Consider the following 1050906-nt stretch of genomic DNA (forward strand, 5'->3'; position numbering starts at 1 on the left):
TGGCTATTCCCCAAAGTCACATTTTGAGATACGTTTTTTCAACAAGAAAATTTTCAATAATGTATCTTTTGATCTGTGTTATCCATAAGCAAAAACCAGTATATTTTCAATCGATGCTGTGGTATTGCTTATGAATCTCTTTATACTGTCTTCTTGCTAAGTAACTACCGTTTTCATTTTATACAGAAATAAATTTTATACAGTTTTTGACTTTATGTAAAATGATTCAGAATTTTACATAGAGTACACTAACTACATTTGGGATTTTTTCAAAATGCTGCCCTTTTCCTTATGGGGGTTATATGGTTGTAAACTAAAACTATTGGCGTATATCGACTATCGAGACATACGCCTCATACTTAACCTCAATATGAAAGTGGACACGTTAGTAGATTATATCGAATACATTGTGCAATGTTCACCCTTATTTGAATGCAGGTATACTTTAACTTCTCACATATGTATTTTATATAGATACCTATAATATTATGTATGTGGCAATATTTAAGCATACATCTGCAGCCGAGTTAGCAAAATATGACAACGATGGTGTACTTGACAGTAGTTTATTGTTTTTGTTGAAACAATTGTAAATTGAAAAACAGTGGTAAACAATAAACAATTAATCAATAGTAGGATAAACAATAAGTCCACATATACCCGAGTTTTTCTATAGGTGCCTAGTTGAAAATTACCCAATTTCTCATAATTTCATATTATAATATGTGCCTCTCTAGTATCTTTTATGTAATATCTTCTACTTAGTGTTTTGTTGTAGTGATAAAAATGCGAAACAATGGTGTTTTTTTACAGCCATATTTTATTCGAATATAGTTTTTCTTCATTTCTCGAATTACGTTTATGAAGAGATTTCCCTTTGTTGTGAAGTTTGAGTAAAAATAATAACTGTGCTGAACCAACCTGTATTTTGGAGAGTTAAGAATGGCGGGGGTGCGCAGGTAAGGTAGCCACAGGTAGAGCATCCAAACGTTACGATGGCAAGTTCCAAGCTCGGTGGGATTGTTTTGCACAGGGTCGAACTGAGTAAGAATTTATTAATTATATTTATAATACCAACTAGAATAGAATCTGGATTATCAAAAAAATATCTTCTTTTTTATGTAATGTTGCCACAGCTTTGATTCCAATATGTCAATTCTAATCCATCATTCTGTTTCCTTCTCTGGTTATCAACCGTCAAAATTTGTATGCTTTCGTATACAGATACACCAGCATGCCAGTCAAGTCGTGGTATTCCGGCACTTTGTATTACTTCAGGTCCACGATCATCTGTATCATCTGTTCTTGATAATTCATGCACATCAGGTGGTCGGTCCATGAATATATCTGATGAGATAAGGCTCGTCAAAGGTATTGGCAATATAACCATTTATTATAGAACTCATGTTTATAACAGCGATGCCAGATATCTACTGTAGGTACTCGAGGTCAAAGGTTAATTTTCAATCAAATTAAAGTCATCAACTATCTAGGGAATGGAAGGCGAACCTATGGCACGTGTGCCACCAGTGGCATGCGAGATGATTTCGCATGACACGCGAATGTTTTATGTTGAAGAGAAAAATGGATATAATTTAAAATTTCTACAAAAAAGTTTTACAAATAAGTACCTTAATATAAGTATATTATATAACATTAAAAATGAGTATTTTCTTCGGTTTTGAATAATATTTTTACCAATAATATTATTTATCAATCGATGTGCAAACAGAAACGACAAAATTCATGTATAAAAAATAACAGGCAGATACTTTTCAAGAATAGCCATTATCATTAGGTAATTTAAATTGTATAGATCGGTCCTTAAGTTTTATGCGCCACACATAATAATATTATAGCACTGACCTTATCAGGCGGCGGAGGAAGTCGCGTCGCGGAGAGGATGCCTTATCTGATCCGAGCAATTTTGGCGTCAATTTGTGCGTAAAGAACCAAACTAAGTAGGTATTATAGAATATATAGAATTCAATTACTTATAATTTTTTTTATAGAATTCTTATAACTGTTTTTTTCTTGCTCGAATACTCGTAAAACTGCTCGGCACATCAGACAGTCGAAAAATAATATTTGGAAAATTTTGGCACGCGTACGTAAAAAGGTTCGCCAACCCTGATCTAGGGAATCTATTTATTATACTTCCAGCAACAACAGCAGCAGACGTAGATGACGCAATCAATTCGATTACAGGTTTCAAAGGGGGTCTTGAAACAGATCAGACCAGTCGTAAATATATTAAATTATACCAAACACCTAAAAATTATTATATTACAAACGAAATTTTGCAAAGAATAAAAAAAATCACTGCAATATAAAACCAAGGGAGTATTCTAAATAAATTGTTTAGAAATACTTAGCCCTCTAATTTCGAAAAAGAAATACAATGTAGGCAAAATTTTATAAATTATAAAAATAGTTCGCGTATGGTTTTCATTTTATTTTTTATCGTGTGTGGTCTTAAAGTCAATTGATGTATAGACCCTCCATGATTCTAAACAGCCCACTGCATCACAGTGAGTCAAAATGGTAAAATATATGTTTATTTTTGTCGAATATACAACTTAATGAAGAAAAATAAAATATAAAATAGAATACTATACATCCGATATAAATTACATTCGACAGAATTATTTTAAAACGACTTGGCAAGGCTATGTGTACAATTACAGCCACACTAGCCTTATTGACAGAATGGCTGTCTCCGAAACCGTGGGTTACGTCTTCAATACCTCACACAGATGAATGATTCAATGTGTGTTTGATTCGGTGTAAAAACATTATAGGTTGGACGAATGACTAATAAACATTTATCGTAAAAATATGCTTTCAAAGTATTGCGAATATACTTATATACGTATTTACTTTTAACTTAAAAAAGTATTCTATGTTCTTAACCAATAGATATGATATAATTAAATTGGATCTAGATCGCAGATGTTTGTGATTTTCGCTCCTCACCATTATTGTTTATCTTCCACCCTCATGAAAACGATGGAGTTGATGACGAATAACTAAAATTCCTAAACAGCGTTAAAAGATTCTCAAGTTAAAACTCCTATATTATAAGTTTAACAGGCAAGTAGCAACATATTATGCATTTAAAAATATATAATGAGAAATTAGGTGTAAGTGCGGCCCTTAGTGAGTGGTTTATAAAATATAAAAGCAACAGGTAAAATTACATGCCCTCTCCCCTAAACCGTCAAGTCTTTCAATTCGTTTTACAGTTGACCATTATTTTTTTTATGAATCCATTAAAATGCACTGTTTTTAAAAATGTGGGCCATAAAGTTATATGCCAGGTATCAGTTGCAACTGTGTCAAGTTAACAATTTTCAAATATTCATATAAAATAATTATAATCTGAATTTTAGTGCTTATTAATAATTGTTATCAATTAATATTATCATATTAATAACGATTAGTCGAAAAGAATATAAATGTGAAATATAAAAGATAAATTAAGTCTTTTTGAAGTTATACTTCTTTAAGGGCGTTTGGAAAATCAGATCGGAGTGTATTTTTGGCGTGTGACATGTAACACATAATTTATTTTTTCACACAAAAATAAACGCACTCGATTGGATTCGAGCCACCGATTGTTCGGTTATCAGCCGAACGCACTACCATTACGCCACAGTATGATACTCCGATCGTGACGATTATACCGTATAATATTATAGTTTGGAATTGTTCCGTTGCCTAGGCAGCGAATTTATTATTGTCGGCCATTTGAAATTTCTTACGTAAACAAACTACTAAACGTCATAGTGGCAGTTGTTACTTTAAAAATAAAAACGACGATAAATAATTATATAATTTAGTAATATAAGTTAAAGTCTGTAGAAATAAACCAACGGCGTTCCAATAAGCGGTCCTTTTTCTTGAGTGTGTAATTTAACAAGATAATTAAGAGCTAGTCGAAGAATCTAGGTTATCACAAGTTTTGTTTTTGTTATGCCAAAGAAGTATAACTTCTAACGCGGGTACTTAAGTACACACACCGATTTTTTTTTTAATATTTGTTTTATTCAACGAATAATTCACAAGATTTAAGAATGTACCATTCTAATTATTGAACATACATAATTTTTGAAAAACACTATGCTACGAGGTGACATAGGACTAATGACGACAAATTTTAACTATTGGCCTTTTAATACCTGCTCATCAGCGTTCTTCCAGCGTCTGTTGGATAATGCGCGGACGGGGCGTAAACCCAAGAGATGCAGGTTCGATTACTGCCGGGTGTCTTACTTTTTCAAAAAGATTTTTTCAATTGGTTTTAATATATTTTCTCAGAAGTGTTTTTAAAAAATTATGTAGGTATGTTCAATAAATTAAGTCAATTAAAAAAGGATTAAAAAAATTGGTAAATAATATTATTTGGTTATAGGTACAAATTATTATTAATTTAGCATTGAGATTTTGATAGTATGAGGGTTTCTAAACCATTCGTTAAACATGTTGAGTCAGGGCTTTGTGACATCCAATTTTTAGACACATAAACTTGACACAGCCGCATTATGTCGGAATAAAAGCCATATAAAATATAAATTAAAATCTTTACTTGAATACAAATTTCATCTGCGAATAGTAGATAGTGGTTATGATTCAGAATTTGTTATTTTGCCATTTTTGATGTTTGGCGAAATCAAGTTATAATTAAATAAGTTTATTCGTTTTTTGAAAAATATGTTTACATAAAATTATTTAATCTTCATATTATAATTGTCATCTGTTATCCAGATATCCATTTTAATGATATAACCGGTATATTTTCACGCTATACCTACGTGAAATATAATAAAATTAAAAAAAAACGTAGGTATATCTACGATAATATAATTTTAGTCCAAACAAAAATTAATTTAAGTATAATATCTGTGTGATATTTTTTTTTATATTTTAGTGTGTTAATGTTTTACTTTTAATCTGTCTTTTTAGAGAAGATTTAGTTTTTTTTCTTATAAGTTAATAATTTACAGTTCTGTTTATATAACTAAGTACTTACTTAATATTTATATATATTGCGATGACGTAAGGTCGTTGAAAAATCGGGAAAAATCTATGTTAAAGTCACCACTTTATGTAAAAAATAAAACACTCTTGAAATTCAACGCTTGTTAAACAATTTAAATTAATCTTAAAATAGGGTAAAGATACTTAAAAAAGCTGTGTTTTAAAACAAAAAGATACTGAATAGAAAAATGCTAAAATACTTGGACAGCAGTAATACTTTGGAAGATATTTATTTATATTTAAAAGTGACAGGTCTATTTTAATATTGTTGAATTTGTATGTATTGTATGTTGAATTTGTATATTATTACAATATAATAAATGCAAATTATTATATCGAAATAAGGCTGTGTTTCTTCACCTTTCATGGACTAAGTTTCACCACGATAAGGATTGTAGGGCGTCCATACATCAATCATTCAATGTGGTGAGAATCACTTTATTATTTTATAACAGCCACTCCTTTAAGTATGATAAGAATATATTACATCAATAATGTAAAGGTTTATCATTAAGGGGCGCTTTACGATGTAAAATTTGACTGGTTGTTATATTTTAAATAATGTAATAGATATGTGTAATAAAGAAAAATAACACACAATTTAAATGTTGTAAATAATAATTGGTTGTTGAGATCAGTTGAGTTTTCTTAATATTATAGGCTTACCATACGTCCCGGTTTCACACATTGGTCCCGGCCCGTTTGGCATTTTCTCCCGGCTGTTGTTCCGCGTGTGAATGATTGTCAATAATAAATTGTCGTGATTGACCGTAGTAGCGTAATATGTGATGAAACGACGGGGAAGAGTGCGGTGCGCGAGCATCCACCGTCTACGGTACGGGCGCTATTGAACTTTATGAGAAAATTAAAAAATATATAAAATGCTGAAAAAAGTTCATTGCAGTGAGTAGTACGACTGGTACAATAAATAATGCACATACTGGCACGACCATCAAGATGCTGAACACGTCATCTGGGACTGCCCGTTGATGGGATCCGACCGAGCGGAGTTGTTTGCAGGGTCCGTCCACACACGGGGCTGATTGGCCACGCCGACTTGATATCCGCCAAGGCCAACTTTGAGGCGTTTGAAAAATTTTCTGCGTCATATGGAGGACGGAATAATTCCGATCCCTCCTTAGATTCATCACTTTCAACTCCTGATTCCTCTGTTTCGGTAGATTTTAAGGTGCATGGTTGCTAGATCAGTCCCGTGCAGCATCGCTTCGGGACAAGGAAGTGTGGCACTAAAATATTTTTATTCTGACACGTTTAACGTTTATAGCGTCATGGAAGGCAGTCATGCACAAACCGCGGCTGTATATACATGGCGGGTGCAGATGGGGCAACTCAAATCATCGGTACAATAAATAAATAAAATAATTTAAATTTCTGCTGCAGCAGACCTTATGCATTCTTCTTTTGGCCATACTTTTAATAATAAAATAATTTTTGGTTGTTAAATTAGTTTATTTTCCCTATCTCCCGTTAATGTCCTCGTTTAGAGTTTCATAATTATAGTAAGTCTAAATATTAAGGACCGGACAAGCAGCACAAAGACCGGACCACATACAGGTTGAGTTCAGAGTAGAGCACCTAAAACCTGGTTAAACAGAAATCCGGTAACTGGGTAAACACGTGTCTTTAACAGAAGCAAAAACCGGACAATTTTACTCGGTTAACCGGTCGAATTTTTAGTAAATACTTTGCTAGAGTCAAAAAGCTGACGCATTGAATCAGACAAGTTATGGATTGTGAGAAGTTGTTTTTTAAGTGTATCTTGGCATATTTTACCACGTTTTCCTTAGCTTGTATTCTTCTTTGTCAGGTGGTTGTTTATCCAGTACAAATCTTGCAATCGATTTTTAACAAACTTCCCGACTAGCTAGACATTTATAATATATCAGAACACAATGCCAATGCATTTTTTAACACTTTTAGCCATCTTTAGGTAGAATTGAATTTATTTTCAGCTAATTCTGTTTTTTATGAAAAGTTATTTCGGAAGAAATCCGTAATCCAATCCACTATTATTGGTTGCTAAGGGGGTGGTCCTAGCAACTAAATTATTAATATATACGTGCGTTACTATGGAAATCAAAATGACATTTCAGTATTCTATATTTGTTTGTTTGTTGCAAAATAGCAAGAAAATGATTTGTTTGTCCTAAATTATTAATACATAGAATTGTCAAGTATATGATTCAACAGAAAATTTAAAAACGTGGTATATAGATCTTTTTATCTTGTAATTATTTATATTTATATATGCGTAAACATTGTATATGTGTTATTAATTATAAAACAATAAAATTAAAAGAAAAGCTTTATATTACAATATTATCATATTGTAAATTATCTGCCACGCGTTCGCATACTAATTTGATATTTACTTTTGTAGGAAAATTCCTTGAGTGGCGCAACAGAGAACAATCGCCCATTCAGATGTTTATCAGTGCGTTAAATTTACATAAAAGGGGGCTAATTTAATTTACAAGACTATTATAAGTCGCGTTAATTTATTATTTACAAAATTCGTGGGGGTTTCCGAATGCGCGTCACACTCGGGTGGTTATTGCACAGGTGTAGACGCGAGCAATTTTACGGTTGGTGAGTTTTGGCAGATTTTTTTGTACAAATAAGTTATTGCCTTAATTGATAACTAGCTAGTTTGTTAAATGGTTCATTGTTAATTTTGTTAAGTGGTTCGTGTATTATTACATTTCACCATTATTAATTGAATGACAGGACAACTTGCTTTACCATCATCAGTTAATTTTTTGCCAAGGTAAATTACAAACAATAAAGATTAACTTATTGTTCATAATATGTACCGTTAACTACATAGTATTACAGTATTTTTTAATCAAAGGCTGGTTACCTTTTATGTATGGTGGATGCAATATAATATCTAGTTGAAAACTGCGTAGGCCATAATAGATATTTTTACTGAAAAAATTGATTAAAAGCCTAAAAATCTTCTTACATCTACCCAGGTCGTGCCAGAATCTCGTAGATTCGCCGTATAAACTATGAATATCGTCACCGTTTTAGCAAAACCATCTATGTGCACTTTCTCAAATTGTGCAGGAGAAGGATAAAACTGAATAAAAAAATAATGTTACATTTAAACATTAAAATTATGAAGAATGCTTTATTATAATCAGAAAATGGTCTAAGATTATTATTTTGTTTACAAAAATCTTTTATTTTTAATACAAAAATAATAAAAATACAGTTTGTGATGTCACATAAGTTGTTTTGACCGTTTTGTAAATACACATAGTTTAATTTATTCATCAAAATGTGAATAATAATAAACTCATGAAAAACTGTTACATAAATAATAGTTGAAATATACATTACATAGTGCGTTAGTGATAAATTGCAATATCATTTTATTAATTATTAATGCAATATTGAGATGATATTATATTTATAAGTTCGTTTACTTTCTATTAGCTAGTTTAAATATTAGGTTATCGTAGAAATAGTGGTGATCTTTCTCTATTACACTTTTTAATTCCTGAAGATGTATGTATTTCGACTGCGATATTGGCAATGATTCATTATATATATTACAAAGGCAGTCAAACGGTTGCACTGATAAAGTTGAGTTTGTAAAAGATTGTTCCATCTGGAAGATACTGTAACATTTTAATATCATATACAACAGGATCTCCGATTCGTTTTCCTGGTCTGATTGAACTTAATCCAGATTTAATCTTATCCATAATTCTTAAAAATTTAAAATCAATGACATTAATTTTATAAGGTTGTTTTGGTCTTGCTAGCCGCATACGTGCTATATAATCAGATGGTGAATATATTGGAGGCTTAAAATACTTTTCTTAGGTGGCATGTGCACTATCGGCCTCTATCATGGTGTGGCCTTTTTCCAGAAAAAACTGTTGAATCTCGATATTTTTTCTCTCTAAAGATATAACTTAGAGCAGTAGCGAATAATTTATTTCGGTTTTGATATCCACACCCATCCGATATTAGAATTATTTCATTGTATTGTCCTGCTTTCGATGAGATGAGACAAATTCATTAGAAGATACATTATGAAGAATGTATATGGTGAAATTGTATAGTTGCAGCATTTGTTTATAATACATTTGTGCCTGTGTTTTGGACATAGCAGCACACTTTGGAGATCCATTGTGATTACTAACCGTCCAGTAATACTTCTGGTACTCTCCTTCATTTCATTTTTGGTCTTCTAGCATCTTTTTTTTTTTTTAATAATGTGGCTATTGTATTTCATTTCTGAAACATTCTTCATTTTATAACTACAGCAGATGGCAGTGATGGCACACTGATCTTTACGTGGTTGGTGGATACTGATTTTTTGGTGGTAAATATACTGGAGTATATTCTGCTGCTTCATGACCATTTTCCAGAGACCATTTTTTATATTCATCATGCATTTGTATTTTGGATCGGAAACACGATTCCACATACACCCTGGAGGTATTTTCTCTGCAATAATGGCTGGGAACTTTGGAATTAGATCCAACCATAATGTAACATTTTTCCACAAATCTCTCCGTTTTGATTTTTGGTTGCACTACCAATTATTTATCTTCAGTCAGATTTTTATTACCTGTCATTGTTGCTTTCAATTGGCCACTGTCATCGAGACGTTTGTAGTTGTTTATCCAACTTTTAAATTAATTCTCGCCTATACCCTATTGACCATGTAGGCATCTTCCAGAAATTATTGAATATTTCCTGTCTCTCTTTTTGAGAAAGCACCTTTCAAACCGTCGTGTAAGATCATAATGCATAGCATATAACATATAAACAAACAATGTGTAGCCAAACTGTAAAAAAACATTACACTCTCGATATCAAAATACCATCTATATGTTACTATAATATACACATAGTTGTTTTTGTGAACCGTGGTTTTTGAACCTTACACATAGCTGTTTTTTATTTTTTGAAATAACTTCGGAGCGAGTTTACCCAACACATAGATCATTTTACTGGCCTATAGAGAAAAAAATAAGGAATGACTTGGTATTTAAAAGTCATTTTTGATAAAAGTGACACATATATGGTTTTGCTAAAACGGTGACGATATATGGATAATATTTAGCGGTTTGCTTAAGAGCGTACTTCAGTGAAACGGAAAATAATTTTCAACAGTAGGTGCGACGAAATTTTTTACTAGTCGCCAATCGGAGACCGACAGCGACAGTCAAGGTGTCTGCACGTCGATTTGTTTATGACGTCGAATGAAAATATTATTAAATCGTGTAAAGATGACTAAAAAACTTTACGTATGTACATAAAAAAGAAAACATGTCAATGAATATACTATTATTATTAGTAATATAACAATAAACATGGACGCATGTTGGATTTTTATGAAAAATTATATTTCGTTCGGCACGCGTCATTTGCACAATCCGCGGATCGCCTAGCCACGATCTTTTTAGACCATGCCTCAGCTGAAGTATAGCCTTAAAGAACAGACAAACTAAGTTGAAATTCACTTGAGGCATCCGCAACACATAGGACCAACGTCGTCCCTTCACTATCTGTATGATGAGAAGCTGCTAGGACCGCACTTTTAACTCCTCGTTATTTCTAAAGTCATATCAACGTACACTTAGTATCTGCCACAAAAATCTGTTCTCTTCGTAAGGTATCATGTCCGCAAAGCATTGCCGTTAAAATGCAAGCGTCGAATAGGCGGAAAATTCATGCAACCATTAAGTAAAATTACGCCGTATTGTGTGTGAGTTTTCACTATAAACAAAACAAATTAATAAGAAAATTTTACTTTTTATTAGAATTTAAGGGAAATCTGCCATTATTTATATTAAATGAGTTTTTATTACCTAGCTTGGTATCTTTATATTGTCAATTTGAGTTGGAAACACTTATAATAGTTCAGTCATTACTGATTGCATAGGCCCGTATTTTACAATGTTTAAATTTACGTATTATAAATACATTAAAAACTATTTTATTCACTTGTCACAACTGAGTCGAATATTTGTCGTGGTCCTGCGCCTGAACTAATCACCTGGTGTTACACTAATCACCAAAATATTAACATCCTAATATAAATTATATGAAATTTATTCTAATTTATTTTACCACATAGCCAATCTTATCATAAAGTAAACCAGAAAAGAGTTATAATCAGAAAACTGTTTTAAAGTATTTATATCAATATAATCGTAATAGTATAATAAAATTAATAATATTTTAATTGGTAGCAACAAATTTAATGCACATAAATAATACTACAATAAATTAATGCCACCAAGTATAATATTTATAATACCTACTTGAACATACATAATTTTGAAAACACTCCTGAGAAAATATATTATAACCTTAGACTATTTAGACTATAGATACATCTAGACGCCACCCATTGCATTGTTAAATGGAGACCATATAGACCATTTCGCTAGTGCTCGCACTAGACGCTCAGAATTAAAATATAATTTTCTATTTCTTTTACGTTATATAGTATTTTTAAGTGGTCAAAATGCAACCATTAGGTAAAGATATTCATAATTTAAGTTATTTTAAAGAAACACTAGGTCACTGATATTAAAATATATAATAATATACAAATAAATTATCACGAACATGTATCAACTTACCTATGAAACGTAATACCATCTTCTTGTTTATCAGTATGGTTGCCACATTTTAATACAACACACAGAACCATCTTTTCTACTTAATTAACTAAAAATATTTACCACTGACTTTAGTTTAAGACAAAAATATCAATTTTAGCAACACGCGCTCGCGGGTTATCGTCGCATAGTTAAGCAATAAACTAAGATTTGGCGGCGACACCACAGAAAATCATCTCACACATCTGTAAACCTCTTATCTTACTATAGCGCGTGTTGCAGAGATTATAAGGGTGCCGAATACTTTCTCACTTGCACTTATGTATCATTTTTATTCAGGCCTTGATTTAGACTATAGATACATCATGATTATAACCAATAGAAAAAATATTTTTTATAAAAAGTAAGAGGAAGTAAGTAAAAAGGATCTAACCTGCATCAAACACACGCACATAGACCGCTATGCTAAAGGAGTCATACTTAATTGCGACAAATTTAAGCTAATGGCTTTTAATATTGATCACTGAAGCGCTTTCCAAATTGAGCTACTATTGGCGATCGGCTTTTGTATTTTGAATCAAAGTAGGTATTACTTTAATTAGTTACTAACCGACGTCACGGATTACTCCAAGATTTTTTGTTGTAACTTACTTGAACTTGATAAAAATTTTTAATTACTTAATTTTTTTTTATTCAACGAATAACTCAAAATATTTAAGACCATACATAAGTGAAACGGCAAATAATTTTCAACAGGAGGTGGGACGAAATTTTTCATTCGTCACCAATCGGAGACCGATAGCCGAGGTGTAAGCACGTCAATTTGTTTTGTGATGGCGTCGGAGGAATATATTCTTAAATCGTGTAAAGATGACTAAAAAACGTTACCCATTCACTTAAAAAAGAAAACATGTCAATGAATATACTATTATTATTACTAATATAACAATAACATAACATTAAATGGACGCGTGTTGAATTTTATGACAAATTATATTTCGTTCGGCTCGCGTCATTTGCACAATCTGCGCATCGCCTAGTCACGATCTTTTTAGACTATGCCTCAACTGAAGTATAGCCTTAAGAATGTAACATTCTAATTATTGTTCAAAAAATAAATTAAAATAATTACAAAAATATACCTAATGTTGAAAATTATAAGCCTATCACAAAATAAATAATTATTTTTGAAAAAGGGCATTTAATGAAATCCGGCTCACGTATTCTACATAGTACTTTACATTAATATATCAATGAAATTAATCTCATGACCTAAAACCGGTCAATTAACGCTCCTGGCTAACTTCAGTGTTTACCGTTTATATTATTTTTCTTGTCGTAATAAAATGTAATCATGGTTCTCCAACTGCGTTAAAATGTTAAAATATTTTCATAAATAAAGCAAATATGTAGAGATCGTACATTATATTCCTGGATCATCAGGTATGCTCGGAGTTTTGCAATCTCCGAAAATTATTTGTCGGCGGGCAGTCGAGGCGCGAAGATAAATTAAAATGCATATTGAATATTTTCAAATAATTAATCCATTTATATACTGGACCACCCCAAAAAATAATACAAAGTATCTTAATTACTACGTATAGAAGATGTATAATACAGAATTTAAAGTATCTTTAAATACGCATTTCTGGAAGTACCTACCGTCATATATTATATAAATATGGACCATATAATATGGTAGGTAAAAGAGATTTTAATATTGGCAAGGTTACCAAAAAGACAATCAAACTAACCGGATATTTTTAAATATATAATTAACAAAATTCGTTTTTTTCCACTCTATTATCTATAGGTAGCATTTGAGGTTTAGTCAATATATTATATTATGTCCAATTATAAAATTGATTGTTTTAATATGCTTCAATAAATCAGACATAATATGCTGAGATTATAATGTGTCTACATATTAATATTATTGTGGAGTTATAGCTATAGTTGAAAGGGCCTTAGGATAATATTTATCGGGGAGCCAAAAAACACAACAATCGTTATTATAATTACCTACTTTTGCTTAGGTAGATGGATACAAAACTGAAAACTATTATAGTTTGGTTTATCGTAACTTTTATTACAACTTGTAGCTCTGTAACTAAAATGTTGCTCGAAACTTCCTTAATATATTTTTTGTTTCGCCCACAAATTATATCTATTTGACCGTAGGATTGCCGGATAAACCTATTTCTTTCGGTGACATATCGTCACCTTATTATTAAGACCTCGTAAGTCCGATATTATAAAAAAATGAAGTTTGGTCGACAAAATTTAAACAAAAAACAGATTAAATCACATCAAAACCTCGGTTCGCTAGACTAGTATGCTGTCGTGTAGAGAAAATTTTTAAAAACTTGTAAGTTTGGTTGTTTTAAACATGGAATTAAAACCTCGTATTTCACAACCAGTATTAGTAGATTCATCGATTAGAGAGGTGTTTAAAACATTGTTTTTAATACGTTTTTTCCTTCCCTAAACATTCTTCTCAAACAGACGTTTACAGACAGAAACGAGGTTTTAAGAGTAAGGTGACGATATTTATTTTGTTGCTGTTGATTTCAATAAGAGTACCTAATACTTACTCACTTTTGTCGAACTTGGCGGGGAGACAAGTTCCTCTGCCGTGAAAATTTTCGTGAAAATTTAAATATAATCTTCAGAATCCAAGGCCCCTATCGATTCGTAGGGCCTGTGCTATAGCCCCTTTAGCCCTGTGGTAAATCCGGTTCTGGGACTAGGTATATATTATATTTTTGCAAAACTAAAAACAAAAGAAAAATATAAACTGACATGAAAAAAATCTACGTAGGTAGTAAGACTTTTTATACCATAAACTAATTCAAATGTATAAAAAAACACTACACATGCTGCATTCAATTTGCTTAAATGAATACAGAAAACAAAATGGTTTATGCTAACTTGCAAGAAAAGTAGAATAAACTCAGCATCTTGGGAGGAAACGTTGGAATTTCATTATGAAAATTGCTCTCGTTGGCAGCGAATTCCTTGAGTTCATTGGTAAATATAAAATGTAAACAAATGTATGATTTTTTATAAGTACATATCCGTTTCCGGTTACGTTGATTTGCGTATTTTTTCAATCAATTATCATATATAATGAAATGCAGATATACCTACAAGACATAACAAAAAACATGCGATAATAAATTGATTTCTTTTTTCGTATATTGTTTTAAAGCATTTATTCTGTAGGTATTACATTAACCATTCAATCCGTTCCTTTTACAAATAAAAATAAATATTAAGTACTTCCATTTTCGTGTCCATCACTGTTGAGGATCGTGACTTCTTTCAAACGTAGTATTTATGTCTCTCCAGCGATCCCTGTATTCCGCTCCCGCATAGCTGCTAGATAATTTATTTTCCAAAAATATTAAATATTAATTAAATATTAAAAGTTTTTTGTTATAAACCTTATATACTTATCTGCCTAGCAGTGCAAGGTTTGCATACCCCATTCATTGTGTCATTGCTTTGTTCTTATAAAATGTGTTATATTATTGATAATCACTTAATTAGTTAAACTAGTAATATACAATATCCACAGACATGAAGGTGATGGAAGGCAAATCCTGAAATATTTAATCTTAACCCTATGGAATGGTACAAATATCTCATTAATCAGAATTTATGTTATACTATCAAGATCGTTAAAAAACTTTGTAACAAAACAACACAAAATCTTACTATTGTTTGTAGAAATAAGTGTGTACGACATGTCAAGTTTCTTATTAAACTAACAATAATAATTCCCGATGGTAACGCAATTTTTTATTTTTCCACGAGATGAAGCGGCAGTCTCGAGAATTTTGCGAATCGGTCCATTTCGAGCCATGCATGTACGTATCTGTCGTTATACGTGAGTTATGTTATATGCCCTTTTTATTAGTTGAAGAGATTTTGTTATGCTGTAGACAGAGTTTAATTAACACATTATACTCAATTTGTGAGAAATTTGCGTCTTTTTAAGATGTTAATACAATTTATTAATTTTATATCATTTCGTGTTTGTCGAGTTGCCGATAAACAAACAGCCTCCAACAAATCTATTCAATAAACTGATACCCTGAGTTGCAATGCAATTAATGAGATGTTTCGCATACTCCGAGTAGGGCATGATTAATTACAACGAAGAAAGCCAATAATCATATTTGACATGTAAGGAAAAATTAATACTTAATATTTTTTCATGAAACCTTTTCATAAACTTATATGTATACAATTTTAGTTTACGCTCAACTGAAAACAAATAATCACTTACGATATATTTTAAAGTTATCCGGCATTCTATTATCATGGAGAAATGAATTTAAGTTTGCATAAAAATAATGTGTTCATAAATCCAAGTTGATAAAGATACGGCATGCAGATGCAAGAGCTCGTTTCAATAGTTAACGTTCACAAAACGCTTCACGACTACTAGTTCACTTTGATAGCAACAGAATCGTTCACGGTGTGATATAATTTTTATTTAATTCAGTCATTAAAGAGTCAGTATCGGTCAAGATGATAATAAAATAATTTCATTATTATTCCGCGCATTTCCATCTTTTGCAAACCGCTCTGATGGTTTCGGTAATTTTAATTTGTTTAATCATCGTAACCCCAACTTGTTCTAAGGAAAAATGATTTTCAGTCATCACACAATATACTGAATATGTGCAGTTTTCATTATTTTTTTTGTAAACATTGTCATAATTTATTGATGGCATAAATCTTTACTAGTTGGAACCGTACTCTGCCGTATATGTATGACAATATCGCATATTATATTTTGCGATTAACTAAAAATAAATAAATTGCATTTACAGCAAGTTCTAACTTGGGGTAATGGCATGCAATGTATATATATATATATATATATATACGGAGCCTAAATGTATTAACGTGAAACTGGTAAAACGTTAATGGACTAATGCTTTCAGTTTCCGCATGCCATTTCGCATTTCAGATTCATTTGTACTAAAAGTTAATCCTATTATTCTCTGCTTAATATTAAAATTTATAACTTCTTTTAAATTGACTAAATCAGTCAATTCCATACATTATTAAAGATGATGTTATGTGAAACTTATTATTTAAAACTAGTAGATAAAAAAATCACAAACATTTAATAAGTACATAGTACATCATATTATATGTAAGTAGGTACATAATAACGATAAGTCAAAACAGGCCAATGCTAATATAATATAGCCGTCGTTTCTTAATAAACCAACGGTCAGTATTGCTACTAATTCAACCCCACTAAAAACGTTGAGGAACCATCATCAAGTGTTTAATATAAAAAAAATCATAGACCAGCTTTAAAGTCGAAACTGTTTACATATATATAACCATGTGACATCTACACCTGCCTCGGTAGTTTCTGTTCACATTATTACGACGTATCTTGCATTCAAATATTGTCATTCTATATTTTGTTTATGTGATATGTCGTGCTTTACAATTTTTTTTTTTTTTTTTTTTTACATACGGTGAACATTACAAATTAGAAATTTAAGACGTTCACAACATGACATAAAGAAATAGTACTAAACATTGTAAATAAGAAATAAATTTATGCAGTATCACAAAAAGTATAGTAAAGGTACAAAAATTATAAAAATATTAATTATAAATCATCGAAGCACACCGAATGAGCTGTGGACTATTTTAAGAATTTATAAAACAACGTCCATCTATCTTATCCTCACGTACGTGGAATATATCAACATCCGAAGCGATTTGGTTGAACAGAGTTATTTCCCTCCCAATTGGCATGTCAGGTCTGTTCTGCTCCTTGGGAGTTTGGGGCTTGTTGTATTAAATCCACCATGTCGATATATTATTATCTATTTTATTTATTGTTACAACATAATATACACATTGCGTAAGTAACATGTTTGACGTAGGTAAGTAATAACAAGTAAACGATTTCATTAAACTGAGAAGTGCTACGGTGAACTGTAGCACTCAAAACTTGTTATAATGTTTTGCTATTCACGACGTACGAAAGCCACACTATAAAAGCATCGAGCCTATGGTTTAATTAATGTAACTCCCGCAAATAATCCACCATTTCATTTAACAGGGCCCATCTTGTATTCAAGTCTAATCATCCCTTTCTTAGATTACACGTTTTAGTTGTGGATTTATAGTGCTTTTTACTATTATTTATTTCAATTAGTTGAAGACTGTTATTTTATTAACCGCACAGCACAGACCGATAGTTTTAAAGATACTAGTATATTCTTTAACGATTCACTTACTTTATGTAATCTGTCAGTCTCGCGGCATGTCAGCCCTGTAACACGTAGATCACTCTTGTAGTATCACCGTGGGGCAAGGAGTGTTGAACGGATTCATAATAAAGAGGCGGGCTGTTACTTTCCCTGTTACATTCTGGTACATTGTGTTGTAGCGGCATGATTTCGAAAACAGACTCACAGATGGCGCTGCCCATTGACTGGACGTCGCAAGCGCTATGTATGTGGATTAAGATTGAACCCTATTTTAATTCCGTAATTTTTACTCAGGATCCTACAGCTGATCATACAAGTCCTTTATTTTGAAACTAAGCACTTTACACTATCGAAATTCATTTCTAGTGTTAAGTGTGGTTATCTAGTTGTCAAATGTGATACTTACCTGAACTGAACTAATTTTTTGGCAAGTTAATTTGGTTATTTGGTCGAGCTAGTCATCTTATCGTGTTAATTTTTTTAGTGTACCGTTTAAATTATTCTCTGTTATTGTTGATTAATCTCTGTGACCTCTGAAGAAATACTAAAACCGGGTGTAATTCTATTTTATAAATAAACTATCATAGTGTTTAATTATCATCATCATTATACGCAGACTGGTCAGAGTAACCGTTTTACAATTTGGTACTCCAAGGCTTTGACATCAACATCAAGGCAGCCGAATGATGGGCTATCTCTTTCCAACCATTGGCTGTTGCTGAACTTAACTGAATTATTATCGCTCATACGGTGCGTTAAGATGACTTGGTTAAGATGGAGTCCTACGATCGGTGTACTTGACTATTATTTGTTACTTGCGGCTAGTTGACACGAGTAAACCTTTAAAAATATTGACGAGAAAAAGAACGGCGAATAATTTTATGACTTGAGCACGAATGTTAATAAATATTAACGAATGCATAATTATTTGTTAATTTTTCAAGTACATAAGAGATTTAGGTAAAGATTGAATTGAATAACCCAATTGGATCATCTTAGATACACTGAAAATGAAAAGGAGGGTTAGAATATCTAAACTAATATGGTTGAACTATGTAGAAAGAGAATCAGCCAGTGTTTTGGAGGCGGTCAAAATCCACAGTGGGTACCGATAACAATAGTGTGCATGACCTAACGCTAACCAGTGCAGTCACATAATATTCGATGCTTTCTGGCATTGTCAGTCAGTAGTGGATAGTATTCACAAGAGAACTCAGAAATAATGGGAACTGAAATACCTAACGGGTAAGGAGAAGCAGGCAACCGATCTCGAGTAAGGAGTAATCCGGGATAAACTTAGAAAACGCCATACGTCGAATACTGACAACTGCTATCGGTTTATGCATTGACGCTCATATAATATTGGTATTTTACACACACTATTGCACGTGCATAATGCGTGTTTCATTTTCGTGGGACACTCACACATTCATAACCCTGCATCAAAATGTACTGTAATGAATACTGCCTATCGGAATTCTATTTATTATCTGTTCTGTGGTAGCTCTGTATTTTTCTTCAATATTATAATTATTGTGCCCAAAGCTGTCTTTCAAACAATGTTGGTTAAAATTCATGGGTGATTCATAGGCATTCTCAATTTTTTAATATTTCAAAATGGCCGACGACATTAATGATTTTTTTTACTAAGGTATAATTTTATTGAAATCACCAATCGCTGTTCTCACATTTTCATATTCACAAAAACTTTACAACACAATGCTTACGGGCCCTTTTAATTAATTTTGTAATTAACGTGTTAATTTGCATTTGAAAAGTAATTAGCAAAAACACAATTTTGTGCGGCCCGTAAGCTATGGGTTAAGTAAGTATATTGAATTCATGATGTTAATTATTTTCATGACTTTTTTATATTCATGAAGCTCTAAATTTTGTATGTCTGATTTTTTATGAGAAACGTAATAAAAAAGTTTTGGATCACACTCCTGAAAAAAATGGGTTGGGTTAGGTTAGGTTTTCACTACACCACTGATTGAATTGTTGGGAAACTTTCCAAAAAAAAAAAAAAATAGGGCCGAATGAATAGCAATTTTCACTATAAATGATGACATTTTATGATGTCACGATCTTCATATGGCTTTAAAGGGTGATGAAAATGTGATCAGTTTGAAGTTAGTGCTTTTGTGTCTTTTTCTTGTCATGTCAAATATTCAACGAATGCGGTTCAGTTGTGTAAGGTTCGGTTACGTGTTGCGAGGCAGTGGGCGACGTGCGGGGGCGGAGGCTGCAGTAGGAGAACCGCTGTGGCCCATCTGCCCGCCGACCCTGGCGCGGGTCGACGACCGACCTAAAAATTATACGCAAAGCCGCACCATTTTTGTATGAAATCTTCTCTTTTGAATCCTCTATTGATTGATTACTTAGGATGCTGGACATCAATTCGCATATCGTAAAGAAAGGGGTCAAGAACAAACAAAAATAAAAACATATTTTTTTCTATTGCGACTAAAAAGTAAAATAATAACTTTAAAACCAATTGAAAAATTTCGCATATAATCAAAATGTACAGTTTATTATGATGGTAGAATAAACTAACTGCTAAATAAAGAAAACAATACATCCGTACATCGTATATTATTATATACCTAAGTCATCTAAGCCCATCCCTCTGAAGGGGGATCCTATATGCCAACAGAGAACCTAGCGGAAAAATACGAAGCTTGCCATTTGAGTTTTTATGATAATTTACAATTTCAACTGTATTAATTAATAAATATGTATCTGAAAACATTAAAAGGATTTTTTTTTAATTAAAAGATAAACTTACAATATTGTAAAAATATAATAAAATGTGAATTCGTTGCAGGGTCATCTTCTTATTACATTATATTTTATGGTCATATTTATTATTAAAATTTAGTTTATTCAGTTTTCATTTTTTAACGTTAAGATTTTTGACTAATTCATCGTTTTAATATTTTTTATATTTATTTTAAAAAACATCGATTTTTATAAAAATATAAATGTGTATAATTTGAAATCCTTTTTATTTACAGTATTGAATAATAAATATATAAATATAATTACGTTCCTCTTTTATCTTACACTTAACTGGATCTACGTTATTGTCATACTTTAGTGTTTTTTGTTATTGATATACATTGAACAAAGGGAGATTCACCCCACACCTATTGCATGCCGGATGAGTGCTTTACCAAATACTTCAAAAATAATTGAACAAATAGTTCATTTCCCTACTTATATGCGGTGTAAATGCGAACTCTGCCGTTCTTGGTAGGATTGACCCGTGTGTCCCTGAGAACTATCATATTATAAATTTGGAATATCGGTTATTTGTGTTTCCAAAATAAAAACTAACCTGCCATCGGTCAGTTAGGCCAATTAGGCGGAAAATAACTGTGTTCAACCAAATCGGTTCGGTTGTTATATTCCACCTACGTGAGAATGAGTATAGGTGAACGTTGTTTTATAAATTCTTAAAATAGGGCTTTTTCACAGAACAGATAATAAATATAATTCCGATAGGCTATATTCAATACGCTACATTTTGATGCAGAGTTTTGAATGTGTGACTGTCCTACGAAAATGAAGCACGCATTATGAACGTGCAATAGTATGTGTAATACACCAATATTAAATCAGCGTCAATGTATAAACCGAGAGCAGTTGCTAGTATTCGACGTATGCCGTATTCTTGACACGTGTTTAAGTTTAACCCGGTTCTTCCTTACTCGAGGTCGGTTACCTGGTACTCATTACCCGTCAGCTATTTCAGTTCCCATTATTTCTGAGTTCCCTGGCTCTTTCACACATACTTCCATATTTTTTGTATTTACTGTATTTCTAATATTGCTTATATTTCTTTGTTTTTAATTAAGTACCTACTGTTTTAATACATTTTTTTTATTTTTCGTGTCATGTTGTGAACGTCTTGAATTTGTAATTTTTATATTCCAAACTGTTTGATTTATTATTCCCACTGTCTCGTTTCCTATCTCTGGCCACACATGAAACACAAAGGAAAATAGTGCCAGCGAAAATCACTTTACATCCCATTTGAATCGGCCTCAATGAATTCCCGACACGCTATGCATGCGGGGAATTACGTTCATGAGTTATCTCTTTCCGAAGGAGCGATGATAAAAAATATGTGAATTATTCAAAGATATTCAAAAACACGTCGTAAAAAATCTGCGCAGTAGTTTGGACAAGTATTTTTATATCAATTAGGAAATTATTTAATGCTTTGAAATTTTTGGTACATACTTCTAGTTTTATTTGTATGACTTCAAGAAATGCTTTTCATATTCGGCCCTTTTAGTCCAATACATAAGGCACTGGCTTCTTATTCGGTGGTTTTGGGTTCGACCCCCTGTGAGGTCGCAATAGCTATCTTGATTGTTTCTATTGCACTACTATTGGGTCTCTGTTGTAGTGTTTAAAATAAAATAAAAGACACAGTAAGTTACTGAAATTAAATTACTATCTTAATATTATTATCTTATTATGAATAAGTAAGTTGTTAGCTATTTTGCCCAACCCTTTGGGTCAATGTTCTGGATTAAACTTACATTCAAAGAGCAATATGTATTATCTATTCCAGACAAGAGATCGCAGCTAAAACCTACGGCAAGAAACTGGCACTCGTTCACGATCAGTTTAATATGATTAATATTATAACTCATCAACGTCAGCTTGGATCAATCTGCTACTGGTTAAAGACCTTCTACTTCTTCTTTGGCCATATCCGCCATTAATTGGGGCATATGGACACCACCCGGCGCCTCCAAGAATCCCTGTCGCTCGCCAGTCTTCTTGCTTCGTTCCAGGTCAAACCAGCATCCTGTAGCTCCGCCGTATACACTCTGTAGATAGTATTTAAAATCTATTAGTATTTAATAAATAAATAATAATCCGGTCGGCTTGAAAAACAGACAAGCCAGGTTGAGGTTCTCTTCTGGCATCCGCAGCACGTGGCCGAGCCAGGTCCTACATCGCCTCTTCACTTTCAGCGTGATGAGAGGCTGCTTGGTGCTCTCCTCGTTGCTCCTAAAGTCATACCACCCCACCGCACACCCAGTATTCGTCGCAAACATCTGTTTTCGAAGCTCAGTATACATTTGCTCTGAGCCTTCGTAAGTTGTCATGATTCGCTACCGTAAAGCAGCACCGTCAGAATGCAAGCATCGAATGGGCGGCATTTGGTTTTGACCGAGTACAATCGTCCATACAAAGTCCCATACATTCCGCATCGAGTTGAATGTTGCTCCAGCCATTCTCATTCGGATGGCGAGCTCTTTCTGCAAAATGTCTTCTCCCGTGATGTGTACCCCCAGGTACTTGAAGCTGTCTACGCTCTCGATGTTTTGTCCGTCGCTAATCAGAGGGAAATCTGGATCAGGACATGAGCTATTACACAAGACGTTGGTTTTCTTCGCGTTGATTTTCAAACCAACGCGAGAGGAGTTGTTATGCAACCTGTTGATTGTCTCTTGAATGCCCTCGATTGAGTTGTCGAATAGGACAGCGTCATCGGCGTATTCCAGGTCGCATAGCTTCACGGTGGGGGTAAAAGGTATGCCTCGGTCGGGTGGTATTGACTTCCGTAGTATGAAGTCAAAGAGAATGATGAAGAGAAACGGTGCAAGGACACAACCCTGTCTGACTCCGGTCGTGACCCCGAACCATTCCGTGACAGTGTTAAAGACCACCCGAAGCTGATTTCATTCTTCTCGACAATATTTGCATTGCCACGTACTTTCGCACTACCTCGTTAATTCAGCGTCGTCGTTTTGTACATCGTGGTACCTACCACTGAATGAATATCTTTGTCCTGCTGCCCAATTTCCATAAGGTTTTAGCAAACTTTATAAAGATCGTATACTTTTGTTTTCTTATTATTTAAATTATTTATTATTTCATTTTCTGTCTTTATGAAAGTTACCTATATTAATATTTACGGATCTTTTTCTTACCGAGGTTTATTATTTCCGATGGATATGTGATTACTGCGAGCATACACTAGTTAAATACTTTTTTACACAACATCACTAGTTAGCCACGGTGGAAAGTAACTTTTGAATACATTATTCAAGAGAAAAAAACACTCCAGTCTGGATTGGATCAGCGAAAAGAATAATGAAACACACCTCAATCTAGGGGCGCCGCAGAGAATAGTGTGAAAAAAATATCACCCTTAGTTAGAAATAGTCTACTAATAAAAAAAATCGTCATCATCACCAAGCCGATAAATAAGTTACAATCGTAAATTACCAATCGTTAACGTCGCGTACTTCGTTAATTAAAAAAATTATATTTAAACTGTCATCATGTGTTAGGTGTAACAAGTATTGTTTCATAAAATCAAATACACCAAAATCAACTAAGTATACTACTATTGATTAATATATATAATATATCATATGGACAATATGCTTGTAGGCAGCATATTTGGAATATTGAGTTAACACTATAACTACTTAACATACCTACATAGGATAGGCTGTACATTCAATGTATTAAATTTATTAATTTTGCTCAAAATTGAATTTGAATTACATATATTATTTGAAATTTTCTTTCCAGGAGTGACAAGAAATACCATCAAAGTGATAAAAGATAATGTTATTTAAATTAAATACATAATATTATATAATATATAAACAGTAATGCACCATTTATCTCATTTTTCGTGATACATATGGTATGGAATTATGTGAAACCGTCGCAGTTTTGGACGCCTAATTCTTTAGAAAATATAGGTACTCGCGGCATTTGACGTTGGCATCATAAAGCAATCGGCTGATCGCGATGGGGTACAATATAAAATTATATATTTTATCGACAATTATTCAAGCGATAAACTGACGACTGAAATTTTTATAGTATGGTGTAATTTGAGCATAAATGCTTCTTGAGTATACATTGTTACGTTGATGAATACGTTTTGTAAGTAGAGTGTGTAGTAGACCAGGTATGTCAATTGCGATCAACCGGTCGATCGCATCATAGGCCCCATAGGAAATCAGTTGTGAAAATTTGAAAAAATGTGTAGATATATATTTCTATTATATTATATTATTCAAAATATCCATAAAGAAACCCGCGTAACCTCGTCTTATCACTTGATTCATATTGCATCAGTTACACCCTGCCGCAGGAGTGAAATAAAAAGAAGATGTATATCTCTATGCTTTAAACTGCGGTGTAATTTTCCCTTAGTGTCGTAGGTTTTTTGCACAGTAGGATAATAGTTTGACAATGAATACTCAAAAAAAAGGCCAAAACTAATAATTTTTACGACGAATAGAAATTCTTCATGATGGTGAAAAACATGTGTTTTGTGTAATTGTCTTCAGCCAAGTATTTATAATACGTTTATTCAAGTTAAAGAATGATAACGAAATGCGATAGATCCCTCCCAGTTTTGATCATGTATAGTAAGTACAACAAAGTTTACTTGATTTTGGGCATGCTGGAAGTAGATTTTAGTAGGTAGGTAGCAGTGGCGAATGGTGGAGGTAGGCTGTTAAGATATGACATAAATATTGCACATTAAACTTTGTCAGTCATACATATCTGTTTTTATTGAACTAAGACTACAATTTACAGATGGAGTTGGTTAATTTAAAAAAAATCAATAAAACCCTGCCCAAACCAAACCATAATAATTTTGGTATGCTTTGGGCGATCCGACAAAATTGTGCACACTTTTTCATTCATACTTATTTGTTTTCGTTAAATTAATAATACATATTACACAATATGTTGTTGGTTGTTAGTCAGTTTTTTTAAATTCATCAAACCCTACTTAAACCAAGCCATAATATGTAAAAATGTTATTCTATCTATAAGATATCAAAAATTATCTATGATTTAATGTCATAATAAATTATAGATATTTTATTTATAGACGAGTATTTTTTTTTTATTATTTTATCTGTTACGGCTTGCTTTTTGCAGGGTATAATTGAAGTTTTAAAAACTAACCAACACCATCTGTGAACAAATACGTCTAGTTGACAAAGTTTAGTATGCACTATTTATATGGTATCTTGGCAGCCTACCTCCACCCTTCGCCACTGGTAGGTAGTGACTAAAATGTCATGTCTCTACTCATAAGTTTCGTATACCTACTGAAAAATAATAGATACTGATATAAGTTGGAAAATTCCTTTTAAGGAGGACCGAACTATTTTGTTTTACGATCGAAGTTTTTTTTTGTAGACAATTTATTAAAGTCAACGAGTGGTCGCTTTGGTAGATGGTAGCTTCAGACGGATACGCACACAATGAAACCGGTTCAGCAACTCGGCCTCAGTGTGCCTGTTTCGGTCACTACCGAAATAAACTTACTCGAATCGAAGCCTTTCGGCGAATGAGAATGCTGATTTTTTTCTCAACTGGTTAAATGCTATTGGCTAGAAACATATAAACCTTGCGAAAGATAAAATTTCAACTCAATATGCAGAATATTAATGTATTAGGTACTGACATTACTTAAAGCTTTGAAAGCTTCAATATTTGAAGAAAAGCGCTGTATATATTTAATAAAAATAATAAACGAATGAAACAAATGAAAATACACGAATTTGAGATTCAGCCGTTGCTATCATACTATCTAAGATATAAGTATTATATTTAAATTTAAATTTATACAATAATGAAATATTGTAGAAAATAATTCTCATTTTACAATGGATATGATTAAATATTCATCAGAATCACTACCGCCTTGCGTTATAAAAGAATTTTCCAAGCTTTTTGCAAAGCGCTTTCATCATCCCTGCCCGAATTTAATAATTAAAATCTGATGTGGGTAGACGAATGATTTCCGATTAACAATTTTTCTCAGCCGGAATATAGTTGTATTTTGAATTAGCATTAAATAGAGTAGTTTGCGTACCTAAGTCATAATATCTTATGTCAAATAGGTAGTAGGTAATATCCAAAATTTTACATGGTGTGGTTGGTTTCACGTTTCAATCGTAAGATCGATGGCTACCGTGGAACACGAAATACTCAATGTTGTTTGTTGTCCCAGTTTATTTGAATAACAATGACTTGATTATAAATTCAAGAAAACCAACTCTCGTGCATATGAAGTGAACTTAGCCCATAAGAACCTAAAAGAATGGCTAAGGCCAGCAAATCGTTTCTCTCCCGGAATCAGTTAGAGTACAAAATATAGTATGGCATTACCAGACTGAGAACCATGGTTAGGCGTACTTGAAGCAATCTGGTGAAATGGTGGATCTCTGATGATAGGGTTCGGAAAACGATTAGTAAAATAGTGTTGTTTTTGCTGGAGTGACAACAATGGAAATACAGACCCGACACGAAGAAGATGATGGATTAAAAATGTGAAAAGGAAATGAATATTATTTAAAGGTATCTACGAATGAAAAAGAGCCAAGCATTTTAGACGTTAATATGTAGGCGATTGCCGAATTAAATTTCGCGCGTCGAATAAGAAAAAGCGGCCAGTGCGACCGAAAGGGGGCTAAGAGTAAGCGAGAAGATTCGCGACTCTGGATTTATTTTATCTCCACGTAGGCGGACCGGACTCTATCTCTGAAACTTGTGGCCAGGCGTGAATTCAGGGAAAACAGTTTATTTATGACCATTTTATTAGATTAGTCGGAATTGGTTTGTCATTGTTTTCTAAGAACTACTAAGGTGTACTTATTGCACCCACTTTCTAGGTTTCTTAGAATGTGATTGTACGGATGCATGCAAAATATTTGATAAGCCTATTGTATAAATTAATGAATCAATACGATGTTGGGCTGAGACCACCAAGATGTGGCGTGGCTATAGAGACGTATTATCAAAATTTTGGACTTGCGGTAAATATTGTTAATAATATGCTCAAACGAATAATAAAGGAACAAAAAGTTTTGTGTAGTATCAACACAGTATCAAATTAAAAAAACTGCAATACTCAGCCACATTATATTAGAATGACAAAAGAAGAGTATTTTTCTGATAATTATCCTACGTATATAAATTATACGTAGAAGATGAAGACACCGAAATTTTGCTGACAAAAATCTCTGTGACTGTTACGAGAGTAGGTCCAATGAACTATTCCGGGTAGAGACGATAATAATATGAAGATCACTTTGATAGTAGCCGTTATCTATACGATATCGAATGGCATAAGAACACAAGAAGTTAATATATCAATATTACGCCACAGTGAATCAGTGGACAGAGCGCCAGATTATAAATCAATAGGTCGTGGGTCAAACCCCGCTGCTGTATTCACATGATGTTTTTCTTGTCTTTCTTCTGATTTTTGATTCGAAGGCATATTGAGCATAAAGACCAGACTAGGTGAATTGGTTTTAGGTATTGGTACTGACTCAAGAATTTCAGAGATTGGTTTGAGCTCAGTCCTTAATTAGTGTTTAAAACAGTAACAGGCAGGGAAAGGAAATTAAAAATCTTTGCCAATCACATAATGTAAGTACTTACATCGGTACTTAATAATGGTTTTGAACAAAGTTATTTTTGTATATTCTACTTTATTTGAATCATTTACATTGACAGCTATTCCGGGCTATGAACCCATCTTGGGAACAGTTGACTATAACCGATGTTAAAAACTCGGATACCCTCTTGCCACTCTCAGGCTGATATGGTAAAGCGAGATGGTATATTATAATATGTCAATATCTGTTCCTCATAATTTTATTTTAATGTGTTAGATATCTCAATGTTTTATTTAATTGTCTTTTTTTGGTCTACATATTTTAAACTTGTAATTTGTAATAGATATAACTTTATAAACATATGTATTTTTAAATCACATAAAAAATACAATAGAACATAGGTAATATATAATTTATTATTTATGTACTTATCTATAATTTGATAAAATGTGATAAGTACATTTTGTTAAGAGTATGGTTCCATGAGAGTTTAAATATAAACCTTATTTCAAAATCTTCAAAACTACACGCACTTAAAAACCAACTAATGGATAATTAGGTTGAACACCACTAGTATGCACCCAATTGATTTATAGTTGATATAGTTACTAGAGTGAATTTTTACATAATATGTCACAATCACAATATGTACATACTATATTGTCTTGATAATGTTATAACAACAGAAATTGCTATATACCTACCTAATAAAAAAAACAACATTTTTAGAATTTAAAACATTGATATTACACTATTGTAAAGACATAATTATTATAGGTCAGTTCTGTACCTAGGAGAATAATAAACACCTTACCTACCTACCGATACCTAAGTCCCAATTTTTTAAATCACAAATAATTAAACGGAGAAGCAGATAAATACAATTCAAAATACCTATCAGGTTTTACAACTATGGTCTTTAGTTGTTTAGTTACCATATAATTGATAATTATTACTGTGAACATTTGGATCAATTATTATTGTGTCCATAAATTCATTAGTTCACTAAATGCGCATCTGCGTTCATCAGTTGTAGTTTTTTCTTTTTCCTCGTCTCCATTCGCCCCAGGCTTCTCATCCCATACATGCACACCGCACACCGCACACTGCGCACCAACAAACCAGATACCTACCATTATTTTTATTATTAGGTAGGTAGGTAGATGGATAGGTAGATAGGTATATTGTAATCATTCGTGTCTGGCCAAAGCGATGTTGCCTTCGTGGAACTTTATTGGAGGAATCTTCGAGAGACGCCTCGATCGATGTTAACACATTCTCTTATGTCTTTAACACTGGCAATAAATCTCGTAAGCTTAGACTTAATTTAAAACGAAAATAAATACATAATTTAAAAAAACTGTATAAATGAGGACTACGTAATTAAGAAATTTAAAGGTTTTAAGCTAAGATAATCTTTGCACATTGAATCAATGCGTCGGTAGGTATATATATTATGTATTATATTACAGATATTCAGATATTTATATTAAAATACGAGTAAGTTAATTTTTAAATACTTAAGACATTAGGTAGGTAAGTTAGCAATATATAATATATAGTAAATAAACTATTTCTTTTATTCAACGAATAAGACACGATTTCAGAATGTAATATTCTATATTGGTACTGAATATACCTACATAATTTGAAAACATCCCATGCATAGGTATACTTACACACTAAAAACCAATTTGTACAAAAATGCGACACCCGACGAGACTTGAACCTGTATCTGCTGGATTAGCCCCAGTATGCTTTTCCAAATAATAGCCAATATTATAACGTAATTCGATAAGCATTTCATGTAACAATGAAAATCGTCGTATTTCAATAAGATGCCCGTAGCCTCAAGATTCAATATATACCTAGGTAGTAAAGTGTATACCAGTGGCGAAGACTCCATACTTGGCGATTATTTAAAGTCTACCTTCTTAATAAAAATATTTTTTAATTGCATATTGACATATTTATATACTTAATCACTTCATTATTTTATGTTCTATAAAAATAATTTATTTTGTCAACGAGGGATGTCGTATATGTAGGAATGTATTACAGTATTACACAGTTTACAAAACAATCTGCGAATGTATTAAAAAATATACCACAGCGCGCCATCTATCTTGACATAAATAAGTTTCCGATTATGTGTGAAATAATTCTGAATTTTTTTCGTATGGACTTTACGTCTCGTAACCTCAGCAAGTCTGCTGATTTGTATGAAATAAGGTAAGCTCCTATCGCAGAGCCTAAAACATTCGCGCATTATATTGTTGTCACGACTGCGCACTTTGTCCAAAATCATTAATAATTAGATAATTTAAAAAATTATTTCAACGGCGTTTAATTGAATATTAATAAATAAGTAAGTATAGATTGTTTTTAAAAATAAAAATAATTTTTATCTAACGATTTTTGATGGGTATAAATGTTTTGAAAAATACGTAATTTAAACACATCGCTCATTTTTATGTCGTCGATGAGTTTTTGAAGTTTCATTAAATTAGTGTGTCGTTGTCATTTATTGGTGTGTACCTACCTATTCATTAGTAGTAAATATCGTACTATATTCTCGTAAGTATACCTGACAAGTGTGCTCTTTTTATCAGATCTCCACAGCCTACCTCTTTCCAACAGTCATCCTTCGCCACTGGTGTATACTTAAATTAAAACAAAAACGAGCTGGGTACGTCTAATATACAATAGAATACCACTAGGTACTCCACCGTGAAGAGTTTTATTATTTTTGTACAGTTTGATAGTATGACAAAATAGATAAGTACTTATTGAAAAAATTATAGGCATACAAGCCCACTAAGAAGGTGCTTGCTAAGTGAGTCTCAGTGCCAGCTTTAGGTAGGTACGCGGGGGCTTAAAGCACTGCTAGGTTTGAAACCTCCTGTGAAAATATTCCCTGTGAAATAAAGGCTAGCTGTTAAAAATACCTTGATTATAATTGTATTGCAGCAAGTTCTGGAAAATACATATTTTTTAATGATTTTTGTATTTTTTTTGTCTTTTAAGTACTCTTACAGTTAAAAAAATCATTGTATTATTAAATTATATTTGAATATTTTTATGGTAATATGGAAATGTGCATATTAGATACTAATGTCGAATTAAATTATTTATTAATTGACAAAATCACGAAATTTCAATACCTACTTACTAAAAAAATATTACAAAACATACAAAAAAATAAAAGAAACGATTAGAATTTATTTCTCTTGAAAAAAAAACCAATTAGTACATACATAGATATTTAATAAATAATTCCGATGAAAGCTTACAATAAGGTTTTAACATACCCGTGCGTTGAAGTCTCCGGTCAACAAAACATTGAAGCTTTTCGTTATGATTCTAGTACAACTAAAAGGTACCTAACGTACTACATTTATTATCACGTTCAGGAAACGTATTTCAATTTTCCTCTGATTGGTTTAATATTAAATAACAAAAACGTGTATGTATAGGAGTAGCGGCGAAGGGTGGATGTAGGCTGTCAAGATCCGCCGTAAATATTGCACAGTAAACTTTCTCAGTCGTACGTATTTGTTTTCATTGAAATAAGACTACAATAATTTACTGATAGTGTTGGTTAGTTTTTAAAAGGACCTCAATTAAAGCCTGCAAAAACCAAGCCATAATAGATAATAGTAAAAAAATACACGCCTATCTTTTAAATATCTAAAATGATGCAATTAAATCATACACAACTTTGGATATTTTATAGATATTTTTCATCTATTGTAGTCTGATTTAGGCAGGGCTTAATGAATTTAAAAAAATGAGTAACATGTATTCTTAATCCAACGAAAACAAATAAGTCTGAATGAAATAGTGTGCACAATTTTGTCGTATTGCCCAAAGTACATATACTAAAACTATTATGGTTTAGTTAAGGTAGAGTTTAATTGATTTTTAAAAACTCACCAACACCATATGTACCTAAATTGTAGTCTTAGTTCAATAAAAACAAATACGTATGACTGACAAAGTTTAATGTGCACTATTTATGGCGGGTCTTAACAGCCTACCTCCACCCTTTGCTACTGATATATATAGATACTTACTATAATAATTCAAGTTTGTACCTATTATTTATTTTATTGTGTGATGAACTAAGATACCGTAGGTAGGTACTATTTAATAGAGAATGCTTATTTCTGTACCTACATATTAATGGAATATTAATATGAGAATGAGAAATTATTTTGTGTCATTATTGAATAATAATGAATGTACGAAAAAGCTACTCTGCTGAATTTGAAGTGTTAATATCGAGAAATCTTTATAGCGGGCGAGCGTTGTAACGGTCAAAATTGTGGTCCGTAAATATTCTTCACCTGTGGCGCGCGTCCTTTCAGACAATAATGGTTCTCGGTACTCCAAAAAAAGAATTATTGTCTATCGAACAATTTAACCCTGTTTACAATGACAAGGGAAAATTTACCTACACTTAATTGTTACTGCAGTAACAACAATTAAGATAAAGTCATACAAAATCGAGTACCCAGGTAGTTATAGATGTTACATTCAGACTTCAAAAAGGTATATGGATAAAGTTACATTACGGACCTACAAACTTATCTGTAGAATGGCAAAAATGGAATTACGAGCTACCATAGGACGCCATTTTGAAAATTTTATTCGAATGTCAGATTTTGTCCAGTTACGAGTCTTGGGATTAGAAAGTAACTTCTTTAAACTCAGTCAGAGCTCACTTTGAGCGTAGCAACCTTAGTTCTGGGTATCTTCTCCTAGACCTAGGGCATTCCCGGCCTAAAACTGAACTAGATGCTTCAGATCGCCAATGTAGGGCCACGTGATACGCTCGATTAAGACCGAGTGTATTGCGTGGCGGGTTTTGGTTTAGAGGGATTAACTTCAATGGGTAGTTTTCGACAGTGGCTCCCCCATCCCATTCTTCAGACAAGTTTGTAGGTCTGTACGATAGTTTCAAATGAAAAAAAAAATCTGGAATATTATCCTAAGTGACCACGTGACGTGTATAGTTTGTAAATAATGAAGAATTTGGGATAGGTAGTTTGGGAGCTAACCTTGAGTAATATATTACATACTTTATAAGACATATAGTGTATATAATTAAAATGTTTCCTCTTTTATCATCTTAGAAATATTATATATTTTTGAAATGTTGCAAATTATCCCAAATGACAAGTCAATTGCAAACTTTAATGGAATGCTGACCGAATATATTTTACGGCACCTATAATGTTTTTAAAAATGACATAAAATCAGTTAATGCACGTGTTGGTAAAGAATGATTTGAAAAACTGATATAACTAGGGACATATTATGTAGGTATCAAAAATGGCTTTATTCTCAATTTTAAAATGACAACGTCACAATCATACTACTATTTTATGGTAGATATTAATCAATTAATGTAATTCAAAATCTGATTAAAATAAGTGGATACACCCAGAACAAATAAAAATTAGCAGAATTTCAGAGAAATAAAATACGTAAAATCTTTGGAATTACACTAGAAAATGAGACTTACAGAATAAATATGAACCGTGAGCTGAACAATCACAGAACAGATTATTTCTGAGTTCCCTGTGGACAATCCATCTGAATAAAAAATAATTTCTAAGTCATAAACACTGTGGTGGCAAGGGATATTAAAATAATACCAAATGATAGGATACAAAAGATCCTGCTTGGTACCCAAGTGGAAGAGATCTAAAGCTAGACCACGAAAGAGTTAAAGAGAACTAGAACGGGATGAAAAGGTAAGATAAGCCAAGAGATATGTGACTGTCGAGGAAACTGGTGATGGAGCGTCCCGAAATGTAGATCTGAAAAATAAGAAGACATAAATTAGGTAGGTACATAAAAGACGTATTTTTTATGTAATATTAGACTAATAAAGTAAATAAGAAATTCACTAAACGTCACACATTAAAAATGCTGTTGGGTTTTTAGTTCTTAATGTGAAGAGTAACGTTTTTGGTGGAAAAACCTGAAATTTAGGATAAATAATCAATTAAAAGTAAAGTACTTTAAAAGTATATATTTTTAATGATTTCATGTTATATTTTTCGGATTAAAAAAATTAAATGGATTATTAATTAAATACGATGTAATAATAATAATCCGATTACCAAAAAACGCACAGTTTAAAAATAGTCTTTTTTCTAAATTGTACATAAGTTTATTTTTAATTTAAAAAAAATGAAATAAAAAATGTATTGTATGTTTTTAGTTTCTATTATTGTTATTAATTTATTTTTACTTTTGATGATGGTAAATATTGTAGATTCTAGTATCGAAAGTCATAAGAATGATATTTTAAACTCGTGATTTGTATGTAGGTACTAAGTTTTTATCCAGACCACTTACAACCAGTACAGATATGATGGGTCGCTGATCCCCAAAAGACACAATCTTACTACCCACAAAATAGTGTATTGAATAGGTTACAAAAACCCGAATAAAATGTAACAGAGAACTTTGCGACGAAAATTATTATTTTCATAAATTGTAAAAAAAGAAACATTGTAACTTTATTAATAATATGTAGTTGTGGTGGTGTAGATATGACAAATGCAAAATAGTCTTGACAGTGACTTTGTGTCTACGCCAATAATATAATGAGCGGGTGAACGATCGGTGTTTGGTAATTTTCCATCTACATTATTTCTAGTTCGTCCACGTTGATTTGTATGAGTAGCAATTGTGGTATGTATTTCAAATAAATGATACAACACATACTAATAAACTACTTATATTGCATTTGTGTACATGTATATGTACCCGTTAAGATGATAACACTATTATATTGATAACAATGAATTGGTTGTATTATTTCTAAAAATATAATGCAAAAATTCTGCTATAAGCCGGAACATATGGAACTTGGATCTTCATAACCTAGCGAGTGGGTATTGCAATAGTTTTTCAACAACGATTTTGTTTTCAGCCTTTTTATTAACAACAACCATCAACAAATGGAATCAAATATCTAAATATATTTTTTAAACTTTAGCCAGGTTTGAATCCTGAGTCTGACAAGTACACCAATTGCTTTTTAATTTGTGTAGAATTAAAGTATGTACCTAATAGGTTGCGCAAGTGGCTGCCATCCATTTCTCGTAAAAATAAAATCTGTTAATACGAACTTCCACTCTGTGGAGGCACATATGATTTTTTAGGGTCGGACATGGTCGAATATAATATATAGGTACAAATAATATATTCTTTTTAACACTACAAAAGTACATGATCCCCAATGATAGTGGCGTAGTGGAACAGTAGTGTTGAAATAGAAGTGAAACAATCAAAAACACCCAGCCATTGAACAAAATGCATACATATATTGTGACGTCACCGGGATCGAACCCGGAACCGACTGATGACACCAGAAAGCATTTTAAACACTAGATTACGAGAGATGGCGTAATAAATTGACAGATAATAATGCAAACACTCTTTTCTATTGCATATAAGTTAAGTTACTCTTGGTTGAGACGTTAAATAATTGTATATCTGTATTTTTTTATTGTTATTAATTTAATGCAGTGTAACGTAATTTTGCAATATTTAGATGTTTTTAAGGAAGCGACCAGATGCAATGAACGAATAAGCCCGAAGCTTCAAACCGACGAAATCGCGATTTATTTTATTCTCAGAATTAATTTCGCACCTACGCTCTGTAACGGCGCTAAGATAAGTTGAGGTACTAACCGACAATTTATATTAAAATATAATAACTCCACCGCCTGAAGGTGTTAACGTCTTTTATAATATACACAAAAAATATACTACATTATTATCGTTGACTCAATATTATACCTAGGTAACTTGATTTATGCTGTTTTGAGAATATGTATTATTAATCTAACATAATCCAAAGTATCTACGTCATAACGACGTTATTGGACAATTTTAATATGACGTATTATGTTTTCATTTGAACACTTGTTTCATCACTATCCAGGTGTACAAATGTCTCTGTAGGTACTGGAATTGCTTGGTATCAACGAACTTATCTCGGCTAATTGCAAGAGACGCATTCGTCATGTCTTCAGTCTCGTCATAAGAAAGTGATTTCTGGTGGCGTCTAAGGGAGTAGGTGGGTTATAAAGCCATATACCTTCCATATGGATCTACACCATAAAGAAAAGGACTGAATCAACAATAACTTAAGCAATAAGATGAAAGGATATTGTTGACAACGCTTGTAATTTCAATGATCACCATCCTCAGTTTTGACTTTTGAGGCAATGGAAAAGGAAATGAAAAAAATTCATTACAAATAACGTTTACTAATAAGTACTAATTCGAACGATTCCTTTGTAACTTTGATTATCTTATTTGAATTTAAAATCAATGATTTATCTACATTATTTAACAATGCAGCTACCGCAAAGTAAATAAAGAAAGCGCACGGCAACGACTAGCATCCCATTTCATAGACATAAAAAGATTCAGAGGTCTATACAAAAAAAAACAGAATCGATCCTTTCTCGTCAAGCCGAATAAACCCGAACGATTTGTCACTCTTTACAACAATCATGTACCTACGCAGTGATACCATTAATAATTCCTTGATTACATAATACAATTTATAGATAACTCATAACTGCAACGGACACCGTTCATATAAATAAAAGCTAAGTAAATATTTCTATAACCGTCATACATTAACGTACTTTTTCAACGAGCTTTGAGATAAGTACCATCTAGTTGTTGATAATTTAATCGCAAACATGACATAATTGAATATTGATATGATATATGAGTGCATGGAAACTTATTTAATTCAGTAGTAGGTATACAGTGCATTACGTTTAAAATTCGAATTCCCAACAATTTCAAAGTTATCTAGTCAAAGTGTTTAGGCGACGTATGCTTGTATACGTGTATACATGTTAAAATATTAAATAACAAATTTCTGAAAATATACGGTTCTACGCTATAGTATACCAAGCGCATTTCCGCATATCAAATTTCTCTATTGGACTAAATATTAGGTTTTCATATATTTTAAAGCCATATGATAAATAAGAATATTTTTTGACGCAAGAACACAACTGTAGATAATGTTAAAAATTAGTATTATTATTTTATTAAATATTTCAACACACGATAATAGATAATACAATATATCGGTTTTTTCGTTTAGTTAGAAAAACATTGTGACTGAATGATTGATAACTTTATTGTTATAGCTACATTTGATACTACAACGAAATTTTATAAATTATGATCTCTGATTGGGTATGTAACTCTAATTTATAGGGAACTGGAATATTTTTGTAATAATATTTAGGAACATGGGTCAATCAGAAATGAGAGATTTCTCAGGAAATAAAAACTAGAGTTGAGATCGTAAGGAATGTTTTTCTCAAAATGAGATACCTCCTTAGCAATCGAGACCATAAGCTAGGTCTGAGACTGCATAAGGTACGTTGTTAGGTTCTCTGAATTCTTTTCGTTATGGAAGTATGGACGCTACACCAAGATAATATGTCAAGGAGAGTTGAAGCTTCTGAGATATGGCTGTATAGACGCATCTTAAAAATTCCTTAGACTGACCGGGTGACAAATATGAACGTGAGTTCTGGGTAGTTTCAAACCAGGAAACTACAGTACTTTGGCCACATTATGAGAGGACAAAAATACACCATTCCCAACATGTCACCCAGGGAAAGATCAACGGTAAGTGTATGTTGGTACGAGTGGAGCTCCATTGAACTGTTCCGGATAGCAGATGATAAAGCTAAGATCACCTTGATGGTGGTCGACCTCCGCTAGCTCCACTGAACTATTACGGGTAGCAGATGATAAAGCTGACACTACTCTGATGGTGGTCGAATTTTGCTAGGGGATGCCACGATAAGGAATAATAATAAAGAGCGAATGAATACTCAGAAAATCGCATGCTTACAACAAACTTTTGTTTGGGACAAATCTTCAAAATAATAAGAATTGGATCATAATAACAACGTACTTCCACTCAATTATTTTATATTTCTCTTGAAAATACCTCAGATATATAGCCACTAGAAAAAAATCATACGTATTTGAAAAAAAATACGAAACTCGACTCGGATTTGAACCCGTATAATCATTGGTGTCGCGCCAATGTGTGCATTAACCAATTATGGTACAAGCCTCCTATCCAATGATGACAATTTAAACTAGTAGGTCATACATGAAATGCTTATCAAATTGCGTTATTATTGACTATCGGTTTTTGTGTATTAAATCAAGAAATATTAATCAGCTTAATTACAAACCGACGCTTGGCTCTCGCTAAATATTTGAGTTATAACGTCTACTTGAGCTTGCTAACAATTTTTTATGTAATATGTTCCAGTGACGAATGGTGGAGGTAGGCTGGTAAGATCCGACATAAATAGTGCACATTCATCTTTCTCAGTCATGCGTATTTGTTTTTATTGATCTAAGACAACAATTTACAGATGGTGTTGGCTAATTTTTAAATATCAATTAAACCCTGCCTAAACCAAACCATAATAGTTTTGGTATATTTTGCGCGATACGGCAAAATTGTGGTCACTTTTTCATTCATACTTATTTGTTTTCGTTGGATTAAAAATTCATATAACACATATTGGTTGTTCATTTTTTTAAATTTATTCCCTGCTTAAACCAAACTAGAATAGATTAAAAATATTATTCTCTATAAAATATCTTAATTGCATAATTTTAGTTATTTACCAAAATTTTTATGGTTTGGTAAGGCAGGGTTTAACATTTATTTTTAAAAACTAACCAACACCACCGTATGTATATTGTAGTATTAGTTCAATAAAAACAAATACGTATGACTAACAAAGTTTAATGTGCATTGCTGATCTTAACAGCCTACATCTGCCCCTCACCACTGATTTGTTCAATATATGGAATGTTGCATTCTCAAAATTTTGTGAATTATTCATTGAATAAAAGAAATGGTTTATTGTATTTCTCTACTGTATTTCCCGTTTCAGATTTCGGAATTTTATTGAATGCCATACTTTGATTTGAGAATAATTAAACAAGATTAAAAATAAATAAATGTAATCTGTACTATTATTGAAACAGGTAAGTGGATTAAAATTTAATGCCTTCACAGGTGGCCGAAACTTCCAATGGCACTGCATCTCATCGTATTAAAAATAACTTTGACGTCTCCTGGACTTCGATAGATATCTAGACACTGCATAGACTTTGTTACGATCAGATTGTGGGGCAGGGGGGGAGGGCGATATTTTTTTTTCTTTCGGTCGTTATTAAACGTGCTGAGATGAGGTCAGTGTGAGTCGAGTCTTGTTTTAAATCCACTGGCTTCGACTTAACTCATACCGGTTCTTATTTACATTCCCGCCCGGCGTATGTATAACGAATCTTGAGATACATGGCCCAGGTGAATAATACGCTCTCACGAAATTGCGGGACACTTTAAAAGACGTTATAGAATTGGGAATTAACCGGTTGGAAATTACTTTTTTCATTAGTCCTCTCACATAGGATCAATGTTTCATGATAATTAATTGTTGATACAGAGTTTATTTGGTAAAATAATTTCGGTTTTTTGAATTGCGGAGGACGAGAAATAAATTTATATTGCCTGAATACTGAGGAAGTGATCACTGCAATTATTATAGGCGTTGCCAATTCTTCCATCTGCTGCGATCATGTGCTGATCGTGTTGCTTCAGTGATTGCTAATTCGGTCGTTTTCTTGACGATGTGGCTCTATCTGAAAAGGCGACCTCCTTCCTTCGACACCACCATGGGTCAGTTTTCTTTCCAGACTTCCAGGCATTTCTTGCAGGTGGCCGAGAGACGTTCTTTGATGCCAAGCAGACATTTAGGCGTCACTTTTAATTTAAGACATATATTTAATATGTAAGTAATTTTAGCCTTTAAGGCTCAATATACTGTTATGATCATCTTGATGTGAGTATCAATTTTTTCTCTTACAAACTTTCGTAATAATATTGGTGGCGCTTTCAGCAGTGGACTGTAATCTGAGGGTGATGGTTAGCGGATTACGGATTTAGGTAGAGGAGGAGGGAGTTCAACATAATGCCAGACACTGACCTTTTATGCTGAGGGCTGGGGCGCGCTGGAGCTAGCTCGGTGTTCACGCACCCACGCACTGGCACAAATGGACGGTTGGGAATGTCACTCTTACGGTTTCACTTGTTTTGGTGTTGTGGTTTTGGGATGAATGATGATGACAAGTTCAGGATGGGTGATAGACGCGACAGTCGCTCAAACCGTATTAGATTTAGCTCAACGAAGGTCAAACATATGCGTTTTGAGTCACTCTGTGGTTAACGATAGCTAAGCTATAACATGCCCGCACGCGACCGCTATCTTGATGTCACTCGAGATAACTAAATGCTGTTCGAAATCACGGTCGTCACGTGACCCGTAACTGCTGGTCGCCTTGGTCTTGCGACAATAATAAATAAGGGTGTGCAGTAGGTGGGGAAATAAGGAATGACGGCCACAATACTTGGCCCAACCAAAAATCTTTATTATTTAATTGTAAACGATAAAAAGAAGTTAGTGGACTGTATGAGTGTGTGTTGTGTAATTGCATTCAAATGAGGGAAGGGTGTTGGGGGTGTGGATTAACGGAAAGAAGATAGACTGTCACTGCCCGTGAAGATGAATAATATATATTTATGGCACGTTTGTTTAAGGTCGCACCAGCTGCTTTGACTTTGACTAAAACTTTGATGTAAATGACGTTAAAACAGTTAAAACTGGTCGTGATTATTAAATTATACTTACCAAAATCTTGCCAAAAGTATAAGAAAATCCCAGCAACTAATATAAAAAACGCTTAAATAACATAGCCAGTCAAACAGTCTACATACCTATAGATATATTTATATTATTTATCACAAGGAAAGGTGGGGGGGTGATAGGACTTTAGGCTAAGAGCCCGGGCTCAGGCTGCGGCGCTATTTCAGTTCAGAGTTATTTCCATTTAAAAATATATGGTTGCGCGATGTAATTTTTGGTTGTTTTGTGTTGCTACCCGACAACTCCATGTTACGATGTGTTAAAAAATGGCTTAAAATACACTGAATTTTATTTGACCTCGAACACCATTTGAAAAACGCCACATTAGAGTGTCAGACTGCCTTTAACCTTAGCGATAGGTAGAGGGGGGGCGCCAAAGATCCTGACCTGGGGACCAGCTTCAGGATGTGGGGACCATGGTATGTACACATTATACACTAATAGTTTATGGTATATTTGCCCCAATGGAGTGTTTTCTTAAGATTCTAGCATGCTAGCATCATAACTGGATATTTAACATAGATAGCTAACTAACTAACATATACAGATGACACATTTTAAGTAATTAATTCGTTATTAAAATCTCGACATGAAAATTTTATCGCCTCTTTCAAAAGCCGCTACGATTAACTGAAATTTATAAAATCAATGTGTCTATCAAATCCCGCTGTAACACTACTGAAACATTCAAAAACCTTTTTAGTTCAAAAAGTTTTTATTGATTTTCTCAACATAATGAAAAAGTGTTAAAGCGTGTTTTGAAACTCAGCGACACTCATAATATTTCACCGCAGTACTACGCTAGTAGTTTTCATACATAATATAATCTAAGCATAATAGTTTACCTTATTATAATTTCAATGCTTATGAAGTCAAACAATCATTATTTTACTATTGCATCTCCGCCACTGGTTGTCAGTTACACAATTAATAATAATATATAGACAGTTATAATAATTAATAAAATTGGTAAGTTAAACAAGAAAAAAACATGTTCACGGGGATTTGCTAACAACTGGGTGAGTAGGTAGGTATTCCATTTAGTAAGAGTTTTGAGCATTAAATTGGCGAATTACTCTCATGTATGATTAAATATAATAGCCACCCACCACACCGTTCGATCTATTTTGCCGAAATTGCCATGAAATTGAAGATTCGATAGTCATCCAAGAAAAGACACTGCGCCATGTTTTTTTCTCGTAAGTTCGGTCACCCCACGCAGTATAGCGCTGGCTTCGTAGGTAAGTATATCATTTTGTTTTTTTTTTTTTATTATTATTATTATTTCGTTATTGTGTTGTATGTCCGCCGTTCGCTGTTGCCCGCCGAGAGATATTCGGACGCGATCCGCCATTGGTCCATTCTCCCGCCTAGCCGCCATTTGCGAATCTCGTATTCCCGCCAAAACGCTGAGAGATACAAAATATCTCATTGGCGTGCCGAGGAAAACACAATGAAAAATATTCTGATGTGTGTGAGTTAATCAAATGTTTCCCCTTTTATTTATTTTTCAATGTATTATCACTCACTGTTGATGATCGTTACTCCTTTAAGTCTTTAGTCATCTAGTCATCTTTAAGTCATCTAGTCAACTTTTCTCTCTAGCTCTCTAATCCATCCTACCATCCCCATTGGTGGCTACGTGGTATGTGACATATCCTAGCGAACGGACGTAGACTAAAGTACGTAAGTAGTAAGTAGATGTAGTCAAAATTTTATACTTAAATTCTCTGTGAGAAGTAGCTTTCTGGTTAGTTTTGAGAGTGACATATCGTTGTTGACTTGAGCGCTCCCAAATGTTAAATGAATTTGTACCTATAAATGGTGACATGTAAAGATGATTCATGCCTTTCAGATCCAGTGACTGCAATCATATAAGATAGGATAAGTATATACTTAGAACATTAGTCCAATGCGACATTTCTTTTACCACGGGAAAAAACTCGACTACAAATCGCAGTCCTCAGTTCCCAATGAATACGACAAAATATTCATGAGAATCACGTCCGCCTTGCGCTACTAAGAATTTTCCAGGGTTTTTGCAAGGCGGTATCATAGGCCCTGGCCGAATTCAAATTAGCAATACCCGATGCGGGTAGAAGAACAGTTTTCAATAAGGCATATTCTCTCAGCCGGCACAATTTTCATTTGACTAGCATCAAGTAGAGTAGTTTGCGTGCCAAAGTCCTTAAGAAACCTCGATAGTAAATGCGAGGTATCCATAAAGGCATCTAGAAAAAAAAAAAAGTGTGCAATGTGGCAGTAGTGTTTTTAGTAGACAAGCATAGCACCTATCTCAGCACTAGCGAAGCACCGTGTACCTGAAGGGCCGAATACCTTTCTCAATACCTCAATACCATTCTCAATTTCTCAATACCTTTAGTATTGAGAGTCCGGAAGCATTATTCAATAAATTAAACCATCGTATAGGAGGCCTGCTTCTTCAGCGTCGTTTCTCAGTGGACATCTGTCTCATTTTTGCTGTCCAACAGATCCATGGCATGCGTCTCTAATACCATATCAATCTTCTCATATACTATAATATATTAATTTGATCACTTACTTACTTACTTACTTTATACTACTACATTTCAGCTTTGGAGCATAGGTAAGTATAATACCCTCCCGTCATTTTCTCTGCATGTCACTACATCCAGCTATGTATAGCATTGCAGCATTGACTCAAAGAAAGGTAGTAGTGATGTACCACAATAGCGCGTAATATGATGGTTTACTTAATCAGGTATACCATGAAGTTGTACATAGTGCTGAGCAATTTAGAATATCTGGCATTCAGATCTGGTTTCGTCGCCAAAAAAGCCTTCAATGTGTTTGCGTTTACTTTTCAAGAGAAAAATCACCTATCCTGTCTTTATTCCTTAAATCTCTACCTAAATATTGTATATTTTAATTAACTTTATTTGTTTTTATAATATTTTTCTTAACATTTTGTCAAACCATTCACTGCCTTTTCTTTCTTTGCTTTGTCGATTTGGTGACATAAAAAAATAGTATTTGCTAAAAGTAGTTTTACACCCATCTTCGTCAGCTCCTACAGTCGAATGATGCCGATTTTCAATAATTAGGTAAGTATTAAGTTTACATATTAATTAAATATATCACTTTTTTAAACTTTTTAATTTATCAACAGATGTGTCTTTATGATTTTCACTCATCTTTCTCTTTACTCCTCATAAAAGCAATTGAACAAAAATAGGAGCCAATCTTCGAAATCTTAGATGCTTCTATAAAAAGAGGCCCACAATTAACATCTTCCGGTTCAATTAACAAAACCTATTTAACAAAATTCTCCAATGTAACAGAAAAATCGTATATTTTAAAATGGTTTTTGTCATGTAGGTAGGCTTCGCTATCCGATCATTAGGAACACGATTAGCGCGGGCGTAATAAGTATTGAGAATCTAACATACTTTACTCGAAGCAGCTAATATTTTTATGGGAAGAATCGAACATTTATAAGTATGTACACAATTTTATAGACCAGTGAATTTGTACGATACATTTATATACAATCTAGGATTAAGTGGATGCAAGAATATTTACATTTAAGCTATATTTATATTAAACCTATATTGCAAAATTAGATTATATTATATGTATCTAATATTATTCCACATTTAAAATAAATTACTAGGGTTAGAGGCGCCACTGTTTATTTTGTAGTTGTTGTTTTTTTTTATATACACGCGCATCGCAACAACTTTTATCTCCCCTCTTCCACCCCCATTCTCTTTCCCTTCCAACCAGGTCCTCTGAAGAGGTCTTCGGGTCTCGTATACAACACAGAGTTCACCAATAAAAAAAACTGAACTAAGAAATTATAAATATGATACATATCTAACTATATTATATGTAATGACGATGGGTTTATAAGAGGAAACAGCAGTTTATACAACGAATAATTTACAAGGTTTGAGAGTTTACACATAATTTGACAACATCTCAGATATATAATATCTACTACAAAAAAATAAAATAAAAAAGACGTTCTACGGAACTCGAACCCGCATCCAATGGAATCCATTGGATGCGGGTTCGAGTGTCTTATTAATTAATTCAGATGCATTCAATCAAATATGTAGCTTTTTAACCACATATGTAGGTACTAATAATTACATATAAGTAGGTACAACAATTACAAAATAATGTATTGGAGCAAATCGACAATGTTGCATAAATAATAAGAAAACCCGTATGTTTTTTTCCTTATCAAAATCGCTGAAGCTTGTTCCAGTTTGACCTAAGTCCTATTTATCTATAGGTACCACAACTTTTGTAACTTAACTAATTACTCAATTTAGTAGATTAGAAGTACTTTTTTGTTCAATTTCATAATGTTTTTATTCTCCATCATTAAAATAGGAGGTTTTCCTCAACATTTTTGATTAAATCAGTTGCAACGAGCCAGTGTATTGATTTAATAGTAATAAATTTATAGAAAATGTATCTATTTTCAGTTGGTCTCGATAGTAAAACGTGATAAGTCTAAATATAGACGAATTTTAATAAAAATATAAAAAATATATCGCAATAAATATAAATAACTAAATATTATGTAAATAATTTGGGTAATAATTTATTTCTGATATTTCCATAAAATGTCATGATCGAAATTCTTAATTAATTAAAATAACATAATAATTATGTTATATTTAATTATCGAAAAAAATAGTTGATAAAATTCTAAAATGTGTACACTACATATTACCTATAATTAACAGTATATTATCATATAGTAAATAATTTAAATGTGCAAGATTTTTGTTGATTTAAATACTATATGTAGGGAACTCAGAAATAATGGGAACTGAAATACATAACGGGTAAGGCGATAGCAGGTAACCGACTCGAGTAAGGAAGAATCCGTGTTAAACTTACACACGTGTCAAGAATACGTTTTACGCCGAATACTGAAAAGTGCTCTCGGTTTATGCATTTACTCTCATTTAATGTTGGTGTATTACACACACTATTGCACGTGCATAATGCGTGCTTCATTTTCGTAGGACACTCACACATTCAAAAGCCTGCATCAACATGCGGCGTATTGAATATAGCCTATCGGTATTCTATTTATTATCTGTTCTGTGATATTATGTATACGGTATTAGGTATGATTATATAGTTGGTACCTACTCCGTGATTTCGATTACTAGGTGCAGCCAAAATTAGATTATTAAGATGTAGGTACATATTCCGAATCAATGATTTAACGATAGATAGTTTCAAATTAATCGTGCCTACTAGAAGGAGGTAAACGACAGTTATACGTCAAACGGAACCTAATAATAATAAAAAGCACACACTTGACATAAGCTCTTGTTTTTTTCGAATTCATTTTAGAATTTTGGTTTTCGAAATACGCTATTGTGAATATATTTCTTAATTTTTCCACTACACGGTGACTGTGCTTGATTTTTCATGCATTTAGAAAGAAATTATCTATCACCATACATAGACTATCTAGTTTACTTGCGATATGATTAATTAGAATGTGGGTACCTTATTTATGACACTATTGCAGTAGATATATATTATACAATATATACATTATAAACACTTATTTTTTTACATGTCAAGATAATTAAAAAAAAAGAAGCTTAGTTACAAGTCTTCGCCACTGGTTACAGACATAACTAAAATCAACTGGTAGCTACCTAATATAAATTGTTGATTATAATAATTTTCATAAATCGAATCATACATACGTAATGATTTTTATAATTACGAGCATTGATATAAGTACTTATAAAGTCATCCATATATGACAATACATGATTATTTCACATTATATTCGTTAAAATAATAGTCGAAATTAATAGATTTCATTATTATGGTTATAGAAAAAAAATATTTAAATGTTGTTGGTTTTGCGACGTCAACTCTACAATCCCTGTCGTTATAAATTATTCCATTATATTAGACCTCCTTGGATCTAACATCATACATGGACGACCCCAATACCTGCATCAATATTTACGAGTAGTTCACAAAATCTTAGCCATTTTTTATACTGTAAAGAATTTATTTTACCACGTTTTTATTAGCTCGTATTCTTGTTTGTCCAAGATTTGCATTGGACGATTGAAGATTTTTAACAAACTTCCCGATTAGCTAGACATTTGAAAATTTTAGAATATACCAGAACACGATGACAATGCATTCTTTTAATACTTTTAGCCATCTTTAAGCAGAATTGAATTCATTTTCAGTTAATTCTGTTTTGTATGGAAAGTTATTTCGGAAAAAAATCGTAAACACTATTATTGGTTGCTAAGGGGGTCCTAGAAACGAAATTATTAATATATACGTGCGTTACTATGGAAATCAATATGAAATGTGAAAACTATTCTATACTTATTCAGTATTTCTATCAAGTACAAAAAAAAAAGTATTTATTAATACATAGATAGTCAAGTTTATATGATTCAACAGAAAATTTAAAAACGTGGTAAGTATATAAAAAGTTCTTTTTATCTTGTAATTATTATGTTATGAAATTCACCATCGAAACAAAACATAGATTTTTTAACCATAAACATAAAGACAGAAAATGTTTTAGTCACGTTAATTCTTGGGTTAAAATGGTCTTCGAAATGAGTTATGAACAGTTTTCATATCACCACATTGGTACATATTTATGCGTGTAACAAATTCGAACATGTACCTAACTGATTTTTATGAAACTTTATAAGCATTTTGTTGCTAATATTGGAACATATAATAATTATATGTATATACCATGAATTTATGGCGATAATATGTTGTTATTATTTTCATAGCAATGTATATAATAATTTAAATATTTTGGCATGTAACAAATTTAATACAGAAATATATTTTTTCATTCTTTCTTTATCTTTCGACCATGCCCGATTCTAATAGGATCATATATAAGCTTTTGCAGAGTGGAGGATTGTATTAACATTTTTTTTATGAGAAATGGATGTTTAACCACTTGCTCAACCTATTAGATCCATAGTCTGACTCCAAATACAGATTGAAAAACAATATGTGTATTTGCCAGACCAAGGAATCGAACCTGGGACCCACGCAGTGACGTCCCATGGGGGTAGGCAAATCGAGGAGAACCATTAGGTATAATATACAGAAATAGCTACATAAACTTAATAATAACGAAAATATCTTTCCATTAAAAAAATAATCTCACTGGTTGGAAAAAAATGTAATAATTAACATTAAAGGTTTAACAGGACTGTATTTTTTTGTCGAGTTCGCAATGTCTAGTTTACTTCCGTTGCCCTTCGACGTCCATGGTGATACACAATACTGTATGAAAATGGGGGCGACACTTTGGCGCTGCCCAGGGGTGGCACTTTGTCTAGGGACGTCACTGGACCCACGACATTATAAGCCGACAATTAAGTCACTCGGCCATCGTGGGCGGTAATGTTTCATAGAATATATTTCTATAGAAATGGATTAATTATTGAGAACAATGCTTAATAGGTATACACTATACAGAATGTTGAAAATAGTTAATCATGTAGAATTGAAATCATATAAGTATTTAGTTTTGAAGTGTTGATTTATTCAACTTGGTTACCGCTGTAATTTCGTTCAATATTCGATATTCGCTCAATTATCAACATCTTAATTATTCATTAGGTGCCTGCCCTTGTATGGTATGTTTTGTTGAAAGTTATTTAATCCAATATTAATATGGTGGACACATTGACAACGGCAGTATATAATTTAGGTTCAAAGTCGGACTGCAATAAAAAGAATATAAATGAATTATAACATTAGAGAATAGATAATAATATAGGATGTCCAATTTATAAATGTAAAGGTACGAAGTAACATTCATGTCTAAACACTTTATGTACTGTTATTAACATCATTATCAAATCTGTCATCATTACGTGAATGAGGCTGTTAAGTGAAAAGAAAATAAAAACTCTCTGTAATAACATATGAGTAGGTATATATTCAAGCACTGCGTTGCAATGAGCGCTGTTAAGAAATATTCTATGTTTTTTTTTTGTACTACTGATTAAATATTATTGTCAAATGTCTCTTATTTTAACTCATTTAATGCTAACACCGCGACTGGCGCGTTTGGAGCAGTTGGCCATTAGATATAATTAACGTGTTATTTAAATGTGGTAATTAAAAGGTCAGGAGTAATAGTGTTAATGTTGACCTAATTACCTGACGACTCAGCACACATCGCTGGTGAATGCAGTTCGCGAAGAGGTCTTGCTATCCGAATGCGAGTGACTGAGGAAACATTCGATTTAATGCGGAATGTCTGGGATTACCAGTTGTAATAAGTCAGAACTTAACTCTGCCTATGCTGCATAATACCAGATCATGTTGGCATTATATTATAGCTTCGTTGTCGTATCCAGAAGTTTTATACAAGAAAGTTACAAAATTATGCCAGCATGATCTTATAATATCCAACAAGTCGAGTGACAGGCATTCTGGTATGTGCCGCAAAGTGTCCATATTATACTATACTTACAATAAGCATACATTGACAAAGAAAAAAATACAGTTTCATACACCTAACATGCAAGCATATTTTCTATGTTGAAGAACTCATTATTGTGTTACGAACTCTTATACCTATTAACAATCGTTTAACAATAGTTGTTAAGAGCATACATCAGTGAAACGGCAAATAATTTTCAACAATAGGTGAAACGAAATTTCCCACTCGTTGCCAATTGGAGAGAGGTAGTCGAGATGTGAGTACGGCAATTTGTTTTTTGATGGCGTCGGAGGAATATACCTATTCTTAAATCGTGTAAAGATGACCAAAAAACGTCACGCATGTACTCTAAAAAGAAAACATGCCAATGAATATATTTATATTATTACTAATATAACAATAAACATAACATTAAATGAACGCATGTTGAATTTTTATGACAAATTATGTTTTGTTCTGCACGCGTCGTTTTCACAAACTGCGCGTCGCGTCGTCACGAACTTTTTAGACCATGCCTCAGCTGAAGTATAGCCTTAAACTAAAAATGTTTCAAAATAGTTGCAAAGCAACCATACCTCTGACGGTCCCACCCGAAGAAGATAGACTATCCGCATGGCAGGCGAACTTAACCTCTGAGGGTCTCGAAGATTGGTTAAAGCCAGCAGTGCATCTCCCACCCGGAGTCAGTCTCGAGTACCGTACATGTAAAGCCCTAAATCATGGTAGGGCGCACCCGAGACAACATGGTGAAGTGGGAGTTCTCCGATGACCAAACCTGCGAGCGCGGTGAAATGCAAAGCATGGAGCACCTATTTTCATGCAAGGCTTGCCTAGTAAGCTGCAATTTCGACGAGATCCTACAAGCTAAGAAAAATGGTGTTGCCTTCGCCAACTTCTGGAGAAACATATTGTAGCTATTGAAGACCCGATATGACGAAGAAGAAGAACAATAGTTATTCAAGGTAAGTTAATTTAATATTTTCTTGTTTGAAAACTGATTAATAAAATATTTTTTTTCTTAGCAATATATGTATGTAGCGACCATCTATAAAATATTATTCTCATGAAACACTTCGTTCATTATAATGCTTTCTCAGGTGTTTTAAATTTTTGTTTAAGTAAAAACTTTGTAGCCATTATTTCTAGATCTGCATTCCATTCTAGTTATGTGTACCTTCCGACTGTTTTTCACTCTTATTGAATAAGCAAACTTTCAAAAAAGCTTCACATTTTACTCTGTATAATTTTCAGTCCACATTTACATAAAAGTACTCTTGGACAACGAGTATAGAAAAAATAATTCTATAATATGTTAACCATTGGAATAAATAGATGCTTAAATACTACATAACATAAGTATATATTATATACAATTTAACGGACATAAAGTTTTTTACGCATTGTCGAGTCTAAAGTATAATAAACTTTACTAACTTGTATTCTATTTATGGTTTCGTGAAATGGAAGCCACTATTAAAATTAATGATATTATCACGACTTGAAGTTTAAGAAAAAAATATTAACATTCTGAACATCACAATATTGTAGTTTTATTATAAACTGGCAATTTATTTTTAAGTACCTACTTCTCTACGCTACTTTGCGAGGTGTATTGCAACACTAATTATACGCAGTCCCAAAAAACCTGTCGCCTTGGGCGCGGGTTTAAATCCCGTATCTGGAAAAAATCACACATTGTTTTTCAGCCTAATATTTCTCAGTCACCATGCCTTGCAGTTCATAATCATAGAACAGATTCATAAATATAATTCCGATAGGATATACACAATGACATTAATATGGACGAAGCATCTGGAAAAAAAAAATTTTTGTCGGGTCTGCCGAATGGCATAATCTGTTCTAACGCCATTACAATAAAGGTCATATTGCTATAAATTCCCGATGCTTTTTAACGGTCTGCCGAATATACCGATGGTTCGGTTCGAACGGGTTCGCTCAAATGAACATTGACACTAGAAACACTGTTCTAACGCTATTACAATAAAGGTGATATTGCTATAATTTCCCGATGTGTGATATCGCATAATGGAAATTGCGTGACGTCTACTGATACATGTGCGAATGTCGCTATGCTCGAATTTACTTGCTAGCTACTGTATTGAGTGAGTTGTCCATTAATAATGTCATTGGATATACTCCTACGTTTTGAATTTGTGAGTTTCCTACAAAATGAACCACACATAGGCGTGCAATAGTGTGTGTTACAATCTTCAAATACACCAATATTGAATGAGCGTCAGTGCATAAGCCGAGAGCAGTTGTCACAAGCGTATTCTTAACATATGTTTAAGATTATCCCATATTCTTCCACATTCGAGATCGGTTGCCTGTTACTCCACACCCGTTAGGTGTTTCAGTTTCCATTATTTCTGAATTTCCCGGTTCTTAATAAATATGACCATCGCGTGTGCTGGTCCATATACTTACATTAGAAACGAAAACAGATATATAATTATTTTTTACCTAATAAAATGTAGGTAGGAAGTAGGATGTTAAGATCCGACATAAATAGTGCACATTACACTTTGTTAGTCATACGCACTTGTTTTTATTGAACTAAGACTACAATTTACCGATGGTATTGGTTAGTTCTTGAAAACCAATTAAACCCTGCCTAACCAATGACATTAATATGGACGAAGCATCTGGAAAAAAAATGACACTCATTTTTTGTCGGGTCTGCCGAATGGCATAATCTGTTCTAACGCCATTACAATAAAGGTGATATTGCTATTAATTCCCGATGCGTGATATCGCGTAAGGAAATTGCGTGACGTTTACATGTACATGTGCGATGTCGCTATGCGCGAATTTACTTGATAGCTACTGTAGTGGGTGCGTTGTCCATTAATAATGTCATTGTGCCTAACCAAACCATAATAGTTTTGGTATATTTTAGGCGATAGGACAAAATTTTGCACACTTTTTCATCAATACTTACTTGTTTTCGTTGGATTAAGAATACCTACATATTAATACACAATCATGTTGTTGGTTCATTTTTTTTTTTAAATTCATTCAAAAATTTTAAAAACTAACCAACACCATCTGTAAATTGTAGTCTTATTTCAACGAAAACAAATTTGTATGAGCGACAAAGTTTAGCGTGCACCATTTATGGCGGATCTTAACACCCTACCTCCACCCTTCGCCACTGATGTCTACTTATTTTACCATCTTAAACTGACAAACGCAACAAAAATCTTAAAAAATATTACGTACATAATATTATCGTCTGCCGAAGATTAATGCAATTCTACGAAACTTATTTTCAAACAGCGATGGTTTTAGGTACTAACAAGTTTGGAGGCCCTCTTGTGATTTATTTAAACTAAGATACTATGCTAAATTGAAAATCGACACTGCTTTCAAAAGTTGTAGTGGTAGTATTCATTCCTTAATTTTCTGCCCCCAAGCAAGGCATAACCTACCTGCCTTCACGGCATGTCACTACAGTCAATCAGTTTCAAAGTCTTCTCTTACTCTTGGGGATGCATACATACTAACTTGGGAATCCATTCTCGCGGTCAATAAATAGTCTACGTGCGAATTTAATTGTATATCTATATGGGGATAAACAACTCAATCCGAGTCAGAATATTGATCGGCGATATTAAATACATTACCGCAATTACAAATTCTCCAATAATATCCATTTCCCGTAGTAAAATCTCAGTAAATAGCTTAATGTAGTCATAATTTCCGCGATATACATTTTTTCACTTAGTCAGCTATATCCGATGACGCAAACTCCATAATATAGTAGCTGACTCAGTTATAATAATTATTTCCTAAATATTCTTTTCAGGATTAATCATGATTCATTAGACATCTCACTCGAATATAAGTTCCTGCTCTGTTAGTATCTCATTCGGTTACATGTAAGTTGTACGTATGCAGTTCATCGTCGGGCATTTATTCGTGCGCCACAGTACGTGAAACATGAGTTCGTATAACATTTTATCAAATGACGAGTTCTTCGTTGAACATTTCACCGCGGAATACATTTATACGTATCTTACAAAATGCGGCGATAGTTTGCAAATAGTACTGTTCCAATTAGATTAACCCTAACCTAACCTAACCTAGTAAAGAGATCTCCACATGTTGTAGCATACGTACAAATGTATTCCACGGTGAAATATTCAACGAAGAACTCGTCATTTGATTAAATGTTAAACGAATTCATGTTTCACGTACTGCGGCACACGAATAATTGTCCTGCGGTGAACGGTTTACGTAAAAATTTCCGGATACGATCTCAGTCTCTGTATCGTCTCGCAAAACATCTCATTCTACCGAGATTCGGACCTCGGTACAGTATCATAAGTATTGTAACATATCTACTGTAACATACTCTTGTACCGACTGTTTACGCTGCAAATAAAACTCGCTCATCCATCCATCGGAGCAACCACCAAATCTCGACTTCTTTATACACAACAACATGACCCCCACATCTATGTTAACTAAATGTTAATGATATAAAAACGCGTAGGTATTATATTAAATAATTAGAAGGTAAATTGTATCTCGTTTTAGTAACTTAACTACGAGTATCTTAAATACGTTAATAATTATTGGGTATTGTCTTTGTAAGAGTGTGGTATCGTTGTTACTGTGTTGGTTTTGTAAAATTTATGATATTTTAATAGTGATTATCAATATTCATTATCTTTGTCAGCTGTATAGGTCGTATATTTTAATTCGAACAGGCTCGGCCCTTTCTCCCATAAATCAGGTGACAGCGTTGTCGGTACTTTGTGATAGTGATACAGTTACGAAGAATTGACTTACAATAATTATTACTCTGTTTGACTAGTTGAAATTTAAATACAATGTCTGCATGCAATCCATAACTTATTTGGGACGGTGGGCTCGCTCGGCGACCGCGTGGGCAAGTTACAGTTAGCCATTTGTAGGTTGCATGTACACTGTCATGTGAACGGAGGGTTACCAATGATTTCCCATATCGTAATTAATAAAATATTTAAATAACTACTTTTTTTTATTCAACGAATAATTTACAAGATTTAAGAATGCAACATTCTAATTAAATTTAGAAAATTATAAAATTATTAGCATGTTCAATTATTTAGTTACAACAAAAAATTTTGGAGTGATCAGTGACGTCGGTTAGTAATTAAAGTAATACCTACATTGATTTTAAATAAAAGAGCCGATCGCCAATAGTAGCTCAATTTTGAAAGCGCTTCAGTGAGTATTAAAAGCCATTAGTTAAAATTAATGACTATTTACCATAGTGGGTCTATGTGCATGGGCGCGATACCCGAGAGACATAGAATCGACTCCCGCAGGGTATCGGATAATTATAAATATTTTCTCAGAAGTGTTTTAAAAATTATATACCTAGTTCAATAAAATATGTATTCACTTATTTATAAAAAAAACCTCCCCAGTTCTTCGCCATAATATCCAGCACATTATCTAATAGGTACATCTTTATAATTTTTTTTAAATTGAGAGACCATTAAGAGGTCTGTGAGGTATAATAATGTGTCAATTATAAAAAACAACACAATATCGTTGACAAATTCTCCTTCTTCCACGGCGCTACATCCCGGGGTGGGATTTGGCCTCCTCCACAACCGCTCTCCACTCACTCCGATCTCTCGACACACTTCTCCAGTTACCGGGTCTGCCTATACGAAGCCAGTCCACTTCTACGGCGTCAGCCCATCTCCTTCTTGGACGGCCTCTGGGTCTCTTCCATTGGGGTAGCCACTTCGTCATGATCCTTGGCGCTCTAACTTCAGGCATTCTCTCCACATGTCCCGCCCATCGTAGTCTTTGGGACTTACAGTATCTAAAGATTGTTTGCTGTTCTATCAGCTCTTCGAACTCGTAGTTCATTTTTATTCTTCCCATTTTACAACGTTCGTTTCGTATCGTTGACAAATTAGAGTTCTTAATTTAAACATATTTACATATTTAGAAAAAAAAATCATAACACAGCTTGCTAGAAATATTTTGTATATACTAGTATGTAGTTGGTAATATTTTATAGTTCGAGTTTAACAATTTTTCTAATTAAGCTATTTTTATTTAATAAATAATACACGGTATTTAAAAAAATGCAGCATTTTTATTGAAAATGCATAATTTGGAACACCTTAGCGCATCTATTCTATACACAAGGCTGCTATCGGCGGTAGTTTATCATCTTTATATATTGAGGCGATTAAATGTTAGTATGTATCTATAGTCTATGGTGATGCTACTTCATAACTTTGCACTCAGACTCTAGGATGAAAAAATGATGTAATATATTCTAAATATATTTTTTTTTACATAAATATATTATTTATTTATTTTATTATTATGACATAGGTAAATTAATACAAGTGAATATTATTTGATCTAACTTTATGCGAGGTAATCAGGCAAAGAGGCGTATCAGTGTAGAAAAAGTGCAAAAAAGTGCAAAGTTATAAAACGTATACCTACTCTACAATAAGTTAACTGTCTGAACTGTCAAAAAGTGTTATGTTTTAATAGCACCTCTCTTGACTGTGTTAACTTTTAAAGCGAGGTAGAATGTTTTGACAATTTAGACGGCTAACTTATTGTAACAATTATAATATCTCGATACATAAATATGATAAACTACCCTTGATAGCCGCCAATAGCAGCCTTGTGTATAGAATAGATTCGCAAAACCTTTTAAATATTTTTTTTAATGTACCGAATCGGCTATAACAAAATTCGGTCGGTGTGGTTTACCGGTTATTAAAATTCAGTTACGGCGTCAGAAATTTTATATTTTTTCTAATACCTATGTAATATATTTTTGTACATGTTAATAAACTGATATTCGTGGGGTTACTGTCAAAAGATGATAAGTCTCGAAATCATGTTATGGAGTAATTGCAATTTGATGTTTGACATGACTTCTAAAATCAAGCATAATTCTAATTTATTTGTGCTAAATGTGCATGGTCTATAATATATCGGATGACCTTTTATATTGATTTTTTTCTAGCATACATACTTACTTATATATAGAAACATAATTTGTACGTTGTTAACTCTAAATACCTAAATTATCGACTTACCAACTTTTGGCAGCAACCCCATAATTTTATATTCAATGAATATTATACAATATCGAAGAAAGTAGTACTTATTATTTATTGAAAAAATTTAAAACATCCCAGAAATTTACCAATTTGATACAAAAAAATAGAAAAGTATTCACTCAGTGCGCGCGAGCCCAAACTTATTGCAATTTGTAAATCATAATATGCCACGATATAACTTTAAATGGTTTCTTTTTTTCAATTGATTTATTTCTCAAGAATTGTGTGTATGTAGGCACCTATCTAAGTAGTAATTTTCATATATCGTTAGTATATCTGTATGTTTTTCTCACGTATGTAGATGTAATTAAATTTACTTTGGTGGTGTAGGTATTATATTTTTAATTTTGGTAGCCCTGCCTTGAATCATTGTGAGCAATCAAAAAATACCCGTCGCACAAGTCAGTCTATATACGGCACAAAATAATTTCTTCTTGAGAATTGCCATCACGTTCGCAGCAGAGTGTCATAAAAGAGGTTTGTACAATGAATGGATTAATTGATATTGTGCGATTTTTGCTATAGTGTAGATTTAAAAATAAATATATACTATATTATATTATTATATACATGTACAAATATATAAAAGGAAGAGAGTTGAAAATACAGCCTAATACGAATATTACCAAGTTATTGGTTATCGATCGGGCTAGCCTTCTACCCGCAGCAAGTACACCCAGAAGTCTAGAAACAGCGGACGAGTTGGTATATCTGGGATCGAACATTAGTGGAGAAGGTGTATATGAAGCATAAATAAAAAGGAGTACACCGATTATGAAAAATACGATGACGCCACTATATGGAAGAATCGAGGAATTTAAATTGTCACTAAAATGATACTTTGGAAAACATTAGTGTTCTCCATATTTTTGTACTGTATCGGATGGACTCTGAGAGCAAAGGTACGGAAGTCAATTGAAGTCTATAGTCTTCGAATGTTACGTATTTCTTGGGCAGATCATAGTACGTACTAGTCAATCATCCAGCGACTCCAGATAATGAAATAGCTAAAATATAATTTATATTACAAGTTATACGGACGATGGCATTTTGCGTTTCAAAAACCAAAATGTATTATATTTAGTCCGTGATTTTTTTTAAACATGTTTAGTTTCCGCTAATTTAACTTGACACCCCATCAATAGTGAGTAATATTTTTCTGGATGAGAGAGTTTAAAAATCTAAGTGGTAAAATTTTCCAGAAGCGGAATTAAAACCCACGGCTTAGAAACGGATGCTCAACCACAGTCACGCAACACTAATTAAGATTATTTAAATATTATGCCCTTACATAAACCTGCTCATTTTTCTTATTATAGATAATAATATCTTCCTAAAATAAATAATAATACTCTCGTAACGTTACAATAAAACGATAAAATGGTGAGAGCTTCAACTGGCAGGCAGGTAATGTGATTACAGGTGATTATTTCAATTTACCTGCCTACATGTTTACACATATCAACGAAGGGAAATTAACTTTCTTTTTTATTGTGGAAACATTTATGGCTTAAATCGTAGGTATTACGCATTATATAACTTTATGACTAATAATCAAATGATATAAACATTTTGCTGGCTTGCCTACATTTTATTAATATAAGTCGTAATTATCCATCACGAATGGGATATTATTTTAATTCTTATTATGTAATTAAGTATAGGTGAATTTATATTGGCATATCTTCACTGTGTGCGTGCTACCTGTGCTCCTGTATGGCTGTGAGACATGGCATCTTACTGAGCTTTGAGAATCGATGTCTCCGCCGAATCTTAGGGGTACATTGGTACGACCGCGTTACAAATACCCGAGTTCGTGAGCAGACACAACAGCCTTCGGTGATTGAAGTTATCACGAAGAGACGATTTACGCGGCTGGGACACGTATTCCGGATGCTGCCAAAGAGTGCGGGACTTCGTACCCTTGTGGCACAGCCTCAAGGGTTCCGTCGCCGTGGCCGGCCCTCCCTCACCCTGCAGCGGTGCTACAAAAGTGACCTACGTGCTGCAGGTCTGACATGGCGGGAGGCGCAGGAGTTGGCGATGGACCGAGGGAAGTGGCGCCAACTTGTGCTTGCCCTATGCCCCAATGTTGGGACGTGATAGGGTGGAAGAAGAAGAATATATTCACTCCGTTTCTAATTTATTGTGAGGGATAATAGGTCTTTTGGCAAAAAAGATAAATAGTTCTTTATTTTAATTCAAAGATAAACTAACAATTGTATAAAAACTGTAATAAAATGTATGTTTGTTGAAGGGTTTTATCTTTTTACTATGTATATACCTGTATAGATTCTTAAGGTCTATCTATAGTAAATTTGGCCTTGCCCATTCGTTTCATTTTTGTAGGATTTTAGAGTACCTATACGTTTTATAACTTTGCACTTTTTATTACACTGATATGCCTGTTTCCCTAATTACCTCGATACAATTAGATCAAATGATATTCACTTGTATCGATATATGTAGTAATAAGAAAATAAATAGATAATCAATGTATTTTTTTAGTATATATTACATCATTTTCTTCCTAGAGCTGGAGTGCAAAGTTATGAAGTATATACTATACGAATGTAATAAATATAATATATCATAGGCTTTTCTCAAAGTTGTGTATTATAACGATAATAATAAATAACCTTACATTTTAAAATTTTCTATAGTAAGTCTTGCATATAAAACTAACTATTTAATAATGTATTTATTAGATGTTTGCAACTAATAATATAATACTGACGCTTCTTTAGAAGAATGTAAGCATTAGAGAAAATGTCAAATATTAAATTAATCATCAATTTTTGTAGGGTTTCATACCCACTACAAATTTGAAGTCTTTTTAAAAAAATGTTTTATTTGGATTCCTTATGAAAGACAAAGCAATGCTAACCTTGATTTATTTTAAAATTGGATACACACATAATACGATATGTAAATCATTGAGGCTGATTAATATTTCCAATTTAATGTGCGTACAATCTCAGGTGAGATCGGTTCTATCTGGCTGTTACCTGACACCTGCCATTCATCAACCCTCCGATAACCACGTGAGGCTCGTAAATCCTTTTAACCCTTCCGACCCCTTCCGTCTCGCTGCGAGAACCAATCGCCCACGCTGACCGCTGCCTGATGAAGGCATTAAGGTTTCTCAATCAAAAAATATAATTAATAATAGTCCATACAATCAATGTAAATTGTATTCGTTAATTAGTGGCGAATAATGCATATTGGACAGGGGCAAACGATGAGTTTTTAAAGGATAGTGTGGAAAATAGTTAATAAATTCAATGAATGTATGAAATACGAATTTACATTATGAAAATTTGATGAACTCACGAACAATAATTCATTTTAAATCATTTAATAAACTTGCATTGAATTCAAAGTTAATTCGTTGGAAAATATTTTTTTTTGATTAAGTACATATTTATCGTAAATTTATTAATTGTCACTGTAAAAAACCCGCTTATTAAGAACGTACTTTTACGGTTTAGCTTTGATAGTTAATTATTTGCTAGATTGTGTCATTGATTTTGTTTCAGTCACGCTCCACGGAGCAGGCAGGTCATGCGTTGCTTGGGGGCGGCACATTTTATAGGGCGGAAAATAAAGTAAAGCCATGAAGCACGAGATGCGGTCGCTTTATTAGAAAGTCCTGACATCTTTGTTTAAAAAATAATGATAATTAAAAAAATATCCTATTTTTTGTATTGTAATATGTAATTTTTTTACAAGGGGTCCTCCAAATATGTCAGTGCATCAAACCTCTACGTACCTCAAAATACTGTGTTTTGAAATTTAGGTTTCGAAGAAATTCTCTAATATTCGAATTACGAATTCGAAATTCTCTAATACTCGAACATACGAATTCTGCGTAGGTAAAATTTAAAACTAAAAATTAAAGGGGTTGGCATTCTAAGCCTGCCTAAGGGCGGCACTTTGTCATGGAACGTCATTGATTCGTATACACAATTTAAATCCAATTTACTACCAACCGATAAGGTCATACATTATTTGACAGTAAGAATTTTCTCCATTTGTGACATCTATACTATACCTATTTTAGATATTGGTAGTTCCTCCTTTATTAGTGGTGCTTCGTTATCGCTAATATGTAAATATTTATTACGCTGATCAAGTTTTTTTAGTATGTACGCATTTCAGGAATAAAGACAGACCACTTTTCACTTCATGTCGGTTGTTTTCTATGTAGAAATAACACAGGCATCAATGTCGATTAAAAAAGTAGCCTTTTTATACAATTCAGTATATTATTTTTAATAAATTTCTACAAACCTGTCAAAAATCATATTGCTGACGCTTTTTGGCGTTTTAATTTTAAACAATTCGATAGAAATATTCATAACTAGATACATATAGGTACTTACATATATGCTTACGATCAGCACAATACTCGCCGGTGTCCATCTGACACCACCGCAGAGATCCGAGGACGTTCCTTACAGGAAGACTGTAAGTGACATTGTGTACAAGACCGCATTTGCGGCATGGCAGGCGAGGTGGACCGCCTCCCCCAAGGGGCGGCACACTTACCGTTTTTTTCCAGACGTATTCTGCAGGCACCAAACTAGAAGACTCCAACCTTCGCACTGGATTAGCCAGTTCCTCACCGGCCATGGCAACTTCGCCGCCAGACTCCACGAGTTTGGCTTGATAATAGATGGGCCGGGTTGTACCTGCGGGCATGACCACCAAGATGTTGAACACATCCTCTGGGATTGCCCGCTTATGGAATTCGAACGAGCGGAGCTGTTTGCCAGGGTCCGTCCTCACACGGGCCCAATTGGTCATGGAGATCTGGTAGCAACCGAGGCCAACTTTGCGGCATTTGAGAAATTTGCAGCGTCGTATGGGGAGCGGGATAGTCCCGACTCTTCTGTAGACTCATCCATTTCAATTCGTGACACTCAGTATGCGGGTACACAAAGCGCTTAACGTCAGCGGACAGCAGAGCCAGTCCAAAAACAAACATTTTCTTTCTTAACTTTCTTCTTTCAGCACTACGGTGCATGGTTGCAGCATCAGTCCCGTGCGGCTCCGTCTCGGGACGGAATGAGCACTTAAAATCACTTCTTTCAGACACGTTTAAAGCGTCATAGAAAGCGGCCGTGCATATCCACGGTTGTGCATATATGACGGGTGGTGGTGGGCACTTTAACGGTTTTATCTTATTTATTATTTACTATTAATATTATATTAACTAAACTTAACTTCACTGTATATTTTATAAAGTATGCAGCTACCTAACCTTTCTTCTATTTATATTGAAATCATTATAATATGTTTTCATTTTTCATTTCAAATAGCTGACATTTTAATAGGCTGACACAATTTAAAAAAAAAAATCATCTAACTGACAGATAGAAATAATTTAAGATTATCAAAACGAATAAGAAATTGAAATAAAATTATTTTTTATTTAATGTCTACCATAAATTTGGTCAAAATTAATTAAAATAATTACAAGATAAAAAGAACTTTTTATAGGTATACAACGTTTTTAAATTTTCTGTTGAATCATATAAACTTGACTTGACTAGCTGAAACGATCAAAAAATTTGTACTTGATAGAAATACTGAATAAACATAGAATACTGAAATGTCATTTTGACATTTCATATTGATTTCCATAGTAACGCACGTATATATTAATAATTTAGTTGCTAGGACCGCAGACCCCTAGCAACCAATAATAGTGTTTTACTTTTTACGGATTTCTTCCGAAATAACTTTTCATACAAAACAGAATTAACTGAAAATGAATTTAATTTTACTTAAATATGGCAAAAAGTATTAAAATAATGCATTGGCATCGTGTTCTGATATATTATAAAAGTTTCAAATGTCTAGCTAGTTGGGAAGTTTGTTAAAAATCGATTTCAAGATTTGTACTGGATAAACAAGAATACGACCTAATAAAACGCTGTAAAATACTTTCATAGATCTCTGCTTTTCAATTGAATATAGGTATCTTAGTGTTATAAAATTATCAATATATTATCAAGTGATACGTCCTGTATCTACAATAAAGTTTAAATTTACTTTTTTTTGCGATCATAGAATAACTCTTATATGGGTAGGTAATACATAATTACGTGTAAAAAGATTTTTTCCAGACAAACGTCAAAATAATCGTTTCGTCACGATCCATCGCAAATTGTCGTCACGTAATTAATTTATTCTCATATACAATTTCATAATAAGTACCTATAAACATAATATAATGAACAAAAAGAACAAATTTAATAGATTCGTGTAAAAATTATATGAAAACAAGTTTTCATAAAATTAAACAATCGTTATCGCATCTTTATGTAGTACCTACTCAACAAGTATTTTTTTGTAATTTACATTTAAGAATTTTATATTTTTTATAGATTCTAAGTACTTTCCGGCAACAAGATCTCGTCGATAACCGGAAGTTGCTGTAGTCGCATATGAAAGATTTCTCAGTGACGTACCTGTCATGGCAGCAACACGTGTTTAAATAATGTATCAGCTCTCTTTTTAGATGCAACTCCTATTCTTCTTCGCAATAGGCCAAAAGTTTACTAATAATAATTTTAATATTACTCCTGATTGTTTTATACATATTTTTATTATAAAAAGCATCAAATTACGTAAATTGATAGATCTGTACACCGAAATTATAAATTTAGGGGCGTTCCTCATTTGAAACGGAAGTACGATTAACTGCATAGGAGGGGCTTGTTAGTTCACATCTTTAACACGTAGACAAGAAGTTCTTGTTCAACATTAAGTGCATAAGTTTTGTATGATTTATTATGGATTAAAATAAATTCAGTAAAAACGTATTGAGACTCGAAACACAATTTGAGCATCGCAGCCTTAAAACACGTAACAAAGGCAAAAGCCAACATTCTCGCCGCCCGAACAAGTCAGCATCACTGACGCCACACCCAAAAAGCCTTAAACCTCACCTCGGATACAAGCAAAAGCATACTTTCGGTTATATAATAACACATTTTATTTTCCTGTATCAGTGGGCGAGAGTTAGGGCGTCGAAGTCGTTGGCCCGAGAGCCTGTCTCGGGACCGCATTCCAAAGCAAGAATCGACCGCCGCCCCTTTAACTCTGAGATTCACCTCCGCTACGATACATCCACATTCTAGATGAGCCATCGCCAACTGTTGGAAACAGTGCCTAGGTAAGTATAAACAAGCAGTAATAATTATCGTTAATTTGAGATAAACCTAATAGTCTAGAAAAGCTATTCATGTTGACGTGAAACAAATTCATAAGGCCAATTTGCACCCCAATTTATGCTGTAGACAAAAAACGTTGTCAAATAAAAATGTAAAAGCTTCCTACTACTTTGAACGAGGATTGGTTGTTATCCATTCATTTCAACACATATTTAAAGAAAAAAAATTGAAAAACCTCAGAAACATACTTATAATCAGAAAAAAAAATTAGACCGGTTAGGACTCGAACTCATACCGTTTACTTTCTGGATGAGTGCGGTCACATATTAGCCTTGAATTTGAAGAAGGTACATACCTTAGTTAAAACGTCATTATAAGAATTATTAATTTGCGTGCATCATTGACGTATCGATTACTTAAGGGCACTGGCACGTTTGTTTAAACAGGTATATTTCTAAGGTTTTTAAAAAGTATGCTTTTCTATAATAAATATTCAAATGTTTTTAAACCTCGTTGTTACTCAGTATTTAATATAAACAATATATTATATTTAAAAAGTGAGAATATGGAGATTGAATTGCAGAATTAGGTTAGGTTAGGTTAAGTTAGGATTTATTATTCACACAGTTAGAGCACTATTATATGGATTCGGGTATACTTACTTAAAAAGAACAAAATGTGGACTTTCAGGTGGCTTATATGTAGGGACTCCAATCCCGGGATCCCGAGCTATTTTCGATACCTATGAATCCCGGGATTGATAAACATAATCCCGAAAGTTTCGGGATTGATTTTTTTATCAATTTTAATGGAAAATAAAATAAAAACAAAAATATAACAGAAAAAATACCTTTAATAACAAATAACTACATTAGAAATAAACTGGGTTTGAATGAAGTTTGATTTATACCCATGTGTAAGTTGCCGATTCATTTTATGTTATCACATAAATTAATAAAAAAGATAAAGATTTGAAAAAAACAGTGCTTTGCACTATGAACAAAGTAATTCCACCATGATCTCATACTAATTAGATTTATGAAGCGGAAAGGCCAAAGTACACCATGATTTGCTTTACTATTTTAAATCTCGCTAACCCATTCATTAAGTTTTTACTTTCAGAAACAGCAATCTCATATTAAATTCACATTATTATTTATATTACAATATTATTTACTCCATTAAACTTATATATTTCCAAGATTGAACGTATACAATATTAACAATAAATGTCTTAAATAGTATAAATTATAATAGATTTATTTTTGACCGATTTTATCAATGTTATTTGTAAATATAAAAATTTTATATTAACAATGGAAAAAATGCCAATTCCGGGATTGTCAAATTGTAATCCCGAAATCCCGGGATCAGAATTTTGGCTCGGGATTGGATTCCCTACTTATATGTGATGTATAAATAATATGAGTAGTCTGATCTCAGAGAAATAATTCTAAAGAGATTGGGGATTGTCCGGTTATATGAAGCCGTTTTTTGCGTATAGGAAAACCTTAATTTTATTATTATCAACTTACTTATGAAACGTTATAGGTGTCACCATTTCTATCATAAATGAGAAAAAAATAATCATGGTATATTTTTACAGGATTAGTAGTGTATTTTTGACTTAAGTTACCTTCCCAATTTAATAATATTCTATAACAGATACGTACCTATTATGTTAATGTTTTAATTAGTAGAATGTCCGGACATCTTCCTAAGTATGATATGTCCAATCATTTCGCATGTGAAAATGGAATGTATCCGTGAGAAAGATTATGTCTCACGGGTGGAATACATCTAATCACCCTAGCTAGATGGTCCTTTTAAATAAATTGAAAGGGAAAATCGGGTGACCTTAATAACTAAGATATTTGAGGGGTTTATAAAGAGATCTTTGTTTATTGACGTTATGTCAGAAGCAGCACACAGACACGAATGAAATTGTTTCCTAGGGGGAGACATGAGCCACAATGGGTTATGCAGTATTGCTAATTAATGGCAGATTATTTTAGAACCATAGATAATAAAATAATGACTTGAACATATAATTTGATATTATTATTATGAATGAACATGTTATTGTTTCTATAATTTAAATGGAAAATATCCGTTAATGAAAATTCTTGCGTTTTCATATCTTTCATCTATTAAAAAATGTACACTTATACTTGTGATTGTGATCGAGAGTTCTTTAGAAATAATGAAAAAATTCATCCAATCATCTTATGATAATCTCGAGAATTCGAGAAATTCTTACGAGGAATTTATAGAAAAAGTGTGAAATTCGAAAGCTGCGTTATTAATAAAAAGGATAAAAATGATCTTGAGTTAAATTTAAATGAGAATTCTCAAGATCCCGAACAATTAATAAAAATCTCGAACTTTCGAGAACCACATATTATTGAATTTGAGAATCGAAAATAGTTAAGAAATTACGAGCTCTATATAATGATATTTATAATGGACTAACTAACATCCATTTCTCGTAAAGAAATTCTGTTAAGAAACCTTTTCGTGAAGATTATAGAGTTAATAAAAGAATGGTGTTTTTCATCTTCTATTAACTATTTCTTGAATCGATTTTTTTATTGGACTGTAAGAAATTTTATGTGATGTTATGTCATTGAGTATTCCTTATTTGGAGATATATTAGGTTTACAATTATTATAAAAATCGGACCGGAAAAAATGTTTACAGTCACTATTCTAGACAATTCTATTGGCAGCATCCTTTAAAACTGATACGAAAAGTCGTTACGAGGGGCAAATGCGCCAACACTGACAACGTCTTTGTATCAATGGTTATTAATTTAAAATCAATATTATTAGTATTATTATTTTCGTGATAATAAGATTAAAAATTGTATTTCAACACTCATTAATGAAAAAGTATATAGGTGGATACTCTATGTCTATAATAATATGATTTTGTGATTTCCTACCATGCCACTATTATGTATTACATATCGCGCTCTTGGTGAATAGCTAAACTAAATAATCTTGGACGCAAATTACTTAGAATATCAACATCAACCCTCATTCGCTCATTGCCTTATTATAATAGCGAACAGAAAATACTAAAATTTAAAAAAAAAATTTTAATATCATAACAGATCGTGAGACACAATGATCAACTATCATGTGGTAATAGTTGAAGTGTAGTGTAGTAGTATCTACCTAGATGTAAAACAATCACAAAAACATCCAGGCTTTGAAGAAGCCAATGCGTTACGCATTAGACTACGAGGATTCGTGTCTGGAATTGTGTACGTTTTACATTTCGGCGTATCTCAGTTCACTGTGAGCTGTCGTAATGAAATGTGATGGTCGTGCAGTGTTGAGATATAATTCATGTCTAAATAAAATACTTTAAAAAACACCGGAATACAAGGGAAATACAGATAAAAATAGGTAGGTAGGCCAATTTGAAATATAGTCATAACGTGTAATATATAAATATAAAAATTTGAATGATTCAAAATTAGGTAGGTTGGTAAGTAGGTGCTCGTAAGTATCAAGTCGTACCTATCAAATATCTGATAATAATGACGCTACTAATAAGTATATTTAGCGTTAGATACCAATCAACCTAATGAAACTGAAACAAATTCTCCACAAACATCGCGTAATTTTTTGATCTCAATGATATACGGTCATCTCTTTCCGGTACGACAGCTCACGGTGAACTGTGCTATGGAAAAATCTAATACGTACAATTTACACGTAGCCACGAAGACCACTATTTCATATATTATATTATACAATATTCTATGAATTTCAATAGCGGTGCTTAAGTATTAAGTAAGTTTATTAAATACGTTTTTAAATTTTGTGTATATTCAGTAATGCATAAAATATTTTGAATTCACATTTAAATGGGTATCTACTTTTTTACACACTTATGTTATAAATAGAAATATGTATATTATCAATTCATTATAATTTTAAATGAAATAAATAGAATTAAATAAACAAAAATATGATATAGTATTAGGCCTCATATATATATTTATATTACATTCAAAGATTTACTAGTCTAAATATAATATTATCATTAAGATTAAATTGAATAAAAAAACAAGTTAAAAATATAACCGTTAAAAATACAAACAAAAACAACCAGCTTTGGCCTGGCACACAGGTAAGTAGCTTTTAACTAATCGACAAGAAACAAAAAAGCACTCTAATCTTGGCAAGTAACTAATTTAACGGGTCAAGTAATTAAAGCACAGGCACCTAACAAAGTATTTAACTGAACGGCTCGAAAGAAAATTTGCCAAATTCATTTGGCTATGACCTACGAATAATAATTAAAGGTAGGTAGGTAATCATATATACACATACACATAATTAGAAGCAAATAAAATTTTAAAGAAAATATAATACATTCGTTCGAGCTAGTTATAGATTAGCGTGTCCAGAAATTTGTACACATGCAGTTCGCCATATCACACTTCACCGTGAAATGTTGTATCGGAAATATAATTATGGTCGTGTATTAAAGACCGTCCAACCTCTTTGGGTCGTAAAGTACTGAGATAAAATTCATGTCTAAATAAAACACGGTTCTTGTCGGAAATAGCCGATATACTGAATTATTTGTTAGGTTAGGTTAGATTAGGTTAGGTGTTCATTCTTGAATTCGTGAATTTCGCCAAAATCAGTTATGAAATTGAATTAATGCTCATATTAATGTTAATTAAGATTAGGTAAGGTTAGGTTAGGTTAGGTTTTCATTCTTGAATTCATGAATTTTGCCAAAATCGGCTATAAAAATTGACCCGGTTCCCACCTGGCTTCCTGTAAACCGACTTCTACCTAAAACACTTACAAAATACGTAAGAAAACTACCGACATACAAGGGAAAGACAATAGAAAGTAGGTATGTGTATAATTAAATTAAAAATACAGAACAACGCGTAATTTTTTCATCTCAGTGCTAACTCGAAATCTCGAAAGCTCACGGCGCCTTGTGCTACGGTGAAATGTAATACGTACAATTTAGATGTGACTATACATTAGGGGAGTTGTTGAAAATGTTAAATCGGTCGTTATCAACAAAATCATTATTTTAATTCAATTTTAACAGCGTGGTATATTATATTAATACGAAAGTGAGAATGAGAATGAGAGGGGTGGATCCGCAAAGACATGAGACGCTATTTTATGGATGACTTGAATTGTGTATTTTTCAAACGTGAAAAAAAATATGGTAAGGGATAGAAATATATTTTTGCCGGATTAAAGAATTGGTTCACTAATGAGCATAGCATGTGAAAAATATATAGACATCTGAATCTGCCTGGGTCTGCAAATACAAATTTTCACTTTATACCTATTAAACATTGAACTCCACCACATTGAAATGATAGTGATTATTGTAGAATGCACAGGTATACCTATTATATAGTTAAAAATGAACGTTACCTACACTGAAATGAGAGTGACTATTGAAGATGTCTTTGACCTAAGAATATTCAGCTTGTTGTATTACAAGTGCAATCCACTTATATCAACGGATAAAGATTTTTTATCTGATCATTCTATACTCGCACGATAGGCGATTCTTATGTGTGTTGGTTATGGTTTGCTACAATGCTAGCAAACAATACCACTTCAAAACGAAATCACCTTTGTCGTATCCATGGTGCCAATGTAGAATGATTTAACCATATCTCTATTGGCATAAGAAATGTGTGATACTAATATAATATAAACATTAGTTTAAATAATGTTTTGAAAGACTTAAAAAAAAATCATAGTTTTTTATACGAACTTTCTTCGATTATGATTATACACAAAATACTTCCAGATTTTGTAGTTAGAACTTACCGTTGGTAGCCCTCGTAGTCCAGTGGGTAAAATACTAGGCTTTCATCTGGGGGCTCGGGATTCAATTTCCCATGAGATCACGATATATTTATGTGATTTTCTCAAAGCCAGGTTATTTGATCGTTTTATTTATATTACTTACATAACTGTTTCGCTACACTACTAACTGTCACCGCCTGCTGTAGTGTTAATAAATAATACATTAATATGTACTTACCTATATAATATAATTTATTTATTTAGTTGAAAGTACTGCGATACAAAGAAGTGTACAATGGTTTGGCATGCATGGATAAGTAGCTCTAGCTGACACTGATAGTGGCAAAGTCCATTTTATATTAATTTTTCACAATTATTAATTATTTTCAAGTGGGAAAAATATGACAAAAACTTTCTGAGAACTAGTGGAATTTCTGTCATACACAGATAAATGGCTGAGAGATCCTAAAAAATGCTGAAATAATTTTGTGGATTCCGGGGTCTTTATTTTTTTTAATGAATTAGTTTGATTTCTTTTAATGTGTTGCTTTGTGATTTTTTTTAAATTTGCGTTTCCTTCACACAGCATTTAGGGTGACCAGTGTCAGCAGTCCCTTGAGAATCGGTTTCATGTGCGATATACCGCAATTGGGTATTGTTTTACAAATATAGCAATATTCACTTTACATTTATTTATACTTAATAGATATTTTCTGACGAATCGACCGTGACACCTGATTCATAAGAAAACACCACTGACCAATGTTCAGACTTAAATTTAAATAAGTTTGGGAATCATATTGATTTATAATGTATGGAAATCTAACATTCATTTTAATCAAACACGGTCACTCAATACCAATAGTATTACGAATGTATTTGAATTAGTATACTTATCATAATAATTAATTCCACATGGAATGAATTTGATGTTTTATTAATAGTAGTCTTAAATTAAGAATTGTGGAATGTAAAAAATAATGCCTGCGTAGGTATATACTCAGTTGTCTACAGACTAAGCTAAATATGTGCACATATTTTTAGTTTAATTACTTTTACGAGGTTCTAAATTTCGTGATGTATAAATTCACTGTAACATGGTCGCAAGTGAGTCGAGATTTGGAAAAATGTCACGGATATTGGTGATTGAGCAGCAGATAGCAGTTACGGATAGTCACTGGTTCAAGTCTGACCGGTTATGTTAATTATTTATCGGTACCCACTGATTCCGGCTCCGGTTAATTACGTATCGCCATATTTGGTTTCCGAAAATTGGACATCTATTCGACGAATCTTTATTTTTTACGCGTATCAAAGATGGATACAAAAAATTAGAATACGTTTAATTTTTACGTCCAAAGTACGAAGTATGTATCGACGTGATAATTATTAAAAATATTTTGATCACCTTCGAGGGTGGGTGCAGTGCTACAGTAACAAGTATTAGCGTCATTTCACGACAGAATTACGAAACTTGCAATTGCATACATTTTGATTGAGAATGTGATTTAATTAATCAATACGTCATGTTATAAAATTTAATTATGGCCTAATTAAAAAAATTAATATAATTAAAAAGATTTTGTAAAATAATTAATATATTTACATAAATTTCTTAGAATTAAAACAAAACAGTTCGTTGAGGTTGTTGTTACTTATGTTTTTCATTGAAATAAAGGTCGGTATATTCTTTCATAGGAATAGAAAGTATTTAGGAATAATTATTCATTGTTTTAGTGTATTATAACAATATTAAAAAAACGGAGGTTTCTTCATAAAATAAAAATGTACTTAACTTGAAATCTTTTTTATTTAAGTATATCTGATCGAGCTTCATTATTGTCGCAACATTTAAATTAAATAAAGCAATTTTATCAAAAATGACATAGTCCAGGGCTCGAAATGAACCGGAACGCACCGCAGCGCCGTTCCTATCATAAAATCCCGAAAATTATCGCTCCGTCTCGTGGAAATATTAATTTGACAGTCTGAGCTAGATTTGCCTTGTAATAAAGATCTGACACACCTTTTAAAAATAAAATACCCGTACAATTAGATATGTAATTACTAATTATGTTAATATTTTCGTAAAATTCGATCCGGTTTGTAAAATATTACATTTCTAGCACTGATACAGTCACGGCATTAGCACCGGTGTACTGAATTTCAAGTCTATGAATACATGGGAAATGGCTTAATAAAAACAAAGCCGTTGCTAGTTTAGCGGATGTATAATAATATATTATAATATAATATAATGGAGAGGTGTATGTTGGGCATCACGCGAAAGGACCGTAAGAGAAACGAATGGGTTAGGAAGCAGACAGGAGTACGCGATGTAATAGACGTTGCCAAACAGTTGAAATGGAGATGGGCGGGGCACATTGCTCGCCAAAAGGACGGCCGCTGGACAAATGCCGTCATCCAGTGGTACCCAAGGGGCACAAAACGGCCACAGGGTCGTCCTAAAAGCCGCTGGATTGACGAACTGGTAAAGTTCGGCGGAAATACGTGGCAGCGAACGACACAGGATCGAGAGAGTTGGTAGAAGCTTGGGGAGGCCTTCATCCAGCAGTGGATTGACCCCGGCTGATGATGATGATGAATATAATATAATATCTTTACCCACGAGCCAGCCAAAAAGAACACTTTCTGGGAAAACGCAATTTAAGATTTTTATACTTTCAGCGTTTTAAGAATTATGGAGTTTCTGCTGTGGTTGTACCAACTTAAAGTGTAAATTGGACCTGGTGATGTATCTATAGTCTAAGGACCTGGCTGATATGATAATATAGGTAGGTAGGTACAACATCTATTATATCTCTTAACTCATTTTACGTAAAACTTAATTTATCCACCTTGGCTCTGCAGTAAAGATATTAATTATTATGAAGCGCAAGCGAAGATATACGATTTAAAAATATCCGTAGGAACGGTTCCAACGGTTTTCAACGGAATTATTTTTTTATCATAACTAAAAAATGTTCTCACACTTGGATGGAGAGAAAAATTTTGGCGAAAAAAAGCTTCCGACCTCAATTTTGGGCATAATGATTTTTTTAAAAGTAGGTATTAAAGAAAAGAAAAGTTTAAAGTCATTGTTTAAATTTTGCAAAAGACTATCGAGTACTTATTTGTTTTGATTCCCTAAATCAGTGTTTCCCAAACTTTCGACATCTGTGTCCTCCTTCTATAATTTTCTTAACACTGAGTAGTATCCCTCATTATAAAAAAAATTGCATACTTTTATAGGTACTTTATTAATAATCAAAATATATTTATTTTTTCCTTTTTTAGTACATAAGCAAAATAATCATCATCATCAGCCGGGGTCAATCCACTGCTGAATGAAGGCCTCCCTAAGCTTTATCCAACTCTCTCGGTCCTGTGTCGTTCGCTGCCACGTATTTCCGCCGAACTTTACCAGTTCGTCAATCCAGCGGCTTTTAGGGCGACCCTGTGGCCGTTTCGTACCCCTTGGGTACCATTGGATGACGGCATTTGTCCAGCAGCCGTCCTTTCGGCGAGCAATGTGCCCCGCCTATCTCCATTTCAGCTGTTTGGCAACGTCTATTACATCGCGTACTCTTGTCTGCTTCCTAACCCATTCGTTTCTCTTACGATCCTTTCGCGTGATGCCCAACATGCACCTCTTCATGCCTCGCTGTGTGACGCTTAGCCTTTGGACATCTCTCGTGTTGAGGGTCCACGTCTCGCAAAGCAAAATAATAATAAACGAAAAATAAAATTCATTCATAATGAAAAATGAATAAAAAATGTTATATTATAAACTAGCTGACCCGACGAACTTCGTACCGCCTCAGAATCAATAATCTTGTGTTAACTTATTAGCTGAATTAAATTCAGTTTTTTATTAAGTTAAAATGAATACTCAAAATGAATAAGTTCAATAAATGTGCAAAAACCAAATCAAAATGATAAGTATTTTAATTACATTGAACTGTACACACTGTATACTCACGATGACCGCGTGGATTAAGCGCCAGTGTATAGTGTCGAGGGTCCCAGGTTCGAATCCTGGGTCTGGCAAGTTCACATATTGTTTTTCAATTTGTGCATGAGTCAGAATATTGTCCTAGTGTGCTAGGACTAAGTGGCTGACATCCATTTCTCGTAAAAATAAAGTCTGTAAATACAAACCTCCACTCTGTGGAGGCCCATATGATCCTATTAGGATCGGACATGGTCAAAAGAAAAAAAAAGAATGAAATTCACGTGGCAGCAAGGCATTTGCTTTATTGAAGCGAATCGAAATAATTCGCGTAGCATTGTTGCACTACTTTCTGTTAAACTATTTGCTGGATGGGTTGCACTCGGGTAGATTCCCTTCATTGAAGTACCTTGTGATATACGACATTTTTTGTTTTGTTGTCAGGTGCGAAAACGAACAAAGCAGATGGTTTGCCTACGTATGAACATGCTACGTACAATTTTGACCGTGAGAGAAATATTCATTTTATAGATTCAGGTCATAAACACTCAAGGATTGGCCTTGTAAGTTGTTGATCGTCATGCCGAATGCAAGACGAATTGGAAATTGAATTCTTTTAATGGCATATCGGTTGGGATCATCGAAATTCTCGGAATGAGAACTTCCTTACCTTTGAACATTCCTTTGATTATCGTCGCGTGAATCAAATTGCCCATGAGTTTTCTCACCACCAAATGCGTTCCGTTACATAGTTTTGGTTGATTCAGATTTCAAAGCATGATGACTACCGAGCCAACCTTCAGTTGTTAATTGTGCGGTGGCAAGCCAGGCAGATCCAATGAGTTTAAAAATTCAGTTGGATAGTTGGTTGCTTCGTCTTCGTTTGTTACACAGTCGATAGATTTTAAGGAATGCAGTGGACCAACGGTTTCATTTTGAATTGTGAAGTTTAAGTGATCCACATCTTTGTTCTTTGCCGCAAGACTGCTCGTTCACTCAACCAAATGTAATTTTTGTGGTTAGCAATGATGTTCGGTAACACTTTGTTGATGAGTTCGTCCTTAGTTGAGACGAAATTGCAAAAATTCAGCGGAAATGAAATCAATCCGTTCGATTCATCAACAGGAACACGGCCGTTACCGATAGTCAGCAATTACTTGGAGAAATCTTCGGCAGATGGATTGTTTAGCAATACAACTTGCATGTTTGTCGTCAGCTAAAGTTTCTTCACATAGCACCACAGAGTCGATGATTTGAGGCAAGCATTTATTTCATCGGCAGCGGTCGATCTTGGAATGACTGGTAGTGTTTGGCGGAAATCGCCAGATAGTAGAATCACTGTGCCTCCAAAACTTCTTGAGTCATTGCGCAGATCTTTCATAGTTCGATTGAGTGCTTTCAATGCGCATTTGTGCGCCATTGTGCATTCATCCCAGGTGATGATTTTACTTGCTAACAAAACTTTGGCCATTACTGAGTGTTTCGCAATATTGCATGTCGATTTTTCAGTCGTTGGCAGGTTTAAGGGCAATTTCAACTTTGAATCAGGCGTTCGGCATCCTTCTAGCAACGTGGCCGCTATCCCAGAAGAAGCAACTGCTACAGCATTTTCGGATCTCGCACGCCAAAATCAATGACATGAGGAATGTCTTCCCAGTTCCACCGGGCGCGTCGAAGAAAAATAAGCCACCATTTCCATCATTAATTGCCTTCATTAATGTATCATACACTTCTTTCTGTTGGGGGTTCAACAGTGGTACATTCGTTCAAACTGATTGGTTCAATGCATCCAGCGCTCGAAATGGAAAAGTTTACGAACCGGAGCGCTCGACAGTTTTCTGAAGAACAATACATAGTTATCATAGTTAGAAGACATAGTGTTTTTTGTGTTAAATTTTATGTGTATTTCATAAAAATAAGTGTGTTAGATTTTCTATTATGTGACCTATCTAGCTCAGACGGTCAAATTATTTTTTCCACGAGACGGAGCGATAATTTTACCGATTTCACGAACAGGAACGGCGCTCCGGTGCGCTCCGGTCCATTTCGAGCCCTGAATGCATCTCGATCATATTCACGTTCACGTTCCAATTTTCGATTGAAAGCGTCGTTCATTCCACGATGTGGCGATGGCATTCCTAACTTGACTAACAAACTGCCGCACATGAGGTAACACATATTATATTCGATCAAAAGCAAAGCCTGGTTATGTATCTCCTCATTCACCTTGAGATCGGAATTCCCTGAACTGACACGAATTCGATGTAAAATGTCTTCTGACATGTCATCCTTGTACTTGTTTCACAGTTCAGGTGGATTCGATGGGAAACATGTCCAAATAATGATAGCAAATAATGTGCGTATCTGATTTGGAGATGTAGAAACAATTGCTTCAGCGATTGTCATATCCCAATGAGTAACGTTTTCAAGCAAATTGAGCTGTTGACATGAAGCACGAAATGTTGGGCACACTACACCATTGACAGTTAGACATTTCGGGATTTCGACTATCTTTCTTTTGTTTGTTTGTTTCTTGTTTATTGTTTCTGTCATGTATCAGAGATGGCGTTGTATATGGATTTAATTTTTTGTGATTTTCTTTTATTTTTGAATGCGCGAGGTTTTCGAATGCGCGAGGCGTGTTCAAAATGTCAAAATGTATGAGAAAATGAATTTTCTTCATAATTTATTTTTTCCGTGATTTATCCAATATTTAATAGTTATTCTGCTATTCCGGGCGGAGACAAATCCAAAAAAACAAAGATTATAAAAATCTGTCCAGCCGTTCTTGAGTTATAAATGATGTAACTAACCCGACTTTGTTTTATATATATAGATTACATTCATTATAATCAATGGAAGGATGAAATTGTTTATGTTAAGTCGACAGATCATCATGATTTGGTTCCCTGGTTGTTAATTTTAATCTGAGATGCGGTTCCACATACAAAAGCTTCTTCCTTTCCTTCCTTTAAATGCTGAAAAAGTAACTTCACATTTATATGAAGTTGGAAAAGGCAAGATGTATTTCAGGACTTTCTCTGTTTAAACTGGATACACATGTTGCATTTGCAACCAGAATGATGTTAAAGTACACTCCTTATATTTATTTTTCAAGAATCCGTCTGAAGCAAGGCCTGAACAAAAACGATGCATGAGTGCGAGTGACAAAGTATTCGACACCCTTACAATCTCTGCGACACGCGCTAGAGTAAGATAAAAGATCTACATATCTGTGAGCTAGTTTCCAAAAGTATCGCCATCAAATCGGGGCGAAACGCTTCACATAGCATCGATAACTTGCGAGCTCGAGTTGCTAAAATTGATATTTTTTGTGTTAAACATAAAGTCAATGGTAAATATTTTTAGTTAATTAAGTAGAAAAGATGGTTCTGTGTGTTGTCTTAAAATGTGGTAGCCGTACTGATAAGCAAGAAGATGGTATTACGTTTCATAGGTAAGTTGATACATGTTCGTGATAATTTATTTGTATTTTATTATATATTTTAATATCAGTGACCTAGTGTTTCTTTAAAATAACTTAAATTATGGATATCTTTACCTAATGGTTGCATTTTGACCGCTTAAAAATTCTATATATCGTAAAAAATAGAAAATTATAATTTAATTCTGAGCGTCTAGTGCGAGCACTTTGGGCGAGCACTAGCGAAATGGTCTATCGTCTCGAACATTTGTAGACGAATGCGTTCGCTCGTCCACAAACCAAACGCAAGGCACGCGGCTTCATTTAGCAATGCAACGGGTAGCGTCTAGATGTATCTATAGTCTAAGGTCTGAAGCTAATTCCAACAATTGCTCTTCTGCCGCATGCGATAAACCTTTTAGGTTGTATTAATGTTGAACGGATATTTTATTCATTCAATATTTTTGTTCTAATCAGGAACATAGTTTTTCACTTGTAAATTCTCTAAATGCTGTGTTATACATTTTAGAGTATTAGCATCAATTATTTTACCAGCCGATCTTGTTATAAACTCACGAAAAGAGGGAAATGAGTTATTTACTAACTCCCGCTGCAGTGCGTCCCCCATCAAACTCTTCCCGTACCCCAGGGGGTACGCGTACCACACTTTTGGAAACACTACCCAAAATAAATGGTAACTGAATAATAAGTTATTTATTGGTAATAAAAATGACAAGCTATACTTTAACCAGTTTAAGCATACAACTAATTTAATTATTAGCAGTGTAAAACATTAAAACCTTTCCATATCACGGTCAAACGCGATTTGAGATGTATTTCTGGACATAAAATAATTATATTGGCGGAACCCGAGACTAGACCTTACTGTTATTAACTTTTATTATACCGCACCACAAATTCCCCTCATAGGAGTTATTTCTTGGAAATTTAATAAACGATGTGGGGAAAATATTTTCTTTCGTTGGATTTTATGAACGCTTAAATAATCCGTCATTTTTTATAGTCATAGATTTGCAGGAAATAGTCATCGAAAATCGTTGTTTATATAGGCTTGCCAAGTCTGGAGCATAGATTAAATAAAAACACGATAAATTCTAGCATGCCCTGCGCAATTGGTACGGTCAGTGATGTCCCGTGGAGGTAGGCAGATTGAGCGTCGCTTGGGAGCGGTAGTTACTCGAGGGCGGCAAGGCATTTGCTTTATTGAAGCGAATCGAAATAATTCGCGTAGCATTGTTGCACTACTTTCTGTTAAACTATTTGCTGGATGGGTTGCACTCGGGTAGATTCCCTTCATTGAAGTACCTTGTGATATACGACATTTTTTGTCCCGTGGAGGTAGGCAGATTGAGCGTCGCTTGGGAGCGGTAGTTACTCGAGGGCGGCAAACCGACGAGAATCATTAGGTATATTTAGAAATAGGTACATAAACTTAGTAATAACGGAAATATCGTTTCATTAAAAAAATCTGCTCACTGGTTGGAAACAAAATGTATTAATTAACATACAAGGCTTAACAAGACTGTATTTTATGTCGGGTTCACGATGTCTAGCTTACTTCCGTTGTACTTGGACGTCACGTCTTTGATGACCATCAATTACACGTGCAGATTTGCGAATTATAGGTAGGTACCTTCATACTATATACTAACGTAATTTAAAATTTATCCGAATATTTTTGCCACTCGTGAGTATTGGAAGTTGTCAGGTATATTTTTAAATGTATTTGAAACCGTGGACTCGCAATATTGTCTACTGAAGCAGAAATGGCATTGAAATTAGATTTAGTGGTATATATTTTGTTAGTATTGTATCCATACAACACATTTATTAGATATTTTAGTCATGAAAGGATGATAAAAAATACTGTATAAAACTGGGGCGGCATTTTGGCGCTGCCTAAGGGCGGCATTTTGTCTAGGGACGTCACTGGGTACAGTCGTAGAAAGGTCCGTGCCTTTAGATAAAAATAAACTGTAGCACAGAGGGTTCAGCATTGTCGATTCTCTTCCCTTATTTCTGAATAGAAACACTCAGTGGCGAAGGTAGGTTGTTAAGATCCGACATAAATAGTGCACACGAAACTTTGTCAGTCAAACGTATTTGTTTTCATTGAACTAAAACTACAATGTGTAGATAGTATGTCTTCGTTTTTGAAATTTAATTAAAACCTACCTAATCCAAGCCAGAGTAGATAATAGTCAAAAAATATTCGTTTATCTGTAGAATATCTAAAATTATGCCTTTACATCCATTCATACTTTATGATATTTTGTAGATAGGAGAATATTTAAAAAAAAAAAAAACTAACCAACACAAATCTGCATAATGCATTCTTAATTTTTTGAAATCAAATAAGAATGTCTGAAAAAGTGTGCACTATTTTTATGGGATAACCCATAGCAAACCTAAACTATTATTGTTTGGACTAACTAGTACCATCTGTAAATAATCGTATTCTTGGTTCAATGAAAACAAATGAGTATGACTGTCAGAGTTTAGTCTGCACTATTTATGTCGGATCTTAACAGCCTACCTCCCCCCCTCGTCACTGGAAACACTTCATCTGTTTATTTACCATTGGGCTGCCAAATTATTTTATACTTACCCGCTGCTGCGTCAGTTTTGGATTAGTGAATACAGAATTCTCCCCTGAATCCGCGGTCACGGTTTCAAATATAACTGTAGATTGGTGGTAGATACTATTCAAAATGTACGACGCATGTTATTCGAACAAATCACAATTCTACAAAATCTTAAATTATTAATATGCTGATGCACGATACACTCGCATGCTTCAATTGCGATAATAAATTTTAATTGCTCTTCCCTTAAAGTCAGATATAAATTTACTTCCTAATAGTCAAACACCGATTGACACGTACCTACGAGAAAAGCTAAGTAAACTGACGGATATGATTCTGAAGGGAAAATCTTCAATTGATTTTCAATATTCAATTGCACAATTCAATTAATTTCATACGCCGTTTACTTACAGTACAAACAACAATATTTTTACAAATTATCTATTTTGCTAGGACTGTCACATCATATTGGGACTTTCACAGAATCCTTTTCTCATATTCAACAAATAAGTATCAAATTTTAAATCCCAAAATGCGCACGAGTGTTCTGCTCAATTCTAATTTCTAAAAAACTATTTTGAAGTCGATGACAGATGAATAAAACAAACGAAAAAGCGTTCTGTCATTATTGAAAAAAATAATTAATAAGTACAATAGGTGAATATTCTGTGTTGTCATGGTTACTTAGAGTAATTACAAGATAAAAAAGAACTTTTTATATACCACGTTTTTAAATTTTCTGTTGAATCACATAAACTTGACAATTCTATGTATTAATAAATACTTTTTTTTTGTACTTGATAGAAATACTGAATAAATATTATAGAATACTGAAATGTCATTTTGACATTTTTTCATATTGATTTATATAGTAACGCACGTATATATTAATAATTTATTTACTAGGACCCACTTAGCAACCAACAATAGTGAGTAGTAAATATTACTTTTAACGATTTTTTTCCGAAACATACAAAACAGAATTAACTGAAAATGAATTAAATTCTGCTTAAATGCATTGTCGTCGTGTTCTGATATATTCTAAAAGTTTCAAATGTCTAGCTAGTCGGGAAGCTAGTTAAAAATCTTGGACAAACAAGAAAAAAATGTTCTGCACAAGAAAAAATCTGTACCGGACAAACAAGAATACGAGTTAATAAAAACGTGGTAAAAAATGGGGAACAATATACAAAATCATGAAAAAGATTTATTGAAATGTATTAAAAGACAATTTGGATGACTTCATTAATTATTAATTTTTAAAAAATAAATCTTTTACGTACACTTTTTATATGCATTTTCCTTGACAGTGGTCTTTTTCTGTTATTTTACACTAGACATCATGTTCCTAAATTATAGATACTAGCATACAGTTATCTACTAATAACTAACAAGAATTTTAGTACATCCTTGGATGATCTTTCCATCTCGTTTATAATAGTAGTGTGTAGGCATTTCTTAACATACTTATTTTGCGATTATTTATGTAATTGATAATAACAATTTTTGATTATTTTCAGGTATTTCGTGGCCCCCAAAATCTTAGTGGATGCTGTACGCCTCCAACACACCCATCTTGCGTGAGCCAATAATTATATTCGACACTTTTATTATTAAAAAAAAATAACTTAACAATTATTTAGCTCGCGAGTTTTAAATTCTATATCCATGTTATGGCTGTTGATAATATTTTATGTTCATAATATTACGTTCTGTTAGGAAAGTATGAATTCAATCATACGTAACAAAAGTTCGGTTTTACGATCATTTTATGAATATTCTCCGGAATGGTATTAGGAATAAGATAATTGCACACTGAGATGCATCGATATTTTATGTATGTATAATCACAGTTATTTGCCCACCACACATTCAAAAATAAATTATTTTAAAAGTTTTTCCAAGAAAATTGAAAACAATGGAAGGATTGTAGTATTTCATTATCTTTCAAATTATTTGTTTTCCCATAAGACTTTAAAATACCAACTTGACAGGTAGGTAAAACAATCAATGACAACATTTTACCTACCCGAGTTATGGATGATGTACTTAATTGTATAAAAAAATAAAATTCATTAAGCCCTCCCTAACCAAACCATAATTGATAAAAATATTCTTTTATCTTTAAAACATATAAAATGGTGTATGGTATAATGGCATAATTTTAGATATTTTATAGATAAATGAATATTTTTTGACTATTATCTACTACGGCTTGGATTAGGCAGGGTTTAATTGAATTATAAAAACTAATAAACACTATCTACACAGTGTAGTCTTAGTTCAATACAAACACATATGTTTAACTGACAAAGTTTAGTATGCAGTATTTATGTTGGATCTTAACAGCCTACCTCCACCCTTCGCCACTGTAATATATCATAATATAGGTACTTGGCGCTAATGACTATTATGATCATATACAATCCTGTAGGGCTCCCTTCGTTCCAAACTATAAAATCAAAAATATGGATCATTGAGAGCGAATAGTGCATATTATTAATTTTATCGTACTTATAATAATATGTATACTTATTATTATAATAATGTACATCTCTATATATATAAAAATCTCGTGTCACGATGTTTGTGGTCGAACTCCTCCGAAATGGCTCGACCGATTTTAATGATTTTTTTAATGTATATTTGTTAGGTATGAGAATAGGTCAACAAGTATATTTCATACCGCTAGGTGATTAGGGTATCTCTATCCAGAAAAATTTTCTTTTATTTTTTTTGACAATTTTTTTTTTGTATTTTTTTTATTATTGGGCATAAAAAAATACTTATAACCCCAAATTTTCATCCTCCTACCCCCCCTCCCATTTTTTAATCGCGATTTTATTATTTTTGTATGAACAAATTTAACCGTCGTCCGTATTTCAAACAGAACGAAATGTTGTTGTATGAAATATATTGTTGAATGACAGATGGCGCTACGTCCGAGAAGAATTCAAGAAAAGCGTCGCGTCATTTTGACATTTCATTCGGCATATAACAACGCAGTGCGTGCAAAATTTTGTACGATTTATTTTAATTTATCTATTTTTATGTGCGTGTATTACAGTGCACAATGCCAGTAAGACGCAAGGGGGGCCATTTGGGCCATCGAACGAATAAAGCAACAAACATGCGAAATAGTAGAGCAGAAAGAACAGACGAACAAATCCAACAAGATAACAAAAACGTGCGTGTAAGCATGTCGCAATTGCGTGCATCTCAATCACAAGAGGCACGAGCTGAACGAAATCAACAACGACAATTGGAACGGAGCCAAGCGCGCCGGTTCGTAGTTAACACACGCAGAGCAAATGACCGACAACGCCAACAAGTACATCGAACATTTACATCCGCTTCGTTCCTTCGTCTCGCATTCGAGTACGAGCCAGATATTGAATATTCCGCTCATCCGAAAGTGCTGATTGGTGCTATGGACAAAGAATGTCTCCATTGTCATGCGCTCAAATTCAAACATGAGTCAGCCGGGATTTGTTGCGCATCAGGAAAAGTGCAACTACCAGAAATTGAGATACCACCTGAACCATTGAACGGCTTGCTCATCGGCACGGTTCCAGATTCAAACCTGTTCCTGAAGTCCATTCGCACATTTAATTCATGCTTCCAAATGACTTCGTCCGGAGCAACAGAAATAGTTTACAATACTGCGGCAAATGGTCAACAATTCCATTCTACGTTCAAAATCAAAGGCCAAGTATACCACAAAGTAGGCTCATTGCTGCCAATGCCAAACGAACCACATACATTTTTACAATTCTACTTCATGGGCGCGTCGGTGAGGACATCAATCATGTGGATGCACGTTGCGGCTACAATAGCCTCAATTCGCCTAATGCCAGGCGCATCGTCGGCGAACTGGACGCCCTGTTGAATGAGCACAATGAATTATTGAAATTCTTCAAAGCACACATGCACGAATTGCAAAGCGGCAATCACGATATTGTCATCAATCCTGATAAAACACCAGCTGGAGAGCACGTACGTCGATTCAATGCGACTGTTGTTGACGACATTGCTGGAATCATGGTTGGCGACCGCACATCGACGCGAGAAATCGTGATTCGAAGAAGAAACAATAATCTGGAGTTCATCGCTGACACACACCGTTCATACCACGCGCTCCAATATCCGCTAATTTTCTGGAAGGGACAAGACGGATATTGCATAAACAGTAAAAGACGAGATCCTGTCACAGGTAATTCATTCATTATGGACATCATTACTCATTTTGAATTGAGAAAATGAATGGTTGATGTTTTTTGTTTTTATCGGCGGTCATCGTCTACAGCGCTCTATTCCTCTTTCTGTCATAGATCCCATCCCCACACACTTACGATACATTCGTTATTTTTTATTTAACAACCAAAATATTCACTAGAAATAATTTATATGGCAGAACAACGTTTGCCGGGTCAGCTAGTAATATATAATAAACGAATTGCACGGCATGAGTCATATTGATTTGTAGAATTCTGTAAAATGAGAAAAATGCACTCGATGACGCTTGATAACTATAAGTATTATTTAATGACATATATAAGAGTATATGTCATTAAATAATAGATAGATAGATAGGTACAGGTGCATCCCACAATTTTTAAAGGTGAATGCTTCGCCATGTAGTGGAAAAATACGAAGCTTGTAACTTGAGATGAATTATTAATAATTTACTTTTAAATGGGCTTAATTTATGAGTAACTAGAATGGAAATATAACAATAAAATTTTAAGACTTTCGTCAAAGATGAACCCACAATTTAAAAACACGTTATAAAATGTGAATTCGTTAAAGCATCTCATCTTATTATTGGTACCTATATATTATTTTGGTGACATGTAAATTGTAAGTAAAACATTTCACCGTGGCACAGTTCGCCGTGAGATTTCTTATCGGAAATAGATAACCGTGTACTACGGTCTCCAATTCAATAGATTCAATATGAACATTAATTCAATTTTCATAGCTGATTTTGGCGAAACTCATGAATTCAATATTGAAAACCTTACCTAATCTAACCTAACCAGTAGCAGCTCGACGACTTTCCAGGTGGTGTGGGTTAGCCATTAGTTATTAAATATACATACATACATACTTTTTCATATTATACAATGTGAACCAAGCTAGTAGCTACATATATAATAATATGATTATCTAAGTCGTTACTTAATTACATCTAAAAAGGTTGCTTAAAAATAAATACTTAATTAACAACAATACTTATTATAGACTTACCATCATCAGTTTTGAACAACGACATACAGCGAACGTTTTTACTCACCTAGGGGTTATTTGATTCGTTCCTCCGTATGTCTATACTAACGCTAATGCATTCACATCCTTTGTAGAACGAGATTTGTATCGCGGCGATGGGATGGGACTGAGTGAATAAATATCTCTATAAAATTGCGACGGTTTAGATGGATAAAATAAATTAAATAGTTCATTTAATCGTGTAATTAAGTAGGTATATTATGATACAGTGTGAAACATGGACCCTAAGTAAAAGAGAGATCCAGAAACTTAGAGTAGCACAACGTGGTATGGAGAGGTGCATGCTGGGCATAACGCGAAAGGACAAAAAGAGGAATGAGTGGATAAGGAAGCAGACAAGGGTTTGCGATGTAATAGAGTTTATTAAAAGCCTTAAATGGAGATGGGCTGGATACATAGCTCGAAGAAGAGACAATCGTTGGACAAATCTAGTCATCCAGTGGTATCCAAGAAGTACAAAACGTCCACAAGGTAGACCTAGAGGCCACTGGATCGATGAAATGATAAAGTTCTGCGGAAGTACGTGGCAACGCAATGCACAGGACCGAGAGAAGTGGAAGCAACTTGAAGAGGCCTTCATCCAGCAGTGGATAGATTCAGGCTGATGATGATGATGATGATTATGATAATGATAAAAATATCGGGCATGTACTTTTTACATGATAACGATGTGGGGATGGTCCCTACGAACCCGTAAGGTAGAGCCGCCCCTGAACCTAACAAATAATCCAGTATATCGGCTACTTTCAAAATTTGTTTGCTGTTGGCTTCCTGTGTAAAGTGTATACCGACAAGAATCGTATTTTATTTAGACATGAATTTTATGTCAGTACTACACGACCTGAAGACGTTGGACGGTCTGTAATATACAGCCATATATTTCCGATACAACATTTCACGGTGAAGTGTGATTCGGCGAACTGCATACGTACAAGTTTCCGGACACGATATTATTTTATGGCTCTGTTTATCTATTGCATTTTAGTTTATTAAGTTATCTCCAATGCAGCAACACTATTGTTGAATGATTCATAGTTGTATGTACCTAATGTTTTTTATATTCAGTTTAAAAAAAGATCAATTTTAGAAAAAATAAAAATGTGTGTAACTAGAAATCATTTTTTATTTATATTATGACTATACCGAAGATTATACTTATATTTATATAATTAAATTGTCAAAGGGGGTGGTTTTGCACAATCCTACGAATCAGAGGCGATTTTCTTAGAAGAAAATCATGCAACCGATTTGTCAAAAATTGGCAATTCGTCAAACGCGCCTCCCAACAGTTCAAACCAGTTATGTATTAAATTATAACAAAATCTATAAAATACGCGCAGGTATTCCTCACAAATTGATGATTTTATTTTTGTAATAATATCGCTTTAGATTTCACAGAACAAACCATCATTCAACAATGTTAAAATTAGTGACTTTCCGTGAGGATAGGAAGATTATATCTACGTAGCAAATTAAGGCAAAGGTTGTGAATATTAGTAGATTTCGTGGATGTAAAATTTGTGTTCTTTTTAATCGTAGCTGGCCTCAAAATCAGTTAGTGTGTCGGGCTTCTACAAACGTCGCTCAACTCGCCAATGCCTTCGATCCATCGATGTATTTAAGAGAAGTAGGTAAGTATGTTTAATATAAAATATTGATTGAGGATTGAAAGTCTTACATTTACACCTGAGTATTTACCAGTGGCGAAGGGTGACTTTTGGAAAGATGTAGGCTGTGGAAATCTGATAAAAAGAACACACTTGTCAGGTATACTTACGAGAAATAAGAAGATAATACGATATTACTAGTAATGAATAGAATAACACACTAATGACAACGACACACTACTTTGATGAAACTTCAAAAACTCACTGACGACATAAAATAATTAAGCAATCAGTATAATCAATACACATCAAAAATCATTAGATAAAATCGCTTTTTATTTTTAAAAAGAGTATATTATATTTATTAATATTCGATTAGACACCATAGAAATATTTTTTTTAAATTACTTAACTAATTATTAATTATTTAGTTTTAGGCTCTGCGATCGGAGCTTACCTTAGTTTATACAATTCGATAGACTGGGCGAGGCTACGAGAAGTAAAGTCCATATGAAAAAAATTGAGAATTATTTGAAACATAATCTGACCTTTATTTACGTCAAGACAGATGGCGCGCTGTGGTATATTTTTTAAAACCTTTGCAGATTGTTTTGTAATTATCTGTGTAATACATTCCTACACATACGGCATCTTTCGTTGGCAAAATAAATTATTTTATAGAATATATAATCAAGCGATTATATAAATAAGTCAATATGCAATTAAAAAATATTTTTCCTTAGAAGGTAGGTTTCAAATAATCGCCTAGTATGGAGTCTTCGCCACTGGTACTTACCTAACTAATAGTGTTGATGTTTTCATCCAGAAGTGGTTCGAAGAAGATTTATAATTTATTATTGATGGTAATAAAAATGGTCGAATAATAGGCCTTTGATTTTGTATTGGAGGCTGATAAAAAGGAACAAAACATCAGTGGTGCATTAAAAGATTGAAAATCGTGACTTGCAAATATTTTATGTTAGTAATGACCTCCCGTGGCCTCTATCGATGGAAAAGCAGGATATTTTAAAAATAGAATAAATTTAATTAGACTTCTAAATTGTGAGATATTTATGAAAGCTTTTTAAAAATACTGTCTCTCTTATCGGTGAACTGTCTCCAAAAATCCCTGCTGTTAGGATTTTCGTGGTAACGTCCCGTGGGAAACAGACTCGTAATGCATATTTTTGACCATTTTGACGAAATTGACGATGCTAACAATTGTTCAACCATTCCCTAGACGAGATATAATTAAATATCTAGTTACGTTATGTAATGTAAACAATGTTTATGACCAAAAAAATGGTAGAGGCGACATTATAGTCTGCCAGAGTGAGGCATTGTTACTATGAACGCAACTGCCAGTACACCACAGGGCATAGGTTAATCCAGCGGTCGGCAACCCAAATGCATCAGCGTGCCACAAAACAGGTAATTCAAAGTACTGGACACTCAGCGTGCCACTGAAATAACACTAGTAAATCTATTGTAAGACAATTTTATTTTACTATAATAATACACGCTACATATAAACATCATATAAATTACAATATTTAAACATTAGTGACTACCTTGAGGTTCAATATTGAAAGCTAACACCTTAATATTTGGTTCATAGTTTGAATTTTTTAATTTTATGCACATTTCAGAATTATTTTCTTCAGTTAAACGATTTCGATACGGGTTTATAATATATTTAATAATATGAGGTGTCCCACCAAAAATCCTTTCGCGTGCCACCTAGTGGCACCCTTGGAATCGGTTGCCGGGCGCTGGGTTAATCCACTAGTTTTCAAAGTGTGCGCAGCAGGATTTTTGAAAAAGACAATTTTAGGAAATCTTATTTAAATGAATTCACAATCATATAAGTATGCTAGCATATTAGCAGACCTAGCCGGCTCGCACATCAAAACTCGTCCGTCTACAATGAGTCGAATAAGTCGATGTCGTCGTTATTCACAAAACATTCGCTGAAAAAACGAGCTCCGCACATTGGTAGAATACGACTTTTTGAAAAAAACATCTAGTACTGCTAGCAACAAATCGAATGCGTCTCGGGCTGCTAGTCGAAGCCGCCATAACGCATACGCACATCTACGAATTGGTCATTCCTATACCGGGTCGCCGGTCGCCGCATCCCAATATATCCAAGTTTCGAGAGGTTACGGGCGACTGTCGCTAGGTCCCTATGTGCGCGGTCTTTATATGCAATATCGGAGCGACGTTCCTAGAAGGTTTGATTTATGGCTGTGCGGCAGACGAGGCGAGTCGAAATCGAATGACTGCACTGCCTTCCCATTGTCCAGAATCAACAAACTGTCAACTGAGGAAAGACCGATATTTTCTACGTGAGCATATTTAATTGATTCAAAACCTATGTAACGGGGAACACAATAATAATGGGAAGTGCGTTACATTCTAGGTATGGTTGCAAGAATGTAAATTAACGTAACTGTGACAATTCATTAAACAAATTTTGTCAATTTCGTAGTGGTTGAGTTTTAGATGGATGCCTATAAAGGATGAATATAATTATATACTGCGTGTTAAAGGTCAATTAATCCTCGTTCTATTTGTCATAAATTAGCTCTATAAAACCGGGTTTTCGATGATAAGTTCTTAGCAGTGATAAAACCAGATACCTACCTATCGCTCAAAATTAACATGCAATGAGAAATGAAGCTAGTTGTATCTAGTTTGGTTCCAACATTTTAGAAACTGTCTTGTGAATAGACTTATGCCAGCAGCGTTGCCAATTTAGCGTTGCCAGATGTAACATTTTTCGATAGGCATCTAGCTTGCAAAAAACGCATCTGGCTTGTGGCGTTTTTACTAGCAATTTTTGATGCCTCCAACAGCTTTAAATGTGATGAAAATACAGTAGATATTTAGTTTATTTATTGTCATGCGAATCAAATTTCTGACTACTTATCAGTTACCTACTTAATCCAGGTAAGTAGTGAGAGGAGGGGGTTTACGTAGGGTGTTGATTTATACTTTTCACTTATTAAAAACACTGATTCAGGGACATTAAGTTACGTAAGTATATTTCGTTTGACAAGTAACAATTAATTATTAACAACATTTTTTTGTAAACGCACGTTTTGGCGCGAAAAAGGTAGCGAATCGTATTTAGAGGCGACGTAAGAGGCTCAAGGGTAGGTAACCGACGACTGTACCTGCCCTCGACCCTTCGTCTGCACAGAAACAGATAACGGTAACTTTCTTTTTCTTTGTTTAGCTGTGTGTGCATCCTGGTCTAGCTTTGACTCATTTACAGTTTAGGCATTATGATAATATAATAAATATTATTTGGTATCAGTAGGTACCTATTTAAGTAGCGTGAGAAATAAAATAACATAACACGTTGAAACAATAGGAGCATTCATGACGTTATAGTGAAATAGTATCACATAATTTAATGTGTGCTTAGGTATGTGACCAGTTATGTATCAGTTTGACAATTTTTGGAATAACATGAAATGAAACTTGAACGCCGTTGACACAATATGGGCATTTTTGTGTCAATTTTAAATTTCTGTTAAAATAGGTACCTATGTGGTTTTTACATGTAGAGAGTTTTTCGATTTTTGCACTTTTTGCACTTTTTTCGATACGCGAAGGGAAAAAAGGTATTGACTTCGTTCTTGGTAGAATAAGCAAATTTACTTTTACAATTTTATTGTCATAAAATCTAGCGTTTTTTCCTGCCAAATAGCTTGTTTTCGTTCCCCGTCTGGCATTTTTTGTCAACGATAGTTGGCAACACTGTCCCAGAGGCACTGTCTAATTCGGTGGCACCTACTATTTATTATAAAATAAATAGGTGCCATATATTGCAACTAACAATGTACCTCGTAAAAATATCAATATACACCCGATCCTCTTTTTGCACGGAGGATACGTTCCAAAGACTACCATGCAAAACAAAACCGTGTAGAAAAAGATAAGGTGCCCATACAAAAATGGTAGATAGGTTCCATTACTAAAATCAACTCAAAATACGGAAATATATCATATATCGTAAAATAAAATAAATCGAATTTATTTATTATTTATACATTAAAATATGTATAAGTACATAAAAATACTTAGGTACATAGTTTTCAATTTAATTAAATTTAGCATCGGGAAATATATTCATCCAGTCTCGTTACTTGACAATAACCATGCCCGTTTACTGCTGTTTTGAAAAATCACTCTCATCGCTGGAAATATTTAATGACGCTGACCCCGAAGCACGCGGTGCGTCTCTAATATCGGACACGAAGTGACTGACTAGTGGCACCATGTATGTACGTATGTATGCCTGGGCGGCATCCGGTGACAACACATATATGCACCAGTTGCGTTCGATCCATTGCAACGAGATTTTTTGATTAATATGTACATACATACGTATTTTTATTCTTTTTAGTTTTTTTAAACCGTGCTAAAGCAAAAAAAATCAGTGTAAATAGAAGATACTAAAAAATAATCGGTACTTTTTTTAAACCGTGTTATTTCGAAACCGTGCAAAAAGAGGATCGGGTGTACCTCTTTCCTGGAATCAAATCCTGTAATTAAAAATAATAACTATTAAAGATGACTCACAATAGTTAGCATATTTTGTATACCTAACTACGAATCTGTTTGATTGGTTATGTTATAAGTCTCTTTGATGTTAGTTAGTTAGTACCTATAGTTAGTTAGTATTGGTAATTTGTGTAATATTTAAGGTGATACATATGGTCTCGCTGACATTCGGAGAGAGAACATCGAGCTGGAAACACGTCAATTTGTTTCGTGATAGCGACGGGCGTATTAATTCTTAAATCGTGTAAAGATGACTAAAAACGTTACCCATTTACTTTAAAAAGAAAACATGTAAATGAATATAGATCTATTATTATTGTTACTGATAGAACAATAAACAGAACATTAAATGGACACACATTGGATTTATATGACAAATTATATTTCGTTTGACATGCGTCATTTGCACCCGCGGCCCGCAATCCGCGCATCGCCTAGCCACGATCTTTTTAGACCGTGCCTCAACTGAGGTATAGCCTTAATGAGAATTATGCATCTTTTTTTTTGTCTTGGTATAATTGAATACGCCCACGATGGCCGAGCGGCTCAAGCGTCGGCTTAGAATGTTTTGGGTCACCTGTTTCGAGGCCCGATTTTTAAAATTCTAACGAATTCATCGAGTTATAGGTATGTGTCAAAAAAATCGCCTCCGTTTCGCCCATCGATTTGTCAACTTTAGAATTTTCAAGGGCGTCGTGAAAAAAATCTTTATAGGTACATAGGTAGGAAAGGCGTCGTGAAACAAAAACGTTTGAGAACCACGGAGGTAATGTAAAAGTTATGAAAGCTGAAACAATATCGGATATTCATGGTTTTACCTATTTTTAACATCATCAGCGTGGAAATTCGAGTGAATGGAAGAGTCCTGAATTTCTCCAACAACTCTCTCCATGCGTCATGCATATGGCAGTCGTCTAGAACTCCACCTAGTCAGCGATTTCCACGCTTTCGAAATTAAAATCTCGTTTACCGAGAATTCGGCAATAAAGATTATCGGCAAGTCAGTTGAATACAGAATGCATTGAAATATCTTGCAAAAGTGACGTCAGTTGGACTTCCAGTCAGTCGCTCAATGAGTGGGCAAGACTGAAAAAAACACACGATTTGACCTTCGACGATCCACGTTTCGCGAATGCGGAATACGAACCAATAACCTTTACATAGGAATGTAATCAGTGGACCAATCGACTCGCTCGTTTCAGGAATAAAATGCAGTCGCTATTAAAAATTATATTTTTTCATCTCGACATTCGAGGCGATAAGAATCAAAGCCGCTTAACCGAGATTTACGATTTTTTCGCGAAATTAATGTAGTTGTAGGTATTAATTTTCTTTAGAAAACCTAATAGAATGTCAAAATTATGTTGATAAGTATTTCAAAACCGCTTTAAATGCATATATTATTACAGTTTCGAAATCACTACAAATCAAAATATGTTTTTGATCATTTTGCGAAATGTTGTTTTATAACATGTCGACGCTGTGATACCTAATTCTGACAAGGTAAACATACTGGTTCATTGACAATAATTTATTCGAGAATCTTCTTTATTGAGATACCTACCTGCTACCAGTTCATCACTCATCACTCAAGAATCAGGTCTCACCTAACTCTGACAACGCAAACATTGACCATCCAAACTACCCGTTCCGCACCACACTCGTTCTAAATCGAGCGTATCAAGGGGCCCTACGTTTGAGTGTGAAGCATCAGAAGTTTTTTTACACCTGAGAATGTCTCAGGAGCAGATGCCCAAGACTGAAATCGCCACGCTCTCAAGTGAGCTTTGACTGAGTTTAATTAAAGACGTAATTTTATAAAAAGTGCCATGGGAGAGAAAGGCACGGAGAGAAATAAATGAATTTAATGATATATAAGATACACAGCTAAAACAATACGGACAAACAAAATTATGTGAAGACATCATCTTCAAGTCCGTAATAAGACGCCGCATTTTTTTTTAATGCAATATAATTGGCATTCGTGGCGGTCAGGTTGAACGGCCCGATGGGCCCAACAGCTGGTTGGACCGACTTAAGCATCTCTTTCCTCTCGGAGCACATTTACGGACAGTCCCAGAGGATGTGGTGTGGATTGTAACTCTGACAGGCAGGTGTCCACGCACGGGTCCTCGGTACCTTAGAAATGGAAAAGGTCACAACATATTATTTAGGTGAATGAAATAATGTTTACTCACAGCTGTGAAAAGAAATGTTTGCTTGAACAGCACGGCGCAGACGGCGCAGACGACACAAATGGTTAAATAATCAAGACCGGTCCTCACGAGTCGCAGCGACTCATAATATGTGAGCATACCAGAAATGCATTTAGGTAGCTGCAGGACAATAATTAACTAACTACAGTCGAACTTGGTTATTACGAGGAAGATGGGACCAACTGAATTTGCTCATTATAAGCAATACCTACTCGTTTTATCGTTATATAACATTTTTCGCGCCACATTCTATTTAAGCATAGAACATAAAAAAATCTGAAAACCATCGTAAAAATCCCCCAAACAAGCATGGCATTCAGAAACTACAAAAGAAGTTGCTTATTGTAATGAAGGAATGAAAGTCTTGTCGCTCAAAGGTTGGCGAAATTCAATTGTGGTCACGATCCTCAGCCATGAGTGTACGACCAAGAAGAGAAATTGTAATGAACGCTGGTAGGTACCTACTGACTTCACAAAGCTTTGATTTTTAACATGCAATTTCAACCATATGCGTGGATACTTTTTCAATATTGTCGGCGAAAACATCAATTAGGTACTTAGACACTTAACCAGAGTGTCATAAACGTAATTCGATCCCGGTGGCATCGATCTAGTTAACTGCCCGGTCGGATTTTATTGCTTAGGGTCGAAAATGTTGTATTTAAACGATCGACACATAAACAGTTTTAAGAAAAATTTTGAGGATATTTTTGATCGGTGCACTCAAGAAGTAGCTCGTTATAAAAAGTGAATAAATGTATGGAGAAAATCATAAACTAAAATAATATGTCAACGAATGTTTCATCAGTACATCCGATATCTCGCTATTTCCGTAATCATAATAACCGAGTTCGACTGTAATTATTAGTATTCACTGTTTGAATCGCAGTGTCTGGACTTTGGGAATGTGTCTGAGGTGGAAGCGTCGAGATGCGGTAGGGTAAGTAGGCTGCCGTCGCATTCACACATTGTAATACAAATTTAATAATAATAATATAATAATACACTTACTCCTCTCCGTAAAAAATCAATAATACTTACATTGTTGTTGATTTAATAAAACGCATTTTTTTTTAGTACTTATTCTACTTTAATAAATAAATTTGAGGCGGACGAATTCGGTACAAATTTATTTATTAAAGTGGAACAAGTACTACAAAAAAATAATTTTGCGTTTTATTAAATCAAACAACAATACAATGCAGTTCCACTATGAATTGATAGTTAACAAAATAAAAGATAAAAAAATACTTACATTGTTCCATTATTTTCTGCTGAGATGCAAATTTTTACATAAAAATGTATGTACCAACGTACATTGTAGTGGAGGAAATCACTTGATTTATTCCTAAAAATATTAAAAAGTATTTCTCGAATCCCGAGAAAACAAAAATCTCACAAAGACCTATATGTGGTTTTGATTCTTACTGGCTTCAAATTTTATGTTCCTTGTTAATATTGGTACCCAACCGAAAAATCGATATTAATCATCATTAGAATACATTTTATACAGAACGCATTAGTACCTACCTATAGCATTTTTATGTAGTGCTTACAATATAAAATGAAAATGACTACCAAATTAATATTCACGAATAGGATCATCTATAACTTACGACGCGATGCACGATTGAATAAAATGTTAAAAGTATATAAGTATTCTAATTGCAGAACAATGCAATTATTTATCACAAATGCATATACTTACGATTTTTTATTTTGACGATTTTAAAATTCACTATTCTTTCGTTTGATAATATGTCATACTACTGCATCGCTGTTTTCCAATTATTGATTATGGAAACGGAATCTTTTATAGTTTTGAAGTTTGACGAAACGGTATTACCTTGATTGGTTGTACTCAGTGGCGGGTGCAGGATTGTGGAAGCTCGAGACACCGACTGATTTTGAGGCTCCCACGTTAAAAAAATAAATACAAACCGTAAATTCTGGGCGTTCATAAACATAATACAATGGCTCCTTTATTCGAATACGAAGGACTCCTTATTATATACGAGCGCGACACCGGTGTCCCGTCTGAAACGCGGGTAAGTCTTCTGATGAATCGATTGCGTCATCTGCGTGAAAGAAAATCACCGCTGTCTGTACCCAAGTGTGATATTAAGTACCTCTATTTTTATCTAGTGATGATCATTCTTTTGATAAGTGTACATACCTACTCACATATATTTTTAGCATAATCATCCAAACCGATTAATTTACAAAACAATAAAATCGTATTCATTCTCCGACGTATTATTATTTAAAATTGAAATCCTTGCTGTGCCATGGTTTGCTCATCATTGATGTAGGTACCTAGATATGTTTTTTTTAAATGTATTATTGTCATTAATTATTGATTTTCTAATGTGATCGTCCAGTGACGACGGATATTTTAGTTAGAAATGTACACGGTGATTTCATTGGATATTTTAATGTATTGAATTATTAGGCAGGTACCTATATTATTTTATCACATTATTATTCTCGAGTTATTTACACAAATTGTAATAACGACATCTATTGGATATTTCTAAAACATCTTATGTGTATCAAAACAGTTTACTGCATTCACGATACGGTGTTATTTATATTTACGACCAATTTAAACGTTTATCAAATATATAAAAAAATATTACGCAACTAAAATCATTGTCTCAATTATTAATGTCCATGAATTTTATAATAATCGGAAAGTTTATATTAAATTTGTTAATTTTGGTTTTAAAAAATGTACAAAAGCTTCACCAATTTTCCAATAGATGTCAGTAAAAATGGGATGTCACTGAAAACTACAAAAAAAATGCAAAAAATCGATGCATAATATGCATATTATGCAGCATGAGACACGATAAAAGGATTTCAAGCTATATTTATACACATTTTATAAAAATTAGTAGTTTTTAAAATAGGTAGGTAAGTAAGTACTTATAAAAAACATATCAAATATAAATTTATACTTCAATTTTTTTCAATACATTTAGAGAACACCTAATAAACTACATTTCAATAATGAACATGACAATAAATTAATAAAATGAAATAACAAAAGAATTCACATGTTATTACGTTTTCGTAAATTGAAAGTTGATCTTTCATTTAGATTTTAGATTAAGTAATTTAATAATAAGTATCCAGTGTCTGCCAAACTGTTTACCACGACACACTAGTGAGCCGCGAGAAGTTCCAGGTGTGCCGCAAAAGAAGTCTGTGAATCTGCCAGTTTTGTCAGATGGTAGAAATCATCTCTGCATCGTTTTCTAAATATTGTATCATTTGATTATCAACTATTGTATGAGTGGGTCATCAATTAATTCTTTCGTAATGTGCGATGCTACACGGAAAAATTGAATATAGGTACCTACTACTGAAAAACGATCCTGTGTACCGACCTTCTGAGCCAGAGTTGTCAGCATTTTGGATTTCGGTCTGGAGTCAATGTTCTCGATTAGCTACTACAGTCATTAAATTAATCTTTATCATCGTATCTTTGCGGCTTGGTTTCGCAGGGTTTAAATTGAATTTAAAAAACAAACCAACAGCATATTCTGTAAATTATAGTCTTATTTCAATGAAAACAAATACGTATGACTGATAAAGTTTAGTGTGCATTATTAATTATCTATCCAAATCAAATTTGTCAAGACAGCTGGAAATATCGATTTGTAATAGCATTTTAAAACTCATATTTTTATTAAATAATCTGAAAGAAATCTGAAAGTAAGAATACTCCGACAAGTGAACACGACAGACGCGTCAGTATGAGCACTCTATAGAACAATGACAGGTCATCCATAGACAACGGGAGGGGCGGAAAAGGTAGGACCAGTCGAGAATGTTTCGGCTTTCTACTTGAGTCCGCAATGCCCATCTCCATCTCCAGTGTGCCGCCAGGTAAAATAGTTGGACAGGCAGTGAATTTAGAACGACGGGTTATTTTGCTGTGTCTAGGTACGTAGATACTATTTAAAAAAATCTTCTAGATTCTCTAAATTTATCAGTCAACGGTAATTATTAAAACCGATGCTACATTTATGATCTGAAAAAGAAGTGGAACAATACATGTGCATACATACACAATTTAAAATAAAAGCATATTTGTCAGATTAAATAATTTATTACTATTAATATTAAACACATAAAGTTAATATACCTACTGCATATTATTATGTACCTATTAAAATGAATAATTTAAACTGACTATGTTATTAAAACACGCCCTATAAGATTGTATGAATTCAGTTAATAAAAACCGTAAAACTGTGTATATCGTCTGTGTTAGGGGTTTTCTCTTGCCGTCGCTTACTAAACACAGTATACTGATAGTACAATAATTCTAAAATAAACACAGTAACACTAAAAAACACTCCGATCCCTAAGAAATAAAATATGTAAATGATTTTTTCGAATTTTTCTGGGTGGAAATTAGTATGGACGGGAGAGGTGACAATATGTGACAGTATGCTCTGCTCTTTCCATAGTTCCATAATTCCAGATGCTTTCAAACGATCGATTATAGTATTTGCGCGGCTCGTAAAAGTTGAACCTTTTCTGAAAACAAATTATGATATTTCGTTAGTTAAAACTTTTGATGGATTGCTATTGTAATAAAATTTACCTAATAATAACAGACGTGATTAGAGTTGGGTATTTCCCGAGAAAATCTCAATCTCGAGATTCGGATGTTTCCCGAAATAATGAAATTTTGAATTCTCGAGATTCGGAATTTGCTGAAAAGAATTCTCGAGAACTCTCGAGATATCGAGAAACTCCAAATTCGAAAAAAAAGACAAAGAAGTAGGAAAACAAAAATACTTAAAAACATTACTTATTAAAATAGAATTTCACAATAATCGCGTACGCTTTTGAGACACAAAATTTTCTGATCAGTCTTTGAATGTTTTGTGTTTTCTGTCCACTTTTTTAATACACTGTGTGGAACACTCGAACTCAAATTTTGTTAATTTATTTCAATTAAAAAAAAAAAGTTTTTTTCAAATAATAGTAAAATAATAGTATAATAATTTGAAAATAAAGAAATCCCAAATTTCGAGAAATGATTCTCGAGATCCCGGATTTACCGTCATGTTAAAAATTTCAATTCTCGAGATTCGGGATGGAAAATCTCGAAAATTTCGAAAAAGAGATGACCGTAGGTATAGTATACGGTCTCCAATTTTATTGGATTCAATATGAATATTAATTCAATTTACATAACTGATTTTGGCAAAATTCATGAATTCAAGAATGAAAACCTAACCAAACCTAACCTAACAAATAATCCAGTATACCTATCGGCTATTCTCCAAATTTGCTTGCTGCTGGTTTCCTGTAAAGTGTAAACCGACAAGAACCGTGTTTTATTCAGACAAGACTTTTATATCGGTACTATACGGCCCAAAGAGGTTGGACGGTCTTTAATATACGGCCATATATTTCCGATACAAAATTTCACGGTGAAGTTTGATACGGCGAACTGCATACGTGCAAGTTTCCGGACACGATTTTATTTCGGTTATATAAATATTATAATTTAATTAAATTATTGAATGAAGTACGTGACGTACAAGTTTTCGGACACGAGTTAATAGTGCTTCTATACTAATTATTGATTATACTAAATATAGTTTTATATTTACACAATAAATAGATCATATTATTTATTGGTACTACAACACATCTGACAGATACTAAGAAAAGAAATAAAATACAACTTACTGGAAAATCAGTACTATAGGATAGTTCAAAAAACAATTGTTAATGACATACAACTTGTCGTTGAGATATTTTCTGCTATAGTACAACAGCGTTGCATAATTCCTGCAGTAGGCCATTTTCGCCCCTGACGACATAGCCATTATGTATTTCTCAGGAGGAACTTTTACTTCAATCTTTTTCAAGATTTTTTTGTATACTGGGTCACTGTAACTTATACTGCGAATGATATGTATAATATCACGTGTCGTGGCTAAATTTAACCCAGAATTTAATATATCATCGAGTGATTCCAAATTGGGGAGCTCATCTGGCACAACTAAAAGTCCAGCTAAAAATCCGCTGTAAACAGAAGCGATTATTTGAGAATACATCAACCAAAATAGGAAGAGAATATTGAAGGAAAGCAATTTTGGTGATGCAATATAAGCGTTTGGAACTGGTTTTTGAACCAACATAGTTATCGTCACAAGTATTCCAACAATTGCTGTTGTAAATACATCATTGGTGTTATCTATGTTAAATATTTTATTCTGCGCTGTGTACATTAGTACAAATACGATTACGGTAATGAATATACAATTCCAACTGTATATTTTAAAGCCTTTTGTGAGATAGCCTGTAAGCGCATTGAAGGTAGACCGTGACGCCGCTTTACTAGGTACCACCCAACCCAAGCAATCATTCCCAAAACTTTTACTGGTATCCAAGAATTTTAAACGAGGAGGACTTGGCCAGATTACTCCGAAAGCTATTTCACTCGTTCCATGGAGTACTTCTCCCACCATTCCTGAAACAGTTCCGTTCTCGTCGATACCTCCCCAAACAAAATTTTGATGCTCGATTATGTGCATTTTAAAGTTCATATCTTCAGATAGTGCGTGCACTAATCTATATTCATACCCTCGATTGTTTATATCAACGTTCGGCCCCAACATCACGTTAGGGGGTATATGCATAGTTGAAATATTCACTGGACAACCGCGCATATTAACACGGTGTTTTTCTGAAAAAATAATTCCTTTATCTTCACGGTCCCAAATATACGATTTTAATTTAGTAAATCTTGTGCAATTTTCAAGTATATCCTGCGAGGCACTGACTATATTGATAACATTATCATTGTTAACAATCGCTATTGTATGAAATATACCGGAATGTCTACATTTCTCAGCAACACTGCGCAAGCAGTTTTCAGTCGTATTTTTATAAAACGCCAAAACTAAATATATGTGTTTGAAAGAAATTAAATTAATAAACTTATTTAGATATACATTATCACATTCTGTGAATACAACGATGCCGCAATCTTTCGCGTGCTTATATCTATATAAATATTGCAAACTGTTAATGAATTCTCGTTCTGAAAATATAGTCACAGCATTTTCAGCGTCTTTTGCCAATGTTTCTACGTATCGATTGGCGATTCTTTTCCCATCGGTACAAATGTAAAGATCTTTTTTATATTTCAAATCAGATTCGTAAACACTTATAACACTATCCAAAAAATTGTCACTACTGTATGGGAATTTATTTATCAATTTAAAACAATTCCCATTATAAAAGACGCCCATTAAAATGAGCAAGGATAAGACGGGAGCTTTCATTTTAATCAAATGAAAGTTCTACACGTATCTATGTAAAAATCTAAATGTTCTGCTCCCGATAGTCAGTTTTTTTTAAAAATGTTATAGGTATCCTGATTTGATTCAGAATGAATACCCAATCATGGAAATTGCTTCCAATTTAATCAGTGTCAGAGTTCGGCGTTAGCTGTCAATCTTATTTATTTTACGAAGTGTCAGATTCGAATAATAGAGGATACAAAAACGTAACAAGGACCTACATACGAATAAATATGGGAAGCAGATGAATTTGTATGTCTTGTTTATTTAATATACCTAATACATGTTACGATTCCACATTTTATAGACTTTTATTATCAAATCTATTAAGTAGATAGGTACTTAGGAAATTACGAATCTAAAATTAAAATATTTTCGTAAGAAGGTAGGGTAGATACTTAATTATTAAGCCACTATTTGACGAGTAGGTATTTTATAAATAGGTATATTATTATTTGAAACCTAATTTACTAAAAGCCTGACACTTCTTACTACTAGTACCTAACTAGTATATTATTTCTTGAGTAGGTAGGTATACAATTATATATGCGTTTATTGAATTCGTGTAGCTATGTAATATTTTTTATTATTGTATTATTGTGTATACACGGATACCAATATATTATCAGCGCTCGAAATGGAAAATTTCACGAGTCCGAGTGCTTGATAATTTTACGAAAATATCAACAGAGTTATCTAATTTTATATGTATTTTATAAAAAAAGTGTTTTAGATTTTTTTGTATGGCATATCTAACTCAGACGGTCAAATTATTTTTTCCGCGATATGGAGCAATACTTTTGGGGATTTTATGAACCGGAACGGCGCTCCGGTGCGTTCCGGTCCATTTCGAGCCCTGTTATTATATCTGTTCTGTGATTTCAATCAACAGAAATCATAACTTTAGTATGGCACAAGGTTCAAAACCACATGCGGTCAACGCTAACATACATAGTGATTGGAAATTATGTCAAATTTTATTCTATGCTTACTTTTTGTGCCTTTTATGCAAATATGGAGGTGGTTATTTAGCTATTACAAAATGGGATAGCGATTCCAAAAAGGTTGAGACCCGCTGATTTACACCCATTAAATAATTAGTAATGACAATTTAATTGTGTATAAAATAATACAACACAATAATATGAAAAAATTATGATTGAAAATTATTATTTTTGTTGCGTCTAGAAATGGAATACCTACAATATTATTCAAAAGAATCGATTTTATTTTAAAATAAGAAGCGCGATATGTGGTCACGATTACGACATTTTTCTTATCTAACGTAAAATTCATATTATTATTAACAACGCAAACTTGATATAATTTTTGCAAATTCGTCATCATCATCATCGGCCTTCGTGGCGCAATGGCAGCGCGTTCGGCTGTTAACCGAAAGGTTGGTGGTTCGAGCCCACCCGGGGGCGATATTTTTTATAGCTAACAAATTAAAAATATTCTATAACTGTATCAAAACAAAATATGTATATATTATTATACATTGTTGCAATACACTACAATAAAATTTTATTACTCTTTTACGTCACAAAATGCTTTCTCTTACATTATTTTTTATAAAATTGCAACTAGGTACCTACCAATTTTGTAATTAACTTTACGTGTTTATTTTATAGATTTTTGTTTAACTTAGCTTCTTTATTATAATATAGGTACATACTACAGGTCTTTTTTAAAAGGACACAGTAATTATATAGGATCAATTTTGTTAGTTGACCATTATAGGCTAGCGTTTTATGGGAAAGAATCCATTGGAAAGAATCCATTTTTCAGTTAGATATTTTATGGAATGTTGCAGAGAACAGACATGTCGCGTCGATCGCGGGATGAATTTTAGTAGATCGCGCACCATAATGTGAAAAAACGTGCACTTTCAGTTGTAATTGTAATGTAGGTATTCATATTATAATTTCATTGTATTTTTAAGGGGAAGCATAATTAAATCATTCATCTTTTTATTTTCTTAATCACGTGATAGTCGTTTTCAAATTAACCGTGCGGAAGCCCGCGTGACCTTGTCATATCACTTGATTCGTATTGCATCACTCACGGCCTGCCGCAAGAGTGACAGAAAAATGTGATCCCTTTACGTAGTAGTTTTTTTGCACAGTATGATAATACTCGTAGTTTGACGACGAGTGGAGTGAGTTCCCTAAAGAAGACCAATACTTATCAATTTTATTACGAATGGCAAATTGAATATTTCTTTGTGATTGAAGTGTGTTAAATAGTTCTCAGCAAAATATAATAATATGTAGACGATGTATCTATAGTCTAAGATGTAGACGTTTTTCGTTCATGCTGAAGAATGGCAATGCGACTGCTTAATCCGCAAACCGGCTAACAAATTGTTCAGGAAGGAGAAAAAACTTAATAATTATTTCCTTAATGGGGGACATGCTCAGCGTACGTCAAAATGGAACTTTTGTTCTATTTTCAAAGCATGATCCTGGACATTCCTTAAACGTTGTGGAACACGCACACGCACGAACAAACACGCACGTTAACACCATTTTACTCCCTAGTTCAATTATAGTTTGTCAATTTATGGCTACGGCCGTATGTTGTAGCTTAACTACTGGGGAATGCCAAAAGTAATGGCGTATTTAAAAAAAAACGCTACATTATTCTTAGGTCAATAATTATTATAAAGCAATCATTATTCGTAGGATATTTATCACACTTGAATGGTAAAAGACATAGCTTATAATCAGTATCTTTAGAATTATCTTCATCTGTTAATCATCCTATTTTTTGAATAATAAAATGCCTAATTCTTGTCAAATTTGGGATCACAGAGATTATCAATATAATTTTTTATCGTAAATATTTCACTATAATAATGTCGACATAAATTATACTGATGGTTTTATAAATGCGTTTAAAAATAATAAATGTAAAAAATCTTAACACCACTGCACATTTATGTACTGAAATATGACTATATTCTTAAACATTAGAGCGAGAGGTTTAAAAGAATACTATTTTATGTAATAAAAATACTTTATGAAGTCATCAAATGTTTAAAATAAATATAAAGGATAATAAGGCTTCAAAATTATATAAATATATTATCTACAACGTTTAAGGAATGTCCAGGATCATGCTTTGAAAATAGAAAAAAATCTCCATTTTGACCCACGCTGAGCACGTCCGCCCTTAATAACCTAACTAATTCCAAAAATACACTTAGGAATTATTTTTTTTTACAGTTAAGCTGCACTATGAATTAATACACTATTTTAGTTTCCCTTTTATTTATAAAGACAATTTATATAAAGAGTTTTTCCATTTATGATATTGGAAATTTGGCACCGGCTATTTTGTGTGAAGAATGATAACGCATTTATTTATAGGTTTAGGAATTTGAAATTTTGTGTGAGCATAGAAAACGTCATGCTTTATAACAAAATACCATCACATCTCATTTTTGTTCAACGGTGCAGTTGGCTGGTTTGCGAATGGCATAATGTGGTAGATCACTTATAGTCTTGATACTGTAGAGTAGATCACAGCTTACTTGAAGTTGGATATGCCTGCTGTAGATTTATCAATGCCCATAACTATTATTTATATTTGTAGTATAATATATTATATGTACTTATTATGGTCAATAAATAAATTGTCTCTTAAAGCTCGTTTCATTGTAAAAAAACTGTTATCAGCTAATATGGTATATAACAATATAACATAAATGTATAGTGTGGCTACAAAAGTAATAATTCGTGAGTAGAGGAAGGACACATTCTTCTGAAATTACGACCACGACTTATCCTTGGAACAGTGTTTGCGCCATTTGAAAGTAATGATACCAACACCTAAATGAGTCGCCTTCAAAAAAATCTGACACCATTCTACCTTTCACAATATTAGTTAAAGGTAAACATAAAAAATCCAATTATTTGAAATTTATTATCTTGCAATAATACAAAATACATATTATTTATTGATTAAAAATATTTAATAACACTAAAATTTAACAATAATACATTTAGGTATGTTTTTACTAGGTACATAATTCTGAAAAATATAATATAATACACAAACTTACATAAAACGTATTATTTTTATTTATTAATATTATTACAAATGCCATTTTCACGTTATTGAAATAATAATTGTTTTATGATTTAACAATTTTATTATCTAAAATTCTGACTATTTTAAAAATAAGTTAAATATACCAATAATAATTTAATAATAATACACAAATTAAAGGGGGAAAAGGACGAGTTGTATCGATGCCGCTGAATTAGTGAATTTTACACAGAAATTAAGTAGTTTCCATACAAAGTTTTCCAAAACTAAATTTTATTTTGTCTGTCCTGAAAAGTAGTAATTTTAGACTTATCTCCTTTTTTCTTTCGTTATTATTATTTATCTATTATCTATCTATATATTTTTCCTCTGTAGTTTTCATTTTAAAATTTAGGTGTATTAAAGTAGTTACCATTCAGATGATTTTTTTTAATAAATATTGTTGTTCATTATTTTTTATACACAATATTATAATAGGTATCTAGTTAAAAATTGGTACGTAAATAATTTCTTGATACAAATAATAATGTATAGTGATGAAAGACGCATACAGCATGTAAGTGTATTTATAATATTAGGTAGTATTATGTTGAGAAAATACTATGGCATACCTACATTTTTACAACCGTCATAACTATATTACCTCTGTCGGTAAAACGTTTTGGTTTCTTTTATACATAGTGACATAGACGTAGGCAATGACATTATTAATGGACAACGCACTCAGTACAGTAGCTAGCAAGTAAATTCGCGCATAGCGACATTCGCACATGTATAGGTAGACATCACGTGACAAAATTTCGCAATTTCCATTATGCGATATCACGCATCGTGAATTTATAGCAATATCACCTTTGTTGTAATGGCGTTAGAACAGTGTTTCTAGTGTCAATGTTCATTTGAGCGAAAGATAGATATTGATATTAAAATATGAATTATGCCATTCGGCAGACCCGACAAAAATGTGAGTGTCATTTTTTTCCAGATGCTTCGTCCATATTAATGTCATTGGACGTAGGTGTGTATAATGTCTTATTTATATTTCCGTAAAGAAAATAATAATAATATGTAAGATAATAATTATTTCATTGTTGCAATTTTTTTTTCACCCCGCAAAGATACAGAAAAGTTTCGTTTGCGCGTTTGGTGACGTAGAGGCCCGACGCAATGACACAATGACACTTTGTGGCTCCCTACGATAAAAAACGAACAAGCAAATTTAAGTTTTACCTAAATAAACCCATGCGTTCAAACGGGTTTTTATTTATTTTCTATAAATTATATAAGTAATCGTTAATCAAAATATTTAATATACTACGAGTGAACGATTACCAACGATGCAAACTTTTTTATTATTAAAACAAAAATGATTTTGTTATGAACATTATATAATTTTAGAAAAACACTAACTGAGAGAGTATATCACAACCAATAGAAAAAACTTTTTTTGAAAAAAGTAAGCCAACCGGTCGGGAATCGAACCGGCATCTCCAACGGGTAAACGCCCCAAACTCGTCGCATTCAACCATTATGCTACGGAAGACATACTAATGACGACAATATTTAAGCTATTGGCTATTAAATACCTACCACTCAGCGCTCTTCGAAATCATGTTACTCTAAAATAGCTACCTACTTTGATTTAATAAGCAAAAATCGATTGCCGAAGTAACATGATTTCGAAGAGCGCTGGAGATGCCGGGTTCGATTCCCGACCGGTTGGCTTACTTTTTTCAAAAAAAGTTTTTTCTATTGGTTGTGATATACTCTCTCAGTTAGTGTTTTTCTAAAATTATATAATGTTCCATAATCAGAATGATATATTCTTAAATCTTGTGAATTATTCGTTTGAATAAAAGAAATAGTTAATTAAAAATGATTTTGTTATGTTTAATTAATAATTTAATGTTTGTTCGAAGCCCCCTATTAAATTTTGTGACAACTCAATTGAGTCTTATTGCGTTACGGAAACGCCCCACTGCCTACAGTTACAAACAATGCTATCAAATTAAATGTAGTTGACAGTTCTCTCGAAAATAATCACAACACCACGCGTCATTACTTTTGATGAAAGAGTTTATAAAATCACGCAAACATGGCCACACTTGCTTGCGGGATTTGAATATTATATTTTCATAAAATACCACGTATATTAGTGGCGAAGGGTGGAGGCAGGCTGTTGAGATCCGACATAAATAGTGCACACTAAACTTTTTCAGTCAAACGTATTTGTTTTATTGAACTAAGACTGCGATGTGTAGATAGCGTTTGTTAGTTTTGAAAATTCAATTAAACCTGCCTAATCCAAGGCAGAGTTTAGTTAAAAAATACTCGTTTATCGATAAAGTATCTGAAATAATACTGTCATACCATACTTAACTTACTTACTATAACTAACTATAACTAACTACTAACTTACCATAATTTTAGATATTTTATAGATATAAGCATATTTTTATCGTTTACGGTTTGTTTAGGCAGGGCTTAATGGATTTTAAGAAAACTAACCAAAATCATCTGTAAAATGAATTCTTAATTCAACGAAAACAAATAAGTATGACTGAAAAAGTGTGCAGTGTTTTTGTCGGATCACCCATAGCATACCTAAACTAGTATGGTTGGTTTTAGGCAGGATTTAATTGAATTTAAAAACTAACCAGCACCATTTGCATGTTGTATTCTTAGTTCAACGAAAACAAATAATCAGTACTACTGTCGAAGTCTAGTGTGCACTATTTATGTAAATTCTTAACAGCCTACCTCCACCCTTCGCCACTGAGTATATATTATATAATTTTTATACAATGTTTATTTGTTTGCGGGCAATTATTGTGCGTCGATCTGTATTATGATTCAGTTTATCACGTATTCTCACGTTACGCCTGTTGTAAATTAATATCTCACAAATAAGCACGAGGGTACTCAACAGTGTTCCCATACCGAAAAAATAGAAAATATACACAAATTTTGCAAATTTTTCCGGATGAAATGCAGAAGTCGTCGGTCGAATCCTTGATTCCAATGCGAATGAGTAAGGATTCCAATATTCCAGGATACCGGATTCTCTTAATCGGCTGACGATTACGTTTGTTCTGTGGGTGAAGAATGATCCTTTGCTAAAAAAAATTAAGCATATTATTTAAACTAATTATATAAGAAAATCAATGACACTTTTTTGGGCTAAGAATTAGGATTCTATTATTTAAGGTTGAACACACCAAAATTGGTAATTTAATAGTGACATCTATTGCTTTATATTTTTGGAATATTATTTTAAATGACATGTGGACATAACTGAAGAATAACTGATTGTTACAATATTTATTAATTATTATTTACAATGCATATATTATTATAATGCCCTGCTTATAAATAAATATATATTCTGTACATTCATTTTATCTTATGAAAAATTGTGAATGGTATTGTTTATTATAATACTATGTCAAATGGTGCATGTAAAAAAATTAAATCTTATTCGAGGATATGGATTTTTTATAGAAGACGTAATAATACAAGTTTAACTATTAGCCCTGTCGCACACACAAACTTGTCTGAACTGCAACACGTCAAATTTGTAGTCATTCACAAATCACATGTAACTTAATGTACTGCCACACATAGCGTCGCGTCGGTGTGAAATTTTTGGCAAATAAAAAATCTGCATGTCGCATGTAACAAATTCACATCGACATTTCGACGTGCTGTAGTTAGCTGTGCGACCCGGCTAAGAAATGCATTCGAATAATAAAAAAAAATATTGTATAAACTCAATAGACTCCATGTCGCCGGTGGGACAAGGATGGTTTATTGGTTAAGTGATTGCACTTTGAGGTTTCATGCTTCAGGTAGGCACTCTTTGTACATACTGAAACACGTTAAGTAGAATTTTTAGTTACCTAGTGACATCTAGATAGTTAGAGTCTGTATTCTATAAACTGGCGTACACGTCACACGGAAAGCATTGCGCCATCGCCTTCAACCGTTGCAAGTTTTCAATGGGAGGGAACGAGATAGATGCTAAAGCGGGGGGGAAACCGGCACGCCAGCTTATAGAAAACAGACTCTAGTGACATTGGATACATAAATTTTTGTTTTATAATATAGTTCTCGTATACTCAAATATGATTATAATATTTACATGAATTTTATAATTTGTGTTTGTCTATTTGATATTTAGAAATCTGGTGAAAATCACATGTTGTTTTTGAAGTTATACTTCTTTTGGGACGAGTTCCGTTACTAACTCTGGTTGCTTATACAGATATGGCCTCTATTAAATTTATATTAAAGTAACCAGTTATTGTCCTTACATACTCCTGACTAAATTTTATAGTCATAAGGTAATTCATAGAGCCATTTTAATGTCATTGTACATTGCATAACCATAGAACACACACTGCGATAAAAGTAATACAATTTTATTGTTATTACTCGTATACAAAGTTCGTTGCACTACACGTAATGTCATAATAAAACTTAGTCAATAAAATGTTCATACAAGTTTCGGGAATACATTGAAATACTTAGAAGCAGTGACGGGTTTGGGATCTTGAAGGTCCGAAGCACTGATACTAGGCACTATTTTGAAGCTCCCCACGATAAACAAAAATAAAAAAATCATTAATTCCAACTAGAAAACTTTAATGGTTCGTTGGGACCATCCCCACATCGTTATCATGTCAAAAATACACGTGCGATATTTTTACCATTGTCATCATAATATACTTACCTACTTAATTAAATGATTAAAATAAACAATTTAATTTATTTTATCCATCTAAACCCGTCGTAATTTTATAGAGATATTTATTATCATTGTACAAATAAATAAAGCAATGATTGTAAATTATGTAATAACATAAAGATGATTACGCGGTATTGAAATAATTAATTAAAATTAAATACGCCCTATTTCCAAATTAAGAAAGCTATGGCGGATATTTTTCTATGACCGGGGTCACTAATGCATTAGTGTTAGTATACGCATACTGGGTAGCGGATCAAATAACCCCAGGGTTGTCGTTGTTCGAAACTGATAATGGTAAATCATAATAATAATTATTATTAATTAAGTTAATATTTTTAAGCACGCTTTTTAAATAATTACGACTGAGATAATTATATTATTTGTACTGAAAAATTACCCATTTCCTCATTAATAAAATAATATAGTATAATAAGTAGCTTGGTACATAATGTATGATATGAGAAAGTAGGTAGGTATGTATATTTAATAATTAATGGCCAAACCCCACCACCTAGAAAGTCACCGTATCGCCACTGATTGAATGATTGTATAATTTTTTTTTTTTTTAATAACCATATCCTTGCTTTTTTGAACAAGGTGTTTGATTGTATGATTAGTTTGAACATGATATCTTTTTTATTCAGTTGTATCCTAACTTCAGATTCATCAATCGTATGTACCTTGGGATTGCAATACCGGTAATTCAAACTCGGTATTTAGTTATTTATCGATACCGAAATAACGGTTTCAAAAATCCAAAATACCAGTATTTTCGGTATTAAGAAAGCATACACGTTTATGTTTTTCGCAAATGAATTTAATGGATTATGAATAATTAACATATTTCAAAAATGAAAATATTCGTCGCAAACATTTCCAATTATTCTATAACTATTGATGCAACGTTGATAGTATATCCAAAAAACGTTGAATTTGGGAGAGATTTTCCTATACCCGGATTTATTGAGAAAATTAGCAGTTCTAAAGTATTATGATCTATACATTTTTATAAAGGTCAACATAATAAATGTTGCTATAAAATAGTGTTTCAAAGAGATTTTAATAGTTATATTTATTGATAGGTACTTTTTTTCCTATAATATGTTTTGACGAATACCGGTATTAAAAAAGAAAAACCGAAATACCGGTATTGATATATTCATTCAGTATTGCAATCCCTATATGTAGCTACCCATTGTTTTATGGCGGGCAGTATGGATAAAGAGAAAAAATAACGTATTTTGCTACTTACCGCAATGCTAGAACTATCGGATAATTCAAAAAACAATCCTTGATAATATGAACTTTCTCTTGATTAGCTCTTTTGCTATTTTTGATGTACACAAGGGTTCCATAGTTTCTACAATAAGCCATGTTATGTCCATTTATAATACGTGCCACATATTTAGAAGCAGGCGTTTTCACTTGAATTTTCTTTTTTACTTCTCCATAAATCGGTTCATCATCACTGAAATCATGTATTATTGCAAATAATTCACTCGTTGTACATATAGGCAGTCCTGACTCCAACAATTCTGATAAAGAATCCAAATCAGGATAGATATCTGGAACAACTAAGAGCCCAGACAAAAATCCATTATATACAGCAGAAATAATCTGAGAGTACAGAAGCCAGAACGAAAATAATATTTTAAATGAACACAGCCTTGGAGTTATGTACATTTTCGGAATAGGTTTCTGAACAAATAATGAAGTTGTTATCAGTACTCCAACAACGCTTGATGTGCATATGTTTTGATTGTTTTTCTTTTTAAAGAATGATGTGTGAAAAATTAAGAAAATTATTGATAATATCACTGTTATTAATATCCAACACCAACATTCTGGTGTAAATCCTTTCATTAGATAACCAGTTAACGTAGTGAAAGTTGATCGTTTTGCAGCATGTTTGGGAACTATACACCCCAGACAATCTATTCCAAATGTCAAGCTCAGATCTAAGAATCGTTTTCTATCAATCGTCGGCCAAATCACACCGAACGCTATATCACTGATTCCAGAGTAAACCTCCCCTAGAATTCCATAAGGGGTATTATTGATGTCTAATCCTCCCCACGTTTGAGTCGGTTGTTCAAGAACATTCAAAGTAAAGTTCATATCTTTTGAAAGAGTACGAACTAGCAACGTTTCATATCCTTTATATTCAATATTCGTATGTTGTTTACTCACGATTACATTAGGAGGAATGTTTAAAGTTGACACATTTACTATACACCCACGCATATTAGGATGATGTTTTTCAGAAAATCCAAATAATTCTGCTTTTCCTCGATTCCAAATGTTATTCTTTAATTTTATTATTCGTTTACAATCACTGAGTGTAGTATAAGAGCTTTCAATAATGCTGATATTATTTTCATTATTAACGATAGCCGATGTATGTGACAGACCAGAGTTTTTGCAATTTTCAATTATTCTCTTCAAGCATTCCTTAGTCGCTCCTTTATAAAAAGCAAGAACTACGTATATATGATTAAAATAAACCAATTCGAGGAATTTATCAATATACGTATTATCGCATTCTGATAAGACAATGAGACCATAATCTTGTCCGCTTTCATTTCTTGAAAATGATGCGAAATGATCAATGAAATAACTCTGGGAGAATATTGTTACTACATTTGTGGATCGTCTAGTAATTGGTCCTAAGAATTGATCCACGACAACGCGTCCATCTGTAGCGATTATCAAATCTCTCTTTTTACAAAGAACCGAATCATAAACTTCAAAAACGCATTTTATAAAATCATGATCGTCAAACTGATATGGAATCATATTTACAGCTATAATGGAATGTGCATAAAATATTCGTGAAAGTATTGATAAATATAACACGCGTTTCATGATAAGCGTATAGTTAATTGTTTATAAAACGAATGATTTTTTTAGTTCATAGCAAGAGCTTTTATACTCAAATTCACTTATAATACAGTAAAAATACCATAGCTATTTTTCCATCTATTTGGCTACTTCTTTAATATATTAAAAAAAATGCCTATCAATAAATATACCGTTAAGTGATTAAATAATTACTTAATGCTGTACAGTAGAAAATTGGAAGAAAACTTATGAAATTTAATATCAAATCAACAATATTATGGGTTATTTGAGAGAAATTGTTTGCCGATTAAACTAACTATGTATCAGTAGTGAAGGGTAGGGGTAAGCTGTCTGCCATAAATAGTGCACATTAAACTTTGTTAGTCATACGTATTTGTTTTTATTGAACTAAGACTACAATTTACTGATGTTGTTGGTTAGTTTTTAAAAATCAATTAAGCCCTGCCTAAACCAAACCATAATAGTTTTGGTATACTTTGGGCGATACGATAAAATTTTGCACACCTTTTCATTCATACTTATTAGTTTTCGTTGGATTAAGTATAGGTACATATTACAGATATTGATGGTTAATTTTTTTAAATTTATTAAGCCCTGCCTAAACCAAACTATGATAGATAAAAAATATTATTCTATCTCCAAAATATCCAGATATTTCATAGATAGACGATTTTTTGACTATTATTTATTTTGGCTTGGTTTGCAAGGGTTTAATTGATTTTTTAAAAACTAACGAACACCGTCTGTAAATTGTAGTCTTATTTCAATGAAAACAAATACGTATGGCTAACAAAGTTTAATGAGCACTATTAATGGATGATCTTAATAGCCTACCTCCACCCTTCGCCACTGGTATGTATGTACATATTTAGGAAATCTCCAGTCACGAATAACGCCACCGACTGCACAATGCCTACCAGACGACGCCAACTAGATGATACCAGCTTAACGCTTGGACAACAACTGTATGGCGGGACAACTGGACGACGGACATCTGGTCGCCTCACAAGAGAATGAAATGGACGAAGGAATGTTACGATTTGAACCAGCAAGTAGAATGTGACTCTAATATTATAATATAAACCTCCTACTACTACTAAAGTAAGGTTTATGTGTGTTGCAAAGACTCATGTTGGTGGTTTGTTTTCACATTTCTTATTAAAAATTATTGCCTTTTTTCCTTCAACCAGTTGTGCTAGCATCTTGTGTATGTTGGATTCGTAAGGACTAAGATAAGCTTGAATTACTATGACTGCAGAAACGGTTAAAATCGTATCTGCTGCCCAGAAAAATGAATTAATCTAGAAAATATTCATTCGACCAGTTTTTTTACACGGTTTAGGGTGGTGGATAGTACAAAAATCAAGTGAGAATACGATATATACTCGTAGTATAAAAATGGGAGCATCTATACTACATAGTTATCGATTGTACGACTTTACTGGGTAGGACACGTGCACCGCAGGTATGGCGGTGATCTGTGAAAGCGTTTGTTTTGCGAAGAGATTTGAAATTATGGTGGTCTAATCTAATGGTGTCCGTGATGATGCAGAGGACCATCAAAATTAGAATTTGTTACTTAAGGCGACTCAAATCTGGTCTGGAGCTAAAGATAAAGATTGAAAATATGAGTAGAGCCATAGAAGATATTTAGCTAAGAGTTGATTGAATTCGACTGATTATAGAATAGGTAAATATTGATAAATTAATTGCTTATGTACGTTTCTGACCAATCAATATCTGTTTTTTTAATATCACTGCAATATGACATACATATTCAAATATAATTGTCTCGGTGTCTTACTTAAAAATTCTCATTTCCTAAACATTATCCGTTTAATAAAAGCTATTAGTATAATCGATAAACAGACGGCGCCATCTGATAGCATGCAAAATAGCAATTATTACTATAACATATTCAAGTAAAACTAGTGCAAACGAAAAACTCCAATAAAGACAATCATATTTCGTTCTTTTGTATTGATAACATTTAGTTTTACATATTATATTAATCTAAGTATAGTAATCGCTTGAATATTATCTTCATTATTTCCGACCATGTCCGATCCTAATAGGATGATATGGGCTTCCACAGAGTAGAGGTTTGTATTAACTGATTTTGTTTTTTACGAGAAATGGATGTCAGCCACTTGCTCAACCTATTAGGTCCATACCCTGACTTACACACAAATTGAAAAACAATATGTGCACTTGCCAGACCCAGGATTCGAACCTGAGACCCACGGCGTGATAGTACAATGCTTAAGCCGCGCGGCCACCGTGGGTGAGGGTTCATTAGTGACCTTTTATTTAAATGTAAAGTATTCAACTATTGCGTGCTACCAATTCTTACGTATGCATGTGAAAAATGGAATCTTAGTGTAATAGAAATCAAAAAATACGAGTAACGCAACGTGGTATAGAAAGGTGCATGTTGGGCATAACGCAGAAAGACCAAGAAATAAACCAATATATGGACAAGGGAGTCAAAAGTATGCTATGTGATAGAGGTTACCAAGGCGATGAAGTGGCAATAGGTTGGACAGTGTTTGGTGGATATACGTGGCAACAAAGCATTTTGGATCGAGAAGAGTAGAAGAAGCTAGCGGGTCGATCCACTTCTGGTCCTTCTGGATGAAGGCATCCAGAAGTGGATCGATCTCGGTTGATGATGATGAGATATTAGAGATGCACGTTTAGGGCGAGATAAAGTTTTTTATAGGTACTGTGATATTTCTCCTGTAATATTTCAAAAAGGAAAAAAAAAGTTTTATAATTAAAAGTTGTTAATATTTTTACAAAGCCCGCAACAATAGTTCAATTCCAAACATTTGGTTTTCATTACAAACAACATTTTTTTCAAAAAAATCAGTTCTCGAGAATATATTTTTCAATTTCCATGACAGCATGTTTACAGGCCTGCTGTAAGGAACACAGCCACCCTCGTGCAAATTACCAAAGTCCCCCCCACATATCTCGAAAAAAAAACATACGTTTTAAAAATGCGATGAAAAACAGCACATTTTTTCATTTTTTTTTTAACGAAAGATGCACTTGATGCATTTTTTTAAATATACATAGTTTTATGGTAATATTTGTTCATATTATGTATAAAACTCTCGTTTAAAATGGAGCGAGAAGCTGTGGAGCGAGAAACTATTATTAGTTTATATTACAAAAATAACATTTCCATGATGGACCTATTGCCTCGAACAACTGGCTGACAACCCATTTCTCGTAAAAAATATTGTTAATACAAACTCCACTCATTGGAACCGATATGATCCTTTTAGGATCGAATATGGTGATGTATAATATAGGCATGTATGTGCATAAAAACATTTTTTTTTATTCAAACATGAACTTAAAACTATTATAAATGGGCGTTAGTTGAATGAATTCATCTTTGTTTGTCATGTAATACCTAGTATATTTTTTAAATATAAATAATTTCATTCGAGCGCTGTAGGAAGACTTTTTAATTATTCATCGTTTGATTGATTTTTTAAAAATTGAAATAAAATTCATTTTTTCTAGAAAATATAAATATGCACAACTTGAAATCCTTTTATTTATATCGATTTGAGTTTTAGTATTGAGACCGTACTTCATCCCTGATATTGTTCATCCTTTGATGTGTGTCCCATCCAGTGGAGTCTTTGAATGTTTATAAATTTCACGTCTCGATACCTATAATAGTATGAAACTTGTAAATTAACAAAATATCGGGAACGGGTTTGTCCGCGTAGTTCATTTTCAATGGAAGATTGAACACTGAATCTTGTATTTTCATTAAAATGGAGATTGAGAAATTTGATTATTTAAGTGAGCGGATGATGGGACGATGAGGAGACGAGTGAAGAACTGAAGTATGACTATTGAGAGCGATTTGACTTATTGACAAGTGTAGTTTACATAAGTACAATGATAAAAGATAACAGCGAGGTAGATATTGTAGTCCGAGGCACGATGATACAGAGTGACTGTTTTTTACCAAGATAAAATGCGGAGTGAGATCTTCAATCAATCGTGATGACATATTTATTGAAATCCTCACGATTAAATAATGCTTCCACTGAGTATCCCATAACTGGTTAGAAATGTATTTTAACATAATATTAATAATATATTGATGTAAAAGTTCTTATTTGAAATTGGTGATTAGATTCGTGTGAAATGCATGTGATAGACAATATCATTTTTCGCCGTCAGGGTTTCTCACTAAGTAACAATTAACCGATATGCTGACGGCTTGTGAAAAATGTATATAAAAATAATTAAATAATACAAATTTGACAAAACTCATATATCACAGATTTGTGCAGACATAGCTTGTTCTCACAGAACTCGTTGATTGCCACATATTTATTATTATCTCGTGAAAGTAGAAGTTTCCAAATCTCTATAATATAATAATAAATATATTTATCCGATGACGTAATTAATTGATAGCTATTTAATTTATTATACATAATACCATTCCATTAGGAATTCATTGCTTTTCGTTAGAATGTTATTTTATAGCAAAATAGTACTTTATGAATGGATCATATTTATAAAAGTACGTATAATATTATAATTATTCACAAAATTTGTTTTATAGTTGATTTTTTATTGTAATACCATTATTAAATTTATCTGACATGTTGCAGCCGAATTGCTATCGACTTAAAACTAATTTTAAAGAATATAAAATTGTATATTTATATTATGCATCTGTAAAATTGAATTTATAATAATATTATTATTATTTATCAGAATCCAATTTATAAAAAAACAGAGCTTTCTTTATACACTAGATACTATATCCGTCAATATTTCAATTACAAATCACGTACATAGTATGTGAGTCAGTAAACCAAAGCATCCAATGAAAACAATCCAAAGCTCGTGGATACAAACCGAGCTTCGAGAATAAACAAACAACGCTGCATCGAACAGACAGACGCCCAAATAACGACCACGTAAAATACGTTGCAATAATCCTCACTTGTGCAATCCCGGGAGAGCTTTTGTGGTAAGGCAGAGAGGGGAGGGGGCGGAGGCTTCGACGCTGGCAGGCTTTCGGCGAGTCAGTCCGCCAGCCGGCCGCCTCTCGCGCTCACGTCGACGTCTTTCGCGCCGCGACGCCGGATACGCAAACCTAACGCGACGCCCGGGAAACCCCTTCCACAGTGCGACACGGTTTGAAGCCACAGGTGAGTCTTGTTTTTATTCTTTTTTCTTTACTTAATGTTGGTAGGCCGTTAAAAGTTTTGCCATTATGTACTACTGCAGTATAACTTTGAAATTACCTTATAAATATAAATGTAACAGTCAACACTGTGTTTAATAATCCAATATTATACTTATTTTAAGTAATATATATATTATATATACATACGTCGTATACTTTAAGTTTCAAGTAATGTTGCCTATAGGTTATATGAAATAAATATACAAAAATATAATTTATGATTGAATAGATAACAGTGTTCTTAGTGTCCTAGAAGAAAAAAAATAGGTACCATTTAATCAATAGTTACGAGCATTACGTTTACCTCCGAATAAGTTAAATAATGCTTACTATATTAATAGTATATTTTAACCAATAATTATTGAAATACTAAGAATCAAATGAGTACAATTAATAAATATTTAAAAGAGCGAGTTTAGAATAGTTTAAATATCACCACATATATACTTATATAATATGCGTAAAACATATGATACAAACATGTTATATAAAAAGTTATTAGCATTTTATTCATACCATTGGATTATATCCAATGGACGTGGTGCATAAAATATTTTTTTTCATAGTAACGTAAGTATATAATTAGAATGTTTTGGCTTTACTTGACCTCCTTCAAATATTAAAAAATAATAAGTATAAAGAAATATAAATATTTTTCTTGGAATAGTAATACTGAATCGTTTCTGATTTTTGAAATAAATTATGTAGAATTTAAAGTCGCATTGTTACTTGTATTCATTCAATCCTTTATTAACACCCTCGTTAACCATATATGACAGTTAGTTTTTATCTGTTATTCGACCAGTGTCGACTTAATATAATAGATACTATGACTTTGTAGTATTATTGATAAATTTCGTAATTGAAAGGTTGTCACACGTAAAATTAACTATAATGCTAGTAAAAATATAGTGTAAACAATAATTCCTTTTGAGCTTTAGTATGCAATCAAAACAATAATAGATTGAATAAAACAAAATGATATAACTGGCTAGCGATCGCCCGCGACAACGTCTGCGTAAAACACGAAAATAAAAAGTAGAGAGATAGGTATACAGAATGAAGAAATAGATTGATTCGATTCGAATTTTTGAGAAAAAACAGATTTATGCAAGCGCTTCTATACCCATACATCACCTCACGTCACCAATCTAACGCTGCTATTCGACAACTTTACCAAGTCGTGATGAACTATTGCTAGTGCGTTTTTCCGAGAAGTTTTATCATAACTTCAAAATCGTTCGTGGTATCAAAATGAAACAATAGTTAAATTTTACTAACAATTTCAATATTTCTTTAACATTGGTTTAGTAGTATTTTTATAATGTTTTGTTATAATGGAACAAACGGACAGAAAATAATTTTAAAATACTAATCAAAACGCTGATCAAAAGGCAAACATTTCGAAATCATGGATACAAGCTTCAATTTATTTTATTATTAGTAATTGTAATCGATTCAAACGACAGAGTTTGCAATATTAAAAGTATGCCATGAAAATAATGATTCATATTGCTTTCTATACAATGCTTACAATACAATGAAAAACAAATGTGTGTATATTTAATTGTTTATTTTCGTTATATACGAGCGTATATAACTCAAAGAATATATTTTTTTGGAGCATTAGATTAAAAGTTCAATAGAATCTTTTCTATTTTTGTATAGCAATTATCGTTATCATACGGTGTATCCGACATTATCTGATGTAGATATATCATAAACGTAATATATAGTCGCCATACATACCATTATCGATCGGTATATAAACCATTCTTGTCCAAATAACAATTTCGAAGTCCAATCCAGATGGAGCATATAATATAGTGTTTTTTTTTTAATTAATAAAATGCTAGTCATTATTTGCCTAACCGAGAAAGAGAATGCGATATACGAATCCATGTTTTACACCTTAAAAATATGTTGATAATCAAATAAATTTGCTTGATGATTGTCTCGCAGTATGGTTTAACAATCATAAACACACATTGGAAATTGGCATAGAGAAAAAAAAACACTCTTTCCAATGAATAGGATTTTAACTCACAAACAACGTATTCCGAGCAATGTGTTTTACCACATAAGCGTTTGATGCTCTCACTAATAACATTAAAATTTTGTAATAATATTCAATTCAGATGTTTCTTTAATATATACCTAACCTACCTATTTATTTATTATATTTCTTTGTTTATAGATGGGTAGTGCTCATAAAATGGGTTGCATTGCAATTGATATAATACGAGAATGACACTAAACAATGATTATAGTAGGTACAATAATAATAAAATATAACAATTTGATAAAATAAAATAAATAACACAATAAATGACATGAACACATTGAACATTATCATCAGGCTGTAAGATCCGACATAAATAGTGCACACTAAGCTTTGTCAGCTAAACGTATTCATTTTCATTAAAATAATACTACAATGTGTAGATAGTGTTTGTTAGTTTTCAATTTAAGTCTGTTTAAATTCAATTAAACCTTGCCTAATCCAAGCTATAGTATTTATTTACAAGCACATTTATTTATCTATATCTAAAATTATGCCTTTAAGCCATACATATATAATTTTAGATATTCTATAGATAGAGAGAAGAATATTTTTTAACATTTAAGGTTTGGTTAGGCAGAGTTTCATGAATTTAAAAAAATTAACAACACCATCTGTAAAAATATACATTCTTAATTCAAAGAAAGCGAACAAGTATGACTGAAAAAGTTTGCACATTTTTTGTCGGCTCACCCATAGCATACCAGACTCAGTGGCGAAGGGTGGAGGTAGGCTGTTAAAATCCGACAAAAATAGTACAAATATTTTTTTTTAGTCATACGTATTTGTTTTTATTGAAATTTTAGTATTTTGTAAATTGTAGTCTTAGTTCAATGAAAATAAATACGTATGACTGACAAAGCTTAATGGGCACTGTTCATGGCGGATCTTGACATAATATCTCCACCCTTCTCCATTGGCATACCTATACTATTATGGTTTGGATTAGGCATGGTTTATTTGAATTTTAAGAACTAATCAGCACCGTCTGCAAATGTTATTCTTAGTCCAATGAAAACAAATAAAAGTATGACCGATAGAGTTTGGTGTGCACTATTTATGTATGATCTTAACAACCCACCTCCACCTCTCGTCACTGGTAATCTATTTGTATCGAAAGTCAGCCACTATCAGGGGGATCTCCGCTCTATTATCTGATACCCGGAACAGTTTAGTGGAGCTGAACTCGTACTAATCATGGAGGTTCTTAAGTTATTAAGACACAATATGCAGGGTCGTCCTTTTATATATTTACCGTCAGTGACGTCCCTAGATAAAATGCCGCCCCATTTTTTATATAGTATTTTTTATCATTTTTTCATGACTCCAATATCGAAAAATGTGTACATATTTTCCCCCATTTTTTGACGTCAGTAATACATGTTATTTTTGCGATACAAAGATTTTGGCATACTTAAATCGATTTCTGGTCACCAAGAACGTCGAAGGGCAACGGTAGTAAACTAGACATCGCGAACCCGACAAAAATGTAGTCCTGTTAAACCTTGTATGTTAATTAATATTTTTATTTCCAACCAATGAGCTGATTGTTTTTAATGGAAAGATATTTTCGTTATTACTAAGTTTAGGTAGCTATTTATATAGCTATACGAAATGATTCTCCTCAATTTGCCGCCCTTCCAGTAACTGCCGCACCCAAGCGACGCTCAATCTGCCTACCCCCACGGGACGTCACTGTTTACCGTTGATCTTTTCTTGAATAACGAGATGGGTAATTATACTTTTGTATTGTGTGGCTGAGGTAGGTACCGTTTTTTGGTTTGAATACAACGCATAACTTATCGGTAGTTTCCCGTTTCTTTGAGGGTACGAATATTTGTCACCGTCAGTCAAGGATTTATAAGTATAAAAAAAGATAAAAAAACTAATTAAGTATTCAACACAAAAAGTTAATTTACTGTAATAACTGAATGCACGAGCGGATGTATTGAATATGTAAATATATGAACTGTGAAAAAGAGAATAAATCCTTTGTAATACTATTGAAGAGTGCATTACAAATCAATGGGTCACAATTTTTCGTAGCCGAGAAAATGAATCATGTTAAAAATCTACAGTTAGTCAAATATTGAATATTTCACAGTATATAATAATAAAATCAATAGGTTAGTTGTTTGTCGCCTTGATTTTAGTCTTTTTTTTAAACCACGTCCGACTTAAAGACGATCATATGGGGTTCTACAATGTGAAGGTTGATAGTGTAAAAACGGACATTTTTTGTTGTTTATTTAGAAAAAAGAGTATTATGGCATTACAGAGATTTGCCAATGCGCCATAATACATAATACATACATTCTACATAATAATAAAGTCGACGAGAAATAATTGTGTTTTTATGTATATATTTAAGTAAAATGATAAAAATAATTACAAATTTAACCTCAGTAATATTCACGAATATTGTATATTTAAAAAAAATCAACCTTTATGATGCCATCAAAAGGTTAATTGCACGAAAAACAACATCATGTTAGTCACATGCTCAATCTATTACGTTTATACTAATACCCAGGATTTGATTCCGGTATCCACTACATAAAAAGCCTACGCGGTTACCACTCGGCCACCGTGTCTATAGTCACTGTTAAATGAATGTTATATTGACTGGTTCTTGTAAAATTATACTGAAAGACGGAATCGTAGCTATGCCAAGTTTGAGAAACGCTGAAATAGGCAATAAAAAAATGTACGTTTTCATGTGGTTACATGTCTGCCATTTCAATTTGGTACACGAAAAAAGTAGACTATATACCCGGTACGTCAATCAACCGACATAACATGCAGTAATATTATGATGTCTGCCAAAACGTGACATGTGACGATAAAAATGACATTTGACACATTATTATTCTGTCGTTATCTCTACGACGGAGATACTTTCATCAGACATTGAGTAGCTATCACTTTTATTTTATTCACATTCTGCACCTGTTGGTTTATTAGTTGACGTAATGATTATCATTAGCTATACGATAGTATACCTACATATTATATCATTTATGCTCAAGAGGATTCCACAAGTCCTGCCAGGGATTCCGCGAGATTTTTCGAAACCTTTCGAAAAAAGTACCACTTTAGCTTTAAGAGCATCAGTGAAACGGAAAATAATTTTCAACTATAAGTGCGACGAAATTTTGGATTCGCTGGCAATCGGAGAGCGAAAGTCGAGCTGTGAACACGTCAAATTGTTTAGTGATGGCGACGGGGGTATTAATTCTTAAATCGTGTAAAGATGACTAAAAAACGTTACCCATTTACTTGAAAACGAGAACATGTCAACGAATATATTATTATTATTACTAATAGAACATTAAATGGACGCATGTTGAATTTTTATGACAAATTATGTTTTGTTCTGCAAGCGTCGTTTGCACAATCTTCGCGTCGCGTGGTCACGATCGTTTTAGACCGTGCCTCAGCTGAGGTATAACCTTAACGAAATATTATTTTAACAATTGATTATTTTGACGACTTAGCTTAATTAGTTAGTTAGTTAGAAATAAAAACCCTACCAATTCTAAAGGAATTGAGTTTTGTACTATTCCATTATGACTCAGATGGAATAGTAAAAAGTTTAAATCCATTAGAATTTAAATACAAATTCCATCAAGTACATTCGGTCAATAGTATTAATATTAAAAACCTAATAACTCAGTTATAATAAACGCCACCGCCCACTATGCACTGTTCTTATTATATCTGTCAAATGTAATTAAAAACTATTTTTAAATGGTTTTGTTTTAGCTAACGAAACCGTATTGGGAATGCTATGTATATATAGCTTTGGGGGTAGTTAAGTCACGTGTTGTACAACACAATCTAAGGAGATGGATAATTATATAAGTAAACTGCGTTCTACCTATAGCCTTTTGGGTTTGCTTATTTTAATTTTAGATTTATTTAATTTCATAAAAATTTCATTTTCCAACTGTTTTAACCAAAAATAATTATTTATGGATAAATATAATTAATTATAATACCGTTATTTTTCGTAATTATAAATATTCTATAAATGCACTGGTTTTAATAAACTGGCTAGCTAATTATTATGACGAATTAAAAAATATATATTTTCTTCTTACATTTGCATATTTTTTTCGGATTCACAGGAAATTAACAAATGTTATCCCAATTTTTATTATAAAAGAAATACGCTTCGTTGAATACACTCAATTATTCAGAAAAAAATCAAACTTTCCTTCCGGTGCTTTACAAAAAAAATACCGAAAAATGTTCGAATTGAGTTTCATTATAATATCTATATTCTGGGGCTTTGTTGTAAGCTGGTTTCTAAACTTTGCGGTCATTCTGTTTGGTTATAGGGCATTAAAAGTTTTATTTAAAAGCTCCGGCGCGCTTTGTGATTGTAAATATCACCGAAAGTGACTGAATATTTAGCAATGAACCGCCACGATACTTAAACAACGAAGGAAGGAAGAATTAATGTAATTTTTCATTCAAATTTATACGACACTTGCCACTTGTTGATAATGACTATGGAGATACAACATTGCGAATCTTGTTTTTGTTGATATTTTCAAATAAAATATAATTTAATAATTCACAAACACTATGAAAGTAAATATAAAAGATTTATTGTAGCACTTTATAATAGGGACATACGGAAAATTATTAATGTAAAAATGCCACAGCATTCTATTAAGAACATTTTTGGTTGCGTTTATAGCAGTACACTGTAATTTTAGGATGCCAGACACTGACCTTTATGTTGAGAGGGCTAGCGCGCGAGCCGGTTCGGTGTTCACGTACTAACGCACTGGTAAACGGACGGTACACTTTTGATGGATGATATATGAGGTTGATGAATGATGATGATAAGTTCAGGATGTATGATATAGACGCGACGTTCACTCAAACCGTAACAGACTTAGTGCAACGAAGGTTGAACAGATACGTTTTGTATAAGTCACGCTGTAGTTAGCGACGGTAAAGCTACAACAAGCTTGCACACGTCCGCTTTTTGGATGTCACTCGAGTTAACTCAATATTATTCAATCACGGTCGGCTGATTACCCGTAATTGCTGGTTACCTGGTCTTGTGACAATAATACATAAAAATGTGAGGTAAATGAGGAAATAAGGAATGACGTCAACCACAATTGGCCCAACCAATTGTTTTAGTCAAAAAGATTTACGGATCCATTTTTACTTCTAGGACCCCCCGTTCTAGAATCACATAATATGCATTGATTAGCATCTTAAATCGGGACACGCTTAGAGAATAGAGGAACCCTTCGAAGACGACTAGTATTTATTTGATTATATATGTGATACCTATATAGGTTTATAGTGCATACAAAGAATTGTCATTAAATTGAAAATTAAGTTATATTGTATTATTTATAACAGTGATGCACAAACCGTGCCCCAAAATAACAAGTACTTCATCATTGATATTATGTAACTATTAAATTAAAAATAATAAAATGTAGTTATGTCTCGTCTAGTATATTATAATTATTTTTCAACACTTTTACCCACTGCGGCTTGTCAAAAGTTAGAAATTGGAAAAAATTGACCCTTCTTTTGAATATTTCGTGCACCACTTATTTATAACAATAATTTCATAAGGCTTACATTATTTTATAATTGTAAAATAAAATAAATGTAGAAGTTCTTTTTTTTAATATGCAATTTTTGAAAATTGTATTTGTGAAATAATAAATTATACTTTTTAAATTAAACTATATTTTCGTTAAAAAGTGTAACACCCAACATGTAAGATTGTAGCAATCTATATTATAGTGTAAGTGTAAAATAAAGTACCTAGAGTCAGTGGTGGTTTCCCATGAAGCAGATTTTGCGATTGCTTCGTCAGAAAGCACGAAAATCTTAAAAATATGCATATTGTTCTCTGTAAAAAATCAACAGGAATGTATTATAAAACATTAAATTTCTGACAAAATTATTATTGAGCCATTTTTAACACCTATGGTTTAAAATGGTGGTTTGTAGCGTAGGCAACATTTTAAAAAGGGGGCCTCCAAACTTGTCATTGCCAACCTCATTAGTTTTAAATTAGTCTGTTATTGGGAAGGTATTATTGGACGGATAATTATTATGTACCTATTGTTATATTATTTCTATCGCTTTGAATTTTGTTTGATAAATATTGTTTAAAAAAAAAAATGTATTCAGTCGAAAATGTCCCACTGAAGCGGACGAAACCGGTCCTAATATATTAATTAAAAGTGGAATAAGTACTATAAAAAAAAAATTGCGTTTTATTAAATAAAAACAACAATACAATGCAGTTCCACCATGAAAATAAAGGAAACTTCTGAGAAAATAAATAAGAAAAAATCTTTTTGAAAAAAGTAAGACACCCCGCAGGAATCAAACCTGCATCTCTCGGGTATCGCGCCAACGCACATAGACCACTATACTAAAGGAGTCCTACTTAAATGCAACAAAAGATTTTTTATTATAACTTACTTGAACTTGCTAATAATTTTTAATCAACTATTTTTTTTATTCAACGAATAATTCACAAGATTTAAGGGGGGACATGCTCGTCGAAGGTCAAAATTGAGTTTTTATTGTATTTTCAAACCATGATCCTGGACACTCCTTAAACGTTGTAGATAATCTATTTATATAATTTTGAAGCCTTATTATCCTTTATAGTTATTTTAAACATTTGATGACTGCATAAAGTATTTTTGTTACATAAAATAGTATTCTTTTAAATCAATCATTTTGTCATTTCCTAGTGGTTAAGCTACAACATACGGCCGTAGCCATAAATTGACAAACTATAATTAAAATAGGGAGTAAAATTATGTTAACGCGCGTGTTTGAACATGTACCTAACCGAATTTTTTTTTTATTTTTTTTAACGGTACATGTTCAAACACGCGCGTTAATATCATTTTACTCCCTACTTCAATTATAGTTTGTCAATTTATGGCTACGGCCGTATGTTGTAGCGTAACCACTGGGGAATGACAAAAGAAATGGCGTATTTCAAAAAAACACTACCTTATTTTTAGGTCAATAATTATTATAAAGCAATCAATATTCATAAAATGTTTATCACATTTGAATAGTCAAAGACATAGCTTATAATAAATATCTTTAGAATCATCTTCAAATGCGTTAATCTTGCCGATTTTTTGAATAATAAAATGCCTAATTCTTGTCAAATTTGGGATCACAGAGATTATCAATATAATTTTTTATCGTGAATATTTTACAAAAAATATCTCGTAATAAATTATACTAATAGTTTTATAAATGCGTTTAAAAATTAATAAATGTAAAAAAACTTAACACCACTGCACAGTTATGTACCGAAATATGACTATATTCTAAAACATTAGAGCGAGAGGTTTAAAAGAATACTATTTTATGTAACAAAAATACTTTATGCAGTCATCAAATGTTTAAAATAACTATAAAGGATAATAAGGCTTCAAAATTATATAAATAGATTATCTACAACGCTTAAGGAGTGTCCAGGATCATGGTTTGAAAATACAATAAAAACTCAATTTTGACCTTCGACGAGCATGTCCCCCCTTAAGAAATATACTTATATTTCCTCAGAAGTGTTTTCAAAATTATGTAGGTATGTTCAATAGTTATTAGAATGTTACATTCTTAAATCTTGTGAATTATTCATTGAATAAAAAAATAGTTAATTAATAATCCATTTAAGATTATCGACCACATTATATTACAACTTGTTAGTTTGATACTCACAGCTACGGTAGCTGACAAAGTAACTATAATCAATACTGAACCTATGGTGAGATATCTTCTTTCATTGTTTCATGATGCTGTACAGGTATACAGCGTCACTTGAGAAAGATCAGGACCCCGAACGTTGGCCTCAGACCCCAGCGAAAAACCCTCATTACGAGAGTGGCTGAAACATGTGACAGGGACGATAATTATTTTCTGACACAAGTAACTGGATACAAGAGTGAGATTTTCTTTTTCTATGAAGCCTGATTGTAAACTGTTACTTTAGCTCTAGAAAATGTCGTATACTAATAATTTGTCTTAATATTTCTGTACTGAACGTGTTTCAAGTACGATTTCCCGAAAAATTATATACCAATGTATATTGGGTCTAGGACGATTTGGCACCGCGAACTGGCCTCCGGCGATTGGCCTCCGGTAATTGGCCGCCGGTACAATCGGACGCCGGCCCAATTCCATAATATTAAAACGAAACCATAATATCGTCCTTGTTCTGGCAGAACACACTAACTGGAGAATACTAGTTTTGAGTAATTTGACTTTGAAGTTGTTAAAATGTTTGAAATGGTCTATCATGTGAGTTTATTAGGTAATCGTAGAAGGATGAATTTAAAATAAAGACTGTTTATTTATTAAGAAGGTTTCCAGACGGTAAAGTTTGAAATAAGGAACATTTTGGTATAACTAACTCAATATGTCATTTTTTCGAATTAGTGTCTTCTATTGAAAAAAAATATCTATTATAGTGGCGTGACTTCGAAAAGATACACATAGATGGCGCTGTTCATTGACTGGACAATATAGACGGATTAGGATTTAATTCTATGTTGACTCCTTAATTATTGATATCTCTCACAGATTTCTCACAGTCTTATAGCCAGTCAGTTTAGTCTGATTAGCTCTGACCCTTTTGATCATACAAGTCCTTTATTTTGAGACTAACTACCTTACACTATCGAGATTTGTTTCTAGTAAGAAGTGTGGTATCTAGTTGTCAAATGTGATACCTACCTGAACTGAACTAATCCTTTTGCAAATTCATTTGGTTATTTGGTCGAGCGAGTCATCTTTTCTTGTTAATCTGTTTTCGTGTACCGTTTAAAATATTCTCTGTTATTGTTGATTAATCTCTGTGAACTCTGAATAAATACTAAAACCAGAAGTGTTTCTATTTTATAACTAAAACATACTATAACTGGCGACCAACGTGGGCCCAAAGTGTTTCTATGTTATAAATAAATAAAAACCATCCTATACTATCTTTTTATATTACACTATAGATTCAAACACACAATTTTTGTTTTTATGCATACTTGATAATACTTATAAAAGTCTATAGATGCTAATATTACCCCTACTCATATGGAAAATATCCATATATATATATATATATATATAATGAGCGAAAATTATGTTTAATCACTTAAACAAACTCGGAAATTTGACGAATATTAATAACGGATAACCGAAAATATCTAAAGAAACTAAAAAAAATATATACTTAAGATATTTTATTAGTTTGATACTCACGCTATAAAAATTCCATTTCCAACCTTTTCCAATTACTTATATCAAATTATAAGTGAAATCATTTTCTAATCAGTTGATACTTTTTTGTCTGGGGCCGAGTCTGGAAATGACACAAGGATAAAAAATAAAATTAAGAAGATAAAATGGAAGATACGTGAGGATATTTACTGAGTTAGTATACTATCTTGTATGTAGGTTGTATATATTTTCAAATATTGGAAAAGCCACTCTCTACTAAGTACCCTGAAGATGTTAACAAAAGCTCCTAAATAGGATTATATCAAACATTCAACATTCGTACGTAAACCATTCTTAAATATTGTGTAAGCTTAGTCTGATGTGTGGTATTTCGGTAATATATATTATATTTTAGTAGGTAACATCAAACTAAAATTATATAAATTCTTTGTCTAGACTGTATGTTTTATTATTCATAATAACATTGTTAAATTATTACACGGCCTATGCAATGATCATGAATAAAAGAAAACTATACTTAGGTATACGGTACTGAAATTCTAAATCTGCTAACTCAATTAATTTAATTATACTTAAATTTATGTTTTATTAACATTTAGTTAAGTGTATACTATTCAATTCTGTATTGTTACTTTAAGTTTTCATTTGATAACGTCGGGGTCACCAGTTTGCTAGTAAGAGGGAGGATATTGAGTTAAAGTTAAACATATATTTATGTTTGTTACACTTAATTTTATTTATTCTCTTATACCATTTATATATAATCAAAGGAATTTATGACTCGATTAACTATGTTGAGGCAATACACAACAAGTTGAGGTAACTGTGACTGCGAGAATTTGATAAAACGAAAATAGTGAAATTTCGTAATGGAACAGTGCGCGCGCCGAGTTTCTTTGTGCTGACGTGTTATTTTAGTATTAATGTCAGTATATAAATGATTTCGTCCCGACTTGCCACAATGTCAAAAATTAACTAACCAAATATAATCTGAAACTAAGCTTATAACATTGAAAGCGTGAAAGTACTTTTATACTGTGTATATATTATATATTTAAAAGTTAAATATTGTCAATCTTTTGTGGACCGAATCCATTTAGATCCTGAAGTTATACGTACATACTAAATGAGACATATTTTGTTCATCTGAGCCTGGAAAGTAGAATTTAATCCCGCGGACCTACAGATTTGGAATGTATCAATCTAACCATTGTTATATGATGGATAGTTATATTTTAGATTAAATTGAATATAATAATAATATATTAGATAGTTTATGAGATGGGTTTGTATAACTACGTAGAAATAACTGTAAACTAAATGTTTTTAAATTGTCTCCATAATATAACATAATAATGAAAGCGATGATACGAGAATTTATCCACGATGACATAATTAAAATATAACACCGATCAGGGACAGTTTTCTCTATTTAAACGGGTATTTTAAACATAGAAAGCTACAATATACAAACTAATAATTATAGCGCCTAGTTTCAAAAGCCTCTAAAACGGTTTTTAAAAGTTTTTAGTTCGTTATGTATTTAGATGGATATTTTTGTTACCTATATGATGGCCAAAGATTGAACATCATTGATTTGTACACTTATTATATTATATATATTGATATTATCGAGAAACTAACTTTTTCTCAGTGATGGTTGATGCAAAAAAATATGATTGTTGTTGTTTTAAATCCGCCCATTGCAAAAGTCGACAGATTAAATTTTTCTGCATTTGATATGTCAACAAAAAAAATATATATTTACATTAGTTTTATTCGGGAAATCTTCTTTTATTAATTAATTCATTTAAATGAATCATATTTATAAAAATATATGTAGGTATGGCTCTCGAAGTTTTTTATACTGTTGTGCCACTCATATTTGGCTCCTTTGGTCCAAAAGTTTGCCGACCCCTGATCTAGGTTATGATTGAGAAAATGCTGAAAATCGCTTCTGACACTTTGTTTTGTTTTGACAGCAAAAAATACATATTATTAAAGTGTGGCACACTTGTAATACTGATTGGTATGATTGCTATAATATACTCGTAGTATAGCATATTTAAAAAAGTAATTCGAAGATCAGTAATCTATTACTACTATTTAGGACTTATCTCCCTTTTCTTTTCAATTAATATTAAATGGTGGTTGGGAAAGATTATTAATTTTCACATTGTCTTGTCTTATCTCCCCCTTTCTTGATATAATATAATATTATGTAGGTATCTTGTAGTATAACTATGCCGTAGATGGATTTATTTGCGGTTATACAAATATATAAAGGGAGAGTTTTATGATATTTGATTTTATACAGTTCGTTTGTATGTAATAAGTTTGAGGAAATAGAAAGTCTAGTAAACATGTCAAAATACAAATAGTCTTTTAATCAACTGGTCGTAAATGCTTCGGCTTATCTACAGTCTGACTCAACAATCCGTGTATTTGTTTATTTTTATAAAGCTTCATATAAAAATCTGAAATATAAATACATATATTTATTTACTCTGCTCACGATTTTCCTTCAGTTACCGTAGTCATTTCCGAAAAAACTAAAGACTTTATCGGGCTGATTTTCTTCGTCCAGTGCATTTTTCTTCTTTGCCATCCGATATTAAATGTATGCTACCAATCATGAGCAGTTTTCACTCCTTTCTACTCTAAGTCACATGGACAAATAAATATGTAGTTTTTAAAGGATGAATATGTTCAGTCACAAATCAGTTCAGGAGATCTTGAGTAGACGCCTTCAATATTTCATACACTAAAACATCTAGGTATATTAATATTATCTTTTGCATAGAACCGTAAAGAAAAGTTTTACTGTATATAAGAAGTATAGAGAATTTGAAATTCTGACGAAAATAATTAAACTTGTAGAGATGACAATGACACCAGTACAATGCCGGGTAAAGCTTTAAGCGGAAATATCCGAGCCATTTGTATCATTGAATGGCCTAAGGCAAGGTGACGCTCTGGAATGCCTTCTTTTCAATATTGCACTAGAAAAGGCGATACGGGATGCAAAGATTGATGCCCGTGGCAGCGGCACGATATTTACTAAGCCTGTGCAGCTGCTGGCGTATGCCGATGATATCGACATCATTGCCATATCAGAATTGGCGCTGAAAAAGGCATTCACAGCACTAGAAGCCTCTGCCAAAAGAATGGGTTTACAAATAAACGAGGCAAAAACTAAATACATGCCTGTCTATGTCACACCACGAGAAGTCTCACCAAAGTTAGATATTGGTACATACAAATTTGATACGGTTGACAGTTTCGTATACCTTGGATCTCTTGTAACTCGACATAATGATATTACAGAAGAAATCACCAAGAGAATCATGTCTGCGAATAAATGCTACTTTGGTCTGTTAAGACATTTTAAGTCCCGCTTACTATCTCGTCGAACTAAAAGCACTCTTTACAAAACACTTGTAAAGCCAGTGCTCACCTACGCATCGGAAACCTGGACATTAACTCTGCGAAATGAACGAGCCCTGAACATCTTTGAAAGAAAAATTCTCCGCCGTATATATGGACCGATCAGGGATGGCACCAATTGGAGGAGAAAATATAATGCTGAGCTCTACGGACTGTACGAAGATTGCAGCGCAGTTCAATCAATTAAGACTGGGAGACTGCAATGGCTAGGTCATGTGCACCGTATGAATGACAATGGACCGGCAAAGAGAGTGATGTTCAGCAATCCAATAAGACGTAGAAGAAGAGGGAGGCCAAAGATTCGCTGGTTAGATGGAGCTGCCAGTGACTGCCGTATTCTGGGGGTACCAAATTGGAAAGCGGCCACACTGGATAGGGACAGGTGGAGGGAGCTGTTGGAGGAGGCCAGGACCCACACCGGGTTGTCGCGCCCCTGATGATGATGATGATATAAGATGCACATTTTTTTATCGATAAAGTATTTATTAACCATCATTTCAACTCTAGCAGTGAAAACGTAATTGGTAGAGTATAGAGTACTAAATCTTAGTAGAGTAGACTAAGATTGCACAGTAGGATCATAAATCTGCTACTCGCCTTCTCCCTCTACCGATTACCTATTACCCAGTATTGCCAAATTAATTGTCCAAAACTCAATATATATATATATATTTAATTATTTTCAAATGTATCAGTATCTCGAAAGCTACTGCACTTAGCACTGCACATTAGCTATCAGAGAATCTCTCGAGTGGACACTGAAAAGATTAAAGTTTCATAGATACAACTATGTTAACATATTCTCAGATAGCCAATCTAGTCTGGAAGCTCTCCAAAACCCATCATCCACACACCCACTAGTAAGTGACATTTTAACACTATCAACACAGCTTTGAATGATAGGAAAAACCATAGATTCTTCTGGATAAGAAGTCACACAAGGATAACCGGAAACGAGGAAGCTGATAAATACGCTAAACAAGCCACAACAGATAAAAGACCTTCAACCTACACACAATTCCCTCTAAGTTACGCAAAACAAAAACTAAACGAAGACACAATAGAGCTATGGAACCACAGATACACAACATCCTCCGCAGATTCAATAACGCAGAAATTTATTCCAAACATAAACTCTGCCATCACTCTTGCCAGGAACATAAAAATATCACACGAACTCACACAGATACTAACAGGCCACGAAGCGGTGCGAGCTTATCTAAAAAGATTTAAATTGAGGGATGATGACTGTTGTCCATGTGACGGCAACACATCTCAAACTGTGTGGCATGTTATCAACGACTGCCCTATACTAGAAAGAGAGCGATGGGCTCTCAGGACTCAATGTAGACAGCATAATCATGAAATTGACCTTCAAAAGCCTCATGAAGTACTAAGCAATAAAACAACACAAGAACACTACACAAAATATTTAATTCTGGCCATAAAGAAAATTTTAGATATAAATGGAGAAACCTAATTAGCCCCACATCAATGCAACTAACCCACCCAACCACCTTGTACGAAAAAACAAGGGCATTGTTATTAATATAAAAAAAAATTATCAGTAGTTTGACAAAACAGTATGAAAATATTTGCTTTTAAAGCGTGCATATTATTATAATCTTATACTTAATCAATATCTTTACACTGTTAGAAATATCAAACAATTAGTGTTTAAATTGTTTAAAACGTTGTTTTTTTATTTCTAATAACATGTTTTTAATAGTTAAAAATTATTAATAATACTAGGTATATTTTTTATAAAAACCATCTAATAAGTGACCTTTGATGCAATATGTATATCAGTAGTATTTCCCTTTTCTCATGGCCAAAATATTAGTAGATCTACATTTCAATAGACATGACAACAGTACAGTATGGCATTGATGAATTGCGGGATAATTGGTTCAGAGAAAGAGAAATTCAACATTCGATGACCCGACTCCTCCATACAATTTTCAATGTAGAGTAGATAATTTGTATAGTAAGCTAATAATTAAACAAACAAAAATAATAAACGAAAAAACTATCATTCCGATCTGGCTTCTTATTTTTGCATGTTGCGTCGTTGTCGATGCTGGATCTCACTTCGATAAATAATTTAAATCCACTATAACGTTCAACCAGCTTGGAGTCGCATGGAGGTCAAGGCTGTATTCTGTGAGGACCAAATGTCGTTTGTTTAACGCGTGCGTGCTCCTGTATGGCTGTGAGACATGGTATCTTACTAAGCTTCAAGAGTCTCGGCTTTTGAGCTTTGAGACTCGATGTCTCCGCCGAATCTTAGGGTTTACATTGGTACGACCGCGTTACAAACACCCGAGTTCGTGAGCAGACACAACAGCCTTCGGTGATTGAAGTTATCACGAAGAGACGATTTACGTGGCTGGGGCACGTATTCCGGATGCCGCCAAAGAGTGCGGCACTTCGTACCCTTGTGGCACAGCCTCAAGGGTTCCGTCGCCGTGGCCGACCCTCCCTCACCCTGCAGCGGTGCTACAAAAGCGACCTACGTGCTGCAGGTCTGACATGGCGGGAGGTGCAGGAGTTGGCGATGGACAGAGGGAAGTGGTGCCAATTTGTGCTTGCCCTATGCCCCAATGTTGGGACGTGACAGGGTGGAAGAAGAAGAAGAAGATAACATTATACAAACGTAGAACTTAACTTGCATAAGTTTTTATAATCAGATGAAAATAGTCTTGATCATTATCAAAATATGATTCGGCACGTATTATAATATTGTGTTAAGTGTTGTATTAAAAATTGATAGTTAATTCAGTATAATTCCAACTATTTTGATCACAATATGACAATGCTTACTAAAGACAGACCAAAAACAACTGATGTACCAAATTATTTGTTTCAGTTATGGTTTGAACAATCATAGTATAAAAATAATTCTTGTAAATTTAAGTTTATGCTAATGCATGGAAATAATTCACAACTTTCAAGCCGTCCTGTACGATATTAACACAGTGCACGTGTGCCACTGTTTTGTATGTGACGTAGATAGTCATGACGACATGTTTCGTACATGTACAAAATGACGACAGGATATTATAGAATTTTGCGAACACGGACTACGGAGATGCTGTTTATTCAGTTAATATTTTTTAAATCTAGATGTGATGGAAAAGGGAGACATATGTAGGTAACATAAAGAGTTGAATATGCCAAATTAATCATAATACATAATACGTGAAAAATAAAAGTACGAGTCAAATCAATGTCGTTAGATTAATAAATTTTACACAGTGAAATAGAAATTCACTCAGAAAGTTATTGATATATTCTCCTGGATCTTTTGAGTTACCTTTCTTTTCCCCTTTCTTACAGAAATAACATGGTCGCTATGGTAACCGTGATAGTATGGTCTATAATATATAATATAAATGTAATATAAATATTATATTACAAAAATATAATATAAACGGAGGTTATAATATCTTGTTAGCTAGTCGCACAATCAATCAGGGTTTTTTCTCAAGATCAAACACACATTGAAAAATAGCATGTTCTTTTTTAAGAAGCGGACAAACATGGCTTTAGATATGGGAAATCTTCCAATAATCTACTATGGGCCATGGGAGATTTTCTACGTAGTGTTTCGATTATTAATAAAAAACGCATCTAAAATATTTTTGCGTATTAAAAGTGAATTATAGTTTATTTCAATAAACATATTATGTTTCAGTATTTATTTAAAAAAATATAATTAACGACTAGGACCGGTATCGTCCACTTAAAACATTTTTACTAAATATATTTGTAAAGCTCCCCGCCAACTAGGACGACTGGTGGATGAACTTTTTATAGAATTTTTTTTTTCAAAAAAGATTTTATCTATTGGTCATATATTTCTCAGAAGTGTGTTCAAATTATGTACATATGTTCAATAAAATGAATGTTACATTCTTAAATCTTGTGAATTATTCGTTTGAATTAAAAAAAAATAATTACATTATTAGCAAGTTCAAGAAAGTTAGAACAAAAAATCTTGGAGTGAGGAGTGAAATCCTTGGCGTCGGTTAGTAAATAAGGTAATTTAATACATACTTTTATTGAAAATAGAAAAGTCGATTACCAATAATAACGCAATTTAAAAAGCGCTTCAGAGAGTATTGTAAGAACCATTAGTAAAAATTCGCCGCAATTAAATAAAATTCCTATAGCATAGTGTTCAATGCACGTGGGTCTGAATCGAATTCGAATCCTGCTGTGTGTCGATATTTCTCAAGATTGTTTTCAAATTATGTATGTCTCTTTGATAAATTAAATTTTAGCTTCTTATCATCATTCTTGCCTTTACAACATTTGTAGGGTGTTTGTTCTCAAAAAAAAAATCCTACCCCTAAAAATCTAGCGTCGTCGCTTTCCAATGCCAATAGGGGTTAATTTACAAATTAACCCCTAGCTATCGAGTGATACTCGAAAATTCCTATTTTTTTTCTCAAGACTGGTTTAAGTGTGAGGCTGAGTTTTTATTATAAATTAAATTAAATGCTTTATCATATAAGCACGCTAATAAATACTCGTATCAGATTGTGTAGATTGTACATATGAATATTTTTGACATGCTCGCTAATGAGATGACTTGTTGAAGGGAAAATCATACAAGGTTTGAGAGGAAAGTTTCGTGAACATGTTGTGGTAATATGTTGGCTTATTAGGGCACAGTACTCTATTATGGTATACATTACTTTCTGTGTTCTCAACTATATAGATTGTTACAGTGACAAAAAACATCCCATAATAATATATTAAATTTTGAAATAATTCTGATAAAATTATATCATATTTAGTAGAAACTGATGCAATGAGTGAGGAAAACGACGCTATGTGACAAATACACCCACGATGGCCGCGCAGCTTAAGCGTTGGCATATAACTTCGTGGGTCCCAGGTCCGAATCCTGGGTCTAGCAAGTACCTACACATGTTTTTTTTCAATTTGTGTATGCGTCTGAGTATGGACCTAATAAGTTGAGCAATTGGCTGACATCCATTTCTCGTAAAAACAAAAATCTCTTAATACAAACCTCCACTCCGTGGAGGCCCATATGATGTTACTAGGAGCAGACATGGTCAGATAAACATAACACACAAAACACTTCTGAGAAATATATTATATCCAATAGAAAAAATCTTTTTGAAAAAATTAGACACCCGATTCGCGCCCATGTCCTCTGACCACTAAACTATATGTGTCCTATCTAATTGCGACAAAGATAGCTTATAATACTCTCTAAATACTTTCTAAATTGTGTAACTTATTGGCAATCGGATTTTGTATTCATCACTCCAAATTTTCGTTAATAAGTTAAATAACGTACCTATATAATTATGTTATTTAAATTCGCATTTGATAATAATATATAATTTTGATAATAATATATAATCATAGCAGTCATGAAATTCATTCATGAGACGTATAAAAGTAATCAAAGGTGATTTATGATCATATTATCATCAGCCCCGAAATTAGTATTTATAATCAGGACAGGATTGTCTATAGAAAATCACATGTTATAATGTTATAATCACTATCATACATAATTTGATACATTTATTATATTTATTTGACATTTATTAAGAGTTAATGAATATAAATTTAAGGTACAAAAAATATTATTATAAAATTTAAATATTCTGGAAAACATCAAAAAGTTTTTGTGAATATTTAAATTTAACAAAGTCATCAAATTAATTTATTATTTAATCGTAATTGTAAAAATATCAGAAAAGTAAGCAAAATAATCGTATATATATTCCACTTTCTAATCAGATGTTAGATGGTTAGCGGCTCTCGTAATCTATTCTGTAAGGCTCTGGCCTTTCATTTTTTTCATTTTCATTTCATTTTCATTAGTAATGCCAATTGGGAGGGCATTAACCATGTTTAATGAAATCGCTTCGGATATTGATATATTCCACTTACGTGAGGGTGAATTTAGGTGGACGTTGTTTTTTAAATTCTTAAAATAGGGTCTGCTTAACTCATCCGGTGTATTTCCTTGTACCTATATACTTAATATTTTTTGTATTTACACATTTATACTGTAGAATAACTTAATACTGATCTATCTCTTGTGTTATGTACATAAAACTGTTTTAATAATATTTCTTTGTTTCTAAATGTCATGTTGTGAACGTCTTAAACTTATAATTTGTAATGTCCACAATATGTAAAATAAATAAATTGAAATTGAAATTGAAAATTGAATCCAGGTCTCCGGGTTGGATTACCGATGAGTTCACAATATATTAATGTGATTTTCTCAAAAGCTGGGTGTTTGTGATTGTTTTACTTTTACTACTAAACTACTTTCATTGGGTCTTGTGGCCTGTTGTAGTGCTAAAAATATATCTTAGTATGGCCACAAGAGCCTGCTCCATTCTGCTTGGTTTTTTGCTCTGCTTATGTTATGGTACACTAAACGTGTGATTCTTTTGGGTACCTTGCTATCCATAAGTTCATTAGTTGAAAAAGTAACCTTGCATGAAAAATCCTGACAACATAATTATATTATAGCGGTTTATTGCTCGGGATTTTTTTTTTATAATGATGCCTCCAAACATATCAGCGCCACAGACCTCCACGTATCTAAAACTATCACTGTTTGAGAGTTAGTTTCGTGGAAATAATGTAATTATCAGTATATGATGCGTATGTCAGTTGATTTTTTGTGTATTCGTCTGTTCAAGAATTCTAACTCTGCTTAAGAGGGGCACTTTGCCTAGGGATGTCGCTAGGTCGATAAGCAGATGAAATGGTAATGGGTTGGAACGTTGCTCGGCGAGTGAAAAACCGCTGGATAAATACTGTCATAAGTGGTACCCAGAATGCACTAAACGACAAATAGGATGCCCTAAAAGTCGCTGGATAGACACACTCACAAAGTTCTGTGGATGTACTTGGCAGCAAACGACGATGCACCGAGAAGAGGGAAGGCCTTCATTCAGCAATATATTGATGACAAAATATGTTGTAGCAAATTGTTTAAAATTGTGTTGCCGAGTCGCAAAACTCGGTCTAGACATTTTTAAAATATCCTTTTCTAGAAATTATATGATATTTCCTTGCAGATTTTATCGAGAAAATAAAATCATATATATTGACGTAGTTGGTATGAGGTAGTTGGTACGTTTTTCGTGATTATTTATTTATTAAAAAAAATAAGAGCGGATTTTACGGATTGTTCTGCCTTGTATTTCAAACACATTCAAAATTCTTTGTAAAATCACAACATAATATCTAAAGTGAGTAAAATATTTACTTTTTAAAAAAAATTTATTATGTTAAAATGTTATATATAATACCTCGTATGTTTCTGTATGGGTGTTTTATACATCTTTTTTAAATGCCCTCATAGGCGTTTAAATGTAAATAAATGTGTAGTCTACCGATATAATAATTAATGTAACACATAATACTTTTTTTTAAAAATAAGCGCCCGTCACTATTATCCCAAATCCTAAATGCGCCCGCTACCGCAAAAAGGTTAAAAACACCTGCAATACACAATAAATTTTACAAAATTAAAGTAATTATTGGTGTAATCGAAAATTTTTAATTTGTAATTTGATTTTTACTTGTAACCTAATAATATTTTAAGTATTAATTGGTTGGGTTTATTTACGTTTTTAATGTTATTATGTCTAGCGGAAACAACTAATTTATAAAATTTAAAGGAGTTTCCGTTCCGCAAATCAACCCATTTAGCCTCTCATTTAGAGGAAATTTCATCAAGTTATCTGAAACAGCAATTTATCAGAGGAAGATCACGTTTCGGATAATTATAGAAAGTTGCAGGTGAAGTCTGAAATTATCGGGTAATTAGTGGGGTTCGCAAGTTTTCCCTTTGCCTAGAAATTATTTGCAATTCGTGATTCAATTTCAGTTTTCATTGAATCTGTCTGTATTCTGGAGAGAGAACACATTTTCTGAGTTAACTTGTCGCTGGGAAGTTAAGTTGTCGAGAAATCTACTAAAAGTACTTAGCTCATTTTGACAAGCAAAAATTACCGCCTTAAATTAAGTTTGTGATATTTCAGGGTAATACATATTATTAGGTGCGCAAAGTGATTAAAATCAAAGCGTTGAAGCGGATCTCGGAGCAGGAGCATGGAGCAGTGGAGAAATGGTGTTTTATCTGGAGCAGGAGCGGAGCCGGTGCACCGAAAATTTGTAGTGCTCCACTGCTCCAGATGTTTTTTTTATTATTCAATTTTTGTCCTAAAATACAATGAAAATATTATATTTGACACTTTGCAACACTGGAATTATTTGAAATACGTCAACACTGACGAGTGCTAAATAACCTCACTTTTTTGACAGAAGAGGCAGATAATGAAAGACGATTTGCTGGCGCTTTTTTAAAATATAATTAATAGGTAATGAAAACGACAAATAATAAACCTTATTTACTTTTTTAATATTTATATACATATAATACATATTAAATTTTTTTACTCGGAGCAAAGCAGACCCTGAAGCGGAGCTGGAGCAAGTATTAGGTCCCGGAGCAACTCAAAAAAGGGTCCTCTCCAACCCTCTAATTAAAATACTAAAAATAAAATATGTATGCTATACATAAATAGGCGTGGTGGCGCTTTTAGCAGTGGACTGTAATTTGAAAGTGATGGTGGATGGTGGATTACGAATCAAGGGGGGGGGGGGAGGGTTACACAGGATGCCAGAAACTGACCTTTATGTTAAGAGGGCTGGGGCGCGCTGAGGCCGATTCGGTGTTCGCGCACTGGCAAACGGACGATACACTTTGATGGATTATAATGTGAGGTTAATGAATGATGATTATAGGTTGTATGATTGACGGACGTGACGTTCACTCAAACCGTAACAGACTTAGTGCAACGAAGGTCGAACAGCTATGTTTTGAGTCATTCGGTAGTTAAGGCGGTGCGGCAACACGCACCCGTTCGTTGTCTTGAGCTAACTGAATGTTATTCAATCATGGTCGCCTGATGACCCGTAGTTACTCGGTCGCCCAGGTCTGGAGACAATAATACATAGGGATTCGAGAGTAGGTGGGAAGAAAGGATGTGGGCTAGCATTTGGTCCAACCAGGTGTTAACTTGTGTTTTAGAGACTTACTTAATCACTTTGTCCCGCTCCATTTTCACGTCTCTGAACATGTTAAACCTGCAGTGTGTAGATCGTTATTGTAGCAACACTGTCCTGTGAGACACGGTCGTCCACGATGTCATTTTTACCAGGCATGTGAAGCGCTTCTTAGTGATCACATTAGCCATAAAAGACCGACACGTCTGTTTAGGAAGTCGACTGTTGGTGATACGGTCGTACCAGTGTATCCTTAAAATTATAGAGAAACATCTTATTTTTTGAAAATAGAGTTTTCTTGGGAGGGTCATACTCATAATACGTCAATGAAGTTTTCAAATTGATGATGGTTTTGATTGATGATGGTCTATGATGGTTTCAACGATAGTTACTACTATACTACTGTTTCAGTACTTCTATAACTTTACTGTATCTCTATGTATTTGTGATAAAACTAACACAAAAGAAAAAATGAAACTCGTTGAGATAGTTATGTGTTGATCAGGTACCACTCAGTCATACAGTGAGGTAGGTATTTAGGGATTTGACTATCAAATGAAAAAATCAATACCGGTATTTGTTATAAATTATTTCACGGAACCGTATTTATATTCTTCTATTCTAGAAACTGAGCTCGATTTGTATTGTATGCTTAGTTTTTGTCAAATTCTGTCCAAAACTAAGAGCTTTTTTTTAGCTCTTCTGGCAAAACAAAGAGTCAATAGCTTTTGTCGGCTGATGGTTTATATCAATTTTATTAATCTGCTTTCTTAATAGAGAAAATATCGGTAAATTTTTTAAAACCGGTATTTCGGTGTCGATGAATACCGGGATCCCGGTTTTGGAAAAGCGGTATTATAATCCCTAGTACTAGTGCTTTAGCTTTAGATAAATCGTATAAATTGATTCGTTTGATAGTATATTATGTAAATATTAACATTTTATACGTGAAATTGATGAAATAATATAGTATTATAATCTGTCGCCACTATGACTCGGTTTTACGAGGGAATTTTTAATTTTTAAATAAGTTTGCATCATTCATAATGGCTTGTCCATTATGGTGCAGAATATAACTGGTAATTACTACTTACAGTGTGCGCCGATCTAACACCAGCATAACGATTGTAAAGGAGAAAATAATGTATCATAATACAGTATCTATATGTACTGTATTATGTTTAGATTGATAAAAACATTTCCTACGAGATTTGAATGTTATGATTTTTGATAAACACATTAACATTGATAAAATAACTAGTTAACTATTTTTTTATTCAACGAATTCACAACATTTAAGAATGTAGCATTCTAATTATTGAACATACATAATTTACATTAAACATTAAAAAATAGCTAATTAAAATTTATTAGCAAGTTCAAGTAAGTTGAGATCCGAAGAGAGTGATCCGTGACATCGGTTAGTAATTAAAGTAATGCCTACTTTGATTTAATATACAATATCCGATCGCCAATAGTAGCTCAATTTGGAAAGCGCTTCAGTGAGTATTAAAAGCCTAAAAAAAAGTTAAAATTTGTCGCAATTAAGTATGACTTCTTTAGCATAGTGGTCTGTGTGCGTGGGCGCGATACCCGAGAGATGCAGCTTCGATCCTGCGGGCTGTCTTACTTTTTTAAGATTTTTTCTATTAGTTATAATATATTTTCTCAGAATTGTTGTTGTTCAAAATACCTAGTATTTTTTTTACAAAACGGTGATTACGGATTACGATATAATTGAATTTTCTTCTTATATATGTTACGCCGAATGTGCTAAATTGAATATTACATGAAATGGGCAAAATTTTGCCTAAATCATGAAAAATGCAAGCCCGTTGCCTTATTCATGAATTAGACAAAATATCTGGAGAGTGCGTGAAATCGGCAGTAATTTTTCTGCCTACTTCATGTCTTGGACAAATTAGATAGTAGCGCTACGGTGGTATTTTTTGCAACTAAACTAAATGTATCAAATGCTCATGGATTGGTCAAAATGTACATTTATATTATCTATGGTCAAAATAGATGATCGCGCTCCGTGGTGTTTTTTGCAACTAAACAAATGTGTCAAAGTCATTGATTATAATATAAAAATATACCAATCAATAACTAAAATGACGTTCATATCCATTTACTATGCGCAAAAAAATTCTAGAACTATAATATGATAACGGAAGAATTTTATTGAAAAGTATTTTCGCGATTTGATTCGTGCTTGGGTATCAATTGTGCAATGGTCGATTGAATGTTTGTGATAGTTTGTTGACACTTGATAGCTAACCTCAAAATGGACATTCAGTTGAATAATTTAATTCAGAATTACAAAACCTAACCTAATCTAACCTAATAATAATAATATTATATTATGTCCAATTATAACTAATAAAACCATCCGTATTAAATTTACTTTTTCTTCTGTCATGTTGACAGTTCAAGAATTCCATACCGTGGCGAATTCATGTACTCAGCAAAAAAATTACCAAGGCAACAGGCTTGACTATTACATGAATTAGCCAAAATTTTGCCCATTTCATGTAATAGTCAATTTCGCACATTCGGTGTAACATATACAAATTTGTAATCGGCTGCGTAGCTGAACATGAGTGTATTCATCATAGTCATACAAGAAAATATTATGTTTATAGTTTATTTTATACATACTGTAACCTTCTCTGTTTACTTTCTAAGCAGGAAGCCATGAGCTTTGATTCCAATTTGTGGTTACAGGTGATAACGTGTGAATTTAATAATTTTAACATTTATTTCAATGCTTTAGGTTGCTTATGATCTATCCTCAGAAGGTGAAATGTCAATAGAGTTGCGGTGAATGTATTAAATTATTTTACAGCTTCAAAAAACCGACACATGGACTGACAACCCTGCCAATCGTTTATTTACATTAGACATTTAAACATAATTATTATGATTACAACCATTTTTTTTTGTTTTATCGTGTTATTGGTATTTACGGAGCTCAATGAATTTCTTAGATTTTTTTTTTATTTTTTTATCGAGCTATGGAGTTTTTACCTAAGGCTTATTTAACTGTAGGTACATTAAATTTATATAATATTAGTACATTTATATAAGATTATTGATTATAAAAAAATAAAACATAATATTGAGTGTGTACATAATATTACGGACATGTTAGCTTCGACGATGTTGTATTATCACATTTCTCTTACATTCTCTCAGAAACATTTAAATACACAAAAACGCTTTGATGTTTGGTTGAGCTATACACATCTCAAGATTAAGTGGAAATTGATAGTTTTGACTTTTTATATCATAAAACGGACATTGCCAAACAACGTATTTTATATCTTTATTATTGTACTTTTATTATTTAAACCTATAAAATGAAAAATTTAAAAAAAAATAAAAAAAACCCTTATTATAAGAATTATTTAGTTATTACTAATAATTTATTATTAATCAGAAAACAAACTTTTAATTCTTCAATGCCAATGATTTATTCTCCTTTGAATAATTCATCTATTGACATATATATATGACACGAGTAATTATGATATTATTATGAAAGTATATTAACATAATATTATTATGTTATACAATACATCTAGGGACGCCATATCGAAGAAGGAAAGTATGTAGTTAGTGAATAAGTATTGATTATTAAAATTCGTATTTTCCCCAAAAACATTATAAACGGTTACATTTGTAAACTTAATAAAGTGTGCAGTTTATGAATATTATCTTAATTATTCACGTAGAACGTTTGTGTATTTTACAGAAAGCTCCAAAAATAATAAACACACTATGAACTATAATCCAGTACGTTCTCACTTAGAATAGTGGAGAGTTTTTGTTTATACTACCGCCAGAGATCGATCGAAATAATTGGCAACCGTCTACCAACTTTTCTACATATATCGTCTCTACAGAATGTGACAGCTTTTGAAAAATTCAAGTCACGCGTGGATGTTATATATACGTACACGTAGGTGTATGCACGTATATACCTTTGGTATGTAAACAACCCAAAGTCAGGCTCTCTGTACGAAATGATTTGTCTTTTATATTGTAGATATGAAAGGATGTCATTTATCAAAGCTCAAGATACTGTATGTGCTGTAGGTATGGCATGACAATAGTAAAAATAATTTATCATTTTTTTATATTAGGTTTTTATAGCTAACTATTAATGTTATTTCGAATATATTTTACACGTTAAGAGTTTACTTTTTAAATGGTGTATTTAACTGATTAATTATTGTTTTAATTGATGTGTCGTTTACGTCATATACGTCCATTACGATGGTTTTGAAATTAAGTTTTTATTATTTTCTCTTCTTCTTTATCCATATTCGCTATTTAGGTGGAGCATATAGGCACCACTTGGTACCTTCGAGAGTCCTGGCCACTCGTCTGTCTTTATGAGTCTCATTGTATCAAATCAGCATTCCGCAGATTGGTTATGGACACCTGTGAATGGTATTTTAAGGTTTTTAAGGCAATTTACGTGTAATTGACCTGTGAAGCTTAACATTTTATAGTTTGGAGGAACCTTTGAAATAACTCAGACAACATCAATCTTGCGACCCGCTGTCATATTGACTGTATCATAATTTTCGATTAAGTGGTTTGCAAACGTTGATTTAAAAAAAATAATATATAGAGATATGATATATCTATTTATTCACTAACCCTAATATTGAAAAAGTGTGATGTTTGGTGTCATTGAATCTAGGAGATTGTGAGGACGTGCGCTTTCCAGCTGTAGTGACTGAATTAACAATGACTGAAGCAACATGATCCACACAGGACCACTCTTGATTAGTGTCTATCAAACTATGTGTCGTGGTACACTAGCGCACCGCAGGAAGTTCCAATTGTGCAAAAGATGGCCTGTGAAACTTTTCGTATTTTCAGAAGTGTAAAAGATAATAAAAATACCTTTTTTATGTATTATCTTTACGCAAAATTTCAAGATATGACGGTAGTCAGTACACATCAAAACATTAATAGTGGAGGAAAATTTAAAAGACTTGAAAAACGATCCCGTGCATGAAGCCTCATTTTTTTGATTTATGTTATCAGCATTTTGGATTTCGTTTTGGATTCAATATAAAAGTTTTTTGCGTGGATAATTGTTTGTTAATTAGGTTTATCAGCTTTCTCTCAGTTTCTTAGCTCAGTTTCGGAAATTGAAACAATTATAGATGGTAGAAGGAAGTTACGTATTTGTTTATTTAATTTAGAGCCGCGTTTTAACATAATTCTTTCTCAAAATCAATTGCATTTTTTTCATTACTACAATTATTATCTATATTGCCTATATGTCGATAGAACAATATTATCTATTTTATTTTGTTACAGAATATATTATTATGATTTAATTTTTTTATTCGTTTTAATTATATTATTCCTTAGTGTGCCATCAGGTAAAAAAAATTGGCAGACACTGCTAAATAGAATGAGATTGTTGGCATCGCTCGTAATTTTAGTGATAATGCAAAGGATTTGAATAATATTGAAAGAACGTTTGGTTATTCTAATATATACCCGGTCACAGTCGTTGCATGCTGCTTCATAAATACCAAAAATATTTTATTATATTTACTTAATCATATTTTGATAATTTTTATATTTTCAACAATAAGGATTTTTGGTACAAGTCGGTTATCCTGGATACAGCGGCAAACACATTTTGAAAATAGCCGATATACTGGACTATTTGATACGATAACCTAACCTAACCTAACCTAACTTAACTTAACCTAACCTAAACTAACCCAAACTAACAAATAATCCAGTATATCGGCCATTTTCAAAATGTGTTTGCCGCTGTATCCAGGATAAACGTATAGAACCAGATTTTTTATTAGTATTTTGAAATACATATTTATAATAATGTATTTTATAAAATTTATATTATATTTTTTTTGAAATATGCGATTAAAATTGAAAATAACAACAACTAAAATTTTACATGGAAATTTGTTGTTCAGGTATTTTTCCAACATATTTTTCAAGTTAGCGGTATTTCCACACATATATGTAAAGTAACCAAATATTATACGAACCAAAAGAAATTGAATAAAAAAAAACACGAATGATGAGTAAACTTTAACATGATACGAGCAATTTTTATGCGAAATTGAAAAGATAAAAGCATTTTTGTGTTATGGAATAGGCAGTAGGCAAAAAATAACCCGGCCGCGGGGTAAAGTCCAGACAGACATGCATTTTTCTTTTTATTACATTTTTCTTTTTGAAAAAATCAGGTAGAATGAGGTAAACATATTGAATAATGTAGCATTTTTTTTTTAAAAATACACCTTGATGGGCCGAGGTTGAGTAAAATCATCCAAATGAAAGAAATTTGCGACCAAAATTAGCAGCAATTTAACAGTAAATATTATCAAGTGATACGTGTTAACATGATATGTGAGAAATGTTCGATTTTGAAGTAAATATAAAATGAAAAAATAATAATATAAAAATTTTAAATATGTGTAGAACATAAGAAACAAATAAAATGATTATCACTATTACATCAATTATTTGATTATTACAAAAATGCACATAATTATTATGATAATTTATTGTCAGTAAAAAAAGACAAGATTTTCAGCCAAGTGACACGTATGGATGAACAATCACCAACTAAGCTTCACACGCGTAGTATAGAAGTATCTGTAGTGCCAGAGAAGAATGCTTTAATCCTAATTACTTGCTAAAATTAACACATTTTGTGAGTTATTTATTTTGAAAAAATCATTCTTCTGATGTTGCAATTGATTTGTTTTCATGTGTTGTTTAATCAGTTAATGAATATATTAGTATTAACATTTATTTGTTTATTATCTGTAACAACTTTATTGTATTATTAGAAAATATGGTATAATTTTCGTTCAGTTGACAATGTCAATTTAAATAAATTAAACCTGTCTTGATCTTTGTTAAATTATGTAAATTAAGTTATAGGATAATATTTTACTTTGTTTTGTTTTACATTTATATATATTATATTGTATTTCCACCATGAATTATTGGTTAATAACATTATAGTTGATACTTACGAGTACATGTGCATCATATATATACAAATCGACTCGGATATTGATATATTACACTTGCGTGAGAGTGAGTTAAGTAAGCGTTATTTTATAAATTCTTAATATATATATATATCATTCGGTGTACTTCTATGTATTTTTTAACGATTCTTCTATTTATCCTTGTAATTATTTTAGTTTTACATATAAAATATTATTAATGCTAATATCATATTTTTCCTCCTCTTTTCAGCGTTTTGAATTAAACATTTGTAAATTTGACTATAATGATTTGATTTTTTTATAAATACATTTTTAATCATATAAAAAATAACGATTGAAAAATCATATAAAATTATATTAATATTACAATTTTATCATTTTACTGGAATATAAGTAACCATGTGGAAAACTTCCAGGGCCGAGCGGTTTACGCGTCAGCTTATAATGTCGCGGATCTCAGGTTCGATTTTTGGGTCTGACAAATACACATATTGTTTTTCAATTTGTATTTGAATGAGAGTATGGACTTAATAGGTTGAGCAAGTGGCTAATATCAATTTCAGAAATGGTAAAAAAAATGTGGAAGGCTTAGTTTATGAGTAGCAACAATAGTGATTGATTTATTAGTTCAATATATGTTTTATTACACGACATCACATTATTCTATAAAAAATACTAAAAACGAAAGTTCTTATAAAGTTTTACTATCAATATATACATAGTCTCAAGAGCATACACTCGATATCTGAATATTAAAGTTTGTGTTTTCGGGAAAGCGATCGAATTTCAAAGTTCCACTGACATGCACTTACGGAAGCTTTCGAGTGGCGGCTTAACTTTTTAAAATGAGTCACATACAAATTTTGAATGGAAGCTTCAACGTGCAAAAAGCTTCAATTGAAAATGATTCGGATGGCGTATTTAGCGACGAATAAAAGTTTCGGTCCATTAAGTCAACATTGGAAATCATTGTTCAATATTTGCTTTGTGTTATTCATTTTATAAATAAAGAATATAAAATTCGTCGCTTAAACCGAACCTAATAAATAATAAAAACCTTTTACTGTTTACTGCTTTCAATTCGCTGCTGAAGGCTTTGTGTTGTTGCAAATTTAGCAGTCTAGGGAGTGCGTATTGCTGCTATGTATATTAGTGACAGAATACAAAGCATGGAGTTTTATATAAATTACTGATAATTTCAATAGTGTTTTAATTAAACAATACGACGTATTTTTTAATTTAAAGTTAAACTTACGTTTTTTAAAAGTCTCTTTTAAAAGTTACTAATCGGTATCAGGTTCAGGATCACTCCAAATTTTTGTTATAACGTAGTTTGCATTTGCTAATAATTTAATCATGTATTTTTTATTTAACAAATGATTCACAAGATTTAAGTACTTAAAATTATTTTCCCAAATATATACCCACTAGAAAATATCTTTTTGAAAAAAATACGACACCTAGCGGATTCGAACGTGCGCCCTCCCAGGATCCGCTCCCATGTGGTCTGACTAATGCTGACAGTGATCAGTGCTTAGAAAGCGCTTCAGAGAGTATCCCGGGGGGCGCAAATTCTCAGTGTGCTCTCAAGTGTTTTCAAATTAGGTATGTTCAATAAAATAATGTTAGATCATTAAAATTTGTGAATTATTCGTTGAATAAAAAAAAACTTTATTAAAGCATTATAATTTGACAGTAACAGTTTTTATGAATATAATTAATACATTTTATTGTTTTCATAAAAATATTAATTTTGTAGGAGTAATGCAGTAAATTATTATTCGTTAGATGAATTATTTCTTTTCAATAAATTAAGTGTTTACGAGTACCATGATAATTATTTATAAATTGTGTTCACAAAAAAAGAAAACAGTAGTTTTTATATGTGATGAATACCAAATGAAAAACATAATACATTATAACTAAAAATCAATTGTCTATATTATAACCTAATTAAGGGGGGACATGCTCGTCGAAGGTCAAAATTGAGTTTTTATTGTATTTTCAAACCATGATCCTGGACACTCCTTAAACGTTGTAGATAATCTATTTATATAATTTTGAAGCCTTATTATCCTTTATAGTTATTTTAAACATTTGATGACTGCATGAAGTATTTTTGTTACATAAAATAGTATTCTTTTAAACCTCTCGCTCTAATGTTTTAGAATATAGTCATATTTCGGTACATAACTGTGCAGTGGTGTTAAGATTTTTTACATTTATTAATTTTTAAACGCATTTATAAAACCATTAGTATAATTTATTACGAGATAATTTTTGTAAAATATTCACGATAAAAAATTATTTTGATAATCTCTGTGATCCCAAATTTGACAAGAATTAGGCATTTTATTATTCAAAAAATCGGCAAGATTAACACATTTGAAGATGATTCTAAAGATAATTATTATAAGCTATGTCTTTGGCCATTCAAGTGTGATAAAAATCTTTTGAATAATGATTGCTTTATAATAATTATTGACCTAAGAATAAGGTAGTGTTTTTTTGAAATACGCCATTTTTTTGTCATTCCCTAGTGGTTAAGCTACAACATACGGCCGTAGCCATAAAATGACAAACTATAATTGAAGTAGAGAGTAAAATTATGTTAACGCGCGTGTTTGAACATGTACCTAACCGAATTTATTTTTTATTTTTTTTAAACGGTACATGTTCAAACACGCGCGTCAATATTATTTTACTCCCTACTTCAATTATAGTTTGTCAATTTATGGCTACGGCCGTATGTTGTAGCTTAACTACTGGGGAATGACAAAAGAAATGGCGTATTTCAAAAAAACACTACCTTATTCTTAGGTCAATTATTATTATAAAGCAATCATTATTCATAAGATGTTTATCACACTTGAATGTTCAAAGACATAGCTTATAATAAATATCTTTAGAATTATCATCAAATGTGTTAATCTTGCCGATTTTTTGAATAATAAAATGCCTAATTCTTGTCAAATTTGCGATCACAGAGATTATCAATATAATTTTTTATCGTGAATATTTTACAAAAATTATCTCGTAATAAATTATGCTAATGGTTTTATAAATGCGTTTAAAAATTAATAAACGTAAAAAATCTTAACACCACTGCACAGTTATGTACCAAAATATGACTATATTCTAAAACATTAGAGCGAGAGGTTTAAAAGAATACTATTTTATGTAACAAAAATACTTCATGCAGTCATCAAATGTTTAAAATAACTATAAAGGATAATACGGCTTCAAAATTATATAAATAGATCATCTACAACGTTTAAGGAGTGTCCAGGATCATGGTTTGAAAATACAATAAAAACTCAATTTTGACCTTCGACGAGCATGTCCCCCCAAAATCATTTAAGTGGTATCATTATGTATCTATCTTTTGTATCTTGTTACGAAACACATTGGAATGTTAGTATCCACGAAGTTATGAAACATCTTTCTGAAATTATGTAATGTGTTTTCAAGGTTTCTTTCACAACTTCCGTATTAGTAACGTTGTCACTCGTCATTGTGATTGTGCTAAATCCAAATCGAAAGACAAATTAAATAACCAATATTCTGTTTTACTAAAGCTTATATTTATTTATATTTTCTTTAAAATAATACTACTAAATATAAAAATTTTAAACTATAAACAAACTAGTTGCGTAATTATATCCTTTTTTTAGTGCTAACACCGCGACTGGCACGTTTGGAGTAATTGGCCATTCGATATAATTAGCGTGCTATATAAATGTGCTAATTAAAAGGTCAGCAGTGATTCTGTTCATACCTACTAATTTATATAAATATTTCAAACGTATTTTTTAAACTAATTTATTTAACATTGTTTATAATTGCTAATGATCAACTGACGATTTATTAGTGTATTATTATTGATAAGGTAGAGGGTTTTTTTACAAACACTTCAACATTCATAATTTGTCTGTTATATTTTTTTATTGGATCCTTGACTTAATAGGTAGGTGATAAAGTTTTTATCTACTTTATTGTATTGTTTTTTATGTAAGTTAGAGTTAATAGTGTTCGTTGTCAGTGTGTGTTTGCCTTTTGACGAGTGTACACAGTGCCTGAAGACGCCGAAAGGCAAAACCCGGATCGCAAAAAACGATTCAAATGGAATTTAAATTCAAATCCCATCAAGTACCTTCGGTCGGTAGTATTAATAGTAGGTACTTACACATTATGTAAGGGTTAACAAGTTTTTATTAACTAAGTTTTGTAATCGTAAATAAAATTCCATAAATTAATTAAATTATTATATAAATTCATAATTATATTATTAGTAGTGACGTCCACGGTAGCCGCGCGGCTTAAGCGCTGGACTATAACGCCGTGGGTCCCAGGTTCGAATCCTGGGGCAGGCAACTTACATATTGCTTCTCAAATTTGTGTGTGTCAGGGTATGGACCTAATAGGTTGAGCAAGTGGTTGACATCCATTTCTCATAAAAAACAAAATCTGTAAATACAAACCTCTACTCTGTGGAGACCCATATGATCCTATTAGGATCGGACATGGTCAAAGAAAAAAGAAGGTTTTATTTAGATAATGTATCGTCACTGAATAACATATATCATCAATGCAATAAACATGAAATTGAATAAGTTTGGTATAATTCCATTTTTAAATTGTTTAATAACAACTAAACTGAACAATATTCCATATATTTTTTGGTAAACGACGTTATAAGTCTCATATTCTTTTAAAACTTTGTAAAATCTAATTAATTCTGTATAAAATTTGATGTTACATGATAAATAAATTATTACTGGCTGGAGTTAATAATATTTCACGTAAGTATATTAGATTGTTGCGTGGGGGAAACATTTTTTGCTAACCGAGGTCCGAGCAAACCCGTGTCAAATATTAAAGTAGTTTTGCAGCTGACATCGAAGTTTTATCGTTATGATTAAAATAGCCCCGTTTTCAATTTAGAAATGGCAATAAATAATGTATAATCGGTAATATATTTATCATAGTATACATGATAACACAGTGGTTTTCTTAATTATAGTACAAATTATAATGTTACTTTATTATCAATAGTAACATCATTATTAACATACAACCGTTAACAAAAACGGTTTATCTTTGTAAATTTAATAACTTTAACAATAATAACCTCAAAGGCGTATGGGAATAAACAACACAAACGTGTTAACATTTTGATCGGCGATATTAAATTAGCTAACAGCAATTACGAATTCCTTAATATTCATTTCCCGTAGTGTCCAATTATTGCAGACTCAGTAATTATAAATTCCGTAATATATATTTTTCCATGTAGTCAGCCATATCAAATTATCGCAAACTCGATATTAAATAGCTAACTTAATTATAATAGTTATTTCTTAAATATTCTGTCCAATATATTATTTTGATTGTGAGTACGTCGATAAATAGCGGAGCACAATTGATTGGGAATTACATTCGATTATAACTTCCCGGTAAAGACACATCGCACCGTATTGTCATTATATTTAACATATTGTATAATTGTATTTTCAATGCGTTTGTATGTTTATAATATTATGTTCTCTTTTTATATTTTCATTTTTATCCCTTTTATTACTTTTTTTTTTCTTCTTTATAATAATGTTTCATGTCATGTCGTGAACGTCTTAAACTTATAATTTTTAATTTCCACAATATGTAATAAATAAATTGAAATAAATTTAATTATACCTATTGTACCCTTGTATTTATGTAAACAGTAAATAAACTCCTCCATCATCACGAATAACTACTACCGTTTTTCACCTGGAACACCTATTCATCGCCGAAGTGGACTCCCACAGGTGAAAGACACTTTACGTGGCATTTTCAGAATACTACACGAGATTAATAAAACACTGTTTTTGTATCGTGGTGCACCTCTCTTGTTTCGTCCAGCTTAGTTACACAAAGAAACGAAGCACTGCATTGTAAACATTGATGAAGGTACAGAAGGTAACATTGTTTTATAGGAATTATACAATCCTTTTCTCATCCGATTCGTTGCATCTGCAAAAGTAAAATTGTATGGTAGAGAGAAGTAGCATGTTAATACGTATTGTAAATCTAACATACAACTAATTTATGTATATATTTCAGTTAGATTGTGTTATTGTTATATTATGTGAATGTATAAAGTGAAAAAAATATATAATTTAGAAAAACCTCAGATACATACATAGAAAACAAATTAGACTGAGTGGGACTTGAACTCACACTATCAAATTATATAATATTTTCTATAATAAAGAATCTAATATTGTTAATTAAACACTAAATAAAAACATTGTAATTAATTGAAATATTTACATTGTTTCATGTGGTTAAATAATTAAAAAATGGTTTTATAACAAAAAATGGTTACATGTATGTAAAACATTTCACCATGGCACAGTTCGCCGTGAGCTTTCTTATCGGAAAGAGATGACCCTATACGGTCTCCAATTTTATTAGATTCAATATGAACATTAATTAAATCTTCATAACTATTTTGGCAAATTTCATGAATTCAAAAATGAAAACATAACCTAACCTAACCTAAAAAATAATCCAGTATATCGGCTATTTTCAAAATTTGTTTGCTGCTGGCTTCCTGTAAAGTGTAAACTGACATGAACCGTGTTTTATTTAGACATAAATTTTATATCAGTACTATACGACCCATTGAGGTTGGACGGTCTTTAATACATGGCCATATATTTTTGATACAACATTTCTCGGTGAAGTGTGATACGGCGAACTGCATACATATTTACTCAAAAGTATCATAATTTTACGTAAATTTTTATTTCATTCTTATAACATTAATAAATACCTTGATGATGACAATATACTCATATTAATTTTTTACATACAGTTTATTCATTGATTTTCATTGGAACTGTATTTTAACATTCATTAATATTTTTTGCTAAAATTGCTATAGAGCATTTATTTATTGAATCCACATGTATACAACATAATATCTCTTTCCTGTGGAATCGAATTGGAGGAAAGATTGGTCGCCACTAAGTCTGCTGGATTGCGTTACGTATATTCTCATTTGCGCATTTATATAAATCAGTTCTTTGCAACTAACGGTTTTCGGACAGTTCGGGCTAAATAAGATGAAAAAAGATACTATATTATACAGTAAGGTCAACTTTACTTGATTATTTTTTTAGAAGAAAGCTTTTCCCGCACGGTCTCAAAAGAAGTGTGATTCGTGAACTCTATTAGCGAACACGACGAAATTCACTAATATCAATATAGTTCACTTATGTTGGGGTGATTTTTTATGGACTCTATTTTATAAATAAATACGGCTCATCCAATAAACATATATTGTATTATAATACTGTATTTTTTTTTATAAATATGTCACTGGGAAATGTTAATAGAAATGGCGTATTTCAAAAAAATATAACCTTATTCTTAGGTCAATAATTATTATAAAACAAACATTATTCGTAGAATGTTTATCACATTTGAATGGTCAAAGACATAGCTTATAATCAATATCTTTAAAAGTATCTTTAAATGTGTAAATCTTGCCAATTTTTTGAATAATAAAATGCCTAATTCTTGTCAAATTTGGGATCACAGAGATTATCAATATACTTTTTTATTGTAAATATTTCACTATAATAATGTCAACATAAATTTTACTAATAGTTTTATAAATGCTTTTAAAAATTAATAAATATGAAAAATCTTAACACCACATCACATGGACGTACTGAAATATTACTATATTCTAAAACATTAGAGCGAGAGGTTTAAAATAATACTATTTTATGTAATAAAAATACTTTATGCAGTCATCAAATGTTTAAAATAAATATAAAAGATAATAAGGCTTCAAAATGATGACAATAGATTATCTACAACGTTTAACGCTTTCGCTGCTGAATAGATAATGATATTTTAATTGCCCCCTTTAAAACGCACGTTAATTACATCGATCGGCCGCCTGGTGTGTGCGTCTTCCGCGTCCAAAGTATTAAGGAATGTCCAGGATCATGCTTTGAAAATAGCATAAAAGCTCCATTTTGACGTACGCTGAGCATGTCCCCCTTTAATAATATTATATTATGATCTTTTTAAATTCTAATTAAACGATGCACACACAAAAACTATGGATTTACGAATTTCTATATTGAATACTTCCGGTTGAAATAACTGGATGCTAATAATGAATGCATATACACTATATGTAATACACCCACGGTGGACTATAACGCCGTGGGTCCCAGGTTCGAATCCTGGGTCTGGCAAGTACACGTCATATTGTTTTTAAATTTGTGTGTGAGTCAGGGTATAGGCCTAATATGTTGAGCAAGAACAAAATCTGTTAATACAAACCTCTACTCTGTGGAGGCCCATATGATCCTTTTAAGGATCGGACATGGTCGAAAAAAATGAATGCGATACTAACACGGTAAGGTTAGGTTATTATTGTTTTTCATCTCATACATTTGTATTATTCTGTAGGTTCGATTTCGCATCTGACCAACGATCACGTTTTTTGATCAACGTAAGTTTGATCCAAAGCTTGGCCCGATGGATGGGAGAATGGCTAACAACTTTTCCCTGTTAAAAATCTGTTAATATTAGGTCCATTCCGTGAGAAACCATAATGATGTTTTGGTTAGGAGAGATAAAGACACCTAATTAAATATATATGTATATATTTTTAATTACGATTTAAATTTTAATTAAAGTTTAGATCAATTTCCACCAAACACCATAAGTTGATGTTCTGATACAAGTTTTTGTGTTTAAAATGAATTAACTGTGAATAATTTTACACTAATTTAATAAATAATATCACAATTTGTAATATATCAATTAGAAAAATGATTTATGTACATATTTATATACCTATATATAGTGTTCAACCAATGTGTGCTATCAGTGCTAACGTATGCTTGCAAAACATGGACTCTCAATACACGAGAGATCTAAAAATTGAGAGTTGCGCAACGTGGCATGGAAAGGTGCATGTTGGGCATTACACGTAAGGACCGCAGAAGAAACCAATGGATAAGAAAGCAAACAAGACTGAGAGATGTGATAGAGGTCACCAAATGGATGAAATGGCGGTGGGCCGGACATATCGCACGGCAAACGGACGGCCTCTGGACGAATGCAGTCATTCAGTGGTACCCGAGGGGCACTAAGCGGTCACAAGGGCGCCCCAAAACCGCTGGATTGACGAACTTGTCAGGTTTGGTGGACGTACGTGGCAGAGAAAAACAAGGAATCGAGAAGAGTGGAGGGAGCTGGGGGAGGCCTTCATCCAGCAGTGGATTGACCCCGGATGAAAATATACCTATATGATGTGTATTTCAAAAAGAATTTTAGATGATACATTTTGTGTATTCAAAATAAATATATTTCCATTGCCCATCAACATATTATACATGAAACCGAGCTTAGTACCATGTCAGTTGTAGTGATTCTAATTTTACACGAAACTCCATTCGGCGCTCTTATTTAAAATATGATATTTATTTCTCCACTGTTAATTCAATAATTCACCTGCTTCCGTTAAACGCACATTAAATCTCAAAAATTTTGTTTAATTGACACTAATCGAAATTTAATTTTCAAATATTCAAATTATTAATATTCTCTTTTTCTGTTCTTTCTTGGATTACTAATATGTATAAATTTCAATAATTCTTAACATACATTATAAATATTAAAAAATGTTACTTATATAATAATATGTTAATTATTGAATATTTATTATTATTTTTCTTCTGTAATTACCATTTTAAGTTCTTCTTACTCTCTACCTTGTTAGGTTTTACTATAATTATTATAATAATTTATATAATATTGAAACTTTGATGATTGCAATATCTTATCTCTAATGTATTTATAGAAATACTTATAATTATTAATGTAACTGTTTGTTTTCCATAACAAACAAAAAATAAATAATTGTTTGCACTTAAGAATATTAACGATGTTGATTAAATCATGCCATGATTTAAAAATAATGTGTATTATTATTTAATTATTATTGTTTTTGTTATGGTATATTTTATCCTTATTTCTATTTGTCCACTTCAATAAAAGATAAATTCATTTTCTTATTGAAAAGAAAATTTCTTATTAAAAAGGAAGAGTCAATAGGCAAAAGCGAACAATGGTTGGAATATATCCTGTTCCTTTGCTGTTGTAGGCTTCATTCTTCGAAGACAACTATTTTCGTATAGTCTGTCAGTGACCGTGATTATTTATTAAACGAAATAATAATATGATTATTATTTTCACAGATACAACTTTGTTACGTGATAGCTAATAGTAGTAAATTGTAGTAAATTGATTTTCTTATACATTGAAAATTATTGTAGTTCTATCGTGTGTGACTCGTGCTCGCGTGACATGATGGTAATATGTTTTTAGCATTATCTATTCTTAAATATTCTTCCTTAAATGACAAGTTCCAGTACTTAATCTATACAGTGGGTTTTAAAGCATCCCCATGGTCGTTTAGTTTCCCTTAAGTATCGCAGTATGACTGAAGTTGCTCAGTGGTTATTCACTCGCCAAGTGACATATCAGGTATCGTACCATTTTATTATGTTAGGGACCTCTATCAAATCACGTACCAGTGGCGAAGGGTGAAGATAAGCTGTTAAGATTTAAAAATTCTAATTATTGAACATACATAATTCTGAAAACACTCGTTAGAAAATATAGCGAATAGAAAAAATCTTTGAAAAAAGTAAGACACCCGGCAGGAATCGAAGCTGTGTCTCTTTTGTATCGTTTGCTGTGCATTACCACTATGCTACAATTGCCAGGCTTAATTGCAATACATTTTAACTATTTGCCTTTTTAATAACTGCTCATAACTGCTCTCCAAATTGAGTTACAGTAGGCGATCGGTTTTCGAACCGAATCGAATAGTTAATTAAAATTATTAGCAAGTTCAAGTAAGTTATAACAGAAAATATTGGAGTGATCCGTGACGTCGGTTAGTAATTAAAGTAATATATACATTTTTATATGCCATATTTTTTCATGAGTGTTTTCAGAATTATGTATGTTCAAAAAAATACAAATAATATTTAAAAATAAAAATGCTCCGCAATTGGTAGAACAAAAAGTCTTTGCGTGAAATATATATAAAAAAACACATATATTATTCAAAGCCGTTGAAGTATTCCGTAGTTTGAAGCTAGGAACACTAATCTCACTTGAGGCCTTTTGTCAGTGGGGAACAAAAGGCGAACAGAAATGTGAACAACATGTTAAAATTTCTTTTCCAACCAAAAGAAAATATATTTTCTTCAAGAAAGCTTTTCTCGTGGCAGATTTTTGTGTGAATAACAACGACCTACATTCAAAGCTCACTGTCAATGTTGTTGCACATTACATTATTGATAACATCGATGGCATCCTGGTTTCTATTCGATTTTCGCAGTGTTAATTGAATTCAAATATATAATATCAAGAACTTATTAATTGCTTATTTGAGGCATTATAGTATAATACATATACCACTATTTAATTATTTCAATGTATTGCTATCTAAGAATTTGTTTATTATTATTTTTTAGCAATAAGAAATCAAACGACTTATAATAATTATAATAATGGATGCTGTCAGTAAAATGTTTATTATTATATTACCTATATAGATATATCACAGGCAGTGGTGTAGTGCCAAATAAAAGTCTGGGCGTGCTGATTAACGGGATCCAGCGCGCGCCAGCCCTCTCAACAAAAAGGTCAGTGTCTGGCATCATGGCACCCCCCCACCAACCAGCATCACCCTCAAATTACAGTCCACTGCTAAAAGCGCCACCAACTTTATTTTATTATTATTCGTACGTGGTAATAACGTATTTTAACAAACTAAAATAACTGTTTGAAATCATAAAATTATAACTTGTGAGGCCAACGTGCATGTATTTTGATAGTGCTCTCATAAAACCGTAGCATGTGGAGTGAGCGTTTACAAAACTTGCCACATGGCCAGGTTACTCTCAATAACGCGGCTTAATAATCCGATGATTTTTATATTGCCACACCGAAGTGAGACTTTATAAAATTTCGTTTGATTTCGTTCAGCGTATAAATATTTTTGCGACTGTTGTTTCAAGTTGAATTCATGTTAAATCCCCTTATACACTATGAGTAGGTAAATATGTCAGTAATTCCCAAGCTTTTAGGCATCTTGACCACTCGACCTTTCATGCCACATATTATTTTTAACACATAAAATAATTATGAAATTAAATATTAAATTTAATATTTATAGAAGTACACGTATATTAAGATATAGACATTTTTGGTGATGCATTATGTATTTTGCTTTTAAAATTTTATTTTTTTCCTTGATTTATTGTTGTTTTTTATTTTATTTCTTTCGCTGTAAAATAATTTTTTGCTTTGTTTTTTTCTTTATTCTTTACTAAGTTAATTTACCTGTACCTTTTACAATGTTTTTCTTAGCTCGTATTCTTATTTTTCCGGTGGTTCTTTGTCCGGTACAAATCTTGCAATCGATTTTTAACTAACTTCCCGACTAGCTAGCCACTTGAAACTTTCAGAATATATCAGAACACGATGCTAATGCATTTTTAAATACTTTTAGCCATATTTAAGTAGAATTAAATTCATTTTCAGTTAATTCTGGTTTGTATGAAAAGTTATTTCGACACCATTATTGGTTACTGGCGTCCTAGCAACTAAATTATTAATATATACGTGTATTAATATGGACATCAATATGACATGTCAAAATGTCATTTTAGTATTATTTCTATCAAATACATTTTTTTTATCGTTTAAGCTAGTCAAGTCAAGTTTATATGATTCAACAGAAAATTTAAAAACGTTGTATATAAAAGTTCTTTTTATCTTGTAATTATTATTCTAAATGTCATGTTGTGAACGTCTTGAATTAATAATTTGTTATGTGCTCAATGTGTCTTTTTTAATAAAAAAATATATGTAATATAATATTAATTGTACCTATATTATTGAACATACATACTTTGAAAACATCTCATGTATATGAGATATCTACATTGATTTAATATACAAAAACTGATAGCCAACATTATTAACGCAATTTTATAAGCAAATAATGTAAGAGCTACTAGTTAAATTCGTCGTAATTAAGTATGGTGCCCGTAGCTTAATTGTAAAAGCATATTGGTGCGAATTCAGTGGTTACAGGTTCAAGTCCAAGGCGTTATTATCGTTAATTATCGGCGTTCTTGTATTTATGAATAATGAATTTATTATAACTTTTTACTTAATATGTAGGTATGTTTCTAAGGTTTTTCAAAATTGTGTTTTTTCTAGAATAACTATTAATTAATTTTATCATAAGTAGGTATGGTGTATGTGGCTAAATTGATGAAGCACATTGTCCGCAATCCGTTGAATGCTGGTTTGAGTCCTGCCAGGCACCTATACGTTCTTCAAGATTTTTCTAATAGACGTGTTTCTGAATAATGTATGTATCAATCCTAGATCATAACTAGATCAGTAGGGTCTGTTATCATTTATTAATTGCGACAATGTCTCTTATGGACTGAATTAGTAGAAATAAGAATGTCAATCCGTAAAAACTCTCTCACTCATCGAGTCACTACTATCGTCACGAGTCCGTCACTCGACGCAATCAACCGACGTTCCATTCGAGTCTAGTCTCTCAGGTCATTAATATAATCAATCTCTCGATCACACCTCATCAACTCCAAATGTATGTTCAGTCTAATTGCTTATCTAACCTTTGGCGAACCCTTTGGGAGTCACGCCCCGCTTACTAGGAATCACTGCACTATGTTGATACGGATATTGTATTAGGAATTTTTATTATAAACTAAGAAAAATTCAGATAAATCACGATATTATTAAGGTTAAAGAGAATCAAAAATACTTTGTTATTTAAAAAAAATGTTTTGTTCGGAAAACATATTATCTTCCAAGAAAGATTATATTATTTAAACTTGGAAAACAATTGAAATTTACTACATGTTTTGTCGTAAGATATCATTAGCATACATAAGATTATCTAATATATAAAAATCAATATTTGTTTGTTTGTTCGTATTTTATGCGCGGCCATACCGCTCATCCGATTGCGATAAAACTTTGTGAACTTATTGCTTGCACTTGCGCGAAGAGTATAGGCTATATCTTATATATATAAATGAATGTCTGTCTGTCTGTCTGTCTGCCTGTTAGTCCCGTATGCGTTCCTATACCATTCATCCGATTGCAATGAAATTTTGACTAGTTGTTGTGCTCACGCCTGCAAAGGATTCTGAATTGATACAACCATTTTCTTCTATTCTATCTTCTTCTGTATGCGTTCTTATACCATTCATCCGATTGCAATGAAATTTTGACCAGTTGTGCGCAAGCCCGCGAACGTTTCTGAATTAGTACAACCATCTTCTTCTATTTGTATGCGTTCCTATACCATTCATCCGATTGCAATGAAACTTTGGTGAGTTGTCGTGCTTATGCCCACAAAGATTTCTGAATTATAAAATCATCTTCTTCTTCTATTCGTATGTGTTCCTATATCATTCATCCGATTGCGATGAAACTTTTGTCAGTTGCTGTGCGCACACCTGTGAAGGTTTCTAAATTTTAAGTTTAGTCTAAGTTTCTAAGTTTTTTGTTTGTTTGTTCCATCCAATTTTGATTTTTTTTACTACATATTAATAACATTAATAACGTTTGCATATTTTGGATTCGATTTTATTTAGTGTTTTTTTGTTTGACCTTTACTCCTATTAGAATTATTTTCATATTGCCATATTGTATTACACAGGTATTTTAATATTAAAAAAATAAGTACCTCTTTTATTTATTTGTATTTTAATTATTTTTTAAATATCTGAGATAAATATAACCACAAAGCGACCCTGTGCGAAGCCGGGTACTTCAGCTAGTATGCTATAAAATTTAATATTATTTTAGCATTATTGGAGGTCTTATTAAAATGTAATTATTAGTTTTATAACAATCATGCCAAGATAGCGATGTAAAGTTTTTCGCAAAATATGTTATCTTAATATATTTTCAAGAATTTCCCTATTTGAGGTATTCAAATGAACAGGAACCGATGTTGAAACAAATCGAAAGTTGCAAACAATATTAAGATTGTTTCAATAATAAAATTATGATTTTACGAAATTTTCACTATCTCGAGTAGGTAGGTATATATGGTTGGTAACCTTCATATTTCGAAATTTTTAGATAATCGCAAAAAACCATCTGCACATAGAATGTTTTCTTTTTACAAACATATTAGTAAACAATTAGAAACGGCGAATAGCCAATATAAAATGTCTGTAACGTCATTCATTGAAAAATTAATAAAAAATATGGTACTGTTCGGTTAAAGCGGATACAGCGGAAAACGCATTTTGAAAATAGCCGATAAACTGGATTATTTGTTAGTTTGGGTTAGTTTAGGTTAGGTTAGGTTAGGTTAGGTTGGGTTAGGTTAGGTTAGGTTAGGTTAGGTTAGGTTAGGTTTGGTTAGGTTAACCTAACAAATAATCCAGTTTATCGGCTATTTTCAAAATGCGTTTTCCGCTGTATCCACTTTAACCGAACAGTACCAAAAATATTATATTACTTTTTTCAAAAAGATTTTTTTTCTATTGATTATAATATATTCTCATCTCAGAAGTATTTTCAAAATTATATATGTTAAATAATTATAATGTTACATTCTTTAATCTTTTGAATTATTCGTTAAATAAAAGAAATAGTTAATTAAAAATTATTAGCAAGTGCAAATAAGTTAGAAATAAAAAAATCTTGGAGTGATCCATGGCGTCGGTTAGTAGTTAAAGTAATACATACTTTGATTTAATTACAAAAGCCGATCGCCAAATAGCAGCTCAATTTGGGAAGCCCTTAAGTGAGTATTAAAAGGCCAATAGTTAAAATTATTGTAATTTGAGTATGATTCCTTTAGCATAGTGGAATATGTGCTTGGGCGCGATACCTGAGAGTTGCAGGTTCGATTCCTGCGGTGTGTCTTACTTTTTTCAAAAAGATTTCTCCTATAATATATATTCTCAGAAGTGTTTTCAAAATTATGTACTTATGTTTAAAGATAGCCGAAAAATATAAAAAATGGCAATTGATGAATATTAACGACTTTGCAATCAGTTTCCGGCTTTAAAACCAAAAAAGTAAAAATGGTGGTTACTGACTTTGAAACGAATATTCTCATAATCATGATTTAAATAAATCAAATAAATAAATACTTACTTAATAGAAAGTCGATATCAAAATAAATTATTTTTTAGCAAGTATGAGTGCATCTTCATCGAGCCATTTCGGGTAGCAAACGACAAAGTGCAGTTCACTCTGATGAAGAAGAAAAAGAAGCATATTTACTAATTCTATCACTGTCTGTAATATATTTTACACTCCTCTTTAATATGATACTTGAAATAATGCTAAGTCGTTTGTTTGATGTGTAGGTAATTTATTCATTAAACAGATTTTATCTTACAATGAATACTTACTCGTACTTAGTCAAATGCTTGATCATAGCTTTATTTATATTTCACTTACAGCTTAGCGTCTAAGTATACGACCTACAAGTTCAGAGGAATAAGTTTAGTATAACCTCTCCTTAATCCGGTTCAGAGAGAGAGAGCGGCTTATGAATCTGTATAGGTAGGTGGTACATTTTCAATGCAGTTGCCGGGAAAGCCCCGTGAGGCACACCCGCACTACATCCAGCGACGTAATGTGTCTGAAGTGAGCGGTAAACGCACCGACTGGAAATGGGTATGAGACGAGTCGCCCCAAGCTCAGAGCGTGGGATCCCCCTTTAATATCAAAGTCTCTTTGTTACTGATGCTGTGTTTTCCTTTTACATATTTATATTTCAAACTATGATTAAAATTCGAATGCAACTGTGTATAAGTAGATGCATACTCGTGCGAAAAACGTTTTACTATTTTTTATTTATTTTTCATTCAATAAAGTGATAAAACTAAAACTGTGAGAAATGATGCCATCTAGGAATAAAATTAGTGTTGTTAAAATATTATTACTATTATAATAACTGTGAAGGAAGCGAACCGACAGCTTAAAAGGTAATTCAATTCAATTCAATTCATTTATTTTTTTAACATATTGTGGACATTACAAATTATAAGTTTAAGACGTTCACAACATGACACTTAGAAACAAAGATATATAAATATAACAGTATTACATAAAAAAAGAGATATATCAGTAGATGAATTAGATAGGTACAAGAAAGTACACCGGATGAGTTAAGCAGACCTTATTTTAAGATTTTATAAAACAACATCCACCTAAACTCATTCTCACGTAGGTGGAATATATCAACACCCGAAGCAATTTCGTTGAACATAGAGCTCGCCGCACAGGACAGCGATGGATGTGGGTTCAAATCGTCTATTTAATAGGTGAGTTTTAAATCATGTATTTTTTATAGATTTTTTTTCAGTGAAAACAAAATATTGGGAAATGGGTTGCCTTCTGGGTGAGGCTGTAACAAAGTGTAATTCTTGAGTGTGGAGAAATATGCGATAAACTTAAACACTGTATCATAATATGCATTGAAGTTTGTATCGTAAACATAATTAAATATTTGAGGACACTCGGCGTGCTTTGTATTTATTTCGTTTTATGACATGAACATCATAAAGTAATAAATCGTATCTAGCTTTCAAACCGTCGTCCTTGGCGATTGTCTTTCACATGTTCATCATATTAATTAGTTCTTAAGTAATTTTTAATTTAATTTATTAATGAAACAAACAATTACATATTGATTACAAAAATTTAAAATATAATAATGAAAAGTTATTTCAACCAGCAAAGTTAAATTACATAAGAAAATTACATGAGAAAAATGAGGAAGAATAATGAATAATTAAATTATATACAAAAAAGTAACAAAAAAATATATATATAAGTATATATATCTATTTATACAAAATTTTTGAGATAGCGCGTTTAATTGACGTGCTTACGAAATCGCTTTTGTACCGCTTCGAGATACTTCGCAATAATCAGAGTAATAATATAAAGAGAGTTTGTATAATTGTTCAGCTATATGAAGGCGTTTTTCTTGCGTATAACGCACAGTAGAACCTTAATTTTATTATTATTAACTTAACTATGAAACGTTATACCATCATGTTACTTCTCAGTACGGCTACCAAATTGAAACCATAGTTTCTACTAAACTGACTAAAAATAAATATTTTTTCTTTCTTTCACCCTGTCACGACCCAGCGTTGGGGCATAGGGTAAGCACAAGTTCGCGCCACTTCCCTCGATCCATCGCCAACTTTTGCGCCTCCCGACATTCCAGACCTGCAGTGCGTAGATCGCATTTGTAGCACCGCTGCAGGGTGATGAAGGGCCGACCACGACGTCGGAACCCTTGAGGCTGTGCCACAAGAGTACGAAGTGTCGCACTCTATGGCGGCATCCGGAAAAATAATTACCACTAACTTTATATTTAACACAAAAGCAATAAATTTCAGCAATACGTGCTCGCAGTATTTGAATGAATGGAGTCATTCAATCTAATATTTACCGGCGACGTGTACAACAATATTTAATTCAGCCGCAGAAATTATATCTTACGCTAACTCATATTGCGGAGAATATAAACTTGCCGAATGCTTTCTCACTCGCACTTATGGTTCGTTTTTGTTCAATCCTTGAAAGTTATATGAATTTAATGCCTATGGTAGAGTAGTGGCGAAGACGAGAATTACGGGTTTGAATCACTTATCTGACAGTTACTGTCTCTCTTACTCGATAATTATTATCATTTTCTTGTAAGAATGAATGTTCTTATCCCCAAATATTGTAATTGATAAAGATCTTTAGTTTTCATTTATTTGATTAATTTCAGACGATGCCGTATTGAAATAAATAATTATACTGTATGGAATAATATTAGTGTTATAAGTATGAATAATAGTTCAATAAAATCAAAATCAAATGTATTATATATTTCAGCCAAATAATCGAAAACCCACAATAACGCAACGATATTTAGTTTTTGAGAATTTAATAAGCTATATAACTAATCGTATCAAAAGTATTTAATGTATGTTTAAAATAATAATATTATAATACATACTTGGTAATAAACCACAAAAATCTGGTATGGAAAGTAAATACTTTAATCTTTATTGTGTATCTCATAGGTTGTTAAAAATTTCTTTTTACCACAATTTGAATAATATCTTCTTTGATCATCAAAGCGTTTGATTTTATAGAATAAATATTGTAAGTACAATATAAAGTTCTTAAAAGATTTTTTTTAAATATCACATAGTATAAGACCGCCTGTTAGTGGAAAGGAAACGATATGTAGCCGTAAAGAACAATACACACATGAACAATATAGTTGGTTATACCTATATAAAAAATATTACCATTGATGGTATGCGGTAAGTATTTACATACTACGACATAAGAAATTTATCTCATTTAAATATATACTTAATATAAAGACTTAGACTTAATATAAATTGTGAATGTTTTAAATGAACATGTAACGGTGGCCGCGCGGCATAAGCGTTGGACTATCATGCAATGGGTTCGAATCCTGGGTCTGGCAAGTACAAATATTGTTTTTCAATATGTGTGTGGGTCAGGGTATGGACCTAATAGGTTGAGCAAGTGGCTGACATCCATTTCTCGTAAAAACAAAATCTGTTAATACAAACCTCTACTCTGTGGAGGCCCATATGATCCTATTAGGATCGGACATGGTCGAAGAGTAACATAAACTCGAAATCAAGTCGTAGGTAGCTTTGAAAAAAGTAAAGTACCTAAGCCCACATAGGTGCGGGACTTTGTCATTATCATTATTATTTTAAAGCTTACTGTTATGATTTATCTAATTCTATTTCGACCACTGCAACTTTTATGGTACCATCTTTGAAAGTCGACTATATAGAATATCTGATCAATATTTTCTTTTTAAAATTATCAATGGTTTTGTTGACTCGCCAAACCTACTCGAAAGGATGGGTTTCCATTGTCCATCAAGATTTACGCGAAACCAAACTTTGTGCCATGTCAGTCGTAGCGATTCTAATTATGCACAAAACTCTTTTATTCGGCGCTCTTGTTTAAATTATAATATGTATTTCTCCAACGTTGATCCTTTTAATAATTCACCTGTTTCATTTAAACGCGCTATCTCCAAAATTTTGTATAAATAGATATATACACTTAGGTATAGGTATATATATTTTAAATGTTACTTTTTTGTATATAGTTTAATTATTCATTACACTTCCTCATTTTTCTCATGTAACTTTCTGATGTAATTTCTTTATATTTATGTTATTCTTACTCTATATACATTGAAACTTTGCTGGTTGCAATAACTTTTCATTATTATATTTTATTTTTTTGTAATCAATATATAACTGTTTGTTTCCTTAATAAATAAAATTTAAAAAAATACAATAAAATTTCGTAAAGTAAGAAATTGAGGATATTTTTTTTACATTGGACGGTGCTAATAGTTTTCTTACGTCATTATAAACACGAAGATTACAGTTGAATGATCTTATTTAAAGGATTTTTATCATTTGCTCTGTAATCTGATTGAAATGGTTGGTTGCTACTCTTTCTCTAAACTAAACGTATAAGGGCAATGTTCTGGATTCAAACACACTTTAAAAATGAGATGTGAATTTGCCAAACGTAGAATTCGAACATTTTATCAGTGGTTTTAGTAATGGATGTTAATTACTGGTGCTTTTGGAAGGATTTTCAGTTTTGAAATCATGGAGTCGCTTTTTGCCTCACGGTTTCTTATTTAGATTTGAATATATTAATCAATTTGCATTATTTGTGTCACCAATTGCATATTGTTTTTCAAATCAAATCAAATTAATTTATTTTACATATAATGAACATAACAAATTATAAATTCAAAGCATTCACGACATGACATAAAATAAGTGTTCCTAATAATTAAAAAAAAAATACAGAGAAACATGAGTTAATAATACAATAAGTAATAAAATAAGAAATAAAATAAAATAACAAAAATAAGAGTTGATGGAAGCACACAGAGTGAACCTTGATAGACCATATCTTAAAAACTTATAAAACAACGTTCACCTTAATTAACTCTCACGTAAGTGGAATATATCAATATCCGTAGCGATTTCATTAAACATAGTTATTGCCCTCCCAATTGGCATTACTGATGGCAGGTTAGTTCTGCACCTTGGGAGAACAAACAACGGATGCCCTCGATTCCTAATGTAATTATTATTGACACACAAGCCAACACCACCAAGAATGGCAGAGTTCACATTTACGCCATGTATAAGTCTAAAAAAATATGTAGCTAAATAAAGATCCCTTCTAAATTTTTAAGCTACAGTATGTAAGCATACCTAAGAGAAAATCAGTCGGATAGAGCCACGGATAATATCCATACAGCCGAAAGTAAAGGAGTCTCAAAAATTTCTTTTGGACTCTCTTCACCATATGGCCGTACTTCAACTGATGCGGGGCCCAAACGATAGACCCACTCTCAAATCTGCTTCTAACTAAGGAGTTATAGAGAATTTTTAGTACCGTAACATCCGAAAAGACTCGGGAAATACTCAAGACATAGCCCAACATCTTTAGTGCATTTTTACAAATGGTACCTATATGACCACTAAACGTCAGTTTACTGTCAAACGTAATTCCAAGATCATTCCAAGATCAAGTCATCACCGAACAACAAAAACATAGCATTTTTAATTACCAATGCTGTCATTTATAAAAATCGTGAACAGCAATGGTCCCAAGTTTGAGCCCTGATGTTAATGTAGGTTGTTGTTGTTAATATAGGTACATACTTAAATCATTTCTAAGTCAAAGTAAACTCACCTACATACCCATTTAGATTCTGGTCTATTATAAATAAAGTAAATATGTAGGTAAACTCAGCTTAAAATAATTCAAAGTTGAATGTCGAATTATAATAGCATGTTATTTCTTAAAATTTAATTTATTATTATTCCACTAAAGTTTAATAATATGATGATACAATATAATCATTGTAAGTAGATATCTACCGTGTTTAATAGGGATATATTTACTGACAATTAAGGTAAATTATTTGTATGTGATCTATATAAATCTGTGATAGCCTTAGCCTCATCTAAGATACAATCCTAATTATAATCAATGAGCTTATAAAATTTAGTTCAGCTATTTATTCAATCATTTGGACCAATAGGAATAGAGTACAGTAGACTCCCAATTATCTGGGCTAATGGCGGGGAGAGGCGGCACGGATAAACGAAAACACGGATAATCCGAAGTATGGTTTTTTTATTTTTTGAATACTACATATTATTATACATTTCTAAAGCAGACAATGATTTTAACATGTTTAATACTCATTCTTTATTAAAAAAATCTGTTATTTTGGTTTGTTTGCAGGAATATTTTGATGATTTTCTAATATCATTTCAATTTTTCCAAATAACTATTATATCGTTTCACCTATTCGAATTCCTATTGGTCGATATATTCCAATAAAGTGATAAATAGATTCTCGTTAAATTAGGTGGTAAAAAATTTGCAATCATAAGGCCGTCGTCTGATTTCAATATGCTTTCATTTGGATGAGAAGGAGCATTATATAACAACAGCATTGCTTTCTGTGGCAAACCCTTACTTTTCAAATAACCTCTCACTTCTGGAACCAATCTTCAAAAATCCTTATATCCAGGCTTACCATAATTATGAAGCTCTAGAGCTCAAGAGCTTCAATTTCAATTGGCAGACCATCCATAGCAGCTTGAAGTGTATTGTACACAATATGTGCTCTACATCCAATGCCGACGATATCAACACCAATTACTTGTTTGAGTCGGCAGTAAACGTTATTTTGGCATCTTCTATGTACGCCTCCAAAATTTGTGTTACAAAATTGTCAAAACAAAATTCTTATCAATCTCATGACGACGCACTGTTCAAATTATGTTTTCAGTCAACATTTCCGACGTCTCGCCGTGAACAAACTCCAAATCCAGCAGTTTTACGTGCATACATTCCAATGTTAAAAGTATATACTTAACAACAGCAGACGCTAGTTTTACTCCTTTTCTATTTGAAGTGTTGTTAGTAACACTTACAAAATGCATATTCTGTCTATGGCCAATCATAATAATGCATTATGGCCAATCATTCATACGCGCAATAACAGCCGGGACAAAATTCGTAATCGGCGGACGCCGGGACCAATGTGTGAAACTGGGACGTATGGTAAGCCCACTTATATCAATCCATGCTCTTTTCTGATTGTATTAATATAATATAATAAGACGATTTCTTATTTCTGTTCCTTTATTTGTTTTTTCACTTTTCCAATCACGAAAAGTTTCAGTTTGTGTGCACCAGATGCGTTGCCGCTACACATGACAATACATGCGCGGATACTGGGAAGTTTACTGTAATAGTATGCTATGAAAGAATAATAAAGATTATAAAGAGATAATAAAGAATCATTAATATAATTGAGTTCCATCACATAGACGAAAATTTTATTAATAACTTTTTGTCAGTAGTATCTATACCTACATAGGTAAGTACCCTAAATAAACCATGGAATACAAAGTTGCTAGCAAAAAAGCAGACAACAATTTCTTAAGTAAATATTAAGTAATTAAGAAAAGTACATATTATTTTGTTTACATGTATGACTATTAGTCTAGAATACTGTTAGCATATTTAAATATTAAAAAAATGTACCCGCTTCTAAAAAAACTAAGTGAAATGTAAGCGAGGCGTTAATTAATTGTACGGAGCATCGTTACTAAATTATTTCATTCCACTGCGCACAAAAATATTTCTTTTTGACATTTATATCAATTAACTACATCGAAATATTTTGTAATTTACGTAAGAAAAATGTCATTTAAATGCCATGCTCGAAATATTTTCGTAATACGAGCAAGTTAAGAAAAAATGAGAAAGTTAATTGACGTATTAATTTGATGTCCTTCATTTTCAAAGTCTATTAGAAATAGCGTATCATAGGAAAATCCTAATTTAATTTTGAAGTTTTAATGGTGTTTGTTGATTAGCAGAATATACGCTTTTAAAGCTGTAAATCATAGGTTTGAATCGCGCATAAGGAAAATTTAAATGATGACTTTACTATGTGTGTTTGGTTCCAAACAAAAAAGCATTTTCTTAACACAATTTAAAGCAACGCAAATATCATAGTTATTAGTCATAATTCGCATCGTACATAGATAAATCGATAGCTTAATAGATAAGAAATATTACCGGAACAGTGAAATGTGTGAGTTCGACTTAGTGTTGCCATCCGTCACGGATTGGAAATGTTCATCCAGAAAAAGAAATCCCTCTACAGTTTTCCGGTTGAACTAAAACTGGAGAACTAGAGACTATTGTACGACAACATCTTCTTGGCTACGCTTCTAGGCGCTGCTGTCTACTAAATGGGAGGAACTTGTTAGTTTATAATCGAATTCCGGGTAAAAATGGGCGGAGCATGTTAGTTCACAGTTTTCACACGTAGCCAAAAAGATGTTGTCGTACAATACTAAAAAATATAATATACAGGTACAAAAACTTTTAAATCGCAACAATTTTTTCAAAATATGCGGGTCGGAACGATATGTTACGTCTAGAAAAAGTGTGATTATTTTTGTTAGTAAGATATCTGCAAATAAAATAAAGTAAAGTGTGAATTAAATAATTTGAAAACAATTCGGAATAAGTTATAAAATATTCCTCTAGAATTTGATTCTGGGTAGATTTTTTTTAAATAAAAGTTCTTAAGACAGAAATTTATTTGTAGTACTAGATATTATGTACCTACATATTATAATTACCACAAAGTTCTTTAGCGGTTGATGATGTAGAGGAGGGAGAAGATCGTGGTTGCTTGTAGGTGTCGAGGAGAGTATATTGATCGATACAAGAATATAATAACTACAATAATTCTTTGATAAAGATGACAACGTGAGATTATAATCGCGGGTAATGATTTACTCGTGAGATCGATGTGATCAAGAGATTGATTATATTAATGAACTGAGAGGCTGGACTTGAGTGGAATGACGGTTGACTATATGTCGAGTGAAGGACTCGTGAGAATAGTAGTGCGTCTCGTATTCGTGCGTCGAGGATTCATGCATTGTTCTTCCAATTTATACAAATGCAGTACATATAATATTACAAGAGATGGTGTCGCAATTAACAAATCATAACAGACTCTACTGATCTAGTTATGATTGAGGATATGCTGACTTCATTATCGCTCTATTGTCTTGTTCTGACAACAAAACATACATATTAAAGTGTGTCACTCATTTAATGCTGAGTGGGATAATTGCTACAGTTCTATATACAATAGTTTCATTATTACGGAATAGTTTCATTATTACGATGGTAATAAATAAACGGAGCTGTTTATTGTTAAAAGAAAACGAAAATAAATGTTAACATTTTCACCTCTTTAATTTCGGTAAAAACTTCACTTAAAGAAAAGTTAACCGGTTAGAAATTTGCATAAAATCGTTTAAGTTAAAATAACTCAAGAGGTCTAAAGTTCTTTAAAGTTTCGAGGTATGTAAACATATTACACCGGCGAGTGACTCGCTATGCAAACGCTACTTGAATGGCAAGTAAACATAATATTATTTCGAAAGAAATTGAGAACGGTTGCGTAAAGATAAAAATGTAAGTGCTTTGGCGCAGCGAGAAAAGCTAAGCGGAACATTCCACGTGTATATAGAAAATTTTATAATACATTAAATTATTATATCTTTGAAGCCATGTAATAAATATGGACTTAAAATTGAGAAGGTATTCTCAGAACCCTGACATTAAGATATTGAAGTGGATATATATAATACAGGGGAAAAGGTTATAAGTTGTAACTCAATTACTTTTATGTTAATTTATCTTATATTTAGAACATCACATAAAAATGCTCAAAATAAGTAAAAACTAGGGAATGCAATACCGAATGAATATTTATCAATACCGGTATTTCGGTATTTTTTATTGAATACCGGTACTAATACCGGTATTCGTAAAAACACACTAGAAAAAAACGTACCTATAAATAAATATTAACTAACTAATATTCTATATAAAAACTACTAAAATCTCTTTCAAATACTATTTTATAGCTACCTAAAGTACCTACCTACATTTATTATGTTGACCTTTATAAATATGTACATAATTCTTTAGAACTGCTACGGGTAGAGGAAAATCTCTTTCAACTTCAACGTTTGTTCAGTTGGATGTACTATCAACGTTGGATCAATAGTTATTGAAAAATTGGAAATGTTTGTGACGAATATTTTCGTTTTCGAAATATGTTAATTCATCGTGACAATTATATAATTAGTATATTTGACGGGTTTTGTTTTAATTTAATTTAAATTTTATTGGTTTAAGTCAATATATTTACATTTTGGCAGCATAAAGCTTACACACTAAAATATTTAATATACAATATGTATGTACCTAGTAGTAAGTAATGAAGAAATAACATTAAATAAATTCATTTGTGAAAAACATAAACGTGTATGCTCTCTTAATACAGAAAATACCGGTATTTTGGATTTTTGAAACCGGTATTTCGGTATTGATAAATAATTGAATACCGGTTTTGAAATACCGGTATTGCAATCCCTAGTACAAACATTTAATGGAGTCTTGTATGACGTATTTTTTTCAATTATTTATCTTACTTTTAACATTTTTTGAATGAGAAATGGATGTTAGCCACCTGCTCATTACGTCCATGCTCTTGATCCAAAGACACATTGAAAAACTAGATGTGAATTTTGCTAAATCCAGAATTAGAACTCGATACCTTAACATACCAAGCGGATACATTACCACTCGGCCATCGCAGGTAATGATATTTAGCCGTCTTATAAAATATTTAATTCTAGATGTATGGTCTACACTCTACTTAAATACTTAATTATTTCCGTATAAGTTTACGAACTTTAAAATAATTTGACCCAGCGAATAAGCATAGAAAGCAAAGGAGATAATGTAGTTGTTATTTAAGGTACTCTTGAGGTATCCAGTGAACTGGAGGAGGTATTTTATATATTTGGGGAAACCTAGTATAAAAATAGTTTTATATATTTTATTTTATTAGTTTATATTATATCATCATCAGCCTGAATATATCCACTGTTGGATGAAGGCCTCTCCAAGATGATTCCACTTCTATCGGTCTCGTGCGTTGCGTTGCCACGTACTTCCGCAGAACTTAACCATTTCATCGATCTAGCGGCCTCTAGGTCTACCTTGCAAATGTTTTGTACCTGTTGGGTACCACTGGATGACTAGATTTATCCAGCGATTGTCCTTTCTTCTAATTATGTGCCGAGCTCATTTATATTTAAGGTTTTTAGTGAAATCTATTACATCGCAAACCCTTGTCTGTTTTATTATCCAATCATTCCGCTTTTTGTCCTTTCGCGTTATGCCCAGCATGCACCCCTCCATGCCACGTTGTGCTGCTCTAAGTTTCTGGATCTCTCTTTTACATTTAGTGTCCATGTTTCACACGCATAATTACGGGAAGCACATAATTGAATACTTTGCGCTTTAGGCACAGTGGGAGGTCATTTTTGAAAACATTATTCAGGTGATCAAAAGCATTCCAGGCCAGTCTTTTTACTTACTCTACGAATAATTTCATCAAATATACATCCATCTATAGACACTGTCTTGTTGTCCCATATAGATATAGTTTTTCACCTATTCAAGCTGAGTGCCATTATATTATATAAGGTACTTATATTATTTAATTTTATATCTTTTGACACTTATTTTGTATTATTATTTTATTATTATGATTTTTTTCTGTATATATGTTATTAATTCTCTATATACCTAATTATTAATGTAATAAAATATACCTATAATTATTTGTTTACAATAATAATATACTTCCAGCGTTAATTGAAATTAGAGTGATATTATAGTGCATATGAGAGAGACTAATTTATGTCCAAAAAGAACACTTTCGGGAAAACGTAATTTAAGATATTTCATGCCCTTATTATTATTATTATTATTATTGTATCTAACACTTTATTATATAAGGAATATTGGATTTCCGTTGTAAATATACTATGAGTGTGAATTGGGCTTTACATATTTGATTATTTACCAACAAAATATGTTTTAAATTAATTTTCGAACATATTCGACTTAGGTAACCTGACTGAAAATTTTTGGTGGGAAGTAATTTTATTGCACCACTGTGAATAAGTCCATCAAGAAGCTTATGATGATTGTACTGTACTGAAATATTTGCCATAATAATCATAATTAGGTAAATTAGAGTAAGTTAGTAAAAAAACAAATAGTTTCAGTTTGGACAACTGTATAAGTCACCGAATTTTTTCAATATCAACAAATCAACTATTTTTTTTATTTAACGAATAATTCACAAGATTTAAGAATTTAAAATTGTTTCTATTGGTTATATATTTCTCAGAAGTGTTTTATAATTATGTACTTATGTTCAATAAAAAGAATGTTACATTCTTAAGTCTTGTGAATTATTCGTTGAATAAAAAAATATTAGCAAGTTCAAATAAGTTTCAACAAAAAATCTTGGAGTGATCCGTGTCGTCGGCCAATAATTAAAGTATAAAATACAAAAGCCAATCGCCAATAATAGCTCAATTTGGAAAGTGCTTCAGAGAGTATTAAGAGCCATTTTTTGTTAAAATTTGTCGCAATTAAGTATGATGCCTTTGGCATAGTGCTCTATATGCATGGGCGCGAAACCCGAGAAATGCAGGTTCGATTTCGTTTAAAAAGATTTTTTCTATTTTTTCAGAAGTGTTTTCAAAATGATGTATGTTCAATAATCAAAAATTTATTTACGTAATATATTACTCATTTGAATTGTTAAAATATTGTCTTCGAGTTTATAATTGGCCGAGGTCTATAGCGTGCCATTGTCACCTTTCCAAAACATTCAGACTTTCCAAATTTTCCAGTCCATGATGAGAAACGTGCGAATATAAAAGTCGAAGTTACAATCTGCAAACCAAATTAGTTACTTTTCATGCCAATACTACGAATTGTCTGTCAAATTATGATAATTGTGAATTTTCCAAGAGTGTCTTTCTATAAAATTGCTAAGTATTATCTTAGCTACTTGCATTTTTTACAACGTAATCCAAAAAGAAAGCACGCTATAAAAAAGATTATCCACCCGTAAACTAAATTAATACGAAAAAGCATATTAAGAATTTTTTCTGCGTTGTTTTTTACAGCTCACTCAACAAGAAATTTAATTATCGTCATTATTTTGTTACATAATGAGTAAAATGCTTTTGTCCAACCTATATATATGCTTTCCGGGTCACTTATTTGCAGGTTTGTACAATATTAACACTCCGCAAAAATCGATCTTTAATGCTATACACCTGAGCGAAAACTTTTTTATTAAGAAAGTTTTAATGTAAACGATTAGTAGATAATTGCTTTTTCTATAAGCTATTGCAATATAAAAAATGAGGTGGATACAAAATTTTCCCGTTATACAGAATAGTACAGGTGACATAATATAAGAGGCGACATTTTCATATCAACACACACCTATTTTTATACTTAGACTTAAACAATTCAAACATATATAGAAAGTGTGAGCATTATATTTCTATAATTTTCTTATATTCCATTGATTTCCGTATATAAAATATTGTTACTATTTCCATTGCCACGTGTAAATTGTAAAATTGTACCAAAAACAGTTTTCCGTATAGAATTGATTGACATTCTGGAAATCATTAAGAATTATATATAAATATAAAATATATACCTACAATAATAATGTATTTACTCTTTCAGTGCTCAAAACACGCCTGGCGTGTGGCCATTAGATACATATTATTATACGTTCACTGCTGACCAGTTAATTACCACATTTAATTATCATGCTAATTGCTACACGCCAGGCGTGTCTTTAGCACTGACCGAGTTGTGGTAATTATCTGGTCAGCAGTGAATGTATTAAGTTATTTAACTATTTTCTTCTGTCTTTCCCTCGTATTTCGGTGGGTAATATATATTTATGTCTTTTATTTGGACATGAGTTTGATCTCAAAGCTATACGGCCGTCTGTTTTCGATGTAAAAACTCACCGAGAACTGTGATACGGTGAACTGCATAATATGTATGCACACTGTAGAATGTACAATCGCATATTTAAATATAAAGTTGATTTGGTGGTCACCGATGCACGGTATTCCTTTAATAATATTCTACCTAGGTGGCTCTCGTGGTACAGTGCGTAAGGCGCGGGCCTTCCACCCGAGAGTTCTTGGTTCGATTCCCGCTGAAGACACAATATTTATGTGTTTTTCTCCAAAGCCTGGATGTTTGTGATTGTTTAAAATTACTAACACTCACCTTGTATGCAAAGCAAGGCTATGGTTATTAATACAAAAAAAAAATATTCCTCTACTTAATTGTTATTAAATGTCTTGGTATTCAAAATTAAAGAAAAAACACAAGTAATAATGAATTGTTCATAATGTTGGAACAATATAAAAATACAAGAATAACAAGTGGTTTGTTAGTAATTGAAATAAAATATTGTAAAGATTTTTTAAAGAAATTTTTCGTATTTGTTGCTTGTAAAATGTGCTTTATTAAAACATTTTCAATTTTCTCAGAATATTTTTTTATATCCGTATTATCTCTCTTTAGTAAAACGTTCATTTTCTTATCACGTAATTTTCATATCCATTTTCATCGTGTGGGTACAACATTTGAAAGTGTTCCCCATGTTGGTAATTTTATTTTGTGTAATCCGCTTTATGTTTGATTATGATAAAAGGCCCGGAGCAACGCTCTCATCAGACCAGACCTTTGATACGCTGGGGCGATGAGATATTTTTCAACATATCTAATATGTTTTCTTTTGAGAAACACTGTTTATGACACAGTGAAATTATTAAAATAAATCATTAGGCATTAACATTTATTTTAAATATTACTACCACAGAAAGTATTCAGTATTTAAAATTGTAGTTCTATTATCAGCTTTTGATTGTTATATTCTTATTCTTTATGTAAAAACCGACATCAGAAAGCATTTAGATTTTTCATTTGAGTACCAGTTCTATTTATTTTTTTATTTAGAAATATTTAACTAAATAAGAGCATTCCTGTCAAATAACAAAAATATTTTGAAGTAAATACCGATATCATAGAGAATACCAACATATTGGAAACGTATTCTATTAATACTATCGACCAAAGGTACTTGATGGAACTTGAATTTAAATTCTAATGGATTTAAGTTTTGTACTATTCCATTTGAGTCTTTTTTTGCGACCCGGGTTTCGCCTTTCAGCATCTTCAGGCACTATGTGCACTCACCAAGAAGTAAATACACACTGACAACGAATATAATTAATTTTAACTTATATAATAAATAAATACAATCAAGTAGGTACAAACTATATCACCTACTTATTAAGTCAAAAAAATATGAATAGTTGAAGTGTTTGTAAAAAATCCTATACTGATTGTATTTAAAATTATATTCGTTGTCTGTGTGTATTTATTTTTTGGTGAGTGAACATAGTGCCTGAAGATGCCGAAAGGCGAAACCCGAGTCGCAAAAACGACTCAAATGGAATCATACAAAACTTAAATCCATTAGAATGGAAACGTATTCCTTTATTATAAGATTATTTAAAAGCCTTTAAATCCATTAAAATGTAATCTAAATTATTTTAAACGCCTACATTAAACGAGATAGGTATTATACATATAGTATTATCAAATAAGACATATATATTTTAGATATATATTTAAATAAGTAGTTGATTGTATCACAATCTATATGGCATGTTACACCATCTGGTTGGAACCACATATCACACAAACAAAATAAAATATATGTTAGCTTTTTATAAATGTAGAGTGTATCTCATTTAGATTAATTTATACATAACTGCATCTAAAGAGAGCATTGAAAATTTAATATTTATTTTCCTATGTGAAGTTGACATTTTAAGTCTTACCCAAACGCGACAAAATATGTATAACAGGTATTTAACAAGAAAATGATTAGAATTATTCTCAATTTTATTGTATGTATTGTCTAAAATGAGTCAATAAGATACGACTAACTGATGTAGTTAAAAAATGACTAGTAGCAAAATTATTCTATATCAGAATCACAAATTATTACACACACAATGGTCAAGTTTCCATTATTAAGTTAAAGGGAAACCTTATTCCGATCTACAATCCAATGATTTCACACAACTGGTTATATTTATAGATAGCTCCTTACGTACCTAGGTATCGAAAAACCTTTCAATATTTGATGTTTCCAGTAACTTACGGAGGAAGAGTAAATACTTATCAAAATACCTCAAAGATAAACAAAGCTTTTCTTTACAACGAGGATAAAGGTTTTCAGTTATCATTAAAAATATTGGCTTCATAATAAATATTACGTTTGACTTTCAAAGTATTTTATTGTGAAAGATGTTCTTCAAAAGTGTACTGTTTTTATTGGAAAGTTATTGTTTGGACGTATGAAATTTGTTTAATAAAATACATTATAATATTATAAAAATGTCTCAGATGAAAAAAAAAATTGTTCAAAATTTTTTTTTTCGTAGATTTCTTATAGAACCATTTTTGTGTTTAACAAAATATAAAAACATTCTCTGGGAAGTATTTTGATCCTTTGTTATTTCTTCCTAAACAGAGTTATAATTCAAAACAATCCTTTTGATAACAAGCAACCTTCGCAAACTTTTAAATACTTACCTACTGAATAAAATAGTATACTTAATCATTCGAAGGATTTTATATAATTATATACATAAAGCACAATATTGTGCTATAATATTAGTTGTTCTACATGATTTATTAAAGATCACGGCCGGTTTACTCTGCTTTTAATTAAATTAAATTGCCAACTGATATTTTGTTTAAGCAGACGGAACCGTTACTGATCATTTATTTTCTATCAATAGAATAGATCAAGGTTTTTGTATTTTTTTAGTTGTCAAATTTAAAAAGTATTCACGTACTCTTGTCACTTTTAATAATAACGTATTAGACATTAGAGGAGGAAATATTAATATAAAATTGACGTCACAGTATTGTTAATTGAAACACCTTTAACACATTAATCGTCATCAAGCTGAATATATACACTGCTATATGGAGACCTCTCTAGACTGTTTCCACTTCTGTTGATCATGTGCGTTGCATTTTTTACGTATTTCTTCAGAATCGACTATTATGTTGATCTAGCGGCCTGTAGGTTTTTGAACATTTTCTACCACTTTCATACCACTGTATGATTACTTATATTTATCTAGAGATTATCAATTCTTTGACCCATGTGTGCAGTATATTTCAATTTGACGATTTTAACAAATTCTATTAACATCGTTTAGTCTCGTTTATTTACCTTTAATGTTATGCCCAGCATGCATCTCTTCATAATACGCTGTGCCTGTTATTTCTTACCATGGATCTATGTTTAGCGAGCATTTATATTTATGGAAGGACCTACACATTGGTTGAAAACTTTAAATTTAGGCACAATGGATGGACACTATTGAGGATATTAATCAGGCGACATAAGCATACATCCGTCAGCCTACATACACTTGCTGTCCCGGATAGATGTAGTTAGTTTTTCACCTATTCAACCTGAGGTGTTTAAAATATTAATACTGGTTTATTTATATTTAAAAAAGGAAAAAGAAATCATTATATATATAATATGATTTTGAATATTTTGTTTAGTGTTCTTAATGATGTAGTATGAAATATTAATATCCAATTTCATTAATTTTAATTTAATTGTTATTGACAAAGTATTATTGGATGGATAATTCTATGTATTGGTAGATTGTCTTTGTCGTCTTTTGAATTTGTTTTAATAGATGCTGTTTTGTAAAGATTATTCAGTTGAAAATGCATCTCTGACGCGGACGAAACCGGTCCAGATATATTTATTAAAAGTGGAAAAAGTACTAAAACATTGCGTTTTATTAAATTAAATAAATAATACAATGTATTTGCACCATGGATTGACAGTTAACACAATAAAAGGAGAAAATAGATTATGTATATGATTATCAAATTATACAAAATCCTAAGAAGAATTTCTCACAAATTAAGTAACTACTTATAAAATATTACACAAAGCATCACAACATATTTGCTATTATTATAAAAGAAGCCTATTATAACCACTGAAACAGTTACGCACACAATAGCACAATAAACTAATAATTATTTGTCATTACTATCATTTTTAATAATAATTATTTTAAGTTACAGAATGTGATTCTAGGAAAAAGGTACACTAAAATTATTGGTAATTGGAATTTTTGGTTATTATTTTATTTTTTGTTAGGCAAAATTAACCAGTGAAGAGGTCGTCTGCGTTCTTAAATCCGCCACTGGCTGTAAATTATTTTATGTACATTGCAGATTAATTTATTTTATACCAGATTCTACTCTATTCTCGCTTAAATTTGACAAAGACCACAAGTATTTCGACACCATTTTAAATTCACTAAATTAGTAAATTCCATAAATTATGAAATATGAAAATATAGACAAAATAAATTTGAAGAGTTTTAGGTGTTGTTTTCGTATTTACATTACATATACTATTTCGAACACGAAATATGTTCATAAAGAACATTCCAGGTTCACAATATTATAATTATATCATATCTACATAATACCTTTGGAACGTACCTAACTAATACCTTACTTTTCACTCTCTTGAATCTCGTCGGTCTCTTTTATTCCTGAAACACTTTTGCCTGTTATCGAGAGGAATGGTTTCCAATCCTGGTGTCATAATGAATTTGATTTTACATGCGCCTGTCAATTACCTACGTGGTCGCAGCCATGATTCATTCTGGATCGGAACCGTTTCCTCGTGTCAAGCCTATCAGGCACCATTAGGGAGGGGTGTAAGATTAGTAAATGCGCTCCCTAAAGACATAGACATTTTCAATGATGTACTTTGAATTTTGTTTTTGAAACTATATTTTAAACCAAATTATATATTTTTTTTCTACATTCTCTTCTTCTCTCTTGTGAGGGTAATGTTTGAATTATAATGTAAATCTCATGTCGTGTACATCTTGAATTTAGATTTGTTATGTCCGCAATGTTTTGTATTCTTAAATAAATAAATAAATAATACAATTCACAAAAAATATGTACTTATACATATTATGTATAAAATGTATGTTTATAAGGTGTTGCTGGATTTAATATTTTATGAATACAATGGAAAAGTCCTGTGACACCCCCGTATGGTCCCCATTTGGAGATGTCTTTGTGTATCTTGAGAGGCTCGAATCGGTATCGAAGCCAACAAATAATAACGGCTGATTGCGAAAATAATTAAATAATGTTTAATATCTGTCTAATAAATATCTGACCGGCAACATTGTCAAAAAAAAATACGTATGGCAACGCCGCATTTTGTGCACAGCTCGCAAGTGTGACGGTTTTTTTTTGGCGGAGAGAAGCTTCCTTGACAGCACGCAGAAAACACTGTTCGCGCGCGCTACGCATATTTCGTCATCCAAAAAAAAATAAATTATATAAAATGTAGTAATCTAGTATATATTATCATCAAATAAACTCGTCGTTTCCGAAACAATTCCGGTGTGTTAATTATCCACCTTCACATCCCAAATGCAGACGATAAACCAGATACTAAAAATAAAAGTGACAGTTTGTTTTCACATTCAAAATGGATGGAAGTGATAGTACCTACTCACAGAATCAGAATCAAGAATTATATAAAAAAGAGTACGATTTAAAATGGAGGTTACCAATTTTGTAACTGCATAATAACCTCAATTGAAGTTTCAAGGAATGGTGTCCTTCACTTGGTTGGATGTATGCGATCTGCAACTGGAACTCTAAGTCTTTGGAGGTCTATTTTAGATAGTCTGTCTACGTTTATATGTTTTAGATCGGGAATATTATTTGCTATACATATTAATATAACCATTAGTGATCAAATACCACATCAAGTTTAACCATACAAATTTATTTTTGTTTATGTTCCAAATCTTAACACCATAAATCTAGAGAAGATTAGAGTTTTGACCAGGCTAATTTTGGTCCATTTCAAAATTACACTATTTTTCAATATTTTGTTGAAGCTATTCGTTACTGTATTTACGATGTAATACGTACATTATAACATGATGACAAACAGACGATAATTTTAAATGTGTTTAAATACGTCATTATTTTTAATTAATATCAATTCAATAACACAAAAATATCTATAACTGTCTGAGGCTTATATAAACTTTAAATATCAAAATTACATCATAAATATAATTTATTTCTTATGATGTTGGTTCATAAAATAAAATGGTTCAGTAAATAAAATAAAAATCCATGCCTCGTTTGAACGAAAACGCGAAAAGCATAACCGCAATGGATTTCATTAGATGATGGAAGTTTTGACACATTTACGGTTAGTGCCTACAATGACAGATATCATGGATCGTAAACGAATAAGATTAATGTTATTGCAATAATTTTGTAATCTAAAATATAAACCTACCAATTAGACAGCGTGTCTTTCATCCATCTGTCTCCAGCGGTTAGAATTCGTTGCAGAGGTCCTCCATTCTCAAGAAAGGACATCGTAAAGGTTACTGTTAGGTATGTTGAGGTATAAAAAAATAATAGGTTTTTCTGACAGCGAACGATGATTTCATGTAGGAAATGGAAATGTATGATTTGGAATGCCACTGTGGTGGATACACGCGTGGCATCTCATCTGAAAAAATCAGTTTCATCGTCAGGTTCAGCAGCTCCTTTATCTGAGTCTAATAAAGCCCAAAAATGCGACTGTCTGTCACCAAATTATAGCTTCTGTGGGTTTCAAGACATTTGGACTCTGGGGACTTTTTGCTTTGAAGACGGTGGCCAAGATTGGTCGTCACTTGTCTGATAAAACAGGTGAGTGTTATTCAAATGAGTACCTGAGGCAGCGAATAAGTATAGACATCCAAAGAAGTAATGCTGCCGCTTTTTTAGGTACTCTTGAGGTATCCAGGGGACCGGATGAGATATTTTATATATACAATCGCTTCTAGTCCACGTGTTAAAACTGTAAACTAACAATCCCTTCCAGTGCAGCTAATCGGACTTCCGTTTACAAAAGAGGAACGTCCCCAAATTTATCATTTCATTTTACGCTCCCGTAGTGTACGGATCTATCAATTGACGTAATTTGAAGTTTTTTATAATAAAAATATATCAAAAACGATCAGGAGTGATGTTAGAATTATTATTAGTAAACTTTTGGTTTATTGCGAATAAGAAAAAGAGTCGCATCTAAAGAGAGAGCCGATACATTATTTAAACACGGCTCTAGCACGCGTTGCCGCCATGACAGGTAGGTACCTACGTCACTGAGAAGTTTTCTATATGCGACTACAGCGTCTTCCTGTTATCGCCGATTTCTTGGGAAACCTAGGATATCAAAAGTTTTATAATTATCGTTAAATTTAACACGTTTTCTTACTTATTTTTGTTTTACTGTTCTATTATTAATACTCAATGTAATAATAACTGTTTATTTGCAATGAAATAATAACAAATCTTAACAGTGAATGAATACAATTAATTCCTAAATTAATTGTGAAAATTATATTTCATTTGTCAAATCGTTTGACTGTCGCTGTCAAAAAAAAAGTTTCCAACGTCACTCGTCGCCTGAGCTGATTAAGATCCATTTTGCAATGAAACACGACAAAAGTTATATCAAGAAATTCTTCGTCCTTGTTCTTCGCTCGGCTACAATACGTCAAGATGGCACTGATGAATAATAATTAAATTTTACGATGCTAGTATTGAGCACCGTAATTAACACGCGGTGAATGCCATTGTTGGGAAAGACGCTCGTCTCGTATATTACGATGTGCGCGGTGAAAAGTAGCGAGACTATAGAATTTTCTTTGTTCAGTATTACAGAAATATTACAGAAAATATATTATAAGATGTACTCGTATATTTTTTAATAGGTATATAAATAAATATAATATGAGTATATGAGTATATGAGTATCAAAGTGGGGCATACACCATTTACGAAAATGTACAGGAGATCCGCGAACATTGGTGTAAACTGTAAACACTGTAAACGGTCTGTTTCCCTAAAAAAAATATCTTTAAATTTAAAAATCTATCTGAAAACGATGGTTTTTGATAATTTTTGAAGATTTTTTGAAAAGAACATCATTTGCACTAGCATAATCAATGAAGGCGTTTGTTCGACTCTGATACCAAGCTACTCATATATATATATATATATATATTATTATTGTGTATATAAACAACAACAGCGCGTGTTTTTGGTATAATTTAGTTACTTTTTTACCATATTTTTTTTCGTTTATGTCCGATCCTAATAAGATTATAATATGGGCCTCCACGGACTGGAGGTTTGTATTAACATATTTTTTGTTTTTACGAGAAATGTATGTCTGCGACTTGCTCAACCTATTAGGTCCATACTCTGACCCATACACAAATTGAAAAACAATATGTGTACTTGCCAGACCCAGGATTCGAACCTAGGACCCACGACGCTATAGGCCGATGCTTATGCCGCGCGGCTATTATAAAATTTAAAAAAAATAGGCCACACTAAGACGGTCTATATTTAACCAAATGAATCGAAATAAAGTGCTCAACTTTATAGCGCCTGTACTTGATTTACTTGCACCAATAGTGTGTATTTTAAACTATCGCGACAACAACTTTTTGCACGTAAAAGTGCTGACTATCTCACCGATCTCATTCTTTAAGAGTAAGCGAGACGCGATGTTATCATTTTATGGTACTATTTGACAGGTCGTGAAAATCGGTTAACCTCAAAATGAGTCTCTGCGCGCTGTAGTTTGTTTATTTACCGGCAGGTTTGCTACTATCGTTCTACTGCGCAGGCGCAGATATTGTACGTTCCAATTGCGTGAAAATTCAGAAGCTTACGAACTTTTTGATTCATGGATGCAATCGTGCTATTTGCACGATAATACGTGTTTATACGTGGATTTTTTTGTTATGGCCGCGATAATACGTACTGTCAGCAGTCCATGCACGTGTAAACGGGGTATTACGTATTGATCACATTTCTGCTTGTAAGCGTCTGCATAATCATAATATGTAAGTACAACTACGTACCTAGTTATATCGTCCTGTATGCATTACGCTGAATTTAAATATGATGTTAGGTTCTTACAAAAGTATACTATATAAAATTATTACCCAAGGGCGGCAGGTTATATGAAAGTATGGTGAAGCAGGCAGGTATGGTGAGACAGGCTGGTAACCAAGTTGCGGCAAAATTTCCACGTTAAAATTATATTATATGGGTACGTTATAATGACCAAAGTAAATCCTCCGTGTTGACTTGCATTTTTTTTTATCGCGTTGCTATTTTCTCGTAAGTTGTCGGCTACTGTTGGCTTGCTTCATTCAGTTGTATGAGAAAGCCGATTCCATGCCCCTCGTTTTATTTAATACCTCTATGATTATTACTCTAAAATAGCGAAACTGTGACATTGAGAACATTGCAATTATTGAAGGGGCCTCCCTAAATCATTCTATTGGGTTTAGGATATATATGCAGGAGGACTCGTACGGCCAAGAAAAAATAGCAGAATTGGCAAGCAGGTGAGTGATTAATTATTGATGCGACGAGGGGTAAAGCTAGTACACACGTAACTAGCGCTAAGGCCTAGTTGTACAGTCATGATAAAGTTATAAAATAATACATTATGCCTAGTATATATTCCCATTGATTAAAGAAGATCTATGCAGCTGTTTTATAAGATAAGAACACGACAGTTGTCTTCATTTTTCCAGATCAGAGTGAAGGCTGCTCCCAATCCTACTATAATTCGTTGTGTCTTATTAGTAGACGAATAATATTAAATAAAAAAACCATCAACAATTTTTTACATATAAAATCCAATTGATGTTAATTTAGAAAGAAACTAAAAAGTTTATAAAATAGCTGGCACTCTTTGGCACATTTATGCTAAATACCTATGACTTTCTTCTTCGATGGCGCTACATTTTGAATTAAGTCATGGTCTCTTTTTACTACGTTCGTTAATTAGATCTTTTTATAGCGATATTGAAGGCGGCCATGCACAAATTGCCGCAGCATATACCTACATGACGAGTTGAGATGGGTAACTCAAATCATTTGTCTTTTTCCAGTCGATATATATTATTTTGATACAATATAATAATTCTAATAAAAAAGTAATACGTTTAATATAACTTTAAGATAAATAATTATTCTATCGTGAGTATTTATACTTTTTTGTCCGATGCGGCGTATTTGCCGTAGAAGATATGGCTTATTGTTAAAACGAAATTTAATTTCACTGGCCTTTGTGTGTTTGCATACTATCGCGAGTTGTATTAGACATATTATTATGTATACTGTATAGGTATGTCTCATTTTGATTTAATGTGAAAATTATTTGAACTGAATTTTACAGTCAACTCTGACGTTCGTAATATATTCTTCGGCTATTCAACGATACATTTTATTTTATTGTGATTTTATTATTTTGTAAAGAATTTATACACGTGCTATGCAACATGAGGCGTCAAATTAAAACCGAAATTAAAATTTCATGCGTCAAGGTTTTATTTGGTAATTCCTTTTTGCAATATTAACATCAACATTTATATCCTGCTCACGATCCTAAGGCATGGAATCCTGACAAAGAATAAGTAATATTTTATTTACCCAAACAAATTGTATTGGTACCGGAAGAAAAATATTGATACTATTAACTAATAAATATTATGGACCCAACTACTAGTATCAAATATTGTATAGGTGATATTCGATTTAAATTTTCAGTTACTTTTTAATTGCATACATAACTTGTCTACTATTATATTGATTGATATTTAAAAAAATATAACACTGATATTTTACGTACACGTAAAAAACACGATAAAACTGCGTTCAAAAGAAATCTGACAAGAAATGGAAGGTATGCATTAAGTTATCATTTTGCTTATGAATTATTACCGGGGAAAATATGGGTATTCGGTTTCCTACAAAATAATATGTTTTATTTCCCTACTGCTTCCGTAACCGGTAGACTTATAAGTATTAACCGAAAAAATATTAGGAAACAACGCATTTCCATTCAGGTATAATATGTCACTATCGACAGAAATATATTTTCGCGATAATATTGTTATTACTGAAAGTTTATGAAGTTGCATGAAAAGCGTATGAAGTTTGTGACATGTTTGGTGTCTGATTAATCGGGTTTCACGTTTTGTCTAATTTAGTGTTCTTATTTCGTTTAAAGAATATATTATTTGACTGAATCTAGTTACTCCCAAACTTTTCTTGCGGTGGAACACTCTGCAAATCCTGAAATTTCAACGGAACACTTTGTTTAATTTATAGAGTAGACATATTTATACACATATATTATATTATAATATTTAGGTACATGGGTCAATGAGAAATGGGACCAGACCAAACTAGAATTGAGATTGCAAGGAGCGCCTTTCTCAAAATGAGACGCCTCCTTAGCAATCGAGATCTTAACTTAGGTCTGAGACTGCATATAGTACGTTGTTATATTCTCTCAATTCTTTTCTATGGTATGGAAGTATGGACGCTAAACCAAGAGATGTCACGGAGACTTAAAGCTTTCGAGATGCGCCTATACAGGCGCATCCTCAAAATTCCTTGGACTGACCGGGTGACAAATGTTGAAGTTCTCAATCGAATGGGGAAAGACCGAGAAGTTCTACGTAGTATCAAAACCAGGAAACTACAGTGCCTCGGCCACATTATGAGAGGACAAAAATACAGCATTCCCCAACTTGTCATTCAAGGAAAGATCAATGGGAAGCGTAGCAGAGGACGGTGCCGCATTTCGTGGCTTAAAAACCTCCGTGATTGGTACGAGTGCAGGTCCACTGAACTGTTCCGGGTAGCAGATGACAAAAATAAGATCGCCTTGATGGTGGCCCACCTCCGCTAGGGGATGGCACAAGAAAAAGAAGAATATTTATACACAATCAATAAAAAAATAAAATAATAAACATAACATATAGCAATATGAGTGAATAAAGTTCTTAATGGTTTCGGTGATTTTGGGTCCTTGAATTACAAATTTTCTTGATTTCAGGCACAATATTATAAAGTTGAATTATTTTATATGGTATGGCGTCGAGTCTGTTCCTGGACTTCGTTGCAACATAATAAGAAAATCGTGCTTCGCATAAATATATCGTAGTAAATGAACGTAGAACAATAATAACTTAATTTGACACACTGGGGTACTATTCTAATAACATATTTATATGTGGTTTGAGAAATCCTGGATATATTTTTTTTCCCGACCGTGTCCGATCCTAATAGGATCATTAAGGCCTCCACAGAGTAGAGGTTTTGTTTGTTTTTTACGAGAAATGGATGTCAGCCACTTGCTTAACCTATTAGGTCCATACCCTGACTCACACACAAATTGAAAAACAATATGTGTACTTGCCAGACCCAAAATTTGAACCTGAGACCCATAGCGTGATAGTCCAACGCTTAAGCTGCGCGGCCACCGTGGGTGTATATATACGTCATTATAAAAAAGCCATGGTCACATAGCGTCGTTTTCAGCGGATATATAAATATAAATAAAAACTGCGATAAAATAGCAATCTTCAAAAAGTTTCATGTAAAAGGCGGATGTGAAGCAGAAATATGAAGGCGACCGTAGATTATGGAATGAACGGATAATTTCAATTTCCATTAAAATAATGCTTGTGCAAACATTAGTACCTATTTCCCATATTTTTGTACGGTGTCGAGTCATGGACCCTGAGGGATGCCTTCAAAATATGGTGTTGCAACGCTGTTGGTGCCGGATGCTTTGTATTTCCTAAACAGAGTATAGGACAAAACAGTCACCAGATAATGGAACGGTTTTGGGTAGCCTTCTGAGAACATGAGGCCGAGCAAAAGTGTTGCCGTGCTGGAGCGACGAAGTGAAGGAGTTTACTGGGAGCAGCCTTCACGAGTCTTGGTCGCTCAGAAGATAACTGAATTTCGGGGTGGTCATGATCCTCAGCAATGAGGGAACGACCAAGAAGAGATGACTAGGTAACAATAACTTATCGTAAATAATATTAGTCTTAATATTAGGCGGTATGCAGTCAATTAGTTGGCACAGTTCACATTGAGGTTCAGTTAAGTCAAAACGGAAAGTGGTCTCTGCACATTTGTTGCGTGTAAGATGGTATTAATCAGAGTAATTAGGAAAAATAAAATCCCATTGTATCAAACTGTAAGTGATTCAAATAAATAGGTATAATAATCTATTTACGACAATGTTGTAGGCACTAATATAATTTTTTTCACAGCTCCTTTTTAAAAAACATATATTTTTATTTTTTTAGCATCATCTCTCAGGGGCGGTAATTGTCACATCCGGCTTCAGGAAATAAATTTCCAGCGCTGAATTTGAATTCCCACTTCTACTACGGTGCATTACTCAGATATAAATGAGAGTGATACATTTTGAATATGGCTAGTCTTGCAATATTGTATTTCTTTTATTCATATTAGGGTTACCTCCTAAAAAACCGATTGAATTGTGATCACGATACATAAAATAATTAAATATATTATGTGAAGTAAATCAAGTCTAAAGCTTATGATGGAGGCTTAGCCTACCAGGGATCTAGCGGCAGAATATGAAGCATGGAATTTAATAATAATTTGTGTGTTTTAGTTAATCAATATGAATCTAAAAATATTAAAACGTACAAAAAAACCGTTATAAAAATGTGCATGGTTGGGCCAATTATCGCAGCCTTACTACAATATACACGTCTAACCTACCTAACATCATTATAATTTTCAGACCTACTATTCTTCAACTGCGTTAATGTAAACACCTATAACCTCTAAAGCATTAAAGCGTCTTTACGTACACTAATTTTAACCTTCAATTGTCGCGCACAGGGTGACTCAATAAACAGTTAACGCGCAAGAGTGGTAGTGCTAGTGAGTGAAAACCTGACCACGGTGACAGCCTCATCATAATTAAAGGTCAGTGCCTGGCATCTTTGGTATACCCCCCACTTAGCACCCTAATCATTTCATCATATTACAGTCCACTGAAAAGCACCGCCGGTGCATAATATTAATTTACAGTTGTATTTATCATTGAAATGTAAGATAATAAGATCTCTAAAAGGCCTTGTATTAATTATTTTGTAAAAAAAAAACTAGGTAGCCAATACATCAACGTGCGCTAACAAAAGCGTTACCTACCAAAGTAATGATTGATATAAATATACATGAATGTACGGTAACATTAGTTGATATTATTAAAAATATAAAATATATGCAGAGAGTAAAGTTGTGTACTATTCCACTGGACTTGCGTTTATTATCCTAGGTTTCGACTGTCGTCTGTGGATGTACTGTATAATATTATTAATAAATTAACTAATTAGATGATCATAAATAAAACATTGTGTATAATGAAAATGCGGTGACGTCTCGTAAGGCTAGATAGACTACGCCCTGCTTATAGACGACAGGTTAAAGAATATAAGTGAATAAATAATGAACAACCTTTCTCTCCCTAATTTTGAGTAAATGTTGCCACTTTTCCGATTTTAGAAGATCTCGTAATACATTATTATTTCTTATTATTTTTAATATGTGTTATCGCCTATTATCGTGGCATTAATTTCATTCCATATTTCCACCCTAACTAAAACACTCATTGTTGTCATTCAGGCATTTTAATCAATTAATGAGTGACTGTTCAACCGTGTTACAACAGTAGTTACCTATACGCCACTAGAGCGTCACGACTTGCACTAGATCATGGGTGGCCAACCCGCGGCCCGCGGACCGCATGCGGCCCACTGTGTGTCAACTTGTGGCCCGTGGAGCAGTGAAAAAATAAAAATAATATCAAATGCTGCCGCTAGTTGTGCTAATTTCGCAAATTGAGATTCGATATTGGCTCATGATTTTAAAAAGCACCGTGTGCTTTTTGCTTCATTTGCAACGCCATTCTCCGTAGACGTGAATTTGTCACGGGGAAATTTACAAATGGAATATTGTGAAATATGTTGCGATGAACAGTTAAAGGAGAAATTCCATCAGGTTGGTTTGAAAGAGTTTTACAAAACATATTTGGGCAAGGAGAAAAATCCTGCAGTTTATAAACATGCTCTAATGATGACTTCGCTATTTGGAAATACTTACACGTGTGAACAGCTTTTAAGTCGGATGAAGCATATCAAATCACGAGTGAGAACATGAATCACTGATGTGCATTTGGAAAACTGTTTACCTGTAGGAACAACCTCACTCGATATCGATATTAATGCACTTAGTTCTGCCACACAAAATCAAACTTCTCACTAAAATTTATTATTTTTATATTATTTTGTTAATTTTTTATTATTTAAAAAAAGTCTAATCTAATAAATATGTTTGATTCTCATTTTTGTTTTATTTTATTAATATATACGCCTACTTAATATATATTTCTTTTTTTGTTTTGTATAATAAAAAAAATCAGTTGTGCGGCCCGGTAGGAAATCTCATTTTTAGAATCTGGCCCGGCTGCTGAAAAGGTTGGCCACCCATGCACTAGATTGACCGCCATAGTGTCATAAAAGCAATAATTCAATAATTACGAGTTACGGTTCGACCAATACTACGTCAACCACCTTATTCATAAACAATCATAAACTCATTACTCACCCATAACCCGTAACCGTGAGAGTGATTATACTAGTTGTGTGAGTGCGTGAACACGGAACCAGCTCCAGCGATCTCAAAATCAAAAGTTAGTGCCTGGACTAAATCCCTGTATAACTGCCCTCCCCCAGCATCCAAAACCCCCCTTACTACAGTCCATTAAAATCGTCACTAATATGTATTCCGTTCTGTCGCACATATTATAAAGCTAAACATATCCCACTGGTTAATTCTGTAAATACCACTTTATTTTAAATTAGTAATGATATCTTTCCTCTTATTTGTCTAAATATAATATATTATATACTTTTATTATGATGCATTTAATATTATATTATTTGTAAACGATAACGCAATTAAATATACGCTTTTCCTTTACTAGTGACTTTATTACGAAAAAAATAAATAACTCATAATTTGATAATTATTCATAATAAAAATAAAATTAAAAAAAATGTCATTTGATAATATAAAGAATTATAATACAATAGTGTATGTAATATTTTGTAATATTTAATAAAAATATTTGACAATGGAAGAGATTTGAATTGAAATAATTTATTCACGCACAGGAGTGTAATAAATTTAATATATATTTTTTGCCAAAACACACAACAAATGAAAATAAAAAGAATATGAAAAAAAACGTTCATTTTACGTTGGTCTTATTTTGTCTGATGGCGGGCATAAATTTACACGAAAGTTTCTTTCGAATAATGACAGATAAAAATGCTGAATTTACAAAAAAAAAAACTACAACATGTTTCCAAGAAAAAAACTGTGACGACATTTGGTAGCTCTACGCTTCTTTTTTTAGTCTGAAATTCTAATAATACCTGTCTAATAATGTTTTACAAAATATATTAATTATTGTCGACTGAGGTAGGTATCATCACCACGATCATCAGCCTGTATCAATACCAGTGGCGAAGGGTGACTTTTGGAAAGAGGTAGGCTGTGGAGATCTGATAAAAAGAGCACACTTGTCAGGTATACTTACGAGAATAGTACGATATTTACTACTAATGAATAGGTACACACTTATAAATGACAACGACACACTAATTCAATGAAACTTCAAAAACTCATTGACGCCATAAAAATGAGCAATGTGTTTAAATTATGTATTTTTCAAAACATGTATACCCATCAAAAATCATTAAATAAAATTTATTTTTATTTTTAAAAACAATTTATACTTATTTATTAATATTCGATTAAACGCCGTTGAAATTATTTATATAATTATCTAATTATTAATGAATTTGGACAAAGTGCGCAGTCGTGACAACAAAATATTGCGCGAATGTTTTAGGCTCTGCGATAGGAGCTTACCTTATTTCATACAAATCAGCAGACTTGCTGAGGTTACGAGACGTAAAGTCCATACGAAAAAAATTCAGAATTATTTCACATGTAATCGGAAATTTATTTACGTCGAGATAGATGGCGCGCTGTGGTATATTTTTTAATACATTTGCAGATTGTTTTGTAAACTGTGTAATACTGTAATACATTCCTACATATACGACATCTCTCGTTGGCAAAATAAATTATTTTAATATAACATAAAATAACGAAGTGATTAAGTATATAAATATGTCAATATGCAATTAAAAAATATTTTTCTTAAGAAGGTAGGCTTTAAATAATTGCCTAGTATGGAGTTTTCGTCACTGATCAATACACTGATTCATAAAGACCTCTCCAAGCTGATTTTATTTTTCTCGCTCGTAGTGTGAGTTGCGTTGCCATGTAACTCCGTAAGTCTTAGCTATAGGCTTCAACCATTCGGGAGTTTTATACCATTTGGCTGCAACGACAGTCTCGTCTTCGAGAGCTGTATCATGCCCATTTGAATAAAAAAATGTAAGCCAACCCTATTACAAAGTATTCTGTTGTTTATAGATTTATGTATGTATTCCGTTTTTTGTCTTTTCGTGTTATGTCTAGCATGTACCTTTCCATTACACGCAGTGCTACTACAAGTTTCTAGATCTCTCTTACATCGAGCCTCCATGTTGTTTGACATGCGTATATGATCACAAGATGTACACATTGATTGACCACTTTGCATTTTGAGCACAATGGGAGATCACTTTTGAAGACATTATTCAGGCGGTCAAAAGCACTCCAGTCTTTTTAAGCTATGCGAACAATTTTATCAAATATACATCATTCTATGGACATTTATTATTCCAGCTATATGTAGTTCTTAACCTATTAGATCTGAGTGCCAATAAATTTATGACCAAAAATATGATGTATGATTATATGAAAAATTATAATAATGTATAATAATTTTAAATACAAATGTATTAAAATCAAATTTAAATTACGGTAAAGACTAGTCAATATCATTTTTTAAATCGTAAAATAAATTATCATTTTTTTAAACTTAACTGACACTAAAATAGTAGAAGATATTGCTGAAGTCACTAACGATAATGCAAGTGATTACTAAATTCATCCCAAAAGAAAATAATATGGGAAAGCGAAAAAAGCGAACTATTTTATACTAAAACTTTAAAAAGACCTTTGTGTTATGACAATAATGTGCCATTTTATTATATTTATTTTACACATCCAATTTTATTGTTTGTTTTATTATTTCTTAATAAATAATAATTTAATTTTTAGGATAACAATAATGTTGGTATTTGAATAAATTTATTTTAAATTCATTAAATATACCATGATGGGGGGACATGCTCGTCGAAGGTCAAAATTGAGTTTTTATTGTATTTTCAAACCATGATCCTGGACACTCCTTAAACGTTGTAGATAATCTATTTATATAATTTTGAAGCCTTATTATCTTTTATAGTTATTTTAAATATTTGATGACTGCATAAAGTATTTTTGTTACATACAATAGTATTCTTTAAAACCTCTCGCTCTAATGTTTTAGAATAAAGTCATATTTCGGTAGATAACTGTGCAGTGGTGTTAAGATTTTTTACATTTATTAATTTTTAAACGCATTTATAAAACTATTAGTATAATTTATGACGACAAAAGAAATGGCGTATTTCAAAAAAACACTACCTTATTCTTAGGTCAATAATTAATATAAAGCAATCATTATTCATAAGATATTTATCACACTTGAATGGTCAAAAACATAGCTTATAATAAGTATCTTTAGAATCATCTTCAAATATGTTAATCTTGCCGATTTTTTGAATAATAAAATGCCTAATTCTTGTCAAATTTGGGATCACAGAGATTATCAATATAATTTTTTATCGTGAATATTTTACAAAAATTATCTCGTAATAAATTATACTAATGGTTTTATAAATGCGTTTAAAAATTAATAAATGTAAAAAATCTTAACACCACTGCACAGTTATGTACCGAAATATGACTATATTCTAAAACATTAGAGCGAGAGGTTTAAAAGAATACTATTTTATGTAACAAAAATACTTTATGCAGTCATCAATTGTTTAAAATAACTATAAAGGATAATAAGGCTTCAAAATTATATAAATAGATTATCTACAACGTTTAAGGAGTGTCCAGGATCATGGTTTGAAAATACAATAAAAACTCAATTTTGACCTTCGACGAGCATGTCCCCCCTTAAATGATGATAGGATTGCTTATGAAAATCATATTTTGAATTGATTATCTCGGACTCATTTCAGTTTCAAAAGCGGGCGGGTTAACACATTAGTATCGAACACGACCATATTTAAAATGATTTTCTGACGAAACTGAGCATCTTTAGTTGAAGTTTATTAAAAAATGTAATACTTAAATAAAAAAATGTCATGAAAAAGAAGTCGAAAAAATTTTCATCCCTCCAGAATAGAAAAAAATGAACTGACTTTGCAGTATTTGATAATATACGACTCATAATATATATTTTTTAAAAAAGTGAACAATTGCATCTTGTATATTTTTAACTTGATATATTTTATTATACTAACCATGTCCGACCCTAAGAAAGTCATAATATAGGCCTCCATAGAATAAAGATTTGTAATAACAAATTTTTGGTTTTACGAGAAATTGATGTTAGCTATTTGCTCAACCTATTAGGTCTATACTCTGACTGAAAATTGAAAAACGACATGTGTATTTACCAGACCTAGGATTTAGGTTACGCTCTTTTCACACTATGCGGTTTATGCACGGGTTTTTTTCCGTCACAAGCTCAGTTTGTGGTTGCGCGTTGTCGATTTAAAACCGTCTAATGTGAAAGCGTGCATTAGGTCACGTACACCACTGAGTCATCAGTGGCCGTCCAGGCGCCGTGAATACGGTGGAAATGGACGGCTGTTATGCGGCGCCGATTCGGTTTTTTACTGTTACCGTGTAATGTGAAAAGGGCCATACTCTTTTTCACGCCACTAAAAGAATGTCGCCGTTCGATTTTTTGCCGTACGGTCAAAACTGTATAATGTGAAAGGGGCGTCATCCGCTCTGCCATCGTAAGCGTTGATATAGTTTTGGAATATTACTACGCAGGTAATATCAAAAAAGATTCATGTTATCTCAATGTAATTAAGTATACCTACCACAATTTATTAAATTTTCTTTTAAAATAAAATTTACTTTGTATCAACACCTCAGGCAATAAAATTACTTATAGTTATTTATAGATCATAGAAAACCTCTCTTCATTAAAGAGATGTTTATTTTATATTATATAAAAAAGATTTATAAACACAGACGATGAGATTTTTTTGTTCTATTCATATATGGCTTTAATATATTATGAAATTTAAACTTACAAAATGTTAATGAAATATATAAAATATAATATTGTTTTTTTTCGGTTAGCTTTGGATATTGAGGCCAAAAACGCTGGTTTTGCCTTATTTTAGGAGGGTGCCAAAATATAGGTACTTATCACCATTTATTTATACATTAACTAAGTACAAGAAAGCATAATATCCAAAACCAACTTAGTAATCCAGCTATTAGCAAGAAGCATGTTTACACACTGTTAAATTTACTCTTCGCAAGGGAAGGACTAGGACAAAATGGATTAAAATTGTTTATTAATTTTTTATAATCACTTTAATAATAATATTTTAAAATTTAAACAATATGTATTTTAATTTAAAATGAAGCATAATGTATACTGTAAAATTTCATACTTCATGTTAAACTATGTTAAAGAAATACTGGTTGTGTAAATAAATTGAGCTTCTGTGTTGCACTAGTAGTGATGAAATTTTTTCTCAATCACTACTACCTACATCCCTACACTCATTCATTATTAGGCGTAAAGAATATTGGGTACCCCCAATGTGAGTATCCCAGAAGAAATCTCCCAAGATCTTGGTAGGCGTGGATCAGAGTGTATGTGATCCTATTATGATTAATCCTCTCCGCATCTTTTAGCGTAATAGTCCAAAGCATCTTTTAAATGTACACATAGATTGATCCTTGCGATTTTGAGTTGCGTTGCGTCTTGTTGTCATGATATGCAAAAAGATTTAAACATCTATTAATAAAGCCTCCCTTGTTTGGAGGCCTATATGAATTAGAAATGGATAAAATGTAACACATACAAAGTGATTTTAAAATAACATTAAATTAGTCATAAATGATCACGAAGTAAATTATGCATAATTATATTGGATATAATATTTATATTATTTATGTCAAGTAAAAATAAAACTTCATTAATAAAAATTCGCAGTACAGGAAACAAAAGGATTTTTTGGTAGATGATATTTTTTTCCATTATACACTGCGTATTAATAATTGCAAAACGTCCTTTTTTCGTTGTTTGCTTATTGTCAGAAGAATGTTTTTGTTGAGGATGACTTAATCAAAATACGACGCGAAATAAATTTGTACCAAAGCATAATAATTAAATATTCCGAGAGAAATATAAACAAAAAATACGCAATTAATCTCAAGCGCCTGAATGTAATGATATGCATAAAAAACAATGTTGTCTTTGGGACATTAGGTACTGCTTTAAATTGAAGCATTAAAAACGTATAATATAAAACCTTTACGTACTTGAGTTAGCGTTGTATTATTTTTTAATGAAAATTGTTGTTAGCTCCAAAAACTTAACGAGTATGTGGCGGTTTAATTTAGGGCACACGAAGGCCCTAAGTATTCAACAATATTCATGAACAACATCAACAATTCGTATATTTATTAATGTATTATTTGTATAGACACAATTTATTTGGACGCAACGTATGGGAAAAATCACAATTTTTCAAATATTTTAGCCTAACTAAACTAAGTTAAACATACATAATTTTGAAAAACACTTCTAAGAAAATATATTATAACCAATAGATTTTTTTTTTGAAAAAAGTAAGACACCCCGGCAGGGAATCGAACCCTGCATCTCCTGGGTTTACGCCGCGCCCCGTCCGTGCATTACCTATATGCTACAAGGTGACACACTAATTGAGACAAACTTTAACTATTGGCCTTTTTAATACCTGCTCATCAGTGCTCTTCCAAATCAAGCTACTTTGGCAATCGGTTTTTGTTTATTAAATCAAAGTAGATACCTATTACTTAAATTACTAACCGACGTCGTGGATTTCTCCAATAATTTTTATTATGTAACTTACTTGAACTTGCTAATAATTTATAATTAACTATTTCTTTTATTCAACGAATAATTCATAGTTAATTCTAAGTCCAGAAACTACTTACTGCATTGACAGAACCGACGTTTGATGGTGCTGTAGGTGTAGCAAATTAAAAGTAATTGGCGACACTTTTCAGTGGACTGTAATATAACGGAATGATACGGATGATGGGGGGAGGGAGTAATATCAAGGACGCCAGGCACCGATATTTAATGATGATGAGGCTGAGTCCGTGGTCTGGTTGTCATTCACTCGTAATACCACTCTCGCGCTTTACTGTTGATTGAGTCACCCTGTGGGCTGGTATTGACGGTCAAAACCAGTGCACGTAAATAACGTATTATTTTTTTACATACTATAGGTGTTTACAATCACATGGGTTAAGACTTACCAGGTGTAATGGTGTCAGGTGGGTTAGACATTTATATTGTATTGGGGCCGCCATCCTAATTGGCCCAGCTAGTATTGTAGTAAGTATTTTACTAAATTATAATTTAGTGTGTGTAAACATAATTTCATTTAAAGTAAGACCGTATTTTTGTGAATAACTCAGTCAGAATAAAATTGATTTCAGTTACTACGACAATTATATCCGTAGATATAGGATTGGATAGTTAACTTGCATAATATTTTCAAGGTAATATTGAATTTTCTAATTTCAAGACGGCGATATAAAATAGTGTCTATTTTCATTATTCATTACGTAAAAGACAAGTTAAAAAAATCGGTGTATGTACTTATGTATGCTCGTTAGAAGTTATACGTCTTTAGCGTAACAAAACAAAATAAGCCGTTACCTGAGTCTATTAATATTACCGTGGATTAGGTTGATGAAAACCTACGCGATTCATCTGTGTCTCATATAGCACATGATAATTGTAATTTAATTATTGTATTGGACCAAATTATTATTATTTATTGATATATAATTTTACTCATAAATAATACTTACATAAATATAGCCTCAAATCTTGATACACAATCTTTACAATGAAAAATGAATATACACTCCAATATAAATAAAGTTTTATGAATATAAATTAATAGTGTAGAATGTTAATCTCCAGAAATTTGTCTATAAACATATATATTTATTATGACATAATATTGGTAATGTTTACAACACGTGCTCTTTACTTGGTTGTATTGAACGACTAACTAAATGACACCATGCGCATGCGCATGTACCCTTAAGACCGAAATGAATATAATCATAAAAATTATGAGTTACATCGGCGCGACAAATACACACTGATCTGTTTTCCCAAACGCGCCAAAAGAAGTATAACTTCAAAAACGAATCTTATGTATTAGTATCTTATTCTCGGTAGGTACTTCCTACGTGTGATCATTTTTAAATATAGTCATCTCTTGGGTGATCAAGATTCTCCACTCCTCATATCTTTCAGACTGTAATATCACAAAACTATCAAAATAATTATAATCTCATGTGATACTTGTGGAAAAATCTGAAAATTATGAATATGGAAATATGGAGTTTGTTAAACTGTGTATAAGTACATTAAAATATTCGAAAGATTTTTTTCTTATGACGATACCTTAAAATAAACGTTTAAAGAGCACTATTGGTTCTCTCAAGTTTTAAGTGCAAAGTTGACTAAAGGAAGACCGATATACGTAGGTAGTAAACCAAGGGCAAATACACTTCACTAAAACCCATTTTGTTTGAGAATCTAAGATAGATAGGTTTACTTATAAATTCTATCCAATGCACAAGGACGAAGAATCGACGTGAACGGATCCTTGAAGAGACTTTTTAATGAATCGATTTTTTAAAAATATATTATAGGTATATATTATTAAATTTAAAATCTGTAGATAACTGTATCAGTGAGATTATAGAAAATGACTGACACATTTCTAAACAAATCTCAGAGCCGTTAAATCCAATATTTTGAAAATTTAAGTAAGTAATTCAATAAAACAGATAGGTACCTACTTATAATCTGGAAAAATAAACAGGAAATGTGCTATGATATTTTTAGCATTAAAATAATCAAATTATTACCTCTTCTTTTTAGATAAGTACAAAATTTTGTATCTGATCCATTAAGTAGTATTCGCATTTTTATAAATTTCTTCATCTTATTTTGTTTATATCTGTATAGTGTATTTATAATGAATTTGAATCCTAAACAATTTTATAAATAATAATTATACCATTTTATATTTATGGATCGATTTAAATTTTAAATTTTAAAGAATAACTAATTATAATAAAAGTGTAAATACGGAGGTTTCTATCGATGAGAAAAATAGTATAAGCACGTAAATTATTATATTTTATATTATATTGTTTGTAAAATATATAGTAGGTACTCATTTAAAAGCGTCGGTTTCATCAGCTCAGAAACACAGCATCGCAGTAAGAACGCAGTCTTACTTGATTCCAAATGCATCAATTAGAATCTTCAGTTAGATAACAAAATTCAATTTCCAATCCAAGTCCATAGACGTCATTGCTCAGTGATCTATGTAAGAATAATATTGATAAGTTGGCCGTGTCTTTCAAATCTGACGAGACCTGCTCTAATCAGTATTTCATTATTTAAGTATTAAAAAAAATATTATCATTTTATTTATTACAAACTACATAAATTAATATATAGTGTGATTTATGTAAATTAAATTATCTATTTCAACACCCCTTATAAGGTCGGAATTGCAATTTGCGAACTGCTATTTCAATACATTTTAATGACACCACAACGTTTTAAATGGTGGAATTGTATTTTTTTTTTTGTTTTTTTTCGATTTCATCATTTTATTATCTTTAAAATTATTTAACGCATTCGCTGCTGAGTAGATAATGAGTACCTTTAAAATGCACGTTAATTACATCGATCGGCCGCCTGGTCATTACGCGCATGTGCGTCTTCAGCGTCCAAAGTATTAATAAAGGCAATCAAAGTCAAAGTCAAAATATATAAAAACTGCAACTACGACCTTTTACGTATGAGGTGTCGATTTATTTATGCCACAAAAAATCAATTATTTTCAAAGTAGAGCTTTTTATTTTTCTTTGTATCTTTTTCATTATTTTCTTCTTCTTTATGATCATTAAGTGCGTAGTGATTTAAGTCTTGGATGGTTTTTCTTAATCTCTCCTGTAACGAATCCATCCGATCTTGCTTATTTTAGGGTGGCTATGCGGCCGTTAAGTACTTCTTGAGTACTTACACGTACAATTTGTTCATAATTTATACTCAGAGTGATATTGATTTTTCGGAAAATTCTCGAAAATCTATCACGCTATGTGGTAATGTATCCTTGTCTATATAATATCGTCACTGTTCTGGCAGAAGACACTAATTCGAAAGAATGACATATTGAGTTAGTTATACCAAAATGTTCCTTATTTCAAACTTTACCGCCTGGAAAGCTTCTTAATAAATAAACAGTCTTTATTTTGAAGTTATCCTTTTTACGATTACTTAGTAAACTCACATGATAGACCATTTCAAACATTTTAACAACTTCAAAGTCAAATTACTTAAAACTAGTATTCTCCAGTTAGTGTGTTCTGCCAGAACAGAGACGAATTATTAGGTGCTTGCTTTAATAATATTTTTGCATTATGTCCATCACACATAATAATTCCGTCCCGTGACATGATATTTATTCCAATTCAAACATATTTTTTATATATAGTGAACTTTATACATTAAATGTTCTAGACCATGGGCCCCACAAAGGGGGGGCTGGCAGGGCTCTAGCCTGGGGGCCCGGGCTCAGGAAGGGCCCGGCGTGGCGAGTCGACCAGATAAGTTATATAAACACACATCACAAATTCTCTCTAATAGTAAAAAAAAGTCGCCTGCGGCACTATTGTTAGTGTTTAAAATTATGTGATTATACGATTTAATTTTTAATTGTATGTGGATATTCGACAACTCCAAAATTCAAATGGACATATTAAAATATACAGAAAAACACTAAATATACACATTAATTTTATCGCGTACACCATTCGGTACACCTACTGTAGAGCATCACACTGCCTTTATCTTTAGCGATAGGTATGGAGGCCTGCCAAAGATCATAGCCTGGTGGCCCGCTTCAGGATGTGGGGGTCATGTTCTAGACTATCAGATAAATTTAGTAATTTGTTATACGAGTATGTAGTTAATAACGACATTGTTTATTTCAAAACGTAGACAGAAAATTGTATTCAAAGCAGATTTGCATTGCTCCTTCATTTAAAATTATAAAATATGGTTGACAATATTAGATATTTGTTATTTTTTTTCTACGATCAGTATTGAGTCGGTACTTAGTTTAATTCGTAAAGTAACTCATCCAAAATGCTGATGTTTCTAATATTGATTTAAAATCTGTATGTTAAATGAATTTCAAATTTATTTATTTGCATACAGTGAAAATTACAAATTAAAGACATTCGCAGTATGGCGTGAAAAAACAAAGCAGTTAGTTAAAACACTATTAAAAAATAAAGAGATAACAGTATTAGAAAACAGTATAAAGTGTAAAAACAAAAAATATAATGTAAGTATATGGACGTACGCCGAATGATCTAAGTATACACATAATACAGGTACAGTCGCTAGGTGTTGTAATACAAACGTTAGGTATTATTTTCTTTGTTATAGTAGATATTACCACGTTTTTCTTATTCTATTATTATATACTAGTATTCTTGTTTGTCCGGTGGTTGTTTATCCAGTACAAATCTTGTAATCGATTTTTAACTAACTTCCCGACTAGCTAGACATTTGAAACTTTTAGAATATATCAGAACACAATGCTAATGCATTCTTTTAATACTTTTAGCCATCTTTAAGTAGAATTGAATTCATTTTCAGTTGATTCTGTTTTGTATGAAAAGTTATTTCGGAAGAAATCCGTAATCCAATCCACTATTATTGATTGCTAAGGGGGTGGTCCTAGCAACTGAATTATTAATATATACGTGCGTTACTATGAAAATCAAAATGACACTTCAGTATTCTATATTTATTTTGTTTGTTGGTTTGTTGCAAAATAGCAAAAAAATGATTTGTTCACAATCGCCTTATTTGTCCTAAATTATTAATACATAGAATTGTCAAGTTTATATGATTCAACAGAAAATTTAAAAACGTGGTATATAAAAAGTTCTTTTTATCTTGTAATTATTTTCTTTAACTTGCTTACTATCTCAAATTTATAATAAAAGATACAATGGGCCCGAAAACTGTGGAAAAATATTCCCTCTTAGATGGAAGATTATTTTCGCTGAATTTCATGGAATGACTCTAATGAAATGTAAACAAAGCTATATGTAATGAGAATGAAAAAAATTAACACCCGAAAAAATGTCATTTCATTTCCTTTATACAATGATATGTAGCAGAAATACTTCTTAATGTTGAAAATTGCCTCTACCTACGGTGACCATTCTCCCTTTACTTTTAGAGGCAAGTACTTATGTTATTTTGGCACTGTGTCATTTATATTTATTTTATTTTGAAAATATACCTTTTTTTCGATATTGACAAATAACATCTGCCACATTCGATTGGGTAGAAGAGATAAAAAGAACTAGAAATAAAACTGGAGTAAAACAAGTTTATAAAACCTCAAAATAGCTTAGATGGAGAAAAAGCGAGATAAACTATTAAAAAAAGTCTCAAGTTTGATTCTGGATTAAAGGGAAGAAAACTTAACTGGAAGGAAAAAAATGGGAAGAAAACCTTTCGAGTTTAATTCTAAGTAGAAATGTGTGTATTGGAAGAAAAGCCGCTTAGATGGAAAACAAATTATCGGGAGGATAAGTTTGAAAAAAAGGTTTTGACTTTCGACCTACACTATATTAAAAAAAGTGGTCACCGTATATACATGTAGCTCAAAACAATTCTAAATTCTGTCGTTCAATATAAAATCGAATAGATGACACACCATTTATATCTAATTGTAAAAAAAACATTTTGAATATAAAAATAATGATTTTTCCTTAAATTACAAGGAAAACAAATCAGAACGAAATATTCAAATCATATATGGCTATGCTATGAAAATTAAAAAAATATATATACTTATCTGTTATAATATATTACAATAGTGTTTCACAGATAAATAGATTTGTGTTTATGTCAAAACTGCTTATAATACATATTTTATATATTTGCTACGTGTATTCTTTTATATAATACGTGTGCGGCCCCACGTTCCAGTATCAGGTTCCCTGACCGCCTTCAGCTCCTCGACAATGGTTGCGACCACCGTCTCGAGTACCCGCCCCGACCCACAATCGCCAAACCCCACTCTTCACCCTCTGACCACTGACCCATCTACCTCTGCCAGAGCCGCTACCCTGACCTCGCTACATGCGTATGACGCCAGCACGCACTAATGCTATATTAATTATGTTCTATTAAATCAAAATTATATTTACAATAATTACATTCAATTCGACAGATTAACACAATCACTGCTGAACTTTTAATTACCACATAGTGACCAAGGACTCCAAACGCGCACGTCGCGGTGTTAGCACTAAATAAGATAACTTGTCTACTAGGAATCTATTAGTAGATTTCAGACATATAGTTAAAAAATAGAGTTTTTTAAAACTATTGTAATAATCTCATTCCCTGCGGACCAGTTAATCACTAATTAATTACTACATTTAAATGACATGATAATTATATTTAATGGCCATCTAATGGACAACGCAATAGTTGCATTGGACACACGGAATGAGCTCATTCGCTGCTGACTAGATAATGATTTTTTAATTACCACCTTTAAAATGCACGTTAATTACATCGATCGGCCGCCTGGTCATTACGCGCCAGGTGCGTCTTCAGCGTCCAAAGTATTAATGGAATACCGGATAAAAAAAAACATATATATTTTGGTCTTCATTTTGGCTCTCATTGCTGTCATTGCACTAAAAATATTCTCTTATTGATCAAAGAGTCTATTGCGGGACGGTAAGAAGAAACTACACTTCATTTCAGGGATTCACATATTCTCTTTCTTTCCTTCACCAACACGAATCAAGTGATATGATGAGGTCACGCGGGTTTTTTTACTGTTAAGCGAAAAACGATTTTTACGTAAGCTGGCTATGGAAATAAAAATACAAATGGCTAATATTCCCTCTACTAAATCTAAATGAAATTGCAGTGTATTACAACCTAGTGTACTTGCTTTTTATTTGTTCACAACTGGCGTAATCGATCAAAATATAAATCCAACAATTGACCGATTGATGGTAAACGACGCTTTGGAAATGCTTGTTATAAAAAAATCGGTTGTGCGTATTTATGTACGCGCGTTAGAAGTTATACTTCTTTGGTGTAACAAAATAAAAACAAAACTTGTAATAACCTAGAATCTTCGACTAGCTCTTAATTATCTTGTTAAATTACACACTCAAGATTTTTCTTGAACTTATTGGAGCACTGCTGGCTTATTTCTATATACTTTAACTTATATTACTAAATTATATAATTATTATTTCTCGTTGTTTTTATTTTTAAATTAACAACTGTCACTCTGACGTTTAATCATTTGTTTACGTAAGGAATTGCAAATGACCGACAATAATAAATTCGTTGCCTATGCAACGGAACAATTCTACTATCAAACTTGCGTTTGTATACAGCTGACTGATTCACAGCCAACTTCATACTGTCGCGCATTTTCGTAATTCTCAATTTCACTTTGTACGAAACGCCCCAAAATAAGAATACTTAACTTCAAAAACAGATCTGCCCTAATAATAAGATAATGCACTTTAAAATAATAATAAGAAAAATTATATGATCAAAAACAGAATAATAAAAACGTGTTATTTAACAGAAAGGAATGAGAATCTTGCTTAGAATTCGTTGGAGATTAAAATTAGGGCTTAACAACGCGTACGTTATTCACGTTTATACTCTTGAGACGTAATTCTTATTTTGTTGTTTTACAAACAGACGTGAAAAAAATACAAAAAGAAAGACGATTCGTGAATAAGGTTCATATTTTATTTTTATACTCCCGTGAATTAATTTCCATGTCACGAATTATTGGTTTTCTTATCAATCAAATGTAATTTTATTTACTTTAGTGTTTTAATCATTATTCAATTTGAGTACTTGAAATATAATCTGATTATTATGGTAATAAAAAAATGTAAATTAAAATCATTATTAAAATTTTTAACTGATAAATTCTTTAACCTTCCCTTTACTTTACTAATATTTTCCGTCCATTCCGGTGATGTCACCTTAGGTTACCATAAAAGATTGACTATATCACAGTAAGTAAAAAGGAAATGGCTATTTTTGCAACATAGATAAGTATAATAATTTCAGCATTATTATTTGTTATTAATTGTTTTATATGTAAAATTATCGAAACACATCAAAACTTCAATATAATCGTATTTTTATAAATTCTTACAGACTACAATAAGGCCTGTTGTATCTCTTGATCGTACTTTCAATTCTTTTCTCACAATTATGTAAGTATATCTCTCTTTGTCGCAAATAGGCACTTTTGATCTATCTCTTTTGTCTGTGATGGAATGTGAAGCTCTATTTGCAGTGTACATTTATAATTTATGACATCTAAATAAAATCTGAAGGTTAATCAATTATATGTATTTATTTACTGGTTAATGAATGCTATCGATATTGATAATAATACATTTAATTTGTTAATTTAGTTAATTTAGTTAATTTAATGATTCTAGAAATAGCCAAAATATAAAGATGTGGAATATGTGGATATTAACTCAAATATTTGCTATTGAAAAGGCTGGTTAGGTTAGGTTAGGTTAGGAAGGGTTATTAGATTAACTAATACAAACCTTAATAAGGATTAATATGTTGTCTCTACTAACTGTTGTGAATACAATTAATTATGAAATCAAAACGTTTACATGTCAAAACTTCATAATCTTCCAATGCGCAAGTCACTGACGTCTCATCCAGGGGGTCCGAAATCGATTCCCAGTTTCTCAAATTCTATGTGATTGATTTGTTGCTACCATTATATATTACTATTTAACTACGACTAGATTATTGTTATAGAGTTTCATGGAATTTTATTGTGTTAAAAAGAAAAACATTCATGACAATACAGAAACAAAAAAGAAGTTGAAGTTTTAACAAAATTTAATTAAAAAATAATAAAAAGAAGAATAAAATAATCCGTATTGGAATATTAGTAATTTTGAAACACATTAGAAACGTACATATAAGAAAAAATCTTAAATGGGTTACATTCCAACCCACACCTATGACATTCACAGCGAGAGCTTTAATTTTCTCAAAAGCGATCAAAACATGTGATTTATATACATAATATAGTGAAGTTTACAAATTACAAATTCAAGACAACATGACATGAAATACATAGAAATATTATTAAAACGGTGTAAAGAGTGAATACAAAAACTATTATTAATATTTTATGACTGATTTTTGGAGTTCTCATTTTTGTTCGCGCTTATACGTAACTAGAGTTGGGTTTCGGCAATTTCCCGACGGGAATTTTCGAGATTTTCCATCCCGAATCCCGAATCTCGAAAATTGAAATTTTTAATATTTCGAGAAATCCCGGATCTCCAGAATCTTTTTTCGGGATTTCTTTATTATCAAATATTGATTAAAAAACGATTTTTCTATATGAGAAAAGTGGACATATAACACAAAACGTTCAAAGAGTTTTCGGGGCTTTTAAGTCATTGGACGCTAAAGACGCACCTAGCGCGTAACGATCAGGCGGCCATTCAATACAATTAGCATGTTATTGTGGTAATTAAAAAATAATTACCTTGACAACAGTCATGTATCAACACAATTGAGCCAACGTCGACTCAAAATGAGCGCAATTTTTCAACATCAGGGAATTAAAAAGTAATGTTTTGAATTAATAAAAAAATCATATTTTTTTGGAATTTGTCTGTTTTCACACTGATACCTATTAGAATTTTTTTACAGGTTTTTTTTAAATTTGCCGATATCTCGAGAATTCTTTTCTGGAAATCCCGAATCTCGAGAATTCAATATTTTTCAACATCAGGGAATTAAAAAGTAATGTTTTGAATTAATAAAAAAATCATATTTTTTTTGGAATTTGTCTGTTTTCACACTGATACCTATTAGAATTTTTTTACAGGTTTTTTTAAATTTCCCGATATCTCGAGAATTCTTTTCTGGAAATCCCGAATCTCGAGAATTCAATATTTCATGATTTCAGGAAATCCCGAATCTCGAAATTGAGATTTTCTCGGGAAATACCCAACGCTATATTATGTAACATGCATTGAATACCTCCAATATTTCAATTGAGTTATTATAATAATTATCTATCCCCAATTATTTCATGCCTAATAGTGCCTTGTAACAAACTGCGTTAAATGTTTCAACGATACATATTTGTAGCCTTTAAAAATGAAAAAAATGTTAATAATAATTATTATCCACCGATTAATTATATTACCATTAATTGCATGGAAAATAGGTACTTACTGCAGTTATTATTTTTAATAATCTTATAATATTGTCAGAACGTGATTTTCAAACGCAATTTTTCTTAATATTTTTTTAATTTTTGAATTTGGAGCTATTTATCGTGTGTTACTTCCTACACGCGAGTCTGGAGTAGGGCTAAATTTACCCCTGAATAATATAGTAAAGATATTCATTATGAGCTATTTTTATGAATGATTTCAGTATAAATTTTGAGGTTTATTTCAGTCATTGGTAGAAAAGAAACTAAAGAGGATTGTTATACCTAGCAATTACTATTGTAATAGAATATTTTATATTCACATCCTTGTCATTTTTTAATCATTTCATCGCTTGTCACACCATCCGCGTATCCCTAGTACATGTCGAGTAGTAAAATTTAATGCTATATTTTACGTCTGCCGTAATCTGCGCCGCATTAATGTGATTAAAGCTTTTATGGTCTTGCCATGTTGTTTATAAGCCATTCTGAGGTGTGCATTTTCAGTCGTTAACTCAAACTCAACTATTACCACGAAACATCCTCTAAATCTTTAGATGTCATGTGTTGTATTATTATATTGTATAATACAAATTGCACTGTAAACTAAATCAACAAGCTGTCTCCGTATTCCGCTGCGTAAGGCGCTGGCATTTCATTCTGGGTATTCGATTCCCGGTAAGTTCACAATATTATATTTATGTGATTTTCTCAAAGTTTCGGTGTTTGTGATTGTTTCACTTATATTACTAATAATTACACTACTGTCATTAGACCCCATGATCTGTTGTAGTATTAAAAAATAATAACAACAATAATATTTGGTTGGGCCAAGTATGGTGGCCGTCATTCCTTATTTCCACACCTACCTCACATCCTTATTTATTATTATCACACGACCAGACGACGAGCAATTATGGGTTATTAGTCGACCGTGATTGAATAACATTTAGATGTTAGATCAAGTGACATCAAGAAAGCGGTCGCGTACGGGCTTGTTATAGCTTAGCCGACGTTAACCATAGAGTGACTCAAAACGCATATGTTTGACCTTCGTTTGAACGTCGGGTCTATCATCCATCCGGAAATATTTATCGTCATTCATCCCAAAGCCAAGTGAAACCATGATAATGGTATTCCGAACCGTTCGTTTACCAGTGCGTGAGTGCGTGAACACCGAACTGGCTCCAGCAAATTCCCTCCCCCCACCTAGATCCGTTATCAACCATCACCTTCAAATTACAGTCCACTGCTAAAAAACGTGACCAATATATAAATTAATTCCAAATATAACCACTTTTAATAGTACACAACTGAACGATGGTTTTTCCACATGGTCAGCCATATCCAATGACATAAACTCCATATAGAGTAGCTGACTCTGATAATTATTTCCTATATATTAATCTTTTCAAGATATTATTTTGATTGTGAGTACGTCAATAAATAGCGGATCATAATTCATTGGAGATGTCACTCAAATATAAGTTCCCGGTCTCTTAGTACCTCAGTCTTTGTATCGCTCCGCTCAACGTCTCATTCTGCCGAGATTCGGACCTCGGAACAGCATCATAAGTATTGTAACATAACTACTGTAACATACCCTTGTACCGACTGTTTACGCTGGAAATAAAACTCGCTCCTACATCTATCGGAACAACCACCAAATCCCGATTTCTTCATGTACAATACAGGACACCCACATACATAATATGTCAATGTGTCGATACGAGTATATTATATTTAATTTATATGCACCTCCCAGTATTTCTACCCGCCAAGTAGACTTTGAATAAAAACATTTGAACAAAAACATAATAAGAAGTGATGACGAATTACCTTCAGACAACATTACTAATTAACATTTAAATTAAATGAGCAGCCAAATTGGTCCGTATCAAATATTAATTATGTTTATAACGCTATAAAGGCTTCTTGGCTTTTGTTTTAGATTCCATGAAAATACATAAACTCAACGTAATAAACGGAAAACAACGCAAAGTGAGGTCATTTCTAAAGGCCGGGGAGGAAATTTTCCGATGAAAGACATCCTCAACTCTGCAATACGAAACTTTGCCGGGAAAATTCTAATCGACAACAGTCAGAGTTCACAGTCAGAAATTTTAAATGCGATCCGAAACATACCGATGAAGAGAGAGTTGTGACTTATTTTATATTGCCTTATAAAATTTATCAAATTTAAAAGAGCGAAAATAAATTATTTTATGTCTAATTAGTGACGTTTTTGAAATTTATGTCTAATTAGTGACGTTTTTTAAATTTTAAATAAACTATTAATTAAATAGTAACATTTAAATAAATTATTTTTATAACTTAGTACTGTGACGGAAAATAGTTATATTTGACTAGAACACTTATTTTTAGGAAAAGAAAAACAGTGTTTCGCAATCGGTAACTATATAACTTTGTCATTGTTGGGAAAATGAAATTAAAACTTTATTTGATTAACACAAAAATCTAGGCTATAATTATTATTTAAAATAAAAATGGAAAACTGTGCTTGTCAAATTGGGAATAATTAAATAATGTTCAATTGAATGAAAAAATATTGTAGATACCTATATTATTTTATTTATTTAATGCATTTACGGTTTTAAAGTTATCTAATATTTTCAAACACAAAATTATTACAGTTCCCATTAACTTCTGACGTACCTAGTTTTATCATTTTATAGAAAAGTAAATGTAGAATCATATTAAATAGTGAAAAACAGTGAAAATCAAGTTATCTAGTTGTAGTATTGAGTTGACGATATTATTGTAAACAAATATTAAATAGGGATAATATTGAATCATCTGTTTCCAAAAGTCTAACAAAATTATGGTCAACATTTATTGTAACAAAACATATTCATCTTTTATGTGTGATTTCATACAATTTGTAATGAATGATATATAACTTTCAAAATCAGCCGAAAGAAGACAACAAAACTTAATTACATAATGACAAAAATCGATTAATCAAAATGATGCAACTAAATTCTTACAGTACACGTCTTTACAAAATTATTTCATTTAAACAAAGGGCTATTATTAATGGAAATAGGTACCTACTGTTTTAATTTGAAAATATAAACTAACGGTAAAAAAAATACACAACACATAAATGTCGTATTTATAGTTTTTTTTTTTAAATATACGCATCAGTTAATGGGATTAAGATCTATAAGTGACATACTTATAGATTACAAAGTATGTAGTTAGATCACCACATAAATTGTTTGTGAAAAGGGATTCGAATAAATTATAACTACTTTGTACGAAAAGTTATGAGTTGGAATTTTATTCTTAAAATTGGATTACATTACACTTCATGAATTTATGTGTAGGTATTCTTTCGACCATGTCCGATCCTAATAGGATCATATGGGCCTCCACAGAGTGGAGGTTTGTATTAACAGATTTTATTTTTACGAGAAATGGATGTCAGCCACTTGCTCAACCTATTAGGTCCATACTCTGACTCATACACAAATTGAAAAACAATATGCGTACTTGTCAGACCCAGGATTCGAACCTGGGACCCTCGAGTCTATAGGCCAGCGTTTAAGCCACGCGGCCATCGTGGGTGTAGGTATACAATGTTGTTATTATAGAAATGTTACTTGAATGTTTTGCCCATAAAATACACTAAAAATAAAGAAATATCAATATCTTTTTCATATTCTTAATAATGAAATTTTTAAGAATAATAAATTCTACATTAACATCATTTTCAATCATAAAATTTAACTTCAAAGTCGATTTAATCAACCTATGCACGACCATTTTCAACCCCCAGCTCGTCAATTTACTAACATCCCTTTTTGATGTATTTACTATATTAATAAATTATTAAAGGTTTTAATTTGATAAAACGATTGAATTTGAATTCGTTTTACTATATTAAACATTGTGAATGTAATTTTAAATGACATGTTGCTAATATATTTGTTTTCTCATTTAGGTAAATACAACATTTGAAGATGTATGGTTCTAATACGCTAAATAATATTCTGCAAGCAATGAACATTTCTTGAATGGTATCTAAAACGAGAAGAGCTGCATTTATTATTATTCATTTGCAATATTGTATTTTAAAAAAAATATTGATTTTTGAAAATCAGCACAGCAACAAATTATTTTTAATTGTAACTTTTTATTACACCTTTTAGTATTCTTTTAAATTCGATAGCATAAGCTCATCTTTTACTCAAAAACCTAAAAAAACCAGTTATGTCATGTATAGAATACACTATTATTGTCTATCTTTCACGATAAAAAAAATATATCCAGCAATGGTATTGAGTAGGTAGTTTAAAATCTTTCGAAGAAAATATTTAAAACAGAAATTCCTTCTAACCGTAAATACATTAAAATTTTTGACTTGAGCAATGTTGGATTTATTTACTAGGTACTTTATAATATTAGCTATACCTACATACGATAAGAAAATATTTTATTTACACTTTTTTGGTGTTTTTTTTTTTATTGAAATATCGAGTTTTCAACTCGTTTATATATAATACAGACATACAAAATAGCAGTGACGAAGGGTGAAGGTAGGCTGTTAAGTTAGTTATAGTTCACACTAAACTTTGTCAAACGTATTTGTTTTTATTGAACTAAGACTACAATGTGTAGATAGTGTTTGTAAGGTTTTAAAATTCAATTAAACCCTGCCGAATTCAAGCCATAGTAGATAATAGTCAATAAATATTCATTTATCTATAAAATATCTAAAATTATGCCATTAAACCATACATAATTTTAGATATTTTATAGATAGAAGAATATTTAACATTGATCATGGTGTGATTTAGGCAGGGCTTAATGATTTTTAAATAACTAACCAACACCATGTGAAAAGTGTATTATTAATTCATTGCAAACAAATAAATATGACTGAAAAAGTGTGCACTATTTTTATCAGATCGCCCATAGCATACCTAAAATATTATGGTTTTGTATAGGCAGGGTTTAATTGATTTAAAAAAAAACTAACCTGCACCATCTGCAAATTATGTTCTTAGTTTAATCACAACAAATAAGTATGCCTGACAAAGTTTAGTGTGCACTATGAATGTATGTCAAATCTTAACCGCCTACCTCCACCCCTCGCCACTGCAACGTAGTAGTTTCTTAACGATACGGTATAATATTAAATATTTCGGGTTAGACCGTGTACATAGGAATACACAGTTAAATCATTGTCATTGATAATCTTTTACTTATATAATTACGTATTACGATAATCTCTTTACATTGCTACAAAAATATGTAGATATCTAAAAATATTTTAACCATAATATTATTATGTGTGGTTAACATAGCTATTAATTAACTAAACCATTAATTTTTAATGTATGTATGATAAAAATACATTTTTATCAGAACGGAAAGAGAGAGAGAGAGAGGCATATTACGAAGCAAAGGGAATCAATCATTACGGAACGTTTATTATATGCATACTCATATCAAGTTACGGAAATAATTAAAGGCAGTACGGAAATTATTATCTGTTTGAGTACATATAAATGCAAGGGAAATTCCTAATAGCTCTTTAAAATACTGGCTGGCTTGCATGATTGTACTAATAATATAGGTACCTACTCATAATATCCATCAATATGAAGCAATTAATCATTGTAAATGGTAAATAAAATCGAATCAGATAAAATATCACGATTTCATTTATATATAATAAATTATTATTCTACGTAGTCATTATTCTTCACTGCTGACTAGAATAGCAGTGTTATTCTTGACGACCCCTATCAAATCTTCAAGTCCAAAGTGTTTGATGTAAAAAAATCTTATAGGTATAGTTCCTTTCCTTACTATCGGGCCTAGAATTTTTGCTGTAACTTTAGGGAGTCTTTATTCGTTTAGTTACACTGTATGATGGAATATTTTTACACGCAATTTATAGTTAATTTAAAAAAATATTTGTGTATCTTTTCATTTGCTCATATCTAGGACTATGTACTACTTACTACACTTATCGATATGATTTCTTTTACACTGAAGGTAAATATGTTAATATACATAACACAAATACAAAAGCCGATCGCCAATAGTAGCTCAATTTGAAAAGCACTTCAGTGATTATTAAAAACAAACCATTAGTTAAAATTTGCCACAATTAAGTATGAACCCTTTAGCAACGTGGTTCTTTGTGCATGGGCGCCTTATTTTTCTTTCAAAAAAAGATTTTTTCTATTGGTTATAACATATTTTCTCAGAAATGTTTTCAAAATTATGTATGTTCAATAATTAAAATGTTACGTTCTTTAATCTTGTGAATTATATGTTAAATAAAAAAAAATAAGTAGTTTAATTTTAATTATACTGTATTGACCTTCAAAATTACGATTTAGAATGGTAAACAAATTTCCTCATGGTTTGGTGGTATTTTTTACTTATGCTATATTATAACCTTTATATTAATATATTCGTCTTTAAACTTCCATCGGATTTTTCCTCTAAATACCGTTAATAAATATATTTTAAATTCCGTACATATAATATGCAAATGCGGTGACAAATCATTACACATATTAAATTTAATTTTTACTATTTTTTCTTATTGCAAACACAAGCTATTGGGTTACTTTTATTATTTTTAGTACTGTTTCGTTTAATGATTTCGCCAATAAGATAATATCGTCAGATAAAACCGATTGTGGATTCATAATGTAAATATGGAAAAAATACACAAAAAATAACTAACATAATTAAAGTAAGGCGAGGGTTTCGGTCTCAAATCCCGGATCTAGAAAAATACACATGCTCTTTTTTAATGTGTATTTAAGCCATAGTATCACAAAATAGATTGAGCAAGTGTCTAACATCCATCAAAATAAAACAATCTGTTACGAAACCTCTTCGTGAGGCGGCCTAGATCTACACCGGATTGTAGAGAGTCATTACAAATGATAAATTTTTTTCAAAATATTTGAATGATATGTGAATAAAAAGACACATTGAATTTATTATTTGTAAGGTTCACTATATGTAAATAAATACATTTGAATTTGAATTTTGATTTAACTCATCAAAAATGTTTCTTTAGATTCATTAAGCAAATAATTATATTCTTAGCATGACAACTTTTAGTTAAATTTGTTTGTATACATAAATAAAGTTAATTTTCTAAAATCTTGTTTTTATTCATTATAGTATTAAAGACACGGACAATGTTGAGTTGGGATAATTGCATTTGGGTTAAATTTCATAGTGTTCAAATTGTATTAAAATCTATTTTTGCTCTACGCCGTAGAGGCGAATGGCTCTCGCTGTGAAGCGTGGACTTGAATAATTGATCGGCATCTTTACCGATCAGCTATTTGCATCGGTGATTCTTCTTCAAAAGTTACTTCGCTACTTTCCGCTGTGGGGAAACTTGGGCAATTACATGAATATTGAATTTTGTTCGGCGAGGTAAGATCTCGCGCGAATTTCACGCGGCAATAAACCACGTCCCCGCATTAAAACGTACCGTCATTTAACAAGGTTGCCATCTAATTACTTACCTACTTCACCGTATCACGCTCTAGTATTAGAATATAAAGCGAGCATAAGATGGCAACATTTCCTTACACGCATTTCCTACGCACCAGTACTACGCCTCGTGACGTATTAACACGATAAGTTTGATTCTGATTCAAACTAAAATTCATTTATTTTCATTCTTCTACTATTTAAAATTAAAATCAAAATTCAAATTTAAATTTATTGCCACAAAATGATGCTTATGCAAACATTAGTGTTCTCTATATTTGTATACGGAGTCGAGTCATGGATCCTGAAGGCAAGGGAGCGGGAGGCAATTGATGTCTTTGAGATGTGATGTTGGCGCCGAATGCTTCGTATTTCTTGGTCGGAGCACAGGACGAACCTGTCAATCATCCAGAGACTGCAGATAAAGGAACGACTATCGAAAATGCGAGACGTATTCTGCAGTTTTTTGGTCATATTGTCTGGCGCGGACCGGATAACCTGGAGAGAGTGGTGGTATTGGGTGGCCTCCAAGGAAGAAGAAACAGAGGAAGAGCGCTGAAGTGACCAAGTGTAAGAGCTGACTGACTGGGGGCACCATTCATTCTCCCCTGAGAGAAGCGGAAGATCGAGAAGGATGGAAAGTCTTGGTCACTCAAAGGATGACGAAATTAAAATGTGGTCACGATCCTCAGCCATGAGTGTACGACCAAGAAGAAGAGATTTATATAAATTTAGTGAACTCATGTGAAATGTTCAAAATCGCAAAAAAATGATACGCCTGTTTACTACAAGGGGGGACATGCTCGTCGTAGGTCAAAATTGAGTTTTTTTTTGTATTTTCAAACCATGATCCTGGACATTCCTTAAACGTTGTACATAATCTATTTATATAATTTTGAAGCCTTATTATCTTTAATATTTATTTTAAGTATTTGATGACTGCATAAAGTATTTTTATTACATAAAATAGTATTCTTTTAAACCTCTCGCTCTAATGTTTTAGAATATAGTCATATTTCGGTACATGAATGTGCAGTGATGTTAAGATTTTTTACATTTGTTAATTTTTAAACGCATTTATAAAACCATTAGTATAATTAATGATGAGAAAATTTTAGTAAAATATTTACGATAAAAAATTATATTGATAATCTCTGTGATCCCAAATTTTACAAGAATTAGGCATTTTATTATTCAAAAGATCGGCAAGATTAACACATTTGAAGATAATTCTACAGATACTTATTATAAATAATATCTTTGACCATTCAAGTGTGATAAACATCCTACGAATATTGATTGCTTTATAATAATTATTGACCTAAGAATAAGGTAGTGTTATTTTGAAATACGCCATTTCTTTTGGCATTCCCCAGTGGTTAAGCTACAACATACGGCCGTAGCCATAAATTGACTAACTATAATTGAATTGAAAGTAGGGAGTAAAATGATGTTAACGCGCGTGTTTGAACATGTACCTAACCGAAATCATTTTTATTTTTTTTTAGACGGTACATGTTCAAACACGCGCGTTAATATAATTTTACTCCCTAGTTTAATTATGGTTTGTCAATTTATGGCTACGGCCGTTAGTTGTAGCTTAACCACTGGGGGATGACAAAAGAAATGGCGTATTTCAAAAAAACACTACCTTATTCTTAGGTCAATAATTATTATAAAGCAATCATTATTCGTAAAATATTTATCACACTTGAATGGTCAAAAACATAGTTTATAATAAATATCTTTAGAATTATCTTCAAATGTATTTATTTTGCCAATTTTTTGAATAATAAAATGCCTAATTCTTGTAAAATTTGGGATCACAGAGATTATCGATATAATTTTTTATCGTAAATATTTTACTAAAATTATCTCGTCATTAATTATACTAATGGTTTTATAAATGCGTTTAATAATTAATAAATGTAAAAAAATCTAAACACCACTGCACATTCATGTACCGAAATATGACTGTATTCTAAAACATTAGAGCGAGAGGTTTAAAAGAATACTATTTTATGTAATAAAAATACTTTATGCAGTCATCAAATATTTAAAATAAATATAAAGGATAATAAGGCTTCAAAATTATATAAATAGATTATGTACAACGTTTAAGGAATGTCCAGGATCATGATTTGAAAATACAAAAAAAACTCAATTTTGACCTACGACGAGCATGTCCCCCTTAATATGTAATTTTGAAAGTACATCCGAGAAAATATTATAACCAATAGAAAAAAATCTTTTTTGAAAAAATACGACTCCCAGCAGGAATTGAACTTGCGTCTCCCGGGATTTGCGCCCACGTACATCGACCACAATGCTATATGTATGCTATCTAATTGCGACAAATTTAAACTAATCGTTCTTACAATACTCCCTGAAGCGCTTTCGAATCGGTTATATATTTTCTCAGAAGTGTTTTTAAAATTATGTATGTTCAATAAAAAGAATGTTACATTCTTAAATCTTGTGAATTATTCGTTGAATAAAAAAATAGTTAATTCAAATCTTTATGTTATGGTTGTAGTGTGTTTGTGGCACATCTAACAATATAATACTGAGTGTAAAAAATACAATGTACCGATAATTGATATTTAAATAATTTTAACATAAAGTTTTTTAATTGATTAATACCTAATTATGTATAAATATATGTGTAAAATTCAACGTTAAATCTACCATACGAAACTGTAACATCATTGACAGATATTATCTTATTATTAAGTATTTTCGTATGTCATCTCGAAAGGTTAACTGTTTTGAGTTGTGTGCCAGTTAAAAGTTGTAGAAGGCAAACAACCGTGAAGTGCAGTCACCAAGTGAAGAAATTCACTGATAGCATCCATTATAAAGCTTGCAGAGGATAAAAAAAGTTGGAAAAAGCTTAGACGGAACTCCTCAGTATCCTTTTTAAAATGATAACACTCTTCAGAAATAAGGGAGTTTAATAAATTCTATCGAACGTATTGATTTATTTATATCAAATCAAGCTATGATATTATGATCATACCGAATCCCGTAAATATATATAATATCATCATCATCATCAGCCTGAATCTATCGACAGCTGGATGAAGGCCTCTTCAAGCTGCTTCCACTACTTTCGGTCCTGTGCGTTGCGTTTCCACGTACATCCGCAGAACTTTATCATTTCATCAATCCAGCGGCCTCTAGGTCTACCTTGCGGGCATTTTGTACCTCTTGGATACCACTGGATGACTAAATTTGTCCAACGATTATCTCTTCTTCGAGCTATGTGCCATTTGAGGCTCTTAATGAACTCCACCACATCGCAAACCCTTGTCTGCTTCCTTATCCACTCATTCCTCTTTTTGCCCCTTTCCTCTCCATACCACGTTGTGCTAGTCTAAGTTTCTCGATCTCTCTTTTCCTTAATGTCTATGTTTCACACGCATATGTGATGACGGAAAGCACACACTGATTGAACTCTTTGCGCTTTAGGCACAGTGGAAGGTCACTTTTAAAGACATTATTCAGGTGCCTAAAAGCACTTCAGCTTTACCGCGAATAATTTCATAAAATATACGTCCATCTATAGACACTTGTTGTCCGAGATAGCCTTCACCTGTTTGAGCTGAGTGCCATTGATGAGAATCTCTTTTTGGCCCGCAAAGCAGTTGAACATGACTTTCGTCTTTGTTACATTTATTTTCAAGCCTAGTACACCTCCCACCAATATAATTACCTATTTATATTCCCTGGGTCTGATAGTAACCAAATGCCGCCTATTCAACGCTTGTATTCTGACAGTGCTGCTTTACGGTAGCGAATCATGGCACCTTACGAAGGCTCAGAGCAACCGTATACTGAGCTTGGAAAACATATGTTTGCGACGAATACTGGGTGTGCGGTGGTGTGACTTTAGGAGCAACGATGAGATAAGAGAACGTACCAAGCAGCCTCTCATCACGCTGAAAGTGAAGAGGCGACGTTGGACCTGGCTCGGCCACGTGCTGCGGATGCCAGAAGAGAACTTTAACCTGGCTTGCCTATTCTTCAAGCCGACCGGATTCCGGCGACCTGGAAGGCCACTAAATACAATCTACAGAGTGTATACGGCGGAGCTACGGGATGCTGGTTTGACCTGGAACGAAGCAAGAAGACTGGCGAGCGACAGGGATTCTTGGAGGCGCCGCGTGGTATCCATATGCTCCAGCTAAGGGGCGGATATGGCCAAAGAAGAAGAAGAAGAAGATATATTTAAATAAAATGTGGATATCTGAACTTATTTATTACCTACACATAATATTATATTGAATTATTATATTCGAACAGATTTCTCGATAACATGTAAATTTTGCATTTTTTTCGGTTCACGTTCATGGTAAAAAGAAATATTACAAAAGAACACTGTGATAAAAGAGCTTCCCAACCTGAAAAGCATAAATCATAAAAAACATTTTCTCTGGTCACATCTGTTGCCATTATTGCACTACGCATAAAATATAATATTTTCTCGTCCCAACAACACATTTTTTTTACATCATGAAGATTTAAGTATGTTATCAAGGACCTATATTTTTTACAACAGACCGTTTTATTTTGGTGAATATTTTTTATTCACCCTGGAAAGCGTCTGTAGTATTATGATTAGAGTACTTAGATAATTTTTAATAAACCATTTCTTTTATTCGACGAATAATTCACAAGATTTGAGAATGTAACATTTCATACTCGTATATTGAACATACATAAGTTGAAAACACATCAGAAAAAAAATCGAATTCAAATTACGTCAGGCGTCGTATTTTTTTCAAATAGTTTCATTCTAGTATGTGCTTCTTAGGTGTTTTCAAGTTATAAAGTCAGACGACGTTATCTACAAAAAAGTGTTTTTTTTTTTGAGATAACGTTTTTTTTACATTTATGGCTACATGATAGTCAAACAACGTTATGTCAATCTTTTCTAATTTCTTATCAAATCGTCAGTAAAGTTTAACGCTAACTACATAAGTTACCCTTGTTTTCATATTTTTTTAAAACTATCCCTATAAATTTTAACATCATCATAAGCAAGATAAATGTACAGTACACAATAAATTATAAAATATTAACATTAGGTTTTAAATAAACATTTCCCTTGTTGGGTTACAAGAATCTAAAATAACGATTTTTGGCTCTCCTGTAAAGTTGCACTTTTGTAGATAGTGTTGTTTGACACTAAGCCCTCGATATATGGAATGTTATATTCTCAAATCTTGTAAATTATTCATTGAATAAAAGAAATGGTTTATTTAAAATTGTTAACAAGTTCAAGTAGACGTTATAACTAAATATTTTACGAAAGCCGAGCGTCGTTTGGTAATTATGGTAATTAATAGTCCACGATTTAAAACACAAAATACCGATAGTCAATAATAACGCAATCTAGTGGGTATATATCTGAGGTATTTTCAAGTATTGTATGTTCAATATATGGAATGTTACATTCTCAAATCTTGTGAATTATTTGTTGAATAAAAGAAATGGTTTATTAAAGATCTGTTAAAACAACCTCTACCCCGAGTTGGCAATTAAGGCAATTAATATTCCTTGATTTAAAATACAAAACCGATAGTCAACAATAACGAAATTTGATAATCATTTCATGTAGGACCTACTGGTTTAAAGTATCGTAAATAAGTAGGAGGTCTGCAGTTTAATCGGTTAAAGCATATTGGCGTGATACCAATGGATATACGGGTTCAAATCCCGTCATACGTCATATTTTTTCAAAAATGTCATCTTTTCTATTAGGTGTTTTCAAGCAACCTATGTTCAATATTAAGGTAATTTTATTATTGTCCTTTTCAGGGTAAATTACCTATTTGATTAACTCGAATATGTACATTTCGATGAAAATTATTTATTTATTGCAGAATAATAATATTAATATGACAAAACTAAAATATATTAATAACGAAAATAGATCAGTTTTCAGTTATTAAAGTTGAGTAAATAAGAAACAAAATAGCTTATCTCCATTTTTGAAATATTCAAATTAGACTGAATAATTTGATTATTTTTGTGTGATGTGAATGAGATGAGTGTGATGTGACATGAAATGTGAATAACCTCACAGTATAAATACAATAAAACTTTTACATATTACATAATTTACATAAAAATCCCTCAAAACTGTATTGTACTGTAACTGCATATCTCAATGTGTAAGACGTACCTAAGTGATAGAGGTAAGCCCGTTTGTTTTTGATTTACTCAATTTATTAAAAATATAGTGATAATGCACAACTATTATTAGTTGAACTAAATTATTAAGTATAATATAAGTTATTAAAATAAAATAAACTTTATTAGTGGTTTTCAGAAAATTACAATGTATTTATTATTATTTTCACAACTGAAAAATCTTTGAAATTATGAATGTTCAATGAAGAATATTGTATTTTTAATGTTGTGCATTATTTATTAAAATGAGTAGTAACATGAAAGTTGTAAATAAAATGGGAAAGTTTATGACACCTTCTAGAAATCAATGTTACTAACTAATAGTAAAATATCTTGACTGAAGATTACAAAAGATGGTCGCCATTATTAACGGAATACTTGAGTTGTATATTGTTAGAAAATTTTTATATTAAAAATATTAAGTACCACAAGTTTACAGCCATTTGAATAAATAGGTACGGGTTGTTTTTTTTATTCATTCCTAAACTACTATTACTTTACAAAAAGGTAATATCCAGGTATTAAAATAATTAAAATTTAATTTTTCCTCTTCTGTTAACAGCTGTCTAAAAGTTTCCTTAAGACTTAAAATTTTCCGTGAATTTACCTTTAGAAAATTTGTATACACTGTTAGAAAATTTTAATCTTACACCTATTACTATTTCTACCACGTAAATAAATGTTGTATATTATATATACGAGTATTATATATAATAAAAGGTAGATACGGTAAACTGGGTAAACTGAAAAGACTCTAGGTCAGTCCTGCATAGTCCCCCACTTACCACTTAATTCCACTCGCGTGCTGTGAAAACTGGGATATACATAATGCATGTTTTGGACAGTTTCTTTATATATATTATATTATACTAGTAGTAGTAGGAGTCATATGATTTGTTTATATTATAAAACTTGATGGGAGTTTTTTTTAATGTTTTAGTGTGATTGAATTGGAAATTTGAAAAATGGTGGCCATCACCTATCGTTGGCGGTCTATTTTGACGTTTTGCTATGTATGTATAACTTACGCGTTTGTTTTTTGATTGTTCATTTAAATATTCTAAATTAAAAATCGATCGCGAAAAATATTTAATTTATTTTTAAATAGGAATTATCCAAATCTTTATTAACTAATACTAACACCATAAAACACATGATAGTAATGCTACCAAATATAATGGCATTACTATCATCTATTTTTATATTTAATACTAGCTGACCAGGCAAACGTTGTTCTGCCATATAAATTATTTCTAGTGAATATTTTGGTTGTTAAATAAAAAGTAACGAATGTATCGTAAGTGTGTGGGGATGGGATCTATGACAGAAAGAGGAATAGAGCACTGTAGACGATGACCGCCGAAAAAAACAAAAAAACATCAACCATTCATTTTCTCAATTCAAAATGAGTAATGATGTTCATAATGAATGAATTACCTGTGACAGGATCTCGTTGTTTAATGTTTATGCAATATCCGTCTTGTCCCTTCAAAAAAATTAGCGGATATTGGAGAGCGTCGTATGAACGGTGTGTGTCAGCGATGAACCCCAGATTATTGTTTCTTCTTCGAATCACGATTTCTCGCGTCGATGTGCGGTCGCCAACCATGATTCCAGCAATGTCGTCAACAACAGTCGCATTGAATCGACGTACGTGCTCTCCAGCTGGTGTTTTATCAGGACTGATGACAATAGCGTGATTGTCACTTTCCAATTCGTGCATGTGTGCTTTGAAGAATTTCAATAATTCATTGTGCTCATTCAACAGGGCGTCCAGTTTGCTGACGATGCGCCTGGCATTAGGCGAATTGAGGCTATTGTAGCCGCAACGTGCATCCACATGATTGATGTCCTCACCGCCGCGCCCATGAAGTAGATTTGTAAAAATGTATGTGGTTCGTTTGGCATTAGCAGCAATGAGCCTACTTTGTGGTATACTTGACCGTTGATTTTGAACGTAGAATGGAATTGTTGACCATTTGCCGCAGTATTGTGAACTATTTCTGTTGCTCCAGACGAAGTCATTTGGAAGCATGAATTGAATGTGCGAATGGACTTCAGGAACAGGTTTGAATCTGGAACCGTGCCAATGAGCAAGCTGTTCAATGGTTCTGGTGGTATCTCAATTTCTGGTAGTTGCACTTTTCCTGATGCACAACACATCCCGGCTGACTCATGTTTGAATTTGAGCGCATGACAATGGGGACATTATTTGTCCATAGCGCACTTTTGGATAAGCGGAATATTCAATATCTGGCTCGTACTCGAATGCGAGACGAAGGAACGAAGCGGATGTAAATGTTCGATGTACTTGTTAGCGTTGTCGGTCATTTGCTCTGCGTGTGTTAACTACGAACTGGCGCGCTTGGCTCCGTTCCAATTGTCGTTGTTACGTTTTTGTTATCTTGTTGGATTTGTTCGTCTGTTCTTTCTACTCTACTATTTCGCATGTTTGTTGCTTTATTCGTTCGACGGCCCAAATGGCCCCCCTTGCGTCTTGCTGGCATTGTGCACTGTAATACACGCACATAAAAATAAATAAATTAAAATAAATCGTACAAAATTTTGCACGCACTGCGTTGTGATTTGCCGAATGAAATGTAAAAATGACGTGACGCTTCTCTTGAATTCTTCTCGGACGTAGTGCCATCTGTCATTCAACAACATAAATAATTTCGTTCTGTTTGAAATACGAACGACGGTTAAATTTGTTCATACAAAAATAATAAAATCGCGATTAAAAAATGGGAGGATGGGGATAGGACAGTGAAAATTTGAGGTTATAGGTATTTTTTATGCCAAATAATAAAAAAAATACAAAAAAAAATTGTCAAAAAAATAAACGAAAATTTTTCTGGATAGAGATACCCTAATCACCTAGCGGTATGAAATATACTTGTTGACCTATTCTCATACCTAACAAATATATATAAAAAAATCATAAAAATCGGTCGAGCCATTTCGGAGGAGTTCGACCACAAACATCGTGACACGAGATTTTTATATATATAGAGATATCATTACTTAGAGCTGTAACTCATTTCGTAGGAGTGGTTTCTAAGAGGGTATCAATACAAACTGTCAAACAAAATTGACATTTTTGTTAAGCTGTTAGCTATGCCTTACTTTCAGAAAAAGTAGAAAGCGGAGGATTTTTTTTCTCCAAAGTAGATCTTATGTAAAAATTAGTTGACACCCCTGCTATAAATATATTGAAGCCGTCTGTCTTTTCACAAACAGTTATATATATTTATATATTTAAATAACACTGCAACAGGTCATGAGGCTCGACGACAATAATTAATAGTGTAGTGAAACAGTAGTGTATTTAGTAATAGTAGTGAAAAATTCACAAACACACAGACTATTAATAATATATTATAGATAATAGATAGATAAATATATTGTGACTTCACCGGGAATCGAACCCGGAGCTCATAAAAGGCCAGCAACTTACGCACTGCACCACGAAGTGGCTTAGTTCCGGTACAAGTAAAAGAAGCCAATTTTATATTCGACTTTGCAACCAATCACCGGTTTTATATTATTTTAACCAGAATCATATAAAATGTATAATAATATACAATAAAGGTATCTTTGTAAGTAATAGCCTCACATTGTATAGAAGTTTTTTCAGCACGTATCTGAAAAGAGATTTACCGTCGTCAGAAATAATTTAATTGCAAACATTTATTCAATAAATAAAAAATTATCACATTCCATATGATAATTTTGACCTACTTTTTATGAGAGTTTTTTTTTTGGCAAAAACATCCTTTTTACTAAGAAGCGTGGAACTAGTACACTAAAAAACACGCTTTGTTTCTGCTAGTAGGTATAGTAAAAGCGACAACGATCGATCTGTTTTAGTGAGAGCATTATTTTCCCTTAGGATTAATGGGTACTTTTTTTATTTCAATTTCCAACGTTCTAGCCCGCTTCTTCACTGGAAACAAGTTTAGTCCTAGACACGTACGATGTATCGCTTATGTTTAAATATTGATTACACGTATATTGTCAACGTCAATTTAAATTGAGCCAAGAGATAAAGTACGAAAAATGTGATTAAAAAAAGATGCCATTAGTAACAATAACAGTTTCGTTTTTTTTGTCTGAGAAGACGATAATTTTGATAACTGACTACATCAAATAGTAGAGAACTGTATTGATTAAGGAATATCTTATTCAAACTGGATACTCAAATTTCCCTAGAAGTAGGAAGTATCACCCAGAAAAGAGTTTATAAAACATTGGTTGCCAACTAGCACGCTTTGCAAAAATCTATGGTACTGTTGTGAAATGACTGTGTGTTCGATTAAAGTATTTTTTGTCTGTGGTGATTTGAAATAGTGGCTTTTTATATAATACTGGATAGGTAAATATTTATGTATTTTTTTCACAATTTCTCCAAAAATATGTTTCAAAATCTGTTTCTTAAATTGAGTATGTTAACAGCAAAAGGATTTTTCTCCATCACTTACACATTGAGTCATGCGTGTAAAAATAATAATACAATTTTGAGGCGGTTTTAGGCGTGTCCGGAAACTTGTACGTATGCAGTTCACCGTATCACACTTCAAATTGTAATGTTGTATCGGAAATATATGGCCGTATATTAAAAGACTATCCAACCTCTTTGAGTCGTAGGTATATATTATAGTAGGTACTGATACAAAATTCTAAATAAAGCACGGCTCTTGTCAGTTTACACTTTACAGAAAGCCAGCAGCAAAAAAAATTTGAAAATATAAATACTGGATTAATTGTTGGGTTAGGTTATGTTAGGTTTTCATTCTTGAATTCATGAATTTTGTCAAAATCAGCAATGAAAATTGAATTAGTGTTCATATTGAATCTAATGAAAATGGAGACCGTATAGTATACGGTCATCTCTTTCCGATAAGAAAGCTCCCGGCGACTGTGCCACAGTGAAATGTTTTACGTACAATTTACATTTATTATAAGTTAAATCTTGATAGAGTTTACTGAGCTAATTTGACCAATTTTTAAAAATTTAAAAGAGTGACTGTTGTGCATTTCAAAATATGAAGAGAAGCATTTTTGCTATTAACCTATTCATTTACGTTTTGATTAACATAAAATCAATAGAAGAAGCATTTTTATATGAAATTTAATTAACATCAATTACTACTATTCACAATATTTTTTTTATCAAAAACAATCCCATAATCGGCTCATCTGTGATAAATGTTACGTTTCTAAATTAACGGAAAATCAGAATATCAAAAAATTTTGAACTTTTTTAAAATCATCAAAAAATCGGTGTGTGTACTTATGTACGCGCGTTAGAAGTTACTTATTACTTATTTGGCGTAACAAAACAAAAACAAAACTTGTGATAACCTAGATTCTTTGACTAGCTCTTAATTATCTTGTTAAATTACACACTCAAGAAAAAGTTGGAACGCCGTTGGTTTATTTCTATACACTTTAACTTATATTACTAAATTATATAATTAGTTATCGTTGTTTTTATTTTTAAAGTAACAACTGCCACTATGACGTTTAATAGTTTGTTTACGTAAGAAATCGCAAATGGCCGACAATAATAAAATCGCTGCCAAGGCAACGGAACAATTCTAAACTATAATATTATACCGTATAATCGTCACGATTGGAGTATCATACTGTGGCGTAATGGTAGCGCGTTCGGCTGATAACCGAACAATCGGTGATTCGAACTCCAATAGAGTGCGTTTATTTTTGTGTGAAAAAATAAATTATGTGTTACATGTCACACGCCAAAAATACACTCTGATCTGATTTTACAAACGCGGCTAAAGAAGTATAACTTCAAAAATGTGTGACGTATAATATTATTATTCGATGGAACCATTGATTCGGAAAGGCTTTTCACCAGAGGAAACGTCGAGAGTCGAAGCAGAATAGATAGGTTTTTCAACTCAATGGCCTGACCAAGTGAAGGGCCTTTCAATACTTTCAGCTTCGTGGGCAGCGGAATGTACGGATATAGCGAGAATATTTACAACGAGACACGATCCTTAATATTGAAGACAATGAAAAAGAACAATCAGATCGCTTCATTTAATCGTTTTACCAGAATAGAATAGTTGATATTATTTTTTTCTTACTCTTTATTTACACATTTAAAAAAAAAGTCTTTGACATAAAAATCGTGAAAATCCAGTATTTTAGCATTTAAAAGTAATTCCTACCATAGTACTTCTTATTTTAAGTAGCTTATATTCAACAATAACCCAATTTTGATTATACTATCATTAGGTTAACCGGAAATCAGTTGTGTCAAGTAATTTTAGACGATTTTCAATTTGATTTTTTGTTAATTGGTATTTTAATTACCCCGAAATCTTGATTATCTCAGCTTTACGTTATAATATTATTATTATCATTATAAATTTAATTCAAGTGAAACAGTCAAAAAAATATATTTTATTATTTAATTATTTAAGAAAATTTATTAAAATTAATATAAATACCTACTGTTATTTGAAAAAATAGATTTTTTTCTCGAAGTCCGATCCTAATAAGATCATATTATGAATCTCTACAGAGTGTAGGTTGTATTAATAGATTTTTAATAAACCATTTCTTTTATTCAACAACTAATTCACAAGATTCGAGAATGTAACATTCCATAATAATATAATGAACATACATAACTTGAAAACACTTCAGATATATACCCACTAGATTGCGTTATTATTTACTAGTGGTTTTTGTGTTTTAAATCAAGGAATATTTATTATTTTCTTTTATAGTGTTAACTGTCAATTCACGGTCGAACTGCATTGTATTATTTGATTAATTATTTGCTAAAACACAATTTTATTTAACTAAACAAATAATTGATCAAATAATATTAATTAACTTAATTATTACTAACCGACGTCAGGCTCTTCCCAAATATTTAGTTATGACGTCAACTTGAACTTGCCTACAATTTTTAATAAACCATTTATTTTATTCAACGAATAATTCACAAGATTTGAGCGCGATTTGAGGAGCATTTCATGCGTTTTACCATTTAACATTTCACCTACTAGTTTAAATTATCATAATTATGTATGAGGATCGTAGCTTAATTAGTTAAAGCACATTGGCGCGATACCAGTTACGGGTTCAAATCTCGTCGAGCATCGTAGTTTTTTGAAATGTGATTATTTCTAGTGGGTATATATTATTTAAGGTATATTGAAGTTACGTATATTTAACAGATTTTTGTTTTAATTAGAAATGGATGTTGAAAAATAACATGTGAATTCGTCAGATCAGAGATTCGAACCCGGTACCAACGCCATTGTTAGCCGACGCGGTAAACTCTCGGCCATCATGATAGATTAAAAATAGATTTACGTATAATTATTTGTATCAAATCATCTTTGATTTTGTAGATTTTTTCACACGTCACGAGTATAGCAAAAAATGAATATACCTACGTAGTTACAAAAAAAAATAAACCATATAAATTCTACCAGATATTTCGATAAATAATGAAAACAGGTTTCATTTATAACATGTTACGTTGCGCTTTTAGTAAAAAACCTTCCGGTAAACTGCTATTTTTCGTTTTTTATAGAGCCCTACCTGAAAGGATTCAATCGAAATAGCACGGGAAGCTATGCGCTCTTTTAGCATCTATGTGTGCTTCAATTTTTACTTCATCGTTTGAACCCTTTTTCGAGGATAGTTTAAAAAGTTGCAATCAAGGTTTTTATGTTCACCCGTCGGAAAATACAATATAAAATAAAATCTGTCTATATTATTTTTATTTCTCGGATATTTTGAAGAATACACATCCACTATAATTTATTGCAAGCTTGCAAGCTAAATCGCCAATAAATAATGTTCCCGACAATTTATAGTCGATAAATAATACAATTAATACCTTTTAACTACCACGGTCGATTATTATACCGATAAATTTCCTATCTTATAGAAATATTAAACTTATTAATTACCCTGTGTTCCATAACATGTATTAGTTCTACACTTAACTACGGCCTTGTTAGTGCCAAGTATAACAAAGTGTGCCGACTGACCTCAATATTGAATGCACATTAACGGAACAAACTTTAATGAATATTATTATCATATAGAAATAACTATTAAAAATAACATATTCCTTAACACGTGTGTAAGTTTATGCCATATTTTACTACACTCGAGATCTTTAGCCTTATTTTGTGTTCCCTGTAAGTGACAGAATGACCGAATCTGATGATGTGAGTCACGAGATCTAATCTTGTATCTATAACTTCTAGACTTCAAAATACTGACATATTAGGTTACGCTAGTGGCTACCAACCATTCCTCGTAATAATCCGTTAGAAACTTCTTTGGAAGGTAATCAAGATACCAGTAACGAAGGGTTGAAGTAGGCTCTTAAGATCCGCCATTAATAGTGCACATTGCACTTTGTTAGTCGTACGTATTTATTTTTATTGAACTAAGACTACAATTTAGAGATGGTGTTGGTAAGTTTTTAAATTGAAATCAACTAAGCCCTGCCTAAACCAAACCATAATAGTTTTGGTATATTTTGGGCGATACGACAAAATTGTACACACTTTTTCATTCATACTTTCGTTGGATTAAGAAAACAGATTATCTACACAATTGTTGGTTATTTTTTTACAAAATTCATTAAGTTCTGCCTAAACTAAACTATAACAGATAAAAATATTATTCTATCTGTAAAGTTATGTGTGATTGAATTGCATAATTTCAGATATTTTATGGATAGATGAGTATTTTTTGACTATTATCTATTATGGCTTTTAATAAACTCTATTACATCGCAAACCCTTGTCTTCTTTATTATAGAGTTTATTAAAAGTCTTAAATGGAAATGGGCTGGACACACAGAAAAAACAATCGTTGGACAAATCTAGTCATCCAGTGGTATCCAAGAAGTACAAAACGTCCGCAAGGTAGACCTAGAGGCCGCTGGATCGATGAAATGATAAAGTTCTGCGGAAGTACGTGGCAACGCAATGCACATGACCGAGAGAAGTGGAAGCAGCTTGAAGAAGCCTTCATCCAGCAGTGGATTGATTCAGGCTGATGATTATGATAAAGATGATGATTATCTATTATGGCCTGGTTTTCGCAAGGTTTAACTGAATTTCAAAACTAACCCAAACCATCTGTAAATTCTTGTAGTTTTATTTCAATAAAAACAAAGTTTAGTGTCACCATTTATTGCGGATCTTAACAGTCTACCTCCACCCTTCGCCACTGCAAGATACACACTAGAATACAAATCCAATAATTAATTTAAGTTTGATATAAGTTTGTTTATTACCAAATAAATATTCACATATTTTATAATATGTACTCGTATGTCTTAAATAAATTGTGCATTTATTTTATGCTATTTATTTTCTAAATAACATAAATAAACCACCTTTAAATATTGCATCATGATAGACCGAAGCGTAAGTTTATATTAATATTCCTACAGCATCCTAAGAAACCGGTTCAACCAAAGCTAAAGGTCTTAAGGTAGCCATTTGAAATTTAGAATTGTGGCAGCTAGAAACTACATTTTATAATATTGATTTGTGGTCGTTCTCAAAATGTCTAATCTGATTTAAATTCACCTTCTAGTAGATAATTTACTTGTCATTGGAATTAATTTAATTGTTGTCACAGATTAAATAAATGCCAATGACGATAATTTTAGGTATATTTAGTAACTATTTGAAAGTTCCTTTAAGGTCAAAATAAATAATTTATAACGTACCTATGTACATACTGAAGTCCATTTCACTTAACTCGTATGTATATATAAGAATAATGGATTCATAAAAAGAAAACTTTTTTCACAACTTCCTTGCATTATTTAGATTTATATACTTACTATAATATATAACATGATAATAATAAAGAAACGTATGTATACACTGTTGTTTCTGATATTTTGCAGGTTTAAATAAATAATATGCGATCAATTTCAAATTATTTATGTCTATTCATGATTAAATTATATACACAAATTTTAGAATGCAAAATATTTGTGTTGAAATACGTAACTTGTAAAAATATCAGATACCTACACACCTTTTAGGGAAATATTAAACCGAGAGGCACGATGAATCGATTTAAGTTTTATTGTAGTTGTGCTTGATTGACCAAAGTGGAGCTGGTTTGATTTTATTTGAATTTATCGCGTTTTACCAAGACGACAACAAATAACATTGTCTTCTATTTGTTTGATATACCTGAAAAAACGTCAGTTGGCCGTCACTCTTAATTCCATTCAATATGTAACTTTCTTAGGCTTGTCGTTTTTTTTCAGGCCGATAAAGCATTTCACGCTCTTGGCCAATAAGTAAAAAACCCAATTCCATTGCCACATATATTGTATGGTTATCATATGAATATGTAAATACGTAATAAAAAAATAAATGTATTTGTTTGAAAATAAAGTGCCGGTTTTCAATTACTTAGGTACCCCACGAATCGAGATTATGTCCAGTTTCCTGCCATTACCCAAAAAGGATTTTAAGTTCTTGTATTACACACCCTACTTACTACTAAGATGTCGTTTTTGCTGGTATTTACGAATACTTATGGTAATTGAAGATATTTTCAATTGCTTACCGCATTTAACTATTTCAAACTGTATTTGGATAGCATAAATAAATCGTATCAAAATGCCAGGCACCCAACGAACATGGTAAGAGAAAGATGGGCATTTTATAAGAATCTTTGGGGCTGTTAAAGAATAATATTTGGAAGTCAAGATACTGTTATGTCCCTCAGGGAAGAAAGCAAATGAATCAGGTAGCTTGAATTGACAGGAACCTGATTTGGTGTGATGGTGTTATCCTTCTTTCGTCTCCTTACCAAAGACTGGACTCCTGAGTAGTATTCACAGCTGTTACGTGTAAATACCGTCATCTTGAAGGTAATTATCAGGTGACGTTCAAGGATATATATGGACTAGATGGCAAAAGGATGATCGGGAAACAATAAGCTTTAACGAAAATTCAAACATTAAAGTTCATTCAACGGAAATGCAAGTACATCGGTATACAGCAGACAAAATATTATACGTGTTACAAAGAATTAAAAATAATAGACGAAGGGCGCGAGGTGCGTGGCCCTTTTTATACATTTTAGTGATACCATATTATTTAGTTTATTGATGTCTTTTGTGTGATAACCGGCCGTGGGTCCATAGTACTATGGCTGTATGATGGCTCACACTTGTGTTTATCAAGTTAGAATAATTATGTAGGTATTGCAATATATTATATGGCTATTGTTTATTAACCCTTATCAACTTGTAAAGTTTGGTAGATATAACATACTCCGATACTTGGGAGGTCCTATGACAGTATGACGCGTGTATCATATAATTATGAAAATGCAGGGACGTTGGTTCGGTCATATGCATGCCTAACTATACTAGCAAGACGCGCATCCCCCGAGGTCAAGAGAACATCTCGACGACTGAAACTGAATTGGTTGTACTGTATCTCGGGGATTTGAGAATGCTTAGCCAAACAACTGGAAAGCGTTAACGTTGGATCATTAAGGATGTAGAACATTTTTGGAGTATGACAAAGGTTGTAGTATCAGAAATAATTCATATTTATGTTGAAAACTTCAATCTCTATCCAGCATGTAAAATAATTCTATATAATGTTACAAAGTAAAATAATATTTTAGTTGTCGCCTTAGGGTTCTAGTAATAGAGATATTGATAAGTTAATCTTTTACGAGGTAGTGTTCAAATGATATTGTTTTTAAAACCACACGTACGCGCCTGCTATTGTCACAAATGTGCGTAATGCGCGAACCATTTTTTTACGACAGATTATTAACTGAATATTGTACAACAGTGCCTACCAAGTAGCCAATCAAAATGTATTTATATTAATATTTTTTATTTAAATAATAAACACTAAATAAACCATTTCTTTCAAATTACTGAGAATATTAAATTCTCAAATTTCATGAATTATTCGTTCAATAAAAGAAATGGTTTATTAAATTATTAGCAAGTGCAAGTACGTTTAACTAAAAGTTTGGAGAGATCCGGGCGTCGGTTACTAATTAGGGTAATTTATGATACTTTATAATACTGATAATTAATAAAACTTAAAAATTGATAGTCAAAATTAACGCAATTTGATAAGCAGATCATTTAGGAACCACTAGTTAAATTCGTCGTAATTAAGTAGGATGCCCGTAGGTTTATTGCTTAAAGCACTTTGGCGCGAATGCAGTGGTTACATGTATAAGTCCTGCCGGGAGTCGTATCTGTTTAAAAAAAATTCTAGTAGGTAATACATCTGTGTATTATAATATATGTATTATAAATTATGTATATTGAATAAATACTAATAAATAAACACATTAAAATATGAGGCTTGCAATTTGAGACAATTTATTGATATTTTCATTTTAAAGGGTTTTAATTAATCAATTAATCAAACATTAAAAAGTAAAATATTTTTTATTTTCAATATTAGTAGTTATGTTTCTTATTCATATTCTGTTATTATTATGACCGTTATTATGTTACCGCACAAGTAAATTTTATAGAATTTCAAATTTATTATTTCTTAATGCATACTATGACATTGTATTGTGATTAATATATATGAAAAAAAATATTAATTAGTTAGTTAAAACGTATGCTTAAGAAAGAAATATCTCAACTCTTACCGAACCTCAGTCGGACAGTTCGACTAGTGCGGCATGTTTTTTACTAAGGAAAACCTCTTCTTGTTACGGCTCCATCTTAATCGTTAAATCAAATAGGAATCACACAATAAAGTTTTTGGGATGTTGATCCTGAGACATTTAAAGCACAACTTTCAAGGACGCTTAACGTTTGCTATACCATGGTATATAAATAAATTAAAATTATTAAACTCTACACGAATTAAAATGATGTTTATTGAACTATTTCAAAATAGAATTTTAGAGAGTAATAATTTATCAATGATTGGAATCGTTTTCGTTCGTTTCAATGGGACATTCTAAAATCTAAACTGATATTTTATAATATATTATACATTTATACTAATTTAAAAACCAAAAAGATTTATAGAAGATTTAGGTACGTACTACCTAATTAATAGCTACAATATTCTACGAACATTTTTCATATGTTGAAAATGTCATATTGAAGCAGACGTAACCGGTCCTGCGCACCTATTCATTCTATATACAAGACTGCTATCAATAGCTATAGACGCTAGTTTTTCATTTTTTATATCGAAGTATTAGCACTTATTGTAACAATTAATTACATTAAGTAAGTTGTAATTATTACAATAAGTGCTATGTTTTAACAGCATCTACCTTTATTGGCTGTGTTAAATTTAAGATCGATATATATATATAGTTTTGACTGTTTAGACAGCTAAATAATTGTAATTTTAACAATAAGTGCCCTCGATTGCTGCCGATAGCGGCCGATAGCGGCCAATAGCGGCCGATAGCAGTCTTGTGTATAGAATAGGTGCGCTAGTCATTAGATTATATGCAATTTGTATTAAATATTATGTTTAACTTTATTTTATAGAACATTGGTCTCTCCATTAATAATACTGATAGTTTTAACACCAAGGAACACCATTAAAGTGAATAAAGTCATTTATTATTTAAGTTATCAACAGTTTTTCCAGGATATTCTTTTTTTCTATAAAGAAAAATATTGAAATGATTTCAAACAGTATTGAGAATGGTAAACATTGAATTTATTAGAAGGGAAGAGAAGGTATATATAGCGATACATCGAAAATTATTTGTCAAATTATTCATTGAAATTGGTGGGGAAAATTAGGTCCTCGAACATGACTTGGGCGCCTGTTCAAACGTATGAACATTCCCTGCACGAACATTCAAGTACGTGTCACTGAATTGCTCCATTTGCAAACATTTTATTGTTACATGTGGCATTTATATGAGGGTAAAAGAATTCTAGAAAAAATACAACAAAACGGATATGAAATAAGTATTCTTTTTCTCAACCCTTACAACTGTGTTTTGGCATAGTTTTATGGTCATATTTCAACAAAATAAAGTAAAAACAAATTTATAAACACTGAATCGGCTCGTAAAAGTTTATCTTCTTCTTTGTACATATATACCTACTAACATAGCACTTATAAAATGGCTAAAATTGTCTATAGAATCTTAAAAATATTCATGCTTCTATTATATTCTGCTTAATAATAATAATATATTTATAAAAACATAACAACCGTATGTAAGAGTATATCATATAGGTAATAGGTTTTATAAGAATGAGTATATATAATAAAATTAATTACAATTTTACTTTATTTAGGTGCTATACTACACAGGACCTATTCTGGGTCAGAACTGTTTCCTCGTGTCAAGCCTATCTATCAGTCACCATTAGCGAAGGGTGCAAGACTAGTCAATGCACTCCCCAAACACAGACATTTTCAGTGATGTGCTGTGTATTTTGTTTTTGAAATTTTATTTTACTTTATAAAATTGTTTATTTTTTATTCTTCTTTCTTTGAGGGTAATATTTGTTATAACGTAAATCTCGTGTTGTGATCGTACTGAATTTTGATTAATGTTTTCTTAAATAAATAAATTACTCCATTTTAATCATTTAAAGCGACCTGGGTTTCACCTTTTGGCATATTTGTGCAATATGTATATTCACATGTGGTAAATATACAACTACATCGCATCTGGACACTTGTATATTTACCATATTTAAAATGTGCATTGTGTATGAAGATACCTAAAGGCGAGGCACGGATGGCTAAAAATGATTCAAATGGAATAGAAAAACACTACGATGCTCTAACATTGACATCTCGTATCTGACATTCAATATTTTTGAGATGTGGGAGTTAAAATATTATACAAATCTATTGAGTGAAAATGTAATTAAAAACAAAAATACGCATACTGCAAAAATATAATATAACTGTGTTTTTGTTTTTATTTAATTTGATTAGATAGGTACCTGATATTTTATAATATTTTAATTCTCCCTATCGAAAATATTGAATGTCAATGTTAGAACATCGATAAATCACATATCGAAATTCGATGAGAAAATATAGTTGTTAACTTTCTGATTTATTCCATTTTTCCACTCTTACAACGTTTCACAACTAGCGAATATTACCGTACGGTAAAAAGTCGCGCGTCAATGTTTGCTGCGTGTAAAATGGGGGTGAGAGTCGTTGTTTCGTTGATGAACTTGCTTTTGATATATACGATAAAAAATAAAGTGATTAATTTTGTTGCATGTGGAATTGTAATTAATGGAGTGTACAAAATCGTCGAGACATTTTCATTACGTCGAAAAGCTTTTACCGATAATCTTCCAAAATAATAATATTTACTCTCAATAAAAGTTGTCCGCCAAAATAAAGCAACACGCTATCTTTTTTAAGCGGAAAAATGGACGCACACAGTGTAACTGTATCTACGCGAGTACAGCTTATAAAAATATTGGCATTGACCCGAATAGTCTGCAGGAACGATGTCGCCAGCGAACTTATACAAGAGGTAACGACCGCTTAAACAGCTCGCTTGGAAAAAAGTTTTATTCGCTGTATATTATATGGTGTATATACGTCCTTTATTTTAGAGCGCCGTTTCATAGATTAAGAAAAGTTGTAGTGGCTTTTATAGCATAAAGCGACGCATTAAGCGCGAATTATATTATGGTGCATGTCGCTGACTATCATGTGACGTCACAACAAGCTGCCGCTACGGGAAAAAATATATGTAAAGCGTCGATGACATTGAGCTACTTTACAAGCTACTTGTCGGTGAGTTTAAAAGCGGGCGAGTCAGCTAGTGCGATTGTGATGATGACACACAAAGATTTCCACTCGCTCAGAAGCCAACAAGCCAGCGAGTTGAAACAGTCATTTTTGGTACTGTTTTGACAGGACGTATTGAGTAGTTCGTTTTTTTACCGGGAGGTCGCCACTATCGCTCTACTGCGCAGACGCATATCAGCCCACACGCCAACGTGTAGCGTGTAAAGTAGCACGGCTTTCAACTTTTCTCGGTAGATTGTTTACAATCTGCTTGTTAGTTTGTTCGATGATGACTTGGTGTTTAAAATGTTATCAGACTGATGATCCCATCCCGTAGGACATTTTGAACTTTTAAACTAACACTGTCAGTTGGAAAAATCTGCCAAAATCAACAGAACAACAATGAGGTCACCTCACGTTGAACTGCACTGCATCGACACCTGCATGACTCAATGAACGTTTTTATCATCTTCTACATGACTACATTTTTCGAATCTCATGTAAAAATTACGTTTTTGTCGGTTGGCACTATGTATTTTCTATAAGAATGTTGTTTATTATCTATGGTCTGCAGGTTGGGTTCTGTTCAAAATATTATCTATGGATGTCACATCGCAAGTAATTTTAACGTATACCCACGTAGAAACTGTGAAAATTAATCATTCTCATTACTAATACATTATAGTTGGCACTCTTCATCAGTGTCATTCTTCAGTGAATTTACAGAGATGGTGCTCGTTCAAAATATTCTGCAAAATGACGAAACCATGGACTAAATTAATTGTCGTCGTGACGGCGTGACAGTAGGTGACATGCACCTTAATTTTATTAGCGCTTTAGAGTATATACCAAACCATATACCACACCAAAGAAACAATAGAAGTCACTAAACAAATCTGTCGGTAAAGCAGTGTTCTAAAATACTTACCACACCTACAACTGTCATTTTGTAATTTAAATAATTTTATTAACACGCTATCGTGAATAGTCGAATTTAAATTCGCTTTTCTAAACTACTCACGGCGTTTGTCTCATACTTAAGGTCTATGACTATTTAAAAAAAAATCTGGTCACGTCTCTCTAAGATTACATATATCTGAAAGTAATCAGGCGCTGATATTTTTCACTTATCTGGACCATTTGCATCGATCGCATTTCCACTGACTATGAGCCATATCCAGGGAACACGGAATTAATGGGATCTGAAATACCTAACTGATGTGGAGTAACAGGAAACGATCTCGAGTGTGGAAGAATATGGGATAAACTTAAATACGTGTCATGAATGCTTGTCCTTCGTTCTGACAACTGTTCTCGGTTTATGCACTGACGCTCATTCAATATTGGTTGAAGTTTGCAACACACAGTATTGTACGTGTATAATATGTGTTTCATTTTCGTAGGACACTCACACATTCAAAACCCTGCTTCAAAATGTAGCGTATTGAGGTATGATTGCCTATCTTAATTTTTATTATTATACTGTTCTGTGGCCATTTCGAATTGTGGTTTACTTTCCCAGTTATGTGATGTCTTTTCTGATGAAACATTTTAGGTCGCGGATTCTTCACTTTTATTTCATCAAGAATCATTCATCTTCTCTGGCTTCCTCAGATTACGATGAATCTTTCCTCATGCTTTTTGATTATTTGGCCTTAACTCATTTGCTGCTGACTAGATAATGGCTTTATAATTACCACTTTTAAAATGCACGTGAATTACATTGATCGGCCGCCTGGTCATTACGCGCCAGGAGCGTCTTCAGCGTCCAAAGTATTAACAACGCTATGCAGAAAGATGGATAAACATGTCGATATTAATACTTATTTTGCTGAAAATGTTTTTTTAATGGCGGAGAAACAATTACACTTAATTTACAAATATTAAAAAATGGCTGGTGTCATGGCTTTAACACGTCTTTACTTCCACTTAACACAAGATTGTATTAGTTTTATAGGATGGGTTTATTTATTTATAACATATAAACACTTTGAATGAATTAGTTCAGTTCTGGTAGGTATTACATTTGACAACTTGATACTACACTTATCACTAGAAACGAATTTCGATAGTGTAAGGTACTTAGTCTCAAAATAGAAAACCTGTATGATCAAAAGGATCAGAGCTAATCAGACTAAACTGACTGGCTGTAAGACTGTGATAGATATCAATTCCGGAGTCAACATAGAGTTAAATCATAATCCGTCTACATAATGCTTGCGGCGCCCAGTTAATGGGCCGCGTCATCTATGGGTCTCTTTTTGAAGTCACGCCGCTATGGTTGTCTATACGGTTGATTTCCATTTTCATGAATTTTATTCTCACTTTCAGAGTTCTTTATCTTTCCCAATGAAATATGGTTACCGTGTGTATAGGTAAATCATTCTTCAGTGGAACCATAGGCGATTCGCGCGTGTATTGAATTGCTTGCGACAATGCCTGTTTCAATGCTAGCAAACAATACCAATACAACTGCAAGCCGCATGTGCCGTACCCATGGTGCCACTGTAAAACGATTTACCTATACCTATAGATATACATATGCATTCGGTTATACAACATTGCTATACTCTGCGGGAATATTTATGCGGAAAAGTTTTCTCTTTTGCGAAGTCCCTGTTAACAAGTTATTTATTGACTGCAAGTTTCGCTTATTAAAAAATATTAGGATTTTTCTGAGAAAGAATTGCTATTCAGAGATAAAGAGATCGAGAAAATACAAAGATTTTTTACTGAATTTATCTTCGTTTGGGCTCTATGAGTACAATGCCCTCCGTTTCTAATTTGCACTAAGAGGGAAAAATAATAATGTGTATATTTTTGGTGTCGCTTCAAGTGTTGCCATCTATTTCATTCTGTAAGAAGGCTTTGATACCTGTAATTCTATTATATCATATATATATTGTCACCTCAATACTACAACTAGATAACTCTGATTTGGTTATTGTTGGGAAAATGAAATATAAACTTTACTTGGTTAACATAAATCTAGGCTATAATTATTATTTAAAATAACACTGGAAAACTGTGCTTGTCTAATTGGGAACAATTAAATAATGTTCAATTCTTTGAAAAAATATTGTAGATATATTATTTTATTTATTTAATGCATTTATGGTTTTAAATTTATTTAATATTTTCAAAAACAAAATTAATATAGTTTCCATTAACTTCTGACTTACCTGGTTTTATCATTTCGTAGAGAAGGACATGTAGAATCATATTCTCTCTATCATCTGCTACCCAGAACAGTTTGATGAAGTTGCACTGGTATCAACCACTGAGATTCTTGAGCCATGAAGAGCAGCGTCATTCTATGATACCTACGCTGACCGTTACTATTTCCTTGAATGAAAAGTTGGGAATGCTTTACTTTTTTTCTCTCATAATGTGGGCGATTGATTTTAGTTGTCTGGTTTTGATATTAACTAGAACTTCTCGTTCCATCTATTGAGAATGTCAACATTTGTCACGCGATCAGTACAATGGATTCTGAGGATGCGTCTATACTGCGACATATCGACAACCTCAACTCTCCGTGACATCTCCTGATGTTGTGTTCATATCTATATCATAAAATAGGATTGATAGTAAGTTCATCCAAATATTTAATATTTTTTAAGTATTATACTATTTTAGTGTAATATAGTCTATTAATACAAAAAAAACTAGTCACAATATCAAGTGTTAAAATGTGTAATAGAAATTCATGCAATATTAAATATGATAATATAAACATATTATTCATTAGTTGAAATTTCCCTGCGGTCATTTTATCATCATGGACCCGCTTAGACTGGAAACCATTTTACAGTAGGAGAAAAAAGACTCACAAAACGACTAAAGGAAACAGAGTAACACGTCTTTATGTCGCCCCATTCATCAAGCTAATAGCGGTTGCTTTCAACCACAAAACTTTTCCTGTGACCAAGCTTTCACTTTTTTTTGATATTACGTTAGATATGATAGTAAGGGACCAACCCAAGAAATTGAGCTTTCATATTCTTAAATGCAACTAGCTTTTATAAATGAAAGTAAGACTGATAAAAATATTTCTAAGATTTAATTTAGCATTTGTAGCAAACTTAATATAATCAAAGATTAATTAGATATTTAAAACTCATTTAGTGCTAACACCGCGAATGGCGTGTTTGGAGTTATTGGCCAAAAGATATAATTGACGTGTTATTTAAATTGCGGTAATTCAAAGGTTAGCAGTGATTCTGTGTACAATATAATTATTTAAATGGATAATTCAATTTAATCAAAAATAACAATGCATGATTAAGACGCCATATCAATAACACGTTTCCATTAACTTTTTTATTCAATAACTGTTCTGAAAACGATTCTGAGCATACAAATGACTTAATAATATTATATTTTTGTGTTCAATATTGCTAAAGCATGATAAAATTCAAATTTTATAAAGCCACAATCTTGTGGGTGAGTTGTTCTCTGCATAAGAGGATTTAACATTGGGGCAGTAAAAAGAAGGATTCTAAATGACAATAGACCATTGCACTTTCGAATTGTTTTTTTTTCAAGTTGGTAACCTGTTTGAAGAAGGCTTGTAAAATAGAAGAATTTGGCGACGCAAAGGACTAAGAATTTCTCATAAATCATGGATTTTATCGTAGATCTTCCATGTTTTAAATATATATGGGGATAAACAACTCAATCCGTGTCAGCATATTGATCGGCAATATTAAATATCTATTTCCCGTAGTGTCCAACTATGGAAAACTCAGTAGATAGCTGATTGCAATGATTGTTTCCGCGATATCCATTTTTCCACATAGTCAGCTGGATATATCCGATTACGCTCCATATTATAGCTGACTCAATTGTAATATTTTTTTTCCTAAATATTGTTTTCAACATATTTAACCTATTTAACGGAATTAATTTCTGACATTGATCATTTTTGATGCATAAGCAAAGATTAGGTCAATTTGTATGAATATGAAAAAAATTAAACCATAAATCATGCTTTAGAAACATGTAATCTGTATGCCAAATTTGAAGAGCTTCTTCACAAATTCACACAGATTCACAAATCTGTTTGTTTCAGAACTCTATCAGTGACAATATAATAATATGAATGTAAACTAATTTGACTGATGTCATTGTGTGTATGTTTTTGTCAGTTAATATGTTTGTAGTGTTTCACTGTATCTCTCATTTACACTATGTTCTATTCTACAAAGGAATAAATGAATCAGATAGATAATTTGCTGAGTTTCACAACCTGGAAGAAAGCTCTCCCAGTTTTCACTGAGCGAAGTTTTCACTTAGTTTTATAAGACTTTCATTCGATTTATTTGTGAAAAGAAAAGTCGATCGTCGACTGTTTGCTTTGAAGAATTCAGATAATTTTCATCAGCTTTTCAAATCAATATAACGACTGAATTAACATTCCTGTCAGCTTTATTGCGGTCGTAAAAAGGAAAGTTTTATTTGTCATCAATTTCAATTATAACTTACTCTATGGCATTATTAATAAAATCCGCAGTATATCAATAGTATAATTTGAATAAAGTTCATTAAAAAAAATCACTCAGTACAATATATACAATTTAAGAATATTTTATTGGAAATAACTACATAATTTTTAAATACTTCGGAAAAGCAGTAGAAATAATTACAAGATAAAAAGAACTTTTTATATACCACGTTTATAATTTTTTTTGTTGAATCATATAAATTTGACAATTCTATGTATTAATAATTTAGGACAAATAAGGCAATTGTCAACAAATCATTTTTTTGCTATTTTGCAAACAAACAAACAAATATAGAATACTGAAATGTCATTTTGATTGCCATTGTAACATATATTAATAATTTAGTTGCTAGGACCACCCCATTAGCAACCAATAATAGTGGATTGTATTACGGATTTCTTCCGATTTTTTTTAATACAAAACAGAATTAACTGAAAATGAATTCAATTCTACTTAAAGATGGCTAAAAGTTTTAAAAGAATGCATTGGCATCGTGTTCTGATATATTCTAAAAGTTTCAAATGTCTAACTAGTCGGGAAGTTGGTTAAAAATCGATTGCAAGATTATACTGGATAAACAACCACCGGACAAACAAGAATACGAGCTAAGAAAAACGTGGTAAAAATGGACCCTTTCAAGTGCATGGACGTTATCCAGTTTTGTATTCACGATGGATCAATTGAAAGTGTGACTTATTATAAATATTTAGGGACATGAGTCAATGTGAAATGGAACCAGAACCATAAAAACATGAATTGGGATAGAAAAGTGTGCCTTTATTAAAATGAAACATAAAAGAAAAAAAGCAATCGAGATCTCAACATGAGAATGGTTTGCTTTTTTGTCCTTACAATTCTTTTTTTATAACATGGAGGGGAGGTGTGGACGCTAAGTCAGGGAATATCACGAATTATTGAAGCCTTCGAAATGTGGCTGAATAAAGATATTCTCAAAATTCCTGGGACTAATAGGGTGATACATATTGACATTTTAAAATGATTGGGAAGAACTGAAAATTACCGTGTACTATCAAAACCAAAAACTACAGTATCTCGGTCACATTATAAAACGACAAAAGTACTGCACCCCCCAACTCATTATACAAGGAAAGAGGAAGACGCCGCGTTTTGTTACTTAAGAACCTCGTGATTGATATGAGTGCAGTTCAGTGATCCAATTATGTGATGGTAAATATCGTCTTGAGGGTGGCGGAAGTCTGATAGGGGATGATACAAGAAAAAGAACGTCATAATTAAATAATATATAAATTTTAAACATCTCGGAAAACGTAGTTACCGATAGGTAGTGAGAGATGAATTGAAAATTTTATGGAAATATAATATTGAATAATTACAACATAAAAAGAAATTTTTATATACAACGTTTTTAATTTTCTGTTGAATCATATAAAGTTGACCTGACTAGCTTAAACGATCAAACAACATTGTATTTGATAGAAATAATACTGAAATGTCATTTTGACACTCATATTGATTTCCATAGTAACGCATGAATATATTAATAATTTTGTTGCTAGGACCTCAGACCCCCTAGCAACCAATAATAGTGGATTGGATTACGGATTTCTTCCGAAATAACGTTTGATACAAAACATAATTAACTGAAAATGAATTCAATTCTACTTAAAGATGGCTAAAAGTATTAAAAAAATGCATTGGAATCGTGTTCTGATATATTCTAAAAGTTTCAAATGTCTAACTAGTCGGGAAGTTAGTTAAAAATCGATTGCAAGATTTTTACCGGATAAAAAACCACCGGACAAATAAGTATACGACCTAATATGTGAGTTTGAGTCCTAATTTGTATTTTTTTTTCTATTTGGTTAATTTCTGAGGTTTTTAAAAATGATTTTTTTTTCAAATTATTTTTACTATTCCACTAAGTATATTATTTGAACAAATGTTAGATATAACATTTAATTAACTGAATAAGTTTGACAGTCATAATATGCATAATACCAAAGAACTAACTGCAAGTTTATGACAAGAAAAAAATAAGTTGAAAAAAAACTTGTCACACTAATATCTTATTGTTTGTGAAAGACTTCAGAATTCGTACTTAAATGCTCGTGATTAGTGTTGAGAACGCATTGTCTACAGCAAACCCAACTCAGCAGATACAATTTCAGTCACTTTAGGATTGACACACAATATTGTTATAAATGCTCTTGCCTATCATACAGTCTGACCTTAAATAAAAAATATCTTTTTTGTGTGATGGTTGGTAAATAAGAGCCAAATACTTTCAACTACAATCTGCGCAAAATATTGTAAAAAGATGTAGGTTTCTCAAAATAGGATTTCTTCTTCTTTTTGCGGTGCCTTCTAGGATGAAAGATTGACGGCCTAATTTTTGTGTGTCACTATGTTGTTATCTTGAAGGTTGAATCAACTTTTCAACTTGCGTAACCAAGATAACATAAAGTATACATAATTACTGTCCATAATTTTCTATATATTGGAGAGTAAAAATAGAATTTTTTTCATTTTGGAAAATATGTACAAAGCTTGCAGTGCTTAATGAAATTACTATCAGTTTGATAGTTATCACCTAATACTACAAATTATTCGTTTTGGTCCGATTAGGTACACACATCTTTTTTATTCAGAAAAAAATATTCGAAGCTTTAAAAGTTTTCATTCGCTTTTGGAAAAAATCTTCCATGGCCTTCTGTTTATAATTCACAATAGTGAAAAACACAGGTCGATTTGATTATTTCAATTAAATAATGCTGCAATATTGTATTTATTGAACATACACAACTTGAAAACACCTCAGATATACCTACTAGAAAAAAATCATATTTGAAAAAAATACGAAACTTGACGGGATTTGAACCCGTATTGACACGGCTTGAAGAAGACTTGTTAATACAGTAGGTAGATTGTATTATGTATAAATACTACCTACTAGTTTAAATTGTCGTAATTAGATAAAAGCGCACCGTGAGTGTAAAACCATAGCAAGTGCAAATTTTTCAATTTCGAGATTTAAATGCAAAACAACTGCAAAAGTCATAAACTTGATAATGTAAAATTGAAGTTACTGCAAACTTAAAAATTTTCATTAAAAAAGACAGATATTTGGGTTTTACAATACAAAGATTTACTTCCATTGTTAATGTAAAACCATAGTATCTGCAAATGATTATCCATGACTAATTGTGAAACCCGAGCATCAGACGCATTATTTTGGTGAATGCAATGTGGCATTGTTTTTATTATTGTGATAGCAGGCAATTATTGAAATGATTCAGTGTTAAGACTTAGATAACGCATCCAGACGTATTCTACAATACATTATTGTTTCCTTTGATTCAAGTAATGTAGTGCAGTGTATTTTATTTTTATCAAATATGAGTTTAAGGATTCGAATGATGGTGGAGTTAGCTTTTAAAGCTGAAAAACTTCTAAAAAGGTAAGACTTTGTGATAAATATTATACTAAAATGATATACAAAACTAACCTTCATATTATTATTGTTATGAAACTTATTATTATCGACTTATCTTATGTACCTATGTATTTATTTTATGCACCTACAATAATAAACTCTTTCAATTAACACAACAGTATATCAATTAGATCTATGATATTTTTGTTTTTGCAATGTTACAGATTTTCAAAAATGTGACAAGTAGGTACATTTCCTGATGCTGAAGAACCCATGTTGGATATAGATAAGGATGCTGCTGGTTTGCTAGAGGAACAATACCCATTATAATATAGGCTTTTTTCAACCAAACAAGGACCTATGTGACTTTTGTGAAAAATATAAAAATTGCAGTAGCGAAGAGAAAAATATATTTAAGTTAAATAATATATGACATTCATCAAACAAAATAAACAATTATCGAGAACACAGAAGGCGAAAGACGAATAAAATAGTATGTTGCTATAATCTGCAGGCCGTATTATCAACACCAAATGCCCAGATATCAGTGCTATATTATAAAAGAAAGCTTTCAACCTATAATTTTAGCATCTTACACACATTAATAATAAAAATGGTTACTGTTTTGTTTAGCATGAAGGGACTACAAAAAAAAGGGGCCAATGCAATTGGTTCTTGTATTGTAAAATTTTTGGAAGACCAATCAATTGGGAAGGAAGTCATTTTTTATTCGGATAATTGTGCCGGACAGAATAAAAATAAATTTATTACAGCAATGTATTTATACGCCGTCCAGAATTTTAATATCCCAAAAATCACACACAACTTTTTGGTCGTAGGACACACCTAGAATGAGGGTGACTCTATAACACTCTTGCATAGAGAAACAAAAAAATAGTCTTGAAGTCAGGTCCAATTTATATACCAATACAGTGGATTCCAGTGATTCACTGGAAATTGGCACTGACGAGATTTTTGATTTTCACAAGTTAGCAAATGAAATGGGCAATAATTTTCAACTCAACGAAAATAGTAAAAAGGTTAGTTGGGTAGACATTCGCGTTATTGAAGTGAGGAAAAACAATCCTTATTGCCTGTTCTATAAAAATAAGTATGAAACAGAAGTGTTTGATGTAATAAATATTAGAAAACGTCAAGGCGGACGTCAATCAGTACAACCTCAACTACACAAAGCATTTATAAAACCACCTCGGATCTCCGAAGCAAAATTAAATGACTTGATTTCCCTATGTTCATCAAAAGTGATACCAGAAATACACCACAATTTTTATAAAAAAAACTTTCATCTAAACATTTAAATACAGATTCAGATAATAATTGACGTCGATAAAATTAATTATAAAAACATTACAATTATTGTAATTTCCTATTTTTATTTTGGTTTAAAATTGTATGCATCTATTTTAATAAATTATAGTTGGTAAGCTTAAAATATCAAAATATTATAGGTTAATATCATTCTTGATTTATTTAATAATAATATAATATACTAGCTGACCCGGCAAACGTTGTTCTGCCATATAAATTATTTCTAGTGAATATTTTGGTTGTTAAATAAAAAATAACGAATCTATCGTAAGTGTGTGGGGATGGGATCTATGACAGAAAGAGGAATAGAGCGCTGTAGACGATGACCGCCGATAAAAACAAAAAAACATCAACCATTCATTTTCTCAATTCAAAATGAGTAATGATGTTCATAATGAATGAATTACCTGTGACAGGATCTCGTTGTTTAATGTTTATGCAATATCCGTCTTGTCCCTTCCAGAAAATTTGCGGATATTGGAGAGCGTCGTATGAACGGTGTGTGTCAGCGATGAACTCCAGATTATTGTTTCTTCTTCGAATCACGATTTCTCGCGTCGATGTGCGGTTGCCAACCATGATTCCAGCAATGTCGTCAACAACAGTCGCATTGAATCGACGTACGTGCTCTCCAGCTGGTGTTTTATCAGGATTGATGATAATAGCGTGCTTGTCACTTTGCAATTCGTGTATGTGTGCTTTGAAGAATTTCAATAAATCATTGTGCTCATTCAACAGGACGTCCAGTTTGCCGACAATGCGCCTGGCATTAGGCAAATTGAAGCTATGTAGCCGCAACGTGCATCCACACGATTGATGTCCTCACCGCCGCGTTGATTTTGAACGTAGAATGGAATTGTTGATCATTTGCCGCAGTATTGTGAACTATTTCTGTTGCTCCGGACGAAGTCATTTGGAAGCATGAATTGAATGTGCGAATGGACTTTAGGAACAGGTTTGAATCTGGAACCGTGCCGATGAGCAAGCCGTTCAATGGTTCTGGTGGTATCTCAATTTCTGGTAGTTGCACTTTTCCTGATGCGCAACACATCCCGGCTGACTCATATTTGAATTTGAGCGCATGACAATGGAGACATTCTTTGTCCATAGCACCAATCAGCACTTTTGGATGAGCGGAATATTCAATATCTGGCTCGTACTCGAATGCGAGACGAAGGAACGAAGCGGATGTAAATGTTCGATGTACTTGTTGGCGTTGTCGGTCATTTGCTCTGCGTGTGTTAACTACGAACCGGCGCGCTTGGCTCCGTTCCAATTGTCGTTGTTGATTTCGTTCAGCTCGTGCCTCTTGTGATTGAGATGCACTCAATTGCGACATGCTTACACGCACGTTTTTGTTATCTTGTTAGATTTGTTCGTCTGTTCTTTCTGCTCTACTATTTTGTATGTTTGTTGCTTTATTCGTTCGACGGTCCAAATGGCCCCCCTTGCGTCTTGCTGGCATTGTGCACTGTAATACACGCACATAAAAATAGATAAATTAAAATAAATCGTACAAAATTTTGCACGCACTGCGTTGTGATATGCCGAATGAAATGTCAAAATGACGCGACGCTTCTCTTGACTTCTTTTCAGATGTAGCGCCATCTGTCATTCAACAACATAAATAATTTCGTTCTGTTTGAAATACGAACGACGGTTAAATTTGTTCATACAAAAATAATAAAATCGCGATTATAAAATTGGAGGGTGGGGGTAGGTAGGTGAAAATTTTGGGTCATAAGTATTTTTTTATGCCAATTAATAAAAAAAATACAAAAAAAAATTGTCAAAAAAATAAAAGAAAAATTTTCTGGATAGAGATACCCTAATCACCTAGCGGTATGAAATATACTTGTTGACCTATTCTCATACCTAAAAAATATACATAAAAAAATCATAAAAATCGCTTGAGCCATTTCGGAGGAGTTCGACCACAAACATCGTGACACGAGATTTTTATATATATAGAGATTATATTATAATGGTATTACCAAAGTTCCCAATAAAAATCTTACTGCAATTCAGGTAACTGCGAAATTTCAACATTTTCTATGCATCATGAAAGTGTAAAACCATAGCAACTGCTAAAACTTGTAATCTTGATGGATTTATATGAAAAAAATAAAATTAATAAAAGAACATGTCATAATGTATACATACACCAAATATTATGGTTTTATTTTAGAAACTCTATTTATCCTGACCAAATGAAAACTTCAAACCCTTATATCTCCAAACTATGTAATTTGCACATACGTTGGTTTTACACTCACGGTGCGAAAGGCTCGTAGCATAATTGGTTAATGCACAGATTGGCGCGACACCAATGGTTATACGGGTACAAATCCCGTCGAGTTTCGTATTTTTTTCAAATATGACTTTTTCTAGTGGGTATATAATTTATCTGAAGTGTTTTAAAGTTACGTATGTTGAATATATGGAATGTTACATTCTCAAAATCTTGTGAATTATTAATTGAATAAAAGAAATGGTTTATTAAAACGTGTATTTATTATTCCAATGTAATGTTGTAATTTGTGATTATTTTATTTATTTTATTTCTATTATATATATATGTATATTCAACTGATTTAAACTACTATCAACTGATGTTTTATATATGCGTACTTAAGTGCATGATTAAGGATGAGCTATATTCTTCGTAATGATAGAGAAAAACACGTTAGTTTTTTGGCTTACCCTAATGATATTTTTTATCACAGCACTTCTTCATTGGTGATGCTGTTGATCCTTTAGTAGTTTTAGAAGAATCTAATTACTCCTTAAAATCCTATAACGTGGCCTTTCTTCCAGCTACCATATTACGTTGATCCTATTTACCCTTTAACGTTTTAAAAAAAGTCTTACTCACACTCAAAAAAGCTCACTTTCATAAGTACTTTATAAAGAATAAATATTACTCTTTCGTACAGGTTATAAAGTATTGATGTTTTTTTTTATCTTTATGGTCATTTTTCTCAATGCTGAGGATTTACTTCATTCAAAAGCACTCCCCGTTATATCCCTCTAGCGATGTTTACATTTCGGTATTCATATGACTGAAGGTATAGAGAGGGCCGTAATACCCTTCATTTGGATAATCTCTAAAATCACCAAAATTGCATGATCTATTTTGGTTATGCGACCAAATAACTATATTTTGGAGAGCCAGTTTTTTACTATTATTCCCTTCAGTATAGAGTGGCCGCGTGGCATAAGCGCTGGACTATCACGCCGTGGGTCTCAAGTTCGAATCCTGGGTCTGACAAGAACACATATTGTTTTTCAATTTGTGTGTGAGTCAGGGTATGAACCTAATAGGTTGAGCAAGTGGCTGACATCAATTTCTCGTAAAAAAAAAAAACAAAAATCTGTTAATACAACCCTCTACTTTGTGGAGGCCCATATGATCCTATTAGGATCGGACATGGTCGAAAAAAAAAATAGAGTAATTAATCAGTTTCGCGAATTTCCAAATTGTGTATTTTTAATAAAAAGAATACATTCTTAAAACATTTGCATATTAAGTTGTGAAAAAAATTAAAAGATATTAATAAACTGAAAATATAAACAAAAATAATTATTTTATCTACACTAAAGTATACAAATTTAAATATTTTCGTTTATTGCTAAATATTAAGAATATTCAAAGTATCAATAACTTAAAAAAAGAAAAGCAACTCTTTATTGAAAATAAAAACATTTTTATTTTGAAATACTTTTACTTATAATATCTAATAAAGTTTCATTATAATAAATTAAAAACTAATAATCAGGAATATAACGATTTACATTGTTTTTGTTTTGAGTATGTTCCAACATAAACCTTATCAGGATTATTTTTAAATTGAATTCTGAAACAATTTATTTAGACATTTATGGTACGAACATAAAATGTCTGAATGTGCAATGTAACTGACAGCGCCTGTTATTTTGATGACAATACGGTCTGAATTTCACTGCACATGAGGTGGAAGCTTTCAAAGGGTGAAATTTAAAACAATTCTTTTCTCTAGTAAATCCAATTTAAATGGGTAGAAGATTGTATATTTTTATAACATGATACACCACAACTATATTAATCTTCACTATGGACATTGCATTATATTATGGTACTGATGTTTGTGTGTTGTTAGTTTAATCGGCTGATCACGATTTTGAACTACAATGGCTGGGTAAAATAACCATATTATTATTTTCATGATCGACATGTTAATTTAGATACAAGTTATGGGGGAAAATTCTTAAGTGGAGGGTTGATTCTGATAAAATGAACTCTCTTAAGACACCTACCTCTATACCAGGGTTGGCGAACCTTTTTACGTACGCGTGCCAAAATTTCCCAAATATTATTTTTTGGCTGTGTGACGTGCCGAGCAGTTTTTTATAGAAAAAAAATAGTTTAAAACACAGTTCAAAAAATATAATTAATTTGTATTACTTAGTTTCTCCCGCCGCCTGTTGAGGTCAGTACGATAATATTATGTGTGACGCATAAAACCTAAGGACCAACCTATACAGTTTAAATTAAATGTAATGCTTATTCTTGAATATTGAGTATCTGCCTGCCATTTTTTATACAATGCGATCTCTCATTTATGTATGAATTTCGTCGTTTCTGTTTGCGCATTGGTAAATATTGTTGTTAAAAATATTATTAAAAACCAAAGAAAATACGAATGGCTATGTCGTCATTATTTTTAATACTATATAATATACTTACTTATATTTATTTCAAAAACTTTTTTTGTAAAAAAAAAATATTTTTTAAATTATTAGAAGTATCTAATTTTTCTCTTCAACATAAAACATTCGCGTGCCATAAGTTCGCCATCTCTGCTCTATACTGTAAAGGTGCATGTGTTTCGTTTTGAAGTAAGTAAACTGTTATCTGTATTTTCTATTTGGATTACCATCACCTCAAAAACATCCTCTAGCTGGGATATTTAAATAATATTTCATAGTTTGATATCTTATTCAATTTATTATTATAAGAATAAATCACCGTTTCCACTCCAGACTAATAATAAGAATGTACCTACATAAGGTGGAAAATACTTATGAACGAATTCGGTATTAGGGAAAATAATATTATGTACTATTTCTATTAAAGTGGGTAATATAGTAATCCATATATTTAGACATATTTTTATACTGAAGGGAAAAATATATTTTTATATAAAAATAGTACTCTTGAAAATACTGAAAAAATAAATACATACTATGCTTGATTCATAACACTTTACAGGGAGTCTTAATACATAAGCTAGTATTAAGATGGAAAGTAATAACGTCAGCTAATCTGTACCAACATGAAGAGGAAAAAACAACGTTAATCAGAATCAGGTAACACAAAATTAATGTAAACTGGCTTGCCCTACCGGGTGTGGTATAAGGTATAATAAGGCTTGGATATCGAGCGTGGTCAAATATAAAATACATTTCAACTTATTGTGTTAACGAATATATTATTTTCAATATTTACGTCTGTATAATAAGATACATTAAAGTTTGGCACGAAAACGAAACGCGCATTCAACATTTGAGGACAGTCCGGGCGCTGTGTGTTCTTTAAAATTTATGACCTTACTTAGTCCATGGCAACTAGCTTTCATATTTCTATATTATTAGGTACCTAATTTGTTCTGCGATTATAATAAACGTCTTATAAAATGTTCAAGTATAATACGTTAACATTATTTTTCCATACATAATTTTACATTAGCAGTAAAAATCTATCTAAAAGCATCTACCTCCTCCATTCAGTTTCTACTAACGACTGTACATGTGGATGGATTTATTTGCAGCAATTGTGTGTATTTTAAACTATCGCGATAATAACTGTTTTCACGTAAAAGTGCTGACTGTCTCGCCAATCTCATTCTTCAAGAGTTAGCGAGACGCGATGTTGTCATTTTATAGTTTGACAGGTTGTGAAAATTGGTTAACCTCAAAATGAGTCTACGCGGTGTAGTTCTTTTTTTACCGGCTTGTTCGCCACCATCGTTTTTGACTTTTTTGATTTATGCATGCAATCTTGCAACTTGCATGATAATACAATGTTTACACGTGTATTTTCTTGTTATGGCCGCGATAATACGTACTGTCGGAGTGTAAATCTAAAGGAGCTTTGGTTGGATGCCAAACTATATGAATAATTCATAATGCCTTGAATAGTGATTTATATTAAATATCACTGTGCTTTTTAAAAATATATTTATTTAATTTACGTTATTTTTCTTTGCAAACCATTTTTTTGAAATTTATACAATAAACGAACATTATTAATAGGAAATCAAATTTAAATTAAGGATATTTAAATTTGCGCTGTAAAGCAGATAGAATGGATAAAAATATAGGAATTTTATTTGCACAAGAAATAGAAGACGAAAAGCCAACACACATTTGACACGGTAAATCTGATTTCAGGTACAAAGGAAAATCTGTTGGGTGTAAAAACAAAATTGTTCTCTGGAAATGACAATGTTACATCATTCGCGCGAATGTGTAACTCTTTTGTCTACAAAAATGTGTCTCGAGAAAAAATTCACCACGTTTCCAATATAATATACAACACATAAAAACGTGAAAAAGCCGAGTATTTTTTTGCAAAATGAAGCGTAAATATATAATGCGATATCAAATTTATTACAGATAAAAGAGAAATTTTATTGTTAGTGTTTTTGACAACATATTCGACGAGTGTATTCACACATAAAAGAACTTTTCACATCTTACATATTTATCATAAATAATGATTGATGACTAAAATATTATGTTAACATTACAGAATCGTTGTAAATATTCAATTATAGTATAATATACACCAAAAAAATAATATTATTCATACATATTTTCTATTTATGTTTACAGATAATTGCGGATTTAACATGAAGTGAGTGGACAAGGATATAATATATCAACACAAATCAACAGGAGATAAATATATTATCAACTGACATCGTTTACCATTTTATAGTCAAGGTATGTTTTAATATTATTTTACTATTCCTATTATGTCATTGTTATATGTAATTATAAGAAATATGCCTATTGGGGTTAAAGCAAGGCTCAATTTACGCTTGTGTTATTATATTGACGAACCCAAAAATAACCTAATTTTTCTCAACGAGTAATGCTTTTTTCAAGAGATTTAGCGTTACCTATATAAATATTGTTTCTACTCTGTTTTACTACTCTACTCTTTTCTACCACTTTATTTGGAACACTTTGGGTGAGTCAGTCTATAACCTATTTAGCCCTATAGTGAATATTGTCCACGGCTGGAACTATCATCTATAATATTTCAGTCTAGCTAGACTAATTCACTTATGAATGAAGGTCATCTAACCTAATTTGATTCATCTCTGTCCTGTGTATATCGTTACTTTATTTTGTATATATTATACTTATAATGTTTTTTTAATTACATATATTTAAAAAAAAATCTTGAAAAAATATGACGCTGGACAGTACTCGAAACTGCATCCATCGGACTCCAGCCAATGTGATTTACCAATTGTATACCTACTTTTGAAAAAATAAGCTAATTATCATGAACATTTGAGAAGTGATTCAGTTATTAGCGATAATTTAAGTGGACTGAATTTATAGTTGGGATGGGTACGGTACACTGGGAAACACCAGGCACAAATCTTGACGGTGAACAGAGCAAGTCTCGTACTCTTAGCTTCTAGCAACTGCACACACTTTTACTGCTATGTCACGTCACTCGTTGCTTTCAAGCGCCGTATCCGCAAACTTGTACATATGCAGTTCGCCATATCATACTTCACCGTGAAATATTGTATCGGAAATATACGGCCGCATATTAAAGACTGTCCAACCTCTTTGGGTCGTATAGTAGGTACTGACATAAAATTCATTTCTAAATAAAACATGGTTCTTGTCGGTTTACACTTTACAGGAAGCCAGCAGCAAACAAATTTTGAAAATACCTGATATACTGAATTATTTGTTAGGCTAGGTTAGGTTAGGTTTTCATTCTTGAATTCATGAATTTTGCCAAAATAGTTATGAAAATTGAATTAGTGTTCATATTGAATCTAATAACATTGGAGACCGTATAGTAACGGTCGTGTCTTTCCAATAAGAAAGCTCACGGTGAACTGTGCCACGGTGAAATGTTTTACGTACAATTTACATGTAATCTTAGAGCGCACGGTATGTACTAGCATGCGCGTTCACCGTGAAATTTTATGTTTATTGATTTAATTGTTGTTGTTGGTTTTGCCGTCAAATAAACACTAAATTAGTGCCCAGGAAATATATAAATTTGAAATCAGGTTGGATCTTTACTGGGGATTTGACACTATAATAGGTATAGATCTGAGTTGTTTTGAAAATGGGTACTTATCTTCTTATCTATGATAAATAAAGAATATATCATTCTTAAATCTTGTGAAGTATTCGTTGAATAAAAAATAGTTGATATAGCATTTTGTTTCACTACAAATAGTTGTTCATAACAAGAAAAGAATTGCCTCTTTATAATTAGAAATAATTTTACTGCTTTTAATGAGCTCAATTCAATTCAATTTATTTATTTATAAACATATTGTGGACATTATAAATTATAAGTTTAAGACGATCACAACATGAGATTTAGAAACAAAGAAATATAAAACAGTATTACATAAAAAAAGAGATAGATCAGTAGATAAATTAGAAAGGTACAAGGAAGTACACCGGATGAGTTAAGCAGACACTATTTTAAGAATTTACAAAAGTCCACCTAAACTCATTCTCACGTAGATGGAATATATCAACACTCGAAGCAATTTCGTTGAACATAGTTATCGCCCTCCCAATTGGCATTACCAGTGGCAGGTTGGTTCTGCACCTTGGGAGAATAAACAACTGATGGTCTCTATTTCTAAGATAGTTATCAGGGACACACAGGCCAACACTGCCCAGAATGGTAGAGTTCTCATTTATACCTCGTATAAGTCGAAAAAAATACGTAGCTAAATAAATATTTCTTCTAAATTGCAGACTGCAGTATGTAAGTATGCCTAAGAGAAAGTCAGTCTGATAAAGCCACGGATAGTATCCATACAACCTCAAGTAAAGGAGTCTCTGCTCAAGTAAAGGAATGAATGCCCCTCGACAATATATAGTCCTGGCATCCAGAAATTTTCGATTTTCAGTTGTAACACCATTACTATAATCGAATGGTGTTACAACAGAGTATTCATAATTTATTTTTTTAAATCTTTTATTCATTCATGAGTAACGAAGCAACATAGTAAAACTAATTAAAACATCCTCGAATTCATTTTTTTCTATTCTCGATTGGCCATGGTGGTCAATTTACCGTGGATCAGTATTATATTTATCACCTGCCTTAACACTTTTTTCAGTATGTATGCGTTCAACCTTTTTATACGTTTTCAATGATATATGACGATATTGGGGGGAGATTATATTGCTCTAATGATGATACATGGCTGACATATTTCGAATAGATAAGGGAATATCTCGAGAAATAAATGATACATAATATAACAACATTACTCAATGTGACTATATACCTTTGTACACTTCGTTAAATTTTAACAGTTTTCCGCGAAGCACAAAACTTTTGTTGTTTCTTTCGTTTTTATTTTACAAAGGTTTATTAAAGAACTTTTTGATATAATGAACATTCTGTCGTGTTTGTTCTTCGCAGTGTAATCTTGCAAAGCTTATTTAGATAACATCGTGATGACTGAATTATAAAAAATAATAACAATTAAAACACACAGACGAGTTATCCGGTTATATTATGTTAAGATAACGCAAATGCATATATTTAGGTACTTAATATCGATTTATAATCGTTCTTTTAGGTAGAACATTAGTTATTAGACTTTTCTGATATAAATGTGATAGAGCTGTAGATTGTACATGTAAAATGGAAATCGATTAAAATAAATAAATATTTACTTACTATTTACAGATCATATTTTATTTATTCGTTGAGATTAAGATTGGGCTGATGTTAGATAAACTATTACGGATACAAATCTATCTAAGATAGACATTAACGATTCGGATTTATTAAAAACACTTTTCTTTTTATCAAATGTGTATGTTAATATTACATAATATGCATATCATTATTATGCAAAACAGTAATGCAAATTCAATATGTTAAATCAGAGGGGGGCAAACTGTGGCCCGCCGGGTATTTTTTTGCGGCCAGCCATCATTAATTGTACTTCTGATTACGAATAACTTTAAAAAAATATATTGACATACATTAAAATTTGTTTAGCAATAGTACGCGATCTATTTTCAATAGATATTGATAGTGTACCGACAAAGCTACAACTTGAAATTGTTGATCTGCAGTGTTACACTAATTTAAGAAAATTGCATCGTCATGAAGAAATCTCCAAATTTTACAATGCCCTTAATTCAGACAAATTCGACAAGAACAAGACAAATTCGAGAAAAATGTTCGTTATTTTTGGATCAACCTATATATTATGTGAACAAACATTTTCGATCATGAACCTCAATAAAAATTCTTTACGATCAAATATCTCCAATGCCCATTTACAAGCAGTTTTGAGAATATCAACTACAAAATTAACACCTGAATTTAAAAAAATGTTAAAAAATGTACAACAGTTTCATTCTTCTCATATTTTTTTTCGTAATGTTTATTTTTCGTGATAATAAATAGTGTATATCTAAAAATGGTATTTTACTTGCGGCCCGCCGCTCATTTTGAATTCTTGAATTTGGCCCTCTATCCAAAAAGTTTCCCCCCCCCCCCTGTGTTAAAATATACCACTCACTATTAAATTGATATAATATGTAAAATTGTCTTCCATAGATTTAATCTTATTTCCAATAATCTCCCTTTGCTGTCGTCTACTATGGAACTCTGGTGACCAAATTGTTGCCTACATCTCACCATATCACCACCACCTTGGATATTTGGAGGTTTTGTAGCTGTAGTACTCAGCTGCTATCTACGTTTCCATGTTTTATTAAGACGATACATCAGTGAAACGGCAAATAATTTTCAACTATAGGCGCGACGAAATTTTGGACTCACTGGCATTCGGAGAGAGAACGTTGAGCTGGGAACACGTCAATTTGTTTCGTGATGGCGAAGGGAGTATTAATTCTTAAATCGTGTAAAGATGACTAAAAACGTTACCCATTTACTTGAAACAGAAAACATGTCAATGAATATATTATTATTGTTACTAATAGAACATTAAATGGACGCATGTTGGATTTATATGACAAATTATATTCCGTTCGGCATGCGTCATTTGCACCCGCGACCGGCAATCCGCGCATCGCCTAGCCACGATCTTTTTAGACCGTGCCTCAACTGAGGTATAGCCTTAACTGTAGGTTAGTTGTATTTTATATTGTGGTAAATATTACTAAAGTAAAGCCTTTATACATTTGATAGTAGCAAGTTAGGTTGGTTTATTGATTCGTCTTAAAACTTCTTCATTGATATTGTGATCGACCAAAGAAATTAAAATGGAACGCTGATACAACCTTGCCTCAAAAACATTCAGTCTTATCCCAGGTTTAGACTCCATAGATCAGTTTAGATAATATAATGTAGCACCTGATCGCCCTCCATTGAGTGTTAGCCGGCTCTCATATCAAAACTCGTCTCGCCTGCAACGTATCGAATACGTCGATGTGACGTCATCGTTATTCACAAAACACACGTTGCCAAATGGAGCTCCGCAGATTGGTCGAATGCGACTGTTTAGTTTGAAAAAAAATCCGCTGTTGCAATCAACAAGTTGCGTGCTTCTGAAAGCTGCTGCAATAGTCGAAGACGCCAGGACGCATATAAACACCTACAACTTGGACATTCCTATACCGGCTCGACGATCGCCGCATCCAAATATCTATACGTTTCGAAGGCTATGTGCGACTGTAGCTAGGAAGATCTACGTGGTTTTCATATGCAACACCGGATCGCCGTTCTTGGAAGGTTTGATTTTTGGCTGTGCGGCAGACGAGGCGAATTTAGATGTGAGAGCCGGTTTAAGACACACGTCTAGATTTCAGAAGATATGTTTCATTTTTTTCATTAATTGCTTCTTGCCATTTCAATTCTGATGTTCATCTCACCACCTGTTCTCCAGTCTTCTTCTAGATGGTAACCAAGATATTTTACACAGTACACACTCTTAGCAGATGCCTTTAATGTCCTGGAGGACTACAAATCCCATTTTTTTTTGCAAATTTATGCTGAGCCGTCGTCTTACTTGTGTTATTCACTTTGATCAATATTTATATTGTAGGTCTTCGGTATTATACGCCGGTAGCTCTGGATTCCCGCATAAGTTCATCAAAAAAATCTCCTACCGTTATACGTTTGTAATTTTTATATCAATGCAAATAAAAGTTTATAGCTTTCAAAGTCTATTCTCAAAAAGTACGCCGGACTATGAATAAAATGATAGTATATATTCAGAATCTGCTTCAAAATTCAAATCGGAACATTTGATAGCTTTGCACTTTAAAGCTGAACGGTAATGTTGATTTAGCAACCATTATTAATGTTATACTGCAGGTGTGGTGAAATGCAACGCATTAAAAAATTATTTTAATATAAGTAGGGCATTCGTACCAAAGTGCAGTTTCAATAAAATTCTACAATCTCGGTAAAATTATGTAGCCTTCACTAACTTCTTAAAACCCGATATAATGATGAATACTGACTGTTGGCGGATCATAGAAAATTAACCGCCACGGGAAATTTATCACATACGACAAACTACTTAACTAATTTTTTGATTTAAGATTTTTTAGCCACTTATTTGTTTATTTAATGATTGCTACATTACTCAGAAATATACTATAATAAAATTTATAATCCACTAACTTATGCATTTGTTTCTAAGCTTGATGTATTGAAAATTTCGTATACCTACTAAACTTAATTAAAGAGACTCTAAACTGTGGTATTAAACGAAGCTTGTGGTAAATAATAATTATTGTTTTGTAATATCATAGTAGTTATTAATCTTCTTATATGGCGCAGTGTGTACTAGTTTTTTAATAAGCTTTAAAGCTCAGTCCGCGCATGCGATTGTTCGGGTACTTTGATTTTTTACCGAATAAGTAAGTACAATGGAAACTTAACATAGGTACTTATTTGTTTCTGGGCTTCACGTGGCTTGGAAATATATTCTGTATGCTGCTAGAGAGTATAACATTTCTTATCCTTGCGACACAGTTTCAAGGATTCCGTTATCGTGGGTGACCTCCTCTCATCCTGCTGCAGTACTCTACAGTAATTTGAGCACTGACGTTTTCATATGGCGCGAGGTGCTAGCAGTTGTTTTAACCGGTGCACCGCGGAGTACTGCTGCACCGCTAGTTTGTTGCAAGTGCACCGCGAAAAAAATGATACATGCACAAAAAATCCGCGAAATAGTGAAAACCGAAAAAGTCCTTCGCGAAATTGTGCACTGATAATTTTGTTACAGTTTTCAACATCATATTTGTGTGAGCTCAATTTCTCAACAATAACTAATATAAAAATTAAATAATTACAAGATAAAAAGAACTTTTTATACACAACGTTTTTAAATTTTCTGTTGAATCATATAAACTTGACTTGACTAGACTACTTGATAGAAATAATATTGAATATTGATTTCCATAGTAACGCACGTATATATTAATAATTTAGTTGTTAGGACCATCCGCTTAGCAACCAATAATGGTGTCGAAATAGCTTTTCATACAAAACAGAATTAACTGAAAATGAATTCAATTCTACTTAAAGATGGCTAAAAGTATTAAAAAAATGCATTGGCATCGTGTTCTGATATATTCTAAAAGTTTAAAATGTCTAGCTAGTCGGGAAATTAGCTGAAAATCGATTGCAAAATTTGAACTGGATAAACAACCATCAGACAAACAAGAATACGAGCTAAGAAACACGTGGTAAAAAAAGAGAAACGCACGAATTTAGACTAAGAATTGAGCGTAGCTCTGTCAAATATTCCACAAAATATTTCTGAAATCCGCAAATCCGACAAGCATAGGTATCACATTAATTGATTTTCAAATCAAATACATTCCATTTTGAAAGGTAATTTTAGTTACAGTTTTTTCATATAATATAGTATATATCTTTTCTTTAACATTTTTTTTCTTTGACTGTTATATAAGTTTAGTAATCTGTTTTATTTCTAATAAAAGTTATGTCCGCATATTTTTCTTTGTTCTCTGTTTAATTTTGGTGCACCACAATTTTGATCAAAAATGCATCATGACTTCGAAAAGGTTAAAAACCACTGTGCTAGACCAGCGGATTGCTATCAACTATTTTCAGCAAAAACTATTTTAAAATACACATCGAATTGTCGAGACAATGAAACAAAATGTACATATTCCCCGAGAGTTTTATATTTATTATTTTGTTATATTCTTTGGTGGTGAGAGTATTTGGAATTTGAACGTATTATATATTCATTCAACATTTCAGGTTCGTACCGTGAACCCTTTCAGAAACATGAAAGAAAGTAGAAAAAAGAATATACGCTTATAATTTAAATACCACCAATAAATCTCTATTGTTACAATATTTTGGGTTTTTTAGTTAACCGTCAAAGTTTGGATTTAAGAAAATATAATATTATATGTATGTGAAAACATAACAATAATTCATACGAGGAACGATCGGAAAAAAAGAGAAAATACGCTTATATGTTTACGTTTACATTTTTACATACGTACGTATATAAATTCACGCTCAATGTGAGCTAAAATCCCATCTCAGCCAGTCTCAATACGATTGAACTAGATAATCTTAACTTAGAAAGTCAATTCAAAGAAATCGAGCGATGTACTTTTTTCCTGTGAATTTCAGTACATGTTTTGTAGAAAAGGTTGAATAATAATTTATATTCATTGCTTACTAAATAAGCATTATAATATTAATTAATACCTGCTTATGAGGAAAATGGGACTTGATATTAATTGATAGTGAAAAATAAAATTAGTATACTCGTATATAGTAAAGATTTAATATTTTGATATTACGTAAAAGTGGAGTAATATTATCATATACAAAACTATAAAAAAAAAAATTATAAATAAGTTAATAAAATATACATAGCCCATTCTACGCCTTTGCGTGATACGGATGATATAAAATGCAAAAAAACATGTAAAATGAATATCGAAATTATTGATTTTAAAATTGTATTTTGGCGTGACAAAAAATATCAAATATACAATATACATATCTATTTTATAAACATACTCTATCTAGAAAATACTCCTTAAGATTTTAATATAATATATGATATTATGTTCTCTCTTTTATATTGATAGTATCAGTGGGCACTTTAGTTTATTAAGAAATTTATGTACCTATAGTGATAGTCGAACGAACTAAAAGTTTACTTGGCGAGACTGTAGTAGTAAGATGGTAAACAACGATATGTCCGTTTTTCTAAATTGTTCAGGAGAGAAATTTTAAATATCGAAAGACAATTAAGCGATGGATATATCACATATTGACACAGATTATTTCTCCCAACCTATAAACCCATGACATACCATATTTTTATATCCTGTAGTTATCACTGAGACGAATCTGAAGGTATACATAACTCAATTTGTAAAAAAGCAGACATATATCATGTTTTGCCATTTTACCACAGAAGATAGTTATAAAGTTCGTGGATTGAAAATCTGGATATTAATTCTGTTATTACATGAACAAGCCCAAAACATGTTTAAAAGAAAAATATCATACATTGTAAAAAAAAAACAACTTGCAAATTTTCCAGATGTGGCATTCGAATCCACGTCTTCAGAAATCGAAATTTAGTTAGATACTAAATTTGTTAGACATCACTTTCTTCTTACAAATAGTGAGTAGAAAATTTGGCCTCAAAACTCGCCCCCGCCCACAACTAGGCAAAGCCACAGGTGATTGCCGCCCAATCTGGGTCGAGTTTTGTGGGATCAATTCAGCCAATACTATATATGTACGTCTGAAGCCTTTCAGTTCCTCGAAAAATAATGCTAGATATTGAGGGATTTAAAAATGTGTACGAACGTTTCGTCTAATATAATTTTTCTATCGATGGGGTAGTCTAGTGTAGATAATAACATTATGTCGTGTTTTCAGTTTTGTATATATTAGGAAAACTCTATTTTAAAGATTCGAATCGAATAAAATTTTTACATAATAATGAGACACTATTTTTTTAATTAATACGCGTACACTATTTTTACAACTTAATGTAGGTATAGATGTATAATAAAAGTAAGTATTACAATAAATAATAAAATAATGCTTCACATTTTTGAAAGTGAATCTTTGACGAGTTGATCTTAGAAAATTTTTATACATGGAAAAACTTCTTTCCACTTTTACAGATGTTATTATTGAGTATGTAAATGAAACTATTTCTGAAGTAGAAAAAATTGAAACATCTGAGGCATCTGTTGGATTTTCCAAAACAGCTATTATATTCTGCAGCGTTTGAAGTCCAATATTTTTATTTAAAACACAATTTAATTTTGTACATATTTTCATTTCAATTGGTCCAGGAACATTTCTTATTTTAGCAGCAGTATTGTTTAAAATATTAATTGCTCCAGTAGTAACTTTGAAGTTGATTCTAACATTTCAATTATTGTGTTTACCGGATGACCATCATTTGAAGTGATGAATGCCAATTCATTTTTTATGGAACGGTTTCCCATTATTTTGTTTGCTATTGAAATAGAGTTGGAATCTTCCTCATAAAGCATCTCCATAGTTTCTTGTATTTTTTTTCAAATTTGCAGTAGAGTAATTTACTGCACTAAGCCAAGTTATCCGCATAGTTATCACGGGTTGAGGAGGTAGTGATTGAAATTAAAATTTTGTGTTTAAGTGAAAATATGTGCTTAAACCTAGAATATGTAAAATTATCCAAAAATATTTAAAAATAGGTGATAACAAATAGGGCTTAAATGTTTCGAAATTATCTGAAACAGATAGATATTTTGTTGTGAGCCCCAAAAAAATATTTAAATACCTTAGAATCCTGAACCTAATAATAATTCAAATTATATATAAAAGAGCAATTACTATATGCGTGCACTAACCAATGATTATCTACGTCGTGAATAAACCCTCCTTTAAAATTGATGGTACAATTTTTGGTGTAGGTAATATAAATAAAAAATAATCAAAAATAAATAAATTACCTCTTCCTCCCTAATGCGGACCGTGTGGACAGTGACAATGCATAGTTTTTTTCAAAACTTTGGATACCTGTATATTGCATTTGCTTAACTGTCCTTTAGCAGGTGGAATATAAAAGATAAACAGGAAAACATTACAAGCAGTCGTGTCCTGCGTCAGTTTCCGCCATAGTCCGAGTTACAGAATATCCAATTCAAATCATGCATCTAGCAAATTCATAATATAATATGTATTAGTTTTCAGTACATACGAGTATGTGTTTGAATTAAAAAACATGAATGTTATGTATTGAGATACTGGTTAATAACCATTTGTCATAATGAATTATAAGAATTATCTTTCGAGGCAGCCCATATCCACACCGAACTGCCTCACTAAGTGATAAAACTTATCAGTGTATATTATGACTATTATGAGTATTGTGTCAATTTCGAAATGCAGCCATCTAAAAAGCGATCAAGACTTTCTACCGATTAAAATTGTCTGCTGTTCTTTAGATAGATTAAAGGCTGTCCCCAGTCGACAAGCTGACGTACTTACTCAGCTGCGCCTTCCTTGAAGGTTATCCAAAACCACCAATCTTTTCAGATTCTCCAGTCTAGACTTCTAATATTTCAAATAAAAAAATGTCCAGTGTCGAAATTCAAAATTATTGCAAAATGTAATTAAAAATATAATATACTAGCTGAAGTACCCGGCTTCGCACAGGGTCGCTTCGTGGTTATATTTATTTTAGATATTTAAAAAATAATAAGAGGTAATTATTTTTTAAATATTAAAATATCTGTGTAATACAATATATCAATATGAAAATAATTCTAATAGGAGTAAAGGTCAAACAAAAGAACACCAAATTAAAATCGAATCCAAAATACGCAAACGTTATTAATGTTATTAATATGCACTAACAAACCAAAATTGGATTAAACGAACTTTGTATTTTATATAATACTAATTTAGAAACCTTCGCAGGTGTGCGCACAACAACTTACAAAAATTTCATCGCAATCAGATGAATGGTATAAGAACGCATACGAATAGAAGAAGATAGAATAGATGAAAAAGAAGAAGAAATGGTTGCCTCAATTCAGAAACCTTGGCGGGCGTGAGCACAATACTTGATCAAAATTTCATTGCAATCGGATGAATGGTATAGGAACGCATACGAATAGAAGAAGAAGAAGATGGTTGTACTAATTCAAAAACTTTTGCGGGCGTGCGCACAACAACTGGTCAAAATGTCATCGCAATCGGATGAATAGTATAAGAACGCACACGAATAGAAGAAGATAGAATTGAAGAAAAAGATGAAGAAAATAGTTTTATCAATTCATTAACCTTTGCGGTTGATCAAAATTTCATTGCAATCAGATGAATGGTATAGGAACGCATACGAATAGAAGAAGATAGAATATAAGAAGAAGATGGTTGTACTAATTCAGAAACCTTCGCGGGTGTTGGCACAATTACTGACGAAAGTTTCATCGCAATCGGATGAATGATATAGGGACCATACGAATAAAAGAAGAAATAATGAAGAAGAAGAAGAAGAAGAAGATGGTTGTACTAATTCAGAAACCTTTACGGGTGTTACCACAAAAACTGATAAAGGTTTCATCGCAATCGGATGAATGGAATAGGAACTCATACAAATAGAAGAATATAGAATAGAAGAAGAAGATGATCGTACTAATTCAGAAACCTTCGCGGGTGTTATCACAACAACTGACGAAGGTTTCATCGCAATCGGATGAATGGTACAGGAACCATACGAATAAAAGAAGATATAATGAAGAAGACGAAGAAAATGTTTGTACAAATTCATAAACCTTTGCGGGTGTTGGCACAACCACTGACGAAAGTTTCATCGCAATCGGATGAATGATATAGGGACCATACGAATAAAAGAAGAAATAATGAAGAAGAAGAAGAAGAAGATGGTTGTACTAATTCAGAAACCTTTACGGGTGTTACCACAAAAACTGATGAAGGTTTCATCGCAATCGGATCAATGATATAGGAACCATACGAATAAAAGAATACATATATAATAAAGAAGAAGAAGAAGATGGTTGTACAAATTCAGAAACCTTCGCGGGTGTTGGCACAACCACTGACGATCGGAATCGGATGAATGATATAGGGACCATACGAATAAAAGAAGATATAATGAAGAAGAAGAAGATGGTTGTACTAATTCAGAAACCTTTACGGATGTAACCACAACAACTTATGAAGGTTTCATAGCAATCGGATGAATGATATAGGAACCATACGAATAAAAGAAGATAGAATGAAGAAAAAGAAGAAGATGGTTGTACTAATTCAGAAACCTTTACGGGTGTTACCACAACAACCGATGAAAGTTTCATCGCAATCGAATGAATGGTATAGGAACAATACGAATAAAAGAAGATAAAATGAAGAAGAAGAAGAAAATAATGATTTTTCTAATTCAGAAACCTTCATGGGTATGCATACAACCACTTACCAAAATTTCATCGCAATCGGATGAATGGTATAGGAACGCATACGGGACAGACACACAGACATTCATTTTTATATATTACTATAGCCTATACTATTTGGAAAAGTGCAAGCAATAAGTTGACAAAGTTTTATTGCAATCGGATGAACGGTATGGCAGTGCATTCAAAACGAACAAACAAACAAACCCACAAACAAATATTATTTTTTATATATTAGAAGATTTGTACCTATACATATTTTAGAAAGTTTAATTCATATTAATTAACTCATCTAATCAATCGTATATGACTAAATTTAATGTACATCATAATATAGGTATGTATACATAGAATAATTGACAGGGGTAGAAATATTTTATCCCACCTTTCGATTGGAATTAGATTTTTCATCTGCCGCATATTGGAAAGGGTGATATATGTAAATATCATACAAATGAGTTCACTGTTATTTTGGGGTGATTTATGTATCAATAAAGCTGAATAATATATTGAATTCTATCCTATTAAGCAATGACTCATATTGCTTATCAATTGTTGTCTGTTTGATTGTCAAACTACTAATTATTAAGTAAAGCTGGACAAAAACTATAGCAGACATTTACATTTTTATTATTTTTTACTATAATAATTATTTAATTATTTTATTCCATATCGTAAGTACTAAAATAATATGATCATGTTATTTTATTTGTTTGTCATATATTATCTGCAAGAAGTCTGCCTTAATGGTTTTTAGTAGATCGGTTGGAAGATGAGTTTGTGATTCCAAAATTGTTTCGAAAATATTCATACGGCAAAAAATTACGTGCATCTAATTTAATAGCAAGTTTAGGTGGTGTGCTTGTGGACTTGGAGGCTCGAGGCACTGATTGATTTTGAGGCTCCGTATGATAAAATAAAATGAAACCAAATCTAAATTTTAACAACTAACGTATTTAGTAAAAATAGCAATGTATCTCTTCCCTAATGATAGGGTGAGACAATATAATAATATCAGTGGTTTAATTTTTGTGTATTATCACGTACTTATTTAAGCGGTCATAGATTATAGATTTTTTGACGACATTTTCAGGAATTTTGTTATGCTTTGAGTATTATTTTATACGCATCTTTTTGAGAATTTTGTATAGTTTAATAATTGTGTGAACCGTTTCGTGGCCTCCCTTTAAATCTTCTGACTAATCGATTGCGTCATCTGCTAAAGTCTAAGTAATACTTTCTTCATTACTAATTAATAGACTCCTCCAGTATGGACGGTCCTATATTCTCCTTCTTCAGTCGATCACTCGTTATCGTCAATCGTTATGCAGAATTTAATAAAACAGTATCTCAACGAATTCTTTATATCTTAACGGTAAATAGTAAATCATGACAACCTAATAAAACTAATAAAATTTCAACGAAATACGAGCAAATCATAAAATTGAAAAAGTTTGACGTACACACAACATAGTAATAAAAATGTTACTTTCAATTTAATAAAAGCTAACTTGGCTTTTACTGATATTGCGATATGAGCACTTTTCTGAATTATTTCGTCTGCATTCACTTTGTTCGCGAAAACAATCTTTCTTTTATCTTTTTACCTGCAATGAATGGATACGTCACACAAATTACCAGTAAAGAATATTCAATGTAGAGGTGTGCAATATGAATATTACCGCTAATCAAATGTTAAATTATTTACTAATCTTTTTCATCTACGTTTTGTGTAGTCAGAATCGACAGCGTTTTGATAGTTTTAGAATTTAATACAAATACTACCTATAACATTATATTATAATATTTAGCACTTAGTGATAAAATAGCCAAAGTAATTCTTTATCTATGATGACGACGCATTTACGATGTGTCTATTACTATTCTTACTTCAAATCATATAAGTATTTAGATTTAACTTGTTCTAAAACCAAAATCATACATATTGATTTAATTACACAACAATAAAGTTATCTTTTTACTTAGCGACATTTTAATGATCTGTGTCCCTTTATACCTATATTATTGGATTTTAAAAATGTATTATTTATGTTATCTGTGTTATTTTCTATGATATTACATATGTACTTTGAAAGTAATATTTTCACAGTGATATTACATACTTTGAAAAAGCTTAAAAAGTAAACTCCTACACAGCATCTAGTACCAAATAGGATTATAATACACATCTTCCGCTTGCTGGGCGAGTACTATAACAATAAGCGATAAACTAAAGTTCCCTTTTTGCGAAATATTTCTAAGCCCAGTTGCACATACAAATTCGTCTCTACTGCAACATATCGAATTTGACGATGCAATTCACAAAACACATGTAATTTAAGGCTATACTTCAGTTGAGGCATGGTCTAAAAAGATCGTGGCTAGACGATGCGCGGATTGTGCAAATGACGCGTGCCGAACGAAATATAATTTGTCATAAAAATTCAACATGCGTCCATTAATGTTATGTTTATTATTATATTACTAATAATAATAGCATATTCATTGACATGTTTTCTTTTTAAGTCTTTTTTAGTCCCACTTTCTTGTCATATTAGTTGTTATTTGTAATTAAGATATTTTTATATATTTGTATGTATTATGTATTATGGCGCATTGGCCAAAAGCTGTAATGCCGTAATACTCTTTTTTATAAATAAATAAATAAATAAATAAATAAATAAAATCTTTACACGATTTAAGAATATATTCATCCGACGCCATGATAAAACAAATCGACGTGCGCACACCTCCGTCTCCGATTGACGAGTGCCAAATTTCGTCGCACCTACTGTTGAAAATTATTTTCCGTTTCACTGAAGTACGCTCTTAACGTACTACTGCGTCACAGCGTCTGTACACAGCGTCGGTGCGATATTTGTGGTAGAAAAAACATCTGCTTGTCGTGTGTGACAAAATTCACTCGATATGGGGCGTAGGGAGATTAGCAAAATGTTTCGGTTAGTCGCGTGTAGAGTTGGGTATTTCCCGAGAAAATCTCAATCTCGAGATCCGGGATTTCCCGAAATGATGAAATTTTGAATTCTCGAGATTCGGGATTTCCAGAAAAGAATTCTCGGGAATTCTCGAGATATCGGGAAATTTAAAAAAAACCTGTAAAAACCTAAAACCAGTGTAAAAACAAACAAATTCCAAAAAAATATGATTTTTTTTTATTTATGTAAGACAAACAAAATAGAAGTAAGAAAACAAAGGTAATTCAAAACATTACTTATTAAAATGGAATTTCAAAAAACACAGACTGTCAATCGCTGCGTCTGACAATCGCGTACGCTTTTGAGACACAAAATTCCCTGACGTTGCAAAAATTGCGCTCATTTTGAGTTGAAATTGTATTGAATGCCCCGGTCATTCTTTAAACGTTTTGTGTTTTCCGTCCACTTTTTTCATATAGAAAATCGTTTTTTTCAATTAATATTTGATAATAAAGAAATCCCGAATCCCGAGAAAAGATTCTCGAGATCCGGAATTTCCCAAAATGTTAAAAATTTCAATTGTCGATATTCGGGATGGAAAATCTCGAAAATTTCTCGAGAATTCCCATCGGGAAATTCCCGAAACCCAACTCTAGTCGCGTGACGTCACTGTCCCGGCATGGACCCACTTGTGTGCATAAAAAATAGTTGCAGCATTGTCGGCGGCTTTGATTTATTATCATGTCCCAGTCGAGACGATTTTATTTGTGCGACTAGGCTAATTAATACTCGCGTAACTAAGGGTGATTTAAAATTCCGTCAATTTATGGCTAGATACCATCATTGTATGTATATTTTGTCGTGAGTAGAATAAAATTATATATATATAAAAAAAAAAAAAAGTTACACCATTAGAATTATTGGTACTAAGAATGAAAATAGGACATAATAGTGGATTGTTAGCATAACTGTTACCTTTAAATTCTTTTTGTATATTAATATATATTATTCCATTCAGTTTCGTCTAACGATGCTTATTAGTGAGTTATTTTTTTCAGCTGAGTTTGAGTAAAATTATTCCAGTGAATTATAATCTTCCACAAATACAAAGTACCTATATTTTATATTTAACTAGTGCAAGGAATCATGAGCGTCAAATTAAGACGTTTCATTAAATAAATTATATGCAGTTTATTATCCATTGTTTAATGAAAAATTTCCCTTTGTTAAATGAATGTTGCTGGTTATATTATATATTATTATATTTCAGACATGTATGTTTATTATTTATTACCTTTGATGCAATTCTATTTATTTTGAGAAAGCCATATGCCTTATGCAGAAGTAATTTCAGTTTCTTAAAATAATAAACGTTTATTTAATACACAGAGAATGTTTTACTTGAGTTGAAATATGGTTATTGTAAATTGACTTAGTTAGTTAATCACAATATTGAATGTTTAATGTTTAATGACGGGATACGATGGGATACATCGAAATAATATATGGCTTTATTTAAAGGGGTAGGTATTAGCATCAGTCTTCTAATTTTTGGAAACACTAAAATAAGTAATAAGTGTCAGTATACAATGACTTTATTGTGACTTATATTATTGCAGTGTTTATAAAATGGCGATCATACGAAATACGATAGCAGCGGGGCTTAAGCGTTGGCCTATTGCGTCGTTGGTGCCAGGTTCAAATCCTGGGTCTGGCAAGTACACTTATTGTTTTTCAATTTGTGTGTGAGTCAGGGTATGGACCTAATAGGTTGAGCATGTGGCTGACATCCATTTCTCGTAAAAACAAAATCTGTTAATACAAACCTCTACTCTGTGGAGGCTCATATGATCCTATTAGGATCAGACATGGTCGAAAAAAAAATATTATCATCACAGTTTTTCTCGATCGAAAACTTCAATATTCTCTTTGTAAATAAAACTTTTCTCGTTTTTAGTATTATCACATCGATCCATCCAGCAGGCTCTAGATCGCTCTTTGGATTTTTTAACATTTTTTTAACGAAGCTAATAAATTCCGTCCGTTACGGTGATGTCACCTTGGGTTACCATACGAGATTGACAATATTACAGTAGGTAAAAGAAAAATGTATTTTTTGGCGAAACAGATAAATCTAGAAAGGTTTCATTATCTTTATTTGCTATTTGTTTTCCTCAATAAAATGATCAAGGCATCAAGGCAATACACGCAATGGATGTTTTTTTATGAAAATTTTATTCCGCTTTCATTTGATCACATTCTATAATTTGGCCAATTGGTTTATTAATAAGATTCACAACGAATGTTTGTAAGCACGTACCCCTCTACTCCGTCACTTCACTGCAATTTTACCTATTCGTACCACGATTCACAATGAGTAATTTTTGCAAGCATACAGCAAGCTTACAAGCCCCACAAGGGGGGGGGAGGCTGACAGGGCTCTAGCCTGGGGGCCCGGTGTGGTGGATCAACTAGCCAAGTGAGATAAACACACATCACAAAATTGCACTAATAGTAAAAAAATGTCGCCGGTGGCGCTATTTCACTCCAAACATACTAACATTTTAAAATATGTGCTTGTGCGATACAATTTTCGATTATTGTCTGTCGATATTGGACAACTTCATAATAATACGAGTGAAATCCGATACAAAAAATCGCTAAATTTTACCCCGAAAACTATTTGGAATACTCAGCTGTAGATCGTCACCCTGCCTCTAACCTTAGCGATAGGTAGGGGGGCCCACCGAAGATTCTAGCTTGGGGCCCCCTTCAAGATGTGGGGGCCATGGTTCATCATCATCAGGGGCGCGACAACCCGGTGTGGGTTCTTGCCTCCTCCAACAGCTCCCTCCACCTGTCCGTGGGGCCATGGTTGCAAGTGCACTATTTTTTAAATATTTTACAGATATCGCTTTAATAAACAAGTGCTAACAATACAGTTTATAAGTTATGCAAATTTTATTAATATTGGTTTAGTAGTTTTTGAGTTATAACGGAACAATCATTAAATGAAAACAGGACACTTTTCGTGGCGTAGGTAGGTATTTGAATCTGATCTACTCCCTAAGGGTTTGTTCACAGGGGTTTAGTACTATTAATTAGTACTCGCTATTTGCACTAATAGTGACAAGTGTAAACAGGCCGAATACTAATACCAATCGTGTACCAATCATTAGCACTAAGCTCGCGTAAATGATAAATAAGATGAGATATAAAAAAACGACAAAGTTACAAATTTTTTTCTTGCATTTGAAAAAATATTGAAAACATTGCAAGCTCTGGGAAAAAGTTTATATCAATTAACGAAAAAGTAAAGAGAAAACTTTTAAATGAAAACGACCAGCAATCAGAAAAAGTTTTCATGATGGATTATCCAACATGAGCAAGTCCCAATCCATTACAAAACCAAACAAGATTGATCGAAATCGGTATTGGAGACTTTAAAGTATTTTAAAATTACGCGCCTTCGTCGGAGAAAAAAAAAGATCTTTGTATTGAAATTAGCATTAAATAATATACTCGTTGAAAGTCTGCCTTGTGAAGAAAGGATTTCAACGGATCGTTAGAATCCATCGTTAGTTAGCTCGTAAAATATTTTTATTACTACAGAGAAGCATTTCTCTCTTGAGCGTGGATTGTGGAAACAGTGTTGCAATAAAGGTGTGTAATGGACTGTATTTTCTATTCCGACCAATCCGTGGAAGTATTGTATGATACAAAATCAGTTTAACATTAAAATATACAATAAAAATGTTCTACTTTGTACTGTTATATATCACGAGAAATAGATAGATACCTATCTACACCATATCTTTTGGTATATATCGGTACTAACCAGTGGCGGCTCGTGGATATGATATTTGGGGGTGCTGCGGTTGATTAAAAATAAAAATAAATGTTTATTTGGATTAAGTATATTTTATTATTAACATAAAATTAAATAAAAATAATTAATTATATAACCAAATAATTACAAGATAAAAAGAACTTTTGATATACTTACAACGTTTTTAAATTTTCTGTTGAGTTATTATGCTCAATATGATCAAACTTGTACTTGATATGAAGTAAATAAAAAAACAAACAAATATAGAATACTGAAATGTGATTTTGATTTCCATAGAAACGCACGTTTATACTAATAATTTAGTTGCTAGGACCACCCACTTAGCAACCAATAATAGTGGATTGGGTTACGTATTTCTTCCGAAATAACTTTAAAAAATAGAATCAATTGAAAATTAATTCCATTCTACTTAAAGATGGCTAAATGTATTAAAAGAATGCATTGGCATCGTGTTCTGATATATTCTAAAAGTTTCAAATGTCTAGCTAGTCGGAAAGTTTGTTAAAAATCGATTGCAAGATTTGTACCGGATAAACAACTACCGGAAAAATAAGAATAGGAGCTAATAAAAACGTTGTAATAAAGAACCTTGCATAAATTGCTTGCAGAAATAAATTTTAACAATGTTAATAAATCATTTTAGCTATACTTCTTTCCTCGCTGTGACGCGCTTGCTCACGCGCGTCGCAGAAACGGAAAAATACTGAAATCGGACTGTCTGCCTGGCAGTACGAAGCAGCGAACAACGCTGCCCGTGCCCCTCCGTTGCCCACTCTAGAATATTATTTTGAAATCGGTACTGTGCAAAATCAAGTACCTACCGCGGTGTATGATTATATTATCATTGAACATTCGATGTATCAATGCGCGGGCGAGCTGATTACACGCTTAATAATATTGATATTTTCATATAATATACATAAATTGATGTATATTATAATATTACATTTGTCTCAATTTGCTTGGGGTGCTGCAGTACCGCAGTGCATAATATGGACGAGTGGCCACTGGTACTAACATGCAAAGATATTGGTGCCAAAAATTTGTCTACCTGAATTTGATCACATAATATTTACCGACTTATTGTAACGTTATTATTCACAGTCTTGTGTATAATATACGTTTTTAAACACTAGCAATATTCGATGAGGATTTTTGAGACGTCGTTAAATTGGCGGTACTGCGCGGAGATTTTTTAAGTTGGCAGCTTGCCTACGCGTGATTAAAAGGCGTACGGATTACTGTGAAGATAGTCAAGAGTGGGACGCGAGCAAGGAAGGACGTTATCGGGCGGGCTGCTCGGCAAGCCAGCCAGCAAGATGGCGGAATGACTCTACGGTATTTATTGTATCGATTTGTGTTTAAAGGACTAGTTTCCTGACTAACGATCTATATCTATTTTAGCCATGGTAGATTTCTTATCGGCTTTCGTTTCATTATATATACATAAAATAGGATAATATAATAGTTTCTATATACAAAGTTAGAGCACTTTATATTATTAATATTACGTAACCATTAAATGTAATTTTTATTAGTAACTCACCTAGTTATTAAACGATTTTTATTCAGTACTCATGTGGTTTACTCAATATAGAGACAAAGTAATGAAAAATTTGTTGATTTTTAGTGATTTATAATAATACTAGCTGAAGTACCCGGCTTCGCACAGGGTCGCTTCGTGGTTATATTTATCTTAGATATTTAAAAAATAATAAGGGGTAATTATTTTTTTAATATTAAAATATCTGTGTAATACAATATGGCAATATGAAAATAATTCTAATAGGAGTAAAGGTGAAATAATAGACACTAAATTAAAATCGAATCCAAAATATGCAAACGTTATTAATGTTATTAATATGTAGTGAAAAAAATCAAAATTGGATGGAATAAACAAACAACAAACTTTGTATTTTATATAATACTAATTTAAAAACCTTCGCAGGTGTGCCCACAACAACTGACAAAAGCTTCATCACAATCGGATGAATGGTATAGGAACGCATAAGAATAGAAGAAGAAGATGATTTTCTAATTCAGAAATCTTAGTGGGCATGCGCACGACAACTTACCAAAGTTTCATTGCAATCGGATGAATGGTATAGGAACGCATACGAATAGAAGCAGAAAAAGATGGTTGTACTAATTCAGAAACCTTCGCGGGCGTGCACACAACAACTGGTCAAAATCTCATTGCAATCGGATGAATGATGTAAGAACGCATACAAATAGAAGAAGATAGAATAGAAGAAAAATATGAAGGAAATGGTTGTATCAATTCAGAAACCTTCGCAGGTGTTGGCACAATTACTGACAAAAGTTTTATTGCAATCAGATGAATGGTATAGGGACCATACGAATAGAAGAAGAAGAAGATGGTTGTACTAATTTAGAAACCTTTGCGGGCGTGCGCACAACAACTGGTCAAAATTTCATCGCAATCAGATGTATAGTATAAGAACGCATACGAATAGAAGATATAATAGAAGAAAAAGAATAAGGGAATAGTTGTATCAATTCAGATACCTTTGCGGGCATGAGGACAACACTAGATCAAAATTTCATTGCAATGGGATGAATGGTATAGGACCACATACGCATAGAAGAAGATAGAATAGAAGAAGAAGATGGTTGTACCAATTTAGGAACCTTTGCGGGTGTTGGCACAATTACTGACGAAAGTTTTATTGCAATCCGATGAATGGAATAGGAACGCATACGAATAGAAGAATATAGAATAGAAGAAGAAGATGTTGTACTAATTCAGAAACCTTTGCGGGTGTTACCACAATAACTGACGAAGGTTTCATCGCAATCGGATGAATGTTATAGGAGCCATACGAATAAAAGAAGATATAATGAAGAAGAAGATGGTTGTACTAATTCAGAAACCTTCGCGGATGTTGGCACAACCACTGACGAAAGTTTCATCGCAATCGGATGAATGGTATAGGGACCATACGAATAAAAGAAGATATAATGAAGAAGAAGAAGAAGAAGAAGATGGTTTTTCTAATTCAGAAACCTTTGCGGGTGTGCGTACAACCACTTACCAAAATTTCATCGCAATCGGATGAATGGTATAGGAACGCATGCGGGACAGACAGGCAGACAGGCAGACAGACAGCCAGACAGACAGACAGACAGACAGACAAATAGACAGGTAGACATTCATTTTATATATATAAGATATAGCCTATACTCTTTGCGAAAGTGCAAGCAATAAGTTGACAAAGTTTTATCGCAATCGGATGAACGGTATGGCAGCGCATATAATACGAACAAACAAACAAACAAATATTGATTTTTATATATCAGAATATGTATCCAAATTCTAATTGGTTTAAATTCTGTACTATGAGTATTTTTTGCGTCGCATCTTTCAATCATCAATGGCAAGTACACAAAATTATCTGTATTCGTTGTCGGTGTGTGTTTTCCATTGGCGAGTGCGTATAGTCAAGTGGCTGAAGATGCCGAAAGGCAAACTTCGTAGAATAGTTCAAAACTCTTTTAATATATCAAAGCACGTATATACAAATATACTTAGAGAAAATTATTTGTATGTTATTTTCTTAAGGTACTTGAATCATGCTTTATTCACCTAACATACTTACATAAAAGTGTTTCTATAAAGTTTGTGGTTATAAGTGCCCACTTGTAATTGAAAAAGTTTGAGAAGCTTTGTCAGTGTGAGAAATGCCGAGTGTGAAGTAAAATTAATGGCGCACGTACGCTAAATCTGTATAGAGGCACTGGCGACAAACTTTTGTAGCTTGTATCAATTACTTACTCAGAACTTTATATTAAAAGTTTTAGAAATCTTTACAATTATGTAAAAGTACGATTATTAATAAAATTATGTTGTGAAAACATGGTCACTTGGAGCAAGAGAGGTACAATGGCTAGATGCATTTAAGATGACATTATAGTCAGCAAAATAAAATAATGCATCTATGCCGAATGAGCCAGAATAAGCTTTCAACCTTATCCAACGCAAAACGCTAAAAATATGTACAGAATATTGGTCACCAGAAAAGTTGAAGCTTCAGGACTCACTTAAATGATCGATGGAATGATGCCACGGACTTCTGTCTATTAATAGTAAACTTATTTTAAGTGATTTCGAATATGAAATAATAATATGTAATGTAAAACAAAGAATATATTATTTAAAAAAATAATCTATTGTCCCGTAGGTGACGTAGGGCAGCGTAGGTGAAACAAAATGATGTAGGATTATCGTAATTTACCGATCCAGTCAGTGAAGATTAGTAAGAATGAATGAACCAGAATAAGGTATATGATATTGATATACCAATAGCGCAGGTTATCTGGGAGTAGATACTAAGATCTTAATAGTCAGAATTAGTCGTAAGTAAATAAATCCGCAGTTATATCAGCATGCCTGGGATTGAAAAAATAAATCACTGAAAATATACATCAATACACATTTATAAAACCTACCTCATACCAATTATAACATAATATGTGATTAAAGCCAGAGGGTACATATCAAAAACTAAATGTATGTTGCTAATTTTAAAAATGAAGATACCCAGATATATTGCAGAGAAAACTCTCAGAGTTCATAAAATAAATGAATAGATTAAAGGATATGTGATAATACTTCAACATCGTGATGTATATATAATATGAAACATAGCTGGGACTCAACTTACTTGAAAAATTCTTTACTTTTCTTCTTTTGACCATATCATATGGAGTTTTAATAACTATTGGTTACAAATTATTGAAAAAACCTTTAATTTATTTATAACTACTGTGGAGCATTGGTGGAGTGTCCGCCTCTGAAGACAAGACACAGAATCGAAGTTTGCATTAACAGATTTTTTTTGTTTTCACGAGAAATGGATGTTAGTCACTTGCTCAATTTATTAGGTTCATACTCTGACACTAAACAAAATTAAAAAACAATATATGTATTTGCCAGACCCAGGTTTCGAACTTGGGTCCCACAACATTATTAAAATATCAAAAATTAATATTTTCATTATTTTAAGTCAGCAATTAATATCAATGTAATGTAAATTATAAATAGATACAAATAACAATACACTCTTTTCAGTAAAGCATAATTCAATTGTCCAATAAAACCTTTCATTCTATCAATGTATTTTCAATTGTATTGTACACCTGTTATTTCGAGAAGTTTTCACATCGCATTATTTATTCTTGATTTGATATGTATAATCTCTCATAATAATAGCAATGATACATGACGTTTTTGTTTGTCAAAGGCTCAATTCAACCACAATGTATTATCTATTTAGGCTAATCCAACATTGCCCCAGAAAAATAAGTCGTGAAAAGCTCAACACACATTCCGCGAACACAAAAAGGGGTTTTGAATTTAGCATATAATTCGGAATAATTGCGCGCTGACTAAACCAAAGCTTAGCGTGGCATCTGGTCAAAATAATAAATTTTAGCATTCGTAATTAAAATTAGTTATAGGCAACATATGAAATTAATTATAATATGTAAATATCAAAAAGTTTTGCTATGACTAGATAGTTTCACAAACTTATTTTTACTCGTTTATCGCTATCTAAACTAATAATAAAATTTTCATTTCATTTGTGAAGTAAGATTATAAAATTATTTATTAAAATAAAGTAACAAAGATGACATTACACATTCAAGCACTGGATTACTCGCCATTACTAGTAATCAAATAAGTAAGATTAACAAAATATATATAATTCGAAGGTTGAGCCTGTTTTTGTACTACCAATCAAATGAAAATAGTATCTATATGTATTATTATATATTTGCTATCTTTAGGGACACCAGTGCCCCTTTATATCTGTCCAGACCACACTTTGGGAAACCATGAACTAAATAAACTATTAATATATTTAATATAAATATATTAAAATTAAGCTAATTACAAATTTATTGATTAAATTAACTGCAAGTCATTTCGCATTGCAAGTTATTTTTTTTACCGTGTCCGATCCTAAGTATTGGCTTCCACAGAGTGGAGGTACCTAGTGTTAAAAGATGTTCGTTTTTTTTTTTTAACGAAAAATGGATATTAGCCTCTTGTTCAACCTATTAGGTTCATATTCTGGTCCAATCACACATTAAAAAACAACAGAAATTTGCCAAGCCTAGGATTCGAACCCGGACCCGACGACATTACAAACCGACACGGTAGTCGCTCGACCATCGTGGGCGTGGGTGCATGTTCATCATTAGTAGAAAAATTCACACTTTTGTCGCCTGCATAATATGTCAAAAACCGCTTTACTAAAAAAATATTCTCCATATTCCATAGCCCACACTCTACAGGCTGTTAAGATCGGTAAATGAATGGTAAGGTTAAAAAAATAACCTTCCCTCCACTGTTACACGTCTTCATAAAATCTTTTACCACCCCTTCTAAATTACAACACATTTTTGAAAAAAATATGATGTAAATATTGTAAATGATTTCAGTCTGATGAGTTTATATTTTGATGGATTTTTTAACCTTTTTGCACAACCCCTCTATTTCTACAATTCTCTATTTTATTCTGATTTTAAAATATATCGATGGAATAATAAATATATTCAAATTTATACGCCAACTGTATTACGTAGATGTGCCGAAAATATTTAAAAGAAATTAGCATAAGATGAAACGATATTTTAATATAATAATTATTCTTAGAAGTCGTTATACTATTTTTCCTACAGGTTTCTCAACGCTGAACGGACAGAAGGTCTTGAAGTGTAAACTATTTACGTAGGCTGACACGCTATATACGAGAATATATTATAGTTTTTAAATCTGAAGATATTCAAAACCAAAATATTGTCATAAAGGTAAAGGTACCAGTTCTAACCTGGTGTCATTAGTTGTTTTGCGTTAATCAAGTTTGAAGATTGCATCCAAAATTACGCGATGTTGGTTATCTGCTTACGGCTATGGCAGATTAAAAATCTTAAGGGGGGACATGCTCGGCATAGGTCAAAATGGAGCTTTTATTGCATTTTCAAACCATGATCCTAGACATTCCTTAAATGTTGTAGATAATCTATTTATATAATTTTGAAGCCTTATTATCCTTTATATTTATTTTAAACATTTGATGACTGCATAAAGTATTTTTGTTACATAAAATAGTATTCTTCTAAACCTCTCGCTCTAATGTTTTAGAATATAGTCATATTTCGGTACATGAATGTGCAGTGGTGTTAAGATTTTTTACATTTATTAATTTTTAAACGCATTTATAAAACCATTATTATAATTTATGACGAGATAATTTTAGTAAAATATTTACGATAAAAAAATATATTGATAATCTCTGTGATCCCAAATTTGACAAGAATTAGGCATTTTATTATTCAAAAAATCGGCAAGATTAACACATTTGAAGATAATTCTAAAGATATTAATTATAAGCTATGTATTTGACTATTCAAGTTTGATAAACATCCTACGAATATTGATTGCTTTATAATAATTATTGACCTAAGAATAAGGTAGTGTTTTTTTGAAATACGCCATTTCTCTTGGCATTCCCCAGTGGTTGCGTAGTGGTAGCGGCCGTAGCCATAAATTGACAAACTATAATTAAAGTAGGGAGTAAAATTATGTTAACGCGCGTGTTTGAACATGTACCTAACCGAATTTTTTTTTTATTTTTTTTAAACGGTACATGTTCAAACACGCGCGTCAATATCATTTTACTCCCTACTTCAATTATAGTTTGTCAATTTATGGTTACGGCCGTATGTTGTAGCTTAACCACTGTGGAATGACAAAAGAAATGGCATATTTCAAAAAACCTTGTTCTTAGGTCAATAACACATGGACTGACATATGCATTCGAAGGTGGTCAAGAGTCACAATGTGCAATTGTGTTACTAATACATACACATGTAAAAGTAATCATAGTATGAGTTTTTTTTCCATTATAAAACCATTATTATAATGATAATTGATAATCAGTATTAATTGTAATATTTAGATTACAGAAATGCAATATCCCTGTAAATTTCTCTTTAAATTGTCTGTTATGTTTACGAGTAGTAGTGGCTTGACTCTAGTTGACAAAATCGTTAAATTGGCAACACGGCTCGACTCAGTACGCGGTGTAAATTTAATGAGAACTCGGTATTGACGTGTGTGTCTCTAATGACTATTTTAGAAACCAGGAAGATCAGTTGTTTGTCAATATCAATTGGGAGCACAATGATTGTGTTCACCCAAACTGCTTCAAATATTGATGTATTGCACTTAATTGAGGGTTAATTTAGATGAACGTTGATTTGTTAATTCTTAATATAGGTTCTATTTATCTCATTCTTGAGATTTTTCGATTTATCTTCTGATAATGTTTCCGCTTGTATAATAAAATTATTGTTAATATTATTACTTACATATATTTTGTTTCCCCCATAAAAATTCTGAATTTATATTATGATTTTAAATATAAGTACCTACATGAAATAAATAAATTAGAATTTAAATAATATCTTGGTAAAAAAAAACCATACAATAAAGTCTTTACCATTTATTTCCGATGTGCGAATGCAGTTGACAAAAAAAATCACCAACTTATCTCAACAATCCATTAAAATAATTAATGTTATAATTAGCATATCGTCAACTAGATAACTTGATTTTCACTATTTTTGAGATAGTTATTGAATATGATTCTACATTTTCTTCTCTAAAAAATGATAAAACTAGGGAAGTCAGAAAGAAGTTAATGGGAACTGTATTAATTTTGTGTTTGAAAATATTAGATAGCTTTAAAACCATAAAAGATGCAATTGAACATTAGTAAATTGTTCCTAATTAAACAAGCACAATTAAAAAAAAAATTATTAATAATTATAGCCTAGATTTGTTGAACAAATAAAGTTTAAATTGTATTTTCCCAACATTGACCAAATCAGAGTTACCTAGTTGTAGTATTGAGGTAACGATATAATATTATTACACAGGTTGATAACTTTTTCTTTGTGAGTACAAGCCTTTATGAGCATCCACCCTAAATGTAATTGTTATTCATATTATTTGAAAGCATGAGATTGCAAATTGTTGACCAACTACTTGAGGTGGCCAAGTTTTCAAGGACACATTAAAGGGAACGAATCTTTGTCTTGTAGTCACAACACGTCACCTAAAAGTCGAATTTCACAGAAGTTTAAGAAAGGTTGAAAGGTCTTTCACGACAGTTCCGTTTACAAGTTATCCTAAAGTTAGCTGGGAATACATAATAGATTTAAGTTACTTACCCAAGTTAGAATACTTAACTGCCTCTCTGTAAATGTGAAAATTCACACGTTGAAGGATACGGACCTCAGTTCTAAGAATAACATGTTCAAACACGCGCGTCAATATCATTTTACTCCCTACTTTAATTATAGTTTGTCAATTTATGGCTACGGCCGTATGTTGTAGCTTAACCACTGGGGAATGACAAAAGAAATGGCGTATTTCAAAAAAACACTACCTTATTCTTAGGTCAATAATTATTATAAAGCAATCATTATTCATAAGATGTTTATCACACTTGAATGGTCAAAAACATAGCTTATAATAAATATCCTTAGAATCATCTTCAAATGTGTTAATCTTGCCGATTTTTGAATAATAAAATGCCTAATTCTTGTCAAATTTGGGATCACAGAGATTATCAATATAATTTTTTATCGTGAATATTTTACTAAAATTATCTCGTACTAAATTATACTAATGGTTTTATAAATGCGTTTAAAAATTAATAAATGTAAAAAATCTTAACACCACTGCACAGTTATGTACCGAAATATGACTATATTCTAAAACATTAGAGCGAGAGGTTTAAAAGAATACTATGTTATGTAACAAAAATACTTTATGCAGTCATCAATGTTTAAAATAACTATAAAAGATAATAAGGCTTCAAAATTATATAAATAGATTATCTACAACGTTTAAGAAGTGTCCAGGATCATGGTTTGAAAATACAATAAAAACTCAATTTTGACCTTCGACGAGCATGTCCCCCCTTAAACATTAAAAAAACAGAAGCAGGTGCTTATCAACAAATATAGCTATTGAAATCTCTTTAACATATTATTTTGTAGCAAAAACCTACATACCTACATTTATTATGTTGACATTTAAAAATATGTATTGATCATAATTGTAGAACTAGTGATTTTTTTACAAATAATTTGAATATAATATAGATAATTTTAACTAAAAGCCCTCAAAAGTTCATCAAGAAGTGCAAAAACGTCCGGCTGCAGGAAAAGCTTCTTAAATTCAATGTTTGTACAGTCATCAATAATAACTATAGAATAATTGAACATTTTTGTCACGGATGTTTTCTATTTTGAAATAATATATCATAATATTCATCCCGACAATTAGTTTATATCTTATAATGCATTTTCAAAAACGTAAACGAGTGTGCTTTCTTAATACCGGAAATTCCGGTATTTCGGATTTTTAAAACCCGTATTTCGGTATTGATAAATAATGGAATACCCGTTTTTAAATACCGGTATTGCAATCCCTAATTATACATACCACGTCTCTGAGCCATAACATAATACTGGTCCCCATAGTGACTGATCTACGGACGTTGGGGCCCTAGGCATTGACTAATTTTTAGGCCCCCACCTATAAAAAATAAAAATGATAAATTCCAATCACTATCAAACTAAGTAAAAATGTCAATGTACGAGTATCACTTTTTTTAAATCAAAACAGGTAAGTACAAATAATTATTATTGAAGACAGTAATAATATTAGTAGTTATTTTTTTGTAGGGGTTTCAGAGTTTTTTATGCTTTTTAGTACAAAAATATGTCTCGAATAAAATGGATGTCGGTTCAAGCTTTTTTTATAATAGGTATATATCGTCGAAAAAATCATTGTCATCCGATTTATAGAACATGCACATATACCACAAAAATAGTATTATGCCTCTGATTTCAGAGGGCATGTCAAACTTCAAATTGGAATTACTCCATAACATGATTTCGAGATTTACCAACTTTTGGCAGAGACCCCACGGTAACATCTTACGTGTTTTCAAATTATGTATATTCAACAAAGAATGTTACAATCTCAAAACTTGTGAATTGTTCATCGAATAAAAAAAAAGTATATTATATTATTTTCTCTATTAAACGTTCACAGAAAAAGCTTCCCCAAAATGTTGAAAAGTAATAAAAACATTCGCTGTCAATAATTTTATTTTTATCCAATGTTCACTTTAATGACGTGTCAATTCATTTTAAACGGCAAGCCATTAAAATAATAAAAGTGTCTACTAAACGGTATACAGGAGACACCTACATAAATTTTTAATACCTTTCTTGACGTTTGCGCTGAGTCGAGTTTTACGGGAAATTCCCTGTTCTGGATTTTACATTTCGAACACCTGTCGTCAAAGACTCTATCTTACAAAATGAAAAATCTTCAACACGTTTTCTTACACTTACAGCATGCTATCATTATTCCGTCGACATATTTATACGAGATAGTTTCTATCGGAAGAGATAAAAACTGTCTTTGAGCGCTGCAGAAGCTGAGTATAAGTTCCATATTTACTATGTGCATCTGGAAGACAGTCTTTGACCTACTATCGAAAGTTTTACCGATAACGATTTGTTTGGATACTAGTTCGTATAAAAAAACTAGCCTAGATGCCTTTGATGGCGGCTGACCTCAGGTAATTAAAAGGTCAGCAGTGATTGTGGATATAATTACATATGTGGTACTTAAAAGATAATTTAAGGAAACACCCCAGTCGCGGTGTTAGCACTAAATGAGTTAAAGGATAGTACGATAAGAAAATGAATATTATTGATAGATAAAGCACATAAATATTTCAGATATCACAGTTATTAGGAATAACTTACATAACTATATAGAAACTTGTATAGCCACGACGAGTAGCATAATGTGCGTTTTTAATCTGTGAGTAGAAGGAATCGCATTCATGGAAAATTCATATGGTGTTTTTTTAACGTTCTAAAAGGCATCTCTCGTAAAAAAAATGCACCGAATGGGAATTGGGAAATGGTCCAATTCGGTAAAAATATTTATTTCTAATATGTATGTTTATGGTGTTAACAAAATTTTTTATTTATTTATAAAAAATGTAACATTCATCAATCTCGTTATGTTATTCATTTGAACACAATAAAGTCTAATTACATCTAGATAGGTTACTTGATTATAAATTGGATTAAATAATCGTCAATATTAACAGAGTTTGAAATAATATTTCAGTTGCATATTGTTAGGAAATTGTGGAGTCATTATTGAGCGTATTCGTAGTTTAATTGGTAAAACACATGCGGTGGAAATATGTTTTCAAATAGTAGTAACCATTTAATTACTAATTATAAGAATATGAAACAATACTATTATAAGAGAGTAAAACTAAGAAATTAAAATGTCAATAAAATTCAATTAATAAAAAATAATCATATTATTATATGTATGAAAGTATTAATCAAAATATAGTAACACAATTTGATTATTATTATTATTACTGATTTTGAAACGTAATATGCAGTATCATTATACCCTTTCTAAAGAAGTCTTTATTATTTATTTCGCAAAGTATTAATATCATTTAGCATGCTTTAGAAATTGTTATATTAAAATCTTAAATCTCTTTCTATAATTTTATGAAAGAAAATCCGTTAAAAAGGTACGCTGGGTGACGTTTACGATACAGCGAAGACGTGTTTTACTCTGACCTAAAAAAATGTGAAATCGTAACAAAAAAACTGGCGTGGCGTGAAAACTAACCGAACGTTTATTATCTGAAGTAAAATTCAATCCATTTCGGCCAAACAAAGGCCCAGTGTGAGAACTGTGGGTCTTTTTTTGCGAAGGTAAAATCAGATAACGGCCAAAAAAGAATTAATCATCCGTCCGAGAGAGGAAACGTTTCTGTCAAGCGTTACTCCAGTGACCATGATTGACGAAACATTTTTAATAACAAAGATCTTTATGCATAATACTTGTTTTTTAGCAGAATTCCAGCCTTATAATTAATGTATTAATGGTCTATGATTAGTTGTTAATAAAGTAATTACTATAGTGGAACAACTTAACCTTGAAATTGCGCAGATTGCATTTTATTCTACTGCGCACGAATTAATTACACTGGTAAATTTAATTATTGCTCCCTCATGCGCAGGCGTAGTTAAAGCGACGCCGAGAAGTAGAAAACAATGCAATATGCTTCATGGGGTCTATTCTATACTTATCGACCGCTAAAGTGATAAAGTGATAAATATTATCAAACTTAGGGCAGGTTTGTATCAAAGTATTAGCACTTATTGTTACAATTACAATAAGTTGGTTTTAATTGTTGCAATAAGTGCTATATTTTAACAGCAGCAAGAGAGGTGCTGTTAAAATATAGCACTTATTGCAACAATTACAATCAACTAATTGTAATTGTTGCAATAAGTGCTAATACTTTGATACAAACCTACCCTAGTTAGCCGTCGTATTTATCACTTTATCACTTTAGCGGTCGATAAGTATAGAATAGACCCCATGAAGCATATTGCATTGTTTTCTACTTCTCGGCGTCGCTTTAACTATGCCATAATTTCTGTAAGAACTATCGGTACAAGTCGGTTATGTGGAATACAGCGGCAAGCACATTTTGAAAATACCCGATATCCTGAATTATTTTTTAGTTTGGGTTAGTTTAGGTTAGGTTATGTTAGGTTAGGTTGGGTTAGGTTTGGTTAGGTTAACCTAACAAATAATCCAGTATATCTACTATTTTCAAAATGTGTTTGCCGCTGTATTCCACATAACCGACTTGTACCGAACTATCGAATTTCACGCTTTATACGATGTTTATAATCATTAGTAATATCTAATAAAAAGTTATTAGGTATTTATTGGTATAGTGTCATACAGATTGGTAGAGGCTGTATAACAATTATTCGTTTTGAGTCGATTTGAAAATCAACCAGAAGAAAACCAAAGTTTTGTGTAATATATCTGGATTTCCTTCTGAATAGCGATGGAAAAAACAATGACAGCTTTAAATACCTTCTGGATGCACATCACGGGAAACTTTTCAAAAGCTCACTATGTATATTTGAATTGTTGGAGCCATATTCAACTCGACGCCGAATGTCCGAGACCCATTATTGTAATAGGTTAAAACTAAATATCCCCAGTAAGGCTTATCTTCCAACGGTGTTGCTTTGTGGTAATCATGGCACCTTACGAAGGCTCAAAGTAACCGTATACTGAGTTTCAAGAACAGGGGCTTTTGACGGATACTCAGTGTGCGGTGGTATAACTTTGTGTCACGAGGTGATAAGAGAGTGGATGTAGCCTTTCATCACATTAAAAATACAGAAGTGAAGTGGAATATGTATCGGCCACATTTCACGTATGCCTCAGGAAATTTTTTATCTGATGAATACTACATACAGGGTATGCAGTGGAGCTACGGAATACTGGTATACCTTGGAAATACGGAAGAATACTGGTGAGCGACGGAGTTTCTTGGAGGCGCCACGTGGACTGTCCATATGCTTCAAACGTTCAAACGAATGGTGGGCATGGATAAAGAATAGTAACGGGGCGAGCAGGGGCTAATCATTGCAACTATTTACAAATATTTAGTAAAATAAAGTTAGCAAAAACGACACATGAACACTTCTAGACAGTTGATTAAGTAAAAGTGACGCATTTAATTTTATAGTCTTTATTAATTGTATATTTTCTAAGGAATTATGATTATTTTTACATGTTGGAACTATATATGAATATGAATTTAGAATTAAGTATATTACATCGTTTTATCAAAATGGCATTCTGATAGTAAACATTGACAACAAGAGAGGAATTATTGAATTTTATTTGTTTACGATTATTATCAAGATTTTTGGCGTGGTAGCACTGTGCCATATATTTATCAGTATACTACACTACTGCCTTTATATAGAGTATTTGACGTTTGCCAGAATATTATAGCAATTATACCTCTTAGCAATAAATGAGTGACACACTTTAATATGAATGTTTTGTAGTCAAAACAAAACAATAGAGCGATAATTATGGACAGCATTTCCTTAATCATAACTAGATCAGTAGGGTCTGTTATGATTGGTAATTGCGACAATATCTCTTTTAATATAATTATGAACTTCCTTCATTTGTATAAATTGGAAGGATAATGCTGGAATTCTCACTCAACTAATTGTGTCCATCACAAGACGCACTACTATTGTCACGAGTCCTTAACTCGATATAGTCAACGTCATTCCACTCGATTCAAGTCTATCAGTTCATTAATATAGTCATTCTCATAATCACATCGCTTTCACCAGTACATCATTACCCGTGATTATAATCTCACATTATCATCCTTATTATTGTATGTATTTATTTATTTATTTTGGTATCAATAAATAACACTCCTCTTCAAACAACCAAGCAACCGCGACATTCTATGTCATCCACCTTTATCTACTGACAAATATATTTAATCATTATGTTCAGGATATAAGTTATGTCTTATATCCTTTGTTCGTACACATTTTTTTACCTGGAAATATAATTTGCTGGTGAGTTTATTTCTTATTGTGTATTGACCCTAAAAGAGAATGATTGAATTTTAGAAGGCGACTAATTTATAAAATCTATCACTGTGGTTTACATGTACCGTTAAAAAAAAAAGATTTTTTTTCGGTTAGGTACATGTTCAAACACGCGAGTTAACATGTTCTTACTCCCTACTTCAGTTTTAGTTTATCAATTTATGGCTACGGCCGTATGTTGTAGCTTAACCACTGGGGAATGCCGAAAGATATGGCGTAATTAAAAAAAAACACTACCTTATTCTTAGGTCAATAACTATTATAAAGCAATCATTATTCGGAAGATGCTTATCACACTTGAATGGTCAAAAACATAGCTTATAATCAGTATCTTTAGAATTATCTTAAAATGTGTTAATCTTGCCCATTTTTTGAATAATAAAATGCCTAATTCTTGTCAAATTTGGGATCACAGAGATTATCAATATAATTTTATATCGTAAATATTTCACTATAATAATGTCGACATAAATTATACTGATGGTTTTATAAATGCGTTTAAAAATTAATAAACGTAAAAGATCCTAACACCACTGCACATGCATGTACTGAAATAAGACTATATTCTAAAACATTAGAGCAAGAGGTTTAAAAGAATACTATTTTATGTTATAAAAATACTTTATGCAGTCATCAAATGTTTAAAATAAATATAAAGGATAATAAGGCTTCAAAATTATATACATAGATTATCTACAACGTTTAAGGAATGTCCAGGATCATGCTTTGAAAATAGAATAAAAGCTCCATTTTGACCTACGCTGAGCATGTCCTCCCTTAAGTAAATAAATTAAATGTACCTACCTACAAAATAATCCCGATCTCAATCGTTTTTTATTGTTCATTCGATATACTCATACGAATTTTATTTTATTTGTTACACACAAAATTCATACTTATTTCTACATCATTAATCACAGTGTGATCAATATTATAACCGAGAAAGTAGGCATTATAATTTCAAGCAACTTTGAAAAGAATCTTATGAAATTTAATACCCACTCAACTCTTGGCTTATAATAATAAATTCTGCTTTTCTTCGAAAATTTCCAAATGAAATAAAATCCACCGAGTGTAAGAAACTCATAGAAAATATATTTGATAATATAACTTGTGAAACCGCTAATAATTTGCAACCTTTTAATTTTCTGTTTCAATATTTATTTACTTTTTTGTGTAGAATAATAAATAATTACAAGATAAAAAGAACTTTTTATATACAATGTTTTTAAATTCTCTGTTGAATTATTATGCTCAATATGCTCAAACTTGTACTTGATATGAAGTAAATGAAAAACAAGCAAACAAACAAATATAGAATACTGAAATGTCATTTTGACATTTCATTTTGATATCCATAGTAACGCACGTATATATTAATAATTTAGTTGCTAGGACCACCACCTTAGCAACCAATAATAGTGTTTTACTTTTTACAGATTTTCTGAAATAACTTTTCATACAAAACAGAATTAACTGAAAATGAATTCAATTCTGCTTACAGATGGCTAAAAGTATTAAAAAAATGCATTTGCATCATGTTCTGATGTATTCTAAAAGTTTCAAATGTGTAGCTAGTCGGGAAGTTAGTTAAAAATCGATTGCAAGATTTGTACTGGACAAACAATCACCGGACTAACAAGAATACGAGCCAATAAAAACGTTGTAAAATAACATAATATATACCTATGATATTTTTACCAAAAGAATCCTACGGGTAAAATATAATTTAGTATTTATGATAAAGAATCAAATTCAGAAGCTTTATAAGTATATTTCTTTAACAATTTCACTCACTATACGCGAATCATTTTTTGTTGTTGTACTTTTGTTATGTTTATATCAACATGCCAATTCTCCACAGTACGAGAGATGATGATACCATCTTTATTATTGGGGGCGATGCTTCTAAAACTGTGAATTCATTTGTTTATCTAGGGTACCTTGTCACAAACGGCGAAATAAATCGCCGGACCATCCTAGCCAACAAGTGCTATTTTGGTCTTTCTAAAGGCAGTTTCAAAAAAAACCAAAACAACCTTATGTAAAACTCTCCTGTACCCAGTATTAACGTATGGATCAGAATGCTGGGCACTCAGTAAACAGGATTAACGAAATATGAATATCTTTGAGAGGATAGTTTTGAAAAGAATTTTTTATGGGTATGCATGAAAGTGGCATTTGGAGGTCAAGGAGAAAGTGAGCAAATGGCTCACACCTATTTCTCGTAAAAAGAAAAATATATTAATACAAACTTCCATTCTGTAGAGGTCCATATTATGATCTTATTAGGATCGGATATGTTCAAAAGAAGAAGAATATAATATAATACTAGAATTTAACGTGAATACAATGAAAAGAAATTATATTTAGTTAGCTTTAGTGGACACGGCAGCCCTCGGTGATTGAAGTAATCACGAAGAGATGTTTCACTTGGCTGGGACATGTGTTCCGAATGCCGCCAGAGAGTGGCTTTCCCTCACGCTGCAACGGTGCTACTCTATGCGCTGCAGGTATGACATGGCGGGAAGCGCGAGGGTTGGCGATGGACCGAGTGAAGTAGCGGGAACTTGTGCTTGTCCTATGCCGCAATACTGGGCGTGACAGGGTGAAAGAAGAAGAAGAATCTTTAGTTGGGATTTAGTGGACGAAAAATTATGATTTAATATAAGATATCCAGTATATTTACATTCATACATTCGATTGTGATTGATTCATTGTGTGAACATAGCTGGTGGCGCTTTTAGTAGTAGACTGTAATTTGCGGGTGATGCTGGATTGGTGGATAACGGATATAGGGAGGGGGAGGGGTTACACAGGATACCAGACACTGACCTTTATGTTCAGTGTTCACGCACTCACGTACTGGCAAACGGACGGTACACTTTTGATGGATACTATATTATGAGGTTGATGAACGATGATGATAAGATCAGGATGGATGATATAGAAGCGATGTTCACTCAAACCGTAACAGATTTAGTGCAACGAAGGTCGAACAGATACGTTTTGAGTCACTCGGTAGTTCACGATGGCTAATCTATCACAAGCCCGCAACGCGACCGCTTTCTTGATATCACTCAAGATAATTGAATGTTATTTAATCACGGTCGGCTGATGGTCCATAATTTTCTCGTTGTCTGGTTTTGTGACAATAATATATAAGGGATTTGGAAGTAGGTGGGAAGAAAGGAATGAGGGTTTGCATATTTGGCCCAACCAATAAGTTTTAATCTGCACTCAGCTATTGTATAATATGAGATAAAGTAAAGCGAAAGCACATCTTTCTAAATATTGTGTACTTGTTAAAATTGCTGAAGAGTTGTACTTTTTTGTTTTCTATTACTCAATCAAGGAAAAAATAACGCTCAGAATAAATTTTACCTGTCAGTCAGTTTGAGTAGACTGGTGAAGACATAAAAACGTAGCAGCTCATCTAATAAAGTAAATTACCCTTAATTATTTATATAAAGGTCTAAGTACTATACTTTGATGATATTTTAATAATAATAATATAGAAAACACATTGTGTATTAAGAAGTATTTTTAACTCATAATTAGTGAATCCAATCCGGAGCCAAAATCTTGATCCCGGGATTTCGGGATTACGATTTGACGATCCCGGGATTGGTATTTTTGTTCAATAGTTAATATAAAATTTCTACATATACAAATAACATTGATAAAATCGGTCAAAAATAATTTTAGTATAGTTTATACTATTTAAGACATTTATTGTTAATAGTGTGTACGTTCAATCTTGGAAATACATAGGTTTAATGGAGTAAATAATATTGTTATATGTATAAATAATAATGTGGAAGTAAAACAGTTTTATTTATTTATGAAAAGATAACAAATACAAGTTCAATTAAAATTTAAAAATTGACATATGCATTAAAAAACATGGTGGAATCACTTTGTTAAAAGTGCAAAGCATTGTTTTATCGAATCTTTCTCATTTTTATTAATGTATGTGAAAAAATAAAATGAATTGGCAACACATGGGTAATAAATCAAACTTCATTTAAACTAAGTTTATTTCTAATGTATTCGTATGTTATTAAAAGTATTTTATCTGTTATATATTCGTTTTTATTTTATTTTCCATAAAAATTGATATAAAAACTCAATCCCGAAAGTTTTGGGGTTATGTTTACCAATCCCGGGATTCATAGGTCTCGAAAATAGTTCGGGATCCCGGGATTGGAATCCCTATTCATAACTATGGCCGCGCGGCTTAAGCGTCGGCCGATAGCGTCGTGGGTCCCAGGTTCGAATATTGGGTCTGGCAAGTACACGTCATATTGTTTTTCAATTTGTGTATGATTCAGAGTATGGATATAATAGATTGGGCAAGTGACTGACATCAATTTACCGTAAAACATAATCTGTTAATACAAACCTCCACTCTGTGTAGGCCCATATGATCTTATTAGGATCGTACATGGCCGGAAAAAAAGTATTGAACAGTAACCAACATGATAATGAACATAATATTATGTAGATATATTATGTCAACAAATAAAAATAAAAACAGATTAAAAAAACCGAACTTATTATTATTGGAAATAAAAAAATATATTAAACCAAATTAAGAGAAATATTTACTTTCTGAAGAAAGTATCTAGATATGATCGCAGAACAAGTTAAATATATAAAAATATATTTGTGTGCCTACCTTAGTTCGGACCGAATTTCAAATATACATTTCTTTATTAAATAATAAAGTGAATTATTTTTTGACAGTCTGCTGCGATGACCAAACGGTAATATGGAAGATTCACATGTTGTTTTTATAAATGTCTGTTTGGACCCAAAGTATGGAGTTAATATGCTGAGCAAGTGGCTAACATTTATATTAAATAGTCAAGTAAGGATCCTCTTCGTAAGACGGCCAATATCTACAACGAATTACAGGACTAATTATTAAAATATGACAGTTAATAAATATAGACTAGTAAATTGAAGCCAATAATTGTAATATTTGCTTATTTAAACTTAGAAGCAAAGTCTGTACACAAAATGTATTTTTGACAGTACAAACATACACAATGTGAGAAAACCACGTGTATTTTCTTTAATGATTAATTTTAACGTGTTTTCTTCACCCTATAACGTTATGCAAACGTGACTGTCGCAGGTAATTTGGTTATAAAATAAGGTCGCTACTCAAAAAAGGGTGAGAACCTGTGATATAACCTATTGATTAATTTGTTGTACACATATTATCACCACATGTATGAGGGTTGTTTCATTGCTAATTGTATCGGTGTCAACAAAGCAACATATATTTATACGTTTGTAACTCATATCTTTATCTAGTGTTTTGCTAGTGTGTGAAAATCTGAAATTTCTTGAGATAGTAATGAAGTGGGCAATACTTAATGACATTAATTTCTGGGTAAAATTTTAAAACATTTAAATTTACCAAAAGTAGATAGATAATAAATTAGTGAAATGGTATATACACGAGTAGAACTAAAGCTGGAAGAAATTCGGAAAGATATACACATTATAATGTTTCCTAAAATACATCTCGTTCAAAATCTTGGTTTTTTCATATGTCTGGAAAATGGACCATAACAACAGAGGACTGAAAAAGGATTGTTGCTTTTTAGACCTAGTATGTGAAGTGTAGGCTTAGGATTCCCTGAACTGATCATATTATTAATATGACAATAATAATATTATAAATAAATACAACATTTATTTAAATATAATACCACTGGTAATTTTTTCCATCGACATAGCTGCATATACAATGAAAAATATCCGCGGTAGCTTGGGTCAACTAGGAGATTGTATTCGGCAACAGTTTGTACTTACCTATTACGAGAAACGTCACAATTGTGAGTAAAAAAACAATAAAAAGATAATAATTAATAAATTAATATAAAGACATATTATGAATGTAACTAATTCATTTTTGGAGAGCTAAGAATAAAAGACTCCATACCAACTCTCTGCGCTTGGTTACTTGTAAATTGTACGTATTACATACCACCATATCACAGTTTACCGTGAGCTGTCATTCCAGAAAGAGATGGCCGTATAGCACTGGGATCGAAAAATGACGTGTTGTTCGTGGACCATAAATATATTATGTTTAAATTATATTATATTCAATAATATGAACATTAATTTGATATTGTATCAAATATCTGATCTGAAGAACGCTGTCAGAATTAATTACCTACTTTTAAATAATTGTGAATTTTATATAAATACATATCTACGATATTATCTAATTTCTAATTTAATTACCTACCAATTTTCTTCAATATTTTTCATATACTCCTATAGTTTTTAAGTGTTTTGTTTAGACATGAAATTTATCTCAATGTTAAACGACCAACATCATACATACAATTTTTCGGACACGCTCTGCGACTCTTCAATTTTTTTTTCATTACGGTATTTGATTGCTTAGAAAGCATAATCGTGACTGGTAGCGTAGATGGTAAAAGAAGAAGAAAAAGAACACGCGCACACTTAACCGGTCAAGAATTCGTCATGATCAACATCACTAATTAACCCAGGTGGTTCAATTGGAGAAAATCGCGAACAGTAATGAGGCAAGAACTAATTTAGTGCTCATGATAAAGTAATGGTAGTCAAAATGAATAGATCAATATTCCACAAAATAAAGAACAGAATCGAGTGATCATTAATTCTAAATGATAATTATACCTATAGATCTAAATGTCTTTTTATATTTTTTATACTATGTAGAGTTTAATAGATAGGGTTTCCGACTTTACCTTGATGTCTCTACTTTATATTATACCTATCAGCGTGAGCTACACTTGGGAATACTTAAGATTGAGAGAATTAAGTATATGACTGGAATCTGTGGTAGAGATCGCTTACGGAAGCCATTTGTATCTAAAGGATTACTTTAATGCTTTGTTTCTGTTATCTAAATCCAACAAGGTATAAAATGTATGATAAATTCTTAATGGAGAATTTAATATACAAAATTATTACACCGATTTTAGAGCCCGTCTTGGAATACTAAAAGCTTGGGTTCTCATATCCTGCTTGGAATATTGTAGGTACTGTTTTTTTCACAATACGATTCACTGATATCCATAATCTGTATACAGAAGTATGTAATTTTTCCAGGATAGGTTATAGACATCTGTCAAAAATCTGTGAGAATCGCCGTTATCATAATGTAGGTTGAGTTCAGTTTTAATTACATACAAAAATTAATACTAATGGATTTAAGTTTTGTACTATTCCATTTGAGTCGTTTTTTGCGACCCGGGTTTTGCCTTTCGGCATCTTCATGTACTATGTGCACTCACCAAAAAGTAAATACACACTGACAACGAATACAATTAATTCTAACTTATATACTTAATAAATTAATTCAATAAAGTAGGTAAAAACTTTTTCATCCACCTACTAAGTCAAGGATCACAATAAAAATATAACCAACAAATTACGAATAGTTAAAGTGATTATAAAAAAACCTCTAATAATATAGAATTAAATAATTATCAATAAATACTACATTCAAGAGGTGTACATCGTCAATACTAGGAATTTAATGAAGTTAACTAATGAGATATATCAATAATACCTATCACTTTAAAAAAAGTTATACCTATTAGACAACTATTCTTACTACTATTTTTTACCACGTTTTTATTAGCTCGTATTCTTGTTCGTCCGGTACAGATTTTTTCTTGTGTGTCCAGTATAAATTTTTTCTTGTTTGTCCAAGATTTGTATTGGACGATTGAAGATTTTTAACTAACTTCCCGACTAGCTAGATATTTGAAACTTTTAGAATATATCAGAACATGACGACAATGCATTCTTTTAATACTTTTAGCCATTTTTAAGCAGAATTGAATTCATTTACTGTTAATTCTGTTTTGTATGGAAAGTTATTCTTGTTCGTTGCTAAGGGGGTCCTAGCAACTAAATTATTAACATATACGTGCGTTACTATAGAAATCAATATAGTATGTCAAAATGACATTTCAGTATTCTATATTTATTCAGTAATTCTATGTTTTAATAAAAAGTTTTTGTCAAGTTAAAATGATTCAACAGAAAATTTAAAAACGTGGTATATAAAAATTTCTTTTTATCTTGTATATATTTAAAACTTAAATCCATTAGAATTTAAATTCAAATTACATCAATTACTTTCGGTCGATAGTATTAATATTATAAATATTTAATACAATAAATATTATGACGCTGGGATTCAGATGAGATGGGGAGAGAAAGAAGAACATTTTTTTGCGGCTAATTTTCATTACATTACGAACGTAATAGGTTGAGCATATGGTTAATAATGATTTATCGTAAACAAATATCTCTAAAGGGAGATAGGGAGAACAAATATCTATCAGGGTTTAGCGTGCGTGCGTTGATGATGAATAAATAATGAGACCAAATAAAGACTACATACTACAGAACTGATTAATAAGATGAAAAATGTATAATCCAGTCACTACAGACCAAGGGTTTGAACATTATATTACTTAAAATTAAAATATAAGAAATAGAAAGCGCACCAAATGTACTGAAATATTACCAATATAGAATGCGCGTTTCGTTTACGTGACAAACTTTTATGAATACAGACATAATTATTGACAATAACATATTTTTAACATGTGTTTAAGTTTATTCCAATATTTCTCCACACTTTAGAATTAAATCAGCTTATGGCTTCACCTTACTTTTATATTCCCTGACAACTACAGTATATGCTATCTGGAGGGCATATGATATGATATTTTACTATTCTCTTGATACATCCTCCTCTTTTCCATTATATGAAGACATTCAAATCATTGTATTATAAATCAGTAATGAATAAATCTCAAAAAGTCCTATAAAATAGGATATACTAACAAAGGATCATTTCCCAATTTCGCAAAACTACGGATTTACTTGTATTAACAACTAATGCGACCCTTTTACTAAAATTAACCATTTGTAGAATTTGCACAGATCGATAATGGTACAATAACTACGAGGGTGGGTCAATAATTCCTCAGAAAAAAGCATTAAAACAGTTTTTATTTTTGTATTTTTTTTTTATTTCTCAACATAATCTCCTTGGAGCTCAATACACTTGGTTAGACGTTTCTCAATTTTTTTTAAACCGTCAGAAAAATAAGTTTTCGGAAGGTCCTCAAAATAAGCATTTGTCCGATCGATGACTTCATCATTTGAAAAAAAACGTTGTCCACTTAGCCATTTTTTTAAGTTTGGGAAAAGGAAAAAGTCACTGGGGGCTAAATCTGGCGAATACGGTGGGTGGTCGACCAATTCGAACTTCAATTCTTCAATTTTAGCCATTGATCGTAAACATGTGTGAACACGGGCATTGTCCTGATGAAAGAGGATTTTTTTCCTGTTTAAATGAGGCCGTTTTTCTTCAATTTCGTTTTTTAGCTGGTCCAATAAAGATGCATAATAATCCCCTGTTATTGTTTTTCCTTTTTCCAAATAGTCAACGAAAATAATTTCACGTGCATCTCAAAATACAGTAGCCATAACCTTACCAGCTGATTTTACGGTTTTCGCCTTCTTTGGACATGGTTTGTTTTCGCAATCCACTGATTTGACTGTTCTTTCGTCTCGGGAGTATAGTGGTGTATCCATGTTTCATCTACAGTCACAAAGCGACGAAAAAATTCATCCGGATTGCGTTGCATGAGCGACAACAGGGCTTTAGAGGCCACCACCCTATTGCGTTTATTGTCGACTGTGAGCAAACGCGGCACCCATCTTGCAGAAATATTTTTCATGCCCAATTTGTCATGTAAAATAGAAATGACGCTACCTTTTGAGATCCCTGTAACCTCAATTATCTCACTCAACTTTAATCTTCGGTCACTTAACACCATATCGTGGATTTTATTGATCATTTCTGGTGTAGTCACCTCTACAGGACGTCCTGAGCGTGGTTCATCCTTTGTTGATGTACGACCACGTTTAAATTCATTTAACCAGTTATAAATAGTTGCAAGTGAAGGAGCAGATATGCCGTGAACTAAATCCAACTCATTTTTTATTTCCTTTGCTGTTAACCCTTTTATATTAAAATGTTTAATAACAGCTCTAAACTCAATTTTCTCCATTTTCCATTTTTCCATTTTCCACAAGCAATTTTTTTTTTTAAATGTACGAGAAACACACAACAACCCGACCAATCTGATTGAAACTTCGCAGCATACTGAATCGGTAGTGCCGCTGCATGAAAACAAACCGCTTACAGTACTAGTCGCGCCACCTGTCGGCTTTTCTAAGGACTTATTGACCCACCCTCGTAATAAATAAACTTTAATGAATGTATAAAATTAATTATTGCTTACTTTGGAACAATTTGACGTAATTATTCAATTATAAATCAACACATTTGCGAAATATCAGCCATGAAGTTTTTTTTTCTTTCTTAAATATTATGCATTCAATCAGCGCAATGGTACTCCCAGCAACACGGGTCCAGGGCTCCAACGAGGGTGGTTGCTGCCCGGGGGTCAGCCCAAATTTGTCACCCCCGACTTAATGAAACACTTATTTACATAAAAATATTTTTTGAAAAAAATCAGAAAAGGTTTGGATAATATGCACTTATACCAAAATACTGACAAGTAATAATATGCTGCACTAAAAACATGAATTTCAAAAATTGAACAACGTTGTAAATTAAGCTGGGGTATATAATTTTTCTTCCAGAAACCCGACATTTTCCATTTCGGATAAAAAATGTTTTTAATATTTTCCAAAAATCATGAATTTTTGACATACGAGAAAATAAAAAATAGGTACTACATAATTCATATAAAATAATCAAACTCATATAAATTTGTAACAGGTATATCGCTTAGGATTTTTTTTCAATAATGCTTATCAAGATGAGAGAAATTTTTGCCGCAGGTGATTTTTTGTTATAATACGCGAAAATATTTTCAAATTTTTAAACTTTATAATTCCAATTACTAGCGCTTTATGTCGTAAAAAAGTCAAAAGATTATTTCTCCGATTCCCCTATTAAGCCAAAACTGACCCATTCTATTGAGACTTTGAGAGTATGCTTTTCTGTAATTTTGTGTACAAATTCTAGTCGCTTATTGAAGATTTTAAAATCTTTAATATGATGGATTATTTTTGCTCTTACGTTACCCATCAGGTGGCCATTTGATATAATAAGCATTTAATTTAAATGTGGTAATTAAATATTAATTAAAAGGTCCGCAGCAAATGGGTTGTTACCTTATTTCTTATACTATTTCGGCTTAACAGATTTGATATGTAAAACGTTTTTAAACTATTGTAAAAAATATGATTCGGGTAAAAAATAGTTAATTTAATCAAAAAATAAAAGCTTTAGTTTTTATATTATATTACGAGTATCTTATGAAATTACATTAAATTAATAATAACCATCGTTATGAATATTAATAATTAATGATAACCGCAAAGTGCTTTCAAGCTTTCGTTTCGTTAGTTAAACATCACGTTGTAATTTTAAATATACTTTTGATACATCTTATTAATTAATTTCCAGTTAAACCAGACGTAAAACTTATTTCGGGGAAAACAAAGAACAACGTTTACCAAAATTTATGATGGATATTAGAGTTACAGGTGGAGAAAATATTATAAAGCTCTTGTTTAGTATTTTAAGTAATTAAATAACCATCTACTTAATTTAGGTTAGTCAAATTAAAGCGTTTAGGATAATGGGTGAAGCTATTTGATTTTTAATTATTCTTGATATTATTATTTATTATGGTTGACTGCACTTTTAAAATACAGCTCGTCATTCTAATTGGAAAGACAGGAGCACCATTCAGTTCAATTTGCTCAATGCTAAATGTTTCTATTAAATTTCGCTTATCAATGCTTCCATTCTAATGCAGGCGCTCCATTAGCGAGCCAAAAGTCCTAGGATAATAAGTCGTCCGATTTGTCTATACTCTGCTATTGACCAACAGACGACCAACGAACGAGTAAAAAAGTCAAGCTGTCAAAAGTATTGACATATAGATTTGCATAAAATAATATAGTGGTGAAAACAACACAATTTTTACGTTTTCTTTTCATAATTTCATAAATTCAAATTAAAAAACGAATCAATAAAACTTTTTAGAACAATTACAGATTTTTTCGATCCAAATGATTGTGTATTTGTGTCAAATTGAATTTACGTAGTGATTGACGGGCGAAATCTGGCAACTCGGCGAGTAAAAATAAATATTAAACATGTTTGAAATCCAACAAACCTGGTCTGCGGACTTAAAAGTCTCCAGATTTGGGATGCTCCACGCGAAAAAAAAAAGTTCGAAGACTGTAGATCGTTTGACTTGTGAGTCAATAGAGCACATGCATAACGGTGCTGTTTTGCGGTAAAGAGTCGTAGCACATTACGAAGCTTTAAACTAACTATATGCTGAGCTTCGAATACATCCGATGGGTGTACATTGGTATGGCTTTAAAAAGTAACGAGGTGTCAAGAGAGCGCACCATGCGGCCTTGAGCTCGGTAACATGCTACGAATGCTTCCAATGGCATTTCCCAAACGGGGAAAAACCCGATTACCACGAGGTAAAGTCTTTGTCATTAAATTACGCCAATAGTTGTTAGAATAATTTTTTGATCATAAAATTCAATTAAGTACCCACCTAATTAACAATTCGTTTACCAAAAATTGCATTTTCATAAAATGAAATGAAGTCTTTTAATATCAGATATAAAATATTTTCACTATCTATTAATTAGTAGGTATTTTGAAAAAAACTGCCCTGATATCGTTTATATTGGGATATATATTATGTATGACAGCTATCTAAGTCAGTTTTTTAGTAATAATTGCCCTCAAAAATGCATTAAAATCCCATTTCTGTCTAAGTTTATTTATAATTTTTTTTAAATATGTATTATATATCTTGTATCCATTATTTAATAAAAATCTTATACTGTTCATAAAATATATTTGAGGTATGCAGACGATACATTGTTCATTACAGACAGTTGGGAAGGTTCGCATAATATACTCATTAATAGGGTAATGGAGGCCTGCAACAAATTTAATATGACCTAAACTAAGCCTGAACGCCTATGTGCGAAGTAAATATAGTACCATTGGAGAGAGCACATACTATTATATACTTCATTTGTTGATAACTGGAACCAAATCATTGCACTGAAATGTTTAGTTAAAATGGCTAGGGTGGGTTTCACGTGAACAAGGAAAATCCAATGTAACCACGTCTAGAAAAACGTCATACCATTTTGGAATTTTAGAGATTGATTTGAGTTCAGGATGCCATTCCTGTTAAAAGTAACGAGAGACAGAGAAAATAAAGCCATATCCATGACTATTGTCTAACGAAGACTATAAAATAGAACAATAATGTACAATATTAATTTTCCTAACAATAGAATTGTTTTTCTTTTGAAGTATGAAAATATCAGACAAACCAAAAGCTCAGTGACGGCTTTGGTTTGTAAACAAAGCACGACTATAATACATTATTTTATTTCAACAAAAGCTCAACTAAATCGTAGAACACGTGTTTCCGATTAGTTTCTACCCAAACACACACTTAAGTAATTAATCCCCCAGAGAGCCTGCCTAGCGCTTAACGCAACGTCTTTTTATGCTTAGAAAAAAACTACCCTTTGAAAGCTTTTATGAGCAGACCATGTATAGAAGAATTTTATATTATCGTATTAGAGTCTAGAGATTTCTATTGTACTGGAAATACTATTTTCTAAGATATAGTGTATTATAACATTCATTATATGATCAGAGTATATACAAACGAAATAATCACATTTATCTACTAACATCAATTCATTAACAAAAATAAAAATAAGTTAAATAAATTGAAGAGCTAGATAGAAAAGCTATCTATGTATAATAAGAGCTTTTTGCTGTGACTGTGTTCTTTGATTCTCGATTCATTTTTTACCAAAGTTCTACTCCAGAAATAATTTACACTTAACCACTTTATATGCCGCTTGAGGTCAAAATGAAAACGTAATAATACTTCATATTTTTCTTCGGCGGCATTACTACTCAGATCCAAGTCCTGGTTTCATCAATTCTCCGTTCCTCTCCTCTAATCGTTTACCATCAATAGCTCCCTGGCAACCCACCCAGTAAATTCAACGAGCATCTTATTCGGAAAGTGTCTCACAGCTGTACATATCCTTTCATAATGTAGCCAAGGTACTGTAATTTTCTGGTTTTGATACTACGCAAAACTTATCCGGTCTTTCCCATTCGATTGAGGACTTCAAAATTTCAGCCCAAGTAATTTTTAGGATGCGTCTATATAACCATATCTCGAAAGCTGCATGGAGAGTCGCGCATCATTATATAGCTGATAATAAATTCCGTTTTTGCGTAGAACTCTCCATCTATCTTGGTGGTTCATATAAATGCATTGTAGAATTTCTTTCGAACCTTAGCTCGGAATTCACTCCTGATGTAGTCCATGATTTACCTCCACAAATATACCAACTTGCCTTATCACCATCAGTCTGAATATATCCACTGCTGAATGAAGGCCTCTATAAACTGTTTGCATTCCTCTCAATTCTGTGCATAATATATTACCACGTAATACTACAAACTTTTTTTAATTCTCGGTTACCACTGCATAATTAGATTTGTCCAACGATTATCAGTTCTCGATATAATATATTTAATATGTATCAACTATCCAGCCCACTTTCATTAGAGGTTGTTAGCAAACTCTATTAAACTGCATACTCTTATTTAATTCCGCATAGCTTTATTCAATCATTCCGTTTATAATAAGTCTTTAAGCGTTATGCTTAGTATGCATCTCTCTATTCCTATGCTACTCTATATTACAGGATATCTTTTTTATTGATGGTCCATATTTCACGCGCATAATATTATGTGAATACGGAAACTACCTTCTACTTGAATAAGTATATTTTTTTTTAATTCGTGAAAACTATATTCGTATAAACTAAAACTAAAAACTAAAACGCCCACGGTGGCCGCGCGGTTTAAGCGTGGTACTATAACGCCATGGGTCCCAAGTTCGAATCCTGGGTCTAGCAAGTACACATATTGTTTTTCAATTTGTGTGTGAGTCAGGGTATGGACTAATAGGTTGATCAAGTGGCTGACATCCATTTCTCGTAAAAAATAAAATCTGTTAATACAATCTTCCACTCTATGGAGGCCCATATGATCATATGAGGAACGGACATGGTTCGAAAAAAAAACTATAATTTACCATTTACTTTCCTCTTCCACCTAACTTTTCAATTGAAGTCATGGTCTGTGTGATTATGCTCATGGTTTATGTCAAATTATTTAATTATTTCTTATTAAAAAATGCTACAGTATAAGGCAAAATATAATTACATAGAGATACACAAATCATTGTCCATCAAATAATAATACGTTACGTCCTTAGGGGTTGCGTATATTTTGTACATGGGTTAGTACTTACTTAGGTACCAAGTTGAAGTTTTCAATTTAAAACCAAATTAAAAATGTATACGGGTTCATATCGATCCGACTCAGCTGGCTGATTTTTATGGCCTATTGTTGCCAGCTAAGACTGCTGCCTATTAAAAATAGAGGAAGAAAAACAAATGTTTAGTTTCTACTAAATAGAAAAATGCCTTTTAACATTTACCTACTGGAGAAAATGGAATTACGATAGACCGAATTGGGAGGGAAAATAATGAATATTTTATATGATATTGCAAACTTTATAGTGTTATTAGAGAATTAGTAGAAATTACTTTATATTAAACGTTTATTTATACCAGTTTTAAATATATATGCTTTGGAACAACCTCAAAAAATTAATCATAGAAAAAAACTGTTTGGAATCATCCAAACATTTGAGGCTTTATTTAAAATAACTGTTATTATTGACGACCATCTTCTTTAATTTAAAATAATAGCTCGAGCCATTTCAATTCAGATAATAAGCTCGCTTTGTGATGCTCCATCTCCCGTGATGTGCGCGACATATTAATTTAACCCAGCCAGCCGGATTCAAAACAAGGACCCTTAGAATTAGGGATTACAATACCAAATGAAAATACTGATACCGGTATTTCGGTGTTTCCAATTTAATACCGGTATTCGTGAAATATATGAAAAAATCCACCAATAAAATATAGATATAAAAATCCCTTTAAAATATTAATATTTTATAGCAAAAATATATACCTACCATAATTATATACATATATTATGTAAACTGTTAAATAGGTAATGGTATGATAATATGGTAGAGATGCTGATTTTATAAATACCTAGTAGATCTTCAACAAATTTATATTATGAAATGTTCTTAGATGCGTATGTCACTGATAATTTCACCTAATGTTTTATTAGTTTATTGCACTTTTTACACTTATGTAGCAATTTCTTTACTTTTATCACATACTAAGTAAAACTATACACAATATTGCTCACATTTGAGGTTTTCACGGTCGTTTTTTTTTTATCGTAGTAGATTTTTGGGTTTCACATTACTCTGAGCAATGTTTGCTCTTAGCTAATCGTATTCCATTTGACATTCTTAGAGCAACACTTACATTCATATACCTACACTACATTTCACCATAAAACATATCATGTCTTGATAATGGCCTCTGAAATGAGCCCAAAACGTCGAGGAAAGAAGGACACACGGTGGAAACCCAAAAATCCACTACGATAATATTGCTCATTTTTAAAAAATATATATATTTCTTCATTATTGTATAAACCACTCTTTAGTAGAAAAACATAAAAATAAGGCACAGGAAATTCCATAATAGTGTATAATTATTACTTCACCATGAAATTAATATTCGCCACTAGGGCTGAGGTCATTAATTATTATTATACAAACTAAACATATTTATCCGCGATTTCAGATTCATCTAAAAATACACCTGACACGTGTGAGTGACGGCGAAAATATTTGGAAACATTTTAAACTAGGGAAGTAGATAAACCTATAATGCAAAAAATGTATTTCGCAAATCTGCACGTGTCATTGCTCGTAAAGGACGTCGAAAGGTAATGGATGTAACCCAGACAGCGTGTAACCCGAAAAAATAATTACAGTCTTGTTAAACCTTTTATGTTAATAACTAATACATTTTGTTTCCACTATCAATAACGAATATATCGGTATTGTCTGATTTTTAAAACCGGTATTTCGGTATCGAAAACTACTGGGATACCGGTTTTGAAATACTGGTATTGCAATCCTTACTTAGAATCACCAGCGAAACGATTTTACTCTGTACTACTACAGTAGGTATATATAAATAATCGTTTGAAGAATTTTGTATTGTCGGTAATAATACTAATATTATTAAGATACAAATATGTCATTTAATTAAAACAGTTGATTATAATACCTGCTAAATAATACAGGTATTTTGTTATTATAATATATCAAACGAAAACGCTTCATCATTACAATAAATACATTATTGAATTAATTATTATAATAATATATAGGTATCTAAAATCAGTTTACTGTAAATGATGAAAGTAATAACGTCATATTATAGATGTCATGTATATGACACTTATCTTAAGTTACACACAGATTTATTTTTATATCAGTTTATTCTACGTATTCTCCTATATTATTTCGATTCTACGTTATATATATAATAAAGAATTTAAGACAGGGTGAATATAATATATTATATAATATATGTGAAGTAAATGGGACCGTGACACTGCGAAGTAAATGTAAATGTGAAGTAAATGACACCGTGGGACAGTGCGAGGTGTTCCTTTTTTGGGAATGTCATCATTACTTCGTCCCAACTTGCCACAGTTGAAATATTGTGTAACTTAAATATGCATTTATAATATTAATTATTCATTACATGCTGAGTGATTTTTAACTGTCTGAGAGTGTATTTTAGACGGTAACCGGACAAAACAGAACATGACAAAATAGAAAATGACAAAACAGAACAGCCAGGGGAAAAATGAAACATTAATTTTATGGAATCTATTTAGGTTAGGTTAGGTTAGGTCATTATTTCGTTGTATCTAGTCACCCAATCATTTTGAACATAAATTATATAATTTATGTTCAAAATATAAGAACATAAATTATTGATTAAGATGAGATATCATAAGCTTGCTGGCAAAGTCCCGTTTATTTGAGGCTTTCTAGCGATTAGGAATGCAGAAATTATGTACATAATTTGATTTATTATGGCGTATTGAAAATCTGTGCTATTAAAAATCTATCAACATAATATAGATAGGACAATTTCAATATTAAATTTATATTTTTCCTGAAAGGTCATAGTTATATTTATTGTTGTTCTGTTTTGTCACTGTTCTGTTTTGTCATGGAACCATTTTAGACATGATAAATACTCAAAAGAAATCCAGCTTAGTTAAAAAAAAATGGTCTTATACATTTGAAAGTTTTATAATATATTAATAAAATAAATAATTGTGTTTGGTAGTTCATGGCATTCGTTTATGAAAGTGACTGTATAATGTGTAATCGAATTTTCCTGCAATATATACTAATTAAACTGAATCACACGGTCTGGAAATTAATATTACCAAATTTATACGAATACAATATAATATTAGTTTCACATAAATTAGAATTATATGGAAGCTTGGTTATTCATTTAAATTAATTTGCTATGTAGATTACACTGTTTTGAATTTTCTATCATGCAATAATCTTCCTCCATATTTTGGGTTAATTTTCGAATTAATATCAATAGATCTTACGTTATAATATTATAGATCCATAATACACGAGCTCTTCAAAACATATACAGCTCCGTGATAAAACATTATTTCAATCTTTTTCTGCATCGTTCTGTTATCAATTAGAATTATTGCATTCGTGAGCAGTTTCTATTCTGCACGCGATTTTCTTACAGTTGTTTTTTAATGATCCAGTATGCAGGTGTGCTTACCATTTCTTTTCTGTTGTTTATTGCAGTTATTAATATAGGCAGATGAGAGTCTATTCTTAGATCTTCAGGATTTAATATGTTATTTTATACGTATGGCGTCCAAGTGATACCAACCAAATGACTTCAACACCACATCTTAAAAAGTATTTATCATTTTACTATCTGCATATTTCCGCTAAGTATATAAAGTCATGTGCAAAATACCAATCATTGTTCTAAATAAATTTTAGTCAACGAGGTGTCTGTATCTATTATACATATCATTACATTTTATCATTTTCCCCTCCCACGTTCAGCCAATGTAAATGCGAGTGTTATGGAACGGCGGGATCTTACCACGTTTTTATTAGCTCGTATTCTTGTTTGTCCAATAATTTTTTTTCTTGTGTGTCAAGTACAATTTTTTTCTTGTTTGTCCAAATCTTTTAATCGATTTTTAACTAATTTCTCGACTAGATAGACATTTGAAACTTATATAATATATCAGAACACGATTACGCATTCTTTTAATACTTTTAGCCATATTTAAGCAGAATTGAATTCATTTTCAGTTAATTCTGTTTTGTATGTTTCGGAAAAAATCGTAAAAAGTAAAACGCTATTATTGTTTGCTAAGGGGGTCCTAGCAACTAAATTATTAATATATACGTGCGTTAATATGGAAATCAATATGAAATGTCAAAATGACATTTCAGTATTATATATTTATTCAGTATTTTTCTCAAGTACAAAAAAAAGTATTTAATAATACATATAATTGTCAAGTTTATATAATTTAACAGAAAATTTAAAAACCTGGTATATAAAAAGTTCTTTTTATCTTGTAATTATTTTCATATAAACACCTTTTATATTTAAACTGATTTTATTAGAAGGTAATTAATATAACGTAAATAGTAGATAATGTTTTAGACAATAACTTATTAACAGTCTGATTTTATACAGTAATTGAATGCAGTCGATGCGTCTTTTTAATTGAATTTAAACTGAATTGAAAAGCTATTTTGATTCTATATAAAATTAAATTTAATATTATGTATGTCATTCTCAGACTACAATATCCGTTAGAAAGAAGTTTGAAATAATAATCGATAAAGATACATTGTATTCCACTCGATTATATTGATAAGGACCGTGCGATATAACTTTCTCAAATGCATTTCCAGCCATTCATTATGCATGCTTATTAATACTTGATAAGCATACAAAGATAAGCTCAAAGCTGCGGGGCTATAACACGAGATTTAAATAGACAAAACCGATCACCACATCTAAAGCGAGAGGCATATTGTTATATTGGTTTTAGTGTTGTATTGATTTTGAGAACCATTGTCTTCTGGATTATACATTGTCGACGTCGGTGAATCTTAAACTACTCTCGATCCTCCAATGAAACTCGTACGTTACAATATTACAGTGTCCTACGCATTAGATTGGAATATAAAATATATAGGTTTAAAAGAAAATTGAATTTCGTATATATGATTAAATGTTTTACATTAACGCTTTAATTCGTATTTAAATTTAATAAATTGTACGATGAAACTGTCGGTGAGTTTTAATAAAAACGAAAAATGTGTTTTTAATAAAAATAAAAAAAACAATACGCTCTGCTGTAAACAGCGGTATCAAATTTTTGTTAAGGGTCTTTATTTTTAAATTGAAAAATTAAATCACAATATTTCATTTATATTAACAGGTACCTACCTATTTAGTTTTCAAACTTTTGAAAAAATGTAGAGCGGGTATTATAAGCTTCCGATAATTAAAAAAATACACGGCTATGACGCAAGCAATTTTGCAAATATTATGCCTTTGAAACTTATATGAAGCTCTACAGATTAGATTTTTATTCGTTACCCATTTCGGTAGCCACGTTATCTTTTTCATTATCTTGTATATGTTGGTAATTTGCCAGCCTTCTTCGAGGTATCATTCCCAACATACAGGACCTTTGTCAATGTGAAGACTGTGGCACTCTTGATGTGGTCTGCCTACCCGAAGGTAGCTCTTTCTCGCCCTCTCCAACCTTCAATGCGGGTTATACAATCAATAAAATTGAAGAGTCCAGCGAAGGCAAATCGAGGATATTCGGCCTCAAAGCAGCGATCAATTTTACGATCAGTCATTTACTAAATTTAAGACAGATATTATGTAAACCAGTGTTTCCCAAATTGGGGTACTGGGAGAGTTTGGTGGGGTTACGCGCTGTACCGGGCTTTGGCTGCGCCTGGTGCAACAAGCGTTAATACGACATCAATACAACATCCATGTTAGAAGGTTTATTGCATGCGGAAAAAGAGCAATTCTTAGAAATAGCTTCAGACGGATTCTTGAAAAATAAATATAAGGAATGTACTTTAACATCATTCCGGTTGCAAATGCAACATGTGTATCCAGTTTTAACAGAGAAAGTCCTGAAATACATCTTCCTTTTTCCAACTTCATATCTATGTTATGTGGCTTTTTCAGCATTTTGTAGACATTTAGTCAAAAAAAGGGAGCAGGCTTTTGGATGTGGAACCGTATCTCAGATTAAAATTAACAACCAGGGAACCAAATTATGATGATCTCTCTCAACACAAACATTTTCATCCTTCTAATTGATTATAATGAATGCTATTTATAATATAACCTATATTTATATTTTATTATGAATGAATTTTATTTTTCATTTATTATTATTTTGTTAAAAAAGAAAAAATAAATATATTTTTATTTTTATTGAAGTATATGCATTTTTCAAGAGGGGTATTCAGTGTTACGAAAATTATAGAAGGGGTACACAGATGTCGAATGTTTGGGAAACACTGAGTAAACCATAAGCACACTAAATTATTTGTCAGTTGTATACGTACCATACTAGATATTAAGTGTCTGAAGATACGCGAATGGAGGGTTGCTAAAACCATTTCCTAGGGAATAAATAGTACAACAATCCAGTCAATTCGAATTTATTTTGTTATAATAATTCGATTTGTTCATCTGAAAAAATATCGGTGAGTATTTTTCGATCAACAAAGAATTCCTTTTGTATGTTCAAAACAAAAGTAGTCCTTAGGCGCTTTCCCAAAATGAATACTGCCTGCTCTCCTGAGCAACGGATCCTCGCAAACTTTAGCGCAATACAAATATTAGATATTCGAAAGCTCACTTGCGCAAGTGGTAGTTATAACAAAAGACAGAGCCTTCGCTATTATTTGTTCAAACTTTGCGAATAAACACGTAACTGAACTTGAAGCATGGATCTTCTTAGGGGTTTACCAAAAGTAATAATATGTATTAATAAAAGTCATTCAATATTTTTTATTAAATTACGATTTTTCTGTTCAAATCAATATTAGAGTAAACTTAACTTAAAATAAATTATAAAAGCAAAATATTTTTACAACACAATTTTTAAATATATTATGATAATTTAATCAATCGAATTTTTTAAAATTATTTACATTACATTATCTAAATATTCAAAAATATTACGAAAAAAATAACTTTATTTTATTATAATTACCTACGTAAAAGAATGAATTTGTAGTAGTTGAGTAAAAAGAAACTGTTGAAAAACTGCTTTTATTTTATAATTACGTAAGTATACTTATCTTTACTGAAATAAAATTAAACTATCTCTCTATCTGCCGGTTTATTCGGCTATAATTAAAAAAACTTGTGGACAATTAATATTGATGAAACTTGCTCAGTTTACAGTTAACATTGTTGAATGAATGTAAATTTTTGAGAATTAAAATCAAGACCCACCCCGGTGAACTTAACCTGACATTTCAAAATTTAGGACAAGGTAAAATGATTGTTACTTTAAAGTTAATCTTGACATTGATACAATATATTTACTAAAATAAACATTTATTATGTAAAACTTAATATTGCGTGGCGAACTTTATATATTTAGACCGCCCAACGCTGACTCTGGCTTGTTTTCTGAGGGCACCATAAACATCGGTATAGGTATCAGTAATACAAACTTAATAAACATTTGGTAGATTTTCATATCGATTCTCGATATCTTAAAAGAAACTTCTCGAAAATATCGCACTTGCAATAATGAGGTTAAGTATTTGTTGGGAATAGTGGATTGTTTTGAGGATCGTAAATAAGCAACGTAGTTTTAATATACGATTAACTTTATTTAGATTAAACTGCATGAATATCATTATACAGAAAGATTACATTTTATATGCGCGCGTTATCAAATAACCGAAGAGAACTAACTAGTATCACGCCGCACGTACAGGTGCGGCGTAAGAGTGGGAAGAAAAATCTGTCTCCCTCTTACAAACAATAATCGGTATCTAGTAGCGTCGCACAGCGAGCGCTAGATGTAAACACGTACTTCTTTATTCTTATATTATTAATTATATTATTTAGTTATATTGTTATATTACACGGCTATATATCAACAGTATTAATAATACAAATCAGTATATATTTTCATTGTATATTATATATGTGTAATTTTTTACGTTTTAGACGTGGGCAAAGTCGTGTGCGATCATATGCTTATAATAAATCAATTCTCTGGCATAATTTGTAAATATAATGTAAAGTACTCTGTAATAGTATTGAACTCTTATATGTAAAGTACTCTGTAATAGTATTGAACTCTTATATGACATATCTAATTTTATTGATATCACATTAATATTTTTCTTTTCTCATTACATTACGTGAATTTTCACAAGTCCTGTAGTAATTGTTTGCAAGATAGATTAATTTTTGATGTACGGTTTAACAATTATTAGAGTATATTTCGAGAAAGACCTTTCAAAGGAGATGAACTCAAAAATAAATACAATTTAATAAATGTCAGCGATAAATATGTGCTTATTATATTGTTTATACTCAATCTAATAAGTATTAGAGCCTGTTTAAATTGATATAACTAATTTCAATTGGGATAATTGGATATCTGATATTATATTTTATATTATATTTTATTATTATTATGGAATCACAAATTTATTATAAGTTGTTTATAAAATGAATGAACGAATGATCAGTTGAAACAGTAATGTATTTAGTAATATAAGAGAAATAATCACTAACATACAAGCTTTAAGAAAATCACTTAAATTATTGTAACCTCACCGAGAAGCGAACTTGGGGCCCTCGAATTAAAGGCCAGGGCCTTATGCACTGGGCTTCGAGGCATATTATACAAAACGACAGGACAGGGACAAAAGATTGTGATTTAATATATTTTACTGATGAATGCAAATATGTTTCATAATAAAGGAGAGAATTTTTATCCATAACTTTGTGTAATATAATATATTGCAAAGTAGTTTAATAATCAATACATCTTCTTCTCTTCTTCTTCCACCGGCATAGGGCAAGCACAAGTTGGCGCCACTTCCCTCGGTCCATCGCCAACTCTTGCGCCTCCCGCCATGTCAGACCTGCAGCACGTAGGTCGTTCTTGTAGCACCGCTGCAGGGTGAGAGAGGGCCGGCCACGGTGACGGAACCCTTGAGGCTGTGCCACAAGGGTACGAAGTGTCGCACTCTTTGGCGGCATCCGGAATACGTGTCCCAGCCACGTAAAGCGTTTCTTCATGATAACTTCAATCACCGAAGGCTATTGTGTCTGCTTACAAACTCGGGTGTTTGTAACGCGGTCGTACCAATGTACCCCTAAGATTCAGCGGAGACATCGATTCTCAAAGCTCAAAAGCCGAGACTCTTGAAGCTTAGTAAGATGCATTGTATCACAGCCATACAGGAGCACAGGTAGCACGCACACGTTAAACAAACGACATTTGGTCTTCACAGAATACAGCCTTCAATACATACCTATATACCAATCAATACATACCTATCTAAAATATTATTAAGAAAAAATCAATTGATAAAACCTTTAAACGAACTTGTTTTTAATATTGGTACTATCGACTGAGGGTACTTGATGGAATTTGAATTTAAATTCTAAAGGATTGTACTATTCCATTTGAGTCGTATTTTTTTCGACCTGGGTTTCTCCTTTTGGCATATTGCACAATGCGCACTCACCAACAGTAAATACACACTGACAATGAATACAGTTAATTCTAACTTACATACTAAATTAATACAATAAAGTAGGTCAAAAGTTTATCATCTACTAAGACACGGATCACAATATACAAATTTAACAAATAACTTATGAACAGTTAAAGTATTTATAAAAAAACATACTTAAAAAATCACTTAATCAATATTCAAAATTCATCAATCAACATTCAATAGGCGTTTAAATCGTCAAAACCCAGCGTAATAAATCATTAGATAACTAATCAGTAGTCACTAATACTAAATTCAATAGGCTTAAAATCGTCATACTCATTACAAAGAAAACAATGTCCCTAAGTGATGTATTGTTTATTAAATACATTTATCTTATTAAAAATATTCCTTGTTTTAATGAACTCATTTAATTTTACTTTGATTTTCGGGAAAGTGAAAATGTGTATTGATTGAAATCCTTTAAATTGATATCGAATACAGCTTTAATGCGGTCGTAATGTCGAAGCTAAGCATAATAATTATTGTATTACCGATACTGTCATTGTATCATTGCAAAAAAACTGTCGGTACTTTGATATAATGCAAATTTAATACAATTAACTTTACGTGCTTTTTGACCATAAAAAAGCAGGTGTTCTTTATTTACCGATATTGGATCAACCAAATTGGATCGTCTAACGATCGTAAAATAAAATCGAGAGTTCTGAAGCAAATGATTAGTCAATAAATGAGACGAATGATAATATTATTTGCAATATGATGGTGGAATTTGAAGCTTTTTGGTCGGCAAAAGCTCTTTTGTGGTCTGATAGCGTCTAGACTTGGGAGAAGCAATAAAATTACACGCCTTTCCAATATCGTACATAAGAAGTTATTATATTGAGAATAGTTTGATATGTTCATACCTATCATCATCATCACAGTGTGAACATATTATATAAAAATGTAAACAGTTGCTTTAATAAATATATACATATATTTATATAATTATTGAACATACATAATTTTGAAAAATACTTCTGAGAACATATATTATAACCAATAGAAAAAAGTCTGTTTGAAGAAAGTAAGACACCCGGCAGGAATCGAACCTGCGTCTCTTGGGCTTACGCCCCGTGGGCATTGTCCACTATGCTAGAAGGTGACATACTAATTACGACAAATTTTAACTATTGTCCCTTAATACCTGCTCATCAGCGTTCTTCCAAATCAAGCTACTATTGGCAATCGGCTTTTGTTTATTAAATCACAGTAGGTACCTACTACTTTAATTACTAACCGACATCACGGATCTTAGTATGATTAGTATGACGGTATGACTTAGTATAACGGTAATTAGTATGTCACCTTGTAGCATAGTAGACAATGCGCACGGGGCGTAAACCCAAGAGATGCAGGCTCGATGCCTGCCGGGTGTCTTACTTCTTTTAAAAAGATTTTTTCTATTGGTTATAATATATTATGTTCTCAGAAGTGTTTTCAAAATTGTGTACGTTCAATAATTAGAATGATACATTCTTAAATCTTGTGAATTATTCGTAGAATAAAAGAAATAGTTAATTGAACAATTATATTTATATATATATATATTAAAACTTTTGTTTAATTCTTTAGTTCGAAGCAGGCTTGAGAGTGGGTGTATTTTTTGGGCACCGCATTAGTTGAAGTATGGCCTTATGGTCGAGAGGGTTCAGAAAAAATTCTTGAGACTCCTTTACTTAAGGTTGTATGGATACTATATGTGGCTTTATCCAACTAACTTTCTCTTAGGTATGCTTACATACAGCAGTCTGCAATTTAGAAGAGATTTTTATTTGGCTACATATTTTTTCGACTTATACGAGGTATACATGAAAACTCTGCCATTCTGGGCAGTGTTGACCTGTGTATTCCTGATTAATATCTTAGAAATAGAGAGCATCAGTTGTTTATTCTCCCAAGGTGCAGAACCAACCTGCCAGTCATAATGCCAACTGGGAGGGCGATAACCATGTTCAACCAAATTGCTTCGGGTGTTGATATATTCCACTTGCGAGAGGGTGAGTTTAGGTGAACGCTATTTTATAAATTCTTAAAATAGGGTCTTTTTAGCAAACTCAGTGTACTTTGAACTTCTATAGATGTATAATAATTGTATTTTCACTGCTTTTGTAAGTTTATATTATGTTCTCTTTTTATATTATCATTTATATCGTTTGTATTACTTTTTTTCTTTATAATAATGTTTCATGTCATGTTGTGAACGTCTTAAACTTATAATTTGTAATCTCCACAATATGTTGTAATAAATTGAAATTGAATTATTTATAATTAACTACACTGTAAATTCATAATATTACAAAAAATAATCAAGTCTTTAATTTAAAAACTTTGGGGGTGGTACAATACAATCTTCCGAAAAACACTTTATTTAAAAAGTAACGCTATCGAACTGAAACGAACACTAATGGACTTATCAATGACGGTATCGAAATAGACATGGAAAAATGTGGGTGTTATCGATCTACTTTTATACATTGCATTAACGCTCATCGTCATCTCAGAACTAGACCATTTTTTTCTATTAATTGACAATAACCTGTTAAGTGGACGAAACAAGATCAGCTCTGTATTAAATTATGTTAATGTTTTATACCGAATGGATAACTTTTATTTTATTCGTTTTAATACCTTAATTATTTAGCCTTTTAAATCAATATTAAAAGAATATAATTATTATCTTTACGGTAAAAGTCTTTATAATAGTCTAACTCAGGGGGGGGGGGGGTAAATTTTTTGGATGGAGGGCCAAATTCAAGAATTCAAAATGAGCGGCGGCCGCAAGTAAAATACCATTTTTAGATATATACACTATTTATTATCAAGAAAAATAAACATTACAAAAAAAATAATGAGAAGAATGAAACTGTTGTACATTTTTTAACATTTTTTAAAATTCAGGTGTTAGTTTTGTAGTTGATATTCTCAAAACTGCTTGTAAATGGGCATAGAAGATATTTGATCGTAAAGAATTTTTATTGAGGTTCAAAAAAATATTTGTTCACATATTATATAGGTTGATCCAAAAATAACGAACATTTTTCTTGCATAATCTTTAAGTTGGTCGAATTTGTCCGAATTAAGGGCATTGTAAAATTTGGAGATTTCTTCACGACGATGCAATTCTCTTAAATCAGTGTCGCACTGCAGATCAATAATCTCAAGTTGTAGCTCTGTCGGTACACTATCAACATCTATTGAAAATGAATCGCGTACTATTGCTAAACAAATTTTAATCTTTTGTCAATATTTTTTAAAAAAATATAAAAAAGTTATTCGTAATCAGAAGTATAATATTAATGATGGCGGGCCGCAAAAAATAGCCGGCGGGCCCGCAGTTTGTCCCCCCCTGGTCTAACTATTGAACAAACATAATTTTTAAAATGCTAATAGTAACTCAATTTAGAAAGCGCTTCAGATAGTATTAAGAGCCGTTAGTTAAAATTTGTCGCAATGAAGTATGACGCCTTTAGCATAGTGGTCTATGTGCATGAACGCGAAACCCGAGAGATACAGGTTCGATTCCTGCGGGCTGTCTTACTTTTTTCAAAAAAGATTTTTTTCTATTGGTTATAATATTATATTTTCTCAGAAGTGTTTTCAAAATTATATATGTTCCAAAATTTTATATATTTGTTGTTTTTAATTGAGTCTATACTATGTTGTGAATCTCACAAAAAGATTTATTAATGGATTTTCGTTTTACTAGAAAATTGATGTTAGCCACTTGCTCGAATTATTATTAGGTAAATGCTCTAGATCGAAACACACATTTAAAAAATAACATGTCGGAATTTGCCAGACCCGGGTTTCGAATCACAGACTCACGATGGCACACTACCGCTTGGTTATGCCTATTATTTTCTTTCTTAGTGATTTACTTTACAAAATCTATAATGATTTTAAGATAATATAATTATCTGATCTAAATCATAGTCGTCTGCAGGACTTCTTTTCTCACCTACATGGTTCTTCAGACCCAGTGCGATGGCGTCAATTTATCTCATTTAAAATAATGAATTACAGTCGAATTCGGTTATTACGATCACAGATATTGCAAAATTTCGGATGATATAAGAAAACATTCGTTGACATTTTAGTTTATGATTTTCTCCACACATTTATCCACTGTTATAACGAGCAACTTGTCGTATAAACCGAGCTAAAATATCGTCAAAAATTTTCTAAAAACTAATGTGTCGATCGTTTAAAAAACATTTCGACCCTTAGCAATAAAATCCGACCGGACAGGATGCCGCCGGGATTGCATTATGTTTATGACACTAGTTAAGTGTCTAAGTAACTACCTAATTGGCGTTTTCACCGACAATATTCGATATTGAAAAATTCTCCACGCATATGGTTGAAATAAGTAAAAAATCCAAGGTTTGTGAAGTCAGTAGGTACCTACCAGCGTTCATTACAATAAACAACTTCTTTTGTAGTTTTGTAGTTTATGAATGCCATGGTTATTTCGGGGATTTTTACAATGGTTTTCAGATTTGTTATTTTTGACTTTTTTCGACATTTTGTGTTATGTCAGTTATGTGATCGCTCATTTAAAAATACCTATTCCCTGATATAAAGAGTAACGCTTATAATGAGAAAATTCAGTCGGTCCCATCTTCCTCGTAATAACCAAGTTCGACTGAAACATCTGCATGTAAGTATAATATTTGATATTCCTGAATTGCGATGTAGTCATATTTGAACTTAATATTATTATTATTTGATTTAAACTTTGTCTAGGATTACTATAATATGTATGATTTTAACATTAGTAATTCAAACAATTCTATCTCAATTATTGATAATAATACAATATTTACGTATATATACGTCAAATCTATTATTATAAAATAAATAAAACCGTTAATAAGATTAACTTTATAATCCCATTCGGAATATAATATTGATGTTATGGTGAGAATAAAATAATGCTCTTTCAACTATTTTATAAATACAAAATAAGCCTATTAAGTTTTACATTGAATATAAATGAAACGACTTTATTTTCAGAAGAGCTGTTTATGTTTTATATCACACACGAAAATAATATGCACTATATCCAATAAATGAAATAGGATTATGTATCAAAGACATTTTACCATAATGCAAGTTTACAAAGCTCATTATAAAATACAATTTTCTTTAATATAATAATATATTGTCTGCCGTGCAAACCTTCTATGTATATTCTATGAAAATATTCAAGAGAGAATAAAAAAATTACTGTCGATATTTTTTTATGAGACACATTATTTTAAAATTATGCTTTTATGTTTGAAACAGAGACTGCTGTATTTGTCATGCTGTATGTATTTAATGACAATTTAATATAGTATGACCTCATAGTCACTGTTAGGCATTAAAAATGCTAAAATAAATATAAAAATATTCATCTATGTTATAAAATAGGGTTTGATAGTGGAATACGATTTTACATGCTGCGTTAAAATTAGTTTGTCCATTTGTCCAAAATATAGGTACATATCATGGTAAATATAAAACACAATAATATATGTGTAATAAAATTTCTAAAAAATATGAGTCAATTGTAAATTGATATAGAAAGTTAAATAAATATATTTAACTATATAATGTGTTTTGTATAAATTTAAATCTATAATATACATGTTAACAAAATATTGTTGGGTTCCATGACAAAACAGAACAGTGACAAAACAGAACAACGATAAATATAACTATGACCTTTCAGGAAAAATATAAATTTAATATTGAAATTGTCCTATCTCTATTATGTTGATAGATTTTAATTTTTTAATTTTAATTTAACAGCATAGATTTTCAATACGCCATAATAAATCAAATTATATACCTAATTTCTGCATTTCTAATCGCTAGAAAACCTCGAATAAACGGGACTTAACTCGGTGTTACCGGCAAGCTTAGGATATCTCATCTTAATTAATATAATAAATATGTTCAAAATGATTGAGTGACTAGGTACAACGAAATAATGACCTAACCTAACATAAATAGATTCCACAAAAATTATTGTTTCATTTTCCCCCTGGTTGTTCTGTTTTGTCATGTTCTGTTGTGTCCAGTTACCATACATGGACATGTGAGACATTAACATGTCGAATACTCCCGCACATACAAAGCCTCAACATTTATTATTACGAAATAAGTAAAATAGATTTACGAAAATAATCGCACTTATCAATGTAGATCATTTTAGACACACGATAGTATAATATAATATTATGTTTAGAATAATATTTGATGCTCTAAACGCGTCAATAGAATAGAAAAATAATGCTGTAAAGACATGAACACAGATTTGCAATAATTAGTCTCATTTCAATACAGGTAAAATCCATATGTCACATTCACCTGTATTACCTGTTTATGAAAGAATACAAACCGAGATGCATGTTTATAGGTAAGACCGTTTCCGATAGTTCTTTTTTTTTGTATAACCATTAGTAGGTAAGTAGTGAGTAGTAGACTTTAATGGTTTTTAAAACCAATTTTCGACATATTTAACTAATAATTTATTAATAAATTTCAATCCAAAAATGTGATATAGAAAGTTTTCGTAGTTAGACAACGTAAATGTATTTGAAAGATATGTGAAAACTGATTCTCATTCCATCAATAAGAAAAATATCTTAAATTCTTTTAAATTGTAATCTCTGATTATTTTATTTATGTATTAGACGTCAAAAAAGTTTGCATGTATCTTGGTTCATTTTTTTAAAAAATAATATGTTCTTTGGTAGGTACGTACTGTTCGTTATTTGAAACAAAGTTTCACTAAAATAGATCAGCTTCTACAAAATTGATATTATTTACTTCGAACAATAAAATATTTATATTTTTTCTATTAGATAGTATTTAACTATGCAATTATTAGTACATTGTGAAGAATATTCCAGGCCTGATATGTAAATTTTTATCAAAATATTTTTACAGAAATGTTTGTTAACAGTTTATTATACACTATTCATTTGTTCACATATATATTATATTATTATATCTTTATCTGGACTGGGTATTTTGTGCATGTTTATTATAAGAAATGTATTTTTTTTATATAAAAAAAATACATCCGAACTTTAACTTGACTTACAAAATGGCTATTTATCCAATATGGCGACGGGTTGCATGTTACTTGGCTACCAGAAAAGGAAGTTGCAATCATTGCTTTATAATATGCTGAGTGCTGACAACTCAATAAATCAACTGAATTTATTTAAAAATAGCTAAAAGTACACGGAATACCCTTAATCCTGGGGTTCCGCGGAAATCACTTGGGGAACACTACAGAATAGAAAATCACACTGCCTTTAACCTTCACCTTAAGTAATGTAGGTAGGGGAGCCCCCATATATCCTGGTCCTAGCCATGACGCACTCACACACGTGAAATACTTGCACATATATTAATTTAATTGTATAGTAAAAATATGAGCTATAATATGCGACCATAGTTTTGTTGGAGGAGAGATGCTGCCTACATACGTCATATTTCATTGGAATAACAGTATTATGTACGCCATACTAAATAAAGAATATAAAAATTTTCTATCCGTTTGCGGGTTTATATTTCTTGTCGGATATTTCAGAAGAATTGTCTTTCAGTTTTCAAATGCGACATGTTTTATTATGTAAATGTCAGGAATAAATTGAATTTGAAGCTGAACATCGTTGAATACAACATGAATGGATGAGATTGAACAAGTCTTGAATACGGCAGATGCAGAGGCGTGTTGGATTACTACATTGATAGCTTGGCTGGTAAGGTTTCTCGTTATATATAGTTACGAGTGATATGACTCCACTTTTTTTTTTTTTTTAGAATTATTAATAACCATGTCCTTGCTTTTTCGTACAAGGTGGTTGTTAGTAATTTTGAACAATCACAAACACCCAGGCTTTGAGAAAAACACATAAATGTTTTTGTCATGACCGGGAATCGAACCCAGGAACTCTCGGGTGGAAGGCGAGCGCCTTACCAACTACACCACGAGAGCCGCCTATGACTCCACTTTATACCACAATAAATTACTATGGATCTCTACATTCTTATTTATAACCAAATATATAAAACGTATCGGGAAAATATGACTAGGTAAGTATAATATGATTAGGCAAAATTTTCTACTTTGGATGGCTAATGTTTTTATATGACACCATAAGTCACTCACAGAAGTAATTAAAACACACAATTTCTCGCCACATTTGCATAAAAAAGCATTTTTAATATGTTGATGAAAGCATAATATTAAAATAATCATAAAACAATATTTTACGTGTGAGCTATCAATCGTCTCTCATTCTCAATTTGTCTATGTTTACATGTAAATTCGTCATATATTATAATCTAGTTAATCTCAAGCATTAAAAATGCCAAGGTCATGATTATTTGATTTATACCTGTAAAGCATTTCTTGTGAATTCAATCTCTAGCACTGTCAAATTAGCGCACTTTCTGTATGTGGTATTATATTGTGAGTGTATCTTTACCGCGAGTCATTTTCGTACTTTCCTACGCTGATAACCGAATTGAATATTTGATATATTACGAGTATATCGTAGAAAGAGTGATGACGCATTTATTGAAAAGAATGAGTTATTTTTACCACCGAGAAAGGGTTTAAAAAAAACGGTTATCAAGGTAAATTTCAATATATTCTTATATTAAATATTAAAATGGACTCACAGTACAAGTTTTAGATACGTAAATGACCAAGGCGATTACAAATTTAGAGGACTTCTCGAGGCTTTGACATATTTGTAGGACCTCCTTGAGAATAGTTATGTTGTCATGATTTTTCACACTTTGTTTTCTTACGCTTATATTGAGGTGGTATAGGATGGTTTTATTTATAACATAGAAACACTTTGGGCACACGTTGGTCGCCATGTTATAGTATTTATAAAATAGAAACACTTCCAGTTTTAGTATTTATTCAGAGTTCACAGAGATTAATCAACAATAACAGATAATACTTCAAACGGTACATGAAAACAGATAACAAGATAAAATCAAATAACCAGATGAACTTGTTAAATGATTAGTTTGTTAAGGTAGGTATCACACTTGACAACTAGATACCACACTTATCACTAGGCTAGAAATCGATTTTAACTAATGTTTAAACAGTCAGCAAGAGAGTTTTGAAATTTATTTTTGAAGATATTTTGACCAATGAAAATTAACTTATCTGCTGAAATTTTTGGTTTTGTAACGACTAATCTTTATTATGTAGAGCTTATAAAATTAGTTGTGTAGTTTGTGGCGCCGGCCCTTCATCCAGAGGCTCCGGGTTCAATTCCCGGTAAGGTCACAATATATTTATGTGATTTTTTCAAAGCCTGGGTGTTAATGTGATTGTTTCACTTATTCTAATAGACTAATGTCATCGTTTCATTTATATTAAAAACACCACTGTTTTACTACAATACTGTCATTGGGCCTCACGGCCTATTAGTATAGTGTCAGGTGTAATAGGTGGTCAGGGGTGGAGCCCCATTAGTAAAATATAATTTCTTAGAAAATTAAATGATAATTCTATTAAAAGCCACCCGTATTTATTTAACATTTCGATTATCTTACATTGACACCTCGTATATAATATTATTCAATATTTTCGATATGGAGAATAAAAATGTTGTACAAAATCAGGTAAGTAATCAAAATAAATTAAATAAAATCAAAAATACAGTTTCCTTAAAAAATAAAGTAAATTTTTTGTTTTTGTTTTTATTAAATATCATTTATTAGTTTTTGTATAACATTTTATCTCCCCCTGTCAAAAATATTGAATGCCAGATACGAGGTGTCAATGTTAGAAAATCGATTTGATAAATTAAAACGAAAATATAACTTTTTTAGAAATACTCAAGGTTCGTGTTATTTTCAAAACTAATAAAAATATAATAACAACTGAAGCATTACCAATTATTCCTAATCCAAATTTCGTTGAAAGTTTAATCGCAAATCTTCTATCAATATTCTTTGGGCCGCATTAGCTCACTGCGATAATTAAGTTTGTATGAATCTTTCCAGATAACTTTCCAAGAAGATTTGTATCATTTAATTAATTTATATATTTGCGCTGAAGGCAAGATTTAAAGTTTCGAATTCTTTTACTGATATTTTTTTTATTAAAGCATCTATATTCTATCCAGAACTTCCCCACCGGGGAGCCGCAAGCGAATGGGAATTGCGCCGCCAGATATTCTTGCGATCATTAAAATTCGACTATCTATATAGTCAAGTAGCATTTGGCACATTTAACTTCTTCCTTTAGTATACAATATGTAGTTTAAGCGTCCATTTAAATACATAAAAAATATCAAATAAGTACCTATCTCACTTAATTTTGATTATTTTTAGTGGTGGTCTAATAAAATATTGTTGATTAATTTAAAATACCCCCTAATTAACCCCCTCTGCTGTAAAGAATGTTTAAATGATAGACATTTAATAATAAACCACTTATTTTATTCAACGAATAACATTATTAATTCAATTCGTAAAAACCGATAGCTAACATTATTAAAGCAATTTGATAAGCATGTCATGTAATAACTACTAGTTAAAAATATCGTAATTCAGTAGGGTGAACGTAGCTTAATTGGAAAAGCACATTGGCGCTAATCCAGCGGCTACAAGTTCAAGTCCCGGCGGGTTTATTATTGGATACCTTATAAATATACATAATAATTTAAAATGTAGTATTACATATTTTAGTAATAATATATAACAATTAGTTAAAACAAAAAGTTATGTGTTTGGATCCCACTTTTGGGGTATGTATCTGAGGCTAATCCAAATCATTGAAATTCGCTATATATATATATATATATATATATATATATATCGGCCTTACGCCTTCTCTGCATCTACACACTTTTCTTTCCTCTCTCTCTCCGTCTCGTATTTCTCTTCAACCCATCAATCCAGCGGAGTTACGACCTTTAAATTTGATGTTATTATATACCCCTCTTTAAATGCTATTGCTTCCCCATATCGCCCATATGCATAACTATGTTAATATATAAATTTATTAGGAATAATTTTTAATTTATAACATAAAATTAAAAAGTGGATAATAATTTACTATTTTTCACAGTTGTCGAAAATTTGATTGTCATTTTTTTATTTAAGGTATAATACGAGACGCATAAAAATAAAAAAAAATATTTTATATTCGTTAATGTTGATGCTTCAGATAAAGATATTCGACCTCAGAGTAATAATATAAAGAGAGTGTGTATTGTTCGGCAAAATGAAGTCATCTTTCTTGCGTATACCGCATAGTAATATAGTGCAGGATCCCATAGACTTTTCGTATACATAATATGCGGAACGCATTCTGACAATTGGAATGGGTTTTTGGGGTCACAAAGATATATAATGTCGATGTTGCCAGGCGATATTAGTGGTCAATTTTTTTTATTGATCCACTGTTTGAGCCTGTTGATTTCCTACAACTTGGCTATGAGTTACAAAAAAATAATTTGTATCCAAGACAAATTACGAATGAACCTCTACCAAATTATTTAGTTAAACCATGCAAATGTAATTCTAACTGCCGTACATTATCATGTAGTTATAAGAAATCGGCTTTGACATCTATATCATTGTGCAAATCTGTAAGTAGTGTTTGTAAAAACTGTGATCATGATACTTAAAGCCGTTTGAACACTTGACTTGGTTTTTTTTTTTTTTTTTTTAATAAAGTGCACTTAGTGTGGTTAGTGGTTATCGTTATTTCATTTATTCACCTACCTATATATGCAACCTACACTGTTTCTGGATTGACCATTATACTAAAACTAATGTCATATGCACATATATGGTAAAGAAACCAATTTGGGTGATTCTATACAAAAATATTACTAAATAAAATAATTTAAACCAAGGAGGATCCTAAGAATCGATAATTTTGAACACATTGCACTACCCGCTATTTTAATTTTTTTAAATGGGACGAACCGTTCTACGACCATGCCGATGGCATGGTACAATTATTGCATTTTCAATCAATCCCTGATTCGGTCTTGTTTTTATTGAAGAACACAGAACAATTTTTGGTGTGTTATAAGAAAAAAAATTAAAACATCAATAAAAAAAAATTTACCCCTAATATCGCCTGGCAACATCGACATTATATATCTTTGTGACCTCTAAAATCTATCCTAATTGTCAGAATGCGTTCCGCATATTATGTATACGAAAAGTCTATGGGATCCTGCACTAATACCTCAATTTCATTATAATTAACTTAATTATGATACGTTATACCATCCCATTGCTTCTCAGTACGGCTACAAAATTTAAACATAAGATAGTTAATCATATGTTCTACTAAATTAACTAAAAATAATCAACACTAACTTTATATTTAACACAAAAACAATAAATATCAGCAACAAGTGCTCGCAGTTTTTAAATTAATGTAGTCATTGAAATCAATATTTACCGACGACGTGTACAAAGAATATTTAATTCCGCCGTAGAAATTCTATCTTACTCTAACCTAACGCGTAATGCGGAGATATAAGCATGGTAAATACTTTCTCACTCGCACTTATGGTTTGTTTTTGTTCAGGTCATGTATTCAACTATTACAGTTGTTTGACATTAAAAAAATTCTCCATCTTTTTTGAAATTTACTTATCATTAAATAATACTCTGCCCTCTTCGTGATATACATAATTTTTAATTAACTTTAAAGTTTCCAAGTAACACAATAAATAACAGACTGGAAACTTTATTAAAGACCAAAATACAGAACTCAAGTCAACGCAAAGAAAACTGTGTTGAAATGTCAATAAATTTAATAGTGTTTCTAAAGTATTTCAAACAAAACGGTTTAAAGTAAGCAGACAAAAGATAAACTAAAGGTAATTAAATAAACTGGCTGAATTAAAACAAAACTTCATTAATCGATTACCTAAGTATGTATTTTAATTAATTTTTGAAATATATATTTTTTTATTGTTAGACCGAAAAGTACATTTATTTAATATTAGGTACCTACTAATGATACTATCACACCATCACCAGCCTGAATGTATGCACTGCTTGATGACAACCTCTTCAAGCTGATATTATTTTTGGTCAAGTGTGTTGCATTCCCAAGTAATTCTGCAGAACTTAACTATTTCTTCGAACATTTTCTACCTCTTGGGAACCATTGGGTAACCTATTTATGGAATTTAGTAAACTATATTACATTGCGTATCTCTATTTAGTGTCAGTTTATCCGTGTTACCATGTTATGCCCAGCATGCACTTTTCTATACCACGATATGATGCTTTAAATTTATGGATTATTTTAAACGGATGCTCCGTATTTTGAGCTTTGAACGCATACCTATGTAATTGCAGAAATTATATACTGGTAGAACACCTTCTTCGAGTTTAACAGACTTTAAGCACAATTTAGGAACAATGAGTACTTTTGAAGACAGTATTCAGGCGGCAAAAAGTATGCCTACCAAAATTTATTCTGTGAACAATTTCACCAAGAATAAATGCATCTATTTCACTTTCACCTGTATGAATTAATTGTCATTGATAAGGTTCGATTTTGGTCAATAAACCAGTTAAACATGACATAGATTTTTGTTACATTTATTTTTAAGCCTATTTTGCTATTTTCTTCAGCAAATTTCTGCATTCTGTTTTGGAGGATTTATGAGTCTTATGAGAAAATCAGCAAAGCATATCTGAAAATTTCACTATTATTTTTGTATTTTCAATGCGTCTTAATTTAAAGATAGATTTAATAACAAATAGCCTGGCGTTTCTAAAAGCATTTTATGTTTTTCTTTTTATTATATTTATTACATTAATAATACAAAGCATGGAGCCAATGAGTGGAGAAAATAACTACCAATCATTCTTTGTAGTCTTTTGAGATAACGTCTAACCATTTCGAGGACTCTATATTTCTCCTTGGCGGGGAAATGGTAATCTACTTTTTTTAAATCACCATTTCCGTTCTGATCGGGTCATATTAATCTTCGCCTTTTTACGAAGCATCTGCCTACTAATAAAACTCTATCATTCATCCTAATATTCATATATTCTATGCTCTTAATAACTATATCATCATCAGCCTGAATCTATCCACTGCTGAATGAAGGCTTCTTCAAGCTGCTTTCACTTCTCTCGGTCATGTGCATTGCGTTGCCACGTACTTCCGCAGAACTTTATCATTTCATCGATCCAGCGGCCTATAGGTCTACCCCGCGGACGTTTTGTACTTCTTTTGGATACCACTGGATGACTAGATTTGTCCAACGATTGTCTCTTCTCTGAGCTATGTGTCCAGCCCATCTCCATTTAAGGCTTTTAATAAACTCTATTACATTGCATACCCTTGTCTGCTTTCTAATCCACTCATTCCTCTTTTTGTCCTTTCGCGTTATGCCCATCATGCACCTCTCCATACCACGTTGTGCTACTCTAAGTTTCTGGATCTCTCTTTTACTTAGGGTCCATGTTTCACACGCATATGTGATCACGGGAAGCACACACTGGTTGAACACTTTGCGCTTTAGGCACAGTGGAAGGTCACTTTTGAAGACATTATTCAGGTAGCCAAAAGCACTCCAGCCTAGCTTTACTCTGCGAACAATTTCATCAAATATACATCCAAATATAGACACTTTTTGTCCCAGATAGATGTAGCTTTTCACCTGTTCGAGCTGAGTGCCATTGATGAGGATCTATTTTTGGCCCGCAAAGCAGTTGAACATGACTTTCGTCTTACTATATAATAAATCGAAATCATCCCTAAAGTACAGAACTAATCAGTCATTGTTAAGGCTTAATTTATAATTTACAATAGCAGTTACTTCATGTGAATAAAGTAAAATAATTTGAATCTTAATACATTCCCTTCAAAATATCGGTTGTTATACATTCTATCAATCACTTGGGCTATATATTCACAGTAATACACAATACTACTGGGGAGAGTTGGGGAAGAATATATTTTTAGCGGTCATCCTGAAAACCACTGGCAACCCAAACCGAGTCAAGCTTCACTTTCCCATCTGTCTCCGTACCCAATAATCCGGGCTACTTCAACTCAATAAATATTTACCGCCAATACATTTATTTATGCCTACACGTATTTAACTTTATCTAAATCTTAAAAACTTAATCTATGCACATCTAAACTGGTCTCGTCTGCCGCACAACCATAAATCAAACCTTCTAGGAACGTCACACCGATGTTGCATATGAAGACCGCGTACATAGGTGTCTAGCGACAGTCGCACGTAACCTCTCGAAACGTAAGAATGACCAATTCGTAGCTAAGCCAGCTCGCATATCAAAACTCGTCTCGTCTGCTTATTATGCTGCTCGTTATTCACAACACACACGTTGCCAAATTGAGCTCCACACATTGATAGAAGCTGACTTTTAAGTTTGAAAAAAAAAAATTAGTGCTGCCAGCAACAAATCGCATGCGTTTCGGGCTGCGAGTCGAAGCCGCCAGTACGCATAAGCACACGCTACGAATTGTTCATTCCTATACTGGCTCGCCGTCCCCGTATTCCATATAATTATTTAAGTTTCGAAAGGTTACGCGCGACTCTCGCTAGGCGCCTACGCGACGTTTATAGAAGGTTTGATTTATGGTTGTGCGGCAGACGGGCGAGTTTCGATGTGCGAGATGGTTAAAGCTTTTTTTAACTCTAATATTATTCATAATACATGCATAATACCTTCTGATTAAAATACCTAATGTGTGAATCTCATCTTACCTGTGGAATTGGTATCTATAATTATTCACGTATCATAGTTGAAACTTCTGATATATGTATCACAAATAGCATGATACCACGGTTAAATGTTCCAATATGTTGCAAGGCAGATCATATAAACAGCCATTAAACGTATACAATAATAAATCAAACCGCCTTTTTTGTTAAAGTCCAGTGAACGTTTGTGCTCTAGTTTATTTATTTAAAGAAGTACGATGATTTATAAATTAATTATATTATATCTTCCGTTTTTATATCCGTTCCTTAGCTGGATCACATGGATACTACACGGCGCCTGCAAGAATCCCTGTCGCTCGCCAGTCTTCTTGCGTCATTCCAGCCCATTCCAGAATCCCGGCTACTTGGTTGGCTCTCGTATCTCCTCGTTACTCCTAAAGTCATATACACCCAGTATCCGTCGCAAATATATTGTGTTCTCGGAATTCAATATACGGTTGGTCTGAGCCTTCGTAAGGTGCCATGATTCGCTACCATAAAGCAGCACTATAAGAATACAAGCGTCAAATAGGCAACATTTGGCTTTAACGGAATTCAGCTGTGACTCTCATACACTCCGCATCAAATTAAATGTTGCTCCTTGATTTATCGAATATGACAGCGTCACCGTGAGGGTGACAGATATGGTTGAGTTAAGTGGTATTGACTTTCATAGTTCGTAGTCAGAGAGGATAATGAAGATAAACGGATCATGGACACAGGCCTGTCCGACACATCATGCAGGCATTTGTTAATGGAGTTGATCTTTGGAGGGATCCCGTATGCTCCCAGTATAATATAATATTATTATATAGGTACTTAGTATTCTACTTTGCATGCTTTCTAAAATAATCTAAGACGATCGTTGGGTAATGTTATTAAATATCTGACGTTTAAAAATTGCTCATCTCATTGTGTTCGTTAACTTAACTTCATTGCGAAAATCAATATACATCAAAGTAAATAAAGTATATTGTCTCTACTCTCGCAAATTAGAATATAAAGAGAATTGAAAGACATTACTCAGAAAACTATCAGGACAAAAGAGATTTTTTAAATAGACACCAATATTATTTCAATACTGGTGTATTTAATATTAACATTAGATGCTAATATTAATTGAAAAAAATTAAAACTGGCAAATATAAGGGTTTTTGTTTTGATATTTAATTCAGTGTCTTATTGCGACTTTTTAGTTTGAAAAAAAAAATCTAGTGCTGCTGTCAACAAATCGCATGCGTTTCGGACTGCGAGTCGAACGCATACACACACCTATGAATTGGCCATTCCTAAATCGGCTTGCCGGTCACCGCATCCAAATGTATATACGTTTCGAGAGGTTACGCGTGACTGTCGCTAGGTAGATGTACGCGGTCTTCATATGCAACACCGGAGCGACGTTACTAGAAGGTTTGATTTATGGCTGTGTAGAAGACGAGGCGATTTTGGATGTGAAAGCCTGCTTTAACATCTAGCAACCTTTATAGTTTTGAATACAGCCACACCATCTCATTGTTAACTTCTCAATCTTATATTATTCCCATTATATTTACTTAAAAAGAGCCCTTAGGTTAGGTATGAGTATATTCTATTAATGTGAAAAGTTTTACCCAACTGAATCGCCATGTGTCAGCATAAAAGGATCCCCGTATAACAGAGCTCATGTGTGTACTTTTGAACGATACTAGAATTATATACATCATACATTACATTATAATGACATATTATTGCAGTTTTAGATGTGGTCCCAATCAAGACAGCTAATACTCTAAAACTTATAAATTTTGTAGGCAAATAACAATGTTATACTTTCGGAGAAATATCAGTTTTGCTTATACTATGATACTCGTAGCAAACATCAGAATAACAAGTGTAAACGTTACAGGTATTCTTTATCGATTCGTCAAGCACATTTTCAATATTGTCATTTTATTTTTATTCGTGATTTTGACATGGCACAGGTTTTACAAGTACCCAAATATGTTACATGTGTTAAGAAACTACCAACCGCAATCCAAATATTTCAATTATTAAATAATCTTAGATAAATATCACTCACTGTGGGAATAGAGTCAGCATGAATTTCTTTTTTCTTCTTTCGACCATGTCCGATCCTAAAAGGATATACGAGTATATGGGCCTCCACAGAGTGGAGGTTTTATGTTAACAGATTTTATTTTTACGAGAAATGGATGTCAGCCACTTGCTCAACCATACTTTGACTCATACACAAATTGAAAAACAATATGTGTACTAGCCAGACCCAGGATTCGAACCTGGGACCCTCGACTCTATAGACCGGCGCTTAAGCCAACGTAAAATCAACAAAATATTTAAATTCTATCAAATGCTTCATCTAGGATCAGCGTTTTTACTACAGGCAATGACATATAAATCGGTAATTTCATGCTTGCTTATCAAAATACCTCGTAGTCGTTAGACATTGCAGTCAGATAGTTTCTCAATATTAATCAAGATAAACTGTGGACTGATAAGAACCACTCCACTCTAGTACGTCACTCGACACAGTCAACTCTCACTTCAGCACAGACTACCAAACTCATCCCGATCATCATCACTACCGGATTGTGGCTTGGTCTGAGCACCTAGCTCACCGCGATACTCTGTACTGTTATCTTTTACTTCGACCATTGTAACTCTCTGTACTGTGCATTAAGACGATAAACATCATCAATCTGCACCGCTGCTGCCTTTATCACCTCATCACCTTTTCTCTCATCGATCATCCCTATATATTTATATAACCATATATATATTTATATAATCATATATATATATACTTATGTTATTTAGTAATTAGAGCATTTCAAATTAGAGTTAAAGGAAAAACGGCCAAGATTGCCGACAAAAAGTCCTCTTCCACCAGGACCGACCGTTGTAATGGATGAATAGCATGCATTTTGCTTATAATTGGTTTCTCACCACCATAATCCCCGTGTTACTTATTCCTATCTACAAATTTCAAAAATGACTTGGTTTAAAGACGGATCGAGGAATTTCGATTGCCACAAAATGATGCTTGTGCAAACATTAGTATTCTTGATATTTCTATACGGAGTCGAGTCGTGGACCCTGAAGGCAAGGGTACGGAAGGCAATTGATGCCTTTGAGATGTGGTATTGGCGCCGAATGCTTCGTATTTCTTGGACGGAGCTTAGGACAAACCAGTCCAGAGACTGAAGATAAAGGAATGTCTCTCGAAAATATGTCTGACATGAATTCTACAGTTTTTTGGACATATTGTCAGGTGCGGACCGGACAACCTGGATAGACTGGTGGTTTTGGGTGGCTTCCAGGGAAGGCAAAGCAGAAGAAGAGCGTCTGCGCGCTAGAGCGACCAAGTGAAAGAGCTAACTGGGTGCACCATGCATTCTGCCCTGAGAGAAGGAGAAGATCGAGAAGGATGAAAAGTCTTGGTCGCTCAAAGGATGACGAAATTCAAATGTGGTCACGATCCTCAGCCATGAGTGTACGACCAAGAAGAAGAAAGAACCATGGTTCTATCATCGTCACAGTCATTGACTATTTTGCAAAAGTAAAGTGTTATCAGACGGTATCAAACAATGAAAAAACAGGACTGTTATGATGTTGAAAAATAAATGTTTTATTACAGAACGTGTGTTTTACTTACAGTTTTAATATTTTTTCAAACTGCCCCCCGTAGGTACGTAGTTATTATTAAAATAAAAGATATGGAATATAATAGTTTTATAACTATTCGTTCATATTATAATTATGATGTACGTATATCATTTTTTTGCTGTTATTTAGTTTTATTTTTATTTCATTATTAATAATATTGTTTAACTATTCATTAATTACCCCTGTAATTATCTATGTAATATAATTATTATAAGAAGAAGAATATTCTCGGTAATTCAGTTTTTAGGTACAGGCAAAAATAAAAGTTAAAAAAAATTACTTTATTCTTATATTATTATTTAAAAATATCTTTTGTTATCGCGGCTCTTTGTATAATATTTTTGAGTTATTGTAGAAAAGCATCGGTTTTATTCTAAATTATTCTCAGATCGAAATGCCCGAAATTTACATTAACTCGATTAAAAGTTTTAACGTTACAATATTTATAGGTACGGTTTGAATTTATTCCTACATCAAAGGGTAACAAATTACCATACTGAATTAAGTAGAATACACATTAACTAATTTGTTACCGAACTAATTAGCTATTCTTGCAAGGTTGTTAAAAATAATCACAAAATTGTGTACCAACATAATAATGAGTAAGTAAAGAATGACTAACAATGCATTTTTATCGTTAAAACTTTAGTTTTGGTGACATAACATCCTAGTATATATTTTTAAAATCAATGGTTATATATAAACACAGGGAAAAATACAAAAGTGTCTTTCTCTGATCGACGCAAGTCCAAACAAATTGAATGCACTTTACAACATGCTTTGTTTAAATTAATGTAATCATGTACATTTTGTTATACCAAGTTTCCTGGGCGCAAGAAAATGAATTTTACCTAGTTTTTAATTGTGTTATATAATTAGTTATTTTAAAACACATTTTGTTTTTTGTTACCAACAAATTTTACTTATGAATAGGGGTAGAATTTATAATCTCGGGATTAGTATTGTTGATCACGATACCGGAATTGGTAAAAACACGTGAAAATTTGCAATTTTTCAGTATTATTAAATTTCACAAAGAAAATTTTATACTTTTTTATTATGATTAAGTATGCAACGTTAGGTAGAAAATGCCAATCTTGTTATCCGGAGAAAATTTAGACTTTTTTATAATTTTCTTATTATAATTAAAAATATGTTCAACTAAATATTACAGAAAGAGAAAATATTATTTTAATTAGATCAACTAATATGTAATAAGTAAACCTTCTCATAAATATTTCATATCTGATGACTTAAATATGAATTTCTATAGATTTTAATAAATATAATTAAAATTATAACTGTGACTTTCCTAAGTAATAATTATATTACACCAAAGTTCGTTATTATTGTAAAAGTATATAAAAAGTTTTCCGGGATGCCAACGTATTTGGTTAAACGGAACATAATCAAGAGATCGAACAGATTACAAACCCTAGTCCCCATTATTCCAATTCTGTTTAATATTATAGTACGAAATTATTAATTTAGTTTAGTTTAGTTCAAGAGAAGTTCAAGTTCCAATTCAAATATTTATATGATGTTCGTATGTAGGTACGTCATTCGGGTAGCAAAGACTTAAGCCGATTGATCAAAATTTAGCAGGTATAATTATTGTAAAGAGATGAAAAAACTTAATACTTGTAATAAATGATTGCAATTCAAAAAAAGTTTCAAACGAGTTTACATTTTTGTTGCGCGATCGTATACATAGTTGCGTCTTGCTTATGCGCGCTGCACTTATTCGCTAAGTCACGTATGCACTTTGCTCACACGCTTCTTAACACATTAGTTGTATTGTATTAAAGTTTGGTTGTTTTTGTACTAAGATACTACTAATGAAACTCACGTAAAATATACCGGCTTTATCGAAATAGATACCTATCAATCTGTTACCATATATTGCTTATGATATAAAATATTGTATTGTTGTTAGCTAAATAGTATTTTGAGCGCATTGTCAGAAATGCTGACAGGTGGCACTGTCACCTGGCAATTTTTTGTAGTATACAAATAATGACTTGCAATCACTCTATTTAACCATGCTATTCGGATCGTCGGAATTAATTTTTTTGGTCAATAAAAATATTGAGAGGTATATTTTAGCGTTTTAGCCTATATTTTGGTCTATATCTTCTACGACTATTATGTGTTGAATCCTGAAAAACATATTTGCTTAACTTGTTGAGTTATCAAATACAATAAAATAGTATGCCGATTTGAACCAGTAGCAGGATTCCTGTGTCATACTTATTGAGAGGAGAGTGTTTCGACGTCTTATACAATACAATCTCATACAATATAGCGAATGACTTTGTTTACGTACTAAATTAAATTTATTATAAACTGTTAATAGGAGGTTGTACAACTTCGCTTGCGTATTCGGGACGCTATTCGCATGGTTACTCGCGAACGGTTATAAATACGGGATACAACAAAAATAATATTGTTGGTAAATGAATTTGACAATAAACTCAACATGTGTGGTCCCATGTGATTTTGACAATCAGTGCCAGTGCTTGAGAAAAAGTGAAAAATATTTATTGTTGCACGGATAGTGCACTTTGTGCGGGGAGTGCGTCAAACGCTGTGAAGCGAGGGGTTGTCCACACTGTTTTTTGTTCACACTGTTGCGCGAATTCCAAGACCGCGTGAACGGCAAAAGCAATAAAATGGAAAACACCACGATGGAAGTGAACGAAACCAAAAAAACGAAGAAGAAAAGAAACGATGATGAAGAGGAAGTGGTTGGAGAAAAAGAAGAAGAATGGCAGACGGTGACCTCTGGAAAAAAACCCAGAAGAGACTCTGGGGTCACTCCAAAGGGAAACCAAAACATCGTCATGATAGCGACGGGAAGTAAAATTCCATTAAAATTGAAAATAGCGCAGATGCTGCATAAGGCAGGAGTAAAAGTACAGAAAATTTACAATAAAAATTTAAAGACGTACATCCAAGTAGAAGACGAAAAAGAAGCAGATAAAGTGAAACAAGCTGGAGAACTCAAAGATCTCGGTTTTGTGACCAAAGAGAATGACTCCTGCTCTTATGGAGTAATAAGAAAAGTCGATATTGATATGGACCTCCAAGAACTGCAAATGGAAATCAAAAGTGATGCAAAAGTAATCAACCTTAAGAGGTTGACAAGAAAAGGTGATACAGGAGAGCTGACAAAGACCTCGTCAGTCAGTATTAAATTTGGGGAGAAAATATTGCCGAGAACAATTTACATATATGGAGTCTCTTTTGCTGTAGAACCGTATGTATTCAGGGTTATGCAATGCTACAAATGCTGGCGATATGGGCATATCGCGAACAATTGCGGACGTACAGTAGAAACGTGCCCTAAGTGTGGTGAAAACCACAAAACCTGCGAAAAAAATGAGGAAATTACGTGCATCAATTGCAAAGGTAACCACGCGGCAAACAGCCAAAAATGCCCAAAGTGGCAAGAGGAAAAGAATTGCAAAGAAGCAATGAAAAAAATGAACATACCTTTCAAGGAAGCAAAAAAAAATATGTTAAATAATAGCTATGCTGACATATTAAAACAAAAAAAAATCGTAGAAAGAGATGAAAGCGAAAGAAGCGAAAGAAGAAGCGGTGGTAGAAGCTTCAGGCTCAACAATAATATCTACAGGTAGTAGCGTAAAGCCTACAAAAAATAAGAAAAATTCAAAGGGGAAGACAGAGGTTAACGCGATGGGAGAAATTATGAAAGTCTTGCTGAAAGGGGGAGACTGGCAGCAGATCATTAAACAACTAATAATTAAAGCAGTGGACTGGGTATGCAAACAATTCAAAGAAGGACACTTAAAGGAAATTCTAGGGGAGGTTCTGGAGCAAAATGGATAGTAAAAAACAAATTAGGATTTTACAATGGAATGCCAGAAGTATGAAGCAAAAAAAGGATGATATAGAACTCTACTTAATAAGACAAAAAATTTCAATAGCATTAATCTCAGAGACTTGGCTGAGGTCTGAATTAGACTATCTGAAATTCAATGATTACACGATGTATCGAAAATACAGAAGGGATGGATACGGAGGAGAGCGATTCTGGTGCATAAAACACTGGCGTCTAAAGAAGAAAGAAAGAAAGATGGAAGAGCTAGACAAAATAATTATAAAGCCATTTAACAGAATAGGAGTGAGGACCTGATCGAAGGATCCCCTTCTAGAAGAGAAGAGGCGATATGACAGCGAGTCGCAGTCAAAGCCTCGGTAAAATCACAAAAAAAAAAAAAAAAACTGTTAATATAATAAAATAAAATTATTACGTAAAGTAGAAATCTTGTTTTAAGATAATTTATCCGCCATTCTTTGTATTGAAAACTTCTGTCTATTATGGAAAATCGCACCGATAACCGATTCGCGAATTCCTATTGCCGAAAATGCGAAAATTGTACGGAGAAATTGTCAGCCGCAGGCAGTCGTCCGCGAAAATTTAAATAGCAACTCCGCGACACGCAGCTTCGCTAACCTCGCCCCTGGGGCTCTTAAAACGTCAAAATGTCCCCGAATAAAGTGGCACACATCCCGTTAAGCTCACGGGCAACCGGATCGACACACCAAAACTCTTTTTAATGTGTTTGGCGAGACCTTGATGCTAAAACACCGCTTATGAGGTTTATATTATACATATGCCATCCATGCAATTGCACAATCTAAAATACCTTTTGTAAAGTGTAATGTATTCTACATTTGAAGTTACTCGTCTCATTTCCGGTTTTTTATTCCCAGGAGATAGATATCGTAGTATTACAGCGAAGGGCGCCGAGTGCCAGAGCCGAGAGCTGCCAGTATGAAAATAAAATGCAGACCTAAATTATAAATATTTTACTAATAAAAACATGGGTTAGGCAACTCAAAACTCGTTACTTGATCCGATACTCACGCTTTTTTCCCACTATACGGTTTATGCACGGTTTTTTTTTTATCACAAGCTCAGTTTGTGGTTGAGTGTTGTGTGGTTTGTACGATTTAAAACCGTGAAAATACGTGAAAATACGTGAAAGCGTGCATTGGCTCACGGTAGTAATGGACGGCTGCTATAAGGCGCCGTTTCGGTTTTTAACCGTCGCTGTGTAATGTGAAAAGGGCCATGCTCTTCTTCACGCTACTAAAAAAATGTCACCGTTCGATTTTTTGCCGTACGGTCAAAGCCGTATAATGTGAAAGGAGCGTTTATTGCCGATTCGGATTTTTACCGTTCAATTTTTTTCCGTACTGTTATAACAGTATAGTGTGAAATAGCGCTTACGATAGCAATCATTAACGTCACGCACTTTAACACTTTATTGTTTATATTATTCATACTGAAATTGTGCCATCATCATCATCATCGTCACTCTCTATTAACTCCTTGTATTCTTATCGGTCCGTAATTTTTCACTGCCACATATATCTAATCTACTTTATGATTTGTCCATTCAGAGAGTTTTAAGACGTCCCTGTGGACGATTAGTACCCCTTGGATACCACTGTATGACAGTATTTATCCAATGGTTATCCACTTGCCAAGCACCATATTCAGCCCATTGCTATTTCATCTGCTTAGGGATCCCTATCACATCGCGTACTCTTGTCTGCTTCCTTATGAGATCGCACATGAGATCGATAATATTTATTTCTTCGAGAGTACCTTCCCTTTGAAAGTTCCTTGCCTAATTTTCATTGTTATCCAGGATATAGATCAAATGATTTTAATATACCAACATACCGTATCCAGGGAAAATTATGCAATTTGGCAGATAGCAATTTAAATGTAATTGTATGACGTATTTGTGATGGTTTATTTAAATAGTCTCTACCACCACATGTTCAGCTGGATACGAGATCTTGCCTAATACCCATCTGAGTAATTACGATTAAATTCTTCTAAAAGACTCATATCTTACCCAACAATTTCTCATTTTCGTTTATTACTATGTCAATTAAAGTTAAAGCTTCACAGATTCGGCAACTTTATGAATGTAACAAATTAATAATTTATAAAATAAAACTGTTTCAGTGAATCTGAAATTTAGTTGAAAGGTTTGTGGCTATAGACAAATGCGGGCAAAATTAATAAAGCTTGCTTCAAAATAATTCACTTATTTTACTTAGGTTCTTTTTAGTAGATAAGTTTTTCTTCAACGATATTTATATTTATAATATATCTAAGTGATTATGATAATTTTACTGTAACTAAGTATGTATAAATATACAAAATATTACAAAACAAGACAATATTTTTTTATTATTTGCAAAGTAAACTTTGATATTCATATAAAATATTTTAATAAGTTATCCAATTAAAGTTGATATTATTTGAAACAGTGGTTGTATATTATTTTCAAGCATAATTTAACTTTATAATTAAAAAGTTGTTGGCGAATGACATAAAAACATAATTAAAGTGCAGAAAAGCCGTAACAACCCATTTAAACGATACTAAACCTCTGCCTATTAAAAACATTAATATACCAGTGTGTGCAGAATATGCTCTGACCCTTATCTACGCTATCGCTCGGTTGATTGTACTGTGGTCAAAAAATATTACTACCTACTTATTCTTTGTTCGACGAAAATATAATAACATTTTCTTCTAGTACCTATATCTAACATAAAAGAAATACAATTTATATTACCATTTACAAAAGAATGACCGAATCCTTGAAAGTTTTGTATGAGTCTAAAGTTTGAATAGCAATTTCCTTTTTACCAGAATATCTTTTACTATCAATCCTTTCTAACTTTCTCAATCAATCAAATACACATCGTGTATTTTTTTACGTAAGTCTCAGTAAATTATATGTATTTTTATTGAGTCAATTTTCTTCCTTTTAATTATACTCCTTCCCCCTTCAAAAAATGAACCCCTTTAAATCATTGAAAAATAAATGACTTAATTACCGAATATTTTTATTTCTCAGTACGATCTACATAATATTATAATAATGAATTTTAATACGCTATTTTAACCTAGAACTTACATATTTACATATTTTATTCAACGAATAAGAAGCATTTGAGAATGTAACATTCTATATATTATTATTACGAAACATTTGAAAACATCTCATGCATATATATACAAGAAGAAATCATTTTGTAGAAAAATATATGACACCTGACGGGACTTGAGCCTGTATCTGCTGGATCCGCGCCCGTATGCTTTTCCAATTAAGCTACGGGCATCTTACTAAATTACGACGATTTATACTAGTAGTTGTTACATGAAATGCTTATCGAATTTTGTTATAATCCAGCAGATACAGGTTCAAGTCCCGTCGGGTGTATTTTTTTCTACAAAATGATTTTTTCTAGTGTGTATTTGCATGATATGTTTTCAAATTATGTATGTTCAATACCTACGTATTCTTAAAAATATAATACAGGCAAATATGTATTTTATTTACAAAAGGGACCCATGACGTCTTACCCAATGTAGTTCCACCACTTTACACATTTTATCATATTCATCGGCAGTTGTATACAATAATATTTATGTATGTACATTATTAAGTAATTAAGCATAAATCTGTAACAATTTAAGCCTTACACACCTTACAATCAAAGTCACAGTTATGATGTCCAATGAAGGGACCATTTCGACATGGGGATATCAGACGAGAGAAAGTCACGGATATTGCACCCTCGTCAGTCCAGCGTCGGTGAAATTGATGAATTATGAGGGTATAGCCAACCACAAATCGTGGTACTTGTGAGGAAAGCATTAAAATCATCCACCTGCATATTATTCAGCCAGTAAACGGATAACTTTAAATATAACACATATCATTGTCTTCATGACTAGGGATTCCAATCCCGGGATCCCGATCTATTTTCAATACCTATGAATCCCGGGATTGATAAACATAATCCCGAAACTTTCAGGATTGATTTTTTTATCAATTTTTATGAAAAATAAAATCAAAATGAGAGTTTGAATGAAGTTTGATTTATACCGATGTGTAAGTTGCCGATTCATTTTATTTTTTCACATAAATTAATAAAAATGAGAAAGATTGAAAAAAACAATGCTTTGGACTTTTAACAAAGTAATTCCACCATGATCTCATACGTTTTACGGCAGTTTCATATTTGGCTGACTAATTAGATTTATGAAGCGGAAAGGCCATAAGTAGGTACACCATGATTATTTGCTTTACTATTTAAAATCTCGCTAATCCATTCATTGTCTTTACTATCAGAAACAGCAATCTCATATTAAATTCACATTATTATTAATATTATAATATTATTTACTCCGTTAAACTTATGTATTTCCAAGATTGAACGTAGATATACAATATTCACAATAAATGTCTTAAATAGTATAAATTATACTAGATTTATTTTTGACCGATTTTATCAATGTTATTTGTAAATATAAAATTTTTATATTAACAATGGAAAATAATGCCAATCCCGTTTATTGTCAAATTGTAATCCCGAAATACCGGGATCAGAATTTTGGCTCGGGATTGGATTCCTTATCCATGACTGAGTATCGTAATCATTCTGGAAGAGGCATTGCGTAATTATGGATCAGCTTTCTCTAGATATCATTATCTTCACCTCAACAACAATCTTAAATTGTTAATTTAATATGGGTTATGCATGCATTATAAGATTATCAATGATAATGCTATCAACCAGAAATTAATTGAAATACGCCAGACGTACTTTAATTACAACCTGTAATATGCTACACTAATCACTAAGTCTAATCCAATCGCTTCTGTGTCAAGCAACGTTATAATTTGACCACAGGTGTACACATGCAAATTTCGCGCCAATGGAAAACTTAGGTACATGACCAATACTAGTATGTCATACCTTTCCTAAGTGATAACGTTTATCCTGGCAAAACTCATGAAAGCAAAATTCCAAATACGTCTATTTTACATTCAGTGACTACTTTAAAATGTTATTATAGTCGTTTTTAGGCAGTCATTCAAATTTTACGTTTTTCTTAGCTCGTATTCTTATTTGTCCAGTGGTTTTTTGTCCGGTACAAATCTTGCAATCGATTTTTAACTAACTTTCCGACTAGCTAGACATTTTAAACTTTTATAATATATCAGAACACGATGCCAATGCATTTTTTTAATACTTTTAGCCATCTTTAAGTAGAATTGAATTAATTTTCAGTTTTTGTATGAAAAGTTATTTCGACACCATTATTGGTTGCTAAGCGGATGGTCCTAGCAACTAAATTATTAATATATACGTGCGTTACTATGGAAATCAAAATGAAATGTCAATATGACATTTCAGTATTCTATGATCATTTAAGGTAGTCAAGTCAAGTTTATATGATTTAACAGAAAATTTAAAAATGTTGTATATAAAAAGTTCTTTTTATCTTGTAATTATTTAAGAATATATTTACTGGTTATTTATTAACTTGTATTAAATTAGTATTAAATATTCTTACACCTTAACGTCTATAAAATATATGTGTAATGGTTATCAATTGGGTATATATCTGAGGTGTTTTCATGACATGTAGAAACTCCTAGTTTCAATTGTAATTGTAATTGCAATTAGATAGGATGCTCGTAGAATAATTGGTTAATGCACAGTGGCGCGATAACAGTGGTTATACGGTTTTAAATCCTGTCGAGCATCGTATTATTTATTCAAATACGATTTTTTCTAGTAGGTATATATAATATCTGAAGTGTTTTCAAGTTATGTATGTTCAATATATTATGGAACGTTGTATTCTCAAAATCTTGTGAATTATTCGTTAAATAAAAGAAATGGTTTATTGTAATACATTTGTTTAGTAATATTTGAAAAACCCCAAAGCATGCAACTGGAGCGAATTAAAAACTTCGCTAATATTGGTGACAGGATTTTGTGATTTGAATAAAGCTATCAGTAATAAATAATAACCAAGTTACCAAATTATATAGTATGTTAAAGAATGTTAAATTTTGAATTAAAAAAAATATCAAATCTTTTACTTATAAAATTACAATACATTTTAATTGACCGTAAAGTTAACAACGTATATATTATTAATACTATTAAAATAATAATAATATAATTATAATTGAATAGGGTGCCAAAAACTTTTATAATTATTATGTAGTAAAGAAGTATTTATCACTCTCGGTTCACTCTTTTGATAGTGAAGATACCGGATTTATTATAAAAACAATACGGCGAATGGACAACCGCAGGACAATTGTCATCATACAGTAGAACCCTAGGGCATGGTCCCCACACCCTGAAGTAAGCCCCCAGGCTAGGATAATATTTGGCGATGCTCTATAGTAGAGTTTTCAAAATAGTGTTCACGGTAAAATTAAGTGTATTTAGTATATTTTTTTAATGCCTACATCTACTTGAATTATGTAGTTATCTAGTATCGACACATAAATACAAAGTGCATCGCACAATCAGATAATTTAAAACATTAACATTACCGAATGGAAATAGCGCCGCAGGCGATTTTTTTTCATATTAACGTAAATTTTTGATGTGTGTTTATCTCACTTATCTGGTAGATTTCCCACGCCAGGCCCCAGGCTTGAGCCCTGTCAGCCCCTTTTTATGGGGGCCATGCCCTAGGGACAATATACGGTCACAGATACGCCTTAAAACTCGTTGTATAGACGAAATAATAGTGAATGTACATGACACCAAAGAACTAGGGACTGACAAGAGTGAACGGAGCTAAGGGAGACCTTCATTCAGCAGTAGATCGACTCCGTGATATATATATATATATATATATATATACATTGATTACTTACTACACTACAAGAGGCCGTGATACCCAATGACAGTTTAAGAAAATCACATAATTATACTGTGACCTGAATGTATTCCAAGTGCCTTATGAACTGAATTACGATGACCATATATATAATTATATAGTTTTTATATGGAAGATATATGCAGTAATATATATGATTTTTTTATGTAGGTATTCTAAAATATAAACGTATTTATAGTAATAGTTAGTATCCAATAAACAATATAGTAGGTCATATAAAATCACGTTTCCAGTTGAAACATCAGCCCAATTAAAATTTTGCTTCATGTTGCAGAATGCAATTACTGCACCTGTAGCCTTGGATCAGTAACAAAACAACAAATTGAGCGTGTTTTTCAGGAACGAAATAGCGAAAATGATGAAAATAATTTTCTCGAAATGAAGATATTATTAAAGATAAAAATATTTTTGTTTTTCCCTATACTTCATAGGTACATATAAGTAATTAGCTTCACAAATATTGTATATAAACTCTATATCGATATAAATTCACTATCCGTATCATTATTAGCCTGGATAAACGACCTTTTAAGTTGATTCTATTCCTCTCAGTCCTATGCGTAGCATTATCATATTATCACGTACTCCCGCATAACTTAAATATGTCCTAGATACAGGTTGACTAAATTTGATCAGAGATTCTTCTCTAAACCTGATTGGTCCGTTTATATTTAAGCGTTTTAGTAAACTCAAATATAAATAATATAGAATGCTTATATATTGAAAAGAAAATATTTAAATAACAATTAATTGCTGCTATTTGGTTACTGATATATAATTTATTATCAACATAAATTGTAATACATAATTATTATAATGTGCTTACGAATTATTTAGTAATTAATATTATGTTTCTGCAGAAAATAATAAACTCCTAGTATATAGTTCTTTTTTTCTTTTATTGTCATTATAATCATTGATAATATAACATGTTCACCTCTTATGACTTTTCCGCAAAGAAAACATTGTAATGTGTTCCTGGTAATGTAAGTTCTCATTTATTCTTGATTGCAAACGATCAGGAACTTTACCGTTTGTTTCATCTTTGGCTTTCAGGATAAATAAAATATATTAGATTCTCATTTACTTCAGTCTAAAGAAGCAGTAACACAGTAGGAGAAAACGTAAGAATATATATTTGTATACTTACTTTATTTCTTTGAACTCATAGCAAACGGAATTTTCAAGAAACTGTTCCATTTAAAATAATATTGATAATCAGATAATAATACACCAATAAACAGTTAAATATTTCAAGTCTGAATCTCAAATTTATGACTCGCTTTATCCGTTCGATAATACTGCTATTAATGGAGATTATCCGTTAAACAAACTCTGTTAGGAATGCACATAATGCCTTATTTGAGTATTGGTACACAAGTGTACGCTTCTGCAATCCTTATTAAAATCATTCGGTCGGCAAAGCTCGAAAGTTTTTACCACTGCCCAAACAAACTTCGCACACTTATTCGAGGAATGTACCAAATACGACCCGAGCACAAAGCCTATAATAGAGGAAACATCTGTGTTTACTATTCCCGAAAGCTTTCATCTATGTATGGACTTACTATTATCTGCTTTACGTACATATTACTCTGACAGTAAAATTAATGCTAAACTTTTCTGAGAAATAACAACGCTGATTTTACTACATTGCGTTTTTGTGTGTCCCTCATTGTTGAGGATAGTGACAACTTTTAAAAACTCTAGCTATGTATGCCATGCTTTCTACAACTGACGCGGTCCTCTACGACCCCTTTCCACTCATATCTGTTGAAAAGGCTCTTACATCCATAGTTACTCACAGCGCAGCAGAAACTTTACTCCAAGGTTCTCTACGAGAACATTTTTGATATACTTATCTGGCATACGCAGGAAGCTTGAACAGTGATAAGTCTCAAAGGTTTTACGAGGGTGGAAAGTTTCAAATCCTCATACATGCGGTAGGTACAACTCATTAGTATAGGTATACCTGATTCTCTACACCCTACTATTACTGTGGCTATTAAGGTGATGCCTTTACTAAGTCTTTTTTAAAGAGGAACCTAGCGGAAAAATACGAAGCTTGCAATTTGAGACATTTTTTTGATAATTTACAATTTCAATTGTTTTAATTAATAAATATGTATCTGTTTTCATTAAAAAAAAAATATATTTTTTATTTTAAGTCAAAGATAAACCTACAATTTACGAAAAATGTTATAAAATGTGAATTTGGTGCAGGGTCTCACGTTATTATTACATATTATTTTATAGTCATATTTATTATTAAATTTAGTTTATTAATTTTTCTATTTTTAAGAGTACTTATAGATTTTTGACTAATTCATAGTTTTAATATTTTTTATTTTCATTTAAAAAAACATCGATTTTTATAAAAATATAAATGTGTGTAACTTGAAATTCTCGTTATTTATATCAAATCGAGCTTCACTATTGGGACCATACCTAAATAAGACTTAACCTTAAGATGCGATGTTCGAACAAACTCGGCCACATGCTATGCTACAGATCTTAACAGATAATCAACATGGTCCGCCTTTACAAAAGCCATCAACACGTTGTATATAGTTAAAGTACAGTATTATGGCATTACCTGGAAAGATGCAAAAAACCTGCCAAGCAGAAAGCCCGATCGCACATAGAAAATCGTCTCGACTGGAAAATATATGGTCATAAATCAAAACCGCTGGTAATATTGAAACTCTCTTCCGCGCATACAGCTGGGACCATGTTGGTACAGTTACATCACTTGGCCAGCTGAAACGAATGAGAAATCAGTTTCTACACATTTTGCAGTTCTATCTGCACCCAATGTCGAGTGAAATTTGTTACACGCGATACGCAGATGTTTTTTTCAACCAAAAATATCGCAACAACGTTATATGCAGCATAGTTATACCTACCTACATTAAGTTACATGTGTTTTATGAATTACAACAAAGTTTCAATGTGCGACCCAGCTAAACATTGTCTAACTCTAATGTGTCGAGCGGACAATAGACAATGGTGGCAAAATGACAATATGTCTGCAAAATAAAATAATAATGTAAAGTTTCGTGGTAAGCTTAGCTGATACTACAAGAAATGAAAATATAATTAATATTAAATTCTACAGGTTTTTAAAAGGTTTGTCGATAGCTATTTCGGTTGTAACACCATTATCAAGACTATTCAGATAGGCCGTTTGCCTTTGCTTAAATACTATACGTGTATAGATAGAGACAGAATACATTTTCTTATTCGTTCCAGCAATATTATGAATTTGTACACTTATTATTAATTGTAATATTATTAATACTTTGAAAACCCTAAGTGGGTTATTTTAAATGGATATCAAAATTTACAAAATTTATCAAAATTACAGTGTTTGAGCACTTTGGTTATTTATTGACATTATTAATCAATTAAAATCTTATTAGTATGATTGTCTTAATCGTGTGTTTAAATTATATTTCTGTCTTCCTCTTATATTAATTATATTCTGTCTCTATCTATACACGTATAGTATTTAAGCAAAGGCAAACGGCCTATCTGAATAGTCTTGATAATGGTGTTACAACCGAAATAGCTATCGACAAACCTTTTAAAAACCTGTAGAATTTAATATTAATTATATTTTCATTTCTTGTAAAATGGATTTCTACCAAGTAAATGCTAACTCAATTAATAATTAGCTGATATTAGTAATAATTAACATTACTTATAGACAGATTAATAGCTTAAAACGTAAGAGCACTGACCCGAACAGTGAAAGTTGCGAGTACGAATCCCACGTAATCCAATTATTTTTTAGGATTTTTTTTAAATAGGTACTTATATTTCTAAAGTTTTTAAAAAATATTTTTTTTTATAATAAAGGATTTAACAATGTTTAATTTTGTATATATTCAGTACGTAATTAATAAAAAAAAATATAAGATAATCATTACATACACAAATAAATATAATATAATATAAGTATATTTTTCGTTTTATTATATTTTTAGATGATTAAATTTAGACAATACCAAATAAATTCGAATATCGTTCGCTTAGTAAGTTAGTGAGCTCCAAATCTGTAATGATTTTCAGATAAATATTTGAATATTCTAAATAATAACACTTTACAGATATACCAATTAAAATCCGTACCTCTTCAGTCAATCGAGTAAAATTAATTACGAATTTTGCAGATCAACGAATATTCTGAATTTGATTGCGCAATTACTGTCATAATCGCAAGTTGTGATCTTTGGTACTCCGTTGCTTTACAGACGACGATAATTCGTTCAAAATACCTACCCTTAAGACAGTTTATTAGCCCTAGCTTATTTTGTTACAAATTTCACGAAATGAAAACCATTATTGATAAAAATAAGAGCCGAAAAACCTATTATAAACCCAATCATTTCTTTTCCATTCGTATTTTCCGACTGCCTTTCTGCAAGGCATGCTTACTTTTCACTCTTTTGAATCCCGTCGGTCTCTTCTGCTCTTGAAACACTTTTGCCTATTATCGCGAGGGATGGTTTCCAATCCTTGTGTCCTAATGAATTTGAATTTACATGCGCCTGTCAAATACCTACGTAGTCGCAGCCATGATTTATTCTTGATTGGAACCATTTCCTCGTGTCAAGCCTATCAGGTACCATTAGCGAGGGGTGCAAGATTAGTAAATGCGCTCCATAAATACATAGACATTTTCAATGATGTACTTTGCATTTTGTTTTTGAAACTGTATTTTTCTGTATTAAATTGTACTTGAGTATGTTTTGATTTTTTAATTTTTTTTTTGTATTATTATTATTGTTATTATATATTTTTTTCTATATTCTCTTCTTCTCTCTTGTGAAGGTAATGTTTGACTTATAATGTAAATCTTATGTTGTGTAGGTCTTGAATTTAGATTTGTTATATCCACAATGTTTTCTATTCTTAAATAAATAAATACATATATCATAATGTCATTTATTTGACGTATTATAACTTCATTGCCTACACTTCATATTACCTATATTTTAAAAGTTTTCTACAAAATGACGGGTTGTAAACCCTATTTTTGCCTGCGATGCTGACAAATTTGCATGTCACAAGTTAAAAGACTATTTATTATTACATTTGACCATCCGAGATAAATAGATATATATCTAACAAAAAAATCTAACATTATTTAATAGAATATATTTACATAAAATTAGAAAATGTTGTATTAATATTTTTGGAAAATTATCGAGCGTTCCGGTTCGTAAACTTTTTCATTTCGAGTACTGGTTGTAGTGATATCGTTTGCTAGCATTAAAACAGGCATTGCAGCAAATAATTCCAATATACCCGCGAATCGCCTATGGTGCCACAAGATATTGATTTACCTATAACCATTCATCGCCATCGTTAGTACAAAGACAGTTGGTCTCTTTTCTTTAAACACTCTAAACTAGTGATTCTCAACCTTTTTTGAATGCTGAAACCCTTGAGACATATTTTAAAATATCGGGAAACCCCTACCCGGTTGGTGGATATTAAAGTCCAGACGGATGATAAAAATAACACATAAAGGATTCATAACATAGTTTCAAATTTTGGGTACATTCATTACATACGATGATATAATTCATTTTTCGAGGCTATCATCTTTAAAATTGTCATATGTAAATACATTTATAAACACGTAGATGACTAGCACCATTTTTGGAGCACAAGTTTTCTTAACATAATATTATTATTTGTCTTGAATCAATAGGCAGGCCAATGTGTCATGTCAATAAATAGTGTAGAAAAAAATCAATATTTTGTACTGTAACGTTAACATGCAAGTTTAAACACTTTCACAGACATAACATGAACAATGAGTAGTAGGCGGTGACATTGATTACTAAAATCTGATTTTCTTCATTCTTTCATTCCTTTTAATGTAAAAGTAAAACTTACGCAACTCCAATAGTATTTATGTTAATTATGATATTTAACCAAACTATGCTTACCTACATGCTATGTATAAACTATATTTTTTTTTTCTTTTAACCAAATCGGTTCCAAGTTTACTTTTATCCAGGGTTTCAAACCGTAACTGAACCGATAACCGGAAAAAACCCGTTTTTTTTAACGAAACCCGAAACGAAAAAAAATAACGTTTCGAAGTAGGTACCACAAGCTTTTACTAATTCTCGCGGAGCCTCTGAAACAACTCACATAATTCCAGGGATCCGCGAACCCCTGTTGGGAATCAACGACCTACGGATTAATTAAGTGATAACTACTTTGAAGTTATTGATTAGGTTTAGAAAAAACTAGTTTTAAAAAAATATTTTAGAGAGTCATTGTAAACGCTTAATACTTAATATCGAGTTTTCTTAATTGATTGATAATAAATTGATGAAAAGATTAACCATTGTATATTTAAACTGCTATTGTGTGAAGCGGTGATATCCTGCCGAAGATCAACAATATTATATATTATATACTTAGAATTTTATGCCATGTACCTATCTACGCTTCCTATGTATTTTATACACTACAGTATTTTCGTTTCGTCCCAAATCATGTCAGCATCCTGTACAGATACAGAGAATACATCCTGTGAAGGTATTAATCCTTTCAGGATGCCGAAATATAGCCGGTTTATAAAAAAGAGTGGAAATGTTTAGCCTATTACGAAGCCTCCGTGGCATGGATTTCAGTCACAAAATAAGTTTCTACATATACTATAGAACGACGCTGTCCAACTGACGGCCGCATGTTGCCCGCCAATTTTTTTTTGCGGCCCGCGAGCTGTATAGCAAATTTTTCATCGAACATTGGGGAGATAATTACCTTAAAATTATTGATAATTTCAATTATCTAATTAAAGGATTGAAAGTCTATAGGGTCTAAGTGCCAAAAATGTGAAACTGAGATATAACAAAAAAAAAAATAAAAAAAAAACCATATATTTATGAAAACTTACATATTTATTTTTACAAAGTTACAGAAGAACATCAGTATAATATGATAAGTTTACATCATTTTAAAGATAAAATAAACAAACGAATAATAAAATATTTAAACAAGGACAATATTGAAACGTTCTATGTAGCGGGGTATGTCCATGTTTCAATGAATATGTGTGACAAAAATGGTACAGTTACGATCTTAGACCCTTCAGAATATCATTAGGCTTGGCATATAGATTCTATTGAAGTAAAAAACTTGTTATAGATTTTTTTTCGGCACTTAGACCCTATTGATATTCAATCCTTAAATTATAAAACACTTTAAAATTTTTGGCAATACAAATTTTTTTAAATTTTATTTTTAAACAAGTGAAAACTCTATTATCACGAAACTCAGTTATATTCGCGATTGCATTATTTAAGAAGGAAAATAAAAACGTCGACCGTAATGTAAGGGTACCTACTCAAATTATTAACTTCGTAATAGCGCACAAAACAGGGGTTTGCTTTTATACTCTTTATTTTTTTCTCTTATCGTCTGTTTTTTTTTCTGCAAACGAATGCTTCTGCAGGATTAAATTACTATGACAATGCGTGTGTATAATATTCTCACGCGTTTGAAGATTTCTATTTAAATAATATATATTCATGAAATCGTATTCTTTTTTTATACCTACATAATAATCATAATGTATCACAATTTCTGTCTTCGTATAATGTGTCGCTAGATTTCAAAATCAGCCAAGTCCACCTTTAGGTATTTTGCGAATTTTTGTGAATTGCTGAAGAACTACTGCATTCTAACATTTCTGCATTATCGAAATGTGGAACTTATTCATTTCAAATATTCTATAATCGAAATAATATAAACTTTCACCTTCGTGACTATGTACTTGAGAAAACAAAAAAGCTGTTTTTCTCCTATTCATCCATTATGGATATAATAATTTGCTCGGTCGTTTATTCATGGCTGATGACAGTGACCACTTTGTTAATCTCAGGGCAGAGTAAATGGTGACCCCCAGGGCCCAGTCAGTTTCTTCACTTGGTCGTTACAGGGTGCCGACGCTCATCCTCTGTTTCGCTTTCCCTGGAGAAACCACCAGTCTCTCCAAGTTATCCGTTCCGCGACGAACAATATATCCAACAAAAATGCAGATACGTCTCAGATATTGACTGGTTTGTCATGTGTACTCTCCAAGAAATAAGAAGCTTTCGGCGCCAACACCTTCAGGGCATATGACTCGACACCGTACAAATTGAGAACACTGATGTTTGCACAAGTATAATTTTAGTCGCAATTAAAATTCTCCGATCCTTCCATATAGAGCCAAGATATAACTATCTACTTATATAGTATGTATATTAAGACCAAAAAAGATTCGGCATACAAGCATTTATGAAAATACAATACACACATTATAATAATATTTTAAATTGAATAAATAAGGAATCAATCATAAAAATATGACATGGGGGGACATGCTCGTCGAAGGTCAAAATTGAGTTTTTATTGTATATTCAAACCATGATCCTGGACACTCCTTAAACGTTGTAGATGATCTATTTATATAATTTTGAAGCCTTATTATCCTTTATAGTTATTTTAAACATTTGATGACTGCATGAAGTATTTTTGTTACATAAAATAGTATTCTTTTAAACCTCTCGCTCTAATGTTTTAGAATATAGTCATATTTCGGTACATAACTGTGCAGTGGTGTTAAGATTTTTTACATTTATTAATTTTTAAACGCATTTATAAAACCATTAGCATAATTTATTACGAGATAATTTTTGTAAAATATTCACGATAAAAAATTATATTGATAATCTCTGTGATCCCAAATTTGACAAGAATTAGGCATTTTATTATTCAAAAAATCGGCAAGATTAACACATTTCAAGATGATTCTAAAGATATTTATTATAAGCTATGTCTTTGACCATTCAAGTGTGATAAACATCTTATGAATAATGATTGCTTTATAATAATTATTGACCTAAGAATAAGGTAGTGTTTTTTTGAAATACGCCATTTCTTTTGTCATTCCCTAGTGGTTAAGCTACAACATACGGCCGTAGCCATAAATTGACAAACTATAATTAAAGTAGAGAGTAAAATGATATTGACGCGCGTATTTGAACATGTACCGTTTAAAAAAAATAAAAAAAAAATTCGGTTAGGTACATGTTCAAACACGCGCGTTAACATAATTTTACTCCTTACTTTAATTATAGTTTGTCGTTTTATGGCTACGGCCGTATGTTGTAGCTTAACCACTAGGGAATGACAAAAGAAATGGCGTATTTCAAAAAAACACTACCTTATTCTTAGGTCAATAATTCTTATAAAGCAATCATTATTCATAAGATTTTTATCACACTTGAATGGTCAAAGACATAGCTTATAATAAATATCTTTAGAATTATCTTCAAATGTGTTAATTTTGCCGATTTTTTGAATAATAAAATGCCTAATTTTTGTCAAATTTGGGATCACAGAGATTATCAAAATAATTTTTTATCGTGAATATTTTACAAAAATTATCTCGTAATAAATTATACTAATGGTTTTATAAATGCGTTTAAAAATTAATAAATGTAAAAAATCTTAACACCACTGCACAGTTTTGTACCGAAATATGACTATATTCTAAAACATTAGAGCGAGAGGTTTAAAAGAATACTATTTTATGTAACAAAAATACTTCATGCAGTCATCAAATGTTTAAAATAACTATAAAGAATAATAAGGCTTCAAAATTATATAAATAGATTATCTACAACGTTTAAGGAGTGTCCAGGATCATGGTTTGAAAATACAATAAAAACTCAATTTTGACCTTCGACGAGCATCTCCCCCCTTAAGATAAATTACTAATTGGTTTAAATTAAAAATGTATTTGGATTTTTATTTAATCTATTCGAAGATTCTTAATGTAACTACGCTTTGATTCAATGTTTTAATTTGTTTTATAATTTCAAAATGTTTGTTAAGTTTTTCGACTTGTTCTATCATTTCCTTTAAATAACAATTTAACCTAATAATACTTGTTTAATTGTTACAGGACTATACATACATTAAGTTGGGATGTGCAGTGATTTTCATATAAATAACAAGTTTTATATGAAGGAGCAGTCATTTTAATAATAAGGTAATAAAATCAAATATATTGTAATATTATTTATTGATTTATCACTATTTAGAGACAAAATGAAAGTCATTTTTGAAGACTTTTCTTTGAATTTATTGTTTTTACTGTCTACGTTGTAGATCGGTAAATTTTCGATCAGAGTTTTCATGTACCCAGAAAACGCTGCGATATATTTCCGGTTCCGTGAATGATTATTTCAATCCGATCCTAAACAGAAACTTTGACACGCAATTCTTCATGGATTACATTTTATTGGTACAAGGCTTCAATGAATTATTCTTTCTCACTGGCAACAGAATAAAATAACAATGCCATCCAAGATTCTGCACCCTTATTAAATTTATACTCCCCCCTTTTGCTGTATATAAAATAACTTGCAAGAGTCACAAGGTTATATCTTAAAGAACTGTATAAAATAACAATTGAACTTAATTTTGTATGTAATAAATAATCCGATAAGAAACCAAATTCATGATTTTTACCTTTTTTTGTTATTATACATAGAATCTTAACTAGGTGCCAACTGTATTTGGATATATAGGCATATGATTTTTAAAACATATACACACACCAACAGCTTCCAAGTACAATGTATTGCATATGTTGCCAGAATTATCTAGAAATTTACAGTTCTACTATTACGAGTTATGTATGAAGATTATCTGTATTATAGTGATTAAAAAAAGTCAATACTTTTTTAGATACTTTGGAATTGATACCGGTGTCAAAACCAAGTATCAATTATGTCTTTTCTCTATATTTTTTTTGTTTGGTAAACTTAAATATAAATAAAAATGATATGTTGGCGGTAGATCAACTCCAGAGACAAGCATTTTTATATTGTCTATATTATGTTGAAGATCGTGTACCGATTATGAGATTGGAAATATTGAAACTACTATGTTAGTGAACGTTGAATTTATTGTTAGTTAAAATTATGCATATTTCCGTGGAAAACATTTTAGCTTTGGATTTGAATGACCACCGGGTCATCGCGCAATAATGAATTTGAACAGAATTGCATTGTCAATAATAATAATAATTGTTCTAGTTTGTCAAATATGGTACATACGTATGTTGGAGTGAAGTAAAATCGATAGAGTCATATATAGGGAATCCAATCCCGAGCCAAAATTCTGATCCCGGGATTTCGGGATTACAATTTGACAATCCCGGGATCCCGGGACTGGTCCCGGGATTGACATTTTTTCCATTGTTAATATAAAATTTTTATATTTACAAATAACATTGATGAAATCGGTCAAAAATAAATCTAGTATAATTTATACTATTTAAGACATTTATTGTTAATATTGTATACGTTCAATCTTGGAAATACACAAGTTTAACGGAGTAAATAATATTGTAATTTAAATAATAATGTGAATTTAATAGGAGATTGCTGTTTCTGATAGTAAAGACGTAATGAATGGATTAGCGAGATTTAAAATAGTTAAGCAAATAATCATGGCGTACTTATGGCCTTTCCGCTTCATAAATCTAATTAGTCAGACAAATATGAAACTGCCGTAAAACGTATGATATCATGGTGGAATTACTTTGTTAAAAGTGCAAAGCATTGTTTTTTTCCAATCTTTCCATTTTTAATAATTTATGTGAAAAAATAAAATGAATCGGCAACCTACACATGGGTATAAATCAAACTTCATTCAAACTCAGTTTATTTCTAATGTAGTTATTTTTTTATTAAAAGTATTTTTTCTGTTATATTTTCGCTTTTATTTTATTTTCCATAAAAATTGATAAAAAAATCAATCCCGAAATCCCGGGATTATGTTTATCAATCCCGGGATTCATAGGTATCTAAAATAGCTCGGGATCCCTAGTCATATAGCATTAAAATATGTGGGTAACTGTATACATAATGGCGACATCTGTGAATATATAAAAATATTTCGACAAACGTCCCCACAAAGGATTTCACGGATATAATATTCCAATACTTTCTTATTGGTACATTCCTTCGATATGATATCACTCTACCGCATTTTCTACACCGTTAGATTTAATAAAATAAGTTATGAGTGAAAAATGCCGATATATTATTATTATTGAATTAATAATAGTATAACCTACGGTTGCAAAAATATTACAAAACTTAATAACTTTGAGATAGTTTTGACTTAATTATATTTGAGTCACCTAGAATCATTTTGCAATTTTGTCATTTTTGAGAAAGGCATTAATCTATATAAAGAAAAATAGTTGGCTATGAAAAGTCACTCTAAACCACGTGAAAATCGTTGAAAAAGTTGTCTGTGGGTGTCATAACTCACATTATTTTTCAATGAATGATGTGAGTTCTGTCATTAAGGCCTCTTTAACCAATCAGGGAGCTCTATTTCTCATAGTGTGATCTGTATCTGCAGCCTTAGTAATATTATACATATTTAAATAAAATGTAAATTGACAGGCTCAACACTTTTCTTCTAATTACAAAAAAACAGTGCTCTGGTGGTTTTTTGAGATTATCTCAAATCTCGATTTTTGGAATATTTATGACTCTAGGCAACTCATTTCAGTTTTCAGGCTATTTATCTTTGCTTCGAGAAAATATCGTTTGATTTTTAAAATCCATATTGGCGTCAAATTTTATATATTCGTATTTTTGTAAAACTGGAAGTTTCGATCGATCCATAGATAACCATGATATAATATAAAAAATAACAATTTTAAATAACATTAGCCTGAATCTATGCATTGCTGAATGAAAACCTCTCCAAAAGTCTAGACTGTAACTATGTCGTCGATCTATATCAATCAGTAGCGAAGATTCCATACTAGGCGATTATTTAAAGCCTACCTTCTTAAGAAAAATGTTTTTTTAATTGCATCACTTGATTATTTCATATTCTATAAAAATAATTTAATTTGCCAACGACAGCTGATTTCGTATATGTGGGAATGTATTATACAGATTTCAAAGCAATCTGCAAAGATTTATAAAAAAATATACCACAGCGCACCATGTGCCTTGACGTAAATAAAGGTGGAATTATGTAATTTGTGACATTTTTTCGTATGGAATTTATATCATGTTACCTTTGTAAGTTTATCGAATTGTATGAAATATGGTAGGCTCCTATCGCAGAGCCTAAAACATTCGCCCATAATATTATTGTCATGACTGCACTTTGTTCAAAATAATTAATAATTACATAATTTAAAAAAAAATTATGGCGTTTATTCGCATATTAAAAAATATATATTTTTTTTAAAAATAAAATGAAGTTTTATCTAATGATTTTTGATGTGTATAAATGTTTTGAAAAATACGTAATTTAAACTAACCGCTTAATTTTGTCGTCAGTAAGTTTTTGAAGTTTCATTGAATTAGTGTGCGCCTATTCATTAGTAGTAATATCATAATTATTATCGTCTTATTTTTCGTAAGTATACCAGACAAGTCTGCTCCTTTTCTCAGATCTCCACAGCACACCTCTTTCCAAAAGTCACCCTTCACCACTGATGTCTATCGTCAGTCCTACCTACCTCTCGGGTACTAATGCATGACTAAATTTTACGTCTGTTTGTATCGTATGTATTTCTCACATTTCCACCACAATTTTAAAAACATAATTTTTGTTTTAAAATTATAAAATATTATACTTATTCATATCTGTGCTTGTTTGATCAAGGATCATACAGTATTTAAATATTAATTAAGTATGTCATCTTCATTCTACTGTTCGCACAGTTAAAAGTATTTAGATACCCGTTGTGTCCCGTAGGTTAGACCATCACTTAGAAACTATTTCCTGTGATGAAGGGCTTTTCAAAAATTATCGTTTTCCTCTCTGGCTTTGTTGTCAAAGAACACCAAAATTAATTATATAATGTAGTACAAATTTGTTTATTATTTTCTCTTGGCCTGCATAAAAATCGCCGACTTTAATAAACGCATTTTTAATGAACGATATGAATACTTATTTTCATTCAAAACGGTTATTTATTCCATGTAAAAGCTCGTTTACTCCACGTCATTTGGCGTAAGTGCGCAATAAGATGCACAATTTTCCCTACAAAGTTTTTCCACCCGACGCTGAAAGAGTTGTTAAAATTTCCATAACAACTGTTGCGCTGCGAGATTTTCAAATTTTAGCGTCTTTGTAAATTTAATCAACATCTGAATATTTTATGACGTCATTAGCGCTGAATAATAATTAATTTGCAAACTCGATCAAACCGGCTAGACGTTTTCACCCACCGAACTATAAAAATATGATAATAATAGAATGGTATTTCATATAAAATAATTTAATATAAACATAATATAATAAGTAATAAGGCGATGTCTTTACCTATATGACGCATCTAGCGGAAAAATAAGAAGCTTGTAATTTGAGACATTTTTTTGATAATTTACAATTTCAACTGAGATAATTAATAAAATATGAAAATATTCAAAAGAAATATTTTAAGTCAAAGATAAACTTACAATTTAAAAAAAATGTTGTGAAAGGATTCCATCTTATTATTACATATTATTTAATGGCCATATTTATTACTGGTGAAATCTAGGGTGAATGAAGGAATGATTGATGTAGTCTTCTGAAAGCTTGATAAATTTATGTAGGTGTCTATGTATATCTTTGTCTTCAGATTTACTTAGGCTCATACCAAGGGTCGTAATCAAGACGTTACAGTATTCAAATGCTATGGCATTATTATCATATATTATTGGGTTCGAGGATTTTAAGCGACTGATATGATTAAACATGACGTGGAGACAACCAAATCCCATACTTCGGTTAATCCTTATCAGTTATTTATAATGTATCTGCTACTCACAGGATATGAATATATATCTACTTAAGGACATTTGAATATCATGTAAATACTATATTACAATATATTATATAAAAATAAATCTTTCTAGTGAATATAACAAACAATAGAATAAAGGAATATAAAAAAAAATCTATTTTACATGAATTTTACCATTAGCTGTACGAGTATGTATTATAGATCATCATGAAGATAGGCGTATAGCCCGAAGTAGCTGTCACCATAAATAAATCAAATATCGTAGAATTAAGGTTCAAATAGACTATATGACGATCGGGCACATATATGCTAAGAGCGTTTTAGTGTCTATGATCAAATCTATGCCATTCCGATATTTATACATACATATTGTATGACAGCTATGACATCGTATTTACACTCTGTGACAACCTGTGACACAGGACACCAACATAAGAAACTGGTTTTTCGACATATATATGACCGATCGTCATAGAGTGTATTTGAAGCATTAACAACGTTATTTCAAAATCATTACATATATCTTATACATTATAGATAGAAAAATATCATATAAAATATATTGAATAGAATTCAACATACTTACTTCTTTCTTATAATTAATATAATATTATTCGGAAAATATGTAAGATAGCAACATAGCCATGAAAATTTTACATTTTAATAATTAATATAAACAAAATACTGTAGAATAAAAGTAATTTTCTATGTAAATAAGGTATTCATCAAAGATTTTGAATAAAGCATAGGTAGAGCTTTTCTTATTTTCTATAACAAAAACATTGAAGTAAAACACTATTATTGGTTGCTAAAGAGGTCCTAGCCACTAAAAGTTCAAATATTTATTATGATCATTGATCACGTTATGTGCTGTCACGTACTGTCACAGTAAGCTGCCGCTACGGTAAAAAAAGTGTATTATGTCGTTTTTTTTGGTATTTAAAATGTTATCAGACTGATGCTCCCATCCCGTAGCACATTTTGAACCTTTAAAGGATCAGTTAGCAAAATCTCCAGAAATATAAATAATATGTCACTTCACACGTACCGCATTGCATCGACAGCCGCATGACTAAATGAACTTTTTTTACCATTTTCTAAATGCCTACACATTTTGACCATGTTAAAATCGCGTGTTTTTTGTTTTTAGTGGTTGGCACTATGTATTTTCTGTTGTCTATTATCTATGGTCTGCAGGTTAGGTTATGTTCAAAATATTATCTAACGGATGCAATATCACAAGTCATTTTAATGTACGCACACGTACGAAAACTATTAAAATGCATTGAAATTAGCATGAATAATGACTAATAATTCAAAATACTAATACATTAGAGTTGGCACTCTCCATCATTGAATTTATAGTGATAGTGATCATTCAAAATATTCTGCTGAATGACGAAACCATAGACTAAATTTTTCGCCGTGACAGTATGTGACTTTACGCGACCTGCACCATATTGTATTTGAACCTAAATTGTTGCTATTATATAAATCAATATGAAATGTGTAAATGACATTTCAGTTTTCGTAAGTAAGCAACAAATAAACGAACATTAAAATATGCTTCCGTTGTGTTCTTTATTTACTTATAATGCTGTCAATGCGGAAAATATCATAATGTTTTTTTTACAATATACCTACTACCATTATGTATTTGAACAATCATGTAACATCGCGAACTATAATTCGTAGGTAAGTAAGTGATTAAATAATTAAAACAATCATATGATAAACAATCCCTATAATAGCATTAACTGATACTTCTTAATGAAAAGACCAGCGCTCGAAATGGAAAATTTTACGAACAGGAGCGCTCCATATGTATATTTCCGAATGATTATCTAATTTTATGTATATTTTATAAAAAAAATAGTGTGTTGAAATTTTTCGTTGTATGTCCTATCTACGTGCTTAGGTACAAATTCATTTGACATTTGGGAGCGCTCAAGTCAACAACGATATGTCACTCTCAAAATTAACCAGAAAGCTACTTCTCACAGAGAATTTAAATTTAAAATTTCGAAAGTCGCAAATTCGAACTTGTTGGGTGCATAATGTCAATTCATCCCATGCGTCATTATTCATAACCTCAAAATATACGGTGTTTGACGTTTGTGATACTGAAGAAACATCTGCTATCTTGCAAAATCCATAGACAATGGCAAAATCACTAGGTGACACAATAAAAATACCCAGCATGTTTGTTCGCCGGGAAACTCACGAGGTCACTCGTAATCACATAGCGAGGCGCGAAGCGTGCAGTGTGACAATTGCGATAGAATAATGTGCGTTCGTTTGCTAGGATATGTCACCTAGCATGTAGCCACCAAGCAAGGCACCTGACAACATGGCCTTAGCCTTAATAATGTACACAAAACCGATCGTTATAGTTGTTACATTATGTGGAATAAGTATTATATATTTTCAACTCATACTGAAATCGTTTTGGAATCTCTATCTTATTATAATAAAAAAATAAATAATTGTAATTTTCTCTGGGTAATGTAAAAACTTCATTTTATGACTGTATTATTTTCAGGTATTTTTTATATTGCATATATATATATGCATATATAAAGCCCCGTGGAAAAGTCTTCAAGAAAAACTGATAAGCGTCTTAAGTTTTGTAACGGGATCAATCCGTATACAAATTCCGGGTACTTGTATAAACCAAAGCGTTCTTTTCAATACAAATTCAATGGAGCCCATTTCAAGACCAGAATTAATAGGAAATCGAGTAACCGATGAACATAAAACACACCTTCAGGAAATAACAAGATCTCTTTCCTTAAGAAAATCCTTAATGAAAATGGTGTCATTGAAAGGATATTGCTATACGAATTGTATTCAAGTAGATTTTTATTAGCAGTTAATGCGCATCTAATTGATAACTTTCTTTATTTCAATTAATTAACTAGATCCTGTAATAAATAATAAGTATATTATTATGTGTGAATAACGAATGATTTTAGTGATTTTTTTTCAACCATGTCCGATCCTAATAGGATCATATGGGCCTCCACAGAGTGGAGGTTTTATATTAACAGATTTTATTTTTACGAGAAATGGATGTCAGCCACTTGCTCAACCTATTAGGTAAAAACAATATGTGTACTTGCCTGACCCAGGATTCGAATCTGGTACTCACGACGCTATAGGCCGACGCTTAAGCCGCGCGACCATGTGGGCTCGTGAATACAATTAAATTAATATATGGTGGTACGGAAGTTCTTTAAACGCCCGCAGGGACGCCTTAAAACTCACTGGATAGTAGATTTACGTGGAAGTGAATAACCAGGGACCATGAAGAGTAAAGAGAGCTAGTGAAGGCCTTCATCCCACAGTGGACCGACCCTAGCTAATGACGATGACATAAATTGCATAAAAATTAGTTATAAAAACTCTACAAAAGTCAGCTAATAAAGCTTATAAGAACAATATGGAAAGAGGCATGCTAATGTATTATTATTAAAATAACATTTAAAAATTAATACAATCAACTGAGGAAAATTAATAGAGTAAGATTTTAAATTCTAATTGATTTAAGTATTGTACTTCATATCCGTTGTTGTACGTATATAAATTGTATTTTTTTGCGATCCGGGTTTCACTTTCAGCTGAATTCTGTGTCAGGTATGTACATGCTATTTATTAATAATTTGGACGCTGAAGACGCACCTGGCGCGTAATGAGGGCGGCCGATCGATGTAATTAACGTGCATTTTAAAGGTGGTAATTAAAAAGTCATTATCTAGTCAGCAGCGATGCACGTTGTGCCGGAGGATGCCGAAAGTCGAAACCGAAATTTTAAAAAAAAATCAAAATTCGTAACTTATATCAATTACCAAATGTTTTTCTCACTTCCAACTAAATCGTTCTAATAAGAATACTAGATTATGTTTTCTTACTCAAAATATGGTGGCTCTTGTCTTGTCGCTTTAAGGAAAGCCAGCGACAAAAAAAATTGAAAATAGCCGATATAGGTAACGGATTATTTGTTAGGTTAGGATAGGTTTTCGTTCTTGAATTCATGAATTTTGGCAAAATCGGCTATGAAAATTATTGCAGTTACCGCCTGGCTTCCCGTAAACCAACTTGCACCATAAAGGTTGTCGATTTCGACATCATAAGTTAGACGTATATTTTTTAAACATACATAATTTTGAAAAACACTTCTGAGAAATCGAAGCAGTAATTGAACCTGCATATCTTGTGTTTACGCCCCGTGCGCATTGTCCACTATGCTACTAGGTGACATACTAATTACGACAAAATTTGGACCAATGGTTAAATTGGTTTTTCAAAATTATGTATGTTCAATAATTAGAATGGTACATTCTTAAATCTCGTAAATTATTCGTTGAATAAAGGAAAGAGTTTAGTATATTTTTAGTTCTATAATAATATGTTTTGGAATTTAAAAACAATATGTTGATAATAATATAGGAATTGTTGACAAAGGAAATTCTCAACAATTATTATTGTTTTGCATTCTCTCTAGCAAACTGTCAAAGATCGTCGACCTTATATTGCTCCCGTGCCTTCAATAACAGATAAACAATATAATTGAAATTAATTATGATCGTATCGACAGTGTTCGATGGCTTAGTAATAAATACGTCACTGCTTATTATCTCCTCGTGATATATCTAGGTTGACCACACGTTGATAATTTAGTGATGTTTATTCAGGTTTTTTTTTTAATTCGAATACCACGGATATTCAAATAACTAATAAATAATCACGATTAAATTATAAAAGAATAAGTGTATAACAATCAATATAGATTGAAATGAGTAATTAATAATTTTAAATTATAGGAGTTTACCGTCAATTAAATATGTTGTAGAGGTTTTGCATAATCCTACAACTGACATGTTATTGTATATGATCATTTGTAGATCATTTGTAGACGATAGACAGTGACGAAACGGAAATTATACAGTTGTCATTCAGCCTTCCTATAATGTAGTCGACACGCGTCACTGTTCCGTGTCTCTTTCAATATCTAAATTCCAAAGTAAAATTTATAGTTTATACCTTTCAACTCAAACTAGAATAAATATAATGTATTTCATAATGCCGTGTTACAGAACTTTATTAATATAATATAAAACCAAGAAATAGCCTCGTGTTTCTATTCATCACGGCCCGAACATTTTATGTCATTCACACTCAAGCAACCATCTGAACTTAAACATAACACTGGGGGTAAGAATAACAAAACATTCATCCTCCCGATAGTGTTACTTTAATAGATTATTTAATAATGCCATCATTATCATCAGTCGGGATTGATTCACTGCTGGATGAAGGCCTCATTTAACTTGCCTCGATCCCAAGTTCTATGCTGTTTCGTACACTTACCGAACTTTATGAGTTCGTCTATCCAGCGGATTTTAGGACGTAGCTGTGGTCGTTTAGTCCCTCTTGGATACCATTATATGACGCCATATATCCATAAATTATCCATTGAGTGATATGTCTAGCCTATTTTTATTCCATTTGCTCATAAACTTATATCACATCGCGTACTCTTGTCTGCCAACTACCCATTAGTTTTTTTTTTTTGGATCTTTTCGCGATATGCCGAACGTGCTCCTTTCCATGTCATATTGCGCAACTAATTTCTTTTATATATAATAACACAATCACTGCTGACCTTTTCATTATTATATCATTATATTGTTATTATATCTAATGGCCAGGTCATGCAAACGCGCCAGTCGCGTTGTCAGCTAAACTAACTAAATTTGTTAAGGGTTCATATTTTACACGCATGCGTGAGCAGTGTTAGTAGAAATTGGTTAACATAAAGGGAGGTCAGTTTTGAAGATACTATTCGAGCACCTAGATCCGCTCCATCACAGTTTGATTTTGAGAGCAATTTCATCAAACATGCTACCGTATGTTGGCATTTGTTGTTCAAGATGCACGTAGTTGATGACCCGCTTGATTTGAGTGCCATTAATGAGGATAAGCAGCTTATCACTACTTTTGTATTCGAGACATTTATCTTTAAACCTACTTTACAGCTTTCATTTTCAGGTGCCTGCATCCTGTTTTGGAGGTCAACTCATTCTCAAAGAAAACAATATCGTCTGAAAAGCGCAAATAACTGAAATATTTCCCGTTAATGGCGATCCCACTGTTCTCCCAGTCAAGTCGCCTGAATAGATCTTTCAGAGTAGTAGCGAATAAAATATTATGTCGCGTCAGGCCATGGACGAGTTAACTCGTGCGTTATTGTAAACGTCATAACTTTGTTTCTAGTAAACATTGGCTGGGGTAAAAAGGTTAAGTAAAGTGCTGAATTTGATCCCGTGACTCACGGCTTAATGTATATTTACTAAGCCACCGTGAGAGTAAAACATAATTTTAAAATCTTTAAATATATTCAATAAAATCAATAATTAAACTCTAAATTTAAAAAAAAGTCGAACATTTTAGAATATTATCAGAGCTTTATAATAATCATTATTGGTATTAAAGGTTTTAATTATATTACACAAACCATTCCTTTTCAAGACTGCTATTTTTTAATGGTATGATTAGTATGTACACCTAAATAAGTATGTAACCTGCCAAATTTATTTCACTATCAAAATTATATGAAGTGATAAGTAAGTTTGTGATATCCAAAGTAAGTTAATCTTTTTATGTTACACTGAGTAAATTAATAATTAAAAAAATGTGGTTAAAATGGATTTTTACCATAAATTGATAACTAAGCAATATCACAAATAAAACAATTTCTTAAAACTAGATACGCGAATGAAAGTAATTTGAAATTCTTGTGTCGAGGTAAGGGTCAGAGAAAGAAGTAGGTATAGAAAAAAAAATGGGTAAAACAATTCTTCTAAGTACATATTTGTCCCATTTTTTTCCCTATGAAAATACGGCCAGCGTATATATAACGCTTATATCCAATTTTCCGAACAGGCGACTAGCTCAACATACTTACAATGTTTGTGAAAGTTAGTTTGTGTTAGAACATAGCGAATATTCACAGAGAGGTTATCTAGATCAAAGCTTCTCAACTTGTATGACGTGAAGTGTGTTGAAATATATTGTTGTGTATTAAAGCAAAATAAACAAGTCCGATTTGATAGATTCGTTGCATTTTGTGTAATAATATTTTTTAACATTTATTTCTCAAGTTTATTAAAAAATGTTGTATTTAATTTTAACATGGAACATATTTTAGTCATGATCTCCGACGCAAAAGCGTTACGAACAATAGACGTAGAATAACTATAGACGCGCAGCTGGCCCGCACAGGCCGCCCCGATTACTTACGCGCACTGATTATTTTCATTTTACGTTCAGTAGCTCCATTCTGTGCGACGTATTGTTCGTTTGTTATTATTAAATCTTTATTTTTATTATTGTAATTACATAATTTTCATAAAAGTAAAATTGTTTGAACCCTTTGGATTCGGTTACTTTGACAAATAAATTTTCTTTCGAATTTGAACAACCAGCATTCAGAAAATCAGTAGGCAAAGCATGTTCCATGTTTAATAGTTTTAGCCGTCAGGGCTTAAGTAACCGTCATCTGAGAGGCCTTATATTGAAAAGATACATATAAATAAAATAAATGAAACCCACCGCCCGTTATAATGAGAATTAATATTTATTAGTTTTTTTACCATAAATTATGAATAGCTCTTTCAAGCATCGACCCATGTAAATGAAAAATCTAAATAAAAGAGAGCTTATTGAACGAATAGAACAGTTAACCTTTAATTTTATATTTTTTAATGGCCTACAAAATTTAAAAAATATATGGAACATTTTTATCTATATGCATTTGTCATGGTTTTCTATTACACTAGTGGCTTCACCGATGGTTTTGTGCGCGTCAAATACGGGAATAAAAGTAGACAAATATACAAAATGAAGAAATCTATTGATTTGTATCATTAATAATTATTGTTCGAATTGCACAGGTAGAAAAACGCGCCTCACGTCATATTGTAATAAGTGCATTATTTTCGATAAGTTTATTTTAAGAAACCGAGAATCGAGATGAAAGTTTACTAAAAGTCTAGTATAATATAATACAATTACGAAAAATCTTCATCACATTTGAATCCATCTGGTTATTTTATTAATTTGAAATATGTATAAAAGTTTGTAAAACCCGAGAGATATGAAAGTATTATTTCAATGTGTCACGAAAATTTTATTATTGCTATAGTGTGTCATAATTCGAAAAGGGTTGGAAAGCACTGATCTAGATGGTATACATTTTCACGTTATAAATCTTGCGTTCCCGTATAAATATAATGTATTAGGGACTGTAACGTAGGTCAGCGCTGTGGATACTGTGTTTGGAATAATAACAATGCTTTCGTTAAATTTATTAGACCTTTAGACAGAACAAGGGTCTGTTAATAAGTATTGTGAATAACGCAGTTTATTTGCGTGAAAATAATATTTAGAATTAATATTAATTTAATACAACAATGTAACGTATCTTTCATCATTAAATCAAAGAATGGTTCAAAAGATTAATTATTATGGTTTTATATAATAAATGCATTATAATTATTGATTACTTATTTGAAATATTACGGAGCTTTCACTGTAGCTTAAATTTAGAAAGCTACACTATTTATATACGGATTCAGGGTTTAGAGAGTTTAGAGGTGGTTGAAATAATTACATAAATAATACTCTGCATCGATATTATGGACGTTCAAACTATTCTATCTTTATTGTTCCTATTTCTACAACGCTTTTAAAGTTACGAGAACCATCTATAACCAATCATTAAAAAATAACACTCCGAAAAGGGGTCTATATGCAAAAACAAAATTGTTCAGGAGAGATTCGATCATGCGGACTTTTGGAGTATATCTGTGATAATAATTATGTTCATGAAGGCACTCTTTATCATTGACATTTTTTTTGGATAATAAAATATATCATATAGCTCTTCTACGGTAAGCATTTTAGTATTACTAATATCTCAAAAACTGTGGCAGATAAAATAATAAAACGTTCCAATAACGTGAGCAATGATAGACCCGTTTTAGTCAATAAAATCATTTTTTGACATGATGTATTGTATAGACCCCTTTTCGGAGGACGACTTCATTAAATACTTTAGTTAGTTCTCCTGCTACACGGTAAAAAATGTAGGTATAGGTACCCTTTTCGTAGTGAAAATGTCGAAACACAGTCAATAAATTAGATCTTCAGCAATAATTGTCAATTAGGCATTAATATGTTATATTCAAAGTTTTTACCTTAAATTTAATTAAGCAAGCTGGTTAAGTAATATCATACTTCCATCGTTTTACGTATTTTTTCATTTTGTTTATATTACAATGGCTTTAGTATTCATATGATATAAAAAAAATTCTGTGATGAAAATAAAAATGTATTTGCTTATTGGTTAAGGGGGATGTTTATACCAGCAGAGGCACCTAGCGGAAAAGTAAGAAACACGCAATTTGAGACATTTTTTTGATAATTTACAATTTCAACACTATTAATTAATAAATATGTACCTGTAACACCAACAGAAAATACCGTTTAAATATCTATGATAATATAACATATATTTGATGGCCCAAACATTGTCACCCAATCTTTACCCCGGCGGCTTTATAAAACTCATAACTAAAATCCCTTGGAAAATCGTCAATCTATTTTTCTATTTCAGTTTAAGTCCTCGCCCTGTGTATGCACTGGTGTACACTAGGTGGGAAGAATTTGGTAAATTGAAACAAGTATGCGAGGTGACGAAAGGAGTCAATAGATTAAGAAAATATTTAAATTGTTTAATTATGTTTTCCAATAATATGGTATGTACCTAGCACGTAAGTTTTAAATAAAGAAATATCTTAATAATAAATATGTATACTGGTATGTGAGAAGATGTAAAATTGTTATACTATAAAGGAGATGAATGCCGGAGTAAATGAGAATTGAGATAAATAAATGTAAGCGAGGATTAAAATATAGTAACATGTATAGCATAATTACCGCAGAGAGTTACTATTAAACTCAGTAGTTTTGTTTTGTATAATTAAATTCAGTAGCTTCATTTTATAATTTAAAATAATACACGTATTGCACTGCCTTATCCTATAAATCACTGTATACTGCATATGCGTGAGTCGGAAGATTATTTTGATAGTATGTGTGTACTGTTATACCGATACGATTTGAACGAATCGGCTGGGAATTCCCTATCCATTTTTTTTCTTTGCGATGTTTTTATAATTTGTAAATTTTAAAAACTTCTTAAATACTTAACTTTCTGCGTAGCTTTCTTCCGTAATTATGCTTTGAATAATTTTGTCTAGTTTATAGATTAGAATAAGATTTTATAACAAATTAAATGTTAAGTAATAACGCGCGACGCACTGCTAATTAGGTGGTGCCTCTGAGGAGGGGGGAGGGAGGCTTAAAAAAGTTCCTCTCCCGAAATGAGTAGTGCGGGAGTTCGATTCTGTCCTTCTAATAAGATAGTAATGTAGTTCGATTCGGCTCCTCTAGGAATATATTATAAAACCCACGCTCCTTTATGGCGTGCAAGTTAATAACTAAATAAATAAAAATTATCAATTGAATATCAAAAAATAAGTTCCCAAATAAATAATCCGTTTTATATAGAGTTAATAAAAATTAAATATAGTAACCCTGTAATGTTTGAAATGATAAAAAAAACCGTGTTTATAAGAAAATAAATAAATAAACAAATTTTTAATATTTTCTTCAAGATTTTAATTTACATTATATCCATTTACTATAAACTATAAACATTTAATAACCACCCTATGGTACGTGCACTAACAAGTGAGCTAGCCAGATTTGTGTCGTGCTATTGAGGGTGTGTTATTTTGGCGCCCATAACGTGCAGGCTGAGGAAGTGCATGGCTTCTTCCGGAACCATGACCTGATAAAACACAAATATTAAAAAAATCATTTTTTTTTAAATATATAATAATAATAAATGTGTATAAATGCTAACGCGCTCCAAGACTCGCACCATGGCTAAAAATAATTCAGAGGACCCTAATCTTTCGGAGGAGGAGGTGCCGACTCCTATTTCAAAATTAGAAACTGCTCCGCTGTCACTGGATATCAGACCACGAGTGGAAATGACACTGCCGACAGTGACATCACTGACAACACCGAAGTCAATGCCAGAGATTACGTCGGTAGCGCCGCACTCATACCAAGCTCCGTGGGCCTTGAAGCCTGAATTAGAAGTATTTTACACCGGAAATCCTAAATATCGAGTGGCCGGTTTTATAAAAGGATGTGAGGAGTTTTTTGCATTGGCCAAAAGCTCGCCCGAAAGCTGGACGGGACTAGCACTGAATCGTCTTCGGGAGGAAGCGAAGATATGGGGAAAGACTATCTCTTCACACGATTCCTGGGAGTCGTTTATATATCGACTGGAGTTACACTTCGAATCACCCATGAGACGTCGTGAACAACAAGACAACCTCAAACGAGTGGAGCAGCGAGCTGATGAAGATGCTTTCAGCTTTCTGCTCAACAAAAAAGATTTGGCGACGGTTCTTTTACCTAAAGAATCGAGCGAAGAGCTGGCCGAACTCTTCTTCAAGCTCCTAAATGAGAGGGACCAGTTGCGAGTGGGCCAATCAGGCTGGTCCAATCTCGAAGGACTCATGGAGATCACCAAGCGACTGAAGCCAACGAAAATAAAAACACAAATAGTAGTGGCAGGGCAACGACCAAAAGAAAAGGAATGCGGATGCCCATGCAACTGCAGCGGAAACCAGGAGCGGACCAATACGCGCGCTTCAGTAGGACGACAAGCCCCTAAAATTGATATACGCCATGAACCACCTCCGCCATTCGAAAGGCCTATAAATAACGGCCCAAGAAATGCACCGGAAGGAGGTTATGTTCGAGGATCCGCAACACGAGGAAGGGGATTTTTAAATGGTAGACCTCGAATGCCTCACGAGTATGGTACCCGGCCGTGCCAATTCTGCAGGAACGGGTACCACGAAAATTACACATGCCCCGATTATCCAGCCTGGAGAAGGAACCAAGAAGCATCAAGGCGAGAAGACCAGTCACAACAATGAGGAGACGACGCAGGGCCTGTTCACCGCCTCCGAGTCAAGGTTAGGAGCCCGGACGCTGCTGATGTCTCCCCACATGACGGCGATATGTTTGAGAACTTTCTTCCAAAGTCTATTAGTGAAAAGTGTCATAGTAACTTTCTTAAAAAGCCTGTGAAGTTAAGTGGTACATTAGAAAATAGAAACAATACTTCGACGGACAATGTCAATATCTATTTTAAAAATAATAATGTAAATTCAAAAGAAAGAAATGAAAAATCACAGGCATTGCTCGCCGACGTTTGTTTAAATAATAAGTTACTTAAAGATAAAAACTATAACAAGTCTGAAAGGTTGAATGAATGTAGGATGTCAGAAAAAAATGGTGTACGTCAAATCGACGATGCTGTCATCATCGCAGAGAATTCCCGCAGTAAAACAGTAAGTAATTGTTTAAATCCCGAGACTTGGCTGATAAAATTAGAAAAACAATCTCATATTATGGCGCGTAAAAATTTTGAAACGCCTTACGAAACTGTAAACAAATATTCTCTTTGTCCTACACAGAATATAAAAATGCCTTATGCAAAGTTGAATAAATACTCTAAGTATAATCCTTTGAAAACCTTTCAGGTAATAAATTCTAATAAAATAGATGTATATAAAAATTGTTATGTCCATAATAAATGTGGAAATATTCAAGATAACAAGACTACAATAAGCAAAATATCGAAAATGACATCGTTCGATAAATCAACGCATAAAAATGTTACGCATCTAGATATTACTGACAGTTCATCTTGTGAAATGCGTGATTTACGAAATATTACAAGTCGAGAACAATTAAATTCGTTTTTGTATATGACGCCACATGGATGTTTAAATATAAATAAAGCGATTATGTTACCATCGGCTGGTTTCAAAGAAAAGAATGATAACATAACGTGCTTGACATTTGAAAAAAATATTAATGAAAGAAATAGTGTGAAGTGTTTAGATATAATTAAAAATGACGCATCGATATCTGATTTAAATAAGAGCAGTGTGGAACATATTGAGAAAATTGACAGTGGCGTACATATAAGTAATATAGAAAATAAAAGTGTGAAATATTTAGATGTAATTGATAATGATGCATTGACATTTGAATTAGATAATAAAAGTGTTAAACATATGGAGAAAATCGACAGTGGCGTACATGTAAGTAATGTAGGAAATAAAAGTGTGAAAGATAAGAATGAAAATAATAATAGTTTATCTACAATGCATTTAGTAAGTAGTAAAATAAAATACGATAAAGTATCCCCTAAGGATATTGTAACAATAATTAATGATAAATATGCGTCCAACGGAGAAATACTAAAACAAATAAATTGCAGAATTAATAGCATTGGTACACACCAAGACGCTAACATAAAGGAACAGCCCTATATTGGAGTGCCAGAAATGGAACATGTCAATACCGATGAAGAAGAAGAGGAAGATAATACGGAGGCACCGAACACATCCCTCCAGGAAGTACCTGATACTCAGGACATCGTTGCAAGACGAGACACGACCACTGGACACGACATAGCGCAGGGAACTGTACACTCCCCGCCTGCGTCGCCGTATCGTGACGAGTCTACAAATTATTTGTCCCTGGGGCATGATGATGCAACTGGAAGGACATGTGAAGCGTCGACGTCAAAAAGTGACAAAGTAGTGAGAAATTGGAAAAGAATCAGGACTCCAGAAACGTCCTCGGAATCTTGTGGGGAAGAGGGGCAGGTAACCGGGTTTGAAACCGGGACAACTTACCATAATCTCTCCTTAACCAAGGTACCTGACGTAGAAGGATTGACTGACGATGAAATACCGCTTAGTGAGGTGAAAATTGCATTAGACGCCTCTCGCCAGAGGAAAACCACTGTACCGACGGGTACAGTCCCTCTTGATACAACACTTATTCACCCAGTGAAAAGAAGGGCTCGACGTCAACAAAAGACGCGACCGACGCTCAAAAAGAAATAAAATTAAATAAAAAGAAAACTAAAAACGATTGATATTCTAGACATCAATACGAAAAACATATACCCAGCAAAACTCAATGATCTCGCACAACGACGTCTTGAGTGGATGACTGGAAAATAAAATAAATATACCTAGCACACTCAATAATCCCGCACAACGGCATCTTGAGGAGATGACTAGAAGTAAACAATTGACTAAATAAAATAAATAACGAAAGTTAGTTCTAACGCTTTTGACAATGTAACCAATTACGTCCTATCTAACAAAAAGTAACGCGAAAATGTAAAGATGAAACGGTAATAAGGTAAACAAAAAAAAAAATGGTAATAAAGAGAATTGTTGAACGAAAATTTTAATAAATAAGGTTTTAAACATGTAAGTATTAAAATATATACTGAACGAATTATTGAGGAATCGGGAATATGGCCGAGAAATCAGGGTGAACGTACAAATCGCTGAAAGGGGGGACATTTTGTTTTGCCGATCCCTACACCCGCTCTTTAACTGGTGTCCACACTTTCTAAATTCTGATGGTTTGTACAAGTCGCCTGATCAAAAAGAAATAACCGGCTTAACAAAAACATATAACCAGCTTCCCCAATAACCTATCAGGATTGTAGGCTATTATAAGTCTTTTAAGTTACTTTAAAGTTGGAATCGTATAACTAATAAAATGTAAATGTATGTAACATACCATGTATTGACGATCGTCCAAGGGACAAAGTACGTGGCCGTGAGATTAGGATCGACGTTTGGGCATCAAAAATTAGGGGCGAATTAACACCAACAGAAAATACCGTTTAAATATCTATGATAATATAATATATATTTGATGGCCCAAACATTGTCACCTAATCTTTACCCCGGCGGCTTTATAAAACTCATAACTAAAATCCCTTGGAAAATCGTCAATCTATTTTTCTATTTCAGTTTAAGTCCTCGCCCTGTGTATGCACTGGTGTACACTAGGTGGGAAGAATTTGGTAAATTGAAACAAGTATGCGAGGTGACGAAAGGAGTCAATAGATTAAGAAAATATTTAAATTGTTTAATTATGTTTTCCAATAATATGGTATGTACCTAGCACGTAAGTTTTAAATAAAGAAATATCTTAATAATAAATATGTATACTGGTATGTGAGAAGATGTAAAATTGTTATACTATAAAGGAGATGAATGCCGGAGTAAATGAGAATTGAGATAAATAAATGTAAGCGAGGATTAAAATATAGTAACATGTATAGCATAATTACCGCAGAGAGTTACTATTAAACTCAGTAGTTTTGTTTTGTATAATTAAATTCAGTAGCTTCATTTTATAATTTAAAATAATACACGTATTGCACTGCCTTATCCTATAAATCACTGTATACTGCATATGCGTGAGTCGGAAGATTATTTTGATAGTATGTGTGTACTGTTATACCGATACGATTTGAACGAATCGGCTGGGAATTCCCTATCCATTTTTTTTCTTTGCGATGTTTTTATAATTTGTAAATTTTAAAAACTTCTTAAATACTTAACTTTCTGCGTAGCTTTCTTCCGTAATTATGTTTTGAATAATTTTGTCTAGTTTATAGATTAGAATAAGATTTTATAACAAATTAAATGTTAAGTAATAACGCGCGACGCACTGCTAATTAGGTGGTGCCTCTGAGGAGGGGGGAGGGAGGCTTAAAAAAGTTCCTCTCCCGAAATGAGTAGTGCGGGAGTTCGATTCTGTCCTTCTAATAAGATAGTAATGTAGTTCGATTCGGCTCCTCTAGGAATATATTATAAAACCCACGCTCCTTTATGGCGTGCAAGTTAATAACTAAATAAATAAAAATTATCAATTGAATATCAAAAAATAAGTTCCCAAATAAATAATCCGTTTTATATAGAGTTAATAAAAATTAAATATAGTAACCCTGTAATGTTTAAAATGATAAAAAAAACGTGTTTATAAGAAAATAAATAAATAAACAAATTTTTAATATTTTCTTCAAGATTTTAATTTACATTATATCCATTTACTATAAACTATAAACATTTAATAACCACCCTATGGTACGTGCACTAACAAGTGAGCTAGCCAGATTTGTGTCGTGCTATTGAGGGTGTGTTACCTGAAAACATTAAAAAGAAAAATATTTTTTTTAAGTCAATGATAAATTTATAATTGGAAATTTGTGAATTTGTGAATTTATCACAGGACCAGATCTTTCTATCACTTACGTTATATTTTATGGTCATATTTATTATTAAAATTTAGTTTATGTAAGTTTTCTATTTTTTCATGTACCTACAGATTTTAGACTAATTCATATATATATATATTTTTTTTTTTTTAAAAAAACATCGATTTTTATAAAAATATAAATGTGTATAACTTGAAATCCTTATCGAATTCCTTGTCAGAATCCTTACAAGAAAAATGTATAAATTGCAAGCTTCGTATTTTTCCGCTAAGTGCCTCTGCTGGTATAATCATCCCCCTTAATGTGTATTCATGCAAGTGTTTAAAAATACTGCTACCATACTTTATCAGGACAACTGATTTGTATTACCAGTATTTAACATTGATCAGTTACAAAAACTTTTTACGAAACGATTATTTCGAATTTATATTGAAAAATAACATTTAATTACGAACATTTAATTTAATATACTTAACAAGTACAATATTCGTGCAGATAAAAATACATTAATATATTTTAATCACTGTGAGATCTCTAGTAGTTGTCGCTAATCGAACGTTATTTATGTATGCAATTATCGAAGGATAATAGAGAATATATTTTGTAATGACTTTGATGATACCATCTACCGGATAATTTTATCAACACAGTACGCTTTTGCGTATTCAGAATTAAACAACCATTTTACAACTAACCAAAGGAAATAAAATAAGTAATTGTGAATTTAAAATAAACACGACTTATTTTAAAGTTAATAAACCGTAAGTTATTATACATCATAAATTAGTAATTTTTCATACGAACACCTGTATTATTTGTCATAAAATATTTAATTAAATATGTACCTACACAATGTAAATTAATTAACCAATTTAATAATACCGTGAGTGTACTTTTGAAAAATAATCAATTTCGTGCGTCGTTGTCATTAGTGTGTTATTTTCTTACTTCACTCTATCACGATCAGGCATCGTAGTATAGAATAAGTACAAGGTTGCGCCATTTCCCTTAGTCCTTTACCACATTCCGCGCATTCTTCCATGGGAGAGCGGTCGCAAGTAATTGGGTATCAACTGGTATTTGACAATCACGGAACACGCCGGCGACTTTTAGTTAATTGAATAGTGTTACCCACCATGGCCGTGTTGTTCCAAAGTTCAGACGTAAAGCCGCAGCGCTCGAAATGGAAAATTTTACAAACCGGAGCGCTCGATAATTTTACGAAAATATTAACATAGGTAGTTATCTAATTGTATGTGTGTTTTCCAAAAAAGTGTGTTAGATTTTTTGTTACATGGCCTGTCTAGCTCAGACGGTCAAATTATTTTTTCACGAGACGGAGCGATAATTTTGGGGATTTTATGAACCGAAACGGCGCTCCGGTGCGCTCAGGTCCATTTAGAGCCCTGTAAAGCCGTCACATCTTATTTAACCATAGTCACTAGCCTATTCACGACAACCTCCAACTGTTTAATATTAGACTCAAGATTGACTGCTTCGTCTGCTACTCCAGATTGCGTCATTATGTGACAAGTGTCACCGACAGGTTTTTCTGCCCCTGAGGGGGGCGCTCCCATAAGGAGTAGTGCTCCCCAGCCGCTCGGTCTGACCCTGGTAGTCAATGTGCCACCGATGGAATGATGACGACCCTTGGCAAAGCCGAACAAAACATTTCATATATATAAGTCCCGCGGTTTGCTCTGACAGGTCCCACGACTTCTCAGAGTGAACTGTGGATGGTTAAGTCGGTCACAGACCATGTAAATATAGGTAATAAGGTAAAGGGTTATAAGATTAAAATGTTAATTAAATATACGTCTAGGTAAGGGGGTAATTAAATTAAATTAGATATAAAATATGATTTGGATGTAAGATAAATAGGTAATATAAATTGTAATATAATAGGTAAATGTAAAAAAAATATGTTATGCAAAGGATAACGAAGTAATAAAGGGGGAATATAGATGGGCGTTAATGGTATATAGTAATTAAGGAATTAATGTAATTTAAGTAATATTAATATTAATCATATTATGTACATCGATATCACTATATGTTTGGTTGATAGACTGACATCCGTCAACCTTATATAAATGTGTAGCATATGGCGGTATCGGTTTTGAATTGGTAAGAAATACGACCACCCCTAACAGATAAAAAGGCAAGATTATTAAATCCAAAGGCAGTCTGTTTTGTGGGTTCCGGGCGACGCCTTGTTGCCTCGGGACCCTTACGATCTCGTCTGCATAACTAATTAGAAATAATTAAGTTAATGTTAAATAATTAGTTAATAATAATCAAGTTAATTTTTAAATAATAATATTCGAATTAATTTTTAATTAATCAGTAATAAATGTGGTTATTTTTGTGACTTCGGATATTAGTTGACTCTTGTTTATTGAGTCTTCGAACTGTGAACTTCGAATATTAATTGATTTGACTTTTCTTTTTTCTTACTAATTGTGGTGTATGGATAATAACAATAAATCGAGTTTCTTTTAATTATTATAAACTTTGGGACTTTCGATACCAATGTGAATGATACTTTTGGACTATAATCCTTGATGAAGGAATGCCATAAGGCCAAACATATTCTAATAACAATAAAATACGAGTTCTGAAGATTTCATCTGGTGTTTAATTGACTTTGTGCCCCGTGACTTCTTGGTTACTCCACGTCCATGAGGTTCCTGCCTGTTCCTCCACATTAATGAACCTCCACTTCCAAGCGCCTGAGCTAGTCAGGAAGTCGGAGGCCTTCACAAGCATATTATCCTATTATCAGGATAACCGTCTTAAGCATTAAAAATCATCTACCACATTGGCATTGGGCCTCATGCCGTATTGTAATGTTAAAAAACCAACATGATGCTAAAAAGAAAGGACAATCATACCATTGCTTGATTCTTAGTCAGTGTTACCAACTGTCATTGACAAAAAACTTGCCAGAAAGCAAGCTATTTGGCAGGAAAAAACACGAGATTTTGTGATAATAAAATTGCAAGTAAATTAACTTATTTTACCAAGAACGAAGTCAATATCTTTCCTTTCGCGCAAAGAAGTGAAAAAATCGATAAAATGTCTACACGTGTAAAAACCACACATTTTAACAGACATATATTTCAAAATTGACACGGTTTCACAAGTTTCGTTTAGTGTCATTCCGATAATCGTCAAACTGATATCACATTAAATTATATGATTAATCTATAAGGCTATGAATGCTCCTATTGTTTCAATTTGTTAAAGCATGTTGTTTTATTTATCATGCTACTAAAATAAGTACCGACTTATCTACCTGCATTAAGTAGGTATCTGATAGTCAGAAGTATTTTGATTTGCATGAAAATAAATAAACTAAATATCTAGCGTATTTACAGCACATTTAAAGCTGTTGAAGACATCAAAAAATGTTAATAAAAACACCACAAGCCAGATGCGTCATTTTCAAGCCAGATGCTTATTGAAAATGGTAGATCTAGCAAGAAAAAGGCTAAATTGGCAATGCTTGGTGGGTTTAGAAAATTTCAGAAGAGGCTTCAGCTGCTCACATGCAGCACACTTGTGTGTACTTACCTATTTATAAATAATAGTAATATAATATTACTACATATTAATATCTAATTGTATACTCTGAAATTTTCGAAATAAAATTATAATCTTACTTTTCATTTCAGTCACCTATCGTTTACCCAGATCTATTATTGTAAACGTTTATATTAATTTATTCAAAAGTATTAGTTATTTTACTTAGCGACCTAAGTAATAATACGTGAAACAATCTCCACGGGACCGTACAAATACACATTGTGTTGGCGTTTTGTAAGGGAATTTCATGTTCACAATTGTATGAAATATTAATTTAGTCTATGAAATGCTCACATCACGAGGAGAGTTATCAGAGCTCATATTTAATTCAATTGCCACCCTTAACAATTAGCTAACATCGCTTGAGCATGTAAAATACCGTAATAGTTTCAATGTGTGAACAATTATAATATACACCAGAGTTTCACTAAGCAAGAATTCAGGTGTAACATAAGAAGAAAATATTTTCTTTCAAATTCAAATTATAATTTTGAATTTTATATATTAGTGGGGGTCCGCCCCCGACGTCCCTTCCCTGGGCGTTTCGCCAAATCCCTTACTAGAACTTTGAAATACGTTCAAAATTAAAAATCTCATTAATGCAATCTTATATTACAATATCTCGAAAAGTAGATCGACGATACCCATGTTTATTTTACATATTATTTACCCGTCTCATCGAAAGTAGGGTAAGAGGTACAATCGTGGGCCACCTTCCAGTGATGGGCCACTCAGCAGTAAAACCCAAAAAATAAGTATTTAAAAACTTAAATGATGGGTATTTGTTCCTATATGTGACAACATCATATACTTCGGTTCTAGCACATTATTTCCTGTATAGGTAGCAGGACTGACCATATAAGTGACCATTTTGTATACCAAGTCACACGTTTTGCATTTTGTCTGACAATTGCTTAACTTTTTGTTAAGGAAATGACATACTTTGTAAGGTAAGATCTCTTTAACTATATATCTAATTATGCTTTTTATTTAATAATCGTTATGCTGGATATTCAAACACATAATTATGTTAAGTCTACGACTATTTTAAATTAAAATGACACATCTAGCTGGGTGGCCATTCACTGCACTAAATATATGTAGCAGTTGTATGATGGGCCGGGCTGGCCGATGACTGAAAAAATGGTTTTTTACTTTTAATTAACTTTTTTATGCTAAATACAATATTTATAATGCACTATGGTACTTGCAGTTTTTAATTAATTAATTTTAAACGGTCGTTGGCCACGTGGCCGATCACTGAATTTGTACTGGCCGATCACTGTATTTAGAAATATTTAACTTCCCATTTCTTTCAGAATATCAAAATATTGAATAATTTAAGTTTAAAATATGATGTTAAAACTATAGATAATGCTATTGCATACTTTTTATAAAAATGGGGGATCGCTATGTGAAGTTGCAAAAAAAAAAATAGGAGTGCCACGATCGATATCAATCCATTGCACATATTTTCTATCCGAATCTGGTTACTGTGGGTATAGAGTTTCCTATATTATTTATCGAAAGGCATAAGTCACATCGTATCTACCAAGTTAGTGTGCTTTGTCTAAAAATTTATTTGAAATACATCTTATAGCACTATACTCCTAATGCACCAAGGATTCTTCAGCTTGTAGATATAACTGTTTTCCCTCCAGTTAAAGCTGCAAAATATCGCAAAATGCTGTTTTCATCCTTAAAGATTTTACGATGTAGTGTGCAATTAAACAGAAGAAAACCTTAAAAATATTCAAAATACTAGCGGAGGTAAACAGATAAAACATTTTTTATACCATACCTACCGATTGCGGAAAAACTGACAACAGCTAGAGCATAGAAAATATAACCCAATGTATCTAATGTGTCAGTGCCGAGAGAGAATGCAACATGGCAATAGATACTGAACGCATGGAAGAAATAAATGAAAATATGGTAAATACTCGTATAATATCTACAGTTCTAATTCAAATATTATCATGGCCTCAGATACCAAAAATAAACGATAAACATTTTTTAAAAAGAGTCCCATTCGCCATTACTTTGCAAAAATATAGAGATATTTAAGACCAAAAAATGGAAAACAAAAAAAGTGCAGAGGAAGATAAAAAAATAGCACATTTTAATGAGGCAATTGAAAGTAGAGGCAATCAAAAATAATAAAGTTTAAAAAATGGCGGCTAACATCGTTGTGCGATTTGTGAAATAATAATAAAACATCTTAATAAATTAGAATGTTCAGTGTATAAAGATAGCTTCCATTCAAATTGCGTTCCAAAATCTCAGCAGGTCCATGTCCCAATTGAGATTGATGTTTTATTTAGTGACTCAGGTGATGAAGTATTCAACAGACAGGTCAATAATTTTCTAAGACCTTAGAATACACTCTCTGTCACTCTATCCTCTTTTATTACATGAACGGTGAGATAAAGGAGTATGTTTGTTGATTATATCATAAGATTAGACACGTTGATTCAATATTTTATTGAATAGTAAGCCTTAGTTGTTTAATTTATGCAGAAAAAGACGGGTGACCCATCACTGTCTGGAAAGTGGCCGATCACTATCTGAGTGTGGCCCATCACTGTACTTTTTGCAATTTTTTTTTCTTTTACATTTTTTGTAATAACCATGTTTGGTATTATAAAATATGTACACATATGTATCAATATACATGCTTTGTAAACACGAAAAAAAATTGCATTTCAATAAAACCGCATTAATAAGCTTGTTCTGACTGATCAAAGCAAGCCATTCGCTTAACTGGCCCATCATTGTACCTCTTACCCTATATTAGGTTTAAGATCATCAGTATGATAAAAAAAAGTTTTTTTTAAAAAAATCTGTATGTTCACTCTATGCTTAAAATACTGGACCGCCCCCACATTTTCTCAAAATGCATTATCATTGCATTAGCATATGTATCCAAAATTTCAAATCTTTGGGCTTAAGAGACATATGAGATAAATGAGCTTAACAACAACGTGACATGAAATCCTGTTACAAAATCATGATTTAAAAACTTTTGATTATCGTTTTTTATTACCAGTCAATTAGTCAGAAACCTGAGATAAAGGAACGGCTATCGACAAGATGTCTGAGATGCATTCTGCAGTTTTTTCAATATATTTTTCGGCTCAGACCAAATACTCTGGAGACACATAGTCTTGGGCAGCTTCTAGAAAAAACCAAGTGAAAAAAGGACCTTACTGGGGACAGATTTCAGTCTGCCTGAGAGAAGCAAAAGACCTTGCGACATAGAGAGTCTTAGTCGCTAAGAAGCTAACAGCATTTAAAGGTGGTCACAATCATCATACATGTGGAAACGACCGAGAAGAGCGATAAAGTAAAATAGTCTGAATTTTCTCAACCTTAAAGCTCTGCTTCAACTAATTACAAACAGGAAACCCATTTTCACTCTCAATACAATAATATAAAACAATACAATAACTAACATACATAATTTTGAAAACACTTCTGAGAAAATATATAACCAATAGAAAAAAATCTTATTTGGAAAAAATACGACACCCAGCAGAAATCGAACCGCATCTCTCGGGTTTTGCGCCCATGCACATAGACCGCTATACTATTGGTACCACATTTAATTGCGACAAATTTTAACTAATGACTTTTAATACTCTCTATAGCGTTTTCCAAATTTAAATCAATGTAGGTATTATTATTTTAATTACTAACCGACGTCACGGTTCACTCCAAGATTTTTTATTGTAACTTACTTGAACTTGCTAATAATTAATACAATATCTATTCTTCTTACATAAACTGAACTGAGGTGTGGTAGTAATAATTATGTATTATTACGTAGTGATCTGACTCGAGTTGACAACATCATAAAATCAGCAACACGGCGCAACTCACTTATTAAACATCATAAATAACCTACCATATTACCGTTGTGTGAATGAAGTTGGCAGCAGAAAAATTCGCCAACAAATCCATTAAAATATTTTATAACCAATATAATAAATTATGAAATAATATTACTGACACATTTTCTTTCTACTTAAGAGTTTACCTATCCGGCATAATAAAATTGTATATCGTTGATTTTCCTAACAATTTCCATTCTAAAATTCAAACCTCTTTTTATTATTTTTTTAGATCTTTACATTAACCTGATTTTTCATGCTATAACTATGTACACTCTGTAAACACATCTCATTACTAAAATTAAAGTGTAAAATACATATACGTACGTGTAAAATAGCAAAGTCTTCCTCCATGTATCTACTGAATAAAGTTTGAGAGTATGTACATACATAATATTACACGCCTTCACGCTTTGAAATCACAGCTACACGAAATTAGTTTTGAATATTATTTGTCAGACTGCGTATATATTAATACTAATTTGAATGAAATATTACAATTGCAAGGTATATATAGTTATGATATCGAATATTATAATATATATCTAATAAATATATGCCTACCCTTAATTTTATTACAAAAACCATGTATGTATTAATAGAAAATAATTACAAGATAAAAACAACTTTTTATATACAACGTTTTTAAATTTTCTATTGAATCATATAAACTTGACTTGACTAGCTTAAACGATCAAAAAAAATATTACTTGATAGAAATACTGAATAATGAAATGTCATTTCATATTGATTTCCATAGTAACGCACGTATATATTATTTAATAATTTAGTTGCTAGGACCCACTAGCAATCAATGAATTAACTAGAATTAACTAAAAATGATTTCAATTCTACTTAAAGATGGCTAAAAGTATTAAAAAAATGCATTGGCATCGTGTTCTGATATATTCTAAAAGTCTAGCTAGTCGGGAAGTTAGTTAAAAATCAATTGCAAGATTTGTACCGGACAAACAAATAAGAATACGACATAAGAAAAACGTTGTAAAATAGATTCATTATTAATTATTGTTCATCTCATCCACTCTAAATCTCGTTACCGTTTCCACTTTTCTCGGTCTTTAGTGCGTCGTTCACGTTCAATGTTCCAGCAGAGACTTAGTTGCCTGTTATATATTTTTTCATTAGTATCTCTTGGGTAGCACATGATGATGTGAATATGTAATTGTTGTTCATCAGTGATCTGTTCTTCACGGGACATTCTTACGCATCTCCATTTCTAAGTTTTGAAGCAGTATATAATTTTTCCTACGTCACATTTGCTGCGACCAACGCAACTGGTGTGTTGCCCATCAGTTAGCCATTAAATGTAATTAGCATGTTATTTGAATGTGGTAATTAAATATTAATTAAAAAGTCCACAGCGAATGGGTTTAATTTACTATCTTATTATTTATATTTTGATCCATGTGCCTTATGCCCAACATGCATCTCTCCATACACCACGATGTTTTTATTATAACCGTAATAAGCAATTTGTAGTCAGATCAGTTTGTGCATTTTGTTTAACAATATGATATACAAGTATGATACAGCTATTTCGATTAAATTGAAATTCTACCATTCTTAGATATAATGAAATCGTTTTCTGTCCTAATCGGAATATGTGGGTCTCAAAACAGTCGGGATTATATTAATTTACTTATCTTCATGATTAATGGCGTTTAGTAATTTGTACAGTCCATTATGCACTATATCAAACACGCATTGAAAAAATAATATGATTTTTTCTGTCTAGTGGCGGGAAGTTTGTATATGGTCACTCTACAAAATAATTCTTCGACACCTAATGAATATTACTAAATTAATATTTCTGTTGAACATAATTTTGAAAACACTTCTGAGAAAAAATATTATAACCAATAGGAAAAAATCTTTTTTGAAAAAAGTAAGACACCCCTCAGGATCGAACCTGCATCTCTTGGGTATCGCGCCCACGCATGTTGACCACAATACTAAAGGAGTCATACTTAATTACGACAAATTTTAACTAATGGCGTTTAATACTCACTGAAGCGCTTTCTATATTGAGCTACATTGGTGATCGGCTTTTGTATTTTAAATCAAAGTAGGTATTACTTTAATTACTACCAACGTCACGGATCACTTCAAGATTTTTTTTTTGTAACTTATTGAACTTGCTTATAATTTTTAATTAAATATTTTTTTATTCAACAGAATGTAAGATTCTTTAATTTTGTGAATTATTCATTGAAAAAAATATAGTTAATAATTCTATATTATATTTCTAAAACACGCCTGATTTTATCCAGGTTATTGCCCAACACTAAAAAGTACTATTGTACATTATATATATCATTTTAAAATCTACAAACAAGATATGAATACTTGATATAAAGCGTACTAATATGCTGGTACTAGGTATATGCATATACCCACTTACTCCCATAGTCATACTTGCTTGCTAGCTGATAGCTACTGACTTTATATAGAGTCATTTGTTGACCTTTGATGTAGATAATGTGGCAACCCAATTTGCCCATTTTGATTGCTTGTCATTGGGTTATGTACTGCACTGCTTTTGACGTAGCTTAACAAAGCAATCTCGGCTCCACCACTGATGCGTTGCCCTAACTAGCATCCGTATACTGAGAACACTAGATGTTACCGTATGTAGATTACACGTGACCTGCATACAGGGCTTCAGCCACCTGAAATGTTTGACGATCAACATTTAGAATAATATTAAGTAGCCTAGGTATGTTTTGGATTTGATTGCACTAAACCAGGGGTGGTGAGCTAAAAAATAGAATATTTTTAATAATATGATTTTGGTTGTCATTTATCATATAATTGATTTACTACATAAACAAGAATTAATTGTATTCATTGTCAGTGTGTATTTGTCATTGGTGAGTGCGCATAGTGCCTGAATATGCCGAAAGACGAAACCCCAAAAAATGACTCAAATGCAATAATACAAGTCTCAAATCAATTATAATATAAATTAAAATTTCATCAAGGACTTAAACACTATTACATTTACAAGGAAGGTATTATTTTAGTATTATGTTAATCTTAAAATGAAAATTGAAAACACCAAAGATTAAATCAGATAGTTGATCAATAAAACATTGGTCTGCCATAAGGGCTATTTTGACAGCTATCGTGACTTATTTTAATGAAACTTTACAGTCTAGAGTCTAGACAATGAATGTTCTTTTACTTCCTAACTACCTCGCCCACTACCAGATTTAACCACTACCCAAAAAAATAGATTACAACAGTTATTAAAAATAATGTAAAATTTTATTAACAAAAAAAATCATTGGATATTTTTGGTACTTAGGTACGTCAAAATAAATCACTAAAACATAGCCGATAAAATTAATTTCTGTATCCAATATCATATTATGTATGTTTCTGCCAATTCGTTAGTACTGAGTAGTTATATAGAAGTGCATTTAATTGGTTTAATACCGGCTACAGCTAATTTCATGCGGCCAAGAAAAGGTTCCTCTTACTTCCCTTAATTAGAATAACTATGCCAAAACTAAGCATGAGTATAATAGGTACCTACATAAAACATAATTTTCTGAGAATATTTTCCCACTTATACATAAACTTTGCAAAATATTAATAATCGCCATCAAAACACTTATTTTCGGTTTTAGTATTCATTACAATCAGGGTTTCCCAAACTATGTTCCGCGGAACACCAGTGTTCCGCCGAACCTGAATAGGTGTTCCGCGACAATTTGGAAAGGTTTTATACACTGTTGCAACATGTTCTGAAAACTAGTATGAATGATTCCTGGGTTCGGAATCCATTTTCCGTGATAGCTAAACCAGTAGGCTTAAGCGCAAGTGACTATGAAAATCTTATTGATTTAATTAGTGAGTCTGATTTGAAGATCAGCCTTTAAATGATTTCTGGGCGAGTTTGTCAGAAGAGTATCCCAATTTTTCAAAAAAAGCTTTTATTGTTTTCATGGCCCCCACAGGGGGGGCTGACAGGGCTTTAGCCTGGGGGCACGGGCTCTGAGTGGGCCCGGCGTGGCGAATTGATCAGATAAGTAAGATAAACACACATTACAATTTTGCTTTAATAGTTAAAAAGTAGCGCTATTTTACTTAATGACTATTAATATTTGTTAATTTTAAATTAAATAATTGAACAATATAATTTTTGATTATTGCGATACTCGACAACTCCATGATGAAAATATAAAAAAAATAGTTAATAAGATACTGAATAAAGGCCCTTAATTTGAGCTGTAACAAAATTTTAAAAATGTTAATGTGATGTGTCACACTGCCTTTAACATTAGAGATAAGTAGGGGACCGCCAAAAATCTTAGCCTGAGGGCCCGCTTCAGAGTGTGGGGGCCATGATTGTTTTACTTCCGTTTTCTACTACCTATTTATCCGAAGCGGGATTTTCTCTTTATCTTGCCACACCAGATATTAGAATGAAACTTACCAATATTGTGCCTGATATCAAGAAGATATGCAATTCGAGGACTCAAAATTATCAAAGTCATTACCTAAGTGCTTTATTTATTCATATTCTTATGTTTATTTTATATTATAGTTGTATATTTAAAAATATGTAATTACTAAATAAATAATGTGTTTTTACATTTTTTTTTAAATTTTAACTAGTAGGAATCAATCAAAAAAATAAGCTAAGTGTTCCGTTAAAATTTCCGGGTTTGCGAAGTGTGCCATTGCAGAAAAAGTTTGGGAAACCCTGCATTACATAATTGTTTATGTTCATGGGCGCGCGGCTATAATGTTGTTGGTCCTAGGTTCCAATCCTGGGTCTGGCAAGTACACATATTGTTTTTCAATTTGTGTATGAGTTTGAGTATGGACCTAATAGGTTATGCAAGTGGCTGATATTATTAGAATCGGACATGGTCAGAAAAGTGAAGAAAAAAAGTCATGTAAAGTTAGATATGACAAAACATTGTATACTACTCTAGTTCAGTGTTGAGCAACGTAAGGCCCAGTTAGGATTTGTTTTATATTAATATGTCAGAATACGAAGAATAAGTATAAAATATTATTAAAAAACTTCTTCTTGTGGCGGCCAAGATTTATACCAGATTGTAGAGCCAAATAATATAATTTTAATAATAATAAACATAATATAATATGTAAGTGTATTAACGCGTAAAAGTTTTTGGTATTTAAGCTGGTCCCCATGAAAATAAAGATTAGTTATATAGTTAAAACAAACCGTTTAAACAATGCTACATGTATTTTTGCATTGTGGTGGAATACAATTTTATTTATCACACTTTTTATTATATAAGTAATAAGTTTTGAAAATAGAGTGCAAGCTGTAATAAGAATTAAATTGTAGAAAAGAACAGGAACGATATAATTGAAAATTTAATACAAAACATAATTTGATTCAACAGAGCATATTTTATTGTTCCTTGAATAATTTGACGCTTAGTGTTGTTGAAGAAATAAAACGAATGACAGGCGCGAGGTAAAATTTAATTAAAGTATAAACTTTCAACTGAGTACGACCCTGTTCCAGCCCTACTTTCACCACACTGCGCCACTTTCAATGAATTTAAGTATCCATTCCAGCGGAAGAGCGCATTCAGATTATGAGGTATATTGTGACCGATTCACATAAGAATTCTGGTCAGTCGTACACAAAATTACATCAATTTCAACACATCTGTTGTTTTTTTAATATATGGTTATATTTAAGTTTATATCAAACGAACGTAATAGTGTACAATTATACGAATCTGTTTGAAAACATTGAAAAGTCGTGAAAAATATATTCAAAATGAATTCATAATCTTAATTCTTAATCATAATTCAAAATTTAGACAAAAAATCCTAAACTGTAAGACTGCTATTTAAAATGATTTTATATCAATATATTTTTTACTTCAAATATTAACATGTTTCATCCCTCTGTTCAGGCAAGCTGGCCATTTTTTGTGCAATGTACCCAACTTTTCATTTTGTTTATGTAATGTCTAATTGTATTTTTCTTTCCTGCTCATTTATTATAATAAACATTATATACATAATACTTTTGGCGCGTGTTTTTTGTTTTTCGTTTTTCGTTTTGTCATCTGTGTTTACACATACGAGTATTATGTTATATTTTTTGTAAACATTACGCGTTTGTTGAATGCTGATAAACGATTTTAGTAGATATTGCAGGTCCTACAGTTTAGGAGTTTTAGGACCAGTTATTAACATATATATATTATAACCATGGCCCCCACGTCATGAAGCGGGTCCTCAGGCTAGGATGTTTGGCGGCCCCCCCTACCTATCGCTAAGGGTAAAGTCAGAGTGACGCGCTACACTAGCGTTATCCATATGGTGTATTTTTAGCGATTTTTTATATTTTGAATATGTACGAGTACATCCATTTGAATTATGGAGTTGTCGAGTATCGGCACACACTAAAAAATTGCATTGTACAACCAAATACTTTTAATTATTAATATTACCAAGCAAAATAGCGCCGCAGGCGAATTTTTTACTATTAGAGCAAATTTGTGATTTGTGTTTATCTCACTAATCTGGTCGGCTCGCCACGCCAGGCCCTTCCTGAACCCGGGCCCCCAGGCTCGAGCCATGTCAGCCCCCCCTTATGGGGGCCATGCTTATAACTATAACTCCGCGGTTGGATATAAAAATGCTTAGTTTTGTGTTTGATTCAATGAAAGGACACGAAGGGTAAGTGGGCTCGCACATCAGAACTCGCCGCATGCGTCTTATGACACATTTGTTGATGTGACGTCATCGTAAACTAAGAAACAAACGTTATCAAATGGAGCTTCGCAGATTGGCCGGTGCAACTGCGATGCGAGACGATCCGCAGATGCAACATGTCGCATTTTCTACAGCCTGTATGTTGTATCTAAAAAAAGTCGACTCCGCGCAAGCGCACAGCTGCATAAACGGCCATTTCTCTCTAGACTGTCGCCGCGTTCGGAGCAGCCACGATGCGGCGAATGTCGATATCGATAGGCAGATGTGCGAGGTTTTATCAATTAACACCGCCTGCCCGTTCTTGGAAGCTTTGATTTATGGCGGTTAGGCACACGAGGCGAGTTGTGATGTGCGACCCGGCTAAGGTTAGATGAATGTATAACAAACATTCCTCGTAAAAAGTCTTACAACTCTCACTCTATGGAGGCCAACATGCACTGATTCGGAAACATCTCAGGGTTCTGAAACATCTTAAAAAACCTTGAAAAAAAATATGTATCACCGGAATTACTTCACGATAGTGTGCATATTCAAACCGATTACACTTTTTTGGTCTATTTTATATTCACCCATTTTACCGCCACTAACCTTACTGAAATGAACATTATACACATTTACACATCTTGATAATATTATAACTCATAGTATTTAAAAGATTTTCCATTTATGCATACGTCTATTGTAAATAAAAATATTGCATAGTTTTATGTAATTTCATTGATTTTTTCTCAGCCGATAAAATTTTAAGATATTTTAGTGCGTTTTTTTCTGACAGTAAAAAAAATATGCCACTGGAAAGCGCTTTCCGTTATAAAAATATAACGCTACGGTAATTTGATAAATGAATCAAACAAAATAATTATACTGATAAACAAGCCGTTTTTTTCCCTTTTCTTTGCCTTTTATTCACTCACAAGACTTATAAACCCGTTTACACGTGCATTGATTTACTGCTGACAGTACGTATTATCGCGGCCATAAGAAAAATAATTACAAGATAAAAAGAACTTTTTATATACAACGTTTTTAAATTTTCTGTTCAAAGATTATCCTCAATATGTTATGAAATAAATGAAAAACAAACAAACAAAAAAATATAGAATACTGAAATGTCATTTTGATTTCCATAGTAACGCACGTACACATTAATAATTTAGTTGGTAGGACCACCCACTTAGCAACCAATAATATTGGATTGGATTACGGATTTCTTCCGAAATAACTTTTCATACAAAACAGAATTAACTTAAAATGAATTCAATTCTACTTAAAGGTGGCTAAAAGTATTAAAAGAATGCATTGGCCCCGTGTTCTGATATATTCTAAAAGTTTCAAATGTCTAGCTAGTCGGGAAGTTAGTTAAAAATCGATTGCAAGATTTGTACCAGACAAATCAGAATACGGGTAAATAAAATCGTTGTAAAATACATGTATTTAGGTATACAACATGTCAAAATGAAAATAATTCTGACAACCAAGTCAAACAATAGAACGTCAAATTAAAATCGAATCTAAAATATGCGAACTTTAAACTGTCGTGAAAATTGAAATTTGAAATATTAGCAGAAAAGGTAATTTGACCAAACAAACTTTGTATTTTTCATACTGTAGATGTCAGTTGGGACCAAGTAGAAAAAGGAAGTCAGACAAACAGATTTACAAACACACTGGATAAACAACCACCGGACAAATAAGAATATGAGCTAATAAAAACGTTGTAAAATGCACGTGTAAACACATATTATCGTGCAAGTTCACGTAACAAGAAAGCTCAGAAGCTTTTAATACCACACCCGGTAGGGCAACCCAGTTACCATTCATTTTGTGTTCCCTGTGCCTAACGCATCTGCAGCTCAATGTCAGATATTTGGTGTAAAAATACACTACTTGGTAACTATGTAACTTCTTGAAAATGAATTCTTAAATTTAAGCATTCTTACTAATTTATGTAATACTGACCAAATGTGCCGTTTTAGTGGTTTACAAAAAAAAATCTATGTTAATATAAAATAAATCGATACTTTCTTTATTTTTTTTGGGAGGGGAAAATCTCTTGCGAACAATCATTGATACTTGCAAGAATCAATACTTTTCGACCGATATGATACCGATACCAGGTAGGTATCGATATTTTTTCTTTCGATATGACGGCCCTAGGTATGGCCCATCCAAAGAAATTAGCTCAATCTTGCATTTGATACGAGGGTGGGTCAATAATTCCTTAGAAAAAAGCATTAAAACAGGTTTTATTTTTGTATTTTTTTTTTATTTCTCAACATAATTTCCTTGGAGCTCAATACACTTGGTTAGACGTTTCTCAATTTTTTTTAAACCGTCAGAAAAATAAGTTTTCGGAAGGTCCTCAAAATAAGCATTTGTCCGATCGATGACTTCTTCATTTGAAAAAAAACGTTGTCCACTTAGCCATTTTTTTAGGTTTGGGAAAAGGAAAAAGTCACTGGGGGCTAAATCTGGCGAATACGGTGGGTGGTCAACCAATTCGAACTTCAATCCTTCAATTTTAGCCATTGATCGTAAACATGTGTGAACACGGGCATTGTCCTGATGAAAGAGGATTTTTTTTCCTGTTTAAATGAGGCCATTTTTCTTCAATTTTGTTTTTTAGCTGGTCCAATAAAGATGCATAATAATCCCCTGTTATTGTTTTTCCTTTTTCCAAATAGTCAACGAAAATAATTTCACGTGCATCCCAAAATACAGTAGCCATAACCTTACCAGCTGATTTTACGGTTTTCGCCTTCTTTGGACATGGTTTGCCTTCGCAATCCACTGCTTTGACTGTTCTTTCGTCTCGGGAGTATAGTGGTGTATCCATGTTTCATCTACAGTCACAAAGCGACGAAAAAATTTATCCGGATTGCGTTGCATGAGCGACAACAGGGCTTTAGAGGCCACCACCCTACTGCGTTTATTGTCGACTGTGAGCAAACGCGGCACCCATCTTGCAGAAATATTTTTCATGCCCAATTTGTCATGTAAAATAGAAATGACGCTACCTTTTGAGATCCCTGTAACCTCAATTATCTCACTCAACTTTAATCTTCGGTCACTTAACACCATATCGTGGATTTTATTGATCATTTCTGGTGTAGTCACCTCTACAGGACGTCCTGAGCGTGGTTTATCCTTTGTTGATGTACGACCACGTTTAAATTCATTTAACCAGTTATAAATAGTTGCAAGTGAAGGAGCAGATATGCCATGAACTAAATCCAACTCATTTTTTATTTCCTTTGCTGTTAACCCTTTTATATTAAAATGTTATATAACAACTATAAACTCAATTTTCTCCATTTTCCATTTTTCCATTTTCCACAAGCAATTTTTTTTTTAAATGTACGAGAAACACACAACAACCCGACCAATCTGATTGAAACTTCGCAGCATACTGAATCGGTAGTGCCGCTGCATGAAAACAAACCGCTTGCAGTACTAGTCGCGCCACCTGTCGGCTTTTCTAAGGACTTATTGACCCACCCTCGTATGAAATCACAGTACATACAGCAAGTTACAGTAAAGTTCATGGCTGTACGACATACCTTTTTTTACCGCCATTTACCATTATTCACACAGTAAGGATTTGAAAACCCTTCTCAATATCTATTTGTCAATATATCTTTTTTATTATTTAATAAATCAAAATTTTTTAGACCGACATGAAATATACGAATGTGTGCGTTTTTAGTAAGTACCTACTTTAGGGGGTTGCTCTCGATAGTTCACTGTGTGTCAGTGGCGAGGGGTGGAGGTAGGCTATTAAGATTCGACATACATAGTACACACTAACCTTTTTCAGGCATATACTTATTTGTTTTCATTGGACTAAGAACACAATTTGCAGATGGGCCTGGTTAGTTTTGAAAAATCAATTGAACCCTGCCAATAGAAAACCATAATATTTATGTATGCTATGGACGATTTGACAAAAATAGTGCACACTTTTTCAGTCATATTTATTTGATTTCAATGAATTAATAATACACATTTCAGATGGTGTTAGTTAGTTTTTAAAATTCATTAAGTCCTGCCTAAACCAAACCATAATCAAGGTAAAATATTCTTGTATCTATAAAATATCTAAAATTATGTATGTTTTAATGGCATAATTTTAGATATTTTATAGTGAATGGTACGAGTGCAGCTCCACTGGAATTTTCTGGGTAGCAGACGATAAATCTAAGACTAAGTTGGGGGATGGCACAATAAGAAGAAGAAGACAGATAAACGAATATTTGTTGACCATGGCTTGAATTTGGCAGGGTTTAATTAAATTTTCAAACCTAGCAAACACTATCTATATAATATATTGTAGTCTTAGTTCAATAAAAACAAATACGTTTAACTGACAAAGTTTAGTGTGCACTGTTTATGTCGGATCTTAACAGCCTACCTCCACCCTTTGCCACTGCTGTGTGTGGAAATATTCCAATCATGAGTATTACGAAAATATATTTTTATCACACATTTGTTATTTAAAATAATATTCTTTTATTATTTAGTATATGATTTTAATAGAAAAAATATTCAAAGTTTGCATTACAATTTAATTTGGTTTAATATCTACGATTTATTTACTACAACATATTCCTCATTTTTTTTAAATTTGCAACAACTATATCTATAAAAATGGATCGAGGGAAGTGGCGCGAACTTGTGTTTGCTCTATAGTCCAATGCTGGGTCACGACAGGGTGAAAGAATATCTATAAAACTATTATTAAGATCCAAAGGCTGAGACTGTTGGTTGACTTCACCAGATCTAAAGATTGTTTTACGATACGTGTTTTGTTCATGCGATTTTCTCGTCAAACATACCCGCTCCCTCTACTGTTATCTTATACAGACCAACTATTACTTCCCATATTACATAGTTTTTTTCCAACCCCACTACAAACATACATAAGATATTATATAAAATCACACATAAGTTTCGATATTTTATAAACCACACCATATGATCGAAACATGTGTCGTAAAATAATCTTTATATATAAATTGTCATTAATTACTAGCAAGTAAACTATTTAAAGTCGTTTATATGCATAATTTTCCATACCTACGTCGTGAAACATAGGAAAAATGAGTAAACCAATTTATTTTCATAAGACATTTATTGTGACTATACGGATGGATAATGGTTTTATTCATAAATAACATTAAATTCATCTATTTTAACGTTTAAATTCTTAGTACAAAAAGCTCTTTACGAAAAAAAAGCTCATTAAAGTTAGCGAATTGAATAAGAAAGTCCTTAAACACTTTAAAGTTGTATCAACACGACCGGCGCCTCGCTTGTCTTCTCCACTACTCCCTTGCCCACTCACTTCCGACCATTTATTTTATTACCTTGCGTCAGTCAGTCACTCTCCGATAAAATTGATTTTATCTCTCTTAATGTGTGCTTTATTCTGTTAACGTGCCTTGTTTACAAATCACTATCCCAACAGTCCGAAATATACGATGACTGGCCGCTCGCGAAAACAAATTAATTTCACTCAATTTTATGTCATGCTAAGTAAACACCGCGATAAGTTTTAGTAAATGTAATTTTGATTAATTGCAAATTACAGAGCGACTACAAGCTTATTTATTTTCGTAAACCGTAGGCTTTTTATTGTACATTTTGCAGAGATACATCATTAATCAAATTATCCAATATCCATAGTATCTATAATTATGTTACATTATCTACAATTACAACTGTGGGCACCAGCCGCCTTTAAGATTGCTTTCCACCATATAACTCTTATCCTTTGCCCTGGGACGCCAGTTGGACAGAGTTGTCTAGAGCAGTGCTTCTCAAACTTTTTCATACCACGGCCCCCGAAATCAGAAAATAAAAATCCAACGCTCCCCTCCCCAAAAATTTTAGTTTTTAGTAACCAACAGTACTTTATTTACCATTAATTATTATTATTGGTACATTTTTATTAAAAATATTAGAACGATTCATTTACTAGCTTATAAAGCAGAAATTAAAATAAAAAAAACAAATTAACTTAAAATTTATTACAGCTACAGCCTACAAACATAATTTAATGAGAGGGAAATAAATGATTGCATATTTTTACATAATAAATCAATATCCAGTATAATGTTTGAAATGATAATTCGCAGGGTTTGCTCCAAAGTCACCGTTGAAAGAGACGACCTGTGTTTGTTTTATATTACCAGTAATATGAAAATGCTGTTTCGCATAGGTATGTTGGCGCAATTAGGTCAATATAAATTTTGTATAATATTCGTTTAACTGAAATATCTAAATTTATAAATATTAGTACCTAGATTATTTATCCATATCGGATAAAGTACGAGTATTATGTTCGCATGAAAATTCGACGTTGAGATTTTGACTGATTAGTAACAAGTATCGTCCAGTGATCACATTTTTATGATATTTTTTTCAAATACTGAAATATTTCGCGGCTCCCTAGCAGGAGCTCCAGGTCGCGCCTGCCAGTTTGAGAAGTACTAGTCTGGAGATCCCATTCAGCCACCGAAGTCGTGGTCTTCCAGCGTGCCAATACTCATATGGCTTTATAAACATCAAGCGTTTTGACGCTGAGTTTAAGTTAAGATAAGTTTTACGCTATCCAATTTATCACAATATATACAGTTCGGTTTGTGTTCCGTTTTCACAAATTGACCCAATGATGTTTTTGCCATCACCCGTTTCTAATAATCGATGAAGTACATTGAAGCTTTTTATGTACCCACCAGAAATTTATGCACTAACTCCAGAGTTCAACCAATGTATGTAGGTTCTGTATTTTTAAGTTCATGAAAGTTGTAAATATTATTCTTAAAAATTGGCCAACAATAGCAACATTTTTATCGCTTTCTTGCGTACAATTTTGAAAGTATTTGAGCTCTCGGCATCTAAACTATGACAGATTTATTTTATTATGCAATTCAATGCGTACTTTATTGTTTAAAAAATAAAATGAGCCTCTGGTAATCATTTTGACTTTCCATTAATTTTGATAATTCAAAACTTCACAACGTAACCTAACTGATAGTATGGAATTAATATCTGATTTATTTGTTTTTTGCCTTCATTACTCCCACGATTTTCATTTTTACCATGCTTAGATTAATTTACTCCAGTTTTCAGACCGACTTAGAAAAAAAAAACGATATTTTAGTCGACCAAATGAGATTAGTGGAACGTTGTAATAAAACTACGAAAACTGATACCTTATTGAAGAACTTTTTAATCATGTGTAATAGATACATCCGCCCATTAATAAATTTCACGCCAAACTTCAAACATCTCACGTTTTATCTTAAAAGATAACATAGACGTGTTCTTGTTAACGAAACTAATAAGTCGGTTAACGTCACCACGACTCGTGATCCGTTAAAATAAGCTCGCGTCAAACGATGGGAGATAAGTACTCATCTCTTAATAGAAAATTGATATCAACAAAATCTTCCCTTCTAAGACGTTGTAAAATTTACCCTCATAAATTTTATTACGCGATGTTAGTTAGTTGGAAACATTAATTAACATTACCTGTATTGGAAACTATGATTAAATACACCTTCATGTTATTCAATGTCAAAAGTTTGACGTGAAGCCAAAATTAAACATGGTATATTATTGTACATTAAATACGTATAAATAAAATTGGAGTGTGTATTTGTGGGCCTCCGTTTATTTTGTTATACATTTTTCTTTGAAATATTGATGAAACTTTCACAGCTTATAGACACTGTTGAATTCTACGTTTAATAGAATTTGAACTCGATTCTCGATATCCCAAAAGATTTTTTTAGAAAACAACGCACGTTTAACAATATGGTATGAGACCCATTAGAGCATCATCATCATCATCATCATCATCATCATCATCATCATCATCATCATCATCATCATCATCATCTGTTACGTCTCCACTATTCTTCGTCTGGCGTAAGAGATGCTGTGTATTTTTCCACACAATCAAACTACCTTAACCTATGTCTACTGATCCTTATTTTTTCACCCGTTCTACCGAAGAGGAGCCCATTACGTGATCACATGTCTTGCAACATTGAAATGTTGATGTTCACATGTAGGTCGATAAAAGAATAACTGTACAATGCATATATTTTTCCAAAGAGCCTTCTCAATGTCTTCTTTTCATTATAGTATTCAAATTCCTCTCACCCATTTTTGGTAAGGTCCAGCTCTCTGATCCATAACCCAGTATGGGTCTGATGAGAGTTTTGTAGAGATATAATAAAATAGATTTACTATAAAGGCCTGGAAACACATATCCGTATATTAAATTTAATTATGCACAATACATTGCAATTAACCCAAATATAATTCAATTTGCACTCTATTAAAACAGTTTTAACATTAAAATATTATTGAGTCAGTAGAAATAAACCTTTATCGTGTCCCAATTTCATGTCCCAATCCCTTCTCCGTCATATCATCTGTCATCTCTTTTTTAACTTTATGTAATAATAAATAAATAAAATAACAACAAAACATCACCACATTATAGTCTTATGCAAAGAGAGGGGCAGATGGTGTTTTCTCTAAAACCCATATTCATGATACTATTTATACCGTGACCGAACGTACTCTTCATATCCGAGGATGGTAATCAGTGAAATTACAAGCGATGCCAGCAATCTTCTTCCATTTTGAGCGAATCTGCGCTGATCATGTTGCTTCAGTTATTATTGATTCAGTCGCTTTCTTGATGGTGTCGCTCCAATCTTCCCAACCTTTTTTTGGTTGTCTTTCTGATGCTGTGATTTTTTCATATCTATGTGAAACAACTCATGGTTACTTAACGTTAGGTGTTTGAATTTTAGGTTACTATTATATTTCAGCCATGAGGATTAGGCAAGTAATATACTTATATATCGTAGAATATTAACAAAAACTTTATTTAAAAATCATTACACTTGACATGACACTAAAATAAAATAATTCGGATTAGTTTCAAATTCAATTTTATTTATTTTTTAATACATTGTGGACATTACAAATTATAAGTATAGCAGAGTTCTCATTTATACCTCATATTATTGACAGTCCAAAAAATAAATCGTTACATTGGCGATTTTAAAAGGTTGCTTATTTATTATGTTTTTTAAATATATTTTGTATTAATAAAAATTAATACTTCAAATATGCCTTATACATGGAAAAAAACTGTTACATTACGAGTACACCGTGTGTTATTTTTAATATACAAAAATGTCGTATGATAAACAGTAAGATAGATGGTCGTGTTTTTCCGAAAATATCGGTGAGGTGAAAATAATTCATGGGAAAATCTTTTGGGTATTATTTATGAAGGGTGAATTGCTTCTCTGACACCATTACATGGCACCGGTCATTTATGGGTGCGGTTAAATACACATCTACATTATAATACCAAAGTGTGACCCATTATTTGGAATTTACTATTCGCATAGGTGGAGTCTATTGTTTTGGCCTATTTTAGGTCGAACGAAAAATGCTTTGAATTGGAAGAATACCTGACATTTCAATTAATTGGAACAATTAAATTGTCTACTTTGTGGAATAACACACTAACTCAAAATTATTAACTATTCGTAGACCACGAAAATGACAAAAATGACCTAGGTACATAGCTTAATTTTAATATATACTTACCTACTTACTTTTTAGTCAATACTAATTAAAACGTGTTTTCAATGTTATATTTTACTACCAAATTATTTGGTTTGCCTATTTATAAATTTTTTTTTATTAAAAAGTAATAACGCACTAACCTAATGTCATAATATCCAGTTTTAGATAGAATTTTTTCTTTACTGGATACGGTAAGATCGATTTTTATTTTACTTCTATTTATCAATATATGAAAAATGTATTACAATCACTATAAAACTCTAGTTGTAAAAGAAAAAAATGCTGATTTATTATTTATTTATAGTATGAAACATGAGTTTATTTCATGAGATAGTTTAAATATTCACTAGAACAGCAGTGACAAACCAAATCTATGGCACGCGTGGAAAATTCTGTTGGGAATAATAATTGTAAAACTATCTAAAGCCTCAATCATTTGCATGCAAATGTCATAATCAATGTTGCTCCTGTTACGAGTGGCATATTGAATGGATTTTTTGTGGAAGAGTTAAAAAAAACTTCTCGACTTGCATTTTTATTTTCATTATCATTACCTAAGTATTTTTATTCAATGATACATCAAAAATTTATAGTTTTCCATTATTTATAATAATAATAGTTTGTCAAACATTATTTTTGATTAATATACTTATTTAAAATTATTACATTAGGGACCTACTTGATTTTTTTTTAAATTTCGTTACGTGATTATACTGATTTATTGCTAAGTAATATAAACATAGATAGAGGCATTGAAAATGAAGGTTACACAGTAGATGAAAAATCTTGTTGAAAATATCAATATCCTATCAATACCACCAATGGCGAAGAATATAATAGGTATACATCTTTTTTAATGTTCTTGAAACGACTTTGTGCTTAATATAACCAGGCTGATTTAGGACACGGAAATGTAATTTTATTGAATACAAACTGGAAACAATAATCAGAAGATTAAATGTTTCTTTTTTGTATATTTAATTATTATTAGTTAATTTATGTGAGTGAGATTTTGTCTCGGTAAAATTTATTTTTATGATAATTTTGAAAATTAAATTCAAATAGATAGTTATCGTCATCATAACGAATGTTTTGCTACCAGGACGCCATTATAGTGATCAGTGAAAATTCAATACTCAGCTGGATGCTTAGTCAAAATTATTATTATGTGCGTAAATGACGCCGATACTAAAAAGTGGCTGAATTGAAAAACACAAGTAGCAAATATCAAAAAATCAAGTAATATAGTATGTATATATAGTATAATAATATGTTAATATGTTAGTATGTACTGTATTTTGTTCATTCATATGCGAGAACCTAAAATTCGATTTAAATTCATATTTACTATGCACATAATAATTATATGTGGTTGACTTCTGTATACGATAAATTTTCATCGTGCATTTCATAATTTTCTTTAAATGGCTGATTTCAGACCTCCAAGAGTATCGGTTAAGACCACCTAAATTCCTAAGTCCACGACGTTTCTAATTCAAACTAGTCTACAAATTCACTGCTGAAGTCAACTATGAAAAAAATATGAAATCTATATTTATATCTTTGATCTAAAAAATATTCAAAATAATCGCCCCCGGGTGGGCTCGAACCACCAACCTTTCGGTTAACAGCCGAACGCGCTGCCATTGCGCCACGAAGGCTTATAAATTACGCTAAATCAATGAAAACTTATGTATGCAAATTTATTATCACAACGATAACACGTAGTGGGTACATAATAATCAAAACATAATAATCTTATCACACCGAGAGCAATACATTGAATATAAACTGCATCTACTTACTTCATAATATAATATGCACTTCACCTCTAAGCCAGAGTAATCAGAATAAAATAAATTTTCTATTCTTACACATCAGAATCATAGCTTATACCGAAAAGGACAAAATGGAAACCGCAAACATTACATTCCGGACGTTGTTGGTTGTGGTTTTCCATTCACTGCATTTTTATTTATAATACGTACCTATGTTTCTAATGTGCAACAAACAACTATACATTTTAAATAAACGAAACTATATTTTTAAATATTTCAATAAAAGATTGTTTTATAAAATATTCATCATCTATTCAATCTCATTGCGCAATAGATTATTCCAATTGTTTTTCATAGGCTGATAACTGTAGACGTTACCCGTAAAATGCTGTATAGCACAAAAATGCTATTCGATGTGTATTTTTAATATAATGTACATTACTTTATTATATTATTTTTATCACACTTCACCAAAATATGTCTAATTTTCCGTACAGCAATCTTGAAATATATCATACAGCGTTGTTCAGGTGGGGTCTTTAATTATTTAAATCATTATTCATTGCGTATAAATTAAATAACCTAGAATTAGAAAATATTCTTATTTGGAGTTAGTACATACCGTATGATTTATTAAAACAAAAAAAACTTGAAATAGTTTTTTGAATTGATTTTTTTTCAGCCAACAAAATTAATCACAGAGAATAACTATAATTATAATATAGATTAAAATATCATGTGATGGTCCTAATAACATGCGGACACAAAAACCATAATAAATCAAATTAAATTTAATTAAACATATTTGGAGACTTATTGAAAATGGTTAAAAAAACCAAGAAAAACATATTTTTATTAATCATAAGAAAAATAAATAAAAAATACAAAATATAAAAAATCGTAACTAATTATATATCTAGAGAAGACAGACAATATACGAACAGAAAACTACAATAAAAAAGCTTTCGTCCAAATACAATTAGTCGTGAATTCTGGAGCAACTTAATTTGAAAGAGGCAAGAGAACAAAACGGATCCACTCGATCACTATGAAGATTCAAGGTTCTGCAGAGTCGAGTCACCGGAAAATAATTGTAACCTAGATTGGTTTTGTATGTATGAATGTCATGGCCCCCACATCCTGAAGCGGGCCCCCAGGCCACGTTATTTGACGCCCCTCCAACCTATCGCTAAGGTTAAAGGCAGTGTAATGTTCTATAGTAGTGTTTCCCAAATGTTATTCCGAATAACTCCAGGGTTCCGTGTAAAATAAAGGGTATTCCGTGTATTTTTTAGCGATTTTTCGTATTTTAAATAAATCAGCTTGAATTGTCGGTACCTATTCAGCATCATATTATGAAGTACTTATCGCGACCCTCTTTTGTGATAGCCAAGTTACATCAGACCCTTCGCCATGTTGGATAAATAGTCATTTTCATTAGTCAGGAGACACTAAAAATAATTATAAAATAAAATTCTATCCGTCTTATAACGCCGCAGGCGACTTTTCAACTATTAGAGCTTATAAATTTACGGTGTGTTTATCTCATTTAACTAGTTAATCTGCCACGTCGGGCCCCTCCTGAGCCCGGGCCTCCAGGCTAGAGCCCTCTCAGCCCCCCCTTCGTGGGGGCCATGATGAATGTATTGAAGTGAAAAAATTTGAAGACGAATATTTAGGTACTCTGGGTACATTGAATTTAATATTAAAAGTTTAAGACTTTGCTTTTTCATAATAATGAAAGACCATGACAGTAATCCATTTAATATGCAATACACCAGATTATATCAATTGAATTTATAGAAAATAAATAACTTTAAATAATTATATCGAATGGAAAACTATTGGCGGATTAGTTGCATAGCATGTTAGGCAACATGCTAGAATGGTAAATAAATTGGGTCGCATAAAGCTCTTCGAATTAAATCTCATTTATTTTGAAATTAAATTACCACCGGATTAAAATAATTTACACAGATTCTACGTAGTAGGCAAAGACGAATAATTTAAAATTAAAATGTTTTTTTACGTAAATTCGCATTTTATTGATTGGGTACCAATTATTTACAAAATTTAGGATAGCTCGCAGAGACCTAATTATTTTTCGTTACACATAATAAAACATTCTCAGAAATAAAAATATATTCCTTCATAGAAATAATAGTATATATTCTAATTAATTTAGTCGGAATTTATAATATGAATATTGAAAAAAAATATATTAGAAAAGAATGAAAAAAATCCATATTTTTTTTTGTAAAATAAAACAAATTTCGCTTTATTGTAAAATCGTGTAATGGCTAGAATTATATTATGTATACATGAAAATATTGCGAGAGATGAGTGAAAAATCGTAAAGTAATGGTTTTCATCACCAATTGACAATTATCACTATTAATTAATGTACCTATGTATATATAATATTATATATAAAAGAAAACTATTGAAATTCTCAGTGAGAAATATTTTTTGATGTCACCAGTTGACGTAATATGACGTTTGGAAAATGTGACTGATGTGCCTTAAGATACCGAAAGGTGAAACTTGTTCAATTTTTGATTAACCATTTATAAGAATTTATTTTTAAATGGCTACGGCTGTTTCATGATCACAATAGTTCTAAGTACTAAAATCATTGGATATCTCACTGCGTTATATTATACTTTATTCAAATTGAATGAATTCATTTTATTGTGAACAAGCTGAAGAGGTCGCTTCATTAATCAATATTCATTAATCTTATTTAACAAACAATAAAAATTACATTCTTCAATATTAAAATACCTGTATTTAGGTATACAACATGTCAAAATTAAAATAATTCTGACAACCAAGTCAAACAAAAGAACATCAAATTAAAATCGAATCCAAAATATGCGAACTTTAAACTGTCGTGAAAATTCAAATTTGAAATATTAGCAGAAAAGGTAATATGAACAAGCAAACTTTGTATTTTTCATACTGTAGCTGATGTCAGTTGGGACCAAGTAGAAAAGGGAAGTCAAACAAACATATTTTAACTTTTATATTATAATAATATTTATATAATTTTTTCAAATTGAATGACCAACAAGACAATACTTTCCGAATTCGCTAGTGGTGCAAAGTTTTCTAACTATTACTTGCAAACTTTAAGTGTAATGCCATGATATTGTCTGAAAAAAATTAACAAAATATATAGAATACTAAATATTAATCGAATAAAAAAGTTTTCTGTATTTTTTGATAATCGTACTTCTTTCAGCACTATGATTAAATTATGTATTAAATTCAATCATTTCGATTAGTACACTTATATTATAAGCACAGCTACTTAACCGTACTCGAAAATTGTAAAAAAAATCTAATATCATTCATAAATTTAATATAGCAACCTGTCACACAAATTGAAAAATGCGCCATAACTAGGCACAAAGGACCATTCTCATTTTACGGATATGAGGAAGAAGAAGACCTGCAATCGCTTACTTAGCGAAAGGATTACAAAGGTTCTTGTTGGGCTCTTTTGGGTGTTCCCTCATTTCAAACATCTCTTCCCCCGGCCCGCCTTTTGATGGAAAATTTTCGAGAAAAATCAAATCATAACCCAACTGCCTAATGTCGAAGGACGCTTAGTACACAGCGCCGATGGGAACGTATAAGCACACCAAGTTATACATATTATATATATTTCACAATATCTTTTAACGGTTATCGGGTAATATTCTAAGGCAGCTGATGGTAATCCTGGTATGCGAACCGATAAATAACACGATAGAAACTTATTCGCAAATTATATTAAGTATTTTTTATTAACTTAAATATATTTCGACCCGTGAGATTATGTTAATAATTAAAGGTATTTAAACGTATTCTTATAATCTCGATAAAACATATCTTATTGTTTTTGACGGATGCTCATTTATGTACCTTTGAAAATTTGTAAGAATGTGCACAATTTCCTTATGTCGTTCCCAGGTGTTCATTTTTGTTGTTCAACTAGGTATATTGAATGACAGTTAAAATTGAACATGTCAGTGAGAAATAATTCGAATTAACTATTCTCACAATACTGTAAATGAGGTGTTCTCAAATGGTTTATTATTATTAGTCTAGTAAAAACATTGATATTTCTTTATGTTTATTAATGTGTTTAAAAGTATTTAAAAGAAGTTGAAAGAAGTAAGTTAAAAGAAGCAACTTATTTCAATTAATAAGATGTGAGACCTTTTTTCAGTAATAATATGGAACATTATAAAAAAAGCATATGTATTATACCTAAGGACATTATGTCGAAAGAAAAAGGACCGATACTTTATTGACGTACCTAACTGTACCTACATTATTAGTATTATAAATTAATAGTACCTACATACGTATATATAATATATAGTATATACATTCAATTAAACCCTGCATAATCAAAACCATAGTAGATAATAGTCAACAAATATTCGTTTATCTATAAAATGTCTAAAGTCATGCCATTAAACCATACATCATTTTAGATATTTTATAGATATAAGAATATTTTTTATCGATTTCAATTCAATTCAATTCATTTATTTTTTAACATATTGTGGACATTACAAATTATAAGTTTAAGACGTTCACAACATGACATTTAGAAACAAAGATATATAAATATAATAAGTATTACATAAAAAAAGAGATATTTCAGTAGATGAATTAGATAGGTACAAGGAAGTACACCGGATGAGCTAAGCAGACCCTATTTTAAGATTTTATAAAACAACATCCACCTAAACTCATTCTCACGTAGGTGGAATATATCAACACCCGAAGCAATTTCGTTGAACATAGTTATCACTCTCCCAATTGGCATTACCAGTGGCAGGTTGGTTCTGCACCTTGGGAGAATAAACAACTGGTGGTCTCTATTTCTAAGATAGTTATCAGGGACACACAGGTCAACACTGCCCAGAATGGCAGAGTTCTCATTTATACCTTGTATAAGTCGAAAAAAATACGTAGCTAAATAAAGATTTCTTCTAAATTGCAGACTGCAGTATGTAAGCATGCCTAAGAGAAAGTCAGTTGGATAAAGCCACGGATAGTATCCATACAACCTCAAGTAAAGGAGTCTCAAGAATTTCTTCTGTACCCTCTCCACCATAAGGCCATATTTCAACTGGTGCGGTGCCCAAACAATAGACCCACTCTCAAGTCTGCTTCGAACTAAAGAATTAAATAAAAGTTTTAATACCGTAACATCTGAAAAGACCCGGGAAGTACGCATGACGAAGCCCAACATTTTAAGCGCTTTGTTACAAATGGTAACTATATGGCTAATAAATGTCAGTTTACTCTCAAACGTAATGCCAAGATCCCTTACAGATGATATTCGTGACAGAACTCTGCCATGCATCGAGTATTGGAAAAACAACACTTTTGAGGCTCTGGTAAATAGATTATGGTTTGGAGCCGGCAGGACCTAACCTAACCTAACCTAACCTAACCTAACCTTACCTAACCAAATATGACTGAAAAAGTGTGCACAATTTTGTCGGATCGGCCATCGTATACCTAAACTATTATGGTTTGGTTGGGCAGGGTTTAATTAAATTTTAAAACGTAACCAGCACCGTCTGCAAATTGTATTCTTAGTTCAATGAAAACAAATAAGTATGGACTGACAAAGTTTAGTGTACACTATTTATGTCGAATCATGATAGCCTACCTCCACCCCTCGCCACTACATATGTTTTATCCCGTGCCATCAGAGATACGCGTACCACAGTTTGTGAACCACTACATATTGTAATGTGATGGAAAACTTCGCCAAATAAATTATACCATTACAAAGAAACCCACGAGGACATGACGTTTTGTCTGATACTGTATTTCATACGTAATTCTCAAATCTAAAGATTATTTGTTTTTTGAATAAATTTATTTTCGGAATATGTTGCGTTTTATTTAAAAAAAAAACCTATAGGTACCTACCTCAAATGGCTTAAATTACTTTACCCTTTATATAATATATGAGCTTAAAAGAGCTTAATTGGGTGAACGAAAATGAAAAGTAAACATAGAATTTCTGAGAAGCGTCCGTGGTTGTCGTCCATTTTAAGTTACCCAGCCAAATATTTGCTTGGTAGGTATTACAATATTCTCTGGCCAGTACTACCTTCAATCTGACCTTACAACCTAATTTGTGAAGTACATATTCAATTAGTTTGCCGTATTCTTTGGTTCGGCGGAGGATAGGTATTGCAGATGAAAGACGGTGGTACTTATTTGTGATGATGGATGAGGCGAGAATTTATTTACTGTTTCAAATAACCACAAGGGTACAATTGATGAACTATAATAAATAGGTATAACGGCAATTCGGTGCGATGTGTCTTTTACGGAAACTAATAATTGAGTGAGATGTCCAATCGATTCTGATCCGCTATTTATACATATTTACACTATGAAATAATATTTTAAAATTACGATGAAATAAGCAGAGCGTTGGAGCGGAGCTCGGAGCAGGAGCACGGAGCAGGAGCACGGAGCACTGGAGCAATGGGATTTTACCCGGAGCACCGAAAATGTGTAGTGCTCCACTGCACCGAATGTTTTTTTTTAATTATTAAATTTTCGTCCTAAAATCCAATGAAAATAGTATATTTTGACACTTTGCAACACTGGACTTATTTGAAATATGGCAACACTGCCAAGTGGTAAATAACCTCACTTTTTTGACAGAAGAGGCAATTAATGAGAGACGATTTGCTTTCGAAAATTTGTTTAATAGAATTAATAATGAAAATTACGATTTTTTTAAACTAATTATTTTTTTAATATTTCTATATATATAATATGTATTAAAACTTTTTACCCGGAGCGGAGCAGACCCTGGAGCGGAGCCGGAGCAAGTATTAGGTCCCGGAGCGGAGCTGGAGCGGACCAACTCAAAAAAGGGTCCGCTCCAATGCTGGAAATAAGTAACATTCATTCGCAATGTTATGAAATTGCAGATCCGCTATCTCATAACATTACGAAACCATATTATGTATATGTACTACTGACGGATTGTATGTGAAAAATGAATATTTAATAAATAATATTACAATTATTGAGATGAATCCTATGACAACCACAGTTCTATCAAAATAAATGGCCTTTTCTAGTAATCCTTGCGGTTTTAATAAATCTAAAATAAATATTGATTACCGATAGCCATCAAATGCCTTCCACGAAAAGGCAAAGGCAAAATTATTTTTTAAAAAAAGCTACATACTGCCGAGAGCTTTTACTGGATTCGAATTTGAGAGTATTTTTTAGGTTTACGAATAAAAATATAAAATAAATAATAAATTTAAATGAAACTTTGGTCACATTAAGGACTCTCAGATTAAATAAAAGACGGATTTTCACCCGTATGTCCTTTTTTTAGTAATGCCGTTTATGTAAATGTCGTTTGTTCAACGCGTGCGTGCTACCTATGCTCTTGTATGGCTGTGAGACATGGCATCTTAGCAATCTTCAAACATCTCGACTGTTAATCTTTGAGAATCCGCTCCGCCGAATCTTAGGGGTAGAGTATATGCTTCATAACTTTGCACTTCAGTGCTAGGATGAAAATTATGTAAGTAATATATTCTAAAAATATTTTTTTTATGTAAGTATAATATTATCTATTTATTTATTTATAACTAGATATATTAACGCAATTGCATATCATTTGATCTAATTTTATGCGAGGTAATCAAGCAAAGAGGCGTATCAGTGTAGTAAAAAGAGAAAAAAAGTGTAAAGTTATAAAACGTATACTCTACATTGGTACGACTACGATACAAACACTCGAGCCCTCAGTGATTGCAGTAAGCAAGAAGAGACGCTTCACATGATTAGAACACGTGTTCCGGATGCCGTCAGAGAGTGCGACACTCCGCACGCTTGTGGCACAACTTCAAAGGTTCCGTCACCATAGCCGACCCTCCTGATCACCCTATAGTAGTGCTACAACAGCGATCTACGCGCTATTGGTTTTACATGGTGGGAGACGCGTGACGTGGCTATGGACTGAAGGAAATTGGATGACTTTGTGCTTGCCATATGCCCCCTGATGTCTCCGCCAAATCTTAGGGGTAGATTGATACGACCACGTTACAAACATTTGAGTTCGCGCACGGACACGGCAACCCTCAGTGATTGAAGTAATCAAGAAGAAACGCTTCACGTGGTTGTGACATGTGTTCCTACCTAAAGGTTCTGTCACTGTAGCCGACTCACCTCCTCACCCTACAGCGGTGCTATAACAGCGATCTATGTGCTGCTGGTCTTGCACAACAGGAGGCGCCTGACATGACGTTCCCTTGTGCTTGCCATATGCTCCAACACTGGGGTGTGACAGGGTGAAGTCGCAGTAAAAACGAATGCTGTATTTTTTTTATTAAATCCTTTCAGCCACAATTTTGCGAAACTAATGATGATAAATTTTTACACTATCCCCTTTTGAGACGTGGACATACGATGTACATTATAAGCCACCCGAAAAATGACTTCTTTGGCCTGTAAATAGTGACCGAGCTTACTTACGATCAATTCATAAAATTCCAAATGGAGAATATCGATTGAAACGCCACGCGGTATAATTTATTTGGTATAAGTGTCGAGTCATGGGAACTCGATTACATACTTTATTTGGCGGAGATTTTCGCTGGCCTGAAAAGAAAAATATTTCTCGGACGCTCGGTTTGTTTATATTACCACGTCGGGTTTATATAGCCACTGATCGTAGGTACCTTCTACATAGTAAATAGAGATGGTGAGCTATGAAGGTGTCAAAACATTCTTATAAATAATTTCCACATTCATGAATTTATACGAAAACCAATTATCACAAGTGATACAGTTTTGTGTAAGTATAATAATATATTTTTCGATTTTTATTGGAATGAAACAATGTCAAATCGGGTGTAAAATATATTAATATTATTATTTTCATATTAATTATATAAAATATACGTAGATAAGTGTCAATTTTGTATGTTTACAATATATTATTATAATTTGATTATACATCATTTTTAAAACACTTCTGAGAAAATATATTATGACTAATAGAAAAAATCGGTACTGTTCGGTTATCAGGAATACAGCGGAAAACACATTTTGAAAATAGCTGATAAACTGAATTCTTTGTTGGGTTAACCTAACCAAACCTAACCTAACCTAACCTTACCCAACCTAAACTAATCCAAACTAACAAATAATCAAGTATATCGGGTATTTTCAAAATGTGTTTTCCGCTGTATTCCTGATAACCGAACAGTACCAAAAATATTTTTAAAAAAAGACACCCCGCAGTAATCGCACCTACATCTCTCGGGTATCGCGCCCACGCACATTGATCACAATGCTAAAGGAGTCATACTTAATTACGACAAATTTTAACTAATGGCTTTTAATACTCACTGAAGCGCTTTCTAAATTGAGCTACATTGGCGAACAGATTTTGTATTTAAAATCAAAGTAGGTATTACTTTAATTACTAACCGACGTCACGGATCACTCCAAGATTTTTTGTTGTAGCTTACTTGAACTTGCCAAAAGTTTTTAATTAACTATTTTTTTATTCAACGAATAATTCACAAGATTTTAAAGTGTAACATTCTAATTATTGAGCATACATAATTTAATTATGTTTTATTATTATTTACTATAAGCGCTAATACTTAGATACAAACCTACCCTAAATAGTTGCCGTAGCGGCCGAAAGCAGTATTGTGTATATAATATAATATGCGCTGAACAATTTATAAAAAACGAACATATAGTGTTTTGCCATCTTGCTATAGATATTATAATATGCTAGCTTCGTTTAGCGATCATTGTGAAACAATTTTATGTTTAAATTCTCGTATCTTTCAGAGTCATTTAACTTTTCTATATAATGTTCGTAACAGAAATCTGAAATTCCTAAAACCACAAAGCCAAAAGTCCATAGATATCATGTGACTAAAAAATCTTAAATTGCAATTTCCCGAAAATATTCATATCGGATATACAATACACTGGACTGTTGGGTAAGTATGTATATTACAATTTAATGTCTTCTAGGTGAATTCGTTTTAATTGCATACAACATATATTGCAAACGATTTCAAAATAAGTAGATAGGTACCCACACTGATAAACATAATAATAATATACTGTACAATTCTTCAATATCAAAATATAATCCATATTTCATAACAAAAATGTGCTTATTGGAATCACAGTTAAGCTAAATTAAGTGCCTAGTAATCATATTGACCATATTCTAAAACGTTAGTAGGTAGGTACAAGTTATGAATAACAATTACAAATACATTATGACAAACGTTTTTGGCATCAGGAAAACTCGGCTGGCGGAGTAAATAATAATTGTTTGTCAACGTATGTGGGGAAAAGTTTGAATTCCGCAGGAGGCGGTATAGGTGTTAATTGAGTTTTCAATTAAACGCAAGTATGCCTGCATTGGAACGCAATTAATTTGCTCTCAGCTAAGCGAAATTGAAATGCATCCAACGTACACACGAAGTGTTATAATTGAAAATCCATTATATTATATCTCTATATCCGCATGGTGATAGTAACTCTCAGTTTACACCCACGCTAGTCTAATTGGTAGAGAGGCCGACTTTGTATAAATACGATATAAATCCATGTTGTTTTTACATCGTTTATTTATTTGATCCAATTCAAATACGGGTTGGGCAAAAATCAACTAATCCTCGCAAAAATACAATTTCCAATTCACGGAAGTCTATACACTCCACTTCGGAGCAAACATGGTAATTTACTAAGTACGTCTGGGTTAACATGTTAGCCATTCAAATATGCATATATTTTTCTTCTTTATCAATGACTTTTCTTTAGGTGGAGCATATGGACACCACACTATCTCGAAGAATACGATAGTCTTAATTGGATTTTGTAAGTGTGTGGTGAGGAATGTGTGTTGATATCAATGTGAAGCATGTGTACATTACAAATTATTAGTTTATATAATATGTTGGTCTGTAAAGTTTTGTTACCAATTATTTGAAAACCTGGTCATATATTTATATCAATATATTGTAGAATAAGTACAAATAAAACAAAGATAGTATGGTAATTTATTTTATCTGTCTTTCGCCCAAAACAAAACAGTAATGAAAATAATATACCATTCCATATTAATTTGGAAAAAGATGAAACATGTCGCGAGTTAGAATAGAAAACAAAATAATATTGGTAAATATTTGTCAAATGGAAGTGTAACTTGATTTTTTCACATTTCCATCACGAAGAAAATTGGAAAAGATTTGGAAAAAAGAAATTTTTAACAGAAAATAAATAAATACAAATCTGGTATATATATTTTTTAAATAATCGTTATTTTTCATTAAAGAATGTTTTTAATATGTACATAGCTACTAGCTAATACATATTATTTTCGAATAAACAAAATTGGCACTTTTATTATAATCATATATTTGAAAGATGAATTTTTTTTTATTTTACAACGTTATTATTAGCTCGTATTCTTGTTTGTCCGGTGGTTGTTTTTACAGTACAAATCTTGCAATCTATTTTTAACTTACTTTCCGACTAGCTAGACATTTGAAACTTTTAGAATATATCAGAACACGATGCCAATGCATTCTTTTAATACTTTTAGCCCTCTTTAAGTAGAATTGAATTCATTTTCAGTTAATTCTGTTTTGTATGGAAAGTTATTTCTGAAAAATCCGTTAAAAGTAAAAGACTATTATTGGTTGCTAAGGGGGTGGTCCTAGCAACTAAATTATTAATATATACGTGCGTTACTATGTAAATCAAAATGACATTTCAGTATTCTATATTTGTTTGTTTGTTTGTTTTTTATTTACTTCATACCAAGTACAAGTTTGAGCATATTGAGCATAATAATTCAACAGAAAATTTAAAAACGTTGTATATAAAAAACTTCTTTTTATCTTGTATTTAAAATTAAATCCCGTGTTTCTCAACATTATTGTTATAATAACAGATGATTAATGAGTTATTTTTATTATCTTATTATCTTTTCATGAAAAGACAACGTTGAATACTTTTCGTGAAATAATACATCGGTACGTACCTACCTACTTATTATACATCTCAATATCGTGAAAAATCATCTAATTAATAAATCGATACCAAAAGCTTTTATTTAGGTAACCAGGGCCTGATCTACCATATGGCTAAAGGAGCTATAGCTCAGTATTCTGGATTAGTAAGGGTTACGATCCTTGAGAAATAAACTGAAATAATGCCGTTAATATAAGCAGTTAAATGCATAGGTACATCATGCTGTGCGTGAATAATTAAATTATAATATAATATTCATGTTGCATGCAGTTGTTATTTTTACGAGTTGAACATGCGTAATAAAATGTACGATTGATAAAATATATTATATAAAAAATATATATATTCAACAAGTAATTCACAAGATTTGAGAATATCACTTTCTTTATTAAATATACATAATTTGGAAACACCTCAGAGCATATTATATTAAAAAACAAAAATACTTTGACCTGGACTCCAACCTGCGTCCGTCGGATTCCGCCAATCTAATTTACCAATTTAGCTACCGGCATTCTACTTAATTACGAGTAAATGAATTAATAGTAATTCAGCTGAAGCGTTCTTTTTCTAGATTTTATCTAAAGGATATGTTTTCGAGGTGTTTCCAATTTATATACATATAAAGTAAAATTGCGTTTTAATAAATTGGGTTTTGGGGCCCCAATAAATATTAGCCCAGCGCATCTATTCTATACACAAAGCTGATATTGGCGACTATCAAGGGTGGTTTATCATATTTATGTATTGAGGTATTATAATAATTGTTACAATAAGTTAGCCACTTAAACTGACAACATATCTCGCTCTAAAAGTTCACACAGCAAGTAAAGGTGCTGTTAAAATAAATAGCTCTTTTTGACAGTTCAGACGGTTAACTTATTGTGATAATTTACTGGCTCAATAAATACGTATGATCAACTACCCTCGATACCCCCTAACGAGCCTTGTGTATAGAATAGTTGCACAGGACCCCTTCAAGCGTATATCTGGTTCTGAAGGTAACCACATTATTTTTTAATATATTTTAAATATGGTATAACATACCATCACTCGGATTAAAATCTGTTTCTAGGGCTATCTATCTATATTTGAGGGATTCGGATTTATAATCGGATTAAGCCAATCAAAAATAATAATACAAATGATTTCACTACGCACGTTTAAAAATATACACTACCTATTTTAAACTATAATGTTTGAGGCTATTACGATTCTTTGTAATAGTCATATTTTTTTGCGTGATAACTGCGTGTACTCCTCCTTCTTTCCTTGACGATTCGGGTTTGTTGACCATTCCCAAGAGATAATGTATTAAAATTTAGATACTTTCCGATGTAAGAATGTCGAGTAAAAAAGATTGTTGTGTTTTAAACTGTGTGAAATAATATAATAATATAATAAATAATATAATAATATAATAAATATGTCTTGTTGCCAGTTTAAGAACTGTATTATTTCGATGTGTGTTTGTCGGCGTATAATTTGACTTATCAATTAGGTGACCCAATAGGTCAAAAGATCTACCATCAAATGCATAAAAATACATACTTCTGACTACTTACTTACTTACTACCAACATACTTCTGCATAATATGTAAGTACATTCTTATATATGCCATTTTCTGCAATAACAATCATGGTAAAATTTAAAACCCTTCAATTGTTGATTTTTGATGACAACATTTCAAAAAAATAAGACTGACCCAGGATATGTAGTTTTTCTATTAAAATAGAATCCGATGTGAACTGGCCATGTCCCGTCCCGAAGAGATGGATTTTGCCATTTTCTCAACTTATTAGACCCATGTTTTCGATTGATTCAAAAGTGTGCACTATACCACTCGTTCATCGCTGACGATGTTTAACATATATCAACGTATTATATCAGTAATATATTTTTTAACAAAAATTGCATAAGAATCGCCCCCGGGTGGGCTCGAACCACCAACCTTTCGGTTAACAGCCGAACGCGCTGCCATTGCGCCACGAAGGCTTGTGCTTCAATCAAAATAATATTAAAATCCTTCATAAATCATGACGTTTTATCAAAACGAATGTATCCATTTAATCTACCATGACTATCAGAACAGTAAATGAGAAAAATAACCTTTCTTCACTAACCTTATAAACGACAAAAATAATATGCATTTAACGTGCACTACGTCATAAAAATCGGTTTCATATGGGGATGCCAATAGTGAATCCAATCCCGAGCCAAAATCTTGATCCCGGGATTTCGGGATTACAATTTGACGATCCAAGGACTGGTCCCGGGTTTGGCATTTTTTCAATAGTTAATATAACATTTCTATATATATACAAATAAAGTTGATAAAATGGGTCAAAAATAAATTTAATATAATTTATACTATTAAAAACATTTATTGTTAATATTGTGTACGTTCAATCTTGGAAATACATAGGTTTAATGGAGTAAATAATATTGTTATATGTATAAATAATTAAATAATAATGTGAAAGTATAACAAATACAAATTCAATTAAAATAAAAATAAAAAAAATGACAAATGCATTTAAAAACATGGTGGAATCACTTTGTTAAAAGTACGAAGCATTGTTTTTTCAATCTTTTTCATTTTTATTAATTTATGTGAAAAAATAAAATGAATTGACAACACATGGGTAATAAATTAAACTTCATTTAAACTCAGTTTATTTCGAATGTATTTGTATGTTATTAAAAGTATCTTTTCTGTTATTATTTCGTTTTTATTTTATTTTCCCTAAAAACTCAATCCTGAATGTTTCGGGATTATGTTTACCAATCCCGGGATTCATAAGTATCGAAAATAGTTCGGGATCCCGCCATTGGAATCCCTAGATGCCACTAATGGTGATGCAGTGTCACGAAATTATAGGAGATTTTAAACAGCCTTAACTCAGCGACTACAAAAAGTATAGTATCACACAATACACTGATCGAAAAACATAGGTGATGCGTTATTTATCGGATAGTCCGGTAACGGACGCTGATGTATTTGTAATAGGAGACTCTTGTAGGGGAGTATGGAGGGTTGTGGGGAGTAAGCACCAGATGCGCCAGCCTGCCAATTTACGCTGCTCATAGGGTACATTCTATGTAAACGAATTTTACAATTATTATTGTAGTGTTTTGATGAGTTTTACCTGAAATAGTGCCAATTATTACTTATCTCACAATATGTGAGTATACCTAATAAATAAATGCCAAAAGCTGTGTGCCCAAGCCGCAAATATTGTTAGAAATATTATGTTTAAATGCGTTTAATTGGATAATCTAAGAAATTCGAGAAGGTGCCACTTAGCGCAGCTGGACGTGATATAAATAAAATGATATAAAATGCCGTAAACGTTGATCTTATTTAATTTAATAGTACCCCTGTGACTTTGCAACCCATTATTCAGTAGCGAAGGGTGAAGGTAGGCTGTTAAGATCCTTCATAAATAGTGCACATTTAACTGTGATAGTCATACGTATTTGTTTTTATTGAACTAAGACTACAACTCACAGATGATATTGGTTAGTTTTAAAAAATCAATTAAACCCTGCCTAAACAAAACCATAATAGTTTTGGTATATTTTAGGTGCTACGACAAAATTGTGCACACTTTTTCATTCAAACTTATTTGTTTTCGTTGGATTAAGATAACATATTACCCATATTGTTGATTCATTTTTTTTAATTCATTAAACCCTGCCTAAACCAAACTATAATAGATATAACATATTATTCTATCTATAAATATTTAAAGATATGTAGGAATTAATTGCATAATCTTAGATATTTTATAGATAGACGAGTATTTTTTGACTATTATCTATTATGGCTTGGTTTAATTGAATTTTAAAAACTAACCAACACCATCTATAAATTGTAGTCTACTTTCAATGAAAACAAATACGTATACCTGAAAAAGTTTAATGTGCACTATTTATGGCGGATCTAAATAGCTTACTTCCACCCTTCGCCACTGCCATTATACATATTCATATAGCTACATATTTAAAATGACCTACCGATGATTATGTTAACATAAGATAAGACGTTATCGTGTCTCAAACCGAAGGATTGTAGTTCATAAGATAAAATTGTAAAAAATATATTCTAGCCCTTAGTGGTTAATGAGATTTCAGCAGATTCTGAAAGAAATATAAAAACATATAAAAACCCTTCCTGGCGAGAAGCAATAAATATATTACTGGCAATGAATAGTAATTCAAAAATGTCACATCGAGGCGACAGCGGCCAAGAAGGTAAACTGACACATCATTTATTATAAGAAACCTTTTTGCGTTTTTTTCTATTTTTAATAATAACTGTGTTAACACACAAGACTCGTTACAATATTAATATGTAGATGTCCACATATTGTGCCTAATTCTATATATATATATATATAGTATGTATATTATAATAACATAACAAAGAAAGCTCTTTACACGAATGGAAATGTCTATAGCAACATTTAACTCTATTATCTGTTATCCTACTGAGTTTCACTTAAGTATGCTTACATACTGTAGTTTAAACGCTAGAATATTTATTAGGATCTATATTTAGCCACGTATGTTTTCCGACTTATACGCGCTGTACATGAGAACTCTGCCATCCTTGGTAGTATTGGCCAGTGTGTCCCTGATAAATTTAATATCTTAGAAATCGGGAGCATCAATAATTGTTTGTTCTCGCATAGAGCAAAACTAACCTGCCATTGGTGATTCTAATTGGGAGGACAATAAAAATGTTCAACTAAATTGATTCGGATTTTAATATATTATTATGATGAGTATAAGTGGACGTTGTTTTGTAAATTAGTAAAATAGGGTATTCTTAGTTCATGCGACGTACTTTAACGTATCAACTTTATAATTTTTGTATTTAGTCGTTATGTTTTTCTAATACTGCGTTTATTTCTTTGTTTTTAAATGTCATGTTGTGAACATCTTGAATTTATAATTTATAAAGTTCTTTATATGTAAATAAATAAATTTTAATTTCATATCGATGTGAAATGTCTGTGATTCATGACTGTGCCAGGCTTAAACCAAGTCCCACCTGTTTGACACCTGCATTTTGACGGTCTGCATACGAAGGTTAAAAGCAACCGTATACTTTGAGAACAGATGCTTCCAGTGGATACTGATTGTGAAAGTCCTGAAGAGTAACGAGGAAGTAAAAAGACGGACTGTGCAGTCTCTTATCATATTGAAAGTGAAATTATGGATCAGCCACGTACTACCCGTAACCATGTTATGACCTGATATCAGAGTTTGGTCTACATCATGGGCGGCCAACCTCCACTCTACTCCTCTACGCATGCGGTCCACTGGGTGTCAACTTGTGGCCCGCGGAGCTTTTAATATCAAATGCTACCGCTAAAATCGAAAAAAATCGATTGTGCGGCCCGGTAGGAAATCTCATTTTTAGAATCTGGCCCGGCTGCTGAAAAGGTTGGCCACCCATGGTCTACATGGAAGGTTTGGTAAAATGAGTTTGGCTACGGGTCATATGTGGATGGTTCACAATGATTACGGATCAAGTCCATCAGAATCGATCCTGAGATATTTGGACCTAAAGTTAAAACTCCTTTTGTAAAATTCAGGAATGATTAACTGTATATACTTACCATATTTTGATAGTACATGGATCAATTTAAATACATATTCGAAACATAAAGTAAATTCTTTATTAATATTAGCAAATTAATGTTAGCAAATACCTCTTTATACTATTGAAAGAACTGTCAAAATGGACATGATTCACATTCAATTTGATGTCTTATCAATACTAGTATTACCATTTATACGGAAAATTGTAGAGCTACGATTGTGATATTAACACAAAATATAGAAATCTGTTTTATCTAGCCACTGAAATAAAAAAATCAATCTTTTTGAAAATTGGACTTGATCCATAATTATTGTGAACCTCTCATATATTTCAAAGGATGAAAAACACCGGATTTTAAGCACAATGTGATCTGATTACAAAACTATTTTTTAATATAATATTATTATAATACCTATCAAATTTTAGTATGAAGGTTATTTTACAAAAGGTTTAATTGAATGTGAATGTTTTCATGTGTAATACTGATTATATTTTATTTATTATTGTTACACGTATCACGAAAACACTGATTACCAATTCAATACATACCATTAAATAATACACCGTTTACTGTCTAGAAAAACATTAAAGATCAATTAGAACATTATTTATGTTCGTAATTCCCATTACAACCCCGAAACCCTAGCGATTACTTCTTTTAAATTTTCCCTCCAAATTATTGGAAAATCGTTTAATTTATTTTCACTAATACCCAATCAGCAATATAACTTTAATGGGTAAAAAATTCTAAGAAAATTGAACAGTTTAATTAATAATCAGAATAAGATTTGCGGCTTATTATAAATTAATTATAAGAAAGTTTACAAGAAGAGAGTTTAATCTTTTAATCTGAAAAATTCGATTCATGCCAGAGTAACGCTGGCATAGTCTTTATTGTATTGATGTAACCATATTCCAGATCGATAGTGGGAATCAGATAATTAAAATACTGTTCATTTCATTTTAATTATATTAAGTTTCACCTTAATATGCATTATTACTACTTATACGTAACAAATATTATAGCGATTTTGATTATACAAGAATTTATAAACTGTGTGCTTCGTCGAGCTAAGGACAAATTCTTCTGACATTGCGGCCATGACGAAATCAGCTTGGAACGGTGTTAGTGTCCGTGTCCGGAAACTTGTACGTAGGTATGCAGTTCGCTGCATCACACTTTACCGTGAAATGTTTTATTGGAAATATATGACCGTATATTAAAGACCCTCCAACCTCCTTGGGTCTAATGTCTAAATAAAATACGATTCTTGTCAGTTTACACTTTACAGTTTACAGGAAGCCAGCAGCAAACAAATTTTGAAAATAACCGATAAACTGGATTATTTGTTAAATTGGGTTAGGTTAGGTTTTCATTCTTGAATTCATGAATTTTGCACAAAATCAGCCATGAAAATTTAATTAATGTTCATATTGAATCTAATAAAATTGGAGGCCGTATAGCATACAGTCATCTCTTTCCGATAGAAAGCTCATGGTGACTGTACCACGGTGAAATGTCTTACGTACAATTTACACGTAACCGTTAGTGTCATTTGAAAGTAACGAACCAGCACCTAAACGAGTCGCCTACACTGCCAGAAGACCATATTATATACAATAAGATCATACAATTTCAATTTAGTATAAATCTTCCCTTATCACATAAATAATACATATAGTCGAAACCTGATAGGATATCACTTCTCATATTGTCCGTTCTATCACCAATTGATATCCTTCCCCACAAAAACTTTTTTTTTTAAATATCGATAAAATAAGGGGGGCGTGAAACGCAAAAGTTTGTACACTACTGATTTATACATATTATGTTGTATTAATGTCTTCATCAAGATGCATTATCATCTATTTTATATTATATTAAACAAAATATGAATATAGCAAGGTAGCTTGATTTTTATTGCTGCGCTAATGGAGACGCCTATGCGCGTAAAAATCGTAGAGTCCACTTTCAGTTTTGACTTACCTGCATATTAGGGATATAAAACAACATTAAATACCAACCTCTCCGTACATAAATGTGCCGTTACACCTTATTGGCTGAATATCGCCCGATTACTTTACTAAAAATATGTATGCATCAAACTTATGTGAAATACTATTATATAATATGCTAAATCAATAAAATATAATATAATACAAGTAAATACAAAAAATATATATTATATATATTATTTCTAATCATTATGCATAGATCCACAGTTTTGTTTTAAATGTCCGGTAGCTAATGTCCAGTAATTCCACATTAAAACTAAAAACGTATAATCATCGTAAAAGGTTTATAATCAAATTTGTCTTCCATTAATTACATTGGAATTATATTTAACTTACCTTTTTCATCATGGCTTTGACGAATTTTTAATCAACAACGAATTATGAAAGTAGGTACTTTGTATGATGGATTATGTAATATTTATTTTTCCCTTCGTAGTCTTTTTTGGAAAGTATTTATTAAATTGACCATTTATAAAAATAACTGTTATCTGTAGTGTAGAATCTAGATTCTAGAACATTTTATTTAGCCTCTCACTATTTTGTAAAAGTTGATTTTTAGATTCTTATTTTTCTTTATTTATTCTTATTGATGTTGGTGGAAGACAAAGGCGATTTTAAATTTGTGTGCAACACTCGAAACAATGTCTACGTTATTTAAAAAAATACATTAGATACATAACTTGAAAACACCTTAGATATATACCCATTAGAAAAAATCATATTGGAAAAAAATACGATGCTCGACGGGATTTGGACCTGTATAACCACTGGTATCACGCCACTGTGTCACACTAAGTCACTCACGCAGTTATGCCTTTCAATAGTCGGTATACTTTAGTCCAGTAGGTACTGTGAGGAAATGCTTTCCTACCCCAGAGCTTATGGCACATAGTATAGTTTGAGTGATCATTTTTAATAGTTGCTTAACTTCGGTATTTTAAGTGGGTAATTTTTAGTCAATGACAGTGATAATTAATTATTAAAAAATCACGTTAAAACGGGGTAAATAGGAAAGGTTTCGGACTTCATATATAATTTAAACCCTATGCTAGATTACTGAAAACCTAAATTTGTGTTTGCAATTTAGCAGTACGGTTCGGTGAATAGGAATGCTCATTATCCACTCGCCATTAATATTATCCCAATATTGTCTTAAACCAGCGGAACGGGGTCAATGGGAATGGCAAAGGAAAACTTTAATAAACAACCTGATTTAGTAAAGAAACATTTATTTATAAAATAAAAATTGTGTTATTTCTTTAATCAGTGGATTAGCTGGAGCAAGAGTTGGTACCTTTTTAATTGCGTTGAAATCATTCATGGCCTAGACACGTTAGACAAAATTTTATCAACGTGCACAACATTTCAATTTTTTTTTTAACATATTGTGGACATTACAAATTATAAGTTTAAGACGTTCACAACATGACATTTAGAAACAAAAAAATATTATTAAAACAGTATTATGTACATAACAAAAGAGAGATATATCAGTATTAAGTTACTCTACAGTATAAATGTGTAAATACAAAAAATATTAAGTATATAGGTACAAGGAAGTACACCGGATGAGTTAAGCAGACCCTATTTTAAGAATTTATAAGATAACGTCTACCTGTACTCATCCTCACGTAGATGAAATATATCAACATCCGAAGCGATTTGGTTGAAGAGAGTTATTGCCCTCCCAATTGGCATCACCAATGGCAGGTTAGTTCTGCTCCTCGGGAGAACAAACAACTGATGCTCCCGATTTCTAAGATAGTTACCAGGGACACACAAGTCAATACTACTAAGAATGGCAAAGTTCTCATTCACACCACGTATAAGTCGAAAAAAATACGTGGCCAAATATTGATATCTTCTAGCACTTGAACTACAGTATGCAAGCATACCTAAGAGAAAGTCAGTTGGATAAAGCCACGGATAGTATCCATATAACCTCAAATAAAGAGTCTCAAAAATTTCTTTTGAACTCGTTCCACCATAAGGTCATATTTCAACTGATGCGGGGCCCAAACAATCAACCCACTCTCAAGCCGGCTTCTCAATAAGGAATTATAAAGAATTTTTAATACAGTAACATCCGAAAAGACCCGGGAAGTACGCAAGACGAAGCCCAACATTTGTAGCGTCTTTTTACAAATGATAGCTATATGACCACTAGATGACAGCTTACTGTCAAACGTAATGCCAAGATCCCTTACAGATGGTATTCACGAAAGAACTCTGCCATGCATCGAATATTGGAAAAATAATACTCAAAATAATAACATGCGAATCGCATTTTGACAATTGTTCATTTGACAATCATACAGTCCCATTTTGACAATTATTGTTCATATTCACCCTCTATTGCCTTCCTCTTTAAATTCTCTAGAGTCAAGATTGTATTCTATATTTTTGTACAAATACGTGGTACCTATATGACATGTAAGCCTAATAATTATACAATGATCACTAATTACTAAATAACATGTGAAATAGTTAATATTATTTAGTGATAGTAGCATACAAATTATGCTTGCGTATCTTTTGACCACAGCTTGTATACCACAGCAAATGAATTAAACGTACGTATAATGTCGACATTATCATATTTTGCGGTATAAATATAAATTATAATATGTAGGTATTTTTCATGTATTTTTTAATTATTACTAAAATAATATTTGCCACGATATGCACAATCTACGTTTGCGTAATTATTTTATGAATATACAATTATAAAAGATTTCTACAATCTAGAGGGTTTAAAAAATACATATAATGTCTTATTTTTAATAAAAATCTGAATGATTTGAAGTAGGTTCTCCTATAAGTATCTGTCGTACCTATCAAATACCTGATAATAAAGACATCATTATTATCAGATATTAAATTAATCTTCTTATTGAATTAAATTGGAACATCAGTGTCTGCAGTTTCCCACGATTTTTTTTTATCTCAGCTCATGATGAACTATATAGTGAAATATAATAAGTACAATTTACATGGATTTAAAAATGTAGGTACATAGTAGGCGTCTGCTTACAATGTTCGAGATTGTACCTATTCACCTGCGGCGCTACTGTGACGTCATCCCAATCAGTTGAAGTACAATGCCAGTATATTATGTGTAGGTATATCAGAAATAAGAAAACAATTAAACATACTTATGGAATTTGTGTAAAATTTAAGAATTTAAAATATTGGGGGCTGCCAGGGAGCACAGAATTAATGGAAACGGGAAGAATATAGGATAAACTTAAACACGTGTCAAGAACACGTCATTCTTACTTTGTCCTTCATTCTGACAACTGCTCTCGACGCTCATTTAATATTGGTGCATTTGAAGGTTGCAACACACGCTATTACACGTCTATAATATTGTGTGTTTCATTTTCGTAGGATACTCAGACATTAAAAAATTCTGCTTCAATTGCTTTTATCGGAATTCCATTTATCAATCTGTTCTGTGGGAGCAGCATTTTGATGCAACTGCTGACTGCTGTTTCCAATAAAGCTCACATCATTTTGTATGTTTTGCTACCGTTTAAAAAAAATAAACGAGATTGATAACGATTATACAAAAATCAATCACTGTCGGCAGACTGTCCTTTTCATACAATTCGCATTTTATCAAAAAAGTCGAGTTTTCCGTGACCCGTGTAAACGTCGAAATCATCGAAAGTGATCATCCGGAATCAAAAGTGAGTGAAGTTGGATTTGTTCTACTTTGAATCATTTTTTGATCACTGCGGATGATTCCGCGCATACGCACACGCCACGCATGCACAATGTGCCCCTGATTATTGTCATAATATTTACATAGGTACGTAAACTGTCATTTTTAATAATTGAAAACAAACCGGCTAAATAGATGTCCCACATCATATTTTTTGATAGTAGCAACATATTGATTGTAATAAACAAAGTGTTGTTTTGTGGTTCTTGGTTGCTGTTTCTGTGATTTCTGTGTTCGCTATTTCACTTGACGCTATTTTGGAATGAATTGAGTACCTATTTCACTTTCGGTGACACGTGTAAACAAAAAGTGAATGCCTGAATCCAATTCCCTGCGAAGGATCATCCGCAGTGTTTCGTATAAATGAGCCTTAAAATTGAATATTTTACCTAATGAATGAAGTACGAATGAATACATTCTCACATTTTACGATGTGCTAGGTTACGCCTAACCATTATAAAATAAATACTATCATATTTTATATATCATAGCTAATTTAGCTCATGTTTTAAGCGATCACAGTTTTTGAAATTTAGACTGTTTTGACATTCCACAATAATGAGATTTTATTTCACTATTATTAAATAGCTTACGTCAAGCATGTTCAAACTGATAATGATCAATGTATACTTTTGATGCATAAATGAGTCTCTCAGAAACTCAGACAAGAGGTAGGGCGTTTGAACCCGGACTGCGATCAGGAACGAAAAAGTACAAATCATTTTGGTAATTGGAATATTAATTCTTCTACTTCTTCTTCTTCTGAACCTCTTATCCAAAGATCGTCGCTATTGAACCGCACTGGTCCTACTCCTCGGCGTTTTAATCAGTAAAAAACGCATGCCGCCCATGAATTAACGCGACCATCTGAGGCATCCAATGTGTACTCTAATTAATTAATTCTGTCTTGGCACGTTTAGAAGACAAGACAGCGCGGATGACATAAACGGATACTAACGATCCTATCAATTATGACTGTTATGCTACGCGTATTCGATAGCCACTTGTATATGCGAAAGGTCGCCATAACTCGAAAATGAGAACGCTTTGTTATATCTGAAGGCCAGGTTTTCATCGCTAGACTCAAAGTGTAGAGTATCTGGATATAGGGAATGTATCCGTACGAAATTCAAGAAGATGTCTTGATATACTATTTAAGAAACAAAAATGTTCACGACCACTTAAAGACGATGCATAACAACAGTTTCTGTATCTGTGGTTACTACTTACACCTAGCAGGTGTTCTGATTGTTTTATTATTATACTTTATGAACTGATAACATTAATGTGATTGATTTTATATCATTCATGCTTTAAATTTTATGCAAGTTTTATTTTCTCTGTATACAAGCCTTCGTGGCGCAATGGCAGCGCGTTCGGCTGTTAACCGAAAGGTTGGTGGTTCGAGCCCACCCGGGGGCGGTTTTTTTTATTATTATTGGATGCTAAGAACATCCTTGAAATGCTATTATGCAATCAATAATACTAGGTATGTAAAGTGATGTTAACCATGGTGACTAATTATTAATATGATACTAATATGGTATCTTTATATTACAACGTTTTTATTAGCTCGTATTCTTGTTTGTCCAATGGTTTTTTGTCCAGTACAAATCTTGCAATCAATTTTTAACTAACTTCCCGACTAGCTAGACATTTCAAACTTGCATTCTTTTAATACTTTTAGCCATCTTTAATCAGAATTGAATTCTTTTTCAGTTAATTCTGTTTTGTATGGAAAGTTATTTCAGAAAATTCCGTAAAAAGTAAAATACTATTATTGGTTGCTAAGGGGGTGGTATTAGCAACTAAATTATTAATATATACGTGCGTTACTATGGAAATCAAAATGACATTTCAGTATTCTATATTTGTTTGTTTTTTAATTTACTCCATATCAAGTACAAGTTTGAGCATATTGAGCATAATAATTCAACAGAAAATTTAAAAACGTTGTATATAAAAAGTTATATTTATCTTGTAATTATTTTATAATACCAGAGCTAATATTACCATACTTGCACTATATACCAAATTATAAACACCCAATGTTAAAAAAGATTAAATATTGAAGGTACAGGTACTCTAGGTTTAAGTTATTCATCAAAAGCAAATACTTATTTTATTTATTTATTTAAAAAAAATACACACTGAGCACATAACAAATTATTACTTCAAGACGTTCACAACATGACATATAGAATTAAAAGTACAGGTAAATCAATTTAGTAAAAAAAAACAAAGCTAAAGAAATAAAATACAAATTAAACAATAAAATAGAATTTTAAAAACAAAATACATAATGCATCGCTAAAAATGTCTACACCTCTAGGAAGTGTATTGACCAGCCGCACAGCCCTCGCTATTGGTGCCTGGTGAGCCCGACATGAGGAAACAGCCTTCACCCGAAATAGGTCATGGCTGCGACCACGCATGTAATTGACGGGTGCATAAAAATTAAAATTTTCCAGAATATCGGGATTGGAAACTATACTACGTGAGAGCAGGGAAAAATGCTTTGTGAGCAGAAGTAACCTACGAGCTTCAAGAGAGCATGCCTTGAAGAAATAGTCAAAGGATCTTAATAACTATAATATGGAGAAATATTTTTATATACTTATCTCATAATTTAAAATATCAACTAGGTAATCAAATTAATGGTGATAGTGTAACGCATTTGTTTTTTTTTTCAAATATAAAGTGGCGCATAGAGATAACCAGATTGACTCCTGACCAATTGAGCTCTCAGTTCTTAAGAGCGTACTTCAGTGAAACGGCAAATAATTTTAAACAGTAGGTGCGACGAAATTTCTCATTCGTCGCCAATCGGAGACCGACAGTCGAAGTGTACACACGTCGATTTGTTTTGTCATCGCGTCGGATGGAAATATTCTTAAATCATGTAAAGATGACTAAAAAAACTTTACGTATGTACTTAAAAAAGAAAACATGTCAATGAATATACTATTATTATTAGTAATTTAACAATAAACATAACATTAAATGGACGCATGTTGGATTTTTATGACAAATTATATTTCGTTCGGCACGCGTCATTTGCACAATCCGCGCATCGCCTAGCCACGATCTTTTTAGACCATGCCTCAACTGAAGTATAGCCTTAACCGGACACGGTGTTTTTGCCTCCACGCTCTGTCAGCTTGACTTAATAGTATCTCCGACTTGTTTATGTGCCGAATTTCAGGATGCCAATCACATCCTCCGGTAGTGTTCCCATATTTCGGATGAAAGGGAAGAGCTTCTCAAGTCGGTCCGACCCTCAGTTGGACCGATCGGCCATTACAATTTGGTATCTACGAAGGAAAATTTCTCAGTTTTCAAAAAGTTTGCAGCATTTTACGGTCTTTTATTTTAAAGTATCGATAATTATATTCACGCACACTAGTGCACGCCTTGGTTGCTTCTCTAACACTCTCAGCGCAACTTTAGAGGGCGTCTAACGTTCGTTACACTACAATATACACCTGGGTAACGGGTGTGGAGACGTGGCGGGTAATGGAGGGAAAAGCAAATGATAGTGTACAATTTATCAAGAACAATGCATCTGAATAATATACGGATCATCGTACGTTCACATTATTCATATACATCTGGGTCTGCTCATACAAATTTCATTTTTTCGTAAACTGATGAATACAGTTGATTAGTGTGGTTAAAAAATTAGCTCTCTATATTATATTCGCGTACATTCACATATTATAATAATATGACGTTTTTATCTAACTATTATACGTTATCAGAGTAAACCTTCTATTTTCTGTCATGAACGTCTCACGTTTGCTGTATGAATTTAATAATAATTATTTTAAGGGTAGCTGTCAAATAAATCACTCAAATATCATAAAATTAACAAAAATTCTGTTTCAGACTTATTATAATGAGTCCAATCACATAAGCGCTAGCCCAGTTTTCATAATATTATTAATCGTCCATTTCCAATTACACATGGACCAAGAATATTTGAATGAGCTATGATGAGAAACCACCACACAGCAGTGAATCAACCCCTGTTCGTATGGTGATCCATTTATGAGTATATTATATTTTTTTATAAATAATAAAATAAATATAATCCATAGTAGGTAGGTACCTACTCACATTCGTAAGAATAAAAATATTAATTAATGAAGTCAACAATCAGCAAGTGGGTATAATTTTGTATGAAATGAGAGTAACACTGGCGTGTAGTGACTTTTGACTGTAGAGATTCTGTTAAAAAAACACAAATGTACCTAATATACCTACTATACTACTACTATACCTACTATATACTACTTAATTTGATATGTATTATCTTCCTAGGATGTTTTAATTAACGGAATCATTGGAATAGTATTATTTACGTAGTAAGTATATAATTGTAAAATAAATACATAGTTCTTTATCAACAATTTCTGGGAGTGCTCCGTATCTATACCATATATGTACCGCACGCCACTGGAGAACAAGCAATCTTCGTGCTCCCTGTAAAATGATCTTCACGTGGGTGGACATTTCATCTGCAGTTGAATTTGCATTTTTCATTTGCGTGTTGCAAATATCAGAGTAGTTATGCCAGAGAGTATGCCGTCATCTTTACGATCGTAAATAGAGTGGATCTTTATTGTTTCTCTTGAGCAAGAAGCTCAATATTATACGTGATTTTATTATCAGATCGAAGGTTGAAAGCCAACCGGTTATTATTGCAAGGATAAAAATCAGGTAACACACTGATAAAAGATTTCTTTATTTAAGAGAATAAAACATTGTGGACATAACAAATGTAAATTTAAGACGTTTGCCAAATGAGATTTACAATATAACAAATATTACCCACAAGAGAGAAGAAAATATATATAATAAAAAAAAAACTTAAGTACAATTGTATACAGAAAAATAAAATTTTAAATACAAAAAACATACAATTTTATACAGAATTTTTTTTCGAAAATAAAATACATGGCATGTTACTGAAAATGTCTGTCTTTGTGGAGCGCATTGACTAGTCATTCACCCCTCACTAATGATGCCTGATAGGCTTGACACACATCTCAAGTACCAACTACAATATTATATCATACGTGTGGTTTGTTGTGACAATAGCCTTAACCTATGGGCATTATGTTGGTTTTCCTGGTTCGCTTAGCCTTATTTTTTTTTGCAAAAATTTTTAGTTTTTTCACAAACTTGGGACCTAGATCACAAGTTCAGAGATTTTTTGCATAATTTCAAGTAGGTGGGTACAATACAGAATACATAATAATGATAAAAATAAGGGGTCGTCCATATATGACATGATTTCTTTAGACTAACGACTGATGAAAGGGATAGGGGGTGGGTTTTAGACAATTATGATCACAAGATAAAAAAAAATCGGAGAATAAAATATTTCATGAGCCTAAAATCCAAAATCAATGAATATATTTTTAAGCATTGGTAAGGCGGAAAGATTAATTTGGAGACGAATTTTGATATAAGGAGAGGGGGTATACCTACTTACGCCAAAATATTAATCGAGGCCAACTGTACGGCACTCGAGAAATTTTCGTATGTCGTATGGGGAGCGGTATAGTCCCGACTCCTCTGTAGACTCATCCATTTCAAGTCGTGACACTCAGTATGCGAATATATAGGCCGCTTAGCGTCAGCGGATAGCGTTTCTACTTTAAACACTACGGTGCATGGCTGGAGCATCAGTCCCGTGCGGCTCCGTCTCGGGACGGAATGTGCACTTAAAATCATTTCTTTCAGACACGTTTATAGCAACGTGGACGGCGGCCGTGCTTATTCACGGCCTTACATACATGACGGGTGGTGATGGGAACCAAGGTGGTAGGTATAAATAAATTTAGACAATTTCATAATCACTTTGGTAGGTAATAACATATACTTAACGTTATTTGCACGAATTACTGGAATGATTATCAAATATATTATGTACCCACTACCCGTGGTGAAGATTTATACTAAACGACTACCTAATATAATATACATAAAAATACAATGCAAATTAATATGTGGATGAAAATAATTCTCCCCGTTCTATAGAACAATAAGACAGCTTCGCAAGTTTATGTAAGTACTAAAATAATAAAATTATTCAATTCTTTAAAAAAAATCTGTGTGTTAATTATTATTGTGGTACCTATATTACATTGATTACTATTTCAGTAGGTATGTATTGTTATTCTTTTTCTAATTTTAATCCTTTACATCCATAATATTTGTCATCGATACCTATTTAATAATATTGTGATTAGGATATGCATAAAACATAATGCAATACATGTACGTAGGTATAACTTTGTTCTAAAAAATATTCAAAATAATCGCCTCCGGGTGGGCTCGAACCACCAACCTTTCGGTTAACAGCCGAACGCGCTGCCATTGCGCCACGAAGGCTTGTGAAAAGATCGGTTTATGAAAATATAAAATATAGTAAAAAGTCCGAATAATCTAAGTAGTCCGATGTATAACATTTTAGCACCTTATCAACAATATTATTCGCATCGTCAATATTACTCCGATAAACACCACCTGGGAGTTACTGGTCTGTAGCTAATCAAAACAAATTGTCTAATAAATTATCATTGGAGCGTGACTATCAAAATCACGACGAGTGTTTCGACTCAAAAACAATTCATTATTCTGTAATACTTATCCAATCAATACGGTACATTACATTGTATTATAATATTTTTATTATTAATTGTATTAATATTATTACCAATTTATTATATTAATAGGTGGAGTGCCCATCTCTACTAATAGACCCACCTGTATAAGTTGTCAGCTGAGTGAGGGCGCCACATGCTAACATTTGACACATTATCATTCAATACTTTTAATAATGTGATGAGCTTAGTTCTAAATGGCGTGTATTTTTGAAGTAAGTATTAATAGACAATCTTGAAAAGTTTTTAAATTTCAAGTCTCAGATATTTTCACCATTGGTAAGTATTTATTTCGAAGTGTCGGAATAAGGACGCCAGTTTTAATGTGGAGGGTAAAATAATGTTTAAGCAAGTAATAATATTAAAAAATCGGTTGTAAAACTAAATAATCATTATTTAAATACTAAATTATTTCTGCCCAAATTTTGATCTATTCTAAAGTATCTTATTAAGATACTTCCTGTTTTTGAATATTTATACTTACCGATTAATTAGAAGCCGTTCTAAATTCAAACCGGATGATTTATGGTGGTATGTATATAATAATAAAATTGGCGTCGGTTTGTCTTTTTGTCTGGTTATAACTAAAAAAACTACTCGACCAGTATTGACTAAACTTTTAACTACATTACTTTGTACTGAGATGATTAATTCGATTTCGACCACCATCTTGGATTTAGTATTGAATTTAACAAGCACATTATTTTTTTAAAGTTAGTCATTTTTTGAATATGTATGTGTATAATATAATATTACTTATAGATCATTTTAAAATACTTCTGAGAAATATAAGCTCAACCATCAGAAAAAATCTTTTTGAACAAAATACGATACCCAGCAGGATACGAACCTGCACCACTTGGGATTCGCGCCTATGTGCCTGACTACTAAGCTATACGTGTCATATCTAATTGCGACAAGGTTTACTAGTGTTTTTACAACACTAACGCACTTTCTAAATTGTGTTAGGTTTTTTAAAGTATCAATATTACCTCATTTTTTTACCGACCGGTATCAGGACTTCTCCAAATTTTAGTTGTAACGTACTTGCACTTTTTAAAATTTTAATAAACTCTTTTTTCTCTAATTACTTATACTGATTTGAAAATTCCAAGTAAATGTTACAATATCAAAATTATGAATAATAAATATTTTTTACAATTTATGGCATGTGAAAGATATACATACTAAGTGAAAATCTGTGTAGCAAATGAAATATAGCATAATATTTTTATGTATAACAAAGTTACATTGTTATGTTTATCTACATTGTCTTTTCTGCGGACAGCAACCATTTTTACAGCAATTTTTCATAGTAACAATATAGTGTTTCGAGCTTAGTATCTTATATTCTCAAAGTAACACTGCAGTAGATTCCAATCGTCGTTAAAGGAGACAGAATTTAGTGCACGTGGGAATAACACTATAACCAGGGTATATCAGAAACTAGAAAGTCTTTATTAATCAATTGAGAATATATCATATAATATATAACAGAAACGCAAAAAACCGATTTTAATTACGCCCTCCCCCCCCCCGAACTTCCAACGCATTTGCGCTGCACTATGCTGCTGCTTATTCTAGATCTTTGGTTTTCTAACGGGATATTTTTGGTTCCTATAATAAATATTAGTTATTGGGTTGCAGCTGTTAAAAATTGCTACTAATTTCGTAAAACCTCAATTCCACAACCCCCCCCCCACCCATATGCGCATATATTCTGTACACAAGACTGCTATCGGCAGCTATCGAGGGTAGTTTTTCATATTTTTGTATCGAAGTATTAGCACTTATTTTAACGAATACAATAAGTTAGTTGTAATTATTACAATAGGTACGTGCTATGTTTTAACAGCACCTCTCTTGGATGTGCTAAATTTTAGAGCGAGATATACAGTTTTGACTGTTTAGGCGGCTAACTTATTGTAACAATAAATTATAATACTTCAATACAAACATATGATAAATTATTCCCGTTTTTGTGTATAGAATAGATGCGATGATACCGATTTCAAATACGTATTCTACGCCAAACGAATAAGGCTTCAAATTAGCCATGTAACAATGTTCTTTTGGTTGAGAACAACTATACTAACCTGTTAGAATACTATTATGACCAATAAAACCTTCTTTAAATCGAATAAAAAATACTTTGATATGCGTTTAATCCCATTCAATGCAATTTGTAGTCGCGTATAGAAACAAAGTGTTATCATAAAAATGCTATAAGAGTTTTAGCGCGTCTACATAGAATATTTTAGTTACAAAGAAAGTTCATGAAACTATAAGCCGTCTAGGTTGGTACAATCACAAATCGCATCTTTGAAGAAAGATTGTAATAACTTGATTGAAAATGTATTTTTGTACCAAAATATGTTAAATATATTTATCTTAAATGATTATATTAAATGTAGTATTATTCAGTTGTGGAACTTTTGATAATAATTATTATATTTATGAGGTGCAACATTTGCCAGTAATACTTAATAAAAGTAGACAGAATAATATTATTTAGATAGTATGTATTCTACATAATTTATTTATACTTGTTTCGATCGCTTTAATGTGACATTTTCAACTGATACGTGTTATTGAATAACATTAATTACATACAAATTATTAAATAATACAACATTTGAAGAACTTTGCTGTTTAATAATAAGTCAGTTAAATTTATTTAGTTTTTCAGGAAATGTTTCATTTATCTATTTGTCTGCCAAACGTATGCACAGTTAACGATACGATGGCTCTCTATCACAAAAAATGTAAAATTCTACAGCTGCCTATTTATAGTAATACAAAATAAAAATTGTCTATTGAAGGTATAGACAATAATCAAATATATTCTATGATTATGTTGGGTTAAAAAATAAGTCCATTTATACAGCTTAAAATACCTAACTATGATTATATAATATTATTGTTTTCTGAAAGGCTAGGTAAATTTAATTGACAAATCTCAATTTATAGGTACAATCATTTCCACTAGGATTAATATTTAATCATATCAATAATTATTATTGATATGGTATACAGGACTAAGTATGAAATTATTTATTACGATACTTGTTAACCGATACACGTTTGCTTTGAAGTAAATGCCAAATTAACACCGAATCCAAAAAAATCTACAATTTTTTGAATTCGTATAAATTTATTCTAATTGTATACTAGGTAATTAACTAGTCAACGTTTGTTGAAAAGAGATTACATTAATTGAAACAAAACTCAATATAAAATGGGTTTTTAATCTAAATATTTTTTTAATGACTGTCGTCATTTTAGATCGCTTAGATTAGCGATGGCGAACCAATGACCCTCGATACGTATAGTACGTACGGAAATTCTGCTGGCATGCCAAAGAATAATGTAGAACAATTAAGGGCACCAACGAAAGTCATAGAAAAGGTGGAAAATTGACTCTCGATTCTTTTTTTCCAATAAAATACCCAACATTGTGGGGAAAATGTTTTCAGAAGGAAAGCTAAAAAAGGTGTTAGAGCCTGGAATCTGAGACATTTATTTGCGAAAAAAGCGTTGGGTCGAAGATCAAAATACTGTCCCTAATTAAAATAAAATTTTCTTAGTACGCATCACAAGTTTTTTTGTAATCTACAGCAATTTTTTACTTTTTGTAAACATTTTAATGATTCATCGATACTTATGTACGTACCTATATGAAAACTGAGTATATTCATTTCGACCATAGTCATTCTTAATAGGATCATATGGGCCTCCACAGAGTGGAGGTTTATATTAACAGATTATGTTTTTACGATAAATGGATGTCAGCCACTTGCCCAGCCTATTAGGTCCATACTCTGACTCATACACAAATTAAAAAACAATATGTGTACTTGCCAGATCCAGGATTCGAGGTGATGGCGAACCTATGGCACGCGGAATGATTATGCATGGCACGCGAATATTAAATGTTGAAGAGAAAAAAAATATTTTACAAATAAATATATAAGTATTAATATAATATTAAAAAAATAATGCCGACATAGTCGTGCGTATTTCCTTCAGTTTTTAATAATATTTTTATCAATCGATGCGCAAACGGAAACGACAAAATTCATGAATAAATGACAGATCGCATTGTGTAAAAAATAGCAGGCAGATAAGAATAAGCATTGCGTTTAATTTAAATTGCATAGATTAATCCTTAGGTTATATGCGTCATTCATAATATTATCGCACTGACCTCATCAGACGGCGGAGGAAACTCCTATCGATTGATTGATTTACAATGCTTGAGGCCACTGTAGTGGGAGATTGCCTCATCTGATCGGAGAAATTTATGCGTAAATAACCAAATACAGTAATACAATCATAATTTTTGAGCTTTTTAATGATCTTTCATCTTTTCTCTAATAAAAGCTGCTCGGCACGTCAGACAGTCAAACAATAATATTTGGAAAATTTTGGCACGCGTACGTAAAAAGGTTCGCAAACCCTGCTATAGACCGACCGAGTATATACATATTTCAATAAAATATATTAATATAGAAAAGAATGTATTTTAGTTTAAGTAAAAAAATAACATTGAGCCATTGTAGAGTTTGTTCGTGTATCTAATGCAAATCTGATCGTTGGAGATTCCATTGGTTACTGTACCCTTATTGTGAATTATATTATATACACTCAAAAACTCACCCTTAACTTAATATAGGATGAATAACATACGATGTATTATACATTTATAGTAGTCCATAGCGTGTTAATTTCCAAGCTTTTTTATTTATTCATAACCCTACACCGTAAATTTGTTCAACCCTGTTCTGATGAAGATTTATTTTTCAATACGTTCTCTCAATTTAATTGGAAAAATTCTCTGTTTCAACTATATGGCGTCATTGTGCTAACGTAAACATTCGAGAAAATTTTCATTTAGCTCCGTAGCGATTCGATTTTAATTAAGGTAATGGGAAAGGTTTTTTTATGAGCCGGGTAGCTGACAGTAAATTGCGCGTATCACTATCACTACACAACAGGTATCCCCTTAATTAAAAATGAAAAGAATTCTTTCATTTCGTGCAGTAGAAATCATAAATTTTGGCTGGAATAGTTAATACTTATCATAATAAATATCACCAATATAATACAAATTACGATTAAGGAGTCATTTTATGAATTACAAAAGTAATTTATTTCTATTAATAATATTTATTATTTATTGGAATAATTATGTTAACATGGTTTTACGTTACCTTTTGGGAGGGGCAGTAACAAGGTTTTAATTTCGACTATGAAGATATTATGTGTTGTAAACTTAAACTTCTTAAATGAATATGATATTTTCTATAATTACGTTTATATCATATGTACTACACTGCTATAATCATATTAATGAAAGTATCTCTCACCCTGAATAAATTTGCTTATACGTATATACTATGCCAGTGCTTCTCAAACTTTTTCATACGACGTTCCCCGAAATCAGAAAAAATAAATCCAAGGCTCCCCCTCCCCAAAATTTTAGTCTTTAGTGACCAACAATACTTTATTTGACATTAATTATTATAATATGAACATTTTTATTATAAATTTTGCATTTAAGTTTAGAATATATATGTTGAAAATCTTTCGACAATGTTATCAAGTATAACACTTTTAATAGAAGTCAAAAGTGATATTTCAGTAGTGGTAAGAAACTCATTCAAGCATGAAAACATCTCAATGCATCCTTGATCATCCTTGACCGCGAAGAAATTTTTTTCAGAAAGCTTGAAGTTTGATATTAAGAATTAAAATTTTGATATCTTATCCCTGAAGAGAAAGATTCAATTCATTTACTAATCCACCAAATATAAAGCAAATTACATCCATTTTTCATCATTAAAGTGGGAAGAAAAATCTGATGTATTGTCACGAAAGAAGAGGCGAAGTTCATTACTAAGTTATAGAATTATTATTCTTATCCATATCGGATAAAATATTGTGATCATGTACAAATTCTACCTCGAGATTTTGACTGATTTGTATCACGTTATGATTTTTGTTTTTTCAAATACTGAAATATTTCGCGGCTCCATGGATGGAGGTCCACGGCCCTCAGTTTGAAAAGTACTGTACTATACAATCAGGCCCAGACTAACGAAAACATACCTTCACCACTAATTTAAAAAATAATAACAATGAAAAAATTACATTTTTTTATATTTACATTAGACCACTAAAACAGCACATTGTTCAGTATTACACAAATTAATTTATTATAATTTAAAATAGTTTAGAGTTCATTTTCAAGTATGTATATACCAAGTGAATTTAAAAAAAAATCTGATTGTTGAACTGCAGATGCGTTGGGCACAAGGAAAACAAAATCAATGGGAACTGGCTTACCCTTCTGGGAGTGTCAGTAATTAGGTTTAACCAAGCATAAATGTGAGATAAACTTCAGTCGTGTTAAAGCACATGATATTTTCTATAGTTACTTCTGTATGTATTATAGTTTTCCACGCAACTGAAACGTGTATTCAATATTGGTAATATTTAAGGCCTTACCGTCATGAAGTATTAGATAAAATCTTGGTCTATATGCTATTGGCTTTGAATTTCTATCTTATTAATTTATTATATCGTCACCCGCAAGGTAGAGTAGTCATGAAGCTCTATTATACTACAATACTAATACTAGTACAAGTATCCCCAAATAGACACAATATACGCCAGTTTGTAGTTGGGTTAGTATTGATTCACCAGCGTATTGGCTACAAACCTCATTGGCCGAAAACCGCTCCGATTGCTTTACGATATGTCAAAAATTATATACCTGTCAAACCGATGTGAATTTATTTTAATTGATTAAATTAATACAATAATGTATATTAATATGCTTTGCTGTTTGTCAGGTGGCGCTGAGGTGGCGCCATGCACTTTCCGGGTTCGCGCCGCATGCCCATCCGTCATGACGCAGCAAAACGCGACAGACTCCTCTGAAGGTCTTTTCTTCTTCGGCAACTTCAACTACACCCCAAACTTTCCCGAAGAAGTCCAGCCGGCTAACGACACGGTCGAAGTAGTCATTCTGGCGTGCGTCTACACGATTGTGGTCTTCGCAGGGATATTCGGTAAGCATGATATTGTTTTTTCTCGGCGTCTTATTGCGGACGTGCAGATCTCTTCACATAATTTTGTTTGTCCGTATTGTTGTAGGTTTGTGTTTGTATCTGATATATTATTAAATTTATTTATTTCTCTCTAGTCTTCGTGCATTTTTCTCCCATGGCACTTTTTATTAAATTACGTCTTTCTACAAATTCAGTCAAAGCTCACTTGAGAGCGTGGCGATTTCAGTTTTGGGCATCTGCTCCTGAGATATTCCCAGATGTAAAAAAACTACTGATGCTTCACATCCCAACGTAGGGCCTCGTGATACGCTCGATTAAGACCGAGTGTGGTGCGGGGCGGATTGGTTTGGAGGGGTGTATGTTTGTGTTGTTTTTTCTCGTACACCTACATAATTATTTTCAACCTGATGTAACCCGCCAAAAATATTAAGTTTTCAATGTGAGAATTTTTTTTTGATAATTCAGACTCTATACCTAACATATTATTTTATGGTCTTATTTATTATTACAATTTAGTTTCTTTATTGTTGTATTTAAAATATTTTTGATAAACAGTTTTAATATATTTTTTAATATCTATTTTAATAAACAAGGATTTTTAATAATTAACTATTTTTTTTATTCGACGAATAATTCACAAGATTTAAGAATGTAACATTCTAATTATTGAACATACATAATTTGATTTTAAAATATAAAAGCCGATCGCCAATAGTAACTCAATTTGGAAGCGCTTCAAAGAGTAGTAAGAGCCATTAGTTAAAATTTGTCACAATTGAGTATGGCGCTTATAGCATAGTGGTCTATGTGCAGGGGCGTGAAACCCGAGAGATGCAGGTTCAATTCCTGCTGGGTGTCTTTGTTTTTTTCAAAAATATGTTTTCTATTGGTTATAATATATTTTCTCAGAAGTGTTTTCAAAATTATGGATTTTTATTAACATAAAAATGTGTAAGTATGTAGGTAAATCTTGCAATTCTTTTTATTTATATTACATTACATTTCGGTTATGATCAGTTAATAACAATATTGAAGCTCGATAAACCTAAAATATGTGTCTAATTAAACCGCTTGGTATACCAAAGGCAATGGGTTATTTTTCACTTACCCAATAACAAGGGCTCAAGCGTCTACAGAATATGGTTAAATGAGACAGGAGAATAGGTATAATTAATCATCCAAGTACCCACTCAATTAATCAAATCTTTTTCATTACAAACCATCCAATACTAGCAGGATTATTAGAAATATTGATAATGTAGCATATTGCTCACATTGGGAAATGGAAATTTGCGGTTTTTAGTCCGCAAAATGAAGGCTGTTGGTAATTTTGTTATGTGACGTGTCGTGTTTTTCAACAAACATAAATTTGAATAAAAAATGTAGTCATTTATTTATTTACATGGCACATATTATTAATCTAACGTAGTTAAAAAATTAATAAATCTTGTTTATTATTTGCTGAATATTGCATAGTACAATATTTAGATATAGCAGGGCTCGAAATGGACCGGAGCGCCGTTCCGGTTCATGATACCCCCAAAACTATCGCCGTCTCGTGGAAAAAATATATTGACCGTTTGAGCTAGATATGCCATTTATAACAAAAAATCGAAAACACTTATTTTTATAAAATATACATAGGTATAACTAGACAACTATGTTAAATACTTTGGGAAAACTATCAAGCGCTCCAGTTCGTACAATTGTCCATTTCGAGCGCTGATGTAGTTTCGAATTTATAGCTAACAAATTATGCGTCATAGAAAACAATCATTATTTAATACCCACAACATAGCTTGTCACTTCGCTGACACGAATATAATTGTCGCTTTCTCTACACAGATTGTTCAAGAACATTATTTATGGATGTAAAAAATGGGTTACCATATTATTTAAAACCACTTATACTATTTTATAATCATTGTAAGCGAGAGATAACTTTTTCTTTTCGGCGAATGACATGCTATACGAATTTGTCTATAACATGGTGAAATCACTTCAGCGCATCTATTCTATACCTACACAAGACTTGCTATCGGCAGCTATCGAGGGTAGGTTTTCATATGTTTGTATCGAAGTATAAGTTAGCCGTCTAAACAATCAAAACTGTCTATCTCGCTCTAAAATTTATCACAGCCAAGAAAGGTGCTGTTAAAACATAGCACTTATTGTAACACTTACAACTAACATATTGCAATTGTTACAATAAGTGCTAATACTTCGACACAAAACTACCCTCGATAGCTGCCGATAGCAGTTTTGTGTATAGAATAGATGCGCCACCAAATTGTTGCCATTTTTTAAATTACGTTTTTATTTAAATATTTTGATTAATTGATCAAATTATAAAAACTGCACAATATAAATTAATGAATTAAGAATTATAAAGAGAAATTAGAAAGAGAAAATTAAGAATTAATGTAGATGATCAACATGTAATTAATTAGTAACTTTGTCAGGGTTTTAATTGGATAGACGCAAATACCGCAGATAAAATTTAAAGTTAATAGCATTTGAATAAAACTACGCGAATTGTAACTATTGTAACACTATTTTAGTTGACGAAATATGCGTATAAACTTAAACATATCATAATATTATTATACACACCCCCTTTACACGTGCATGGATTTACTGCTGACAGTGAGTACCTACCTTATTCAGAAGCTTCGAACTCTTTTAATTCATGCATGCAATTTTGCCAACTGCAGGATGATACATGTTTAGAGTACATTTTCTTGTTATGGCCGCGATATACGCACTATTGCTGGCAGTAAATCTATGCACGTGTACGGGCGCTATTATTATATTCGCTCGATATCTCCATCAATTAATTTTTTTGTTAAACAACTTTCTATCTAGGAAACGGAAGTTTATTGGTGGCGCTCCTGTCTCAGCAAGTGGCGCGCGTGCGAAGTCCTCTGTTGGTGGGTTTGTGCGCCGCAGACTTGCTGGTGTGCGCGTGCAGTGCCCCACTTGCAGCCGCTAGACCTGCCCTTCACATCCCACCTGCGCCCTGCGACACACTCCTTTGCGTAGCAGTTACCTGCGCACAGGTTGGTAAACAATGCTACGTATCCACATTCCTACAAACTCATCTGTAGAGCAGATAAATATGGAACTACAACGAGGCCGTATTGAATGCGTCAGTATTCTGTCAGTTATGAGTTTTAATACTATTTTTTCAGTAGTTTTCGACTGTGGCTCCTCTATTAATTCTACAAATAAGTTTGTGGCACTGTACCTATCCCACTGAAATCTATTTTATTATTTTTTAAATTAGACTTCGAATACTATAATGAAGGGTCTTTAGTAAAAACGTATATAATTATATTCACAAACATATAATGGGTACTTTTAAACTGAGATTCAAATAGATACTTACTATATCGAATAAAAGAGATACCTACTTACTTTGGATAATTTTCAGAAAATATGTTAACTTCAATTTAAAAAAAAAAAACCTTATCATATTTTTAACTGCTCTGGAAAACCTCATTTTATTGATATAAGTATCCTCTTCCGGTATATTTTCAAATAACCAAAACTATACGTAGGTATACTTAGTGAATTATACTTTTTTTTCAATATTTGTGCAATGTCCAATATTTTACTTTACATTGCCTATTGGTAGAACTGAAAATAATAATTTATATTTTGATAGACAATAAGTAGGTAGGTAATATTTATTTTATTAATTTTTCATTGAAATATATTTTGATTCAATAAATTATTATAGACGGTAGTCGTGTATTGACGAATTTTGAAAACATAGTCAACATTATTATTACGAACCATCCCCTAAAAAGATACAAGGGCTGGTAGGTCAGTGGGTAGAGCCTTATTCGGCGGGTGAATGACTCGAATCTCATTTCAATACTTATGTGTGTTTCTGATGGTTTTACAAGTCATGTAAAAATTGTATTGTTATTTTTTAACATTAGAATTATTAACTGTACTAATGATATTTTGTATCTCATTTTACAGTCATTTCCTGTATCAGCGAGCACTTTATCGCTGATGATGCTGTCTGTCGACCGGTACGCGACAGTCCAACATCCTAGACTGCTGTCTGGTGTTCAACGAAGACCCTACATCGTAACAGCGCTCGTCTGGGCATCTGCAGCCCTTCTCACAACACCAGCAATCCTCGGACAAGTGTTGAAGCCATCGGAAACCTGCCCCGAAGGCCCATGTTATAACGAAGAAGTACGCGTTACCTTCGTTGTCTGTCAAGTTGTAACGATATATATTGTACCAGCGACAACTGTCTTGGTATGTCACCTGAGAGTCAGGTCGAAGTTATGTGCACTATCACTGACAGCTCGCGCAGCTCACGGAGAGCTACCTTTACCAATGCCTTTACTAAGAAGGCCAACTCATGTCATAATCGTAGCAGGAATGGCAAATAATTCCCAAACACAAGCCGTCACCTACGGCTGTGATGATGAAGAAAGACGAGGAAGAGATTCAAGAAAACACCGCAAACGACCGAGCGGTGGACCAATAAGAGGCTCTGATCAGAGAAGATCACGGAGACATGACGGTCCAGCCAAACCAAGTCTCCTCACTCCACAGCCACAAACGTCTACACTTCAATCACGAAGAAGACTAGCTAATGTATTGGTATCTGTAGCAGCCATCTTTGTAGCTTGTTGGCTGCCGTACTCAGTGTGTCGCTTGTACGCTGAATTTTGTAAAGATACTTCTGAGTATTATCTAAGATTTAGCTTGTTGTTAGGACATGCTCATTCGGCAATTAATCCCATGGTGTACTGGGCACTAAATCATCAGACATTGAGTCAACAAGGCTGTGTTCCGTGTTCGAAAGGGGGAGCGGCGCATCGTTTCTTGTTCCACTTCAAGCTCCACGACGACCAGCCACCTTCGAGCACCAATGAAGCGGCTTTGGGGCCGTTCAATCCAAGATATACCCGTGCGAGACCTCGCATCGAACGGGCTGCCCCTTCTTCTCACTATCTATATTGAAAAAAAAACTGTTAAACTAACTATATGTATGTGTACCGGGGACGAGTTGACAGGGGTGGCGATTCTGAATCGTCGCCTCGCAGATAAATGTTTATATGTGTATATTATTATATTATAAATTTAAGCTATCTCGATCGATCTGTGATTCTTTTTTCCTAGTGCCTATAAAAACCTAAGAGAAATTATAACTATGAGATATATGAAATTAAATACAATAAATCTGAGACTAACTTGTATTGGGAGATGTGTTAAATCAGAGTCGCTATTTTCTTCTACTGTTTCTTTTCTATGATGTTGTGAAAATGTTGCACTATGAATGGCGTTTGATTGAGATTTATATAATGAATATATGGAATGCATTAAAAAGAATAAACTCACCTGTTAAAAATATTATATTTGATGTTCCATCCACATATTTCCGTATTTATGCATGGTGTGTATATGTTTCCAACAATAATTAATGTATCTGTACCTATCGAATTATTTGAAAAAAAAATGAGTACCTTTTAGTGGATAAATGATAATATATCTGAATATAAATATTTTATTTAACAGAATGATAATACATATATATTTACTCTCGAATGGATAATGTTTAAAAGAATTATTGGCAATAAAACAGAATGAAGTGTCTACTGTTGTTTTCTTCAAATTCTGATATGGAAGGTGGACAGAAATTCTGGTGCCCTTGTGATGACGTGCTCGAACTCCATGTAGGATAACTTTCCGTCTCCGTCAACGTCTGCTTCTTCGACAACCTATTAAAACAAGAATTTAGAAAATCAATCACAGGGCTCGAAATGACCGGAGCGCATTGAAGCGCAGGTCCGGTTCATGAAATCTCCGAGATTATCACTCCGTCTCATGGAAAAATATAATTTGACCGTCTAAGCAAAGTCGGACATAATATAACAAAAATCTAATATAAGAAACTATTTGTTTTATTCAACGAATAAGACACGAGATTTGAGATAATATTGATTTGTGTCTTATTCGTTGAATAAAAGAAATAGTTTATTGAATCATTAGCAAGTCTAAGTACGTTAAAAAAAACTAAATAACGGAGTGATCCGTGACGTCAGTTTGTAATTAAGGAATCAATTTTTACCTACCATAATTTAATACACTAAAACCGATAGCCAACATTATAACGCAATTCGATAAGCATTTCATGTAACAATTACTAGTTTAAATCGTCGTAATTAAGTAAAATGCCCGTAGCTTAATTGGAAAAGTACACTGGCACAAAGCCAGCAGATACAGGTTAGAGTCCCGTCAGGTGTCGTATTTTTTCTAATGTGTATATGCATGAGATGTTTTCAAATTATGTATGATCAAAAATCTAATACACCTTTTTTTTTTAAATATACATAAAATTATATAAATACCTATGCTAATATTTTCTGGAAATTATCGAGCGCTCCGGTTCATAAAAAAACCATTTCGATCGCCGCTTGATCACATACATATACCTATATATTTATTTATTTATTTATTTATTTTAAAAAGCCATGTTGCGTACATTATTAATTCAGGACGTTCACAACATGACATTTAAAATAATAAGTACAAGTAATCAGTTAGAGAAAAAACAAGCAAGAGAAAAAAAACAAAGCAAAAAATAGTTTTACACGAAAGAAATAAAATAAAAAAACAACAATAATAATTATGTATTAATCTAATTAAGCCAATCAACCGGACGATTCACAAAAGTGCAAAATATTGATTACATGCCCCCCACATGCATTAAAATGATTGAAATGAAAAAATATATTTATCCAGTTATTATGTATAGTAAGTATTTAGCTTCCGAGCTATTTGTATTGAAGGTGGCAAGAGAGCTAAATAGTTTCTTAATCATTATAATGATTCATATTTCTTAAGAGTCGGTCCATACTTTGACTCATACACAAATTGAAAAACAATATGTGCACTTGCCAGACCCAGGATTCGAACCTAGGACCCACGACGCTATAGACCAATGATACTCAACCTTTTTTTTCTTCGGGCCAAATACATATATTTGTAAAGGAACGGCGGGCCGCATCACTACTGGTGTGACGAAAAAGATCATGAAACCCCCCCTTTTTTACAAAACATTTTTGAGATTTTCAAAATTATGCGTGTTTTTTAAATCAATCGTGTGCAATAGCAACACTCTTATACCAGATCTGATGTGGACCATAATGACAATCCTCTTCAGGTGTCAATATCTGTGCGTCAAAGTCGAAACGAATCTCAAGATATACGATATTCCTGATAATAAATGTGTTTCGGGCCGCACATGAAAGTTTAAAGGGCCGCATGTGGCCCGCGGGCCGCAGGTTGAGTATCGCTGCTATAGACCGACGATTAAACCGCGCAGCCATTGTGGGTGTACAACCATACATTATTATTCAATTTACTTTTTATAATCACATGATTAGTCTATTTATTTTATTATTTTAACGACATTATGAAAAATAAGGTGATGTCTAATAAAATTGATATTTATTATTATGTAATCCGATTATATTATTATTCCAGCGCTACTTTATGTAAATATTTAGTTATTGGATAGAGTTAACCTTATCGGCAATTTGCTGTAACTCCTCATTAGTAAGCTCGCTCCTGGTAAGCAATCTTAAAGCGACTCCCAGATCACCGGAACCGATGAACTTATCTCCATCAAAGTCGTAGATCTTGAAGGCGTAAAAGACTTTGATATCTCTTGGCGCCTGCTCGCTGAACATGGACATCAGGTCGAGGAAATCTTCAAAGGTAAGGTTGCCTTTTCCGTCTCTCGAAAACACTTCGCAGATTCGGCGACGAAATGGATTTTCCTAAATAGACATAACGATGTATTTAATTTATTTACTGGCAAATGTGGGTAGTAAATAATGTCAACTTTTAATATAGAGAGATATTTTTTCTACGTAAGTGTACGTTTTAGTTTATAAATTTTACGTTATAAAAGCAAAACAATAACTAATATGGCAACATCGCTTCCCATGACTGGAATTGTTGTTATTTTTTTTTTTAAATACAATTGCCGCAATTTATTAAAATATGTATGTTTAAATTTACAAACAATGGTAAAAATATTAAAACTGCAAATATAAATAAAAAATACATTCGTATGTAATTTAGCGGTTACCATATCGGTAGTTTAATTGAAAATATACTCACTTCGGATAAAAATTATTCCCAGCATATTATTTATTGTCGAAAAGGCAGCAAGCTCTCAGTGTTTATTTAATAAACACAATGCTTACGGGCCCTTTTCATTAATTTTGTAATTAACGTGTTAATTTGCATTTGAAAAGTAATTAGCAAAAACACAATTTTGTGCGGCCCGTAAGCTATGGGTTAAATGCAAAGCTATCTACATATTAATCGATTATTTTAATATTTGACTAAATAAATCTTATTATTATAATTAGGTAAGTATATAAATAAAATTGATGTCTCTTTTCATTCAAAAATGTTTTGTAATGGGTTTAAATTGAGAAATTATTATTATTAGAAAAGAAGAGTATTATTATGACATTACAGTTATTTGCCAATGCGAAAACAATATAAAATTATAACCAGCATGAAATTATAATTATTAAATAGTCATGAAATGAAAAAAACCTTAATTACTGATAACAACGAATATGAAAAGAAGAAGAGAGTACGTTTTTATGTGAATATTTAAATTTAAATAATAAAAACAATAATAAATTTAACTTATTTAAAACGTCCACAAACATTACAACTCAGCCAGTATTAATTGACGGATTATAAATGAACTCAAGAAGAAGTAAAAATAAATGGATTTAGAGAGCAATCATTCTTCTGGTGGATAAGAATTGCATTGAAAGCAAACCCAGAAGAAAACGAGTCGGAAAATAATGACTCCAATAAATTAATGTTGCCATATACTAGAATACTACAGAAATGATACGTATAAAGTGCTTACATGTAAATTGTACGTGAAAAATTTCATTGTGGCATGATTCGCCATGAACTTTCTTATCGGGAAAGACATGACCGTATACTATACGGTCTCCAATTTTTTTTAGATTCAATATAAACATTAACTCAATTTCCATAGCTTAGATTTTGGCAAAATTCATGAATTCAAGAATGAAAACCTAACCTAACCTAACAAATAATCCAGTATACCTAACGGCTATTTTCAAAATTTATTTGCTGCTGGCTTCCTGTACAGTGTAAACCGATAAGAACCGTATTTTATTTAGGCATGCATTTTATGTCAGTAGGTACTATACGATCCAAAGAGATTGGACGGTCTTTAATATACGGCCATATATTTCCGATACAATATTTCACGGTGAAGTGTGATACTGCGAACTGCATACGTACAAGTTTCCGGACACGGTATAATGTATGCAGCACTCTGATATGAAAACATAGGTACCTATCATAAAATATATGACATTGTCGATTTAACTTTATATTGATGACTACACAAAAAGTAAACATTTTGGATATTCATATAAATGACAATAATCATAAATTAATTTAATTTATCTGACCTATACCTACATTCATAGCTCAGTTCATCGATACTACATATAATTAATTATTTGCCCGATTAAATTCATATCAGCATAATTGACTTGATAATTTGTCGTATCAAATGATATTCATTTTAATTACATTAACTAATAATATCCACTATATAATAAATAATTAATGGAAGAATATAATATAATACCATTAATTTAATAAATAAACTCATATGAGTGTAAGAAACCTGTGTTACGTATTTAAATATATACAAAAAAGTAACCACCCAATATTGTAAGTGTTTTGAATACTAGACTAGCTTTTTTTGTGCAAAAACTTTAAAAAAAAGCTATAATAGATGTCCTGACAAGGGATTTTTTTTCAATTAGGGACGATTTCAGTTATGATTAAAAGAAAATACCTTTCATTTTTTTTCTCTCTCACAAACAAAGTATATCTATAATATAATTTATTTCTATTTTTTTTCAGAAATAAAAATCCGTCCAGAATTAAATTCTTAAAAACTTACTTACCCATTTTATCTTCGAACGATTTTTCCCCAAAAAAAAGTAGACCAGTACAGAAAATTTACCTTCCGAATAGTTTTTTCCCATTCCACAAACCTTTTTACCGAAAATCAGTTGACTTACCAGTATTGGCAGGTGCTACATTTTGTTGATGCCCAGAAATCACAAAAAAAATGACAACCCAGAACTTTATCATTTCATCGATCCAGCGGCCTCTAGGTCTACCTTTTGTACCTCTTTGATACTACTGGATGACTAGATTTGTTCAACGATTGTCTCTTCTTCGAGCTTTGTATCCAGCCCATCTCCATTTGAGGCTTTTATTGAACTCCATTACATCGCAAACCCTTGTGTGCTTCCTTATCCACTCATTCCTCTTTTTGTCCTTTCGCGTTATGCCCAGCATGCACCTCTCCATACCACGTTGTGCTACTCTAAGTTTCTGGATCTGTCTTTTACTTAGGGTCCATGTTTCACACGCATATGTGATTACGGGAAGCACACGCTGGTTTATCGACATAATTTTATCAGTTTATCTTCGTTTTAAACCGAGCATAGATTTATGAATATCAATTGTGCTTCGAACATGCTTGAGTGTGGAGTGGACGAGTTAAACAACAGTTCAGGGTAGCTAGTATATAATTAAATTTAAAAGAACTTGCAACCTAATTATCTAATTAAGTGAAAATATTGCTATTGTATGAACTTCACTATATGTGGTTGATTTAAGGGGGGACAGAATTTCGAAAGAATATTTATTTTTCAAAGTAACCGAATCCAAAGGATTCAAACAATTGCACTTTTCTGAAAATAAAAATTTATGAACTCATATAGCTTGGTGCGTAAGTATTTGCTACAAATAATCGTTAGAAGTAATGGTAAATATGGGTTTATGATAGCTGAAATAAATTATGTAATTTTTAGAATGAATTTTGTCGATGTGGAGAGCGAAGATCAAATCGATGCACGACCCACCACGAGTAGTTGAGATAGCTGGATTCGTTATTAGCAGAAGTCCGAATGTTTCCTCCATGAATGTGATGAAATGTTGGTTTTATTTTTTCACCTTTTTAATGCACTGATAAACCTCTTCGACTGATGAAATCGCATTAAATTATATCAAATGATATTCACTTGTATTAATATAAGTAGTAATATATAAATATGTAATATATTCAATAAAAAAGACGATAAAGATAAACGACTTGTCTCTGCTTAAGTATTAAAGAAAAATTATAAACAACTTGGAATTCGTTAATACTTATAGAATTATCAAAATAAATTGCGCGGGGCGCGCGGCTCGCGGCCGTTTGAAATCTCTAGCGGCCGCGCTACAATTGTGACCGTTACGCCTGTGTAATTTTTCGTAACGAATCCGCCCGGGAGGTCAAGGCAAAGGCATGTATCCATGCTAAAAGACTATGTAACACTGTCCTACGAGACAGTATTAAAAAACACTTATTATTACGAATGATTCACAAACAGTATGACTATTGTTCATTCGCATTAATAAAATACGATTTCTCCTTTTGTATCTTACATATTATTATAAAGGTAATTTAATATTAAAACAATAAACCTTTAATTCGGGAAGTTTCTCGATGTACTCAACTGGGACGTGGATTTTGACTGCCTGATCTTCAGTCATACTCTTGGGAACGAGGTCTGGATTTACTTCTCGGAACCTTTTATGGACTCTGCAATAAAATTATAATGCTATTATAAAAAATGACAATTTAGAAATCCGCGCAGGTATAGTTATGTACTTATTTCATTTTACCTTATTCATATTTATAGATAACATGCCTAGTCCAGTCCAAAATGTATCAGTTCAGTAATCATTGAAAATTATAATTATACCTACACACAAGTGTTTCAAAGGTTGTATAAAAATTATTTACGAACATATAATGATATGTTCTGATACTTGAATTGGATTGAACTTGAATTTTTACATCTTACTTTGACATATTATTTTGTCATATAATACGAAAGGCCGTTGTATCAATGAAATACTTCAGTTCTGCCGAAGTGTGTGGTAACGCAACTGACATAGAATTATATTGGTGAGGCCTTTACTCAACAATGAATTAGTCCAGACTGGTAATGATCATTACATAATAAAAAGAATAAATTTAGTGAATAGATTGTGGAAATAAAAAATAAAAATTATTATAATCAAGCAGCAGAGACTTTCAAAGCTGTTGGATTGAGGAGTAGTAGTATGGCACGATTAACGAAAGCAATAAAGCAGTATGTATTTTGTATTCTGGGACAGTTGTATGCAGAACCTCGACGACAGTATCATGAGACAAACCATAAATCACTCCTTGAGATAATCAAGGACAAACAAAAATAATTCATTGATGCGATTAAGTAAAAATAAAAATATTCAGTCAACAAACTTAATGAAATTTATCGGTATTGATTCAAATATGCTGCAGCTGCTTGTTATTTTGCTTCAAATATACTTTATATCTAAAATGGAAAACCGTTCAGTGATCGGAAATATAATGAAACAAGTGTGGTTAAAATGCTCCCACGATATCTTTGAAAATTTTGAAAACAAAGAAAAAAATATTCAAACAATAAAAGATATCCCTTCGGCTAGAAATACGGTGAAAGATAAAATCTCAAGAAGTCTATTGTAATTTTTAAACTTTTAACGTACTTAGGTAGGTACTTTTGTTTTTTCATTTTTTCCCGATGAAAAACTGTTTGGCACGCCAGACAGTCGAAAAATAATATTTCCGAAATGTTGCCACGCATACGTAAAAAGGCTTGCCAACCCTGATCTAGGTAGACCTGTAAAATTTGACATACAAAATGGTAAAGGGTGGTAAATATTTTGAATATACCTAAGGGTCGCACTTTTCTAGGATTGTTACTGGGTAGCTTGGTAGCTACGTCTATAATAATATCTATCGTCATAAAATAGAACTAGTGGTCTCAATCGATAATGAAGTTCTTGTCACAAAAACCGTTTACATAAGATGACGATAACGAAATGTACAATCTATAAACATATAGATTATAATGAGTAGTCGATATAAAAACTTTCAATCATGCAGTTCACAAATAATCTCTCAATTGAATAATCGTTCCTCGCATACTGTATTTGTCTGCAACCGACGTAAAACTATTTTTTCTTTTATAGTGTTCAATTCATGGTGGAACTGAATTTTATTATTTGATTAATTATTTGTAATTAAATGAAACACAATTTTATAATACTTATTCCACTTTTTAATTAAATTCTGTACCGGTTTCGTTTTCTTCAACGGGACATAAGAGGACTAAACTGGTACAGAATTTAATTAAAAAGTGGAATAAGTATTATAAAAGTGTTTCATTTAATTACAAATAATTAATCAAATAAGACATAAAACTAGCAAAATAATAAAGCCATACTATCAGGAAATATTAAAGTATACATGGAACGATACTGCCCTTCCAAGGAAGAAGGCAGTAACTCGCAAAATTTGTGAAATTGAGTTATGAATGCCATCCTTTAGGTAATTTTGAAAGCTATATATTCTGTTCACTTTAAAATCAGAATTATCACTAAAATACCGTTAAAACCCTTAGTGAAAAACTGGACATCTGCTAAAATAATACAAATTTCTTAGTAAAAAGCCAGTAATTGCACCTATTTATTGCAGTTACTGCTTGTTTATTATTACTTTATTTGTATTTTAACATCCTACTAATAAAAATTATCACCGTTTTTTATTAATTCACAGTACTTAAGTTGGAAAAAACCACATTATGTCATTTATCTCGAAAGTGTGTGAGAGTCAGTTACTGCCTTCTTCCTTAGAAGGGCAGAATAAACAACGATGAAAACAGTTCTGTATTTACTAATCAAATATATACCTATCCATGTTAAAAAATAAACTGAGTAGTTGGACGTAAATATGCTGAACCATTCCAATTACTTGTATTTTTATGGTGCAGTGAAAAAAAATCTTTTAAAACACTAAGGGGGTCCTGTTTAGAAAGTTTGAAAACCGCTGATCTAGGCATAAACACTGGGCATTTGAATGCTTGTGAGTTTATTGTTTTCGACTTGGATGGGTTGCTGGTTGGCACAAAGGCGGCGCATCGCAGTGGAAAATCTATCGACAGAAAACGGAATTAGAATATTTCGATTGAAATCAAAGAACCCTGGTAAAGTGTCGTCTGAGGAAATATCACTGTCAGTTTCGCATAGGTAATACCCACGTAAATATTATAAGATAGTGAAAGTAATTTTCCAGAATATAATGTTCTGTGGAAATTGCAAACATATTTTAAATGAACATTAAAATAAATTATACTTTACATTGACTGTTGACTAGATAATTACTTTTTAATTACCACATTTAAATAGCATGATAATTATATCAAATGGCCACTTTATCGTTACGCTCTGGGCGCGTCTTTAGCGTCCAATGTATTAATACTTTGGACGCTGAAGACGCACCTGGCGCGTAATGACCAGGCGGCCGATCGATGTAATTAACGTGCATTTTAAAGGTGGTAATTAAAAAGTTATACGCACCTGGCGCGTAATGACCAGGCGGCCGATCGATGTAATTAACGTGAATTTTAATGGTGGTAATTAAAAAATCATTATCTAGTCAGCAGCGAATGAGTTGATGTATATTTTTTTATTAAAAAATCAAACAGAAGAAATAGATTCTAAATCATTGGTATCCCATGATTAAATGGTTACATGTAAATTTTACGTAAAAAAAATCACCGTGGTATAGTTCTCCGTGAGCTTTCTTATCGTAAAGAGATGACCGTATACTATCGTATCGTATATATCATATCGACGATATACGATGCTAATAAGATTATATGGGCCTCCACAGAGTGGAGGTTTTTGTATTAACAGATTTTTGTTTTTACGAGAAATGCATGTCAGCCACTTGCTCAACCTATTAGGTCCATACTCTGACGACACAAATTGAAAAACAATATGTGTACTTGCCAGACCCAGGATTCGAACCTAGGACCCACGACGTTATAGGCCGACGTTTAAGCCGCGTGACCATCGTAGGCGTCAATACTATATACCTACTTATACTGTATACTATACGATCTCCAATTTTATCACATTCAATATGAATATTAATTCAATTTTCATTTTTGACAAAATTCATGAATAATTCAAGAATGAAAACCTAACCTAACCTAACAAATAATCCAGTTTATCGGCTATTTTCAAAATTTGTTTGCTGCTGACTTCTTGTAAAGTGTAAAAGAACAGTGTTTTATTTAGACATAAAATTTATGTCAGTACCTACCCACTATACGACCCAAAGAGGTTGAACTGTCCTTAATATACGGCCATATATTTCCGATACTATATTTCACGGTGAAGTGTGATACGGCGAATTGCATATGTACAAGTTTCTGGATACGTGATTAAATATCGAATTAAAAAAATAATATATATTGGTACACGGTAATTAACAGCACTAAAAGCGTCTCAAATTTACCAATACTTATCTAATATAATATTTAATAGCGTCGGTCTATCTTGTTAAAGTAGTAAGGGGTCATCCATATATACCGCCACGTCCTAAGAGATGGAGGAGGTTTGGGTCTAATATATTAATGCGTGTTTGTGAGAGGGGGGGGGGGGTGTAAAATATGACGTCACAAAACCAATTCATTTTTTTCTAAGAATAAAATATTACGTTAGAAAATTTAATTAAATTTGTCGGTTTCATAGAATTGGTTTTTTGACTAATGGGAAGGGAGTTCAAATGTGTGACGTAATTTAGACATAATGTCAAGTATTATCGAATATCTGCCTGTACATAAGATTCTCACACATAGCATAACACATAATAATCATTTCAAAAGCAATCAACAAAAATATCGTAATACGTGTCTATGTCAAGTTTATAAACCCTGTACCTAAGTAAATAGAAAGAATCGTCATTTTGTAGAAAGAGTTTGTTCAATAATTATTGTTATATTTTGTAAAATTAAAAATTATATTTAAAATGAAAATTGGACAAGAAATAGCTACGTCATGAAAAAATGATTTTTTTCAGTGGAAAATGTCCAGCAATAGCGTAGAATTGTTTACCAACTGCGCCTAAAAGCGAAAGATTATGAAAAATACTCATGTGTTTATTATTTTGGATCTTTCTACATATGTAAACGCCTTCTTCGCTTCATGAAAAATCGCCTCTCGTGAATCTCTATTATATTATATTTTAATTCTTTAACCACTTGTTGTGGTAGGTCGATTCTATCGGTAGAAGTGAAAGCTCAGCTATTCCGGAAACTTGTATATTATTAGTCATTTTAGGAGATGTTTTCTACTAACAGCAAGACAGAAACTGATTCATCTCACTGAGAAACATGTCTGAATTTATAATAATAGGCTATAGTTCAGCGCCCAAGCCCTGTTTTCATTTTCGCAACGCCATTGGTCAACGTCAACTATGTTCACTTACACTGATGTCAATTGAATCATAATAGAAACAGTAATGTCATTTTAATGAAACATTGTGTACCATACTGGACGTGCTAAGTGATCATATATTAATTGTTATAATTATATTTTGCGAATGATTCATTTCTATGTAATTTATAAACGTCTAACACGTGCAATGTTATAACGAAAATCAAATTACGATAAATAATTTCGTAGATTTGTATAATTATTATGTTCGTCGAATAGATTATACAATGGTCAGATGCTACTGATTAAAATATAAGTGGAATTAAAATTTCAATCATAAATAATCATATTTAATTCTCATTGATTGAATGAAAGCTTTTAAGCTCGCACAGCTTTGGATCAAAGCTTTCTGAATTTATACAGTAGGTACTTATTAATCTTGATTCTTTGCAAAGTTTTGTAACTATTTCATATTCGACTTTCAACATAATGATATTTAATTAACAGCTATATTAAGTTATCATTTTTCGCCATCCATTAATGATTTAGGAACGTAAAATTATTATTAGGTTTTATAAAATAAATTTGAAAAACCTCAGAAACATACTTATAAATGGCAAGAAGATTAGTTGGGTCGGTAGATAAAATAGTTGACAGCACTCACCCGGAAAGTGCATGATGTGTGTTCGATACATCGTACATGTGGATTTTCTTAAATATTAAAACTAATAAAAATAATGTTACATTGTAAGAAGATACCTAATTTAAATAATTTATTATTTCTATAATTTGAATGATTTTAACTGTCATAAGTAAATAAACATAATAAGTAAAAAAACGTTTTTTTTCGGTTCGGTACATGTTCATTTACTACGGAAACTTACTATTCTAACTTATAATATTAATAATTAATTATGTATAACGAAATTGCAAATTAAAAAAAATAAATATATGCCTATTCGAATGAATCAAAATATCAATCATTTTCAGAACACATACCTTAGTATCTCCTTCCTTGTGAAGAAAGTGCAATCCTTGATGCAATACATAAACATAAGTTCATTCAGGTATACTAACTAATCACATAAGAAAATATAAAATATACATAAATCAATTATTGACCTGATAATCTTCCAGCTGTTTTTCAGTAAATGTTACAATTTTATTACCCATTTTTTTATGTTTGAATCATACCCTTATATTTACTATTTTAATTAACTTTATACGAATTATGTAAATATGCCTATCCGAGGGAAATGCTCACAGTTGACTAACTGATTGGAACGTGTTGCATGTTGAGATAGAAACAAATGAGGAGTGGCATAATGTATTTTCAAATGACCCAAAGGGTGTGTCTTTCCATATTAATTTATAACAGATGTTCGCAACATTCAATATTTTCCTTGAAAAATCAAGAGGTAAACAACGCTGTATGCAATATTGTCCCATACTGACTGTATTTGAAGACAAGCTATATTTTTTTTTAAACTAATAACTACTTACCTATATTCAGGAAGAACATAGTGATAATTATTATTACTATAATCTGCCTGATAGTATAGCCCTATGTGGATTTTGGACAATTACCCCTTAAGGCGATGACTTTACCTACCAGAGGCACCTAGCGGAAAAATACTTGCAGCTAAAATAAAGCTTGCAATTTGAGACATTTTTTTGATAATTTACAATTTCAACTGTAAGTATGTATATGAAAACATTAAAAAGAAAAATATTTTTTATTTTAAGTCAAAGATAGACTTACAATTGTAAAAAAATAATAAAATGTGAATTTTTTGAATTGGGCCCCATCTTTTTATTACATATATTTTATGGTCATATTTATTATTAAATTTTAGTTTATTAAGTTTTCTAACCATCATTTAAGAGATTTTTGACTAATTCATAGTTTTGGTATTTTTTATATTTATTTTAAAAAACATCGATTTTTACAAAAATATAAATGTGTATAACTTGAAATCATTTTTATTTAAGTATATCAAATTTTATTTAGATATGGTCCCAATATTGAAGCTCGATGCCTGACTCACCCATCCTCTGTACATTGATCAGCCATCTAAGCGGTCCAATTTTTTAATTGTGTTTGGCCAAGTGGTTACACTTTACTGTCGGACTTATAATGTCGTGGGTCCAGGGTTCAAATCCCGGGTCTGGCGAAAAAAAAATCCCATGTTGTTTTTCAATGTATATTTGGACCCGAAGAATGGACCTTATATATGTTGAGAAAGTGGTAAACATTCATTTCTCGTAAAAAAAAAACTGTTAATACAACCTTCACTCTGTGGTTCACTCTTAGGATCGAACATGTTTTAAATAAATGGTAGGTATATCATAATAATGTTATTCACAAAATATAAAATTGTTTATATTATAATATCATGAACCGTATTAATTATAAAAACGCTGCTACTGAGAAGTGATGAATACCATACCATTACTCCCAAATCCCAAAGAGCTCTTGAACATCCCTCGCAAGACCAATACTTAATCGGGGAGATAACTTGATGATTCTAATGATCTGAAGGCTGCTGGTGAATAACTGGAGGGAGCATGCAGCATTCAGGAGACAAATTTAAGAGGTCGCTCAGTTAAGGTTGTAGCGTAATTGAAAAATAGTTAAACTTTATTAAGTGTCTATACTAGATAAAGTTTGGCATGTGAACACGTATCGTTTGGCCATAAATAACATCTTATGTGGGGAATAACAGGGGGTATAATTATTAGTCTTTAATGCATAGGTACTTCAAGTCCCTTCTTAATTAATTAACTGATTAATTAGGTATAATGTATACCTACTTAAAAGACGTTTGTTTTCAATTCTTTCGTTAAAATCATGTCATTACATTGCGTTTATATTAAATTTATCATTTGTCTATTGTATGTCTACGGTATTAGCTAGAATGTCCTAGAACCTATGCTAATAATAATAATTGTCGTATTGTACCTACATAGTATTTTTGCATTGATGGATTTGAACAGAATACAGATACAACATAATGCAATGCGAAAATACAAACTCTTGTTAGTAGGTTACCTATTTAGAATCGCAAATCCTTGATTTATATTTTAAATAACTACTTGATCGTTTCTGTAATCTGGATCGTCATAAAAGTATCCACATTTTGATTCAATAAGCAATGTCTAAACATCTTTCTATTTCTGGAGTGTTGGCTATTCCATAAAATTTGTGTTTTTAAAACATATTCTTTTAGGTAGGTAGGTATATAATATTTCATCCCAATACTAATAGCATAACTTCCCGCGGTAAATTAAATTTTAAACTTTTCATTCCACCGATTAGACACCTATTCTATGGTTTGGTTACATGGAAATTGTACGTTAAACATTTCACCGTGGCACAGTTCGCCGTGAGTTTTCTTATCGGAAAGAGATGACCGTAGACTATGCGGTCTCCAATTTTATTAGATTAAATATGAATATTAATTCAATTTTCATCGCTGATTTTGGCAAAATTCATGAATTCAAGAATGAAAAAATAACCTAACCTAAAAAATAATCCAGTATATCGGCTATTTTCAAAATTCGTTTGCTGCTGGCTTCTTGTAAAGTGTAAACGAACAAGAACCGTGTTTTATTTAGACATGAATTTTATGTCGGTACACAATAATATGATACAGACGCTTTCGTAAACGACGGATTGAAAGAAATAATTCGGACACGTGGAAAATGTAGAAGGCATATTATTGTGTTTTTATTATTCATCAAACAATAATTATTTAGTATCTGTTCTGGTTTCGTCATATTATTAGGGGGGCCAAGCATATTAAAACACTCAATCAGCGACACATCGCGATGTCTTTTTTTATGAAAATCGATGTCTTTTAATAAATATAAAATAGGTAGATATATTACAACAATGAATTAAGGGGGAACATATATGCCAACAGAGAACTTAGCGGAAAAATACGAACCTTGCAATTTGAGATTTTTTTTGATAATTTACAATTTCAACAGTATTAATTAATAAATATGTATCTGAAAACATTAAAAAGATTTTTTTAAAGTCACAGATTAAGTTTAAATATTGGGACCATACCTAAATAATAAGATTTCATATAAATTAAAGGATTTCAAGTTATACACATTTATATTTTTTATAAAAATCGATGTTTTTTAAAATAGATATAAAAAATAATAATACCTACTATGTAATTTAATAATTACATAGTATTTTCTTTTTAATTTAATACTATGTATAATATATCAAAAATCTAAACGCTGAAAATTTGAAAACAAGGGCGGACGTGCTCAGCGTGGGTCAAAATGGAGCTTTTATTCTATTTTAAAAGCATGATCCTGGACATACCTTAAACGTTGTAGATAATCTATTTATACAATTTTGAAGCCTTATTATCCTTTATATTTGTTTTAAACATTTGATGACTGCATAAAGTATTTTTATTACATAAAATAGTATTCTTTTAAACCTCTCGCTCTAATGTTTTAGAATATAGTCATATTTCAGTACATCCATGTGCAGTGGTGTAAAGATTTGTGACATGTGAACATGTACCTAACCGATTTTTTTTTAAACGGTACATGTTCAAACACGCGCGTTAACATCATTTTACTCCCCACTTCAATTATAGTTTGTTAATTTATGGCTACGGCCGTATGTTATATGTTATAAAATTATATAAATAGATTATCTACAACGTTTAAGGTAGGTATGTCCAGGATCATGCTTTGAAAATAGAACAAAAGCTCCATTTTGACCTACGCTGAGCATGTCCTCCCTTAATAAACTAAATTTTAATAATAAATATTATATAAAATTAAATATAACTATAAAAATAATGTATAATAACGTAACCTATGTACCAAATATGTGACAAATTCATATTTTTTTTACAATTGTAAGTTTATCTTTGACTTAAAAAAAAATCTTTTTAATGTTTTCAGATACATATTTATTAATTAATACAGTTGAAATTGTAAAAAAAATCAAATTGCAAGCCTCGTATTTTTCCGCTAGGTTCTCTGTTGGTATATGTGACCCCCTTAAGTATTCAAAAATATTGGCTATATTTAATAAAACGTAATAAACTAAATTTTAATTCTGAACATAACCATACGAATAAATAATGTGTCATAAAAAGATGAATGAATTCCCATTTGATAATGTTTTTTTAATTACGAGTTTATCTTTGACTTTAAATGAAAAATAGTATCCTTCTGTTTTTAGATACCAACGTATTGATTAATTATTACAAACAAAAAATAAATCTAATGTTGGCTAAATTGAATACCTATAGAAAGCTTCGTATATCAGTTTCCTTTAAAATAACCTTTTGAACACCTAAAGCCCGGTACTCATTAGCGAGGCGTAACTGTAACCGTTCCAGATACTGTAACCAACTCTAGATGCGAAATAATTATTTATTAGGCTCGCGAACTAATTATTTAGCGTCCATCTAGGCTCGAAATGGATCGGAGCGCACCGGGGGGCCGTTCCGTTCCGTAAAATCGGCAACATTGCCGTTCCGTCTCGTGGAAAAAATAATTTTACCGTTTGAGCTAGAATGCCCATATTATAAAAAATTAAACATTTAATTTTTTAAAACACTCAAAAAATTAGATAACTACTTATGTTATTTTTTTCAGAAAATTAGCGAACGCTCTGTTTCGTAAAATTTTCCATTTCGAATGCTGGTCTATACTGGTTACTGTAGCTGCAGCGGCCACGGTTACGAGTCGCTAATGAGTACCCGGCATTTAGTTTTAATATTCGCAGCAATCAATAATCAGACATACGTTTGAAAAACAACATTTTCTGACACAAACACTGATTTAATTTATTTTGAATGTATGTCATAGAGAATTGTCATGTAAACGTAGATTGTATGCGTATTTTTTTGTTAATTTTGTGTAAAATGAGTATCGTATCATTATTTTGAAATTGGAATGGTTACGTAACATAAATTTATTTGAAAATACCGCATAATAATTAAGTATTATGTAAAATATATTAGGTATATATATAACGCCCACGATGACCGAGCGACTCATGCGCCGGCTTATAAATGGCCGGTTTTTCAATTTGAGTTTGGGGTCAGAGTATGGACCTAACGGGGTGTTTTGCGTGGGCAAAGTCGCGCGAAGCGTTGAGCGGCACGCCAATTCAAACGTATAACCGTGTGTGAAAATGTTCGTAAACAGCCTTTTTTGGTTGTACGTTTAAACGGTTATACTTTTGAGTTGCGCGCGCCGCTCACCGCTTCGCCGACATCGCTCACGTAAGAGGACCCGTAATAGGTTGAGGAAGTGGCTAACCTCGTAAACCTCGTAAACCTCGTTTGTCGTAAAAATAAATCTGTTAATAATTAATACAAACCTCCACTCTGTGGAGGCCCATAAGATGATCCTATTAAGATCGGACATGGTAAAAAAAAAATATTATAATGTGTCGTATATTCTTGCAATACCTAGGTAGGGTAAGGTAAGGTAATGTGGCGATACAGGTAATTTGGTGATAGTTTGTATTATTACGTGTATTCAAATAACCTGCCGTCCAAAAACTTTCAAGAATAAGTCATAGATGCAGCGGCGGCTCCTCTAATACCATGCAAGTGCTACGCACCGCCTGCATTTTTGAAGACATCGCTCAACTTTTCATGTTATTCATATGTGTATCACTCACTTAACGAAGTAGAACATGTAGCAATATTATGAACAATACTTCGTTCATGTGCGCAAAGCGATTGCGATCCAAATAGATTTTCAGTTTGCACAGGATTACAATGAGGTCATTGTATACTTCTTAAACCGTGGTCCAATGTTCCTATGGTAGCGTTGTGTGTAGCATTTTTTACACACTTTCTGATCGGCGCACGAAATTAGGACTCTAGAAACAAAAACGCCAGTTTCTGTTTTATAACAATGTTGGCGAGCTAATTTTTACCAATTTCACATTTAAGATTTAATGAATCGCCAAACTTTTACGAAAATACCAACTCTCGCATTTATTTCTAAGCCACTCAAATACATTCATATAATAAATCAAAATTCAAAAAAACACAGCAGCACTACATGGGTAGTAGGTCGTAGCTGAATAATAAATAAGAACGATAATATAAGAGAAACATACTTTTAATGACATATAAATACATTAGAAATAAATCTGAGTTCGAATGAACGCTGATTTACAATATAAATATTACCTACGCAATGTTAGTTTATTTAATAATTTCACTTAAATTAATAATAATGTGAAATTTAAGAAATAAATATACTGCTATTCACTATTGACAAAATGACCCAGTGTCGTCATCCGTTTTTAGAACGGTTCAATTTGGCTGACGCATTCATAATTCGCAGCAGCGTTAAGCCATAAACTGTGACATTTATTTTTCTTTATTGATATTAAATCATTCAAGTGTTTAAAAACTTTTTTAAGAAATAGAATAAATAAACAAAGACTTATTTAATTTATCTTCTGAGAAGTTTGACGTTCAGTCATTATTGTACACTAAGATATTATATTAGCTTATTGACGCGGCAGTCTTCGGTGATTAAGGTAATCATGAAGCGACGCTTTACGACCTTTACGTGGCTAGAACAAGAGTGTTCCTGATGCCGCCAAAGAGTGACACTTTATACCCTTATGGCACAGCCTCAAGGGTTTCGTTGCCATGGCCGGCCCTCCCTCACCCTGCAGCGGTGCTACAAAAGCGACCTACGTGCTGCAGGTCTGACATGTCGGGAGGCGCAAGAGTTGGCGTTGGACCGAGGGAAGTGGCGCGAACTTGTGCTTGCCCTATGCTCCAATGCTGGGTATAGAAGGTAAACCATTGCGCACTACCAAAAAATGCTATTCTGAAGACCACCGGCCGCCACTGCATAGATGTTCATACTATTCTTTGACTTGGAAAAATTATTTTCAAAATGTTATCAGTTATAAGTTGACGTACACGTGTTTGTATAGAACGCTTTTCGGAGAATTGATACATTTTTCAAATAAAATCATTATTTTTTCAACATTTAAGCTGTATCAAGGTAATATTCATACTATTTATGTTTTTATAATGGTTTTTCATCGTGCATAGCCTATTATATTTATCCATTAATACGGTTTTGTTATTATTTAGTGAATTTAAACTTTACCGACTTACAAATATCATAGAAATATTAGGAGATTTGTCATTTTTCGACAGTTCATTTTTAGGCCATTATTAGGTGTTTTTAAAAATGAATAAACCAGTGAAAAAAATTACAACAAATTATTTTATATTGTCTTACGGGTGCTTAATTATGTTTTAAAAAATAATTCCAGGTTATATAGACTATCACCAAATTACCTACCACATTTTTTGTTTGCACCTAAATGAGAAAAGAGAAGTGAAGGTGACGACAAATGTTACAGAACGTATTCATTTGTTGATATACAAAAAGCGGTAGACCTGGTGATGGATCAAAATTTGACATTATTCCATGATCATCTTTAAAAAAAAATTCTAAGAACGAGGGAGAAGATAGAAATTCAACGAAGAATTTTTCAAAAATAAGAAGGCCTTTTCCATTGACAGTAGAAAATGAGCAAAAATTGGTCACATATATAAATAATATGCTGGTGTTGGGCTTCGGATTGACCGGTTTGGAGATAAGGGAGATGGCTCATAAAATTGCCAAGTCTGTGTGTCGTGATGCTTTTTTAAGCTCGGAAAGTGATTCAGCCAGTAAGTGGTGGTGGAGTCAATTAATTATTTTAAGCCAGATATAGTTTATCGGTGCGTGTGCCTGTGAAAAAGAAAAGATATTCTTCGGCAAAATGCCTTACTCCAGTTGGAGAGGAACAACCAGACGTAAATGCAGAAGAACGAGTAGTTGTGGTAAAACAACGTGGATGCTCTCGAGTTTCTTCACTTCCTCCGTAAACGACTCCAAAAAACCAATCACAGCAAACTGACGACGAATGGATTTGTGGAATATCTGAGAAAACAAATTTTCACGACACTAGGAAAAAAATGGAGCGAAATGGATTGAATGTTGTTTTTGTATGGAAAAATATCATGAAAAATGACAAACTAGTGCCATTGACAACGTATTCATGTGCGATTTTGTGCAAATTATGATGCTGCATTATAAATAGATAGATATGTAGTCAAATCTTCAAAAAAACTCAAAATCATACAATATCACCAAATTAAATACCCACCATCACCAAATTACTTATGCTATCACCAAATTACTTATACCGTTTTTAAGTACTTATACTATAAAAAATCGTGTATTTCCCTGGCTTTTGTATAATATATATTTCTTGTAAGGATTTAATTATATATTGTCCTGATATTTCGACGTCTTTTATTTTTCTATACAAAAAAATAAGATTGTAAATGGAGCTTTTTTAAAAATTATCACCAAATAACCTTACTTCACCCTACATTACGCATATATTATTTATTATATTTTCTTAATAAAATACAATTTCAATATAATTAACTTACGAAATGTCAGTGTTGCCAACATAGCGTTTTTCTTGCTTTGTTTAGTTTGCAAAATACACACCTGGCGTATGGCGTTAAATTATTAATATTAACCATTAGCATTTAATTTGTAGACACCGCAAATAGCTTAAAAGTTCTTACGAAAATCCTAGAATTAACTTGGAAATCAAATATTTTATCTTAACAATTAATGTAACAGAGACAGAAGTAGATTGAATACACCGGGCCAGGGGCGGCTCTTCTTTAAGGCTATACCTCAGTTGAGGCATGGTCTAAAAAGATCGTGGCTAGGCGATGCGCGGATTGCGGGTCGCGGGTGCAAATGACGCATGCCGACCGAAATATAATTTGTCATATAAATCCAAAATGCGTCTATTTAATGTTCTGTTTATTGTTCTATTAGTAACACCAGGTTGGCTAAGGAAGGGCGAACCGGGCCAGGGGGGAAACCCAGCAGCCAAAAGTCCCCGTGGGGGACAGCAGTGGGATAGCGACCGGGAGTGCGCGCTCAGTGGCAGCCCGTCCGACATAATCGAACCCGATCCTTTTATGCCAGACGCGCCGTGGACTGGCAGGTCCACATGAACGCGGTGGCTAGCGATCACCGTCTGATCACATTTTTGTTCAGAGTTGCGGTAGATGCGGCCCCATTGAGCCAAACGGAGAGCGTACTGCTTCTTAGGCGCTTTCGGACGAGCGGTGTCAATTGGGATGCTTTTGACGTCAAAATTGGTAGACTGGCTATATATCGGCTGACAATCTCCACCAAAGAGCCAATGACGACTGCGTTCATTACTCAAACTGCGGAGTCGACGCTGGGTAGAACCTCTTTGAAGCCAACAACCTTGCGCCATGGTGGGTACCAAAATTGACGTCTTTGAGAATGACCATGAGACTTGCCCAAAGGAAATTGCAAAGAGCTAGAAGGTCTCAGAACGACTTATCCAGAAATGACGAACCTACGGAGATCTAAAATGGGGGGCTATAATCCGTGGGGACCACCTTTCCGCGTGATAAAGCTGGGCTCAAGGCCTGGTAAAGTCATGGCGGCTATGCGGCGCCCCGATGGCACCTTTGCGATGGACAGCGCAGAGTCTGCATCCATACTGCTGGAAACTCTAATTCCACAGGACATACCTACGGCACATGAGGATGACAGAACCTGTCAACTAAGACTATCTGCAATCTTGCCGTTGGAGACTCAGCATTCTCCTGAGCCTACCCAGTCGGAGGTGGGATTAATTTTTGATGGCCTCAGGGCGGGCAAAGCCCCCAGACCTGATGGGATCAGCAATGTGATTGCCAGAAGGGCGTGGCTTCCAGCGCATCATGAGATAGTCGGGCTGTATGCTGACTGCATAAGCAGGGGCATCTTCCCGGACTGTTGGAAGAAGGGTCTCCTTAAGATTATACCTAAGATGAGCACACGACCATCGCATGACCCAAAAACGTACCGTCCAATCACTCTTCTGCCAGTGCTGGGTAAGATATTGGAGCGGTTAATCAGCAGAAGGCTGGAGGACCACCTTGAGAGAATCTACCCTATCTCGGATAGGCAATTTTGCTTCAGACCCGGCAAGTCTACTGAGGACGCCATCACATTTGCACAGAAATTTGTTGAGGACTCAGAAGGAGTCATTGTGGCAGGCTTCTTTTTGGACATAGCCGGTGCCTTCGACACCGCATGGTGGCCATTAATTCTGTCTAAGCTTTGGCTCCGACAGATCCCGGGGGACCTCTTTGCCCTAGTGCAAAGCTATTTTAATAAAAGGGAAGTTATATACGACTCTAGCACTGAATTGATTCACAGGGAGACCACCATGGGGTGTCCGAAGGGTTCCGTGCTTGGCCCCTTGCTATGGAATATACTTTTGACGATGTTTTGACGTTACCTCTGCCACCAGGTTGCGCGCTCGTCGCGTACGCTGACGACCTTCTTTTACTAGTTAGCTCGTCGAACCGTCCGACACTCGAGCGCGTAGCTAAGGACGCATTATCGAGAATCCTAAACTGGGGTAAGCTTAATAAGCTTGCATTTGCACCTGGCAAAACGGAAGCTATCCTCCTCAAGGGCAGCTCAAGGATAAACATAAATAAGCGATCACCCGCAGTGCGCTTCGGCGACTCTGCTATAAGGTTTTCTCGAGAGGTGACCTACTTGGGGGTCGTTCTGGACGAGAAGCAGACCTTTTTGAAGCATGCTAAAGTAATTGTGGCTAAGGCCAACTCAGCCTATCAGAAGGTTGCTCGCCCGGCGGGCAACAATTGGGGCCTAAAGCCTCGGGCCCTGAGAATCGCCTAGGAGGCTATATTCATGGGCATCGCTGGCTATGCCTCCAGCGTGTGGCACACCAAAGCCTCGCTGACAATTGTGGAGGCAATTGGGAAGAGAGCGAACAGAGGGCTGCTCTGATTGGCCTTACTAAGGCCTATAGGACCATATCTACGGATGCCCTGGCGGTCCTTGCGGGGGTCTTTCCCCTCGACTTGCACGTTCAAATTAGAGGATCGATCACTCTCCTTATGAGGAGAATCAATACAACTCTCGCCGGTGTCCCTCTGACACCGCCATCGAGAGTGGAAGGCGTGAGCTACAGAAAGACTGTACCTGAGCTGGTCTACAAGACCGCATATGCGGCATGGCAGGCGAGATGGGTGGCCTCCCCTAAGGGCCGCCAGACTTTTCTATACTTTCCAGATGTCTCGGTGAGACACATGACGAGGAGACTGATGCCGACCCACTGGACCAGTCAATTCATGACTGGCCATGGAAACTTTGCGGCCAAACTGCAGGGGTTTGGTTTGGCAAGATATGGGTCGGGTTGCTCATGTGGACACGACCAGCAGGACGCAGAGCACGTCCTGTGGGACTGTCCACTTATGGGCCCCGAACGAGCGGAGTTTGCCCGGGTCCGACCCCATTCGGCCCCAATAGGACACGCGGACATGGTGGCAACCGAGACCAATTTTGCGGCCTTGCCTTTGCGCTCTAGTCCATTTCGAGCCCTGGCTAAACCCACCACCTAGAAAGTCGTCGAGCCGTGACCACACCGGGTACCGTTCAATCTATTTCCACAGGTAGGTACGATATTACTGAAGTAAAGACCAAATTTCGAATCAGATTATGTTTTGATTATAATATTATGACTTATGTAATTATTAGTTACGAAACAATTAATTCTCCTTCAATTTATATTATTGTTCCTGCAAAAAATGTTAGTGCTAGTTTCTAGACGTTTTTAGAAAATCTAGCGTTTTTTTCTGCCAACTATTTTTTTTTTTACCTTTCTGACATATTTTTGGCAGTTAGCAACACTGGAGTTGCTAGGTATTAGGTATACGCCAGTTGTTTTATTTTATATGCAATGTATGCCTCTGGTATGAAAGAACGATATTTATAATTTCTTAAAATTCTTTATCCACCGTTTTTACATCGTAATATTATACAATCATATTTTAATTTTAATTTACCTACCTACCTATCCACTTTTATTAAAATACGTTTGACTGGCCACAAATATGTATTCATGTGACTATGACCGTTTCCGGCAAGAAATAATTCCAGTTAGTTTTAATTCCTGCCGCCAGAGTTCTGTCGAATGTATTTCATTTATAAAATAAGACCCTTTTTGCACTGGGGGTACCTACTTCGTCTCTAAAGAATAGATTGTCTACGCGTATACGTTTTTTATGACTTTATATTTATTTTTACTTCCTCAAAAATCAAAGTGCAGTGCCAGTGATCCCGCAAAGAGAGTTTTCGTTTCGTATATTTTGTTTAATCAAAATTATCAGCATTCGGCCGCACATTTAAAATGGCAGCCCTACCACGTAGAATAATCAAAGAGACACAACGTCTGATGCAGGAGCCGGTGCCGGGTATAAGTGCTGTCCCCAGCGATACAAACGCCCGTTATTTTAGTGTAATTGTAACTGGACCCGAAGATTCTCCGTTCGAAGGCGGTCTATTCAGATTAGAACTTTTCCTTCCGGAAGACTATCCAATGTCGGCACCCAAAGTTAGATTTATTACTAAAATATATCATCCGAACATAGATCGTTTGGGACGTATATGTCTCGATATTCTGAAAGACAAATGGAGCCCTGCCTTACAAATCCGAACGGTACTGTTGTCAATTCAAGCCTTACTGTCAGCGCCAAATCCTGACGATCCGTTGGCAAATGACGTCGCTGAACTGTGGAAGATCAACGAAGTGGAAGCAATTCGCAATGCTAAAGAATGGACGAGGAGATATGCAATGGATAACTGAGCGTCTGCTGCATTGTCCTCAGTGCCTGTTTCACGATTGAAGTTATGGTGATAGAATGTTTATAAACTATTGCTGAATCAAGTCACTGGCTAAATTTTGTTGACTGTTAAATAAGTTTTATAATAAAGTTATCACGACATATTGTGATGTGTGAGATTGTTCTATGCCGTGTGAGCAAATAGTGTTACAATTGTGCTTTTTACCTTGATTTTCTAATGATAATGATGTGTCAAAAACAAAACAAACTGTACACCTAACACCATACCAATGAGGTGGGATGCAAATGTCATAAATACAAGTGACCATTTATTTAGTGACAGAATCGATGTCAATTCTATTTATATGCCACTGTTAAATCAGTTATCAACTTCACATTCTTAATGTCACGACCGCATATGAATCCTCCCGGGATAATTGTGCAGTTTAGCCTTATACGTGCGCTGCCGACAGTTTGTTTTGTTTCTTTAAGTATCGGTCACAAATGCCTAGAATCTTGTATATACAAAATATGCAGTCTTTTTCAATATCAAATCTAGTACAATATACTTACCTAAGCACTCCTCGCTTAATATATTATGATTAATTGCTGCTACAATTGCATCACTCGGAGAGGCGATCAAGTTTGTTCAGTGGCTGATTCAGCTCAAAGGAAAATGTAATGGAGGGGTTTTGACATGATTTATTGTCTAAATATGACTTACTTATGTATTCCCCATAATTTTTGTTTACTGTTGCTGCGTCCTCCATTTTTTTTATTGTAAGAATCATTAATTTAAGATTGCTGTTTATGAACAAACCGCGTGATGCGCAATCATGCACGGGCATTCTGTCTGGTAATAGAATATACCTCTAGCTTTTATCTGTTCTCACATTATTTCTTGACCATCACCCTGGCTACCCTGGTCTCTTAAGTATCGTTAACATAAGTAGAAATCCTCAATTTGAAAGCGACAACATCTGAAGATGGTTTCGTGACAACTTTTGGAATTCGGTGTGCAATTTAATCTGTCATTCATAAACATCTAGCTAGAATCTAGATGTAGGCACCCCACTCCCAAAAGTTGTATTAAAAACATACGAATCATGGAAACTTTTCATCAGTTTGCTTTAAGTCAGAGTGGTGATTATAATTCCAGGCGGAGTGTGCTTTACCCAGTTATTTTTACTATTTAAATTCTTACCAGTCAACTTTGAAAACTCAAAACCCATAGTAATATGTTGAGCACATTCGAAGCCGCCTAGTATTTCACAGAAATATTTTTAAAATACAAATATTGTCACAATAAATTTGTACTAATATAATATTATTGTGTACCTGTACATATTTTTTTTATTAAAATATTATTTTTGAATTTGTGATTAACTCTTTCAAGTTCATTAATTTTTCATGTTTTTTTTTTAAAGTATAAAGAGGCGGTGTTTGCGTAAAATTTTGAAAAGAAATGTAAGATTCTTTCGATATCTATGAATTGTAGATTTTTTTAGTTGGAATTTTATTATTTCACCAGTACCGTCAGCACTCCACCTTTTATGGTTGAAATTTTATTTATATTACTATTGATTGCAAAATAAATACTATATTATTTAATTGAAACATAATTTTGTATGCAAACTGATGTTGAGGGTATGTATTTATTGTATTCTAGCATACAATGTCAACTTTAATTGTGCTAGGTATATTAAGTTTGGATACTCCGATGATATATGATATATAATATATTATTTCAACGCTTGTATGACAAGTTATGTATTACCAAACTCTTTGCTTCTGAAATAGAATTTTAAGCATAAATACAAACTGGCTTTTCTTTTAACCCAATGTCAAAATACCAGAGTACTAGAAGCCGGTGATTTTCTATATTGATGACTAAAAATTCTGATGACATCGAATCAGATGTGAACATCAAGAAGCATGTTAGTGCTGGTCAGCAGTATAAGAAGTCACCGGCTTACAAGTTAATGGTAATGAAGAGGTATGAATGTCAATAAAACACATGGTATTGTCTCTGTAATTTTATTCTATAAATGCATGACTAGATAATACTCTCGGCAATTGGAACAACTGATTTAATAGACATTTGTACACACACGCGCGCGCAGCCGGCTCCGCCTGTCCGGCTCGCATTACGAACAGGAAAGGTTACATCAAGATCAAGTACATCAGTTAATCGCTGTTCGCTCAGAACACACTTCTTACTTTATAAACACATTTCATACAAAAAGTAACATTTATATTCATACATTTTTTTTATTATTTATTAAATATCTGAATTTAGCATGCTAGCAAACGATCATTTGTTATAAGAGGTACTTAGTTAACAATAATAAAAGATGTGTCTAAGCGGATATGAAATTTGTAATGATATTCCGTAATAGTAATCATTCCAACGGTCATAGTGGCTCGATCGCAGTGGACAATAAGCTGAAGCACTGGCTCTGTGGCTCTCTCCGTCTCTTATTCAATGAGTATTTTAATAATAATATATATTTATTTATAGCATTTTTAAATATCTGAACCGTCGAATCGCTCGCGACTACATTCTCGACATTTGTGCAATTCTTGTGCAAAAGCGAGATTCCCTAAAGCATGAGGTTCATCACCATGCTTAATACTACAGTTGCACCGATGTCGTAGCCATAACATCTCATATATTGTCATGATTCATTTAATACCCGACACAAAATGTACTAGAACACTTAAAATGATACATTATATTTATATTTGTATATATAAGAACATTATTTTCATTTAATTAAAATATGCTTTTTAAATTCACTGTCAGCCACAATATTAAAATCAAATTTTTAACAGTCATCAATTACACACTATCCAAGCAGGCACTTTTAGCTGTGTTTTTGTCTTTTGAGAGTTTGCGATGGGCCGAAATTAAATGTAAACCGGATTCTCTTGTCCCGTTAGAAGGCGAAACATCGAAGTCGGCATTGTCTTCATGAGAATCTGAAACACAAATGTAGAAACATTAACGCAAATATCTAAATCACAAATTGAACATTAATTAATTATCTTTTAAGTACTTCCCAAGTCATAATAACAGCTAATTTGTTTCATATAATATCAGAGATAAAAATAACCATATTATCACATAGGAATATCTGTGAGTCAACATGATACACATAAAAAGTTTCCAATACACAAACATTCACGAATTACATGTAATCGTGTTGTGAAAATAGACCAAATTTGAATCATTCAAAACATCAACATAAAATTACAATACTGAATTAATTTTAATATTGCTTATAAATTTACACACAGCTTCTTCATAATAAGAAAATTGAGCTACTTATTGAAGACTTTAATTATTATTTTTGATTGCATTCAATCATAACACAAGGTTTAGTAACGGCAACACTTCACCTCTCCAACTGAAGTAGCCAGTAGGTTGACAATCCTTTCGTGTGGCACAGCTACAACGCTTTGATTGTTTATTTCTATGATGCGGTGGCCCACCCGGACACCTCCTCTCTCAGCAATTCCGCCCCGCAAGAGACTGCAGATCTAAAACATTCAAAAACCGCCATTGTTATTCCCAACATTCACTTACAACAGATTGAGGACAAACGGATGTGGCTACACTGCAGTCACTTATCTCAACAACATGTGTTTTCTACACAAGAACTAGATAAGAAACATCATTTTGTAGAATTGTAATGAAGTTAATATTGTTGAAATTGTAAAAATAAATTGTAAGTACAAAACAGTACATAATCAATGGCACATACGATATTGTGTTTACTCATATTTTTCCAAGTTTATAATGATACATTTGGATATATAATATTTTTTCGAGTAGACATCAATCAATTTTATTGTATGCCTATGTTGTCAGTGTATAAAAATCACTAAATCATAGTTATGGAAATCTGCATTACTTTGAAAGTTGATTTAAAATTCCAATAAAATGATAATGTAAATAATTATATTAAAATCTACAGGTCAATAGCTATTTCAGTGAAGCTATCCTATACACAAGGCGGCTATTGATAGTAGTTTATCATATTTATGTATTGAGTTGGTTAATTGTTGCCAAAGTGGTCGATATCGCCTCCTGGGGGTCGATATAATATAATTAGAGGTCGACCAATGCATTCAATCACAAATTTATTGACAGCAACACAGTATATATGATTTTCATTTGTAATACCATTTGTAGTTACAATATAGTAGCTAAAGTTTATCTGTGCAGTCAGTTTTTATGTGCATTGCGCATATGTATGTATGTGTGCGGTGCAGATCTGTCAGCACACAAACACTTGTATCTCACAATTGCTACGTTTGCATATGTGTGTGTGTGTGTGCGGTCCTTCTGAGACCTGCACGTGCCAATAGTCATTCATTTTGGTGGGGGTGAGACGTGTGTGTTTATAAATACACAAAGTGTTTTATATCATCGCAATCAACGATAACGTAATTGCTGACGACGTGTTATTAAAACTGCTTGTTTATTGATAGACTTTATATTATAATAGTTAATTGTTTTATTTCGACTCTACTAATACCGCAATGGCAGCGTCCACTTCTAAACAGGCTGACAACATTCAGTGGAATATTTCAAATTTGGTTCTATATCTGCTTAAGTTGACAACATCTATAGTCATTGAATTATTAGTTGACCTTGAAGCAAAGATGCTATTTAATAATTTAACTATGGGTAAATTTTGGAGGAATATAAATATTATGCAAAAATATTAAAAACTTTGTAATGCAGCATTTCCCTTTTTAATTGCATTCCCAATATAAGGTTGAACCTGGCTTCAGTCATGTTAATTCTATTTTAACAAAGCAAAGAGATAAATTTAAAATTTCAAACAAAACATTGCTAATCTTGCCAAGCATCATCAGGCACATCCGTCTCATTGATTTATGTAAAAATTTGATTTTATCAAAATAAAATAAATCATTTAAGAATTACGTAAGTTTTTTTTCGTTTTTTAACAATTTTTTATAGAGTGAGTCTATGATCAAAAAAGTTTGGCGGCCAAAAAGTGCTACGTTTAACAGCAACTCTTGGCTGTGTTAACTTTTTGAGCGAGTTACACAGTTTAGATGGCTAACTTATTCTAACAATTATAATACCCCATTACATAAATATGATAAACTACCGTTGATATCCGTATTGTGTATAGAATAGACCCACAGTTGTTATAAAGGACTCAAGTTATTAATATAATATTAATAAAGATCTTGGTTAAATTTAGTATAAAATTCACAATTGAATATTATTTTGAAATGGGTGGGTCCCCATTTTGATAATTTGCATCTAACAATGTAATGTGGTTTTTAATAATTGAACCAACATTAATGACTGAAGGCATGGAAACTCATCAATTTACGCAAGTCATACAATATTGAACCTGTTTTAAAGTAAATTTAATGATTTAATACGGTTACCAAAAATACAAATTATTGATGCATTTTTCTGAATAGATGTTTTAGTGAGTGAAAGGCATGATCCTGTCTCATTATGTAGAAGTAGTAAGTGTCATATATCTTTATAGTCTTGTTATTGGTATGGCAACTGGAATAGCTATCATAATGATTTTGTAACAAAGTTATTTTTGTTAATTCTACTTTAATTGAGTCATTTACGTTGACAGCGGTTTCGGGCTATAAACCCATCTTCGAAACGGTCGACTCCGACTATTACCTTTCTGTACACATTTTAGGACATTCCCAGAGGATGTGGTTTGCATCCTGTATTTCTCCGCCATATGCACATGTAGAAAGGGTAATATCACTTCCCTCCATTTCGGTAAGAGAATTTCTCAACTGTCACTTTGTGTTTTTTTTTCGTCTGGATTCGGGATGGAAGGTGGATAATTATGACACCGGAATTGTTATCAGAAACGGCGAGGTTTATTTAACGTTAATAGTATACTATATGGTTACATTTTGAATAATTTATTTTATCCGTACGAAATCGGCGTGCTCGCGGTTTTGCTGCTTGTCGCGATATCTTGTGATTTTTTTTTACGAAACCGTCGTCGAAAAGAAAGCGACGTTGCAAATCTCCAACGGTTAACAAAATTTACGGCATTGCCGGCTGGGCTCTTTTATTATTATTTATTTTCGTAATCAGCGCTTTATTATTTGTTGGTTTTGATACCGATTCGGGCGTCTCCAGATACACAAAGACATCCCCAAATGGGGACCATACGGGGGTGTCACAGTAACCAAGTTCATAGAGCCTGCCAGCAAAGCCACCATTGTCCAGTCAAAAACTGTTTTTAACAATAGGTAGGTATTTAATTTATCTAGTGAAAGAATGACTTACGACTCCATTTTGTACGCTAAAGCCGAGCTGGTATTTAGTGTCTGGCCTCTTTATCTTGACTTCCACAACAGGAGCGCAAGGCACAACTGTCAACTTGACAACAGTCTGATTTTTAGAATTCTTTATGTACGTCTGACACGTCGACAACGGCAAACCGACTAAGCTCACTCCATTTATGGCTATTATCTGGTCACCTGAAGACAAAAAAAACACATTCATTACAATATCAAATAAAAAATTGAAAAATCAAATAATGATTGTGATATTGTGTTTCTTAAGGCCATGCATTAGTTGAGGCACGGTCTAAAAAGATCGTTGCTAGGCGATGTGCGGATTGCGGGTCGCGGGTGCAAAAGACGCCTGTCAAACGAAATATTATTTCTCATATAAATCCAACATACGTCCATTTTATGTTCTGTTTATTATTCTATTAGTAACAATAATAATATATTCATTGACATGTTTTCTTTTTAAAGTAAATGGGTAACGTTTTTAGTCATCTTTACACGATTTTAGAATTAATTGGCCCGTCGCCATCATTGAAGCGAGTACAAAATTTCGTCGCGCGTACAGTTGAAAATTATTTGGCGTTTCACTGATGCGTCACCTTAAGACAATTTATAACAAAGGAATTAATGTGATACAATGTCAGGCCTTATCGGCATTTGGGTTAATCTTTGAACTCTATAGTAATTGTAATATTGGCCAATAAGCTTTCAGAATGAGTTATCATTGTGGCTCTAGAACCTTGGGTGGACCTTGGACCACCTCAGATAAATTTTTCCATTCTAGTTGGGCTCCTTCTCCTGTCGTCGATGTTGTCGATCCCAGTCTCGCTTAGTATCAAAACACCTGTCATGGTATTACCCCGTTCTGTTGTGCTGTGACATCAGATATCATCCTCAGACACTAAATATTTTTCACATGACTACACTTGGCTACCTGTAACTTCCGAGGATTGTGGCAGTTAATATTTATCTAAACGGTAGGATAATACAGATATTAATGTTGTATAGGCAGACTTTCTTGATAATCGGGAGCGATTGAGGTTCCTATAGAGACCATGGGGTCTATTAATGCTTACAATCCTCCTTTTAATTATTACAGATCGATATATCACTAACAACTCTCCTTAAATGGGGGGAAGGGTTTGTGTAATGTTATGATTTATGACTGGGGGAATAGGGAAAGTTGTAGAAAATGAGTATTATCACAAAATCAACAAAATAACTCACTTTTGTGAGAATGGAATATTTTGTGAGGACATTCTATTGAAATTAGTCATTTTCAACAAATGTGTTTTTTGACGAATGGTAGGGGAAATTCAAAATTTTTATTTAACTCCGACAGGGAATGATAATAGTGTACTGAAAAATGTGACCTCATTTTTCATCAACTGAAAATCTGATAATCTGAAATATTATTTGCCAAATTAAATTTGAATAATGAAATAATAATTGCGATATTAAAATATAATTATTACTTTAAGAGAAATATAAGTGATTCAAAGATTAACATTTTATTAACAGTTTCAAAAGTTAACTGACCTATATTGAGTTGCCCACATCTTGCGGCAGCTCCAGAAGGCGCCAAATTGGCGATAACAACAGTCGGCAGCATGGATCCCCATCCCGACTCAACTATAACTACTCCTAGGATCTCCCCTTTGGCCTTCGGTACGACCACTTCCTTTTGCATTTCCTTCTTAGCGAACATCTGCAGCTCATCCCCAAATATTTCTTGGCTGTTGAGGACTTCCTGATAGTCCATTTCCTTTACAAAACTATGATCTTCAATTCCGTTCGCTTTGAGAAATTCCATGTAAGCCACTTGAAACGCTTGACCAATGGACTGAGCAATAAATTGTGCCTAAAAAAATAAAAGTCACATTTCAAAACAGTTTTGTGACGCTTGAAAGAATTCATTAGTACTTCAAGACAAAGAAAATTGATTCTGGAACTTTTTATTAGATGAATAGAGTCCAAATAAATATTATTAAATACAGTAGATACTCGATTATTTTGTCTAAGCAAATAATTACACTCTTAATTCAGATAATAAACTGTTATATTATATTTTTTCAAAGTGTATCAGGCCCCTTGGTATAGGATATATCTAAAGATATTGTTTTCAACAATCCGTTTTTAATAACTCACGGAAGGAAAAACATTTCAAACATTCACATCCTGGATCTATAGAGAGACAATGTACATATTTCCCTGTTTGAGCCTTACACGGTTGTTTTTTATCATAGTAAATTTCTGGGTTTCCACCGTGTGTCCTTCTTCCTTCTTTCCTCAACGTTTCGGGCTCGTTGCAGAGACTATTATCAAGAGATGATATGTTTTATGATGAAATGTAGTGTAGGTATATGAATGTAAACATTGCTCTAAGAATGTCAAAAGGAATCCGATTAGCTAAGAGCAAACGTTGCTCAGAGTAATGTATCAATCGTTACAACCAGAGATACCGGCTCGAATATTGGATTTTGCTGAAGCAATGACGTTTTTAACCGTATTCCATCATCCCTATTAATATTTTCAGGGTTTCTATGGATTTCAATGGCCTCCTTTACCAATCGTGCGAAATATCCTTTATTCCGACCCAATATCTTGGTTTCAAAGTAAAATTTGTGTCCTGTATTCATCGAGTGCTTGGCAATTGCTGACATCGTGTAATGTTTAAGTCGGTATACCCTCACGTATTCACTCACACTAAAACATATCATCTCGGGGAAACCCAGAAATCAACGATACATATTTCCCGCAGATATTAGGATTTGACCTTGGACCACCATTTCATAGCATATCGAATTGCTTTACTGATTTTTATAGTATAAGTGGGTTAGATAATTTGATTTACGAATTATGAATTTATCGGAAAATATTTTCCAACAAAATAATGCTCTATATATTATTTGAGATTTGGATTCGCGGTTGGTTGTAATTGTATTTGATTTTTGAACTGTAACCACGTGTTTTTGCTCCTTCTTGCCAAGAAACAGGAGACAGTCGAACATCGAGGACATTCCGAAAACCAAATAAAACACAACTAACAGTTGACCTCAGCAATTTTAATAATCGAGTTACTATTGTAGACAAGACCTGAACAAAAACGAACCATAAGTGCGAGTTAGTAAGCATTGGCACGCTTATATCTCCACACTATGCGTTAGAGTACGATATAATCTGTACGGCTGAATTCAATATTTTTTTGTAAGCGTCGCCGGTAAAAATGGATTTGACTGACTACATTCATTTAAAAACTGCGAGCATGACATGCTCGATGCAAAAACGCATGCAAAAACAATACATTGTGTTGTTTTTGTGTTAAATATAAAGTGAGTGGTAATTATTTTTAGTTATTTTAGTAGAACATAATTATTATGGTTAACTAAGTTGTGTATAAATTTGGTAGCCATACTGAGAAGCAACACGATGGTATACTAATTATTTAATTATTATTAATTAGATAATTAAAATCAAGGTTCTGCTGTGCGTTATACGCAAGAAACACAGCTTCATTTTTCCAAAAAACAGGCACTCTGAGATTGTAGATCATAATTTTTACTGAATGTAAGACTGTTATTTAAATTATCTTATATTATTATGTTGGTACATAAATCCTAAAAACTTATTTTTTAGATAATATTGGTAAAAAAGATGCATCAGTTCAAAAATTATGTATTACGCCCTACGGGTACCTATAGCGCCAACTGTTAATAATGATTTTTGGCTGGAGAAGGGTTCAATTGGTTTGTGTGGGAGTATTAAATCATGCATACCTCTTCACTTTCAAATACATGGCAAATCATTTTTGGAGTTCTGTTGACTTTTGGCGGATCGTCCATCTCATGTGGTACGAAACGACGCCGCGCCATCAAAACGACCAAATCGCCAATGTCCGCAATGTACGATATAGTACGAAGGGCGTGGTCCATCATTATCTCTTTTAGGTCAGTGTTCAGCACCATTATTTTTTCCGTCGATATAAACAAGTCAACTTCGGTACTCGGCTGTGACTCTCCCTCAGGAGCCTGAAAATTAACGATAAAATGTTATAATTTTAAATAGAAGCGTCATAAAATCAAGTTATTATAAAATATGGAATGACGATGTAGAATGTGTTCATCCATAGAGAAGTCGATTGAAATAAATTTCGGTTTGAAGATTCACACCATAGACAAAAAAACAATATTCTATTTAGATTTTTTTTAAATTCTTGATCAGTCGTGGGGAAATGGAAATTAAAATAGATTCTCTCGATACGGTGGAAGTCTACAAAGTCGGAAAGTTTATAACAATATGTATTATTAGCCATAAATATTAACTAAATAATTGCCACATAAAAGAATACTGTACGGGGAGAGTTGAGAAATATGCACAACGATCGATTATTGTTTTACTGTTAAGTTATTTGGAATAAAAAAATGCTAGCAATCCACTCACCAATGCCTACAGGATCCATGAGAAGCAGAAAAACAAAAAAAAAAGATAAGAAAAAATTCTGATCAGCAAAAGTTTAATGAAAAATCGATTTAAGTATGTAAGTATAAAACCTAAAATTATCATGTCTATTATGTATGTTTACAATAATGTAAAGGAGGTGATTTCTAAAATGCAGGCATATTTCGTGTTGATATAGATTAATAATAATTAGGTAATTAAATATGCTTATGATACGTGTTGCATGTTCCAAAATTGATGAAGGTATAGTTTAAAACATTTCGTGTTGGTATGTATGTATTCCTCAGATTTAAATGGTTATGAAATAATAATATGTACGACCTACTTATTCAGGGAAATTGATCGATGATAACAAAATGCTTCTGTATTTTGTAGCAAGCCCAAATGTGTAATAATATGAAGACTGTATATTACGTCTACTTTTAGGACTATAGTACGGGGTTTACCGTTTGTTTTCGAGCATCTAATAGAATATACAGTGAAGTATTATGATTCTCATGTCAAATATTAATAAGTAAAGCATAAGTCAATTACAATTAAAATATTAGGCATACAGATCACGAGTTGCAAGATTGTCAAATCTTTCATACATAAATAATTTAATTATTAAAAAATGTAATGATAGTGTAAAATAAGAAATTACATGAATGTAGTAAGTATATAGATAGATTATAGTAGTTAGATAGAAGGAAACGTATTTTAGTTATGTCATAAAGAGAAATTACCAAAATATGCAAGAGAAAGGAGGGGTATTTAGCTGAATGTCTGCATTCCAACAAAGAAACTAAATGTGACAAGTTAACACTCTTGAGATCAATTTTGTATTTTTTTAATTTTGGTAATGGAAATTTTGGTATCGTGTAACAGATTAAATATTAATCGAATATAGAAAATTTACAACTATACACGACATAGTACCGGGTTACTTTACTCGTCTGCAAATGGAGAGATACTTTTCCTGTGACGGTACCCTCAAGGGGTATTGAATCAGACCTTAATTTTGGTGACGGCCTCTTCGACCATGTTTTTTTTGAGTCGCTTGCGGCGTCGGCGGCCGGTGCCCTCCTCGTCCACCTCCACAGAGCCCAGAAAGGTGAGGCGGAAGACGGTTCCCGCGGGAGGACCAGCCTCTTCGGCGGCCTCGCTGCGCGGCGCGTACACCTCTTCGTACGCGGATGCCGCGTTGAGGTTGGCCGTGCTACCCGAATGATGATGTTGATTGGTTGCCTGAACGCATGCGTTTGCATCCTATAAACGATAATAATAAAAGGTGCCAACTGCCGCTCTGCTCGCCGGCGCCCTCTCGCCGGACATTGCGAAAGCGGGAAAATCAAAATGGAAAAAGTATAAACGTCAAAATGTCGGTCTCTCTCTTTTTTTAGTGACTATTTTGTTAAATTAATAATGACGATTAATTTCATTCGCTCTCTCTGTACACGTGCATGCATGCATATACTCTTGTACAATTCTTCATAAATGTGACGCTAAAAAATTAAAATAACTTTCGGTTTAAAGTAACCATTAAATCAAACCGAACAGAAGAGTCTTTCGTCCATTAATTCTCAAGTGTCCGTTTTTAAAAGTGGTAGTTGTTAAAAAATGCATTCCAAAATTAAGCAGCACGGCAGCGTACGAAGTATATTCAAGTATAAATGTGTGCAGAAAGAGCGTTGCGATTAATAAAAGTGAAGTCAATGAATCTGTATGCTGTTTTAACCGCCTGAGCGGCATGGCAATGAAAAAAAACATGGGTGATCGATAATAATATGTTTAGTAAAATCTCGATTAGTTAGTAGGGCAGCCGCGGTGGGCGAAAGTCGGCCTTTGTGAATCGGTAATGACTAAAAACATCACCGCATCCGCATGCCTGCATGACATTATCACCGTGCACTACAACTAGCGGTCACTACCCGTTACCGCTACCCGTCTCCGTATTCACTATAACAAGCCCACGCACTCGGATCGGATGATAATACACGATACCGCGTAGAGAATGACTTCTCTGAATTCAATAATTATTACTAAACAGTAGACGAAACACAATTATTTATCTTATTCACAAGTTTATGTTAGCAGATGTATTATGCATTTACATGTAAATTAACTTACATGCTAACCTTTATTGGCATAATGTATTGTATCATGTATTTAAACAGCTCTTATATGATAATTATCAAGAGATGTGTCATATTATTTACAATAAAATTATGTCCCTCCGATCCGAGCACTTGTTTCAAGCACGATAAGCATTAAAGCGCAGAACAGAAGAGAGAAGCCACTAAGCTGTTTCGAATGACAGTCAAATGATATTTAAAAAGCCCATGGAGAAAATATAATTATAATGAATATGGTCACTTATAAAATAATAATAAAAAGCATCAAGGCAATACCTAATAGAATATTATAATATTTCAGCATGCCAGGCAGATAACGGATGAATAAAAAAATGAATGCAGGTAAAACAGAAAGATGAGATTATAAAGAAAGTAATATCAATACAAGTCATTTATGTATTTACAAGGAGGGTAGACCCATCTGCAGAAAATAATTTGGTTTCGAATATTTTTGTATGTGATGTATTTAAAAAGCCACTGTATTTATTGTTAAAATGTGTTTTTTGATAGGTATAATTTTGAAATATGTGTAAGCATAAAATATGAAAACATGTCAAGATATCTAGAAAGGATTCTTGAACTGTAGTAAATTATGGCCGATGAAACGAAACAGTTACAGCTGACAAATAAAGACAAGTCTGTTTTTGAAATCAAATACAGAATATTTATAAAAATACATATCTCAACAAAACATATTATAATACTCTTATTTAAAACATTTATAATAGTTTGTATGGTAATAAAATTCAGAGATGATTTAAGTTGCATTATATTATTCAGGAAATAAATATTTTGATAATTGAGGCTACTATTTGCAAACAATCGTTGCTCGTTCCAATATTCGTGAAAAGTTAACCTTGAATGACGTTATGTAAAGAAAAATACACTTTAAATGAATTTTTAGACAGTAGCCTCAAACCCAGCTTTATTACGTACAAAATATCAAATCAAAATAACGCGAAACTTTCAAATGTGGCTTATTCCACAATCATTTAGTTTCAATATTCGTGAAAAGTTAACCTTGAATGACGTTATGTAAAGAAAAATACACTTTAAATGAATTTTTAGACAGTAGCCTCAAACCCGGCTTTATTACATACAAAATATCAAATCAAAATAACGCGAAACTTTCAAATGTGGCTTATTCCACAATCATTTAGTTTCAAAGACGGCTCGTTTCACGTTAGCCAATAGGAGTTCAGCTTTTGGGTCATGTGACTAACATTTTAGTGGTAGGTATATCATTGGTTGCATACTTGCATAGGTGGTTAATTCAAATTTGTTAAGTTGCAGAAACGGATTAGTCCAACTATCGCTTACAAAACCTGGCTTGATACAAACATTAAATGTAAATAGATTCTTTATTAACATTAAATTAAATAAGTTTCCCTTTATTTTCTATTTTAAATGTACTACACTATAAATGAACGTGTAAATCAAATACGTTAATCTTTTATTAGTCTGTAAAACATTTTATTGCATTTTGCTGCAAATTACGTTTTTGGGAATGAGCCGTGTTTGCAAATAGTAGCCTCAATTTATATGAATCTATAAAAATAGTATTAAGCATTTCTATTGGGGTTAGAAACTATTCGGAAGAGAACAGATATTGAATTTCAGGATCATACTAAACTATCCATAGAGGTTTAGTATAGCCCAGATCAGGCTGGGTAGTTTTATTAATTCACTATTATGTCTACATTTCTACAACAGTGGTATTACACAAAATGGTAATACAGTAAACCTATTAATGGGTTATTTTACTAATTACTACAAGATTATTGATGTGGAAAAAATAATTTCTCGCAATATTTAGACATCACATACAAAAACGTAATCGATGTTAGCTTCGTTTCCTTTTTAATTGAAGTGAAACAGGAATATGTACACGAGAAGCAAATTGGAAAGAGAAAGAAACATAAATGAGAGATATGATGGCAGATAGGTAAAAAAAGAGTGAGAGACAAACATTCCGGAGGATTTTGTGAGGTAGCCAATGAAACCAATGGCTGGCGGCAGGCAGGTGTCAGGCAACCAATCAGAACGCTCCCTCGGTCAGCTGACCGATGGCAAAGGCTCTGTGAAGGGGTGAGGGGGACACTGAAACAAAACTCTAGTGCAAAATACTCTACACTGATAATAATATTTTAATATTTATCGATATAATACATATGAATACAATAATAAGACTTGCAAACATAATAACCAAAACAATCCCGATTCACACAGACCGATGTTACGTACACGAGATCTTTTTCTGAGATTCAGTTTGATACAAAATGTGGCTATGTCCCAGTACATAATTAAAAGATTCACTGTAACTATTTTTAGTAAGCACGCATGTTTTTTGACTATTTCAAAAAGTCATCAGGCATGCAAATAATCAAATCACTATTAGGAAAGAGATGAATGTTTTTCTATTGATTAGTTACTTATGCAAGAAATTCTATTCTATGTTTCCATTCTGCATGATTTTACTATAACATTATGATATAGGTATTTAGGTACATATATATTTTGACTGATTATGGAAATGAAAGATATTTTGTTATTACATAATCAAAAATCTGTCTAATATAATATATTGAGTACAATTTTAAACTAAAATAAGTCTATAAAACTAAAGTATTATGATATAGGTACCTATTGGACTAATTTTGAAAGGGCTTATAATGCATGAAGTTATATGGGCCACTAATGAGTTCATGACAGCGATTTAAAAAGTCCTCAACCAGGGGTGCATAATGAAATTTGACGAAGGTACAACATATTCAGAAACTGTTACAATTAACATTGATAGCAACAGTAAGACGGCATATTTATCACTGGACAGACAAAAATAATCAAGTTTTTGTAGAATTTTATTAAACAAAGCAATATTTTTCATAATATTTGTATGAAATGAAAATGACTATTCTTATTCATTTTATATGGATACATTCCATATTTGAATTAAGAATTTATAGTATTCGACTAAATTGTCAAGAAGTACAATAGAGAATTGAAAGGAAAAAAGGTTTAAGAACATTTCCATACAAATAAAAAGATAGACGACAATATTATGCAATTAAATACATCAGTCTATTTTAGTTACATATCCAGTAAAGTTATGATTGAAAAATGTAAGTGTTCCAAAGCAGTACAAAACAAATACACTCTATCCCATGAAATATTGTATACCATATTTTATGCCATATACCACCCAATAGAAAAACACATCATTTTAATTCAATACTTAAAATTATATATGAACATTTAGAGCAGACAATTTCGTCCTGGTATAACAGATATAAAAAGAAAAAAAATCTTCATAGGGACTAAGTATTTCATTTATGTAGTCGTTTAGAGAAATGAATGAGAGATCTGACCTTTATCCGACTGACTGCTTCCTCGGCTTGCAGCATCCGAGTGGCTTTTGTCGGTTGACCTTCGCACACCAGCTGCGTGGAGCCCAAATACCGGGCTCGGAAAAGTACTCCTTCTATCAGGACTGCAGGATCATGACCAGCTAAAAATATAAACAAACATAATCAAATAAAATGTCAGAAAACATTGAAAATCAGGCATTCACGATGTGAGTATTTAGATATAGGAATATACAATGTGTCACCGTGCCATTTGGATGGTTGAACGCACCATGCATCTTCAGCATTCAACGCAAAGCATGTTTGAGAGTGCATACTATTTATATCCAACATCACGTAGAAGTTCAAAAGCCAATTATATCATCAATAAAATATAGAAACTGAATCTGATTCGTTGGTATATTTAAATGTTTTAAATAACTGAAAATGATAAAATTTTATACAAGCCAAAGTAAAGCATTGATAAAAAAATAAGTAGTGAATATTAAAAGAGTAGTCCAGAAATGTCGTCACACAATTTTAGTTATTTTTTAACCCCACCACTATCACACCTTTACCCTATTAATTAAATTACGTCACATTTTTAAAATCGTTAAAAATGTATTACATGAGGTTATATATATTTTATTTGTTTCCGACGTTATCTATCCTCCCATCAAAATCATCACATTATCTCAGTACCCCATTAGGGTGTGACGTCATATATGGACGACCTCCTAAGTGGTGATTTTGCTTGTGCGATGACCACGTAGCAGGTGGGTGTATTTGTTCAAAGCATTCGGTGCGATTATCGCACAAGTAAAATTACTGCCATTTGAATGTACATATTCAATTTTTTTTGTGATCATAGCATTAGTAAAATAGTGACATCTATTTAAATTCATTATACCTATGTAATGAATGAGATTTTATTTGAAAATATCCAACAAGATGAACATAATATTATGATGTATTAGTTTTGTGTAGTGTAGACATGAAATGGCAAAGTGTAAGTGCACCAGAAAACAACCTACAAGTGAAATCTATAGAATATTAAATTTGTGATATGTTGTTAAAAGATTTGTGCGATATTTACTAATGCATTTATGTTGAAAACTGTCAAATTGTACAAGAGTGAATACCTACAAACAAACACACCACAAATAAATGAGCGCTTTGGAAACAAAAACGGCAGTCTCCATTTTCGCAATATGTTGGTGAGTCATTAAAAATGTCTTACATCTTTCTTATAAATATAATTTCTGAAAAAAAAGTTTTATAAGATGTTATATATTATTAGTATACAAACATTTCAAAATACTTTTTTCAGAAATTATATCTATAAGAAAAATGTAAGACATCTTTAATGACTCACCAACATATTTCGAAAATGGAGACTGCCATTTTTGTTTCCAGAGCCTTCAAATATAGATCTAAATCGCCGATGGCTTAAAGAATGAAAATGTGTTATATATGTGAGGTGATTTAACAATAAGATTGTGCACAAAAGATTGAATACTAAATTTCAATATTTTTATTCCTAATGTAGGGAGAATCAGATTAACTTGCATTTATAAATAATATCCGTGTATGGCGTGAATATATTGATTAATCGAAAAACATCAATTTTCAGTGTAGCTACTTGTAAGGTTCGTTTTGTGTGGTAAATCAGGAATGTTTTTAAATTTTAGTTTGTTAAGAATTTACAAACATTTTACTGACATTTAAAAACATCCAAAAACGTATAACCTGATTTACCACAGAAAACCAAATGTACAAACAACTGCCCTGAGAATTGATGTTTTTCAACTAATCAATATATTCTTGTCATATACGGATATTGGCTATGGAACCATAGACTTTTGAGCTTGTAAATGAATATAATATGTACTGCATTACAATCGTGTTAGTATAATATTGATTGCTGTCATTCAGTTCAAAGAATTTCAGCACGTACAGGCATAAAATATAAACATAATAGCGGTGTTGTTGGTAGAACAGCCATCTAACCGCGAGTATAAGATTGATTCCAGCACATCTATTCTATACACAAGACTGCTTTCGGCCGCTACGGCAGCAATCTAGGGTAGATTTCAATCGAAGTATTAGCACTTATTGTAACAATTATAATAAGTTAGCCGTCTAAACAGTCAAAACTGTCTATCTCGCTCTAAAATTTACCACAGCCAAAAGAGGAGCGGTTTAAACATAGCACTTATTGTAACAATTACAACTAACTTATTGTAATTGTTACAATAAGTGCTAATATTTCGAAACAAAAAATACAAACCTACCTGAGATAACTGCCGTAGCGGCCGAATTCAGTCTTGTGAATAGAATAAATGCGCAGGTCTGGTAAAATTTCAATGCATGTTTGGTTCAGAGCAATACCCAATGGGTTGGGCGAATGGCTAACAACAATTAAACCTTGCAATTTAATCTTGACTCTATTTAGGCCTATACACTCTGCTTAGGAGTGAAAATGACGTAGACTGGCTGAATACATAATGAGAGTATGTTTTAATGAACTAATAAAACTGTTTTTATTTATTCTTTAAAAATTGAGTCATCGACACAAGAATTTAATAAATGTTCAATTTGGTATGATTAGTTAACGACACCGAGTATTGAGAAAGTGATTATAATATAAATTATGTTTTTATTAAAAGAAGCATTAGGAAAAAATAATATAATAAGATATGGTGCTCTTAAATGATGAAGAAATTGATGACAATAAGCTTTTGCGGCGATAGGTAAAACTCATTATTGGTTACTCACCAAAAATTTTGTTCCAAGGTTGGAGAATGGAAAAAAAATATAAAATCGAGTTAAACAATAATATTTAAAACAATATAAGTATTTGGTACTTGTTAAATAAAATATTTATCATCACTTAATTCAATTTAAAAAGAGATATTATCTTATTTACCTTCTTTGTTCTTGCCTTTCTTTTTTCCGTCTTTATCCTGTAAGCAAAAAATTAAAACGAATATTAAGAAATGCCACTTGGAAATGTTGATTACATCAGGATATTAATTGTTATTATTTCAAATTCCACAACATACCTATTGTGTAAATAACTATTATCAATTATATTTAATATCAACTATTTGTTAAACATAAAATTAAAAGAAAATAACCATTGGAAATAAAATATATAAAAAGTGTGTATGTAATGAATTATGGAATCTGAAACAATAAGCAACATCCAAAAGTTTATTGATAATAATTTCCAGATTGGACAATCTGCAAAGCATACACAGTAAAATATTTTATCGATAGCTACAAGGTATTCATAATATTCTAGAAAAAATGTTTAAATGTAATTTTATTATTAAGGAGATCGTATATTTACATGGAAAGATTTTCGAAACAAAAACTGTCAACAGTGTTGTTAAGAAAAAAACTACTTTACGAATGCAAGATTGATAATGTTATAAAATAAAATGCATAATGCTTTGATAGTAGTTGTCATCAAACTTGATATAAAATGCACATAATAATGATACGTCAGAAATTATTATGATGCATGCAATGTTGACGACATACAATCATTTTTGGCTAGCTAATAATTTATTATTCAGAAATACATTGCAAGAGTATGATTGTGCAAATTCAATGACCAAGGGCCAAATTCAAAAATGTTAACACTATACAGAACTAATTATGAACTTTATGCATAGTTCAGAAAAACTATTCATAACCATGGCAACGTTGCTTTTGACTATCAAAAGTATTTTTTAAATTCTAATTTTCTGTGGGATTTTTTTAAATATTTTTTAATTGACATACAATGGTAAAAGTATGACAACTAAACAGTGTAAATTGAATAACTATAAACCATCATCATCAGCCAGATTTGATCCACTGCTAGATGAAGGCCTCTCTTCTTTCCCTTCTTTGCTGCAACCAAGAAACTTTTTGAATTCGTCGATCCAGCAGTTGTTCATTTGCTGAGTGACTTGTTCAGTCCATTTTATCTGCTTGGCGACTTACATCACATTGCATAGTCTTGTCTGCCTCTATATCCATTGGTTTCTCGTGCGGTCTTTCTGCGTTATGCCCAACAAGCACCTTTCTATGCCACATTGGACTACTCACAATTTTTGGATTTTTCTAATACATGAGCATTGGTAGCACACATTGGTTGAACACTACGCTTAAGACACAATGAGAGGTCATTTTTAAAGATAGGTAGGTACTATTCAGGCACCCAAATGCGTTTTTTGCCGGTTTGGTTCAGCAAGCCTTCTTGTCATACATACCACTGTCAATTGACATTTGTTAACTGAGATAGACGTAGTTGTTGAACCAATCAAAAATTATTAGTTAATAGGTTTAAGCTTTAAATAATCTAATAGTTGCTTAATTAGTGGTTAATTGATAATGTCGTAAAACAGTTTTCAAAAATTAATTAAAATTTACGAAAAATCAGAATTTTAAAAATACCATCACTTTTGATCACACAAAACGAAGCGACGTTATCATGTCAATTATTATTTTGCTAAACTGTCAACTGTGCAACGAGTTCATAATAATTTAGTTTAACATAATGTCGATATCTCTGCATTTGGCCATTAAATATTTTTTGTTCCAGTACTAATACTAGTAAGGGAAAAGAACAAAAAAATATACTAAAAGATGAAGGCCTTGATCAAATTGATTAATTATAAATATCGGGATAGTCAGTAATTATTCGTACTAACAAGAACTGCCTATACCAAATGCTATATTTGTTTTTTTTTTTTAAATATAACTTGTACGCTGACCTTATGAAGTAAATTTTGATTATCCACTTCTAAAATAACAGTAGAAAATATCAATTACAATTAGTTGATAATATTTATATAACAAGATAAATAAATATATATATTTATAATATAATACAAATTGGTTTACATAAGTGAGTCAAAGACAATATAATTCTAATGATTCAATATAGGTAGGTGTATCAAAACACATGCAATATTTTTTTGAAGCGATAATTACATGCCAGTGCATTAGTTTACAGAAGACGGTAGACAAGAAATGTAGGGTGAAGGACACATGCTTTATTAATAAATGGTAGTGAGAGGAGTAGATATTTATGGAAGTAGGAATTTTGGATGATATTTTATGAACGATTACATGTAAATTGTACGTAAAACATTTCACCGTGGCACAGTTCGCCGTGAGCTTTCTTATCGGAAAGAGATGACAGTATACTCGTGGCGAAGAGTGGAGGTGGGCTCTTAAGACCTGCTATAAATAGTGCACACTAAATTTCGTCAGTCATACGTATTTGTTTTCATTGAAATAAGACTACAATTTACAGATAGTGTTGGTTAGTTTTTAAAATTTAATTAAACTCTGCGACAACCTAGCCATAATAGATAATCATCAAAAAATAATATATAAATATCTAAAATTATGCAATTAAATACTACATAACTTTGGATTTTTTATCTATTATAGTTTGGTTTAGGCACGGCTCACAGTATTTAAAAAAAATGAACCAACAATATGTGAATGAAAAAGTGTGCATAATTTTGTCGTATCGTCCAAAGTATACCAAAACTATTACATATAACTTGAATTAAGTAGAGTTAAATTGATTTTTAAAAACTAAAAAACACCATCGGCTTTAAACTGTAGTCTTAGTTCAATAAAAATAAATACATATAACTAAAAAATTTTATGTGCACTATTTATGGTGGATCTTGACAGCCTATCTCCACCCTTCACTACTGCCGTATACTATGCGGCCTCCAATTTTATTAGATTCAATATGAACATTAATTCAATTTTCATAGTTGATTTTTGCAAAATTCATGAATTCAAGAATGAAAACCTAACCTAACCTAACAAATAATCCAGTATATCGTCTATTTTCAAAATTTGTTTGCTGCTGGTTTCCTGTAAAGTGTAAACGTAAACCGACAAGAACTGTGTTTTAATTAGACATGAATTTTATCTCAGTACCTACTTAATTAATTATATTCATTCTAACCATGTCCGATTCTAATAGGATCATAAATATGGGGCTCAACAGAGTGGAGATTTGCATTAACAGATTTTCTTTTTACAAGAAATGGATGTCAGCCACTTGCTCAACCTATTAGGTCCATACTCTGACTCATACACAAATCGAAAAACAATTTGTGTACTTGTCAGACCCAGGATTCGAACCAGAGACCCACGACACTATAGGCCGATCGTTAAGCTGCGCGGCCATCGTGGGTACTACTATACAACCCCAAAGAGGTTGAACGGTCTTTAATATACAGCCATATATTTCTGATACAACATTTCACGGTGAAGTGTGATACGGCGAACTACATACGTACAAGTTTCCGCACACGCCTATGAACCCGATTACGAATTAAAAGTTTTTTGAATAATAAAATGCCTAATTCTTGTCAAATTTGGGATCACAGAGATTATCAATATAATTTTTTATCGTGAATATTTTACAAAAATTATCTCGTAATAAATTATACTAATGGTTTTATAAATGCGTTTAAAAATTAGTAAATGTAAAAAATCCTAACACCACTGCACAGTTATGTACCGAAATATGACTATATTCTAAAACATTAGAGCGAGAGGTTTAAAAGAATACTATTTTATGTAACAAAAATACTTTATGCAGTCATCAAATATTTAAAATAACTATAAAGGATAATAAGGCTTCAAAACAATATGAATAGATTATCTACAACGTTTAAGGAGTGTCCAGGATCATGGTTTGAAAATACGATAAAAACTCAATTTTGACCTACGACGAGCACGTGGGCCGTTAATGTATATTATTATTTACATATACCTACATAATAATATTATCTGCTTTATGGTTGACCATAAACAATGTGACACAATTTTCAGCATTTTTCAATCAACTATGTCATTTGTCAAAAGAAAAGTGTTGAAAAGTATATTTATTATTGGAATTGTGATGCATCACATTTTCTACAACCCTCCCTAACCATTTCATTACAAAACATCACATTATATCAGACGTCCCCTTTGAAGAAACCAACCGATCACATGTCACCATGTGCATATGATGGTCTGCTAATTGAATGAGAAAAGTACCTAAGTATATGATTTTATTTTACATTGTTAAGTATGTAGACTAATAATTAGAATTAATATACTTTCAGTTTTCTGATGTATGTTACAACAGCGGGGAACTATCTGTTCCTAAGAGACGAGCATAGTTAGGCGTTAGAGATGAAGAGCTCTTCGAGGTGTTACCGTGGTAAATTAATAGGACTTGGAACGGATGAAGAGGAGGGCGAAGGGGTTTACCTTTTTGTGCTTAGCATTAGCGTCAGTGGCGTTGGTGTCGATTGCAGCGGGCGGGTCGGTTTCAGTTTCGACTTGGCTACGATTCCTGGCAGAGGGGGGAGAGGGCGGGGTCGGGGGTGGCGATGTGGATGGGAGCAGCGGTATAGGAAGGGGCGGAGTGGAGGGGGAAACGACAGCCGCCGAGTTCCCGTTTCCATTCCCGTTTCCGCTCACTCCTTTCCTCCACCCCTACAAAAGCAACAACCGCTCACCAACAAAAATCCCGCAGACCACAAACCGATTTCATCATCAATCTTTCCACATATCTGTCAGATATAATCTTTACTTTCTACAGGAAAGATGTGATGTGTAAAGTTTCTGTCAATTAAATTACAGATTTTACTGTTTTTTTTTTAATAATATCAAAAGCATATTGGTTGTCAATTCAAGTCTGCAAGCTGCATGCAGTCTATTCAATAAACATTAGTGCTTTGTTTCAAATTTTGTGGGAGGTCAAATTTATCATATTATTCCATGAATATGATGAAAGTCTTTTTTTCAACATCAATCAGATAAATTGCGATTTATTTACTGGTAACCAACAATGCATCAAATTTCGGGAAGCAAACAACTTGCTATCAATAAAAACAATGTTTTTATATGTTGTCATATTTTTGAAAGATATGCCCTGTAGAAAAGCCATTACAAATTCCACGAAAGAAAAATAATTGATTTACCAAAATTTTCGTATCACTTTAAAATTGAAAATCATTTTAAATAGTTTTTATGTAACACCTTTTCAGTGCAGAACTGCTTTTGGTATGTAATAAAGGTTGTATATTATATCTCAATCAACTCTCAATTATTGAAATATAGGATATCAGGAGGGTAAATAGGATTCATTTGTAAAGCTATGTAAAAACACATTACCTTATATTTAGAAAGAGACAAGCTATACCAAAACAACACTGGGCGAGGTGAAAAATACAAATGCAGTGTATACATGACTATACTCTTAGAAGAAGAACATACAGAATGCACACGATAGGGAACACTCAGGAAAGAAATAATTTTGGACATTTATAGAATATTTCGTGGACTTTATAACGACCTTGAATGATGAGGACTTTTATTAATGACATATACAGTGTAGTAGTGCCCTGGCTTACATAAATAGGCAGGTTTCAGTATTGTTTAGCGCTTAGCCGAACTGTAAATGTGAAAACTCCCATTGTATTTATAACAATGATCCTGTTGACAGAATCATACGGCTAGTTTATACACAGTATCTATACAACTAACACAATTACTATTTATCAGCATTATCTTTTTCCTATTGTTTGTTTATTGATGATGGATTGTCTTAACAATGTACTAATAACATCATGTCTAATGTGTGATAGTTTATAAGAAAAACATCTAAATAGATATCTAAAGAATAATACTATTTCAAATATTGTCATAAATATATTTCATACTAACTTCAACACGATGAATTATTTAAGATTTTCATGATAATATAATTTATTATTGTTATGTAATAATAGTATTAAACATACATCTAATTAGCTAAATAATTACAAAAAAAAAAAACTACATTACATCTCTATATTATGAAATATTTGAAAGTTTAGAAATATTATGAAAAAGATGTTTCTAAGGCCATCCGCTCACGTGAATACTCAAAAAAGACCGAAACCGAAGAGATGTGACATGCTAGTCTCCTGGTCTCTCAGTTTCCAATCACCCATAAAACAGTGATACCAATATCAGTAGATTCGATGAAAAATCATATTTTCTTACCAAAATTGGTAGCACTGAACTGAACTAAACAAGTCAATACGTCAAAATCTAAAGATGGGCGAACTGATTTTTAATTTAAAATATGTGGCAGATGTTGAGAAATACTCCTGAATGCATAATTACAGGCTGCCAGAATATTCCCGTAAAGATATTACGATAAAAGCTTAGAATGAAGTAGGAAAGACAATGGTTTTGACAGTTTGAGGTTATGAGATTATTAGGTTTCAGTAGCGCCGTGTGCGGAGCATTAGTCACTGGCCAGTTTATGAGTTCCATCAGCAACCAGTTTGTCGGGTTTTAGTTTCTGCGTGAGCCGATGGCCTTAATCCTAGACTGCCTGATATATTGATTTTATTTATTGTAAAATAAACAAAATATTGAATTTATATTTGATTATTTATTACTGGAGTTACAATGGAGTTGTTAATAATGTAATAGTAATTTATTGAATTACAAGGTTAGAGTTTCAATCCATCAACGTTTGAAACAATAGAAAAAATGTGTCACACAATCTAAAACTATGTTCTGTATAAACGAAACGGAAGCAAGAGACAGCGAACGAAAATGTCTAAAGCATCTTCTGAAATGCTTGCGTCCTCATTTTGAGTACTGTGTTAATATATATAAATATAATATTATGTGAGACTGCATTTGAAACATAAAGAAGTAGCACCACACCAAAAAAACCGGAACCGAAAAGGTCCAAAAGAAAAACAAACCAAAACCAATAAAAGGTGCGACAAAAACCAATGTAAATCAATAACATGTAGACCAACTTGAGGAATACACCCACACCGAAGTGCATGCAATAGATCTCGACAAATAAACACAATAATAATATGTAAAAATAAATAAATAAATAATAAAGTAAAGCGGTTGTAATTGCGGCCATTTTGAGGTTACCTTGTCATCGTAAAAGCCCTGGTCGTCGGTTCGCTGCTGACCCAACAGCCTGTCAGTTTCCAAATCTGTATCTGCTTCATCTGAAATTGTTTTGAATTGTTTTTGTTAAACTATTGCATTTTCAAAGAAAATAATTTATAAAATTATGTACCTACCATTATAATGGAGGGAATCATACAATATTTTGTATTGCTTGGATTTGTAACTTTAGACAAATTAATGTTTTCTATGTTGCCAGCATTGAATGCATTGTTGGCATATATAAAAGACAATTGCGGCCCACTATTGATATCATGCTTTACAGTTATTTGCAAGAGTTCATCTGAATAATGATTTTTGAAGAATGAAAGTTATCTTTATCTCAGTGTACATGTGGGAATGGTGTTAAAAATAAACATGGATTTTGGAATTACATGCAACTTATTTAATCATTAGCCAAGGGTTTCCGTTAACATTATAATTAATATGGTACAATTACAGATTTATATAAACCTTTACAAACTTGTTTTTAGTTTGATGTTTGATTTTGGCTATTGCACTATTATGAAAACTAAAGATATATTATCATTGTCATAGTTTAATTATCTTCCTGACAGAAATAGAAGCGATGAAGTCTTTAATAATTTCTTTAAAAGTGTTTAAATTCTTGTTCATTCAATTAATTTATTTTTATAAATAATCAATTTATTGCAGGCATTACAATATTATGTCCACATATTAAAAATTTGCACCCCGAAGATTGTCAAACTGTGTATTAGAAGCATAATTTATTTCTATTGTGACGATTGTCTTATAGTTTAACATTTTGAATGAAAAATATGTACATATAATTATATACATACTTAATTAATCTACACAATAAGCACATGGCCATATTTTTGTGCTAAATTATTTTAGATTTATATGAGTAAGATCCATGAGTTCTAGCGGTAGTTTTATCAATTAATTTATCCTGTTCGAATAATCTTCAACTTTTTAATTCAGAATTGTGAGCAGATCACTCATGACTTCGAATAGATATTTATTTCAAACACATTCACAATCAAAATAATTTTGGAAATCACAGGCCGAAACTGATTCTAGATATTTTATAGTTCTATCATAAATATTGATTATCAAGTGAAGCGCCTAGTTTCAAAACCCCCTAAAAAGATTTTATATAGTTTTGAGAAAACTGAGAATAACTCATATCTATTAAATCTATGTATTTATTATTTGATTCATACATTCCAAAGAGTATTTTGTTTAATATCTTTTACTCACTTTTAGCATATTTTACTACGAGAATAAATTAAAAATCAAATGATTTTTATTTTAGGGGACTATGAAACTTACCTATCATTTTAGGTGGTTCTGAAACTCACATAATATTATTATAGCAATGCATGAAGAAATTGCCAAAAATGTCTGTCTCTTGGTTATTTTTATAGGAGAAAAAATAAATGTGGTTGGTAAAAGTTAAAAACGTTAATGTTTACAACATAAAATTTATTGAATATACATAATTTAAAAACACCTCAGATATATCCCTACTAGAAAAGACCTTTTTTTTTGAAAAAAATATGTCCGACGGGACTCGAACCTATAACCACTGGATTCGCACCAGCGCGATTGGCTTATTTATCCATTTCAGGGGTATTTGAAAAGCACACCCGACCATTTTAGCGGGTTTTGAAATTTACCCTAATTTTTATCATAGATATTGACGGTTTTTAGCGTTTTTTAAAGCTCAATCTTTGGCCATCATATAAGTAACAAAAATATCTATCTAAATACATATCTAAGTCAAAATTGTTCAGAAACCGTTTTAGGGGGATTTGAAACTAGGCGCTTCAAGTGTTCATCAAATTTAATGAGATAAAATAGACTCCTGATTTCATAAATAAATTTAATGGTTATTTTGTTTAAGTAACATGTAAAGGAAAACTAGACAGGGATAAATATACACCGCCAGAGATACGCCGGGTATTAATAATAAAATTCACATTTGCGGTAAACTCACCAAGTACACATCATTATTACTACCATATGAATGCAAACTTCACGTAGACAGATCCAGTTTACCTCTAGTTATTATTTTATAGCTAACTCATGGAAATCGAATTATTAAAAATTATTTACCTTCGTCTCCGCTAGTCGGTTTTCTTTCAGTCGATTCAATACTTTCCCTTGATGTGTCACGCCTTCTAGAAACAATGAACATCATTAAACCGAGCCAATATAAACAAAAAACATATCTGCCTGACGAACAGAAACTAAATAATTGAAATTCTACTAGCTAAATAAAATCTGTTCAAAGCAGAGCAATCAAAGTGCATGCATACATATCAATGACATTGATAGGGAGCTACTCAATTACGCCATCAGGCAGATAACAATGTTTGACTGATAATACTCAATATAGTTACACTTTTAATAAGGTTTATCTAATATTATTATGAATTAACTTTAACAATTACATTTATTAAGTTTATCATCAGTATTTAATCCATAAATATAATCGACTGAGGGTAATTCAATAAAAATTTATGGATAATCAATATCTTTAACATTTCTCACTTTACTTAAAGTCCGGTTCGGATTGATCGAGTAGTTTAGTCGAGTGGCAAGTGATTTAGTTACCACTAAATGATTTAGTAACTAAAAAGTGTCCGAACACAGTAGATTAGTGAGTGACGTGTAAAATGAACAGAGCACAACGTAACAAAGCAAAAATAAATAATTCAGTAACTATTTTTTTATTCAACGAATAATTCACAAGATTTAAAAATGTAACATTCTTTTTGTTGAACATACATAATTTAAAAACACTTCTGAGAAATATATAACCAATAGAATTTTTTTTCTTATAAAAATACGACACCCAGTAGGATTCGAACCTGCGTGATGAATCTGATTCGAAGTGTTTTCAAATTATGTATGTTCAAAAAATTAATAAGTTAATAACTTCATTTATAATGGCTATATAAGAAGAATTGGAGGATGAAATTCTACAACTAATGAACTCGACTAAGGATAACGTATTCAGACTTGTCTTGTGGCTTGTTTAGTATTTAGTGAGAGGTGGTGGGGGTCGCTATTCGACCGAAAAATTAGAACAAAATGAATTGACTTGACTAAATGATTTTACTAAATTACTCGACTAATTCGAACCGGCCTTAACTGGTGTTGACTTCATACGTACATCGGCCCTAAACAAATTATACAATTAATATTTGTTTGAAACTCAATGCATGTCCAACATTGCTATGAACAAACTAAGCAAACGGAAGAAATTCTTAGACATAGGAAATAATCCCACCTTGGTAACCAGAGAGCTGGTGTGGGAGGATCAGGGACAGCCCTCACAGCCGGCTGTGGAAGTGCTCTGGCTCTCCGCAGTGCCAATCGGATGTCTCTCAATGCAGCTGCACAGGCCGGCGCTTCGGCCCCGCTCGTCAAGCCCACTCCGTTGCCTCCCAAATTGTTCACAACTCGATCGCCTCGCTCTCCTCGGTGAGCTTCAGGAGCTGGAGGCGGGGGAGCCACCGACCATCTACTCGCTGTAATATTATTGTTACCATGACCCATACAGCAAGAAAATGTTTATATCTCCATAAGAATGGTCTATGCGAGTTCAACACTATATTATACAATTGTCTGAATCAACCCACTCTATCTATACATATACAACTTGACACTAGGGATACAATCCGAAACAGGATTTTCCATTCCACAGTAGCATATTGATGTAATGATGTTATGAGCTGTCTCCAGTCTGTCTGCATACGAGATATAGTCAAGATATTATGACAGTTCTAGAATAATAATGCTATGTTTCAATTCATAAGAACATTTGAAATAAAACTAAAGTTATGACAAATAATTTTATGCATTGTGATACGCTGGCTTTACAGAAAAGTCATTAACATTTTAGCATTTGTGACTCCACTTTCTATCAACATAAATACATTATCTGAGAATTTTTGAATAGAATTCGAATCAGACATTCAACTCAAAGACTTTATATAAGACCTATCTTCTCAGACAAAAATATCCCTATTTTCAAAATCACGGCGTATTGTTGGCACATACATATATAAATGTGAACAACTATTTTCAAGGATGAAGCACACAAAGTATACAATAATTAAAACATTTAACAGGCGCCCTTGAGAGCTCACCGAGAATTGCAACCATTTCTGTCGCAGCAGAAATTAATGGATTAGTTTAACATAACAAAATAAGTTTTATACCTATACACATTAACTATGTTATATATGACACCCAAGATAATTCCCACAGAACAGATTAATAAATAGAATTCAGATATGTTCCCCAATACATTACATTTTGAAGCAGGGTTTTAAATGTGTGAGTGTCCTATGAAGATGAAACACACATTATAGACGTGCAATAGTGTGTGTGGTAACCTTCAAATACACCAATATTGAATGAGCGTCAGTGCATAAACCCAGAGCAGTTGTCAGAACCAAGGACAAGCTTAGAATGACATATTCTTGATGTGTGTTTAAGTTTCTCCCATATTCTTTCACACTCGAGATCGGTTGCCTGTTACCCCACACCTGTTAAGTATTTCAGTTCCCATTACTTCTGTGTTCCTTAACAATTCCTATTCACTCATTGGACACCCATGATTTAAAAGGTTTGATTTTAAAATGAGATTTTTTGCCAATTAATCTCAATAAAATTATGAGCAAAATATTGATATATTAATATTTTATTTTATACACTAATCATCTTATATTTATTTATTGAATGAAATTAAGATATTTTTGACCGAGATTCTATATAAGCTAATCTAGAAATCCAGGGATTCTAGCATTTTCATGCCGGAATTCCACCACTTTCAATCCTGGAATTTCGTATAATCATGACATCCAGTGGCATCCCAGGATTGCAAACCTTACTTGACAAATCAATTTCATGCTAGTTTTTAAACAAAGTTATACTTCAAACTTACGTAGGTAATAATGTAAATAAAATTGATTTGATTTTGTGTAACAATGTAGAAAAGTTGTAATACGGCACATGACTTAGAAAGACTTACCTAGAGGATCCAGAGAATTCAAATCAGAATCTAGGAGACCACCTACATCATTCTTGATACCATTTTCAACAATGAGTTTCCCATTCTGAAAGAGAGATTGACAGAGTATTAATTTATTGTAGTTTATAGAAGACGAAAAATAAGTAGAGAACGAATCTATGCAGAGATTGTAAACTTGTAGAAGAATATGATATTATGTATTACTAATGGTTCCATGAATAAACAGAACATGAAGAAACAGAACGGCGACAAAACTGAACATGAAAAAACAGAACAGCGATAAATAGAACTATGACCTTTCTGGAAAAATATAACATTTAATATTGAACTTGTCGTATCTCTATATGTTGCATAGATGTTTAATAACACAGGTTTTTAATACGCTGTAAAAAAAAATCAAATTATAAAATTACTGGAAAGCCTCAATTAAACGGGACTCAACTCGGTGTTGCCGGCAAGCTAGGTACATCTCGTCTTAATCAATCTAATATGTTCAAAATACTTGGGTGACTAGGTACAACAAAATAATGAGTTTAATAATTCTGTTGAGTTGTGCATGATTATCAAAATGAAGCAGATAAATTGAGGCTTTTACGCTAAATGGTCAACATGCAGTGATTATAATATGTATACATATATATTAAAAATTTATATGTATGTATTTCATTTATAAACTTAAGTATTTAATTAATAAATAGATAGATACGACAAAAGTGACTGTTTTGTCACTGTTCTGTTTCTTCATGTTCTGTTTACATATTATTTGAGAGACATCTTGAATAAAAAATAAATTATAAGGACATCAAAACTAAATTAGGAGCAATCCTGATGACATCTATGAATCGAGTTAATGTAATGTTATTTAATTTTATAATTGTCTCTACAATCCTATGTTGATGTGGGCCCCCTCACGAAGGGTTTTAACAGATTAATATTTTTTTACGACTAACGAAGATAGCATTTTGGTAATATCTTCACGGTTGGTACATGGGTCGGTAGTCCAACAGGTCAGAGCCTTCGTCTGGCAAGCGAAAGGTCTGTTAGAATCCAACTCAGTTCAAGATTTATTCTAGGATTTTCCTAATAGGTGTGTTTCTTAGGTTTTTCCAAGTAATAATATATTGCATAAAAATAATAATAAAATTAATTAGGTGTGAATTGCTCTCACCATTTCATCAATGTAATCTCCATGATGTGGCAAAGGCGGAGGCGCTGGCGGTAACGGAGAATGCACGGTGATTGTTGCAGAGTGAACAGAGCGGGCGTTGTTGTTGTCTGCGTCAGACGCGTGACCAGAACTCAGCCCATCTTCCAGTACTGGCATGCATGGGACTACACGATTTGTGGTGCACGCATTGCTCGAACCTATAAAAAATGATAATATTATAGAACAAATGTTAAATATTTTGCCAATATGTCATCATACAAGTTAAGGTGTCCAACTGCATTTTTCGTGAAAATTAACTAAATGACTATCTGACATCTTACACTGACAATGGGATTTTACCCGGAGCAGGAGCGGAGCCGGAGCACCGAAAATTTGTAGTGCTCCACTGCTCCGGATGATTTTTTTATTATTAAATTTTCGTCCTAAAATCCAATGAAAATAGGTAGTATATTTTGACACTTCGCAGCACAGGAATTATTTGAAATATGGCAACACTGCCGAGTGATAAATAATCTCACTTTTTTGACAGAAGAGGTAAATAATGAGAGACGATTTGCTGTCAGATTTTGTTTAATAGAATTAATAGGTAACGAAAATGACGATTATTTTAAAACTACTTATTTTTTTAACATTTATATACATATAATATTTATTAAAACTTTTTATTTGTATTGTATTGGGTCCCGGAGCGGAGCAACTCAAAAAAGGGTCTGCTCCAACACTCTGATTTTAATATTTACCCTTTGTAACCCAACTTCCATCTCCATAGAAGGTTTTTTTCAACATCTTTGATTATAACAATGTATGCTATATTCTACCTCCTTTTTCGAGATTTTCGGCTTGTTACAGTATATTCTAAAAATCAGTATAAAAAAAGAAAATAGTATACAACAGTGGCGAAGGATGGAGGTAGGCTGTCAAGATTTGACACACTAAACTTTCTCCGTCATTTATTTGTTTTCATCGAACTAAGACTACAATGTGTATTTGGTGTAGTTTAGTTTTTAAAATTCAATTAAACCCTGCGTAAACCAAGCTATAATAGATAATAGTCAAAAACTATACATCTATCTATAAAATATCTAAAATTATACCATTAAATCATACATAATTTTGGATATTTTATAGATAGAAGAATATTTCTTATATATTATGGTTTGGCATATCCATGGCTTAATGAATTTTAAAAAACTAATTAACACCATGTGTAATAATTCATAATTCAACGAAAACAAAGAAGTATGACTGAAAAAGTGTGCACTATTTTTAGCGGATCGCCAATAATTTACCAAAGCTATTATGGTTCGGCTTAGGTAGGTTTTAATATATTTTTAAAAATATACCAACAGCGTCTCCACATTGTAGTCTTAGTTCAATGAAAACAAATACGTATGACTGAGAATGTGTGTACTATTTCTGTCAGATCTTAATAGCCTATCTCCACCCTTCACCATTGGTGTACAAGGTGGTAACTCAACAACCAAAAAACAGGAATCAAATGAAGTGTAAAAATATTACAAGATACAAGTACTACTCTCACCTAATTCATTCTCCATAAGCATAAGTGATACCTCACTATCGAGGTCTCCACAGTTAGAATCACAGTCGGTTGTCTCCGGTGAGAGAGTAAATCGATGCGGGGGGTGCGAAGGTTGATTTCCGATACCTGCATTGCCGGTCCCGCCGCCGACACCACTTGCGGCCCCGTTTGTACCCCCACGTGATCCTGAACCACTGGATCCCGTCCCGACTGATAACTCTACGAGGTTCACTTCTGGTTCATACGGATCACACTCTTGCTGCAATGTCAGGAATAAATTGTTTGTGTTAGAAAGTTCTTAAGCAATGTCACTCAATGAAAAGAAAAGGAAGATACGTTCGAGTTGAATATGCCAAATTAACTGTGTAGATAAGTAAGAAGTCGAATCAATGCTGCTGAATCAGTAAATTTCACGCAGAAACACGGCAGTTCTCATACAAAGTTATACAAAAAACAACCTTCTTTTTTCTCTTATCTTTCTTTTCCTTACGGCACAGAATTTTAATGCAAAATAGTGTCTAATACATTGACATAATTAAGAGCATCACTAAGAAAACATAAAAATTATATATGTATAATTTTTGTTTAAAGTCACCTGCAGTCCAAGAAAATTGGTATGATTATGTCTCGTGTGCGGCGAGTCTTGTGCAGTCTTAGCGCCAGGCCTTGGTCGAGCCAATCTTTGTCCCACATACCAACTTCCCCCACTCCTAGAATCTGCACCTTCTCCCTCCCCGTCCAATCCATCATCTCCATCGCCATCGCCATCCCCCGTGACGGATCCCAAGTCTCCATTCTCCTCCACCCCCAAATCTTCATCTGCTCGTCGCTGATGGCGCCGCAGTTCATACTCCAAATCCTAAGTACATAGAATGATAAGGTTCATATTAAATTGTTCTAGGTCCCTATGAATTATTATCTAAAATATGAATGATGAAAACAAACCCACCTGAAAATCGTTGATGTCATCGAGAGTTCCATTGTCATGGTCAATATCATTTGGTTTAGGGCACTTGAAGAACTCTTCGAGAACTTTGCGTGTTTCCGAAAACTCGTACAAGTAATCAAAGGTAGTGGAAGAAGGAGCCAAACACGGCGGGTTCACTAGGGGTGGCGATGGACTACTTCCTGATAAAACCCTCTGCAACGGTAATAAAATTGGACAATTAATAATTTAGTAAGATAGTAAGCACAGTGGTCAACGGTACAAATCACGAGAAATGATTAGAATGAGTGGTATTGAATATGGCAACTGATGATTCAAGGGATAATAGAAAGATGGTGTGTAGATAGAAGAAAAACTTCATGAATTGATAAGCTTTCGAGAATGGTTCTGTTGTAACAAAACATCATTTTTCTGCATGTCGAAAAGAACAGAAGGCAACCTCTGTTAAAAGAGCAACAAGAAAAATAATAAACAATGCAAGAAGATTTTTAGTACCTGAGGGAATCCAGGTCTGGGTGGTCCATACCGCCTTGGTGACTCAGCATACTCCGCAATAGGCAGTTCCCCAATTACTCTGGCTACTCTCCCACCTCCGCTCACCTCATTTCCCAAAATAACTTCTCCTCTCCCTCTTCCCTGACCCCCTCCTTCACTGCTGCAGCTTCCTTCTTCACTACTTTCTTCTTCTTCCTCTTCATCGTCATCAATGTCTTCATCATCTAATGGTGAAGACTTTCCCGTGCCTCCGTTTTTCTTCTTATGTACACCGATAGTCATAAGTGAATTAGTGTTGTTCTCGACTGTGACAGTTCGCTGAATACCATTGTCCAGATCATTGTCGCTGTTTTCGAGATCAAGGCGGAGACCTGGACAACAGAACAAAGTAATCTTATGAAAAGAGACAATCTAAACTCAAAATCATAACCCTTAAACTGAGTCCAACAAACAGAAACGATCAAAAATAGTTTCATTTGAAAGACTGTAAATCAGGGGTAGTCAACCTGGTCCCTACCGCCCAAGTCAGTCATTTCAGTTTTCATTGTGGGCGGTAGGGGTTTTAAAAACATTTTAATTACGTTTTCATAAAATTCCTCGTGACAATAATTATAATTTCAGAAAATGTATCGTTCCTCGCATAAGTTTAGTTCACGTTACATAAGTGAAATTAAATGGCACTATAATGCGACCACAAACAAAAGAGCATCATCTCAGAATAGCTCGCGCATCTCCCCACACACCACCCAGCTGTAACAAACAAGCAGAGATGGTAGCCGGCGCCCCCCCCCAACCCAATCTACGATAGGAATGCAAACGACGATAAAAGGCGCAGGCTCTTTTGTTTGCGGTCGCACTGGTCAGTTTACTTTAACTTTTAACAAAAAACTTTACTTTATAAATTTTATAAAGTAAAGTTACTTCCCTACTTTATAAATCACCATTACTGTGGAACCGGTGGGCGGTTAGAAAATTTGACTACTAACAGAGATACAAAAGTGGGCGGTAGGCATAAAATAGGTTGACTACCCCTGCTGTAAATCATGTATTTTGTTTTCCAGAACATACTTCTTGTTCATGTTTCATCCACAGGATTATATAGCTTTTTGATAAGGTACATAAAAAAATAAACAAAAAACTTACTACAATAAAATTCAACTTACCCTGCCAGTCGTCACCGATATCATCAAAGACTACAACTTCTCCGCCCGCGGTGACGGCTATGGGGCTGCCCTTGTGCCCCCGTCTGTTGATGGGCGGCGAATGCGGGGAAGGCGGCGAGTGAGGCGGCGGCGGCGGAGGGGAGTCGGCGAGGGGCGGAGGCGACGGCGCCTGCCGCAGCACCCTGGTCACCGTCGTTGACACCGGCAGGGGCGGCGGCGAATGCTGCACCGGGAACGACGATTGAAGGGAGATGTTCCTGGGGGCGTTGGCGCGGGTACTGCTGATCAGAACGCTCCCGGGATTGCTGTCGCACGAACCGCGCCGACGATTGGAATTCGCCTAAACATCATAATAGAATTTAAATAAATATAAAATTGTAAACTATTTATTTTTTCTAATGCATTAAAGTTTTGTACTATTAAATGAGTCGTTTTTTGTGACCCGGGTTTCGCCTTTCGGCATCTTCAGACACTGTATAAATCATCAAAAGGCAAATACACACTGACAACGAATACTATTAACTATAACTTATATAACAAATCAATACTTACAATAAAGTAGGTAAAATCTCCATTACCTACCTATCAAGTCAAGGGTCATAATAAAAAAAATAACAAACAAATTATGAATAATTATGAAAAAACCCCCTATATTATCAATAATAATACACTCCATAAGTGTATAACAAATCGTCAAAACTTTATTGTATTGATTTGTTATATAAGTTAGAGTTAATAGTAGTCGTTGTCGGTGTTTTGCTTTTTTGTGATTGTACACAGTGCCTGAAGATGCCGAAAGGCGAAACCCGGGTCCCAAAAAAACGACTCAAATGGAATAGTACAAAGCTTAAACAGGAAGTTCCTTGCTCAGAATAAATCACACACTGAAAAACTACATATCGTTTTTGCCAGACGTGGGATTTGAACCCACGACTCAAAGCTCCGGAGAGTCCAAAGACGGTCTGCCGCTATAGAATAAATAATACTCTACTTCAATGACACTTCGTTTTCATTTTTTTGGACTGCTTATGTCTTTTGATAGTGTCATTTTTTCTGCCTATACATGTACCTATATGTGAAATTAGTACATTATAAAGCATACCTCATTAACGTAAATGGTGTCGTAGACGTCTTTGTCGTTGCGATGCTTTTGGGGGCGGGTGTGCACGGCGCGCTGCTGCGACGCCCCATGCCGCCCCTTCCTCCCGGCCTTCGCCCTGCTCTGCGAGAACACCTCTCTGCCCCCGGCTATTTCTATTATCCTGAAAAAAAGAAAATAATGAAATTATTACAACGAATTAAAAGTTATTTTCTATTCAATACAACAAAAGATGGTCGAATTTGAGCTATTATGCCAATATTAACACTTCGCATGCATTAGGGGAGACACAAGAAAACTGGCTGGCGATAGGAATTTTTGAATGCGCAGTGTGGTATTCATGCGCTCCGCCTAATAAAAATGGACATTGACATAAAAGTATGATAATCAGAGTATATCTTTAGTTTAAGCTCAAAAAGTTTTGACTACATCTAGAGCAGTGGTTCTGTGCGGCCACCAGTGGATTTTGCTGCGGCCACCAACATCATTTTCAGTAAGTATTTAATTTAATTAACTGCCAGCGTTAAATATGCGTTATTGTAAAACTGAGTCATGCCCAATTACTTAAAAACCATTTTAATAATACCACGGTTGAAAAATTTTGGTCGAAGTTATACGAGTACGTTGACTAAGAATCATTTACATGTAACCATATTTTGCCAATAAAATAAATGTTATATGCAATAATGTTGTACATTTAATGGTTTTTACCTGTATGATTTATTTAAAGGTTGTGAAACAATAAATTCTTCTTCAATCCGCGTCCTCGTAAAAATCATGTTAATAATTATGACATATTTTTTAAACAAAATACAATACGTACAATTCAAATATTGTAACCATAATTTCCGATATACCTACCCACCCAGTGGTATTACATACGTTCAACCATCCGCACAAATCCACTTTCCTCGAAGTTTTAAAAGCCTTCGAATATAATTGCCGTAAACGGTACACTGATCCCGCGTTATAATGCCGAAGAGGGAGCGAGCATGCTGTGAGTGCGCGGATAAGATAATCGTCGCGTACGTAATTCCGGACGAAGCAAGAAGTAGAAGAAGAGGCGGGCTTGCCTCTCAAGGCTTCGTAAAATGAGTCATAAAATACAGTTAAGCCCTGAAAAAAGTTTATAGTGATTAGGTTTGCCTTAACCCCTCATATGTATCTCCGAGTTAACGCTGAAACTTGATAACGAATAAAGACGATGCTTTACTAGGGATTGCGATCCCGGAAAGAAATTTTGGTTCCGGGATACCGGTGTGAGAAAAAATCTGAAAAAAAATCTTTATACATATATAGAAGTGAATTAATTTTGAAGAAAAATGACCCGCAAGAAGAACATTTAACTCGGTAGCTTAAGGCTATAGCTCAGCTGAGGCATGGTATAAAAAGATCGTGACTAGGCGATGCGCGGATTGTGCAAATGACGCGAGCCGAACGAAATATAATTTGTCATAAAAATTCAACATGCATCCTTTTAATGTTATGTTTATTATTATATTCGTAATAATAATAGTATATTCATTGACATGTTTTTTTTTTCAAGTACATGCGGAACGTTTTTTAGTCATCTTTACACGATTTAAGAATATATTCCTCCGACGCCATCACAAAACAAATTGACGTGCGAACAGGTCGACTGTCGCTCTTCGACTGGCGACGACTGCGAAATTTTGTTCCACATACTGTTGAAAATTATTTGCCGTTTCACTTATGTACGCTCTTAATGCCTTGATGGTTAAAGCAGTAGCCTGGTAAGCGTATTAAGAATGCTACATTCTTAAACGTATTCTAGGAAAATTCAGTATATAGAAAAAATACACTTAACATAGTGTTCGATCCCGGTGTTAGACAAAAATAAAACAAAAATTCCGGAATACATAATATACCATCAAAAATGATCATAAGAAATTTCACATTATTGATATCACTTTCTTGATTGATGATTTATTTAATATGACAATTCGCACCCTCGCAACTAAACCGCCACAAGTCCAAATTTACGTGTTTTGAGTTAATTACTACGTTTCATTGTCTATCGTTCATAGTATACCGAAAATTTCATATCTCTAAGTCATCAAATTCAAGTCAAAACTTCATTCAATATCTAACCATGTTTCAAAAACACAGTACAAAAATGCGAAAGGTAAAAACGCCAAAGCTGATTTTCTCTGTTTGACGATTTTTGGATTGTGGCAGTTTAGTTGCGATGGTGCGAATTAAATTATTGATAGAAAAAAGAACATGTTTTTTTATCAAAAACCTTTAAATAATTTAATCCCAAAATCGAGTGAGATATCCACCGGGATTCAGAACACTTGTTGGTATATAGGTGAACGATATAAAACTTAGTAAAGTAGGTACCTACCTATCCAGATTAAATATTAATAAAAAACATAAATTATCAAAAAATATATAAATCCCGATTTCGGAATCCCGGGATTGCAAACCCCAGCCCTCAAAGAGAAGAAATAGAAATAATACCCGTTCAAATGAAAATGTACAAACCAATTAATTTTATGTCCGCACTTAAGTAATTAAAATAAAATTGCACCCATCATCTCGGAAAATTCTTACCTCAGTAAATTTTTGTTGGAATGATTTCGTATGAGCGGGTCTTTTAGCGTTCGCATGTACCTATCCATACAAATTAAAATTATCACAATAATATGTATTTGTCTTGATTTATCTATCTGTCTGTCTGTAACGCATGAGAGAAAACATACGTACTTATGTAGGAGCGAGACAGGGAGAAGACGTATTGAGAGAAAACATACACGTAAACGCGAATTCTAAAGGAATAGATATTTTTAATCGGGTCGTGAAAGAAAACAAGTGACAGCATACTATCATAATAATTTGACCAGACAGATGTTTACGGCCCAGTACCTACTAGCATATCGTCACATCAAATAATGTTGACAGATAGCACTGCCACTTGGTATTTTTTCTAGTTATTAATATACTTACTATCAATAATACAAACAGAAAAAATATTCTGACGCACATCAAAATACAGGTAATTCATATTTTACAACACGAAGGAAAACATATTATCTAATGTCAAAAAGTATACGGTTTCCGCTTTCACCAATTCTTCGATCTATAACTCCATACTTACGCCCATTGTTATTTCATTTAACAGAACTATTATAGAACATTAAGATATGAAATAACAATCGAAAGTTGGTAAACGGTCACAATAATGAATGTATGCAAATCTTTTCATTAATGCAGTGGTTTCCAAACTTTATGTTACTACGCCTCCCTTTAAAAAAAATCTAATCTTGGCGCCTCCCCCTTTATTTTATTAAATAATACAGACACCTTTTTAAATAGCCAAAAATGTACTAAGTAATGCAAAAATAAATAAAAAATTATTTATGAAAATAAACAAGGTTTTATATCATATTCATTTTTAAATTAATTTATTTTTCATGCGATGGATGTACTTTTTTATTAGCATAAAGTGCTCTTTTCTACTAAACGGGATCGATATTTGGATTTCATTGCAGCTAATGCAGAAAATCCGTTTCGCATAAATATGATGTTACAAATCAATGGTAGCAGTACTTTACTTACAACTTGCATTGCTTTTCTTGACAAAGTATTATAATTTACTCTTCACTTCGATTCAACCAAAATTGAACTAGGGTTTTTATTTCAATGAAATATCGCATGATAATTATATCAATTTTTCCTATTCAATTGTAGTCAATGCAAATTCATTGTCGTTCATTGACAGATGGATTCTATCATGGGCCCCACATCCTGAAGCGGGCCCTCAGGCTAGGATCTTTGGCGGGCCAACCTACCTATCGCTGAGGTTAAGGGGGCAGTGTTATGCTCTGAATTAGTGTTTCCAAAATTATACACGGGAGTTATCATTTAAGTATAGCAATCATCATATAGGTATCACATCAAATAATTGCAAAGCACAACCACATATCTCAAATATTTAATAGTCCTGAAACAAAGTAGCGCCACAGGCGATTTTTTAAAAACTATTAGAGTAAATTTGCGACGTGTGTTATGCCCGGGCCCCCGAGCTTTTTATAAACTATGCATTTGCAAACTGCAAACCTGTGGCTACATTTGTGTTAAACTTTTCACGCCTCCCTTTGCAACACTCCGCGCCTCCCAGTTTGGAAATCGCTGCATTAATGTGTGAAAAATATTTTGTATTAAAATTTATATAACATAATTTCTTTTGTATATCTGGTAGGTACTTACCTAATAAAGCTTCTGCTTGTCTGACCTGAACAAACTGTTGGTAAAATTCACACTGCAGTTAATATACATTCGCTTCTTTTGAAGTGGATTAATACGATGTCTACCAGAACACAAAAATACTGTGAGACGGGTCACCCCCTTTTAGGTGAGGCTGTTACAAGTTATAAATCTCGAGTGTGGAGACATATGTGATAAACTTGAACACGTATTAAAGAATATGTATGATATTTTCAATAGTTACGTCTGTATCAAAATATGCAAGTTTGTCACGTAAACGAAACTTTCATTCAATATTGGTAATATTTGAGAACAGTCGGTGTGCATTATTTCTTTATTTAAAAAATACACATTTAACACATAACAAATTATTAATTCAATACGTTCACAACATGAAATTTAGAATAACACGTAGGTACCTACAGTTAGATCAAATTAGTACAGAAAAATACAAACCAAAAAAATAATTTTATAGCAAAAGAAATAAAATTAAAATACTTACAAGATAAAAAGAACTTTTTATATATCACGTTTTTAATTTTTTTGTTGAATCATATAAACTTGACAATTATATGTATTAATATTTTTTTTGTACTTGATATAAATACTGAATAAATATTATAGAATACTGAAATGTCATTTTGACATTTCATATTGATTTCCATAGTAACGCACGTATATATTAATAATTTAGTTGCTAGGACCCCCTTAGCAACCAATAATAGTGAGTACTGTCCAGCAGGATCTTCTTGGCTACGTGTTAAAACTGTGAACTAACAAGCTCCTCCCATTTTTAACCGCAGTCCGATTTAAGTGCCTTCCGGTTAGCGACGAGTTGTCCACGGGTTAAAACTGTGAACTAACAAGCTCCTCCCACTTTTAACCGCAATAGCGCCTTCCGGTTATTGCCTAGATTTTCTTGTCGGACGGTAGTAAATATAAGGTACTTTTAACGATTTTTTTCCCAAACATACAAACCAGAATTAACTGAAAATGAATTCAATTATGCTTAAAGATGGCCAAAAGTATTAAAAGAATGCATTGTCGTCGTGTTCTGATATATTCTAAAAGTTTCAAATGTCTAGCTAGTCAGGAAGTTAGTTAAAAATCTTCAATCGTCCAATACAAATTTTGCACAAACAAGAAAAAATTTGAACTGGACACACAAGAAAAAATCTGTACCGGACAAACAAGCTAATAAAAACGTGGTAATAAACAATAAAATATAGTTTTTAAAATCAAAATACATATTGCATCGCTATGTTCCTTGCGTTTTATAGCCTGATCATCATAAAGTAATAAAGCAAACCTGTTTTCAAAAGCCTGGTCCATTCTGTTCTATGATCTCTACGGTTTTTTCAAAAGTATGATCAAGTTGTTTTTTTATAGCAGTTTGCATAAAATAAATGAGGTTAGGTAATGTGATTGTTGTATTGCTTTTTGCTTAATATACGTATATGTAAAAATATATAATGACATGCGAAGGGACTGATGAAATTAGATACTTACCGAGTTTTCTACCTATATATATATATATATATATATAATCAACTCTTCCCGTTGTTTGTTGATCGTGTAAGAAGTTAGAGGAGGTGTTGATCCACCTTTATAGCCATTTATCTTCGTTGAAATAGAATACGTCTGCGCGAATTGACAACATCGCTTCAATAGTTTCCTAGGTTGCCAGTTTGCCACTAATTCCAGTCGATGTACTCGCCATAAAAATATGCTCAAATTGTTCTAGAAACGGCCATTTTTCTAACAAAGATTGCCATTTTGTTGCTCTATTTATATCCTCAAAGCTGAACTAATGTTGGTCCAGAAGTTAATATATATTATGTATTTGGTAAGAAGGTTGGCATTTTGTGGCTTTATTTATATTCTCACAAAACCAAACTAAAGATGATCCAGAAATGAATATATTTATTATGTATCTGGTATGAAGGTTGACATTTCGTGGCTCTATTTATATTCTCACAAAACCAAACTAAAGATGATCCAGAATGGAATGTGTGTGTAGTAGGTAGACAACAACAAAATAAATTGGTAACTAGACACTTTTATTGCGACGACCGAAAGAATGCAGTAACAAAAATATGAACTTTGCTAATCAGAAATTGATGGTACCTACCTAATTGTGAGTAGTGGAAGGCGATTTGAAAAAAATACATGCGTGACTAGTTCTTATCTCGTATCTTTAGTTGATATTGCAATAAATGCCAATGTGTTAATTTGTAGGTGTGTATCTCATGAAACAATATGCGCAAATTTTGATCCACCATAAATAGTGCACACTAAATTCTGTTAAACAAATTATTTTCAAAGTGAATAGGGTAGATTGGTATGGGTGGACAGTAGCGAAGGGTGGAGGTAGGATGTTAATATCCGCCATAAATAGCGCATATTATTTTTTCTTAAACAAATTGTTAGTTGAAGTGTAGCGAAGGTTGGAGGAAGGCTGTTATAATCCACCATAAATAGTGCACACCAGTAGCGATGGGTGGAGGTAGGCTGTCAAATCCACCACAAACAGTGCACACTAAATTCTGTTAAACTCATTGTTCTAAATATAAATAGAGTCGACTGATACGTGTTGACACCAGTAGCGAGGAGTGGAAGTAGGCTGTTAATATCCACCATAAATAGCGCACATAAAGTTTTGTTAAACCAATTGTTCTAAATATGAATACGGTAGACTGCTATGAGTTGACACCATTAGCGAAGGTTGGAGGTAGGCTGCTTATATCCGCCATAAATAGCGCACATTAATTTTTCCTAAACTTATTGTTAGTTGTAGTGTAGCGAAGGTTGAAGGTAGGCTGTTAAAATCCACCATAAATAGTGCACGCCAATAGCGATGGGTGAAGGTAGGCTGTCAAATTCCACCATAAATAGGACATTAATTTTTGTAAAACTAATAACTATTCTAAATATGAATACAGTAGACTAATATGGGTTGACACCATTAGCGAAGGGTGGAGGTAGGCTGTTAATATCCGCCATAAATAGCGCACATTAATTTTTCCTAAACTAATTGTTAGTTGTAGTGTAGCGAAGGTTGGATGTAGGCTGTTAAAATCCACCATCAATAGTGCACACCAATAGCGATGGGTGAAGGTAGGCTGTCAAATTCCACCATAAATAGGACATATTAATTTTCGTTAAACTAATAACTATTCTAAATATGAATACGGTAGACAAATATGGGTTGACACCATTAGCGAAGGGTGGAGGTAGGCTGTTAAAATCTACCATAAATAGTGCACACTAAATTTTGTTAAACAAATAACCGTTCTAAATATGAATACCGTAGACTGATATAGGTTGACACCATTAGCGAAAGGTGGAGGTAGGCTGTTAATATTCGTCAAAAATAGCGCACATTAATTTTTCCTAAACTATTTTATAGTTGTAGTGTAGCGAAGGTTAGATGTAGGCTGTTAAAATCCATCATAAATAGTGCACACCAATAGCGATGGGTGAAGGTAGGCTGTCAAAATCAATCATAAGAAGGACATTAATTTTTGTTAAACTAATAACTATTCTAAATATGAATACGGTAGACTAATTTGGGTTGACACCATAAGCGAAGGGTAGAGGTAGGCTTTTAATATCCGCCATAAATAGCGCACATTAATTTTTCCTTAACTAATTGTTAGTTGTAGTGTAGCAAAGGTTGGATGTAGGCTGTTAAAATCCACCATAAATAGTGCACACCAATAGCGATGGGTGAAGGTAGGCTGTCAAATTCCACCATAATTAGGACATATTAATTTTTGTTAAACTAATAACTATTCTAAATATGAATACCGTAGACTGATATGGGTTAACACCATTAGCGAAGGGTGGAGGTAGGTTGTTTATATCCGCCATAAATAACGCACATTATTTTTCCTTAACTAATTGTTAGTTGTAGTGTAGCGAAGGTTGGATATAGGCTGTTGAAATCCACCATAAATAGTGCACACCAAAAGCGATGGGTGAAGGTAGGCTGTCAAAATTCCACCATAAATAGGACATTAATTTTTGTTAAACTAATAACTATTCTAAAGATGAATACGGTAGACTAATATGGGTTGACACCATTAGCGAAGGGTGGAGGTAGGCTGTTAATATCCTCCATAAATAGCGCACATTGATTTTTCCTAAACTAATTGTTTGTTGTAGTGAAGCGATGGGTGAAGGTAGGCTGTCAAATTCCACCATAAATAGGACATTAATTTTTGTTAAACTAATAACTATTCTAAATATGAATACGGTAGACTAATATGGGTTGACACCATTAGCGAAGGGTGGAGGTAGGCTGTTAAAATCCACCATAAATAGTGCACACTAAATTTTGTTAAACAAATAACCGTTCTAAATATGAATACCGTAGACTGATATAGGTTGACACCATTAGCGAAGGGTGGAGGTAGGCTGTTAATATTCGTCATAAATAGCGCACATTAATTTTTCCTAAACTATTTTATAGTTGTAGTGTAGCGAAGGTTAGATGTAGGCTGTTAAAATCCATCATAAATAGTGCACACCAATAGAGATGGGTGAAGGTAGGCTGTCAAAATCAATCATAAAGAGGACATTAATTTTTGTTAAACTAATAACTATTCTAAATATGAATACAGTAGACTAATATGGGTTGAAACCATTAGCGAAGGGTGGAGGTAGGCTATTAATATCATATTAATTTTTGTTAAACTAATGACTATTCTAAATATGAATACCGTAGACTGATATGGGTTGACACCATTACCGAGGGTGGAGGTAGGCTGGTTATATCCGCCATAAATAGCGCACATTAATTTTTCCTAAACTAATTGTTATTTGTAGTGTAGCGAAGGTTGGATAAAGGCTATTAAAATCCACCATAAATAGTGCACACCAATAGCGATGGGTGAAGGTAGGCTGTCAAATTCCACCATAATTAGGACATATTAATTTTTGTTAAACTAATAACTATTCTAAATATGAATACGGTAGACTAATATGGGTTGACACCATTAGCGAAGGGTTGAAGTAGGCCGTTAATATCCACCATAAATAGCGCACATTATTTTTTCCTAAACTAATTGTTAGTTGTAGTGTAGCGAAGGTTGGATGTAGGCTGTTAAAATCCACCATAAATAGTGCACACCAATAGCGATGGGTGAAGGTAGGCTGGCAAATTCCACCATAAAAAGGACAATAATTTTTGTTAAACTAATAACTATTCTAAATATGAATATGGTAGACTAATATGGGTTGACACCATTAGCGAAGGGTGGAGGTAAACTGGTTATATCCACCATAAATAGCGCACATTATTTTTCCTAAACTAAGTGTTAGTTGTAGTGTAGCGAAGGTTGGATGAAGGCTGTTAAAATCCACCATAAATAGTGCACACCAATAGCGATGGGTTAAGGTAGGCTGTCAAATTCCACTATAAATAGGAAATATTATTTTTGTTAAACTAATAACTATTCTAAATATGAACACGGTAGACTAATATGGGTTGACACCATTAGCGAAGGGTGGAGGTAGGCTGGTTATATCCGCCATAAATAGCGCACATTTATTTTTCCTCAACTAATTGTTAGTTGTAGTGTAGCGAAGGTTGGATGAAGGCTTTTAAAATCCACCATAAATAGAGCACACCAATAGCGATGGGTTAAGGTAGGCTGTCAAATTCCACTATAAATAGGACATATTATTTTTGTTAAACTAATAACTATTCTAAATATGAATACGGTAGACTAATATGGGTTGACACCATTAGCGAAGGGTGGAGGTAGGCTGGTTATATCCGCCATAAATAGCGCACATTAATTTTTCCTCAACTAATTGTTAGTTGTAGTGTAGCGAAGGTTGGATGAAGGCTTTTAAAATCCACCATTAATAGTGCACACCAGTAGCGATGGGTGAAGGTAGCCTGTCAAAATCCACCATAAACAGTGCACACTAAATTCTGTTAAACTAATTGTTTTAAATATAAATAGGGTCGACTTATATGGGTTGACACCAGTAGCGAAGAGTGGAGGTAGGCTGTTAATAACCACCATAAATAGCGCACATTAAATTTTGTTAAACCAATAATTGCTCTAAATATGAATACGGTAGAGTGATGTTGGTTGACACCAGTAGCGAAGGGTGAAGGTAGGCTGTTAATATCCACCATAAATAAGGCATATTAATTTTTGTTAAACTAATAACTGTTCTAAATATGAATACGGTATACTGATACGGGTTGACACCATTAGCGAAGAGTGGAGGTAGGCTGTTAAAATCCACTATAAATAGTGCACCCTGAATTTTGTTAAACTAAATATATGTAAATAGTGCACATTAAATTTTGTTAAATAATTGTTCTTAATATAAATAGGGTAGACTGATGTGGCTTGACGCCAGTAGCGGAGGGTGGAGATAGACTTTAAAATCCACCATAAATAGTGCCCGCATTAATTCTGTTAAACTAATAACTGTTATGAATATGAATATGGTCAACGGATATGGGTTGACACCATTAGCGAAGGGTGGAAATAGGCTGTTAATATCCGCCATAAATAGCGCTTATTATTATTTTTTTAAACTTATTGTTAGTTGTAGTGTAGCGAAGGATGGAGGTAGGCTGTTAAAATCCACCATAAATAATGCACACCAGTAGCGATGGGTGGAGGTAGGCTGTCAAAATCCACCATAAACAGTGCACACTAAATTCTGTTAAACTAATTGTTCGAAATATACATAGGGTAGACTTATATGGGTTGACACCAGAAGCGAAGAGTGGAGGTAGGCTGTTAATATCCACCATGAATAGCGCACATTAAATTTTGTTAAACCAATAATTGCTCTAAATATGAATACGGTAGGGTGATGTGGGTTGAAACCAGTAGCGAAGGGTGAAGGTAGGCTGTTAATATCCACCATAAATAGGGCATATTATTTTTTTTAAACTAATAACTGTTCTAAATATGAATTCGGTATACTGATATGGGTTGACACCATTAGCGAAGAGTGGAGGTAGGCTGTTAAAATCCAATATAAATAGTGCACACTAAATTTTGTTAAACTAAATATATGTAAATAGTGCACATTAAATTTTGTTGAATAATATTTCTTCATATAAATAGGGTAGACTGATGTGGCTTGATGCCAGTAGCGGAGGGTGGAGGTAGACTGTTAAAATCCATCATAAATAGTGCACACTAGTATCGATGGGTGTAGGAATGCTACTAATATCCTCCATAAATAATGCACACTAAATTTTGTTAAACTGATTATTCTAAATATAAATAAGGAAGTGGCGCGAACTTGTGCTTGCCCTATGCCCCAATGTTGGGACATGCCAGGGTGGAATAAGAAGAAGAAATAGGGTTGACTGAAGTGGTTTGACACCAGTAGCGAAGGGTGGAGGGCTGTTAAAATCCGCTATAAATAGTGCACACTAAATGTTGTTAACCTAATTGTTCTAAATATAAATTAGGTAGACTGATGATGGTTGATGTCAGTACCGAAGTGTGGAGGTAAGCTATTAACATCCACCATAAATAGTACACACTGAATATTGTTAAACTAATTGTTCTAAATATAAATAGGGTAGGCCTATATGGGTTGACACTAGTGCGAAGAGTGGAGGTAGGTTGTTAAGATTCAACGTAAATAATGCACAGTAAAATTTGTCAGTGAAACTTATCTGTTTTAAAAATTTAACTAAGAATACAATTTGCAGATGGAGGTGGTTAGATTTTAAATTTCAATGAGACCCTACCTAAATGAAACCATAATAGTTTAAGTATGCTATGGGAGATCCGACAAAAATATTGCACACATTTTCAGTCATATTTACTATTTGTTTTCGTAGAATTCAGAATACATATTAGGAACAGATGGTGCTTGTTAGTTCATTTCAATCAGGTTTAATTCATTACACCCTGCCTAAACTAAACCATAATCGATAAAAAAATATTCTTCTATCTATAAAATAGGTAAGTATCTAAAATTATGTATGGTTTAATTTTATATGTCTTATGGATAAACTAATATTTTCTACTAAAACCTACTATGGCTTGGATTAGGTAGGGTTTAATTAAATTTTAAAAACTAACCAACACTGTCTACACGTTGTTTTAGTTCAATGAATACAAATACGTTTGACTGGCAAAGTTTAGTCTTAACTATTTATGTCGGATCTTAACAGTATACTTCCACTCTTCGCCACCGGTGTATTATCAGAATATGTTTAAGTTGTACATATAGTACGTACCTTTCTATAAAGTTTAAAACGTCAATTATATCCAAAATGAATTAAATAAATGCAGTTATCCAGTTATTTAGGGTAGGTATATTTATATAATTAACGTGTTATTTCAATGTGATAATTAAAGGGTAATTAAAAGTTCAGCAGTGATTGTGTTTGGTGTTTTGGTGACCCCGAGTTGTTGGAGCGATTGTCTATCAAAAAGTGGACCCAATCAATTTAAATGTTTGTTAATACAACGAAAATACAAAATGGGTTGGGCGAATGGCTAACAAGTTAAAACCATTCTTCGTAAAAGGTCTGTTAATGAAATCTCTATTCTGTTTAGCCCAATGTGTTGCAGTTTGGAGCAAAAATGTTATTTATTTTAGCTACCTACTGTATTTCGTTTACAAAGTAACACATACATACTTTATAAATATGCGCGTTTCATTTACGTTAGAAAATTATATGCATATTATGATACATAATGTAACTGTAAATTAGAGCTGGAAGTCTGGAAATCACATATTCAATATTTTCCAGGAGAGCAGTTTTAACCAAAAACAAATCAATCAACAAAACAAAAAATCAGTCTAATGTCTACAAATGAAACTTTTCAGATATCTCTGATTATTTTGCTAAATTAGTAAATTGTAAAGGCCATTCGAGGTTAGACTTTTTTTAATTATTTAATTCATAATTGGGAAATTATCTTCAGCTGCTCTAAGTTGTCTTTTGTATAATTTCTATACTAAGACTTGGGCTTTTGAATATGTAATAAAACGATAAAATAATATCAATTAAAATTATATTTTTGTAATAATAATCATCATAGGTATATTTTAAGCCATTACACACAATGCAAATACAAAAATAATAAAAAATAACAAAACACTTGTGTAATATTGTATAAATTTGATTTATTTTGATTTGCAGAAATTTTTTGCATTATAAAGTTTAGGTATAGGACATATTATTGTATTGTGCTTTCAACCAAAATGTTTTGTCTCCACGGACATAATATCAGATATCGGATTATAATATTTTATTCAATAAAAATACTTCACTCAAGAGGTGTGAAATCGTCAATACTGTGAACAATATCAACGTACCTATTGGGAATTTATTAGCTTTCTTTTGTAGAAACTTTAACTATTGCTTAGCAGTGGTATTGGCAAACACTTTTATAAATTCATCGATTCATGTTCATTTGAATTAAGCATAGTAATCCATTAGTAATTTTGAGAGATGGTGTCAAAGAAGAAAGATTTTCTGTAAGTGCAAGTTATCAGTAGACGTAAAAACAAGCTTTAGTATTATAAAACAAAAAAATAAATATAAGTTCGGACTACGTAGAATCTGATAATTCTTTTCAGTATCATTGCAATGAGCAATGTAGTCTTGTCATTCAAATCGCTAGTCTGCATCGAAGTTGAGATGCTAGCTACAAATTAAATTCACCATTCACCACTATAGAAAGACAAAGGTGTATGATATTATATAATATAGAATCAAGCCTTGATTAATCAAACTTGTATAACATAGTAAACCATCCTTATTGATTAGTTCATGAAATATTACACCATTTTTTTAGGTTGGTTATTAGTATTAGCATTATCTGTAAACAAAAGTTAGGAACATGATAATAAACGAATGATTGAAAATGTAGGAATTCTTGGCGATAACTTACCTTTATTAAGTTTTTCCCTCACTTCCCGAATAAGGGATGCCCTTCTTGAAAGAATATTGTTTGAGACTGGCAAAGGGTGGAAGCAGGCTGTTAAAATCCGACATAAATAGTGGACACTAAGCTTTGCCAGCCATACGAAAGAATTTGTTTCCATTAATTGTCAGATAGTGGTAGTTAGTTTTGAAAAAAATAATTAAACTCTGCGTAACCAAGCCAAATAATATTTGATTGTAGTTTAATTTTTAAACCTTCAACAGACTACAATATTCGACGAGGCGGGTGATAGCCAATAATGCAGTCCAAGTGTCACTTCAGCATTCCTAATCTATTTTAAAAAAATACTCCCTCGCATTCGGACTAAAACTCCGTATATTGGACTTCCGCACTTTTGCAAGTCTTTTTGCTATAGCTCAAAGCAAAAATGACTTAAAATGGACATCCACTCTTTCAGGTCTAAAGTATAAATTGGTCTACCGTCGTTTAAGAAGTATGTATTTCGAAAACTATGTGACATTGGACTCCCAAAATTTCAGCATTAAAAGAACGTGAATACACTGCAATTGTATTGCAGTGCAATTTACCTAAAAACGATAAAAAAATTATTTCCGCACTTTCATTTTTCAGGTTTTCATTTTAGACAAAGCCTAATTCTGAAAAATGTTTTTTTTTTTAATTTTTATAGGTATCGCTTAAACTTTATAGTGGTTTTGTAAGCGTACATCAAAATCTATTCATAGCTAGCTCAATTGATACTAATGTAGTAAAGGATAACCCGATCAATGATGAGAATATCGTAATAGATCTTTGGGTTTCCCCCGTGTGTACTTCCTTCTTTCCTCGACGTTTCGGGCTCATTGCAGAAGCCATTATCATGCATTATCTACAACGAGCCCTAAACGCCGGGGAAAGAAGGAAGAAGTACACACGGTGGAAACCCAAAAATCTATTACGATAAAAAAACAACCATGAAAGTCTCAAACATTAATGATGAGAATAATTTACAGTTTATCAATTATTATAACCTTCTTAACTGTATCCATTTCTCGAATAACAATTAATTATAATTATTTACACTATTTCCAAAATACTTTTAAATTATGTCTATATATTAAATCCAAAAGCATTTTATTTATACAAGTTTAAAGCCAAAACCCTTATGTATAGAATTTTTTATTAGCTAGGATCATTATTTTCCTCAATCCATGGTTCAAAGCCATTCACAGCGTGCGGGTGACTTAGTTTAGTCAGACATAGGTATTTACTTATAAATATTATCAATTCAAAATAACAATATAGTATACACAAGGAATTGTAAATATAATGTAATTACTATTTATTTACAATATAATATATAAGTGTTTTAATTTCGGTTAACCTACAATATTCATGTCGAACAATCATACGTTATTGTACCTACTTATGATGATGAAATTATATTTTTTAATCAATATAGAATACACACAAGGTTTTTTATTATAGAAATAACATTATTTTGAAAAATCTCAGAAACATACACGTTGGAATAAATCGTAGCAGACAAAGGGTTACGGCAAGAAATCTGCAATTCGGTCGGGAAATCCCTTTTGTTTTTTTTCAAATGCTATTTTATCGCGGTGAACTCCCGTACGCGCGTTTTATAATTAGAATAACATACTGTCGTCGTCAATTTTCTACAAACACGTATCTCAGTTTTGAGTTATTTGATGCAGTGAATTCAGAACTTGAATACGTACATATTCCACGAACACGTACCTATCTCAAAACATACTTTATTTATAAACTAATAGATTGAAGCAATGGCAAAAAACTCGTATCACAATACAAGACTTTTATAAATATTATAAACTCGTATCCTGAGTTAGGTGTTTGTAACTATACAGAATACTGAACTCCGACAGATGATTATACAGAAGCACTTTCTCGTCAAGATACGTGTTTACTGCAGTAATATTGTGGAATGACTCACAGTAAATTTGCAAAGCATTCTCGTATCTCCGACAATATTACTGATCGGTCGAAAGTATAGTGCGATAGATTGAAGAAACATAACATTTTTTTTCAGGAAAATATCTGTAACTATTCTAAATGGATATTTCATAGAAGAAAATTTATTTCTGAATTAAAAACTGAGTGAATAAAGTTTTTATTTGCCTCTCCTGAAAAGTTGTGTTTTTTGAGATACGTGTTTGTAGAAAATTAACGACAATATAGATATTAGATCTATTAGGTAGGTACATGATTATTATTCTAACTCGAAATATGACGCCGTATCAAGGCGCTGAAACATCCTCGCCGAACTTCAAAACCAATGGCAATGATAATGAATGAATAATGATACTTTGAGCAATAATGAAAAAAAAAATGAGGTGAGTAATTATATTCATTAATTAAATTAAATACGTATTGTTATTTATTTCAAACAATATTTCAAACACACTTATTCACCAGACTGTCAATGAAACACACGATCCCTCCACTTAAGAAGTATCTACCTAGCAGTGGCGAAGGTCAGAGGTAGGCTGTTAAGATCCGCCATAAATGGTGCAGACTAAACTTTGTCAGTCATACGTATTTGTTTTCATTGATTAAAATAAGACTAAAATTTACAGATGGTGTTGGTTAAGTTGTTTTTAAAGTTCAGTTATAGGTGCCCTGCGAAAACCAAGCCATAATAGAGAATAGTCAAAAAATACTCGTATATCTATAAAATATTTAAAATCATGCAATTAAAATCATAAATAACTTTTAATATTAATGATAGAATAATATTTTTTCTATTATAGGTTGGTTTAGGCGGAGCTTAATAAATTTAAAAAATTAATCAACAATATCTGTAATATGTATTCTTAATCCAACGAAAACAAATAAGTATGAATGAAAAAATGTGCATAATTTTTTCGTATCACCCAAAGTATACTAAAGCTTTTATTTTGTTAACTGTCAATGCATGGTAAAACTGCATTGTATTGTTGTTTTTTAAAAAAAATTGTAGTACTTATTCCACTTTAATAAATAAATTTGGACCGGTTTCGTCCGCCTCAGAGGGACATTTTGAAACTCAGTGGAATAAGTACTTACTACAAAAAAATGTTGTATTTTATTAAATCAAACAACTATACTAAAGCTATTATGATTTGGTTTGGGTAGGGTTTAATTGTTTTTAAAAACAACCAACACCATCTGTAAATTGTAGACTTAATTCAATAAAAAAAAACGTCTACGCCTGATCTCTGACACAAGTGAAAACAATGACTTTGAAGAAGAAGAAAAAGTACCGAAGAGAAGGAAAAAGGTACACTTGAAATGGACAGAAGAAGAAATTCAAATTGTGAAAAAATATTTTAAAGAAAAAAAATCCAGGAAAAGCAAAATGCTTAGAAGTTTTGAAGAAAGAACCTACACTACATAAACGCTCCTGGGAGCAGTTAAATACTTATGTCAATAACATTTACAAAAACAAATTAAAATAAAGCTTGATTATAATAATATTTTATGTTCTATGACAATGTAGTAAGTAGGTAATTGCTGTTTTTTTACCATTATAATAAGTATTATATTCTTAACGGCTATCTAAAAAATAATGTTGATTAAAACAAATAAGTTAGTACATATAAACAAAATTTATCAGTTTTCATCTTGGCAAGTCTAGTTACATGCGATAATTTTTCAACAACATTTCCTTTTTAAGTCCAGTTACAATTATAAATTATAAATTTGTCTATCATACATACAGAGTCTTGGATTCTTAATTATTGGTCTTATCTATTGTCTTCAATAAAAATATGTTAATAAGTGTTTACCTGCTTAATTATTGTAGTTATAAGCATAAACATGTTGTATACAACCACTTAATAATAATATGTTTTATGATGAAGAATATAATGCTAATAAATAAAGTTATACAAATTTTGTGTCGATTGATTCATTGGTTTTATTTTAATTTTATGGTTCCTTGAAATGTCCGAGCTGTCATAAAAGCTGACCATTTTTGATAAATGGGTCATAAAACTCATTAAACATAAACAATTATTAGGTGTTATACCTACTGCCGACCTTTTTGTAGACAAGAAATGCTTTGTAAGCACAATTTAATGTTTTGGCTATTTTTTACTCCTACCCACTTTCACTTAGTTCTATTAATATGTGCACAAAAATTATTGTTTAACAAACCTCTTAGACATTAAAAAAATATTATTACTTAACTATTAATAATACAACTGAGTGTATTTCTTAATAAACAGCATATTATTTATATAGGTACCTAGTACTTAACATTATTGCTCCAGTCCGGAACACATTGGCTGCACAGAATGGAGATTATCCACAAACATTTAACGAATAATGAATATTACTACTTGTTAGCCAATCTTGGTCTTTACGTTGGATTAACACACATTTAAAAAACAAAATGTATTTTTTGTCCAGTCACGGAATTGAACCCATTTTTTACATACAACCACTCTACCAAGTCAGCTACCATGGGTGTATTATAGTGGCGAGGGGTAGAGGTAGGCTTTAAGAGTTGACATAAATAGTGCACAGTAAACTTTGTCAGTCGAACGTATTTGTTTTAATTATTTAACTAAGAATACAAATTGCAGATGGTGCTGGTCAGATTTTAAAATTCAATTAAACCCTGCCAAAACCAAACCATAATAGTTTAAGTATGCTATGGGCTATCCGATAAAAATACTGCAGTTTTTCAGTCATACATGTTTGTTTACGTTGAATACAGAATCGGTACATATCGCCTGTTTAGAACCAATCTATTCTAGCTCACATGTTTAAGTTTCTGTGTCAATGTAGGTAGATCACAGATTCATTACAATAATGTAATATTAAAGGTTAGTTGTTAGGTTAATTAAGGTTAACCTAACAAATAATCCAGTTTATCGGCTATTTTCAAAATGCGTTTTCCGCTGTATTCCGTATAACCAAACAGTACCATTGGAGTTGTTCTGTAATACGTAATAATTTGTATGGAATGTATTGAATATTAAAAACCACAGAAAAGATAATAAAAAGTAACAAACACTATCTACACTTTGTAGTCTTAGTTCAATGAAAACAAATACGTATGACTAACAATGTTTTGGTTTAGGCAGGGTTTATTTGATTTTTAAAAACTAACCAAAAGGTAGGTACCATCTGTAATTATTTGTATTCTTGGTTCAATGAAAACAAATAAAAATGACTGACAAAGTGTGCATTATTTTTTCAAATCTTTAAAGCCTACCTCCAATTATGGTTTGGTATATGCATGGTTTAATTGAATTTTAAAAACTTACCATCACTATGTGCAATTTGTATTATTTGTTCAATTAATACAAATAAGCATGACTGACAAAGTTTATTGTGTACTATTTATGTCTAAACTTAACAGCCCACCTCCACCTTACATCAGTCTACCCTATTCATATTTAGAACAATTAGTTTAACAGATTTTAGTGTACTATATTTATGGCGGATTTAACAGCCTATCTCGACCCATCGCTACCGGTGTGCACTATTTATGGTGGATTTCAACAGCCTACCTCAAACCTTCGCTACACTATAACTAACAATTATTAGTTTAGGAAAAGTTAATATGCGCTATTTCTGGTGAATTTTACAGCCTACATTCACCCTTCGCTATTGGTGTCAACCTACATCAGTCTACCCTATTTATAAGGTATTTATATTTATAGGGTATATTTCAGAACAATTATTTTAACAGAAGTTAGTGTGCACTATTTATGGCGGATTTTAATAGCCAATTTTCACAATTCGCTACTGCTGTCAACTCATATCAGTCTACCCTATTCATATTTAGAACAATTACTTAAACAATATTTAATTGTGCTCTTTATGGCGGATAATAACAGCCTACCTCCACCCTTCCCGACTGGTGTCGACCTACATCAGTCTACCCTATAAATATTTAGAATAATTAGTTTAACAGAATTTAGTGTGCACTATTTATGGCTGATTTTAACAGCCTACCACCACACATCAATACTGGTGTGCAATATTTACGGTGGATTTCAACAGCCTACCTCCACCCTTCCCGACTGGTGTCCACCAACATCAGTCTACCCTATTTATATTTAGAACAATTAGTTTAACAAAATTTATTGTGCACTATTTCTGGTGGATTTTAACAGCCTACCTCTACGCTTCGCTTCTGGTGTCAACTCATATCAGTCTACCCTATTCATATTTAGAACAATAACTTTAACAATATTTAATGTGTGCTATTTATGGCGGATAATAACAGCCTATCTCCACCCTTTGCGACTGGTGTCGACCAACATCAGTCTACCCTATTCATATTTAGAACAATTAGTTTAACAGAATTTAATGTGTACTATTTCTGGTGGATTTTAACAGCTTACCTCCACCTTTCGCTACTGGTGTCAACCTACATCAGTCTAGGCTATTTATATTCAGAACAATTAGTTTCACAAAAGTTAGTGTGCACTATTTATGACGGAATTAACAGCCTACTTCCACCCTTCGCTTCTGGTGTCAACTCATATCAGTCTACCCTATTCATATTTGGAAGAATTAGTTTAACAAAATTTAGTGTGTACTATTCAGGGTGGATTTAACGGCCTACCTCCACCCTCTGCTACTGGTGTCAACCCACATTCATATACCTTATTTATATTTAGAACAATTAGTTTAACAGAATTTAGTGTGCACTATTTATGGCAGATTTTAACAGCCTACCACCACACATCGCTACTGGTGTGCACTGTTTACGGAGGATTTTAACAGCCTACCTCCACCCTTTGCTACTCGTGTCCACCAACATCAGTCTACCCTATTTATATTTAGAACGATTAGTTTAACAAAATTTAATGTGCACTATTTCTGGTGGATTTTAACAACCTACCTTCACCTTTCGCTATTGGTGTCAACCCACATCAGTCTACACTATTTATAGGGTATTTATATTTATAGGGTATATTTCAGAACAATTAGTTTAACAGAAGTTAGTATGCACTATTTATGGCGGATTTTAACAGCCTACCTTCACCCTTCGCTACTGCTGTCAACTCATATTAGTCTACCCTATTCATATTTAGAACAATTACTTTAACAATATTTAATTGTGCTGTTTATGGAGGATAATAACAGCCTACCTCCACCCTTTGTGACTGGTGTCGACCTACATCAGTCTATCCTATTCATATTTAGAACAATTAGTTTAACATAATTTAGTGTGCACTATTTATGGCTAATTTTAACAGCCCACCACCACCCTTCACTTCTAGTGTCAACTCATATCAGTCTACTCTATTCATATTTAGAACAATTGCTTTAACAATATTTAATGTGTGCTATTTATAGCGGATAATAACAGCCTACCTCCACCCTTCGCGATTGGTGTCGACCTACATCAGTCTACCCTATTCATATTTAGAACAATTAGTTTAACAGATTTTAGTGTACTATATTTATGGCGGATTTTAACAGCCTATCTCGACCCATCGCCACCGGTGTGCACTATTTATGGTGGATTTTAACAGCCTACCTCAAACCTTTGCTACATTATAACTAACAATTATTAGTTTAGGAAAAGTTAATATGCGCTATTTATGGCGGATATTAACAGCCTTTCTCCACCCTTTGCTACTGTTGTCCACCCATATCAATCTACCCTATTTACATTTAAAACAATTTATTACCTATTTATATTTAGAAAAATTATTAGTTAAAAAAAGATTGTGTGCACTATTTATTTATGGCGGATTTTGACAGCCTACATCCACCCATCGCTATTGGTGTGCACTGTTTATGGTGGATTTTGACAGCCTACTTTCACCCTTCGCTACTGCTGTCAACTCATATCAGTCTACCCTTTTCATATTTAGAACAATTACTTTAACAATATTTAATTGTGCTGTTTATGGAGGATAATAACAGCCTACCTCCACCCTTTGTGACAGGTGTCGACCTACATCAGTCTACCCTATTCATATTTAGAACAATTAGTTTAACAGAATTTAGTGTGCACCATTCATGGCTGATTTTAACAGCCCACCTCCACCCTTCGCTTCTAGTGTCAACTCATATCAGTCTACTCTATTCATATTTAGAACAATTACTTCAACAATATTTAATGTGTGCTATTTATGGTGGATAATAACAGCCTACCTCCACCCTTCGCGACTGATGTCGACCTACATTAGTCTACCCTATTCATATTTAGAACAATTAGTTTAACAGACTTTAGTGTACACTATTCATGGCGGATTTTAACAGCCTACCTCGACCCATCGCTACCAGTGTGCACTATTTATGGTGGATTTTAACAGCCTACCTGAAACCATCGCTACACCATAACTAACAATTATTAGTTTAGGAAAAGTTATTATGCGCTATTTATGGCGGATATTAACAGCCTTTCTCCGCCCTTCGCTACTGTTGTCCACCCATATCAATCTACCCTATTTAAATTCAAAACAATTTGTTACCTATTTATATTTAGAAAAATTATTAGTTAAAAAAAAATTGTGTGCACTATTTATGGAGGATTTTGACAGCCTACCTCCACCCATCGCTATTGGTGTGCACTCTTTATGGTGGATTTTAACAGCCTACCTCGACCCATCGCTACCGGTGTGCAATATTTACGGTGGATTTTAACAGCCTACCTCCACCCTTAGCTACTGTTGTCAATCCACATCAGTCTACCGTATTTGTATTAAGAACAATTTATTATTAGTTAACAAAATTGAGTGTGCACTATTTGTGGCTAATTTTAACAGCCTACTTCCACCATTCTCTACTGGTGTCAACCTACATCAGTCTACTTTATTTATATTTAGAACAATTATTAGTTAATATAATATGTCCTATTTATGTCGGATTTTTACAGCCTACCTCCGCCCTTCGCTACTGGTGTCAACCCACATCAGCCTTTCCCATTTATTCTTAGAACAATTACCAAGTCAAATTATCAAGTAAACTGTAAGGGGCCGTTCATATACGACGTCACATGATTTTAGCTATTTTAGCACCCCCCCCCCCGCCTATCGTCACAACCTTTACCACTCTGTTTTTATTATGTCCTCCCCCGCCACATTCGTCAGAAATCATCACATTATAATAAATTAGACCCCTTCTAGAGCGTGACATAATATATGGATGACCCCTGATAGAATAAATCTCAGCGAAGATTCTCTTGAAAATTGCAATCGCAAATATCTATTTATTAGTTGCGCGGTTGTATTGATTTCATTAGAGTGCAAATCATAAAAATGTTCTTGAACGAATCTTTTAGGAGTAAACAAATGCGTCACATGCATTCAAACCAATGCCGAACAAGAAGCCCTCTGATTGGTTCATTCAAATTGGATCAACAGAAGCTAAAAGAGTAAAATGTATATGTGAGGGGAAAATGGGCGGGGCTTCTATTAATAGATCGAGACTTTTGTTGCTCCAAATGGATCAATTTCGTATGTCATCTTTGGCAATGGAGCAACAAATCAGGGTAGATCAACAATTACAAAATGTTCAACAAATACCTGGTGTACCGTCGCGTAAGATCAACTTAGAACGAGAAGAGATATCTATATATATATATATATATATATGATATGACAGTGTGTAGACATTCGAGCCTCACCATCCCCATCACACCGGACTTTACTCTCAACTCGGCGCGCACGCATAATGAAAACACTCGGAAGTAATTATCATCCCCCTACCCCCGCCCTTCAAACGGGCCGAGTAAGAAATTAATGCGCGTTAATAATGAGCGGCGACCTGCGAGGGTCGTAATGCGGAGATTAGAGAGGCGATGAGAGCTATTCCCAGGTGGAGTGTAATGCTAGTTCAGGTAAACACTGCTCGGGGAAAATTTGGCAGACATACAATATTGCCAAAGTGAGTATCTTTTAACATTGAAATGGATCCGTATCAATGCCGCGTTCGTAAACTTGAGCAGCGCATCTATTCTATACACAAGACTGCTATAAGGCCGCTATCGAGGATAGTTTCTCATTTTTTGTATCACATTACAATAAGTTAGTTGTAATTGCTACAATAAGTGCAATGTTTTAACAGCACCTCTCTTGGCTGTGTTAAATTTTAGAGCGATATAGACAGTTTTGACTGTTTAGACGGCTAACTTATTGTAAATGTTACAATAAGTGCTAATACTTCGATACATGAAAAGAAAAACTACCCTCGACAGCTGCCGATAGCGGCCTATAGCAGTATTGTGTATAGAATAGATGCGCAGGAGTATGATGTTTGGTAAAGACAATGATTATAAAACAAGTAGACAAAATAAACAGGTAGCAGTGTCACCTGTCAACACTTTTGGATGTGGCTTAGATCTGCAACATATTTTGACAAAAATCACATTTAGACTATTAATTATTGCCTCACCTTTCAGTCAATCTCACAATATATAAATGCATTGTAATGCCGTTTATTACTTTCTGTATAATATGCACTGTAAGTAGTTGCCAAACTATTGTGAGAGTAATAAACGATTTATTTATTTTCGTGTCAACGTATTTTTTAAATTTAGAATTTGCTTTTACGTGTATCAATAGATTCAAATAAGTACCTGGGGGTACACATCACGAGAAATATCATTTTGCATAGGGAGCTCGATATACGTATGAGAATGGGTGAAGCAACATTCAACCCGATGCGGAGTGTTTGGGATTTACTACTGTACTCGGTTAAAACCAAATGCCGCCTATTCGACGCTTGCATTCTGACTACACTGAGGTTCGAGAACACTAAGTTTACGACGGATACTCATATGGAAGTATTTTTATTGTGACTATTAGTGACCGACTTGTTAGCCATTCGCTCAGATACTTCGAAGTGAAATAATTGTGATGGAGAACGAACCAAATACAATTAATAGTTTAATGTTTTATTATTATCAAGGAAGGGAGGTTTCATTTAAGTTAAGTTTTAATTATAGCTAAAATAATACGAGAATTATAAGTATTCAAAAGGAAACAAAATATATAACAGAAACTGATAACTAAATACGTTAAACCTAATAACAAGTGAGTAGTGTATGTAGATATATCAGGACAAATCTACTTAAAACTAATACATTTCTAAATATTTTAGATGTCTACGATTTAAGCTTGTAAGTAGAAGGAATTTGGCGAACTCTACAAAAACCAAAGCATTAAAATTCCATAAGTTAAGATGATTATGTCTAACGAATGGACTTCAATCGATAACCCCCGAATTTTTTGATGCTAAACCGTGTGAGTGTTGGTAGACCGAAGATGCAATGCTTGGATGCGCAAGCAATCGGAGACTCAGATTAGAAGATGATATACAGAAATAGAGACGACAACCAGATGATGATGTTGATGTTGTAAGCCTACACACTGTATAGCATTGAAGTATGATGAGCCTGTGCTGTGTAGATTCCTCTTTGCATAGGTGTAGGTCTCCTAATAATTAGTCATGGCCACCACATCCTGAAGAAGGCCCTCGTATCTATCGTTAGCGTTAATGGCCCACATGCCCAACGTAGGTCAAAATGGAGATTTTATGATATTTTCAAAGCATTAGCCTAAACATTTCTTAAACGTTGTAGATAATCTATTTATATCATTTTGAAGCCTATTATCCTTTATATTTATTTTAAACATTTGATGACTGCATAAAGTATTTTTATTACATAATATAATATTCTTTTAAACCTCTCGATCTAATGTTTTAGAATATAGCCATACTTCAGTACATCCATGTGCAGTGGTGTTAAGAATTTTTGGATTTATTAATTTTTAAACGCATTTATAAAACCATTCGTAAAATTTATGTCGACATTATTATAGTGAAATATTTACGATAAATATTATATTTATTTTATAATCTCTGTGAATCCAAATTTGACAGGAATTAGGCATTTTATTATTCAAAAAATGGGCAAGATTACCACATTTGAAGATAATTCTAAATATACTGATTATAAGCCATGTCTTTGACCATTCAAATGTGATAAAACATCCTACGAATAATGATTGTTTTATAATAATTATTGACTTAAGAATAAGGTATTCTTTTGAAATATGCCATTTCCATTGGCATTTCCCAGTGGTTAGGCTACAACATACGGCCGTAGCCATAAATTGACAAACTATAACTGAAGTAGGGATCATGTTAACGCGTGTGTTTGAACATGTACCGAACCGAAAAATGGGAAAAAAGTACGGGCCAATGTGTAGGTATGTCGTTCAAAATAACCAGGAACCGAAAAAGGGAAGTAAATATTTAATTACAGAGAACCTACAGAATGATAAAAAACCGCGGTCCTCTCCGACCAACAATTCACGGCCGCCCCTGTATAACTCTTAAAATTCCGCCGTAGTCAAATTTATTCTGTCGTTGGCTTATCATTTTAGCATTTAATCGCTGTATATTTGAATATTATAAACACAATTCCGAGTAATAAAGGATAGGAATGGCTGTCCGGGACTAAAAACGTCAAGCGGGCGCTAATTTTATTCATGAATATTCAAAATGACAAGTGACGCAAGATAAAATGGCCGCCGGAAAATGCGAAGAGGTCGATTATCTTAAAAATATAATAGTCAAAAAAAGAACGTTTTAGAACAAGCGAACAATGATGAAATTGCATCGTCCATTTTTCAAAAAATAGTCACCACAACAATATTCTGATAACTCATTAGAAAAAAACCTTCTGCCAAATCATCAAAATCGGTAAAGCGGGTTTCAGTTTGTTCTATGAAACATAAAAACACACCCTTCTAATCATTCACTGCATTAACACCAATATGCCATGGGTCCTATTTTACTTTACTTTCATACATTTAAGCTCCATCTCTATGGAAGAACGTCTTTTGACTACAATAATAATAATATTGTCATTTTAAAAACAGTACGGATAAAGGATACGGAACAGACGTGATAATATTTTTATCATTTGATCTGATCTTAGCTTGTTACATACCAATTATAGTGATGAGATTTATTCTAATGTTAAATTAAAACAACCTGAACACTATAAACTAGAGCCTGTGGAACAACAATAGTTTCACATAATAAACTATTAGAAGCAAAAGCAACTTAGTTCTAGTTTTCCTACAGTTTTTCACCTTTGTAAAAAAGTAATAAGTAGTAACTGTAGTAACAATTTCTTCATGGAACTTTTTGACTTAACGATTTAATCTTTTTATGAAATTAATATTAATATAATAATTCAAACAGCCGACTTTGCGATACTATGTAGCTTTTGTAGATAGTTGGAATTATCTTCCTTCCTTCACACAGCGAGGCATGGAGAGGTGCATGTTGGGCATCACGCAAAAGGACCGTAAGAGAAACGAATGGGTTAGGAAGCAGACAAGAGTACGCGATGTAATAGACGTTGCCAAACAGCTGAAATGGAGATGGGCACATTGCTCGCCGAAAGGACGGCCGCTGGACAAATGCCGTCATCCAATGGTACCCAAGGGGTACGAAACGGCCACAGGGTCGCCCTAAAAGCCGCTGGATTGACGAACTGGTAAAGTACGGCGGAAATACGTGGCAGCGAACGACACAGGACCGAGAGAGTTGGAGAAAGCTTGGGGAGGCCTTCATCCAGCAGTGGATTGACCCCGGCTGATGATGATCTTCCTTCCGAAATATAAATAAATCACAGATAAACCAAAAAAATGGTTTTGGTGTTTGTTGGATTTGCTTCTAGTACCTTCATAAATTGAATATATTAATTAATTGGTAATGCAATTATTTAAATTGGCCAATTACATACGCTTAGTTAATTACAAGCAGATTTTACATACATAACTCTCGTCCATAGCGTTGGGCATTAGTGTCGCATCGCATGTTGGGCATCGAATACTGAATACAAACCTATAATGAATATTATAAAGGTATCTAAGTATATGAAATAGTGATAACCTGAACTAATTAAAATTAAACGTATAAAACTTTGGTTAGAATTACATTACACATATATGGGAAATATTTCTGGTAAGCGATTTGGTATCAAAATGCAAATGCAAGTGAATCAGACAACAAAAAAATTCAACTAGCGCCAACTCAAGTCGAATTTAGAAATGTGATTCGAATTTTTAACCAATAATCGCGCAGTAAAACTGTTCTAAATTATAGGCGCCCACATTCAATACAATAAAATAAAAGCATAGCAATTTCAAAAGTCGAACAATCGGGCTGTTTTAGATTCAGAACCATTCACGGAAACTTTCCCGCACTTTTTATTCCATTCTTTCTCGTTTTCATCGCCCGAGAAAAGACAGCGCAACCCGCGGGAGTTTCGGTAAAAGTTTTCTCAGCGATTTTCATCGAATGTCTATTGTCTATGCCCGGGCTCTCCGCTCGGGGAACGTGACTTTAAATTTATCATTCTACAAACAAATAAACACAGTATAAGAAATCTTCATGTTTCAGTTCCGAACGATTGCATTCCTGCGAATAAGGAAACTATCGCACGAATATCAAATTTAGAATATTTAACATACAAATATAAGATACCTAACGGGGAAAAGAGCTCTAAATAAATTTAAATTTCAAAGTTTTAAAAGGTATAGAACCATACCTACTATTATAATCATTTAAGAAATGATCAGTCGAATCAGAGAAAAAATAAATAATCGATTATTTTGGCCGCCATTTGGTTAGGTTAGACTTCCAATTTTAATTAGTATTCATCAACATAAAATGTAATAATTACAAGATAAAAAGAACTTTTTATATACTTACGTTTTTAAATTTTCTGTTGAATCATATAAACTTGACTTGACTAGCTTAAACGATCTAAAAAAATGTACTTGATAGAAATACTGAATAAATATAGAATACTGAAATGTCATTTTGACATTTCATATTGATTTCCATAGTAACGCACGTATGTATTAATAATTTAGTTGCTAGGAACCCAGACCCCTAGCAACCAATAATAGTGTTTTACTTTTTACGGATTTTTTTCCGAAATAACTTTTCATACAAAACAGAATTAACTGAAAATGAATTCAATTCATCTTAAAGATGGCTAAAAGTATTAAAAGAATGCATTGCGCGAGTGGAGAACTACAAGGTTCTAATTGTTTGTCCTTGGCGAAACAAAAGTAACAATAAGGCAGCTTAGAATAGTACTTTATTGTTGGGTTTGTTTTCTCAAGGACGAACACTTAGAACCTTGTAGTATTAGGCTCGCGATTGGCATCGTGTTCTGATATATTCAAAAAGTTTCGAATGTCTAGCTAGTCGGGAAGTTAGTTAAAAATAGATTGAAGATTTGTACTGGATAAACAACCACCGGACAAACAAGAATACGACCTAATAAAAACGTTGTAAAAATGAAAATCAATAAAATCAGACATTTTGGAATTTCGAGGCACCAAGTTTATGGTTTAAAATAAAAATATTTTTTGGCGAGAAAAATGTTTATATTTTATTTAATACTTGTGTACATGGTTTATACGTATAATAAGAAGACATAGGTCAACACAATGATACAAATATCTTAACTAAAAAATAGTAATTATTGAGGATTCTCGCTATTAACAACTATGCATTTGGATTTGTAGAACAAGTAGAATAATAATAGGTAGATAAATTACATTAAGATCCGCGTATTTCGTCATTCTATCTAGTTTTTCTTTCTGTTTTTCATGCGGACGATTTTTAACATAAAATAAATAAATGTGCTTTTAGTCACTCTTATAAAGAGGGTCATTTTGTAAATAGGCCATATTCCCATAATTATCGCGGCGTTATAGCTGCTAATGACACAGGGTGACCTTTCCGTATTTCTGATCAATACTATATTCAAATAGAGCAAGGTATACTTTCAATATTCACTGGATATTACGCGATAGACCGACGATATTATCCTAATAATTTATTTATAGGCCATCAAATCAACCAAACTTACCTACCAACTCGTAAATGGTTAGTGGAATGAATAATTTTGAATCGAGCTGGTATTTATTTATAAAACCGAGTATTATCTATCGGTGTAGAATGTAGATACTGCGATAACTTAAAACAAAAACAATAATTTGAACAGGAATCGAGTGAACAGTATCATTTCACTGTGTTCGTTTTGTGTTGTCAAATCACGTTATACCTACAGTTTATCAGATATTCTATATATTCAATCATATCATCTACCTACCTATTATTTTAGCTATTCTATTACCCAGTGACAAAACAAATAACAAACAACGATGTACGAACATTTATAAATCTTTAATTAACCATTTTTTATTCAACGAATAATTCACAATATTTAAGAATGTAACATTCTAATTATTGAACATACCTACATAATTTTGAAAACACTTCTGAGAAAATATATTATAACCAATAGAAAAAATCTTTTTCGAAAAAGTAAGACACCCCGCGGGAATCGAACCTGCATCTCTCGGGTTTCGTGCCCATGCACATAGACCACTATGCTATAGGAGTCGTACTTAATTGCGACAAATTTTAACTAATTACTTTTAATACTCTCTGAAGCGTTTTACAAATTAAGCTACTATTGGCAATCGGCTTTCGTATTTTAAATCAATGTAGATATTACTTTAATTACTAACTGACGTCACGGATCACTCCAAAATTTTTCTTTGTTGTAACTTACTTGAACTTGCTAATAATTATTAATCAACCATTTTTTAGAGGTTATAATATATTTTCTCAAAAGTGTTTTCAAAATTATGTATATTTATAAATCTATATGTGATACACTGAATACCACTAAACTTCGACGCAATTAGATATGACACGGAAAACTTAGTTGTCATCGTAAATGGGCGCATTCCGGGGGGGGGGGGGCATTTTTTCTAGTGGTTATATATTTCTCAGACATGTTTTTTAATTACGTATGCTCAATAAAATAATATCACATTCTTAAATCTTTGTGAATTATTACTTGAATAAAACGATAGTTTAGTTTATATAATATATATTGTCAACACACAGTATTAGTATTTTAAAATACTGTACAATAGCGTAACTAGTACAGTAATGCAACTAGGGATTGCAACACCGGGATTTCAAAACCGGTATCTCAGTATTTTTCAATACCGGAATACCGATTTTGAAAATGAGACAATACCAGTATATTCGGTATTTAAAGTTGAAACAAAATTTGTTAATTAACATAAAAGGTTCAACAGAACTGTACATTTTTTGTCGGATTACGCGATGTCTAGTTTACTTTCGTTGTCATTAGACGTGTAAGTGTAAAAATTACAATAAACTGATAAAAGATTAGATGGAATTATCAGTGCTATCTAAGATCACTTACGACATTTTTATCACAATTGTCATTATATAAAATTATTGAAAGATCATTCGAAGAAGAAAGTGCCAATCATTCAACTACTAAATATTTGTAAAAATCAATATCTCTACCATATCTTAACTTTACCTAGATTTATATATTATAATATATGTACTTACGTATTTAAATATGGTTGCTATGAAGTATTAATATTTATATATCTATAAAGAGATTTATATATCTAAATTTATTGGTAGGTACATAGTTACTTCTATGTTTTTTTTTAAATATATTTCACGATTTTTTTATTTATACCAAATTACCGGTATTGGTTTTTTTATTCGGTATTGCAATCCCTAAATGCAAAGAATTTATTAGCACAGTAAAGGCCATATTCCATTGGCAGACGCACAGACCCAACCCGATCCAACGATCGACGCCAACCGTCGTCGCTAGCTATTTGCAATTACACGCAACGATTCAATCTCGTTGGTCCTTGATTTGATTGGTTAAAATAATACTAGTGTTGCTATTATTAAAAATATAGGTTGAGTGAAAACTAGATATTTCTTAGATTGGTGGCTACACTGAACGCATTCCCGCGCAATTTTACGTAAACAAAACTGAGCTGTCAGCTGTCAAACCTAGCGAGCTTCAGATCTGTTAAAATTTATGCGGCCGTTTGACATTTATAGAAAGTTTGTATACTTATTGTTAATTTACATCATGAATAACTGGGCGAGCTTGAATCTCCAAACCAATTGAGTAATTCGAATATCGAAATCGAATAATCCAAAGACTAATTTATTGTAGCGAGTATGGCTATATTTCAACTGGCTCAGGCGGTCAGGACTCGCCGTAAACGAAAACACTGGGTCAAAAGTTGGCTAACTGAAGAACAGCGTGATCGTCATTAAATATGGCGAGTTTTTTTACGTTCCACACTATATCTTTGGCGTGTATTTATTCGACGAGGACTATGTCCTCGGTGATACTCCATATATATTTTTTAAGTTTTCGCCATCTTGTAGTTGTTCAGTTGAAATGTAGAATGAAATGAACGACCGTTTGCATGACTCAGGCGCATATTCGGCTATTTTCGTACGCTTTCGGCAATCTTCGCTTGATAATGAAAGGATCGCACGACGGATCATAGAAAATTTTCCACTTTCGACCCGATCGCTCACGATCCTTGAAAACCATAGAGAATAGAGTTTGACAGTCGTGGCAGACGATCGGGCCAGACGCAATCTGCCAATGGAATATGGGCTTAAGAGAAAGGTTAATAAACAATAATTACACGGTGGAGTAGACTGGAGCGGCCGCCTTGAATTTTATTTGTCAAGGATTCGAATCCAGCGTCTGGTTAAGCGTCATATGATTTCAATCGATGTTTGTTTGGCTTTCCATACAACTCCTGTATAGGTACATCGGGGTGAGATAATTACAACCTTCGAAAGTTTATTTTCAGAACAAAAAAGTCTACATGATTTTCTTCATTAAAAGTCGAATTAAAAAAGGGTAAGTAATCAAGTACTAAGTACCCACTCCAATTTTATCAAATATTTATTTCAAATTATTCTCAAATTTTCTATATATATATATTTTACTGTCTGCAATGCTCCACGAACAGCGTGTCATTTTTTGATCGCATTAATATACGGCCGTCTCTTACCGGTGCGACAGCTATGATACGGTGAAATGTAATACGTAAAATTGGCATGTAACCACTGCAAATAATACTGTGGTTTGTCTTATATACTTCCAGGGTATTTCCGGAAAACAGACGTCTTGAGAGTGGGTCGATTGTGTGGGCTCTGTAACAGTTAATGGACAGTGGAGTAAGTTTGAACTAATTTAATGTTGTATTGTAGCAAGTCTTTTCATATCATTTACCTCATTGGTGAAAGTGATGATCACTGAAATTACATCACAAATTCAGTGATTTTTGGGTGAACATAATGTAGGTAGTATTATGGTTTGTACCCCCTCCACTCATAATGGTTTGTCGCGGAAACAATTCAAAAAATAATCAACAAAATTAGTACTAACTACTAGTAGTAAAAGTTAGTAAAATGCTAAGTAGGTACTATTTTCATTTATTAGATTACCGTTGGGCGTTCAGACAAAAAACTGATATTATAAAAATTCTATTCGACTTGAATGTATTTCCGTATTTGTAAATCGGCCTGGCCTGATGGTTTCAGTCACTTTCCTTCGTGCGTGTTATATGTGACCAGAAAATACGCTATTAAGACTATAAGTACACATATAAGTGACTTGAAACTGTAGCAAACAGATACAATGTAGGCGTAAAACGTTAAAACAAAGTAGCGTTCAGCACCTGAGCTTTGATAAAATCTTTATTGAATTGCCGCTACGTATGTGCCTTAAAAAGTATGCAATTTTCAGCACGTAGGTACGTGTTAGCATGCCAGCATAATCGATTTTTACGGCTACTTAGCGCAGAGCACTTTTCTGTGACGTGAAGTTTTCAGCAACTGAAAGTTTGATGCACGGCGGCGTCTATCGGAGAAGTCTGAAAACTTTCGTCACTGAACTAACGACGAACATTGTTTGAGAAATCATTAGAGCTATGTAGAAAAAAATCTAAAATGCATTTGAAACTTGCTTCTAGATAATCTCTTTGATTGTTGGAAATATACCTTCAGAACGCATAAGGGTTATTTTATAGTATCTTTAGGAATTATCCTATGTTCTATTCAAAGATTATATCATAGTGCCGACATTCAAGTAGGTTGTGGTGTTTAAGTAAGTAAACATATTGTAATATTGCTTTACTAAGAATGATTGATACATATTCGTTCAACTTGTATGGTAATTTCTTTTCTTTGTATCTTTGAAAAAAAAAAACAATTGGGAATTTGTCAGATGTGGGATTCGAATCTGCACACACGGCGTACTCTGGTACTACTTCACCGTGGGATACCTATATGAAGGTATCAACCAAGTTTCTCTAAGTTGATTTACCTGTACTTTTTATTCTAAATGTCATGTTGTGAACGTCTTGAATTAATAATTTGTTATGTGGTCAATGCATATTTTTTAAATATATAAATAATGATAGTCATAAATTTATAGCAAAGAAACGCGTTTTGGCCCACTGAGATAATAGAAACCTACATATGACAGGTAGACAAAGAGTTGCAGCAGTCAATGAAAAATATGTACAGGCCTACAAACATATCTCAAGAATGGATGTGGGATCCACTGTCGAAAACTACCCAATCAAGATTCGCAACTGGACAGAATCTGACATTCGAATGACGTTTCAAAATGGCGTCCATATGGTAGTCCGTAGTTCCATTTTTGACCGTTCTTTAGATAGGACGGTATCTGATATTGCTGGTTGCATGGTTTTCGGAGTGGGCGAACTGTGCCAAACGTTTTTCAAAATAAAAAAAAAATTGTTATTCGGGAATGGGAATGGCGTCTTAGGGAGGGGGGGGAGAGATAGTAGTAGAGATGGAGTTGAGAGACTTCGCTAGGTAGATAATGTTCGGAAGAATATTAAGGACCTCCTGCTGGTGAACAGATGTGTGGGAACAATGGATGACCAAGTATCGTGGATGCATAAAATTGAGCAGGCCAAGACTCGATTCTGACCGTCATCAAAGAAGAAGAAGATGGGAATATACAAAAAAACACAATGTAACTATTTTATCTATATCGTATTTGGTATTTTTGTTGTAGCGGCCCTGATTCAATAAGTCCGTGACAGGCCTCGGGAGTGTCAACAAAAAGTCACAAATTGCCCCGCGATGCATCGCACAAATCCAAATTAATATATTATTCTACGTTATAGTTATTATTCTAGGTATTAGAAAAATAGATCAAAACTTGTCTTGTTTTATGGGAATACTTGGGTAATGTACATTGAGTAATATTAAAAATAACAAAGGAATAAAAGCATTAAAAGTAACAATAAAAGAGAATCTTCTGGTAAAGCATTGCGTAAAGGAAAATGAACAATGGGCCGTCAACGTAGATGGGGCATCTCGCCCTCGAGATGGCGCCATCCCGAGGGAGCCCCGCTCCGAGTCAAGTATGATGATGACCCGATCGCTATCTCACCTCAGACCCCCTGTTCATACCGGGCTCTTAACAAGGTATGTGCATATTTAACAAAAAGTATCCTGTGGTCCGACAGACTCAATTACGATATGGTACACGCAGGATGTTTTAAAATATAGAATACACCAAACAATAATATTATAATGAGATCATTAAAGAATTTCATAACATATAAAAAATATTGAATACGAACATTTTTCATTAATCTGACTTCAAAGTATGATACTTTTATAAATGCATCGTTAATTACTACCAAATTAACGCTGAATCTATATTCTATAGTAACATCTATCGTAAGATAATACAAACTAACTGTCTAAGACGATAATAAAATCACACGACACTGAACAGTCAGCGCAACTAGACGTGGTCCATCCGCAAGCGATGTAAAACTAATTAAATTTATTTCGTTATATTAAAATATTGCAGTTCTAAATATATGTGTACCTACCGTGATAGAGTCAACAACAACAAGTAAAACAATAAAGTCAACATAATGTCCCGTGTTTAATATATTATGTGCCTATCCAGAATCAAAAATTAGTAGTTGTGCGTAATAACTTTAAATAAACATAGATTTTATTTTAAATAAGTACAAATCTCTTGAAAGGGTAGCATTACATATTTTAAAAACATTATATGGATACTCTCCGTAGCTTTATCCGGCCCAAACATACTTACATACTGTAATCAGTCTAGTCTAAAAGTTAGAAGAAATCATTATTTGGCTACGTATTTGTAATGAGAAATGAAACCATTTGCTCATCATCTTGCTCTGTCCACGACGTCGGTTAGTAATTGAAGTAATAGGTATATACTGATGAACGCTGATGAGTGGGTATTAGAAAGGCCAATAGTTAAAATTTGTCGCAATTAGTACGTAACCTTGTAGCATAGAGGTAATGCACGGACGGGGCGTAAACCCAGGAGATGCAGGGTTCGATTACCTGCCGGGGTGGCTTACTTTTTTCAAAAAGATTTTTTCTATTGGTTATAATATATTTTCTCAGAAAGTGTTTTTCAAAATTATGTAAGCTTTAAATGTGTTGAAATGCTAGATGTTTAGTTTATTTATATTCATGCTTTGCACATTCTAATTTATGACTGTCAAATACTTAATGCAAGTAGGTCGGTACTTATTGTAGTGAGATATAAAACACGATAAAACAATTTCACGCATTATTTAATGTTTTCGTATATTACTCCGAATTTTCGCGTATATAAAATAATAATTTAACAATTTTATTATTCATCTAAGAGGTATGTTCTTTAATTCTCTACATCTGTCCTACACGAAAGAAGTGAAAGAATGAAACGAAACTTGAACGCCGTAGAGATACTTGTTGTTAATTTTGAAATATATTTCTGTCAAAATGTGCGGTGTTTACAGGTATCGACATTTTTCGATTTTTGCACTTTTTTTTCGATACGCGAAAGCAAAGGTATCTTCGGACTTCGTTCTTGGTAGAATAAGTAAATTTAAATTTCACAAAATCTAGCGTTTTTTCTTGCCGAATAGCATGTTTTTGTCACCCAGAGGTGGCAACACTGGTGTCGGGCATTACTAAACGAGCTAACCTGATGATTTTTTTTGAAAATGATAACTTTGGGAAACTTTACAAACTTTCGTTAGATGTAGGTGTATATCAGCCCTACAGATAGATAAATGACAGACGAAGAGCAAGATGAAAACCCGATTGCAAAGTTACGTTTTACGGCAGGCATTAAAAGCGCGCCATTGTTTCTTGGCATAATAATAATAATTAGATCTCCAACTACTTGGGCACTATCAGTTGAGAGAAAGCCATCCAACTTGCGCTGGTCGCATCGCCGCGAGCGACGACTCACTATCTTTGTTTACTTTGTTGGACATTTTAATGATGGGAACTCTGGCCAAGAAACTAACATAGACTAAAAAACTTCATAGAAGACTATGTCAATTTAAACTGACTAACAAAAGCAGTTTTGATATATTGGTAGATTTATTTTCGAGACACACTGCTCACTGATTAACTGAAAATATTACCTAGTACTGATTATAATTGTTTCATATCATGCCATTGTTATTATATAATATATATTGTATATTAATTCTATACTAGCTGAGCCAGCTGGCTCTCGCCAGTCTTGCAGACGGCTTGGCGGTGTTGGATTTTATTATAATTGTGAAGTATGCATAGATGGCGCCATAGTTTTCTCTTCGGGATGGATTTTTTATTCACGTCAGACAGTTTGACATTTCGCTGATAGTAGTAGAATGAGGTTGCGGAATCCTTCATCCAGCAGTGGATTGATCCTAGTTGATGATGAAGATGATAACGATATGAGTATGTAGATAAATATAATATCACCAATTTTGATAAATAGAGCAATTCAAATGACAGAAAGGAATAGAATCAGGCTAGAGAACCCTTCATCCAGCAGTGGATTAGATCAGGTGGATGGTGACGATGACGATATTAATATGTAGATAAATATAATATCACCGATTTTGATAAATACAGCAATTCAAATGACAGAAAGGAATAGAATCAGGCTAGGGAGGCCTTAATCCAGCAGTGGATTGGTTCAGGTCGATGTTGATAAGGATGATATAAATAGGTATAGTATCACAAATTCGTTTAACTGCTAGTAGTAGAATCAGGTTGTGGAACCCTTCATCCAGCAGTGGATTGATCCTAGTTGATGATGATGATGATAACGATACGAATATGTAGATAATTATAATATCACCGATTTTGATAAACACAGCAATTCAAATGACAGAAAGGAGTAGAATCAGGATAGGGAGGCCTTTATCCAGCAGTGGATTGGTTCAAGTCGATGATTATGATGACGATATAAATATGAGGATAAATATAATATCACCGATTTTGATAAATACAGGAATTCAAATGACAGAAAGGAATAGAATCAGGCTAGGGAGGCCTTTATCCAGCAGTGGATTGATCCTCGTTGATAATGATTTAAATAATATGTATAACACCAATTATTGTTGAATACCTTTTAAATATTTTTGGGTTATATGAGCCAATTCAATTGAATGTTTATAAGTTTCATTGGTTTAAAAAATTATCATTTAACAGCCATAAAAAAAATGTTACGTTATTAAATTTTGACATAATATTCTATGGTTGATCCAGTGTTGCCATGTCTACTTAAATTTCAGTAGATCAACTGATATTTTTTGCCAATATACTGAATTTTTGATTTTTTTTCGAAATTCAAGAAATCTACTGATATTTGTGTTTCTCCATAATTGTAAATTAACTGATGATTCTTTCAATAATAAACTTGAAATGATTTACGCATGACGTTTTTTGATGTTATACACTTCTAAATTGACATAAAAAGCATTGTAACTCTACCCAAGAGCGCCATTTTACCCATTAATATCATCATTGCTTACAGTAAATTAATATTATTAGTTATTGTTATTCTTATTAGTTTTAAATCATATCTAATAAACCACATTTTTCAAAATCTACTGATATTTTATGAAATCTACTGAATTTTTTGTCAAAATCTACTGAAATTTTAAATTTTGACTTGGCAACACTGGGTTGATCGCATAGTCAGTGTCGCCATGTCTATCTACTGATTTTTTAAATTTTGGCTTGGCAACACTGGGTTGATCGCATAGTCAGTGTTGCCATGTCTATCTACTGATTTTTTTTTAAATTTTGACTTTGCAACACTGGTTGATCGCATAGTCAGTGTTACCATGTATATCTACTGAATTTTTAAATTTTGACTTGGCAACACTGCAACCCAGTGTTGCCAAGTCAAAATTTAAAATTTCAGAAGATTTTGAAAAATGTGGTTTATTAGATATGATATAAACTAATAAGAATAACAATAACTAATAATATTAATTTACTGTAAACAATGATGATATTAATGGGTAAAATGGCGCTCTTGGGTAGAGTTACAATGCTTTTTATGTCAATTTAGAAGTGTATAACATCAAAAAAGGTCATGCGTAAATCATTTCAAGTTTATTATTGAAAGAATCATCAGTTAATTTACAATTATGGAGAAACACAAATATCAGTAGATTTCTTGAATTTCGAAAAAAAATCAAAAATTCAGTATATTGGCAAATTTCAGTAGACATGGCAACACTGCTGGGTTGATCGCATAGTCAGTGTTGCCATGTCTATCTACTGAATTTTTAAATTTTGACTTGGCAACACTGGGTTGATCGCATAGTCAGTTTTGCCATGTCTACTGGAATTTCATTAGATCTACTGAAAAAGGAAAAGAAGAAATAATGATATTTGTGATGAACAAAAGTCACTTTTTACATGATTTTTTAAAAGACACTTGTGAGATTATGTCAATATGCACGCTTTCATTAAACACTATCGTTGAATTTCATACATTTTTGTCAATCAATGGTATTTTGAAGAAAAAATCAAAAAATCTACTGAACTTTGAAAATGTTAGTTGGCAACAATGGTTGATACCTTTTAAATATTTTTGGGTTATAATGAGCTAATTAAATGTATATAAGTTTCATTGGTTCAAAATAAAAATTGATTCAACAGCCTTACAAAAAAAAAAAAAAAAGTGACATCATATTTTAAAATTTTCCTTGGTATCGTAAAACGCCGATATGTCGTACGCCCGCGTTTCAATGAAATGATCAGTTTTAATCGGAATTCGTATAAATGTTATTGTTTATTTGAATATTTATAGTTATCTATGGGTGCTTGTTATAAATGTGAGTTATTATATAGTGCTGTGCATTTTTAAATCATTAGGAGACGTAAATAATATCACCTGTCGTTTTTTACATAAACAACAAATAATGACGGATGTTACCTTGTTTTTAAAAGTAATTTTTTTGTGACTGTGTTAAGTTATATAAAATTGTGCTCACTTCAACTTACAGTCACTCGAATGCATCTCATAAGTAAATATGTGGTCAGTCAATTGAAATACCGTATGTTAGTATACATAGCGTAATAAATTTATAGTGTCAAAAGACTTGATTTCCGTTAGAGGTGTAGAAACTTAACTTAAACAGAGAACTTAATTCATAAAAATTTAAATAAATCAGTTCTAATATGTTTATCGATCAATCTTATTATGATTAGTTTGTGAAAATTGATTGTATATATCGGTTAAAACGCATTTTAAATTTAAAGCGGCCATCTTTGTTTAGTCGGTTCGAGTGTTGCAAACATTGTGAAAAAATAAATTCCCATATTGTCAATAATGTGACGTATGTGCCGGAAAGCTTTAGAGAAACATCAATATTATATCGCAAGATAACTTAAATTCGGAAAACCCTTCCTTTCATACTCTATATGACCTATTTGAATTTCGAACATTCATATAGTGTGTTTGGCGTTTGAACCCATCGGACGTGACGAATAAGGCACACAATCGCTCGCAAAAACGGGCAAAGCTGTAGGATAATAATAATGAAAGATTGTACCTACCTATTAATCTATTAAATGTATTACAAAAAATACTTAGAACTTAGAGCAAGACCTAACCTGTGTATGTATTCTAACCAGTAGAATATATTTAATTTTCAATTAACTAAAATAATACACAATAATTATTTTATTGATGATTTATTAAATTTAGGACATTAAAACTATCAACTGAGGGTAGGTACATGATGGAAATCTAATTAAAATAATTACAAGATAAAAAGAACTTTTTTATATACAACTTTTTTAAATTTTCTGTTGAATCATATAAACTTGACTTACTAGCTTAAACGATCAAAAAAAAATGTACTTGATAGAAATAATACTGAAATGTCATTTTGATTTCCATAGTAACGAACGTACAAATTAATAATTTAGTAGCTAGGACCATCCGCTTAGCAACCAATAATGGTGTCGAAATAACTTTTCATACAAAACAGAATTAACTGAAAATAAATTCAATTATACTTAAAGATGGCTAAAAGTATTTAAAAAATGCATTGGCATCGTGTTCTGATATATTCTAAAAGTTTCAAATGTCTAGCTCAGTGGTTCCCAAAGTTGACTGGGCCCCGACCCATCTAACAAAAATTTCCAATCTTGGGACCCACCTCTTAGCTGTCTTAGAGAAAAGAGGGTACTTATAAATATAGGTAATGCTCAGATTCCCTAGTGGTGAGTCGTGGAACTACTTAATGCTGTCTTATTTGTTCTTGAAATAAAAAATATTTTTTTTATTAAATATTATTAAGAAAGTGTTAAAAATATGAATGAAAGACTGTTGAAATAAGAAACACAACTTAAATAAAAAAAAGATATTACTTAAATACCTACACCTGCAAGGTTTACAAAGTTATTTCAATGGGAAGGATGTATTTGTTTCTTATTTTTCTTCATTACAGTTTTAGCATCAACTTCAACTTTAGTTACTTTTAATCGCAGTGAGTTTGATATATCCAATTTATTTCGGTATTTAGTTTTAATGTTAACCATAGCCGAAAATCCGACCTCACATAGATATGAGGAAGTAAAGAGGAGGAAGATTTTCATAGCTTCATCGAACAGGCAAGGATGATTATCAGCAACTGAGAGCCAGAATTTCGTTAACTGTTTACGATTGAAACTATTTTTCAGTGACGTATCTTCTGATAAATCAATGAGTTCTTCACTTGCTTTTGTTGACATACTAGTTGGTAAGTCGTCTTGAAATGGGTTACAAATCCAACGCAACGAATCAAGCCATCTGTAGTGCATTGGCAATTCAAATTATTATTATTTTATCACAATATTTTCCGTAACTTAAGTTTATTTCAATTTTTAAGAATTATAAATAAATGAATGAAATATCAAATTTATCACTTTCTATTTTTTTAAATTCATGTATACAGTGGCGAGGGCCCACTCAATATTCGCTCGCGACCCACTGGTGGGTCGCGACCCATAGTTTGGGAAACCATGGTCTAGCTAGTCGGGAAGTTAGTTAAAAATCGATTGCAAGATTTGTACCGGACAAATAAGAATACGAGCTTAGAAAAACGTTGTAATTAATTCTAAATGTACCAGTTGATATATGTGTTTATATCCGAATACACGCCAAGCTAACACATTTAACCATTCATTCCTCTATTTGGTGAAATATATTGATTCTATGCGCACAATTTCGACATTCTTTTACATTTTGAATGTGGAGGATTTACAATATTTCACCGTAAAGATTTTAGCGATCTGAGTGTCGCCTTTTGGCATTCTTCATTGGTACATAATATGGATAGGACAAACATTTAGTAGAACTTGGATCAAATTATTTTAATATACAGTTTTTTGGGTAAAGAGTTTGAAGCATTGTTATGCAGACCGTTTTTTATTCTATAGTTTGACAAATTTTGTGTATTCTATTGTTAAGAATCCGTGGTTTAACCTAAAAATAAGATGATAATATATGAAATCGAAATTCTAATGGATTTAAGTTTTTTACTATTCCATTTGAGTCGTTTTTTACACAGGCGCTGTGTACACTCACCAAAAGGCAAACACACACTGACAAAGAACACTATTAACTCTAACTTATATAACAAATCAATACAATAAATTAGGTAAAAACTTTATCACCTACCTATTAAGTCAAGGATCCTATAAAAATATAACAAAAAAATTATGAATAGATGAAGTGTTTGTAATGAGCCCCCTACCTTACCAATAATAATATTAATAACACAGTCGATAAGCGTATAATAAATCGTCAAAATCTAATAATAGATCATTACTAATTATAAACAATAAATATACTACCACAGAACAGATAATAAATAGAATACCGATAGGCTATATTCAATACCTACGCCGCATGTTTTTGAATGTGTGAATGTCCTACGAAAATGAAGTACGCATTATGCACGTGCAATAGTGTGTGTAATACACCAACATTAAATGAACGTAAATGCATAAACCGAGAACAGTTTTCAGTATTCGACGCACAATGTTTTCTTGACACGTGTGTAAGTTTAACCCGGATTCTTCCTTACTCGAGTCGGCTACCTTCTATCGCCTTACCCGTTAGGTATTTCAGTTCCCATTATTTCTGAGTTCCCTGTATACTACACTCAAGAGGTGTAAAATCGTCCATTCTGGGAACAATGGTAACGTATTGGGAATCAGTATAGATATAATATAATATGAACTCATTTAATACCACGTTGAAAACCAAAATTTTCCTAAGGGATACCAGAACACATTTCCAGCGAATAAACTTAATTTACACGACTGTGCAAATCTACTGCACTGTCGAGACCGAAACAAGTGCAAGCTGTTAGCAAAGTGCGCTTCGGGGTCGTATACGATGGTCTGAGGACAATACAAAATAATATATTCCCTTGGATACAGTCGACCGGAGAAAATTGCAGACGGTGCACTGTATAGATTCACATTTTTTAGGATTAAAGAAGGTTTTTAAGATGCTAGTCCCGTCTTATGGAGCGGGCATGTTCGGCAACCAATGCAATAGTAAATATTTAGTAGTTTTGTCTGGAGAAAATATTTGAACGGCAGAACAACCGTGCAACTAGAATAAACTAATCTTGTGGACAAAGAGATTTTTAGAACTGTCATTTACTTAGTTGGCTTTGAAGGGATTTACAAAAATGACATACCTATTATTCTCCTTACCACGACAATTTTCTTTCTTAGAGATGTGAGAAATCAGATGCATTGTGAATACAATCTGCACTTTGTGGAGGTCCAATAATATTAATATTATGAGTTTTTTTTTTTAATCCAAGCTAATTGCAGTTTATTGTGGTTATTATGGTGGTGAAACAAATATTCATTGAAACACTTTCTTTTTCAAGTTCGAATACCTAGCTTTTAAACATAGAACATTATTAGTTTACTATATTTGAAAACACCTCAGATATATTTATATACCTATATATACTAGAAAAATCATATTTGAAAAATAATACGATGCTCGACCGGATTCGTACCCGTATAACCACTGGTTTAAATTGTCACAATTAGATAGGAGGCTCGTAGCATAATTGGTTAATGCACAATGGCGCGATACCAGCGATTATAGATCAATATTATATATAGTGGAAATCAAGGAAATATTAATTATCTTAATTATTACTAACCGACGCCCGGCTCTAGCCAAATATTTTAGTTATAACGTCTACTTGAACCTGATAACCATTTTTGTTCAAATATGATTTTTTTAGTGGGTTTATATAATTATGACGTGTTTCCAAGTATGTTCAATATAATATGGAATGTTACATTCTCAAAATCTTGTGAATTATTCGTTGAACAAAAGAATGGTTTATTAAAAAATTGTTTACGAAATGAAAAAAGTATTTTGATAAGTACTGTTTACATAAAAAATATGTAGCTTTCATTCGTATTTTGTTTTATTAATTAAAGGAGATATTTTTTTTATGAAAAATGTAGGTTAAACGTTATGATTGTTTGTGATTCGCTAGAGATTACTCTTCACTCATTTTCTACACTGAAATAACATACATTATTAAATAAAAATTATCCCTAAAAATTTTTAGCGAGATGGACATTAATTACATTATGAACGCAAATAATAAAATATAAGCGGTATAATATTACTATACTTACGTTAAAAATGATAAAACAAAATGGATGACGAGTAATAAAAAGAAAATAATATAAAATAAAGCCATTTAACAATAACGACTGTGAAATATTATATTCGCCGAGAGAAAGAAAATTATGATTCAGTGGACGATATCACAATGATCGCAGCGTATTAAAATTAATTGCTCAAATGATAATCCCGCTTTGGGATTCCGCCCAAGTAATAATATTGGAAAGAAAAATCCTCTGTCCAGATTAAGTATCAATTTCTTTAATGAGAGACATTAGTGTTGTGCCTGTATTATATCGAAAAGGAAAATGCGGATGGAAAAGATCGCCAACAATAACGTTGAGCCAGTGACGTCCCTAGATAAAATACCGCCCATAGGGAGCGCCAAAATGCCGCTCCATTTTTTTTATACAGTATTTCTATCATCTTTCCCAATATCTAAGAAATGTGTTATATGGAGACATCACTAACAAAATATCAGACTTTAATTAACATCGAAGGGCAACGGAAGTAAACTAGATATCGCGAACCCGACAAAACCAGTGAACTGATTTTTTTAATGGAAAGATATTTTCGTTATTACTAAGTTTAGGTAGCTATTTCTATATATTTCAAATGATTCTCCTTGATTTGCCGCCCTTCGAGTAACTGCCGCCCCCAAGCGACGCTCAATCTGCCTACCCCCACGGGACGTCACTGCGTTGAGCGGCGGCAATGTATCTACAAACTTATTATAAGAGGGAACAAAAAAAAGGTTTCGTGTCACCTTTTCTCGTGACTGAAACAATATATGATTATTTGGAAATATATTTCCAATGAAACATTTTTTTAGAATCTTAGTTATTAGTTATAAAATAAATGTTCACAAGTTTTTAAAAAACAATGTCAAACAATATACCTAGCTATTCAAGATCTTCGTCGAAATATTCAAGAAATCGTTATAATGATAAACACTTTGATAAGTATACATCTGTCGTATTCTTTGGTTCGGTGTAGGATAGGTATATCAGATGCGAGACGGTAGTACTTGTTCGTGATGATGGAGTAGGCGAGATTTTATTTACTATTTCAAATAACTATAAGGGTACAATCGATGCAATGTAATAAATATAACGGTAGTTCGGTGCGATGTGTCTTTGACGGAAACTTGTAATCGAGTGAGATGTCCAATCAATTCTGACCCGATAATATGTAATTATTATTCACCGACCGCATTATGAAATAATATTTTGAAATTATTATGAAATAATATTAATTCGCAATGTTATGAAATTGCAGATCCGCTATCTCATAACATTACGAAAACATATTATATAGATATAGGTACCGACTGATTGTACGTGAAAAATGAATATTAAATAAATAATATTATAATTGAGATCTGGTGACACTGACAGTCACACACCAATTATGTTTCTTAATTTACTTAGAAATTTGATCACTAATACATACATTATTACAATGAGTTACAATATTAAAAAATACACCGCGAGAAGGCTGTAAATCCGATGAATATTTGTCCCAGCATGAAAATAATGATAAAACCCATCATAGGTTTCAATTTAGTAGACGAAAAATAGAGACTTAAGTAATCCTATATCAGTAAGTTTACATTGACAGTTCAGTTCCCGACTAGTATCAAGCCTTCGTTGGACATATGCTGCCATTGTGCCGACACCAGATATCGAGGAATGGATATTTTGGGGTGGAATGAATGAAGACACGAAAATCAAATTAAACTCAATATAGAGAAAAAATATCGCTTAGAACCTGAAGCCATAAAAACCATGATATCAATACTGTTTTATCAAAATCTGAAGTGGAGACGTTTTTAATTAAATTGTCAAAAATGAGATATTTTCAAATATTATTCTCTTAAGATCAACAGTAATAAATATATAGCGAAGGGTGGAGGTGGGCGTATGCTGTTAAGATCCGCCATAAATAGTGCACATTACACTTTGTTAGTCATACGTATTTGTTTTTATTGAGCTAAGACTGCAATTTATATACGGTACTAGTTAGTTTTTAAAAATCAATTAAACCCTGTCTAAACCAAACCATAATAGTTTTGGTATATTTTTGGCGATACGACAAAATTGTGCACACTTTTTCATTCATATTAATTTGTTTTCGTTGGATTAAGAATACATAAATACATATTACACGTATTGTTGGTTCACTTTTTTTAAATTCATTAAGCCCTGCCAAACTATAATAGATAAAAAATATTATTCTATCTTTAAAATTCAAAGTTATGTATGATTTAATTGCTTAATTTAAGATATTTTATAGGTAGACGAGTATTCCTTGACTATCATCTATTATGGCTTGGTTTTCGCAAGGTTTAATTGAATTTTAAAAACTAACCAACACCATCTGTAAATAATTGTAGTCTTATTTCAATGAAAAAATATACGAATGACTGACAAACTATAGTGTGCACCATTTATGGTGAATCTTAACAGCCTACCCTCAAGCTTCGCCACTGAATATATATATATCAAAGGTGTGCAACGATACACATTATTATTATAATATAAAGCGAATTTGGTATCTGAAGAGAATATTCCATTTAACTAACTTTGATAAATATACTTAGTAAACATAATAATGTCAAAACGCAGTACAGAATAATGCAGCCGGGATGGATAAGAGCGAACGTGCTTTCCGCGTTGTCGGACTAATGGGATGGAAAACATGGCCCGAGGAAGTTCCAAGTGAACACGGTTTCGCGAAATACCGGCTTTTGGAAATCCATATTATCAAAGGAGCTCGCAGAATCATTAATTCACAGATTACTTTCACCTAGTTTAGAGAGAACATATCACAATTTGTATGCTGTAAAAATACTAAGTGAACATTATGAAAAGACTCCGTTCGTACATTTATTTTCTTATTTATGCTAATATCTTACTAGCGGAAGCAGCACGTGAAAACTAAAATATATAAACGTGGTTGAAAAATGAACTACGCTGTTTTCCTATTCTGAAAACGCGCCTGAAGCCGCTAGCATATTTTATTATACAATACACATTGTATGCAGTTTAAAAATAGACTCTGCCTATTGCAATTTTCAATGTGTGTTTGGTCTAGGAGCAAGGACCCAGTAGGTTGTGCAAAAGTGTAACTACCATTCAAAAGTATTGGGGATTGCCATACCGGTATTCCAGTATTTATGAATACCGAAAAACCGGTTTTAAAAATCCAAAATACCGAAATTTTTGGGATTAAGAAAGCACACTCGTTTACGTTTTTGAAAATGAATTATGAAAATGAATTATGTGCTGCTAAAATTCAAATAATAGGTATATTGAGTGAATCCAACAAAGGTGAAAAAATAATAAAACAAATTTCATCAAATATATTTACATAAGTAATTGTCGCAATGAATTATCATAATACGAGGGTGGGTCAATAAGTCCTTAGAAAAGCCGACAGGTGGCGCGACTAGTACTGTAAGCGGTTTGTTTTCATGCAGCGGCACTACCGATTCAGTATGCTGCGAAGTTTCAATCAGATTGGTCGGGTTGTTGTGTGTTTCTCGTACATTTAAAAAAAAAATTTGCTTGTGGAAAATGGAAAAATGGAAAATGGAGAAAATTGAGTTTAGAGCTGTTATTAAACATTTTAATATAAAAGGGTTAACAGCAAATGAAATAAAAAATGAGTTGGATTTAGTTCACGGCATATCTGCTCCTTCACTTGCAACTATTTATAACTGGTTAAATGAATTTAAACGTGGTCGTACATCAACAAAGGATGAACCACGCTCAGGACGTCCTGTAGAGGTGACTACACCAGAGATGATCAATAAAATCCACGATATGGTGTTAAGTGACCGAAGATTAAAGTTGAGTGAGATAATTGAGGTTACAGGGATTTCAAAAGGTAGCGTCATTTCTATTTTACATGACAAATTGGGCATGAAAAAAATTTCTGCAAGATGGGTGCCGCGTTTGCTCACAGTCGACAATAAACGCAATAGGGTGGTGGCCTCTAAAGCCCTGTTGTCGCTCATGCAACGCAATCCGGATGAATTTTTTCGTCGCTTTGTGACTGTAGATGAAACATGGATACACCACTATACTCCCGAGACGAAAGAACAGTCAAAGCAGTGGATTGCGAAAGGCGAACCATGTCCAAAGAAGGCGAAAACCGTAAAATCAGCTGGTAAGGTTATGGCTACTGTATTTTGGGATGCACGTGGAATTATTTTCGTTGACTATTTGGAAAAAGGAAGAACAATAACAGGGGATTATTATGCATCTTTATTGGACCAGCTAAAAAACAAAATTGAAGAAAAACGGCCTCATTTAAACAGGAAAAAAATCCTCTTTCATCAGGAAAATGCCCGTGTTCACACATGTTTACGATCAATGGCTAAAATTGAAGAATTGAAGTTCGAATTGGTCGACCACCCACCGTATTCGCCAGATTTAGCCCCCAGTGGCTTTTTCCTTTTCCCAAACTTAAAAAAATGGCTAAGTGGACAACGTTTTTTTTCAAATGAAGAAGTCATCGATCGGACAAATGCTTATTTTGAGGACCTTCCGAAAACTTATTTTTCTGACGGTTTAAAAAAAAATTGAGAAACGTCTAACCAAGTGTATTGAGCTCCAAGGAGATTATGTTGAGAAATAAAAAAAAAATACAAAAATAAAAACTGTTTTAATGCTTTTTTCTAAGGAATTATTGACCCACCCTCGTATTATTTCGAATTAGAAAACATCCGTGACAAAAATGTTCCATTATTCTATAATTATTGATGACTGTACAAGCGTTAAATTTAAGAAGCTTTTCCTGCAGTCGGACTTATTTGCACTTGATGAACTTTTGAGGGCTTTAGTTAAAATTATCAATATATTCAAATTATTTGTAAAAAATCACTAGTTCTACAATTATGATTAATATATATTTTTAAATGTCAACATAATAAATGTAGGTATGTAGGTTTTTGCTATAAAATATTATTTAAAAAAGATTTCAATAGCTATATTTATTGATATGCACCTATTTCTGTTTTTTTAAATGTTTAAGAAATACCGGTATTAAATAAGAAATACCGAAAAACCGGTATTGACATTTTCATTCGGTATTGCAATCCCTAAACAGTATGTTGATAATATAAGATCTACTCCATGTAGATTGTAGGCCAATATACAACATTCAAGGGCTGAAATGATCGCTTCATTATCAAAATTACTATAATGTACGCTGACTGGGTGGGTAGATAATGGTACATCACAACCAAGATAGCTAGGTATATAATTTGGAAACACCACAGAAACCGGATTCCAGCCAATGTGCTTTACCAATTTAACAAACGTGTTCTACTTAATTACGACTATATACTAAAAAAGTAAGTTGTATAGTTTTATAATTTTACCAAGTGCTAACTAAGCCAATTAAAAATGATAACAGTTTAAAAAATGTATAAAATACATATAATAAAAAACGTCGCTGATTACATATTACCTAAGTGAGTCGATATTACTTAAGTAAGGGATGATATCCCTTATATTATAAGGATATTTAGTACGGATTTCTGCAACAGACGATCACAAATACTTTGCATAAGATCTATTTGTGTATGTAATATATAAATTTTAGTCAAAATTTGTTTGTCTGATTTCCCTTTCCTTCTTGGCCCCAACTAACATCGACATATAAAAATACAGGTTGTTTGTTCATATTACTTTCCTGCCAATTGATGAAGATAAAGTTTGCATATTTTGGATTCGATTTTAATTTGATGTTCTTTTACATTTGACTTAGCTGTCAGATTTTTTATATTTTTACATGTCGCATGCTTGTGATATCGTGATATCGATATTTTAATATTGAAGAATGTAATTATTATTGTTGCGTTACTTAAAATAAATTATCGATCAATGAAGCGACCAGTGGGTCTATTCTATACTTATCGAACACTAAATTGATAAATAGTATCAAACTTAGGGTAGGTTTGTATCAAAATATTAGCACTTATTGTAACAATTACACGTAGCCGGTTTTTATTGTTGCAATAAGTGCGATATTTTAACAGCAGCAAGATAGGTGCTGTTAAAATATAGCACTTATTGCAACAATAAAAACCGGCTTCGTGTAATTGTTACAATACGTGCTAATATTTTGATACAAACCTACCCTAAGTTTGATAATATTTTTCACTTTATCACTTTAGCGGTCGATAAGCATAGAATAGACCCGCTGGTACATACTTCAGCTAGTATAACATAAAGGTAATGTAAGATAGAAAGAAAAAAGAAAAATAAAAACCGTAATGCATAACACATAATATGTTAATATTGAAATAAATTATTACTTTCATAGAAGACGTTCGAAAGCAAAGTATGTCATATTTTACAACGTTTTTCTTAGCACGTATTCTTATTTGTCCAGTGGTTCTTTGTTCAGTACAAATCTTGCAATCGATTTATAACTAACTTCCCGACTAGCTAGACATTTGAAACTTTTAGAATATATCAGAACACGATGCCAACGCATTTTTTTAATACTTTTGCCATCTTTAAGTAGAATTGAATTCATTTTCAGTTAATTCTGTTTTGTATGAAAAGTTATTTCGACACCATTATTGGTTGCTAGGGGTCTGGGATCCTAGCAACTAAATTATTAATATATACGTGTGTTACTATGGAAATCAATGTGACATGTCAAAATGACATTTCAGTATTATTTCTATCAAGCACAATTTTTTTTGATCGTTTAAGCTAGTCAAGTCAAGTTTATATGATTCAACAGAAAATTTAAAAACGTTGTAAGTATATAAAAAGTTCTTTTTATCTTGAAATTATTTTAAAATTAAAATATAGTATTGCAGGGAGCATAATAATTGTTAATACAGTAATACGAAATAAAATGCTACGGAATTCAATGAATTATTGTAGGTTGATATAATAACATTAATAATAAAACAATATTCTTTATAAAATCTTAGATTTCACAGAGCAGGCGCGAAGACGCGGGTTTTCCAATATTACAATTAATTAATACGCGAAGGTACAGCGAGGGATTCGCATTTCTTGGAAGAGAAACCAATTCTCCAATTAAAAGTTTGTTTACGCAGTCAGGATATTCAATACGATGATGAAAAGGCTACAAGAACACCAGACGAAGGAAAAATGAAGGCACGAAACTCGCAACGTACGAAATTAATAAGATTCTTTTTCAGTGTTGATTTACGTATAATTTTCCAATATTTAAATTATTTTCTTCTAAATATAAATTTAATATTGTCAGTATTATCACAGCAGGCGTCTAAATTGAATTTTCACACGACAAATTTAATCTCAACGGTACTTCTCTGTGTACCTGCCTACTCATCAAAAAGTATCAAATAAAATAGCTACCTACCGATATTTATGTAAAGCTTCAGGAGGACCATTTAATCATTTTTATAATGTCGAAAATCGCTTTTACGTTCAATTATTTTATCCACAGTTACACACTTCTGTAGCCGTATGGGTTGTGAAAGAAATGTCGCTCTTGTGTACGTTAATAATTCATGGAAGGTTTACAAAAATAGAAACACGCCAAAGATGTTGAAAAAACCTTCTATGCAGATAGAGCTTTTATATATTATGAAAGTTGAGCTGAAAAAGAACGACTAAGGCGAATGATTAAAATAGCCGCTAGTAATCAAATGATAAATTTTTTGAATTCCAGATTCATTTGCAGTAAGTTTGTGGGTGCCTATTGAAGGAAAGAAGGCTGTGGTGGGTAACTGACAAAAAGTCCTAAGAAGTTTTGTTCTTCAGTATTTTACTGATACAATTTAATGAATATAATATATTATATTTCACTTTTTACAAAAAATATTCCACTAAAATAGATACAAAAAAGTGACGCCCAACCAGAATTCGAACTAGCAAATAGAATAAATTTCATTTCTACCCCCACAAAAAATGACAAATAAGAAACAAATACTTAGCGAAAAGAGGAGTAGTAATTCTGACAATTGGTGAACCGCAATGTATAGCGTAATTGAAAAAAGTGATAAAGTTTTATGTGTGCTATTTTATGTGAGTGATATCTAGAACATCATCATTTTTTTGATAGGATTTTTAAAAACTTTTTTTCATCCATGAAAAACTGCTCGGCACGTCAGACAGTAAAAAATAATATTTGGGAAATTTTGGCACGCGTACGTAAAAAGGTTCACCAACCCTGCCGTATGACTTAATGCGTTTTACTAGGACGTAGTGCGTAAAATTGTATACATGTTGGCATGTAAAACAGAAAAAAACATCAAAAACTGACTTAATGCGTTCTGTCAGTATAACGTCGATATTATGTGTGTATGTGAATCCTAAATTCAATACTCAAGAGACAGATATAATAATATAGGTATGCCTGAATTTTTTTAAACTTTGAAATGTCTTTAGGTTAACGTATTTGCGTGTTTGCCACTGATCCACTGTATTTATAAGATTATATTATGTAGGTAGATACCTACTTGTAATTTTGGCCACCTATTAGATAGGTATATGTATACCTATCTAATAGGTGTAATAGGTATACCTATGTATAAATAACAGAAAAGATTAATAAATATAATTCCGATAGGCTATATTCAATACACAACATTTTGATGCAGGGTTTTGAATGTGTGAGTGTCCTACGAAAATGAAACACGCATTATGCACGTGCAATAGTGTGTGTAATACACCAACATTAAATGAGCGTCAATGCATAAGCCGAGAGCAGTTGTCAGTATTCGACGTATGCCGTATTCTTGACACGTATTTAAGTTTATCCCGAATTCTTCTATACTCGAGATCGGTTACCAGCTACTCCTTACCTGTTAGGTATTTCAGTTCCCATTATTTCTGAGTTCCCTGGTATAAATGTAACTCCTGCATGGATAAGTGATTGAATGGGGAATATAATACAGGTATAAGTTAAAGTTATTGCTACTGATAACTCACCTATCAGACGAAGAGTCGACGACCATATTGGCGGTGTTGTCCATGACAAAGACTCCGCTGTTGATATTGTCGAGGGTCGTTGTGGGGGTGGCGGCTACGCGGTGCTCATGGCTAGAGCGGCGATCCTCGCGAGGAGTGGATCGCCTGCCGCCCGTGCCTACCACGGGGTTCAGGTTGACGTCCTGCCGCGGCCGGCACTTGGGGAATAGTCTGGTGATGTGCTCAGGTTGTGCACCGGGCTGCGATGTGCGGGCGGCGACGGGGCGGGGGGACGCGTTGTCCAGCGGCGGCAAGGCGCTGCTGGCCATCGCGCGCTCACCGCGCCCTCACACACTTCATCTGCGAAAAAGAAAGAGGAAAACACATCATTAGTATTTATACTGGAGAACGCACTGGCGCTAAGACAAGATTTGGTAACGTACTCCCACCGAGATCTTCGCACCGTCCACGCAACATTATTGGTTTTAAAAAGTTTTCTGTCGCATGCAACATATTTGGAAACACGCAACATGAATATCGCTCGTGTGCAGTTCAAAGTCACTTTTTAATAACCTATACACACGATCGCTGCGCCATCTCGAAGGGCCTGTCTGTATTATATCACGAGAGAGCAAAAAATAATGTATAGGCTTTTCTGCCTAACATTACAAATTCGGTCGACAGATTTTTTCGATGAATAAGGCCGATTTACAAAATAGCTGGGTTTTTGAGGACGGGTCCATAGCACCACGGTTGGACACGATTGTTGGTCTACATAATTAACGACATGCATCCATCGTAGGAACATGTTTTTATTGTTAAGTCAAACAATAATAATTTGTTCATTATTCCTCATGACAAAAATATATAACAGCATACTGATGCATCAAAATTTACCACACCTTATAGTCCAGTCAATGAATATAGTATTGTAGAGTGCATGGAATATGCCACAATTTTTGACTTCAAGTCTTTATTAGGAGTAGTTAGTAGGTAAACATACTAAAAGTCACCGCCCCTGGGAGGTGAACTAAAGGCGGGAGGGGTGGTGGAAAGGTCACATTTTTGGTTTTTCGCTTATATCTTGGAAACGGTGCATGTAGAAAAAAATGTTTCAAATAAAAATGAAAGTTAATTAAATATCATATAAAATTGTCCCCATACATATTTGTCGAATTTCCAACAGTTTCTGAGATATACGTATACGCAATTGAAAATCGATAATTTTCGACTGTCTCCACTCCTGCCCACTGCCCATTTGCTCGTTGGCTGGCTAATTATCGTTGAAAACTAACTACTTCTAACAAAGTCCTGAAGTCAAAAATTGTGGCATATTCCATGCACTCTACTACACGCATCTTTTGAGCACTCATTGACTGGACTATTATATTAGACTTCGGAACAATTATTATCTTGTTTATATTATAATTTTATATAAATATTCTTTTTTATCACTACAACAGGCCATAAAGCCTAATGACCGTAGTGTGGTGAAAAAGTAGTATAATTAAATAATAGAAATTAAACAATCTCAAATACCCAGAGTTTGAGAAAATCACATAAATATATTATTACCTCACCGGAATCGAACCTATAGCCCCAAGATGAAAGGCCAGCCGCTTGGGTACTGGACTATGAGGGCCCCTAGTTACGAAATTACCAATTTAATTAATACCCACAGACATAAATTAAAGCCTCCCCTCAATAATGTTACATTTTGGCAGTTTTGAACCAAATATACTTTGATCTACATCACACTGCCTCTGTTTTGACATATTTATTTTTTTGATCTAGCAACATTTAGTCACTTATTTTTGATCCGTTATGTTGGCGTCCCTGCAATAATAATCTATGCATCTGTCAAAATGGAGGATGACACGAGAGTTTTTGTTAACACGGCAGATGCAAAAAGACATCACAGAGAAAACTTCACATGGAAAATTGGAAGAGGAATAAAAGTGATTAAGGAATTCAGGAGAGGCCTAAATGTAACATATATCATTATTGAGGGGGGGGGGGCTTCAATTTCGTTGACAATTTTTAATATCAAGAAGCATCATAACAGGAAAACAATTCAAATAGTATGCTCATGATAACTTTGTATCCATAATTTGCATTTTAAGCTCGCGCTAGAGCTTTGAAAGCTCACGGAAAAGCTATTCGTAATGTCGTTGACGTAAAAAAAATCCTGTAACTGTTATTCCAGACAACGCTTGCTTTCCTAGTCTGTTTCCTAGCGATGGAATTATGCATAAGAATGCAAATGCCGTATTTACTGGCAGCACGATGCATATTCACGAGATCGATATGAAAGAGCAACACGTGACTTGGACGACAGTATCATAATATTATGCCAAAACGATATTATAAAAAAATTAACATAGCTTCTATAAATTCTATCTATATGAGTACATACTTATTTCTATTTGGAAACATCACAAAATAAAATAAACGTTGTAAAACCTTGAGCACCTCGTTATTTATAATCCTTTACCTACATCAAGGGTCGGAAAACTTTTTTTGGATGTCACGCCAAAATATATTTGTCTACAACGATATTACCCCACGAGTTGAATGTGACTTTTTCACCCATTCTTCAGAATTCGGAAAACTCAAAGAGCATTTACAATATTTCATTGAATCCATTTGTATGTAGAATATACTCATGTATGTATTATATTATACGATAAATAAACTTTAAAAATAAAACACTACATAATGAAATGAAAAAAAACTACTAACATGAAATAAAAAATTGATGATAGTCAAATATAATACAAATCTCATAATGTAACTAAAATATCAAAATTAACTATTTTGATATCAGAACAATTTGGATAGGTACTGCCTTCCGGGTTGAAATGATTTATGTACGATGTTTTTAATTGAATGTGAGTGGAACATCAGCAGTTTTATCGCTTACTCGTGTGCAATTGTGTAAGCTTTTGAAACCCTTGAGTCATTAAGACATTAAAAAAATGCATTCACTTCACTTATTAGACAAGAAACTTTGGTGGTATGTTTATTGAGCTTTCATTTTTACCCCACTGTAATATATATAATATATGCTCTACGTTAAGGTATGGAATAACGATCCTTTGTGATATTCAAAGATAAGATACTTTTGTACCGAATGTGTAAGCAGGGATAAAATCCATAAGTTTTGCGACAAGAACTAACCTGTGACCGTCTCAATCAAAGACGCTCCTGAAGGTCCCAAAAAGGGGGTAAGGCCACCAGAGCGTCCACCCCTGAGTACCGAACAAAAAAAGGTTTAACAGACTGCGAAGCATGTTAGGGCGCATGCAACACACTATAATAAAATAGAGACTCTCTGATGACAAGGCCAGCAAGTGCGGCTAAATGAAAAGTTTCTAAAACACGTCTTTGCAACACGAACCTGCAATGTATATCCACTACAAAGTCCAATATATCGTAGAATGTGATCAAAATTATGTTGCATTTGACAACTGAAGCCTCCCCCTCAATAATGATCTATGTTACTCTGACAGTTTTGAGCTAAATATGCAACAATGATCTACATCACATTGCCTCTGTTTTGGCATATATTTATTTAGATCTAGCAACATTAACATTTGATCCGTTATGTTGGCCTCCTTACAAAAATGATATATGCATCTAAAGAAATGGAGCGGATGTAAACAAGACTTCACAGAGAAAAAATCGTTTTATTTGATTATCTCAAAATGCCCAAATGTAACATGGATCGTTATTGGAGGGGGAGGAGGCTTCCAACTTATGGAGCGACATCCTCTAGTCATTGATAACCCAAAACAACAAAGATGATGTTTTTAAAATTGCAATTAATTAAAAAAATCGTTATGAAAACCTAAAGGCAGATAGATACCTATTTAAATGTGTATCACGTAAAATAATTTGAAGACTTAAACTTAAACCAACGAGAAAATTATGTATGCCGCATATTTTATCTGTAGATAAGTAAAAAAAAATATTTTATACTTGGTATCATTAATATTAAATATTTAAAATATAACTCCAGCAAATAAACGCTACGTTTTTATAACAACGGGAAAAGATAAATTTGAACAATCGCAGGATAATAATTGAGAAAAATGCGGGCGCCATTTTTCAAGACGTGCGGCGTAGCGTCTTCGCACGTCTTGAAGCTAAGTGCGATTACTTACATACCATTTCAGTTTTGTAAGTAATTACCACCCATAAACGAAAGTACTAAAGAATCTACAGTTACGAATTATGTAAATATCAAAAAAATGATAGAAAACAACAGCAAAGAGTTTCAAAATTAGTATATACAGTCGAACTTGGTTATCACGAGGAAGATGGGAACGGCTGAATTTGCTCGTTATAAGCGTTACTCGTTATATCAGAGAATAGGTATTTTTAAATGAGTGGTCACATAACACAAAAAGTCGCAATTCAAACAAAAATATACAATTAGAATTTTTCCCCGAAACAAGCATGGCATTCATAAACTACAAAAGAAGTTGTAATAAATGCTGGTAGGTACCTATCTACTTACTTCACAAACCTTGGATTTTTTTTCAACCATATGCGTGGATACTTTTTCAATCTTGTCGGCGAAATCACCAATTAGCTAGGTACTTAGACACTTGAACTAGTGTCATAAACGTAATCCGAACCCGGCGGCATCCTGTCCGTCGGACTTTATTGCTTAGGGTCGAAATGTTTTTAAACTATACACACATTAACAGTTCTATGAAAAAAAAATGACGATATCTTAGCTCGGTATATCCGATAAGGAGCTCGTTATAAAAGTGAATAAATATATGGAGAAAATCATAAACTAAAATGTCAACGAATGTATCCTCGTTACATCCGAGATCTCGCTATATCCGTGATCGTAATAACCGAGCTCGACTGTATTAGAAATGAGCAAAACATATGTAATAAAATAACAAACATAAATGAAAGAACAAAGACAAAAAAAATTATGAAACGGAAGATGGTGTCAATTCCGAGCCGGACAAAATAAATAAGCATAATATCTAAAATAAACAGAGGCAGATCTTTTAAAATATACGCATATTATATTGGCTTTGAAATAATGTTTGGTAGGGTCAACATTATAAATAATTCATAAGAATCCTTTTTTTGTTTCAATTTGCAAATATTAAGCGCTGAAATATTTACATTATAATAATATTGCGTAGTAATAGTACAGCCAAACCAGAAACAATGAATGCGTAACAACACTGTTATAAATGTTATAATATAATACATAATGCCCTTTTGCATTTACGTCAACGGTGCTTCCACTTAAGATTGGTCGGTACATTAAAAATATTTACCGTAGTCATTTATTTAAAACAAAAGAAAGATTTTTTCATGGTGATTTAAAAGATACATCTGGTGAAAAACCCTTTGTTGCAATATTCCGTTGTCACTAGGTATGTCAAAACTTTTTTGAATTTAGAATATTCAGACTTCTGGCATTATTAAAGAACACCAAACATTCATAAGCCCATTACTAATTACAAGCATTACGAGTTTCTTTGAACAATCGTATCTCTTACGTCCAACAAAAATCCTCGAAAAACACATCGTCATCTTCTAATGCAAACTCGTATCTGACAAATTAGGTTATGTAAGAAAATAAAACATAGTTTCGTTTTAAAAATTGATTGTAGGTATGTAAGCACTTCCATGTGTGGATCAATCCAGTTATTTTACATATTAATAATCAATCACCATCACCGTATGTGGGTAGATTACATTCATAGGTAGGTATCTTTCTTAAATCTGTATGCAGGTGTATTTGGATATAATGCATTAGCCCGCGGATTAAGGGAATATAGACCATTCCTGGTAAAACACACCTTAGCGTGAACACATTCAAATATACATTACTATAAATAGCCGTATAAGTGTATTTTTTATCAAATGAGAATGACCTATCGTAAAGGATGAAATTGGTTCTGAATATTATCAAGAGCGAGAGTAACTTTTGATTTTTTTAAGTGAGATTTATATTAAGTTTTTTAAAAGGTGACCCAATTTTTCTTTTAAAAAACTCATGCTAAACCTTTTTTTAGATTGAAAATATCTATAGACACGTGTTGATTATTTTAATTGTAAATTATCAATAAAATGTATTAAAAAGCCGTTTTCAAATTTGCTTGCAGAGACATTAGTGTTAGCCTTAAATAATGTTGAATAAGTATAATATATTATTGTGTCTTAATAAACTATTTCTTTTGTTCAACGAATAATTCACAAGATTTTGAGAATGTAACATTCCATATAGGTATTGAACATACATAACTTGAAAAAACCCTAGATATATATATATATACCCACTAGAAAAAATCATATTTGAAAATAGGAGCATCGTATTTTGTCAAATACAAATGTTTTTTTCTAGTGGGTACCTATAGGTATATTATATCTGAGGTGTTTTGAAGTTATATTATTTATTATTTTAATTAATAACAATACTACATGTGTTTAATTTAAAGAAAGTACAATAATGAAAATTTTACTAAAAATGGAAATAAATAATATGCTGTTAGAAACTTAATTAGGTATGCATTTTGAAATGCCAGAAATGCAGATACGAGTTCGCGTGAGAGTGCCGACGGTATGACAAAATCTTTTCACGCACAGCACGACTCCTCCTTGTTTCCCGTTTAATGACGACTGTTTTCAAAATGTAGTAGAGGAGAGAGAAAAAAAAACAAATAGAAAACAAGAGAACGCGAATCAAGATAAAGTTCCCGCCTGAATATTTATGACGTGACGCGAAGGAAATTACTGAGAGAGAAATGTAAAACGCTTCGGAGGGAGGCGGTCTATTTTTATCAGCGAGGCTTTGACATGATACTGTACTGGCGGCGGAGGAAAAAAATATGATTAAATGAATAAAGTTTCCCAGATAATAAATTATCGGGAGGAAATTGGAAAATTGAAATAATCCTTCAGGCTTTGAATTGATATCGCTGCATTGAGCGGACAGTTGTTTCGTAACATTTCAATAAAATAATTGATAGTTTGATCGGAGAAGTTACAATTCAAATTGATATCCTGCCACAAATAGTTAAAATGAATAATGTAAATTGTCATAATCAGGTATACAATACTTAAATCAACTATACAATTTACTAACTGGAGTGGGTGAGTGAATACTGTAAGTTTTCAAGACCGCAATTGTTTGCCCTATAAAAATACATAAATCGTTACACAATTTGATGATGTTTCAAAATCATAATATACAGGGTAGGAAATATACACCAATCCTGTTACAAAAATATCTCCGTTGTTTCTTTGCAGAATAATTGGCATTCAATGATTTTTTTTAAATGTTCAAGATGATCAACGAATTAGAGAAGTACCTACCTACAATCTGTGATTGCGATCCAACGGGCATTGACAAATGAAGGGTTACACAATGTTCCCAGCCGATGGACAATTCAATGAGATAGTTGTTTCACACGAGATACCGATTTCCAGACACCAGTGTCTCGACAAGCTGCATTTACACATAAAGGAATGGGCTCGTTCAGACGGAGACACTGGTGTGTCGCGTTCATTTATACGTATATGCGGTGTCTCGTATGAAACGGCTTCTAGAACCGTTTCATACGGGACACCTGTAGCAAGCCACCGGCGTGGCGAAATTCCGCATTTTTACATATAAATTAACGCGACACTCGTGTGTCCCTGTCTGAACGCGCAATTATGTGTAAATGCGGAATCTCGCCACGTCGGTGGTGCCACACAGGTGTGTCCCGTGTGAAACGGGTTTAGTGTCTAAGGAAAATAGTAAAAGATCTCCACATTACTCGCGGTCTTTATATTTTCTGTATCAAACTTAACCAGTGGATTTAAGGACGATGCTACGACCGTTTAGTGTCCCGTAAGTGGTACGCATACCTTGGTAAGGTATGACTGCATTTGTTCAGCTGTGTAATATAACATTTTCATCAGTCTGGCAACATCTATTGTTTATATAATAATAGTTTTCTGATAAATGACATTCACCAAGAAATTCACTCATCTTTACTCTAAATCTAAATGTTCTACTTGATACCTTCTTCTCTTTTGTGGTAAGCCACTTCTATGAGATAATCAAAACGAATATTTGACACTAACATAGGTAGCCTTATTCATTAACTCTTACAAAATGTATCACACCTGAAGCGTGTGCACATAAAATGTTTTAAAATATAAACCAAACCTAGATACTACTTTAACTAGATACTTAATACTACTTAAACTAGATAGAGTCTGACCAATTTACTGTGTATTATTTTGTCGGGTCTCTATTGTGATGTACCTAATCTTCAATTATAAACATTGTTTTATTGTATGTCATATATATAAAACGGTCAAGTAACTATAGATTTATAAGTAGGTACCAGTAGCGAAGAGTGGAGGTAGGCTGTTAAGATCCGCCATAAATGGTGCACGTTACACTTTGTTAGTAATACGTATTTTAGATTTTAAAAATCAATTAAACCCTGCCTAAACCAAACCATAATAGTTGTGGTATATTTTGGGCGATACAACAAAATTGTGCACACTTTTTCATTCATACTTATTTGTCTTCTATTCTTAATATATATTCATATTGTTGGTTCATTTTTTTTAAATTCATTGAGCCCAACCAAAACCAAACTATATTAGATAAAAATATTATTCTATCTATAAAATATCCAAAGTTATGTAGGATTTATTTGCATAATTTTAGATATTTTATAGATATTTATTGACTATTATGGCTTGGTTTCGCAGGGTTTGATTGAATTTTAAAAACTAACCAACACCATTGGTAAATTAGTTTTATTTCAATGAAAAAAATACGTATGACTGACGAAGTTTAATGTGCAATATTTATGGCAGATCTTAACAGCCTACCTCCACCCTTCGCCACTGGTAGGTACTATTATTTTTTGGTACCGGTATTAAAACTGACTCCATAAATAATTTAACAACGGATTGGCACTACAATGCTAAATTCAAGTGGACACGATTTTCGAGAATTCCCAGTACAATCGTAAATATTTCTGCACGGCCGATGGCCCATTACTTAGGCAGAATTTTAATCGCGACAAAAATAACTCATCTGAAGGAGCTATAAGCGATTCAATTAAGTGGAAATTTATATCGTACAAACCGTATCACAGAGTCGAAAAGTAATTTTGTTCTTTATTACTTTGTGAAATGAAAACCTGCTGAAATAATATATTTTAAAAATGTTTATGAAAAACATGGCCTAAGTTTTTTTTAAAGTATTTAATGAATCTCCGAAGAGTTCTGTATTTGTTTTGGCGATAAGTATAGCTAAAGGGTAAAGAGACGAAGTGGAATGGTCAGGTAAAGGATTTCGCTGAGAACCATAGCATCCGCTACAAGACTTGTAGAGTATAGGAAAATATGAAGAAAACATTTCCATAATTAGTCAGTATTCAAAGGTGACGACGCGGAAGAGAGATTATACTTTAAAAAATAAATTTAAACATATGACGTCAAGTACATAATACATAGTTAATACGTATTCCATTACATTACTGAATAAGGCAAGTGTAAACACTATTCCCACTTGCCTTACCCTATCGGTTCACACTTGCCTCCCATGACATTATTTTTGAGGCAAGAGAAAACACATAAATCTCTGCTAATGTAAATAGAATTTATAGACGTTTTCACGTTTATACTACAAAATAAGTTAATTAAACATGTGTTTTAAAAAAATTAACCCACTTACTTACTTTTTATCGATGAATTCATTAGTTCTATGAGCACGCTGATAATTATTGTCGTTCGCATGTGTTGCTGCCAGTTGATGCATATAAATATTTTGGTGACGGCGGGAAAAGCAGATTCCTGTGTGAATTGTTGATTTATATAGCAAATTGTTGTTTCAACAGAATACGATAGAGGTCGATACCAACAATTTATTATTAGCCCATTTATGCCCATGTTTACACTTACCAGCCTTTACTTTAGCTGGTATATATTTTTAATGAGTTTTAATGTTTTGTGTATTGAAAAACTGCATTTACCACGTAGTTTTTTGTTTTCCGAGAAGAGTGGAAGAAGCTAAGGGAGGCCTGACGATGATGATGATATTGTATGCATTGCCATAACTGATAACATAACAAACGTATAATCCTTTCAGGTTGTATAATATCATGCACTGGTCATAACATCAATATACCTGAAGATAATATTGAAAAACAAAATGTTTACATTATTAAGCCATAAAAATGCAATATAGTACACACGAGGCCATTGTCTGCGGACCGATATTGAAATAGTTTCGGCGCCCACAGCAGCAGCGCAGTAGGTATTGTAAGCAATAATTTTGCTAGGCACATTTTAACCTGACGTATGCAATATCATAAAGCTCGTCGACACGGGAATACCTGCGATGGCGCTCCGCTAGCTTCCACGCGCAAAAGCTCGCGTAGTATGTCGACGTAGATGTCTACATAACGGATATTTATGTATTTGCAGTCGCTACGTGGAAAGCGCCGCCATGATTGCCGGTACGTAAACTGCGAATTTAATTATAATTTGACAAGTACACGTATTGAATGGAGTGATAGTGATGTCGTATTCATTTTAACACTGATACTATTACAACTACTAATAACATAGCAATAACTGCGGATATGTTAGGAAATATAGCTTTACTTTCAATTTTCGAGAGACGATGTTGTAAATAATACTATTTTATGGAATTAAACACGAAATTTTGATTTACATAATGAGAAACGACAGGTCATCATCGTAACGTACGCATCATTCTTACAGTTACATGTAAATTGTACGTATTACATTTCACCGTAGCACCGTTCGCCTTGAGCTTTCTTATCGGAAAGAGATGACCGTATACTATCGGGCATCTCTATTTTCACAGCTGGTTTTGGCAAAATTCATGAATTCAAGAATGAAAACCTAACCTAACCTAATCTCAAAAATAATCCAGTATATCGGCTAGTTTCACAATTTGTTTTCCGCTGGCTTCCTGTAAACTGACAAGAACCATGTTTTATTTAGACATGAATTTTATGTCAGTACTGTACGACCCAAAGAGGTTGGACGGTCTTTAATATACGACCATATATTTCCAACATACAGTGAACGGCATGCGTACAAATTTCCGGACATGCTTTCTTACAAAGTCTACAGATTGCTTCGAATTAACTTCCAAAGACACTCCATATTATTAATTTTCGACGTTTTACAGCACTAATAAGAATCTTACCAAAAACCCAAAGCAATCGATAAAAATATTCGATATACACCCGATCCTCTTTTTGCACGGGGGATACGTTCCAAAGACTACCGTTCAAAACAAAACAGTGTAAAAAAAGATATGGTGCCCGTACAAAAATGGTAGATAGGTTCCATTACTTAAAATCAACTCAAAATACGAAATTCTTGAACTCAAAAATAAATTGAATTTATTTATTATTTATATATACATAAAAATAATATGTATACATAAAAATACAAAGTTTTATTTTTAAATTAAATTTAACATAGATAAATATATTCATTCAGTGTCGCTACTTCACAATAAACGTGCCCATTTACTGCTGTTTTTCGCTGGAAAAAAATCACTCATCGCTGGAAATATTTAATGACGCTGACGCCAAAGAACGCTTCGCGTCTCTCGTATCGAGCCCGAAGTGACTGACTAGTGGCGCTATGTATGTAGGTACGTATGTATATTTGGGCGACATCTGGTGACAACATATGTATGCACCAGTGGCGTGCGGTCCATTACAACGCAATTTTTTGATAAATATGTACATACATACGTATTTTTATTCTTTTTAGTTTTATAAACCGTGTTAAGGCAAAAAAATCAGTGTAAATAAAAAATAATCGATACTTTTTCTAAACCGTGTTATTTCGAAACCATGCAAAAAAAGCCGTGCAAAAAGAGGATCGGGTGTACGATGATTTTCGTTATCTAGCGTGGTGGGGTGCGAGGAAAAAAAATAAATAGTTGCTCCTTAGATCTTGACTGTCTCAAATATGAACGTATTAATAACTATTTTAATACTATTAAGTACCTACCATATACAGTGAATCTTTGTCACATTGATAAGTGGTCAATCGTTTGGGTTTCCTGGGCCACAATGGGTGAAGAGAAATTGTATTACTAATTGAAATAAAACACAATATTTAGTACTATTTCCAATTTTTAAATACAATTATTCTAGACTGGTTTCGGTCGCTTCAGAGGGAAATTGTCAACTAGTATAATAAAGAATATAAAAAATATAGATATTTATTCTAACCAATTCTAAAAAAGGTCAAAAAAATATTTATTGAAAATATCATTAATAATTAAATATACTTTTAAATAAATCCACAATTAAATATAATTCAATATATTTACTTACCTGATTTATCAGAAAAACAATATTAAACATTACAAAAAAGTGGAATTATCTTCGAAATTAAAAGAAAAAAAAGGAAACATAGAACTATTGGTATATTTGACTTTGATTTTGTGAAACTAATACACAATTCTGCGGGTTCAATGGAAATTGTAGCGTTTCGCAGTGAGTTCTCAAGGGGTCGTCAGAAAATTTTCTTCTATTTACTCTTCGTGTGCTTCATATCCTTGAAAATAGTTGCTGCTAAAAGGCGATGGCAATACAGGCGTAATTATGAAAATAAGTATATATTTTCTTTATTGAACGTCTGTTTGCAACCTTTACAGATTCACAAATATCGTATGTAGACTGAAAATAGAGTCGATTTTGTGGATCACATTATTAGTTGTCTGAGGCCATGTACGGCAGCGGCGAAAGGAGGAGGTAGGCTGTTAAGAGACGACATAAATAGTGCACAATAAACTTTGTCGGTCGTACGTGTTTGTTTTCATTGAACTAAGCCAATATACAGATGGTGTTGGTTAGTTTTTTTTTTTAATTCAATTAAACATTGCGAAAACCAAGCCTTAATAATAGATAATAGTCAAAAAATAAACAAATAAAATATCTGAAATTATGCCATTAAATTATACATACTTTTGGATATGTTATAGATAGAATAATATTTTTATCTACTATGGTTTGGTTAGGCAGGGCTTAATGCATTTTAAAAAAACTAACCAACAATATGTGTAATATGTAGTCTTAATTAACCGAAAACAAATAAGTATGAATGAAAAAGTGTGCACTATTTTGTCACATCGCCCATAATATACCAAAACTATTATGGTTTAGTTCAGGCAAGGTTTGGTTGATTTTTAAAAATTAACTAACACCATCTGTAATTTGTAGCCTTAGTTCAATAAAAACAATTATGAATGACTGACAATGTTTAATGTGCACTAGCTATGTTGCATCTTAACAGCTTATCTCCACCCTTCGCCACTGATATACATACGGTGGGTTGGACACGCCTGGTCCAATGACTATCCAATAAAAGCTAAAAGTATGCCAGTGTATTCCATGGCCTACGTGTAAATTACTAGTCTGAAACAAAGATCTATGATATTTATAACGGTTTTCATTGATATACTTAATATGGTAGTAAGTAGGTGTATTCCTTTTTTCTTCAGTAGCATATACCTAAGCAATTTATCAAAATAAATGCGAAAATTTTCTACTGATAAACAGGAATCACCTCCCTAGTGAACGAGAAAAAAACAACCTATAAATTAAATATCACCCAGGGTAGGTAGTTTAACGCAGTGACCCCGAGCGATCAAACATAAGTGGCACGGCCGGCACAAAGAAAAACACTTCCACCCCAAGACCGCCCCTCGATAAGTAAATAATTTATTTCCATTGTTTTCAAAGAGAGTTCACTCAATTGTGCGATTAATTCAATTCAATTGTTTAAAGTGAAACCCTTGCGATTAAATTACGGGAAAGGGATACCGTTTCGCATGGCAACAAGAAACGATGGCGTATATTTACCTTATACATAGTTCTTAAGAATTGGCTAACTAACTCTGTAGAAACATCTAATTCAGTCATGCCAACCTTTTTTGTCTGGCAGAAACCTTGAAATATTTTGTAAATTCTCGATTAATCATTACCTGGCTACAACATAAGTATATTAAGGAACATAAGGGTATATTACAAAATATACGTATAAAACGATTTACAGTGACATTCCTAGCCAAAATTCACTAGTCACGAAATGATCAGTAATCCCGCAGTGTAAGACTGTTAGGCATAAAGCCCACCAACGCGGCGCTCGGTGCGCTCTCTACGAAGTAGGCCCCCTCCCACCCGCGCATTACCCTTCACCTATGTAATAAGGGGCTCAAGGAGCACAAAATAATTATTATTATCAGCGTCTCTCATAACAAAGCAATAAAATATTATAAAATTTCTCGGGGCTTGTAATTAATATTCACGATGACATTATTATACCAGCGAAATATCGGACACGCAATAACTAAAAAAAGAGTTCACTGTTATTAAATAATGGCTTCTCGCCCATCTATCGACGGCGCTGCCAGGAACGTGATTTTGCTAGCCGTGTTCAATGAATGGACTACGTTGTATTTTCGTTAATTCGTATCGCTGAGAAGCTAAAAAACGATGACTCATGGGGCAGGCGGGCACAATGCGTCGTCAAATCCAGTGTGCGCTGGCGTATTTGATTACGTTGTATTTTCGATGATTTACGCGTCACTTGTGAAGTTTTGCGCGAGAGCCCCACTTGCTGCGTTAAGTGGGTTTGACGCCTTACAATGCACGATATTATAAGATTTCTTTTAAATGTTCATTTTTCTATATTCAAACTTATTGCAGTTTCGTACCAATATTGTTGTGTTGCACTCATTTTTTAGTGCAAGCATAGATGTCTTAAGACATGTTTTAGTAATTCTAAAAATGTGACTGATACGACTCTTTGCTCGACGTAGCTAAAAAATCCTGCCCAAAAACTCAAATGCTATGTAAATTCATTCCTTATTACATTTTACATCCATAAGCATCCATAATCTGTTAGGTACCTACACATACTCTACACAGAATCTGCTCTTAAAAGTAGGACTATTCATATTCCTTCTTAAATTTGCCGCCCCTAAGCAACGCATAGCTTGCCTACCCACAAAAGACGTTACTGCCAGTAGGTTAAGTAAATAATATCTCGTAAATTCCGTAACTTCAATATTAACTATGACATGATATTTAAACAAGCTAAACTTTAAAAATGTTTCATGTTTAAAAATAGGTCACATCAAATTTTTTGATAATGTTGCACTTATTTCGCATGTATAGCGAATTCTCGTGGAACCTGAGTTGAGAATCACTAATCTAATCCAAGGGCTACAGTTTACATAAGAATGTGGGTTAATTATTACAAATAACCTGTGGAACTATGAACCAGAATAATTGTGTCTTTCAATTCAATCCTTTAGACAAGATCTTTGTTGAAATTTGGTAACACAATGGTATACTTACCTACTTATTACGTAGCATTGTTTATGCAATGTCCGAATACAATATCGAACATGTGGTATGCATAAACAAACCTATTGCGGAGAAACTGTTTTGTATTTAATTGAATGTAAAAATAAAACAAAAGATTTGAACATGGTTGATCGTGGGGTGGGTATTATGAACAAAAATATTTCCTAGATATCTCAGTAGGTACCAATAATGGTTACGCATTATACTAATGAAATTGTTCTAACTCATCCACGGAAATTATCTGAAGTTACTATGCAAATATGGGTGGAAATAGCTGCCATATCGAGGCTAGACAAAATTACGAATTACGTCTAGTACGCTCTCTAGTATTATAATATTATGTATGGATTATTTACGGTGTGAAAACACTGGAACCAAAATACATAAAAAGGGCTAGACACTTTTGAGATGTGCCAAATTTCTTGGACGGACAACACACGAAGGAGCTTCACATCTTGAATGACATTATACATAAGACGCATACACAGTTTGTACTATCCTTCCCGCGGAAGCTCAAACGCTGATACACTATTGAGGGAATGGGACAACTGGGCGCCGAGACAATTGGGCGTCGCATTAAATAAATAGACTTTCGTTACGATTGTATACAGTGGACGAGGAATTTTAATCAGTTTCTATCTACTATTAGTATTTTTAATTCATTTTGCTCTTAACATGATCTTTTATTGCGGATTGAGAATTATTATTAAAAGACTGGTAGGTATAATTGACATATCTCATTAGTTAACACAATCACTGCTAACCTTTTAATTACCTTTTAATAACCACATTTAAATAACACGTTAATTATATATAATGGGCAACGACTCCAAACGCGCCAGTCGCGGTGTTAGCACTAAATGAGTTTTAACTCTATTGAATTCCAAGAATATTTGTCAAACTAATATAATTTTTTAAAGACTGATAGGTATTATTGATATATCTCATTAGTAAACTTCATTAAATTCCTAGTATTGACGATTTTAGACCTCTTGAATGTAGTATTTATTGATTATTATTTAACGATCTATTATTAGGGTTTGACAATATATACGCCTATTGACTGTATTATTATTAGTGATACTAGCACTATAATAGTGATGATGGGTTTTTATAGACCCTTCAACTATTCATAATTTGTTGACGTAATAGGTGGGTAATAAAGTTTTGATCTACATTATTAAAGAATGATTATGTTTATTTCAGAAACTTTGAATCATTCTTCTTTTGATCATAGGTTATTGCAAAGATGGAATGCAGGCATTATTTTTTTCAGTGAAACTTACATACCTTACTAAGCCAGATAATATTATGTATATTGATTTTTTATATAAGTTATAATTAATTGTTCTTGTTGTCAGTGTGTATTCACTTTTTGGTGAGTGCACATAGTGCTTGAAGATGCTGAAAGGCGAAACCCGGGTCGCAAAAAACGACTCAAATGTGATAGTACAAAACTTAAATCAATTAGAATTAAAATTCAAATCCTTCGGTCGATAGTATTAATATTATAAACATACAAATTCATTCATTTTGACACAATTCTTATTTGATGGTGATATGCTTATGAATTATAATTTGATACATTAGCCTACGAAAACCTTCGTAAGAAAGTATAATTATTATTGTGTAAGAATAGAATTTGTATAAAATGTATCTCGCTTAAATTAGCTCAAACTATAACCATTGCAGAGGGAACAAAATAACCTATTGTGAAAGATGCTAGTAAATAGGTTATATTGGCTGTCATCTCGATGTAGCGAGCTTCCGATGAAAACTTTCGGAATTTCCAAAAATAAAATGCGCCACCAATTTTAGTTCGCTCGCCTGTCTACTTAGACAAATTTAAATTTGAATAAATTTTCCGAAATGTGGAATGCTTTATCTTTGTTACATTTTAACCATCAGGTAGCACCAATGTTATTAACCGAGTTAGCATTTAGTTTAAGTTGGTAGATTTTTATTTCATAAAATGATAATATAAATTATATTAAATTATACAGGCTGGTTTATTAGTCGATGGCTATTTTGGTTGTCACATCTATAAGGGGTGTAGTTGTTAATTGTTTCGTTCAACTTATTACCCCCGTTATTAATTTATATCATAAAGATGCTTGTGTGTGTGACATGTGTTCGGGCAGCGTTGAATGATAACACGAGTTGGTATTTATATCGTTTATAATAGAGCGCAAATAATTCTGTTGTTATTACACGGCAGATAGCATGGTGTTATATTATATAGCTAAGGTTTAACATGACTCTTTTAACTTGGTAATTCAGCGAAGGACTGAGTGCCCCAGTAACCTCTACAAAGAATCAAGGTCTCTCGACAACTGTCGTTTCATTTCCACCCAGTGTTGCCATCTTTTAAAAGTGGAATTATAGTACAGAGCCTCCAAAATTATAGTATTTGGGGAAAAAATATAGTACGCGTCGTCATCTGTTGAACATGTATAGGTTTTTTGTTTCTCAGAGACCCCTTTTTATTTAAGTACCTACTTCTTGCCACCAAAAATGCTTACCGAAGAATTCAAGAAATTTTATTTTAAGCCAAAGTCAAAAGATTTTTTCACATTTTTCGAGCAATTTTTTTCCCAAGTTCTCCAAATCTTCTTATATGGCGAAATTATAGTACTTTTCACCAATTTATCGAACGAAAATATCGAAATTTCAGTACTATTTACATATTTTTTTCTGATATTCAAAATTATAGTATTTTGGGCGTACTATACATGTTTTATATCGTACATAGTACGCGGACCAAAATTATAGTACAAATACTATAATTATAGTACGGTTGGAAACACTGTTTCCACCTCGCCACTGTCTATGTCCCAAAACATGAGCATAGACAATGATGTGACAGTTGTAGAGTTGGGTAAAACCTGTACACATCATTATCAATAACACAAAGGTAAACAATTTTCCTCTTAAGAAATTAGCTTACAAAAAGCGACGAGACCCCACCCCTCGCTCACAAAAGCAACTATTCAGAACTTACAAAATATTATGTAATTGCTTACATAAAATTCGTTGAATATTCCCTGAAAATTAACGTATTATATTCCTTTTCCAAAGGTTATAATATTATTATGTAAGTATATTATTAACTGCTCATATTATTATCGGAGACAATTTACGGATTTAAAGTTTTACAAAATTGGCGTAACGTCGAGATATTCTTTTACGTATAAAAAAAAAACATTAAGCCGGTGTTTCCAGACTTTTCGAGAGAAAGAATAAAATTATACATGGGAATAAACGAACGTTCATCCCACAATATCCTTTGTTAAAAGACAGTTTTAAAACTCGGATAAGACTAATAATAACATGTAGTATGGGCAAAGATATTATAGCCACGTATATATGATCCTCCGGCGAAGAAGTACTAAGCGAACTGGAACTAGGTGCTCTTCTGGTCGGTGAACAGAATAACGGGGTATCTTTGAGCCAGCGAAGGCTGTTTACTTGAGACGACGATATTCTGCTTGATTTCATTTTAACGAGAGCGACTGGCGGCGAATTCGGTCGTATGTATTTGAGTCACGTGCCAAAGATACGCGCGGAATTAAGAGTATATGAGTATTTTATTTTTACTTCTGTACATAATTTTCTATTGATCTCCTGGCGTAGACTTTAGTAGGTAACGAACTGCTTGGCTTTAAAGCTTACACCCCGATTGTACAATATGTGTTTCAATGAATTACGTGCCTACGACGTATAACATCGATAAATAATTTAATGAAATAAAAACTTCCTAAGAAAAATCAAGTTATACTACACAAATATATTTTACATCGTACCTACTTGAGACGTTGTACAAAGCCATCTCTACTAGACGGGACACAGAACGAATCATCATATATTTTTTAAGAGCAGCAAACTATGTGTAGTTTTAACTTTAGATGCTACAATATAATTATGAAGACACGCGGCGATGGTGAGGAACCAGAGAAAATAATTCGGTAAAACTGGTATCAGATGAATGGACAAATGACTTCTCAATATGTACCTTGTCATAGTAAAAAGTTGTGAAGTTCATGCGCCGGTAAAGAAATAAAATAAAGATATGTAAGAAAGAAGAAAGAATGCTCAAACGGTTAAAGCAAGATTAATTAAATGAGTCTTAATATCAAGGAGTGTCATCGCGCTGTCACGTGGATTTGACTAACAGCGAAACTTGAAATCTGTAGGATAGCGCCAAATGTGATCTAAATAATATGTAGATGATAAAATGCTGTAGATTTAAGAAAATACTGTAATTTAGAGACTTAACAATAATTATTGTGTATAAAATCTCAAACACATATTAATCTAATTAAGTAAAATAAATGAAAAATAGAGACATCGTATTTACTGACACTATTTATTGAGACTCGTGATCAATGTTTGCAAAAACCGCGAAATTATAAAAACAATATAAATATATTTGAATACTTATCTGTACATCTTTTGTTATTCATTGATTCTATAAAAAGTTCAAATGAAGCTACTTGACATACTGAATTTAAAATTGGATACCGTCCGAGCGGTAACCGTCAAGTTAAAAGTGTTAATCAAAGAGATCCATGCATCTGTGCAGCCAAGGTTAAATTGACCGAATCGTAGGAATATAAAGCCCTTCTCTTCTGCCGCAGCGTTGCAGTTGGTGTAAAAGAGAAAACCAATTTCTTAACCACACTCAAAACATAGTCTTTTTCTTATTGCTCATCCCTTACCTATTATTTGATTAAATATATTTGCAGAGTGGCAACATACCTAATTTAATTGTAATTATTCAGACTCAGCATAACACGAGCAAGATATTTGGAGACTATCTATATGAACAATCACGAGTATGCCAATCGTATCGAAAATAAAAGTTGCCACCATAAAAAAATATCCCATGTTTCAATTCTGGCTGTACAATCAACCACACTAAAGTGTTAAAAGTTTCCTAAAAATAAATGATGCGGTTTGACAGTAAAACTCTATAAGTACATATTTTATGATATTCATTAAAAGTGTCTTTTCAAAAATTGGAATATTAAATTATTTGAATTTAATCAGATGACAGCATCGGTGAAGGAATGAAAACGTATCGTCACAATTTCAAACTTTCTTAAATTATCCTAAGTATAATGGAAATATAAAACTTCCTAAATATCCGTCCATAAATGAGGAAACATAGTAATAAGAAACTTATTTAATTAAATTAAGAAATGTTGACAGCTGCTTCGCGCTACGATTAAAAGTTTGGTGATTTTAAAATGAGGCCAACAAGGTAAACAAATACATACTTATATAAAATTTAAAAAAAATGTGAAGACTAGTTTGAAGACAAATATGTACGTAATTCTTCATCGACACTTACAGTTGTTAAAAATCAACATCATTACACATTGTATTTTTTTTTAAATACTTCTACACTATATATAATATTAATTAATATGATATATCATAATATATCTAAAAACTGAGTGCAGTCTGATATTAAAATTCTAGTTATGTCTAGATCATTGTTGAGTAATATTTCTTTTAACATATTTCGGGAACGCATATATATACGTAATCTATTTTTTTTGTATATCGAATATTTTACAAAAGCTTTGCTCTGCAGCAGACAATCATTCCGTTGGTTACGCATCACTGGTGTAGATTGTCTAAAATTTTAAAAAAATCCAAAAAATTATCCACCAATGGTGGAACAAAACTTTGAAACGGCCCACTGCGTTACAATGCGCCAACGTATGTACTATTTATTTTTCTGAGTACCAATTCAACCGTATTAAAAACTGCTGAATCGTTATATACCTAACTCCCTCTAATTATATTATAAACTCTTACTAACTAATTATTTTGAGGACCTGGGTAAACCACCGATGTCATCATTCCAAAATGGGCTTAAAGCAAACACGGAAGTAGTGTTATAATCCCGTTGATCAATATTGAAAATCCACACAAACTACGTGAATCAATAATAATTTATCCGAGGGTCGTTTCGCTGAACTAGCTGAGCCTGCTATCAAAACAACGTAGCGCGTGCATCAGCCCGATACCATAACGATACACTGGCCAATTCAGGATAACGACGTATCGCTAATGTAATTTAGCCACCCCATAAACCGAACGCTAAACAATACCTATCACCTGTGAACTGGGTTCATAGTCAATAGTAAATAATATGGATAATTACATTAGGGGTGTTCGTTCGCTGGTCATATTTATACATAATATTAATTACAAGATAAAAAGAGCTTTTTATATACAACATTTTTAAATTTTCTGTTGAAACATATAAACTGGACTTGACTCTTAAGCGATCCAAAAAAATGGTACTTGATAGAAATAATACTGAAATGTCATTTTGACATGTCATATTGATTTCCATAGTAACGCACGTCTATATTAATACTTTAGTTGTTAGGACTCCAGACCCCTAGTAACCAATAATGGTGTCGAAATAACTTTTCATACAAAACAGAATTAACTGAAAATGAATTCAATTCTACTTAAAGATGGCTAAAAGTAACAAAAAAAATGCATTGGCATCGTGTTCTGATAGGTATATTCTGAAAGTTTCAAATCTCTAGCTAGTCGGGAAGTTAGTTAAAAGTCGATTGCAAGATTTGTACCGGACAAAGAAGCACCGGACAAATATGAATACGAGCTAAGAAAAACGTTGCAAAAATAAGAACTATACATAATTCAATATTTTATAAGTATCGATGAAAATTGTTATGTATCTTTTAAGTACGTACCTAACTGATTATTATGACAATAATTATTACGAGGGTGGGTCAATAATTCCTTAGAAAAAAGCATTAAAACAGTTTTTATTTTTGTATTTTTTTTTTATTTCTCAACATAATCTCCTTGGAGCTCAATACACTTGGTTAGACGTTTCTCAATATTTTTTAAACCGTCAGAAAAATAAGTTTTCGGAAGGTCCTCAAAATAAGCATTTGTCCGATCGATGACTTCTTCATTTGAAAAAAAACGTTGTCCACTTAGCCATTTTTTTAAGTTTGGGAAAAGGAAAAAGTCACTGGGGGCTAAATCTGGCGAATACGGTGGGTGGTCGACCAATTCGAACTTCAATTCTTCAATTTTAGCCATTGATCGTAAACATGTGTGAACACGGGCATTGTCCTGATGAAAGAGGATTTTTTTCCTGTTTAAATGAGGCCGTTTTTCTTCAATTTTGTTTTTTAGCTGGTCCAATAAAGATGCATAATAATCCCCTGTTATTTTTTTTCCTTTTTCCAAATAGTCAACGAAAATAATTTCACGTGCATCCCAAAATACAGTAGCCATAACCTTACCAGCTGATTTTACGGTTTTCGCCTTCTTTGGACATGGTTTGCCTTCGCAATCCACTGCTTTGACTGTTCTTTCGTCTCGGGAGTATAGTGGTGTATCCATGTTTCATCTACAGTCACAAAACGACGAAAAAATTCATCCGGATTGCGTTGCATGAGCGACAACAGGGCTTTAGAGGCCACCACCCTATTGCGTTTATTGTCGACTGTGAGCAAACGCGGCACCCATCTTGCAGAAATATTTTTCATGCCCAATTTGTCATGTAAAATAGAAATGACGCTAACTTTTGAAATCCCTGTAACCTCAATTATCTCACTCAACTTTAATCTTCGGTCATTTAACACCATATCGTGGATTTTATTGATCATTTCTGGTGTAGTCACCTCTACAGGACGTCCTGAGCGTGGTTCATCCTTTGTTGATGTACGACCACGTTTAAATTCATTTAACCAGTTATAAATAGTTGCAAGTGAAGGAGCAGATATGCCGTGAACTAAATCCAACTCATTTTTTATTTCCTTTGCTGTTAACCCTTTTATATTAAAATGTTTAATAACAGCTCTAAACTCAATTTTCTCCATTTTCCATTTTTCCATTTTCCACAAGCAAATTTTTTTTTTAAATGTACGAGAAACACACAACAACCCGACCAATCTGATTGAAACTCCGCAGCATACTGAATCGGTAGTGCCGCTGCATGAAAACAAACCGCTTACAGTACTAGTCGCGCCACCTGTCGGCTTTTCTAAGGACTTATTGACCCACCCTCGTATTAACACTTACAAATCAAACATTTACTAAGTTTAAAAAAATACACAAATGTATCGCAGCAAAACTAAGGATTACTAGTAAAATAGTACAATTTAACATACATAATTTGGAACACCTCACTAACATATTTATGTATAGAATAGAAAATACAATATGTATAAGTACACTATAGAGCTAGACGGACTTCTATTAAATATTTTTCGAGGTATGTACAATTTAACATGATTAGACGTTCACAACATGACGAAAAACCAAAACCAATAACTACCATAACCATAACGACCAATAACTATTCCTTGTAAAATAAACTGTAAATAATAGCTACACACTGTGAGGGCATACCGCTTAGGTGTGAAAATGCAACTTAATATAATTATTTGATATTGCTTATAAAGTAGGTTTAAAAATTATGAATTCAGAATTCCTAGAAACAGTAATAAGAAATTAATTACCAACATTTCAAACAAATATTGCTCCTTACTCCTCACGGTTTGCTCATAACAATTCCCTTCCTCTCTATCATAATTAAAAAAAAAAAACTATCCCATTCTTACATTTCATAGCTACTTTTCTACCTCATCATAAAGTATTGACAATAATTATTATAACATTACATAAACTCAAACATAAATTTCGGCGTTAGATACTCATATTTTATGAAGCTTAACATGTAAGCGAAACACGTCGTGTTGTAAAAAAATAATTATTATAGTATATGAGGTAAATGCCAAGAGATATTTTTATTTATAAATTTCTTTTACTTTTTTTACTACAATCCCGATGGGTATCTTGCTGCCTTGCGGAGAGGTTACGTAGATAGTATCTATCTAAAATCGATTTATATATAAAATAATAATATTCCCATAAATTGATATCGTTTAATTGTATTAGGCGGCTCTCGTGGTGTTATGCGTAAGGCGCTAGCTTTCCATCCGGGAGCTCCGGGTTCGATTCCCGGTGGGGTCAAAGAATATTTATTATATTTATATATTTAGAATATTTGGGAGTTTTCCCACTATAATTGGGCTTCACGACCTGTTGTGGTGTAACAAATAAACAAAAAAAAACATATTTGTAATACATACTGAAACATATACCTACCTACTTATACGATTGACATCTACAACTTTTATATTGGCTTTGATCCTTCATCAACATACATCACACGTTTAATTATCTCAATAATAATTCATAATATTCTCAAAATGTTATTTCTAGGTGTTTAAGAATGGTGTATAGTTCAGAACGCGGTTTAAATATGGAAACAGTATTTTAATGTACTTACATAATATATAAAGCATTTATAAAAAAAAAGTCATGTTTAACTGCTTTGCGGGCCAAAAAGAGATCCTCATCAATTGCACTCAGCTCGAACAGGTGAAAAGCTACATCTGTCTGGGACAACTAACAGTGTCTATAGATGGATGTATATTCGATGAAATTGTTTTAGCAGAGTAAAGCTAGGCTGGAGTGCTTTTGGCCGCCTGAATAATGTATTCAAAAATGACCTTCCTGCTTGTGCCTGAAGCGCAAAGTGTTCAACCAGTGTGTGCTTCCCGTGATCACATATGCGTGTGAAACATGGAGCCTAAGTAAAAGAGAGATCCAGAAACTTAAGAGTAGCACAAGGTGGCATGGAGAGGTGTATGCTGGGCATAACGCGAAAGGACAAAAAGAGGAATGAGTGGATAAGGAAGCAGACAAGGGTTTGCGATGTAATAGAGTTTATTAAAAGCCTTAAATGGAGATGGGCTGGACACAAATCTAGTCATAAAGTGGTATCCAAGAAGTACAAAACGTCCGCAAGGTAGACCTAGAGGCCGCTGGATCGATGAAATGATAAAGTTCTGCGGAAGTACGTGGCAACGCAATGCACAGGACCGAGAGAAGTGGAAGCAGCTTGAAGAGGCCTTCGTCCAGCAGTGGATAGATTCAGGGTGAAGATGATGATATAAAAAAAAATAATGCACCAACATGCGAAGCCGTATTATATATAAGTTTGTCGTTAACAGAATAATAACACAATCTATACGGAAGAAATTCGCAGCTGAGATAACAGGGCGCGCAATAAACGACTATCCGCCGTGATCCGAGAGCCTCAGTTTAATAGCGGCGTGTTCCGGCAGAGGCCGATCCGGACGTATTTCCGGATGCCTGAGTAAACTCACTACCGCGTAGGGGTTGCAATACCGAATGAAGATGTCAATACCGGTTTTTCGGTATTTCTTATGGAATACCGGTATTAATACCGGTATTTCTTAAACATTAAAAAAACAGAAGTAGGTGCTTAACAATAAATATAGCTATTAGAATCTTTTTGAAATATTATTTTATAGCAAAAACTTACATGCATACATTTATTATGTTGACATTTAAAAATATGTACATAATTGTAGAACTACTGATTTTTTACAAATAATTTGAGTAAGTATATAGATAATTTTAACTAAAAGCCCTCAATCAATATTATAATAGAATAATTGAACATTTATATCACGGATTTTTTCTATTTTGAAATAATATTATGATAATTCATCGCGACAATTACTTATATAAATATATTTGATGAAAATTGTTTTATTATTTTTTCACCTCTGTTGGATTCACTCAATATATTTGCATTTTAGCAGCATATAACTACGTAAACGAGTGGGCTTTCTTAATAACGGAAATTCCGGTATTTTGGATTTTTAAAAGCGGTATTGCAATCCCTACTACCGCGGCTCTGTTATGATCTTTAATGCGGTATGTGCTCCTGATACCCCGTATATAAGAAGGCTAAATATATGTGCATTCAACGTATTGCATGTCGAAGATATGCACTTTATTTTCAATTATTGGAATTTGAAGGCTAAAAATTCTGTAGAATAATACAACTTATTCAATTTATTTTTTCAACATATTGTGGACATTACAAATTATAAGTTATACGATATATAGTTATAAGACGTACACAACATGACATGAAACATTATTATGAAGAAAAAAAGTAAAGAAAACAATAAAAATGAAAATATAAAAAGAGAACATAATATAAACATACAAATGGCATCCTGTGTAAACCCCCACCCCCCAAGATCCGTAATCCACCATCCACCATCACCTTTAATTTACAGTTACCTAACCACAGCTACACAGTTACAGTTGCAGCCACAGTTACAGCCAAGTTAAAGTTAAAGCTGTAAAAATCGCCACCAATTACCTATCTAACTTTTATGCACGCATAATTTTATAAAACATCAATATAACTAAAATTAATATGCCAGCATGAGAATATAACATACTGGCAAGTCTTAGCAGGTGCTTTAGTAGAATATGGCAATCGGGAAATAATGTACGCTGGACAAAATGCATTACTTAGTAGAATAAAACGCATACTATAGTATTAAACTATTTCGCTGAAAACTTACCTGAGCGGAATCTCGCGTGAGATATTTTTCCGCAGCGCCCGTGAGCCCCCCCTGGGAAATTTGAGCGCCAACTCGCAAAATGAATCGCCAATATGAAACGCTTACGGAAACTTTGCCAGCTTTTGCCACCCTTTTTTATATGTTGTATCCTCTCTTACATTCCAAACTAATTTCGAACGAGTGCGTGCCGCCACATAAACTTAAGCAATAAGTGATGGGAATAAATCCGACGGCCGGAAATTATTGTGGCGAATTGAAAACCTCACCATATAGCGCAAACTATGGCACACTACCTCATCTAAACATATGGTATATATAGAGCAGCGGCTAAGGGTAGAGATAGGCTGTTAAGATCTGATATAAATAGTACACACTAAACTTTGTCAGTCAATTGTATATGTTTCCATTGAACCGAGACTACAATGTATAGATAGTGTTTGTTACTTAGTCTTAAAAAAACCCTGCCTAATTCAAGTCATAGTAGATAATAATCAAAAAGTATTCGTTTATCTATAAAATATACATAATTTTAGATATTTTATAGAAATAATTTTTATCGATTATGCTTTCGTATAGGCAGGGTTTAATGAATTTTAAAAACTAACCAACACCATCTGTAATATATATCTATTCTTAATTCAACGAAAACAAATAAGTATGACTGAAAAAGTGTACATGATTTTTGTCGGATCTATCACCACTGGTATAGAGTTGTATATATATTTAACAGTGGCGAAGACTCCAGATTAGGTGATTATTTGAAGCTTATCTTCTTAAGAAAAAAAAATAATTGTATATTAACGTGTTTAAATAATAACTTGATTATTAATTGATATTCTACAATAATAATTTAATTGGGCAACGAAATCTGTCGTAGATGTAGGATTGTATTATAAATATATACAGAAGCATCTGTTAAAGGGAAAAAATTTGCCACAGCGCAATCTCTCAACGATTTTTTATTGTATGGACCTTACTATTGCCTCACTTGACCTCAGCCTCGTCTACCATAGTGTATGCAATACCGGTTCTAAACGCCACCGATATTTAGTAATATTTGTATTTACCACCTTACAAATTTAGATGGCAAAATTATTATGTTCCATAATATATTATATAGAAAACATCACATATTACGAGTACGAATATCTACCAACAATATATTAAGCTTCATTGCAAATAGTAAGGCATTTCCGGATAGTTATAATGTGATGTTCTCTGTCTGGGTGTTTGTCTGTCATTGGGCATCGTGGCCTAGTATAATTGTAGTGTTAAAAAGAATATAATATATGTACCTATTATAAGCAATCCAATTTAACAAATTACGTTATTTCCTCCGAAAATTCTTCTTAAGATCATCCTTTCTAATATACCAAGGGTCCTCCCTCACATCACTTTTTTGAATACCCAACATTATGAATTATAAGTACATCTGGTGAGTGATAATTACATTTTATAAATTGTATTGTAGTGATATTTAAACACCAATTACAACGCGCCAAGGTAAACGAAGGCACAATATGCCAGTAGGTATTTACAAAATATATTTCAGTATCCAAAGGCATTGTTACATCAAAGGAAAACTTTATTCTGTTATCATCTCACTCCAGTCCATAATAAAAGGCACCTTATCAATTTCATCGTGACCTTTAAGAAGTTAAACTCCGAACAATGTAGATGAGATTGGGACACTTTGTAATCAAATAGGTAAGTGGCATGTTCCAGTTCCACATTGACCTACATCACGAGACGTCTTTGTCGAGAAATTCGCAAGATCATTTATTAAAGTCACCAAACATCTGCTTAATTAATCATATCCGTTTGTAATTAAACATTGCTCGAATGATATGGAACTAAGTTATTGTTTATAACCCATGTTACCTAAAACCGCCGAACCTGTGTAGGTACTATGTACTTGGGGTTGCCATAAATGTTGAGCGGGGATATGGGACATATATTAATTGGGGATGGGGTTTGGCTTTGGTTGTTCGATCGGGAGTCATCATCAGCAGCCTGGATCTGTTATCCACTACTAGATTACCAAATTATAAGTAAAACCAAACACAATGTTGCTCACTTTTTTGTTTTACAAAATTATATTTCTCCATTATTGTATAAACTACTCTTTAGTAGATAAACATAAAAAAATTAGGCACAGACATCATGATATATTCGCCACTAGGGCTGAGTTTACTGATGATTATACAAACGAATAGTATTTTACCGCGATTTCAGATAACTAAGAATACACCTGACAAATTCTAAAATACGCGAGCAACTGGCGAAACATTAGTATACATTTAAAATTAAGGGAAGTAACTACCTATAATGCAAAATTTCGCAAATCTGCATGTCGTCGCTGTAGGATTGGTTTGCCGAATAAACCAAATGTTCAGGAGACGAAAAACAAATTTCATAATCCTATATTGAAATTGTTGTTTTTACAGCATAATATGAATGATGTATTCATTACCAGTACAAAGTAATTGAAAGAAAAGGATGGTTTTGGTCCATTTGGATACAAAAAAAACATTCTGCATTAAAGGGTAGATTTCGACAAAAACGGATATTCGACAAACCAATCCTATAGCGACGATGTGTCATTGCTGTTCACCAAGGACATCGAGGGGCAACTGAAGTAAACTAAACATCACGTAAGCCGATAAAAAAAATACAGTGATGTCAGACCTCAATACCGAATACTTCGGTATTGTCTGATTTTTAACACCGGTATTTCAATATTCAAAAATATTGGGATACCGGTTTTGAAATACTGGTATTTCAATCCCTAGTGACACCAAAGAAAAAATCCCTTCCGCATTTGCATTGTGGACTGGAGTTAAGAAAACTCTTCGTAGCTCTTCAACAATCCTGGCGTCTGTTCCAAGATGGTTCGTGTTTTAGAAAAGTTGTAGGTAAGTCAATAAGTATTTGTATTGAATGTCTGTGTCTATGTCGCTTTCAATGCTTTCATTATACAAATAATCTTTCCGCCATTGCCGATTGATTTCGTGAAAATATGGGAAGTAAATAAATACGCAACAGAGTAGTGAAATACCGCGATAGTCCCGTAAATACGGGACGAATGGTAACCCTGGTTATACACCACTCACACAACTTGTATAGTTTCAATGTAAATTATTTATACACACCGAGACACCGAATAACTTGGTTCAATTGGAAGATAATATAGAATTAACTTATGTTACATTTAAGCCAATACAATTTCAATGAATACACGTATGTACATATACATCAAATAACTACAAAACAAAGTAAAGGTAATGAATGATTGATTTAAAAGTTCCACCGCCGACTAACATAGCGTGTTATTTTAGCGATATAGAAGATCTGATTTAGAATAACGCCACCTGAGTGATATTATAAAAATCAATATTATAATGTTTATTCTAGCTAGAGGAACGGCCACTCCTCTTAAAAATATGTTGAGATACCCTCTTGCATACTTCAGCGCATGGCATTCACAATTGCATTGGGATTTTCTTCATGACACGCTCAAGTCAGAATTTAGAACATATATAATAACTAAATTTAGAACATATTATGCTTTAAACTTAGATCAGAATTTAGAACATATTATTATCTCGTACGTTATTTGTATAGAGACGTAGTGGTTGATATGTTACGCCGAATGTGCGAAATTGACTATTACATGAAATGGGCAAAATTTTTGCTAATTCATGTAATAGTCAAGCCTGTTGCCTTATTCATGAATTTAGTAATTTTTCTGCCGAGTATATGAATTCGCCAGGGTATTGAAATCTTAAACTGTCAACATGACAGAAGAAAAAGTAAATTTAATACGGATGGTTTTATTAGTTATAATTGGACATAATATAATATTATTATTAGGTTAGGTAAGGTTTTGTAATGCTGAATTAAATTATTCAACTGAATGTCCATTTTGAGGTTAGCTAACAAGTGTCAACAAACTATCACAAACATACAATCGACCATTGCACAATTGATACCCAAGCACGAATCAAATCGCGAAAATACCTTTCAAATAATTCAAAATGAAATTCTTCCGTTATCATATTACTTATAGTTCTAGTTTTTTTTGCGCATAGTAAATGGATATTAACGTCATTATAGTTATTGATTGATATATTTTTATATTATAATCAATGACATTTGACACATTTGGTTAGTTTGATTAGTTGCAAAAAACACCACCGGAGCGCAATCATCTATTTTGACCTTAGATAATATACGTACATTTTGACCAATGCATGAGCATTTGACACATTTAGTTTAGTTACAAAAAATACCACCGTAGCGCTACTATCTAATTTGTCAAATGCATGAACTAGGCAGAAAAATTACTGCCGAATTCACGCACTCGCCAGATATTTTGTCTAATTCATGAATAAGGCAACGGGCTTGCATTTTTCATAATTTAGGCAAAATTTTGCCCATTTCATGTAATAGTCAATTTCGCACATTCGGCGTAAAAGATATAAAGAAGAGCACGTTTTCAATATTGTAGGGGTCCATATGTATGGGTTAAATGTTGAATGTTGATTAAATTCAGTGAGAGTGTTATTAAGTAGAATTATAAGTGTTATTATGTATAAATAACATCACTCCATAACATTTTCATTAACTTTAATATTTCGGAGTTGGGACGATAATAATATGAATCAATTCAAATTTTCATTTATTTTATTCTTTCTAAATTGTTACATAGGGTTACGTAATCCTTTTCTGTCGTCCGATATATGCACATATACTCTTTCCAAACATGCCTTTGCCACCGTGATGGCTTGAGCACTTCAAGCACATCATCGACGGTGCAGCTGGTTGCAACGAGTGAACATACTCGTACCATCACATTTTCTGCAGTTTCTTCGGCGCCAATTTCGCAGTTTGAAGGATCATCGAAGTTTTCACACATCTTCATATTGTTTTTGGTTCTCGTTACATCGCTATTACGAAGTCATGCATGCCCCCCAAGTGGCAGCTTCTCGTCGTGCATCGTTGAGATTATTGAGAAGGCTGCGTAGTCACATCTCTCACTCCATTCTTTTTAATCATTATATTTTAGGCGTGATTGCCGTGATGATACTATGGAAGAGCTACGTGGGCACGAGTTCAAATTCATATTTTTCAAATTCAAATTTATTTATTTTTACATAACATGAACATTACATATTATTAATTTAAAACGTTAGCAACATGACATTTAAAAACAAAGACACAGTGTAAAGAAGAAATAAATATAGGTAAGGTGTATCACAAAAACAGTATGAAAAGTAAAGTAAAAGGTACAAAAATGAAAAAGAAATATTTATAAAAGTGGACCCTATTTTAAGAATTTATAAAACAACGTCCACCTATACTCATTCTCACGCAGGTGGAATATATCTACATCCGAAGCGATTTGGTTGAACAGAGTTATTGCCCTCCCAAAAACAAATAACTGATGCCCCCGATTTCTAAGATAGTTATCAGGGACACACAAGTCAATACTACCAAAGATGGCTTTCTCATTTACACCACGTATAAGTCGAAAAAATTACGTGGACAAACATTGATATCTTCTAGCAATTAAACTACAGTATGTAAGGATACCCAAGAGAAAGCCAGTTGTATAAAACCACGGATAGTAGGATTCATATAACGTCAAATAAAGGAGTCTCAAAAATTTCTTTTAAACTAGCAGCTAGCTCCACCATAAGGTCATATTTAAACTGATGCGGGGCCCAAACAATCGACTCACTCTCAACGCGACTTCTAACTAAGGAATTATTCAGGATTTTTAATACAGTAACATCCGAAAAGCCCGGGAAGTACGTAAGACGAAGCCCAATATTTGTAGCGCTGTTTTACAAATGATCGCTATATATGGCCACTAAATAATAGCTAACTGTCAAACGTAATGCCAAGATCCCGTACAAATGGTATTCGCGAAAAACTCTGCCATGCATCGAATATTGGAAAAATAATACTCGCGAGGCTCTGGGAAATGATAAAATATTGCATTTTTCAATATTGAAGTCAAATTTGTTACGCCTGCCCCAATCTAATATATTACTATGATACCTATTTTAAAAGTCATGTCTCGTCATAACTACCATTATTATTTAATCACGTATAAAATCTTGCGTTATTTAATCGAAGGTTTCGTAAAATAAATATAATGTCTACATTCTACTATAGTGTATTTTATAACATTAATAATTAGCTGCTTACTTTCTAATGAGATGCATCGTTATAAATAAAATTGTTTCATATGCACCTACCTACATATTTAAAAAAAAATCCAAATAACAGTAGATATGCTCGTCGAAAGAGCGCCACCCACGCCAGCGTTAGTATCCGAGCGAACACCATTAGAGAACAAAATGGGAGGTAAAGTTCATTACGACACTATGAGGCTGGTTGGAATCCTCTCTTGTCGACTAGGTATTCTGGAAACGAACATACGTAGAATGTCAAATTAACATGCATAATATTACGCATACTTAATGAACCATTTAAAATTGTAACTAGAAACTGTCTACATGTATTATTGTACAAGGCTTGATTCTGTATTTATCGTACACTAGTCGGAATGAACCTTTTTCGTACCTACGCAATGACATATGGTTGAATAATCATATTGGATAGATATGTTTTATAGAAAGTACTTCGACTCAAAGTTTTTTTCATCAGTCTACAATCCGATTCGCAGCTTAACTTGAACTTAACTAAATGTTAACTATTATTTTTTCATGGAAATCACATTTCATATTTCATCGAGTTATTAATAATTTTGTTATTGAGTAATCTGGTAGTTGAGAGACGAAAGGCAAACAAATAAAAGCATTTTTAGGTTTGAATTGAAAACGGGTTGCCATGCAGCAGAAACTGCTCGTAAACTAAACAATGCTTTTGATGTGGGATGGTGCGGTGCCATGGTGATTCCAAAAATGTCCTCCTTTGGACGATATTCTTGAAGATGAGCCATTTCTTTTGATGGAATGAATTGCCAATAGACAAAGCGTTTTAAGAAAAATACTACCTTATTCTTAGGTCAATAATAATTATAAAACAATCATTAATCGTAGGATGGTTCGATGGTCAAAGACATTGCTTACAATCAGTATCTTTAGAATTATCTTCAAATGTGTTAATCGTGCCCATTTTTTGAATAATACAATGCCAAATTATATTATTCAAATCACAGAGATTTTAAATATATTTTTTTTGTCATAAATTGCACTACACAATTTTACTAATGGTTTTATAAATGCGTTTAAAAATTAATAAATCTAAAAAATGTTAACACCGCTGCACATGGATGTACTGAAATATGACTATATTCTAAAACATTAGATCGAGAGGTTTAAAAGAATAATATTTTATGTAATAAAAATACTTTATGCAGTCATCAAATGTTTAAAATAAATATAAAGGATATTAAGGCTTCAAAATTACATAAATAGATTATCTATAAAGGAATGTCCAGGCTTATGCCCTGAAAATACCATAAATTCCCCATTTTGACCTACGTGGCGCATGTGGGCCCTTAAACAAAAAGAAATAATAATATACAACTAAAAAATGTAAAAGCAGTATCGAAATAGCTTCCCATCATTTTAGTTTAACCGTTTCATTTAAACTTTATGTTCTGAGGCAGCATTACAAGACACATGATTAAAGTATAGTTTACTGCATATGTTCAACACAACCCAACCATCTACTTTTTGAATTTCATATAGAGATTTCTGTGATCTATCATTAATATCGTTTGACGTAAGTGCCATTTTTATACAGGCTCAGAAGAATGATTTCTTCAACATCTTTCGATAGTTGTGTATTAATTATTATTTAAGACAATAATTTTATTTTAATTTATTGGAATCGCTACTTAAAAATGAAAAAGAATTATGTATAATATTTCAAATATTACTGCAAAATGGTATTAGAAGTAAATAGAAAGATTTTCAAGTGAATTTATTCTTAGAAAAATCAATACTTTTTAATTCATTCATTAATAACCATTATTAGGTAAAAATATTCCACATTTTACTGCAAAATAATATCTTTGTCACAAAGGTCTTCAGATGGAAGATATTTTATTTTTAGAAAAATCTATGCCTCTTGTAATATGTATATTTAAGTAATACGTTCATGTGGGTCTATTCTATACTTATCGACCGCTAAAATGATAAATATTACCAAACTTAGGGTAGGTTTGTATCAAAGTATTAGCACTTATTGTAACAATTACAATAAATTGTTTGTAATTGTTGCAATAAGTGCTATATTTTAACAGCAGCAAGAGAAGCGCTGTTAAAATAAAGCACTTATTGCAACAATTACAGCCAACGTATTGAATTGTTACAATAAGTACTAATACTTTGATACAAACTATATAAACTGAAAATTACATAGCTGTAAGCACCGAGGGCCTATGAGGCTTAAATACCTACAACCTCGGGCCACGTCATACTATGACACCGGTTGACATTGCGTGTGTTTTTACGTGTGTAATCGCATGTATGTGTTGTATGCGTGAAATAATCGAAATCACTTAGAGCCTTTTTATTTTATTAGTTTATTATAGGGCACCTACCCATAGCTGGTTACGTATTAGAGCCATGTAGGAATCGGTCTGGCTATGCAAGCGGGCAATCAATTTATAATATATCCCCACAAACAGATGTCGTAGGCAAAGTATATTATTTTTGTAGAATATATTAAATAATTAAAAAATATTGTTCTTAAGAATGAAGGCTTTAAATAATAGTCTTCGCTACTGGTATGTGATAATCGATTATCAGGTGTTCCGTCATCTCTAATAAAAGCAGATCGAAAATTCATGTAGGTACCTGAGTACCTACTTAAGGTTCAAAGTAGGTAATTAAAAATTGAACAAGTTTCGCGGACCATTAGTTAAGCATCCATTCGGCATAGAATGAGAACTCTCTTGTGGATTGAATTGACAGCAGAATCTCATTTTAGAACATGTCAACACTATGCTAACATAGTCAGTGTATGCATGCCTCGTTATCGAGATTGAAAAACCATGTTCCATGCGTTTGAGCTCGTTCCATCTGAAGATTGTCGTCAGTACGAAACGATACGAATATCACTATCTACCATTTATAGATGTCGTTATTAGTGTTTTTACGAGACATTATTCAAATGTATTATTTTTTTACTTATCAAATAATGAAAACGGTTACTGTCATTGTAAAGTTATATTACTTATATTACAGTTTGATAGTACTAAGTTTTACGAACGGATAAATATTTATGGTGGCGAAGACTCCATACTAGGCGATTATTTAAAACATTATTACTAGAGCCATATCTGTATATGTATTGAATTAAGTATTCATATACACATACCTATATATCCAAGTCTATCGAATCTTCTAATACCGAAAAAATAGCTTGGGATAATGCAAAGTTTTTTTTTTATATGTAGCTTCACACTATTTGTCCTTGTGATCTTAGCACCGTTTGCTTGTATATATGAAACGATTCATGGTTCCAAACACTGCTCCTGCTTTTGCGCATATTGTGTACTATGTCACTCTACGAAATCTACAAAAATAAAAATGAATCTTAATTCTCTCCATACTGAGTAAAATTTAAAAAAAAATTATGGCAAACAATTCTATTCTTGGCACAATAAATTATATATCATTAAATAATTTATTTACGAGTACATGCGTCATAAAATAATGCACACTAAACTTTGGTCATTCTTAATTGTTTTCATTGAACCAAGAATACAATTGCGGATGGTGTTGATTAATTTTTAAAATATAATTAAACCCTGTCTAGCCAAACCATAATATAATAGAATCTCCACACCCCACATATTCTTCGCAACCGCTATACCTATATGTTATATTATTACATTTTATGCATAAACTATATTATAAGTAATAATTATAACCGTAGTACCATGCACACTTTATTCTCGCTAGTTTAGCAAACAAGTACTCCTTTGAAATGCATGTTTTAATATTTTGAAACAGTGGGAGAGTGCAATGAAAAGCAATTAAGTCGTCAATAGGCGGGGTTCTGTTTATAAAAAGTTAATTGAAATTGATGCCAGAAGGTATTTCCGAATTAAAAAGCCCGACTGTTAATGGAAAAGCTCTGAAAGAAAACTAAAAGCAATTAAAATTTCATCAACAGAATGCAGCGGGAAATGCAAACCGCGTTCAGTAGAATTGAGATTAATAAGTATACACATTTAAAATACAGTTATTTATACTTAGTCATAAGAACTCATTATATTGTAAAATAGAGTATGTGTCAGATGTGGCAATGAACATTAAATTTATATAATATATTGCTGCAGTATACCCTTAATATACCCTTACCTTCTTTAAGCTATGAAAGTAAAGTTGTTGTATTTATGTGAAAGTTCACGTTTAAATATAATTTATTTAAACAAAATAATACGTATGATAATAATTGGCACTTTATACCGTGTAGGTATGTGAAAAAGATTTTACGTTTAGATGGAATATCAAAGAAAATTTAAAGCTTATCTCAGAATTAGCTTTGATGGATTAGATCCGATTTACAATAGAACCTTTCATTATGAGGGTACTAACTGAAAACCTGACGGTGAAATATATTACGCAAGGCCCATACCTAACAATTATTTACAACAGTGGTAGTCAAAGTGTGCACCGCAGAGTGTTCCAATGACATAATAGTTCCAGACAATTTTAATTCAGTGCAATACAGTCATGGTATGTCACATTATTTTTTTCAAAAACAATGAGTATCCATTGGATTATTTCAAGCAAAACTCTTCAATTTTACAATTCTAATTAGTTAGTAGTGTGTCGCTAACTAAAAAACGTTGAAAAAACTGCACTAACGTTTGATTCATACTCTTTGGGGGATGTTTTCGTCAGGCGATAGCAAAATGTAAAAAAAAAACTCTTCCCATATCGCCAGGGTAAACTTTAGCCCTATCTTTTAGACTTTAGAGGACAGTCCTTTATTTTAGCATTGTGACCTTTGGATTTTCCTCCACCAAAACCTAACGTTTGGCCCCTTTATTCGAATACAAAGGCCTCTTATATTATATCGAGCGCGACACCGGTGTCCCGTCTGAAACGGGCCTAAGGGCACGGTGAAAATAAAATCTTAGAATATAAAATAATGTTATTTTATTATAATGATTTGAAGTAATACAGAATAATAGGTAATCGCAGTGTATCGAATTAAGCCACTTGGTTTATTGTCAATAGCCATTAATTAAGTGAGAACAAAGCCTGTTTGTTTTTCTAATCTAATCTATTTTGCATGAATTCTGTTGGGGAAAATACGTTACGCTTTGGATACAACGCCCGCACAAGTTACTCAACACTGTATTTATTATATTAAGACCAAATTCAAATTGTAATTTTTACATCGATCTGAGGTTTAGATATATTTTTAAAACATGTTCGAAATTTTTACACAGGGAACTCAGAAATAATGGGAACTGAAATACCTAACCAGGAAACTACAGTAACTCGGCCACATTATGAGAGGACAAAAATACAGGGTTCCCCAACTTGTCATTCAAGGAAAGATCAACGGTAAGCGTAGCAGAGGATGGCGCCGCATTTCGTGGCTTAGGAACCTCCGTGTTTGGTACGACTGCAGCTCCACTAAACTGTTCCGGGTAGCAGACGACAAAGATAAGATCGCCTTGATGGTGGCCGACCTCCGCTAGGGGATGTCACAATAAAAAGAAATACCTAACAGTGGGTCTATTCTATGCTTATCGACCGCTAAAGTGATAAAGTGATAAATATTATCAAACTTAGGGTAGGTTTGTATCAAAATATTAGCACTTATTGTAACAATTACACGAAGTTGGTTTTTATTGTTGCTATAAGTGCAATATTTTAACAGCAGCAAGATAGGTGCTGTTAAAATATAGCACTTATTGCAACAATAAAATCCAACTTCGTGTAATTGTTACAATAAGTGCTAATATTTTGATACAAACCTACCCTAAGTTTGATACTATTTATCAATTTAGTGTTCGATATGTATAGAATAGACCCACAGGTAAGGAGAAGCAGGCAACCGATCTCGAGTAAGGAAGAATAAGGGATAAATTTAAACACGTGTCAAGAATACGTCATACGTCGAATACTGACAATTGCTCTCGGTTTATGCATTGACGCCCATTTAAAATTGGTGTATTACACACACTATTGCACGTATATAATGCGTGGTTCATTATCGTATGACACACATTCAAAACCCTGCGCCAAAATGTACTGTATCGGAAATCTATTTATTATCTGTTCTGTATTTTTACACCAATAAAATACGCATTATAATATAGTATGAAAATTATGAAATTATGTATCCAATTAAAGGCTGGCGCATACGAGAAAAGACACTATAAATGTATCTATTCGAATAATAGAATTAACATATTATAATCTAAGTATTACACTAGCCTTCATTATACCAATCCAGAGGCTCATAATATGTATTGAGGTATTAGGTATAATAGCTATATTATGTGTAATTTAAAAAAATATATGTATATTATCCTAATCTTATTTGTCAAAGAATAACCTTCCAAGCTAATTTAAATTCGAATACTTCACCTTGTCTCCAAATATGCCGATGGTAAAAGTACAAGACGAATTTTCTCAGCACGGCCGGGAGTGGAAAATTAATATGTCCACTTAATTTGCGGGCACTTCAAGTTCAGATTCAGACATCACAAGTTGGATAAGTTTTTAATAGTGCCGCCCAAAACTATTAAATGTTTATTACCGTTGCGAAATCCGGTGCGGGAGTGGTCGCAAACTTTGGGTAATTAGCGTAGACACGTGTAGGCCGGCGCGGGAGTGTGCGCAACCAAAGGTTGACACAAATGGGCAATTACCTCAGACCTTTAGTACGTCACGCGGGATTAGAACCAACCTGCCATCGGGATTAACGGCCTTACAATAAGTCCTCCTGTATTCCACCGTTGAACTCCCCACCTCACGTATAATAATATAGTTGAGGAAATTTGAATTAAATTCATTTAAAATTTCACGTGATTAATGGCGGTTTTAATTAATGCGGTTGGATTTTTTTTTTGAACAAAGAATAATGCCGTGTGATTTTTATGTCAGTTAGATGGATACACAAAGGATAAGCCGTATACCTCCGCCATTAATAATAACAAAAAAAAAACTTTTATTCAGTTAGTTGGTAGATGAACTTTATAAAACAGGGATACCTATCTAATTATGCGGAAAACGAGGTAGGCCATAAAGAATAAATTATTTTATATTGTTTTAATACTGAAGTTTAAATAACCGTCAGCCGGCTCTCGTAGTCCAGTGCGTAAGGCCTCTAAGGTTCGATTCCCGGTCAAAATATATTGATGTGATTGTCTCGAAGCCTGTGCCTGTGTGTTTGATTGTTTTATTTCTACTACTGAATTATTGTTTCACTACGTAGTGTTAAAAATAACATATTATATCGACTGTAGAAAGGAAAAAGGCCGTAACCCTCAGTTTTTTCAAAATAGGTTTTATTGCATAATAACGTTGTACACGACTAAATATACTTTGTGTCCAAAGGATGTAAGCTGAAAATGTCGTTTTTTTGTTATCCAAATTTAGCTATCAATTAAAGTGACGTGAGAAAAACAACTTAACCATCATTTATGTTGGTTATTTTTAATTAACTCAATAATTAATATCAGATTAAAGATATAGATACCAAATTATTAATTATCATGTACTTCACGGTTAAGTCTATTTTGTATTTTAACTTTGACCGAAAACCATAACAAAAACCCTTGTGTGGATTACGCCGTTTTTCCTTTCCAAGGTCGATATATATTAGACATCGGAGTATGCTATTTGGAATCGTGTGTTGCTATTTAATCAGTTCCTATCGTAAATTCTTCAACCACGTAGTTCTATAGTATAGTAGTATCGTATAATGGTATTATTTAAGAAAAAATAGCTATTTATTGACATTATAAAACTTAAAATTGCTCTACTGTAAAAAAAAAAAAAAATATCGAGCACGACCGGCTTAGCATTTATTATTCTTCATCCCTTCTTATTTCATTTTCATTCCCAGCACATGAACCACGCGGCGCCTCCAAAAATCTATATCGCTCGACAATCGTCTTGTGTCTTCTCAAAACAAAAATTCTGTACAAATACACCTGTTGGATAGTATTTATTTAGTCCGGTTAGGATAACTTTTAAAAAATCAGCCAAGGTCGAGACTCATCTGATTTCGAATCTTCACCTTAGGTATATGTGATGGGAAGAAGCACGGTTTGCTTGATTATTTTCGACAGCAAGCTCTGCATACGGTTGATATGGGTGACATGATTCATTAATGTAAAGCAACACCATCAGAATGCAAGCTTTGAATACGAGATATTTGGATTATCGCTGTGAATTCTAGATAATCTGTACTGAGATGACAGTGATTGTTATTAAATAAAATAAAATAAAGAAAGCTTTCACAGTAGACAAAAGCAAATACGGATTTACCTACACTGATTAATATTTGTATTAAAAGCTTCGTTTCCAGTAGATAATGGTTGTGAGGCATAGTATACCTCGTTTAAAAACTTTAATTATTACTAATGTTGTCTAACATTTCTTATATATTTCCTGGAATTCTTCCTCTAATTATCTCTCGAGGCGTAGTGAATGTTTATTACGATAGACGACAGAGAAATAGTTCAGTTAACATAATAAAAGCTTATACTCAGTGGAAGAAAGCTGAGTGTCATTTAATTTGATTAAAATACTAATTGAATGAATTGTTACAAAGCACATTCACTAGTGGCTAAATATACAACTAATTATTATTATATTTAAATGCAGTAATAAGCAGTAGCTGAGAGTATGCCACATTACCAAGCAGTCAATTTGCACACACGGTGACCGAGTTGGTAGACCGTGTATGAAACCGTGGGTCGTGTGTTTGAACAAAAAAAATGTGCACGTTATTTTCCAATGTGTGTATGATTCGATGCAATTACCTAATGGGTTGATCGAAACGCTAAAAAATCTTCGTAAAATAATCGGTAAAGTCACCTCCGTTCTGTGTAGGCCCATCATATGGAACCTCATTTTTGTTTTATCTAAATATTTTTTTACTAGGCCGACCGCATACCTACATATCTACATCGTCAACTGAATGCAAAATTATTTCAAGTTACATTCAAATTATTTTGCAGGTGTGTTAATTTAAATAGCCTACTTCAATCATTTATTAATTTTCAAATTTCAACTAATATAGAAAAAAATGACGTACTTATCAATTTGTCTAAACCAGGGGTCGGCAGTTTATCAAGTGAGAAGAGCCAAATTGTCAAGGAAACAGGATTACAAAGGTACCAGAGAGCCGCATATATGTAATATACATATGTATAATTATGGAAATGGATTTTTAGGGGAAAAAAGAACGGCCATTATCATCCATTATTATTAAGTTTATTTTTTATTTTGTTCATAGATGAGAATGTTTGTTTTGTAGAGCCAAAGATTGTAAGAATACCAAAAGCTAGTTTTATTAACGCTTCATATGTTTCAGGTAAACTATTCCTTATAACAAATATTATTGTTTCTATCTTAGGCAGTTGTTTTATAGCCGTCCACTTGTGCTGATAAATCAAAACTCATTATAAGGCTGCTTGAGATGAGGTAGAATTGGAGTTTATATCTGAAGAGCCGAAAACGTATATCCAAAGAGCCGCATGCGGCTCGCAAGCCGCTTATGCCGACCACTGATATAAACAAATAATATTACAAATAAATAAATTATTGAATTTGAATAAAATTCTAATTGATTTATGTTTTGTTATATTACATTTGAATCATTTCTACAGTACTTCCATTAGATTGTATACTTGCTTCTTTACTTAGTAATAATGTTTATTTCCTTTTATTGTAATCATTCAATAAACGAGAATTAACTGTAATTATCAGAAAGCTTTTGCCATTAATGACTTCGCATAATGACTGAAGATGCCGAAAGGCGAAACCCTGGTAGCAAAAAATGACTCCATAAGTCCATGACTGCATAACTTAAATCAATTAGAATTTAACTAACGAACACTCCTATAAAATATTTTTAATGTGAGGTAGAATCGTTCTGCATTCAGGTGACCATATGAAAAGACAAATCATATTAGAAACCAATAATTGTCACGTCACGTTATTAAAAAAATGCATAGTACGGATAATTTAAAATTTATTTAAACTTATTATTGTAAATTTATTTTGATACTTGATCATATTTCTTTTAATTGAATATATCTGCATAATTTTCCGCAACACCGCAGAAATATAATTCTAATGGATTTAAGGTTTGTACTATACCATTTGAGTAGTTTTTTGCGACCTGGGTTTCGCCATTCGGCATCTTCGGGCGCTTGTATACTCACCAAAGGCAAACACACACTCACAACGAACACTCTTAACTCTAACTTATAATATATTAAATCAATGCAACAAAATAGGTAAAAACTCTATTACCTACCTATTAAGTCAAAGGTCACAATAAAAAATATTTTTATTGTGTAATATTTTTCATTGTGACCCTTGACTTACCTATTTTATTGTATTGATTTATTACATAAGTTAGAGTTAATAGTGTTCGTTGCCAGTGTGTGTTTGCCTTTGGTGAGTATACACGGCGCCTGAAGATGCCGAAAGGCGAAACGCGGGTCGCAAAAAAACGACTCAAATGCACAAAACTTAAATCCGTTGGAATTTAAATTCAAATTCCATCAAGTACCTTCGGTCGATAGTAGTAATATTAGTAATATAATTATTAGGGAAACAATTACTCTGTATATACGACAAGCAGAGCAAAGAATATAATGTATTATAATATAATACATTACGCATGAAAAGTTAGAATTCTAACCCTTATCAAAAGGCGAAACTCAACGCAAAGTTTACTAACCTCTACGATCAGCATGCACACGGTTGGGTACAATGCCGGGGTATTAAGTCCCCAAGTACGTGACGTGATGAATGTACTCTTTGAACAGTCGCTCGAGCCGCGAGCCGCACAAAAGAGCATAGATTGCGATTTGCATCGAAAAGGCGGAAGTGCAAATTGCACCGATCGAAAAGCGCGGAATACTTTCGCGCCGGAAAACTTGGCGGGAATTTACTCGCGACGCCATCTATCGCGGGGGAAAATAAATAAATAAGTCGCGGGTGTCTAACCTAACCGAATGCTTTGCTGCCTGCGGTGCCGAGCCGTTTTTCGGAGAGCGAAAGAAATATTCGAATTTGTCCGATTGTATTTTTTGTACGTGCCAAGCATATTATGGTATCTCATAGAGTGCATTTATTTATCAGACTGTATGTATCTGGAAGCGAGACTGTTATCAAAAGAAATATTGCAATGGAAAAAATGCTATGTCAAAAATACAACCAATTTGAAAGAGCAAAAACACGGACCGATAAATTGACTATGTACAGCCGTGTATATGCACGGCCGCCTTCCATGACGCTATAAACGTGTTTGAAAGAAGTGATTTTAAGTGCTCATTCCATCCAGAGACGGAGCCGCACGGGACTGATGCTGCAACCATGCACCGTAGTGCTTAAAAAAGGAAGAACACAATCACTGCGTACCTTTTCATTAATTTTTAATTACCACATTTAAATAACATGCTAATTGCATCTAATGGACGTTTAACGGGGACACGGCAGCCGTGTCGCCCACGTCGAACGAAAGAAAAATGGACTGGCTCTGCCGTCTGCTGACGTTAAGCGCACGGTGTATCTGCATTCTGAGTGTCACGAGTTGAAATGGATGAGTCTACAGAGGAGTCGGGACTATGCCGCTCCTCATACGACGCTGAAAATTTCTCGAATGCCGCAAAGTTGACCTCGGTTTCTATCAGATCTGCGTGGCCAATTGGACCCGTGTGAGGACGGACCATGGCAAACAGCTCCGCTCGTTCAGATTCTATAAGCGGGCAATCCCATAAGACGTGTTCAACGTCTTGGTGGTCATGCCCGCAGGTACAACCCGGCCCATCTACTATCAAGCCAAACTCGTGGAATTTGGTGGGAAAGTTGCCATGCCGATGAGGAACTGGCTAATCCAGTGCGAAGGGTGGAGTCTTCTAGTTTGGTACCTGCAGAATACGTCCGGAAAAAAACGGTAAGTGTGCCGCCTCTTGGGGGACGCCGTCCACCTCGCTTGTCATGTCCCATAGTATGCCGTCTTGTACACAATGTCACTTATAGTCTTCCTGTAAGGAATGCCCTCGGATCGCGGCGGTGGTGTCAGATGGACACCAGCGAGCGTAGTGCTGATCGCGGATGGCTTTATAAATTATCATTACGACGAAGAAAAGGATATTTTGAGAAGGAAAGTTTGTTGTATTACTGAAATAAAAATACAAATATTTAAAAATCATTTACGGGGTAGTTTTTAAAACGAAAATAAAACGCGAAAAAATCTCATTATCTTACCAGAGGTTAAATTTAATATGCTAAAACATGACTACCAATACCAATCCCAAGTAACAGTGAAATTCATATAGCGCACGAAATTGAGTTTAGCTAAAATACTGTTTTCCGGCGTTGCCTTTCAACTGCCTACTACATATCGACTGCGGCTTATGTTTGAACGTGGATATGAAGGGTTGTATTAATCCATTTGTTAACTATTCACAATGACGTTAGATTTAACGAAGTCAGAGTGCTCTAATCTCATTTTAACTCTAGAGTTGAACTAATCAAACGCATTGTATGTTACACACCACATCGAGTTATATAAATACAACTATATGATGTGGTATATTGTAGGTTTTCATTGTTAAGGAAACAATAGAATTGTAATCATACATGAATAGTACTAGATTCTGACATACTAATAATATTAACATGTATACATATAATCCATACTAGGTGATTATTTGAAGCCTACTTGCTTAAGAAAAATAGATTTTAATCACATAGACCAGTGCCTCGCAACCGGTGTGCCGCGAGACGATGCTAGGTGTGCCGCGGTGCAATATCTAAATTTGCGTACATGGCTGGTAATATATTTGAGCACCTGCATGAACTTAATAAAACAATGCATGGTCAGAATGAAAATATATTGACGTGCTCTGATAAATTAGCAGAATTCAAAAATAAACTCGAACTTTGGCAGAAGGAGTTAAGACAAGGATCTCTACAAATGATCCGAAGGAACTACCAGACCACCATTGAAAACAAGCAATCAATTTTGGATCCGTCTCAGAAACATTTAACTTTGCTGCAGAAGAAATTTCATCAGTACTCTCATACAATCAATGCGACTGGATACGAAACCCTTATGCAACCAATGCCGAAAATTCTATAGAAGCGCTTTTCCTATAAATTCGAGAGGAATTTGTTGAATTGATAAATGACGGGACGCTAAAACTGAACTTTGCCGATGTTCCATTGGTTATTTTCTGAATTTCGGTTACTTAATAAAAAATATCCTCGGATTTCCGACAAAACTATCGCAGTTCAGCTCCCATTTTCGAATCAAAATTTGCGGCGCTATTTTAACTACGCTAGTATTAATATTTTAAAACATCTTATTGTAAGATACAATTTATTATTATTGTGTCAATACTCGACAAATAATTATTCCTAACCCGACAACTAACCATAATTATATTAATATAATATAACCATACGAAAAATTGCTAAACATAAAATCAATACCATTAATTTTACCTCGAACACTATTTTGAAAATGCTATTTTAGAGTATCACGCTATCTTCAACCTTAGCTATAGGTAGGGGGGCCCGCCAAAGATATTGGCCTGGGGTCCCCCTTCAGGATGTGGGGTCCATGTTTAGGCGTATAAATTGTTTTACGTGTGGTGTGCCGCGGAATTCTGGGAAGACCTTTGGTGTGCCGTGGGTGGGAAAAGGTTGCGGAGCACTGACATAGACATTAAAAAAAACCATCTGTCATAATACATTAATTAAATTTGGGATACACCCCTACACATATAGACTGTATCCAAGTCCATATAATCTTCTACTAACACACGCAATCAATGGCTTGAGATAATCCAAATGATTTTTTATGTAGTATTTGTACGATTTGTACTCGAGATTTTTGTTTCGTCATGTACCTAGCCATGCTTCTAACGACTACGCCTTTGCGTATATTATAATATATTACTGTTATTTTACGCGCAATGTTCCGGTGGATCGGTCTTGGATAAGGCCGTAGATTTTTTTAGCGGAAGTTCGATTCGCAGTTGGGCTACACTTTTTATAGTGCAAGTTGTCGTTTTTAGTGAACTACGTATTTTTAAAATGTAAAATACCAAGGATGAAACAAAATTTTAATTCGAGTCCCGTAAATATTGTTATCCTGGAACTTTTTTCAATTAACTACCACAGACTACCTTCATTTAAGAGGCACGCTTTGCCACTGAGTTCGCCACCAGTTGTATTTCTTCAAGAGTTAAATCTTTTACAAATTTTGGTAGGGTATAGTGCCGTTTCCGAAATAATTACATACTAAATTCTCGCATCTAAATTGGTAAGTCGCGGGTTTGAATCGCAAGGATGGATTTACATGTTACGTATTTTGTATTCTTAACTTGGCCTGCATTTTATTCAAGCCAATCAGATTCCGACGTCCCAGAAGGCCGATAAATATCAACCACAGGGGGGATAAGGAGGAGCCACTGGATCTTGGCATGCCCTGGAAAGATGAAAGAAAATCAACGCGCTACCAGTTTTCTTAGAATCGACACATCGTATTAACCTAACTGGCAGACATAGATAAAGAAAATAAAGTGTTGATTTAAATCACTGACCCAGTGAAAGGTTCATACAAACTACAAACTGTTGGTCCAGATCGTCCACAAGAGATAAAATGCATTATTGCATAAAATAAGATAATTATTTAGTTAAACAAACGAATATGTTGTTAAATAAATACCCAAACAAAACATTCAATTCTATCCATGGAGGGAATATGAATCATTCAACTCACTCTATAGTTATAGTACAATCCTCTTTGCGATTATACATCGTGTTTAGCTATTCATTATAATATAAAATATAGCGCATTACCAGAGCGATATATAGATGATTAAATGCAATTTTAGCGCTGCATAACGAATCGTCTCATTAAAACTATTAAAACAATTTATTATTTAGCATGTAGTAAATTGATTTTAATTGGGACCAAATTCGCTAATTGAATGGCAGAGCTGTTTTAATCATGCGTAACGGTGTCATATATTTTCATTCAATATTTTTCAGTCAATTTGACGTCGAAAAATATGGTAATGCAAATAATTAAGCTGCATTTTGTATGACGAAACAATTAGGTACGATTTTTTTTTTTAAAATAAATATAGATATTTCGATAGCTAATACGTAGGTACTTTTGTTAAATAAACTTTTCAGAATGAAGCCTAACTTTAATACTGTAAACGAGAGGTTAATACTGCAATATGAATGAGTTCGCTTTTTCAAATAATTATGCCATAGAGTGGCCAATCAGACAACAAGACAAACTATAATATTAATCACGAATACAGAGCAAAAGTAAAGTAGTTGTGCTACACAAAAATGTCAATTTTTTTGTCAATTACAGAATACGAGCATACGGTGAATTCGTTTTTTCTGAAATCATCTTCAAATGGAATAACCATTTGGTATATATATTATATATATGGCTTTTTAAATTATGGTACTTCTCATTTCATTGTGGAAATACGTTATTGACTTTTAATTTTAACGGTTGAGTCTCTTAAATCCGAAATAACCTTTTTTTCAGGAGATAACAAAAACCGTTTGAAATGCCGTTTTGAATAATATTTCGAAATTTTTTAAATTAAAAAAAAGAACAAACTCAAAACAAAAACTAAACAAAAACAAAAATGACAACGATTTCTGGTATTTACGAGGTCTGCAAACAAAAAATCCGTTGTATGGACACGAATTTGTTTAAGTATGTGGTTTTCGAATGAGGTTTTTGTGGCTGGATTTTTGAAAAGATTATTCGCGTTATGGCTACAGCGGATATTCAATAATACTAGTATGCTCGTTAATCTTTGACGGAAATGGGACTTATGAAATTTACAAGAGATAGATTGACGTTACAGTAATCAAAATAATTACAAGATAAAAAGAACTTATTATAGGTATACCACGTTTTTAAATTTTCTGCTGAATCATAAACTTGACAATTCTATATATTAATAAATACTTTTTTTTGTACTTGATAGAAATACTGAATAAATATAGAATACTGAAATGTCATTTTGACATTTCATATTGATTTCCATAGTAACGCACGTGCATATTAATAATTTAGTTGCTAGGACCCCCTTAGCAACCAATAATAGTATTTTACTTTTTACGATTTTTTTCCGAAATGACTTTCCATACAAAACAAAATTAACTGAAAATGAATTCAATTTTGCTTAAAGATGGCTAAAAGTATTAAAAAATGCATTGTCGTCGTGTTTTGATATATTCTAAAAGTTTCAAATGTCTAGCTAGTCGGGAAGTTAGTTAAAAATCTTCAATCGTCCATTACAAATCTTGGACCAAAAAGAAAAAAATTGTGCTTGACAGACAAGAATACAAGCTAATAAAAACATGGTAAAATATATAATAACTAGGCTACATAATTGAACGACGATATTCAAAATCGGTTCCATCTACTTAAACGAGGATGCATAAATTGAAAATATCTGTTTATGTTTTTTTGTGCAAACCAAACCGTCCTGAACATTATTAAATTAGATTGATAAAGTAGTTAAATGTTGCTCTATTTTTAACTATAGACTACTAAAGAACTCTGTATTGAGCAATATATCGCCTATTTACGTATCTATAATATTGAGCTGGTAATCATTCATATAATTAATTAACATCTGTCACATTTTTCATTTAAACGAATTTCATATTACATGACGGATAAACAGTAAATAAACAATTTCACAATCGTTTAGGACCAAGCAGACAAGAGTTGTTATATAAGATTAAAAGCTGATTGTTTTTAGGCGTGGGGCGAGTATCAAGATTTCTATAATGCCTTTTGAGAAAACAGCTTTGGCAGTACTTAAAATTAATAGCTTTTTCCTCATCACTTAACAGGAAGCGAGAACGGTTTATTTCAAATCCGATCCGAAATATTACTGCCGGCGTAGGTATAAAAATCCGGCGCAAACAGTGCGCGTATGTTTTGAAGATAAATAAAGCTGGAAACGAAATGCGATGAAATATTCTCAGTTTGACAAAGGCGTTGAGAGGATGGGCTTATCTGCCGCGAACATTCGGAAAGTTGCGGCCGAGAGGAGCTTTGAGCTTTCGTCGGCTCGCACATACAGCGATTTATAAATTTCACCAATTATTGCGATAATATTGTCAAACACAGCAAACATACGCTCAAATACACGCTCACGCATATTTTCTTTAATGACCTGCCACTTTGGCATACCCTTTCCAGTGTATACCGCGGCATAACGAATGATAAGCGCCTGTCTAATTATGCTACGAGTATACCAGGAAGAACTTTTCAAGACCGTTGGTTTGATTGGCATGCACTAAGAACGTATTTCTGAAACGTTGTCGTGGTCCTCTGTGAACCATTAAAGTAAAATAAAATAACTACACACAACGTTACCGAAAATGTTATTATTGTTATTTAGGTTAGGTTTTTTCTAATTTTTACTTATATAATATGGGGATATTTTAGGTGCCGATTATGAAAAGGTTTAAGAAACACTGCATTAGAGAATGCAGACTTGTGATAGGTGTGTTTATACACCCAAATACACCCAGCATGGCATTATTTATGATCTCCGTCATATTTTTATACATATTTATAATCAACGTAACTGTATGTTCTCCTTAATGAAATAAAACTCCAGGTAAAAAATACTTAAAAGGTAGCATACATATCGATTGCTGCCTCTAATATATTGACAAACTAGCAGTGGCGAAGGGTGGAGGTAGGCTGTTAAAATTCACTATAAATAGTGCACACGAAACTTTTTTAATCATATGTATTTGTTTTTATTGAACTAAGACTACAATTTACAGATGGTGTTAGTTAGTTTTTAAAAATCAATTAAACCATGCCTAAACGAAACCATAATAGTTTTGATCTAATTTGGGCAATACGATAAAATCGTGCACACTTATTCATTCATAGTTATTCGTTTTCGTTGGATTAAAAATACATATTACACATATTGTTGGTTATTATTTTTAATTCATTAAACCCTGACTTAACCAAACTATAATAAATAAAAAATATTATTCCATTTATAAAATATTCAAAGTTATGTATCATTTAATTGCATAATTTTAGATATTTTATAGATAGACATGTATTTTTTGACTATTATCTATTATGGCTTGGTTTCTCAGGATTTAATTGAATTTTGAAAACTAACCAACACTATCTGTAAATTGTAGTCTTATTTCAATGAAAACAAATATGTATGTCTGAAAAAGTTTAATGTGCACTGTTTATGGCGGATCTTAACAGCCTACCTCCACCCTTCGCCACTGCAAACTAGGTATAATAAACATGATCTTCCATATAAATTACATTGATAATAATTACTAACGTTTTGTCAGTGTTTTTATTTCATACAGTGGCTTTTCTGGCTTGTGAAATGACCCGACCTTATAATTTAGGTGTATGTTCGCGTGCGTGTATGAAATCGGTGTCATTTGCACATTTCAGATTACAATTTTCTATTTTGACGTTGCATGCGATATTGCACGTATATTATATGCGAGCTGCCTTATCTTGCCGAAAGTACACAGTGGACGCCGCGACGCCGAACGAAAGCTCATGCAACGACTGCGCCTCGCATTTCAACGACTACGTCGGCTAGCGGAAAATTGTTCTATTATTTCCGAGCTTTCTGAATCTCTAATGGGAGTTTATTTAAATTAAGCTTTCTTAATTGAGTATACTATGCTAAGAAATAGTATAATTACTTACGAAGTAACTATTTAAACTTGTGTAGTTACTGAAATATAACTAAGATATTTTATTAAATGCTTCATACTCACGATGGCGAAATAGCGCATAGAATGAGAATTAAATACGTAGGGAGTAGGGAATCCAATCCCGGGATCCCGAACAATTTTAGATACCGATGAATCCCGGGATTAGTAAACAGAATCCCAATCGGGATTGATTTTTTTATCAATCACAAGCAATTGGTATGTGTACAAAATCGTTATGTTACAGACGTGTATGTACCTGCACATGTTACAGGGGGAATAGCTGAATGCTCACGGATAATGCATTTTTTCAACATCAGAAAAATAATAAATATTAACTAAATAACAAAAACATAACATTAAATGGACGCATGTTGAATTTTTAAAACAAATTATGTTTTGTTCGTCACGCGTCGTTTGCACAATCAGCGCGTCGCGTAGTCACGATCGTTTTAGACCGTGCCTCAGCTGAAACATAGCCTTAAATAATGTCCCCACGTATAAGCAACTGAATGTAAGACATGCCAGAGTAGGTATTAGCTATGAAGCGATATATTGGCACACTCCCAGAGGATATGATTAGCATCTTGCGATTCGTCACACAAGCATGTGTGGGATTCTAATAGGCAAAACTGACAGACCTTGATAGTGGATCCACCGTGACGTCTGAAATCATTATAGTTATCTGCATGCGCGACTTATAAGAAAAAGTTAGCATTTAAATTTACTCATTCAAGGAAATCATATATTATTAAATTAAATGAAGGATCCCGCCTCTTTCTGTGGGTTCAAAGCTCAAGAAGAGTTATATTTGTAGTCTTGATAATTTTGTGACAACCGAAATGGCTATCTACTAATAAGCCAACCTGTAGAATTTTGTATACTGTAGGTATATTATCATTTTGTGGAGAATAAATATTAATATACCTACAGTATACCTACATTGTGTACCCTTGGTAGATGAATAATATTTTTCAACTTTTTTATATCATTGTTTTCGTCGTGATAGGTATTTTTAATTATTTAGTAACAATTATATTTGTACATAGGATCGTATTATACCTAAGCCATTTCGACGTCATTTATTATGTATCTGTTTTCACTTACCCGTGATTTTGCATATTACATTCTGATGTCAAAATTGTGGACTTACCTGAAATAGAAAAAAAAAACAAAAGTTAATTAGTATTAATATTTAATTTGCAATTAAATTTTTAATGAAGGCTATCTCCAGCGAAAATGCTAGTTCATTCAGGAATAGTGTACTTTTACAAACACTGAAAATACACATAGTCTGAATATGCCGAAAGGCATAACCCGCTTCGCAAAAACTAGGTTAAATACATTTTAGCTTTTAATCAATCCTCACCAAGCCCTCTCACTTATCAGTCGATAATGTTAAAAACAGAGGGTTGGAGCAGATCTTTTTTTGAGTTGCTCCGCTCCGGGATCTAAAACTTTCTCCAGCTCCGCTTCAGGTAAAAAGTTTTAATAGGTATTACATGTATACAATTTTTAAAATAAATTAAAAATAAGTAGTTTTAAAACCAAGTTTATTATTCGTAAACGACGACAGCAAAATCGTCTTTCATTGTCTGCCTCTTCTCACTTAGAATGAATTTTAATACTGAAAATAACCTCTTGGCACTTGCTTGGGTAGTGGGCATACTGGATACGACTGGACATGCCGCTTGAATTCGTCTTCGTGTCAAATATAATATTTTCATTGGATTTTAGGACGAAAACTTAATAATACTAATAAAAATATCCGGAGCAGTAGTGAGTAGAGCATTACAAATTTTCGGTGCTTCGGCTCCGCTCCTGCTTCAGGTAAAAACCTCATTGTCCGCTGCTCCGTGCTCCTGCTTCGAGCCGATCTCCGATCCAACACTCTGGTTAATAATATAAAAAATATAGTTCCATTATATATAAATAAATCACTTGCACCTGACAAAATATGTCGTGGATTTTTTCAAACTTCAACGAATACCTACACGTATACTTCCCAGACAAAATTGTTGGCATGCGACTTAGCACTTTTAACAGAATATGTGACAATGGCATATTCGCCCTATCTCCTTACAGTGCAGCGGCTAAATAATAAATGTCCGAATGGCCACATTACACTGTCTCCTTACGACTCTCGCCACGTTTTATTTTATTCTCGACACAAAGGCGATGTGCAGGGTATATGTTTACAGTGACAGAAGGACGTGCGATGTGCAGCAGTCTGGAATATAATATTTACCAAGGTGCTGTTTTAGCTTTGAAGAGATATCGATGCAACGGCTCGAAAGCAACATCCATAGATAGGGGAGCTGTACGATTATGGTACCTATAGATTCCTAATACTGGATACTCGACTTTCTGGAAAATTTAGTAGTGTTATCCAGCAAAGAGTTTATATAACACTAACTACATACTACGCAACTAGAATGATTTGCGAAAATTCGTGATATTTGGTAGGAAATTGTGTTCTTGTTTAAAGTAGTTTTTCGTCACAGAGTTTGTTAAACAGGAGCATTTTACACGAAATGACTTCAATTAGACAATCTATTGTTTATATGAAACTTTTTTTCAATAAACAAATAAATAATCTTTAATCAACTATTTTTTTTATTCAACGAATAAGACACAAGATTTGGGAATGTCACATTCTACATATTAAATATACATAATTTGAAAACATCTCATGCATAAACACACTAGAAAAAATCATTTTGTAGAAAAAATACCAGTATCTGCTGGACAACATTATAACGCAATTCGATAAGCATTTCATGTAACAACTACTATTTAAAATCGTCGTAATTAAGTAAGATGCCCGTAGCTTAATTGGAAAAGCATGCTGTCGCGAATCCAGCAGATACAGGTTCAAGTCCCGTCGGGTGTCGTATTTTTTCTACAAAATGAATTTTTCAAGTGTGTATGTTTTCAAATTATGTACATTCTAATAAATTGAATCGTTATTTTTCTCGAAAAATATACCATTTACTAGAAATTCATTGTGCAAAATGATAAGTAATATAAATTAAATTAAATTCTGTAGAATCTGTTTATTGATCGATGGTTATTCCATCTATCACACGATTAGGTACCTCAAGAATACAGGACAATTTTTTTCTCAAATTTATTCCACATGTGCCTTCAAAATTTTACAAAAAAATCTAACCTGTTGATTGTAATAAAATAAAATGTAACAGACAACTAATCTTTTAACATGTATGTAAAATTTCAATGTAAAATAAAATCTACTCTATTATTAATTATCATTTATTAACAAAAAAACATGTAATAATCGGGCCCAATTTCCTATAATCATTTAAACCGCGTTTAACATTCTTAAATAATGTCAATTATTATTTGTGGAAAGAAATTGTAGAAAACACCGCATAATTGCCTTTCCAATAAATTGGTACCGCCAGTGGCAAATTAATTATAGGTACATCTTCAGAGAATCAACCGATATCACAAGATAGGAATTAAATACCCGCATATCAATGACAAGGATAAGTTTACATTATAATAATACAAAATTAAAATTATCAAATCTTACAGTAACTGACCAGTTAAAATAATTATATAAACATTTCTATGTACCTACACTTGCTTGGTAATTATAATTAGAACGTATATAGTAACATCCATAGGGTAAATCATGCTTGCAAATAGTATTAATTAGTAGGTATACTCATTAGTCATTAACCATTACACTGGAACTAACGTAAGCCTGTCGGGTGTGGATCCCTTTTCAAATATTGTCGGTTGATTAACCCAATATAAATGGAATATTTTTGTACTACATAATATATCTACTAAAACACACTTCAAGATAAGTACGTAGGGTTGCTGCCAAAAGCTGGTAAGTCGACATTTTATGTATTTTGGTTAATGATTACATAAATGTGTATTTAGGTAAATATATATGCTTAAAAACATTTGGACCTGATGTGACTACTGGGAGTTACTTTATCAAGTGGTCACATTGTTGATAAAAGTTTGTAACGGCTGATTTCTCAATATGTGGTCAGGGAAAAATTCGTAAGTCGACACTTAACAATATCTTTAGCCTCAATTGTTGAACATGTAACGAATATTTGTACAGTTAAATGTTTGTAAGACCAATTACGGTATACGCATATGACACTGTCAAAATATATAATTATAATTTAAAAAAAATATGCCAAAAGTTTGTAACTATAAGTACCTGGCTACTTACAAAGTGTTTTTTGTAATAAATGCTATTTTTAAATGGATTTTGTCATCCCTTGATGGTATAACATATTAGTTACATTATAGTGGACACATTGAAAAATTATAGCACGATTTTGTAACTTTTAATGAAATAACTGAAATGTATTCATTGACAAAAGACAGTCGATGATTTTCTTCCTTGATCCAACAGAAAATTATCAAAACGTGTAAAATGTTGTCTGCCAAAGGTTGATAAATGATAAGTATATCCGTTTCTTAATAAATAACATATTCTGCATAGGTAACTATTATATAGTGTGGGCTATTTAATAGAATAGAACTAAATTTAACTAGGTTTGCGCTAAGAATGATTTTTTAGTAGATGTCAAACTTTAAAATGGCTATAGCATAACATGATTTTGAGACTTATAAACTTTCGGCAGTAACCCTCCTGCAAATAATTTCAATTTATAATGTATTATGTATTGTATGCATTCGTACATCTTATTTCACAACTATTATGTGTCTCAATAACGAGCTTCACAGTGAATACATACCTGCAACCAAACAAAAACTGTCGTGATCAGAATCATATGACATATTGTTAATTTATTTAAAATATCAATTTTCTTGTATGAATACATAATTATTTCGTTGAATATGTGAAGAGTGTGAAGTCAGTAATTGGAAGGCAAGTAAGCCAACGCTGTGTCAATTCACCACAATCATCTGGTCGCCTAATCATAATAATCACAGTTGAGCGGTAAGCACGTCATCTGCCATTTGGTCACCTCATCAGAGATGCAATTTCTGACAAATAATAACACGAGTCAAACCGGAAATTACGCAATTCGGACAAGCTAATCACGGTACGCGGTTACAAATGCAATGAGGCTTATAATCGAACGAATAATCAGTTATTAACTTGAATAAAATCGCAAAATTGCTTGCCTGATAGCAATCAAAGAGGACGTTTCAGATAGCGTTCAAATTGTTCTCAAAACACAATTCGAAAAGGTCGTCAAACATTGTTAAAAATACTCAAAAACTACTTATTAGGAAAATACTGAATAGATTTCATACAATATAAGTAATATACCTACATACGTGATATTGCTATAAGATAACGCTAATACTTTTGAGAATGTAACACTCAATATATTGAACATACATAACTTGAAAACAACTAATGTATATATATATGTTGAATAAAAGAATTGGTTTACTAAAAATTGTTAGCAAATTCAAGTAGACGTTATAACTAATAATTAAGGGAATTAATATTCATTGATTTAAATCAAAAAAAACGATAGTCAATCATCACGCAAGTTGTTAAGCATTTCATGTTGGACCTACTAGTTTAAATTAACGCAATTAGGTAAAAGGCTCGTAGCTTAATTGGTTAAAGCATATTGGCGCGATACCAGTGGATATACTGGTTCAAATCCCTTCGAGCATCGTATTTTTTTCAAATGTGATTTTTTTCTAGAGGGTATTTATATCGCAGGTGTTTTCATTTTTATTATGATGATTTCCAATACGCGAAACTACTATTACCTAATTTAAGAAAATGAAACACCGCAGTCATTAAATAAAGCTCGATATTTAATAAACCCTAAATAATATATTATGTAATTACGCTCCAAGGAGTATTTAGGTTATGTATTAATATAACCACGTGGAACATTTTCACGGCATATTTTATTTATTCTGATGTACGCTTATTATCATATCTCATTCTTTATTTAAAACAGTAGGAACATAAGCTGTAGAAGCTTTAAATATGCCTGCCTATTTACCCTGGGTGTTTGTTTACTTACCAAATATGCATTAATCAGCATAGTCACTAAATATTATATCAGTTTAATCATGTGGAATATTGGGCTTATATGGATGTATGTACCGGTTTATTAGATTACTGCACAGCGACTGTGTCTAGTGCATATTACACAATAAATGTAATAGGTATCGTATACTGGTAACGGCAAGACAGAATCATTAATTTCACGATGCATCTTATTAAGTATTCGAGATGGAAAATTTCACGACCCGGAACCGTCAATATTTCACCAATTTCTCAAAAAAATATGGATTGTAATTGTTTTGTGGCTGTCATCTGATTCCTATAACCCAGATCTCAATTATAATATTATGTATTAATTATTCATTTTTCACGTAAAATCAGTCAGTACCTATAATATATAATATGATTTCGTAATGTTATGAGATAGCGGATCTGCAATTTTATAATAATTTCAACATATTATTACACTGTGTAAATAGCGTTGGCAGAATCCATTGGACATCTCACTCGATTACAAGTTTCCGTTAAAGACACATCGCACCGAACTACCGTTATATGTATTATATTGCATCGATTGTACCTTTGCAGTTATTTGAAACAGTAAATAAATTTTCGCCTACTCCATCATCACGAACAACTACTACCATCTTTCATCTGCAATACCTATCCTCCGCCGAACCACAAGGCTACAGTTTCATTTCTATTACTAACTGCTCTAGTGTTACACTACGCTACTTATTTGAAACTTTGTTTAAAAAAATCAAATTTATTTATGGTACATATGATAGTAAATATTAAATAATTACAAGATAAAAAGAACTTTTTATATACAACGTTTTTAAATTTTCTGTTGAATCATATAAACTTGACTTGGCTAGCTTAAACGATCAAAAAAATTTGTACTTGGTAGAAATAATACTGAAATGTCATTTTGACATGTCATATTGATTTCCATAGTAACGCACGTATATATTAATAATTTAGTTGCTAGGACCTCAGACCCCTAGCAACCAATAATGGTGTCGAAATAACTTTTCAAACAAAACAGAATTAACTGAAAATGAATTCAATTCTACTTAAAGATGGCTAAAAGTATTAAAACAATGCATTAGCATCGTGTTTTGGTATATTCTAAAAGTTTCAAATGTCTAGCTAGTCGGGAAGTTAGTTAAAAATCGATTGCAAGATTTCTACCGGACAAATAAGAATACGAGCTAAGAAAAACGTTGTAAAATGAGAAAATCAGGACGTTTACAAAAACAATGAAAATGAATGTATAAGGTCGGAGGTAATATTAGAATGATCGGTCCCGTTCCGGTGGGGTGTGATACACTTCGAGTCCTGACCTTGCCTGGCGTGTACACATATATATGTATTACAAATAAGTAGTTAGAACGGGATATGGGGTGAAATATTTCGGAGGAGATTAGCGCTCTCGTGAGTTGAACGCGTTTCGCGAGAGGAAAACAAATTAACGGAAATGGCTAACGATCCCCAGAAAAGCCGAACGTGCATTGTGTTCACCGGCGAACTGTTTGTGCTGCTAAGTGGTGTCTTTAGCAAGAACAGTGTATCTACCTGTATTGAATAGTGGTTAGTTAAAGCTAATTGAATGTGTACAATGAATTCACGATCTATATTAAAAACTAAACGATACCACAATATTTAAAATAAACACCATTGATCTGATAATCGCGAAGGTGGTTCATAAATAATAAATACCAATTTACCAACAAATATGTATTGGCAAAAGACTAATTTAAAAAGTTGCTATAAACCACGGATATCTGATTGATAAAAACATCTATATTAAAGATGTAGGTATACTATATATTATCTTTCCTACAAAATCAAAAGTAACTCTACCTTAAACTTGCTCTAAAATACCCCAAAATCTTAACTTTCGACTATTATATGACAACAGCTCGTCGCTATAGAATTGGTTTGTCGAATATCCGTTTTTGTCGAAATCGACCTTTTAATGCAGAATGATTTTTTGTATCTAAATGGACCAAAACCATTTATAAAAAATGTATACCTACTTATTTATTTCTAAACAGAGATATTTTTTTAAAATTGTGGAATAAACCTTGTTTATCACTAATTATTTCGTGTTGTTTTGTCGAATGTGTGTCAATTCGACAGATCAGCATGCAGAAATGATTTCAAAAATACTATGTCAAATAAGTTATTTCTGTCGAATATCACAGCTAATTTCGGGATGCTCGAAGAATCTCTTAAGGTTTGAATTGTCGAATATCACTTTAGCCAATCAATTTCGCGGTACATCGGCCATCTCGCTCCGTTATTCGCGCTTTTTCGTTCTACCAAATACGCCCATATTTAATCTTTAACGGTCGGTAGAGCTTTGTGTCAGATTAACATCCGTATACATTTTATTTTTTAAGTTTATACGTTTAATCTAACGTTTTTTTCCAAATCATTTTACTTCAATCATGGCTAATTCATCACCGGTTTGCCCTGAACTACAGAAGAGATGTGGAAGTGTGAATTACTATGTTTTGTACTGTCAGATATAGACAAAATCCCAATGCTCGACTAAAATCTATAGGGTGACTCAAAGAGTGCCGTGACTTAATATTTATTTTTCTTTATAATCATATTACTTAATATAGAATCGAACAAATGTATTAATTATTTTTCGTATTTATTTATTACAGTATATTATATTATTTAATTTTTGGTTGTGTAACGTAAATCTACAGGCTGTTATTATTTTTAACTATATTGATGTTAAATTTAAAAATGTGAATGTATTCTTTTTAATATTTTTATAATTACAGATTGAGAAATAAGCCATAATTATATTATTATATTTGTTTCACGGTACCTATTGATTGTACAATATTTTGTATTTTTTTCTAAATTAATGTTTTCATATTTAGACTAAAAACTTTTACTGCATAGGTAATTAATTTCAGGATAATTACTATTATTGATAGGCTAGAATTGAGAATATTGTAATGACGATAAATTTTCGAACATCGGGCTAATGCGGTGAGTAGGTATAATATGGTATATATTTATGTATAAATTACGAAAATAAGTACTATTTTCAAAAATAATTAAATTACATTTTGCATAAAGATTTCATCGCCTTGTATTTTAGGATGCATACTTATGTATTTGTTAAAATACATTAAACGTTTGAACCAATAACCTCAAATGAATTCTGAAAGGAAGTTTCATTTTCCTGATAAGTATATCAATGATGCAAAAAATATAAAACTTTCAATGTAAGTATACCTATCAATAATTAATATTTCATTAATAATTATGAATATTAACTTAAACATTTAACGTTCATACTTTTTAACCACTCAGTACTTCATGGCCATTGAAACAATTCACTCAGGCTTGGAATGTCGAATGTCCGAAATCTGTGTCGAATATCCACTATTCTCAGAGTGCGCTGAAAATTTGTCGAATATCCACGGTGCGTATTTGAAAACAAAAGGTGTTATCAATGAATTAAGTGGTTTATACTGTTATCATTTTCTTTAAATTGCTTTGCAACGAATACAGCATTCATATGCTGCAAAAACAACAATTCAAATACCTCCATGTATTTAAATGCGGGATAATGAAATTTGTTTTTCGTCTCCTGAACATTTGACATTTGGTCTATTCGACAAACCTATCCTACAACGACGACTGCTGCCAATACAAATAATTCGACTAGTTTGTCGTATTCAGCGATCCCAACACCATTTTCCTTGACAGATCTAGCATTTTTGAATTTAGCTTATAAAATTCTATCTAGTATGTATATGACGTTAAATCTAACATTTTTCAACATCGCACATACCTTGAAACTTCTCATAAAAAATCTAGAATACATCAGATTTACTTGAAAAGTACTACGATTGTCTTTGGTACCTATATTTTACCCGTATCCGGAAATTTGTAAGTAAACAGACAGTTCACCGCAGGACACTTATTCGTGCGCCGCAATACGTGAAACATGAGTTCGTGTAACATTTAATCAAATGACGAGTTCTTCGGTGAACATTTCACCGTGGAGTATATTTGTACGTATACTACAACATGTGGCGAATTTTATGAGATGTCTTTACTAGGTTAGGTTAGGTTAGTTTAGGGTTAATCTAATTGGAACAGTACTATTTGCAAACCATCGCCGCATTTTGTAAGATACGTACAAATGTATTCCACGGTGAAATTTTCAACGAAGAACTCGTCATTTGATAAAATGTTATACGAACTCATGTTTCACGTACTGCGGCTCACGAAAAAGTGTTCCACGATGAAATGCATACGTACAACTTACATGTAACCATATTTTGCCAATAAAATAAATGTTATATGCCATAATGTTGTACATTTAATCGTTTTTACCTGTATGATTTATTTAAAGGTTGTGAAACAATAAATTCTTCATCAATCCGCGTTCTCGTAAAAATCATGTTAATAATTATGACATGTTTTTAAACAAAATATCAGTTGCTAGTTATTTTGTATTTTACGTTACTGCCATAAAGCTTATTTTCTACCCTATCTATCATATTTTTGTGAATGGCAGTTGGCAACACTGGTCATATTGGTAACAGTCTCTACTTAGATGGGCAGACAGCCTCCTTGCATGCACATTCCCTCGAGACAAGTTTAATTATACCATACCTGGTCTTAAAATACTGTGGAATTCGCTATAATTTATCAAATTCATATTATTGATATTTGTAAAGCGATGAATACTTGCAACTGAGCTTATTCTTGTAGATGAAGCTTTTTGTTACAAACTTAAACTTGTTATCGATATCATCCCTCAAGCCAAAGTAATATTCTAATGGATTCAAGCTCTGTACTATTCCATTTAAGTCGTTTTTTTGCGACCCGGGTTTCGCCCTTCGGCATCTTCAGGCGTCGTGTACACTCACCAAAGGCAAACACACACTGACAACGAACACCCTTAACTCTACCTTAAATAGTAAATCAATACAATAAAGTAGGTAAAAACTCCATTACCTACCTATTTAGTCAGAGGTTACAACAAAAAATACAATAAACAAATTATGAATAGCTGAAGTGTCAGTAAAAACCTAATTGGTTAAAACCCTATCTTATTAATAACAATACAAAGAAGAACCGAAAGGCGAAACCCGGGTCGCAAAAAACAACTTAAATGGAATAGTACAGAGCTCGAATCCATTAGAATTTAAATTCAAATTCCATCAAGTACCTTCGGTCGAAAGTATTAATATTCAAAGTAATATTATAGGTAAGGCTTGATAAAAAAAACGATAGTTTTAATGAAGATGGAGATACACAGTGGGTAACAATTAAACGTTAGTAGAGTGATATTCAAAGCGTGACTAAATAATTTATTAATATACTAATATTAATAACTAAAAACCTTTAAAATCAATAATGTGTAAAGTGACGATTACCAGCAGATTAATCATTTTTTTACGATTCGGTACATTATTCATTAGGTACCTGATATTAAGAAATTCCGATACGCATCTAAGTACCATTTATATTATATGCTAATTTTATTATAGTATAACATCAATCGACAGCACTGAACATTCGATTAAAAAAAACCAAATCCATTAATCATTGCCAGTGGAGTTTTCAATTCTAAGGATTTCATAAAAAATACGTGATTGTATACGTACAGCTTTATTTAGGAAGGTATACTATGTATGACAATACTATTACAGTACTCAACATAATCACAAGTAGGTATATTAAAATAAAACACAAATATATAGAATTTATTCCACAAAAATCTCTGGACGGGTTTCTTCCCCTTAGCAGGACATGCTGTCCGGTTCTTCCAGTAGATATTAACAAACGTGTATGGAATAAATACCTAGCATATATTATTTTAATTATCACAGTGTCCAGTGTACATCAAGATATTTGATAGTTGATAACGTTGAAGTGAAAACTTACAACTAATAAGAGGTTCATATAAATATAGAGATTATTATGAATCGTATTTTTTACGAACATTCGTCGTCTGCCATTCGATTAATGCGTATATAATATCCTGGTTTTAAAACAACACGTACTGTTTGAAACAAAATAAATCGAGCCCGCAATCCACAGATCTAGAGCACCTGCTCCATAATGGGCACAATAAAGACGTACATTCCTATTTGTGATTTTTGGTCTGTTTATGGTATGTGTAAAATTGTGCCTAAATCCCTACTAACCAACCATATTATAATATATTTGACTGTAAAACCAACAACAACAACAAACATTTAAACCAATAAAGAGATACCTACAGAATGAACGCGCGCCTGTGTAAACCGTGCGCTTCAAAACCAAGAGTGAAGTTCTGATATAGCCGTGACAGAGAGACAAAAGTGCGTGACTTCCTTTGCTCAACATCAATTATAGGTTAGTGCCCGGAGTTCCCAAGTTCACCCTACCTATCCTAACAACCATTACAGTCCATATAAAAATATCGACAACTGGTATATTACTGCTTTGTGAGATATTTCATCTGGTCAATCAAAATTATTTAAATTGTGATAGACTCCGATTTCTATAAGTTGGCGTACACGTCATCGCGTCGCTAGCGTCGCATTGACGATGGAATTGGCGTGGGGCGGACGTAATGCAGTGTTAAGATTCTGAAGCGGGGGGGAGGGATTTAGGAATTTAGTTCCACCAGTTCATAAAAGCACCGTGATGAAGTGTACGCCAGGTTATAGAAATCGGTCTCTAGTATTTGATGATTAGTTTTATAACATCATGTATTATAAAAATTCCTTCTTTCGGTTTGCACAAAAGTCATCGAATATAAAATTTCATATCTGCACTAATCATACATTTAGTAAATATCATTGATGTTATGGTCTTTCAATATTTATTTATACATCCGTTTTATCAATTACCTACGTCAAACTGTGAGCTATAAATATATTTTAATTGATCAATCCTGAAGGTATGGAACGATTAAAAAAAACTTTATATTTTACAATACAAGTCAATTTTGCGTATGAATCGCGTCAAATATTGTTGTAAAATAAACAAGTTAAGGAAAGTTTGAGTATAAAGCAAGTTACCTACGCTTATTTTTATCGCGAAACTATGTTTTCATAGAATTATTTCTTCTTTTCAGCGTCACGAAGCGGGCGAAGTTTTACAAAGGATATTTTAAAATTCATGCCTCGCCCAAGTACAAACACACTATAAAAATGATATTCTTTGTTAAAAAATTGAGCAACTGAATTACCATAAACCTGTGTGTACCTTGAAAATTTTGTAAAACTTATTATCAAAATTCAATAAATTCGGGATACAGGTTAAAATATAATCACTTTGTATATTAAATGGATAGGTAGATAACTAAGACATAGGTATATAAGCAAGCTTTGTGTATCTCGGGTCACGTGTGAAAATGATTCGACACCAAAAATAAATAAGTAAGTAAATAAGCTTATCTCTACGTGAATGGTTATAATCTTGGTGGCGCGAAGACTCAGATTGGCCAGACATATAAGACGTAATGAATGTAGAGTTATCCATAAAGCGGATAACGTCAAGACATATGCAAAGAGGCTGAGTGTGTTGTGTAGTCGACCATGTACCTGGATAGTCAGCCAGCTTAAACGATAAATTTTAGGTATATACATACTGAGCACTCTTGTATCTTGAGCTATCGGTCTGATTATGAACATACGAATTAAATCTAATTAAACGACTAAATAGTGAAATACCCTACGTAATTTGGGGGTACAGATCAACACAAAAAATTCTTTTGTTAATGTCAATATTAATGTCAAATGCAGACATATAAGACGCAATCAATCTAGAGTTCTCCATAAAGTTTACAAAGGAACCTTAGTAGGCACTCATAATAAATGGGCGGACAACGTCAAGACAGATGCAAAGAGGCTGAGTGCACCTAATTGACTAGAGAGAAAGAGCTCGGGATAAAGATATCTGGAGAACGGTTGTGCAGTCAAACATGTATCTGGATAGTCTGTACAGCCAGCTTAAATGATAAATGTATGTATATACATAATTCCAAAATAACTCTAGAGCACTCTAGTCTCTTGAGCTCAATGACATTAATATGGACGAAGCATCTAGAAAATAAAATGACACTCACTTTGTGTCGGGTCTGCCGGATGGCGAAATTCATATTTTAATATCGGTATCCTACGCTCAAATGAATATTCTGCTTGTAAGCGGTCTGGCGACACCGCTGGGTCTGCCCATACAAAATTTCTGACTGTCAGGTTTCGACTCCACCGTTATTATTGTGTTACAAAATGCCAATGTGCCTAGTTAAAAATTGTAAAAAAATCTACTAAACACTCCAAGAAAGATGGGATATCACTTTTCATGTGTTAGTATTATTTATTATTTATAAAATGCCATTTTAAGATATTGATGAATGTTTATTCAATGCAATTGAATGACAGGAACCATTGGACAGTCAGTCGCCTGTGATTCGCTGAGCTCACTTGCGTCTAATCTCCGAGAAGTCGTAAGTAACCGAGAATCTGTTTCTAACGCAATGAGTCATGACACTAATACGCCATTACAATAAAGGTTATATTACTATAAATTCTCGAAGCTTGTATCGCATAATGGAAACGGATACGTCATATGGTCACGTGACATCTACCTATACATCTGTGAATGACTTTCATGTACAATTTCTCGTGCGCGCCGGGTATGAAGTGAGTTGTCCATTTAATATGTCATTGCTTGAGCTATATTGGTCTGAGTATGAGCATGCGAATTAAATCTAATGTATGAAGTCTTCTTCTTCTTTGGCTATATCCGCCCCTTAGCTGGAGCATATGGACACCACGCGGCGCCTCCAAGAATCCCTGTCGCTCGCCAGTCTTCTTGCTTCGTTCCAGGTCAAACCAGCATCCCGTAGCTCCGCCGTATACACTCTGTAGATTGTATTTAGCGGCCTTCCAGGTCCCCGGAATCCGGTCGGCTTGAAGAACAGGCAAGCCAGGTTAAAGTTCTCTTCTGGCATGTATGAAGTACCTATCTCCAAATTATTAAGACACTAATTAGTGAAATATCCCACGTAATTTGAGGGTACAGATCAATACAAGGAGTAGAAAACATAGTTTATATTTATAATAATCAAAAGTCAAATGCTAAATGCAAAAAGTCAATATACTGCTGTAAATTAGGCAACGAATTACCATTTAAAATGATTAATTATATTATTATATTTCTTTTGGTTATTTTTTGGCATAAAAGCATTTGACGTTGATTATTGTGAACTATGTTTTCTATGTTGTGTGTTGATCTGTTCCCTAAAATTACGTGGGCTATTTCACTGTTTAGTCTTTTAATAATTTGGAGATAGGTACTTCATACATTTTATTTAATTCGCATGCTCATAATCAGACTGATAGCTCAAGAAACAAGAGTGCTAAGAGATATTTCTAGACAAAGCAGACATGGAAGGTTTGCACAGTAGGCCGACGATATACAAATTAATACAATGATCCCGGCAACGAAACTATACACGATAAATTATTGATCGCCGAATTAAAACGAAGCGACATGCAAAATATCTTTGAGCGAGCTTAAATTGTCTACGAGAAAGCTGATTGGATCAGCAGGCTGAGTCGCGAGAAGGTGCCTCGACTCACATCGGAGCTTTCCCGGCTACATTATTACTGCCTACTGCCTATCAAAGATATTGACGACCGTGTCGCGCTGGAGCCTTCCCGGCTCGTACGTTCGTCGACTCAATTTCAAAGTGACACGCTCAAAATGAAAAACATTATGTAAGGGAAAGAGATAATCTCATTTTTTTCCTTCAATGGTAGTATGATTTCGCTGAGTACGCTACAGTGATAAGGAGATACAGGCGCGTCTTTATTACATTACTCACATGTCGAACTGAATATAGGACTAAGTAAAATACAATTTGTTAAAAATATATACAATATTATCTCACTGGTTTAAATTCGAGTGCTCAAAGTCAAACAACGTTAACAACAAAAAAGTATTTTTCATTTTATATTCTCGGCTACATGACAGTCAAACAAATATGACAATCTTTTCTAGTTTTTTTCTTAAATCTTAGGTAAAGTTAAACGTTAACTACATAAAATTACAGTAAAAACAAAACATTGATTCGGTTCGTGGATTGCATGCGTACGAATACGTATACCGTCGTCAGCGCTAGGAGTACATCGACTGGCAGGTTATTAATAGCACCAGTATGGCTAAACATCCGCACGCACACCATCGACCAACCGAATCATTGTTTTGTTTACTGTATTTTTGTTTTCATATTAATAACTTCGTATTATTCACTAATAACTTCATTAATAACTTTTCATATTAATAATATTTTTGTTTTCATAAAACCATACCTATAAATGTATAATCCACAACAAATCCAAAATATGAACATTAGGTTTTAAATAAATATCTCATCTGTTGAGTTACAAGAAGCTAAAAAAAGTTTTTTTTTGCTCTGCTGTAAAGTTGCACTTTTGTGGATAGTGTTGTTTGACATTAATCCCTCGAATTTCCCTTACATACTCAAATAAAATCACTTCACTTGGATATTTAATTTTAATGTATTTATAGAAAGAGGTTTATAGAAGCTTCGACTGCGGCCCACATTGCTCTGAATTCAAACACATGTTGAAAAAAACATTATCTGAATTCAGCTAGAGATGGCATTTAAAAAATGCGACAAACAGCTGTTACTTCTCCACTACGGGAATACTAAACACATTTTAGTCCTGATTTGATTAAATCATTGAGAATTTATACATAACTAGAAAAAAATCTTGGATTTGGTCATATATGCTAGTATGCATTACTTTCATTCACGACCCAATTAAAATAAACAATTCATTAATTTGCGTGTCAGTTTCATTTTTCAAATTTAGAATTGCATATGTGGTATGTTTTTTCTCACCTCACCATATTTAATACGTCTTCACCCTATCTCGTCTCTCTCTCTCTCTATACTTCAGCTGGGGCACTGTCTAAAACGATCATGACTACGCGACGCGAAGATTGTGCAAACGACGTCTGCAGAACAAAACATAATTTGTCATAAAAATTCAACATGCGTCCATTTAATGTTCTGTTTATTGTTCTATTAGTAACAATAATAATATATTCATTTTCAAGTAAATGGGTAACGTTTTTTAGTCATCTTTACACGACTTAAGAATTAATACCCCCGTCGCCATCACGAAACAAATTGACGTGTTCACAGCTCGACTTTCGCTCTCCGATTGCCAGCGAGTCCAAAATTTCGTCGCACCTATAGTTGAAAATTATTTGCCGTTTCACTGAAGGATGCTATCAAAGACAGACAAATTGACAAATAAATCAAGACAAATTACAATATTATTATATTTGTAACCCGTAGATCACTAAACTTCTTCTCTTAAACGATTTTGACCTGCTCCCACGTGGGATGGTTTCCTATCCTGATATTTTGAAGAAAAAAAAATATATGTACACTTGTCATTTACATGCGTGCTCACAGCCATGGCCTCTTTTGGAATCCGAATCAAAGCTACGTGGCTAGCAATTTTCTAGAGATAACGTATACATTTTCTATAATATACGTACTGTGTATTTTGTTTTTTCTTCTTCAATTTTCAATTTTGTTTTACCTAAAATAAATCTTTGCATTGTATTTTTATTATAACATGCATTATTATATTCCGCTGTATTTTAATTTAAACGTTATATTGTTAATGTCTTGAATTAATAATATGTTATAATTTAAAATAAATATACTTAACATTAATTAAGTATGTAACTGAGTCATACTACGCAAACATTACAAATGTTCATAATTGTATTGATGCATGTACAATAAATATCAGGTTGATTTTCGATTACAGGCGTATATTATAAATCTTCGGTGGAAGATACAATTTTCGTGTAATATACGTTTGACAGGAAAGATTACATCCAAAATGATTGCATGTACAAACATAATCCGATTATATCGTAAAATACGGCCACCTTACCCCACGAAATTAATGGCATTCGGTGTAATAATATATATTGCATGCAATATTTCAATCGGTCGCCGAGACGTGTATCCGCGGTTATCAGTCAGTGAAAATGTAATTTGTGAATTGAAATGCCTCGCAGAGTTGGAGGCACGTGCAAAGGAATAAAAAATGCATCAGCTGGTCGACTTCGGTGCATCACTGACTGAATTGCATTAATCTCGCGCAGCGCCTGTCCCGTGGGACAGTTAGTAATGGCCAGCAGGGAAAATAGCGAAATGCTACCCTTTACCTACTGTCGATAAAACTGCATATTATAAATACTGAATTTATCAGAGATCAATCTCATTGAATATAAATTGATTTATATTTAAGTGATACAAAAGAATCACCACAAATATTTGCATTATATAATTGTATGATTTATTTTTCTGAATATCTGCCTGTCTATCATGAGAAAAAAATATATGTAAATATATACAGGGAGAAGACGTATGTATTCAAAAAACCGGATGAGACAAAACAGACACATAAATGCCAATTTTAATTTTGAAAAATAAACTGACAAATAAATAAAGGAATATTAATACTATCAACGGAAGGTACTTGATGGAATTTGAATTTAAATTCTAATGGATTTAAATGAAGGAATACTTATTTTTATCGGGTCGTGAAAAAAAACAGACGGTAGGATACGCTCATAATAGTTTGACAGATGCTTACAGTGCAGTACTAGCATTTCGAGCGTATATAAAGTATTCCAACGACATTACAATAATTAACTTGTGACAGATTGACGGAAATTTATAAGTAAAGAAGTAGGAAATTGAACGTTTCAGTCTCTATCAACATTAGAGGAAATGAACGGGATTCATGGTAACCAGTGGCGTTTGTATTTTTAATTCATGTCAATCTGGAATCGAGAATTTATTTATTGTTAAATCCCGAACCCCTTGCGATTTTGAGGCCCTGAGATATAGAGCCTTTAGCCTTATGGTAAATTCAGGATACGTTTAAATGTTACAATCGTTATATATCTTAACCTTTTTATCCGCATGACTCACATGCTTATGAAGACTGCCTGCCGATAATACTATACTGGAAATAAATAACTTTGGAGCTTTTAAATGGACCAAAGATTCTGTGCGAGACATAAGGTACTACTTTAAAAAAGCATTTTTACCGAGATATTAGATTGCACTACATTTTAAAGATTAATATAATAATATGTACTTATTATTATTATCATACAGCAAATAAACATGTATAAAAAATAAAAGAATTTTCTGTTCCAAACGAATATTTGTCAGAACGTGAAATAGTGTAAGTTAATCCAAAGAACGTGTCGCTAATGTATCATTCCACATGTGGAAAAAAAGAAAAGCTCACGCATTTCCATATATTTCCCAAAGAGGATAAGCTTTCTTTTTTCGGGGCGGTAGGCGCGCACATAATTTCCACCTACTATAAAAGAAAGCATTGTTTTTCTAACAGGAGTTTCATTTGAATAATATTTATTTTTTACTTTCTGCGAATTATTCAAAACTTGCCAAGCATAAAAACATTACAGACGTCTAGGCCAAGAATAATATTATTCAGTAATACATAAACCCCTAATATCAACTTGTTTTATTAAAAAGAAATCCTACTTGTTTTAGTTTCATTAGAATCATTAAAACTTAAAGTTATTCATAATATTAACTAGACATAAGACTAATACTTCTTCTTCTTCTTTGCCCATATCCGCCCCTTAACTGGAGCATATGGACACCACGCGGCGCCTCCAAGAATCCCTGTCGCTCGCCAGTCTTCTTGCTTCGTTCCAGGTCAAACCAGCATCCCGTAGCTCCGCCGTATACACTCTGTAGATTGTATTTAGCGGTCTAGCGGCTTAAGACTAATACAGCCTACTAGAATATTCCCGTAAAGATATTACGGGAAAAGCTCGGAATGAAGTAGGAAAGACAGTGGGGTTTTGACAGTTTGAGGTCATGAAATTATTATTTCAAGTGGTTTTCAGTTGCGCCGTGTGCGAAGCATCAGTCATTGGCCAGTTTATGAGTTCCATCACCAACCAGTTCGTCGGATTTTAGTTTCTCCATGAGCGAAAGACCTAAGTGTTATATTTTAAAAAGAAATTTACGGTGATATAAAACAAAAAATGGTTAAAATAATGATCATGTAAGATAAGGAGAATGTATTTTTAACCTTCTTATTACGAACTAATAATAAATTGAGTTTTACTTTGAGTGATATAAATCAGTGTTCTTCAACCTTTTAACACCCGCGGACCGGTATTAGTCAGAAATAATTATAGAATTATAGATAAAATTTTATTTATTAAATCTTATGTTTTAAAATTACAATTTTTGGTTAGTGTCACATCTGCTGCTGCTTTTTTGTAAGCAAATATGATATATTACGTCATTGCAGCATTGTTTCTGAGAGACAAAGAGCTGCATTGAAATCCATTCGATTTCTCTGTTTGGTTTTTATTACTGACATAGTGAAAAACACATAAATAGGATGTCGAAAAAAGTACCTATAATCCGATCTTTATAATAAAATTCAGAGATGGATATTCTTTATCAAGGGATATCCAAAATTGAGACAATGATTGCATTGTATGTCTGGACACCAGGACAAACACGTCACCGAACCGCTTCAACTGAATCTCGTAAAATTTTTAGTTTTACAGGAGATATTGTGTGTACAGAGCTTCGAGTGAAACGGATAAACGGCATATAAGTGCGAGTGAGAAAGCATTCAACATGCTTATACCTCATGTCCATGCGTTAGAGGAAGATAGAAAGTAAACATGTCAAGACGGAACTATTGTCAATGTCATGGAAATGAAATAACATTTTTATCCATTTTGGTAATGACTTCATATTTAATCAGTACTTACCGTTAACGTTGCATGATTAAATCATTCATTGTTGAAGTACGTAACCAATTAATCTTTAAACACGCTAGTTACGTCTCCAATATAACAATATTACAACAAGATTACAACACGGAATTTCCGTTGTATTTTGCAAACAAACATGTGTGTTTCTGTATTACAAAATCACAATAAATACATCCTTAAATGAGAATTGAAACACGAAATAGCGATATAGCGAATATTTAGCGGTAATATGTGGTAATAAGTGGTAAATGTAAAACAATAGATCAACAGCTTTCTCCAATATTACGTAGGATACGAAATCTGACGTTTATTATGTCAAACGGAGAGTTGCAAGCGCCCCTACCGTCAAAGCATGTGTACTACCAAAGCCTGGCCTAGTGACACCCAGCGGTTGACTTTTAATATGCTACAGTTGAAGCAAGTTGTGTAAAGTTTGCGCAACTGGTCACTTGTGCTTCATAATGCTTCAGTCGAGAATTGACCTCCTGAGTGACATCAGAAGATAGCTCAATCAGCTTTTCTTTGTCATGCGGATCAAGTGCGCATGATTTAATATCTTACAAAAAAGGAATATTAATCCAGAGGTTAGAGGTCTTACGTAGATCTTAATTTTCAGAGACCTAATTAGTTTTCAGCTAACGCTTTTAAATGTTAGCTTATGATGTTGAATATGACTTTCTGGTTAATATCAGCAGCATTCAAAAATTCTCCCAGCATTTCATCTAGTGCGAATTTCTTGAATCGTGTAGCGATATAGTCGGTTGATAGCATGGTGAAAGCTTTCGCGGACCGGCGCCAGTCCGCGGACCACCGGTTGAAGAACACTGATTTAAATAATGACCTCTAATTAATTTATCATTACTGAATTTACATTGATTAATAATTGACCATTCAGTATATTATTAAATTAAAATACCGTTTTAACGATATTAAAATTAAATACTGTACTGAGTACCCAAACAGATGTTTCATTGCCTTTGTCGGAATTGTAGAAGGTTTGAGGTTTGAATGTGAAATCAAAACGAAACAAATAAAACAGAATCGCGTGCAGCTTAAACACAACATTAAAATATTCCGTTATGATCAAAGTAAACATTCCTTAAAGGCTCCTGTTTAAATTAATTATTTACCTGACAGGTTTACAAAATGTAATTCTAATTAATGGGAATAGAATCGTCGGAGGTAGTTTTCTTGTTTTTGGATGCAATTAACACAAATTCGAATAATGTATTAAAGACGGCCACATCAATCATCGCCAAGCCCGTTTATATTTCTAAATACAAGTAAAAGTATGTACCTACTTGCATACGTTTAATATTCATGCTAAAGTATATTATTACGTAGGTATTTACAAATATTTGTATGATATATCAATCATTGAGATGACACGGTAAGTTTTTCCGAGTAAAAGTATCTGCGTTCATTTTGAAAAAAAAATCTACACTACGATTCACGAGGAGTGGGGAGCAATTCGGAGCGAAATATAATTCAATACAAAGCAACAAAATTATTGAAATGTAAAACATAAAAAAAGAACTCAATTCAATAACATATTTTTTACCCTTCTTCCAGTTACTTTTTTGACGGACTGGCAGAATTTTTAATCATTTTCATTTGGTCTCCTCTCTAACTTTTTTTAGTTATTTCATACTATCATTTTTTATTAATAACCATGTCTGCTTTTTCCTACAAATTATTAGTAAGTACATAAGTAAATTCGTATTAATTTTGAACAATTACAAACACCCAGGCTTTGAAAAAATCACATAAATATATTGTGTCCTCATCGGAAATTGAATCTAGAGCTCCCGGGTGGAAGGCCAACGCCTTACGCACTGCACCACGAGAGCCGCCTAACATTTGGATATTATATAGTGCTAATTATTTGTACCTAGGTACTTAACGAGATTATATATATTATGGTCAGTTATTTGAATTTTAAATTATGTGGATATGGCGGCTAATACACAAATAATTATTCTATTTTATATGTGGATTTATCCAATTTTGGGGGCGGTCTGGACTCCCAGAACGCCTGCCGCTTAATTGCTTAATATGTATATCATGACTACGATTGCAATTTCCATTGTCATCATTATCACCTTTGGTTCTGCAATCAATGATGGGTTACATCCTCCTCGCGTAGTAATCGTATCGAAAAATGAAAGCAAAGGTGGCGGCTGCTAACGGCCTACCATGTTACTAGAGGTTGTGATTTTTCGACTTTTTCCATTTCTCGAGAATTCTCGAGACATCAATTAATATAAGAAATTCCGTTCAGAATCAAAGTCGAGGCCTTTTCTTATCGAGATATAAATTTTCTTAAGAAATTTTATTGATGATTTCTCGAGAAAAAAGAATTCTCGAAATTTCGCACAACTAATTTGTAGAGGTTTTACCCAACTCTACAACGGCCACACCATTGTTTATGCTCATGTTTGGGGCATAGACAGTAGTGAAGCGGAAACACCAATCTGACAGTTCTCTGGAACCCTCGTTCCTGTGTAGAGGTTACAAGGGCGCTCCGGTCCTTCACTAAAATATCAAGTTAAAATATCAAGTTAAAAGATTCATGTAAACCTTTGTGATATAATGTAATCTAACACTATGTTATTTACCGTGTATAACCAAACAAGAAACGTTAACGGCTGTGTATTATTCATATCTACCCGAACGCAATGTCACACACACGAGAGCAACCTATCTCATATCAAACTAATAACGGATGCAGTTGGAACACAGTAATACAACAATGATCACCCCTTATAAATTTCACGAGATTCGAGATTGGTCTTCTCGATCACAACCTCTACATGTTACTGTTCAAATGTGCCATATTCCAAAATACTAAATGGCATCAAGCAGTATAATACTAAAATTTTACGAGGCTCACTCTTGATATAGTAGTTAAACTCTTTTCGAGCATAAAACTCTGCAGAGGCACATTTTGTATTTATATTGAATGATAATAACGTCAATCAACGTCAATTACCCGAAACACTGCGATGATAACCCGGCGAATTTCAGCCCGACAGGCCCGCATTAGAAGTGATATATTTTTCAGTTAAATGTTAAAGGAGCGTTTGGAGAAAGACGACCAGACATTTTAGGGTGTCGCTACTGTCACGCTCGCTTTTGCCTTGAATTGCGTATATTACTTCCAATTTCGCTTACACAGCGAACTCATACGGAGCCAGTTTAATTTATTGTTTACAAACGTAAACAGCCAAACAAAAACACATTATTTGATTGCTGCTGTCTACGCAAGTTGGCAAATGACATACAAAAAACAGATTTTTAAAAAACCAACCTTGTGTATATAAGAACTGATAAATCAGAAAGTTAATTTCTGGTTGAATTGATTCTGTATTTCAATTATTTAGTAGTGGTAGTAATGGGTAGGTAGTACACTTTTTTTATATTGCAACACTCCAATTTTAGTAGTTACCTAAGTTTTTATTTTATCAACTTCGATTGTGGACTGACCTGTCGTTTGTCTGCCCAGTCGCTTATTTTATGTATGTAAATTGTATGTAAAACATTTCACCATGGCACAGTTCACCGTGAGCTTTCTTATCTGAAAGAGATCACCGTAAACTAAACGGTCTCTAAATTTTATTAGATTCAATATGAACATTATTTCAATTTCCATAGCTGATTTTGGCTAAATTCATGAATTCAAGAATGAAAACCTAACCTAACAAATAATCCAGTATATCGGCTATTTTCAAAATTTGTTTGCTGCTGGCTTCCTGTAAGTAAAGTGTAAACCGACAAGAACCGTGTTTTATTCAGACATGAATTTTATGTCAGTACTATACGACCCAAAGAGGTTGGACAGTCTTTAATATGCGGCCATAATTTTCCGATACAACATTACACAGTAAAGTGTGATACGGTGAACTGGATACGTACAAGTTTCCGGACACGAATTATACGAGGGTTGTTTCTGCGTTCGTTGTATCCATGTCGGCTGAATATGAGGATAAATTTATGTTAATTTATCAAAAACGCCAAACCAGTATGTATATCAAAATAATTACTAGGTTATATAGATAAAATTATCAACTGATTTCGATCAAGAACTGGTTGCTAGTCATTGAGTCAATTTACGTTTTAGCGGATGAGAGAAAATTTAGTAAGAAACACCTTCCGTCCTTACCTCACTCGGCCCACGTAGACTAATTCGTAAGGCGCTGGCTTCACATCCAACAGCTCCGGGTTCAATCCTCGGCGAGGTCATTTGCATTTACTACGATTTCTGTGATCGTTTCACTTCTACTACTACATTACTGTCATTAAGCCACATCGCCAGTGTTAAAAATAATATACGAGTTTATTTAAAAGGCACGTGAATTTCACGTCATAATCTGCTGGATTCGAATCCAGACGACCCATATCCCAAGAGCGCTACGCTATCCAACTACAGTAAGTAGACTACGGAGGCCGATAGATGACATGCCATATGTGCCTATATTACGTTCATAAATGTTTAATGTAAAACTAAAAGAGATTTGCAAGTATATTTTCACATGTTACATTATCGCAATTATTCTGCGATAGACAACTCTCAGATACCCGCCTTTCAGTATGCCATTAAAGGTTATTATTATATTACATATCATTGACATTTATTATAACTGAAATATAAAAATCGTTTCAAAAATATAAACGTCATAGATAGCTCAAGAACCATATCGCAGTTGTCAAGTAAAATTTTAATAAAAATCGTATCTGACTTGAAAATTTGCATGGCAGCTGTCAACATGTTTACGAAAAATATCAGAAAAACTAAATTTAGTTTCTACCATCTAGCATTACCACTTCGATAGTTGGGTCAAAGCCGTTTATGACATAAAACTACGTCTTTGTCTTTGAACCGTTCGGTGATGATGATATGGGTGTTTTTGCTGATCTTTTTGTAAACCATTCATCCATTCAATAAACAAAAACAATGCAAATACATTTATTTCACTAATTTAGTCCAGAGCCGCCCTCACCGACAAACGTAGTTCTATGTCCATAAACTCTGCGGCTCACTTCGCTAGTTCACTGAAACTTGTTGAATTGTTTAGCTTTGGCATCATACACAGACAGAAGGTCACTTCTCAATTAATATTAGAAATGAATATAACGGAATCTTCCTCTATCTAATGCACGTCATTCAAAATCAGAGAAATGGAAAGTTTTTTTCCAGCACAATTTTCACGCTAGTTTTATTTATATACATACGGCGTTAGGATGTCTTTAAATTTTATATTAACGCCCATGTATGTACCTTCTTATTAATATGTTTTTATATGTAATTATTTCTACAGTTACCCACTGTATAATATACTAATGCTTTAACATTTTGTACACTTATTGAAAATACACAATTTGTAACAGACAGCTTCACGTATAAGATTGTCAGTACATTACGATGGCAAGACCATAGCAGAACATCACAGGTTTAATGTGAAATTAAGGGATGGGTTGGACACGGGGATCACACACATGTTAGTGCCCGGGTATCACACGCCGATCAATCAAGCAGAGGGACGCACGGGGCAGATCAATGTGGGGATTAACCGACCATATGTCGCAGTATTTAACATGCGACATTCTGCTATTTGTGGTACCATCTAGCCGTCATAATGTGCGGAGAGCCTTATAATTAATAAATGTTTACAAAATTTATAAATAAAATTTAGGCACCTACTTAAATACTTACAGTACATACAACCAGCTACTTATTCCAAATTGAGTGAATCATTCTACGTTACTAAATCGGCTTAAATAAACAGTGAGGTGTCAGGAAACCATACAGCTGCCAATCCTTCGCAATATATACATGTACTTAGATTTATTGTCCCCGTGGACGAAGCCAAATTACACGCGTAACTATACCCTACGGAATAATGCTTCTAATCACAATATACAATAATTATAATTACCACACGTGAATTTTGATGTTGCTTTTATAACTACCCACCTAGTAATGTAAAAGGGAGGTGAAAAATTGAATTGAAAGCTTTTGAAAGCTTTTCGATGGATTCAGCATTTTACTTGGTGCTAATGTTGTTGTATCACGGTGTACTAACCACATATGACCAGCGTTGCCAACTTAGCGATATTCTTGCCAGATCTAGCATTTTTCGATAACTATCTAGATTCCTGGCTTGTGGTGTTTTTACTAGCGTTTTTTGATGCCTCCGACAGCTTTAAATGTGCTGAAAAACGGTAGTTTATTTATTTTCATGCGGATCAGATTTCTGAGTATCAGATACTTAATGCAGGTAGGTCGGTACCTATTTTAGTGAGAAATAAAACACGATGAAATAATTTCATGCATTATTTAATGATTTTGTATATTATTCCAAATTTCCGAAATCTCTCTAACAATAATTATTAATTTAAAAGGTATGTTCTTTAATTATCTATGTCTGTCCTACAAGAAAGAAGCTCTTGTCTTCAGAGATGAAACTTGAACGCTGTTGACGCAATATAGGTAGTGTTTGTTGTCAATTTTGAAATATATTCTGTTAAAATGTGTGGTTTTTACACGTATCGACATTTTTCGATTTTTGCACTTTTTTTTCGATCAGCGAAAGCAAAGGTATTGACTTCTGTTCTTGGTAGAATAAGTATATTTACTTGCATAATTCTGCATAAAATCTAGCGTTCTTTCCTGCCAAATAGCCTGTTTTCGTACCCCGCTTGGCTTCTTTTTGTCAACAACAGTTGTTGGCAACACTGCATATGACATCGTTTTAATTGTTACTCTACTACGAACGAAATTTTGCGCATACATATTTAGTAACAGCGGCAAAGAAAGAAAGTGTATATTGTATATGTATATATTAAACTCGTCATAGTATATATAATATATATCGATGTGTCTATGTGAAAAAGCGTGACATAGGGGAAATGATTCAAGGTCCACGTCGGTTTGTAATATTTCGTGATATTATATTCATAAGAATTGGCGTCCTTGGGGTCACAGAAGTCACGGCCCGCGAATCGATTTTTTCAAACGTCAAATAATAATAATATCTACACGACTGGGGTGTGATTTGCGGTGGTTAATGCCTCGCACACTTCTACATATTATATACATACATGCGATCGGAGGTGCATGGGTGTAGCCGAAAATTTAACACATTTCACATGTTTTTGTAGTCTATTACATACATTGTAATAATAGTGTTATTTGAAAATCAATAGATAGGTATGAAATGAAAAATAAATACTGTTCGTATTATCGGAACATTCGGTACGGTAAATTTAATATAATATCGTCACCTTTATATGAAAAACCTCGTAAGTCTGTTTGAGAAGAATATTGACGAGATGAAAAACCGTAATAAAACCAATAGTTTAAGGGGGGAAATGCTCAGCGTACATCAAAATGGAGCTTTTACGCTATTTTCAAAGCATGATCCTGGACATTCCTTAAACGTTGTAGATAAGATATTTACATAATTTTGAAGCCTTATAATCCTTTATATTTATTTTAAAAATTTGATGACTGCATAAAGTATTTTTATTACATAAAATAGTATTCTTTTAAACCTCTCACTCTAATGTTTTAGAATGTAGACATATTTCAGTACGTCCATGTGAAGTGGTGTTAAGATTTTTTATATTTATTAATTTTTAAAAGCATTTATAAAACCATTAGTAAAATTTGTCTCGACATTATTATGGTGAAATTTTTACAATAAAAAATTATATTGATAATATCTGTGATCCCAAATTTGACGAGAATTAGGCATTTTAATATTCAAAAAATGGGCACGATTTACACATTTAAACATAATTTTAAAGATACTGATTATAAGCTATGTCTTTGACCATTCAAATATGATAAACATTCTACGAATAATGTTTGCTTTATAATAATTATTGACCTAAGAATAAGGTAGTATTTTTTTGAAATACGACATTTCTATTGGAATTTCCCAGTGGCTAAGCTACAACATACGGCCGTAGCCATAAATTGACAAACGATAAATGAAGTAGGGAGTAAGATCATAGTAACGCGCGTGTTTGAACATGTACCGTTAAAAAAAACCTTTAGGTAATTAGGATAATAAGGCTTCAAAATTATGTAAATAGATTATCTACAACGTATAAGGAATGTCCAGGATCGTGCTTTGAAAATAGCATGCTCCATTTTGCATGTGGGCCGTTAAACACCTCTCTAATCGATGAATCTGCTAATACTGGTTGTGAAATACGAGGTTTTAATACCATGTTTGAAACCTGCTTAAAATTTGTCGATATATGGACAGCATACTAGACTAGAGAACCGAGGTTTTGAGATAATTTAAAATGTTTTTTTGTTTAAATATTGTCGAACAAACTTCATTTTTTTCATAATATCGGACTTACGTGGTCTTAATAGTAAGGTGACGATATACTTAAATAATGTTACATAAAAGCAAAAAAAAAATGTATTAAGTATATAAAATATTGAAAATCTTACTGATTTAGGGTTGTGATACTTACAGTAACTACAAAATAAGATCGAAACCGACCAATCACGTTTTTCGAATGGTGTACTAGGTACCTTTAGATATACAGAAAATTGAAAATGATTAAAGTATCATTACACAATAAAATAAAGTCAAATCTCATGTAAACAATTTTTTAATTGTACTAAACACATTAATCATAGTCGTATATCTGTAACTGAATTGTGAATTATTTATTTATCTATTTCAACAGATAATAAAATTTATCTGACAAATAAAATAAAATGAAGATTCATACGATTATTGAATTATCTTTGGAATATATAATATAAATATAGCATGTTAGAAATGATTAAAAATAGTAATATAGAATAGATATATACATATGGATTGTATTTTGAATGACATTAACCTTTTGTAGTAACAAATTCTGTTCACAATGCGTTACCGTACTAGTAACACGATCACTTATCAAAATATAAATTTTGGTTTTTTTTTTCAAAATACCTATACTTACATATCTAATATATAAAAAATAATATTTGTTTGTGTGTTTGTTTGTTTGTTTGTTCGTATTGAATGCACTGCCATACCGTTCATTCGATTGCGATAAAACTTTGTCAACTTATTGCTTGCACTTTCGCGAAGAGTATAGGCTATACTAATATATAAAAATGAATGTCTGTCTGTCCGTATGTCTGTCTGTCTGTGTGTCTGTCCCGTATGCGTTCCTATACCATTCATCCGATTGCAATGAAATTTTGGTAAGTGGTTGTATGCACACCCATGAAGGTTTCTGAATTAGAAAAATCATCATCTTCTTCTTCTTCTTCATTCTATTTTCTTTTATTCATATGGTTCCTATACCATTCATCCGATTACGATGAAATTTTGGTAAAAAGGTTGTATGCACACCCATGAAGGTTTCTGAATTAGAAAAATTATCATCTTCTTCTTCTTCTTCATTCTAGCTTCTTTTATTCGTATTCTTCCTATACCATTCATTCAATTGCGATGAAATTTTCATCAGTTGTTGTGGTAACACCCGTAAAGGTTTCTGAATTAGTACAACCATCTTCTTCTTTTTCTTCATTCTATCTTCTTTTATTCGTATGGTCCCTATATCATTCATCCGATTGCGATGAAACTTTCGTCAGTGGTTGTGCCAACACCCGCGAAGGTTTCTGAATTTGTACAACCATCTTCTTCTTCTTCTTCATTATATCTTCTTTTATTCGTATGGTCCCTATATCATTCATCCGATTGCGATGAAACTTTTATCAGTGGTTGTGCCAACACCCGCAAAGGTTTCTGAATTTGTACAACCATCTTATTCTTCTTCTTCATTATATCTTCTTCATTATATCTTCTTTTATTCGTATGGTCCCTATATCATTCATCCGATTGCGATGAAACTTTCATCAGTGGTTGTGCCAACACCCGCGAAGGTTTCTGAATTTGTACAACCATCTTCTTCTTCTTCTTCATTATATCTTCTTTTATTCGTATGGTTCCTATATCATCCATCCGATTGCGATGAAACCTTCATCAGTTGTTGTGGTAACACCCGTAAAGGTTTCTGAATTAGTACAACCATCTTCTTCTTCTTCTTCATTATATCTTCCTTTATTCGTATGGTCCCTATATCATTCATCTGATTGCGATGAAACTTTCGTCAGTGGTTGTGCCAACACCCGCAAAGATTTATGAATTTGTACAAACATCTTCTTCGTCTTCTTCATTATATCTTCTTTTATTCGTATGGTTCCTATACCATTCATCCGATTGCGATGAAACCTTCGTCAGTTGTTGTGGTAACACCCGCAAAGGTTTCTGAATTAGTACGACCATCTTCTTCTTCTATTAATTGTATGAGTTCCTATTCCATTCATCCGATTGCAATAAAACTTTCTTCAGTAATTGTGCCAACACCCGCGAAGGTTTCTGAATTAGTACAATCGTCTTCTTCTTCTTCTATTCGTATGTGTTCCTATACCATTCATCCGATTGCAATGAAATTTTGATCAAGTGTTGTGCTCACGCCCGCAAAGGTTTCTAAATTGAGACAACCATTTCTTCTTCTTTTTCATCTATTCTATCTTCTTCTATTCATATGCGTTCTTATACCATTCATCTGATTGCGATGAAATTTTTGTAAGTTGTGCGCACACCTGCGAAGGTTTCTAAATTAGTATTATATAAAATACAAAGTTTGTTCCATCCAATTTTGGTTTGTTACTGCATATTAATAACATTAATAACGTTTGCATATTTTCGATTCGATTTTAATTTAGTGTTCTTTTGTTTGACCTTTACTCCTATTAGAATTATTTTCATATTGATATATTGTATTACACAGATATTTTAATATTAAAAAAATAATTACCTCTTATTATTTTTTAAATATCTAAGATAAATATAACCACGAAGCGACCCTGTGCGAAGCCGGGTACTTCAGCTAGTAATTTATAAATAGTATTTTGTTAATAATATTGGTTAACGATGGTTGAAGGAATAGCTGAAGCAGATATTGTGAATTATAATTGAAATATAGAATAATTAAGAAAGTGTGTAACGTGGTTTGACAACAAACAACGAGAAAGGTTATTAAAACGAGTTATTAAAATATTGTTTTATCAGGTTCTCAAAACCTTTGATGACAAGAAAGGTTCCTTACACAGGGATTGTACTATTACAGCATTATCCGATATTTTTCAATTTCAATTTTTCAATTTTCATTATTTTTTAACATATTGTGGACATTACACATTATAAGTTTAAGACGTTCACAACATGACCTAAAACATTTTAAAGAAAAAGGTAATAAGAACGATAAAAATTAAAATAAACATACACAAGCAGTGAAAATACAATTATACATTTATATAGAAGTTCAAAGAAGTACACCGAGTTTGCTAAGGGGACCCATTTTAAGAATTTATAAAATAGCGTCCACCTAAACTCACTCTCATGCAAGTGGAATATATTAACACCCGAAGCAATTTTGTTGAAAATAGTTATCGCCCTCCCAATTGGCATTACCAGTGGCAGGTTGGTTCTGCACCTCGGGAGAATAAAAAAACTGATGCTCTCTATTTCTAAGATAGTTATCAAGGACACACAGGTCAACACTGCCCAGAATGGCAGAGTTCTCATTTAATTTTATACCTCGTATAAGTCGAAAAAATTCGTAGCTAAATAAAGATCTCTTCTAAATTGCAGACTGCAGAATGTAAGCATACCTAAGAGAAAGTCAGTTGGATAAAGCCACGGATAGTATCCATACAACCTCAAGTATAAAGTCTCTGATCCCTCTCCACCATAAGGCCATACTTCAACTGATGCGGTGCCCAAACAATAGACCCACTCTCAAGCCTGCTCCGTCCTAACACTCATCGGATACTGCAAGAAAATATAAATAGGTGTGTAACGGTGTGTCCAGTTTTATTGAAATAAATATATAAAGGGTCCGTCGTTGGAGGAATGAGTTTGGAGTTCGCGGACGGAATCGCAAGTACGTAGACCGCGGCCGGGGCGCAGGTGCAGTTGCACCGAGAAGGCTTCTCCCAAAGCAACTGATGTACATGCATTAGGGGGTGCATTTTATATATAAATAATTCAGAGGCCGGTCCTACGAAGTTACGCTGCCCCATCCTACCAACGAAGAAATATTATCGCCATATTACACCTGGAGATCCTATTTTATGGGGTGTAACAAAACGAAATAACACTATACATATTACATATTAAATGTAATTATTTTTATTCTACGATTGAGCTTACATTTACAAAATACATTGAGCCGGTAACACAATCGGTGAAGAACTCGCTCGACATACCTTAGATGAGGTTCGAATCCTAATGGCTCCTAGATATTTTCAAGGAGTACTAATTTGAACATTTGGGTGCTGTTCCAAATTATATACTACATATCGATACTGTGATGGCAAACGGTTATAACTGCTTTTACACAATTTTACAGGAGAGCAAAAACAAAGTTTTGGAATCAGTCTGACAAGAGATAGTTTATAAGTTTATTATTTATTATTTTGAAGTATTTTATATCAAAATAAGCGGAATTAGCATCCCAACACAAACATTAAATCATACATTTAAAAAAAATAAGTTTTATTTATCTTGCATTTTAAGCAGATCTATATTTTTGCCACATCTTAGAAAAATATAGGGATTTTTCGATAAATCACCAGTTTAAGTTTGTATTGAAAATAATTATGCGGTGAAAACATGTTCGAACTAGTACGAAAAAGCAAGGGTATGGTTCGTAATATAAAAAAGCATGTTACAATCAGTGGCGGCCGGTGGTTTCCAAAATTGCTTTCATTGGGGGTGCACTCAAAATTTTCTTACCTTATTTAAAAAGCATATCAATTCAGCGTTGTTTCAGTTTAGCGAACACCTCAATCACTTCTCATTAAAGTCTTGAACTGTTTGTAAAAGTTTGTTTTCAATGCTTAACACAGGTAGACATGTTAAGTCAGTCCTGATTCATGGTAAGTATTTCTGAAAGACGATTTAATTATTTTAATGGTTGAAAAACACTTTTCAATTTCCACAGATGTCATCGGACCATCCTTTTTTTATTCTGACTCTTATTATTATTATTGATAAAGTCTACGTTTACCGACATCATTTTAAAACACATACACTTCACTGATTGAACTATAATTATAAGTATTAAGTATTATAAATCTTTTATTCAAAATTTATCATTTTAAAACACATACACTTCCCTGATTAAACAATCATCATCATCATCAGCCGGGGTCAATCCACTGCTGGATGAAGGCCTCCCCAAGCTTTTTCCAACTCTCTCGGTCCTGTGTCGTTCGCTGCCACGTATTTCCGCCGAACTTTACCAGTTCATCAATCCAGCGGCTTTTAGGGCGACCCTGTGGCCGTTTCGTACCCCTTGGGTACCATTGGATGACGGCATTTGTCCAGCGGCCGTCCTTTCGGCGAGCAATGTGCCCCGCCCATCTCCATTTCAGCTGTTTGGCAACGTCTATTACATCGCGTACTCTTGTCTGCTTCCTAACCCATTCGTTTCTCTTGCGGTCCTTTCGCGTGATGCCCAACATGCACCTCTCCATGCCTCGCTGTGTGACTCTTAGCCTTTGGACATCTCTCGTGTTGAGGGTCCACGTCTCGCAGCCGTATGTGAGCACGGGTAGCACACATTGGTTGAACACCCTACGCTTAATTAAACAATAAGTATATATATTGTTATGAATTTATTTTTATGAACAAAACTATCGAAATAACGTGACAAAACACCTAAAAAGCCGACTATAACGACGACCGCAGAAATCATACTGAATTGTATGTAAGAAATAATATTTGAAGAAAATATTAAAAAAACAAAACTATCGATTGTTTTGAATAGGTAGGTACGTATTTTTCGACTCTCGACAAATCGTCAGTTTCTTCGTCTACAAAAAGCAATAAAACTCCAGCAAAATGCCTGCATTGTTAAAAATATGACATCATGTTATACATATTCACTCACTATGAGAAAGAACATGGTAACTAAAATTTTAATTTTTTATAAATTATATTCAAATATTTGCAAATATAGAAGGAATAAAGGATCGATCCAAAATATTTATGTTGATAATCAATTTGTATTCAATATCAGCCTATTTTCAATGAATTTATATGAGATTTAAATAAAAAAAAATCTATTTTTTTATCAATCCTGCTAAATCTCAGTTACTACATTTTTCCGCGTAACTTTTGAGCTGCGTCCCTACTGGTCATAAAATTTTGTGTATTCATGAGTTATTTATCGTTTTCACGTGTCGGCTTGAACTGTTATTACCCAATGTAATATGAACGGCAAACTAAGATCCATATTTGTGCGTTCCGACGAGCGCACGAATTCGGTGACTGTTAACTGAGTATATGCTTTTGGTATAAATTTACATGGATTAAATTGCGATAAACGAGTGATGACTTATGAATAGCATTGTTGCACATTGAGTGATGTTTAGGAAAAAGCAGTGCAGCGCACATGCATGGTGTTAGAGGATCCGCCGCTAGTTACAATGATAGTTACCGACTACCCAGGTGCACGTTGTACCTAAATAATTTGCCGCTATTTTAAAAGCTTGGCAGCACTATATTGACTTTAAAAAAGGCCCTACCCTATTACTAACTACCCACTTCAGTATTTTTCTATTGTGCAGTTTCTATCAATAATAATTATTATTGACGCGTATACTACGTGTATACTATACGGTCATCCCTATAGCACCGAGATGAAAACATTACGCGTTGTTCGTGGAACATTCCAGACAATAATGTTCCCTCAATGAGTGAATGAAAACCTGACCTAAATTAACCTAACTTAACAAATAATCCAGTATATCGGCTATTTTCAAAAAAAATTTGCCGCTGGCTTACTGTTAATCGACAAGTACCGTGTTTTATTTAGACATGGATTTTATATCAGTACTATAAGACCCAAAGAGGTTGGGCGGTCTTTAATATACGACCATATATTTCCGATACAACATTTCACGGTGAAGTATGATACGCCGAACTGCATACATACAAATATCCGGACACGGTTTCCATTTGCCTGGTCGAGTTTTAATAAGCCGGGTGTTCTGACAACGAAACGAGATTCACGAGACGGATTGTATTAGGTAGTCATCGATGTTTATTTTTAGTTTTTCCTCATTTAACATTTAAATAATTTATGATTTATTTTCGACTGCCTAGTCGATTTTATGTGAGTTGAGTCTCCCGGTGTAATACGGCTATTACGGACATCACAGTGATACAAGACAGGGGGAGAATAATTCTATATAAATCATAAGTACACAAAATAAAGTGCTTGCTTGGCTGCTTACTTAGCTGCGTATATTTCTTTGAAACTCTAATGTTCTTTCTCTTAGTATAGTACCGGTGAATTCCCCCGAGTTAAGGGGCTAAGACAAGAGGGATGGTCATAAGGTATATGCCAAGGTTTATTTTATCACACATATACGTAGGTGAGCGCTTCGTGTACGCTGCTTTTTAGATCGTGCTTTGAAATCAAAAGACAGAAACCTTCAAAAAGGAGCCTACGTGTTTCATGGGGCATTTTTTAAATCCTTTGAAATTATACACTCTTAGACCGCACTCACACCGGAAAACTAAACAAGGCGTTTGTTATTTTTAGTCCATTCTTCAATTCGTTTGATTCGAGCCTCAAATAGGGTGTAATGGCTTGGCTGTATTCGATGAAACACTTTGTTACATTTCTTCAACAATCATGACATCAATATGATAAATTATAAAACAAATTATTTCTAAGTATCTAAGTAATAAAAATGATGAGTACATCTATGATTTCAAAATAGTTTCCCTTGTATCAGCTTTTTGATTATTTCTATGGCACCCAAGAACAAAATACCTATAGTCTTTTTATTCTTTTTGTCCGTCTGTTATGTAAAAACTACTAGACCAATATTGATGCTAAAAGTATAGTATATTATATAGTATTGGCGAACAAGAACTTCTTGTCCACGTGTTAAAACTGTGAACTAATAATCCCCTCCAGTACAGCTAATCGCACTTCCGTTTTCAAATAAGAAACGCCCCCAAATGTATCATTTCATTTTACGTTCCCGTGGTGTACAGATCTGTAAATTTACGTAATTTGAAGCTTTTTATAATAAAAATATGTCTAAAATGATCAGGAGTAATGTTAGAATTATAAGATATTAGTAAACTTTTGGTTTAATGCTAAGAAGAAAAAGAGTCGCATAAGTCGAAAAGCATGGTAAAACAAATACAATGCACTTTCAACAATTCATCACGAGTAGGTTAAGTGGTCAGACATCATCAGTGGTGGCATGGTAATGTGAGATGTGAGGTTGGTTTCAACCGTCGACTATTTCTTATTTTCTTCATTACATCGTATTTATTGACTGTACTGTACCTAATGAAATAAATGGACATTATAGTGTTACCACTTTGGTAAGTAATGTGTTATGAGTAATGACTTACTAGGGGCAGTAACTATTAAAATAATATAATACTGAACATTGTCAGGCGATGATTGACAATGTCTAATTCGCAGGCGAAACCGAATATGTATTTGAAAATGTAGAAATATGTATTACAAAATAGTGATAACCTGATAACACTGATATGGGTATGCCAATTTACATTTTAAGTACCTACCTTACGATACAGTGAGAAATACTACTAAAGGCCGTAAAGGTCTCCTAAACTATATCACATTCTGTTAAAAATTGAGTACCTATCAATAATAATTTATAATCATATTCAATAACATTGACTTTCTGCCCAAACGTAAATATGAAACAGGCGAATGTATAATATAAAAAAAATATTGCTTCGGTTTGTTGTTAGGTGTATAATTTGTTATATTTTTTAATCCAATGGCGACTCATTTTAACAAATAAGGCTTAGTTCAGTAGAGCTTCATACGACCCAATTAATACTAAATAATTTCATAAGGCTGGGCAGTGGATGTAATTTATCACAGGTGAGGCCACACTATTATCGTTTATAGCTATTTAAATGAACACTATGAGAAGGGACACCACATTTCGGTTTTTACAATCGAATAAAAGACAAAAAATTATGTCCGCAACGTAGGATAAGTAATAAATTCTCGGTAAAACATTGAGACGCTAAATCGAAAGCCTGGGAGGGCATATTTCACGAAAGTTTATTCGATTTTAGACGTTATTATTCATATGAACATAACATAAAAGTAAATTGGCTTGCGTCGAAATGTTCTAAAAAAAAAACAACGGGAGATTATTGAAACACAATCGTTAAAACACAGCGCCGGAGACAATACAGAATTGTGATGTAACATAAAAGGCTTCTGCGCTCGAAACGGTGTTAAAAAGCTCCTAGAAAAACATAGTCAAACGTCATAAATAAAATGACGCAAAGGGAAAATTGGCGAAGAAGGACAAAACGATGAAAACGGACACCAGCAGTCGAATAAAAGTTTTGCCCAAATCGAACCTTTATTCACTATTACATTTTTTACAAGGCCGCTTTTATTACAAAAGAAGAGCGTATTCAATTCAAAATGAAACAAAGGGTTTTTAAAGATGAATAAAACTTAGTGTTGCTATATTGTGGAAAAAATCTTATTGGCGTACCTAGTGTTTATTGTAGATAGTACTGTAAAAATGGTTTACAATTTTGAAATATACAGAGTTGAATTTCATAAACTCCCAAACGCTATACAATCCAAAGTTTAGTTAAATGTGTTGTTTCCATCTAGGTATAAGACGTATAGCCGACGTCAATACTAAAAATTGGGTGTGGACCACAAAATAAGATAAGACAGATTATTATTACAAGGCATATTATACTTTTTTACAAATACTGTGAAGTAGGCATATGCCCAATAAACGATAATTTAATTAATAAAGGCATAAATTTATTTTGGCGTATGCCCATACACTTCATACAACACGACTTAACCAGCAACCGATACGTTAGACCAGCGTCTCCTAAATAGAATTCAGTGAATAAAGGATTCCACAAGGGTTGCTAGTTTTTGTAGAATATTAATTTTACAAAGGAATTAAAAAATAATAATAAAAAATATTTGTTTCGATCACACTTAAAACTGTGCTGTTCAGATTATAATATATATATATATACATTATTGGAAGTTGACCATTACAGTCTTGTTTACTTGTTTCTATGTTTCAATTTCGGATAACACGTATATTTTTTTTTATGATACCCGAACTCGAAGAAGAGATTTACAATATGTACAAAATTTGCCTGCGGTGCATTTATCCTTTATACTAAAAAAAATAAAACATAAAATATTTCAGCGATTAAAATATATTAAGAAACACTGCTGCATAACCCTTTGTTAGTTAGTACGGACCCAATAATACGAATGGGAAAAATTAACTATACTTCACTGTCCTTTTCATGTTTAACATTATTTTTTAGAATGCATTTAATTACTATTTTATATTGTTAACGCGTTTTCCTCCATATAATAAATACATTTGTGTTTGGGCCCTCATATATTTCAAATTTATCCACATATCCGCAATCTCCAATTTGCGACAAAAATTCAAATAGCGGTTTGTGAAGGCAAAAGAGGGATAACATATATTGGAAGGTCTGCATAATAACACCAGTTACACTATTTTCGACGAGTTTGGTTTAACCGGGTCAATTCGAAAACTGAAAACTAGATCAAACTAAACTTACCACAATTTTGTTCTGAAATTTAAGTTACCCATCCCGCACATGGTGCGTTTCAACGTGTTTTCGCTTTCATTTTATATCGCTTTGATGATCGTTTATTGATTTTTAAAGCCACTAGTATGTCAGCATAATAATTAATTTGCAGACATTTATAACCTTGAGCAAAGTTATAGTTGGAATAAATCTAGGGGTAAATTATATTCGAAAAGTATATAATATATTTTTTCTTTATGATTTTACCGAGGCTTTGACTGCGACTCGCTGTCATATCGCCTCTTCTCATCTAGAGGATGATCCGCCGATCAGGCCCTCACTTAAAGAACTTTACAATTCTGCCAAGCTCTTCCGTCCTACCCACCCGCCAGGGAGCCTTTCAATTTGTCGACACTCTCAAAGATATCCGCAATTTGCAGCTGTACTGTGTGTCGTTCATATTTAGGGCTGTGTACTGCTATATGTAAAATGTTCTCCAAAACATCACATTCATCGCAGAGCTGCGAATCGCTTCTTCCCATGAGGACATCAAATCTTTTACCCATTGTAATATAATATTATAATATCCTTATTTCATCTTCCTGTTATTAAAACGAAGTCAGGCTAGGGTACGAGTAAAATTTCTACGCCATGAGATCAATATTATTCCAAAAAATCGAGGTCCAGTAGGTATATATATATATACGCGCATTTCCATTGAATAAACTTTAATGTTTTAACTTTCGTGAAAGCTTATTGTTTCCCGATCAACGTCTCGCCATCTAGTCTAAATACATCCATGAAGGTAAATCACCCGACAATTACCTTCAGGAGGAAGGACTTTAAACTTAAGGCCATGCATTAGTTGAGGCACGGTCTAAAAAGATCGTTGCTAGGCGATGTGCGGATTGCGGGTCGCGGGTGAAAATGACGCCTGTCAAACGAAATATTATTTCTCATATAAATCCAACATACGTCCATTTTATGTTCTGTTTATTATTCTATTAGTATCAATAATAATATATTCATTGACATGTTTGCTTTTTAAAGTAAATGGGTAAAGTTTTTAGTCATCTTTACACGATTTTAGAATTAATTGGCCCGTCGCCATCACGCAGCAAAGTGACGTGCGTCCGACTCCACGTTTTCTCAATGAATGCGAAGCAAGTACAAATTTTCGTCGCGCGTACAGTTGAACATTATTTGGCGTTTCACTGATGCGTCACCTTAACAACTGTGAATAATACTCAGGAGTTGCACAGAAATCCAGTCTTTGGTAGGGAGACGAAGGAAGGATAATACCAACAAACTACATCAGGTTCCTGTCAACCCAAGCAACCTGTTTCCTTTGCCTTTCTCCCTCAGGGACATAACAGGACGACGAGGACACCGCCGCTTGGTTACCAATATTATTCGATTATATGTTGTTTGAACATGGGTTTACGTTATGGGTTGGTAATAAAAATGGCATTCGCGCGCCCGGCCCATTCTCATCTGCCATTTTTCAAAAGTCACTATCGCTGGTACTTTTTACTAGCAATCTAGTGACCGGGCGGCTAACACCTCTACTGGTATATTTTAAAATCATGTTCTGAAAGGGCGGGAATTAAATTTGGTCTGTTTAGGTCAATCGATTATTTATTTAGGCCGTAATATCACGATGGTAATTCTACTTATAGTGAATTTTATGTTAAACTTAACAAGGGAGATGGGTTCCTCTTCTAAGATTGATATTATTATAATAGTATATTGTTTGCTCAACATTTGGAGCTTGTCGCATAGATAGACCTTTGTCAAGAGGTGGTAGTTAGGGATTGCAATACCGGTATTTCGAAACCGGTATCTCAGTATTCCTGTATACCGAAATACCGGTTTTAAAATCAGACAATACCGATATATTCGGTATTGAAACTTGAAAAAAAATGTATTAATTAACAAGAAATACGTAAAAGGACTGTAATTTTTTTATCGGGTTACGTGATATCTGGTTTACTTCCGTGGCCCATCATTGTCCTTTGTGACCAGCAATGACACATGCTATGAATGTTAAAGAGTTTTTTACATACCTATATTATTTTTAATAGTACTCCTGTTTTTCAATTATTTTACGAATACCGGTATTCAATAGGAAATACCGAAATACCGGTATTGGTAATTTTTTTTCGGTATTGCAATCCTTAGTGGTAGTGCAACAAAATGTATTGTCTGGTGGATGAATGTGAACACTGCTCTGACGAAACGTCAAGAAAGAATAATACATGGTGACAGCACAAAAACAAAATACAATTGATATAATTAGGTACTATGTTTTATCGGTCAAATAAAGCAAAGCACCGGTTAATAACCAAGTATCCATAGAATCACTCAAGGAAACTAATACTTGTTTGCATGCAAATTAGGTTAGGTAAGCTTCCAATTCCAATAAAAAGTGTCATTTCGTTCGACGGAAATAGAGACAATTGCAATCTATTTCTAAACAGGAGATTCGTGCTACACGCCAGACCAAACAAAGGAAAAAAGGGTTAAAAATTTACTATTATGTATATATTATACCAAACGATAAATACCATCTACTATATTATAAAATGATAATCTAAATTATTTTCTTTTATTGAGTTAACTGTCAATTCTTAGTAGAAATGCATTGTATTAATTAAAATTAAATACAATACCGTATTAGTTACACTTATTTTAAAATTAGACAAAGTTATTCGACTAATCTAAATTACTTATATCGAATTCTAGATGTTGGTTTATTAGTTGATAGCTATTTCGATCGTCACGCCCTTCGCAAGACTACTTTTGTTTACATATTGATAATGCATGAATGCACTATAATTAAAATAACGAATGTCGGGTGCCCAAATTCCTCTTATAAGTAGTTCTGTAGTACAAATATCTAAAAATTGGGATTGCAATCATAATATTCTATTAAAAACTAGAAAAAAAGAGTAAAACAGAGAATGTGCCAAAATAGTTAATTATTATTTTAAATTCTGCTCCCTCTTGAAAAAAATCTAATTTGTGACAAACAACTTTTTACTTCTGACATACAGAATATAAAATAGTGGTCTTTTAAATTCCTATCGTCTTTTTCTGTACTGTTTATGCTAGGGAACTCAGATAATGGGAATTGAAATACCTAACAGGTAAGGAGTAGCAGATAACCGATCTCGAGTAAGAAATCATCCGGGATAAACTTAAACACGTGTCAAGAATACGTCATACGTCGAATACTGACACTGCTGTCTGCGGTTTATGCATTGACGCTCATTTAATATTGTTGTATTACACAAACTATTGCACGTGCATAATGCGTATTTCATTGTCGTAGGACACTCACACATTCAAAACCCTGCATCAAAATGTAGTGTATTGAATATTGCCTATCGGAATTCTATTTATTATTTGTTCTGTGGTTTATGCGTAGAAATTTAAAAAAAAATGGTAAAACCATTTATTTCAGAAAACACAAGACGTCTCCTAAAAATACTCTAATAATTAATAACGAGTAAATAAATCACATGTAGAAAAATTCTTATGATATTTCTCAATCTCTTAGTGACAGTTAAGTAGCTATATATACAATAGAACAATGTACCGCATCCACAAAGCACATGACGCTGACCGTGGCTTGATCATGATGGATGGTGAGATTCCCGTCGTGTTGGGGCGTGTAGCAGTGGCTGCGACGCGGCGTAGACGGGCTACGATCGTAGCATAAGTTGACAGTTTCACGCCTTCTACAGCGTAGACACTGTATAAAATAAGGGTAGATAGAGCCGGTGGGGTATGGGTTATTCTGAACGTATTCGCAATAATTTATAGCGTAGAGGGGAATTCTCGTGAATCGCCATGCACCGTTTCGAATTTATAACATGCATTATAATTTTTGCTACGAACAGTTAAAAGCGAAATATCACACACTAATGTAATAATAAAATTATTGCTACATTTACCGAGTAATGTCAATTATATGGCCATTCATTTAAGATACATCCAACAATTAAGAATGATTCAACGTAGGATGATGGGAATATCGCGGAATTACCACAAAATAAACCAACGGATAATAAAGCAGATAATAGTTCGTGTTGTGGTAGATGTCGCCAAGCAAATTGGCCATTGACCAGACAAATGCAGTCATAACTAAACGACTACAGTCAGAGGTGGTCTTAAAATCCGCTGGATCGATGAACTTGTCAAGGTCAACGAAAATGCATGGCGGCGAAAAACAGAGAGACTGATAAAAGTGGAAGGACCTATGGGACACATTCATTGTTTGACCTCGGCTGATGATAATATTTGGAAATAATTATAATATCGTACGTCATTTATATTAAACATGTGTTTTACTTACCCGTGATTTTTCGGAGATATACAATATCGTATAATAATTTTGGACTTACCTGAAACAGAAAAAAAACCTAAGTTAGGAGGTACCTAATTAATTTTGATATGTCACATGATATTAAATTATTGCATTGGATAGTAAAAATAAAAGAAGAAACATAACAACAATATCAATCGGAGCTTACGGCATAGAATACGGGACTGAGATGGTTTACGATAAATATAATTGATTGTATTATTACTTACTGTATATTCGATAGTATGATAGGTGCATATCGATATTATTCGTCAATGCACTCAAACCCCCATCGACAATAAGGAAAGATTACACAAGATATCTAGAATTACTCACAGTTTGCATATTAAAAATCATGAATGTGTAGCTGCATAATTTTTCACGAAAAAGCTCTAAAAACCTCTGCCGGAATATACTGATTTCAAACAAACAGTAGCTTGGAACGTGGAAAAAGTGGAACAAAGCTTTCATTGATAGCTATGCAATCCTTCAATTAATTACGTGATTACCATGAGTCTGCGGCATTCGCTTGAGCTTTGTATATTTATATATTGATAACTTATCCAATACTTTTCAATTACTATATCAACGTTTTATAGTTTCTTACATGATGAGAGTAGATAAATTCACAAAACAGATTTTCAGCACGATAACATTTATGAATAAATATGTCGATATCTCTCAAATCCCACTTGACACAGTTGGGCAATAAAAATCGAAATTACCATATACCATCTTTATACGATTCGAATACACACTCCGTCGTAAAGTCATCCGATCCCTTTTAGAAGAGGAAGTAAGTATATAGAAGGCTTCGCAGTTTGATTGTTCCCGCCCCCACCCTTTATGGAATTCTCCAATCTTTTACACGGAGAGAGGGAAAATAAACCATAACACCGGATGAAAAATGGAGTTTGCTACTTACTTAAGAGACACAATAAAACGAGGAGTCTCTTTCATAGCCTTTGGGAATAAAAAACGGGGCCCGCAAGATAGAGCCAGAGTTCAATGCATTCTCCCATACCATTATACCATAGATAGTAAATGGAAACGTATGTATATTTTTATTTTCGAAGAAAAGCAAACACATGGCTACATACTGAATCTGCAGTTATGTTTTTTTTATAAACAATATTGCAAGCAAGAAGGTAAGGTTATGTATTTTACATACAACAATAAGTTATACCTACTGTCACGCTGTGGATATGCACTCATACCTATATTCAAAGTAGGTAAATTCTGACCAATAGAAGAGGATGCAAGATTGTTTGTCTTTCACACCAACCCCCACTCTGCGGACGGAGCTGATCCCACTTTTTTTTACTTTGGCGGCAAGGAGGGATGGATCTCCATCGATCTCGATCACTTTTACCCTGACGTCTCAACTGGATGGATTTTTCAACTTAACCTACTTTTTGTTCATGGCCGGTCGGACGCCGGCCACATAAAAATCAGTTTTTCTTTCACTTTTATTGAACTTTTATTAACATTAATTCGCAAAATCAGTGTCTACAATAACAAGGGATGCAGCAGATGAGTACCCTATTATTTTTATTATAATGTTTTTGTAAAATAGTATGTTTTCGCATAAAAAAGATCACAAGTCTCCTCAATTTCATGTCTCTATAATTATTATACTTGTCAAAATAAATTTAATGTTTTTAGCCTATAATAAACAACTATTGTTATCTCTAAATCTAGCGTTTTCTTTATTCACATGGTATTTAGTTATGTAAACACTTAGAAAGCACTTGGCGCCCTTATTATCGATCAATTTTATCATACACTTGCAAGTCTTGTTTATACATAGTTTTCTTAGTCTATTTAAATTCCTTTTTTCATTACATCTATAGATACTAATTCACTGATAGTCACATACATTTGTCAGCGCGATCTCATGCCCTGAATAATTTAATTATCATATTTTACTCTTTACGCTTACATCTTAATCATGCTCTATTCTTAACTTACAATTAGTCCAATCTCTATTTTTTTATACACACATTCTCTCCTCTATTTTATTTTCCATTTTATCGCATATTTGTATACTACATTACATCATTTTACCTATTTGTTTAAACATTTCAAGTGGCATATTGCAGGTAATGCCATTCAAGTCATCACAAATATTTACAACACAATCACAACAGGTATAAACCAACAATTTCGTCTTATGAGGATCAGTAAAGCTGTAAGTTATAACCTCAACTCACATTAAAAGAGTAGAGTAAAGAGCGAGTACTAGTGCAACCAGACCACGACGTAAGATGATTAACAGCATAAAAGGTCAGTGCCTGGCATTCTAACATAACCCACCCACTATCACAATCATTCCATCAAAATGAATTACAGTCCACTATGAAAAGCGCAAAGAGACGTGTTTTTTTTAATCCACTGGTAATTAATTTTCATATATTCAGTAGACCTTTTATACGACCCTTCATATAAATGTGCTGAAGGATACTAAGTAGCTTGATAAATGTCGATTATGGTGTGAATTATGTACATTGTAACATATTGCGTAAAATATGATAATATGCAATGTATTCATGCAGCGCATAAAACCCTCCGAAATCTGCATACCGCGATGTAAAACTTTACGCGGCGAAAAATTGACGTCAATTTAGCGAGGCTCGTCGCTAAATCAAGTTAGTTTGATAGCATCATATCGTCATAAATCAGATTTTATGACGGGGAGTAAAATAGGCCAAAGCACTGCATGACTATTAATTTGATTAGGGTCCTGTCAGCTGCTTTTACTGCTGCATGACATATTAAACCATTCAGGGACCTAAATAACACAATACGGTCCTGAAAATTTAAAGCGTCTATCGCCGAATGGCAAACGGGGCGATCAATAGATTTAGGTGAGGCGGATAATAATCCAATTGCAAGTAAGTAATTTATTTACTAATTATTATGAAATCACTTGTCTGTTAATTCAACAATTTTTGATGTAGAGTTACGTAAGTATACGTATTCGCCAAGATAAGTCGCCAACTGTACGTCCAAACAAAGTCTTCCATTACAATCGATTATAACCATTGAAGAAATAAACATGGCGAAACAAATCAGTATTATGCCGATCAAACCCATGAGGTCGCCGAGACGGGCTATGGAATACAGGCTTGATGACTGGGTTCCGGCATGCGCATCACTCATTGAGATCTTAACCAATCCGATTTTTCAACGATGTATTTTGTAAACAAAAAAAAAAATGTTTTGTTAATTAATAACTAGGTCGTTAAGCTATACAGCTCAGTTTGCGAATACTAAAACTTTTTGAGTTCTTGAGTTTTGAACGTCACGCGGAGAAAAAGAAAAGCTCTACTCAACTAAGCTAGACCGAATAATTAATTTTACCAATCAACATAATTATTACAAATCTTAGCTTATGCCGTACGCTATTTACAATCAGGGTATTGGGAAGTTCTTCCTTGGATTCGCCCAAGACCATTTTGAGGGCTCGGTATCATTCGTCGTGCCACGGTATGTGACTAAAAAGGCATGTATACGTAACGGATGGTGGAAGGACAACATGTGCTGATGTCTCAAAAAAACGGGAAATTTTAATTCTGGACTCATACGTTAGGAGTAGGATGAGGGTGACAACGGATTCGTTTCGTCTTTTGCAGGTATATTCTACATTAGGGCAATAGTGGAGTATTAATTTATTGATTTTATTTACTAGAAGAGACGAAAATGACAACAGAATTTTATTGGATAAATTAAATATTAAATGGTGGTTGTTTTAAACAAAATTAATATATTTGAGTTCTGCCACGTACGTAAACACCAAATCAATTAATAAATATTTGTAAAATAATTAAATTGCGTTATTGTATTTAAACTATACATGACTAGATATTATATTTTTATCAAGATATTACAGTCAATAAAATATTATTACATATATCATTCAAAACATAATTCTAAAAATCAACCTGTTTCCAGCATTCTATTATTCCTGTACGATTTTTCAATATCATGACAACAAGATACTAGACTGGCTAGCAACAGAGGTTTTTCAGGAAGTTCACATAAAGAGCGAGCATGGAAACGAAAACAAGAACGTAAAACCATTATACTGTGATTCAACCACATGACCACCATTTCAATTATTACGAGTAGTTTATTTTCTGCTTAAGGGCGGACGTGCTCAGCGTGGGTCAAAATGGAGCTTTATTCTATTTTCAAAGCATGATCCTGGACATAACCTTAAACGTTGTAGATAATCTATTTGTATAATTTTGAAGCATTATTATCCTTATAATTCTAATAGATAATTCTAAAGATAGTACTTATAAGCTATGTCTTTGACCATTCAAGTGTGATAAACATCCTACGAATAATGATTGCTTTATAATAATTATTGACCTAAGAATAAGGTAGTGTTTTTTTTAAATACGCCATTTCTTTTGTCATCTCCCAGTGTTTAAGCTACAACATACGGCCGTAGCCATAAATTACCAAACTATAATTTAAGTAGGAAATAAAATGATCTTAACGCGTGCGTTTGAACATGTACCGTTTAAAAAAAAAGATTTTTTTTTTTCGGTTAGGTACATGTTCAAACACGCGCGTTAACATGATCTTATTCCCTACTTCAATTTTAGTTTGTCAATTTATGGCTACGGCCATATGTTGTAGCTTAACCACTGGGGGATGACAAAAGAAATGGCGTATTTCAAAAAAACACTACCATAATACAATAATAAAATGCCTAATTCTTATCAAATTTGGGATCACAGAGATTATCAATATAAATTTTTATCGTAAATATTTTACTAAAATTATTTCGTCATAAATTATACTAATGGTTTTATAAATGCGTTTAAAAATTAATAAATGTAAAAATCTTAACACCACTGCACAGTTATGTACCGAAATATGACTATTCTACAACATTAGAGCGAGAGGTTAAAAAGAATACTATTTTATGTAATAAAAATACTTTATGCAGTCATCAAATGTTTAAAATAAATATAAAGGATAATAAGGCTTCAAAATTATATAAATAGATTATCTACAACGTTTAAGGTATGTCCAGGATCATGCTTTGAAAATAGAACAAAAGCTCCATTTTGACCTACGCTGAGCATGTCCCCCCTTAATAAATAAAATATAACATTTTAGAACTATATATTTTATATAACTAGTTATAATGCTAGTCTTATGGCAGCTAATAGTGCCCTAATACTATTGTTTTTTTCCATGCTCGTAAACCTATATTATATAGATTATAATAACGACTTTAAATGCACTGTGTTGCATTTTTGCAGCGAAATACATTTTTCAATATATTTTGTGTGAATAAAATTTTACGTAAAAACTTGCATGTGCGCTTTCAAAATAGTTATATGTTTTATTCACAGGTGCCACTGGAAAATTTTAATAATATAAAACATTAAGTTTGATCGATTACTATTATAATCGATATTAACTATTTTGTAAAAACACTTTTTCTGCCAGAAGCTTTAAAATAAAACATAATATAACGGATAATATAGTTTGTTATAAAATATTTGCGTTAACTTTCGTAACATTGCCGGTTTTATATTCCCTACAGTAAAATTAACATCATTGGATCAAGAATAAGGAGTACGTCTATAATATTTTTGTTTTAAAGTCATATACAATCGGCTTATCTATATTTTTTATTTATTATCTTGATATTATCTCGAATCTGTTTTAAGTAAAAAATATCTATAAATATATATTATATATATATAATACTTATGTTTCCATCGGAATGTATGTAAGTTGTGTTTATTCTATTAAATTGATACACATATTATTTGTACGATTATTCAATTCGTGAATATAACGTACGATATTTATTCTGTTTCCATATTCATATTTGATTACATCTGCGGATATCATGTACATTGAAAAAGAAATATCCAAAATGGGAGGGATGAAAACGTTTATTTATTGAGAAGGCCAAACCTATATCTGATTCATTTTTATGAATGAAAGCGATGGGAACTCTAACTCTGCGAAAGTTTACCCGAGGCAAATAATAATATGGCGTCGTCGAGGCTGGGATACTATTTGAAAGACATGAGCATTAGTTCTAAGGGCGGCCATTTTGAAAAGCCGGCGACCGATTTTTGAAAGCTTTCTGACCCATCCATACGCAGGGGAATCCTGCGTGGAGATTTAAAAGGGTATTAAAAACAAACTGAGTCTGTTAGTGAAACACAACTGTGTGTGTTTCGACAAGCTTTAAGTTCCTGTATAAAAATATAAATTATTACAAAAATCTTACAACCGGATTACACAACTAGTCATTCGCAAATATTGATGCCAGAGAGAAAAATAAAATAATCTAATGAATGTTTTATTATATTTATGTATAAGCTTATTATCAAGATTGCTTTCACGAAAGCGAAATATTGACTTTTATTAACTAATAAATATATCATACTACAAACTAATGCAGGTACGACATTTAGACAACACTTAAGAGGGCTCACACATCAGAACTCGCCGCATGCGTCTTAGGCATAAAGCCCATTGACGCAGCGAGTGCGGCGCTCGCGCAAAATTTCTACAAGTGGCGCGTAAATCAACGAAAATACAACGTAATCAAATACGCCAGCGCCCACTGGATTTGACGACGCATTTTACGCGCGCGCCGCATGAATCATCGTTTTTTCGCGAATCACCGCTTCTCGGCGATACGAATGAAAGAAAATACAATGGAGTCCATTCATTGAACACAGCGAGTAAAAACACGCTGCGCGAGGCATTGTCGATCGACGGGCGGAAAGCAATTATTTAATTACAGAGAAGTCATTGTTTTATTTTATTGCGTGTTCAGTTTATCGCTGGTTGAATAATGTCATCGTAAATTTTAATTACAAGCCCCGAAATAATATAATATTTTTATTGCTTTGTTATGAGAGGCGCTGTAATAATATTTATTTTGTGCTGCTTGGGCCGCTTATAACATAGGTGAAGGGTAATGCGCGGGAAGAGACGTGTGATTATGGTTATGAATAAACACTGCATACGCGGACTTCGCGCGCCCGACGCGTTCTGTGGGCATCATCGCTTACGGCGAATTCGTCGATGTGACGTCATCGTAAACCAAGAAACAAACGTTATCAAATGGAGCTTCGCAGATTGGCCGATGCAACTGCGACGCTTCGACGCTCCTGCATGCGACGAATTGCGTTTGCTAGAGCCTGCATGTCGATTTCGAAAAATATCGACTCCACGCATGCGCACAGCCACACAATCGGCCATTTCTGTTTCTGTCTACACTGTCATTGCTCGCTCATCGCTGGTCACCGCGTTTGACGTTTGTTCATACAATCAACACAATAAAAATGGCAGACGAGAGACTTCTCCTTTTTCGCGTTTGACGTTTGCCGCTAGGCAGATGTGCGAAGTTGTAGCATGCAACATTCGGTGGCGGTCTCGGAAGTTTTGATTTATGGCCGTCAGGCACACAAGGCGAGTTCTGATGTGCGAGCCCTCTAAATATCGTTTGCTACATCCATTTTATTGGTAAAATGTTGTGTCCGGAAATTTGTACGTATGCAGTTCGCCGTATCACACTTCACCGTGAAATGCTGTATCGGAAATATATGGTCGTATATTAAAAACCACCCAACCTCTTTGGGTCGTATAGTACTGAGATAAAATTCATGTCTAAATAAAAAACTGTTTTTGTCGGTTTACAGGAAGTTAGCGGCCATTTTTTTTTTTTTGAAAATAGCCGATATACTGGATTATTTGTTAGGTTATGTTAGGTTTTCATTCTTGAATTTATAAATTTTGCCAAAATCGGCTGCTGAATTAAATTATTGTTCTATCTATCTAATATCCTAATAAAATCGGAGACCGTATAGTATACGGTCATCTCTTTCCGATAGAAAGCTCAAGGCGAACTATGATACGGTGAAATGTTTTACGTACAACGTGTAACCGTAAAAATAATGTAAGGTATATAAGGCGATCATATTAATTTTCAAGAAAATGTACTATATAATTAATTCTAGCTATATTATAACAAATTTTGAGATCTTTACAACGACAAAAATGCTCGATTTAACGCCAAATTCCAGATACATTTTACAAGCTATCAAAAATACTAGATCTGGCAAAACAAACACTAAAATGGTAACGCTGATGATTAATACAAAAAATTGTTGCGGATCCCAATATTGAAATACTAAGTACGATTAAAAAAAACTCTTACATTGTGAAATTTCTAAGCTAAAATAAATCTCTTCTCATTGGACCGATAACTGATGGTTTCTTTTTGTGGCTTAAGGCATTTTCTACCATTAGTTAATTATTCAAATGAAAACGACATTAGGTGAAATCAAAATTGTCGCCTCGGAGTCTTCAAAATATTGGAAATAATTGTCCTAAATTTCACGTAATATTTGATTGAAGGATAATACAAAGACATTCAGAAATACTTGTAATTAATTATGTTTGTAATAATTATTCGATATGACTTAATGTAAATGAAATTCCCGTCTCTTAGTATGAGTGAGTTAAGCAAGACATATTCTTTATTATAGTTTTTTTATACTATTGACACATATTAGATTAAAAATATATTTTTAACTGCATGAGTGCATTAAGGGGTTGTGTTGATTGTGTCAACTACATTATATTATATTCAGACAGGTTGCATTCAATTGTGTAGATACGATATTTTACGGGATTTTATGAAAGGAAACACGCGTGGGCATATTTATAGTTTGTATTTTGTATAATGCACAATTACTTTACACTTCTGGTGATAGTTAGACAGCAGCATATACATGTTTATAATGATACGATCTTTTTACGTTTACATTTAAGAACGGACGTGTGTATCGTAGTTGTAAGTATCTATATTAAATTACTGACATTTCTGACGTTTCCGTCTGCTTTTGTCTATGCTCATTTTTAGAGCATAGACATGTCAGTTGTTGGTAGAGTTGGGTAAAACCCTCTACATGTGAATGAAATGAAAAATGCTACATTCTTGAAGCCTACATATCGACATTTGGAAAGGAAAAAGGGCGTAATCCACACCGATCAAATTTTACATGAGGCACAAAAACGTGTTTGTTATGGTATTCGGTCAAAGTTAAAATACAAAATAGACATAACCTTGAAGTGCATGATAATTAACAATTTTGTTTTTAAACGCCTAATCTGATATTAATTATTGAGTTAGATAATTAAAAAAAAAAAAAAAACAACAGAAATGATGGTTAAGTCGTTTTTCCGACGTCACTTCACGTTCTTTTTTTTTTGATAGCTAAATTTAGATATTAAATCGGCATTTGCAGCTTACATCCTTTGGACACAACGTGTATTTAGTCGTGTACAAAGTTATTATGCAATAAAGCTTATTTTGAAAAAAACCTGAGGGTTACGCCCTTTTTTAAGACGATATGTATTATTGATTGAATAAAAATAGTTTAATTTAAAATAAACATTATAATATATTATGTAATTATATTAATATTATACCGTTTGTAAAATTGAATTCTACATAAGTAAATAATAAGTAGACCAATATGGATATTCTAACGTTCTTTTTCATGTTACTTTTTATTCCTTTGGTAGATTTTACATTACATCAAAGTGCTACGAGAAATAGTAGTTAAAAATGTATAGTTTAAAGCTCCAGTGGGTCTATTCTATGCTTATCGACCGCTAAAGTGATAAAGTGAAAAATATTATCAAACTTAGGGTAGGTTTGTATCAAAATATTAGCACTTATTGTAACAATTACACGAAGCCGGTTTTTATTGTTGCAATAAGTGCTATATTTTAACAGCACCTATCTTGCTGCTGTTAAAATATCGCACTTATTGCAACAATAAAAACCGGCTTCGTGTAATTGTTACAATAAGTGCTAATATTTTGATACAAACCTACCCTAAGTTTGATACTATTTATCAATTTAGTGTTCGATAAGTATAGAATAGACCCACAGCTGTGGGCCGTAATGGTTAGGGAGGAAAACTTTTTTTCGAAAGGCAAGGTTTTTCTATCAGGCAGTAAGCACTCGTACATCTCATATTACAACCGAGTAAACTTAAATATTTATTCGCGTACATTTTATATTCAAAGAGCTGCGGCTCAATATACTATATGTAAATGTTATTAGTGATACTCGTATTATTGTAAAAATATTTTCATAAAAGTCGGCTGACCATAGTCGCCCAATTTTCGGAGCAGTGTCAATTCTTAGTCAAAAGTTCCGCTTCAATAGTACACTGTCAACTAATACGTATTATTAAATAACATAAATTACATTTCAAAAATTAAATACAAAATTTGAAGAACTTCGCTGTCCAATAGTAAGTTCAGGAAATACTCAATTTATCTCTGTCTGCCAAACGTATGCATAGCATATGTCCCTCTTTGACGCACATAAATATAATTTGCGTCTGTGTTGCCTCGTCGCATCGATATATAACCCCCACGGTGCATCCCTCTCATGCGCGCTGCACGTAATAACTTTGTCACGTATATGTATTTCGCTCATACTATCCTTAACCAATACCAATGAAATCCACGTACATACAATACACCGGGTTTATCAAAATAGATACCTACCAATCTATATTGGTAAACAAATCAACGTGTTCTTTGGCTATGCATATTGCCAATTTGTATTCTTTGCTTATGATATAACATATTATTAATGTTAGCTAAACGCATCGAAAATAATGTTGACAGGCGGCACTACCACCTGGTAATTTGTTCTAGTTATAGATAGGAACCTCAAATTACATACAATGAATAATGACATTTTAATATAATATACGGTAGGTATGAGGAATTTAATCAAACAGGAATGAAAATTAACGTAATATCAGTTAATTAGGCAGTTCTCGTGGTGCAGTGGGTAAGGCGCTGGCCTTCCACCCGAGAGTTCTGGATTCCCGGTCATGACAAAAACATTTATGTGTTTTTCTCAAAGCCTGGGTGTTTGTGATTGTTCAAAATTACTAACAACCACCTTGTACGAAAAAGCAAGGACATGGTTATTAATAATTCTAAAAAAAATCAGCTAATTAATTTTCAGACAATCGTTTACAAAAGTGTCATGTAAAAACTAATGATAGGTAGTAAAAGAAACCCTTGGTTGTAAATATAAATGAATTAAAAGTTATTTTATAATATGATTGTTATTGAAATTTAAGTATAAATTTATGTAAATATGTATTGTGATGCTTTTCGTTGTCATGTTTTCAGGGCTGTAGATTTCATGACAGCGGAGTTACATTGGTTTGCAAAGTTAACGATGTAAATAAGACGTGATTAATACCCCCTACTCACTAACTTTCGTAAAACGATTTACGTATGTACCCCGTCAACATTACCCCTCTTGGTTTGATGAATCATAATAACCTAAACCGATTACTAAAATTGGAGCGTTGAAGTCCCCCACGTGCCAGACCGCGGATTCAGGGGAAGCCATTAAAATTCCGACTAAGTTTACCTACCTGTGGAAAAACTTCGGCGGTGCGCGAAGTGTGTAAACTTAAAACGGGAGGGTTTGGATTTTTATTTGAAAGCGGAAACGAAATGTGAAACTGTTCTAATTGCCGAATTGCGGTAAGGCTTAGTAAGGTAAGGGTAGTCGCGTTTAAAAATAAGGTATCAGGATACTTTAATAAAATACAAAATTACATTCAAAAACGATAAGCACTGGTCATTAGAAGTAACATTCGAGACCGAAGAAATAATCCTCGATCCCCATACAGTATTTAATCCGAACTTTCATCTATCACATAAAACGCCATGTACCTCGCCCAATGCATTAATTTTCTGTTTTTTTTCCGTATTGTGTCCCCAATAATGAATCGATTGAGAAGTAATTACCATGCACTATCTCCCAGTAGCGAAGAGTGGAAGTAGGCTGTTAAGATCCGCCATAAATAGTGCACATTAAACTTTGTTAGTCAGATGACGGCGCTCCATTGGCACGCAAGTCAGACGATTTACAGTCTTCGGACTTTTTTTTCGCGTGGAGCACCCCAGATCTGCGGACTTTTTAATCCGCAGACCAGGCTCGTTGGATTTCAAACATGTTTGATATTTTACTCTCCGAGTTGCCAGACTTCGTCCGTCGATCACAATTTGACATTAATACGCAATCATTCAGACCGAAAAAATATCTGTAATTGTTTTAAACATTTTTTTTGATTAATTTGTTAATTTACACATTAGAAAATGAGAGTTACCAGTTATTTTTTTATTTGTATTTATGAAATTCATAAAAGAAAACGTAAAACTTGTGTTGTTTTCACTGCTATATTATTTTATGCAAGTCTACATAAATAAATAACACAACATTATAGGATTATCGGAAGACATTATGATAATCGCAACATTTGACTTTTGACAGCTCGACTTTTTTATTCGTTCGTTGATCAGTAGCAGAGCATAGACAAATCGGACGATTTATTGTCTTCGGACTTTTGGCTCGCCAATGGAGCGCTGGCAGTACGTATTGGTTTTTATTGAACTACGACAAAAATTTACAGATGGTGTTTGTTAGTTTTTAAAAATCAATTAAACGCTGCCTAGAGCATACCATAATAGTTTTGGTATACTTTGGGCGATACGACAAAATTACACACACTTTACCATTCATACTTATTTGTTTTCGTAGGGTTAAGAATACATATAAGACATATTGTTCGTTAAATTCATTAAGCCCTTCCTAAACCAAAATATAATAGATAAAACATATTATTCTACCCATAAAATATCCAAAGTTATGTATGATTTAATTACATAATTTTAGATTTTTTATAGATACACGAGTATTTCTTGACTATTAGATATTTACTATGGCTTGGTTTCGCAGGGTTAAATTGAATTTTAAAAACTAACCAACACCGTCTGTAAATTGTAGTTTTATTTCAATGAAACCAAATACGTATGACTAGCAAACTTAAGTGTGCATTATTTATGGCTGATATTAACAGCCTATCTCTACCCATCAACACTGCTATCTCATTATGGTATTAACTGTCAATTCTTCACTTCTTGTTCAATATTTTTTGAAAAATTAGGTAAATTTATTTTTTTATCAGATAATCTCTTTTAATTTGTTCAATTATTGTCCACATCTTCGATAATTAATTTTGCCTTTAAAATGTATTAAGTAGTACAAATATTAAAAATATTGTGTATTTTGTCGATAAGTCGATAATGAACTATTGAAACGGACAAAACCGGTCTTGATTATTACTATACTAAGTAGAATAAGTACTAGATGCATATTGTTTTACGTCCATATAACGAAAGAATTGACCGCGTAGATACCTCACCTGTACTTATTCATGAACGGGACTGTACACCACCTATATTGTATCGATAAAGTAATCTTCGATTCTCATAAAAGCGCTCGAAACAATACAATTAATTACCTTTATCCGCAGGGCCGTTAAAACAGTAGGTCAGTCGTAAAAGCGATAGATAGCGGCCCCGTTACAGACAATTTACTAACATCGTTATTTAGTCTTTCTCAATAAAGTAAATATTAACCCAACCGCGGCTTAAAATTTGGAAACATACAAACAGATCAGAAGTAGCTACATATTTATTAGGTACGGCATGTTTGATTAAGGAAAATTACACGTTCTTGGTGCCAAATGGTTTTACATATTTTTTTAAATATCAATTAAGCAATAAATTGTTGTATTTCAAATTAAGATTTTCATAATTTAATACAAAGGATGTCACTATTAACCATTTGAATTCAGTTGAGAGAAAAGCTCTCTTATGACGTTAATAATACTGAATCAAGTTTTAGAAATATATTAACTATTTTTTTATTCAGAGAAAAATTAACAAGAATTAAGTATATAACATTCTTATTATTATTCTTATTCTTAACATAAGACCGAATACGAGACATAAGAATTTTGTATTGACATATCAACATAACCTACAATTTTATTTGTCATGTCATATGGTTTTGGTTCCGGAACGTCGAAAAGTTTTTTCAATAACAACTTTTTCAAACAGTCAACATAACCTACAATTTTTCCAGTCACGTCAGCTGGACACTGAGATGCTGACGTAATTATTTTTCGAAACATCTCAATTCTCAATATGCAAAATTGACGTACTCTGTCTCATTCTCACATCAGCACGCCCAACTGAGGCGCAGTTAAAAGATATCATCACCTTTTGACTGTTCAGACGGTTACCTTTTTTACAAAATTAACCACCGGAATACGTGAAGTGATAAATGTGATATATTTATCACAATTAGCTCTTTTTCGATGTTTGATGATATGTTAGAATACGCCTGTTGGTAGTTAAAATAACTGTAGGTATATATTATAAGTTCTAACCAAATGAGCTTAGTAGTCGAATACGTAATATCCAAATATCATAATCTTAAGCCGACACTGAAAATAGTGACACGTCTGCCAAATTGTCGGCGAGAGGGTCAGCAGGGAATTGGGGTTTGGATGGTAAGCCAAAGCGCGGGGCGCGGGGTCGACTTAAAAGGGTAACATGGCAGAGCATGCGCTGAATTTAATTAAAGGATTAACAGTCCACCCGACTCGGCGACTATGAAAACGTGGACTGTCAAACAAAGAACGAACAGAATCGCCTTAACGCCCATCATTCACCAAACTCCAATGCCATAATACCTCATCTTAATACGTTTATCATTGGCGATACGATACGAGATTATGAACACTTTACAGATGATTTATTTCACGAGGGATGAAGATAATATATTCAAACGTGTAAGAATGCGCTTTTAAACGGGGTGAATAGTTGACAGAGAAGGGTAACTAAATGTAAGAGTTCGGTACATCACATTCATTAGACCAACTCGGCAAGTGCAGTCATCGCGGAAGGGTTCTCATATCAAAATTAAGCACTAAAATTATATACCAAGCACTTAAAATTTAAATGAGGGTTTCTTTGCGAAAGAGTTTCGTGTAGCTGGGATGCAAAAATTTAAGATTTAAGAAAGACAGATAAGAGTATTATTTATGAGATTAATTTATCCAGTTACCGTTCTATCGTTGCAGGCAAACAATTAAGCAACCCTAATTCTCAAGGTTTTACATGAAGAAATTTACTAAGTATCTTAATACATATATTATAATAATTTGACTATTATAACATGTATCGCTAGAACAGTCAAATCATTAACATTACTCTTAAGAGTCCAAAGCTTATCAGTCTCCTAAATGTAATATTCAAAAGCTTTTAAGAACAAAGTAGGTACCCACAGCTATGTATTAAGTATTCGGATATAAGACAACTTAATTTTACTTTGCTATACTACTAATCTTGATTAAGACAATACATATTTAGTCTATTATAATATTTTAATCACGAGCTTATTCTGTAATAGAAACATGTCTGTAATGTTCCGAAATAATATCATATTATGCATATTTGGTATATTATATTGAGCATAACATTAATGAATACAAGTAGATAGCATGCTCGGAGACGGGGTACGCCAGAGATTAACAATAAACAAACATATACTATTAAGTATATGTGTGCCCACTGACTTACAAAACGCGATACAATTTGTCGTATGAGTACAACACAATATATTAAAACGACAAAGCGGTAGCATCTGACGGTATAAGCTCACCGGACGCACTTAGAATTGCATATGTAGAAGTTTATTTGTGATAAATATAGTAGACATACATACTATCACTTCCCTCCATTTTCGAATGTGAATACCACGCTGTCACTTTTATTTTTAGTATGGTTTTTCGTCTGGATTTCAGGACTTGAAGGTGGACAATTAACACACCGGAATTATGATGGAAACGACGAGTTTATTTGATGGTAATATATAGTAGATTACTACATTTTATATAATTTATTTTACGGATGGCGAAATGTGCGTAGCGCGACCGAACAGTGTTTTCTGTCTGGTCGCCGGCCACGTTCTGACGCGCCAAAAACAAAACAAAAAAGCCGTTCGCAAACCAACACAATGCGGAGTTTCCCAATATGAAATTTCGCCGGCAACCATATACAACATTGCCGGTTTATTAATATTTATTTTCGTAATGAACCCACTATTTGTTGGTTTGATATCGATTTGGGCCTCTTCAGATTCACAGAAACAACCCCAAATGGGGGACCATTTGGGAATGTAACAATACATATCGTCACCTGAATACTAGATACAACCAGATAACTCTGATTTGGTCATTGTTGGTAAAATTAAATTAAAACTCTACTTGATTAACATAAATCTAGGCTATAATCATTATTGAAACAATTCATTCAAAACATCGGAACAATTGAATAATGTTCAATTGTGTGACAAAATATTGTAGATATATTATTTTATTTATTGAATGCATTTATGGTTTTAAAGTTATTTAATATTTTTAAACACAAAATTAATACAGTTCCCATTAACTTCTGACTTACCTAGTTTTATCATATTATAGAGAAGGAAATGTAGAACAATATTCAATAGCTAACCCAAAAACAGTGAAAATCAAGTTATCTAGTTGTAGTATTGATGTGACGATATATATGTATTATATTGAGGTAAATACGATCAAGGTTATATGGAGGAATCACTAATTTTTGAAGATAAAGCTGATGTATGAGCAACTAATCAACGTTATGGTAAATAGGTATATTTTCAATAACGGTCTGATACTCAATGCAGCAGTACGGCCACTGAGTATCTACTACGTCACTCGTCATGAACTTTTGAGAAGATTTAATAAATATTATTCCATCAGCATCCCCACTATAATTCGAGGTAAATCTTGGCTGGATCCACTCTCACCTGTCCCCAAAATATGGGGTATATGAGAACGGGCTTCAACATCATAGACGAAGATGGCACATTACGACATAAGTACAATGATCATGGAATATAACTATGCATCATACAGAGATCTTTCTGTGAAAGTAGAACGTCTCTTTTGGGCGGGCAATATATTTCAAGGATGAAAGCACCCAGCCTCCGGTGAGGTCAACTTCCTAACCAACTCAATTAAACGCTGTATAAATAATTACAGGATTTTTTGGGAGGAGTGGATACGTTTGGAATGGAGTGGCAGAATCCATACTAAAGTCTCGTTAATGATTATGCTCGGTCATGGCCCCCACAAGGGAGTGGGGGGCTGACAGAGCTCTAGCCTGGAGCCCCGAGCTCAGGAGGGGCCCGGCGTGGCGAGTCAACCAGATAAGTGAGATAAACACACATCACAAATTTGCTCTAATATTAATAAAAAAAATCGCCAGCGGCGCTATTTACCTTCAATGATATTATTGTTTGCACAGAACAGTGACAAAACAGAACACCATGGGAAAAATGAAACATTAATTTTTGTGGAATCTATTTAGGTTAGGTTAGGTTAGGTCATTATTTCGCTGTACCTAGTCGCCCAATCATTTTGAACATATTATATTGATTAAGATGAGATATTCTAAGCTTGCCGGCAACACTGAGTTAAGTCCCGTTTATTTCAGGCTTTCTTGCGATTAGGAATGCAGAATGCAGTATATAATTTGATTTATTATGGCGTATTGAACATCTGTGCTATTAAAAATCTATCAACATAATAGAGATAGGATAATTTCAATATTAAATTTATATTTTTCCTGAAAGGTCATAGTTATATTTATCGTTGTTCTGTTTTGTCACTGTTCTGTTTTGTCATGTTCTGTTTTGTCACTGTTCTGTTTTGTTATGTAACCGATACAATACTCATTAATTCAAATGTATATATTAAAATATGTATACAAAAAAACACTGACGAAAAATATACACATTAATTTTACCGCGTACACCATTTGGAAAACGCTACTGTAGAGCGTCACACTGCCTTTATCCTTAGCGATATGTAGGGAGGCTCGCCAAAGATCTCAGCCTCGGGGCCCGCTTCAGGATATGGGGGCCATGTGGTCGGTAATAGTAGGTACACATTATTAAATCCTACCAGCTTATATCATTAACATGTTACCCGTCCGCGCAATAGTAAGAGCCTCATATAAGATAATATTATTATAACATTTCACTCATACGCCTGTACTAGTGTAAGGTTCCGGTATGGTAGAAAGTTTACTCTAGTTTTCTCCAGATTTCATACGTATACTCGGCGTGCTCCAATTTTCTCTGTTCTCTTTTTTTAAATATTTGCAAAGCTTTGCAAACACGAAAGCAATCTACCAATTGGTTTTCTTACACGGCCGCAGTAATGAGATCGCAGCGTCAAAGCCCCGAAAGCTTTTAACGTCTCCAGTCATAGACACTCTTTTAAGATGGGTGTTAACCAGGTTGTTTACACAGACCGCGGTGCTTTTGAAGAGCTTTTTAAAATTATGCACTTTCGCCATTTAATTAACGAACTTTCTGTAATTACACATATTTATATAACAATATATTCGTAGGTAGGTACTATATTATAACAGTACATATTATAAAAAAAATGTTTATAACTAAAATGCGGTTTGGGTTTGTCTCTAACCAGAACTTTTAAGCATAGACATTCTGTTGAAATTGTTATTGTGCAGTCGCGGTAATAAATTAGTAGGTCATCATTAGCATCATCAGCAGACTGAATCTATCCACTGCTGGATGAAGGCCTCTCAAAGCTGATTCCACTTCTCTTGGTCCTGTGCATTGCGTTGCCACGTACTTCCGCATAACTTTATCATGCCATCGATCCAGCGACCTCTAGGTCTACCTTGCGGAAATTTTGTACCTCTTGGGTACCACTGGATACCAATGACTAGATTTGTCCAACGATTGTCCCTTCTTCGAGCTATGTGTCCAACCCAATTCCATTTGAGGCCTTTAGCGAACCCTATTACATCGCAAACCCTCGTCTGTTTCCTTATCTACTCATTCCTCTTTTTGTCCTTCCGCTTTATGCCGAGCATGCGCCTCTCTATGGTATGCCAAGTTGTACTACTCTTTCTGCTAAGTAACTCGCTAAATTTCTGGATCTCTCTTTTACTTAGGGTCCATGTTCCACACGCATATGTGATTACGGGAAGCACCTGCTAGTTGAACACTTTGCGCTTTAGGCAAGAGTGGGAGGTCACTTTTGAAGACATTATTCAGGCGGTCAAAAGCACTCCAGCGGGGTTTTACTCTGCGAACAATTTCAACAAATCTATAGACACTTGTTGTCACAGATAAATGTAGGTTTTCACCTGTTCGAGCTGAGTGCCATTTACGAGGATCTCTTTTTGGCCCGCAAAGCAGTTAAACATAACTTTCATCTTTGTTAGATTTACATCGCAAACCCTCGTCTGTTTCCTTATCTACCCATTCCTCTTTTTGTCCTTCCGCTTTATGCCGAGCATGCGCCTCTCTATGGTATGCCAAGTTGTGCTACTCTTTCTGCTAAGTCGCTAAATCTCTGGATCTCTCTTTTACTTAGGGTCCATGTTCCACACGCATATGTGATTACGGGAAGCACACGATGGTTGAACACTTTGCGCTTTAGGCAAGAGTGGGAGGTCACTTTTGAAGACATTATTCATTTGAAGACATTACTTTGTTAGATTTATTTTCAAGCCTACTTTGTTGCTTACGTCAGCGATTTCCTGCATTCTGCTTTGGACGTCATCTGAGTCTTGCGAGAGAATTACTATATCATCGGCAAAGCGCAGATGATTCAGGTATTCTCCATTTATGGGGATCCCTTTGTCAATCCAGTCGAGTTAATACAAGGTAATACATGCAAAATAATAATATGTCAATTATAACATATAGGTATACATTTATAATTAAACAAGTTTAATTGCATAACCTTCTGCTTCAATCCAAAATAAAATATAAAAATGAGCCCCTATCTCGATATATAGAAAGCAAATTTATTTTGTTAAACATTAGTTCCTTTTTTATTATACGAAAATGATTAATGATGGGAAACAAACTTCCTTCGTAAATATGTTTATGCGAAACTATTAAATGTATGTAATTTTTCATGAAGATCGGTTTTAACGACCCGGGATTTGCCTTTCAATATATTTAGGATGGTATAAAGTTACGCATGGCATGTAATTATGTATATGTATCTACAATTTCATCATATTGTTTATATTAATATCGTACAATGTACATACATTATGTACAAATGAATACCCAAAACAATAATTATAAAATATTTGTAGCCAGATAATATGCAAAAGCTATTAAATATAATTTACGGTTAGTTAGTGAGCACATGATTAATAATATCATGCTTTATTTTTTTGTTGGTGGAATACCAACCCGCCATATAAGAACAACTGCGTATATCTTGGGCATTAGTTTCTAAATGAAAATAACATAGATCTTCTTTTTTTTCATAATATAATATACGAAGACATATGGTAGTTAAATCGGACATGCTATCTGTCTTCTGATGTACTTGACATTTTATCTACGTATTATTAACGTATGTAACACCCACGATGGCCGTGCGTCCCAGATTCGAATCCTGGGTCTGGCAAGTACACACATTGTTTTTATATTTGCGTATGGCTTACATCCATTTCTCGTAAAAACAAAATCTGGTAATACTAACAAACCTCCATTCTGTGGAGGCCCTATGATCTTATTACTGTAGGGCCCGGATTTATAATAATATGCTAGTGCATGTTTTGTTAGGGTTTATGCACAGTTACGAGAGTTGCATAGAAATCTGTTTTGAAAGACACATACCTAATCCAAAAATAAAATTTTATTGTGCATATAAATGCATATTTGAGACGTTAGAGCATATTTGAGACATTAGTGCATATTTTTTATAAATAAATGCATATTTTAGAGCTTTTTAATTTATAATTTTAGTTTTTTTAAATTATTTTATCAAAATATAACTAAGTTAGGAAGGTAGATAGTTTAGATGCACTTGCATTTTTAATGCTATCTCCATGCCATAGCTCCATGTCATAGCCAGAGCATAATATTGAAAAAAATATTGTAATTTTTTTTCGGACAAAAAACAGAAAATAGTACTTATTTAGGAATAGTTAAATGTGTCGTTTTTTGTTTTTTTTAAGTTATATCTGGCTTACATTGCATTTATTATTCAATTATTTGAACTTGTGAAAAACTATTTTGAAAATTGTAATTGATTAACTTTATATTCATTGTTTGTGTTTTTTGTTCTGCTATCGTATTATGTTGAAAAATTATTAACTAGTTATTCGATTTTTTGTCAGTAGTATTGGGTAAAGTGGGTATGTATTTACAATTTTTTCCCACAAAAAATGAAAATTTTTAACAGCATATTTCTTCGGTTTTAGTGCATATTTTATTGATTTTAAGTGCATACGTGCATGCATATAATTATGTTTTTTGTTGCATATAAATCCGCTCCCTACTTATTAGGATCATACATGGTCGAAAAAAATGCATAAATCAGCCAATCTATGAATTCATGACACTATCATTTAATTACTTGTTATTTGTTAATCGGTGACATTATAAGAACACAGCTTAAAAACACTACAAATCAAACGATTAAACCGTTACAATTAAAATGCCACCGATGGCTGTTAAATGTTACATCGTAATGAAATGACAAATAATGTCAATAGATCGCGGTAGGTACATACTGCGCTAAATTCTTTTGGCCACTACACGAGAGAAATGTGTAAGCAGGACAGCATGTATATTCCAGAATCTCCAAACATCTGCTGTCCTAATAATTCGGATCGAATTCGGATATAGTGATAATTGTAATATGTATTACTTTATAACAATGTCAATTAAAATCACTATTTTTTCATATCGTATGTAATTGATTAAACTATCTATATTTTCACTTACCCACGATTTTGCAGATACATATTATATAATATTGTTTTTTATTATAATTCCAGACTTACCTGAAACAGAAGAAAAATAAACGTTAATTAACATTAAGTCACATATTTGGGTTATAAAACTATTGAAAACCGTGAATCGGATATTGGGAACATATCCGATAATCGATACTGTCTGTCCCTTATCATTGTTTTTTTACTTGATATAATCATACAGCGGTACCCAAGGGGAAAAAACGGATATATAAGACCGCCATAAAAACCCACTGGATAGCCGAACTCAATACTCACTTACAGGCGGATTACGTGGCAGCGAAGAGAGGAACAGGCTAGGGGAAGCGTTTATTCAGCAGTAGATCGACCCAGACAAATATACATAGTCTGAAGGTGGCGGGTCGCTAAAATCGATATTTATGGAAAAGTACAAGTCATCCAATTTTCATGAATTATTCTCAGTTGATAGTATTAATAAATTATGGTTATAAAAACGTTATTATGGTATTATTAAATATCCACGGATTATAAACATTTGGACGTGATTCAGTCTAGTGACCTACAAATGCCAAAGCCAGTACCATTTTATTGACCACAACCTACACAAACGCGGTCACTCACACATGGGCGGCGTATCCTCCAACACACAGGCGTTTAATACACTTCTTCCTATCGCCGACACAGGAATTTAGCAGCAAGTCTAAATTAGATAATTTCGATCGAATGCGATACACAGATGGATGCGCTATGAAAAACACACACGTCACTTTAAAAACAAATGCTGTCTAATTCTAATACATCGGAATAGCTACATCCGTAAAACATTCTGTTGGTATATAGATAAATCAATTTAAAGTGGCACCATGGGTGATTCGCAAGTGTATTGATATCATTTGCTGCAATGTCTGTTTTAATGCTAACAAGCAATACCAATACAATTGAGAATCAATTTTGCCGTACCATGATATCACTGTTCAATAATTTATATATACACTAAGTGTTTCTGAGAACATGAAGACATAATGAGACGATTCATATAATATAAATAAAGCATGATAAAACATCCCACACTTTTAAATGGTACGGGAAAGTACTTTTTTAAATGGTCATATTACTAATGAACATTTCTAATTGCAGTTTTTCAATATATGGTCAGGGAAAAGTCGACATTTATAATTTAGATTGTTGAACATTTAACAAATTAATATACAGCATAAAGTTTGTAAAACCATCTACGGTTTTCGTATATGATACTTGGTTTCAAAATATAGCATTATAATTTTTAAATGTTATACCTACTAAGTTCGTAACTTACAAAAAATTACAATAGCAATGCACAGAAAACTATCAACATTTTAAAACTTGACTGCCAAAAGTTGGTAAGTATGACTGTTTCTTAATAAATAATACTTTGTGTATAATTCTTCGATAATAACAACCATATGCGTGGATACTTTTTCAATGTTGTCGGCGAAAACACCAATTAGGTACTTAGACACTGAACTAGTGCCGTAAACGTAATCCGATCCCGGCGGTATCGGTCTAGTTAACTACCCGGTCGGATTTTATTGCTTAGGGTCGAAAATGTTGTTTTTAAACGATCGACATATTAATAGTTTTGCTCGGTATACCCGAGAAGTAGCTCGTTAGAAAAGTAAAAAAATGTATGGAGAAAATCATAAACTAAAAAATATCAACTAATATTTCCTCATTACATCCGAGATCTCACTATTTCCAGAATCGTAATAACCAAGTTCGACTGTATGTCTATAAGTGACTTGAAAACATTGAATAAACAAATTGAAACACGTATCGATTATCATTTAGTGCTTGTATCTATATACCACTACACATATGAAAATATAGATACGTTGGTATACAAATTTATTATACGGTGTATCTTGAACAATCTTTCGAAAGCAAACGAAGCAAGCACTAAATAAGGGTCCCGACACATGATTGGACGTTACGCCGACAGATGCATGATAAATTACAATTTTCCCTCCAAAACAGAGCAAAAATGCTTTTACGTGCCAATTCCTCGACCCCTCGGGTCCAGCACTGGAATCAAATAGACAGATTGGTAGAAATAAAAACAACATGAATTTTACCCAGCGAGACTAACTGAAACCCGAGATCTGCCGAGAAGAATCGAAGAAACCATAGTGATAGATCGATTAATAATTTTCATAATATAATATCAAATAACTGATTGCATCGTAATTTTCATGTTTTTATGTTTCTTCTTCTTCTTCTTTGCCCATATCCGCCCCTTAACTGGAGCATATGGACACCACGCGGCGCCTCCAAGAATCCCTGTCGCTCGCCAGTCTTCTTGCTTCGTTCCAGGTCAAACCAGCATCCCGTAGCTCCGCCGTATACACTCTGTAGATTGTATTTAGCGGCCTTCCAGGACGCCGGAATCCGGTCGGCTTGAAGAACAGGCAAGCCAGGTTAAAGTTCTCTTCTGGCATCCGCAGCACGTGGCCGAGCCAGGTCCAACGTCGCCTCTTCACTTTCAGCGTGATGAGAGGCTGCTTGGTACGTTCTCTTATCTCCTCGTTGCTCCTAAAGTCATACCACCGCACACCCAGTATTCGTCGCAAACATCTGTTTTCGAAGCTCAGTATACGGTTGCTCTGAGCCTTCGTAAGGTGCCATGATTCGCTACCGTAAAGCAGCACCGTCAGAATGCAAGCGTCGAATAGGCGGCATTTGGTTTTGACCGAGTACAATCGTGAGTCCCAGACATTTCGCATCGAGTTGAATGTTGCTCCAGCCATTCCCATTCGGATAGCGAGCTCTTTCTGCAAAATAAATGTTTACCTACTTAATAATTTATAAAAAAATAAGTCATTACACGGTATTTACTACATAATCTACTATCTAATCTACTAACTAACTACATAATCTACTAACTATCAAAATAGTTTTTATTGGATAAATAACATTGAACACGACTAAATTTATATTCTGTGTCCAAAGGATGTTAGCTGAAAAAGCTGAATTATTATTTAAAAAATTAGCTTATATTTTTTTTAAAGAAAGAATAAGTGGGAAAAAAACTTTTTCATTTTTATTGCTTTTTCTTCAATAATTAATATCACATTGGTGACACAAAATACTTAAATAAATTATCTTCATGCACTTACTATTTACTATTGGACTGTTATCCTCCCAAGATGGATGTGATAAGTGATAATGGATAAAGAATAAAACAATACTTGTGATAATATGTTCATCGGTTACAGTCATGTAAATTGTACGTTAAGGCGATACATCAGTGAATAGGCGCGACGAAATTTTGGACTCGCTGCCATTCGGAGAGAGAACGTCGAGCTGGGAACACGTCAATTTATTTCGTGATGGCGACGGGGGTATTAATTCTTAAATCGTGTAAAGATGACTAAAAACGTTATCCGTTTACTTTAAAAAGATAACATGTGTATGAATATATTATTATTGTTACTAATATAACAATAAACAGAACATTAAATGGACGCATTTTGGATTTATATGACAAATTATATTTCGTTTGGCATGCTTCATTTGCACCCGCGACCCGCAATCCGCGCATCGCCTAGCCACGATCTTTTTAGACCGTGCCTCAACTGAGACATAGCCTTAACAGTTGTATGTATAGGTACATTATGACTGTGAACAAATATTTTAGAATTCTCCCTATTCATGAATGATTCAAATGTGGTTAAGTTAAGTTGGTACTCAAGTACCTACCCATTATTATCATCAGCAATTTGATATGAATCAATGTCAAATGGAATACTTCAATCTAATTGGAAAATTAAGATAGAATTACGCAGCAGATGTTTTTGAAATACGAACAAATTATTGCCCAGTGAAATGCTAGGAGTGCTACACGAAGAACATGTCATCCGTTCGCAATACTATTATGTCATTTGTTATTTGAATAATAATATTCACGACCATAATGTATGCGTATAACTGTTCACGTGCAATTTACCTGACACGGGTTGATTACTTACCTATATAATACAATGTGAAGAGATAGTTCTAGATACTTAGGCCCGTTTCAGACGGGACACCGGAGTCGCGCTCGTATATAATAAGGAGGCCTTTGTATTCGAATAAAGGGGACTTTGCATTATGTTTATGAATGCCCCAAAGCTAATGAGTCAACGCGTGTCCTGTACACTTTTCCGTCGGCCGCTACATTCTCAAGCCGCCGATACATTTGTTTTTATTAAAGCAGCCAGTTTTGTGTTCTAATTTATAACGCGAAATTATGCGTTGACTCATTATTAGCTCTGGGGCGTTCATAAACATAATACAAATGCCCGTTTATTCGAATACAAAGGCCTCTTATATTATATCGAGCGCGACACTGGTGTCCCGTCTGAAACGGGCATTAGACTGCCACGTGTAGAGAGTGGTCGAGAAGATAATGTAATTAAGGTGATTGTGTCGACCGAAGCGAAGGGCAGGACACAAAGGCTGTCTTGTTGAACACAATCGATAGGAAATTTGCCGCCACTTTCGAGCGACACGACAATAACTCAGTCACTAATTTTGGTAACGCAATCTCTTAAAGACTAAAGCTAAACCCACTGGACGTTACTCTGTTTTTTTTAAGTAAAACTTGTTTACACATGGTATAAGAAAATCGACTGTAGTATTAACAATCGACTCTAACTACCAACCTTTCAATCTGGATTTGAATGCTCTACCACTGAGTTATATTTCCAGGCTTAAAATGTCCTTTTAGACCAGTTTTTAGCCTTCATGGTGGGCGGTAGGGGTTTAAAAAACATTTTCATTATGCCAAAGTATTGTGTATTGACAAATGTTACTTTGTTATAATCTATTGACGAGAGAAATTCATCACTTTCCTGAATTGTCATTTATAAAAGATGATTTAACTCAGCCACTTCAACAAAATTAAATTGGACATGGAAAAACGATTTGAAGATATTTTTAAATTGAAGGTGTATGACTGGATGAAAAATCCTTTTACCGCAAATATTAAAGAAGCTGATACAACTTGCCAAGAAGAACTGTTAGAAATTAGGTATGATGCAGAAGGTAAACATAAACTCGATAGAGGTGGATATGAAAACCAATGGCAAAAAAAAAAAAATGCCTGTCTTATAACCAGCGCTCGAAATGGAAAAGTTTACGAACCGGAGCGCTCGAAAATTTTCTGATGATATTTACATGGTTATCAAATTGATAAACATAAGTGTGCTAGATGTTTTGTTATATGCCATATCTAGCTCAGATGGTCAAATTATTTTGTCCACGAGACGGAGCGATAACTTTACAGATTTCACGAACCGGAACGGCGCTCCAGTGCGTTCCCTTCCATTTCGAGCCCTGCTTATAACCAAATATGTGGAAAATGATATTCAGTTTATTGATTCCTTTCCTTACCTCTTATCTTGAGGAAACAGGCTTTAGTGCTGTTAATCATGGCTTTTACTTGCTGTAACTCTGCTTTATAAATTGTATAAAGAAAAGTTACTTCCCTGCTTTATAAATCACCATTACTGTGGAACCGGTGGGCGGTAAGAAATTTTTACTACTAACAGAGATACAAAAGTGGGCGGTAGGTATAAAAAGGTTGACTACCCTTGTTTTAGACTTAGTATTAGTATAATATATATAGAACACCATAACGTGAAAACATCGCTCATGATTGAGCACGAACAACCAATCTTTCCATTGACAGCCAAACGTACAATCAAGTGCGCCACGCAAACCGTAACTAGAGTTAAGAGATGTTGCGACACATAACTTAATAAAGTAAGTTAAAAACTTGTGAATTAAAAGCTAAATTTCTGCACTTTCTTTTCCCATTATAAACCACCATTTAAAACAGGGGTTCTTAACCTTTTTGCGGTAGCGGGCGCATTTCAGATTTGGGATAATAGTGGCGGGAGCACGTAGGATTTAAAAAAAAAAAACAAGATTTAAGTATTATGTGTTACATTTATTTATTTATCGGTAGATTATACATATTTACATTTAAACGCCTGTGAGGGCATTTACAAACGAAGCATAAAACACCCATTCAGTTACATAATAGAAAATAATAAGAGATAAAATACAATACAGTATCTAGTGTAGTACGAGTACCTACAAAAAAAAAAATATTCAAAATAACACAGGCTATTATGTGATCTTTGACATTGCATTCCACTTAACTTTTCAAATTCAGGAGTGTAATATGATAATCCCAATCGTAAACAGTTATCAAGGTCGGTATTAGTAAGTCAAAATCTTGTTTTTGATTTTATTATGTTCATGGTGGAAAATAAAGATTCGCACAAATATGTGAAACCAAAACAGGATTTAATTTTGTAAGCTCCTTTTTTTTAAAGACGGTATTTATGGTCAGTCCGTTCGATTTTAAGACAATGTCTATGCTCTAAATGCGTCTTGAGATTAATAATAAATAACCGCAGTGACAACACGTAATGTGTTGCAACACTAAAATTTTGATAGAACGGGGTTGCCAGCAAGAAAAATACGTACTTACCTAAGCAATTGCAAAATATTATCATGTAACATTTAACTCACTGGCATTGGAATTAAAACTTAATCGTAAAATAGCAAAACTATGGTTATTTTGTTCGGTATCGATTTCAAGAAATAATTTAATTAAAAAAATTAAATATATTTGTTCCCGTTATTTAATACTTTGCCGGGGGCGCACGAAAATCGCTCCGTGGGCACGAATAGCAATGTCTTAGTAAAGAATGAATGATGTTTGTAGACCGTAGATTCCAAATTGTATCAGAATTCAACCGGTATACAGAAAAGGTTTTTTTTACATATATCGACAGTACCTACCTATTACATCGCTGTCTTACGCAGAAATGTCGCAAGGGATAGGGGCGGGCCGGGGTCGGGGTGACTTCAAATCGCAAAATCACAGCAATATCACCTCGCACCGTTTGCACGTAATACCTACTTACCCGCATCGCCATTCCCGCCTTCTGCCTCTCAAATTGAAATGCTCAGGAAAGAAAACACACGCACACTGTAACACATTTATGTCGAACACGAAGAAACGATGCCTAAGGTACCTCGAAGGCTTTAGGGATGTTGATTCTTGCAAAAACATCCGATTCGATACCAGTGCGTAATAAAAATCGATATAGAATTGATATTTAAAAATATCGGTGTGTGTACGTACGCGTGTTGGCGTAACAAAACAAAAACAAAATTTGTGATAACCTAGATTCCTCGACTAGCTCGTAATTATCTTACTAAATTACAGACTCAAGCAAAAGGGCCGCTTATAGGAGCGCCGGAGGTTTATTTCTATATACGTTAACTTATATAATTATTTCTCGTTGTTTTTATTTTTAAAGTAACAACTGTCACTCTGACGTTTAATCGTTTGTTTACGTAAGGAATTGCAAATGGCCGACAATAATAAATTCGTTGCCTAGGTAATGCAACAATTCTACTATCAAATTTGCGTCTGTATACATCTGACTGATTCGCAGCCATCTTCATACTGTCGCGTACTTTCGTAACGGTGTGCGCGCGCAGCTCTCAATTTCACTCTCCACCAAATGCCCCAAAAGAAGTATAACTTCAAAATATAGATTGCTGTGGTTGATTTTCGGCCTGTCACCGATGTAACCACCTTCCCTATTTTTCTGTCTTCGACATTTCGTGCGGCGTTCGAATTCATACATCTAATATTACCTAAGCTTTACCATATTATTTCTAGAGAATAACATCAGTCAACTAGCCCGAAACGTCAAGGGAATAAGAAAAAAAACAATACATGGTGTCCCAAAAATCAAATACAATAACAATTAACCGTGAAAAATATCAAGCAACATTATTATTTTATTCGGAAAGCCCGCTAATGGGTTGACCTTCCGAAAGTGGCCAGGGGGCGGAGCTTTCCTAGTAAAATTTAAATTCTTCAAAATATAGAAATTTTAATAGGATATAATATAAATAAAACATTGTAATCTGAAGCCTAATGCTAGAAGTGCCCATGTAAAGCAAGACTGATACAATAAGAAAAAAATCAATGTAAGCAGGTGATAAGAATTATAGTGTTAGGGAAAAAACTTTGAAACCGCCATTTTGTAGAATAAATTAAATAAAGCCTATTACTTCTATTAGACTCAAAGAAAAATGATTCAATCGCGACAAAAAAATCGGTTTAATAATTTTTAATGGCACCTCCCTAAATAAACCCTTACTACGCAAAAATTATGTCTCACATGGTTCATTAATACTCGAAATTAAACCTTTCAGTAGTCCACCGGCGCAAGTCTCCACATTATTTTTATAATCCCTTGTTGCCTTGATTCAAAACAAATATAAGAAAACTTTTCTTTGCAATACGATACCACCCCCCCCCCCCCCGGATATATATATAATACGGAGTATAAATGTATGTATACATGGGTATATGTAATACGGAGTTCTGCGTTCGATTCCCAGTGAGGTCAAAATATATTTACATAATCCAATATGTAAATTCCTCAAGCCTGGGAGTTTTACGACTATTATTGGGCTTATGGCATTACACATTTTTCTTAATTTATCTGTTTGTCTATCTGTAACGCAACGCAGTACAGACATCGACACACTCTCTCTCTGTCTGACGCACGTAAATTTTCACGCGAAAGAATTTCTGTCTTTGGTATTCAAATCTACGCGTTCTTTAGTTATGAATAGTATTACCCTACCTTGATTTGTTTATAATATAACAAATTTTTAATTAACTATTTCTTTTATTCAAACGAATAATTCACAAGATTTTAAGAATATATCATTCTGATTATTGAACATTATATAATTTAGAAAAACGCTAACTGAGAGAGTATATCACAACCAATAGAAAAAACTTTTTTGAAAAAAATATTAGTATGTCTTACCGTAGAATAATAGTTGAATGCGACGAGTTTGGGGCGTTTACCCGTTGGAGATGCCGGGTTCGATTCCCGACCGGTTGGCTTACTTTTTTCAAAAAAGTTTTTTCTATCGGTTGAGATATACTCTCTCAGTTAGCGTTATTCTAAATTATATAATGTTCAATAATCAGAATGATATATTCTTAAAATCTTGTGAATTATTCGTTTGAATAAAAGAAATAGTTAATTAAAAATTATTAGCAAGTACAAGAAGTTACTTAAAAAATATTGGAGAAATTCCTAGACGTCGGTTAGTAATCTTAGTAATAGTAAAATAGCTACCTACTTTGATTTAATAAACAAAAATCGATTGCCGAAGTAGCATGATTTCGAAGAGCGCTGAGTGGTAGGTATTAAATAGCCAATAGCTAAAATATTTGTCGTTATTAGTATGTCTTACCGTAGCATAATAGTTGAATGCGACGAGTTTGGGGCGTTTACCCGTTGGAGATGCCGGGTTCGATTCCCGACCGGTTGGCTTACTTTTTTCAAAAAAGTTTTTTCTATTGGTTGTGATATACCTCTTAGTTAGCGTTTTTCTAAATTATATAATGTTATATAACAAATTGTTAATATTATTGTTAGTTAAATATAAATATTGAGCGCATCAACATTCTTGTTGTCGCACTGCCGCATAGTATTTTTCTATAATAATGGTATATTTTTTTAAAACTATACTTTGAATAATAACTCACAATATCTCACTTCTGCAATAAATATAATATAATTTAGCCATCAATCATCAATTTAGCCAAAAAAGACAATACATATCATACCGATTCAGCATTAAATAATTATTAGTTAATTATTCGCTAGTGCAAGGACCGTCATTAATAAATTCTGTTATCACCGGAAGCAAACTATAATCATGCTAGTAATATCATTACCTCTTGATTATATACAAAGCTGATCGCTTTCCAGTGTTCTGTTTAAATCCCACTCAGGATAACATTTTTTCTAGGATTTTATGTACTTATAGTTACTTGTATATATTGTATGTTTCTGAGGTTTTTTTCGATATCAACGGAATCTAAAAATATATTTAAAAAAATATTTATTCAAAACTGTAAATGTAACGTAACAAAAAGAATAATTCATAGTAGACCGTGATGCACATTACTGATAACTCTTTTTTTTTTTTTTTTGTTTATTTCGTTCCTTGTTGCTACAATATTCCCACTCCTAACATCATTCATCGGGGTATGCTGGTTTGGAATCACTGCTACTCAGTAATGAGGCAAAAGATAGGAAGAAATACGAATTTCACGCATATTCATTTTTAAACACATAAATTCGTTGCCACGTGTATTTATGTAGCAATTCGTCAAGTTCACCTCTAAAGTGCGATAAACTGTCACTGTCGGAATATATATATACGAGTGGACTAACAAAGTACATATACTATCTACTTATACTACGCATACATTGCAGACGCTGGCGTCAGCTGTAACACATAGTCTAGCGTCGGCAATATAAAGCGTCGGCGATCACAGTACGGCAGATATAGGCGCAAATAATATGCACATATTGACTAAAACCTTCGGACAGAAATATTCACAGAAAATACGAACGGCCGGCAGAAGAAAAGCCGATGGAAAAACAAAATTTACATTCAGGTGATATCCAACTTGTGAGCTTTTGAAATGAATGGCCATATGGTGGGGAAAAAGCTTCAAAGGTAGAATTCAATAAGTATTGCAACGGATGACTGCGAAATTTATACAGGATACGCACAGTGTGTGATCCATAAATTTGAGAGTGGGTAAATAACACGAAAGCTAATAAACAATGAGCGTTATCCTAAAAAGCTCAAAGCTCTCGGTAATTTGAGAGTATTCTCTAGTGAAAAGCTTTAGAGAAGTACTATATAATGTAGGAAAATTGTAACGAATACAATAAAAAAAATCATTTTCATCGTAATATAAAAAAGTGAAAGTGATAATCTATATTTTAAACTATTTTATATTATATATTCTTTACTTAAATTATAATACTTAGCTGAAATATTAATATTTATCACGACTATTTAGTGTCATAAAAGTGGCCAGAATCTAACATATCAGTCTAAAATCAATATGATATGATATACGTCGTATTTTTCAGGCAATTAATTATAGCTGGAAGTTAACTAACTGTCAGGCATGCTATTTATTAGCAAAGCCGCTCATGACTGCGTTAATCGTGAGCTGTCAAAATTTCATTGAGTACCACAGTTAACACGTCTTACTTAATTCTAATCCGATGCATTTTGAATCAAGTAAGACGTAAAATTGCTCCGAGTGATATCCGTGTTGTTTTGGAGCAATAAAAATAACGGAAACGTGTTACTGGGTCAACTATTTATAGCCCTGTTGATGTCTCCGTGGTGCTGGTGCTGCGGCCAACTTATCAGTAAGAAGTAAACTGTCATTTTTTCGCATGTTTCATAGTACATATATATACCTAAATATAATAGTAAAGTTACGAAACATTACTAAAAAACTTTAAAACAATACTAATCCAACGAATCATTGTGACACCACGAAAATAACGATACGACAGAGCGATTAATTTGGATGTCTGATTTTCTTCTTTTTAGTTCATGTCCACTCGTTACGTACCTAGAACATATTGACTTCATTCAGCGCCTTCTATAATCACTCGCCAGTATCCCCATGTAATGACAGCACACGATAATATTTCTGCGATATACTCTCGGTGGATGGAATTTAGAGTCTTTCAGGGCGATGGAATTCGATTGGCTTGGAGTGATGACAAGTCAATGATAAGGCTATTGTCACCGACAGGTTTTTCCGCCCCTGTGGGGGGCGCTCCCATAAGGAGTAGTGCCACCCAGCCGCTCGGTCTGACCCTGGTAGTCAATGCGCCACCGATGAAATGATGATGACCCTTGGCAAAGCTGAACAAAATATTTCACATGTTAAGTCCCGCAGTTTGCTCTGACAGGCCCCACGGCTTCTCAGAGTGAACTGTGGATGGTTAAGTCGGTCGCCACAGACCATGTAAATAATAGGTAATAGGTAATATAGTATAAGATTGAATTTTTGTTTTGTTGTCAAATATGGTAAAGGGTAATTAAATTAAATATGATTTGTTTATGATAATGTATAGTGTAAATTGTAAAATATTCATATGTAAGGCAAAGGATTAAATAGTGATACAGGGGGACTTATGGATGGGCGTTGGTGGTATGTAATTAGATAGTTAAGATGTACGTAGTGATAAGGGCATATAGATCGATGTCGCTACGCGTCGCACGTACACGGCACAGTAATTGTTAATATATGCTCATAGGCCTGTTGCGAAGGCTCCCTTTTGCACGTATGTGCAATCACAAAGCGTAGCAACACTTAGGCAATCATCGATCCGATTATAATCACGATCCCGCGTAATTAATTTTCATTTCAATTTCGATCATTAATATCCGCGGTCATTCCGCGCGCGGCGTTTCCGAATCGGTATTCTGGCAGCTTTCCTGCTCGCACATACGACGGCGTCTCTGTCGTATGTGTAGAAACCGATTTCGCGATACAAATTTGCTCGCTTTGCAGTGACAGAGCCCCTCTCGCTCGCGTGTATGACGGCATCACGCTCACGCACGACGGGAGAATCGGATCAATGATTTTGGTCGATCAAGGAGACCACGTACTGGAATAAAGTGCGGGAAATCTTTGATCGGCTAGGTATGAGTATGTACTAAGCAATTATTACTGCCTATATGTTTGGTTGACGGAATGACATCCGTCAACTAGTCGTAAGTATGTGCCTGTGGCGACACCGAGCTATATTAGTTATTAATGTGAGAAAGATTGCACGACCGATACATTTATATATTAGAATCAAGTAACTTCCCCGCGTAATATTGTTTTATATTAAGCTTTTATTTTGTAGTTAAATTACCAATCTACCGAGTTCATATTCTTAGACCAACGTCAAGTAGGTATTCAGGCCGTCGGGACGCCTCAAAGTTGAGCCCCCCAACGGTAGTTGGCCGAAGGATTGGTATGCGCTGTCGAAGGCCTGGTGCCACAAATATGCCCAGTTAACCACTGGCATATGACGCCTTACCATCCAGGCTAACTTTGTAGTACCCTTGTTTCTGGGTGAGAGGTACCTTCGCGCCGCTAGGGCCCGTAAAGCCGGCCGCCGCGGGAACGCCCCTCCCTCAGCCATGAAGAGCGCCACCACGCGGGGGGTGTGCTGTATCGATAGGTAATTCAACCACGAATCCGTCGATGCCTCGCACGCCTTCGTAGGTGCGTTTTTCGTGGGGCTGGCCCAGAAACACTGCGGTACTGCTACACCAATTACACACTCTCGGTACTCCTAGGTACTCGAAGGATGTATGTGACGAGTGAGCGACGCCGCCCACCGGCGAGCGTCGACTCGCGCCCATAATTTTACTTAGTCGGCCCTTACGTAGATGTCGCGGGTAATTAGTCATTGCACAATTTCCGCCACTCTCGTAAGGAAACCGTTAATTAATTTTGTCACCCGAAAAACGTTGAGCTAAGGGATGAAATCGGCCAGATTTGCATATAAACCCCCTATTTTTAATTTCTATATCAGTCTTCCCTCGCATTCACGACCCTGAACCTGCGAAGGTCAGCGGCGGAATTTTGTTCACACTTTTCATATACAAGTCGCCAGGACTTGTGAGGAGGTACTCGCCCAGGTCCCGATACCTACTGGCAGATACCTACCTCCATACCTACTGTCACTTTGACAGATAGTGGTGAAGTGTCAACCAGCGACTTAGTCGTTTTATTCGCGAGTTTTATCGTTCATTACCGGACCCGGTTCCCAACCTTTTATCGCGGTGCCCCGTGTTCGCGCAATCTCGCTTACAGATAAAGATAAATTAATTCTTAAATAATTAAATAATAAATGTGCTAGTTTATACAATTAATATTATATCATAAATAAGACTTTTTCTTTTTAATAATTTTTTTGTGGTTTCGGACTTATATAATTTGAACTTTGTAACCTTTGGTGATCGTGGAACCTAATAAAATTGTTTAATATAGTGTAAAGTTCTTTTACTGGACTAGACATAGTGCCTACCTGTTCTTCCTACAATTTGAATGTACCTCCACTCCAGGCCCGGAGCTAGCCGAGGATTCGGAGGCCTACACTATGTTAAGTTAGGTGTGACAAGAGGTTGCATGGTCCGATCTCTTCTCTACTGTTTAAGTCATATAAATTGTGTGGCTATCTGTTTTCTACGTTTATATGTTGTTCTCTTCCTACGCCTATATACAATGCTAGGATTTAGTAAGAATACTGAATAAAGTAAAAATGATTACACCAATGATATCATTGCATTCTTACAGTTCGTGCATTTATTTCGGTAGGGTATTTATTATCTATGTATCATTTCGTGACCAGTGGAGAGCATTAACTCACAGAGTTGAAAACGAAATATTCGGATATAAATTTAACGTCGGTCCAATGCTCTTCATATTATTTTCTTGCAAGAAAATTCAATTAAAAGCCGGGTTCGCGCAAGCTAATATTCCTAATTCACTCGACTCGGACGCCGAGTAAATGCGATTAAGGAATCGTTATAATTCGTATATTTGACAAGAGGGGAAAGTCTACAGTACAGGGAGGGTTATGAGGGTAATAAGGCTTTCAAGACATAGCGAGGTCCTAATTGCCTGCGGTCGCAATCTATGTAGGTAATTCACTCTTATTTATTCCTCCAAATAAACCTTAACTTCACTAATATTATGTACTACAACCCTTACAAAGTACACTTCAAATATGAATGGTTAATAAAATCATCAGGAGAACATGCCAAACACGTTGAGTGAACATAAAAAGTCTTCTGTATGTACGCCAATATAATATGAAAGTAAAAATCTACCAAAACTAATGATTAAATTAGCTGCAAGCTATTTTGCCTTATTTGTAGCAAAATACTCACAATAATCGCCCGCATAAGCATTATAACACAGTTTAAAATTCACTCAATTAATTCGATATTACCCAAGATGAACAATGTAACTTTAATAATGTGTTATGAATTAATATTTTATTAATAAATACAGTGGCACATGGTCGACTTGTACCGAAATCAAAACATTCAAATTAAAAATTTAATGCATTTATAACTTATTTTATTGTGTTAACTGTCAATTCATGGTGGAACTGGAATTGATTAATTTAATAAAACGCAAAAAAAATAGTATTTATTCCACTTTTATTATTTAGTAAATTTGGACCGGTTTCGTCCGCTTCAAAGGAACTTTTTCAATTGAATAATATTCATAAAACAGGTATTTACGACACAAAAATACTTAACTGAAATTGTTAATTAAATTTTATTGTGTTATTAAATATTGACTAATTGTAAATATTTGTGTTATAATATATCGAAATACTTGTTTCATTTTTTGTTTTGTGTTATCTTAATATTTTAAGAATATTTGTCCTTAATGATGTACCTAGTAAGAAATATTAATATCCAAGCTCAATAATTTAAATTTAATTGTTAGTGACAAAGTATATTATTGCACGGATACTGCTATGTATTGGTAGACTATTTGTGTCGCCTGTATGATTTTGTTCTGGTAAATACCTGTTTTATGAATATTATTCAGTTGAAAATGTCCCTTTCAGGCGGACGGAACCGGTCCAAGTTTATTAAATGATAAAAGTGGAATAGGTACTAAAAAAATTGCGTTTTATTAAATTAATCAATAATGGTATGTATAATTGCCTATAAAAGGACAGAGGTTTTTATACAACGAATACCCACGCCTACCAATAACAATAGGATTCATTTAATAAAACTACAAATGAGAATATCGCTAAAACATAAATTATCCCTAAAATATTATACGTAGATAGGTAAGTAGGATGAGAGGTAATAAAATGAGAAGATCCATTTTTCTCGCACGTTTCAGTGGTAAAAAGATATTTATAAAATGAACTTTTGAAAACTAAAGGGGAAGATACTCCGTTAATGATAATATTAATACTATCGAACCATGCGTCACTGTCATAATGATAGATAGTCAGAAAAATGAACGAGTGGGCGGAAAAATAAAGAGTTTTCCAAACTTACTTAGTATATATATATTTTAATCTCATCGTCGTATTATATGAAAAAAATAACTTAATAATATAATGTATGTACATACATTTATAATATTATCACCAATAATACCATAATTTGAATTTCATGAATATACAGTTATAATAAACTTGGTTTATAATGACTTTCAGCACTACTACATGGTCCCCACAGCCTGACGCGGGCACCCAATACAGGGTATATGGCGCCCAGTGGCGAAGGGTGGAGGTAGGCTGTTAAAATTCTACATTTAGTGCATACTAAACTTTGTCAGTCATACTTATTTATTATTACAACGTTTTTCTTAGGTCGTATTCTTATTTGTCCGGTGGTTCTTTGTCCGGTACAAATCTTGCAATCGATTTTTAACTAACTCCTCGACTAGCTAGACATTTGAAACTTTTAGAATATATCAGAACACGATGTCAATGCATTTTTTTTAATACTTTAGCCATCTTTAAGTAGAATTGAATTCATTTTTAGTTAATTCTGTTTTATATGAAAAGTTATTTCGATACCATTATTGGTTCCTAGGGGGTCCTAGCAACTAAATTATTAAATAATATATACGTGCGTTACTATGGAAATCAATATGAAATGACATTTCATTATTCAGTATTTCTATCAAATACATTTTTTTATCGTTTAGGCTTAGTCAAGTCAAGTTTATGTGATTCAACAGAAAATTTAAAGACGTTGTAAGTATATAAAAAGTTCTTTTTATCTTGTAATTATTTTTATTTAACTAAGAATACAATTTGCAGATGGTACTGGTTAGTTTTTAAAAATTTTAACCCAAGCCTTACAAGCAAATTGTAGTCTTAGTTCAATGAAAACAAATAAGTATGACTGATAAAGTTTCGTGTGCATTATTTATGTCAGATATTAACAGCCTATTTCCACCCTTCGCCACAGGGTACCCCTCCCCACCTATTACCAAGGTTAAAGACAAGATTTAAGGCAAGGGTGAAGGGTATTCCGTGTATTTTTAGCGATTTATAAATAAATTCCGTTAAAAGAAGAGAAGCACTCATCACGACCTCCTTTTGTGGTATTCAATTAAGATACAAGCCTTCGCTATATTTGATAAATAGCCATTTTTTAAGTCACTTAAGATAATTATAAAATAAAGTTCTACACTTCAATTATCATTTAATTACAACACATCAAATTGCATCGTATAGTCACATATTTTAAAACTTCAAGAAAAATAGCGCCGCAGTCGACTTTTTTATTATTAGAGCAAATTTGTGGTGTGTGCTTTGTCTGCTTAACTGGTCGACCTGCCACGCCGAGCCCCCAAACTAGATCCCTGTCAGCCCTTGTTGGGACCATCAACTACTATATTTAATTAACAATCAGCACTGTAATCATAAATTATGATTACAAAGAGCTGAGAGTCTGGAAGTCACAAATTCAATATTTTGCAAGATAGCAGTTTTAATATAGTTAATCTAATCTAGTTAAAATACTCACTCATGTTCGTACTAAAACTCCGTATGTTGGACTTCCGCACTTTTGCAAATAATCTTTTTGCTATAGCTTAAAGAAAAAATGACCTAAATTGGACATCCACTCTTTCAGCTCTAAGGAATTAAGAAGTAAGTATTTTGAAAACCATGGGATTTCGAGAACGTGAATACGTATTTAAATCTGCATACTTAACTCAAAAATGATAAAAATGTGACTTCCGCACTTTCAATTCTAATGTACAGTACTTACCTACATCGCCCTAGAGCGCGACACTGCACACTACATGTTGTGACACAGTCATACGGACACACAATATCGATCGACCCGCCGCATTATGTCTCACATGACAACAAACGCAAAATGTGACGATGAACCGAAAGACACTGCTTTACATTGTAGGTACACTCCGATGCCGAACCGTAGAGTGACATAAATAATAATGCTTTTGCGATCGACCTGTTGACAATACCTGATTTATATGACCTACTATATTTCGAGCATACAGACTCAATCTCTCGCATAGTTATTTATATTATGACAGCTTACCCAAAGTAGAAAACGATATATGTATGTACATTTTTTCGGGTCACAAGTTACAAAAACACAGCATTTTCCGCAGCAATATTTGACATCAAATAACCAAAATGCCCTTTCCGGAAAATGAAAAGCGATCCCGCGGCCATCCAATACCGGTAATGCCGCAATATTTCTGTAAAATATTTACATTTTTATAGGCTGAAAAAAAATACACTCCAACCGCCGAGCAACAACGCATCGAAATATTTACTCTGCAATCGTGTTGATCATTTCAGCGAAAAACGTTGAATTATTGGGTATTCCTGAAAAGTATTTCTTTGGAAAATATATTTTGCGGACAGTTTATTTTTGGACAGAATTCTAATATTAAATGACACACTAAGAAATTATTACATTACCCAACTTTGTATTACAATAAAAATACTTTTATTTTAGTCTTCGTGGTATTTACGTTTCATAATATATATAGATATTATCACTGCCCAGTGACGTCCCGTGGGGGTAGGCAGATTGAGCGTCGCTTGGGGGCGGCAGATACTCGAAGGGCGGCAAATCGAGTAGAATTATTTGGTATTATATAGAAATAGCTACCTATATTAGTTATATTATAACCAGAGCGTTGGAGATGTTTTTTTCCGGATGTTTTTTTTATCCAGTACTTACTATATTTTAGTATGATGTCACCACGCTTCGCGAGGAATTTTTGTTTTATTTTTGACTGCTCGGTTTCGTATACAAATGACAATAAAAAATATTTTTACTACTCTTGCTACGTAGACACATTATAAATGATAAATGTAAAACACCAAAAAACCATAATAAATCAGTCATAATACTCATAAATAATATAATAATATAATGTCATTTGCTCAGATTAAAGAGTTCCTTTCATAACAGTGATATTATGTAGGTATACGCGCAAAAGCCGTCGCGCCATAGCTGGCGCCGAACAAGCGACGTAGGTAGGTATTGAAACAAAATAATACTACCTATATAGATTTCAATGTTGGTGACGAAACAAGGAACATTATGGTAGAGATTTATAGGTAGGTACATACCTCCGTATTTTTTAATTTATCCAAATAATTTTGCTAGTCACTCCCGAGATTTAAAAGTTGCTGGATGTCTATTGCAAAATAGATATTCATAATGATTATTAATCCATTGACATTTGTCATAACAAGTCATAATCAATTAGTATTCGTGCATACTATATTAAGTACCAGCTAATTGTAATAAAAATGTACACTAGTAGGTACCTATCTAGATTATATCGTATTTATCGTGCTGTGAATAACAATATCTTCTTTAAGTCATTTTTTGTAAACATATTTTGTGTTGATAATAGTGTGGATTTGGGTATTTTATTTCAATCATCAACGGTTGAGTGTTGAGACTATTAATTAATAGTATATTTATGATTAAAATTAGGTTTATATTAAAAAAATAACGAGGAAAATTATTGTGTTTACATATTGTAGGGTACAATAATGGCATAGAAAAAATGGTGTAAAAATATTACGTCTGCGTAGGTATTACTAAATGGTACAGACCAAATGTGTCAGACATAGGTATCAACCAAATGGCATCTCAGACTCTGATGATTTGGGTAAGTGTTTAACTAATATTATATTTATTTGATAATTTATTTATTGATATCTAAGTTTAATTTTTTATGATTCAGCTTAGTGGTAGGTATATATTTTGTTAGTAATGTATCCATCCATACCATGCCCCCCACAAGAGGGGGCTGACAGGGCTCTAGCCTGGGTCCCGGGCTCGATAAGTGAAATAAACACATATCTCAAATTCGCTCTAATAGCAAAAAATTCGCCTGCGGCGCTATTTTCTTCAATATTATTAATATTTATAATTATGTGGTTGTACGATACAATTTAAAATTGTGTAGCGATACTTAAAAACTCCATAATTCAAATGGGTGTATTAAAATATACAAAAAACACTAAATATACACATCAATTTTAACGCGTACACCATTTGGAAAACATTACTGTAGAGCGTCACACTGCCTTTATCCTTAGCGATAGGTAGGGGGGCTGCCAAAGATCCTAGCCTGGGGGCCCGCTTCAGGATACGGGAGCCATGCTTCATACAACACATTTCTTAGATATTGGAGTAATGAAAGGATGATAAAAAAAATGGGGCGGCATTTTGACGCTGCCTAGGGGCGGCATTTTGTCTAGGGACGTCACTGTCACTGCCAGCCAAATTTTACTAGGTGGACACTTGTAGGCCAGCTATTTTCGGAATAAAATAAATCCTTTAAAAAATATGAAATAGGAACGGAATGATAATTATTTGTGAAAACTTAGCAACACAACAAGTTTAGAATGTTTATTTAGAAGTTATGACGTTTACAAGAACCCGCGAATATATTCGTCCGTGGCCTGACGCGACATACATGCTTTGGCGAGTTAATTCGTCCGTGGCACGGCACATTCGACCGTGGCACTATTTTTTTATTCAACGAATAATAACCAGATTTAAGAATGTAACATTCTAATTATTGATCATAGTAAATTTTGAAAACACTTCTGAGAAAATATATTATAACCAATAGAAAATATCTTTTTTTGAAATCGAGCCTGCATCTCTCTGGTTTCGCGCCCATGCACATAGACCACTATGCTAAAGGCGCCATACTCATCGCTTACCATACGATTGCCAATAGTAACTCAATTTGAAAATGCAGATAGTATTAAGAGCCATTAGTTAAAATTTGTCGCAATTAAGTATGGCGCCTTTAGTATTGTGGTCTATGTGCATGCGCGAAACCCAAGAGATGCAGGTTCGATTACTGCAGGGTGTTTTACTTTTTTCAAAAAAGTGTTTTCAAAATTATGTATATATTTAGACCAAATTTAGTATACTTAAGATAAGTTAAATCAAATTAGGTATTTTTCAATAATCGTGTAAAATTCCAAAAACAATTTGTTAATTTTAAAAAAATACAACATTGTCAAGAAACGACTGTTGGATACTACAACGTAAATTCATGATGATTCAATTGGAAGCCCATAAAAGTGGTGGCATTTTTAAAAATATACTTATGCCATCTGATTTTATTGATTTAAAGTTTAGACATCAGTTTTATAGTATTGAATAGGTACTAATTTGAAGATTCTTGACATTTTGCACTTGGAAGCCCATAAAGTACAAAGGCGGCTAAAATCACGATTATTCTAATTCAATTGATTATTTTAAAATAAAAGTTGTTTTACGTGTAGATGTGTGTATAATTGATACTGATCGCGAATGTATATTGAAATCGATTACTATTCCTGAATGAATTCCAATATTTACTTTGACTGAATTTAAAGCAAGCAATGCGATGTAAAAATAGCCACACGCTTCAAATGTAAATACAAATAAAAAGCAAGGGTACACTGCACGATATGCGGTATGGGATAAAGGGTGCGCGTCTTGGCAATAAGATTGCGCGATGTGTCGTTATCTAGGCAGGCGACAATATCCCCCGTGTTTTATTGCACCCTGGCGGAATGAACTTGTACCCTAAAAAACATAGCTGGCGTTGAAAACGAACCCGCGTGGCTGCGAAACACTGAAATATTGGGAAACGGGGAAAGAAAACTAAAGCTTCAAGATTACGGGTGAGTTTCGAAAGCCATATTACGTAAGTATAATGATCATTATTATTACCTTGAATAAAGAAGCACGTTGCTATCGGTGACGATCTCTAAATGTAATACAATAATTAGATTAGTATTTCATAAACAATGAGAATTTAAAATAAACATGGATGAAAAAAATGCCGGAGGACTGTCTTAAGGGGGGACATGCTCAGCGTATAGACATAGCTTATAATTAGTATCTTTAGAATTATTTTCAAATGTGTTAATCTTGCCCATTTTTTAAAAAATAAAATGCCTAATTCTTGTCAAATTTGCGATCACAAAGATTATCAATATAATTTTTTATCGTAAATATTTCACTATAATAATGTCGATATAAATTATACTGATGGTTTCATAAATGCGTTTAAAAATTAATAAATGTAAAAAATCTTAACACCACTGCACATTTATGTACTGAAATATGACTATATTCTAAAACATTAGAGCGAGAGGTTTAAAAGAATACTATTTTATGTAATAAAAATAATGTTTAAAATAAATATAAAGGATAATAAGGCTTCAAAATTATATAAATAGATTATCTACAACGTTTAAGGTATGTCCAGGATCATGCTTTGAAAATAGAAAAAAAGGTCTTTTTTGACCCACGCTGGGCACGTCCGCCCTTAAGCAATTAAGCTACCGATAAAATACTATATCTGCAAACAATTTTCCAATCTGAGCATCTGCGGTGTTTTCAAATTTTGTAAATAAATGATCACCATATTTTGTATTGTAGTAGAAAATTTGATTTAAATATGGCGTCAATATTTGGACGTCCTTGTTGGTTTGTAGGTACTAGATAAAAAAATAAGGTTACCTTTTTCACTGAAAATATATACCTATTAAGTATATTTGTAAAATCCCCAGAAACATATCGATTAGAAATAAGTTTTGACACATGCTTATTTCACCAGTTCAATTAACTACATGGGTCAATGAGAAATGGGACCAGTCTCAGGAAATAAAAACTAGAATTGAGATCGCAAGGAGTGCCTTTCTCAAAATAAAACGCCTCCTTCGCAATCGAGACCTTAACCTAGGTCTGAGACTGCGTATGGTATGTTGTTATGTTCTGTCAATTCTTTTCTATTCTATTGTATGGAAGTATGGACGCTAAACCAAGAGATGTCACGGAGACTTGAAGCTTTCGAGATGTGGCTGTATAGACGCATCCTCAAAATTCCTTGGACTGACCTGGTGACAAATGTTGAAGTTTTCAATCGAATGGGGAAGGACCGAGAAGTTCTACGTAGTATCAAAACCAGGAAACTACAGTACCTCGGCCACATTATGAGAGGACAAAGGTACAGTATTCCCCAATTTGTCATTCAAGGAAAGATCAACGGTAAGCGTAGCAGATGACGGCACCGCATTTCGTGGCTTGGTACGAGTGTAGCTCCACTGAACTATTCCGGGTAGCAGATGACAAATCTTAGATCGCCGTAATGGTGGCCGACCTCCGTTAGGGGATGGCACAATAAGAAGAATTAATTAATCGTTAACTTCAAAACCCCTGTTACACCTTTCGATGTATACTTAACAGAAAATCTATGCTTGTGAGTAAAATCCTCGATATATATTTATAATAATATCAAAATAATATACTTATTCAATATAAATAATATTGAAAATATAATAATAATCTATTTCACGACTGGTTTCCTTAAAGAAAAAAATGCAACGCAAAATAAATTAACATCTTCAAAATTTTCCGAATTCATGTTTTTATGAAAGCCGATTTTATAATGAGCAAATCATAAAATTTTAAATTTAAATACTCGAACAAACTCCATTCTTTATTAAAGCCGTAAAAACAAGGTGCATTCAGAATAAGGATTTCCTCTCTACATTTTTCTTTTGTGCTTAACACTCGTGAAATATCCATTCCAGTCGTGATGCCCCCGGACACTTGCAACGCTTTCCCTAGCACACATAAAGGGAGGCATCTTACACGAGCCGAGGCAGATCGAGAAATAAGCCTAGGAAATATTTCAGACTAGGCCCCGGGGGAGAAAGGGCGTATCCGCCTAACGGAAGAAAGGGCAGACGGTGGGTGTATTACTCGAGGAAATCTTCCGATTAATGAGAAGGCATGAGAGGAGATGGCCACACCTGAGTACGGACGAGTAATTTGCTTTAGATGTTTTGGCCGAATTCGATACAAGACATAACTTCAATTATAGGTAAATCATTATACGGTGGCAACAGGGGGGCGGTAAAACTGGTTTGCAGTTGTAGTGGTATTGTTTGTGTTGTACCTACCATTGAAACAAGCTTAGTACCCGCGAATCGCCAATGGCACCCATGGCCCTCACATCCTGAAGCGGCCCATAGGCCAGGATCTTTGTCGGGCCCCCCTACCTATTGCTAGGGTTAAAAATAGACGCTCTACAGAAACGTTTCCCAAATGGTGTTCCAGGTAAAATTAAGGATATTCAGTGTATTTTTAACTATTTTTTTGTATTTACCAATAAATCCACTTGAGTTACGAAGTTTTCGAATATCGACACACAATAATCAAAATTTGCATCCCACAATCACATAGGTATTTTAAAATGTTTAAAGTTAAATAGTGCCGCAGGCGACTTTTTTACCATTAGAGCTAATTTGTTATGTGTGTTTATCTCACTTATAAGTAGACGCGCCGGGCTGGGCCCCAGGCTAGAGCCCTGTCGCCCTTGTGGGGGCCATGATACCGCCACTATATAATGATTTGACATATGTACAAGTATCATCATCTCAGCCACTATCGATCCATTGTTGGATGAAAGCCTTTTCTTGCTGTCTCCACTCTTCTCGGTCCGTAGCTTTTCATTGCCGCATACTTTCACTTAACCTTGTCTCTCGGTCGCTCTTTGGGTATTTTAATATTTCTTCCACTGAATATTAAGATTCGTCCAGAGACATGTTCTAGGAGCGATGTAGCTTACATTTAAAGGCAAAAACACAATTATTATCACGTCACGTAAGCACATATTATGCTAGATCCATCAAAACATTCAATAATTAAAACTTTCAATCTATAAAAACATTGTGACAACCACCTTTCATTTGCAGGTACCTTCCAAACCACTAAAATCTATGATGTGGATCACGTGACTCAAAATGTATAGATTTACAGAAAATAAAGTTAAGTATAAAGTTTTATCACACGTGAGTTTAGTGGTGTAGCGGAATACACGTGAGGCGACTTCAGTGTGATTCTGATACATACATTTAAATAACAAATAAAACAACATGTACATTTTTTGCGCGTGGCGAGATTTTACCGTGACCCCACATGTGATCACGTGACGTGATTATAGTGTATTTATGGCTTTAAATTCTTTGTACTATTTATTATGTGTAACATTTTCTATCCCTGCGCATCATGCTCAAAATTCTCCATACCGCACTGTTACTCTTAGTTTGTAAACATCTTTTTTTTTAAATTAAGGTTTACGTTAACGCACACATACGTTACCACTAGAAGAACCCGTTGTAACACCATATGTTCGTTTCATGGATAGTGACATACATAATTACAAGTAGGTATAAAAGTAACCAGTTATATAAATATATCACACTCGGGATTGGTTCGTATTGAATGAGATTTTATTGTTTAGTATATTTTACAGAAAAACTAATTTCACAATAAAATAAATGAATAATTGACGTTTCATCATATAACTAAACTATACAATTTAATATTTATTACACATACACTTAACCATATGAGTGTATTGAGCAACCTACGCAAACATCTAGGGTGCTGAATGAGTGGGGGCCCCATTGCGTTTTGTTGACATCCTGTCGATTCGTAACGTCATTTGACACATCATTATGATTACTTACGATGTATGTTTTTTATTGTTGTAACTATGACGCGCACATGCAGTGTTTCCGATTGTAAAGGTTTTCCTACAAATGCAATCTGACAGATTTTGATCTTTGAATATCGAACGTTTATACTGAGTTTCCGTGTTGCACTGGACCTCGAATAAGACATAAGTACGTACCAAATGGAAATACTACAATAATGTTGAAAATATGCTTTGGGAAGCTTTTCCAAACATAGACATTTTATTGATAATATTTCTAACGTTCTTTATTAAAATTTACTTCTTTATAAAGGTTTTAAATATAAGGAATTATCGAGGAACGAAAAATTATCAAACCTTACGTCGACTTGATTACCATTTATATCATAGATCGTAAAACAGCGGAATTATTAAAGTGTGATAAATTAATTAAAATAATTTAGGCACAGTTATTTTCCAGCTCCAACCCCGCGCAGTTTGCCTGTGGAACTGAAAGTTCTCACACGGCAGTGTATATACATAAATAAACAATTTGTTTAAAACAGTATAGAATATTTATTATACTCGTGATTTATATGTTCGTTTGAAATAACGAAATATAGCGTTCGTTAAATTGTGAAACGAAACTTAAGTTTGCACAACAGTGAGGTTACCACGTCGGAATTGACGGCATTAGACAGCTCGTCGAATAATTAAAACTATTAGTTTAACGGCATGGGAAGCTTTTGAAAGCTCGTTAGTGGCTCTGTACTTGAAGCTGAAAAATCTCTTTATCTCCCGTCGAAGCAACAAACACTGTAAGCCGAGATTAAGCTTTCCCGACGCCGCACGACACGACGCCGTACGAACAACCCCCTCTTTCGCTCGGCGTTAAATAGCCTTGGCAGACTACCGCCGACCAACAATAAACTTTTGATCTTTTGTAATATGACATCGTAAGAGGGAGAGTTAATTCAGTTCCGAGATAACTTTTTCTTTTTCTGCACAAGATACAGTCGTCCTATGTTACTTTTGATAAAGATAATAAATAAGAAAAGGGAAAATAAGCTTATTAGCAGTTCGCTACACGGCGCGTTGTTTGTATTTTGATAAAAGATTACTTACGACTCTTTTATACCAAGTAATAGAATTAGCGCCATCGTTTCTATTTATGACGTCACACAAAATAATGCCATTATTATTAATTAATACTAACTATTGCCACCAATGAGTGAATATTGTCGCATCGCCAAAATTCGGTGTTTACTTCGTCTTGTCATAAAAAATATAACAATAATAAATGTAGGGATAGTAACCAAAACCAATAATTTATTTTCCGAGGTTTTAAAAAAAGCTATTATTGAGTCCTAGTAACGTAATAACTGATAGCACTGTACATAATTGTTTATTTTAGATTATATTCATGAAAATGGCATTTGAGTACCTACTTGGCAGACTTCCATTTAAGTAAAATTGGTTTTTTATTTCTTTCGCCATGCATACCATTTCCAGCGCTCGAAATGGAAAAGTTGACGAACCGGAGCGCTCGACGATTTTCTATATTAACATAGTGTTAGATTTTTGTTATACAGCATATCTAGCTCAGACGGTCAAATTATTTTTTCCACGAGACGGAGCGATAATTTTACCGATTTCACGAACCGGAACGGCGCTCCGGTTCATTTCGAGCCTGTGCAATTATAAAACTACTAGTGACTAGAACTAGATACTAATATTTCGAATTAAATAAAATTAACTTCACAGGATAAATGACAAATTGGGAAATCATTATAATCGTGGCGGGGTGGGCCGCTCATATCTTACGAATGGATCCGGACCGCCAAACCAAACAGGCACATGAAGCGAAACTATCAAACGGAAAAGTGTTGGGAGACTCTTGTTACGGCAGTTAATAGGTATAACGGCAATTGGTGTAGCCGACTGAGTAAATACTAGGGAGAGATTGGGAAGGCGGAGGATGTTTGAAGAAGTCAGGAGCCATCACTGTGCTACCAGCAGTGTTGCCAACTGTCATTGACAAAAATATGCCAGACGGGGTACGAAAACAAGCTATTTGGCAGGAAAAAACGCTAGATTTTGCGAAAATAAAATTTCAATAGGTAACTCTTTTTGCTGATCGAAAAAGAGTGCAAAAATTATATAAAAAAAGGCATACGTGTAAAAATCACACCACATTTTCCCAGAAACTAATTTCAAAATTGCCAAAAGTGAGTAGTGTAGTGAGTAGAATCACCGATAATCGTCAATCCGATGCCTGAAGCACACGTTAAATTATAATACCTAATACCAATATATCACTATAATGCCAAGAATACTCATATTGTTTCATTATGTCGTTTTATTTCTCAAGAACTGATCTACCTTCATTAAATATCTGAATAAATAAACTAAAAATCTAACTTATTTCAGCACATTTAAAACTATTGAGGGTATTAAAAAATGCTAATAAAAACGCCATAAACTAGATGCCTATCGAAAAATGCTAGATCTGGCAAGAAAAACGCGAAGTTGGTAACGCTGGCTACCAGGGCCAATCTATAATAATGTATGTGTATATAATATTGTATGAAGTGTTGAGCATAGTTCAAAATTTTATATTGTTTTCATTATTACAGAATGAACAAACCAATCGAAGTTTCATATATTGTCATTTCTGTTGAATGTCGGCAGGTCTCAATATTACTACCATGTTCTAACACATACTATCATACGGTGTACCAAAACAGGCAATGACAAGGCATCACTGTAGTGAACTTACTACATCCTTAAATCTTGTGAAGTATGCACTGAATAAAAAAAATAGTTTACAACTGTAGTGATATAACGAGGAATACTTGATCCACACGGCATAAACTTGGCACACGAAACTAGCGAAAGCGCAAGTCTGTGAACATGTCGGCATATTGCATTCGATCGGCTGCCTTCGTCCAGGCCCGTTGACCTACTACATGACGTGTATTTGAATTCAGATACTAACACATGTACTAACTTAATTACATAGTATGTAATTTTTATATGAGAATACACACTGGTGTAGGTAAACCTTAAATACCTTATTTCAATAACCTATATACTTCCATATGATATAAATAATGCCATTTCGGTTCTCCTTTACGATGGAGACGTGGACCTACACAGGCACAAACAAGGCATAACTTAAAGCTATGCCTTATGGACTCCTCCACATCAGATGACAACAATAATAATGGTCAAAATATCAAAATAAAAAAGCTACCATACTTCAGCTATACAATGCGAAATTCAGAAAAGTATCATCTCGTGTTTCTTATTTTACAATGGATGATTTCTGGTAAATGACGATCCGTCCCAAAAACCGTAAAAATTAGTTTGATTTCAACACACCATCTCTGATCACAGCAGCGGTAAAGATTGCCAATAGCACTGCAGACATCCGATATAACACAAAAAGATGAAGAAAACAATTTATGGAATTAAATATATTGCATTTTCTTGTTTCCTCACAATTGTTGCACTTGCCAATAACTAATTGCACGATAAATAACCAGGTGATGTTATATATGTACCGCTTTTTTAGTTGAGCAATTCCCAACCCAATTCTCAAGAAAGTATATATGAATATTATTATACTATTGTAAAACAACTACATATTATGTTAACTAGAATAAACAATACATTATTTAAACGTACATATGTATTGATATATTAACTGAATATGAAAACGTCTTGCAAAACGAACACTGCTTCAGAGGCCATAAACAATAAGAATTTTTCAATAGTTAAGCATTCTCAGAAGTTGGCCTATGAATTATTGATTTATATATAAAAGTCCATCAAGCGGAAGAGCGAAAGTAGGCGAAAGCTTTAAAAGTTTTCCAGTCGAAGAGTTTCGGCGACGCGTGGCTTTTCCATAGCGAGCGTGACGTCACAAAGAGGCACGTCGATCATCATTTAAAAACTTTCAGACAATTATTATGTATCTAAACTTTGATTTTCCGCAGTGTACAAACAAAGGAAAACCTTAGCAGCAGACCAGGTTTCTTCTGCTGACATTTAGGTGTATTTTTAAAAAAAGTTTTAATTTAATATCTCAGGTGTTTTACATCAAAATCACTTACACGTCGTGAAATGTTATATAGGTAAGCTATTTACAAGTCTCGTTTCAGGACAAGTAGGTATGCTTTCCCATTTTCTAATACGGATTTTTTACTTTACATTACTACATACTAGAATGAGTTCGTTGCGTTCATCAAACACATCCGATTACATCCTACCAAAATTTGTCATTATCATTCGTCCGATAACATAACCTCTTTGCCGAGAGAAAGAACCGTTTCACACAGGACACCTGTGAGGCGCCACCGGCGTGGTGAGATTCCGCATTTACAAATAACTGAATGGGTGCGTTCAGACGAGGACACACGAGTGTCACTTTCATTTATACGTATAAGCGGACGTCGGTGTCCCGTGTGAAACGGGTCTAAGGGCACATGAGAGACACAATTCAATACACACAGATTGGAAGAACATGGATAGATAATTGTGACCTATTAATTATTATTTACTTAAATGTGGGCAAACACTACACAATTTAGTGTGTTCACAGAGAGGTGTTATTTGTAAGGAATCGCCATGATTCAATTAGTACTATGGCCAAACAACATGTACATACCATAGTAAAGAAAGTGCCCGAATGATCTCAGAAACAAATGAAAGAAAAAATAAAATACGGTAGATTCTAGGTATTTGACGAGACGGAGTTTCTATCGGAAAGTTCGTGGCATTAGGCCTTGATTAAAAATAGTATAACCCAACACAGGTTAACTGCTCGAAGAAGTCAGATAAATAAGTACTATTAAGTAGGTAAATCGAAAGTTATTGATAAAAGCTTCAAATGTTGTGTTGGGAAACTGATACTACTAATATGGTGACTTTTAACTAATAATTTGTTTTTGATAAAAAATATTATGGAACTCTGCCACATACCTAAACGCCAATTCAATAAATAATAAACTGATACTACGAGTATTACAGACGCCTATCATAGTGGTGTGTTCTAAACGAAACTTACAACAATTTTGAGCACAATACAAACCGTATCCATTAATCCATCCGTAACAAACCAGAATATCAAAGCTTGAAGCAACTAGAATCAAAATCTCCTACAACAGCCGAAAATGTATTTGAGGTTACGTTAAAGCTGATGCTGATAAGGGCATAAGAGCCGACTCGGGAAACATCTGCCGAGAAAGCCGATTAACCGTCTCTCCAAACAGCGGCTCATTACTGAGGGGACAGTATAACATAATTATTATTATCCCTTAGGGGAAGTTAGGCTTATTTCACAACGCAATCGAATGGAAAATTTATCAAGGGCTAACATATGATTATATGACGTGAACATACCTAAAAATATATCACGCAGCGTTCTGTGGAATGATATTTATTTCTTTATATATATTTTCTGAACCTTAGGTAAATTGTTCGCAAGCCGATTCTTATTGAGAAACTATTTAATTTAAATAAAATAACCTCTGTGGGTCTATTCCATATACAAGGCGGCATTTATGTATCGAAGCGGTTAGCTGTTACAATAAGTTAGCCATCTAAACAAACTGTCAAAAAGTGTTATGTTTTAACAACCCCTCTTGGCTGTGTTAACTTTTAGACTTTTTAGAGCGAGGTAGGCAGTTTTGACAGATTAGACGGCTAACTTATTGTAATAATTATATGATACACAAATATCATAAACTGTCGTCGATAGCCGCCTTGTGTATAGAATAAACACACTCAAATAGTAATATGGCGGCTCTCGTGGTGCAGTGCGTAAGGCGCTTGCCTTCCACCCGAGAGTTCTTGGGTTCGATTCCCGATCAGGACACACAATATTCATGTGTTTGTCTCAAAGCCTGGGTGTTTGTGATTGTTCAAAATTACTAACAAACCACCTTGTACGAAAAAGCAAGGACATGGTTATTAATAATTCTAAAAAAAAAAAAAAAAAATAGTAATATACTTATACTTAACTAGAACGAAATAAAAGGGTGGAAATGTAAGTCTATTTTGAACATGCGAATGGATCATTCCAATGTGTATCAATTAGGGACAAATTAAATTAATAAATTAGGGAAAAAATTAAAAAGCATTTTATATTAGATTAATTAACTAATATCAATAACGTTTACTTTGAACTTCTTATTGTTTATAACATTATAACTATGTGACCAACCTTATCCTTATGTACCTAACAATAAACAATAAGAAAGACGAAGAAAAAAATATTGATTAATAACTTTTGGATGGATGATATATTATGAGGTTGATGAATGACGATGATGCGTTCAGGATGGATGATATAAACGCAACGTTCGCTCAAACCGTATCAGATTTAGCGTAAGAAGGTCAAATGTGTTATCTCAAATTCTGTTAATATCGGCGGACATCTTTTGTGATATTGAATCAACATATTTTACCTAGACTCTTAGATGGCTTCGGGATTTTTCCAAATTTCAGTTTTAATGTGAATACTCCGCCTACCAGAGGCACCTAGTGGAAAAATAGGAAGTCTGCAATTTGAGACATTTTTGATAATTACATTTTTAAGTGTTTTAATTAATATATAGGTACATACGTATATATATGGTTAAATATCGAAACTTGAGTTGATATAAATAATAAGGATTTGAAGTTATTTATACACTTTTTATTATGAAAATCGATGTTTTATAAAATAAATATAAAGAAACATAAAAACTATAAATTAGTCAAAAATAGTATTAGCACATTATAGAAAACTACATTAATAAACGAAATTTTAATAATAAATATAACCATAAAATAATACGATGGGATCATATTTTAACGAAAAATTTTACAACGTTTAAAATTTTGAAATTGTAAGTTTACGAGTATCATTGTCATAAAATAATATATTATATATTTATATTGAAGCACATTAAAATGTAAATTATCAAAAAAAAAAAAAAAAAATACAAGCTTCGTATTATTATGTCGGCGTGTTAATTATGATGCAGATAATGGTATCTACCTATATAAAGATAAAGTTTCTTTAAAAGTGGATAAGCCAAAGTACCTTTAAGTAAGTGGGTAGAGAGGGCACCTCGGTGACGTGGATTTCGCGCCCTTCACAGTGACGTGCGGTCATTACGCGACTAATTACAAAGGGGGTAGCAATCGCAGGAAACGGGCTACGCGATGAGAATGCAAATCACAAATTGAGTATATGGCCGGAGGGAGTTTCGGCTGAGCATCTGTGGCAGAGGCAGCACGTCACTGAGGAGACATTATCAAATAAAACTATGTGTATGATGGAAACAGATTAGGAATTTCTAAATATGAATATGAATATAATGAGATCGACCGATATAATGATTTTAGGACAGCCAATCAAAAAAAAACTCAACAAAATATACCATTCGATTTTTAGGGCACGCTTCCGATTACGATGTTTGTGACATGGAAGAAAAGAAACAAATGTACTCAAAATAAAATTAAGGGTACTATACATATTTTACTTTACCTTTAAAACAAAAAAAATATAAAACTTCCGTGCATATACCCACTTAAGTTGTACACTTCATAAAAAAACTGGGATCAAAACACTAAAGCAAGATGCCGAATTGAACAGACAAGTAATGTGTTCACAGAGTAGAAAAAAATCTTTTGTAATTATTGTGATTTCAACTTCTTCCTTTTGAGATATTTATAGTATCTATATCTATATAAATGAACACTTTAGCGACATTACAATACAATGGGCTGGACACAAGAAGGGACAATCGTTGGACAAATTTAGTCATCCAGTGGTATCGAAGAGGTACAAAACGTCCACAAGGTAGACCTAGAGGCCGCTGGATCAATGAAATGATAAAGTTCTGCGGAAGTACGTGGCAACGCAACGCACACGACCGAGAGAAGTGGAATCAGCTTGGAGAGGCCTTCGTCTAGCAGTGGATAGATTCAGGCTGATGTTGATGATGATGATGACAGCACCCACAGTCGAAAAATACGTTTGTGTATAGCGGAAAGTTGAGATCCTTAAATGACAAAACATTTAAAAAATCTTTATTTTAAAAGAATGAATCTATATTTTTTGTTTTTTTTTGTAATCAAAAATTTTAGGGAAAAGAAATTTAATCACGACTTATCGGCCACTCTTTATTAATAAATAATATTTCAATACTGAATAATCAAAGTAGCTACAATCATAAACCTCTATAACTTACATAAGACGATATAAGAACACAAAAACGTAGATATAAACATACTAAAAGCATAAAACACAATGGCTTTAGATATTAATCCAACAAAGAAAACAAATTCAGCAATATCCATTAGCATTATACGGCAGGGGGTTTGCTCGTATACATTCGGTAATCTTTCATAGTCGGTTATGTAAAACTTTTTCATACATAATAATATCGCGTTGTAGCAAACACGTATACGTATTATATATATCTGCATATATCTCCCTCGAGTATATATATATTCACGTAGTTGAGTCGTCTGTTTGCAGTCAGAGGTTTAAGTGGCGGGTCTATTATGCAGAGCATCTATCTTAGATAGTATGGAAACTCATACGAGGTAAGTCATGCGGATTAACATATTTGTAACCAACTTTGCAAACATTGTAATATGCAAGCGCAGCCTCTTCTATCGCGACGAACTGCTTTGATTACTAAGACACAGCGAGTGGGAAACTTTCGCTATGTTATCTACTCGTTCGTAATAAGTACCTATTTTGAACTCAAAATAGGAGGGTCCATATCCGATACAAAGCATTAAATAAGAATTTAATAATTTAGGGTCATAGAATAAATCTAATATATAAAAATTAATATTTGTGTGTTTGTTTGTTCGTATTTAATGCGCAGCCATACCGTTCATCCGATTGCGATAAAACTTTGTAAACTTATTGCTTGCACTTGCGGAAAGAGTATAGGCTATACTAATATATAAAAATGAATGTCTGTCTGTCTGTATGTCTGTCTGTCTGTGTGTCTGTCCCGTATGCGTTCCTATACCATTCATCCGATTGCAATGAAATTTTGGTAAGTGGTTGTATGCACACCCATGAATGTTTCTGAATTAGAAAAATCATCATCTTCTTCTTCTGCTTCTTCATTCTATTTTCTTTTATTCGTATGGTTCCTATACCATGCATCCGATTGCAATGAAATTTTGGTAAGTGGTTATATGCACATCCATAAAGGTTTCTGAATTAGAAAAATCATCATCTTCTTCTTCTTCTTCATTCTATCTTCTTTTATTCGTATGGTTCCTATACCGTTCATCCGATTGCAATAAAATTTTCGTCAATAATTGTGCCAACACCCGCGAAGGTTTCTGAATTAGTACAACCATCTTCTTCTTCTTCTTCTTCATTCTATCTTCTTTTATTCGTATGGTCCCTATACCATTCATCCGATTGCCATGAAACCTTCGTCAGTTATTGTGGTAACACCCGCAATGGATTTTGAATTAGTACAAGTATCTTCTTCTTCTTCCTTGGTTCCTATACCATTCATCCGATTGCCATGAAATTTTGGTAAGTGGTTGTATGCACATCCATGAAGGTTTCTGAATTAGAAAAATTATCATCTTCTTCTTCTGCTTCATTATATCTTCTTTTATTCGTATGGTTCCTATACCGTTCATCCGATTGCGATGAAACCTTCGTCAGTTGTTGTGTTAACACCCGCAAAGGTTTCTGAAATAGTACAACCATCTTCTTCTTCTTCATTTTATCTTCTTTTATTCGTATGGTCCCTATACCATTCATCCGATTGCAATAAAACCTTCGTCAGTTGTTGTGTTAACACCCGCAAAGGTTTTTGAAATAGTACAACCATCTTCTTCTTCTTCTTCATTTTATCTTCTTTTATTCATATGGTCCCTATCCCATTCATCCGATTGCAATAAAACCTTCGTCAGTTGTTGTGGTAACACCCGCAATGGTTTTTGAATTAGTACAACCATCTTCTTCTTCTTCTTCTATTCTATATTCTTCTATTCGTATGCGTTCCTATTCCGTTCATCCGATTGCAATAAAATTTTCGTCAATAATTGTGCCAACACCCGCGAAGGTTTCTGAATTAGTACAACCATCTTCTTCTTCTTCTTCTTCATTCTATTTTCTTTTATTCGTATGGTCCCTATACCATTCATCCGATTGCGATGAAACCTTCGTCAGTTATTGTGGTAACACCCGCAATGGTTTTTGAATTAGTACAAGTATCTTCTTCTTCTTCCTTGGTTCCTATACCATTCATCCGATTGCAATGAAATTTTGGTAAGTGGTTGTATGCACATCCATGAAGGTTTCTGAATTTAAAAAATCATCATCTTCTTCTTTTTCTTCATTCTATCTTCTTCTATTCGTATGCGTTCTTATACCATTCATCCAATTGCGATGAAAATTTGACCAGTTGTTGTGCGCAAGCCCGCGAAGGTTTCTAAATTAGTACAACCATCTTCTTCTATTCGTATGCGTTCCTATACCATTCATCCGATTGCAATGAAACTTTGGTGAGTTGTCGTGCGCACGCCTGCAAAGGTTTCTGAATTAGTAAAACCATCATCTTTTTCTTCTATTCGAATGCGTACCTACACCATTCATCTGATTGCAATGAAACTTTGGTGAGTTGTCGTGCGCATGCCCACAAAGATTTCTGAATTAGAAAATCATCTTCTACTTCTATTCTTATGCGTTCCTATACCATTCATCCGATCGCAATGACATTTTGATCAAGTGTTGTGCCCTTGCCCGCAAAGGTTTCTGAATTAGTACAATCATCTTTTTCTTCTTCTATTTGTATGCGTTCTTATGCCATTCATCCGATTGTGATGAAATTTTGACCAGTTGTTGTGCGCACGCCCGCGAAGGTTTTTGAATTAGTACAACCATCTTCTTCTTCTACTATTCGTATGCGTTCCTATACCATTCATCCGATTGCGATGAAACTTTTGTCAGTTGTTGTGCGCACACCTGCGAAGGTTTCTAAATTATTATTATATAAAATACAAAGTTTGTTGTTTGTTTGTTCCATCCAATTTTGATTTTTTTTTTACTACATATTAATAACATTAATAACGTTTTCATATTTTGGATTCGATTTTAATTTAGTGTTCTTATGTTTGACCTTTACTCCTATTATAATTATTTTCATATTGCCATATTGTATTACACAGATATTTTAATATTAAAAAAATAATTACCTCTTATTATTTTTCAAATATCTAAGATAAATATAACCACGAAGCGACCCTGTGCGAAGCCGGGTACTTCAGCTAGTAACATATAAAATATATGTTGTTACTAAAGGGTGATAGAATTTGAAGTGTGTCTATCTATCTAGCGACAGTCGCACGCAACCTCTCGAAACGTATAGATATTCCGATGCGGCGATCAGCGACCGATATAGGAATGACCAATTCGTAGGTGTTTCCTTAGGTTAGGTTAGGTGAAGCATACGATTTGTTGGTAGCAGTACTAGATGTTTTTTCAAACTAAAAAGTCGCATTTGAGCAATCTTCAGAGTTCCATTTGGCAACGTGTGTTTTGAGAATAACGATGACGTCAAATCGACGTACTCGACACGTTGCAGTCGAGGCGAGTTTAGATGTGAATGCAGGCTTAATGTCGTCGTCGTCATAGACATAAATCAATCCACTGAATGAAGACTTCTGTAAGATGACTCCATTCCATTTGCGTTGTGCTCCCACTTCCTTTCGCAAATCTTGAGTATTTATCCAGCAGCATAGCATCTAGATTTACTTTTAGGATGTTTTCTACCTTCCGGCTTTCACTCAATAACATGTGCCCTGCCCATTTCCATTTGAAAACTATCGTATATATATGTATATCGCATAGGTACTCATATGTTTTATCTTATACAATTGTTTCATTTTCATCCTTACGCGTTATGCGCAGCATACGCCTTTTCATACCGCATTGTACTACTCCACGTTTCAAGACCTCCCTTTTACCGAGGATCCATGTTACGCAGGTACCTATATTAGATAAGAATGTTGGTATAATAAATGTGTTCAATGTTAATCAAAGTGTATGTCTATTCTATAGCTCCATTCAATTATGTTTTTTTTTTCATTCAATACTGAATATACACACATAACCGACGTCTGCAATCATGTTAAATGATTAAATATTACAAAAGCTGATTTCCCTTTCATTTGAAATACCTCACGTACCTTAGATATTGTTATAAGAATTATAATGGCTTAATTTAACGAACGATGTGAGTTCTAATTCTACTGGGTCAAATTTTTTGAAGAATTGTTTTCTCATATGAATGCTTCCGAGTATTTCAATATTTGTATTTTTTTTTACATCAATATGCCTTATCAATATATTTTTAGAAAACTCTGTTTTGAATATTATCGTATACAACTAAACGGTAAAATAGCACACTATGAGACAAGAGCTTTGCGATACAGCCTCAGTAGACCTCCTTCCTTGCGAGGCTTCCGGAGCAACAAAAAATCCGTAACAGAGGCTAATATCGCGAGAAAAACTTTCGTTTTGATCAGCCTTCGCGCACAGTTGCGACCGGAGCTTCATAAAGCACGCGACTTCGACAACGAAAAATTTATCGTTAAATAATGAGCTATCGTTACAATGTAAACAAATTTAAACTTTTCAGCCTTATTACTTTCATCCAGCAAAGCGTACTGCCTTCTGATTTGAAAGTTGTACAAAGGTTACGTCAAGAAATTAAATGATTCACTAAGCAATAAATTCGCGTTATTAAGAAAATGGTTTGGTTTGCGAGATGTTCGCATGAAAGTTTCGCAAGCCATAAATTCATATGAAAGTAACAAAAAAACTATGTAAAGCATACATAGAAGTATAAAAAGTATAAATTAAAAATATTAAGCTATAAAAAACTGTCGTCTTAGAAATAAAATAAGTATTTTTCTTTTTGTATATTTCATAAATTTCTCGAAATTATAAAAAAAAATCAAACCATTCGCATTGGTATGTAATGTATACTTTGGATATATACTTACATTTTTCATTTTCAAATAAGGCAAACAATATTCGACTAATATTTTTTTTTCAATTTATATAATGTTTTAATGCAATTGAGAATTTTCTTCGAAATAAAATACACATTATCTTATTTCCAATATAAATCATAAAATATTTATATGTAGGTAGATAGATCTCTGCCCAAATATTGACATATATTAATATTAGCTTTCTTTAAGGGGGGACATGCTCGTCGAAGGTCAAAATTGAGTTTTTATTGTATTTTCAAACCATGATCCTGGACACTCCTTAAACGTTGTAGATAATCTCTTTATATAATTTTGAAGCCTTATTATCCTTTATAGTTATTTTAAACATTTGATGACTGCATAAAGTATTTTTGTTACATAAAATAGTATTCTTTTAAACCTCTCACTCTAATGTTTTAGAATATAGTCATATTTCGGTACATAACTGTGCAGTGGTGTTAAGATTTTTTACATTTATTAATTTTTAAACGCATTTATAAAACCATTAGCATAATTTATTACGAGATAATTTTTGTAAAATATTCACGATAAAAAATTATATTGATAATCTCTGTGATCCCAAATTTGACAAGAATTAGGCATTTTATTATTCAAAAAATCGGCAAGATTAACACATTTCAAGATAATTCTAAAGATATTTATTATAAGCGATGTCTTTGACCATTCAAGTGTGATAAACATCTTATGAATAATGATTGCTTTATAATAATTATTGACCTAAGAATAAGGTAGTGTTTTTTTGAAATACGCCATTTCTTTTGTCATTCCCCAGTGGTTAAGCTACAACATACGGCCGTAGCCATAAATTGACAAACTATAATTGAAGTAGGGAGTAAAATGATATTGACGCGCGTGTTTGAACATGTACCGTTTAAAAAAAAATAAAAATAAAATCGGTTAGGTACATGTTCAAACACGCACGTTAACATAATTTTACTCCCTACTTTAATTATAGTTTGTCATTTTATGGCTACGGCCGTATGTTGTAGCTTAACCACTAGGGAATGACAAAAGAAATGGCGTATTTCAAAAAAACACTACCTTATTCTTAGGTCAATAATTATTATAAAGCAATCATTATTCATAAGATTTTTATCACACTTGAATGGTCAAAGATATAGCTTATAATAAGTATCTTTAGAATCATCTTCAAATGTGTTAATCTTGCCGATTTTTTGAATAATAAAATGCCTAATTCTTGTCAAATTTGGGATCACAGAGATTATCAAAATAATTTTTTATCGTGAATATTTTACAAAAATTATCTCGTAATAAATTATACTAATGGTTTTATAAATGTGTTTAAAAATTAATAAATGTAAAAAATCTTAACACCACTGCACAGTTCTGTACCGAAATATGACCATATTCTAAAACATTAGAGCGAGAGGTTTAAAAGAATAATATTTTATGTAATAAAAATACTTCATGCAGTCATCAAATGTTTAAAATAACTATAAAGGATAATAAGGCTTAAAAATTATATAAATAGATTATCTACAACGTTTAAGGAGTGTCCAGGATCATGGTTTGAAAATACAATAAAAACTCAATTTTGACCTTCGACGAGCATGTCCCCCCTTAATATATATATATATATATTTAAAAATTCACTAACACGTTGGCCAGAATGACATAATCGGCAGCGTGCGCACTTGCTAATCGAAAAGTCTATGCATCTATCTCGACTGCTGTCTTTGATTTATCATGATGATTAAACGACACTTCAGCGGGCTTCAGCCTCCCGGGAATTTTCGTTGAACGCGCGTAACAAAGTACGTAATAAGTTAATTTTACTGTATTTACATTATTACTAAGAAGATAATATGACTTAACCGATAGTGAATTCATCCGAAATAAGATAAACTGAGGTTAAATAAGATGTTTAATAAAGTATTCAGTTACAGTAGAAGGTAGAAAGATACTGCAAAAGATTACATAAAGCTATTACTAAATTATATTATCTACGGTAGCCGTACATAAAATTACAACACGAAGAGTGAAAATAATAATTACGATTTATATATTGTAAAATCGTGTCCACCGTGTGTGGCGTAGCCATATTGAAATAAAGGAAAACCAATAAAAGCATAGTACCTATTTGAATATTCAAGTCAGAACACGTAAATTATTATTATCAGTCAACCAACACACATTCACTGGTGAACACGTTTGTGTTGGAATTATTTTCGTATGAATAGTTAAATTAAAAACTCATTAATTTTAACGCACATTCAATGCTCCGTCAATAAAATTTGTAATCTATTTTAATGTATTAGGTGGTTTTGGTAGAAGCAAAAAGGAATATTATGTGCAAAATCACTGAATGGCATGATGTTTGTTAATACGTTAATTGAATAGTAACAATAAAATATATCTAACTACGTCTAATTATTAGTATATGTATTATTGATTAGAACAAAGGGTAAAATTTAAATTTCAATAATTTTACTGATCAATTCCATAAATCGCTTATATATGCGATATCAGTGTTATCATACATATGCTACTGGGTTAAATATTCACTATTCTAAAGTGGGGGGTTCCCAATAGAATAGGTCAAGCAAAGCAATACTTGGGCTGTACGTGATTACTGAATCAAGCCATTAGCAGAACACTGGAGGGAAAAAGTGAGCCACAAAAACAGAGACCAGCTCCCTTCTGGAGACTGAATAATAATAATGATAGTGTGTATCTGCCAATACGAAGTTTCTCCGTTGAAATTAAGGTAAAGATAACACAAGAGTCGTTAGTAGGTACGGTAAGTATACGCTTGAATATACTTACAAGAAACACAATTTCAATAACACAATATAATCATTAGATTTCACTAAGGAGTTATCCATATATTACAAAGGGAATAGGGGATTGTAGAAACGTGTAACGTTACACAACCAATAACATGAAATCTCATATTTGACTGAAATCGACCATTCAACAATCAAAAATGTGACATAGGTTTTTAAATAATGGATCTCTACACGAAAATATTTATATTAGACAATAACATAACAATTATACACACTGACATTTAGTGTGTGTTTACCTTTGTTGAGTGTGTACAGTGCCTGAACATGCCAAAAAGAGAAACCAGGGTCGTAAAAAACTACTCAAATGGAATAATACAAAGCTTAAATCAATTAGAAATTAGATTCAAATTCCATCAAGTATCCTCGGTCGACAGTATCAATATACAGTAATTGGTACCGTTCCCTTATTATCGGTGTTCATAACACTTAGAATATGTTGCTAAGGTATTCGTTGGTATATAATTGAGGTTTATTTTCAATCTTATTATTAATTTCAATTATTTTTTTTCAAGGTACTTATGGATATATATTTTCAAAAAATATATATATATATATATTATCTGTTATTTACTTTATTAAGTACTAGGGAGCTTGGCGCACTTAAGGGCACATTTGCGAGCAACTGGTCTCAGAGTATTTAATTAATGTCTCGTAAATTTAAAACCGGAGTGGTGCAAACGTGGACATATTAAAAAACATGTCGCCCCCAAAAATCGTGGAAAAACGCCATCCAAAGAGAAGGCCGGACGTGTGCGAGGAGGCCAGTACCACTGCTCATTTAATAATTGTCACGACCTCCGGACGGCGATAAAACAAATATTTTTTTAACGCGCCCCAAAACGACGCTCGTTGGCGACGCTTTTTTTTGCAACGCAGGCGTCGCCCGATGACAGAGGTTCCACGACAATCGGTTGCGAAAACAGAGGACGGGTGTAAAATATCGCTTACCTACCGTTTTACGGCGAAGCATTTAGCATTCGTTAGCACTATTACCTGTTATAAAATACTATTTAATATATTCAGATAAGGTGAACGCAATGCATGTATAACTGGCAAAAGTGCTGAAACGTTCAGAATTAAATACAATTTTGACAAATTCGTTAATGTCTCCAGACGTTAAATCGCTAACTTTTGTATTTTACATACATAATTTTGAAAAACACTTTCTGAGAAAATGTATTATACCTATAAAAAATCTTTCGAACCCTGCATCTCCCGGGTTTACACCCCATCCGCGCATTACCTCTATGCTACGCGGTGACATACTAATTGCGACAAATTTTTAACTATTGGCCACTTTTAATACACACTCATCAGCGCTCTTCCAAATCAAGTTGTATTTTACGCATGTTATAAAAAAAAATTCTATGGATGTACCCTTGCAAAGTTTTTCGATGTGTACGAAGATTCCAGAATAGTTCAATCAATTAATTCTGGAAGTCTGCCACATGCTAAGGTCATAAACAGGCAAATAGATTGATACCGGACAATGCAACCAGGTGCAGAAGAAACAGACCTAAAATTCTGAGGCTAGATGGGGCTGCGTATGCTTGGGCTATCGAATTGAAAATGAGCTTCTTTAGATGGGGACATATAGGGTTGATTTCTATAGAGTCGAAAGCTACTATTATTAAAACTATTTTACGGATTTATAAACTACTCACAAGAAATCGTAGAATTTTAATACGTACAGTGTAATTATTAAACTACCTACTATAAAAGATAAGTACCAAGTACATTATCATTTTCACCCCATTATAATTATATATAAAGATAATTAAGCGTATCAAACTCCACAGAATAGAGGTTATATTAACAAACTTTGCTTCAAGAATTTGTTGTTAATGATTCGCCAAACTGATAACTTAATTAATACATCTACGAAAGAACGTATAAAATTATTACACTAAAATCTATGTAGCACAATACATACCAAACTGTAGTATTTGATAATCATTAAATTTACACATTACAAAAAAATTACATTGGTATTCAATAGTTAAAGAATTCTGGAATTGAAATTGAGACTTCTTATTATAAATTTATTATGATTTATATAACTACACATTATCTTGAATAGTATAAATTTACAACGCTTGAGTTATATAACAAGTAAATGTATTACTTAGTAAATACTAGATAAATACATATTTTAACTGTGTAATCGAAATATACCTCGAGTAAAAAATATATTATATTAACTAACCAAGTAATATAAAAATCTTATTATGTCCTTAAAAATATACCCTGGGCCGCAATAAAAAAGAATTCCAAATAAACCGCGTACCCATTACAAAAATATGTATTTTATTAAATTAAGTCTTAATACCAAAGAGTTAAGGTGTTTATTGCAAATCTCAAAAAGTGGTAATGGAGTTCGACAATAAAGATTATTAATTATGAGCGTAAAATGTTGAAGGTATCTGCCCTGTGAACAATAAAAACGCAGAACGACGCCATTGTAATGTTACAGAGGGCAGATACTCCCCAAGTATTTGCATACTTGCAGGAACAATATGCCACGCTACTTAGGTTGGTATATTTAGTCACAAACTGATGTGATTTTCATGCGATTTTGTCCGAGATAATGACAGAAACAGTACATACGTCATGATGAAAAATTAAGTAGAATTCCTACTTGTTTTAACAAACATATTATTGAACAGTTAAACATGAAAATGCTGAAATACAATGACTTGAAAAACAAGGTTTGCTACAAAAATACCGACTGTGCAATTAACTTACAATTTTAACCCAATTTTACAGCTTTGGTAGTCACTAATCTAAAACGTGGTAATTAAAGAACAAAATTATTAACAAACATGTGATAGGGTCTCATACCCCCTTTGCACCTTGCTGAACTTACCAGTAGAAGGTTGCGTGGAACGTCGTGTTCACCACTGTGGGTGGCATGGTGTTGTCGATGAGAAAGTCGAGATTTGGTGGATGCTCCGATGGAGGAGCGAGTTTTATTTGCAGCGTAAACAGTTGGTACAAGAGTTTGTTACAGTAGTTTTGTTACAATACTTATGATAATGTTCCGAGGTCCGAGTCTCGGGAGAATGAGATGTTGTGCGGAGCGATTCAGAGACTGAGATATTAACAGACCGGGAACTTATATTCGAGTGACATATTCAAAGAATTATGATCCGCTATTTATTGACGTACTCCCAATCAAAACAATTACTTGAAAAGAATATTTAGGAAATAATTATTATTTTAGGAAATAATTATATATATATATATATATATATATATATAATATAAAGTAGAGTCAGCTACTCTATATAGAGTTTACGTCATTGGATATGGCTGAAAAATGGATTTTGCGGAAATTATAATAAAATTGCAGTAAGCTATTTACTGAGTTTTCAATAATTGAACACTACGGAAAATGGATATTAATGAGTTTGTAATTCCGGTCAGTTATTTAATATCGCCGATCAATATGCTGACACCAATGACATTATTAATGGACGACGCACTCAATACAGTAGCTAGCAAGTAAATCCGCGCATTCGCATGTATAGGTAGACGTCATGCAATATCATTATGCGATATCACGCATCGGGAATTTATAGCAATATGACCTTTATTGTAGAGGCGTTAGAGCAGTGTTTCTAATGGCAATGTTCATTTGAGCGAACCCGTTCGAACCGAACCATTCGGCAGACCCAACAAAAAGCATCAGGAATTTATAGCAATATCACCTTTATTGTAATGGCGTTAGAACAGATTATGCCATTCGGCAGACCCGACAATAAAGTGAGTGTCATTTTCTTTTCCAGATGATTCGTCCATATTAATGTCATTGGCTGACACGGATTGTGTTGTTTATCCCCATAAACCCAAAAAATTGATAGGTATTGCATCCGATATCGTCAAATGTTATCTGGTAGAATATTATCAATCACAACTGAATAATAATTTAGTAGCTTCCAAAGATATGCACGAGGTAAAATCTACAAAATATCTACACAGAACACAACAGTATGAAGACGCGAGAGTGGTGGTCTATCACATCGGACCAGATCTTTTATACGTTTCTTTATTGTGCACCTATATACAGTTGGAAAGAGCGAGAATCGGCAAGTGTTGCCATGGGCGAGGAGTGTTTTTGCAACAGCCTAATTATTTATATCTGTAGCCGGGGCCTGAGTGCGGAGGAGGGCAACACTTTATGGAGATTTAAATAGGAAACTTTTTGGAACGAGGTTATTAAGATTTATTCAAAGTAGGCCGTTTCGTTGTACGTATAAAAACGAATTGGGAAAGTTTTGTTTTATAACATAATATTATAATCATATTTTACCAACGGCAAATTTAACTGGGTGCTTGAAATAATTGAGAGTTCTCCGAGGAAACGAATTACGTGATAAACCCTTTGCTGCTTTTAACAAATCGAGGGAAGCTTGCTGATTAACTATCAGTTTGAATTGAAATTCTACTGGCAGGTATCCGTGAAATCATTGGCAGTTTCATTTCGATCGCCATTATTAAGGTCGTGTGATACACATAATTACTTGCAGCTGCTGATATTCTTCATTCGGTATCGATTTGAAAGTATTCTACAGTTGGTATAAACCAGCGATATTAGACATGTTTTGGTCGCGTACTCCCGAAGAACTTTCGTCATTATTTATGTATCCCTAATTATTGATACCTAATACAAGTTAACACCTACACTTGAATTGTACCTACAGTGAACTGAACTTTATTATCGATGTTTATATAGTGTGATGTGGTATTTTACGGGAAACGGTAGGAAACTGGACGATTTGAGGGGTAGGTAATTGCTGTCGGGTTCGACCAAACACGTATACGTTTATACTAATTTACATGAACGCACGTGTATATGGTAAATACGCAGGTTATGCAACTTATAGGCCATCCAAGGACTGAAACCGTATGCGGCTTAGAACCGTGTGCCATACTAAGGTTATCTTTTCTGTTCATGGAAATATATTTTCACAAACTATATTATAAGCATCTGATCGTATCCGTTTATACCACACACTTACACTTACAAATCTTGTGAAAATATATTTTCATGAACAAAAATCATAAGTTTAGTATGGGACACGGATCTAAACCGCACACGGTTTCAGTCCATGGATGGCCTATTATTTTGTTACTCGACCCAAAAAACAAGCATCGGGATGTTACATTTTTGGATCGTTTACTTGGTAACACACGAGGATGGCGACTGACATTTCGTCGTCTACCTGCCTGGAATCGAAGCGCTTATGTTAGCGGTTTCACAGGGAGAAGACACATCTTGTAAAAACGCGCCAATTTCAAATAAAATCAAACCTTAAAATTACAATAATACATCGATTCACATGTACCTATTATCGATATATATATTACGATGGTAACAATAGTTAATTACATGATAAGTATCTCTTATTATGCATGTGTATTGTGTGGTATGACAGATTATATGAATTGCTTCTTAATATGTATGTCACTCGCGTAGGTACTTGAATAACGAACGCTAGTCAAAAATATTATATATTTTTAGATTAATTATACATAAATCATTTATTATCTAGTATTTATTTAGATATTAGTTGATATTACCAGAATTGAGTCTAAAGAACCAAACGTTTAAAAAAAGATTTTTTTTTCGGTTAGGTACATGTTCAAACACGCGCGTTAACATGTTCTTACTCCCTACTTCAGTTTTAGTTTTTCAATTTATGGCTACGGCCGTATGTTATAGCTTAACCACTGGGGAATGCCAAAAAAAATGGCGTTTTTCAAAAAAATACTACCTTATTCTTAGGTCAATAATTATTATAAAGCAATCATTATTCGTAGGATGTTTATCACATTTGAATGGTCAAAGACATAGCTTATAATCAGTATCTTTAGAATTATCTTCAAATGTGTCAATCTTGCCCATTTTTTGAATAATAAAATGCCTAATTCTTGTCAAATTTGGGATCACAGAGATTATCAATTTTTTTTATTGTAAATATTTCACTATAATAATGTCGACATAAATTATACTGATGGTTTTATAAATGCGTTTAAAAATTAATAAATGTAAAAAATCTTAACACCACTGCACATATTTATGTACTGAAATATGATTATATTCTAAAACATTAGAGCGAGAGAAAAATACTTTATGCAGTCATCAAATGTTTAAAATAAATATAAAGGATAATAATGCTTCAAAATTATATAAGTAGATTAATAAGTATCCACATATTTTATTTTATTTTGTTTGGTTGACATAATTTCATTTGAGAGAAAAAAATAGTTGAAAAAACAGTTAACTCTCTGTAATTTAAATGTCTCAAATATGTTGAAAATATTTTGTATACATTGCAGTACGCGGCACAATGGCCCTAAGTGATACTACCTTTGAATATTTTCAGTAATATATTTAGTATACAAATTGTGAATTAATGTAGCCTTAATTAATTGCATTATCAATATAGGTACGAGATACTGATATATTTCTTAAGTATATGTACCTACACAATAATGTATCGTGCAAGAAATACATTCAAAATAAATCGTCATAGAAGGTCTACGCTGCTACGCTTAAAAGCTTTATTGTCCCCACAGTTCAAATACCCGATTCATGTAGAAGACGCAGAAGGGACTTGACCGCCCGCCCTTCAATGCAAGTACACAGACTGATGATAGTGCAGCTTTTTTATAAGCGTGACAGATCGCTTTTCTAAGTGAGTCATGCGGGCTAGAGTAGAGATAGCGCTACTTTATAAAAGTTACAGCCATGAAGAAAATCAGATCTAATTAAGTGCGTAGAAGGCAAGAAATAAGTTCACCTAATCATGCCTGGCTAAAACGAATAGGGTGAGTGATTATATTATGTGTTGGTATATGTTATAAAAATATTACGGTTAGACTATAATTTTAATGTAAATTCGATATCAGAATATAATATGTTGGTCCTACAACCTAGGGGAATCATAGCTACCTCCAAGAACTCGCTCGCTGTGGAATAGGTATCAGTACGCCATGCTCTTCATCAGTCAGTCGCAGGCTTAAAACTTGCGGTGTAGTTAGATACTTCATTTCAATCCATGTGTGTTTGAATCTAGGAAATTAGCCTGACATTTTGGTACGGCGATTGTTGCATTCATTTTACCGATTATGGATTATTAATATACCAAGTGTTATTTATTATAAGTAAGTACTGCTTATATTATTGACATGTCTCAGTTGTTAACTTCCCTTAAATTCCCGTTACGTTACACAGTACAATTATTTTCCCAGCAATGACGATTTATACACCTATTGAATGTATTATTAGTGATTAGGTATCTAAATATCTATCAGGTAGCGTTTTTTACAAACTATTCAGATTTTTTTGTTATATTTTTTTATTTGTATACTTGATCCTTGACTTAATAGGTAGGTTAAAAGGTTTTACCTACTTAATTGTATTAATTTATTATATAAGTTAGAATTAACTGTATTCATTGTCAGTATGTATTTACCATTGGTGAGTACGTAGGTATAGTGCCTTAAGATGTCAAAAGGCGAAACACGGGTCGCAAAAAACGACTCAAATGCAATAATACAAAACCTAAATACAAGTACCGTCGGTCGATAGTATTAATATTATAAAATACTCAATACACTGAGATCAAATGATATATTAAGATACTCCAAACTGTGAAAATCCAAAGTATTTATTTATTCAGTAGAAATATTGATTAGATGGTAGGTACATACAACCGAATTAATATCAACTACAATATCAAATTTCGGCAAAAAAAATTGTATACTTATAAGAAATCAATTCAAAGTTGAACAGTCATATGGGCCCATTATTTTCTAATGTAATTACATAGTCGCCATCATTATCTACGCCATTTTGTAATCTCTTGCAATGCTGCAGTATAACGCATTTTGTTCTGTCTTACCCAGAAGATATTTTGCACTGTTGACGAAATATCCCGGAGTATGCACTTTAGTTTTATATCTGACCCAATCGGTGATTTTAAATTACCATCATCGAATTCAAGATGACACCCACTTTGATCACTCAGATAAGTAAAAACACCAGCAAATTTTTGAAACAACGTTAACACTTGTTGATCTTCAAACAGACAGTAAATGCTGTGAAGTATTTTGTCAACAATTGGATAATTTAAATAAGGCATTAATTAAAAAACGACCGCATTTGATTAACAGAAAAGGCATTATTTTCACATGTTGCATAAGTCAATCACCCAAAGAAAATTATTTGACCCTGAAATGGGAAATTTGACAGCATTTCCCATACTCCACGAACTTGGCACCTAGTGGTTACAATTTATTCCGACCTCCGCAAAATTGTCTTAATGGTAAAAAAAAATAGATCAACAGAGCAGATGAAACCATCCCTTCATGAGGTTTTGCCCTAAAATCCGAAGATTTTATATAGGGATAGAATAAATCAATCGATTTTTTGATGGGAGACAGTCATATCGGGCATTATATATTGGATTGAATAAACGTTGTTTCTTAAAAGAAAATAAAGTTTTTCATTGTTAAAAAATGGCAAGAACTTATGCATCAACCTAATAAAAGCATTTCAAAACAATTCTACACAATATATAACAGCGTTCAAATATTTCAATACTTCATTTGAATAACAGCTAATTTACTTCTGATCGACTACTTTTGGTTACTCCTAGTATACGCTCTAATAAATGCACATTTTGACATTGTTCAAATTAGCAATGTTATGACATTGAAGTCGGAAAAGCAGTCTTAAAATATACAAATAATACGAAACTTTCAAAAGCAATAAACCGACGAGATTAAAAACAACGATGACAATAAACGAAGACGAAATCCAGCATCCGCCCGCGAAAGAGAGCCGAAAACGCGAAAGTGTAAATTGACTTTTAAAGATGACTGCGACCACGGAAAAGTTTCGCAAGCCCTTGATGGTTATTAATGAAAAGTCGTGACATTTCCCGGGCGGGTGGGAAAATAAAAGAAACGCAAAGCGGAAGCACTGGAGGTGAAAAAGAAAATTTGCCGTATTTTCATGCTGCACTGTTTTCCTTACACAATAGGTTTTTGTTTGGGCTTTTTTGTGCGCTGGAAACCGAGGCGCGTGTATCGCGGTACATTACAAAATAGCGCTTAGATACACGTTCCGAAAACAAAGTCATTGTGTTGATGTTAATGCGGATTAAAAATATAAAAGGGTTTTTAAACTAAAACGTGAATGAAGTTTGGTCGGAAAACGAAACGAAACAAAACCCCTTTGAAATGATATTGGTACTATAACAATGACGTTTTGCAACTAAATCAGTATGCAGTGATTGCATTTCGTTTATAATATTTAAATGACAACATCAAAAAATTCAGTGGTCATCAATGGTGCTTCAGTTCATGTCGAACTTTGGGTTCCACCTCTGCATTCAACCAGCCAGCACACTGTCCTTTATGTTGTGTATCTGGTATAAACTGCCTTCACACTATGAAATGTATGCATAATTTTATTTTACGTAACAACCTGTAATATTTAAAAAAAATATATATAACTCACTTAATACAAAAAAGGAAATTTTAATACCGTGTTGAAACATAATGTCTCAATCAGCATTTCCCAAATATAGTTCTGCGGGATAAAATAAAGATTCCGCGAAAATTTTGGTTGGGTTCGCTAGATTATTTTACTAAAATATAAATATATTACACTCATTAAAATGTAAATATGTATCTACCATCAATAATAAACAAAATAGTCTGATACGTCAAAGTCTTTCTGTATTCAACCAAGACATTTTTTTTCATTTAAGAGAATAGTGACTAAATTTTATTGAGAATCGTTGGCCAATATTATTTTGAAATATTATGCTAACCGTCGAAAAAATACCACATAGTATATACTAGCTATAATAAGAATCGAAGGTGGTATATTTTTTGTACGTTTTGGCTACGTGATTAATATATTATGGTGGTGGGCTCGCAGAACCTATCCAGTGCCAAATAGGATAGGAATGCCTCTCCATATTGAATACCGACACTGATGAAACCTGACAAGGCACACAACACCAGAAGACTGTTATAATTTTCCATGGATATAAATTTCACATTATTTTTTTAAATACCGACTACATTATAACTAAAAAATAATACTTAAGAAATTGTTCAAGTTTGCAATAGGAAGCCGTGGGCGGATAATGAACTGTGTTATTTCAGCGCGCCATTTTCCGAAACTTTAAAAGCTCTACGGAGCTATACAGTGAAAGTTTTTATTTATAAAGTTTACAAGGTATGTAGATACTGTTTATTTTGTCTTGCTTAAAAGCGTGCATCCCAAAACGACAAGAGACTACTTCCCTTATTGTTTTACTAAGCCATCTCCGAAAAACACGATTTTCAATGTAATATAAACGAAACCGAAAACTAATACGAAATTAAGGAGACTTAATAAGTATTCAGTTTTATCTGTAATCCGTTTTAATTTAACAATAATTTATCACTGTAAACTAAAATATATTAAACACTTTACTGGTGTGAATTTTAAATTATTTGTGGAAAGACGTATTGATTAAAATAAAACACAGTATAGAATACTTATTCCATACAATTCAATAATGATTAAGACAAATTTGACCAGAGAATGTATTGATTGAAACGGAGGACACTAGTCCCCCGTTCATTATAAAATTATGTGGAAAAGGTATAATATATATTATATAATAATATGTTGTATTGTATTTGAATTTGAATTAATAAAGTATTTATATATGAGCGAAATGAGCTGAGTTAATATTTCATCGACAAACATTTTAAGCCAGATGACATCAATCAAATGGTTAAATACTAGATGACTAGGGTTGTTCAGCAATGATAGATATATAAAAAGAACGTTATTAATTACATACTTAACAAATTTTATTGTTAGTAATTCAATCAATTACGCGTCATAACCATGAGTGAAAAAGCTATGTTTATCAAAGCTTTAAATCAAGACGAATGGAATGAGCTAGAGACGACCTTCATCAAGCACTAAAGACAATATACATACTCAACTAATTATGTTTTAAAAAAAATACTATCAACTCAGTTTACATGGAATTTGAATTTAATCATTTCATCAATAATTATAATTATAAATTACATTTTACTGGATTCGTCTCAATGAGAAGCTATTAAACACGTTATAAGAACTACACATAAAAATACATAATATCATTTTCATTGACGAAAATTTACATATTATGTAAAAATAATTGTTCATTTTTTTATATTTCAACAAGCAGAACTTATGACAAGATACAAAGATGAACAAGATAAGTACAAATGCAATGATAGACACCGACAAATTATTAGGCAATAACACTCACTATAATCACTCTCAATTCTTGTTATAGTCTATAAACTGTAAGAAGTCAGATATCTAAATCAGACGCATGTTTTTTTTGACGTGTGTCATATTAAATCGACATACTTTGGCGTATAGATACAACATCCATAAACTATTCAATCACATGGTTTAACTATGAATTCACGACAGTCTTTTAATAACATATTATTATCAGAACATGATATTATTATCAGAACACAGCTCAAACCGTTAAAATTGAAATGCCACTGACAAATGTTGATAATAGATAATATGTGGTACTTGTGCTAAATTATATTGGCCACTCACGCCACATTATGCCACCGTAATGGGCATCGATGAGTATGGTGTTCTAATCTTTAGACCTTTAGAGTATTGACAAGAAAAATCTCCTGTTCGTATATTCTCTCACATACGTGAAAATAAATGAGTAACCGAAATAAAAAGCTTAAGATTATTATAATGAACATATTTTCATTTCCTGATTAGAGAGTGTGTGCCAACCTAATAATATTTTCTTCAGAATGCATTTCCGGCTATAACAATCACAAGTATTATACGTATAACGATATGTTTGTCAATATGAATGTTGTTAAGGGGGGACATGCTCGTCGAAGGTCAAAATTGAGTTTTTATTGTATTTTCAAACCATGATCCTGGACACTCCTTAAACGTTGTAGATAATCTATTTATATAATTTTGAAGCCTTATTATCCTTTATAGTTATTTTAAACATTTGATGACTGCATAAAGTATTTTTGTTACATAAAATAGTATTCTTTTAAACCTCTCGCTCTAATGTTTTAGAATATGGTCATATTTCGGTACAGAACTGTGCAGTGGTGTTAAGATTTTTTACATTTATTAATTTTTAAACACATTTATAAAACCATTAGTATAATTTATTACGAGATAATTTTTGTAAAATATTCACGATAAAAAATTATTTTGATAATCTCTGTGATCCCAAATTTGACAAGAATTAGGCATTTTATTATTCAAAAAATCGGCAAGATTAACACATTTGAAGATAATTCTAAAGATACTTTTTATAAGCTATGTCTTTGACCATTCAAGTGTGATAAAAATCTTATGAATAATGATTGCTTTATAATAATTATTGACCTAAGAATAAGGTAGTGTTTTTTTGAAATACGCCATTTCTTTTGTCATTCCCTAGTGGTTAAGCTACAACATACGGCCGTAGCCATAAAATGACAAACTATAATTAAAGTAGGGAGTAAAATTATGTTAACACGCGTGTTTGAACATGTATCTAACGGATTTTTTTTTTATTTTTTTTTTAAACGGTACATGTTCAAACACGCGCGTCAATATCATTTTACTCCCTACTTCAATTATAGTTTGTCAATTTATGGCTACGGCCGTATGTTGTAGCTTAACCACTGGGGAATGACAAAAGAAATGGCGTATTTCAAAAAAACACTACCTTATTCTTAGGTCAATAATTATTATAAAGCAATCATTATTCATAAGATGTTTATCACACTTGAATGGTCAAAGACATAGCTTATAATAAATATCTTTAGAATTATCTTGAAATGTGTTAATCTTGCCGATTTTTTGAATAATAAAATGCCTAATTCTTGTCAAATTTGGGATCACAGAGATTATCAATATAATTTTTTATCGTGAATATTTTACAAAAATTATCTCGTAATAAATTATGCTAATGGTTTTATAAATGCGTTTAAAAATTAATAAATGTAAAAAATCTTAACACCACTGCACAGTTATGTACCGAAATATGACTATATTCTAAAACATTAGAGCGAGAGGTTTAAAAGAATACTATTTTATGTAACAAAAATACTTTATGCAGTCATCAAATGTTTAAAATAACTATAAAGGATAATAAGGCTTCAAAATTATATAAAGAGATTATCTACAACGTTTAAGGAGTGTCCAGGATCATGGTTTGAAAATACAATAAAAACTCAATTTTGACCTTCGACGAGCATGTCCCCCCTTAAAGAAATCCACACAATAAATCCAGGTTCATTAGTATAATGTCGATGCCGTGCATACAAATACCCCAAACTTTGTCGACAACAACAGCGATTATGCAGCATGCGATACAAACAAGAGGTCAATTTTCTTATACATATTATGCTTTGGGACAGTATAATATGCATAGTTCTACGAATAAAATCAATTAATATCTACTAATATATATTATAATAGTTTGTTTGAATTGTAAGTTACAAGCAAATATTAAAGTCGGGTTACCCAGGTTACAAAGGTTAGGCTAATGTCAACGTTTGGTTTTATATAGAGATTACTACTTACTATCAATACTGTGAACTAGGGCTACAAATATTACAAAGGCAGTTAATTGTTAGAATTAAGTAAAGATGGCAGGATTATTTAATGGAAAATTTATGAAAAGTTTCGAATATAATTAATTATACGAATGAGCGATCTTACTAATTAAGCCAGTTGTAATTCTTATGAATAATTCCTAGTAACAACGTAATCTAATGTGATCTTTCAAATTACACCCAGGGATAATAGGGTTGGTACTTACCATCTTTAACATTTTAAATTAAGGTAATAGCATCAATTCTTTCGACCGAAGGTAGGTACTACATGATGGAATTTGAATTTAGATTCTAATGGATTTAAGTTTTATACTATTATATTTGAATCATTTTTTGAGACCCGGGTTTCGCCCTTCGGCATCTTCAGGTCCCATGTGTACTCACCAAAAGGTAAATACACACTGACAACGAATACAATTAATTCTAACTTATATAACCAATTAATACAATAAAGTAGGTAATAACTTTATCACCTACCAATTTAGTCGAGGATCACAATACAAATATAACCAACAAATTATGAATAGTTGAAGTATTTAAAAAAAAACCTTATCACTAATACATCGTCAATACCGTAATAATAGATCATTTGATAATAATCAATAATAATACATTCAATAGGTGTAAAATCGTCAATACTGAGAAAACAATCACAAAACATTGTGATTCTTGATAAAGTTTTATCTATTTTATTGTATTAATTTGTTATATTAATGTTGCCAGTGTGGTGTGTACACATAGTGCCCGAAGATGCCGAAAGGTGAAACCCGGGTCGCAAAAAACGACTCAAATGGAATAGTACAAAACTTAAATCGATTAGAATTTAAGGTAATAGCATTACTAACCCGAATTAATGTGGTGTGAAAACTTCGTTGTTTATTATTGTGTCCATTCTTCTTGTCTTGAATTAAAAAATATATTGTACTTAATTACAAATAAATGTGAAGATACATTAATGCCGTAGTTCTTACATGGGCTGATAAGATTCAACAGCGCGGTTGATAGTTTCGAGTACTAGTTTCATCATAATGTGGTACCAGCATAATAGAAAAGTACGGCAGGTTGTTAGTTGTTGGCGATCGATCTATGTCGGGTGGCGGGTGAGTGTCCGCCGACGCGGCCTCCAACGCCTGTCATACGTCGGCCACAATTCGTCTACAGCTTTGACATTACATTTGGAAACTAAGGCAATGTCTTTACCCTCCAGAGTAAGGATTCCAATCCCGGGATCCCGGGATGCCGAGCTATTTTCAATACCTATGAATCCCGGGATTGATAAACATAATCCCGAAACTTTCGGGATTGATCTTTTTATCAATTTTTATGGAAAATAAAATAAAAACAAAAATATAACAGAAAAAATACTTTTGATAACAAATAACTACATTAGAAATAAACTGAGTTTGAATGAAGTTTGATTTATATCCATGTGTAAGTTGCCGATTCATTCTATTTTTTCACATGAATTAATAAAAAATAGAAAGATTGGAAAAAACAATGCTTAGCACTAATAATAAAGTAATTCCACCACGATCTCATACGTTTTACGGCAGTTTCATATTTGGCTGACTAATTAGATTTATAAAGCGGAAAGGCCATAAGTACACCATGATTTTGCTTTACTATTTTAAATCTCGCTAACCCTTTCATTAAGTCTTTACTATCAGAAACAGCAATCTCATATTAAATCCACATTATTATTTATATTACAATATAATTTACTCCATTAAACTTATGTATTTCCAAGATTGAAGGTATATAATATTAACAATAAATGTCTTAAAAAGTATAAATTATACTAGATTCATTTTTGACCGATTTTATCAATGTTATTTGTAAATATATTTTTTTTATATTAACAATAGAAAAAATGCCAATCCCGGGATCGTCAAATTGTAATCCCGAAATCCCGGGATCAGAATTTTGGCTCGGGATTGGATCTCCAGAGGCACCTAGCGGAAAATACGAAGCTTGCAATTTGAGACAGTTTTTTGATAATTATTTACAATTTATGTATTATAATATAATATAAAATGTATCTGAAAACATTAAAAAAGAAAAATATTTTTTATTTAGTTACTTAAATGTTAGTCAAAGATAACTTTTGTAAATAAAAAATGTAATAAAATGTGAATTTGTTGCAGGACCCCATCTTATTATTACATATATATTATAGTCATATGTATTATTAAAATTTAGTTTATTAAGTTTTCTAAACATCGCCCAAGAGATTTTTGACTAATTCATAGTTTTAATATTTGTTATATTTATTTTAATCATATAAAATGTCTCAAATTGCAAGCTTCGTATTTTTCCGTATTTAAATTAAATAAGTTTAAAAAATTCAATTCTCAGTACAGCTATTTGTACGTTTAGTTTTCTGTTGTAAATCAGGAATGTTTTTAAATATCAGTTTGTTGTGAATTTTAAAACAAACAATTTACTAAAATTTAAAAACATCCAAAAACATATTATAATCTAATTTACCACAGAAAGCTAATCGTACAAATAGTTGCTTTGAGAATTTATGTTCTCAGACTTATTAACATATACATACACGACATACACTGAATTTATGACTATAATACATGACGTTAACAATAGTATAAGCACTAACATTTAGTTTTACTAATTTCCTTTTTAGTTGATATCTATTTCAAATGTAGCGCTAACAAGTTCTTCGCCATCGATGAAAAAATTTTGTTTCTAAATTTAACACACCTAATGAATATTATTCTATAACTTATCTGCATGTAGGTACACATTAAAAATAAAAGAACGCGTGTCGGCCGACTTTTAAATAGATACAATTTGTCGCCACTTCTCGCTAAATTGAATAGAGTTCTAACAATGTTTACAATAAATTTATTTATTTATCAAACCTCAATCAATGCTATGCTATATAATACAAATGTGTACTGCTTACCGTGGTTGTACAGACACAGTCGATATATAACTAAAGATGGATATATATTTTTCATATAAGTATACATCGGGTACGAATTGCCGTCGTCCGTTTCGCCTACGTCACCCCAACCCCGTCGGAGTTATCGCAAGGTTCGCGTAGAGGCTCGTAGCGCCTAGCGTAGCGTCAGCCAAGCGCATTCGGCCGGAAACAACAGCCAGCGGATAAGCGCGCAGCACCACACACACTTACGTAGAACCTCGAGCACTAGACTTGGAACCTTCTCTGTAAAGGTCGGTTATATGACGTGCTTGTTTCGATCGATTTTATTCGTTACATGTTACAGCCCACAAGCTTCATATTACATACTGAAACACATAGTAATTAGAAAATAAATTTAATATCAGTGTAGCACATTATGTAATAATTTGTAATTTAAAAAAAATCGGTGCATTACAATAAAAATAATACATTATTGCTTCTATTTATTTAATTAGAATAAATATGTTCAATTCTAATCTTCATGGTAGTTTCATTGATGTATCAATAGATAATCTCATGCAATAAAAATTGTACTGTAAGAGTGTAAGCTTTAAGAACGAAAATAAAAATTTGGCAAGCACATTCAGGGGATTTGTGAATCACTTCGTGGAGTGATCGCATAGAAAGTGACAAAATACTATACAACCTACGTTATACATATACTCGAGTAAAGGCACCTTTTCACACTGTCGCTTGCTGATATATTACGTAGACGCTGTCTTTACTCCATTGTTGTGCAATTTTATTGACACACACACAAGCGATGTCTATATGTCTATAATTATAACCACAACTAACTAGACTCACTATTTTTTCCATTACAACCAATGACATTATTAATGGACGACGCACTCAATACAGTAGCTAGCAAGTAAATTCGCGCATTCGCATGTATAGGTAGACGTCACGCAATTTCCATTATGCGATATCAGGCATCGGGAATTTATAGCAATATGACCTTTATTGTAATGGCGTTAGAGCAATGTTTGTAATGTCAATGTTCATTTGAGCCCATTCGAACCGCACCATTCGGCAGACCCAACAAAAAGCATCAGGAATTTATAGCAATATCACCTTTATTGTAATGGCGTTAGAACAGATTATGCCATTCGGCCGACCCGACAATAAAGTGAGTGTCATTTTCTTGTCCAGATGATTCGTCCATATTAATGTCATTGATTACAACCGATTTCAAAGACCGTGATTTCGCCTGATCTTGTCAGATTAAACAGATGGTGAAATTGATTAGTATGATACTGTTTATACGTTACGTAAACGACAATAAAATTACAAAGGAATATCACAGGTAACCGTCTCTATCACCATAATGTGTCGTAACAATTTAGAGTGGGTCCTAGCCTCCTCCAAGAACTTCCTCTTATGGGTACATGCATTGCCCAAAAACCGTATTGTTAAAACCGAAGTATAAAAAATATAAATTAAATATTTACTCAATTCGATGGTTTTTTTTAAATAATTCGATAAATAAAATGTGACATAAATCTGCGATTGCTGATATATTTGGGATTAAATATTGGCTGCCTATTTTGGCTATAAAAATTCACACTGAGGCATAGCAATCATAACCATGTCAATATATTATGAGTTATGTTATGATGACAATCATTATCAAGATACGGTAAAAACAGATACAAACAAAAAAAACAAATAGTTTCTTTATTTTGATTACAGTCTTTAAACTAAACGCAATGTTTAAAATTTGTTTGTGTCAAAAAATCGATAGTCATTAAAGTAATTATACGACAAATACGCATGTATGGATATCAATAATTTTAGGTAATAATAATCAAATACAAATATTATGATCAAGTACTCAACTAGTTAATTAAACATTCGCCTGAAATAAAATGAAATTAAATATATCATATAGTCAGCAGTTTTTTATGTTAACTTAATTTTGTGAAATTATCAAGACTTCTTTAAAATCATCCACCGGAAAGAGCTTCATTACGCTCAAGCATTCTGTACTAAAAACTGCACTAAACGTCTAAAAATCGCACCAGTACACAAATTAATCACAAAGCGAGTTTTTCCAGCAACTGAATTAAATACATAACTCCGCGTGAATTAATGTGTAGTAAAAATTCACTGCCTGGCGTCAAATGGAAACTCAAAATGCAACGTCATATTAAAAAAAAAAAAAAAAAATATACCGACTGCCCTAAAAATGCATCATAAATGTTGCTGTCATAAAAAAATATGAAAGCACACTATGTTACGGACTATTGCATTTGAAAAGTCGATGTATTGAATACTCTTTTTATTACGAACGTCAGTTTATTCGCTGAAAAAATAAAATAGCAGTGGAGAAATATTGATAATATTCTGTTAATACCAATAATACTTAGTGCATTTTAATTATCATGTTTAACATGCCATAAGCAGTTAGTTAGGTAATATGGAACTTATTAAACCACACTAAAGAATGGTTGACAATAATGGTCAAGACAAGTTCATCGTAAGTATGCCAAACACATGGGTTCCAAAAATAACCCTCATCGAACACCCAGGTTGGAAGACCACGGTTCCGCTGGATTGATCGATGGAGTGAAGGGTGACGCGAAGAAACTGCTTATCATGAAGAACTGGTCGGAGATTGCAGAAGAAGAAAAATTGAGAAGGTCAAGACTACCTACTAGTTTGTACCGTAGAGCCATTATTCATATTTATGGATGCTTTCGAATGATGTAATTCCAATGTAATTGCAACATATTAGAGGTATTTACACAACATCATTGCAAGACAATAATTACAATTCCCGGTAGGCACTGGCTTTTAGCGATAATTCTCTACATCTGTTACTTATCACATAGAGCCCTTTCTCCAATTCGGTTAAAATTCTCCCGCTCTTTCTCGTACATCTTCATCATCCTTCCCCACTTCGGTCCTTTTAAATTAATGTAAAACTAATTTAATCTAAAAAAAAACTGACAAATAATAAACATATACAAGTTTTTTATATTTTTCATACATTAGGAGACAAGAGATAGGCCATTAATTCCTCTTCCATCCGCATAGATATAAAAATAAAATATTTTGCAGCGCTGACTCAGTCAACTCAAAGGAGAAAATACTAGGTATAACACCTATTTTTCCATGTTATTTTTTTTTCTTTCTTCCCTCAGACCCACGACGAAAGACCATGAGCTCTTTGTTAATAGAATAAACAGATATATTTTAAATTTGTGACTAATATTTAAAAATATATATATATATATATATATAGGTATATAGACAATGCCAGCAATTTGATTTGACACATAAAATTGCTTTCGTGTAAACGAAAATTTATTACATACAATAAAGAACCAAGTATCATGGCTCTACGGTACTAAGTATATATTCCATTTTGTTTGCCACATTGATTTGCAATAATATTTAATGCTATCGTGATATAGGAATCCATTTGTATGAGGATAGATAAATATGACAGCATAAAAACGACATCCAAAATCCAACCACCAACTAAAGCGAGCGAATTAACTAGACGGTTAGAATTTATTAGACGGAATAATGAACCAAACAACATTGCAATGTGAAGTTATATCCTTTTTGATTACCGCATTGATGAGCCATCCGGCATGAAGTAGCGCTCTCTAATCTGCTTTCAAAAAATGAAAATAAAAGTCAAAGCTCTCAAATGAGGGTTATATCTCATCATTAAAGAATGTTCAACCCGCGAACTACGGCTGCCATATCATTCATCCTCTGGAGATTCGCCTTCGGGCGGGTTACATTTATAGATGGTCTCTGTAAGGGTTTTTATGCTTTTGCATATTACTGTTTTTTTTTAAATTAGATTAGGTAAGTATCATTTTATATACAGCATTCAAACTATAGCAATACCCAAATTAATAAAATACTATAATTAAATATTCCACATTTTATAGATATATTAATAAAGTCAACAGAGGGAAAATGTTAGATTGTTTTGTGATATGCACTATTGTCCATCGGTAAGGACGAATTTAAATACTTCGGTCGTCAGTATAAAACATCTAATGGTAGCTCCCAGAAGAAAAATACACACTACTTGCATTCAACAATAATAGTATAGTAGTTATGCACACTACATCCATGCTGAAAGGTGATACTAGATTCATCTGGCACGCATTATGAAGTACAGTGAATCATTTTTTTTATCTACCATTACGTTAATGTCCCACAATGTCTGAGTGAATAACGCGTTGGATTATTGATAATGTCGTGGGGTCCCAAATTCGAATCCTAGGTCTAGCAAATACACATACTGTTAAATACAGAATGTGTGTTTGGAGTCCGAGTATGGACTTGAGAGGCTAAGAAAATGGTAACATATATTTCTCGTAAAATCTGTTAATAAAAATCAAACTTCCACTCAGAGGCCCATATAGTTATTCTTAGGATAGGACATGGTAACAATACCTACTATAAAACGTGAAAGAAATTCAAACCAAACATTTGGAGGAATCTCGAAGACATTTATGAACCAAATTTACCAATTTAACAATTAAAAAGATGGCAGCCTTTTTCACGGAATTAGAAAATATACTCAAAAAGATAGGCATTAGAATGACACATAGATCGGTAGACAAATGGATAAACCACTCAGCGGTAAGCGAAATGTGTGTGTTAAAATCCCAAAGATTTTTCTAATAAATATACATCTGTGGCTGCTCTAAGTTGTGTATTTGAAATATAATAGTGCTTTCTTCAACACGGTATAACAGTGTATTACTTAAGTGCAAATATTATTTTCAGCATTCGTAGTTTTAAAGCCAACGGAAATTACTTTGTTAATACTAATCCCATAAAAAGCTTGCAACTCCATTCCGAAGACGTTGATTAAAATCATATACAGTTTAACACGTTCTTCACATCAAGCTAATATAAGATATAACAACCAATCTCCTAGTTAATTTTTTTCCTTCAAAATTCTTCGACGTGTAGACCTGACAACCGGCTCCAGCATATATGTAAAGCAATTTCCGCGCTGAAATTAAAACCGACTGGAAACTCGGTACAAGCACACAGGAAGTATAGTGAACTAAGGCGTTAAAGGGAAGTACACGGCGATGAGTATGAAATAAAACGCGAGAGGAGCGCAACACTTCACAGTCAAAAGCCCATTGCAGGGTAAAGGTAAGATAAGATTAAAAACGTCAAACGAGGCGCCTCTCCCTGGAAATGCAAATTAAATGAAAAATTCTCATTCCGCGAACCTTAATGAGGGATGTTTTAAAAACTGCATTTTTTTTCTATTTTAAATCAACGTCTATTAAAATAACGCAATTAACCAACGTTTATTTTTTTAAGAGTTACCTTTTTAATGATACTATAACATCAGATTCGAGGTATATGTAACTATAACTTTTTCGTCACGACGGATATTCCAATTTTGAAACACATTATTAGGGTTTTTAAAACAAATGAACATGGCATTTACTGTCATTCGCATTTTGTATTGGCGTAGAGTGGACAAACTGCAATTTATTAACGTATATGTACTGGTCTAGAGTAAGAAAGGTACACTGTACACACTGCACACGAATTAGTTATTAATAATTGAGTCTGCATTTACTTGGTGGAATTCCATTTTACAAATAATAATATAAATTATACGAGGGTGGGTCAATAATTCCTTAGAAAAAAGCATTAAAACATTTTATTTTTGTATTTTTTTTTATTTCTCAACATAATCTCCTTGGAGCTCAATACACTTGGTTAGACGTTTCTCAATTTTTTTTAAACCGTCAGAAAAATAAGTTTTCGGAAGGTCCTCAAAATAAGCATTTGTCCGATCGATGACTTCTTCATTTGAAAAAAAACGTTGTCCACTTAGCCATTTTTTTAAGTTTGGGAAAAGGAAAAAGTCACTGGGGGCTAAATCTGGCGAACGGTGGGTGGTCGACCAATTCGAACTTCAATTCTTCAATTTTAGCCATTGATCGTAAACATGTGTGAACACAGGCATTGTCCTGATGAAAGAGGATTTTTTTCCTGTTTAAATGAGGCCGTTTTTCTTCAATTTTGTTTTTTAGCTGGTCCAATAAAGATGCATAATAATCCCCTGTTATTGTTTTTCCTTTTTCCAAATAGTCAACGAAAATAATTCCACGTGCATCCCAAAATAATGTAGCCATAACCTTACCAGCTGATTTTACGGTTTTCGCCTTCTTTGGACATGGTTCGCCTTTTGCAATCCACTGCTTTGACTGTTCTTTCGTCTCGGGAGTATAGTGGTGTATCCATGTTTCATCTACAGTCACAAAGCGACGAAAAAATTCATCCGGATTGCGTTGCATGAGCGACAACAGGGCTTTAGAGGCCACCACCCTATTGCGTTTATTGTCGACTGTGAGCAAACGCGGCACCCATCTTGCAGAAATTTTTTTCATGCCCAATTTGTCATGTAAAATAGAAATGACGCTACCTTTTGAGATCCCTGTAACCTAAATTATCTCACTCAACTTTAATCTTCGGTCACTTAACACCATATCGTGGATTTTATTGATCATTTCTGGTGTAGTCACCTCTACAGGACGTCCTGAGCGTGGTTCATCCTTTGTTGATGTACGACCACGTTTAAATTCATTTAACCAGTTATAAATAATTGCAAGTGAAGGAGCAGATATGCCGTGAACTAAATCCAACTCATTTTTTATTTCCTTTGCTGTTAACCCTTTTATATTAAAATGTTTAATAACAGCTCTAAACTCAATTTTCTCCATTTTTGTAAACAAGCAAATTTTTTTTTTAAATGTACGAGAAACACACAACAACCCGACCAATCTGATTGAAACTTCGCAGCATACTGAATCGGTAGTGCCGCTGCATGAAAACAAACCGCTTACAGTACTAGTCGCGCCACCTGTCGGCTTTTCTAAGGACTTATTGACCCACTTTCATATCTCGTATATTAAATTCTACAGGTGTGATTGAAAATTCATACAAGATGGCGGTTAATTCATCACTTCTCAGTCGTCTTCATTTTTGTAACAAAGAACCAAAGTTGAATTTAATAGAACAGCTATAAATTAATAAACAGTAAACCGAAAATAATATTAAGATAACACACGCAAATGTCATTATTATCTACGCATCGCCCTCATTAAATTTAGCATGAAATTCAAATACATAGTATTGTCAAGCGGATTCTATTTGTTAATTTGCATGTATCTATCTAACATGGATAATTGCATTATTTATAATGGCAATGTCTCAGGCCTTAGGGAATGGAATTATTCAGATTCGAGGAAACAATAATTCACAATGGCCTGCGTGAAAGTAAATTAGTTGTTATAAATTAATACGGTTTCCATGTAAGTATTATTCTTGAATAGTCACAGGGTGAGAGAGAGAGATCATTTCGTCTCATTCTGAGCTTTATACTTAGGGATTAGGTACTGATACCGAGAAGAATAGGTGGAGAACTCACATGTATGCTGGCAGCGTTCTTCACGAGTATCACCTTGATTGAGGGTTGTGTGGACATCAGGACATATAATTCAAGATAAAACACGTCTTTGATTTGACAATTTCCCTGCGCAGGGACGTTTAATTACATTACATTAATTACACTTGCACATGAGTCTTAGATTTAGCTATCGCACAGTCATTATATGGGACGAGCGCGACTTTACAGTTTACATCGTAAAGACCCCGGGCCGCACCGAAGGTGCAACCCCGGATGTCCGCTTCCACTTTGGCGGGAGAATGAGTACTGTCCTATGCTCTTATCTGCAACGACCCTCTCGGTGGTGAGACAGCGGGGAGGGGTACGAAGGGAATCTTTCGGTCAAGTCAAAACCTAACGGTCATCTTTTCTGTCGGCAGGTACAATTTTGTTCGCCCGTCGAGGGTGTTATTGTTTACTTAGCTTTGTCAGAGATTCTAAACATTCGTCAGGGGCAATGGTGTTTTTGATTAAATCGCTGATCTGGAATTTGAAACTGTCGGGCACCAGGGCCTTCCTTTTTCTTTTGGTGACAGTACTTACTTCACCCTATCACGTCTCAGCATTGGGGCATAGGCCAAACACAAGTTTTCCCGCCCGCACCCGCCATGTCAGACCTGCAGCGCGTAGGTCGCTTTTATATCACCGCTATACCACATGTGTACCACAGTCATACGAGTTTGTTTTCATTGAACCAAGGCTACAAATAAAATTGCAGATAGATATTGGTTAGCTTATAAAATTCAACTAAACCCTGCGTAACCAAGCCATAATAGATAATAGTCAAAAATATTCCTCTACCCCATTAAATCAAACTATGGATAGAAGAATATTTCTTATCTATTATGGTATGATTAAACACCATCTGTTACCTATATGTATTCGAAAACAAATAAGTATGTTTGTCGGATCGTTCATAGCATACCAAAACTATTATGGTTTGGTCTAGGCAGGGTTCAATTGATTTTTAAAAACTAAACAACACTGCAATTTATAGTCTTCGTTCAATGAAAGCAAATACGTATGACTGAGAAAGTTTAATGTGCACTATTTATGTCGGATCTTAACAGGCTACGTCGACTTTTCGCAACTGGGGCAATATAGATTCACAACGGTACGGTTAGTAAGAACTATCATTTCCTACAAATACCGCAACAGACAAACCGATAATCGCCAACTCTACAAAAATAAGGCATTCGATAGACTAAAAACAAAGATAGTCTACCAAGATGACATAGATACAACTACGTGTAGTATACCTATACACTTATTTATTCGCAATGTATCGTTTTGCGTCTACTAGAAAATACGTAAGTACATCACGTTGTCTATCTCATCCAGATGTGTACAGAAAGGTACGGTGTAACAAGATTTAAAGAATACATCGTGCGAAAAATAAATTGGGACACATTTTAAAAGTTGAAATTTTCTTTTGACGATAAAAATTAAATAACCTTCCTTGCTACGTTTCATGGAAGGGGGGAGCTAGCTGCTCGGCGATGGGAAATATTTTTGCGAGAGATAATTGACTATTTATTGGAGTGAAGCAGCCACCCCGCTTAACAAAATCATTCGACCAGCCGAGCACTTAGCGCGCCAGCGATGGTGCGGCTGGGGGGCCGAGGGCCACATCCCCTGTCAGACCGCGACGCGAGCAAAAGCAATCGTCGACTCGAGACTTTCTTCAGTGACCCAAATTCGCTCGATCAATGAAGGAAAAAAACAACCGACAGGAATAAAAAAATACACGATATATCGCGATAAAAGATCGCTAAGGGAAGAAAATGACACATGTCTACCCATATACGAGTTTAATACACTATGTAGAATCTTGGGGAGATACCATGTCAGGGATATTTTACTAAATATGTATGTATCTGAAATTGTTGTTTTTTTTTTTAAATTTCGGCTGAGATGGGTCATTTCCAACGAATGGGCATTGAGTGTTTTTTTATACGAAGCCTTCTATCCGAAGGAGCATTGGGAGACCCAAATGACGGTGGTTAGGTGGTGTGACGCATTATGCGAAAATATCATTTCAATTTACGTTAGATAAACTATGTTTACGCCAATATTGTTGCAATACCTGACCAAACAATCTTCGCGATTGTTTTTCACAATGTCCGATCCTAAGAAAATCATATGGACCACAACAGAGTGGATATTTATATTAACAGATGTTTTGTTTTAACGAGAAAATGATGTTAACCATTTTCTCAATCTATAAGGTGCACACTCTTCTTGACTCCAAACACACATTGCAAAACCATACCTGAACTATTCCCGTCCATTTTCCTTCCGGGCACCTCATGACTCATTGCTAAACCGATCGCCGCAAAGCTCAAAACCAACAACAATTACTTTTACCAAGAAAATAAACATCGTAATATAACCAATTATTGCATTGTTATACAACGATGACCCTCCGCGCGAGTCTAACTCAACCCCACCATAAACAAGTTCGAGTGAGTGACCCGGAGTCCAGAAGTGCTCCAGAAGTCCAAGAATCCCGCCTTCAAAAGGCTGGTGCCTGAAATACATTCCTTCGTCCACTCTTTCTCACAAAACTCGGCCATATTCAAATACGGTCCACTCAAAAATATCACCAATGTTACGTCCTTACGCCAAGCTTACTCTTAGTCTATTACTGTCATCTCAATCAAATAACACATTATAAATAAATAATTAGTTTATATGGTATCATTTGTAAGTTGTTAATCAGATTGATTTCACATTATTGTCTATGCATGACAGGCCGAATTAATACATCTAATTGCATCAGAGTGAATCTGTTTAGTCATTCTACGAGTACACCGCACCAATGAGGACATAAAACCGAAGAAGGGTTGCTCTAAACCTCGGGACTTCCATTTTATTTAATTAATAACATTGAATGGTGTCAACTATCAATTCGTGATATAATTTACATTAAATACACACTACACAGCACTTATTAATGGTAAGGATTAGCTTCGTCCACCAACAGAAACATTAGCAACTGATTAAACTGTAAAATACGTACATATTGCACGAATTTCTGTATCAGTTAACAATATCAATAAGTCACTCGAAGGTGAAAATACGACAGAAGTCTCGGCCTGGGCTGATTTTTTAAAGCTAATTGGACTCCTTGTTGTGTACAGTAGTACTACGGAATGCTGGCATGTCTTGGGAGATGCTAAAAGACTGGCCAGCGGGCATGGAAGAAGAAGAAATAAAGAAGACAATATCACCGTAAGAGAACAGAAATATTTCTGACTCTTATTTAAATTTTGTGTACTAGGTACTTACATTATAATATATTTTCTTTAATTTTATTTGATACGTTTGAATTCATATATAATTATGTATGAATACAATGATTACCTTTATAGTATTATTGGCATCTGGTACCTACGTTGAAAAAGTGAGAAGCTTGTGTGTAATATTCTGTTGAACATAATACTTACGTATAATTAAATAAGTACTCACGTAAAAGAATCCTGCCGCCGTGTGAAAAAAGGCGAATCCAGATGTTTATAAGGGCGGACCGCGAGCCTACCACAGCCTGCTGGCGGCAGCTCCCATCGCTTTCGAGGGCCCTCGATTTGAGCTTCTGCTTCGCGCACTTCACGACAGAATGCTAAGTAACTTTTGTCAGAACGTATACTGTTATCACTGTACTTACGCGGAGAACACACTCTATTCAACTACGTGCACCATAATGAGAACACTCAGGAATCTGTAAAGAAGAAGAAAAAATACAATTAATATTTGTCATGCGTCAATTACCAAAATCAAAAAATACAAGTCTGTTCTACATCTGATTCAGTACAAAAAAACAAACGCTTTTCCTTTTCATTATACAAGAATAAATAGGCGATACCTTCTACCTACTAGAAGCACCTAGCAGAAAAATATTAAGCTTGCAATTTGAGACAATTTTTTGATAATTTACAATTTAAACTATATTTATTAATAAATATGTACTTATCTGAAAACATTAAAAAGAAAAATATTTTTTATGTTAAGTCAAAGATAAACTTACAATCATTGTAAAAAATGTTATAAAATGTGAATTTGTCAAAGGATCCCATCTTATTATTACATATATTTTATAGTCATATGTATTATTAAAATTTAGTTTATTAACTTTCTATGTTCTAAGAGATTTTTGACTAATTCATAGTTTTAATATTTATTATATTTATTTTATTTTAAAAAACATTGATAATTATAAAAAATATACCTAAATGTGTATAACTTGAAATCTTTTTTATTTATATAAAAGCGAGCTTCAATATTGGGACGATACCTAAATAAGATTTCAAATAAATAAAAAGGATTACTTATAGATACACATTTATATTTTTTATAAAAAAATCGATGTTTTTTAAAATAAATATAAAAATATATTAAAATGTAATAATAAAATATCAAAAATATGACTTTGAACAACTCTATACTGGCACTCGACAAAAAATCATTCCAATGAATTTTTGTTCCAGCACGAAAATTAATAAGTCAAAAAACCGTGAACTCTTTAAATTTTGTTCCAGAAAAAATAATATATGATACGCCATATTACATCATACATTTAACGTTTTGACCGCCGGTGGATCACAGATAATTTCGGGACTACTGTACGACAACATTATTTAGGCAACAACAGGAAGTCGCTCTTATCGCGTATAAAATATTTCACAGTGTTGTCATTTTTTGAGAAAACATATCCCGCGAAATTAGGTTTTAAGTTTATATCAATTCTATTCTCAGTAAGTTTATAAGTACATTAATTTATAAGTCTAATTATTGTTCAATAAATATCAATAGAATTTTTTTTTCAAATAATTTCACCTCTTAATTATTACTATTATATTAGGTTAATTATTACAGTGTAATTATTGAATTTGGAAGGAAATGTATCATTGAACCCACATTAACTGATAATATTGCTGCAGGTATTTATTAATTAAATAACTATAACACAAATTATGAGTAAAAAAGTAGAAGTGAAAGATATAACATATTCAATATTATATTGATGACCCAATCACATGTTTTATAATTTACAAATGATGTCTTTATATCGTATTTTTAGTAAAATTGTTGTAGAAACACATACTGTGAAAATAATTTTCTATACATTAAATTATATCCACCTTACATAAATTTTAAAACAATATGTACCTACTTATCGGTTTAAAAATTAGGAAAAAATAGGACAATTCATTAACTAACTTTACTAATGATCATTTATACTTAATTATTATACGTCTAAAAATATTAATAAAATAGATTACGATACACATAACTTTATAATATACAAACATAATTTCCAGTATTTGGGGAAATATTTCTAGTATTACAACACTGAATTTTGACATACCTGACATGACAGGAACCCGTAAAATGGGCTTGTTGAAAGTATTGTATAGGCTCACCTTTTAAATACGACTCTTTTTTTTCTTCGCAATAAAATCAAAAGTTTACTGATAATAATTCGAACATCATTTCGTATTGTGTTAGACATCTTTTGAATATAAAAAGCTTCAAATTACGTAAATTGATAGATGCGTCCAATACGAAGTGTCAAAAATGTAATGAAAAATTTGGGGGCGTTCCTAATTTGAAACCGGAAGTTCGATTAGCTGTACGTAGTTCACAGATTTGCCACGTAGCCAAGATGAAGTTGCCGGACAATAGTGTGTAGTGCAGTGGCGAAGGGTGGAGGTAGGCTGTTAAGATTCGCTATAAATAGTGCACACTAAACTTTTTTAGTCATATGTATTTGTCTTTATTGAACTAAGACTACAATTTACAGATGGTGTTAGTTAGTTTTTAAAAATCAATTAAACCCTGCCTAAACGAAACCATAATAGTTGTGCTCTAATTTGGGCAATACGACAAAATTGTGCACACTTTTTTATTCATAATTATTTGTTTTCGTTGGATTAAAAATACATATTGCACATATTGTTGGTTATTTTTTTAAATTCATTAAGCCCTGCCTAAACGAAACTATAATAAATTAAAAATATTCGTCTATTTATATAATATTCAAAGTTATGTATGATTTAATTGCATAATTTTAGATATTTTATAGATATACATGCATTTTTTGACTATTATCTATTATGGCTTGGTTTCTCAGGGTTTAATTGAATTTTAAAAACTAACCAACACTATCTATAAATTGTAGTCTTATTTCAACGAAAACAAATATCTATGTCTGAAAAAGTTTAATGTGCACTGTTTATGGCGGATCTTAACAGCCTACCTCCACCCTTCGCCACTGGTGTAGTGTAGCCTTAAGAACGGGAAGTTATTTTGTCTCATTGCATTAAACCAATCTATTCCAAAACAATGAACGAAGAAGTTAAACAGTGGCGAAAAGTAAAGAATGTTTCCAATTATTTGATTCGATCTAACAATTTTATTACATGGCATATGTTTACCAAATTGCTTCAAGATATTAGCGTGATGCGGTGTAGTCGCCGACCCTTATTTGGAGAAAAGTTCATAAAATTTACATGAAAGTCTCGTAAAACGATGGACACAAAACCTAAGCGCTCCATAGGGTCACTTTACTCTGCCCCGAGACAGATGACACATTAATGTTTACAATCTGCGATATTTACGTCAAAGAGGGACGGAATAAACGTAAGCCCAGTCGGGAAACTTAGAGAATTTAATTAATATTGTCGTAAAAAAATTGTGAAATTTTAATAACACGCCAAAATTGGTCACACCGTTAAATACTAAAAATAGCGCTACACGTTTTACTGTACGGTAACTATTATTGAAGTAAGATTTTGGTTAGTAAAGTAATTTACACAAAAAGAAATATTTTAATTTGTAAAATATTAAAATTCTTTTACTATAATGTAAAATATTATTTCATAAAATCTCAACTAGTCAACAATTTTATTTTATACAGCATTGCCAAGTTAGTATTTTTCCTGTCAGCTATAACATTTTTGAATAGGCAACTGGTTGGGCCATGTTGTGGTCGCATTTCTCCTTAGTCCCCACCTACTCAAATCCCTTTATTCATTATTGTCACAAGACCAGACGATGAGCAATCACGGGTCATAATATGACCGTGATGCCGAATAAGGAGTCAGCTCAAGACTGGTGCGTTAGCCTGTTACCACTAAAAGTTTATTGATTAATTCAATTATTATAAGACTGCTTCAAAAGTTAGCTCAAGTGATAAGCAAGCGGACGTGGGCGAGTTGTTATTCTTTACCGTCACTTCCTACCTACAGCGTGACTCATACAAAATATATCTGTTCGACCTTCGTTGCACTAAGTCTGTTACGGTTTGAGTGAACGTCGCGTCCATCAATCATCCATCCTGAACTTATCATTATCATTCATCAACCGCATAATATATCATCCATCCAAAAGTGTATCGTCCGTTTACCAGTGCGTGAATGCGGTAACACCGAACCAATTCCAGTCCATGCCAACCCTCTCAACATCAAAGGTCAGTGTCTGGCATACTGTGTAAACCCCCCCCCCCCCTTAGATCCGTAGTCCACCATCACCTTCAAATTATACCTGACGTATGACGTTAAATATTTTCCAATACCGCAAACAACGAAAAAATATTATCATATAACCGCTAGAATAAGGCCAACATAGTGATACAAGACTTAATACAAGTTGTATCAGCAATCAAGGGTTATATTATAAAACGTTAATAAGAATCTCTCTTTTAGTATAAAATAGTCGAAACTCTGAATATATCCTTTGTATCTCACTAAATCCTACAATATAGGTAAGTGCTCGAGCATGTCTTTCAACATGTTCGGCTATCAATGTATTAATACCCCGCTGCCAAGAAAGACATTTAAACAATGACGGGAAATTTCTCCTTTATTGATTCGGGTTCTTATATCAATCGCAAAATTGGCATTTACGAAATATATATCCGGAGGTTAGAGGCAAAAGTTTGGCGTAAAATAACCTACGAACATAAGGCGGGCGTCGAACTGCGGGAGACATTTACCAGACTAAGTTATAGCCTACGAAGGCAGCCAACTCAGTTATGGCTTGCTTAGTCAACAGGGATATTCAAATCATAATTTCGTAAATAAATATATCAAACTGTTTAACGCTTGCATTATTGGGTGTTAGGTACAGTAGCGAGCCACGACACCTTGTGAAGAAGACTCATAAGAATTTTATACTGAGCTTCGAAAACAGATACTTACACTGATACTGGGTATGATGATATGACTTGAGTAATGTGAGAATAAGATGCAGCCATTTGTCACATCTAAAGTGAAGTACCACGTTTGATATCACTCGGTCACGTGCTAAGGACGCATCAGGGTACTCTCAACCTAGCCTGAATTTTCTTCCAACCAATCGGAACATGGCCACTAAATACCACCCACAGGGTATATCGTGGTGTCAACATAATTCACCGTAATAAGAGGTCATGGACTAAAAATAATCAGCAGGTATGCAGTAGATTCAACAGTTAAACAAATAAAGAGGTACATTTTAAATGCCTACTTAAATTATTAAAAAAATGAAAGGAAATTTCTTTCAATAGACGGAGTGTAATGTATCAGACATGCAAGCGGCCTGATGTCCTACGCATTGGTGATTAAACACGAATCGCCCAGGATTAAGCGATATGCTGCAAATTGGACGTACATATTCTATACAAGACGGCATCAATTTAAAAATGCTTTGGTTATGGTACATATTAGAAATAGTTAATATAGGTATCTTATTAATAAAAACAAACTCGCAAGGGTTATCGTAGCAGTAGTATGTACATTTTTTTTTCCGACCATGTCCGATCATGATAGGATCATATGGGCCTCCACAGAGTGGAGGTTTGTATTGACAGATTTTTGACGCGGCCTAAGCGTTGGACTAAAAAGCCGTGGGTCCCAGGTTCGAATCCTGGGTCTGGCAAGTACACATATTGTTTTTCAATTTGTGTGTGTCAGGGTATGGACCTAATAGGTTGAGCAAATGGCTGACATCCATTTCTCGTAAAAAAAAAAGTATGTACATACTATGCATTTAATAAATAATTATAGTATTGACTGATTGAGTGACAACAGTGTTGTGTTTACTACGAAAGAATCTGCAATTCGATATTACTCACTAGAATTAGAAATAGTTTTTTTCGCGCCACGTGTTCATATATTTAGGCTCCACCTGTTTATACAAGGTTTTCTTCCGTGTCTTTGAGTCTACGATTATTTTAAGACATAGCTGGATTTAAATCGTTCAAAGCGCCTGCCGAAGAAACACGCTTCGAAGAAAAGACTACGACAGCGTAGACGCTTCTACAATCGCTTAGCGGCAAGAATTTTGAACCGAGGAAAGTTCTACGCTATGTCTACGCTTTATTAAAAGAATAAAAAAATAAAGAAAGTGAGCAAAGAATTGATGCGACAGTCAAGTTTTTTTTTACAAGTTCAATAATAAAGTTTTAAACTATTCGCATTGTGAATTTATTCAATAAACTTGAATAATATACCTATTTCCAAGTCACAAAAGAATGCGCATTTTTTTTTAATTTTGAAGGAAAACGAACCACTCTCTTCATCTGTAAAAAAAATATACACTCATTTCGACATTGTCATCATCATCAGCCTGAGTTGATCGACTGCTGGATGACGGCATCCCATAACCCATTCCACACTTCTCAGTCCTTAGTTCTTCGGTGCCACGTACATCCACTAAACTTTATGCCACTATATGAGGGCATTTGACCAATATTCCCCACCCATTGTGATTGCATCTGCTTGGCGACAGCAGAAATCTATTACATCGAGTATTTACATAAAACAATGCGTAAGTAGGTCAAAGAAAATTTCCGCCACGATCGGCCGCGTTTATAGAATATCGTAAGGACTATTATCCCTGTACTTGGTAGCCGCAAGAAATTTGAGGATGTTCAGTCAAAAAAGGGTTGAACCGGATTGTTCTGGAAGTAGATTGTTTCTGAAGGGCCCCAAGACCGGCCAAAGGTTATAGAAACAGGAATGAATATAATAATGATGAGTGAGTACATAAGCAAGTACCTATACCTTTATAACGTAGTGTAGTCAATAACCGTAACTTTTCAGTAGAGCAATTTAAAATTTATAAAACGTGATAACTACTATTGGGTGATTTAATATAATGAAGCAAACTTTACTTTTAGAAGCATATTTTTTTATAAGCTGTTCTCTTAAAGATGAAGGGATTTGCATCCGATTCGTTCCTTATAAATTAGCGAAATCAAGAAACTGAAGATGGCCGTACACTCCATTACAAACTTAGAACATCGTGTTTGTATTTGGCAAAGTACAAACCAACTCGGTAATGATCTTTAAAAAGTTTCACATTAGAATTGCATACACTCTACTCCAGTGGCGAAGAGTGGAGGTAGACTGCTAAAATCCGCCATAAATAATACACACTAAACTTTGTCAGCCATACGTATTTGTTTTCATTGAAATAAGACGATAATAAGACGAATTTACAGATGCTGTTGGTTAGTTTTTAAAATTCAATTAAACCCTGCGAAACCAAGCCATACTATAATAGATAATAGACAAAAATACTCGCCTATACATAAAATATCTTAAATTATGCAATTAAATCATACATAACGTTGAATATTTTATAGATAGAATAATATTGTTTTATCTATTATAGTTTGGTTTAGGCAGGGCTCAATTAATTTAAAAAATATGCACCAATATAATATGTAATATGTATTCTTAATCGTTCAATGAAAACAAATTAGTATGAATGAAAAAGTTGTGCACAATTTTGTCGTATCGCCCTAAATATATCTACCAAACTATTATGGTTTGGTTTAGGCATGGTTTAATTTATTTTTAAAAACTAACCAATACCATCGGTAAATTGTAGTCTTAGTTCAATTAAAACGAATACGTATGACTGACAAAGTTTATTGTGGACTATTTATATCGAATCTTAACAGCCTACCTCCACCCTTCGCCACTGCAGTCTACTCTATATATACAATATACGCGATAAATGCTTCCCAGCGGCCATTTTATACGCATGACTTCCGTAAGATTTGAACCGAGCTGGACTTTCACAATGTACTTTCATTCTACAACCATTCATTCTTTCAATAAACATTTATTTCGCCGATTTGCTTTAGATGACAAAAATAGTTTTATGTTCTTAAACTTTCCGGCCCACTTTACCACTGAAACTGCTTTTATAATAAAATACAGCGTTACACTAAAAATTTTAATCCCATATCCATAGAAGTATTTTTTACCGATTATACTCTTAGTACGTAGCATTATAATAGATTATATCTATTGTATAACCACGATCAAATCGTTGTTAATGGACAAACGTGTAAGTCCAGCAAACAAACAATAAATAAATGTGTCGCATGCGACTGAACAAGCTGTGTCCACCTGTCATATACGTATATATATATATATGAAACTACATATATTGTTATGTTTCGTGTATATTCATTTGTGTATTCACGGCAGGTTTTAAGGGACAAGACATCTAATTACGTAGTCAGAGTGCGTGCCGCGGTTTCCAAGGGTTTACATTTACGTCGTGTGGGGGGACAGGTACAAAATTAATCGCGTAAAATTATTGTATTGCTTTATTAATCGCACAGTAAACATACCTAAGGGATAATAACGACGGTATCATGAATCAATTACCGCGAGATTTTGAATTTAAATTAAAACTCACCCCTCTCCATAGACGAGAGTAACATATTCATCATTAAATTTAACCACAATATTAAATTTTGATAAACTAATAACAGTACCAATTAAGTCTAACAAGAATTTATCTACGGATTGAATTCGTATTTAGGTAGGTACTAGGTATAATTCTATATTACAATATTTTTTCTTTCCTATTAATCCAGGATCATCAAAATTCGTAACACGATGTTAGTATATAGTATTTCTTTTACAGCTTTTAATTTTGAAATCAAAGCCTCCTTCATCGATTAAATATTCGAATTGTTTATTAGTAATAACTAATTAGTTAAATAAGTACTCTGAATTCTTAAAATTCTTGACAATTTATACGAAAGCCATTTCGAGATTCATACCACAATCAAATACAAATGATAAATCATCATCAGCCGGAGTCGATCCTCTGCTGGATGAAGACTTCCCCTATCTCACACCACTATTACCCCTAATTCTTCGCAGCCACGTACATCCAACAAACGTTATGACGGCATTTCTCGAGCGGTTGTCCACTTGCCGAGCGACATGCCCTGCCCATTGGAATGTCATTTACTATATCGCGTACTTCTTCGCCTCCTTATTCCTTGTTTTCTTTTGTGGTCTTTCCGCGTTATACCTAACATTCACATTTCCAGAACACGCTGCGCTAGTCGTGAAATTTTTGGATTTATCTTATATTAAGGGTCAATATTTCACATACGCAAGCACTGGCAGCACACACTGGTTGAATACTTTACGCTTCAAACACAACAGTTGTTCTCTTTTAAAGATACTATTCCGACATCCAAATGCGCTTCATCCAATTTGGTTCTGTGAGCAAATAAAAATATATAAATATTATATTATATGATTTGATAGATTCAAAAGAATGAGCGTTTATTGAGATATAATGAACCAATAGTAAGAATTTGAACTAATATACCTCTATTATATGAATACCGTTTCTAAAGATATATATTTATTCGTAACGGAAAAAACACAATAGTTCATAAGGAGAGAAGTGAATGGAATTTAATATGAGAGAGTACAAAAGTTGTACCAAAATCCACGAGTCTTTTCATACAAGTATTTCAAAGAGATACGGAATGTTATTAACACGTGTAGACGTATGAAATTTTTTTTTTCGAAAGCCGCGCGGAAAACTGTTTTTATATTATTATGAATATATTTATCAAAGCCGAATTTTTTTTATAGAACTACTTACATGATATAGAATGAATGAAAAGGAAGTTTTTATATTAACATTTCAAGACTCTTACACAATATGTATTTTTCTTTAATGGTGTTAACTGTCAATTTTGACTGTTAACAAATAAATCAAATATATATTACTTTTATTTTGTTAACTGTCAATTCATGGTGGAACTGCATTGTATTGTTGTTTTAATTTAATAAAACGTATTTTTTTTTGTAGTACTTATTCCACTTTTAATCAATAAATTAGGACCAGTTTCGTCGTTGAAAATGTCCCTCTGAGGCGGACGAAACCGGTCCGTATTTATTGATTAAAAGTGGAATAAGCACTACAAAAAAATGCGTTTTATTAAATTAAAACAACAAATATATATTACATTATATTATACAGTCGAACTTGGTTATTACGAGGAAGATGGGACCGACTGAATTTAATAATGAATAATTTTGAATATAACATTTTTCGCGCCACGTTCTATTTAAGCATAAGACATGAAAAATCTGAAAACTATCGTAAAAATCCCCGAAACAAGCATGGCAATCATAAACTACAAAAGAAGTTGTTTATTGTAATGAAGTGCTGAGCCGTCGGCGCTGGAAGGTACCAGCTGACTTCACAAAGCTTGGATTTTTTACGTGCAATATCAACCATATGCGTGGAAACTTTTTCAATATTGTCGGCGAAAACACCAATTACGTACTTAACTAGTGCCGTAAACGTAATCCGATTTTATTGCTTATGGTCGAAAATGTTGTTTTTAAACGATCGACACATTAACAATTTTGCTCGGTATACCCGAGAAGTAGCTCGTTATAAAAGTGAATAAATGTATGGAGAAAATCATAAACTAAAATGTCAGCGAATGTTTCCTCATTACATCAGAGATCTCGCTGTTTCCGTGATCGTAATAATCAAGTTCGACTATATTAACATATAAAAAGAAGCTGTATATTTCTGGATGACTTTACACTAAAACACTGAAGCAACGATACGAGATGTAACTACTTAGTTAGACACGCATTAAGTTACACTAAACTATATATATATATATATATATGAAATAAATGTGGAAACGATCCTTTGTACTTTTAGTATCTCTCGGAGCTTAAGATTACGTATAGTGGGTTAATTTTAATGTACGCTATCTTCCGTGCGTTACATAAACTAATTAAAAATAATTGTGGATTCTTATGTGGTGAAGATTCTTGCCATCCACGCACAAATTTGCAAATGAATATGAAATACATTTTAGTAAATATATCTAATTCTACAATAATTGGTTGGTGAAAAATGGTCATGTTTCCTGTTAGAAAAATCAGATATATTTTATAAGCAACAGATCAATAGACAGGGATCTAAAACCATGCAATATAAAATAATGATCACCGAATGCGAAAAAAATTGCATGCAGAGCCCAAAAACTCTGCTAACAAATGCATTCAAAAAATGGATGGATAAATTGCTTCATAGTTAAAAAAAATACATATAAAGTTTCTTTGAGTTGATTAGATTTATATGTTAAATATTTAGTTGACACTCGGTATAATTCTATTTTTAAGCAATGTCTTAAAATCCTCACAACTTTTTTTATCGATATGTAATTCCGAATTCACATAAAATAATCAAGATCACAGTACTTGACAATAGTCTGAAAGTCGACATAGCTATCGTCTAAAAAAACTCGTAGAATTGACTAGAAATCCGAATCGGTTTAATGCTATTAACTATATATCTTTGGTGGAAAGATATGTAATATACCTACCCCGTTTTCCACGTGCATGGATTTACTGTTGACAGTAAGTATTATCGCGGCCATAACAAGAAAATGTATGAAGAAACATGTATTATCCTGCAGTTCCAAACTTGCGTGCATGAATCAAATATGTTTGGAAGCATCTGAATTTTCATGCGACAGTAGGGATTTTTTCGATCTGCGCCTACGCAGTAGAACGGTAGTGGCGAATCTGCCGGTAAAAAAACGAACTATACTCATTTTGAGGTTAACCGTTTTTCACTAACTGTCAGATAGTACCATAAAATGACGACATGGCGTCTTGCTTACTCTTGGAAAATGAGAATGGAGAGTCACTTTTACGTGTAAACAGTTATTGTGGCGATAGTTTAAAATGCGCGCTATTGCTGCCAATAAATCCATGCACGTGTATATCTAAAGAAATTCTTAGTTCAAAAATAATTCCATTAAATTTGCCTAGCATCCAACAACGCATCAATATAATAGTTTGTGAGTACTTCTGAGTATATGAAATGCGGTTAACTTCTTATACAAATTTCTTATATTTAAATTGGTTAGTATTAATAATTGTATAAGTAAGTACCAGTATAAACTGTAACTGTAAGAATGTGTATTTGGTATCATATTAGATTTTTTTAAACCAATTGTAGCGAATAAAACCAGTCCAGATCGTTATTAAATTAAGCGAAATAAGTATGACATATTGTTTTATTTTAATTATTAGAATTAATAATCGTTTATAATATAATGTATGTTTTTAAATTGGGTATATGTACCTCATGTAAAAAAGCAAGCTAATATTTTATAGGGTTCAAAGCTTAATAATTTTCACTAATGCCAACATAATCCCGAAAATCGCGTGACAGGCCATTAGAATAAGCCATTACTATATGAGCTGGAAAAACACAAATGACAGAACCCACCCCCGGCCGACAGAGACAGGCATTTACAATATGGCTACTTAATTTAATCGTGATATAAAATTACACAGGTAATCATTTTATCGCATGAGCTTAAATTGCTACAAAAAGAGACAAGAATAAATTCCCGCGGGCATTAGACAATACCACAGAAAAAAAAACTGTACACTCAATGTTTGCCCCGGGTCCGCAAGTAAAGCACATTTTTAATCCTGGACATTTTATAAACGAAAAACGTTAGTTATGTATTTTAAAAAAAAAACGACTCTGTGGAGTTTGTACTTTAATAATGTATTTTCTTAATAAATCATTCCTAGAGAGTATTCTGCACATACGTGAAATAAAAAGTAATTAACTGTGGCATAATATATAATATGTAATGGCGTCAGTATTATTTATAATAGTTGGTTTCAGGTCCTTATAATCGGTAATAATTTATATTTGAATCAGTATTTATTCAGAATTATTATTAATAATATAGAATGTTATTTTTATAGAAATAAATAACTTGTTCTCACATTTATATTATAAAGTGTGAATATGGATGTTATTGTTCACCGCGTTCATTTGTATGGTTTGACAAAATATAATTGAAATGATTCAAATCGACTAAAAATTAGGGTAAAATAAATGAAATGGGCATATTATTAGATATTTGAAAGAGACTGTACCGTCTCAAATACCTAATTTGCAATATTTTTGCAGAATAAAACTGTGATGCCGACAGGCGCTTTATGTGTATAATTCAATTTTAAAACACCATCGCATATATTCTATACACAAGACTGCTTTTGGCCGCTACGACAGCTATCTAGGGTAGGTTTTTATCAAAGTATTAGCACTTATTATAGCAATTACATTAAGTTAGCCGTTAAACAGTTAAAACTGTCTACCTCGCTCTAAAATTTGGCATAGCCAAGAGAGGTGCTGTTAAAACATAGCACATGTTGTTATAATTACAACTAACTTATTGTAATTGTTACAATAAGTGCTAATACTTCGATACAAACCTACCCTAGAAAGCAGTCTTGTGTATAGAATAGATGCGCATAACCCATATATAGATATTTTATATAACGATCTGTAGATATGGCTTAAATCTTTGATCATTCATGAAAAGAAAAACGATAGAGACCGTATTATGATATGTATTGAATTAAAATTACGAGTTAGTACTAAGCGTTAACTGGTAATATTTATAATATGTAATACTTTTTTTTACATTAAACGTGTATACGAACAGTAATAGTTGATAGGTCGAACGCAGCATGCACTTAATAGTGGTGGGTCGATACTGCAAGCTGCGACCCACTCGATCGAAGGAAAAGTGAATGCCCTGTCGCGGGTCGTGGCGGTGGTAGGCCGCAGGAAACGCCACGCGACTTTGACGTCAGGTACGCGACGGTGGTACGCCCAATTGCCGCACGCGACAACCCCCCGCTGAACCAATCGAATGCCTATCATTACCCCGCACCGCAAATGACATAGGGGGTATCTGCATATTATTAGACAAAGCGGCAATAGACGGCCGAGGATATTTTGCTAAAAAATAAGAGATGCGATTATTTAATAATAATACAAAAAAATAATAATGAGATGTCACTGATGTATTACAGCACAAAACACTTAGTCGTTCCATTTGTCTGGTACCAAATAATGTTTTAATTTTAACACATTTTTCTTCAATTGCTCCGTTCCAACATTAAAATAAATATTCTGCTCTCCTGTTCCAAGTGAAACTTTTAATTCAAATTACAAATGTACAAAAAGTGAAAGAAAGAAAATTTCTAAATAAAACGTGTTAAATCTAATAGTTGATTAATTTCAATTTTATTATCATAATTTATTATTTAAAACAGATTTGCGGATAGAAGGTCGTCTGTCGTTGCTTGCATCATGTATGTACTTTAATGTTGATTTTAGAGTAGTTTAGAACTGTTAAGGCTATACTTCAGCTGGGGCACGGTCTAAAACGATCGTGACTGCGCGACGCGAAGAATGTGCAAACGACGCGTGCAGAACAAAACATAATTTGTCATAAAAATTCAACATGCGTCCATTTAGTGTTATGTTTATTGTTCTATTTGTAATAATAATAATATATTCATTGACATGTTTTCTTTTTCAAGTAAATGGGTAACGTTTTTTAGTCAGCTTTACACGATTTAAGAATTAATTCCCCCGACGCCATCACAAAACAAATTGACGTGTTCACAGCTCGACATTCGCTCTCCGATTGGCAGCCAGTCCGAAATTTCGTCGCACCTATAGTTGAAAAGTATTTGCCGTTTCACTGAAGTATGCTCTTAATTAAAATCTCCCATACTTCGGTTCAGCTTCAGGAAAAAAATCATTCTCCATATTGGACATGCAGTATGAATATATTATTATGATACTAAAAAATGGGTTAATTTTACGACAACGTTTAACATTCTGAATGTTGATTTCCACAATAATTAAAACTGAATATCATAATAGGCCATGACATATACATATTTTTACAGTCCGCGGATTGTTCGGATTATTGTTTAGCTCTCAAGTAAAATGTATTTACTCGTAAACTATTAATTTTTATACAGTGCTAATCCAATAAATCGAAAACGACACCTAAAAATAATAAAATAAACTATTTCTTTTATACAAGATTTCAGAATGTAACATTCTATAATATTAAATATAAGTACATAATTTGAAAACATCTCATGCATCAATTTAATATACTAAAACCGATAGCCAACATTATAACGCAATTCGATAAGTATTTCATGAAACAAGTACTAGTGTAACACTTTTCGTGATTCAATAAGATTCCCGTAGATTAATGGAAAAACATACTGACGCGAATCCAGCAGGTTCAAGTCCTGGCGGGTGTCATATTTTACAACGTTTTTCTTAGCTCGTATTCTTATTTGTCCGGTGGTTCTTTGTCGGTACAAATCTTGCAATCGACTTTTAAATAACTTCCCGACTAGCTAGACATTTAAAACTTTTAGAATATATCAGAACACGATTCCAATGCATTTTTTAATACTTTTAGCCATCTTTGAGTAGAATTGAATTCATTTTCAGTTAATTTTGTTTTGTATGAAAAGTTATTTCGACACCATTATTGGTTGCTAGGGGTCTGGGGTCCTAGCAACTAAATTATTAATATATACGTGCGTTACTATGGCAATCAAAATGACATTTCAGTATTATTTCTATCAAGTACAATTTTTTTTGATCGTTTAAGCTAGTCTAGTCAAGTTTACATGATTCAACAGAAAATTTAAAAACGTTATATATAAAAAGTTCTTTTTATCTTGTAATTTTTTTCTACAAAATGATTTTTTCTAGTTTGTATATGCATGAAATGTTTTCAAATTATGTATTATAGTGATTTTATGCTTGCCTATGTTTGCGTGTTTTACATTAACAACCTGTCGACATATGAATGAATGACTGCGCACAGAACAGTATTATTTTAGAGAAAAACAAAAACAGTATTGTTGGAGTTCATTCGTCCATCGAACTTAAGTAAAACAATTTATGCAAATATATACAATTTCACATTTAAATAATTTTTCACTAAAACGAACGGACATTTCGAATTTACTTAGTCGGCCAAGAGCTCGCAATAAAATGATAATGTTGCTCAATAGGAATTATTCAGGAACGTGACCATTGCAAAAGTTTGCTAATCTATTCAATAATAATAATTACTCGAACGCCCCGCCCCGCCCCCACTTCGGGACCTCTTGAAAAGAGATCATAACGATTTCTACTGCGGGGGGCATTACAAAAAAAAAATATAATTATGATGCCGAAATTCCAGCGCGGAAATTTTCGCATTAGCGAATTCTCCGACCAAACTTTAAAACTCCTGCATAGCGAAGGTTGTATCGGTGTCCAATGAAAGGTGATTTTTAGCGCTGGGCGAGGTAAAACAGACGGCAGAGCTTTTCCACCCCTGTACATATTTCCTTCGCACTCTGCGTCACACTCGTTCTGCTTATAGTACACCACACCAAAACGTGTGGTAGACTATTCTTCCATTAAGGCCGGTTCGGATTGGTCGAGTAATTTAGTCTAATGGCGAGTGATTTAGTTACCACTAAATGATTTAATAACTAAAAAGTGTACGAACACAGTACATTAGTGAGTGACGTGTCAAAATGAACAGACTACAACGTAACAAAACAAAAATAAATAAGTTCATAATTTCAGTTGTAATTGCTATACCGTGTTTCGCAGGGGATCATCCAACATAATAAACCATTTTATAGATGGAACGTACACTATGTCAGTCCCTGCACCGGATTTTTTAGAATCTTTTTTTGTCTGAGTTCTTGCGAGTAGGTAGATCTAAAAATTAAAAATAAATATTAGTGGCTACTTAATAGGAATAAACTACTTATCCTGACTAAGTTATTATTACTATTGTAATAAAAACAAAATATTTTGTAATAAATAAAAACCTATACATACTGACCTTATGTTTTTAATTTTCGACTCAATATCCTTCTCATCAAATCCAGAAATATTCGTTGTATTTTCCAAGTCATTATAGATAGATTGCTTAGCTTGTTTATTTTTATATGGTGGAGATTTAAAATTCCAAAGGCACTCATGGTTTAAATATTCCGAAACGAATTTATGGGTAGTATCTTCGCTCCAACGATACGTCATTTCTACGGCAACTAATGAACTTGACTAAAGATAACATGTTCAGATTTGTTTCGTGGCGTGTTTAGTATTTAGTGAGAGGTGGTGGGAGTTACGTTAGGTTAGGTTAGGTTTTTTCGGTCGAGTAGCGACTCGACCGAAAAAATAGAACAAAATGGTTCGACTCATCTAAATGATTTTACTAAATTACTCGACTAAATTTGTCTGTTCGTACACGTTTAGTTACTAAATTACTCGACACTCGATTAAATTACTCGACCAGTCCGAATCGGCCTTTAGATTTAACCAGCAAAGTTCTAGATAGGTAGTAGAAATTAGTAATTTTCGATAATGAAAAATATAAAAAAAAAAATAAACAGGGAAAGCTGCTTTCTTTAAAAGAAGGAATTAAGGTATCACTGACGAATATTCGATCAAGAACGAATTATAAATCTAGGCAACATGCCTTGAGTAGTGGGTCAATTGTCCGACCTTAGTAAAAAGGTTTAAAAACACTGCCATATGGTGTTTAACGATAATCTAAGTTTTTGAGCAGTATGATCAAAAATGATTTATCACTGCACAGAAGCACAATAGGGTCTTGAGGTGTAACATGACCTTTCGGGCCTCGCAGGGAATCCAAGCGTATTACGAGGGGATTCAATATGCCACCTTACTGAATTACTTCACTACACGTAAAAGAAAACAAAGCCTTTCTCGCGAGCTTTTTTTCTTTTCTTTGTGATTCGTGGCGTGGATCACAGACGGATTTACGGAGGGTGGGGGTGAGTGCTATTATACATGTATAAATGCAAAATTCTATACAATATGTGAAAAGGAATAATGCATTTCATTCTCCTCAACATAATGAAATTGATAATGCAACCTCGTAAGTAGCGCTCGGCAATATGTTTGTATAGTTATTGTGTCAAACAAACTAATCAATAATCTTACACCGCCTTGCATTGAATATAACTAAAAATAGGTTTATGTTATACACCAGGCTTGTTTATGGGGCTACAGAGCGTGTTGTAACCTCGAGCCCCTTTCAATTAGTTAAAACTCAATCCTACAACCCTGAATAACTGTCATAATATAAATGTGATCTATTAAATATTAAATCTGTATTATAAAAATACCTCTGGGAGATCCCACCGTAATTTAAATACTAATTATCAATTATATGGCCCCCACAAAAGAGGGCTGACAGGGCTCTAGCCTGGGGGCCCGAGCTCAGGAGGGACCCGGCGAGGCAAGTCGACCAGATAAATGAGATAAATACACATCACAAATTTGCTTTAATAGTAAAAAAAAAAGTCGCCTGCATGTTATTTAAAATTATGTGGGTTACGCTAAAAAATTAAATTGTGTATCAATACTCGACAACTCCATAATTCAAATGGATGTATTAAAATATACAAAAAAAAACACTAAATAAACACATTAATTTTACCGCGTACACCATTTGGTTCCATTCACATTGCCTTTATCCTTAGCGATAGCTAGGGGGGCACCAAAGATCCTAGACTAGGGGCCCGCTTCAGGATGTGGGGACAATGATCAATAATTACCTACCACCCCACCGTCCCTGAAACGTCATCATGATGAATAATTTTCTGCCGTTCACCGTTACCGAAAATTTACCTTGTCCATTGTGTTTTGTTTTGAGATATTTACAAAAAAAACGTATATAGAACCTCTACAGATAAAAATAATATAATTACAAGATAAAAAGAACTTTTTATATACAACGTTTTAAAATTTTCTGTTGAATCATATAAACTTGACTTGACTAGCTTAAACGATCAAAAAAATTTGTACTTGATAGAAATACTGAATAATGAAATGTCATTTCATATTGATTTCCATAGTAACGCACGTACTTATATATTATTTAATAATTTAGTTGCTAGGACCCCCTAGCAACCAATAATGGTATCGAAATAACTTTTCATACAAAACAGAATTAACTAAAAATGAATTTAATTCTACTTAAGGGGGGACATGCTCGTCGAAGGTCAAAATTGAGTTTTTATTGTATTTTCAAACCATGATCCTGGACACTCCTTAAACGTTGTAGATAATCTATTTATATAATTTTGAAGCCTTATTATCCTTTATAGTTATTTTAAACATTTGATGACTGCATGAAGCATTTTTGTTACATAAAATAGTATTCTTTTAAACCTCTCGCTCTAATGTTTTAGAATATAGTCATATTTCAGTACATAACTGTGCAGTGGTGTTACGATTTTTTACGTTTATTAATTTTTAAACGCATTTATAAAATTATTAGTATAATTTATTACGAGATAATTTTTGTAAAATATTCACGATAAAAAATTATTTTGATAATCTCTGTGATCCCAAATTTGACAAGAATTAGGCATTTTATTATTCAAAAAATCGGCAAGATTAACACATTTGAAGATAATTCTAAAGAAATTTATTATAAGCTATGTCTTTGACCATTCAAGTGTGATAAAAATCTTATGAATAATGATTGCTTTATAATAATTATTGACCTAAGAATAAGGTAGTGTTTTTTTGAAATACGCCATTTCTTTTGTCATTCCCCAGTGGTTAAGCTACAACATACGGCCATAGCCATAAAATGACAAACTATAATTGAAGTAGGAAATAAAATTATGTTAACGCGCGTGTTTGAACATGTACCTAACCGAATTTTTTTTTATTTTTTTTTTAAACGGTACATGTTCAAACACGCGCGTCAATATCATTTTACTCCCTACTTCAATTATAGTTTGTCAATTTATGGCTACGGCCGTATGTTGTAGCTTAACCACTGGGGAATGACAAAATAAATGGCGTATTTCAAAAAAACACTACCTTATTCTTAGGTCAATAATTATTATAAAGCAATCATTATTCATAAAATGTTTATCACACTTGAATGGTCAAAGACATAGCTTATAATAAGTATCTTTAGAATCATCTTCAAATGTGTTAATCTTGCCGATTTTTTGAATAATAAAATGCCTAATTCTTGTCAAATTTGGGATCACAGAGATTAGCAATATAATTTTTTATCGTGAATATTTTACAAAAATTATCTCGTAATAAATTATGCTAATGGTTTAATAAATGCGTTTAAAAATTAATAAATGTAAAAAATCTTAACACCACTGCACAGTTATGTACCGAAATATGACTATATTCTAAAATATTAGAGCGAGAGGTTTAAAAGAATACTATTTTTTGTAACAAAAATACTTCATGCAGTCATCAAATGTTTAAAATAACTATAAAGGATAATAAGGCTTCAAAATTTTATAAATAGATCATCTACAACGTTTAAGGAGTGTCCAGGATCATGGTTTGAAAATACAATAAAAACTCAATTTTGACCTTCGACGAGCATGTCCCCCCTTAAAGATGGCCAAATGCATTGGCATCGTGTTCTGATATATTCTAAAAGTTTCAAATGTCTAGCTAGTCGGGAAGTTAGTTAAAAATCGATTACAAGATTTGTACCGGACAAATAAGAATACGACCTAAGAAAAACGTTGTAAAATAACGATTGTTTTGTTGGGCTATTGGGGCCGGTGCTTTTAATATAATAACTATAGAGCTTTTCCAATCAACCACTAGAAAGATTTGCGGAACGTGATATATACTGTCCCGTATTCAGCGAAAGTTTCAAAATACTCACTATGTAACAATGGAAAAGATTATATTTGAAAATGGTCTCCAGACTGACAAAATGCATTTTGAAATTGGACGATGTTTTTCAATCGTTACTCTGACTACAAAAGACTCGTTTTGAAATTGTTTATATTATTATTATATGTGTGTGCATATTTGAATAAGAAATAAAATTGCATATTCAGTTCATTGTTGGTCAACGCAGGACAAGATGATTTTTGGAAATGGACGACTCAAATAGAAACACGGAAAAAAATAATAACGTGAAAAAAATATTGAGTAAAATAGACAACGAATATACCTACATAGATAATACAAAAACAGGTAGAGTAGTTTTTCATATATTTACAAAATGAAAATAAAGAATGGAGCAACACACGTGTGGGTATAAACTTTTATTGCGAACGTGCTTATCGATCATTATGCCATCTATGCAAACACATTATATGAAAAAGACATCATCTGGTTTATACGTATCAACTAAGTTGCAATAAAAGCCAAGTCAATAAATATAAAAAGCAATAACACGGCAGGAGGAAAAAAATATGAAAGGAAAAACAGGTAAGCGAAAGCCGAAATGGGATATTTCTTTGGGATCATGTTGGCCGTCAAAACGGGGGGCATACTTATTTCGGGAAAGCCGTTATTTGGCAGTAAAACTTCTGGTAGGAGTGCCATTTGCGTGTGCCTTTGGCCTGGCTATGCGATCGGGGGATTTATTTGAATTACACCGCCAGTCGAGTGCAACTCCGCAATGTAGCTATTCCCGAAATGGGAAAACTAGTAACATCATATCGATGATAACTTTCGAATCTTCGGTTTCAAATAAAATTATTCTAGATTGCCGGACACGAACAACATGTGCACTGGATGACATCGTAGTTACATTAGCGCGGTGGAAATATATGCGTATTTAAGTACACGCGGACGAAGGCGCACAGTTTAAATGCATATACCGAATTTTTGTGATTTATCGTTATTTGGTAGGCATATTATATTAAACGCAACTTTTCATGTATACGTTATCTCATCCAACTAAATTCTATTCTACATTAACGAATAAAGTTCTAAATATTTGCATTTTCATCAGCTATTCCATTATAATGTATACACTAGCAGTATCACCCGGCGCTGCCCGGGAGTGGAATGGTTTAATATTTGAAAATAAAAATTCTAAATTTAATACGTAGAGTGCAAAAAGGATTGAATTTAAAAAATTAAAAAAATATAATAGAGATTTTTATTTTTATTTAAATATCTTATAAAGTAGTACATATTCAATTTATTATTTTAAGGCTTATCTATGTAATAAAAATATCCAATCTATCATTCCAGGGCTTTATACAATATTGTTGTGGCTTATCCGTTTGGTGCCAAAATATATAGATTTTTACTACTCCACACTCTTAATGCCGCTACCTACAATTACTGTCCGTGAGTGAAACATTCCCATCTAATGTGGCAGCACTGCGTCGCCCGCGCCAATCACCCGAATAGCGATTCTAATAACACAATTATTTGCATCTAACTTTGCCATTTGACCTCCGATCGAGCTGAAATAAACGCCAATATTTTTTAAATGCACACATTCTGGCAACATTTTCAATAAAAAATTGAGACCCCGACCACGCACTCTGGCTCGTCGGCCTCCGTCTACTGTCCAAATTTTGTCGAAATCCGACTGCGCGTGTGGATTTGTAGAAAGAAAAACCCAAGGACGGTACAAACATAGAAACATCCAAATATTTAGCACAAAATATATACTGCTCCCCCCCCCCCATAAGGAATGAGGCAGCTTTTCGACAGAAATCACAAATTGAGTTAGTGTACCTACAGATAATGCTCTACAGCAAGGGTGGCCAACCTTTTGCATACCATGCGCCAATTTTTTCACAGACGAGTTCAGATGCGCCATCAACTCAAGCACCTTTTCTACCTTCTTACGTTCACGGTTGGGGTTGTAAATTAGGGATAGGGGAGGAAAAGGAATAACTCAATCACGCAATTAAATAAATTTATTTATGCCAGTTCAAAAAATACACGTTTATTCGATCAGAAATCTACAATAGTCAGAAATGATCTCTTGGACGAGAACGTGAGAGGGTGATCTCTGTCGTGGATGGTGCTACAACTGCCGGAGAGTCTCGTTTGGTGAAGATAACTCTGGACCACACTTGTTGGATGTGATGAGAGAGAAAGAGAGCTCTGAGTAGGATGGAGCACTAAGAGCTTTTGAGCGTTTGGATTTCGCTAGTCTTTCAATGTTTGGTGTTAAATTTGTTACTGAGAGCAGCAGAGAATTCTTCAACTTTCTTCAAAATCAGTTATTCCCGACCTTGTTTTGCTTTTAATTAATTTCATGGATGAAAATGCTTGTTCACATCTGTATATCGACCCAAAGCGACATATATAACTTTTTGCAAATTTTCTTACCTCTGGGAAATGTTCACAGGGTAACGAACGCCAGAAATTAATTATGTCAGAAGCATTTTGATTTGGAAAAAGCTCTTAAAATTTATTTTTCAATAATGAATTTGTTTTTAAATCAATCAGCTCAATGATATCACATGTACCTGGAATGCGCGAGTTTTTACGCGCGAGTAAATCGCGCCTCTGGACAAGGCCAAATATAAATTTCGGTACGCGTACTTGATAAAGCTCGCCATGCGAGCGAAACACAGATTTATAATGTGTGGTAAATAAATACCAAGTGATAAATTGGATATCTTTCAAATATTATAAAAGAAATGGATTCGTATGGATTCATTGCCTACGTTAACAAGAGCATAATAAAAATAACATTTCGTGTACGTCATAAATTTAATGAAAAGGTTGTTATGAAGAAAGTATGAATGACCTATTTATGGCGTGTATCACTTTCATCTTAGTACATATTTTCGATACGCATAAAACATAAAAAAGTGTCGCTGAAAGCTTACAATAGGATACATAAGAGGCGGAATGAAATAGGAGAAACCGTCCGAAGATACGCCATTAGTGAATAAAATATGAAAAAGCCCGCGCAGATTTATGCCCGGCCGGTGGAGAACGGGCGAAATAATATCGCAGGGCGAGTTTGTTCCGGGCAAACATTTGCTCAAGAAATTACGATCAGATTGAAATGATATCTGAAAAATAATACCATTATTACATCGGTAGGTAAATTTGCGATAAAACTTACATTCAATTAAGTACGGTTATTGGAAACGTGTTGCGGGAAAATAATACGCCTCAAAAAGTATTATAAATGGTAATAATAATTCAAGAAAACGATATTTTATGGTTCGATTGCGAACAAAAACATTATCCTTAGCGTGCACTTACATTACTAACTACACTAAGTATTTATAGATATGTATGAGGTATATTATATTACACCCACGATGGCCGCGCGGCTTAAGCGTCGGCTTATAGCGTCATGGGTCCCAGTTTCGAATCCCGGGTCTGGCAAGTACACGTCATATTGTTTTTCAATTTGTGTATGGGTCAGAGTATGAAAGTAATAGGTTGAGCAAGTGGCTGACATCCGTTTCTCGTAAAAACAAAATTTGTTAATACAAACCTCCACTCTGTGGAGGCCCATATTATGATCCTATTAGGATCGGACATGGTCGAAAGAAATAAGAATATTATATTGCAATATACTCACTGAAGTGCCTACATAATGGCCCCCACATGTTAAAAGTAGTGTGACGATCTACAGTTGCGTATTCCAAATTGTGTTCGATGTAAAATTAAAGGTATTTTTATCGATTTTTTGTATTTTTTAATACACCCACTTGAATTATGGAGTTGTCAAAAATATCGACAAATAATAATCAAAAATTGCATCGCATAATCACATATTTTTAAATGTCATCATGGTTGCATTTTTTAATATTAGTGCAATTTCGTGATGTGTCTATCTCAATTGGCCGGTCAATCCGCCACGCCGGGTCCCCCTTAATCCCGGGCCCCCAGGCTAGAGCCCTGTCAGCGCCCCCCTCCTATGGCCTACATGTTTCGATAGCATTTGTATTTTATTCTCAATTTATCAAAACTTTAGATCACAGTTAGTCAACTGTGCTGTGGGCTAACAAAATGCCCTCATCTACAAGGATGACGAATTTACGATTTGTTTATCGTTATTTTAGATGTTGAATGGATTTTAATCTGAGATCACAATCGTACCTACCTATCGATTCAATATCGGTACGTTGAATATGTTTACAATCTTATTTTTAGTTAGGTAGGTACCTACTTGTTCCGTAAAATTCCGTGAATTTCTAAAGTGAATCTAATATAACCATAAAAAATCGAAACATTTTTTTCCATATATCGTTTTCACTCTACCCCGAGAGAAGGACCGAGAGGGGTGGAGAGTCTTGGTCTCTTAGAAGATTACTGAATTTCAGGGTGGTTACGATCATCATACAAGATGAAACGGCCAAAAGAGAGAAATCTATCGAAAAGCGCAAGCTTTTGTACTGAATAAAAATATTTGAATACAATTAAACGAATTACAATGTTATTATTCTCATTACAAGGATATATAATATTAAGTAATTGAGTTTTGAGAACCAATATATTAAACGAAGTAGGTAAGATTTTTTTGAAAGGTTTATGGTCCAATTAATGCCATTATTATGGGGAAAAATCGAATTGGTGAAATAAGTATGATGAATGATGTTTTAATAATAATTTAATAATCTTACTAAATACAATATGAATTATTCCCAAGTCAAAAATATCTAAAAATATAGGTAGGTATACTATACACTACTCATACATTGCAATTGAAAGCGGCTCTGAATCCACAATCAAATACGCACCTGCTCTATTGTAACTACCTACACAAATCCAAATAAAACAATGCAATAAAAAAACACACGATTAATTTGTTATGCATTCCGGTATGCAGGTGACGTATTTTCCTTACGATAAAAACACATGGAACGTGACACAGTGTTACTTTATAATTCTCATATTGTGTGTACGTGCGTAAATTGAGCAGGTTGTTACATATATGGAAAGTGTTTCAATTATTAGAAGTCTGTTAAAAATCAAGTAAACATCGGACAATATATATTAAACATCTGAGGTCTCAAATGACAATATGAAATCTATGCTAATCATACGATTGTTTATCGCTCCATGGTTTCAAAATATTTATCTTTTTATCAAAGTTTTGTCCATTTCCACACACATAATAAACATATTTTTTATTTTTTATGTCCGTCTGTTTCTTGCATTATAACACACTAAAAAATCTATTAAACCAAAATTGATGAAACTTGCACACTACGTTGTTGGTATCAATTTATCTTAATCTCGATATCTCAAAAGGATTATACGATTAGACGATATCTTACAAGATAACATTTCTCTAATGTAACTTAATTGAAACTATAATCACGAGTAGGTAAAGTGGTCAGATAGCAATGTCGGAATCGTGAGGTTCCAAGCGTTGTCTCATTGGTTTGAAAAAAAATGGAATCTATTTCTACATTATGTATATTATATGTCTACTTTTTTTTAATGCTATAAATGGATGTGCGCAAGTGCCAGGATACCTTTTATGAATTATTTTACGTTCACATAAAAAAATACATAATTAGTAATAAATCAACAAAATTCAATAACGATCAAGATAGAGTTGTTCGCTTAGAGACGTTAGAAATTGATAAAAAAAATACACTGTACAAAAAACAAATAAGATATTGTAACAAGGTATGAATTATTTTTACCAATTTTATTCATTCTACAAAAACTAGGAATTACTTTTATTTTTTAGTTTCAAAGAAAACTTTTACATGACGGGTGTCTATTATTGCTTATTCGTTTATAGGCAGTGTATAAAACAAAATGCTATTTCCCAAAACATGGCCAATATATTATTTTCAGATGGGGGAAAATGCCCAAAAGTTTCGATTTATCATTGTCTGCCCATAAAAGAACAAGGAAGATAGATAGCTAAATCATTTTCTTTATAAACATTAAAATAAGTTTCGTGTGATTGAGGTGTAGATATTTTTATATATATTTAAATCTAGTGTGTGATATTTTTATTGTAACGTATCGTGGATCATGTTTTAGATTTAGAGAAGAATACTTGCATACATGGCATAAACCTAATAGTTTGAACGACTACCTAATAAGAAATTATCGTAAAAATGTCAACATTGTGAATATATTGTGCGCCTTATTGAAGAAAAATATCTTTAAAACATCTTTAATCTGAATAGTTTCTGCCAACACGTAATCATCATCATCTTGGATCAATCCACTGCTGAATAGAAGCCTCTCCGACCTGATTCCATTTTTCTCGTCCTGCGAGTTTCATTATCACGTACATTTATTCGCAGAACTCTACAATTTCCTAGATTCAGCGACTTCTGGATCTACTTTTCTGATGTTTTATGACCTTTACCAATTGAATGACTAGATTTTTCAAGCTATTAATTATACAAGGTATCAAACTATTAAAATAAATAGTTCACAAAAAGAAATATACTGACTCGTCGGTATATTATATTCTATGAAGACTTTTTTCGTCAGTTTACAGAGCCACTACGATAAAAAAATGTTTTTAAGAACATTTACCATGAAAAAAATGTTTACTAGGTACGTTTAGAGTTTAGACAGATATTCGTATATTCTACAGTATTAGCAAGAGCGAAAACAGCTCCACATTCTCCGCGCGGTTTCACACAACGATTGCTTCAATCACGAGCTGCGAAATAAAAGAAAAACCTCCACAAGACGAGGACGGCGACAGGCGCAAAACAAAAACATTGTATCTCCATCACAGACGTTACGTATCTACTTATGGACAAACAGAAAACAAAGAAAAACACCGGCGTAGTGGAAACGCGGAAACAAAGAAACCCAGCTTTGTCAAGGGTAGTGCATTCGAGCTACACTGCAGTTAGAACTAGGCATGGACCGGTAATCAAATAACCAGTTAACCGCCAGATTAAGTTCGTTTCCGGTTAATCGATTAATACAATTTAAAATTAAAATACTATCAATATTGTGAAGTTGTTGTTTGGCGTACAGCACTGCCGAAGACTGCCGAAGACAAATAAAAATGCAGGACAATTTATTGAAGAGACCTATGCACGATTCGAACTGTACCGCTATTATGAGAAGAATATTGTAACAGCAACGAAATTTATAATCATCAGAAAATAAAATTATACTTTGTACTTTGGGGCAGTGTAATATTTTTTTCGGAAAAACACGTACACGCACACGTCGGCAAATTCACACGCTCAAAGATATTGAAAACAATTAATAATAATCACAAATCTATTGCAACTATCAATACGTAAATTTGGTAGAGAGTTTAGTCGTTCAAAATATGATTTAATTTCTAAGTAGTTAGGATCTTTAGCCACGAGTGAACAGCCGACCTAACAACCTAAATTTTCGTCATAAATTTTAAATGGATATACACCATACGCGGACAATTGCACACGTCATCAAAATTAACCAGCTTATTCCAAAAAAAAATTACCTACGTACTAAGATATTGAAAACAATTAATAATCACAAATTTATTGTAACAATCAATACGTAAATTGGGTGGAGAGTTTGGTTGTTCAAAATATGATTTAATTCCAGAGTGATTAGGATCCTCACCCACGAGTGAACGACCGACCTAACTACCTACATTTTGTCATAAATATTAAATGGATACCCACCCCGGAGGGTTGTTTTTGAATTTGAAATTATCCGATTATCCGTCTATCCGGTTATTGAAAAATACGAACAATTTGACATGCCTAGTTGAAACACGGAATAAGGCAGAGAACTGATGTGTACAAAGTATATAATTCCCGCTGGGATTTGATCTACTTCCCAGCGGTAGAGCGCAGAATGTGCTGCCAGGCGGTGGTTTACGCCGATGGGATACTTGGTGATAGAATACACATGCAGGGTAAATAATAATAACATAAAGGCTACATAACATTACGAAAGTTTCGACTGAATAATAATTACCAGCTACTTAGGGGTATGGCCATGTCATTAAGTAATGCGTTAGTTATTGAAAATAATGAATCATAATAATTTATGATGTGTATTATCATTAAGGCCAAGTAAATCTTGTGTAAAAGTGAAAAGCTAAAAAATCACCGAAAATTGTAACACTTTCGACTTTTCACATTGTGTCGGTCTGAGAAATGCGCCTAAAATGTTTAATACACATACCATTACCACTATTAATTATGGCCGTATCACTCATCTTTTTAACGTTTTCTGCCTCCAGAGTACAAATAAATGATTATATTTGTCCACCAATTGTCTCATCTCCAAGCTATGTGCCCAGTCCATATGTATATTAGAATATTTTGATAACATACTAAGAAGATAACGTGTCAGAAATTTGTTTAAAGATAAAATCCCTACGTCCTTAAAATGTAGAAATTAAAATATTATATTGTTCACACAACATATCTGATAAATGAGTAATGAGAATGCCATCTGTTGACAAAACCTGTATAAGAAATAAAAGAAACAAAATATTATCGATGATACTCGTAGTTTCTTTGAGAGATTTTAATAAGCAGTTGCAATGCCGAGATTGTATAGGTATGTACATTACAATATTACGCCATCATATTAACATAATATTATCTATCTATGACAATGTTTAATGATATGATGTTGTGATTATATTGAAATGCACGTGACGTACTATCACGTGACGTCACAGTAAGCTGCTGCTACAGGAAAAAAGTGTGTAGGTAATGTCGTTTTTCTTGGTGTTAAAAATGATATTAGACTGATGCTCCCATCCCGTACCAAATTTTGAACATTTTAACGAACATTGTCAGTTAGCAAAATCCGCCGAAATCAACAGATTAACAATGAGGTCACCTCACGTTGTACCACACTGCATAGGCACCTGCAAGACTCAATTAACGTTTTTTATCATTTTATACATGCCTACACATTTTCGAGTCATGTCAAAATTGCGTGTTGTTATGTTGTTAGCGGTTGGTGCTATGAATTTTCTATAAGAATGTTGTCTATTATCTATGGTCTGCAGGTTGGCTTCTGTTCAAAATATTATCTATGGATATAATATCGCAAGTAATTTTAATGTACGCAAACGAAGAATGTTAAAATTAATTGAAATTAGCATGAATAATTAATAATAATTCAAAATAATAATCATTAGAGTTGGCAGTCACCATCATTGAATTTTCAGAGGTGGTGATCGTTCAAAATATTCTGTAAAATGACGAAATCATAGACTAAATTTGTCGCCGTGACAGTACGCGACGTACACCTCAATATAAACATAACTTTAGCATTACAGATTAGAAATAAATGTAAAAGTAATGAACGGTATTAGTACAATAATTGCTAAGAGAGATACGTTTATGTTGTATAATCCAGGTAGGAAGAGATTCTACACTAGGTAAGTGAGTTGTGTACACCGACTTCAACGCGAACAATAATTTGAGTATAGTTAAGTAGTACAAACTTAGGTGCCGTGTTTCCTGTTCTGAATCAACGGAATAATTTAGTGGGAGGAAAGCAAAGTTTTCCTTTCCAGCACTCGGATGAGGGAGGGATTGCGGTGAAAGACTTTTTGATTAAAATTCGTGAAAGACACTCGGAATATTATTTATTTATAATATTTACTTTTGTCATAGTCAGATAGCATAAAGGGTTATCATTATAATTAATTATTACCAGCGAAAACTGTTGTCACAGGGAAAAACTAATTAATAAAATTATTATATGAAAGTATACGATACCAATAAAATATTCGATAAATAGAAGAAGTAAGAATATTGTTTTATATCGTTTGATAATGTCCTGTTAAAACTGAGCATCCCATCCGTATTTTTAATAAATCATATACATTGAGTACCTATGTATTAGGTACGTACCTATATCATATTATTGAATCAAATCAATACAGTTTTTTTATTCGATACCAAATAGTTAGAAGAATCAAAAGTTGAATGTTAGATTGTTATTATTAAATATTGATACATTAATATACATAATATACAATTAGTAAATATACATACATGTTCAAAAGTACATTGTACTACTACCCAGTAATACCTACATAACATTCCAAACATCAACATTCATATATGCTGTGATACGACGGCCATCTTGAAAAATGGTATTCAGTTTTTAGTTTTCCAGTCATGCCTCATGAATGGCTAAAAATAATTCAAAATAAAAGATGGACAATATGAAAAGTGGGTACACATATTTAAGAATATTGTTTATCGTATCTGCAACGGTTACCGAGCTGGAGGATTGAAAACATGAAGAAGAAGAAAAACTGATTATAATTGGAAATTAAAATTTTTAATTTATTTATACAAACGATTGTATTAAGACACTTTGTAATGCATTTTTTAATGGTTAAACAATTTAAATCGGCCGCTGTCTTTACTGGAAACTAGTGCTATGTACCTATGTGTAAAGCAATTATTACTTACGAGAAAAACGTGTACTTATTGTAAAAATCATGAAATTTAATGAACCATTAATTTTAATAAAAATGTACTATTATAACTAAAAGTACAAAAAATTAAAAATTTGTCATTGTAACTGTAATAACTAGTAGGAATAAAACTCCAATTGATGTATTAATTATGTCCAATTTGTTAGAATCACTGTGTCCAAGGAGTGTATTCTAAATTGATATCAACTTGAAATAATAACTAAGCCAATTACGTTAACAAATTGCTTAAAAGATTATTTTATAATGAATTGCATAGTTTGCCAGTTTAGACATTGTGGCAAAAGTTTAATGCTTCGAATTGAGCAAAGATAAAATGCGTTTGTAACAATTATACAAGTGCAATAATAATAAACTAACCGAAGGGGCCTTAGAAGAAGAAACAGCGCAATTCAACGGAACAAGAGTTGTTTGTACGCTAGTAGCGAAAGACTTAATTAAAGCTTACGAGATTCGAAAGCTGCACCGTCCGGATTAAGAAGCTGTTCAAAGCTCAAAATACAAAAGACACTTTTAATGAGCAGAGACAACAAAATTACAGGTGTAAAGAGGCAGTATACAAACACATAATCAACATTTTCGCCGCGTTTAAGGGCGTTTTGAATTTTCAATTACAAGCCTAATATTATTCGGTTAAATTATGTACCTATTCAAAAAGGGCCTGGTATATTTTTAACGCAAGGGTTCTTAGCCTATGTATAGGTCGATTGTCATGAGTGGATCGCGAAATACTTTCGACAGTAAGATTACTTATTTTTGATATAATAACAAACCATACGTTGTTTTAAAGCGCTATCATTGTATCAAAGAATATCAAAGGCGACAGGTTTGACGTATTGAGAATTTGCTAAAACTTATATTGGCGACCCCCCCATACCTACCAACTCTATTTATGCACACAGATTTCATCAATATTTAAAGAATCATGCTTGCAACTTCGCCTAAAGCCCCCCTGTAATATGTTCGCTGTTTATGTTTTGGAAATCGTGAAGATAAAACTTACCCAGAGTAAACAGTGGTCAGTGGCAGAGAACTTTTACTTAGCACACAAATACCATGAAATTATATATATATATGTAAATACCAAAGATATTTGACTACCTACAGTAGGTAATATTAAAGAAGAGATATAATATGAAGCAGTGGCGAACGGTGGAGGTAGGCTATTAAGATCCGCCATAAATAGTGCACATTATACTTTGTTAGTCATACGTATTTATTTTTATTGAACTAAGGCGTAAAACCCACTTAACGCAGCAAGTGGGGCTCTCGCGCAAAACTTCACAAGTGGCGCGTAAATCATCGAAAATACAACGTAATCAAATACGCCAGCGCACACTAGATTTGACGACGAATTGTGCCCGCCTGCCCCATGACTCATCGTTTTTTGGCTTCTCAGCGATACGAATTAACGAAAATACAACGTAGTCCATTCATTGAACACGGCTAGCAAAATCACACTCCTGGCAGCGTCGTCGATAGACGACCGAGAAGCCATTGTTTAATAACAGTGAACTTTTTGTTTAGTTATTGCGTGTCCGATATTTCGCTGGTATGATAATGTCATCGTGAATATTAATTACAAGCCCCGAGAAATTTAATAATATTTTTATTACTTTGTTATGAGAGACGCTGTAATAATAATTATTTTGTGCTTCTTGAGCCCCTTATTACATAGGTGAAGGGTAATGCGCGGGTGGGAGGGGGCCTACTTCGTAGAGAGCGCACCGAGCGCCGCGTTGGTGGGCTTTATGCCTAAGACTCCTGAGAACTAAGACTAAGACTGAGAGAACTAAGAACAGGTTACCTCCACTCTCCACTACTGATATGAAGTCAAAAATAATATGTACAATATTCTGTAATACACGTAAAATAGTCTTAAGTTTTAATTAACAACTAAGACTTAATAACAAATACATAATATTTTACGACTCAAGAGCTGTAGCGTGAAATTGAAAACTACGAATAAACTTTCCCGAGTGATTTACAACGTATTTCCCGAATACCTGCCATCATATTTATCGCAAATGACAAAGGCCTGTGACAAATTCAACATTACGGTGCTAATATTAAATTCGTACTACATTTCAATGATAAAGTTTCGACAGTAGATAAAGCCGGGCCTGCGGAGGCGGCGGTATTCTGCCAATAGAAAATTTGCACCATCAATCTTGCGGGCGAGCGCCGAGCAATTTGGTAAACAGCAAACAGTTTATCAAGCCAAAAGTCCGGTCAGCCGCCACTTCCTGTACACCCTGCGTACAGTGAGATCGCAGCAACAAAATCAGGACAAAAAAAAACAAATTTTGTTATCACACTTTTTCTAAATAAATTGTTACATATTGCAATATGGACGAATATTATCGAGGGATCCTACTGTAGAGGGAGAAAGGAACATGGACACCTAAAGGACAGTTGTGTAGTCTGCCATCAGGGAACTCGATACTACGGAAAAAATGGGAACTGAAATACCTAACGGGTAATGAGAAGTAGGCAACCGATCTCGAGTAAGGAAGAATACTATATAGTTTTTTAAGGTTTCCACCGCGTGTACATCTTCCTTCTTTCCTCGACGTTTTGGGCTCGTTGCAAAGACCATTATCAAGAGATATGTGTTATGATGACGTGTAGTGTAGGCGTATGAATGGAATCGTCGCTCTGACCAGTCTAACCCCTGGGTAAACAACGAATCACCGGGAACGAAAGTATTTCAAGTCAGTCGTACATGAACGACAATGTATATTAATTAGTTAGTTGAAATGACGCTACAAGCAGTGTTGCCATGTCTACTGAAATTTCAGTAGATCTACTGATATTTTTTGCCAATATACTGAATTTTCGATTTGTTTTCTAAATTCATGAAATCTACTGATATTTGTGTTTTTCCATAATTGTAAGTAAACTGATGATTATTTTAATAATAAACTTGACATGATTTACGCAAGACCTTTTTTGATGTGTGACACTTCTAAATTGACAAAAAAGCATTGTAACTCTACCCAAGAGCGCCATTTTTCCCACTAACATCAACATTGTTTATAATAAATGAATATTATTAGTTATTGTTATTCTTAATAGTCTTAAATTATATCGAATATACTACTTTTTCCAAAATCTACTGATATTTTATGGAATCTACTGAATTTTTTGTCAAAATCTATTGAAATTTTAATTTTGAACTCCTTTAAACTTTGAACACTGGCTACAAGTCCATTCAAATCCATGGCAGACTACACAACGGTCGTTTAGGTATGTATGTTTCGCGCTCTTTCTACATTAAGATCCCTTGAAAGAATCACTAAGATGCTGTTCGTCCATAGCGTGATATTTAACAATGTCGGAAATTGCAGAGGCCATTATCAAGAGATATGTGTTATGATGAAGTTTAGTGTAGGACGTAGGTGTATGAATGCAAACGTCGCAAGAATGTCAAAAGGAATCCGATTAGCTAAGAGCAAACGTTGCTCAATCGTATCGAAATTCATAGAAACCCTGAAAATATTAATAGGGATGATGGGTTACGGATAAAAACGTCATGGCTTCCGGCACTGTCAGCAAAATCCAATATTCAATGGATTTAACCAAAATGCTTTCTTATACTTACTTATCCTTAATAATTAATATTGCTCTCTGCTACCTGCTATTAGAGACAGACAAAATTATAATTATTTTTATAAAATTTATACTATTGATTGATAGTTTCTGTGTAAAATTGGACTTACGAATTTAATTGACGTATTTATGTACTGTATTACTAACTACTAATATGGTATACGAAACGAGAGTCGCTAAAAACGATTCATATGTTATAGTACAAAACTTACATCTGAATTATTTTACAATAAATAAAATAAGAAGCCTTCGCAGGATAAAAATTCACACAGTGCACCGTCCTACTACACATCCGGTCAAGCTAGCAGCCCATCTCCGCCGGTCGCAGCGATTACAGAGGGTTCAAAACCAAAATATATTATAATATAAATACAAACCTACATAACTACACACAAGTGGAGAGGTTGAACACCTTTCAGCGGTTATAAATAGAGACAAATTGTTAGATCTAAAAATATTACCAAAATACATTAAATCGATTGCTAAATATTATATACTTACATACAAAGAGGATGAGCTTTATATTAAAAATCTCAAGCTTTCATCTTTGTTGCTGAACAAAAGCTTTTTGAGGCTTTCACCGGAAGTGTGTTTTAGGGGTTTGCTGCATGCTCTATATTTTGTAAGATTCTTTTGAAAAAATAGGATGAAAAATTGTTCCCCAGTCTTGACATGAGAATGCAGATTTTTCAGCTAAGAACATTGGGACGACTTCATACACAACGGCGCTCAAGCAAAGATGTTCAAAAAAACTTCCTCTTTTTTATCTGTGTTAACACGTTGTAATATATTATTTTAATTCATATTGTAATTTAGCATTTTTGTAAATTACATTTGCGAGTACATATTACGATGGGATCTAATTATATTTTATAAAGCAGTGTTTTAATCACTGTAGGGGATAAAAAAATTTACAGCAAAGAAGAGGGAGAACCCGTCGAAATATTTATATTATTAAAATACTAGATAGCGATTTCGATCTCTACATGTTCGAAATGGTGTAACTACAAACAAGTTAATATTGTTTGTTGGCAGCACTGAAAATATTCTTCATGAACATGCAATAAAAAAATTAATGGTGACCAACGGCTATAGCTCTTGCCTTGGTTACTTACATTCCTATATTAAGCAAAGTTTATTGTATAACTTCCTCACTTCATTGTAAAGCTACATTGAAGAATTATTTTTATGTAAAATTAATATTATAAATATACTATGGGAAATGTTTCTTAATGTGATACTTCCGATAAGCAATCACGGACAAAGAATACGTCAGCTAGACCGGCGAGGGGATAGGTGAATTTCTCGGTGGCAATAGTGAGTAAATCCCGACAGGCCTACCGTCACGCGTATAGTCGAATGAAGGCGCCTTTTCAAGCTGTCGCTTGTAGCTACATAATGATATGGACACGCCGACTACACACAGTTCGAGATATCCACACAAATTAATGTTTTGAAAATGTATGCTTCATTATGAATAAAACTTTCAGAAAATCAAGTGAGCCGTAAAATAACTTAATATTCTTTTAAATCATGTCCGATCCTAAGAAGATCAATATGGTCCTCCATAGAGTGGGGGTTGTGATAGCAAATTTTTGTTAGATGTTAGCCACTTGCGCAACCTATTAGGTACATCATCTGGTCCACACACACATTGAAAAACTACACGTGAATTTGCCAGACCCGGATTCGAACTCGGCACCCAGGTAATTATAAGCCAACGCGGTAGCCGCGAGCCCATCATCGTTGGCTACTTGACAGAACATAATATAGAATAATAAATAACCAACAGGCGATGTTCACGCACAACCATGAGTAATAATTGGACTCACATTTTTTTCTCACTAATAATATTTAACGCCCACGATAACCGACCGGATAACGGGTCATGGGTCCCGGGTTCGAATCCCGGGTGTGGTAACAAAAAAAACACATGTTGTTTTTCAATGTGTGTTTGAATCCAGAGTATGTAGATACCTATTAGGTTAAGTGGCTAACATTCATTTCTTATAAAAACTAAAAAAATCTATTAATACACCCCCCTGTAGAGGTTATGATCTTCTTAGGATCGGACACGGTTTAAATATATATATATATTTATGTGTACATAGCCGACCGGATAACGTGTCGGCCTATAATGTCATGGGTCCCGGGTTCGAATTCCAGGTCTGGCAACAAAAAAACACATGTTGTTTTTCAATGTGTTTTTGTACTTATTAGGTTAAGTGGCTAACATCCATTTCTTGTAAAAATAAAAAAAATATTAATACAACCTCCACCCAATGGAGGTCCATATTAAGATCTTAGGGTCGGACATGGTTAAAAAAATATATATATATTTATGTGTAAGTACATATTTGGTGTTGTTTTGAATGGCGATGTTAAATAACACCGGTAAAATGTTCAATGGATGCTTTGTGTTCACGATCCCCGATCCAGGAAAACAACATGCTTTACCGGGTGGAATAACAAACCGACAATGTTTCTGTTGCAAAAATTGCTGATCGAACAATATTTACCCAACTGCATTGTGTATATTATATATTTTTTTTATATTACATAACGTCCATTACTGCCTGCAAATGGGCGGGGAAAATCCGCCGGTCGAGTTTACGCAATAGGAAATTGGTCTGCCATTCGCAGTATCCGGTGGTCATTACTTGTAAAATTGAAAACAATCGTAGCTTTTATGGACGTATGAAAAAATACGATTATTCAACGGGAGTTGTTCGAAGGAACTGTCAAGTGCAATGCAAGTGTATTTATTAGAAGAAAGAAACATGGCTTACAATACCAATTCATCTTTCAATCGAAAGTTACCTACCTACAAACTATGATGTATACAAGTCTAATACCACAGCTGCTATATTAATTATGATTGTCGTGTTGCATAACTTGAATCTGGTATTCGACACGAATGTCTCACGCTCTACACCAGTGGTTTCCAAACTTTATGTTACTACGCATCTCTTTTAAAAATATCTAATCTTGGCGCCTCCCCCCCCCCCTTTATTTCATTAAATAATACAGACACCTATTTAGATAGCCAAAAAGCCAACAAAATTTTACCAAGTAGGTACTTTTATTAAGTATATTCATTTTTAAATTAATTTGTTTTTCATGCGATGGATGTGCTTGTTTTTTAGCACAAAGTGGTCTTTTTCTACTAAACGGGGTCGATATTTGCATTTCATTGCAGCTAATGCAGAAAATCCCGTTTCAGTAGCTTAGCAGTACCATTTATTTTATTTATTACATTTCATAGCAGTACCTACTTTACTTACAACTTGCATTGCTTTTCTTGACTAAGTATTATATTATTTCTTCACTTCGATTCAATCAAAATTGAAATAGGGTGTTTGTTAACGGTTTAGTTATCATTAAAGTGCCTATGACAATCATCATATAGGTATCACATGAAATTGCAATGCACAACTACATATTTAAAATATTTAATAGTTTTGAAATAAAGTAGCGCCGCAGGCTACTTCTTTTAAACTATTGGAATAAATTTGTGATGTCTGTTATGCCCGGGCCCCAGGCTCTTTATAAACTATGTATTTGCAAGCTGCAAACCTGTGGCTACATTTGTGTTAAACTTTTCGCGCCTCCCTTTGCAACACTCCGCACCTCCCAGTTTGGAAATCGCTGCTCGACGACGACGACGACACAATGACGACGTAATGTAACACTACCCAAAATGCACTATGCAAAGATGACAAGTGCAACGACAGATAATAAAATAATTAATAACACGGTAACCAATCATTTTTTAAATTTCGAAATATTAAAAATATTTTTTAATTCACATACAATGGTACATTTAGTAAAACTGAATAATATAATAATTACAAGATAAAAAGAACTTTTTATATACCACGTTTTTAAATTTTCTGTTGAATCATATAAACTTGACAATTCTATGTATTAATAATTTAGGACAAATAAGGCAATTGTCAACTAATCATTTTTTTGCTATTTTGCAACAAACAAACAAATTTAATATAGAATACTGAAATGTCATTTTGATTTCCATAGTAACGCACGTATATATTAATAATTTAGTTGCTAGTACCACCCCCTTAGCGACCAGTAATAGTGGATTGGATTACGGATTTCTTCCGAAATAACTTTTCATACAAAACAGAATTAACTGAAAATGTATTCAATTCTACTTAAAGATGGCTAAAAGTATTAAAATAATGCATTGGCATCGTGTTCTGATATATTCTAAAAGTTTCAAATGTCTAGCTAGTCGGGAAGTTAGTTAAAAATCGATTGCAAGATTTGTACTGGATAAACAACCACCGGACAAACAAGAATACGAGCTAAGAAAAACGTGGTAATAGATTGAATGATTTGTAAATGAATAGTGAAAATAAACTTCAATGGGTCATTCATTAATTGAATAAAAATATACTGTCCACCAATACAGATACAGTGTCTTTCTACATTTGTATTTTTTTTATTAAAAAGGCGATGAAATTATATGTAATTTACGCATACGTACGTACAATATAATAAATATAAATCTAATTTTTAAAATTTGTATAATATAATAAGATTAATATTGCTAGTCTTTCGTGTGTGCGTAGATAATCGATACACAAAACATTTTTTTTTTCGGAGAGCTAATGATATATTATCAAAACCATAATTATTATTTTTGCATTTCAGTTTAGAAGACGCAATTACTTGCATAATATGTCAATTGTCACTTTAGTTAGAAATTTGCCGCCATGATCGGTGCGTGTTTATCGTTAAACACTATTTCTTATGTATCTGAAAATCGGTTAACTAATGTATAGGAAGCCGATTTTTTACCCATAGTATGACTATGGACACGAGCAGTTAATTTTTGGTGAGTAACTTTTTTGCATTTCAAATAATCCCAAGATCGGTTTCATTATACGTTGTTATGAAACATTTTAATGACATTTAATGGTTCTCACCAATTCAATAAAAATAAGTGCAAATGCGTTAAAACTAAAATTTGGAGGGACCGCGACGCCGTCAACTATCAAAATTAATATTTAGAGTAATTTAATTTAAAAAGACGGCCGCATTGCAATGGATTCCAATTGGGTACGTTTTATTTCTAGATTAATATGTACAGTTGTTCAAAATGGTGTACCCAGTTTTGTCAACTGTCGTTGACAAGAATGTGCCAGAAGGGGTATGAAAAGAAGCTATTAGGCAGGAAAAACGCTAGATTTTGTGAAAATAAAATTGCAAGTAAATTTACTTATTTTACCAAGAAAAAAAAAACAAAAATCGAGAAAATATCGATACGTGTAAAAACTACACATTTTAACAGAAATATATTTCAAAATTGACAATAAATACCTATTTTGTGTCAACGGCGATCAAGTTTCGTTTCATATTTGAAGGCGAGAGCTTCTTTTATATCAGACATAGAGAATTTAAAAAAAAAATACCCTTTAGACAAATAATTGTTAAATAATTATTTTGTATACGCGGAGATTCAGAATAATATTAAAAAAACATTAAATAAAGCATGAATTTTTCTCATCGTGTTTTATTTCTCGCTAAAATAAGTTCTGACCTACCTGCATCAAGTATCCTATAGTTTGAATTTTGAAGCGCATAAAAATATATACCTAAACTAAATATGAAGCGTATTTTCAACACATTTAAAGCTGTCGGAGGCGTCAAAAAACGCTAGTAAAAACGCCACAAGCCAGATGCGTTTTTTGCAAACTGATCTCAAAATCAAAAATGCTAGATCTGGCAAGAAAAACGCTAAATTGGCAACGCTGGGTGTACCTATTTTTAATAAAAAATGTACCATTCTTAAATCTAGTGTACCATTCATAAATGCCTAAATTATTTATTAGGCGAACATTTCCGTGAGACATCACAATCAAATCACTTTGATAAATGTACACCATGAACGCTGTCAAAAACAGGCTACGGTGATACTAATTCAGCAGTTAATTTAATATAAGGGTAACTCTATAACTGCTATGGGCAATAACCACTGTGGCATTAGGCCCTACATAATCCGCTTATGAGTAGGTACACGCACTCCATACAAACAGATTTGTGAGCAAACTGACAGTCATATTATGCAGATTGCTTGTCGTTACGATTTGGGTGGAGGCGCGATGAACTCTCCCCCACCCTACTCCTTAGACAAGCGTCAACATTATTGCATCACAATATAATAGTAGCTACTAAACTGGCAAGTTTTAATCTTGAATAATAGAAGATCAGTGAGTCCGCGTATAAAATCAACATTTTAAGAACAAAATGTAATCACGATTTAAGAGGGTAATTCGTAAATGTTGGATATGAATAGCATTCGATATATCTTGTAAGTTTGGTCACCTTGATGACTACTAAACATTCTTTTCTCGTATTATCTTACAAACTTTTGAAGACAACTTTTTGAACTCTTTTGAACAACAAATTACTGATTTACTGAATATTTTTTTTGTATTATTATAATCTATTCAAATAACGAATTACGCCGAAGCGATAATTAGGATTCCATACGTTAAGTTAAGTTAGATTGGCCATAGTCTCTGAGTCGGGTTTGGCAAGAATAGAATTTTATATAACTCCAGACTGTTCTAACATCATTACTCTGAGGTCCTAACAGATTTTAAGAGGCAGGTTATCGAGTCAGTTGGTCAGCGGAGTTTAAATAGTATAAATTGTATACAAATATAATATATTCGTATGTATTCTTTATAACACTACAACAGGCGAAGAATTTAGTAATAGAAGTGAGACAATCACAAATTGTGACCTCATCAAATCAAGTCCGAAGTTCTCGGATAAAAGGATAGCACCTTACGTACTGCTAGAGTTGGGTATTTTCCGAGAAAATCTCAATCTCGAGAGTCGGGATTTCCCGAAATTATGAAATCTCGAGATATCGAGAAAATTAAAAAAAAAAAAAAAACTGTAAAAAATCCGTGTAAAAACAGACAAATTCCAAAAAAATGATTTTTTTATTTAAGTAAGAAGACAAACAAATAGAAGTAGGAAAACAAAAATAATTCAAAAAATTATTTATTAAAATAGTATTTCAAAAAGACTGTCAATGGCTGCGTCTGACAATCGCGTACGCTTTTGAGACACAAAATTCCCTGATGTTGAAAAATTGCGCTCATTTTGAGTCGACGTTGGCTTAATTGTGTTGAACTAAAATCACACGATCGCACACTCGCATACACTCGAACTTAAATTTTATTAATTTATTTCAATTTAAAAAAAAAACGTTTTTCTTTCAATTAATATTTGATAATAAAGAAATGTTAAAAATTTCAATTCTCGAGATTGGGGATAGAAAATCTCAAAAATTTCTCGAGAATTCCCGAAACCCAACTCTACGCACTGCACCACGAGAGCAAAAGAATGAAATTGAAAATACGTCACTAAGTCTTTTATGATGCATGTTATTGTATTATATCGAATGAATCCATTCAGCCACGCTTCAGATACATAAGCAGACTGTCAGAAAATATATATAATGAGAGAAGCGTACATTGAATAATATAATATGTAATTATATATATATATTATGGTTCACGTTTTTATTGTAGATAATATTGAACAATTTCCCATTTACTGCTGACAGATGTTTCCGGATTGTATATTAAATCACGTACAACATGGCTATTTTTGCTCACAATCGTTATAGACAATAGAACTATCGCTCCGCACAAAACAGAGAGCCTTTTTGACAAGTCAATAATGTTCTGACATATCGCCCGTGATTCACAGATGGGAGAAATAAACCTCGCAGAAATCGATTTAGGCATATTATTTACTCTAAGTATAATAGATAGAAAAGTCGTGTGCCACTTGCTCTTTTCGAGGCGATAAAAAAGCTCACGCCGAAATGGTGGCTTGGCACTCGCTCATTTTGTACAAAAATAGAAAATCGAGCTTTCAGTTTTCAAGTTTTAAAAAAGTTAATCAATACTTCCGACCCTAAACTTGAACATGGCGTGTGATTTATGTAGAGTTGTCACAGAACAAAAACATAATTTTAAATTAACTATTTTTTTATTCAACGAATAATTCACAAGATTCTAATTATTGAACATACTTATATAATTTTGAAAACACTTGTGAGAAAACATATTATTACCAATAGAAAAAATCTTTTTGAAAAAAGTAAAACACCCCGCAGGAATCGAACCTGCATCTTTCGGGTATCGCGCCCACGCACATTGACCACCATGCTAAAGGAGTCATACTTAATAACGACAAATTATCTACTAGCTCAATTTAGAAAGCACTTCAGTGAGTATTAAAAGCGATTAGTTAAAATTTGGCGTAATTAAGTATGACTCCTTTAGCATTATGTTCAATGTGGGTGGGTGCGATACCCGAGATGCAGGTTCAATTCCTGCGGGGTGTCTTATTTTTTTCAAAAAGATTTTTTCTATTGGTTATAACATATTTTCTCAGAAGTGTTTTTAAAATTATGTATGTTCAAATATATAATTCTATGACATAAGACATATTACAAAAAAATCCCTATAATTTTGTGAAATTAGTTATTTTAACTAATTAGATAGCAATCAACATTAGGGAACACATATAATGGAACGTGGATTGCTTTCTGGGTGAAACTGAAACGATGTTTAAATTCTGAGTGTGAAAAATGTGCGATAAACTTAATCAAACACATGTAGAGAATATGTTAGTTTCAATAGTTACGTCTGTATCATAATATACATTATACATAAAACTTTATCAAATAAACGAAACGCGCATTGGTAATATTTGAGAACTCTCTGTTTTTTGAGTTTTTTGCGTTTTATGACCTGACTGTGATAAATTAATAAACCGATTCCGGCTTCAAAACCTAGATCCATGGCGACTGGCTCTCACATTTCTATCATAACAATCTATTCGGTGGACAGCATAGGTAAAGGCAATAGGTCTGGATGTCTTCCATCCTTGAGACATGGCATGCCTAATGTAGTCGCACACTTTCAAGTGTGAGACGACAGATGGATTATTGTACAACGTGTACAGTTCGCCGTTGTACCATTTTCACCACGTGTTATCTTCATAAAACATGGCTCCTCCCTCAAAACTATCCTCATATTTTTTTTTTTGATTATGTCCAGCATTCCGGTCCATATGCCACCACGGGCTGGGGGTTTTATATAGCTTTATTTTATTTATCTTTAGGAGGGGGTTTTGATCTATCAACAAGTGTAGGTATCTACAGAGACTGTAATATGGTATATTTTACAGTTTCATTGGGTTCTGCGGATTATAAAAATATGAGTGAACCAGTAAACAAGTTGAGTAAATCGACTTATTAAATATGCCAGTAGATATTATATTCTACATTACCTTTGTCAAAATTACGTCTTAATTAGCGGAACCAGAATGCCAAAATATTTTGAATTGCTTACTTAAGCGCCATATTTCCATGATCAAGGTATGAATGACATTTTCACGACCTTGGCGTAACTTTTATCGATTCTCACTCACAATATAGTTATAATATGAACGGCTAACAAGATGAATGAAAATAGCTCCCACGTATTCCGTGTCAAAAGTAAAGTTGGAAGCTTTAGAAACACGCAATAAAAAATCGTGAATACATTAATATAACAGACCCTGATGCGCATTAAAAAAATATTCTAATACATACCTACATACACCATTATAGTATTAACAATTTCATATTGCCAAATAATTATAAATCAACTACATAATAAAAAAAAAACTAAAATCTGCAATGTTTTTTTTTTTGTTAAAATAAATTACTGACCAACTAACTTTTTCGTTAATGATCCACTAGTGCATAGTAAGGTGATGATGCCCTTTCATCCAGGAGCTCCGAGTTCGATTTCCAGTGAGGTCACAATATATTTATGTGATTTTCTCAAAGCCTAAAATTTTGTGATTGCTTCACTTATATTACCACAATACTGTCAATTGGGCCTGTTGTAATGCTAAAAGTATAACATACCTACATTATATTATTATGCATTTTAAAGTTTCTCTATACTAAATGGATATTTCATAGAATATTTTCATGAAAAAAATATTATGTTCTTCAATTTATCGCACTATACTTTCGACCGATCAGTCATATTGTCAGAGATACGAGAATGCGTTGCAACTTTATAGGACATCCATGGACTGAAACCGTATGCGGTTTCGAACCGTGTGCCATACTTAGCTTATCTTTTCTGTTCATGGAAATATATTTTCACAAAGTATATTATAAGCATCTGATCGTATCCGTTTATACCATACACTTCCACTTACAAATTTAGTGAAAATATAATATTTTCATGAACAAAATTCATAAGTTTAGTATGGTACACGGATCTAAACCGCATACGGTTTCAGTCCATGGATGGCCTCTTACTGTGAATATTACTGCAGCAAACACGTATCTTGGCTTACGAGAAAGAGCTTCAGTACAATCATCTGTCGGAGTTTAGTATTGTGTATACTTACAAACACGTAACTCAAGATACGAGTTCATAATATTGTCTTTTATTGTGATACGAATTTTTGTTATTGCTTAAATCCATTATGTTGTAAAGCATGTTTTGAGATACGTGTTAGTGGAATATGTGCGTATTCAAATTCTGAATTCATTAAGTACATCAAACAACTCAAAACTGACAAAAATTGAGATACGCGTTTGTATAAAATTAGCGACGAAATGTAGCCTGTGGAAAGAGAGACTTCGTGAATTATTGTTTGCATATAGACAGGCAGCTAAATACAGCAAATATGATTATTTGTAATTTAGTTGAACAGTGACGAAAATTCATTGCAACGATTTATATGACAAATATCACGCATTTTCTTGTAATACCATTTGAATATATATGTATAATATACGGTCAGAGAGGACGTCGAAAAGCACCCTCAACGTGAATATACGAAAACAGGCCCAGATTCGTCAATACTCCATGCACTGCGAGTCGCATTGTACAGAGAAGTAGAGCCGAGCAATTATACAGAATAATAGTCAACAGCCAAATTGTCTGATATATCGCGATCCTCAGCGATAAGGACGACGAAGAATTTATTTGATAAAATGTTTTTTTTTTCGAATTCGCCGGAAAAAACGGTAGGTATCTACCAACACCGCCATAATGTGAATACATACACTGGTAGAATATAACGAAATTCGCTCAGTATAAAATTGTGTCGCCCGTGTGAACATCATTGTGTCGCAGATACGAATAGGGATGCGAAATCAAAAGAAAAAGTATTGATACTTATATTATATGGTATCAGGAAATTTATTTATTAGTTTGTTACGGAACGGCGGGATCGTTTTCTTATAAACACCTTTTATATTTAAACTTATTGTATTTGAAGGTAATTAAAATAATATATAAAGCATATTACATTATAGATAACTTGTTACAGTAATGATAGTGAATAATACTGAAATAAAGAATTGTAAAGCTATTTTGCTACTCAGACAACAATATCCGTTGGAGGGAAGTGTGTAACAATAAGCAATAAATCAAAACGTTATCAAATGCATTGCGAGGCATTCATAGCAATGTTTATTAACATTTTTTGATAAGAATACCTATAAGCTAGGGGCTATAACAAGTTAAGGAGTCATCATATTTATTAGGCAGTAACTATGTAAATAAGTGACAACTCCGGACCACAATACGAATCAGTTTTTGACTGGCCACAGTGGCTTCGTTGGCAAACTCAGTTTCGCAATATAAGTAGGTGTAAATCTAAGGGTGTGCTACTCTTTCTTGATGTCCTGAATTGTGTATGGAGGGGGAATAATTATTCAAGTCGATACAACCCGTTTAAAGAATAACTGTGTCATACGGATAGAAAAAGTGTATCTTATTTTAGTCAGCTCTACCCCTTCGCTTTATTTCCTTTTTTGTATTTATGTAAGTATTTATAATTCTCTAATTTGTGCTCCGTGCCATGGGTACGGAGTGAGTGTTATGTTGGTATTAAATGGAATCGTAACGTAGAAAATTCGATATCGAGAGAGACAAAAGTATCAATACCGGTATAGTTGAGTTGATAAGTATTGGTCAAAAAGAATGGATCCTTTTGGGCATCCCTAAATAGTGCGGGGCGCAATTTTCCATTAAACATTCACGGTCGGCAAGAAAAGGTTTGGCGAGGCGAACGTCCGACGGCACAACATGTAAATAAGTAACAATCCGTGACAGGGTCCATGCAAACGTGTACAGCCTGTTAAGCGGTACCGCTGTAATTGATTGTTTTCAAAACTGCGCCTAACTATTCGCGATTTATTCGGGTCAAATTATCCGAATGCCGGAATGGCGAGTATTGGGTCTCTGGGGTTGTGTGTTTCAACATATTTCGGTACAAAGGTAATTCATTAGGCAGCAAACAGCTCCCAGATCAACAGCCGTAGTATTCCCAGATATTTATTGGCAGCTGGGAAATATGAGATTTCGAGACTTTCCGTGTCAACTGACTATTTACTGCCGTGTTTTTGAAATGAGTTAATTCATGTTGATGACTGTCGTCTACAAAAATATTCCAGACGGGGTAAAAAAAAATAGAAAATATGTTACATGAAGAAAGGTAGATTTTCTCAATGAAAAAAAGCAGACGCTCCTTTCACATTATACGGGTTTGAAAGTACGGCAAAAAAATCGAACGGCGACATTCTTATAGTGGCAAGGTTATACCTCAGTTGTGGCACGGTCTAAAAACATCGTGGCTAGGCGATGTGCGGATTGCCGGTCGCGGGTGCAAATGACGCATGCCAAACGAAATATAATTTGTCATATAAATCCAACATGCGTCCATTTAATGTTCTGTTTATGGTTATGGTTGCAGCATCAGTCCGGTGCGGCTCCGTCTCGGAACGGAATGAGCACTTAAAATAACTTCTTTCAGACACGTTTAAAGCGTCATAGAAAGCGGCCGTGCATATCCACGGCTGTGCATATATGACGGGTGGTGGTGGGAACTTTAACGTATGTTCTTTAGTAACAATAATAATATATTCATTGACATGTTTTCTTTTTCAAGTAAATGGGTAACGTTTTTTAGTCATCTTTACACGATTTAAGAATTAATACCCCCGTCGCCATCACGAAACAAATTGATGTGTTCCCAGCTCGACGTTCTCTCTCCGAATGGCAGCGAGTCCAAAATTTCATCGCACCTATAGTTGAAAATTATTTGCCGTTTCACTGATGTATCGCCTTAAAAACCGAAACGGTGACGTATAGCAGCCGTCCATATCACTGTATTCACGGCGCCCGGACGGCCACCGATGACTCAGCGATGTACGTGACCCGAAACAAATTGACGTGTTCCCAGCTCGACGTTCTCTCTCCGAATGGCAGCGAGTCCAAAATTTCATCGCACCTATAGTTGAAAATTATTTGCCGTTTCACTGATGTATCGCCTTAAAAACCGAAACGGTGCCGTATATCAGCCGTCCATATCACTGTATTCACGGCGCCCGGACGGCCACCGATGACTCAGTGATGTACGTGACCTAATGCACGCTTTCACATTGGACGGTTTTAAATCGACAACACCAGCAACAAACTGAGCGTGTGACAAAAAAACGTGCATAAACAGTACAGTCTGAAAAGTGCGTGAACTTGTTACCGATTCGGATTTTTACCAATCGATTTTTTTCCGTACGGTTAAAACCGTATAGTGTGAAATAAGGGTTAGTCTTTTTTGTCCATAGAAAAAGTCTATGAAAAACTTTATGTTGAGTTCCCTAAATTCATGAAAGGTAGTTGGGCGTGCGCCACAGTCCAACTTACTTTTTTGATCTAAATGTTACTCTTAGATTAGAACATTGAATAAATAAATTACATCTTACAGAATTTGAAAACACCTCAGATTACAGAAAAAAATCTTTGAACCCGAATCAGATACGATGCACGCGTCTCAATTAGTAAAACACATTGATACGATTTCTGTGGATACGGGTGTCGATTTTTTTTCCAAATATTTTTTCTAAAATATTTATCCACGATGACCGAGCGGCTTACGCGTCAGCTTATGATGTCGTGGGTCCCAGGTTTGACTCATGGGTCTGACAAATACACATTGTTTTTCAATTTGTGTTTGGAGTCAGAGTATGGACCTTATAGGTTGAGCAAGTGGCTAACATCCATTTCTCGTAAAAATATAAATCTGTTAATACAAACCTTCACTTTGTGGAGGCACATATTATGATCCTATAAGTATCCGACATGTTAATTACCCGATGAATAAAAAAAAATAGTTTATTTAATTACATGTGTTGAAGCACCTTCGTAGTTCTATTAAAAAAACGATTTTAATTGTAAAAATAGAAACATACGTATTTTTAAATGAACGTATATTAACCTACCTTTGCCTACATACTTTTTTATTTTAGATTTCACAAATTTGGATCATAGATTATATTGTGTTATGGTTTTTATAGACTCGTTTCATCGAATTTAAGAAATCTATTGTATTCTTGTCCCTTGCAAGTAATAATATGTCCATTAATATAATAAGTATGTGACTATATTTATCAAGACTTGAACTCATTCTTTAGTAAAATACAATTTTCTCTTCCTCCCCCCACTTTCTCCCTAAACATACCAATTTATCAGTCCTTTGTGGCAGACTGTCGAGAATTTCCCGGGAATTTACTTATCTTTCTTATCAAAACGGTGACTTCTAAGGCGACTTTGGGTCACTTACCCTATCTGGCCCTTACGTTGAATGCTATTAACCCATTTTCGCTTCAATTTACGTGCACACGTGGTATGTACACATATTAATTAGGGTTCAAGGAGAACTTCTGCGACTAAAGAAGAAATAAAAGTCATTGTGTTTAAGAAAATTCACGAGACTCAAAAAGTTTATAATATAAAAAAATATTAAAATACCTATCTTACAAATTTGGAAAATGGACATTTATCGGAACGTCGGTTGAATTGATTTTTCAATTGTTTTTTTGAGGTCTGTGTTTGAACAGTAAACATACATTAGGTTGAGCGAATGGCTAGAATGTATTCTTCATAAGAAACCTCTACTCTATACATATGTATTATGTCGTCATATAAACTGAATGGCTAGGGGTAGTTTTAAAGTTAAGGTAGTTAATAAAATCTAGCATTACCACCTATTAAGAATCTACTTGGTAGATATTCTTATGATAACTTTCCATTTAATAAGAAAATGTCTTTTATTGTGTTAACTGTCAATTCATGGTGGAAACGCATTGTCTTATTGATTTAATTTAATAAAACACATTTTTTAGTACTTATTCCACTTTTAATAAATTGGATTGTCTTATTGATTTAATATAACTCCTAGATTATTATTTTTTTTTTTATTATTTTTGAGTTTATATTCGTATTTATATTTGTTTGTTCATCAAGTGGTAACATTGATTATTTTTTATTGTAATTTTATAAATGAATTATTAATCAAATGTATTGTATTATTAAATGAAATGCCTAGTTTCAAAAGCCCCTAAAACGATTTTCGATAGTTCTGAGAAAAATGAGAAAAACGACTTTAGGTAGTTTTGAGAAAAATGAGAAAAAATCATATCTATTAAATATGTGAACTTTATGTATTTATTTTTTAATTCATTACACTCTAAATCTAAAGAGTATTTTGGCTTTCCATTTTAGGGGTATTTGAAAAGCACACCCAACCATTTTAGCGAGTTTTGAAATTTACCCTAATTTTTGATCATACGTATTGACGGTTTTTGGCGTTTTTTAAAGTTCATTCTTTGGCCACCATATAGGTAACAAAAATATCCTATCTTATTACATATCTAACTCAAAAAGGTACTGTTTTTACTAACAAATAATCCAGTTTATCGGCTATTTTCAAAATGCGTTTTCCGCTGCCTCCGGTATAACCGAACAGTACCCTCAAAAATGTTCAAAAACCGTTTTAGGGGCTTTTGAAATTAGGCGCTTCAAATATTGATTATAAATATTTGTTTGGCGATATATTAAAATGTTATATTGCTACATATTTTTTTATGTTAATAATTTTGAATATTTTGTTTAGTGTCCTTAATGATGTAGTATGAAATGTTAATATCCAATTTCATTAAATTACTTAATTGTTATTGACAAAGTATTATTGAACGGATAATTCAATGTATTAATAGATTATTTGTGTCGCCTTTTAAATTTGTTTTGATAAAAACCTGTTTTATAAAGATTATTCAGTTAAAAATGTCCCTCTGAGGCGGGCGAAATCGGTCAAGATTAGGGAATCCAATCCCGAGCCAAAATTCTGATCCCGGGATTTCGGGATTACAATTTGACAATCCCGGGATTGGGATTTTTTTCCATTGTTAATATAAAATTTTTATATTTACAAATAACATTGATAAAATCGGTCAAAAATAAATCTAGTATAATTTATACTATTTAAGACATTTATTGTTAATATTGTATACGTTAAATCTTGGAAATACACAAGTTTAATGGAGTAAATAATATTGTTATATAAATAATAATGTGAATTTAATATGAGATTGCTATTTCTGATAGTAAAGACATAATGAATAGATCAGCGAGATTTAAAATAGTAAAGCAAATAATCATGGCGTACTTATGGCCTTTCCGCTTCATAAATCTAATTAGTCAGCCAAATATGAAACTGCCGTAAAACGTATGATATCATGGTGGAATTACTTTGTTAAAAGTGCGAAGCATTGTTTTTTTACCAATCTTTCTCATTTTTAATAATCTATGTGAAAAAATAAAATGAATCGGCAACCTACACATCAAACTTCATTCAAACTCAGTTTATTTCTAATGTAGTTATTTTGTATTAAAAGTATTTTTTCTGTTATATTTTTCATAAAAATTGATAAAAAAATCAATCCCGAAATCCCGGGATTATGTTTATCAATCCCGGGATTCATAGGTATCGAAAATAGCTCGGGATCCCGGGATCCCGGGATTCGGGATCCCGGGATTGGATTCCTTAGTCAAGATTTATTTAAACAAAATGCAATAAGTACTAAAAATAATTATTATTTTTACTTTATTATTAAAATTAATCAATAATAATAAGCAAATCTTTTACTGAGGTGAAAATTTACTAGTTTTTCACGATCCAACATCCATAAATCCTTTATGAAGACGTTTATTTATTCACTAGCATCGTAAACTGCACCACTTGCGCCCTAAAAATAGTATTTTTTTCTAATAATGCTGCCGGAAATGTAATAAAACCGCACCAAGTGCGTAATAATGAGAGGAACATTTCGCCAGGAATGTGATGTTTCTATCGCAAGTTATTTTATATACGATAACCTCCGCGCAACACCAATGTCATATTACAAAAGGTATATTGTATATATATACACAACATTGCATATTCAAATATGGCGCGACTTGATATTTTAAATAAAATATTTCATACATCTGAAATTTATGATTATTTTAATTTCTTTTGACCATTTTGAGTGGCTTAGTGCCCATTGTTGCCTTCCAACCTATTAGTTAGCCTCCCCATACTTTGAGAATCATTTCTTTACATTAAGGGAGCTTTTATGGTATTTTCAGAGCATAACCCTGGACATTCCTTAAACGTTGTAGATAATCTATTTATATAATTTTGAAGCCTTATCATCCTTTATATTTATTTTAAACATTTTATGACTGCATAAAGTATTTTTATTACATAAATTAGTATTCTTTTAAACATCTCGCTCTAATGTTTTAGAATATAGTCCCTACATCCATGTGCAGTGGTATTAAGATTTTTTAGGTTTATTAATTTTTAAACGCATTTACAAAACCATCAGTAAAATTAATGTTAACATTATATAGTGACATATTTACGATAAAAAATTATATTTTATAATCTCTGTGATCCCAAATTTGACAAGAATTAGGCATTTTATTATTCAAAAAATGGGCACGATTAACACATTTGAAGATAATTCTAAATATACTGATTATAAGCTATGTCTTTGACCATTCAAATGTGATAAATATTTTACGAATAATGTTTGCTTTATAATAATTATTGACCTAAGAATAAGGCAGTATTTTTTTGAAATAAGCCATTTCTATTAGCATTTCCCAGTGGTTAAGCTACAACATACGGCCGTAGCCATAAATTGACAAACGATAAATGAAGTAGGCAATAAGATCATGGTAACGAGCGTGTTTGAACATGTAGGTACCGTTAAAAAAAAACGGTTAGGTACATGATGAACACGAAACGAAACGTTATTTTTGAGTGGATTTTAAGTAATGGAACTTATCTACCATTTTTGTATGGGCACCTTATCTTTTTTTAAACGGTTTTATTTTGCAAGGTAGTCTTTGAAACGTATCCCCCGTGCAAAAGAGGATCGGGTGTATAGGTATTTCAATTACAATTTATTTTTAAATATTAATATTATATAATATCAACTCTACAGTCGAAGATCTAACTAGGAACATAAAAAATAAAATAAAAACAACAAGCGCTTTATTCAAAACACACACGGTTATAGATGGACGCTTTCAAATTCAGTCAAAAATACTGTTATCAAATGTCTTTTAGTCGTAGAATAGAATTCCGCTATGATATAAGCGACATTTTTAGATGCCTACAACATTTCTTAGTTGTTTCGTATACAGAGTAGTGAATAAGTAGGCAAGTTTAAGCGAGCATGAAAGAAAATGCAAAAGGGGAACGTATTAAATTCGATAAAATTGTATGGCCCGCCTTCCGCTCGGCTCCGGGCTGATGTATGAAAGCGATACGAGCTTCGGCGAAATTGTTGGCTTTCACAAGGCAAGTAAAGTGCCTTAATGGGGAACGTATAATGAAAAAAACGATACCGGCTCAGTAATGCTCACGTGTTGAGGAAGTACTCTAATGCTCGCGGAGTGTAGGTTAATAGCGCAATCAAAATCCATCATGTTATATGGCAGTTGATTCAGAATAAAAAGTTAAGAATAACTCAAACATACATATGACTAGAAAATACATACGACATGTACAGTGCAACTTCTTCGTCAACACGGTCATTTATGAAACTAAAACCCACTTACATAAGATTCGTGTTTAGGTGGACGTTGTTTGAAAAGTTTGTAAGATCTACTTAGTTCACTCATTGTGCTTCCGTGTATTTAAAAAAAAATATTAACCTGTACTTTTATTTAAACATTGTTACCTATATCATGTCGTGAACGTTTTAAATTTGTAACATGTCAAGTTCACTATAATATGTAAAATAAATAAGTTTGAATTAGCGAGGAGCATACTAGAAAATAGAACATGTTTGTAAAATGTTAATTATATGGGAATAACAGCCTGAAATGGACTTATATTGTAATATAACAACTGAACATGATTTTGTTTGTATGCTTACTTAAATATATTTGAATTGCTATTAAGTAAATACTAAAAATTACAAGATAAAAGAACTTTTATATAGGTACCACGTTTTTAAATTCTGTTGAATTATATAAACTTGACAATATTCTATGTATTAATAAATACTTTTTTTTTTTTTTTGATGAATTATCCCATCAACTTGAAAGAAAATGATCAAATGCGTAATAAAGAGTGCAACTTGATATGAAGTAAAAAACAAACAAATAAAAAACAAGAAAGCGAGTTAATTCTTTTTTCAAAATCGTCGAACGCCGTTACGCAAAAGTGCAAGCATTGAATTCGATTGAAGCACCACCTTGCGGATTTTATCCGAACTAACTTTCCATACAAAACCGAATTAACTGGAAATTAATTCAATTCTGCTTAAAGATGGCTAAAAATATTAAAAGAATGCATTGTCATTGTGTTCTGATATATTCTAAAAGTTTCAAATGTCTAGCTAGTCGGGAAATTTGTTAAAAATCGATTGCAAGATTTGTACCGAACAAGCAAGAAAACGAGCTAATAAAAACGTGGTAAAATACAATAACTATATCCTATACCTAAATCATTAGTTGGAACTAAAAATACTACATTATTTAAAAAAAAAAAAAAAAAACATATATATATATATATACGCATGTACAGAAGTAATTACTTACTAATTATCCCGTAAGTATAATTGGCACTTTAAGCACTTTTTTCTTCGGTTAACCTCGGCACTCTTCGCCACAGGTTTATGAGAGTCTTTTCATTTTTCGCACGGTTCATCCAATTACTATATGAATGGGACTGATATACGAATGTCTGTGATACGAATATATGCGATTAATCCGGCGCATAAAAATGCATACAGAGTGCATCGGAATTTCGCATTACAGTAAGAAGTCAGACCGGTAGGAGTCACGGAGAAACCGGTAAATTAACGGTACACGAGTCTGGTTTCGGCGCGAATGGAGTGCAAAGCGGTCGAACTTCCAGCGGCCTGATAAATCACAAAGCTCTCTCGAAAGAACTACGGAAAACTTTGCGACTGACTGATAGGTAGGTACATCTTTTCGGCACATTGTGTTATTTGCGAATGAATATACACACACATACATAACATGTTAAAAGACTGTAATTATTACAATATATACATAATGAAAATAACCAGGTATATACCTACTTGAGTTATTTATGATTCATTCTATAAATATTATGATACTTTCGAAAAAATATTAAGTATTATTATACATATATATTTTTACCCTTAGACTTTAGGGGTTATTTTTTAAAACCAATCAATTAAAATAAAACACAATATTATGCAGTCCTAGTTTTACTTATTTTAAATAAGTACCTAATATCATATAATATTAATTTATTAAACATACAGAATTTTTTTAAATACTTCTGAGAAAATAAAATTATAACATAACCAATAAAAAAAATCTTTTTGAAAAAAGTAAGACCCGCGGGAATCGAACCTGCATCTTTCGGGTTTCGCACCCACGCACATACACCACTATGCTAAAGGTACCATACTTACTTACGATAAATTGAATAGCTCTTATAATACCTACTCTCTGAAGCGCTTTCTAAATTGAGCTAATATATTTTTTTTATTATTATTAAGCTTCGAAGTCTCAATTGAGTCTTATTTAGCTTTACTTTTAAACATACACTGTTAATACATATTATTACAATAATTACTCATACAGTACAATATTACATTACAAATTTACAGGAGAGGGAAAAAAAAGAACAAAAACAATTTAAACTTGTTGGCCACACTCACTCAGAAACACTTGGAATAATGCTAATATTGGCTATCGGCTTTTGTATTTTAAATCAAAGTAGGTATAACTTTAATTATTAACTGACGTCACGGATTACTGTTGTAACTTGCTGATAATTTTTAATTAACTACTTTTTTATTCAACGACTAATTCTCAAGATTTAAGAATGTAACATTCTAATTATTGAACATACATAATTTTTGAAAACACTTCTAAGAAAATATATTATAACCAATAGACAAAATATTTTTCAAAAAAAGTACGACATTAATTATTTAATTACTTTTTTTCGTAATATACTTATTTTTCTCGGAAGTGTTTTCAAAAATGATGTATTTTCGATAATTAGAATGTCAGATTCTTAAATCTTGTGAATTATTCGTTGAATAAAAAAAAGTAATTAATTAAAAATTATTAATTCATCAATTCATAATGTCGTAATAATATTTAACTAGGTATCGATATAGCTATTTTTTTGTGACTCACTTCGCAATTATTTCGATAATCCTACATATTGTTTTACACTATTCTGTGTAAAACAATACTGTGTCAAAATTAAAATTTAAGAAACCATAATATTATTACATAGTACATTTGGCGGTAGTCGGTTTAGTGACCGCAAAGGATTTCTGATGGTTTCACGGCTATTGCTTGGCATTAAAACCTCCGATGTAAAATGTCTGAGAATAACAGTTATTCTTAAGTTACTTACTTAACTTGCTTTATCTATAAGTATCAGTAGAAAAGGGTTTATCATCATCCAACATGATTATAACATGGAGATATTACGGTAAGTATCAAATTGAGACATGTTAAATCGGAGATCTCTGTAATTAACTAGATTTAATTTAATTTTTAAACTACGCTGTATCATATACAAAAACAGAGAAAAAAACCATTTGGGAAAATTGTCACATCGAAGGTTTAAACAGATCGACGACAAAAGTATTAAACTTTCAAAATACTACCAACACTCGCAATTTTTTGGTCTTCAATATACTTTATACTAAGCACAGTCCATCGTGCGGTCGACCTTTTTAATAAAATTCTTACATTTAAGAACTTGTAGCAATGTTAATTAAATTTTAATTTTTGTTAGATATAGATAAATTCAAAAAAATGTACAGAGTGAAATTGTACGGGATAAATTAATACGAACTTCGTGCTGTATCAACAACGTACCTATTACAAAGCAAACAAACTCAAGATTATCTAACTTTATGATAGATACCTACATACCTAGGTGAGAATGTGTTTCAAGAGAATTCAAGTGAACGATAAGCAGCCATTCTACACGCCTACCTAACATAGGTGTTTCTTATCAATAAGTTGGTTCACAACGTAAAAAAGAATACTTACACTTACGAGGTGTATAGATTGTAAGTATTACTATATATCAACGAGTTTTAGAGACTGGAAGCAATACGGGTAGATACTTTTTCATATAATAATATCATGTAGGCACCTACATAATTGCTTTTCAATGATAAAATACCTAGTTGTATTAATTTAGTATAAATAATGTATTATCTTGTCGGTGACTTCTTCGAAACAATTGTAAATTTTGACATCGTGTAGGGACTCCCGTGTCAGCCTTAAGACAATCACTGCTGACCTTTTAATTACCACATTTAAATAACACGTTAATTATATCTAACGGCCAACTCCTCTAAACGCGCCAGTCGCGGTGTTAGCACTAAATAATGAGTTAATATGTTCGTGTTATGAAATATACACGTAAGTAAAAAGTACATCTTACATACAATAATATTTATACGAATGGGAGAGCAATTTGGGTTTTTAAAGATATGAAGCAATAATGTATTTTTATGCAAAATACGTCAACGTATCACCATGTTCACTTTTAAGAGGATGATAATGGGTTTCCACATGGTGGAGGTAGTATTAACAGATTTTTGTCGTTACAACAAATTAATGTTAGTCACTTACTCAACCTAATAGGCCCATACTCTGAATCCAAACACATATTGAAAAACAATATGTAAATTGTCGGTATTCGAACCCGGCACTCACGACATTATAAGCCGACACGTTATCGCTTGGCCAACATGGGCCAATACCTAAATTTTATAAACCTCGGTTTGGCCTTTCATCATATTAAAATTTTATACATACGATATATTATTTACATAAACCATCAATCTTCAATTTCTTCGCGTCAAGCACATGAGATGCCAGTTGCAAGCGCTGTTCGACTCATTAACCCGAAGATACATACTTATCCAACGATGCGTTCTTTTTTGTATTTTTCATATTATGTATAGTGCCTACCTAATATTATACGCTGTAGAAAGGAAAAAGAGCGTAACCCTCAGTTTTTTTCAAAATAGGTTGTATTGCATAATAACGTTGTAGGTACACGACTAAATACACGCTGTGTCCAAAGGATTTAAGCTGCAAATGCCGATTTATTATATACATTTAGTTGGCAATTAAAACAAGGAAGTGACGTGGGAAAAACTTCTTAAACACCATTTTTGTTTTTTTTTTTTTTTTAAATAACTCAATAATTAATATCAGATTAAGCATTTAAAAACCAAATTATTAATTATCAAGCACTTTAACGTGATGTTTATTTTGTATTTTAGCTTTGACCGAAAACCATAACACAAACGTTTTTGTGCCTCCTGTAAAATTTGATTTGTGTGGACTGTCAATGGCCGCGCACAGGGTGACTCAATTATCCAGTATCGCACGAAAGTGGTAGTACTAGTGAGGGAGACCCAGACCACGAAGCTAGCCTCATGATCATTAAAGGCCAGTGCCTGCCATCCTTGATATAACCCCCCCCCGTATCCGAAACATTCCATCATATTACAGTCCACTGAAAAGCGCCGCCAATAATATAACATACCTACATTCTCTTGGTGTAAGCACGTTAAGAGGGGGCTCAAGAGAAGGAGATTGAAATATAATCTAGTATAAAAAGGACATCGGCGTCGTTAGGACGTTAATTTAAATCGATATTTTCGCAAAAATCACTAATCATCGGAGATTTTATTTAAAAAAAAAAAATGTTATTGGTATTGTCAGCAGTCTTACACATTATTATTTGATAAACAACTGCACGTGTGCGCCGATCAGAAAACAGGGCTGTCAAAATATTATATGGATTACTACGTTTAAAATGTTAATTTCGTCATAGTTTTTAATCAAACCTGTAAGTACATACTGATAACTTGGGTGGATATCGTAGCAAACATACTATTGATATATCTACGGGTATATTATTATTATTACCTAATTCAAATTGAGCATAGGTTGATACTCAAATACTATTATAGTATGTTTATGATTTCGAGAAAATAATACGATGGTATATAATCCATATCAATTATTTGAAAACATTACATTTGCATGTAGGTACATGTATAATATAGTGAAAAGGTCAGATACCTGTTTAATTCATCAAAATTTGTATATACTTACCTAAATGAAGAATGACATTCATGAGTGAGCACGGCTCAAAGCTTGGAAAATGTGTTTTTTTTTCAATTTGAAAATATTTTAATTGTGTATTATTTTATTACAGATTCATAATACATTATATAACTAATAGAACATACCTACTGTTTTTTTCTATGAATAAAAAAGACTGGAAGGAACATATTGTGTCACGGCAATCAAGAAAGACCAGAAAATATGGCCAACAATGCATGATACACAAACATAAAATACACAAAATTACCTATTTAAGTTTACCGCACACGTGCAGACCACGCGATATTTGTTTACGCAAAGTCGTCGCTTTCCAAAATGGCGAATTTGGTTCCCAGTTTTTATGGAGATGAATCAGTATGTTCCTTCCCGTCTTTTTTTATTCGTAGGTTTGTTTACTATGTACACCAAGAAATTTCCATTTATAAAATCGGAAATGAATTTTGGAATATAATGCAACTAAAACTGGAAAAATTCTATCATGGGTGTTTACTTCTTGAATTAGTTGACCCCTGAAACAACAGTTCCATTCCACTACGTGAACCACAGTGAATATTATGCCGGGTCCACATTGGCAACATGTCGCCGGCAACCTCGTTAAATTTTACGATAAGTATGATAATTATCGTAAAATTTATCGAGGTTGTCGCGTGACATGTTGCCAGTGTGGACCCGGCATTAGATGCACAAAACTTGAATAAAATATATTATAAATAAAATTTAAAAAGTACAAAATAATTAATTGCGTCGACAGCCCTTGCATCATTTTTTATACGCCCGCCAGTCGGATGGACTAATAAAAAAATAATGTGTCTAGTGACTGTATGTTAATAATTATTTTTAGGCACTCATGATATAAATTATTTCGCCCATTGGCTTTACATACAAGAATGGTACTACCTACCACTTGTTTCACTAGTATAAAAGTGAAGTTGCGCAGGCAATAAAAAGTCACTTTCTTTTTATAATAGGCAGACACTTAATTCTACGTTTTAAAAAATATGCTTTAGAATTAAACAATACCTATTATTTTTAATACGTAGGTCTTAAACATTACAAATAAACACTATTCATTAGTAATGTTTTTTGGATAGCACATGAAATAAAAATGTAGGCAGATATGTATTTCAACATCCTTCGTATGTTTAGTTCTCGGACAATTTCAGGTTAAAAAGTTATTAATATATTATTAAGTTTATATCGTGGCTAACACATAATCAAAAAAGTTGTCATATCCATCATATCAGTTGCAAAACTTCCCACCAAAGAACTGATAAACATGTTGAATTTAGTAACATTTATTAGAAAGTACTATTTTTTGGTCACCCCATAGCTTCACTTCACAAGCTTCACTTGGAGGGAGTTTATTGAGACAAACATTGGCGGCAACTTTTTTATATTAACTAGTAGACCAGTTATTATGGACCACATGTAAAAAAATCATATTTTCAATTCTCAAGGCCGATTCTGTAGAGCGTCCCCTTAAGCTTTAATATTTGTGTATGTGTGTACAAATAAATGTTTAAATAGTTTTCAAAATTAACATTTTTTTTTAAATACAATGATTAATACCAAAAAATTGCAATTATTTACGTGCTAATGGATGTGCATTAACTGTAATTACATACTTCTTTATATAACATCCAACTACTTTGTATAGTACCTACCTACCTACGTGAAAACCGTTCCAATGGAAATTTAATTATGCATAGGTCAGTGAGTTGACTTGAGACTGACGAAATGTTTAAGATTAAATTTAACGCGGAGTCTCGGAAAATTTTCTGGTTTACTTGGCATTAGCTACTGCTATTTTATTAATTGATTTTGATGAACATTTTACTAATTCAGTTCCCAATCAGATGAATCTACTCATAATTATATCACTAGCTAATTAATATATTAAACTTATAACTTCAGTTAATAGAAAATGTATCGCCGCGGAAAATTGAACGACGCAGATAGAAAACACCGTTATACTTTTTATTCAAAGATTTTATTTTCTGTCTGTTTATTTACTGATTCCACATCCTGAAGCGGGCCCCCAGGCCAAGATCTTTGGCAGGCCGCCATACCTATCGCTAAGATTAAAGGAAGTATGACGCCCTACATTAAAATCTCACAATCGCAATCACAAATCGACATCAAAAACGATAATCGACTTTTACTATTAGAGTAAATTTGTTATGCCACGACGGGCCCCTCCTGAGCCCGGCCCCCCAGGCTAGACCCCTATCACCCCTCCATTGTAGGAGCCATGGCTATTGCATTCGGGAATGAATAAAAAGAAAAATCCACTATTTTTGAATCACCGATGACGTATGATTTTTTCGCCGGACTCATGGAGACAATTCGTATTACACCTGGACCGTAGCGATAGAAAATCTCTTTAATTGAAAACCGCTCCACATTAATCAGCCGACACTTCATTGGCTGGATATTGCCTAATACCAATAACCGACCAATGGATGACCCCGATTACTTTACGAACTATGTACGCATCAAATATAATATGCGAATTTAGTTAACAGCCTACCCCACATGCGTTATGGTAAATCAATGGTTTTAACTTACTTATTTAATTAGTTGAAAATTATAATTATTCAAAACTATGAAAGACACAGTCGAATCCATATTCATAAACGTTATTTTGTGGTTTAACGAAATGGTAAACACACAAATTAGTTTTAGGTTGACAATCCGATATAACCACTTCCCGAAAACTGTTCTTTCGCTTCTCTAAATACACAATTACTATTTTGTAATGTCAGGGTGATAATTAATTGTATATTTTCAACTATCGCATTTATATGGAATAAGCTTGTTGCATGATAGATTCAATCCGGGTACAATAATGTATAATGTTTCCCCCATATAAATAAGTTAATTAATTTTAATGCAATTATATTAATAGGTACCTACAGTACAAGCTGATCATATCTAAGGAGTGTTCATACTAAGATTAATTCAATTCAAAACATGTATTTTATATTAAAAATAAATAGTGTTAAAGACTTATGTTAATGATTATTGATTAGGTACATAGTGTACAAAGCACAAGTAAATGTTGATCCAGTCAAAAGTCTTGCAAAAATAAAATTACAGGTACATCTACATAATCATGAATCTTATGGAGGCAATTTAATAAGGTAAATCCTATTATAAGACTACCGAGTCTCGAGAAATTTGAAGTGGGCTTAGCCGGAAGTTTGGCTAAGCAGTTTGGATTGATTTCGTTTGGGGCTCAGAAGAGAGCTTTACCAACGAAAACAGTCTCGAAGCTTGTATAAATGAATATGTAGGTACATTACTTACATTTCAAAATCGGTTAAAATTTAATAATAAGGATATTAACAAAATAGAATTAAATAAAAACTCAGCCATTTAATTAACATTCTTTACAATATATCATAGTTGATATCTTATTGTAACATACAAATAATATAAATATATGAAAAGAACACTACAAGTCTCACAAAAACAATTCAGCCACCTATGTGTGGTAAAGAAGGTATCTCACTATGAGAAATAGTTGTAGAGACCCAGTTCCCGAAACGTTTGATGTGTCTATCTCTGAAACTAGACAACCCCTGGAGAGGTTACGTAAAATAAATGCTATGTAGCATGGCGAGGTATTTTATTTTTTTGTATGTTTTATAACATTTAAAACAACGCAATTTATATAAGATTGCGTCAACAATGTTTTAATAAATAATATATTCTAAGAAAATGTATCTTTAACAGGACAGGTTTGTCATGTTAAATGACATGGTGAATGCAAACATGTACTATTTTTTTATCAAGAGAAGGAGTAGGTATATCCGCGAGACGCGAGATGCTAAAACGTCTGATATGACAAAATTTAAATGTTATATGAAAGGCAAAAAGTAGACTTTCATCTTTTTATCTCTTATTTATCTAAATAACAGGTAACATAGGACCGTTATCATTGAGTGTTTGTAATGGCTCTGAATTGACGAATACGTACATTGGATGTATCGCAGTTTTATTAAAATGAGACATAATATTACACTGCAGGTTACTACAATAATTTGAATTTAGGTGAAATATATAACATTAGAAATTTTACTAAAATATGCGCTATAATATAAACGAACATAAAATATAGGTAGAAGAAAAGCGTGTTGACAAAATTGTCACACTAGTGATTTTAACGTTTTCAATGAAAATCAAAATTTAAGTACTATAGAAATTTAAAATAAATGTTAAAAATAGGTAATTGAAAGAGGATAACGTGTTGGAATATAATGTCATGGGTCTCACGTTCGAATCTCGGACCTGTCAACGAAAAAATTCACATGTTGTATGGACACATTATGTTTAGCAAGTGGCTAACAACCGATTCTCGTAAAAAATCTGTTAATGTAACCTCCACTCTATGGAGGCCCTATGAACTTCTTAGGATCGGACATGGTTAATATATATTATATATATTATGAAATACGAATAGATTGGTGAAAATTAATGAAAATTTCGTAATCATCATATTTCTTAAGAACTGCTACACTAAAATGATATATATTATTTTATAAATATACGTGTCATTGACAATGGCTTAACGGCGCTCATAAACTTTGGCGAGTTAACTCGCTCATGGCAACTCCGGGTTACCAACGCAACGACAACATCCTTTATCACTATTCACCAAATAGTAAGGACGACATGATCTTATTTAGTTATTTGTTATATAATAGATATAAGACAGTATAAAACACTGAAAATTAGCCGTCAAATATAATAATTAGACAAAAAGATGCTCATTGAATACATAAAATGATACAATTTACTTCTTCGCGGACCGGCGAATATTTGAATTCAATTAAACGCGAAATGAATCAAAAAATAATTTCAACGACAACAAAATATCCCTTAATGTTTGCACAAGAGACCTTTATGAATTGGGTGGAGGAGAGCGACGAGCGACTTCCAATGAATTAACATTTTCGTGCTTTATTTCCGCACTCCTGAATGCAATTAAATCTTTCAATTCTTGGGCCATTTAATTAACGAACAAATAAAAGAAATTCGAGGGAAATATTTTCGCGACGCCGGGGGGCGGATGGTGGATGGCGGGTTCGTTAGCAAACAAAAACAATGGTCAACGCGCGTTTTTTTAAGAACACAAACAATGGAAACATTCTTGAAAGTTATTATTTTTTTCTTTCTTCGTAAAAAAATAATAATAAATGTCGTACATCAACATGAATTCTATTTAAAAATTCAAACAACAACTTTCGGAACGAATCAAACTTTTTTTTTTACTTTAACAATTAAGAACACAATAAATTAATAACAAAAAAAAATACATTGTTAAAAGGAGCATTTTAAAACCTTTAAGGCTATACCTCGGTGAGGCATGGTCTAAAAAGATCGTGGCTAGGCGATGCGCGGATTGTGAAAATGACGCGTGCCGAACGAAATATAATTAGTCTTATAAACCCAACATGCGTCCATTTAATGTTCTGTTCTATTAATAACAATAATAATATATTCATTGATTTTCTTTTTCAAGTAAACGGGTAATGTTTTTTAGTCATCTTTACACGATTTAAGAATTAATACCCCCGTCGCCATCACGAAACAAATTGACGTGTTCACAGTTCGACTTTCGCTCTCCGATTACCAGCGAGTCCAAAATTTCGTCGCACCTATAGTTGAAAATTATTTGCCGTTTCACTGAAGTATAGGTAAATCATTCTACAGTGGCACCATAGGCGTTTCGCGTATGTATTGGAATTGCTTGCTGCAATGCCTGATTTAATGCTAACAAACAATACCAATACAACTGCAAGTCGCTTTTTCCGTACCCATGGTGCCACTGTAGAATGATTTACCTATACCGTCTTAATATTTAGTATAGTTAGGTACAAAAACTAACGAAAGTTGTTTTGATTGCTAATTGACAGTTAGGGCAGAAGGGCGAAAATTGACATTAAAAAAAAAAAATACAAACAGCTGTCAACTACAGTATGTAGACTATTAATTACCTACTTATATTAAATTCCACAAATTAGTTTTTTATACCACCATCATGAAGGCTATACGAATAAACAATTTCTCCTTGCGGAAATATTTTACTTACATAACGAGACATTTCTCTTTGTCCACTCTACAGTTATGTGGATCTTGGTAGCCTCCGAAGACGTTTCCCAACATTTTTTTTTATTTACAAAAATACCTCATGGGTCCATGCTCCAGGTTCAAACACACATTTAAAAACAACGTGTATAATTCATAAACGGACACTTATTATTATTATTATTATATTATTACTACGTACCTATTCGATGCGGGCTATGGTAATAGTAATAAAGGAAATAGTATTAACGAGTTTTCATTGCGGCAGTCTAATTAAAACTTATATTTATTATATTCATATTACGTCTTCTAAGACCATGAGTATGGCTTAATAAATTTAATATACTTAAAATCACAATCTACAAAAATAATATACAAATCCTGAAACTACAATAAAATGTCCACTTTTTAATATCTTTTATATATTTAAAACTCTGCATGGAAATATGCTAGATTTTTTAAAAATAAAAATAAAAACATACCGGTGTATTATAAAACAAAGGAAAACATGTCGCTCTATTTTATAGCAAACCTTGTGTTATAGATCTAGCTGTGTGACAAATTTTAAATGGTTAGTGTCGAAAAATTAAAGATTTAACGCCATCAAGTATATTCAAAATTGCTACATCTTCTGCTAATAACAACGACAAGTTAGTAGAAAACACGGGAAATGTCTTAGTTTACACAGTTTTTAGGTTCAGAAATATTCCTATAAAAAGTTAAAACCTCCTTGCATAATAAATAATACCTGCTTATAGCAAGTTAGTTAAGCTGTAATGGAAATAAGCAAAAAAAACTTACTCAATAAATTTTGCAAGGGGTGCATTTTTACCATGGGTGCATTTAAATTCAGCCGAGGCAATAAAGACATGAAAGAGCGCGCGCCCGTAAATCGTACTTTCAGAAAAGATGAATCACAGAATCAGACGGTCTCGCGTTTTTGTACACGCCGAAAAGCGCAATTCACTTATTCGATACGGCGGAGGATGCTGGGGGATGAAGGTCTCGCAGGGGAGACAGTAAGAAAAATATATATCAGGCAATTTATAATATTTCAGCGTTAACGATTCCGCCTGCGAAAAGATTTAAAAAATATATTTCGCGCCCCTCCGAGGTAGGCTGACTGTGGAGTGTGAAAGTCGCTATAAATAACAGAAATACCCCCCCCCCAGGAATCACGGAAAGGGGGACATTTAAAATGCACTATCCGGTACCAAGACTTAAAATTATCGAACGTTTACATTTAAGTCAAGTACGCGCCCAAGTCGTAGTAGGTACTTGACTTGACTGGAAAAAATGTACTTACTTATATAATCTAATCATGTTTTAACAAATGCCATTAACATTTAAACATGGTTTCTGACATAGCCACCACGGTTGGGCCATTTCTTCGAACACTGCTGACCATTTACGAGTATATCTTTAATAACACGAACAATATTGGCTTCCAAGGCGTCAACTATTGCTGGTTCATCAGCACAAACCAGTGATCCTACATGTCAAATGCACGACATTGGAAACCAATTAACGGGTCCATTTTTCGAAATAAACTTATCGCCAAATTTTAATTTCAATAAGTTAAGGCTATACTTCAGCTGAGGCATGGAGGCGATGCGAGGATTTTGCAAATGACGCGAGCCAAACGCGATATATTTTGTCATAAAAATTCAACATGCGTCCTTTTAATGTTATGTTTATTATTATATTCGTAATAATAATAGTATATTCATTGACATGTTTTTCCTTTTTCAAGTACATGCGGAACGTTTTTTAGTCATCTTTACACGATTTAAGAATATATTCCTCCGACGCCATCACAAAACAAATTGACATGCTGACCTCGACTGCCAGTCTCCGATTGGCGACGACTTTGAAATTTCGTTCCACCTACTGTCAAAAATTATTTGCCGTTTCACTTATGTATGCTCTTAAAGTAACATCTTAAAAAAAAGTGATCAAAGTTCGGTAAGTCCAGTAACGATCTGCATTGACCATAAATAGAGCTCCACCTCATTTTTGAAGAAACAAGGTTCGATGATGCCACCAGCGTGTAAACCGCACCATACGGTGTATTTTTGTAGATGTAATGTAGGCGTAGTCTGTAGGGTCTCTTTTGGATTGGTTTCTCTCCATGAACTATTTTTGTACTAAGTACTATTTTTCACTGTTAATTGATCATCTTCAACAAATACATTTTCAACGAAATAGAGGGAGTTTAGAAATTTAGTTAGTGAGGTAAGAGATTTTGTGACGAAGTATGACAACGAGGAGAGGAGACATTAAAAATATCGAAGATGATGTGTTCAGGTAAAACTATTAAGTATATGATTTTAATTGAATATGATCCATTTTTATGTAAGTATCATTGTTTTTCATAAAACTAATAACAATTTTCACGACGAGCATAAATTGAATCTTTGGTCATGGCAATTGACTAAATAGAATGGAAGAAAAATGGAAAACGCGTTTTATTACGTAACCACGTCTAATAGAAATACAATATTTGATTATGCTCTCTTGCGAGGTTGATATTTTCAACTCATGTGGTTTTATTCGAGCACCACAAATTTACTGTACCTACCTATATATGTTTAAATTATATAAGAACGAAACATAGGTTGTTAAAACTACCCTTTTACGACATAAATTCAGTGTTGAAAATTTTAGCACCGTAAAAAACGATTTCAAAACGAAAATTCTGTGAATATTTCGGTCCACGTGTTCTTCTTTTATAGATTCGAATCCTTTCTGTAAATAAATTATTTACACATATTATACCGGCAGGCCATAAATTGCGAGAATCACTTGTAAGGTAAGCCTTTTACTCGAATTAGGTGTTACATGCGTTCGCTGGAAATGGATAGGCCGGGAGAGCATTAGTTGTTTTCCAAACGCGGCGAATAATAAAGCGACCCCGATACCCCTCGCATAACAGATCAGGTAGACACGAAAAGACTTTTATCAAATTGTGAAAATAACAAGACGTCCACCGCGTTTGGCAGCGCCGTGATTTAAACTTCTCGTGAACATTTTGTGCATTTTTTAAAAACATTAAATTTAAGCACTAGGGTTTCAACTCCGGGATCCCGGTTCAATTTTCCGATTGAAAAATGTTGAAATCCTGAGACTAGTTTTCATATAATTTTCGACAAATATACATGGTCGTAAGTCACCGGTGTGCCAAAATTATCATTTTACAGCAGAGAAAAAAAACTCTTAAACTGAGTAAATAAGTTTTTGAATAAATTAATTCTAAATGTCTTAACCCGGCGCCCGCTTCTGTCACGAAAGTAGTACGCGAAATTGCGCAAAACCACGGGGCTACAGCGCTTCTGTCGCCAATGTTGTACGCAAAAATGCGCCGGTCGATTATGTAGAATATACATGACGCATGATTTTGAAATCTCTACCATAATTTGCCTTATTTCATTACCAACGGTGACATATATATAATATTGTCAAATAAATTATGTTACAGTACTAAAACTTCGATGTTTGACATGCCTTCGACAGGCCGTCAATCTACGCTCATTTAATTTTGGCTTGAAACATCGCGCCACTTTACTGCGTTTGCGCAGTATGCGTAATATCACTGTTGTGAGAGGACTGTGCAAGGAATCGCTCTTGTCGTTTTTCCGTACAAAATATTACGTATTTTACGCGATCTATTGTATTGTGTGAATACTATTATAATATTTATAAATATTTTGTCTGTGTTATTGTTTATGTGTTTTTAACTATTCCATTCATGTGTATTAAACTGTTATAAGGTGTTTTGACTATATTTTTTTGGACTATTTTACCTTTGTTATCGTGTGAGTGTTTGGTTGAAAACTTTTTTCAAACTTCAATATGGCTGGTTTAAGTGAGGAATTGGACTCCGATTACGAAATATCTGAAGAAGAATTGGAACCATCTGACCTCAGTGATGTAGATATATCAGAAGAGCCAATTGAACACTTGAGAACATGGACATCCGGACCCCATGTCCCGATCGTGTATGAGTTTGATGATTTTCAATCCGGCATAGCAAACAGCGATTTGACTGAGACTTCGCCTGAGTGTCTTTTTTTTGAACATTTTTTAAACCGTGATATAATGTTGAAGGTAGTCCAACAAACAAACATTTTTTTTCACTATCAATATAATACTCAAGAACTTGGACCAAAATCACGTTCTCATAATTGGATCGATACAACTGTATCAGAATTATATGCATTTTTTGCGGTGTCAATGCTCATGACACGAAACAAACATTTGTCACTAGAAGAACACTGGAGTACGGATTGTTTTTTAAGTGCACCCATTTTCGGTCAGACAATGCCTAGAGACCGATATGAGTTATTGCTCCAAATGCTCCATTTTTCCGATCCAACAAGTGTTACCTCAGATAGACTAAATAAAATTAGGTTACTTTTAGAGCATACACGCAAAATTTTCAAAGACACGATGATTCCGCATCAAAATCTCTGTATCGATGAGAGCATTATTGTTTTTAAAGGGAGACTTATTTTTAAACAATTTATTCCATCGAAGCGTCATCGTTTCGGTATCAAAATGTTCGTGCTGTGTGACGTTATGACGGGTTATATTTTAGATTTTATTATTTATTGTGGTGACGGGACAGACATAGTGGATAGCCAAAATTTTGGAATTTCCGGAGCTGTTGTGACAACGCTGCTGACCGAGTATCTGGGCAAAGGGCATTCGTTGTGGTGCGATAACTGGTACACCGGTCCACAGTTATTCAAACACCTCCATGAAAATAAAACCAATGCTTGTGGGACTGTACGTAAGAATCGCAAAGAAATGCCATGCTTCAAAAAGCTGAAAAAGGGGGAGACAGAGGCAAAGTCAAAAAGCCCACTGTTGGCTCTCAAATGGTGTGACAGAAGAGATGTCCACATGCTTACAACCATGCACGATGACTCCTTCGGTCCAACCGGTAAAACTAATTTTAGAACCGGAGAACCCATTATGAAGCCAAAGTGCATCTTAGAGTATAATAAAAATATGGGGACTGTCGACAAGGCCGACATGATGCTCAGCAGCTTGTCGTGCATGAGGAAATCTGTGAAATGGTACAAAAAAGTAGCATTTCACATGATTGACCTCTATTTATTAAATTCATTCTATATGTATAAATCTGTTACTGGTAGTAAAAAAACTTTAGGAGAATTTCAGTTAGTCGTGATAAAACAATTAGTTGCTAAGTACGCTGTGAAAATCACGAAAACTCCACAACCCAGACCATCGACTAGTGAAAATCCATTGAGGTTGTTACCTAGAACTTTAACAGATCATTTGCCGGAACACATTCCGCCCACGGCAAATAATAAAAAGCCCAGAAGACGCTGTCATGTGTGCGGAAATTCAAAAATTAATAAAAAAAAAACATCTCTATCTAGATATATGTGTTGTATTTGCAATGTGGCTTTATGTCTCAGTCCGTGTTATAAAATCTACCACTCTTCAAAACAATTTTAAATGTGAAAAGTAAAAATAAATATGTAACTCAGTAATAATATTTAATAGCTGTTTAAGTGTCTGCCTAAAAGTTTGTTTAGTCTAAAATTATTGTGCTATATTTACGACCCTACTCAGGGAAAAAACATTATGTGTGATTTTATTACCATTTGTGAAGTGTTTCTATACTCGCGTCAAGCACGAGCGTGACGAATAACAAAATACAAGCCTTGCAGTGCTCCATATACATAAAACAAAATGGCGGAAATCTTCTAAATGGTGAGTCTTTGTATAGAATTAATTTCTTCGGATATTTTTGACATTATGACTGATTTATTACGGTTGTTTAATGTTGTAAAATAATCTGAACATGTCTAGGCGCCTAAAGAGCCATAAAACTCATTTTTTATTACCATTTTTATTATGAAACACAGAAGTTAAATTAAACAAAAACCATCACCGCGGAGAGTGAATTCGTCATACTACAATAGCCCGCGAGTGCCAGGTTAATAACAGCTATTGGGGGGAGCTGATCAACAACGAGCGTGTAGAAATCATACCACTCAGCTTTAAATGAGTCACACACTTTAATATGTATGTTTTGTTGTCAATAGAGCGATAATGATCGTCAGTATTTCCTAAATCATAAGTAGATCAATAGGGCCTGTTATGATTTGTTAATTGCGACAATATCTCTTGCAATATGCATACTACATTTTTATAAATTGGAAGGACAATACATAAATCCTCACTCACTCATCGAGTCCAACACGAGACGCACCACTATTGTCACGAGTCCTTCACTCGAATCAAGTCTCTCAGTTCATTAATATAATCAATCTCTTGATCACATCGATCCCACCAGTACATCATTACTCGCGATTATAATCTCACGGTATCATCTTTATTTTCGTATTCTTGTAACCATAAATAAACTCTCCTCCAAACATACACGCAACAACCACCATCTCTCTCCCCCACTTCATCTACAACCTAAAAGTGTTTGTTCATTGAAGGTATTACGGTCATATTAAAATGAGACCTGTTAAACCAAAGGTTTCTATAAGCAACCATCAATATTAATTTTGGTGATATATAAACATTATTAACTTTACTAAACTATGCGGTATATTGTAAATGACCAGGAAATAGATTTAAAGAATTGATAAAGTTGTCGTGTCGGAGGTTTTCAAATACATCAAGACCCCAAAGTGCTCTATTTTTTCCAAGAAGATCGATCCATGTAGCATGTCCCTGTGCCCTTTGGATACCACCATATGACTACATTTGTCCAGCGGTACACTCGTTGAGTACCCAAGTCCAGCACATTGCCATTTTGCGACCACTTATGACATTGTGTACTCTTGTCTGTCTCGTTGCCTAGCTTGCGCATTTACGTTGAACCACTCCTAGTTTTGGGATGTCTCTTGGATTAGAAGTCCATATTTCAAATGGATACGCACAAGTGTCCCTCATTGGTCGAACACACGCGTTAGGCACAGTTAGAGATATCACTTTTGAAGATATTATTCGATTACCCAAATATGATATGTACCAGTAGTTCTGCGGGAAATGTCATCTAGTAATAGCGTTAATAATGTTTTTGATTTCACCATAATGTTTATTTCCATGATGATAAAAGACAGAGCATCACAATGACATGATATACTTATTTTCGATAAACTCTACAGGCTATTCAGAATTAGCTTCCAAAAATACACCAAATTCATAATTGTCTTTTATACGGCACGTGAGCCTTTATATACTTATCTATGTAGTGCACGCTACGTAGATACGTACTCAAAAAGCATTAACATTTTATCGTGTCTACTAGTTGTTACTATTTATATTTTAAAATAAAGAAGCACTTATTATCACAAAATGTATAAAAGACCTATCACAGAATGGGTCTATAAACAGTTGGAGGTAATCACAAATGCATTACTCGAATGTAGCCTTTCAAATTTCGCAATTTTGCAACAAAATAAAAGTTTCGGAACACTTTCATGGGTAAAACACAGTAGCCGCAAAACGAGTTCCACACCGATCATAAATTACTTCCGTTTCCAGACTGACATTTTATATTATAATCCATAAATACTGTCGCGATTTATATCTATCGTTAGTATGTCTCGACCCGATAGTCTTAACATGGTTGACGACAAATGTATGCGCAGGTGATCAATGGCGAAGATTACCCGCTAAACAGGGGTAGTCAATCTTTTTATACTTACCGCCCACTTTTATATCTCTGTAAGTAGTAAAATTTTCTAACCGCCCACCGGTTCCACATTAATGGTAATTTATAAAGTGGTGAAGTAACTTTACTTTACAAATTTTATAAAGCAGAGTTACAGCAAGTCAAAGCATATAATAATAATTACTTCCCAAATACTCTATGTCAGACTTTCAGGAAGCTTGGCAGAATAAATTATTCAGAACAACTTACTGTAGTTAAATATATCTTTTTATTTATACTTTGCATAAGCACAAAGCATGAAGTCTGATGAAATTACAATAAATAATTTTATGAAAATGTTTTTAAAACCCCTACCGTCCACCATCAAAGATGGAACGCCCACTAGTGGGCGATATGGACAGGTTAACTACCCCTGTGCTACAGGAATGTAGGCTGTGGGTAACCGAGAAAAGTGCTATTTACGAGACATGAATTTGAATTTTGTTCCATTTGTAGTAATTTACTGATACAGTTTACTGAACATAAAAATATTTACTTTACGTACCTACTTACTTACATGAAATTAACTTCATACAAAATTGCGTCGCATTAGGATCAAAAAGATCGAATTTCATAAAAAAGGTAAAGTCACCTCGCTAGATTTTTATTATATTTTAATATTATGATTTCATGCACTATTTGATATTTCCGGTAACAAATATCGTGCCTTTACCCGATAATATGACACGATTTCTGACGACATCATCGTATTTGTTTACAATACGTATGTTTTGTATGCGTGCAAAATATTGGAAACTACAACAGCCTGCCTCGCTTGAGCTGTATGTGTGGCAGTCTTAGATTATAGAAAAGTGGCAGTATATTATACGAAACCGGTCATTCTATGAGTAGGACTACAATCAAATTATAACACGTATATACAGATGTGAGAGTAGGCTTTAAATAATCGCGTAGTAAGTCTTCAAGACAGCAGACGATATATTATTTGGCTTCCAGGAACGGATAAAAATAAAAATCCAGCGAGTGAAACTCATTGAATTTTCTATCATCAACACAATCAAAATTATACAGGAGAGATCGTTCATATGTTAACCGTTTTGTTGTGAAACAAATTGGTAAAAATACAATTGTATTATATACGCAATTATTGTCCTCGTTGTCACATCACTTATTTACGTATACAAAAACTACGTATACATATATCAAAGAAATAGACACGAAGGAATCTCTACACAAGATACCACGAATGACCACAGTGAGAGACAAGGACAGCATACAAACTCGTGTGCCATCTCTTTGACACCGAGGATCTAATGCGGACCTCCTTGCGAATGGAGAAAGGCTTGCGATTCATTTCATTCTATCATATTTTCTAACCTTGACCTCAAACGAATTAGGATCTCTTTGGATCTTCGCCAACGTCTTGCAGAACATTTTATTTTTAAAAAGATGCCTTCGGACGGCATCCATACAAATTCAATGTATCGTGTAACTTCCCTTCTAAAACTATATTAAAATCAGTTTAATAGACGTTCGTATCTTTAGCATGATTTAATAGCTTTATTAAAAAAATATGTCACTACTGTTTGTATCGCGTATAAGATTTTGATGTAATTTACATATTTCACTAAATAATTTTATTCGTTTTTAACAAAACTGCATTACCTATTAAATTGTTTTACACACTTAAGAGGAAAGCAAATGGCACCCAGACATTCATTCATATGTAATAACTTTTATATTTCAACTGCTATCTGTATATTTATATCTCTAAAATTAATACTACATACACTGCTAGACTGATCTACGTGACAGCACGATTTCATAATTAATAAGGGTCTATATATGAATCCATGTTTTATCGTAAGAGCACTTGTTAAACTGACAATTTTATCTTATCTATTTTACATTTCTTATTTTACATTGTACGTCCAGGTACGTTCCAACATGACCAACCAAGAAATTAAATTTAAATAAATTGTGCATGTATTAATTACCTGATAATCTTTCGATTTCACCATACATTTTCAAGGGCCCATACATAATAAGAGCAAAAGATTTTTAATTAAACATCAGTGGTGAACATTTATAGGAGCTTACACGAGCGAGTTCATTAATAATCGTAATGAATAATTAATTAATTTGAAAGTTGCGTACGTTGCCAGAGCGGAATCATAAAACTTATGTAGCAGAGAATATTCGTATTGTTTTCCAAGCGCGGGGGAACGTTTATTATTTATTTTGACAGTATGAAATATTTTACTGCATCATAACACAAAATTTTCGAGAATATGATATATTCGAGTATATTATATTGTACACCTAGCATCATAAGTTACTGCCTCCAATTTATTTATAATTAAAATTTCAATCGTTTCGGTTTTCTATAAATGTATTTAATTATTCGACTTACGGATGCAAGGCAAGAGTTTATTGGACGAGGCGCAGTAAGTACTTCGGGACACGATGAGCACCCATACGGCTAGCTGAGGCGAATGTGATTCCTCAGGCTCATGTAGTACATCCAATTGTTAGAATGCCAGAATGATGCCCGTATCTGCTACTTATTCCGCGCTAATTACATTACCACGCCCCGGTGCATCTGCAGCGGGATACTTGCATATTACTACATCAACAACAGCGTCCATCGATCATACAATATGATATTGATATTTTTTCAAAACTACACCGCCATTATCCTAATAATTTTAAATTATATTTTTCGTGCTAAATACTTTATTTTCAATTGATTCGGTAGTCTTCATGAGTATTTGATCCATAGAGCATTTTTTTAATCCATTGGACGCTAAAGACGCGCCCAGCGCGTAACGATTAAGGTGGACATTCGATATAATTAGCATGCTATTTAAATGCGGTAATTAAAAAGTAATTATCTAGTCAGCAGTCAATGTGTTAATAACCTAATTAATCAACCCCAGATGTCACAACATTATTTTAAGCAGATGGAGCTTTCGTAATATTATGTAAAAGTGAGGTTAACATAGCTTACATGAAGTTAGCTGAAAGTCATTTGAAATTGCAGATGACATTGTAGTAAACTTCTACACTTATACAATTATATTTTATAACTATCGAGAACTTAAACTTAAATATACATTTTTGTTAGTAAATTAAGGTAAATTAGGAGAGTTTATTGATCGATACAAGAATACAATAAATACAATAACACTTTAATAAAAATGATAAAGATGAAATCGTGAGATTATATTATGTGATTATGTGATCAAGAGATTGATTATATTAATGAACTGAGAGACTTGATTCGAGTGGAATGATGGTTTACTACGTAGGGCGAAGGAATCGTGACGATAGTAGTGCGTCGCGTGACGGACTCGATAAGTTAAGTGAGGATTCATGCATTGTCCTTCCAGTTTATACAAATGCAGTACTTACATATTATATTACAAGATATATTGTCGCAATTAACAAATCAAAACAGACCCTACTGATCTAGTTATGATTGAGGAAATACTGAAGAATATTATCGCTCTATTGTTTTGTTTTGACAACAAAACCTTAATATTAATGTGTATCACTCTTTAATGCTGAGGGTATGATTGCTACATGTCGCTGCATAAAGGAAATTCGGAAAATTAAGCGAATTTTGTCTCATTTTGTTTAATTTCAACAGACCATACATAATAGACAAAATAATAACAATACAATGCTAGAGACCGACAAGTTAGTATCACCGATCGGTCTGATTACCGGTTGAGCAGACTTGAATAATGTTACTCTCGTGCTTACAACATTATATTAATCATTAAGTAGATAAACAATCACGTCAAATCACAAATAATTGTACGCGAGTAACCAAAGTGAAATTTTCTTTTTATTTTACAAACACAAAGAATATATATTTTTTATAACGTTACCAATTCGACAATACTAAAATCTTTCTGATATTGTTACCAAATTATAGAATTCCGTCTAGGTGTAATCCAAACTCTTTGTGTCTGACCAATTGTATTAGGAAATACCGTGTTGAAAATATTTGTGTATGTGTGATAATGTTGTTAAAATGCAGCCTAGCCTGAAAGCATTCAAATGCTCTTGATATGCAAATTAATACTGTCAAGTGTGTATGTGTGTGTCTTTATGTATGTTTAGTCCCATTCAAACAAAACAATCCGTTTTAAATGAGAGCTTCCAATCATGTTAGTCAGAGGTAGCCAAACGGTGGCCTGCTGAATAGTAACAACTATCGACGTGTCGTAGCGTCTGAATTCTATAAGCTGGCGTTCACGTCACGTCATTTGCGGACGGAAAGCATTGTGCCATCGCGTTCGACGTTGCGAGCTTTCAATGGGAGGGAAAAAGAGAGGGAATGTAGTGCTGAATGCTGAAGCAAGGGGGAAACCACACGCCAGCTTATAGAAGACAGACTCTAGGTAGGTACCTAAAATATAATAATATTTAATTATAATGCCGTAAGTGTCATTCATTGTGTCTAATAATAACTCCATTTTACTTCGTTTTAGGAAAAAAATCGTTTATTCGAATGTAGGTGTATTGTTGTAATAAAAACATAAATATAAAAGTACGAGAATAACATTATTGAAGTCTGTTCAACCGGTAATCGGACCGATCGGTTATACTAACTTCGTGGTAGCATTGTATTAGTATACTTCTTTCCATTATGTACGAGTATCTGTTGAAATTAAGCAAAATGCGATAAAATTCGCTTGATTTTCAGAACTTCTTTTATGCAGCGACCAATTCTTTTAAATTTTCAATTTTTTTTAATTAGCATAAACGTTCTCGATAGTTATAAACATGACCAACACAAGGGGGAGGGCTGACAGGATTCTGGCCTGGAGGCCCGGGTTTAGGTGGGGCACGGCGCGGCGGGTCGACCAGATAAGTGAGAAATAGTAATATAATAGTAAAAAAAATCTACTTAAAAATTTTAACATTTTAAAATGAATGGTTATGCGATACAATTTTTGATTATTGTATGTCGATACTCGACAACTCCATAATTCAAGTAGATGTTTTCAAAAATACAAAAAATCGCTATAATTATTACAGTAAATACCCATAATTATTGTACCTCGAACACCATTTGGAAAATTCTTGTATAGCGTCACATTGCCTTTAACCTTAGCGATAGGTAGGGGGGCCGCCAAAGATTCTAGCCTGGCTGCCGGTTTCAGGATGTGGGGACCATGGTTATAAAATATAGTTGCCTGAGTGAAAACATTCAAAGTTTTGAGGGGTTAATAGCGCCAACGCAGGTGGACTATCGGTGTCAGTATTAGCACCAAGACAGCGATATATTGCTTAAAAGTTCCAGTACCAAATTTACTATTATATTGTTTGAAACTTTCAAGGTTGGTTTCCCTGTATATTATTCATTTTCATTCTCTCCTCTACGTTTCAAATTCATTGGAAAAGAAATCCTCATAGTACATAAGTTTGCTGTTAGGTGTATGACTGTGAACACCAATCTAAAAGTGTGTTGTGGAAAATATTACCTACTAGAAATAACAAAAAAAACGTACGCTTACAAAAGGTTTATGTCCGCTGTCGTTCCATACGCAAACAAACATGTAACTTAAAATACAAAGGGCACAAGTTGTACGTCAAACACACGTGACTTGTTTCTGTTTAAGATTAGTTTATAGCAGGGCGAATTATTTTTGGCGGAGGTTCGCCAAATGTTATTGTGCGTCATTTTGTACCAACTATTCTGTTGGCTGAATCAAATTACGGAATTGTAGCAGTTTCGTACTTATTACGGCGGGTAGGTTCCTACTGTGTACAGAGTAATTTTAGCATTGAATTTGTCTAAGCACTCTAAGCAAATTAACAAACTTTGAAATGATTATATGAACTAACAACCTTCGTAGTATACATTGTATGTATCACAGTAATTGAATCTGAATAATAAAAGAAGCCTGCTAAATAGATATTTGAGACTGCTCGTTCAAATTTCTTTAATTCGTAAAGAGGTGAATGTGGTTGTAATTGTATTGAATAATGAATGAATGAATGAATAATTGTATTGAATACGTTTACGAAATACAAACCATAAATCACTATTATACAACGTTTTTATTAGGTCGTATTCTTGTTTGTCCGGTGGTTGTTTATCCAGTACAAATTTTGCAATCGATTTTTAACTAACTTCCCGACTAGCTAGACATTTAAATCTTTTAGAATATATCAGAACACGATGCCAATGCATTCTTTTAATACTTTTAGCCATCTTTAAGTAGAATTGAATTCATTTTCAGTTAATTCTATTTTGTAGGAAAAGTTATTTCGGAAGAAATCCGTAAAAAGTAAAATACTATTATTGGTTGCTAGGGGGTCTGGGGTCCTAGCAACTAAATTATTAATATATATGTGCGTTACTATGGAAATCAATATGAAATGTCGTAAGGCTATAACCTCAGCTGAGGCATGGTCTAAAAAAATCGTAACTACGCGACGCGCGGATTGTGCTAATAACGCGTGCCGAACAGAACATAATTTGTCATACAAATTCAACATGCGTCCATTTAGTGTTATGTTTATTGTTATATTAGTATCTAATAATAATTCTAATATATTCATTGACATGTTTGCTTTTTCGAGTACGGGAATAACGTTTTTTAGTCATCTTTACACAATATAAGAATATATTCTTACGACGCCATCACAAAAACAAAAATCGACGTGCTCTCACCTCAAATGCCAATCAGCGATTGGCGACGATGCGAAATTTCGTCCCACCTATTTTTGAAAATTATTTGCCGTTTCACTTATGTATGCTCTTAATAATTAAGAAGCGCATATGGTTGAGGAAGAAAAAAATAATTACCCCATTCGGAAAAGCTATTTGATGACAAAATTAAATATCAAACGGGACAAGAGAAAACGTTCTGGAAAACCGCGAAAGGGAAATGAGAAAAGCCACTCAAAACTGTTGTCCGCTTCTGTATGTGCTTCCATAAAGGCCTTTCAGTGTGCAGGCCGAGGCAGGGATGAGCTTAATAGTCCGGCTAAAGCTCAATTTCAGAGTTTTACGGGCTCTACAGCTCCCAATGGGCCAACAATTTAATAGTCAAGTTTTACATTTTTTTTCTATTCAAACAAAATGTTACGCGACACTGCGGTTTTCACTGAGGCCACACAAGTGAATTGCGTAAATAATTCCGCAAAAATAAATTCCTACATTTTTTTCCCAACAAATGAATTTGCAATGCAAAGAACTGGCAATTGCCACGTGAATATTCATTAAAATAAAACACAATATACAGCTCATAATCCGGATAATTCAATAACGATCGTAACCAGTTCCTTTTCTAAGACGGATATTATCAACAGAGCCGTTCACCACTCATGATTGTTATTATAGTATGTAAATTAAGTAACTATACATTAAGTTTTATTTTAAATGTAATGTAATAAAAAAAATATTCAACGTATCATGATTTGAGAATGTAACAAATACTCGTAGGTAGGTAGGTACATCTATAAAATATCTAAATTATGCAATTAAATCATACAAAACTTTGGATATCTTATAGATAGAATAATATTTTTTATCTTTATTGTTTGGTTAGGCAGGACTTAATAAACTAAAAAAATTAACCAACAATATGTGTAGTCTGTATTCTTAATTCAAAGAAAATAAATAAGTATGAATGAATGAAAAAGTGTGTACAATTTTGTCGTATCGCCCAAAGTATACCAAAACTATTATGGTTTGGCTTAGGTAGGGATTAATTGATTCTTAAAAACTAACAAACACCATATCGTCACCGTTCAGGCAAAAGTCACCAACCCTAAAAACATAGTTTTGAGATATCGCAATTTGAAAGTTTGAAAATGCAGGAAAAATCAGATTTTAATGTTTTTAAGGTTTTATCTACATTAAATTATTTTCTCATGTCTTCTTAATAATTTCTTTAAGGTACTTTTACTTTTTGATGCTAATTAAAACATCTGGAAGGTTTTGAAGGAGGCAAGGTAGCTCAAATTATGGTTTGGTGACTTTTGCTTGTTAATAATCTGAACAATGTTAGCCAAAAGAAGCATCAGTAAAACTCACCATCCATAGTATAGTGACTTTTGCTTGTATATTTATAACGAAGGATTTTTTTTTATAGAGTCAATAATGTCTATTCACCTATAATGACTTTTGCTTGTTAAGATTTTATCGAAAGTCATTTAGTGAAAAACAAATAATTCGGATTTAAGCAAAATTTTACTAACTAATGTACCGAGGTGAGTTTTGCATCTTAAAGAACATAATTTTACGCTTCGGGTGACATACTCAACTCAAAACTGCCATTTTCAGGGTTGGTGACTTTTGCCTGAACGGTGACGATATGTAAACTGTAGTCTTAGTTCAATAAAAACAAATACATATGACTAACAAAGTTTAATCTGCACTATTTATGGCGGATCTTAACAGCCTACCTCCACCCTTCGCTACTGATAGTGATCACGGTAATGTGAATATTAATATTTAATATATATTATATTATATATATTAAATATTATATTTATATATATATATATAAATTCAATTACACAGTTAGATATATAAAGACGAAGTAAATTGATAATTTAGAAGTTTTATTGAAGAAGTATAATATAAACCCTTATAACATTATTAAACAAATATGTAATACAATAATGAACGAATGGTGTATGAACACTCTTTAGTAAATTAGATTAATCGTAATAACTAATTGCCATATTTACTACACATATCACGATGAAAATACATATTAAGAAGTAGGGCGGAAAACTAGGGGGATAAAACTCCCCTTATTTTTTAAATTCCATTCCACAACGAAAACATTTCCCGATTTGGAATAATCAAAAATCACATTTTTCAACATAATTTCAATTAGGTACAATAAAATTTGGATGGCGAGTAGGTAATATTATGTTGTGTGATAAAAATTGTACAGTTACATGTTAAGTAAGTTGAATTACGACAATGCAAGAATTAATTCTGAAAGAAAATAGCACACATAACCAAAGGACAAGCCATAACAAAGATATAGAAAATATATACATTTTCCGGGAAATAGAAAACTGTGATACAGTTTCATTTTATTTTTATTTTATGACTTCAAATTGCTAACCCAATCCCAATGAACCTATTTTTTGTTAACCTTAATACCAGTCCATCCAAAGACTGGACATTTCGTATTGTTTGTCAATTTCACCGGTCCGATCAACATTGATTATTATAGTCTTTTCAAATAGCAGATCAAACTTGCATAAATTGGAATCAATATGCCATGCGGACGGACATCGTACAAATGACGAGGAGTGAATCGAAATTATCGCGAACCCTTTTTAGACTATCTATCGTCTCCTTTTTTAGAATTATTCCATAATTTTCCAGGCATTTATGACCTCGTCTCGGCTGACCTTTCTTCTATTTATTCTCAAAAAACCATTTTTCAATTTCCTCTTGAAGTCCAGTCTTGGGACAGTTTCTCGAAAAGCCAGAAATATCGCATTATTAAATGATAAAAAAAACTGGTATCCACTAAAAATATTCTCAATGCCACGGGACATTTTTTCTGCATTTATTATATTAAGAAGTTTAATCGAAAGATGTTTCAGTATCATTTGGTTTTATGGCACCTATAAAAAATGCGATAAAAGCGGCAAAACAAAACGAGCGACAAATTTCATACAATTTCCCAGTCATAAGTGTCATCGCATTTTTTTTCCAAACGTCGTATGTGAACATCCATTTTTTTCTATAACAAAACATCTACTCGTTACGACGTATAAAATCCAATTCAATAAATAAAATCCCCACGAGATAAGGCCATGGACATACTTTCTTTGATAATGTCACTGTTCGGAACACAATTTATGTAAGTAAAATATGATTGAAAAAAAAACAAAAACTAATCTTATGTAGACTAAAATCAGAAAACAAAACATTTCTAAACTAAAAAATTGCTTGTTAAATCAATATGATCATATGGGATGATATGGCCCCACACAGAGTGGAAGTTGTATTAACATATTTTTGTTTTTATGAGAAATGGATGCTAGCCATTTGGCCAACATGTACATTTGCCAGACCTGTGATTCGATCCCAGGACCCAAAGCATTATAAACCGACACGTCTGCTCGACCATCGTGGGTTAAACGTAAACTAACGATTAACGAATCATCCCGAAAATTAAGGTTGTTACATTAAATCGGTCATTACTCAATTCAATTAAACGATGTAAATGCTCAGTAAGAATAGTGTTACAAAAATAAAAAAGATTAATCAATTCGCAATCATATATGGAATACACACATTTGCATCATGATTATAAACAAATGAGAGCAACTCCTTTAATATTTATCAATAACATCATCATCAGCCACCCTCCCATCACTACTGGACGACTTCTCCCGGGTGTTCACGGTCAATGGTTTTTCCCATTTAATTTTTTTTTGTTTTTTGATTCAGCGGACTGTTACTCGTTATGCCTAACATGAATCTTTGCATACCACGTTGTTAGTTTTTAAACCTCCTTTGAATTCAAAAGCCATGTTTAATAACAGTACGTCATTACGAGGGAATCCAATACCGAGCCAAAATTCTGATCCCGGGATTTCAGGATAACAATTTGACAATCCCGGGATTGGCATTTTTTTCCATTGTAAATATAAAATTTTTGTATTTACAAATAACAATGATAAAATCGGTCAAGAATAAATCTAGTATAATTTATACTATTTAAGACATTTATTGTTAATATTGTATACCTACGTTTAATCTTGGAAATACATAAGTTTAATGAAGTAAATAATATTGTAATATAAATAATAATGCAAATTTAATATGAGATTGCTGTTTCTGATAGTAACGACTTCATGAATGGGTTAGCGAGATTTAAAATAGTAAAGCAAATCATAGTGTACTTACCCATGGCCTTTCCGCTTCATAAATCTAATTAGTCAGCCAAATATGAAACTGCCGTAAAACGTATGAGATCATGGTGGAATTACTTTGTTAATAGTGCGAAGCATTGTTTTTTTTTTTCAATCTTTCTCATTTTTATTAATTTATGTGAAAAAATAAAATGAATCGGCAACTTACACATGGGTATAAATCAAACTTCATTCAAACTCAGTTTATTTCTAATGTAGTTATCTGTTATTAAAAGTATTTTTCTGTTGTATTTTCGTTTTTATTTTATTTTCCATAAAAATTGATAAAAAAAATCAATCCCGAAAGTTTCGGGATTATGTTTATCAATCCCGGGATTCATAGGTATCGAAAATAGCTCGGGATCCCGGGATTGGAATCCCTAGACTGATTACTAAAATAACACTATACAACAGAGTATTTTATTCTGACTTTGAAATGCATCAACATACTAATACACGCTATATGTTTTGATGAACAATAAATTGAAATTATCATCACAATGTGTTCTTGAAAAACCAGTCACATTTACAAGGATAGGCAATAAAAAGGGCGATGCTCGTGGGAGGCCTGATAAGATTCCCAGCCCTCCTGGCGACACCCTAAACCACCCCTCACCAACGACGCAATATACAGGCTCGGGGTTCAAAAAATAAATAAAGTACGTTAAGTGAGTAAAGAAAATGTCTTGACTCTTTGGAAACCCGATATGAAGGAAATGCTATACGGAATATTATACCAGTATCAATCGATACAAAGGTTTTATTATTTTCGAATGTTTTAATATTGAATAATAATTGAACTTGGCGACATACGTATACCATAAGTTAGCGTTATATGGTTCTAATTGATGAATTTCAGTAGCGAAGGATAGAGGTAGGCTGTTAAGATCGCCATACATAGTGCACATTAAACTTTGTTAGTGATGCGTATTTGTTTTTATTGAACGAAGACTAGAATTTACAGATGGTATTGGTTAGTTTTTAAAAATCAATTAAGCCCTGCCTAAACCAAACTATAATAGTTTTGGTGTATTTTCGGCGATACGACAAAATTGTGCACACTTTTTCATACTTACTTGGATTAAGAATACATATTAAGAGTGGGTATAACAGGAGGCAGTGTGATTCATACTTCAGTCTTGGAGAATCCACAGAGCGAGTACCACGTCATTTTAAATCAAATTTAGAGCAAAATCCCTGGTCATCGAAGATTTTATTTTAAAAATACAATAATAATATTATTGTCGCTAGAGCAATTCTTTGCAATGATTTATTAGGTGCCTTAAACGCTCTCGCCAGGCGGCGGAATGGAAACAATGTGAAAAATAATAACAGTATATGGGGTGCCTATACGATAATATTTATTTTTAGGCGTTATAAATTATTTCGTGCATTGGCTTTACTCAACCAACAAAATACAATAATGGTACCTACCTATTGTTTCACTAGTACATATTATATTATAAAAGTAATTGCGTTACTAGTTTGTAAAAGTGTCTCTAAACTCGGGTACATCACTAGAAATATTGTACGTTTTTTAAAAATATGCATTAGAATTAAACACTACTTACCTATGTTTTTAAATATTATGTAGGTCTTACACATTAAAAATAAATACTATTCATTAATAATGTTCTTTGGATAGCACATGAAATAAAAATATAAGTAGATAATATGTGTTTCAAAATCCTTCGTATGTTTAGTTCTCGTACAATTTCAGGTTAAAAAGTTAATAATCTATTTCTAAGTTTCTAAACTACTAAACTAAACTCTTAATTTAAAAACGTCACAATATCCACCATATTGGTTGTAATACTTCCCACCAAAAAGCTGATTAACATATTGAATTTAGTAACATTTAAGTATATTAAAAGATATTATTTTTTGGTCACCCCATACTCACTAAGCTGAAGCGAGTTTGTTTGTTTTAAATTTAATTTATTGACCATTACTTCTGACCCACGTATCGGCGGCGACTTTTTAATATTACCAGTAGACCAGCTATTTCGGACCACATATAAAAATATCATATTTTCAACTCTCAAGGGCATTTCTGTAGAGCGTCCCCTTAAATTGTCGGTTCATTTTTTTTAAATCATTAAGCCCTGCCTAACCAAACTATAATAAATAAAAAATATTATTATATCTATAAAATAATCCAAGTTATATATTTTTTCACTATTATCTATTATGACTTAGTTTTTGCATGGTTTAATTGAATTTTAAAAACTAACCAACACCAGCTGTAAATTGTAGTCTTATTTCAATGAAAATAAATACGTACGACTGACAAGGTTTAGTGTGCACTATTTATGGCGGATCTTAACAGCCTACCGCCACCCTTCGCCACTGATGGATAAACTCACCCACTATGTAGCCATTGAAGATCAGACACGACGAAGAAGAAGAATTGACTCATTATGGGTTTGAATTCCCCTACTAGTGTAAATAATATCACACTTCAAAGGTTATGTTGATTTAGGGATTAGTATATAGAAGGATCAAGAAATTTCAATTGCCACGAAACGATGCTTGTGCAAACATTAGTATTCTCCATATTTTGTAAGGGGTTGAGTTATGGACATTAAGGGGCCTAAGGGCAAGAGAGAGGAAAGCAATTGATGCCTTCGAAACGTAGTGGTAGCACAGAATGCTTCGTATTTCTTGGACGTAGCATGACGAACGAAAGCCAACCATACAAATACTTGGAATACCGGTTATCGACAATACTATGTCCAAGATGCATTCTACAATTTTTCGGGCATATTATTCTTCGCAGACCGGATAAATTGGAAAGACTGATGGTTTTAGGTAAGTTCTTCAAGGAAGACGAAGTAGAGGTGATGGAGCTTACTAGGGACTGTCCTGCGAGAAGCAGAGGATCGTAAAAGGCAGAGAGGCTTGATCGCGTGGAAGATGGTTGCATTTCAGGGCGGTAACGATCCTAGCCATAATGGAACAACCGAGAACAAAAGATGAGTATAAACACAAACCTCCAAACAAACAGTCAACAAACTGTTTATATAAAAAGTCGGTTAAGGTGATGTCTTTACTCAACCTTTCTGCCAGAGGCACCTAGCGGAGAAATATGAAGCTTGCAATTTGAGACATTTTTTTGATAATTTACAATTTCAACTGTATTAATTAATAAATATGTATCTGAAAACATTAAAAAGATTTTTTTTATTTTAAGTCAAAGATAAACTTACAATTTAAGAAAAAAATTATAAAATGTGAATTTTGTTTACGTCCCCATCTTATTATAACATATATTTTATGGTCATATTTATTATTAAAATTTAGTTTATTAAGTTTTCTAAGCATCGTTTTAAGAGATTTTTGACTAATTTATGGTTTTAGTATTTTTTATAATAATTTAAATCGATTTTTATAAAAATATTAATTTGAATAACTTCTTTTTATTTATATCAAATCTTATTTAGGTATGGTCACAATATTGAAGCTCGATTGCGTATCTCGAGAGTTCTTGTAAAATAATGTGATACATGTTTCTTAATTTTTATTTGTTCAAAAAACTTGAGATTCTCATTTTTGGAGAAGTTATGAATGAGAGAGTTACAGGAAGCAATAACGTCACCGACATAGTGTTTTCTTGGCAGGATCATACGTTTTAGGTTAATTTGGCGGTTAAAACTTTCAAAGCTAAAAAATGGTATATAAAGAGTTGTCGATGAAATTTGTTAAATAATTTGAAAGTGGAACTAATAAAATGATCTCAACTTTGATTTTGAACAGAAATTGTGAAAAACGCTTTGACTTTGAATCCAAACGAAGAAAATACTTATTTTAATTAAGATTCCCAAAAAATTGATGTAGAGAAAAATTCTCGAATCAATAAACCAATAACGAATTATCATGAATCGAAGAAAGTCGAGAAATCACAAGCCCTACTTACAAGCAAGCATTTACAAAATTATTGGTGTTCGTTGAATATAACTTTCGACACAATGTTAGCAGCAGCATGAATTTATTTACCTACTCGAAGTGCAATACACTGACCGTCACTGAATATACCACAATGGTACCAAACTATAATACCGATGGGAAAGTATTTCTTCGTAAGCAATTGGCAAGCCAGCATATCCCAAGTAAAGAATGGTTATGGGCGATGACGCCTGACCTCTGCTCTAGTTTGAAGGCAATACTTCGATGCCGGGAAGCTTCGGCCGAATCACTAGATACCTACTTACTGTAATCCAACACATTTGATAACGTATGAACTACGTATGTTTAAGACGTTTTAATAATCGGATTTAATAATTATAATACCGTGTCGTAATTAGGAAACCACTAAAACGTTGTATAATTTATATAATGTTACGAAAAACGTTATTTTTAATCTCCTTCACTATTTTTGTATACTTAATTTTGTACAAAGCAAAATGAAGATTAATTAATTGTAACTACTAATTGATTCTTTACTGTTAGTTATTAATGGACAATATTAACCAACATTGATTAACTGATCAAAGACTAATTAAAAACGTCGTAACGAACGACACAATAATATTAACAATAAAATAATAATATTAATTATGTTGTGTTTGCTTATTTTTAGAGCATTTATCAAATAACCGAATTAACTTTGTAAGAATGACACTTTCAGAACTTAAGTTTCATAAACAATATGAATGGATAAATCCAGTAGTAGTAGAGTAAACAGTATAATATAGATAATATATTTTTTTTATGTAAACTAACAAAAATAAAACCAAGGAATTTTACGATAATTTGTGAGTGAGTTTTATCACTATAATATTCGCAACATATAAAACTTGTTTTACGACGCGAGTTTCACGCACAATCTGAGCTATATCAAGACTGATTAGTAACCACCGAAATTTACACAGAACAGATAATAAATAGAATACCGATAGGCTATATTCAATACGCCGCACGTTGAAGCAGCGTTTTTGAATGTGTGAGTGTCCTACGAAAATGAAGCACGCATTATGCACGTGCAATAGTGTGCGTAATACACCAACATTAAATGAGCGTAAATTTATAAATTGAGAGCAGTTTTCAGTATTGGACGTACAACGTATTCTTTACACGTGTATAAGTTTAACCCGGTTTCTTCCTTACTCGAGACGGCCACCTGCTATCGCCTTACCCGTTGGGTATTTCAGTTCCCATTATTTCTGAGTTCCCTGGAAATTTACGTTTGAATTTATATAATGTTACAATTATTATCGTCAATACTATGTAGTCGGACTGGTGGGTGTAGCAAAGGAATGATGTATTGTAGAATTAGATTTTGATCATATTATATATTATTTGTCATTGTGTATTTACCTGTTGGTGAATGCACATAGTGCCTAACGATGCCGAAAGGCGTAACCCGGGTCGCAAAAAACGACTCAAATGGAATAGTACAATACTTAAATCTATTAGAAGATATATCATTATTTTATATCGATAAACCGACCGCTTTCATTAAATTACATCAATCTCATCAATTCAATATTTTAAACAAAAACAAGAGATTTTGTTTAAAATCTAGTCCCGAAATCTCGTGATTAACATTTTTAATTTAGAAATCAAGTAGGATCCCAAAATCCCGGGTTAAAATAACAATATTATATTACCACTACATATACATTTTTCAACTACCAACTGAATAGAAAAAGATGTATTTTTTTCAGATTCAAGATATTTACTGAAAGTAATATATAAAAATATATATATATATACTAAATCAAAAATATACGATAATTTCAGTGGGGAAATTGCAGGCAAGACTTTTCGAGGTTTTTTTTGGGGTTCGGTGTTTATATTTGAGGCTAAAAAAAACTTTGGAGCATCCGATTTGAGACAATGCATGCCTGGGGCGAAGCTATTCGTTTCCACGGGATAAAGATAAAACAAAATAATCCGTAAACCCCGCAGAATATATCGATAAAGCCAAACATCGCAGCGTCACGCAGCGGGTAAAGGCAATCACAGGTAACTAACTCTTTTGCTTCTGCAGCATTACTATAAAGAGGAATCTTTATGAACACTAATAATAATGTCAAAAAAATGTCATCTATCTTCCTAAATACATAGGTAGTTAACTTTTATACGTATGTTAAATTATATTGTGTTGAAGAAACTGAGTTAAAACAAGATCACCCAACTTCTTAACAGTTAAAGGAAAATTAATAAAACCACTAATTATAACCATTTATTACGTTAATTTGTTAATATATCGAACATTAAGTGTAAAAAATGCATCTTGTGTAAATGTGAATAGAAACAGTAAATTATCTCATATTCTAAAATAATAATATAAACTATATTTAATTCTACAGGTCGATTTAAGTCGATAGCTATTTCGGTTGTAACACCGTTTTCCAGACGACAGAACATTAAATTTATATCAACATTTTGTAACATAAATAAATAATAACACAAGTAATTAATATTGACTCAATTAATGTCTCATCTTCAGTTAGTTTTACAAAAAGATTGTCTTAATGCATATTTCCTTAATAACGCATAACAGTAATGAAGTTATAATATTATTAAATAATAAGTATAAATGTCACCATAAAATCCAGACGAGGCCTACGTCCAACAGTTGAGGCAAATAATACTATGAAGAAACTAGAAAATTGATTGAAGAATAAATGAAACATTTCGATTGACAAAAGAACGTCTTTTTGCAAGATACGAGCTCTGCAATTCTAGGATCACGTAGTAAGAAGAGCTCCGAGCAGCGTGTAGAGAAGAGTGATATTTGGTTGCATCGAAGGGAGGATGTTGCGACAGTATACGCCTTCCAGATGAAGTCACATGATCAAGAAAACGATTGAATTCAGAATAACTGAACCTGAAGCAAAAAAAATCAGTGAAGGATCGCTCTAGTAGGAGATTGTATCAAGTACCCTACCCTCAGTTGATGATATTAGTTTTTTTTTTAATTAAAACAACTTGTATTGAAATTAAAATTCTAATGAATTGAAGTTTTGTACTATTTTAATTCATACTAAAATGGAATAGTACAAAACTTAAATCCATTAGAATTTAAATTCAAAGTCCATCAAGTACATTCGGTCGATAGTATCAACTTGTATTGGTTGACCTGACAGTTAAATTAAAGAACTCTACTAATGACATAATTTTGAAGATTGATCAAAACAGCTTTTAACATAACCAACGAAACGGTTTAGAATCTTTAAAACCATTGCTTTTTGAGATCAGATAAAATAATAGTTCAGGCCGAGTTTGAAGTGATGTTTACACGATACCTGTAAATAAATCAATTAACAAACTAAACATGGGCAACTTAAAATCTATTAGAAGTTCTTACAACAGATACGAGGTTAAACAATCCACTATAAATCATTTCGGTATCATTATGATCAGAAATTTATCGATTCCGTTGACAAAGGAAAGTTTTCACAAGAATTCTCCCCCTCGTTTTCGACCCTCGAGAGTGTACGCGCACCTCCTGAAGTCAGCTGTATTTGTACCCCACCATCCAGTACTCATTAATACTTCTCCCTTCAAGGAATGCTAGGCGTTTAGGGGTGTCCTAAAGATATATCGTTTTCATTATGGTAATTCGAGTAGCTGATAAAGACCGTGGTCGCAGAACAATTACCGCCGAAACACATAACGACATAACCATAGATGTCGACTTATCAATATTGGACATCTTAAGTTACGCGTGTGATATCTTATACCTACCTGATCGTTCATTAAATAGTAGCTAAAGTTCATTGTCTCAATCTAGGCTAACTCTTATATATATACAGTACTTAATTGTCTCACCAATTTACTTGTCTATTTTTACCAGCCCACATAAACTTAGCGTTATAAATCGAGTACATCTCGGTGTTGTTATAAGGCCTTCCTTCACCACGATATGTAAATAATTTTGTGACAACTGATATTAAACCATTAAAACCAAGATTTTAGTATCTGAAAAAACGAAAAATTACTTTTACGATTATTTGTAAATACCTGTAACCTATAAATCTTAAATTATAAAAAAAACGGTGTGTACTTATGTACGCGCGTTAGAAATTATACTTCTTTGACGTAAGAAAACAAAAACAAAACTTGTGATAAATTAGATTCTTTGACTAGCTCTTAATTATCTTGTTAAATTACACACTAAAGAAAAAAGACCGCTTATTGGAACGCCGTTGGTTTATTTCTATACACTTTAACTTATATTACAAAATTACATAATGGTTTCTCGTTGTTTTTATTTTTAAAGTACTTAATGTCACTCTGACGTGTAATCGTTTGTTTACGTAAGGAATTTCAAATGGCCGACAATAATAAATTCGTTGTCTAAGCAACGGGACAATTCTAAACCATAATACTATACTTTATAATCGTCACGATTGCAGTATCATACTGTGGCGTAAAGGTAGTGCGTTCGGCTGATAACCGAACAATCGGTGGTTCGAATCCAATCGAGTGCGTTTTTTTGTGTGAAAAAATAAATTATGTGTTACATGTCACACGCCAAAAATACACTCTAATCTGATTTCCCAATCGCGCCAAAAGAAGTATAACTTCAAAAATGTTATTGTCGACAGTGACAAAACACCATACAAACTAGATTAAATGTAGTGTTAATGAACATAGGTACACACATATATTACCTTGAATGTAAATTAATATATTTTTTCTATGTGAGTTTAGGATTTTAAAGTTTTATTATACAGACATGGATCGGTCAGAATGAATCAATTTTAATGTTGTATAATATTATTATAAATAAACAGTGACACCAATGAATAAAAACTAAAACTATTTCATAACCACACTTTTTCCACTGTAGAGAACTGACAGTTTTAAAATAAAATTTCATCCACACAAAAAATATAATGAATAATATGGTTCCTTGTCGAAAGGCAACACCATAACCATGGACCATTTTGTATCACAAGACTAGCGTCTGTAAACTTTTATTTATAGCCGCAATCTTTGGCTAAATAATCGTTATTATTATGAATATACTAAAAGATGAAACCTGGGAAGGAAGTAGGTAAGAATGCAAGTTTTAAGCAACTGTATATGAAACGTGTTGAAAAAGAAACCTAAGTGACATTCGCACGCGGGCAATATTTTCTAAAATCTAGTCATGGAAATGTAAAAGGGTCACAGCGGTCACAATGGGTATATGAAATAGCTCACATAAATGGTCATGGAATTATTCCCCAAGCTATCTGTATAGATTGCCAGAGCAAAAAACGAATGCAAATGGAGCGAGAACGTGCACACGCCGCAGGCATACAGATTGCTTTCGCCAAAGCGAAGACGAGAAAAAGATCAGCGCGCTCGGCAATATCGAGGAGCGATTCCTGTGTCCCGTAATACAATAATTCCAACCGCGTTGCTGCTATCCTGGTATCTAGACTGAGGTACTTCCGCTCAGGTACAAATCTGTCAAGAGTAAATAATATTGATTGCATTAAACAGTAAATGAATCCCCGTGGATATCTAGTATAATTGGATTGGATTCGCTATCAGAATAACAATACGGTGATAAGAATAATCATTATCTTGGGTTAGTGTAGTAAAAAAAATATCATAATATTTTCTATGTATATAATTGTGGACCAAAAAACTGTTATTAATTCACGGATAAGACACCACTAATTGACTCCATCTCCGGAAAATTAGCGTTATCCTGAAATCGTCATGTTTACATAATAGCGATTAAACGCGTGAATAGAACTCATGTAATACGTCGTGCTACGGAATCACTACTATAATACTTATAGATAGTACCATCTGTTGTCAATAATAAATAACGATATATCATTATCACTGCTATGTATACAAATGTATGGCACTAAATTTGAATTGATTTACCGAAAACTGGCGTTATCGCGATAGTGGTTCTTTTCTGGATAAGGGCTCAATTACGGAATAGATAATAAGTATACAAGACTGATAAACAACATTAAGGAATGTAGCATTCTTCCCGCGTTTTAGCGTATTATAAATAGATATAGGTACACACGTGTAAGCATAGTGTGTTTGACATTCAGCGTGGCTAAAGCCGTGTACTTTTACGCTCGAGCAAATATTAAAGTGATTTGAATCTGTTTTTAATACGAGTGAAGTTTTATTAAGTTTTGTTCCTGTGAATCGCAAACCAAAATTCAGTCGGTTTCGAATACGACTTATCTTTGTGAGATTGGTGCAAATGTACCTTAATTATAATGATTATATAGAATTTACTAAGTTGATTTTCATAGGCGCCAACGATCACTGTCTGAATTATGGAGATTAGTTATCTTTAGATCGTTTTATGATTCAATTGCCGAAATCCCTGTCATAACGCAATTATCGTAGGCCTAACAAAAACATTGTTTCAAAACTATCACAATGGCGTTTTAATTTAATTAGTAGCCATCAATAAAATCTTAATAATAATAATAATAAATAAATCTTAAAATGTTTTTCCATTGCATTGTATTTCCCCGCAACATGTCCAACTACCCTCTTCGGGACAATACTTAGTACTTAGTACATATTTTATATATATTAACCGAACCAAACATACCCATCTTCATTCATTATTCATCATTCTTATAAATATAATTTGTACTACATTATATCCGGTCCGAATCTCCTCGTAAAAGATATATAAGTCGATTGCCATACAAATTAGAGTAAAAAAGGAACACCGAAAGTGAAAAGGGTTTAGAACCCTTGCATTAGGAAACAGCTCGAGTGCAATAACCTTGTTTTTAGAACAATACAAACTTTTTTTTTCAAAACAGTTAACATTGTTTCAGCAGGCTTATTCGAACATATCACGTAACATTAAAAAAAAGCTAATTGTGATAAATATATCACATTTATCACTTTACGTATTCTGGAGTGTGACGGTGAAGGTGACATCTTTTAACAGCCCTCTCTTGGCCGTGCTAACTTTGAGACGAGACAGAGTACCTAAGTCAATTTTACATATTGAGGATTGGAGATGCAAGATTCGACTGCTGTACTTCAATCGCAATTACATGACTAAAAAAATTGTAGGTTATGTTGATATGTCTGACATCTCAATACAAAATTCTTGTGTTCGGCTCATTACCGCCTAGATGGCGCTGGTTCGGCTATATCCGCTTGTGTTCGGTCTTATCCGCTTGGGTTCAGCAGCACGAACATATTCGAATTTGACCGATATGTCTACCAACCTAAATTTTCGCTATATTATGAATTAGAGATAGCCGCGGATAACTGTTTTGTTTATAGAATACCGTCCGTGTTAATTTGGACCAATTAAAATAAGGGGTGCTTAAGTGATAACCGCTAAGAATAAACCTGCAGAAGTAGATAATAATGGGCATGTAACTGACAAGGGACAATATACGAAAAAATCGTTTTCATTCTGACGTAGATAATATTAAGCATCTAGTTTCAAAAGCCCCTAAAACGGTTTTTGAAAATTTTCGAGTTAAATATGTATTTAGATAGATATTTTTGTTACCTATATGGTGGCCAAAGATTGAACTTTAAAAAACGTCAAAAATGCGTATGATCAAAAATTAGGATAAATTTCAAAACTCGCTAAAATGGTTGGGTGTGCTTTTCAAATACCCCTAAAATGGAAAGCCAAAATACTCTTTAGAATGTAATGAATTAAAAAATAAATAGATAAAGTTCACATATTTAATAGATATGATTTTTTCTCATTTTTCATAAACTACCTAAAGTCGTTTTTCTTATTTTTATCAGAACTATCGAAAATCATTTTAGGGGCTTTTGAAACTAGGCACTTCATATTATAATGAACGCTTTACGACTTACGTATACATGTATAATTGCGTGGTAGATAATATACACTATGAACAAATTTAATTTATTCAAGCCTAGATTTTCATTTCACGACCCGCTAAAAAATCTTACATAAAAAGGGACGGGACCCTTTTTAACTCATACACAAAAATCTCTTTGCTATACGACTCTTTAAAGCTCTTGCGGAAAATTTTCCTAGGCAATAAATATGAGAGCTTTATTTTTAGCATATTATACGACAAAATTTGTAACCTCTCAGGTTCAGAAATAATCTAATCGTAATTCAAAAGAAAATATTAATAGCCTCCAGATGATTCCATGGGATTAAGGCGGTCTCAAGTGGTTCAATGTCGTCATGGAAACGGATATAGGTAGCAGCATATGAATAATTTTGCCATCGATGCAGTAAATATATATTCGTATTTCAAGGGGTGGGGCTAGGGGTGTTATTTATATTGAACGGTATTCGATTACGACAAAAGGCTTTGTATAGCCGTCGAAGCATGTTAGCCGCAAAGTTAATCTAAATATGACTTTGTGATGATCACAATAAGGCTCTATTATATCCATAACACAGTGTTATTCTTACATGAAAGCAAAATAATATCAGCAAATTTAATATAAACGTATCGGAGTTAGGAAAACGTTGTTGTTTTTACTAGGGGTTCAATAGATAATTATCGTAAATATTATGTTATTAAGTGAAATAGAGCCAGAGTTCCTATCTCTGAGGTCGTGAAGCTCGTCTGGAGGAAATCACATGGATGTTTATAATTTGATCCAAAGCAAGAACCCAAATAAATTAACTTAATGTAGTAAATTCAAACTTTTTTGTTATGTGAAACCTTTGGTACATTTTCTGTAATCCTGAGGAACTCTCTCCCGACAAATATTAAAAGTCCAGATAGGAAAATTATAAAATAATATGCTTTCAGCAGGCATTTATTTACGTAGACTAAAACTATTGACTCTTACTGTTTTACTCAAAGTCTACAGCAACACCGTAAACAAAAAAATAAGATAGTTATTTTAACATACTTTTCATCCAAAGCTATTGGGCAGGCTAATAAATACACACTTGACAATATATATTCTTCTTATTTGACCATGTCCGATCTAATAAAATCATATGGGGCTCCACAGACTGAAGGTTTGTATTAACAGGTTTAGGTTTGACGAGAAATGGATAACACCCACTTGCTCAACCTATTAAGTCCATACTCTGACTCATAGACAAATTAAAAAATAATATGTCAACTTGCCAGACCCAGGATTCGAACCTAGCACCCACGACGCTATAGGTCAACGCTTAAACCGAGCGGCCATCGTGGGTGTATAATATATATAAATTAAGAGCATACATAAGTGAAACGGCAAATAATTTTCAACAATAGGTGGAACGAAATTTCGCAGTCGTCGCCAATCGGAGACTGACAGTGAGGTGTGAGCACGTCAATTTGTTTTGTGATGGCGTCGGAGGAATATATTCTTAAATCGTGTAAAGATGACTAAAAAACGTTCCGCATGTACTTGAAAAAGAAAACATGTCAATGAATATACTATTATTATTACGAATATAATAATAAACATAACATAAAAAAGACGCGTGTTGAATTTTTTATGGCAAATTATATTTCATTCGGCTCGCGTCATTTGCACAATCCACGCATCGCCTAGTCTTTTAGACCATGCCTCGGCTGAAGAGCCTTAAAGTAATAAATTATTACTATGCTATAATGTTACCGAGCAAGTTTTAAACGCTTCAACAGAAACAAAGTAAATAGTACGTAGCAGGCTGTTATATAAAACTTAAAATACAAAATGTTTAAAAATAGATCATGTTCAACCTATATTACCTTATTAGGTATGTATTAATTTTGAAGCTTTGTAGCTTTTGCGAATACTCGAGATGCCAGACGACACACTTTACAGGCGAAATTGGAAATTACGGGCTTTATGTCTAACAATTAATACAAAACAGTATGTTAATTATAACGTCAATCCATGAAAGCCAGTACTCTTTGCTTCGAAGTCAAAGTGAACTGAAAATTATTGTTGTGTGTGCATTCTGTGGATGTTTTATAGCAAGTCACTTATGTTGCGAAATCATGTTGCATTTTTATTTCTCAAAATATCATATCTTCGATAGGCTCAACAATTGCATTTCAATAGCGCACGTGTCAATATCAAAAGGAAAAAAAATACATTGGCATTACATTATTGGCGCTCACTAATGCCATCATGCATAAAATACTTGCCCTGCCTTTTTACGTACGCGTGCTAAATTTTCCCCAATATATTTAAACAAAAATAGTTATAAGAATGCTATTAAGCATGTTCATAAATTACAATTGTGTTCTTGAGTCTTAATACTTAGTTTGGTTTTTTACTCACAAATTGACGTCAGAATTGTTCCGATCAGACGAGGTATTCTCTCGCTATAGTGTCTCAAGCATTGTAAAATGATTATAAATCTATCAAAATCAGAGGTTCGTGGCGCGGCCTCCTCGCTGCCTGATGAGGTCAGCATGATAATATTATCTGTAACGCATAAGACCTAAGGACCGACATATGCAAGTTAAATTAAACGTATTGCTTATTCTTGAAGAGTATCTTGCCTATTATTTTTTATACAATGCGATCTGTCGTTTATGTATGAATTTCGTCGTTTCCGTTTGCGCATCGATTGGTAAATAAATATGTTACTAAAACCGAAGAAAATGTGCATGGCTATGTTTTCATTATTTTTTAATATTATATAAGTACCTAATACAATATGTTTATTTGTAATACTTTTTTGTAAAAAAAATATTGATAATTATTGTCCCTTTGAGGAGGACGAAACCTGTCCCAAAGTTATTTAAAAAAAGTGGAATAAGAACTATAAAATTGTGTTTTATTTAATTAAACAAATATTTAATCAAATAATACAATGCAGTTCCACCATGAACTGAGAGTTAACACTATAAAAGAAATATATTTTAAATTATTATAACAGGTTATTGGAAGCATCTTTCTGGCGTTTTTGACAAATTCGTTATTTTGGAAGAGCCGCAGTTTGGTGATTCCTGCAACATGCGAACATAGGTGAGAAGTGGGTGATTAAGACGTGCTGACTAAGTAAATAATTGAAAACAATTACAGTACAAACACCAACATAAATAAGCCAATAAAAACGTCACTCACACTTAACTAAACTAGCCGAATAGGCAAAGTCGATTGGACAAAGAAAACATTATCATAATGTATACTTGGCAGTGGGCAAACTTTCAAATTGCTTATTTAAGTAAATATAATATTAATATGACTAAGCAGTATGAAAACGCAACTTCGCTTTTCTTTGGTGCTTTTTGGGCACGGTCCGCAAGGTCATACATAGCATTTAAAGAAGAACATAATATTACCAGCTTGATCCATTTATAATCGGGGATAATCATCTAATATTCAAATAGCGTAACAAAGCAATCGATAATCAATTCATATAGGTACTGTCACGGCGGGAATAAAATATGAATATGTACATTTTCATGAAAGCGTAATATACTTATTGTCTAATACATCAAACTGTGAAAGCATCGTTTATATGCCCCAGTGGCGACGGGTGGAGGTAGGCTGTCAAGATCCAACATGAATAGTGCACATTAAACTTCGTCAGTCATTCGTATTTGTTTTTATTGAAATAAGACTACAATTGACACAGGGTCTTAGTTAGTTTTTAAAAATCAATTAAACCTTGACTAAACCAAACCATAATAGTTTTGGTATGTTATGGGCGATTCGACAAAATAGTGCATACTTTTTCATTCATACTTATTTGTTTTCGTTGAATTGAATACATATTACAAATGTTTTTTTTTAAATTCCCAGCCTAAACCAAACCATAGTAGATAAAAAATATTATACCATCTATAAAATATCCAAATATGTATAAACCATGCATCATTTTAGATATTTTATAGATAGACTATTATTTTTTGACTATTATCTATTATGACTTTGTTTTCGCAGTGTTTATTTGAATTTTAAAAAACTAGTTAACACCATCTGTATATTATATTGTTGACTTAGTTAGTTCAATGAAAACAAATACGTATGACTGACAAAGTTTATTTTTAACTATTTATGTCGGATCTTAACAGCCTACCTCCACCCTTCACCACGGATATGCCCAAAGGTACATTATTTTCGTGTCAATTTTAGAAAAAATATAAACGAAAAATTAGACTGTTAGTAGACGGGTGTGTCATACCATATTCATCACAAACTACTTTAAGTTGCTATCACAGTTAATAGGTACTATTTAAAAGACCGGTCGCTAAAAGATATCCTTGTGGAATAAAAGTACAAAACCCATAATTAATAAACTATTTCTTTCATTTAACGATTTCAGAATGTAACATTCTATATACTGAATATACATAATCTGAAAACATCTCAAGCATATTATACACACTAGAAAAAATAATTTTGTAGAAACGATGGGATTCAATAAGATTCCAGCAGATACCGGTTCAAGTCCCGTCGGGTGTCTTATGATTCTACAAAATGATTTTTTTTGTGTGTATATGCATGAGATGTTTTCAAATTATGTATATTGTTACAATATTTGATTCTGTCAAAATATACTGTTATATCAACACATTATAAATGCAATCAGGATTTTGATTACAAAGGCAACAATAAAAAAAAATTGACTTAAGAACTCTGGATATGTAGTTTTATTGAGAGTTTATATCCAGTTCAATTTGGTGAAATGTGTGAAGGGTTTTATGACCCTAGACTTCCAGTAAAATATTAAAATTACACAAAGATACTGCTAAAATTACCCGTATCAGTCAGCTGTATATTAGCCGTGCTATTTATGGTGTTTTTTCGTGTTGTATCCAAACACAGATCATCCCTGCTTTGGCGGGCGCGTCGCGACGTTAGCGAGAGTGCGTCAGAAAAACAGCATCCCGCCGGCGCCGTTTTTCAGGCATTAACCCTCGCCGCCTGACTCAAGGCTCAAAACCCTCGCGGACTGACTCAACCCTTCCCAGAAATAATAACTTCGCTCGGATGTGTGGAGGTTTTTGCGGTGGGTCAACGGTGAAATGCGAATTTCGGACTGGAAATTTATACTGATTGATATTGGTTTCGAGTAAAGAGGACCGTAAAACAGAAAGGATATGTAATACATAATGTGTAAGTACCTAGCACATGTCTACATAAGTCTGTACTATCGAATGTTGATAGTAGCCTCTTAAATGTATTGTTACACCCAACTGTTATTTGTTTTAAGGACATTTTAATGGGATGAATGTTGACGATTAATTATAAATTACAAATAGGTAGGTATCCGCATTAAATAGAGTGCTTCCAAACCATTTCCGCGTCACAACACAGCAATTATATATTTTTTTGGCACATTTTAAAAATACATAGGTAAATGTCGATCACTTTTTGAAACATTGAAATAATTATAATAGGTATTATGTTTTCCGACCATTTCCGATCCTAATAAGATCATATGGGCCTCCACAAGGTTTGTATAAACAGATTTAGTTTTACGAGAAATGGATGTTAGCCACTTGCTCAACCTATTAGGTCCATACTCTGACTCATACACAAATTAAAAAAACAATACGTGTACATGCCAGACCCAGGATTCGAACCTCGGAACCACGACTCTATAGGCCGACGGTTAAGTCGCGCGGCCATTGTGGGTATTTAAAAAAACACTTTATCACAAAACTGACCTCGTAAAAGTTACCCTTTAAAGGGACCAAAACGTCAGAAAATAAATATATATTGAACTGTGAGTAACTATTAGGTACCTACTCAATTAATCAATCAATAGGTTCGATTGTGATTATGGAATATGTCGAATAAAGATTAAGATACATTTAAAATGTAAACAAGTAATTACGCCATCTTCGTATGGGAGGGGTATTTCTTAACGTATACTAAATATATGAATAACTGTAATAATAACAATTAATAATAGTAGGGTGGATTGCAGTACGTATTAACATTTTATTTTAAAAGTAAAATAAAAAAAAAATCTAACTTAAATTGAGCAGATTTTAATTTGAATTAAATTAAGTTAAATAAATACTAGTTAAATAATTCTTTCAATGAGACAAAGAGGCAAAGAGGCTTTACAACTTTAAAAGTCGCTTGGAATGAACCCCATCAAAATACATAGATAGACATTTTAAATGTCGATGTCTTTTTGCAAAAATATCTATCGGTAAAAACACTTTTTATTCAATATTTCATGTGGATTGGGAAGCTCGGGTCAAGTCGTAACATATCTAAATAATTATTGTAGATGAACGAATACCACATTATGCATGGCAACCCTAACTTCAGATGCTAACTATGTTGCAGCAAGTAACATGTATTAACCATGATAATTACACTATAATGTATGTAGTAATGTTATCTCTACTTTCATTTCTCTCTTTTCACCGGGAGATGGTGTTGCTAACGCCGTGTAATGAGATTTTATACGAAATAAGGAGTGTTAAAAATGTTTTTTTTTTTTTTTTGTGATTTTACCGAGGCTTTGACTGCGACTCGCTGTCATATCGCCTCTTCTCTTCTAGAAGGGGATCCTTCGATCAGGTCCTCACTCCTATTCTGTTAAATGGCTTTATAATTATTTTGTCTAGCTCTTCCGTCTTTCTTTCTTTCTTCTTTAGACGCCAGTGTTTTATGCACCAGAATCGCTCTCCTCCGTATCCATCCCTTCTGTATTTTCGATACATCGTGTAATCATTGAATTTCAGATAGTCTAATTCAGACCTCAGCCAAGTCTCTGAGATTAATGCTATTGAAATTTTTTGTCTTATTAAGTAGAGTTCTATATCATCCTTTTTTTGCTTCATACTTCTGGCATTCCATTGTAAAATCCTAATTTGTTTTTTATTATCCATTTTGCTCCAGAACCTCCCCTAGAATTTCCTTTAAGTGTCCTTCTTTGAATTGTTTGCATACCCAGTCCACTGCTTTAATTATTAGTTGTTTAATGATCTGCTGCCAGTCTCCCCCTTTCAGCAAGACTTTCATAATTTCTCCCATCGCGTTAACCTCTGTCTTCCCCTTTGAATTTTTCTTATTTTTTGTAGGCTTTACGCTACTACCTGTAGATATTATTGTTGAGCCTGAAGCTTCTACCACCGCTTCTTCTTTCTTTTTGTTTTCCTTAGTTTTTTGAATTGTTTCGCTTTCATCTCTTCCTACGATTTTTTTTTGTTTTAATATGTCAGCATAGCTATTATTTAACATATTTTTTTTTGCTTCCTTGAAAGGTATGTTCATTTTTTTCATTGCTTCTTTGCAATTCTTTTCCTCTTGCCACTTTGGGCATTTTTGGCTGTTTGCCGCGTGGTTACCTTTGCAATTGATGCACGTAATTTCCTCATTTTTTTCGCAGGTTTTGTGGTTTTCACCACACTTAGGGCACGTTTCTACTGTACGTCCGCAATTGTTCGCGATATGCCCATATCGCCAGCATTTGTAGCATTGCATAACCCTGAATACATACGGTTCTACAGCAAAAGAGACTCCATATATGTAAATTGTTCTCGGCAATATTTTCTCCCCAAATTTAATACTGACTGACGAGGTCTTTGTCAGCTCTCCTGTATCACCTTTTCTTGTCAACCTCTTAAGGTTGATTACTTTTGCATCACTTTTGATTTCCATTTACAGTTCTTGGAGGTCCATATCAATATCGACTTTTCTTATTACTCCATAAGAGCAGGAGTCATTCTCTTTGGTCACAAAACCGAGGTCTTTGAGTTCTCCAGCTTGTTTCACTTTATCTGCTTCTTTTTCGTCTTCTACTTGGATGTACGTCTTTAAATTTTTATTGTAAATTTTCTGTACTTTTACTCCTGCCTTATGCAGCATCTGCGCTATTTTCAATTTTAATGGAATTTTACTTCCCGTCGCTATCATGACGATGTTTTGGTTTCCCTTTGGAGTGACCCCAGAGTCTCTTCTGGGTTTTTTTCCAGAGGTCACCGTTTGCCATTCTTCTTCTTTTTCTCCAACCACTTCCTCTTCATCATCGTTTCTTTTCTTCTTCGTTTTTTTGGTTTCATTCACTTCCATCGTGGTGTTTTCCATTTTATTGCTTTTGCCGTTCACGCGGTCTTGGAATTCGCGCAACAGTGTGAACAAAAAACAGTGTGGACAACCCCTCGCTTCACAGCGTTTGACGCACTCCCCGCACAAAGTGCACTATCCGTGCAACAATAAATATTTTTCACTTTTTCTCAAGCACTGGCACTGATTGTCAAAATCACATGGGACCACACATGTTGAGTTTATTGTCAAATTCATTTACAAACAATATTATTTTTGTTGTATCCCGTATTTATAACCGTTCGCGAGTAACCAGGCGAATAGCGTCCCGAATACGCAAGCGAAGTTGTACAACCTCACTCCACCGCTGTTGGCTTCCGACTGTGTTAAAAATGTTAATTATCGTCATAAAAAAACTACACATTACGCAATAAAGGCAAACAGTGTGGTAATAAAAAGTGAATTAGCGAATACCTAACAACATTTTATAAAGTCTACGACAGTGACGCACAATCTTTTATTAGTAGAGCCAATTTATTTTTTCTACACAGGATACAAGTGTTGCAGTTAGTATAGATACATTATTTATTAGTAAAAATGAATTTCAGTGCCTGCTCTAGTAAGACCGCCAACAATGCATGATGGCACCAAGTGTCTTGAGGTCGGATTTAATATGTGTGGTTTCTTCCTAATAGATTTACGCGCTGTGTATGAAACTACTCTTCAGAATGACACTTGTAAAAATTGATCAACTCCAGTTGGAGACTAACTCTGCACTACAGTGTGTGTAAATGATATCCTTTCCAGCAACTTCAAAACTTAATATTTATGGGTAAAAGCATTTAACTATAACATATAAGTACGCTGAAAACCTATTATTAGGATAAGTTAGAAAAATGCATATTTTTGATTTAATCAGTGAACCGCAATAAATGGCACAATTTACCTGTATATCGAATATTAGAAATTTTGTAGTAGCCAAGTAACATGCAACCCTTCGCCAAGAAACATACTTAAAATAAATTCTGTACAATATGAATTCTCAATTAATTACTTTGGTAAAACTGTTAATAATACTTCTGAAGCAAACATGTCTTAAAAACCAATTGAATAAAAACGCATAGTTGTGGAATATCCGTTTAATCTTCCAACTCGTCAAATTGCAAGTATAGGAATTTACATTAATTATTTTATTAATTTTTTCCTGTAGAATTTCTTCCAAGTTCTCATCACTTGTGTTCTTCGCATGAGTTTAATTCTTGATAATGATAATATGTAAGAGAAGAAATAAGAACTATCAGATTTTAAGAGCTGAAAAGTCGAGTAGTTTTGACTCGTTTGAACAAGAAATAGTACAATATTATTATTATGTCCGCGATCGAAGCACTGGCCATCACTGATGTATATGCATGAGATGTTTTCAAATTAAATATGTACAAGTACATATGTTTATTATTAATTCATTGCATTACAAGAATTTAATGCAAGTACGAAAATTAATTATAAAAACTTTAAGGTTCTACCTTCATCTCCACTCGGCTGCAGGTATGCCCGTGGCAATGTCGTACCCTTTCCGAATGCCTTTTCATACGTCAAAGAGACCGTCCGGTTATATCCAAGCTACGGAATACAACGTAGGAACGTAAAGCACATAACAGAGGACCGGGATAGCAGTAACTGGTAGGTACTTACAGACAGGCTAAATTATTGTAATTGGTCTGGTCGTAGATGAGTTTTCAGCTAAAGGATTCACAGACGCGTTCTATGCGTATAGAAGTAGGCACTCAATGTTATCCCGAAGCCGCAAACTCGGCTTTCCCCAACTAAACTTTTAGAATAATTATTTCACGTAGACGAAAGCGAAACGGATTCTTTTTACGGAAAATCGATACTCGGTCTGAAACGGTTATTCCAAACGGCCGAAATTGGTAAATTATTTTAGAAGCTTTACGACTTCAAAATGTTATATCGCAATGACGGGTGAATAAAAGCTTAGTTACAATGGGAAACAATAGCGCTTTCAAACTAGCAAAAATTGAAAATCTGTCGACGTTTGCGTTCTCTGATCATAGAGAAAATATCAGACAAAAGGAAATTGTGGATAATAATCGACCTTACAGAAAAAAAACATATTAGGTTAAGACTTTGTGTAATATAATATTATTGTAATCTATTAGCAAATAAAGTAATTCCGTTTTTATGAGAAAGGTACATAAATAATTCACCGATAACCGCTAAAAATATTGGTATACCTACCAAAAAACTAAGTAATCAGCGTTTTTATAATGTTAGTCTACAGTTATCTAACGTATATAACTACCTACTTTAACATTATCGTGTTTCGTGGTATCGCCATTGTATGTAGTCTATTGAAGGCACGTACATAGATTCTAATTGTTTTGAGTTTTGTACTATTCCATTTTGACATACTTCGCGATCCAGGTTTCGCCTTTCGGAATCTATTCACTACGCTCAACAATGGCAAATACACACTGGCAATGAATACATAGTTTAAACATTTATTATAAAATATTATAAATTACAATAACATTCATTCAATGTGCGAATAACACACCGTGCCATCGATAATAATTATCAATAGTGAATATAATAATTAGTACTATTATAAAATAAATGATATTTAAAAAACCTCCGATTTTTTGAATCGAATGGGATTTGACGACCTAACTCTCCATCTTGTAGTCCACTGTGTAAAGCTCTGGGCGACATCTTTGGGCCGCGAGTTCGATTCTCGGCGAGGTCACAATATATGTATGTGATTTTTTCATAATGTTTCTCATGTTTGTGATTGTTTCTTTTCTATTACTAAATACACTACCTACTGTTTCAATACACTACTGTCATTGGGCATCATGGCCTGTTGTAGTGTTATGTATACATATTATAGATATATTTATTAATATATTAATATGTATTTTGTTTTTCAAATTCTACGTTACTGTTTAATTTGTATTTTAATTGAATTATTGTACTTAATTAAATTATTAATTATGTAGGTACTAAGTACTCAAGATGATTTTCATAATAAATAAATATATATTATTCCTAATAACTACGCTACCTAAGGTTTATTCAAATTCTATCAATAAATGATTACTACAGTTTAAATAAAGTTAATGACATTACTGACATGATTCATAGATGGCGTCAGGATTAATTAATATTTCAATTTAACGGGCTAGCACTTGTTGACAATTTATTATTAATATATTTTATTCAATACTGAATAGGTATATTATATGAATATATGCAATACACAATAAAAATACGAATGTACACGTGAGGCAGATGCTGACATGTGTGCGGAATCAGAACGATATTTAGAAAGGGCAATCTGTGAAAATCGAGAAAGCCAGCGCCGATTTAATTACGAACTATACCGTCTACAACAAACTGGATATCGTGAAATTTATAAAGATCCAAAGACCCACCCCGCCGGGTGGAACATACACAAAGGATGCACAATACATCAGCGTCGAAGCGTGGACAGAATCGGAGGGATGACGGGTCGGTTGACCACGACTACGGTAGCTGGAGGTAGTATAAAATGACCCCCATACTCTTGGTGCGTCCTCAACCGTTCCAGGGTAAGGGGGACAATATGATGGAGAGCAATGTAGCACAATTATTATTATTAATAATAATAATAACACACATAAGTTTGGTAACTTTCATCATCGTTATCACGTCGGTTGACTACGTCGAGTGAATGACTTGTGAAGATAGTAGTGCGTCGCGTGACGGACTCGTTGAGTGAGTGAGGATCCATGGATTGTCGTATCAATTTATAGAAATGCAGTACATACATTACAAGAGACGTCGCAATTCACAAATCATAACAGACCCTACTGATCTAGTTATGATTGAGGAAATGCTGATGATCAAAACATACATATTAAAGTGTTTCACTCATTTAATGCTGAGTGGTATGATTGCTACGTAATTTTTTCAAAATTAAAAATTATTTTTATTGTAAATACATAATTCTAAGCGTGTCGGGAAACTTGCACGTATGCAGTTCGCCGTATCACATCACGGTGAAATGTTTAATCGGAAATATATGGCCGTATATTAAAGACCGTCCAACCTCTTTGGGTCGTATAGTACTAACATAAAATTCATGTCTAAATAAAACACGGTTCTTGTCGGTTTACACTTTACAGGAAGCCAGCAGCAAACCATTTTTAAATAGCCGATATACTGGATTATTCATGAATTTTGCCAAATTCACCTATGAAAACGATTAGTGTTCAATATTGTTCATTCTAAAAAATAAAATATTGTATCATTCTTTTCTACCATTTCTTTTGTCAGTTATTTTTTATACTGATGTTTCTGAGATTTATTTAAAATGATGTAGGTATGTTCTTTAATTATGTGTATATATTCAGATTGGAATAAAAATAATTTAATACAAGATCTAGTACCTATAATATATTAAATATTAAATAACGTAGATAATAAAGTTCAATGAAGACCGATTTATCAAATAAATTACATCTCATGTCTGTGACATTGCACAAAGTCATTTCGAACCCGATGAAACAAGCAATTTCAAGTGAAAAAAAAACAATAGAAGTATATCCCTTTGTTTCATGTCATGCAAGTAGGTAGTAGGTACATGGTGCGGCGTTATAAGCTGGCAAGTTATTCACCGCACATTTTTATTGCAGGCGCTTTTTAAACGCTGGCAACAAGTTGTTCACCCGCCGCGGATCAATACTGAACAAACAGACATACCAAATGTGATGTTTAGTTATACCACGGAGCCTCCGGAGGCCGTTCCGTGTAAATGATAGGCACGGTGAAAAAGCTAACTCTAGTTTTCCGGTGGGGATGGCGATACGAAAGCTCCGCTTTGACCCTCGGCGGGGGGATACATCGTACAACGACAATGATTGACTCTGAATTAAACGAAACAAAATCTGCTAAATTCGCGGATAAACTAACGTATAATTTTCAAAATAAAACATTGGTGAATATTTTATAAATAGATCTTCTGCGCATCTATTCTATACACAATACTGTTATCGGCAACTATCGAGGATAGTTTTTCATATGTTATTGTATTATAATTGTTACAATAAGTTAGCCGTCTAAATAATCAAAACTATCTATTTCACTCTAAAATTTAGCACACCCAAGAGGGGTGCAGTTAAAGCATAGCACTTATTGTAACGATTACAACTAACTTATTGTAATTGTTACAAAAAGTGCTAATACTTCGATACAAAACTACCCTAAGTTTGATAATATTTATCACTTTAGCGGTCGATGAGTATAGAATAGACCCACAGGTGGGTGTTGAGTATTTGGCGATAGCGGCCAATAGCAGTCTTGTGTATCCTATATTCCCTGAATCTCAATGTATACACCGAGATATTGATAAAATAATATTATTTTAACATGGCCACCAGAGGAGAATAATTAAAGCTATGGCCCCAAACACCTTCTTCTTCTTCGATGGCGCTACAGCTCAAGTCGAGCCCTGGCCTCCTCCACCGCTGTCCTCCAGCCGGAACGGTCCTCCGCACGTCCTTTCCCCGGCCCCAAACACCTGGTGGATGCTTTTGTCCGAGGTGTCCACAAATTCTTCGTTAATCTGTGTAATCATTAGGACTGTTCGGAATATATTTTGATTGAAATACATTTTTTTTTTTTAATGTACCTAATCGAATATGACATCGAAATCCGGGCGTTATAGTTATATACGTACAAGAGATACATTTTGTATAATATATGACATGTACATTTAATATAATTTTTTAAATAATTAAACCGTTGTAAGATGACCAACTTATATATTATATGTAATTCTGGTAACCAATACAATATATATCCACTAAAATTTAAAAAAAAAAAAAAAAAAAGAACTTACGTCTGTAAAGAGTTCAACACTGTCGTTTCAATTCATACTGCAAATTAGTCTTCGCGTTGACACATGTATCTGGAGAACTGTAACAAAAAATACATATTTGTGGTTAATTTATGAAGAAACTTTGCATCAAGATAGGCAAAACGTAATCAATAATAATTATAATAACTTTAAATTCTGATAGATTCAAGTTTTGTACTATTCCATTTGAACTAAATCCATTAGAATTTAAATTCAAATTCCATCAAGTACATTCGGTCGATAGTATTAATATTATAATAACTTCAATTAGGTTCAATCTAAAAAAATTTAAGAAAACCTACTTATACATAGTCTAGATCAGGGGGGGGGACAAACTGCGGCCCGCCATCATTAATTGTACTTCTCATTACGAATAAATTTTTTTATAATTTTTTAAAAAATATTGACAATAGATTAAAATTTGTTTAATTTAATTAAAATAGTACGCGATTCATTTTCAATAGATATTGATAGTGTACCGACAGAGCTACAACTTGAGATTATTGATCTGCAGTGTGACAATGATTTAAGAGAATTGCATCGTCGTGAAGAAATCTGCAAATTTTACAATGCCCTTAAAGATTATGCAAGAAAAATGTTCGTTATTTTTGGATCAACATATATATGTGAACAAACATTTTAGATCATGAACCTCAATAAAAAAAATGTACGATCAAATATCTCCGATGCCCATTTACAGGCAGTTTTGAGAATATCAACTATAAAATTAACACCTGAATTTAAAAAAAATGTTAAAAAATGTAGAACAGTTTCATTCTTCTCATTATTTTTCTTGTAATGTTTTTTTCGTGATAATAAATAGTGTATCTAAAAATGGTATTTTACTTGCGGCCGGCCTGCCGCTCATTTTGAATTCTTGAATTTGGCCCTCCATCCAAAAAGTTTGCCCCCCCCCCCCCGGTCTAGATGCATAAACCCATGTTCTACTAATTTTCATACAAACTGTGAAATATAGTTAAAGAGTTTGTGCCACAACGGCATAGACAAATGGCACTCATCTGAAACGTGTGTGAGCGATTTTGATAGGGTAACCACAGAAAGGCTCCATCTAGCAAATGAATGGTTTTCTTAACATTTTCGGGTAAACTAAAAAGCAATGATGAATAAATAAAAACAAATTTTCAAAAATAAAACGCAACATTCCTCGGTAGGTATACCTATAGAGAAAAATTAAAGGTTGCAACTCTTATACAAATATTAGTTTTAAACTTATAAATATTTACTAAATACCACAGATTGAATATCCATACATCAGTGGCGAAGGGTGGAGGTAGGCTGTAAAGATCCGCCATAAATACTCTGGACACACTAAACTTTGTCAGTCATACGTATTCGTTTCCATAATATTAATACCATCGACCGAAGGTACTTGATGGAATTTGAATTTAAATTTATTATGGTTTGCGTTGCCCATCAGGTGGCCATTAGATATAATTAGCATGTTATTTAAATGTGGTAATTAAATATCTATTAGTTAGAAAGTCCGCAGCGAATGGGTTTTAAGCAGGGCTTAATGAATTTTAAAATATGAATCACCAATATGTGTAATTTATGTATTCTTAATCAAACGAAAACAAATAAGTATGAATGAAAATGTTGTGCAAAATTTTATCGTATTTCCCTAAACATACCAAAACTATTATGGTGTGGTTTAGGCAGTATTTTTTAAAACTAACCAATACCAGCTGTAAATTGTAGTATTACTTCAATTAAAACAAATGTGTATGACTAACAAAGTTGAATACCCACTATTTATGGCGGATCTTATGAACCTACCTCAACCCTTCGCTACTGCCATACATAGCCCATGAAGTTATTATAAGGTAAGTAAAAATACTACCCGTAAATTTACCGAGTGGCATTAGCCATATTTTCATGGGGAGCATTATTCGATACTTAGTTGATTGCAATAATAAGGGTGTAGGTGTTAATAAATAGCTGTCTTTACGCCTATAAGAAGAAGCAGCTAAATGCCTATGAATAGATATCTCGATGACTCTCGAATAAGCCCGGTAAACGTAGAGGGTTGGAAAAAGTGAAAAGAATGGCGATACAAGTACGGCTATAGAAAATCTACAGCCATATGGAAGTGGTGTGCTTGAGAACAAAAATGAACTTAGTAGATATGTTACCTAGTACGTCAGTTTTCCTTTGGCTTCCAGAAATAATGGGGGATATTATGATATTTTATGGTATTCCAGTATACTTATGGTTCAAATAACCTCCGAAAAGGACAACGTAAAGAATATTCTTGATAAGTACCTAGCCCCCCTTATGTCCACATTTTATAAAAGGGCTAATATAAATATTGCTTTGTTGAACCTTTTTTATTGAATAAGAAAAACGTGCTTATCTCAAATTAGACGGAATAATATGACTGAACTTCCTACGTATTATATCTTTAAAAGGGTTGCAATTAGGTGCACCTCCAATTTGACACAAAATCACATAAGAAAAATAGTTTTCCCAACAATAATTATCCCATACATTTAAAATTAATAATCAGACATGTTTGTCAAATGTCAAATTGGTTTCATTTTGTATCCATAAGCATATAAATTACACCATGAGAAACTAGTGACGTAGGTATATAAAAGTATAATTAATTAGTTATATAAATTTATTAGCATACTAATAATTACTGGAATATGCATGAAAATCACCAGCACAGGAGTGCTGCGGTGAAAAATAAATAATTTTAAAAATTAATATATATTTATAATATGCCGACCATTGTGTTTACGAAAATTTTCTGGTAAGGACGAATAAAACTGAAAAAAATGTCGCACATTATTAGTGTTACTCGTGAGTCCCCGGGTTTGAAAATTCACATATTTTTTCGAAATGTGTTTCGACCCAGAGTATGGACGTAAAAGGTTGAGCAAGTGGTAAACATCCATTTCTCGTAAAAACAAAAATCTATTAATACAACATCCACTCTGCGAAACCAATTGGACTACCTTAGGATCGAAAAAGGTGATTACTGTAATGCATTACGAGTTCACATGTTCATTTACTCATCGTTCAGCTCTGCCCAACAAGCGAACATTGCCACTGGAAAACTGCAAGAAATGGAGTGTCTATCTATACTCCGACAAATGTATTCCAGAACATGCATTTAGTATGTAATAAAACTAATTCAGTTCAATTAACTATTTTTTTTTTATTCAACGAATAATTCACAAGCTTTAAGATTGTAACATTCTAATAACCGCAGGAATCGAACCTGCATCTATCGGGTATCGCGCCAATGCACACAGACCACTATGCTAAAGGCGTCATACTTAATTGCGACAATTTTTTAACTAATGGCTTTTGATACTCTCTGAAGCGCTTTCCAAATTGAGCTACTATTGGCGATCGGCTTTTGTATTTTAAATCAAAGCAGGTATTAGGTACTTTAATTACTAACCGACGTCACGGATCACTAGAAGATTTAATAGTGTTGTAGCTGCATTGAACTTGCTAATAATTTTTAATTAATTACTTTTTCACAATAATTCACAAGATTTAAGGATATAACATTCTAATTATTGAACATACATAATTTTCAAAATACTTCTGAGAAAATATATTATATTATATATAAACTAACCTAACCTAACCTAACCGACGTCACGGATCACTCCAAGATTTTTAGTTGTAACTTACTTCAACTTGCTAATAATTTTTAATTAACTATTAAAAGCAATTAGTTAAAAATTGTTCAATAATTAGGTATAGTTTTCGTTTTCTACATTGTCCTTTTTACAAGTACGACGGCGAGGAGAAATTATGGTCGAGAGGGGGGTGGGTGTTTTTGGAAGGATACAGTGGGCGGCAAACCGAGGCAAGACGGGCGGCGCCCTCTCAACGACGTGGACCCCGACCGACAAATTGCAAAAGACTCTATATCACGAGCCTCACATATACCGGGTGTCATGCCGTTAATTAAACGGAGCGTCTCGAATGTTTGCGATGCCCTCGTGATATTATATTATTTGCCATAGGGGAAAGGGGAAATATCCAATGGTGGATAATCAATTTCGACACTGCGTTGTACTGGGATCCATCATCTCTAAATACAGCAGTCAACATAAGTAATAATTACAAGATAAAAAGTACTTTTTATAATATACTTACAACGTTTTTAATTAATTTTCTGCTGAATCATATAAACTTGACTTGACTAGCTTAAACGATCAAAAAAATTTGTACTTGATAGAAATACTGAATAATCTCCTATATATTATTATCCTAAGAGATTTTGGAAAATACACCAACAGCTCATTTAAGCGACATTTTATTGTTATTTTTATATCTTCACTTCGAAATGTGCGCTACCGATTCATCTACCGATTGAATTGAACACATTTCAGAAATTTTCCATGATTTTACATGTACGTGACGTTTATATCCGATATTTTCTTACACACCGTATGCAATCGCCATATTTACTGTTTACACCTCGCAGAATGACGTCTACGTCGCTTAAGACCTTCTAATCCTTTATTTGACAAACAGATTCGATTATTTTTATTCAAATATCGTAATGTAGGCATTGGCGCACTTTTTTCCGGTGAAAAAACCATAATTTTGGTACAATTTACTACGTAAATAAAAATCTAACAGGCACGTCCGCCACTGGTGTTCCAAATTTGATTCTTTTTAATTAATATTTTACGGCTGTCACGTTTACAGGTTTGCAACAATGTAGTACTAATATACTTTTGAGTGCGATATTTATATTAAAATGCATTTTGACAGACAATTCCTAATCGGTCGAGTGATACACATACTTTATTTAATTTAATCATGTTTCCGAGAGATATTAAATGCGAATTATTTCACAATATCGACTCAAAAATTAAATAAGTACCCATAACCTCAAAATAAATGTAACGTCATCATAATGTATACACACAATATAGTGTTCTTTTTTAGTTTTTTAGAGTATGGCTATAAATAATATTTTTTTGAACCAATGAAAATTATTTAAAGCCTGGATATAAATATAATTTAAAATTAAAATTCATTTTTGACAAACATCGGATCGACTGATACACATACTTTATTTGATTTAATCATGTTCCCGAGAGATATTAAATGCGAATTAATTCATAACATCGTCTCAAAAATTAAATAGGTACCCATAACCTCAAAATAAATGTAACGTCATCATAAAAATGTATACACACATAGTGTTCTTTTTTTTTAAGTATGGCTATAAATACTATTTTTTTTGAACCAATATACATATTCATATCGTCATCATCATCATCATCATCAACCAGGATCAATCCACTGCTGGATGAAGGGTTCCGCAACCTCTATTCTACTACTATCGGTTTAACGAATTTGTGATATTATACCTGTTTCTATCGTCTTTATCATCATCGACCTGAACCAATCCACTGCTGGATAAAGGGCTCCCTAGCCTAAGAGGCCATCCATGGACTGAAACCGAATGCGGTTTAGATCCGTGTGCCATACTAAACTTATGATTTTTGTTCATGAAAATATATTTTCACTAAATTTGTAAGTGTAAGTGTATGGTATAAACGGATATGATCAGATGCTTATAATATAATTTGTGGAAATAAATTTCCAAGACCAGAAAAGATAAGCTTAGTATGGCAGACGGTTTGAAACCGCATTCGGCTTCAGTCCATGGATGGCCTATAATTCTACTCCTTTCCGTCATATGAATTGCTGTATTAATCAAAATCGCTGATATTATATTTATATACATATTCATATCGTCATCATCATCATCATCATCATCATCATCATCATCATCATCATCAACCAGGATCAATCCACTGTTCGATGAAGGGTTCCGCAACCTCTATTCTACTACTATCGGTTTAACGAATTTGTGATATTATACCTATGTCTACCGTCTTTATCATCATCGACCTGAACCAATCCACTGCTGGGTAAAGGCCTCCCTAGCCTAATTCTACTCCTTTCTGTCATTTGAATTGCTATATTTATCAAAATCGGTTATATTATATTTATCTACATATTCATATCGTCATCATCATCATCATCAACCAGGATCAATCCACTGCTGGATGAAGGGTTCCGCAACCTGATTCTACTACTATCGGTTTAACGAATTTCTGATATTATACCTATTTCTATCGTCCTTATCATCATCGACCTGAACCCATCCACTGCTGGATAAAGGCATCTTTAGCCTGATTCTACTCCTTTCTGTCATTTAAATGGCTGTATTTATCAAAATCGGTGATTTTATATTATATATATTTATAATGCCATTATCATCATGAGCCTGAATCAATCCACTGGTGGATGAAGGCCTCTCTAAGTTATTTGTATTTTTGTCGGTCATATGAATTGCTATATTTATCAAAATTGCTGATATTATATTTACCCATTCATAGTATCGTCATTATCATCATCATCTGGATTAATCCACTGCTGGATGAAGGCCTCTAAGCTTATTCCATACCTTTGGGTCTTATAAATTAGTATTCTAATCAGAATTGATTTATTCCTTTCAGATGTATACATTGCTTCATTATTTATCAACATTTCTTTCGATATGAATGTCCCGCACCAACATTGAAACAAAATAATGTTAAAATTATTTTTTTACATTGCTTATGTACCTTCTTCTATTCTAAATGGGCCCCGCGGGAGATTAATATTCACGTTATATTGGATCGCTATTTTCATGATAATCACATATTGCTTTGTATTCGAGCGGTTCAGATGTATAATTTATCATATTTAAATGCACGTGATTTAACGAAACATTCATATTACCTATCAGTGGCGAAGGGTGGAGGTAGGCTGTTAAGATCCGCCATAAATAGTGCACATTAAACTTTTTCAGACATACATATTTGTTTTCATTGAAATAAGACTACAATTTACAGAAAGTGTTGGTTAGTTTTTAAAATTCAATTAAACCCTAAGAAACCAAGCCATAATAGATAATAGTCAAAAAATACATGTCTATCTATAAAATATCTAAAATTATGCAATTAAATCATACATAACTTTGAATATTTTATAGATAGAATAATATTTTTCATTTATTATAGTTTGGTTTAGGCAGGGCTTAATGCAATAAAAAAATGAACCAACAATATGTGTAATATGTACTTTTAATCCAACGAAAACAAATAACTATGAATGAATAAGTGTGCACAATTTTGTCGTATCGCCCAAATTAGACCAAAACTATTATGGTTTCGTTTAGGCAGGGTTTAATTGATTTTTAAAAACTAACTAACACCATCTGTAAATTGTAGTCTTAGTTCAATAAAAACAAATACATATGACTAACAAAGTTTAGTGTGCACTATTTATAGCGAATCTTAACAGCCTACCTCCACCCTTCGCCACTGTTACCTATATACATATTATATCAAAATGTCAGTGGTAGCAATCGGTGATTGCCAGCTGTTTTGCTAGACCTAGCAGCCTGAGGTGGTATCAGGCAACATTCTGAAGGACAGACTCCGGACTAAACAACGCGGATGACCTCAAATTTGTATTGGCAGTGACAATGGAAAACTATGGCGTCGTCTATGCATTCTTCACAATAATTGTATTCAAATCCAACACCATGTCATTAGGATGCCAAGCTGTCTGCAAGACCTAGCGAGACAGACTGGCGAGAGCCAGCTGGCTCAGCTAGTCTCCTATATATTATTATCCTACAGCTGTGCCCGTTTTTGCGAGCGATTGTGTGACTTATTCGTCATGTCCAATAGGTTTAAATGAAAAATTCAGTAGAGAAACGTTCTTTATTCAAGTATAAAAGTATGGAATTTGATAAATTTCGTTGCGTTTTAGGGTTTTTTAGGGTTATTTTGACTGTTTTACAATAGATTTTCGATCGGCACGTGACTTTTTTTACAACACATATTAATTAGGGAATTTATTTTTTCGATGTGTTTGCAACACTGAAAATATTATATTTCAAAATGGCGGCTACTCCGTCAATCGTAATGACAATATGATAAATAATGCCTTTGTATTAGAAACAAAAGATGTTTATTTAGGTTTTGGTGACTTTTAGAAACGGATACTACTCTCAATCAAGTGATTTGGCGAATTGTTTATGTTTTAGTGAATTTTTAATCCGGATATTATTCTCAATCAAGCGATTTGGTGCGATCTTAGTTAACATAATATTACCCTTTCAGTAGAGGTTAAATAAAACTACCTAATACATGTGTACCTATATTATATTAAGACACTATACTTATCCTAATAATACATTCAATCGTTTGAAGTTGTTATTATAATATTAGATTCATATTACCGGCGAAGTATACCATGTCACATCAATCTGACAGCTGCTGTATGTTTATGATGTGTCACCGTCACCATTCTAATTTAAGTTGTGAAGCAAATACCTATTGTGTATCTACTGTTGATGAAGTTATACGCCAGGTAAGTGCATATGCTCCTGGTTTAAAACATCATTCTGGTTTTCTGGTCATTATGACATTATTTTAATGCAACACTTGACGTATATTATTTACGGTCACATTCATAACTGATATTATATTTTTAGACCGTGAAAAACAATATATGTATTTGTCAGGTCCACGACATTATAAGCCGACATGTTAGCCACTCAGTCATTGTGGGTTTCAAAAACCTGAATCAATCCAAACCTTCATCAAACTGTTCAAGCAAAGTAATTCCATTCCTTTCGTTCACAAATTATGTTATCAAATTTGTGATAATATTTACCTAGGTACCTATTCAATTCATTATTATTATCACCATCATCCTCGATCAATCTACTGTTAGATGAAGTTCTCTCCAACCTAATTCTATTTATCTGGTAATATAGTAATTACGGTGAGTACGTAGATATGTATATATTAATGTATAACGATGGTATTTGAATTTAAATTGTAATGGATTTAATATATAACATATTTTGTGATAGGTACGTTGTCTTGACTTTCAAATTATTAAGTTATTTAAAATAATAATATTATGCACTATTCTGCTCACGTTTTTCAATTATGGTTGATAGTACCGATCAGTGTTACATTTTTCAAACTGTTTGAAATTGGACCCACTGAAGTAAATTTATTTATTATAAGTATTGAGGTCAATTATTCTCTTTCCCCAATTATGAAATGTGGTGATAAAACTAACTATTTTCACTCTCCAGGTTAGGTTTGGTTTGGTCTAAAAAGAAAGTTGTAAAATCTCATGTCCACCTCTGCGGCACATTTACTACAGATTTTTTTATGTTTACGATAAATGGATGTTAGCCACTCGGTTAACCTATTATGTCCATACTGGTACAGTTCGGTTATGAGGAATACAGCGAAAAACACATTTTGAAAATAGCTGAGATACTGGATTATTTGTTAGGTACCTAACCAAACCTAACATATCGGCTATTTTCAAAATGTGTTTTCCGCTGAATACCTCATAACAGAACTGTACCGCAGAATCTTATTAATTGCATTTTTCGACATTTATCCGACTGTCATTTATTTTATCAGCTTCACAATAATTCACAATAACAAACATAGACTAAAATATTTTTATTCGAACTTTTATATTCAAAGACAACGTAAACATAATTATTTTTAGGGAGGTAAATTATTAAAAATGACATTTACTATAGGTAATTATTACACAACGTATATAATATTATTTCATTTTATATTGTAAATATTTTATTACATAATATAAGTAAAATGCATGCGTGCGTATAAGCAAATAAAATAGTGAATTATGATAATTTCATACCCTAATCACACTATGAGTCGTCTACGTCGTATTATCCATTATTTCCATTCGCGTGGTTATATAGAAGAATTAATATGTATCACTATGCTTATTCGCATTCCACTACTGGATGAAGGTTTTATCAATAATCCTATTGGTCATATGAACTGCTATATCTATTAAAATTGGTGATATTAAAATTTACCTACCCATTTATATCGTCATTATTATCATGAACCAGGATCAATCCACTGCTCGATGAAGGCCTCTCAAAACTAATTCCATTCCTGTTTCATATATACATTGCTGCATTTATCAAATATTTCAATATAATATATTCATTTCATCGTTATCATCATTAGACCAGGTCAATCCACTGCTGGATGAAGGCTTCTCTAAGCCGATTCTACTCTTTTTGGTCCTATGAATAATCGCTATATAATATACATAATCTACCTATTTATAATGCCATTATCATAATCAGTTTATATCAATACACTGCTGGACGAATTCTTTTCCAACCTAATAATTACTTCCTCTCAGATCTATATGTTTCTTCTTTTATCAACATTTGTTTCGATATGAACGTCCCGCAGCGTGAAACATATTATCGCTAAAATTTTAATTCAAATTTTAATTTTTTTAAATATTATTCTATGGCTGCAAGCATTTTTTTAGACAATGAAACAAAACAACTTAATAGTTTAAATTTATTTTTTATATGGCTAACCTTCTTCTATTACATTATATTCAATCGCAATCAAATTGTCAGGTATTATGCTAGGTCTAGCAGCCTGGGATGGTATCAGATGACATCCTGAAGGCCAAAATCCATAATAGACTATACATATGACGCTAAATTTATATCGACAGTAACGACTTGCAAATTGTAAAAGTAACAAATCAGCGACATGCCAAACGGCGCCGTCTCTGCATACTTCACAATTTTATTAAAATCCAATATCATTTCATTAGGACGCCAAGCTGTCTGCAAGACCTAGCGAGACAGACTGGCGAGAGCCAGCTGGCTCAGTTAGTAATATAGAATACTGAAATGTCATTTTGACACATTGATTTCCATACGTATATATTAATAATTTAGTTGCTAGGACCTCAGACCCCTTAGCAACCAATAATAATCTATTACTTTTTACGGATTTTTCTGAAATAACTTTCCATACAAAACAGAATTAACTGAAAATGAACTCAATTCTGCTTAAAGATGGCTAAAAGTATTAAAATAATGCATTGGCATCGGGTTCTGATATATTCTAAAAGTTTCAAATGTCTAGCTAGTCGGGAAGTTAGTTAAAAATAGATTGCAAGATTTGTACTGGACAAACAACCACCGGACAAACAAGAATACGGGCTAATAAAAACGTTGTAAAAATACATTAATTAACACATTTATTTGAGAAGGCTGCATTAGAAAAAGTGGAGGACGAGTTTAGCAAAAGAATAGAAAACAGAATGGGAGAAATCCAGTAGGAGATTATTTACCATTGTGGAGTAGAGATTTACACACAGTATCTAATACTAAAACTTGAAAAAATACCAGTTGGCAGTGCCACATGTCAACATTCTTATCGATGAGCTCAATAATAATATTTTGTATATCATAATCAAAGCCCTATATTGGTTTGTATTACTCATATAATATATAATAGGTACCTAATAGTAATAGTATAGAATATTCATAGGTAACTAAACAACGTGTCAATTTGAATACCAACTATTTCGATTAAGCCGGTGTATTTTACGTGAGTTTTATTAGTATTGCCTTAAGATAGTTTTTTTATTTATAAAAATAAAGAAACTTTAATACAATAAATACACTGAGTAGGAAAATAAGTGTGTTAGCGAAATGCACATATGCGACTAAGCGATTAAGTGCAACACACATGAAAGGGATGCAACGTGGGTGTTATATGTATGCGATCGCGCAACAAAGACGCAAATTGTTTCGCATGCAGATTTACGTGTATACATTTGGCAGACAGTGTGCTATCCCGTATTGCGCGGCCTTACAGACAGATTAAACGAGGCAAATATTTATAATGTAAAATATATTTTGTGAATCTTTCGAAAAAAATATACCGGCAAACGACATACCTATTATAGTTATTAGTACATACCCAATGAAAATTTTATTATTCATTCATAGGTCAATAAAAATATTTACATACCAATATTAAAACATCTAGATTCCACAATATCTGAAAATAATAGTTTCTTTTCCAATCTACAGATATATTATTTTTATCTTCAATTTTCAAAACCACATCAAGTTTGATTTACAATTATTTATTTTGTATTATCTCTTCTAAGATAAACTCTGTTTTGATACGATATTCGAAAACTGTAATAATGTAAGTAAATACCTCGTTCATATTATCAGCAATTTGTATAGTTTAGCTCAGCGCCTGAACAAAAACGATGCATAAGTGCGAGTGGGAAAGAATTCGGCAACCTTATAAACTCTGCGACACGCGCTAGAGTAAGATAAAAGGTTTACAGATGTGGGAGATGGTTTGCTACGGTGTAGCCGCCAAATCTTACCTTATTGCTTAACTAAGCGTCGATAACCGTGTTGCTAAAATTGCTATTTTTTGTGTTAAACATAAAATCAGTGGTAAATATTTTTAGTTAATTAAGTAGAAAAGACGGTTCTGTGTGTTTTATTAAATGTGGTAGCCGTACTGATAAGCAAGAGGATGGTATTACGTTTCATAGGTAAGTTGATACATGTTCGTGATAATGTATTTGTATATTATTATGTATTTTAATATCAAGTGACCTAGTTCTTCAGTTCTTTAAAATCACTTAAATTATGGATATCTTTACCTAATATTTGTATTTTCACCGCTTAAAAATACTATATAACGTAAAAAAAATAGAAAATTATATTTTAATTCAGAGCGTCTAGTGCGAGCACTAGCAAAACGGTCTATGGTCTCAAACATATGTATACGAATGCGTTCGCTCGCCCATAAACCAAACGCACGGCACGCAGCTTCATTTAGCAATGCAATGGGTGGCGTCTAGATGTATCTATAGTCTAAGGTTTAGCTAGTCGAAAAAATATAAAAGTAATATTTGCGTTTAATTTTCTTGAAAAGTCTCGTTACATGTAATACAAAATTATAGTTTAGTTTATATGCCTAAGCAACCCAGTTACGTTTCGTTAAATCGGTCTAAAAAAATCGGTCTCTCTAAATTTATGCTTTATAAATATATACCAATTTGGACATTCAAGCACTGGCAAAGCGCTTTACGTTTATTGGATAAGAAGCGAGGACACCGCAACTTTGGTAGCTTGAGGACACACAGAAAAGGAGAGTGGAAAGCTTAAGAGAATGGAAGAATCTGGTTTCACCAGTCATCATTGTATGAATGTCCTAACAAACGAACTACACCGGTCACGACGTTTATTAAGACGATACTTCAGTGAAACGGCAAATAATTTTCAACTATAGGTGCGACGAAATTTTGGACTCGCTGGCAATCGGAGAGCGAAAGTCGAGCTGTGAACACGTCAATTTGTTTCGTGATGGCGACGGGGGTATTAATTCTTAAATCGTGTAATGTTGACTAAAAAACGTTACCTATTTACTTGATAAAGAAAACATGTCAATGAATATATTATTATTTTTACTAATAGAACAATAAACATAACATTAAATGGACGCATGTTGGATTTATATGACAAATTATATTTCGTTCGGCACGCGTCATTTGCACAATCCGCGCATCGCCGAGCCACGATCTTTTTAGACCACGCCTCAACTGAGGTATAGCCTTAAATATTGTGCAATTATGCATCAGATATTTTGTTTTATTTTTAATTAACTAGATATTAATTTAAAAAAGAAAACGTAATTTCTTAAAGTTGGTAAGTTTTAAGTAAATTTTAAATCAACAATTTGTGATTTCCAACAAAGAAAAGAAACTGTCAAAGGAAAAATAGCCTCGGGATCAAAAAATCACACATAAACAGAATGGGGAATAGTAAAGACACCAATTGATATTCGCTCCGCATAGCTTTAAGCTTGACCAACTCAACGTCATATAAAAAAAGCCCAATTTACAGTCCCTCCATCAAGTGGGGAGGGCAATTCCCGAACCTCTCGCCATATTATTTTTTTATTTGTTTTCCCCAGAAATACTCGAGTTATTTTTCCGTTCCGAGCCGTCAAGACTTTTTGAATTATCGACCAACTGCATTGAGACGTGCTTCCGTGTAATCTCTATAGACAAAAAGAAAACCTTTCTCACTGAAAAACTGAAACTTTTCATTGAACTCAACGCCATCTATGATCAGGTCGCGGTATGAGATTACGAGTTCCTTCGAATTATTCATCGTAAAATGGTAAACTATCTGCATGTACCTAAATGAATATTTTCGATTGAATATTTAGACCGTGTTAATAAACGCGTTATCGTTTTCATTATGAAATAATAATCATTTACCATTTGATAAATAATAATAATAATAATAATAAATAATTTAATATATTTAACAGTTTAGCAATATAGCAAGAGCAATAACTAGCACTACAATTATTGGAATTCTCTATTTGGCGAAGGGCGGGCCATAGACGACTTGGAACACCACCGAATAAGTCCAAACCATTTCCATCGTATTCATTTATATTATAAATTACACCATTAAAGTGATCATCTAATATATAAAAATTAATATTTGTGTGTTTGTTTGTTCGTATTTAATGCGCAGCCATACCGTTCATCCGATTGCGATAAAACTTTGTAAACTTATTGCTTGCACTTGCGGGAAGAGTATAGGCTATACTAATATATAAAAATGAATGTCTGTCTGTCTGTCTGTCTGTGTGTCTGTCCCGTATGCGTTCCTATACCATTCATCCGATTGCAATGAAATTTTGGTAAGTGGTTGTATGCATACCCATAAAGGTTTCTGAATTAGAAAAATCATCATCTTCTTCTTCTTCATTATATTATCTTTTATTCGTATGGTTCCTATACCATTCATCTGATTGCAATGAAATTTTGGTAAGTGGTTGTATGCACACCCATAAAGGTTTCTGAATTAGAAAAATCATCATCTTCTTCTTCTTCTTCATTCTATCTTTTTTTATTCGTATGGTTCCTATACCATTCATCCGATTGTAATGAAATTTTGGCAAGTGGTTGTATGCACACCCATGAAGGTTTTTAAATTAGAAAAATCATCATCTTCTTCTTCTTCTTCATTCTATCTTCTTTTATTCGTATGGTCCCTATACCATTTATCCGATTGCGATGAAACCTTCATCAGTTGTTGTGGTAACACCCGCAATGGTTTTTGAATTAGTACAACCATCTTCTTCTTCTTCTTCTTCTTTATCCTATCTTCTTTTATTCGTATGGTCCCTATACCATTCATCCGATTGCGATGAAACCTTCGTCAGTTGTTGTGGTAACACCCGCAATGGTTTTTGAATTAGTACAACTATCTTCTTCTTCTTCTATTCTATATTCTTCTATTCATATGCGTTTCTATTCCATTCATCCGATTGCAACAAATTTTTCGTCAGTAATTGTGCCAACACCCACGAAGGTTTCTGAATTAGCACAACCATCTTCTTCTTCTATTCTATCTTCTATTCGTATGCGTTCCTATACCATTCATCCGATTGCAATGAAATTTTGATCAACTGTTGTGCTCACGCCGCAAAGGTCTCTGAATTGTTACAACTATTTTCTTTTTCTTCTATTCTATCTTCTTCTATTTGTATGCGTTCTTATACCATTCATCCGATTGCGATGAAATTTTGACCAGTTGTTGTGAGCACGCCCGCGAAGAGTTCTGATTTAGTACAACCATCTTCTTCTTCTTCTATTCGTATGCGTTCCTATACCATTCATCCGATTGCAATGAAACTTTGGTGAGTTGTTGTGCCCTTGCCTGCAAAGGTTTCTGAATTACTACAATCATCTTTTTCTTCTTCTATTTGTATGCGTTCTTATGCCATTCATCCGATTGTGATGAAATTTTGACCAGTTGTTGTGCGCAAGCCCGCGAAGGTTTTTGAATTAGTACAACCATCTTCTTCTTCTTCTATTCGTATGCGTTCCTATACCATTAATCCGATTGCAATGAAACTTTGGTGAGTTGTCATGCGCATGCCCTCGAAGGTTTCTGAATTATAAAATCATCTTCTTATACTATTCGTATGCGTTCCTATACCATTCATCCGATTGCGATGAAACTTTTGTCAGTTGTTTGCGGTTTCTAAATTATTATTATATAACATACAAAGTTTGTTGTTTGTTTGTTCCATCCAATTTTGTTTTTTTTTTTACTACATATTTATAACATTAATAACGTTTTCATATTTTGGATTCGATATTAATTTAGTGTTCTTATGTTTGACCTTTACTCCTATTATAATTATTTTCATATTGCCATATTGTATTACACAGATATTTTAATATTAAAGAAATAATTACCTCTTATTATTTTTCAAATATCTAAGATAAATATAACCACGAAGCGACCCCGTGCGAAGCCGGGTACTTCAGCTAGTTTATAATAAAAATACTACAGTATTCACTAGCGGGAAGGGGTGTAGCTAGGCTGTTAATATTCGACATAAATAATGCACACTAAACTTTGTTCTTCTTCGTTGTTTTCATTAAACTAAAAATGCAATTTGCAGATGGTGCTGATTAGTTTTTAAAATTCAATTAAACACTGCCTAAACCAAACCAAAACGGTTTAGGTATGCTATGGCCTTTCGGACAAAAATAGTGTACACTTTTTCACTCATACTTATTTGTTTTCGTTGAATTAGAAATACATATTATGACAGATGGTGTTGGTTAGTTTGTTAAAATTCATTAAGCCCTGTCTGATCCAAACCATAATATATAAAAAATATTTTATAGATAAATTAATATTTTTTTTACTATTATTACTATTACTATGGCTTGATCAGGCAGGGTTTAATTGAATTTTAAAAACTAACTGACACTATCTACACATTGTATTTTTCACAAAGTTTAGTGTGTACCTACTTGTTATGTCGGATAGTAGCAGTCTATCTCCACCCTTCCCCACTAGTATTCACTTGTTGTTAAGCCTTATTCATAATTTTACAGTCTGATGTGCGCACGGGTCTTATACGCAGTTCCAATTAAAAATAGCGTTGCTGTATTAATTAAATGTTACGTGAATATTATAATGCTGTGATGGTTCCTTAAAAAAATGATGAAAAAACTTTTTCCAAAGCATTAAAAAGAGTTATTGGAAGGTTTTAGAAGACATTCTGGCATATTTGGATGACTTCATCGTACTGCTGATTACGTGAACCTACAAGTAAGTGAACAATTACGATTAAATTCCACATTGAGGAGCGGTTAGAAGATTTTTTTTGACCATGTCTGATCCCAATAAGATCATATGGGCCTCCACAGAGTGAAGGTTTGTATTAACAGATTTTGTTTTACGAGAAATGGATGTCAGCCACTTGCTCAATCTATTAGGTTCATACACTGACTCAAACAAAAATTAAAAAACAATATGTGTATTTGCCAGACCCAGGATTTGAAGCTGGGACCCACGACGATTACTTAATCCTTTTTTCCAATTATTTCAGGATAGCCTCTTTCTCACGATCGATCATTGCCGCGTATCATATGCAAATATTTTAGTGAAAACGAAATTTGGTTGATAAGCTTGCGGTTATGACAGATGCATGCGAAAATGGTAAAGTTTGCTACAAATTAATCGGAAATGCGGGTTGAATCGCACTTACTATTACAGCATTTTTCTTAGGTCGTATTCTTATTTGTCCGGTACAAATCTTGCAATTGATGTTTAACTAACTTTCCGACTAGCTAGACATTTGAAACTTTTAGAATATATCAGAACACGATGCCAATGCATTTTTTTAAAAATAATAACTTTTAGCCATCTTTTAGTAGAATTGAATTCAGTTTTAGTTAATTCTGTTTTATATGAAAAGTTATTTCGATACCATTATTGGTTGCTAGGGGGTCCTAGGAACTAAATTATTAAATAATATATACGTGCGTTACTATGGAAATCAATATGAAATGACATTTCATTATTCAGTATTTCTATCAAGTAGATTTTTTTCTGATCGTTTAAGCTAATCAAGTCAAGTTTATATGATTCAACAGAAAATTTAAAAACGTTGTATATAAAAAGTTCTTTTTATCTTGTTATTTTTAATAGTAGATTGTGAGTCCCTTTTTAGCTTCATATACATGTGTTAAAGCTCCGTCTAGTATAGAAAGTTTTTTTCTTCGTTAATAAAAATATATACCTACTAGTGAGTAAACTATACAAATACTGTAAACGCATTAATAAGTCTCCATACAACGTCGCTTAATTTATAAATGCATTATCCCATCCAGTGGAGTGTCCCTTTGTGGTGTGAATAGTAATAACTTAGATTACGAACAAATAACTTTATAAGAGCTTTGTAATATCTTTATCGCAAAACCAAGTAGGCCGGTGCCTAGAGAATCAAATAATTCATTCTCATCGCGCAAGCAGATGAATAAAAAAGATTCCTTCTTATTACATTTGCTACATTAGTCTTCTTCGCTATCTGGCGGCGGATATCTAAAGGCAAAAGCCACTCTGCGATGGTTTAATTCGCTACAATTTGCGACTCGGCACGCTGGGAGTTTTCTTCCGACCGAAAAGTACCTATCTCTGGCGAGGGCCGTCGCAATTTGCACAGGCGCTGGTACCGGAATATCAAACCGAATGGTGACCCTTCACGTTATGAGCAAGGCTTAATCTCGTTTGCGTTTTTCAAGACTTTTAGGGTCTTATCGATCATCATTTTCTTTACCCTATCTACGTCTAGTAAGTTTCTAGCAAAAAAGTTTTTCCTGCGAGCTTTTTGATTCTTTGTTCAGATATATATTTTATTTACCGTTACATTTTAAAATTATCAGCTTATGGATTGCGTACACTCCAGAACACTCTGTACAACTTTACAATTACCCTAACGTTTTTATATGCATAGTATTCGCCACCAAAACGGCAATGACGCAAGCTCAGTTTGGACATCCCTGCCATTGACATAACTGGCTTTGACGTAATTTGATTGAAACAAATTTTTCTTAGAATTTTTGTATGGAAATATTATGTTATTGCAATACATGCCTACTTAGAGCAACGTTTGGAAATCGGTACTAAAATTACAGCTTTCTAGGATGCTATTTCCGGTCGATAGTTAGGTAGGAAGTCAGCCCGTGATCGACAACCGATTTGTGAACACTAACAATCACTACACTTAATGTTAATATAATTATATGAAGAATTGTAACAGCCATTTAGTCAGAGAAAATTTAATCTGATTGAACCTGGTTGTTGTCTCTTACTCCTTAAAAATATGTAACGTGATCATCATTCGGATGAATAGGTAAGGCTCGTCCCACTCATTAATGAAGAAGTTTCCTAAAGATTACGGCGGAAGTAAGAAGCAAGTTCCTCGCTCCTACCAATTCCGAGAATGTTTGTATGTGGCGTTCGATAAAGGTGAAATCACAAAAATATACATTACCTAATTATTTTATAAATCGAGAGTAGATTATTAATTTTAATACACGTACATGCACACTACGAAAAACAATGAATAAGGGAGACTCGTAATATTCAGACACAATTTACCGAAGTAATTTTCAATTTAAAATATAATCTAGTTTCCCTTTTTGAGTGAGTTGACCGGTAGGGGTAGCAGGTGAAGAACGTATTTCGCGACAAAATCCAACGAGAAGAAAAAATAAAACATCTGAGCCTTTTGGGAGAAATAGCGTCCCTCTAGAGACGCCGGCAATAATTTATGGACGTATATAAAATAATAAATATACACCTAAGTTATGAATTCGTATCGAGAAAATGAACAGAAGGGAAAAAAGATTACATCAACCCAGAAGCCTCAATCGACGGTGTCAGTCTAAAGGAGTTTTCTTGTTACTTAGTAGAAAGCTTTGAAATATTTTGAGCGTAACACATAAACAACGGGGATAATGAACACGGTTTAGCTGCTATGTACATTTAAACGTGTGCCGTTTCGTAAAAGGTTAATTTGGGAAGGCTTTGTGGTTTGGGTTCAAACCAAACCGACGTTTTAAAATACTACAGCGTAAGAATTAATGTCTGGTGGCTAATTGTTTACTCTCACATCGCGAAACAAGCGAGTACAACTCAGTTGAAAAGGTTTCGGTTAATTATATTAAAACCAATGATGCGCATTATAATTATTTAACTCTAATTAGATTTTAGAATCAACGAGCTGAGCGTCCGTGGCAGGCATCGTTTGCATGTGTATACAACAGTTTTTTTTACCACATTACCTGCAGAGGGGTCGACAGAGTAATGTAACCGCTAACAATAGATGTCGGAAAAAAACCTCGAAAAACCCTCACCAGATGGACGGACTAGGATGATACAGAAAGCTGAAAGCTACTCGGGAAAAATTTCACTCTCCGAGTGACTGCTCTATCCCCTGACCTACTGATCTGATGAATAATAATTCATATGAATTAAATCTCTTATCTAAATCAATTGCCACAAAAAGTATACTTGTGTAAACATTAGTGTTCTCCATATTTATATACGGTGTCAAATTATGGACCCTGGGGCCTTATGTTGTAACTTGCGAGTTGAAGTCGCCCGGTCGACATGACGTCATATGACATCATTGTGACGTACTACCGGAGTGAGTCAATAGCATTCGAGAAATTAACGCTACTCAAATACTGGCGTTATTCATTGTCCCCATACACAAATAGGTGTTTCAGCATAATAATATTTATGGTGAACATTGGGCGGCTCACCTCGATGCGTGTATTGAGTTTACGTCACAATTACGTCATGTCGTCGGGTGACTTCATGTCACAAGTTATAACATAGGGCACCAGAAGGCCAAGTAAACGGAAGGCAATTGATGCCTTCGAGATATGGCGTTAGCGCTGAATGCTTCGTATGTCTTGAACAGAGCACATGACGAACCAGGCAATCATACAAAGACTGCAGATAAAGTAACGGCTCTCAACAATATGTCCGAGACGCATTCTGCAGTTTTTTGACGTTCGGTGCGGATCGGACAACCTGGAGACTGGTGCTTTTGGGTGGCCTCTAGGGAAGGCAAAGCAGAGGGAGAGCGTCGGAGTGACCTAGTGAAGGAGCAGCATGCTCTGAGAGAAGCAGATGATCGAGAGGGGTAGAAAGTCTTTGGCACTCAAAAGATAACAAAATTAAAAGATGGTCACGATCCAGACATGAGAGAGCGACCAAGAAGATGCGGTAAGCCAAATTTGTTTATTTAGCATTTATACTTATAAACATTTTTTTATTCTATATTGAATAAACACACAACTTAAGAATGTTAAACATACATAACTTGAAAACATCTCTGATTATACCCACTAGAAAAAATCATATTTGAAAAAAATACGAAGCCCGACGGGATTTGAACCCGTATAATCACTAGTATCGCGCCAACTGTTGCATTAAGCAATTATGCTACGAGCTTCCTGTCTAATTGCGACCATTTAAACTACTTGGTCATACATGAAATGCTTATTAAATTGCGTTATTATTGACTATCGGTTTTTGTATATTAAATCAAGGAATATTAATTAACTTAATTACTTGTGAATTATTCATTGAAAATTGTTAGCAAGTTCAGGTAGACGTTATAACTAAAATAATTGGCGAGAGCTGGGCGTCAGTTAGTAAGTTTTTTTCAAATATGATTTTTTCTAGTGGGTATATATCTGAGATGTTTTCAAGTTATGTATGTTCAATATATGGAATGTTACATTCTCAAAATCTTGTGAATTAGTCATTGAATAAAAGAAATAGTTTATTAAGAATATTAATTTGTTCTAATAAAGTAAGAACAAAAACTTGAGGGACAGACAATATTATCCAATCGGATACAATATATTAAAGATTGCACACAATCCGCAATTCCTTATTAAAATGCCGATGTCATTTACGTTCCATAGAATTCATAAATCATGTCTGCTTCTAAATAAATCTAATTTGAAAAGCTCACAGTCTCCACACGAGAAGAATGGATACAATGGCATACATAGAATAATGATAACAAGTTTCCGGCTCAACGTCAAATGATTCCCGCTCGCGATCCCCGAAACTCAATTTCGGTCATTCCGAAAAATGTTTTGACGTCATAAAAGAGGCTGTGTTTCCCTCGCTCACCGAGAATCAGACGGGAATAAGATCAGGGATAGACAAGAAGAAACAATGACTTGGTTGTTTTATTTATACTAAAATTCCGAGAATATATGTCAAGAAACTATAATATTAGGATTATATTTACTTATAGAAATAGACTTATGAGTCGTGTAATTTATTTATTTATTTATGAAAACAAAACTTTGTCGTGTCCACATTGGCAACAAGTTGCTGGCAACCTCATTACATTTCGATTAAAATAATTCTTGGTCATTTTTTTCTTTTATTTTGTTAACTGTCAATTCATGGTGGAACTGCATTGTATTGTTGTTTTTATTTAATAAAACGCAATTTTTTTGTAGTACTTATTCCACTTTTAATTAATATATTAGGACCGGTTTCGTCCGCCTCGGTGGGACATTTTCAACTGAATAATGTCCCACTGAGGCGGACGAAACCGGTCCTAATATATTAATTAAAAGTGGAATAAGTACTACAAAAAAATTGCGTTTTATTAAATAAAAACAACAATTCTTGGTCAAACAAATTTTGATAATTTCCTTGAAATTTAATGAGGTTGCCAACAACTTGTTGCCAGTGTGGACACTGCATAACAAATCAAAATTCAGGACGGTCACAGCATGAGATTTACATTATTACAAATATTACTCTCACAAGAGAGAAGAAGAAGGATAATAATAATAATAATAAAAACATTAACAATTTTATAAAATAAAATAATGTTTCAAAAACAAAATGCAAAGTACATCATTGAAAATGTCTATGTCTTTAGAAACAGTTCTGACCCAGAATAGGTCATGGCTGCGACCACGTAGGTAAATTGACAGGCGCATATAAATTTAAATTCTTTAAGACGCCAGGATTAGAAACCATCCCTCGTGATAGCAGGCAAAACGTTTCGAGAGCAGAAGTGACCTACGAGATTCAAGAGAGTGAAAATTGAGCATGCCTTGTAGAAAGGCAGTCGGAAAGTAATCGTTTGACGCATTATTAAAAGAAAAATAGGTATACATCAATAAAGACATCGAAGAAATTTCTTTTGGACGCGCTCTAACATAAGCTTGTAGGAAACCATAAGGACTCAGATAATAGACCCATATTCAAGAAAACTACGCACTAGCGAGACGTAGAGCGTACGTATTGCATTCGGTTTCTTGAATGGTTTGGCTTGTCACATAATGAATAGAATATGAGCTTTCCACAGACTTAGCTGATTTTCGTATCAAAATTATATTCTAGTTGATTCACTAGTACATACATTACACAATATATTCAATATTCGGAAAACCAATGCACGGCAATTTGTTTAGCATAATTATACGACTTCACTCGAAAATTTCTTTGAATACCAAATAATATGTTCCATATAATTTAAATATAATTTGTGTATAGAAAATAATTTTTCTTATTTTACCAAAATACAAAATACAAAATATGTCAATTACATAAAAAAATATATTAGTTCAGATTACAGACCCAATAATTTGATAGTCGCCAGCTTCACATTTTGTAAATTTACTACTTGCGGATGGAATAATAAGTCATTTCGCTCAAACCGTAACAATTTTTTGTGTATTTCGTTTAAGAAACACAATATATTTTAATTATTATTGTGAGATAGGGTAAATGTCAAATAATCGCTTAGTGTCTATTCTTAGCCACTGGTGTCGAGGTATCATATAAAACAGTGCAATAAGTGTTTCTAACGATATTTTGAACCCATCATAATGTAGGACAGTTGTTAGTAAAGACCAGAATGCGATTATTAGGATCAAATTACATAAATTTAAAAAAATAGTTGCTATACACTTCAAAACTTTCCATTGATACTATATTGTAATAAATAATAATAATGACCTCAGCGTATATACATACTAATAATAAAGTTTGGGTGTCTGTTTGTTCGGTTAATTCAAAAATACCTATATTGATGAAACTTACAGTTTAAATATAATATGCTACATTGTCGAGACCAACTTAATCGATTTTCTCCTCGATTCTCAAAAAAACTCAACAATAACGCACTTGCAACAATATGATGGCGAAGCGTGGTTGGAAAAGCGCGCGCCGAGAATTCGGACAACTTATAATAAGAATCAGTCTATTTATGTATTGTGCATTGTATGATATATGTTATATATCCTCTTTATTTCTGAATTTCACACTGACGAAGCCGTAAGTCTACAACAGGGAACTCGGAAATAGTGGGAACTGAAATAGCTAACGGGTGTGGAGAAGCAGGCAACCAATCTTGAGTGTAGAATAATACGTGTCAAGAATACGCCATTCGTGGAATACAGACAACTGCTCTCGGCTTATGCAATGACGCTCATTTAATAATGGTGTATTGAAAGTTGCAACACACACTATTGCACGTCTATAATGCGTGGTTCATTTTCGTAGGACACTCACACAAAATGTACTGTATTGGGATATAGCCTATCGGAATTCTATTTATGAATCTGTTCTGTGGTCTACAACTACAACTATCTATTCAAAGTATTCAATTATATTTATTCACTTTGAAATTCGTTACTTTAAATCAAATGATAAAGCAGTTCACGAATAAATAATTATGACTTTAAAGTTCTAAATTTATAACATTATATTAACCTTCTACGTAGGTTATACTGAATCAAACCTTTTACATAAATAATAATAAAAAAGGTCAAGCGAAATGATACTTACTTAATTCAACCAAGTAGAATTTATTTTATATGTATGTCCGACTTGTAATTGAAAAACTTTTGAAGTAGGTAGATATCTACAATAGTCGAATGCTAAAGTAGGCACTCGCAGACTGAATATTTATTTGTACGACAAAGCGATCGCAGACCACTTCTACTACCCCACGAGTAAACTTGGCAAATTGAAAATCCTACACATACCAATATTATTATACACACAGCATACGTCTCGCAGTGGCGAAGAGTGGCTAATGGTGGGAGGTAAGCGATGGATAACCGAAAAAGTGAACACTTGGACATTCATACTTACGGGAACATACTTGTTCCATATTCAAAATTTTACTGATTAACATATTAATAAATACATTAATTTATTATTTCATGCGTATTTTTCGTTATATGGATATTTGCGTTAAACAATAAAGTATTTTTATTAACTACTAACATACAATTAGTTTACTTTTATTCATTTTAATGCAAATATATTTAAATACCTAATGATTTTAACTGGGCATAATATTAAAATTTTATTTTCATTTAAAATAATTGAGTCGTATAGTATCAAAGGTAGATCCGTGCGTTATTCATCATTTCGAGAAAATTACGAAAAACGTTTTGTTGGGATTTTTAGTGTTATAATAGCATGAAATATGTTTCTACATTTAGAAATTAGAAATTCAATTCAAATTCAACAGTTCTACTTTTGTTTCCAAAGTATTGAACAGTTCTAATGGTTTCCATCACAATTTTATACCATACATATATGATTTTGATTCGAATATTATATTGCTAGTCGTACATTATGGTCAGAAGAATAATTTGCCATACTTAGTTAAATTTCGATATATTTGCGACAGTTCTACTTTTGATACTATACGACTCAATTACAGGTTGTTTCAAACCAAACGTTTACAACAGAAGAATAATACCGCCAATAGACTTTTACAGAAAATACAATTCTATTTTTGCAAACATCCAGTATTGGTTTTCTGGTTATGCGGCAAGCTGCAAGCTATGCGTCTAGTTTTCTATAGAGCGCGAATATTATTACATCAACAAGTTTATTACATTTTGAACACGTTAAGTATGCTTAAAAAATTCAAAGATTTCATTGAACTTAGTCTGAATCTGCCTAATTACATTTGGTGGTTAAACAAAATCAAGTAAACGTTTGCTATCAAGCTTTCACCACTGATATTTTTAAGGTAAGCGTTAAATAATCGCTTAATAAGGAGTCTTCGCCACTGAAGTCTCGGCATATATATTGCAAACCGTGATGTGATATACTAGAATATATATTATACGAAGGCAGAAGATAACACGATTTGGGGAAAACAGTTCAAATTGAACGCGTGAAAGCGTCTAACTAATTCACAGAACAATGGGCGCCCCAGGCTGGGAAATGGTAGGATCGCGCGGGAAATTCAATTCCACGAGAAAACGACGCGGTTTTATACTCTTACATATTGGAAATTGAAACATCGCTCTTTTAAATCAACACAGGTATATTAGAAAAGATAATGTAACAATCGCATAGCAGAATCGTAAATTGATTATTACAAATTTATTAATCGCGTTGCTTCAGCGGCAACACTCATCGATTTTATATCTTATTCTGACACCAGTAGAGTTACTGATTACAGGGGGGTTCAAATATGTAATTTCACCGCGCTTTTAGGGCCCTTACACACTTCTTCAACGCGTGATCTATAGTAATTATTATTCTTATCATGCCACCCCCCCAACGGAAGTCAGCTTTGTGGAGCTGTACTCGTACCAATTATAGAGGTTTTCAAGTACCAACATGTGGTGTCGTACTCTGCTTGTTTTACCATTGATCTTTCCTTCTTATTCATAATGTGGCCGATGTACTGTAGTTTTCTAGTATGAATACTGCGCAAAACTTCTCGGTTATTTCCCATTCGATGGAGTACATTAACATTTTTTGTAATTCGGTTAGTTCTACGAATTTTCAAAATGCGTCCATAGAGTCACATCTTGAAAGTCTCAACTTCCTGTGATATCTCCTGGTTTACTGTCCATAATAACCTTGAATGCATGTGAGGGGCTTGGAAACAAAACCGGCTGTTTCTAAAGTTGGTAAGTCATTAAAATTGTCATAGTATCTTTCTTACACCGGGTATAATTTATGAAAAAATGTATTAGCTTTTAGTGAAGTTGTTTGTACACTAATATTTTTTTACGTTTTATAATATATATTTTAGAAATTATACATAATAAGGGAGAAATAAGACATTTTTATTGACATTTCCATTTTTTCAAAAATAGAGACTGCCGTATTTGTTTCTAGACCCCTCAGCTACACTCATTTTTTGCCAGACATGTTGTTTTTAAATAACTGCGTTTCTAAGGTTATTCCTAGTTATATATTATGTTCAATGAAGAATGTTACGCTATCAATTCTTGTATACTATTCAGTCTTCATTTTTTTTTTAATTATTAATAACCATGTCCTTGTTTTTCGTACAAGGTGGTTTTTAGTAATTTTGAACAATCACAAACACCCAGGCTTTAAGAAAAACACATACATTGTTGTGTCCTCACCGGGATCGAACCCAGAACCCTCTGGTGGAAGGCCAGCGCCTTACACACTGCACCACGAGAGCCGCCTTGTTTTTCGGTCATGATTGAATTAGGTAACTTAAATTTTTGATATCGATTTTTATTATATAAACTTAATTTTTGTTTATTTTCCGATCCAGTACGATTTGAGCGAATGGCTAGTAAATAATTCTTATAAAAATATTTTGAAAGTTTAATATTTTATGACATACATATTATTATATGACGAGCAAAATATTAAGTGACAAGCCTCTAATTAATTTATAATAAAGTATTCAGTTGAAGATGCTCGATACCAGTGATGCATACACCCCCGGGCTAATTTTTTAAGGCCCACTAGCAAGCATCTTTTCAAAAATGATATGTCGAATAATGAATAAGATTGTTTCGAAAATAATCGCTTTCGATAATTAATTATGCGAAAATCATACAAGTAATATACTTATATAAAAGCGGACCCTGTATTTTTTGGTATTTAATTTGGCGCTCATGAAAACATACGTTGCGCAATACTGCTCAATTCAGGAAAGGTTTTCCACTCATTGATATGCATAATTTTCTTTCACAAACTACAAATGTCTCAAAGCACATTAAGACATATGGAAAATTAATGTCAATCTAAGTTTCTAAGTACACAGTGGCCAATATCGATCAAATAAAATCCGCTTCGTGCAACAAGAGAGCTTTTGCGAAGTACTTGTGTAATTGACCGGCACGTCATAATAACCTAGTACCTGCTTTAGGAGGGCGCTTTAACCCCTTCGCAGTCGAAACACACGTTCAAGTAGCGGTAGTTGGATATGGATACATATCGACGAATGGAATCACTCACGCGACACGGGGGCGTCGAACGGGTTGAAAAAGCACGTAACATAACTTGGATAGCACTGGGAATGATGTAGAATTCACCAATCGTTTTTGATTTGACAGAAGGTGAGAGCTTACTAATTGAGTCAATTATATTTAGTTAACACGTGGATATGTTGGATAGGTATGTGAGTGTTAACATGATTTTAATACAAAATAATAACTAGGTACGATGGCCCCGCGGCTTCATACATTCACTACTGACCAGTTAATCACTTCTTAACTTACCACGTTTAAATATCATGTCAATTATATATAATGGCCAACTACTGCAAACGCGCCAGTCGTGGGTCCCAGGTTCGAATCCTGCGTCTGGCAAGTACGCATATTGTTTTTCAATTTGTGTATGAGTCAGAATATGGACCTAATAGGTTGAGCAAGTGGCTGACATCCATTTCTCGTAAAAACAAAATTTGTCAATACAAAACCTTAAAGCTGTGGAGGCCCATATGATCTTATTAGGATCGGACATGGTCGAAAACAAAATTTAAAAAAACATATTCCTTACGTACCTATTATTCCCATTGTCATAAGCGTCTAAAAACCGTGAACGGTGCTTTGATTTCAGAAAAACGCTCTATTTCATGAGGGTTTGTCGTGGGCACTGGCATGACCGATTCAGTACCTACCCTAGAAAATTATTTTATCTAAATCTGATATTGGATTTTTTTAATATAAAAATAATACAGTAAATAAAAAAGAAGATTTCGTTGTGTAAAAAAAATCTTTCAGCCTTGACATGTTTGTTGGCGAATTGTGTAACGCTCAGAGTGAAGGTAATATTTTATTTTTAAACAAATAAGACACCCGCTCCGTCCTATATACAGCCATGACAATATTATGTTGTTTTTCTGCTCAGGAGCGAAAATAATAATTTATGTATAAAGACTTTTAATATTATGATGTACCTACTATTAGAAAAATGAAACAATATTTTATCACAAATAACTTAAACTTGGTGCTGAGCGAGATCAATAATATAATTTGTATTTAGTATATTATTTTCAATTAATTACCTACTTGATTGACAAGGTTGCGATAGAAAGACATTGTCAAATATGACCCGCCGTTGAATTATCTAATTACTCTTATATTATGAATGGAAATTATAAAAAATAACGAAATCATCACTCAGCTAGAGACAGAGCTGCTTTGATCGCTTGGATCAAGTTATGAAAAGTAAATCCGCCAGCGACTGATGCCTGCCAACATTTTTCAGCGCCGGCGCTGAAGCCGACTTGATAAACGGTGCAGTAATTATGCTCGAAGCGTTACACGTTACACTGACACGTATTACAGTAGGGAGGTTGACGTGTCAACCCGACCAATAACACCGCGATTCCGGAACTGTTAAAACTCTGACAATAGGCCAGGAGTGTACAAATTAAAATCGAAATACATTCTTGCGATCCACTGTTAAGTATATTATTTATCCATCAAGCCTAGCCCAGACTGACATAATATCTACATCTGACCATAAACAAAGAAATTTTGTATAAAAACATTTTAAATATTTGCATGTTTTTTTTATTCTACCGTGGATGGAAAACTAATGCACCAACGAACAGGTTTGTTGGCGATAACGCGTATTGCCAGCGCTCCATTGGCGAGCCAAAAGTCCGAGGACAATAAATCGTCTGACTTGTCTATGCTCTGCTACTTACTGATCAACGGACGAATAAAAAAGTCGAGCTGTCAAAAGTTGCGATTATCGTAATGTCTTCCGATAATCCTACAATGTTGTGTTATTTATATGTAGACTTGCACAAAATAATAGAGCCATGAAAACAACACAAGATTTACTCGGAGAGTAAAATATAAGACATGTTTGAAATCCAACGAGCCAAAAATCCGTACTGGTCTGCGGATTAAAAAGTCCGCAGATCTGGGGTGCTCCACGCGAAAAAACGCCAATGGAGCGCAGAAAAGCGCGAAAAAAACAAAGTGGAAATGTGCTCGATGAAGAGACAATCGCTGGACAAATCGTCCGAAAGGTATACGTACGACATAAGATAGACCGCCGGATCGAAAAATGGTAACGCGTAGCAACAGGCAGGGCGGAATCAACTGGATAAGTCTTCATTCAGCAGATCGATCCAGGCTTCCATTTAAAAAAATCTTAGATCGGATGACAACACAACGTACGTGACCAAGTGCCAGCTATGCGTGTGAAGCTTATGATGATGACGATGACTATACTGCCCTGCTAACTAAAAAGACTGTGTTTTTGGTTTTAGTCAAATGAGAACCCAAGTTTTATAGAAACTACATTGTCTCTTACACTATGTAAAATTATTGGATTATTTCGACATAATCTCTAAATATACACTATTTATTTACATTAAAAGAAAAGATAGTTCAAAACTTGGGTTCTCATTTCACTAAAACCATAAAACACTTTCTTTTTACTTAGCAGGGCAGTGCAGTATAACTGACTCTTAAGAATTCGATGTCTTAAGACTATCTTTAACGTATTGTTATCTTCGTAACCTATTCGTAGAATTAATTGTAATATTACTTAGGAAAAGTATAAAAAATAATATTACAATATTAGGAAGATACGAGTAGCATACAATATATTTGAGGGTAGTTTATTTTAAACTCTCTTTAGAAAGAATTTCGCTTTTAATTTTTATATTCTTAAGTAGATTTAGCATCGATCTTTGAAGTGGTTACTGTTGCTATGCTGCGATATCGGTGCCGTAGCACGGTGCTACGCCATACATATTATGTTCAGTTTATATTTCAAATATATCCTTCCTCGAAACGATCATGTCATTTATCACGTTGAGTGGTTGAATTCGTATATGGAAATTATAATAATATACCTACAGACAGCCTAGGGCGAATCAGCATTAAAGTTCAATATATTTTACGAACGTATGTGTGTAAATCAATGGCAAAGAGTGCCTGCTTGGAGGAGGTAAACGATGGATAACCGAAAAAAAATAGTGCACACTTGTCCGTAAGAGACGGATAATAATATTAACGACAACGACATACGACATCCTTGAGGTTTTTTAACGATATAAAATAAAGTTATTATTTAATTGCATTTTTTAAATCATCATCGCTTTCGATGTACCTACTGCTGATTGAATACCTTAATATGTATCCACTTTTCTAGGTCAGTCTATTATTATCACGTAGGTACTTACGCTAAACTTGATTATCTCATAGATTTTCAGGTCTTGCAATAACTCTACTACTGGTTGTTGAAATTTCTGCGTCGATGATCTATTCTTCGAGCAATGTGCTTGGCTATGTCCACTTAAAGGTGTACGCTTTGTATTTTTATTTACCCATTTTTTCGATGTTCTAATTAAAATTCATCTCCCTATACATGTACGTACCTTCCTTAGTTTTTAAACCCTTCTTGAATTTCAGACACCTACGTGATGCTTCGCACCAAACGTTGGTACTAGAATAACACTAATACTTGACGCGTCAATGATGTTGTACTATTCTTAAAATATTTGATAACTAAGTCATATAGTACTCGTATCTAATATTAGTATTCCCATAAGTACTACTATTAGATAGGCTGTGCAAACCCCATTCATCTTAATTATTAGTCCAATATTAAACTGATTTGATAATTGTCCGATAGATACAATATTTGTAGATGGATTTCTTGAAGCCAATTACGCATCCGTTAATTTGATACAATTGACAGGAGGAGTGTGATCGATTAACAACATCGATGTATAATAAATACATTATTATGGCGTTAGTTACTTTAGTGATTATTATTTTTTATCATGTTCGATCCCAAGAAGGTTGCATTCACAGATTTTTCTTATGAGAAATGGATGTTAGCCACTTGTTCATCCTAACAAGTTCATAATATGGGTTCAAACACACATTAAAAAACAAAATGTGAAGTTGCCAGACCCACCAATACATTATAAGAGTGACTCGTAACTAGGGCTTCGAACCGGTGTACCGAAAATAAGAAAAACCGTTATTTTTGTCGGAACAAAAACCGGAATCAAACCGAACCGATATAAATTTTTTACTTGAACCGGAACGAAAACTGAAACTAAAAAAATTAAAAAAGGTTCGAAACCCTTCTCGTAACCGCTTGGTCATCGTGGGTGTTAGACATAGATTAGACAGTTAATAATAAATTTACCCTATATGTGTCACTTGTACATTCTATTATAAAATTCTATAAAAAAAAAACGGTTAGGTACATCTTCAAACACGCGCGTTAACATCATTTTACTCCCTACTTCAATAAAGTTTGTCAATTTATGGCTACGGCCGCATGTTGTAGCTTAACCACTGGGGAATGCCAAAAGAAATGGCGTATTTCAAAAAAACACTACCTTATTCTTAGGTAAATAATTATTATAAAGCAATCATTATTCGTAGGATGTTTATCACACTTGAATGGTCAAAGACATAGCTTATAATGAGTATATTTAGAATTATCTTCAGACGTGTTAATCTTGCCCATTTTTTGAATAATAAAATGCCTAATTCTTATCAAATTTGGGATCACAGAGATTATCAATATAATTTTTTATCGTAAATATTTCACTATAATAATGTCGATATAAATTATACTGATGGTTTTATAAATGCGTTTAAAAATTAATAAATGTATAAAATCTTAACACCACTGCATATTTATGTACTGAAATATGACTATATTCTAAAACATTAGAGCGAGAGGTTTAAAAGAATACTATTTTATGTAATAAAAATACTTTATGCAGTCATCAAATGTTTAAAATAAATATAAAGGATAATAATAAGGCTTCAAAATTATATAAATAGATTATCTACAACGTTTACGGAATGTCCAGAATCATGCTTTGAAAATAGAATAAACGCTCCATTTTGACCCACGCTGAGCATGTCCGCCCTTAAATGCTTGTAAATAAAAAAAAATATATTAATAATGAGTATTTGCTATTGCTCGTAAATAATTTTAACGAAGACACATTAGATATGCATCTTTGGTAATTATCGTGTCATTGAAAAAGAAAATTAGATCATTTCCATGATTAAATCAAATTTTAACCAAATTCCGTAAGGCAAAAATGCTTGCAGTTTTACGTAACTTTTACTACTACGTAATATTACCTAAAGAATGAGGCATTCTGGAATTTACTTGACCTAGTTTACTTTACACAGTTGTTCCCAATGCGCCGTTACTGATGTACCCTGACATAAAAACCACCCTTATATCCCTTTAGTAAAAGATGTTGCTTTCAAACACTGGAATTATTCATATTTTTAGAGGTACATTTTCAACTTCTCCACCCCCCGTCCGTAAGGGTTACGTTTACCGTGACGTACTGATCGCTAAGCGTTTTTTATTTTACTTGCTAGGAGTAACCCAGATGGGATATTAAGGCGAAGTCTTCACTGAGCCTTTTTTAAAGAGGCACCTAGCGGAAAAATACGAAGCTTGCAATTTGAGACATTTTTTTGATAATTTACAATTTCAACTGTATTAATGAATAAATATGTATCTGAAAACATTAAAAATAAAAATATTTTTTATTTTAAGTCAAAGACAAACTTACAATTGTAAAAAATGTAATAAAATGTGAATTTGTTCTATCGGTCCGCACCCTATTATTACATATATTTTATGGTCATATTTATTATTAAAATTTAGTTTATTAAGTTGTCTAAGCATCACCTCAGCGATTTTTGACAAATTCATAGTTTTAATATTTTTTATATCTATTTTAAAAAACATCGATTTTTATAAAAAATATAAATGTGTATAACTTGAAATCCTTTTTATTTATATCAAATCAATTATTTTTATAAATATAAATAAAATATTTATATTAATATAAATAAAAAAGATCACAACGGTCACAAAATAATAATGTAAATAAGTATAATAAATTCTACAAGTTGTATTATTGATGTTAAACTACCTATCTACCAATAAAACAAATTATAGAATCCGAAATTGAGCTACAAATTGGCGATCGGCTTTTGTATTTTAAATCAAAGTAGGTATTTGGAAAGCGCTTCAGTGAGTATTAAAATAGCCAATAGTTAAAATTTCTTGCAATTAAGTATGACTTCTTTAGCATAATGGTCTATGTGCGTGGACGCGATACCCGAGAGATCCAGGTTCGATCCCTGCGGGGTCTTACTTTTTTCAAAAAGATTTTTTATTCTTAAATCTTGTGAATTATTCGCTGAATAAAAAAAATTGTTAATTAATAATAAACTCGGTATAGTTGCTAGTGGTGAGTGTGTGATTGAATTGCGATGCATAATACTTGAAAGTGTCTTAGACGTTATTCACAGGTAACGACCTAAATATATACTGGACGGGGGTCGACTTTCGGTTTCCAGCCAAGCAACAGCTTAACCAAAAACCAGGATCTTCGCATCTGTATGCAGGGTGGTCGTCCGTCGTAAAGTTTTGCGAATGTGTCAAAGTGTGGTCGATTTTAGGGGGAGCTTTTTAGACTCACCGCGCTAGTGAGTTGTGCTTTGGCTATAAAAAAAAACTTATCCGAGCAACATTTCAGATGATTTCAAAAAATGTCAATGTCAACAATAAAAGTTGTTTGCATTACTCACAGCATAAATCGGGGAAGACTGCCATGAATAGGGAATCCAATCCCGGACAATTTTCAATACCTATGAATCTTGGAATTAGTAAACATAATCCCGAAACCTTCGCGATTGATTTTTTATCAATCACAATCAATTAGTATGTGTACAAAATTAAGTTAGTGAAGTGTATGTACCTGCACATGTCACAGGGGGAATCGCCGGATGCTCACGGATAATAAATAACCATTTTTTTATTGTCATACGCAATCGTAAGAACATCAGAAAAATAATAAATTCGTTCATTTAATCAGCTAGACGCCTCTGAGGTTCTGGCACGCGAACGGCGTCTAACCGGCAATGCCACAGACGTGCAGGCAGGCACTTGTTTCTACACCGAATTTTATGAATGTTATATTTTCTTAAATAAATTTAAAAAAAAAACTGTTTTACTTTCACATTATTATCTAAGTATATTATAATATTATTTACTCCATTAAACATAATTGACTTAATTGTTTTTCCAAGTTTGAACGTAGACAATATTAACATTATACGTCTTAAATAGTTTAAATATACTAGACATTTTTGACCGATTTTATCAATGCTATTTGTATAAATTTAAAAAAATATTAACTATCGGAAAAAACGCCAATCCCGGAATTGTAAAATTGTAATTCCGAAGTCCCGGGATCAAAATTTTGGCTCGGGATTGGATTCCCTAGTCATGAAGTATGTGCAATATTAATACATCAGAGAAAATGGAATTTATATATTATTTCGTTTTTATTCAAGACTAAAAACAATATACTCGTAGGCATATAACATCATTCGTTGAGAAAACATAACTCGGAAAAGCCTCTCTAGGATTTTTCTCATACATACGCATGATTTTGATATATTTTCCAAGCTATAAAAACATGTGAACCTTGAGTTAATAATATGTATAATAAAATATTGCATTTTTAAGGAAAAAATGAAGTCAATCGTTTGCCCAAACGAAAAGTTTATATATTAAAAGAGTATATTTTACTATACAATGTTATTTAAAATTTAATAACTGAAGATATAATGCAGGTGTTACCAAAATAATAATTTGAGAAAGTGCTGTAACCATGGACATTTCATGTACCAAATGGTTTTATTCTCAATTTTGGACGTTACAATAATACTATATTTTATGTGATAAAATGTTCATTTCTACGATGAGAAATGACAGAGAAAATAATTATCTTCCTATAAAATCTACAGCAGACTTATTTCCCAAATATACTCTATATTCTTAATTTTTACTATCACACGACACGTCGGCCCTTAATGAGAATAATTTTTTACTCTATTTTCTGGTAGTTTTAGTTATTGTAATATAATATAATACCGAATGTGTGTGTTTATGTCTCCAATTAACATAGACTAGATTCCAGTCTATTAACTCGCATAATATAATACCCAGTGTATTTTTTTTACACACCGTGTCGCATTCCGATTAAAAGACATAGGTAATATCCTTATTTTTTAATACGAATAACTAAAATAATAATAAAAACATTATCATAAAGACTTTACGATGATGAAAGTCGTACAATCACACTAATAACAACATAAATGATCTAGATTCCATACACATTTGTCTGTAATATCAGAGTCTGAAACTTTTTCAGATTCAGTTTCAGATTTTTCTAATATTTGGTCTCGAGGGTCGTTGGTCTCCACTGTTCTACTAAAATACCGTTTTCTGTGCCATCAAGGATGTTATAATTTCTTAAAAGCGAACTTCACTATTGATTCCGGGGATAGCGTTTGTAAGACGTCATCGATTATAAGACGCACCAATAATGTAGATACAAAAAATAAAAAAAACATTTGTCCGACAATGCGATACGGTATTATACTGTACTTCATGGCCCCCACAAGGGGGAGACTGACAGGACTCTAACCTTGGGGTCCGACGTGGCTGGTCGACCAGCTATGTGAGATTAACACAAATCACAAATTTACTCTAATAGTAAAAAAGTCGCCTGAGGTGCTACTTTACTTCAAGGCTATTGAATATTTTAAATATATGGTTGGCGCGTTGCAATTTAATGTGATATGATAATTGATATACTTAAATGATAATTTCCATCCATAATGACCATCTCACTGCTCTTAGCCTTAGCATTCTTAGCAATAGGTAGGTGTGTCTTGGGGGCCGTGCTGTGCTTAGTTATAATTGACGTATTGGCCAAACCAAAATTGTATTAAATAAATAACTAAATACATCAGATGTATGGTAAATAATAGTTTTCCGAAGCATTTAATCAGAAGTATGTAATATATCATGTTCCGAGAGAAGCCGTGTTAAAGATGTGTTAAAATTTATAAAACCCAAGGACAAACAAAAGTCCAAGATCAACAACACAAAAGAAAACTCGATGAGGCAGTATGTATAACACAATAAAGATTTTTTTCGCGGTAAACAGTTCTTATAATACAAATCTGCCGCTTAGCTATCAAACTTTAAATTGGAGATTAAAAAGTTGTCATTCATTCTGTTATTGTTGTCGAGATCTGAAACAAAATTGAGAGGCACTGGCTGAACTTTCGACAGCCAACAGGGGAGTTAAACCCCCATGCGGGAGGACAAAGAGTGGGGGAGCGTAATTAAAAAAAGGATTGCGACCTATTACTTCCCATTATACCCGCGTAAAACACACACGACTTATTCACGTTTTAATTTCTTGATAGTCGTCCATCAATTCGATACTTTTTCCAAAGGCGTATTAATTATGCAGGAAGTACTGATGAATTCGAAAGCTTCTTTAATAAATTACCAAGAAAATTTTTAATCGATATTGCTCTCGTCAACTTGAAAATTTATTAATTTGAAGGTAAGGCAGCCAATTTTAATTATTTTCAAATTTTAATGCAAATTATGTAACTCAATGCCACCTAAAATAAAAGCGTCGTCACTGACGTAGGTGGGTACATAATCATAATATCGAGACATACGATAAACTATAACGTATTTCCCTTTTTTGTAAAACGTTCAATAAATAAGAAAATATATATTAGATAATGAACATCTCCTATTTATTCTTACTGGCTTTTTAATCCCGATAGCCCCTTAATTTTTTGAATTCTTAGAATCAGGACGAGATTATTTGATTCGGCATCTTAAGAACAAAGAATCGGAACCCTTTAAATATTTCGTGATTCCTGAGGATCTATTGTGTCATAATTTTTAATTGTGTACCTATTATTTTTCTTTAAAGTAGTTTTGAGCACTCATACTAGAACACTTCAAACAGAATATTAATTGACATATTATTATACAAACTAATTCAACGCAATGTTTAAAAAGTAGTTTACTAATAAATGTGGTTCAATACCTACAGATTGTGATGTCGATATGCTCAACCTTGTAAATTGTATAGATAGTTACGTTTTGACCTATAGTTATAGGAGGTTAATATAGGTAGCGAGTATATTGGGTTTGTCCCAATACGGAACCCCAGAATCAAAGTTACGAATTTTAATTTAATGGAACCACCGTACCCCATTCATTTGTTATATTCATGTGTCATATAAATAAAAAGGATTTCAAGTTATACACATTTATATGTTTATAAAAATCGATGTTTTTTTTTTTAAATAAATATAAAAAATATTAAAACGATGAATTAGTCAAAAATCTACACGATGAAAAATTTAAAACTTTATTTTAATAATAAATATGACCATAAAATATAATGTAATCATTGATACACATTAAATTGTAAATTATCAAAAAAATGTCTCAAATTGCAAGCTTCGTATTTTTCCGCTAGGTGCATCTGTAAGTACAACACTCCCCCTTAAGTGATGTATATTAAATTTTAATTTTAATAATACATCTACGATAACTTATTTTCTAATTAAATAAACAAGTGTGTTCCTAATTCAAAAAAATTAAAGTAGTTATTGGCTGGCTCTTTTTTGTATAAAGCCGTAAAATTTATAGTTACATTTCGGCGGCAAGTAGGTACATATTATGTGACATAATATTATTTCCAAAGCGTTTGCACCATTGAGGATCGATTTTTAAGAAAAAATAATCGTAAACACAACAGTACTTCAGAACAACTAACTTACCTCAGGTAGATTTCAATTTACGCTAATAGGAAATAGAAGTTTTTGTCAAACAGTATCGCAGGAATAAAAGATTTTAGTGAAATAACAATTTATTGAGTCGTAAAAGGGCCTAAAACGAAGTAAATTCTCCTCTGCGTCGGTTTATTAAAACAAAAGGTTCCCATTAATATAACGTCGATTTTTATTACGTAAAGTAACAGCTGTCTGAAATTCTGTAATCATTTTTGCTAAGATGAATACAGTTACGAAATGGGTGGGAGAGTAATTCGACAAGGTAAAATTTATGATTTTATTTTACTGCCTAGTGGATTTTGTTTTTACTCGAGATAGCTCCCTTATAGCCTGTAAAAAAATTGTATTCTTATTGAAGAAAGTGTTTTAAAAAACAATTACCTACCATGGCAAGATAGAATAGCACTACTTTTAAAATTAAATATACATTACTGAAATTAAATGGCGAATCTTTTTTAAATAAACCATCAAGAGAACCCACTGTGAGATAATTTAAACTACTATTTTAATTTTCAATTTGCTTCTAAGTGCTTAACTTGTTTTATGTATATACTATAATAGAACTCACCATCCAAAATCAAGATTACGTTAATTTTTAAATGAGAGCTAATAATTAACCCAGGATTTCTCATTGTCTAGTGGTTTTATTGACTTTCGAATATGTCACAACAAAGAGGGCAGCGCGAGATAGATTGTAAGACTCCCCTCTTTAAATTCCTGTCAAAATACTTCGGAATGAATTTTAACATTAAACATTTACGAAAAAAATACACAAAGCTTATAACAAAATACTATACTTGTATACTATATATGGACGCATCAACATAATTCAATCACTTATAACTCGTCAACTCATATATACATTGGAAATTGATTCAAAAATACGAATTCCAGAGCTATTTATGCAGACATCCAATCACTCGTACGGCAGCAAGGTGTAGATGCCAACATAGAAATATTCACAAAAACATTTTCAGGTTTAGAATTAGTCAAAGACGAAGGCTCTTTGAAAATTTATGAAGTCAAAATTATAAATTACCACTTAATCTTGAAATATTTCTAGCTCAGCCAAACATCAAAACGTTTTTGTGTATCCGAATGTAACATGCTAGTATAAATTATAATACAACATGGTTGATACTAACATGTAGGCCTAATATTATGTACTTACCCATTTTGAATAATATGTATTTTACCACGATTTTATTAGCTCGTATTCTTGTTTGTCCAGTTCAATTTTTTTCTTGTTTTTCCAAGATTTGTATTGGACGATTGAAGATTTTTAACTAACTTCCCGACTAGCTAGACATTTGAAACTTTTAGAATATATCAGAACACAACGACAGTGCATTCTTTTAATACTTTTAGCCATCTTTAGAATTGAATTCATTTTCAGTTAATTCTGTTTTGTATGGAAATTATTTCGGAAAAAATCGTAAAAAGTAAAACACTATTATTGGTTGCTAAGGGGGTCATAGCAACTAAATTATTAATATATACGTGCGTTACTATGGAAGTCAATATGAAATATCAAAATGACATTTCAGTATTCTATATTTAAATCAAGTACAAAAAAAGTATTTATTAATACATACAATAGTCAAGTTTATATGATTCAACAGAAAATTTAAAAACGTGGTATTTAAAAGTTCTTTTTATCTTGTAATTATTTTGTTTGTTTTATCATTAATATTTTCAATTGATGTAATAACAGTGTATGAATGTATAGTTAAATAAGCCTCATGTGAGGCTTCGTAACTTAAAAAAAAATAATTAGAAATATATATATGTATATAAATCAGTATGAAAGTCGGAAAGGTATTAATAAAACCTTAATCACGAACGCGGTCAAAGTGTAAAAATAAAATATGCATCAGTTAATAATTATGCATGAAGAGAATGGCTGGGAGGGACATAACGTCATGTTAATTAACATTGATGCAATCGATGGCATCATTCTGTGAACACAAGAGACGATCTTTAAATAACATATCAATTTGCTGGCAGGCATTAAAAAATTATAGATACAAAAGAATAAATAAAATTGTCATCACCACACCTTTCAATAGGCGCAAATGTGGTAAGGGAAAAATAATACAAAAATTACCAACTGATAAAACGGTGTACATACCTATATTATTCATCGTCGGATACAAATTGAAATTAGTGCCACAAATAAAAATAATGAAAAGGGATTTATTTTAGGTACAGCGCAATTTATTAATTTCAATAATTAAATGACCTTTCCGTTCGACAGTATTTCTCGCATTTACAGTGTGTATAAAATGAAATCTAAACAGATTCAAAATGAGGGACGACGACTGCTGTCTATGTGACGGCGACACGTCTCAAACAGTTTGAGCACGTCATTAACGACTGCCCAATATTAGAAAAGAAGCAGAGGCTTGACCTCTAAAAATCTTACGAAATATTAAACAAACAAATAACATAAGAATATTACACTGGCCATTCAATTAATAAATAAATGGAGGAACATAACACACTACAGACTTAATCTTTAATCAAGAAAACTTTTAATATGTTAACATCTTACAAATGGAAATACGTAATCAATTCTATGTAATTATCTATATGTATTAACAGACCACGATGGCCGAGCGGTTTAAGCGTCGTGGGTCCCAGGTTAGGATCCTGGGTCTGGCATACACATACAAGGTTGAACAAGTGGCTAACATCCATTTCTCGTAAAAAAAAATAATCTGTTAATACAAAATCCCCCACTCAGTGGAGACCCTGATATTAGGATCGAAAATGGTAAAAAAAAAAAAATAACAGAACCACCTTCTGAAAAAATGTTTAGTGTCAAAATAAAATATCTACAATTACCTCGTAAATTATAAACGCCACCGCAAACGAAAAAAAGAGAGGCAAACGGAACATCGTGTTTCAAGCACACATTATAAGTCAACAATGATTGATGCGATCGGTTTTTGTATTCTAAATTAGAGTATTTATTACTTTAATTGCTAACCGACGTCACGGATCACTCCAATATTTTCTGTTGTAATTTACTTGAACTTGGTAATAATTTTAATTAACTATTCCGATCACCTACCGTAACTCAATTTGGAGAGCGCCTATGATGAGCAGGTATTAAAAAGAGCAATAGTTAAATTGTGTCGCAATTAAGCATGGCAGTCGTAGCATAGTGGTAATGCACAGGGCACGATACCCAGAGACGCAGGTTCAATTCCTGCCGGGTGTCTTACTTTTTGCTCTATTGGCTATATTTTTTCATGAGTGTTTTTAGAATTATGTAAGTTCAACAAAGACTTTGTCTTTATTTTTGTTCAAACACTTAGTATGAGTACCGGACACAATATATCGGTATATAAGAGTGTAGAATTTGTCCTGTCAATGTTCTTCGATCGTATTACGTCAGTATTGATAACGATGCTTTTTCGGTCTAGTCACTGGAGGAATTGAAACAGAAACAGCGCGATCATTTGTTATACCGGCCGCCGTCTCGCAGGGCGAGTTTCCCGACGCCGCGTGCGAGCGATGTGCGCGGGGACGGTCGGGCAGGAGGCGGAGTGAGAGAAAACGTAAAAATCGATTACGCGAAAAAGGCAATCATGCGTCAGTTTATTGCGAGGGCGATTCGATTTGACGCGAGTGGCGTGTGGCCGCGTAACAAGTGGCGCGGCGTCAAGCGGCACGCCGCGGGGTTAAACGTGTCAGAGCGTTTTTTCAGCCGCGCCGAACAAGCTCTACTAGGGTCTCCAATACCGGAATCCCGCTCGATTTTTTTAATCCGATAATCCAGGAATCCTGGGATTTCGGGATTAGTTTTGATTATATAAGTGGCAACCGCAAAATCTACAGAAGAATTTACCAACATAGTCAACATCATCAAAATTTGTCGACTAGACTTAGGCCCGTTTCACACGGGACACCTGTGTGGCGCCACCGGTGTAGCGAGATTCCGCATTTACATTTAAATGAACACGGCACTCGTGTGTTTCCGTCTGAACGTGCCCATTGAGTTATGTGTAAATGCGGAATCTCGCTACGCCGGTGGCGCCACACTGGTGTCCAGTATGAAACGGGTCTAATTACTTAGTTCTCAAGTTCAACAAATTGACTTGGGCCAATCTGCCTCGATTCGATGCATCTGGACAGAAGAGTGTTATTTGGAGGCCTAAATTTCGATGGTTGGATTCCGTGCAAACGATCAGTATTACGGATTGAAAGAAGATTGCGTAGAATAGACCGCAAGCCCGGGCCCAATCCAGCCTATTTCACCACGAGTCATTCTACCGTGTTGTATATTTGACAAAATAGTCCATTTTCCCGAACTTAATAAATATAGGTAGGTACCTCAAGGAAAGTAAATTGCTCCAAGCAACTCATTATCATATTAAATGTATGTTAAAATAACAGTAACTGCATTATAATTTAAGATTTACAGAACATCTGGTCTAATTAATAAGCAGTTATTGGTTTGTTCTCCTCGTGTAAAATTAACTAGAGTCTGTATTCTATAACCTAGCGTTCACGTCACGTCGTTTGCGGACGGATAGCATTGTGCCAACGCGTTCTACTGTTGCAAGATTTCAATGGGAGGGAAGAGAGGGAACGCAGCACTGAATGCTGAAGCGGGGGGAAACCGCACGCCAGCTTATAGAAGACAGACTCTACCTTAACATTATTACTTTTCATCATAATAACAAGGATTTATGGTAGAAGATTGATTTAATAATTTATATGCAACGGTGCGAACGGGTTTAGATTTAATTTGCTTGGTTACGGGATCGGTATCTGTTAGATACTTGCATAGAGATCTTATCTTCTGCATCCTATCATTTAGGGGAAGATTCCAGTGCCCTGGTAGAAGAAGAACGCCTTGGCTCAAGATTCTCGGAGTCTAGGTTAAGACTTTCACGAGCACTCAATTCCTGTCCAGATCAGATAGCGGAAACATGACCAAAATCATCGTCAACGTCCGATAACGAATATGATCCATAAAACTCCTAATAATCCCATAATCAAATCCTAAAAAAAATCTTCATAATACCTATGTTAAAATGGTATTGGTTTATTTTATATGTTAATTACTATGTATGGTATGGATCCCAGGATCGAGATACAGAATACTAATCCCGAAATCCCGGTATCGAAAATTCCGTTTCGAAAAATCCCTACGAGTCACATTACGAGTCATCTTTGAGCGTCGGATGAAGAATGGAAAAGGGTGAGTTGTGAGATTGTTATACCCCAGGGCGAACCATGAATTTATGAAGGAAAAAAACAAGGACGGCTCAATATTACAATAGTTTTTTTTCAAGTAATTAATGGCAACAAGTCAAATGTTATGATAAACTTTTACAAAAAAATGTTTTAACCCTACACTGCATAGTGATGCCATTTGCCATCATGATATTTTAATGCAAATATTACTAACCCCATCTACGAATTCGTTTTTGAAATGTTTTACTATGTTTCATTAGTAAATATACTAAGTAATTAGTAGTACAGTTAATTAGCAGATGTCTCCAAATTATTACAAAACTTCAAATAAACTCTGACGGAAGTGAAAACGGTTAAACCTGAAATTCACCTGTTTCAAATATGCTTTTTAGCCAAAAAAAAGTCCATTCAAGAACATAAAAAAAATATTTCGTGATACACTCAGGTATGTACTTTATGATTATATTATCATTTTAATGCTGAATATCAAATATATAGAAATAATTCGAAAAATGTTTGTGATGCCATTTGGCATAATCATGCATTAACGTACTGCTTTTTGCGTGTACTTCAGTAATGATTTGGTTCTCAATTTCTAATTTCTTTACCAGAATGAATTTCAGAAAAGAGCATTGAATGACAAGGAGAAGACAAAATAAAACTGTTTGAAAAAATTTCATATCTTTAAAAAAATAAAAAATAAATGTACTTCACCTTATTGCATGCAGATGCCATTTGGCATCATATTGTTTATTTGAATAAAAAAAGAAAGATATTATGTCGATTGTCTTTACTCCACATAAATAGACAACAATATTATGTGGGCTTCCATTGTTTGACTGATTTACTAAGATTTATAATAGACGTTGAGATGCACACGCAAGTATACATGCAAATACATTAGTCATTATCCAAGAATATTTTCAAATGAACTTAAACAATGTATAGTATACCTGAATACTTAGAATCTGTGCAATTGTATTCTGGAATGAAATCAAATTCTGCCCTACACAGCGTATTTATTTGCAGCGTCAAAAATATAAACGTGACATCGAAAAACACGGTGTGCCAAAATGATTCCAATTCTCGCAGCGAAATGTGTTTACATTCTCCCATTATATTTCGACAGGACACGTAGCGTCCACTGCCTGCGGTGAAATAGCTCCTATGTGACTGACCAAGTTTTGAAGAAAATAGTTGCCTTTTAGAAAATACATTTCATAACTAGAACTTCTAAAACCACGAGGACATCTTAGTTGAAAATCATGTAATATTAACATTACTTTCACATTGTTTGATGAATAAGCACGCTATTTTTATTTAATTATAACTGAGTTTATCAAGCGATTAATGTCGGCTCACGTTAATTTATACACAGCATAACATTGCATACAATCATTTTAAACGTTATGGCAGACCTTTTTATCAGACGGGAAATAATTAGTATACAGTAATTACATAATAGTATTTAACATTGTTTAAATGGGATTCTACCAGTTATGTGGTTAATTGCCTATGTGCAATAGAACGTCCAAAAATGAAGAATTTCTGATATCTTTGGGAGCTAAGTCTGATCAATATGTAAGTATTTCTTTTCTTTCGACCATGTCCGATCCTAATAGGATCATATGGGCCTCCACAGAGTGGAGGTTTGTATTAACAGATTTTTGTTTTTACGAGAAATGGATGTCAGTCACTTGCTCAACCTATTAGGATAATTAATACTCCTGTCACCCTGTCTTCTACATACTATCCCATAAATAAACATGTTATAATCACATAAACTATATTAAATACTACAAAAGAATGTTATTAATTATTATAAATGTCGTCAACAATTAAATTTTGAGAACAAAACCATGTTGGCACATGAGATGTCCGTGGCTATACTTCTGTATTTATGTCAGTTATACTCTGGTTATACTCGTACTTCGTCAGTTCTTATTTCAGTGGAAGCCCAGTTTACGTAGACCGTTGTTTTATAAGTTTTAGAGCATTTTAATGGCATGTCGTGAACGTTTTAAATATATAATTTGTCATATATGTTTGAGACTTTCACGGTTGTTTTTTATCGTAATAGATTTTTGAGTTTCTACCGTGTGTACTTCTCCCTTCTCTCCTCGACTTTGCGGCTCGTTGCAGAGGCCATTATCAAGAGATGATATGCTATTATAGATATATATTAAAGAGATGATATGATATATACAATATTAACATCTATTGATAATGGCCTCTGCAACGAGCCCAAAACGTCGAGGAAATAAGGAAGTAGCACACACGGTGGAAACATAAAAATCTATTATGTGTAATTTATCATACACATAATATGTAAAATAAATAAATTTAAGTATGAAATCAATTTTCGAAAATATTATTTTATCATCATGCGCATTACAACTTTAATTTAAATATTAAATAGCATTATACTTTCAATTGGAGTTTTCAATTGTCTAGTAATTTTGCGTATTTTATACAGGTTGAATATTATGAACTCTTATTATTTCTCATCCGTATATAATAAATAGTGGATAAAAATAAATTATACTGCAAAAAAGTTGACATAGTTAATATATAAAGATAATATTATAACCTCGAGATTCTTTTTTTTATAATATTGCGCGAATCTCACACACGTCATGCGAGTTATTCCAACACGGCCGCGCAGTATGCGCCAACTGAAAATTGCCCAACATTTAGCAGAGGTGCAACGTGCAGTGCAATGTGTTGTACAATGCGGTCATAAAATACGCGGACAGAAATTTTGGCGGAGTTCCATTAAGGTACAGTAAATCTCCAGCGGGGGTCGCCTGCAAGCGACTCATATTATTGCGGCGCTGATAAACTGGAATGTGGTCGGGTAGCTTCGCCATCTTTTGACTTGTGTCGGGTCCGCACAATACGGGTGACAATATCGACAGTCTTTGTGTCCGACAATGGGGCACAATGAAGGATCGACTACCCTAATTCGGTAAAGCACCCTCTGCATAAATAATGTTTTATCATCATAGACGATAGAATACCTTCCATGCTTATGACCACTACTTTCCATAGCGTAACAACTATTTAGAGGTGATTAATATTTGCAAATTGTTTACATCAATATTAATACTATCGACCGAAGGTACTTGATAGAATTTGAATAAAATTCTAAGGGATGTAAGAATAGGTAAGAATATTTGTCTAATACAGGGTTAGTCAACCTTATTATACCTAACGCCCACCGGTTCCACAGCAATGGTGATTTATAAACTAGGAAAGTAACTTTACTAATGTATTAAATTTATAAAGCAGAATTACAGCAAATTAAAGCATATAATAATAATTACACCCACAGCATACCTATACGATTATGATTTGGTTTAGGCAAGGTTTCATTGAATTTTAAAAATTAAACAGCACCATCTGCAAATTGTATTAATAGATCAATGAAAACAAATATGTTTGACTGGAAAAGTTTAGTGAGCACTATTTATGCAGGATCTTAATAGCCTACCTCCACCCTTCGTCACTGACTGTTTGTACTGTTAAAAATAATATATATATATTATAATCAAAACGTATAGTGTCGAACTGGAAGAGTCCAGTAGTATATCGTGCATTCAAAGCAGAGAGTAGGTAGGTAGTCAGTTTCGAGTTCAGAAAAATAGTTTAATAATATTTTTTTGTTCTGCTTGTGTCTGAGAATATTATATTTTTTCTTAAACTCAGCGTTAAAATAATCAAAACATAATTTGATTTTACTTTAAACATAACACCCAATTCAGTAGCAGTAGTATTTTAACTATGTACACCCACATGTTTTAGCACCAACATGTCTTTAAAGATTAAATATACATTTATTATCAATTAACGCCGAAAAGTTATTTTCAATTAAACTATAATTAATGACTGTACAGATTTTTTTCTTACCGCAAGTAATAGAAAAATATTCAAATTAACTTTAATTAATTGAATGTTGGTAAGTTAAAAAAAACAAAAATTGTCTTACACGCATAGCTATAGAGAGATTAGGAATTTAAATAATCATGTTATCCGGATATTTTGTATATAAATTAATACGTGCCGACAATTAAAATTGAATTACATTATAAATATAGCGTGTTAATGAAAGGTGCACGCTGGACATAAGGACCGCATAATATAAGGACAAACAACTAAACAATTAGATAATGCTAGCGAACCGCGAAGCAAAGAACAGACAATAATGTGAAGCGCTTACTTTTAAAAGCGGCTAAAACGGTTATATGCAATTTTGAGATATACCTATATAAACAACATATATCTTTTACTACAGTTTTAGCCGATTTTGAAACTAAGCTAGATTTGTAATAATTAATATTGACGTATTTAGCTGAGTTTTGAAATACAAACTCATAATTAAAACTTATTATGTCGTGGGTCTCGGGTTCAGATCCCGGATCTGGCAAAATTCACATGATGTTTTTCAAAGCGTATTTAGACCCAGAGTATGGACCTGATGGGTTGAGCAAGTGGCTAACATCCATTTCTCGTAAAAATAAAAATCTTTCAAGTAATTCAATTCAATTCAATTTATTTTTTAACATATTGCGGACATTACAAATTATAAATTTAAGACGTTCACAACCCATATCGTAATCGTAAAAGTATTTAAATCTAGCTCCCAAAGTCCTCCATCACCCTATAGCGGTGCTACTAATGCGATCTACACGCAGTGAAGTAAGTAGTACGTAAGTAATCAAAGCTTATCAACATTATCGTAATAATTAGCAACTGTTAAAATAATGTAATGCGCGTGCAAGATGTAAATAATAAATTAGGAACGAATGCATTATTAAATGTAAATTAAATGTCAAAACACGGTTACGGCCTACACATTTCCTTTCCGCAATCGCGCCGACAATAAATCAAAATTTTATCACAACACTAATGCGTTATCGATACGCGAACGGAATGATAAAACGGCCGTAAAATATTAAATTTACCACTCGAATATTAATAAAATAAATGTATACCATTATACTCGTATATATAATATTTGCATACGTCCTTGGTGTTCGCAAAAAAATGCAAAATATACACTTCAAAAGTACCCATCTACAATGTCGTGCTCTATCTTCGCCCGCTGGAATTTTCGAACGGCATTTTGCAATATCAAATTAGGGCGCATAATTTTTAATACTTATTTGAGACAAAATAATCCAAATTAGAAAGTTCCAACACACAGAGGAAACAGTATTTATAGAGATTTAAAAAAAACTTTGAAAATAATTTAAAATAAGAGTTTAGAATCCACTCCAAAATAAATATAACTGTGTGGTAAATAATTTACCATCGCCACATTCTTATGATTTCTTTTCACGAGCAAGCAGTAAATTAAATACCATTTTTTCGGGGCCGTATTATTTATAAGCACATATTATACATTTCGTAGAACTATTGTCATTTTGATTCGTTTTGCAGTTGTAACGCCCGACATCAATGGCATTATTGATGTCACTGTTAGCTCGAGCAGCCTCCTTTTTCTTTCTCTGTCTATAAAGTCTAGAACGTCTTGCAGCAGTGAGTGATACATATTTACATTCATCGCATATACAAAATCGTATCGACTAGGACACTGTCATAAATCAAAACCACCGGTGATGTTGCAACTCTCTACCACACGCACACGTGACTTGACCGTAATGACGTGTCAGCCAGGTAGAGGTTCTTCGTGATTTTGTAAAATGCTTCAAGTGTTCTCCCCAGCAAAGAAGGTTGAAAATCACTCACTTAGGTAATTACTTAATATAAATTCTGATAATATATACTTGATAACCATAATTTATATGATACAAACATACGAAATGGTTGTGTAAACTAAACAGTATTTCATAAGCGACTGAAGCGAGGTATTTGCAATCAATTCGCACAGTATAATTGAACTAATAATAAATTCCATAACATTATTTTTAAGCAATAACTAATATGATTGTAATATCAAGATAAAATTCCAAATTTTTGCCATACATTTTGGTCATGTTTTACTACGAAGTGAATTAACTCTAAAAAGAATAAAATAAAAATACTTACACGTCTTAAATTGTATATTTTACAATATGTAGTACACAATTTCTCATTCGCACAAGTCACAGCTTTTATTCAACACTACACTTTAAATTCAAAACATCTATGTAGGTATGGTTATTCAAATTTAAACAACTTTGATATTAACGATATCACAGTATTATTATTTTCACACAGTGCTTAAATACAATAAATTATAATCGCTTTCGATAGAGATATGGATATGGTTGATATAAAGCTTATCACTTCAGTGGGTAGTGACCAACTACGTAGTGCGATGCCTTGGGAGAACACTGGCAGTTGAAACAGCGAAGCCTTCGCGAGTGGAAGCGGCGTCGGCGGAAGTGAGAGTGGGGGCAATGGAGCGCCGCGACGCTGCCGTCTCCCGAGCTTTTCATTAAGCGCGCAGGTAGCGACGTCGTTTAATGCCCCCGTCAAGTGACGCCTGACGTTTGATACCTGCCCATCACGAAACTATAATTATTATTGCTTTAGAGGGACGCATTTCAAGTCAGTGGGGAAAACACTGTACACCTGTGTCATACATGCTGTGGTATGCAGGGCGGGTGATCGTATTTGACACGTGCAATCAACGAATTCCGCTACAATGTAAATAAATCCCTTTAATGTACATTTACCGAACGGCAGAGTGTGGCCAGGATACTTAACCCTGAAGCCGTTCGGGTTCGAATTCAAATTCGAAAAATCACATGGAAGGTATGTATTGGTGAGCTAACAAACAATCTTTGCAAAAAGTATATTTAAAACGTCCACTCTGAGTAGTAATAGTCCACAAGCAGTAAGTTACCTTAGGCCATCCTCCCACGGCGCAACTTATGTCCGTCGAAACTGAAACTAAAATTCCAGCCAGTATCTAGCTAATGTATTTCAATGGCGGCTCGCTGACGGCGAGACTGAAATCTCTCAGCTTCAAAACGGTCGCGAAGAGATGCGACATGCTAGTCGCGCGGTCTCTGAAGTTTCCAGTCACCGTAAAACAGTAGTACCAACATCATTAGATTTCGGTGAAAAATCATATTTTATTACCAAAATTGGTAGCACTTCGTAAAGCCGCTAGCGTCATATCGTAAAAACCAAAACAACCAGAGACGTGAAAAGTAAATATTAATCGGAAAATTAAAATAACATAATTGTAAACGCTGCAGCGCGCGTATTGTCAGTTTTTGTACAACACAGCTGACAGTCCAGTTTGATAGTTTGAGGTTATGTGATTATTATTTCAACTGGGTTTCAGTAGCGCCGTGTGCGAAGCATCACATTGGTCAGTTTATGAGTTCCTTCACAAACCAGTTCCATCAGATTTCAGTTGCGCCGTGGGAGGATGGCCTTAGTTTCATCATCAGTTTGGACTAATCCACTGCTGGATTAACGCGTCTCCAAACTAATTCCATTAAAATTATAATATGTTGTTGGAAGTCCATAGCACGAGAAATCCAAGATAGCGACCAAGATGACCACCGTGTAACAACTATAATGTGATGCTGTTTGTTTATTATTTTTCGGTTGAAGTAGTTTATGACAATCATCCAATATATTTGTATATATCTTAAATAACGGATAACTCCTAGAAAGGGTGTAGGAAATAAAAGGTTGGCAATATTATAGAAACGCTAAAAAAAATAATGGCTGTTTTAATTGAAATAGCAGTGACGTCCCGTGGAGGTAGGCAGATTGAGCGTCGCTTGGGGGCGGCAGTTACTTGGAGGGCGGCAAATCGAGGAGAATCATTTGGTATGTACGAGAGGTGGGAAAACTGGTCGATTTTTACGACTAAGTGTACTTACTACCAGTATAAAAAAATACTTAGTATCGAAATACTTGTATTTAATACAACGTATTTGGGATATTATTCAGAGCGTTTGGCGTACCTACTTGACTTTTTGGAAGCCATTTTTACACAAATTGTTTATATAATTATTATCCATTTACACAATCACGCATAACATTTGAATTCAGTTTATAAGTTCCAATTAAAACACTAAAAAATCGAGAAACTCGACGTGACGAAACCAAATAAACGCGTAAAAACTTATCAGAACTCGACCACTAGTACCTATTGCGGTACTTGAGACTGACGTCAACTATAAAAGTCTCATACTCAACTGGAATTAAAACTAACTCCATAATATTATTACTATAAAACGAACATGTCACCATTTCTGTCCTTCACTATACCAACTTCACAACTGGGAAGAAAGGGAGAGCAATGACAGTTGAGTATATCACGGCTAGACATACGTGTATTGTGCTATCTCGCTCGGGCGCATTTAATGTCAATAGTATTGAAAGTCTACCAACAGTACCAACTAGCGAGTAGCGGCGATCATCTCATCGCATGCGTTCGAACATGTTTATTGGGCCACACGTACTGAGTATGGGTAGTAGATGCCGAGACTTGAGTACGCAAACTGGTGACAGTATTTCTAACTCACCTCTACTACAGACGATAACACAATAATAAAATGCATCGCGTAGAGTTACGAGTATAATCAGTACACCACTGTTTTAGTCTCTGATTGTATTACTGTACGAGCGTTTTAATATTACAACTGGTTTATTTACGTCGTCATTATTATTTATGTATTGCATCTAACTATATGGAGTAATGATTACATTAAAGTGTGAATTATTTGATTAACCTGGGCATTTCTCAACGATAACAAATCATAATCTCCGGAATTGGTCTACATTCCACAGTATGAATGATTTTATTACTCAAATATCTAATAGTAATACTAGATTAGAAGTATTACATATTATAGAAATCACAAATTGAATTAATTTTTCGGTCGAGAAACTTCAATTTTACGCTATTTTAATGTTAACATCGATTTATATAATTCAATTACTTTCTTAAATAAATTCTAATGTTTAATAAATAATTAAAAAATAGTTTTTCAAAAAGACGCGCGCATATAGCTAAGTTTATGGACGTAAGACTGAATTTATCAGGAAGGGCGGGTCTGGTTGAATTTAGAAAAATAGAGTGTTTTGTTTATTAGATTAATTACTAAATGGCTCTCCCGGAGTAAAACGAATAAAATGGCCGCCGGAATGCAGTTATCGAGATATGTTTTCCTCTTCCCGTCTCACCGACCATGAAGATCCGACCGGTCTTAACACTTTAAACATTATATTTACTATCCGTCTATTTCTTCAAACGTAATAAGTGATTCTAATGTACTTAATATTTGTTGGACATCATCTTCTAATGTTCTATACAAGGCGGACACACCAATTGAATATGTATATTAATTCCAATAAGCCAATAACGAGATATCGAACCGAATGACAGACTCGAGCTCAATATTGAATGGCAATTATGACGCGAATCAGATCTCGAGTCAACCCGATTTGATTTACATATTTTCGCATGTGGAAGATCTATCTGTGCCTGCATAATCTACATAATTGCATCAACTCTATCGGGTTCCGTATGGAATTATTTAGTCTATATTTGTAAATATGTATGTGAAAAATTATTCTGCAGTATATGTATGCCTATATGGATCATCCGATTTGTTGATTGCCTTTTCGAACTAACAAAATTATACCGTGACAATGGCGTCAAAGCTCGGCATACTTAGATTATGTTGATACTGACCCTCTGATACTATTTTTACGTTATACCTACCTAATTATATTTTACCAAAAACATTACAGAATATCTAAGTAGTAAATATAATATCCATGAAGGATAACATAAAATTATTTTATACCATATGTAAGTAATACCTACATCGTATTTAATACCCTGTTAAATTAAATAACATTAACTCTATATAACGTGTAATATGGGTTTAACGTTATGTAAAATGTCCATTCATTTGGAATAAAATATAATGACACTTTCAGATCAGTGATTCTCAGAGTGGTCTAATTAACTGTCAGAGATTCTATGAAATTACATGTATGTAGGTAATCCTGCAAATGATCTTTGGCCCTACTGTGGGGATGGTATTTGGTGATGTCGCTATATTCCAGAGTTCTAGACCTAACGCCTGTTTTGGGTTTCAGACAAAACGCCTCACCATTTCAGTGGCTTAATAGACTTGCGAGTGCTGGGAGTGACTGGAGATCCGGGTAGAGTGTAAGAGACATGAGTCTACTTGAGGTGGACAAGATCCACCCTGGGTTGAAGTGCCAGAAAAGAAGAAACGTTTTATAAGTTAAAATAAACCACAATGAGTTAACATTATTTAAAAAACGATCAGGAACAGTTAGGTACTTTATCTCACAAGAACATTCCTAGTATTAATATTGTTGGTATTATTGGTAAAGAGTATTGATAAAATATAGGAAACAACACCACAATCTGCACAATCACGTAGACAAAAATGTGGATTGTGAGGCCATTTATTTTATGACAGTTATAATAGAAATTAATATGTTAAAATAATAAACTGAATTGGATTAAATTAATTTAAATAACACTGCAAAGTTTTAATTAAATTTTACTTACACCGAGTGAAATTCACCTAAATTTGTTTTCTAGTCAATAACTATTCCAACATTTCCATCATTATAAATACTCTTGTACGTACATAGGTACTTACGATTTATAATTATATGAAAGCTAAAATAGGCATTGAATTAAGTACACGTTTGATATAATGGTAATAATTATTGAACATAGACAATATTGTAATGTTACATGGGTATAATTAAAAATGAAACAATATTAAACAACTGTGACACCACTGGATGGAAATATAAGACGAAAATACTATAAAGGGGTAATAAACATAATCGTGAAATCCTGAAAACAATAAAAGTAAACCTAAATACTTATTTGGGTTAGTAGGTTATGTTCGATAACTATAATATATGAGTACACAAACGTGACAAGGCGAGGTAGATGATAATGAAAGGACTTAATATTATCATCTAGCAGTGAATGGAGACGGGCTCATGCGTAGAAATATAAGCTAACATATGACTAAAACTCAGAGGGTCACGGATTTTCAGTAGGTATTGGGGATCGATTTCTACACCGAATCGTACATGTACACTGATACGATCGCACTACAAACATTCAAGTTTACGAGTGCACGCGGCAGTTTCTAGTGATGTGATCACGAAGAGGCGCTTAACATCCGTCACAAAGTGTTGACGCGTATATCTACGAACTCGAGTGTTTGTGATGTGGTCGTATCATTGCATCCTTTGGAGTCAATGAACTAATATATTCTTAAAGTTTCACAGCCATAGGTAGCAGGCATTATTCGATTGTCACGGAATACGGCAGTGATTTCAGGCAGCGCTCGAAATGGAAAAAAATTACGAACCGGAGCGCTCGACAATTTTCTGAAGATATTATTCACATATTTATCAAATTATGTGTGTATTTTATAAAAATAAGTGTGTTATATTTTTGTTATGTGGCATATCAAGCTCAGACGGTAAAATTATTTTTTCCACGAGACGGAGACGCTCCGGTGCGCTCCGGTCCATTTCGAGCCATGATTTCAGGACTATAGATTGATTAATAGGATGCAAATCAATCACGAAATTCTGATTTTTTGTGGGACAATCGCACGATTGCCGAACAAGAGAGATCTATATGCCGCAGATCTGAAATGGTAAGAGAGGCGACCTTGTGATTGCCACATGCTCAGATGCTGGAGCGTGACAGTGTAAAATAAACTAAAAAGAAAGCTAATAGCAATCCCCATATATGGGTACCTACTCAACATGCCTTAGCAACAGAATGCAAAAAGCGAGTTTATCCTCGAATCTATTATGGTAAGGCGAATAATAACTTTGTGTCAGGCTGTCCTGCAGCGAATCGACCAGAAAATCCCTTTCGACAGGCGGCGGCTCGCGATCGGGCGCCACGACGCCTTTAAAAAGCGCCGAGTCATCCCAACATACTAAAGTAGGGGGAGCCTACTTCAGTATCGCCACTACTAAATTCAAATATTTCGAATTGATTATTTCAGTTAAGTACTTATACCGGAAAACTTTATCCGGTGATTTTCTGTACTGGTAAACAAATACTTATCACTATCATTGGTAAAAACCCCCTTGGTTGCCGCAAATCCCTACATAATAAATTAATTGTACTACTAACAAAGAATTAGTGTTTTCATTGTAGAGTTTAAAAACATAATGACACTAACAATGAAACCAAGAATAGTCAAATCTCCCGTTTTCAGTACAGACCTACAAACTTATCTAAAGAATGGCCAAAAACGGAACTACGAACTACCATAGGACGCCACTTTGAAAATATCATTCGAATGTCAGATTTTGTCCAGTTACGAGTCTTGATTGGGTAGTTTTCGACAGTGGCTCCCCCATCCCATTCTTCAGATAAGTTTGTAGGTCTGTAAGATTATTTCAAGCGATATTAACACAAAACCGTTACTACAGAAACGAAATCAACATTGCCAACACTAATAATAAATAACAAAAGCATCAAGAGACAGTGTGCGTGTATATTGGTAGCTGTATTGTATTCTACATCCTGCCGACATACGAGAAAAAGTCCTAGTCCTAATCCTGCTACGAAAACTGCTTATCAAAATATTAATTAATGAGATGAAAATCATGTCCTAGATTTTTTCTACATACACCAAAACGTACTTGTTCCTATAGAATAGATGTTCATATCAACTTGTATTAAACACTGATTTTATAAAGATTAGTATGGTCGAAATAGTATGTAGCCTTTTATATAAATTAATATTCTGTACGTTTTATAATACCAGAAAGATCCCTTTTTTTAGTGTTTAATGATGACCTACTTTGTGATTGTTTATCTAAATAATATCTAACGTTTTATCGTTCATTCGTGATAAATTTAAGATTCATGGTGGGTAGGAGTAGAGGGCGATATCTGCACATTTAATAAAAAATAAATAAAACGTTTAGTGCTTTAGACAAATACAAACAACAAAAAGTGTGAAGTTTGCTATCAAGTAATCTTAGTTTAATTTAATCATTAGCCTAAGTAACTTTTTTAGCTTCAATTTGAATGATATTTATCTGTGCTCGTATATTTATTATATAACGTTATATATTATTTCCTGTTTCATTGAATTAAATTATTTTCGTTTGAATTATGTGAGTACATATTACGTACATAGACAGAAATATATTAATGATATAAATATTTAGTTATAGGCGACTAAAAATGTTTGAATTATGGGCTCTTTTTGAGGGTATATGATATCCAGTATAAGCCAGAAACACTGGTAATGAAAAAATTCTCCCTACAGAATAAAAACTAGCGGGGAAGCCTTGTATCTTTTGTGAAGACAGTGTGAGGAAAGATACTAAAAACCTCACTGGAGTAAAGCGGTGGAAGAGGTCAAGGCTCAACATGCCCCATAGAACAATCGGATAAAATATTGGTGTTTTAATAAAATATCCATATAATATTACGCAAAAAAAAAACAATTTAATATAGGTATACAGAAATGGAATATTTTAATACAACTCGTTAAAAAAATGTTCTTGCGGATATAAACGAATACCTAGTGAAAAACAAAATGTTCACCAGGGAACGTTATTTCAAACCTACTTATTTAAATTTAATCCAGCGCAGGTGGCGGGAAAACACAACATGCTTAAAATTTTATAATATAATTTTCTCAAACAGGCAAACTTTTTTTTGTATATAATTAAAATAAGAGAGTACAAATCTACATAAAAGGTGTAATAAAAGAATACATTTTGGTTAGTTCATTTCGCCGCTATCTAGCAGGTGTTGACAGTAATATTTTGAAGAAGAAAAAATATATCAGGCATCTTTATTATATTGTTTTAGTTTTAAGTTTTATTTTATATCAGTCAACCCTCTCAAGAGTTACTTATTATATAATAGTGGAACAACTTAATTTTGAAATGGCGCAGATTGCGATTTATTCTACTGCGCACGAATTACATTGAGTAATCGTCACTGTACAGGCCAAGTAGCGTAAAAATCAAATATCAAAATTGTTCAGGTAGTGAAAAAAACTGTGGGCATTGGATTTACTTATTATTTTATATAATATTTATATTCACATTATTATATATATAACATAATTTATATTATATATATATAACAAAGACGAAAGTCATGTTCAACTACTTTGCGGGCCAAAAAGAGATCCTCATCGATGGCACTCAGCTCGAACAGGTGAAAAGCTACATCTATCTGGGACAACAAGTGTCTATAGATGGATGTATATTTGATGAAATTGTTCGCAAAGTAAAGTTAGGCTGGAGTGCTTTTGGCCGCCTGAATAATGTATTCAAAAGTGACCTTCCACTGTGCCTAAAGCGCAAAACGTTCAACCAGTGTGTGCTTCCCGTGAATACATATGCGTGTGAAACATGGACCCTAAGTAAAAGAGAGATCCAGAAACTTAGAGTAGCACAACGTGGTATGGAGAGGTGCATGCTGGGCATAACGCGAAAGGACAAAAAGAGGAATGAGTGGATAAGGAAGCAGACAAGGGTTTGCGATGTAATAGAGTTTATTAAAAGCCTTAAATAGAGATGGACTGGACATATAGCTAGAAGAAGAGACAATCGTTGGACAAATCTAGTCATCCAGTGGCATCCAAGAAGTACAAAACGTCCACAAGGTAGACCGAGAGGCCGCTGGATCGATGAAATGATAAAGTTCTGCGGAAGTACGTGGCAACGCAATGTACAGGACCAAGGGAAGCGGAAGCAGCTTGAAGAGACCTTCATCCAGCAGTGGATAAATTCAGGCTGACGACGATGATGATGATATATATTATTTTATTACAAATTGAGTGGTTTATCTGTATATACCCTGTGGCTAACAAATGGTTTAAAAAATAGTTTTGAATTATTTTGATATGAAATATTTTTTTGGGATTTATGATACTTGGCCAGTTCGCGTAAGAGTGTGCAATAAGTCCATTGGCATCAAAATGTCACTTTGGTGAAAAGTGAGGGTTACGGCAATTGGCCTGTACAGTGACGATATTGTTACCGTTATTATTTCCGGCTGCTCTTACATGACGGCTATTGCATCGTTTTGTCACGTTAAACGTCGCTCTAACTACCTAAGTCATATTTTCTGCCAAAACTAACAAACTTCACGCTAATGTGGTATGTTTATAACAATATTAACTTGAAGAAACCATTTTAGTATAAATTTAAAACAATTACTTAAATGGGTATGTACTTAAGAACATATTATCTACAATAAATGTTGGTAATTTGATAATGTTTGTCCGTTATATCTTGTCCAGACGAATATGCATTATGCCCGTAAATAAATTATACAGATGTCTGTGAACATCGGTTCCAGCACAAATTCCCGTGCAAAGATTGCTATCAAATTAAACATTGTTTGAAAAATCCACATCGTATATATTTGCAAGCATTAATCAAAACAACATTCCACAAGACCATGCGTCGCTTCTTTCGCTAAAACAGTAAAAAAAAAACATAAATATGGATAGCCACACTTGCTTGATTATCAATATGTATGCACATATTATAAAAAAAAAACAATCGCGAATTAATAGTATACAAACCATTTTACAAATATTTGTGAAAAGTTTTTAAACATGGTTATTTGTTTGCAAACTGATCATGGTCTGGACTAGGCATTAATAACTTATTAACAAATGAATAAACTTCTGAAGGTCTATATGCTCCACTCAGGATTGAAAATAGTAATTGAACTCTTTTTTACATACATATGCTTCTTAAGAAGATACCTAACCTTTGACGTACCCTGCGAAAGGTCTTTCATCTCGTCTATGAAAAAGGGATCTGGCGACGTCACTACAATTAATTATAAGGTATATAAACACTGTGATGAGCCTGCTGTCGTCAGATTTACCAAAACTTAATACATTCAACGGGGGACAGCCACGTTACACATATGGATGACCAAAAAACCGATGATGCGCCTCACGTTTACTGCACCCACAGAACAGATAATAAATAGAATACCGATAGGATATATTCAATACGCCGCATCTCGATACAGGGTTTTGAATGTGTGAGTGTCCTACGAAAATGATGCACGCATTATGGACGTGCAATAGTGTGTGTAATACACCAACATTAAATGAGCGTAAATGCATAAACCGAGAGCAGTTTTCAGTATTCGACGTAAAACGTATTCTTGACATGTGTGTAAGTTTGACCCGGATTCTTCCTTACTCGAGTCGGCTACCTGCTATCGCCTTACCCGTTATGTATTTCAGTTCCCATTATTTCTGAGTTCCCTGACGGCACCATAAAGAAAACGTAGCGCGAAGACCACCACTTTGTCGGCTAATGGTAAGCAAAAAGATACTGGGTGTCATCAACTGGGTCAATTTCGGGCTGTGTCCCAACAAAAGAAGAGGCTGATAATGATGAAAATATAATTTTCCAATCGGCACATTTGATTGATTCAGATAGAAAAAATATGAATGTAACGTTTTCAAAGTTTTGCTGTCGTCAGGATAAAATATTACGTGGGAATGTCCCCGTTTTGATTTTCGCTAACACATGCAAAAAATACGAATGGTGTACGTTTTCATCAATTCGAAAAGTTGACAGAAATATCAAATTATATACAATCCGAAATTGATATTATAAGTATTATTTCATACAAAATTAATGTAAATCTTTTTATACACACGCGTTGAATTGTTAAAAGGGTGTGATGATTAAAAATGCGATACAAAGGGGTAGTAATAATAATATCACATGACTCACGCAAAGAACTAACAGTCACCACCACTAAACATAGGGGTGATTCATAAAATGTTTGAATTTACTTTATTTATTACTAACATCGAAAGCTTAGTACAAAGTAAAGGGACGATGCATGTCGGTTTGTGTTGGTATAGCTACATAACGTTAGATTATTATGAAGACGTTCATAGATAATAATAAAAAAATATTTCTTTGTTGTGTCTGTCACGGTGATTAGCTGCACATATGAATGGACATTAACGCCCGTTTCAGACGGGACACCGGTGTCGCGCTCGATATAATATAGGAGGCCTTTGTATTCGAATAAAGGTGCCTTTGTATTATGTTTATGAACGCAACAGGGCTAATGAGTCAACGCATAATTTCGCGTTATAAATTAGAACATAAAACTGATTGCGGTAATAAAAATAAGTGTATCGGCGGCTTGACAATGTAACGGGCGTTCATAAACATAATACAAAGTCCCCTTCATTCGAATACAAAGGCATCCTTATTAAATACGAGCGCGACACCGGTGTCCCGTCTGAAACGGGCCTAAGTCGTAAATACAGAATTAATGCAACCCTTTAGTATGGCGGATGAAAAATCAATATCGAAAGGTTTTGAATTATAATTAGGTCTCAATTATTAGGATTTGCAATACCACAATTGAAAATTCTAGAAAGTCAGGATATTTTTTTAATATTATCTTTGAAAAATTAAAACTAAATTTAATCAATTGATATTCTGAAGCCTCCAACAGCTTTAAATGTGTTAAAAATAAACTAGATATTTAGTTTCGCTATGTTTTTTCATGCGCATCAAATTTCTAACTATCGGATTCTTAATGCAGGTAGGTCAGTACTTATTTTAGCGAGAAATAAAACACGATGAAAAAATTTAATAAAATAATAATTTAACAATTATTTGTCTAAAGGGTATTTTCTTTAATTCTCTCATGTCTGTCGTATAAAAAAGAAGCTCTCGTCTATTAACGCCGTTGACACAAAATAGGTAATTATTTATTGTCAATTTTGAAATATATTTCTGTTAAAATTTGTGGTTTTTACACGTATCGACATTTTCTCGATTTTTACACTTTTTTCTTGTAAGTAGTAAATAAGTAAATTTACTTGCAATTTTATTTTCACAGAATCTATCGTTTTTTCCTGCCAAATAGTTTGTTTTCATACCCCGTCTGGTATGTTTTTGTCAACGACAGTTGGCAACACTGTGCAGTATGCGTTTTTGATAATATAAAATCCATATGTCGGAAAATTTTCACTTGTTTTTGTCTAATCCTGGGAATGGAGCGGAGTGGAATCCCTAGTGTCAACCGAGAATCGCAAGGCGGACGCAGGTGTGGACGGGCTCTCCTAGCTATCGTCGTCAGCCGCTGACTGACTCCTCGGGGAAAGATTGATGAGCGCAACTTTGATTGTGGTCGCTGGCCATAAATTGGCGCAGGCGACGGACGCCGGCCATTTATTATTTAACGGTGATTTATTTATCGAGTAACAGACACGCTGCGGATATTGACGTATTAGCTTTTCGATTGTAATAAAATAAGATTGGTCAATAAAGCTTTGTATACAGTGCGTTTATAGGTCAACGACAAATGCCTACAATAACGAAAACGGAAATTAATATGATGCAGCTTGGCCCCATCGTCGGGGTTACTTCATCATATTAGATTAAGTGCAATCATTATAAATGCTTCCAGTAATCTAAAATCAATAATTAATTTAATGACATATTATTATGGCTGAGATTATCAGCTGAGGCATGGTCTAAAAAGATCGTGACTATGCGATGCGCGGATTGTGCAAAGACGCGTGCCGAAGAAAACATAAATTGTCATAAAAATTCAACATGCGTCCATTTAATGTTATGTTTATTGTTATATTAGTAATAATAATAATAATAATATATTCATTGACATGTTTTCTTTTTCGATTAAATGCGTAACATGCTTTAGTCATCTTTACACGATATGAGAATATATTCCTCCGACGCCATCACAAAACAAATTGACGTGCTCACACCTCGACTACCGCTTTCCGATTGGCGAAGAGTGCGAAATTTCATCCCACCTATTGTTGAAAATTATTTGCCGTTTCACTTATGTATGCTCTTAATAATTATGCATCCAGGGTTGCTTACTTGGCAGAGGGGCCGTCTCTGAAGCTATGGATCGCGCGTTCAATTTCGAAGCTGGCAAAAATGCAAGTTGTTGTTTGACCCAGTCAAAGGGCACATAAGCCGGCTCTCACATCAAAACTAGTCTCGCCTGCAACGTGTCGAATACGTCGATTTGACGTCATCGTTATACCCAAAACAGAAGTTGCCAAATGGAGCTCCGCAGATTGCTCGACTGCGACTGTTTAGTTTGAAAAAAATCATCTGCTGTTGCAATCGACAAGTTGCACGCTTCTCGGGCTGCGAGTCGAAGACGCCAGGACGCATACAAACGCCTACGAATTATCATTCCTATACCGGCTCGCCGATCGCCGCATCCAAGTATCTATACGTTTCGAAGGTTACATGCGACTGTCGCTAGGTAGATCTGCGCGGTATTCATATGCAACACCGGATCGACGTTCTTGGAAGGTGAGATTTATGGCTGTGCGGCAGACGAGGCGAGTTTAGATGTGATAGCCGGCTAAGAGTGGCTAAGAAACATTCCTTGTCTGTATATATAACGTGAAGGCGATGAGGTGATAAAATAATACATTGTATGAATGTCAATATTATATAATAACGCAATAAAGTTATATAGGTAAATTACCTAATTTAATAAGTTTTAATATTGCTTACAATTTTATATAATGGCAACTGACTATTAAAACAGATTTGAATTTCGAAAAGTTGGCATAGACAAAAAACAAAAAGTTCACGCCAGATCGTGTCTCTCTCCGCATGTTTAATTCGCCTAGTATAAAATTCGATCGCCGCTTTTTAATGATCCTCTTTGATAGTCGGAAATGTCAATCCAGACAGGCTGCAAAGCTGTTAAGCACTTTTTTATTACTTGACGGCATGGCTCGAGTGCTGAAAGCTGAAACCGTCCACGTAAGCTGAATGCAAATCTCCATGTTTGTTTGCATGCAAGAAAAAATGTCATCGCAGTTGATTGCCGGCCGACGTAACTCTTGCATAATCCGATGCATCCTGTAATGACGTGAAACTTTTCTCTGTGCACAGTAGGTAAGAAAAAAGAGCTAAATTATATGTAAGTACATCATTGAACTAGCACGTGTAATTGTATTATAGACAGTCCGCAATTTCAATTGGCTTCACAACATCATAACTATATTGTGTAATTTTTTTCTTGGAACATCCATGTGGGTGTGTACCTTCTAATCAATTCAATAATATGCTTTCATTACTTACATCAAACATTATAGTGTATAGTCAGTAGGCCAAGTAGGTAGCTAGGACCGGTGAATATTATAATATTGAAACGTAATGTCAATTAGGTATTATATTTTTAAAATTGATAACTACAGTAAATGAAGAATTTCGAAGTAATACAAAAAAAAACAGTTCATTATAATATATACTCAATAATGTTCACGTGAAACGGGAATAGAACAATAACGATTGGTGAATTAGTAGAGAATGTAGAAGATAATAACATAATACAGTCTAATATTAATTTTAAATAAAACAATTGTAAACAATTAACAATTTAGAAAGTGCGACTTAATATATTTGCGAAAAACTTGAGCATCAAAATATAAATGAAAAGTAGATCTCACGCCAAAAAGGTTAGAGACTCATGATCTATCAATACCAAAGATCCGAACACATCACGAAGACAAGTGCATAGTCAATTAAATTTCCAGGTAATTAGAGATTGATGTACCTACCTGCCATATATTAATTCGACTAAGGTTTTCATCAAAATTTTATCACGTTTTGCTCTGCTCTTAAGAATTTGTAATATTCATCAAAACAGATATTGCTTTTTTCCATAAAAAGCGGTGACATCTCACGGCTTGGCGTTATCGCCGGCAATTTAATGAAAACTGCAAGACGTGGAAAACGAAATTGGTTTACGCTACGAAACTAGAAACACCAGACCTGCTGCAGAGGTTCTTTGCCAGCATTTTGCGGACATATGTTATTAATCCATACGGATACCGTTTTCATATGCATAAATCTCAACTGATCGTACCATTCATACTATAATTAAAAACAAAAAATTCGTGAGTTCAGTTCAATATAAATACTATCCACCAGTGGCGAGGGGTGGAGGTAGGCTGTTAAGATTCTACATAAATAGTGCACACTAAACTTTGTTAGTCATACGTATTTGTTTTTATTGAACTAAGACATTTACAGATGTTGTTGGTTAGTTTTAAAAAATCAATTAAACCCTGCCTAAACCAAACATGTGTTATTAATTGACATATGTTATTAATTCATATGGATACCGTTTTCATATGCATAAATCTCAAATGATCATACCATTCATACTAGGTATAATGAAAAAAAATATTCATGAGTTCAGTTTTCATTGTGGCAATACCACTAATAAAAGTATAATATAATTATAACACATCATTATAGGTGCCTAGTAAAAATATGAAATAATCTTTAATCAGTCTAATAATATACCTGAATATTTGACGAATTTACTGTTGGCATACATGCGTAGAATTTCACAATAAAACAAATTTGTTGACATCAAAAATTTCAAACGCTTCTAAAATTACACATGTTGATTGACGTGACAAAAATGCTGCAGCCTTTTTCAACAACCCACATGTGCGAATAAAGATATTTTTACTTTTATCATCTGATTGATAACAATGAATGACAGAGATCAGTTATACGCCAAAAGCAGCATCCAAGTTGATGTGATATTAAAAATAACACCAATACTGTTTTAAACATAATTTTTCTAATTAATGTAAATGCTTCAGTTTTCAATGTTATAATGTTCACTTTAACTTAACCTCAAGAAGTTTATTATTAAAATGATGTTGATTATTTGTGTTAGCATATTTAATAGATATCTAATAATTTTAGTTTGGGGAGGTGCCCAAAGATAAAAATATAACGGGTTACCAAACTAAATGAATCCATCTGAATCTGGTAACACTAATTATGAAAATATATTGTGCAGGTCAAAAAGGCATAATATATTATGTACTATCCTGTAGACATGCAGTTATATGACAAATACATCAAAATATAACATAAGCCATGAAATGCATTTTAGACGCCAACGGCAGATTTTCATAATGGAGCGCACAGCTGGAAGGCTGAAGGATTTTAATAAGCTCATATTACATCCAAGAAAATCTGTTTCTAAAATGAATACTTACCATACATCACAAGATGAAAATGTTATACTTACTTAAATGATAATCAGGCGTGTACCTAAGAAACAGTCCTTTTTTGAACCAACCTTTTTTAAGAATAATATATTATTAAAATTTATTACCTGAGTGTAAAAGAATTGAATTTTAGAATTACAGAAAAGTCCCTACCAGTAATCTACATTTTTTTCATTTAGTAACCCATTAAGAATTCTATTACCTAGGTACCTACTCAATTATTATTGATGCGATAGCGTCGATAAGACACAACTTTGTCCCCATCAAAAACGGAAATAAAAAGAGACAGATATACTGATACGATTTGAATTTTTCAAACTAATAAGATCGATAATGGTTGGGTATACGCGCCCGCCTCTCGCGCGCCAGCCGTCACATGTATATGAATAGTCAGTCGGTGCCTTTAGACATGTACGTCAGTATCACAGTCGACTTAGTCAGTGAGATCAGTTGAACGTAGGGTACGCACCTCACCACTCCACCATTAATATCACCTACTCGTGGTAAATTGTTGAATGTGCGTTATTTTCGAAAAGTGTTACTTCAGAGCGATATTAAGATAAACTCTAGTAAATATGTACCAATAATGTAGTATAGAAGTTGTGCAAGTTTCATTAATATTGGATAAAGCTGTACATTAGTCAAGAAGTGGACTGCTGATGCAAACAAAATACACCAATAATATTATGGTCTTTGGACTCTTTGGTATGGTAAATCTTGATTTTTCCTCAACAAAATAAATTCGTATTTTGGTTTTCTGTTACTAGGGTTTTGTGCTGAAATAAATATCATCGGCTGAGACATGAGATTTTACAACTTTTTTTTTAGACCAAACCAAACCTAACCTAATCTAACCTCCCCCTATTACCTCATCTAGTCTTAGTTTGTGACAACGGGGTATCAAAATGTATGAAAGATTTCAAATTTTCAATTAACGATTATTGGATCAAAAAGCCGATGCGCCGACAGAAAAGGGTATTTATTATAATTGTCCACATGGAATAAACTGTTTTTGTAAAATAATAGCTCGTGTCCACCTCTGCAGCACAATTACCAAATTTATTTTGGAACACCAAGAATAGAGTTATTAAGTCATACTTTAGTAATTTTGTGTTTGAACTACTTCTAGGTACCAAGCGCGCCTAAAAGACCAGACGATTACCGCTTTTATTTCTTCAATATTTCGAATTTGATGTTTTACTTTGAGAGAGACACATTAAAAAAACTATATGCATGCTTATACCGCCTTATCTAATCATAGAAATAGACAAAACACTAATCAAAAAGGCAAATATTTCGAAATCACAAACACCACACGATGAAAACAGTTAAATTCAAAGTCAAACACATCATTTAGTTAGGTGTAGATGCCTTCTGAATAGTGACATGTTATGATAATATATTATGACCAAGTTTGTTTTTAATCAATTAATGTGTGCACTGCATTGAAGCAAGATGATACTATGAATCGATTGATACAGAATGTGGGATACAATTTTATTTACAAATCAATGACGAAAATTATTAATCACTTCTTAGTAGCAAGCAGGTTAAAGGTTACACCCAGTGCTAACTTGTAATATCGCAAACTGCTTACCCAAGTTGATATACCTACCTACATATTATTCGTAAGAAATACATAAATAAACAGGAAGCATGATATTTTAATTTATATAAGTAGTTTTATAAAGTATACATACTTGGTATTAACGATATTCAGCGCTCGAAATGGAAAAGTTTACGAACTGGAGCGCTCGAAAATTTTCTGAGGATATTAACATGGTTATCAAATTTTATGGGTATTTTATAAACATAAGTGTGCTAGTTTTTTTGTTATATGGCATATCTAGCTCAGACGGTCAAAATATTTTAACCACAAGACGGAGCGATAACTTTACAAATTCCACGAACCGGAACGGCGCTCCGGTGCGCTCCGGTCCATTTCGAGCCCTGACCATATTACATTTTATATTCTATTATGGAACAAGTGATTATAGGGCATTGCAATGATGTTTTAAATTTGTTATTTTGTTTAGGCAATGTGTATAGTGGCTGCATCCTCTTCGACCAATGTTTTTGTTCAATTAATAACTTAAATGGTTGATACCTATCGACAAATCTTTTCAAAATTCATAATGTAAGTACTACTATTCTTCTATAAATGTATAGATATATTGGTCATATTATATAGAAACAACAATACAATAATAATTATTGTACTTTCATATAATAAAACGTTTAAGTAATTGGTGAGCTTCATAACAAACGTAAATATTTCTTTATTATATTATAAAATATTTATTTATATGCCTAAACAAAATTATAGGTATAGGTATATTCAAATATAATAAATAGTACTTACCTACTTAAGTAAAAATAATAAATTAAAAAATTATCATTCTGCCAAGGTACCATGCATAATGATAGGTACAATTATAGCAATCAGTTGGTCCATTACAACATTCATAACATACTTAGTTATATATAAAAATTACGTGTTTCGTTCACATATAATACATTATTACGTATGAATAAATGTTAATGTTTTAGTTTGTATGCACTTACTGGTAGGTATAATATATAATGAATAATCACCAAGTAGACGTTAAATCTCTTGAAAATTGTTTTTTTCAATCAAAGTACTTATCCATTTTAAATATATTATTGTATGTAATAATATAATGATATATTTTTAATCTGCTTTTTTGATGAATTGGGATTTATCAAGCAACAACTTTAAATCTCTCCATGCTGTGTAGGTAGGTTAGGTTACTGAGCACTAAAAATATTGTAATATGTACTTCCAAAATATACTCAATACCTGCCAGTTCAAAGAGTATGAAAACTATTGATTGTACTACAATTTTAAGAAAGGTTTATTTTTTTAATTAAAAATCATACATAATGTGAAATTGTATAATAGATAAGAACTGAACAAATGTTATTTTACGTTTTGACAGTAGATACCAAATCTGATGAGTACACAATTTTGGAATTTAGAAAAAAGCTACGTGCTATCATCTAATAATTATTAGAAATTGAATGATTAATATTTAAAATAACAATAACCCCCTACTGTATTTGGCAGTCTTTATTGAACAATAAAGATTTTTTTAAATTAAACAGTATTTCTGTCAAAATATGTGTCAAACGAAATTCCATCAAACTGCAGTTATTAAAACGAGCAACAGAAGGGTATCAAATATTTTAGAATGTTATGTAAGTGAGTGAATATTTTTTCGTCGACTGTCTCCACTTTTTAAGGGTTGTAATAATTTCTGAGTAGAAAGAAGTACACTGGAGTTAATTTCATCGATCGACACACTTACTGCAAAGATCAAAATAATGTTTGAACTGGCATAAAAATAATAAAAATTACAAGTCCTTGAATGAAAAATGGATAAAAATTTACCTTTAGAACTATGGTACAGATCCTTTTGAAAAAAATATGCACAGTAACACGACTTACACCAATCCGAACAAAACACCTTTTGCCATGACAGTCAGGAGTGCAACTGAATGAAAATCCAATATCAAGATTGCACATTAAGGATACGAAATTTGAACATTGACCATAGACTAAGATATCGTTGTTAGTTTACTTTACAATGCCCCTGATCCTTTGACCTTAATGTTACGGGCCTTGGAGAAGTTATTTTACTACCTATTACCACCCTCAAATATTCTGAAAAATGTCTTTATTGGTTTCGACAATATTAACATAGGTAGATAGGTACTTATTAATTATCATTTATTCTCTAAAGCTGGTTTTTTTAGGTTATCCACGAGAGCCATTCGTGAGACGCATTTAACAAATAATGATATCTGTACCTCAGAGGCAGACGGATGCAACTCCGTTTTTGGGGAAAATGAGGTTTTTTAAGAATCGTCATGCTAAAGGCTTTATTTATTAGAGGCAGAGAGATGAAAGTCCTAGTTGCTTTAATAAAAAAGATATGCATAATATCATAAAGATGCAAATCCAATAATCCACTACAATAAAATTCTCTCAAACCGTCTGCAATATGTACTAGAAGAGAACCAGCAAGGAGAACAAGCTTTAAAGGAGGATACAGCACTATGGACCATATCCAAGTCATCAGAGAAATCATAGCGGTAACAGGAATACAAGCTGCCGCTATCCATGGGTTTTATAGACTATAAGAAAGCGTTCGATTCCATAAAGAAATTTTCAATACTCAATGCACTCAGAAATCAATGAATCCCCGGGCGCTATATAAATATTTTCAATAATATATACAGTAGCGCAACAACATCTCCATAAATCATCGCGCATTTCCTATCAGCAAAGGAGTCCGACAAGGTGATACAATCTCACCTAAACTATTTACAGCTACCATTGACGACTTATTCAGGCAACTTGACTGGAATGACAAGGGTCCCCATAAATGGAGAATACGTGAGTCATCTGCGCTTTGCCGATGACAATACATAGTAGTTGGCAAGACTGAAAATATCTTCAAAGCAGAATGCAGGAACTCGCTGAAGTAAGCAACAAAGTAGGCTTGAAAATAAATGTATCAAAGAAGAAAGTCATGTTCAACTGCTTTGCGGGCCAAAAAGAGATCCTCATCAATGGCATTCAGCTCGAACAGGTGAAAAACTACATCTATCTGGCACAACAAGTGTCTATAGATGGATGTATATTTAATGAAATTGTTCGCAGAGTACAGCTAGGCTGGAGTGCTTTTGGCCGTCTGAATAATTTCTTCAAAAATGACCTCCCACTGTGCCTAAAGCGCAAAGTGTTCAACCAGTGTGTGCTTCCCGTAATCACATGCGTGTGAAACATTGACCCTAAGTTAAAGAGAGATCCAGAAACTTAGAGAAGCACAACGTTATTGGAGAGGTGCATGCTGGGCATAACGCGAAAGGAAAAAAAGGAATGAGTGAATAAGGAAGCAGACAAGGGTTTGCGGTGTAATAGAGTTCATTAAAAGCCTCAAATGGAGATGGGCTGGACACATAGCTCGAAGAAGAGACAATCGTTGGACAAATTTAGTCATCCAGTGGTATCCAAGAGGTACAAAACGTCCGCAAGGTAGACCTAGAGGCCGCTGGATCGATGAAATGATAAAGTTCTGCGGAAGTACTTGGCAACGCAACGCACAGGAATGAGAGAAGTGGAATCAGCTTGGAGATTAGCGAGGCCTTCATCCAGCAGTGAATAGATTCAGGCTGATGATGATGTAATAATGAGATTTTTAAAAAAAAATTGTTTTGCTTTGTTATATTTATGCCTATAAATTTTTCAAACTTATAAATTGTTTTATTTTGGCTAGGTAAATAAGATACAAATCCACATTAACAAAATATCTTTAGAGGCAGAAGGATGTAAATCCACACTACGTTTTTTATTTTATTTTTTTTAGATATAAAATTGTATTATATTTATTCCTTTTTTATATATCCCAGAAGTACTTTAATTGAATTAGAATACAAAAAATAATGATGATTCTATGTATATTTTCTTGGAAGTTATTCATATTATTGGAGTATTCGTTTAAAATAAAAATTGTTTTTTGGCTCTCCTGAACAATTGGGTATTTGGCATTTGCATCCATCTGCCTCTGAGGTACAGATATTATTATTTACACTTTTTATTAATTTACAATATTTACATGATAGTAAATAGCCCACGATCAAAAAGAAATATTATAAATAAATTATCTGTAATAAAAAGTAGGAAGCATCTTTTATCGGAGGATACAAATTTGAATACTAACTACCTACTTAAGCCGCGTTGACACGGTCCAAGTACACTTGGACCGAGTGCCATCCAAGCGCACTCATATGAGACATCTTCATACTAATTATTCCTATCCAAACTAACTTGGATGAGTAGGACGCGGTCCGAGTAGCTTGACTAGGAATAATTAGTATGAAGCTGTCGCTTGGATGGCACTCGGTCCAAGTGTACTTGGATCGTACTTGGACCTTGTCAACGCGCTTTTATGGAGAACAATATATTATTATAATGTTCAGGTCACTTGCGTACCTACTGCGACGGAGGTGTAACCTTAGCAGGGGTCTCAACCTTTTTGCACGCTAGAGCACATTTTAAAATATCGGTAGGGCAGTGGACACCGACCTATTTTTTCAAAGCAAATTTATAGTTGGACATAGGTGATAAATACTACACAAAAAAGTAATTTTAAAATATAAAAAATATTGTTTACATACTGTGAAATGAATACACGTCATGGTTGCCTCATACATACAAAGTAAACGTTATATAAAAATAATTATAATGTCAATCTTGCATTTTATTGGCCAGTGCCTCATAATAAGGGGAGTATGAGGATATTCCTATTAGTAAACAATCATAAAGATGCTCATCGGTAAGTCGAGATCTATATTTTGATTTTATTAAATTCATGTTTGAACACAATGATTTCGCGAATCTAGGTATGTGTAACCGAAAAATAATTTTATTTTATATGCCACTTTTTTAAATTAATTTTAATTGGTATATCGTCAAGCAGTCTCCGATAAAGATTCGTTTCCCGGGTGATACATCAGCTATTGAGATGGTGATGGAGACAAAAGAAAGCAGATGAATTATTATGGACTAGATTGCGGTTCCGATTCAATCGATGCGGCAATCTCAATTACAATGGCAAACAAAGAGAAGAGAAGTAAAAAATGAAAGATGAGAGTTAAAATTGCTAACTCGCTTCCCCCATCCAGTGCTCTAGCAGAGTAGCCAGACAGCAAAAACATGTCGACCTATGCAAATAAATGAGTTCGAATTACAATAAGTACCTATTCATGAAACTCACCAAAAATAGTTCTTTCGCAGTCGAACAGTGGCAGGCGCTGAGGCGCATGCGGGTACGGTGTTCGAAAACCCTGTCTTAGATAATAATATACACAACACACTGAGTGCAAAATTCGAACATGAAATGGCTGCACTCCTTAAGGCTTGAATATGTTGAAAGACATGTTGAAAGCAGAGCAGGAATATAAAACTTAAATCATTCAGTATCACACCTCAAATGGTTTACGCGGAATCACGGAGTTAAGGTGATTCTGTGTATTTTCAGCTGAGTTGTAGGCACTCATCATCATATTATGAAGCATTGATCGTGACCTCCTTTTGTAGTAGCCAAGTAACATGCAACCCTTTGCCATATTGGGTAAATAGTCATTTTTCAGGAAACACACTTAAAATAATTATAAAATAAAATTCTACACATGAATTACCGTTCACTATTCTTTTTTTTTAAATTTACTATTCGAGCATTTGTGGTGTTTTTATCATTTACCTGGTCGACCCGCCACACTGGGCCCTCAGGTTAGAGCCCTGTCAGCCCCCCCTTTGTGGGGGCCATGTCCAGGATATTTGAAATTAATCATGATCCTCTATAGTGAGGAATATGAATATAGTGTAGTCTGGATGTTGATATAAAAATGTAGGAAAGGTTTTTGGTTTTTTTTTTGTTTATTTTAAAGATATAAAATTCATACTAATAAATTAACATATTCACAAATATACAGAATGAATAATTAACCAAGACCAGTTTTGTCCAGTCTTATTTATTTGTTAGAAATACAATAATAATGAAGTTAAAATTTAATAATTTGTTCAAACAAGATAATTGTGTCCTTTCAACTTTCAATATTACAATGAGAAATAACAGTAAAAAAAATATTTGAAAAGTGTTAACACTGAAACGTGATAAATTTAACTACACCACGAATTTTGTATTCTGAACATCTACATATTTCACATTTTTTGGTTTTCACACATCAAAAAAACTATTACCTATGCATGAATAATTATTGGTAAACATCAAATAGGTGATGCTCATATACGAGGGTGGGTCAATAAGTCCTTAGAAAAGCCAACAGGTGGCGCGACTAGAACTGTAAGCGGTTTGTTTTCATGCAGCGGCACTACCGATTCAGTATGCTGCGAAGTTTCAATCAGATTGGTCGGGTTGTTGTGTGTTTCTCGTACATTTAAAAAAAAAATTTGCTTGTGGAAAATGGAAAAATGGAAAATGGAGAAAATTGAGTTTAGAGCTGTTATTAAACATTTTAATATAAAAGGGTTAACAGCAAAGGAAATAAAAAATGAGTTGGATTTAGTTCACGGCATATCTGCTCCTTCACTTGCAACTATTTATAACTGGTTAAATGAATTTAAACGTGGTCGTACATCAACAAAGGATGAACCACGCTCAGGACGTCATGTAGAGGTGACTACACCAGAAATGATCAATAAAATCCACGATATGGTGTTAAGTGACCGAAGATTAAAGTTGAGTGAGATAATTGAGGTTACAGGGATCTCAAAAGGTAGCGTCATTTCTATTTTACATGACAAATTGGGCATGAAAAATATTTCTGCAAGATGGGTGCCGCGTTTGCTCACAGTCGACAATAAACGCAATAGGGTGGTGGCCTCTAAAGCCCTGTTGTCGCTCATGCAACGCAATCCGGATGAATTTTTTCGTCGCTTTGTGACTGTAGATGAAACATGGATACACCACTATACTCCCGAGACGAAAGAACAGTCAAAGCAGTGGATTGCGAAGACAAACCATGTCCAAAGAAGGCGAAAACCGTAAAATCAGCTGGTAAGGTTATGGCTACTGTATTTTGGGATGCACGTGAAATTATTTTCGTTGACTATTTGGAAAAAGGAAAAACAATAACAGGGGATTATTATGCATCTTTATTGGACCAGCTAAAAAACGAAATTGAAGAAAAACGGCCTCATTTAAACAGGAAAAAAATCCTCTTTCATCAGGACAATGCCCGTGTTCACACATATTTACGATCAATGGCTAAAATTGAAGAATTGAAGTTCGAATTGGTCGACCACCCACCGTATTCGCCAGATTTAGCCCCCAGTGACTTTTTCCTTTTCCCAAACTTAAAAAAATGGCTAAGTGGACAACGTTTTTTTTCAAATGAAGAAGTCATCGATCGGACAAATGCTTATTTTGAGGACCTTCCAAAAACTTATTTTTCTGACGGTTTAAAAAAAATTGAGAAACGTCTAACCAAGTGTATTGAGCTCCAAGGAGATTATGTTGAGAAATTAAAAAAAAATACAAAAATAAAAACTGTTTTAATGCTTTTTTCTAAGGAATTATTGACCCACCCTCGTATTTGGCCAATAACTTTATTATAATATAAAGCAGCATTAATATGCGTCATGGACAGCTGCAAAATATGTATTGAATCACAGTTTGATCAGAATTTAACAAAAACTGATACACAATAATGTATTGTAGGCTCAGTGCAAAGTAGTGTGAGATCGTTGTAATTCTGCTGTGTTTCCATGAGAGGAAGAAGAGGAAGAACTTCTTGCTTGCGCCATCATGTTTTCTACTCTGGTTGTGGTTTCCCGAACAACTCCTGAAAGGTCTGGCAAATCTGGCAAGTCTAAAGTTATGTGTGCAGATAGTCTTTTGTAAACAGAGCTTGAGTCTTTTTTATTTTTTCTGGCTTCTTCGTATTTCAATTGTTGTTTTAAAAATATTGCATTTTTCAACATATCTTGAATATTTTCAAAGCTTTTAGCGGCTCCGTCCATTGATTTGACAGCACTAAAAGAAAAAGGCAAAGTTTTTATTAGGTAGGCTTATAAAACCTATCTTGTTTACAATACACGTTGGTGTTAGTGATTTGATTAATATCATGGGATCAGTGGGCAAAGATAGTATGTATATTTAAATATTCCATTATGAAAACTAAATGTAACATAATGAAAATAGTAATAATTATCATCAGAAGCACACAGCCCGGGGTGGGCCCTAGCTTCCCCCAACAACTCCTTTCACCCATCAAAAATGCCAGTTTTCCAATTTGATATTCCGAGCATATTGCAGTCATCGATAGCTCCACCTAGCCAGCAAATTTGACCTCCCTTTCCTGTTATGTCTTTGGATTATTCCACATTACTATCATTGTCATTCATACACTACACATGACCTCGTCATCACAGTTTCCCAATTATAATAATTGACCGGTAGAACTCAGCATTGTATCTTTTCCATCAACTATCGACATGTCTGATTGGCTCAAAGATATGACAAAAGATTTTTTTCAAAAATTTTTACCGCTCATCTGTCTAATTAAGTTAATATCCACGTTTTTGTCCACGTTATCTGTTTTTAGCTTGACGTTAAGGTAGTAGGTGGGATTTAAAATGTCCGTATTTGGCAATTCACATGCCGAATTTTAATGTGCATTTGGATCCACAACATGGACCTAATTGGTTGAGCAAGTTGCTAAAATCCATTTCTTTTAAAACACCGTTAACCTTTTCTATGCCTCACGATATTATCATGGCAGTATCTGACAGGCCGCAAACGTTGAATGTAGAGTAAAGCTCTTAGTACAATCGCTGTAATACCGATAATTTGTGGCTTAGTATTTCATAATTATTCAAACAGATGTCCCTGTGAGCTTAATTTTTTAGATTGTGCAAATCAATCGACAGTGGCTAGTAATTTGAGTTTCAAGTCGGACGAGATAATTCGAGAAATTTGTATGTGCAGCCTGTCCATCACAGCCTCATAGAGAGAAAACTCGCTTAAGGCATAGAACCAGTTAAGAAACCTCTTTCAGGAGGCAGTTAAGATCCACATCAGATTGTAAAGCCAAATGTAAAAAATATATTTTTAAAAACATGTGAATATTTATACCTCACTGCATACTCGACATCATAGCATCGACCCTGAAGTTCGTGATGAAGTTTAGTAACTTCTACTCGTCGTTCAATCATCGGAGGTAGTGCTTTGCGAACATGTTCTTGTAATCTATAGAATGCTAGAGAAGGCTCATTTGCTACTATATGCATATTTTCAGATATCCTTTCAGTTGCTAAAAATGAAGAAAACACACAGTATGTAATATGATAAAAGTACTTGCATTTTCAACATTATCAAAGTACCTACCTATGTATGTTAAGAGAATTCATTTGCAATGGCAATAAGTAATACATTCGAATTGAAATTGAAATTTCATGTCGATATTTAACCACAAACCTTTCTTGACTTTCAATTCTAAATCAGGATCAGCTGTAGCCATTCTTTGGCCTGTATTTTTTTTGTTATAATATAAATTAAAACCAGTTCAGATTTTCTTAATTTATATTTGATTTTAAAAAATATATTTTAATTTCAGGGTTTTCTGTTTGATAAAAAGTATCACTAGATTAATTAGAATACATAATTTATATCATAATAATTTCCTTATTATAATATCGAAACGATAATAAAACATTTGATTTGACGTTTAATGTCAACTCACAAAAATCAATAATAGACAATGAAAGAGTATTCGCTAACACAAGTATCACCATTATTTCAGTTTCAATGTCTACACATTCAACGTAAAAGAGCTTCAACATTAAAAACTTGTTTCCTTTGACAGACAGACAGACTTGTCTTTCTATAAATTATTAGTTTTTAATAACTACCTATTATATTTTTAGACTATTATGTTAGTTTGATAATAAAATGGTTTATATTATTAAAAATTCACACAATTATGTTTATTCTTCTAATTACGTACTTTATTAGATTGTTTTTGTCTGAGCCAAGTAGTTGTTTTGTATCAAGTAATTTTGACAACCGTATTTTAAAATATTTTATAATTTTACCGTGCCGAATTTGTTTTTCATCACAGATTCTAGTCAAATTAAAAAAAAAAGTAAATGAGCTCTTATCATTTTGAAACGTCATGTTTAAGTGTATGTTTTGAACTTCTTATCATATAAATTTAGGCGGCAAGAATTTCCAGACACCCGTCCGAGACATTTTATGTACTTATGTGTAAGTGATGCATGTTGATAAAATGTACAACGAACCGCTTGCTTATCTAGCACTCTTCTCATATTTTACACAGTTATTAAAACAAATCAGTATTGGTAGCTACCTACCGTTAGTAACACCATTATTTCTTCTCCTGTGTCGCTAATAAACAAAACTACAATGGTAATATGATAATTACTCAGTATTTTATACGAAATATTGTATTCTGTGTGTTTTTCGAGTAGGTTTGAAATGTGTAGTTAAAATAATTTATAATTGTACCTACCTACTTAAGTAATTGTTGCTAATTTAATACTTTTATGATGAAAGTGTCCAGTGTAAATTTAGTACTACCTACTTATCTAAACTGTATCGCTGCATAATTTTTATTTTAGTGTGACTAAAATATTGGACAACCTTTACTAGTATAAAAATAATTATAACCATCATATTTTATTAGGTAGGTACCTACCTATCAAGAATGGTTTTGATTATTTTTTCTTCGAAGGTTTGACAGCACTTCTGTTCCTTAAATTTAAACTAATTGGGTGCAAGAACTTCATCTAAATTTTGAGCCTGGATCCGAACTTTGGTATCATGAGATGACTATTAATATTATTATGTTCTGAAATCACTTACACTTTACCGACTTTTCAAAATATAGCAGTGGTTCAAGCAAAAAAAAATGTCATCAAAAACAGTATTTCGGCTTACATTTTATTCTTAACAATAATATAATGCCTAAATTAAAATGCCCGCTAAATACATTTGAATAGTTTTCTAATATTTATAATGTATGAGTTTGTTGTCCATATTATAAAACAGTACTTCTGCGTTCCTCGTTTAACTATATTTGGGATATAAAAATAAATCAGTACTTAACACGACCCACCATAATGTGGAAATAAATACATACTATGTAGGCTTTTAGGTTTTGGTTTGTTTTTATGTTCCATGTTGATTAAAAAAACTGTACATCACAGTGCACGCAGAGTAGAAAGATCGATATCGCCGTTATAATGTAGAAATATCTATGAAACTATTCATTTCTATATGACTAATTTCAGTGTTATAAATTTGCCACATACTTATAAACTGCCCAACGTACATTGAGTTGTTCTTCGTTCTACTTCCTCAATTGTTTTCAATAAGTTTCAGGTGTCATTTCACTCCATGAATATTTAATCGAACCATGTTAAGACGTGGCTTGTGGATTAAGGGTTCTATGCATAGTCATATTTATATAAATCAGTGGGCTTATGCATTACACCGAATGGGAAAATGTGAAGTGAATAACGTTATAGAATTAATCTCACGTGTTCTTGATTCTAACTAATCTATAATGGATAAGCAAAATTTTAAACATTAGATGATCTATGCATAGGGCCCTAATAGATTCTCCAATTTTTGTTTTCCAGGATTTACAAGACTTCGACGAGAGTTGGGTAAAAAGTATACCAGAAAATTTAAGACTGTTTTTCCCAATACGGATGTTGCTGCGTTTGTACGCAGCCTGCATTTTACTATGGGATATTTCATGGCTTATGTTTTACTCACTTTTTTCAATTGTCAAGGCCGCTCTGGAAGTTCTGAAGCCGTGTCCGATGAAACCGGTCGTTGGGGAGGTTGTCATGGTATATACTGCAATACATTATTATAAATTACTTTGTGAATTTGAATGTTTGGATGGTTGACAGCTTTTTTCAGCTACAAAAACATGACCTGTATATTTGATCTGAAACGAAACCAAAACTTAACCCTGTGCAATAAAATTGTGTGTTTGTATAATATAATGTATAACCCCATATTATAATGTTTGAGACTTTCACGGTTTTATTTTATCGTAATAGATTCTTCGGTTTCCACCGCGTGTACTTTCTTCCTTCTTTTCTCTACGTTTCTGGCTCGTTGCAGAAACCATTATCAAGAGATATGTGTTATGATGAAGTGTAGTGTAGGTGTATGAATGCAAACGTCGCTCTAAGAATGCCAAAAGGAATCCGATTAGTTAAGAGCAAACGTTGCTCAAAGTAATGTGTCAATTGTTACGACCAGAGATACCGGATCGAATATTGGATTTTGCTGACAGTGCCGGAAGCCATGACGTTTTTAACCGTTACCCATGGATGGCCTCCTTTACCAATCGTGAGAAATATCCCTTATTCCGACCCAGTTTCTTGGTTTCGAAATCAAATATGTGTCCTGTATCCATCGAGTGCTCGGCAATTGCTGACATCATGTAGTATTTAAGTTGGTATGCCCTCTCGTGTTCACTTACACGCTTCTTTACCATTGGGTAAGGTCGCAATAAGGTTATATAGTACAAATCAGGTTTTTCACTTGTAAAATAACACACATCGTATTTTAATGGATTTTACCAGTATAGCAATCAAAGCTTCTGTTTGTACGTATATGAACTAACATTGCATTTAAATGGTTTTTACAGAGTATGTGCTATTTTCTGTATTTTTCAGTGGACATCAATACATTTTAAATTTGTATATTTTTTTTAAATCAGGACTAATGTAATTTTCCATGTATCATTTTTGAATCATTTATGCTCTAAAAGTGGGCATTCGTCTAAAAAGTCTAACTTAGCTCAGGTTAGTGAGATACCCGGGGTTCCAGCAGCTGGCTCAGGTGTCCATCGAACCCCGGATTCACAAAAAAAAAGAGTTAAACGATTGGAGTGTAAATAAAACACGGCCTTTCGTGCTCGTAACGTGGTCTTCTTATATTTTCTTAATTTTTAGTTTTACAAATTATATTTGGGATTTTTACAGTTGTAGTCGTCAGGTCCGTACGATTTGAAAACCAGACGCTCACTACTTTCTTCCTCTTTTTCAAATTTCGCGTACCCACGCCGTCCAGCAATAAGGACTCTCGTGATTGGCCAAATTTTATCGCGTGATGCTTTTGATTTGACGAATCACGAGGACCACCCCGGCGCAGGCGCGTGGAAATTTGAACGTTTATTATATATGAATTAAAATTATCTCTCTCATCCATCATCATTTATACTTTTTTAAGTCAAATTAAATTTATCTTAATTACACCTCCGCCCAGTATATGATTTTCACACACCGGACGAAGGCCTTTACTTATGAATAAAAAAATTACGTAGTTGAGCAAGGAATCAGATTAGATGTTTTATGAAGCCGTTTCTAGAGGTCAGGGTTACGTTTCGACTTACGACTACTAAATGATTATTTTACACCGGGAGAAGCCCGCCTGTAACAGGGGTGTATCATTAGGTTAGGTCATACATCTTTGTAGTAATCTGTTATCCCAATTAATTTTTTTCAGGTGGTCGGATCGAATAGGGGTGTTGGTAAAGAAATAGTCAAACAAATGTCAAAATCTGGTGCCCGAGTTGTTTGCATAGATATTAATGAAGCAGAAAAGGACGCATCGCCAAACGAAGTCCCACATTTGCTTCCAAACAACTCCGGGAAGGTGTGCCATTACATATGCGATGTTACCAAACGAGAAGAGGTCATGAAAATGGCCACCAAGGTTAAGAAAGATGTCGGCGACATCACAATGCTGTTCCATTGTTGTGGGATTCCCAGTCCTCGTTCACTCTTGACGGAACCACCGTCAGACATTTCCCAGACTATGGATTTAACACTAACGTCACACTTTTGGGTAACTAACTGATAATCAATAATCTTAATACTTATCTGAGAGAATTTTTTTCATGACGTATAATGGATCTTTTTGTAATTTTATCTGTGTTTCGTAATCTTAGTGATAATTGATGATTCACACTTAACACACAAATAATAAGTGTCACATTATAAGGTTTAATAGTTTGGGCAGGAAACAAGAAAAGGTTGAAGGGCGCTGATCGAGACAATTCGATATCCTCCTCTTTCTGTTTCATATCCATTATCACACATTGACAACGATTTTGACTCTCTTTTCGCAGTCTACTGATGCTCTTAGAAATTATGGAGCACTGAGCTCAAATCAGTCACTGAGATTTTTGAACCAGGATATTCATCTTCAGCCAGGCTCACTTATTGGAAATCTTTCTTTGACTGATAAAATGCGGAAGTTCATTATTTTTTAGGCTTTTTCAAGTTTCTTGAGCGTTGTTACTGTGTGTCCAACCTCCATTTTATATAATGCAACCACAAGGCAGATTCTTACCAGTCCCAATTAGGTTGTGACAATTTACTAATTTCCTTTGTTATGTAAAAGCCATCGTGACATTCTCGACTTGGCATTTCAGTTCAATTATCACCTGGAGTGCAAGCTAAGTATACATTCATTTATAGGCAGACTTTCTTATACTAATGTGTTTTATCTTTTTAGTACTTCAGATTTAATTATGTTGCAGGCAATATAATAGACACAATCTCCACAATACTTCCATCGCACCAAGAACTGTTCTCCTTATAAATCATTCAAGTTGCCCATTGGAAGTTTCTTTGCCGTACATTAAAAACGATATAAATACTTAACTAGACTGCGGCAAGTTTAACGTGAAGCGTGGCCGTTTCGAGAACTACAATACTGACAATCCTTTCATAATATATCGCAGCGCCACGATGACAGCAGCCATGACACTTCAACTTATAATTTTCCCACTCTAATTTGTTTTATTAAATAATAGATAACCTAATGGTTTGAAACTTTAATTACTACTAACTAATTAAATTAAAGCAGAATAATTATTAACAAAAATAAGTTTTTTACAAAACCATTATGATGGAGTTCGACCATGTAAACGCCAGATCAATTAATATAATATTAACCTGTAAATTGGAATACTATAGAGTGAATATTACTTCAATTAATAATTCTATGGCCCAGGTTTGAATGCACATACGTCAAACGAGGACATTTTAGTAGGAATACAGTAAAAACAATAAATTATATTCAACAGAATATCGATAATTGAACGCAGTAAACCAACTTGTCTACTAGTGAATAACTTTATCAATCATGGTTTGGTGTGGCAGGGTTAAATTGAATTTTAAAAACTAACCAACACCGTCGGCAATTTGTATTCTTAGTTCAATGAAAACAAATAAGTATGTATGACACACGTTAGCGTGCACTATTTATGTTGTATCTCCACAGCCTACCTCTTCCCTTTCGCCACTACATTTTTCTTACTAACCGGCGATGACAAAAATTCATCGCTGACATACTCTTGGTCACTCTTCATTCTTTTTAACGTACTAACAGTGTCCTATTGTGCTAATATTTCATTAACATTATCGTTCCAGTTGTTGGAGGCTTTCTTACCAACAATGAAGAAGAAAAATCACGGCCACATTGTGGCTCTGACCTCTGTAGCTGGACTCAGTGGTCAAAAAGGACAGCTGCCCCTCAGTGTGGCACAGTTCGCAGTCCAAGGATTGGCAGAATCAGTATTAGAAGAATTACGTATTACCAAAAGTGATAATGTCCACGTGACAATAGTTCATATCTACCCATTTATTGTGAGCGCAAACCTTGCCTCAGACATCAGATTAAGGTGAGTCTTATGCATTTCGTAATTTAGTCAAGCTATGAAAACTTTTTATATTTTTTCTGAGGAATCTTTAATTTTTTCACAGTTTTATCTTGCGAAACTCAAGGGCTTCTTGGATCCATTTAGGAAACGCCGGTCTAATGAAATTCTTTATTTGATATTATTTGACAAAAATTTATTTGAAACCATCAATAATACAGTGATGTGTTTCAGCGGTCCTCATTTAAGTTAATCTACATAGGTAAAATATTATCATTTCAAAGGTAGAACTCACTATGTGACATCGTGAAAAAAACTGACCCCTTTACTAATTTATCTATCTCAGCTTAAAATAATCTACACGAGGATGTTATCACAGAGTATATTTAAAAACAAATACATATCTGATAGAAAAAGACATTATGTAAGTAAAAAATTCGATCTTATTTGGAACATATGGGCTTTCCACGGGATTTTACGAGGCATAATTCTTAGCCATTCGCCCAACCCATTGGGTTTTTGCACTGAACCAAAGACGCATTGAACCCACACCACCGTGGGTGTAAATATATATGTTTTTTTAATCTCTTGTTTTGATTAACGATACCTATCTATTAAATAACACAGGTAGGCTATAAGTATTATTATTCAAACTACAATTGATAAAAAACATTCTCCATCTACTGATAATGGACACCAATAATTTGTTTTACATCATCTTTTCTAGAATCAATTATTTTTTATCTTATCATAAAAATAGATGGACTATGCGACTTTTGACAAAAGGACCAAAAGTCACATACACACATACAAAGGACAATGTTATATTAATAAACTATTTTTTTTATTCAACGAATAAGACAAGATTTGAGAATGTAATATTCTAAATATTGAACATACATAATTTGGAAACATCTCATGCATATACACAAGGTTCAACGGGTTCAAGTCCCGTTGGATGTCGTATTTTTTTTCTAGTGGGTATATGCTTTGATGTAGGTACGTTCAATACTATATTGTTTTTATCAAACTAATTATTAATAGATGAAAGGGAAATCCTAATTTATGTCATTAGGGGTCATCCATATAATATGGTGTCACAGCCCGAGGTGTCGGGAGGAATCTAATATAATGTGATAATTTCTGCAGAAGGGAGTAAAACCAACAAAATATAAACTTATTTTTTACAGAAATCAATCATTTTCAACTAATGTTTTTTAATGATTGGGGGTGATGGAGAAATGTGACATAATTTAGATAGGAGGGTAAAAGTTTTTGTGATGATGGGAAAGGGGGTGTCAAAAATACCAGAAATGTGACGTTACCTATGAACGATCTCTTACTTTGAGTTGACACATTTGTAAAGTAATCTTTCAATGAAAACTTACTTGACACAATCACTGCTAACCTTTTAATTACCACGTTTAAATAACACGTTAATTATATCTAATGGCCATTTTAAAGTGACTTATTATGTATTTATTTACAGAATACCCAGCTATTTCGGTACCATTGGGTCGTTTGAAGCTGCAAAATCAATTATAGAGGCTGTAAGAAGAAATTACGTGGAAGTTTCAATACCGAAACACTTCATATTTATTGGACATCTACTGCGAATATTACCGAGGCAGGCGACAGTCATGATCAGAGAATTGCTTGATACGGGTGTTGATTTTGGTTAAATCATTCCAGAAACACAACAGTCTTATTAATATTAATACAACGATTACATGACAATTGCCCTGCAAAATACAGGTGCATTTGATTATTTTTTATAAATTGTGTCCACGTGTTTCACTATCTGAATGCAGACTTGCTAACTTCGGTATCTTCAAAGTTTTTGCATTACGTTGTTGGGACCAGCTTACTTGTTGGCATTCTAAATTTTTTGCAAGGGCATAGATTTAGGATTTATTTGAAGGCATTAACAGTGATAATGACATGTGCAACTGTTTCAGATATACAGGTATTTTTTGTACCGTACCGATTTTGTTTTTGGTTAACTTGTAATTAACACGTTTCATTAATTATTTTTTTATGGCCCACCAAGTCAAAGGTCTCGCGTTCGAATACTGGGTCTGGCAAAATTCACATGTTGTTTCTCAATTTGCGTTTAAACGCAGAGCATGGAACTAATAGCTAATATCCGTTTCTCATAAAAATAATCTGTTATGAAACCTCTTCGTGAGATGGTCAAGATCCACACCGGATTGTAGTGCCAATAAAAAAATTAAAATTATGGGGCATTTATTTAAGTCTCCGAGGCATTAGTTACAAAATATATTGGCCAAATGGCTGCTGTGTAAATGTGTCCTCTTTCGACTACATTTTGGCATATTTCTTAGGTAATTAATTGGCCAATTCCTTCATGAATATTTTCCATTCAGTTGTTGAATTGTTTGTCAAGACAATTTGCGGTGTTAAATCAGGTGAAATGCTTCATGCAAGATTACCATTCTAGCATGAGCTGTATGAATGTTGCACTGTCCTGTTGAAACCACGTAACCTCAGGCCTCATTAACAAAAGCAGTTCTGCAGAATCATTCGATCACCATTCATAATAACAGGATGCTACTGCAAAAAGTCACTACAAGGGTGAAGAGATTGTTCATTAATGAATCTTGGATTTCCCATTCATAACAATGCCTAATCAAAGAACTTCGTCACACATGATTAAATTTTCATAAAAAATGGATATTTTATGATAAATATTTTTAATAACTAAAGCGCCTAGTTGTGATGTCAAATTCTCCATAATAAACTGTCAGCGTCCAAACTATACATTCGTCAGATTACAACTAACTGAAATGCTGCCACCGAAAATGACGCCGAAACGAAATTGATACAGTACATAAATAACACCTGTTACAAAAGAAACCAACCAAACCAACAATACTTTTAAATATTGTAAAGTCGCTGCTATATTTTTACTATGAATTATTCATTTAATTCTTTCAAATATATATATATATCACTTGCATATTGTTTCACCTAAAAAGTTCAGTTGTCTATGGTCTATGTTCTTGTTAAAAGGTAGAAATAGCTTTTTATGGCCCAGTAAAGGTGCTTTTAAACGTCAGTTCTGTTGTCCGTTCAGTCGAGAGATCAGTTCGTTTGAAACGGCGGTGTATTTAGACGACCAGTTGTCCGTTCAGCCAAGGTTTCAGTTGCCAGTTCTGTTTGGAATCGGCGGTGTATATTTACGTATTTATTATAAGAAATTATAATATTTCAATCCAAATTAGAAAAGTAGTATTAAACATATTGCAACATACTAATTTACACATCAATTTAACTGGCAACTCTAAAAACGGATTCGATAACTGATAGAAAATCCATCCTGTCTCGTCTCCATTTTGGTTTCAGTCGGCCGCTTTAGTTTTGCATTTACACGGCAGTTTAACGGACAGCTCGACAGAAACGGAGACTGATTAGATAGCAAAACTGATCGTTTAAAAGCACCTTGGGCATGTATCTTAACTGGTCCTTTACTAATTTCATCTTCCATGTATGTTTTGACACATTCTATTATTCCATAGAATGTTGTTACAAAACTGGCGGTATTCATTTTTTAGAGCACACAAAACAGATAATTTCTGTTTTTAACACAGTACAAGTATTATGTCTTCCACATGGTACTACAATCAAAACATGCCCTGAAAAGTGAACACAGAGAATATTTTGATTCAAAAATCGTCACAGTGGCATGCAAACACATTGTTTTCTTTACCCAGAGATATTTTGCAATCTCTTTTATTAATTACTTCACATTGTAAAATAATAGGCAATAATAGGTTGTGTTTTCCAAAATTAGTATTGTTACCATTTAGATTTAATATATTATTTACAAACTACTTAGGGAATCTTTTTTTCAAAAAAGAAAAATAACAAGCATTTTTTAAAGAAAACTTTGTGATATTATTAGAGAAATTAAATTGATCTTTTCTATTTTTAATTGTTACTACTATTATTATGATATAAAACAAAATATTAAGTTATTGGGGTATTGGCGGTTGAAATAAATATTACAATATGACATTATTTTTGTACACATATTTTTTATTGTAATTATATTATAAACTTGGTAATTTTTAAATCGTGCAGTAGATTTATAGGTACATACAAGATAATGTAAAGAGCAGAGACTGAACATTAAAGTGAAGAGAAAAGACAAATAAACTTTAATAGATAAAAAAAAATATTTTGAAAGAAGATTTTTCTATTTTAGTCCCTAAGCATTGTCACAAATATTCCTTTAATTAAAATTCTATATACCCTACATTTATATTGAGATCAGTAATTTATTTGAAATGCATAATTTTACAACATATAAAAAAAGCAAAAGCAATATAGGTATAGTAAAGTTATGAAGATTATAGAGGTTTTTGTTATAATACAATAAATGCTTTTAGTACCTATCTAATAAATATTTTTTAACATATTTGTATTTATCTTTGCAGTAAAAATATAATTACAGTATAACCCCTATTTTACGTTTTTTAAGGGACTGAAAAAAAAAACCTAATTGGAGGGAAAATGTAATGAGGGGGAATTGAAAAAAGAACATTTAAATTTTATGTTTCTAAAAAAATTATGTTTTATTAACACGGTGATCGCCATGGGGGTCATAATTTATAAAAAATATGTAAATAATAAAAAAATAGATTTACAAAAATGATTATAAGGTATGTATACGTATATTTCCAGTTTATGTGTATCCAGCAGTATCCAGGTATTATACTACCCAATTTGAAAACTTTTATTCCGTATTTGTGCCTTTTTTGTTTATTATACTATCTAAATCTAAATATAATTCTAATTCAACCGCGAAATGGCACCATGCTCTCGTCAACACATATGGACGGGTGACCGGCGAAATGGCCGGCCCGGCGCAATAGAATAAATTAACTTGTAGGCGCCGCGACGGACACATGTGGCCGGCACATCATAAAAACCAATATTTACGTAAAAAAATCATCAAAATAAAAAAAAAACATTATATTCTTTCATAACCTATCAAATAATACCTTAGAAACAAATAATCATTTTTAACTATTTTATGTAAAACTAGTTGGCGATCAATGTGTTAAAAAACAACATTCAATTTAAATTTTTATTGAATTTTTTTTTATTTTTTATTAAAAAAATCATGAATATTAGTTTGTTGCATTTTTGTTTTTTTGTTATGTACCTAATTCTCTTTCAAGACTATATAAACTTTTAAAAGCGTCATCTTGAATATCAGCAAAGCTTTTTTCAATAGATTCACGGTTTTTGATGATTGTGGCCAAAGTAGTAATGGGTATTCCTAAATTTCAGGTCAGTAAAACACGTGAGCCAACGTGTTTATTCACTTTTAGGAGAATGTTCCTTTTCTCTTGCACTGACAAAGCTTACCTTTGGTTAGACATTATGTGTTTGAAAGAATGAGGACGTAAAAATGAATAATAATCGAACCGAAAGCAATATGAAATAAATAAACCGCGAACTTGTAAGACTGATGGCAGAATAACGACAGACGGAGTGTATACAAAACACAAACACGATGCCAAAAGAAAAGATGGCGACCAATGGACCAATCACCTTGTTATGCGCCGAACTCCAGCCAATCACAGCGTCGCTCGCCGACCAATCACCGTGGGCGGAGTGCGCTAAAGACACGGAGTTTTCCCTCCAAACACCTTACGCCGTTCGAATGTCACGACCCAATCATTGTCAAGCGCGCGTAACTCGCATATTTTGAATATTTCCAACGTAAATCGTGGGAAAGAAAAACGTAAATGCGGGTATTAAATGTAAAAATTACACCCAATTGCCGGGAAAACGTGAATTCTGGGCACGTAAAAACGAGGTTATACTGTACTTACATATTAACTATATCTTCTCTTGAAATGTCATTATATAATTAGATGACAAGTATTAAATCTAAAGGTTGACTTTTTAAATAACTTTTCTACACAATTATTTTTTGATGAGATACAATAATTTTGTGCAGTTTATTTGTAAATAAGAATGTTTTTATTGAGTATGTTAGTTATGAGATTTGAAAGCTTAAGAACACTGGTTATGAAAATATGGGAAATTTTCTGGGGAGTGTAATGCTACTACGGGCACGTAGCGATATATTACAAATTATGCGTTTTAATACATATTAGTTATAGTCAGGTGTTTTAAAATAATTATTGCATATCTAAAAGCATTATATAAACAAAACTTTTTTTTTAATTAAAAAAAAATACAATTTAATTAATAAAGGATCATAATAAATAGTAATAAAGGACCAATAGTTTTAATTATTTTGTCTTTAATCGAAACAAGGATTTTTATAGAAAATTAAAATGCAGTAAAACCTCACTAATACGAACATGGTTAATTTTAAATCAGCCGTAAATTGAAATTTTTGTGAAAATTCATAAAATCTATTTAGGTACCTACCTATAACAATTTTGAACAGCTTTAAAAAATTTGAACAAGAAAAAACTTTCTTTTTCAAGTTTTACTGTGTTTTTGCCATGGGTACATTTTGTATTTCATAATTCTAATTATCTTTTGATTTTCTGCCTGTATAGTAAAACCTTGTCACTTCGATTTTGAATTAACAAAGTTTTACCATATGAATACGTGTATTAATTAAGGCGCTAAGTACCAAAAACAAAAAAACTGACATTTTTATAGGAAAGTGTTCTACATACTAACGCCAATAACTTCAACTATGGTCTAAGTGCCTCAAGCAAGTCAAAAAAATACAGCAAAATATTTAAACCTGTCGACGTTGTAAGTCCGTTGGCCTGTTTTATTTATAATGGTGTAAATAGCACTACAGTGGTCAACCTCATTCAATATAAAATGGCTGACGATGGTGTGTTGACACTTGCGAGTTCTTAATACCTAAAATTATAGAAGCTGCCGTGATTGCTTCACACTGTAAAACCACATTTTTCAAAAGGTCTGCTTCATGAAATTTTACTGCAATGACTCGGTATTTTGTAACTACAGGCAATACTACTTTTTGGTACTTAGAGCCTTAATTAATACACGTATTCATATGTATAACTCATATTCAATTTTACTTATATTGAATCGCCGAAGTCGATAATTTAGGTATTTAGAGTTAACAACGGATTATGTGTCTATATATAAATATGTATGCTAGAAAAAAACTTCAAGGTCATCCGATATATAGAACATGCACATGAAGCACAAAGAAATCAGCATTATGCCTGAAGAGGGCATGACAAACTTTCCGATTGCGATTACTCCATAACATGATTTTGAGACTTACCAACTTTTGGCAGCAACCCTTGTATCAATTAATGTTTTTAGATACAATATATTGATTATTTAAAACACTTCATAATTTAAATGAACAGTAAAATGTATTAAATTGCATCATTCATATCCTATTGCTAGATGCCTCCAGTATATCTTCAATAGCAATGCATTTTGTGTTAAATAGACATATGAAATGCAAGAAAAGCTTTCGGTATAGTATTGAAAGAATATGCAAAACCGTTCGAAATATATATATGTACCACATAGTTAGAACAATAATACACAATAATTCTAATTTATATTACGTAGAGAGCACATATAAATACAGGTACAGATTTAGTACTACATACTTGATCATCTCTCTTTGATCATTTTTAAATTATGTATGTGGAATGTGCACTATTTGTTTTACTTTATTTGCTACAGGGTTTGTTTAATATGACTTAATTCCATTCAAAATCTACAGTGATTCAAAGTGTTATAAATTTTCCCTAACAAGTGAAGGCATAGGCGGTGTATTCATTTAAACAGCATTTTCTTGCATTAATTGCTAGCACCATATTTTAAGCTATTTATTATCATATTATTATACTTGTACGTATCATGGAATTTATGAGTCGGCTTTGGAGCAAAGCGATTCATAAATTTTACCGACCTCCTGGAATCCCCGATGCCCGACTTTTCCACCGGCCACTTGACAGCCGAGTGAGATACTATCTTGCAGAGATCGTCCATTCGCTATACTAAATATGACGGTGGCACAGAACGTGTCTCCGGCCCCTAATGTGTCGACCACTTTCCTCGGAGGATAAGCAGGACTCTGCAGCGTTGTTCCATCGGGAGCTCTTGCCATTGCACCTCTATCTCCCCAAGCGCATATGATTGTGGCTCTGGAAATATAATGGAATAGTTATTTATTTACTTAAAAGACACATATTCAGTACATAAAAAAATATTAATTCAAGACGTTTACAACATGACATTTAAAATGGAAAGAACATTAATCATCTGTTGATTGTAATACATCCATATACGAGGTGGGTCAATAAGTCCTTAGAAAAGCCGACAGGTGGCGCGACTAGTACTGTAAGCGGTTTGTTTTCATGCAGCGGCACTACCGATTCAGTATGCTGCGAAGTTTCAATCAGATTGGTCGGGTTGTTGTGTGTTTCTCGTACATTTAAAAAAAAAATTTGCTTGTGGAAAATGGAAAAATGGAGAAAATTGAGTTTGGAGCTGTTATTAAACATTTTAATATAAAAGGGTTAACAGCAAAGGAAATAAAAAATGAGTTGGATTTAGTTCACGGCATATCTGCTCCTTCACTTGCAACTATTTATAACTGGTTAAATGAATTTAAACGTGGTCGTACATCAACAAAGGATGAACCACGCTCAGGACGTCCTGTAGAGGTGACTACACCAGAAATGATCAATAAAATCCACGATATGGTGTTAAGTGACCGAAGATTAAAGTTGAGTGAGATAATTGAGGTTACAGGGATCTCAAAAGGTAGCGTCATTTCTATTTTACATGACAAATTGGGCATGAAAAATATTTCTGCAAGATGGGTGCCGCGTTTGCTCACAGTCGACAATAAACGCAATAGGGTGGTGGCCTCTAAAGCCCTGTTGTCGCTCATGCAACGCAATCCGGATGAATTTTTTCGTCGCTTTGTGACTGTAGATGAAACATGGATACACCACTATACTCCCGAGACGAAAGAACAGTCAAAGCAGTGGATTGCGAAGACAAACCATGTCCAAAGAAGGCGAAAACCGTAAAATCAGCTGGTAAGGTTATGGCTACTGTATTTTGGGATGCACGTGAAATTATTTTCGTTGACTATTTGGAAAAAGGAAAAACAATAACAGGGGATTATTATGCATCTTTATTGGACCAGCTAAAAAACGAAATTGAAGAAAAACGGTCTCATTTAAACAGGAAAAAAATCCTCTTTCATCAGGACAATGCCCGTGTTCACACATGTTTACGATCAATGGCTAAAATTGAAGAATTGAAGTTCGAATTGGTCGACCACCCACCGTATTCGCCAGATTTAGCCCCCAGTGACTTTTTCCTTTTCCCAAACTTAAAAAAATGGCTAAGTGGACAACGTTTTTTTTCAAATGAAGAAGTCATCGATCGGACAAATGCTTATTTTGAGGACCTTCCGAAAACTTATTTTTCTGACGGTTTAAAAAAAATTGAGAAACGTCTAACCAAGTGTATTGAGCTCCAAGGAGATTATGTTGAGAAATAAAAAAAAAATACAAAAATAAAAACTGTTTTAATGCTTTTTCTAAGGAATTATTGACCCACCCTCGTAACTAAATTACCATGTCCACTCCGAGGCAGAATATATGGGCTTCCGCAGAGTGACATAATATGATGTAAGAAAATAAATGTAGGAAGACAGTTTAGTATAGCCACTAGCTCACTAAAACCACTAGCTAGCTAAAATATATTTTTGGTGAGCTCAGTGGTAATAAACAGTAAAAATTATACAACAAACATGGCCGCATATGCTTTTCAGTACATGTTTTCCAACCGCAGTTGAATATAAATGGGTATTTGTATAAAACTGTATATGTCATTTTTTTCAAAGAAATGTTTGTAAACAGTAAGTACTACTTTCAATAGTTTTTCTACAATATTTATTACAAGTCATATGAATCTTGGTCTGGACTAAGCAATAGGTAATAAAAAATACATTGCCGAGAAAAAAATTGGAGTGGTTATTATGTAGCAGTTGTAGCAGTGGCTAGGGGTGGAGGTAGGCTGTTAAAATTCCACATAAATAGTGAACACTAAACTTTGTCAGTCATAGCTTGTTTGTTTTCATTGAAGTAAGAATACAATTTGCATTGGTGCTGGTTAGTTTTTAAAATTCAATCAAACCATGCTTAAACCAAACCATTAGTTTAGGTATGCTATGAGCGATCCAACAACAATAGTGCACAGTTTTTCAGTCATAATTATTTGTTTTGGTTGAATTAAGAATACATATTAACAGATGGTGTTAATTAGTTTTTTTTTAAATTCATTAAGGCTTGCCTACCCAAACCATAATCGATAAAAAATATTCTATCTATAAAATATCTAAAATTATGTATGGTTCAATAGCATAATTTTAGATATTTTATAGATAAATGAATATTTTTTAATTATTATCTACTATGGATTGGATAAGGCGGGGGTTTAATTGAATTTTAAAAACTATCAAACACTATCTACACATTGATGAAATTTAATGAAAACAAATAAGTTTTACTGACAAAGTCTACTATGCATTATTTATATCGGATATTGACAGCCTATCTCCACCCTTCGCTACTGAGTCGTAGGTAGCAGGTTCTGTTGATAATGGCAAAAATAATTACTAACCCCTCTTTCGTATCCTTAGAGACGCTTCTTAACGTTTCACTCATGTTTGTACATTTCCGTGAACGGGCAAAATCTTTTCCGACAAAGACGATGTCGGCATACGGCAGCAGATCCAACAGTTCCGTTCTAGGCTTTTCTAAATCCAACGATATTTTTATAGGTCCATTGCCATCTTCATTGCCATGAGTAGAATTCCAGTGGTCCACATATTCCATCATTAAAATTACTTCAGAAATGTTTCGACCCTGTAAGTATGATTTTGAGTACCTATTAAAGATCGATTTATTACCAACATGGATAAGTATTACGAGATTAATGAAAATAAGAGTCTTTTGCTTAAATGATTAATTCCAACATACACTTAATGATATACAGAAATCGATTGATTAAAATGATGTAAAAAAAATAAGGATACCTATATCTAATATTATTTTGTTTATATTTATTGCTACAAAGAATCAGCAAATAATATGGGCGTAGTGTTCTAATTTGAAAATATAATACGATGGAAAAAAAACTATCGTTAAAACTCTCCACTCTTGTTCGACACACAAAAACATCATCATTCAAATTTAGAATTGTCTACTTATCTACTAAGTTGAAATTATTAAAGTTTCCTAAATATGCTGTCTATAGCATAGTTTCTTAACCGGTGGTCCGCGGACCACTTGTGGTCTGCGAAGATTTTTGGGTGGGCCAAAAAAATTTTCTGCAGTTCAAAAATAGTTACCTAGAAACCCAAAATTTGAAGTGGGGTTGTATTATATTTCGACAATTGTTTCAAAAATAGTGTAAATATAAATATTTATTATTTTATTCCAATGTTGATGGTCCACAAAACTTTTTTTGTGGTCCGCAGATGTAAAAAGGTTGAGAAAAATTGGTCTATAGTGTGATATTTTTTTAATATTGGTTTTTAAACAAAGATGTTGATTCTATAATTTTTTTCAATTATTAATATTGCTAGGTGTTTCAGGCTACAAACCCATCTCCACAATGACAGACAATAAAATAGATGTCAACATGAATACTTCTAATATTGTAGAATTTACAAAAACTTTCTTTCAAAACCAATACACCTAATGAAGTTCTACCACGTTTACCCCTAGAGCAGAAGGGAAAAAGAAGATCGGAACAGACCTACACTGAGGTGGTTGACCGTGCAGAAAGAGACACAGTGACCCCGAGGCTAAGGCAGTAGAGAGCGGAGACGGCAAAGACTGACATTGAGTTGTAGTGCCGATGATGAATGAAACACATAAACACCGTTCAACAAATTGTTTTATCATAAATATTCATTTGTTTCTATATTGTCATTGGTAAAAGATTCTTCAAAGAATTTTTAGAATCCTTCTGCGTTCATTCAACATTGTGTGTTCTAGTTATTTTAAATGCAAAATAATAATTTTTTGAGTTGTTAAGACCAACTCTTGCAAAGTGGCACAATAGTTTTTTTTTGTGACTCTGAAATTTATAATTATTGATTGGCATAGCTTTGGAAGGCTTTACATATCTAATTAATACATAAATATTGTTTGCACCTAGCGTGAAGTAATGGCAGATCGTCTGTTTACTCAAATTTTCAATGTTTGTTTGATACCGAGCTCAGACCCAATGGGTTGAGTCATGGTCAACAACCATGCCTTATAATAAGAGTCACCACTGTCAACTCTGCAGAGGCTAATATGAAATGTAACCTCATTATGAAACGGAAATGATTTAATTTTTAACCTTTTATTACAATTTACCTCAAAATGTATCCAAGAATAATTTTTGATAGGTATCGCTTTAAATTCTTCGAATTTTAATTCAGGCAAAGAAGCATTGGAATGTATAATTGTTCTCGAACCATTTTCCAGAGACAAAATAACCGTTGATACTGGTGCTTTGCAATCACTGAAAAATACCATAAATAAGTATTATTAGTATAAATAAAACAGGCCATTCAAAACAAATATTCTTTCTGGTATTAACATAATTTCTGGACTTAATTTTATACATGGCACCTGTACATTTATTCGTCGACTTTGGTTGGCATAATGAACTAATTATCAATATTATTACCTACCTATGGTATACACAGTGCTCTGTGCTAATATTACATTTATTAAAATCTTCAGACAGAAAAGTAAGATGGTTTTCTTTACTGAGAGTTCCTACAAATTCGCAATTCACTCCTAATTGCGATAATACGGTACAGTTATTAGAAGAATTACCACCTCTTTGCCACCATGATTCCAGACACCTAAAACGGAAGAACAATTATTAATTATAAAATAACAATTAATTAAATCACTCAGTGGTAGTGTTTATTTTTGAAGTTGTAGGTAGAAAAATGTAAGTTACGGAACAATACGCCAGAGACTGGTGTATCTCTTATCAATTATAATAAAGTATATAGATTGAATTTTATTCCAGGATATCTATCGTACTAACCTCTGATCAGAATCTTCTACAGGAAAGTTATTTACAACTTGAACAATATCCAGCGTACACAACCCGACACATAACACCTTTTTATTTAACATCAAATCGCTCTTAGAAGGAGATCCCATTTTGCTGACTAGACTTCCATAAGCTTCAAACATACTATTCATCATTATTACCAAAATATAACTGAATAATATCTTCAATTATTAATACATCTGCTTCGTCACCAAAAAAGAGATTTGACATGTTCAATATTGTAGGATAAGTAAATGACAGATGATAACACAATCAGCTGATATCACGTCGTTAAGTATCAGTGCTGCCAGAATGAAGACATTTACACATTTTTCTGTTAAAAATAGCATGATTATAGTGAAATTTTCATCATAATTTTAAGGTCAAATAGTATTGTGTATTATTATAAAGATATGATTATGAATTAGGATATTTTCCGAAAAAATATATAATTTTCCATTTATGAACTTTTTATTTATTTTCTAAGTGCTCTGACCTAGCAACACTATTTTTTCTAGCGCCAAATTTAATTTAAAAACCAGTTTAGTACATACACACTGGCTCTATAGGTATGTATCAAAAATGGATATCACAAAATGACAATCATAATAAATTACCAAAATATTTCTTTTGCGATAACTTGTATCGTCTCGCCTATCTACTGGTCAATATTATGCATTTTTTAACGATATGTGGCATGGTGGGTCATATTTGATTTCAAAATAATTTTTAACAGCGGATCATTTCGTTTGTTTATTGACGATGCTTTGATGTCATAATCGTAACTTCCAGTTCATTGAAATTCTAATCACGTCAATAAATCTCATATGAAATATCACATTGCAGACAAACGTCGTAATATGCCTAATATTTATTATTATTTTTTTTGGTATTTCGGTATTTGTGGACATTTTAAAATTTAATCACTACATAATATTACTAGACGGTAACTAAATATGTTAAGATAATTTAAAAATAACTAAGACTATATACCTAAAGTACTTAGTAGTCCGCGAAGTTATGAAATACCCAAATAAATTTGGACAAATTTCATATAAGTACCTAGGTACTCACTCATTGGCGATTGAAAAACGTGGAAACATTGTAATCAATGACCCAACCAAACCACACCTAGTCTTAATCACGGGACCTTACGTTTGATGTGAAGCATCGACTTTTTTTGTGACTGGGAATGTCTCAGGAGCAGTTACCCAAGACTGAGATCGCCATGCGCTTAAATGTGCTTTGACTGAATTTACACGACTTTATGTTAAGAGTACTTATGGGAGAGAGGAGCACGTAGGGGAAAAATTTAAAATTATAGTGAGTAAGAGCTAATACAAAACTGCCGAACAATCTAAGTTAAGAGATCTTCAAGCGGTTTTCTCCATTCGCCATATTTTGATATTTGGAAAAAAATGTTTCTAGACAAAGTGCACACACTATGTGTCATCATCAGGCATCGAATTACGTAGATTATTTTTAAGGTAAAGTATTCACATTTTAAGGTAGGGCTACGCATTCGTTTCGCGTTAGCTTGAAATAAATTCTATGTAAATGCGTAATTGTACTAACACACATTGAAAAATAACAAGTAGTTTAGACAGTTGCGAACCACCAAACACGGTTTTAGATACCAGCGATCTATCAACTACTCCACAGTGAGACTATACATAATCAAATAACTTTTTGTATTACAGAAGTTTATTTTAGTGGTTTACCTATAAGAAAAGGCAGTGAATTATAGCAGCACAATATAAAAAATCGGTATGTGTACTTATGTACGCGCGTTAGAAGTTATACTTCTTTGGCGTAACAAAACAAAATAAGCCGTTACCTGAGTCTATTCATATTACAGTGGATTAGGTTGATGAAAACGTACGCGATTCATCTGTGTCTCATATAGCACATGACAATTGTAATTTAATTATTGTATTGGATCAAAACTCATCTTTGCCATATAGCGGTTATGATCGACACAGAAGGCCCACGATGAATTATTAATAAAACATCAGGTTTTAATATATTTTTTTGATTATTTACCAACTCAACATTCAAAAAAAATATTTATATATTAATATATAATTTTACTGATAAATAATACATACATAAATATAGCCTCAAATCTTGATACACAATCTTTACAATGAAAAATAAATATACACTCCAATATAAATAAAGTTTTTTGAATATAAATTAACAGTGTAGAATGTTAGTCTCCAGAAATTTGTTTATAAACATATATATTTATTATGACACAATCTTGGTTATGTTTACAACACGTGCTCTTTACTTGGTTGAATTGAACGACTAACTAAATGACACTATGCGCATGTACATGTACCCTTGAGACCGAAATGAATATAATCATAATAAGCAATAAATTATATGTTAACATCGGCGCACGCAACTTCGTCACATGCCAAAAATACACTATAGGTGCTCCATGCTTTGGATTTCACCGCACTCGCAGGTTTGGTCTTCGGGGAACCCCCCCTTCACCATGTTGTCTTGGGTGCGCCCTACCTTGGCTGTTATGAGTATGGATGTCAAAAACGACCGACGCTTTTCTTTCGATACAATACCGGTATCCTAATACCATAATATATGGATACTTTTTCTTTTGATAGCATACTTTCTTACACCTCTTGTGATATTATAAAAAAAGCGTACGCGGTACTTACAACTATCGATATCGAGAAAAACATATTTTCGATACTTTTTAATTTAATATGACATCCCTAGCAAGAGTATGTTCTTCCAGATAGGTACCTTTATGAGTTTATGAATAATTCTAACCGATCTACTGGTTTAAAAATAATGCTATGTAAATATATGTAAATAAAAATTACTTTAGATGTAGAAATTTTACTATCTTACAAATCACACGTTTATGGTGTTGCAATGACGCAACAAACTTTTTCGGTCAATGGTCAGTGATAATATAAATATTCAAATCAATAAAATGAATTTAGTTATCTGAGCGTCTTCCTGTGATTGTATGTGTATCGTAGAATTTTAGTGACCCTGCTAACCGATTATAGATACTTACTTCATAAATATGGAAACAATTATTTACCGAAAATGAGATGTAGACATTTACATCTCATAATATACAAAAATATATCTTAGGGAAGAGATCATCATCTTGGCATCTCTTCCACTGGAATTTCTCTTTCCATGTATGATGAGTAGTAAGAAATTATACATTTCAGTTAAATATATAATAGGTATGTGTCTATAAAATGTAGCTATCATGTTCTTTATTGAAAACTAATTGTTTTGATTTATCTATTTGGCTGTCTTTTCGTTGATCATGTGGGATCAATGACTTTGTATAAAAGCCAAAAATCTTCTTCGTAGTCAATGTTGCCCAAATCGAGCTCATGTATCATCAAATCTCCACCTCAACGATAATTGTTCTTCTGCTGCATCTCTACAGTCGTCCACCAGCAGCAGCTTCCTGGCGTCCTTCGCCTTATTGTCCCTCACCAAATTTTCGGTTTCTACAGTCTACACCACAGGTTCTCAAACTTATTTCGACCACCGCCCACTTATATATTTTTTAACTTACCTACTTTTTTACATTACCATCTGTTGCGTATCTTAAAAACAGTTATTGCAAATATAATTTTTAAACATGCATTATTACAATATGGATAGGATAGATAGGGTGTGACCCATATCTTATTATTGAGATCAAAGAATGTTTCAATAAGAGGAAATAAAACTCATACTTAGTCATATTTAGAAGTATTTTTATTAACATTAAAAGATGGCTTTGAATTTTAAACTAATCTAATGTGAAGGATGAATTTTCGGATAGGGGTGGGATCGCCGCGATCGACCGAAAATTACCGTATGAAAAATCATGGACTACGTACATGGAATATAAAGCTGCATCCACATTATTACATGCGTAAGCGACTCTAATTTAACCCTCTATACGGGACTCCAAGCATTTGAGTAGTAAATTGCATCTCAAGTGGTGTCGTGTCTAGATTCCGTCGGATTTTTATAGATATAATTTGTCCGCCCTCGCCCCTCTAGATTTCCTTAACGCCCCCTAATTTTCATTGAGCCTTCTACTGCCCCCCTGAAAGCCTACATCGCCCACAAGGGTTGTTATCGCCCACTTTGAGAAAGACCGGTCTACTCCATGGTCATTAATGGCGATGCTAAAGTCATTCACCCGGTGCAAATATTCCACCTATATCAGATGGACTATTTTTATATATATGTAGACCTAACCAATCACTATTAGCATAATATGATTATTACCATAATTATTATGTTATAACACGTCAATATTTGAATAATAATATAAAGTGTGAAACATGTAAAATCTCTTATAATTTCATGATATTTAACAAATTTATTATCATTCGTGATTTTCGGATACCTATAATTAATAAAATATTTAACTTCACACGGATTCGCTTTTAAGGACAATGATTTACATGAAGTTTCAACTATTATTTAAAAATAGATAAAAAAGAAAGTTTTCGCTTATTATTCAATTTTATTTCACCGATTGACTGCCGAGTTGTCAAAAGAGAAAATATATAATCTACCATTGTATTGATTAATGCAACAAAACAAAAAATACAAATTTCTGTGCGAAATATATTTTTTTAAATAAAAACATAAAAAGTTCATTGATATTAAAATCGTATGCGTGTCATCGTTTTCCTCGATTCAACGATAAAAATGGCTCGACTCGTTGAGTCATCTGTTCGACGAGACTCGAGAGAATAATCCATTACCTACTTCATTACGAATGAAAAAATAAATGGGTAACTAAAGGATCTTCTCTCTTCTATGCATTCATCAAAACGATCTCCACATTTGAGACCGCCAAACAAAACAATACAGTTTTGCTATTGTAAATCCATGTCCTTAGATTCTTCACTCATGATCATGATATTCACGTAATATATACATATAGCAGAACTACAAAAATACTATGAGAATAAAAAATATTTTCAGGGCTCGAAATGGACCGGAGCGCACCGGAGCACCGTTCCGTTTCATAAAATCCCCAAAATTATCGTTCCGTCTTAATTTGACCGCCTGAGATAGAGAGGCCATATAACACATCTAACAAAAATATAACACACTTTTTTGGAAAATACACATAAAATTAGATACTAAACTATGTTAATATTTTCGTAAAATTATCGAACGCTCTGGTTCATAAAATTTTCCATTTCGAGCGCTGATTATTATAGATTGATCATAGATCACTTCCTACAGTATACTATGATTCTAGAGTCACGGAAAGCTCAATAACAAAATGTCAATGCATTGAATATTAATTTCGCATACGATAGGTAGTAGATACCTACTACACTTTGAGTTGTATTGAAACAAAAGCATTAATTATGTTATATAAATGCAGGTGTAACTTAGACTCTAGTTATATTACAACCTCTATAATAGTAGAATTGCAATATATTAAAAAATATATTCAAAATACTACATTGTGAAAATGAGTCATTGATTATCACTAATTCATAGAAAACCTCTTAATTATTAATTGTATTAGGAAAATGTCAAGTAAAAATAAAACGATTGTAAATACGAAAATAACAAATAGTTATTCATAATCACTACATAATAATATTATGTTAATAGGTAATTCCTAATTTCATATTTATTTTATTCATCAACTCGTAGATTGCAAGATATAGTTATTAGGGGTCTTAGACGATTTGGCGCCGGGACAACTAGGCGCTACGTAATCGAATGAAATTTGAAAATAAATAGACGATAGTGAATTATTATAATAATATGTACTTAAAAAATATATTTACTACTTATATTTTATTATTTAATCCTTGATGAAAATTTAAATTAATTTACGTAAATAATGATTTAATTGTGCATTTTGTTTAAGTTCTAACGAGAAGAGGGTTCTTTCATTTTTATATAAAGCGTCATACATAATAATTCTCAATCCGCAATTTAAAAAAAAACATTATGTTAGGAGAAAAATAAATTAAAACTACTAAGTAGTAGATATAAACTTATTAAAATTCCTCCTTTACTTTCTGTATCAAATCGTAACAAACGTCCATTTATTTCATTCTACAGTGCGGCGCCCACTTGTCCCGGCGTCCAGTTGTCCCAGTGCCGTTACTATGCCATTACTACGGAAATCTCACGTTCACCAACCCGCGGGCCCGAGCAGTCATTATTGCGGTCCAGGTAAGTGAACAGCGAAAAATATACAGCCTCCTTCCTACCTTTATTTAAGATGACAGTCCTCTCGAAATTTTGTCTCGTATTTTGAAAATCTATCGACCTGAATTCTAGACAATTTTGGAGAATACTGATACTATTTATATTTTTCGGTACACACAGAAAAATGGAATTGGAGGTGGGTACATTTGGAATATTTATCCATAATAATTTATTGTTGATTTGTATGGTATTTGGAGGGGGAGTGCTTAACAAAATCAAGCAAGTGTTACTAAACCTGTCTACCATATTTAGCCCGCGGACCCTCACACTTACGGGTACATACCACATACCCAGTCACTCATTGAGTCCGTTTGAGTCTAGCAATCAACACCTGGCCCGTAGCTATAATTATGAGTGCTTAATTGCGACCTGTGGTTAGCGAATACGGGTGGTCTAACGGTTATAATTATTATGACCGTCAATGTTCGTTTGTGTCGTCCGCGCTTCTTTGTCATTTAGGCATGCCGCGTCAGAATATAAAAGCAAACATTGGATGACCCTGAAGATTGCACCAATCCATGAGTGTCACTGGTCTTTGAACACGCACCGTAGAATGCCGAGAGGAGTGAGGCCGACCCTTTGAGAAGGTTGTTCGATATCCATCCGGGTTTCAATCCTCAGTCATATTGTCCTGGCGAATAATAACGAGAAGTATTATTCCATTCACCTAAATATTTTTTAATTTTTTTCGTTCCCCTTCCCTCTCTTGTGTGCGCATCCGTAGTAAGATCTTAACTATTTAAGCAAGTAGGTATACATAATTTTATTGTTTTTTCGCCTAATAATTTTAATTAGGGGAGACCAAGGTGGGTTGACACAACGGTGAGTTGACACAACAACGATATCTCAAAATGTATAACTGTTAAGAATATAGCAATATTGCAGTTTGAACTCTTTTAACAAGTGCACCGACCTGTTGGTACATGCCAAGGCTGTGTGATAAGCGGTTATGATGATATAACTATGTGCTGCAAAATTAACTAAAAGTAAATTTTCGGCCACTTTTTTGATGAACTTTATTTATTTTTCTGTAAAGTATTTGTAATATGAGCTTAATATTTTTGTAGCATAATTATTTTAATTTTATAATTAAACTTCATTTTGTCACAAATAACAATATTTTTTTAGGATATAATTTGATTTGAAATTCAAAATCGTTATTTTTATTACTTTGTTTCTCTTTGTAACTCACCTCGGTTATGAATATTACATACAATTTATTTATATTATGCGAGATGATCATTAAACATGTAGGTATTCTGGTATCAGATTCTGATGGCAGCGCAGGCGACTCATTTAGGTGTTGGTATACTATGATTAGACCATATTTATATTGTTTATTTTTTTAGAATTCATTGATCGCATAAAGTTGTTTTGACTGTTATATTAATTGATTTATGTACTATATTAATGGATGTCAAAGAATTGCAGAAAAATAATTAAAACAGTTTTTCGGTTAAAAAGCCTTGTATTGTGATGTAAATCTATATAAAATTTAATGTTTCAAGCCACCTTATATGCTGTTTCAACTTATCTCGGTACTGGGTGGGTTGAAAGAACGCTTCTATTAAAATGGGTTTTTCACTAATAAGCAATTACTTGCTACTGTACTGCTTTTAATTGCAAGTAAAGGATGAATTAATATGCTATCCAAAAAATACATTTTCATAGTGTTAGTAGTGAAACTGGCCAAGTTATGACACAAAAATGTAAAACATGTGTCAACCCACCTCGGTCTCCCCTATATACTTTTATTACTATTTTTACAATATTTTTTGAAAACTTTCCTTATAAATATGTAAAATGTCAAATAGTATTCGATCATAACTACTTTTTAATTCATTCAATAAATTGTTTTTTTAATCATTATCTTATTATTTATTTGGTAGAACTTTGGTTTCCGTGAAATATTAATAGTATTATAAAATTAATTTTTTTTATAATGTTTCCCTATGAAGAATTTGCAATAAAAATATTCGAGTTATAAATATATATTTGTAAAAGTTATAAAAATATAGCTACGTAACCTTGATGAAATATTGGCAAAAATGTGAAAATACCAGTTAACAGGTTGTTCGTCATCACGATTATTCCCAGGTGTCCTAAAGAGTAAAGACTAATAATATTAAAATCCTAAATATCGTATATTTTGTAGTTTTGCTGCAAGGTTTCAATAGGTTAAAATAAAAATATAAACATCATAATATGTGTTCCAAGACTGAACATACAGGCCCACTGTGTGGGAGCAACGTTCCTCTCTAATTTTTCTATTGTGTGTGCGGATCATCAACGCATCTGAGCAGTGGCGTAACTGGGGTTGGTTCTTAGAGCTTCTTTTACAATATTTTTGTGTGAGGACTGTGCGGGGGATGAAAACATGTGTGCGGACATATTTTAGTATGTGTGCGCCCGCACACGCGCACACCGTATAGGGAACATTGTGTGGGAGTATCTTAAAAGATTTATTTCTAGAATTGTGTCTAGCCATTCACTCAACCTAATATATCCGTGCGCTGGATTCAATCATACACATTGATTAGAAAACCAGTGTTAATTATTTGTGTAAGCCGTGGGATTTGAGCTCACAACGATGTTATAAGAAGCAATTGTTTTAACAAAGCATCAGTCATAGCATGAGTCAGGGTATGGACCTAATAGGTTGAGCAAGTGGCTGGCATCCATTTCTCGTAAAAAACAAAAATCTGTTAATACAAACCTCTACTCTGTGGAGGCCCATATGATCCTATTAGGATCGGACATGGTCGAAAAAAAATATATGTTCGACTCAGGGCTCGAAATAAATCAGAGTGCACCAGAGCGTCGTCCCTGTTCATAAATTTCACAAAATTATCGCTCCGTTTTGTGTAAAAATTAATTTGACCATCTGATGTTTTTCATAATGTTTTATTTATATTTTTTGATTGATTGTGTATGTTGCCTAAGACTACAGTAGATTACAGGACCTTATCCCTATTATAAGTACCCTTAAATATCTTGGATAACACACCAATTTCTCGATAATTGAATCACTTATTATGCTAACCGCACTGTAAGTATCTGTCAAACTATTATGAGATTGTAATTTGTTTTCTTTCACGACCCGATTAAAATGAAAGATTCCAACGATATTTCAAATTTAGAATATGGGATTACGTCATGTATGTTTAATATGTCTTCGCCCCGTCTCGCTCTCTCTTACACACATGATTAATCAAATAGGTAATTTTGGAAATATGTATTTAATATATTTAAATCGCCGTTGATTTGGGAATACATTCCTATTTTATTACTACGTTTTTATTAGGTCGTATTCTTATTTGTCCGGCGGTTGTTTATCCGGTACAAATCTTGCAATCGATTTTTAACTAACTTCCCGACTAGCTAGACATTTGAAACTTTTAGAATATATCAGAACACGATGCCAATGCATTTTTTTAATACTTTGAGCCATCTTTAAGTAGAATTGAATTAATTTTCAGTTAATTCTGTTTTGTATGAAAAGTTATTTCGGAAGAAATCCGTAATCCAATCCACTATTATTGGTTGCTAGGGGTCTGGAGTCCTAGCAACTAAATTATTAATATATCCGTGCGTTACTATGGAAATCAATATGAATGTCAAAATGACATTTCAGTATTATTTCTATGAAGTACAATTTTTTTTGATCGTGTAAGTTAGTCAAGTCAAGTTTATATGATTCAACAGAAAATTTAAAAACGTTGTATATAAAAAGTTCTTTTTATCTTGTAATTATTATACTATAATTATATTTTAGTTTTATTGTCACAGTATTTCCGAACTCGTTACAGAATACACGTGAGACCGACAGTGTTGAAGGTGGAACTGAAACGTGAAGCATTTGATTCACTGATTACCAGAAATTAAGTGTTTCAGCTCAGGGTAATCAGAAATATTTTTGGTTTTATCTGTGAAAACGTAGTATTGCGGTCGAGTTGATTCAATTAACGCAGTCTTCAGATTTATAATAATATATCTGACAAACATAATATAGAAAAAATAATTTACATTCCGCCGTCATCGTCATACGCCGACAAAGAAAATGGGACGACGACCTACCGGAAGACCACGACTTTGGTGACTTGATAAGGACCTCCATAGTTACTTGGTGATAAAAGACAGTTGATACGATTTTAGCGGTCAGAGCCCATCCACTACTGTCCTAAAAATATTATATATATGTATATCATATCTAAGTCATTACATACTTCAATATAAAATTACCATTTACAATTTACCAGGTCGTCGGTTCAAATTATAACTATTCTTTAAAAAAAAAAATGAAACAGCTATTATTGTACCATAAAGATCTAATTATATTACAATAAATAAAATATTTATTTTCAAACTTACAAGGGACAGCAAGTCTTTATAGATGGATGTATATTTGTTGAAATTATTCGTAGTGTAAGGCTTGGTTGGAGTGCTTTTGGCTGCCTGAATAATGTCTACAAAAATGACCTCCCACTGTGCCTAAGGCTGCGCGCACACGGCAAAGCGAAGTTTCGGATTCATCCGCCAAACGACGTTTGCGTTTTATTTGCGAGCCGATTGCGATTTATTTGCGAGCCGATTGCGTTTTAAATGCGTTAATATTTCGACAATGCTGTCCAAGAGAAAACACGGTTTTCAAGGGGATTCATAAACGCCTTTTTTTGAAACTGCACCCTGCTGCGAGAGTATTTATCTTTCATTACAGTGGCGTACAAGGATAAATAAATCAATATAAAATCAGTACATAATATTGCATTATACCTACATTTATTTTCCCACTATTGCTTCTTTTGGAGTTGGACTGTTTTATATCGAAAGCGTTTTGAAAATTACCTATTGTTGAGCCTATTATATACCATCATCATCAATACTATCGACCGAGGGTACTTGATGGAGTTTGAATTTAAATTCTAATTGATTTAAGTTTTGTACTATTATTATTTATTAATAAATTATTAATAAAGATTTTTTTTATCCTGTTTGCTCCTGTCCTTGGAGCGTCGACAGGCTATGCGACATATCGTATGAGGTATCTCAACCAATCCCGATCGACCTGTATACATCACGCGATGTATCTAACCCTTTAAGGTTGACTGACTAATATTATTATAATTAATACTACTTATTTAATATTATTATTATATTTGAATGGTAGCTAGGAGGAGGGTTACTTACTTATTCAAGACCAGCTGACTAATAGACTGGAGGGCGATGATCCGGTCTTTTCGTACCCTAGAGGGGCCGTTTGCTGAAGGCAGACAGTTCTGTCGGTATTAATAGGTACAAGTTATCTATTTAGCCGCTACAGTACCATATTCAATTACATATTCAAAAAAAGTTGGTAGTTATGAATTCAAAAGACCTTTCATAAAAAATAGATTGAAATATTAGTAGGTACACTAACACGAAATTACCTGATATAGTCTCATTACAATAGCTATCTTTTTAATATGTAGCTATTGAATTCTAAGCAATAATATTCTATTGGAAATATGAACAGATTTTAAGGGGAGATATTTCAAATGTTTATGAATAATATGTTTTAAATGTTTATTTAATAAAAGATACAATAGGTATAATAATATATTACATTGTTCTTACAAATTATATACAAAAAACCTATAAAATATTTTAATTAAATTATATCTGTTTTCCCCATTGCATTAACGCCACTGCTAAATTCTTGATGACACTAATTAAGAAAGAAGGAAGATTTTTTTAATTTTTTCGGACTAAAGTAATAAATTATGTCATACAATATGTGCCTTATTGTGTTCGACAAACAAGAATTTATTTATTGCACTATCCGAAGAATTCAAAAAAAACTTTTTTTTGTCGCCAGTGGCGAACTAAGAAAAATAAAATATAAAAATATAATATGTAAACATTACCTACATAATTATTAAGTATTTCTTTTTTACCATTTTACCTATATTTATTTTTTCCACTATTGCTTGATTTGGAATAGAATTCTGTTATATTATATCGAAAGCGTTTTTTAATTTGATGATATTTTCATAGTGTAGAAATTATTTTTAATGACTTTCATGCGGATTTTTGTTAGCTATACGCAAATGCAGACATAGTCCAAATAAGCATTAAGCATTCAAGTGAATCTTTCTGGTTGCAAACAATTCATCATGACTTCGACAACAATAACAATACAGAACATGATAAAACAGAACAGCCAGGTTTTCTCCAGGTGTTCTGTTTTGTCATGTTCTGTTTTGTCACTGTCCTGTTTTGTCATGGAACCGACTGAGATTTAACATTCTTCATATTATTATATATAACAATGTGCTAGGTGCAGATTGCGTAGGCTTAAACCTTTACATTATACCCAAGTTTTTAATGAAAAATACCCACTCATCCGGTCATGAGTTTGTCATTGGTAAATAAAATTTATTAGGCCTTTCTGAACATAATTATGTGGTTAATCAGTAATATTTCTTAATACGCGCCCCCATAAATTTCAGCTTTCAAAAGTTCGGTCCTGGCCTACATGGGAAGATTTAAAAGAACATGTGGTAGGTAGGATGGCACGTATTTTATGACATAATTAATTACTCCATTGCTTCAGTGGCGTTCATGCAATGTAGAGCAACAGATATAATTTAATTAAAATATTTTATAGATTTTACTGTAGCGGGTGAATAGATAAATTATCTAAATTTTGTTATCAATTAATCGCAAATAATATATTATAACACGAAAACAATAATTAATATAAATATACATGTACCTACACAAGTACACAGGAACATACCTATCGATAGTAGTAGGAAGGTATTCATTATTCTCACTTCAATATGTTATTATTGGCACCCGTTTCCATTTTAGTGTATCTATAGAAGATAAAAGTGTCAACTAATAAAAAAAATAATTAAAGAAGTACATACTTACTACAAAATAAATAATAATGGTTTAGTTTACCTTATAGTTATGACGAGCCTTCACGCTTAAAAACAGATTAAATTTAATAAAAATATTTTATAGATTCGATACCTACATAAAGATTCTACAATCATAAAAAGGAGGCATGATTCTATTAAAGATACATACCGCACCCCCAGTAAAATACTGTCGTAAGTCTGAAATGGGCGTTTTCGAGTTATGGATGTGGTTGGATTCGTATTTTTTTTTGCTATTTTAATAAAATACTATCGTATCTCAAACTCAAATAGTGTCGGAGAGAAAGCACTTAATACAGTACATTACTTTCCGAAAACTGTTGAATAGATAATAAAATAGTTTTGTAACTAAGTTACGACAGTATTTTACAAGAAGCTTTCTAAAAAACTAAAACAATACTTTTCAAAAAAATACTGCTGTAACTCTGTTACTACAGGAAAATCTTGAGATACAGCGTAATTTTCTCACTAATTGCATGGATATTATTGTTACAAAGTATTCAAACAAAAAAAACTGGAAGCAGCAGAGGCAATAATTTTTGTTATCAACAATTAAATGGAAGTAAAATACAAGAAGTATGCAAAAAATACTTTATCAACACATTTGGGGTGAGTGAAAGGTACTGCTCCACTGCATGGAAAACAAGAGATCTTCTTTCCGGAACGCCAATTCCAGAACAAAGAGATCACAAAAATCACAAAAAAATTAGTGATGTTTAAAAAAAATTATATAAGAGCTCACATTAAGTCTTTCCCAGTGATCGAGTAACATTATTTGCGTGCACAGACGTCCAAATTGTATTTAGATGGTAAATTAACAATTGCTGAAATGTATCGGTTATACAAAAAACAACAAGCTGACAGCAATATGCCATTTGGAAAAGAACACTATTATACGCATCTATATTTAATGACGAATTTAATATTGGCTTCTTTAAGCCTAAAAAAAGATTTGTGCGTTGAATGCGACCTATACAATAATTCTTCACCACCAGATGAAAAAAAACAACTTCAAGAAAAATATGAGACACATCAACCTGGAAAAAAGAGGCAAGGGATGAAAAGATCAAAGACGTAGCAGAGTCCCGAACTAATGGCCAAAATAGCGTCATTAATGTAGCTGTATATGATTTGCAGGCTGTTTTACCGCTTCCTTGCGGAAATGTGTCAACTTTCTATTATAAACGAAAGTTTGGCAATGTACAATCGTACAGTCTATATTCTATAATATCACTGAAAATATTGCAAACTGATACATGTGGGACGAGAGTCAAGCTGCATGAGGATCCAATAAAATTGGTAGCTGTGTACTCGATTACAATGCATGTAAAAAATATCACCACAATGAGCATTTTATTTTTTACAGTGACAATTGTGCCGGGCAGAATAAAAATAAATACATTGCTGCAATGTATTTATATGCCACCGGGAATTCACAAAAAAATACTACGATCTCTCATAAGTTTTTGGTCACCGGGCATAAACAAAATGAATGCGATATCGTCCATTCTACAATTGAGCAGCAGAAAACCAGGGCTCTAAAAAGTGGACCACTATTTGTGCCCAGCCAAATGATTACCATTGTACAAACAAGTAATAAAACAGGACAACCATACATAGTTAAACCCATGACGACAAATAATTTTCTCAACATGAAAAAACTAGCAGATGAAATTGGTAAAAATTACAACACGGATGAAAATGGAGAAAAAGTTTTGTGGCAGAAGATTAAAGTTATAAAAGTAGACAGAGACTATCCATACATTATTTTTTTTAAAACCAGTTATCATGAAGAATGTAGGAAATTGAATGTTCGACAACAGCAAATAGGCAAACCGTTACCAATGGATGGTCTCAATATATCCAAAGCATATCAAGAGTGGCCAAAAATAACGACAATTAAAAAGAAGGATTTGCTTTCCTCTGCACCGCTAAACATCGTGAATTTTATTATGATTTTTTGCTTCTCTTCCAAGTGATGTTTAAAAATTAAAAATCGTATGTAAAAAATTTATTTTCCCATTAAATTAAATAATCAAGTATTTTTTTGTTGTTTTGAACTAATAATTGTATTTTTCTTTTTTTTTCAATAAATCTTTAAAGATTGTACCATAACTTAATATTTTGAAAACCTTCCTTTACAGTGCCCAACAAATTAGTTGAAATTATTAGAGTGATGGTAGGGAAATTTACATAGAAAGTATTGAGTTGATTCAAATTTTACCATGAAATTGTCAAATATCCTAATAAAATACAGTCGTAACTCAGAAATATTCAAATATCTCCGTTTGTATATGTTTTAGAGAAAAATGATGAATACAGTTGAAAATAGATCATGTTTTTCGATAAAAATGAGTAATAATTTTTACATTCAGACTTTTCCTGTATTTACAAAGAATATTTGAAACTTCAAATGGCTCTCCTGCAAAATGCCAATTTTTGACTTACTACAGTATTTTACTGGGGGTGCGATACTTATTTAATATCGAATATAACCAAATGCACACCTACTTGTATTCTTCCCAAAAGAATGGTGTTATTTTAAATATGTATTTCATAATAATATGAATAGGTAGGTGGGTAATTCAATACGTATCTATAGGTACTTATATAAATATTTTCGGTATAGGTATATAGGTATTCATCAAAAATTATTTAAATTTGCATATTGCGAACCATACCTTAACATTGTTTATTCGTTTTTTTTTATTTAGTGAGTAGTTACAGTTGGTGACATCTCTCATTAGTTAATATTATTAAACTCCCAACATATTGCACAACGAGAAAACTATTGTTTACGAGAAATGACATTTTAATACGCTTACCTACCGAATGTATTAATCGTATTTACAACGGCTTTTTTTAGAAACACTGCAAATATTCAAATTATTCAAAATATTATGTTTTTATACTTCATCATTTACTTAGTAGGTATCTAGGTAATAAGGTTTTTACCCTTTCTTCGTGTATTAAGTTATAATCTTTTTTATTGTAGCTAGAATTTGATGTCAATGTGTATTTGCCATTGGCGAGTGCGCAAAATGTTGAAAGGCAAAAGCCTGATCGCAAAAAAATACTCAAGTGGAATAGTACAAAACTTAAATTAATAAGAATTTAAATTCAAACTCCATCAAGTACCCTCGGTTGATAGTATTAATCAGACAAAGTTTATGATGATACATACAAGGCTCAATAATAGGTAATTTTAAAAACGCTTTCGATATAAAATAGTCCAGTTCCAAAAGAAGCAATAGTGGGAAAATAAATGTAGGTACAGTGGCGAAGGGTGCAGGTAAGCTGTTAAGGTCCGCCATAAATAGTGCACATTAACCTTTTTCAGTCAATTGTATATGTTCTTATTGAAATACGACTACAATTTACAGATGGTATTGGTTGGATTTTAAAAATCAATTAAGCTCTGTCTTACCAAACCATAATAGTATTGGTATATTTTAGGCGATATGACAAAATTGTGCACATTTTTTCATTCTTACTTATTTTTTTAACTTTAGATTAAAAATACGTATCACACATATTGTAAGTTCATTTTTTTTAATTCATCAAGCTATGCCTAAACCAAACTGTAATAGATAAATTGTATTATCCTATCTATAAAATATCCAAATTTATGTTAGATTTCGTATTTTTTTTACTATAATATATTATGGCTTTCGGTCGATAGTATTGATGATGATGGTATATAATAGGCTCAACAATAGGTAATTTTCAAAACGCTTTCAATATAAAACAGTCCAGCTCCAAAAGAAGCAATAGTGGGAAAATAAATGTAGGTATAATGCAATATTATGTACTGATTTTATATTGATTTATTTATCCTTGTACGCCACTGTAATGAAAGATAAATACTCTCGCAGCAGGGTGCAGTTTCAAAAAAAGGCGTTTATGAATCCCCTTGAAAACCGTGTTTTCTCTTGGACAGCATTGTCGAAATATTAACGCATTTAAAACGCAATCGGCTCGCAAATAAATCGCAATCGGCTCGCAAATAAAACGCAAACGTCGTTTGGCGGATGAATCCGAAACTTCGCTTTGCCGTGTGCGCGCAGCCTAAAGTGCAAAGTGTTCAACCAGTGTGTGCTTCCCGTAATCACATATGCATGTGAAACATGGACCCTTAGTAAAAGAGAGATCCATAAACTTAGAGTAGCATAACGTGGTATGGAGAGGTGCATGCTGGGCATAACGCGAAAGGACAAAAAGAGGAATGAGTGGATAAGGAAACAGACAAGGATTTGCGATGTAATAGAGTTCGCTAAAGGACTCAAATGGAAATGGGCTGGACACATAACTCGAAGAAGGGATAATCGTTGGACAAATCTAGTCATCCAGTGGTACCCAAGATGTACAAAACGTCCGCAAGGTAGACTTAGAGGCCTCTGGATCGATGAAATGATAAAGTTCTGCGGAAGTACGTGGCAACGCAACGCACAGGACCGAGAGAAGTGGAATCAGCTTGAAGAGGTCTTCATCCAGCAGTTGATAGATTCAGGATGATGATGATGACGAAATAAAATATATTATACTCTGTGTTCACACTATCTCTATTGTTTAATTTTGTAAAAACGATTACATGACTATTAAAACCCTATAAATGCATGCATTTCGAAGTTATGCTAATCAATTAATAAACAACTCTTCTAAAATATGTTTGTGACATATTGAAAAATCATCTTTATATTAGTTACAAGGATCTTTATTTTATGAAATAAAATTTTATTGTGTGAAAATGTCAATCGTGTAACTGTTACCTTTTCATAATATATCAAAGACAGTTTTTACTGCTGTATATCAACATAGATAATAATAAATATACCGACAGTTTAGCTATTTATAATCAAATAATTTATTATTGTGCCGGCAAATGATATACAAATAAATGAATTTTTTTCCCTCAATTTTCCAAGGTCTTCCTTGTTCATGACTTTAGTTTACTCTGCTGACTATAAATATATTTTTTTTAAATGCTAAATGATTATCTTTTTCAATATATTTTACCTAAAATAGTAAAAAAGATAAGTTGTATTTTTTTGGTGAAATAAATATTACAAAAACCGGACATTGTCGTTAGCTTTTGGCTTTCACTGATTTTTAATTAATTCGTCTTCTTTTTTGATGCGAATAAATTAATTTTATCATTTATTCCGATCGGTAAAACTTTCTTCTGTGAAAACAATGTGATGGCCTACGAAGGGGCGATATAATAGCATATGATTTGTTTTGTAATACACAACAATATCAAATTAATCTGTATTTGCTTGGATTGTCTAGTTTTTGAATATGTATTATTGTAGTATATAATGAAAAATTTATTTACTTTACTCGTTAGAAAACATGGGACCAATGGTGTGACGCTGAACAATGTAGATACTACATGACATTGGAGTTAATGGCCCACCAAAACACACCCGGTCCTTATCGGGCGTATCACGGAACCCAACTTTTGGATGTGAAGCATCATTTTTATTTTTATGACTGGGAATGTCTCAGGAGCAGTTACCAAAGACTAAGGTCGCCATGCACTTAAATGTGATTTGACTGAATTTACATGACTTTAAGTTAAGGTACGTAATATGCCTGAATCAGTGTTTTTAATAAGTGTAAAAGTGTAAATCAACACCTTAAGTAAACCCTTACCTATCAGTGTTAATATTATGTAAAATCACTGAAATTTATAAATTACTATTACTAATTCTACTAATTATTCACTGAAAAATTAGAGAGAACGTTGGTCAGAGGGTATTTTTATTTTATATAAGTGGGCTCGCACATCAGAACTCGCCGCATGCGTCTTACGACGAATTCGTCAATGTGACGTCATCGTAAACCAGGAAACAAACGTTATCAAATGGAGCTTCGCAGATTGGCCGATGCAACTGCAACGCGAGACGATCCGCAGATGCAACATGTCGCATTTGCTACAGCCTGCATGTTGTATCTAAAAAAAGTCGACTCCACGCAATCGCACAGCTGCACAAACGGCCATTTCTCTCCAGACTGTCGCCGCGTTCGGAGCAGCCACGATGCGCGAATGTCGATATCGCTAGGCAGATGTGCGAGGTTTTATCAAGGAACACCGCCTGCCCGTTCTCGGAAACTTTGATTTATGGCGGTTAGGCACACGAGGCGAGTTGTGATGTGCGAGCCGGCTTATTGAAAACATACGTAGGTTAATTTCATTTGAGTTGTGTTCGCCTATCTAACCATTTTTTTTAAGCTTGGTCGAGTTTATTACTGAATCAACTATTTAGATCCATAAAAAAGTATTACAGTTTTAATGTACGAGTATCTATACGAATAATAAAATAATGCTTATGTGTTATTTCACACTATTTGTTTTTAAATGATAATATTACAACATTATATATAAATAGTTTACTAGTAATAATACATTAATGATAAAATCTTGTCCAATTAAAAGACAAATAGAAAAAATATACATTTGAACAAATTTATAAGCCAGGTTAAACACGTTTTAGAAATATATCTGAAAATATTATTATTTTGTTTAATTTTGGTATCTTGTAGTTCGGATTTTTAATACATGCTATTATTTAGTTGATATATTAATTTAAAAGTCATTTTACATCTTCCCAAGCCATGTCAGTATTCCGTAGCTTTAGCTTATATACACATCCTGTGGATGGTAGGTAGCGACATTCCAGTACGCCGGAATCCGGTTGACTTGAAGAAAAGCCAGGGCACAAGACATCAGCGATGGAAATAGAAAAAAAAATACGAACCGGAGCGGTCGACAATTTTCTGATAATATTTACAAAGTTATCAAATGTTATGTTTATTTTATAAAAATAAGTGTGTTCGATTTTTTGTTATCTTATTGCCTATCTAGATCAGATGGTCAAATTATTTTTTACACGAGGCGGACCGATAATTTTACCAATTTCACGAACCGGAATGGCTCTCCGGTGGGCTCCGGTCCATTTTGAGCCCTGTGAGGCATTTGTAGCAAGCAGCCGAGCAAGTTGATGATAAACTGCATGGTCTACTCTCTTACCTTATTATTTATGACAGTGACAATCAGTATTCGCTATATATTATGTATCTATTCTCTAAGTTCAGGATACGGCTTGTTTTTATCCTTTGTAAGGTTTCATGAATCACTGCCGTACAGCAGCACAGCCAAATGCAAACGATGAATAGGCGTCATTTAGTTTTGACCGATTACAACTGGGAATTTCATAAAGAAACATAAATAATTAACCTTTTACCACCCTGTTTATATTACGTCACATTTTTAACACCACCCCTAAACATTAAAAAAAAAAAAAAAACGGCACCTGAGTAGTGAGTATTATAATTAAGTATATATATAAACACAATAACGCACCCATTATATCTAAAAAAATATATGTGGGTGATGGGGAAATGGCCATGCATTAGTTGAGGCACGGTCTAAAAAGATCGTAGCTAGGCGATGTGCGGATTGCGGGTCGCGGGTGCAAAAGACGCCTGTCAAACGAAATATTATTTCTCATATAAATCCAACATACTTCCATTTTATGTTCTGTTTATTATTCTATTAGTAACAATAATAATATATTCATTGACATGTTTTCTTTTTAAAGTAAATGGGTAACGTTTTTAGTCATCTTTACACGATTTTAGAATTAATTGGCCCGTCGCCATCACGCAGCAAAGTGATGTGTGTCTGACTCGACGTTCTCTCAATGAATGCGAAGCGAGTACAAAATTTCGCCGCGCGTACAGTTGAAAATTATTTGGCGTTTCACTGATGCGTCACCTTAAAGGATCGGATAGGATGATACTACGGAGAGGATGTTATTATAGAGTGGGTGCCTATGTATTTAGCGACTTTATAATACCTACTTAGAAATATGCCTGACGTATAATCTAACATTCTAAAATAAAACAACAAAAGATCTAAAAAAATCTTCGAAACATAAATAGCAGGAAGCAGATGTGAATGAATCAGGAACATTGTTTTTTTAAGCCCGATAGAACTTGAAATAATTGTACAAAATAACAGTGCGAGCAAGGCTCCCAAATGGTTTTACTAGAGCTTACAAAATAAGGATGAACTGATGAACAATAAACTGGAAAACCTAGAACTATTAGTAGATCGAGTAGAAGTAGCAAAAACTGTGATGGGGGGGGGGCATATTTAAGAGGAATGCAAAAAGTGGGTACCCTAGTGGATGCGCCCAAGAAGCAAATCAAGAAAGAAATGGATTAGGAGATAATATGAGGACTGGAACATGGTAAAAAGTCTGTAGATGACAGACGAGGGAATGGAGTGAGTGGAAGAGGTCAAACAAACCCCATTCTGACATTTACCCCTGAGAAAGATGAAGATAATAATTACAAGGTAATGAGACGAAGTTTGATATTATATATAAAACTGTTGTTCGAATTTTATTTGACTATCTTATCAATTTGGATGACTAATTTGATACCTGCTGAACATCCGATGCCGAGTTCAGGATATCATGACTTGCCACACTATCATAATGGGTGCCCCACTAATTATAATATTCTCTATTTATATTGTAAAACCAGTGATGTCCCGTGGGGGTGGCAGATTGAGCGTCCCTTGGTGGCGGCAGTTACCCAAAGGGCGGCAAATCGAGGAGAATCACTAGGTATATATTAAATAGAAAAAATCATTAAAAAAATCAGCTCACTGGTTGGAAATAAAATGTATTAATTAGGTACTATACAAGTTTTAACAGGATTTTTTGTCGGGTTCGTGATGTCTAGTTTACATCACGTTCTTGGTGAACAGCAATGACAAGTGCATACCTAATTTAAAATGTATCCAAATATATTTGCGTCACTCGCGAGTTTTGGATGTTGTCAAGTGTATTTTTAAATGTACCTATCTGAAACCGTAGACACGCAATATTGTCTATTGAAGCAGATACGGTATTTAAATTAGATTTAGTGCAAGATATATTGTTAGTAATGTATCCATACAATAGATTTCTTAGATATTGGAGTCATGAATGGATGATAAGGTACCTACTGTATAATAAAAAAAATGGCGACATTTTGGCACTGCCTAGGGGCGGCATTTTAACTAGGGACGTCACTGTGTAGTACCTTAAAACATTAGGAAAACTTATTTAATAAATACCATTTTATCTCATCTAGTTAAAATTCAAGTTTACGACGCTAAAAGCACACCTGGGGATTGATTGTTATACAAATTATGTACCTATAGAACATTATAATAATATTACAATATCAGTGTATGGGCTTTCACTTCACGGCCATCAGGTTTTGGAGTCAATTTTCACACACATACCGTATTTTGATTCTTGCATAATTTAAAAAAAAACTTACCTTTTCATTTTTAAACGAAATCTTGGACTCTATTTTTGATACAGATTTTGCTTACGAGTATTTACGTTATGTTAAACTGTTCACAAGATGATGAACTTTTGCCTACTAAAGTAAGTAAATAAATTCTGAAAACCAAATCACATCATCTATGCTTAATAACTCATTAAGTTTTATTTTATAGAAATCACTAGTTTCACGATGAAATACGTCGAGAGATATTTATTTACATAAGAAATGCATATAATACGCCGACTGATCATGAAAATTTCTTGTTACATTTTTTCGTTCTGGAGAAACTTTCTTTGATGATCATCTGCATCTTTAATTTATTGGAGATGGTTTTATTTTTGAAATAACTTAGGTATTTATAAAATCATTTAAATACTTGATTCTCATTCTGTATGTATTCCTAACCATATCAAGGAGACGAGAAGAGTTGTTATATATTATATAAATAACCGTATCCGGATATTTGTACGTATACAGTTCGTCGTATCACACTTCACCGTCAAATGTTGTATCGGAAATATAATATACCTATTTCAGTTATTTATTATTTATATAGACAAGTGTATACATCATTCTTTTCATCAATAATCCTACTAAAATTTGATGCTTACATTTATCCATTAAAATAAAAAATAATTTCAGTAAGTTGTTTCAAAAAACTCTCTCCTCAAAAATTTCAAATGTAAGTTAGAATAGTTCTGCATTCAGCTGGCGATGATCGTATATTAAAGACCGTCCAACCTCTTCGGGTCGTATAGTACTGAGATAAAATTCATGTCTAAATAAAACACGGTTCTAGTCGATTTATAGGAAGCCAGCGGTAAACGAATTTTTGAAAATAGCCGATATACTGGATTATTTGTTAAGTTAGGTTAGGTTTTCATTCTTGAATTTTGCCAAAATCGACTATGAAAATTGAATGAATGGCCATACCGAATCTAATAAAATTGGAGACCGTATAGTATACGGCAGTGGCGAAGGGAGAGGTAGGCTGTTAAGACCCGCCATATATAGTGCAAATTAAATTATTTAGTATTTGTTTTCATTGATATAATAATGATATAATAAATATCTAAAATTATGCCATTAAATAATACATAACTTTGGATATTTTATACGTAGAATAATATTTTTATCTATTATAGGTTGATTTCGGCAGGGCTTAATGAATTCAAAAAAAATGAATGAACAATATGTGTAATATGTATTCTTAACCCAACGCAAACAAATAAGTAGATATGAATGAAAAAATGTGCAAAATTTTGTCGTATCACCCAAAATATACCAAGACTATTACGGTTAGGTTTAGGTAGGGTTTAATTGATTTTTAAAAACTAACCAACACCATCTGTAAATTGTAGTCTTAGTTCAATAAAAACAAATACATATAACTAACGAAGTTTAATGTGCAATATTTATGGAGGTTCTTAACAGCCTACCTCCACCCTTCGCTACTGGTATACGGTCATATCTTTCTGATACAAAGCTCACGGCGAACTCTGCCACGGTGAAATGTTTTACGTACAATTTACATGTAACCTTACATAACACTTAAATATTCTTGAGGAATATTGATGGGAAATTATTCAGCGCCGGTAATTCTTGCAATTATCGTAGTTGATTTTTGGGTTTCCACCGTATGTCATTCATCTTTCTTTACTCGACGTTTCGGGCTCGTTGCAGAGGCCATTATCAAGAGATGATATCATGGCCTCTGCAACGAGCCTGAAACGTCCAGTAAAGAAGGAAGGACACACGGTGGAAACCCTAAAATCTACTACGATAAAAAACAACCGTGAAAGCCTCAAACATTATTGTTGCAATTATTGTCGAAGCCATAATTCATAAAATATTTTTAATGCTACATAATTAATGCTTTAGGGTGGTGAAAAACTCACCTTTTTATAAGATAATTAGCAAACGATATCTAACGGTCGGTGGGGAGTTGAGGGTTGGAGGGTTGAAAGGGGAGCTGATTACATAACATTCTGTCGACTCACCATTAACGAACCACTGTTTTATACCGTATATAAAATACTAATTAGGTAACTCTCATTGACAAGAATGTAAATTCATTTGCCTTCAACTACCCCAATGTAAATAAAAAAAATGTATTGTTTATTAATTTGTCACGGAGAACTGCAGCAAATCCTTGTCAAATGATTATTTAAATATTCTATATTATCATTAATTTAACAATTTCAAAAATAAATTTATGTGATATTATTTTCTACAATGAACTTTAGGTGAAATGAAAGTATTTTCGGCAACCATTAATTTTAAAAAATTGTATCATTACTATAATACTAAATTTACTAAATAGTCTTGATATTTTTTTTAATTGTGTCAATGATTTTTGTATTCAAAGCAAGGCCATTTAATAAAATAAATTTAAATTATCTTCGCAATAAAATATGTAATTAAAATTTTATATTATGTTAGTACCTACCACTAATAATAATATGTCCCCAAAACAAAGGTTATGATAAACTGGTTTGCACACTCGAAAGTAATCCAAGTAAATGAAATACATCTCGAATTAGCAATAAGTTACAAGCCCATCTAATATCTTGGATATCAAATGCACATACATGATGGAGGACTTTCGCACAAAATTCTTTTAATAGGAAGAGATTTTGGTTGTATAAAAACATAAAGAGAGTTTATATGTATATTTTATTTAAGAAATAATGTTATAAAAGTAGGTACCATGTAAGAGTATTATTAAAGATTAATATCTCATTAGTAACTCCATTAATTATTTTTCTTAGAATTGACGATTTACACCTCTTGAGTGTAGTATTTTTATTGTTTATAAAGAATAATGACCTATCATTAGGTTTGACGATTTATTATAATAATATGCTATCCAGCGTATTGTTATTAATAAGATAGGGTTTTTACTAATTAGGTTTTTACTGACAATTCAACTATTCATAATTTGTTTGTTGTATTTTTTCTCTTTTTTTGTAACCTCTGACTAGATAGGTAGGTAATGGAGTTTTTACCTACTCTATTGTATTGATTTACTATATAAGGTAGAGTTAAGAGTTTTCGTTGTCAGTGTGTGTTTGCCTTTGGTGAGTGTACACGACGCATGAAGATGCCGAAAGGCGAAACCCGGGTCGCGAGAAACGACTTAAATGGAATAGTACAGAGCTTGAATCCATTAGAATTTAAATTCAAATTCCATCAAGTACCTTCGGTCGAAAGTATTAATATTATAATATGTACCTTCATTAGTTATGTTATGATTTTCTAAAAACAAAAGCAAACAATAATAAAATTAACGTCATATTTATTCAAAAATTAACTTACGTGGTGTTACTAAACTTTTGATTATACCTACATAATTATTGCTAAAGAGCTTGCTTTACAAAGAGCTTGGTTATATTATAAATAAGAACTCACATTTAAAAGACTTTAACGCTAGGTCAAGCTAAAAACTTACGATACAAAATAGTAGGAACCTATGCGTGTTATTTCAATACTAACGAATATTAAACATATTTTTTGAAACATACATGGTGTTAGATACCAACCTTCATAATAATCATTGACAAATATTCAAATGACAAAAAAAAATCAAAAAATCTAATTCTTTTTTTAGATAACATAGTGAACATTACAAATTGTTAATTTAAGACGTTCCCAATATGGCATTTAGAAATAAAGAAATATTATTAAAACAGTAATTAAACAGTAAAAAAGTGTAAATACAAAAAATAATTAAATTAGATACCTACAAGGAAGTACACCGAACGAGCTAAGCAGACCCTACTTTAAGAAGTTATAAAACAATGCCCACCAATTATACTCATCCTCGCGCAGGTGGAATATGTCAATATCCGAAGTGATTTGGTTGAATTCATAAAAATTATAGGTAATTTAGGATAATTTTATTCATAAAAAAAATGATTGATTAATTGTAATGTTTTTGTATGTACCTACACGTATAATAAAAATAATGTTAATATTTTGGAAATAACTAGATAGTGTAGATACATACTTAATACAGAATAAGTATATAACGACACTCAAGTCCTGTTTATATAATATTTACATTATTATAATAAAATAAAGTAGAAACCTGATAAACTACTCAATAAAGGTTCAAGTAGGCCTATTTTTTAATACATATTTGAAGTGTTTGTTAAAACCCATACATTTATTACTTATAATAGCAATTCTCCAGATTTGATATTCTTACGTCAGTATTGGTCACACTATAATGTTCATTGATTTATATCTTGAATGAATACAGCGATCCATATCTCAGCCGTATTATCGACTATCACTTTCAATTTAAAAGAAAGATGACCTATGAAATATATGTAAGTATATGTAAATCGTATGTATATCTTACGTTTATCGTCAGGTGGATTGCAGTGATCTTTATCTAATATAAATAAAAGTCGTGTATTAAAATATTTTGCATATGACCCACTGTCGTAACCTAAACCTACCTTATAGTCGTACATATTGTAGAAAAAAGCTCCGCTATTTTTTAATTAGCATTCACCAAACTGTAATAAAATACATGTATGCAAAAAATATAATTAATTAATTATTAATTTATGAAAAATATTTGGAAGTGGTATAAAAAGTATTACGCTCTCGACGGCCGAGTGGTTATCGCGTCGGTTTATAAATTCATGTGTCCCGGGCTCCTAGAGGTAGACCTACAGTCGGATCAACTAAATAGTTATATTTTGAGGAAATACGTGGTAACGGAACACATATGACTGGTAGAAATGGAATCAATTTTGTGAGGCCTTTATCCAACAGTGCATAGATCCAGTGTGGTATGATATATATTCAACTCTCTTCAAAGGCTGTCTTTAACTGCACAATGACTAGGTATCCAGTATGCATTTTATTCAATACATTGGGTAGAGTCATGCAAGCGATTCGCGTGCGAAAGGCAAAAAGGGAAAAGTTTAGTTGAAAGGCCGATAGTATGAGTCAAAATGATTAATACACTGATAAGATTATTAGCTGGACACAGTGGGTGAGAAGTGAATATGTCATAGCTGTGAAACCCTTAATATAGGATAACGGATAATCTCTTCAATATAATTAAATACGCATACTATCAACAGTTGATACGACAAGGAAATCAGGGGAAACGCAGAAGAAAAAATACATTACATTTTTATTTAAATGTTATGTACATTTAATTACATAATATTGTAATATGATTTATTTCGCATCATTAATTATATATTGTAAAAGTGTTTTATATTTATTCAGATGTTTGTTTTTTAAATATATACTAATATTAAGTATAACATAATTAATTGTTCTAGTTAATCTACCATGACTCAATTTTCACTCTTTACTAGCTTAGGTATTCTACAGGCGTATTTATAAATCTTAATCTGAATATTACAGATGTCAACGGATAAAAACTGAGTACTTCATCAATCGTATGAATAATAACTTCAGAAGCGTTGACATGTTACCAAAGATGTGACAGAATTTTTAATGAACAATTTTACTGAAGGTCAAACTAAGAAACTTAAATTTGTTTGTCCTATCCTACAAAAGGAATGCGGATTTATGTGGTTAGTGGTGGGATTTGGTATTACTATTACTGACCACTCACTATAGCAAACAGATTATTAGAACGTATCGTACTAGTGAATTAGATGCAGGTGTCGGGAATTACACTCAAGCACATTTTTTCAAAATAAATTTATAAATCTGTCAAGTGTCGCTATATAAAAAATGGATTGCAACAAATCCTAGTAAAAATATTATAATAGGAATATAATACAATAAAATTGTACCATTCACACTACTATTTATTTCAAACCATGTACTCACGGATCCCGTCTTATCTGATTGAAGACAAAATTACGAAAAGAAAAAAAACAACAAAAAACAAGTTTCAATACTCGGTAATCGATTTTTATTATACAAGCGGGTAAGAATAAAAATGCTTGAACAATTTGAAAGTCAATAATTTTTCACAATAGATGCCTACTATGAGGAGTGCCTACTGAAAAAGCTGAAAAAACTTATTCAAGTAGGAAGCCGAATTTGAATCGGAAATGTTGGACATCCAAAATTATATAATGCAAAACTCATGTTCATTGAAATATTGTGACTCTTCTCGGAATATTAACAACATTCCCGAATGTGAGAAATTTACCAAAATTCAAATTAAATAAATAAGACGTCATTATCATTCATTCTTAAAAAAGTAACGAAATATTTATAAAAATCAATTTAATTTTAATGAATAATGTGTTAATTGACATTCTTTAAAACTCTACTGACACTTATTTAACTAGTTGGGAATGACTGGTGTAAATTGTATAGAAGTTATATTTTTTTCCTCATCTTTTCAAACGATATAATAAAATCCTAATACAAGACGTGTTCTATGAAACAACAATAATTTATTTATTGCAACTCTTTTCATTCTAATTAATATTATTATTCAGAAAATATTTAATATTAGCTAAGAAAACATTTATTTATCGAGTGGGCAGTACAACTTTTTTTATTGAATTACTATTCATTTCATTATATTTTATGAATTCTTTTTATTTATTTTGCTCATGTTTCTGTATTTTTTGAAAACAATAAGTGTTCTTGTTTTTCTTTTATTCCTGAATAATAATGAATATAATATATAAACTAGCAAATATTGCCAGGTGGCAGTACCACATATCAACATTCTCGTACGTCTTCTCCCTGTATCCCTTTCTTTCATACGTCTAAGTGTGTGTCTTTGTCCTGGTGTTTCAAACTCAATTATTTATTTGTGACTTGCCGCATCAGCCTGGAGGAGTCTTTGTACTCTCCCGACTTTGCCGAGCACGCTATCGTTGAACTCGTTCATCTGTCAAACGGCGACGCTGATAGTTATTCCTCCTCCATTATGTTTATATTTGTTGATTTATTTTGTATGTTTCCTTATGCCGGGTCCACATTGGCAACATGTCGCCGGCAACCTCGTTAAATTTTACGATAATCATCATACGTATCGTAAAATTTAACGAGATTGCCGGTGACATGTTGCCAGTGTAGACTCGGCATTAGCTTTACATTAGGTTACAGCACCATATCCCTATTATCTTCTTCTTATTGTGCCATCCCCTAGCGGAGGTCGGCCACCATCAAGGCGATCTTAGCTTTGTCATCTGCTACCCGAAACAGTTCAGTGGAGCTGCACTCGTACCAATCACGGAGGTTCTTAAGCCACGAAATGCGGCGCCGTCCTCTGCTACGCCTACCATTGATCTTTCCTTGAATGACAAGTTGGGGAATGCCGTAATTTTGTTCTCTCATAATGTGGCCGAGGTTTTCTGGTTTTGATACTACGTAGAAGTTCTCGGTCCTTCCCCATTCGATTGAGAACTTCAACATTTGTCACCCGGTCAGTCCAAGAAATTTTGAGGATGCGTCTATACAGCCACATCTTGAAAGTTTCAAGTCTCCGTGACATCTCTTGGTTTAGCGTCCATACTTCCATACCATAGAAAAGAATTGAGAGAACATAACAACGTACCATACGCAGTCTCAGACCTAGGTTAAGGTCTCGATTGCTAAGAAGGCGACTCATTTTGAGAAAGGCGCTCCTTGCGATCTCAATTCTAGTCTGGTGTCGCTATTTTTGATACTACGAGTATTAATAGTTTTGTTTTCTTGATGTTTATTTTTAAACCATAAGAATTATTGACCTAGTTGATGTAAACTCTTTAAACTATCAGAAATCAGCACAGTGTCATCGGCATATCGTATATTGTTAATATGTTTCCCATTAACCAAAATACCCACCGATTCACCTTGTAAGGCTTCCTTGAAAATAGCTTCTGAGTACATGTTAAATAGCAGAGGTGAAAAATATATACCCCTATCTGACACCACGACGAATTTTTTTATATAACTTACTAGCTGAAGTACCCGGCTTCACACAGGGTCGCTTCGTGGTTATATTTATCTTAGATATTTAAAAAATAATAAGAGCTAATTATTTTTTTAATATTAAAATATCTATGTAATACAATATGGCAATATTAAAACAATTCTAATAGGAGTAAAGGACAAACATAAGAACACTAGATTAAAATAGAATTCAAAATATGAAAACGTTATTAATGTTATTAATATGTAGTAAAAAAAAATCAAAATTGGATGGAACAAACAAACAACAAACTTTTTATTTTATATAATACTAATTTAGAAACCTTCGCAGGTGTGCGCACAACAACTGACAAAAGTTTCATCGCAATCGGATGAATGGTATAGGAATGCATACGAATAGAAGAAGAAAATGATTTTCTAATTCAGAAATCTTCGAGGGCCATGCGCACGACAACTCACAAAAGTTTCATTGCAATCGGATTAATGGTATAGGAACGCATACGAATAGAAGAAGAAGATGGTTGTACTAATTCAGAAACCTTTGCGGGTGTTACCACAACAACTGACGGAAGTTTCATCGCAATCGGATGAATGATATAGGGACCATACGAATAAAAGAAGATATAATGAAGAAGAAGAAGAAGATGGTTGTACTAATTCAGAAACCTTTACGGGTGTTACCACAACAACTGACGAAGGTTTCATCGCAATCGGATGAATGATATAGGAACCATACGAATAAAATAAGATATAATGAAGAAAAAGATGGTTTTACAAATTCAGAAACTTTCGCGGGTGTTGGCACAACCACTGATGAAAGTTTCATCGCAATCGGATGAATGATATAGGGACCATACGAATAAAAGAAGATATAATGAAGAAGAAGAAGAAGAAGAAGATGGTTGTACTAATTCAGAAACCTTTACGGGTGTTACCACAACAACTGACGAAGGTTTCATCGCAATCGGATGAATGGTATAGGAACCATACGAATAAAAGAAAATAGAATGAAGAAGAAGATGATGATTTTTCTAATTCAGAAACCTTCATGGGTGTGCATACAACCACTTACCAAAATTTCATCGCAATCGGATGAATGGTATAGGAACGCATACGGGACAGACAGACAGACAGACATTCATTTTTATATATTAGTATAGCCTATACTCTTCGCGCAAGTGCAAGCAATAAGTTGACAAAGTTTTATCGCAATCGGATGAACGGTATGGCTGTGCATAAAATACGAACAAACAAACAAACAAACAAATATTAATTTTTATATATTAGATTATAATTATCCTTAAACCTCTTCACGATCACGGTGGCCGAGCGGTTTACGTCAGCGTATAATGTTGTGGGTCCCAGGTTGGAATCCTGGTTCTGGCACATATTGTTTTTCAATTTGTGTTAGGAGTCAGAGTAGGTATAGACGGAATAGATGTAGCAAGTGGCTAACATCAATTTATCGTAAAAATAAAAATCTTATTAGGATTGGACATGGTCAACAAAAGAAAACCTCTTGGATAACACACTAATTTACCGATAATCATTCAATATGTATAATTTATAACCGTACTGGAAGCATCAGCTGTTAAACCATTATGAGAGTATCATTTTTTTTCTTTCACGACCCGATTAAAATAAATGATTCCTATATATTTCAAAATTACAATTTGCGTTTAAGATTATATTTAATATGATTTCTCCCTATCTCACTCTCTCTTACACATTTTAATATATTTTTTCTCGTGCATTATAGATGATTCATTGCAAATATTTATAAGGTAATTAAATATGTTTTTTTGATTTAATCAATATTTTTTAACTTATGATCAAGTTAAAAATGTTAAAAAATACAATCTCAACAAACTATTGAGTAATAAATTATATAGTTTTTGCCACCAGCAGGTTACTTAACTACTTTATTATAGTCCTTCTTTAATGACATTAAATATATTTAATATTTGATTTTCATACAAAACGTAATAATATTTTCTAAAATCTCAGTTTTGCCACATATATTACAAAATATTAGAGAAAATAATATAACATTTATAAGGAAATTTGTAAATGAAAGTGTATATTAGTTATACGTATTATAATAATTTGTGGACATTAATTTGGCAATTTTTAATATTACGAGAGGAGGTGTGGAAAGGATAGAATATATCCACTATTACCAAACCATATTGGTATTATTGAATGAAAAATTATAGTACAATCAAGTACTCACATCTTCACAGTTTAGTGAAAATAAGAATGACTAATTTACAAAAATTATCCATTCATGTACGACTCAAACAAGTCGAATACTCCACCCAGCGGAAAAATACGATTTGAGACATTTTTTTGTTAATTTACATTTTTAATTATTTTATTTAATACATATCTACCAACCTATCTAAAAATGTTAAAAAATATTTTTTTATTTCAAGTCAAAAATAAAATTACAATTAAAAAAACGTTTTAAATCCTGAATTCGCTAAATGATCATATATTATTATTATTATTAGGTACATATCATTTTATGGTCATATTAATTATTAAAACTTGGTTTATTAAGTTTTCTCTATTGTACTGTAAAGATTTTTGACTTTTTCATAGTTTTACTTGTTTTATATTTATTATTTGTATAAAAAATTTAAATGTGTGTAACTTGAAATCCTTTTTATTTATAAAAATCTAATTTAAACATGGTCCCAATATTGACCCTCGATTAGGATTATATATCATGCACATTTTTATTGTTCATAAAAATATATGTTTTTTTAAAAATAAGTATAAAAAAACATAATATTATGAATTTTGGAAGATACAGCGAAATAAATCTGCAGTCTTTAGTAAATCTATGATTCCTTTTTCAGATTAAGAAATTTGAATGATTCAACAATTTGTATTAAGCAATTAAATGAGTCCAAAAAACTTAGTAAAACCTTGTATGTATTAGATATATAATATATCGAAATCAGCTATTTTTCATAAATGTATGAAATATACCACAGTTATAATCATGTATATATTACTACAGTTCATGGGTACTATTTATGACCGTGACCATGTTGTGCAACGTCTACTCCACTTAACATAAAATTGAAATTTACAAGAGAACACAAGGTCAAACTAAATGAAACTTTTGGAAAAGCACAATAATTTGAAAAATATAAGCAAAAATTAACAATTAATTTCATATACTTTCCTGTATAGTTCTGATAACAGTTAAACAAAATATATTGGTAGATATCATGTGATACAATTGAAAACTTTTAGTTTGTAAAAGTGCTTTCTGAATATAAAAGCACCAAAATGCTGCATATATATTGAAGATAGAGCTTTTCTTGGCTCCCTTAACAAGTTAACTGAAGAAAATTTCGGTTTGTCATATTTTCCAGTTGCTATGCAACATATACACAGATATTTTGACATTTGAAATATTTAATGAAACAGTGGCATAGACTCATATTTTGATAGGCACTGTCGACACTTTTATAATAAGAAATACCTACCTCTTTATGAAATATTATTAGTATACTTGTTATTTTTTAGATATAGATTAAATTAATTTTGTGCTTATTAATTAATCTTAATTTATCATAATCATCATCGTCAGCCAGGAACAGCAGCTGAAATTATATTTATCATCTTTAAGAAGTATACCGTTGGTTTCTTTTTTATTCACAATACACCAATTCCATGTAAATGATATCTTCACTATATAAATAAACTTTTCATGTTATATTAAAAGGTGTATGTATTTCCAATCTTGGTTTTCCCATAATGAATAATCTTCTTTTAACAGATACAATTCCTGAGAAAAAATAATTTAATATATATGTAAGTTTTTCAAGCATCATTAGGGCATGCAGAAGTTTGAATTAGTTCTAATGCACCCCTGATGGAAAATTTGCAAGATTGAATTGTAGCTAACTTCATTAGTAGTGTTTACTTAAATTTCCATACATTTACACATCTTTATGGTAGAAGGATATTTTAAATATTTTTGATAAAAACATTTAATTTGATGTTATTGAAATTTTATCAACTTTGATGATTGCATTTTATAATATTAATTATTTTAATTTGTACTCCTCTTACTTGGAAATGATTCATTGTCAATTATCATATTTTAAAACACCTTATGTAGAGAAACTTGACAATAGAATAATATACGTTAAGTGATTTAAAACTATTAAAATTAAAACAATTTTCACTGAATTTTGACGGAATTTATAAATAAATATATACTCAATTAAGTAGGTCTTCATTTTAATTGTAAGTACCATAACCTTTTCTAGTAATATGTATTAATTAATATTAATATGTACATTTGAATACAATTTATATTAATTTTCTTTTGTAAAAAAACGTTGCTAATAAAATTAACAATTTCAAACTCAAAAGCACATAAATAAGTTTTTTGTAATAAAGATTTTAATAGATTTTTCTTAAGTCGACTGTAAATTATTTAATATTGCGTGGGTATAAGAGGAATTATATAAGTACCTGACATTACTTCCTTTAAAAAAAATTTTTTTTTGTTGAAAATTTTGCAAGCATTATAATGTTTTTTACTTTATCAACTAATAGGATCATAAATTGGATAGGTACCTACTAAAACATATGTGCACACTCAAACCATTTATTTTTTGTCATTTATAGACAATGTACATACGCTCCTTAGATGGAGCATGTGGAGACCACAAAAAGAATTCCTGTTACACGCTAGTCTTCTTCGGTTTTCCAGGGCATACCAGCAGTATATATTGAACGTATATATGCCATGTGGATGATGATAAGCGGTCTTTCAGGATGCCGGATACGGAATGACTTATAGAAAAGATAGATCGGGTTGAAATTATTTTGTGGCCTACGTATTTTCCATAATATCTCCTCTACCAAAGATTACAATTCAATATTACAATTATGCACAATTTTCTCGTTTTTATGATAGTTTTTAAAAATATGATAAAATTTTTAAACAAAAATATCTATAGAAATTCTAACAAAAAGGAGAGGAAGAAATAGAATTATTGATAACTAGATTTTTTTGCTTTTCTTATTCAGTCAAAAAAAAATTAAAACGTCAAAATATAATATTATGGTGATCTTTCAATAATTTGGATGTAAACTTTATAATAAGTGGACCAAATCGGAGAAATTTGATCCAGAAGTTGACGCATTAGACCACAGGTTCTCAAACTTATTTCAACCACCGCCCACTTTGAGATTTTAAAAAAATCTAGTGCCCCCTATATTTTTAACCTACCTTTTTACATTAGGTAGGTACCATCTGTTGCGTATCTTAAAAACAGTTATTGCAAATATAATTTTTAAACGTGCATTATTATACGGATATGATAGATAGGGTGTGACCCATATCCTATTTCTGAGATCAAAGAATATTTCAATGAGAGGAAATAAACCTCATACCTAATCATATTTAGGTATAAGCATTTTTATTTACATTAAAAAAAGGCTGTAAATTAAAAACTTATCTAATGTGAAGGATGAATCTTCGGATCGGGTTGAGATCGCCGCGATCGACCAAACATTTTTGTATGAAAAACCATGGACTACGTACATGAAATAGGTATAAAGCTGCATCCACATTATTACATGCGTAAGCGACTCCAATTTAACCCTCTATACGGGACTCCAAGCATTCGAGTAGTAAATCGTTTCTCAAGTGGTGCCGTGTCTAGATTCCGTCGGATTTTTATAGCTAGAATTTGTTTGACGTCGCCCCTCTAGATTTCCTTAACGCCCCCTAATTTTCATTAAGCCTTCTACTGCCCCACAAGGGGGCGTTATTGTCCACTTTGAGAAAGACTGCATTAGACTAATTATTATATGTAGCTCGACTTTACAGAACTATGAATTATCACAGTGATTAAGTAGAACTATTTTTTTCTCTAGCCTCTAATAATTAAGTTGCCTCAAAATTTATCACTTATTACTGGACGACTGTATTTTACAACGTTTTTCTTAGGTCGTATTCTTATTTGTCCGGTACATATATTGCAATTGATTTTTAACTAACTTACCGACTAGCTAGACATTTAAAACTTTTAGGAACACGATGGCAATGCATTTTTTCAATACTTTTAGCCATCTTTAAGTAGAATTGAATTCATTTTTAGTTAATTCTGTTTTGTATGAAAAGTTATTTAGATACCATTATTGGTTGCTAGGGAGTCCTAGCAACTAAATTGCTACAATAATATATACATGCATTAATATGGAAATCGATATGAAATGACATTTCATTATTCAATATTTCTATCAGGTACAATTTTTTTTGATCGTTTAAGCTATAAGCTGTATTAATTAATATTTTATTTAATTATGTTTGCTTTCTGTGTCCGCCTATTATTGGGAACATCACTTATCACTTTATGCTATATTATTTCATATTGAACTTGTTCTTTTGTGGTTGATCCTGTTTGTTGACTTACATAATATATAATGTATAATCGTTATATGTAATTTTTTTTCTTTTATATGTTACCAATTTATGAGAAATCAACTACTTATATTATTAGTTTTGGAAGAAGTATAAGTACCAACTTACGTTTATAAAGCAAAACAATGTTTGCCTTATGGCAATCTGCAGTGATGTTAACGTTATAGACATAGGCCTAAAAATGAATATAATATTTCGAAATTATGATACTAAAGTATTAGTTTGAATATTTAGGCAAATCTGATTGATATAAAGTTCATATTACTACACCAAAGGTAAGTATATTCTTTAAACCTATGTATTGCCAAAGATTATAAATATATTAAATTCATCAGGTCAGGGATATATTTTAAAATATTTACGGTCTATGGGTAAACTACAAGCGTATATATGTCGCAATTTCTTTGGTCAAAACTCGTTAATTGTTAAAAAATACTGCATGCGAGTATAACTTAACATTTATATGGAATTTATGAAGTACCTTCTAAATAATTCAATTCCAAACTATGCCTTTTATATTGTATTGAATAATTATGCAAATCGATATTCGTTTGGACGCAAGGTCATTACTAGACAATTTGAAACCTTAAAATTGCTTTATTTGATAATTTGGATGCAGTCAAATTTTTATTTTTTTTGAATATACGTATTCAAATTATATAAATAAATTAAATGGTCAATCACTCCAATCAATTCCAATATTATTTACTTTCATTCAAATATTAATAATATACAATTTCCAAAATAGTTATACTTACATTGTATATTGAACGTGTAATATTGTTTTAAATTTAATAGATTTTCGTTGACTGCTAGAATTAAGGCCTATTATTTTCAAAAAATATCATCAAATTCAATGAAAGTATTTTATGCCTGATTAATGTTAGGATTATACTACTCGGGTGCGGAAGTACGCTCTTTCGTCCAACCGTTATCGATCGCGCGAGCTAAGTTGAATCACGAGTAAGTAAAGTCTATTAGATAGCAACGGTGGAATGATGAGGTGTCGTGCAGAGGAGTGCACATCTCCATCCGACCGTTGTCGACCGCCTTGGTTTAGTTGAATCCCTGGTAAGTAACTAATCGACCATATATCAACGATGGAGTGGTACGGTGAGGCGCAGACAGAGGGACGTTCGCCTACATTCAACCGTTGTCGATTGAGTGGGCTTAGTTAAATCAAGAGTATGTTAAATCGTCAGGTAATAGCGCTGGAGTGGAGAGATCTTTAGAGTGTCTTTAGTCTAACCGTTGTGGATCGCGCGAATTTAGTTGAATATTAACTGATATTTTCACTAGGTATCTGACAAAATATGACACGAATTTAGTTAAATCAAAACATCGGTGAAATAAAAATACTGTAGGGTTTCAAGACACTTCCTAGCATAGCAAACATCTAATAAATAAAGCAAAATAATATTTTTATGAATAGAAGCCGAATTTATTTTCTTAACTTTTCGTAAAAATATTGAGGAAATGAGATCGGCAATCAAATGTTTCTTTTGTACTCAACATTGTATAATATATTTAACATTTTTGTTATGTATTGTTTTAAAACTTTATGGTAGATTCCAAAAATATTTATTAAAAAATCCATGCTTGCACTCTAAAAATAAATTATTACAATCAATAGTCACAGTATGAATGTAGTACTAAAACATATAATTATTTTAGATGTAATAAACAAAAATGAATATTTGAAACCAAGGGGTTGGAGCGCACCCATTTTTGAGTTGCTCTGATCCAGGTCCGCTCCGGGTCCTAATACTTGCTCCTGCTCCGCTCCAGGGTCTGTTAAAGAATAAGGTTTATTCGTCCTTTTCATTATTAATTATATTAAAGAAAATTTTCCGCCAGCAAATCGTCTTTCATTATCTGCCTCTTCTCTCAAATAGTGAGGTTATTTATCACTCGGCAGTGCTGCCGTATTTCCAATATTTCCAGTGTTGAAAAGTGACAAATATAATATTTTCATTGGATTTTATGACGAAAATTTAATAATAAAAAAAACATCCAGAGCAGTGGAGCACTACTAATTTTCGATGCTCCGGCTCCGCTGTTCCGTATTCCTGTCCCATGTTCCTGTAAAAGACCTCCGCTCCAACGCTCTGTTTGAAACATACTAACGGTTGCCTAAATTCTTACATTCGTGCATTTGCGTCAGCCACCTATTGCAGATCATTTCGCGACTATTAGTTAGTCTTAAAAATCAGGTGTAAAAATAGCAGAACAATGATATGCATAGATTTTTCAATAATTTGTATTCATTGGTTTATTTGTAATATTTACAAAACAAGTTTTTTATGGTAAATCTAATCTTTACTTCCACTTTCTACGCGATATCATTCATTTCTTGGCATGAGATTCGCACAAAATGACACAAATTTGGCATTCTTTTAACGACTGAGTGAAATTTGAATATTATTGGTTTCTTCATTAACATCAGCTGAAGATTATTAATTTAGGCCATTATACTCTTACTGACTAAATCCATGCCTAGAAATATTTGTTTTTTTTTTTAAATATAATATTAGGGGAATTTTATACATATTAGTACTTTAAATAAAATAAAACAACTCAATAGTTACGACTAGGGGTTCCAATTGATCGATAATAAACAACCCGCTTGTCGTTTTCTTACTCAAAGAGAATTAATAGAGGTTATCTTAAAGGTGGACATGCTCAGCGTAGGTCAAAATGGAGCTTTTATTGCATTTTCAAAGCATGATCCTGGACATTCCTTAAACGTTGTAGATAATCTATTAATATAATTTTGAAGCCTAACCGATTTTTTTTTATTTTTTTAAACGGTACATGTTCAAACACGCGCGTGAACATCGTTTTACTCCCTACTTCAATTATAGTTTGTCAATTTATGGCTACGGCCGTATGTTGTAGCTTAACCACTGGGGAATGCCAATAGAAATGGCGTATTTCAAAAAAAACACTACCTTATTCTTAGGTCAATAATTATTATAAAGCAATCATTATTTGTACGATGTTTATCACACTTGAATGGTCACAGACATAGTTTATAATTAGTATCTTTAGAATTATCTACAAATGTGTTAATCTTGCCCATTTTTTGAATAATAAAATGCCTAATCCTTGTCAAATTTGGGATCACAGAGATTATCAATATAATTTTTTATCGTGAATATTTCACTATAATAATGTCGACATAAATTATATTAATGGTTTTATAAATCCGTTTAAAAATTGATAAACGTAAAAAATCTTAATACCACTGTAGATTATCTACAACGTTTAAGAACTGTCCAGGATCATGCTTTGAATATGCAATAAAAGCTCCATTTTGACCTACGCTGAGCATGTTCCCCCTTAACAAAACAAAAAAAAACGTATGAAATTATAATACTAGTCACAGGATTCGAACCCTTCTGTCGAGAACAATGGCGGCGAACAACGAACTTTTAAGTGGTAGGGTTTACTTTACAGATTAATTATTAAATATACGTCCTATGTACTTTATCATATTATACATTATATCCCAAGCTACTTACATTGATATGATTTATATTATTGGTGATTGATGATAATTTTATATGTTAAATACACTTTTCAGAATAAAGATCACTATTTTGAAATTAATTTGACAATGTAACTAACTTACGTCGGGGTTATTTTAATCCATCCCCAGTATGCGTATACTAACGATAATGCATTCGAGTCCTGTGTTAAACGAAATTTGTACCGTGGTAACGGGATTGGACTCAGTGATCACGATAATCGAGAAATTGACCCATACTAGTTTTCTTAAGTGTCATCGCGCAATGATGCGTATTTGAATAATTATTTTATTTGGTTGTTTTATTTTTATAAAAATAATAAATATTTTTATAAAATAGTGACAAGTTGAGATGTATGGAATATATTAAGTATTTAATTTGATCACGTAATGAATATTATTTGCAATAACAAATTATCATACGTGTATTTTTAACATCATAGGTATGTGGGGATGGTCCTTACGAACCCCTAAGGTAGAGCCGCCCCTGCGAGAATACTATTTTTCTGATAGCAGGGTTGGCAATAATTTATTTAACTTTCAATCTTGAGTAAACAAAAGCCCCATTACATGCTTAAAGTATAAAATAATGTAATAAAAAGTTATTAACAATAGTTAGAGCCAAATTTATTGAAGTTTCATGATTTTTTACGATGGAATTTCTATCCAAGTGAAATAATACACCTATATCCAAATACCTAAAGTTATTTTATTTTATTAAAAATTGGGGGCGGTCCGGTACTTTTTTGGTAATGATGCGATGAACTTCACTAATAGATTCCTTGCGGACGGTTTCCAGATAAAATATTTTAAAAATGGGTGTTGTTGATTTAATTTTAGAAATAATAGAACTTAAGAATTGAATTATCGTTGTCTATTTTTAGAGTGTTGCAAAAATAAGGTAGGCGCTCTGGCGAGACGCAAAGCACCTGATTGGTCGGTGTTCTGCCAAACTAGTGTTTTATGTTCATTAACTTATAACTCATGTTTAAACGATTAGAAATGAGTCAATAGGTTTAATGATACATAAATGTATATTTTTTATAAAATCAAATGGTACTGAGAAGCTATATTATGGCATTTATATACGGAAATAATATGACCATTCCTCAAAGCTCATAGAAAGACTCACCTAGAAATCACGGGATTGAAAGCTCTAGTAGACACGCGAATGTCAATTAATATTTTGTAAAGAGTTTATACGTGTGTGTAGATAGGTAATTAATTTAAAATTTCGCCAATTTTTTTTTCAATCGGTTGCACCAAAGATTTTTTGAAATTTATATGTGACACAACCAAATTAAATTGCCAATACATATATATTATATACACTAATGGGGACGATTTTAGATTATTTATTCGTAAAATACTTGTTTCAATTTTTGTCATCATTTTATCACCCAACCTACTTACGAAAACGAGAGTGATCGGAATTAATTTCTAGCAAAACTATTTTCATAGTTGTGTTATAAGGAAAATATAAAAAAAACTTGTTTAATTTTAAAATATAGTATAAGAAACACTCTTAAGACAGTCTGGCTCTATTGCATTAATATCATAGCAATATTCAGATGAAACTCACCTGCGATATATTTAACTAAAATTATATCAGTCTACTTATGCAAATAACATGTTATTCTTACATATTCACTAGTGATTGACTTTAAATCGATACCTATGTATACACCTACAAATTGATCGTGACCTACGTTATTGAGACCATTATAAAGGCTTTTGTGTTAAACATTATTAATAGTTTATTTATGTATGATGGTATCAGGGTTGGATTTGGCATGGGAGGAGCAGACCTTTGATTCAGGCTGATATTGAGCACTGGGCGCACCAAATCCTGGTTACATGTAAGTTGTACTTATGCAGTTCATCGTAGGATACTTATTCGTGCGCCGCAGTACGTGAAACATTAGTTCGTATAACATTTTATCAAATGACGAGTTCTTCGTTGAACATTTCACCGTGGAATACATTTGTACGTATCTTACAAAATTCGGCGATAGTTTGCAAATAGAACTGTTCCAATTAGATTAACCTTAACCTAACCTAACCTAACCTAGTAAAGACATCTCATAAAATTTGCCACATGTTGTAGCATACGTACAAATATACTTCACGGTGAAATGTTCAACGAAGAACTCGTCATTTAATTAAATGTTACACGAGCTCGTGTTTCACGTACTGCGGCGCACGAATAAGTGTCCCGCGGTGAACTGTTTACGCACAAATTTCCGGATACGCCAAATCTTAGCGCGACGTATAACGATCATGTCCACAATTTATAATCCTAGCTTCTCTCATCTCAAGTCCTAATTGGAGAGACTGGAGTCTTTCGAGATGTGGTTTTATCAATGTACGATGAAGATTTCCAGAACTGATCACATTAATAACAAGAAATTTTTAATACGAGCCAATGATACAAAATAAATTATAGCTATTATCAAGAGCAGAAAATCTACATACTTAAGCTATATCGTTGTTAATGAGGACTATAATTTTATTTCAGTTCATAATGCGGGGAAAGATAGAAGGCAGCAGAGGCGTTGGCAGTAAGTGGCTCAATGTCCAAGGCATTGGTGATGAGCATTCGGTTGCCAATATTTTAAATAATACGGCATCGAAATAAGAAGAAGAATCACTTAACCATTAAGAACCATTAAAACAATAACAAATAAACAAACTTTTATAATATGCGAATGTTAGCTTCCTTTACTGTATGTACTGTCTTACTAAAGGAAAATAAATAAAGTGAATGGAATTTGTGGTTATACGTATGAAAAACTTACAAATAATCCTGGTTCAAGGAACCCCGTGGTGTATTTCTGAGATTAACACAGTTCAAGGCTAAGTATTTGCAAAGTTTAACAGAGATTTTCTCACCGTACTTCGAAGGTTTCGTCATTGTTATATTAAAGCACATATTATGCATTCATTAAGGATTATGATGGTTATATTAATCCATGACAAAACAGAACAGTGACAAAACAGAACACGACAAAACAGAACACGACAAAACAGAACATGACAAAACTGAACAGTGACAAAACAGAACAGTGACAAAACAGAACAACGATAAACATAACTTTCAGGAAAAATATAAATTTAATATTAAAATTGTCATATCTCTATTATGTTGATAGATTTTTAATAGCACATATTTTCAATACGCCATAATAAATCAAATTATATACCTAATTTCTGCATTACTAATCGCTAGAGAGCCTCACATAAAGTTAACTCGGTGTTACCGGCAAGCTTAGGATATCTCATCTTAATCAATATAATATGTTCAAAATGATTGGGTGACTAAGTACAACGAAATAATCAGTTTAATAATTCTGGAGAGATAAAAAACAGAATTTTAGCTATTTGAATAATATGTATTGTAATGAAATCTATATATTAGCAACATTAGGATGCAGTATTAAAAAGGGATGGATAATTTAATCCTTATCAGGGTTTCCGTTGAATATGGACAAAGAAGATAATTGTGAACAATTATACATAGTTTGCGGATACAAATTATTTCCATAGCGCCATAAAATAAATTCATTTTATAATCCGTTCCATATCTTGTATTTTCCCTAATTTAATCATTTAAATGATTTTACAATAAATGGTGTTAACCTACGGTAAATCTAGCAGCTGCACGCCTTGAAGTTATAAAGAAAAACTATGAGACCCTTAGTAATCGAGTGGCAATAGTAGTGCATGATTATCAAAATCAAACAGATAAATTGAGGTATTTACGCCGAATGACCAACATGCAGTGATTAAATTATACAATTTTATATACTTTATATATATAAAAATGCATTATTTTAAATAAGGGTAGTGTAAAAAAAATGAAAGTATATATTACCTATACCGATGATTTTTTTAAATATTAAATATTTATATATAAGTATATGTATTTTGTTTAAAATTTAATTAATAAATAGATTCCACAAAAATTAATGTTTAATTTTTCCCCTGGCTGTTCTGTTTTGTTCGGTCACTAACTTAACTATACATCGCTTTGCAAAAATATATTTCACTGTATAATGAAAATTCCGTTCTTTCGGAACCAAAATAGGTAACCCAAAACTGATGATCCTATGAAATTATGAAAATATATGACAACGGGTTCTGTTCGATAGTTTGAAGAAACATTCCTAAGTTATTTTTTAACTTTTTGTGTTCTTTATTGTATTCGAAATATCCAGTAATTTATAGTTATTTTTTATATAGTTAATCATAGTATTTTACTATTTGAATATTTTTATTTATACATTATTTAAACACTGTATTATTGTCATTATTATTTGCTTTTACGTGTAAATAATAAAAATTAAAAGGTAATTTGAAAGGAGATAAAAATAAATAACACAATTTTTTTAGACTCATCCCTTACAACGGGAAAACTTTTTCAAGATATTCAGCGTGAAGTTGTTAGTAATTCGTGGTAATTTTATTTGGTGAATACCAAGTGATAAATAAATGTTATTTTTACAATATAATATGATTATAAACATTTATATGTGATAAATGTAAAGTAATAGATATGTTTTATAAAATTAATAAAACTATATAACGTCCTATAAAAATATTTAAGTACTAAATTATCTTAATCTTTTACTATTATTTATGTAATTTATGAATAATATTAGTAGTATATTATAATTAAAAATAATATTTTAGCAATAAAATGCCATATAATTTCATAATTATAATATTTTTTGTCTACTAAGATGCGGTAGATTGTGTGTATTTTTTTCCATTTGAAATAAGACACATGTCGATGACTGTTTCTGATCGGACATCGGAAACTGATATTTGCAAAAGAAAGTTTTATTATAATAGAAAAGGTCATGACCTGTAATGTCATTTTAAGGAATTTCATACAGGCAAAATGACGTATGAATATTTTTCAGGGTCAGCGAGGGGTGTGGTCCATATTTTACTATCATGATTATAACTAAACATCATTGGTTAAACCTTGATCAAACATTAAATGAATCAAATAAAATACAACAAAAATATATTACTGTGAATATTCGCGGAAATAAAAGTAATAGATTTATTAATCTCTAATATTACTACATGCATGCCCGTGCCCACAGGATCAATCTTGTTTGTATCCATTGTGGTATCAAAAAGTATTCAGAGTATTTTTCACACATACTTTAGTAATGCAAAGATTTTTCCTTCTTTATCTGCCCTTTGCAAACCTTGTTGTAGAAGTTACATAATATGATTCTGTGAATAAGTTTGAAATATATAATAAGGTTGTCTTTCCTTGGCGAAAATTGAAACACCCTGATACAAGCGTAGCTATAATTAATTCTATAAAAAGCGAAACTTTCATGCACTGGACTATAATATGGGTGTGGCGGAGAACATCAACAATCACATATTGAGAACATGTATGTTTTAAAGTCATTACTTTAAAACGCTTGTATTAATTAAGTGTAGGTATATTTGTATTACAGAATTAATATTTTTGTTACTTCTCCATGCTCCTCTCTCATGTGTGGCGAGTCTGGGGTAACAGTTCTTGGGAAATTCCCAGCCGTAAAGAACTGCTGACGCTTTACATCGCACACTTAATCAAGACGAATGAGATGCAGAGAGTTAGTTCGGTGGGTCCATGTTTGTGTCTTGTATTTAAATACCTATAGCTGCCATTGACAATAATTCAATAAACTCATTGAACAAGCAAAGTCGTGTATGAAACCAATCTATACATCATATATCATCATAAGACCTGACCCGAATCCAACATCTTGGTATTGTATGGAATTCCAATCGCAAAATGTTAAGTTTAACTTTGAATTTCTATTCGGCACCATATAGTTCACGTCTAAATCTAAAATAAATCAAATCAAACGATAATTAGAAAAAGATTTTTTTAAATGGCTTAATATTTCAAAATTTACCCTTATTATAGGTTTTTTCAAAAGCTCCCGCTTTTATATATAAATGGTTATTTTTAGTTAACTATTTCTTTTATTCAACGAATAATTCACAACATATAAGAATGTACCATTCTAATTATTGAACATACATAATTTTAAAACCACTTTCTGAGAAAATATATTATAACCAATAGAAAAAAAAAATTAAAAAAGTAAGCCACCCCGGCAGGGAATCGAACCCTGCATCTCCCGGGTTTACGCCCCATCCGCGCATTACCTCTATGCTACGCGGTGACATACTAATTGCGACAAATTTTAACTATTGGCCACTTTTAATACCCACTCATCAGCGCTCTTCTAAATCAAGCTACTTTGGCAATCGATTTTTTGTTTATTAAATCAAAGTATATACCTATTACTTCAATTACTAACCGACGTCGTGGATTTCTCCAATATTTTTTATGATGTAACTTACTTGAACTTGCTAATAATTTATAATTAACTATTTCCTTTATTCAACGAATAACTCACAAGATTTAAGAATGTACCATTCTAATTATTGAACATACATAATTTTGAAAAACACTTTCTGAGAAAATATATTATAACCAATAGAAAAAATCTTTTTTGAAAAAAGTGCCTGCCCTGCTAAAAAAACCCTGCCGGGGTGGCTTACTTTTTTCAAAAAAAGATTTTTTCTATTAGTTATAATATATTTTCTCAGAAAGTGTTTTTGAAAATTATGTATGTTGAATATTTTTAGCCATGCCGCTGGACTAGCTATGATAATCTAACATTCGCAATTCTTGTAGATCTTAAGTATTGAATAATATTAGTAAATACATATTTAACTAAATATGTGCACATATTATGCATATTATAATATGGATAATATATTTTCTTTCACACGGAGTTGTGCTTTCTTTTACAAATAGCCGAAATAAGGCATAAAAATGTAAATATATTTCAAAACAAGGAAAATAAAAATAACAATAAATTTAGTTACAAAATTATTAATCATCCAAATATTGTTGACGCGGCCCTGACAATATTTTTGGCTAGCATTAAACGATGTAACACCTGTTCATTGTATGCGTGATATACGATTATAGCGATTCGCGTAATCGAGAGGTTCCCAAAGTGCGAGCCGCAATGCCCTGAAGCGTCGGAGGATATTTTATAAATTTAAAAAGTGGTCTATGGTGATAGATTAATATTCATCCATGTTTTTTTAATTAAGAAATAACAAAATCCATTACATAATTATTAGGGAAACAAACACTTACTTCAAATAATCTAATGTAGCGTTCTCACGTGGCGATTTTTGTCGTTCAACTTGAATATTGAACAAGAAATTGTAAGAAATTTTCCCACGTATCGATGTAAGTTGAAATGATACTGTTGAACGTCCACATTTTAATACTGAGAAGTAAAAAATCCCCTCCAGTGCAGCTAATCACACTTCAGTTTTCAAATGAGGAACGCCCCCAAATTTATCATTTCAATTTTCGCTTCCGTGGTGTACGAATCTGTCAATTTACGTAATTTGAAACTTTTAATAATAAAAATATGTCTAAAACGATCAGGAGTGATATTCAAGTTATTATTAGTAAACTTTTGGTTTATTGCAAAAAAAAGGAGTAGCATCTAAAAGTAGATCCGATACATTATTTAAACACGCCTCTAGCACGCTTTGCCACCATGACAGGTACGTCACTAGAAGTCTTTTACATGCGATTACAGCGACTTCCTGTTATCGCCGATTTCTTGTTGTCTGACAATAGTCGTAATCAAGATAGCGTCAAAGAAAACAAACTTGTGTGACATGGCGATGCGAGTTGTAATCACATTGGTTACTTTAAGCAACTTGCTGGGCAAATTGTTGACTCGAATAATGATTCACCGTTGAAATTCAATTCAAGTTATAAGTTAATCAACCTTGTTGAAATATGGTTTCCAATATCAATCGATTTTCAATTGTCATTCAGAATACAGTTTAACCATAAAAATCGCTACGTGAGAACGCGGCATATACTTTCCACTGAATATAGTCATGCAATGGGTGTTTAAACCTAGAATAATGATAGATACATAGTAAATGTACCATCATCATAGATAAGGGTGTTTTTTTAACTCATATCGACAAAATAATAAATATAATGTTGTGGAATTTGTGACAAAATCAGAATTATTTGCATTCAATTCTTACAACCCTATATTGTATTTGTAATGATTTGATTGAATGTATTGTCACTGAATTAGAACCTGTATACCTAATGTTAAGTGCATGGGAAAGTAAGTATGTAAACGATGTTTTTAAAACACCATTAATTAGTGTACATGATAAGAGAGGAGTTAAGCTAAATGACTTTTAATGCCATTTTATTCTATTTGCAGAACTCTGTTTAACATATTAGTCAGAATACAAAATTATGAACGGATTTATCGATAATGTCGACAATAAGTTATATTTTACAGTTTTTAATATATTATGATAAATTGGTTGTGCAATCATTTTAATGTGAACTTTCAAATTGATTTCCTGAGAATTTTACTGAAAGTAACATAGAACAACCTGGAAATCAGGCAGGATTTTCGAGTGAAATAAAAACCAAAAAATCTTCATACATCAAGGGTACCGTGAAATGAAAAAGTTTGAAAGCCATTAACTAACTGTCATAGCATATGTCCTATGGCAGTGTATTTTTCTCCAATAATATGCACAATAAAATGAAAATAAATATTACCCATCCTTGTATATCCTTCTTAATTTATATCACCGCTACTTTTAAACACATTCCATGACATAACTACAAATAATTATAAATGTCTCCCACGGAATAAGTAAAGAAATACCAACGTTAATGAATAAGTTATTGGCGTACTGACTTCGAGCATTATATTATTATTGAATAAAAAATATTTTTCATTCTTGCGTTGTAAGTTGTAAATAAAAACTAGTAATCGCCACCGAAAAAAATATTATGTTAGTGGACTCCATTGGGTCTATTATATACTTATCGAACGCTAAAGTGATAAAGTGATAAATATTATCAAACTTAGGGTAGGTTTGTATCAAGTATTAGCACTTGTTGTAACAATTACAACCAACTTGTTGTAATTGTTACAACAAGTGCTAATACTTTGATACAAACCTACCCTAAGTTTGATAATATTTATCACTTTATCACTTTAGCGGTCGATAAGTATAGAATAGACCCATATGGACGGTTTCTATTGGAATTTTTAATATGACTAACTTACTTAACCTGGCACGGCTCAGTCTAGATCAAGCACAACATTCCCTATCTTTTTACATGGCAGCCCAGCGTACGGGGTAAGGGAGGATCGCTCATAACGGTGGAATCCGTGAGATCAGTAATAATACAGATAGGTACATTATTATTGTTCAAAGTTAAAGTTTTCATAATTATAAATTGAAAAATTACGTTGACGGTTTTAAGCTGCAATATCCAAGATTAAAATTGACACGATGATCAAACTCTGTCAAATAGGTATTTAAATAAACATTTGAACAATGCCAGGAAATCGATTTGAAATGCATCCACGGCAACACGTTAAAACAGCATTGACATATTTTTACTTCTGGTTTATGACACAAAATATCGTCAAGTACAATTAGCATCAATTAAATTATCAAAAAAAATATCATAAATTGGATAGAAAAAAAATTAGATTGCCATGTGAAAAATCACGTTAAAATTATGCTAAACATTTATTGCGTACGATTATAATAGTGGGTGATTAATTCTAAATATAAATCTTAAAAAAGAAGAATCGTTATAATATAAAATATAATTTATGCTATAACATATTTGATTTGTAATAAAATATAACAAATGCTTAAATCTAGATAATTTAATAATCACAGCTATTGAAACAAAGAAATATAATATTATCACAGGTATTTTGATGTAATTATTAACTAATAAATTAATTTGAAAAAAAAAACATTCAAAACACCACAAAATTTTGAAATATTTTTTTTTTGAAACCCTTTTTATTTTAAATTATTCAAAAATCTTTTTTAAACCTTCGATCAAAATTTATTTCAATAAGTAATAAAAAATACGCATAATAAAATAATTTTAAAATAAGCTGAAACAGTTCAATGAACGGTAATTTTATAATAGTCTGTAATTCATATATTAAAAAACCCTTTTAATGCTCAATTGGTATCGTATTGCGTATATATATATATAAATATATAACTAAATAAAAAATATTTCAATAATAAGATTGTATTTAAGTGGATGCTATGTAATTTCGTCACAAGATCTCATTGGTAGCACTACAGTAGAATTGCACGCCCTCAACTTACAATAAAATTTAACTGTGCTTTTCGATGGCTTTACACAAGATATTAATTAACAGTTACAATAATAATTATTAATATAATGTTTAATTTAGTGATTTAATAATATCATTGTTGATATAATTTAAACCTTGAATGCAAGGTATTTTCTATAGAGATGATTAATAATTTTATGCAAAATTGATTGAAGGTGGCCTTATATTTATTTATATGCAATCAATAATCAATTCATCTAAGGAGTTTGTAAATATTTAATTCTTGATTTATTTGCCGCTAATCAATTAGTGAAAATAAATTATTAATCTTGTTGTCACGCAGGGTGTATGAATTATGAGTATTTCAAAACATTCAAAAATTCTATATAAAGATACATGTTTTTTCATTACTATAATATTCATACATACTTTATTCATCTAGTAATAATAACTAGGTCTGATATGGCAAAAAAATGGTGACACACGTGTAGCAAACCTTACAGGCATTATAGGGCAATGTGTATTACATGGGGCGCTATTTGTGACGCATTGAACCGAAAGAAATGATCCTACCTTGTGCCTGGCTATTTTCCGAGGCTGGATGGTGTTTACAATCAATTAACATTGGTGGCTAATTTAAACTCTTTAGAGAATAACAAAGAATGTAACCTTGCTGACAGGTCATAATCGATAATAAGATCGTTTTAAATGGCCATGCTATTTAATTTTAATGCACTCCTTGGCTTCTATTATAATATTATATTAATTACATATAATGCCATCACCTCACCCGCCCTCAATTCACTGGTGAATGAATGTATCTTCATGCTTTCTCAATTTTGCCACTTACGACAATTATATATAACAATCATAGTCATTAACCTGAATCTATCCACTGCGAGATGGTGGTTTCTCCAAATTGATTGAACTCCTCTTTTGGTTTTGTGCTTGCGTTGCCTGGTGGGTACCATCAGAACTATTCGCCGATCCAGCAGTCTCAACGTCTACCTTTTGAACAATTTCTATAGCACTGGATGTCGACATAATATAATACTAAACTACAATTGTCGTTATTGTGAGCTTTGGTGCATTTATTTCAAACCTGACCTCAACTGAATGACAAATCATTACGAAAAAGCTTGTAATCCTTTTTTTAATAAATCATAATATTCTAATGTATTTAAAAAAAAAGTTTTTCGTCATATTCACATAGTGTTAATGTAATAATTATTGAAGATAGTAAAATTGGTTATTTAACATGGACTACAGAGTTGCGTTATTCAAAATTAATTTAATTTTTTTTTACATACCGTGAACATTACGAATTATAAATTTAAGACGTTCACAACATGACATTTAAAAACAGAGTAACAATGCAAAGAAGAAATAAACATATGTAGGATCACAAAAACGGTATGAAAATTAAAGTAAAAAGTACTTACAAAAATTATAAAAATAAAAAAAATATAAATTATAAAGCATGGAAGCACACCGAATGAGCTAAGTAGACCCTATTTTAAGAATTTATAAAACAACGTCCACCTATACTCATCCTCACGTAGGTGGAATATATCAACATGCGAAGCGATTTTCTTAAACAGAGTTATTGCCCTCTCAATTGGCATCACTAATGGCAGGTTAGTTCTGCTCCTCGGGAGAACAAACATCTGATGCTCCCGATTTCTAAGATAGTTCTCAGGGACAACACAGGTCAATATTACCAAGAATGGCAGAATTCTCATTTACACCATATACAAGTAGAAAAAAATACGTGGCCAAAAATTGATATCTTCTAGTAATTAAACTACAGTATGTAAGCATACTTATTTCCTTATATACATTCGTAGTATTTGGATTTATGTCTTGCAGGATGTGTGAGCTTGATAGTGATTTTGATTTATCAATATTCGTATGTATATTCGTCTAGGTCAAACATGTCCAACTTCAGGTAGTCCGTGATCCACCATCCAGTATCAAATCTGGCAGTGATCTACCACACTCTTCCAGTATTATTATTCAACTTAAATGAACGTATTAGCTGAGGACACTAAGTTTCTACAATTTATAGAAAAATTATCGTTCACATTGTCACTCATATAGGAATATTCAATTTCCCATACGACGTGAAAATCTTAAGTATTGGTCTTCTTTTGTGCACTCATTGGGCTCATCTTCAAACTATTATCGTACTGTGCAAAAAGGCTACTGCGCGACGGTAAGATAAAATTACGCATAAGTTTAAAGCGCGAAGATTCACATCTTCTCTCTCACACACTCCTGAGGTCGACTGTAAGCAATGCAATATAAATCAAGTGATACGACGGATTTCTTTATTATTAATTTTAAACGACTTTCAAGTAATTTGGTTAAGGACATAACATTAGGAATAATTGCTTTTGAAAATATTAATGAAATTACTGAAAACTGTATTTACCCGTTTTTACTCGTTCATGTCTCATTTTCTATAAGCCTATGGTGCGATCAGCGCGTTGGTCATTCCTGGTTTAGGTCATTGATTTTGCTGTTCTAAATTTTAATATATTACACAGGTATAATCTACCCATTTCTCCATTTTTTATGATTATCTAAATATGGCTTAATTTATAAGGCTATGGTGTTTTTCGTTATGCTTTAACTTTTCTGTGATTACACAATTGTATTAACCATATTAAGCTATTGCAATTCAAACATCGAAAAATCTGTTATATTATATAGGTACGTAGTACGAACTCAAAAACTGGTCTGAAATTATTAAAAGATGCGTGATATAACAATTCAACATAACATACGAGCAATGTTAAAAATATGAGTTACAAGGGTTGCCAAATTATCTAAATTTATTTTAAATGCTTGTTCTTAAATTAAATGTAAATTGTTAGCGATAGGTACATATTATTCATGATAAAGCTAAAATAAATATTTCTTTGTCACAAAGATGTTGAGGAAAACTTCATTCTATATTCAAAATTCTTTGGTTTATTTGAGTCTTATCTTGCAAACTTAAAATCTATATTGTAATTAATGCCTACCTACAATTAATTGACCCAAATCAAAAAAAAATATATCTCAGAACTTTAGAATTATAAGAATTAATGTGTAAGACAGACCTCCGTAGGTCGTAGAGGATGGACAAAAAAAATGGACAAATTTATTGACGTGAAGATGATAATTATATGCCATAATACAATATGTAATGTAATTTAACTTTGTTAATTTCACAGCAAACATCACATATTATATGTTTTAGACGTTCACACCATGACATGAAAAATAGTATGTATAATCTAATATTAATTATTTTAATGAAGTATAATACGTTGAAAAAGAATAATCAATGATAAAAGTATACGATGTACATAAGAAGTATTCATTCAGAAAAATATCTAATACATACTTTTTAGAAACATAATGGGACTAGAATCCACAATTATCGCATACCGGACGATGTGTTTTAAATTATATTATATCATATACATTAATAATGCTAAAATTTTAAATCATGTGTATTATTTATTTAAAAAAAATATGTTATTAATAATTACTGTTATAATAATAATTTTGTGGCTGGAACACATGTTCTGGATGCCACCAAAGAGTGCGACACTTCGTACCCGTGTGGCACATCCTCAAGGGTTCCGTCACCGTGGCCGGCCCTCCCTTACCCTATAGCGTTGCTAAAAAAGCGACCTACGTGCTGCAGGTCTTACATGGCGGAAGGCGCAAGAGTTGGCGATGGACCAAGGGAAGTGGCGCGAGCTTGTGCTTGCCCTATCCCCCAATGCTGGGTCGTGACAGGATGTAAGAAGAAGAATTATTATTTATTAATTACATTTCCAAATATTGATTTAATATTAGTGTTAACGTTAGTTTTTTTATGCTCTAATTAGAACAGTGTAGTCATTTTAATTAACCGATAAAGCCTCTATTGTAATAAATATAAGAAAAAAAATAACATACTTATTTAAATATTTTTTTGCGTATACTTTTGGCGGGTTTTTGAAGTTCATGATAATTATTACATGTTGTGTGAAATTACACATATAAACATAATATGTACGTACTACGTATTCTCGGTTAGACTTATCGGTTTTTGGAAATATATGGCTCATATGATTGTGTAGGTCATTGTAGTATTTTAATTTGTATTTGACCTACAGGATCAAAAGAAATGATTGAATTACATTTGTCGCCGTGGAGGCGTTTTGTCTAATAAAACGAGTAATGCAATACGCTAAATTCAACACATTGACACTTAAAGAATTCGAAACAGATTTAGTAATACTGTGAAATTTACGTTATTTGTTAATAACCTTGTCAGCCCTACACCGGCCGCTCCTCTTCTCTATAATTTTTACTGCGGTTTATGGGAGATAATGCATAGTTCACGGATGCTGGCGGCGTGTGTCGTCTTTTCACCTGGTGGGGGCAATGCGTGAAATTTCTTCGCGGTGAGAAATGTCACCTTATAAAAACGATACATCGCAGCCAAATAGTCAGTTGGTGATCGCTTGACCTCAGACACACGGAAAATGTACGTACCTGCCTATGGGTTATATTTTGGATTATAAAATTTATCGAAAAAAGTGATTTTTTAAACAAAAAAAAAATATATATATTATACAAACCAAATATTGTGAAAAAATATTATTCGATCGTGCTCTCAACAGCGCTTTGAAAATTTGGTGACTCCCACAATGTATCCTTAATACTTTAAATAAATACTCAACTTATAATTATTATAACACCTCTTTGTTGACATACAGTAATGTGATTTCTGCTTGACTCCGGTCAGTTATAGCGCATCAATCAGTGCAAGAACAGGTTTCATTACGCGACCTTATTTATAATTTTAAATTATTATCCTTGATGCACTATTTATTATAGCTATTTTTAGATCATTTGTTATATAGTATTCAAATCAATGAATCAGTGATAAACTCAATACAATTGATATAGCATTGTTAATCTAGCATGTCAGTTATTTGATTACCGTCTGGCTTGTAATGTGATCGTCACTAGCAGTGAAATGTGTACTAGAATAAATCCTATTTCAATTAAACATGTACAAGCCAGCGTTATATTAGTTGTAACAATGAGCGTAATTTTTTTACTGTGTTTATTGCATTTCTATGGAGTTTTATAAAATGATTTTGCGTAACTCAAATATATTTGTTCAAACAATAACATATCAAATAACCTATAATAGATACATTTTATTAGTGATGGAAAACTTTGTATATATGTAAATATATCGGTAAAATGATTGGAAACTATTCAAATATAAAGGTTGGTTAAAGTATTTAGAATAACATAAAAATAAAATTGCACGTTTTCATCGCAATAATATGTATGAAAATATTAATAATTTTATGTAGGGGACTTATTTAAATGGATTAATAAAACGTAGGTTGCAAACTGTTATGTATGTACAGTAAAAAACATACACTGTTTGCCATTTATTGTGTCATACAAAGATATTTAGTATTATGTTTTGTTGATACCGGTGTATTGAAATCTGTACTCTCATAACCTTGAATTATATACATTTTGTATGGACAGTGTAGAAAAATCTATTCACATGGAGCGTGAAATACCTGTTAATATTCAAAAGCTTTTCTTTTGACTGATTGATGCTAATTGCATACGTTACGCATGCTTCAAACAAAAATGTCTTGTTATAAATAAAAATTATGTCCATTTTATTAGGTACATATTACTTAACTTTAAAAATACGTTGAATTACTCAATTTGTGTAATATATTTTTTCTCTAATGGTCACATAAATAAACATGTTGAGATAATATTTTTAAATTGAGAACGTTAAAAATGAGCAATCGCTAAAAGATGATATCAAATTATATAATACATATATTTTTAAGTAGTTTTTTACATACAAGATTTTTGTTGAAAAGAAAATATTTTTCGTTATATTAAATGAATATTATGTTATGTGCATTGTTATTATTACAAATGATGTATTTCAAGTTTGTCCCTAATAACGTAATCGTTTATTTCTTAACCTTACTTCAAAACGTTACCTATTTTAAAATTACGCGATAAAGAAATCAATTAAATGACGTATTGTATGTGACAAAACGTATTGATAACTTTCCGTTGTTCCTAAAAATTAAAACGAGATAACTTTACATTATATTACCATTGTTTATACTTACCGATTATTTTTGTTGCAGATTGGCCAGTATGATGAAGTTATTATTTCTGGTAGTAGCCCTCTGTGCGGCTGTCGCTGTAGCTGAGCAACAACCTCAGTACACCCAACTGGTGCCTGTTGAAACCACTCAGGAGCAGGTAATAAATTTGTGCAGAAAAGATCACTACATAAAATTTCCCACACATAACGTAATCTCTGGGAATGTCATGGCATACACTACTTTCAGATGAAAAACTATTAGAAGAAACTGGTATCAAACCTTAGATATTGATTGTATTTTCATAATGGATAATTTTATTTAAATATTTAAATTAAATCAAGTTAATCCACATGCTTAAGTAATAATCCCTTTACATACTATTTTGATAAAAATTTACGTACCTATAGCATAAACAGCTTATGTATAATATAGTTTCAATGACGGTGGTGACGTTACAAATCCAATATGATATCCGTGATCTGTAACTGAATAATATACTCTCAGGGGTAAAATATTCCTAATTCATCTAGTTTAAAATACCAATGAAAACACGATAATGATCCAAAATAATTGTAACATTCACTTTATCTTAATTTCACTAGGGCACTAAAATATGTATTATTACATATATTAGGGGATGTATTCCATTGCCTTACCATTGTATCGTGGCTGCGAACGTTTAACCGGTGATTTTCAAAACTAAAAATCTCCCCGCTCTTTCACATTTTTCAAAGCCCGTTTCCGGTCACATTTCCATGTTGGTTGTGGAATAAAGTGTCAACGTCCTTTTCGCTGATATCTAGTACAAGCTCAAACTTCATGACTTTTTTATAAACTGAACGTCACTGCCTTATATAATAATATTTATTTAACATTTATGCTTGAAGGAGATAGGGGGCCCAGCCCCGGAGCTCCATCCAAATGTAAAAAGCTATACACCAATAATAATAATACATTTATGCAATGAGCAAATAAAAGTCCTCGTTTATGGTTATGAGGCATTTTCAATGTGTATTTTTGTTTTTTTATATAAAATGATTAGTCTTAATCTTGATTTAACTTATTCTGAGAGTAAACCTATCTACTGATTCAACTGGTAAACGTATCTGGCAAATAAAGTCATTCTAATTTATACTTGTAATAATACAGCAATATAGTAATATTATATTTACATAATGAGAAGCAAAAGTCAGAATATAATATAACAAAGCTGTTCAAAGTTAATGCATCATTCACAATATTAATCATGAAAAATGTGTACTTAATTAAATCCAGGTCGTCCCCGTTGAAGTAACTGAAGTTAGCGAAAATGCCCAAGGAGAACTTGTAAGGACTAAACGTCATCTTAAGCTGAAAAAACTGATCAAAGGAGGCCTCATTGGAGCGTCAGTTCTAGGACTTGGTGCTGGAGCCCTTGGAATTGGAGCTGGAGGCTTAGGACTTGGAGCTCTTGCTGGGTAAGGGCTATATACAATAACATTATCCGTAAAAATATATGAGACCTATAATAAGAACGTTTTAAATAGAGAAATTGCGTAAATGTTATAATTATTATTATAACTACATATTTAGAGATACTCGTAGCACTCACTGCTTTATAGTTATTTTTTATTGACAAACATAGTAATCTATCAATCATAGGTGATTTATTTTTAAAATATGTATCTACTCTAATTATTATTAGTTTTTTAATATAACATAATATGAAAAATCAATAACTCTATAATTATTGTTTTTTCTCAATGTCGTAATGTTTCGAAATATATTTAAAACAACATTGGATATAATTATTATTGATGAAATTGGGAATGTATATCGTCATGATTATGTAGGAAGACGTGTTGTTATTTTCTAAAAATGTGAAAATATCGTAGCCTGTTTATCAACATTTTTGGACCTTTTCTAGTGAAATTTAAATTTCATTAAAAAATTTAGCATAATTGATTCTTTTTCTATGTGACCACATTTAAAAAATATAAAATATGTCGTTATTTTATTCAAAAGGTCAAAATGTATGCAAATTTAAACATTTTGGGGAAAGCCGTATTTTGGCAACTTTAAAAAAAAAATATTTGCCCAATAAGAAATATGACATTAATTTGCAAACAAGTATCCTTAAAAATCAAGATTTCTACATAAATTATAATTTTATATTAACATATTTTTATTAATAGCTTTTGGTGTCATCTTATTATAATTATTCTTTTTTTACAATCGAAATTATACATATATTTATTTATTTTATGTTTTCTAAACAATAATTATCAATTATTGATATGATAGCTACAATAGCCGAGCAGTAACGTGTCGGCTTATAGTGTCGTGGGTCCCGGGTAGAATTTTGACTGTGACAAAATTCACATGTTGTTTTGTTGTTGGATTTAATAAATCGCTATTTTTTTGTTGTACTTATTCAACTTTAATAAATAAATTTGGGCCAGTTTTGTCCGCCCCAGAGTGACATTTCAATGCGTATGGACACAATTGGTTGAGCAAATGTCTAACAACCATTTCTCGCAAAACAAAAATCTGTTAATATAACCTTCACTCTGTGGATACCTATATGATCGAACATAATGATGTAATAATTTTTACACCAATTTAAAATGTTCACAAGTCATAGATTCAGCAATAAGTTTCTGGTGGCAATATTTTTTTTTTAATTACCATCGTCCATCATCACTCACGAAATTGTTTAAATTTTTTACATATTGTTTTTTTTTTTATATTGCCCCTAAAAAGGTGATTCAATACACAGTTTATATTGAACATGCATAACTTGAAAACACCTCAGAAACAAACAAAAAAATATATTTGAAAAAAATACGAAACTCGACGGGATTTGAACCCGTATAACCATTGGTGTCGCGCCAATCCGTGCATTAACCAATTATGCTATGAGCCTCTTATCTGATCACGACAATTAAAACTAATAGGTTTTTTTTCAATTATGATTTTTTCTAGTGGGTATATCTGAGGTGTTTTCAAGTTATGTATGTTCAATATATGGAATGTTACATTTTCAAAATCTTGTGAAGTATTCATTTGAATATAAGAAATTGTTTATTAATACAGTTTGTATACTTAAGTGACTACGCTAACAGGATCAACGTACTTGGATAATATAATTATTAAATCATTTCGGAATATTTTTATCCTACAGAGTCAAAAAAGGTATCGTTCTCGGAGGATTAGGCAGTCTTGCTGGTGGCGCTCTGCTGAAGGGAGCTCTGGCTAAAAGCGCACTCTACAAGGGAGCAATCTATAAAGGTGGTCTCCTCAAGGGCGGTCTTCTCGGCGGTGGTGCTGGGCTAGGAGCTGGTTTAGGCGCTGGTTTAGGAGCTGGTTTAGGTTTGGGAGCACTTGGAGGCGCACTTAAAGGCGGATACGGAGGCGGATATGGAGGCGGATATGGAGGGGACTTCGATGACTACGGTGGCGGATATGGATACCCAGTAGCCATTGGAGGCGGTTACCCAGTAGCTGTTGGCGGTGGATATGGAGGCGGCGGTTACCCAGTATTTATTGATTCCGGATTTGGAGGTGGTTACGGAGGTGGATATGGAGGAGGATATGGAGGAGGATACGGAGGAGGATACGGAGGAGGATACGGAGGAGGATACGGAGGAGGACACGGAGGTGGATATGCGATCGGCGGAGGATATGGAGGCGGCGGCTACGGTGATGCTGGACATTCTGTGAACTACTACACAGCTCCATCTTACAACTACCATACTGGCCCACATTATCATGCTGGAGGTGGTGGCGGCGGATATGGAGGAGGATATTCAGGCGGACATGGAGGCGGACATGGAGGCGGATATTCAGGCGGATATTCAGAAGGATATGGAGGAGGTTCGATTGGCCCCGCTATCTCGATTGCACCCATCGCCACATCCTTTAGTCACGGAGGTGGTCATTTCGGAGGAGGAGGCGGCGGCGGCGGAGGATATTCTGCTCCAATTGAGACACACTCACTGTCAACCAGCTATGGACCACCAGGATATCCTGTCGGTTCACCCATACATTATTAAGGTACTTTGATTATCATATTTTTCATATTATAATGATTTTAGAAACAAACAATTCTGCTCCCAAATTGAACATAATATATGTACCCACATTCGGTTATTAACTATTCACCCAACCCATTGACCTTAGAGTCCTTGATTAATTCGAATCAGCGCTAAAAACTCATACCTTCATAGACTTGGTTATCTTTATCCATGTGGCAGAGAAATACAGGATGCCAACCACATCCTCTGGGAATTTCCTAAAATTTGTACGGAAAGGGAAGAGCTGCTCAAGTCGGTTCAACTAGCTGTTAGGCCCATCGGACCGTCTGACCTGGTCATCACAAAAGCCAATTTTATTTGCATTTGCGACGTCATACTGCCAACGTCAAGATCTCTTCACTTAGAATGTTTGGCAGTCTTATATTAGCTTTAATTTGTTACTTACCACAATTTTTAATATTGCCTCTACGAGCTTATCTCTCCCATGGGTACCTTAACTTAAAGTCATATAAATTCAGTCAAAGCACATTTGAGCGCAAATCGTAATGGCATGGGTAAATGCTCCTGAGACATTCCCAGTCATAAAAATAAAAATGATGCTTCACATCCAAATATAGGGTTCCGTGATACGCCTGATTAAGACCGGGTGCGGGTCGGGTGTGATTTGACGTATAATCAAAATAATTAAATTACAACCATGAACAGTTTTGGTTGCATGTATAGAGATTGTCAACTGAAACTATTAAATATTTATATTTTGTATTATATATGATGTAATATATATATATATATATATATATATTATATAACGGCGTTTCAAAAACAACAAATTACTTATTAGGACAAAATCATCCAATATTTGGCGGTTGTTTAAGGATATGTAATAAGATAATCGCATACAGTTTATTTTTGATTTTGGAAAGATATAGTTATTATTATATATACCTAAAGATAGGCTGTACAAACGAAACTCCAAATTCTGATAGGTAGTTTCGTAAAATCTACCCGCTCACTTCATAGATGAGCAGTACTGATATTAACATTTTTTTTTTAAATAATTATTGTCATTTTCTTTGTGCATTTTGTTTATATCGATTAATTGAAATGATTATGGTATTGCATCGTAAGTGAATTAAAGAAATGCTAATGTTTTACTGGAATATATAGTATTATATATTAAATAGTATGGCATCACATATGCACCGATTACTCCGGATCGGATAATGGTTAGATATAATATGTAGTTGTTTAATACTTCTCTCTCAAACACTTTACGTTATGCATCATTTTTTACAACGTTTTTCTTAGCTCGTATTCTTATTTGTCCGGTGGTTGTTTGTCCGGTACAAATCTTGCAATCGATTTTTAACTAATTTCCCGACTAGCTAGAGATTTAAAACTTTTAGAATATATCAGATCACGATGCCAATGCATTTTTTTAGCCATCTTTAAGTAGAATTGAATTCATTTTTTGTTAATTCTGTTTTGTATGAACAGTTATTTAGATACCATTATTGGTTGCTAGGAGGTCCTAGCAACTAAATTATTAAATAATATATACGTGCGTTACTATGGAAATCAATATTAAATGACATTTCATTATTCAGTATTTCTATCAAGTGCAAATTTTTTTGATCGTTTAAGCTAGTTAAGTTTATATGATTCAACAGAAAATTTAAAAACGTTGTATATAAAAAGTTTTTTTTATCTTGTAATTATTTAACAATCACTTAGGTAATTATTTAAGGACAAATTAAAGTAGGCAACAATTATGATCTGTTTTATCCAATTTATTAAAATCTAAATACTTGATATGCAGTGAAAACATGTTATTTTAATTATGTTATTAACGATATATTTTTTTCTTTTTTTTCAGTATAAGGAGTGAAGAAAAAAAGAAGGTCGTAATGGTTTATTTGATTAAATTTCATAATTCCATGTTATGTGTTGTGCACATAAATATTTAATCAAAGGTTTTATGTTTGTAAAATTGTTAAATATTTCTGTGAAATAACCGATGTGTTCAATTCGACTCTGTGATATAATACAAACATCCCGCACCCCAGCGGCAAACTCACACCACACCAGCTGACGAAACTTGAACTTAGCAATGTTATGATTATCATAGAACTGTGCCATTCCGTCCGTAGACAATATTTTTAAGTTTTATCACCCAATTATTGTTTTTGTTGATTTTCATAATAAAAAACCCAATAAATGTTCATGTAAGTATTCTTTATTTCTATAAATAAATGAAATATAGTATATTTTAACGAAGCAAGCTGTTTATTCATTCAATAGAAACCCTAACACAACCTCTACCTTTTTTACATTACCATGTAAATTACATATTTATAGTAACTTATAAAAAAAATACAATACAATTATCAATACGTAATTTATTGAAAACATGAAAATAGTTAGAGGCAATGATAACGTTACTGCTTAGCAACGATATTTGTTTATTATGCCTAGACACAATATAAAATGTCCGTAAACAAAAAAAAATATACAAGTATTTATAAATATTTAAGTATATAAAAAAATATTGTATACAATTCTATACAGATGTCCATGTTTTTTGTATTTTTAGAAAACGTGTGCAAATGTAATGAGTAATAACAAACAAATAAGTGTGGCAGTACTTGGAGGTAAATTTGTACTATTTCATCGGAAGTAGCGACGCCTGGTCGATTTATAAAAGTGGACTTGCGTTCTTGCATAAATATAAATTTTAAATGAGATTAATCTCAATTTGTCTCTTGTGTAACAGACACACTACACATCCATTGATGATTTTATAATATTAAGTTTAGAATTTTCAACTTCAATATTCATGGAATTTGACAGGTTTTCATATGTACTTTAAACTGGAGTAATTAAAAATACTTATTGAAATCATTATACTTTGATCTTTTGAATTTCCTTTATTCAAATATAACTCGATAGAATCATCATTGAACTTAAAGTATTAATCCATATTAAACGTATCGATTATGCTCTGCCGATAAATCGTGTCAATAATGATTAAGTTTGAATTATTTTTCAATAAAATATTTTGTACCTTTGCCATTTCTTCACGGTGTCTGTGTAGGTTAACGACAAAATAACCTATATGGAAAGCTTTCTAAAAAATATGAAATACTAGTTTTATTACAAAAATATTCAAAACTTTTCGAATAAAAGCTAATTTCACGATGGCTGTATGTAAATTTTACACTTTCTACAAAACATTCTAAATCTTCAGTTTTTTACATTTTTGATGGGTTACAAAATAGTCGGATATGGCACGAAATGTCAGAAGAGAAGATTTTTACGATTCTACAATACAATAAAGACGCCTGCGAAACGAAGCAATTATTTTTAATTGTCATGCAGATTCACAAAAATGACTTATTAAGTAGATATCAAAAATAGTCTCACTATTATTTAGTTTTAGTCTTATTATTGTGCATCTATATATAATGAATTCTCCATGTAATTCTTAATGCAATCTATGAGTTTAATAAAGTTTACAATTAGGAGTCAAAATAAATAAAAAAATATTTCATTACATATAGCTTAGTACAGATATTCAAATCATAACAATGCAATACATAAAATATATTATATTTAAACACACTTGATTTAGCCAGTATTAATTCCAATATTTCAAAATATATTAAAAAATAAAATTCAAAGCATAATTCACAAGATTCATTAGAAAAAATCTTTTTGAATAAAAGTACGCCTTGCAGCGGGACTCGAACCGGCATCCACTGGATTCTCACAAAGGTGATTTACCAATTGAGCCATGTATGCTCTACTTGGTATGTTCATAGATTTTTGAAACGTTTTGTTTATTGTATGCATTATTGATTTCACATACTTAAGTACCGGGATTCCGTACTCCTGTGTACCACCTCATATGCATGTTCTGAAAGTGGAGTTCAAGAAGAAGTGGAGCAAGATATAAAATTATTGATTACATTACCAGAAACTTCCGTAATGTATGAATATATATTATATTAAACACTAAATTTCAAAAGTATATACTTATATTAAGTTTGCTTTGGGTGATCAAATTGACAATAAATGGAAAAATTATATTTTCACACATTGTCTCTAATTAACGTACCGCATGGTATCAGTTGAATAATTCACACGTGTGAATTATTAATTCATTTTTATTTGCGAAAAGGGCGTTGACCGATAATTATGCTCACATCTTGTCATCCTTCTCGCAAGTTAACCAACTTGATAAATATTTTAGCAAACATCCTGCATCAAAAGCAGTGTTGCCAAGGCAAATTGATGTTCATTCGTTTAAAGCAGTGGTACACAAGCTTTTTGAAAGAAGGGCCAATATATCCATTTTCAAAATTGTCACGGGCCGCAAAGGGTAAAAGTGTTGTAAAATAATTATATATTATACTAGATGAGATATACTTTTTGTTTTATTTTTAATTTAATAGTTACATAATATTATCAGCAACTTCAATCACTCTCCACTCTGCATTACGTGCATATTTGCACGAAGAAAATTAGTTCAGACACGATTAATTTGTTAGAAAACTATAAAAGTTTATAAAGAACTTTATACACGCACTATACATACATTCATACATATGTACACAAACAAATATTTCTTCGTGCACTGATAAAATTCCTGTAGAACGAACACTAAAATGCGCGCTTTGAAAACAATAATCTAAAAATAGACTGCACCTGCACCACAGACGGTGTGACTCATTGTAAAAAGATGAATTTCAGTCGCAAATCTATAACCGTGAAAATATAATCATATTAAATAATAAAAAATAGCATTAAGTTTTCTATCAGTGACGATTCAGATTATATACCGTTGTTACTGCACAATTTGTTCACATATTATCGAACACAGATTTTTATCATATTCAATGAAAAATTTGGTGATGAAGTACTTGTTATTTTGGGCCGTAACAAATGCCATTTCGGGCCGCGTTTGTGCACCACTGGTTTAAAAAATCTACTGTTTCCGAATGCAAATACTACAAAAGCGAAAATGTAACGAGCGTGTTTAATATTATATTGTAATATAATAAATGACTATTTTATTTAATTAATAATATTATTATGTTACAAATTAAAAATATAATTGAATTAAATTGTCGTTAATAATTAATAAATGCAGATGCATCACACTTAGTTTGAGTAGTTAACAAAAACATTAGACCTGTGCCGATCTTGTTGCTTTAGTACAGTGTTTCCCAAAGTACGTCATATACGTCAAATACGTCATCAATATAACATCCATGTTAGAAGGTTTATCGCATGCGGAAGGAGAGCAATTATTGTTGGAAATGGCTTCAGACGGATTCTTGAAAAATAAATGTAAGGAGTGTACTTTAACATCATTCTGGTTGCAAATGCAACATGTGTATCCAGTTTTAACAGAGAAAGTCCTGAAATACATCTTGCCTTTTCCAATTTCATATCTATGTGAAGTTGCTTTTTCAGCATTTGTAGACATTAAGTCAAAAAAAGGAACAGGCTGCTTTTGGATGTGGAACCGCATCACAGATTAAAATTAGCAACCATTGAACCAAATCATGATTATCTGCCTCAACATAAACAATTTCATCCTTCTCATTGATTATAATGAATGTTATTTATAATATAACTTTTATTTATATTTTATTTTGAATGAAATTTATTTTTCGTTTATTACTATTTTGTTTATGTACTAAACATGGAATAAATGAATATATTTTGATTGTTATTAAAGTACATGCATTTTTTGACGAGGGGTACTCAGTGTTACGAAAATTATAGAAGGGGTACACAGATCAGATACAATCTGGTTGGGTCTGCTTGTCTGCTGAAGTAATTAGGCCTCAACGCATAGAATCTCTGTCAGTCCAGGTTTCAACAACTTACAAGAAGATTGAAAATTTTATCAAGACATTTTTTAGCCTTTTGCCAGGGCCGCGCCAAAGGTGGCTAACGTCCGGGTGCCAGTTTACGATCCCCCCTCACAAATAAGAAACATATTTTTGTGAAATTTGAAATATATTATCAGAGCTAAGTTGAAACATTCATTTTATTATCATCATTGTATAACAAAATATATTATATGTTTTACCTATCAATTATACATACTGTGACACCCCCGTATGGTCCCCATTTGGGGATGTCTTTGTGTATCTTGAGAGGCCCGAATCGGTATCGAAGCCAACAAATAGTAACGGCTGGTTGCGAAAATAATTAAATAATGTTTAATATCTGTCTAATAAATATCTGACCGGCAACATTGTCAAAAAAAATACGTATGGCAACGCCGCATTTTGTGCACAGCTCGCAAGTGTGACGGTTTTTTTGGCGGAGAGAAGCTTCCTTGACGGCACGCAGAAAACACTGCTCGCTCGCGCTACGCATATTTCGTCATCCAAAAATATAAATTATATAAAATGTAGTAATCTAGTATATATCATCGTCAAATAAACTCGTCGTTTCCGAAACAATTCCGGTGTGTTAATTATCCACCTTCACATCCCGAATCTAGACGATAAAACAGATACTAAAAATAAAAGTGACAGTTTGAAATTCTTACCAAAATGGAGGGAAGTGATAAGTGGCGCCCAACGTGGGGCGCCACATGATAAATCCAGGGTTTCGGTCTAGCTCAGACAAAGTTCAATTCGAACCCTGGTATCACAATTTTTGGTTAGTAATTAGTAAACTGTCACTTTTATCTTTAGTATGGTTTTTTAGGATTTGGTGTGGACGAAATAACATACCGGAATTTGTTTTATAAACGGTAGGGTATATTTAAGTGGATGTTATATAATTATTACATTGTTTTATAATTTGTTTTACGGAGAACAAAACTTCGTGAGTTTATTGTTTGGCTGTTTTCCGACACTGCCGCCATCTTGTCTTCCGCTTTCAACGGTTTGTTTCAAGGCGACGTTGCAATATTTCCAACGGTCAAAATTATGGCATTGTTGCCAGCAGATATTCAACATTATTTAATTATTTTCTAACAACTCTTTTTCTTCCCCTTGCACTATCTAGCATTCCTCTCTCTCAGTCACAATACAAGTTATTTTTCCCATTCATTCTTTATACATGGTATTACAATTTATTGGCGGTTTTTTTCTATACATTCTACTGACATGTTTCATACATTATTGTTAGCGACAGTTGGTCACTGTTTATACTGTTTAAGTGGCGAAGCCCAATTGCATTTGTCGTCTCGCATACTTTCTTACTTATTCACACCTGGTCTTCCACGAACCGTGTCCTCAGTCTCAAAGACACGGGCCGTGGGACTTATTTCTGGAAAGAAACGTCCCTCTGGGTGGTCAAGGGTGCGGCTCGGTGCAGTTTATTTGACTACGAGGCCAAGGGCGTGTTTAGGCCACTCGACACCCCTAAAAGGTACTCTAGGTATAAGACCCGAAGTCCAAGGTCGTATCAATTCGTATAATATTCTGAATATCAGAGTGAAGTGATTTGAAACGATCGATATTGTGAGTGGTCGATGGAGCACGGAAGCATAATATACTTAATTAAAAACAATATTTATTAATATGAAAGAAAATTGGCCAGCGACTTTTTTTACTGTACCTACGTGAAACAATCTCACGATACAAATTGTTTTTTTCTTGAAATATCATTTGCGCTATTTGGATTGATAACATATATTTTTATTAAAATAATTAATAAATATTTATTTTCAGACTATTGCAGCGCCACCCCCTAAATCCTTCCGCCCGGGTGTTTTGCACTCTTAACACCCCCACTTGGAGCATCCATGCATGTGGCCATTTAGTGCCCCTATACCACTATATAATGAATGCATTTGCCCGGTGGTTGTCCAACCCATTGACACTTTGTATGCTCGGCGACCTTATAACATCGCGTACTAGTCTACTCTGCCTCTTTATTAATGTTTGCGTTTTTTTATACGATATGTCCAACATGCACGTTTACATGTCACGTTGCGCTACTCGTAATATATTTCCCATCTATACTTAAACACATGTAACATACCTTAGTTGAACACTACAATTAAGACACAGTCAAGGTTACTTTTTAAGATATTATTCAGGTGCCCAATTACCAGTTTAATTCTGTGTGCAATCAATCTCCTCATACATAAATTGACATTATTTTATTGTCCGAGAAAGGCGTTGTAGTTGTTGGCCCACTCGAATAGAGTGGCATTGGTGACGATCGCTTTGGTTTAGCAACGCAGTTTATCATTACTTATGTCTTCGAGATAAAGACAAAGATACAGATATTCAGTCAATATACTTATTATTATATCTGTCTTAGGGAATTCTAGTGTTGATTATAGTATCTTCCTTTCTTTCATTGTGTTTAGTAATTACTGATTGATACCTATTACATTCAATATTTTTTTTTTAAAATCGGTGTGTGTACTTATGTACGCGCGTTAGAAGTGATACTTCTTTGGCGTAACAAAACAAAATATTTCTGTAGAGTGTACCTACGTTGGAAGAAAAAAATCTCAAAACCTGTGTTTGAAAAATTTAGCAAACCACTATTTCGACCATCTTTGCTTAAACAGATGACTGTACAACTATTTTCGTTAACAATAATAATTTATTACAAATCAAAAGTAAAACAAAGCCTATTTAATGGTTTAACTGACACGTGATATTGGCTATTGTGATGAAACATAATAATTATTATTGTCTTCAATTATTATAAACCGCTAATAAATAAATTGACATGGGATATACGACAAATATTATCCTAAACTGTAAAAATATGTATTTTTGTGTATGAAGTGTCTAAATATTGTAAATTTACAACATACCATTGTTTGAATTATTTACCAACTCAACATTTACAAAATTTATTTATTTATTGATATACAATTTTACTCATAAAAAGGCAACATTCAGTCTTTACCCAACCGGCCCAAGCCACAGCCCTCAATATCACAGCTGAAAATTACAAACCTCCAGCATTTAGAAAACCTGAACGTCACCGCGAAAATAAATAAAATTATGTTGCATCGGCGGGCAAAACTTCCGTCCCACGCCAAATTAATGCGTTACATTTGCGCGCGCAACTTCGTTCCACGCCAAAAATACACTCTGATAATTATGTTTTCCCAAATGCGCCTAAAGAAGTATAACTTCAAAAAACAATAATTTTGCATGTGACATTAAATTCTACGCATCACATAATGCGATTCATCATTATATAAGTTTAGTTATATGGGTACTATACTAACTAGATAATTGTGAAATATCCGATATCAATCGAGGCATTAAGTGAATGAGTAGGTTTTATCAAATGGTCAAAATATTATAATTATATACGCTTGCGAACGGATGATTTTAACCTTTTCAATGATGTTATGTGACAGAAAACATATCATCGTTTTAGGTGATAAATTTCGTAATCGGTCATGTCAATAAATTATATAAACATTTGTTAGATGTGTCACAGGGAGTTTTGATACAAATGTGTTCTTTTATGAACACATTGAAAATCTGGCAGGAAAATATAAATAAAACAAAATATATGGTATACCGTAAATGATTTACTATACTATTTTTGATTTACATTTTGTTGATTTTGGCACAGATTTTTTTTCTATAAACCTGTTATACATAAATCTCAATTTAAGTCATTTGACCAGTTGTAAATATAACGTTTAATATTATTGTCTGTTGCTTGTTTTATAGTTCTCGCATTAGAATATTTTTGATAATTTGGACTCGTAGAGTAGACATTTATTAGTTATTACATGTGTGTAGATTATTTTAATAATTGATCGGCAAACGTCTGTTGTAAAGGGCAAAAAGGTTAACTCGAGAATATTTATTTATAAGTTTAGTAGACCTATTTAAATAATAAGAAATAAAACACAAGTTTTAACGGTATATTTTATACTCTTAAAATAGGGAGAGCAAGCTCTGTGTACTTCTTTGAAGTTTTATTGATGTATAATTGTATTTTCACTGCTTTTGTTTGTTATGTTCTCTTTTTATAATTTCGTTTTTATCGCTTTTATTACTTTTTCTTCTTCTTTATAATAATGTTTCATGACATGTTGTGATCGTCTTAAACTTATAATTTGTAATGTCCACAATACGTGAAAAATAAATTGAATTGAATTGAATAATATAATAATAAATAAATAAACTGTAATTATCAGAAATACAGCTCTAGAAAAATTTAATTGCTTATTTGAGCTAACATTTTACCAAATTGTGATTCAAAACTAGTCCTCCATATAATTAAAATTGGTTGGAAACCTGTATTAAAATTTGTCATACTATTCATCTTTGAAAATGTCTTTTCACATAGGTAGGTGCTGCCAAATACTGGACATAGTCGTCGGTTGGAAGACAATATTTTTTATAGATTACACTTAGATTCATCTCTACAAATTTATAATAGGTACAGTAATTCGAACTCTCAATTTTTTACTTAAAATTTTGACAGCATGGGAAATGCAGAAAGCAGCTCCATATTATGATGTGCAAAAATAGACAGAAGCCGAATTTGGCCCATAGGCCGTAATGTAATCAAAGAATATCGCAATGTAGACGTCACAAATTATTAGTTTTCAAGACCTTGAAAATGCGTGCATTAACTAGTAAGAACAAAAACTTTTCTTCATTGACTTCTCAATCTGACGACATTTTCAACTAAATTATTTAGTCAAAAATAATAGTTTAACTTTAATGTTTTTTTTTCTTTCTTCTTTTGACCATATCCGATCCTAACCCTACACTGCATAGTGATGCCATTTGGCATTATGATATTTTAATGCAAATATTACTAACACCATCTACTAATTCGTTTTTGAAATGTTTTACTATGTTTCATTAATAAATATTCTAAGTAATTAGTAGTACAGTTAATTAGCAGATGTCTCTAAATTAATACAAAACTTCAAATAAACTCTGACGGAAGTGAAAGCGGTTGCACCTGAAATTCACCTGTTTCAAATATGCTTTTTAGTCAAAGAAAGTCCATTCAAGAACATAAAAAAAAATATTTCGTGATACATTCAGGTATGTACTTTATGATTCTATTATCATTTTTATGCTAAATATCAAATACATAGAAATAATTTGAAAAATGTTTGTGATGCCATTTGGCATCATCATGCATTAACGTACTGCTTTTTGCGTGTACTTCAGTAATGATTTGGTTCTCAATTACTAATTTCTTTTCCAGAATGAATTTCAGAAAACGAGCATTGAATGACAAATTTTTTTCATTCAAAAAGAAAATGTCATGCAGTGTAAGGCTACTAAGATCATATGGGCCTTAGTATTTACCAGATTTTTGTTTTTACGAGAAATTAATGTTAGCCACTTGCTTAACCTATTAGGTCTATACAATAAAACAATAATATATGTATTTGCCAGACCAAGTTAATATTAGTGTCTTATAAATGAAATATTTAACTATGTGTTTATTTTGTTTTTCTACGGTCTACGGTCTTTAATATAATAATATGATAATGGTAGAATTTTTTTAATGCCGTTATTAACGATGGATTATCATAGTTTTCCTAGTATTGTTGACATTTTTTTCTTCTAAATATATCTGTGTTTCATTATGTAGGTATAGATTTCAGCAATCGCTTGGCACACTTATCTCAAAATCGACTTTTTTCATTTTATCTCACTCTGTTGCTTTCAGGTAGCGAATTATGCAAATTCATTTAAGTATTGTGTTAATTTTATGTATGATTTCTGATATGGTCTCTTGCGATGAGCCTGATTATCTATATATATTATAAAGCTTTGCAACATATATTTAATTTAGTTTTGGCTGTAAAGAATAAATAAATAATTATAATAACTATTTTATATATATATATTATTATTTAGTAATATGAAAGCTACATTAAAATTACAAGATGCATATTCTAGTTACTTCAGTACCGACCGACATATTATGTTAGTATATTATATTCTTAAATCTAAATAAATATATTAATATATCACACTACTTTCTAGTATTCCTAAAATAAATATTAATACAAACTCATATGCGTATAATTCCATCATTATAACATAACCATAATACTTTTAACCAAGCTACAATATGCGATTATGATGTTGCAATAACGCAGGCGTGTCACATAGATTTTTACAACGTTTTACGCAACCCACGAATTAGCTCATCCTCAGCAGTCAGTTTTATTATAATATTCGTGAACTGTCAAAAATAAATTAACTACTTACTACTTTTTAAAAAGTCATATTAAATTTAAAAAATAATGCAATATTCCATTTGGCGTCTGTCTTATACCAATATACTACTCCACAAAATACTTTTTTTTTCTTTTTGATTGACTACTTAATTATGATACATACGTATAAAACGTATTATAACATATATTATATTCAACGCCGATATAGTAGCATCAATATCATTGGCTCTACAATCTAATCAATTACCGCCAGTGACAACTCATGGGGATAATCAGAGCTTACGCTGCTTAAGGGCTGCACATCCTAAGAAGTGGCAAATAAAGGAAGGAATAATAACAATATAGTTTTTAGACAAATTTTCTTAGCGCGCTTGCGGCGGTGACACAGTATATATTATACTCTGAGCGTAGCATAGCTACTATTTATATATTATGTATATATACCGCCTCTTCCCGGATATTGAATATTTAACATTCTAAAGTATAACGTGTAAGTACATAACGATTTAATTTAAAGTTACTAAATTGAGCACTATGTTTTACTAATTAGATAAAAGATAATTGCGATTATATCCGTAAAACAAACTTATGAGTCAAATTGCCTTTCTTCAAATGTAGTGTCGTTATACCTAGCTTTGTTAATTTTCTGGTGTCCCACTCCGCGTATCATACTATAACAAAATGTACTATATTTTATTCATGGTTTTTTAAACAACAGTTACAAAATACTATTCCGCTATGATATACCATAATATTGCGTCGAGGAAAAGTCAGGCAAAAATACGTCATGAATCATGATACTCCTAAATTATTGTAGTAGTTAACATTTTCATAATTAAGAGGAAATCATGAAAAGGGGAGAACTGTAAGATTTGTTTCATTGGCTAAATTTGCTCTAGAATTATTAAATTAAATAAGAATCGTGTTTTTTAATTAATATATTTTTAATAAGACATCGCTAACATGAAAAATTTGAACAACCTCTACGTTCCATATATGGAAAGCCATGAAAATTTTTTGATGTTACAGAGAAATCCCAGGTTCAGGAAAAATTGTACAAAACCGGTATGGTCATAGAATAATAAAACAAGATAAACAAACAGACGACACAATTCAGCGGCATCTATGTACATAATACAAAACGTATTCTTATGAATACTGATATTGTAGTATTATTCAAATTTATAAGTAAACATAAATAAATAAAACACTACATATATTTTATTTTGAGAGATGTCACTGCACAAAACAGATTTCATCAAGAATCAATAATTACCCAACACATTCAAGTAGTACTAGTATTCAAGTATTATTACTCAATAATATGAAAGAAATTTTATTGAACAAAGCCAATAATTATCATCAACAATGAAAGGTATTTTCTGCACCGTAGAATAACATGATTATCCTGATTTATTTTATAGTTATCCACCACGATTCGGATGAAGCTTAGAAAAACAAGTTATATTAATTTCTAATTATACTATCAGGACTTTTTTTGAAAAAAAAAAAGTTCCGAAACTCACTTCTTGCCAAACTTCTTACCTACTAAAGAAAACTATATTCAAATACCATTTAAAGCAACTTTTCCTATGCTACGAAGCGCATAAAAAATTAAACAAACAAACATAATATACAAATAAACAACTAAAGTTGTAAAAAATATAATTGTAAAAACATCATAATATATTTGAATAAAAGTGGTTTCCATGGCCCCCACATCCTGAAGCGGGCCCCAGTCCAGAATCTTTGGCGGCCCCCCTAACTATCACTAAATATTGAAGGAAGTTTGACACTCAATAGTAGCGTTTTCGAGGTAAAATTAAGGATATTCAGTGTATCACCAAATATTAACCAAAAACTGCAATTATACAACCACATATTTTAAAATGTTAATATGCCTGAAGGAAATTAGCGCCGCAGGCGATTTTTTTACAATTAGAGCAAATTCGTGATGTGCGTTTATTTCACTTATCTAGTCAATTCCCCAGGCTAGAGCCCTGTCAGTCCCCCCCTTTGTGGGGGCCATGGTGATTTCCAAAGTTCAGTCCAATTTTCGTTTGGAAAATCGTCTTGATTCCTTTTCTTAGTGTTAGTTTATGGCCGAATGTCTTCCACTAATTAACCACCGATCAACACATTTTGAAGGACCAAAAAGTGTCATAAGTGGTCCGACGAGTTTGATGAACGTCTTTAAACGGTTTTGGTTTTCAACGAAGCTCTTATTGTGGTAATAATTAAATTCATTTGCGAAAATCCGCGTTCACGTTCACGTGAAGAAATGTTAATAGAATTTATTGCATATATCAAACGCGATAGTTTTTCAGATACCTTTGTCTTTTCATATGAGAAGATTCAGGAAAATTAACTTGTACTATGTAAGCGTGAACATTATTTCGTCTAGTTGCTTTTGAAACGTTAAAAATACCATGAAAAAAGGTGCCGGAACGCCGTTCCACCGCGTTATATTAAAAAAAACCCTGTAATATTATAATATTATTTCACGGGTACTGTGACATAAAGCATGCACCATATTAACTACATACAGTTAATGTTTTATAATTTCTATCAAATAATCTAAATAATCATTGCATATAGTGTGTTTTAAGTCGAAAAACAAATAATTGTATATTTTAAAGATTGTTAATTCTATAAAGATGGATACAAAATAATATTTTTAAAATATGTGTTTGTAAGTAGTTATTTATGACGTTTTATTTAATTCCAAAACGTATTCACAATAATTACTTGAATTAACATATTTAAAATAAAAAATATATTATATACCTATCTATATTGAGATTGGAATATTATTTTAATTTTGACGCTCATTCTAATTTCGAAAAGTGGTTCCACTGCGTCAATGGATAGTTTTTTATAAATCCCGAATCGCAAACTTTTAATTGCGAGTGACGTTGGTTTTTATGTAGGTACAAATTAAAAAATAATAAATGTATCCTACGCACTCTAATGAAAACCATTCACACAGCTTATATTAATGCGAATTTAATATGTGGTGTTTAACATATTTATAAATTTATTATTTTCTATTGACGCAAAATGTCATTAAAGGCGATGGCGAACCTTTTTATGTTAAATTACCATGTTTACCCTAATTGGAGCACATGGGCATCTACAGAGCGGATATTGTTACATAATTATATTAATGGACGTTTTTACAAGGAATACTATTCAGCTATTCTCTCAACCTATTGTGGTTCTCGCAATAAAACAAATACACAGAAAAATCAACATGGTTTTTGGGCTCAAATTCGCGATCTACGGCTTCATATTTATAAAAAGACGACCGCTCTACCTACTAGGCCAGTGATGGCAAATATATGGCACGCAAATGTTTTATTTTGAAGAGAAAAAAATACCTACAATAATTTTAAAGAAAAGTTTTACAAATTAGTGTATAAGTATATTATATTAAAAATAATGACGACATAGCCATGCGTATTTTCTTCGGTTTTTAATATTATTGTTACCAATAATATTCACGCAAATGGAAACGACGAAATGTATGCATTCATTACATACATATATCGCATTGTATACATATATAATATATCGTATACATTGTATCGCATACATACATATATATATATATATATATATACGCATATGTACATATATATATATCGCAATACCAGGCAAATACTCTACAGGAACAGCGTTACGTTTATTGTAAATATTATATAATTGCATAAAACCGAAAACTGTTCAGTGATGGGGAATATAATATGAAACAAGTGTAATTAAAATGCCTCCGCGATCTCTTTGAAAAATTTGAAAACAAGGCAAAAATATTAAAAAAAAAAAAAACATATAGTTATCGATTGTTTAGCCTACTAAACTTTTGTGCAATGACTAGAAACGTAGTGAAAAATAAAATCTCAAGAACTCAGTTGTAATTTTTAACCCTTTTTAATAGCATTCTTAAAAACTATTTTTTCTTTTTTCCCCCATGGGTGATAGACGAAAAATAATATTTGGGATATTTTGGCACGCGTAGGTAAAAAGGTTCACCAGCCCTGAACTAAGCCAACGTGCTAAAAAACCAAAATAAAAATTCTATAACTGTATCGGTTACTTGGTGGTAACTCATGATCTACGATCTTAAGACAGAGCACACACTATTATCACGCCACGTTAACTGATATGCTAGGACCGTCATAACATTAAAAAATAAAAGCTGACAACCTACAAAAACAATAATAGGTATGTCAATTACCTGCCATTTACACCTCTCTTCTAAAACACTATAAATAATGATACTTTGAATCAAGTGACTCGGTAATGTGTAAATATGCATAAAACAACGTTATATTATCAGAGGTTGGTGGTGCCACGAGATACAAGTGAGGTGACTTCAGTATACTTTTGATACATGTATACCAGTGGCGAATGGTAGGCTTTTCCGGTAGATCCGACATAAATAGTGCACATTAAAATTTGTCAGTAAAACATATCAGATAGTAGATAGTGTCTGTTAATTTTTAAAATTCAATTAAACCCTGCTTAATCCGAGTCATAGTTTGAAAACAAGTAAACAATATTAATCTATCTATAAAACATCTAAAATTATGTCATTAAAATATACATAATAAAATTATTAGATATTTTATAAAAAGAAAAATATTTTTTTATTGATTATGATTTCAAAAAATCTAAACAACACCATCTGTAATATGTATTTTTAATTCAACGAAAACAAATAAGTGTGAATGAAAAAGTGTTCAATAGTTTTGTCGAATCACACTTATATCTAAACTATTGTGGTTGGTTTAATTAAATATTAAAAACTAACCAGTACCATTTGCAAATTGTATTATTAGTTCAATGAAAACAAATACTTATGACTGACAAAGTTTAGTGTGCACTATTTATGTAAAAGTTTAACTGCCTACCTCCACCCCTCGCCACTGATATAAACAATTTGGAATACTCCTGAAAAATATTCATACAAATACTATGAGGTATTCGAACCAACATCTATCGGATTTCGCCAAGTTTGCTATAATCAATAATTAAAGAATCTGTACCATACTAATAACACCAAAAATTATTATCAGCTATTCTTCCGAGGTGTTGTCTTAATTACATAGGTACGCTTATTGTTTGCGCAACTACGACTTCATCTTTTTATATTGATATGATTTCAAAAAAATATTCATATTCACTCGATTAAAATCAATTATTCTATTGCAGACTTCAAATTAAAATAAACATCTCGTGAGAGGCCTCAGTGGTCCATGACGTTGTTTACAAAATGAACGGGGTATCCCCGCGGCCGAGCGCTGTCATAATGACTCACAAATTTGCAGAACAATCCTTATAATCAACACAACATAATACCAGGCTACAAAACAATATGTGTCTGTTTTTTGTTGAACACCATTTTTACGTTCCTAAAAAAGATCACGATATATAACATAATTATAATATAGTATAACTCAGGTACGTATGTCGTACACACCTGCACACTTTTGCAAGATAAGTCATAATTATTATCATCATCAGCCGGGGTTGGTTCAATGCGGGTTGAAAGCTTCGCTTAGCTCCGTCTTATAAGGCCTTTCGCTCATGGAGGAACTAAAATCCGACGAACTAGTTGCTGATAGAACTCATAAACTGGCCAATGATTAATGCTTCGCACATGGCGCTACTGAAGCCCGCATGCAATAATAATCTCAAAACCTCAAACTGTCAAACCCATTGTCTTTCCTACTTCATTCTAAACGTTTTCCGTAATATCTTTTATGGGTACCACTATAGTGTATATTTACCCAGCGATTTATTTGCTTGCCGAGTGACACGCCCGGCCCATCGCTATTTCATCAGCTTGGCGACGTCTATCACACCGCATCAGTAGGTAGTCTTGTATGTCTCCTTATCCATTGATCTCATTTATGGTATTTCCGCATTATGCCCAAAATGCACCTTTCAATTCGACGATGGCCACTTGTCTTTTATTTTTTTTGCACCATTGTTTCTCAAACTGTTATGGCTTTTCGAAGATGTTTTTTTGTCAGCACAACACCACGTCCTCGCCCAGATAATTATATTTATATCTCAACTATTAAAACAATTTTATTTGCTGTGTAATTTTAGAATTTCATAAAATATTCATATTGCAGTTTGAATATTTTTTAAATTTCATATACCTAGTTTGAAAACAAAATGACTTAGGTACTGAACTGTAGTTTTAAACTATGTATTTATTAAAATTAAATAACAAAGTTAAAGTGGCATACAACCACGCTCTCTTTCTAGTTGTAGTCATTATAATCATTCTGTAGGATACACTATGACACTTTGGATCAGCCTTTTCACGTTTCCCCTATAATCTGTATACTTTTTGATGAATTCTAGCAATTTTCTAGTGCATTTCTTCACTTAGTCACTCCAACTCATCGGTTTTTGATGACCACCGTCGCCCTCTGCCTCTTATATCATTAGCAATTAAATATATAAAATTCAAAATTATATATTTTGTGATATTGTTCTTCTTTATTGCCCACATATGCTTAACGCTCCCCGCTACGCTTCAGTTTCGCAATTTAATCTTTCAACTACTAACTGTGTAACAGTGGCGCACCCAGGGGGGGGACCAAGGGGCCTTGCCCCCCCCAAAAACATTGAAATTGAAAGCCAATAGATTAGACAAATAAAAACACGGCAAAAAAATGATTTGAAATTCTCCAGCACCCTCTTTAGAAAAAAATCTTAGATTTTAATTTCTAACACAAAAATTTCGAAACACTAATGTCGGGTTTTTTTAGAAACTCAATCTCTAATAGAAATGTCAAAAAATTCTCGGTGTCCACCCGAATTCCGGAGTGGTGTACACCAGTGGCGCAACCAGGCGGGGGGGGGGGCAAGGGGCCTTGGCACCCCCCAAACATTCAATTCAATTTATTTATTTTTACATATTGTGGACATTACAAATTATAAGTTTAAGACGTTCACAACATGACATAAAAAAGAGATAGATAGTATGTTATTAAACAGTAGAATTAAATGTACATACAAAAATACTAATTATATAGGTACATGGAAATACACCGGATTAGTTAAGTAGACCCTATTTTTAAAAATTATAAAATAACGTCCGCCTATACTCATCCTCACGCAGGTGGAATATATCAACACCCGAAGCAATTTCGTTGAACATAGTTATCGCCCTCCCAATTGGCATTACCAGTGGCAGATTGGTTCTGCACCTTGGGAGAATAAATAACTGATGTTCTCTATTTCTAAGATAGTTATCAGGGACACACAGGTCAACACTGCCCAGAATGGCAGAGTTCTCATTTATACCTCGTATAAGTCGAAAAAAATACGTAGCTAAATAAAGATTTCTTCTAAATTGCAAACTGCAGTATGTAAGCATGCCTAAGAGAAAGTCAGTTGGATAAAGCCACGGATAGTATCCGTACAACCTCAAACAAAGGAGTCTCAAGAATTTCTTCTGAACCCTCTCCACCATAAGGCCATACTTCAACTGATGCGGTGCCCAAACAATAGACTCACTCTCAAGTATGCTTCTAACTAAAGAATTAAATAAAAGTTTTAATACCGTAACATCCGAAAAGACCCGGGAAGTACGCATGACGAAGCCCAACATTTTAAGCGCCTTGTTACAAATGGTAACTATATGGCTAATAAATGTCAGTTTACTCTCAAACGTAATGCCAAGATCCCTTACAGATGATATTCGTGACAGAACTCTGCCATGCATCGAGTATTGGAAAAACAACACTTTTGAGGCTCTGGTAAACGACAAAAGATTGCATTTATCAATATTGAATTCTAGTTTGTTACGCCTGCCCCAATCTAATATATTATCTATATCAAGCTGGAGCTGACGACAATCGTCCAAGGTGACAACTTCCAAAAAGAGTTTCAAGTCATCAGCGAACAACAAAAACATAGCATTTTTTATTACCAATGCTATGTCATTTATAAAAATCGTGAACAGCAACGGCCCTAAGTTTGAGCCCTGAGGGACACCAAAAAATGTGTAAAAGGTCTGTGACTGATAAAAGCCGTACAATACGTATTGTTGACGGTTCCTAAAGTAATTCCCGAATAGCTTCAAAAATCGATCAGACAATCCAATAAGTTGGAGTTTTTCCATCAGGACATCATGATCGACTTTGTCAAATGCTTTCGAGAAGTCATTGTAAGAACAGTCAACCTGGTGGCCTCTATCCAGGGCCGATGACACATAATTGGTCAATACCATCAGGTTAGTTTCCGTTGATCGGCTTGCTCTAAATCCATGCTGTTCATTTATTATAAATGACTCAATTTTTGGAGAAATCATTTTGTGCATGATCATCTCAAGAACTTTTGCTGGTGCAGAGAGAACAGCTACCGGCCTGTAATTTTCCACTGATGACTCTGTACCACACTTATGGATTGGAGTAACCTTCGACATCTTCCACGTTTCCGGAAAGATACCTGTCTCCATTGTAAGATTATATATATATGCAAGTGGGCCTTTGACAAAATCAACACACCCCTTTAAAAAAAATGTAGGGACGTTATCAGGTCCCAAAGAGTGAGTATTTTTTAATAAATTTTAACGCATCACTCTTATCAACTGGAAAAATATCAATGGTCTGGGCACCGCATGATGGCTGTCTCGACGTGGAGGCAACATCCAAATAAGGAATAGGTACTACTTGCGTAGACAGACCTGAAGTGACCAGCAAATGCTTCTGCCACTCCATGTCCGGTCACCTCTTCGCCTTTCCAACTCATCGAATCGGCATACGCGCCATCCCTTCTTAATGATTTAATATAATCCCAAAACGATTTGGGATTTTCACGAATGCAATCTTCTACCGATTACATATATGTTCGATAGGCCATTCGAACAGCTTGCCTCACTCTCAAGCGATAAAGGCTAAACATTTCATAGTCGCGTTGACCATGCTCAGCCTTCCAAGCTTTGTGATAGCAATGCTTGATCTGAATGTCCCCAACAATCTCTCGAGAAAACCACCTCGGGTATCGCCTTCCACCACGACATGGCGACCTCCTTGAAAAACATTCATCAAACACATTATATACAGTATTATAAAATAATTGTACCGCCTCATTTACATCACAAATCCCGAGCAACTCACTCCAATCCACTTCACTCATTAATGAGTAAAGTAGCTTGAAGTTTCCACCTTCAAACTTCCATCCCCTGCACCGATCGGTTTCATGTGAGGGTATTTCAGTTCGTAGCGGGCGAATCGACCGAAACCTGAGCACAAAAACCAAAGTAGGATGATAGTCATCCTCCCGTATAAGAGGGGACATGCATCGGGAAACTGACAAATTGATGTTGCTGAATACCCTATCCAGAAGCCCATTACTAGAGTTATAAATATTATTGTACTGAGAAAATCCAAAAACAGCGCACATAAATTCCAGGTCACTATTGACCCTTTCACCGTTGCGCGCTGAAGTAACATTAAAGTCTCCCATCACAATAATACCTCTGTCTCCAATCAAGTTGACACTAGATAGCATATTCTCAACAAAACATTTATACACCTCCACGTCACTGGCTGGAGGCAAATATACAACACAAACGTAAATAGTGACTCCATCACAGATTAGTTTCACCCAAGGGTCCTCATTTGGAGTCTCTAACGCATGGACACGTTCGGCCTTCAACCCCTCGATGCTTCTAACCCCCAAAAGACAGCCTCCACCCTGCTTGTGGCCTGTGCCGGAATCTCGATCCCTCCTAAAGACTAAGTACTCACTTCCAAAATATTCGCGATTAAAAACACTGTCATTGAGCCATGTTTCAGTTAACCCTATGACATCATAGTCGTCAGCCAAAACATTTCTCAAAAAATCGACAGCTTTTGTTTTTAAGCCACGTACATTTTGGTAGTAGAACAATAATTGCCTTGGGCAATTATTATTTTCATTGTTAAGTCAGCTGGTTGGCAGCCGTGGTGTTTCAATTTTTGACACCCATTCTTTAATGAATGAGTAACGTGGCCAATTATCAGGCTTTAGAATCAACGTACTCAGTTTAACAGGGATCCCTATCTTAAAAAATGCGTAGTCCCCTTTTGACTTTAGCTTTGCAATTGTAAATTCGGCGTTACAATTTGCAAGTTTTTTTTTTAATAATTAGACATATCCGCAGCAGACGTCTCTGGGTGAAAGGGGTAGAAGTGGTAGTTTTTAACTACATCGCTCCCATTCACTCCGCCTAACATGAAAATTATCAGAATGATTTTAAACATTGACGTCGAAAGCCAATAAAACACGGCAAAAAAATGATTTGTAATAATTCTCCAGCACCCTTTTTAGAAAAATTTCTTAGATTTTAATTTCTAACACAAAAATTTCGAAACTCTAATGTCAGGTTTTTTTAGGGTAACTGTCAAATAATTCTCGGTGTCCACCCGAATTCCGGAGTGGTGTAGGTCATGGCTGGGGAGAGCTGACAGGGCTCTAGCCTGGGGGCCCGGGCTGTGGGGGGCCTGGCGTGTCGGGTTGACCAGATAAGTGAGATAAACACGCATCATAAATTAGCTTTAATAGTAAAAAAAGTCGCCTGCGGCGCTATTATACTTCATGGCCATGAACATTTTCAATTACTTATATAACTGTACAATTTATTTTTTGATTATTATGTGTCGATACTCGACAGCTCCATTATTAAAGTAGATGTATTAAAAATCACCAATAATTCACTGTATAAGTACCCTTAATTTGAACTACGAGTTTAACACAATTTGAAAAACGTTAATGTAGTATTTCACACTGCATTTAATCTTAGCGGTAAGTAGGGGGCCCGCCAAATATCCTAGCCTGAGGGCCCGTTTCATGATGTGGGGAGTGGGGACCATGGTATAGGTACACCGAGTGCAATAGACAAAAGACCGATAAACGAGAAATTAAGCTATGAAGAAGAAAAAGAGTCTATGGGACTAATTTACATTCTCCTCCTTGCCCCCCCCCCCAATATTGAATCCTGGGTTCGCCACTGCTGTGTAATATATCAAAGCACAAACCTAATTGAAGGTTTGATTACAAAAACAACATAATATATGTAGAGTAAAACAACTTGTGAATTATAAATTACATTTTTTGATGCGATGGCACACAATATGTGCTTATTTTCCAATGAGAAATAATAACCATTAGAACTATTGAAACACCTATCAGAAAAATATTTAATAGACAGAATGATGTTGTTTGACATACTTATTATGATGTCTTTATAGAAACTCTTGTCAAATGATTTTTTTGCTTGAATCAAATAATATTTTACACTTTTTAACTAATGTTATGTGTTGTTTTTGAAATATCGGTAAATGAGAGCATAAAGAAATTTTTTTTTTAACAAAAAGACATCTCAATTATGAAAAAAACTGACATATTATCATATTGTTTTTTTTAATCCACCCTTCAATTATGTATATTTTATAAAAATTGGATTATACACATATATATTTTATATTATACGTAATAATTAGTTTATTAATAAATACAGATGTACAAGCATTGCCAGATTACCTAGTGGTTTTTCCAGTAATTTGAATTTATTTATTCACTTGAAAAACAAAATTTTGCCGAGATTTTACAGTAAATAAAGATAAGTATAGGTACGTAATAAAAAATGTAACCAACAAAATACTTAGAGGACAAATTACTTGTTCTCGCTCGCTCGGCTTATGAATATGTATCTACTTGAAGAAGGTGAACTATTAAATGAATATATTATAATTAATTCACCAAAATATTAATGCAGTAAACGTAAATAACAAGACCTGTTATCGGGATTAAAGTGTCACATGATATTGCTTTAAATATAATAAAAATAATAACTGTGTGACACATATACATTAAAATTAATATATTATCAGAAAAAATCATTTAAAATTAATTTGTATTTTTACTAATTTTAATATCACGTCAGACAAAATTATGTATTAATGTATTATAAAACGATCGACGTACATAGAAAGCTGTCGAAATATTGCTTCGAAATAGATAACTACTAATTAAGTACTCATAAAAAAATTATATTATGTTATTCACCAATACAATAACAGCCTCATTTTCGGCCGTACTTCTCAAACCTTTCGCACAGTGGCACACTATTTACTTTAAATTACAAAAAAAAAGTCGCAACACATTGAATAATTCTTCCGTATCTATTTATCACATTTTTAAAACTATTTAATTGACAGATTTTGCTTATTTTGCGTGAAAATATAATCGGATAAAATTGCTTATAATATAGATTTATTCCAAATACTTAACACAATATAAATTTATAAAATAAGATATGTATTCTTAAACGCTCATAAAAATATGTGTTTAGCTTCGGTTGAGCTAATAATCATATTTTTAGAGAATGATAAAAATTAGGTACCTACATAAAAGAAAAACATTACAAGCACGGATTTATTAAGTAAAAATATAAATTTTAATTGAAAAATAAATAAATCAAATCAGAGCTCTCTGTAGGTATCGCAAATAGCATGCTCTTATATTCGCATATTGTGTATTTAGAATATTTATATTATAATATAATATATCATGTCCGATTTTAAAAAGATCATAATGGACCTGTACAGAATGAAGTTTTGTATTAACAGATTTTGTTTTTACGAGAAATAGATGTTACCCACTTCCTAAACCATGTCAATACTCTAAATACTCATTTAAAAAATGTGTATTTTCCATAGCCTGGATTTGAACCCGGGACCCATGATATTATAAGCCGGTGTGTATTTAGAGGCCATCTATAAACTGAAACCTTATGCGGTTTAGTGTAAGTGTATGGTATAAAAGGATACGATTAGATGCTTATAATAGTATGCTTTGTGAAAATATATTTAAATTAATAGAAATCATAAGTTTAGTATGTCACACGGTTGTAAACCGCATACGGTTTCAGTCTATGGATGGCCTCTTAGAATAAGTAAATAAATATTTTTTTAATTTTTGAAAGTATTAAATTACACCTCTCTCATTACTCGACAATATACAAACTACCGCAGTAAGAACACTTTATTTTAAATGATTATATTTTATAAATTTTTAGATTCCATTGGCGTTAGATACATTTTAGTTAATTACATTTAATCAGATGAAAAAACCAAGTGTTTTTTTAATATTTCTTTGGAAATTTGGCACGGCTACGCTCCGTTTTTAATTAAACTTTCAGTTCATTTCGGGTAAATAAACCAAGGACAAATTGATGTGGAGTAAAAAAAAAAAGATTTATTTTTGCATGAGCACGGCATAATATAACCAAGGCTGGGTTCCTTGCACTGGGTACAAAATACAACTAAGTAATCTTCTCACGTCTGGCCTACTGATACTGTCTACAGAAAATGTTGGACAAACCGAACAGTCATATGGATGCAGACTATTCATTTATTGGAAATAAATCAATGCATGTCTTACTTTACTATAACTAACTATCAACGAAAAATATTGTAAATATTATAAATAGTTTTTTTAGGTAATAGACAAATTGGTAAATAAAATGGTAACATATATAATAATTAATAGATGTCATCTTTTCGAACGGGTATGTATACATAAGTTAATATTTTCACACCTTTTACTTTAAAAATGTTTCAAATGTTAAAATTACATATTTTCTGCATGCATTCTTTGAGAAACTAATGATGGATATTCTCTAAGCATAATTTATGAACTTCAGAAGGGAAAGGTTGGGTGTTTTATATTAGAAATTGTTGAGAAGACCTCAAAAAGTAAAATAACTATTTTTCCATATCATACTCAGTCAGGCGCGTACACAAAAATAGTTTAGGGAGGGTCCATTTTGAAAATAATCCATAATATATTTTAATTGATTTTTAAGGCAGATGAAGGATGCGGGTTTAATAAAATCTAGCAAGACACACTAATTTCAATATTTACCTTTAGATTCTAGTCGCTTCAATCCCATTTTACAGGTTTTACACTTTTATTCAAGCACTAAATATATTAGGTATAACTGCGGGTATTCACTTACGACTAAGTGCATCTGCCACATCTACAAGTAGTTATCAAATTCGCATGGCTGAACGTTGCCCGTTTGTGTCGTCCGCACTGTCTTGTCTTTTAGAAATGCCGCATCGGGCATATTAAAGTAAACATTGAATGGCTCAGATAGTTGCATCAATGTATGGGTGCCATGGGTCTTCCAATGGAGTCGCAGAATGCCGAGAGGAGTGGAGCCAACCCGTGGAGAAGGATGTTCGATTAGGTACCAAATCATCCGGGTCACGATCCTTAGCTATAAGGTCCTGACGACGGAGAAAAGGAATTTTCTTAAATATTTTTTTTTCTGTGTTCGGTGTTATTCTATTTTAGTTGTAACTAACAAATTATTACTGTTCTGTTACAATTCCACATTTTATGAATTGTATGTATCTGTATCACAGGTATTTGACCTTTAAACGTACATTGGACTCCCGATTATACACAATGACTTAACTTTCAGTCGTTTTTCATAATAAAACATCCATTCTAATTATTACCTAATATATCGATAAAATATGTTAAGAATGACTGTATTCTAACGCGCAACTCATTTTCGTAAAAAAAAAACACACATCCTACCTTTTACTGCTGATGTATATTATATTTGATACACTAATCTGCCGTATAATTTTTTTATATTGTTTAAATCAACGATATTCGATAAATATTAATATAACAATAAGCTGTTTTTCCACTATATACATAACTCATTGGTAAAAATATTATATAATTTAGTAACACTACTAAAAATATATTAGTTGTACATATTATTATCTACGTATGTATAATTTAATATTTTATAGCCACCTGGGCGATTCGACATATAAATAAACTTATTAAAAACAGTTTTTTTGACACTGCCGGCCTCAACCCTGAACGGGTCGTGACCTTATTAATTTTTTATTCTCACTTCCAAGTATTGTAACCTGCCGACCTTCAGTCGTAATAAATATGTCTAAACATCGACTGCAAACTCAACAATTAAACACAGGTGATAAATAAATTATCCTACGTAAAATAAATAATAGTACATTTTGTTTTTCCAGTTTTGTAAAAAAATGTAGGAGGTACTAAAAATCATAAGAGGCGAAAATCTTTCTTTGTCCATTGCGATTATGTTAACTAAATATCATGATCTAAGTTTGTCGAAATTATATTATCTATTCACAGAGGTCTAGTGAGAATTTTCAGCGCATCGGACAGATTCGATTTCAAACTATATTATAGAATATTAGTGAACTGAAATAAAATCAAAGCACTATTACATGACAATCACAAAAATATCATTTGTTTTTCTCTGCAAAAAATATTTTAACTAATGTATCATTATTTTTAATTTACATTATCGCGAAACCCGAGAGATGCAAGTTCGATTCCTGCTGGGAGTCTTACTTTTTTCAAAAAAGCTTTTTCTATTGGTTATAATATATTTTTTCAGAACCGTTTTAAAAATTATGTATGTTTTATTTTTATTGATTTAGGTTTGTGTTAGTTAGTTATAATAATAAATAGTAAGTACTCTAACAATGATTAGTATTAAGCTGTCTTCAATGAGTTAGTTGTCTCTGAGTCTAAGTTGCCGTGACGGTCAAGGCTTTCAGGGTTTCCCGTGCATTATTTCAGCAAATCGACGCGACGTGCTGGTGACATTTCCCCATCCGCCGACTCCGTTTCCGAACGGATTCACGCTTTTCATTTGACCCGCTAAAACACTGGCTAGTCGTTTGGCAGAACGTTATTATATTATATGACTTGTCAATCGGTGATATAGATAGATATGACAAACTGTTTAGCAATCATAAAAGCGATTTTCAAATAAAGCCAGCAAAATGTCTATCTATATACGGAAATATGTGTAACGAGATTTCTCAGAAATCGAAACTGGTATAAAGTGTAAAATCTTCATGCGTATTCTTTTTAACCAATATGTGATTCATACTAGCGTATACATGAGAAGACATGGAAATGTGCATGTTAGACATAACGCAGAAATACAATGCAATAAATCAATGGATAATGTAGTAGAAGTAATGAACTAATGACAGGTGGATGAATGCAGTCATACTGTAGTACCAAAGTGGCACTGAAAAGACAGGGTCAGGCTAAAACCCGTTAAATCGACGAACTCGCCAACTTCGACGGAAGTACGTGGTGACGATGAATATTGTAGAGCGTGTACGGTGGTTTTCATTCAGCGGTGGATCAACCCTTGAAGCTGATGATAAATCATATATGATTCACACTGAAAATTCGTTAGGTAAATTAATAAATAATCGTCTTTTTCTGCTCATATTTAATTAATACATATATGCTTTATCTGTCAATATATTTTATCCTCGATAATATTATAATATAATTATTTTAACATGAGGAGGATAATATTATGTACTACTTTATGATTTTCTTTTACAGCTGAAACTTAGTAAAATAACCAATGCTTAATAATTGAAGTAAGTACACTTGACGTGTTATGAATGATTGTTATGAGTCACATACAAGGTTGTTAATTCACTTTACTAAATACCCGACGGTCATCAAAACGTTTAAGTTTGCATTTCTAATTGACAGTGTGGCATTATTACAATAAGTATTAATGAATTTTTATCTTTAAGGCTATACCTTAGTCGTGAAATGATCCAAAATCCACTGCGATGACCAAAATCTATGGCCGTCAAATGCACGATACATTATGTAATTTGATTTCTCAAATCTTATGTTTTTAATAAGATGTTTGTTATTAAAAGTATTGTCTCAAAACCCTTTATTTTTTGTGCTTCACTAATGTTTGTTTTTAATCGTATCATACTCAAATGAAAACTTATTTTAAAATATCCCTATATACAATCAAATTAACATTCATAATTTTGAAAACACTTCCGATAAAATATATTATAACTAATAGAAAATATCTTTTTTGAAAAAGAAAGCCGATCGCCAATAGTAGCTCAATTTGGAAAGCGCTTCAGAGAGTATTAAGAGTCATTAGTTACAATATGTCGCAATTAAGTAAGGCGCCTTTAGCAGTGCATGGGCGCTAAATACGAGAGATGCAGGTTCGATTCCTGCAGGGTGTCTTACTTTTTCAAAAAAGATTTTTTCTATTGGTTATAATATATTTTCACAGAAGTGTTTTCAAAATTATGTATGTTCAATAATTAGAATTTTAGATTCCTAAATCTTGTGAATTATTCGTTGAATAAAAAAATAGTTAATTACAATCTAATAAACTATTCTTTTATTTTGTACCTATAATTATTTACAAGATTGACTATGAAAAATTATTCATATTGAATATACATAATTTGAAAACACATCAGATACTCCCTTGAAAGAAATATGACACCTGACGGGACCGGGACATATACTGCAACCTAATAGGGATCTTGATCACATCTAGGAAAACGTTGTATTCTCCTCTTTCTGATGTCTAGTTTTGCTTACCATTCTTCTCCTTTTTGAATTAGTAAAATTATATCTAAGTGGGTATAAAAAGCTTTACAATTTACCCCCGATGGGATACATCGAAATATTATATGACTTTTTTTAAAAGGGTAGCTATTAGCATCAGTCTTCTAATTTTGGGAAACACTAAAATAAGTAATAAGTGTTAGTATACAATGACTTTATTGTGACTTATATTATTGCAGTGTTTATAAAATGGCGATCATACGAAATACGATGGCCGATTGCGTCGTGGGTCCCAGGTTCGAAACCTGGGTCTGACAAGTACACATATTGTTTTTCCTAACCTAATAGGTTAAGCAAATGGCTGACATCCATTTCTCGTAAAAACAAAATTCTGTCAACGCAAACCTCCACTATGTGGAGGCCCATAATATGATCCTATTAGGATCGGACATGGTCAAAATAAAGAATATAAAATGAAATTATTCAACTTTCAACAAAAAGTATAACTTTCAATACAACGATTTAAATGATCAAAAAAATGTATTATGTACTTACATGTACGAAGAGTGTGTTCAGTTATATAAACCTTGAATAAGAATGCTTTCAATGATTGATATCAACTGTCAAATTTAGTAATAAAATCATTCAATTAAAATAATATATGAACGCTGTAAATGCTGAAAAAGTTGAAAACCTCGGAAAATATATCGAAATTTATTTTACCATTTTTTATTTATAATTTGTAAGATTCATTTATTTATTAATATAGATAACAAGGAGAAATAATATACTTAAAATAATAACAATAAAAAGAGTTAAACAAAATAATAATATGTAAGTATACTTAAAAAATCGTGTATCAAAATACAATACAAACTAATATATTGTGCTAAGAAAGTCATAATTTAATTTACCTTTTCCACGATTTAATACGCGAGTCCCGCAGAGTTGACGTTTTTACGGTATTATCAAGTTGTCAACATGTGTGTGTACAGTATTTTATATTTTAATTTACAAATACTCTCAGAGTTTTTACGTATTAGGTAAATAGTAGGGTTTTCTGTTTATTAATCACTTTTTTAAAATCTACATATATTTCAAAATAGTCAGGCTATTGACATTTTTTAAACAAGCATTATTAACGTAACTCCGCGTTGACCGGAAAACAAATAATGTTTTTTGGTGTTCCGATTTCTATACGCCTTGTTTTTTTTTCCATTTTTATAATAATAATTATAGACGTACATATGCCGTTTGCCTTGTTATTTGTGACAAATTTAAATATTACGCATACATAAAAAATAGCATATTAACCACTCAATCGTCATAATAATTATTCTTTATGACGATACATGTAGATAATAGTCATTATATTGTGGTCAAAAGTTAATTATACTGACTAAATACTTAGTATTTTACATATATATAAGTAAACATAAGTAAATATATAAATCAACATTATAAAATTGTCATCATCAGTGATCTATTGGATGAAGAACCCTTATGCTTCTTTTTACTACACACTTTTTAGTTCTTAGTTTTTTGCTGCTACATTATTTCGCTGAATTTGACAAATTTGTCGATCTAGTGGATTGTAAGGCGGCTTTGTAAACATTTAGAAATACGTTACAAAGGATCAAAGTAACCGTATAGTGATCTTAGACATCTTCGAGAATAGATGGTTCTGGCGGATACGTGGTATGGCTTTAAATAAGACATAACCGACTCTATACCTTAAAGAGTCTCGACGAGATAAAATGGCGGACCATGTAACATCTCGTCATATCGAAAGCGAAAAAGCGATGCTATATTTAGCTCGACTACATGCTACGGGTACTGCAAAAAAGTCTTAAGGTGGCCTATCTGCTATTCAAATTAATCTGATTCCCGTATCCTAAAAAACTACTAAACATCATCCACAGAGTGTATACAGGAGCTTCGGGATACTGGCATGGCCTGGGAAGACATAATATGGCTAACTAGATAATTGGTAAGTGGTAACCGGACAAAACATAACATGATATAATAGGACATGAAGAAAGAGGACGGTGACAAAAGAGAACAGCGACAAACTGAACTATGACAATTATTCAGAACTGGACCATAATAATAATAGACACCACGGTGTGCATTCAATAATCTTATCAGATATCTTGTGTCTTTCCCAGGCCATGCCAGCATCCCGAAGCTCTTATCTATATATTATTCTGTTTATTCATATTCTATTATAATTATTATCATGTTCTGTTTATTCATGGAACTGGTCCAACTGAGGAGTTCTCATTGACACATGATAATAGTATTCAATTGGCGTAGTTTAGGTATCACTCTTTTGTGTTAGACACAGATATTATTCCAAACAACTTTGATTTAATAATTAAAATGAAACTATATTATTACTTAACAATATTTATGTGTATATAAAAAATGCTCTCAGACAAACAAAAAAAAAATATCAATATTTTTTGGTTATTTTTTTCCCATTAGCTTGTTCAACTTGAGCGCATTTGGGTGATTGCTAACGACTTTTAAAGAAAAATAATATTGTAATATGTTTAAATAAAAGCATAAGTATATCTAATTAATAACAATTGTCAAATTAAGATGTGTTCGATAAGCTATTGTTTCATTTCGGTGCTAAATTTAATTTCTTGCAATATATAATTGAAGAATAATGGATGCATAAATAAATTCGAATGTTGTAAAAAAATATTTCTATTATTTATAATTAACTTTAAAAATCTAATATATAAAAAATAATATTTGTTTGTGGGTTTGTTTGTTTGTTCGTTTTGAATGCACTGCCATACCGTTCATCCGATTGCGATAAAACTTTGTCAACTTATTGCTTGCACTTTCGCGAAGAGTATAGGCTATACTAATATATAAAAATGAATGTCTGTTTGTCTGTATGTCTGTCTGTCTGTGTGTCTGTCCCGTATGCGTTCCTATACCATTCATCTGATTGCGATGAAATTTTGGTAAGTGGTTGTATGCATACCCATGAAGGTTTCTGAATTAGAAAAATCATCATCTTCTTCTTCTTCTTCATTCTATTTTCTTTTATTCGTATGGTTCCTATACCATTCATCCGATTGCGATGAAATTTTGGTAAGTGGTTGTATGCACACCCATGAAGGTTTCTAAATTAGAAAAATCATTATTTTCTTCTTCTTCTTCATTCTATCTTCTTTTATTCGTATTGTTCCTATACCATTCATTCGATTGCGATGAAACTTTCATCGGTTGTTGTGGTAACACCCGTAAAGGTTTCTGAATTAGTACAACCATCTTCTTCTTTTTCTTCATTCTATCTTCTTTTATTCGTATGGTTCCTATATCATTCATCCGATTGCTATTAAACCTTCATAAGTTGTTGTGGTAACACCCATAAAGGTTTCTGAATTAGTACAACCATCTTCTTCTTCTTCTTCTTCTTCTTCATTATATCTTCTTTTATTCGTATGGTCCCTATATCATTCATCCGATTCCGATCGTCAGTGGTTGTGCCAACACCCGCGAAGGTTTCTGAATTTGTACAACCATCTTCTTCTTCTTCTTTATTATATATGTATTCTTTTATTCGTATGGTTCATATATAATTCATCCGATTGCGATGAAACCTTCATCAGTTTTTGTGGTAACACCCGTAAAGGTTTCTGAATTAGTACAACCATCTTCTTCTTCTTCTTCTTCATTATTTCTTCTTTTATTCGTATGGTCCCTATATCATTCATCCGATTGCGATGAAACTTTCGTCAGTGGTTGTGCCAACACCCGCAAAGGTTTATGAATTTGTACAAACATTTTCTTCGTCTTCTTCATTC

At 32.8% G+C, this 1050906-nt stretch overlaps 8 protein-coding genes and 5 non-coding genes across 25 annotated transcripts; 6 read left to right on the plus strand and 7 right to left on the minus strand.

The window, feature by feature from the left end:
* The first annotated feature begins 102096 nt into the window (after window positions 1-102096).
* TRNAN-GUU (transfer RNA asparagine (anticodon GUU)) lies at window positions 102097-102168 on the plus strand. Its single transcript has one exon. It is a non-coding gene; the product is annotated as a tRNA-Asn (tRNA).
* A 274710-nt stretch (window positions 102169-376878) lies between these two features.
* On the plus strand, window positions 376879-447543 carry LOC147072520 (uncharacterized). The gene is made up of 4 exons (XM_085947332.1): window positions 376879-377353; window positions 442214-442432; window positions 445298-445535; window positions 446380-447543. The coding sequence occupies exons 1-4, from the start codon at window positions 376879-376881 to the stop codon at window positions 447422-447424; spliced, it is 1977 nt and encodes a 658-aa protein (XP_085803458.1). The 3' UTR covers window positions 447425-447543.
* TRNAN-GUU (transfer RNA asparagine (anticodon GUU)) lies at window positions 405064-405135 on the minus strand. Its single transcript has one exon. It is a non-coding gene; the product is annotated as a tRNA-Asn (tRNA).
* TRNAN-GUU (transfer RNA asparagine (anticodon GUU)) lies at window positions 419249-419320 on the minus strand. Its single transcript has one exon. It is a non-coding gene; the product is annotated as a tRNA-Asn (tRNA).
* On the plus strand, window positions 430033-430104 carry TRNAN-GUU (transfer RNA asparagine (anticodon GUU)). The gene has a single exon. It is a non-coding gene; the product is annotated as a tRNA-Asn (tRNA).
* Window positions 435013-435084, minus strand: TRNAN-GUU (transfer RNA asparagine (anticodon GUU)). The gene has a single exon. It is a non-coding gene; the product is annotated as a tRNA-Asn (tRNA).
* Window positions 447544-448071: 528 nt separating the features above from the next.
* Cib2 (Calcium and integrin binding family member 2) lies at window positions 448072-460030 on the minus strand. The gene is made up of 5 exons (XM_085947144.1): window positions 459980-460030; window positions 459857-459891; window positions 454028-454145; window positions 449992-450246; window positions 448072-448182 (listed from the first exon to the last, which is right to left on the minus strand). Exons 1-5 carry the CDS (start codon window positions 460028-460030, stop codon window positions 448072-448074), a joined length of 570 nt encoding a protein of 189 aa, XP_085803270.1.
* An 11893-nt stretch (window positions 460031-471923) lies between these two features.
* On the plus strand, window positions 471924-474411 carry ben (bendless). Its single transcript, XM_085946580.1, has one exon. It carries the CDS (start codon window positions 472158-472160, stop codon window positions 472611-472613), a length of 456 nt encoding a protein of 151 aa, XP_085802706.1. The 5' UTR covers window positions 471924-472157; the 3' UTR covers window positions 472614-474411.
* A 960-nt stretch (window positions 474412-475371) lies between these two features.
* On the minus strand, window positions 475372-929826 carry LOC147072527 (uncharacterized). 9 transcript variants are annotated; one of them, XM_085946926.1, is made up of 24 exons: window positions 929722-929826; window positions 860227-860303; window positions 750698-750947; window positions 564257-564595; window positions 510273-510432; window positions 509171-509510; window positions 508008-508378; window positions 507516-507707; window positions 507162-507425; window positions 506567-506825; window positions 505027-505223; window positions 503859-503943; window positions 502110-502350; window positions 500930-500991; window positions 498809-498888; window positions 496124-496351; window positions 491763-491799; window positions 488858-488997; window positions 484369-484623; window positions 482694-482945; window positions 480457-480778; window positions 478910-479103; window positions 475993-476133; window positions 475372-475572 (listed from the first exon to the last, which is right to left on the minus strand). In XM_085946926.1, the coding sequence occupies exons 4-24, from the start codon at window positions 564562-564564 to the stop codon at window positions 475501-475503; spliced, it is 4200 nt and encodes a 1399-aa protein (XP_085803052.1). In that variant the 5' UTR covers window positions 564565-564595; window positions 750698-750947; window positions 860227-860303; window positions 929722-929826; the 3' UTR covers window positions 475372-475500. The 9 variants fall into 9 exon arrangements, with proteins under 9 accessions (XP_085803052.1, XP_085803053.1, XP_085803051.1 ...); XM_085946927.1 differs by having other exon boundaries at window positions 488858-488979; window positions 500930-500994; XM_085946925.1 differs by having other exon boundaries at window positions 500930-500994.
* Window positions 929827-933781: 3955 nt separating this feature from the next.
* LOC147072528 (BLOC-1-related complex subunit 8 homolog) lies at window positions 933782-937599 on the minus strand. Its single transcript, XM_085946819.1, has 4 exons — window positions 937337-937599; window positions 936995-937172; window positions 935446-935893; window positions 933782-934139 (listed from the first exon to the last, which is right to left on the minus strand). The coding sequence occupies exons 1-3, from the start codon at window positions 937377-937379 to the stop codon at window positions 935581-935583; spliced, it is 534 nt and encodes a 177-aa protein (XP_085802945.1). The 5' UTR covers window positions 937380-937599; the 3' UTR covers window positions 933782-934139; window positions 935446-935580.
* A 415-nt stretch (window positions 937600-938014) lies between these two features.
* LOC147072529 (epidermal retinol dehydrogenase 2-like) lies at window positions 938015-956354 on the plus strand. 4 transcript variants are annotated; one of them, XR_015070616.1, is made up of 7 exons: window positions 938015-938125; window positions 939523-939738; window positions 941411-941752; window positions 943345-943595; window positions 945061-945326; window positions 954391-954477; window positions 955207-956354. XR_015070616.1 is itself a non-coding variant. In XM_085946850.1 (5 exons), the coding sequence occupies exons 1-5, from the start codon at window positions 938114-938116 to the stop codon at window positions 945251-945253; spliced, it is 1014 nt and encodes a 337-aa protein (XP_085802976.1). In that variant the 5' UTR covers window positions 938015-938113; the 3' UTR covers window positions 945254-946549. The 4 variants fall into 4 exon arrangements, 2 of the variants coding, with proteins under 2 accessions (XP_085802976.1, XP_085802978.1); XR_015070617.1 differs by lacking the exon at window positions 938015-938125 and adding an exon at window positions 938150-938287; XM_085946850.1 differs by lacking the exons at window positions 954391-954477; window positions 955207-956354 and having other exon boundaries at window positions 945061-946549.
* On the minus strand, window positions 949878-956972 carry LOC147072530 (ketohexokinase-like). The gene is made up of 5 exons (XM_085946853.1): window positions 956667-956972; window positions 956299-956475; window positions 955979-956126; window positions 954231-954475; window positions 949878-951733 (listed from the first exon to the last, which is right to left on the minus strand). The coding sequence occupies exons 1-5, from the start codon at window positions 956828-956830 to the stop codon at window positions 951454-951456; spliced, it is 1014 nt and encodes a 337-aa protein (XP_085802979.1). The 5' UTR covers window positions 956831-956972; the 3' UTR covers window positions 949878-951453.
* Window positions 956973-1011764: 54792 nt separating this feature from the next.
* Window positions 1011765-1019729, plus strand: LOC147072531 (uncharacterized). 2 transcript variants are annotated; one of them, XM_085946863.1, is made up of 5 exons: window positions 1011765-1011813; window positions 1013474-1013591; window positions 1014710-1014891; window positions 1016598-1017469; window positions 1019327-1019729. In XM_085946863.1, exons 2-4 carry the CDS (start codon window positions 1013484-1013486, stop codon window positions 1017466-1017468), a joined length of 1161 nt encoding a protein of 386 aa, XP_085802989.1. In that variant the 5' UTR covers window positions 1011765-1011813; window positions 1013474-1013483; the 3' UTR covers window position 1017469; window positions 1019327-1019729. The 2 variants fall into 2 exon arrangements, with proteins under 2 accessions (XP_085802989.1, XP_085802990.1); XM_085946864.1 differs by lacking the exon at window positions 1011765-1011813 and adding an exon at window positions 1012448-1012568 and having other exon boundaries at window positions 1019327-1019725.
* Window positions 1019730-1050906: the final 31177 nt, after the last annotated feature.

Source organism: Rhyacophila brunnea, unplaced genomic scaffold, assembly GCF_057557595.1.
Source record: "Rhyacophila brunnea isolate RB1 unplaced genomic scaffold, BYU_Rbru_1.0 scaffold_2, whole genome shotgun sequence".
NCBI lineage: Eukaryota > Metazoa > Arthropoda > Insecta > Trichoptera > Rhyacophilidae > Rhyacophila > Rhyacophila brunnea.

What these genes read in the sequence shown, in the direction of transcription:
- LOC147072520 (XM_085947332.1), top strand. Translation starts at nt 376,879, where the DNA reads ATGGAACATGTCAATACCGATGAAGAAGAAGAGGAAGATAATACGGAG. An exon ending in GAAAACCACTGTACCGACGG is followed by an intron (nt 377,354 to 442,213) that starts GTACAGTCCCTC and finishes GCTGTTTGTCAG; the next exon opens with GTGGCGCTGAGGTGGCGCCA. An exon ending in GGTCTTCGCAGGGATATTCG is followed by an intron (nt 442,433 to 445,297) that starts GTAAGCATGATA and finishes CTTTCTATCTAG; the next exon opens with GAAACGGAAGTTTATTGGTG.
- Cib2 (XM_085947144.1), bottom strand. Translation starts at nt 460,030, where the DNA reads ATGGGTAATAAAATTGTAACATTTACTGAAAAACAGCTGGAAGATTAT. An exon ending in AACAGCTGGAAGATTATCAG is followed by an intron (nt 459,892 to 459,979) that starts GTCAATAATTGA and finishes TATTGCATCAAG; the next exon opens with GATTGCACTTTCTTCACAAG. An exon ending in ACAAGGAAGGAGATACTAAG is followed by an intron (nt 454,146 to 459,856) that starts GTATGTGTTCTG and finishes ATTTTATTGCAG; the next exon opens with AGTCCATAAAAGGTTCCGAG.
- ben (XM_085946580.1), top strand. Translation starts at nt 472,158, where the DNA reads ATGGCAGCCCTACCACGTAGAATAATCAAAGAGACACAACGTCTGATG.
- LOC147072527 (XM_085946925.1), bottom strand. Translation starts at nt 564,564, where the DNA reads ATGGCCAGCAGCGCCTTGCCGCCGCTGGACAACGCGTCCCCCCGCCCC. An exon ending in ACCGACTAGCGGAGACGAAG is followed by an intron (nt 498,889 to 500,929) that starts GTAAATAATTTT and finishes AAACAATTTCAG; the next exon opens with ATGAAGCAGATACAGATTTG. An exon ending in ATGTATTTGAAAGTGAAGAG is followed by an intron (nt 480,779 to 482,693) that starts GTATGCATGATT and finishes TTATTTTTTTAG; the next exon opens with GCACAATTTATTGCTCAGTC.
- LOC147072528 (XM_085946819.1), bottom strand. Translation starts at nt 937,379, where the DNA reads ATGGCTACAGCTGATCCTGATTTAGAATTGAAAGTCAAGAAAG. An exon ending in AGAATTGAAAGTCAAGAAAG is followed by an intron (nt 937,173 to 937,336) that starts GTTTGTGGTTAA and finishes CTTCATTTTTAG; the next exon opens with CAACTGAAAGGATATCTGAA. An exon ending in GATGTCGAGTATGCAGTGAG is followed by an intron (nt 935,894 to 936,994) that starts GTATAAATATTC and finishes TTTTTCTTTTAG; the next exon opens with TGCTGTCAAATCAATGGACG.
- LOC147072529 (XM_085946850.1), top strand. An exon ending in TCGTTGGGGAGGTTGTCATG is followed by an intron (nt 939,739 to 941,410) that starts GTATATACTGCA and finishes AATTTTTTTCAG; the next exon opens with GTGGTCGGATCGAATAGGGG. An exon ending in CACTAACGTCACACTTTTGG is followed by an intron (nt 941,753 to 943,344) that starts GTAACTAACTGA and finishes TTATCGTTCCAG; the next exon opens with TTGTTGGAGGCTTTCTTACC.
- LOC147072530 (XM_085946853.1), bottom strand. Translation starts at nt 956,830, where the DNA reads ATGATGAATAGTATGTTTGAAGCTTATGGAAGTCTAGTCAGCAAAATG. An exon ending in GAGCACTGTGTATACCATAG is followed by an intron (nt 956,127 to 956,298) that starts GTAGGTAATAAT and finishes GGTATTTTTCAG; the next exon opens with TGATTGCAAAGCACCAGTAT. An exon ending in ATTCTTGGATACATTTTGAG is followed by an intron (nt 954,476 to 955,978) that starts GTAAATTGTAAT and finishes TCATACTTACAG; the next exon opens with GGTCGAAACATTTCTGAAGT.
- LOC147072531 (XM_085946863.1), top strand. Translation starts at nt 1,013,484, where the DNA reads ATGATGAAGTTATTATTTCTGGTAGTAGCCCTCTGTGCGGCTGTCGCT. An exon ending in TTGAAACCACTCAGGAGCAG is followed by an intron (nt 1,013,592 to 1,014,709) that starts GTAATAAATTTG and finishes AATTAAATCCAG; the next exon opens with GTCGTCCCCGTTGAAGTAAC. An exon ending in GGACTTGGAGCTCTTGCTGG is followed by an intron (nt 1,014,892 to 1,016,597) that starts GTAAGGGCTATA and finishes TTTATCCTACAG; the next exon opens with AGTCAAAAAAGGTATCGTTC.